Source organism: Bufo bufo, chromosome 9 (assembly GCF_905171765.1).
Source record: "Bufo bufo chromosome 9, aBufBuf1.1, whole genome shotgun sequence".
NCBI lineage: Eukaryota > Metazoa > Chordata > Amphibia > Anura > Bufonidae > Bufo > Bufo bufo.
The window spans coordinates 106,122,398-107,265,637 of NC_053397.1; the positions used below are offsets into that span (position 1 = coordinate 106,122,398).

Here is a 1,143,240-nt window from a genome sequence, read left to right on the forward strand (position 1 = left end):
ATATTTTAGGGCCAGTGTGAAAGTAGTGTAACATGTATGGGGGCCTTTACGCTGCAAGGGGACAATTTCTCAGGACCAGGATTTATACGGAACATATTTTCCAAGAAATATCTCAAGACTGATTTTTCTAAGGTTTTATGGACTGATGAAATGAGAGTGAGTCTTGATGGGCCAGATGGATGGGCCCGTGGCTGGATTGGTAAAGGGCAGAGAGCTCCAGTCCGACTTAGACGCCAGCAAGGTGGAGGTGGAGTACTGGTTTGGGCTGGTATCATCAAAGATGAGCTTGTGGGGCCTTTTCGGGTTGAGGATGGAGTCAAGCTCAACTCCCAGTCCTACTGCCAGTTTCTGGAAGACACCTTCTTCAAGCAGTGGTAGAGGAAGAAGTCTGCATCCTTCAAGAAAAACATGATTTTCATGCAGGACAATGCTCCATCACACGCGTCCAAGTACTCCACAGCGTGGCTGGCAAGAAAGGGTATAAAAGAAGAAAATCTAATGACATGGCCTCCTTGTTCACCTGATCTGAACCCCATTGAGAACCTGTGGTCCATCATCAAATGTGAGATTTACAAGGAGGGAAAACAGTACACCTCTCTGAACAGTGTCTGGGAGGCTGTGGTTGCTGCTGCATGCAATGTTGATGGTGAACAGATCAAAACACTGACAGAATCCATGGATGGCAGGCTTTTGAGTGTCCTTGCAAAGAAAGGTGGCTATATTGGTCACTGATTTGCTTTTGTTTTTGAATGTCAGAAATGTATATTTGTGAATGTTGAGATGTTATATTGGTTTCACTGGTAAAAATAAATAATTGAAATGGGTATATATTTGTTTTTTGTTAAGTTGCCTAATAATTATGCACAGTAATAGTCACCTGGACACACAGATATCCCCCTAAAATAGCTAAAACTAAAAACAAACTAAAAACTACTTCCAAAAATATTCAGCTTTGATATTAATGAGTTTTTTGGGTTCATTGAGAACATGGTTGTTGTTCAATAATAAAATTAATCCTCAAAAATACAACTTGCCTAATAATTCTGCACTCCCTGTATTTACAAAAATGATCACTGTCACATCATTACCAGATTAAACATTGATCATTGTAATGGGAATACCCCTTTAAATCAAGCGCTGGAGGTCCATGCCCGCAACTACTGGAGGTAGCTCAGGGCTCGGGGCAGTGATCAAAGACTGTGCAAAGAGGTCTCTGATTACGTGATCACCATGATACACTGTATCATGGCGATCACCAAAAATGCCGGCATGTAAGAGAGGAGGGAGAAAGTCTCCGGTGCTAGGATCGGGTCCCCCAGCTTCCCCATAAGGGAAAGCTGGGTCCCGATCCTCACCCCACTCCTCCCTGCCCTCAAGAAAGATGGAGGCGGCGGCTAGGCGCATGCGCATACTATAAGCCTGCCGCAGTTGCCCCTGCAAAGTTTCTCTATCCTCTGGAGAGGAGAGAGAGTTTTCAGTTATGCCCCACTCGGGTCCCCCAGCACCCCGATCGGGGCAATATGGCCCCCAAACAACTTAATAAGCTCCACCCCCTCCCATATAATAATAAATAAAAAAATGGCGCAGACAGATCTGCCTTTAGCACAGTAACCATCAGGGACCAATTGTCCCCACCTCATCTCATTCTCCACCCAGCGGTCCCATCCCTTCTATTACGTGGGTTCCTGCTACTTCATTTTCCCCCCAAGTACCCAAATTTTTATCTACTCCCCAAATTAATGTGGACGTCACCAATTTTACCCCTTATGATTTTTTTCATTTATTTGTGGACGATAAAGTCCTGGAATTAATTGTGCAGCAAGCTAATCTGTACGCCACACAGTTTGCTGTACAAAAGCACACATCTATTTATATAAGACGGTGGACGCCCACAAGTGTCCCTGAAGTAAAAAAAAATTTGGGGCTTACCCTGGACATAGGCATTGTAAAAAAGCCATCTGTCCGATCGTATTGGGCTACAAGTACTGTCCACTCCACCCCTGTGTTTGCAGCAGTTATGTCCCGAAACCACTATGAAGCCCTAAGGCGGTTTATGCATTTTTCGGACAATTCCCAAGTCCCCCATAGAACTGCCCCAGCCAACGACCACCTAAATAAATTGAGACCCCTTATTTCCCTCCTTAGGGATTTATTCTTAAAATTATATACTCCTGATAAAAATCTATCCGTCGATGAATCCCTTTTTAGTTTTGAAGGCCGCCTTTCCTTCCGTCAGTTTATTCCCTCCAATCTTCCCAGATATGGGGTAAAATTATATAAGGTGTGCGAGAGCACAACCGGCTACACCTGCGATCTGTCTGTATATGAGACTCCCAATTTTACCCCCCAGGCTGCCCTGAAAATATTGGGACATCAGGAAAAATTGTGTGGGATCTATTTTTATACCAGCATACTCCTTTTTAAATCCCTCCATGCCGCAAACACAAGGGGCTTGTGGGACAGTCCGTAAAAATAGAGTGGGTTACCCACAACTGTGGCAGGCTCAGTACTATGAAGTGACTTTTGCGCTGTGGCATTAGAAGAATTTTGATATCTCTGTCCTTTTAGTCTAACTAGACTGTCTATTACTCTGTAATTCCTCTAGCACCGTTCTATGGAAGCAGTAGGTTTAAAGAGCACACCAAATGCTTCAAATAACTTCTTTATTAACTTCAACTTTTCTTCATATATAACACTGCCGCCTCCGCAGCAGATAGCTTTTCAACATGTGTTTTGTACATGGACTATCACAAGATGGCGGTATGCATAAGATGGTGGTTCAGCTGTTCATTCTTGTCATTCAACATAAAATGGTGGATATATTTCTCTCTTCAGTATCTGTACTCTCACTTTAAGTTATTTAAGCACTTTATGATCTCTCTGAGAGGTATATATTTCACTTGCTGAATTTGGTCGCAATTTGCAGTATGCAGTTAGCAGTAACTATTTGCAGATTGGTTGAGTATGGTCTGGTATGGTTGTATGCAATTTGAATTGCAATAGGGAATTAGAATTTGAATTGTGAACTTTGTGGTTTGCAATTGGCGGAACTGTAAGTAAACGCACATATAACTGGTTCAGTATACAGTTCTAATCACTATATTAACAGTAGAAACATTATATAACTGTTTTAAATACCTATTTTGGCCTCTCTGCTTCCATAAAACAAAGCTCTTAGTGGAGTGAATGTCTGTTCAGCTTCTCTCTCAGGTGAATAATAATTTTTAGCAGCTCCTGCTAGGGAATTGCCCACACAGGCTGTGTGTGAGGCTGGCTGAGATTGGCCAAGACTCCTGCTGTGTGTGACGCTGGCTTTGATTGGTCTAGACTCCTGGCTAGCAACAACAGTTTAAGACTACATGCACACGACCATGTGCCTCCCCGTGGCCGTATTGCGGCCTGCGTACAGCGGGTCCACAATACACGGGCACTGGCCGTGTGCATTCTGCATCACAGATCACAGACCTTAAATGGGTCTGCAATCACGGAGATACGGAACGGAGGCACGGATCGGAACCCCACGGAAGCACTACGGAGTGAGGAATTACAGAATAATAGTCAGTCTGGTTAGACTAAAAGGACAGAGATAGAGGAATTACAGAGTAATATACAGTCTGGTTAGACTAAAAGGAGAGCGATATCAAAATTCTTCTAATGCCACAGTGCAAAAGGCACTTCATAGTGCTGCGCCTGCCACAGTTGTGGGTATCCCACTCTATTCAAGTAAATGGGTCAGCGATCCTCCTGCGGCTGCCCCACTGTCTGTGCCCGTGCATTGCGGACTGCAATTTGCGGTCCGCAGCACGGGCACGGAGCCCTAACGTTCGTGTGCATGTAGCCTAACTCTATGCTTTCTGTTGTTTCTGCTGTGTCATTGAGCTTACCTCACTTTATATAATGAAGACCTGAACATGAATTTGAGGAATTTTCTATCAGGTTCTCAACTTCCAAGTGTCTTTTATCACTCTCAAGTAGAACAACTAACTTATGTATAGGACGTTCCAACCTGAGTGGAGTAGTGAGACGTTTTCCTTTTTTGTCAAGTTTTGAGTCTCCTATTTGTAACAAAACTCTTCTTACTAGTTTGTCTTCATCCTTTTGAACTTCTAGAACTTTGGCCAATTTCCATTGACTTCTAGATAAATCTTCTTCTTTCACTAACACTGTGTCACCAACTTGGACATTTCTTCTGGGTGTTTGCCATTTACTTCTTAGCATAAGATTGGCTAAGTACTCTTTTCTCATTCTATTTCAAAACTGATCTGATAGATATTGAACTCTTCGCCATCTCCTTTTAGCATATAAATCCTCTTTGATGAACTTGCCAGGTGGTGGCTGTATGTAATCAGATTTAAGATGAAGTAGATGGTTGGGAGTTAAAGGTCCAAACTTGTTGGATCGTTGATATTATAAACTGTAAGTGACTGTTAACAATAGACATTACTTCATAGAATAGGGTCCTAAGTGAAGGATCATCTATTCTTCCGGCGTTCTTTTTCAAGCCGGAACTTAACATATTTCTTACAGTTCTGATTTGTCTTTCCCAAACTCCTCCTGTATGGCTTGCATGTGGAGCATTCATATGAAAATCACACTGTTTCTCTAACAAATACTCAGTTACTTTTTCTTTATCGATCTCTTTTAGAGCTTTCTTCAATTCATTCTTTGCTCTGACAAAATTAGATCCTTGGTCAGATCTAAGCTCTCTGACAGTACCTCTAATAGCTATAAAACATCTCAAGGTGTTGATGAACGTGTCAGTTGACATATTGCTCTGGAGCTCAGACATGTAAATATTAGTCCATATCTCTTGTACTCCTTGTGGTTCTGTTTGGTGATGAATGAGCTAAAACAATCCGTTCCACTATAAAGAAATGGTGGTGATGGGTTTACACGATCTACTGGTAAATCTGCCATTCTTTGTTCTTCGGTAGGTCTACGTGCCTTTCTGCAGACTACACATTTACTTATATCATTTGCTATAACTTTGCGTCCTTTCACTTTCCAGTAACCACCTTCTCTTAAACAGCTTTGGGTAAAGCTCCTTCCTTGATGCAAGGATTTGTTGTGGTAGTGATCAATAATCAAACTTGTGAAGGTAGAGTTTTTGAGTAAAATTGCTGGATGATTCACTCTGCTAGGTAATTATGCATTTTCCAGTCTCCCTCCCACCTTCAGTATACCATCCTGCAGAACAAGATTAAGATTGTACAATGGGTGGTTGTTTGGAAGCCTTTTAGGTTCTTAGTCTCTTGAACTCTTCACTGTAGAATCTTTGATGAATGAGTCTTATGACTGCATCTTCTGCTTTCATTCTTTCTTCTACATTCAACAATTCCTTCTTTCTGATTCTCTTTGCCAAACGTTGAATTAGAGCTACTACATTTATGACCGTATTCCATTTTGAACATCTGGCTAGTCTTTCAAGTATGTCATCTTGACACTTGGCAGCAGTGCTCAATGTTTGTACCACTTTTACTTCTGGATCACCCATAGACAATTCTGTGTAACCTTTACTGGGTGTAATTTCCTTTTCCCAAAGGAACTCTGGACCTGTGAACCAGTTAGAATTTTTCAATTCTATTACATTCAGGCCTCTTGAAGCATGATCTGCTGGGTTATGCTTTGTGTCAATGTGATGCCAATGTTCCGGATTTGTTACTTCCCAAATTTTCTCAACTCTGTTGGCGACAAAGATATGGAATCTTCGAGCTTTGTTGTTTATGTATCCTAGGACAACTTGTGAGTCTGTCCAAAAATATTATTCATCTACTTTCAATTCCAATTCTTCTCTCAAACATGCTTACTGATGCTGAAACTACAGCTGCTGTTAGTTCAAGTCTTGGTATTGTCTGAATACTGGTAGGTGCAACTCTGGCCTTCCCCATAACCAGGGCACAGTGTATCTTTTCTTCTCCTATTACTCTAATGTAGGAGCACTGACCATAACCATAACTACTGGCATCTGAAAAATGATGAAGTTCTATTTTCTTGTACTTTCCGAAATCATGAGGTACATCTGGGTATCCGAACCTCTATCAAGTTTTGCAGGTCTCTTATACCAGTGTTTCCCAACCAGTGTGCCTCCAGCTGTTGCAAAACTACAACTCCCAGCATGCCCGCACAGCCAAAGGCTGTCCGGGCATGCTGGGAGTTGTAGTTTTGCAACAGCTGGAGGCACACTGGTTGGGAAACACTGTCTTATACAACTTTCCCAGCTTGGCCTTAAATTTTCAGGTATGGGCTCATCCCATCCCAACTTCTGTCTGCATAATTCTGGTAGCATTTATTTTGCTCTGAGGAATACTGGAACCAAGAATCCCAATGGATCAAATATAGAAGCCACTGCGGAAAGAATGGTACGTCTAGTTGCAATTTTCTCTTCAATAGATACTTCAAAATACAAACTACAAATTGGCGTAGGACATGTTGGCTAATCTCTCAATTTTAACACCAGTTTGAGGGCTTAGTAAGACCGCAGAGTGCACCTGTCTTTGTTTTTGTTATATTATCAATAGATACTTCAAAAAAGAACTTGTCATTCTCTACAATTCCATCCCAATCCAAGTACATTCTGAACTGGAAGATGATCATAATTGAGATCTACATTCTTCATTGTTGATGCATGTTCAGAGTCACTGATGGATTCCAGTACCTCTCTGTTGTTTGAAATGAATTTGTGAAGGCGCAGGTTTCCCCTTGCGCATAACTCTTGGCTTTCTTTCACTAGTTTGATTGCAGATTCTGTGGACTCTAGACTTATGAGACCATCATCTACATTACAGTTTTTCTTCAGAAATTTTGCTGCTGATGGGCAATCCTTTTCATTCTGATTGGCCAGGTACTTCATACCGTTATTGGCACAACCTGAAGATGCTGCTGCTCCAAACAAGTGTACTTTCATTCTGTATTCTCCTGGCTCTGAATCTGTAACTCAGGAAGTCTCAATCTTCATTCTTGGAACTGGTGGAACATCTTTTCAACGTCTTACATGACCGCTATGGGATACTTTCTGAATCTACAGAGTACTCCAGGCAGAGTGTTTGTAAGATCTGGTCCTTTTAGTAGATGAGCATTTAATGCAACACTATTGTACTTTGCTGAGCAATCAAATACCACACTAATATTATCTGGTTTCTTTGAGTGGTAAACACCTTGATGTGGGATAAACCATACTTCTCCTTCTTTAGGTTGGTTATTAACTTTCTCTGCATGTCCTTCTTTGAGGATGCCTTCCATGAATTTCAAATAATCATTCTTCAGTTTGGGATCTCTTCCCATCCTTTTTTTCAAACATTTCAATCTTGCTAGGGAAAGATTTCTGTTATTTGGCACAAGGTTGTTCTCTGAAAGGTAAGGGCATTTCAAGATGACTTTGTTGATTCTGCTGAATAATACTTTCTTCTAGAGTGTGTACCAACTTTATGTCTTCTTGGGATACACTCTTTTCTTTAAAACTTATGTCTGCAAAGTCGGATTCAAGGATCTTGATCACTTTTGCTGGACTTACAGTTGTAACTCTTGGACAGATATTCAATGACACAATCCTGTCACCTGTCTTGAGTTAGCAATCATCTGTTTTCCTCCAACAACACCCCATCCTAGATCAGTTTGAACAGCGTAGGGTTCACCCTTTCCTAGGGTTCCTACCTTTCGTGGTACCAAGGCTTCTGGACAATCGTAACCTATCAACAGTCCAACACCAAACTTCTTCAGCGGGGACATTTCATGAGATATGACAGATAGGTGCTCCCATTTATTGGCTGTTTCACAGGTAGGTATGCAATCTCGATCTAGAGGTATATCGTCTTTTGTATAAGCTGGAGGTAGATCTAATGTGAAGTTTGAAGGAAGTCCTCTAAATCTCAGTCCTTTGACCCTTTGACTGTTCACTAATGTGTCTCTCGCCATCATTGTGGTGCGTTTGAGATTCACTGATTCTGTAGCCACTTGTAATTTCTTGCAGATTTCTTGATCAATGAAGTTGACGTCACTCTGGGCATCCAGTAGCACATAGGCGTATACCTTCTTGTTCCTCCTTTTAGGATTTGAAATGCACACTGGAACAACCATTGATGTACCATTGCTTTCTCCTTCCTTCATTCTGCAAGAGAATACCGATACTTTCTTTCCTTTCTCAGTATCTTTAGGTATTGAGGATTTATCTTTCTTTGGACGTTCTTCATGTAGTGATGTAGGATGGCATCTTTTGCAAACGCTGCATGTGGCCTTTTTCTTACACTCCTTAGTAACATGGCCTTTTTTTAGACAACCGAAACACAGTTGGTTCTCAAGTACAAACCTTTTCTTTTCATCTGGGGGTTTCTCCTTCAATTGTTGACACTTGTGTATGGAGTGGTTCTCTCCACAGAACATACACTTGAAGGTAGTCTGAAGATTTGTCGGTTCTGTCTCTCTACTGGTCCCTCTACTGATCCCAGTAGTGACTTTGAACTTTCTATTGTAGGTATCTGGACCTTTAGCTGCTGCGTTGGTTGCAAAGCTAGTTGCTCTTGCACGTCTTATCTCTCTTGCAGGCCTTTCGTCTAAGGATTTTAAGACGTAAGATGATGTTACTAGATTACATGCTATCTATGCTTCCTTATTGATGAACTCAGAGAACTCTTTAAAACTTGGGAAGTACTTGCCTAGATCTAACTGTTCAGTCACATAGCGATTCCATCTAGAAGCCACTTCTTCAGGTAGCTTGGCTAGAATCCTGTGGTTTTCTAGATAATCGTTCAGTACTTCTAGATCTTGAACATGTGGGATGGCATTGCTGCATGCTTGCAGGAAGTCACCATACTCTTGGAGTCTGAAGTGTTCTTCAGTACCTATTTTAGGCCAGTTATTTAATTTCTCTCTAAAAGCTCTTTGTACTAAGAAAGGAATACCATATCTTGCCTTTAATTTTTCCCAAGCTTGCTTGTAGGCTTCTTCGTCTTTTCTATAGAAGTTACCTTCAAGAACTTTCTTTGGTTCCCCACCAACATATCTCTGAAGGTAGACTGGACGGAAGCAAAGATGCTCAATGATTATTTCAAAACTTGCCTTCCAATCTATGAACTTCAGTACGTCTCCTGAAAATATAGTAGGTTCTGGAACGGGAAGTCTAGCTAGGACTGTTCTCTGTGGTCTTGCTGGGACAATGGTTGTAACACTATCCTGAGCATTTCCGTGGCATCTAGGAATTGAATCATCCGGTTCTATTTTCTCACTTAGTTATGAATTAGGTGAGTCCCTTTCTTCTTCTTTTCGGGTAGAGATAGAGGGTAAATTCCCACACCTTTTCCCTAACACTGGACAAGGCCTCTCTTTGTCTTTCTGAGCAGGGATGGAAGGATAATGACTTATTTCTTCACTACATGCTGAAGATTTCCTTTCATTCTCTTGAGTGTATGAAGGAAAAATAGGAGTCTTTTTCTTCACTTAGTACAGATTTGAACTTATGACTACTCTGACTCATATCCTCCTCATGTACTCTGAGTCTGGCTTCCATGATCTTCTTTCTGCCTTTCCAGACTTTTCATCTGTTGGCGTTGTGCATCCAGTTCAGCTTCCATTTGATGGCGCTGTGCTTCCATTTGACAGCGCTGTGCCTCGATGGCAGCTTCCATTTCAATTTCAGCTCTCTTGACAGAAAGTTGTTCAGCTAATTCCTTTCTTTTGGCTGAAGTATTTGAGGACACTGATATATGGGTGGCACTTCTGCTAGCAAAGGAAGTTACACTTCTTTTCTCTTTTAATGCTGCTTCTTGCTCCAAACATATTTGAGGTTGGTTTTCTATCACGTGATGAACGTCTTAGTTCATCTGCTTGGGCTATATTTGTTTGAGGCAAGACTAGTGCTGCATTAGACTCTTCTAACTCAGACACGTTCTCTTGCTCTTCACCTTCTACCCGATCTATCTTTGTATCCTCTAACAGTGGCATGGTTATACTAAGCTCAGACATTTTTACTTTAAATGCTATAACAATCAATACAAATATTAAAGGACCTTTCACTTTAAATGCAATACTGACAAATGCAGAATTAAATGACTTTCACTTTAAATTTAACAGCGATAAATGCAGGCAATAAATGACTTTCACTTTAAATACTTTAGAGTCTGTGTACTAAAAACTGTCCTTTGTTTTACTTTAAAGTCTTTTATTCCTGAAAACAACAAAATGTCTCTTTAGGCCAAAACCTATGTGCAATGATAAATAATAAAAGGAAAGCTCTGACCTTATTCTGAAGAGCAGAAACAAATGTCAGTCTTAAAGGAGACGTGTGTTTTCTTGAAGATGTGATGCTCTGTGCTGACTTGTGATACTATGTGATGACTTGTGATGCTCTGCGATGACTTGCGTTGCTTTGTGATGACTTGTGATGCTCTGTGATGACTTGCGATGCTCTGTGCAGACTTGCGATGCACTGGCTTGGATACGCTGCTGCAGGCTTTGGGCCTAGTGGTGGGAAACTAGCTGGCTGCAGTACATGGTCTCTCCGTGGATAGTGGTACGGGCACTGGACTTTGGCCTCCCACCATGCGTCTCTTTCTCTCTCTAGGGATCGCAGGAGGGTTGGCGCTCTTTCTCTAACTATTTTGCCTTTGCTGTTCTGCCACTTTAATAGTCGGCTGCAGTTTGACTAATGCACACATTCTATGGTCTCTATGGTAGCTCCGCTGAGGTGTCTTTGCTTGTTCACTCAGGGAACAGTTGCTGCGCTGCGGTATATGCTGGCGCTCTGCTGCTCTAATGCGCTCTTTACTGTGCAAGTTGAGGAGCACTATCACTTCGCTCTCTGAGGGTAATAGTTCCACTGTGGCAGGCGCAGCACTATGAAGTGCCTTTTGGGCTGTGGCATTATAAGAATTTTGATATCTCTGTCCTTTTAGTCTAACCAGACTGTCCTTGAATGCCAGATTGTCATTATAGCCCTATCGGTCTTCTTGTATCTTGTGAACAAACTGGAATTTGCAACATACCCATATTTTTTGCTTTATAAGACGCACCTGATAATAAGACGCACCTAGGTTTTTGAGGAGGAAAATAAGAATAATGACATTATTAATTTGTCTCCTCATGTCCCTGTGTGAATAGTGACCCCATTACACCGGGCCCGGCTCACAGCAGTGTTTTTATGTAAAGTCTATTTATTTAATGCTCAAGCAGTGGCTCCCTCTTTGTTAAACTACCGTAATCATCTGTAGTGGTCTTATAAAGCAAATGGTGCCATTTTTACATGGCTGACACTGATACATCGCGGCCTGCGATGTATCACTTACATTAAGCGGTGTAGGAAGAGGGGCTGGAGGCCGGCAACTGCTGTTGCACTGCCGGCGGGGCCAGGTGCAGTCACTGTACTCCATTACACCGGGCCCCGCTCACAGCAGTCTTTATATGTAAAGTCTATTTAATGCTCAAGCAGTGGCTCCCTCTTTGTTAAACTACCGTAATCGTCTGTAGTTGTACTCACTAGCTCACTCAAAGCAGTGGTCAGGCTGGCAGCGTAACGTCACTCACTCAGTCAGTCACGCTCCTGCCAGCTTCATTAATGAAGAGTGAGTGACTTTACGCTGCCAGCCTGACCGTTGCTTTGAGTGAGATAGTGAGTACAACTACAGACAATTACGGTAGTTTAACAAAGAGGGAGCCACTGCTTGAGCATTAAATAGACTTTACATATAAAGACTACTATGAGCGGGGCACGGTGTAATGGAGTACAGTGACTGCACCTGGCCCCGACGGGAGTGCAACAGCAGTTGCCGGCCTCCAGCCCCTCTTCCTGCACCGCTTAATGTAAGTGATACATCGCAGGCCGCGATGTATCAGTGTCAGCCATGTAAAAATGGCACCATTTGCTTTATAAGACCACTTTTGGGGGGGGGGGGGGGGGGGAGTGCATCTTATAAAGCAAAAAATACAGTAGTTGGAGACATGTTGCTCCATTTTATTGGACTTGTTGCCTTTCACTACAGTTCAGTTTTTTTTTCCTTTTTTTTCAGTTTGGTGAGACATAGTCATATGTACAGGAAAATGCCTTTTTAGAAATCTGCCTCCCTTACTTCACTTCACTTCTCATCTGTACGCGCCACAAAGATAAGAATGTGGCATATCTCTAAGACAGTAACAGGGTTACCCATCTAAATAATTTTTTTCTACAATTTCCTGTGAAAATTTTATTAACAATTTGAATAAAACGATATTTACTCATTATTTCATCCTATAATATTTTGCACTCAGCATGTTCACTACACCACTAGATGCATGCTTTAAGGGATCTATTTCTTAAAATGGGGTCATTTATAAGGGTTTTCTATCATTTTGCAGCTCAACTCCAATACATGTGTGCAATGGGGCCTGAACCATTTTCAGTTTATTATCTGAAAGGCCCCAGGTGCTCCTTTATGTTTGGGCCCTGCCGTGTATCAAGACATAAGATTAGGGCCACAATGGGGATATTTCTGAAGAAAGGAGAAATGGGGTGATACATTTTCGGTAGTACAACTTCATTTTCATATGCTCTGTAGAAAAAAATCAGTTATTTAAATTGACACTTTTGTGTAAAACATGAAAAATATATATTTTTTGCCTGCTTAGCATCAATTTCCACAAAAAACTAGGGGGTCTAAAAGATCACTAAACCACTAGATGAATACCTTAGGGGGTCTAGTTTTCAAAATGGGGTCATTTATGGGGGTTTCTATAAGTTTGGCTGCTCAACGCCATTACAAGTGTGCAATAGGGACTGAACCATTTTCAATTTATTATCTGAAAGCCACTGGGTGTTCCTTTATGTTTGGGCCCTGCCGTGTGTCAAGACATAAGATTAGGGCCACAATGGGGATATTTCTGAAGACAGGAGAAATGGGGTGATACTTCTTCATTTTCATGTGCTTTGTAGAAAAACAAGTCTTTAAATTGACACTTTTGTGTAAATATTATTTTTTTTTTCACCTTCTTAGCATTAATTTCTTTAAACAAGGAGGGGGGGTCAAAAAACTCAATACACCCATAGATGGATACATTAAGGGGTCTAGTTTTCAAAATGGGGTCACTTTTAGGGGGGGTTCTATTATTCTGACACTTATAAGCCTCTGCAAACTTGGCTTATGTACTTAAAAAAAAAATTCAATTAATGTTAAAATGGTAAGTCTCCTAAAATAAAATAAAAGTAAATGTTTTTTGTTAGTGCAGCCAAAATAAAGTAATGATGTTGAAATATATTTTTGATAAAAATATTGAATAGTATTTATGTAGGTATGTGAAATATTGCAGTTGAAAATAAGAAAATATGCCAATTTGTACAAATTTTCATAGATTTTTACGTTTTTTAAAATAAAGATACGCATATTTTACCGGTAAAATTTTACCACCTAAGTAAAGTACAATATGTGATGAGAAAACAATGTCAGAATTATTTTGATGTGCAAAACCTTTACGAAGTTATTCTCTGCTAAAGTAACACTTGTGGCAGGGGCTGAGGTGTACATTGGCGTAGAGTCGGGAGGGATGCCTATCACCCTCCATGATCCATCTGGCTGAACTGTGCCCAAAGCCAGTGCGGGGTAGGCCTGAATAAGTGGGCCACCCAAGAGAGTGGGATGAAAGAAAGAAGGGTCGGGAGGGTGGGGCCTGAAGCGACCGTCCACAGGGTGAGGTTGCGTGAGAATAAATAGTCAGCAGCCCCGCCCACAAATACAGGCTGTAACCAGCCTTAATACTTGTGGCAGGGGCTGAGGTGTACATTGGCGTAGAGTCGGGAGGGATGCCTATCACCCTCCATGATCCATCTGGCTGAACTGTGCCCAAAGCCAGTGCGGGGTAGGCCTGAATAAGTGGGCAAAAAGACTACCCACGCTGTAGGAGGGGAATAGTTAATTGAACCGAACGACACGGGAGGTATCAAGGGCCTGAGTGATTCAGGCAGGAGCTGGGCTGTTAAATGACCTGAGTGCTTCGGGAAGGCACTGGGTATTTAGTAAAGTGACGGTCCAGGATGACAGTGGAAGAGCAGGCTTGGGTGATCCAGGATGAGAGAGGCCACGTAGGCCTGGGCGATCTAGGATGAGAGAGGCAACGCGTGCCTGGACGAACCAGGATGACTGAGGTAGAGCGAGCCTGGGCAATCCAGGATGACAGGAACAGAGCGGGCCTGGGCGATCCAGGAACAGTAACAGTGCAAGCTTGGGCGATCCAGGATGACGGGAGCAGAGCGAGCCTGGGCGATCCAGGATGACGGGAGCAGAGCGAGCCTGGGCGATCCAGGATGACGGGAGCAGAGCGAGCCTGGGCGATCCAGGATGACGGGAGCAGAGCGAGCCTGGGCGATCCAGGATGACGGGAGCAGAGCGAGCCTGGGCGATCCAGGATGACGGGAGCAGAGCGAGCCTGGGCGATCCAGGATGACGGGAGCAGAGCGAGCCTGGGCGATCCAGGATGACGGGAGCAGAGCGAGCCTGGGCGATCCAGGATGACGGGAGCAGAGCGAGCCTGGGCGATCCAGGATGACGGGAGCAGAGCGAGCCTGGGCGATCGAGGATGACGGGAGCAGAGCGAGCCTGGGCGATCCAGGATGACGGGAGCAGAGCGAGCCTTGGCGATCGAGGATGACGGGAGCAGGGCGAGCCTGGGCGATCAGGATGGCAGAGACAGAGCGAGCCTGGGCAGTCCAGGACGACAGAACGAGCCAGGGCGATCCTGGATGACAGGGGTAGAGCGAGCCTGGGCGAACCAGGATGATAGAGACAGAGAGAGCCTGGGCCAGCCAGGATAACCGAGACAGAGAGAACCTGGGCGATCCAGGACGACCGAGGCAGTGTGAGCCTGGATGCTCCTGGATGGCAGAGGCAGAGCGAGCCTGGGCGAACCAGGATGGCAGAGACCGGGCGAGCAAGGGGACCTCAGATGACGCGAGAGTATGTCAGGAAGCAGGGAAGACAGACAGAAGACGTATGCACGATACCTGAAGACTTCGGGAAGCTGATGAGCAGCTACTTGGCTGATCGGGAGGACTGACTATCAGACAGTGCCGCAGCCCTGTCTGTATTAAGAAAAGATGCCCAAAATGGTACATTAGGAACCGGAAAATAGCATAGCAACTAAACCACACAACTAAGACAACATTCATGGAGTTAGCTACACTAAAGGGGATAACTTGTGTTGCATCTAGTAGCAGCAGTGGAGGGTGCAGTTTCTGGCCCCAGTCGAGGAGGCATAGAGCGATTGTGCAGCACTTGATTGGCACTGTGAGTATAGGGGTCCACTGGAGGTTCCCACTTAAACTTAACCTGGGCTAGTGGTAGTATAGGTGACGGGAATCAGAGCAGCAGTCCCTGACCCCGCAGCAGAGTCCGCAAGGCAGCACCCTACAGATCACACCGGTGTCTAGTCTCCCCGCTGCATTCATGAAGCCAATTTTTATTTTATTTTTTATCTCGTTTTCTGTTCCCAGGAATAGAAGCTCTGGCATACGCTCCCACCCCACTGTCTCCACACTTGAACCCCCCCTCTAGCAGAAGCAGGACCAGCCCACTCCCACCGGAATGGAAAAACATACCGGCCAGCCCCGTGCCCGCCAACTGATGCCAACCATGGCTTCCCGGCAGAATGTACTGAAAAATAAATAAAAATAGAAAACAATACATGCAATTATACCTAATTACAGTTGGAGATACCCCAGGTCCGCGTACTGAAGAACTACTTGTACCAATTAGATTTTATTATTTTAATAAACACCGCTTTAGGAGAGTGGACGGGGAGCAAGGAAAGATGACAGAGGCAGAACGGGCCTGGGCGATCCAGGGTGACAGAGGCAAAACGGGCCTGGGCGATCCAGGGTGACAGAGGCAAAACGGGCCTGGGCGATCCAGGGTGACAGAGGCAAAACGGGCCTGGGCGATCCAGGGTGACAGAGGCAAAACGGGCCTGGGCGATCCAGGGTGACAGAGGCAAAACGGGCCTGGGTGATCCAGGATGACAGAGGCTGAACGGGCCTGGGCGATCCAGGATGACAGAGGCTGAACGGGCCTGGGCGATCCAGGGTGACAGAGGCTGAACGGGCCTGGGCGATCCAGGGTGACAGAGGCTGAACGGGCCTGGGCGATCCAGGGTGACAGAGGCTGAACGGGCCTGGGCGATCCAGGGTGACAGAGGCTGAACGGGCCCTGGGCGATCCAGGGTGACAGAGGCTGAACGGGCCTGGGCGATCCAGGGTGACAGAGGCTGAACGGGCCTGGGCGATCCAGGGTGACAGAGGCTGAACGGGCCTGGGCGATCCAGGATGACAGAGGCTGAACGGGCCTGGGCGATCCAGGATGACAGAGGCTGAACGGGCCTGGGGGATCCAGGATGACAGAGGCTGAACGGGCCTGGGCGATCCAGGATGACAGGGGCTAAACGGGCCTGGGCGATCCAGGATGACAGAGGCTGAACGGGCCTGGGCGATCCAGGATGACAGAGGCTGAACGGGCCTGGGCGATCCAGGATGACAGAGGCTGAACGGGCCTGGGCGATCCAGGATGACAGAGGCTGAACGGGCCTGGGCGATCCAGGATGACAGAGGCTGAACGGGCCTGGGCGATCCAGGATGACAGAGGCTGAACGGGCCTGGGCGATCCAGGATGACAGAGGCTGAACGGGCCTGGGCGATCCAGGATGACAGAGGCTGAACGGGCCTGGGCGATCCAGGATGACAGAGGCTGAACGGGCCTGGGCGATCCAGGATGACAAAGGCAAAACGGGCCTGGGCGATCCAGGATGACAGAGGCAAAACGGGCCTGGGCGATCCAGGATGACAGAGGCAACACGGGCCTGGGCGATCCAGGATGACAGAGGCAGAACGGGCCTGGGCGATCCAGGATGACAGAGGCTGAACGGGCCTGGGCGATCCAGGATGACAGAGGCTGAACGGGCCTGGGCGATCCAGGATGACAGAGGCTGAACGGGCCTGGGCGATCCAGGATGACAGAGGCTGAACGGGCCTGGGCGATCCAGGATGACAGAGGCTGAACGGGCCTGGGCGATCCAGGATGACAGAGGCTGAACGGGCCTGGGCGATCCAGGATGACAGAGGCTGAACGGGCCTGGGCGATCCAGGATGATAGAGACAGAGTGTACCTGGGGGATCCAGGATGACCGAGACGGAACGAGCCTGGGCGATCCATGGAGACTGGCTGAACGGGAAGACTGGATATCAGGTGGTACTGCAGCCCTGTTCATTTTGGAAAAAATTAACAGCACCTAGGTAAAGACAAAAAGCTCATAAAGACAGCCCAGAGCTCGTAATGGCACATAAAACAACAACTCCACCTGAGAAAGGAAGGGGCCCGGTTAGGGGTTATCCCGCCCACCCCCATACATGCGTCAGGGCGGTATAACACGCGGTGCTACACGCATGAGCACTGGAGGGCGGCGCGGGACAGCTGTGCCAGGTACCTGGGCATGGAGGGTGGCACAAGACTGCGAAGCCGCGTAATGTGCCCAGAAGGGTGGCACAAAATAACGGCACTGAACACGTGTGCACAGGGCGGCATCACACCACTGCGCTATCAACAAGTGCACAGGAGGGCGGGATGACATGCGGTGTGATGAACCTGTGCACGGGAGAGCGGCATACCAGGTGTCACAGACATGGCATAAGAGGGCAGCACCACACGGCCGTGCCGTATAAAATGCGGTGCGATGCACATGCCTGCTTAGTAGAACACTAATTCAAATTTTTTTTTTTTATATTAACACTGGACAGGCAGGTGCACTTACATGACACCCCATTCTCTTGCAAAATTGCAATGTCACCCAAACAGCAGTAACCTCCCCATCATCATCGCAGAGAAATGCAGAGTCAGCCAGTGCCGCAATCCGGGCAGGGACGCGAATCACAGCAGCCCAGCGGAACGGTCCGCCCCATCTGAAGTGCTGTGGATGCTGGTCCCGCCGAACCCCAGCCGCGGACAGAGAAACATACCGGTTGAGAGGAGGCTCCCCCGCAGCTATACAACACCTATTATATAAGCAGAGTAGACTTTGGAGTGAGGCCCAGGCCATAAAGCTCTTCTACAGGGAAGTCGCCTGGCCGCCCCGGCTGCCTCTACGGTAGGAGAAGTGACAGGGATCTGCACATGGGGGAGAAGGGAGTTAGCTGACAACCCACCTCAAAGGCATCTTCCCACGTTGCACTATCCCTACAACACATTCTCCAGTGTTGGTATAATGCACAAAACATCATGTATAGACTGATGTAATTATTTTAATGCTGTGATATTCACAGGGACTTGGAAAGGCCTGGCTTGCATTTGCCCATCGTATGTCCTTTCATCCACAGAAGACATTTGTTTCTGCAGTGAGCAGAATATGATGGCGTCTAAAGAGCCCTGAAATGTATATAGATAGTTGCTACACATATCGATGCAATGTGAAAATATAACATGAGATATAGTGATGAAATAATGCAATGTCGGAAGCCATTACAGATTATATAGTGATGGTGGGGGGCTGCGCCCAGCGGGACGGTCCGCCCCACCTGAAGTGCCGTGGATGCCGGTCCGCCGAACCCCAGTCGTGGACAAGAGAAGTGTACCTGATGTGAGGAGGCTCCCCCCGGAGCTGGAGGGGAGAGGACGCCCGGCCGGGAGCCGGCCGAACGCTGCCCCCAGCTGAGTAAGCCTGGAGAGCCGAGACCTACCCGGAAGTGACGCGGCATCGAACCGGAAGTGACGGAACGGACCGAGGAAAGCCTGCCTGAAGCGACCGTCCACAGGGTGAGGTTGCGTGAGAATAAATAGTCAGCAGCCCCGCCCACAAATACAGGCTGTAACCAGCCTTAATACATGTCAGATTTCCAAAATATGGCTTAGTCATTAAGGTCCAAACAGGCATGGTCACTAAGAGGTTAAAGTTCGATCTGATATCACATATTGTTATTGGATTTTTGTGATAATTATTGTCTATAATACTACTGTTTTCTCTTAGTGCTTATATCTTGGTATCTGAGAGGTAATTCATTAGTGATATTTGCCCTTCAGGCTTTCAAGGGGTTACCATGGTTGTTCGGTACAATTAGATCCTAGAGATCTTTTACCGTGTATATAAATGGACCCTCCCAGGTTCTGTTTTTTAAATGTCTGTTTGCACGTTGTAAGGTTATGCCGTGATGAAGGACGACATGTGTCCATCTGAAACGCATAGTATGTAAATTAGAGATGCAGGGCTGGATTTCTCTTATCAGTTATAAAAGTATTCAGATTGTAGGACAACCTCTTTAATGTAATATTTATGGATCTTTTTAAGAAGTGAGCAATATAGAATCGTTTTATCGAGACGCAGTGCTGGATTTCTCGTATCATTATGGGACTGTTTCCAGAGCGGCTTCTCTGTACACCGTCACGTTTTCTTGGAATTTGGACCTTGCAAAGTGGTTTAGTGGTGAGCAGTATGACCTTTCCTCATCTTCATTCATTCTTTTGTAACTGCATGTCATTAAAATTTTGTATAACCACTGAGTTATTCAATAATATTGTTCCATCCTTCAACTGCCTCTTGAGCTATGATAGGGACATAGCTGCAGCAGAAAGGATACATCTCCCCTGGGTTGCAGTAGAAACAACATGTCTCCTGCTAGATATAAATCTAGCAGAGCAATTGGAACAAGGAATGGGGGGACCTCTGGATCAACGTGAGGTTTCTAGCTATGATGGCTGATTATTGTTTTTTATATTAGCCATGCGATAACCCCTTTTACATTTCTGCCTTTTGTCCTTATTGCTATCGGTACTTGTCATGATGATGTGATTCTTGTTTAACAGTGTGTAGCACTTAAGAAGGATTTTACTATGTTTGAACCAGGCGGGTATGGTTGTCTGCTAAGTGGGGCACTTAAAACTATACAAGACAATTATGTTTCACCGTCATGCATGACATAATTTGATCAGTCAAGGTTTATATGTAGTTTTTTTCTTAAATGGCAATTTACATTATCTCATTCAATGTGTAACTAACAGAAGGAAGCATTCTGGGAGATCCACCTTAAAGTAGGGACTAAAGATATGAAACAGACACAGGGTGGGATCAGATGATATGGCTTCAAGAATTTTCCAAATGTTGTAATGTAATTTCAGTAATTTTACATGTAATTTATGTGATTCTTCATTTTTTATATAATTATTACATTGCTAACTAGTTTACAATGATACATTGCAGACATGGCTAAACTGCAACCACTACTACTAAACACCAGACTACTGTATTTAACTGAAGTGGAGAGTAGAGTCACATCATGTCAGGTGGGCCCTTCTCTAAGAACGCTATATGGGCCCCATGAGTTCCAATTTCTTATTAGGTGATAGCAGATTGCTAGCTATTGTCAGAAATTCCCTCAGAGGTGTGCATTTGAAGAAGTATAGACCCTTACCTGCAGTTGGGAAAACAATTATTTTAAGTAGTAGTGGAGTTCATAGCTTGGAGGGCCCTTATTGAGCTGTACAATAATAAACTACTGACAGCCATAATACACTGCAATGCAGCTCCATCAAAAAAAACATTCAAATGTTATAGTTCTTGGAATGAGGCGACACAATAGCAAATTATGTAAAAGTGTTATTAATATGCAAAAGTAGTAATACATAAAAATCTATATAAATTTGGTATAGCCGTAATCATAACGTCTCGCAGAAAAAAGTTGATGAGTTGAAAATTAAAAACTTCAGTCATGCTTCCCAATTGCCTAAAATAAAAATAATTTGATATACTCACTGTGTTCTCCAGCGCCATTGTCTGTGATGCTGATCTGCTTAGATACCATGGTCTAACTAACCATGGCATCTGAGAAGTTAAAGGGGTTATCCCATGACTAATGTAAGAATTGAAAAGCAGACATCATATAGTACATGGAAATCTTTTTCTAACAAAGCTAGAACCACCCCTGCACCTCACACGGATCCAGAGATCTCCACATTTATTGCTCTGCTAGATTTCTATCAAGCTGACAGGTCATGGGAAGTGTCTTTTCTTCATTTTCCGCAAACTTAAAAGTCAAAGTCCACTCAACAGAGTGACTTAACCTCCATCAATAAGCAAGGTGATATTTAAAATTCTTAGGGAGGGAAGGAAGGAAAATTTGTGAAATATACTTACGTAAATGTGCATTTACCGTTGTTTCTTATCTTTTATAGGTGCTGAACAGCCGTTATCCATTCCTCCAATCAAGTTCCTTCAATCTTCCTCCGGCCAACTATTGCAGTTACCTTGGAGCTGACCATTTCCACCTTTGAAGCAGGTAAGTACAATTAAATTCTCCAGTTACAGGAGAAATAAACCGCCCAGAGAGGCTGTACAGCGCAATACAGCGTTGTACAGCCTCAGTGCTTCCTGCTCTGTATACACAGCGCTCGGTGAGCACTGTGTATACAGTGATCTATAAGGCAGGGACACCTGGGCACTGTCCCTGCCTTCTCTAAGGGTTGCCCTGCTGTCACTGACAGCGGGCAACCCGATGAGCAGCTGCACGATTAGCGTGCAGCTGCGATCTCTGAATGGACGTTTTAAAACGTACATTCAGAGATAGAGAACCATCTCCCGGACGTTTATATTCTATGGGCCGACGGGAGGTGGTTAATTTGGAACTTATTATGATGAATAAACGTTCCTTTGCCCATTTGATCAGTTTTGGACTTTTTTATATGAATTTTTAATGAACTATTGTTACAATTTATATCAGAAATTAATAAAAGTGAGTCTGTTTGTTTCTTGCAGCTAGTTCGCTAATTCTAAGAGCTGCAAAAAAGTCTAGACAATAGGCCGAAGAAAAAAGGTAAGTTTCATAATTGGAATTACAAACTATAGATAATTGAATTAAAAAAAATTGTAATAGTTGTATAGACATAGGCCTTGTTTTTTCCTTTCTCACTGAATTTTTACTAATACCTTCTATAATCTGTTATATTTTGAAATTGTTAAGTAACGAATTGAAGCCTTCTAACTTCAGAAAAAATGAAATGACAGATATTTTTTTCGAAATGGCACCAGCTTGTAAACCTTTTCTGGAGAGATATAAAATAAATATAAATAAATATTTTTTCTTTTATACTTTGTCTTAAGTGGAATCCAAGCAGTGAAACAGGTTTCACTGCTTGGATTCCACTTAACACAAAGTATAAAAGAAAAAAATTGGAAAAAAGAATATATAGACATTTTTACACTTTTACCTTCAGCTAGAGAAAATTTGAGAATCGAATCAGAAAAAGAGAAAAAAATCGGATGAGGATAAAATCAGATAAGCATGTCAATGCTTCTTTAACAGAAGTCTCTTTTATTCCTGTGCCAATTTTCAACGCTGGGATTGTATTGAAGTCATTGTTAATATTGGACTGAACTGTATCAGTTATTATCATCTTGGGGTTGACAATTTCTGAATGGTAATTGGGTTTTAAGCATTGTTTAATGTCATAAGAATCTGATCAAACAAAACCTGTTTGATCTAAAGATTCTTTCTTTGTCAAAAATTGTAAAAATTCTTTAAATAAAAGGTCTTTGTCTAATGAATAGGATTCAATTAACAATTGAGGAATTATCTATAACAGTGCACTGTGAGATACAGTCCCTTTGTTGTAATATATGGGATGGTCTCACCTAGAGCAGGGGTTACCATTGGTTGAAGTGACAGTTGAAGGCTGTGATGGCATCTTTTTTGCTGGTGGAAGTTTGCTGGACTGTTGATCAACAATGCAGTCCCTCGCAGCAGCAGCTGTAGAAATCCCTCAGCCCTTCTTACCCTGTTGAGCTGATGTAAATTGAGAAGAAGAATAAGCTCTCCTATCTTTTCTTCTGCGCTTCATAGGTGGCGATGTATCTTCTGTGTCACCATGTAAGCCTGCACCGATGACTGAACGCAGATTGATGATTGCTGGGCTCGCGCTGGGTACTGCGCAGTGGACTTGATTAGTTGCTTGAAGATTCGTCTCTTCGGAATCCAGACCGATTTGGAGGCAGCTGCGGAGCCATGCTTCACCTCCTTGAGATTCTGCTTTGAAGATCAGCTGTTTAAGAAGTTCTTCCATCCTGAAGGTTAGTGCAGGTCTGTCTTTGTAAAATATAGTTGCAAGAAAAAGTATGTGAACCCTTTGGAAGGATATGGATTTCTGCACAAGTTGGTCATAAAATGTGATCTGATCTTCATCTAAGTCACAACAATAGACAATTACAGTCTGCTTAAACTAATAACACACAAAGAGTTAAATGTTACCATGTTTTTATTGAACACACCATGTAAACATTCACAGTGCAGGTGGAAAAAGTATGTGAACCCCTAGACTAATGACATCTCAAAGAGCTAATTGGAGTGAGGTGTCAGCCAACTGGAGTCTAATCAATGAGATGAGATTGGAGGTGTTGGTTACAGCTGCCCTGCCCTATAAAAACACACACCAGTTCTGGGTTTTCTTTTCACAAGAAGCATTGCCTGATGTGAATGATGCCTCGCACAAAAGAGCTCTCAGAAGACCTACAATTAAGAATTGTTGACTTGCATAAAGCTGGAAAGGATTATAAAAGTATCTCCAAAAGCCTTGCTGTTCATCAGTCCACGGTAAGACAAATTGTCTATAAATGGAGAAAGTTCAGCACTGCTGCTACTCTCCCTAGGAGTGGCCGTCCTGTAAAGAGGACTGCAAGAGACTGCTCAATGAGATGAAGAAGAATCCTAGAGTGTCAGCTAAAGACTTACAAAAGTCTCTGGCATATGCTAACATCCCTGTTAGTGAATCTACGATACGTAAAACACTAAACAAGAATGGATTTCATAGGAGGATACCACAGAGGAAGCCACTGCTGTCCAAAAAAAACATTGCTGCGCGTTTACAGTTTGCACAAGAGCACCTGGATGTTCCACAGCAGTACTGGCAAAATATTCTGTGGACAGATGAAACCAAAGTTAAGTTGTTTGGAAGACACACTGTTAGGGAGTAGTGTCAATCGAGGCTCATCTGAGTCTGAGGACACCCGAGCTGGAAGTATGGAGTCCAGTGGCAGAGGCCCACAGAAGCAGGAGGCAGGTAGCGTGGTCGATCAGTCCGGGTCGGCAGCAGAGATGGCAGCGAGGTAACAGCAGGAGTAGACGGAGGCGTGGTCGGTGGTAAGCAGTAAGTCAATGCAGGCGGCAATTCAGCGAGGTCAAAACGGTCCGGGTTGGCAACGATGGTAAATCAGCAATAGCGGTGGAGGAGCAGAGAGGAAGCTTGCTACAGGCTTGGAGGCACAATAACCAGCAAAGGGCTGGGTTCAATGGCTGGGTTTTATAGGGAAGTAGCAGGTGCAAGAGATTGGAATAATCAGCAGGTCAAGACAAGGACAAGAGAGGTAGTTAGAAGTTAGCAGTTAGCTAGAGAACAGTCCAGGGAGAGACGGTAGCCTAGTGGGTAGAGCTACCGCCTGGGACATGACTGGCCACAGGTTCGAGACTGGCCACATTTGGCGAGAGAAGAAGGCGCAAGGGTGTAAAAGCATCTTTTCTCCCGTACGTTGTGATAGGACAGCGCCTACTGCGGTGTCGGAAGCGTCCACTTCGATTGTGAATGGCAGTTCGGGATTAGGATGGATCAGAATTGGAGCAGACGTGAAGAGGGATTTAAGCTTGGTGAAGGCTTCCTGTGCTTCGGGTGTCCAGGAAAAGGGCACAGTCTTTTTGGTTAAGTGGGTAATTGGAGTAATGATTTTTGAGAAGTTCCGAATGAATTTTCGGTAAAAGTTGGCGAAGCCGACAAACCTCTGTATTTCTTTTTCGTTCTTAGGGGGAGGCCAATCTATTACAGCCTGAATTTTCCTAGGATCCATACTAAGCCCTTCCGGGGAGATGATGTAACCGAGAAACTGGGTGGTGGTCTGTTCGAACTCGCATTTCTCGAGCTTGATGTAAAGGGACTGCTCGCGAAGTCTTTGTAACACCCTGCGGACATGTTCGCGATGTTGATCGAGATTTTCAGAGAAAATTAAAATATCGTCCAGGTATACCACTACGAACAGATCCAGCATGTCCCTAAGGACGTCATTAATGAAATGTTGGAAAGTGGCTAGGGCATTGCAAAGTCCGAAGGGCATAACTAAGTATTCAAAATGTCCATATCGTGTGCGAAAGGCGGTCTTCCATTCATCCCCGGGGCGAATGCGAACCAGATTATAGGCCCCTCGAAGATCGAGTTTCGTAAAGACTTTCGCCGCCCGGAGTCTCTCGAGAAGTTCCGAAATCAAGGGGAGAGGGTAACGGTTTTTTACCGTAACATCATTCAGCTTGCGATAGTCAATGCAAGGGCGTAGAGAGGAGTCTTTTTTCTCCACGAAGTAGAAGGGTGCTCCCGCGGGGGAGGTGGAGGGTCGAATGAAGCCCTTCTTTAGGTCCTCGTCCAAGTAGTCCTTCAGGGCCTTGAGTTCAGGCTCCGAGAGGGAGTAGATGCTGCCGAAGGGTATTTCAGCCCCAGGTAATAATTCAATTGGGCAGTCGTATGGTCGATGCGGGGGCAGCTTGTCTGCGTTTTTTTTTTTTCGCAGACATCCTGAAACTCACTATATTGTGGAGGCAACAGCTCCTTGACAGTTGGTTCCGAGATGATAGATACTTTGGGTGTTGGGGAAGCAGGTTCATGCAGACAGTTCGAAGAGCAGAACTCGGATGTGAACCGTAGACAGCGGGTTTCCCAGTCCACCGAAGGGTTGTGAGTGACTAACCACGGGATGCCCAAGATCACCGGAAACTTGGGGGAGGAAATCAAAGAAAAGTGGATCGTCTCGTGGTGGTCGGTTTTAATGTGGAGCTGTAAATCTGTGGTCTGATGTGTAACGGGTCCCGAGGAGAGTGGGGACCCATCCACTGTTTCCAGATCGATGGGGGCTGTCTTGGTTACAAGCGGAATGTTGTTCTCGTGAGCAAAAGTTTGATCCATAAAATTGTCGCCAGCCCCGGAGTCGAGCATTGCAGAACAGAGAAGTTGTCGATCCCCGATGGTAATGAAAATTGGAATGGTGAAGTGGGACCCGGTGGCTGCTAACTCAGTTGTCTCTGCCGTCACCGGTGGGATTGCGGCCTGCCGCTGCTCTCGCAGTTTAGTGACGGCAATGGTTCTGCAGGATTTGTTGGGGCATTTGATGGCAATGTGCCCTGGCTCCCCACAGTAGAGGCAGAGGCCTTCAGCCAGTCGTCGTTCTTTTTCTGCTACGGACAGAGTCTTGCGCACTGCGTCAACCATCATCGGCTCGATTTGAGGTTGGGCGACCTGCTGAGTAGTAGAGTAAGTGGGTCTGTCGCCTTGGAACCAGAGCCTTTCTTTCCATCTCTCGGTGAGCCTCTGATGAATACGGACACACACCTGAATGAAGTCGTCCAAATCATCCGGGGCTTCAAGTCCGGCAAGTTCATCTTTGATCGCCTCCGATAGACCTCGCCGAAATTGGCTCCTTTGAGCAGCTGGGTTCCAGTTGGTGTCTGAGACCCAGCGGCGGAACTTGGCGGCGTACTCGGCGACAGAGCGTCTTCCCTGTCGAAGACTGTGTAGTCTTGCCTCAGCTGTCGCACAGCGATTGGGGTCATCAAAGACCTGGCTCATAGCTGTGATGAAAACATCCAGATCGCGCAGCAGACGGCTATTGGTTTCCACGTATGGAGACGCCCATGCCAGGGCCTCATCCGTCAGGAGGTTAACAATGAACAATACTTTCTTCTCGTCAGTGGAAAAGGCGGCCGGATGCATCCGGAAGTAGATACGGCACTGATTGAGAAAGCGTACTGGCGACGATCTCCATTGAATTTTGAGGGTAGTGGCATGCGGGTGTCTGCAGCCGCGCCGCGTATGTCCAGGAGTTGCCGCTGGAGCTCAATGATCTCCCCCTGTTGACTCTGTACCAGGCCTTGGATTTGCGAAAATTTCTCCTGGTAGGTGGTGCCGAACTCTTGCAGCTCAGACACCTGCTTGCGCAGGGTGGCGACTGCGGACTCCATTTTTTTTTGGGCTGGTTATTCTGTTAGGGAGTAGTGTCAATCGAGGCTCACCTGAGTCTGAGGACACCCGAGCTGGAAGTATGGAGTCCAGTGGCAGAGGCCCACAGAAGCAGGAGGCAGGTAGCGTGGTCGATCAGTCCGGGTCGGCAGCAGAGATGGCAGCGAGGTAACAGCAGGAATAGACGGAGGCGTGGTCGGTGGTAAGCAGTAAGTCAATGCAGGCGGCAATTCAGCGAGGTCAAAACGGTCCGGGTTAGCAACGATGGTAAATCAGCAATAGCGGTGGAGGAGCAGAGAGGAAGCTTGCTACAGGCTTGGAGGCACAATAACCAGCAAAGGGCTGGGTTCAAGGGCTGGGTTTTATAGGGAAGTAGCAGGTGCAAGAGATTGGAATAATCAGCAGGTCAAGACAAGGACAAGAGAGGTAGTTAGAAGTTAGCTAGAGAACAGTCCAGGGAGAGACGGTAGCCTAGTGGGTAGAGCTACCGCCTGGGACATGACTGGCCACAGGTTCGAGTCCTGACACACACACAACACTATGTGTGGAGTAAAAGAGGCACAGCACACCAACATCAAAACCTCATCCCAACTGTAAAGTATGGTGGTGGGGGCTGCTTTGCTGCATCAGGGCCTGGACGGATTGCTATCATGGAAGGAAAAATGAATTCCCAAGTTTATCAAGACATTTTGCAGGAGAACTTAAGGCCATCTGTCCACCAGCTGAAGCTCAACAGAAGATGGGTGTTGCAACAGGACAATGACCCAAAGCATAGAAGTAAATCAACAACAGAATGGCTTAAAAAGAAGAAAATACGCTTCTGGAGTGGCCCAGTCAGAGTCCTGACCTCAACCCGATTGAGATGCTGTGGCATGACCTCAAGAAAGCGATTCACACCAGACATCTCAAAAATATTGCTGAACTGAAACAGTTCTGTAAAGAGGAATGGTCAAGAATTACTCCTGACCGTTGTGCACGTCTGATCTGCAACTACAAGAAACGTTTGATGGAAGTTATTGCTGCCAAAGGAGGTTCAACCAGTTATTAAATCCAAGGGTTCACATACTTTTTCCACCTGCACTGTGAATGTTTACATGGTGTGTTCAATAAAAAGATGGTAACATTTAATTCTTTGTGTGTTATTAGTTTAAGCAGATGAAGATCAGATCACATTTTATGACCAATTTGTGCAGAAATCCATATCATTCCAAAGGGTTCACATACTTTTTCTTGCAACTGTATACTTACGTGAATGTGCATTTACCGTTGTTTCTCCTCTTTTATAGGTGCTGAACAGCCGTTATCTATTCCTCCAATCAAGTTCCTTCAATCTTCCTCCTGCCAACTATTGCAGTTACCTTGGAGCTGACCATTTCCACCTTTGAAGTAGGTAAGTACAATTAAATTGAATGATTTCTAATACAATGAGAGGTGTGTTGATATCATGGCTCCCCTCATTGTATACACAATATGTATCGCTCCACACTCTCCTTATCACAACTAAGGAGGCAGATGAAGGATGAAACTGAGCATGTGCGGCCATCTCAGTGGGCTGGACAAAGAAATAAGAAAAAGAGCAGTTGGAGCTATAGAGATACATTTTATTGACAGTGGCTATGCTAAATTTTTAATTCCATGCAATTACAGAAGTATTCATATCCAGGTGCTGGTTTAAAAACAGTAGAATATTTTTCATGGGAAAACCCATTTAAATGTCGCCAATCATGAACAATAGCTCCAGGTGTCTGCTGGGTAAAACAACAGGCATCCAACGGCTATTGCACCCACTCAGCTCCTGAACAGCTGTAAAGATCCAACTTGCAACGTAAGGCTACTTTCACACTTGCGTTTTGTGCGGATCCGTCTTGTATCTGCACAAACGGATCCGCATGAATAATGCAAACTCTTGTATCCGTTAATAACAGATCCGTTTGCATTATTCATTCAAAAAAGAGTCTAAATCAAAACGGATCCGTCCTGACTTACATTGAAAGTCAATGGGGGACGGATCCGTTTTCAATTGCACCATATTGTGTTAGTGAAAAACGGATCCGTCCCCATTGACTTACATTGTAAGTCTAGACGGATCCGTTTGGCTCCACATAGTCAGACGGTCACAAAAACGCTGCAAGCTGCGTTTTAGTGACCGTCTAAAAAACGCAACGGAGACCAAATGCAGCCAAACTGATGCATTCTGAACGGATCCTTATCCATTCAGAATGCATTGGGGCTGAACTGATCCGTTTTGGGCCGCTTGTGAGATCCCTGAAACGTATCTCACAAGCGGACCCAGAAACGCCAGTGTGAAAGTAGCCTATCATGTAAGGTGCAGATTGTTAATGGTTAAAGACCTGACTTCTGCCACCCATGTACAGTAGATCAGTGTTTCTCAACTCCAGTCCTCAGGGCCCACCTGCTGGTCAAGTTTTCAGAATTTCCTCAGTTTTGAACAGGTGAGAGAATTAGGCTACGTCTACACGACGACATTTGTCGAGCGACATTTTGTTGCACTAATGTTGTGCGACAATTTTTTAATGGCAGTCTATGGTGTCGCACTGCAACATGCAACATGCTGCGACTGCGACGCAACAGTCACAGAAAATCCATTCGAAATGGATTTTTCTGCGACTGTTGCGTCGCAGTCGCAGCATTTTGCATGTTGCAGTGCAACACCATAGACTGCCATTATAAAAATTGTCGCGTGACATTAGTGCAACAAAATGTTGCGCTACAAATGTTGCAGTGTAGTTGTGCCCTATCTGTTGCGCGACTTACTGTCGCGCAACAAATATCGTCGTGTAGATGTAGCCTTAGCGTCAAAGCCTCAGGACTTACCACAGGTATTCATTCTGTGGGATATTCTCAAATCATGTCCGGTAGGTGGGCCCTGAGGACTGGAGTTGAGGAACACTGCAGTAGATGACAGGAAGAGTTTAAGCTGCATGGTGGAAAAGAGTTAAATGCACTGTAAAAACTAAACACTAAAATAATAGTGGTATTGGTGATTTTCTTTCTTACTCCCTTTCATAAAAATGAGTGGTATAACTTAGTCAATACATTACCTGCAACTCAGAATGGTGCCATTACAAAAAACATGACATCCTCAGAAAGTAAACCCTCATACAGCTATATCAAAGAAAAAAAAAAAAAATAATGGCTTTTGGAACATAGTGATGAAAAAGCAAAAATATAATTGTTTCCTTAAAGGGGTTGTTTGGTGTCTACATATTATGTTTGTATGTTTTTTGTATATTTCTCACATCAGAAAATGCAGTCTATGCAGGAGGCAACCAGAGCAGTTATACTTCCCAAAACCTCATCCATTTGTTCGGAAATTGCTGTCTAGGCTGTGCTTTTGAAGTAGTTTGGTGTCTCGTATGCAGCTTTTAATCAGAGTGGTCTGTTTACAATATATGGAGCCTACATAGAATTTGTATAGAGGAACACACACGACACAACCGTGGTAATTACTTGGAGCTACATATGATTTATTTTCTGTTCATTAGTGAAGAATAAACAGTTTTAAATGGCTGCCTTATGTATATGCCATGTGCAAGAAAACACTGGCTGTTCTGTCCGTTACTTTCAGGCAGAAGCTTGTAGATGATAGTAGAAACTTTAGAGACTTCTTTATTAATCTACTGATCTTCAAGTCTTAAACCCAATACAACGCTAAACAACTATGCGCCAGTGAAGCTGCTGCCAGCACACAGAAAATATGTAGCCACACTTTAATGCTTCTAAGTTTCTGTCTGTAGAATGCAGGGTTTTTTTTGGGGAGTAGATCCAAAAGAGCTGAGAAGTACCGGTATTTATATATTTCTGTTGGAAACATAAATTATAAAGTGTTCAGTATATTAATAATAAGAAATCACACAAAAATGTTAAGATTGAAAAGTATTATTTGTGCTGTCTCTTCTGATCTGCTACATTGGTAGCAGATCGCTTGGCTATGCCACCAATGTCAGATAGGCGCATCTATCTCCAGAAAGGGCCACTGAAACTGAAAGAGAGTGCACCGTGCAAACGCAGTTACCCACTGTTCACTTCTATGGGAGTTCCAAAAATAGCCAAGCGAGCACACTCAGCTATTTTCGGAAGTCCCATACAAATGAATGGAGGGCAGCTGTGCATGCATGATTGCTCTCCACTCACTTTGGGGGTTCTGTTCTGGAGATAGGTCCCAGAGATGGAACAGACCCTTTAAATGAAATGTATAAAACTTCTCCCTTTATTGTCACAGAGAATGTCTGCAATAGTCTCTCATAAATGGTCATCTTCCGACTGAGGTTATTTCTGTTCAGGTGCGTGCTATAAAGCGTCTCTCTGGAAGAGATGCTGCAGCAGCCTGGCTGCCTCCATAATGATAAAACTAAGCTAAAGATACAATAAAATAGATTAGTAAAATGAATTTGTTACAGTAAATATTGTAATAAGGTGATAGATTACTAATTTGCTGTTGTAGACTAATATATGTACATTTAATAAAGATAAAGGGGCCATCTTCTGTTTATTCTCTACATTGAAGCTTACAGGAGCATGAAGTCAAATAAATATCGGTGTATGTGTTGCAGGCAAACATTTATGGTGGAAGACCACATCCTGGATCCTACACATCGTTTTGCAGCTGTAGATGGAAACTATTTTTCAGGAATTCTCTGGATATAATGGTACATTAGTAAAGCCGTATTACTGGCTCTATCCAAACCACAATTGTGTAAAATGTCCGTATCATATTAGAACAGGAGAAGACTCCCGAGTTACTTATGGAGAGTTCTACGAGGCATTTGGCTTTCCATATGGACCAACAATGCCTGAAAATAAGCACCTGATATTTTATGAAATAAAAGCTTTCAATGGAGCCGTCATTCAGAGAGGCCAGGCTACAAACTGCACTCATTCTAACCTTCATGCAGAGTCCATGTTGTTTGAGAGTCAAGGATATCTAGACTCCTTCCTCCACCAGCATAGCCAAGTCGGCTATTTAACTCTTTACGCAAATTTTACTCCCTGCAATGAGTATGGACATTATTGCATCAGTAAAATCTACGATTTACTGATCAGGTATCCTGATCTGCGCCTAGATATCTATTTCTCGCAGTTCTACCATGTTGCAGAAGAGTTTCCCACTTCTTTTTGGAACAAAGAAGCATTAAAGAGTCTTGCTGGTCACTGGCCAAGAGTAACGCTGAATCCATTAAGCAATGGAGTTTGGAAGACTGTTCTTTATGCCTTTGTGAAAGAAGTTCCAGAGAACACCCTGTACCAACCCATCTTGCCTGCCAGGGCTTCTGCTGACAGGTGTAATGCCCACACCATTCATTTTATCACTGGGATTAAACCTTATTTTGTTGATGCTCCTCCAGTTCCTCAACATCAAGAAACAAAAAGTCTTCCAGAGAGTCGAAGAGATAAAAAAAATCCTCCTTTTTTCCCGCTGCCCCAAAACAGCTTTTCCCCCCACTATCCTATGCTCGCATCCCGCTTGCCCTTCATGCCCGCATCACATGGTCCAAAAGAAGTTTCCTTAAAACCCAAACATATCGTCCGACATCTAAACATGCCGACGGGTAAAAGTGAAGAAATGAATCTGAGTAACGTGGTACCACATGAAAGAAAGGTTAATGAGGTTGTAATCACTGAGCAAGTGGTAAAAGAGAAGAATAAAGAAGCAAAGACACTCAGAAGGAAAGAAAAAACAGATTCTGCGAAAAAATCCAAGCGCTGAGAGTTATTTTTTTTTTTAATCAAGTAATTTTTATTTTGGTTTTACAAGAAAGTGCATTAAACAAATACACAACTATAACCCCTCCCCCCTCCTCCCCCCCACCCTCCATCCCATCCCCCTTTCCCAAAGCACAGTCACTTGAAAGAAGAGTTCAAGGTATGGTCCATAAATGCAAGTTCATGGTATTCTTTTTTAAGGCATCACCTTTTCATCTTCTGGGGCGGACCATATAACTTCATAGATTCTTATTATCCACACATAACTCTATGACGTAAGCATTTGAATATCAATCATCATCCAACAGTCTACCATTCACCCATATCAATTATCCTTTAAACCTTTCATTCCATTCAAAGTATACAGTCATCTCTAAGACAGCTCATAATATGAGATCCATGGAGACCAAACTGCTTCAAATTTTTTTTTTGAATCCCTTTTCAAGTAGACATATTCCTCCAATTTAATCAATGCATGTACCCTATTCACTACTTCTTGGCTGGTGGGCGCCATCTCATCTATCCAGTGAAATGCTATACACTTTCTTGCCTGGTATAGTACTCTCTTAATAGCCATTCTCCTTTTTCCCATAGCCCTAGGCACTTCCACAAGGCCCATTAAACAAATTAACGGGTTAACCTCCAAATCCACCTGAAAGACTCTATTGATGAATTCCATTACCTCCACCCAATACCTCCTTAACCGTGGGCAGTTCCACATTAAATGGATCAAGTTTGCACCCGATACATTACAACGTGGACACTTATCATCATTCCTATAGCCCATTTTTAACAGTAATGTAGGTGTTCTATAAACCCTATGTAGAAGATACAATTGAGAAATCCTAGAAGATTCGCTCAGTGACAATGTTGGTAAATCCTTGAGTGTCTTCTCCCAATTCTCCTCCGTCAAGCCCTCAATATCCTTTTTCCATTTGTCATACAGCTGTAATGGATTGGATTTATCAATCTCCTCCCTGAGCGCGCTATAATAAAGGGAAATCACCCCACCAGTGGTCCCTGCTCGTGCAGTATATTCATTGATAACACATCTAGCTGCCTGCCGTATCTTTCCCCTCTTTTCTTGGGTCTGAATAGCATGTCTCAACTGTAGATATACATAGAAACATCTATGGGGGATGCTGAACTCCTGCCTTAACACTTCAAAACCTTTCAGTGCCCCACCCACAAACAGTTGAGCCATCTTACTCAGCCCATATTGACTCCACTGCTGTACTCCACTAACCTTATCCAATTCAGGATATAAATGGTTTGGCCATATAGGCGTGTGTGTAATATACCCCGAAATATTCAATTTCTCTTTAGCTTTCCACCATATTTTATGTATCATGGATAACACAGGGTATTGAGCACCATGGGAACTAAAAGATCCATCCTCCAAAGCAGACAATAAGCAAGTGCGTAATGTTAAATGCTGAGTAATACGGCCTGAACTATTCAGTCTAGACTCGTCTCCCCATCCCCTAAGATGTTGCAACTGGGCTGCAATATAGTAGGACCATGGATCTGGCACCGCCAAACCTCCCTGTGTTTTAAGTCTCTGCAGGGTTGAAAGTTTAATCCTCGGCACACCTCCCCTCCAAATCAAGTCTCTGAAAATTGCATTTATAGTATGAAAGAACCTTAACGGAATCCAAACCGGCGCGTTATGAAGGAGATATAGGAGTTTTGGCATTAGTATCATTTTCAAGAGGTTGGCACGACCAATGACTGACAAAGGTAATTTGCTCCAGGCCTTTATCTTCATCCTGAATTCACCTAGCATTGGTACTAAGTTCAGACGCTCATAATCATTCAGATTCGTAGTAACCCACACTCCTAAGTATTTTAGGGATGACACTACTTGCAACCCTCCTGTATCAGATAAGGGCCTAGTACTCTCACTATCTAGGGGTAGTAGGGCGGATTTTGACCAATTGATGACTAATCCTGACATGGTCCCAAATCGATTAATGATTTCCATCGCAGCAGGAAGAGAAGTCCTCCAGTCATCTATGAATAGGAGCAAATCATCAGCGTATAACGCCACTTTTTCTGTTCTATGTCCGTATTGGAGACCTTTGACCGTAGCTGACATTCTCAGTGCCTCTGCCAGGGGCTCCACTGCCACCGCAAAAAGTAACGGCGACAGTGGACACCCCTGTCTCGTACCTCTAAAAAGCATAAATGGGTCAGACAAATCGCCATTAACCCTCACAGTCGCTCTAGGACATGCATATAACAGTTGAACCCAGGAAATAAATTCGGCTCCAAAACCCATTTTCTTGAGCACTAGCCATAAATAGCGCCATTCCACACTGTCAAACGCTTTGGCCGCATCAAGAGATGCGACCGCCGCGGTCGAGGTGTGGACATGTGCTGCTTGAATATTCAGGAACAGACGCCTGATATTAACCGCTGTTGACATATTTGGCATAAAACCTGCTTGATCTTGACATATTAGAGTAGTTATCACTGAGTTCAGACGATTTGCTAACACCTTTGCTAAAAGTTTAACATCAACTGGGAGTAAAGAAATGGGTCTGTAGGATTCGGCTTCAAGTATATCTTTACCTGGTTTAGGCAAGAGAACAATGACTGCTTCATTCATGGATCCAGGGAGCCGTCCCTGCAGCTTAGCCTCATTACAGACCTCCAGCAACTGGGGAAGTAAAATGTCAGAATATCGCTTGTATACTTCAGCCGGCAGGCCGTCCCTACCTGGGGCTTTATTATTGGACATTGTTTTTAATGCGGTTTCCAACTCCTGCATGGTAATTGGGCCATCCAACTGCGCCCTATGTTCATTTGATAACGTGCCTAATTTCAGGGGTTGCAGAAAAAGATCGATCTCTGTGTCTAAAACACTCAGCCGTGATTTATACAGTGTAGAATAAAATGAGTGCATGACCTGGAGCAAATTAGGCGGTTCTTTCTGAACAACACCATGTACGTCTTTTAGGGCCGCAATGTACGTAGACTGCAACTGAGCCTTAGATACCAATGCCAAAAGTCTACCTGCCCTCTCCCCCTCCTCATAGAAGGACTGCTTCTGGAAAAAACGTTTATTTTTTGCTTGTTCTAATAACCGGTCATTTAATTTCTGCTGGGCTTCCTTCAATTTATCCCTAGTCTCCTCCTGTGGTCCCAAAATATATTCTACTTCTGCTCCTTCCAATTCCGCAATTAACTTCTGCGTGCGCGCTCTAGACTCAGATTTCTTTTTATTGACTTCTGCAATGAGCAGACCCCTCAAAAATGCCTTCATAGTCTCCCATACTATCAATCTAGACGCGGACGGAAGATTAATTTGGAAAAATTCTACCAGTTTTACACCAATTCCCCCAGCATCCGGCAGGAGAGGCAGCCAGTAAGGATTAAACTTCCAACCCCCACCACCACGTTTACGTGATGCACTAAAGTCCAGCGCCGCTACCACCGGTGAGTGGTCTGAAACCCTGCGCGGCAGATATTGTATGGCTCCCATATACTGCCCCATAAGTGCATTTCCAACAATGAGGTCGATCCTAGATAGTGAATTATAAGTACTTGAACAACAAGAGAATTGTTTCACAGATGGATTCTTTAGCCTCCAAAAATCTAACATCATAGCCTCCTGCATCAAAACTCCAAAAGGAGATATTCCATTTGTATGGGAAGCTTGACCCACCCCCATCCTATCCAAGTTATAATTAATAACATTATTAAAGTCCCCCATTAATAATACAGGAGCGTCAGGCATATCCGCTATAAATTGCAATATTTCTCTAAGCACCCCAGGTGAATACGGCGGCGGGATATACACACCCACCAGAATACAAGTAGTTGCATATATCACACAATGTAAACACACGTACCTCCCCTCTTTGTCTACTTTTTTAGTGATGCAAGAGAATGCAATTGATCTGTGTATCAGGAGACTCACCCCCCTTGCATAGGACGAGAAAGTGGAATGATAGCAATGTCCTGCCCACTTAGGAGTAAGCAGATGAATCTGGTCAGAGGTGAGATGAGTCTCCTGCATGCAGCAGACCAACGGCTGATGTTGATTTAAACAATCCATAACCGCTCGTCTTTTTATGACATCCTTAACCCCGCGCACATTCCAACTGAGCACATTAACCCTCCCCGCCATACTTAGATATCAGGAAGTACACAAATATATCTATTAGGTTTCTAGCACCCGGTGAGCCTATACAGCAGTAGCCCATCTTACATACAGTCAGCAGACCAATACCTTTACGTTCATATACAGTGTGTGCTTTCAAATAAAACATAACCTCCTCCCTCCCCCCCTCCCTGAAAAAAACCCCCTCAACATTGTAAACGTTAGTACTTAACACTACGGCCACCTCTATAACGGGCCCCACTATATCACCTATAAAAGGCCTGTGGGAAGAAAACACAAAACCCGCTATTAAAGGCAGACGAGTGTCTAAACTCTCTTCTTTTGTCTCAGATAGACAGGAGTAGTTCCTACCCGATATAACAGAACGTGGGTATACAATTACCATACAATGAGCACATTAAACGTGTGCACAGAACCTCCCCTCTCTTTGCTCCTCGGACAGACATAAGTGTGACCAGAATAAGTGAAGATTATACCCCTAACATTATGTTTTCCAATGACATTACAACAGAATCTCCATTTACATATCCACATCCCGTTTAACAGCATTTCTAAGCATTCACACCCAGACACAACCAGGCCACATCAATCATATAACCTGATTCAGTAAACACCACAGCTCTCCTCAACATTTGTGTCACTCATGATCCGCCGCCAACTGCCTCTCGTGTCGGTCTATCCATCTTGCCGCCTCCTTGGGATCCTCGAAAAAATGCGTGTTCCCCATTGCAGCTACACGCAACTTGGCCGGGTACATCATTGAGTATGACACCCCATGCGCCCTTAAACGTCTCTTCACATCCGCAAATTTAGCTCTCCGCTTCTGGACTTCTTGGGAATAATCCGGGAAGAGTGCTACTTTATGTCCATCCACTGACAGATCTGGCTTTTCTCGTGCTTTTCTCAGAATAATGTCCCGGTCTCTAAAATGCAGGATTTTGATCAGAACTGTCCTCGGCGGGGCACCTGGTGGTAACGGACGCATAGGGACCCTGTGAGCCCTTTCCACAGCAAATAAAGGGGTTAGGACGTCTGCGCCAAAGTTGTCCCTCAGCCAGGATTCAAAAAATTCAGTTGGGTTTCCCCCTTCCACTTTCTCCGGTGCCCCCACCACACGCACATTGTTTCGCCGGGATCTGTTTTCGAGATCATCCTGCTTAGCAGCAATGGCATCCAGTCTCATGGAATAGTTCCTCATGCTTGCATTCAGAGGTGTTATGGTATCCTCCATTTCACCCATCCGACCTTCCAGGGCAGCCGTGCGGTCTGCTAACTTCCGCATATCGTGTCTTACTATGGAGATATCCTCCTTAATTGCCCCCACCTGCATGTTAAGGGTGTTAAGCGACCTGCCACACCTGGATATAGCCTTCATGACATCCCTCAAGGTAGGTTCCTCTGTATCAGAATCATGTGCTGCTGGGGCTAGGGAGTCACTCACAGTAGCCAGGATGTCAAAACGGCTAGATCTTGCCGCCACAATGTCTCCAGGATCATGTCCCTCAATATCAGAGTCCTCCTCAGATATCCCACCTTTAGTTGCAGGCCTTCTCTGGGTGTTTTTCACAGGGGTCTCAGATGACAGCCGGGCATATTTCTCTAGCTTAGCTGCCGCACCTTTCTGGAGATCCATGACGCGGCCTGGGCGTCCCGGAGTGGCGCCAGCGCCATCTTGGCTCTCCTTCTCCAAACTTTTCTGCTCTTTTTTGCGGGTCATGGTGCTCGGATTTCGCCTTCACACCAGCGCAGATGAATCCTCCGCGGTTCTACTGATAGGGTATACCTAAAAAATCAACTGGATTCAGGAGTTTATCCGGATAAATGGCCGAGGTAGCAGAGGAGCTCCGTGCCGCACGTCCACTCACATACTCCGCTAGGCCACGCCAGCGCTGAGAGTTATACTGAGGCAGATATTATTTATGTAGTGATATTATTCATGATATAGTAACATGCAGAAAAATGTAATGAATTTGGTTCTGTGAGATGAAGTTGTTTGTCATAGACCTAAAAATACTGAAGTTCTAATATGTAGGCCACACAGGAGGCAATTTTTGACATTTTTTCTGTCTTTTACGCAGTGGCCAGATGCAATGTAGCAATGTTAAAGGGGTTGTGCCAAGTTTGCAGGTTATTCCCTATTCACAGGATAGGGGATAACTGATTGCTAGGGGCATGACCCCTGGGACCACCACGATCCTGAGAACTGGGTTCCTGTTACCCGATCTGATGGAGCGGCAAGTCAAGCATGTACCTTGCTGCCAAGCACTGACTGGCCCACTGGGGAGCCAGAGAATTCCCCAGGGGACCCACCCCTTCAAATGTAATTACATCTGCTATATCAGGCTCCAGCCATGCTTTAATTGCAGAGGAATTGTCCAGAGTGAGGCCACGCCCACCAGCCCCGGTCCTTCTTCACAGTAGCCTGGCTTAGTCTTCTTCCCTTGTCTACAGCCCCTGACTGTTCCCAGCATCACGCACAGCCTGCCTATCCCTCCCTCGCTCTCCAAATGCTAAGTTTATTGCCAGTTTTCACTTCATACAGGAACTAGCAGTCAGGCCAGAAAGGGAGACAGAGGGGCACTGTAGACGGCAGGAGAAAAAAACATGGAGGCTGCACCCTGTTCTCTGCTAACTGCCCTAAATGTCCTCCTGGCTCCCCACTGATGTCCTAGGCTGTCTGCACGATATACAGACCTCATGTGTATAAGTGTGTGTGTGTACATATATATTACGTGCATAATGTATATACCATATTTTCTGGGCTATAAGACGCATCCGACTATAAGACACAACTTTTTTAGACAACAAAATTTTTATTTATTTTTTATTCTCTGCTACATGCACACACACACACACACACACAGCCCTGCTAAATGTGCACAGATGCACACACAGATCGTTCTAAATGCGCACATACACAGCTCTGCTAAATGCACACACATACACATAGATCTCAGACAGATTGGTGTAAGGCAGGGAAAGAAAGAAGTGTGCTCTCTCATTCATCCAGCAGAACTCTGTATGAGCGCTCTGCCACATCAATAAGAAGGCAGTCATGGAGTCTGGCACTGCTGCATCACCCTCACTGTGGACTATAAGATGCAGGCATATTTTAGCAAGATTTTTTCTTGCTTGTTGCATATACAGTATGTACATATAACATATACAGTACAGACCAAAAGTTTGGACACACCTTCTCAAAGAGTTTTCTTTATTTTCATGACTATGAAGGCATCAAAACTATGAATTAACACATGTGGAATTATATACATAACAAACAAGTGTGAAACAACTGAAAATATGTCATATTCTAGGTTCTTCAAAGTAGCCACCTTTTGCTTTGATTACTGCTTTGCACACTCTTGGCATTCTCTTGATGAGCTTCGAAAGGTAGTCCCCTGAAATGGTCTTCCAACAGTCTTGAAGGAGTTCCCAGAGATGCTTAGCACTTGTTGGCCCTTTTGCCTTCACTCTGCAGTCCAGCTCACCCCAAACCATCTCGATTGGGTTCAGGTCCGGTGACTGTGGAGGCCAGGTCATCTGGTGCAGCACCCCATCACTCTCCTTCATAGTCAAATAGCCCTTACTTTCAAAGTTTTCCCAATTTTTCGGCTGACTGACTGACCTTCATTTCTTAAAGTAATGATGGCCACTGGTTTTTCTTTACTTAGCTGCTTTTTTCTTGCCATAATACAAATTCTAACAGTCTATTCAGTAGGACTATCAGCTGTGTATCCACCTGACTTCTCCTCAACACAACTGATGGTCCCAACCCCATTTATAAGGCAAGAAATCCCACTTATTAAACCTGACAGGGCACACCTGTGAAGTGAAAACCATTTCAGGGGACTACCTCTTGAAACTCATCAAGAGAATGCCAAGAGTGTGCAAATTCACAGAACTACCACCATTCTAAAATATAACCTTTATTGTTACTATAATATAAAAGTAGTTACACCCTTTTATAGATACAAAAATAAATAATAAATGAAAAAAGAAAATAGAAAGATACGAATATAGGTCTGGTAGTGAATTCCCACTATGGTTGTATGGTAAGGGTTGGAGTGGGTTAGTAAGGACCTATTGGGATCAATGTCCCTAGTTCTGGCCCTGATGTAAAATTCCCTACCTGAATACGGAATAGCCGCCCTGATAAGGGCGATCCCATTTCTCTGGCAACATCAATGGTTGTTTACAGTTTCATGTCCTCCGTTTCCTACTTATTTTCTTGTCTCCAATTGATAGTCATGTGATCGACACCTATAGTCATGTGAGAGCGACGGTACCCATACGTCATCCAGTTTCCACGATCCGGACCTGTAGCTCCACCTAGTCATGTGTCCGATAGTGTGACATCACCAAGTCACGTGACCGGCACTCTAGTCACATGTTAGTGATTCTCTTACTACCCTACTGCGGTCCTTCATTTCCGTCCACTAACGCCCTTGATATTGTGACCTCATCCGGTCACATGAGCGGCTATTCCTCTGACCCGGTCACGTGGTGGACGTCTGACGTAAGACGTCACACGTGACATACATCACATGAATCGTAGAACCTATTAGAGATCTGGGAGCACTATTTAAAGGTAACAACGCTGGCATTGCATCGCTATCCTATCGACCGGACGCCAGCACACCCCAATGCTATCAGGATGCATCAACTGATACTGGCCTCCCAATCCATGATTATCCTCAACGGCCTACTAATTTCTCCTTGGGGAACGCAAGTACCGCACATTGTGACAGCATTATCTAACTGCTACCAGTGCCGCATTACATGTTGATAGTCTTGCATTTTGACAGCATTGTCTAACTGTCACCAATGTCGCATCATATGTTGACAGTTTTGCATTTTCTAACTGTTTCCATTGTGTTGCATTATAAGTTGAGAGTTAATGTCTGATCATTTATATAGGCCTAGACTCATTATCTGAACTGGTTAAATACCGTTGATTTTCATACCATGGGTGATAGTTATATCGCTATACCACTCTTCAGGTCCCACGATTGTTTTGGTCCTTGATTACCAACCTATTATAATACTCAATACGGGATATACACATGTATATATAAATTGGTATATCATTAGTCAGCCACATCGTGGATTGTGAGATATAGGAGTCATCCCTGATGGGATTATATATATTTTGACCCTATCTCCCAAATCCAATTTTTGTCGGACTAACTAACCAGCTATTAGGCTGATATTGCATCTATATCTATTTGAGCCAGTGGTTCTCTATTATGATTTTATTAAATATTAAAAATTAATAATCAAAAATAAATGAACTAAGTGTACATAATAATAATATATTAGGTACTCGGGTGTTGGGTTTTCCATGATCAATTTTGTCCCCTGATGAGCCTGACGACAACCAGGTGAAACGCGTAGGGACGGCTTTGAACATCTCTATTTCTCTATATTGTTTCTTTTTGATATTTCACCTGGATATTCACCTTCACTAATGTTGGGTATTTTGTTCTAATTGTTATTTTTTTCTGTACTTTAGTATAGGTCGTCGATTAGGGTAGTTTCTCCTCCCCCATCAGGGTCCTTTCAGGGCCATTAGGAGGTACGAGAAACGGGATCGCCCTTATCAGGGCGGCTATTCCGTATTCAGGTAGGGAATTTTACATCAGGGCCAGAACTAGGGACATTGATCCCAATAGGTCCTTACTAACCCACTCCAACCCTTACCATACAACCATAGTGGGAATTCACTACCAGACCTATATTCGTATCTTTCTATTTTCTTTTTTCATTTATTATTTATTTTTGTTTCTATAAAAGGGTGTAACTACTTTTATATTATAGTAACAATAAAGGTTATATTTTAGAATGGTGGTAGTTCTGTGAAATTGTTTATATATACCTCCTCATTCTATAAACAGATTCCCCTGAACAGGATTGTGTTCAAACTGTGAATAAAAAAAAAAACAAGAGTGTGCAAAGCAGTAATCAAAGCAAAAGGTGGCTACTTTGAAGAACCTAGAATATGACATATTTTCAGTTGTTTCACACTTGTTTGTTATGTATATAATTCCACATGTGTTAATTCATAGTTTTGATGCCTTCAGTGTGAATCTACAATTTTCATAGTCATGAAAATAAAGAAAACTCTTTGAATGGGAAGGTATGTCCAAACTTTTGGTCTGTACTGTTTATGCAAATTTTCATTTGTAAATGTGTGTGTTACATGTTCAAATAAGTGTACTGTGATTTTCTATAATATGCACTGCAGTGAGCGCTGCACTGGCAGGAGCACACTCCGCTACACCTGCCTGTGGCCTCCACTCCGCTCACAGGTCTGCATAGCACAGGGATCAGCAACCTTTGGCACTCCAGCTGCCTTGAAACTACAGCTCCCAGCATGCACACTACACATGTCATACTTTTATTCCGGCCACCTCTCGGCATGTTTGCCATGCTGCCGCCAGAACTCCACTATAGTCAATGGGGCCGGAGTGGTAGTCTGGGGGCACGCATGCACTAGGGGCAGCACGGATCCGACAGGCTGTTCACCCACTGGAACAGCCTGCTGGAGTTCCTTGCCGCTAGTGTGAAACTAGCCTTATTCTGCTGTTCTCTTAACTCCCATAGAAGTGAAAGGAGGATTCTGGGAGTTGTAGTTTCAGAACAGCTGGAGTGCCAAAGGTTGCTGATCCCTGGCATAGCACATTATTGCAGGAGAGGCAGGAGCAGCAATGTGCTGTGCAGACCTGTGAGTCGAGGGGAGTGTGCTCCTGCCAGTACAGCGCTCACTGCAGCGCATACTGTAGAAAACAAAATCCCTATACCACATAAATGTCCAGCGTGTACGGATTCTGTATGTGCGCCACAGAGAGGATTTGGGGGCCTAATAAAATATATAACAAAAAAAATTTTATGCCATTTTTTTTACAAAAAAGAATTGATAGGTTTAGGTGCACTTTAATCATATATTACTGTGGTACCTGGTGACTTAACAGATTGTACGTCTGCATTATACCAATGCTCGTGGTGCCTCTTACAAGTGTTAATTTATAGCATCTTTCAAGAAGCCATAGGGATGACCTCCTCCCTTTTTATAATCTGCCTTGTACATCATTTAGTCATTTATTTATGAATGCATACACTTAGTACTTTGCATTTATGTGCATTGTGTATTGATATTCGATCAGTAATAAATTGATTTATTGTGTGCCTTGTGTTTTTATTCACCCTTCATTGGTACTGGTCATTACAGCAGGCTGGCAATTTGAGTTGGTTGTATAGTTGAGCTCAATAACAGATGCACTGTACGTACTTTTATATTTTGGACTAGTTCCTGCTTTTTAACATGAAATGCTAATAAAGTAATATATTTTATATCGATTACATTATGCTGCCAGTCTCAGTGCTTGACTTTTGCCCAATATGTACTTTTTATATATGTGAATAGTTAGCAGGAATATTTATGTGTATGGTTTGTGACATTATTCAGTTGTATAGTATATCACAATATTATATGAACTTTTATATATCATGGCACTATTTATATTTGGTAGTTTTGTTGTACTATATGTTACCATTATTTCTGTAGCAAATAACTTTGCATGTAGCATTAGAATATACTGTACACATTTAAAAAATGCTGCCATATACTGAAGATATAACTAATCCAGGTATATAATTTATATACTGTACAAATAATGCAGATATATACAGTAAACATACATAATATTGTTCTACTGTATACAAAAATAATACCATAATATAATGTACACACAAAATTGGGGGTAAAAGCAGGATATTGTCAAGGTGGGGGTTTCATGGATGTGTGCAGATAAAAACACAGATGTACTTGGATCATGAGTTTAGGGTGTGGTTTTTTTGTCCTCCATCGTTTATGGACTGTTTTTCTACTGTTGTGAATTTTCATGGTTCTTTCGCATTGTGAATACATTCAAATAATGATACATGTGGTAAAATATGCTAAACATATACCGTAAGTGGCTAATCAACTGTCTACCCCATGCAGTCAGCAACCACAAGCAGCAGGATATACCCTGTGGGTACAACCGCATGGCACAGTTGTGATGAGGTCAGGAACCGCAATATCTCATTTCCTAATAGAAGTCAATGGGAAAATTGATTTCTGAGACAGACCTGGCACTTTCAAAGTTGGGATGAATGCACCTGATTTACATGTGGTTGACTTGACATAAAACATGTCCTGCTGCTGGCGGCTGCGGAACACATTGGCCATATATCAACTGCTTAAGGTATATGTTTAGCATATTTTACCACCTGTCACTATTTGAAGTTAATCAGAATGCTAAAGAACCACGTAAATTCACAGTTCAAACAACAGTCCATAAACGGTCGCGGACAGAAAACGCACCCTAAAAGCATGATTATACATATGGTAGCTGCATGCATTTCCTAACCGCAGCATGACCTTGACATGAAGAAGGTACACTGTACAGTCGTGGCCAAAAGTTTTGAGAATTACATAAATATTGGAAAAGTTGCTGCTTAAGTTTTTATAATAGCAATTTGCATATATTCCAGAATGTTATGAAGAGTGATCAGATGAATTGCATAGTCCTTCTTTGCCATGAAAATTAACTTAATCCCAAAAAAACCTTTCCACTGCATTTCATTGCTGTCATTAAAGGACCTGCTGAGATCATTTCAGTAATCATCTTGTTAACTCAGGTGAGAATGTTGACGAGCACAAGGCTGGAGATCATTATGTCAGGCTGATTGGGTTAAAATGGCAGACTTGACATGTTAAAAAGAGGGTGATGCTTGAAATCATTGTTCTTCCATTGTTAACCATGGTGACCTGCAAAGAAACGCGTGCAGCCATCATTGCGTTGCATAAAAATGGCTTCACAGGCAAGGATATTGTGGCTACTAAGATTGCACCTCAATCAACAATTTATAGGATCATCAAGAACTTCAAGGAAAGAGGTTCAATTCTTGTTAAGAAGGCTTCAGGGCATCCAAGAAAGTCCAGCAAGTGCCAGGATCGTCTCCTAAAGAGGATTCAGCTGCGGGATCGGAGTGCCACCAGTGCAGAGCTTGTTCAGGAATGGCAGCAGGCAGGTGTGAGTGCATCTGCACGCACTGTGAGGTGAAGACTTTTGGAAGATGGCCTGGTGTCAAGAAGCCACTTCTCTCCAAATAAAACATCAGGGACAGATTGATCTTCTGCAGAAAGTATGGTGAATGGACTGTTGAGGACTGGGGCAAAGTCATATTCTCCGATGAAGCCTCTTTCCGAGTGTTTGGGGCATCTGGAAAAAGGCTTGTCCGCAGAAGAAAAGGTGAGCGCTACCATCAGTCCTGTGTCATGCCAACAGTAAAGCATCCTGAGACCATTCATGTGTGGGGTTGCTTCTCATCCAAGGGAGTGGGCTCACTCACAATTTTGCCCAAAAACACAGCCATGAATAAAGAATGGTACCAAAACACCCTTCAACAGCAACTTCTTCCAACAATCCAACAACAGTTTGGTGAAGAACAATGCATTTTCCAGCACGATGGAGCACTGTGCCATAAGGCAAAAGTGATAACTAAGTGGCTCGGGGACCAAAACGTTGACATTTTGGGTCCATGGCCTGGAAACTCCCCAGATCTTAATCCCATTGAGAACTTGTGGTCAATCCTCAAGAGGCGGGTGGACAAACAAAAACCCACTAATTCTGACAAACTCCAAGAAGTGATTATGAAAGAATGGGTTGCTATCAGTCAGGAATTGGCCCAGAAGTTGATTGAGAGCATGCCCAGTCGAATTGCAGAGGTCCTGAAAAAGAAGGGCCAACACTGCAAATACTGACTCTTTGCATAAATGTCATGTAATTGTCGATAAAAGCCTTTGAAACGTATGAAGTGCGTGTAATTATATTTCACTACATCATAGAAACAACTGAAACAAAGATCTAAAAGCAGTTTAGCAGCAAACTTTGTGAAAACTAATATTTTTGTCATTCTCAAAACTTTTGGCCACGACTGTATATTGCATCTTGCTGTTATTTTGCATTATATGGATTACGGTCTGCCTCCTTTGCTCTGCACATCTCACAGGGCTTCTACATTTGCAATCATGAAATAAATAGCGGAATAACGTGTTTCCATTGTGCACCGATGTCCAGTTCTCTGATTCACCAGATTTACAGTCTTTTATATAAATATACGGAAACATATAGTGAAACCAGTGTTTTACACTCTGGTCCTTATATATATACCCTGCTTGTGTTAGATGCACCACATCTCAATACTTGTGGCACATCTGGGCAGGTCCATGCTTTTTGTAAAAGTGGCAAACAGGACGCGACCCCTAAAACGTTGTGCACCAAACTTTGATGCCAGTTTTCTAGCTACAGGAGTTATTAAAAGTCCCCCCATAGTGTGTACTGTATATGAGTAATAATATATTTTCTGCTGTGTGCTGTACGTAACCCATTTAAGTAATCTGTTATTCAACTAAACCAGATTACTTAAAGGGATTTTCCAAGCTAATGATATTGATGACCTGTCCAGAGGATAGGTAATCAATATCAGATTGGTGAGAGCCTGATTCCCGGCATCTTCACTTATCAGCTGTTCCGTGCAGCCGTCGAAGCTGCTATGGTAGCCAGCATGAAAACATCCATTATGTACCCTGGTGGCTGTATTCACAGGATTGTATTACAAACATGGGGCAAATTTACTGTCTGTATCTAAGATTAGCAAAAGTGACTGGGATGGCATTATTCATGCTTCAACTGCAGCCCCAATACAAAAGCACCCCCCTTCCCCCGGCCACAATACAGGGCTGTCCAAAGGCCAAATTCCAAGCCAGGTAAATATGATGCTCCTTGTGGGGTAAATGATCCAGATCCAGAGATGTTTGTTGACCACCATAACTCTTCCTGAGCGTAAAGCGTAGCTCAGGCCAAGTAGGGGTGTTTTAGGGCAAAATACCCGGCTTAACGTTGGGAGACCCTCTGTTGAATGATTAAAAGTTAAAGGGAACCTGTCACCGGGATTTTGTGTATAGAGCTGAGGACATGGCTTGCTAGATGGCCGCTAGACATCCGCAATACCGAGTCCCCAAAGCTCTGTGTGCTTTCATTGTGTAAAAAAAACTATTTGATACATATGCAAATTAACCTGAGATGAGTCCTGTACGTGAGATGAGTCATGTATGTGAGATGAGTCAGGGACAGGACTCATCTTAGGTTCATTTGCATATGTATCAAATAGTTTTTTTTACAATAAAAGCACACAGAGCTATGGGGACTGGATATTGCGGATGTAATAGCGGCCATCTAGCAGCCCATGTCCTCAGCTATATACACAAAATCCCGGTGACAGGTTCCCTTTAAGTATTATAGATAGGGCCACCATTCCATTTGTTAATTGCTCTGAAAAATAGGTTGCCCAATTTATGTACCCTACTAACCATAATTGACCTTGGTTGTGTTGTGTTACTGTCTGCATTATTGATTATTTTGGGGTATTGCAGGCTTTCTCTCTACTGGATTAGATAGAAACCAATGGCTTACAGAAGCCAATGAGTTTTTTTTCTGAAAAAACATTTCACCAAAATAAATATATACCCTCTTCTAAAACAGCATTTAAAGAACTGACCAAGACCGACAAGGAACAAATAAACTCCGGGTGAGAGGTTCAATCCCTAGAAAACTATCTTAAGTGTACCTTTGTCCCTGGAGGTCTATGCATTACACTTGTCCTAGCAAGCAGGTGCAGGAGACTGACTCTCATGACCAAATGGGAAGAGGAGGCTACCAAAAGCTCACTTTGGCTCATGCACCTGCTTCTTGAGGAAGAAAAAAAGAACCTATCCAACTTGGAGACTAGACTCAAGGAACAGATAGAGGTTACTCAGAAATGTAATCAGGAAACTGACTTTGCCAATAAGGAGTCACAACTCAAAAAAAGTCTAGATAAGTTTGAATACCATCTTAAGGAGTGGAAACATGGCCAATTTAATTGTGATTTGCAGGACTTTAGGGAAAATAGTGTTTACTCAGTTGTATGCATCATCACTATTAAAAAGAAAATTGACTCTGAAGTCACCTCTAATGACACTGAGGCCTCTGAGGGTGAAAAGAGGGAGGACAGGCACTCAAAGGAAGGGAAGGGGAAGACAAAATGGGAAAGGCACAAAAGGTAGTTTGAACACATCCAACCCACGTTTTTTAGAACAGGGGGTCCCATACCATCTGCGGACCCGCAATCAGTCCTAAAACACCCTTACCCAGTAACCGACCCCATCCAACTGAATACTGAGTAAGGGGCTGTCTTTTGTACCAACCTCCTCTTTCTGTTTATTCAGTTGGATAAAAGAGTTGAATCTTTTTGCCAGAAAATTAGGCTGGCACAAATATTTCCAACTGATTAATAGAAGATAAAGAATTGAGCATCCCACAAGATAGCCTACAGGATATTAGACTCCTGTTCAACTTCAGTGACAGCATTCCACAGGGGGGGTCTGGGTCCCTTCACCTCATTGAGGTAAGGTCCTTTGCACCGCAATTTACGACTTTTCCCCGCTCACACCAAGTTTAAAAAAGTGGGAATGGTGTGCGTGGGGAAGGGCCGCCAGGCCCGTCTCATTTACTATTTTCTACCCCTGGTTTAGGTGTAGAAAATGGTCTAAATGCAAGACAGCAAGGAAGCTGTCTTACATTTAGAAGCAGCGGTGGATCCACCGAAGTTATGTACAGGCCTGCGCCTCTACAGTACATAACATTTGAGTTCCACCATCTGCGCTGGGCCTTATTAAGATCGCATCTAAAACGCTAGTCTTAATAATTGTGCCCCTAAGTCTGTACGTCTGAGGAGCAGTACTAATTATGCCACATAGTGTCCTGGCTTATGGTCTTTAGTGACTCCCAGGGCTGGAATGCTGAGCTACTTAACCCCTTAAGGACCATGTAATTTTTCACCTTAAAGGGGTTCTCTGGGAAATAAGAAAATTAAAATACTTAAATATTACTCTATTATAAATATATTCCCAAATAGCTTTCATTAGTTATAATGGCTTGTTTTGTCTAGGGAGCAATCATTAGGAAAAATAAAATGGCCCCTGTCCTATTAGTACACACAAAACCTATCCTAATGACACAGGAGGACAAGTTACTTCACAGCGCTGAGCTAAAAAGCTGCCTCATCCTCCTCTCCTACCTGTTAGGGATTATGATCCTGAATACAGCTGGTAAGATCTTCAGCTGAATCTACTGAATGTAGAAATGAAGTTCATGAGGAGACATGAAATACAGAGAGGAGGTGGGGATGTGGCTAATGAGCAGCAGCACTTGTATGCAGTCTCCATTACCACAGCCCCACATTACCACAGTCTATCTTGTGCGTCCTCTCTGTACTTCATGTCTCCTCATAAACTCCATTCGTTGAGAGATTCAGTTTAAGATCTTATCAGCTGTATTCAGGATCATAATCCCTGACAAGCAGAGCAGAGAGGAGGACAAGGGAGTTCTTTAGCTCAGTGTTGTGAAGTAACTTGTCCTCCTGTGTGATTAGGACAGGTTTTGTGTGTACTAAAAGGGCAGCGGCCATTTCATTTCGACTGATGATTTCTCTCTAGACCAAGCATGTCAAACTCAAAGGCTAACATGGGCCAAAAAAACAAAATTTAAGTTTATGTGGGCCGCATCAAAAAAAAATATAAAAATCGTACATTTTCATAGAACAACATTGTTGTTTCATGACTGCTGACCCCCAACATCCCGTTGCCCAATAACACAAGTGAGACCTATATATATATACAAATATTAAACTTCACTATAAGACGCACCTAGGTTTTTGAGGAGGAAAATAAGAAAAAAATATTTTTAACCAAAAGTTGTGCTTTTGGTGGGCTTTGAATTAATGGTGGTCTGTGCATGACACTATTATGGGGGATCTGTGGATGACTCACTGTCATGTGGGGGATCTGTGGATGGCACTGTTATGGGGGACCTGTGGATGGCACTGTTATGGGGATCTGTGGATGGCACTGTTATGGGGGATCTGTGGATGGCACTGTTATGGGGGATCTGTGGATGGCGCTGTTATGGGGGATCTGTGGATGGTGCTGTTATGGGGGATCTGTGGATGGCACTGTTATGGGGATCTGTGGATGGCACTGTTATGGGGGATCTGTGGATGGCACTGTTATGGGGGATCTGTGGATGGCACTGTTATGGGGATCTGTGGATGGTACTGCTATGGGGTGGGATATCTGTGGATGGCATTGTTATGGGGTGGGGGGGGGATCTGTGGATCGCATTGTTATGGGGTGGGGGATCTGTGGATGGTGCTGTTATGGGGGATCTGTGGATGGCATTGTTATGAGGTGGGGGATCTGTGGATAGAACTGTTATGGGGTGGGATATCTGTGGATGGTACTGCTATGGGGTGGGATATCTGTGGATGGCATTGTTATGAGGTGGGGGGATCTGTGGATGGAACTGTTATGGGGGGATCTGTGGATGACACTGCTATATGTCATCCACAGATCCCCCTCATAACAGTGTCCCCCAATACACCGGCCCTCTGCTCACCGAAGTATTTATAAACGTGAATCCTTATCCTGTTATTAAGTTGAACTAACGCTGCGCTCTCCCATGTTCCCATGTTCCCCTGTATCCCCACAGCACTTACGAACACGCTTCCATAGCAGGCAGAGCGGACGGCACCAGTAACGTCACTCACTGACGTCGCGCGTCTGCTCCGCCTGCTTCATTCATAAAGTGGGCGGGGCAGGCGCTCGACGTCAGGGAGTGACGTTACTGCTGCCGTCCGCTCTGCCTGCTATTGAAGATTAAGTAAGTGCTATGGGGATACAGGGGAACATGGGAACATGGGAGAGGGCAGCGTTAGTTCAACTTAATAACAGGATAAGGATTCACGTTTATAAATACTTTGGTGAGCGGCGGGGCCCGGTGTAAGAGTACAGTGACTGCACCGGGCCCCGCCCCTAGTTACGGACTCCAGCCCCTCCTCTCTCCCGGCTCATACATAGCAGTCTGCGATGCTGCATCTTTGCCGGGCCGCAAAGATATTGCGGGCCGCATGTTTGACACCCATGCTCTAGACAAAACAAACCATTCTAACTAACGAAAGATATTTGGGAATATATTTATAGTAAACTAACATTTAAGTATTTAAAACATTTTTTTAATTCAGGAGAACCCTTTTAGGACCAGGCTGTTTAGTTTTTTTGTTTTTTGAAATTTGACATGTCACTTTATGTGGAAAAAACTTTGGAGCACTTTTACTTATCCAAGCCATTCTGACTTTTTACTGCATGATAGTGGTAAATTTGAGTCAATATAATTCACCTTAATTTATTAAATAAATCCTACATTTACAAAAAATGTGGAAACGTTCTAAAATTTCAAAAATTTTAATTTCTCTGCTTTTAAGGCAGATAGTGATACCTCAGAAAATAGTTATTACTTTAAATTTCCCATATGTCAACTTTATGGTTGCATCATTTTTAAATCTCATTTTATTTATTTTTAAGGATGTTAGAAGGCTTAGAATTTTTAATTTCCAAAACCCACTTTTTTAAGGACCAATTCGGTTATGAAATCACTTTGTGGGGCTTACATAGTAGAAACCACCCATAAATGACACCATTTTAAAAAAGCCACCCTTCAAGTTATTCAAAACTGATTTTACAAACGTTGTTAACCCTTGAGATGTTCCAAAAGAATTAAAGGAAAATGGAGAGGAAATTTCTAAATTTAAACTTTTTTTGGGCAGATATTCTACAGGGTGGGCCATTTATATGGATACACCTTAATAAAATGGGAATGGTTGGTGATATTAACTTCCTGTTTGTGGCACATTAGTATATGTGAGGGGGAAACTTTTCAAGATGGGTGGTGACCATGGCGGCCATTTTGAAGTCGGCCATTTTGAATCCAACTTTTGTTTTTTCAATAGGAAGAGGGTCATTTGACACATCAAACTTATTGGGAATTTCACAAGAAAAACAATGGTGTGCTTGGTTTTAACGAAACTTTATTCTTTCATGAGTTATTTACAAGTTTCTGACCACTTACAAAATGTGTTCAATGTGCTGCCCATTGTGTTGGATTGTCAATGCAACCCTCTTCTCCCACTCTTCACACACTGATAGCAACACCACAGGAGAAATGCTAGCACAGGCTTCCAGTATCCGTAGTTTCAGGTGCTGCACATCTCGTATTATCTGAAGGCAATCGTCTATGCTGTGAAGATACGAGATGTGCAGCACCTAATACCTAATATGCCTATTTTTCTAAATTTATTTCAGTTTTACGCAATAAAAGCATTTTTTGTGTCTCCATTTTCTAAAAGACATTTATTTTATTTTATTTTTTGGGGTGTCTTATTTTGGGGATCATTTTTTGCTGGATGAGGTGACATTTTTATTGGTACCATTTTGGGGTACATACAATTTTTTCATACACTTTTTGTCAGGCAAAGTTACCAAAAATTTCTGTTTTGGCATACTTTTTATTTAGTTATTTTTTCAACATTCATCTGACGGGGTGGCTCATGTGATATTTTTATAAAGCCGTTCTTTATGGACACGGAAATACCTCTGGTTTATAGTATTTTTATTTTATATGTGTTTATTATGGGAAAGAGTTTTTTTTTTACTTTAAACTTATTTTTTTAACTTTTTATTTTGATCCCACTGTGGGACTTTTGGAGGTCTGATCCCATCTACAATGCATTACAATACATTGTGCATTGTAATGCATTGACTGTAAGTGTATTACGGGGGGCTGGATCTCATAGGCTTCCATAGAAGGCAACCCTGATACCTGTGGATTGTAATGTTATGTATGTTATTGTTTTTGGGTGTCTGTTCCAGAAAGAGGAAGGTATGGTTGGCAAAGATTGGCAGAAACAGTGCTAACCACCCTGTTCTTTCCCTCTTGGTGGGGGTGGGCTGGTTCTGCTTCTTTCCAGGATGGGGAGTTTCAGTCAAGAGAGAGAGAGGATAGGAAGCATATGCAGAGCTCCTCATCCTCGGAACCAGATTATTCTCTTGTGAGACCAACACTCCAGGTAAATCAGCAAATTCTGCTGCCAGAAAGCATCACTGAGACAAGCCAGCAGAGTCATCAGAAAAATGCAGCTTTAAAGACAGTGCTGCAAGATGAGGGACTACGGTTCAGACACCCATCATCTAAACCACCTCTAGGCCAGGCAAAACTCAAGTCTGAATCTTACATTGGACACCTACAGTACAGACCAAATGTTTGGACACACCTTCTCATTCAAAGAGCTTTCTTTATTTTCATGACTATGAAGGCATCAAAACTATGACTTAACACATGTGGAATTATATACTGTTGAGGGGAGTGTTGGATTTAAATATATATGTATATATGCCCTTACATATATGCATATATATATTGGCCCTTTTGCATGGGCCCGTCCAGGTAGTAGGTATATACATAGAGAAGTATGTATGCCCCTTTGTCAGCATACATCTCTATGTATATAATATATGTATGGGTGGGCTTATTGCTGCCCATTGAGACCCCCTGTGTTATATATATGTATATATACATATATATATATACTTATGGATGTGCCCCAAGCATCTATAAGTGTATATATATACAGTTAAACTGTCCCCAGAAGCTCCCATGGATGCCCCTCCCTCTGGAATGTGCCTGCTGGGTGGGGAGAGACTGACAACTGGACAATTATGTCCAGTTTCGGCCTCTTCAAAGGACAGAGGATCAATAAAGATCCTCTGCCCTTTGTCACCATCTCCGGCAGCGCTGGAGATGGTATGCCTAACAGGGACATGGGAACAGAGTTCCCATGCCCCTGTGTGCCGCTCACCTCCGGCGCTGTAATTACAGCGCCAGAGATGTGCGATATCTCCACAGGCGGGAGGATCAAAGGATCCCCCTGCCTGGGAGCGCGGGCTGGGCAGGGCGGTAGAACGGGCGCGAGCGCTGCGGGGTTTAAATACCCCAGCAGCGCTGCACTCGAGGAGTTCGGCACCCCCCCCTGAAGGTGAGCGCATCCAGCGCTCAAAGATCGGGACCCCCCCCCCCTGCCATTGCCTCCCCCCGATATAGAAGACAGCGCAGGCAGCCACCCGGGCTGCGCTGCGCTAGGATACAGGACCCCCGACATCCCTTCCTGAAGGAGAGAGCTTCCGGCATTGCAGAGGAACGCAGGCAGTACTACTAGCTGCTCTGCATTAGCTCCACCAGGCCAGAGGAGGGGAAGACCGAGCAATCGATCTGCTCCAGTAAAGACAGGAAGGAGAGTCCTGCTGGATGGCTAAGTAGCACTGAACCCCTTTAGTGCCCTGTCCCCCTGCCCTTCCCTGATCCCCTGCTTGGCATCCTGTCCCTGCAGAGCATTAACCTCTGCATTCCATGTGTTAACCCCTTCACTGCCTGAGCAACCCTGTCCTGTCCCTGCAGAGCATTAACCTCTGCATTAACCCCTACACTGTCTGATCCCTGATTAACCCTTGCTTACTGGGCACCCTGTTCCCCTAAACCCTTGCTTTATTGGGATCCCTATTACTGTGCCTTGTTTGTACCCCTGATGTCACTGGATAACCCTTGTCCCTGATTCCCTGATCCTGTGTTGTGGTTTACTTACACCCCTGTAAGACCACCGGTAACCCTCGTTGTACCCCGTAGGGACAGTGAGTAGCCAGGCGGGTGGATTACTGATATCTGTGTGTATGAATGTATTATTGTAATGTATAGATAGTAAGTGGGGTGGAATTTTGGATTGTGCTGTGTAGAGTAGTTAGGCTTGTATTGTGTTTATTGTGGTACTGTTTCTATACTGCAGTGCGTATGTCTATATGTATGTATATTCATATCCATTGATCCATGAATATATATAGATATAGCGTATTGCTAGACTTGTATAATTGTATTGGGTATTAAATATTATTGTTCATAATGCAGTGTATGGTGTTTTTAGTAGTCGCCGCCGTAGTATAGTGATAGTAAGGCGCATGCAGCTAGTTTAGTGATTAGTGTAAGACAATCAGTAGTGTTTTATGTTTATTTAGGTATAAATAGGCGGAGTCATCACTAGACGACTCACGCCTATTTATGAATATTAATTATTGAGATTTGCATAAATATCAATAATTAATATCCCCTTTAACATTGGCGAGCCAGGCCCACTGCTAGGAATTTGTTTTCTGTGTTTGTTTTTGGTGAAAAAAATCGCTTACGCTGTGAACTAGTCAGACGGGAGGGACGCGTTCAGTGGATTCTGAGCATCCATTGCCTGATAGTTCATACAGGTAAAGCGTTTTGTTCAATCAGAACTAAACACAGAGCAATCTCTACAGCAGAGAATTTAAATCTTTCTGATTTGTGTATTAACGATTTTCTGATTGCCTTGCACGCCCACTGAACACTGGAGAGAAGTCGTCGCATACGCCACTGAAGAGAGGACCATCGCCGTTGGAGCTGAACAGAGAAGTCCGGCTGAGCGGGAGAAGACGTTCCTGATATTACAGGACCTCCTCCACGCAGCATACAAGGGACAACAAAGGACAACACCAAGGAAGATGGCCTCTCATCAAAACGTGAGTATGGACTTCTCCACACTACACCAGCTAGCTAAACACAGCACATTTAACCCCATCCTCCCCACCACTTACAAGTCAGCAGAAATGCTGTGGTCCGATTTGTTAGCACAGGCTTGTAGTTACGACAAGCTATGTGTTAACCCTTTCATGACCAAAGGTCATTGATGCCCCAGTGTCCAGGTCAAAATTTACAAATCTGACATGCGTCACTTTAAGTGGTAATAGCTTTGGAACACTTTTACTTATCCACGCCATTCTGAGATTGTTTTCTCGTGACACATTGTACTTCATGACAGTCATAAATTTGAGTCAATATATATCTCCTTTTTTTAAAAAAAAATCCCAAATTTACCAAAAAAAAGTAAAAATTAGCAATTTTCTAAATTTCAATTTCTCTGCTTCTAAAACAGAAAGTGATACCTCATAAAATATTTATTACATAACATTCCCCATATGTCTACTTTATGTTGGCATCATTTTGGAAATGTTATTTTATTTTTTTAGGACGTTAGAAGGCTTAGAAGTTTAGAAGCAATTCTTAAAATTTTTAAGAAAATTTCCAAAACCCACTTTTTAAGAACTAGTTCAGGTCTGAAGTCACTTTGTGGGGCCTACATAGTGGATAACCCCATAAATGACCCCATTGTAGAAACTACACCCCTCAAGGTATTCAAAACCAATTTTACAAACATTATTAACCCTTTAGGTGTTCCACAAGAATTAAAGGAAAATGGAGATGAAATTTCTAAATTTCACTTTTTTAGCAGATTTTCTATTTTATTACATTTTTTTCTTTAACACATTAAGGGTTAACAGCCAAACAAAACTCAATATTTATTACTCTGATTCTGCGGTTTACAGAAACACCCCACATGTGGTCGTAAACTGATGTAAGGGCGCACGGCAGGGCGCAGAATGGAAGGAGCGCCGCATGGTTTTTGGAAGGCAGATTTTGCTGGATTGGTTTTCTGAACGCCATATGTTTTTTATTTTTCTACCGATCGTCTTGTGCAGGGGCTCATTTTTTGCAGAAAGAGTTGAGGTTTTTATTGGTACCATTTTTGGGTACATAGGATTTTTTGATCATTCATTATTACACTTTATGGGACAAGGTGGCCAAAAAATTGGCTGTTTTGGAACAGTTTTTTTTTTTTTTTTTTTACAGCGTTCATCTGAGGGGTTAGGTCATGTGACAGTTTTATAGAGCAGATCGTTACGGATGTGGCAATACCTAATATGTATACTTTTTCTTATTTATTTAAGTTTTACACAATAATAGCATTTCTGAAACCAAAAAAATGATGTTTTAGTGTCTCCATAGTCTGAGAGCCATAGCTTATTTATTTTTTGGGCGATTGTCTTAAATATGGGCTCATTTTTTGCGGGATGAGGTAACGGTTTGATTGGTACTATTTTGGTGTTGCACTTTTTGTGATGTAAGGTGACAAAAATGGCTTATTTTTTTACACCGTTTTTTTTTTTTTTTTTTTTTATGGTGTTTATTGGACGGGGTTGATGATGTGATATATTTATAGAGATGGTCGTTACGGACGCGGTGACACCTAATATGTGTGGTTTTCTGTTTGTTTGGGTTTTTTTTTATAGGAAAAGGAAATTTATTTTTTACATTTTTATTTATTTATTTTTACTTTTATTATTTTCACATTTTTTTTTATCAGTTCCCTCTTGGATCTTGAAGATCCAGTGGGGCTGATGGTTGTACTATACTTTGCAATGCTCTTGCATTGCAAAGTATAATACAATCAGATGCCTGTAGGTGGCAGCACTGGACGCCTATACCATGGCAACCGGACGCCTTTGCAAAGCGTCCGGTTGCCATGGCAACCATCGGGCGCTGCAATCGCAGCAGCCCTGATGGTTGAGAGAGAGGGGGCCCCCTCCCTCTATTACCCCCATGGATGCCGCGGCATCTATGGGGTTACAGCAGTGTCAGCATAGAGCTGACACACGCTGCTGATGGCTGCGGCTCAGGAATGGAGCCGCCGCCATCACACACACACAAGGGGGACCGCATCGGGGGCAGGGGGCAGCGCTGGAAACGGGGGAGGGGGGGGCAGCATTTTACTTACAGATCGGGGCAGGAGGGGGCGGACCGCTTCGGGAGGGCAGGATAAGATGATCGACACGAAGGAGGCACAGATGGGTGCAGGAGGGGGCGGACCGCATCGGGGGCAGGACAAGAACAAGGAGGGGGCACAGATCGGGGCAGGACCGCATCGGGGGCAGGACATGAACAAGGAGGGGGCACAGAGGGGGCTTCAGGACACATTACCGATTTCAGGCTGTGATCTGCAGAGCGCAGATCAGAGCCTGAAACCGGCATTTTAACACTGCCGCGATCCGATTGGTTAGTCTGCACAGACTAACCAATCGGATCGATTGCCGGCAAGGGGCCACTCTGATTGGCCCCTTGCCGGCATTACCGCACTGTATGCTGTCCGTGACAGCAGCAGGACAGGGGCAGAAGCTTAAATCCAAGCGCTTTGCAGCGCTTGGATTAAAGAGCTGCCAGAACGTGTATATACGTGGTAGCTGCACGGGGCATGTGCAGCTATCACGTATATATACAGATTGCAGTCGTGAAAGGGTTAATAAACGGACGGTGTTGAATAAGTCCACCAAACGGCTTCGGATGCTAGCCAAACTCGTTCATACGTTTGAGGCTAGCATCTGTAAGCCAAAGGAAGTGGCGCTGGTGTCTCGGTCAACGGAGACAATTCCTCCGGCCATTCACTGCCAATGCTGTACCAGTAATTCGGACCAGGTTTCGGCATTGCGGGCACAGCTGGCGGAGAATGTGCAGTCTACTGTTGACCGAGATGCGCAGGTGGCTAATATAGAGTCACAGTTAGTAGAGCTGCAGAGGCAGAAGGAGGAAATTGAGGCTAAGTTGACTCAGTCTTATACTGAGGTCAAGGCCTTCAAGGAGCGGACTGCCTCTACTGACGTGACGGTAGCCAAATTGAAGGCTCAGGTTGCTGTAAGGTCCCAGCTAATGTCTGGCATGCAACAGGTTATCATCAAGTTGGTGCCGGCTCTTTCTTTTTCCGTAAAGTCAGGGTCGGAATCTCCCAAAACTTTGCCCTGTGCAGGGCAAAACAGGGGGAGAGTAGTCTGTGACCGGTCTAATCATCAGGTCAAGGCGGTCCAGACTAACAGAGATTTTTCCCTGACTTTGGGAAAAAGAACTGTGGTGAAGAGTGCGTCCCTGAGGATGGGACAATTCAGGAGAAGGGAGCACGGCTGCAGTGTAGATGGACCTTGGCCATGCAGAGCAAACATCAGATGTTTTGCTTGTGGTGGCCTAGGTCACATAGCGAGACACTGCAAAACAGATAGGAACATAACACACAGGACAGGAAACCAAGTCACGTGTTTCAGGTGTGGGAACAAAGGACACATTGCAAGGAATTGCCCTTGTGCAAGTAATTGCAATGTGTCCAACAGTATCAGCCAGGTAACAAATTGTGCAGTGGGGTCTAGTCAGCCTGGCCATAACGGGGTTACCTCTCGGCAGCATCACTAGCTGCTGAGGGGTCAGTGGCCAAGCTAGGCTAGGCAACATTTGACACCCCTGTACTATTTGTTACACCATTTGTTCCCTGTGTATGTCCATGTTGTGTGTTTTTGTTATCTGTTTGTAAGTTTTTCTTGATGTTGATGGTGGTGGTCCTTGTCTGCGAGTGTGTTCCACCATGCTGATTTTTGTAGTTTACATTCCTTGCTGTAAGTCCAGTCGATGCTGTTTTTGTTTCATTCTGTGTCCCCTTGGAGTGGAACAGTGTTATACTGTGGATCGAGAACGTATAGGTTCGCGAGCAGATAATTTCACACGGGAAATCCTGCACAAAGGATGATGTGATTTTATTCTGGGCAACCAGGGTCTCAGATCGATACAGATAACACTGTTGTGCTCCAGGTTTTCGGTAGGGCTGTGTTGCGCTGGGGACTGGGGCGGACAGACAACATTGGTGTAATGTTGTGCTGCGCACTTAATTCTAGTCCGAGCAGGTAGCACAGCTCTGATAGGGATTGGACGCAGGGTGTTTGGCAGCAGAGTGTGGACTGTGTTCTTGTGTTGTGGGGTCCTGGGGAGCCGGGGCATGACTATGCCATTGGTTCTGCGGGCCCCCACAAGACGGGATCACAGGGGGAAATCAGCCTGGGTACACATGGGTGGACGGGGATGCGGTGCCATCAATAACAAGATGGTGCTTTGTCCACAGAACTCCAGTTATCCTAACCTAGTAGGGTGGCCATCCTTATCTGTTGGTGCAGAGGGATGTGTAGCAGAGGACGCGATGCTCTGAAGGTAGGGTGTTCAGACACCAGTGTTAGGATAATGAGGGGTCCTGTGAGATAAAGGGCAGCCCAATACCTTTCTCTACTCATGGGTCAAAGGTATTGGTGCTGGGATTTTTGACATTTAATTGCACCGTGAGGGGAGAAATCCCCCAGGAGCGCCTGGTATTTTCTTCTGCCATAGGTGTGGTTATATGGATCAGAGGAAAAACCCAGATGACGCCACAGAGACTAGCTATCCCCCCCTGACACTCTTGTGAGGCTCCAGAGGATCTCACTGGATTTTGGCAACCAAGCGACCTTTGTTCAGAGGTGTTCTAGAGATGGAGGACTGTGCCACAATCCAGCGGGAGCATTATCTCAGGCTCTGGAGAAAGACTTGGAGATGTCCGGGTGGAAGAGCTTATTATCACTTGTTTCACCCAGTGAAACTTCTTCTGGTTCTGGTCATCGTCATATCGGAGGGTCAAGGGACTTATTGACCAAATACACCAGAACCAGACAGAACTTTACCGAACTAACCAGAGGAGGAGGCTCAGGACATAACTCAAACATTGTCCTGTAGCCAAAAATTTCATGGACACACTTTGTTTCCTATGAGGGTTCAGGACTTATAACTTGTGCTATCCTGAAACCCCATAGCCCTATGTACATATTTATTTTGTTTTTTGTTGATTGTGTACCCATGGACATTCTAGGTACAAATGTGTGACAGCCTATACTCAGGGAAACTCGCCCAACGCACTGCGGTGAGTTATAACTTGGCTGTACACATTTGCATCCTATAGTCGTTTCCCATTGACACGGGGGTCTGTGACCTACCTGTGTCTTTGGAGGTGTAGAAAGATAGGCCAGGTTGCATGAGTCTCTATGGGTACACACATTTAATGGAATTTGGTGGTGTTGGGAGGGATGTGACCTGTTTTTGTGTAAATGGGGAAGAGTAGATTCCCTAGGGACAGGCCCCCTCCTTTACCAAGTTCATTTGCCACTTTAACCCCAAGAACGGTGACGTTTGTAAGGGTTGGACTGAATGTCAGTGAGTGCGGTGTTCTTTCCCGCAGTTAGAATTTAGGTACCATGACATCACTTCTTACCAAAAATTCTGACCTGCCTTGTAAAGCCCTACGTATCCGTCCATGGGAGAACCTCCCCAACAACTGATTCTTCAATCAAGATGGAAGAAGCAGTGTCGGAAGAAAAGTCGTGCCGTTACTAACAGGAAGCCATTCCACGGTTGACCGTACTACCTGGAGATCGTGAGGGTGGAGCTATCCCAGAGTCTGACTAAAGAAATACTAAGATGGGGACGGCAGCGGGTACCTAAAGATCGACACTGACAGCGAAAACGAAAGGAGGCCAGTCCACGGTTGCTACGTGGATCGACCCATAGACTGAGAGGGTGAAGCTATCCCAGAGTCTGACTAAAGAAAGACTAAGATGGAGACAGCGGCAGGTACCTAAAGATCGACACTGACAGCGGGAACGAAAGGTTGCTACGTGGATCGGCCTATAGACTGTGAGGGTGAAGCCATTCCAAAATCATTGGGAGAGGCTGATACCTGAAGATTGACACTGACAGACCACAGACCAAGAAAGTTCCAGAGAAGAAGACGGTGTATTCTGTGGATGGAGACGCCTGGTTACGTTGAAGGGCAGGTCGGAGGTGTTAGTGCGCGATGGGTGATGACTAGGTACCTAAGGGTCATATTACTTCAGTCCTTCCTGAACTGTTACCAAGAGGGGGGTTGAGGGGGCAAATATATCCCAACACTTCCCCAAAGTTTATTGTCGTATTTCGACAACAGGGGGATTGTTGAGGGGAGTGTTGGATTTAAATATATATGTACAGTGGGGGAAATAATTATTTGACCCCTCACTGATTTTGTAAGTTTGTCCAATGACAAAGAAATGAAAAGTCTCAGAACAGTATCATTTCAATGGTAGGTTTATTGTAACAGTGGCAGATAGCACATCAAAAGGAAAATCGAAAAAATAACTTTAAATAAAAGATAGCAACTGATTTGCATTTCATTGAGTGAAATAAGTATTTGAACCCCTACCAACCATTAAGAGTTCTGGCTCCCACAGAGTGGTTAGACACTTCTACTCAATTAGTCACCTTCATTAAGGACACCTGTCTTAACTAGTCATCTGTATAAAAGACACCTGTCCACAGAATCAATCAATCAAGCAGACTCCAAACTCTCCAACATGGGAAAGACCAAAGAGCTGTCCAAGGATGTCAGAGACAAAATTGTAGACCTGCACAAGGCTGGAATGGGCTACAAAACCATTAGCAAGAAGCTGGGAGAGAAGGTGACAACTGTTGGTGCGATTGTTCGAAAATGGAAGGAGCACAAAATGACCATCAATCGACCTCGCTCTGGGGCTCCACGCAAGATCTCACCTCGTGGGGTGTCAATGGTTCTGAGAAAGGTGAAAAAGCATCCTAGAACTACACGGGAGGAGTTAGTTAATGACCTCAAATTAGCAGGGACCACAGTCACCAAGAAAACCATTGGAAACACATTACACCGCAATGGATTAAAATCCTGCAGGGCTCGCAAGGTCCCCCTGCTCAGGAAGGCACATGTGCAGGCCCGTCTGAAGTTTGCCAATGAACACCTGAATGATTCAGAGAGTGACTGGGAGAAGGTGCTGTGGTCTGATGAGACCAAAATAGAGCTCTTTGGCATTAACTCAACTCGCTGTGTTTGGAGGAAGAAAAATGCTGCCTATGACCCCCAAAACACCGTCCCCACCGTCAAGCATGGGGGTGGAAACATTTTGCTTTGGGGGTGTTTTTCTGCTAAGGGCACAGGACAACTTATTCGCATAAACGGGAAAATGGACGGAGCCATGTATCGTGAAATCCTGAGCGACAACCTCCTTCCCTCTGCCAGGAAACTGAAAATGGGTCGTGGATGGGTGTTCCAGCACGACAATGACCCAAAACATACAGCAAAGGCAACAAAGGAGTGGCTCAAGAAGAAGCACATTAAGGTCATGGAGTGGCCTAGTCAGTCTCCGGACCTTAATCCAATCGAAAACCTATGGAGGGAGCTCAAGCTCAGAGTTGCACAGAGACAGCCTCGAAACCTTAGGGATTTAGAGATGATCTGCAAAGAGGAGTGGACCAACATTCCTCCTAAAATGTGCGCAAACTTGGTCATCAATTACAAGAAACGTTTGACCTCTGTGCTTGCAAACAAGGGTTTTTCCACAAAGTATTAAGTCTTTTTTTGTTAGAGGGTTCAAATACTTATTTCACTCAATGAAATGCAAATCAGTTGCTATCTTTTATTTAAAGTTATTTTTTCGATTTTCCTTTTGATGTGCTATCTGCCACTGTTACAATAAACCTACCATTGAAATGATACTGTTCTGAGACTTTTCATTTCTTTGTCATTGGACAAACTTACAAAATCAGTGAGGGGTCAAATAATTATTTCCCCCACTGTATATATGCCCTTACATATATGCATATATATATTGGCCCTTTTGCATGGGCCCGTCCAGGTAGTAGGTATATACATAGAGAAGTATGTATGCCCCTTTGTCAGCATACATCTCTATGTATATAATATATGTATGGGTGGGCTTATTGCTGCCCATTGAGACCCCCTGTTTTATATATATATGTATATATATATTTAAATATATATGTATATGTGCCCTTACATATATGCATATATATATTGGCCCTTTTGCATGGGCCCGTCCAGGTAGTAGGTGTATACATAGAGATGTATGTATGCCCCTTTGTCAGCATACATCTCTATGTATATAATATATATATAGGTGGGCTTATTGATGCCCATTGAGACCCCCTGTTTTATATATATATATATATGTGTATATATATATATATATGTATGCCCTTACATATATGCATATATATATATTGGCCCCTTTGCATGGGCCCGTCCAGGTAGTAGGTATATACATAGAGATGTATGTATGCCCCTTTGTCAGCATACATCTCTATGTATATAATATGTGTATAGGTGGGCTTATTGCTGCCCATTGAGACCCCCTGTGTTATATATATGTATTTTTAGATATATATATACTTATGGATGTGCCCCAAGCATCTATAAGTATATATATATATACAGTTAAACTGTCCCCAGAAGCTCCCATGTATGCCCCCCCCTCTCTGGAATGTGCCTGCTGGGTGGGGAGAGACTGACAACTGGACAATTATGTCCAGTTTCGGCCTCTTCAAAGGACAGAGGATCAATAAAGATCCTCTGCCCTTTGTCACCATCTCCGGCAGCGTTCCCATGCCCCTGTGTGCCGCTCACCTCCGGCGCTGTAATTACAGCGCCAGAGATGTGCGATATCTCCACAGGCGGGAGGATCAAAGGATCCCCCTGCCTGGGAGCGCGGGCTGGGCAGGGCGGTAGAACGGGCGCAAGCGCTGCGGGGTTTAAATACCCCAGCAGCGCTGCACTCGAGGAGTTCGGCACCCCCCCCTGAAGGTGAGCGCATCCAGCGCTGAAAGATCGGGACCCCCCCCTGCCATTGCCTCCCCCCGATATAGAAGACAGCGCAGGCAGCCACCCGGGCTGCGCTGTGCTAGGATACAGGACCCCCGACATCCCTTCCTGAAGGAGAGAGCTTCCGGCATTGCAGAGGAACGCAGGCAGTACTACTAGCTGCTCTGCATTAGCTCCACCAGGCCAGAGGAGGGGAAGACCGAGCAATCGATCTGCTCCAGTAAAGACAGGAAGGAGAGTCCTGCTGGATGGCTAAGTAGCACTGAACCCCTTTAGTGCCCTGTCCCCCTGCCCTTCCCTGATCCCCTGCTTGGCATCCTGTCCCTGCAGAGCATTAACCTCTGCATTCCACGTGTTAACCCCTTCACTGCCTGAGCAACCCTGTCCTGTCCCTGCAGAGCATTAACCTCTGCATTAACCCCTACACTGTCTGATCCCTGATTAACCCTTGCTTACTGGGCACCCTGTTCCCCTAAACCCTTGCTTTATTGGGATCCCTATTACTGTGCCTTGTTTGTACCCCTGATGTCACTGGTTAACCCTTGTCCCTGATTCCCTGATCCTGTGTTGTGGTTTACTTACACCCCTGTAAGACCACCGGTAACCCTCGTCGTACCCCGTAGGGACAGTGAGTAGCCAGGCGGGTGGGTTACTGATATTTGTGTGTATGAATGTATTATTGTAATGTATAGATAGTATGTGGGGTGGAATTTGGGATTGTGCTGTGTAGAGTAGTTAGGCTTGTATTGTGTTTATTGTGGTACTGTTTCTATACTGCAGTGCGTACGTCTATATGTATGTATATTCATATCCATTGATCCATGAATATATATAGATATAGCGTATTGCTAGACTTGTATAATTGTATTGTGTAATAAATATTATTGTTCATAATGCAGTGTATGATGTTTTTAGTAGTCGCCGCCGTAGTATAGTGATAGTAAGGCGCATGCAGCTAGTTTAGTGATTAGTGTAAGACAATCAGTAGTGTTTTATGTTTATTTAGGTATAAATAGGCGGAGTCATCACTAGACGACTCACGCCTATTTATGAATATTAATTATTGAGATTTGCATAAATATCAATAATTAATATCCCCTTTAACATATACATAACAAACAAGTGTGAAACAACTGAAAATATGTCATATTCTAGGTTCTTCAAAGTAGCCACCTTTTGCTTTGATTACTGCTTTGCACACTCTTGGCCTTCTCTTGATGAGCTTCAAGAGGTAATCACCTGAAATTGGCTTCCAACAGTCTTGAAGGAGTTCCCAGAGATGCTTAGCACTTGTTGGCCCTTTTGCCTTCACTCTGCGGTCCAGCTCACCCCAAACCATCTCGATTGGGTTCAGGTCCGGTGACTGTGGAGGCAAGGTCATCTGGCGCAGCACCCCATCACTCTCCTTCATGGTCAAATAGCCCTTACTTTCAAAGTTTTCCCAATTTTTCGGCTGACTGACTGACCTTCATTTCTTAAAGTAATGATGGCCACTCGTTTTTCTTTACTTAGCTGCTTTTTTCTTGCCATAATACAAATTCTAACAGTCTATTCAGTAGGACTATCAGCTGTGTATCCACCTGACTTCTCCTCAATGCCACTGATGGTCCCAACCCCATTTATAAGGCAAGAAATCCCACTTATTAAACCTGACAGGGCACACCTGTGAAGTGAAAACCATTTCAGGGGACTACCTCTTGAAGCTCATCAAGAGAATGCCAAGAGTGTGCAAAGCAGTAATCAAAGCAAAAGGTGGCTACTTTGAAGAACCTAGAATATGACATATTTTCAGTTGTTTCACACTTGTTTGTTATGTATATAATTCCACATGTGTTAATTCATAGTTTTGATGCCTTCAGTGTGAATCTACAATTTTCATAGTCATGAAAATAAAGAAAACTCTTTGAATGAGAAGGTGTGTCCAAACGTTTGGTCTGTACTGTATATCTACAAGTGCCTGCTAGTGCAAATCTATAGACATCCAACCTGCCACCACACCAACTTATCTGGTGACATTTTGTACTTAATACTGCTGGAATCTGCTGGATGTACCACACGTTATATTTTGCACTAAATAAAAAGAGACTGTTATACGTTTACTCCTGGCCTGATTCTTCAAACTACATTTCCACTGCACTGTTCCCCAGAGAGCAATGACCCGAGGGAGTACACTGTGAAACAACAACTTATCAGGGCCACTACCACTCCTATCCTCTGCACCAGCTGCTAAGGGCTCACTGCATAACATCTCAATAAGTTGTATTAAAAAACTGATGAATTATCTGTTCACTAGATGGAGATGTGCATTGGTCCTGCACAACATTGTTCTGCACATGTTGGATGAACTTCCCATGGGTTCTGCTCAAACCTACAAACCTTGATTGAGAGACCTCACGCAAATGATACAGAAACATTATAGACTAATATGGGCTCCACCACCATGGGTAAAACAGAATAAAATATCCAAAGAATCAGAAAAACTGGAGATTTATTGTACTACACATTCTGAGGACAGTCCAACCTCTTCTTTGGGTACTTCAAAATGCATAGTACAATAATATATTGTATATGAACTTCCAGGATTTTATTGAGCAGTTGGTAACTCTAGTTAATACCTTATATGTTTGGTGGTTTGGTATGGCGCAAGGATTAATGAAGTTGGTTTACAACAAGAAAATGTACCAAACACATAATTCCATTTAATCTTGAGGTCAAAATTCATTATAGGGGTTCCAGATGTATTTTTTTTTTAAATACAAAGCTTCAAATCTACTGCTTACCTTTACAAAATGTAAAGTTAGATTACAATAATCTGTGTCATCTACAGTGGGGGAAATAATTATTTGACCCCTCACTGATTTTGTAAGTTTGTCCAATGACAAAGAAATGAAAAGTCTCAGAACAGTATCATTTCAATGGTAGGTTTATTGTAACAGTGGCAGATAGCACATCAAAAGGAAAATCGAAAAAATAACTTTAAATAAAAGATAGCAACTGATTTGCATTTCATTAAGTGAAATAAGTATTTGAACCCTCTATCAAAAAAAGACTTAATACTTGGTGGAAAAACCCTTGTTTGCAAGCACAGAGGTCAAACGTTTCTTGTAATTGATGACCAAGTTTGCGCACATTTTAGGAGGAATGTTGGTCCACTCCTCTTTGCAGATCATCTCTAAATCCCTAAGGTTTCGAGGCTGTCTCTGTGCAACTCTGAGCTTGAGCTCCCTCCATAGGTTTTCGATTGGATTAAGGTCCGGAGACTGACTAGGCCACTCCATGACCTTAATGTGCTTCTTCTTGAGCCACTCCTTTGTTGCCTTTGCTGTATGTTTTGGGTCATTGTCGTGCTGGAACACCCATCCACGACCCATTTTCAGTTTCCTGGCAGAGGGAAGGAGGTTGTCGCTCAGGATTTCACGATACATGGCTCCGTCCATTTTCCCGTTTATGCGAATAAGTTGTCCTGTGCCCTTAGCAGAAAAACACCCCCAAAGCAAAATGTTTCCACCCCCATGCTTGACGGTGGGGACGGTGTTTTGGGGGTCATAGGCAGCATTTTTCTTCCTCCAAACACAGCGAGTTGAGTTAATGCCAAAGAGCTCTATTTTGGTCTCATCAGACCACAGCACCTTCTCCCAGTCACTCTCTGAATCATTCAGGTGTTCATTGGCAAACTTCAGACGGGCCTGCACATGTGCCTTCCTGAGCAGGGGGACCTTGCGAGCCCTGCAGGATTTTAATCCATTGCGGTGTAATGTGTTTCCAATGGTTTTCTTGGTGACTGTGGTCCCTGCTAATTTGAGGTCATTAACTAACTCCTCCCGTGTAGTTCTAGGATGCTTTTTCACCTTTCTCAGAACCATTGACACCCCACGAGGTGAGATCTTGCGTGGAGCCCCAGAGCGAGGTCGATTGATGGTCATTTTGTGCTCCTTCCATTTTCGAACAATCGCACCAACAGTTGTCACCTTCTCTCCCAGCTTCTTGCTAATGGTTTTGTAGCCCATTCCAGCCTTGTGCAGGTCTACAATTTTGTCTCTGACATCCTTGGACAGCTCTTTGGTCTTTCCCATGTTGGAGAGTTTGGAGTCTGCTTGATTGATTGATTCTGTGGACAGGTGTCTTTTTTACAGGTGACTAGTTAAGACAGGTGTCCTTAATGAGGGTGACTAATTGAGTAGAAGTGTCTAACCACTCTGTGGGAGCCAGAACTCTTAATGGTTGGTAGGGGTTCAAATACTTATTTCACTCAATGAAATGCAAATCAGTTGCTATCTTTTATTTAAAGTTATTTTTTCGATTTTCCTTTTGATGTGCTATCTGCCACTGTTACAATAAACCTACCATTGAAATGATACTGTTCTGAGACTTTTCATTTCTTTGTCATTGGACAAACTTACAAAATCAGTGAGGGGTCAAATAATTATTTCCCCCACTGTATATACTAGTTCACTGCAGGATTCATACAGTTCCCAGTAAACTCATTAATCACTAATAAATTAATGTGCAATGAGCTGAGTAGCAGGAAACCATTTTACTTGGCTTCTCATGAAAGTCTCCATTGCTATCAATACCCCATTTCCTAAAGTTCTCCCCTCTAAACAGTCCCAGAGTACCAGTCAGCTAATTAACTAACACAAGTATCAATTTTCCATTCCCAATTAAATAAATGGTGTTCTGTTCATGAATGAAAATGGCATTCCAACAGTGTGTAAAATTTTTGGTTCATAGTAATTCTGTGACTCCATCTCTATAAGGGTTTGTTCACATCGGCGTTGGAGGCTCCATTCGGGAGCTTTGTCACAGATTACATAAAAAGACCATAAAAAACAGGATCCTGAACGGAAACTGAATGAACTCAATTGTAGTCAATGAAGTCTGTTCAGCATAGTTCATTTCAGTTATGTGTTGAATCCTGAACTCCCATTATCTTGGATGTTCTGCTCCTCTAACGGAGCACAACAAGGGAAATATAACGTTGTGGTAAGTACTCCGCAGTTTGAGAGTAACACAAAAAGTTTTTTTGCTTCCATGATCCACAGCACTATCCTTGGCTGGACTACAGAGAACCAGACAGGACCAATGCTTGAACTCATATCCCAATGGTCCGTTCAAATTGATAGAGAAAATTACACCACTTATATATTTTATGGGTAGACATTAGAGATGAGCGAAGTTTTAGAAAATTAGATTCGGCTGCTTCGTAGAATTTTACAAACAAATTTGCTTTGTGATGAATTACTTTGTTATTGCCTAGTCACCAAACTTCACTACAACACTGACTTCACACTCAAGAACTAACAGAGCACATTTTTACATCAAGTGGTTTATGTCCCTAGTGTTCAGGTAATATCTGTATTGGTGGGATGTGGTTTCGGGCAGTGCCTCTTTAACTGTGAGGTGTCCCCAGCTGTTGATGTGGCATAGTGGGGATAGCAGAACTGATCATAGGCTGCACAGTCATTTCTTTGGTTTAGCTCCTTTTGTATGATTTTAATGTAGGGAAATACTGTTCGCATCCATATGTCCATTCTGCCATCCTGCAAAAAAGAAAGAGCATATCCAATTCTTGCAAAGAACAAGGATAGGACATTTCTAGAGAAGTTTAAAATGGGGACATGCACATGGACGGGATCTGTGTTTTGCTGATCTTCGATTTGTGGACTGCAGAATGGATAGAGGTCGTGTGCATGAGGCCTAGGGGGGATGTTACACATAGCGGCTGCTGCATGGCCGAGTGGCCGCTGCCTTGTGGCCAGAAGTGGCAGGGCTGTGCAGACTGCTTGTTAACACCTTGCAGTTTGTTAATAGTTGTGTGATTTTGTGAAAAACCACACAGCTATGAAAAAAACTGCAAGCGTTACCACTTCTGCCATTAGTATTCTGTGTGGTCCTGCTGAACAAATGGTGGCAGCTGCTCAGCTGCATGGTTGAAACTATGTCTGACAGCACCTTAAATCCCATGCATGGCAACCTGAGGACATAATGTAACATATGATAAAGTGTTTTGGGGTGGGGGTCCCTTGACCCTCTTACATGACGCAACACGTTGATGTGCCTGTATGGGGCTTGCCGGACATGTCAGGTGGTGAGTGGGCACCTGCTATAAAAATGGAGAAAAATAGAAGAGGGCACTGACCCGCTCCTGTCATCCTCTGATTCACTACAATTCTTAGTTAACCCCTTAAAGACCAGTGATAATCCTTTCTATGGCAGTTGTCAAGGGGCCTTAGACTTGGCTGCTGCCTTATTATGGCAGCCTAGACTAATCGCTTCACAGGTCTCTGTGCAGATAGAAGCAGGAAATCAGCTGTATTGTGATAGCTGGACTGTTACCTAATGGCCCGAATCGGCATAATCGCAGATAACAACTGTTTAACCCCTTAGATGCTGTGGGCAATAGCAACTGCGGCATCTAAGTGGATTCAGAGGAATGGGACCCCTCTGACAGCAATCAGCACCTCTGCGAATGAGATTGTGGGTTGTCGATATGCTAGAGGCACAGCCTAATAGATTGCCTGTCAGTTCCCTACTGACAGCATAATACACTGCGCTTCATACTGTAAGTACAATGTATTATATAAGCGATTAGAAAATTGCATGGTAAAATTACAAAACAAGTGGTAAGAATCTGAATTAAATATAAAGGTAATTTTATTTTTTTTACAGATGCCTAAGTTAAAAAAAAACATGCCTTTTACAATGAAAAAAATGCTTTTCAATGAAAAAACAAAAAATAAAATAAAATCCCCTCTACACATTTGGTATTGGTGCATCCGTAATGAACTGATCCAAACGATACAATTATCATGTATTTTTTCCTGCATGGTGAATACTGTAAAAAATAATGCCAGAATTGCGATCAAAACATTGTATGTACATACGTTCCTCCATATGAAAGGCTCCTCACACTGTGCAACATCAGGTCACAGCACAGCGCAGCAGGAAGACCAGGACTGGAGCAGGTACTGTGAGTGTGGGGGTCTAAACCGAGGTCTAAAGTGGGTTCATTCCCATTGGGGCTGTGATCTGAGGTCTCAATGTGGGTTATTCCCATTGAGGGTCTGATCTGAGGTCTGATTGGGGGTCATTCACATTGATGGCCTGGTCTGAGGTTTGAATGGGAGGTCTTATTCACATTGGGGTTCTTATCTGAGATTTCATTGGGGGTCATTCAGATTGGGGCTCTGAGCTAAGGTGTGATTAACATTGGGGGTCTGACTGGTGGTCTGGTCTCAGGTGTAATGAAAAATATATTTTTTATTTTCATTTTCCTCTGGTGAGTCTTATAGGGCGAAAATATAGTATACTGTATATATTTGGTATTGCAGCAATCATACTGAGCCAGATAATAAAGTTATCTTGTTATTTATGCCACAAAGTGAATGCTGCACAATTTACAACATTAAGACAATGAGAGTATAAACTCTCCAGAAAGAGTTAATAAAAGTGAATCAATGAGTTATGTGTACCCCAAAATGGTGCCATTAAAAAACTGCAACTTGTCCTGCAAAAACAGCCCTTATATGGCTACATCAATGGAGAAATGAAAAAGTTATAGCTGTTGCTACAATGAGAAGTGAAAAAATTGCTTTGCCACTAAGGCCCATAATTCATACTGGGGGAAGGGGTTAATGCAGTATTTTTTTATTAAATACAAGCCAATAAATAGTAAAACACATCTGTAGTCCAGTTTATAACCACTATACAATCATGTACAATTAAAGGGAGTCTGTCACCTACTTTATACTTATCACTAATGTTTTATGCAAATGACTTGCAAGTGCCCAGGGGCGTTCCTCCCATGCCCTCTGGAGACTGCTGTTAATCACACCTGCCATGCTTCACTGCAAGCCAGTCCAGTGCCCTTACATCACAGAATGCTCGCATCACTGCCAGGCCCAGGCTGTACACTGCTCATTGTGGGCAGCTGCATCAGTAAACTGACTGCCTGTGCTCAGGCCCAGCAGTGAAGCGAGCTGGCACTGGATTTCAGGGAGTCCATGGCGTAAGGGCACTGGGCTGGCTTACAGTGAAACATGGGGTGAGAGATCAACGGCGCCCCTGGTCAATTGCAAGAGTGATTTTTAGCTCTGTATGTACAAAAGAAGAGAAAGGAGCTAATGTATGTGGTGCCAGTGCAGTTAATAAATCCAGTAATGTACTCAGTTGGCTGAATGTAGCTGTGGCCCAAGCTAAGTTAGAGGGGTTATCCTGGAAAAGATAATGGTGACTTATCCTCAGGATAGAAGACAGTTGCAGAGCAGCACAAATGGACCTCCTGACCAATCCGGATTGCACCAGCCGCGATAGGAACACCGATCCACAGCAGTCCCATAAGCAATGGTAGAAAGTAAAGAGGTTCACAGCAGCATGTCCGTGTGACTATTTATTGGGAACCAAGAGTGCACACACAAGAGGATACGACGTTTCGGCTACGCAGTAGCCTTTATCAAGTATACAGATACAAAAAAGTGAGCAGTCATATATACACCAGAATGGCCACCCATGTGGCATAGTGTAGCCAATAAGCTAAAAGGTCAATCTCATCAGCACATGTGTAATAATTAAAATGGTCTGGGCTCCAATCAGACTAATGATAAGTAGAAGTTACATATACCTGATCCTCATTGAAACTCATCCACATGCCTCAGTCATGTCGCTTCCCAAAGTCGGCGTCTCAACAAACCCACTGCGCATATCCGTGACGTCATCACGTTTCAATATGGGCGGGCCGCCGTCACAAGCATCAGCGATGCGGCCACACCTCACTCTGTGACTACAGCACCCACAACCAATGAGCGCTCATACAGCAAATCACATGCAGAGCGCATCATCAGCCCACGTGATCGTCACATGACCGGCAAAAGGTCCTAGATCCACCTAATAGTAAATGGGTAAGTCAATTACATTTTAATTGTCACTGAACCTTGGCTTAGGGGGAAAAAAAGAGAAGGCAATGGATGAGACAATGGGTGTCGGCATATAATATGGAGCTAGTGAAGCTAAAAAATTGTACCCCAAGGGGACAGATAAAAGTGCAAAAACACAATGTGAACATATCACTTAAAGTATCATGTAAAAACATTATATATCTGATCGGACAGCAGTAAATGAAAATATTCTACCTATCTATACTGTTTACATTGAATTCAATGTTAAGTCCCTGGGGTTGTAGGGATTGTAATGTGAAAATCCACTTTAACTCTTTCTTCCTCAACATGCGCTCCCTATCCCCTCCTCTCTTAGGGACCCGAACAGAATCGATGACCCGGAATCTCAGTTGGCTGACAGAGTGTCCACAATCAATAAAATGTTTAGCCATCATTTTTTTTCTTATAGCACTTTTGTGTTTGTTGATACGCTCCCTAATCTCCATGGTCGTCTCTCCCACGTAGATCAAACTAGAGGGACAAACAATCATGTAGATGACAAACCTAGACCGGCACATGTAATAATCCGCAATATTAAATTTCTTGCCACTGTATGGGTGAACAAAAGTATTACCTTTCAACATGTTCCCACAATTACAGCAACCCAAACAAGGGAAATTCACAGTCTTTCTGGGCTTCAAATAAGTCTGACCCCCTCTGTTAACATCACACGTGTAAGTCTTAATCAGTTTGTCATGCAAATTAGTACCCTGTTTGTATGCCATCAATGGCGGATTGTCAAATTCACTTACTGTAGGGAGACCCCTATGTAAAATGTGCCACTCCCTTCTCAAAATCTGTGCTATATCAGCACTTTGATTGCCATAGGCGGATACAAACGGGATGCGTCCCATATTCATTCTCCTAGGAGAAACTTGAAAAGTGGACACTCTGTCAGCCGAGGAGATCCTGGTCCTCGTTCTATCTAGCAGCCTGCCTGGATATCTTCTATTAGAGAACTTATTGCACATCTCATCAATGCGATTTATGAATTTGTCATCATCAGATACCACTCGTCTCACACGCAGCATCTGGCTCCAGGGTAAGGAGTCAAGCATGCGGCGTGGATGATTACTGTCATATCTTAAAACCTCTTTCCCAACAATGAGGACTTTTGTAAAAGGTTTGAGTCCGTTAACAACAAATATTCCTTTGAGTTCATGCTATAAAATATTGAATATTTGCAGAAAGAGGCTGAGAGCATTAAGAAATCTCTTGCCACTCTGGACGTGCAGATTCAAGGTCTGCTGTCTACTGATGATTTTGTGGCTCACAAAGAAAAGATCACTCAACATGTCCAACGGCACAGAATTGAGGTTGAAAAAACCAAAAGAGATAAGTGGCACCGTGACCTGGAGGACTATCAGTCTGGATGGATATATAATTGGCAAAACCAACAATCTCGTAACAGACCCCCAGAAGAAGGGGAAGAGGGAGGAGATTTGATCAAGGTCATTTTGGCTTTACAACAGGTGAATCTGAGTCAACAGATGAGTCCACCAAGTCTGCTTTTTTAGGAAGAGCAATGCAAGCAGCGGGAGGAAACTCCGACATGGTGGCAGAAAACACTGTTTAAGCAGACTGTGATTGTCTATTGTTGTGACTTAGATGAAGATCAGATCACATTTTATGACCAATTTGTGCAGAAATCCATATCATTCCAAAGGGTTCACATACTTTTTCTTGCAACTGTATGTCATACAAAGAGAGGGCAGCCCTCAAGGTATTGACACATAACAGGGACATCACTATCAAACCAGCCGACAAGGGGGGAGCTGTGGTTGTCATGGACACGGACAGATACTTAGGGGAGATACTTAGGCAGTTGGGTAATGGAGAAGTGTATGAAAAATTGAAACAGGATCCCAAATGGGAGATTGCCAGGGTGGTGACTGATATTGTTGATACAGCACATGCACGAGGCATTATTGATTCAGATTTATGGCAGTTTCTCAAGGTACATTTTCCCATCACCCCGCTGATCTATGTTCTTCCAAAGACCCCCCGGGCAGACCCATTGTGTCGGGCAGGGGGTCTATCTTCAGCAACATCGCTATATTTTTGGACAGACTGCTCCGTGTCCACGCAACCTCAGCTCCCTCCTATGTCAGGGACACAGGACACTTTTTAACCAAGTTGAGTGAAATCACTCTACCGGTCCACTTCTATTTGGTGAGTTTTGATGTGGTGTCTCTGTACACGTCTATTATGCATGACTATGGATTAAATGTCGTCGATGTGGCCCTGGCCGGCACGGGACTCACTCTTGATGCGCGCCGTTTTGTCCTTGACCTCCTAGAGTTGGTCCTCAAGAGGAATTATTTTCTCTTTGGCAATACCTTTTGCCAACAGTCACGCGGTGTGGCCATGGGGTCCAACGTGGCACCAACTTATGCCAATATTTTTATGGCGGAGGTCGAGGACAAATTGGTATATGCATCACAATTTCAACAGTGGGTCCTGTGCTGGTGGCACTACATCGAGGACATTTTTATGATTTGGAGTGGCTCGATGGACTCCTTGAATGAGTTCCACCAACATCTTAACAATGGTGTACCCGGGCTTCAATTCACTGTGACGGCCTCTTCTGAGGAGTTACAGTTTCTTGACGTCAGGGTATACCGTGAAGGAGGTGTTTTAAAAACGGTCTTGTACAAAAAGCCTACAGATAGGAACAATCTTTTAAGATATGACAGTAATCATCCACGCCACATGCTTGACTCCTTACCCTGGAGCCAGATGCTGCGTGTGAGACGAGTGGTATCTGATGATGACAAATTCATGAATCGCATTGATGAGATGTGCAATAAGTTCTCCAATAGAAGATATCCAGGCAGGCTGTTAGATAGAACGAGGACCAGGATCTCCTCGGCTGACAGAGTGTCCACTTTTCAAGTTTCTCCTAGGAGAATGAATACGGGACGCATCCCGTTTGTATCCACCTATGGCAATCAAAGTGCTGATATAGCACAGATTTTGAGAAGGGAGTGGCACATTTTATATAGGGGTCTCCCTACAGTAAGTGAATTTGACAATCTGCCATTGATGGCATACAAACGGGGTACTAATTTGCATGACAAACTGATTAAGACTGACACGTGTGATGTTAACAGACGGGGTCAGACTTATTTGAAGCCCAGAAAGACTGGGAATTTCCCTTGGTTGGGTTGCTGTAATTGTAGGAACATGTTGAAAGGTAATACTTTTGTTCACCCATACAGTAGCAAGAAATTTAATATTGCGGAATATTACACGTGTCGGTCTAGGTTTGTCATCTACATGATCGTTTGCCCCTCTAGTTTGATCTGGACGACCATGGAGATTAGGGAGCGTATCAACAAACACAAAAGTACTATAAGGAAAAAAATGATGGACAAGCCGGTGGCTAAACATTTTATTGATTGTGGACACTCTGTCAGCCAACTGAGATTCTGGGTCATCGATTCTGTTCGGGTCCCTAAGAGAGGAGGGGATAGGGAGCGCATGTTGAGGAAGAAAGAGTTAAAGTGGATTTTCACATTACAATCCCTACAACCCCATGGACTTAACATTGAATTCAATGTAAACAGTGTAGATAGGTAGAATATTTTAATTTACTGCTGTCCGATTCGATATTTAAAATGTAATTGATTTACCCATTTACTATTAGGTGGATCTAGGACCTTTTGCCGGTCATGTGACGATCACGTGGGCTGATGATGCGCTCTACATGTGATTTGCTGTATGAGCGCTCATTGGTTGTGGGTGCTGTAGTCACAGAGTGAGGTGTGGCCGCATCGCTGATGCTTGTGACGGCGACCCGCCCATATTGAAACGTGATGACGTCACGGACATATGCAGTGGGTTTGTTGAGACGCCGACTTTGGGAAGCGACATGACTGAGGCATGTGGATGAGTTTCAATGAGGATCAGGTATATGTAACTTCTACTTATCATTAGTCTGATTGGAGCCCAGACCATTTTAATTATTACACATGTGCTGATGAGATTGACCTTTTAGCTTATTGGCTACACTATGCCACATGGGTGGCCATTCTGGTGTATATATGACTGCTCACTTTTTTGTATCTGTATACTTGATAAAGGCTACTGCGTAGCCGAAACGTCGTATCCTCTTGTGTGTGCACTCTTGGTTCCTAATAAATAGTCACACGGACATGCTGCTGTGAACCTTTTTACTTTCTACCATTATCCTCAGGATAGGTCATCATTGTCATCATATCAGTGGAGGTCCAAGTTCCAGCGTCCCCGCCAATCAGCTGTTTCAGGCAGCAGCAGTGCTCAATGACACTCTAATCAGTGATGCAGGCTCCCTGCAGCTTTCCAAAGACAGCGCCGTACATTATATAGTGGCAGTGCTTGGTATTGCAGCTCAGTCCCATTGAGTTGAATGGAGATGAGCTGCAACTAGGCCATTTGACCGATGTACAGCGATGTCACTGTCCTAGGAGCAAGCAAGGCCACTTCTAACAGCTGATCGGCCTGGGTCCCGGGTGTCACACCCCGCAGATCTGATACTGATGACCTGTCCTGGGAATAAGTAGGTTTGCAACCTTTCCCAACAAAAAATACCGGCCACTTTAAGCCACACCCCAAAGGGGGTGTGGTTGTGGGGGAGTGGCTTAACACAGGGTGTTAAGTTGCTGTCAGTAATATTAATGTCCCCATTAGTGCCGCCCAGAATTAACAATGCCCCCGTTAGTGACCCCCAGTACAAATAATGCCCCCATTAGTGCCCCCAGTAATAGTTATGCTCCATTAGTGCTCCCCAGAATTAATAATGTCCCCATTAGTGCCCCCAGTACTATTAATACCTCCATTAGTGCCCCCACTAATAGTAATGACCCCATTAGTGCCCCCCAGAATTAATGCCCCCCATTAGTGCCCCCCAGTAAGAGTAATGGTCCCATTAGTGCCCCCAGTAAGAGTAATGGTCCTATTAGTGCACCCCAATAAGAATAATGAGTTCTTAAAGAGCTCAGTTCAGTTATTTCTACATATGTATGTCCATGTTAATGATTTTTAGAGGTTCTCTAGTAACTGGTACAGCACCAAGTGACTGGCACAAATCAAATGTGGTGCCCATATTAAAAAAATATTCCATGTTGTCCCCAAGTAGACCAGTTAGCTTAGCTTTGATTGTAGGAAAAACATTTAAAGGTCTCTTAAGGGACTACTGTATATACAGGAGTATGTGACTGCGCAGTGCGCTCCCATTCAGTACTATGGGGAGAGCGCTTGGTGGTGGCCGGACCCGCGGAAACCCAGGGTCCTCCGGCCACCACCTTCTACTTTCCATTCACAGTGTGTCCTAGCGATATGCTCCCACTGCTTCAGATGGGATTACCCCTTTAACTTATTTCTTAATCATATAGAGGATGGGATAATAGCACCATTTCTATTTTTGCAGATGACACCAAGCTATGTAGCTATGAAGACTCCGCGCTGGTAGGGTGATGTCATATGTCAACCCTGCACAAGTGCCTCATCATATTCCCAACTACATTGCCCCCTGACTATGCCAACTACAGTGTTTTGTCACATTAGCAGCTCTAATGCCCCCTGGTTATGTCAGCCACAGTGTGTTATCACATGGACAGCCACAGTGCCCCTTGACTATGCCAGCCACGGTGCTCCATTTCATTGCCAGCCACAGTGCCTCCTAACTGTGCCCCAGTATCAGTCTTCCCTGCCTATGCCAACTACAATGTAAATTATACTAGTCTATGGTGTAAATACACAGCATTTCCAGCAGATGGCAGTCATGATTCAAGAAGGAACAAGGACCTTTGTTCTTTCTAAAAGGCAGAAAGAAAATACACTTCTGAGCAGGGTCTGGGTTCAGCCCATTGAACTGCTCGTTGTTTCATGCAGATTAAGAGAGACTACTGAACGCTTGAGAGTTTGGAGAGCCATGTCTTAAGGACTTCAACTTTTTTCTTCAGTCCATTAAAAGTGACTTGTTATTAGTGAAGAGGACGTTGTAAGGATGAGTAAATGTAAGAACCTTTCAGCACATTTAACAGTCCTTCTATTTCTGCTTCAGCTTTTTGAACAAAATTCCTGGGCAGAAATAGAGCCGGATCAAGGAGAAACACCGGATGGAGCTTCTACGTTAGCGTTTGTTTTTGATGTCACCGGATCCATGTACGATGATCTGGTACAAGTAATAGAGGGAGCATCAAAGATTTTGGAGACATCTTTAAGCAGACCTAAGAAACCTCTGTATAATTTTGCACTGGTTCCTTTCCATGATCCAGGTAAGAAGTTCTTGTCCATTATTGTTTCTGAGACCTTTGCAGGACGGACGTTATAGATCTGACAGAATAGCACTCAGTAATCTTCTTCCTGTCAGAACTATTCTTTCCATGTTTGTTGTCCATTACTAATACCTACGTCTACTACGTTTGTGTATGATCTTTAAGACTTTAGGAAACAACTTGGGCGCTTTTATAACACATCACTTAAATATGTATTTATGGCATTTCCCTATATGACAAGTTCTTGCATTAACTTAGGCTACTTTCACACTTGCATTTTTTGCTGGATCAGGCAGAGTTCAGCAAAAACGCTTCCGTTACTGATAATACAACCATCTGCATCTGTTATGAACGGATCGGGTTGTATTATCTGTAACATACCCAAAACGGATCCGCCATGAACTCCATTAAAAGTCAATGGGGGACAGATCAGTTTTTGATTGTGTCAGAGAAAACTGATCCGTCCCCATTGACTTACATTGTGGGTCATGACGGATCCGTCTTGCTCCGCATCCCAGGACGAAGAGCAAACCGCAGCATGTTGCGGTTTGCTTTCTGGTATGAGAACGGAACGAAATGCATTTTGGAGCATTCTGTTCTGTTCAGTTACGTTTTGTCTTAATTAACAATGAATGGGGACAAAACGGAAGCTTATTTTTTCCAGTATTGTGACCCTATGACGGATCTCAATGCCGGCATATATTAACGCTCGTGTGAAAGTAGCCTTAGCCTTTAATCCCATTGAATGGTCTACACATCTGGCCATAACCAGTTATCTACCACTTCTCTGTATCCCTCTATCTCGTAATTAACCCTTTCATATTGTTTTATGGGAATTATCTGGTGTAGAGCAGCTCTTTCATGTAATATTGGTTGTGATTGCAGAGTATCAGACGGACAGTAGTGAAGTATAGAAAGTTCAAATTTTTTATGTTGATTTCGCTTCTATTTTGGGCTTTTTAAAACTTAAATATACATAACATAAAGGAAACATCCATTCACCAGCTTGCTGTGAATGCCATGGATATGCCATTAATCTGTCAGCAGATTTGTTCCTATGAAACTGGCCTGTTGCATGTGGACTTGGAAGCTGAAGACGTCTGTGTTGGTCCCATGTTCATATGTGCCCGCATTGCTGAGAGAAATATGATTTAATTTATGCAAATTAACCTCTAGGAGTCATTACACCTAGAGGCTCTGCTCTCTCTGCATCTGCCACGCCCTCTGCACTTTGACAGGGCCAGGCAGTGAAAACATTATGACTTGGTCCTGTAAATCAAGGTGCACAGGGAGCAGAAATTGCAGAGAGAGCTGAGCCTCTAGGTGAAACTGCAACACCCCTGTTGCTCCTAGACGCTCATTTGCATATTTTAAAACAGAATTTTTCTCAGTAATGTGGATACATATGAGCATGAGACCAACACAGATGCCGTCAGCTGCCAAGTGCACATCTAACAAGTCAGCCAGCTTCATAGGCACAAATCTGCTGACAGATGTGCTATGAAATGTCTGATAGATATGGATACCTCCTTTGGGGCTGATAACTACAGTATGTAAACATGAATGGAGAATTGGCCATGCTTGCTGATCTATTCTTGCAACTTCCATAGAACAGAGATAAAACACACACATGCACAGCCACCCTCCATTCTTTCTCTGCTTGGATGTGCCAGTCGGTAAACACTTCATCATGGCTGTGGGTCCCAGAGGTAGGACCATTACAGACATTTATAGCATATCCTCAGGATAGGCCATAAAAGTCCATGTGAATATAGTTTTAATCAAGACCTTTCATTGAAATCTATCATTTTATATTACACACCTTATATACAGGTCTGCAGCAATGGATCCAAGTTTAGCCTTGTTGACTTGTTGAATCATACATGTTTTCTCTCTGAACATGTCATCAAGTAAAGTACATGTGATACTTTAGGACGCTAAGTAGTAAGTGGCTAATGTTAACTGAGCAGCTTTAGAAATACTCATGTAATGCTAATTGGTCAGTTGGATTTTATTCCATATAGCTTAAGAGATAACTATCATCAACATCCTACTAATGTGGCTTCTGCTTCAAATCTACACAATTTCAGTTCTGCTTCGGGAGGCAGTATCGTTGTCGATCATCCAAGGACGATGTCCAGGTCTTTCTATTGCAGTAGATCTGTCAATCAGATTGTCAAAGCCCTGCCCACATTCAGCTGGTCATCTTAAAGATACTGGGCACACCATGACAGCAAACATTTATTCAAACTACAGATGCACAATTGCTTTATATTATATAATGTCTTAATGCATATAATTCATAAGGTTGAAAAAGACACAAGTCCCCCAAATACAACTCATCAAGTCCAACTGATAATTCTAAGATATTGATCTAGACGAAAGCAAGACCCCAATGTTGGTGAATGTCAATTTCCCCATATTTGGATAAAATTCCTTCCCAACTCCAAACATGTCAATTAGAATAAATCCCTGGATCTACATCTCCAGAAATCTAGTAGGCATCTATGGAAACAAAGAAACATAGAAACATAGAATGTGTCAGCAGATAAGAACCATTTGGCCCATCTAGTCTGCCCAATATACTGAATACTATGAATAGCCCCTGGCCCTATCTTATATTGAAGGATGGCCTTATGCCTATCCTATGCATGCTTAAACTCCTTCACTGTATTTGCAGCTACCACTTCTGCAGGAAGGCTATTCCATGCATCCACTACTCTCTCAGTAAAGTAAAGTAATACTTCCTGATATTACTTTTAAACCTTTGCCCCTCTAATTTAAAACGATGTCCTCTTTTACCTTGTTGATTCCCTTTATGTATTTAAAAGTTTCTATCATATCCCCTCTGTCTCGCCTTTCTTCCAAGCTATACATGTTAAGGTCCTTTAATCCTTCCTGGTAAGTTTTATCCTGCAATCCATGTACTAGTTTAGTAGCTCTTCTCTGAACTCTCTCCAAAATATCGATATCCTTCTGGAGATATGGTCTCCAGTACTGCGCACAATACTCCAAATGAGGTCTCACTAGTGCTCTGTAGAGCGGCATGAGCACCTTCCTCTTTCTACTGGTAATGCCTCTCCCTATACACCCAAGCATTCTGCTAGCATTTCCTGCTGCTCTATGACATGGTCTGCCTACCTTTAAGTCTTCTGAAATAATGACCCCTAAATACCTTTCCTCAGATACTGAGGTTAAGACTGTATCACAGATTTTATATTCTGCTCTTGGGTTTTTACGCCCCAGGTGCATTATCTTGAACTTATCAACATAAAATTTTAGTTGCCAGATTTTTGACCATTCCTCTAGTTTTCCTAAATCTTTTCCATTTGGTGTATCCCTTCAGGAACATCAACCCTGTTACAAATCTTTGTGCCATCAGCAAAAAAACACACCTTACCATCGAGGCCTTCTGTAATTTCGCTGATGAAGATATTAAACAATATGGGTCCCAGAACAGATCCCTGAGGTACCCCACTGGTAACAAGACCATGGTCTGAATATACTCCATTGACTACAACCCTCTGTTGTCTGTCCCTAAGCCACTGCCTAATCCATTCAGCTATATGGGAGTCCAAGCACAAAGACTGCAATTTATTGATAAGCCTTCTATGTGGGACAGTATCAAAAGCCTTACTAAAGTCTAGATAAGCGATGTCTACCGCACCTCCGCCATCTATTATCTTAGTCACCCAATCAAAAAAATCAATAAGATTAGTTTGACATGATCTCCCTGAAGTAAACCCATGCTGTTTTTCATCTTTCAATCCATGGGATTTTAGATGTTCCACAATCCTCTCCTTAAGTATGGTTTCCATTAATTTCCCCACTATTGATGTCAGGCTTACTGGCCTATAGTTGCCTGATTCCTCCCTACTACCTTTCTTGTGAATTTGCTAATTTCCAATCTTCTGGGACGACTCCTGTTACCAGTGATTGGTTGAATAAATCTGTTAATGGTTTTGCTAGTTCACCGCTGAGCTCTTTTAATAGCTTTGGGTGTATCCCATCAGGCCCCTGTGACTTATTTGTATTAATTTTAGACAGCTGACTTAGAAACTCTTCGTCTGTAAAGACACATGCATCATTTTCCTTTATTTTCCTTTGTAAAAACTGAACAGAAGTATTCATTGAGGCAGTCAGCTAGTTCTTTATGTTCTTCCATATACCTTCTTTCTTTTGTTTTTACTTTGGTAATTCCTTGTTTTAGTCTCCTTTTTTCAGAGGATCCGTTGTACAACAGAGTCCTCCTGAACTTGTACAATGAATAAACCATCTTAACCTGCCTTGACAGAGTGTTCCAGGGTCTCACAGCCCTTACAGTAAAGAATATTGGTCTATGTTGATGGTGAAACCTTCTTTCCTCTAGATATAGAGGATGTCCTTATATAATGGTTACAGACCAAGTATAAAAAAAATCATTAAAAACATTTCTGTTCCATCCATTTATATATTTACATATGCATATCTTTTCATACAGGCTCTCAATAACCTCCTAGTAAACAAGGCTATCTTTAACACCTTAGTGACCACCCATATGTGTTTTTATGGCGGTCACTAAGGGGCCTTGGGCTGGAGCACCGCTTTTTTACGGTGGCACTTCAGCCCAAGCTAGCGCTATAAAAAAGCGCAGGAGCCCCCTGCCCGAAGCTACCGGAGGTAGCTGTGGGCTCAGGGCAGTTATCAGAAACTGTGACAAGCGGTCTCTGATCATTTTATCACCGTGATACACTGCCGGCTTTAAACTCTTACATGAGAGGAGGGAGAAAGTCTCTGGTGATAGGATCGGGTTTCCCAGCTTCCTCATAAGAGAAAGCTGGGTCCTGATCCTCACCCCACCCCTAGTCCCTCAACAAAGATGGCGGCGGCCCGGCTCATGCGTACGCTATATGCCAGCCGCCACCGCACCTGCAGTAGGTCTCTCTCCTCAGAGGAGAGATAATAAGCAATTATTCCCCGATCGGTTCCCCCTCACCCCGATAGGCGCAATATGGCCACCAATAAGTTTAATAAAGGGCAGGAGCCCCCCCATAAAATAAAAAAATAAAAAATGGCGCAGACATGCACACTAGTTACTGTGCTGAAGATCTGCCTTCAGCACAGTAACCATCAGGGACCATTACTACTGGTCCCTGATCATGTTGTCTCCATGATAACCCTATCATGGAGATCACATCCAGTATATTTACTAAACACAGACAGGACATGGGCTGTGCTTCTCTCTCCCCTCAGTGCAGTTGTTCTGTGAGGAGAGAGAGAGAGATCAAACTTTTGTCCTGGCTGTGCGATTTACTGTTAAAAAAGAAAAATCAATTGATCAACTGTCTGTCCATAGCTGGCGGGTAGTGGGAGTCCGTCACTAAGCGCCTGATACAGTCAGTCAATTGCCGTCCATCATAAGGCGTCCATCTTTAGGTGTCCATCATTAGGCAACCGTCATTAGGCGTCTATTAGGGACAGTCAGTTACCTCCTTTCATTAGGGACCGTGTGTCCCTATGTTACTGGCAGTAAGAGGCCATCTGTTGCTGTCCGTCTGTCGCTGGCAGTCAGTGGGCATCTGTCACTGTCCATCTGCTAGTCGCTCAGTGGGCATCTATTAGGGTCCGTCCATAATTGTCGGTCAGTGGACGCATTGCTACTGACGCTAACAAACATTTACTTTTCATTTTTTAGGGTGGGAAATACATAATTTTTTTTTCTTTCTGAGCTTTATAATAAAAAAAAATGGCTCAAAGATTATACAGTGCAGAGCAGGCATATTAATTTTTATGCTCTGGAAACTCTGAATCCGACACGGCTTCAGAGGCAGAAATATTTTCAGATAGCGGGGACTCTAGCTCCGTTTCCATCCCCAGACCCCATAGCCCTATGGTGGTAGAAGTCGCCACCTTCTACTACGTGGGTTCCTGCTTCATCATTTTCCCCCCAAGTACCCCAATTTTTATCCACGCCCCAAATTAATGTTTGTGAACGATAAAGTCCTGGAATTAATTGTGCAGCAGACTAATCTGTACGCCACACAGTCTGCTATACAAAAGCCCACGTCTATCTGTATAAGACTGTGTACCTCCACAATTGTCCCTGAAATGTTAAAATTTTTGGGGATTACCCTGGATATGGGCATTGTAAAAAAAAAACATCCGTCCGATCCTATTGGACTGCAAGTGCTATCCGTTCAAGCCCTGTGTTTGCAGCAGTTATATCCCAAAACCGCTATGAAGCCCTAATGTCGTTTATGCATTTTTCAGTGTCCCCCAGAACTGCCCCAGCCTACGACTGGCTAGATAAACTGAGACCCCTTATTTCCCTCCTTTAGGGATTCACTCTTAAAATTATATACTGTACCCCCGATAGAAAAATCTATCTGTTGATGAATCCCTTTTTAATTTTAAAGGCCGCCTCTCCTTCCGTCAGTTTATTCCCCCCAAGCGTGCGAGATATGAGGTAAAATGATGGCAGAGACTCCCAACTTAACCCCCCAGGCTGCCCCGAAATTATTGGGACATCGGGAAAAATTGTGTGGGATCTATTGGCGCCATTCCTACACAAAGGGTACCACATGTACACTGATAATTTTTATACCAGCATACCACTTTTTAAATCCCTCCATGCTGCAAACACAGGGGCTTGTGGGACAGTCCATAAAAATAGAGTGGGATACCTACAACTGCTGGTGTCCAAGCGTTTGGAGAGAGGAATATCCTTCGCCCTTGCAAGCGACCAGCTGCTTGCAGTGAAATGGAAGGACAGGAAGGATGTCTATATGCTGACCACCGTGCAAGTAGACACCACAGTAGCAGTTAGGGAGAGGGGTCTACTGCTGACAAACACAAATGGTCTGTGTGACAGATTATAATACATTTATGGGAGGTGTAGACCTCTCGGACCAGGCGCTTCAACCCTACCTAGTGAAGCGAAAAAACAGGGCCTGGTATAAAAACATAGTAATCTACCTTATTCAGATTGCTACCTATAATAGTTTTGTTTTACATTTAAAAAGGCCCAAGGAACCCTCAGCTTCCTCGAGTTCCAGGAGAAGGTGGTTGAGAGTCTCCTGTTTGAGTCCCCCGCACCTGGGCAAGCCTTTTAATCTGAGGACATTCTAAGGCTTTCAGAACGCCACTTCCCTCACCCTGTCCCTGCCACTGCCAGCAAGACATATCCTCGGAAATGATGCCGGGTGTGTAACAAACATGGAAGGAGGGACACCCAATTATACTGCCCCAGTTGCCCATCACAACCAGGCCTCTGCAATTACCCCTGTTTTGAGACATACCATGAAGTTGTTAATTATTAATTTTATTTAATACCAAAAAGGGTGGGTGGGGGTTTTTCAGGAAGTCGATTTATTATCATTTTCTGTTTATTTTGGGGATTTCCAGGGAGGGAGGGATCCTTTTGGGATGGGTTGTGCAGCAAAAAATTTTTTCAGACATTGGAACAAATTTTACCTTTTTTGATTTGTTTTCTTAATTTCATAATTTAATTTTTTATGATTATGTCCTGCTGCACAACTGTTAATTCCATTCACATTACTGTATCATGATATTGGCATTATATTTTTTTATTTGGAGGATCTCTAATGATTGAGTTGTTCCTCACCAGCACGCTAAGGGCTTTATTAAGAAATTCTTGTTTGTGGACCTCTTACTGTCACGGATGGTGTACAGGAAACAAGATGATACAAATAACAAATGATGACTCACTGGATCCACAACTAAGGAACATAAAGGGAGACCCCTGCAATCGACCTGCCGCTCTCCCTTAATGCTCAGCCTATGCGACCACTCTAAAGGTGAATGGGCGCATATCCACGTACCTCGGCTATCTTAACCTGAAGGCCCTACAATAGTGAGGGGACACGACCACCGGCTCCCTACACAGACACGGAGGGAGTCAGGGTCACCTGGATCCAGACAACAGAAAATCATAAATACAAAACAGCACTTATCTGAAGACGACTGTGAACTGAGAACTGGGAGCTGGGAGCTGAAGTCAGCATGCACACTCATTCCAGGAAGTAGTATCAGCCACACCCAACTACCTTATGGGGGAGAATATAAAGGGAGGTAATGAGTCTGACTGCATGACAGCTGAGATAGCCTAACGAGGTGAGGAACAGAAACCAAAACAAAGAAACTCAAGGGGGAGGATCTGAACGGCTCCTGTCAGAGCTTCTCAGCTGTCTGCTTGTGACAGTACCCCTCCCTCTAGGAGTGGACTCCGGACACTCAGGGCCCACCTTCTCAGGATGGGACCTATGGAAAGCCCTGATGAGGCGAGAGGCCTTAATGTCCGTCACTGGGAGCCACATCCTCTCCTCAGGACCATAACCCTCCCAATGAACGAGGTACTGGAGGGAACCGCGGACAAGACGAGAATCCACAATCCTAGAGACCTGAAATTCAAGATTCCCATCAACCATAATCGGAGGAGGAGGCAAAGGAGAAGGTACAATAGGTTGAACATAAGGTTTCAATAAGGACTTATGGAAAACATTATGGATCTTCCAAGTCTGAGGAAGATCAAGACGGTAGGCAACAGGATTGATGACAGACAGGATCTTGTAAGGCCCAATAAACCTAGGACCCAACTTCCAGGAGGGAACCTTCAATTTGATATTCTTGGTAGACAGCCACACCAAATCACCAACATTCAGGTCCGGACCAGGCATACGTCTCTTATCCGCCACACGCTTATATCTCTCACTCATATTCTTTAGATTATCCTGAATATTTTGCCAAATAGATGACAAAGACGAGGAGAATCTGTCCTCATCAGGCAAACCAGAAGAGCCCTCTCCAGAGAAAGTCCCAAACTGCGGATGAAACCCATATGCACCAAAAAATGGTGACTTATCAGAGGACTCCTGACGACGGTTATTTAAAGCAAACTCAGCAAGGGACAAAAACGAACACCAATCCTCCTGATTCTCCGCCACAAAACAGCGCAGATATGTCTCCAGATTCTGATTGACACGCTCTGTCTGGCCATTCGACTGCGGATGGAAAGCAGAAGAGAATGACAAGCGAACCCCCAAGCGAGAACAGAAAGCCTTCCAGAATCTGGAAACAAACTGCGTGCCCCTATCAGAGACTATGTCAGAAGGAATCCCATGCAATTTGACAATGTGGTCAACAAATGCCTGCGCCAGCGTCTTAGCATTGGGCAAACCGGGAAAAGGGATAAAGTGCACCATTTTGCTAAAACGGTCCACCACCACCAGAATCACAGACTTCCCCGAGGAACGAGGCAAGTCCGTTATGAAGTCCATGGACAGATGTGTCCAAGGACGGGAAGGAATGGGCAAAGGAAGGAGAGGACCTGATGGCCGTGAGTGAGGGACCTTGGCACGAGCGCAAGTCTCGCAAGCTGCCACAAAACCCTCAACTGACTTACGAAGCGCAGGCCACCAGAATCTCCGAGCAATGAGATCCAGTGTGGCTCTTGTCCCCGGGTGCCCAGCAAGGACCGTATCATGGTGTTCTTTAAAAATCTTGTGTCTCAAAGCGAGAGGCACAAACAACCTCCCAGGAGGACAAAGATCAGGAGCTTCTGACTGGGCTGCCTGCACCTCTGCCTCCAATTCAGGAAAAAGAGCAGAGACCACCACACCTTCAGCTAAAATGGGACCCGGGTCTTCAAAATTCCCACCTCCCGGGAAACAACGTGACAGGGCATCTGCCTTCACATTCTTAACCCCCAGGGCGGAACGTAACAACAAAATTAAACCTTGAAAAGAACAAAGACCATCTGGCCTGTCTCGGGTTCAGACGCTTGGCTGACTCCAAGTAGGCCAGATTTTTATGGTCAGTAAACACGGTAATAGGGTGTCTGGCTCCCTCTAGCCAATGGCGCCATTCCTCAAAAGCCAACTTGATGGCCAACAATTCCCTATCTCCCACATCATAATTTCTCTCTGCGGAGGAGAGCTTCTTTGAGAAAAAGGCACACGGTTGCCATTGGGCAGGAGAGGAACCCTGAGACAAGACCGCCCCCACCCCCACCTCAGAAGCATCAACCTCAACTATGAAGGGTAAGGAAACATCAGGTTGTACTAGGATGGGAGCGGAAGCAAAACTCTCCTTGATATCAGAAAAGGCCTTACGCGCCTCTACTGACCAGGAAGAAAAATCTACCCCCTTTCTGGTCATATCCGTGAGTGGTTTAACAACAGAGGAATAATTCAAAATAAATTTCCTGTAATAATTAGCAAAGCCCAAAAAACGCATCAGCGCCTTCTGATTCTCAGGAAGCTCCCACTCAAGCACAGCGCGGACCTTCTCGGGGTCCATGCGAAAACCAGAAGCGGAGACAAGAAACCCCAGAAATTGGATCTCTGGAACCGCAAACACACATTTTTCCAGTTTCGCGTATAATTTATTCTCCCGCAGGATGAGTAAGACCTGACATAAGTGTTCCTTATGAGTTTTGAAATCAGGAGAAAAAATCAAAATGTCATCCAAATACACTAATACAAATTTTCCCATTAAATGATAAAAAATGCTGTTGACGAAATGCTGAAAAAACGGCTGGGGCATTCATCAAACCAAAAGGCATAACTAAATTCTCAAAATGGCCCTCAGGGGTATTGAAAGCCGTCTTCCATTCGTCTCCTTCTCTGACCCTAACCAGGTTGTATGCCCCTCTTAGGTCTAATTTGGAAAAGACTTTCGCCCCAACAACCTGGTTAAACAAATCTGGGATTAAAGGAAGCGGATACGGATCACGAATAGTGATACTGTTCAGCTCCCCTGAAATCCAGACAAGTCTTAAAGAACCATCTTTTTTCTTAACAAAGAAAAAACCAGCGGCAACAGGTGACTTTGAGGTCGTATGTGTCCTTTTCTCAGACTCTCAGAGATATAAGCACGCATCGCGACCCTCTCAGGTTGGGAAAGATTGTATAAACGAGATTTAGGCAGCTTGGCACCTGGGATGAGATCAATAGGGCAATCATACTCCCTGTGCGGAGGCAAATCCTGAACTCCACTCTCAGAGAAAACATCCAAAAATTCAGAGAGGAAAGGTGTACAGTTTTAGTAGAAACCTCAGAAATAGATGTTATGAGGCAATTCTCTCTGCAAAAGTCACTCCAACCATTTATTTGCCTCGCTGGCCAATCAATGGTGGGGTTATGTTTAGAGAGCCAGGGTAGCCCCAACACTAGAGGAGTAGGCAAACCGCTAAGGACGAAACATGACACATCCTCAACATGAGTATCATTCACAATTAAACGGATATTGTGAACTATGCCCTTTAATGATTTCTGAGAAAGTGGAGCTGAATCAATAGAAAAAACAGGAATATTTTTTCGCAAAGTGCAAACCTGGAAACCATGAGTTATTGCAAATTGGTTATCAATGAGGTTGACAGCTGCTCCACTATCCACAAAAATCTCACAAAAAATGCTCTTGCTCTCTAGCGCCACCCTAGCAGGCAGGACAAAACGGGAACTACAAGCAAAAGACAATTCTTCAATTTCCGCCTCAACCCTGCCAATAGTAACAGACGGAATATTCTTAAAAGATTTCCTCCTTTTTGTCTCTTTATTACTCCCAGAAAACTGCCTGAATCTCCTAGAGGGACAAACATTTGCCAGATGATTTATACCTCCACAACAAAAGCAAACCCTCCCCTGCGGGCTGAATCCTCTATTGTCAGAGGCAATCAACCCCAGCTGCATGGGCTCCTGCTCAGAAGGGGCTGACAGCGACTGAGACCCCTGTGCACAGAATGACACCGGTGCACTGTCCCGGGACTGAGCATGACAAGAAGGAGAAATCTCTCCTCTTTCTCTAAGACGCCTGTCAATACGAACAGCCTGAGACATAGCAGAATTCAAGGAGGTAGGTCTTTCATGAAAGGAAAATGCATCTTTCAATCCCTCAGAAAGACCATAGCAAAATTGACTTCGGAGTGCAGCATCATTCCAACCCGTATCTGCTGCCCATCTCCGAAATTCTGAGCAGTATATCTCTGCGGATTGTTTACCCTGGCATAACAGACGTAGTCTAGACTCAGCCAGAGCAATACGATCCGGATCATCATATATCTGACCCAGGGCTAAAAAGAATTCATCCACTGAACGGAGGGGTTGTGCCCCCTCCGGCAGGGAAAAGGCCCAGGACTGAGCATTACCCCTGAGCAGCGATATAATGATCCCCACCCTCCGTTCTTCATCACCGGAAGAATGGGGAAGAAGGCGAAAATGGAGTTTGCAAGCCTCTCTAAAACGTACAAAATTCTCACTACCCCCGGAAAACGTATCCGGGAGCGAAATCTTAGGCTCAGCACAAACTCCATGAACGCAAGCTGAACCGGTCACTTGAAACTGAGAAAAAGTCTTACGGAGATCAGCTACCTCCAATGAAAGACCCCTGGAAGCGTTCAGCCAAAAGTGAAACCGGATCCATGCTTGAGACGGTTTTGGTGGCTGATAATGTCACGGATGGTGTACAGGAAACAAGATGATACAAATAACAAATGATGACTCACTGGATCCACAACTAAGGAACATAAAGGGAGACCCCTGCAATCGACCTGCCGCTCTCCCTTAATGCTCAGCCTATGCGACCACTCTAAAGGTGAATGGGCGCATATCCACGTACCTCGGCTATCTAACCTGAAGGCCCTACAATAGTGAGGGGACACGACCACCGGCTCCCTACACAGACACGGAGGGAGTCAGGGTCACCTGGATCCAGACAACAGAAAATCATAAATACAAAACAGCACTTATCTGAAGACGACTGTGAACTGAGAACTGGGAGCTGGGAGCTGAAGTCAGCATGCACACTCATTCCAGAAGTAGTATCAGCCACACCCAACTACCTTATGGGGGAGAATATAAAGGGAGGTAATGAGTCTGACTGCATGACAGCTGAGATAGCCTAACGAGGTGAGGAACAGAAACCAAAACAAAGAAACTCAAGGGGGAGGATCTGAACGGCTCCTGTCAGAGCTTCTCAGCTGTCTGCTTGTGACACTTACACCCCACAACATGTCTAGAATTCCTGACATCGTTTTTGGGAATTAGTAATCCATTACTGTTCCTGCAGACATTTCTGGATACAGTCCTTTTATATATTCTGTAGGTGGGCAGGGGCCCGTTATAGTGCATCACGTCACTTAGCACGTTCGTCTCTCAGATAGGGATTTATTGGGCTAAAGAGTCGTATGAGCAGTCACTGTCCTTGAATGTCAACTCATCATTACAGCCCTATCGATGTTCTTGTATCTTGTGAACAAACTGGAATTTGCAAAATAGTTGGAGAAATATTTTGCTCCGTTTTCTTGGACATATTGCCTTTCACTACAGTTCAGTTTTTTTTCTGCAATAAGAAATTATATGTCAGACCAGAACGCTGCTCACAACAGCATCAGAATGACAGAAATGCGGGACAACTGCTTTGTTAGCGAGACATAGTCATGTGTACAGGCAAATGCCTTTTTAGAAATCTGCCTCCTTATAAGTGCACACCTTCACTTCTCATCTGTATGTGCCACAAGGATAAGAATGTGGCGGATTTCTAAGACAGTAACAGGGTTACCCATCTAAAAATATTTTTTTCTCTAATTTCTCACTATTTCATCCTATAATATTTTGCACTCAGCATGCTCATTACACCACTAGACGCATGCTTTAAGGGATCTAGTTTTTAAAATGGGGTAATTTATAATTGTTTTCTGTCATTTTGCAGCTCAATGCCATTAAAAGTGTGCAATGAGGCCTAAACCATTTTCAATTTATTATCTGAAAGCCACTGGGTGCTCCTTTATGTTTGGGCCCTGCCGTGTGTCAAGACATAAGATTAGGGCCACAATGGGGATATTTCCGAAGTCAAGAGAAATTGGTTTATACATTTTGGGGTGTACGTCTTCATTTTCATTTGCTAAGTACAAAAAAGCTGTCTTTAAATAGATTTTTTTTGGTAAAAATGTTAGCATTTAGTTCTTCAAAAACCGAGGGGTCCAAAAACTCACTATACCCCTAGATGAATACCTTAGGGGGGTCTACTTTTCAAAATGTAAGTTTAGGGGAAAAAATGGCAGTACTATCGGGACACTTAGATTTAACCACACTTTATTTTAGTATAAAACTAGACATATACAAACTGATTGGGTCTTAGTTAAGCTACGCGTTTCACCGACGCTCCGTTGGCTTCTTCAGGCTGACCCACAGGAGTGTCACACTCCAGAATTTACACAAAAAAACAGGAAATTACATCACTAGATTGACAGGTACGGTCCACAGATACAGTACAGACCAAAAGTTTGGACACACCTTCTCATTCAAAGAGTATTCTTTATTTTCATGACTATGAAGGCATCAAAACTATGAATTAACACATGTGGAATTATATACATAACAAACAAGTGTGAAACAACTGAAAATATGTCATATTCTAGGTTCTTCAAAGTAGCCACCTTTTGCTTTTATTACTGCTTTGCACACTCTTAGCATTCTCTTGATGAGCTTCAAGAGGTAGTCCCCTGAAATGGTCTTCCAACAGTCTTGAAGGAGTTCCCAGAGATGCTTAGCACTTGTTGGCCCTTTTGCCTTCACTCTGCGTTCCAGCTCACCCCAAACCATCTCGATTGTGTTCAGGTCCGGTGACTGTGGAGGCCAGGTCATCTGGCGCAGCAACCCATCACTCTCCGTCATGGTCAAATAGCCCTTACTTTTAAAGTTTTCCCAATTTTTCGGCTGACTGACTGACCTTCATTTCTTAAAGTAATGATGGCCACTCGTTTTTCTTTACTTAGCTGAAAATAAAGAAAACTCTTTGAATGAGAAGGTGTGTCCAAACTTTTGGTCTGTTCTGTACATTTAGTAGCAAAAATAATTAAAAGCTAAATTAAACATTGTGCAAATATATTATATACAGGCAAATAAATAATTGATAGTATATAAATATATATTGTAAAATTAGACTTAAAAGTGCAGCAATATACTGTTTTAATAACACATTATAGTTAAATAATAAATAATGAAATTAAATAAATATAAAAAAATCAAGATGGCTGACATAAGTCATTATTTATAATAGAAAGCTCTGTTAAAATAATTATTTATTCTTCTATAGTGAATATTTATTCATCTATAGTAAGTACTTGTGGTAGGAAGCCTGAGTGTAGTACACTTCATTGAGTCCTTTAGGTACCAGGGTCTGCAGGCGAAATATCCAGTAGGATTCTTTATTTACTAATTGTTCGAATCTATTTTTAGTGTTTGGAGGAATCCAGTCGATGATGGTGAGTTTTAGAACAGATATATCGCGATTGTGCCGTGTGTCAAAATGTCTACAGACACTATGGTGTTGCTTTCCATTACTTATATTGCTTCTATGGTTTTTTTATATGGTTCTCCTCCATATTGCAGGTTACAGGAACACTCCAAAAGATAGATGCGGCTCATCTTTTGTTATTTATCTTTTGGAGTGTCCCTGTAACCTGCAATATGTAGGACAAACAACTCAGTGTATGAGAACCATATAAAAAAAATCATAGAAGCAATATAAGTAATGGAAAGCAACACCATAGTGTCTGTAGACATTTTGACACACGGCACAATCGCGATATATCTGTTCTAAAACTCACCATCATCGACTGGATTCCTCCAAACACTAAAAATAGATTCGAACAATTAGTAAATAAATATAGTAGTACTGCCATTTTTTTTTCCTAAACTTACCTCTAATCATCGGGACCTATTTTGGATGCCCGTGGCAGAAGGTAGCTGCATCAATACCGCATAAGTTTTTCCACATACGCTTCCCAGCGTTGTGCCTGGCATGCACAACCTGATCTTGTGAGTTGCTATCCCCAACAATTAGGGGCACTTTCCGAAAAACTGTTCACACACAGGGGGTGCGGTCCTTCGCTATTCTCTTCTAGTTTTCAAAATAGGGTCAATTATGGGGGTTTCTATAATTTTGCAAGCTTAACGCCATTACATGTGTGCAATGGGGCCTGAACCATTTTCAGTTTACTTCATGTGCTCTGTAGAATTTTTTTTTTTTAAATTGACACCTTTGTGTACAAAATGAAAAATAGTTTTTTTCACCTGCTTAGCATTCATTTCTAGGGGGTCTAAAAGCTCACTACACTCCTAGATGAATACCGTAGAGGGTCTAGTTTTTAAAATGAGGTCATTTATGGGGGTTTTCTATTGTTTTGGCAGCTCAACGCCATTACAAGTGTTCAATGGGGCCTAAAACATTTTCAAGCAAATTTTGTGTTCTGAAAGCCGCTGGGTGCTTCTTTATGTTTGGGCCCTAGACTAGAGATGAGCGAATTTCATATTTTGAAATTCGTTCACGCTTCATTTGGTCGTAAAAGCAGAATTGCGTTATGGATTCCGTTACCACGGACCATAACGTAATTCTATGATGGAATGCCTTTAGAGGCATTCCGTTATTCATTCCGTCATAATAGAAGTCTATGGGCTGCAAAACGTATCCGTCCCCTTTCCGTTATGCAGGGGAGTCCTCTCCTGCATAACGTTATAATATATAAATCAGAATAAAAATAAATTACTTTTCTAATTTACTCTCTGTTACAAAAATGCTCAATTTGTGAGTTATTCTCTTTACTTTGTTATAATGGTGCCCCCTGGTGTTTAATCTGTATGTAATGTGCACGTCTACTTACTGAGGTGGATGCACATGTTCAGTTTCATCATTTAACTGTCACCAGCTGTATCTACTGTTAGAAGCTCTGATAGTTACAGGAACAGAGCTGCAGCAGAAAGGACATTCCCCTGAGAAAGGACATACCCCTGAGCATCCAGTCAGAAGAAAATCTAGCATAGCAACCGGAGCAATGAATGGGAAATCCCTATGTGCATGTGAAGTACAGGGCCGGTTCTAGCTTTAATAGAAAGAGGTAGTTATGTACTATATGACATCTTATTTTCACTGTTTACATCAGCCATAGCATAACCCTTTTAACAACCTCCTTGATACATGACAAAAATACCAAACTATTAGCTATCTTTCGTAGGCTGGTCTCTCACAACAAGTTATTTTTTTCCCATAAAAGTGTGTGATAATATAAATATTAATGATTTTGTGCTGTGTGCATGGGCTGTATATGGGATCACACTCCATGGGATGCCATATGGTTCCAAATTCTCCTGTAGAACAATGTTGATGGTACACAGTGGAGCATCTCACACACTGCCACTTTATGGATCCATAACACAGTCAATTGTCTGATTTTATTGATTTGTTGAGATATATATATATATATATATATATATATATATATATATATATATTCACTGCTCAAAAAATAAAGGGAACACTTAAACAACACAATGTAACTCCAAGTCAATCACACTTCTGTGAAATCAAACTGTCCACTTAGGAAGCAACACTGAGTGACAATCAATTTCACATGCTGTTGTGCAAATGGGATAGACAACAGGTGGAAATTATAGGCAATTAGCAAGACACCCCCAATAAAGGAGTGGTTCTGCAGGTGGTGACCACAGACCACTTCTCAGTTCCTATGCTTCCTGGCTGATGTTTTGGTCACTTTTGAATGCTGGCGGTGCTTTCACTCTAGTGGTAGCATGAGACGGAGTTTACAACCCAAGTGGCTCAGGTAGTGCAGCTTATCTAGGATGGCACATCAATACGAGCTGTGGCAAGAAGGTTTGCTGTGTCTGTCAGCGTAGTGTCCAGAGCATGGACACCAGGAGAAAGGCCAGTACATCAGTATACATGGAGGAGGCTGTAGGAGGGCAAAAACCCAGCAGCAGGACCGCTACCTCCGCCTTTGTGCAAGGAGGAACAGGAGGAGCACTGCCAGAGCCCTGCAAAATGACCTCCAGCAGGCCACAAATGTGCATGTGTCTGCTCAAACGGTCAGAAACAGACTCCATGAGGGTGATATGAGGGCCCGACGTCCACAGGTGGGGGTTGTGCTTACAGCCCAACACCGTGCAGGACATTTGGCATTTGCCAGAGAACACCAAGATTGGCAAATTCGCCACTGGCGCCCTGTGCTCTTCACAGATGAAAGCAGGTTCACACTGAGCACATGTGACAGACGTGACAGAGTCTGGAGACGCGATGGAGAACGTTCTGCTGCCTGCAACATCCTCCAGCATGACCGGTTTGGCATTGGGTCAGTAATGATGTGGGGTGGCATTTCTTTGGAGGGCCGCACAGCCCTCCATGTGCTCGCCAGAGGTAGCCTGACTGCCATTAGGTACCGAGATGAGATCCTCAGACCCCTTGTGAGACCATATGCTGGTGCGGTTGGCCCTGGGTTCCTCCTAATGCAAGACAATGCTAGACCTCATGTGGCTGGAGTGTGTCAGCAGTTCCTGCAAGACGAAGGCATTGATGCTATGGACTGGCCCGCCCGTTCCCCAGACCTGAATCCAATTGAGCACATCTGGGACATCATGTCTCGCTCTATCCACCAACATCACGTTGCACCACAGACTGTCCAGGAGTTGGCAGATGCTTTAGTCCAGGTCTGGGAGGAGATCCCTCAGGAGACCATCCGCCACCTCATCAGGAGCATGCACAGGCGGTGTAGGGAGGTCATACAGGCACGTGGAGGCCACACACACTACTGAGCCTCATTTTGACTTGTTTTAAGGACATTACATCAAAGTTGGATCAGCCTGTAGTGTGTTTTTCCACTTTAATTTTGAGTGTGACTCCAAATCCAGACCTCCATGGGTTGAAAAATTTGATTTCCATTTTTTTATTGTTGTGTGATTTTGTTGTCAGCACATACAACTATGTAAAGAACAAAGTATTTCAGAAGAATATTTAATTAATTCAGATCTAGGATGTGTTATTTTTGTGTTCCCTTTATTTTTTTGAGCAGTATATATATATATATATATATATATATATATACACACAAGAGAGAAAAAAACTATATCACAGACATATCTACAGTCTAGTACAAACTTTCTCCAGATTTCATGACACTCAAATATCTCTTTATATAGGACATCATCTACCTGAGAAGTAACAGGCTGTCTGATTGTAAGGTTAGGTGCATTGCCATTGCCTATATAGTAATGTGTCATAGTAACATAGGGGGTCATTTATCAAACTGATGTAAAGTAGAACTGCCCATAGCAACCAATCAGATTTCTCCTTTCATTTTGGACATCTCCTTTGGAAAATGAAAGATGTAGGATTCATTAGGAAAACCATATCTGAGGGGGGAAGTAATCAAGATGGCTACCAACACACAAATTACACATCAAATAAAACAGATATACATAAGGCATGCACAAGAGCCTCTAGCGTGTTATTTAACCACCTCCGGACCGCCTAACGCAGGATTGCGTTCCGGAGGTGGCAGCGCTGCGCAGAGTCACGCATATACGCGTCATCTCGCGAGACGCGAGATTTCGCTCCAAGCCGGCCCGCGCATGCGCATCGCGGGCCGGCAAAATTCAAAGAACAAGTTCGTCACCAGCCTGCCAGCAACGATCATTGGCTGGCAGGCTGGCGATTTTCAAAAAATCCAATCCAAAGTCATATAACAGATCATATTAGTAAATATGATCTGTTATATGGCTTGTCTGCTCCTGTGCTGGTCCTTTTCGTCGGTTGGATCCAGCACAGGAGCAGACTGAACTGTGAGTACACCAACACTACACCTTAGCCCCAGATCACCCACCTGCACCCCAATTAACCCTTTGATCACCCCTTTGATCGCCCCTGTCAATCACTAGTGAAAAAAAAAAAGTGACAGTTTACACTGATCACTTTTTTTTTTTCACTGGTATTGGCTGTTAGGTTTTAGGGATAGTTTAGGCCCCTTGGTTAGGTAGTTAGCGTCAGTTAGCGCCCACCCCACCGCACCGCAGTCACTTTTATTCGCTGTTTAGCGTATCGCTAATCAGCATTTGTACTTTTATAGTATCTGTAAGTGATCAAAACTGATCACGGTCAGATCTATAATAGTATTAGTGTCACCTTAGCTCGCCCTCCACCCAAAACGCAGTGTTTGCCCGATCAGGCCTGATCGGTCGCCCACACGTGCGTTCACCCACGCCCGCCCCACCGCAGTGACAAAAAATTATTATTTTTTGATCACTGCACATTCATTTTACACGCACTGCGGCGATAAAAAATCAGTTTTGATATTTTTTATCAACCGCAGCAGCCTCCGGTACTTCGCTAGCCTCCCCTTTGTAAGACAGGTTTGCTTTTTTTCTTGGGTAGTCTCAGGGAATACCCCTAAATTTAGTAGTCCAAAATGTCAAACAGGGGGTATTCTTCTGAAGAGGCCTACAGGATTCTGACCCAGTCGGATGAGGAGTGGGAACCCTCATCTGACGAATCTAGCGGGTCAGAATATGAACCTGTGGAAAGCAGTGGCTCTCTGACCCAAAGTTCGGACGAGGAGGTGGAGGTCCCTGGCAGCACCAGGCGTACCCGGCCCCATGTCGCTAGACCACAGGTTACGCAGGATCCGCTTCAAGAGCAGCAGAGTGGGGCTGTCGCTGCCGGATCACGTGGTGAGGCATACACCAGCAGCGCAGCCCTTCCGGACCTAGTACCAGCACTGCCGTACAACCTGGTGAAGTAGCGAGCACCAGAAGGGCAGTTGAAGCTGGTACGGTGGCACGTGCAATAGTTACCCCGTCGCAGCCACCGCAAAGACGGGCCCGTAGAGCCCCTAGAGTCCCTGAGGTGCTGGCAAATCCTGATTGGCAGTCACCAACTTCAGCCGCACCAGTAGTTCCCCTTTCACCGCCCAGTCTGGAGTTCGGGTTGAGACGGCCTCAAATCGGTTCGGCCCTGGGATTTTTTGAGCTGTTCTTGACTGCGGAGCTCTTGGACTTAGTCGTGGCAGAGACCAACCAGTATGCCACACAATTTATAACCGCTAACCCGGGAAGCTATTATGCCCAGCCTTTCCGGTGGAAACCAGTCCAAGTTTCCGAGCTTAAAATTTTTTTGGGCCTTCTCCTCAACATGGGCCTGACAAAAAAGCATGAATTGCGGTCATATTGGTCAACGCACCCAATTCATCACATGCCCATGTTCTCTGCTGCTATGTCCAGGACACGATTGAGACCATCCTACGTTTTCTGCATTTTAGCGACAATACCACCTCCCGTCCCAGAGGCCACCCTGCTTTTGACCGGCTCCACAAAATTCGGCCCCTCATAGACCATTTCAACCTGAAATTTGCAGATTTGTATACCCCTGAGCAAAACATCTGCGTAGACGAGTCCCTAATACATTTTACCGGGCGCCTTGGCTTCAAACAATACATCCCAAGCAAGCGTGCCCGGTATGGGGTCAAATTGTATAAGCTCTGTGAAAGGGCCACAGGCTATACCCACAAATTTCGGATCTATGAGGGAAAAGATCAGACCTGGAGCCGGTCGGTTTGCCCTGACTACCTGGGGAGCAGTGGGAAGACAGTCTGGGACTTGGTGTCACCCTTATTCGGCAAGGGGTACCATCTTTATGTGGACAATTTCTACACAAGTGTGGCCCTCTTTAGGCATTTGTTTCTAGAACGGATTTGCGCCTGTGGCACCATGCGAACTAGTCGCGTGGGCTTCCCCCAACGGCTTGTAACCACCCGTCTTGCAAGGGGGCAGAGGGCTGCCTTGTGTAACGAAGAACTGCTCGCGGTGAAATGGAGAGACAAGCGTGACGTTTACATGCTCTCCTCCATTCACGCAGACACGACAATCCAAATTGAGCGAGCAACCCGTGTCATTGAAAAGCCCCTCTGTGTCCACGACTATAATGCGCTCATGGAGGGGTGGACTTCAATGACCAGATGTTGTCTCCGTATTTAGTTTCCCGCAGAACCAGACGCTGGTATAAGAAGGTGTCTGTATATTTAATTCAATTGGCGCTCTACAATAGTTTTGTTCTCTACAGTAAGGCTGGGAGAACAGGATCCTTCCTCAAATTCCAGGAAGAGATCATCGAGAACCTCCTTTACCCAGGAGGTTCCGTGGCCCCATCCACCAGTGTAGTTAGCCGTCTACACGAGCGACATTTCCCCAGTGTCGTTCCTGGTACCTCAACCCAACCGTCACCCCGAAAAAGATGTCGTGTCTGTAGCAGGAGTGGAATAAGGCGTGACACCCGCTATTTCTGTCCTGACTGTGCTGACCACCCTGCCCTATGCTATGGAGAGTGTTTCCGGAAGTACCACACACAGGTACACTTAGCATAGGGATCACATCTCACCAGGACAGGCACACAGGGCTATTAGGGCCCATTCACTTACAGCTGCTGCAAACCTCTCCTTTCACCTGGGATAAAGTGCAATGTACTTCGCCGCATCTTTGGGCGATTTGCGCTTTGCACATTGTCCCATGGGGAAGGAGAGGTTTGTTCTATAAAAGGTAAAAAAAACTAAACAAAAAAAAAAATACCGGTAAGTAAAAAAGTTAAATGTTCAGTTAAAAAGTTTAAAAAAAGTTTCTATGTTCTGTTCAACAGTTAATAAAGTTATTGCTTTGCGGCCTGGTTTTTTCTTTTTTGTTTTGTTTTTTTTACCTTTCAGGTGGACCAACCGATCGACTAGCTGCAGCACTGATGTGCATTCGGACAGAAGCATTGCGCTGCTGTCAGATTACACGCAAGTCGGTGTATGCGGCGCTGCAAGACGAGATTTCTCCTCTGCAGTAAAAGATACGTTTGCCGAGGCATATGAGCTGAGGAGGTGGCGGTGTTCATATACTTTGGCAAACACTTTGTATATATAAAAAAAAAAATCCCGGCAATGATTTATTCATCCACATCGATTGATGTGAATGGAGAAATCTGGTTTGCCAGGGCATACGAGCTGAAGTGGGTATGGATGTTGGGCGGAGCTCCTATGTCCTGGCAGACGCCTTTCCCCTCCTTTTTCTTTTTTTGGCAGAGATTTTTTCATCCACATTGATCGATGCGAATGAAGAAATCTGTGCCGTTCATTTTTTTCTTTCAGCCCAGAGGCTGAACGGAAAAAAAAAATCTCATTACCCGTATGCTCAATATAAGGAGAATAGCAGAACTCCTAATGCTGGGCATACATGTAATGATTGCGGAGACCCTCAAATGCCAGGGCAGTACAAACACCCCACAAATAACACCATTTTGGAAAGAAGACACCCCAAGGTATTCGCTGAGGGGCATATTGAGTCCATGAAAGATTGAAATTTTTGTCCCAAGTTAGCGGAAAGGGAGACTTTGTGAGAACAAAATCAAAAAAATCAATTTCCGCTAACTTGTGCCAAATTTTTTTTTTTTTCAATGAACTCGCCATGCCCCTCATTGAATACCTTGGGGTGTCTTCTTTCCAAAATGGGGTCACATGTGGGGTATTTATACTGCCCTGGCATTTTAGGGGCCCCAAAGCGTGAGAAGAAGTCTGGTATCCAAATGTCTAAAAATGCCCTCCTAAAAGGAATTTGGGCACCTTTGCCCACCTAGGCTGCAAAAAAGTGTCACACATGTGGTATCTCCGTATTCAGCAGAAGTTGGGGAATATGTTTTGGGGTGTCATTTTACATATACCCATGCTGGGTGAGATAAATATCTTGGTCAAATGCCAACTTTGTATAAAAAAAATGGGAAAAGTTGTCTTTTGCCAAGATATTTCTCTCACCCAGCATGGGTATATGTAAAAAGACACCCCAAAACACATTCCCCACCTTCTCCTGAGTACGGAGATACCAGATGTGTGACACTTTTTTGCAGCCTAGGTGGGCAAAGGGGCCCACATTCCAAAGAGCACCTTTCGGATTTCACAGGTCATTTACCTACTTACCAGACATTAGGGCCCCTGGAAAATGCCAGGGCAGTATAACTACCCCACAAGTGACCCCATTTTGGAAAGAAGACACCCCAAGGTATTCCGTGAGGGGCATGGCAAGTTCCTAGAATTTTTTATTTTTTGTCACAAGTTAGTGGAAAATTATGATTTTTTTTTTTTTTTTTTTTTTTATACAAAGTCTCATATTCCACTAACTTGTGACAAAAAATAAAAATTTCCATGAACTCACTATGCCTATCAGCGAATACCTTGGGGTCTCTTCTTTCCAAAATGGGGTCACTTGTGGGGTAGTTATACTGCCCTGGCATTCTAGGGGCCCAAATGTGTGGTAAGGAGTTTGAAATCAAATTCAGTAAAAAATGACCTATGAAATCCAAAAGGTGCTCTTTGGAATGTGGGCCCCTTTGCCCACCTAGGCTGCAAAAAAGTGTCACACATCTGGTATCCCCGTACTCAGGAGAAGTTGAGGAATGTGTTTTGGGGTGTCTTTTTACATATACCCATGCTGGGTGAGATAAATATCTTGGTCAAATGCCAACTTTGTATAAAAAAAATGGGAAAAGTTGTCTTTTGCCAAGATATTTCTCTCACCCAGCATGGGTATATGTAAATGACACCCCAAAACACATTCCCCACCTTCTCCTGAGTACGGAGATACCAGATGTGTGACACTTTTTTGCAGCCTAGGTGGGCAAAGGGGCCCATATTCCAAAGAGCACCTTTCGGATTTGACAGGTCATTTTTTTCAGAATTTGATTTCAAACTCCTTACCACACATTTGGGCCCCTAGAATGCCAGGGCAGTATAACTACCCCACAAGTGACCCCATTTTGGAAAGAAGACACCCCAAGGTATTCCGTGAGGGGCATGGCAAGTTCCTAGAATTTTTTATTTTTTGTCACAAGTTAGTGGAAAATGATGATTTTTTTTTTTTTATTTTTTTTTTATACAAAGTCTCATATTCCACTAACTTGTGACAAAAAATAAAATTTCCATGAACTCACTATGCCCATCAGCGAATACCTTGGGGTGTCTTCTTTCCAAAATGGGGTCACTTGTGGGGTAGTTATACTGCCCTGGCATTCTAGGGGCCCAAATGTGTGGTAAGGAGTTTGAAATCAAATTCTGAAAAAAATGACCTGTCAAATCCGAAAGGTGCTCTTTGGAATATGGGCCCCTTTGCCCACCTAGGCTGCAAAAAAGTGTCACACATCTGGTATCTCCGTACTCAGGAGAAGGTGGGGAATGTGTTTTGGGGTGTCATTTTACATATACCCATGCTGGGTGAGAGAAATATCTTGGCAAAAGACAACTTTTCCCATTTTTTTATACAAAGTTGGCATTTGACCAAGATATTTATCTCACCCAGCATGGGTATATGTAAAAAGACACCCCAAAACACATTCCTCAACTTCTCCTGAGTACGGGGATACCAGATGTGTGACACTTTTTTGCAGCCTAGGTGGGCAAAGGGGCCCACATTCCAAAGAGCACCTTTTGGATTTCATAGGTCATTTTTTACTGAATTTGATTTCAAACTCCTTACCACACATTTGGGCCCCTAGAATGCCAGGGCAGTATAACTACCCCACAAGTGACCCCATTTTGGAAAGAAGAGACCCCAAGGTATTCGCTGATGGGCATAGTGAGTTCATGGAAGTTTTTATTTTTTGTCACAAGTTAGTGGAATATGAGACTTTGTATGAAAAAAAAAAAAAAAAAAAAAATCATAATTTTCCACTAACTTGTGACAAAAAATAAAAAATTCTAGGAACTCGCCATGCCCCTCACGGAATACCTTGGGGTGTCTTCTTTCCAAAATGGGGTCACTTGTGGGGTAGTTATACTGCCCTGTCATTCTAGGGGCCCAAATGTGTGGTAAGGAGTTTGAAATCAAATTCTGAAAAAAATGACCTGTCAAATCCGAAAGGTGCTCTTTGGAATATGGGCCCCTTTGCCCACCTAGGCTGCAAAAAAGTGTCACACATCTGGTATCTCCGTACTCAGGAGAAGGTGGGGAATGTGTTTTGGGGTGTCATTTTATATATACCCATGCTGGGTGAGATAAATATCTTGGTCAAATGCCAACTTTGTATAAAAAAATGGGAAAAGTTGTCTTTTGCCAAGATATTTCTCTCACCCAGCATGGGTATATATAAAATGACACCCCAAAACACATTCCCCACCTTCTCCTGAGTACGGAGATACCAGATGTGTGACACTTTTTGCAGCCTAGGTGGGCAAAGGGGCCCATATTCCAAAGAGCACCTTTCGGATTTGACAGGTCATTTTTTTCAGAATTTGATTTCAAACTCCTTACCACACATTTGGGCCCCTAGAATGCCAGGGCAGTATAACTACCCCACAAGTGACCCCATTTTGGAAAGAAGAGACCCCAAGGTATTTCGTTATGGGCATAGTGAGTTCATAGAAGTTTTTATTTTTTGTCACAAGTTAGTGGAATATGAGACTTTGTAAGAAAAAAAAAAAAAAAAAAAAAAAATCATCATTTTCCGCTAACTTGTGACAAAAAATAAAAAGTTCTATGAACTCACTATGCCCATCAGCGAATACCTTAGGGTGTGTACTTTCCGAAATGGGGTCATTTGTGGGGTGTTTGTACTGTCTGGCCATTGTAGATCCTCAGGAAACATGACAGGTGCTCAGAAAGTCAGAGCTGCTTCAAAAAGCGGAAATTCACATTTTTGTACCATAGTTTGTAAACGCTATAACTTTTACCCAAACCATTTTTTTTTTACCCAAACATTTTTTTTTTATCAAAGACATGTAGAACTATAAATTTAGAGCAAAATTTCTATATGGATCTCGTTTTTTTTGCAAAATTTTACAACTGAAAGTGAAAAATGTCATTTTTTTTGCAAAAAAAATCGTTAAATTTCGATTAATAACAAAAAAAGTAAAAATGTCAGCAGCAATGAAATACCACCAAATGAAAGCTCTATTAGTGAGAAGAAAAGGAGGTAAAATTCATTTGGGTGGTAAGTTGCATGACCGAGCAATAAACGGTGAAAGTAGTGTAGGTCAGAAGTGTAAAAAGTGGCCTGGTCTTTCAGGGTGTTTAAGCACTGGGGGCTGAGGTGGTTAATAATGGGCTATTCTGCACTATAAAGGCAAATAAAGTGCTTCTTTTATTTAAAAGGAGTGGAGGGCTAGGAGAAGGACAGGAGGGTAAGTAGGAAACAGTGGCAGCGTGTAGGGACTACTGGCCTGAAACACCATTTGGGAAAATGCTGCTGAGTTTTGGGGGGCTGTATGCAATCTATTTAAAGATTGCTCAGGTGGGGGTGGGGGGCGGTCCTTTCAAAATTTGTTATGGGGTTCAGCCTTTTCTAGTTACACCCCTGAATATATTGTAATGGAGCTCTGTTTCTGTGATGTGAGGTATGTGTCTACACAGATACAGTATGTTAAATGCGCAAATCTCTGCAGTACAAAACTGAACATGGATACATATTTACTAGTAAACCCCCCATTGCTTGCTCCAACCGTGGTAGCTGCAAAAATTTAGAAAACATACTTCTCAAATCTTTGGCAAATCACAAAAAAAAAAAAGACTTCCAGATGGATGAAGATCACATGTCTGTTCTCTCAAGAGGTACCAACCATCACTGATGCTATCTTCTGACAGGTCACAAAGGTGCCCATACCCTATAAACTATTCCACTTCTACTACACAAGTGCCTGGTTTCCATCATGTCTCGGTTCCACAACTGCTGGGTTTATGGAATTATACTGCATATTGAAAAGCCATGCTGCTTTAATGAACATGTGGCTGAGTAATCATCACAGGAGAAAAGTTTCCAGAACCCAACTATTATGTGGCACTTATTGTAACGCTTGTTCTAATAGTATTCTAAGTGCAAATGTCATAAAAACATTGTGAAATATTTTTGCCTGAACCTTAGTGGATAAAGTTATTATCCTTACAGAAAAATCTCTAAAATGTCTGTTTATTAACTTAAGAGCTTTGACCCCTTTTTTTTTAGCTTTCTTGTAGCCATCATAAAGGAAGTAATAGCTAAGATACCAGAATATTTACATGTTCACTCAGAAGAAATATAAACAGGGAGCTAAAATTATAATAAATCCCAGACTTTTGGCAGAATAGTGACATTATCAAGGCTAGAAAATGTTAAGAATTGTGCCTGTGTTCACATTCCCACAATGAAATAAGTTCCACAATATCTGTCTGAAAACAACATACAGCTGCATCAGATGGGCTCTTTTCTACCCTGAAGGTTACATTTAAAGTTTCCACATTCCTGATTGTTCAACTCAAGAGGGGGTCAACTCATAGCCATGTGTGCTCCAGGCAGCTATGGTATGTCCAGAGCTAGATTGTGGCAGAGAGAAATGTGTATTTCATGGCCTTAACGTAGACAAGCACATTCTCTGATAACTCAAGTAGATAAAGAGATGATCTTCTGTGTGGTCATGTACTTTGAAGACCATAAATATAGCTTCTTATTATAGCTCAGTTTTAGTGTTGAAATTACTGAAAAAACAAAACCGGATATTCTTTCATCCACAGACAGATATATACACTGATAAAAGTAATAATGTGAAATATACATATCTGTGGCCCAGTTGGCACAATATACAGTAGTACAAAAGGACGGTTGTGTTTTTTTGTGAAAAAATTGGTGTAACAAAATGCCATTTTGTGTCTGGAACATACCATTCTGTGTCTCAAATTATCTTTCTGTGCCTCAAAATCGTATATTGTGTCAATGATATTTCGTAGTTCACAGATTGATATTTTGTGTAAGAAAAATGAATTTCTTTGACACAAAATGCAAATATGCGTCACCAATGTTAATCTTCACTAAAGAATGCTGTTTAAAAACGGTATTCTCTGTTGCTAATTGAATATAGAATTTTGAATATAAGGGGTCATTTACAGTTTTCTGACATATATCTGGCACAGACTGTGATGCAAACTCTATTTGCGCTGCAGTCTGTGACTTTTTCCTGCTCACTAAAAAAGGTGGTGTGGCGTGGGCAGGGGATGGGCCTAGGAGATCCATCTAATTCAAAATTTTCTACGTCTGTTTTAGGCGTAGAAAATGGTCTAAATTTAAGCCAGCAAGGAAGCTGTTACATTTAGACCAGTGGTGAATACGCCAAATTTATGCCAAGGCTGGCGCCTCTACATAACTTTGTTGGATCCACCACCAGCACAAGGGGCTATTAAGACTGGTGTCTAAAACGCCGGTCTTAATAAATGATCCCCATAGAGTTTATAGAATTGTATGTGGTGTCACAAAAGAACATTCTCTGCCCCAGATTATGTTAGTCAGGCCTCTTTCACACTACCGTTTTTTTTCCCCGTTTTGCGGGCCGTTTCTTGCGGTTCGTATACGGTCCGTATACGGAACCATTCATTTTAATGGTTCCGCAAAAAAAATGGAATGTACTCCGTATGCATTCCGTTTCCGTATTTCCGTTCCGTTGACAGATAGAACATGTCCTATTATTGCCCACAAATCACATTCCGTGGCTCCATTCAAGTCAATGGGTCCGCAAAAAAGCGGAACACAAACGGAAATGCATCCGTATGTCTTCCGTATCCGTTCTGTTTTTGCATAACCATCTATTGAAAATGTTATGCCCAGCCCAACTTTTTTCTATGTAATTACTGTATACTGTATATGCCATACGGAAAAAACGGAACGGAAACAGAAACACAACGGGAACAAAAAACCGAACAACGGATCCGTGAAAAAACAGTCAGCAAAACACTGAAATAGCCTTACGGTCGTGTGAACAAGCCCTAAAGAGGACCTTTCTTGGGTCCAGACTTTATAAACTAAGTATCAGGGTATGTAGGGCATACAGCGGGGATCTAATAGCGCTTACTTTTTTTTTGTGGGTGCCGCTCCATTTGCCCGCTGTGGCCCCCGTTAACTTCTCCCACCTTGTATGCTAATTTTTTCGCATCGGTACAGGGCGCTGTGATTGGACAGCGCCACAGCCAGGGAGAAGGAGATGCCCATTAATCAACAGGGCAGTCTCCTCCCTGTACCGATGCTATTCATTAGCATACCAGGCGGGAAAACTGCAGGGGGGCACAGCGGGCGAACGGAGCGGCGCCCAGTAAAAATTATTAGCGCTATTAGGTCCCCGCTGTATGCCCTACATACCCTGATACTTAGTTTATAAAGGTCCTTTTTAAATTCAGTCTCCGTGGGGTGAGGAATGTGACATCTACCTCTGTTATTTTGTCTGTTCCTTTAATGAGTGTCTGATTCCTCACTTCTATCTTTGTGTCATCTGGTTCCATTTGTTGTCCTCCAACCTCGGATGCTGTGATCTATGATCTTCTGTGTATTGAGCAGCTGTTCACTTTGTAACAGCAAGACTCCAAAACCTTCTTTTTCTATAAGTACAAAGTGTCTAGTCTCCTACAGTACATCAATGAGAAATGGCAGGGAGCATAGGATCAGAAGTCAGGCTGAGGCTGTAATCTGGTCCCTGCACCCCATGTACTATACTCAGGAGCCATGAGTCAGCACTACTCCTAAGGGAGTTATCTAAGTGCCCCCCTCCCCCGGTCTTTACCCTTTAACCCTTGAGCAAGGATTATGGGGTGAAAGGCCAGGGGGACCACTTAGATAATGCCCTTATAAGTAGTCTCTGTCCCGTAGACCACTGACCCATGGGGTTCAAATAAGCACTGGTTTGAAACACTGAGGGGACAGGCAAAATTGTAGTCAGGGACAAGCTGAGGTCAGGACAGGCACAGTTTGTGCAATTCAAGGTCAGTTCGAGGCAGCTCAGGAGATCAGGTAAGTCAGGCAACAAAGGGTCAAATCCAGACACAGGTAGTAGTTGGTACACAGGAGAATGAAACAAGACTAGATCAGTAGAACCTATTGCTCAGGAAACTTCCCACAGGATGAAGGTGCCCTATCTAACCTCAGGTCACTGGCCTTTGGCTGGAGAAGATAAAGTTGTGCTTGCTGGCCCTTTAAGGCCTTTTTCACATGAGCGAGTTTTCCGCGCAGCTGCGATGCGTGACATGAATGCATAGCACCCACACTGAATCCTGACCCATTCATTACATGAGCAATTTTTCACGCATCAGTTCTGCGTTGCGTGAAAAACGCAGCATGTTCTATATTCTGTATATTCTGCGTTCGTCACTATCTAATTGATGGGGATGCGACCTTCCCCCCCCCCCAGCTGCTTGAAAGCATCGGTGCTTGAAGTAGCACAGCGGATTTTTGCAGCTCACGAAGCACAGCACCGTAAATGGCACAGTGGCTGTGCTTGGTATAGCGGTTCAGCCCCCATCGATCAGATACCAGGGGATAGGTAATTATGGCATCATTGTAGCTATTAGAGTGCCCCAATAATTAGTTTACGCTGAATTTTTATATCATAAAATATCTTATATAGAGGTTGGATCTCCATTATAGATACATAGCTCTAAATTCCCTGCTGTTCTTCATACAGCCATAGAGTAGAATAAGAACATTCTGGCTGCCTGCATTGCACAGTAATGTATGTAGGTCTATAGCTGCTATATACTGTATATACAAATGTGGAGAGCTCATTTTAATAAGAGATGGGAGCAGTACTTGTGGGTGATTGCAGAGAGATTAGGAGAGTTCTGGAAAATCGGAGAGAAAAGTAAGTATCCTTTACGGCAATCATCCTGTGGGATCCTGTGTGTATGCAGCTATAAGTTGCATTTGACTCACTGAAAAAAGTGGACTAAACGGGTGGAAATGCTCCAAACCCATACACTGTAGCGTGTCTATAACCGGGGGAGCAATTCCTCCGCATGCGGTCCGCAGATAACGGCAATCCCCAGCAAAAAATGCGTACAATGGAGGATGACGGGGCGGACTGCATGCACCACAAGGACATCTTACACAAAATGATACATTGTGCAGATGAAAAAATATACTGTACATACAAAAATCACTGCAAAAAATGCACCAAAATGATACGCAACTGACAATACTAGCTAATTCCTCAGACTGATGTTAAAAGCTGAGAACTTTACCAATATCTTCCAGTCAGGAACATATCGGAGCCCCTCATGCACCACGTCACGGTGTCTCAGCACGCATGGGGTCCTACCACTAAAACGCCCGTGGTGTGTGAACAGGGTCTGAACAGTGCAATTAACTCACAGCCAGGCTCTCACATGCCTCCATAGTGGTATCACAAATGCACTGAGAGGTAGGATAAAGCTGTGAGCTGCACCCACAACAGACCATGTGACACAGAAGCCGCACCCACAACAGACCATGTGATACAGAAGCCGCACCCACAACAGACCATGTGACACAGAAGCTGCCAGGTGCAAAAGAACGTTACCAACAAAATGAAGCGGCACATTCCATACACATAAAGACAAAAAACTCACTGAAAAAAGTGGCCTAAACAGGTGGAAATGCTCCAAACCCAGACACTGTAGCGTGTCTATAACCGGGTTGGCAATTCCCCTGCATGCGGTCCGTAGACAACGGCAATCCCCAGCAAAAAATGCGTACAATGGAGGATGCCGGGGTGAACCGCATGCACCACAAGAACATCTTACACAAAATGATACATTGTGCAGATGAAAAAATATACATACACAATTCACTGAAAAAAATGCACCAAAATTATACGCAACTGACAATACTAGCTAATTCCTCAGGCCGATGTCAAAAGCTGAGGACTTTGCCAATAGTACATTTTTAAATAGTTAATTTTATTTTATTGCATGAAATAATTATTTGATCGCCCACCAATCAGCAAGAATTCTGGCTCTCAGACCTGTTAGGTTTTCTTTAAGAAGCCCTCCTACTCTGCACTCATTACCTGTATTAATTGCACCTGTTGTTACCTGTATAAAAAGACACCTGTCCACACAGTCGGTCAATCACGCTCCAACCTCTCCACCATGGCCAAGAACAAGGAGCTGTCTAAGGACACCAGGGATAAAATTGTAGACCTCCTTAAGGCTGGGATGGGCTATAGGAAAATAGGCAAGCAGCTTGGTGAGAAGGCAACAACTGTTGGCACAATTATTAGAAAATAGAAGAAACACAATCTTCCTCAGTCTGGGAAAAAAAATTATAGATTTTTTGTATTATCGCCATATTCTAATTATCATAACTTTTTTATAGTTATGTCTATGGAGTTGTGTAAGTGCTCATTTTTTGCAGGAGGATCTGTAGTTTTTATTGATACCATTCTGGGGTGTTTTTGACTTTTCAACCACTTTTTAGTGCATCGGCTATTTTTTTTTGTTACTCCATTCACAGTATGAGAAAAGTTTATTTTATGTTCTAATAGTACGAGTGTTTTCACATGAAGCGATGCCCATGTTAATTTTTTTATTGTTTATTTTTATGTAATGGAATGTTCTCCATTTTCCCATACAGAAATCGCTACATTACAGTTAAGTGCTGCCACCTGCTGGCCTGAATATTAATATACAATTAATGAGCCTTGAAGCCTAGTACAGGCTCTGGTTTGTTACTTTCATAGAACGCCTTCTCTGATCTCCGCCCAGGAGAGGCGGTGCCACCCGGGAAGAATGCACTTCCACGTTTTAGGCCTCTCAGATGCCGTGGTCACATTCGACCATGGCATCTAAGGGGTTAAATGGCATTAGCCATGGGTGTCTGCTGTGTGAAACAGCAGTCACCCGTTTGCTATGGTGCCCACTTTGGGCGCCATCTTGAAAGACCCGACATCTGCCATACATGCATGACTGATATCAGAAAGGGGTTAAAGCAAGCTTTCAGGCTCCCCCTTATTAAGGCGTCTTTCACACAAGCAATGCAATCTGTATCTCCTAGCAACCATCAGTGAAAAATGCATTGTATATACGGATTTCTTCCATTTTTCACGCGAGCCCCATTCACTTCTATGCAGCACGGGCTGCATCCAAAAATGCACAATATAGAACATGCTGTGATTTTTCCTGGGCACAGAAATGCAATGAAAAATGAGTGAATGAATGGGTCAGGATTGTCAGGATACTATCCATTCACTACACTCACTTGTATGAAAGAGGCCTAAGGCTCATTAATTATGCACCCTCTGTAGAGAATGACCTAAATATCATGTTTGAGCTTATGGCAAGACAGTAGCTTTCTTTACCCAGATGTTTGTGTCAAGGGATGACCTTTTGGCCATGTCTCTGTATTCTGATTTTTTAACAGATTTTTTTTGTATATCTTATAGTTTGACATAACAGATTTTATTGAGAATTTGGGCCATCATATGGTCACATACAAACAAGAGAACAGGAACATTGCAGTAGATCAGCTTTAACTATATTCCAAACTGAACCAACAGGGCATGCTGAAGTTGCACCCAATGTTTTGCTATCCCATGCTTAGATTTAATCCCTTACCTTTTCCTAAAACACCACAAATCAAACATTTTAGGGGGACTTTGTTTGGCAGTATTCTGTGGCTAAAGTGTAAATAGGCTTGCGTGCTGTGAAACATGAGTGGTGGAGTCTGAACCTCTTCAAAATACACTATATGGACAAAATGTAGTGAGACACTACACATTACAGTACATCTACAGGAGCTTTTATGACATTGACATTTCATTCTAAATCCGTAGGCATTAATTTGGAGTTAGCCCCCATTAGCTAAAACAGCTTCCACTGTTCTGGTAAGGCTTACTGCAAGACTTTGGAGTGAGTGGACTTTTGACTCTGTGGATATTTTTGTCTAATAATCCTCCATTTCTGAGGTAAGACACTGATGTTAGATGAGAGGGCTTACTTTTTGTCTTTGTTACAGTTCATTTCAAAAGTGTTGGGCATGAGGTCAGGGCTTTGTGTGACCATTCAAATTCTTCCACAACAAATTCACCAAATCATGCTCTTATGGGCCTTGTTTTGTGCACAGCAGCACAGTTATGCTGGAACAGAAAAGGGACTTCCTCAAACTATTCCCACAGAGTTGGAAGCATACATTGATGACCTCTCTCCAACATCACTGGAGATGGAGAAGAACCTCTGTAAAGATGGGGCCTAGACGACAGAATCATCTTTGCCTCAGTAACAAGGTATTTTTAGTCCCTTTACATCACAAAAAGTGCAACACCAAGCAATCAAAAATGTGTATGCCCCCCAAAATAGTACCAATCAAACCATCATCACATCCCACAAAAAATGAGACCCTACCTAAGACAATCTTACAAAAAATTAAAAAAAACAATGGTTCTCAGAATTTAGAGACTAAAAGATAATTTTTTTTGTTTCAAAAATGTTTTTATTGTGTAAAACTTAAATAAATAAAAATATATACATATTAGGTAATGCCACATCCATAACAACCTGCTCTATAAAATTATCACATGACCTAACCCCTCAGATGAACACTGTAAAAAAGAGCAAAAAAAAAACTGTCACCTTACATCACAAAAAGTGTAATACCAAGTGATTAAAAAGTCAAATGCACCCCAAAATAGTACCAATCAAACCGTCCCCTCATCCCACACAAATGAGCCCCTACATAAGACAATCGCCCAAAAAAAAAAAAAAAACTATGGCTCTCAGAATATGGAGACACTAAAAAAAAAAATAAAAAAAAAAAGGCTTTATTATGTAAAACAGAAACCAACAAACAGTAGACATATTTCATAAAGTCTCGTCCATAACAACCTGTTCTATAAAAATAGCACATGATCTAACATCTTAGATGAACAAAAAATTAAAACTGTGCCAGAACAGCCATTTTTTGGTTACTTTGCCTCACAAAAAGTGTAATATAGAGTGATCAAATGATATGTATCCCAAAATATTAATAAAACTGTCTCTTCTCTACTCTCTGCCTGGGCCTACACACCACAGTACGCAGTGTGAGCATCAGTCTCACTACATGTACTGCGCATGCACAGCAACGCTGGCTAGTTCTCTGTGGGTGTACCGCACTATGAGAAAAAAACTTGAATATCATCAGCAACATAACTAGGAAATATAGAGTGCAGAGAAGGCATAAAACCCTAGATCAGACTGCTTTTTAAAAAAATAATAAAGAAAAAGACTGTATCAGACTGCTTTCTAAAACAAACAAAAAACCTAGATCAGACTGCTTTCTAAAAAAAATTTAATAAATATTAGGTTATGAAAAAATCTTCACTATGTGTCTCAGGAGGAGGTCATCCATAGTCAAGCGATTGCAGCAGGAGTGTCCCTGCTGTGTCCTGTCTACCTTAGGGGAAAATGATCTCTAAGCCCGAGCCTTTGGCCGAGCCCTGTCTCTTCAATCAGTTTCCAGACAAAAATGCTGCTGATCACTCTCTTCTCTGCAGAATTTCTTCAAGACTGGGTCAGAATTGTGCAGAAAGTGGTGCAAACCAGGGGTGTAACTTCCACCATAGCAGCCGTATGTCCTGTGGCAAGACTAAGGCCTCTTTCACACGACTGTATGTTTTTTTTCAGTGTTTTGCGGTCCGTTTTTCACCGATCCGTTGTTCCCTTTTTTTGTTTCCGTTTTGTTTCCATTTCTGTTCCGTTTTTCCGTTCCATTTTTCCATATGGCATATACAGTATACAGTAATTACATAGAAAAAATTGGGCTGGGCATAAAATTTTCAATAGGTTCCGCAAAAATGGAACGGATACGGATGCATTTATGTATGTGATCTGTTTTTTTGCGGACCCATTGACTTGAATGGAGCCACGGAACGTGATTTGCGTGCAATAATAAGTAATGTTCTATCTTTCAATGGAACGGAAAAACGGAAATATGGAAATAAGGAAATGGAATGCATATGGAGTACATTCTGTTTTTTTGGGCGGAACCATTGAAATTAATAGTTACGTATATGGACGGTATACGGAACGCAAAAAATGGCCCGTAAACGAAAAAAAAAAAAAGGTTGTGTGATAGAGGCCTAAGGGGGAAATTTATCATCTACATGCACATGATTTCTGACTTTAAAAAGTTGCAAAGTTCTCAACTTTTTAGACACCATTGTGACAAAATATTGTTGCAAATGTAGTATTGTGCACTGTTAGTTGTGCTGTAAAGGACATCATGAGGCTAACCAGCGCTATGACGTTCTTTACCTATTACAGAGCTCAGCACACAACATGCGGCTGTTTACTGAGCAGTGCAGCGCTGTCAGCGGCCTGTGTCCCCCTGGGCCCTTAGGACTGGAAGCACCAACAATCAAGCAAGCGTGCGACTGACTTGTGTTTTGTAGATGAGACATATTTTAAGTTAAAAGGACATTTGGGAAAGTGCTGCTGAGTTTTGGGGTGCTGTGTGGAACCTATTTAGAAATTTGGATTCTGTTTTGTAGTGGTCGCTTGTGCAGGTAATGGTGAGCGTGGGTGGTCTTGACTAGCCGCAGAGGGGGATATGGGGTGTAGGAGAAGGGGGGTGGCAGGAAAGTTGCTCTGGTGGGGCAAAGGGGCTCATTAAAAAATTTGGTGTGGTGCCCAGCTTTGTCTAGTTACGCACCTGATGCAAACTGTCAAACAGGGAGAGTAACTTTATTTCTTGTTTAGGCCTCCTGCACACGACCGTTTTTTCCCCCCGTTTACTGGCCATTTTTTGCGTTCCGTATACGGTCCGTATACGGAACCATTCATTTCAATGGTTCCGGAAAAAAAACTGAATGTACTCCGTATGCATTCCGTTTCCGTATTTCCGTTTTTCCGTTCCGTTTAAACATAGAACATGTCCTATTATTGCCCGCAAATCACGTTCCGTGGCTCCATTCAAGTCAATGGGTCCGCAAAAAAACGGAACACATACGGAAATGCATCCGTATGTCTTCCGTTCCGTTTTTTGATGAACCATCTATTGAAAATGGTCTGCCCAGCCCAATTTTATCTATGTAATTACTATATACTGTATATGCCATACGGAAAAACGGAACGGAAAAACGGAACAGAAACGGAAACACAACGGAAACAAAAAACGGAACAACGGATCCGTGAAAAACGGACCGCAAAACACTGAAAAAGCCATACGGTCGTGTGCAATAGGCCTTACTTTGTAGTGTAACCCTACGGCAGACATTTCATGTATACATTTGCTATTTGCATTCTTTACCAATGCTTTCCACTCGATCTGGAGCCTGCAGTTCACATTCAGGAATGGAGAACATGTTTTTTTTGTCCTTAGTTGTACAACTATTTTGTGTGACTACAAATCCTGTGTGACTTTACAAACTGGTTTACAATTTGTGGAGCCTAGGAATAAGACATTTCTTAATTAAAGTAACAAAATGCCGGCATATTGGAAGCAATTTGGGAAAGTTCTGTTTGCTTCCTAAGAACTGTAGGGGATTCTATATTCATTTATTTTGGCTTGAATTGGAATATAACAACCGGGCAAATAATGTATACAATATAACTGTGATTGGATTTGGCAAGGTAAAACTAAATGACATCAAGAGGACACAACAACCGTAACATAGGTGTAATCATCACATAGTACATGCTACCACTCATGACACTTTAGAAATACAGTACCATAGATTTTACCCATCTTTACAATAAAACATATTATACACAGCTGTATATTTCATGTCAAGAAATACTCTTCTTGAAGAGAATGATACAACAGCTTGTATTTGCACAATATAAGACTGCAATGTTACACCACTACATTGCACATAATGGTAGTGAATGTGGTCGGTTTGTGACCCACAAGTTGCCACAATTGAGACTTGACAGTCAACGGTAATCCAAAACTGGTGGATTTCTGCACTAACTTCTTTACTACCATTAGATGACTGTATAACAGTTGTCATCCTAAAGGGCTATTCCCATCTGGAACATGTATGGCAATTGCTAGAAATCAATGGGGCTAATCAATATTTGGCTTATTCACCAGCCTCTTACATGTGGAATCAGTCAGAAAAAGTAACATGCTCTCGCAATTGTTATTTGTGATGACATTTTCAGTGAAGTGAGCAGGGTTGTGAAAATCCCATTCACATGTATGGGATATAGATTACTATCAGATTTGATGTGGAATATAGCATGGATTCCATGCCAAAATCTGTAACATATCTGACAGGTGTGAACATGGCCTTTAAAGCCCCATGTCAAATAGATTGTACCAGGAATGAATGTAGATTATAGACTTTTGTCTTTAGGTTGTTTGGGTCACAAAAATTCTGATTCAGGATCAGCATGTCTGATACTTTTATTTTAATAGGAGCAGTGTCATGCTTCAGCTCCAAAGTAGACAACCTCTTTAATTGCATGGTCTTGTTAAAGGTTAGGCCTTTTTTTTTTCCCTTCCGTTTTTTTTGTGTTCTGTTTGCGGAACCATTTACTTCAATGGGTCCACAAAAACAACAGAAGGTACTCTGCATGCATTCCATTTCCTTATTTCCGTTCAAGGATAGAACATGTCCTATTATTGCCCACAAATCACGTTCCGTGGCTCCATTCAAGTCAATGGTTCCGCAAAAAAAAACAAAATGCATACGGAATGCATCCATATGTCTTCCGTATCCGTTCCCTTTTTGCGGAACCATCTATTGAAAATGTTATGCGCAGCCCAATTTTTTTTTGTACTTACTGTTTAAACATTATTGTATGCTTCCATTTCCATTTGCGATCCACAAAAAAAAGATCACAAATGGAAAAACAGAACGGAACACTACTGAAACAAAAACCCGGAAAAATTGATCCGTTAAAAATGGACCGCAAAATACTGAAAAAGCCATACGGTTGTGTGCAAGAGGCCTTAGGCAAAGGAAATTATATCCTTGGTATACCTACAGTAGGTTAATGTGATCTTGTGTCTTTAGTAAAAATGGTACATAAAATGGTCCTTTTAGATGGGCAAATATTACCCTGGAATGAACTCTAATTGGCGTTCACTTAAAGGACCATTTAGATGTGCGATTCAAACTGCATGGGGGACGGACAATTGTTGCTATATTGGCATATTGTCAACAGCAAGTCCACGACATACCCGGGCAGATGTGTCACCAACCAGTGTTCTGTGTTTGGATAAATGATCCGATCAGCCAACAAGCATTCGTCTTATTTGCAGTGGGAAATGATTGGGAATGAATTAATTCAGCAGATCATGTCATATGTAAGGGGGCCCTTAATTTGTCCTGCCGACCACGGTTGATAAAAATATTTTGCTATACGGATGATTCTATAGATGCAGTACTAATGTTGGTATTAGAACATCCGTGAATACTCATTTGTGTGGAAAGCTCAGTTTTGGGCTCTTTAATATTGTATGTTTAGCAGTGTCCTTGTAGAGCGGCGCTTGCAGAATAGAAATTCAATATATTGGAAATGATACTAAGCTCTGGAAGCAGAGTTGTCAACTGTCCAGAAATTTCTGAACAGTTTGTAAAAATAGACACCTTTTTTCATGTGTCCGTGAAAAAAAACTGATGTGCCCGTGATTATTTTTTTTAGCCTGGTAGTACTTGACTAGAATATTTTGGTGGTAATTATTAGTGTTGTGCAAATTGAAGTTAATGAAGTGGACTTCGATACAAATTTCAGGAAAAATTCTAATCGTCATGGAGGCGAATTTCCTTGTACTTCGTGGTAACGAATCAATTTTTCCTGAAAATAGCAGTTAAAAATAAAAAAAACATACTAAAGTCTGGTAATAAGTTCTTATCATAGACATCAATTACTTTCTTTATCATTCATAAATGATAAATTTGGCCATAAAAACTGTTTCAGCAGTTCATGCGCCTAAATTTAGATTTTTTTACAACAGGAAATTGGCGCAAGTTATGTTAAAAGAGCTGTGGTCGATGGCCCTGTATGCACTCCGACTCCACACCCAGTTTTTGTAAGGCCTCATGCACACAAACGTATCCTTCTGTGTCTGTTCCATTTTTTTTATTTGCGAACCATATTCGAAACCACTCATTTTAATGGGTCCACAAAAAAACTGAAGGTACTCCATGTGCATTCTGTTTCCGTATGTCCGTATTTCCATGCCGAAAAAAAATAGAACTTGTCCTATTATTGTCCGCATCACGAACAAGGATAATATTGTTCTATTAGGGGCCAGCTGTTCCATTCTGCAAAATACGGAATGCACACGGACGTCATCCGTATTTTTTGTGGATTCGTTTTTTGTGGACCGAAAAATACTTACGGTCATGTGCATAAGCCCTAAAGTGGAGAGGGTGGGGTAGAAACACCACTTGCACCTAGATGTTTTAAACCCAGGGTTTAAAACTATTTTACGCCAGAAAACTGGTATAGGGGGATGATAAGTTCCCCCAAAGATATTTTACAATTATATATTGAATAGAAAAACATAAGTAAAACTGACACTGATGGAGACTAATGGTTATTAGTGAACATTAAATTTGCTGCCAAGGCTAAGAACATTTAAAGAGGCATAGATGAACATACAGTAGTTGTGCCTCTATACAGACCACACCTGGAGTACTGTGCACAGGATTGGACATGTGTGTACTAGAAAGGCAAAGCTGACCCCAGGTGGGTGCAGAAGAGGACAACCAAAGTAATTAAGGGAAGGGAGGTAATTCATTTTGCTTGAAGATTGCAGACCTGTTACTATGTGTGCTAGTTCTTCTGACATACTGCAAGCATTAACCTGCTTTATAAATGTGAATTAATCCAGATTCAGTAACAATAACATTTCTGTTCCAGAAATTGGTCCAGTCACAATCACAACTGATCCAGAGACATTTAAGAATGAACTTAAAGAATTATACGTGCAGGTTAGTAGAACTTTTACGGGATCCTGACATGCAGAGCATTTGACATACCTTAGGTTTTTATAAATGTATAGCAGCTCACCCGTCTTGGCCTATAAATTTAGATGCACTGTACGCAGACTGCCCACCAGTCTGTAACTGGTAAAGAATAATATATAGAGATAAGCAGGCACTCTTTCATCCAAGAATGTACCAAGGAAAATGTCAAAAAATGAAGGAAAATTTTATTTCATCCACATACCGTATATATACAAATCACATAAAAAATGATTCTTCAATAAAAAAATAAAACATAAAATCTTATCCTTCAATAGAAAACATGGAATATAATTCTATAATGAAACATGAAAATAAAAATTGGGGTTCCCGGATGTGATCCCGCTCCGTCCGGCCCAGAGACCCGGAAGGTGTAATCTGAGGCAGACGAAGGAGCACACCATCACCTGCGTACCACCAATATGTCCCTAAGGATCCTAGCTGAACATATAACATAAAATCCCACCCTAAAATGATGACAAAAACCCCCAACTGTGAAGATGGACCATAAGATTGATATTAGTAAGCTAGAGATTCCTTCCTGAATCAGTATAATTAGCATTAATGATTAGATGGATAATTTGAGCACATGATTGTTGGTATGGATGGTCAAATTCATGTGCACAGTCTCAGCGGTGTCTAATATATCAATTCAGATATAGCTGTAGGATGTTTATAGTTCCTTTCACATATTGGAATAAAGGCAATAGCGTGGAGTGTCAGGAGACGATTCCCGGAGAGTGATATCACGCAAAGAAGAGCGAAATCTGGTGAAACGATTCGGTAACGATTTACTTTGTAACAGAGAACTTTATAAGGATAAGTTTTTGGCTACCCGGTATATTCCAATATGCGAAAGGAACTATAAACATCCTACAGCTATATCTGAATTGATATATTAGACACTGTTGAGACTGTGCACATGAATTTGAATATCCCTAACAAACAATCATGTGCTCAAATTATCCATCTAATCATTAATGTTAATTATACTGATTCAGGAACGAATCTCTAGCTTACTAATATCAATCTTATGGTCCATCTTCACAGTTGGGGGTTTTTGTTATCATTTTAGGGTGGCATTTTATGTTATATGTTCAGCTAGGATCCTTAGGGACATATTGGTGGTACGCAGGTGATGGTGTGCTCCTTCGTCTGCCTCAGATTACACCTTCCGGGTCTCTGGGCAGGACGGAGTTGCGCACCATCACATCTGTGATCCCCAATTTTTATTTTTATGTTTAATTGAAAAATTATATTCCATGTTTTCTATTGAAGTATAAGATTTGATGTTTTTTATTGAAGAATCATTTTTATGTGATTTGTATACCTTAGCTTTGTATCCTCATGCAGGCTTTATTTTACAGTTTTATTATTCATACCATATATTCTTTAAATAATTTAGATGATTAATCTGCTTTCATCTCTATTGATTAATCGATTTCATTTCTTGGCTGCTCATGAATATTCACTATGCTTATGCCCCATCCTCTTAGAATACATTATTCAGCATTTTTCTAAATGTTGACAGACGTCATTGGTTAAAATTCTTACTGAACTTATTAGTTCAAACATAAGAAAATTACATGGAAGTATTCTCATTTTGCTAAAAGTTCCTAAAAAAAATCTAATGTTTATTGGAGGTCCTGAAGGGGACAATTCCATTAGAACGTTTTTAAACTTTTAAATTTCTATGCTGCTTTTCTTTTTCATTTCGGCAATATACACTATTGAAAATGTAAAAAATGTTGTCCTTACAAAACAAATGATAAGACCTCCTATATAGATATGTAATACACTTTCAGTTTACTGCTGCTGTGAAGAAAAGATGGGTAATCCTTATGATAATAGTTGGTATAGAATTGGAATAATAGTATGACAGCTCTAATGTTCTCTTGATAGGCCTTGATAAAGATGCAGAAGAGCACTGATTAGTGTACAGTGTCCTGTTCTGAGTCACTACAGGGGTTTCTCTGGTCACAGTGATGGTGTGACTGAAGGAATTATGTGAGGCTGTTAACGTTGCAAAAAGTCCATACGCAGGAGGAAGTAAAAGAGTCAGGACAGGAAGTGGAGAGACTATAAAAATTATATCCAGAAAACCATTTGTAGATTGTAACCTCTTGCAGGCAGGATTCTCTCCTGCTCCGTACCAGTCTGTTAATAGTTTCTTCTTTATTGGATTTTTATATTTGTGTAACCCCTTTTTGATGTACAGCGCTATGGAATTAATGGTGATTTCAAATGAATAATAATAATAACCATCAACTCGTTTTTAAAAATAAAAAAGAATATTCCCATTTGTTTATATGTGATGAATAAAATCTTCTGGGTGTGTTCTTTTAAGAGTAATCATTCATATTCCACAGAAAACACAGCTACACTGAAGTGACTAGACATGAACATTAAAGTGTTTTTTAGCTGTGATCTTTTGACTAGGTTTTAGTTTTTTTTTTAATGCAGTTTTTGAAGCTAAATCCAGGAATGGATCGTACATGGAGGCTGAGTTTTCTCCTCTTTTTGAATCCACTCCTGGCTTTGGCTTCAAAAACCTGAATGTTGAAACCTAGCCTTAAAGGGGTTCTGCACTTTGTTCAAACTGATGATCTATCCTCTGGATAGATCATCAGCATCTGATCGGCGGGGGTCCGACAACCGGGACCCCCGTCGATTAGCTGTTTGAGAAGGCAGCGGCGCTCCATTACTTTCAGACACATTACTAGTATTTTTTATTTTTTTCAAATCGCAGCATGCTTTGGGTGTGAATTGTTTTTAAGGCGTTCCCTCATACATTTCTCTGTAGGTAAAACGTGCGCCTCAAAAAATGATGCACCATAGCCATATTTCCATGTTAAGCCGGTGAGACAACTATGAATGGGTTGTGTTCTTGTTCCTTATATATGCTTCCAGGTTATTGATAAGAATTGTTGCAGATTTTCCTGTGCGTATTTGCACAAGGAAAAGCAAAATCTATTATAATACATGTGGATGAGATTTTAACAGTTTTTCTATATATTCTGCATGAAATTTTCACATGGAAATTGACTTGTGGTGCAGATTTTTGCATACACCCTGTACACAGCATGTGTGTGTGCCTTTTATGCATGCTACTGTGAATTTGTTGCACATTTGCATTGAAAAGTCTGCCTAGTGTGCAGCTACCCACAAAGTAAAAAGTGGACACAATGGTTAACTCATCATCTGAACTCCAGATTATTTGTTCTTGTGTTTCTGAACCACCATATTCAGAAATATGCACACAAACGTTGTTGGGTCCGCATCTGAGCCGCATATTTTGAGGATCGGATGTGGACCCATTCACTTCAATGGGGCTGCAAAAGATGCAGACAGCATACCATAGGTCCGTTCTGTGGCCCCGCAAAAAAATAGAACATATCCTATTCTTGTCCGTATCATGGCCAAATCTTCCATTCCGCAAATTGTGGAACGCACATGGCCGGTATCTGTTTTTGCGGATCTGCGATTTGATGACCAAGGTACGGCCATGTCCATGAGGCCTTATAAAGACATATTCACAACTCTACTCAGATTATGTATATATTCTGCTTGTGTGAACATACCCTTGCTTTCCAGTCGGTAACCTACAAATAGTGTAATACTGTACATATGTGTGATGTTAAATAATTTTGCGCTAAAACAACATTTTCTGGCAGTGATAACTTTATTGGCTAACCACAAAAATTCTATTTGAAAGCAATTGTGAACCTTGACTTACGGGTCTATTAGGCTAGTTTCACACTAGCGCTTTTAGCGTTGCCGCCTTGTCCCATTAACTGTAATGAGGACTGGCAGAGATACATCCGCAACCTGGCAAATGTGTTGAGAATAGTTTTTTGGCTGATTTACATCTTTCATAAGGATGGAAGATGCCTGACCATCGGGCACCACATCTCCCTGTGTAATCATGGAAGTGCTGCAGATAATGAATAGCAATCATTCTTCCCACATTCACTTTGCCCAGTTCTTAAATTTACTTCTCAGTATAAAATTGCCCCAATGAGGGGATTAAATTGGAGAAACAATTCAAAATGAAGGAGCCAGAACCAGGATGCATTTACACATATACATAATAAAAGAGAAGCCGGATACACCTATGGGTAAACATTTTCTGGATATTAGTTCACTGCCTAATAGAGCGGTTAAAATTGAATAACAAAACTTATTTTGTTATCTATTTCTTAATATACCTTCTGAGGCCCCCACTGGCCCTATATGGGACTATAACAGGTCATCTTCTCATTGTACATACCTAACTATATATTTAATAGTGGATTTGGGGATTACAATATGGCACTTGGTTGTACTATAATAATCACGCTGTGACCCCATTCTGATTGGTGACAGGATATGCTGACAGTTACGGATATCCCATACTGACAGATATCTTTTCCCTAATCTATGACTATTCTCCTTTTATGGCAGTACGATATGTCTAGACTTTATGCTTTCACTGTTTTCAGTGGTAATATAACTCTAGATCTTCCTTTGCTTTAAATGTCCATGTTTTTGCTTTCATTTTCCCATTTCTACTGACCTTAATAGGCTGCCTGAGGATCCCCCATTAATATGTGTAACGAGCAGGAGCGTATCTCCTTATAGATGGGCGGCAGTGCAGGACCTGGGACGTCACACCCCTTTACACGCCTGTGATTGGTCACCCAGACCAGCTCCCTCGCTCGGCTTCCCAGCGTATCCCTATTTATAGAGTAGGAACGGGCGGGCGCGCAAGGCCATATCAGCGCCGATGCTGCTGCACGTTTCATGTGCAGTGTTCTCCGCTTGTTCCCTATTTTAGGCAACCACTTATGGAACTAGTACCCGCTTACCCCTTGCTCCTGAAGAAGTGCCCGCTACAGGGTTAACAGAAACGCGTTGAGCGCCCTGCTCCTTGTTCCTATTAAGTAGCCTCATACAAGCAGCAGCAGGGGCTCCCCTGAATCTGCCCTGGTGTTAGTAACATAGACACTTCCGGGCAGCTTCTGTAATGTGGGATAGCTGGACCAGAACCTTTACTAAAATATAAAGAGACTTGGTCCTTTGCTGTCACGATTTGGGGACCTACCGCAGTTATATGATTTTCTACTGTGTTCATCCATAAATAGTGTCCATCAATTCTGCGACGTGAGTCCGGGATTCAGTTGAACACATACTGTTCCCCTGACTCTTGGTCCTATCTGCCTATCTCTGAAACCTAAGAGAGGGATCAGCTGTATTTTATCTAGTACCTTTAATAAAGTTTTGTTATTCAATTTTAACCGCTCTATTAGGCAGTGAACTAATATTTTGATAAAAGAGACGGAAAACCACCCTATATAGTCATCCGTTAGAATAAACATTTTCTGGAGCAGACCACAGAATGATGGACTTAAAGGGGTTGTCTCACTTCAGCAAGTGGCATTTACCATGTAGAGAAGGTTAATACAAGACACTAATGTATTGTGATTACCCATATCGCTTCCTTTGCTGGCTTGATTAATTTTTCCATCACATTATACACTGCTCGTTTCCATGGCTATGACCACCCTACAACAGTGTGCACACACAGCCACTGCTGATGGATTGCAGGGTGGTCGTAACCGTGGAAACAAACGGTGTATAATGTGATAGAAAAATTAATCCAGCTAGCAAAGGAAGCAATATGGATAATAATACCTTAGTAAAGTGGCTTGTAATAACTTTTTCTACATGATCAATGCTATTTGCTAAAGTGACACAACTTCTTTAAAGGGGACACTACATATTAGACAGAAGTTGATTGATTACTGAACAGCAATTTAACAAATCATGTGGTGAACAACCATTTTGTAGACATTTTAGTGCACATTGGCAATTCTATTTATTCAAACTGGCAATACATGTTCAATAAAACTGGGATATGGACAAACCTTCTTCCTGGGAAAGTCCTTTCCAAGAAATATTTTTCATCCATAAATTATCTTTCTGTAAATGAAAGATCTTTCATCTATCAGACTAAAATCAAAAACTCAAACATCCGGAAATCTGTCATTGGGTGGCTAAAACGATCATTTGTTGTTAAATTTCTTCTGATGATTTATTTGATTGAAATCATCCGTTTTCATTAAAGGGGTTGTCCAAGTTATATAAAAACTTGAGCAACCCATGTAAACTGCTGAAAATGAATGGATACTCACCTGTTTTCTCCTCTGCCTCTTTATGCGCTGCGCTTCAGTCCTCACATTCTGTGCACACAGGTCACTGCTGCAGCCAATCACTGACCTCAGCAGAAATGTCCTGTGCACAGCTGAGGCCAGTGATTGGCTGCAGCGGTTACTAGTGCATGGAACATCACCGCCACAAGCAGGAAGATGACGTCAGCAGCAGGAGGACTGAGCACTTGAAGAAACAGGGAATCAAACAGGTTGCTCGAGTTTTTATATAACTCAGACAACCTCTTTAAATTTTGACAATTTTTTTCCGGGTACCTTAGGTATTTACCTTTGTTGTCAAGTCATCTGTATTTATCAGTTATTTATTGCTCTGGTTTATCTACCATATAGAAATGTCTGTAATATCTTTTATTGTTGTGCTTTTCTCATTCATTTATAAATTGCTTGATGAAGGAGCATTTGTCCTCGGAAAGCTTGCAAACACAATTTTTTCGGGTTAGGTAATAAAAGTACACTGCTATAATACTTTACCTGTAACATCAGACAGATTTTTCTAGCCTGTTTTTGGGCTATACTGAAATAGTGTACTACAAACCCCTAGTGCTTTATCATGCTAGTGCTTTTATTCCTTGTCATTGGAGGCTATTATCCCTTTAAAAGCAGGTATGGCACCACGGCTTGTGACTGGTGTTAGATTAGACTCCTGTAAGCTAAAAGGTTAGAGCTAAGTGTGGAGCTAATACATTATTTCCGACTCTTTGAAAAGCTCTTTGAAAACCTCAAAGGCATGCCACAGGGCTTCAAAAGTAACAGCCTTAGTCATTAACTGCTATTTACTAAGCCCTTTCTAATGACTTTGATGCGGTATTATAAGTAAAGTTATTTGTCTTCACATAACTCACTAATAGCTGTCATTAATCTCAGGTAACATGTGGCTTGGTTTGATATTTTAGAGAAGTGTAATACACTGGGGCAATAAAGAAGATTGTTTACCCTGGTACATGTCACAAATCATCTGCCAAGTTGCCATTTCATCATTCATGCCACAATGACAGTTCAGGAGTCTCTCTGTAATTTAAAGGGGTTGTACAGTGGCTTAATATTGATGAACTGTCCTCAGGATAGGTTATCAATTTCAGATTGGTGGGGATTCAACTCCTGGCACCCCCACCAATTAGCTGTTAGAAGGGGTTGTGGCACTCTTACGGGAGTCGTATCCTTTCCATTAACACGAAAGGGACAAGCAGTTCTAATTATACTGGACCTCCATTGTGAAGTGCTACAACCCCTTTCAAATAGCTGATCAGCAGGAGTGCCAGGAGTTGGACCAACGCAGATCTGATATTGACGACCTATCCTGAGGATATGTCATCAGTAATAATCCACTGCACAACCCCATTAAGATACACCATCAACAAATGGTCATGGTAGTAGACCTCCACAAATCAGCATGCTGAAGGAGCCATGCACAGTTCCAGGTGCACAGGCTTGAATGGACAAGTGACTATGACATTTATACAGATACTGAAGAGGATGCAATGCTTGCAGGAATACCAGGCCCCTTGATTGTGCTATTCCGGGGTGTTGACACTTACTGTACTGATTAGTGAGAACCCCATTATTGTAGCAGGGAATTGAAAAGATCACTCCCTGTCACTAACATCTCTAAATTAAGTCAGAATACAAAAGGTAGCGAGACCAGGCTGCCTAAATTAATATGAACCCCAGACTGTACCTCCTTAAAAATAGACTCCAGATGCCCTAAATTCTCACTCCCAGGCTTTAAGACATGAAGGGGTTCAGAGTGAAGAAGAACAAAGAGAGTGAGCAACAAGGAGAGTTGACTAGTCTTTTCGGAGTTCTCTGCAGGTCAAAGTTCTTAAATACTTTGGCATATGCAACAGATTTGCATAGGTTGGAATGATCATCTTTTCACCTTAGATGCATTGTACTGGTTGAATAAGCAACATTCAAGGCCTTAATATGTCCCAAGTGTTCACACATTGATTTCTACACTGTGCTTTAATATGAACAATCACTCTTTTGTGCTGCTTCTTCCTGCAATTAAAGGGCGGTGGTGATTGTCCGGAGATGAGTGTTGGAGCTATTAAAATTGCCCTGGAAATATCTCTTCCTGGATCTTTTATCTATGTGTTTACTGATGCAAGATCGAAGGATTACCAGCTTGCCAATGATGTCCTACAATTAATACAACAGAAACAGTCACAAGTGAGTATTAAGACAAGCCTACAGGCTCTATTTACATGGGTGAGTACTTAGGGTAATGTTTGGAAATTAACGATTTAAACCCAATCACTGCCCGATTGTTTACACCCCCCAGTCACCCCTCTCTGTTTGGGGGTCAGTGGTCATTACTGCGATCAGGTTCTTTGTTTGTCAGCAGCACAGCCCTCTTTACACAGGGTGATGTGCCGCTGACAAATGATGACTTTAAATGCATCAGGAAAGATGTGATCACTAGTGTTGGGCGAACATGCTCTGTCAAACACTAATTTTACTCCAGAACACCACGTTTGTTGGATGCTATGCAGCCAATAAACATGCGCGGAAGTACTGGCACTCACTGTAATGCTGTAGCCATGTTGGCAGTGATTGGCTGCTATATAGCACCAGATGACACGTGTTCGGCTCAGTCTTAGTCAGGTAGAGCTGTGCTGAAGAAGGGACAGATAGTGTAGGGAGTGAAATAGTAATATTTTAGTGAAAAAACTTGTTAGAGACAAAAAAGTCCTTTTAAGGACTATAGTTGTATCTGGCTGCAATATATATTATTAGCGCAACATGTGCTAAATTGCGTGCAATTGTTAGTGCCGCTTCTGATAGTGACACACCTCTGCTACATCTTTTATTTTACATTTGCGCAGCCTAAATATCTGTGACATTCAGTGCAATTGTTTGGTCGCTAGTGACAGCAACATTACGAGCGCTACATCTCATGTATAACGTTTGCGCATCCTATATATCAGTGACATTAATTCTGTGTAATTTTTTATTAGTCGCTGGTGACAGCGACATTACCTGCGCTATACCTTCTGTATAAGGTTTGCGCATCCTAAAATTATATGCGACATTCAGTTTACTTTTTTCATAGACGCTGTGGACAGCGACATTATCTGTGGTACATCTCCTGTTTAACGTGTGCGCATCCTAAAAATATCTGTGACATTCAGTGTACTTTATTTGCGCATACACTTACAAAACCTGCGCTACTGTACGTGTGACATATTTGCAAGCATATATACCATTTAATATGCGCAAGGCGAGCAGTAAGGGATGGGAAGTGGCCATGCTGCTGATGGTGCACGCAAAGGCCGTGGCCCTGGGCGCGGTGAAACTGTGCCTTCTGCCAGAGCACAAGAAACACACTCATCCACGATACCTAGCTTCATGTCCCAGTTTGCAGGGTGGCGCAGGACACCACTCTCGGAGTCAGACTAGTGCAACCAGGTGGTCGTTGGATTGCAGCAGATAATGCTTCCAGTCGGTTAAGCACCACCCTGTCTTCCACAAAGTCCAGTGTCAGTAGCCTAGAGTCTGGTCAACAGAATCCTCACCCTGATACTCCTTCCTCCCACCATGGTGAGTCTTGGTAAATAAGTTATCCCACACTTGGATATTCTGAGGAGCTCTTTTCAGCGCCATTACTTGATTTGGGCCTCTCGACAAGCCCGCTTGAAGAGGGACATGAGGAGATATTGTGCCCTGATTCCCAAACTCTTGAGCATCCACATTCACAAGAAGATCACGTGGGGAATGGCAATTAGTGTTTCACAAGGTGGATGATGATGATGAGACACAGTTGCCAATAAGTCAACCGCAATTAGTGTCTCAAGAGGTTGATGATGAGGACACAGTTGTCAATAACTGAGGTTGTTGTTAGGCCAAGTCAGGAGGATAACCAGAGTGAGGAAGTGGAAGAGGAGGTGGTGGACGATGAAGTCACTGATGGTGATGATTGAGCATGCTCGGCCGAACACCTGTTCGGCTCGAGCATCTCGATGCTCGGCACATGGCGGTATTTGGCCAAATACTGCATGTGCTCGAGCGCAATTCTCGAGTCTCCGCCCCGCCCCGCAGGTAAGTACTGCCCTCACTGTAATGCAAAACCCATGTTGGCTGATAGCATTACAGTGATTGGCTGGCCGGAACGCGTCATCAGGTGCTATATAGCACCCGATGACGCATGTTCGGCTCTATCTTAGGCTACTTTCACACCTGCGTTTGGTGCGGATCCGTCTGGTATCTGCACAGACGGATCCGCACCTATAATGCAAACGCTTGGATCCGTTCAGAACGGATCCGTTTGCATTACCATGAACAAAAAAAAAAAAAATTTTTTTTTTTTTTTTTTTGTTCATGATAATGCAAACGGATCCGTTTTGACTTTACATTGAAAGTCAATGGGGGACGGATCCGTTTGAAAATTGAGCCATACTGTGTCAACTTCAAACGGATCCGTCCCCATTGACTTGCATTGTAAGTCTGGACGGATCCGTTTGCCTCCGCACGGCCAGGCGGACACCCGAACGCTGCAAGCTGCGTTCAGGTGTCCGCCTGCTGAGCGGAGGACAAACGGAGCCAGACTGATGCATTCTGAGCGGATCCGCATCCACTCAGAATGCATTAGGGCTGGACGGATCCGTTCGGGGCCGCTTGTGAGAGCCTTCAAACGGAACTCACAAGCGGAGCCCCGAACGCTAGTGTGAAAGTAGCCTTAGTGAGGGAGAGCTGTGCTGAGGAAGAGACAGACAGTGTAGGGAGTGATTTAAGAATTATATTACCACCAAAACTTTTCAGAGACCCAAAAGTCCTTTTAAGGACTATTGTGTGTGGCAGCAGCAATACCTATTTTTAGCGCAACCTGCGCTAAATAGCTAAAACTTTACAGACCCAAAAGTCCTTCTAAGTACTATTGTGTGTGGCAGCAATATCTATTTTTAGTGCATCCTGCTCTAAACAGCGTACAATAGGTAGGCCGCTGCAGACAGTGACATTAGCTGCACCACATCTCCAGTGTAAAGTGTGCGCATCCAAAAAATATCTGTGACATACAGTGTACTTTTTCAATAGACAGTGTCCGTTGTGGACAGTGACATTACCAGTGCCACATCTGCAGTGTAAAGTGTGTGCTTCAAAAATTTATCTGTGACATACAGTGCACTTTTTCGGTAGACGGTGTCTGCTGCGGACAGTGACTTTACCAGCGCCACATCTGCAGTGTAACGTGCACGCTTCTAAAATTTATCTGTGACATACAGTGTACTTTTTCCGTAGATGGTGTCCGCTGCGGACAGTGACATTAGTTGCACCACATCTCCTGTGTAAAGTGTGCGCATCCAAAAATATCTGTGACATACAGTGTACTTTTTTCGTAGACGGTATCTGCTGCGGACAGTGACATTACCAGCGCCACATCTGCAGTGTAACGTGTGCGCTTCTAAAATTTATCTGTGACATACAGTGCACTTTTTCGGTAGACGGTGTCTGCTGCGGACAGTGACTTTACCAGCGCCACATCTGCAGTGTAACGTGCACGCTTCTAAAATTTATCTGTGACATACAGTGTACTTTTTCCCTAGATGGTGTCCGCTGCGGACAGTGACATTAGCTGCGCCACATCTCCTGTGTAAAGTGTGCGCATCCAAAAATATCTGTGACATACAGTGTACTTTGTCAATAGACGGTGTCCGCTTCTGACAGTGACATTACCAGGGGCACATCTCCGGTGTAACGTGAGCAATTAAGAAATTTATCTGTGACATACAGTGTACTTTGTCAATAAACAGTGTCCGCTTCTGACAGTGACATTACCAGGGCCACATCTGCAGTGTAACGTGTGCGCCTTAAAAATGTATCTGTGACATACAGTGTACTTTTTTATGTAGACGCTGCGTACAGTGACATTACCAGTGGTACCTCTCCTGTATAACGTTTCCTCATCCCAAATACCTGTGACATTCCCTGTAATTTTTCATTAGCCGCTGGTGACCGCATTGACATTATCTGCGGGACATCTCCTGTGTGATGTTTCCACATCCCAAATACCTTTTTAAATTTGTTTGCGCATACACTTCCAAAACCTACACTACTGTACGTATGACAGACTTTCAATGATATATAACATTTAATATGGAGAAGGCGAGCAGTAAGGGATGGTGCGGTGATGGTGATGGTGCACGCAGAGGTCGTGGCCCTGGGCGCGGTGAAACTGTGCCTGCTGCCAGAGCACAATAAAAACTATCATCCACAATACCTAGCTTCATGTCCCAGTTTGGAGGGTGGTGCAGGACACCACTCTTGAAGTCAGACCAGTGCGACCAGGTGGTCGGTTGGATTGCAGCAGATAATGCTTGCAGTCGGTTAAGCACTACCCTGTCTTCCACCAAGTCCAGTCTCAGTAGCCAAGAGTCTGCTCAACCCAATCCTCACCCTGATCCTCCTTCCTCCCACCATGGAGAGTCTGGGCAAACAAGTGATCCCACACTTGGATATTCCGAGGAGCTCTTTTCAGAGCCATTCCTTGATTTGGCTCTCTCGCTAAGCACGATTAAAGAGGGACAGATCTTGTGCCCTGATTACCAACTCTTGAGCATCCACAATCATGACAGTGGGGAATGGCAATTACTGTTTAATGACATGGATGATGATGAGACACAGTTGCCAATAAATTAACGGCAATTACTGTCTCAAGAGGTTAATAAAGAGGATGAGACACAGTTGTCAATCACTGAGGTAGTGGTTAGGTCAACAAGTCAGGAGGATGAGCAGAGTGAGGAAGTGGAAGAGGAGGTGGTGGACGATGAAGTCACTGACCCAACCTGGGAAGTTGGAAAGCCGAGCGAGGACAGCAGTACAGAGGGGGAGAGATCTGCTGCACTGCAACAGACTGGAAGAGGCAGTGGGATGGCAAAAGGAAGAAGGCGGGCCACACCAAACAGGCCGGGCAACTGTTCCCCGAAGCACCCCCTCCGGAAATCTCCCTTGCCAAGGGGTAGGTGTTCCGCAGTCTGGCGCTTTTTTGAGGAAAGTGCAAACGACAAAAGAATTGTAATTTTCAACCTGTGCCATACAAAAATGATCAGAGGCGTGAACACTAGCAACCTCACCACCACCAGCATGATCCGCCACATGGCATCAAAGCCCCGTAATAGGTGGGCCAAATGCCTGGGTTTACAATATGTGTTTGCGGGTCACACCACTGCCTCCTCTTCCCCTGTGTTACATGCTGGCCAATCCTCTGTCGAAGGCGCAGGCCGGATGCCTCCCACCCTGCACCTGGACCTTTGCAAGCACCATCAGCTAGCACATCCACTTCTGTGTCCCAGTGCAGCATACAAATTTCCTTACCCCATGCATTTGAACTCAAGCGCAAATACCCAGCCACCCACTCACAGGCCCCCTGAAAATGTTGCCATTTAGCCTTGTGGACACTGAGGCCTCATGTCAGCGGCCGTCTCGCGTTGCGCAGTCCCAAGCCACCACTATTTTTCAAGGTGTGCTGTGCCCGCCTTACACCAACATGTGTCCCGTAACAACACATGTGCCCTGACCAACGCAGTTAATGGGAAGGTCCACTTAACCATGAACACATGGACAAGTGCATTCGGCCAGGGACGCTACATTTCCCTGACGGCACACTGGGTGATTGTTGAGGAGGCTGGGAGCGAGTCGTGCCCTGGGATGGCACAGTTGCTATCAACGCCAAGGATTGCGGGTCCTATGTTGATCAGGGTTTCCGCCAGCACCTACGTTAGGGACTCCAACCACCACTTCTCCTCCTCCACTTCCACCTCCGAATTATCCATGTGCAGCACCAGTCAGTCATCAGTCGGTAGCTGGAAGCAGTGTAGCACTGCAGTGGGAAAGCGGCAACAGGACGTGCTGAAGCTGATATGCTTAGGGGCAAACAGCACACCGCCGCAGAGCTGTTGCTGGGGATAAGAGACCAGACTAAGCTGTGGCTCTCGCTACTTAACCTAGGACCAGGCATGGTTGTGTCTGATAATGGCCGTAACTTGGTGGCGGATTTGGAGCTTGGCAAGCTCACACACATCCCATGCCTAGCCTACGTCTTAAACTTAGTGGTTCGGCGGTTTCTTAAAACCTACCCCAATTTACCTGAGCTACTGGTGTGCTGTGTGTGTGCAAGTTATCAACAGCTTCAGCTGGTCTGTCAACGTTGCAGCAGCGATTGAAATTGCCAGATGTTGGCTGTTGTGTGACGTGAGCACGCGCTGGAACTCGACGTTCCGCATGTTGGCCAGGCTTTGTGAGCAGCAGAGGGCAGTAGTGGAATACCAGCTTCAACATGGTCGTCGCCTTTCCAGTCAGCTTCCGCTATTCAGGATGGCTAACCTTTGGGAGATTTTAAGAAACTTTGAGGAATCAACACAGATGGTGAGCGATGATAACGCTATTATCAGCGTAACCATCCCACTGCTGTGTCTACTCAAACGCTTGCTGCTCACAATTAAGACGGACGCTTTGCATTTGGAAGAGGTGGAAATGGGGGAAGACATTACACAGGGTGATAGCCAGATCCCCCTGGGTTCGTCTTCTCAGCGCGAATTGGACGATAAAGAGGAGGAGAGCAGGAGACAGTTGCCTCCGCTACAGAGGGTAGTACCCATGGAAGTTTAATTCCATCTATTCAGTGTGGGTGGGCAGAATTGGAGGAAGAGGATGAGAAGATTGAGAGTGACCCTCCTGATGACGACAGCGAAGTCTTACTTGTTGTACTCTGGCACACATTGCTGACTTCATGTTAGGCTGAATTTCCAGCAACCCGCGCGTTATACGCATTTTAGACAACATGGAATACTGGTTGTTCACCCTTCTCGACCCCTGCTACAAAGAGAACTTCTCATCTCTCATTCCTCTGGTGGAGAGGACAAGCAAAATGGTACAATACCAGAAGATCCTTGTTGAAAAATTGCTCCAAAAATTTCCATCTGACAACGCTGGTGGCAGAATCCGTAGTTCCTTCGTCAACCGAGGAGGGGAGACAAGGGGAACACACAGCAGTTCCAACAGAGGCAGGGCAACACTCTCCAAAGCCTGGGACAGTTTAATGACACTGCGCCAGCACCCTCACCATGATGCGCGGCCTACTGTGACAAGGAGGGAAACATTTTGCAAGATGGTGAAGGAGTACATAGCAGACCGTGTCAGCGTCCTCAAAGATCCCTCTGTGCCTTACAACTACTGGGTGTCCAAGCTGGACACGTGGCATGAACTAACGCTCTACGCCTTGGAGGTGCTGGCCTGCCCTACCGCCAGCGTTTTGTCTGAGTGGGTATTTAGTACTGCTGGTGGCATTATAACAGATAAGCGCATCCGCCTGTCAACTGAAAATGCTGACAGGTTGACTCCTATAAAAATTAACAAGGCCTGGATTGACCATGACTTCTCTACTCCACCAGAGGAAAGCTGATGAACATAAAGGCACTTTAAATGTGTTGTTTATAATGTACTGAATACACTGTATTCCCATGCACCACTTTCACCACAAACAAGGGTATGTGGTTGAATCTTCCTTTTCTCATCCTCCTCCTCTTCCATCATATCAACATGCTTATTCGTCGCATATAATGCCCTAGCATATATGTCCTTTGCATATAATGTTTTACAGGATCAGCTCAGCTGCAGGCCCTCGCATATAATTTTTTAGAGGGTCAGCTCACTAGCAGGCCCTCACCTACAATGTTTTACAGGGTCAGTTCACCAGCAGGCCCTCGCATATAATTTTTTAGAGGGTCAGCCCACCAGCAGGCCCTCACCTACAATGTTTTACAAGGTCAGCTCACAGCAGGCTCTCGCAAATAATTTTTTAGAGGGTCTGCTCACCAGCAGGCCCTCACCTACAATGTTTCACAGGGCCAGCTCCCCAGCAGGCCCTCACATATCATTTTTTAGAAAGTCAGCTCACCAGCAGACCCTCACCTACAATGCTATACAGGGTCAGCTCAGCTGCAGGCCCTTGCATATAATTTTTTAGAGGGTCAGCTCACCAGCAGGCCCTCACCTACAATGTTTCACAGGGTCAGCTTACCAGCAGGCCCTCACATATAATTTTTTAGAAAGTCAGCTCACCAGCAGGCCCTCACCTACAATGTTTCACAGGGTCAGCTCACCAGCAGGCCCTCACCTACAATGTTTTACAGGGTCAGCTCAGCTGCAGGCCCTCGCATATAATTTTTTAGAGGGTCAGCTCACCAGCAGACCCTCACTTACAATGTTTTACAGAGTCAGCTTACCAGTAGGCTCTGGCATATAATGTTTTACAGGGTCAGCTCACAAGCAGGCCCTCGTATATAATTTTTTAGAGGGTCAGCTCACCAGCAGGCCCGCACCTAAAATCTTTTACAGGGTCAACTCACCAGAAGGCCCTCGCATATAATGTTTTACAGGGTCAGCTCACCAGCAGGCCCGCACCTAAATTCTTTTACAGGGTCAGCTCACCAACAGACCCTCACCTACAATTTTTTACAGGGTCCGCTCACCTGCAGGCCCACGCATATAATGTTTTAGAGGGTCAGCTCACCTGCAGGCCCTCTCATATAATTTTTTATAGGGTCAGCTCACCAGCAGACCCTCACCTACAAGTCCAGTCTTACTATCCAAGAGTCTTGTCAACACAATCCTAACCGCCGGGGGTCGCGTAACAAGTTATCACGGAGGAGTCTCGTTCGTTATCGGAATTAACCAGGCAAATCGTGCCACCAACGAAGAACGTCCATGCACCACCACCCACACAATCGAGAAAGAGCTATCAATCTGTCAATCCTTTCTGTGTCCAGGCCAGGTGAGGTTTCCCATGTTGAGTCAAATTAAGCTGCAGGCTCCATTCCTGGTGGTGCCCTTCCGTCAATTCCTTTAAGTTTCAGTTTTGCAACCATACTCCCCCTGGAACCCAAAGACTTCCCGGAAGCTCCTCGGCGGGTCATAGTAATAACACCGCCGGATCGCCGGTCGTCATCGTTTATGGTCGGAACTACGACGGTATCTGATCGTCTTCGAACCTCCGACTTGGCAAATGCTTTCGCTTTGGTTCGTCTTGCGCTGGTCCATGAATTTCATCTCTAGCAGCGCAATACGGATGCCCACGGCCGTCCCCCTTAATCATGGCCCCAGTTCCGAAAACCAACAAAATAGAACCGGAGTCCTATTCCATTATTCCTATCTGAACACTGTACATTTTTTCAATGGTCAGCTAAGTAGCAGGCTCTCTCCCATAATTTTTTAAATGGTCAGCTCAGCAGCAAGCCCTCACCTGCAATCTTTTAGAGGGTCAGCTCACCTGCAGGCCCTCACCTAATTATACCTAATAGGTAATTTGCGCGCATGCTGCCTTGCTTGGAAGTGGTAGCCGTAGCTGTTTCTCAGGCTCCCTCTCCGGAATCAAACCCTGATTCCCCGTTACCCGTGTTCACCGTGGTTGGCGCTGAAAATAACATCGAAAGTTGATAGGGCAGACATCCGAATGGATTGTCGCCATCACTGGGACGTGCGATCAGGCCCTGGTCATCTAGAGTCACCAAAGCGGCAGCAGGCCCTCAACCATAATGTTTTAGATGGTCAGATCAGCAGGCCCTTGCTCCAAATGTTTTTAAGGGTCACCAGCAGGCCATCAATCATAATTTTTCAAGGCTGTGCATGATAGTAACATAGTAACATAGTACATAAGGCCGAAAAAAGACATTTGTCCATCCAGTTCGGCCTGTTATCCTGCAAGTTGATCCAGAGGAGGCAAAAAACCCTGTGAGGTAGAAGCCAATTTTCTCCACTTTAGGGGAATAAAAAATTCCTTCCCGACTCCAATCAGGCAATCAGAATAACTCCCTGGATCAACGACCCCTCTCTAGTAGCTATAGCCTGTAATATTATTAAGCTCCAGAAATACATCCAGGCCCCTCTTGAATTCCTTTATTGTACTCACCATCACCACCTCCTCAGGCAGAGAGTTCCATAGTCTCACTGCTCTTACCGTAAAGAAGGCTAGTGTCGCAAGGAGGGAAACATTTTGAAAGATGGTGAAGGAATATGTAGCAGACCGTGTCAGCGTCCTCAGTGATCCCTCTGTGCCTTACAACTATTGGGTGTCCAAGCTGGACACGTGGCACGAACTGGCGCTCTACGCCTTGGAGGTGCTGGTCTGAGCGGGTATTTAGTGCTGCTGGTGGAATTATAACATATAAGCGCATCCGCTTGTCAGCTGAAAATGCTGATCGGTTGACTCTTATAAAAATGAACAAGGCCTGGATTGCCCCTGACTTCTCTACTCCCCCAGAGGAAAGCGGCTGAACATAAAGGCACTCTAAATGTGGCTTTTATGGTATAATGAATACACTGTATTCCCATGCACCCCTTCCACCACAAAAAAGGGTATATGGTTCAATCTCCCTTTTCTCATCCTCCTCCTCCATCATATCAACATGCTTATTAGGCTGCCCTCGCTCCTAATGTTTTAGAGGGTCAGCTCAGCAGCAGGCCCTCACCCATAATGTTTTAGAGGGTCATCAGCAGGCCCTCGCCCGTAATGTTTTAGATGGTCAGATCAGCAGCAGGCAATTGCCCCTAATGTTTTAGAGGGTCAGCTCAGCAGCAGGCACTCATCCCTAATGTTTTAGAGGGTCATCTCAGCAGCAGGCCTTCGCCCCTAATGTTTTAGATGGTCAGATCAGCAGGCCCTTGCTCCAATAGTTTTTGAGGGTCGCCTGCAGGCCATCAATCATAATTTTTCAAGGGTGTGTAGGATGCCCTCTTTTATGTGTAATAAAGAGTGTATTGTAGTGCCGGTCCTTGTAATTTTTGGCAGACGATTCTTAGTGCGTAGGCGTTAAGAGTGTAGGAGTCCCACTATCTGAACATTTGTACCACAATGTGAATGAGGCCCTCCTTTATGTGATATACAGGTTGTATCGGAGTGCCTCTTCCTTGTAATTTTTGGCAGCACTTGCACTTTATATACAAGTAAATATACAGGAAATAATGTTTCCCAACAATTTTTCCTCTAAATTGATTTTATCTTCGGTTTTGTGCGTATTATTGTCAGTCTGTAGAAGTGGCGTACTACTCGGACAACATCATTCCCAGCAGCGACCTGGGAGTCCAAAATCTATGCAGACATCCTCCCCATGCTGTTCCCGAACCATTTCAGTGGTGTTTCCATCAATTTCTGACCTTTTCCTGTGAACCAAACACCCTCCGCTCTTTAGAGCAGGTGGTGCCTGGTTTAATGCTCTGGTTCTCCAATTGACTTCCATTGTGCTCGAGTGCTCTGTAGAGCACCCGAGCATCCCAAAGCGTTCTACTTGAGCACCCGAGCACTTTGGTGCTCGACCAACACTAGTGACCACCCAATTAATGAGCGTTTCCTCGTTTGTCAGTTGCACTCTGACATCTTTACATGGGATCAAACTGTAATTGTTTACTTTATGTTTATTCATTAATGTCATTGTATCTACTTGAAGCATACAAGAAATTAGTAAAAAGGTTCACACTGAAGTAAGGCCCCCATACACATTAGAGTATTGTCAGCCAAACCCACTGTTTTTGGTGGGGCCAGCCGACAGTTTAGCATGTATGGGGAGCTCCCGACTCCCTCCCAACAGATGATGCAGGGGGAAGATAATGATCAGACAGATTGAATTTCAGTGCTTGAACCTGCTGTTCTCCTAAACGATAACCAGCCTCCTGAGGTCTCTGGAAATGGCTTTCTCCTCTCTCTCTGTTGATCACACATACACAGTCCACAGAGGTAAGTGTGTATATGAATGGGAGAGTGGAAAGAGATTGCTGTCACCAGACAGATACTGAATGTGTGTGGCCACCTTCATGTTCAGCTTCTCTTCATATTCCCTTTACAAAACCCAAACAGGGAGGATCAGAAGTTCTTTTCTATCGGGATGATACTTGTTGCCTGCAGTGGAGGAGACTTCATACCACCAGCCGAGACCTATGGTTTAGACACCAATGCATTTTGTGAATGTTGTTTATGAGCAGCATTTACACAAACTGATCATACAGCTATAACAAAAATTTTGCATTTCCTTCAATTAATAATTAAGAGGCAACAGTGTGGGCCAAAACTGTGCCACCATTTTAATTCAAAGTAAACTATAATAGGTGGAACAAAGTCAGACTGCACAGTCTAAGATTGCACCAAATTTATCATCCAGCTTCAGCCACTTTGATAAATCTGGCACATCTTTAGACTGTCTAAATATTAGAAAGAATTAGTAAACCTGCCCCATTATTTGTGCTCTTTTGCAAAGAGATCCGTAGACTTTACAATGCTGCCGAATGGGCCCTTAAGAACATAATTAATCAACAAGGTATGAAAACACTTTCGTTTTCGTCATACATAGGAAAGAAATCTACTTATATAAACTACTGTATGTGTTAAAGGGCTTCTGTCACCCCACTAAACTTTTTTTTTTTTTTTGGTACTTATAATCCCTATCCTGCGATATAGCTATACATTATTTTATTAATCATTTTCGTTCTGTAGATATGCCAAAAAATTTACTTTTATAATATACTAATTACCTGTCTACCAGCAAGTAGGGCGTCTACTTGCTGGTAGCAGCCGCAAAAAACCGCCCCCTCCTCCTGTTGATTGACAGGGCCAGCCGCGATCTCCTCCTCCGGCCAGCCCTGTCAGCATTTCAAAAATCGCGCGCCTGTGTTCATTCGGCGCAGGCGCTCTGAGATAAGGAGGCTCGCCTCCTCAGCACTCCCTCAGTGCGCCTGCGCCGATGACGTCACCGAAAGGAGGAGGAGGAGTATGCCGGAACAACTGTACAGGATAAAAAAAAGACGAATATTCTAAAAAACGATTATATTCGCTATAGTGCTATATATTCGTTGTTTCGAATATTCGTCATTTTTTTTCCATCTAAAGTCTTCATGATTCACTGTTCAGCTGGGAAAAAATGAGAAATATTTGCTATAATGAATATATAGCCCTATATTCGAAATATTAGTGAATTTTCGAAGTTGCGATATTCGCGAATAATATTTGCTATTCGAATATTCGCGCTCAACACTAGCACAGAGAACTATTGGCAAATATAGTATTTTTTGAGTGAGTCTCTTACTCCATGCTGAATTGATCCAATAATAATAATTTGCAAAGGTTCAAGAATTTCTAATGCCCCCTACTGTTACCCATCACCATAAAATTGGTTTTATGACATGGTGAACTTGTAATACATTCCCAGAATAAAAGCGCTGTTGTAATGAGCAGCCTGTATTCTGATGGCATTTAAAGAATCCCTTTAAGGCTACTTTCACACCTGCGTTAGGTGCGGATCTGTCTGGTATCTGCACAGACCGATCCGCTCCTATAATGCAAACGATTGTATCCGTTCAAAACGGATCCGTTTGCATTATGAAGAACAAAGTCAAAACTGATCCGTCCTGACTTACATTGAAAGTCAATGGGGGACGGATGCGTTTTCAATTGCACCATATTGTGTCAGTGAAAATGGATCCGTCCCCATTGATTTACATTGTAAGTCAGGACGGATCCGTTTGGCTCTGCATCGCCAGGCGGACACCAAAACGCTGCAAGCAGTGTTTTGGTGTCCGCATCTGGAGCGGAATGGAGGCTGAACGAAGCCAAACTGATGCATTCTGAACGAATCCTTATCCATTCAGAATGCATTGGGGCTGAACTGATACGTTTTGAACCGTTTGTGAGATCCCTGAATGGATCTCACAAACGGAATTCTAGGGGCAGAGCTTGACCGCAGACTGGATGGCAGCCTGAGAGAACTCTCTCCTGCCACGTACTTGCATTAACGTTGATCGAGCTGGATAAATCGCCTAAATATGGGCAAAATAGGAAGATACCAGCCGAGGGAAGGTGAAGGACTTAGCAGACCGCAAATGAATCAAGCTGCAGTCACGAAACTCTTCACTAAAAGACATACCAGTTCTCCCGCTACTCTGACCAAGATGGCGCCGGAGCCCGCCGAGCAGAGGGAATCTGAGGAGGAGCGTCACTCGAGTAGCGATGAGGAGCGAACACCGAATGAGACGCTTACAGCAGCGGTGCTCAAGAAAACCTTGACCCAGGCGTTGAGACCAGTGAGAGACGACTTGGCAGTCATAAAAACAGACTTACATGCACTTGGGTTCCGGACGGAAGCCCTTGAGACGACATGCTCGGAACTCACTGCTCACGCCTCCGGATTAGCTGCCAGAACAGAGCAACTTGAGGCCCACGTTAATACAGCGTTCACATTGATCGAAGATCAAGAGAACAGGAGCCGCCGAAAGAATATTAGAATAAAGGGGCTACCTGAATCCTGGGCCGGGGAAGCGCTCCCCAAGGTGGCGCACGAAATTTTCACTGGTCTCTTGGGACAGGACCGGGCAGATGTGATCACAATAGAACGTATACACAGGGCTCTTAGATCGAAGCCTAAGCCTAGTGACCCGCCACGAGATGTAATATGTGGTCTGTTATCCTATGTAGACACAGCTGCAGTCCTCCGCTCGGCCAGGGAGAAATCCCAGATTGAATACGAGGGAACTGAGGTTTCCCTATACCAAGATATAGCTCCGTCTACTCTGCAGAAGCGCAGAATGCTGAGGCCGTTACTAGACAAGCTGAGGGAAAAGAACTTACAGTATGCATGGCTATTCCCTTTCGGGATCTCGATTATGAAGAACGACAGAAGAATCATCATTAAGACCCCAGCTGACCTGGATGCCGCGTGGCCTGCATTGGACATTGATCCTATAGAGATACCGTCATGGGCACCTGCGGCTGATCTGGTTCGCTTACCTCCCCTGCCGCGCATGGAGGAATGGCAGACCTTCTCTCGTCCGAAGCCTCAGCGTCTGAAAAGAACATCTGCTGCCAACAACTCGCCTCATCGCTGAACTCTGATAGTCCCAACGTTGGACTATTCTTCAACCATGTCTGCGAGGGTCAATTGAATTCTGGTTGGCCCTGAAGTTTGACTTGCCGTGAGCGGGACTGTTTTGTTCTTCACCGCTATGGATTACCTGTTGAGGAGCGTCTCCTCTCCTTATTGATAAGGTTCTTCCTTTCCAGTCAGTCTGCACCTTGCAAGAATGTCTACTTTGATCCTTTGATCCTTATTGTTTCCCCCTCTCTCTCTCCCTATCCCCATCAACCTCCCCTACCCCATCTCTTCTGTCTGTCAATATAGATCAGAGTTAGGTGGCTCAATGGTTTCTTCACCACATGAAGCGCGTGGTAAGCTGATTACTGTTTTTAAGTTACTGTCTTTTATTGTGTTTAGGTAAACCACCTCAATTGAATTGAACGCACTGTGGTTGTGGATTATGCTGTTTCATCTTCTTCATCACTACTGAGCGCTAGATGGAGGAGGTGAAACATCGTGCGCACTATAGAACAGTAAGAATGCCAGTTATCCGTCTTGTGTTCTCACTCTCCCCGCCTCCTATGAGCGGCCATGATGAGATATTGAATTGCCTGGGGAATAGCAAATACAGCTCAATCACAGTGAACCTTAATGTCTCATTACCGGTTATGTTGACATGTAATAGGTTGATTTATTAATGTACAGAATTATATTTGAGGTGACTTTGGAATCTGTGGCGAAGCGCTGTTTCACTAGTCTATATCTGCTAGTAGGTTAGTCTCAAATATTCTGGCTCCACTGTTCTCCTCACCCTCTCTCCCCTCTCCCCCTCCCCCCCCCCCCCCCCCTCCATCCTTCCCCTGTCCTTCCCCCTCCCCCCCCTCCTTGGGTCAAAGATGTTAATGTTGATAGGGCTAGGTATGACATATCTGGCGATCGTTTGTATATGTTATGTATAACGTTATATGCTTGTACACCACAGGTCAAGACTTGTTCACATTTTGAACATTTTCTCTCATCCCCACACCTGAGTTATTAGCTCACCTTATATTAGGCTTCAAGGCTTTGAAGTTTACTCTTACTCAGAAACACATTTCTACTTGTTTTTTCTGCTCTTTTTTCTCTTTTTCTCTTACTCTCTTTTTCTTTTTCTTTTCTTTCTTTCTTTCTTTTTTCTTTTTCTCTTATTTTTCACCTTACTTTTTACCTTATTTTCTTTCCTCCTCCCTACCCTTCTCCCACGTGACATTTGTGCCTCTGTAATATGTGCGATATCAGGTGCGCATCCTTTAATGTGCGGGGCCTGAATACCCCGAATAAGCGGCATCACGTGCTGGACATGCTCAAGAAACTACGTGCCTCCATTCTCTTTTTACAAGAGACCCATTTTAAGAAACATAAAATCCCGAATCTGCCTTCCAAACAATTTGCTAACTGGTACCACTCATGCCACACTTCTTCAGCTTCCAAGGGAGTTTCCATAGCTGTACACAAATCTATTCCTATTAAGATACTGCAACAATACACGGACCTAGAAGGGAGAATATTGTATCTAAGGGCCCAGGTATATACTACCAAGTTTACCTTGGCTAATATTTATGCACCTAATCATGCTCAAGTGCCTTGGCTCTTGGATGCCTTAGATAGACTTAAGTTGTTCGCTGACGGTCCGATTATTCTAGGAGGAGATCTGAATGTTACACTAGATCCCTCACTTGATTCCTCGACTTCTAGGTCGAGTGTCTCTAGACGTGCTTTAGCAAAGTTGAGGTCTAAATTGTCTGAACTTTTCCTTACAGATGTCTGGCGGCTGCAGAACCCCTCTGCTCGGGACTACTCATACTTTTCCCAGGTACACAACTCGCATCAGAGGTTGGATTATCTCTTGGTCCAGGCCTCCCTTTTGCCGAGAGTGACAGATACAGGTATATCGATCATTACAATATCAGACCATGCGCCAGTTCACTTGTCACTAACCCTCACGAATGGCTCTCACACGACGTGGAGATGGCGGCTCAATGAGCAGATATTAGAAAATGTGGAAGCACACTCAGATATACAATCTCAACTTTCAGTCTTCTTTGAACAGAACAAACACTCTGGCCCCAAATTTCCGATAGTCTGGGAATCGCACAAAGCGTTTGTTAGGGGTCTCTTCATTTCGTGGGGGTCCAAGATCAAGAAAGATAGGCAAAGGGTTATTGATGAGATGTTGAGCCAGATCACTATTTTAGAAAAAGAACTCAAAAGCTCTAGCTCGCTGGCCACACAGGGGAAACTTCGAGTGTTAAGGGAAAAACTCCTCACTTACTTACAAAACAAATCGGCCAAAGCTTATCTACACTTCAGACATAAGCTGTATGCTCATGGTAACAAGGGAGGGAAGCTCATGTCCACATTGCTCAAAAAAGAAAAAGCTAAACAGCACATTCACGGGATCAGAAATACTGCGGGGACAATCACATCATCTTTACCTGAGATGGCCGAGGCGTTCCAGGCGTTTTATTCGGCTCTATATAATTTAGATAGGACGGACGTTATGTCTAACTCGACACAGAGGCAGGCTTTGATTGACAGTTTTCTAAGGGATATTTCTTTACCGCAATTAGATCAGGCCATGATCAACACACTAACGGCCCCCATCACACAACAGGAAGTATCTGAGGTCCTCGCCTCCTTTCCCCCGGGGAAGAGCCCGGGTCCAGATGGTCTTCCCCTGCTTTACTATAAGAAATTCCAGGAGGTGCTTTTGCCCCATCTCGTTGACCACTGCTCCGCGTTATTTAGAGGTGATCCTCTACCGAAGCAGTCCCAGGAGGCTCACATTACTCTCATAGCCAAGGAGGGGAAAGACCCAACAGAGTGTGGAAGTTATAGACCCATCTCTCTTTTGAATCTGGACTTGAAAATATGGGCCAAGCTCTTGTCCTTAAGGATAAAGAAACTCCTGCCTCATCTGATAGGTGAGGAGCAATCGGGCTTTGTACCGGGGAGGGAGGGGAGGACCAACACGATTAAACTGCTTACAGCAATACATCAGGCACACGTGAAGAGCAAGTCATTGGTCCTTCTCGGGGTAGATGCCGAGAAGGCCTTTGATAGAGTTAACTGGCACTTCATGCGCTCTACTCTTGTGAAGTTTGGCTTCCCCATTGCTGTTATTGATGCAATCTTTTCATTGTATTCCTGCCCGTCGGCCTCTCTTTTGGTCAACGACCATTTGTCTAGCCCCTTTGATATAACAAACGGTACCAGGCAGGGTTGCCCTCTCTCCCCCACTCTTTTTGTTTTAGTGATGGAAACCTTACTTCAGAAAGTGAGACAGGAACCGCATATAAGTGGCGTTGCTACGCCAGAGGGAGAGTTGAAAATGCTAGCTTTTGCGGATGATCTACTGTTTCTGTTATCCAACCCTGAGAGAGGGCTGCCATGCCTAAACAAACTATTTGATTGCTTTGGGGAGGTCTCAAACTTTAAAGTGAATACTACAAAATCCGAGTTATTGAATATCTCCTTAGCAAAACATAGAATCTTGCAGCTTAGAAAGGAATCATCTTTTTCTTGGGCCCAAACCTCTCTTAAGTACCTGGGAGTGAATATCCCTTCATCCATAACCAAAATTTATGATGCGAACTTCCGTCCACTCCTAGATGAGATTCAAAAAATCCTGATAGATTATGATATTCCTCTGATATCGTGGATAGGCAGGAAGAATGTCATCAAGACATATGTACTTCCGAAGGTCCTTTACAAATTACAGATGCTCCCAATCGCACTACCACAATTCTTCTTTACAAAATTGAAATCGCTTTTCTCTCGTTACTTATGGAAACAGAAGCGTCCGAGACTGGCACATGTTCTCCTCACCAGACCTGTAAACAAAGGTGGATTAGGTCTGCCAGATGTTAGCACAATTTATTCAGCAATCCAACTGAGGAGATGGTTCAATCTGACTACCTTCTCTGCCTCGGATTGTATTTCTAGATGGTCGAGGGAGGCATATAGGGGTGATCTACTAAAGGATATGTGGCTCTCCTCTCACAAGAAGCGTATAATGTATAACTCATCAGATAGCAATTTGCTTTACAAAGGTGCCTCAAACGTGTGGTCATTGATGTCAACTGAGCTGGCGCCTGGAATCTCACCATGGTTGCCTTCTAGTCTGATACCTGTAGTCATTGGAAAGGAATCTTTGACTTTCCAGCCTATGTGGGATCAGCTGGCTCATATCTCCGTTACCAATCTATTCCCGAGTGGAGGGGTTCCCAGCCGTTCAGACCTCCAGACATTTATACCGAACTTTAAGCTTACGTTTTTGCACATTTCACATTTTAATAGTTGTTGTGCAGTTTTCTTGAAGGCTAATTACCCCTTTAGGGCTCCCACCGACTTTGAAAGAGAGTTACTGACACCAGCAGTTAGACTGAACAAGTTGTCTAAGTGGATAACCATTGTAAGGAGTGTGGAACACTTGAGTGACCCTGGGTTTGTGGCCTCCTGGGAAAAGGAACTGGGTATTTCTCTCACTGAGTCGGAAATTAAACAGATTCTTCAGCACTCCCATGGTCACTCAAGGTGTATACGTCTCCAAGAGTCTCATTATAAAGTACTGACTCGCTGGTACAAGACTCCGGAGTTTCTGAACTTACACGGATTAGCCCCTACTAATCGATGTTGGCGATGCAATGTGCAAGTTGGTTCACATACTCATATCTGGTGGAGTTGTTCAGTTATCCGTCCATTTTGGTCTGAACTGGAAAATATAATCAAGGTAGTTGTAGGGACGAGCCTTGAGTTGACCCCGGCAGTGGTTCTTCTTGGTTGCTCGTCGAAGGACATACATCAATCCTCTACATCTTTAGTAACCTATCTTCTTGCAGCAGCGAAGTCCTTGATACCCTTGAAATGGCTGAGTGTAGACCCGCCCACCGTCAAAGAATGGTGTGGAAAGGTGCATCAAATTTGCAGATTCGAAGAGATGTCCAGCAGGTCATGTCGTGCTCACCACAAATTTCTTCGAATATGGAGTCCTTGGCTATCTTCACCTTATTGTAAGGATTCACAGGGTAACCTACTTCCTGACTGATTTGCTTGTCTTGTGTTGCCGTTCTTGGAGGCAATATCCCCCCCCTTCCTTTTCCCCGTCCCCCTCCTCTCTTTCTATCTTCTTTCTTTTTGTTTCTTCCTTTCTCTCTGCTCCTTCCTTTTTTTGTACTCTTTATAGTCTTTATTTTCTTATATTCTTTATGGTTTATTTTTTACCTTCTCTGACTTCCACCAATCTCATTTAATGGCAGATTTTTGACAAGGTTAGAGATCACAGCTATACATCAGGAAATTGTAATCCCTAGTATGATGTAATACTAGTTTTGAATTATTTTCTGATTCATGTAATTCATCCATGTCTGTCATACGTCCCTTGTTGGGTCACTGTAATGCCTATTGTGTAAGCCATGGATGTAAACCTGTCTTTATGATTAATAAAAACAAAGTTGACAACAAACGGAATTCTAAATGCCAGTGTGAAAGTAGCCTAAGCTGTGATTGTAAAGGTCTTGTGATTAAATAAAGGCGTTCTGATAACAACTTTAAATCTGGTTCTAGATCACGCTGAGCATTCACAGTATAACATTGAAATATTTGAATCGCACCTTTATCGGTGGCAAACTGTCAATAGGGAAAACCAGGTGGTTTCTATGGGTTTGAGCCCTACCCCATTTCCAACACTGTCCCTGCTCTTCTCTATGGAGTCATGGTTCAGCCCTTTAGACGAAGGGGGGAATTCTTACTCTTGCGATGGTGGGGCTCCATGATTTGTGTGTACATGCCCTTGATCTTTATAACTGTATTCTGCTAGGTTGTGTTTGTACTGACTGGAGACTGTGATGACAGAAGTCATGTGGGTTACAAGATATATGAAGAAATTGCCTCTACAAGCTCTGGCCAAGTATTCCACCTGGATAAGAAGCAAGTTAATGAGGTAAAGTAACACACCAGTCATAAGCTCTTCATTCTTTAGTTGCCACCTCAGTACAGTAGAAGCAGGGGAAATGAGTGTTGTGTTGCCCTCTTCACTGAATAATCAGTTTTTGGAACATTGCGTAACATGTTCTATTTTAGAATGCCACCATCTGTGTTCAGTCATAGAAAATGACCTTTCTTCTAGAATAAATCAATGTATTATCCAGTACTACAAATCACACAACCAAAGATACTGGAAAATATTTCCATATTAGTTAAATATAGAGAAAACTAAATAATTCATAATCCAAGCAAGTTTCAGCCTCATGCACACGACCGTGGTGTGTTTTGAGGTCCGCAAATCGCGGATCTGCAAAACACGGATGGCGTCCGTGTGCGTTCTGCAATTTGCGGAACAGCACGGACAGCCTTCAATATAAATGCCTATTCATGTCCGCAAAGCACGGACAAGAATAGGACATGTTATATTTTTTTAGCGGGGCCACGGAACGGTGCAACGGATGCGGACAGCACACAGAGTGCTGTCCGCATCTTTTGCGGCCCCATTGAAGTGAATGGGTCCGCATCCGAGCCGCAAAAACGGCGGCTCGGATGCGGACCAAAACAACGGCCATGTGCATGAGGCCTTAACATGAGTGTAAATAATTGACAAAAATGCTTGACAATTCAGTCTCATTGCAAATTATATGAAACGTCTGCAGTGCTGTTTACAAAGGATGGGAATGTTTGGTGGAACGTTCCGACTGTTTATGACAAGGACAAACTGGCTCAAATCAGGCAACTTCAAAAATGCTAATCAGTTTCCCAGATACTTGCTACCATAGTCTACAGGTCAAAGGAGTGAAGTGCACCATAAATATTTTTTGAGTTTTGTGAATGCAAACATTACAGTTGTGTGGCATATTTCTATAGGTGCACATATGGCTGCTTCGCCTGAACAACTCTTGGATCTTGATTGACTATCTGAAGCATTAGTGAGCTGGTCTGGGCATCCATGGCCTTCACATTTCAGCTTAGCCTTAAGCGGGCCATACACATAAGAAGCATATTATATTTACTGAACCCACCGATTTTGGTGGGACTACCCAGCCATCTAATGTATATGACGGTCTCCTGACTCTCTTCTGATCCCCAGCATCTTCCTGTCCTCTTCCTACTGAAAATAAATACACATTTGGCCAAGCGGACATGAGCATGAGCGGATTGGAAGTGAGAGCTGTCAGACGAAGAGTGTCGGCTGTGTATAGCTGGCCTTAGATAACCTTGCTTTAAACAAATGTTTGCTTGTGGATTCTTTGACATTTTATTGAAACTCAGTTTGAGCCACAATTCTGCCACATTTTTAGTAGCCTAGTAAGTCTGCCCCTATGTCTTCATTATAATTGTTACGACCAGAGGATGTGGATCCTCTGTGTCAGCTGATAGAGGACTGGGAATTAGCCCAATATTGCTGACTCTGAGTACCAGTTACCCAGAATGCAGCGACCTGCAGTAGTGTGAACAGAGTCCAACAAAGGCGGAGTAAAGGAACAGATGGTCTTTACTGGCAGACAGTATTCAAAAGTCACTTGACAGATACAGGCAACACAAAGTTCAGAGCAATATAGCGTGCAGATATAAGCGGTCTCGTTGTCAGGCAGTGCAGGGTCTGGATCCAGGCAGACTTACAGGAGGTGATGGGCAGATGCATAGTCAGACAGTGCAAAGGTCTATAATCCAGGTGATCCAATAAACAGACGGCAGGCAGATGCGTAGTCAAACAAACCAGAGGTCAGAATCCAGGAAATCCAATAAACAGACACAGTGGGACGCTTCAGCGGGAGTCAAGAGGTACAACAACCACGCTTGGGCACTTCATGATGAGTGAAGCGGCCTTAAATACAAATAGTCCCGCCTCCCGGTGGGGATGGTAATCAGGAACCAGCTGCCTACTCCTATAAGAAAGGGAGAGGTGCACGCGCGAGTACTATAGCACATCAGATGACACCTGGCAGTGAGGACGGATGCGGCGGTATGCTGGCGGGCGCCTGTGTCTCCTACAAGGTAAGCCAGTACTGGGACTCATAGTGCTGCAATGTGCAGACCGCGATCTGCCACCCTGCATTGGGGAAACAGACCCCATACTGACAATAATATTCAAGTCTGGAAGTCTTCAACAATTTTCACAGTGAGAGCAGTTTCAATGTTTATTTGGAAGTGAGATTACAATAAAAAAAGAGTTTAAGAAAGAGTTAAGAAAGAATAAAGATACAATTTAATGGAACATGGCAATGAAGACCACCTACTATTGCAGTAGATCAGTGTGGATCTGACATCAAGGTCAGATATACAAGTTCTTAAATGGATCTGACCTCAGGTTCAGATAAACAAGCTCTTAAGGGCATTTTCAGGCCACCACACATTAAAGAGTCTCATATATTTTGGGCATTCATTTAAAATTTATATAAGTACTGTATAAACAGGTAACACATTATGTTGTCTAGAGACCCATTTTTGTCTTGTGTCTTATCTGTCGCTGGCCTAGCAGTCTAAGCCCATACCAACGAACATCATCTCCCTGAACTCTAACCTAGAACATTCCATTCTACTTATGTGAATATAAGCTTCCAACAGAGAAAGAAACTAGTAAGAAGTATACAGATATATCATCTGCATATAACATTGGTATTTCCTTGTTAACAATCTCTTTATAAGTAACAATGATCTAATAACTCTCAAATATTCTTTTTTAATGTTTGATGATGCAAACTTTGATGATAATGAATGATATGTCTTGATTCAGGTATTAAAGTGGGTAGAGGAAGCTGTTCAAGCCTCAAAGGTTCACCTTGTGTCGACAGACCACTTGAATGGCGCATTACACACCTGGGAAATTCCATTTGATCCAAGTCTTAGGGAGGTTACTGTGTCGCTGAGTGGACCTTCTCCAGATATTGAACTCTATGATCCACTTGGTAAGGTTGAAAACTCTGTGCTGATATAGTATTTGGAGTATTTGGATTAGTATTTGAGTATTTGGATTACTTAATCTACTGTACTTAACAAATGAATTAGCTCTTTCATTCCTTACTGCAGTACTGTATATGTTGTAAGAATATCCTACTGTGGTGAACATTGACACCTTAATAGGATATACATAAAATTCTGTTACTTTCTTAATATGTAGTTATAGCATTTGAAACTCTTTTTTTGGGACAGATCTCCAAATTCTCCACATAAGCATTAAGATACAAGACACAATTCTGCCTGCTGCAGCTGCCACAAGAGGGAGCTTCAGGATACTGTTTATTCACATGGCTGTATTTGAAGTATTTTTTAGTGTGTAAAATGCTTGCATTATCTTCCGAATTGAACTTAAACTAAAGCTTGAAATTTTTTTTCATCTTTGTGCATTTGGTGTAGTGCCATGCCACATCTGAAAACTTTTTTTCAGTAAACTTTTTCAAATTAGTCAATAGGAGGGGGTAAAAACACACAACATTTTCTGGTGTCCTATTAAAAGCAGATTCTGTATATTTTTGCAGTCAAAATATGTGTGCCAAATTGAAAAATACTTGAATGAGAGATTGTGACTTTTTTGTGATAGTGATATTACAGTAGTAATTTTGGAGTGAAATAAATAAACTTATATAACCATACTCACTTTCCCACCTATTTATTAAAACTGAAGTGAGTGTTAAAAAAAAATACAAAATGTTGCAACATTTTTGGCCAAATCAGGCCAAAAATTCTAAAATGTTGTGAATTTTTGATGCCAGAATTCTAGAATGCAGGATATAATAAATTCACCCTGTGATGTTCAAAAGTTACCCATAAATACACTGATCAAAATGTATACTGTCAAGTTGGTCACAAAAACAATAATTACTAAAAATATTTGCATATCCTTTTCTCATTAACCCAGAGGAGTGGTGTTCAGGCTATAAAACTCCTCACACATACTACTACCTCCCAGATCCTGACCAAGGCCTCTCACCTAGCTAAGCCAGTTCTTTCTGCTCTTTACTGGTAAGGGGCAATATAAGTTCTGCTTTAAAGGAAATCTGTCACCCAAAAATGTACCTGCCAGGTAAAATCACGTAGTCACACATTTTTTTCTAATCTTCTAAAAATATGTTAAACATAAAAAAGTGATTTAAACAGCAGGTCATTTTCTGATGACATATTCCCTTTAATACCCTTTTGAAGGGCTGAGCATTGACTTATTGGATTGATAGCTAACATCTAGTGGCATCTATGGCTTATTGTTTCTTTTGGAAGGAAAGCTAATTTGCACCCAAATTGAATTTCTTTGCAGATTTGGATGAACTGTAAGAAATTTTTTGAGAAGTGTTCTGATTATTACTGTAGACCAAAAATTATAATCTGCTGTACTGTAGGTCACAACTCATGGTAACCTAATGGAATGTACCATGATATGTCACATGAGATGGGAACTCACCACCAGATTCATGTCTGTTCATATCGCAAATACATCAGTAGACAATGCAATTGATGGAGAGAAGTCATCAGTGAATCATATGGTTGAGCCCATGGTGGTTATAATAAATAACATGAGAATTTGTGATTTGTCCCTTCTGATACCCTATTAATAATCCTTAGCAGAGCATCCGCCTGAAAACAACCTGCAATGTCAAACCCTCAAAAACACTATGCTCTGCTCTTGTGCAGTATAGGTGACATCTGTATTGGATATCTGGTAGTGCCTTTCCACATTACAGTATTTACTATGTGACACTATATATATATATATATATATATATATATACATGTGGTGTACCACTTTTCACCTGTGTTAATTTAATCTGCTCCTTTGGACACCAGGTGAGAATCAATTACCAAAGCAATTCCAGTTAAAAAGTATATCTTTAAGACTTTATTAAATCCAAATTAAAATAATCCGCACATGAAACCTATCACCGGTCTATACACTGTAAGGTGTACTGACTAATGAAGGTAGCTTCATTTTATTTCTACTGAGTGTATTGTACAAGATCATGAGGAGGCTGCTGTCCTCTAAGTAGACAGTGATTTACAGCTTTCATTAGCTCTTTTTCATTTTTATATGTAAGGAAGCTCTACAGCAGGGGTGCCCAACCTTTTCTGGTTGGGGGCCACATTGTCAGCCTGAACCAATTCCAAGGGCCGAAAATATAACTTAAAGGAGGTATTACCAACTGAAATACTGTATTTATGGCATATTAAACATACAGTATATATCATTAATGTCTGGTTACACTTCTAGTACTCCCATCTAATGGGAAAATACATGAAAGATACATGTGAGCAGACACTAGACATAGGCATACAAATCTGTTACCAGATGGTTGGGGGCTGCAAAGAATGGTATCGAGGGCCGCAGGTTGTGCACCCCTGCTCTACAGCATATGTGCATATTTTTCTTTATTGTTTTCCTCTTTTGGGTGACATGTAAGGGTTTTAAACCCAGTTGCTACTTCTCCATAGAGTCATGGTCTCAAGATTTAGCTTCCAAAGGAGTTTAGGAACTTAGATAAAGAACCTGGAAGAAGAAAATAGCGTAGTTCATACACTTAGTAGCACCACAACAGGGACAGTACATGACTTTATTTTTTCTAATTTCAGGAAAGCAGATGAAACCAGACACAGGCCTAAATGAGTTGCTAAATATATTCAATTCTGCCAAGGTGTTAAATATTAAAGAACCGGTGCCTGGTATTTGGAAAATTAAGGTAACATGATATCTGTTATGATTTTGTGACTTGTATGATACTGCATTTTTTTTTAAAAGCATAAACACAATCCTAGGAGATGGTTACATGTCCTTTATAGATATTATAAAATTGGAATTCACCAGAGTATTCAGAGAGTATTTTACTCTGTCCCATTTGGAGACAAAAACTTCTTTCTGCTTCAGATAACTGTTCTGTTTCCAGGTTAAACCTTGAATATTAAAATATTCACTTTTTGATAGAACAGAAATATTATGTATTGTCTGGGTATTATAAATTAGAACACAATAATATGATTATTTTTCAGACATCAAGTAATGGTCGTCATTCTGTGAGAATCACTGGAGTCAGTACTATAGATTTCAGGGCAGGATTTTCGAACCAGCCTACCTTAGATTTCAGTAAAACATCCAGCAGACCTATACAAGGTGGGTTCTTTTGCATAAGATTTTTAGTTAATGATTAAAGACAACAGATTTTTGTGCGGTATTAAATTGTGTGTAAAAGTAGGTTAATTTAATGTACAGTTAATGTTTAGTTTCACAAAGTACTGCATTTTATGAATAACAGAGTAAAACTTCTGCACACTCCAAATATCAGTTCTACTTCTTTAACTGAAATTAGCTCATTGTGGCAAATCAGACATATTTGTCTGATCTTCCTGTTTGATTTGCCACTATAAGTTCATTTCAAGAAAAGTGCAAAGAGCTCTTATATACAGGTAAGCCAAAGAGAGAACATATTTTTGGAAACATTCTGATAGCATATATAGAGAATCATTTATAGAGCCTCACAGAGGTTTTCTGGAGATTCTGTCATTAACTACAGAAACTGAGAGGATGTAGTTTTCATTGAACAGCCAAATGTATTCTAGGTACCATACATATATACTATGTTATGAGTCTGATGCAGAAGTGTAGAAGGCTTTTGACTAAGTACGAGTACTGAGGCATATTTGGGACATGAGATCAAGATGACTGCAGAGAGAAGTTTACAATTGGGTCCAGGAGGCAGACTACTAGGGATGATACTAGGCTGGCTGTATTATTTTTAAACTTAAACTGAAAGTGTACAGTATATATATAATAAAAAATTAATGGAGCAAAGTACAGAGAAATTCTTAATAAAAACCTGATATGTAGTGTTCTGTACCTCAGACTGGTCTGAAGGTTCCCCTTCCAACAAGAAGGGGTCATGTTTACGGTCATTGTCTTGTTGGAAGGGGAACCTTCAGACCAGTCTGAGGTACAGAACACTACATATCAGGTTTTTATTAAGAATTTCTCTGTACTTTGCTCCATTAATTTTTCCCTCAACCCTGTCTAGTCTCCCTGTCCCAACTACTGAAAAACACCCCCATAGCATGCTGCTGCCACAACCATGCTTTACTGCAGGGATGGGATGGTATTGGGCAAGTGATAAGCAGTATCTGGTTTCCTCCAAACATGATTCTTAAAATTGAGGACAAAAAGTTTAGTCAATCTTTTTTTCTCCTTTAGGTGCTTTTTTTTTTTTGGGCTTCTTTCTGGCCACGCTACCATAAAGCCCAGATTGCTGGAGTGCTGCAGTGACTTTCTTGAATATTTTCCCATCTTTACACAGTATCTTTGGTGCTCAACTACAGTGGCCATTGGGTTCTTGGCCACATCTCTTACCAAGGCCTTTTTCCTCGATTACTGCGTTTTGTGAGGTGGCCAGTTCTAGGAAGAGTCCTGGTTGTTTCAAACATCTTCCATTTAAGAATTATAAAGTGATTTTGGAAACTTTTAGTGCAGCAGAAATGTTTTGTATCATTCTTCAGATTTGTGCCGCCACACAATCCTGTCTTTGAGCTCTACAGGCAGTTCTTTCCTCCATGGCTTGGATTTTGTTCTGGTATGCATTGTCAGCTGTGAAACATTTTTATTTTTTAATAAATTTCCAACCATTTCTAAAAGTTTGTTATTACTTTCTCAATATGGGACATTGAGTGCAGATTGATGGGTGGATTTTTTTTTATTATAGCACAAGCCCTCAACATAAATTGTGAAAAAGTGGAAGAGTCTGAAAACTTTCCGAATGCACTCTATATATGAGCTCAGAATAAAGAAATGTTTGCCATTTTATTGCAAGATAAACAATCTTCAAGTGTTTGTATATTAAATACTTTTTGCTGTTTTCTGATCCATCATGCAATGTATTTTTCTTACAGGGATTCCCACATACGTTCTCTTAAACACAACAGGCTTACAACATCCAGCAAGAATTGATCATCTGGAGTTGTTAACCACTTCAGGACTTCTTCTACAGACAAATCCCATAAAATATTATCCTAATAGAATACCCCATGAGATTTGGAATGTAACTGAATTTATTCCACCAAAGGAACCATTTTTTCTAAGAATAACAGGATATGATAAAGATGGCTACCTGTTTCAGAGAGCGTCCAGTGTTTCATTTTCTAATATTGTGCCAGGTAATTATGAGACACTAAAAGAATGCTGTATCCAATACATATTTGGACACTGACACACATTTTATTTGTATTACCTCTTTACTAAAACATATTCAAGTTATATCATGTAATGGACATAAAGTCCAGACTTTTAGCTTTCATTTGAGGCCATCCACATTAAAATTGGTTGAAGGGTTTAGGAGTTTCAGTTCCTTTACATGTGTCACCATGTTTTTAAAGGGACCAAAAGTAATTGGACAATTTCCTCAAAGGCTGTTTCATGGGCGGGTGTGGGCAATTCCTTCATTATTTCATTTTCAGTTATGCACATAAAAGGCCTAGAGTTGATTTGAAGTGTGGTGCTTGCATTTCAAAGATTTTGCTGAGAAGTAAACATGCGGTCAAAGGAGCTCTCCATGCAGGTGAAACAAGCCATCCTTCATCTGCGAAAACAGAAAAAAAACATCCAAGAAATTGCTACACTATTAGGAGTGGCAAAATCTAGAGTTTGGTACATCCTGAGAAAGAAAGAAAACACTGGTGACCTCAACAATGCAAAAAGAACTGGACGCCCACGGAAGACAACTGTGGTGGATGATCGCAGAATAATTACCGTGGTGAAGAGAAACCCCTTCACAACAGCCAACCAAGTAACTACGGTAAGTGAACAACACTCTCCAAATCTACCATAAAGACAAGACTGCATGAAAGTAAATACAGAGGGCTCACTGCATGGTGCAAGCCACTCATAAGCCTCAAGAATAAGAAGGCTAGATTGGACTTTGCTAAAAAAAAAAATCTTAAAAAAAACAGGAAAATCCACTTCTGGAAGAACATTCTTTGGACAGATGAAACCAAGATCAACCTCTACCAGAATGATTAAAAGAAAAAAGTATGGCGAATGCATGGTACAGCTGATGATCCAAAGCATACCACATCATCTGTAAAACACGGCGCAGACATGTGATGGCTTGGGCATGCATGGCTGCCAGTGGCACTGGGTCCCTAGTGTTTATTGATGATGTGACGCAGGACAGAAGCAGCTGGATGAGTTCTGGGGTTTTCAGAGACATACTGTGTGCTCAAATCCAGCCATATGCAGCCAAACTGATTTGTCGTCCAATACAGATGGACAATGACCCAAAACATAAAGCCAAAGCAACCCAGGAGTTTATTAAAGCAAAGAAGTGGAATTTTCTTGAATGGCCAAGTCAGTCACCTGATCTGAACCCAATAGACCATGCATTTCACTTGTTAAAGACTAAACTACAGACAGGAAGGCCCACAAACAAACAGCAACTAAAAACCGCTACAGTAAAGGCCTGGCAGAGCATTAAAAAGGAGGAAACACAGCGTCCCGTGATGTCTACGAGTTCACGACTTCAGGCAATCATTGCCAACAAAGGGTTTTCAACCATGTATTAGAAATTAACATTTTATTTACAATTATTTAATTTGTCCAATTACTTTTGAGCCATTGAAATGAAGAGCATGAGTTTAAAAAATGCTTTACTTCCTCAAATTTTTATGCATTCATTTTGTTCAACCCACTGAATTAAAGCTAAAAGGCTGAACTTCAACTGCACCTAACCCTATAACTGTATGTATCCACTGTTAAATTAGTATTACTTTTGTGCTTGTATAGATAGATCACATGCAAGGATGAGGAATTCAATATGTGTATTTGTTGTCCGTTATAGGAACTCTTGTAGCCATGGTCCTGAAGATCTTCCATCAAAGATTAAGTCATTTAAAATTAGGCATAATGCATTTCCATGTTGTTTCCTTTGCTTCCTCACAAATTTCAACATACATCGTAGCTATGGCTTGAATTTGAAGGGTATTGGAAAGCTGACAGCCAAAGCTTAAGGCTCAGAGTGGTCACTGCTTCCTCTTCCTATCTGGTGGAGTTTGAATATAGTTTGAGGATAGATAAATTGATAGATAGAGTGAAAGATTAGGAACTAGCTATTATAAAATTTCCTTGTGTATAATGTCACTGTTCACTGTGTGTAATGCTATTTACTGTATCATTTATGCTCACAGGACCTCCAAAAGTGTCAATGCCCAAAGTAACGCCTGGCTACTATCTACAACCTGGTCGTATTCCATGCTATGTGGAAAGTCTTATACCTGTGTCAGTGCATTTTAGAAGGAATGGCATGAGACTTGGGATAGAACAACTATTCCAGTATGTATAATTGTTATTAAAATAAAATGTGATGTACATGTATATATCCAGAATAAATCGGTTCCTGAGCCTGAAATTCAGAAAGATGGGAAGTATTAATTAAAACTGGTTATTCAATGGACACATTCAAGTTCACACTATGCGAATTATGGCAAAACAAAAAGGAACAGTGGCTTAATGGTGCCCAGCCAGTTGTCCTAGTTTTTCTCATATACAGTTGCAAGAAAAAGTATGTGAACCCTTTGGAATGATATGGATTTCTGCAAAAATTTGTCAGAAAATGTGATCTGATCTTCATCTAAGTCACAACAATAGACAATCACAGTCTGCTTAAGCTAATAACACACAAAGAATTAAATGTTACCATGTTTTTATTGAACACACCATGTAAACATTCACAGTGCAGGTGGAAAAAGTATGTGAACCCTTGGATTTAATAACTGGTTGAACCTCCTTTGGCAGCAATAACTTCTGCCAAACGTTTCCTGTAGTTGCAGATCAGACGTGCACAACGGTCAGGAGTAATTCTTGACCATTCATCTTTACAGAACTGTTTCAGTTCAGCAATATTCTTGGGATGTCTGGTGTGAATCGCTTTCTTGAGATCATGCGGTCAGGACTCTGACTGGGCCACTCCAGAAGGCGTATTTTCTTCTGTTTAAGCCATTCTGTTGTTGATTTACTTCTATGCTTTGGGTCATTGTCCTGTTGCAACACCCATCTTCTCTTGAGCTTCAGCTGGTGGACAGATGGCCTTAAGTTCTCCTGCAAAATTTAAACTTAGGAATTCATTTTTCCTTCAATGATAGCAATCCGTCCAGGCCCTGATGCAGCAAAGCAGCCCCCACCACCATACTTCACAGTTGGGATGAGGTTTTGATGTTGGTGTGCTGTGCCTCTATTTCTCCACATAGTGTTGTGTGTTTCTTCCAAACAACTCAACTTTGCTTTCATCTGTCCACAGAATATTTTGCCAGTACTGCTGTGGAACATCCAGGTCCTCTTGTGCAAACTGTAAACGTGCAGCAATGTTTTTTTTGGACAGCAGTGGTTTCCTCTGTGGTATACTCCCATGAAATCCATTCTTGTTTAGTGTTTTACGGGTCATAGATTCGCTAACAGGGATGTTAGCATATGCCAGAGACTTTTGTAAGTCTTTAGCTGACACTCTAGGATTTTTCTTCACCTCATTGAGCAGTCTGCGCTGTGCTCTTGCAGTCATGTTTACAGGACGGCCACTCCTAGGGAGAGTAGCAGCAGTGCTGAACTTTCTCCATTTATAGACAATTTGTCTTACCGTGGACTGATGAACAGCAAGGCTTTTGGAGATACTTTTATCACCCTTTCCAGCTTTATGCAAGTCAACAATTTTTTATTGTAGGTCTTCTGATAGCTCTTTTGTGCGAGGCATCATTCACATCAGGCAATGCTTCTTGTGAGAAGCAAACCCAGAACTGGTGTGTGTTTTTTATAGGGCAGGGCAGCTGTAACCAACACCTCCAATCTCATCTCATTGATTGGACTCTTGGAGATGTCATTAGTCTAGGGGTTCACATACTTTTTCTTCCTTAACTGTGAATGTTTACATGGTGTGTTCAATAAAAACATGGTAACATTTAATTCTTTGTGTGTTATTAGTTTAAGCAGACTGTGATTGTCTATTGTTGTGACTTAGATGAAGATCAGATCACATTTTATGACCAATCTGTGCAGAAATCCATATCATTCCAAAGGGTTCACATACTTTTTCTTGCAACTGTATATATTTTGATATGTTATGTTATATTTAGATTGGTATTTGTATTCTGTTTGTGACTGTGTAGTTTTATAATAATATATAACTAAATTGATTAGCCTTAAGTATGGCTGCATGGCCATGACAAATACTGTGTGACCAAAGACCTCTGTCTAGCACTGCAGCCTTGCAACATAATGGATGTTAATAGGGTCATTTTGTGACCTACAAGTTGTTGAAACTCCAAACCCTAGAATGATAAAAAATACAGCACTGTTCTGCGACTGTTGGGTTGCTGTAGTGCCAAGTGGCAGGTCGCAACATAACGCCATTCACTTCCATCACTTGAAATTCAGGCAGTGCTACACCGCGATCTTTGATCGCAATAACCAGAGTCTCCTTGACTCCCCCAGAATAAAAGAGGTGTCTCAAGACAAGACCACAGTCTTTGTTTTTATGCCGTGTTATGGCATATGGAGGTCATAGTGGGAGATCCCCACTTTGGACGCCCCCTATGAGCCCGAGAAGAGAGCCATAGCAAACCGAGAAACCTGGAATAAATGTTTGCTTGACATTATTAACTCTAATGTGCGTATTAGATAGGATGAAAACTTGCCACTTCACTAAATGTCACCACAGGGTTAAAGTATCATAAATATAAACTGCTGCCGATATAAATGTCATAAAATATGGTGCCCCATTCAAGACCCACTCTAAAGGGCCATAGCAGAGAGTTGCTCTATAAGACCAGCCCCTGATCTGGTGAACATGGCGTGGACATGGCCTGTCCATGCATTACATGCAGTAACACCTTATTGTCATAGACTGGACCGGCATGCCCGCTTCCAATTAAAAGGGGCTGTCTTCATGAGGTAACCTCTACTCAACACTAGCCTTTTATATTACTTTAGAAAGATTTAGTTTCATCTAAGACAAACACATTGCAATTGAAGCAATTGAATCATCTACTCATTGGTAACCACATTAGACTTATTTCCCACAGAATGTCTTGATCCTCAATTACAGCCTAACAAAGACTTGCTTCATTTCTAGAACGTGTTTTAATTAATAAAATTATTTTCTGTGCAGAGAGTCTATAGAAGCAATCTGGGAAATCGCTAATGTGACTTCCTATGATGAGGGATACTATGAATGTTTTGCTGTCAGCACAGCTGGAAGTGCACGAGCTCAGACATTTCTAGATGTAAATGGTAAGTAATATGCTGTAGCTTATATAATAGCATTGTCTGCAAAATAATATAAAGAATCTTTATATATTACTCATTTGGATGCAGAAAATGAAGAGGAAAATATTATTTCTGTGATTTTAGTTCTCTTTTAGCACCATTTTAATATGTACACTGCGTGCAGAATTATTAGGCAAATGAGTATTTTGACCACATCATCCTCTTTATGCATGTTGTCTTACTCCAAACTGTATAGGCTCGAAAGCCTACTACCAATTAAGCATATTAGGTGATGTGCATCTCTGTAATGAGAAGGGGTGTGGTCTAATGACATCAACACCCTATATTAGGTGTGCATAATTATTAGGCAACTTCCTTTCCTTTGGCAAAATGGGTCAAAGGAAGGACTTGACAAGCTCAGAAAAGTCAAAAATAGTGAGATATCTTGCAGAGGGATGCAGCACTCTTAAAATTGCAAAGCTTCTGAAGCGTGATCATCGAACAATCAAGCGTTTCATTCAAAATAGTCAACAGGGTCGCAAGAAGCGTGTGGAAAAACCAAGGCGCAAAATAACTGCCCATGAACTGAAAAAAGTCAAGCGTGCAGCTGCCAAGATGCCACTTGCCACCAGTTTGGCCATATTTCAGAGCTGCAACATCACTGGAGTGCCCAAAAGCACAAGGTGTGCAATACTCAGAGACATGGCCAAGGTAAGAAAGGCTGAAAGACAACCACCACTGAACAAGACACACAAGCTGAAACGTCAAGACTGGGCCAAGAACTATCTCAAGACTGATTTTTCTAAGGTTTTATGGACTGATGAAATGAGAGTGAGTCTTGATGGGCCAGATGGATGGGCCCGTGGCTGGATTGGTAAAGGGCAGAGAGCTCCAGTCCGACTCAGACGCCAGCAAGGTGGAGGTGGAGTACTGGTTTGGGCTGGTATCATCAAAGATGAGCTTGTGGGGCCTTTTCGGGTTGAGGATGGAGTCAAGCTCAACTCCCAGTCCTACTGCCAGTTTCTGGAAGACACCTTCTTCAAGCAGTGGTACAGGAAGAAGTCTGCATCCTTCAAGAAAAACATGATTTTCATGCAGGACAATGCTCCATCACACGCGTCCAAGTACTCCACAGCGTGGCTGGCAAGAAAGGGTATAAAAGAAGAAAATCTAATGACATGGCCTCCTTGTTCACCTGATCTGAACCCCATTGAGAACCTGTGGTCCATCATCAAATGTGAGATTTACAAGGAGGGAAAACAGTACACCTCTCTGAACAGTGTCTGGGAGGCTGTGGTTGCTGCTGCACGCAATGTTGATGGTGAACAGATCAAAACACTGACAGAATCCATGGATGGCAGGCTTTTGAGTGTCCTTGCAAAGAAAGGTGGCTATATTGGTCACTGATTTGTTTTTGTTTTGTTTTTGAATGTCAGAAATGTATATTTGTGAATGTTGAGATGTTATATTGGTTTCACTGGTAAAAATAAATAATTGAAATGGGTATATATTTGTTTTTTGTTAAGTTGCCTAATAATTATGCACAGTAATAGTCACCTGCACACACAGATATCCCCCTAAAATAGCTAAAACTAAAAACAAACTAAAAACTACTTCCAAAAATATTCAGCTTTGATATTAATGAGTTTTTTGGGTTCATTGAGAACATGGTTGTTGTTCAATAATAAAATTAATCCTCAAAAATACAACTTGCCTAATAATTCTACACTCCCTGTACTTGCTTTAGAAGCAAGAAGGACAATGACACCTATTAGTAGATAAGTGAACTAAAGGAGGTTGTTGATCCAGAATCAATCACCTCTCTGAGTGTTTATGAATGAGAATCTTCACAAAAAAAAGTGTGTGTGTGTGTATATATATATATATATATATATATATATATATATGGGTTAGGTCAGAGATAACTATAGTGGTGAGGTTATGGATGAGGTGAGATAGGATTGGGTCAGTGGTGAGGTGTCATTTGGATACGCTAATTGAACAAATAATTTCAACTGGTGTGATATAACATTTAAGGTGTTTGTCTTCAGTGATGGTGGTAAACTGGGTTACGTAGGAATAGCACTGAGTGGTTGTGTAGAGGGATAGTGGGAGTTGTTGCTTGAAGCTTTCTCAGATTTTGTCAATTTTATCTTTCAAATATGATGCAAAGTCTTTGGCTGATATAAGGGGTGTGGGAGGAGGTATCTGGGGTTGAAGTAGAGAATTAAAGGTATTAGGCTACTTTCACACTGGTGTTTTGGTTTCCGTTTATGAGATCCATTCAGGGATCTCACAAGCGGTCCAAAACGGATACGTTTTGCCGTTAAAAGGGTTGTCCAGGTTCAGAGCTGAACCTGGACATACCACCATTTTCACCCAGGCAGCCCCTCGGACTTGAGCATCGGAGCAGTTCATGCTCCGATGCTCTCCTTTGTCCTGCGCTAAATCGCGCAGGGCAAAGGCATTTTTTGGAGATCCGGTGACGTCACCGGGCTCTCCATGGGGCTGCCAGGAAGCCCGGTGACGTCACTGGCACTGATGGACGGGCTTTAGCGCTGACCTAGTCACATCACGGAACACACTGCTGGGCTGAAGCTTCCGTCAGGCAGTGTGTGATTGTAAACAAAAGAGCCCTTGCTCTGCGTGATTTAGTGCAGGGCAAAGGAGAGCATCGGAGCATGAACTGCTCCGATGCTCACGTCAGAGGGGCTGCCGGGGTGAAATTATGGGTATGTCTGGGTTTAGTTCTGAACCCGGACAACCCCTTTAATACATTCTGAATGGATATGGATCCACTCAGAATGCATCAGTTTGGCTCAGTTTGGCTCCGTTCCGCTTTGGAGGCGGACACAAAATGTTGCTTGCAGTCCCCCATTGACTTTCATTGGTGTTCAAAATGGATCCGTTTTGACTATGTTAAAGATAATTCAAACGGATCAGTTCTGAACGAATGGATGCGGTTGTATTATCTGAACGGATGCGTTTGTGCAGATCCATGATGGATCCACACCAAACGTGTGTGAAAGTAGCCTTAAACAGTTTTTTGGTGTTGCAGGAAAGAGATGATATAAGAGTAGTAAACTAGTCCTATATAGAAGAGGTCAGTGCAGACCTGAATTTTAGAACACCTTGTTTGTATGAGTTAAAGTCTTCCTTGGAGTTAGCTTTCTTCTAGAGTTGTTCTGCGATCGTTCCCCATATTGGCCAAACAAAATGGTGTCAAATGAAAAAAATAAATAAACTCACATACCTATCTCTATGCTGCTGTCAGCGATGCGGTGCAGGCCTCTTTGGGCCTGTGTCCTGCTCTACATGCTGGCCGGCTCAGGCTGCTTGATGATGATGACATAATTGTGTCGCCTGTGCCAGCCTCTGATAGGCTACAGCCGCTATGTCTGAAGCCTGTCAAAGGAAACAGAGAGACATTGTTCCCATACCCACCACAGCTTTTAACTGTATCGCTGTCCTCAGGACTGTGATACAGTTGAATATAGAGAGATCACCTCACCTGGCCTAATTGGAGGTGCAGCCCTGTCTATAGGATAGTAATACCTACATATGATCACACTGATCTAACAAAGACCCTTGCTCTAAAATTTTTTGTCTATAGGATAGTGCAGCAGGGGAGTATGTGTCGGTGAGTGTCAGCCATGTTTCTGTGAGGCCAAGGAAAGTAACTTTCTGGGAAATGAATGGAACATGAGGTCCATAATGCTCCCGATAGAGATACTGGAGGAGTATAGGCCAGGGCAGTAGCAGTAGCCAGATGAGAGGACAGAAGGGACAGTGAGACAACTAGAACCTTGTCTTAAAGGATATGGAGGTGACGATGGTGAGTACTAAAGAAAACATGTTTAGTTGGTATAGATGTAGAGGAAAAAAATGACAGAACATGAGAGAGAAAAGAGTTAATTTCTGTCGCTAACAATGTAGTTGTTTTATATGCTTTACAGAACCCCCTCCTGTGCTTAAAGGTTCAAATAACATCACTGTCATCACTGGAAAAGAAGCTGTATTAATATGTGAAGTCATAAGCGCAGTCCGTTACAATTTAACGTGGTGGAGAAAAGCTCTTGATCTAAGACTGGCGAACGCTCCAGGGATTCATGTATTAAGTGACAACTCTCTTAAGATAACAAGTGTGAACATCAGTGATGCTGGTGAATATGTCTGTTCTGCATCCAGTGAAGGTGGAACAACTGAGGTTACATCATATCTTATTGTGCAAGGTATTTGTTTTCACACAAACTCACTTACTGCAGATTCAAACCCGGGAACCGAATTCTGTAAGGTGACAGTGCTAACAAGAGATGAGAGAAGTTTTCAAAAATTCCATTTGGAGGCTTTGCAGAATTTTAGCCAAAAATTTTATTCGGATGCATCACTGAACTTTCCCCAAAAATGTTATTTGATCCGAATTCATTCATGACGAAGCACGTTATAAATCAGCTATTTCCCAGCTGCAGGGAACATGTACAGTATCTCAGACTACGGTCTGTATCAGGAGTCGGATAGCGATATTAATACACAACACATGTACAGTACTGTACATACAGTAGACAATAAGATGCAGTGGGGCACAGGACAGTACAGTCGGGTGCAGTGGGCACAGGACAGTACAGTCGGGTGCAGTGGGGTACAAGACAGTACAGTCGGGTGCAGTGGGGTACAGTACCGTACCTGCGGCTCCCCACCCCGATGTACTGTAGGTCTGTATGGTTCCACTCACCCATTTTTTTAAATTTTATTTAATGATTGACTGTTCAGGTGCCATCCCCTTTAGCACCCGGCTCCTGTACAGTGTCGGGATGACTAGGGTCTGTATCAGGAGCCGGATAGCGATATTAATACACAGCAAAATACCAATATCCACAGTAGTTCCAAGCGCCACCTGGTGTGTACTAACCAAAATTGCACCCTTAGTTTTCTCTAAAGTCTATTACGCGCTTCGGGTTAACAAAGGAAATTAGATATCGTTTTGCGCTGCCGCGAGTCTGCTAGGAGCGCTAACGATGATACTACTGTATCTCAGTGTACATCACTGTGCATTGCAGAAACATGCATAGCTAGTCTGCTGTGGTAGTGAAACAGTTACTGTGTGTCTGTATGACAAGCAGGTGACAGGAGTCACTGTTAGAATCAGTTCACACTTCACTTTTTTTGTCAGTTACAGGGCTAAGTGTGAGCTTATCATTACAGGTCAATGTTAGCGTCAGGTATAATGGACTGAGGCTACTTTCACACTAACGTTTTAGTTTTCCAGTATTGAGATCTGTCATAGGGGCTCAATACCGGAAAAAAAACTGCTTCAGTTTTGTCCCCATTCATTGTCAATGGGAACAAAACTGAACTGAACAGAACGTTCTCATATTAGAAAGCAAACCGCAACATGTTGTAGTTTGCTTTTCGTCCTGGGATGCGGAGCAGAACAGATCCGGCATGAGCCCCAATGCCATGACACAATCTGCCACAATAGAAAACGGATCCACCCCCCATTGACTTCTAGTGGAGTTCATGACGGATCCGTCTTGGCAATGTTACAGATAATACAACCGGATCCATTCATAATGGATGCAGATGGTTGTATTATCAGTAACGGAAGCGTTTTTGCTGAACCCTGCCGGATCCAGCAAAAACGCTAGTGTGAAAGTAGCCTTAACCGTGCAGTGGCCCAAGATTGTACTATAGAGTACAAGAGCGCACTCCTTTTACACTGTCGTCAGCTGATTCCACATAGATTTCTACAGGACCTGTTCTGTTACACGCTGATACAAGTAGTGCCCCCCGAGTGGAGAGGATGTCAGCAGTAAGTTTGTGTTGATGTCACTGTTTATTTTTCCCTTCTGATCCATCACAAGAACAACCCCAAAAAAACGGATCCTGTCTTTTGAGCCTCCACCTTCACATGGTCCATATTTGCTCAGAAATTGATCAGTATTGTAAAAAACAATGTGGACACCCCAAAATCAGTAGTATCAGACCGCTATTTCACCACAGTTATAGAATCAAGGCCAATTGAAATTCCTTATCTATAACACAAGATGTAAAAGCAAATACGTGAAAAAATAGAGCACTATTTCATCCCAATTAGAGAATCAAGACGTTTTAGAATTATGTATGTATAAAACAATGTGTACACCCCATTAGCAGTAGTATTAGACAGCTTTTTCAGCCCAATTAGCGTAGTAAGGTGTAATAGAATTTCTTATCTATTAACCAAGGGGGACACTGTTCTATTGCCCCCTGCACTCTCCCTATAGTGTGGATAAAGTCTCCCTGTGATCTCCCTATTATCTCCCTACACTCCCTACAAATAAAATCTTTCCTAATCACTGTCCCTAGCGCCTGTCACTTCTCTCCCTGCACTAAATCAGATTTGTTACCAGGAAGCGCGAGGAAATTCGGATTTGTGACAAATCAAATTTTTCCTGAAATTTGGATCGAATTCCACTTCATGAACTTCGATTCGCTCATCTCTAGTGCTAATCAATGGGCTGAGCTGCCAAGAACAATCATAGCACTGCTTCTGGAAAAAGCAGACCCTTTATTGTAATCCCAGAAAACCGCTTCAATTTATCACAATGATGTTTACATGAAATCTCACATTGTTTTCTTTATAGAGCCTCCAAAAGTTGTTGTTGATCCCAAAAATGTAACATTTACCAAAGGATCTGGGATTAAATTAAAATGCTTTGCAACAGGATACCCTGCTCCACAGATAGTCTGGACTCACAATGACATCTTTGTCAGATTCTCCACGAGGTATGATTGTGGTTTTTGAAGATTATTCCATTTAAACATGTATTTCAACAGTGATTTCTCCTAGAACTTTAATAAAACATTGATAACTTGGTGTCACCATTGCCTTTCTTTAATGAGTGTGTTCCAGCAAAGTCTCATCCTGTTAAGGGACATCCCCCCCAACTGGTGATAGCCAGATGACAATTAATTTATACATTTATAGGAGAAATAACAAACGAACGACAGCACAGATTTCTAGGAAAATATGCTCCAGAATTGTTATTTCCTGTGAATACAGTTACATATACTAAAGTAAATATGTCACAGTTGTTGAGAAAGAACCGTATGTGGGCCCCTTTCTCTCCAATAGCTCACCATAGGGCAGCCTCATTTATCTGCTAGCTATCTGAGCTGAATAAATTTGTCTCAATATAGTGTCTGATCGATGACGTCTGACCACCGGTCCCCCACACACTTGCACTGGCCCCCATTTTTTAACCTAAGATAATACTAGAAGTCACTCCTATCACTCACTTGGAATGGGCTAGATATGAGTTCCTGACATCACATGGATGGGGGTGGTGTTTTGTAAAAAGGAGGCTGCAGACCCTTTATTCTAGTCATCAGTGGGTGTGCAGGCAGTCAGATATCTGCAGCAGACACCAAGAGCAGATCTAGTTCACTTGTCATCATTGTTTGTCATAAAACGATTTTATATAGAAATTGCCTTTTCATTTACTGCAACCTTTTATCTCATAATGGTAGATATATATTAACACAAGATGGGACCTTTTTTATAAAAAATGCCATGGAGAAAGACTCTGGAGTTTATACGTGTCTAGCAGCAAACGCAGCTGGAATGGATAGGCAGTCGTCAGTTCTTGTCTACATTGGTACGTATGAAGAGAACAGGTAAATGGATTTGTTCATTGATAGGTAATATGAACTGATTGGTGACAGACATCAAGCATTTATTATTATTATTTATTATTATTAACCCCTTCAATCCCGGGCCACTTTTCACCTTCCTGCGCAGGCCATTTTTTACATGTGTCACTTTATGTGGTAATTACTTTGGAGCACTTTTATTTATCCAAAACATTCTGAGACTGTTTCCTCGGGATACATTGTCAATATATTTAACCTTTATTTATGAAAAAATCCAAAATGTAACAAAAATTTTGAAAAATGTGCATAAAATACCTCATAAAATATTTATTACTTAACATTATCCATATGTCTACTTTATGTTGGCATCATTTTGAAAATGTCATTTTATTTGTTAGGACATTAGAAGGCTTAGAATTTTAGAAGAAATTCCTAAAATGTTTAAGAAAATTTCCAAAACCACTTTTTACGGACCAGTTCAGTTATGAAGTCACTTTGTGGGGCTTAGATAGTAGAAACCACCCATAAATGACCCCATTTTAGAAACTACACCCCTCAAGTTATTAAAAACAGATTTTACAAACTTTGTTAACCCTTTAGGTATTCCACAAGAATGAAAGGAAAATGGAGATGAGATTTCAAAATTTCACTTTTTTGGCAGATTTTCCATTTTAATCTATTTCTTTCTGTAACACATCACGGGTTAACATCCAAACAAAACTCAATATCGATTACCCTGATTCTGCAGTTTACAAAAACACCTCACATGTGGTGGTAAACTGCTGTGCACACGGCACATGGCAGGGCGCAGAAGAAAAGGAGCGCCGTATGGTTTTTGGAAGGCAGATTTTGCTGGACTGGTTTTTAGACACTATGTCCCATTTGAAGCCCCTCTGAGGCACCCTACAGTAGAAACTCCAAAAGAAAAGTGACCCCATATTGGAAATTATGGGATCTGGCAACAGTTTTATTGATACTACTTTGGAGTACATAGGATTCTTGATGATATTACTCTTTTTGTAAGGCAAGGTAACCAAAAAATGGCTGTTCTGGGAGTTTTTTTTGTTTGTTTTTTACAGTGTTCATCTGACAGGTTACATCATGTGCTATTTTTATAGAGCAGTTTGTTGCGGATGCGGAGATATTAAATATGTCTCCTTTTTTTGTTTGTTTCAGTTTTACATATTAAAGCATTTCTGAAAATAAATTATGTTTTTGTATCTCCATTTTCTGAACGCCATATTTTTTTGAATTTTCTGCTGATCGTCTTGTGCAGGGGCTAATTTTTAGCAGGAAGAGTTGACATTTTTTATTGGTACCATTTTTGGGTACGTATGATATTTTGATCAATCAATATTACACTTTATGGGGCAAGGCGACAAGAAAATCCGTTGTTTTGTTACAGTTTTTTTTTTTTTCACCTGAGGGGGTAGGTCATGTGATATTTTTATAGAGCAGGTCATTACGGACGTGGCAATACCTAATACAGTATGTACACTACTTTTTTAATTTATTCAAGGATTATGAAACAAAAAGTTATGTTTTAGTGTCTCCATATTTTTTTTATTTTGTGACCGATTGTCTTATGGCTTATTTTTTGCAGGATGAGGTGATGGTTTGATTAGTACTATTTTGGGGTACATACTTTTTTGTACGTCCATATTGTTTTGGCACAGATTTTTTTTTATGTTTATCTAACGGGGTAGATTATGTGATATATTTATAGAGCCGGTCGTTATGTATGGGGTGATACCTAATATGTGTGTTTTTTCTTTTTTTTTCTTCTATTTTTTTAATTATAAAATCGTGGGAAAGAGATTTTTTTTACGTGAAACTTTATTTTTTATTATTAAAAAAAATATATATATTTTTTTCTTTTTTTAACTTTAGTTTTGTCCCACTCTGGGACTTCAATTTCTGGGGGTCTGATCCCCTCTGCAATGCATTACAATACATCTGTATTGCAATGCATTGCCTGTTAGTGTATTACAGTGTTGCCAAAGCTGCCTAAGAGTTCCAGCCCTTGCCTTCAATAGAAGGCAGGTCCTGATGCCTCTGCAAGGCATTGGCCTGCCTTCTCACCCATCAGGTCCCCGTCACCGCAGCGCAGTGAACACAACGGGAACCTTCACTCGCCGCAAACACCTTTTATGCTGCAGTCAGCGCTGAACGCGGCATAGAAAGGGTTAATCCGCCGGCATCGTCTTTTACAGCAATGCCGGAGGATAATGCAGGGACCCGGCTATCAGTGACTGCCTGACAAGTGCAATAAGCATGAACAAGACGGATTACAAACTGGTACGGAAGGAGAGGGGGCCCTGCCCACGAGAGCTTACAATCTACAAGGTATGGAGGAAGGACACAGTAGGCGACATGTTTGTTAGTAATGGTACCAGCAGTTCGGCTGGTTTGAATATTTTAGTAATTCAATGTCCCTTATACACTGTGTGAAGGAGATGGCAGCAGAAACATTATTTATATGACTCACTTACGGTATATAGTGCTGACATATTCCACAGACATTATTATCACTCGTGAGCTCACAATCACAAGTTAAAAAAGTTCCCCATCACCACATTTTGGAGTGAGGGAGGAAACCCATGCAAACACAGGAAGACATACAAACCCAATCCATACAGATGTTGTCCTTCATTGGATTTGAACTGTGCTGCAAGACACCAGTGCTGAACAACGAGCCACTGCGCTGCCCATTACAGATTGATCATATGCAATATTTGGATAATACAGTGGGTATACATTGTAATAGGTTGTACTAAACCTATTAAGTGTGGTGCGCTATCCTACTGTGTCTCCTACCTCTTTAAAAACCATGTATACATAGTGAATATGTGAGCAGTTTCATGTATAAAGGGAACTGTATATGTGGTCTTAACCCCCCCCCCCCCCAATAGATTAAGGGGGAATGAAGCTAAGTGTCCATCACCTCTGTCACCTTGACTGCACTGTATATTGGAATGGATAGTATGTTCAACTTTTATACATAATTTTATTATTTTCTGCCAATTCTAATATATGTTCTATAATTGTGATTGTTTTCTAGAGGCGCCAGTTGTGACAGTTGTTAAAAAAGAAATGTTGGTTGCAGTTAATGGAGAAACTACAGTGGAATGTAAAACTACTGGCATTCCAAAGCCCCAAGTGAACTGGTTTAAAGGTATTGAACAAAGCACTCCCACATCTGGTTTAAGCTTATATCAATATATTGTAATGTTCTTGTAATATTCTTTCATCCAGGTAATTTACAATTAAGTACATCATCATTAATATCTATTGAGAACCATCTTGGAACTTTGACAATTAAAAATACAAAGTATTCTGATGCTGGGGATTATACCTGTGTGGCAGCTAATGAAGCTGGAAGCGCAAGTGGCCAAGTGTCACTGAGTGTTGGCTGTAAGTTAATGCATATTCTTATGTCTCATATACATACTAAAAACACGCATATGTATAGTTAATAATATTTCCTGGAATTATAACTTTCTTCCAGCTGCACCTCTGCTCATAGAGACTCCAGACGATATAGCAATGGATATAGGATCAGATGTCACATTGTCCTGCACTGCCCAAGGCATTCCAGAACCAAAGATAACATGGAGAAAATTAAACACCTCATCAGCCTCTTCAAAGCCACTTATATATAATCAGAAAAGCGGCATACTACAGATTAACAGTGAGTATTTTTGTACAAAGATGTAAAAAATCGCCAAAGCAAATGGAAGTGAAGGATATTAAAAGACTCCTAGAGAAAACAAAGTTCTCCTTTTAACCAATTCTAGTCCTGTAGTACAACTAATGTGTAGCTGTCTTGTAATGAATGGAACATAATAACTTTGTGATATCTTTCAGACCTTTGGGTAGGAGATGATGGCACCTATGTCTGTGAAGCTGAAAACTATTTCGGGAAGGTTCAATCACAAGTTACTGTTACACTGACTGGATTAGGTAAGATATTTTACAAACAGCGGGAAAGTTTCTTCTCTAGACATTACATGGGTTGTCTCATCAAGAAGGCCAGTTTCCATTTCTTATTAGGGACTTTAGACATCAAGAAATGTATGGGCTACCGGAGTTCTCCCCTAAGGTAACAGCTGTCCACTGGAGGTCTCTGAAGCTGGACCCCAGGTTTTCAGCTGAGCCTGGTTGGTTCCAATGTAAAAAGGGGTTATTGAGATGAGGCAGGTTCTTATGTTTGGAATGTAATTTCTTGCTTATTTAGGGTCCATTCACAAGTCCGCATCCGTTCCAATGGAGCAGGAATGGATGCAGACAGTACACAGTGCTCACTGATCTTCCAGTCCGCGGCTCTGGAAAAAAATAGAACATGACAAGAATAGGCAGTTCTATGGGGGTGCCGGCTGGGTGTATTGTGGATCCGCAATTTGCGGATCCGCAATCCACTACGGACGTGTGAATGGACCTTTAAACTGTAAATACGCAGTTAGATGTAGTCAAGTCATGACAGTTTTGTAAAAATAATTCCTTCATATATAAATAGCCCATCTTTGGCATTACTGCACACAAAAACAGAAGACATGTTCAGGCAATTAATAAATGTGGTGCATGGTGTGTGCACTAGTATTCTAGTGCATTTCAATAGTATATCTGCCCCGGGGGCATAGCTAGAAGTGACTGGGTCCCACAGCAAATTTTTGTACGGGCCCCCCCAACCCCCGCCGCACTTTGCAACTCCATCCTCCCATGCAAACCCCACTCCTTTGACTAGTCAAGATCGCAGACATGGGCCAGGCCCAGGGGGGCGCAGGCAAAGGCCAGGGGGTGCAGACAAGGGTCAGGGGCACATACAATGGCCAGGGAGGGCACATACAAGGGCCAGGGAGGTGCAGTCATGGTCCGGGGGGGGCACAGTCCAGGATCGAGGGGGGCACAGGCCAGGACCAGGGGGGTCGCAGATAAGAGCCAGGGGCACAAACAATGGCCAGGGGCGCAAACAAGGGCCAGGGGGGCAGACAAGGGCCAGGGGGGGCAAAGACAAGGGCCAGGGGGGGCAAAGACAAGGGCCAGGGGGGGCAGAGACAAGGGCCAGGGGGGCATAGACAAGGGACCAGGGGGGGCATAGACAAGGGACCTGGGGGGGCACAGACAAGGGACCAGGGGGGCATAGACAAGGGACCAGGGGGGGGCACAGACATGGGCCAGGGAGGTGCAGACAGGGGCCGGGAGGACACAGGCAAGGGCCAGGGGGGCACAGGCCAGGGCCAGGGGGATGCAGATAAGGGCCGGGGGGCACAAACAAAGGCCAGGGAGGTGCAGACAGGGGCCAGGGGGGTGACAGGCCAGGGTCAGGGGGGGACAGACAGGGGCCAGGGGGGCACAGGCCACGGCCAGGGGGGTGCAGATAAGGACCATGGGGGCATAGACAAGGGCCAGGGAGGTGCAGACGGGGGCCAGGGGGGTGACAGGCCAGGGTCAGGGGGGGACAGACAGGGGCCAGGGGGGCGCAGGCCAGGGCCAGGGGGTGAAGATAAGGGCCATAGGGGGCAGAGACAAGGGACCAGGGAGGGCACATACAAGAGCCATAGAGGTGCAGACTGGGGTCGGGGGGGCACAGGCCAGGATCAGGAGGTCGCAGATAAGAGCCAGGGGCACAAACAAGGCCCAGAAGCGCAAACAAGGGCCAGGGGGGCAGACAAGGAAAAGGGGCACAGACAAGGGACCAGGGGGGCATAGACAAGGGACCAGGGGGGCATAGACAAGGGACCAGGGGGGCATAGACAAGGGACCAGGAGGGCATAGACAAGGGACCAGGGGGGGCACAGACAAGGGACCAGGGAGGTGCACACAGGGGCCAAGGGGGGCACAAACAAGAGCCAGGGAGGTGCAGATAGGGGCCAGGGAGGTGACAGGCCAGGGGCTAGAGGGGCACAGGCCAGGACCAGGGGGTGCAGATAAGGGCCAGAGGGGGCACAGACAAGGGCCAGGGAGGTGCATACAGGGGCCAGGGGGGCGCAGATAAGGGCCAGGGTGGTGCAGATAAGGGCCAGGGGGTGCAGATAAGGGCCAGGGGTCAACAGGCCAGGGGGGCTCAGACAGGGGCCAGAGAGGGGACAGGCCAGGGCCAAGGGGGCACAGACAGGGGCCAGGGGGGTGCAGATAAGGGTCAGAGGGGGCACAGGCAAGAACCAGGGAGATGCAGACAGGGGCCGGGGAGGGGGCACAGACAGGGGCTAGGGGGGTGCAGATAAGGACCAATAGGGCACAGACAGGGGCCAGGGGTGGCACAGGCCAGGGCCAGGAAGGTGCAGCCAGGGCCAGGGGGGGCATAGGCCAGGGCCAGGGGGGCACAGACAAGGGCCAGGGGGGCACATACAAGGGCCAGGGGGGTGCAGACAAGGGCCAAGGGGTGCAGATAAGGGCCAGGAGCTGCACTGAAAGGGCCAGGGGGCAGTGTTCCCTCTAAGCCTCTGCTATTGCTGAGCGAAGCATTTAGGTTGCTGGGCGATACATCATGAAAGGTGGGCAATCTCTTACTAACGGCACATTCCTATGTAGCAACCACGGGGTAACCTGCAATTCTCATCTAATGTTTCTGTGGATTTACAATAAAAGTGCGACAGATGCTGACTCCTATGGCAGTGTATGGAGTTAATCGACATGTGTGGCTCCTTCCATTTACTTCTATGGGAGAATGGGACCTGTGGTATCTGAGTCTATGGGACTCCTTCGGATATTCCGTAAAAGTTTTATCTGCAGTCCTATGTAGCACTACAAATAACACAGTGATAAATCTCTGAGTACAGATAATGTGGTAGATGTCACCTGTAGTCCTACGTAACACCACAGATAACAGTGATAGCTTTCTGAATACAGATAATCTAGTACATGGTCATAGCTTTCAATTGTTAAAAAAGCCCAAGGAAGGCCATTATCAGCAGTAGCCATGCCTCTAACCCTGCTTAATGTCTGTCTATACATGTCCCAATTCCACCCAGTCCCCTTTGGGGCCAACAAAACTGAAATTCCCCTTACAGTAGAACGCCTCCTTTAGTGGCCCCTCACAGTAGTGGCGGCCCCTGAATTGTTAATAAAATAAAAAATAAAACTCGTCCTGTTCCCCTGGTGAAAAGAACACACATGACAGCACCATTGCACTCAACTGTCTCTGCATCCTAAAAATGCAGAGGCAGGTAAGAGCAAGACATGCCACAGCCCTCCCAGTAAGGCAGGACAGCCATCGGACTCTGAGACTGTCCTGCCAGATCTGGGGCGGTACATGTACAGATAATGTTGTTGTGGACGTCGCCCGGAAGAAGACCAAGGAGAAGAGAGTGCAACTTGTAGAGCACTAGACTCATTGCTCCCTGCACCTCCTGCATACTGATAACCACTTTAATTTTATAGGGTGCATCTTATAGGGTGAAAATATGATAAATTACGATCACCAACATATTTTCTAAAAAAAACTATGTGTATATATATATATATATATATATATATATATATATACATAAAGAGAGAGAGAGAGACAAATACATGCATAGGCATAGACAATAGGTACCTATACACATAAATACACACATTTTATATCTCTCTCTCTCTATATATATATATATATATATACAGTACAGACCAAAAGTTTGGACACACCTTCTCATTCAAAGAGTTTTCTTTATTTTCATGACTATGAAAATTGTAGATTCACACTGAAGGCATCAAAACTATGAATTGACACATGTGGAATTATATACATAACAAACAAGTGTGAAACAACTGAAAATATGTCATATTCTAGGTTCTTCAAAGTAGCCACCTTTTGCTTTGATTACTGCTTTGCACACTCTTGGCATTCTCTTGATGAGCTTCAAGAGGTAGTCCTCTGAAATGGTTTTCACTTCACAGGTGTGCCCTGTCAGGTTTAATAAGTGGGATTTCTTGCCTTATAAATGGGGTTGGGACCATCAGTTGCGTTGAGGAGAAGTCAGGTGGATACACAGCTGATAGTCCTACTGAATAGACTGTTAGAATTTGTATTATGGCAAGAAAAAAGCAGCTAAGTAAAGAAAAACGAGTGGCCATCATTACTTTAAGAAATGAAGGTCAGTCAGTCAGCCGAAAAATTGGGAAAACTTTGAAAGTAAGGGCTATTTGACCATGAAGGAGAGTGATGGGGTGCTGCGCCAGATGACCTGGCCTCCACAGTCACGGGACCTGAACCCAATCGAGATGGTTTGGGGTGAGCTGGACCGCAGAGTGAAGGCAAAAGGGCCAACAAGTGCTAAGCATCTCTGGGAACTCCTTCAAGACTGTTGGAAGACCATTTCAGGGGACTACCTCTTGAAGCTCATCAAGAGAATGCCAAGAGTGTGCAAAGCAGTAATCAAAGCAAAAGGTGGCTACTTTGAAGAACCTAGAATATGACATATTTTCAGTTGTTTCACACTTGTTTGTTATGTATATAATTCCACATGTGTTAATTCATAGTTTTGATGCCTTCATAGTCATGAAAATAAAGAAAACTCTTTGAATGAGAAGATGTGTCCAAACTTTTGGTCTGTACTGTATATATACATATATATATATATATACATACAGGCATATACACACACACACGTGTATATATATATATATATATTTATATATATAGACATAAATTCATACATAGATATATATAGACACATACATTCATATAGATACATACAGTTGCAAGAAAAAAGTATGTGAACCCTTTAGAATGATATGGATTTCTGCACAAATTGGTCAGAAAATTTGATCTGATCTTCATCTAAGGGACAACAATAGACAATCACAATCTGCCTAAACTAATAACACACAGAATTAAATGTTACCATGTTTTTATTGAACACACCATGTAAACATTCACAGTGCAGGTGGAAAAAGTATGTGAACCCCTAGACTGTTGGAGTGAGGTGTCAGCCAATTGGAGTCCAATCAATGAGATGAGATTGGAGGTGTTGGTTACAGCTGCCCTGCCCTATAAAAAACACACACCAGTTCTGGGTTTGCTTTTCACAAGAAGCATTGCCTGATGTGAATGATGCCTCGCACAAAAGAGCTCTCAGAAGACCTACGATTAAGAATTGTTGACTTGACTAAAAGCTGGAAAGGGTTATAAAAGTATCTCCAAAAGCCTTGCTGTTCATCAGTCCACGGTAAGACAAATTGTCTATAAATGGAGAAAGTTCAGCACTGCTGCTACTCTCCCTAGGAGTGGCCGTCCTGTAAAGATGACTGCAAGAGCACAGCGCAGACTGCTCAATGAGGTGAAGAAGAATCCTAGAGTGTCAGCTAAAAACTTACAAAAGTCTCTGGCATATGCTAACATCCCTGTTAGCGAATCTACGATACGTAAAACACTAAACAAGAATGAATTTCTTGAGAGAATACCACAGAGGAAGCCACTGCTGTCCAAAAAAACCCATTGCTGCACGTTTACAGTTTGAACAAGAGCACCTGGATGTTCCACAGCAGTACTGGAAAAATATTCTGTGGACAGATGAAAGCAAAGTTGAGTTGTTTGGAAGAAACACACAACACTATGTGTGGAGAAAAAGAGGCACAGCACACCAACATCAAAACCTCATCCCAACTGTGAAGTATGATGGTGGGGGCATCATGGTTTGGGCATGCTTTGCTGCATCAGGGCCTGGACGGATTGCTATCATCGAAGGAAAAATGAATTCCCAAGTTTATCAAGACATTTTGCTGGAGAACTTAAGGCCATCTGTCCACCAGCTAAAGCTCAAGAGAAGATTGGTGTTGCAACAGGACAACGACCCAAAGCATAGAAGTAAATTAACAACAGAATGGCTTAAACAGAATTAAATACGCCTTCTGGAGTGGCCCAGTCAGAGTCCTGACCTCAACCCGATTGAGATGCTGTGGCATGACCACAAGAAAGCGATTCACACCAGACATCCCAAGAATATTGCTGAACTGAAACAGTTCTGTAAAGAGAAATGGTCATGAATTACTCCTGACTGTTGTGCAAGTCTGATCTGCAACTACAGGAAACGTTTGGTTGAAGTTATTGCTGCCAAAGGAGGTTCAACCAGTTATTAAATCCAAGGGTTCACATACTTTTTCCACCTGCACTGTGAATGTTTACATGGTGTGTTCAATAAAAACATGATAACATTTAATTATTTGTGTGTTATTAGTTTAAGCAGACTGTGATTGTCGATTGTTGTGACTTAGATGAAGATCAGATCACATTTTTGACCAATTTGTGCAGAAATCCATATCATTCCAAAGGGTTCACATACTTTTTCTTGAAACTGTAGTTACACACATGCATGCACAGATAAATATAGACACATATATACACACATACATGTATACATATAGACACACATGTATATATATACACACACACACACAACCATATATATATATATATATATATATATATATATATATACATATACAGTGGATATAAAAAGTTTACACACCCCTGTTAAAATTTCAGGTTTCTGTGATGTAAAAAAAATGAGACAAAGATAAATCATTTCAGAACTTTTTCCACCTTTAATGTGACCTATAAACTGTACAACTCAATCGAAAAACCAACTGAAATCTTTTCGGTGGAGGGAAGAAAAAAAACAAAAAACTAAAATAATGTGGTTGTATAAGTGAGCATACCCTCTTATAACTGGGGATGTAGCTGTGTTCAGAATTAAGCAATCACATTCAGAATCATGTTAAATAGGAGTCAGCATACACCTGCCATTATTTAAAGTGCCTCTGATTAACCCCAAATAAAGTTCAGCTGCTCTAGTTGGTCTTGCCTGAAATTTTCTTCGCATCCTACAGCAAAAGCCATGGTCCACAGAGAGCTTCCAAAGCATCAGAGGGATCTCATTGTTAAAAGGTATCAGTCAGGAGAAGGGTACAAAATAATTTCCAAGGCATTAGATATACCATGGAACACAGTAAAGACAGTCATCATCAAGTGGAGAAAATATGGCACAACAGTGACATTACCAAGAACTGGACATCCCTCCAAAATTGATGAAAAGATGAGAAGAAAACTGGTCTGGGAGGCTACCAAGAGGCCTACAGCAACATTAAAGGAGCTGCAGGAATATCCTACAAGTACTGGCTGTGTGATACATGTGACAACAATCTCTCGTATTCTTCATATGTCTGGGCTATGGGGTAGAGTGGCAAGACGAAAGCCTTTTCTTACAAAGAAAAACATCCAAGCCAGGCTACATTTTGCAAAAACACATATGAAGTCTCCCAAAAGCATGTGGGAAAAGATGTTATGGTCTGATGAAACCAAGGTTAAACTTTTTGGCCATAATTCCAAAAGATCTGTTTGGCGCAAAAACAAAACCGCACATCACCAAAAGAACAATACCCACAGTGAAGCATGGTGGTAGCAGCATCATGCTTTGGGGCTGTTTTTCTTCAGCTGGAACTGGGGCCTTAGTTAAGCTAGATGGAATTATGAACAGTTCCAAATACCAGTCAATATTGGCACAAAACCTTCAGGCTTCTGCTAGAAAGCTGAACATGAAGAGGAACTTCATCTTTCAGCTTGACAACGACCCAAAGCATACATCCAAATCAACAAAGGAATGGCTTCACCAGAAGAAGATTAAAGTTTTGGAATGGACCAGCCAGAGCCCAGACCTGAATCCGATTGAAAAACTGTTGGGTGATCTGAACAGGGCTGTGCACAGGAGATGCCCTCGCAATCTGACAGATTTGGAGTGTTTTTGCAAAAAAGAGTGGGCAAATCTTGCCAAGTCAAAATGTGCCAAAGTATTAGTTTAAGGGTGTGCACACTTATGCAACCATATTATTTTATTTTTATATTTTTTCTTCCCTCTACCTGAAAAATTTCAGTTTGTTTTTCAATTGAGTTGTACAGTTTATAGGTAGAGTTAAACGGACACCTGGATGTTCGGGTTCAACGGGTTCGGCCGAACTTTGGAAAAAAGTTAGATTTCGGGACCCGAACTTGACCTCGAACCCGAACCCCATTGAAGTCAACCCGAACTTTTGAGCACTAAAATGGCTGTAAAAATGTCTTGGAAAGGGCTAGAGGGCTGCAAATGACATCAGAATGTGGTTAAGAGCATGGCAAGTGCTCTGCAAACAAATGGATAGGGAAATGACTTTAAATAAGATAAAATACGTAAAAATAAAAAATTATAATCTTGATCTAGGAGGACGAGGTCCATATGGAGTAGGAGATTGAGGAGGCGGTGGATGTGGCGGTGTAGGTGGAAGCGGCGGTGGAGGAGGAGGTAGCCTACACTGCTTTTTGGTTTTAAATTTCATTTTTTACATTAGGGTACACCCCAAAACATTGGGAAATATAACCTGTGATAACCCCCTGCAATCGTGCTAAACGCACGTTCAGACAATACACTGGCTGCAGGGCAGGCCAGCACCTCCAAGGGGTAAAGGGGAAGCTCAGGCCATGTGCCCAATTTGGAGACCCAGAAGTTGCAGGGGCTGACCCCTGTCAGTCAGTTCGTGTAGGCGTGTGCAAACTTACTTCCCCACCATGTCGCACGTCCCTGTGATGTTCACGATACAATTTGATATCTGCTCTATCAACTTTCGATGTTCTTTTCTGCGCCTACCATGGTGGCAGGGAATCAGGGTTCCACGCCGGAGAGGGAGCGTGAGAAAGAGAGACCACATCCAAGGGAGGATTAATTTTTAAAAATTTAAAATTATAGAGTTGAAATATGGGACAAATTATTAAAGCATAAAAGTGTGACAACTTTTTAAAGTTTAAGCATTGAATGAAAGGATGTGGCACGCATTAATTACTGAAGAATTTATTACATTTTATTCCCTGTCACCTATGCAGAGCAGGGGTTTATTCACATCTAAAATTGTATAATGTCAACCCAAGAATGTAACAGAAAGATTTGTGAAATTTATTAACCTGTCTACTTGGTAGAGCAGGGGTCTATGACAGAAAAAAATTGTTTATTGTCACCCGAAAATGTTAAAGAAAAATTATTGAAATTTATTAAGCTGTCAACTAGGTAGAAGAGGGGTATATTACACCCAAAAATTGGTGAATTTCACAAAAAAAGTAACAGACCAATTTTTTTTTTTTTACCTGTCTACTCGGTATAGCAGTGTTACATCACACCCAAAAATTTGTGAATTTCACCAGAAAATGTAACTGACAAATAATTTTTTTTTTTTACCGGTCTAATAGGTATAGCAGTGGTACATCACACCCAAACATTGTTGAATTTCACCAAAAAATTTAACTGACAATTTTTTTTTTTAAACCTGTCTACTAGTTATAGCAGTGGTACATCACACCCAAAACTTGGTGAATTTCACCAGAAAATGTAACTGACAAATATATATATTTTTTTTTCGGTCTACTGGGTATAGCAGTGGTACATCACACCCAAAAATTGGTGAATTTCACCCGAAAATGTGAATGACAATTTATTTTAATTTTTTTACCGGTCTACTAGGTATAGCAGTGGTACTATACACCCAAAAATTGGTGAATTTCACCCGAAAATGTAAATTACAAAGTAGTCACAGGGGCCTGATGGGATACACCCAAAGCTATTAAAAGAGCTCAGCGTTGAACTAGCAAAACCATTAACAGATTTATTTAACCAATCGCTGGCAACAGGAGTCGTCCCAGAAGATTGGAAATTAGCAAATGTTGTGCCCATTCACAAGAAAGGTAGTAGGGAGGAATCGGGCAACTATAGGCCAGTAAGCCTGACATCAATAGTGGGGAAATTAATGGAAACCATACTTAAGGAGAGGATTGTGGAACATCTAAAATCCCATGGATTGAAAGATGAAAAACAGCATGGGTTTACTTCAGGGAGATCATGTCAAACTAATCTTATTGATTTTTTCGATTGGGTGACTAAAATAATAGATGGAGGAGGTGCAGTAGACATCGCTTATCTAGACTTTAGTAAGGCTTTTGATACTGTCCCACATAGAAAGCTTATCAATAAAGTGCAGTCTTTGGGCTTGGACTCCCATATTGTTGAATGGATTAGGCAGTGGCTGAGGGACAGGCAACAGAGGGTTGTAGTCAATGGAGTATATTCAGACCAAGGTCTTGTTACCAGTGGGGTACCTCAGGGATCTGTTCTGGGACCCATATTGTTTAATATCTTTATCAGCGAAATTGCAGAAGGCCTCGATGGTAAGGTGTGTCTTTTTGCTGATGACACAAAGATTTGTAACAGGGTTGATGTTCCTGGAGGGATACACCAAATGGAAAAGGACTTAGGAAAACTAGAGGAATGGTCAAAAATATGGCAACTAAAATTTAATGTTGATAAGTGCAAGATAATGCACCTGGGACGTAAAAACCCAAGAGCAGAATATAAAATCAGTGATACAGTCCTAACCTCAGTATCTGAGGAAAGGGATTTAGGGGTCATTATTTCAGAAGACTTAAAGGTAGGCAGACAATGTCATAGAGCAGCAGGAAATGCTAGCAGAATGCTTGGGTGTATAGGGAGAGGAATTACCAGTAGAAAGAGGGAGGTGCTCATGCCGCTCTACAGAGCACTAGTGAGACCTCATTTGGAGTATTGTGCTCAGTACTGGAGACCATATCTCCAGAAGGATATTGATACTTTGGAGAGAGTTCAGAGAAGAGCTACTAAACTGGTACATGGATTGCAGGATAAAACTTACCAGGAAAGATTAAAGGACCTTAACATGTATAGCTTGGAAGAAAGATGAGACAGAGGGGATATGATAGAAACTTTTAAATACATAAAGGGAATCAACAAGGTAAAAGAGGAGAGAATATTTAAAAGAAGAAAAACTGCTACAAGAGGACATAGTTTTAAATTAGAGGGGCAAAGGTTTAAAAGTAATATCAGGAAGTATTACTTTACTGAGAGAGTAGTGGATGCATGGAATAGCCTTCCTGCAGAAGTGGTAGCTGCAAATACAGTGGAGGAGTTTAAGCATGCATGGGATAGGCATAAGGCCATCCTTCATATAAGATAGGGCCAGGGGCTATCCATAGTATTTAGTATATTGGGCAGACTGGATGGGCCAAATGGTTCTTATCTGCCGACACATTCTATGTTTCTATGTTTCTATGTGAAATGACATTAAATAAAATTCGTACAAATAAAATAAAAAATTGATTTATGAGGTGGAGTTCCATATGGAGTAGGAGTTTGAGGAGGCGGTGCACGTAGTGGTGTAGGTGGAAGCGGCGGTGGAGGAGGACAAGGTAGCCAACACAGGTTTTGGGTTTTAATTTTATTTTTTCAAATTAGGGTACACTCTAAAAGAGTGTAAAATATCCAAAATACAAGAGTGAGCAATTGCGCTGCAGTATAACAATGGCTGGACAGTGTCGGTATCCATGTCTATTATGCACAAGGTTTCGGACAAGTCCTGAGGGATCCATGCCTGGTTCATTTTAATGAACGTGAGCTTTTCCACATTGGCTGTGGACAGGCGGCTGCGCTTGTCTGTGATGACGCCCCCTCCCGAGCTAAACACACGTTCAGATAATACACTGGCTGCAGGGCAGGCCAGCACCTCCAAGGCGTAAAGGGCAAGCTCAGGCCATGTGCCCAATTTGGAGACCCAGAAGTTGTAGGCGTGTGCACACATACTGCTCCACCATGTTGGTGAAATGCTGCCTCCTGCTAAGATGTTCCATATCAGCTGGGGTGCTGGTTGTTGTGGCATGCTGACAAAGCTTTTCCACATTTTGGCCATGCTAACCCTGCCTTCTGAGGTGCTGGCGGTGCCCTAGCTGCATTGGTGACCTCTTCCTCTTCTTCTGCCTTTGCCTTGTGCTTCCACTGTGCCCCTGCTGTCAGGTGGGAATGCCACCAGCAGCATGTCTACCAGCGTGCGCTTGTACTCGCACGTCTCTTACGATCACGCTCCAGTGAGGGAATTAATGACGGTACGTTGTCCTTGTAACGGGGATCCAGCAGCGTGGCCACCCAGTAATCAGCACAAGTTAGAATTTGGGCAACTTGGCGCTCGTTGCGGAGACACTGCAGCATGTAATCACTCATGTGTGCCAGCTGCCCAAAGGCAAGGAAAAGCTGTCCTCTGTGGGAGGTGTATCGTCTGTGTCCTCTGTATCCCCCCAGCCACGCACCAGTGATGGCCATGAGCTGGTCTGGGTGCCACCCTGCTGTGAACATGGTTCTTCCTCGTCCATCTCCTCCTCCTCATCCTCCACCTCCTCATCCTCCATAACTGTGCCCTGGCTGGACAATTGTGTACCTTGCGTTTGTGTGTGCAGGAACCCACACTCGGAGCCACTTGTAAATGACTGGCCGGAAACCCACATCCTCTTCCATCATCACCAGGAGCGTTTTTTCAAGGAGGCATAGAAGTAGGATAGTAACGCTGAGAACAGCGTTATCGGCACTGGCCATGTTGGTGGAGTACTCGAAACAGAACAACAAGGAACACATGGAGGCCCAGTCATTGGTGATAAAGTGGTGCTGTTCCGCCGAGCAATTCACCCGTGCGTGCTGCAGCTGAAACTCCACTATCGCCTCTGCTGCTCGCACAGTCTGGCTAGCATGTGCAAGGTGGAGTTCCACCTTGTGGGCACGTCGCATATGAGGCGGTGAGCGGGAAGGCCGAAGTTACGCTGCAGCGCTGACAGACGAGCAGCGGCAGGGTGAGAACGCCAAAAGCGTGCACTTTATGCAGCAGCTCTGACATATCGGGGCAATTTTTAAGGAATCTCTGCACCACCAAATTCACCAAATGCGCCAGGCAAGGGATGTGCATCAAAACGACTAGTCCCACAGCTGCTACGAGATTTCACCCATTATCGCACACCAACAGGCCGGGCTTGAGGCTGACTGGCACAAACCACTCATCGGTCTGTTGTTCCATGCCCGTACACAGCTCCTGCGCGGTGTGGGGTTTGTCCCCCAAACAGATACGTTTTAAAACAGCCTGCTGTCGTTTACCCCTGGCTGTGCTGAAGTTGGTGGTGAAGGTGTTACGCTGACCGGATGAGGAGCCGGTAGAGGATACGGAAGCGGAGTAGGAGGAGGAAGCAACAGGAGGCAAACTGAAGTGTCCTGCAATCCTCGGTGGTGGAAGGACATGCGCAAAACTGCTATCCACCTCAGGCCCAGCCACCACTGCATTTACCCAGTGTGCTGTTATGGAGATATAACGTCTCTGACCGTGCTTACTGGTCCACGTATCCGTAGTCAGGTGCACCTTGCCACAGATGGCGTTGCGCAGTGCACACCTGATTTTGTCCCACACTTGGTTGTGCAGGGAAGGAATGGCTCGCCTGGATAAGTAGTGGCGGCTGGGCACGACGTACTGTGGGACAGCCACCGCCATAAGGCCTTTAAAACTATCTGTCTCCACCATATCGAATGACAGCATTTCAAAGGCCAGTAATTTTGAAATGCTGGCATTCAGGGCTAGTGATCGCGGGTGGGTAGGGGGGTACTCTTCCTCTCCAACGTTTGGGAGATGGAGAGCTGAACGCTTCCGTGGGACATTGTGGAGATGCTTGGTGACCCAGGTGGTGGTGTTGCTGGAAGATCCTCTGTTTGCGGGGTCGCAGGTGGCACTGTCACTCCAGAGGTGAATGAAGAGGCCGAGACTGCAGCAGAAGAGGATCAGGAGGAGCCAGAGACCTTTCTTTGTTTTTGAGGTGTCTACTCCAATGCAGCTCGTGCTTAGCACTTAAATGCCTGGTCATGCAGGTTGTGCTCAGGTGGAGAACGTTTATGCCTCGCTTCAGGCTCTGATTGCACAGCGTGCAAACCACTCGTGTCTTGTTGTCAGCACATTGTCTGAAGAACTGCCACACCAGGAAACTCCTTGGAGCTGGCTTTGGTGTGCTCGGTCCCTTGCTGCGGTGGGCAGTAGCAGGCGTACTATCTAAACGACTGCCGCTCCGCTTTTGCACCCTGCTCCCTCTTCTGCTGTGCTGCTGGCTCTGTGCGACCACCGCCTCTTCCTCCGAACTACATAGGTCACTCGCATGACCTTGATTCCATGTGGGGTCGAGGACCTCATCGTCCTCCACATCATCTTCCACCCAGTCTTCACCCCTGCCTTCCTTGTCGGTCTGCACACTTTCGAAAGCCCCAGCAGTTGGCACCTGTTTCATCATCATCCGAGACGTGCTGCGATGGTCCTTCCATGTACTCATCTTGAAAGATAAGTGGTTGGGCATCGGTGCACTCAATCTCTTCTACTTCTGGGGCAGGGCTAGGTGCTAACAGAGTCATCAAAAAGCAGAAGCGACTGCGGCATGACTTAGTGCTCAGACTGCTTGGCTGATTTGCAAGGGGGTGAGGTGAAAGACTGATGGACATCGGCTGCAGGTGCCAACTCTGGTCTTTCAGCAGAAGACTGGGTGGGAGACAATGTGAAGGAACTGGAGGCACTGTTAGCAACCCAATCTACTATCGCCTGTACTTGTTCAGGCCTCACCATTCATAGAGTCGCATTAGGCCCGACCAAATACCGCTGCAGGTTCTGAGGAAGGGTTTTCACTTGTGCGTGTAGCTGGCACAGATTGACCACGTCCTGTCCCTGCAACAGGAGCTCCACCAGCTGCACCACGACCTGGGCCACGTCCCTTATTTGACGCTCTCCTCATATTTCTCGAATTTAGGATCTTGCCCTAAATGGGTGTTTAATAGTAGAATATAACGACAGTATGTAAAGGGTGTATCTCACACAACCTGAACCAGACTAGGCCTCAATTAAATTTGGTTGCCCAAAATGGCTGTATTTCAAATACCTGAATCAAACCCCTGTATTTAAAGGGTGTATCTCACATTGCTTGAACCAGACTAGGCCTCAATTAATTTTTTTTGATCAAAATGGCTGTATTTCAAATACCTGAATCAAACCCCTGTATTTAAAGAGTGTATCTCACACGGCCTGAATCACACTAGGCCTCAATTAAAGATTTGTTTGCCCAAGATGGCCCTATTTCAAATACCTGACTCAAACCCCTGTATTTAAAAGGTGTATCTCACCCGGCCTGAACTAGACTAGGCTTCAATTAAATTTGTTTGCCCAAAATGGCTGTATTTCAAATACCTGAATCAAACCCCTGTATTTAAAGGGTGTACCTCATACAGCCTGAACCAGACTAGGCCTCAATTAAAGATTTGTTTGCCCAAAATGGCTGTATTTCAAATACCTGAATCAAACCCCTGTATTTAAAGGGTGTATCTCACACGCTCTGAACCAGACTAGGCCTCAATTAAAGATTTGTGCACCAAATGGCGGTATTTCAAATATCTGAATATAACCCAAATATATAAAGGGTGTATCTCACAATGAAATATGCAGCAAAGGCTGCCAAATAAACTTTTTTTGCCCAAACAGGTGTTTGTTTAATAACTGAATATGGCAGCAGTATATAACCCTGGAATTTCAAACGTCAAGATGCTGCAAGGCCTGAAAATTGTTGTATTTTGCCCCAAAAATTGTGTTTTATTAATAGAAGAATATAACCCCTGTATATACAGGGTGTATCTCACACGGCCTGACCCACACTAGGCCTCAATTAAAGATTTGTGCACCAAATGGCGGTATTTCAAATATCTGATTATAACCCAAATATATAAAGGGTGTATCTCACAATGACATATGCAGCAAAGGCTGCTTAATAAACTTTTTTTGCCCAAACGGGTGTTTGTTTAATAACTGAATATGGCAGCAGTATATAACCCTGGAATTTCAAACGTCTTGATGCCGCAAGGCCTGAAAATTTGTGTATTTTGCACCAAATAGGGTGTTATTACTAGAAGAATATAAGCCATGTATATGCAGGGTGTATCTCACATGGCCTGAATCACACTAGGCCTCAATTAAAGATTTGTTTGCCCAAAATGGCCGTATTTCAAATACCTGACTCAAACCCCTGTATTTAAAAGGTGTATCTCACACGGCCTGAACCAGACTAGGCCTCAATTAAACTTGTTTGCCCAAAATGGCTGTATTTCAAATACCTGAATCAAACACCTGTATTTAAAGGTTGTATCTCACACGCCCTGAACCAGACTAGGCCTCAAATAAAGATTTGTGCACCAAATGGCGGTATTTCAAATATCTGAATATAACCCAAATATATAAAGGGTGTATCTCATACGGCCTGAACCAGACTAGGCTTCAATTAAATTTGTTTGCCCAAAATGGCTGTATTTCAAATACGTGAATCAAACCCCTGTATTTAAAGGGTGTATCTCACACACCCTGAACCAGACTAGGCCTCAATTAAAGATTTGTTTGCCCAAAATGGCTGTATTTCAAATACCTGAATCAAACCCATGTATTTAAAGGGTGTATCTCACACGCCCTGAACCAGACTAGGCCTCAATTAAAGATTTGTGCACCAAATGGCTGTATTTTCAAATATCTGAATATAGCCCAAATATATAAAGGGTGTATCTCACAATGACAGCAAAGGCTACCAAATAAACATTTTTTGCCCAAACGGGTGTTTGTTTAATAACTGAATATGGCAGCAGTATATAACCCTGGAATTTCAAATGTCTTGATGCTGCAAGGCCTGAAAATTTGTATATTTTACCCCAAATAGGGTGTTATTAATAGAAGAATATAAGCCATGTATATACAGAGTGTATCTCACACGCCCTGATTCACACTAGGCCGCCATTAAATTTGTTTGCCAAAAATGGCTGTATTTCAAATACCTGAATAAAAGCCCTGTATTTAAAGGATGTATCTCACGCGCCCTGATCCACACTAGGACGCTATCAAAGAATTGTGCCCAAAATGGCTTTATTTCAAATAACTGAATAGAAAGGCAGTATGTAAAGGCAGTATCTCACAATGACATCTGCAGCAAAGGCTGCCAACTAAATTTTTTTTGCCCAAACGGGTGTTTGTTTAATAACTGAATTTGACAGCAGTATATAACCCTGGAATTTCAAACGTCAAGATGCTGCAAGGCCAGAAAAATAGTGGAATCTGGCAAAAAAGTGTGTTTTTAAAAATCAAGAAAATGATGGCTGTATTTCTAGCTTAAATTGCACACTGACTAATCCAGATGTTGTATATTGCCCAATAAGTGTTTTTTTTTTCGTAACAGAATATGAAAGCTGTATATATTAAACTTGAATTTAACACTTGCAGATCAGGAAAATAGTGTTTTTTGGCAAAAAAAGTGTGTTTTTAAAAACCCAGAAAATGATGGCTGTATTTCTAGCTTAAATTGCACACTGACTAATCCAGATGTTGTACAGTAGGTGAACCCGATTTTGTGTCAATCTCGCTCTCTTTCTCGGCGAGATTGAGCACCTACGAGCCCCATCGCGGGAGCCAGCGCCGAGCTGGCTTGCCGCGATGGAGACAGAGCCGTCATAGAAGCGACGGGAGATCCGACTTGGATTCCCGCCAATTCTACACGTGTGCGGCGTTTGTTATGAATCCTGAGGGGGAAGTCCCCGCCGGATTTTAAATAAAAATCCGGCCTGGGTCCCCCCCTCAGGAGCATACCGGGCCCTTAGGTCTGTTATGGGTTGTAAGGAGAGCCCCCCCTACGCCGAAAAAAACAGCGTAGGGGTCCCCCTACAATCCATACCAGACCCGTATCCAAAGCACGCTACCCGGGCAGCCAGGAAGGGAGTGGGGACGAGCGAGCGCCCCCCCCCCCTCCTGAGCCGTACCAGGCTGCATGCCCTCAACATGGGGGGGTTGGGTGCTCTGGGGCAGGGGGCGCACTGCGGCCCCCCCACCTCAGAGCACCCTGTCCCCATGTTGATGAGGACAGGGCCCCTTCCCGACAACCCTGGCCGTTGGTTGTCGGGGTATGCGGGCGAGAGGCTTATCGGAATCTGGGAGCCCCCTTTAATAAGGGGGCCCCCAGATACCGGCCCCCCACCCTAAGTGAATGAGTATGGGGTACATCGTACCCCTACCCATTCACCTGCAAGAAAAGTGGTAAAAACACAAATAAACCACACAGTGTATTAAAATATTTTATTTTTCTGCTCCGGAGGCCGCCCCCTGTCTTCTTTATTAGCTCTTTTACCAGGGGGGGCTCTTCTTCTTCCGCTATCCCGACGGGTCTTCTCCGCTATCCGGGGGGGTCTTCTCAACTCTCCGGGATTCTCCTTCTGTCTTCTCCGCTATCCGGGGGGGTCTTCTCAACTCTCCGGGGTTCTCCTTCTGTCTTCTCCGCTATCCGGGGGGGTCTTCTCAACTCTCCGGGGTTCTCCTTCTGTCTTCTCCGCTATCCGGGGGGGGTCTTCTCAACTCTCCGGGGTTCTCCTTCTGTCTTCTCCTTCTGTCTTGTTGACTCGGCGCACCCCGGTTCTTCGTCTCGCGAGACGTCTCGCGAGACGAAGAACCGGGGTGCGCCGAGTCTCGCGAGACGAAGAACCGGGGTGCGCCGAGTCAACAAGACAGAAGGAGAAGACAGAAGGAGAACCCCGGAGAGTTGAGAAGACCCCCCCGGATAGCGGAGAAGACAGAAGGAGAACCCGGGAGAGTTGAGAAGACCCCCCCGGATAGCGGAGAAGACAGAAGGAGAACCCCGGAGAGTTGAGAAGACCCCCCCGGATAGCGGAGAAGACAGAAGGAGAACCCCGGAGAGTTGAGAAGACCCCCCGGATAGCGGAGAAGACCCGTCGGGATAGCGGAAGAAGAAGAGCCCCCCCTGGTAAAAGAGCTAATAAAGAAGACAGGGGGCGGCCTCCGGAGCAGAAAAATAAAATATTTTAATACACTGTGTGGTTTATTTGTGTTTTTACCACTTTTCTTGCAGGTGAATGGGTAGGGGTACGATGTACCCCATACTCATTCACTTAGGGTGGGGGGCCGGTATCTGGGGGCCGCCTTATTAAAGGGGGCTCCCAGATTCCGATAAGCCTCCCGCCCGCATACCCCGACAACCAACGGCCAGGGTTGTCGGGAAGGGGCCCTGTCCTCATCAACATGGGGACAGGGTGCTCTGAGGTGGGGGGGCCGCAGTGCGCCCCCTGCCCCAGAGCACCCAACCCCCCCATGTTGAGGGCATGCAGCCTGGTACGGCTCAGGAGGGGGGGGGGGGGCGCTCGCTCGTCCCCACTCCCTTCCTGGCTGGCCGGGTAGCGTGCTTTGGATACGGGTCTGGTATGGATTGTAGGGGGACCCCCTACGCCGTTTTTTTCGGCGTAGGGGGGGCTCTCCTTACAACCCATAACAGACCTAAGGGCCCGGTATGCTCCTGAGGGGGGGACCCAGGCCGGATTTTTATTTAAAATCTGGCGGGGACTTCCCCCTCAGGATTCATAACAAACGCCGCACACGTGTAGAATTGGCGGGAATCCAAGTCGGATCTCCCGTCGCTTCTATGACGCGCTTGCTGGGATGTGCTGTCACTATTCCAGTGAGTGCGAGATCTCGGCACCATGTTGCCGAGTATCAGCGCGACGCTGTCGTGCTAAAAGCACAATCTCACAAACACCTACTGTATATTGCCAAAAAAGTGTTTTTTTGGTAACAGAATATGAAAGCTGTATATATTAAACCTGAATTTAACACTTGCAGATCTGGAAAATAGTGTTTTTTTGGCAAAAAAGTGTGTTTTTAAAAACACAGAAAATGATGACTGTATTTCTAGCTTAAATTGCACACTGACTAATCCAGATGTTGTATATTGCCAAAAAAGTGTTTTTTTTGGTAACAGAATATGAAAGCTGTATATATTAAACTTGAATTTAACACTTGCAGATCTGGAAAATAGTGTTTTTTGGCAAAAAAAAGTGTGTTTTTAAAAACCCAGAAAATGATGGCTGTATTTCTAGCTTAAATTTCACACTGACTAAGCCGTCAAATGCACCAAGATTTTTTTAAAAACAGATTATTTGTGCTGTTTTTAAAGCTTGGATTTTAATGTCCCAAAAGCTCAGATGCAGTGCTGGTGCACTGAGCTTGCATAAAATGGCCGCCGCCGCCCACCTAACTGACTTATAAAAGTTTTATTTTTTCGGTCACTGGGCTCAGGGCAGGATAAAAAAATTGTGCCCTGCACCCACACAACACAATGTATGTAGATCGCTGAGTTAGATTCACGTTTTGAGCAAAGATTCTCTCCTATTCTCTCCCTGAAATCACTAGTTAGCATCCTACACTAAGCACAGCAGAGTGACTCCAGCTTATATAGAGGCTGGGTCACATGCTGCACTGGCCAATCACAGCCATTCCATTAGTAGGCATGGCTGTGATGGCTTCTAAGGGCACAGAGTTAAACGCTTGTTGATTGGCTGATCTGCAACCTTTCAAAAAGCGGAGAGAAATCACCGAACACCGAACCCGAACTTTTACTGAAATGTTCGGGTTCAAGTCCGGGTTCCAAAAATCCTAAAGTCACAGAAACCTGACATTTTAACAGGGGTGTGTTATTTTTTTCATATCCACTGTATACATGTGAATATATATATATATATATATATATATATATATATATATATATAGAATTGCAAAAAAGGGCAGCACTCCAGAAAGTAAAAGAAGAAAAAACTTTAATTACCCATATGGGACAGGCGACGTTTCGGCTCAATGTGCCGAAACGTCGCCTGTCCCATATGGGTAATTAAAGTTTTTTCTTCTTTTACTTTCTGGAGTGCTGCCCTTTTTTGCAATTCTATCTACTTGGATTGTCTTTATCCACACTGGGCCAGCTGCACCCGTATTTTCTCCTCTGACGGTGCTGCCACTGAACTTTTTTTGTTTTATATATATATATATATATATATATATAAAAAAAAAAGGAAATAATGGCGGCACTGGAAACAGACAATATGGGTGCTACGTCCAGGGATATAGCTGCTTACCCCAGATGAACAAAGACGAAAAAAGGACAGCACTCCAGGTAAAAAAGTAGTGGTGGCCATCCACATGGGTGATTAAACACCACTACTTTTTTACCTGGAGTGCTGTCCTTTTTTCGTCTTTATATATATATATATATATATATATATATATATATATATATATATATATGCACATATAAGCACACATGCATGCACAGATAAATATGGACACATATACACACATGCATACCTAGAGATATATATAGTCACATATATACAAACATACATAGATATACACTGCTCAAAAAAATAAAGGGAACACTTAAACAACACAATGTAACTCTAAGTCAATCACACTTCTGTGAAATCAAACTGTCCACTTAGGAAGCAACACTGAGTGACAATCAATTTCACATGCTGTTGTGCAAATGGGATAGACAACAGGTGGAAATTATAGGCAATTAGCAAGACACCCCCAATAAAGGAGTGGTTCTGCAGGTGGTGACAACAGACCACTTCTCAGTTCCTATGCTTCCTGGCTGATGTTTTGGTCACTTTTGAATGCTGGCGGTGCTTTCACTCTAGTGGTAGCATGAGACGGAGTCTACAACCCACACAAGTGGCTCAGGTAGTGCAGCTTATCCAGGATGGCACATCAATGCGAGCTGTGGCAAGAAGGTTTGCTGTGTCTGTCAGCGTAGTGTCCAGAGCATGGAGGCGCTACCAGGAGACAGGCCAGTACATCAGGAGACGTGGAGGAGGCCGTAGGAGGGCAACAACCCAGCAGCAGGACCGCTACCTCCGCCTTTGTGCAAGGAGGAACAGGAGGAGCACTGCCAGAGCCCTGCAAAATGACCTCCAGCAGGCCACAAATGTGCATGTGTCTGCTCAAACGGTCAGAAACAGACTCCATGAGGGTAATATGAGGGCCCGACGTCCACAGGTGGGGGTTGTGCTTAAAGCCCAACACCGTGCAGGACATTTGGCATTTGCCAGAGAACACCAAGATTGGCAAATTCGCCACTGGCGCCCTGTGCTCTTCACAGATGAAAGCAGGTTCACACTGAGCACATGTGACAGACGTGACAGAGTTCTGCTGCCTGCAACATCCTCCAGCATGACCGGTTTGGCATTGGGTCAGTAATGGTGTGGGGTGGCATTTCTTTGGAGGGCCACACAGCCCTCCATGTGCTCGCCAGAGGTAGCCTGACTGCCATTAGGTACCGAGATGAGATCCTCAGACCCCTTGTGAGACCATATGCTGGTGCGGTTGGCCCTGGGTTCCTCCTAATGCAAGACAATGCTAGACCTCATGTGGCTGGAGTGTGTCAGCAGTTCCTGCAAGACAAAGGCATTGATGCTATGGACTGGCCCGCCCGTTCCCCAGACCTGAATCCAATTGAGCACATCTGGGACATCATGTCTCGCTCTATCCACCAATGTCACGTTGCACCACAGACTGTCCAGGAGTTGGCAGATGCTTTAGTCCAGGTCTGGGAGGAGATCCCTCAGGAGATCGTCCGCCACCTCATCAGGAGCATGCACAGGCGTTGTAGGGAGGTCATACAGGCACGTGGAGGCCACACACACTACTGAGCCTCATTTTGACTTGTTTTAAGGACATTACATCAAAGTTGGATCAGCCTGTAGTGTGTTTTTCCACTTTAATTTTGAGTGTGACTCCAAATTCAGACCTCCATGGGTTGAAAAATTTGATTTCCATTTTTTTATTTTTGTATGATTTTGTTGTCAGCACATTCAACTATGTAAAGAACAAAGTATTTCAGAATAATATTTAATCAATTCAGATCTAGGATGTGTTATTTTTGTGTTCCCTTTATTTTTTTGAGCAGTGTATATACACACACACACACACACACACATAATAAACACAGATTGGTCACTTATCTTTCTACTTGGAGACTGCAGGAGTGGAGCAGTCAGGAGGCATGGAGGAGGAGGAGGGGGAGCACCGCTGATAGCATGCAGTGTTTTTTCTTCCTGCCTCCTGCATGCGTCCTTCTGAGCGCGGACCGCTGGGCAGCATCAATCAACTTCAGCAGGCACGAGTGTAGAGCCGGCTCCTCATTGACTCAGCGTGCCTGCTGACGTGTAATGCTGCAGCCCTACTGTCCTCCTGAGCCTGCACGCCTGAGTGAGTCTGGACACACACATATAAACAGCTTTCTTTATAGGGCTGACAAAGGGAGGGGGGAGGATTGGCTGTCGGCAGTCAGGGACTGTTGGTGATGTGACCGCACTATAAGTGAAGTGCCTGGACTGAGATAATCCTTGTGTTGTTTGACACTGAGACACTGCTCCCGGGCAGACGGGCCCCTTGTCAGCCCGGGCCCCGGAGCAGCCGCTTCCCCTGCTTCCCCGGTAGTTACACCACTGATCTGCCCCAAAATTCCACATTGCATGTCGCGGGTACAGCTGTCTTTGGCTTACTGACTATGTTACAATGTTGTTTTAACTCTTTCCTTTCCAGAGGTCACAGCTTAGAGGACTAATTAGCTACCATGCAACTAAGAACAGGTCATAGGCTGATTTTTTTGTATTGTGTATTTCTCATCTATATGCTTCTATTTGAGTTTTATTATTGCACTTTTAGTCGTGCCTATAATTGGAGAAAGTCCTCACGTGGTGAATGTTATTGAAGGAAACCAAATCACTCTGCCTTGTGTACTCCTAGCTGGAAATCCACTTCCAATCAGACAGTGGCTTAAAGACAATGTAGTGGTAAGTCACTTGCTGCTATTTATTAGCACTGTACATGTTAGATATTAAATAGCAGTATCTTCTTGTAAAGGAAAATAACCAAAATAGTATAGCTAAAAGTTTCTTCCGGTCCTCTGTTCCCTATTAAAGTGAATCTGTTACCACAAAATGCAATGCAATTTGCAGGCAGCATGTTATAGAGCAGGAGGAGCTGAGCAGATTGATATATAGTTTTGGATAAAGAGTTAGTAAAACTTGTAATTTATACATTGACTAGCTGAAGGACCCAGCTTTGCTCCAGTATATTTAATCTATTTCATTTAATGTTTGTGTGTGTCGTTAAGGGAGATCAATACTATCCACTATAACAGTAACATCTATAGCACCCCGCCCCCTTAACAGTGACCTCCACAGCCCCCCACCCCTTAACACTGACCCCCCTCACAGTGCCTGGTCCCTTAAAATTGGACCTCCACAGCAGCCCACCCCCGTAACTTTGACCTTTACAGCAGCCTTTCCCTTTAACAGTGAGTTTTACAGCACACCACCCCCTTGACAGTGACCTCCACAGGGTCCCGCCCCCTTAACAGTGTCCTTTACTGGATCGGGGGCATGTCCTTTTGAACAGCTCACTGTAAGACAGCAGCACTGTGCTTTCTGAGTGTAAGCTGCAGGGAGAAATTCACCCTCCCTCCCAACCCTGCAGATGACAGAAGTTGTTTTTACCTTCATTTTTTCAATCCTTGTCGGCTCAGGAGTGGGAGGGGGCGTGGCTTAGTGGGATCATGGGGCTGGGTTTTAAGTTTTTTTGAGTGTGGAAACATTGGGGCAGGGAGCGTGTCTGGGCTCCTTCCTGCAAGAGTAAAGGAACAAAGGCACATCTGGAAATAAGGTACTAAGTGCTATTGGGCCATGGCTTTACTTCAATATCAATTATCTTGGTAAAACTGTGTATGTGGAGGCTGGAGGACCTGCGAGCTTCTATTGGCTGATAAGGGTCATGTGACCAAGCTTATATTGGCTAATGCATTTTTTGGGAATACCCCAGGAACGGTACGTCCTAGAGAGCTGAGACCTGGTCTAAAACCTTCCCGGACACCTGATGTACCTGTGTGCCAAATTTCGTGATTGTAAATGCGATGGTGTGGATTCCTTTAGCGGACATACACATACATACACATACACTCAGCTTTATATATTAGATATCTCTTCTCTTTCTGACTTCAGTTGTACACGGGAGGTGTTATCAGTGATTAATACTGTTCCCTGTGTAAGTGTAACTATAAATAAGTCTGCTCAGCTCCTTCTTCTATATAACATGATGACTAGTGATGGACGAACATCGGCCGGGACAATTTTTGAACACTCGTTTGCGATCAAATGTGTCACCGCCAGCTCTCTGAGAAGTTCTGGCAGACGTTCTTCTGTACCTCTTGCATGATGTTCTTTGTTTTGGTTTCACTTTGTCATCTCCTTTCCTTCTCCCAGCTGTCACCTATTCACACTAATTGCCTCCCTTTATATTCCCTCCCATACTGCCTCACTTTGCGGTTTATATTACTTCCTGGATTGAAGTGCTCACTGCTGGAGACTTCTGTTACTGCTTGTTCAGATAAGTCCTTTCTTGTATTGTGTTTACTTGCTGGCTTGATTCTAGGTGACCCTGACTCCCTCCGTATTAAGTGCAGGGAGCCAGTGGTCGTGTCCCCTCACTATTATAGGGTTTTCAGGTGTCACACAGTCTAGGTACGAGGGCATGCAATCGTCTACCTCTGAGACCTTTGTATGAGCCTAGCAGTCAGGGTGAGCTCTTAGGGTTTTCCAGGGGTCACCTTTATGCTCCTTAGTTTGGGATCAAGCCAGTCTGATGTTTATCCATAACTTCCAGCTATCTTCAATATCATCCGTGACAAAATGTTCACAAACCGCGCGTTAGGCGGACTTTAATGGCAGGCGAACCTGAAAAACCTTCAGGGTATATTTGCAGCCAGCAAACCCTTACTAGAAGTACACAAATAGTCCCACAACATGGACAGTGATATACCAGAGGGGGGTCATTGCCAAAAATTCCCACAAAAAATATGTATTTTAATCAGCCATGCATCTTAAAGGGAAACTCCTAAAAATGTGCCCTGCTGCAGCCTAGAAAAATAAAAATTTTCTATCGGTTTGAGGTATACAAATGTGCAGCACTACCAGTCTGAGGCATCTGTTAACGCATGCATTTTTGGTATGCATTAAATGGATGGCAAAAATAGTATGTGAACCCAGCCCTAGTGTCAGAATAAGCACCAGTACACAGCAGAGCAGCGTGGCGGAGAGGGGAGGCCGCCATGTACTGACAGAGCGCTACCTGTGCCCTGTATTTCCCAGTAGAAATGATCCTTGGGAAGCACAGGGATGAGGACTGTGCTTCCCAAGGATCATTTTCTACTGGGAAATACAGGGCACAGTATAATACACTAGAATCTATAAAATATAAAGATATTATCCCTACCCCCAAATAATAATACAATTAGGTGGTCATTTATTATATAGAAATACGTCTATGTTAGGCGTATTTCTGACACAGATTGTGGCGCAAAGGTCCTTAATACCGCAGGCATTCACCTGACAGCAAAGAACTTTGGATTATGTGGCTGGAGGTACATTAGGCGGTCACAGGATAAATATGTAACTGTCGGCCAGTACAGGCCCCAAAAATTAGGCATTCAGCTGACATAAAAGGCCTTTTATGCCGCTGTATATACATAAGGCACGGACCATTCTTTGTTCTGAGTGGTGGCGGATATGTGTGGGCTGGCATGACAAAATTCAATTACACGTGGTTATCACAGGTGTTGAATTCCTCTGAGATCCATGCCTCATTCATTTTTAAAAATGTGAAGTAGTCCACACTGTCGTGAGCTAAGCGAGTGCGCTTATTGGTCAAGATCCCCCTGCTGCACTGAACGTCCTTTCGGACAGGACACTCGACGAGGGGCAAGCCAATAGTTCCATGGCAAATTGCGCCAGCTCTGGCCACAGGTCAAGCCTGCACACCTAGTAGTTAAGGGGTTTCTCGCTTCTCAGAGCGTCAACATCGTCCGTTAACCTGATTTAGTCGGACACCTGTCGGTCTAGGCTTTCCCTGAGGCTGGATCCGGAGGGCGACTGTCAATGGGTTGACTGCAAGAATGATCTCATATCCGAAGTGACCAACACATCTTCAAACCACCCTCATTTTGCAGGTGCGGTGGGATTGGTACCCCGCACCTGTTTCGCTGTGGGTGGAAATTCCTCTGCCAGTGCCCGCAACAGCAGAATGCAGCATCTCTTGCAGCAAGGCCTTGAAATGCTGCATTCTGACAGTCCTCTGTGATGCTGTTAACATGTCTGCCATTTTGTGTTTGTACCGGGGGTCTAAGTTCATTGCCAACCAGTACAGGTCCTTGCCCTTTATGCTTTTTATACGAGGGTCCGTCTTCAAACACTGGAGCATGAAGGCCCCCTTTTTGCACTAAATTGGAAGCGGTGGAGCGCCCTGGCTCCTGCTTACTGCTTATCGCCCAGGAGAATGTCGTCCTCGATCTCCTCCCTCCAGCCACGGACAACACCAGGGATCCCCGAAAAGTTTAAAGCCTGCTCTTCTTGCCCCTCCTCCTCCCTCCAGCCACCATCCTCCTCTGACTCCTCTTCAGACTCCTGCTGACTTGTCTCAGATAAAGTAGCCCCCCCTGGGAATTCATTCAGCATTGCGACTTCCTCATCTTCCAGCTCCTGCTCCTTGACGGCCTGATCAATGACACAACGCAATGCACGCTCCAGAAAGAAGGCGTAAGGTATGATGTCACTGATGGCGCCCTGGCTGCGACTGACCAGTTTGGTGATCTCATCAAATGGCCACAGAAGTCTGCATGCATCGCGCATGAGCAGCCACTGGCACGGTGAAAAAAAAGAAACCAAGCTTCCCAGAACCTGTCCTGCCGCAGAGTTCGTACAGTTAGTCGTTAACTGCACGTTTCTGCTGGAGCAGCCTATCAAGCATATACAAGGTGGAGTTCTAGCGCATTTGGCAGTCACAAATCAGACATCTGACGGGCAAGTGGTGTTGCTGCTGAAAGTCAGCAAGGCGAGCCATGGCCGTGTGTAACGGTCACGTCCACACACACACAGGGGGAAGGGTAGTGACCACTGCGCTCCACCCTCACCCCTGGCCTTGCCTACTTGCCTCACGAGTCCTGATGACAGGGGACAACTGGACGGCAGTCCCTAACTTAGGATATGTGCAGGGAAGACAGACAAAACAAAATACGGAACATGAACGGACCGGGTCAGAACCAAGAGAGCTACGCAGTACAACGGATTAAGCAAAGAATGGTCAGGAGAAGCCGGGGTCAAATACCAGGAGAGTAGCGAAGTACAAGAGGAGTCCTAAGAGAGTAGTCAGGTGGGAGCCGAGGTCACAATACCAGGATGGATGCGCAGTACAGGAGGAGCAGGCAGAGGATCGTCAGGGAACAGGATCAGGTAAGTATTCAGTAGTCCAACAAATAGCCAGGAACCTAGAAATTAACAGGCAACCTGTGGCCAGCAGGCTGCCTGTATTTATAGTGGGGAGTGAGGGTCATGTGACGTGGCCAGCGTCACATGACCGACAGGCCAACCAGTCAAGCACCGAGTGATCAGCTCGGCGCTCAAGGCAGACTAGGAGCAGGGAGCCACCCAGCCAGCAAAGCCGCCCTGGGAATGAGGTCAAGTACAAATCCTCATTCCCAAAGCTAAGCAACAGGTCTGCGGGCAATGGGGGACCGAGTGCACCTTCGGAACCCCGTGACACCGTGTAAGATCTTCTAAAATGGCCAGAGATTTTCCTGGCCTGCTGCAAGACGTCCTGGACCCGGGGTATTTGGCAACGAATCGCTGCACGACGAAGTTCAGGACATGTGCCATGCACGGCACGTGTGTCATTTTGCCCTGTTTCAGCGCGCTCAGCAGATTGCCACCATTGTCGCACACTACTTTACCAACTGTCAAATTGAGCGGGGTTAGCCACTGATCGGCCTGTGACCACAGAGCTGAAAGCAGTGCAGGAACGGTGTGGCTCTTGGCTTCCAGGCACAACAGCCGCAGCACAGCATGGCAACGTCTCAGCTGGCACGTCAAATAGGTTTTGGGGAGCTTGAGGGGTGTAGCGGAAGAGGAGGTAGCAGTGGAAAAGGAGGAGTCAGCCGAGGAGTAGACGGAGGATGGAGTAGGAGGAGAAGGAGAAGAAGAGGCAGGCCTGCATGCAATCCGTGGCGGTAAAACCAAATACACACGGGTGCCACGGTTTACATGCTTGACGCCCGTCAGAAGGTTGACCCAGTGGGCAGTAAAAGTTATGTACCTTTCCTAGTATTCAAAATAAAAACAGGCACTCACCATCTGGTATGAATGTTAAAATAACTGGTTTACTCAATAAAATAGAATTAGAAATGCCAATACAATATAAATAAAAATCGTATGAACCCCTGACTTCTTAATTTCTGATTTGCTTAAATGTTGAGTTTGGAATATTCAAAATAGATGGGCTTAGGTGATAAAACAAATAGTCGCTATATGCTCCTTATAAAAGTTGTATACAACTGTGAAAAACAACCATATGATAAATACGTAATAGTGCTCCAAAAGTGTAGTCCCACACTTTGTGAATAAATAACAAAGTAAAATCGAACAAGTAATAAAATATAAAAATGATGAAAAAGATGTGAAAAAAGTGAAAAAAAGGAAGTAAAAGAATATCCAGGTAGTGGTCAGTACCAATTCAATATTCGCAGTCAGTTAATAATATATCTGGAGTATCCCTGAGGGCTAGGTATTAGCTGTAGGGGTGGCGTCTGGGGCGTCAACCTGATGCACAGCCTCTTACCTTACCCTTCCCACGATAATCTTTAGATTAGATTCTTCTGTTCAGACAGGCTTGGTTCTTCTGTCTTTAAACTTCTAATAGCAGATACAACATGTGGTGTCCACCAAGATCGATGGTAAGTTGCAGTCACTCCGGACTGTGTTGTGCGTAGGTCTTGGCGTCCCACGTGATCTTGCCCTGAGATCTCCAGACCTTGCAGTACGTGAACCTCAGCGTCCCAGCAAATTAGCGATGTCATGTGATGTTCCACATGATACAGTGCAAGTCAGGTGATGACGTTTTCGCTCTACTAGATCTTTTAAGGGCTCAGTCTTTATAATAAAAGATAATAGAATATGGTGATGTTGGATAGTTTGTATAAAGTTTTAGGTGGGTAGTTTTTAATTCCCAAAACAGCCAGACGCGTTTCGAGGTATCAACCTCTTCCTCAGTGGCTTTGGTATATACTGCAACTACCCCCTTCTTTTATAGTGTGTGGCCTTAAAACCCACCTAAAACATGACATGGATTTGTAATAATCATCCGATCCTATCCAACCTTAAGATTTGAATATACCTTCATAATAACTTTCTCATTGTTACATTCGTAAGGTTAAGTTGTTCTATAAAGTAAGGAATAGATAGATTAAACTAAGGAAGGAGCCGCATTTGCATTTATGTTTCTATTCTTTAGTGAGTTCTATATTTGTTTTAATATACAGTATATAGTTTCATTGAGCTAGAAGGAGCAAAAAGGAGCAAGAAGGAGCAAAAAACGCACCTGGGTTTTTGATATATTTGGTTGCGATTCTTATTGCGTTTTTTTTGTTTTTCATTGCATAGTTCATATAAAGAAGCAAAAAGGAGCAAAGAACGCACCTATGTTTTTGGTACATTTGGTTGCGATTCTTATTGTGTTTTTTTGTTTTTAATTTTTAATTTATTTATTGCTTGCAATATTTTTTATATATAGAGGATATATTCCATGGGTTTAGACTTCCCAATTTTTTTTTGTTACAATTAGACTCTAGACACCTCGGAGTTACCTCTTTTATTCTGTCTTGACATCTCTATATCCTTTAGTTGATAGTGTTTCCATTATTTTTGCCGCATCTGTATTCACAAGGTGCAGTATTTCTTATATTCTCATATCTCCTTCACACACTATGAGAATATAAAAAATACTGCACCTTGTGAATACAGATGCGGCAAAAATAATTCAAGCCCTCAATCAGTATTTGGTGGAAGAAGACATATAGCACCCCTCAATCAGTATTTGGCGGAAACAGGTATATAGCACCCCTCAATCAGCATTTGGCGGAAACAGGTATATGGAACCCCTCAATCAGTATTTTGTGGAAGCAGGTGTATTACAGCCCTCAATCAGTATTTGGCAGAAACAGGTATATGTCACCCTTCAATCAGTATTTGGTGGAAACAGGCATATAGCACCCCTCAATCAGTATTTGGCAGAAACAGGTATATGGCACCCCACAATCAGTATGTTGTGGAAACAGGTGTATCGCAGCCCTCAATCTGTATTTTGTGGAAGAAGGTATATAGCAATACCACCCCTCAATCAGCATTTTGTGGAAGAAGGTATATAGCACCCCTCCATAGGTATTTGGCAGAAACTGGTATATAGCACCCCTCAATAGGTATTTGGCGGAAACAGGTATATAGCACCCTTCAATCAGGATTTTGTAGAAAAAGGTATATGGCACCCCTCAATCAGGATTTTGTGGAAGCAGGTGTATTGCAGCCCTCAATCAGTATTTGGTGGAAGAAGGCATATAGCACCCCTCAATTAGTATTTGGCGGAAACAGGTATATAGAACCCCTCAATCAGTATTTGGCAGAAACAGGTATATGGCACCCCTTAATCAGTATTTTGTAGAAGCAGGTGTATCGCAGCCCTCAATCAGTGTTTTGTGGAAGAAGGTATATAGCACCCCTCAATCATTATTTGGCGGAAACAGGTATATGGCACCCCTCAATCAGTATTTTGTGGAAGCAGGTGTATCGCAGCCCTCAATCAGTATTTGGTGAAAGAAGGTATGTAGCACCCCTCAATCAGTATTTGTCGGAAACAGGTATATGGCACCCCTCAATCAGTATTTTGTGGGAGCAGGTGTATCGCAGCCCTCAATCAGTATTTTGTGGAAGAAGGTATCTAGCACCCCTCAATCAGTATTTGGCGGAAACAGGTATATAGAACCCTCAATCAGGATTTTGTGGAAGAAGGTATATCGCAGCCCTCAAGCAGCTTTTTTTGGGGCATCAGGTATATCACACCCTTTGCAATTAGTTACTCCAATAGCGTTTGTCCCTCTATCTAGCTGCGGTATCGCAGCAGAACTGCACACAACTGCTGCACAATACAAATACACTATAATATAATTTCTATGTTAGAAAGTATATTCTAAGTATATTACACCCCTCCTATATCACACCTATCGATAGCACACCTATACCAGTCCTTAAAAGGACTTTTGTGACCCTATTAGCTAGCATTTGGTGTCCCTAACTGTCCCTGCTCCAAAATGCAACCTCTTCCTACACTGGCAAAACACATAATGTAAAATGGCTGCCAGATCAGGTTCTGTTATAGGGTTGGGGGGGTGTCCATGTGCTGAAACATCTCAATTGGCTGTCCTGTCCCACCTGATAGATGTGTCATGGGTCAAAGTTCAGCGCTATGCAAAAAAATATGGCACGTGAGAATATCGCCATATGTTCGCATGTTCGGTGAATTGCAAACTAGCAAAGTTCACCACAAAACAACCGCGGGGCAAATCATGACGCATTTTGCGGTGACAAGTACATTAATACATGAATAGTGCTGCTGCCACTGACCTCAGATCAGTAATTTGTTAATCAATAATCACCCCCATTCTCCACTACGTTGAGAGGACTCATCCTCGAGTCCTATCCATTATCTATTCCAGGGCTGGTTTGTGGATGAGTGTGGACTTGCCAATTAGTAATTTAAGGTCAGTTACAGCAGTACAATTATTGTAGTACTGTATTTAATAGGACTTGGGGGGGGGGGCTGTCAGATTCCCTTTAATACTTCTCTACTAATAGCTTCAGTGTGTATGGTAAGTGCACTCTATAAGGTATCCACAATGAAAAATGAAGACAAAGATAATTAATGCAAATAACATGACAAGACCATGACCATGCCCAAATCCTCCTGGACCTTGTTCACACTGTCACAGATTATATAAGGTGATGTTTAGCAGGAGCGCATACAGCATTGTACAGGGCTGTCAATCCTGTGTGAGGCACAGATAGCATTCACTGATCCACTTGTTCTTTTGTCCTCATTGCAGATACTTAATAGACTAATTACCTAATTGCAATGGAATTTTGTGTATTCTGTGGTTAACCTTCTTGATAATTAGGACCTTGCCCCACCTCATATTGCACCGTATCACCACTCGCTATAATGGGTTTTGTCTTTCTGTGGACTGCATCAGGTAGACTTTCTAAGATGTTTATGTTCTTTAGGTGGTTTCAAACCCCTATGTTAGTGTCCGGACAGATGGAAGTCTTCATCTAGAAAGTGCTCACCTGCAAGATGATGGAGAATATGCATGCACAGCGACAAATGTTGCTGGCACAAGTAAACGATTAACAACCGTCAATGTATACGGTAAGGCAGAATATTACATATTACAGAATATAATATCACAGAATATTACTGGAGAGCTTGAAAAGTAAAGTTGTGTTGCAAATACTTTATGTCAGAATATGAGACATTATACTCATATATTATGTCAGAATAAAATGAATTATGACAATGATACTCCATTTTCCTTGTGATTATCAAAAAGGAATAGTTAAAAAATAATTTTCATTTTGTACTATTAGTGTTAATCCTTCTTATTTATGAATTTTATTGGATTTTTTATTTTAGCAGTTGTAACAGTTACAATACGTAAAAAAGTAAATTGTGTCACCTTTACTATATAAGGGTACTTTCACACTTGCGGCAGAGGAATCCGGCAGGCAGGTCTGTCGCCGGAACTGCCTGCCGGATCCGTCAAAACGTATGCAAACTGATGGCATTTTAAAACTGATCAGGATCCTGATTCGTCTTAAAAATGCATTTAAATACCGGACCCGTCTTTCCAGTGTCATCCGGAAAACGGATCCGGCATTTATTTTTTTCAAACCCAGCATTACGGCACTAATACATTCCTATGGGAAAAAATGCCGGATCCGGCATTCAGGCAAATGTTCCCTTTTTTGGGCTGGAGATAAAACCGTAGCAAAAGACTGAACTGAAGACATCCTGATGCATCCTGAACGGATTACTCTCCATTCAGAATGCATGTGGATAAAACTGATCAGTTCTTTTCCGGTATAGAGCCCCTAGGACAAAACTCTATGCCGGAAAAGAAAAACGCAAGTGTGAAAGTACCCTAACACACTAATAAGATTGATATGATGAGTCAATCATTAAAGATTACAATCCGCACATTTTCAGCATGGTGTTAATGATAAGCAAACAAAAATGCCAAAAACATATTGAAAAATATGAATGTATAATTGAGCCTACATTCAAGTAATGAAGTAAAGCTCAGCGCAAAATAAATAGAGAAAGTAAACAGATTGAAAAGGAAGGAAGAAGAAGAGGAGGGAGGCAATCATTTCTGAAGGTTCCGATATGTCCCAGAGGTGCGAAAGTAGTCCTAATGGCTCCAGGTTTTCAAAAATTGAGAGGAGTTCTGAGGGGTTTGGATTAGGCTTGAACGAATTAACCTTCGGATCATAAATACTTACATTTTAAAGATGTATCCATACAGCATCAAAATGTATTGGCTCCATGGAGCCAAAGTTCTTCTCGACCAAAGTCACGCGAGACTTCAGTTCATTCCTACTGTATTCATATCTGCGTATTGAAAAACTATTTAAAATAGCAATACGAACTGGGCTTTGGTACCAAGGTACTAGCCAGTACCAAAGCCCAGTTTGGGTTGCTATTAAAAATTGTTTTTTAATACTTAGATATGTATATAGTAGGAATTAACTGAAGTCTTGGGTGATTTTTGTCGAAGCAAACTTTAACTCCACAGAGCCAATACATTTTAATACTGCACGGATATGTAAATATTTAACAAATCGACTTCGGATCTATGAATGAAGGTCTATTCGCTCATGCTTAGATTGGATAACAAACTCCTCCATTCTCTGATATAGCATCACTTCATCAAACCTCTCGTCTAGTGTGTGTGGGGGCCTCCAGTCAGGCACTAAACAAACCTCATGAAACAGCAAATGGGGATGATCTGCACAAGGTAAGGTAATTTTGGCAAGAGATTCATTTTTACGATACTGATTCTGCCAAATCATGAAAATTCTGTATGTTGCCAGGACTCAAGGTCCTTTTGAAATCGTTGAAGAAGGGATGTAAAATTATCTCTGAATAACTGGGATAGGTCTGAGGTAATCTTAATCCCTAGGTAATACCTGCCACAGGCCATGTGATGGGAAAGTAGGCTTTAAGCAACGAACCCATGGACCCAGCAAGAAAAGCATTCAAATCTTCAGATTTGGTCATATTGATCTTGAAATTGTTCTATACTCCAAAGAGAGATATTTTTTATTGTTATTTCTTTATGCTAGTGCATGATGGAATGAATTACGAAAGATAAATCAGGTTTTCATTCAAATGTATGATGTGCTGCACAACTTTTAAAACTATGCTGCAGTTTTACAAGCATTGTACAAACGCTATTGATACACAACCTCTTTCCGGCTACTTTACATCTTGGGGGATTGCATGGATTGGTCAGGTTATGGTATACCTATATGCCAAAGAAAGACTTCCTGTAATTGGCAATATTTCAGAAGTACATACAGCACCTTAAAAAAGTATTGATACCCCTTCAACTTCTCCACATTTTTTTAATGTTACACCCACAAACTTAAATGTATTTTATTTTAAGTAGCAATTGTGTGAAGTGAAAAGAAAATTATCCATGGTTTTCCAAACTTTTAATAAATACAAATCTGCAAAGGGTGGCGTGCATTTGTATTCAGCACCCTGTACTCTGATACACCTAAATAAAATCTAGTATGACCAATTGTCTTCAGAAGTCACCCAGTTAGTAAATAGAGTCCATCTGTGTGTAATTTATTCTCAGTATAACTACAGCTGATCTGTGAAGGCCTCAGAGGTTTGTTAGAGAATATTAGTGAACATCATCATGAAAACCAAGGAACAACCCAAACAGGTCAAGGAAATGTTGTGGAGAAGTGTAAAGCAGGGTTAGGTTATAATAAAAAAATATCCTAGGCTCTTAACATCTTCATGGAGCACTGTTCAATCCATCATCCGAAAATGGAAGGAGTATGGCACAACTGCAAACCTATCAAGGCATGGCCGTCCACCTAAACTGACAGCCCAGGCAAGGTGAGCACTAATTAGAGAAACAGCCAAGAGACCCATGGTCACTTTGGAGGAGCTGCAGAGATCCACTACTTAGGTGGGAGACTCTGTCCATCTGAAAACTATTAGTCACGTACTCCACAAATCTGGCCTTTATAGAGAAGTGGCAAGAAGAAAGTCATTTTTGAAAGCAAGCCATAAGAAGTCTTGTAGGCATGTAGGGGACATAGCTTTTCTTCGGCAGGGACAGGGAAGCTGGTCAGAGTTGATTGGATGATGGATGGAGCTAAATACAGGGCAATCCTGGAGGAAAACCTGGTAGAGGCTGTAAAAGACTTGAGACCGGGGCAGAGGTTCACCTTCCAGCAGGACAACGACCCTAAACATACAACCAGAGCTACATTGGAATGGCTAGATCAAAGCATATTCATGTGTTAGAATGGCCTAGTCAAAGTCCAGACCTAAATCCCATTGAGATTCTGTGACAAGACTTGAAAATTGCTGTTCACATACACTCTCCATCTAATCTGACTGAGCTCGAGCTACAGTATTTTGCAAAGAAGAATGGGCAAAGTTTCAGTCTTTAGATGTGCAAAGCTGGTAGAGACATACCCCAAAAGATTTGCACCTCTAATTGCAGCAAAAGGTTGTACTACAAAGTATTGACTACATTGTGTTGGTCTATCACATAAAATCCCAATAATATACATTTAAGTTTGTAGCTGATTTTAAAAATGTGGAAAAGTTCAAGGCGTATGAATACTTTTTCAAAGCACTGTACCTTTGTCTACTGTATAGCTATTTATTCATACTAGCTATACAATTACAGAATCACATCTCAGAATAACGCATACATATATGATCAATGATATTCACTATTTTTATACAAGTATACACTGCAACTTCAGCTGTTACTTGCATCACACCCTACCTAACAACCTAAAAATACCTAACATAGTAAGATTTAATATTTTTACTTCATAAGTGACATATTTCATATGTGTAATAGACAATGTGCATCATACAAGCATACAGTACATGACAGCATCCTATCAACTGTGTTATATATATTATCACCATTATATTGTATTAGGGTCAACATTTTTATGGTTAGAGACCATTGTAGAGTGAAACTGCAGGAGTAATGTTTAACCTTCTTTTATACAGTTAGTCCAATTATTCAGCATGGACCACAAATTTTCAGTACAATAGAAGGAAATGCAATATCACTACCATGCAAAGCCAGTGGAGTCCCTAAGCCATCGATTATTTGGAAAAAGGTAATTATAATGCAGTAAATATATCATCTTGATAAATATTGCCAGGTTTAAAAAGGGAGATCTTACTATCTACAACAGAACTGGTGTACTAAGTTTGGCTTAAGTGGATGTGGTTTAGCCACTGACAGGGGGTTGCGTGGCATGGAGATTTTTAAGAAACTTTTTAGCAACATCATAATTTAGACATAACCCTGATCTAATCTCTAATCTTGACCAACTTTTCACTCCACTTTTAGAAGTGGTGAAGCTCAACAAATATTGCAACATTTCACCAAAAGTCGCAAAAAATGCACAAATGTTGCAACCTTACAACATTTGTGTGCCATAAAAATAGCATAACAGATTTGATAAATGTCCCCCATAGCACATATGACACATTTATACAGCCACAGCAGCAATTTTAAAGGCAGTCACTCCTCTCTTGATTGAAAAGGACCCGCCGAAGGACCTACACTCAGCGTGATAACGTCACAACTGAGCGTGCAAGTAGATGAGGAGAATTTTTTTTTTAAAACCTAAAAGGCAATATTGTTCTAGTTCGCCTGTTTTTAATGGCCATTAGATGGGTCCACTCCTAAGTGGCATTTAAAAATGGTCCATCTGGCCGTGAAAAGGCAACAAATAGGACATGTTCTATTTTTTGATGCCTACTATTCATTGGCCATTAAAAAATGCTGAATAGGCCCATAGACTTTCAGTGGTGCTAAAAATTTTCCTTGCGACATCCGTTACTTAAATGGCTATCACACAGCCATTTTTAACTGTAGTGTGCACATAGCCTTACAGTTAGGTCCACTGGGTTCTGCTCATGGGAAAACATGTATTATATGACTGTTATAGTTGATGGAATCTGCTCAGTCTGCATAACATTGCCTGCATTTCATAAAACTGGAAGACTCTTTTAAATGAAAGAGTAAAAGGATGACCAGGAACAGAATGAATGTATCCATTTACAAAATTCATGTCATTTAGACACCAATGCATTCTGGAGAATGACTATGTATGTTACTGCTGAAGGCCAGGTCAGCCTTCTGACACATAATAATCATAAATGGGCCATCACAACAAGACCTCACTTATACCCTTTTTCTGATTTTCATATCACTACACTACTGCATTGAAGTTTACTTTTTCTATTATTTTCATTATTCCTTTGAAGAGAGGAGAGACAATCATTCCGAACAGTGATACTATAATCATCGAATCAGATGGAAGTTTGTTCCTGTCTTCTCCAGGAGGAGAGGATTCTGCGGAATATTCTTGCACTGCAGTGAATGCTGCAGGTTATGCAGCTCGTAAGGTTCAACTTACAGTCTATGGTAAGCTGTAAATAATCATTACCACATGATTATTCTGATCATTGCATTTTGGTAAAATATAAATGCATGTTTGGGTCAGCTACATAGGAGCATAGTTAAAATGTTTTTACTGACATAAAATACAAAGTTTGGACCCACCTTTTCATTCCATGATTTATTTATTTATTGTGTTATTTTCCACATTCTAGGAACACATATAATATTAGAATATAGAAGTAATTTTCATGAAAAATAAGAAAAAACACGGAATGAAAAGATGTGCCCAAATTTTTTCTGGTACTGTATTATGGACACAAATCCTGATTGCATTGCAGCTATAGGCAGAAATAATAGGATTTAAAAAAAATTTATATATAAAAATATGAAATGCACTGGGTGGAGTTGTCTACAATTCCATTCACACAGATTCCAGGTGCAAAAATAATAAAGTATCCATTTTTTAACCTCTTAACTGCTTTTGGTAATATTTTTGTTTATATATGACTTTTCAGACACTTTTTATTAAATTTTTTTAATGGACAAGGAGTCAAAAAGAGCATTTTTATTTATTTTTTCATTACGGCATTCATTGAATGGGAAAAATAATTTTATATTTTAATAGTTTGAGCATTTTGAGACATGGTTATACCTATTATGTTTATTTTTTATTGTTTATTTTTATATGTAAAATTAGCAAATGGGGTGATTTCAATTCTTTATATTTTTGGGTGTTTTTTTTTAATATTTGTTAAAAAACCTTTTAAAAAAAATTGTTTTACTGTGAAATTTAGTTCCCGGAGGAGACTTGACTATGCAGTCCTCTGATCTCGTATCCCATTGACTAAAATATAATACCATCAAAGTCTACAGGTTTTGGACAGGCTGATGCTTGTCAGGCCGTGCCTCGGGCATGGCTTTGTAGTCAGCTTACTATGACAGGCTTAGGAGTCTTCACAAGGCCCCAGGCTGTCACAGCAATTGGTCTGAGCCTGTGATTTTAATTTGGGGCCTTCATTCGGAGGACAGAGGTAAGCCAGCTCCCTCTGTTTAACCACTTAGAAGCTGCTATCACTATTGACAGTTACATCTGAGGGGTTAAATAACCAGGATCGGTGTTATCTCTGATCCTGATCATTGCGGCCAGGTGTCTGCTATATTATATATGGAGCATGGATCCCGTTAAAATCAATGGCATATGTTGGGGCAATTACCCCTGAGTCTATGATTATGGGTTCCGAATTCATATAGCGTATGTGCACAGAGAAGGCTGATGGTTGTAATCAGTAATCTACTTTATTGTAAATGAACAGACACTTATACCATGATTATTGGTAGATGCCCAACAGCCGTGCGTCACAGAAACCACAAAGACAGAAGAATCGAAATGTCTTATCAGAAAGGATGATTCGAAGTTAGAGCAGCAGAAGCTTAAATTTCTGAAAATAGAGCAGGTGGGAAGGGGGGGGGGGGGTTGTCAGCTTATCCCCCCCCCCACATGCCTGCAAAGAGCTGACACTTCAGCTAACATTTTATTAACCTCTCATTGAACCCTGGTTGAGATAGATATAAGATATACATACATCTCTCACACATACCTGTACATCATTGTTTCTTAAGGGGTTAAAAATCTATAAATCAGTAATACTTGTTACGCTGAACCAATGCCAAAGACCAGATGCTAGTAGTGATCGTCAGTTCTCTAATTCCCAGAAACTGTTTGCAATCCTTGTTGTTGATTATGCCCATCAGCAGGGGCATAGCTAAAAGCTCATGGGCCCTGATGCAAGAGTTCTGCTTGGGCCCCTCCTTCCCTCAGTGCTTTGTGGCAATGAGTAGGGGTGTATCTAGCCTTTCTGCTGCCTGAGGCACAAATTGAAATGGCACCCCCATGCCAAATTCTGGAGATAGTGCCCCCTTCAATATTTATTGGTATGCAGTGCCCTAAAAAGTAACTGCGTCCAGCAAATAGTGTCACTGGCACTAATAGTGCTGTAAACATAATGTTCCCCAAAAATAATTGTGCTAAGCTGATTCTGTGCCAGGGTGCCCACCACAGTATTAGTGGTCCTCAAAGTCCCACCAATAGAAATCATTATTTCCCAGAGGGCATAGTGTTAACAGTGCCCCCAATAGTAATAATTCCCCCATTGTGCCCATTGAAGTAATCATGTTCCCCATAGTCCCCCAGTGGTAATAATGCCCCCAACTATCCCCTTATAATGTGCTTCATTACAAAAATTACCTTTTACCCTTACCTTTCAGATCAGACCTCCATATCAGATCCTTAGGTCAGACCTTCATATCACATTTCAGATCAGACCCCCATAATCAGACTTCAAATCAGACCCTCATATCAAGTCCTCAGATCAGACCCCCATATTAAATCCTCAGATCAGATCCCCATATCAGATCCTCAGATCAGACCCCGATATCAGATCCTCAAATCAGACCCCTATATCAGATCCTAAGACACCGATATCAGATCCTCAGACACCCATATCAGATCCTCAAGCCCCTATTTTAGATCCTCAGACCTCCATATCAGACCTCAGATCAGACCCCCATATCAGATCCTCAGACCCCCATATCAGATCCTTAGACCTCTATATCAGACCTCAGATCAGAACCCCATATCAGATACTAAGACCCCCTTATCAGATCCTCAGACCCCCATATCAGACCTCAGATCAGACCCCCATATCAGATCCCCAGACCCCCTTATCAGATCCTTAGACCTCCATATCAGACCCCATATCAGATACTCAGACTTCCATATCAGACCTCAGATCAGAGTCAGACCCCCTTATCATACCTCAGATGAGACCCAAATTAAATAAATAAACTTACCTCTTCTGCTCCGCTGCTCCTCTCCAGGTCCAGCGGTCTCTCCTTCAGTCCTTGCTCACTGGTCTTCTCCAGGCCCGCTCATCACCTGACTGCGTACAACGTCAGGTCTTAGTGTGCACTGTACGTCTTGAGCCTGGAGAAAACTTGGTAGGAGGGGTGAGTACAGTGTTTGCAGTGCTTCACTCCCCACTCCTTCTGCATACTAATGAGTGCTTCCTTAATGGAAGCACTCACTAGTACTCGCTTTATAAGACACACTGCGTCTTATATAGCAAAATATACCATAATTGGCATTGTGCTTCTGGCAAGGGGGCCCGGTGCACTCCCTTTTGTGACTGCATAACTACGCCACTGCTCATCATCACTTTGCCTTCTTTTCTAGGCCAATATTGAAAGTGACACAGAAAACAGACCTAGTACAATGTCTTCAACAACAGGATCCTTTTAAGAGATTTTATTATGCTCATAAACAAGTGTTTTTAAATTTCATGTGGTATTTATTTTATTTACTTATATAGTGCTCAAATATTCCATAGCGCTTTACAGACATTATGATCACTCGCACACAGTCTAAGTTCCTTATGAGTATGTCTTTGGAGTATGGGAGGAAACCAGAGAGAACCTCGGTCCCCAGCACTGCAAGGCACGAGGGCTTACTACTGAGCCACCATTCTGCCCATACACATTAAAATGCACAAGGCAACCTCTTTAAGGGTAGATATGTTGGTACACTGATCTCATGTTCCCCATGTGAGATTAATAAATATATTATTTTAAAAAATGAAAGAAAACACACTTTTTTTCCCCAATAAAATAGGCTTTCTAAGGTAGACTGAAAATCAATTCCATTCATCTGAATATCTTGTTTTGGTGGCAAGCCCATTTATATAAGCCCCATTCAGAAGAGATAAATGGAACTTATTTTAAGTTGCTGAAGTTTCAGCAACAAAATCTGCATTTGTGACTGTAATGACCCAGACTATAAAGTTACGACATTATTTACCTTGCACTGTTGACAACATAAAACATAAACATGCCAAAACATAAAATGGAATAAAAGCCAATAGAAACATAAAAAAAAAAAAAAAATGCTGCTCTTCTGACAGATCAGAAGAACAGAAAACAAAACAGTGATGTGAATGCACCCTTAGGCAGCAAAAAAAAAAAGAAAAAAAAAAGCTCTCACACAGCTAATATCAACAGAAAAATAAAAATGGTGTGGGTGACAGAATACTGAGACACTTTTTTGTGTTTTTATTGTGTAAAAGTAGAGAAACAAAAAGAAAACTCAATCAGTTGGGTATTGATGTAATTGTATTGACACATACATTTAATTTAACTTGTTGCAAGTGTATTGACCCACAGAATAAAGTTCACATGTCAATTATAGTGCATGGTGAATGCCAAATAAAAGCCAACCCCAGAATTATTGTTTGGCATAAGAAATGACTAAAAACCCATAGCATAGGAGAAATTTAAAAAGTCTTTTTTTTAAACCGTACCTGAGTTTTCAAAAAAAGTTTGTATAATGGCTGTGCTTCTTTGTATAATCATAACTGTGAAGGAATGTGTCTTTTTGGGCTTCCCTAATGTTTTTTTTTCTGTGTAATTATTCTCATCAGCTGCACAGCTAGATGCATTTCTTTCGGAAGCAGGGGGCATTTGCCTTCTGTGGAATCTGCCAGCACTTTACTGCTGTGACATCCTTTCCCTTCCCCCATGTTTGTTTTCAGCTCTGGAGCTCACAGAACAAATAAAGAAGGGGAAAATCACACATACAAAAATGCAGGAGACTCCTGTGATCTTCAGATGCAGTGTAGAAGCAGTTACAATCTCAGCTAGCTCTGACACGCCCACAGTTCCTCTCAACCGTCTTCTGAGTCTCTCTTACCAGAGACAGATCTTGCATTTCAACAGGCAGTGGACTGCAACTTAGGTGGAAGTGAGAGCCCTAGTGACCATGACTTTACAGCCTTTTTGTTTAGGTGGATGCAGGTATATTTTTAAATGGAAGTGACTTAGAAATTTGATAGTTAAACCAATAAAAATTATTATAAAAATGAAATTGTGTGAAAATACACTGACTCTTTAAGTGTTTTTATTGTGTAACAATTTTGTTATACTATAGGGACGTGTACCCATTATATCTTGCTCTCTATCTTGTTTTTATTGTGTAAAAGAATTAAACAATAAAAATGGTATACATTTGGTATTGCTGTAATCAACGTTTCTACAGAATAATGGCAACTCATTATATATACTGCATGGTAAACAGCGCAAAACTTAAAATGTAAAATACGTGGACAGAATTGCATATTTTTTTCTATTCCCCATTCACAGTTTATGCAAATTTAGCTATATGTGTAATGCAAAATGGTAACTCATTATGCAAAAACAAAATGCTAATGTTATTAAGGCAAAATATAAGCTGTGTACTTAAGAGGTTAATTTTGAATCCACAGAAACTATCCAGCTCTGTCAGGAGCTTGCTGGGCTCCAATAGTTTTTTAGGCTTCACTACTTTACAGTAGCTCACATCATACAGAATGTTTTATCACATTTCATATTATGGAAAAAAACTTGATTTCCATTTTGCTAAGAATTGTTTAAAATATGCAGTTTTATTCAAACAATATCCTAGATGACCAGTCTTCTTTTTCTTTTCAGTAAAACCCCGAATTGTAAGTCCAGATATAATGGGAATTTCCAAAAGTCAAACTGAAATATCTGTAAAAGTAGGTGATAGTGTGATACTTCCATGTGAGGTAAAAAGTGTTCCCCCACCGTTCATAACATGGGCAAAGGAGGCGCAGCTCATTTCACCGTTTTCCCAGAGGTACAGTAACATTTAAAAATGTACTGTTGTGTGTTAAATAATATGCAGACATAGAACCTTCCCAGTAGGAACCATGATGGCTGCCGTGTGGCCTAACACGTCATGGAGCCTGTGTGTAAGAACATGAAGACGATCTATAGGTAATGCTGTGTGATGTATGAACAGTCGGGCAGACACAGTAAATTTGCTGTCAATGGCTCTTTAGAAAATCCCTCAGCAGTGGGACAATCCACCAGTTCATAAAAGCCATCGAAGCTCAAATGATGGCAAGCAATGTAGTAGACAGTAGAAAGTTTTTTCATTTTTTAAGGTACCCCTTGCCTACAGGGCCCCTGTTCAGCTGCACATGTTGCGGTATGGTTTTTATGACCATGATTGATCAGTGCTGTGGGGATTTATTACTAACTTTTTCAAAGCAATGAGAACAAGTGAAGCAGTTTGAAAAAAGTTTTGTTCATTAGTTTGTCTACTCTCTTTTTTTATTTTTATTTATATACTTTTATCTATTTATTTTATACACTATACTCCGAAACACTTTTACAGACATTAGCATCCAACGGTCCCCAATGGGGCTCACAATCTAAGGTCCCTATCAGTATGTCTTTGGAGTGTGGGAGGAAACTGGAGAACCTGGAGGAAACCCACGCAAACATATGAATTTGTATATTGCATGTGCTGTGTATAACGGAGTGTTTAGTTGTGTATACTGTATATTGTGCATATTGTGTTTGCATGTGTTTATATGTGTACTGTATATGTGTCTATTTATGAATCTATCCTTGTAGCTATATAGCTTAACTGCCCAAGAAGAGCTATACCCTACAGGTATCTTGTGCTCGGTATTGCTCCTCAATTCTCGTGTAAAATTCGGTTTTGTAGTAAGGTGACTAATAGTTGATATAGAGTTAGACAACAATGTCTATCCTTGTAGCAGATTTATCATCCAGCCTGTGGTGCATGTCTGGACAGCCTAAGTAAATGCCATGTATAGGATTAGTAAATCTGGCCCTATATATTTCATTTTCCACAAGAATTTATTTTAAATTGGAGATTGGAATTTTTAGTATAATTCTTAGCATTTCCATTTTGACTGTTTACTGTTTTGATTCTGATTTGCTGCAGGCACAATATCCATCCATCAGGTTCCATGAAGATATTTGAAACTAGGGTCATGGACACAGGAACGTATACTTGTGTAGCTACTAATATAGCAGGAAATGTAACACAGTCTGTAAAGCTTAATGTTTATGGTGAGTATCATATCATTTACGTGGTAATTTATCATTTGCAGTCCTTTTAATGCCATTTTAACAGTTTTTTTATTCTGGTGTGCTAAACTTATGAATTGGAACACACGGGTTTTAAATTTGGTGCCCAAGCAATGTGGCTGCGTCTTTGTAAACGATAGAACGCAAGGGAGTTACCTGATGTTCTGTGCGACTAGCTGCAACATTTTGTGTGACATTTTTAAATGTCGCACATCATAAATGTGCCATAAAAAGGATCTGTTTGCTGAAATAGACCTATTTTTCATGCTACTTTTCAAATTTTAAAGATGTGTGAGATGGCATCAATCACAAAAAGTGGCATGTAACATCATTTGTGACTTTTTTATGTCAGAAAACTGGCGTAACAGTCATGATAAATGTCCGCTGTAGTCTGTATTAAAGAGATTATTTAAAGGGGTTCTCCGGCCTCTTCTTTAAATTTGGGGAACTTTAATTACCTGTGGAGGGAAATATATTACAGGTATGCTTACCCTACGCAGAGCAGCCCTTCATAGGATCCTCTTCACGGTCACGTGACCGCTCCAAACGCAGTTTGAAGGCTTCCAGTCCAGCGCTGTCTTCTTCTTTTCCTGCCTGAGGCCGGACTCATGTACACTACTGCGCATGCGTCGGGACCGGATGTCTTTTCAGCGTACAGTATTTTATGAGAAGCCTGTACTGACTGATACACAGCGCAATGTAAGCACTGTGTATGAGTCTCAGCATAGCGATCAGCCACAGAGGCTGATTGCTATGCTTTACAGATCATTAGGGGACTGTGGATGGCAAAGGGGGCACATGAGGGGCCCTCTGGATGGCAAAGGGGGCACATGAGGGGCACTGTGGATGGCAAAGGGGGCACATGAGGGTCACTGTGGATGGCAAAGGGGGCACATGAGGGGCACTGTGGATGGCAACGGGGCACTGGAAGGCACATGAGGTGCACTGGATAGCAAAGGTGGCACTGGATGGCACACAAGAGGCTCCGTGGATGGCAATGGGGGTACTGGATGGCACACAAGGGGTACTGTGGATGGCAAAGGGGGACTTGATGGCACATGAGGTGCACTGTGGATGGCAATGGGGACACTGGATGGCACACAAGGGGAACTGGGGATGGCAAAGGGGCACTGGATGGCAAAGGGGGCACTGGATGGCACACAAGGGGCACTATGGTTGGCAAAGGGGGCACATGAGGAGCACTGTGGATAGCAATGGGGGCACTGGCTGGTACAAAAGGGGCACAGGATGGCACATGAGGATGGCAATGGAAGCACTGGATGGCACAATGGGGGTACTGGATGGCAAATAAGGAGCACTGTGGATGTCATTGCTATGGGGCACTGTGGATGTTACTGTTATTGGGGCGCTGTGGATGTCACTGTCATTGGGGCGCTGTGGATGTCACTGTCATTGGGGTGCTGTGGAGGTCACTGTCATTGGGGTGCTGTAGAGGTCCCTGTCATGGGGGCGCTGTGGAGGTCACTGTCACGAGGGCGCTGTGGAGGTCACTGTTATGGGCACTCAGTATAAGTGATAGGGCTCATGCACGGAACCATATCTGTTTTGCGGTCTGCAAGTCGCGGATCCACTAAATAAGGTTACTGTCTGTGTGCGATTAACATTTTTTTGCATTGAGTTCTATGGGTTTTAGATCTGCATTATGAGGAACAGAATAGGACATGTTCTATATTTTGCAGAACATAAAAAATGGGATTAAATATACACTTCAGCAGGCTGTATCATACAAGATGGGATTAGAAACACCGCTCAGCAGGCTGTATGGTACATGATGGGATTAGAAACACCGCTCAGCAGGCTGTATGGTACATGATGGGATTAGATATACACTTCAGCAGGCTGTATGGTACATGATGGGATTAGAAACACCGCTCAGCAGGCTGTATAGTACAAGATGGGGTTAGATATACACTTCAGCAGGCTGTATCATACAAGATGGGGTTAGATATACACTTCAGCAGGCTGTATCATACAAGATGGGGTTAGATATACACTTCAGCAGGCTGTATAGTACAAGATGGGGTTAGATATACACTTCAGCAGGCTGTATCATACAAGATGGGGTTAGATATACACTTCAGCAGGCTGTATCATACAAGATGGGGTTAGATATACACTTCAGCAGGCTGTATAGTACAAGATGGGGTTAGATATACACTTCAGCAGGCTGTATCATACAAGATGGGGTTAGATATACACTTCAGCAGGCTGTATCATACAAGATGGGGTTAGATATACACTTCAGCAGGCTGTATCATACAAGATGGGGTTAGATATACACTTCAGCAGGCTGTATCATACAAGATGGGGTTAGATATACACTTCAGCAGGCTGTATGGTACAAGATGGGGTTAGATATACACTTCAGCAGGCTGTATCATACAAGATGGGGTTAGATATACACTTCAGCAGGCTGTATCATACAAGATGGGGTTAGATATACACTTCAGCAGGCTGTATCATACAAGATGGGGTTAGATATACACTTCAGCAGGCTGTATCATACAAGATGGGGTTAGATATACACTTCAGCAGGCTGTATCATACAAGATGGGGTTAGATATACACTTCAGCAGGCTGTATCATACAAGATGGGGTTAGATATACACTTCAGCAGGCTGTATCATACAAGATGGGGTTAGATATACACTTCAGCAGGCTGTATCATACAAGATGGGGTTAGATATACACTTCAGCAGGCTGTATCATACAAGATGGGGTTAGATATACACTTCAGCAGGCTGTATCATACAAGATGGGGTTAGATATACACTTCAGCAGGCTGTATTATACACGATGGGGTTAGATATACACTTTAGCAGGCTGTATCACACACACACACACACACACACACACACACACACACCAGGCTGTGTATCAGGCACACATACATGCTAGGATTAGATACAGATGTGTTTGGATGTGCTTGCTGCTTATCACACTCTGGAGATGGTGAGGGAAGAGCCTGTGGACGATCAGTGATGGGATTTTGACGCTGTGTGCAGAAAGCTGGACACAGGAGTTGTAATGAGTGTAGCTGCTGCAGACAGAGCAGTGTGGGGGGCGTGGCCAGCCGGTGACTCATCTCTGTGCAGTGCAGCCAGGCTTGTGTATCAATAAAGTTATTTATTCAACAAAACAAGAAGGGGAGAAAGTAAACAGATCTGCCAGGATAGTCTGATGTCTTCCAGGGGGAAAAGACAAGCTCAGACATGAAAAACAGGTATTGGGGGCATATGTATGGATGGTGAGGGGTGTTAGGAGCACATAAAAAGAATTTGGATTTTGGGACCGGACAACCTCTTTAACCACCTCCGGACCGCTGTACGCACAGACGCGTCCTGGAGGTGGTTGATTCATTCCTCCTGGACGCGCCGGCGCGTCCTCTCGCGAGACGCGAGATTTCCTGTGAACGCGCGCACACAGGCGCGCGCGCTCACAGGAACGGAAGGTAAGAGAGTTGATCTCCAGCCTGCCAGCGGCGATCGTTCGCTGGCAGGCTGGAGATGTGTTTTTTTTAACCCCTAACAGGTATATTAGACGCTGTTTTGATAACAGCGTCTAATATACCTGCTACCTGGTCCTCTGGTGGTCCCATTTGTTTGGATCGACCACCAGAGGACACAGGTAGCTCAGTAAAGTCCCACCAAGCACCACTACACTACACTACCCCCCCCCCCGTCACTTATTAACCCCTTATTAGCCCCTGATCACCCCTAATCACCCCTGATCACCCCATATAGACTCCCTGATCACCCCCCTGTCATTGATTACCCCCCTGTCATTGATCAACCCCCTGTAAAGCTCCATTCAGATGTCCGCATGATTTTTACGGATCCACTGATAGATGGATCGGATCCGCAAAACGCATCCGGACGTCTGAATGAAGCCTTACAGGGGCATGATCAATGACTGTGGTTATCACCCCATATAGACTCCCTGATCACCCCCCTGTCATTGATCACCCCCCTGTCATTGATTACCCCCCTGTAAAGCTCCATTCAGACGTCCGCATGATTTTTACGGATCCACTGATAGATGGATCGGATCCGCAAAACGCATCCGGACGTCTGAATGAAGCCTTACAGGGGCATGATCAATGACTGTGGTGATCACCCCATATAGACTCCCTGATCACCCCCCTGTAAAGCTCCATTCAGATGTCCGCATGATTTTTACGGATCCACTGATAGATGGATCGGATCCGCAAAACGCATCCGGACGTCTGAATGAAGCCTTACAGGGGCATGATCAATGACTGTGGTTATCACCCCATATAGACTCCCTGATCACCCCCCTGTCATTGATCACCCCCCTGTCATTGATTACCCCCCTGTAAAGCTCCATTCAGACGTCCGCATGATTTTTACGGATCCACTGATAGATGGATCGGATCCGCAAAACGCATCCGGACGTCTGAATGAAGCCTTACAGGGGCATGATCAATGACTGTGGTGATCACCCCATATAGACTCCCTGATCACCCCCCTGTAAAGCTCCATTCAGATGTCCGCATGATTTTTACGGATCCACTGATAGATGGATCGGATCCGCAAAACGCATCCGGACGTCTGAATGAAGCCTTACAGGGGCATGATCAATGACTGTGGTTATCACCCCATATAGACTCCCTGATCACCCCCCTGTCATTGATTACCCCCCTGTAAAGCTCCATTCAGACGTCCGCATGATTTTTACGGATCCACTGATAGATGGATCGGATCCGCAAAACGCATCCGGACGTCTGAATGAAGCCTTACAGGGGCATGATCAATGACTGTGGTGATCACCCCATATAGACTCCCTGATCACCCCCCTGTCATTGATTACCCCCCTGTCATTGATCACCCCCCTGTAAAGCTCCATTCAGACGTCCGCATGATTTTTACGGATCCACTGATGGATGGATCGGATCCGCAAAACGCATCCGGACGTCTGAATGAAGCCTTACACGGGCGTGATAAATGACTGTGGTTATCACCCCATATAGACTCCCTGATCACCCCCCTGTCATTGATCACCACCCCTGTCATTGATCACCACCCCTGTCATTGATCACCCCCCTGTCATTGATCACCCCCCTGTCATTGATCACCCCCCTGTCATTGATCACCCCCCCTGTCATTGATCACCCCCCTGTCATTGATCACCCCCCTGTCATTGATCACCCCCCTGTCATTGATCACCCCCCTGTCATTGATCAACCCCCTGTCATTGATCAACCCCCCTGTCATTGATCACCCCCCTGTCATTGATCACCCCCCTGTAAGGCTCCATTCAGACATTTTTTTGGCCCAAGATAGCGGAATTATTATTTTTTTTTCTTACAAAGTCTCATATTCCACTAACTTGTGACAAAAAATAAAATCTCACATGAACTCACCATACCCCTCACGGAATCCAAATGCGTAAAATTTTTTAGACATTTATATTCCAGACTTCTTCTCACGCTTTAGGGCCCCTAGAATGCCAGGGCAGTATAAATACCCCACATGTGACCACATTTCGGAAAGAAGACACCCCCAGGTATTCCGTGAGGGGCATATTGAGTCCATGAAAGATTGAAATTTTTGTCCCAAGTTAGCGGAACGGGAGACTTTGTGAGAAAAAAAAAAATATATCAATTTCCGCTAACTTGTGCCAAAAAAAAAAAATTTCTATGAACTCGCCATGCCCCTCATTGAATACCTTGGGGTGTCTTCTTTCCAAAATGGGGTCACTTGTGGGGTATTTATACTGCCCTGGCATTCTAGGGGCCCCAAAGCGTGAGAAGAAGTCTGGTATCCAAATGTCTAAAAATGCCCTCCTAAAAGGAATTTGGGCCCCTTTGCGCATCTAGGCTGCAAAAAAGTGTCACACATCTGGTATCGCCGTACTCAGGAGAAGTTGGGGAATGTGTTTTGGGGTGTCTTTTTACATATACCCATGCTGGGTGAGATAAATATCTTGGTCAAATGCCAACTTTGTATAAAAAAATGGGAAAAGTTGTCTTTTGCCAAGATATTTCTCTCACCCAGCATGGGTATATGTAAAAAGACACCCCAAAACACATTCCCCAACTTCTCCTGAATACGGAGATACCAGATGTGTGACACTTTTTTGCAGCCTAGGTGGGCAAAGGGGCCCATATTCCAAAGAGCACCTTTCGGATTTCACTGGTCATTTACCTACTTACCACACATTAGGGCCCCTGGAAAATGCCAGGGCAGTATAACTACCCCACAAGTGACCCCATTTTGGAAAGAAGACACCCCAAGGTATTCCGTGAGGGGCATGGCGAGTTCCTAGAATTTTTTATTTTTTGTCACAAGTTAGTGGAAAATGATGATTTTTTTTTTTTTTTTTTTTTTTTCATACAAAGTCTCATATTCCACTAACTTGTGACAAAAAATAAAAACTTCCATGAACTTACTATGCCCATAAGCGAATACCTTGGGGTCTATTCTTTCCAAAATGGGGTCACTTGTGGGGTAGGTATAATGCCCTGGTATTTTAGGGGCCCAAATGTGTGGTAAGGAGTTTGAAATCAAATTCTGTAAAAAATGACCAGTGAAATCCGAAAGGTGCTCTTTGGAATATGGGCCCCTTTGCCCACCTAGGCTGCAAAAAAGTGTCACACATCTGGTATCTCCGTACTCAGGAGAAGGTGGGGAATGTGTTTTGGGGTGTCATTTTACATATACCCATGCTGGGTGAGATAAATATCTTGGTCAAATGCCAACTTTGTATAAAAAAATGGGAAAAGTTGTCTTTTGCCAAGATATTTCTCTCACCCAGCATGGGTATATGTAAAAAGACACCCCAAAACACATTCCCCAACTTCTCCTGAGTACGGAGATACCACATGTGTGGCACTTTTTTGCAGCCTAGGTGGGCAAAGGGGCCCATATTCCAAAGAGCACCTTTTGGATTTCACTGGTCATTTACCTACTTACCACACATTAGGGCCCCTGGAAAATGCCAGGGCAGTATAACTACCCCACAAGTGACCCCATTTTGGAAAGAAGACACCCCAAGGTATTCTGTGAGGGGCATGGCGAGTTCCTAGAATTTTTTATTTTTTGTCACAAGTTAGTGGAAAATGATGATTTTTTTTATATATTTTTTTTTTCATACAAAGTCTCATATTCCACTAACTTGTGACAAAAAATAAAAACTTCCATGAACTCACTATGCCCATCAGCGAATACCTTGGGGTCTCTTCTTTCCAAAATGGGGTCACTTGTGGGGTAGTTATACTGCCCTGGCATTCTAGGGGCCCAAATGTGTGGTAAGGAGTTTGAAATCAAATTCTGTAAAAAATGACGAGTGAAATCCGAAAGGTGCTCTTTGGAATATGGGCCCCTTTGCCCACCTAGGCTGCAAAAAAGTGTCACACATCTGGTATCTCCGTATTCAGGAGAAGTTGGGGAATGTGTTTTGGGGTGTCTTTTTACATATACCCATGCTGGGTGAGAGAAATATCTTGGCAAAAGACAACTTTTCCCATTTTTTTATACAAAGTTGGCATTTGACCAAGATATTTATCTCACCCAGCATGGGTATATGTAAAATGACACCCCAAAACACATTCCCCAACTTCTACTGAATACGGAGATACCAGATGTGTGACACTTTTTTGCAGCCTAGGTGGGCAAAGGGGCCCACATTCCAAAGAGCACCTTTCGGATTTCACTGGTCAGTTTTTACAGAATTTGATTTCAAACTCCTTACCACACATTTGGGCCCCTAGAATGCCAGGGCAGTATAACTACCCCACAAGTGACCCCATTTTGGAAAGAAGAGACCCCAAGGTATTTCGTGATGGGCATAGTGAGTTCATGGAAGTTTTTATTTTTTGTCACAAGTTAGTGGAATATGAGACTTTGTAAGAAAAAAAAAAAAAAAAAAAAAATCATCATTTTCCGCTAACTTGTGACAAAAAATAAAAAGTTCTATGAACTCACTATCCCCATCAGCGAATACCTTAGGGTGTGTACTTTCCGAAATGGGGTCATTTGTGGGGTGTTTGTACTGTCTGGGCATTGTAGAACCTCAGGAAACATGACAGGTGCTCAGAAAGTCAGAGCTGCTTCAAAAAGCGGAAATTCACATTTTTGTACCATAGTTTGTAAACGCTATAACTTTTACCCAAACCATTTTTTTTTTACCCAAACATTTTTTTTTTATCAAAGACATGTAGAACAATAAATTTAGAGCAAAATTTATATATGGATGTCATTTTTTTTGCAAAATTTTACAACTGAAAGTGAAAAATGTCATTTTTTTGCAAAAAAATCGTTAAATTTCGATTAATAACAAAAAAAGTAAAAATGTCAGCAGCAATGAAATACCACCAAATGAAAGCTCTATTAGTGAGAAGAAAAGGAGGTAAAATTCATTTGGGTGGTAAGTTGCATGACCGAGCAATAAATGGTGAAAGTAGTGTAGGTCAGAAGTGTAAAAAGTGGCCTGGTCTTTCAGGGTGTTTAAGCACTGGGGGCTGAGGTGGTTAAGAGAGCCCCACCAAAGATTCAGCTTATCACTAATAGGTAATAAAACCATTTGAAAATGGTTGTAAACATATGTAAGGTTCAAACAAAAAAAGTTATTGAAAGGTCATTGTTAAATTCTGATAAATGATTACATTACACGTCCATTATTACAGCACTATGCTGTGTTACTCACACTTCAACACATTCACTGAACAGAGAGCAGAGGAAAGTTTGCATTGTGGGATCTTCTCACTATTATATGTGCTATTTTCTTTTGGCAGTCTAATGTTGGTCCCTAATAACAGTGCTGATCACATCCCTTGCAGTTAACAGTGCATTTCATGTGAATTGGTTGCTCTCAGTGTCCTTAGTAACAGGAATAATGGTGCAGACATGATTCTGTCCTTGTAACATAGTAACAGTTTGTAAGACTGAAAAATAGACATCTGTCCATCCAGTTTACCCTGTTATCCTGCAAGTTGATCCAGAATAAGGCAAAAAAAAAAAAAAAAAGCCCCTGTAAGGTAAAAGCCACTTGTTCACATTTTTGTGAAAACAATTCCTTCCCGACTCCAATCAGGCAACCAGAATAACTCCCTGGATCAACGACCCCTCTTTAGTAGCTATAGCCTGTAATATTATTACACTCCAGAAATACATCCAGGCCCCTCTTGAACTATTTTAGTGAACTCACCATCACCACCTCCTCAGGCAGAGAGTTCCATAGTCTCACTGCTCTTACCATAAAGAATCCTTTTCTATGTTTGTGTACAAACCTTCTTTCCTCCAGATGCAGAGTATTTCCCCTCGTCACAGTCCTGGGGATAAATAGATGATGGGAGAGATCTCTGTACTGTCCTCTGATATATTTATACATAGTAATTAGATCTCCTCTCAGTCGTCTTTTTTCTAAAGTGAATAACCCTAATTTTGATAATTTTTATGTAGTTTATGTAGTTACTGTAGTTCACCCAGTTATTACTTTAGTTGCCCTTCTCTGAACCCTCTCCAGCTCTGCTATGTCTGCCTTGTTCACAGGAGGCCAGAACTGTACACAGTACTCCATGTGTGGTCTGACTAGTAATTTCTAAAGTGGTAGGACTATGTTCTCATCACTGGCATCTATGCCCCTTTTGATGCAACCCATTATCTTATTGGTCTTGGTAGCAACTGCCTGACACTGGTTTCTACAGATTAGTTTGCAGTTCACTAAAAGTCCTAAGTACTTTTCCATGTCAGTGTTACCTAGTGTTTTACCATTTAGTATGTACGGGTAACTTGCATTGTTCCTTCCCATGTGCATAACCTTACATTTGTCAGTGTTAAACCTCATCTGCCACTTATCTGTGTTAATTACTTTACACAGATTAGCATCGTCTGCAAAAATGTATATGTTTACTTTGCAACCCATCTAGAAGATCATTAATAAATATATTGAAGAGAATAGGGCCCAATACTGACCCCTGAGGTACTCCACTAGTGACAGTGACCCAATCTGAGTGTGTACCATTAATAACCACCCTCTGTTTTTTATCACTGAGACAGTTACTTACCCACATACACACATTTTCCCCCAGGCATTCTTATTTTTGTCCTACTGTTTTATGTGACACAGTGTCCAATGCTTTGGAGATATCAATTGATTCATCCTAGTCCAGTCTAGAACTTACCTCCTCATAGAAACTTATTAGATTAGTTTGACCAGACCGATCCCTCATAAACCCATAGTGATAGAGCATTGTACACTTATTTTTATTGAGGTGCTCCAGGATAGCATCTCTTCAAACATTCAAACAGTTTACCCACAACAGATTTTAGACTTAGCAGTCTATAATTTCCAGGCTCGGGTTTCGACCCCTTTTTGAATATATTGGCACCAAACTTGCTAAGTATTAATCCTGTGGAACACTCCCTGTCAGTATAGAGTCCTTAAATATCAGAAATAAGAGTCTGTTTTCTACTTAACTCTTTTAGGATATGGGGTTGTATGCCACCTGAGCCCAGTGATTTGTCTATTTTAATCTTTTTAAGACGCCGCTGTACTTCTTCCTGGGTCAGACAGGACACATTTAATGAGGAGTTTACTTTGACACTCTGCATTTTATCTGACATTTCATTTTCCTCAGTGAATACAGTGGAGAATATTTAAAACATATGCTTTCTTCTCATTGCTCTATATAACTCATCACATTTTAAAGGGCCAACTCTTTTGCAATGGGTGGCCCCCCGGGGCGAACGTCTCTCTGTGTTTAGGAATGCAGAGTGGTGATGTCGCCTTAATAGTTTGTGTCACAATGCTCCTACCTGGATACTCTCTCTCCCCCCAGGGTTAGGGTCCGTAGCCAATAAGCTTGAACACTCACGCGTCCATATATTGACAATGAGCTGCTAGATACTTATTTATATTAAAATGTATTAGTGCTATTTTATATATAAAAAAAAAATGGCATTTAAAAAAACAACAACATGTGACCAGATGGTCCAATCATGACTGGGATTCTCTTTCTCATTCTTATATCACTTTAAATCAACCGATCATATTGGGAAAGCTTCTTTTTCCATCTCTGGGATTTCCCTTTCTTTCTTATTCCATTCTCAGTTGGGAATTGCGGTTAGAGGGTTTTAAGGCATTAAATCCATTACACGTCTTTTTTTATTTTTTTATTTATACATCTGATCCAATCACTGTCCCCAGTGCTGATCCGGTAAAAACTTTTAGTTCATATTTATTGAAGTTATCAAAAATTCGATTCGGCTGCTTCGTTGAAATTCGATTAGTTACGAATTACTTTGTCATGAATTGCATTCCATTGGGAGCAATGACGGGGAACGGTGTAACACTGATAATGGCATCTGACAATCACATTGAAGCCTTTCAGCACCAGGAAATTTGGATTTGTATGGCTGTGTCTTTGAAATGATCTTTCACTAGATTGTTTGTTCAACTGCAGTACAACCATCAACCATCTTTGACCTAACGTGTATGAATGTTATACTAAACAGACATACACTGAGAAAACATTGTAATGTATTCAAGTCAGGCTAGATGCCTTTGGAAAGGTAATGTGTATCACCAGTTTAACTTACTGTAATACATTGATCCTACTAAAATCTGTGATGTCCTTTTAAATTCTACATTTCATGCTTTTAAACTGTTTTTATGTCTCATTTCTAAGTCCCCCCAAAAATCCAAAAAGGGCCTAAAGTGATAAGAGCAAATGTTCATCAAAGCTTTGAAATCACCTGCGTTAGCAATGGCATACCTCTACCGAAAACAACCTGGTTTAAAGATGGAAGAATTCTGGAAATGAATGAAACACTAAAGGATACCACATTCAGAGTGGATAGCGCAGAACTTCCTGATGCAGGACTGTATACATGCATTGCTAGTAACCTTATTGGCCAAGACTATGCAAATGTGACTGTAGAGATTCGAGGTAAGCAAATAATGATGGTTTTGTGTATTAGAAGGTACTATGTTAATCACTATCTGTTGGTATTTTTCTGAATTGCACTTATTATTCCATTATTCCTGTGTAGCACCTCCTACTTTGTCCAACCTAGAACCTCCTTATGATGAAACAAACCAGGAAAGGATTTCAAACCAGTGGGTTGCATTTCCTTGTCCAGCAATAGGTAAATATCTTGAATCTTTTTCTTGTTAAATTATTGTTACACTAGTTTGCATGATTTCTGCCATGCAAATCCCTTAGTGCCAAAAATATGATTCTTTCTGTAAAGTATGACTTCCTTACAAGTTTAAAACTGAGTCAAAATCCCCAAGACTATTTCTAACTTTCTTGCACAAATAATAATAATAAAAAAATAATATATATAAGGTATATATATATATATATATATATATGTATAGTCAGGTCCGTGAATATTGGGACATCGACACAATTCTAACATTTTTGGCTCTATACACCACCACAATGGATTTTAAATGAAACAAACAAGATGTGCTTTAACTGCAGACTGTCAGCTTTAATTTGAGGGTATTTACATCCAAATCAGGTGAATGGTGTAGGAATTACAACAGTTTGCATATGTGCTTCCCACTTTTTAAGCAACCAAAAGTAATGGGACAATTGGCTTCTCAGCTGTTCCATGGCCAGGTGTGTGTTATTCCCTCATTATCCCAATTACAATGAGCAGATAAAAGGTCCAGAGTTCATTTCAAGTGTGCTATTTGCATTTGGAATCTATTGCTGTCAACTCTAAAGATGAGATCCAAAGAGCTGTCACTATCAGTAAAGCAAGCCATCATTAGGTTGAAAAAACAAAACAAACCCATCAGAGAGATAGCAAAAACATTAGGCGTGGCCAAAACAACTGTTTGGAACATTCTTAAAAAGAAGGAACGCACCGGTGAGCTCAGCAACATCAAAAGACCCGGAAGACCACGGAAAACAACTGTGGTGGATGACCAAAGAATTCTTTCCCTGGTGAAGAAAACACCCTTCACAACAGTTGGCCAGATCAAGAACACTCTCCAGGAGGTAGGTGTATGTTTGTCAAAGTCAACAATCAAGAGAAGACTTCACCAGAGTGAATACAGAGGGTTCACCACAAGATGTAAACCATTGGTGAGCCTCAAGAACAGGAAGGCCAGATTAGAGTTTGCCAAACGACATCTAAAAAAGCCTTCACAGTTCTGGAACAACATCCTATGGACAGATGAGACCAAGATCAACTTGTACCAGAGTGATGGGAAGAGAAGATTATGGAGAAGGAAAGGAACTGCTCATGATCCTAAGCATACCACCTCATCAGTGAAGCATGGCTGTGGTAGTGTCATGGCGTGGGCATGCATGGCTGCCAATAGAACTGGTTCTCTTGTATTTATTGATGATGTGACTGCTGACAAAAGCAGCAGGATGAATTCTGAAGTGTTTCGGGCAATATTATCTGCTCATATTCAGCCAAATTCTTCAGAACTCATTGGACAGCGCTTCACAGTGCAGATGGACAATGACCCAAAGCATACTGCAAAAGCAACCAAAGAGTTTTTTAAGGGAAAGAAGTGGAATGTTATGCAATGGCCAAGTCAATCACCGGACCTGAATCCGATTGAGCATGCATTTCACTTGCTGAAGACACAACTAAAGGGAAAATGCCCCAAGAACAAGCAGAAACTAAAGACAGTTGCAGTAGAGGCCTGGCAGAGCATCACCAGGGATGAAACCCAGCTTCTGGCGATGTCTTTGCGTTCCAGACTTCAGGCTGTAATTGACTGCAAAGGATTTGCAACCAAGTATTAAAAAGTGAAAGTTTGATTTATGATTATTATTATGTCCCATTACTTTTGGTCCCTTAACAAGTGGGAGGCACAGATGCAAACTGTTGTAATTCCTACACCGTTCACCTGATTTGGATGTAAATACCCTCAAATTGAAGCTGACAGTCTGCAGTTAAAGCACATCTTGTTTGTTTCATTTAAAATCCATTGTGGTGGTGTATAGAGCCAAAAATGTTAGAATTGTGTCGATGTCCCAATATTTTTGGACCTGACTGTATATAGTGGCCCCCAAGTTACAATAAGAATTGTTTCCGACACGACTGTTGTATGTTGAATCCATAGCTCTATGTAAAAGCCCTACAATGTCCTGCTTAGGAAGATTTAAGAAAAATAAGAAGATAACTATGAGAGATGAAAGTCCTTACATATACCAGCTGCTGGAAGCTGTAAATTACTTTCTATTATGAGGACAGTCTTCAGGGTCCTATATAGCACACAGTATACCAGAAAAATAAAATGGAGCCACCCTCACCTGACGTTTGAATGAGCAGCTCATCCTGGTACAGACAGGGGGTAGTACAGGTTATATAGTACCGTACTGTACTGTAAGGAGGAGCTACTAGACAACCATTACAGGTGTTTTACCAAAGACATGGGCATGTTGACATGTTGAGTCTGAGGCATTGTATGTTGAGCATAGTTTAAACTTATAACAATGGCCTAGGGTACTATCTCTCCTTGGGGAGAGAGCACCTTAATCAGCGTGAGGAGACTTATAGGCAATACATGCTCCTCTGGAATTCTGGGAAGAAAGGGATGCAAATGAACTCTTAACAAGCTCTGCCTCTAATGCCACCAGATGTAAGACAGCTATCCTATAAGTCAATGTTCAGCTCGTTAAATAAGACTTGACATATGACTTGGATATTAAATAAGTCATGTCTCAAGGCTTGTTTAACAAGCTGAACATTGATTTATAGCTGCCTTACATCTGGTGGCATTAGAGGCAGCCTTAACTAGTGATCCCACGGAAGTCCTGCACCCCAAGAAAGATCAGAAGGGGAGAGACTCTATTCGTCTGATAGCTACATACAATGGGGGTACTGATGAGGTGAGGAAGATAATCTCCAGAGGGGTATCCTCAAAGTTGATCCTGATATTAGTGATGTGATAGCGGAGGCACCACAAGTCACTTACAGGAGAGGACATAATTTACATGACCATCTTGTTCACAGCCACTACAGTGGGACACCCAGAAATTATGAGGGATGGCTAAATCCCGTCCGTGGGTGTTACCGCTGTAGTGGCTGTGTAGCCTGCCCACACATTATCCAAGGTCGCATCTTCACTAGTAATGTTACACATAAAAAATATACTGTACCATCAGAAGTTTCATTAATTGTCGATCGAGAAGAGTGATTTACAGAGGAGTTTGCTGCTGTGGAATCGAATATGTGGGTAAAACCACCCGAGAACTTCGAAGAAGAGTGGGCGAACACCTGGGGGATATGCGTCATAAAAGAGATACTCCTCTGGTCAAACATGTTGAATTTGTACATGGAGGTGACTTTTCTAAGGTATTGTTCATGGGGATTGAATCTATCCCCCCTTCAAAGAGGTGGCGATTGGCAGAGGAGGGTACTGCAGAGGGAGACATGGTGGATTTTTTAGCTCAAAACTATGCAACCTATGGGGTTAAATGACCAACTTCTCTTTGGTTGTTTTATTTGACTTCACCAGGTGCTCCCCCTGTGGTGCTGTCCAACATTGGTGTTTCACCTCACTGGAATCCCTTTGATTCACTTTGCTATAAGGACTGTTTAGTCCCATTATATTGAGTATTCCTGCCATACTAAGCCTTTATTCAGACCTGGCAGTAGTTACTGTATACTGCCTTGGTCTATTTGTGTTGGGATCAGCGCTGGAATTTATTTAGCGCCACTTTGGAGAAACTGACAATGATGACTGTGACTTAACTGACATCCTCTCCCTTGTTTATCCACCCCTTGCATCATCACTGAAGGGGAGTACCTGGTATATTACAGACACTTCCTATATTGATCCTGTGATTGCTGCTCTGGCCCCCGTTTGATCACGTGATGGCCCATGTGACTGTGAGGTCACGGCTTCTTAATCACGTGACGGGTCATGTGCCGGATGGGATGCAGCTTATGTGCAATTTGTTTGCCTTTAAAAGGCTCATTTGCACACTAGCATATGCACCGCTGCCACATGCCCGGCTGGATAACTATCAGCTTCAAAGAAACTAGAGGGCTGTGCTATGAGGATGAAACACTCCATTAGTCTGATCAGATGGAGCCACTGCTGCTAAGCTAAGTTTTGGCTGATGTTTGCACTTTATTTCTTCACTATTTTGCTTTTTGCACTTTATATGTTGAATACTTTGTATTGCTGTACTTTATCTATTCATGTCCCCTGATAAATTGGCCCTAGGCCAATGAAACGCATTGGGCAGTGTATTTTGGGGATTTAGCTGTATTTTGCTTGCCATAGTGGAATCATTTAGAGTATATCCCTTAGTGTGCCAACATAGTTCCCTCGCTTGCTCCCTTCTCTGACGAAACTGGGCAGTCACATGGCGCAGCGTAGGGACACTTAGGGACAACTTCGGAGGTCTTAACATATAGGGAGGGATCGATAGGAGAAATAGACCCAGTCTCCCTTCCCCTCCCACTCCTTTTCTCCCGTTTAGGTTTGTTGGCACCACATATAGCAATTTTGTACCTTTTCACCATTGAGTGATTTGTAATAAGTGTCCTGTACTGTGGCGAGCTACCTTTTCGCCCCCCTTTTCAGTATTTTTAATGATGTATTAAAAGTTAAGTCTTATTTGAGGTTACCCACCAGTTCTGTTCATTTTTTGTATTTATAATTGGGTACCCATTTCTTTTTGGTTATCATTAGTGACTATTATACTCCCGTGGTTAATTCAATATGCAGAATGCTTTAGAACAACAGGCATTCTGCAGAGCTGGGCCTATAGCACCTTTACAAATTCAGAATGGTGGCATTTCTGTTAGCATTGATTTTATAAACCATGTATTCTTCAATGTCAGTTCTTTCAGAAAGACTAGAAACTAAAGGACTCTTCTCATCCAGCAATAGTTTTCTAATTAGGTTTTTTAAATGGTTGCATGTGTAAGAATATGATTTGTAATTCAAATAGTTCTGTATTAAGTGCCTTCAAATTAGAGATTAATTCCCAACTTCAAGGAGTAATACAAGTATATTCCATATAAACCAATAGAATATTTTAAAATAATATTATTTTACATATTATGAGCACATTGAGCTATTTATGGTCAGTAACGGTATGTCCAGGTTACAATATTTATGACGAACCTCTGATATATTCTTTTTTACATTCTCTATATTGCCTTAATAAGGGACTCCAAAACCAGTAATAAAATGGTTACACAATAACAAAGAATTAACAGGAGCAGAACCTGGTGTTAATATTACAAAGGATGGGACGCTGCTCATTATCAATTCATTGACGCCATATGACAATGGAGAGTACAAGTGTGTGGCAGCAAATGAAGTAGGCCTGACCGAAAAGAAGTACAACCTGAAAGTAAATGGTAATTTTCTCATTTTCAATGCTTTCCATAAGTGCTGTTTGCATTATATATGGTATTGTAGTTACTTAGATGCAGTTACCTGGATTCTAAAATATGAATGTAGTTTGCACTGGCATCTTCTGCACAGCTTTCTCTATCCAGTTTCTGACCTGCTCATCACTGGTATATTACATTGTAATACTTCTGCACAGAGCCTAATAAGTCTATTAAGATGGCAGAGCTGGGGCTATTGTTGGGTTTCCGACTGCCATAACAACCCATTGGCACTCCTGGCCATTGCAGCAAAGTGTCAGCTGTGGGTTACTGCTGATGGAGCAGACTCAGCTCCTGAGCCCGTGCCATCATCCTGCAGTACATGTACAGCGGATGTCTGGAAGGGGTTAAACAGGACCTCCCAGCTCTTTTGATGTCTATTTTAGTAATTGTGTTCCTCATAATATAGTTATGCTGGATAATCTTTTCTGAAGACTATGCATTGTGCTGTTCTTCTGGCCTTTATGAATAAATGAAGGACTTGCTGTTACCATTTCCTTTATCAGTAGGACATATTCCTATGTATAAATAGAGATTTACCAGCTCACCTCCTCATATTAAATCCTGTGCACGGATTGGGGCCAAGTAAGTCCATTCGTAGAAATCCAAGAAAGTTAATCCAGCACTTCAAATCTTCAAATGCGCTTTATTTCTTTACATATTAGTAACTTGCAGATACAGTCCCTCCACAAAGACAGCAGTTAACAGTTGACGCATTTCGAACAATTTATGTTCTTAATCGTAACTTTGAAGATTTGAAGTGCTGGATTTACTTTCTTATATTCCTACGTAGTCTGACACTATCCAGACAGTGCTGACAGTATCACACTGTGCAGTGACACATCCTAGCGGAAATTGTTTATAGGCTTCTAGGAGGAATAACAGAGGAATGGCACAGTGCAGAGTCCTAAGGAAAGGTGCCCCAGGTGCTGCTATGTTTAGTTATTTCCAGGTATGAGTAAGCAGACATCTTTATCAGTAGTGACCCCCCTCCCCAAGGTGTGCTGCACGTTCAATAGAAATAAGGACTTCCCAAGTTTTATTTAGAAATTCAACTACTTCAAAAAGATTTTTTTTTAATTGTTTTTTTCCCTTTAGTTCTGGGGTTTTATATAACGCATCCCACTAATACTTGAATAGTAATCATTATTTAACATCTGTACAGCAAAAGCATCCACTAAAATCTAATGAACAATTCTTCAATGAGATAATCGCCTTAATGTCCACTCCAAATTACACTCCAAATCTCATCATATATTTTTCAGTGTTAAAGGGGTTGTGTCACTTCAGCAAATGGCATTTATCATGTAGAGAAAGTTAATACAAACACTTACTAATGTATTGTGATCGTCCATATTGCTTCCTTTGCTGGCTGGATTCATTTTTCCATCACATTATACACTGCTTGTTTCCATGGTTATGACCACCTACAATCCATCAGCAATGGCCGTGCTTGCACACTATAGGAAAAAGCGCCGTCCTCTCTCGTGGCCAGGACTGTGGGAGCGCCCATAGGCTAGTGCCACTGCTGCTGGACTGCAGGGTGGTCGTAACCATGGAAACAAGCAGTGTATAATGTGATGGAAAAATGAATCCAGCCAGCAAAGAAGGCAATATGGATAATAGAAACATAGAAGCATAGAATGTGTCGGCAGATAAGAACCATTTGGCCCATCTAGTCTGCCCAATATACTGAGTACTATGGATAGCCCCTGGCCCTATATTATATGAAGGATAGCCTTATGCCTATCCCATGCATGCTTAAACTCCTTCACTGTATTTGCAGCTACCACTTCTGCAGGAAGGCTATTCCATGCATCCACTACTCTCTCAGTAAAGTAATACTTCCTTATATTACTTTTAAACCTTTGCCCCTCTAATTTAAAACTATGTCCTCTTGTGGTAGTTTTTCTTCTTTTAAATATTCTCTCCTCTTTTACCGAGTTGATTCCCTTTATGTATTTAAAAGTTTCTATCATATCCCCTCTGTCTCGTCTTTCTTCCAAGCTATACATGTTAAGGTCCTTTAATCTTTCCTGGTAAGTTTTATCCTGCAATCCATGTACTAGTTTAGTAGCTCTTCTCTGAACTCTCTCTAGAGTATCAATATCCTTCTGGAGATATGGTCTCCAGTACTGCGCACAATACTCCAAGTGAGGTCTCACCAGTGTTCTGTACAGCGGCATAAGCACTTCACTCTTTCTACTGCTTATACCTCTCCCTATACATCCAAGCATTCTGCTGGCATTCCGTGCTGCCCTATTACATTGTCTTCCCACCTTTAAGTCTTCTGAAATAATTACTCCTAAATCCCTTTCCTCAGATACTGAGGTCAGGACTGTGTCAAATATTCTATTCATTAGTAAGTGGTTTGCATTAACTTTCTCTACATGATAAATGCTACTTGCTGAAGTAAGACAACCCCTTTAAGATTCACATATCAGTCCCACCACTGTACAGTGATCTATTCAGTCTGGGCCTGGTCATTGCTTTCTGAAGGTCATAACTTTGGAGATAATCCAAGGTTAAAGTTTCTCTTCCAAGATCCTGTTCCAAAAGCCTTAATTATAGTTTGCGGTGAGCACATAATTCAGTTTAATGAGCTTTATAAATGAGACTTCCTATAACAATAACAACTGAACATGTTGGTAGGAAGTTTACTATAGGGCTCCTGTCAATGATGGATGATGTGCCAGAGCTCACCTTACCACTGGCATTGTGTTCTAACATTAGAGCATTCCATATCACAGTATTCACTTTCATCTGTCCCTTATTTACTTCCCAAGTCCTCATTAAATAACTAATGGCCGCCAAGTTTTTAATTGAATGCAGATGCTGAAGCAGTGAATCATTCACACATGGAAGCAATAGATTACGGAACACAATAATTAGATACCAGGGTAAACATGTGCTTCCTTCTGCTAATTTGCACAAATTTTGTTCTTTATTTGTAGGCATAATCTCCTTTTCTGTCTTTAATTATCTAAACTTTTATTTACAGATCCCCCAGCTATAAAAGAAAAGGAAAAACTGACAAATATCTCTGTTTTGTTGAACCATGATGTAAACTTGTATTGTGATGCCACAGGAAGCCCACCACCTCTCATCACATGGTATAATGGCACCACTCAGGTATATCAGTGATGACAACACATACGATTGAATAGCAGAATCTAAACTAGTATCTTCCTATGAAGCATCATGTGTTCAAAATATGTAACCCCTTCACATCTTATCAACAAGTGCATAATAATGGCATAGGAATCTAATAACTGAGTTTCTTAACTGGCCTGCTAGGGCTTTGTAAACTAATACTGTCTAGGAATTACAAGAACTCATTACCTTAAGTTTCATTACTTCATCATACAATGTTCTGCTGTGTCTCTTCAAGTGTTGTTCAACCCCCAAGGCTCTTTAAAGAAAAAAGAAGGCCACTCACCTACTAACCCTTGCTATGTTCCAGCGCTAATGGTCCCTTCCCTACGGTTCCCAATCCCCTGTGGACCACTGCGGCCATTCACCAGCCTCAGCAGTGATGTGTCCCTAAACAGCACATGACCGCTGAGACTCTGCAGTCTTGTGCTATTCAGGGACAGTTCACAACTGAGCCCAGTAAATGGGACCGGAGCCAGCGGGGAAGGGACCTTTAGTGCTGAGATGGAGCACTGGTGAACAGGGGATTGGCTTTCTATTTTCATTTTAAACACATTCTGGGCCTAAATTGATTTTACCTTGGAGGTTAGACAACCCATTTAATTTCAGTGAAGGAAAAGCTTAAAGGGATTGTCTGTGGTGTCAGATTAGAGTCATGGAAATAATTGGTCACTCCCACCACCCCAGCAAGCAGATGATTTTGTATGGGGTAGTCATAGCCGGCCAGCTGTTTTCCCAATCATGCAAAGAACTGTGGGGAAAGTTATCATGAAGGAAAATTTTGAAGTCAGTTTTTCTTGAGTCCAGGTTGATGTCATTTACACCAAATTTATTAAACTTTGCCCATGATTTGATAAATTTGGCAAGTCTTTAAACATAATATTTTCGACTAGAGGTGTTACTTTTTACACCAACCCTCTACTGAAGTGAAACTGTGACATTTTTCACTACCTTTCAAAAACTTGCAGAAGATAAATCTTGCGTAAACATAAATAACATGGCTATCCATGTACACTTTCCCACCCACTTTTCAAAAGTGGTGAATTCTGACACAACAAATTGATAAATCCCCCTGTGTGTATATATCAGGGCCCTCATGCCCATAGACATTAGGGGACATTTATCAAGCTATTTGCACCACTATTGTGGCGCTAAAAAGTCGCAATTTATGTTACACAACATTTTTGCTGCTTAACTTGCGATTTCTCCTTCTTACCACTTTTCTGCAGTGGTGAGAAAAAGGGCCATGGTGAGGGTGTGAAGGGGCGTGGGCAGCAGGGCCTACGCATTCATCTTTATTTACGCCAGTTTTCTGGTGTAAATGAGGATGGGGGCTGCCATTGATTTTAGTCTGTTGCATGGCTGTAGGGTGTGCTAGGGGAATAAAACCTGTGATGAAAATGTCAGTCTTGATAAATTATTTGCCATGTATAGTAAAGAAGAACCTGAATGGCCTTGACAGGTCCTTGACTACTCAAAATACATATGGGATGAATTGTAGGCTGCTATAAGTGAAGTACAGTTCTCTGACCACCCAGCATTGTTACATGTTGTAAACTCTACCTATCACTATCTGTTTATAAACTAACATCATTGTTCTCTTTCAGGTGGTGGAGAGTAATAACGTTCTTGTACTAGAAAAAGGAAAAATAATGAAGATTTTGAAGGCTACTTACTCAGGATACTTTACATGTACAGCTACTAACATTGCAGGGAGCTCTGAGAAGCAGTTCTTTGTAAATGTTCTTGGTACGTTTATGCTATATAGTTATATTAATAGTGTAATATTCTATCCTTCCACAGGTTGTCAGTTCATACTCAAATCTATAAATATATCAGCAGCAGCACTCATCCAATTTGGGGCTTTTGTAGGGTGCTCATCCTGTTTTGGGCCTAATCCACCAGACAGGACCAGAACAGTAATAAAAAAATGATTAATTGCAATTCGTTTTTTCTACTGTCTCAAATCTAGGTTTTTGGATCCAAAGCAATTTGTAGCTTTAGAACATTCCCTAGGGTTAATAAAAGCCTGTACCAAATTCTAACTATCTTTTGAGTAATTTTAATATGTAATAACTAATGTCATTTTGGTGAGTTTGAAGGCCATGGACACCTATGGGGCATTGTTATGATTGCATTTTACTTATTTGGGGCTAGAAAATATTTTTTCAATTGTTTTTTCTTAAAAACTTTCAGCAGTTTTTGCGGCATATGTCTATTTGCAGGCTATCCCCCCTGACTTTCAGCAGCTGACGGTTTATGTGAAGCCTTATCTCCGATCTTCTGACCTCCTAAATGCTCATTATAGCTCAACTCTTATCAAACTGATAAGAAAAAATGCTGACGATTTAACCACTTCACATCCGCCCATAGGATATAAATGTCCTACGGGTGGATGTTTATCTCTGAATGGACGTTCTGGAACGTCCATTTAGAGATGGCAGCTGCACGCTAATTGTGCAGCTGCAGAGCAGGGGGCCCGCTGTCAGTGACAGCAGGGCACCTCAGAGAGAAGGCAGGGACAGTTCCAAGGTGTCCCTGCCTTCTAGATCACTGTATACACAGCGATCAACGAGCTATGCGCTTCCTGTCCCTGCTCGGTGGTCATGTGACTGCCGGGGTCGGGAGAGTGCAGGAGCTGTCAGGTCTTCAAAAGACCTCAATAAGCCCTGCACTGAGCCTCTCTGGGGGGGGGGGGGGGGTGTATTTTCCCTGTAACTGCGGCTGCCATGTCAGCCCGTTACAGGAGAAATCCATAATGAAAAAAAAAAAAAGGTGAAGTTAAATGTTCCCCAGAGGTCTAGTATGCAAAGTGTAAAATAAAAAAATATAAAAAATAAAGTGTTTAAAAAAAAAAAAAAAAAAAGGTTTCACATGTAAAAAAAAAGCATAAAAAAAATAAAATAGACATATTTGGTATTGCCACGTCCGTAACGACCGGCTCTATAAATACATCAAATGAGACCCTAACTAAGACAATTGGTCAAAAAATTTAAAAAAACTATGACTCTCAGACAATGGAGACACTAATATATGTTTTTTTTGGCTTCAAAACTGCTATTATTGTGTTAAAGTGAAATAAATAAAAACCAGTTCAGTAACATCTGCCTTCCAATAACCATTCAGTGCTCCTTTTCTTCTGCGTTCTGCCGTGTGCCCTTACATCAGTTTACGACCACATGTGGGGTGTTTCTGTAAACCGCAGAATTAGGTTAATAAATATTGAGTTTTGTTTGGCTGTTAACCCTCAATGTGTTAAAGGTGTTCTGCACTTTGTTTTAACTGATGTAACCCCCGCCGATCAGCTGTTTGAGAAGGCAGAGGCGCTCCAGTAGCGCCGCGGCCTTCTCACTGTTTACCGCCGGCCCAGTGACGTCACGACTAGTATCAACTAGCATGGGCGGGGCTAAGCTGTGTTCACTTGAATGGAGCTTAGCCGCGCCCACACTAGTTGATACTAGTCGTGACGTCAGTGGGCCCGCGGTAAACAGTGAGAAGGCCGCGGGCACACTGATCAGCTGATCAGCGGGGGTCCTGGGTGTCGGACCCCCGCCTATCAGAAGCTGATGATCTATCCAGAGGATAGATCATCAGTTTAAACAAAGTACAGAACCCCTATAAAGAAAAAAATTGATTAAAATGGAAAATCTGCCCAAAAAGTGAAATTTAGAAATGTCATCTTCATTTACCTTTAATTCTTGTGGAACACCTAAAGGGTTGACAAAGTTTGTAAAATCAGTTTTGAGAAAATTGATGGGTGTAGTTTCTACAATGGGGTCATTTATAGCGGGTTTCCACTATGTAAGCCCCACAAAGTGACTTCAGACCTGAACTGGTCCTTAAAAAGTGGGTTTTGGAAACTTTCTTAAAACTTTTAAGAATTGCTTCTAAAATTCTAAGCCTTCTAACGTCCTAAAAAACTAAAATGACATGTTTAGTAACAAATATTTTATGAGGTATCACTTTCTGTTTTAAAAGCAGAGAAAAATAAATTTCTAAAACTGCAAGCTTTTCTAAATTTTGGGTACATTTTCGATTATTTTATAAATAAAGTTTAAATATATCGACTCAAATTTACCACTGTCATGAAGTACAATGTGTCACGAAAAAACATTCTCAGAATGGCTTGGATAAGTAAAAGCGTTCCAAAGTTATTACCACATAAAGTGACACATTTGCAAAATTAGGCTCTGTCAAGAAGGGGGTAAATGGCCCAGATGTGAAATGGTTAGAGACCAATTGAAAAATAGATTTTTAGCCCAAACTGAATAAAATGCAATCATAAAATAATTGCCCCAAAGGTGTCCATAGGCTTTAACAGAGCTTGAATACACTTACAGTAAATATTGTCTTTGCATTCTGAGGATTAAGTTACCTATATATACTGTAAGTGGCCAAGTTATCATTTTTGTCACAACCATTCTGTAGCATGTCACTTGATGAGTTCTATTTATACTCTATTTATAATAATGTAAATGACCTTACTGATTTATTGTATTAGCAGGAGTACATTTACATTTTTGGACAATGGTCTACCCTGGTTACTTAGAAAGCTCCATTACATTATACATAGAATAACATAAACATTGATAGAAAATATAGAAGTATTGAGGTAAAGGCTTCACAAAATGCTGCCATCTTCTGCAGATTCTACAGTGAATCAGTTTAATTTATTGATTTGACTGTTAATTGTTCTAATTCCAATTAGAAAATCCAAACTTACAAGAAACTATTCTTCCTGGAAAAAACTGTGGATTCCAACAACATAATCAAATTATGTCAATATGATTCAGTTACAGAAAAGTCGCTCTAAGGGTACTTTCAGACTTGCGTTGTTTGATTCCGGCAGGCAGTTCCGTTGATCAGGCAAACTGTATGCAAACGGATGTCATTTTTCTGACTGATCAGGCATTTTTCAGACTGATCAGGATCCTGATCAGTCTGAAAAATGCCTGATCAGTCTGAAAAATGCCTGATCAGTCAGAAAAATGCATTGCAATACCGGATCAGTTTTTCCGGCGTCATCAGGCAAAACGGATCCGGTATATATTTTTTCCTCATTTTTAAAGGTCTGCGCATGCGCAGACCGGAAGGACGGATCCGGCATTCCAGTATTTTGAATGCCGGATCCGGCACTAATACATTCCTATGGAAAAAAATTCAGGCATTCAGGCAAGTCTTCAGTTTTTTTCGCTGGAGATAAAACCGTAGCATGCTACGGTTTTCTCTTTTGCCTGATCAGTCAAAATGACTAAACTGAAGACATCCTGATGCATCCTGAACGGATTGCTCTACATTCAGAATGTATGGGGATAAAACTGATCAGTTCTTTTCCTGTATAGAGCCCCTGTGATGGAACTCTATGCCGGAAAAGAAAAACGCTAATGTGAAAGTAGCCTTAGGCACATAGCATTATCAATCGTGCTAATGCCATCCGCTTCTGTAGTCCAGACCGTATGATCCCTTTCTCACATGGAGCATGATTCCCGCAATGGACACGCTCGTGTGAAAGAACCCTAACAGTTACCTACACAGCAGCCTGTCCCGTTAACAGTGAGCTCCCTAGCATCCCATCCCCTTAACATTGACCTCCATACTGTCCCACACCCTTAACAGTTACCTCCACCGCACCCCATTCCTTAACCCTGACTTCCACAATGCCCCGCCCTCTTAACAGTAACCTTCACAGCACCCTGCCCCCTTAACTGTGACCTCCACAGGACAACACCCCCTTAACAGTGACCTCTACAGCACCACACACCCTTAACAGTGACCTCTACAGCACCACACCCCCTTAACAGTGACCTCTACAGCACCACTCCCCCTTAACTATGACCTCCACTGCACCACTCCCCCTTAACAGTAAGCTATAACAGTGAAGAAAAATGTCTGGGTTGTTATAAAAACCTGGTGTTTATGTCAAGACCAAAGGACCTGCGAGCTTCTATTGGCCAATAAGGGTCATGTGTAGGGTAGTTAGGATATGAGTGAAGAACCTGCAAGCTCCTATTGGCTAATAATTTTTTGGGGAAATATCTCAAGAATCGTAAGTCCTAGATAGCTGAGACCTGGTCCAAAACCTTTCTAAGATCTTGATGTACCTATGTGCATAATTTGGTGCAGATCAGTCCACTTGTTTGGCCATGCATAAAGAACATTAATTTAAAGTATATATGTATACAGGGGTGCACCACCAATGAGGCCAGGTGAGGTGATTGCCTCAGACAGCACCAGTGAGGAGCAAGAGGGGGGGCAGAGGAAGGGCCATGGGCAATTGGGGGGGGGCACCATTTCAGTTTTCGTCTCAGGCAGCAAAAAGGCTAGGTGCGCCCCTGTATGTATATATATATATATGTATAGCAGGCTGGATTTCCAGCCTGCATTTGTGGGAGGGGCATAGGGTATTTAGCCGGCTCACGCCCTCCCTCTGGTGTCGGCATCGCACAGTGCATCTTGTGTTACGGCGACGTCATTCGAGTGCGACTTCCGGTTCCGGCTAGACTGACGAGGCAGACGCTGCGGCGGTACGTTCCTCCCGGGCGGCGCTCCTTCTGGGTAAGTTACTCCGGGCTTCGCCGCCGCACTCCATCTCCGGCCGCCCACCTCCGCTTCCCCCACCGACGCGTCTCCTCTGCTGCGCTCCTCTGACCGCGCCATCTAAACTCCGTGCGGCCGCGGTCGTCGCGCCCGGTCTGGGGGAGCGCGCATCTCTGGCATGGCCGGCGGGGGAGCGGTGCAGCAGGAGACGGGACACTTGGTGCGGTCCGCTCAGGCAGCGCTGGGGCAAGATTCAGCTGGGGCACACCGGAACTGGCTGCTTCATATTCCCCGCGTCCAGTCTCCTCCACAGCAAGCCGTTGCTCCAAACGTCGCATCGCGGGGGGTCCCGCGCGTCTCCCCCTCCCCCCGGGCTGATTCCTCCTCCTTGTCCAGGCCTTGGGGGGGCGGCAGACGGGGACGCGGGGACGCCACTCCACGACTTCCCCGATGCGTTCCACGGTGGAATGCATCGGCATGCGCAATTCCGCCCATCTCCCGGAGCTCCACCACTTCCCCGGTGCGTTCCACGGTGGAACGCATCGGCGTTCCACACATCGCTTCAGTCATAAGGAAGCCTCCCATATTCCCAACCTCCCTGCGCTCCACCGTGGGGCACCCAGGGGGAACCCCTAATCCTGGGCTCCAATATGGAAGGCATACCACGCCCACTCCTGGTTCCCTGACCACATTTTTCATGCCCCACATGTGTTTTCAATGATGTGTTACATGAAAAGCCCAGAATACGCTTGGGCGGACATGTTGCGGGGATGCCGTGGCCGGGCGGCTCGGTCTTGCGGTGCGGCCGGGCGTTCCGGGAGCAGCCGGTTGCTAGGCACGCCGCGGTTTCGCCCCTGAAAAAGAAAAAAAAAAAAAAATCTGTGCAGATATGTTCCGTTTTCTCTCACCTGTTTTCTATTGTACCTGGTCGCCATGTTTTTTCCTCCAAGGATGTCCAGGTGGTCTTCTCTTCCTGTCTTGTATTAATATGGTTCTCTCCGTATCCTGTAGCCTGATACCTTCAGGTTCCTTTTCGGGGTGTCGCCCGACACGTCCAGGCTCACTGCCTGTCCAATCACCTGATACGTTCAGGTCCGGTTGCCTCATACGTCCGGGGTTTTGCTTTCATCGTGTACTCCCTCCTCATCCGTTCTAGTGTTTTTTCCGATGTGTCCAGGATTGGCTCCACGTCTTCCTGCCTGATACGTTCAGGAGGTTCTTTGTGTCTTCGGCCTGATACGTTCAGGTTTCTTTTTTCGTGTCTGTTTGCCGGATACGTCCAGGTTTCCGTTTTCATGTCCGTCTACCTGATACGTTCAGGTTTCCATCTTCGGCACTGTCTGCCTGATACGTTCAAGTTTCTTTTTTCGTGTCTGTTTGCCGGATACGTCCAGGTTTCCGTTTTTATGTCCGTCTACCTGATACGTTCAGGTTTCCATCTTCGGCACTGTCTGCCTGATACGTTCAAGTTTCTTTTTTCGTGTCTGTTTGCCTGGTACGTCCAGGTTTCCGTTTTCATGTCCGTCTACCTGATACGTTCAGGTTTCCATCTTCGTCACTGTCTGCCTGATACGTTCAGGTTTTCCGTTTTTTCATGTCTGTCTGCCTGATACGTTCAGGTTTTCCGTTTTTTCATGTCTGTCTGCCTGATACGTTCGGGTTTTCTGCTTCTGGTTTTTCTGCCTGATACGTTCAGGCCCTCGTCATGTCCTCTTGCTGGTCAAGCCTTCATCATGTCCTCCCTCCTGTTACGTTTGGTTCATGTCCCGTCCGGTCAGTCCTGTTGGTGTCTTTTTATCTGTTTCAGGGTCATTTCTTGGGCTCGCCTTCTCACTCCACGTCTTTCTTTCCCTCTTACTGTCCTGTTGCATCTTTCTTCTTCCCCAGGTGTACCTATCACGGTCAGTTCAGGTTTCTTTATCTGTCACGCTTGGGGCCCGTTGCTCGCCATTTGCCAGCACGCACGGGTCATGTCTCCTCACTGCCTGCCACACTGGTCAACTCCATGCTGGCAGCCAGTTGGGGCCTCGTTTCCAGACGCGTCTCGGCTCTCGGTTTGTTCAGGGCCCGGCGTATTCGTTCACTTGTTCACGTCAGGTCCTTTTCCTCACTACCTGACACGCTCAGGCCGCTCGGTTTTTCGTGTTTTCTTTCAGGTTGTCCTCCCATCGCCTGATATCGTTCAGGATTTCTTGCGTTTTCGGCCTGCCACCTCCAGGGTTCGTTTTCTTCCTGTTTCATCATCACGTAAGTTTCGTCTTGTCAGCAGATGTTGGGGTACATCTCCCCGCAGGTACCAGTAAAAAAAAATAATTTTTTTTCCTCACTTACCAATCCCAGATTCGCAGGGTGGGAAGTTCACTCTCTCCGCGGGCTTCCGAGTCTTTTGTTCGATTCCAGGTTTCCTAACTTTTTTCCATCCTAAACTTTCTGAGGCTCCAGGGTCCGGTCTTCTTCGGGCAACATGTCGCACGTCTCGGATATTGAGGACTCACTGTCCATCCCTGAGTCAGCGGTCTCGGAAGCAGCCAGCCGCGCATCTTACAGGCATTGGACCATCCCCAGGATGCTCGCGGAACTGAAGAAAAAAGGGATCCGCCATTCGGCATCGGCACGGAAGGCAGAACTGTATCATCTGCTCTTCCCTGAATCTCCCAGGGCTTCTGAACCACCCGGAGCCTCCGAAGATCTGGTCTCCATGTCGACCATTCAGCTCTCCCTGACCCAACTCCATGCGACCATCAACAACATGGCATCTTCGATGTCACACATCGACTCCAGGCTCCAGGCCGTCGAGAGCAAGATGGCTACGCCTCCTCCTCCGCCAGAGGCCGAAGCCGTGCCTTCTACTTCCCAGGCCAACGTCCCAGGTACAGGTCTGGCCTCTCCCGACATCGCCCCAGCGTTCTTCGTTTCAGAGAACATCAGGCGGGATATCCTGGCGGGAAAGGATATCAATTTGGCCGCCATCCTAATCTCCACCCATGATACGGTCGAAAACCGGACAATCGCCTGCGGTGATGTGTCGGTGGTGCTGAGGTCTAGAGACGTCCGCCTCAACAAGAAGCTGTCCATCCCCGAGTTTATGCTGACCTTCAGCCTGTACCGGGACATAGTGTGCTCCATTCATCCCCACCGCAGGGTAGAATTGGACACATACATGTACAAGGTCACCGAGCTGGGTTACAGATATGGCGGTACCGCCTTCTACGAGTACCACCGGTCTTTCTCTGCCAAAGCTGCAGCGGCTTTCCTCCAGCACCAGCATGTCACCAACTGGGCAGTGTTGGACATGGAGATTTTTTGCAGGCACTTCGCCGGGCAAAAATCCCCAGCCTGTGCCGGTTGCCAATCAGTCCTCCATTCTTCTGATTGGTGCCCCCATGTCACCAACCCATCTCCTGCCAGGCCAACGTCCAGCTCAGGGGCGCAGAAACCCAACCCCACCACGGACAAACTCGGCCGTCCCATCACCTTCTTAGGGAAGAATCAGCTATGTAACAACTTCAACCTGGGTTCTTGCAGTTATGATAAATGCAAGGCTTTGCACATCTGCACCATCTGTTTCAGGGCCCATCCTCAGTCCTCCTGTTCCCAACGCACGGCTAAACGCTCATGACTAGGCGGGGTCAACGTTGACCTGTTACTCTCCCTCCTCCAACAACATCATGATCCCAGTTTTGTCCAGTTTCTCTCACAGGGGTTCTCGGAGGGTTTCCATACCGGGCTAGTCACCCTTCCGCAGGTCACTCATGAGTGCCCCAACCTCCTCTCTTCTCTGGCGGATCCCGGGGCGGTGGACGCTCTGCTGGAGGCGGAGTTACAGAAAGGCTTTATGATCGGTCCTTTTGCAGAATCCCCTTTCCCTCTGTACCGGGTCAGCCCCATAGGTCTGGTGTCCAAAAAATCTTCCAATAAAAAAAGATTAATTTATGACTTGTCTGCTCCTCATGCATCCAGCACCCCCAGCCTGAATTCCCTGGTCCCGTCAGATGAGTTCTCTATGCAGTACTCGTCCCTGGACGAGGCCGTGGAGCTCATTTTACAGGTCGGGGCAGGAGCTTGGTTGTCAAAAGCGGACATTGCTGATGCCTTCAAGTTGCTGCCCATCCTGCCTCATCTGTGGAAGTTCTACGGCCTCAAATGGAGGGCAAAATATTACTTTGCCACCCGCTTGACGTTCGGGTCAAAGAGCAGTCCCTGGCTCTTTGACCAGTTCGCCCAAGCACTGCATTGGCTCCTGGTCAATCATGCCCACTGTCCGAGGGTCATCCATTACCTGGATGACTTCTTGCTCATCGAGCAGGCCGAACACGCCCCGGACAGGTTGGACAGCCTCCTCAGCCTGTTCAGCCGCCTCAATGTTCCGGTGGCTTCAGCTAAGGTCGAGGGCCCCTCCAGGGTAATCACCTTTCTGGGCATCACCCTGGACACTATCAGAATGGAGGCCAGCCTCCCCCTGGACAAATTAAACAGGTTAAAGGACTCCGTGGCCAGGCTCGTGGGCACCCGCACGGTGTCAAAGTTGGAACTCCAGTCTTTATTGGGGTCTTTCAACTTTGCCGCCAGGATCATGCCCCAGGGCAGGTCTTTCACCGCCGGCCTACTCAGACTCCTCCCAGCAGCCTCAGATCGGCATGCCCTCATCCACCTCGGGCGTGACGCGCTGGCGGATCTGGCCATGTGGTCCTTGTTTTTGTCCAGCTGGAATGGCATCTCCCTCTTCGTTCCTCAGTGGAACGAGGCCTCTCCCTTGGTATTCTCCGATGCTGCTGCTTCGCTCGGTTTCGGGGCCATCTGCGGGGATCAATGGTTTGCGGGTCCTTGGCCCACGCAGGTCTCCTCAGACCAGGAGGCTGCCAGGTTTTCCCCCCTGCTCGAGGTCTACCCCATCGTCGCAGCCGCTCTTGTCTGGGGTCAGTCATGGAGTAACAGGCCAGTGTGCTTCATGACTGACAACCAGGCGGTTGTTGACATCCTCGCCAGGGGTAGGTCCAGCTCCCCCAAGGTCATGCGTCTGGTTCGCAGGCTCACCTGGCTGTCCCTGCAAAACAACTTCCGCATCATTTGCAGGCACATAGAGGGCAGGAAAAATACCGCAGCTGATGCTCTGTCCCGTTTAAACTTTAATTTGTTTTTCCAGGTCATGCCGGGAGCTCGGAGAGTCGGGATCAACCCTCCGGGGTTCGAAGCCCTGATCATGGACTAGAGGAGTACGTTTCCGCAGCCCACGGTCTCATCCGCGAGTCTCTCTCGGCTAATTCTGCCCGGAACTATTTAACAGGGTGGAACACCTTCAGGCGGTTTGCCCACCTTCACCCCAGGGGGGACAGGGACAGAGTCTCCTTCGTCCTGGCTTTCCTGGCATACTGCCACAAGGAGCTCCATCTGTCCCACAATACCATCAGACTTTATTTAGCGGGCATCCAGCACCACCACATGATCAGTCACCCTAGTCATACCTCCTTCTTTTCCTCCCAGGCGGTCAAAGCGGTTTTGAGGGGCATTCAGAAGCTCTCTTCCCCTGCCCTTCCCTCCAGACAACCAGTCACAGGGGAATTATTCCAAAAAATTTCTGCCGCCCTAGATGGTAATCCCTTTGGCCCTTTCAGAAGTTCGATCCTCAAAGCCGCTCTCTACCTCAGCTTCTATGGGTTTCTCAGGCCGGGGGAATTCTGCTGCACCTCAGCCCGGAATCCAGGGCCGGTTATCAGCCAGCTCCTCCATAGTTTAGACCACTTCACCTTCTCTCTTCCTTCCTCCAAAACCTCCCAAGTCGGTCCACCGGTACAGATCGAATACTTTAAGTCGTTCAATCCTTGGTGCCCAGTGTCCGGGTTCAATCAGCTGCTCTCCACTCTCCATGACAGAACTCCCGATAGCCCCCTACTGCCTTTTCCCGTGCTGTCATTGACGTCCGCGCAGTTCATCAGGCACATTCGTTCCATAGCTTCGGGTCTGGGGTTCCACGCTGCTTCCATTTCCGGTCACTCCTTCAGGATCGGGGCCGCATCGGCAGCCTCCAAACATGGCGTCCCCGCTCACGTCATACGGAAGATGGGACGATGGCAATCTTCCTGTTTTTCCCGTTACATCCCTCATCCACGGGTCGAGATTGCCAAAGCCTTTTCCAGTCTGGTTTTGTAATCTACAAATAATAAACTGCCTAAAATTCATGTTTTGCCCCCTTTTTTGGCTACCCGCGTCACGTGGCTAAAGGCACACCACTAGCCAAGGTTAGGTCCTACCGTGTCCAGTGCACACCCTCTTCCCAACACTTCCCCCGGAGCCTTGACCACAAGTATAGCAGGCTGGATTTCCAGCCTGCATTTGTGGGAGGGGCATAGGGTATTTAGCCGGCTCACGCCCTCCCTCTGGTGTCGGCATCGCACAGTGCCCCACCCGACCCTCCCTCTTTTCCAGCTTCACTCAGCTCAGACTCCCTGGGTTAGCCCCCTTTTTTGGCTACCCGCGTCACGTGGCTAAAGGCACACCACTAGCCAAGGTTAGGTCCTACCGTGTCCAGTGCACACCCTCTTCCCAACACTTCCCCCGGAGCCTTGACCACAAATATATATAGTATATAGAGCAATGTACTGCTATGTGAGGTATGAGGTATTATAGATGCAGTGTGTACAGATAAATAGTATATAAAACAGTGTACTGATATATGAGGTACAAGGTATAATAGATGCAGTGTGTACAGATACATAGTATATACAGCAGTGTACTGATATGAGAATTACAAGGTATAATAGATGCAGTGTGTACATGTATAGATATATAGTATATACAGCAGAGTACTGATGTGAGGTATGAGGTATAATAGATGCAGTGAGTAAAGATATATGTGGTCAGTTATTCATTTTGGTCACTGTATGAGGTTCATGAGGTAGTGGTGGTTGTAACTGTCTGCAGTACTATATATTAGTAAGGTATGATGAGCAAAAACAAGGAATGGGGTTAAATGAAGAGAAAAAAGGGAGGAACACCTCTTACCACTCCATTCTAGTCTCAATGGAGAGCTTATTGAGCAGTTCTTCTCCATTTTGTTGGGGGTTGAAGGATGTCATCACAGGTCCTGGTAGATGTACCTTTCTACCCTGGGAACTACACTATTCTCAGTAGAGTTCCCTTTATTAGATGTACCTTTATATTTCTCTACTGATGATAGGGATTCTAGAATGAAGCTGGATGGGAGCCTGTATTGAATGTAATTAGGGAGCCAGGCCTTTGATTTACTGAGGGCCCCCCTTCTTCATGAGTCTCATAGCAGCAGCATGGTCGGCCTCCATTGGAGGTATGCCACTATGTGACACTTGAAATGTCACAGAAAATTCACAAAAAAGTTGCATCCTATGCTAGGCAGACCCCTTGTGCATTTTTTAGGACTAATTCATACAACACAGTTCAGTTGCACCAAATACATGTAAATTGTGCACCATTTCATAAATTTGGTGCAACCACACAATGTTAACCAGACTTAAAAGTGATATGAAAATGATCTCCAGTGATAAATGACCACCCATAGTGTGTAAAATGAGTGACAAATATTGTAGGATGCATATTTATTTATTCGCTTATTATGTTTAGCTTGTGCATTTAGTTTAACAGCCCTTGTCACTGATCCTTCGTAAGAATATTCCACCTTACCACCTTGTTTTTGTAGTCTAAAATATAGACAAAGTCAAATGAAAAACGTTATCCTAACAAGTCTGTCACATTTATGCATGTAATATACCAATAATGATTTTTTATTTTTTACTAGATCCTCCTGAAATTGCAGGCAGTGAAAGCATTAGGAATGTTTCTGTCATAGCTGGAAATGAAGCTAAACTGGAGTGTAGGGTGAAAGGAAAACCCTTCCCTCATATCCACTGGTTGAAAGATAATAGGTAAGATTATAAAGGAACAGATAGAATCTACTAATTCATATGGGAAGCAGTTTACTGTAGCTCTCTACATACTCTGGAACATACTATACAATGAGGTCAAAAGCGATGGGAATCGCCCATCTTTTCACAGATTTGGTGGACGATTGCAGTATATTATATATGATAATTGTTGGAGAAATTAGCCAATGAAAACACACCCCACACCCCTGCCAATCAACTTTGGCAGTGCAGCAAATGCGCTAGAACTATACAGCTCCATACATTGTGCAGCAAATGGAGCTGGTTATGTCACAAACCTGTCCGGGCTCCAGCAGTGAGATCTCCAGCTTTGGCACGTCTGTGCCAGGAGAGACACACTGTTAATGGTGATGCGAGAGCAGCGTCCTTAGAAACACAATGCAACGCTCTTTCTCCCCACAACAGGCGTGTGCTGGAGGAGACTAGCAGTGGGCTGACCTATCACAGTGGTGGAGAACCTATGGCACGCATGCCAGAGGGGCACTTAGAGCCCCCCTCTCTGTGGGCACACGACTTTGTATGGGCCGTGTTTAGGGTTGCCACCTGTGCACTATTACTAATGAGTGCTTTCATTGTGGAGAGCTTATTGGTACAGCTTTTGCCCCTCCCCCTCTTCTGCTTGTGTTAAAAAAATAAAAAAATAAAACTCACCTGATCCATTTCATTGCACTATGGGGAACACTCGCTACTCACTGGATGCGCAGGACAAGACCTGACCTCCAGTGTGATGACGTTGCTCAGAATTGACTTTAAGCATCAGGATCTGCAAAATGTCATCACACTGGAGCGCAGGTCTTGTCCTGGTCTTGTCCAGGTCTTGTCCTGCCAGTGAGTGTTCACTGGCATGCAATCAAATGGATGAGTTGAAGTTTTTTTTTTTCTTTTTTTTGCACAGCAAGAGTGGGGAAGGGGGCATTAATAATATTGTGGCCTCTAATGGGGGCATTATTAATACTGGGAGCCACTAATGGAAGAAAAATAATACTAGGGGGCACTAATAGGTCATTATTAATACTGAGGGCCACTAGTGGGGGCCTTTCTTAATATTGGGGGCCACTAATGGGACATTTTTAATACTGGGGGAGCCAACAGGGGCGTTCATTTTACTGAGGCCTGTGTTAAGTCACGTCAGCTTAACTTGGCTGAGTTTGGACACTAAGTCTCTAAAAGGTTCGCCATCACTGACCTATCAGGTTCTGATCCTGGGACTTGTTGATCTATTTAAATCCCTTCTTGGCCTTATACCAGTCCACACTGATGGTCTCTATCTCATTAGCTGTGTTCCTGGTTACATATATTGGATTACTATTGTTTTGACCTCTGCTTGTCCTTTTGACCTCTCTCTGTCTAACGTATTGGTACTGAGTTTTCTGTCTGGTTCTGATCTCGGCTTGGCTATTTGACTATTCTCGGTCTCTCGATTTGGTAAGTTGTCCTCCTGGTTCTGACCCATTTCATGACTCTGTCTCTGTGTTTTACTTTTGTCCCTTGGTATTTGTCTTGCACCTTAGTAAAGTAGGGAATGTCAATCTTGCAGACCTGACACTTAGAGTTTGCACTGCGAGTAGGCATGAAAAATGGGCAGGGGTCAAGTTAGGGCACAATGTCTGTGTTTTCCCTACCTACTGACATTACAAGTTAATTTACAAATGCATTTATTAAAGTGGATACTGCAGTACTCAATGGATGGTGCTGTTTAGTTCCAGTGGCTGTTTCAGGTGACAAAGCTACTCTCAAACAACTGATGGGGGGATGCAGGGTGTCGTACCACACCGATCTTATTTTGATGACCTGTCCTGTGGATAGGCCTCCAATATAATTTTTTCTGAAAACCCCTTTCATATAAATACATATCAACATTTTTGGGGTCATAAAATTAACTAAATTAATAATTTTATGTAGGGAAGACTTATTTTCCATACCATAAAGTAAAGGAGCATTATATCAGCTATATGGTGGGATAATGGGCTAAGATTTCCTGTGGGACTGGTCAAATAAAATGTTTAATAGCCATTGAAAAGAAGTTAATTCATCTAGTATGGTGTTTGGTCCAACTCTCTATTTAAGAGTGTTATTAATAATAGTCAGTAATAAATCATACATATATCTGTACTTAATTATTTAGCACTCGATCGAGGAGGTCCTTTTCCTTGGAAATTTCCTGCTCACCTTCTCTACCTAAAAGGAAATGTCTATCTTAACAACCTTTTTTTTATTCCAAAAAACTAAAGTGAAAAGGGAGCAGATGAGCTGTAATTACAAAACAAGGGAAATTCTTAATTAAGACTATTTGCATAATGTAAATAGGTTTTCCTCCTGAGCTACAATATTGATGACCTATCCTTAGGATACGCCATCATTATCAGTGAATTGATGGTCCAACTCTGCATACCCCCAATGACCAACTAACTCAAAGTAAGATGAGCTCTGTCTGGTAAAAATAAAAGGGATGAGGCTTTCTTGGGGACGATGGATCTTTTAGCCAGTAGATCGGTGGGGTTTCTGGAAGTCAACCCCCACTAATCTGATACTGATCAACTGCCCTGAGGACAAGATTGTAGTCCAGGAAACCTCTTTAATTTGTATGAACATTCATTTTTATGTAACATATTAAAGCTGTCACAGCTTCTCTTCTAGTGATCATTCTTTTCTGTTTATTACTATGATATGGCATGGAGTCACACACTCCTCATATGCATATGGCATTGCTCTGCAGGTTCTTTAATACAGATATTCAAGATATAACAATTACAGAATGGATGTGAATTACTGACAGATGGGCACATAGCAAAGAAGCACTGTATGTATTTAGAAAATGATAAAACTTCATTTGGATGCATTGAAACAACATTTGGCCCGGTAGTTCAGTACAATTACAAATACAGTGGGGTGGAAGCACTTACAGCTCATTTGCATTAGGGTTCACATTTTCCTATAGGGAATGTACAATGGCTTACATACAAGTACAGTGCTCCCTCACATAACAAAATTAATTTGTTTGGGAACAACCATTGTAACTTCAAGTTCCTGTAAATTTAGAACAGAAACTCAATGGAAAATTAGTAATTGGCTCCCAAAACTCAAAATGTCTGACAGATATAATAAATACACATATTAATGACAAACAAGCATATAAATAATAAAGATAAAGCAAGTTCTTAGGGTACTTTCACATTAGCGTTTTTCTTTTCTGGCATAGAGTTCCGTCCTAGGGGCTCTATACTGGAAAAGAGCCCCATGCATTCTGAATGGAGAGCAATCCGTTCAGGATGCATCAGGATGTCTTCAGTTCAGTCATTTTGACGGATCCGGATCCGGAATTTTTTTCCATAGGAATGTATTAGTGCCGGATCCGGCATTAAAAATAACAGAATCGGGAACCTCCCTTCTGGTCTGCGCATGCGCAGACCGAAAAAAAGGTGAAAACAATAAATGCCGGATCCGTTTTTTTCCGGATGACACAGGAAAGACAGATCCGGCATTTCAATGCATTTGTAAGACGGATCAGGCATTTTTCAGACTGCCGGTGACGAAACTGCTTTCCGGATCACTCTGCCGCAAGTGTGAAAGTACACTTAGAAAGAAATTCATCTTCCTTTTTCAAAATATACGAAATTCTTATCTTTTTCTGTACATAATTTCCCTATGCAGTATGTACTTTGAAATAATGTTTACAGGTGAACATACCCTTCAAGAGCCCCAAAAAGTGCACTTTAACCCAAAGTTAAAAATGCCATAGTAGATTTATTGAATTCGATGATTGACATTCCTTTGTATAAATTGTAATGGTTCTGTTAATGTGGCTGACTTTCTTTTTAATAACCTTTTGATATCTTTTTATTGCAGATTACTTGTTGTGGGAGATCCTAATCTAATCATTTTGGAAAATGGACAAGTTCTTTACATAAAAAATACACATCCAAGTGACAGTGGATACTATAAATGTGTAGCATCTAATTCTGCTGGATCCCAGACGAAAGAAAGCAAATTAACTGTGTTTGGTAAGATACAAAAATCCAACCGCTTGACAAGCAGTAAAATGTCATAAGAAATCCTGAGCACAAATAAGCAAAGATCCATTCAGCATAGTTTGGTAATTCACTATACGTGCTGCTGTGGAGCTAAAATGGAGCATCTGGACACCATTCTGTGGTGACAGATCCATTCAGTACTGACAAAACAGATGATGCAAGTTAATAATACTACTACGACTGTCTTACAAGGCTTAAACAGGTTTCCAGGATATCAATAAGGCTGGAAGGGAACCTGTCATCACACATGAAGTCCTCAAACCACCACCATAGGATTGAACAGGATAGTAATAGGTTTGCAGTGATGCCACCTAAAATGTCTACCTTCAGTATAAAGGAAAAAATAATCTAATGTGGGGGTCTCAGTGGGAGTCATGTAGTTCTGGCTTGGAAGCAAATGATATGCAGATGTAACCTCAGTGGTTCTTTCCTTTAGGCCTCATGCACACGGCCGTTTCCGTGTGCGTGCCGCAATTTGCGGAACAGCACAGACAGCCTTTAATATAACTGCCTATGGCTACATGCGCACGACCATATGTGTTTTGCGGTCCGCAAATTGCGGATCTCAGAAAAAAAAAAAAGTATGACATTCTGTATGGCATCTGTTTTTTTTTGCGGATCCATTGTAATAATGTCTATCCTTGTCCGCAAACTAGAAGAAAAATAGGATATGCACTATTTTTTTTGCGAGGGCAACGGAACAGACAAACTGATGCGGACAGCACACGGTGTGCTGTCCGTGTTTTTTGAAGACCCATTAAAATAAATGGGTCCGCATCCTAGCTTCCAATCCATCCTGACCGGCAGCCTCGTCCTCTTCAGGTTCGAGCCAGTTCCGGAGAGCCGGCCTCTCACAGCTCGCCGCCGCTCACTCACCGCCAGCTGTCAGGACCATGAGCGAGCAAGTCAGACAGTCTGCACTGCAGTTTGAAATGAATCCTGTGTCCGGGTCTGAGAAAGGCTTGTACCCGGACACAGGATTACAAACCTGGACTGTCCGGGTCAATCCCGTACGGGTGGCAACCCTTAGCAGCACACCATCAAAAAGGGGGAACAGGACCGTTTCTGGGATCAGTGGGGGTCGCAGAATCATACCCCACTAATCATATAGTTATGCCCTATGGTGTGGAGAGGATAACTTGAAAACCTGGACAACCCCTTTAAATCATCCACCATTCCACCACCAGTATCTCTTTACATGGCAGCAGTAATGCCTGTAAATATGGAATATCATCACTACCGCCATGTAAACCATACGTGTCAATACTGGAGAATGTGATGCACTGTGCAGAATTTTTTAGTCATAAGTCCAATGCTCTTTGCAGGTCATAACCTTCAACAAAGCCCAAGCAAAGGTGCAAGAGGAGCAACGTGAGCAAAGGTCATAAAAGGAGGGTCATAACCGAAACAGAGGCATTAGGGTCACCTGAGGCAGGGTAAAAGTGGGGATCCTGGAGCAGTGGTAACTGGAGAAGAGGCAATATTAGTGGTGCATTTAGAGTGGGGGCATCTGGAGCTGGGGCATTTATGGGGGTGCACCTAAAACAAAGGCATTAGGGTCACCTGAGGCAGGGTAATAGTGGTGATCCTGGAGCAGCGGTATTAGGGGGGCAACTGGAGAATAGGCAATATTAGGGGTGCATTTAGAGTGGAGGTATCTGGAGCTGGGGAACTTATGGGGGTGCACCTGAAACAGAGGCATTGGGGGGACCTAGGGCAGAGTCCCCCCAATGCCACTCTGAACTCTGCAGAAACTAGCACACATTCATAGATCTGTGTCTGCTATAAACAAATCCCCTATTTCCCCCCTTACAGTCTTCTACAGCTCACTACTATCACACACCTGAGAAATCAGCCCAGCACCGCAGAGGAGTCCTCCTCTCCAGCAACCAGTTTTCTGACAGCATGGAGGGCAGGAGGATGGCCAGACATGTTCTCTCCTCCTTCACTGCCAGCAGCCCGGGAAGTTTAGAAGATACTGAGGGGCCTCCTGTACAATTTACACCAGTAGGAGGCTGCATCACTGTGCGACACTGCCACCTAGTGGCTACAATAATTACAGTGCTGCCCATAATTATTCATACCCCTGACAAATTTTAAAGTTACTTTTATTCAACCAGTAAGTGATTTTTTGACGGGAAATGACATAGGTGTCTCTCAAAAGATAATAAGACGATGTACAAGAGACATTATTGTGAAAAAAAAAAACATTTCTCAGCTTTTATTTACATTTGAGCAAAAAGTGTCCAGTCCAAAATTATTCATACCCATCTGTCACGGCTGAGGATGGTGAAAACCCTCAGCCGTGCGATGCCACAAGATGTAAGTGGCTGCTCGGCCAGGACCACAGAATTAGGGAGCAGGTCACCTCCTATCGCATCCCTAATCTGACCCTGACTCCTAGCTGCATGAGCCGACCTTGATGGTAGGAGGGCTCATGCTCAGGAACCTCGGATCCCTACTCACCCTCCGCCGATCCCTGAACTAGGAGCTGGGTAGACCACCTGTTCCTCCTGGATGCGGAGAAACAGGAGTCTAAAACTGGCCGAGCTGCAAGGGGATATAAACAGACTATGGATATGGCAGGAGAGTGAAAGACTTCCACCCCTACCTGCCACAGACACACTGACTGGATCCCTGGACACAAGTGCTGAAGTCCACACACAGACATAAAAGGACACAGCACACAAACACACAGGAAGCCAGAACCATAGCTGCAATAATAACAGACACCACATAAACATAAACTTAACATCACATAACAACATTTATGACCACAAGGGTGGCCCTCACTGGCAGATGGTATAAAGTAGGAGGATGACTCCAGCAGACCATGGCTGAAGTACCCCTCTGACTACTGCTCTCAGCAGAGGCTATATAGGCCCAAGTAGCCACACCCACACAGACACACCCAGTGTTCACACACACAGAAGGGAGTTAACCCTTCCTAGACCAGGTAAGGGAAAACAGCCACATACAGGGGAAGTGTACAAACCCTTATCACACTGCAGCTGTTACCGCAGGCAACGACATGCGTGGCAACCGTGTCCTGGGAGTCAGCCAGAAGGCCGAGACACTGCCACCACATGTAAAGAATACAACACGTTGCCTCGGGCAGCCACAAGTGAAGGGAAACTATCACAGTGCACACACCCAAACTTCGTGCACACCAAACATATAAAACGGCACACCTACAAAGACAGGTTGCCAGGTGTAACCGCATGCAGATTGCAGCAAGCTCCCAAGCACAAACATGTTACCAGCGGCAACCACATGTGAGGCAACAATCCAGCCGCCCTCACCATGTGATTGACAATAACCAAACCGCAGGCAACTGCATGCGGATCAGGAGTCACGACCATAACCATGGTCGTGACACCATCTCAATAATCAATAGAAAAGACTTTATTGGCTATTACAGCAATCAAACTCTTCCTATAATTGCAGACCGGCTCTTTGCATGTCTCCACAGGTATTTTTCCCCATTAATCTTTAGCAATGAGCTCCAAATCTTTCAGGTTGGAGGTCTTCTTGCCATCACCCTGATCTTTAGCTCCCTCCACAGATTCTCAATTGGATTCAAGTCTGAACTCTGGCTGGGCCACTCCAAAACATTAATGTTGTTGTCTGCTAACCATTTCTTTACCACTTTTGCTGTGTGTTTTGAGTCATTGTCATGCTGAAATGTCCACTAGTGCCCAAGGCCAAGTTTCTCTGCAGACTGCCTGATGTTGTCTTTGAGAATCCTCATGTATTGCTCTTTTTTCATTGTGCCATTTACTGTGATTTGGTTCCCTGGTCCATTGGCTGAAAAACACCCCCAAAGCATTAGGTTCCCACCACCTTGTTTGACAGTGGGGATGGTGTTCTTTGGATTGAATTTAATTTTTGTTTCATCTGACCATAACACAGAAGACCAGAAGTCTTCTTCTTTGTCCAGATGAGCTTTTGCAAAGGCCAAGCGAGCTTTTGTGTGCCTTATCTGGAGAAGTGGCGTCCTCCGTGGTCTGCCAGGGGTATGAATAATTATGGGCAGCACTGTATCTCTCCTGAGAAACAAGAGAAATAATTACTCCTCCATCTTATCTCGGGCGCAGGAGACTGGGGGCCTACCGAGGAATCCCCCGCCTCCCCAGTGGGCCAGTCCGAGCCTGCATGGGAAGACTGTTGCCGTGTGTGCGCGCAGAATTTACATTATACATCTGCACTGAGAGCACTCATAGCTAGGTGGGGAATGTTTATACCTCATAGGTGCACAGGGTAGGTTTTAAAGCTGCTTTGAGAGTAGATCTATGACAATGTGAGAAAGGAAGTTCAAAGTTACATGCCCCATAATGGTAATAAAAGTTGAGGAAGACGTGACACGCACCAGTAGTAGCACATTTCTTTAACCCCTTCAGAATGCGTTGATTCTCCATTTTTATTTTATTTTATTTTTTTACTTCTTGCCTTCCTAGAACCATAGCTTTATTATTTTTCTATTCACATAGCCATATGAGGGCTTGTTTTTTTGCGGGACAAGTTGTACTTTCTAATGGCAATATTTAATATTGCATACAATGTAGTAGAAAGCTGGAAAAAAAAATTCAAATGGGGTGGAATTGGAAAAAAAAATTGATTCTGCCACAGACTTATGGGTTTTGTTTTTGCGGCGTTTCCTATGCCTACTACCCTGTTACCTTCATTCTCAAGGTCAATACAATTACGGTTATACCACATTTGTAAAGTTTTATTTTTGTTTTAATTCTGAAAAAAATGTAAAACTTCGGAATTTTTTATTTATTTTTAGCACCATATTCAGAGCCGTGTGATGGCTCATTTATTGCAGAGTGATCTGTACTTTTCAGTGTACCATGGCATGTATGCAGTGGCGTACCAAGGGGGGGGCGGGGGGGGGCGGCCCGCCCCGGGTGCCACTCACAAGGGGGGTGCCATGACGGAGTCACCCCTCCATCCACTGCTGCACCGCGACGCGACTCCGCCAGGCGCCGGCTTCTGTGGAAGGATTATTGCGGCGGCGCGCAACATGACGTCACGACGCTGACGCCGTGCCGCCTTCACGGATCTTTTAAAGAAGCGGAAGGATCCATTAACAGCGGTCGGACGGAGCCTGAGGCATCATCAAAATGTGAGTAAATAATTGTGTAATTAAGGGGTGTGTGTGTGTGTAATTAAGTGGGGGTTTGTAATTAAGGGGGGGTGTAATTAAGGGATGTGTGTGTGTAATTAAGGGAGGGGTTTGTAATTAAGGTGGGGAGGGAGGGGGTGTAATTAAGGGGGGGAGTGTGTAATTAAGGGGGGGTGTAATTAAGGGAGGGGGTGTAATTAAGGTGGGGAGGGAGGGGGTGTAATTAAGGGAGGAGGTGACGTGTAATTAAGGGAGGGGGTGTAATTAGGGGAGAACTTTCTTGGGGGGGGTGCCAAACAAAGGGTTCGCCCCGGGTGCCAAATGCTCTAGGTACGCCCCTGCATGTATGTCACTTTTTATTTACTTTTTGGGGAAGTTAAGTGACAAAAAAAATGGCAAATCGGCCATTTTTAATTATTTTCTGTTGTCATATGGGATAAATATTTAAAAATTTTAATAGTACGGGTATTTTTACATGTGGCAATGCCTATGATGTTTTTTAATTGCTTATTTTTAAATTTTTGGGGGGAAAGGGAGGTGATTTGAACGTATATATTTTTTATATTTTTATTTTTTACTTTTTTAACCCCTTAAGGCCCTATTTCACCTTAAGGACTTGGCCATTTTTTGAATATCTGACCAGTGTCACTTTATGTGTGAATAACTTTAAAATGCCTTTACTTACCCAGGCCGTTCTGAGACTGTTTTTTCGTCACATATTGTACTTCATGAGACTGCTAAAATTGGGTCAAAAAAGTTAATTTTTTTGCATAAAAAATACCTAATTTACCCAAAATTTTGAAAAATTAGCAAATTTCAAAGTTTCAGTTTCTCTACTTCTGTAATACATACAGTTGCAAGAAAAATTATGTGAACCCTTTGAAATGATATGGATTTCTGCACAAATTCGTCATAAAATGTGATCTGATCTTCATCTAAGTCACAATAGACAATCACAGTCTGCTTAAACTAATAACACACAAAGAATTAAATGTTACCATGTTTTTATTGAACACACCATGTAAACATTCACAGTGCAGGTGGAAAAAGTATGTGAACCCCTAGACTAATGACATCTCCAAGAGCTAATTGGAGTGAGGTGTCAGCGAACTGGAGTCCAATCAATGAGATGAGATTGGAGGTGTTGGTTACAGCTGCCCTGCCCTATAAAAAACACACACCAGTTCTGGGTTTGCTTTTCACAAGAAGCATTGCCTGATGTGAATGATGCCTCGCACAAAAGAGCTCTCAGAAGACCTACGATTGAGAATTGTTGACTTGCATAAGGCTGGAAAGGGTTATAAAAGTATCTCCAAAAACCTTGCTGTTCATCAGTCCACGGTAAGACAAATTGTCTATAAATGGAGAAAGTTCCGCACTGCTGCTACTCTCCCTAGGAGTGGCCATCCTGTAAAGATGACTGCAAGAGCACAGCACAGACTGCTCAATGAGGTGAAGAAGAATCCTAGGGTGTCAGCTAAAGACTTACAAAAGTCTCTGGCATATGCTAACATCCCTGTTAGCGAATCTACGATATGTAAAACACTAAACAAGAATGGATTTCATGGGAGGATACCACAGAGGAAGCCGCTGCTGTCCAAAAAAAACATTGCTGCACGTTTACATTTTGCACAAGAGCACATGGATGTCCCACAGCAGTACTGGCAAAATATTCTGCGGACAGATGAAACCAAAGTTGAGTTGCTTGGAAGAAACACACAACACTATGTGTGGAGAAAAAGAGGCACAGCACACCAACATAAAAACCTCATCCCAAATGAGAAGTATGGTGGTGGGGGCATCATGGTTTGGGGCTGCTTTGCTGAGTCAGGGCCTGGACGGATTGCTATCATGGAAGGAAAAATTCATTCCCAACAGTGGCGTACCGCCCATAGAGGCAGACCACGCCATTGCTATGGGGCCCGCGGCACTGGGGGTCCCGGAGCGCAGAGAAGGCCCCGCCCACACTATTTGGCCCCGCCCACTCATGGCAGCCTATAGCGATATGCGGCTGCTCTGCTTTTATGAGCCAACTATTCTTCCGCAATCGCCCCCCCCCCCCGCGCCAAAGTTTGACCAGATCCTGACCTCCTCCTGACCTGCTGATCCTGACTGCTGTCTGCCGTGGAATCAGACAGGATCAAATCAGCCTGCAACCAGCCTGGCCAATCAGCACAAGGCAATTCAACAGAGGCAGCTGCTGATTGGCCAGTGGCAGTGTGCGCAAGGGAGGCGGGAGAATTGGTTCGCCGTCGGCAGTGTGCCTGAGAGGAGACGAAGAAGGAAGAAGCACCCTGTCCCTGGCTGGTCTGAAGAACCGTTCATCCGTCCTGACTCCTGCCTGAAGGCTGCCGTGTCACTGCCTGGCTCTGGCTGCCTGAGACGAGGGAGAGCAGACTGACAGTCAGCACTCAGCACAGCAGAGACCAGGTATGATCGAGTCGATGTCTTGATAATGTCAGATGCTCAGATTTTACCTGACAGGCCAGGCAGCAAGAGAGAGGAGGGGTGGGGAGGGAGGGGGACAGCCAGGACAGGGTGGGACATGCTTCAATCCCACTCCAGTGAGTCCTGTTGTCCTCTATGAGCCCCAAAATGCCCATGGGGGAGAAGTAGGAAGAAAGCACACTGTCCTGATATTTTTGGGGGGCTCATAGAGGACAGTGTGCTTTCCTCCTACACCTACCTACTCCTTTCTAACAACTCCCCCCCCCCCCCCCCGGGCATTTTGGAGGGCATTAGGGTTGGATGGATATTAACCCCTCTAACTCCTTGCTGCTAGTGCTGAATGTGCACACTCAGCATCAGCAGCAAAGAGTTAAAGGGGTTTAAAAGAGTTAAGGAGTTTAAAGAGTTACGTTTTAAGGAGTTAAAGGGGTAAAAATACATGTACATTTTATACGTTACTGGTAATAATAAAATACATTTTTTATCCCTAACAGTTTCAGTAGGTCATGTATAAATTTATTTCATGGGGGTGTGGCATGGGAGGAGCCAGGTCAGGTAGTGGGAGGAGCCATGGTGGGTAGTGGGCGGAGTTAAGGGGCCCAATTCAGATTTTTGCTATGGGGCCCAGTGATTTCTATGTACGCCCCTGATTCCCAAGTTTATCAAGACATTTTGCAGGAGAACTTCAGGCCATCTGTCTACCAGCTGAAGCTCAACAGAAGATGGGTGTTGCAACAGGACAACGACCCAAAGCATAGAAGTAAATCAACAACAGAATGGCTTAAAAAGAAGAAAATACGCCTTCTGGAGTGGCCCAGTCAGAGTCCTGACCTCAACCCGATTGAGATACTGTGGCATGAGCTCAAGAAAGCGATTCACACCAGACATCCCAAGAATATTGCTGAACTGAAACAGTTTTATAAAGAGGAATGGAATGGTCAAGAATTACTCCTGACCGTTGTGCACGTCTGATCTGCAACTACAGGAAACGTTTGGTTGAAGTTATTGCTGCCAAAAGGAGGTTCAACCAGTTATTAAATCCAAGGGTTCACATACTTTTTCCACCTGCACTGTGAATGTTTACATGGTGTGTTCAATAAAAACATGGTAACATTTAATTCTTTGTGTGTTATTAGTTTAAGCAGACTGTGATGGTCTATTGTTGTGACTTAGATGAAGACCAGATCATCATTCCAAAGGGTTCACATACTTTTTCTTGCAACTGTAGTAATACCCCCAAAAATTGTGATGACTTTACATTCCCCATATGTCTACTTCATGTTTGTATCATTTTGGGAATGCCATTTTTTTTTTTGGGGATGTTACATAGCTTAGAAGTTTAGAAGCAAATTTTGAAATTTTTCTGAAATTTTCCAAATCCCACTTTTTATGGACCATTCCAGGTCTGAAGTCACTTTGTGAGGCTTACGTAATAGAAATGACCCCATTTTAGAAACTACACCCCTCAAGGTATTCAAAACTGATTTTACAAACTTTGTTAACCCTTTAGGTCTTCCACAAGACTTCATGGCAAATGGACATAAAATTTTTGGAAAATTTTCCAATATAATCAATTTTTTCCAGGAACAAAGCAAGGGTTAACTGCCAAACAAAACTCAATATGGGTTTCCCTGATTCTGTAGTTTGCTGAAACACCCCATATGTGGTCCTAAACTACTGTTTGGCCAAACGGGAGGACATAGAAGGAGGGGAACGCCATATGGTTTTTGCAAGGCAGATTTAGCAGGACTGGTTTTGTTTATACCATGTCCCATTTCAAGCCCCCCGTTGCACCCCTAGAATAGAAATTCCAAAAAAATTACTCCATCTAATAAAGTACACCCCTCAAGGTATTCAAAACTGGGTTTAAAAACTTTGTTAACCCTTTAGGTGTTCCACAAGAGTTAATGACAGATGGAGAAACAATTTTGGAATTTCTATTTTTTGGAAAATTTTCCATTTTAACCCTTACTTTATTACTGGAAAAAATGGGTTAACATCCAAAAAAACTCAATATGGGTTGCCCTGATTCTGTAGTTTGCAGAAACACCCCATATGTGGTCGTAAACTACTATTTGGCTAAACGGCAGGACATAGAAGAAGGGGAACGCCATATGGTTTTTGAAAGGCAGATTTTGCTGTACAGGTTTATTTACACCATGTACCCTTTCAAGCCCCCTGCTGCACCCCTAGAGTAGAAAGTCCATAAAAGTGACCCCATCTAGGAAACTACGGGATAAGGTGGTTGTTGTTTTGGGACTATTTTAGGGTAAATATGATTTTTGGTTGCTCTATATTACACTTTTTTGAGGCAAGGTAACAAAAAATTTTAATTCTAAAATTGTTTCTACATTCGCTATTAAAGAGGACCTTTCACCGATTCTTACCCTATGAACTAACTATACAGCCATGGAGAGCGGCGCCCGGGGATCTCACTGCACTTACTATTATCCCCGGGCGCCGCTCCGTTCTCCCGCTATGCCCTCCGGTATCTCCGCTCACTAAGTTATAGTAGGCGGAGATACCAGTCCCTAAGTTATGGTAGGCGGAGTCTGCCCTAGCGCTGGCCAATCGCAGCGCAGAGCTCACAGCCTGGGAGGTTATTTTCTCCCAGGCTGTGAGCTCTGCAATGCGATTGGCCAGAGCTAGGGCAGACTCCGCCTACCATAACTTAGGGAACGGAGATACCGGAGGACATAGCAGGAGAACGGAGCGGCGCCCGGGGATAATAGTAAGTGCAGTGAGATCCCCGGGCGCCGCTCCACATGTATGTATACTTAGTTCATAGGGTAAGAATCGGTGAAAGGTCCTCTTTAAGTTTTGTGGAACACCTAAAGGGTTAACAAAGTTTGTAAAGTAACTTTTGAAGACCTTGAGGGGTGTAGTTTGTTAGATGGGGTCACTTTTTTGGAGTTTCTAGTCTAGGCTACATCAGGGGGGCTTCTAATGGGACATGGTGTAAATAAACCAGTCCATCAAAATCTCCTTTCCAGAAACCATATGGCGTTCCCTTCGTTCTATGCCCTGCCGTGTGGCTATATAGCCATTTACGACCACATATGGGGTGCTTCTGCAAACTACAGAATCAGGGCAATAAATATTTAGTTTTTTGGGCTGTTAACCCTTGCTTTATTACCGAAAAAAAAGGATTCAAATGGAAATTTTGCCAAAAAAATTGGTGTTTTGGCACCGTTTTTATTTTACATTTTTAACGCTGTTCATCATCCGAGGGGTTTGGTCAAATGTTACTTTTATAGGGCAGATTCTTTCAGAGGCGGCAATACCTAATATGTCTACATTTTAAAATGTATTTAGATTCTACACTATATTATCATTTTAGGAACAAAAAAATATATTTTAGTATCTCCATAGCCTGGGAGCTACAGTTTTTTTTTTTTTTGTTGGGCGACTACCTAATGTAGGGGCTAATTTTTTATAGGATGAGATGGCGGTTTAATTGGCACTAATTGGGGGTGCATATGACATTTTGATCGCTCGCTATTACACTTTTTGTGATGTTAAGTGACAAAAAATAGCTTTTTTTAAAAAAAAAGTTTTTTATTTATTTAACGCTGTTCATCCGGGGGGGTTGGGTTAAATGTTATTTTTATAGAGAATATTTTTATGGATGTGGCGATGCCCAATATGTATGGCTCTCAGACTTTGGAGACACTAAGCAGGCATCCTCAAACTGCTGCCCTCCAGATGTTGTAAAACTACAATTCCCACCATGCCCTGCTGATAGCTGTAGGTTGTCTGGGCATGCTGGGAGTTATAGTTTTACAACATCTGGAGGGCCGCAGTTTGAGGATGCCTGCACTAAAACTAATATTATTTGGAAAAAAAAATTGTTTCCGTGTCTCCAAAGTCTGAGAGCCATAGTTTTTTATGTTCTCTAAGGGACTGTTGGGGATTATAAAAATGTAGTACTCCATGGAAGTGTGATACTCCCTGAAGCAATCGATAACGCAGAGGCCCGGATGATCGGGGCAAGTGTCACATTGAGTGGTGGTGTCCTTCCGTATCCCCCTCCTGTGACACACTCTGCATCTTTTTTGGGTTCGTCCCTTCTTTCCAGTATGGGGGACCACACCTGGAAAATGTTGGCCAGTGACAATCGGGGCGCCTCCAATTCCGGTCTGAAAAAATCAGGTCCTTGAGGACTGCCTCATAGAATTGGAGGAATGTCCCTGTGCTGCCAGCGCTTCAGGATAGTACAAAAGCGTTGTACAAGGCAACCTGTACCAAGTAGACCGCAACTTTTTTGTACCATGCCCGGGTTTTGCGCATTGCATTATATGGCTTGAGGACTTGATCAGAGAGATCAACTCCTCCCATATACCGATTGTAGTCGACAATACAATCGGGCTTGAGGACCGCTGCCGCGGTACCTCGCACAGGGACCGTGTATTGTGGACAGTATAAGGACATCCCTCTTGTCCTTATACCTGACCAGCAACAGGTTTCCACTGGTAAGGGCACGGGTCTCACCCCTGGGGATAGGTACCTGGAGGGGGTGGGCAGGGAGGCCGCGCTGATTTTTCCGCACGGTCCCACAAGCGGACTTGGATCTGGCGGCAAGGGACCTGAACAAGGGAATGCTAGTATAAAAGTTATCCACGTACAAGTGGTAACCCTTATCTAGTAGTGGGTGCATAAGGCCCCACACGAGTTTCCCGCTAACACCCAGAGTGGGGGGACATTCTAGGGGTTTAATACGGGAATCTTGCCCCTCGTACACACAAAATTTGTAATTGTACCCTGAGGTACTCTCACAAATTTTGTACATTTTCACGCCATACCTCGCCCGCTTAGTGGGAATGTATTGGCGGAAACTGAGTCTCCCCTTGAAAGCAATGAGAGACTAATCAACCGCGACCTCCCTTCCAGGTACGTAGGCCTGCGCAAATTTGGCCCCGAAGTGATTGATGACCGGCCGTATCTTATACAGACGGTCATAGGCAGGATCACCTCGGGGGGGGGGGACATGCTGCATTATCTGAATAATGCAGGCATTTCCTGATGGCCTCAAACCGGGGGCGTGTCATGGCCATACTGTACAGTGGTATTCCTGTATTGCCAACATATTTGGTGGGCTGGGAAACCAGTACGAGCCCCTGGGCGGCTCGTACTGGTGTGGGCCACAGGGTCCCTAGCATGTGGGGCCCCTGGCTCCGCTTGGCGGCGTCTCCGCCGCCTTGGGGGCTCATCGTCATCAGATGATGATGAGGATGATGCGGATGGGCGGGCCATCGGTATGTGTGTGTGCGTGTGTATGTGCGTGCAAGTAAAACTTTATGGTATGTGCGTGTGTGTGGGGGCACGGGTGTTCACGTACTAAACAGCTAAAGTAAAAAAAAAAGTGTTCGAAAAAAAAATAAAGTTAAAAATTGCTGATCAGCGGTACAATGCGCTAACAGTGGCCGGACGCTAAGAGTGTCAGCCACAGTCAGCGCACTCCTGGGTGGGTCTAGGGTCTCAAAGCTAACTAACTCTCCCTTCTATCCCTGCCTAATCGTGCCTTTCCCTCACTGACCCTAACCTACCTGGATGGTGATGGGTGCCGACGGGGGGATCACAGGAGCTGGTGCAGGAGCAGCAGCAGGAAGAGGAGTGGAGAGAGGAGCGCCGGGAGTTTGAATCTCCCACCTTTCTCCGCATGAAGGGCAGCACCGCCGCCCCAAAATGCTCGGACTGCGGTTTGCTGCGATCGCGATACGGGGGGGTCACATGACCCCCCCCTTCCCCGGTGTTGTGACAGGATGCCCGCTGAATGATTTCAGCGAACATCCTGTTCCTATTAACCCCCGCCGCAAGCTAGTTTTAACGTTATGACATACCGGTACGTCATGGGTCCTTAAGGACTCGGCAAACATGCCGTACCGATACGTCATAAGTCCTTAAGGGGTTAGGTTACCATACACTAGGTGACTATAAAATGCATTATTAGATTGCAACTTATATTCTGTAACGCATATCTATGCATTACAGAATACAGGATTCTGTATATTCCATTGCTGTGCTGCCACCTGCAAGCCAGCATTGGAATACAGGCTCAGGACTATTACTAGTAATGGCCGCCTTCCATTATTTCAGCCAGGGCTCCCGATTTTAGCGTTACCATATGCCGCTGTTACATTTGACCACGGCATCTGAGGGGTTAAATAGTTGTCATTGGCATTATTGACAATCACAGCCATTAACCCCGGGCCTCTACTGCTGAAAACAACAGAAACCCAGCGGTTATGGCAACCGCTGTACAAGTCAAGAAGATATATATCTTTATTTTATCATGTGTATTTACACTCTTTACAGAGAACTCCTGGACAATCCCTTTAAATGTCATTATTAATGAAATGTTGTACAACTATCTAATGTATGCTATGCTTCAGTTCCTCACTGTGTTCAAGATATTTGTTTGCATTCAGGGAATAAGGATACATACACAGGCTGGAGGGATGGGACACACCTAGTCCTATAACAAAGCGCACATATGATATTACACAGAAATGTATTAGTAGAACAAATCATACAACAAGCAACATATCACAAAATAAAATAATTAGCAGCAATACATGAAGGTACTATGACAGTATTAGTTCACCCTGGTCATTCAAGGCCGCATTGTCACATCTACAGAGGGTATGCTGTGCCAGTAATTATTATACACATATCACTTAAAATCTTTTAAAGTGCACCTATGTACCCATCTAGCTACAAATAATATTGCACAAGTCCTATAAGTAAGTAGCTACTGTAACCTTACAGAGAAAAATCCCAACAGGAATTAACCTGATAGGTTGGAATACTACCCCGTATACCTTGGTAAGGGTACTTTAACACTTGCGGCAGGACGGATCAGACAGGCTGTTCACCCTGTCGTATCCGTCCTTCCGCTATTTCGCTGTGTCGCCAGACCACCGCTCCGTCCCCATTGACTATAATGGGGACGGGGCGGAGCTCCGGCGCAGTACGGCAGTTTGCGGTGAGAGGCCGCTGGACTAAATAGTCGGACATGCAGGACTTCTAGTCCGGCGGCCTTTCGCCGTGCACTGCTGTGCTGCGCCGGAGCTCCGCCCCCGTCCCTATTATAGTCAATGCGGACGGAGCGGCGTTCCGGCGGCACGGCGAAATAGCGGAAGGACGGATCAGACAAAACAAACATCAATGAATGATAAGTGCAGAAAGTAGCATAAGAGAACAATACAGACCAGAGGCCAGGAGTGAACACTAACCCCGACGCGCGTTTCACCTTGCTTCCTCTTTTTACACATAGTCCCATAGTAAGGCTACATTCACATCTGTTTTTGCTGGATCAGCAAAAACACTAACGTCATAATAATACAACCGACTGCATCTGTTATAAATCAGGTTGTATTATCTCTAAAATAGCCATGATGGATCTGTCTTTTGAGTCAGAGAAAATGGATCCGTCACCATTGACTTACATTGGGAGTCATGACGGATCTGTCTTGCCCTGCATCCCATGACGCACTCAAAAACTCTGCTTGTAGCACTTTTGTGTGCGTCATGGGAACACAATTAAATGGAACGGGATGTATGCAGTACTTTTGTTTCCGTCTAGAAAAAACGGGTTTCAGACGGAAATGGCTCACACAGATGACAACTGATGCAACAGGATCCCAATTTTTTTTACTGGATCCTGTATCAGTTTCTTTTTACAGGATTCAGTTTTTTTTTTCTCTCTTCTTCTGACAGATCAGAAGAATGGAAAGCTAAGGGTACTTTCACACTTGTGGCAGAGGATTCTGCCTGCCGGATCCGTCAAAATGTATGCAAACTGATGGCATTTGTCATGCGGATCAGGATCCTGATCAATCTGACAAATGCATTGAAATGACGGATCCGTCTCTCCGGTGTCATCCGGAAAAACGGATCTGCCATTTATTTATTTGCGCAGATTGCAAAAACTGATCCGTTTTGCTGGAACACTCGGGGCCGGACCCGGAATTAATGCATTTCAATTGTAAAAAATGCTGAATCCGGCAAGTGTTTTGGAGTTTTTGACGGAGATAAAACTGCAGCATGCTGCGGTATTATCTCCGTCCTGAAAAGGCAAAAAGACTGAACTGAAGACATCCTGATCAGTTCTTTTCCGGTATTAAGCCCCTAGGACAGCCCTCAATGTCGGAAAATAATAACGCTAGTGTGAAAGTACCCTAAACGGTAAAGTGAATGCACCTGTATTTATATAGTGATTATGCTTTATTCTGATAATAAAGCATAATCACTATATGAATATGGGTGCATTCACTTTACCGTTTAGGGTACTTTCACACTAGTGTTATTCTTTTCCGACATTGAGTTATGTCCTAGGATCTTCATCTGTTTCTAAGTGACGTATTACATAGAGACTGTTCTCTTGAAATAAAAGTCCAAATAAGGCTACTTTCACACTTGCGTTCAGAGCGGATCCGTCTGGGGTCTGCACAGACGGATCCTCTCCTATAATGCAAACGTTTGGATCCGTTCAGAACGGATCCGTCTGCATTATAGTTCAGAAAAAATTCTAAGTGTGAAAGTTGTTCAGACGGATCCGTCCAGACTTTACATTGAAAGTCAATGGGGGACGGATCAGTTTGAAATTGCACCATATTGTGTCAACTTCAAACGGATCCGTCCCCATTGACTTACATTGTATGTCTGGACAGATCCGTTTGCCTCCGCACGGCCAGGCGGACACCCGAATGCTGCAAGCAGCGTTCAGGTGTCCGCTTGCTGAGTGGAACGGAGGCCGAACGGTGCCAGACTGATGCATTCTGAGCGGATCCGCGTCCACTCAGAATGCATTAAGGCAGTAGGGATGCGTTCGGGGCCGCTTGTGAGACCCTTCAAACGGAGCTCACAAGCGGAGCCCCGACGCTAGTGTGAAAGTAGCCTAAACACTTGCGTACTAGATACAAAATATCTAAATGGCATTTCTTAAATATTTCCTTTTTCTAGTTCCACCCAGCATTAAGGATGGAAACTCCACCACAGAGTTATCATTTATAGTGAATAGTGAAATCATCTTGGAATGTGATGCCAGGGGAATTCCACACCCGACAATGACATGGAATAAAGATGGGGAAACAATTCTTCCCAGTACACGTGTCATCTTTATTAAGAATGGCAAATATCTTCAGATTTCTGAAGCTAAGAGAACAGATTCTGGAAAATTCACTTGCCATGTGGTTAATGTTGCAGGGAGAGCAGAGAAGGTGTATGTACTCAATATTTTTGGTAAGTTATTGTATGTGTGGTAAATAAAGCCATTTTTTATGATGTTCTAAGTTGCAACAGACAGACTTCGTGAGAGAAAAAGCATGAGCTCCAAGATATAATCTAAATGAGAAGTTTACAAAATAGAGTCATCTAAACCGTAATTTGGGGATATTACTGCACATGGCGGTAGTAAAGGTTGAGAACCACTTACCAAAGTCCCCTGAGGGACTCTCCTCTATTGACTTTAAGCCATTGTTCGGCAGGATATATATTTTTATATATGGGACAAAAATGGGCTAGAAATTAGCATTACTCACCTCGCCGATCCCCAACAGCTGCATTTCTGATGCTCGATGCTTACAGGGTCATCAGTGGTCCTGGCTCGATGCACAAAAAATGTCTGGAGATGTCTGCACAGCCAATCACTGGTCTTAGCAGGGTCCTGGCTCAGTCAGTGATTGGCTGAGCCAGCATCACCAGGCACTTCCTGCATGTCAAGCCAAGACCAGAGGAGACCCAGTAAGCATCAAAATGGCAGTGGTGCAGGTCAAACTATCATACTCACAGCTCAGTCCAGTACTGTGACAGGGACCTGAAATCAGTTCCCTGTCACAAGAGAACCTTTGAACTCAAAAATTATATTCAGCTATGTGCTCCTGAATGGGTTGTTTTTAGGGAACCTTATGACATCAATAATGAGGCTACAGAGATGCCCCAAGCAAAGAGGGCTTGGAAGCATGCAGAGAAGGCACAATCTGCATCTCCTCTGCATGTCTGTCTATAAGGCCTCTTTCACACGAGCGTGTCCGGATAAGGTCCGGATGCGTCCCGGTGCATTGCGGCAAACCTGCGCGAGTAGGTACGCAATTGCAGTCAGTTTTGACTGCGATTGCGTTCCGTTGTTCAGTTTTTATCGCGCGGGTGCAATGTGTTTTGCACGCACGTGATAATAAACTGACTGTGGTACCCAGACCCGAACTTCTTCACAGAAGTTCAGGTTTGGGTTCAAGGTTGTGTAGATTGTATTATTTTCCCTTATAACATGGTTATAAGGGAAAATAATAGCATTCTGAATACAGAATGCTAAGTAAAATAGGGCTGAAGGGGTTAAAAAAATAAATAAAATTTAACTCACCTTAATCCACTTGTTCGCACAGCCGGCATCTCTTCTGTCTTCATCTGTAAGGAAAGGGACCTTTGATGATGTCACTACGCTCATCACATGGTCATTCACATGATCCATCACCATGGTGATGGATTATGTGATGAGCGTAGTGACGTCATCAAAGGTCCTTTTCCTTAGGGCTCATGCACACGACAGTGTGGCTTTTTCAGTGTTTTGCGGTCCGTTTTTTACGGATACGTAGTTTCCGTTGTGTTTCCGTTTCCTTTCCGTTTTTCCGTATGTCATATACAGGATACAGTAATTACATAGAAAAAATTGGGCTGGGCAGAACAGTTTCAATAGATGGTTCAGCAAAAACGGAATGGATACGGAAGACATACGGATGCATTTCCGTATGTGTTCCGTTTTTTTTGCGGACCCATTGACTTGAATGGAGCCAAGCACCGTGATTTGCGGACAAGAATAGGACATGTTCTATCTTTTCACGGTACGGAAATACTGAAACGGAATGCACACGGAGACACTTCAGTTTTGAACCATTGAAATGAATGGTTCAGTATATGTACCGCATACTGAACTCAAAAAACGGCCAGTATACTGAACGCAAAATACTGTCGTGTGCATGAGCCCTTACAGAAGAAGACAGAAGAGATGCCGGCTGCGCGAGCAAGTGGATTAAGGTGAGTTAAATTTTATTTTATTTTTTTAATTTTTTTTAACCCCTCCAGCCCTATTGTACTATGCATTCTGTATTCAGAATGCTATTATTTTCCCTTATAATCATGTTATAAGGGAAAATAATAATGATCGGGTCTACATCCCGATCGTCTCCTAGCAACCGTGCGTGAAAATCTCACCGCATCCGCACTTGCTTGTGGATGCTTGCAATTTTCACGCAACCCCATTCATTTCTATGGGCCCTGCGTTGCGTGAAAAACGCACAAAATAGAACATGCTGCGATTTTCACGCAACGCACAAGTGATGCGTGAAAATCACCGCTCATGTGCACAGCCCCATAGAAATGAATGGGTCTGGATTCAGTGCGGGTGCAATGCGTTCAACTCACGCATCGCATCCGCGCGGAATACTCGCCCGTGTGAAAGGGGCCTAAAGGTCACTTGTAATAGCTGCTACCATTAGATCAATCCTATTAGTGATTTGTATGAACTCATAAATAACATGCTCCATGTTAACCAGAGCACCCATAGTAAAACATAAATAATAATCATAATATTAATAAAATAATGAAATAGAAAATTGCTTAATATAGGAGAAAAAAAATGAAAAAAGTAAAAAATTAAAAGGCTCCAATACCCCAAAATGTGCACCACTCTCCACATCCACACACAGCAATTTTAGATGTTCTGTTTCTCACTAACACGTTTTGCATGGGCATTAGGTGCTCAGGCATTAATTTATTCATAATTTGAACCCAGATGTACAATAATTATCCTCGGCCATCAATTTTTGCTGTTTGTACTATGGCCCTAATGCACTTTTGTACCTTTACAAAAAAAAAAAAAATCTGTACTTGGATCAATATCATCCATGTAAAGAAGCTGACATTGCTATACAATGGTAAATTATAGGGTAAATATTATTCATTGAATAACCACCTTAAAACACAGCATAAAAAATAAAGAAATGTATATTTTTTCCTTTTTTTCCTGTCCCTTTTTCCCTTATAAATAAGACTATTAAAATTAGTATGCAAACCCTATGGAGGAGATTTATCAAAAGGGAATATAAGAGAAGACTGGCTTAGTTGCCCATAGCAACCAATCAGATTCCCCTTTTGATTTCTCAAAGCTCCTTTGGAAAATGAAAGGTAGAATCTGATTGGTTCCTATGGGCAACTAAGCCAATTATACTTTACACCAGTTTTGATAAATCTCCCTTTCTGTGTCCTTTATAAAAACAAACAAAAAATGTTGAGGTATACTAAGAAAAAAATCATGCGGATTCGTTTTTTTGCGGATTAGATGCTGTCCCATTCACTTCTATGGGGCCCTTTACTTCCATTGCACGGCTCAGCAAAAAAATTAAACATGTCCTATACTTGTCCGTGAAAATCAGGACATGGCCCTATTGAAGTCTATGGATCAGCAAAAAAAAATGGAATGCAATCCGTTTTTTTGCGGACAGGCTGAACTGTCCGCAAAACGGATCCGCGTTTTTGAGGACATCATACGGCCGTCTGAATAAGCCCTTAGGCTCCATTCACACGTCCATGGTGTGTTGCAGACCCGCAAATTGCGGATCCCTAACACACCCACCCGGCACCCCTATAGAAATGCCTATTCTTGTCCGCAGCTGCGGACAAGAATAGGACATGTTCTATCTTTTGCGGAGCTGCGGACCTGAAGATCGGGGCCGCGCTCCGTAAATGCGGATGCTGACAGCACACTGTGTGCTGTCCGCATCCATTCCGTCCCCATAGAAAATGAATGGGTCCGCACCCGTTTGCGGACATGTGAATGGAGCCTTAGACTGCAGCTTTCTAAAATGTGACATTTTGCTCTGAGTGCGAAGTATCAAAATGCCCAAATCCTTTAAAGTTGCATATTATTCAAGTCACATTTTTATTAGAAACATATTATTTTTATGTTTTTCTGTTTTATTTATTTGCGGGGCTGGGCCCCATAGTAAACTTTTGAACAGATACCTCTTGATTCAGCATTAACATTACAACACAAAAATGTACACTATCGTATGCAGAAAGCCTAAATCTGTTAAATGAGTTTTAATCAGGAGCAGCCCACTCCTCCCAAGAGGAGATTAACAGGGTGATTAACCCTGCTCCTGCCAACCTTTGCAAAATAGCCAGGAAACACACTGTGAAAAACAATTTAAGTACAAATTCAATTCATGGTATAATGGCCAGATATAGTGTTTTTCCTCATGTACACACGTGACAGCTTATTTTGAGAATTCATCAAATGATAGGTTAGAAAAGTTCTATATCTCAAAGAGTAAGTGTGCCCTGTAGATGTACTGTAGCTTATATTGTAGTTCATGTCTAATAGAAACAGGCAGAATCTAAAAGACATGGTTTTGTGTAAAGCTGCTGTACATTATATTCTGCACATTTGTTTTCTTTACAAGTTCCAGCTACAATTGATGGAGATTTGCGTAGACCACAAGATAAAAAGGTAATCACGGGTAAACCCCTCATACTGGAGTGTGAAGCCAGGGGCCACCCATTACCACTGATAACCTGGCTAAAAGATGGAGTGCCTGTGGAGACAAATGACAACATCCGCCTTCTATACAATGGCAAGAAGCTGGAGATTAAAAATACAGCGGAGCAGGACCAAGGACGGTATACTTGTGTGGCTACCAATATAGCAGGAGAGACTGAACTCAAATACAATGTCCATGTTTTAGGTTAGTTAAACATTGCAGCTTGGGGCGTTATCACATTCTAGTCATTGTGGTCTCAAAGGAGTTGTCTGGGTTCAAAGCTGAACCCGGACATATCCTCTTCTTCCCCCACTCAGCCCCTCTGACATGAGCATTGGTGCCTTTCATGCTCTGATGCTCTCTCTTGCCCTGCTCTGAATCATTCAGGGCATTTTCTATAGATCTGGTGACATACCAGGTTTTCCATGGGTAAGCTTGGCGGAGGCTTCTGCCTAGCAGTGAGCCCGGTGACATCACCGGCACTAATGGGTGGGCTTTAGTGTTGCCCTAGCCTGTAAAATGGCTAGGGCAGCAGTAAAGCCTGCCCATGTCAACCAAAAAGCCCTTGCCCTGTGCCATACAGCTCCGGGCAAGGGAGAGCATCGGAGCATTGCTCATATCATAGGAGCTGTCTAGGAGAAGAAGGGGGTATGTCCAGGTTTAGCTCTGAACCAGGAAATCCCCTTTAAGTGAAGGCTGTCCTCTGGAATTATCACCTATGAGGAATAACTTTTGAAACATACATAGAAGTGTGTATGTAGAATGATAGCTGAGGGCATACATATGAAGAAGTGATATTTTAAAGGGTAACTGTTTCAGTTTATTTTTAATATAATGTAGGGACAGGGATATTAAACATTTCTATAAAATACTTTAGTAGGGAAAGATTTTCCTTTGTAGAAAACAAGGTGTAAAGACGCCTCTTAGCAAAGCTTTAACTGAGAATTGCAAAGGAGAGTCTGTCTTCAGTTCTTCCAGCCCGTCTCTTTTGACTACCCCAGTCCCTGACTATGTACATGTGTCCTGACTATCACTGTCCATCTCCCTGCCTTTCTGACTTGTTACACACAGACATCTTCAGTGCTCAGTTAAACACTGAAGACCGAAAACACACTCTCCTTAGCTCAGTTGGAGCTTTGCTAATAAGACTCTTTATACCCTGTTTTCTAGTACAAAGAAACATTCTTCCCTAATGATGCACTGTATATGAAAAATGTTTAACATCTATCTCCCTACATTGTATTAAGAATAAACTGAATAAACAGATATACTGGGCCTTGAGAACAAGCAATTTTAGCAGTTCTTTCAATATACACTCACCTAAAGAATTATTAGGAACACCTGTTCTATTTCTCATTAATGCAATTGTAACGAACCGTTTCAGCAGACAAGGGGTTAAAATCCGTTTAGGCGATAAGCCCCTTTCTGAGAGACAGGCACAGCTACTGCAGAACACCAACTCCCGAACTGGATACAAAGTAGCACTCCAAACTGGAACCTCACGAATAGCTGCTAGCAGACGAACAGGAATCAGCTTACACTTCTGGCAATCGGTCTTCTAACAGCATACAGCGAATCCCCCCAATAACGAGACAAGGCTCCGTTTTGATGGTCAAGCAGTGGTCTGACTGTACTTCACGTACAGCCTCTTTTATTCATAAACCACAAACATAATACTGCCCACAGGGGTTTTAAATACAACCAATCAGTAATTTACAACACATACAATGTAACTACAGCAACCAATCATTCACGCCCCCAGAGGACCAGAATGAAGACTGTGACATAGGACAAATACAACATATCCCCACAATGCATCATGGTCTCCTCCTCTCTGTCCCGGAGACAACCTGAGGAGCAATCTAATTATCTCTGAGGACAAAGGGAGATTGCCAATACACATGTGAGGACAACAGAACAGACATCACCATTTAAACACACAATGGGACAATGGCACAATAGAAACACACCCAGCATTTTCCTCCCAAGCTGACAAGTTACACTTATTATAAATTGTTACAACTTTGTGAGTTTACATTGACCATACATATAACTTACATCAATTTAAACAGTATAACTTGGGGACAAACCTATCCAAAATTCACTTGAATCGGTTCAGGGGTTTAAAAGTTAGTATATGGCCCATAATCCTGGGGCAAGAGGCCAGCAGCCAGTCCTCTCCAAAACCCAGTGGCGAGGTCGGTTTCGCCACAGCAATTATCTAGTCAACCAATCACATGGCAGTTGCTTCAATGCATTTAGGGGTGAGGTCCTGGTCAAGACAATCTCTTGAACTCCAAACTGAATGTCAGAATGGGAAAGCAATTTTGAGCGTGGCATGGTTGTTGGTGCCAGACGGGCCGGTCTGAGTATTTCACAATCTTCTCAGTTACTGGGATTTTTTACGCACAACCATTTCTAGGGTTTACAAAGAATGGTGTGAAAAGGGAAAAACATCCAGTATGCGGCAGTCCTGTGGGCAAAAATGCCTTGTGGATGCTAGAGGTCAGAGGAGAATGGGCTGACTGATTCAAGCTGATAGAAGAGCAACGTTGACTGAAATAACCACTCGTTACAACCGAGGTATGCAGCAAAGCATTTGTGAAGCCACAACACGCACAACCTTGAGGCGGATGGGCTACAACAGCAGAAGACCCCACTGGGTACCACTCATCTCCACTACAAATAGGAAAAAGAGGCTACAATTTGCACGAGCTCACCAAAATTGGACTGTTGAAGACTGGAAAAATGTTGCCTGGTCTGATGAGTCTCGATTTCTGTTGAGACATTCAAATGGTAGAGTCCGAATTTGGCGTAAACAGAATGAGAACATGTATCTATCCTCTGATGGCTACTTCAAGCAGGATAATGCACCATGTCACAAAGCTTGAATCACTTCAAATTGGTTTCTTGAACATGACAATGAGTTCACTGTACTAAAATGGCCCCCACAGTCACCGGATCTCAACCCAATAGAGCATCTTTGGGATGTGGTGGAACAGGAGCTTCGTGCCCTGGATGTGCATCCCTCAAATCTCCATCAACTGCAAGATGCTATCCTATCAATATGGGCCAACATTTCTAAAGAATGCTATCAGCACCTTGTTGAATCAATGCCACGTAGAATTAAGGCAGTTCTGAAGGCAAAAGGGGGTCCAACACCGTATTAGTATGGTGTTCCTAATAATTATTTAGGTGAGTGTATATTAATGGGTTTCCAGAGCTACATCTTTTCAAATATTCTGTTGATGCAGCTATATGAGGTATTGACTTTTTGTGTGATGAGTGGTACTTTTTATCATTTGAGTTTCATAAAACACAGTACACTCACCTAAAGAATTATTAGGAACACCTGTTCTATTTCTCATTAATGCAATTATCTAGTCAACCAATCACATGGCAGTTGCTTCAATGTACACTGCTCAAAAAAATAAAGGGAACACAAAAATAACACATCCTAGATCTGAATTAATTAAATATTCTTCTGAAATACTTTGTTCTTTACATAGTTGAATGTGCTGACAACAAAATCACACAAAAATAAAAAAAAATGGAAATCAAATTTTTCAACCCATGGAGGTCTGGATTTGGAGTCACACTCAAAATTAAAGTGGAAAAACACACTACAGGCTGATCACACTTTGATGTAATGTCCTTAAAACAAGTCAAAATGAGGCTCAGTAGTGTGTGTGGCCTCCACGTGCCTGTATGACCTCCCTACAACGCCTGTGCATGCTCCTGATGAGGTGGCGGACGGTCTCCTGAGGGACCTCCTCCCAGACCTGGACTAAAGCATCTGCCAACTCCTGGACAGTCTGTGGTGCAACGTTGGTGGATAGAGCAAGACATGATGTCCCAGATGTGCTCAATTGGATTCAGGTCTGGGGAACGGGCGGGCCAGTCCATAGCATCAATGCCTTCATCTTGCAGGAACTGCTGACACACTCCAGCCACATGAGGTCTAGCATTGTCTTGCATTAGGAGAAACCCAGGGCCAACCGCACCAGCATATGGTCTCAAAAGGGGTCTGAGGATCTCATCTCTGTACCTAATGGCAGTCAGGCTACCTCTGGCGAGCACATGGAGGGCTGTGCGGCCCTCCAAAGAAATGCCACCCCACACCATTACTGACCCAATGCCAAACCGGTCATGCTGGAGGATGTTGCAGGCAGCAGAACGTTCTCCACGGCGTCTCCAGACTCTGTCACGTCTGTCACATGTGCTCAGTGTGAACCTGCTTTCATCTGTGAAGAGCACAGGGCGCCAGTGGCGAATTTGCCAATCTTGGTGTTCTCTGGTAAATGCCAAATGTCCTGCACGGTGTTGGGCTGTAAGCACAACCCCCACCTGTGGACGTGGGGCCCTCATATCACCCTCATGGAGTCTGTTTCTGACCGTTTGAGCAAACACATGCACATTTGTGGCCTGCTGGAGGTCATTTTGAAGGGCTCTGGCAGTGCTCCTCCTGTTCCTCCTTGCACAAAGGCGGAGGTAGCGGTCCTGCTGCTGGGTTGTTGCCCTCCTACGGCCTCCTCCACGTCTCCTGATGTACTGGCCTGTCTCCTGGTAGCGCCTCCATGCTCTGGACACTACGCTGACAGACACAACAAACCTTCTTGCCACAGCTCGCATTGATGTGCCATCCTGGGTAAGCTGCACTACCTGAGCCACTTGTGTGGGTTGTAGACTCCGTCTCATGCTACCACTAGAGTGAAAGCACCACCAGCATTCAAAAGTGACCAAAACATTAGCCAGGAAGCATAGGAACTGAGAAGTGGTATGTGGTCACCACCTGCAGAACCACTTCTTTATTGGGGATGTCTTGCTAATTGCCTATAATTTCCACCTGTTGTCTATCCCATTTGCACAACAGCATGTTAAATTGATTGTCACTCAGTGTTGCTTCCTATGTGGACAGTTTGATTTCACAGAAGTGTGATTGACTTAAAGTTACATTGTGTTGTTTAAGTGTTCCCTTTATTTTTTTGAGCAGTGTATTTAGGGGTGTGGTCCTGGTCAAGACAATCTCATGAACTCCAAACTGAATGTCAGAATGGGAAAGAAAGGTGATTTAAGCAATTTTGAGCGTGGCATGGTTGTTGGTGCCAGACGGGCCGGTCTGAGTATTTCACAATCTGCTCAGTTACTGGGATTTTCACGCACAACCATTTCTAGGGTTTACAAAGAATGGTGTGAAAAGGGAAAAACATCCAGTATGCAGCAGTCCTGTGGGCGAAAATGCCTTGTGGATGCTAGAGGTCAGAGGAGAATGGGCCGACTGATTCAAGCTGATAGAAGTGCAACGTTGACTGAATTAACCACTTGTTACAACCGAGGTATGCAGCAAAGCATTTGTGAAGCCACAACACGCACAACCTTGAGGCGGATGGGCTACAACAGCAGAAGATCCCACCGGGTACCATTCATCTCCACTACAAATAGGAAAAAGAGGCTACAATTTGCACGAGCTCACCAAAATTGGACTGTTGAAGACTGGAAAAATGTTGCCTGGTCTGATGAGTCTCGATTTCTGTTGAGACATTCAAATGGTAGAGTCCGAATTTGGCGTAAACAGAATGAGAACATGTATCCATCATGCCTTGTTACCACTGTGCAGGCTGGTGGTGGTGGTGTAATGGTGTGGGGGATGTTTTCTGGGCACACTTTAGGCCCCTTAGTGCCAATTGGGCATCGTTTAAATGCCACGGGCTACCTGAGCATTGTTTCTGACCATGTCCATCCCTTCATGACCACCATGTACCCATCCTCTGATGGCTACTTCCAGCAGGATAATGCACCATGTCACAAAGCTCGAATCATTTCAAATTGGTTTCTTGAACATGACAATGAGTTCACTGTACTAAAATGGCCCCCACAGTCACCAGATCTCAACCCAATAGAGCATCTTTGGGATGTGGTGGAACGGGAGCTTCGTGCCCTGGATGTGCATCCCTCAAATCTCCATCAACTGCAAGATGCTATCCTATCAATATGGGCTAACATTTCTAAAGAATGCTATCAGCACCTTGTTGAATCAATGCCACGTAGAATTAAGGCAGTTCTGAAGGCAAAAGGGGGTCCAACACCGTATTAGTATGGTGTTCCTAATAATTCTTTAGGTGAGTGTATATGCAACAAAAAAAAATGGTTTTTTTTAGGGGGGGGGGGTGGGGGAGGAAAAAAGACAGCAATTCCATATTTTGTACTGCATTCACTCTGCTGTATAATTAACATGTTAACTTTATTTTGAAGCCCAGAATGATTATGGGAATCCTAAATGTATACACATTATTTATGTTTTACTACATTTATTTATGTATTTCACTTCCCTTTACAAATCATTAAAACATTATTTTATTTTTGTTTTCATAGTCTAAAAGCCTATTCTTAGGATAGATCATTAGTACCTGATCAGTGGGGGTCAGACTCCAGTGTTCTTAGGATAGATCATTAGTACCTGATCAGTGGGGGTCAGACTCCAGCGTTCTTAGGATAGATCATTAGTACCTGATCAGTGGGGGTCAGACTCCAGTGTTCTTAGGATAGATCATTAGTACCTGATTAGTGGGGGTCAGACTCCAGCGTTCTTAGGGTAGATCATTAGTACCTGATCAGTGGGGGTCAGACTCTAGAGTTCTTAGGATAGATCATTAGTACCTGATCAGTGGGGGTCAGACTCCAGCATTCTTAGGATAGATCATTAGTATCTGATCAGTGGGGGTCGGACTCCAGCGTCCCTCAAGAATCAGCTGTAGCTGCATTGCTTCGACAAGAGCTGCGGCCTCTTCATAGTACACCAAGCCCAGCACCGTACATTGTATAGCAGCTGTGTTTGGCATGGCAGCTCAGTCCCAGTCATTTGAATGGGGATAAGCTGCAGAAAGGTCATGTGATCTTACAGGTTGCAGAAGAAGCCACACCCTCACCGATCAGATTTTTATAAACTATCCTGACGATAGCACATCGATATATAAGCACTAGTCAATCCCTTAAAGAGACCGCCAACTTATATATTAACCCTTTTCAGAATGTTCATGTATTTAATAGTGGGTTTGCAGGCACAGGAGCAGTGTCCAGCAGTCCAACCATGGGAGAATAGCTGTGATAAACAGCCACACTGCCACCACAAAAGTGACGTTTGGCGATGACTCCAATATTCGCTGTTTTCCTCTTTAGCATCATGGTCAGTTGAAATTGCAGTGCCCTTCAAAGGGTTGAGGATCTCTTTGAAAGACAATCACCATCTAGGACTACCAAAGGACCCCTGGTTAGTCCAGCTGCTAGTGTCTTCTGGAGAATACCTAGGAATGCTCAGGCTGCCTGTCTGTGGTAAATGGACAGGTAGTAATGTAACTTTATGTACTCGTTTTAGGAAATTATAGGGAAATATTAGTGTATAATACTCAAAGTCCCCTAATTGGGCTGTGAAAAGAAATTGGTCAATAAATAATTTAAAGAAAAATCACAAAAAAATGGCATAAATAAATAATTCCTCACCAATTTCCTGCCACTTCTGTTCCTCCTCCTGTTTCCTGTGTCCCCCACTGGACTCTATTTTTTGCTTCTTCTTGACACAGATATGGGAACCTGCAGCCAATCACTGGCCATAGCGCGTCATTGCTATTTTTTAAAGCATTCTAAGAATTTTTTTTCAAAAATTTATATTGATAGACAGCCACTTTTATAAAGGGGTTAAGATATGTTAAGAAATCAGTAATCAGTGCAGAATTGTTGTCCTAAATGCAAGACTCTTCCCAGCATTTAGTCCTTAAGTCTCAGACTTATTCATTTATTTTTTGTCCAAGTACCACCAAGCATCGAAGATACAGACAACCTGGGAGAATACATTGTCATTGCCAATAACCCCATTGAACTGGAATGCTATGTTACAGGAACTCCTATACCGACAGTAAGGTAAGATAAGAGAAAAACACACTGGAAAAGAAACATTCCAACAATATTCAAAGCATCTAGTATTTGTTTTCAGTTTAACTGAAGGGTGTGTGGGGATTCATGGAGTGGCCATTTGTTTTATGATTTGTTCTCTGAAGCAGAATTTAGCTCACAGGGAAAGTATCCAAGAAGCACTCTCTATAGTTTTCAACTAGGTAATTTCATTAGCTAAACATTTTAATGAATAATTCTACTATAGGCCAGTTTCAGGAGAATTGTCTGTGGTAAAAAAACTTGGTGTATGAGCGTGATTTCCCGCCCTGGACTCTGTTCCTGTAACAAGACCTCACAGCATTATAATAATTTATAATGCTGTGTGTCCCTGCCCAATATCATAGTAATATACGCTATTTTGTAATGCTAATTAAAGACATCCATCCATCTATCCAGTTCAGCCTGTTCCTGCAAAGTCCAGATCCAGTCCACAGTCCTGGGGATAAATAGATGATGGGAGAGATCTCTGTACTGTCCCCGATATATTTATTCATAGTAATTAGATCTCCCCTAAGTTGTCTTCTTTCTAGAGTGAATACCCCTAATGTTGATCATCTTTCAGGGTACTGTAGTCCCCCCATTCCAGGCATTATTTTAGTTGCCCTCCTCTGAACCCTCTCCAGCTCTGCTATGTCTGCCTTGTTCACAGGAGCCCAGAACTGTACACAGTACTCCATGTGTGGTCTGACCAGTGATTTCTAAAGTGGTAGGACTATGTTCTCATCACAGACATCTATGCCCCTTTTGATGCAACTCATTATCTTATTGGCCTTGGCAGCAGCTGCCTGACACTGGTTTTTACTGCTTAGTTTGCTGTTTATTAAAATTCCTAAGTCCTTTTCCATGTCAGTGTTACTCAGTGTTTTACCATTTAGTATGTACGGGTGACTTGCATTATTCCTTACCATGTGCATAACCTTACATTTGTCAGTGTTAAACCTCATCTGCCACTTCTCTGCCCAAGCCTCCAATCTATCCAGATCCCTCTGCAGCAGTATACTGTCCACTTCCATGTTAACAGGCTGTGCAAATTCCTGAACAGGCTCTTCCTGAACAGGCTGTGCTAATTTCTTCAGCTTTCCCTTCACACAGATCTGAGCAGTAGAAATTGAACTGTCTATCTGTGATTAAAGTTAAAGGCACCCTTCCTACTTAAAAAGACAGTATCCCTTTACAGATATGCAGGATCTGAATTTTTTTAGTTCATTTTATATTATATTTTGATGATTTACACACAAATCTGTGCTTAATTTAAAGTTACTGTTTTAATTCACTTTCTATTTAAAAGGTGGTTGAAAAATGGAATCCCACTTGACACTGATGGCGATGTTCAAATTCATTCAAATGGACAAAAACTTGTTATTCTAGAATCAGAGTCATCAGACAGTGGATCATATGAGTGCATTGCTAAAAATGATGCCGGGGCCACCAAAAAACAGTTTAGGGTCAATGTGTATGGTAAGTATTAACAAAAGCTTAAATGTGCATAGCACCAGAATAAGTAACATCTATTGTAGATGCTGAGGCTGCAGGAATATTGGGGAAATCAATGGGGAGGCAAAAATCCTTTTGTAAGTTATGTTACCCCACTAGGGACAAAGAATGATACATTTAGAGAGGTCTATACATGACCTAGAGTATGGTGGGACCACCTTAAATATCTCTAATAGAATAGATTGGACCTTATTAACTGATACTTGTTTAAAAGTTTATATATTCTGTTTGTATTACAGTTCGCCCTTCCATTAAACCTGAACAATCACCAATATCTGTACTAATGCTCAGATCTGTAGCATTGCAATGTATTGCTACTGGAATTCCTAGCCCACACATCACCTGGTTAAAAAATGGGCTACCTTTTAATGTTGTTAAAGGAAATATCAGAGTAAGTACTTAAGATATATTCACATTTCTGTTATGCTCATGTACATTAGTTATGCCCACATGTCATACAGGTATATACCACATCTAAGATGGGTCCCCTGACCTCTAGTTTACAGGAAAAGGGTTGCCTATGCCATGGAAGTTATGTAAAGAGTATACCACGGAGATCTCCGCTGTTTCCGTAATCCCAACACCCGCTCTATTCATTCAGGGGATGGCTAGCAGTCTGGGATGTGGGTTGGGAACCCACCAGAGGTGGGACCCACATCTATTAGAAATTATCATGAATGCATTAGATAAGAACACTCATTTAGGGAAGAAACAAGCAGGCAGACACAAGGTAATACATGCCTAATTATATTATAGGTGGAATCTTTTGGCCGCATTTTACAATTCAAAAGCGCTCTACTAGACGATGATGGAAAATACACGTGTGTGGCCACCAATGGAGCTGGAGAAGTTGACCAAAGCATTGTGTTAAATGTTTATGGTATGTCATGTAATGTAAAGTAGTTTTTTTTTCTAAAATGTCTCTTTATTGAGAACACCAAACGGATCCAAAGAATAAAGTCAGTACGAGGACAGGAGTATGGCCTACATGGGTCTCAGAATCTCCATCATAGGCCATCAATGTCTAAGTAAAGCCTTCAAAGGGAACTTGTTATTAGTAAAATGTTATCTTGTCTACCAGCTTCCTGTTATAGAGATGGAGAAGCTAATTAAATTGAAAAACATATTTTTGTGTAAAGTAAGATTTGATTTAATTTTTATCTTATTGATTGAAATCCCTGTTATTTATATGCTCAGGAGTCATATAGGTGGTCCTATACAGTGACTGCCTTCCCCAAATGACAATCCATACAGAGATGGCTGATAGGAACACCCACTGGACTCATAAGCATAAAAACACCAAATATTTCAAGAAATAATTGACAAGTTAAACAGAATTTTTCTACAAAAATATGCATTATTCTGCCCTGCTTCTTCTGCTGCCTGCAGATCACACACCTTGTTCTGAGTAAAAGGCAGTGGTGTACTTACCATAGAGGCAGACCATTATGGGGCCCAGGGGAGTTGGTGCTGAACTGCTTTTCCAGTTCTATACATAAATGCACTGCATTTTCGAGCAGCCACCACTAGGGGAGCTCAGTGCAAAGAGAATATTTACAGCTTCCATTGCATAAAGTGGCAACTGTGTGGAATACTACATAGTGAACTTCCCCTAGTAGTAACTGCATGTCACGGCCTATGGTGTGTTTTGTGACACTTTCCTTCACTTGCGGTTGCCCGTGGCAACGTGTGGTGTTGTGTGCATGTGGTGGCAGTGTCTCGGCCTTGTGGCTGTTTCCCAGGATATGGTTGACTCGCATGCCGTTGCCGGCGGTAACAGGTGGAGTGTGATGTTTGTGTGTACACTTCCCCTTTAAGTGCCTTTTTCCCTTGCCTGGTGTTGGAAGGGTTAATTCCCTTCCTAGTGAGTGAACACTGGGTGTGTCTGTGTGTGGGTGTGGCTACTTGGGCTATTTAGCTCCTGCTGGATGCCAGTAGCTGAGGGGTACTCCAGCCATGGTGTTTGCTGGAGTCATCCTCCTGGTCTCATATACCATCTGTCCAGTAAGGGCCACCCTTGTGGTCATAAAATATGTTTAGACATTATTGTTCTGTTGTTATTATATGTCTAGTGGTGTCTCTATGTTTATTGCAGCTTATGGTTGTCTGGGTTCCTGTGTGCTTTGTGTGTGTGCTGTGTCCTTTTGTGTTTGGTGTGGACATTAGCACTTGTGCACGGGTTCCAGTCTCTGTTTCTGTGGCAGGTAGGTGTTGTACTAATTTTCACTACTTGCCATTGCCATATGTCTGTATATGTGTCACGACCGCTATCCCAGCAGCAGTCGTGTCGCACCAGACGGAGGGGAAGGGGGACCCTTATCTACGGATGGGAATAGTATGGCCACCCCTGACTAACCCTAAGCTGGCACCTGTCTGCCCTGATACCCTAGACGGGGTGTGAACCCGTGCGGTGAGCAGGATGCCTAAACCCTCAGTCACCCTAACAAGCCTAGAGTGGGGAAAGGCCGATGGGAGCACTAGTCACCATCACTCATGTCTAGGAGAACAGCAGGGGAAGACAACAACAAACAAACTATAGCAGAGATAGACTTATCCAGTCACGAGCAGAGAAGGCGATCCCAATCACGACAGTCCACGCCGGACAAGAGCTCCACAGCAACACCATCAAACGATCTCCTTCAAAGGTCAGAATAGAACTGGAAGTAAGGACTATATCTGGCAATGACTGCAAGTGAAAGTGAAACTAATATAGTAGCTGGGAGTGGCAGACAGGACTCACCTGAGAAGGATGCCTACAAACTCCCAGTCAGGACAAAAAGGTTCACAAGGCAAAACCCGGATGACATACCCTGAACCATGGAACAAACTCACAAGCTTTCGCGAGTAGCAAGTCGCTGCGACCTTCTCCTCCCAGACCTGTCTGGATCAGTCACAGTCGTGACAGTACCCCCCTTTCTACGAGGGGCCCCCGGACCCTCAAGACCAGGCCTCTCCGGATGGGAGCTATGAAAAGCCAGAATGAGTCTGTCCGCTTTTATCTCTGAAGCTGGAACCCACATTCTCTCTTCGGAACCATAACCTCTCCAGTGCACCAGGTACTGAAGAGAGCGGCGAACATATCGTGAGTCAACAATCTTTTCCACCTGAAACTCAAGACTGCCATCAACAACCACCGGTGGAGGCGGTAGTGGCAATGGTTCAGGAGGTTCTACATATCTCTTAAGCAGAGATCTGTGGAAGACATTATGGATCCTTAGAGTCTGAGGTAGCTCCAGACGAAAAGCCACCGGGTTAATGATCTTAATTACCCTATAAGGACCAATAAATCTCGGACCTAATTTCCATGAGGGAACCTTCAACTTGATATTTATGGTAGACAACCACACCAAGTCATTCACCCCAAGGTCCGGACCTTCAGAGTGCCTCCTATCAGCCACACGTTTGTATCTACCACCCATTCTCTTCAAGCCTTCTTGCACACTCTGCCACACTGAAGAAAGTGAAGACGCAAATCGTTCCTCCTCGGGAATCCCAGACGGCCCCCCCTCACTAAACGTACAAAACTGAGGATGGAAACCATACGCACCAAAAAATGGTGACTTATCGGTGGATTCTTGACGACGATTATTAATGGCAAACTCGGCTAACGGTAAATAAGATGACCATTCCTCCTGATTTTCGGAAACAAAGCATCTCAAATATGTCTCTAGGTTTTGATTGGTACGTTCAGTCTGACCGTTGGACTGTGGATGGAAAGATGAAGAAAACGACAGATGAACCCCTAAACGAGAACAAAAAGCTTTCCAAAATTTAGAAACGAATTGGGTACCACGATCCGAAACAATATCGGAAGGGACCCCGTGAAGCTTCACGATGTGGTCAATAAAAACCTGAGCCAGTGTGTTAGCATTAGGCAATGCGGCAAGATCAATAAAGTGCACCATTTTACTGAATCTGTCAACAACTACAAGAATAACAGTTTTCCCCGCTGATACTGGTAGATCCGTAATGAAATCCATTGATAGGTGCGTCCAAGGCCTGTTGGGGATAGCTAGAGGTAAAAGACGCCCTGCCAGACGAGTATGATCTACCTTCGAACGAGCACAGGTAGCACATGCAGACACAAAATTTAACACCTCCTGGCGCCACTTAGGCCACCAGAACCGACGAGACACTAATTCAGAGGTTGCCCTACTACCTGGGTGTCCTGCCAGTGTGGAGTTATGGTGTTCTTTTAGTATCTCCAGGCGTAAATTTTCTGGCACAAACAGTTTACCCGAGGGGCAGGAGGCCGGGGCGTCCCCCTGAGCTTCCAACACCCTACCCTCTAAACCTGAGTGTAATGCAGAGACCACCACCCCCTTTTGCAAAATGGGCTCTATTACCTCAACATCACCCCCTCCAGGAAAACTTCGAGACAATGCATCCGCCTTAGTATTTTTTGCCCCCGGGCGATAGGTTATAACAAAATTAAACCTAGTAAAAAATAACGACCACCTAGCCTGTCTAGGGCTGAGACGTTTAGCAGACTCCAGATATAATAAGTTTTTGTGATCAGTAATCACCGTGACAGGATGAACCGCCCCCTCCAAAAAATGACACCACTCCTCAAAAGCCAACTTAATAGCCAAAAGTTCCCTGTTGCCAATATCATAGTTCCTTTCTGCAGTAGACAATTTTTTCGAAAAGAAAGCACACAGACGCCATTCACCAGGGGACGGGCCCTGAGATAGTACCGCTCCCACCCCCACCTCTGATGCGTCAACCTCTACAATAAAAGGAAGCAAGACATCTGGCTGTACGAGAATAGGGGCCGAGGTGAATCTCTCCTTCAGAGATGCAAAGGCAGTTTTGGCTGCATGTGACCATTTGGAAAAATCGGATCCCTTTCGGGTCATGTCCGTCAGTGGTTTGACCACCAAGGAATAGTTCTTTATAAATTTTCTATAAAAATTGGCAAACCCCAGGAAGCGTTGCAATGCCTTCAGGTTCTCAGGCAGATCCCAGTCTATAATCGCCCGGACTTTCTCTGGATCCATGCGGAAACCTGAATCTGACAACACATACCCCAGAAATGGCAGTTCTTTTACGGCGAACACACATTTTTCTAACTTAGCAAACAATTTTTTGGCCCTTAATATCTGCAGCACTTGTCTCACATGGATCTTATGTGTATCCAGATCCGGGGAATAGACCAGGATGTCATCAAGATATATCACAACAAATCTCCCGATAAGGTGACTAAAAATATTGTTGACAAAATGTTGGAATATGGCGCATTAGTAAGACCAAATGGCATGACCAGATTTTCATAATGCCCTTCCGGAGTATTAAAAGCCGTCTTCCACTCATCCCCCTCTTTGATGCGAACCAGGTTATAGGCTCCTCTGAGATCCATTTGGAGAACCATTTAGCACCAGCAACCTGATTAAAGAGGTCGGGAATGAGAGGAAGAGGATAGGGATCTCGGATAGTTATCCGGTTTAATTCCCTGAAATCCAGGCAAGGACGTAGGCCCCCATCTTTCTTTTTAACGAAAAAGAACCCTGCAGCCACAGGTGAAGAAGAGGGTCTGATGTGTCCCTTAGCCAAACTCTCCGAAATACAATCTTTCATAGCCTTCCTCTCCGGGCCGGAAAGATTGTATAACCGGGTTTTAGGTAGTTTTGCCCCAGGTAATAGATTAATCGGGCAATCATATGGACGATGAGGTGGTAACCCCTGACAACCCTTCTCAGAGAACACATACATAAAATCTGACAGAAAGGCAGGTAAAGATGTTACAGAGAGTGTAGAGCACCTACTACTCAAGCAGTTGTCCTTACAATGTTCACTCCACTCCACAATCTCCCCGGCCTGCCAATCCACCACTGGATTGTGAGTCACCAGCCAGGGAAGCCCCAATACCATAGGAGCCGGAAGACCGTCCAGGACATAACAAGAGATATGCTCTTTATGGAGGTCCCCTACCTGCAGATGGATATTATGGATGATCTGAGTTAACTCTTTCTGAGTAAGAGGGGAGGAGTCGATGGCAAAAACAGGAATAGTTCTGCGTATCGGTTCCGGAGTAAAACCCAGAGCCTGAGCAAACCGTGAATCCACTAAGTTGACCCCCGCCCCACTGTCCAAAAAGACGGAACAGATCTCAGTCTTATTGCCCGCCTCAACGGTAGCGGACAACAAAAACTGAGACATGCATATGGAGGAAACGAATATGCCCAGACTGTTATCCTCCGCACAATCTGGGGACTCTAGTTTTCCGGCGGCTCCTTTGTTTGTGGTCTCTTGGGTTCTGAGGGACAAACCTTTACAAAATGACCCCTCCCCCCACAACGAAAACAAACCTCTGACCTACGGCGGAACTTAGGAGGATTCACCCGTCTAGTGGCGCCCCCTATTTGCATTGGTTCGACTGGATCATAACAAACCGATCCCTACCCTCCGTAAAATTTAATAGTCTCTCCCTGAGTCGTCTGTCGATTCTTATGGACAGAGACATAGCAGCCTCCAGAGACCCAGGGACCTCGTATACCGCCAGCGCGTCTTTTAATTTTTCAGACAACCCCTGGCAGAACTGACTCCTAAGGGCCGAGTCGTTCCATAACGTATCAGTAGCCCACCTACGGAATTCGGAACAATATAGTTCAGCAGACCGGTTCTCTTGCCGAAGTCCGGGTCATCATATACGAGACCCAGGGCTTCAAAAAACTCCTCCACTGATCGTAAGGCCAGAGAGTCTGATGGTAGGGAGAAAGCCCAAGCCTGCGGATCTCCTTGCAGGAGAGAAATTACAATGCCCACCCGTTGTTCCTCACCGCCGGAGGATCTAGGGCGTAACCTGAAGAACAATTTGCAAGCTTCTCTGAAGGTTACAAATTGGTCTCTCCCTCCTGAGAACCTATCAGGTAAAGCCACTTTTGGCTCAGGAGTACCTTGGTTTCCGGTGGAACCCACGGTGGAACCCAAGGATGGCTGCTGCTGCTGCAGCACTGTTGCTTTTAATCCTGCCACTTCAAGGGATAATCCCTGTAATTGTTTTGCCAAAACCGTAACCGGATCCATAGTGGAACAGAAAAATACAAAGCAAAACAGCAAGCAAAAAAAAAAAAGAAATGTCACTTTTTTTTTTTTTTTAATGGCCAGATATACTGTCACGACCGCTATCCCAGCAGCAGTCGTGTCGCACCAGACAGAGGGGAAGGGGGACCCTTATCTACGGATGGGAATAGTATGGCCACCCCTGACTAACCCTAAGCTGGCACCTGTCTGCCCTGATACCCTAGACGGGGTGTGAACCCGTGCGGCGAGCAGGATGCCTAAACCCTCAGTCACCCTAACAAGCCTAGAGTGGGGAAAGGCCGATGGGAGCACCTGTCTGGATCAGTCACAGTCGTGACAATATGTTTCCCTTCTCCTTGCAGCTTGGCCAGTGAGACTCCTGTTCCTCCGTGTCTAGGAGGAACAGGTCGTCTTACCCTGCTCCTAGTCCAGGGTTTTCCTCAGGGCTAGTAGGGACCCCAGGTTACGGAGTATGAGCCCTCCTACCATCAGGGTTGGCTCATACAGCTAGGAGTCAGGGTCAGATTTAGGGACGTTATAGGAGGTGACCTGCTCCCTGTTTCCTGTCCTGGCCCAGCAGCTACCCTTTATTATTGACACCGCACGGTTGAGGGTTTTCCCCACCCTCAGCCGTGACACTGCAGCAGCCAGTGTTATAATATACTGCGTGAAGGAAAGCAGATGATTTATCAATATATTTATATCAATTGTCTAGTGCAAATACATTTATAAATAAGGTGTTCAGAATAGTGATGGACGAACATTGCGCGTTCGCTCAAATGTTCGCGAACCGTGTGTTCGCAGCGGGCCCCATAGACTTTAATGTCAGGCAAACCTGAAAAAACTTCAGCTCATATTTGCAGCCACCAAATATTATTCGAATTTGCGATCTCCATTCATAATTTTTTTCAATGCGAAATATCGGCAAAGTAATTTTCGCATTTGCGCATGCGCAAAATAGGCGCGGCCTACTGCAGCAACTGGTTTCCACCAGACCGAAGTTGGATGCGATCAGAAAAGATGGTTGGCAACAATTTTCGCAGCAGTGAGGAAGAACTTTTGACTGTAAGTAATTTGACATTAAAGCAGTGTATTTGATTACATTTCACATGCATGTTAGAGCAATCGCTGTATATGAAGATTGAGTGTTTAAAAAAAAGCGCCATTGCGAAAATCCCTAATGATGCGATTTTTTCCCCCCCCCCGCAGTATTGTTGTGAGAACTTGCCACCAGTACAGGCCCCAAAAATTTGCCAATAGGCATTCACCTGACAGCACACAACTTTGTAGGATTCTGTGGCTGGAGGGACATTAGGCGGTCACAGGATAAAAATGTGACTGTCGGCCAGTACAGGTCCTAAAAATTAGGAATTCAACGGACATAAAAGGACTTTTAAGCCACTGTATTTACTAAGACAGGGACCATGATTTGTTCTGGTTGGTGGCGGATATTTGTGGGCAGTCATGAGGGAATTCAATCAAACGTGGTTGACTCATCCCATGTGTTGAATTCCTCCGCAATATATGCTTTTTATAAATTTTTTGAAATTTTTGAAATTTTTAGAAATGTGAGGTAGTCCACACTGTCGTAAGCTAGGCGAGTGCGCTTATCGGTCACGATCCCCCCCTGCTGCGCTGAACGTAATTTCGGACCAGTAAAAATTATTGGTTCCAATAGCGTTTGTCACTATGTGTAGATGCGGTAACGCAGCAAAACCGCAAACAAATGCTGCACTACCCAAATGCACAATATAGAAAGTATATTATTGGTATATAACACCCCTGCCTCAATCACTTTTTTGGGGGGCAACTGGTAAATTACACCAGTAGAAATTATTTGTTCCAGTAGCGTTTGGCACTCTGTGTAGCTGCAGTATCGCAGCAGAACTGCACACAACTGCTGCACAATACAATTGCACTATAATATACTTTCTATGTTAGAAAGTATATTATAATTATATTACACCCCTCAGTATGTCCCACCTATCGATAGCACATCTATACCAGTCCTTAAAAGGACTTTTGTGGCTCTATTAGCTAGTGTTTGGTGTCCCTAACAGCCTGTCCCTGCTCCACACAGCAACCTCTCCCTACACTGGCAAAAGACTGAATGTAAAATGGTGGCCAGATCAGGTTTATTTATAATGTAGGGGGTATGTCTATGGGCTGAAACATCTCAATTGGCTGTCCTGCACCACCTGATGGATGTGTCATGGGTCAAAGTTCTTCACAATGTAAAAGAATATGGTGGGTGCGAATATCGCCATATGTTTGCATGTTCGGCGAATCGCGAACGCGCAAAGTTCGCCGCGAAATGACCGCAAGGCGAACCGCAAGGCCATCTCTAGTTCAGAATAAGCGTCATAATTTCACGCTTTGGTGTGGGAGGGAAACACCGCACTGAGCATAGGAGGGAAGGGGGAAACAGGTAATCGGGCCTGAGTACTTGGGAAGGAAGATGGACACCTCCTAGTGAAAACCCTAACCAAAATCCTTACTGACTACCAGTATGAACAGACCCCAAAGGTAGATGAGTTCATACGCAAGAATACCTAGAGTCCTATCTAGCCCTATAGGGCCTCCAAAAGGAAGGATGAACAGGAGTCTACTTCAGGCCTAATACAAACAATAGGGAAATGCAACACACAGAACCCAAACAAAATACAAATGGGAAAGGAAAGACTTAACTTCACAGAGGCTATAGAAGCACCAGGAACTCAGGGGAGATCCAACCACAAACAATCCACAGGCACAGAAGCTATAAACCGCACAGCATAGTGGGAGAAGCAACTATAAATAAGGAAGGTTAAACGACCACATAAGCAACACCTGGAGGCAAGAGGTGTGGCCATTACCAGACACAACACAGAAACCTATTGATCCACAAGGAAAACCTGTTAGATCAAACCACGTGCTGCCAGTCTCACAGATCTCCTGCCACTCACTGTTGCCGGGACGTCTGTATGTCTGGGTATGTCCGTGACAAATATTAATGAAGCCCCCATTCTAATCTTTCTGACATAGAAGTTTGTTAAATTTTGAATTAAAAAAAATAATAAATTCATCAGAAATCTGGGAAGTCACACTTTGCATTCCAGGTTGCCTGGGAGTGTTTGCTGCATACTGGGAAACTTGTTGGGGCAGGCCCATACTATGTTTTGCTATAGGGCCTTGAGATATGTGTATGCCCCTGGTGACAGGTTCCCTTTTGTGTGCTTTTATACAGGATTTTCCTGGTGTTTTCTTTTCTATTGGGGAAAAAGGGATAAAGAAAAAGATAATGGTCAGACACACTGTTTGCATAAAAACGCTGAAAAATGCCAAAAGAATGTGTCAAAAACCACAGGTGGCCAGGACAATGGGAGTGGTCATTCTAACTTTTTTTAGTGGCAAAAAAACACTAGTGCCACAATTACAGTTGTAGAGTCCCTCAATGCATATATTCCTTATCTTTATTGTTCTTCTGTTTCAGAACCACCAAACATAGAGCATTCTGGTGAAGTTGTATATGAGACTGTGATTGCTGATCAGCATGTGACTCTTGAATGTAAGGCTTCTGGGAAACCTAATCCAGGTAAATTGATAGAACTATTAGAGCTGAAAAGACACCCAGCGCTTAAGAAATAAAACATCCTGAGGGAGACTGATATTCACATATAACCTCAAATACAATCTATCGAACAATCTGCTTATTCCTATGGGCACTTGATTGCTGGACCTATGCAAACATGGACCAGGAAAATGATAAGGGGGAGATTTATGAAACTGGTGTAAAGTAGAACTGGCTTAGTTGCCCATCGCAACCAATCTGATTCCACCTTTCATTTCTGACAGCTCCTTTGGAAAATGAAAGGTGGAATCTGATTGGTTGTTATAGGCAGCTACGCCAGTTCTACTTTACACCAGTTTTGATAAATCTCCCCCAATATGTTTAATAACAACCATACAAAATATGTAAATGAAACATTATCAAAATATCAAATCACATTATCAAAAGTAACTAAATGTTTCCCCTATATTCCCCTGAGTAGCAATTATATAAAAACAACCTGCTTAACTCCTTAAGTGGGTTGTCCAAAATACTTTGAAATTTGAGCAATGCCCCAGAATGCCTTAAAATAAAAAATATTCCATTCTCACCTCTGTTTTCTATGCCACTGGTGCAGTCCTTCTCCTGCTGTATGTTTACAGACTGCAGTGGTGACATGCAGGTATATCTCATTAGACTGCTACAGCCAATCACTGTCCTATGCGGTGAAGACAATGATTGGCTGCACCGGTAAAATGCTGTATACCTGCATGTTACTTCTGCAGTCTGTAAACAAACAGTGGGAGAAGGACTGGACCAGTGGTGGACCAGTGGACCAGTGGTGGAGAAAATGGAACTTCCTTGAGGGCCAACTGGCGTTCAGCACTAACTGATGCCCTTACATGTTTGGGGCTGCAGACACACTGCACTGAACGAATCGCTGTGTCTACCTATTGCTAAGAGGTGCAAGTTTCCTGTTCAACGTAGTTTGTCATTGGGATCAGGGATTGTAATACTGGTGCAGACTCATTTATTTGGTAAAAGATTAATTTATTTAATAAAAGACGAATTTATTCGCTAAAAGACTAATTTATTTTGCTACAAGACTAATGTTTTTCAGTAAAAGAATAACTTTTCAGGTAAAAGAATAATTTTTCCAACAAAAAATGTCGATCAACTCGTGGGCAATTCTGCTGTGTAAAGAATCAATTTATTTGACACAGGGTGTTAAATAAGACAGGTCTGTAACACTAAATTACAGTAACTGTTTGGCTAACATAAGTGGTTAAGTGTCAATGTGGACACACCATAAACCAGAGAATGAGCCAGGTGTATCACCCCAATTTGAGAATCAAGGCCTAATGGAATTGCTTATCTATTAAATAAGGTGACAGCCCAAAAACAGTAGAATTAGACAGCATTATCACCCCAATATGAGAATCAAGGTGTAATGAAATTGCTTATCTATTAAACAAGGTGGACACTGCTTCAATCCCTGTGTAGGGCACAGAGCTATCCAGGGCTTTTTTTCTCAGAGAAAAGGTGGTGGAACTCAGCCCCCCTCCCCTGGCCACGCCCCTACCCACCCCTAGGACCGCCCCCTAAAACCGCCCTTTAGAGAACAGGGATGCAAGTAAAATTTGGGGAGACTATAAAAGTCCAGCCCAGCAAAGAAACCCCCCAGATGGGGATGGCACTGTTAATGGGGGATCTGGGGATGGCACTGTTAATGGGGGATCTGGGGATGGCACTGTTAATGGGGGATCTGGGGATGGCATCCGCAGATCCCCCATCCTATAACAGTGCAATCCACAGACCCCTCCACCCCATAACAGTGCCATCCACAGACCCCCCATCCTATAACAGTGCAATCCACAGACCCCCCACCCCATAACAGTGCCATCCACAGACCCCCCCTTAACAGTGCCATCCACAGACCCCCCCTTAACAGTGCTATCCACAGACCCCCCCCACCCCATAACAGTGCCATCCACAGACCCCCCCACCCCATAACAGTGCCATCCACAGACCCCCCACCCCATAACAGTGCCATCCACAGACCCCCCACCCCTTAACAGTGCCATCCACAGACCCCCCCACCCCATAACAGTGCCATCCACAGACCCCCCCCACCCCATAACAGTGCCATCCACAGACCCCCCCCACCCCATAACAGTGCCATCCACAGACCCCCCCACCCCATAACAGTGCCATCCACAGACCCCCCACCCCATAACAGTGCCATCCATAGCCCCCCCACCCCATAACAGTGCCATCCACAGCCCCCCCACTCCATAACAGTGCCATCCACAGCCCCCCCACTCCATAACAGTGCCATCCACAGACCCCCCCTTAACAGTGCCATCCACAGACCCCCCTTAACAGTGCCATCCACAGACCCCCCCTTAACAGTGCCATCCACAGAACCCCCCTTAACAGTGCTATCCACAGAACCCCCTTAACAGTGCCATCCACAGACCCCCCCTTAACAGTGCCATCCACAGACCCCCCCTTAACAGTGCTATCCACAGCCCCCCCCCCCCATTGCCGCTCCAGTACAGTTATAAAATGTGTACAGTAAAATTAATAATGATTCTATTCATGAGGCCCCCTCTGTAGTAGAACATTCAATCTATCCATCCTACTCACAGGGCTGTTATCGTAATCCAGACCGGCCGGGCAGACGAGCGGCAGCGTCACTGACTGACGTCACGTTCCTGCGCCGCCTGCTTCATTCATAAAGTAGGCTGGGCAGGCACGTGACGTCAGTCAGTGACGCTGCCGCTCGTCTGCCCGGCCGGTCTGGATTACGATAACAGCCCTGTGAGTAGGATGGATAGATTGAATGTTTTACTACAGAGGGGGCCTCATGAATAGAATCATTTCAAATTTTACACATTATATAACTGTACTGGAGCTGGGGGCCGGAGCACAGTGAACGCACTGGCCCCCAGCTCCTCCTCCCAGTCCCTCCCCGCTGATATTACATCGCAGCCTGCGATGCTGGAGCATGGCAGGCTGCGATGTCAAAAGGTGGCGGAACGCCGTTCCGGTGCGTTCCGCCAGAAAAAAAGCCCTGGAGCTATCTAATTGAAATAAGTGGGCCGTCTCCTATGGATCCCTTTAGCTTCGGATTACAGAGCCTGCACTGTCCCTGTAGTCTCCCTATGCTCTTCCTTTGTGTAAAAACTCTCCATATGATCCCCCTACACTGTTCCTGCAGTCTCCCTATCCAATATTCCACAATTAAAAGCTTTGTGAACACTGTCTTTAGCACTCATGTCATCTCTGCCTATGATCAGCTCACAGTAAAATGGCACGTGATAAGGCTTTCTAAGGCTGTGACATCACAGGGGCTGGCTAGTTGCTGATTGGTTGCATGGCATTTTGGGTCTTCTCACATTCCCGGGCTTCTTACTTTCATTTTGTAACACGTATAGCTGCCATTTTAGGAAAAAAAACAATTTGTTACCACGAAGCGCAAAGAATTTTGGATTTGTTGGAATATAATTTTACCTAAACTTCAGATAGAATTTTACTTCAAATGCTTTGATTTGCTCAACAAATGTGGTTTAGCATTGTCTCGCTAAAATATATAAAGCCTTCCCTGAAAGAGTAGTTGTCTGGATGGGAGCATATTTGTTTTTTAAATCTCTACAGTTCAGCATTGATAGTGCCATCCAGATGTATAAGCTGCCCATGCCATAGGCACTTATGCAGCCCAATACCATCAGAAATGCAGGCTTATGAACTGTGCGCTGATGGTCCCCCTTCTCTTGGGTCTGCAGAACATGGCGAATATTTAAGGCGCCTTAACCCCTTAGTAACCACCAATACACTTTTTTATATTGAAGGCCCCCAAGCCTGCCTTCTTTACATGGCGAGTAGGCCATGCCAGAGTCACAGCCTAAAACATTGCCTGTCAGTTTATCCTACAGCATAATACACTATACTACATTCCTTTAATAAATGTTTTTAAATGGAAAAAAAATCTAAATCCCTCCACACATTTGGATTTGTCATATCTGTAACAATTAACTATATATTGACAATGTCATTTATTCTTCACAGTAAACACTGCAAAAAAAGTGAAAAAAGTCAGAATTATTTTTTGCTTATCTGTCCCCCAATAGACAGAATAAAAAGTGATTAAAATGCCTTATGTACTTTAAAATGTTATCAATAAAAACTATGTCATCCAACAAAAATCAAGCACACACACAATTCCATCGATAGAAATATTAAAGTTATAGATCTTAGGATGCAGTGATGCAAAAACATTTTCTTTAAAAAAAAAAAGGTTTTTATTGTACAAAGGTAGTAAACTAAAAAACAAAAATAAAAGATATCTACCATATTTTTGGCCATATAAGACGCCCCCTACGTTTTAGAGGAAAATAAGAAAAACAAATGTCATCAGATCTCAAATCAGACCCTCAGTGTTAATCAGATCTCAGTTCAGAGCTCTAATCAGACCCCCAATGTTAATCAGACCTCAGCTCAGACCCCCAATGTTAATAAGACCCCCAATCAGACCTCAGACGAGGCCCCTGGTGTTAAGAAGACCCCGAATCGGACAAAAAAAAAATCTGCTTACCTCTCTTGCTCCAGATGCTGCTGCTGCTCCTGAGATCCAGTGCTCTTACTGCCACGCTGTGCTGTGACCCGACATCGCACAGCGCGAGGTCACAGAGCACGCAGATGTCCTCATGCTGTGCTCAGGTCACAGTACAGCATATGGAGCACTGCAGAAGAAGACCAGGAAGCAGTGAGAACAGAGCCCGTACAGGGAGCGCTGTAGTTACCTCTCCCTGGTCCTGCTGTACTATACAAACACAGTATATGCCCAATAAGATGCACTGACAAAAAAAAAGCGTCTTATAGGGCAAAAAATAGGGTATTTGGTATTATTGTCATTTTATTGACCTATAGAGTAAAGTTATCAAGTTATTTATTCCACAAAGTGAACATTGTAAAATACTTTTATGAATATTCTTGTTTTGTTTTTCAAGTTATATTAGGTGGTATAATGTGAGCTTTGGTCTGATCTCAACTGCTCCAAGAGTTTGCAACAGCACGTAGTGGTGTTCCCTCTCTGTGCAACATTGAAACACTTCTATATGTTTCTGCTAACTACAGAACAATTAATTATTCAGCATCTACATCGTTTTTGGTCTAGAGGCCGGCATGCCAGATACTAAAAAGCACATGTACAAAGCCTGTGCATGTTAAGAGCAGATGAGATTAGAGTCATCAGACCGTAGCTCCCATTATACTGCCTAATCTAACTTGGATAAGTCCTAGACTTAAAGGGGTATTCCCATCACAATGATCACTATTAAATCTCTTAATGATTTGACAGTGATCATTTTTCTAAATACATTTTATCACCCAATTCCCACCCTTTTTGAGAAAATAAGTCCCCTCTTACCTAATTGTTGTCGTTAGTCTCCCCTGGTTACGGTCACCTCTCCTGCCGCCGGGCCGCGCTTGCGCAGAAGACTGAAGATTCTCTCCCGGCCAGGCTGCGCAATGTCCTGAACGCGCACGCCCCCGCCATGCGCCATGATGACTTCTTCCTGGCCAGCTCGCCGGCTCTGTACTATACAGGCCAGGAATAAGTCACCATGGTGCATGTGTGGCGGCGTGTGCGTTCAGGATATTGCGCGGCGCGGCCGGGAGAAAAACTTCAGTCTTCTGCGCAAGCGCGGCCTTGCCGGGAGAAGACATCAGTCAAGCACCGCCGAATCCAGGAAGTGAACGTCGCGCTGGACGAAGGTAAGTATGAAAACTGAAGATGGGGATACCCCTTTAAGCAATTCAAAACAAGTCCACACAAGATATATAATGCTCTATATTATTTGGGTGAGCCATATACTCTCCATTGAATGGAATAAATCACCCATTATACAGAGCAACATTCATACTTAAAGGGTTTCTGTCATCAGAAATATCGTTATGTATCTGGCTGACATTAGTGATGTGCTAATGTCAGCAGAACATAACTGTATGACTTATATCTCCCTGCCTGCCGCCGTTCCCTCAAAATAATGACTTTTATAATATGCTAATGCACCTCTAGGTGCTAGTGGGGCGTTGCTGCAGCACCTAGAGGCTCCCGGAGCGCCTTCTTACCGTTTGGCACGCCCATGCAACTCTGAGCCCATAAAATCCTGCGCCTTCGCCGTCCCGTTTAGTATCCAGCGCAGTGAGTGAAGCCGGCAGCAGGAGAGCGTCCTTCACTCACTGCGCCTGCGCCGAATACTAAACGTCAATCAACTGGACATGGGCGTGCCAAACGCTGAGAGTACGGAGCCTCTAGGTGCTCCAGGAACGCCCCACTAGCACCTAGAGGCTCATTAGCATATTATACAAGTCATTATTTAGCGCGAACGGCGGCAGGCAGGGAGATACAAGTCATACAGTTATGTTCTGCTGACATTAGCACATCGCTAATGCCAGCCAGCTACATAACGATTTTTCTGATGACAGAAACCCTTTAATAGCAGACAATATACTGATGTGCTCTAATGGATAAATACCAATATATGGACACAACAGTGTTAGAAGCACTATAATATATTGGCATTGGCGCAAAAAGTCTTACAACATTAATATCAACACACAGTGTGATGGCATTAACATCAGCGCACCAGTGCGACTACATTGAAGGCGCTATAGCAGCTAAACACCAGTATACAATACACAATACTGGTAGTGCTATAATAGACAAGTGGGAGACACTACAATAATTAAAAGCACTATAACAGACTAATATTTACAGGGAATGTGCAATATCTCAACATTAGAAACGCTACAAAGTATTAGAAGCACTTAAATTTGGCACAAAGTGTGTACTCCACATTAATGGTAGCACCTCGAGAGTCTGTCCTTTTTTATTACAATATTTTGACCCAGGTGCTGTAAGGGTAGATTAGACTCTCGGTCCAGTAAGCAGCCTTGGTGAGCTTCTCATACAGTTCAATTTTATTTTTTAAATAAAAGGTTTTAATTGAGCTTTACTGCAGAATTAATAAAGCCATGGAGATAGTCCCCCCCCCCCCCCCCATAGTAATATGCTCCCAGACTGACCTTAATAGTAATAGTGCCCCCTACAGTGCCCCAATCAGCAACCCCATTAGTTGTAATGCCCTAAATGTCGTGCCCAATAATAATAATGCCTCCACAGTACTTCCAATATCAATAATGCTCCATAGGGCCCCTAGTTGAAATAAGGACCCCCTATAGGGATCCTAGAAGTAACCAGGCTCCTCTATAAGGCATCCGTTTAGAGCCCTCAGTAGTAATAAGGCTGATCTATAAGACATCCTTATAGAGTCCACAGTAGTAATAAAGTCCCCATAGTGTCCTCAGTAGTTATAATGCCCTCTATAGTAATCCCAGTATTTATAAAGTCCTAATGCAGTGCTCTCTGTAGTTATAATGACCTCCTGTAGTGCAACTGGTATTATAATGCCCCCTCTAATGCCAGTATGTATAATATGCCCTTCTGTCGCACCCATATATAATACCTCCTTTAGTTCTCCAGCCTGTATTACAATGCCTACCTGTAGTGCCGCCTATATTATAATAATGTCCAACATGGTGCCTCTTTATAATGCTAGCATGTATATTATTCTTACTCTTCATGGTCCTCTGTAGAGACACTATATATAATGCCCCCCCCCCTCCACCATAGTGCCCCCATGATATAATGCCTCCCTGTAATGGTAACATATATAATGCCTTCTCCCCTGTAGTGGCCCCCATAGTATATATGCACTTCCCTATAGTTCCCCTGTAGTATAATGCTTATATATATGTAGAGGAAGGTCAGCTGCTGCCTGAGGCAAAATCCTCAGCTCTGAACGTAGTAAAAGTTAGGCTACATGCACACGACTGTAAATTGCGGATCCACAAAACATGGACGGCAATTTACGGAACTGCACGGACAGCCTTTAATATAACTGCCTATTCTTGTCCGCAAAGCACGGACAAGAATAGGGCATGTTATATATTTTTTGCGGGGCCACGGAACAGAGCAACGGATGCGGACAGCACACGGAGTGCTATCCGCATCTTTTGTGGCCCCATTGAAGTGAATGGGTCCGCATCCGAGCCGCCAAAACTGCGGCTTGGATGCGGACCAAAACAACGGCCGTGTGCATGAGGCCTTAAAGCGAACCTTTCACCTGGATTTCACTTAATAAACTATCAAAAGTACCTTATAGATCATCCTCATTGTGTTAGCACACGGTCTTGTCCCGCTTTTCTGGCATGTATATGCATGGAAAAATCGCTTTATAAAGTACTCTTCTCCAGCTCCACAAGTCACGGTAGAAGTCAAGGGGGTAGCCCTTCCCTCATTCCAGGCTGTAACTCCCCTGCCCTAACCCCGCCTCTATGCAGTCTAATTGACACCCGGCTCAGTCGCCGGGACCGCACTTGTACAGGCGGCGCATGCGCCGTCGGACTCAAGCGCGATGCTGTAACTGAATCGCGCGTGAGGAAGTGAAGACAGGCAGGCATCGGGGACGGCGCATGCGCGATTCAGTTACAGGATCGCGCTTGAGTCCGACGGCGCATGCGCTGCCTGTACAAGCGCGGTCCCGGCGACTGAGCCGGGTGTCAATTAGACTGCATAGAGGCGGGGTTAGGGCAGGGGAGTTACAGCCTGGAGTGAGGGAAGGGCTACCCCCTTGACTTCTATCACGACTTGTGGAGCTGGAGAAGAGTACTTTATAAAGCGATTTTTCCATGCATATACATGGCAGAAAAGCGGGACAAGACCGTGTGCTAACACAATGAGGATGATCTATAAGGTACTTTTGATAGTTTATTAAGTGAAATCCAGGTGAAAGGTTCGCTTTAAAAAAAAAAGCTATATTTTTGGTATCACTGAAATCATACTTAGGCCTCATGCACACGACAGTATTTTTTCACGGTCCGCAAAACAGGGTTCCGTTGTTCCGTGATCTGTTTCCGTTTTTTTTTCCATGTGTCTTCCTTGATTTTTGGAGGATCACCAGACATGAAAAGTGCAAAAAAAAATCTAAGTCAAGTTTGCCTTGAAAATGATAGGAAAAAAACGGACACGGATCACGGACGCGGATGACAATCTTGTGTGCCTCCGTGTTTTTTCACGGACCCATTGACTTGAATGGGTCTGCGAACCGTTGTCCGTGAAAAAAATAGGACAGGTCATATTTTTTTGACGGACTGGAAACACGGATCACGGACGCGGATAACAAACAGTGCATTTTCCGAGTTTTCAACGGACCCATTGAAAGTCAATGGGTCCGAAGAAAATCACGGAAAACGGAACAACGGACACGGAACCCAACAACGGTCGTGTGCATGAGGCCTGACCCAGAGAATAAATTTACCATGTTCTTTATGCTGCAATGTTAACGCAGCAAAATTTGACATTTAAAGGGATTCTGTCACCAAGTTTTGGGCTATAGAGATGCGGACATGCACGGCTAGATCGCCGCTAGCATGTCCGCAATATACCGGTCCTATAGGGCTGTGTGCTTTTATTTTCTTTAAAAAAGGATTTTAGAGATATGTAAATTAGTCTTGTAGGTGCCCAAGGAGCTATACGAACCTTCCTGTGCCCAGCCACGCCCGCCTGTGAAGGAGCCCAGCACCGCCTATGTCCTCCGAATCTCCTCCTTTCATCACTGATAGATTGCCGTAATCTCGCGATGCGCAAGCTCTCGCAGTTCTTTCCCTGAGGCTGATGCCAGCACAGGGAAGGAACACTATCCCGGCACTGCGCATGCGCATCGCGAGATTACGGCAATCTATCGGTGATGAAAGGAGGAGATTCGGAGGACATAGGCGGTGCTGGACTCCTTCACAGGTGGGCGTGGCTGGGCACAGGAAGGTTCGTATAGCCCCTTGGGCTCCTACAAGACTAATTTACATATCTCTAAAATCCTTTTTTAAAGAAAATAAAAGCACACAGCCCTATAGGACAGGTATATTGCGGACATGCTAGCGGCGATCTAGCCGTGCATGTCCGCAGCTCTATAGCCCAAAACTTGGTGACAGAATCCCTTTAAGAAGGACAATAGCGGAATTGCAGTTATTTCCATTCCCCCTAGATGGAGTTAATAAAAGGTCATTATTGAGTTGGTGCCATTAAAGACTGTAACTTGTCCCTCAGAATAGCCCTCATATGACTACATTAAAGGAAAACTAAAACAGAATAGGATTATGAAAAAAATGCTTAGTCGATAAGGCCCAAGTACTTTTAAGCAGGGCTTTTTTTCTCAGAGAAAAGGTGGTGGAACTCACCCCCCCCCCTCCCCTGGCCACGCCCCTACCCACCCCTAGGACCGCCCGCTAAAACCGCCCCTTTAGAGAACAGGGATGCAAGTAAAATTGCCAGTGACGGTCGTGACAGCCAGGCTGCCAGTGCCCGCGGCCGCCGCCGCCCTGGTCCACACATGGGCAGCGCAGCCTGGCCCCTTCCCTCCCTCCCAGTATAAAATGCCCCTATACAGAGCCCCCATATAAAATACCCCTTCTCTTTAGCCTCTGTAGATGTCCCTATAGTGCCACCCAATAATGTGCCAGTAATAAGTGCCCCAATAGATGCCCCCCAATCATGTACCAGTAAGATGTGCCCCCATATCATGTGCCAGTAAGATGTGCCCCCATAGATGCCCCCCAATCATGTGCCAGTAATAAGAGACCCCACCATCATGTGCCAGTAGCCTGAGTACCCCCCTATCATGTGCCAGTAGCCCCCCTATCATGTGCCAGTAGCCCCCCTATCAAGTGCCAGTAGCCCCCCTATCAAGTGCCAGTAGCCCCCCTATCAAGTGCCAGTAGCCTCCCTATCAAGTGCCAGTAGCCCCCCTTATGTGCCAGTAGCCCCCTTATGTGCCAGTAGCCCCCCTTATGTGCCAGTAGCCCCCCTTATGTGCCAGTAGCCCCCCTTATGTGCCAGCAGCCCCCCTTATGTCTGTTCCAGCCCAGCAGCCCCCCTTATGTCTGTGCCAGCAGCCCCCCTTATGTCTGTGCCAGCAGCCCCCCTTATGTGCCAGTAGCCAGTAGCCCCCCTTATGTGCCAGGATTGTCATTTTTACATATAAAAAAATAATAATAAACTTATACTTACTTACCTCCTCCAGGATGCGATGCAGGCCTCTTCCGGCCTGTGTCCCTCGCTGGCTCAGACGACGCAATGACGTCATCGCACCGCCTGCACCGGCCTCTGATAGGCTGCCGGCCTAGTGCTGGCAGCCTATCAGAGGAACAAGGAGGGGACACACCTCTCCCTGCCCTGCCGCATTACAGACATTTGTATTGCCGTCCTGAGGACGGCGATACAGATGAGATGACTTTGGAGATGAATGAGCGCTTCCACAATGGAAGCGCAATGCTCATCTCCTGCTGTGCCCTACCGGCGCCCCCCTTCTGACAGCGCCCCGGGCGGCTGCCCGGCCCGCCCGCCCCAAGAAACTGCCCTGCAGTAAGGGGGGCGGGGCGAATCGGCAGAAAATAGGTGGCGGAACGTCGTCCCGGGGCGTTCCGCCAGAAAAAAAGGCCTGCTTTTAAGAAACTTTGACCTTGTCCAATGAATTTGCCATGACAACTTCAGAGAGTTTCATAGTCTCACTGTCCTTACAGCTATTTTCTGCTTTGTTTTTCATCAAAGTTTTGACCTGGTCAAAAGATAACCATCCGATCATAGCCACAGACGAACCATCAGTGACCATCTCAGACGGAGGGCAAAAACTACATATCACAAGCGCACAACCATTTGATGCTGGTGTTTACAAATGTGTAGCCAGCAGCATAGCAGGATCTGCAGATCTGACATATGTCCTGCAAGTGCATGGTAAGTACATCTCACATTCTTTGTCACAGCCTGGGGATTAGACTAGAACTACATACCTCCCAACTGTCCTTGATCCAGTGGGACAGTCCCGGATTTCAGTATCTGTCCCACTGTCCCGGTACGGGGAAGGTATGCCCTGCTTTCTGGCAGCTGTGCCCGTTTCCATAGGAAGCAGAGACAGTTGCCTGTATTATGATGAAGCAGAGAGCCGTCATCATCTCCCTTCTCCATCATCCCTCCCCCTGACAACTCTCCACACCTCTGGTCTGTGTGGGGGCGGGGACAACCTGCAGTCAGCCTCAGCTCCGCCTCCTTCATAGACCAGAGTAGCCGATGTGCTGCTGCTAGGAACAAGGTAAGTATGTGGTGTTTATTTTTTAAACTTTCTGTGAGGGGCACATAACAGGGCATATTACTGGGGGCACAGCTGGGCATATTACTGGGGGAACATAGCTGGGCATATTACTGGGGGCACATAGCTGGGCATATTACTGGGGGCACATAGCTGGGCATATTACTGAGGGCACATAACTGTGCATATTACTGGTGGCACATAACTGGGCATATTACTTTGGGCACATAGCTGGGCATATTACTGGGGGCACATAACTGGGGACACAGCTGGGCATATTACTGGGGGCACATAACTGGGCATATTACTGGAGGCACAGCTGGGCATAATTCTGTGAGGGTGCACAATGTGGGCATAAAAACTGTTCGGTGGCATGAAGGAGGAATAATTACTATGTTGGGGCATTAAGAGGACTGTTAGTGATTAGGTGCATAGCTATGTTTTGGGTGGAGTTAGAGGCATGGCCTAGTGTGGAAAAAATTTGCAGCTCCGTGCTTTGCGCGCCGCACGATGTGTACCTGTTTGTTCTTTTAGAAAGTTGGGAGGTATGGTACAGGAGTAAAATGTTTGCGTTTCCAACATAAACTAATGATAAATGGATTCAGTTTTGTGTCATTTTGAGCATCTGGAAAGACGTTAGAAGAAAAAATTTTACTTTTGAGCCATGTGAAGAATATACAGTCAGGTCCATAAATGTTGGGACATCGACACAATTCAAAATTTTTTGGCTCTATACACCACCACAATGGATTTGAAATGAAACTAACAAGATGTACTTTAACTGCAGACTGTCAGCTTTAATTTGAGGGTATTTACATCCAAATCAGGTGAACGGTGTAGGAATTACAACAGTTTGTATATGTGCCTCCTACTTGTTAAGGGACCAAAAGTAATGGGACAATTGGCTTCACAGCTGTTGCATGGCCAGGTGTGTGTTATTCCCTCATTATCCCAATTACAACGAGCAGATAAAAGGTCCAGCGTTCATTTCAAGTGTGCTATTTGCATTTGGAATCTGTTGCTGTCAACTATCAAGATGAGATCCAAAGAGCTGTCACTATCAGGGAAGCAAGCCATCATTAGGCTGAAAAAAAACAAAACAAACCCATCAGAGAGATAGCAAAAACATTAGGCGTGGCCAAAACAACTTTTTATAACATTCTTAAAAAGAAGGAACGCATCGGTGAGCTCAGCAACACCAAAAGACCCGGAAGAACAGGAAAACAACTGTGGTGGATGACCGAAGAATTCTTTCCCTGGTGAAGAAAACCCCCTTCACAACAGTTGGCCAGATCAAGAACACTCTCCAGGAGGTAGGTGTATGTGTGTCAAAGTCAATAATCAAGAGAAGACTTTACCAGAGCGAATACAGAGGGTTCACCACAAGCTGTAAACAACAGGAAGGCCAGATTAGAGTTTGCCAAACAACATCTAAAAAAGCCTTCACAGTTCTGGAACAACATCCTATGGACAGATGAGACCAAGATCAACTTGTACCAGAGTGATGGGAAGAGAAGAGTATGGAGAAGGAAAGGAACTGCTCATGATCCTAAGCATACCACCTCATCAGTGAAGCATGGTGGTGGTAGTGTCATGACGAGGGCATGTATGGCTGCCAATGGAACTAGTTCTTTTGTATTTATTGATGATGTGACTGCTGACAAAAGCAGCGGGATGAATTCTAAAGTGTTTTGGGCAATATTATCTGCTCATATTCAGCCAAATGCTTCAGAACTCATTGGACGGCGCTTCACAGTGCAGATGGACAATGAGCCAAAGCATACTGCAAAAGCAATTAAAGAGTTTTTTAAGGGAAAGAAGAAGTGGAATGTTATGCAATGGCCAAGTCAATCACCTGACCTGAATCCGATTGAGCATGCATTTCACTTGCTGAAGACAAAACTGAAGGGAAAATACCCCAAGAACAAGCAGGAACTGAAAACAGTTGCAGCAGAGGCCTGGCAGAGCATCACTAGGGATGAAACCCAGCGCCTGGTGATGTCTATGCGTTCCAGACTTCAGGCTGGAATTGACTGCAAAAGATTTGCAACCAAGTATTAAAAAGTGAAAGTTTGATTTATGATTATTATTCTGTCCCATTACTTTTGGTTGCTTAACAAGTGGGAGGCACATATGCAAACTGCTGTAATTCCTACACCGTTCACCTGATTTGGATGTAAATACCCTCAAATTAAAGCTGACAGTCTGCAGTTAAAGCACATCTTGTTTGTTTCATTTCAAATCCATTGTGGTGGTGTATATAGCCAATAATGTTAGAATTGTGTCCATGTCCCAATATTTATGGACCTGGCTGTATGAATATTTCAGTTCCAGCATGTATCCACTAGCACATAAACCCAAAGTGATCCATCCAAATGTAGGATCATTTTTTAGTAACATTTTAGGGAATTCCACTTTCCCCCACTTTGAGTGGAGTATGTACCACAGTTAGGAGTAAAACGTTTTGCATCTGCTGAAATGTCTGCGGAGGAATCACAAGAAATGTAAAATCCTCTGTATCCAATGTGTCATTACTGGAATAAAAGACATGCTAAAGACAATAATTGTGTTCTCTTACAGTTTCACCTTCCATTTTTGGTTCTAATGAACCCATCATTGTGATTGTCAACAATCCTGTGAGACTAGAATGTGAAGCCACAGGCTTTCCAGCACCTGGTTTGACATGGCTAAAAGATGGCAGACCTGTCTCCAGTTTCAGTGGTGGAATTCAGGTATTTTTGTCTTCTATTCTATCTGTATTGTAAAAAACAAAAATGCCCATACATAAATCTAAGATAATGCTGTATAGTTTTCTGAGCCTACATTTAAAGGGGTTTTTCCGAGAGTACAATATTGATGACTAGAGTTGAGCGAACACCTGGATGTTCGGGTTCGAGAAGTTCGGCCGAACTTCCCGGAAATGTTCGGGATCCGAACTCGACCCGAACTTCGCCCCGAACCCCATTGAAGTCAATGGGGACCCAAACTTTTCGGCACTAAAAAGGCTGTAAAACAGCCCAGGAAAGGGCTAGAGGGCTGCAAAAGGCAGCAAAATGTAGGTAAATCCCCTGCAAACAAATGTGGATAGGGAAATGAATAAAAATAAAAATAAAATAAATAAAAATTAACCAATATCAATTGGAGAGAGGTCCCATAGCAGAGAATCAGGCTTCATGTCATAGCAGAGAATCAGGCTTCATGTCACCCACCACTGGAACAGGCCATTGTCAGATATTTTTAGGCCCCGGCACCCAGACAGAGGAGAGAGGTCCCATAGCAGAGAATCAGGCTTCATGTCATAGCAGAGACTCATGCTTCATGTCACCCAATGCTGGAACAGGCCACTGTCAGATATGTTTAGGCCCCGGCACCCAGACAGAGGAGAGAGGTCCCATAGCAGAGAATCAGGCTTCATGTCATAGCAGAGAATCAGGCTTCATGTCACCCAACACTGGAACAGGCCACTGTCAGATATTTTTAGGCCCCGGCACCCAGACAGAGGAGAGAGGTCCCATAGCAGAGAATCAGGCTTCATGTCATAGCAGAGAATCAGGCTTCATGTCACCCAACACTGGAACAGGCCACTGTCAGATATTTTTAGGCCCCGGCACCCAGACAGAGGAGAGAGGTCCCATTGCAGAGAATCAGGCTTCATGTCATAGCAGAGAATCAGGCTTCATGTCACCCAACACTGGAACAGGCCACTGTCAGATATTTTTAGGCCCCGGCACCCAGACAGAGGAGAGAGGTCCCATTGCAGAGAATCAGGCTTCATGTCACCCACCACTGTAACAGGCCACTGTCAGATATTTAGGCCCTGGCACCCAGAAAGAGGAGAGAGGTCCCATTGCAGAGAATCAGGCTTCATGTCACCCACCACTGGAACAGGCCAATGTCAGATATTTAGGCCCCGGCACCCAGACAGAGGAGAATGGTCCCATTGCAGAGAATCAGCCTTCATGTCACCCACCACTGGAACAGGCCACTGTCAGATATTTAGGCCCCGGCACCCAGACGGAGGAGAGGTTCATTCAACTTTGGGTTGCCCCGCAATATAATGGTAAAATTAAAAAAAGACAATTGAATGAAGTGCCCTGGAGTACAAGAATATATTGTTATGGGATGTAGTTATAAATGTCTAATCTGCACAAGGGATGGACAGGTCCTGTGGGATCCATGCCTGGTTCATTTTTATGGCTGTGGACAGGCGGCTGCGTTTGTCTGTAATGACGCCCCTTGCCGTGCTGAATACAAGGCATAAAAGGCTAGCTCTGGCCACGTGGACAATTTGGAGACCCAGAAGTTGAATGGGGCTGAACCATCAGTCAGTACGTGGAGGGGTGTGCACACGTACTGTTCCACCATGTTAGTGAAATGCTGCCTCTTGCTAACACGTTCCGTATCAGGTGGTGGTGCAGTTAGCTGTGGCGTGGTGACAAAACTTTTCCACATCTCTGCCATGCTAACCCTGCCCTCAGAGGAGCTGGCCGTGACACAGCTGCGTTGGCGACCTCTTGCTCCTCCTCTGCCTTGGGCTTCCACTTGTTTCCCTGTGACATTTGGGAATGCTCTCAGTAGCGCGTCTACCAACGTGCGCTTGTACTCGCGCATCTTCCTATCACGCTCCAGTGCAGGAAGTAAGGTGGGCACATTGTCTTTGTACCGGGTGGCAACCCAGTAGTCCGCACACGTTAAAATGTGGGCAACTCTGCTGTCGTTGCGCAGGCACTGCAGCATGTAGTCGCTCATGTGTGCCAGGCTGCCCAGAGGTAAGGACAAGCTGTCCTCTGTGGGAGGCGTATGTCATCGTCCTGCGTTTCCCCCCAGCCACGCACCAGTGATGGGCCCGAGCTGCGTTGGGTCCCACCCCGCTGTGAACATGCTTCATCCTCATTCTCCTCCTCATCTTCGTCCTCCAATAGTGGGCCCTGTCTGGCCACATTTGTACCTGGCCTCTGCTGTTGCAAAAAACCTCCCTCTGAGTCACTTCTAAGAGACTGGCCTGAAAGTGCTAAAAATGACCCCTCTTCCTCCTCCTCCTGGGCCACCTCCTCTTCCATCATCGCCCTAAGTGTTTTCTCAAGGAGACATAGAATTGGTATTGTAACGCTGATAACGGCGTCATGACCACTGGCCATGTTGGTGGAGTACTCGAAACAGCGCAACAGGGCACACAGGTCTCGCATGGAGGCCCAGTCATTGGTGGTGAAGTGGTGCTGTTCCGCAGTGCGACTGACCCGTGCGTGCTGCAGCTGAAACTCCACTATGGCCTGCTGCTGCTCGCACAGTCTGTCCAGCATGTGCAAGGTGGAGTTCCACCTGGTGGGCACGTCGCATATGAGGCGGTGAGCGGGAAGGCCGAAGTTACGCTGTAGTGCAGACAGGCGAGCAGCGGCAGGATGTGAACGCCGGAAGCGCGCACAGACGGACCGCACTTTATGCAGCAGCTCTGACATATCGGGGTAGTTGTGAATGAACTTCTGCACCACCAAATTCAGCACATGCGCCAGACAAGGGATGTGCGTCAAACCGGCTAGTCCCAGAGCTGCGACGAGATTTCGCCCATTATCGCACACCACCAGGCCGGGCTTGAGGCTCACCGGCAGCAACCACTCGTTGGTCTGTTGTTCAATACCCCGCCACAACTCCTACGCGGTGTGGGGCCTGTCCCCCAAACATATGAGTTTCAGAATGGCCTGCTGACGTTTTCCCCGGGCTGTGCTGAAGTTGATGGTGAAGGTGTGTGGCTGACTGGATGAGCAGGTGGAAGAAAAGGAGGAGGAAGCCGAGTAGGAGGAGGAGGCTACAGGAGGCAAAGAATGTTGCCCTGCGATCCTTGGCGGCGGAAGGACGTGCGCCAAACAGCTCTCTGCCTGGGGCCCAGCCGCCACTACATTTACCCAGTGTGCAGTTAGGGAGATATAGCATCCCTGGCCATGCTTACTGGTCCACGTATCTGTGGTTAGGTGGACCTTGCCACAGATGGTGTTCCGCAGTGCACACTTGATTTTATTGGATACTTGGTTGTGCAGGGAAGGCACGGCTCTCTTGGAGAAGTAGTGGCAGCTGGGAACAACATACTGTGGGACAGTAAAGCGACATGAGCTGTTTGAAGCTGTCTGTGTCCACCAGGCTGAATGACAGCATTTCATAGGCCAGTAGTTTAGAAATGCTGGCATTCAGGGCCAGGGATCGAGGGTGGCTAGGTGGGAATTTACGCTTTCTCTCAAATGTTTGTGAGATGGAGAGCTGAACGCTGCCGTGTGACTTGGTTGAGATGCTTGGTGACGGAGGTGGTGGTGTTGGTGGTACATCCTCTGTTTGCTGGGCGGCAGGTGCCAACGTTCCTTCAGAGGCGGAGGAAGAGGCCGAGGCAGCAGCAGAAGAGGTAGCAGGGGGAGCCTGAGTGAGTTCCTTGTTTTTAAGGTGTTTACTCCACTGCAGTTCATGCTTTGCATGCAGGTGTCTGGTCATGCAGGTTGTGCTAAGGTTCAGAACGTTAATGCCTCGCTTCAGGCTCTGATGGCACAGCGTGCAAACCACTCGGGTCTTGTCGTCAGCACATTGTTTGAAGAACTGCCACGCCAGGGAACTCCTTGAAGCTGCCTTTGGGGTGCTCGGTCCCAGATGGCGGTGGCCAGTAGCAGGCGGACTCTCTTGGCGGCGGGTGTTCTGCTTTTGCCTACTGCTCCCTCTTTTTCTACGCTGTTTGCTTGGTCTCACCACTGCCTCTTCCTCCGAACTCTGAAAGTCAGTGGCACGACCTTCATTCCATGTGGGGTCTAGGACCTCATCGTCCCCTGCATCGTCTTCCACCCAGTCTTTCTCCCTGACCTCCTGTTCAGTCTGCACACTGCAGATAGACGCAGGAGTTGGCACCTGTGTTTCATCATCAGAGACGTGCTGAGGTGGTATTCCCATGTCCTCATCATCAGGAAACATAGTGGTTGTGCGTCAGTGCATTCTATGTCTTCCACCGCTGGGGAAGGGCTAGGTGGATGCCCTTGGGAAACCCTGCCAGCAGAGTCTTCAAACAGCATAAGAGACTGCTGCATAAGTTGAGGCTCAGACAGTTTCCCTGATATGCATGGGGGTGATGTGACAGACTGATGGGCTTGGTTTTCAGGCGCCATCTGTGCGCTTTCTGCAGAAGACTGGGTTGGAGAAAATGTTAACATGCTGGATCCACTGTCGGCCACCCAATTCACTAATGCCTGTACCTGCTCAGGCCTTACCATCCTTAGAACGGCATTGGGCCCCACCAAATATCGCTGTAAATTCTGGCGTCTACTGGGACCTGAGGTAGTTGGTGCACTAGGACGTGTGGCTGTGTCCGAACGGCCACGTCCTCTCCCAGCACCAGAGGGTCCACTAACACCACCACGACCATGTCCGCGTCCCTTACTAGATGTTTTCCTCATTGTTACCGTTCACCACAATAAGAAAAAAATTATTTGGCCCAATGTATTGAATTCAAATTCAGGCCTTTTTTTACAGGCACCTAACACTATCTGGCTATCTACTTAGGTACCGTATTACACTAATACAGGCACAGCAGTAACCACAGATTTAGCTGAATATAAATTGTAGGCCTAGTATTTAGGCGGTGGATGACAGGTATACGTTTACGGACAGAATTAGACTTGGTGATGCACGGTAGCGTGTGAAGTTATTGAGAATGGCCCTATCCGCACCTTCAATCTAATATACCCTTTTATGGATAGATTTAAACTTGGCCTGATACAGCAGAAACCACTGATTTAGGGAATTGCTAAGTTGGGAATTGTATTTCAACCCAGAACAAAAACTGTGCTTTGGCGGACACTAAATAACTTTACCAGCCACAGCAGTAAACACAGATTTAGCTGAATATAAATTGTAGGCCTATTATTTAGGCACTGGATGACAGGTATACACTCACCTAAAGAATTATTAGGAACACCTGTTCTATTTCTCATTAATGCAATTATCTAGTCAACCAATCACATGGCAGTTGCTTCAATGCATTTAGGGATGTGGTCCTGGTCAAGACAATCTCCTGAACTCCAAACTGAATGTCAGAATGGGAAAGAAAGGTGATTTAAGCAATTTTGAGCGTGGCATGGTTGTTGGTGCCAGACGGGCAGGTCTGAGTATTTCACAATCTGCTCAGTTACTGGGATTTTCACGTACAACCATTTCTAGGGTTTACAAAGAATGGTGTGAAAAGGGAAAAACATCCAGTATGCGGCAGTCCTGTGGGCAAAAATGCCTTGTGGATGCTAGAGGTCAGAGGAGAATGGGCTGACTGATTCAAGCTGATAGAAGAGCAACGTTGACTGAAATAACCACTCGTTACAACCGAGGTATGCAGCAAAGCATTTGTGAAGCCACAACACGCACAACCTTGAGGCGGATGGGCTACAACAGCAGAAGACCCCACCGGGTACCACTCATCTCCACTACAAATAGGAAAAAGAGGCTACAATTTGCACGAGCTGACCAAAATTGGACTGTTGAAGACTGGAAAAATGTTGCCTGGTCTGATGAGTCTCGATTTCTGTTGAGACATTCAAATGGTAGAGTCCGAATTTGGCGTAAACAGAATGAGAACATGTATCCATCCTCTGATGGCTACTTCCAGCAGGATAATGCACCATGTCACAAAGCTCGAATCATTTCAAATTGGTTTCTTGAACATGACAATGAGTTCACTGTACTAAAATGGCCCCCACAGTCACCTGATCTCAACCCAATAAAGCATCTTTGGGATGTGGTGGAACGGGAGCTTCGTGCCCTGGATGTGCATCCCTCAAATCTCCATCAACTGCAAGATGCTATCCTATCAATATGGGCCAACATTTCTAAAGAATGCTATCAGCACCTTGTTGAATCAATGCCAGGTAGAATTAAGGCAGTTCTGAAGGCAAAAGGGGGTCCAACACTGTATTAGTATGGTGTTCCTAATAATTATTTAGGTAAGTGTACGTTTACGGACAGAATTAGACTTGGAGATGCACGGTAGCGTTTGAAGTTATTGAGAATGACCCTATCCGCACCTTTAATCTAATATACCCTTTTATGGATAGATTTAAACTTGGCCTGATACAGCAGAAACCACTGATTTAGGGAATTGCTAAGTTGGGAATTGTATTTCAACTCAGAACAAAAACTGTGCTTTGGCGGACACTAATTAAATTGACCAGCCACAGCAGTAACCACAGATTTAGCTGAATATAAATTGTAGGCCTAGTATTTAGGCGCTGGATGACAGGTATACGTTTACGGACAGAATTAGACTTGGAGATGCACGGTAGCGTTTGAAGTTATTGAGAATGACCCTATCCGCACCTTCAATCTAATATACCCTTTTATGGATAGATTTAAACTTGGCCTGATACAGCAGAAACCACTGATTTAGGGAATTGTATTTCAACCCAGAAAAAAATATATCCTTTGCCAGACAGCAGACAGTATTACAATTGGCTAGCCACAGCTGAAACACCAGATTTAGGGTACTGCTATTTTGGCAATTGTATTTCACCCATCAATAAAATAGCAAGCACAGCCAAGCCCCTGATGTAGGATATAGCAAAAAAAACACTATTGATGGTTAAATGACAAAACACAAAATGGCCGCCGATCACCCCAGAAAAAAGTGACAGAAAAACGCTCTGGGCAGCCTTAAAACAGTGAGCAATTAAATAGCAGAGGTTGAATGATACACAGCTGTAATTCGATCACTTCATTAATTGTTTTTGAAGACTAAATCACTGCCTAATCTGGCCCTAACAGCAGCAGCTGCATCCTATCCCTACACTGATCAGAGCAGAGTGACGTGCGGCGCTATGTGACTCCAGCTTAAATAGAGGCTGGGTCACATGCTGCACTGGCCAATCACAGCCATTCCAATAGTAGGCATGGCTGTGATGGCCTCTTGGGGCAAGTAGTATGACGCTTGTTGATTGGCTGCTTTGCAGCCTTTCAAAAAGCGCCAAGAAAGCGCCAAACACCGAACCCGAACCCAGACTTTTACGAAAATGTTCGGGTTCGGGTCCGTGTCACGAACACCCCAAAATTCGGTATGAACTCGGGTTCGCTCATCCCTATTAATGACCATATAGGTCATCGTTTTCAAATCCGTGGGGGTTCTACACCCGGCTACACCACTGATCAGATATTTGAACAGGCCGTGGCTGAAACCCCTCACAGTATACCAAGTGCTTATACATGATATTTCTTCTCAGGCCCATTCACTTGAATAGGATTAAGTTGCACATGGGCCATGTGAAAGATGAAGATGATGTTACTGGCCCAGGGTAGGTCAGAGCACTCACTAGAGCGCCAAAACCCCTTCAAACAGATGATTGGTGGGGGTAACAGGAGTCAGACTCCAACCGATCAGATATTAATGATCTATCAATATCCCAGAAAACCTCCTTAATACTTTAAGAAGATGGACATGATTTGTACATAGGTGAAGCAGAAATAAAATGGCTTCCATCAGACAGAAATTCTCAGACAAGCTGAATAAATGAATATACTGGTTGGGCTCATAGTAGACAAAAGGGTTCAATCCATAACCAGACAGCTGATATCATGATTTATTTTTCTGTCCGGTTAAAGGGTTTCTATCACTTCATATGACATAATTAGCTGTCAGACACTAGCGATCTGCTAGTGTCTGCTCTGGCCAACCATCCTACTATAATCACTTGTGGGGCAGCGGTTTAGCTAAAAAACGAACTTTTATAAATATGCTAATGAGCCTCTAGGTGCTATGTGGGCGTCATTAGCACCTAGAGGCTCCGTCTACCTTCATACACAGCGGCCGCCCAGCACGTCCCTCCAGCCCGCCCATGTCCTCCTCCGTGTGACGCAGCGGCCGAATTCTCGCGCATGCGCCGTGCGCGGCTGTATTCGGCGCATTAGAGATGTCTGAGCTCGGAGCGGTCAGACATTCAATGCGCATGCGCGGCTGTATTCGGCGCATGCGCATTGAATGTCTGACCGCTCCGAGCTCAGACATCTCTAATGCGCCGAATACAGCCACGGACGGCGCATGCGCGAGAATTCGGCCGCTGCGTCACACGGAGGAGGACATGGGCGGGCTGGAGGGACGTGCTGGGCGGCCGCTGTGTATGAAGGTAGACGGAGCCTCTAGGTGCTAATGACGCCCACATAGCACCTAGAGGCTCATTAGCATATTTATAAAAGTTCGTTTTTTAGCTAAACCGCTGCCCCACAAGTGATTATAGTAGGATGGTTGGCCAGAGCAGACACTAGCAGATCGCTAGTGTCTGACAGCTAATTATGTCATATGAAGTGATAGAAACCCTTTAATCAGAGGCATACAGTCTTACAATAGGGCTTCATGGACTGCTGTAGGTGCTCGATATCAGCTCAGTACAACTCAATCTGTACAGAGTCCTCATACGATATGTATGGACTTCTAAAGAGGATTTGCACCTAAAAATGACTAGAGCAGTATCCAAAGCTCTTTACCTATAGTTTTTATTTATTTTACATAAGATTTCATGTACCTGACCATATATTTTCTAATTTATGTTTCTTCATTGTGCTATCCATTTTTTTCACAGATGGCACACTGTCCCTTATATTTCTAGGGGGCCATTCAAACATGATTTTTTTTCTTTGTAGAGCCATGCACCTGATCTGCAGATCTTGGCCAAATTTCCATTCTTGTTCATATTTGCAGATGAGAATAGCCCTTTTGATTGAAGGGAGTGAAAAATTGTATTTTGTTAGATCCGTATTATGCGGACCAGAATACAGACAAGGCAGTGTGCCTTGAAGGAATATCATCATTCTGACATTCATTTGCTATTTTTTTCCTAATGAACCACAGAAAGTGGAGTTATATTGACTGTCACAATTACTTAACTTTGGCTAGCACTCTTATTCCTTACGTTTAATAATATTATTAATTATGATAATCCACATATTTACTGAATGTGACCTTGTGTAATAATTTGTACCTTGCAAGTGTAGTGATATAGAGATGAGCGAACGTCTTGAAATTCGTTTTCTATCCGATCCAACAAAGTTTTTGAAAAATTTTATTTGTGTCTGAATCGATTTTACCCAAATATAATGTGCTTTAACTGGTCTGAAAATTGGTATATGACACTTTGAGGTCTCCTAGGACTCATGAACTCTATATTTTTTCTATCTTGTTTTTCTCACATTTTTGCTCTCCCCTTCCCTATAAGCTTTTGACAGGTGGGAGCAGTTAACCCTGAACTCACCCATCCCACTATCCCTACCTATTTTCACGACCGACCCTAGACAGCGATCCACAGCTGGTCTGCAGTCCCTTCCTAAATAAGTGTAGGGGACTTTACAGAAGGGAAGAACAGGAGGAAAATAATAAACTAGTGACAGATCGACATCCACCAAAACAGGCATACAGTGTATGATGGAAATATACAGTACAGACCAAAAGTTTGGACACACCTTCTCATTCAAAGAGTTTTCTTTATTTTCATGACTATGAAAATTGTAGATTCACACTGAAGGCATCAAAACTGTGAATTAACACATGTGGAATTATATACATAACAAACAAGTGTGAAACAACTGAAAATATGTCATATTCTAGGTTCTTCAAAGTAGCCACCTTTTGCTTTGATTACTGCTTTGCACACTCTTGGCATTCTCTTGATGAGCTTCAAGAGGTAGTCCCCTGAAATGGTTTTCACTTCACAGGTGTGCCCTGTCAGGTTTAATAAGTGGGATTTCTTGCCTTATAAATGGGGTTGGGACCATCAGTGGTGTTGAGGAGAAGTCAGGTGGATACACAGCTGATAGTCCTACTGAATAGACTGTTAGAATTTGTATTATGGCAAGAAAAAAGCAGCTAAGTAAAGAAAAACGAGTGGCCATCATTACTTTAAGAAATGAAGGTCAGTCAGTCAGCCGAAAAATTGGGAAAACTTTGAAAGTAAGGGCTATTTGACCATGAAGGAGAGTGATGGGGTGCTGCGCCAGATGACCTGGCCTCCACAGTCACGGGACCTGAACCTAATCGAGCTGGTTTGGGGTGAGCTGGACCGCAGTGTGAAGGCAAAAGGGCCAACAAGTGCTAAGCATCTCTGGGAACTCCTTCAAGACTGTTGGAATACCATTTCAGGGGACTACCTCTTGAAGCTCATCAAGAGAATGCCAAGAGTGTGCAAAGCAGTAATCAAAGCAAAAGGTGGCTACTTTGAAGAACCTAGAATATGACATATTTTCAGTTGTTTCACACTTGTTTGTTATGTATATAATTCCACATGTGTTAATTCATAGTTTTGATGCCTTCATAGTCATGAAAATAAAGAAAACTCTTTGAATGAGAAGGTGTGTCCAAACTTTTGGTCTGTACTGTAAGTTGGGTCAAAACCAAGAGAGACAATACTAAACCGAATCAGGACCTGTAAATCAGAGTCAGAACTACGCCAAAGTCAATACCAGGAGAACAGACAGGGAAAAACAGAAATAGACATATCAGATACAATACCAAGCCAGGCTCAAAACCAGGAAGACGTGTCAGGGTCCAAATTGTCAGGCAAGGTCAAGGTCAGGGTCCAAATCAGAGGTCCAGAATATACTAGTAAGTTACACAGAATAAGGCTAGTGAGGCGATCCTGAATAACACCAATCAGAGGCAAGCTGTGGCCAGCAGGTTGCCAGTTTAAAAGCTTCCTGGTCACATGATGCGCCTGGGGTCACATGGCCTGTGATGTCAGCGTGATGGATGTATCAGCTGGCACTCCTGCACAGGGAGTGCCCATCCCGGTTACCATGCCAACCAGATGTTGGCAGTGCTGCCTGCAGAGGATTGTGCTCCAGGGGCATGGAGTTTGTATGTTCTCCCTGTGTTTGTGTGGGTTTCCTCCATGACTCCCACACTCCAAAAACATACTGATAGGGAATCTAGATTGTGAGCCCCATTGGAGACAGTGTGATGATGATGTCTGTAAATTACTGCAGAATATTACTGTACATTCATTGGTGGCCAGTGCAGCCCCGCCTCCCTCCCCCTCCTAATTAACCCCCCCCCCTATCATTAGTGGCAGCGGAGAGTTCCGATCGGAGTCCCAGTTTAATCGCTGGGGCTCTGATCGGTAACCATGGCAACCAGGATGCTACTGCAGTCCTGGATGCCATGGTTACTTAGCAATTTTTAGAAGCATTATACTTACCTGCGATGTCTGTGACCGGCCGGGCGCTCCTCCTACTGGTAAGTGACAGGTCTGTGCTATAAGCAATGCGCCGCACAGACCTTTCACTTACCAGTAGGAGTAGCGCTCGGCCGGTCACAGACAGCGAAGGTAAGTATAATGCTTCTAAAATTGCTAAGTAACCATGGCAACCAGGACTGCAGTAGCGTCCTGGTTGCCATGGTTACCAATCGGAGTCCCAGCGATTAAACTGGGACTCCGATCGGAACTCTCCGCTGCCACCAATGATGGGGGGAAATTTTAATTAGTAGGGGGAGGGAGGGGGGGGGCCCACTGGCCACCAATGAATGTACAGTAATACAGGGGAGGGACGGGGGGCCCACTGGCCACCAATGAATGTACAGTAATACAGGGGAGGGAGGGGGGGCCGCACTGGCCACCAATGAATTTAAAACTGGGGAGGGAGGAGGGTGTGCCCCCTCCTCCCTGGCAGCACCTGATCTCTTACAGGGGGCTATGATACGCACAATTAACCTGAGGGGTTAATTGTGCAGATCACAGCCCCCTGTAAGAGATCAGGTGCTGCCAGGCAGCAGGGGGCAGTCATGTACACAGTTCGTAGTATATTCTAACTTGGAAGCGTCCCCATCACTATGGGAACGCCTCTGTGTTAGAATATACTGTCGGATATGAGTTTTCACGATCCAACTCAAATCCGATGGTATATTCTAACATAGAGGCGTTCCCATTGTGATGGGGACGCTTCAAGTTAAAATATACCATCGGATTGGAGAAAACTCTGATCCGATGGTATAATAGGGACTCCTGACTTTACATTGAAAGTCAATGGGGGACGGATACGTTTGCAATTGCACCATATTGTGTCAACGTCAAACGGATCCGTCCCCATTGACTTGCATTGTAAATCAGGATGGATCCGTTTGGCTCCGCACGGCCAGGCGGACACCAAAATGACTTTTTCCTTCATGTCTGTGGATCCTTTAAAAATCAAGGAAGACCCACGGATCACGGACCTATGGATCCCGTTTTTGCGGACCACAAAAAAAACGGTTGTGTGCATGAGGCCTTATTGGGGATAGATGATATTTAAACACACTGTGTTATTGGAAAAAACAGTGGCTTGTTTGCAATAAGCATTCCAAAAATGATACCTTAGCAGAGGCAGGTCCTGCCCCTATTTATACACACCAATGGTAGTGTTTGAAGAAACAGTGGCTTGTTCTGCACAAGCATCCAAAAATTATGCCATAAGGGGGGCAGATGCCCGCCCATATTTATACATACCAATGGTAGTGTTGGAAGAAACAGTAACTTGTTATGAAGAAGACTTGAAAAATTATCTGTAGCAGCAGTTCAGTGTGGAAGGGGTAAAGTGGAAAGGGTAAAGTCTAAGGTGTGTAGGGGTAACAGTCTAATGTATCATCAATAGTAGCAGCTGCAGTAGCAGAACAGACAAGGCAGTACTGTGTAAGGCAGTGGGAGGAGTAACAGCTGCAGCAGTGGAAGCCACCGTCAGCAATGGTGGATCTATTCATTGAGAGGAAACTCCTCACGGATCCATGCTTTGTTCTTTTGCCAAACGTGATGTTTTGTACACTGAAGGAGGACAACTTGTCCGTTTGGTATGATTGCGCCACCTGCCACGCTGAAAACCTTCACTAAGATGACACTGGAGGCTGGACAAGCCAAAACAGACAGAAAACTGAGCCAGTTCCAATCTGCCCGCCCAAAAGTCCATAGGGTCTGGGAACATGGTATGCGGCAGAGAAAGACCACAGTCCAGGTAGGACTGAACCTGGGTGTTCAGGCGGTACGTCTCAGTTTGCAGACTTATTTTAGTCTGATGGGGGACATGAAAGTAATGTTTCATCATGTCAATGAGACTTAACTAGCTGCTGCTGTGGCTTCTGCTACTTGGGGTAGCAGATAGAGCAGGAGGAGGGTGACTCAGCATGGACGGAGAGAGGCATTCTGGTGAGACACGTGGTTGGCAGGCATGTGTATCCTGGTAATACAGCAATTTTGGCCTCCTTGTCCACAACAGGAAAACATTCCTAATTTTGATAGCAAGGATCTATTAGCATGTCTATCCAGTAATCATCAGATTGCTTTATGCTAAACATATTCCTGTCAGGTCGTAAGCAAACAAGCATACAGCTTTCTACACTTGCCAGCTTACCCAGAGAGCCAGTTATTTCTAGCACCGTCTATCATGTGATGTCGTTATCATCATCAAAATCAGCCTCCTGCTCCTGCACCACCGACTCTTCCAATGGTAACTCCTCATTTTGATCCTCCTACACTTACTTCTCCAAGAAACTTTGGGGGTCAAACAGAAATACGCCTAAATCAGACATATTTCTGGAGCAGATTGTGGTGCAGAGGTTCTTTGAACAGCAATCTGGAACTTTTCCCCACTCACGTCAGGTCTAAAAAAGTGGGCTTGATGTGGAGATGAGGGGTGGGCTGGCAGGCCCTTCTCATTTACACCTTTCTATGCCTGTTTTAGGTGTAGAAAATGGTTGAAATGTAAGACAGCTAGGAAGCTGTTTTACATTTAGAAGTGGCAGAGGATCCACTGAACGCATGTAGAGGCCAGAGTATATATATATATATATAAGGGTAATTAAGACCGGTGCCTAAAACTCCGGTCTTAATAAATGTGCCCCTTTGTCAGTATGGGTCCCCAACAGCTACAAGGCAGCCAGTAGGGTGACCTGTGAACAGATGGGGGTTGTATACTTGCTGGAATGTCCGTGTGGGTTTCAGTATATAGGTAGGACCATGCGTAAATTAAAAACTAGGATACAGGAGCACATTAGAAATATCAAGAAGGGTTTTGAAAATCACAGTGTATCGTTACGCCTTAAAAAATTTCATGGGAAGGATCCAAAAGGTCTAAAATTCATGGGTGTTGAAAAAGTGAAGGAAAACTGGCGTGGTGGGGACCTGGTGGCTGGCATTAATCGTCGTGAAGTTGAGTGGATCTTTAGAATGATCATCTTGCAGCCCCATGGGCTAAATATTGAGTTTGACTTAAAGCATTGTTGAGTTGAGTAGCGGAGAGGAGCCATCAATGTAGCAGTGGATTTACATAGCGTAGTAAGTGAGAATAATCCTATTGGATGCCAGACACCATGTGACCAAACCGGGAGTAAGAAGATATTGAATGAAAGTAGTAGGGGGGTGGAGCATTGTATTATAGGCCAGGAGTGGACATGTGATGAGTTTATGAATGGATATCCAGCGTCTGGGCAAGTTGTAAGATCTTATGCTATGTATTTGTATTATTATAGTACGAATGGAATGTTTTATGAAGAGGAAGATGTTTTTATTCATATTTTATAAGATACAATATGTTTTATAATATTTGTAATGTTTTATAATATTTGGGATGTTCAAATGAGGACAAAATTTGAGAGGAGGGGTTTTGTTGTGTCTAACCCCCTCTGATATAAAGCACGCCCTGATGTGGGTGCAATTATCGCCCCTGACGAAGCTAATTAGGCGAAACCTGGGTCGGGCAGACGCATGAGCGTAGATGTTTTTGCTTAATGCTCGTTTATACATCTCCTTTGTAAGTATAATAAAACCTTTTAAAAGATTTGATTTGTGGCGGAACTTCACAATGTGCACGAAACTCTAACCTCCACAGAAGGATCGGTTGTGATGAAACTATCACTATTGGAACTCGGATGTTTGGCTGCATAGAAGAGCCTGCTATAATCTGACCTAACATAGAAGCCTTTACTTGTACCTGGCAGCGCGATCACCTTTAAGAAATAAGGATGAAGAAGCTTCTTTTGACATTTTTTGATGCATCAAATGTGAGCATTTGATACCACTGTTTTTCCTACTGACAAATCTGGTGGCCTCTTCGAAAGGTTTCAGTACGTGACAGGTGTCTCTGATGAGCTGCCACTGCCTGACTTCGAAAAACAACTTTGAGCGAGTTGGAATGTCGTGGATCAAGCAGTGCAATGCCAGAACACTCTGTTGCTTCAAGTTGAGGCATCAAGATGTTTGCTGCTTGATGCACTTTAGCAAGTGATCAGCTGTGTGATTACTCTCACCCTGGCCGAACAGGTCTAACATAGCATGGCAATGTTTCACTTTCTAAGAGCAATGCTTTGCCCTGCTGTTGTTGGGGATGGGAGGATGTCCATAGTGGAGGAGGCAGATAAGCGGCTGGTGTGGGAACCAGACCTACACAAACGTGGAGGTATCAGTAGGACCTGGCCTTCCTGCTGCTATGCAGCCTCACCAAGAAAAACATTGACCTAGTGGACCGTGAAAGTCATCTACTGTCCCAGGCCATGACAGGTGCTCCAGGTGTCCATGGTGGCGTGCACTTTGCCGCATAGCAAGAATTTCAAGCAGCGGCCCACATTCTCTGCCATGTGACAGTACAAGGAATATATAAAAACAGGTCTCGTCTGCACTGGATACGTGCGGCGAGCCAATGGACTTAAGGCGCAAATCACAACCCGAGCTTGGATACGAGATTTTTTATTTTGAATAGACGACGCGTTTCGGGGTACTCAGGACCCCTTTATCAAGTCTGAAAAAACATATGGTTGTTACAGTAGTCTGTAGCAGTGTAAAAGAATCAAAGGTGTAAGTAATATAAAAGTACAAATAAACAAAAGTTCATAGTAGTAGTTGGACAGTAGCTAAAATAGTGTGTATACAAACGTGCGTACATGCAGACTTGATAAAGGGGTCCTGAGTACCCCGAAACGCGTCGTCTATTCAAAATAAAAAATCTCGTATCCAAGCTCGGGTTGTGATTTGCGCCTTAAGTCCATTGGCTCGCCGCACGTATCCAGTGCAGACGAGACCTGTTTTTATATATTCCAATACCCACCCAAGTGGCGGTTTCGGCCCCCGCCCAGGGTTGTTTCGGACACCATTCGGCAGCACCAACCCAGACAACCTCAACACTTCGAACCTCCCTCCACCAAAGTTGCACCACAATCAGTGCAAACCAAACCAGGTGAGTAATTTCACTCATCTTGGTTAGGGGGAAGGGACATCTATCTGTTTACCCTCACCTATGAGCGCCTTCTCTCCTCTCTTGGCCACCTATCCATGTGACAGTACAAGGCATGGATGTTTTTATTAAAGAAATAATGCCGGCTAGGTTTGCACACCAATGGTTTGCTGGGTTGCTGAGCAAAGGAGACCAGGAGAATGAGGACACTCTTTTTGCGCTAGCTGGAGGCCGCTCCTCTTTTTTCACAGTAACTGGTAATGCTGCTTCATGTTGTCTAGAGATGAGCAAAGTTTTCCAAAATTTGATTTGTATGCTTCGCTGAATTGAAAAAAAAATTAGCTTAGTTCCAAATTAGTTAGTCACGAAGCGTGTTAAATCAGCTATATCCCGGTCAGCAGGGAGAATGTATCTTGTTGTACATAACTGTGCATTGCAGCAACATGCATAGCTAGTCCTTTCTGGTAGTGAAACAGTTACTGTGACAGGCAGGTGGACACCCCAATAACAATATAATTAGACAGCTTATTCAACCCAATTTGAGAATCAAGGCGTAATAGAATTGCTTATCTATGAAACAAGGTGGACACCAAAAATAACAGTAGAATTAGACAGCTTATTAACCCCAATTTGAGAATCAAGGCCTAATAGAACTGCTTATCCATTAAACAAGGAGGACACAGTTTAATTAGATACTGTAGCTCTGTGGCCCACATAGGGATTGATGCAAACTGTGCTTTCTCCTATGGATCCCTTCAGCTTCATATTACAGTCCTTGCACTGTCCCTGCAGTCTCCCTGTGCTCTCCCTACAGTGTATAAAAACTCTCCATACGATCTCCCTACACTGTCCCTGCACTCTCCCTATCCAATATTCCACAATTAAAGGCTTCTTGAACACTGTCCCTAGCGCTTGTCACGTCTCTCGCTATGCTCAGCTCACAGTGAAATGGCTGACACCGCATGGGATGAGGCTTTTATAGGGGTGTGACATCTCAGGAAATGGCTAGCTGCTGATTGGCTGTTTGCACAGCATTATTGGTGTTGGTGTTCCCGGGCTTCTTACTTTCACTCTGTAACACGTGTAGCTGCCATTTTAGAAAAAAACGTTATGTTACCACAAAGCAGGAGGAAACTCAGATTTGTTACGAATCAAATTTTTCCTAAACTTCAGATCAAATTCCACTTCAGATCTTCGATTCGCTCAACACTAATGTTGTCCATTAGAGCCGTGGTGCTTATGTTTGTGTTTGATTGCCCACGGCCTATTATAATCATGCAGATCTCACACACGGCAATACTTTTGTCTTCTGGCACTGTGGAGAAAAATTGACTGACTGGAGGTACTCGCACAGAGCTAGTGACAGCCAGTTTTGGCTTAGGTCTTATAAGTTTTGAGCCTGCGGCCTTAGGATTAGCAACATCACTAGTTCCTGAGTTGACCATAATTAAAGCAAAACTTGCCCTGGCCTTTTTTTTTTAAGTTCTGGCCGTATGTTTCCTCTACTCTTTCTTGCTGCCAATGCCACCAACCTCCTTCTCTGTTACCTCCTCGTCAGCAACCCGATCTAGCTCCAAGGTCCTGTTCAACACACAATCATCATCATAGTCCTCACTCTATACACCACTTTTATAAGACTGTAATATTTCATGGTGGGCTCCTTGGCATTCCTTATTCCCTGCTCTGTATTTGCCCTGAGTGCCACTGTCGCTACCACTGCCGAAACTGCCACCACTGTGGCTACAGGTGCCACTACTACCACCACCACAACAAAGTTGTGCATGAGGTCCCACCCACTTCCCCCTAAACCTCCTCCTCATGGTATCCAAAGACTCTCTTGAGTATCTTTCAAATGTTTCAGCCATTGACATGTCGCTGAGGTTAACACGTGAGGAGCGGATAGAAATTGTGTTGATGTCTGGTGAATGCAGTAACCGGGTCATTGCAGCAGATTTCAATGCAAGACACCCTACGAGACCACCCATCTCCCATGCTACAGTTAGCAAACTGCTTGCTAAGTTTTGTGAAACTGGTTCAGTGTTGGATTTGCCAAAATGTGGACGCATGAAATCTGTCTCTAATGAAGAAACATCAGTGGCTGTCCCACCTTTTTCTTGGATTACTGCTTTGCACACTCTTGGCATTCTCTTGATGAGCTTCAAGAGGTAGTCCCCTGAAATGGTCTTCCAACAGTCTTGAAGGAGTTCCCAGAGATGCTTAGCACTTGTTGGCCCTTTTGCCTTCACTCTGCGGTCCAGCTCACCCCAAACCATCTCGATTGGGTTCAGGTCCGGTGACTGTGGAGGCCAGGTCATCTGGCGCAGCACCCCATCACTCTCCTTCATGGTCAAATAGCCCTTACTTTCAAAGTTTTCCCAATTTTTCGGCTGACTGACTGACCTTCATTTCTTAAAGTAATGATGGCCACTCGTTTTTCTTTACTTAGCTGCTTTTTTCTTGCCATAATACAAATTCTAACAGTCTATTCAGTAGGACTATCAGCTGTGTATCCACCTGACTTCTCCTCAACGCAACTGATGGTCCCAACCCCATTTATAAGGCAAGAAATCCCACTTATTAAACCTGACAGGGCACACCTGTGAAGTGAAAACCATTTCAGGGGACTACCTCTTGAAACTCATCAAGAGAATGCCAAGAGTGTGCAAAGCAGTAATCAAAGCAAAAGGTGTCTACTTTGAAGAAACTAGAATATGACATATTTTCAGTTGTTTCACACTTGTTTGTTATGTATATAATTCCACATGTGTTAATTCATAGTTTTGATGCCTTCAGTGTGAATCTACAATTTTCATAGTCATGAAAATAAAGAAAATTCTTTGAATGAGAAGGTGTGTCCAAACTTTTGGTCTGTACTGTATATATAATCGTTTTTTGGCAGACACTTCCATGCACACCCCTTCCAGGTCAGCAGCTGAACAGACTATTTAGACAGACTTGTTATATACACTCACCCAAGAATTATTAGGAACACCTGTTCTATTTCTCATTAATGCAATTATCTAGACAACCAATCACATGGCAGTTGCTTCAATGCATTTAGGGGGGTGGTCCTGGTCAAGACAATCTCCTGAACTCCAAACTGAATGTCAGAATGGGAAAGAAAGGTGATTTAAGCAATTTTGAGCGTGGCATGGTTGTTGGTGCCAGACGGGCCGGTCTGAGTATTTCACAATCTGCTCAGTTACTGGGATTTTCACGCACAACCATTTCTAGGGTTTACAAAGAATGGTGTGAAAAGGGAAAAACATCCAGTATGCGGCAGTCCTGTGGGCGAAAATGCCTTGTGGATGCTAGAGGTCAGAGGAGAATGGGCCGACTGATTCAAGCCGTTACAACCGAGGTATGCAGCAAAGCATTTGTGAAGCCACAACACGCACAACCTTGAGGCGGATGGGCTACAACAGCCGAAGACCCCACCAGTTACCACTCATCTCCACTACAAATAGGAAAAAGAGGCTACAATTTGCACAAGCTGACCAAAATTGGACTGTTGAAGACTGGAAAAATGTTGCCTGGTCTGATGAGTCTCGATTTCTGTTGAGACATTCAAATGGTAGAGTCTGAATTTGGCGTAAACAGAATGAGAACATGTATCCATCCTCTGATGGCTACTTCCAGCAGGATAATGCACCATGTCACAAAGCTCAAATCATTTCAAATTGGTTTCTTGAACATGACAATGAGTTCACTGTACTAAAATGGCCCCCACAGTCACCAGATCTCAACCCAATAGAGCATCTTTGGGATGTGGTGGAACGGGAGCTTCGTGCCCTGGATGTGCATCCCTCAAATCTCCATCAACTGCAAGATGCTATCCTATCAATATGGGCCAACATTTCTAAAGAATGCTATCAGCACCTTGTGGAATCAATGCCACGTAGAATTAAGGCAGTTCTGAAGGCAAAAGGGTGTCCAACACCGTATTAGTATGGTGTTCCTAATAATTCTTTAGGTGAGTGTACAGGGAGTGCAGAATTATTAGGCAAGTTGTATTTTTGAGGATTAATTTTATTATTGAACAACAACCATGTTCTCAATGAACCCAAAAAACTCATTAATATCAAAGCTGAATATTTTTGGAAGTAGTTTTTAGTTTGTTTTTAGTTTTAGCTATTTTAGGGGGATATCTGTGTGTGCAGGTGACTATTACTGTGCATAATTATTAGGCAACTTAACAAAAACAAATATATACCCATTTCAATTATTTATTTTTACCAGTGAAACCAATATAACATCTCAACATTCACAAATATACATTTCTGACATTCAAAAACAAAACAAAAACAAATCAGTGACCAATATAGCCACCTTTCTTTGCAAGGACACTCAAAAGCCTGCCATTCATGGATTCTGTCAGTGTTTTGATCTGTTCACCATCAACATTGCGTGCAGCAGCAACCACAGCCTCCCAGACACTGTTCAGAGAGGTGTACTGTTTTCCCTCCATGTAAATCTCACATTTGATGATGGACCACAGGTTCTCAATGGGGTTCAGATCAGGTGAACAAGGAGGCCATGTCATTAGATTTTCTTCTTTTATACCCTTTCTTGCCAGCCACGCATTGGAGTACTTGGACGCGTGTGATGGAGCATTGTCCTGCATGAAAATCATGTTCTTCTTGAAGGATGCAGACTTCTTCCTGTACCACTGCTTGAAGAAGGTGTCTTCCAGAAACTGGCAGTAGGACTGGGAGTTGAGCTTGACTCCATCCTCAACCCGAAAAGGCCCCACAAGCTCATCTTTGATGATACCAGCCCAAACCAGTACTCCACCTCCACCTTGCTGGCGTCTGAGTCGGACTGGAGCTCTCTGCCCTTTACCAATCCAGCCACGGGCCCATCCATCTGGCCCATCAAGACTCACTCTCATTTCATCAGTCCATAAAACCTTAGAAAAACAGTCTTGAGATATTTCTTGGCCCAGTCTTGACGTTTCAGCTTGTGTGTCTTGTTCAGTGGTGGTCGTCTTTCAGCCTTTCTTACCTTGGCCATGTCTCCGAGTATTGCACACCTTGTGCTTTTGGGCACTCCAGTGATGTTGCAGCTCTGAAATATGGCCAAACTGGTGGCAAGTGGCATCTTCTCAGCTGCACGCTTGACTTTTCTCAGTTCATGGGCAGTTATTTTGCGCCTTGGTTTTTCCACACGCTTCTTGCGACCCTGTTGACTATTTTGAATGAAACGCTTGATTGTTCGATGATCACGCTTCAGAAGCTTTGCAATTTTAAGAGTGCTGCATCCCTCTGCAAGATATCTCACTATTTTTTACTTTTCTGAGCCTGTCAAGTCCTTCTTTTGACCCATTTTGCCAAAGGAAAGGAAGTTGCCTAATAATTATGCACACCTAATATAGGGTGTTGATGTCATTAGACCACACCCCTTCTCAGTACAGAGATGCACATCACCTAATATGCTTAATTGGTAGTAGGCTTTCGAGCCTATACAGCTTGGAGTAAGACAACATGCATAAAGAGGATGATGTGGTCAAAATACTCATTTGCCTAATAATTCTGCACGCAGTGTAGATGACTATGGTGCACCTGCTGGTTTAGCTTAGGCATCTCGCTGCCTTCTGCTCCTCAAATTGGCTGATCCAGGCTGTCTGTCTGCCTCTGAGCCATTCAGGACAAGCCTTCCCTCCACTTCCTCCCAGTGTCATGTGATCCTCCATCTTCTTCCTCCCTAGTGGTTTTTCCATGCCAATATCAACAGTATAATGGTGCTTGAGACCATTTTTACACGATTCATCCAAATCGAATAACAAAAGCTTTGGATTCATTTGGCGGACACATTTTTTGTGAAGATTGTAACGAATCTGATTAGTTGGAATCAATTTGCTCATATTTGGCCCAGTGCATTCACTAATAATGCATAGTATGTTGGTGTAATACAATGTGTTAACGGTTAAATGGTATATGAATGCTGTCATTGCTGCACAACACATTCACTAATAATGCATGGTATCTTGACGCAATACAATGGATTGACTGAAACTGGTATCTAAATGCTGTTATTGCATCACATGTTCAATAACAATACTCGGGTATCTTGACGCCATGCAATGAATTAATGGTAAACTGTTATATAAATACTGTTGCTATATCGATGCTGTATGTTTTTTTTAGAAAAAGGGGGGGTGGCAATTGCTTAGCTTTTGCAGCCGAATGTATTCCTATTGATGCTGTTTGCAAGTGTTGTTTCAATGTGTTTAACTTTTGTCATTTCACGTGTATTTAATTGCATCGGATGTGCTGACTAAGGCATCTTGCACATGAACGTTGTGTGCCCATGGCCGCATTGTGGCTAGCATATGGCGGGTTCGCAATACACGAGCCCGGGATCGGGTCCGCAATCATGGAGATGCAGAACTGAAGCACAGATCGGAACCCCATGGGAGCACTACGGAGTGCTTCCGTGGTGTTTCTGTCCGTGCCTCCGCACTGCAAAAAAATAGAACTTGTATTTTTTTGCGGTGCGAACGGATCACGGACCCATTCAAGCGGATGGATTGCAAAATGGATCCTGTTGCATCCTGTATGCACATACTTTTTTCCATCTGAAAAAAACTGATCTCAGGCAGAAAATGGCTCAAATGGATGCCAAATCTGCATAACGGATGCAACAGGATCATTTTTTTTCTTAAAGAATCTAGTTTTTTTCCTGTTCTTCTGATGGATCAGAAGAATGGAAAAAGAAATGGTGATGTGAAACCAGCCTAAGGGCTCATGCACACAACTGTGTGCTGCCCGTGATTGTATTGCGGCCCGCATACGGCGGGTCCGCAATACACGGGCACCGGCCGTGTGCATCCCGCATCACGGATTCCGGACCCATTCACTTCAATAGGTCCTCAATCCGGGAGATGTGAAATGGAGGCACAGATCGGAACCCCACGGAAGCACTATGGAGTGCTTCCGTGGTGTTTCTGGCCGTGCCTCCGCACCGCAAAAGGGTAGCGCATGCACAATTTTTTTTTCACGGTGTGGACCGTCGGATGTGGATTGCGGACCCCATTCAAGTGAATGGGTCCGCGATCCACATGCGGCTGCTCCATAGTCTGTGGCACGGTACTCTTACGTAAGTGGGCATGAGCCCTAACCCTGTTTTTATCTTTTCTAGTTGGAAACTGGCTGGAATCTATTGCTTATTCTTTACTGCATTCTGTTACTTTTCATTGTTAATATACTAGATCTATCTGATTAAATCTCTTGTATTCATTTGTCATAGATTACTTCAGGTGGAAGGGTTCTCACATTAACAAATGCACAGGTGGGAGATTCAGGGACATATACATGTGTGGCACTGAATGCTGCTGGAGAACAACAAGTGGATTTTCACTTATCTGTGCTTGGTAAGTTTTGCGAAAATACATTTCATGGGCTAGATTATTTGGTAATAATACCGGCCAATCAGCTGTTTGCAGGAGGTGCTGTAAACCAGGCACCAGAGCGGCACAGCTCAGTACACTATGTAGTGGCTCCGGTGAATAGGAGAACCTTTGCAGCAACCAGGCGTGGCCATTTCAGTGTATACAGTGTATTGGCACTTCTAGTGCCTTGTGCCATCGCCCAGCAGCTCTTGCAAACAGCTAAGGCTGAGTTCACATCATGGTATAGGCCACGTTCAAGTCTCCGTTTAGGAGATCCGATACAAATGTTGGCTATCGGCCAGACAAAAAAACTGTTTCATTTAGGCCTCTTTCACACGACCGTATGGCTTTTTCAGTGTTTTGCGGGCCGTTTTTCACGGATCCGTTGTTCCGTTTTTTGTTTCTGTTTCTGTTCCATTTTTCCGAATGGCATATACAGTATACAGTAATTGTATACAAAAAATTGGTCTGGGCATAACATTTTCAATAGATGGTTCCAGCAAAAAACGGAACAGATACGGAAGATATACAGATGCATTTCCGTATGTGTTCCGTTTTTTTTGCGGACTCATTGACTTGGAGCCACAAAACGTGATTTGCGGGCAATAATCGGACATGTTCTATCTTTCAACGGAACGGAAAAACGGAAATACGGAAATGGAATGCATACGGAGTACATCTTCATTTTTTTTTGCGGAACCATTGAAATGAATGGTTCCGTATACGGAACGCAAAAAACGGCCCGTAATTGAAAAAAAAAAACTGTCATGTGAAAGAGGCCTTAGGGCTCGTTCACACTGTTTTTGGCGTTCCATATACGGGCCGTTTTTTGTGTTCCGTATACGGAACCATTCATTTCAATGGTTCCACAAAAAAAAACTGAATGTACTCCGTATGCATTCCGTTTCCGTATTTCCGTTTTTCCGTTCCATTGAAAGATAGAACACGTCCTATTATTGCCCGCAAATCACGTTACGTGGCTCCATTTAAGTCAATGGGTCCACAAAGAAGACGTAAGACATGCGGAATGTACTCCATATGTCTTCTGTATCCGTTCCGTTTTTTGCGGAACCATCTATTGAAAATGTTATGCCCAGACCAATTTTTTCTATGTAATTACTGTATACTGTATATGCCATACGGAAAAACGGAACGGAACGGGAAAAACACTACTGAAAAAAAAACTGAAAAACGGATCCAGGAAAAACGGCCCACAAAACACTGAAAAAGACATACGGTCGTGTGAACGAGCTCTTATGCTGGAAATCGTCCAGATTACCACCGGACCTCATTGCAGTCAAGGAGGATCTGGCGGTGAAGTAAAGGATCCGGCAACACTGGGTCCATAAGATCTGGCAGGCTGCTCTATGCTGGAAAAGCCTGCCAGATGCACAAATAGAGATGTAAACGGACCCGTTATTTTTAGCATTAATTATGCTAAGTTAGCATGAGTTTGCATTAAAAATAAGTGATTCGTCTTTTTTGAACATCCCTTTTCCTCCCGCCAAAAATAACTGATATCTGATGGAAGTGACACAAACTCATCATAACTGATGCTCAAAAAAATATGGATCACCGTCACTCCCCTTTGCAGTCAATGGGGACCCGGCGGTGAAGCAGAGGATCCGGCAACACCGGGTCTGAGATCTTTCAGGCTTCTCTGTGCTGCAAAAGCCTGCCAGATCCAAAAACTGAGATTTAAACAAGGCCTTACTAGGCATTACTGATGGATCAGAAGAGTGGAAAACTAAACTAAACTTTTGAAGTTAACCTAAGTCCTCATGCACACGAACGTATATTCTTTCCGTGTCCATTCTGGGTTCATTTCAATGGGTCCGCAAAAAAAAAAAGGAAGTTAGTCTGTGCATTCAGTTTCCATATGCTCGTTTTTCCGTTCCGCAAAAAAAAATATGTCCTATCATTGTCCGCATAACGGACAAGGGTAGTAGTGTTCTATCAGGGGACAGCTTTTCCGTTCCGCAAAATATGGAATGCACACGGACGTCATCCGTATTTTTTGCTAATCAGTTTTTTTGCGAAGTGCAAAATACATACGGTTGTGTGCATGAGGCCTAATTGGTGCTGCTGGGAGTTGGACCCCTGCTTATCTGATATTGAAGAAATTCCTAAGGATACAGTAGGGAGGAGAGAAGCTGGGCTCTGTGATATATAGTAGTGTTGGTAGATTCAAATTCATCCTGCTTTGAACGAATTTGATTCTTTCACTAAACACTATGAGTTCCTGATTGCTGTACGTATTATACAGTATGTGCTGCCGCCAAATGAAGATGGCCTCCAGTAACACAAGACTATGTGAGTCTCATGCATGCTCCATTATTGTAAGTAACGGCACATGCAGAATTGTATTACACAACAAACCAAAACCTTAATTTGTTATGGATTGTTATGGAATCTACGAACACTAATATATACAGTAGGTTTAAAAAGCAGAGTGAATTCTGACAAGACTTCTAGGAGAAACAGTAAGGCCTCTTTCACAAGGGTGAGTTTTCTGGCGCGGGTCCAATGCGTGAGGTGAACGCATTGCACCCGCACTGAATCCAGACACATTCATTTCTATGGGGCTGTGTACGTAAGCGTTGATTTTCACGCATCACTTGTGCGTTGCGTGAAAATCACAGCATGCTCTATATTGTGCGTTTTTCACGCAGACCCCTTAGAAGTGAATAGGGCTGCGTGAAAATCGCAAGCATCCGCAAGCAAGTGCTGATGCGGTGCGATTTTTCACGCATGGTTGCTAAGGAGACAATCGGGATGGGGACCCAATCTTTATTATTTTCCCTTATAACATGGTTATAAGGGAAAATAATAGCATTCTTAATACAGAATGCTATGTAAATTAGGGATGGAGGGGTTAAAAAATAATAAACAAATTTAACTCACCCCATCCACTTGGTCGCGTAGCAGATCTCCTCTTTCTTTCTTCAGGACCTGGGTAAAGGACCTATGATGATGTCACTGCACTCATCACATGGTCCATCACATGATCCATCACATGGTCCATCACCAAATCAATCCTTTACCCAGGTCCTGAAGAAAGAAGAGGAGATCCGCTACGCGACCAAGTGGATGGGGTTAAATTTGTTTATTATTTTTAACCCCTTAGGCTGAGTTCACACGAGCGTGTCCGGATTAGGCAGTTTTGACTGCGATTGCTTTCCATTGTTCAGTTTTTATCGCGCGGGTGCAATGTGTTTTGCACGCACGTGATAAAAAACTGACTGTGGTACCCAGACCCGAACTTCTTCACAGAAGTTCAGGTTTGGGTTCGGTGTTGTGTAGATGTTATTATTTTCCCTTATAACATGGTTATAAGGGAAAATAATAGCATTCTTTAATACAGAATGCTTAGTAGGTGGTCAATTGAGGGTTAAAAAATAAAAATAATAATTAACTCACCTTCTCCTCTTGATCGCGTAGCTGCCAGTCTCTTCTTACTTCTTTAATCATGAGCTGCCGGCTAAAGGACCTGTGGTGACGTCATATCACATGGTCCAATCACATGGTCCATCACTTCGGTGATGGACCATAATACAGTGAATAGACTGTCATCTTAGCAACCATGCGTGAAAATCGCACCGCATCCGCACTTGATTGCAGATACTTGCGATTTTCACTCAGCCCCATTCACTTCTATGGGGCCTGCGTTGCGTGATAAACGCACATTATAGAGCATGCTGCGATTTTCACACAATGCATAAGTGGTGCGTGAAAATCACAGCTCATGTGCACAGCCCCATAGAAATGAATGGATCCAGATTCAGTGCGCGTGCAATGCGTTCACCTCCCGCATTGCACCCGCGCGGAAATCTCGCCCGTGTGAACTCAGCCTTACTGGACATTTTAGTAAGCATTCTGTATTACGAATGCTATTATTTTCCCTTATAACCATGTTATAAGGGAAAATAATAAAATCTACAGAACACCTAACCCAAACCCGAACTTCTGTGAAGAAGTCCGGGTTAGGGTCTGGGTACCAAACATGCCGATTTTTCTCACCGCGTGCAAAACGCATTAAAACTCTTTGCACTTGCGCAGAAAAATTGTGCATTTTCCCGCGACGCACCGGCATCCTATCCGGCCCTCACACGCGGCGCCCTTGTGAAAGAGGCCTAAGAGGCCTGATTACCCCTCCAGTAATTGAGATTATTTTGTGTTCAAACACTGTTGGGGCTTGTTCACACGACTGTTGCCCCTTCTTGCCCGTGCTGTGGACCGCAAATTGCGACCCGCAATGCACGGGCTCCGGCCATGGGGCTGCCGTAGGCGGATCGCTACCCCATTCGCTTGAATGAGGTCCGCGATCCGTCTGTTCCGCAAAAATATAGAACTCCGTAGTGCTTCCGTAGGGTTCCGTTCCGCGCCGCATCTCCGGATTTGCAGACCCATTCAAGTGAATGGGTCTGCATCCATGATACGGAATGCACACGGCCGGTGCCCCGTATATTGTGGACCCGCCATATGCGTTCCACAATACGGCAACGGTCATGTGAATGAACCTTTACAGGGAGAGCTGTGATCGCAGTATGTACAACTGAAACAGAAAAAAGACACAGCACCTTATTGTGCAGACATCCCTGAACAGAAGGGGAATTAGTAGGTAGTGCAGAACACTGCTCACCTGCTAAGGTTGTGCTTAACAGAGACACAACTCTGTTGGAAACATAGAAGATATGTAAAGAAAGGTCATCTGCAACTTCTCTCAACCGGTTGATTCAATGGTTCACAGCCACATGTTCTCACAAGAACTTGAGCTCCTTCTCCCTGGCTAAGTGCGGTGCGCTCTGATTGGATGCGCTCGCAGCCAGGGAGAAGATAACTGTGCCCAGGAGAACTTTAAGTCCATGCCTAGTATAACCAAGTCGCCTCATTAGCATATGAGGTGCCAAAAGATACGGGGACCACAGCGGACGAACGGGGGGTTCTTTAGAAAAAAAACATTGCCAAGACATCACTGGGGGACGCACTATAAGGTAGTATAATAATTCGATTATAGATATCCAGGTGAAAGGTCCTATTTAATACCATACCTGTGAAGAAAACAGCTCCTTAAGCAAAGAAAATCCTATCTTTCAAACATGTCAGGTCTATAGTGTAATGGTAAATCTTCTGTCTGCCATACAGAGGGTCTGCAGTTCAAATGTGTTTCTTTAGTAAAAGTATTTGTGCTAGGGGCCCCCTACCCAAACGTATATGGAGCAAGAGACATAGCATCATTAATATTCACTGCACTGAAGTGAATATTAATGAAGCTACCAATGTGAGGGACTAAAATGACTGGGCCCAGATTGCCGGCAACTTCGGTCACTTGACTGCAGTACCGCCAGTACTGCCCTAATGGCAACCCCAAGTTGTAAAATTCCTTTCTAAGTATTTATCAGACCAGGCCCATGACTGCAGTACTGCCCTGATGGCTGCCTTGTATCGTACCCTCAGATACTGTAGAGTTGTAGATATCACCTGAGGGTTTATTTACCATAATTTTCCATTGTGTGATTGTTTTCTGCCTAGGACGACATAGCATACAGTTACACAACATGATATGTATGAATTCGAATGCTTAACTCTTTAATGACATACTGTATTTCCTCTGCTGCAGTGCCACCCAACATCATGGGTGAAGAGCAAAATGTATCAGTCTTATTGAGTGAAACTCTTGTACTGAAATGTGAAAGCAATACAGTCCCCCCTCCTGTGCTGACCTGGTACAAAGACTGGAGTCAGCTGGTGACCAGACCTGGTGTCAAAATTTATGAAGATGGGAGTGTTCTACAAGTAAGCTAATGCTTTATTGCATATTATGCAATCATAGAGGTTTACAAAATAAATTTCATTAGCTGGATGATTGAACAGTATTAATATTGTACATGTTGAACCCTGAAGCAGGACTTAACTCAAATCTCCCAACTGTCCTGGGTCCAGCAGGACGGTCCCAGATGGACTATGGCATGTCCCGCTCTCAGCCGTCTCTGCATCCTTTACATAGTTAAGTGCAATGGTTAAGCAGGCATGTCTGCTTTCTGCTTCGCCATTTTTCTGCTGACACTGTTATCACACCTGCAGGCAGGGGCGTTGTTAGGGTCTCAAAAGATCCGGGGCCCAAGCCCCAATAAATATGGCCCAGTTCTCTAAGTCGTCCCCCCTCCCCCCACACACCGCATTTTGCTGTACTTGCTATACAGCAGCACGTACCTCTCACATCCAGGGCCTCCCAGGTGACGTCTCCTCGGATATAGATCTTCTCTGTCATCATCTTCTCCATTTGGTCCATACAACTTCTCTCAGCCGCCTCGTCTCTGCAGAGTGTGACACACAGACATCTTAGCTTCCTCACATTTCTATCATCATCCCCCAACCTGGAGTCCTAACAGTGTTATCCTGTTGCTCGCTGTGCCCCCCAATACCCCCAGATACTATCCTGAAGAAAAATTAGTGCCCCCATAGTAATACTGCCCCCTACAGTGCCCCCAACCGTGATAATGCTCCCCAAGAGTGCCTCCATTAGTAGAAGAGCCCTCCAGTATTAATAATACCCTCACAGAGCCCCCAGTAGAAATAAGGCCCCCTATTGTTCCCCCAGTGGTAATAAAGCTCTCTACAGACCCCTCAGTAGTAATAAGGCCCCCATAGTGCTCTTAGTAGAAATAAGACAGATCTATAAGTCCCTCCTATAGAGCCCCCAGTAGTAATAAGAACGTCTATAATGTCCCCTGGATTTGCAGTGCCCCCTGTTGTTATAATCCCGCCTCCACCATACAGTCCCATTTAAATAACATCATACCATCTCTCCTGCCCCTCCAAAATTCAGTCCTAAGTAAATAACATCACTCCCCTCCCTTCACCCCCTCCAACATACAGTCCCATGTAAATAACACTATTTCCCTCCCTCCGCCATATGGTCCCATGTAAATAACATCACACCATCTCTCCAGCCCCCTCCAATATACAGTCCCATGTAAATAAAATCCCTCTCTATCTACAGCCACCTCCAAAATACAGTCCCATGTAAATAACATAACTCCCTCCCACAGCCGCCTCCAACATACAGTCCCATGTAAATAACATCTCCCTGTCCCAGCCCCCTCCAACATACAGTCCTATATAAATAGCATCACTCCCTCCTACAGCCACTATCAACATACAGTCCCATGTAAATAATATGACCCCCTCCCCAGCCACCTCCAACACACAGTTCCATGTAAATAACATTCCTCCCTTCAGCCTTGACATACAGTCCCAGTTAAATGACCACAACTCCCATCATTGCTCTGCCTCCCCCTTCACTTATCTCTCCTGATGTAGCAGACATCACCTCAGCTTCTTCCACTCTTCATTGCCGCCCTCTCCTGCACTGGTCACATGATGGTGACATCATCGCAGGTCCTTCTCAACCACGGCACCGGACGGGGTTAAAAGCAGAGTGTGCTTGGCATGTATGCTGTACCTGCACTCTCTGGACTTTGTGTGGCTATCATGGCCCATAACAGGTAGGAACTAGTGTTAGGGACCACTCATAGAGGCGACCTTGACGTGGTGAGTGGCTTATTACGCTTTGGTCAAAATGTACACCAATGCCTCATTCAACATCCAGCATGGAGGCAGGGCAGAGTGCTGCTTGCAGAGTGCTATTGAATTTGTTTTTCCGTCCTTCTCAACCACTGACTGTTTTACTGGTCACATGACCTGTGAGGTCACCACAGGTCCTTCAGCTCTTCCGCCACATTAGATTCAATTTTATTTCCGTCCTGTGGATGGCAATACAGTTGTATCTAGCAGGCAGGCAGGCAGGACATTCGGGGCCTGGAACAAAACATCAGGGGCCCGAATGTTTTAACATAGCAACGCCCCTTCCTGCAGGGCTGAATAACAGGGCGCTGAGGTCGGGGAATGATAATGATTTCCCAGTCCCTGTGCTCTTGTGCTCAGCGCAGAGGGCGTGAAGACATCACCTCATTGCCCCTGCTGCTGGGGAGAGCAGATACAGTATGCTTTATTTGCAGGGGATATGTGGTTATTTTATTAACAATACAGGGGCAAGCATTACTGTGTGTGGGTACTAAAGTGGGCATTCTACTGTGTGGGGGCACTAAAAGGGACATTTTACTATAAGGAGACAAACTTTCAGGCAACATATGAAGTTGCAAATTTTTCAGAAAAAAACACACAAATATGTGCCAAAAAACAAGTCGAAAACCACAAAACCGGCAAAAATACTACAAAATGAGGTGTGACCCAGACCAACGGAAGAGATAGATGTATCCAGATTTTACTAGACAAGATGCCAATTTAAACTCCTTTATCTACTGTGTGGAAAAGTCAAGGAATCATTTTATATTTTAGTACTGTATGATAAATTGTAATCTCCTTATGTTTTACAGATTGAGGATGCTCAGGTAAAAGACACTGGGCGATATTCTTGTGAGGCTGTTAATATTGCAGGGAAGACTGAAAAAAACTTCAATGTGAATATATTGGGTATGAAGTTTTTGCTTTCTGTTTAATTTTATAGGGAGTCTGTTACCAGGATATTCACTGCTAAACCAGGCACAGAGTCTTGTAGGACGTAATGATGGAGTTCACTTAGGCCCCTTTCACACGGGCGAGTATTCCGCGCGGATGCGATGCGGGAGGTGAACGCATTGCACCCGCACTGAATCCAGACCCATTCATTTCTATGGGGCTGTGCACACGAGCGGTGATTTTCACGCATCACTTCTGCGTTGCGTGAAAATCGCAGCATGCTCCTCTTTGTGCGTTTTTCACGTAACGCAGGCCCCATAGAAGTGAATGGGGTTGCGTGAAAATCGCAAGCATCCGCAAGCAAGTGCAGATGCGGTGCGATTTTCACGCACGGTTGCTAGGTGACGATTGGGATGGGGACCCGGTCATTATTATTTTCCCTTATAACATGGTTATAAGGGAAAATAATAGCGCATAGTAAAATAGGGCTGGAGGGGTTAAAAATATATATTTTTTAAAATTAACTCACCTTAATCCACTTGTTCGCGCAGCCAGCATCTCTTCTGTCTTTATCTGTGAGCAATAGGACCTTTGATGACGTCACTACGCTCATCACATGATCCATCACCATGGTGATGGATCATGTGATGGACCATGTGATGAACGTAGTGTATTACTGCAGCGACGGCATGAAGCGCACAGCATCATAGCTACCAATGATGCCGTGAGCTGTCAGCAGGATGCCAGGCCGGGATACCACGGACCGCTCACGTCCATGTTCCACGGCCGTGTGCATTCGGCCTTAGGCCTCATGCACACGACCGTTGTGTGCAACCGTGGCCGTTGTGCTGTTTTCCGTTTTTTTTCGCGGACCCATTGACTTTCAATGGGTCCGTGGAAAAATCGGAAAATGCACCGTTTTGCAGCCGAGACCGTGATCCGTGTATCCTGTCCGTCAAAAAAATAGGACCTGTCCTATTTTTTTGACGGACAACGGTTCACGGACCCATTCAAGTCAATGGGTCCGTGAAAGAACACGGATGCACACAAGATTGGCATCCGTGTCCGTGATCCGTGGCCGTAGGTTACTTTAATACAGACGGATCCGAAGATCCGTCTGCATAAAAGCTTTTTCAGAGCTGAGTTTTCACTTCGTGAAAACTCAGATCCGACAGTATATTCTAACACAGAGGCGTTCCCATGGTGATGGGGACGCTTCAGGTTAGAATATACTAAAAGAACTGTGTACATGACTGCCCCCTGCTGCCTGGCAGGTGCTGCCAGGCATCAGGGGGCAGCCCCCCCCTGTAGTTAACCCATTGGTGGCCCGTGCGGCCGCCCCCCCCCCCCCTCCCTCCCCTGTAGTTAACTCATTGGTGGCCAGTGGGCCCCCCTCCCTCCCCTGTAGTTAACTCGTTGGTGGCCAGTGCGGCCGGCCCCCCTCCCTCCCCTGTAGTTAACTCGTTGGTGGCCAGTGGGCCCCCCTCCCTCCCCTGTAGTTAACTCGTTGGTGGCCAGTGGGCCCCCCTCCCTCCCCTGTAGTTAACTCGTTGGTGGCCAGTGCCCTCCCCTCCCTCCCCTGTAGTTAACTCGTTGGTGGCCAGTGGGCCTTCTCCCCTCCCTCCCCCTCCTAATTAAAATCTCCCCCCTATCATTGGTGGCAGCGGAGAGTACCGATCGGAGTCCCAGTTTAATCGCTGGGGCTCCGATCAGTAACCATGGCAACCAGGACGCTACTGCTGTCCCGGTTGCCATGGTTACTTAGCAATTTGTAGAAGCATTATACTTACCTGCGAGCTGCGATGTCTGCGTCCGGCCGGGAGCTCCTCCTACTGGTAAGTGACAGGTCATTAAGCAATGCGCCGCACAGACCGGTCGTGTGCATGAGGCCTTATCCTCATACAAATGAGCAGTTAAGTGCACCGAAGCCTCCTCTGCCAGCCCTCCCTCTCCCTGATTGACAGACCAGATGACTATGCAGGAACCTAGACCTCTTAAAGGGAGTATGTCACGTCACTTTTACCAATGTGATGGTCCTATGTTCATATGTGCCTACACTGCAGAGAAAAATGATATTTTAATGTATGCAAATGAGCCTCTAGGAGTAACAGGGGCGTTGCTGTCACACTTAGAGGCTCTGCTCTCTCTACTGCAGCACCCTCTACACTTTGACTGATAGGGCCATGCAGTGAAAGCGTCATCACTCCTAGCCCTGTCAATCAAAGTGTATGAAGAGACTGTGGAGCCTCTAGGTGTAATGGCAACACCGCCGTTGCTCCTAGAGGCTCATTTGCATATATTTAAACAGATGCCCTTTAATCAAGAAGGAGCATGAGGGGCTGGCAGCAGAGGAAAGGATTACTAAGGGAAAGGTGTCATTACACTACAGGGCACTGTGCCTGGGATATCCGTGAATTTCTTGGCGACAGATTCCCTTTAATCATGATAGGAACAACATTCCTGTAATACTGCATATATTCTTTTATCTACTAAATCTCAGTGCCCCCAAAGATCAAAGGTTCAGCTGAAGAAAGTGTTGTTACTGTGATTGAAGGATCTCTGATAAGCCTCGTGTGTGATTCCAGCGGCATTCCAGCACCTACACTGACATGGACAAAAAATGGTTAGTATATTACTTAGGCTACTTTCACACTAGCGTTCGGAGCGGATCCGTCTGATGTTTCATCAGACGGATCCGCTCCGATAATGCAGACGTTTGCATCCGTTCAGAACGGATCCGTCTGCATTATAACTTAGAAAATTTTCTAAGTCAGAAAGTAGCCTGAGCGGATCCGTCCAGACTTTACATTGAAGGTCAATGGGGAACGGATCCGCTTGAAGATTGAGCCATATGGTGTCATCTTCAAGCGGATCCGTCCCCATTGACTTACATTGTAAGTCTGGACGGATCCGCTCACCTCCGCACGGCCAGGCGGACACCCAAACGCTGCAAGCAGCGGTCAGGTGTCCGCTCACTGAGCGGAGCGGAGGCTGAGCGCTGGCAGACGGATGCATTCTCAGTGGATCCGCCTCCACTGAGAATGCATTGGGGCCAGACGGATGCGTTCGGGGCCGCTCGTGAGCCCCTTCAAACGGAGCGCACGAGCGGACACCCGAACGCTAGTGTGAAAGTAGCCTTACTGTGTGCCAAGCACCTTAGATTTACCTGACCGGGCGATCTCTCTGTATGTTCCAGTATACAAAAATATCCAAGCATATTTCATGTTTATCTTTCTTCATATTTAACTTGGACCTTAAAGGGAACCTGTCACAAGGATTTTGTGTATAGAGCTGAGGACATGGGCTGCTAGATGGCCGCTAGCACATCTGCAATACCCAGTCCCCATAGCTCTGTGTGCTTTTATTGTGTCAAAAAACAGATTTGATCCATATGCAAATTAACCTGAGATGAGTCCTGTACGTAAGATGAGTCAGGGACAGGACTCATCTCAGGTTAATTTGCATATGTATAAAATCATTTTTTTGACACAATAAAAGCACACAGAGCTATGGGGACTGGGTATTGCGGATGTGCTAGTGGCCATCTAGCAGCCCATGTCCTCAGCCTTAGGCCGAGTTCACACGAACGTGTGTGACCCGTGCCTGTGCTGCGGCCCGCAAATAGCGGGCCGCAATGCACGATCGCCGGCCGTAGGTCAGCCGCATCGGATCGCGGACCCATTCACTTTAATGGGTCCGCGATCCGGCCGTTCCGCTAAAAGATAGGACTTGTTCTATCTTTTAGCGGAACGGAAGTACGGGACGTAACCCCACGGAGGCACTCCGTAGTGCTTCCGAGGGGTCCCGTCCCGTGCGGCCGTTCCGCGATTCCGGATTTGCGGACCCATTGAAGTGAATGGGTCCGCATCCGTGATGCGGAATTCACACGGAACTGTGGCCGTGTATTGCGGCCCGCGATTTGCGGGCCGCAATACGGCCACAGATCACACACGTGTGAACTTAGCCTTATACACAAAATCCTGGTGACAGGTTCCCTTTAAACTTTCTCAGTGAAAAGATGTTCTTGTAGCCTACAACAACAGTAGTAGCCCATGCTTTATTTCTCCAGTATAATAACCCTTTCAGCCCTGGGCCATTTTCCATTTTTGCTGTTTCTTTTTTCACTCCCTGCCTTCCTGGAGCCATAACTTTTTAATATTTTTCCGCTCACATAGCAGTTGTGGGAGGCTGGAAAATTTTTTCCAAATGGGGTTGAATTGACGCAATAAAACTGACCTGTGTCCTTCATTATATGGGTCAGTATGATTATGACAATACCACATTTGTATAGTTTTTCTTGTGTTTTAATACAAAAAAAAAATAATATTTTTTTTTTCTTTTTATTGCCATATTTTGACCCCCATAACTTTTTGTAGTTACATCTAAAGAGCTGTGTGAGGGCTAATTTTTTGCACGGCGATTTGTACTTTTTATTGATTTTGGAGTGTATATAAGGCCTCTTTCACACGGGCGTCGCGTGTGAGGGCCAGATAGGATGCGGGTGCGTCGCGGGAAAATAGTTTGATTTTGCCTGCGAGTGGGGTGAGTTTTGTATGCGATTGCGTTGCGTTTTTCAGTTTTTTCCGCGCGAGTGCAATGCATTTTGCACGCGCGTGAGAAAAAAACTGAATGTGGTACCCAGATCCAAACCCGGACTTCACTGAAGTTCGGGTTTGGGTTAGGTATTTTGTAGATTTGAATATTTTCCTTTTAACATGGTTATAAGAGAAAATAATAGCATTATTAATATAAAATGCTAAGTAAATTAGGGATAGAGGGGTTAAAAAAAATATATATATTAAACTCACCTCATCCACTTGTTCGCACAAGCCGGCTTCTCTTCTTTCTTCTTCTTTGAGGACCCAGGAGAAAAGGACCTTTGGTGACGTCACTGCACTCATCACATGGTCCATCACCATGGTGATGGACCATGTGATGAGCGCGGAGCCATGACATGGCCATGACATGGCCCATCACCATGGCGATGGATCATGTGATGGACCATGTGATGAGCGCAGTGACGTCACCAAAGGTCCTTTTCTCCCAGGTCCTCGAAGAAGAAGGAAGAGAAGCCGGGCTGCGCGAACAAGTGGATGAGGTGAGTTTAATTTTTAATTTTTTTTTAACCCCTCCATCCCTAATTTACTTTGCATTCTGTATTTAACAATGCTATTTTCCCTTATAACCATGTTATAAGGGAAAATAATAAAATTTACACAACACCGATCTGTGAAGAAGTCCAGGTTCAGGTCTGGGTACCAAACATGCCGCTTTTTCTCACACGCGTGCAAAACGCCATTGAAACACTTTGCACTCGCGTGAAAAAATCGTGCATTTTCCCGCGACGCACCCGCATCCTATCCGGCCCTCACATGCGACACCCGTGTGAAAGAGGCCTTAGATCGCTTCTTCTTTACACTGAAATGAATTAGCATTAGCATTGCAGTGTATGGGAGATTTAAAACAACAGAAACCCGATGGCTATGCCATTCTCGAGAAGGCGTCATCTTTAATTATCAGACAAGCACTGATCATAATAGGAGTCGCTCTGTATTGGTGCAGTTAGCTAATGCTAGAGGAAAGTCTCCATACTGGTGGTCTCCATCCACAATGACATTCAATCACCAAAAAATAAATAAATGTGGGCATAAAAAGGAGACACAGAAACTGGTACAAAAAATAAAACATATTCATTATTCAATTTCCCGTCATAAAAATAATATCAATATACTGTATAAACATATGTTCATTCATTACTTCATAACAATAAAGGACCTCACATACTCACTAGGCAATATTTTAATTGCAACCTGTCTGAAATAATAAATCAAATGCATTCATAATTAATAACTTATTGACATACTAGTGTCAATTTATGAAATACCAAATAGCACCAAAATTATAGCAGTCAAGAGAATAAATATAGTAATGCCAGGTAATAAATAAGTCAGTTCATGAAAGAAGAGACAAGAAAATGTCTGAATTTGTTTCCACTATACAGCCGGAGTATTGACAACGCAGGTGCACAAAGAGAGTTCCATCCACTTGCTAATTAGGGTATGACGACGTGGTCAGGTTTTTGCATGTAGTTTTGTAAGCCAAAAGTAGGAGTGCATCCTAAAAGAAGAGAAAGCGTAAAGGTCATTTACGACGCTACTTTCACACTAGAGTTTCTTGCGGATCCGTCATGGATCAACAAAATCGCTTCCGTACTGATAATACAACCGTCTGCATCCGTCATGAACGGATCCGGTTGTATTATGTCTTCTATAGCCATGATGGATCCGTCATAAACACCATTGAAAGTCAATAGGGACAGATCCGTTTTCTATTGTGTCAGGGAAAACGGATCCATCCCCATTGACTTACAATGTGTGCCAGGATCCCTCTTGCTCCATATCACAACGCGGACAGAAAAACGCTGCTTGCAGCGTTATTCTGTCTGCGATGGGAGCGCAACCAAACGGAACAGAATGCATTTTGGTGCACTCCGTTTTGTTCAGTTCAGTTTTGTTTTGTCCCTATTGACAATGAATGGGGACAAAACGGAAGCGTTTTTATCCGCTATTGAGATCCTATGACTGATCTCAATAGCGGAATTGAAAATGCAGATGTGAAAGTAGCCTAAGGCCAAGTTCAAACTTCAATTATTTGGTCAGTCATTTCCATCAGTTAGGCCTCATGCACACGGCCGTGTTCCGCTGCCGAGAGCGGTCCGTGGTAACCCGGCCGGGATTCCTTCTGACAGCAGGAGCGCACGGCGTCATTGGTTGCTATGACGCCGTGCGCTTCATGCCGCCGCTGCTGAACAGTGATACACTGGTATAGATCATATCACTGTACGGCAGCGGCGGCATGAAGCGCACGGCGTCGTAGCAACCAATGATGCAGTCCGCTCCTGCTGTCAGAAGGAATCCCGGCCGAGTTACCACGAACCGCTCTCGGCCGCGGAACAAGGCCGTGTGCATGAGGCCTTATTGTGAGCCAAAACCAGGTGTGAGTCAGTAGCACAGAACAGGAGCAGATCTTTCTATTAGGAGTTATCTGTGTAGGCTTCACTACTGGTTTTGGCTCACAATAAGGACTCATTCCCAAGAGCATAGGTCGTCTGGACCCGTACTGCGGACCACAGACCTGAATGGGTCCGCAACTGGAGCGGTGCAGAGCAGAGGCACGGATCGGAAGCCCGCAGAAGCACTATAAATCAATTCCGCACTGTAAAAAAACATGTCCTATTTTTTCTTGCAGATCGTGGACCCATTCAAGTCAATGGGTTGGCATCCGCAAACAGTATGCACACAGATGGTGCCCCTGCATTGCGGACTGCTGTTTGTGGTCTGCAGCATAACTGACCAAATAACTGAAGTGTGAACTCAGCCTAATCCTCTTTTTTTCAATTCACTTCTGGTTTTGGCTTCCAAAACTGTATGCAGAGACCTGACTGTGTGGTCATAAATTTAGGGCTCATTCACAAGATTGTATGAATGAGTCCACATCCTTTCCCCAATTTTGTGGAACAGGTGCAGACCCATTCATTTCAATGGGGCCACAAAAGATGCGGACAACACACTGTGTGTTGTCCGTTCCGCGGCCCCGCAAAAAAGATAAAAGATAGAGCATGCGGACAAGAATAGGCATTTCCTATCACAGTGGTGGCCATGTGCGGTCTGCAAATTGCGAAACGCTCACAAGCCGCTATCCATGTTTTGCGGATCTGCAATTTGCGGACTGCAAAACAGGCAACTGTCATCTACATGAGCCCTAAGATCTATACATATCACAGCTCCATTAATAACTGAAGCCTGGGTGGTTGTGTGAACAGGGCCTTACTCATCTCTTGTGTATTGCAGGTTCTCCACTTAATCCAGATGGGTCAGGCCGCATTCGCTATCTTTCTGGAGGTCGCCACCTTCAGATCTCAGTCGCTATGAAGATGGATGAGGCAGTATATACTTGCAGTGCTATTAACTCAGCAGGGATTGCGACACAGAAGTATAATGTTACCGTTTACGGTAAATGATACAATAGTAATGTCATCCTCAGCGACATTTCCAATGCTAGTTATTATATATAGTATAAAGTAGTGGAAGATATTGGGGGAGATTTATCAAAACTGGTGTAATGGAAAACTGAGTTAGTTGCCAGTAGCAACCAATCAGATTCCACCTTTCATTTTCCAAAGGAAATCAAATCAAATAAAGGGTGGAATCTGATTGGTTGCTATGGGAAACTAAGCCAGTTTTCCTTTCCACAGATGTGAAATGACAATAAAGCCATTTTCTGCATTACATGTCACATTACTGTGTAAGGCCTTATGCACACGACCGTTGTTGTGTTCCGTTCCGCAAAATGAGGTTCTGTTGTTCCGTGATCCGTTTCCGTTTTTGTTTCCGTGTGTCTTCCTTTATTTTTGGAGGACCACCAGACATAGAGGAAGGTAAAAAAAAGTCTAAGACAGGTTTGCCATGCAAAGGATAAGAAAAAAAACAGACGCGGAGGACAATCTTGTGTGCCTCCGCGTTTTTTAGCGTTCCCATTGACTTGAATGGGTCCGCGAACCGTTTTCCGCGGACAAGAATAGGACAGGTTATATTTTTTTGACTGACTGGAACCACGGATCACGGACGCGGATGGCAAACGGTGCACTATCCGCCATTTCAACGGCTCCATAGAAATGAATGGGTCCGCACCTAAAACGCTAAAATTGGCGGAACGCACGCTGAAGCAAACAACGGTCGTGCGCATGAGGCCTAATACTGCGAACAAGACAGGTGGCCCCAGTGGCCTTCAGTGATCACTACCAGTAACCACATCAATTCCTAAACCCATGTCCTCTTACATGAATGATATAACCAGCAGAAGGACATGGTCAGTCAGACCAGTCATTAGTGGTAATGAATACACGGGACATCCCATTCCAGGTGAAAAGATGGATAGCTACATAGCAGAGCTGTATTAGAAAATAGCTGTGGAATATGTCATCTAATAGAACATGATGTCACTATTTTTTCTTTGTCAGACTTAGGCCTCATGCACACGACTGTGCTGTTTTTTGCATACCGCAAAGCGCAGATCCGCAAAAAAACGGAAGCGGCCCATGTGCCTTCCGCAATTTGCGGAACTGAATGGGCGGCCCATTGTAGACATACCTATTCTTGTCGGCAAAACGGACAAGAATAGGACATGCTTATTTTTTTGTGGGGCCTCAGAACAGAGCAACGGATGCGGACAGTAAACGTAGTGCTGTCCGCATCTTTTGCGGCCCCATTGAAGTGAATGGATCCGCACCCGAGCCGCAAAAACTGTGGCTCGGATGCGGACCCGAAAAACGGTCGTGTGCATGAGGCCTTATACAGAATCTGACAGAAATTGGAGGAATGTGAAGGTACAGCATGGCTCATAGACTTCTATGGGATGCCGTATTACAGCTGCTAAGAGCCCATGGAGCTGTAATATATAGTCATGTGTGACATCACAGATCGATGAAGTTTAATGCTTTGGTTTTTCTACAGGCTACACTTTATACAGTTATCTGTAGTGCTTCTTTACTGCATTTGGCATATAATCTAAGGCCACCAGCATAAAACCGAATGAATGCCAGTTTAAATCAAGACAGACTGGGGTGTAAAGATGCCCTGGATTTATCATAGTGGTTCCGGCTGGATGATAAATTTGGACCGTGGATAGACACTTTTATTTTACTTTACACCACCTATTGGTTGGCTTACTTTGGTGCAAAATGTTACATCTTAATCCATAGCCCCTTTCCTGCACAACTGCACCCCTTGCCTGCCACAAAACCACGACCACTTGGGGTACTTGATTCACAATTATGTCTAAAATGAGAGGCATTGTGATTGAAAGCACACTCAATTTTGACACATTTTACACCAGAATTCAGTTGCAGTCATGATAGTATATGTGGACTATTGATTGTAGTGTCTAGTAGCGTAGATACTAAGGGGTCATTTATTATACTGAAGTACGCCTATATTACGGTGCAATGGTTAGCAATCTGCGACTTTTCTCTGCTCACGCCAGATCTAAAAAAGTGGGCGTGGTGTGGGCAGGGAAGGGGACTGGTCGGTAGGGCCGTCTCAATTACCATTTAGGTCTAAATGAAAGTCAGCTTGGAAGCCGGTCTTAATAAATGACCCCTAAATTATTTCAGTAGAAGAATAATGGTTATGTTAATTGTATCTTACAATCTTGTATTTTATGCATTGCAGTGATAACTTTTAGCATGGATATGTAACACATGTATATTTCACTTGTTACAGTGCGTCCTACTATATCTGAAAGTGGAAAGGTTCCCATTGAAATAGCAAAAATCCAAGGAAATAATTTAACTCTTCAATGTGAATCCAGTGGAGATCCAGTACCCATGTTGACCTGGCTGAGAGATGGTACTCCTCTGCTTAGTGGAGATGGGTTCAAACTCCTCAACAATGGAAGAGAGCTTCATCTAGAAAACATTCAGCTCCTGCACTCTGGCCATTATGTGTGTGTAGCCCTGAATGTGGCAGGACAAGCTGATAAAAAGTATGACCTGAGGGTACTTGGTAAGTAGTCTTTATTCCTGCTAGGAGAATTTTGGTGATATTTAGAATGATATACTGATGTAACGGGATAACATAGTACACACCTCAGGCAGGACTTAAAGGATTAGTGCATGAAAAATATTTTTGTAGTACATACTTTCCTTCCTCTTACACTAGCCATACTTAAATTCCTACTTCAACTAACCCTCACATCTCAGCAAACTCCAGTCTTTTGGTTCTGAGAACTTGACTCAGGTAGAGGGGATATATATATGAAAAGGTGACTAAAACTGTCCAAAAAAGAACAAAATGCATATAATTCTCTCATAGTGGTTGTTAAAGGGAATCTGTCTCCTACTTTTCACAATTTATACTACAAGCAATGCCCAGCAGAATATCTAACCACCATTGCTAACATACTTGTATGTCACCAAGTCATTACCCAGAAAAATAACTTTTATTGATAAGCAAATCCGTCTCAAAGTGTCCAGCTGGGCGGGGTTTCCTTTCAAAAGTGCTGAAGCTGGCCCCTTTGACCCGAATTTAGCTCTTCCCCATCCTTTCAAACCTTCATCCCTGTTGTCAACGAAAGATAGGGAGAGGTAGCCTGCATGAGATGTGCTGATGTTAAAGGGTGAGCTGAAATCGGGTAGAAGAGGTGAGCTTGGGCATTTTGGAACAGAAAGCTTGCCCAGCTTGGCAGGTTGAGTCAGATTTGCATATCAATAGAAGTTATTTTCCTGGGCAGTGACTTCATACCCTAGTGATATACAGGTATGATGGCGATGGTAGTTACATGTCCTGTTGGGCATTGCTGGTACTATAAGGCTGAGTTCACACGGGCGAGTATTCCGCGCGGGTGCAATGCGGGAGGTGAACGCATTGGACCAGCACTGAATCTGGACCCATTCATTTCTATAGGGCTGTGCACATGAGCTGTGATTTTCACGCATCACTTATGAGTTTCGTGAAAATCGCAGCATGCTCTATATTGTGCGTTTTCCACGCAACGCAGGCCCCATAGAAGTGAATGGAGCTGCGTGAAAATCGCAAGCATCTGCAATCAAGTGCGGATGCGGTGCGATTTTCACGCACGGTTGCTCGGAGACGATTGGGATGGAGACCCGATCATTATTATTTTCCCTTATAACATGGTTATAAGGGAAAATAATAGCATTCTGAATACAGAATGCATAGTACAATAGCGCTGGAGGGGTTAAATAAAAAATAAAATAAATTTAACTCACCTTAATCCACTTGATCGCGCAGCCCAGCATCTCTTCTGTCTTCATCTTAGCTGTGTGCAGGAAAAGGACCTGTGGTGACGTCACTCCGGTCATCACATGATCCATCACCATGGTAAAAGATCATGTGACGGACCATGTGATGACCGGAGTGACGTCACCACAGGTCCTTTTCCTGCAATCAGCAAAGATGAAGACAGAAGAGATGCCGGGCTGCGCGATCAAGTGGATTAAGGTGAGTTAAATTATTTTTTCTTTTTTTTTTAACCCCTTCAGCGCTATTGTACTATGCATTCTGTATTCAGAATGCTATTATTTTCCCTTATAACCATGTTATAAGGGAAAATAATACAATCTACAGAACACCGATCCCAAGCCGGAACGTCTGTGAAGAAGTTCAGGTTTGGGTACCAAGCCGCGCATGTTCCCGCAACGCACCCGCACCTTTTCCCGCAACACCCGTGTGAACTCAGCCTAAATTGTTAAATTGGGTGACAAACTCCCTTTAGTATATGTTAAAAATTATGGTAATATACCTTTAAAGAGGCAAATTATTGTTATAGCAATATATTAACACAGCAGGTAAGTCCCAGATTTTACTTTAATATTAATATTTTATATCAGAAAAGTTTCTGCCGGGATTCAAACTCACAACCTTCTGTATTAGAGGCAAGACACTTAAACACTCAGCTATAATAGGTGCATAGCCAGTTACTTTAAAAAATAAATAAATATAATAATAATAATAATCATATATGAGACTTCTACTGTACTGTACTTCTACTGAGACCTATACAGTAGAAATCTCATATTTAATTAAAAAAATTTTAGTGACTGGCTATGCAGCTATATAGTGTAGTGGTTAAAGTTTTTAGCCATAATATATTTACACATATTATTATATATTTAGAATATATAATATATTATAATATATGTAAATATATTATGGCAAAAACATAGTAGTAGTTTCCCACATATTATGTATTCATATATATCAGAAGTATGATTATATATATACAGTACAGACCAAAAGTTTGGACACACCTTCTCATTCAAAGAGTTTCTTTATTTTCATGACTATGAAAATTGTAAATTCACACTGAAGGCATCAAAACTATGAATTAACACATGTGGAATTATATACATAACAAACAAGTGTGAAACAACTGAAAATATGTCATATTCTAGGTTCTTCAAAGTAGCCACCTTTTGCTTTGATTACTGCTTTGCACACTCTTGGCATTCTCTTGATGAGCTTCAAGGGGTAGTCCCCTGAAATGGTTTTCACTTCACAGGTGTGCCCTGTCAGGTTTAATAAGTGGGATTTCTTGCCTTATAAATGGGGTTGGGACCATCAGTTGCGTTGAGGAGAAGTCAGGTGGATACACAGCTGATGGTCCTACTGAATAGACTGTTAGAATTGGTATTATGGCAAGAAAAAAGCAGCTAAGTAAAGAAAAACGAGTGGCCATCATTACTTTAAGAAATGAAGGTCAGTCAGTCAGCCGAAAAATTGGGAAAACTTTGAAAGTAAGGGCTATTTGACCATGAAGAAGAGTGATGGGGTGCTGCGCCAGATGACCGCCTTTCTACTAATTTGTTATTCCGCCGAGATCCTGCGCCGTCAGTCCGTCAGCCGGCGCATGCGCACTGCGATGCCCATTCCTTGTACGGCATCACAGTAACTATTGCGCATGCGCTGGCTAACGGTGCGAAGCCGGCGCATGCGCATTAACTACTGTGATGCCATACAAGGAATGGGCATCGCAGTATGCATGCGCCGCCGACGGACTGACTGCGCAGGCGCGGGATCTCGGCGGAATAACAAGTTAGTAGAAAGGCGGTCAGAGGGAAAGGATGGGCGGGCGGAGGGTAGGAAGGGGCGGGGGGACTCAATGAAAAGGCTGAGAAAGCAGGGCACCTACGAGTGTAACGCCGCCCCTGGGCTTTTGCGAGCCCTCATTTGCATAAGTTATAAAGATCGTTTTTGATGGTTCTATAAGTCCAGGATTGATGCCAGAGGTAACGTTTTTATTAACTGTAAGCATGCTAGGGAGCTATGGGAAGGGTTAAAACAGTGAAATGCTGATGACAGACTCCCTTTAAGTGCCTTGCCTCTAATGCAGAAGGTTGTGAGTTTGAATCCCGGCCGAAACTTTTATGAAATACAGGCTAAATTAGATTTAAATACACTGGGGTGTCTCCAAGCACTGAGTCCATATATGGACATAGCTATATATGGAGTCAGAGCAGCGACTCCTAAACTGCGGACTCACACTGAGGGATTCCCTCACTGTACAGTGATCTTCTGAATAGAAATAGAGGCTAAATTAAATTTAAATACACTGACTCGAGCACACGTGGTGTTCGGCCGAGTTGTGCTCGGCTGCGATGTGCCGAGCAAAGCGATGCTCGAGCCGAACTGGTGTTTGGCTGAGCATGCTCGCTCTACACTATTGTCTAGCATTTGTCTCTCTGTATATCTGTTTCTCATCATCATATCATTTCATTTATTAACAGGATTGTTCACTACAGATAGTGTTTGTAGGGTCTTTTCCATCTCTGCATGTTAGCCATACTGCATATATTTACTGCCCATACGTCTTAAAATACATGACTATGGTTATATTTGAGTAAGGCACTGCACTTCTAGAATGTTTTGCTTATAACAGTGTATTTGTATTTTAAGTTCCACCAGCTTTCTCTGGAAAGTTTCAGGAATACGAAAATGTAAGTGTTGTGGAGAAAAATCCAGTGACTCTTACATGTGAAGTTTCAGGCCTCCCTCCACCCAAAATAACATGGTACAAAGATGACTATCCTATTACTTCTGATCAACCTGCCCAAGTAATGTCAGGTAACTGAAGCTGCTCATTTATTTCAAAGCCCCAGATACGGAGTATACTTTGTATTATTGTGAACAATGAATGAGTCATGGATTTCTTTACTTTTTAAAATTCTTATTTTTGCCGAAATTAGTAATATCAAGCTTTTTTTAAATGTTAATAATGTTTTATCTCCACAGCACTCAACTATATCACAAGCATAACATAAAACTGATATGCAATTTAACGCCTTAACGCAAAAAGCCGTGCATGTACGGCAGGGGATGCATTGCTAGAATGCATTCGGCCGTACATGCACGGTGGGATGATCGGGCGGGCTCCTGAGCGGTGCGCACTCATTCCCTGCAGGGGTCCGGCAGTCCCTGGTAGCTGGGCCCCTGCTGTATCCGCCGGCATAGCTGTAAAAGCCGATGCCGGCGGATTAACCCCTTCTATGCCGCTGTCCGTTCTGACCGGGACATAGAAGTTGTTTGTGGCGGGTGATGGAGCACATCGAGTCCCCGCGCTGCTGTGGCAGGGACTCGATGTGTCAGAAGGCAGCCCGATGCCGTGCAGAGGCTGCCTAATGCCTTGCATGGCATCAGGACCTGCCTTCTACGGGTGCCGAGGAGATCCAGCCTCAGGCTGGGTCTCCTAGGCAACCTGTTAGTGTATGACTCAGTGTCATACACTAACAGTCAATGCATTAAAATACAGATGTATTGTAATGCATTGCAGAGGGGATCAGACCCCCAAAAGAGTGGGACAGAAATAAAGTTAAAAATAAAAAGGAAAAATAGTGTTTTCAATAAAAAAAAAAAGTTTCAAGTTAAAAAAAGAAAAAACGCCCCTTTGCCCTGATTTTATAATAAAAAATAGAAAATACAAATAAAAAACCGCACATATTACGTATCGTCGCATCCGTAACGACCAGCTCTTTAAATATATCATATGATCAACCCCGTCCGATAGACACCATAAAAAATAAAAACTGTGTAAAAAAAAGAAGCCATTTTGGTCACCTTACATCACTAAAAGTGCGACACCAAGTGATCAAAAAGGCAAAAAATGAGCCCCTACATGAGACAATCACCCAAAAAATAAAAAATAAATGGCTCTCAGACTATGGAGACTCTAAAATGTTTTTTTTGTTTCAAAAATGCTTTTATTGTGTTAAATGTGAAACCAAAAAAAGTATACATATTAGGTATCGCCGCGTCCATAAAAACCTGCTCTATAAAAATACCACATGACCTAACCCCTCAGGTGAACACTGTAAAAAAATGAAAAAGTGTCAAAAAAGCAATTTTTTGTCCCCTTACCTCACAAAAAGTGTAATAGCAAGCGATCAAAAATTCATACGCAGCCCAAAATTGTACCATTTAAACCGTCATCTCATCCTGCAAAAATGATACCCTACCTAAGAGAATTGCCCAAAAAATTAAAAAACTATGGCTCTCAGACTATGGTGACACTAAAACATGATTTATTTTTTGCTTCAAAAATGATATTAGTGTATAAAACTTACATAAATAAAAAAAGTATACATATTCGGTATCGCCGCGTCCGTAACAACCTTCTCTATAAAAATATCACATGATTTAACCCCTCAGGTGAACACCGTAAAAATATAAAAAAATAAAAACAGTGTAAAAAAAGCCATTATGTCATCTTACATCACAATAAGTGTAATAGCGAGCGATCAAAAAGTCATGTGCACCCCAAAATTGTACCAATCAAACCGTCATCTCATACTGAAAAAAATTAGCCCCTACATAAGACATTCGCCCAAAAAAATATAAAAAAATACGTTTTTCAGAATATTGAGACACTAAAAAATAAATGCTTTATTATGTAAAACTTAAACAAACAAACAAAAAAAGTAGTCATATTTGGTATTGTCTCGTCTGTAACAACCTGCTCTATAAAAATACCACATGATCTAACCTGTCAGATGAACCTTGTAAATAACAAAAGTGTAATATAGAGCAAACAAAAATCATCTGTACCCTAAAATAGTACCAACAAAACTGCCACCTTATCCCGTAGTTTACAAAATGGGGTCACTTTTTTGTAGTTTCTACTCTATGGGTGCATCAGGGGGTCTTCAAATGTGACATGGCAAGTTATTATCCCAGTGAAATCTGCCCTCCAAAAAAAACATATGGCGTTCATTTCCTTCTGCGTCCTGCCTTGTGGCCATACAGCAGTTTTTGACCACATATGTGGTGTTTATGTAAACTACAGAATCAGGACAATAATCCTTGCTTTGTTAGTGGAAAAAAATTATTAAAATGGAAAATGTGCCCAAAAAAGTGAAATTCTGAAATTTCATGTCCATTTTCAATTAATTCATGTGGAACACCTAAAGGGTTAACAAAGTATGTAAAAATCAGTTTTGAATACCTTGAGGGGTGTAATTTCTAAAATGGGGTCACTTTTATGGAGTTTCTACTCTAGGGGTGAATCAGGGGGGCTTCTAATGGGACATGATGTCAAAAAACCAGTCCATCAAAATCTGCCTTCTAAAAACCATATGGCCTTTCTTTCCTTCTGGGCCCCACCGTGTGGCCATACAGCACTTTAAGACCACATATGGGGTGTTTCTGTAAACTACAGAATCAGGGCAATAAATATTGAGTTTTGTTTGGCTGTTAACCTTTGCTTTGTTAGCGGGAAAAAACATGATTAAAATAGAAAATCTGCCAAAAAAGTGAAATTCTGAAATTTCATCTCCATTTTCCATTAATTCTTGTGGAGCACCTAAAGGGTTAACAACGTTTGTAAAATCAGTTTTTAATACCTTGAGGGGTGTAGTTTCCAAAATGGAGCAAATTGTGGGTGGTTTCTATTATGTAAGCCTCACAAAGTGACTTCAGACCTGAACTGCTCCTTAAAAAGTGGGTTTTGGAAATTTCAAGATTTGCTTCTAAACTTCTGAGCCTTCTAACGTCCCCAAAAAATAAAATTGCATTCACAAAATGATCCACACATGAAGTAGACATATGGGGAATGTAAAGTAATAACAATTTTAGGAGGTATTACTATCTGTTTTAAAAGCAGAGAAATAGAAATTTGGAAAGTTGCAAATTTTTCCATATTTTTGGTTAATTTGGTATTGTTTTATAAATAAAAATGAAATATTTTGATTCAAATTTACCACTGTCATGAAGTACAATATGTGACGAGAAAACAGTCTCTGAATGGCCTAGATAAGTAAAAGCATTTTAAAGTTATCACCAAATAAAGTGACACGTCAGATTTGCAAAAATCTGTCTGGTCCTTAAGGTGAAAAATGGCCTGGTACTTAAGGGGTTAAACTGTTATGTATTTCTAATGTGTAGGGACAGTGACAGGGAATGTGTTTGTCATTTATTTCATTTAGTGAATTTGTACGTTTCTATGAGACAGATTGCTCTGAAGTTGTCCCTTAGCAGCACTCTCTAAGTGAGAGCCCATCTTCACCATTCAGCGCAGCGCAGTACTAGACCATGAAAGAAGCTGCAACTCAATGCTGCTGCCCTCACTACCTCCCTCCTATATAAGCCTAAAACTGATATACCCTGTATATTATATATGTGTATATAGGGCGGGCTTGACATTATGTCTGGGGTCCCTAATCAAGACAGCCAGGAAACGGTTCCTTCTTCGTCCACAACTGCATCTGTGTGTCCTTAGAATGCAGATACAGTTCAAAGTTGTAGCCATGGCTGATTCTAGCTTTCTGCTGCCTGATGTAAAAATTCCAAAGGTGCCCCCTCCCAGCCAAATTCTCAATCCCCCACCAGTCCTACTGGTAAATGTACATTTAAATTGGACACTACTGTACATACAGCACAACATACGTCTTACATCCAGTGATGTCTCCTTTAATGTAGACATTTTCTTTCTTCATCTCCATTTGGACCAGACCGCCATGACAAATTGTTTCAGCCATGTCTCATCTCTGCAGAGTTTTGCACACAGACATCTTAGATTCCTAATTTTTCCATCATCCTCCCCCTCCAGCTACCACAACATTGTCATCCTGCTACTACCATCAATACTGTTCCCACTGTTCTCCCAAATACTACACTTGTGAAATAGCAATATAAGTTACGTGTCGTCTTGTTTATAGTGATATGGAGTATGCTGGTATAACCTGGGTTTCTCCTGTATATAATTATATATGTACAGCTGGTGTAAGGTATACATCATCTTGTATATAGTGATATGGACCATGCTGGTATAACCTGGGTATCTCCTGTATATAATTATATATGTACAGCTGGTGTAAGGTATACATCATCTTGTATATAGTGATATGGACCATGCTGGTATAACCTGGGTATCTCCTGTATATAATTATATATGTACAGCTGGTATAAGTTATATACCACCTTGTATATAGTGATATGGACCATGCTGGTATAACCTGGGTATCTCCTTATATAATTATATATGTACAGCTGGTATAAGTTATATACCACCTTGTATATAATGATATGGACCATGCTGGTATAACCTGGGTATCTCCTTATATAATTATATTTGTGGTCGGGGCTATATGTGAAAGAACCTACCCCCTAATGTATGCCCCAACAGAACTAGCGGCTTGAGTTGTGCCATAACCGCTTCCGTCGAGAGTACACCTGAAAGAGGGCATACCCTGTAGGAGAGTGAAAGGAAAAGGGCGGGCTGGGAGGGGAACACTGCTGCCGTCCGTCCCCTCTGGAGAAAGGTGCGTCCTAGATATAGGGCAGGGCGCCCCTCCCACAAATACAGGCCAATTAATCGGCCTTAATACTTGTGGTCGGGGCTATATGTGAAAGAACCTACCCCCTAATGTATGCCCCAACAGAACTAGCGGCTTGAGTTGTGCCATAACCGCTTCCGTCGAGAGTACACCTGAAAGAGGCCAAAAACCCAGCATGAAAATACAAAGCGTGTTCATTGACGTATTACAACGCCAAATTCTGAAAGGCACAAGAAATCTCGCTAACGGGGTTCGGAACATAACGGCTGTAACAAGACGAGCGCCACCGGCCCAACTTACGGATAATGTGGGCTGGCACCTGATTCCTGAAGCGGCCGAGGCTGCCCCAACCCTGAACGAATGCCCTGACACCGTGAGGGGGTCAAAACCTAGATTGACCGCCAGTATACGCGCATGCGCTATGAATTGGGAGGTAGACAACGCTGCTGTCCCGAAGGGTAACAGTGGGGTGTTAGTGCCGCGACCGGCCAGTGCCCCTGACAATCCCTGCAGGACGTGGACCGGACCCCATTTGTGAGACGTGGGGAAGAATTTGACCTGGGTAGGGGGACCTGACTGGGAGGTCTTGGTCATTTAGACCACAGTACGGCCTGTCCAATGGTTACCCTAAACATGCGCTGCTGCCACCACGGGATACAGGTCCCTAGCCTCCGTTGCCTGGAAATTCCCGTGGCCTCGCAAAACTCCTCCGGCCACGCCCCATTCAGCCAATGGGGGCCAAAAATAGCAGCGAAACCAGTGCTGACCCCGCTGTTGGAGAATATGACGGGGGAGTTGTGGGAGACCGCCGGGACAAACATGGACACGCCATTCCAATGACTCAAGAAGTGGTCCCACATGCTCAAATCCGCTTGCGCTTGACTGTCCAGGAACACTGGACTATCCTGACAGGAAATAACTGAGACACGGCTGGATGATAGCTATGACAGTGGGAATAACTGAGACACGGCTGGATGATAGCTATGACAGTGGGAATAACTGAGACACGGCTGGATGATAGCTATGGCAGTGGGAATAACAGACATGGCTGGATGATAGCTATGACAGTGGGAATAACTGAGACCTGGCTGGATGATGGCTATGACAGTGGGAATAACTGAGACACGGCTGGATGATAGCTATGACAGTGGGAATAACTGAGACATGGCTGGATGATAGCTATGACAGTGGGAATAACTGAGACATGGCTGGATGATAGCTATGACAGTGGGAATAACTGAGACACGGCTGGATGATAGCTATGGCAGTGGGAATAACTGAGACATGGCTGGATGATAGCTATGACAGTGGGAATAACTGAGACACGGCTGGATGATAGCTATGACAGGGGGAATAACTGAGACATGGCTGGATGATGGCTATGACATAGTGGGAATAACTGAGACATGGCGGGAGGATAGCTATGACAGTGGGAATAACTGAGACACGGCTGGATGATAGCTATGACATAGTGGGAATAACTGAGACACGGCTGGATGATAGCTATGACAGTGGGAATATCTGAGACATGGCTGGATGATAGCTATGACATAGTGGTAATAACTGAGACACGGCTGGATGATAGCTATGGCAGTGGGAATAACTGAGACATGGCTGGATGACAGCTATGACAGTGGGAATAACTGAGACATGGCTGGATGATAGCTATGACAGTGGGAATAACTGAGACATGGCTGGATGATAGCTATGACAGTGGGAATAACTGAGACACGGCTGGATGATAGCTATGACAGTGGGAATAACTGAGACACGGCTGGATGATAGCTATGGCAGTGGGAATAACAGACATGGCTGGATGATAGCTATGACAGTGGGAATAACTGAGACCTGGCTGGATGATGGCTATGACAGTGGGAATAACTGAGACACGGCTGGATGATAGCTATGACAGTGGGAATAACTGAGACACGGCTGGATGATAGCTATGACAGTGGGAATAACTGAGACACGGCTGGATAATAGCTATGACAGTGGGAATAACTGAGACACGGCTGGATGATAGCTATGACAGTGGGAATAACTGAGACACGGCTGGATGATAGCTATGACAGTGGGAATAACTGAGACCTGGCTGGATGATGGCTATGACAGTGGGAATAACTGAGACACGGCTGGATGATAGCTATGACAGTGGGAATAACTGAGACACGGCTGGATGATAGCTATGACAGTGGGAATAACTGAGACACGGCTGGATAATAGCTATGACAGTGGGAATAACTGAGACACGGCTGGATGATAGCTATGACAGTGGGAATAACTGAGACATGGCTGGATGATAGCTATGACAGTGGGAATAACTGAGACATGGCTGGATGATAGCTATGACAGTGGGAGTGGTAACAATCTGGCTACGAAAACCTACCCTGAGGAATGACGCGCATCGCACACTTTACATGCCTAACAACGACTGCAGTTCCACCTTGGTGGTGACCCTACCAGTGACGAAACTGTGAATGGCTGCGCGGACCCTAACCAACTTGTCTTCCGGCAACCTAGCTGACATGCTCTCTGTGACTGTAAAGCAAGCAAAAAACGGACCGTCACTACTACTGTTTAGCAACAATTTGACTACCACCCGTGCCTAGACACCACCACCGCCACTGCAGAAACCATCATGCAAAGGTAACTGACCCTGGTGACCACCTGACAGGTACGGAGAAAGAGGAGACGTGTGACAGTGGAAAATAAATTAGAGACAAAGAAGGAGGACCTTACCGGAAACCGGACATGATGCTGATACGAGAAGAACACAAGGAACCAACCGTGGAAATAGACCTGTTCGCACGAATTAAGCAGAATACGTTTTTTTTTTTTTAACAACGCTTGCGCCTGCGTTCAGGTGGCCCGAAGCTGGGTGACGAGACACGATTGTCAGATTGCCGGGGTTCTCACGGAGTTGGCTGAACGGCTGACGTGCATATGCCAAAATAAAACACAGCTATCTACGTAGCAAGCAAATTGCGACAAGTGTATGAAGACAGGCAAGTGAGAAACCTGCCCATCTGAAACAGAACAATGGAATAAAATGCCATACAATGTGAAGGGTCTGGCGGGCCCCTGCTGGCCTACGTCTAGGGGCGCCTGTTACTGGGGGTACTACCCCCAACAACTCATCACCATCACACTGCATGGCATTAACCCCCTACCTAACTGACAGCACGGCGGCCCGTGCCAGACTTTGCCCCCCATATAACAGTCATGGTGAATATACCAAATTCGTCTTGACAGAAAAGTTAAAAACAGCTAGGCTGTGATTAATCAGGCAGATTGAAACTCCGCCCTCAAAGACTAGCCTTCTCATTGACATTCCCCCCCCTCCCCCAGTCCTTACTCCCTTACAAGCCTCCCCCAATGCAGAAAGATAGAGCCTAATGCGAGTAGCCCCAGCAAATATACGAACGGAGTCCCGCTGACTCCTGCTACCTGCGTGCAAGTCACGTGGGAGCGGGGCGTGCTGCCAGACTGCCGTTCCGGTGTGGGGATGTCCCTCTCATACCTTAGAGGGACCGACCCCACCGACCGGACTAAGGAGCCGACACTGCGCTGAGGCAGCCGCACGAGGAGGAACAGGACGCCGGAGGAAGCGCCGACCGGAAGTGACGCTCTGTCGCCTAGGAGATGCTGACGCCGCCGGCTGTAACAGGAACACTGCTGCCGTCCGTCCCCTCTGGAGAAAGGTGCGTCCTAGATATAGGGCAGGGCGCCCCTCCCACAAATACAGGCCAATTAATCGGCCTTAATACATGTACAGCTGGTATAACTTATACATCTTTTTATATGGTGATACGGAACATGCTGGTATAACTTGGGCATTTTCTGGTATACATTTATATGTGTACAGCTGGCATATACATTTTCTTATGTAAAGTGATAAATTTATCTTCTTTTTATATATGGTGACATGGTTTATGCTGTTATATCATGAGCCATTTCATATATATATATATATATATATATATATATATATATATATATATATATATACAGTGGGGGAAATAATTATTTGACCCCTCACTGATTTTGTAAGTTTGTCCAATGACAAAGAAATGAAAAGTCTCAGAACAGTATCATTTCAATGGTAGGTTTATTGTAACAGTGGCAGATAGCACATCAAAAGGAAAATCGAAAAAATAACTTTAAATAAAAGATAGCAACTGATTTGCATTTCATTGAGTGAAATAAGTATTTGAACCCTCTAACAAAAAAAGACTTAATACTTGGTGGAAAAACCCTTGTTTGCAAGCACAGAGGTCAAACGTTTCTTGTAATTGATGACCAAGTTTGCGCACATTTTAGGAGGAATGTTGGTCCACTCCTCTTTGCAGATCATCTCTAAATCCCTAAGGTTTCGAGGCTGTCTCTGTGCAACTCTGAGCTTGAGCTCCCTCCATAGGTTTTCGATTGGATTAAGGTCCGGAGACTGACTAGGCCACTCCATGACCTTAATGTGCTTCTTCTTGAGCCACTCCTTTGTTGCCTTTGCTGTATGTTTTGGGTCATTGTCGTGCTGGAACACCCATCCACGACCCATTTTCAGTTTCCTGGCAGAGGGAAGGAGGTTGTCGCTCAGGATTTCACGATACATGGCTCCGTCCATTTTCCCGTTTATGCGAATAAGTTGTCCTGTGCCCTTAGCAGAAAAACACCCCCAAAGCAAAATGTTTCCACCCCCATGCTTGACGGTGGGGACGGTGTTTTGGGGGTCATAGGCAGCATTTTTCTTCCTCCAAACACAGCGAGTTGAGTTAATGCCAAAGAGCTCTATTTTGGTCTCATCAGACCACAGCACCTTCTCCCAGTCACTCTCTGAATCATTCAGGTGTTCATTGGCAAACTTCAGACGGGCCTGCACATGTGCCTTCCTGAGCAGGGGGACCTTGCGAGCCCTGCAGGATTTTAATCCATTGCGGTGTAATGTGTTTCCAATGGTTTTCTTGGTGACTGTGGTCCCTGCTAATTTGAGGTCATTAACTAACTCCTCCCGTGTAGTTCTAGGATGCTTTTTCACCTTTCTCAGAACCATTGACACCCCACGAGGTGAGATCTTGCGTGGAGCCCCAGAGCGAGGTCGATTGATGGTCATTTTGTGCTCCTTCCATTTTCGAACAATCGCACCAACAGTTGTCACCTTCTCTCCCAGCTTCTTGCTAATGGTTTTGTAGCCCATTCCAGCCTTGTGCAGGTCTACAATTTTGTCTCTGACATCCTTGGACAGCTCTTTGGTCTTTCCCATGTTGGAGAGTTTGGAGTCTGCTTGATTGATTGATTCTGTGGACAGGTGTCTTTTATACAGGTGACTAGTTAAGACAGGTGTCCTTAATGAGGGTGACTAATTGAGTAGAAGTGTCTAACCACTCTGTGGGAGCCAGAACTCTTAATGGTTGGTAGGGGTTCAAATACTTATTTCACTCAATGAAATGCAAATCAGTTGCTATCTTTTATTTAAAGTTATTTTTTCGATTTTCCTTTTGATGTGCTATCTGCCACTGTTACAATAAACCTACCATTGAAATGATACTGTTCTGAGACTTTTCATTTCTTTGTCATTGGACAAACTTACAAAATCAGTGAGGGGTCAAATAATTATTTCCCCCACTGTATATATATATAAATAAAAAGATCAATTTATCACTTTTCATAAGAAAATCTGAATACCAGCTGTACACATATAAATATATATCATAAGTTGTATTATATAGTTATATATTGTGAGACAGTGACAGGTCTCGCTCAGGTTAGAGGCAAGGAAGGGGTGTATAGTGCGGTCCCCACCCCTGTTCTACCACAGGTGAGACAAGCTGGAGGTAATCAGCCTGGCATAAGGCACCTCCCAGAGTGTCAGAAAGGGGGTAGTGTGTTACCTGTGGACAGAGGCCTGGAGGCTCTGTCTGTGTGGTCTCAGCTGGGCAAGGCTGAGGGACCACAAGGCTGGGAGATAGCCTGGAGTTGGGGGACACAGCGACGCCTGGGAGGGTCGCAGGGCCATAGTCAGGCAGACTACTGAGCCCCAATCCCCCACAAGAAATACTGAACTGGAGACAGTGGGCGTACTGTGCTCTGTACAGCCAGGAGGCTGTGGGACATTGGCTGACAAAAGCCGCATGAGTTCACAGGGTGTGAACTGGGACTTTAGGTGAGTCAGGTTATTATATGTTTAGTTAGAGCCCAGCCGGGCAGGTGTTTATTTTGTACCATTTATGTTTGGTTTGCTGAGGTGCCAAATAAAGCGATGTTTGGACCTAAAACCTGGTGTCTGGCGACGATACTTGTGTGAATGACCCCCCGGAGAAGAGCTAACCACCCACAATATGTACAGTTGGTATGTATATACAGTACATTAGAGGAAATCTGTCAACTACGTTATTGCTACTTAAGTAAAAGAATTGCATAGTAGCACATGTACCTTAGGCCTCATGCACACGACAGTATTTTTTCACGGTCCGCAAAACGGGGTTTCGTTGTTCTGTGATCCGTGTCCGTTTTTTTCCCCCGTGTGTCTTCCTTGATTTTTGGAGGATCACCAGACATGAAAAGTGAAAAAAAATCTAAGTCAAGTTTGCCTTGAAAATGATAGGAAAAAAACGGACACGGATCACGGACGCGGATGACAATCTTGTGTGCCTCTGTGTTTTTTCATGGACCCATTGACTTGAATGGGTCCGCGAACCGTTGTCTGTGAAAAAAATAGGACAGGTCATATTTTTTTCACGGACTGGAAACACGGATCACGGACGCGGATGACAAACGGTGCATTTTCCGAGTTTTCAACTGACCCATTGAAAGTCAATGGGTCCGCAGAAAATCACGGAAAACGGAACAACGGACACGGAACCCAACAACGGTCGTGTGCATGAGGCCTTATTCACATACGTAGCTTTCTTTTAGCAATCTTCAGAAAACGAACTTTGTTTGAAATGCTAATGAGCATATGTACGCCATTCACATTCCAGCCCTTACTCCAACTGCCTGATCTACACTGTACATGCTTGAGATTTAGACGGGACACAGTAACAAACAGGCAGTTGGAGTTAGGGCTGGAATATGAATGGCGGCGGAGGGGCATGCATATTGAAGCAGGGGGAATTATCTTAAAGCCGAGAGAAGCCGGGCTTGGGCTGTGCATAAAGGGTCTGGGCACTGGTAAGAGGCGTGCCTGGGCTCCTTCAGCCGAGTGTAATGCTTCGCTGGGCACTTTGCAGGCTCATTAGCATTTCAAACTAAGTTAGTTTTCTGAAGATTGGAACCACCAATGGCTAAATAAAAGTACATGTGTGAAGAAGGCTGAGTTCACATCAGCCTTTCCGTTCTCCTGCTCCATTATAGCGCAGGACTTTTGTCTTCGCTTCAAAAATCTTCCTCTGAGCGGTAACCTAACGGACCCCATTATAGTCTATGGGGTCCGTAGGCTCCGTTCAGCTCAGTTATGTACCGAATCCGTCCTTTCCATTCTCCTGCTCCTATAATGGAGCAGAACGGAAAGGCTGAACGGTGATGTGAACTCAGCCTAAGGCCTCATGCACACGACCTTTCCATTTTTTGCGGTCTGCAAATTGCGGATCCGCAAAACACAGAATCTGCCCGTGTGCCTTCCGCAATTTGCAGAACGGAACAGGTGGCCCATTGTAGAAATGCCTATTCTTGTCCGCAAAATGGACAATAATAGGACATGTTATATTTTTTTGGCGGGGCTACGTAATGGAGCAACGGATGCGGACAGCACACGGAGTGCTGTCCGCATCTTTTGCGGCCCCATTGAAGTGAATGGGTCCGCATCCGAGCCGCAAAAACTGTGGCTCGGATGCGGACCCAAACAGCGGTCGTGTGCATGAGGCATAAGGGACATGTGCTACTATGCAATTCCTTTACTTAAATAGCAATGACATAGTTGACAGATTTCCTTTAAATGAATAAACTACAGGTTAAACTGAATCTTTTCCCACAAAACTATATCTCAATCTGCTCAGCGACATGCTGCCTGCAGATTGCACTGCATTTTTATGGTGAAGGGATCTCCGTAATGCCTCTGAGGCACCGGTGACACAAATAGGCTGACAGTTGATACAAGTCATCGCTATGCCCAAGGCTCATTTGTGCTTATTCATTGGGTGACCTCCATCTTTCTTTCCTGCTGCAGTGATACAAATCAAAATGACACCCTATCCCTAACTTTCAAAACATTGCTCCTAGGAATATTGGGCCTCATTTATGAAAACTATCAAGCAGTAAAACTATCTTAGTCACCCGTAATAATCAATCAGAGGGTGACTTTAATTTTTTCAGAGCAGTGTATAAAATGAAAGCTGAGCTCTGATTGGTTGCTATGGCAACTAAGACAGTTTTGCTGTTAGAGAGTATTGATAAATGAGCTCCACTGACTAGTCAAACCTTTAGGCCCCTTTCACACGAGCGAGTTTTCCGTGCGGGTGCTATGCATGAAGTGAACACATAGCACCCGCACTGAATCCTGACCCATTCATTTCAATGGGTCTGTGTACATAAGCGTTTTTTTTTCACGCATCAGTTCAGCTTTGCGTGAGAATCGCAGAATGTTCTATATTCTGCATTTCTCACGCAGCCCTGGCCCCATAGAAGTGAATGGAGCTTCAGTGAAAAACGCATCGCATTCTGATGTAATTCGGATGCAGTCCAGATGCAATGCATTTTTCACTGACTGTTTCTAGGAGATCTTGTTTGTAAACCTTAATTTTTTTTTTCATGCGCGTGAAAAACACATCAAAACTGATCGCCCGCCCGATCCGCGGCAGGGGTCCGGCAGTCACTAATAGCCAGACCCCTGCTGCATGCGCCGTCATCGATGAAATCACTGATGCTGGCGCATTAACCCTTGATATGCCGTGGTTAGCACTGACCGCGGCACATGCGGTGTCCTTGTGGGTATCGGAGCTGCCATCGGGTCCCCGTGCTGCTGTGACGGGGACCCGATGGCATGGAAGGCAGCCCAATGCCTTCCTTAGGCATGGTGGCTGCCTTCCGGGAGAGCCTGTGAAATTCAGCCCCCTGGATCTCACAGGCAGGAAGGCTGTAAGTATATTGCAGTGTGTAATACTCTTACAGCCAATACATTACAATACAGAATTATTGTCATACATTGTAAAGGGGATCAGACCCCCAAAAGTTGAAGTCCCAGTATTCTGACTCCGATTGTTGTAATAGCGATTTATCCCTAGTGAGACCTCTATGCCTGGCCTGTATAAGCAGATATAATCACTGCGGATAATCCTTATTAGATAGCTTGAACTCCCCAACACCGAGTTTATCCGTGTAAGTTGCTTTATTCTGTAAGCCAGATAAGAGTACAGCAGAACAGATGGATTCCGGTATTGTGCCGTCAAAAGATGATGCTTTCATAAGCGTACATGAGAATACATGTGTACCTGTACATATGGCTGGAGCAGTAAGAAGATACAGGAAGTGAGGTACACAGAAGAAGGGGTGGAGCAATGAAAGGAAATGAATCACAAATAACACGAACAAGAAAACAAGTGCATTACTAAAAACGGGCACTAGATGGGAGCATATAACCAAATATAGAATATCATATGAATTAAACTATATAGATTTAACTGCGTAGCAGCACACTCCCAGTCTGGCATTGAAAATGTCACTATTTAAACCATAACGGTAGTTATATAATTGCAAATAAACAACAGTGCAATTTGCTTGATGTCCAAGGACCTGAAAAACATAAAGAAAACATGCATATAATTCAACAACTAAAATGTAAGGCTTCAAGTGTATCAATTAAAGTACAAACACTTCTTTCTTGAAGTTTCAGGTAGGATTCAGCAGCATAGGCAATAAGTTCATTCTCCAAAGGGCAATAGCAGAATAAGTTCCGTGATGGGCCTGATGAAAGTCTTTACAGTCCCTTGTCTTGCAACTTTCACCTCCACCTTGCGTACCCTACCATCATCACTAGGAACGCTCTTCACAATAAGTCCCATAGGCCACTTGATTCTTTCAGCTTGCTGGTCCTTGAGCAGAACGAGTCTCCAACTTGTATGTTAGGACACTGTCGTTGCCATTTCCTGCGTCATTGCAGAGTGGAAAGATACTCCATCTTCCAACGATTCCAGAAGCGGTTGGCAAGGTTTTGTACTCACTTCCATTGATCATAGCACAGATTTCCATCTGTAAAGTTTTCAGGTGGAACAGGAACGGACCCAAGCTTCTGGGTAAGCAGGGTAGCTTGGGTAAGGATAGTTGGGTTCTCTGGATCTGTACACACTGGAACAAGTGGTCTTGAGTTGATTATGGCAGATGCTTCTGCCAAGAAGGTGGTTAGAATCTTGTGGGTAAGTCTTGTGGAGTTTAATTCCCTAAACATAGAGTCCAGTATTTTTCGTGTGATGCCTATCATTCTCTCTCATGAGCCGCCCATGTGGGAAGAATGAGGAGGATTGAAAATCCATGTACTAAAAGTTCTTGGATTGGCTTCAAGTTGAGTTGTAACTCTCTACAGGCTCCAACGAAATTAGTTCCACAGTCAGACCTCAGTGTCTTGACTGGTCCTCTGATGCGCACACTTATGCAAGTGAACAGCACTGCCCATCGTTTACTATTTGCTTGGCCACCTCGAGTTCTGCGGGCTGTTACCATCCATGGCCTAAAGACATCTAATCCAACATGAGAGCAAGGTGGGTCAGTACGTAATCTGTCAGCTGGCAAATCTGACATTAGCTGTTGCTGATGTTTACCTCTTAATTTACGGCACTGAACACAACTGTGCAGCATAGCTGTAATTTGTCTTTTTGCTCCTATGATGCAAAAGCCGGCAGCTCTTTTGGCACCTTCAGTGAAGTGTCTACCTTGGTGCTTAACCCTTTCATGGTAGTGCTATATGAGCAGAGTGGTGATATGGTGGCGAGCAGGTATTATGAGAGGATTCTGTTCTTGTTCTCCCAATTCAGTCTTGTTTAAACGTCCACCAACTCTTAACCCAAGACGAGTCTTTGTTCAGTTCTGGTGATGAGGGTTGTAACTTCAGGACGAATCTCTGGATCCTTGTCAGGTTCTAGAACACTGAATACGTCAGCCGTGGTCTCTTCTGTGTGATCCAGCAGGAATTCAGGACCTGTTAACCAGGAAGAATTTGCAAATACACTTGCAAACACCAGCCTAGTAGCATGATCTGCAGGATTAGATTCAGATGGGACATAATGCTATTGTTCAGGTTTAGATGATTTCCTGATTCTTTTTACACGGTTGCTGACGTACACATAGAAATGTTTAGTCTGGTTGTATATGTAGCCCAGAACAACCTTACTGTCTGTGTAGAATTTGGTGTCCTCTATCTGAATGTCTCTCACGTAATATGAAATCTGCGATTTCTACAGCTAGCACAGTCCCACAAAGTTCAAGCCTTAGGTGCTAACTTAGCTTTCCCAAACAGAAACCCTATGTGGGTTTGATTAGAAGAGTCTCTCATCTTGAGGTAGGCAACAGCCGCTATGGCCTCTGTAGATGCTTCTGAGAAGATCTGAAGCTCTTTTCTCCGGCTCGTAGCAAGGGAAGCTGAGGTGTAGCAGCGTGGTATATGGATTCTGTGGCGAAACCAACCTCGCCACTGGGTTTTGGAGAGGACTGGCCGCTGGCCTCTTGCCCCTGGATTATGGGCCATATACTAACTTTTAAACCCCTGAACCTATTCAAGTGAATTTTGGATAGGTTTGTCCCCAAGTTATACTGTTTAAATTGATGTAAGTTATATGTATGGCCAATGTAAACTCACAAAGTTGTAACAATTTATAATAAGTGTAACTTGTCAGCTTGGGAGGAAAATGCTGGGTGTGTTTCTATTGTGCCATTGTCCCATTGTGTGTTTAAGTGGTGATGTCTGTTCTGTTGTCCTCACATGTCTATTGGCAATCTCCCTTTGTCCTCAGAGATAATTGGATTGCTCCTCAGGTTGTCTCCGGGACAGAGAGGAGGAGACCATGATGCATTGTGGGGATATGTTGTATCTGTCCTATGTCACAGTCTTCATTCTGGTCCTCTGGGGACGTGAACGATTGGTTGCTGTAGTTACATTGTATGTGTTGTAAATTACTGATTGGTTGTATTTCAAACCCCTGTGGGCAGTACTATGTTTGTGGTTTATGAATAAAAGAGGCTGTACTTGAAGTACAGTCAGACCACTGCTTGACCCTCAACACGGAGCCTTGTCTCGTTATTGGGGGGATCCGCTGTATGCTGTTAGAAGACCGATTTCCAGAAGTGTAAGATCCCTGTTCGTCTGCTAGCAGCTATTCGTGAGGTTCCAGTTTGGAGTGCTATTTTGTATCCAGTTTGGGAATTTGGTGTCCTGCAGTAGCTGTGCCTGTCTCTCAGAAAGGGGCTTATTGCCTAAACGGATTTTAACCCCTTGTCTGCTGAAACGGTCCGTTACAGATTCCATCTAAGACATGTAGAGATTTCTTCCAGGACTCCCACTTTGAAAGCTTGTCAGATGGCAGTGAGCATCCCAATCTTTAATAGACTCTGAGAGCTGGCTGAGTAAGGCTTTACCTCGTATGGTGATGGAAGCCACAAATCCCATTGGATCGTATAGGCTGTTTACCACTGACAGAACACCATGCTTGGTAAATGGCTTGTCTGTAGAGCTAACTTGAAAGCTGAAAGTGTCCTTTAATAAGTCCCACTGTAGGCCCAGACTTTTCTGTATAGGTGGTGTGTCCATTCCCAGATTTAAGTCTTTAAACCCTGTGGCATGATTGCCAAGTTGAAAGGCTTTCATAACAGCAACACTATTTGAAGCAATTTTGTGTAGTCTGAGGTTAGCCTCAGAAAGCATACCTTGTGTCATTTGGAGCAGGTCTATGGCTTCTTTGTCTGTAGGTAAAGACTTAAGTCCATCGTCAACATAAGTCTCTTTCAACGAAGTGTCGAGCATCCGCGCCATACTCCTTTTCTCCATCAATGGCAGTCCTTCGTAAACCGTATGTTGCAACAGTGGGTGAGGGACTATTTCCGAAAACATGTACTTTCATGCGGTATTCAATAATCTAATTGTCCATGTTGTTGTCACAGTGCCACAGAAACCTTAGGAAGTTCCTATGGTCTTCGCGTACAATGAAGCAATAAAACATCTGTTCAATATCAGCAGTTATGGCAACTAGTTCTCTTCTAAATCTCATAAGTACGCCTACAAGGTTGTTGGTTAGATTTGGGCCAGTGAGAAGAACATCGTTTAGGGATACACCTTAATGCTTGGCACTGGAGTAAAATACTATCCTGATTTGTTTTGGCTTACGTGGATGATACACTCCGAAGAAAGGCAGATACCAGCACTCATCGTGTCTTTGAAGTGGTTGTGCTGGTTCTGCGTGATCATTGTCAAAGATCCTTTTCATAAAGGCGATGAAATGATCCTTCATTTCAGGCCTGTTCCTTAGTGTTCGTTGAAGTGAGTTGAATCTGGATAAAGCCTGTTCACGATTGGTTGTGAGTTTGGCCATTGTAGCACGAAGAGGTAATGGTGCAACCCAGCTGTTAGACTCATCCAGAAAGAATTCCTTATCCATTATTTTGATGAATTCTCTGTCTTCAACTGACAAGGCTATTTTGTTGAAATGAAGGATAGGAGCAGCACACAATAGGCTTTCCAGAGCTTTAGTTGAAGGAATGCAGCAGCTGAGCTAAAGACCCCAGATCCAGGGCGGTCAAAGTGAGGGCAATAGAAGACGTAGGCTTCAGCAGCATCTCCAAACAAATTACCTCTTTATTCAGAATTCCATGGCACGGTGTACAGAAACATGCAACGTTTCGGCTACATCTAGCCTTTGTCAAGCATACAATAAAAGTGATAATGCCCACATATAAATAGTTAAAAACATGCACTCCCACAAAGTTATTCACCCAATCAAAGAACAGGATTAATGAAGCACTGCAGTGCCTATTTAACTTAATATATATACACCCCTCTAGCTCACCTGTATGAGCTTCCTATGATGGCGGCTGTGCAGACCTCGGCGTGCCTGTCGATTAACTGCGCATGCCCATACACGTAATTGTCCACGACGGTGCGAGGGCAGATCACGCCGAGGTCTGCACAGCCGCCATCATAGGAAGCTCATACAGGTGAGCTAGAGGGGTGTATATATATTAAGTTAAATAGGCACTGCAGTGCGATCCTTTCACTATTGGCTCTGATTAGATTTGCTTTATTAATCCTGTTCTTTGATTGGGTGAATAACTTTGTGGGAGTGCATGTTTTTAACTATTTATATGTGGGCATTATCACTTGTATTGTATGCTTGACAAAGGCTAGATGTAGCCGAAACATTGCATGTTTTTGTACACCGTGCCATGGAATTCTGAATAAAGAGGTAATTTGTTTGGAGATGCTGCTGAAGCCTACATCTTCTATTGCCCTCACTTTGACCGCCCTGGATCTGGGGTCTTTAGCTCAGCTGCTGCATTCCTTCAACTAAAGCTCTGGAAAGCCTATTGTGTGCTGCTCCTATCCTTCGTTTTCTGCTACTTTGATCCGAGGAGCGAGCACCGGGGACCACGTACGCCATAACACATGTAAGTGTGTAACATGGGTACCCTCTCAGGCTCCGGCAAGAGCAAGGAAACTCCTGGCGACACGGTGTATATGTACACGGATGATGATATCCAAAGGTTAATCAGAGCAGACTCTGGGGATGTCTCTTTCCTCAGCACCCCATCTATCGATTTATTAAAGTGCAAGTGTGAACAAGAATCCAAAAAGTTGATCACCATGGAACTCCATCTTAGCACCTTAAGGGAGTATTATAAAAATCGACGGATCCCGATGGGTCTCAGATCAAATCTGCCCCCTAATCTATTTCCGAATGACATGGATTTCTGCACAAAGTTTGAAGCGGTGAGTAACAAGTACTCCTTTGATCTTATGTTATTGAACATTGACTTTCTCTGTAAAGAGGTTGACAACATTAAGAAAATAATTGCGGATTTGAATATACAAATCCAAGGTCTTATTAATGTGGATGACTTTGCTATACATGATGATAAAATTGCACAGCACATGCAACGTCATAAGTGTGAAACCGAGAGAATAAAATGTGATAAATGGCACAGGGACATCGAGGATTACCAGTTGGGCAAGGTTTACATTTGGCGGAATCCACAACCTCAGAACAGACTGAGAAGGAGACGCAATCAGCGTTTTGATCATGGACACTTCGGTTTCTCCACTTTTGACTCAGAATCCACTGATGAGTCCTCTACATCTGTTTTTTTAGGAAAACAAGGTGGCGGAGATGCCGCAGGGGCGGAAGGAAACACCATCGACCCCACAAAAGGATCGTTACCTCCCAACCCAGGAAAGAACAGGGGAGTACCAATGAGAATGACGAGACGCAACCCCAGGAAATGATACAACTGGTAGTAAACATTTCATCAGTTGAGCTCACCTTGGAACAAACTCAAGTGTTGGGTCGAGGTTTAACCTTCTCCCCTACAACTGAAAGGGACTGGTTCACTCTTGAATTGGACTTACAACGTTTTTTCAGGAATTTACGATGAAAAAGTTTTTTTGCATTGAAGAAAAGTGACAACATGGGATTAGATTCACGTAGCAATAAAAATGTTGCGGAATTAACGTGCAATAAGTTTGATTTAAAGAAACCTAGTAATTTTTTGCCCCCTCATACTAACCATGTGGTTGAGTCATATATCCAGATTGTACACGAGCAAATTGAAACCTTGAGGCCTTCCTTTATGGGTAGAAACAATCTAACCAAATTGGAACGTCAGGCCATTTTGTCATTGGAGAGGGATGACCGTATTATCATAAAACCTGCTGACAAGGGTGGGGCGGTGGTTGTCATGGATACTGCAATGTATGTCAAGGAAATCAATAGACAATTACAGGACATGGAAGTCTATGAACAACTATCTGGGGATCCCAAATGGGAGATTATGTGTGACATAGGAGTGATATTGGAGGAGGCGGTACAAAACTCCATCATTGATGATGGGTTATGCAAGTATCTTAAAGTGAGCCACCCTGTCACTCCTATGTTATACATACTACCCAAGATACATAAAAGGCTAGATAATCCACCAGGCCGACCCATTGTATCAGGCAGGACACTGGACATTTTTTGTTAAAATTACGTGAGTTGCAGCTTCCAGCTCAGTTCTTATTGGTAAGCTTTGATGTTGTCTCTTTGTACACGTCCATTGATCATACATACGGTCTGAACGTCGTAGATGTGGCCCTGGCCAACATGGGACTCTCCCTGGGGGTGTGCCGTTTTGTCCTCCGCCTCCTGGAGGTGGTCCTGAGGAGGAACTACTTTCTCTTCGGGGACACCTTCTACCAGCAGAGGCGAGGTGTGGCCATGGGGTCCAATGTGGCCCCCACCTACGCCAACATCTTCATGGCCGAGGTGGAGGGTTACAGTTCACAGTCACGTCTTCTGAAAGTGAACTTCACTTCTTGGATGTGCGAGTCTATGTAGTGGGTGGTGAAATTAAAACAGACCTCCATCAGAAGCCCACTGATAGGAAAACCCTTCTCACACATGACAGTTACCACCCGCATCGGATGTTAGACTCCTTACCTTGGAGCCAATTATTAAGAGTTAGAAGGATTGTATCCGATGACCTCAATTTTACACAGAGGGTGGATGCCATGTGTGACAGATTTACTGAAAGGGGTTATCCCAGGAAACTCCTAGACAGGACAAAAAAGAGGGTTACATTGATTGACAGAGAGTCTGCACTCCACAAGTCATCGAGAGCCAAGGTCACGAGTAGAGTTCCTTTTGTGTTTGTGTATGGTCGGGATAGTGGAGACATTGCTCATATCCTTAGAAAGGAGTGGCATATACTACAAAGAGGTTTGCCGGACAATGAAGAATTTAGTGCACCTCCATTGATGGCGTACAAGAGGAACTCTAATTTGCGTGACAGGCTGGTAAAGACAGACGTTGGAGGTTCAGGTTTGAGCACACAAAGGCTCTTGGCCCCACGTAGAAATGGAACTTTTCCTTGTTTATCCTGTTGCAATTGTGGTAACATTCTAAAAGGTGATCATTTTTTTCATCCTTACAGTGGCAAGAAGTATAAGATTAATGGCTACTACACATGTAGATCCCGATATGTTGTTTACGTCATACAATGTCCTTGTAGTCTCATCTATGTTGGTGAGACTACGATGGAGATTCGTGAATGGTTCAACAAACATAAAAGCACAATTCGCAAGGCTAACTTGGATAAACCAGTAGCCAAACATTTCGTGGAGGCAGGACACTCTCTCAATCAATTGCGCTTCAGGGTGATAGACAGTGTGGGTGTTTTACGCAGGTTTGGAGACAGAAATGCTGCTCTAAGGAAAAAAGAACTTAAATGGATATATACCCTAAGGTCCCTGCAACCTTATGGACTCAATCTGGAGTTCAATGTTGCAGGGATCAGTTAGGCTTTCTTCCGTTACAAGTATTGATATGTTTTTACATGGGAGGTCTATATGCACCCCTTGGTTAATCACTGTAACAATTGAGACATTTCTATGTAATGATTCCCATGCCCTAACATTGTGGGGCACTTTGAATATAGGATCAGTGTGCCAAACATCATTATTTTTCATAACATTTGGATGATCCCTCCTCATGATGGTGGGCGAGCATCTAATATACTTTGTGGTCCCTCTCGTGAAGATCCGCATGTCCTGGGCGGCGATAGTTTGCGACAGCATCACAGCATGGCTATTAACAACGCATATACTAACAGCGGTCATGTGATCGAGATCATCGGTCACGTGACCTACACATCGGCTATGACGTCGTCGGTGCGGGCGCCTTTCATTGGTTGTTGACGCCGCTGGTTTATTCTAATTGTGACCTCCATGATAGGTGGGATCACAGCTAAGCCCGCGGGATTTGATCTGCCCTCGCATGGTCGCGGACAATTACGTGTATGTGCATGCACAGTTACTCGACAGGCACACTGAGGTCTGCACAGCCGCCATCATAGGAAGCTCATACAGGTGAGCTAGAGGGGTGTATAGAGTTGCAAAAAAAAGTATGTGAACCCTTTGGAATGATATGGATTTCTGCACAAATTGGTCATAAAATGTGATCTGATCTTCATCTAAGTCACAACAATAGACAATCACAGTCTGCTTAAACTAATAACACACAAAGAATTAAATGTTACCATGTTTTTATTGAACACACCATGTAAACCTTCACAGTGCAGGTGGAAGAAGTATGTGAACCCTTGGGTTTAATAACTGGTTGAATCTCCTTTGGCAGCAATAACTTCAACCAAACGTTTCCTGTAGTTGCAGATCAGATGTGCACAACGGTCATCACAGTAACTATTGCGCATGCGCCAGCTAACGACGCGAAAATCGGCATCGTTAGCCGGCGCATGTGCAATAGTTACTGTGATGCCGTACAAGGAATGGGCATCGCAGTGAGCATGCGCCGGCCAAAGGAATGAGTGCGCCGGCGCGGGATATCGGCAGCATAACAAGTTAGTACAAAGGCGGTCAGAGGGAAAGGATGGGCAGGCAGAGGGTAGGAAGGGGCGGGGGGACGCAATGAGAAGGCTGAGCAAGCAGGGCACCTAAGAGAGTAACGCCGCCCTGGGCACTTGCGAGCCCTCATTTGCATATCTTATAAAGATCGTTTTTGAGGGTTCTATAAGTCCAGGATTGATGCCAGAGGTAAAGTTTTTATTAACTGTAAGCATGCTAGGGAGCTGTGGGAAGGGTTAAAAAAGTGAAATGCTGGTGACAGACTCCCTTTAAGTCATTCAGTTGTTGATTTACTTCTATGCTTTGGGTCGTTGTCCTGTTGCAACACCCATCTTCTGTTGAGCTTTAGCTGGTGGACAGATGGCCTTAAGTTCTCCTGCAAAATGTCTTGATAAACTTGGGAATCAACAATTCTTAATCGTAGGTCTTCTGAGAGCTCATTTGTGCGAGGCATCATTCACATCAGGCTATGCTTCTTGTGAAAAGCAAACCCAGAACCGGTGTGTGTTTTTTATAGGGCAGGGCAGCTATAACCAACACCTCCAATCTCATCTCATTGATTAGCTCTTGGAGATGTCAATTATTATAGGTGTTCACATACTTTTTCCACCTGCACTGTGAATGTTTACATGGTGTGTTCAATAAAAACATGGTAACATTTAATTCTTTGTGTGTTATTAGTTTAAGCAGACTGTGATTGTCTATTGTTGTGACTTAGATAAAGATCAGAACACATTTTATGACCGATTTGTGCAGAAATCCATATCACTCCAAATGGTTCACATACTTTTTCTTGCAACTGTATATATTAAGTTAAATAGGCACTGCAGTGTGATCCTTTCACTATTGGCTCTGATTAGATTTGCTTCATTAATCCTGTTCTTTGATTGGGTGAATAACTTTGTGGGAGTGCATGTTTTTAACTATTTATATGTGGACATTATCACTTGTATTGTATGCTTGACAAAGGCTAGATGTCGCCGAAACGTTGCATGTTTTTGTACACCGTGCCATGGAATTCTGAATAAAGAGGTAATTTGTTTGGAGATGCTGCTGAAGCCTACGTCTTCTAAGGCTATTTTGTTGTCCTCACTTGTAGTACAAAACACTGTGGTACCTAGGTTGTCATCACAAAGGACAGGAGTAACATCAGGTACTTGGATGATGTCAAGAAGATTCTCCTTTACTTCATAATGGTGAGGGCAATTTTTGAAGTGGGATGCATGTCCGTTTCCCAACAGTAAGTCTTGAAGGAGTGGATCTCAGATGGCGTACACATCCTGTCCAAGCATACATCACCCACTATTACCCAGCCTAGGTCAAGTCTTTGTGCATAAGGGGCATCATCAGGCCCATCGCACTGATTGCGTACTTTATGTACTCTGAGAATGTCCCTTCCTAACAGGACTAAGATTTCAGCACTCTTGTCCATTGCAGGAATCTCATCAACAAGGTGCCTTAAATGAGGATGTTGATAGACAGCTTCTGGATTGGGAATCTCTTCCCTTTCGTCTGGTATCTGGTCGCACTCGACTAATGTTGGTAGGGGTATGCCGTCTCCCTCATTGATATGGGAGACCATGAACCTGTCAACCCTTCTGCCAAAGGTCTTTACACGACCAGAACAGGTTCTGAGAGTATATGGCGTTGCGTGAACCTCTATGCTAAAGATCTCAAAGAATTTAGGCTTAACCAGGTATCTGTTGCTCTGTTCATCTATTATGGCATACATCCTAGCAGCTTTCTCAGGATGACTCTTTGGGTATATCTTGACTAGGCATATCTTGGCACAGCATTTGTGGTGCTTGCCTTCTCCACAGACTTCTGTACATGAAGAAGAGACCTTATCTTTGGTTGGAGCATGACCTTGTTGCTCCCCGCCATGATTTGAGACAGGAGTGGAGGTAGGAAGCTGCTGTGGGTTGTCTGGAAGTAGAGTAGGATGCATGACTGTAACATGTCTGTCGCTACCGCATTCTGTGCACTTGATGACAACTTTACAGTCTTTAGCAAAATGGCTATAAGAAGCACAGCACTTGTAGCATATGCCAAGTTTCCGGAGAATCTCCCTGCACTCTTGTAAAGTCTTTGCCCTAAGGCCACGACATTTCTTAAGAGGGTGAGGCTTCTTCTAAATAGGACACTGACAATTAGGGTCTTTATCTCTGTCATCCACAGCTCCCTGATCAGTAGCTGAGGTTGCGAAGGGTGAGATGTCTGTCCTTTTAACAGATATTGCTCAATTTAAGTCTGTACGTTTAACTGTTGTGTTATCATACCTTGATGATGGTGAGGATGAAGCAGGCAGGTTGGGTTCACTGAAGCTGAAGCTGGGATCGTTTCTCATCCAGGCTTGATGACTAATGAACCTGCAGAAGTATGAGAATGGAGGAAAGGATACATTATAATCTCTTTTGTATCTTGAACCCTGTTGTGCCCATTTCTCTTGTAGGCCGTATGGTAGTTTAGACACCACTGGGTTGACACCATGAGTGGTGTCCAGGAAGCTTAGGCCAGGTAGACGTGGGTCAGTCTTTGCCAACTCTAGCTCCATGAGGAAGTCACTTAGATCTTGGAGCTTGCGATAGCCTTTGTTCCCTATTTTTGGGAAATTTTGCAGTCTCTTGAATAGAGCGCTTTCTATGGCTTCAGCGTTACCGTAGGCTTGCTCAAGTCTTGCCCATGCAGCAACAAGACCTGCATCTGGGTGGTCAACATGTACTGTTCTGAGTATTTTAACACAACCTGCAGATTCTTGTCCCAGCCACTTTATGAGCAAATCAAGTTCTTCCTTAGCAGTAAGGTTGAGATCGGTAATAGTAGCCTTGAAGGTTGATCTCCAGGCCCTGTAGCTCTCTGGACAGTCGTCAAACCTTGAGAGGCTGGTGTTAATGAGCTCGCGGTGTACAATGTATCTGGAAAAGTCATTCATATCTGGTTTCTCACTCCTTGGTGTCAAAGTAACTTGTGGAACCCCTTGGGTGTGAAAGTTCTCTGATGTAGGGTGAGGTTTACCAGGGTAAAATGATGTTGAATGAGCGTTTAACTGTGGTGTAGTCTCTAAGGCTTGTGCTGGCTTTGGTTTGAGCTGCAGCTTATTAGTGTTCGAATTTCGAATTTTTATCGCGAATATAGGTAATTTGAAAATTCGCAAATATTTAGAATATAGTGATATATATTCGTAATTTCGAATATTCGAGATTTTTTTTATTGCGAATTTTCGTAATGCAAATTTTCGTAATGCTAATTTTTATCGCAAATGTTTCAATTGCCGAGCAAAAACATGATTCCTCCCTGCTTCTTGCTTGTGGGCCAATGAGTCATTGGCCCACAAGCAAGAAGCAGGGAGGAATCATGACTTTAAATGGGAAAAATGATGAATATTCAAAAAAACTAATATATAGCACTATATCGAATATATTTGTTTTTCGAATATTCGTAATATTCTAAAACAAGAATATATAGCAATATAGCGAATATTCGAAAAAAACTAATGTAGAGCAATTTAGCTAATATAGTGCTATAATCTTTTGTCTAATAGTTGTAATTTTTTTTAAAAAAATATTATAGCACTATATTAGCTAAATTGCTCTATTAGTTTTTATTTTTTTCGAATATTCGCTATATTGCTATATATTCTTGTTTTAGAATATTACCAATATTCGAAAAAACTAATATATTTGTTTTTTCGAATATTCGTTAGCAATTTAGCGCTATAATCTTCTTTGTCTAATAGTTTTTTCAAATTTTGGCTGTATTGCTATATATTCTTGTTTTAGAATATTACAAATATTCGAAAAAACAAATATATTCGATATTGTGCTATGACTCATTGGCCCACAAGCAAGAAGCAGGGAGGAATCATGTTTTTGCTCGGCAATTGAAAAATTTGCATTACGAAAATTTGCATATTACGCGCTCATTACCTTGTCGATTTTTCGAGTAAAAAAATCTTAGAATATAACGAATATTCGAATTTGCAAATATTCGCCGAATATTCTACTAAATATTCGCGAAATATCGCAAATTCGAATATGACTACTGCCGCTCATCACTACGGCTTATCACCGGAAGTCGCCTTGTTGTTGACATGAGTTGATCCGGTTTGCTGCATAGATGTACTTGTGTTGTAGACTTGAATAGGCTTAGACATATAGAGCTGAGAGGTCTCTGTGTTGGGAGTCAGAACAGTGTTGTTAGTAGGAGGTACAGGAGATGGACTCTGTATCTTTGCAGATGTTATGCTTTAGAACGTATTCTCTGGTGCGTTCAGCTGGATCTTCCAGTTCTGCTGGGATAAGGCAGTCTAAATTAGTACTTTCTCCCATTGCTTGTTCAAGGACTTTCAGCCTTCAGCTGCTTCCTCCCCTTCCATTTGCAGAATCTTTATCTGTGAATCTGCCTCTGCTTGGAGAGCTTTGCTTTGAGCTTCCATCTTGGCTTGATGTGCTTCCATCTCTGCTTGTTGAGCTTCCATCTCTGCTTGTTGAGCTTCCATCTCTGCTTGATGAGCTTCAATCTCTGCTTGTTGAGCTTCCATCTCTGCTTGTTGAGCTTCCATCTCTGCTTGTTGAGCTTCCATCTCTGCTAGATGAGCTTCCATCTCTGCTTGTTGAGCTGCCCTTTGAGCTTCAATCTCTGCTTATTGAGCTGCCTTTTGAGCTTCCAGCTCTGCTTGCTTTCTGGTAAAGGAGCTTTGCGCCTTTTTTGATTCGGCGTCAGCGCGGGCCTCTATTAACTTGTTGCTTAATGTTAATCTTCTGGAACGAGAGGATCTGGAAGAAAGTGCAGTGCGCTTGGTTGTGGTGGATCTGTGAGATCTGGTCTCCTGCAGTTGAGTAATGCGGAGTTCTGCCTTAAACTTAGCATTTTGCACTGCGAGATCCCTTTGTTGGTTCAGTGCATCAGTCCTGGTCAGTTCTGCTGAAGAATCCTCTATATTAGAATCCTACAAGAAAGCTGAGTATTTTGCAGACAGCTGTTGGTAGCGTACATACACAGCAAATAGGTGATTTATAGAGTCCCTTATTTCAGCTGGTTGATCATTAGAGTGTGACAAAACTGACATGTGTTGTGAGCTTCTGTCCCAGAGGTCTGACAGATTGATGGAGAAGTCATCTCTAGTGGCTTGATAGTTTTCGCTGAGTTTCTGTGTTGGTTTTATTGTACGTTTGGGTCTTACACTCTGTTTGGTACGTCTTCCGGTTCAGAGGCATGATGTATCTGCGTTGGTTCAGCCATAAAAGAGTGTTCAGAGCCTTGTCTAGACATTTTTTGCGGTTTTGCGAAAAATGGTACTGTCTCTTTAAAAAGACAAACAGCAGCTTAGACAGGTGAGGTATCAGTGCGCTCCCTAGAGGTTTAGGCATTATCTCCCTATTCTACACTATCAGGTATTGATCTGGTATTTGTTATTTGGCTGTATATGGGTTATAATATATGCAATTGGTTTTCCATGCTATTATCTCTTTTACCCTTTTGGCTTATGTAACTCTTGCAGTTTTTACCTGTATCATTTGGAATAGACTTCCTCCTTCGTTATTGGAGGAGTCCCTTATGTCTTTTTATGCAATTTGCTGTTAAACCATATTGATTACTCATGAGGGGGGATTTTTTTACCTTTGTGTACCTACTGGGGAGCTGCTTATTCGCAGAGCTAACTGCATTGCTGTTATATAATCATTCATACTTTCAATTATTTATATATGTTGTCTTTTATGATGTAATTTAATAAAATATGTCATAATACATGTGTGCTCTTGATTTTTTGGTAATATTGAGTATTTTTCCACACATTGTCTCATCTTTTTGATGATTATTTTGCTTGTACTGTCAGATAAATGTTGTAAATAACAAAAATAAAAACGGTGCCAAAACAGCTATTTCTTGTTACCTTGCCTCACAAAAAGTGTAATATAGAGCAACCAAAAATCATATGTACCCTAAAATAGTACAAAAAAACTGCCACCTTATCCCGCAGTTTCCAAAATGGGGTCACTTTTTTGGAGTTTCTACTCTAGTGGTGCATCAGGGGGGCTTCAAATGGGACATGGTGTCAAAAAACCAGTCCAGCAAAATCTGGCTTCCAAAAACCGTATGGTGTTCCCTTCCTTCTGCGCAATGCTGTGTGCCCGTACAGCTGTTTTACGACCTCATATGGGGTGTTTCTGTAAACTACAGAATCAGGACCATAAATATTGAGTTTTGTTTGGCTGTTAAGCCTTGCTTTGTAACTGGAGAAAATTGATTAAAATGGAAAATCTGCCAAAAAGTGAAATTCTGAAATTTCATCTCTATTTTCCATTAATTCTTGTGGAACACTTAAAGGGTTAACAAAGTTTGTAAAATCAGTTTTGTATACCTTAAGGGGTGTAATTTCTAAAATAGGGTCACTTTTTTGGAGTTTCTACTCTAGGGGTGCATCAGGGGGTCTTCAAATGTGACATGGCAGCTTAAAATTATACCAGTGAAATCTGCTTTACAAAAACCACATGGCATTCCTTTCCTTTTATGCAATGCTGTGTGCCCATACAGCAGTTTACAACCACATATGGGGTAAACTACAGAATCAGGGCAATAAATATTGTGTTTTGTTTGGCTGTTAACCCTTGCTTTGTTAGTGTAAATAAATTGATTAAAATTGAAAATCTGCCAAAAAAGTGAAATTCTAAAAATGTAATCTCCATTTTCCATAAATTCTTGGGGAACACCTAAACGTTTAACAAAGTTTGTAAAAATCAGTTTTGAATACCTTGAGGGGTGTAGTTTCTAAAATAGGGTCATTTTTGGGTGGTTTCTATTATGTAAGCCTCACAAAGTGACTTCAGACCTGAACTGGTCCTTAAAAGGTGGGTTTTGAAAATTTTCAGAAAAATTTCAAGATATGCTTCTAAACTTCTAAGCCTTCTAACGTCCCCAAAAAATAAAATGGCATTCACAAAATGATCTAAGCATGTAGTAGACATATGGGAAATCGATTATAAATTATCTATTATAAAAGTAGAGAAATTGAAATTTGGAAATTTGATAATATTTCCAAATTTCTTGTAGATTTGGCATTTTTTTAATAAATAAAAAAATTTTTTTGGACTCAATTTTACCACTGTCATGAAGTACAATATGTGACGAGAAAACTGTTTGAGAATGGCCTGGATAAGTAAAAGCGTTTTAAAGTTATCACCACATAAAGTGACATATGTTAGATTTGCAAAAAATGGCCTGGTCCTTAAGGTGAAAAATGGCAGGGTCCTGAAGAGTTTAAATATAAAATTAGGTATATACAAAGAAATGAAATGATCTGCCATGCTTAGGCAACTCCGGAAAAAAAAGTCTGCTAATGCATTGCATTTTTTATCTCAGGTGGTGCGATCCTGCGCTTTTTGCACACTTCTCTTTCGGATGCTGGAAGATACCGCTGTGTGGTTTCAAATGCTGCTGGAGAGAAAAGTAAAAACTTCCAATTAAATGTACTAGGTAAATGTTTAGTTTTGTCACAAAACCTCTCTTTATCTCACATAACAGTCAGATGATTTACATTGATAACTTTATGTATTTATTTAATAATTATGTTCAATACAATAAATGATAAGTCAAGAATTTCTGCCATTTATGTTTGTATTTTTTAACTCTACACATCCAGCACTTTTCACATAAAGAAACAAAACCATTTTCATTATGTTATGCTCAATGAACCTGCAGTTTTCTATAATGCATATATTTATATTTAGTTCTGCCGAGATTTACTGAGAATACGTTGGAAGATGTAAAGTTAAAAGAGAAAAGTGATGTGACCCTTTCATGTGAAGTAACAGGTAAAATACCACATCCCACTGTTATACTTTTTGCATTACAACATTACCTACAGTAGTAATATGCACCTATTGTGATGCAATTTTTTTTAATATAATCTCTTTTTATTGAATATTGGGTATACAGAAAATAATGCAATTTAGCAAATCACACATTATACAGGTTACAATCCTCGTGCAGTTAGACATTTCTGTCTAAAAAATATGTTTTCAGTTATGTAGCCAAGAATAAACACATATGAAAACGTACAATTCTCAACTATCTGATATTGACTTAGAGTGTAAGCTATCTGCATATGCTTAGTATATGTGTGGCAGATCAGGCAAAACAAATTATAGTATAACTAAAATCAGAAAAAACTAAAAGAAAAAGGGGAAAAAGGAAACACTCTGTATCTCCGACCTGTGGCAGGACCTCCCCACTTCCCAGGCAATTCCAATGGTTTGAAATCAACAAAATTCTATATTAAGGTTGAATCAATATTAGTAATTCCCAGGTGGGCTAAGCTTTATGGAATGTTTTGTAAGGTGAGACACGTCCTCCTATTCATAAGAATAAAATGAAATAGTAAGGCTATGCAATACAGTGTATCTCAATCTAACTTTGGTAGTTCATTCATCCACGGCTGCCAAATTTTCAGGTAAAGTTGCCTGTTATTACTTTCCCAGCCTGCAAGCTCCTCCAATCTGTTAATTTGTTGAATCTTATTCTTCCAAACCTCCATGGTTGGAGGTAAGGGGTCCCTTTATTTTGTAGCAATAAGGAGTTTAGCTGTGGCTAACGTGTCGAGAGACTAACTTTGGAAGATTTAAGTGTTGATTGAGACAACCATAGAAGAACCAACTCCGGTGTCAGCGTTACATTCAAGGATTATTTATAGTTTTTTCTACTTCCCTCCAGAATGGTACAATTAGGGGGCATGTGTCTTGTACCATCTCGTAACCACTTTGAAAGAGTTTTCTTGGAGATTGACACATCTGGAGAAGCCACAGGCATGTGCTAGTATATATTCAGTGTCTTCTTTTGAAAAAGTCCTACCTAACTCTTTCTCCCTTCGTAAAATATAATAAGGTTTAGACGGTGATTTGTTTTCTAGTAAGTGCTTGTATGATAAAGAAATCAGTTTATTTGGTGGTGTGGGGAGCAGCGTTAGGTTTTCGAGCCATGTGGGATCTGAAAGGGGGGTGGAGGCGACAGCCCTCACCTTGTGGCAAGTATGCACAAAATCTAAATTGTGTAGGGAGAGGGTGTGCCCAGATTATGTGTGTTGTAAAAATCAGATAAGGATAGGGGATGTTATTTATCTACAGTAGCAGGAATGCTATCCTTATTTTAATTCAAATTCCACCACCAGCTACCCCCTGGATTCCATGACTTGTCCAAAGTGAGGCAGGACTGTCAAGGGAGCCAGTTTGGAAATCCCTTTATTAAATTGAGGAAGAAGAGGGATAGTACCACAAACCTGAATCATTCCTCTGGACATGTCTCCCAATACCCCATCGGCTTGTGCAGGTAATACACTTAACCCCAAACAGCTGTATAAGTAAGGTCCCATAAGGTGTCGCTCGATATCTAGATAAGGTGTAATCAAGTTATTATTTGCTAACAAGGCCCATCTAGCTAGCTGTATGGATCTGTAGTACAGTGTGAGATCCGGCAAAGAAATTCCACCTTTTCCCTTATTTTGTGTTAAATAAGAGTAGGCAAGTCTCGTCTCTTATTTTTCCACAGGAAGGTAGTGAATAATTTCCTCTGTATTTTTTATGGAAGGGATTGTAACATATATAGAATCTTAGGAAGAACATAGGAGGAGAGAAGGTTTTTCCTGCCAATCCAATACATATAAGGAATCTGTAAAGTGCTCAGGTATGTATTAATTTTTAGTAGGAGAGGCTTATAATTTAGGCTAAAAAGGCGTTTGGGATCTGATGACAATGTTATCCCTAAGTACTGAATAGTGGAAGAAGGCCATTTAAATGGGGATGAAGTTTTCATGTTGGCGAGGGATTTAGGGTTGACTGAAATGTTAAGGGCTTCAGATTTGGAGTAATTTATTTTGAAATTAGACCCTTTCCCATACAAGTCGAAGATCTTAATTATTTCTGGAAGGGATTCTGCTGGGTTGGTTACCATTAGCAATAAATCATCCGCAAATGCTGCGGTTTTATGTGTGAACTGACCTAGAGTAAGACCCTCAATCTGTTCTGTTTGCCTTATTTTAAGCAAAAGGGTTTCCATGCATAAAATGAAGAGTGACGGGGATAATGGGCATCCTTGACGTGTTCCATTTGTAATCGGGAAAAGGTCAGACAATGTACCATTTATCACATGGCTTCTATAAACTGTATAGGAAAGTTAAACTTCTTCAATGTCTTCCTCATGAATTCCCATTTCACCCTATCAAATGCCTTTTCGGTATCTGTACCTAATAGGAGAAGAGGCAAATTCTTATGTTTAGCTGCATAAATTGCTTAAGTTACTCTCCATACATTATGTTTTCCCTCTCTCCCTGTCACAAACCCCTCCTGCTCAGGATCTATTAAGGTTGGCAAGAATGGGGCTATCCGGTGTGCCAGAAGCTTTGACCACCATTTCAGATACAATTCAGGAGGATATGGGCCTAAAATTGCCACAGTCCTCTCGGTCTTTACCCTCTTTGTGTAAAATAGTAATATGTAGGGTTGAGCGAACTCGAACTGTAAAGTTCGGGTTCGTACAGAACTTTTAGGATTTTTGGACCCCGGACCCGAACATTTCAGTAAACGTTCGGTGTTCGCCGATTTCTTGGCGCTTTTTGAAAGGCTGGAGAGCAGCCAATCAACAAGCGTTTAACTGTGTGACCTTAGAAGCCATCACAGCCATGCCTACTAATGGCATGGCTGTGATTGGCCAGTGTAGCATGTGACCCAGCCTCTATATAAGCTGGAGTAACGTAGCACTGCACGTCACTCTGCTGTGCCTAGTGTAGGGAGAGGATGCTGCTGGTGCAATCTACATAGATTTAGTTGTGTGGGTGCAGTGCACAATCTTTTTACCCTGCCCTGAGCCCAGTGACAGAAAAAAACAACTTTTATCCATCTGTTAGTTAGGTGGGCGGCGGCTGCTACCATTTTATGCAAACTCAGTGCACCAGCACTGCATCTGTGCTTTAGTGACATTCAAATCCAAGCTTGAAATACTGCAATAATAATAATCTGGTTTTAAAAAAAACGCCCTTTTTTGGCAATATATAACATCTGGTGCATTTGCAGGATTAGTCAGTGTGCAATTTAAGCTAGAAATACAGCCATCATTTTCTGGGTTTTTATAAACACTCTTTTTGTGCAAAATACACTATTTTAAAGCCCTTGATGCATCTGCACGTGTGAAATTCAAGCGTTATATACAGATTTCATATTCTGTTATTTAAAAAAACAACCTTTCTTTTGCAAAATACTTAATATTGCAGCCCTTGCTGCATCTGTAATTGTTAAAAACAAGTTTTAAAAAATGTAATTTTCAGGCTTTGAAAAAACACACATTTTTGGCAATATCCAACATCTGGTGCCTTTGCAGGATTATTCAGTGTGCAATTTAAGCTAGAAATACAGCCATATTTTCTGGGTTTTTAAAAACACACTTTATTGGCAAAAATGCACAATTTTACAGCCCTTGCAGCATCAGCACGTGTCAAATTTAATGGTTATATACTGCTGTGATATTCAGTTATTAAGCAAACACCCGTTTTGGGCAAAAAACTTTAATTGCGGCCTAGTCTGGATCAGTACGTGTGAGATACACCCTTTAGATACTTTGGGATTGCAGGGCGCTTCAGTTTGCCTCCTGTAGCTTCCTCCTCTTACTCCGCTTCCTTATCCTCTACCGGCTCCTCATCCGGTCAGCGTAACACCTTCACCACCAACTTCAGCACAGCCAGGGGTAAACGACAGCTGGCAGTTTTAAAACTTATCTGTTTGGGGGACAAACTCCACACTGCGCAGGAGCTGTGGACAGGCCTTGAACAACAGACCGATGAGTGGTTGGTGCCAGTGACCCTCAAGCCCGGCCTGGTAGTGTGCGATAATGGGCGAAATCTCGTAGCAGCTCTGGGACTAGCCGGTTTGACGCACATCCCTTGCCTGGCGCATGTGCTGAATTTGGTGGTGCAGAGATTCCTTAAAAATTACCCCGATATGTCAGGGCAGCTGCATAAAGTGCGGGCCACCTGTGCGCGCTCACCTCCTTATATGCGACTGCGACGTGCCCCCAAGGTGGAACTCTATCTTGCACATGCTGGCCAGAATGTGCGAGCAGCAGCAGGTGATAGTGGAGTTTCAGCTGCAGCACGCATGGGTGAGTCTCTCTGCGTAACAGTACCACTTCACCACCAATGACTGGGCCTCCATGAGAGACCTGTGTTCCTTGTTGCGCTGTTTCGAGTACTCCACCAACATGGCCAACACCGTTCTCCGTGTTACTATCCCACTTCTATGCCTCCTTGAAAAAACGCTTCTGGCGATGATAGAAGAGGATGTGGCACAGGAGGAGGAGGAGGAGGAGGAAAAGGGATAATTTCATAGGGATTCCGGCCAGTCATTCACAAGTGGCTCCGAGGGTGGGTTCCTGCACCCACAAACGCCAGGTACACAATTGTCCAGCCAGGGCACAGTTCTGGAGGATGAGGAGGAGGAGATGGAGAAGGAGGAACCATGTTCTCAGCAGGGTGGCACCCAGACCAGCTCATGGCCATCACTGGTGCGTGGCTGAGGGGATACAGAGGACACAGACGATACACCTCCCACAGAGGACAGCTTTTCGTTGCCTATGGGCAGCCTGGCACACATGAGCGATTACATGCTGCAGTGTCTCCGCAACGTAGTTGCCCACATTCTAACTTGTGCTGATTACTGGGTGGCCACGCTGCTGGATCCCCGTTACAAGGACAATGTACCGTCCTTAATTCCCTCACTGGAGCGTGATCGTAAGATGCGCGAGTACAAGCGCACACTGGTAGACGCGCTGCCGGTGGGCTGGTGGCATTCCCACCTGACAGCAGGGGCCCAGTGGAAGCACAAGGCGAAGGCAGAGGAGGAAGAAGAGGTCGCCAGTGCAGCTGGGGCACCGCCAGCACCTCAGAAGGCAGGGTTAGCATGGCCAAAATGTGGAAAAGCTTTGTCAGCACGCCACAACAACCAGCACCACCAGCTGATATGGAACATCTTAGCAGGAGGCAGCATTTCACCAACATGGTGGAGCAGTATGTGTGCACACACCTACACGTACTGAATGACGGGTCTTCCCCCTTCAACTTCTGGGTCTCCAAATTGGGCACATGGCCTGAGCTTGCCCTTTACGCCTTGGAGGTGCTGGCCTGCCCTGCAGCCAGTGTATTATCTGAACGTGTGTTTAGCGCGGCAGGGGGCGTTATCACAGACAAGTGCAGCCGTCTGTCCACAGCCAATGTGGACAAGCTCACGTTCATTAAAATGAACCAGGAATGGATCCCACAGGACTTGTCCGTACCTTGTGCAGAATAGACATGTATACCGGCTTAACCAGCCATTGTTATACTGCAGCGCAATTGCTCATTCTTGTATTTTAGATATTTCACACTCTTTTGGAGTGTACCCTAATTATTTTTTTTTTATAAAAATAAAAACCAAAAAACAGTGTTGTCTACCTCATCCTCCTCCAACGCTGCTTCCACCTTCACCGCTATGTCCACCGCCTCCTCAAACTCCTACTCCATATGGACCTTCAAATATTTTTTTATTGTACGTATTTTATTTTATGTCATTTCACTACGTTGTCTGTTACATTTTTGGGTGAGATTCACCAATTTTTGGGTGTGATGTACCACTGCTATACCTAGTAGACAGGTTAAAAACATTCACAAATTTGTCTGTTACATTTTTGGTTGAAATTCACTAATTTTTGGGTGTGATGTACCACTGCTATACCTAGTTGACAGGTAAAAGAAAAATCACTAAATTGTCTGTTACATTTTTAGGTGAAATTCACCAATATTTGAGTGTAATATACCCCTCCTCTACCTAGTTGACAGTTTAATAAATTTCACTAATTTTTCTTTTACATTTTCGGGTGACATGAAAAAATAAATTCTGTCATAGACCTCTGCTCTACCAAGTAGATAGGTTAATTAATTTCACAAATTTTTCTGTTACATTCTTGGGTTGACATTTTACAATCTTGGACGTGAATAAACCCGTGCTCTGCATAGGTGACAGGGAATAAAATTTCAGAAATTCTTCTTTAATTGATGCGCGCCACCTCCTTTCATTCAATGCTTAAACTTTAACAAGTTGTCCCACATTTGCGCTTCAATAATTTGTCACACATTTGCGCTTTAATAATTTGTCCCGTCGAAACCGAACATCCAGGTGTCCGCTCAACTCTAGTAATATGGGCTCTCAGTGCTTGTGGAGGTAAGGGTGTGCGAAGGAGGGAATTACATACTTCAAGGAAACTAGGCAATAGGTGGTTCCTAAACTTTTTATAGTATATGATCGACAATCCATCTGGATCTGGACTTTTACCTGAAGGAATGGAGTTTAGTACTTTCTCAAGTTCTGCTACAGTAAATTTCTGCAGTGGTCAACCTAGGGAAATTGATAGATTCCGGAAAGGTAGATATTAATGTTGAGGTTGACTCAGGTGTTTCTTTTGAAGTTGTTGGGCTATTAGCAATATTATATAGCTTAGTGTAGTATTCTTGAAAGGCTTTGGCAATCAAAGGGGTATTGGTGACTCTGTGATTTCCTGTAGTACGTATAGCGGAAATTAATGTTTTCTCCCGTCTTTTTTTGAGTAATGGTGACATCATCTTGTTTCCCTTGTCACCATGAGCGTAATATTTATATTTTAGTGATTGGAGGGATTTTGCTCCTCTAATATTAAGAAGATTCTTCACTTTTTGTCTAAGTGTGGTCAAATCTTTCAGTTGTATGTCAGTTTTATGTTTGTGGACTTTTTCTAGTGTCTGGATCTGGGTCATTAGAGAATTCAATGCTTTTGTTCATTGCTTTTTGACATATGTGCCAAGAGCTATAAGTTCCTCTCTTATGACCATTTTATGGGCCTCCCAGACCATAGGGGTAGATACATGTGTGCCAAGATTCATGCTAAAGAACTCTTCTAACTTTTCCCCCAATTTTTCCACATGTGCAGCCGATTCTAGCAGTGTATCATTTAATCTCCAAGACCAAGATCTTTGTGGGAGACTTTTTAAAGCTATAGTCATCTTAATTGGAGCATGGTCAGATATAACTATGGCTCCTATATCTACTTTGCGCACCGACTGCACATGTGGTTCTGACAGGAAAATGAATGTAATGAAGAAAAATACATAAAATCTCTATCAGTGGGATGTGTAGTCTCTACATGTCCATTACGTGAGCTTCCGTCAAAGCTATTTTCAGCTTTCTCCATTGTTTAAGGGAGAACTGAGAGGGTGAAGGGGAGATATCAATAGAAGGCTCAAGAGCTACATTCAAGTCACCCCTAAAAGGACCACGGATCACAAAACAAGTAGAGGAAACTATAAAGAACATAAAAAAAATATAAACAATGCTGTGAACCAATGACTAGAAAGGATTAATCCTTCCACGTTGGTAGTGTACCCTTCCTGAGCTCCCCTCCTCACCGGTATCCAGCACAGTAACATGCCAAGGCAGCAAAGAAAGTGGGAGGCCCACGAATACAGGCACCAACCTGAGGGGGGGGGGGGGGGGAGAACATCCTTTATCAGCAAATAATGCTGGATCTGCTTCCAAAATATAGAACTGGGGTATGCGTGCATGTGCCCCCATCTCCAGATACTCAGTATATATAGTATATTTTGGAACAAGCCAACTTTTAACTCTTAATGTGATTAAAATAAAGAAAAAGAAAAAGGGGGACCTACTGAGGGGCTCAAATAGCACACAAATAAGAGGTAAGAGGGAGGAGGAGGACAACAACTATAATCCCCTCTCCCACCTTCCCCCTCCTCAGCAAGTAGCTAAATGGAATATATAGAAAAGTTGGAATAATAGAAGGAAAGGAAACGATGGTGAGCATGAAAATAGAAAGAAAGATGTAGTTATCTCAGTGTGGGATCCATAATATTGTAGTACTTTCTGGTCCCCCAATGTCCCCGGATAGAAATTAACTTCACTGCCTGTCGCAAAGTTGTCCTTCAGGTATCCTCTTTATCCTGTAAAGCTTTCTTCGCCCTGGGTGATTTATGTTTACATATCACTTGCCAGTCCACTTTCTTGGGCAGGCTGGGTAGAGGACCTTCTCGGGCCACCAGGAGCTGGGGTGTTATTTTGATCGGTTCGATGCCGAGTTTCTGCCAAGCCTCCTGAAGATACACTGGTGTTCTGATTGTGACCTGGCGGCCATCTTTGACTGCGGTGAGGCCAAAAGGAAAGCACCAACGCACCGGGAGCTTGTGTGCTCTGAGCACCTCAGTAAGTGGCTTTAACATCCTGTATTTAGCTAAAGTACTAGGGGCTAAATCCTGAAACACTTGAATTTTGGCTTCATTGTAAAGCAATTCTTTAGCTGTTCTGCCTGCTTGCAAAAGTGCTGCAGTATCTAAGTACCTCAAGAGGCCACAGATTACATCCCTTGGTGGGTTCCCTGGTGGTGGAGCCGGTCTTAACGCCCTATGCGCCCTCTCGACAACAATGGAGGACACTCTTTCTGGGCCCACCAATGTGGAGAAGATAGATGTTACCGCTTGAGGCAGCAAGTCCATTGTAATCTCCTCTGGAATGCATCTGAGGCGTAAATTTTTTCTCCTACTTCTGTTCTCTTGATCTTCTATCTGTAAGAGGGCCATATTTAGATGTGTTTGGTGTGAGGGCAAAACCTCTTGCATGTACTCACTGTGTTGAACAATTTACTGTTGCGTGTCTTCCAGAGCTGCGACTCTATGTCCAACTTGTTTTATCTCTGTCTTAATATCAGCAATATCTCGCTGCAAAGGTGACAGTGCTTTATAGAGGACTTTCTTGAAAAAGGAGCGAGAGAGTGGTAGTTCATCCGTTTCCCCTGGCCCTTCTGACATGGCGCAGGAGCTCTCTGCATCTGAACCCTCCTTCGCAGTCGACACTTTCGAGGCGCCCTGCGCCATCTTCAGTGGCGTACACACATTCCATGGGGCCCCGGTGCAAAACTGATCTATGGGGCCCCCCCCACCGCCGCCCCCCCCCACCGCCGCCCCCCCCCCCCCCCCACACAACCTGCCTCACCCCCCCCCCACTACCTCCCCTACCATTCACCCAACATGCCTCCCAACAGTACAGCTTTGTGCGGGACAGGCCGATTTTGGATGGCAATCTTTCTGTACTGCGATCTGTGGATGACTCACTGTTATGGGGGGATCTGTGGATGACTCACTGTTATGGGGGATCTGTGGATGACGCACTTTTATGGGGGATCTGTGGATGACGCACTTTTATGGGGGATCTGTGGATGACGCACTTTTATGGGGGATCTGTGGATGACGCACTGTTATGGGGGATATCTGTGGATGACGCACTGTTATGGGGATATCTATGGATGACACACTGTTATGGGGGATATCTGTGGAGGGCACTTATGGGAGATATCTGTGGAGGGCACTTATGGGGGATATCTGTGGAGGGCACTTATGGGGGATATCTGTGGAGGGCACTTATGGGGGATATCTGTGGATGACACATATATAGCATCTTATGCTACATATGTGTCATCCACAGATATCTCAATAACAGTGCCATCCACAGATATCCCCCATAAGTGCCCTCCACAGATATCCCCATAAGTGCCTTCTAGTAAAGTAATGTATTAGCGGGGGGAAGGGAGGAAGCAGGGACACTTGCGGAGGGGCCGGTGCAGTGCCCGGTGCTGTGCACACATCGGGGGCAGCTCCTACCTTCTGGGAGTTAATTCTGCTGCAGGACATTTTGCTCCACAAGTCTCCTGAGCGGTGGCCGCTTCACCACTCCACCACTCCTTACATGGCCGGCAGTGGGCAGCCGAACTAGAGCACTGCTGCCCGCCCTTCTGCTGCTGTGCTGCCTGTGCGCAGCGTGACATCTCTCCCTCCGTCATGCGCCACCTGCCCGCCTGCCTGCTTCATTCATAAAGTGGAAGGAGCAGACAGACGGGGCAGGAGGCGCATGACTGACATTTTGCAAGCAGCTTGAGCGGCGCGATATGACTGCGCGGCTGCCCACCCACGCCACTTAGACGTAAGGGAACACTGACTGCAGGGGCCAGGGGGGTCCACAGGCGGCCGGGCCCCTGGAGTGCCAGGGCCGGTCGCAATTGCGACCCCTGTGACCCCTGTATGTACGCCATTGGCCATCTTGCTTCCGCCCGCTGGTCATGTCTGACTGACCTTTCTCACTCCTTGGAGTGCCCAACCGTATCTCTGATCTATCCCAGGCTGTTTTCACCATTTTATGTGCAATAGATGCTTGTTAGTGTGATGGAAGCAGCAGTGTTGGTGAGGAGCTCCAAACTCAAGCAGCCATCACAGCACACTGCTAGTTCCGCCCCCTTTTGTCATGCAATGTTGATCCAAAGGAAGGTATAAATCTCTTCTAGCAGGAGGGAATTTTACCTATTTTAGGGAACAATTCCTTCTTGACTCCAAAATAGGACAATAGGAATAGAAACCTGGATCAATTAACCTTATCCAGTAACTATAATTTGTAATATTAATACATTTAAGAACCTTACAAACGCTTTCAATGGTTTAAACATCATGTAAGTGTGGAACTACTGTTCTGACTTTGGGCTAGACCTAAGAGCTTTATCCTGGCAGTCCCCTGGACTTTGCTGCAGGGGTGTCACCTGGCCGCTGCCTCTAGGAACAGTACTGGTGTGATTGGCAGTTGACCCACTGGGGTCAGAGACACCAGTGCGAAGTACTGAAAGGTGAGGCAATACTCATGGTCAGGAAACAGGCTGAGGTCAGGGTAGGCAGAATTTGTGTGAATCCATGAAAATAGTCCGATGTCAGGGCAGGCAGAAAATGGTCAGTACACTAAACAGGGTAAAGTCAGATCAGGCAGTGGAGGGTCACAATTGGTAAACAGGCAAAGATTGGTATGCAGGCAGACAAAAAGAGCTACACATCTTGCCTAGGAACAAGCTAGCTAGCTAAACTAAAGTGCATGCACCCTCCCATAAGGGAAAGTGCCTTAAATACCCTAAGGCTGATAGTGATAGTGAACCTTTTAGAGACCGAGTGCCCAAACTGCAAACCAAAACCCACTTATTTATTGCAAAGTGCTAACATGGCAATTTAACCTGAATACTAGAGTCCAATAAAGTATATCTTCCATGTACTTTGTCATTTAGCTATAATAGCCTGCCTACATTCAATTCACTGCCTGTGCCGTTCATAGTGCGCCCTGCGCTGATGAATGGTAGGAAGAGTCTAATCTAATCAGAGACCTCCATAGTTCTGTAAATGGACAGCCTATGAAGATTTCACCTATCACCTAGACTGACGTCTGGATTTCTTACTTGCGCCTCTACTTCAAAGACTCTTTCTTACCATCTCAGGACTGATTGCATTTTAATTTTATTCTTATTTTTTATTTTTTATATAATCATTTTTTTGCATATCATCTTCTGTACATTAACTTACGGTACTCATTTTTTTTTAATACATTATATCTTTTATACAATTTTTTCATCTATTTTTTTTCATCTATTTTTTTATCTACATTTTATGCGTTATACCAAATAAAGGTGCTTATTGTACATCTAACCATATCCGGGTCTGTCCACATCCCAGTGGTTTTAATATCCAGTTGTTTGAGTGCCTGTCCATCAAGCTCTTTTTGTTCTTCAAAGACTCTGCCTTCCGCAGAGAGGAACTCCTGCAGATTATAAGTCACTGTCACGGCATGGTGTGGGTAGTAAACTCCACACCGAACACAGGAGGGAAGGGAAAAGGTACTAGGCCTGGAAACTAGGGAAAGGGAAAGGTCAGCACCTAGTGAATCCCTAGACCAAGCCCTGACTACTATCAGTATGAACAGACCTCGATGGTAGAAATGTTCTTACGCCGGAACTTAGAGCCCTATCTGACCCTAAAGGGCCCTGGAGATATTGTCAGGACAAAAGATGACCTGTTCGTTCCCAGCTGAAGGAGCAGAAGACTTCCTCAGGCCTAATACCAAAAGATAGGGGAAACCAGAAAGGAGCTATCAACCACATAGCATGATAGGTGAGACCACACTAAATAGAGGACTTGGAATGACCACTTAAGCTACACTTGAAGCAAGAGGTGTGGTCATAACCAGCAACAACACAGAGACAAGTGAAACCAAAGAGATCTTCTGACTCCTGTCACGGGAGAGACCGTAACAGTACCCCCCTTCTACGGGTCGCCTCCGGACACCCAGGACCGACTTTATCCGGATGAGCTCTGTGAAAGGCTTTCACTAGACGACTAGCATTAACGTCGGCCACTGGAACTCACATCCTCTCCTCTGGTCCGTAACCCTTCCAGTGAACGAGATACTGGAGGGATATACTGAGAATTTGGGAGTCCACTATCCTGGTGATCTTAAATTCCAGATTACCGTCCACAATGACAGGAGCGGGAGGCAAGGTGGACGGTTCAACAGGTTCGACATATCTCTTCAACAACGATTTATGGAACACATTATGAATCTTCAAAGATGAAAGGCTACTAGGTTAATAATGGCAGTGATCTTATATGGACCAATAAACCTTGGAACTAACTTCCAAGAAGGTACTTTCAACTTATTGTTTCTTGTGGACAGTCACACAAAATCGACCACTCTCAGGTCCGGACCATTTATATGTCTCTTGTCAGCCATACATTTATACTTGCCCATTTTCTTCAGATTATTTTGAATTTTCCGTCAAATAGATGACAAAGAAGAGGAAAATCGTTCCTCTTCAGGTATACCAGAAGTCTCTGTACCAGAAAATGTGGCAAATTGCGGATGGAACCCATATGCCCCAAAAAACTGCGACTTATCAGTGGACTCCTGTCTATGGTTATTTATGGCAAACTCGGCTAAAGACTAAAATGAAGACCACTCCTCCTGCTTCTACGAGACAAAACATCTCAAATAAGTCGCGGATTCTGATTAGTGCGTTCAGTCTGTCCTTTCATCCTCAGTCGAACGGCCAAAAAGAAGGACAGTTGTGCCCCCAGACGAGTACAGAACGCCTTCTAAAATTTTGAAACAAACTGAGTCCCCCTATCAGACACCACATCAGAAGGAATACCATGTAATTTCACGATGTTATCAACAAACACTTGTGCAAGTTTTAGCATTAGATAGACTTGGCAATGCTATAAATTGTGCCATGTTGCTAAAGCGATCAACAACCACCAAAATCATAGTTTTACCTGAAGAATTAGGCAAATCTGTGATAAAATCCATGGATAAATGAGTCCAGGGTTAGGACGGGATGGGCAATGGAAGTAAAGATCCGGAAGGCCGAGTATGTGTCACCTTAGCACGTGCACAAGTACTACAAGCAGACACATAGTCCTGAACACACTTATGCAACCCCGGCCACCAGAATCTGCGAGAGATGAGATTGACAGTGGATCTACTCCCAGGGTGTCCTGTGAGAACCGTACAGTGATGTTCCTCGAACACCTTGTGATGTAATTCAGAAGTAACAAACCACTTCGCTGGAGGACAAGAATCCGGTGCATCTCCCTGGGCATCCAACACCTCTGCCTCAAGGTCGTGATATAGGGCGGATATAACTACCTCTTCAGACAATATCGGACCAGGATCTCCCGAATCACCCCCCCACCCACCCAGGAAAGCTACATGATGAAGCATCAGCCTTGACGATAGGTGACGATGAAATTAAATCTGGTGAAAAACAACGACCATCTGGCCTGCCTTGGGTTCAGTTGTTTAGCCGACTCCAGGTAAGCCAGATTTTTGTGATCAGTAAGCACAGTAATAGCATGAATTGCTCCTTCCAACCAATGATGCCACTCCTCAAAAGCCAACTTAATGGCCAGCAACTCTATTACCCACGTCATAATTCCTTTCTGCAGCCGAGAGTTTCTTAGAGAAGAATGCACATGGACACCATTTACTAGGTGAAGGACCTTGCGACAAGACTGCTCCTCCCCCTACCTCGGATGCATCAACTTCCACAATGAAAGGCTGTGACACATCCAGTTGCACCAGTATATGAGTAGAAGCAAAACATTCCTTCACCGCAGAAAAAGCTTGTACTGCAGCATCAGACCAGACTGAGATATCCAAACCTTTCCTAGTCATGTCTGTTAAAGGTTTAACCACAGTCGAGTAGTTCAAAATGAATTTACGGTAGTAGTTAGTGAACCCCAAAAACTGCATAAGCGCTTTCAGATTTTCGGGTCGATCCCAGTCCAACACAGCATGGACCTTCTCTGGATCCATACGAAAACCTGAAGATGAGAGTAGGTAACCCAGGAATTGCACTTTCTGAACTGCAAATACACACTTCTTCATCTTAGCATACAGTTTATTCTCTCTTACGATCTGTAACACCTGTCTCACTTGATCATGATGAGTCTCCATATCTGGAGAATAAAGTAGTATGTCATCCAGATATACAACAACAAACCTCCCCATCAGATGATGAAAGATATCAATAACAAAATGCTGGAAAACCGCAGGAGCATTAGTAAACCCAAACGGCATGACCAGACTCTCAAAATGACCCCCTGGGGTATTAAATGACGTCTTCCCTTCATCTCCTTCCTTGATCCTGACCAGATTATATACCCCCCTTAGGTCCAACTTTGGAGAACACCTTGGCACCAACAATCTGGTTAAAAGGATTCTGTCACCAGATATTACCATATTAAGCTAGCTGACATGTGCTAATGTCAGCTAAACCTAATTATCCTAGTCTTACTTTTATCTATGCCCCCGTTACGCCAGAAATCTAACTATTGCAAACACTAAAATATTTTTCTCTAATGCACGTGTTGTCAACCCATGCAAACGGACGAACTGACCATCAACTAGGTTAACCCCTGCCCCACTGTCAATAAACACCTCATTCCCACAGTTTTGGACTCTAGCGCCACCTCGGCAAACAGGAGAAATGGGGTATTACCAGTAAATGACAAAAGAACGTTTTCTGACTCCCCACCCACACCATCTAGAGTTTTCACCTTGACGCTGAACAAACATTAACAAAGTGTCCTCATTTTCCACAGAAAAAACATACTCCCTTCTTATGACTAAAACCCTTGAAAGCAGGCCCAGGGGTAGCTCCCCCTGCATAGGTTCGTCACCAGGAATAAACTCAGGAGTCTCTCCACCCAAGGTGTCAGAGGAAGCCGCCACATTATATGATAGTTCGTCCTGAGAGTGAGGGTCCTTAGATCTATCCATACGTACAGCAAGGGACATAGCCGCTTCCAATGATTCAGGATTTTCATGAAAGGCCAACGCGTCCTTTAGCCTCTCGGATAATCCCTGACAGAATTGGCTATGGAGAGCTGGATCATTCCACTCCGTATCCGTAGCCCTTCTCCTAAATTCAGAGTAATAGATCTCCGCAAAACGCTCTCCCTGCTGTAAACCACATAACTTGGTCTCGGCCAGGGAGATCCAATCCGGGTCATCGTAGATGAGACCTAAAGCTGTGAAAAATTCATCTACCGACCGGAGGGACTGTGATCCGGTCGGTAGAGAAAAAGCCCAAGACTGAGCGTCCCCTTTAAGCAACGACATGATAATACCCACTCTTTGACTCTCATCTCGAGATGAGATCAGACGTAACTTAAAGTACAATTTACACAACTCTCTGAACCGAATGAAATTGTCACTTCCCCCCCGAAAATCTGTCCGGAAGTGCAACCTTAGGTTCATGACAGGCCTGGTAACTACTACTGGCACCAGCATCCTGTGATCCCTGGATCTGCATGCGGAGTTCAGCTACCTCAATAGACAGACCCTGCTATTGTTTAGTCAGTGCAACGATTGGATCCATAGCCTCACTGACCCAAACAAAAAATGACTGTTTGCGGCAGTTGATAATGTGGGCAGTGGGGTGATAATAACTGCTTGTGGGCAGTGGAAGACAAGCGGGTCCAGACCACTTGGGCAGAAAAAGAATAGGTCAGTCACATGGCGCCTGTGCCTGCCCGGAGGAGTTGGACGGCAGTGGGCATAGGCAGCAGGGGCAAAACATGTAAACTTCTGGCATGGTTCCTTATGGTTATCTTCCGCAGACTGATGCTGAGCAGTAAATGATTGCCTATTACGTGGCCTGATGCATATTGAGTGTAGCACATCAACTGGGGCAATTTGCTGCCAACAAACAAAAATTTTGGGTGTCACATCAAATATGCAATTTTCTTATTTGTCAAGTGATTGTCGTCCCCTTTATATGGGCCAATTATGAGAAAAGTGTAAAAAATGTTTGTTCCTGATAATCCTTGGCTGGTGTAAAGAGGGGCACTAATTCTCACTGTTCACAGTAAAAAATTAATTTCTGTGTTGGTGTAATAATCTTCTTTCTTGAAGATGTAAAAGATGCTCCCTTGTTAGAATGGAAGTCTTGGGTATAAACTGATCACTAAGCATATCTCTGTATTGACCTTAGACAGATTTTTATATACACTGCTCAAAAAAATAAAGGGAACACTTAAACAACACAATGTAACTCCAAGTCAATCACACTTCTGTGAAATCAAACTGTCCACTTAGGAAGCAACACTGAGTGACAATCATTTTCACATGCTGTTGTGCAAATGGGATAGACAACAGGTGGAAATTATAGGCAATTAGCAAGACACCCCCAATAAAGGAGTGGTTCTGCAGGTGGTGACCACAGACCATTTCTCAGTTCCTATGCTTCCTGGCTGATGTTTTGGTCACTTTTGAATGCTGGCGGTGCTTTCTCTAGTGGTAGCATGAGACGGAGTCTACAACCCACACAAGTGGCTTAGGTAGTGCAGCTTATCCAGGATGGCACATCAATGCGAGCTGTGGCAAGAAGGTTTGCTGTGTCTGTCAGCGTAGTGTTCAGAGCATGGAGGCGCTACCAGGAGACAGGCCAGTACATCAGGAGACGTGGAGGAGGCCGTAGGAGGGCAACAACCCAGCAGCAGGACTGCTACCTCCGCCTTTCTGCAAGGAGGAACAGGAGGAGCACTGCCAGAGCCCTGCAAAATGACCTCCAGCAGGGCACAAATGTGCATGTGTCTGCTCAAATGGTCAGAAACAGACTCTATGAGGGTGATATGAGGGCCCGACGTCCACAGGTGGGGGTTGTGCTTACAGCCCAACACCGTGCAGGACGTTTGGCATTTGCCAGAGAACACCAAGATTGGCAAATTTGCCACTGGCGCCCTGTGCTCTTCACAGATGAAAGCAGGTTCCCACTGAGCACATGTGACAGTCTGGAGACACTGTGGAGAACGTTCTGCTGCCTGCAACATCCTCCAGCATGACCGGTTTGGCATTGGGTCAGTAATGGTGTGGGGTGGCATTTCTTTGGAGGGCCGCACAGCCCTCCATGTGCTCGCCAGAGGTAGCCTGACTGCCATTAGGTACCGAGATGAGATCCTCAGACCCCTTGTGAGACCATATGCTGGTGCGGTTGGCCCTGGGTTCCTCCTAATGCAAGACAATGCTAGACCTCATGTGGCTGGAGTGTGTCAGCAGTTCCTGCAAGACGAAGGCATTGATGCTATGGACTGGCCCGCCCGTTCCCCAGACCTGAATCCAATTGAGCACATCTGGGACATCATGTCTCGCTCTATCCACCAATGTCATGTTGCACCACAGACTGTCCAGGAGTTGGCAGATGCTTTAGTCCAGGTCTGGGAGGAGATCCCTCAGGAGACCGTCCGCCACCTCATCAGGAGCATGCACAGGTGTTGTAGGGAGGTCATACAGGCACGTGGAGGCCACACACACTACTGAGCCTCATTTTGACTTGTTTAAGGACATTACATCTTAGTTGGATCAGCCTGTAGTGTATTTTTCCACTTTAATTTTGAGTGTGACTCCAAATCCAGACCTCCATGGGTTGAAAATTTTGATTTCCATTTTTTTTTTTTTTTTTTTGTGTGATTTTGTTGTCAGCACATTCAACTATGTAAAGAACAAAGTATTTCAGAAGCATATTTAATTAATTCAGATCTAGGATGTGTTATTTTTGTGTTCCCTTTATTTTTTTTGAGCAGTGTACTTAGTAAAGTTTATACATAGTTATTAGTAGTACCCCCAAATCCTTTCCATGACAGTTTACTCCTTCCAATTTAGTAGTGTTCTGAAAATGCATTTCTTTATGTGACCAAAAAAAATAATAAGCAATAACAAAAACATAATATTACAATAACAGAACTGTTCTTTCAGCCACGTAAATGAAAACACAATTTCACCACAGTTTTATGGGTTTTGTTTCTATGGTGTTTCCTAAGGGGTAAAACTGACCTGTGCTCTTCACTCTCTGGGTCAACATGATTACAATAATACCACATATATACAGGAAACTGATGTAAAGTCGAACTGGCTTAGTTGCCCATAGCATCCAATCAGATTCCACCTTTTATTTTGGACAGCTCTTTTGGAAAATGAAATCTGATTGTTGCTATGGGCAACTAAGCCAGCTCTACTTTACACCAGTTTGATACATGACCCACATAGTTTTTCTTGTGTTATAATACTTAAAAAAATAAAAACTTTTCATCGCCATATTTTGACCCTAATTTTAATGGAAATAAATCCATTTAACATTCAGTATGTTCCAATGTAGTGCTATCACCTGCAGACTTACATTGAAATAATTCTTTGAAAAGCATCAGTGCCTTAGGCAACAAACAGCTCCCCCAATCACAGAGTGGGCGAGCTGTTCCCAGCAGGAAGGACAGCACTTCTGGGTTTTACGCTCTCAGATGTGACCACGGCATCTGAGGGATTAAATGTCTGTCATCAACATTACTGCTTATTGCAGACATTAGCCTTGGGTGCCTGCTGTATGAAACAGCAGAAACCTGGTGGCTATGGCACCCTCTGTACTTCCGCTGTACTATTACGACGGAGGTCAGGAAGGGGTTAAAATGTAAAAGTATTCATCCTGTATGGTGAACACTCTAAATATAAATACATAGATATACATATTTGTTCAATATTATGTAAGCACGCAAGACAATTGATATGGTGCTTCCTTATATCGTTTTTATGACACATTTAGTGTTATAAGCACCGCTAGGGTGCCATTGGTCTTCCTCCATTGTTTTTTAGGAATACCCATTCTATGTATTTATATTTTATTTATTCATGTATCAATAAAATGTATTATATATTTTTTACTCAGGACCGGTGCTTTCTGTTTTTTTGGTTGTTTGCGATATACAAGTAATGAGCCGAGAAGCCTAGTGCAGACTCATTACTATTAATGAATGCCTTCCACAATCTCTGCCCAGGGTTGGCGTATGCTTCTGGCTTTTAGCTCTCTCAGACCCAGTAGTCATCTGAGGGGTTAAATGTATGCGGTTGGCATTACCGTTCATTGTGGACATTAGCCGTGGGTGTCTGATTTATGGAATTGCAGGCAACCGGTGGCTATGGTGCTCACTCCACTCCAGAGTGGGCGTCATCTTTAAAGATTCGACCTCCGCCATACATGTACAGCGGATGTTGGGAAGGGGTTAAAATCATTGTAACATATTAAAAACTATATAAATTCATAATCATCATAATCATACTATCATCATAACGTTGTACAACAAATTTCAAAATACCTTGACAGAATTATGTTTCAGTTTCATCCCGCAAAGAATTACTTTTTAATTTAATGTTTTAATAAAATATATGATAAATTGAGTGGAAATATTAAGCTTTTTCTTCAAAAAACAAGCCCTCATACAGCTATCTGAGCTTAAAAGTAAAAAAATAAAGTTATAGCTCTTGGAAGGCAGGGAAGAAACAACGAAAAAACAGAAAATTGACCTGGTCTTGAAGAGCTTAAGGGGAATCTGTCATCAATTTTATGATGATCTCACTGAGGACAGCATAAAATAGTGACAGACTCGCTGATTTCACTCATGAGCAAAGTGGTTGCCAAAAACCAGCATCATAATTATTGCAGCACAGGTCTTGAAAAGAGTCAAATCTACCTGAGAAGAGTCATTCATAATCTCCTGCTCTCTCCACCCATCTGTTGATGATTGGCAGTTATCTTTTAGGGAGAAAATTAAGGAGAAGACTGTTAATCAGCAGATGGGCGGGGAGGGCAGAAGCTCCTGAATAACTCTGACTCTTCTCAGGTAGATTTGTGTCAAGCACATAGACAAACTCATTTTAGGGTCTACATCTTTATCTCTGTGGTCACAGCTCAGAAGCTGCTGCATCGTCTTAGATTTACTAATGAATTCTGCATTTATGGTCTGTAGTCCTGTCTTTAAAATATACAGAAATGTGTATTGAAATTAATGTTAACCCTACAATTCATTTCAGGAAATCCTACACCGCAGCTAACATGGGTAAAGGATGGGCAACCTTTGCATCTGGAGAGTCATTATAGACTCAGAATTGAAGGACAAACATTGCAAATTAATGGTGCCATGGTATCAGATGCAGGAATATATGTTTGTATTGCTTCTAATTCAGCAGGAGATAAAAGCAGAAGGTTTAGTCTTAATGTAATGGGTGAGTGTATTTTTATTCTCAGTCAGTGTGAAAAATAATACATTACAAAATCATACTGTTACTGTACATTCATAGAGGCAGAAACACACCTGAATAGCACAGACCCATTTGCTATAAAGGCCTGTAAAAGGGTTACCGTACTCCTAGCATTTCAGCATATTACTGGATCGCAACTATATTGCTAATATGAAGTAAATCTGATTATAGTTAATCCTTTTTTAAATATATCATTAAATTCTGTTACCAAATCCTGTGGAAAAATGTTCTAGAACTTTATTTTTCAATCAGTAAAGTTGTCACAATTTTACTTTAGGGAGACTACTTTTTTTTAACTTTAGGGAGTCGCCTCCCCTGATGTTTGTTTTACAAAGAATTATGAGGTGCTCAGACACATATCAAACACAGTTTGGTGAATGTAACTGGTTGTAGCACCACATGCAAGATGGGCTGGAGCACGACCTCACACTTCCACTGGCTCCCCTATGGCAAACACTGGTCAACCTGTACCAACCTTCATGGTTGCCCAATCCATTGGAAACCGAGGAACTGCCACAATGTCAAATCCCCCTACAAATGAGAAATAGTACCACGATTGACATAGCAGCCAAAATCATGTGTGTGAAGTGCCACAATCCTGCCTTACATAACCATCGCATTACCAAAAATAAAGAATTATGAACAATGTGGATAGGTGGGACGATTTTTGCTTGTTCCTATAAGTATAAAAACACAAGTTAATCTACTGGGTCAACCTGCACTGCCTTAAATCCCCCCTGGACTACACCACCTCTAATCCCCCTCACCAATTATCTTTTCCCACTTCTCTAGCCTCCCATGGATCCCTACCCTCCCAATTAGACTCTCATCTAGCCACTTCTAAAAGCATCATACACATTAATATTGTCAGCTGAACCCATCGAGTTCCTCACTGTTGGAGAGAGAAAGATCAGGTCAACTGAATTTGTTTGCCCGGTCCGTTTGTTCTCCCAGGAGATAAGCTATTGCCAGAAGTGTCTCCTCCTATTGAGAACACATACACGTGCTTAGCCAAACCTAGCATATATGTGTATGAGGGAGTTGAGAGAAATATAGATTGGATAACCGATCATTTGGCTGACAGATGTTGAATGTGTATGGCCAGCTTAAAACCTATCTTTTCAACTAATCAGCTCTCAATTTTTCCCAACTATCCCCACGAGACTATCCCAAGCCACTAGCCAAGTTGGTTAGGGCCATCTCTACTAAGTGAAAGCTCACTATCTATGTTTTCACGTATCCTAATTATTCCCTTTCTATCTCCTCTCCTTCTTATTGGAGACCACATGGCCCTCCTTATGACTCCTTATGGCCATTCTACCCATTCACCCTTCTGACATATCTGTTTTAATAAATCTTATAAAATAACACCTTGGAGCATCTTTTCATAGAACTCTGCTTATAACACCTGAAAATACATTAATTTACAACTGATCATTAACATTTTCTTGGCAATAGTGTGTGTCCCTATAGATCAGAGAACGTTGTATAGGGATATGCCTTATTGACAAGGGAATATTGTACATTTTCATATTTTTAAAGAAATTCTAAAAATAGGAATAGGGTATAGCTCAAAGAAAAGATACATCATAATTGTTATTTTATGGGGAGTTAAAATTGACATGCTAGGACAGCTGACAGATCCTTCTTCCTTTATCCACCAAAGACTGTGAAGTCTGTAAGTAGGATAAATTATCCAAATTGTTTTGAAAAGGTCTATTTACATAGCTAGATATAAAGATATCGGTATACATTTATTAAGACCGGCATTTTAGACGCCAGTCTTAATAATGCCCTGCACTGGCGGTGGATCTGCCAAAGTTATGAAGAGTCACCGGCCATTACATAACTTCAGCGGATCCACTGCCGGTTCTAAATGTAAGACAGCTTCCTATCTGTCTTACATTTAGACCATTTTCTACACCTAAACAAGATATAGAAAATTTAAATGAGGCGAGCTTGCCGTTCTGTCCCCTTTTCCGCCCACATCATGGCCACTTTTTTGGACCTGCTGTGAGTGGGGAAAAGTCGCAGGACCTTTGCACCGCAATCTGTTCCAGAGATACACCTAATATAGGCGTATTTCTGTTTAATAAATGACCACCATCATATCTTCCAAAGCCTTTTATAAAGTGGTAAAATAATGTAATGTCTTCTCCTGACCTTATGACCTTTGTAGAGGCGATCCACTCATTGTATAAATGTATGTTTTGTTCAAAAATTCATAAGCAAATGTTTAATAGATTTGCAATTCACTTGACATTTTGCTCTCCGTTTAGCCAGTTTATCCAAATTCCCCAATAGGGATAAGTCATTCTCTGCAGTACTCTAATTCTTCAGAGTTTGATCATCTGCAAGTACAGAAGAATTGGAACTACATCTAACATCAGTACCATTTACAAGAGGTTCCCAGGACGGATCCCTGGTAATCTCTACTTATAGCAATAGACAGGTGCCAGCTACAGATTGCCACCACAATATGCCTGGTTCTATAATGCTGTGTGCCTGGATCACAGCCCAGTGTGTCCTTATGAATCTTTGGATGTCAGTGTTAAGGAAAAATTAATCATTTTAAACTGGTTGTTTTACAGTTTCTCCAACCATCCTTGGTGCAAAAAGTAAAGACTCCCCTGAGGAGCTGTATGTCATTCTCCACACCTCAGTATCTCTATCTTGTCATGTTAATTCCCACCCCCCTGCCTCCATAACATGGTTCAAGGATGGATTTCAAGTCAATTCAAAGGATAATATCAGAATTCTTCCAGGTGAGGTCTCTATCTATACAAAAAATTATATTATAAAATATATAAAAAGTATGGACTGTAAGTTTGTAACCTGTGATCTTGACTACAGATAGGTGTAGATAAGAAGTGGATTCACTGTTAGGGATTTTTAGTGAAGACTACTTGGTATTCAAATACCACTTGTATTGTAGATTTTGTAGACCTCTGGGTTGAGTATGAATCTGTTATTGTGGAATTTTAAAAAAATGTATAACTTTTCAGTCAGTACTGGGTACACAGGAGACAGGTTTGTTTCTTAATGTATTGTTTATATCAAACGGGTATTCTAGTTAGAGCAAGTTGTACCCTATCCACTGAAAACTTTCCTAAAAATAAAGCCGCAGATGCAAAACAATACAAATTGCCCAGTCTTGAACTGGTTAAAATGGAAATCTGCAGCCATCTTTATGGAGATCTTTTAGATTATGTAAAATGTAAACAAATGTAAAATGGATTCTGTAAAATGATTTGCCCATATGAAACCCAGGTTGGTTCTTTCCAAAACATAGGCCTGCCCAAAAAATTATTAATCCTTCTGGTAATAAATGAGGATATTTTCAATGCCCTTATGATTGACTATAACAAGCTGATTAGACTGTGTGTGTGATTAGATATAAAATGCACAAATCAATGATGGAGCTAATTGTATTTTCTTTCGAATCTTTGTGCTGTTGTATCTAGGCGGCCATACTCTACAGATTTTGAAGGCTCAAGAAGACCATTCTGGAAGCTACACCTGCATTGCAGCTAATGAGGCAGGAAAGGATGAACATCATTATAACTTAAAAGTCTATGGTATAGTTTACTAAACAGTTATGCATAGCAGCAGGGGCACTTTATGGGTGGTATGGGTGGTTCATCAGCTTAAAAGACAGACATCAGTCACATTTAGTGGCATTTCTTCAATGGAGGCAGGCCATGTGACTGCTATAGGGCCTGGGGGGATGGAGGCTCACTGAACCCCTTCTTCTCTTTCCGATGTGAAAACATTGCACTACGGAGAGCTCAGTGCAAATAGATTGTTACAGCCTCTAATGCAGTCAATGGTAACTGTATACATTCCTATGTACTGAGCTCCCCCTAGTGGTAAATGCAGGCAGCCAACTTTGTAATAGAAGTAAAGCAGGAGATTTATCAGCGTATTTATGCTAGTTATCTGGTGTGAATAGTTACATTGAGAAATATGGTGGTCAGATTGACCTATTCCTCTCTTTCTGTCAGATAAAATGGGTGATCTTTATATATATATATATATATATATTGTGGCAGTCCGTTATTTAGCTCACCTTTCCAGAGGTGAAAAGGTAGGGGGATTAGTCAGATTATTTCGCAGAAGGCGACCTCAGGAGACAGAAGTGCATTTCAGAAGGAGACCTCAGCCAGCTTTATTTCACAGGTTGCATTAAAACACAAAAACATAAACGGAACACCTAGCCTTGTCCAGGCTCTAACTAAACAATAGGTCCCTCTCTAGGACGTGGATGAGCTATCCTCAGTCCACCCAAAATAAGCACGCTGTCTGAACAGCAACCTGTGATACTTGCAGTTTGCAGGCTCTGGACCTTCAGGGTCCCTCAGTGAGATGTGGCTTCTCTCACTCCCAGGAAGTTCTGAGCAAGTGTGTTGACAGCCCAGTTTTCTAGCAACTCCCCAGGTGCAGCTCATCAGGACCCAGGCTTAGGTTTTTTAACCCTTTCCTAAATAACTTTCTTCAGCATATGCTAAGAACCTGGGAGACACATATATACCCTCAATTACTTCACCCTGTGAGACACCACATTTCCCCCCCTTTTGCACTAACCTATGGATTGGGGCATCCTGGCTTGACAAACAGTAAGTACGAGACAAACCATCTACATTTCCCTGGAGGCTGCCTGCTCGGTGCTGTACTGTGAACCTAAAAGGCTGGAGGGACAGAAACCACCTGGTAACCCTACTATTCTTTTCCTTGTTATTCTGCATCCACTTTAGGGGTGCATGGTCTGTGATGAGGGTGAATTCTCTGCCCAGTAGGTAGTATTTGAGAGCGTCCAGGGCCTCTTTCTCTACAGTCGCATACCTCTTTTCATGGTCATTCAGCTTCCGACTTATGTATAAGACAGGGTGTTCTTTCCCATCAATTATTTGTGATAACACTGCTCCTAACCCAGCCTCCGAAGCATCGGTTTGCAGTGAGAAGGGTTTATGAAAATCCGGACATACCAGTACCGGCTGGGAGCACAGGGCTTGTTTCAAGGATTGGAACGCCCTCTCGGCCTCTGGGGTCCATTTTATCATCACCAAATTTTTTCCTTTTGTAAGATCGGTTAAGGGAACCGCCATAGATGCAAAATTAGGGATAAACCTTCTGTAATACCCTGCAATTCCCAAAAACGACCTCACTTGCTTCTTGTTTAGGGGTCTAGGCCAGTTTTGTATTGAGTCTATTTTGTTTAGCTGGGGTTTGATCAGACCTCGCCCAATGGAGTATCCCAAATACTTGGCTTCTTCCAAGCCGATGGCACACTTTTTAGGGTTTGCGGTGAGACCCGCCTGTCTTAGTGAATCCACGACCGCCTGCACTTTTTGTAGGTGAGACTCCCAGTCGCTACTGTAAATTATTACATCATCCAGATATGCTGATGTATAACCAATATGTGGCCTTAGGATCCTATCCATCATACGCTGAAAAGTCGCCGGGGCCCCATGGAGGCCAAATGGCAACCTAGTGTATTGGAAATGACCACTGGGTGCAGAAAAAGCAGTCTTTTCCTTGGCCCTTTCAGTTAGCGGAATTTGCCAGTACCCTTTAGTTAAGTCCAATGTTGTTAAGTACCGAGCACTACCCAGCTTGTCTATTAGTTAGTCTACTCTCGCCATTGGGTAGGCGTCAAACTTTGAGACCAAGTTTAACTGGCGATAGTCATTACAGAACCTTATGGACCCATCAGGTTTGGGAATTAAAACGATGGGACTAGACCACTCACTTACGGACTCTTCTATTACCCCTAGGTCTAACATCTTGTTAATCTCTTGGGTAATGACCTCGCGCCTCACTTCGGGGACCCGGTAGGGCTTAATCTTCACCTTTAACACTGGGTTCTGTGACAATATCGTGTTTTATCACATGAGTGAGGCCTGGGAGTTCTGAGAAGAAATCGTTATTTCTCATAACGAATTCCTGTGATTCCTGTTTCTGATGGGGAAACAGGGACTCAGCAATTCTAACCTCAGGTACGGTGTAGCTTCGTGGTGCTGAGTTTACCACCAGAGTTTCCCTATCTTTCCAGGGCTTTATCAAGTTAATATGATAGTTCTGTTCGGGTTTTCTCTTCCCGGGCTGATAAAAAGATAAGCGAGGTGAACTATATAGTTCAACAATTGTGAAGGGCCCTTGCCATTTTGCTAAGAATTTGCTCTCTACTGTGGGTATTAATACAAGCACCCGGTCCCCTGGACTAAAATGACGCAGTTTCGCACCCCGGTTATATATTCTACTTTGGGCCTGTTGGGCTTGCTGCATATGTTCTCGAACCAAGGGCATGACTGCCTTGATCCGATCCTGCATCTGTGACACATGCTCAATTATACTGCGGTACGGGGTAGATTCGTGCTCCCACGTCTCTTTAGCTATGTCGAGTAGCCCTCGGGGCTGCCTGCCATACAGAAGTTCAAAGGGTGAAAACCCCGTAGACGATTGCGGTACTTCTCGTATGGCAAACAGTAAATAGGGAAGTAGGCAATCCCAATCCCTACCATCCTTGGCAATCACCTTTCTTAACATGTTTTTCAGGGTTTTATTGAATCTTTCCACCAATCCATCCGTTTGCGGATGGTAGACTGAGGTTCGGATATGCTTCACCCTGAATAGCCGACATAATTCTTTGGTCACCCTGGACATAAATGGGGTGCCCTGATCCGTTAAGATCTCTTTAGGGATCCCAACCCTACTGAACACCAGGACCAACTCCTTGGCTATGGTCTTTGCCGTCATATTTCTTAATGGAATAGCTTCTGGATATCTGGTGGCGTAGTCTAGGATCACCAGTATGTACTGATGTCCGCGAGCTGATTTCACTATAGGGCCTACCAGATCCATAGCTATTCGTTCGAATGGCACTTCCACAATGGGTAAGGGTACCAATGGGCTTCTAAAGTTAGGGGACGGAGATGTATATTGGCACTCGGGACAAGATGCACAGTAATCTCGTACCTCTGCTACTAGCCCTGGCCAAAAGAAACGCATTAAAATTCGTTCTTTTGTCTTTTCCATCCCTAGATGTCCCCCCAACAAATGACCATGTGCTAGATCCAAGACCATCTTCCTAAATGGCTTGGGAACTATCAGTTGTTCTATGATGTCTTCACCTTGCTTGTCTACCTGATACAGTAAGTTATTTTGCATCGCGATATGGGGATAAGCAAGCGTGACATCTGGGTAAACCAGAACACCATTTATTATTTTTACATTTTCCCGGGCCCGAACCAAAGTAGGGTCATTCAGCTGCGCTGTGGCAAAATTGTCACGTGAAACCTTTATATCCGCTAAGACATTTTCAACCCTCTCCTCTGGCTCCCCACTTACATCAGTGGTTTCGGTGTCCCCTGACATTACATCAAAAGGAAACACGGCCTTATCAGGAGATGACAGAACCTCATGAAGAAGCTCAGGTTCTGTGACTCCTGTTGCCCTTTCTCCAGAATTCGTAACCACTGTTGGCTCTTTAACCCTTTTTTCCCACAATTCCCAGAAAAAAGGAAAATCCCTCCCCAGTATTACGTCATACATGAGAGTGGGTATTATCGCTACCTGACAGGTTACCTGTTTGAGCACAGTTCCTATGGTAACACGTGCCGTATTATACTCGCGAGTTTCCCCATGAATACAGGTGACCCCTACTGACTGGGTCTGTAAGCTATCGGAGTTTACCAAACTGGCTTTGACTAATGTGATAATACTGCCAGTATCCAGGAGAGCCTGCACCTCTCTCCCCTCTACTGAAACAGGACACAGATGTTTATCGACCCTTTCAGGGGTCCCAATAGAACAAACCCCTTGGGCAAACATCGATTTCGTATTTGGCATAGCACTCATATCACACTGCATGGGCTCTGAGTTTAACGGACAGTTAGCAGCAATATGTCCTGGTCCCCTACAACGGAAGCATTTGATAGGTTCTGGTCTCAGAAAGTCAGACTTGGACCTTTCGGAGCGTTCCGGCCAGAGTTCAGCTTTGGCCCTTGTGTCCCTGTTAGGGGCCCCACCCCTCGCAGGAGTACCCCCCTTGCCGGGTACTTTCCTGGGTTAGGCGGGGCTTTTGTAACAGGTCTTTTGCCGCCACATATCTTTCCACCAGAGAGACCAACTCATCTGCGCTGTTAGGGTCACCGTGGGTAACCCACTTGCATATTTCAGGTGGAAGGGCTCTAAGATATCTGTCCATTACCACACGTTGGACAACCTCTGGAGCCGATAGAACATCTGGTTGTAACCACTTCTTGGTTAAGTGTACCAGGTCGTACATTTCGGAGTGAGCTGGTTTGTCTGCCTGAAAAACCCAATGGTGCACTCTTTGGGCCCGAACCGACAAAGTAACTCCCAGACGGGCCAAAATCTCCGCTTTCAGCTTACATTAATCCTGAGCGTCGGCAGGATCCAAATCATAATAAGACTTCTGAGCCTCTCCACTCAGAAAGGGGGCTATCAACCCCGCCCACTGATCTAGTGGCCATCTTTCACGCTCAGCGGTGCGCTCAAAGGTAATCAAATAAGCCTCCACATCATCCGTGGCAGCCATCTTTTGTAGGTAGTTCCCAGCACATATGTCCTTCTTCCCCATGGGACCAATTTCAGTCGACCCAGGGGTCAGGTCTGCAAAGCGCTGCACCACCTCAGTCAAAGCAACACGATCTTTGTTTTGCATCTCGGTTAGAGTGGTAAGTTGCATTGCCATAGACCGCGCCAGATCCTCTGTCTGCCGATTAGCTTCTTGCTGCACTTTGTTTGCATGTTGCTGGGCAGCGGTGGCTTGCAGCAAAGCCTTTAACATATCCTCCATGTCAGGAGTCTTTCTCTGCAGCAATGTAGCAGGTTTTACCCAGGACATATACCTGTTCCCAAGTCCAGAAACAATTTGTATTCAGGCGTTACCCTTAGCAACCAGCTGTTCAAGGACCAGAAAAATTCCAGAGGCAAGCCCCCTTTAACTCCACACAGTTTTTTTTTTTTTTTTTTTTTTAAAGTATTCAGCAGCACCTGTTCCACTGAGCAAACGGGCTTCTGGCCCTTTAAATTCCCACACAGCACTGCAGCATTCAGCTTTTCTGAGGTGTCGTTGCCCGCATCCGACACCAATTGTGGCAGTCCGTTATTTAGCTCACCTTTCCAGAGGTGAAAAGGTAGGGGGATTAGTCAGATTATTTCACAGAAGGAGACCTCAGGAGACAGAAGTGCATTTCAACTGGCGTCCTGCCAGCTTTATTTCACAGGTTGCATTAAAACACAAAAACATAAACGGAACACCTAGCCTTGTCCAGGCTCTAACTAAACAATAGGTCCCTCTCTAGGATGTGGATGAGCTATCCTCAGTCCACCCAAAATAAGCACGCTGTCTGAACAGCAACCTGTGATACTTGCAGTTTGCAGGCTCTGGACCTTCAGGGTCCCTCAGTGAGATGTGGCTTCTCTCACTCCCAGGAAGTTCTGAGCAAGTGTGTTGACAGCCCAGTTATCTAGCAACTCCCCAGGTGCAGCTCATCAGGACCCAGGCTTAGGTTTTTTAACCCTTTCCTAAATAACTTTCTTCAGCATATGCTAAGAACCTGGGAGACACATATATACCCTCAATTACTTCACCCTGTGAGACACCACAATATATATATATATATATATATATATATATATATATATATATATATATATAAATATATAATTTATTTAATTAATTTCATCTGCTTACAAAAAAAAAAAAAAAAGACAGTTTAATTTCTGCTTATTGTGATTGAAGCATGTGTACTGGGAAATTAGATGGGGCGGGGTGGAGGGCATAGTCAGTTCTGTGTACACCACTGGTCACATTCATTGTTATTAGCTGTGGTCCGCAGCTGTCACTGGTGTCCAGTGCTAACTATGAGCTACTTCCTTGACTGATTGACAGTGACTTCCGTTTCACCTAGCTATGCTACCATATTATACGCTGAGTTGTTTATTACATGGCTTGGCTGAGATTCCAATGTCTGTCCGTCAGTGATAAGCAGCTGTGATCATGGGTGGGATACCTGTCCACTGATGACTGACAGCAACTCTACATTGTTATGGCCCCCTCCACTCTATTCACCAGTCTTTTCATTACCCTACTTGTACTTAAGCATTTTACACAGGGCAGCACTTGCACATGACTTCCCATTAATGGCTGCCACTCCCATCCTGATGACTGCAGTAATGGCAGTACAGTGGAGGGAGTGAATAGGGTCTCACAGGGACATTTCCAGACTCAGACCTCCAGACACGAAGCCTCTATAGAGGTACCACAATGGGGTCTACAAAGAACTCTGGAAGTTGTACTTTTGAATACTGTATTGAAATTCTTCAGCTCTCAAAATATTTCAGGAGTTGCAGTTTCCCAAAAACTTGGCAGACAACCCATTGCTAACTGTCAGTATGTGGGTGGTGCTGCTGTGGAGCCTGTACCACTGTGACAGCTCAGGTCGTAGTCTGCCATTGACTACTTAAAGGGATTATGGTAACATTAAATCTGATTTTTAATATAATTCAGCATGAAAATCTAGTTACATTTGTAACTTTATTTCTGTCACATAAATGCTCCAGTTGTGACCTATTCCCTTTACGTCATTAAAATGTCACCCCCTTGTGTTTAATATGTATAGTAATGTGCAGGTCCACATACTGAGTTGGGTGAGCATGCTCAGTTTTGTTTTTTAACTGACATCAGCTGTATCTACTGTTAGAGGCTGTGGCAGTTACCTGCAGAGAGCTGCAGCAGAAAAGGCACACCCCTGGGCTTCGATAGGACGAGAAAGGACATGCCCCTGAGCTGCCAGTCTGAAAAACATCTAGCAGAGTAATTGGGGCAATTAATGGGGAGATCTCCGGTCCAGGTACAGGGCTGGTTTTAGCTATGTTAGAAACAAATTGTTGTGCAACATATATTGTCTGATTTTTATTCTTACATTAATCATAGGATAATCCCTTTAACTGTTCCTCTTCTTTCTAGTTCCACCACAAATTAAAAAAGATGACCTTGCTATAAATGGAATGTTTTCAAAGCTGGTGAAAGTCAAAATTAATACAAACTTTACTCTTGAATGTGAAGTGAAGGCATTCCCAACGGCTACTGTCACATGGTACAAAAATGGGCAGGTCAGTCACAAACATATTCTTTCTGCCTTTTCTTGAAGTCTTCACATAATTCTGATGAATGCAAATATCATATTAAAGTTGAAAATATGCTTGTAGTGCACATAATATACACATTTCTCTAGAGCTATGGCACTTATTAGGGAAATTATTAGAGCAGGCATCATTCATCGAAACTGCTATTCTCATTAGAGATGAGCAATCTTCCCAAAGAAATGTTTAGGTTGTTTCTATCGAATCGGCCATCAGATTTGAATCAACCCCAATCATGAATGCCGCAATTGGCCTGAAAAGTCATGAATGACACCCTGAGGTCTCTGTGTCTAACCCGTTTTAAGCTCTTTAATGCTAAGACACATTAGTAATGTCAAAGTGACAGTGACATATATTTCTATGGGTAAATGGTTGATAGCAGGCGGTAACAAACACCCTGTTTAAAAACACACCGCTACTGTTGGATTTCTTAAAATTAAGAAATAGTCCAATAATTATCCCTTTTTGGTGGCAGATGCCTTCCTTCTTCACTGTCTTCTGACCTGTAAAATGGTGGTTGCCATTTTGAGGGATTTGTGCTTGAAGAATCACAAAAGTTTTGCATTTACTGAAATTCCACTGTAGAATCGATTCTCTCATTTATTTATTAAGCTTTTCATATATCATACTGCTTGGATGAATGATTGGTCACAAAGGTTGCAGTTCCTTGCCATCTGAAACTGCCCTTTGCAAACTGAAAACATGTACATAAAGCAAGTCATTCAAAAGGGCTGTCTCGAATGAGCCTATAGGCCAGTGATAGCGAATCTTTTACAGACCGAGTGCCCAAGCTGCAACCCTGTAACCCACTTATTTATCGCAAAAGTGCCAAAACGAGTATCAGATCCAAGACAGTCCGCACATCAGTGGTGGAGATTGATAGAATCTGCACAGTGGGCATCTGTGTAGGTATCTATGTCCTGAGGGGTGTTGGTTGTCTGCCCATTCTGTAAAATGAGCTTTTGCCTCTTCTGTCTAGGTTTAGAGCAGGTTGTCTTTTAAAATTATTTTCTATTGCAAGTGAAAGTCAAAATGTTTGTAATGCATTTTGGTGCATATCTTGCCAGATGTTTTTCTTGAGTGGGTAACCTTAGCTGACTATATTTTTAAAGAGTACCTGTCACCTCTCTTAACGTGTCTGTTTCAGTAACTACTTCCATTTGTATGAAATCAGAATTCTGATGCATCTATTAGCATTCTATGTTGTGACATTCCTCTATAATTCCTGCTAAATGTTTTTGAATACGTTGCCAACAATCTGCAAAAACAAGTCCAACTGGGTGTTATCAGTTGGGGTTTTGTCCCTACACATTCTGACCATGGCAGCACTGGATGGATAGTGTCAGACTGTGCAGGGACACCCCCCTCCCCCACCCCAACTGGTAACACTCAGTTGGACCTTTATTGCAGACTGCTAGTAATTCAATAATAAACTTTTAGCAGGAGTAATAGAGGATGAGCACACCAAATAGTTATATGAAGATGATCCAAGAGATGTGGCAGGTCCTCTTCTAGTAAGAAATATAGCTTCTCCAGTTTCCATACATATCAGAGAAACATATGGGGGAATTAAATTATGAAATATGTCTGAATATGTTGTTAAATTACCACAAGTGAAGCATATACAGCATAACAGCATGGTCCCTTGCTGAACAAGTATTTATGAGAAATAGTATTTATATTTACCCTATTCCTCAAATTTCTGAATAACCAATTAATCAATTTTGTAATAAATCTAACATAAACCTTCAAATGTTTTATATTATGACAGCCTCTTGATCCCAAAAGTCTCTTGCAAATTAGTGGCTATACACTTCATGTAGATGAAGCACGGCTATCAGATACTGGACGTTACACTTGTGTGGCATCTAACATTGCTGGTGAAGATGAAAAGGACTTTGATGTCATTGTACAAGGTTAGAACTGCATGTAAATAGGTGCACTGAAACTAAACTTATGTCTAACATTGGAAAGACAGCCATATTATTCTTAAAAAGGAATTACAATATTTTCAAGTGTTTGTGGAAGAAAGACTTACTTTACCTTGTTTTTCCCTTCATCCCTCCCCATTGCCTCTGCTTCTTCCTTTTGAGGTTGTGACTTTCTAACCGCACATAGGGTTGCCACCTGGCCGGTAAACCACTTACTAGCAGGAGGCACCTCCCAGTATTTTAATTGTACCAGGTACATTATGTGCCAATAATTTGCAGTAGTCAAGGATATATGAGATACCTACTTGCTACTAAAAGCTACAAACCGGATTCCAAAAAAGTTGGGACACTATACAAATCGTGAATAAAAACTGAATGCAATGATGTGGAGGTGCCAACTTCTTATATTTTATTCAGAATAGAACATAAATCACGGAACAAAAGTTTAAACTGAGAAAATGTACCATTTTAAGGGAAAAATATGTTGAATCAGAATTTCATGGTGTCAACAAATCCCCAAAAAGCTGGGACAAGGCCATTTTCACCACTGTGTGGCATCTCCCCTTCTTCTTACAACACTCAACAGACGTCTGGGGACCGAGGAGACCAGTTTCTCAAGTTTAGAAATAGGAATGCTCTCCCATTCTTGTCTAATACAGGCCTCTAACTGTTCAATCGTCTTGGGCCTTCTTTGTTGCACCTTTCTCTTTATGATGCGCCAAATGTTCTCTATAGGTGAAAGATCTGGACTGCAGACTGGCCATTTCAGTACCCGGATCCTTCTCCTACGCAGCCATGATGTTGTGATTGATGCAGAATGTGGTCTGGCATTATCTTGTTGAAAAATGCAGGGTCTTCCCTGAAAGAGATGACGTCTGGATGGGAGCATATGTTGTTCTAGAACCTGAATATATTTTTCTGCATTGATGGTGCCTTTCCAGACATGCAAGCTGCCCATGCCACACACACTCATGCAACCCCATACCATCAGAGATGCAGGCTTCTGAACTGAGCGTTGATAACAACTTGGGTTGTCCTTGTCCTCGTTGGTCCGGATGACATGGCGTCCCAGATTTCCAAAAAGAACTTCGAATCGTGACTCGTCTGACCACAGAACAGTCTTCCATTTTGCCACACTCCATTTTAAATGATCCCTGGCCCAGTGAAAACGCCTGAGCTTGTGGATCTTGCTTAGAAATGGCTTCTTCTTTGCACTGTAGAGTTTCAGCTGGCAACGGCGGATGGCACGGTGGATTGTGTTCACTGACAATGGTTTCTGGAAGTATTCCTGAGCCCATTCTGTGATTTCCTTTACAGTAGCATTCCTGTTTGGTGTGCAGTGTCGTTTAAGGGCCCGGAGATCACGGGCATCCAGTATGGTTTTTACGGCCTTGACCCTTACGCACAGAGATTGTTCCATATTCTCTGAATCTTCGGATGATGCTATGCATAGTTGATGATGATAGATGCAAAGTCTTTGCAATTTTTCGCTGGGTAACACCTTTCTGATATTGCTCCACTATCTTTCTGCGCAACATTGTGGGAATTGGTGATCCTCTACCCATCTTGGCTTCTGAGAGACACTGCCACTCTGAGAAGCTCTTTTTATACCCAATCATGTTGCCAATTGACCTAATTAGTGTTAATTGGTCTTCCAGCTCTTCGTTATGCTCAAATTTACTTTTTCCAGCCTCTTATTGCTACTTGTCCCAACTTTTTGGGGATTTGTTGACACCGTGAAATTTTGAATCAACGTATTTTTCCTTTAACCTGATACATTTACTCGGATTAAACGTTTGATCTGTCATCTACGTTCTATTACAAATAAAATATTGACATTTGCCATCTCCACATCATTGCATTCAGTTTTTATTCACAATTTGTTTAGTGTCCCAACTTTTTTGGAATCCGGTTTGTATATAACAGTATGTACAGCAGCTAGAGATATGAGCCTCTACTTCAGGTATCAGTATCATGGTGCAGAATGCCACACATCCCAAGATATAACTGTTAAAAAATCATGTGAGGAGATAGATCTGAAGGTACTGTATTACCTGCAGATCTCACTTCAGACCTGATTTCAAAGAGTTTTTTTTCCTCAAACTGTATGGTCAGCATTTGTATCTTCGACTTGGGTTCCTTTTTTTAAAAGGAGACCTGGCTCAACTCTCTGGCTGCTAGGCAGCATGAGATATTTCAGTTTGAAGTAGCCCCATGCCTGAGTGAACTTTTTGAAATTAGTTTTGTGTCTGATTCATAAAAATTTTAAAAAAATTAGACTCATGGATGAATTGATTCTACCTAAATCATATGTGCTCTAATTAGCCTGAAAATTGGTATACAGGGAGTGCAGAATTATTAGGCAAGTTGTATTTTTGAGGATTAATTTTATTATTGAACAACCATGTTCTCAATGAACCCAAAAAACTCATTAATATCAAAGCTGAATATTTTTGGAAGTAGTTTTTAGTTTGTTTTTAGTTTTAGCTATTTTAGGGGGATATCTGTGTGTGCAGGTGACTATTACTGTGCATAATTATTAGGCAACTTAATAAAAAACAAATATATACCCATTTCAATTATTTATTTTTACCAGTGAAACCTATATAACATCTCAACATTCACAAATATACATTTCTGACATTCAAAAACAAAACAAAAACAAATCAGTGACCAATATAGCCACCTTTCTTTGCAAGGACACTCAAAAGCCTGCCATCCATGGATTCTGTCAGTGTTTTGATCTGTTCACCATCAACATTGCGTGCAGCAGCAACCACAGCCTCCCAGACACTGTTCAGAGAGGTGTACTGTTTTCCCTCCTTGTAAATCTCACATTTGATGATGGACCACAGGTTCTCAATGGGGTTCAGATCAGGTGAACAAGGAGGCCATGTCATTAGATTTTCTTCTTTTATACCCTTTCTTGCCAGCCACGCTGTGGAGTACTTGGACGCGTGTGATGGAGCATTGTCCTGCATGAAAATCATGTTTTTCTTGAAGGATGCAGACTTCTTCCTGTACCACTGCTTGAAGAAGGTGTCTTCCAGAAACTGGCAGTAGGACTGGGAGTTGAGCTTGACTCCATCCTCAACCCGAAAAGGCCCCACAAGCTCATCTTTGATGATACCAGCCCAAACCAGTACTCCACCTCCACCTTGCTGGCGTCTGAGTCGGACTGGAGCTCTCTGCCCTTTACCAATCCAGCCACGGGCCCATCCATCTGGCCCATCAAGACTCACTCTCATTTCATCAGTCCATAAAACCTTAGAAAAATCAGTCTCGAGATATTTCTTGGCCCAGTTTTGACGTTTCAGCTTGTGTGTCTTGTTCAGTGGTGGTCGTCTTTCAGCCTTTCTTACCTTGGCCATGTCTCTGAGTATTGCACACCTTGTGCTTTTGGGCACTCCAGTGATGTTGCAGCTCTAAAATATGGCCAAACTGGTGGCAAGTGGCATCTTGGCAGCTGCACGCTTGACTTTTCTCAGTTCATGGGCAGTTATTTTGCGCCTTGGTTTTTCCACGCTTCTTGCGACCCTGTTGACTATTTTGAATGAAACGCTTGATTGTTCGATGATCACGCTTCAGAAGCTTTGCAATTTTAAGAGTGCTGCATCCCTCTGCAAGATATCTCACTATTTTTGACTTTTCTGAGCCTGTCAAGTCCTTCTTTTGACCCATTTTGCCAAAGGAAAGAAAGTTACCTAATAATTATGCACACCTAATATAGGGTGTTGATGTCATTAGACCACACCCCTTCTCATTACAGAGATGCACATCACCTAATATGCTTAATTGGTAGTAGGCTTTCGAGCCTATACAGCTTGGAGTAAGACAACATACATAAAGAGGATGATGTGGTCAAAATACTCATTTGCCTAATAATTCTGCACTCCCTGTATGTCAAAACACAGCTTGTTTAAAAACATACTGTGCATCACATTTGTAAGGTTTTTTAATAGAAGCATTCCAAAAATTGTCCCTTATTGGGAGCACATGTTATTTGAAAAAACAGTGGCTTATTGGGAAAAAGCATCCAAAAATCCCTGCTCCATTTATACACACAGAAACACATGTTAATTTCATGAGAAACAGTGGCTTGTTCTGCATAGGCATACATAATGTATGTGTTAACGAGGCAGAATGCCTGCACTTATTTATACACGCACAAAAGTGTTAATTGTATAGAACAGACAAGGCAGTAGATGCGTGTGTGGGTGTGTTGGGGTAGTAGTAGTAGAAGTGGCTGTGAAGGGGTAATGGTAGTGACAGTAGGGCTGAGGCCTGTGATAAATAGCCACTGCCAGCAATGGCAGATCTATTCATCGGTCTCAGATGCAGGTGTCTGAAATTCCTTACAGATCCATGCCTCATTCATTTTGACAAAACTATGCTTTGCACACTGGTGGGGGGCAACTTTGTCCTTTTGTGTGTCACGATGCCACCTGCTGCACTGAAAACAATCTGAGATGACACTAGAGGCTGAACAATACAATACAGAGACGGTATACTTGGTCAAGGAACATAGTGTGCACCGGAGAAAGGCCACAAGTCTAGTTAGGACTAAACCTGATTGTTCAAGCGGTATGTCTCAGTTCGCTGACTTGTCAGCCTGGCGCGGCATATGAAAACATTGCACTATTATGTTGATGATACTGGACTGGCTGCTGCTGCCTTCGTAACAGAAACTGTGGGTGAATCAGAAGGGAGCGGAGAGGGGGCTCGTTCTCAGACACGTGGGTGGCAGGCGTCTGCTCGCTGAAAGCTATGGCAAGCTGCGCACACAGTCTGTCCTGGTAAAAAAGTAATTTGGCCTTCCTTTCAGCAACAGGAAAACATTCCACCATTTTGCTTCTGTAGCAAGGGCCTAAAATCATGGCTATCCAGTAATCATCAGATTGCCAGATGGTAAGGATATGCTTGTTAGTATGTAAGCAAGCAGGCATTCAGCTCAACAGCATTTCTGAGAACCCAGTTCTTTATAGCTCCACCTCCCACTGTGATGATTGGTCATCATGGCCAGTGTCATCATCAGCTTTGTCCTCTTGCGCAAGCGACTCCTCCTCTTCCTGCTCCACCTTCTCCTCCACTGGTAGCTCCTCATCCCCCTCTATTTACTCCTACATGGCACTTTCTCCATGTGAGTCCTCAACAGTTACAGGGCAGTCAGCAAGATGTGGAAGCTGCTCCTCTTCCACCATCCTTTGTTATATCTGCATAAGCATCTGCTTCAAGATAAATATAAGGGGATGGCATTGTTGATGCCCATAGTTGTCATTACTGACTGATGGCCTCTTTGAATGACCTGAGTATTAAACACCTGTCTCTGAGCTGCCACTGCCTGACCTCAAAACAACAGATGCCTCCTGCTGAGGTGGTCTAGTGCATGATGAAATTATTCCCCACTGTACACTGCTGATACAGACCCTCTGGAATATGCAAGGTGGAATTTGAGCGAGATGGAATGACACAGATCAAGAAATGGCAGACCATTCTGTTGCTGCAAGTCCAGAAGGGCAGCCACATAACAATGGCTGAAATGTGAGAATAGAGATGGCCTTGCGGTTCGCCCGGCGGTCGTTTCACGGCGAACTTTGCTAGTTCGCCGAACGGGCAAACATATGGCGATGTCGGAGCCGGAGCCATATTCTTTTACATTGTCAAGAACTTTGACCCGTGACACATCCATCAGGTGGTACAGGACAGCCAATTGAGATGTTTCAGCACATGGACATACCCCCTACCTTTATAAATAAACCCGATCTGGCCGCCATTTTATATTCAGTCTTTTGCCAGTGTAGGGAGAGGTTGCTGTGTGGAGCAGGGACAGACAGTTAGGGACACTAAACGCTAGCTAATAGGGCCACAAAAGTCCTTTTAAGGACTGGTATAGGTGTACTATCGATAGGTGTGACTTACTGAGGGGTGTAATATACTTATAATAAACTTTCTAACATATTATATTATATTATAGTGAATTTGCATTGTGCAGCAGTTGTGTGCGGTTCTGCTGCGATACTGCAGCTACACAGAGTGCCAAACGCTATTGGAACAAATAATTTCTACTGGTGTGATATACCAGTTGCCTCCCAAAAAAACTGATTTAAGCAGGGGTGTTATATACCAATAAATACTTTCTATATAGTGCATTTGGGTAGTGCAGCATTTGTTTGCGGTTTTGCTGCGTTACAGCAGCTACATAGAGTGACAAACGCTATTGGAACAAATAATTTCTACTGCTGTGATATACCAGTTGCCCCCCCCAAAAACTGATTGAAGCAGGGGTGTGATATACCAATAATATACTTTCTATATAGTGCACTTGCTGATGAGCCAGCGTTGCTCGGGTATTTATTTATTGCAATTTTATATTAAATAACAGTGACCTTTAACAGTGACTTTCACAGTGTCCGCCCCTTTAACAATGACCGCCCCTTTAACAGAGACTTTCACAGTGGCTGCCCATTTAACAATGACTTTCACAGTGGCTGCCCTTTTAACAGTGGCTTTCACACTGGCAGCCCCTTTAACGGTGGCTGCCCTTTCAACAGTGACTTTCACAGTGGCCGCCCCTTTACCGGTGACCGCCTAACAGTGACTTTCACGGTGACCGTCCCTTTAACAGAGACCTCCCCTTTAACAGTGACTTTTACATTGGCCGCCCCTTTAACAGTGAACTCCACGGTGCACGCCCCTTTAACAGTGACCTCCACAGCACCCTCCGTTTAATAGTAGCCCCTGCCCCCCATGCATGTAGCAGTGTAGTTGTGCCGTCATATGTCATATGACTGAATATTTAACAACCTACGAACTGCTAAAACCTGTGATCAGTTGTTATGGCAACCTGGAGTAGGACCTGCGAGCTGCTATTGGCTGATAAGGGACATGTGACCGTGTGTATGGCGGTTAGGATATAAGTGAAAGGCTGGCAGGCTTGTATTGGCTAATGCAGGTCATTTTTTGGGAATATCTTGGGAATGGTACGTCCTAGAGAGCTGAGGCCCCCGCAAGATTTCTTTCCAGGTAGCAAGGGATGTGTCTACTAAGTTTCTTAGAAATCGATCGTTGTGTTTCTGAGCTTTCGCGGAACAAACATACATACATATATACGTCCTTTTTTTATATATATACTGTAGATTTAGGTAGTGCAGCATTTGTTTGCGGTTTTGCTGCGTTACTGCAGCTACACAGAGTGACAAATGCTATTGGAACAAATAATTTCTACTGGTGTGATATACCAGTTGCCCCACTTAAAACTGACTGAGGCAGGGGTGTAATACCTTCTGTCACAAATACTGCTCTTCTATAGGGACTTTTGTCACAGTGTCATTTTGAAAATGACAGGCAGAGGAAGAGGCAGGCCATTCCACAGGTGTGGTAGAGGCCGGACAGGTGCACCAGCCTGGAGCCTAAGTGGGAAGTTGCAGAAGGTGCGTGCGATTTACGTCACCAGACTTGGTTGAGTGGCTCACTTAGCCTTCCGCTTCTGCACCCTCCTCATCCTCTCTATCGGCACCTTCTTCACTCTCTGCTGTGTGCACACACAAAGACACCACCAGCACCACCATATCCCCTCCGCTCGAATCAGAGAAATTATTTTCCCATCCATTCTAAGACCTTACTGGGATGCGCAGCCATTCTTGGCATCAGATCAGGAAGAGGAGGTAGCAACGGCCGCCACCCAGCAGTCTGACGACAGTACCCAGATCAGTCCAAGGAGGGTGGTCCGCACTGTGGCTGCCTACTCCGAGATCTCTAATGTCAGTGGTGGTGAATGTGACGATGAGGACGTGTTGATGGACGTCAAGTGGGTGCCCACCAGAAAGGAATAGGAGGGGAGTTCAGAGGGAGAGATGGAGCAGCAGATAGGGAGGAGAAGGAGGAGAAGCAGGCAGAACTTACAGTGCACAGGAGGCAAAAGGCAGACTGCAAATGTATCTGGAGTGAGCCATCCACCATTCACGGTCACATCTGGTGCTCCCAGGACGCTGGCACAGTGCTGCGCAGTGTGGGCTTTTTTTAACGTGTCCGCTGCTGACAATAATGTTGCCATCTGCAGACTGTGCTGTCAACGCATAAGTTGCGGTAAGCCCAACACTCACATTAAGAAGGCACCTGCCCTCCCATCACCGATCCCAGTGGGAGCGACATCGTCAGAACCCACAAAGCCACACTCCCTGCGCTCCACGTCCTGCCTCTTCTCCTTCTCCTCCCATTTGTCCTCCACTCCTCCACTCCACCTTCCACCGTGCTGTTGTTGCGTTCATCTGGCAAAAGGCAGGCTTCCGTGGCCCAAATGTTCGAGCGTAAAAGATGATGACACCGGATAACCCTCTTGCCAAACGGCTGACCGCTGGCTTGTCGAAACTGCTAGCCCACAAACTACTGCCATATAAATTGGTGGACTCGGGGGCCTTTAGAAAATTTGTGGCACACTGCAATGGAAGGAAGGAAGGAAATATTTCTCCCAGAAGAGCATCCCGAAGCTATATGGCCACGTTCAGCGGCAAGTGAATGTATCTCTGGCACACAGTGTCGGTGCCAATATACATCTGACCACAGACACATGGTCTAGCAATCACAGGCAGTGAAGATGCATAACTTTTTCTGCCGACTGTGTGAACCTTTTGACGGCCATCAAGCATGCAACCCGTGGCACCCGTGTGGATTTGGTGTTACTGCCACAGTTTGCATACAGGCCTGCCTCTTCTCCTCCTTCGACTCCATCCTCTGTCTCCTCCTCAGCTGACTCTTCCTTTTCCACTGCTACCGCCTCTTCCACTGTGCCCCCCAAGCTCCCCAGAACCAATTTGACGTGCCAGGTGAGACGTTTCCATGCTGTGCTGCGGTTGTTGTTCCTGGAAGCCAAGAGACACACTGGTCCTGCATGTAGCTGGCCAGCTAAGACTTGTCCTAGTTTGCTAATATAGCTTATATGTGTATACAGCTAGACCTGCCAATAGCCTTAATACAGTTCCTGTGTTTATGTGTTAGAGACAAAAGCAGAGTTATTTACTGTGACTTCATGTTTCGGATGTCATATAACTGTTATATATTGTGTTCACAGAAGGAGAAAAAGATAATATGCCTTTATAATTCATTTTGTAATGTAAAGTAAGCTCAGTGACACAGCAGAAACAACAGAAAGCATAGTGTTAATCTGTTGTTGCTGGGCAGAAGTCTAGACCAATCACAGCCCGCTTCTTACACAGCGATAGTTTTCACCAATCATAGCCATCCTCACACACAGCCTGTCTGGGAATTCCCCCTGCTCCTGCTGCTAGAATCATTATTCACCAGAGACAGGAGCTGAAGAGACATTCACTCCACTGAGAGCTGAGTTTTATGGGAACAAGAGGCCAGAATTAGGTATTTAGAACAGTTATATAATGTTCATATTGTTAATATTGTGTTTAGAACTGTATACTGAACTAGATATCGATGTAGTAGAGTTAACACTCATGATTTCTGAGATGTGTTATCTAAACTAAGCAAACACCTTGAATTGCTTTTTTTAATGGCTTTTTTTTCAAGATAACATGATGATATAGGAAATTTGAGTTAAGAGTTTGAGTGCTAACCCTGCTACATCTGTATATACTGTATGTGTTTACTGACAGTTCCACCAATTGCAAATACAAATTCAATTGCATACAACCATACCAGATCATACTCAACCAATCTGCAAATAGCCACTGCTAACTGCATACTGCAAGCAGAACTATTATTTAGACCTCAGATATACCTCTCAGAGATCATAAAGAAGTGTTTTAAGGAAACCTGTCACCGGGAGTTTGAGTATAGAGCTGGGACAGCACTCATCTCAGGTTAATTTGCATATGTATCAAATCATTTTTTTTTACACAATAAAAGCACACAGAGCTATGGGGACTGGGTATTACGGATGTGCTAGCAGCCATCTAACAACCCATGTCCTCAGCTCTATACACAAAATCCCGGTGACAGTTTTTTTTAAAATAACTTAAAGTGAGAGTACAGATACTCATTTTATGTTGAATGACAAGATTGAACAGTTTAACCACCATCTTATGCATACCGCCATTTTGTGATATCTTTTCAACTTGTGTTTTGTACATGGACTATCCTCTGTGGAGGCGGCAGTGTTATATATGAAGAAAAGTTTAAGTTAATAAGGAAGCTATTTCAAGCATTTGGTGTGCTCTTTAAACCTACTGCTTCCATAGAATGGCGCTAGAGGAATTACAGAGTAATAAACAGTCCGGTTAGACTAAAAAGTCAGAGATACCAAAATTCTTACTGCACTCCTTTCAGCTTTGCAGTCACAGGCCGATCAGTGGCTAACCCCGCTCAATTTGACAGTTGATAAAGTGGTGTGCGACAACGATGCAAATCTGCTGAGCGCACTGAAACAGGGCAAAATGACACACGTGACTTGGCTGGCACACGTCTTGAACTTAGTCGTGCAGTGATTCGTTGCCAAATACCCCGGGGTCCAGGACGTCTTGCGGCAGGCCAGGAAAATCTCTGGTCATTTTAGAAGATCTTACATGACATGGCTCGCCTTGCTGACGTTCAGCGGCGACACCACCTGCCCGTCAGACGTCTGATATGTGACCGCCCGATGCGCTGGAACTCCACCTTGTATATGCTTGATAGGCTGCTCCAGCAGAAACATGTAGTTAACGACTAACTGTACGAACTATGCAGCAGGACAGGTTCTGGGAGCTTGTTTTTTTTTCACCGTGCCAATGGCTGCTCATGCGCGACGCCGTCGAGGAGCAGGAAGATGAGGAAGTCGCAATGCTGGATGAATTCCCAGGGAGGGCTACTCCATCTGAGACAAGTCAACAGGAGTCTGAAGATGAGTCAGAGGAGGAGCAAGAAGAGCATGCTTTAAACTTTTCTGGGATCCCTGGTGTTGTCCGTGGCTGGGGGAGGAGACCGAGGATGACATTATCCTGGACGATGAGCAGGAGCCAGGCCACTCCACCGCTTCCAGTTTAGTACAAATGGGGGCCTTCATGCTCCATTGTTTGAAGAGGGACCCCCGTATAAAATGCATAAAGGGCAAGGACCAGTACTGGCAACTTACTTAGACCCCCGGTACAAAACACAAAATGGCGGACATGTTTCCAGCATCACAGAGGGCTGTCAGAATGCAGCACTTCCAGGCCTTGCTTAGAGAAATGTTGCATTCTGCTTTTGCGGGCGCTTGCATAGGAATTTCCACTCACAGAGAAACAGTTGCAGGTACCAATCCAACAGCCCATGCAAGAAGAGGGCGGTTTGAAGATGTATTGGTCACTTCGGATATGAGATCATTCTTGCAGCCAACCCATCGACAGTCGCCCTCCGGATCCAGCCTCAGGGAACGCCTAGAATGACAGGTGTCCGACTACATCGGGTTAATGGCCAATGTGGACACTCTGAGAAGCGAGGAACCCCTGGATTATTGGGTGTGCAGGCTTGACCTGTAGCCAGAGCTGGCACAATTTGCCATTGAACTCTTGGCTTGCCCCTCGAACAAATTCGTCATAAAATGTGATCTGATCTTCATCTAAGTCACAACAATAGACAATCACAGTCTGCTTAAACTAAATAATTTAATGTTACCATGTTTTTATTGAACACACCATGTAAACATTCACAGTGCAAATGGAAAAAGTATGTGAACCCTTGGATTTAATAACTGGTTGAACCTCCTTTTGGCAGCAATAACTTCAACCAAACGTTTCCTGTAGTTGCAGATCAGACGTGCACAATGGTCAGGAGTAATTCTTGACCATTCCTCTTTACAGAACTGTTTCAGTTCAGCAATATTCTTGGGATGTCGGTGTGAATCACTTTCTTGAGGTCAGGACTCTGACTGGGCCACTCCAGAAGGCGCATTTTCTTCTGTTTAAGCCATTCTGTTGTTGATTGACTTCTATGCTTTGGGTTGTTGTCCTGTTGCAACACCCATCTTCTGTTGAGCTTCAGCTGGTGGACAGATGGCCTTAAGTTCTCCTGCAAAATGTCTTGATAAACTTGGGAATTAATTTTTCCTTCAATGATAGCAATCCGTCCAGGCCCTTCACAGTTGGGATGAGGTTTTGATCTTGGTGTGCTGTGCCTCTTTTTCTCCACACATAGGGCCAGATTTATCATTACTCTGACAGCTCACTCCACTTTCACATATGGCTAAAGTCAGTTTTAGCCAAGTCAGATTTATGATCGGCCCTTTAAGACTGTAATAAATGTGGTTTGACGGTAGTAGTTTATCCGTCAGTAAGCAGCTTTACAAAAGTCGCACATCTTTACGAAAAAGTCGCATGTTCTATTAAAAAGTCTCATAAGATAAGCATGGTCCTCACTGGAGTGAAATTGCGCATTTTTTGCGACTTTTTCGTGACTTTTTAAATAGTCCCAATAGTAAATCTGTCTAGAGATTCATTTACATAAGAAAACACGCCCACTTTCAGAAAACTGGCGAGCATAAAGCAGAGCAGAAAAAAGTCGCAAATTTGTGCGCAGTTTTAGCGTTTGCGCACTTTTTTGCGACTTTTTCACTCCATTATTCTGACTTGAGCTAATGATAAATCTGGCCCATAGTGTTGTGTGTTTCTTTCAAACAACTCAACTTTGGTTTCATCTGTCCACAGAATATTTTGCCAGTACTGCTGTGGAACATCCAGGTGCTCTTGTGCAAACTGTAAACGTGCAGCATTGTTTTTTTTGGACAGCAGTGGCTTCCTCTGTGGTATCCTCCCATGAAATCCATTCTTGTTTAGTGTTTTACGTATCATAGATTCGCTAACAGGAATGTTAGCATATGCCAGAGACTTTTGTAAGTCTTTAGCTGACACTCTAGGATTCTTCTTAATCTCTTTGAGCAGTTTGCGCTGTGCTCTTGCAGTCATCTTTACAGGACGGCCACTCCTAGGGAGAGTAGCAGCAGTGCTGAACTTTCTCCATTTATAGACAATTTGTCTTACCATGGACTGATGAACAGCAAGGCTTTTGGAGATACTTTTATAACCCTTTCCAGCTTTATGCAAGTCAACAATTCCTAATCGTAGGTCTTCTGAGAGCTCTTCTGTGCGAGGCATCATTCACATCAGACAATGCTTCTTGTGAAAAGCAAACCCAGAACTGGTGTGTGTTTTTTATAAGGCAGGGCAGCTGTAACCAATACCTCCAATCTCATCTCATTGATTGGACTCCAGTTGGCTGACACCTCACTCCAATTAGCTCTTGGAGATGTCATTAGTCTAGGGGTTCACATACTTTTTCCTCCTGCACTGTGAATGTTTACATGGTGTATTCAATAAAAACATGGTAACATTTAATTCTTTGTGCATTATTAGTTTAATAAGACTGTGATTGTCTATTGTTGTGACTTAGATGAAGATCAGATCACATTTTGTGACCAATTTTTTGCAGAAATCCATATAATTCCAAAGGGTTCACATACTTTTTCTTGCAACTGTACCTCTGGCCACATAATCACTTGATCTTTTCTGTCTGGTGAATGCCTAATGTTTGGGGCTTGTAGTCCAGTGGCCTACAGTAAAATTTGTATCCATTGACCGCATAATGTACCTCGAGCCACATAATCAGAATTTCTTTTATGTCAGGTGAATGCCTAATTTTTAAGGCCCGTAGTGCTATATATTCATTAGAATTTTCGTAATTTTTATCCATCTAGAGTCATGACTCCTCCTTGCTTAAATTGCTTTTGGGCCAATAATGTGTTCAGAATGAAAAAATGATGAATATTCTAAAAATGAATATATAGCACTATATTCTATAGTGCTATATATTAGTTTTTGACCCACGCCTGTATTTATCGTGTAATATTCACATATTACGCAATCATTACCTTGCCGATTTTCAAGTAAAAAAAAAAAGAATGTAGAATATAACAAATATTCGAATTCACGAATATTCGATGAATATTCTACAAAATATTCGTGAAATATCGCGAATTCAAATATTGCCACTGCCGCTCATCACTATTGGAATATAGCCTTTGCTGATTTTTGCAATTGCGAATATTCAGCAAAAAATTTGCAAATTCTAATATTGCGTATGCTGCTACTGCAAAGGAGACCAGGATAAGGAGGACACTCCTATATTCCTACAAGATCTGGTGATGCTGCTACGTGTTGTGCGTACTTTTGTGTTTGAACATCCATGGTTTATTGCAATCTTCCAGATCTTGCACTTGGCAATCCGTTTATCTTGCAGCACTGTGGAGAAAAAGCAGCTGAGCTTAGCTTAGGTCTGGCACATTTCGAGCCTGCGCCCACAGTATCAGAAGCTTCACCAGTTTCAGAGCTGACCATAATGGAAGCATATGTGTCCCTGACTTTTTTTGGAGGTTCTTTCTGTACTTTGCCTCTGCTCTTTATTGCTGCTGCCGCGGCCACCATCCTACACCACTGATGTCACCTCTTTCTCAGCATCCCAATCTGGCTTCCAGGCACATCCAACACACAATTATCATTATAGACCTCACCTTTCGTGCCACTTTTATCAAATTGTGATATTTTCCTTGAATGCTTCTGTCGCTACAGTTGCTTCTACCATCAAGTACCAGGGGCCTGGCTACAAGTACAAAGGACCTAGCTATAGTGGAAGCAGGGAAGGCAGCTGCTACAGGGATGAACTTAGAAGGGGCCTGTCCGGGAGGAGGACTGACAGACTTTGTCAGGGCCCACTCAACAGTATTAAACAATTATGTTGTATACAGTGACAGTATATACTGTGATATGACATACAGTATATACGTGTAGGAAATGAATGGAGTGGCTGTCTGGACTGGTCTGAGAGAGTTATCTTGACTAGCTGCGGAAGTGTAGGTTGCACAGGAGAAATGTTTTGCTAGGGACGGTGTGGCCATTAAAAAATTTACGGTCCAGTCAGTTCTAGTTACACCACTGAAAAGTACCACTACAAGCAAACACAGCTATGCATGAGGGCCCCCATCTCCCCCTGAACCACCTCCTCATGGCAGTCCAAATGCTGATCAAATGTGCAAAGTATATTATACAAATAAGGAAAGGAGCAAACGGAAATGATGCTGCAAACAGGAGCTTTAAAAGTACTTGCACCAGATACAAATTGTGACACGCCCCTGAGGAAGCGGTGCGAAACCTGGGTTGGGCCATGAGATTTTATGAAGTTTTATATGAATGAAGCAAGTTTTATATCTTGTAAGTACAATAAATACTTTTACCATAAATACGGTGAGCGCTATGCGTATATCCTTTTCCAGGAACTTATTGCTGAAGTGAGGAAAGATACTTGATATCTAGAGGAACACTCGGCATTGAGGAAAGGTTCCTAACATTTGGATCTGGAGGGCTAAGAAACCGCGTAATCTCACAGATTTACAGGAAGAGAGATCTTGTGGGATTACACATCACATGTAATTATCATCCAACCATAGCCAAGACTGCACGGAATTATTCCTCTTTTTTTTCACGGACAGGGAGACTCTGTTAAATATGATGGGTTTTTGTTGCCTTTTCTTAAAAAAGAAGGTGCCCCACTAGGAGGGGGTGGTGAGGACAGAGATGATGCAGCCGCAAGGAGTAGGAGCAGGAGGAATGCTGTTATTGCTGTTTGCACTACTACCCACATCCTGCACTTTTTCACTAACCAGACATTTTATTATGAGGCCTATGTAAATGTCAATTCATGGGTTTGGCACACATATTATTAAATGGTTGCAAAATCACAAGTGTTTTTTGCTGTAATTTATAAATAGAGGCAACATTAAATGTCCATTCCCTTCTACAAACACACTGCATACTGGCATTACCAATGTATAATAGTAATAATGCAGTGTTTGCAGTAAAATGTGTTTGCTGTGACTACATGGTGTCTTACATGTTCACTAAAATGAGTATAGTAAGTGCAGTTTTTGTAGTAAAATGCGTTCACTAACACAGGTGTAGGTAATGTAGCATCTGCAGTAAAATGTTTTGCCGTGACTACACAGTGTCTTAAAGTAATACAATACGTTGACTAAAAAGGGTACAGTAAATGCCGTTTTTGCAGTTAAACACGCATTCTCTTACACGAGTATGGTAATGCGATGTTTGCAGTAAAATATGTTTGCTGTGTCTCGAAGTAATACAACACCTTCACTAACATGGGTGTAGTAATACAGTGTTTGCAGTAAGATGCATTTGCTGTGATCGCCGATCAATCAGAGAGCATATCTACTCTTTGATTTTCACATATGTGGTGTCTTTTTTTTCCAGAAAGGGACTGAGAAGATAAACTCTTGCCCATCTAATCAACCCTCAGTGCCTAATTTATTTATGCCATGACCCACAAATTTACCAAGGTCCAGATCCCAGTGTCAAATTTGTCACAAATAAAGAGCCGACCGCTGTGGAGGTTACTGTTAAGGGGGTGGGGGACTGTGGAGGTCACTATTAAAGGGGCAGAATGCTGTGGAGGTCACTGTTAAAGTGGCGGGCACTGTGGAGGTCTCTGTTAAAGGGGCAGGGAACGGTGGAGATCACAGTTAAGGGGACGGTCCGCTACAGAAGTCACTGTTAAGTGGGCGGGATGTTGTGGAGGTCATAATTTAAGGAAATCGAGCTCTGTGGAGGTCACTGTTAAGGGGGCGGATTATTGTGGAAATCACTGTTAACGAGACTGGGTAATGTGGATGTCACAAATAATGGTCCGGCTGCTGTGGAGGTCACTGTATGGGGGCGGGGGACTGTGGAGGTCTCTGCTGAGGGGGCAGTGAATGGTGGAGGTCACAGTTAAGGGGATGGTCCGCTAATGGGCAGCTGCTATGGAGGGGGCGGGTTATTGTGGAAATCACTGTTATGGAGATGGGGTACTGTGGAGGTCACTAATAAATGGGCGGCGCTGTGTATGTCACTGTTAAAGGGGAGGGCACTGTGGATGTTACTGTTAAGGGGGCAGGTCACTGTGGAGGTCACTGTTTAAAAAGGCGGGCACTGTGGAGGTCACTGTTAAGGGAGGAGGGGACTGTGGAGGCCACTATTAAAGTGGCAGTGGGGTACTGTGAGGTCACTGATAAGGCAGCGAGATACTGTGAGGTCACTGTTAAGGGAGCAGGGTACAGTGGAGGTCACTGTTTAGGGAGCGGGATACTGTGGCAGTCACTGTTAAAGGGGCATTAGCTGTTGAGGTCTCTGTTAAGGGGGCCGGGAATGGTGGAGGTCACAGTTAAGAAGACTGTAACCTATGGTCAGTGTTAAGGGGGTGGGTGCTGTAGATGTCACTGTTAAGGGGGCAGGCCCCTTTGGAGGTCACTGTCAAGTGGGTGGGGTGCTGTGGAACTCACTGTTAAAGGGGCAGACTGCTGTGAAGGTCAAAGTTAAAGGGGGGGGCTGCTGTGGAGGTACCACGTTAAGGAGGCAGGGTACTGTGGGGGGTGTCAGTGTTAAGGGGTGGAGGGCTGTGGAGGTCACTGTTAAGGGGGCGAGTACTGTAGATGTCACTGTTATAGGGGATACTGTCGATATCTTTTAATGACACACAAACATTAAATTAAATAGATTAAATATACCTGTGCGAAGATGGGTCCTTCTGCTAGTTTTATATTAAAAATGACCGGAGAACAAATTAATTTTATGCTTTTCAATTGTGAAACACTGAAAATATGATCGAATCATTGATGTCAAATAACACCCTGTGCTATGCCATGTACCCCAAATCACATCCCTTGTTACCCATGTAAATTTGTTTGGAAAGCTGTCAAACTGGAAATCCTATCTGCATGTGCATTACCACTCCCCAAGTGTCCCTATGACAGTACTAGTTCTGGAGGTATGGTACTATTTATCCTGTGTAAACAATTGCAAATGGGACCTGGAGCTCACACTCAAAGGTAGCTCAAAATTCGTCCACCATTCATATAGCCATTTTACTGAAAAGATGGGGCAGATTTACAAAGCTATAAGAAAACTGCCCATAGCAACCAATAACAGCACAGCTTACATTTTTAGGAGCAGAATACAGAAACATGTTTTGTGATTGGTTGCTATGGGCAACAAATAAATTTTTTACAGAGTTTCAGAAATCTTCCCCATTACACCACCACTCCAATCTGCTTGAATATGTCGGGGAGTAGAGTTGCAGCAAGAGACTGCGTCTAGCCTGGAGTAAAAATGGATTTCCTTTTTTTCTTATGTTATATTTAGTGTTGGGCGAGCATGCTCGGCTGAACACCATTTTCAGTCGAGCATCGCAAAGCTCAGCACATCGCGGTATTCGGCTGGACACCGCGTGTGCTCGAGCACGATGCTCGAGTCTCCTCCCCGCATATTTGTTGGCTGCTATGCAGCCAATAAACGTGCGGAAAAGTCCTGGCCCTCACTGTAATGCCGTAGCCATGTTGGTTACTGGCATAACAGTGATTGGCTGGCCAGAACGCGTCATTGGGTGCTATATAGCACCTAATGACACATTGTTCGGCTCAGTCTTAGTCAGGGAGAGCTGCAGCAGAAGGGACAGATAGTGTAGGGACAGGAATTGTTTAGTGATGAGAGGTGTTAGAGACCCAAAAGTCCTTTTAAGGACTATTGTTTTATCTGGCTGCAATATATATTAGCGTAACATGCCCCTGCTACATCTGTTGTTTTACATTAGTGCATCCTAAATATCTGTGACATTCAGCGCAATTTGTTGGCAGCTGGTGACAGCGACATTACCTGCTCTACATGTCATGTATAGCGTTTGCGCATCCTAAATATCTGTGACATTCAGTCTAATTTATTTGCGCATATACTTACAAAACCTGCGCTACTTTACTTGTGGCATACTTGCAAGCATATACACCATTTAATATGCTCAAGGCGAGCAGTAAGGGATGGGAAAGTGGCCGTGCTGCTGATGGTGCACGCAGAGGCCATGGCCCTGGGCGCGGTTAAACTGTGCCTGCTGCTAGAGCACAAGAAACACAGTCATCCACGATACATGTCCCAGTTAGCAGGGCGGCGCAGGACACCACTCTCAAAGTCACACCAGTGCGACCAGGTGGTTAAGCACCACCCTGTCTTCCACAAAGTCCAGTCTCAGTAGCCAAGAGTCTGGTCAACAGAAACCTCACCCTGATCCTCCTACCACCATGGAGAGTCTTGGCAAACAAGTGATACCAAACTTGGATCTTCCGAGGAGCTCTTTTCATCGCCATTCCTTGATTTGGGCCTCTCGCCAAGCCCGCTTGAAGAGGGACATGAGGAGATCTTGTGCACTGATTCCCAAACTTTTCATCATCCACAGCTAGAAGAAGATGACCGTGGGGAGCAGCAATTCGTGTTTCATAAGGTGGATAATGATGATGAGACACAGTTGCCAATAAGTCAATGGCAATTAGTGTCTCAAGAGGTTGATGATGAGGCTGAGACACAGTTGTCAATGAGTGAGGTTCTTGTTAGGTCAACAAGTCAGGAGGATGACCTGAGTGAGGAAGTGGAAGAGGAGATGGTGGACGATGAAATCACTGATCCAACCTGGGAAGGTTCCGAGCCGAGCGAGGACAGCAGTACAGAGGGGGAGGGATCCACAGCACTGCAACAAACTGGAAGAGGCAGTGGGGTGGCAAAAGGGAGAAGGTGGGCCACACCAAAAAGGCCGCAACTGTTCCCTGGAGCACCCCCTTGCAGCAATCTCCCTTGCCAAGGGATAGGTGTTCCGCAGTATGGCGCTTTTTTGAGAAAAGTGCGGACGATAAAAGAATCGTCATTTGCAACCTGTGCCGTACCAAAATGAGCAGGGAATTGAACACTAGCAACCTCAGCACCACCAGCATGATCTGCCACATTGCTTCAAAGCACCCTAACAGGTGGGCCGAATGCCTGGGTCCACAATCAGTGTCTGCAGGACACACCACTGCCTCCTCTTCCCCTGTTACATACTGGCCAATCCCCTGTCCAAGACGCAGGCCTGGATGCCTCCCAAACTGCACCTGAACCTTCGCAAGCACCATCAGCTAGCACATCCACTTCTGATGTCTATACCCCAGGCCTTTGAACGAAAGCACAAATACCCAGCCACCCACCCACAGGTCATAGCACTAAATGCACACCTTTCCAAATTGCTGGCCCTGGAAATGTTGCCATTTAGGCTTGTGGATACTGAGGCTTTCCGCAGCCTGATGGCGACAGCCATCCCTCGTTACTCAGTCCCCAGCCTACCCTATTTTTCCCGGTGTGCCGTCCCCGCCTTACACCAGCATGTGTCCCGTAACATCACCCATCCCCTGACCAACGCAATTATTGGAAAGGTCCACTTAACGACTGACACATGGACAAGTGCTTTTGGCCAGGGATGCTACATCTCCCTGATGGCACACTGGTTGAACGTTGTGGAGGTCCGGAGCGAGTCGTACCCTGGGATGGCACAGGTGCTACCGACGCCAAGGATGGCGGGTCCCTACTTCCATAAGGATTTCCGCCACCACCTACATTAGTGGCTGCAACCCCCCCTTCTCTTCTTCCACATGCTCCTTCACTTCAACCTCTGAATTCTCATCTTGCAGCACCAGTCAACCATCAATCAGTAGCGGGAAAGCAACAACAGGCCGTGATGAAACTAATTTGCTTAGGTGACAAACAGCACACCACCACAGAGCTGTGGCAGGGTATAAGGGACTAGACTCGCCACTCAACCTACAAACAGGCATGGTTGTGTCTGATAATGGCCGTAACTTGGTTGTGGCTTTGGAGCTCGGCTGGCTCACACACATACCATGTCTAGCCGACATTCAGCGGTTTCTCAAAACCTACCCCAATTTGCCTGAGCTACTGGTGAAGGTGCGCCACGTGTGTGCCCATTTCCAAAAGTTATCTACAGCTGCCGCCGGTCTGGCAACGCTGCAGCAGCGCTTGCAATTGCCAGCTCTCCGACTGTTGTGCTATGTGAGCACGCGCTGGAACTCCACGTTCCACATGTTGGGCAGGCTTTGTGAGCAGCAGAGAGCAGTAGTGGAATACCAGCTGCAACATGGCTGTCGCCTTTCCAGTCAGCTTCCGCTCTTCACAAGCGATGAGTGGGCATGGATGTCTGACCTCTGTGAGGTTTTACGCAACTTCGAGGAATCAATACAGATGGTGAGCTGCGATGCCGCTATTATCAGCGTGACCATCCCACTTCTGTGTCTACTGAAACGCTCGCTGCTCACAATGAAGGTGGACACTTTGCATGGAAATGGGGGAAGACAGTGCAAAGGGTGATAGCCAGACCACCCTCTGTTCATCTTCTCAACGCGAATTGGATGATGAGGAGGAGCAGGAGACGGTTGCCTCCGCTACAGAGGGTAGTACCCATAGCAGGTTTATTCCATCTGTTCAACGTGGATGGGCCGAAGAGGAGGAAGAGGATGAGGAGACTGAGAGTCATCCTCCTGATGAGGACAGCAAAGCCTTGTCTGTTGGGACAACGCTGGCGGCAGAGTACGTAGTTCCTTAAACAACCGAGGAGGGAAGACGAGGGGAACACACAGCAGTTCCAACAGAGGCAGGGCAACACTCTCCAAGGCCTGGAACAGTTTCATGACACTCCTCCAGCACCCTCACCCTGATGCGTGGCCCAGTGTCACATGGAGGGAAAAGTTTGGGAAGATTGTGAAAGAGTACGTAGCAGACCGTGTCACCGTCCTCAGTGATCCCTCTGTGTCTTACAACTATTGGGTTTCCAAGCTGGACACATGGCATGAATTGGCGCTCTATGCCTTGGAGGTGCTGGCCTGCCCTCAGAGAGGGTACTTAGTAGTGCTGGGGGCATAATAACCAGTGGTGAGCGGCAGGGGCAATATTCAAATTCGCTATATTTCGCAAATATTTGGGCGAATATGTGTCATATATTGGCAAATTCGAGAATTCATGATCTCCAGTCATTATCTTCTTGATTGCGAAAATCGGCAATCGAAAAATTTGCGATACGAAAATTTGCGATACGAAAATTTGCGTTCAACAGCGTTCACATTGGTCCAGAAGCAAGAAGCAGTGAGAGATCATGGTGAAAAAAAATCTAGAATATTCGCGATTACGAAGCTATAGCACTACACTCACCTAAAGAATTATTAGGAACACCATACTAATACGGTGTTGGACCCCTTTTTGCCTTCAGAACTGCCTTAATTCTACGTGGCATTGATTCAACAAGGTGCTGATAGCATTCTTTAGAAATATTGGCCCATATTGATAGGATAGCATCTTGCAGTTGATGGAGATTTGAGGGATGCACATCCAGGGCATGAAGCTCCCGTTCCACCACATCCCAAAGATGCTCTATTGGTTTGAGATCTGGTAACTGTGGGGGCCATTTTAGTACAGTGAACTCATTGTCATGTTCAAGAAACCAATTTGAAATGATTCGAGCTTTGTGACATGGTGCATTAGCTTGCTGGAAGTAGCCATCAGAGGATGGATACATGTTCTCATTCTGTTTACGCCAAATTCGGACTCTACCATTTGAATGTCTCAACAGAAATCGAGACTCATCAGACCAGGCAACATTTTTCCAGTCTTCAACAGTCCAATTTTGGTGAGCTCGTGCAAATTGTAGCCTCTTTTTCCTATTTGTAGTGGAGATGAGTGGTAACTGGTGGGGTCTTCTGCTGTTGTAGCCCATCCGCCTCAAGGTTGTGCGTGTTGTGGCTTCACAAATGCTTTGCTGCATACCTCGGTTGTAACGAGTGGTTATTTCAGTCAACGTTGCTCTTCTATCAGCTTGAATCAGTCAGCCCATTCTCCTCTGACCTCTAGCATCCACAAGACATATTTGCCCACAGGACTGCCGCATACTGGATGTTTTTCCCTTTTCAAACCATTCTTTGTAAACCCTAGAAATGGTCTTGCGTGAAAATCCCAGTAACTGAGCAGATTGTGAAATACTCAGACAGGCCCGTCTGGCACCAACAACCATGCCACGCTCAAAATTGCTTAAATCACCTTTCTTTCCCATTCTGACATTCAGTTTGGAGTTCAGGTGATTGTCTTGACCAGGACCACCCCCTTAAATGCATTGAAGCAACTGCCATGTGATTGGTTGACTAGATAATTGCATTCATGAGAAATAGAACAGGTCCTAATAATTCTTTAGGTGAGTGTATATTCTAGATATCGAGAATTCTCAAAGGGCCAATATTCGCGATAAAAATGAGTGATTTTGAATATTTGCGACACTAATAATAACTGATCAGCGCATCCGCCTGTCAACTGAAAATGCTGACAGGTTGGCTCTTATTAAAATGAACAAGGCCTGGATTGCCCCTGACTTCTCTACTCCACAAGAGGAAAGCGGCTGAACATAAAGGCACTTTAATTTTGGCTTTTATGGTGTATTGAATACACTGTATTCCCATGCACCCCTTCCACCACAAAAAAGAGTATATGGTTCAATCTTCCTTTTCTCATCCTCCATCATATCAACATGCTTATTAGGCTGCCCTCGCTTCTAATGTTTTAGGTGAGATCGGCATCAGACCCTCACCCCTAATGTTTTAGAGGGTCACCAGCAGGCTCTCGCCCAGAATGTTTTAGATGGTCAGATCTGCAGCAGGCCCTCGCCACTAATGTTTTAGATGGTCAGATCTGCAGCAGGCCCTCGCCACTAATGTTTTAGATGGTCAGATCTTCAGCAGGCCCTCGCCACTAATGTTTTAGAGGGTTAGCTCAGCAGCAGACTCTCACCCCTAATGTTTTAGAGGGTCAGCTCAGCAGCAGACTCTCACCCCTAATGTTTTAGAGGGTCAGATTAGCAGTAGGCCCTCGCCCCTAATGTTTTAGATGTTCAGATCAGCAGGCCCTTGCTCCAATAGTTTTTGAGGGTCACCAGCAGGCCATCAATCATAATTTTTCAAGGCTGTGTATGGTGCCCTCCTTTATGTGTAGTAAAGGGTGTATCGGAGTGCCTCTTCCTTGTAATTTTTGGCAGCACTTGCACTTTATATACAAATAAATATACAGGAAAGAATGTTTCGGACAACATCGTTCCTAGCAGCGACCTGGGAGTCCAAGATGCATCCACACATCCTCCCCATTCTGTTCCTGAACCATTTCAGTGGTGTTACCATCAATTTCTGACCTTTTCCTATGAACCATACACCCTCCCCTCTTCAGAGCAGGGGGTGCCTGGTTTAATGCTTGGGTTCTCCCATTGACTTCCATTGTGCTCTGGTGCTCTGTAGAGCACCCAAGCATCCCAAAGTGTTCTACTCGAGCACCCAAGCACTTTGGTGCTCGATCAACACTAGTTATATTCACAGAATTAAAACTTGGCACCATGACCTTGCTGTGCTGTTTTATGATGTGCTTTAAACTGAGTTTAACTTTGTGAGAGTAACATTAAAAGAGCAAACCCATTTTACCTCAGGTTCCATGTAGTTTTTATTTATGTATCACCCCAGTGTATAAAACATGCCAATAAACTTTTATTCCAAATATTCAATACTGTACAGATGTTTTAGGTAGATGTGTAAAAATACTACAAAGTAAGAATGTTTTTAAAATGGAAGTGTTAATAATTTATTTTTATCAATTAACAAAATGCAAAGTGAATGAACAGAAGAGAAATCTAAATCAATATTTGGTGTGACAAAACGTTGTCTTTAAAACACCATGAATATTTCTAGGATTTGCACACAGTTTTTTGAAAGAACTTGGCAGGGAGGTTATTCCAATCCAAACATCTTCAATAACCAAACATAGATCTTCTGTGGATGTAGGCTTGCTCAAATATTTCTGTATCTTTATGTAATCCCAGACAGACTTGCTAATGTTGAGATCAGGGCTCTTTTGGGGCTATATCATCACTTCTAGGACTCCTTGTTCTTTTACACTGATGATTGATCATAAAGGGTTTATACTATGATTAATGTAAAAATCATTATATCATATACTACAAATAAAAAATGTGGGGGATTGGGTCAGCACAACCTGTATGTAGGTGCACATCACTATGGCGAAATACATATACAAACGGAAAATACAAATGTGATAGCACTCTACATCCAGCATTCCTCCATGCTGGATGAGGCATTGGTGTACATTTTGGCCAAAGTGTAAAAAGCCACTCGCCACGTCAAGGTCGCCTCTAATGAGTGGTCCCTGGCACCAGACGGGGTTAAAAGCAGAGTGTGCTTGGCATGCATGCTGACCTGCATTCCCTGGACTTTGTGTGGCTGTCATGGCCCATGAACAGGTAGGAACTAGTGTTAGGGACCACTCATTAGAGGCGACCTTGACGTGGTGAGTGGCTTATTACACTTTGGCCAAAATGTACACCAATGCCTCATCCAGCATGGAGGAATGCTGGATGTAGAGTGCTATCACATTTGTATTTTCCATTATATCATATAGTACATTACATTTTCTTTCTAACAAATGTACAACCAGCCCTGGACCTCACATGGATCCAGAGATCTGCCTACTCATTGTGCCAATTGCTCTGCTAGATGTATTTAGAGCTGACAGCTCAGAGATCGTGGACTTTCTCAGGCATGCAATTTCTGAGGGGAAAAATATTCTACATTGTGCACACTAGCACCTGGATCTGAATACCTTTGTAATTGCATGTAATTGAATGAGGTGTCTTTATTCTGTAGCAGGACAATGACCCCAAACATACAGCCAATGTCCTTAAGAACTATCTTCAGCGTAGAGATCAAGGAGTTAAGCAAATGATTATAGGGTCCCCACAGAACCTTGATGTCAACATCATCAAGTCTGTCTGGCATTACATGAAGACACAGAGGGATTTGAGCAAGCCTACATCCACAGAATATCTGTGGTTAGTTCAACCTCCCTGCCAAGTTCCTTCAAAAGCTGTGTGTGAGTCTAGGTCAGGGATGGAAAAATTCGGCCCTCCAGCTGTTGTAAAACTACAAATCCCATCATTCCCACTCTGCCTACAGCTATCAGCCTACAGCAGGGCATGATGGGATTTGTAGTTTTAAAACAGCTGGAGGTCTGAGTTTGCCCATCCCTGGTCTAGATAGAAGAACTGATGCTGTTTTGAAGGTAAAGGCGTGCTTACACTAAATATTGATTTGATTTAGATTTGTTTTGTTCATTCACATTGCAATTTGTTTTATTTGATAAAAATAAATTATAAATACTTTTTTTGTACACATTCTTATTTGTGGCTTTTTTTTCCACATCGAAAACTTTTGCACAGTTCTTTACATTTACAGTAGCTGAAACAACATTTCAAATTCTTTAAAGGGGTTGTCTGGGTTCAGAGCTGAACCCGGACATATCCCCATTTTCACCCAGGCAGCCCCCCTGACTTGAGCATCGGAGCAGTTCATGCTCCAATGCTCTCCTTTGCCCTGCACTAAATCGCACAGGACAAAAGCATTTTCTGGAGTTCCGGTGATGAATCGGGCTCTCCATAGGGCTGCCAGGCGGAGGCCTCCGCCCAGCAGTGAGCCCGGTGATGTAACCGGCACTGATGGGCGGGCTTTAGCGCTTCTCTAGCCTGTAAAAGGGCTAGGGCAGTGCTAAAGCTCGCCCCGCCCTTGTCCTGCGATCCAGCTAACATCAGGGGGGCTGCCTGGGTGAAATATGGGTATGTCCGGGTTCAGCTCTGAACGTGGACAACCCCTTTAAATGGAAGTAAATTTATAGTCATTGATCAATTATGCAATTAAATTGTTAAATGCTTTTGTTATAATAAAATTTTATGAATGCTCTTTCCAGCTGCATTGTATTATTTAAAGACCTTTGTTTGAAATGTATGAGTTTAGACATATTACAGGGAAAAAATAAGCAATTTTACTGGGTATTTTTATTTCTTAGTACCACCAACGTTTTCAAAGTTATCTGGAATTCTTCTAAATGCTGACATCGGTATGATATCAAACAATGGAGACAACAAAGATGTTATTATCAACAACCCCTTGTCTTTGTATTGTGAAACGAATGCGGTGCCTCCACCCACAATCAGATGGTATAAGGATGGCAACGTTCTTACCTCAAATGACAAGGTGTTCATATTACCAGGTACAGTATGTTGCATTAGCATAATCTTATGTGTATGGTGTCTATAAAAAGATACATTGCCAACTGTTTGTACCACATGTTGAGCAAAGTGGGTAAACTAAAGACTTGTAAGTGTGTATTGTAGGTACTGTACATGCACAAGGATTCTACTAAGGATGATACATTCTTCTCATTGTTCAGCTTAGCCCCATCTTTACTGTTATTTTAGAGGTTGCAGCTAAACTGTAACAATGAACCAGATTAAAATTAAACATGTTTTTATAACCTGGACACAGGCCTCTCGCCCAGTTAAGCCAGTACTCTCTGCTCTGCACTGATGAGGGGCAATCACCCCGAAACAGCTGTCTGCAGATGAGGTGCTGGCTTATTTAATATCCAAGTCATGTCTCAAGGCTTATTTTAAGAGCTGAAGATTGACTTATAGGATAGCTGCCTTACATCTGGTGGCATTAGAAGCAGAACTTGTTAAGAGCTCATTTGCATTCCTTGCCTCCTTTTATAATTTTGTAAACCCTCATCTTGTCAGGGGGACACAGTTTACAGATTGCAAGGACAAATCTGGAGGATGCTGGATTATATACTTGTGTTGCTGTAAATGAGGCAGGAGAAGACTCCCTACATTATAATATACGGGTACTTTGTAAGTATTACAATATCATGCAAGTATTACAATATTATGGTACTTTGTAAGTAATCTACACACCAGTAATACAATTCCAGTGTTTAACTGTCTACATTTCCCAAATACATACTATGCATTCAGAAAGTCTTCAGACCCTTTTTCTTTTCATGTTGCAGCCTTGCACTAAAATAAATGTTTTCCCCCATCTTTCTGCACTCAATACCCCATAATGAGAAAGTAAAGATAGAATGTTAGAAATATTTTCATATTTTATTAATAAGGAAAAAACGATCATATTTCATTGACATAAGTATTTAGACCCTTTACTCAGTACTTAATTAAAGTACAGCCTCCAATCTTCTTGGGGATGATGCCACAAGGTTTGCACACCTGCATTTGGGGATTGTTTTTTGCCATTCTTCTCTGCAGATCCTCTTAAGCTGTCAGGTCGGATGGGGACCATCGGTGGAGAACCATTTAAAGAGCTCTCCAGAGATTTTCAATTAGGTTAAAGTCAGGTCTGTGGCCCAGTCTGAGGTCCAGAGCAAACTGGATTAGGTTTTCATTAAGAATAGCTCTGTTCTTTGCACAATTCAGCTTTCCTTTACTCTCTGACCAGTCTCACTGTCCCAGTCTTAAAAACGTCCCACAGCATGATGCTGCCACCACCATGCTGCAGTGTAGGGATGGTATTAGGCAGTGACTGGTTTCCTTCAAAAAGGTCAATACTAGTTTGATCAGACCCGAGAATCTTTTTTCTCACAGTTTCAGAGACCTTTAGGTCTTTTTGTTTTTTTCATGTATCTTTTCCTGAGGAAAAACTTCTTTCCGGCTTTTTTCTTCCTTCTGCCATAAAGCCCAAATTCGTGGAGTGATGCAGTGATGGTCAACCTTCTGGAAGTTTTTTCATACCCACCCAGGATCTTTGGAGATCACCCAGAGGGATGATTGGGTTGTTGTTCATCTCTCACCAAGGCCCTTTTACCCTGATTACTTAGTTTGGTGGGATGGCCAAATCTTGGAAGAGCCCTGGTTGTCCCAAACTTCTTCCATTTAAGAATTTTGGAGGCCACTGAGATCTTGGATGCTTTTAGTACAGCAGACATTTTTGTATCTTTCTCTAGTCTGTGCCTTATCACATTCCTGTCTCTGGGCTCTACAGTCATTTCTTTCCTCCTCATAGCTTGATTTTTGCTCTGATACTCATTGCCACGTGTTTAACCTTATATAAAAAGGGGTGTTATTTTTCCAGATCATGTCCAACTGAATTTACCACAGGTGGATTCCAATCAAGGTGTAGAAACATCTCAAAGATGACCAAGAGTAATGAGAGTATTCCAGAGCTAAATTTCAATAGCAAAGGGTCTGAATACTTATGTCCATGCAAAGTGTTAGTTTTTCCTTTTTAATAAATTTGCAAACATTTCTAAAATTCTGTTTTCCTGTTTTATTAAGGGGGATTGAGTGCAGAATGATTTAGGAAAACTTGTTTTTTTTAGGCTGCAACAATAGTGGATCCGGAAAACACAGAAGCCGCCTGTGTGCGTTCTGCAATTTGCGGAACGGAACTGGCGGCCCATTATAGAAATGACTATTCCTGGCTGAAAAACAGACAAGAATAGGACATGTTCTTTCTTTTTTGCAGGGCCAGGGAATGGAGCTATGGATGAGGACAGCACAAGGGGTGCTGTCCGCAAACTTTTGCGGCCCCATTGAAATGAATGGGTCCGCACCCGTTCCACAAAATTGCTGAATGGATGCGGACCTATTCATTGGTCGTGTGAATGAGCCCTTAGTGTTATTAAGAAGATGAAACATTGACATACTTTCAGGGTATTTGCAGGATATTATGTAAAATATCTATTCTGCGCTATTATTATTATTCTCTTTTTATAATTCATACTTAATACTAAACAAAGCCCATGAATATTCATTCTGCTGATTTTACCACAAATCCATGCCAAATGCACAATACAGTCATATGTATTACATGCTCTTCCTTACCTTTCCTCTTGTCTCATAGCACAAGATAACAGCTTTTAAAAAAAAAAAATAGTTTCACGATACTCTGCTTTGAGAAGATCTGTGTCTGTGTAACCTCCCTGTGTCTGTCAGGGGTTTTGCTAGCATGTTACAATATTGTATTGAATTTGTTTCATGAGAAACTGGAGTTCTTAACTTGACAAAGAGACTGAAGTTGTCTCGAAAGCTTTCAATGTAACATCATTGCTTCTATTTTTGTTGGCAATTAAAAGGTATCAGACCTCCACCTCTTATTTTGATTTTCTTAATGAGAGCACTAAACTAGTAACCATATGCGAGCAACGGTAAGAGTGGACCCATCTGTTTTTGTGACCAAATTGCAATATTTGCATTGCATCGGGTGAAATGTGCAACACATTCTCAGCATATGGGCTATAATGTGGATTTGCAATTCTGCTGCATCTCTTAAAATGCGTTTGTAAAAGCATTATTCATTCACATGGTACTGAGATTTGTTCAAGATTTCAGAAAATCAGAATCAAATCTGCAGTAGTTGAACTTATCCATTTTGATTTTGAGTTTTTTAAGGACTAGGGCTTGCTTTCTCTCGTTCAGTAACACCAGGAACATTTGATTTAATGAAAACTAAATTTTTTTGCATTGTGACTTTAAATTAGATACATATATAGAGTCTATAATATCATCATTCCTGTTTAGTACCTCCGACTTTTGAAGATATCACTGAAAATTTGTCAGAGGAAATTACATCTTTAGAAAATCAGACAGTATTACTGAATTGTACTGTGAAAGGTCATCCTGCTCCAACAATCACCTGGCAGAAAGATGGGCAAGTAATTGAGGAAGGAGGCCACTATGAGATTTTATCTGCTGGAAGATACCTGCAGGTTTGTAAGATTTTATATATAGTATGTCTGACAAATACATGTATATACAAACCCTTGGCAGGGCCCTTGAATTGATACCGTATGTTCATGTGCAAACAGTAATCACTTGTTTAATTAACTCCTATACCACATGTTCAGTCATTTAATTAGCTTATGCCACATTTCACAATATCAATGGCGGTTACTGTTCTTACTGAATAAATTGTATACTAAATTGAAAAATGTCACACTAAAGGGTTAAATGTAGATAATGTGTAACAAATGTAGATAATGTGAAAGGTATTCACAGGTAAGCATTTTTAGCAGTGGGTACAGTAGGCTTTTTTGTTCTATTGTTAAATGTGTAGAAAAATACTTAGTCAGCTCGCCCCTTGCTTGTGGAACACTCTACTCATGCTCAGACTTCCTGGAGCAGGGCAAACTGAATCAGGTTCTTCTTTATTGCAAATATAAAACTACTATGTAGAGTGGTCGACATTTCCTTCCTTTGCATTTCTAACACATATGTTCTTAATCTTGGCCTACTATGCTTTACATCACAAACCATTTTAAACAAACCATTAGTCACATGATCAATTCACTGGCATCTCTAGCACAGTTCCAACTCCTTAGACAAAAGGAGCATCATCTTAGTTAATAGCAGCAAATCGAATGCAACCTTTGATTCAGAACTTCAGGGGACCTTATATTCAACATAACGGGCCGCACGGTGGCTCAGTGGTTAGCATTGGTGCCTTGCAGTGCTGGGGTCATATAGGTTTGAGTCCCACCAAGGACAACGTCTGTATGGAGTTTGTATGTTCTCCCTGGGTTTTCATGGGTTTGCTCCAGGTCCTCCGGTTTCCTCCCACACTCCCAAGACAGACTGATAGGGAACATAGATTGTGAGCCCCACTGGAGACAGAGAGTGATGGTAATGTCTGTAAAGTGCTGCAGAATATGTCAGCGCTATATTAGTGCGTGAATAAATAAATACCCAGCATGTCTCCCTGTTGATTAATTTTTTTAGTGCAGTATCCTCCCCTAATCCATCTATATACCTGTTCTATACCTTGAAAAATGAAAATGTATAAAACATTGGCTTGTGTCCTTCCCTAAAATATCTAGATAGTGTAGAAACATTTACTTTTTCATTAAGGGAATCTGACATTTGTTGGCGTATATGCACTTTTAGAGTGGTAGTGTGGCCCACATACTGCACTTTAGTCGCACAGCTCACTAGATAAATCACATTAGTAGTATTGCAATTAATATGATTTCATTTTAAAAACTTGACATGTAACATGATTCAAAGTTATTAGTAAAGTTGACAAAGGGACAGACCTTACATTTTCTAGGCCCCATTTTTAAGACCCTGTGTTAGATATGTTTTTTAAATGTTTTTTATTTTTTTATTTATTATGTCTTTTTGGCTAAAATATAACATTATTATCATGTTGAAAATCCATATAGAATATCAAAGTTACATTCCACATGTTAACTGATACTTTCTCCTTCTGTTATTTTAGATAAAACATACACAATTAACGGACTCTGGTCGATATGTGTGCATTGTTGAGAATGTGGCAGGAAATGCTGAGAAAATGTTTAACCTGAATATTAATGGTAAAAAATGTATTACATTTTAAAATAAGCAAAATTCAATATTAGTCAATTTTCTGTACAAAGCAGTTACAGGGATATGAGATTAGAAAAGTTTTTTATTTTTTTTTAACCATAACAGCAGCTACCATTGGTTGTGCCAGAAATGAATTAGATAAAGCTATAGTATCAGACATAACCCATGAACTATTATGGTGTGTAAGAAGTTAAGAAATAAGTTGTAGTGTTAGAATTTGATTCTGTTGTGTTCCCATTGCAGTTCCTCCAAGAATTATAGGTAGCATTTATGAAAACATCACTGTTGTAGAAGATAATTTCATTTCTCTGACATGTGAGGTAACTGGATATCCCTTACCTTTAATAAGTTGGGTGAAGGAAGGAATTGTCCTTAGACCAGGCAAGCACCTTTTTATTGTGCCAGGTAAGACTGATTTATATTACATAAATGTTTTATTGAAGTGACCAGTGGCTAACATTTAAAATGTTTTTTTCAATCCTTAGAGAATCTTTAAGTAGTTAGTGAAATAATGCTTGAGGTCTGGTCTTAAGTGCCCTGTCATCACCATCAGAGTTGGGCACTTTCCCTTGTAAAAGCAAGAGATCCAAAACCTGTACCCACATCTTATCAACAGACACTGATGCCAAAATTATGGCATCTATATTGGGGAAACCATGCAGAATCTACGATCAAGGATGAAATGACACAATAAAGGAGAATTTGGATACACCTGTGGGGAAACACTTTTTTGGACCATACTAGAGTACCATGGACTTATTTCTTAATACTGCAAATAAATATTAAGAGCAGCTGGGAGATAACAATCTGGGAATTCAAACATATAACATTCTAGTCATTGAAAAGAGGAGTCACTTTCTCCCCCTCTCCATTAGATTGACTCCAGATCTCCTTAATTCCTAATACAGCATTTACATGCAGTGATCGAGCACAGAATTGTCATGAAGGTGCCTTCCACATGGATAAGAGAGCCCAGGGAATACCATGAAAACATTCCCCAAACCATATTACTGCGCCCACCAGCTTGTGTTCTTCCAGTAATGGTTGCAGGGTGTTTGCAGGCAACCCTTTTCCAATCAACTGAGGTCCAAACCTGATATTGCCATGAAGATTAAAGCCTTTTCTGCCAATGCACCTTTGTTAGCAGAGATGCAGTGTACATCCATCTACACAGTAGGGATCATTGAACTTTTGTTTTAGACACATGTCTGGCAGCCCTCTGGCTCATTTTGGCAGTGAGCTGTTCCACTGTAACTTGTCTGTCTGCTTTCACCTTCTTCATAGTTGACGTTCACCTCTCACATCAATGGCACATGGTGGTCTGAAGTTTTTACACATTGCGTATTCACAATTGTACAGCTTGTCCACACATGATTCACTTTCACCACAGCATGCGAACAGTTGACAAACTGCTCAGTTTCAGAAATACTGTAACTTTGGACCCAAAGCCAATAATCATCCATTTTTGTAAATCTGATAAATTGCCACTTTAACTCATGGCAGCAATGAGGGATATGTGCCTACTGCACACGTTATATACCCACCAAGCCAGCTCGCAACACGTGTCTTTCTTCCATCATGAGTTACACACTCAAGACATCAAAAGTAGGAAGTGGTCATAATAATGTCACTCGGCTGTGTATTATATACAGGATAAACTCGAAAAATTTGAATATCGTGCAAAAGTTCATTTATTTCAGTAATGCAACTTAAAAGGAGTTGCTTTAATGCAACTTAAAATTAGAATATTGTGAAAAGGTTCAATATTCTAGGCTCAAAGTGTCACATTCTAGTCAGCTAATTAATCTATACCCCCTGAGCAAAGGGTACCTGAGATTGTGAATTTGGGGTTTACAAATAAAGGCTTGAAATATCTCGCTTTCCATGTAATGAGTCTATCTCATATGTTAGTTTTACCTTTTAAGTTGCATTTCTGAAATAAATGAACTTTGCATTATATTCTAATTTTCCGAGTTGTCACAATGCAGTATTATGCATCAAGTAAGATAGTTTTTCTTCTAGAAATTGTCCCATGTTGGCATTAAACACTTAAAGATGCTGAACTCCTTGTAAAATTTATAATGTGCCCCACCTGCCATGTGAAATACATAATGCTGCTCTTTCATATGAAAAGTTGCCTTTGGGCTCCAAAAAGTAGCATGGACTGGGTGCCTCTACCTCTACACCCACTGGGGCTACACCCTGGTTACAGACCTAATTTTAAATATAGTTTATTACATGACTTACTACAATATAGCAGAGACCCACACCAACATATTTGGAAATTATTGACTTTTCTGTAATCAAATCATTATTTTCTCTGTAGGGGGTAGGATTTTACAGATTCATCAAACCAAGTTGGCAGATGCTGGAGAATATATATGTGTTGCTACTAATCAAGCTGGAAAAACCAAGAAAACATTCTCTCTTAATGTGTATGGTCAGTCTTTACAATTTACTACACGCTTTTGGAAAATACAGTACAGTGTAGTACATATTCATTCTTCTATAAAACTGTCTTATATGTACATTATTATTGCAGTGCCTCCTACCATTGTCAGTGGCAACAGAGATTCCAGTCCTCAGATTAATATAGGCATTTCTACCTCTACATTATTGAAATGTATACCAGATGGAATCCCAACACCTGTTATAAACTGGTATAAGAATGGCCAACTGATAACTGATTCCACTGATGTTAGGATTCTGCAGAAGGGGCAAGTACTGAACATTGACAATGCTCAGGTGAGTCAATTCCCAGGTTCCCAGGTTTGTCATCAGAATTCCATTAGGTAGCACATTTTAGGTTGAGACAATTTGAGCTTAGCTTGAAAACCAAATATTTTCAATCATCTTCTTCAATGCTTGTTCCAGGTGTCTGATACAGGAGAATATCAATGTATTGCAACAAATGTTGTAGGTCAAGACAGCAAGACATTTTTCCTGACTGTTCATGGTAAGATCTTTGGTAATATATTCTTTGATGGTAATCCCTGAATATGACATTTTCATAAATCAAGGAATGGAATATAATATATTTGCGAACTTTTTTCGCAGTGCCTCCCGGGATACAAGGACCACCAGTGGAGTATCAAATGGGGACAATTAAAAACCCTGTTACATTTTCATGTGATGCTTATGGGATTCCAACACCAACATTAATTTGGCTTAAGGATGGAAGTCAAATAGGTTAGTATATGCCAAAGATATCATGATGTTCATGCAGTTGATGGCAAACCGTCATATGTTAGCAGAAGGTTTTATTAAACTTTGATTGATTGTCATTATTACCAATCCAGAATACAACATCTCCTTGTTTATTGACTGTAGTATTCTTTTTTTCTCATACTTTTTCAATTTTTCCACACAAAAAGACGGACCGTATATTGTGCAGAAATTTTATGGAATTCAGAACTACCCCACTCCTGTGCAAGCACAAAACAAAACACCACAGAAGTTTGTCAGAAATATTTAGCTCACATGCATAACATTTTAGTCTGGAGCCATGGATCTCTGGTTTCTGTAAAGAGCTGATATTTACCTTTGATGTAAAACTCTAGTTTCTTATGAAATAAATGAGTTTTCTCCTCCTTTGTTTTAATGATCCCAGACAGCCAGTAAGGAGCATAAATAAATTTAGCCAGCAAATAAAACATTTTTATATTTGGAACTGAAATGCCTCCATCAGTTTTGTAGTGTAATTTTTCATATGTGGTGTTTGTCCTTTCAAAATAAAATGTGAAAAGTATTTTAATGGAGGTAAATTATAATATTAAAAGATTTAGGTAGCAATATCATTCTAAAGATGATTTTTTTTTATTGCTTACTCTTCCTAAGTATATTCTTTGTGTTACAGATTTGGCTATACTGACCTTTAAACTAATCACGGAGGATTAAATTTAGTGTTCGCCGTACTCTTATAGAAAGTCTCACTGCCTGAAGAACAGTTTAAAAAAATAAAAAAATAAACTTTATTAATAATCTTAATTAAAATGGGCGACTCACTCTTTTTTCTCTTTCATGCAGAGACAGGCATTAGGCGGGAGTATATATGCAGCAGATTAAAACATATATTATCTGCTAATTAACGCTCAGATCCCCACGCACCTTGAATAGAGGATACACAGATGTGCAGGTATATGCACCCTCTTTATTACAGAAATGTCTGGTGCACGGTGGAAATCTCAGTGCTCTACCCACTAGTTAACAGATAAGGTGTCGGCAACCTTGTATATTAATCACTCATTGACGCACTTTACTGTTATTGCGCATGTGATCAGACTCTTGGAGTATTGGGGTCATATGGTGGCTGATCATACACGTTTAGATCAACCCATCTGTACTGATACTCCAACCATTAGTGTCACACTGAGTATCCAGTTTACTGCATGTGGACACCAGCTCATGTAGAGGACCTCTATTTGGTAGGATTCCCTATTCAAACGATCCTGGAATACAGTAACAAAATTTACCACCACCTATGGCTACCTATATTTTATTCTCTCAGGCCGCTCAATGCGTTTCTGTGCCCCCTTATTTGTTGGGACACTTCCTCAGGAGCTAGGCTGGGGTCTGAGAGGTGTAAGCTATCTGATCTTGGAATCGGCGGTAGACGCTGCACGTGTGGCACTTGGATGGCCATACGCGGCCACCGGAACTGCTCCTTAAATAAGGATTCGCACTGTCACGGAGATGCCCGGGGGCGCTGTCCTCCCGGACCAATCAGAGGGCGTGGGCGTGATCATATTCATAATCACGCCCCGCTCTATTCGCCGGGTCTTGTGGAAGGTGTTCCCTGTCCGCTGATATACAGCACAGATGGAGAAGGGGGACCATTCGGCGGCTTAATTCGGTGATCAGCAAGGGATACTATGTTTGCTAAAATGGAGGTGAAGATAAGCTGGGTATATATATATTAAAGATACACCGCGTCCTCATAAAGATATTAGATACACATCGGCAGGCATTATGTCCTCATGTATTTCCCGTGTGTCATGACATCAAAGTTGTCTTAAATTCCCTGATTGTAAGATTAGAGAGACTGTGCTAATGACAGCGTTATTGAGGAGGAATTAATGGGGTTATAGTGAGATTGTCATTGATCCCTGGGACATGGGGACAAATAGGGAGAGATGGCGGCTGGAATAAAGCCACATCGCCTGCCATCTCCATGATCCAGATTGAACCTGTCATGATAATACCCCATCATCTGTCCCCATCTTCACTAACAGGTGTTAGATTATTGTCCTCATATCTTGACCATGTGTAATGACATCATAGTTGTTTTTAATGCACTGATTATGAGGTTACAGAGACTGTGTTGCTAAAGGCATTACTGAGGAGGACATTGTGGGGTCATGGTGACATTATCATCAGTCTCCGGGACGTGGGGACAAATAAGGAGATATAGTGGTTAGCATGTAGCCACACCGCCTCTCTCACCTACGTGATACTTATTGTAACCTTAATGATAATACCCCTTCATCTGTCCCCAGCTTCACAGGCAGGTATTAGACTATTCAATGAAGAACTTTATTCAGTCCCTTCGGTCTTTAAGTATCGAGACGGAAGATCCACTCCAATTCTTTTTGGAGTACTCTCTTGTCCAAATTCCCTCCTCTTGGGGATTGGCGTACATGCTCAATGCCCTGGAAATGCATAACTTCAGTGTTACCAGTATGCAATTGAGGTATCTCGGTTGTTCGAGACATCATTTAGATGTACCCCTATCCTGCTTCTTAACTCACGTATTGTTCTGCCGACATATTGTATGCCGCACACACATGTCATTAAATAAATGACCGCTATGGTTCTGCATGTGATAAATGATAGAATCTCATATGTTGTAGAAGTGACTGTGCTAGTAAAAGTCCTGCCTGTCTTGATGGAGTTGCATGCAATACAGCCGCTGCACTTATAGGTACCTCTCAGGTTAGAAGTCAACCAGGTTTGTGTAGGTGTGGGTGTGAGGTAGCTGGGAACCAATCTATCTTTGATGCTTCTCCCTCTACGATAGGTTATTGATAGACGGTTCTGTACATAAAATACCCCAATGACGGTTAAGTATGTTTTTAACTACTTCATGCCCCGCATCAAATGTTCCGATGATCCTCATGACCTCGTCCTCTTTTGTTGTCTCTTTCGGACTAAGGAGGGTTTCTCGGTCACAACACCAGGTATGATGGTAGGCCTTTTTAAGTGTCTCATCGGGGTAGCCATGGGATCTAAACCTCTTTCTCAGGTCATCTGCAGTTTTTTTTAACTCATGCGCCTCTGAGCAGTTTCTTCTAGCCCTTAGCTATTGCCCTTTGGCTATACCTCTACACAGCGCTTGCGGATGCCAGCTATGCCATTCCAGTAAGTTGTTAGTCGCAGTTGGTTTGAGAAACATCCTGGTTGTTATATGGCCATCTCTCCTGAAGGGTGATCTACCACTTTTCCACTGTTGACGTAAAGAAAATCCCGAGATCATTCACATTCAGCTGTTTGCCAAATCCATCAAAGTCCTGCTCACTCCCTTTCCATAAAATCAGGATGTCATCTATGAATTGTAACCAAAGTTGTATACATGATGACCACCCTTTGCAGTCTTCACCAAAGGCAATCTCCTTATCAAGATTGATACCATTTAGTCTCTTGAGGACGTCCATCGTGTCACGAACATATGATGAAAGAGACAGTACAAATGGACGTAGAATCGTATCTACATATTTGCTGATGTTCTGTGTTAAGCTTTCTATCCCTGATACGATGGGTCTACACTTTAATGGATTTTGTCCTTTATGCATCTTAGGTAGCCCATAGAAGCATGCCATTACTTGATAGTAAGGCAGCAAGAAGTCAATTTCTTGCTGATCAATCAAGAATTCCCTTCTGGCTGCCTTCATAATCTCTGCTAGTTCCTTTCTAAAAAGGGCCGTGGGATTCTCCCTCATTACTTCGTAAAGCTCAGCCTCACCTAGGATCTTCTCACACATGTTGATGTATTGAGACCCTTTTTCCGAGGGTTTAATTTCTATTGACTCGTCCCTTTCCAGAGATAAGAGTCCCGTCAATTCCAACTTGGATATAGTGTTATAGCAGGGGATATTATCCTCCAGTTGTCTCAACTCTTCTGTGACTACAGCCAAAAAGGTGTCTAGTGGAGAGGTGTCATTCACACGGAGAGGGGGTCTTTGTGGAGGGCAGATGGAGGTCAATGTAAGGGCCTTCACCTAAGCCTCTCTGTCCTTCTACCCACAGCTCAGCTAGCAACTGTACGTCTGACATTTCGTCTGGTGTAACCCCTAGTTCTTGACATTGTCGTGCATCGTGTGTATGGAAGAATTTCTTCATTTTGAGCCTGCGGATAAAGAGGTTTAAATCATTCACCCAGTCAAAGGCTTTAAAGCTGCTCGTGGGCACGATTGATAAACCCCTTTTTAAAAGGAAGAGTTCCCCCTCTGTGAGGACCCTTTTAGAGATATTAATGATCTGTAGACAGTCTCTTTTGTTGTATTTGGAGTGACACATGTTTATTGATTTTTACTGCCCCGCAACAGGTACTCTGATACCGGGGGAGCATTCCCTAAAAAACCAACCCTTGTTCGGTCGGGTATTTCCTCTGCCTCTCCTGGTATTACCCCGACCCCTGTTCCCTCTATAATTGGGTGATGGTTTATTTTTATTAGGGTCCTGATCTGTCTCCCCCTCTGAAGACGATTGTTCCGCATCTGTTTCTATGATTTTAGCTTTACTGCCTCCAAAATCTAGAATATTGCCCTCTTTAAAGTCATGGTTATCCCTGATATACTGTGAGTGCTTCTTATCTTTCATATACGCAGTGAACTTTTCAGTAGCCTGTTGCAGGGTATTCTCTTTCTTACTAAAATCAGGATTGTTGCTCAACTTTTTGGCTTTCTTTATACTCTTTTAGTTCTTTATCTGCTTTAATCAATCGTTGCTTTTCTTCATCCAGTAACAGTGTCATTAGTCGTAGGGATGAATCAACTCAATCTTTTTCCCATTTTTTGAGGAATTCTGATGACCTCAGACGTGACACTGGTAATAAGGGGATACGCAGCCCTCTTGGTACAATTTTGTCCCGTAGGTATGTCTCTAGGGCTTGTACTTCCCACCAAATCCTCACATAGTCTTTGTATACTCTAGTCAGATTCTTAAAAGCCCCTTTGGACCATTCCAATATGAGACAGCACAAGTTGCAATTTGAATTAATAAATTTATTGGTCCAGCTGAACAGTACATCAAAGGCAATAAATGCATTGTATGCTACATTTCTGGCTTTTTGAATTAGGAACAGAGTTGGACTACAGTCACACATGCACTCAGTCTCAAAAAGGGCTTCCTAATTCAAAAAGCCTGAAATGTTGCATACACTGCATTTATTGTCTTTGATACACTGTTCATACTAACCTTACTAACTCCAGCACAGCCACTATGGTGCCCACAATTTCCAGTTCCTTGAGGCAGGAAAGTGGTGATGTACCGTTCCTCTTCACATGATCACTGCGGCCAATCACTGGCCTCAGTGGTTTTGTATGCGTGAATGGAACATGTCAACTGAGTCCAATGATTGGCTTCAGTGGTTAAGCGAAGATGAACGGTACATCATCACTTCTAGATAGCAGTCAACAGTAGACACTGGACCGACTGCACTGGAGCGGTGACACATATAAAAGTTCAGCTTAATGTATGATTTTATATTATTTCCTGCTCATAGACTAATTTTAAAATGTTAGAAAACTTTGAGGTAGTAGCATGGGTAAATTCATACCCCCATAGTTCCTTTAACCATATATAAATTGATATTTCAGTCACAATTCTTCATTTATTTCTTCTTACCTAGATCCTTCAGACTATTTGGATGTCTACTTTCTTGCTGCTGGGAGTAAATTCAAGATAGATAGAGCTCAGCTCTCCAGCAGGGGAAATTACACATGTATAGCAAGTAACACTGAAGGCACAGCCCAGAAAGACTACATTCTAACTATTCAAGGCAAGTGCTTCATAGTGGTTTCTGTGATTGTAAGTACTCATAATTTCATTTCACCTAGACATAATTGTAGTCGTAATGTATATAATAACTATGTAAATATTTAAAGTTCCCCCTAGCATCACTGGCTCTGGAATGGCGAATGAGATCAATGCATTACCAGCAGAAGACATCCAGCTGCTATGTGAAGCCAGTGGAATTCCTCGACCTGTCATTTATTGGTTAAAGGATGGGGAACGCATAAACAGCGACCTTCGCCCTGAAATTGTGTAAGAATCTATTTACCTCTTGTATGTCTCCTATGATGGCCACTGGCAATGAACATATGTTAAACCTCTCATTGAAGGAATGTGTCTGATTCCAAAGTAAAAGAACATATGGAAAGGAAATGTTGCCAAACCTTTTTACTTCACTAACAGCATGCCAAAAAACATGTGACTTATACAGAAACCTACACAAAGTGGACCACAAAATAATCTCAAACATCTGACCTAAATAGGGATCACATATAGAGCACCTCCCTTGTGGCTGTGATAGGCATTTTAGTAAGTAAGGGGGGGGGGGGGGGGATGTTCTAAAGAAACTGATCTTTGTAGCCTTATCTGATTAGATTTTTTTAACACTATAAAAAAAACTGCAGTTTGATGCCCTTATTGACCCTCCTCCTATGTGTATGCAGTTCTACTGTATGGAGAGTCATTCTTGGGCTGAACCACAGACTTTAATGTTTAAAGTCGGCAGTCATGCACACAGCAACATTTTATCAGATAAATTACACTATTGTGGCCACTTATGGATAATATTAAATGGTAATGAAGCCCACACCTAGTACAGAAATGTGTGTTTCTCAACTATATATATATATATATATATATATATATATATATATATATATATATATATGCATTGACTAAGGGGTACTCTTTTTCATTATGGAGAGCCCATGGTACGCTGAGTACCTGTGCACAGTAGGCCAGGCAATGTCCCTCTGGGTTTCTGGGAAAGATAATCATTGTCTAGGCTACAATAGTCATCACCTATATAAACTGGTCTCTATAATAGAAATAGTACCCACCCAGAGGTTCCCCCTAAGGCCGTGCAATGCAAAAAGCTGATCTCATCTACTTTTTTTTCTGTTTAAGGGCTTTTGTGCTGTAAGAACCATTTGCAGATGTGAGGCTGGTTTAGCTTTTTTTTTTTTGCTTTGCTAAGTGAGCATGTTTAAAAGGCAGAAAGGTATCTATGCTAATTTGCTGTGTAAAAGTAATATAGCATTCATATTGCTCTAGTGTCCTTCTTACTGTTTACCTACTTGCTGTGCAGCAGCAAGTAGGTAGAATTATAGCTTTCTGCTGTTCACCTGAACATGTATCATCTGTATAGCAAAAACAGACAACACCATTAGCAATTTTATTTCATCATCAACATCATATTAATTAGAGAGACTGCCAAAATAACACGCAACTGAAAGTGAGACAAAAGAATTACAGCATCCCACAAAACTGTATATGTTAATTCTTCTTGCATTAGATAGGATATCTCCTTTTCTTTTTTGTCAGGCAAGCTAATTTGGCTTTCTGGCAAAGATATTCAAATTAGCTTTTCTTCCAAAACAGAAAAGAATGCTAATATTTTCTTCTGCCAGCCACATTAAGATAAGTGATTTGCATGCACTCTTCCTAGAAACCAACAGTAGTGTCATCTGGCGTACAATACTCACTTATTTTTTTTCATCTCCCTAATGATAAAGAGCACCCCAAAATGTACCCCACAAGGCAAGTCAACCAAGTAAGACAAGTTTCTCTTGAGACATTTGGGTTCTCTTGTTTTTCTAGAAAAAGCACTAGCTTCTTGGTCTTTAGGTTGAGATTATGTATAGTATCTGTTCTTATCCATCCAGAAGATTTAGTTCAAGTCTGTAGGATGTTGAGTAGGGCAGAGAATCACATGGTTATTCCTATGGTGTATGCCATTAGCACCGTGTGTTTAGTGACCAAGGGCTAAGATGTGCTGGAAAGCCTGAGGTGCAGAAGTGCCTTGGGGGTGGTGACCCTGGGATGTTTGAACTCCCTGGGGGTGGGAGCACACTGACCGATAGCACATTTGTACACACTTCACTTTCATGCATTTAAAGCACACTCATCTTTCTTAAGCTCAGCTTGGCTGGTGTAAGACAAGGAATTTTTATAATTCTGGTTGAATGTTTGGGCCACATCTGGCACACATAAAAAAAAAAAATTGTGTTCATGTTTGTTTTTCACTAGGACATTCCAGGGTTGTGGTGACCTTACGGGCTACCCCCTGAGGTCTAGAGGGTGTTTGTGTGTGTGTCTATCAGGTTCCTCACCCAACTGCAAACCTCAACAGAAGGTCCATACCAACACCTGGGGTGGCAGCCAGGAGGAAACTGGAGCATCGTCTGGCGTATCCTCGGCTTTGGCTGCAGGTTAGCCACTTGTCCTGGTCCCTTGCAGTGGGGCCCAGTCATTTCTAGTTATGCCACTGCAAAGAGCTGTGACTATACTTACTTGCTGCTGCACAGATAAAAAGTAAGGAAAACACAGCAGCAATGAGCACTATATTATTTTCACACAGTGGATTGGCAGAGATGCATTCTTGCTTTTTAAACAAGCTTACATAGCTAAGCCAGGCTCACTAGTTCTTTCAGGACAAAAATACTTAATTAGAGAAAAGCAGATGACAACATCATTTTTAGTTGCAAGGCCTTAGGGGGAACCTCTGGGTGGGTACTTTTTTATTTATTATGAAGACCAGTTGATATGTGTCGCCTATTGTAGGCTAGACAATGCTCCTCTGGATTTCTGGGTAAAATATATGCAAATCATCATGTCTAACTTCTGCTGGCGTCAGATAGGTTTAGGAAAGCTAATTTAAATATCTTTCCCAGAAACCCAGAGGGGCATCGACTGGTCTAAAATACCGTGCTCACGTACTCAGGTAACCAGGTGTATATTTCCTGGCCTACAATACAGTGCACATGTAATTGGCATAGTAGGGGGCCGGGGCATCGTCTGGCCTAAAATACTGCATATGCAGCATACCATGGGCTCTCCATAATGAGAAAGAGTATCACTTGGACAATGCATATATGAGAAACACACATTTGTGTACTAGGTGGTCTTTCTCTCTTTGACCAAATCTGAACATTTTGAGAAGTCTGGACTGAATGCTGAACCAGTAGAACCTAATTTGCTTTTCCTTTATACAGAATATCCTTCAAACAAGAATGACAGTTCTTCATTATGGTGACCTTGCAGATCCTATACTGGGGATAGAATACTGTGGGGGAGATTGATCAACCCCCATATTTCAGAAAACTAGTGTAAAATAGTCACAAACCACGGGTTTGAGATTTTCTAAATATAATTTGAGCAAAAATGTGAATTTTTGTGTAAATTATGTTTTTTGAAAAGGGGGCATAGGCCCTGGCACGTTTATTATTCTTTACACTAGTTTTCTCATGTAAACGATGACTGAAGTCTACGCCGGATCCAAGGTGGCACAAATTTCATTCTAGGTGCAAGGACTACATGAAGGTGGCTTAATTCATGATGCTGCATGTGCCTCGTTATAAATTAAGGGTACTTTCACACTAGCGTTACATTTTTCTGGTATTGAATTCCATCACAGGTGCTTAATACCAGAAAAAACGCTTCAGTTCTTTCCTAATTCATTCTGAATGGAAAGCATTCTGTTCAGTATGCATTAGGATGTCTTCAGTTCAGGCCCTGGTATGGTATTTGGTTGGAGAAAATACCGCGGCATTGAAATGTATTAATGCCGGATCCGGTACTAAGTGTTCTGGAAAACCGGATCTGGTTTCCCGGTCTGCGTATGCGCAGACCTTTTAAAAATGAGAGAAAAAAAAATACCGGATACGTTTTTCCGGATGACACCGAAGAGACACATTCGGGATCTCAATGTATTTGTCAGCCAGATCCGCATCCGGATTTCCGGATCCGGAAGGCAGTTCCGGCAACGGAACTGCCTGCCGGAATCCTCTAATGCAAGGGATATCAAGGCATGCGTACAAAATATCAGCCTTGATAACTCCCACTGTGTAATTTTATCTGTGCTCCTGAAGATATTAGACACAGCAAGGAAACATTTCTTTGGCTACCAGAATAAATTCACTATGATTTATTTTCTGTTTTCCCCAAAGTAAAACGCCTAATGGAGAAGTATTATCCATTGTAAACACTCAGACATCCGATATGGGAAAATATACATGTGTAGCTACCAACTCTGTAGGAGAAGATGACAGAATATTTACTGTAAATGTACATGGTATGTATCCCTCTAATACCCTAGTAAACATTGTATTTACAAAAGCACATGTATTATACAGTATAAGGCCTCATGCACACGACCGTTGTGTGCATCCGTGGCCGTTGTGCCGTTTTCCGTTTTTTTCGCGGACCCATTGACTTTCAATGGGTCCGTGGAAAAATCGGAAAATGCACCGTTTTGCAGCCGCATCCGTGATCCGTGTTTCCTGTCCGTCAAAAAAATATGACCTGTCCTATTTTTTTGACGGACAACGGTTCACGGACCCATTCAAGTCAATGGGTCAGTGAAAGAACACTGATGCACACAAGATTGGCATCCGCGTCCGTGATCCGTGGCCGTAGGTTACTTTCATACAGACGGATCCGAAGATCCGTCTGCATAAAAACTTTTTCAGAGATGAGTTTTCACTTTGTGAAAACTCATATCCGACAGTATATTCTAACACAGAGGCGTTCCCATAGTGATGGGGACGCTTCTAGTTAGAATATACTACAAACTGTGTACATGACTGCTGCCTGGCAGCACCTGATCTCTTACAGGGGGCTGTGATCCGCACAATTAACCCCTCAGGTGCTAAGAGATCAGGGGCTGCCAGGCAGCAGGGGGCAGTCATGTACACAGTTCGTAGTATATTCTAACTAGAAGCGTCCCCATCACTATGGGAACGCCTCTGTGTTAGAATATACTGTCGGATATGAGTTTCACGATCTAACTCATATTCGACAGTATATTCTAACATAGAGGCGTTCCCATGGTGATGGGGACGCTTCAAGTTAAAATATACCATCGGATTGGAGAAAACTCCGATCTGATGGTATAATAGGGACTCCTGACTTTACATTGAAAGTCAATGCGGGACGGATCCATTTGAAATTGCACCATATTGTGTCAACGTCACACGGATCCGTCCCAATTGACTTGCATTGTAATTCAGGACGGATCCGTTTGGCTCCGCACGGCCAGGCGGACACCAAAACGACTTTTTTTTCATGTCCGTGGATCCTCCAAAAATCAAGGAAGACCCACGGACGAAAAAACGGTCACGGATCACGGACCAGCGGAACCCCGTTTTGCGGACCGTGAAAAAATACGGTCGTGTGCATGAGGCCTAAGAGAGAGAGAAAGAGAGATGTATTTTCAAATAGAAGTTGTTCTGCTTATCTCTGATTCCATCCTCTGATGCCGAGACTAGATCTGAAGGTTACTCAGCATTGTAGTAAAAGGTAACTGTTGTTTGGGTTTATTTTTAATTCAGCACAGGGACAGAGATATTAAACATTTTGTAATATACTTTATTAGGGAATGGTGTTTCTTTTTACTAGAAAACCGAGTGTGAAGAGTCTGTTTAGCAGTACTCTGAGCATTATTAAGGAGAGCCCGTTGAAGATGGTGTGTACCATACAGGGGCCTCAGGTGTGCCTTTTAGCTAGCCCAGTCCCTGCCTCCTTACATGTTCCCTATCACTAAAAGACTTGCTGCCGGTCCTAACCCCAGGCATTTCTCTCGTCCCCTGGCTTAGAGCTGACAGTCTACAGTAACACAGCACACTTAGTCAGTGCAGAATGCTGCAGCCCTGTTCCTGTCCCTATCTTTTCTGTGTGTCTGTGCTGGGACTATAGGAATTTAACATCCTGTACTGACTGTGTCATATGGTACTGTGTACTTACAGTCTGCTCTAAGTATTGGCAGTACCATTCTGAGAGAAGATGCATGCCTCTGTATTTTCCACATACCTGTAGTGGTCTTCAGCACTCAGTAGACATTGTGAACAGACTCTACTTAACAACCCTCAGATCATTGCTAAGGAAACTTTACACCATGTTTTCTATTAAAAAGCACTTCTATTGAAAAACACTTTTCCCTAATAAAGTTTATTACAAAAATGCTGAAAATCTATGTCCCTATACTATATTAAATATAAACTGAAATAACAGTTTACATTTAAACTATTATTTCACGGGGGAATTTTTCACGCCCTGCACTTCAAAATAGAGGCTTTGTAACTTTTTTAAGTCACTTGTGTAAAAAAAGTGCAACTTTGCATTTTTATGTCACTTACTCCAGTTTGAAAAGTGGAAGCAAAAGTGGGGGGTGGTTTGTTATGTTAATGAGTTTCCAGATTTATCACTGCGACAAACTCGCCACAGTAGCGGATGTGGCATAAAAAAAACTGGAGCAGCATTTGTAGACAAAAGTGTTACGTTTAAAGGTGCCGGATTTAACAAATAATGAGGGGCATTTACCAATGTCACTATTGTGGCGTAAATAAATCCCACTTTATGATGCATGCCATATGTACACGTCATAATTTGTGACTTTATAACCTTCTCGCCAGTTTCTAGCATAAGGTATAGCTGAAGTCTGCACCAGCCCCTAGCTGGCATAGACTTCAGTTTCTGGAGCCAGAGATGCGTCTAATTTATTAAGAGAAACGCCAGTCTTTATAAATGTCCCACAATGTGCAACATTTAATGAATTTGGATCAAAGTACGCCAATGCAGACTAAAGCAAAACTAGCTTCAAATATTATTATTTTTTTTATTGTACTTCATTTAGGCTACTTTCACACTAGCGGCAGCCTTCTCTGGCAGGCTCTTGCGGCGGGGGAACAGCCTGCCAGATCTGTGCTGCGGCTAGTGTACCGTGCCGCTGGAAGTCCACTCTGGCCCCATTGACTATAATTCCCCCGCCGGAAGAGCCTGCCAGAGAAGGCTGCCGCTAGTGTGAAAGTAGCCTTAATCACATCATTTTTTTGTTTCATTTAGTTCCTCCCAAAATTATTGATAATCAGGAGACACCAGTAAAACTGACTGCAATTTTGGGCACTTCAATAAACATTGAATGCCTTGTAACGGGTGTCCCAACACCTCAGATCAACTGGCTGAAGAATGGTCTCCCACTTTTAGTAACTTCACAAGTCCGGCTTCTTTCTTCTGGACAAATGTTGAGGTAAGTCCAAATATTCCTGGTATCTTTAGGTTCAGCTTTTAATATGAACACTGGCTTATTTCATGAAATATACAGTACAAGACAGTCTGTGCTTTTCATCTTTCAGGGTGTGGATGGCCTTGTACATCACTGTTCTGTTTTTCAAATACTGTATATTCACTGGGCAATGAGTAGTCATTGATGGGACTGGTATAGAGGGTGGCATTAGAGGAACATTTGGTGATGTGAATTGGGCTACTTTCACACTAGCATTTCTCTTTTCCAGTATTGAGAGCCATCATAGGGTTGAAATACCGGAGAAAAAAACTTCTCAGTTTTGTTCCCATTCATTGTCAATGGGGACAAACCGTAACTGAACAGAACGGAGTGCTCCAATATGTATTCCGTTCCATTTGGTTGTGTTCCCATACTGGAGAGCAAACTGAAGCAAGCAGCGGTTTTATTTCCGTCATGGGATGCAGAACAAAACTGATCCGGCATGACCCACAATGCAAGTCAATGGGCATGGATCTGTTTTCTCAGATCCCCCATTGACTTTCAGTGGTGCTCATGATTGATTTGTCTTGGCTATGTTAAAGATAATAAAACGGATCCGTTCATAACGGATGCAGATGGTTGTATTATCAGTAACGGAAGCCTTTCTGACGATCCCTGCCGGATCCGGCAAACACACAAGTGTGAAAGTAGCCTTAGCAGAGAAGTTGTGAATTGTATGGGGCTAGAGTGTAAAAAAAAGACAAACAAACACAAATAGAGTATAATAATTCCATCATTATAGAAAACATTCTGGTGCTAATGCCACTCTTATTTTGCAAATCTGAGATTCTTGGCAAATATATTATATACAAAATTATTTGGGCTCACAAACTATGAAACAGCCAGTTAATGACTACCGGACAGCAACTGAAATGAACCGAGAGTTGTTTCACCAAAACTGGTAGGTACTCTATGAAGCATTATAGTCTCTGATGACCTCTAGTGGCTGAAATTGGTAATAGCTCTTCTAGCAATATAGAGGAATTTGTAGATGCTAGAGATGAGCGAATTTGCTGAAATCTGTTTTGCTTCTGATTCTGTAGATATGATCTTCACATTTGTGTAGGTCTGAATAAATTCGACTGATACTGAGCAGGGTAGAATTCCCACAGCAGCAGTACAATATAGTGCATGATGGACAAGGTAGGAGATGTGTAGCTGTGTGGGGGTATTAGGACGGACAGCAGCAGCACAGTATGGTAGGCAAGTGATGTGCTGTTTAGTAGGGGTACGTGGCTGGGGGGGAAGAACATGCCTTCAGTGAGATCACTGAGGACGAGGAACGGGACATGAGTAGCTCGGCATCCAACCTTGTGCAAATGGGGTCTTTCATGCTGTCGTGCCTGTTGAGGGAACCTCGTATAAAAAGGCTGAAGGAGAACGACCTGTACTGGGTGTCCACGCTACTAGACCCCCGGTATAAGCAGAAAGTGGCTGAAATGTTACCGAATTACCGCAAGTCGGAAAGGATGCAGCAGTTCCAAAATAAATTAAAAAGTATGCTTTACACAGCGTATAAGGGTGATGTCACAGCACAACGGGAATCTAACAGGGGAAGAGGTGAAAGTAATCCTCCTCCTCCCACGACCACGCCGGCAAGGACAAGACGCTTTACAGACGTGTTGTTGATGGAGGACATGCAGAGCTTTTTAACCACCTCCGGACCGCCTAACGCAGGATCGCGTTCCGGAGGTGGCAGCGCTGTGCACAGTCACGCATATACGCGTCATCTCGCGATGGCCGAGATTTCCTGTGAACGCGCGCACACAGGCGCGCGCGCTCACAGGAACGGAAGGTAAGAGAGTTGATCTCCAGCCTGCCAGCGGCGATCGTTCGCTGGCAGGCTGGAGATGTGTTTTTTTTAACCCCTAACAGGTATATTAGATGCTGTTTTGATAACAGCGTCTAATATACCTGCTACCTGGTCCTCTGGTGGTCCCCTTTGTTTGGATCGACCACCAGAGGACACAGGTAGCTCAGTAAAGTAGCACCAAGCACCACTACACTACACTACACCCCCCCCCCCCCGTCACTTATTAACCCCTTATTAGCCCCTGATCACCCCTGATCACCCCATATAGACTCCCTGATCACCCCCTGTCATTGATTACCCCCCTGTCATTGATTACCCCCCTGTAAAGCTCCATTCAGATGTCCGCATGATTTTTACGGATGCACTGATAGATGGATCGGATCCGCAAAACGCATCAGGACGTCTGAATGAAGCCTTACAGGGGCATGATCAATGACTGTGGTGATCACCCCATATAGACTCCCTGATCACCCCCCTGTAAAGCGCCATTCAGATGTCCGCATGATTTTTACGGATGCACTGATAGATGGATCCGATCCGCAAAACGCATCCGGACGTCTGAATGAAGCCTTACAGGGGCGTGATCAATGACTGTGGTGATCACCCCCCTGTCATTGATCAACCCCCTGTAAAGCTCCATTCAGATGTCCGCATGATTTTTACGGATGCACTGATAGATGGATCGGATCCGCAAAACGCATCCGGACGTCTGAATGAAGCCTTACAGGGGCGTGATCAATGACTGTGGTGATCACCCCATATAGACTCCCTGATCACCCCCCTGTTATTGATTACCCCCCTGTCATTGATTACCCCCCTGTAAAGCTCCATTCAGACGTCCGCATGATTTTTACGGATGCACTGATAGATGGATCGGATCCGCAAAACGCATCCGGACGTCTGAATGAAGCCTTACAGGGGCGTGATCAATGACTGTGGTGATCACCCCATATAGACTCCCTGATCACCCCCCTGTCATTGATTACCCCCCTGTCATTGATTACCCCCCCTGTAAAGCTCCATTCAGACGTCCGCATGATTTTTACGGATCCACTGATAGATGGATCGGATCCGCAAAACGCATCCGGACGTCTGAATGAAGCCTTACAGGGGCGTGATCAATGACATAGAAACATAGAAACATAGAAACATAGAATGTGTCGGCAGATAAGAACCATTTGGCCCATCTAGTCTGCCCAATATACTGAATACTATGGATAGCCCCCGGCCCTATCTTATATGAAGGATGGCCTTATGCCTATCCCATGCATGCTTAAACCCCTTCACTGTATTTGCAGCTACCACTTCTGCAGGAAGGCTATTCCATGCATCCACTACTCTCTCAGTAAAGTAATACTTCCTTATATTACTTTTAAACCTTTGCCCCTCTAATTTAAAACTGTGTCCTCTTGTGGTAGTTTTTCTTCTTTTAAATATGCTCTCTTCCTTTACCGAGTTGATTCCCTTTATGTATTTAAAAGTTTCTATCATATCCCCTCTGTCTCTTCTTTCTTCCAAGCTATACATATTAAGGTCCTTTAACCTTTCCTGGTAAGTTTTATCCTGCAATCCATGTACTAGTTTAGTAGCTCTTCTCTGAACTCTCTCTAGAGTATCTATATCCTTCTGCAGATATGGCCTCCAGTACTGCGCACAATACTCCAAGTGAGGTCTCACCAGTGTTCTGTACAGCGGCATAAGCACTTCACTCTTTCTACTGCTTATACCTCTCCCTATACATCCAAGCATTCTGCTGGCATTTCGTGCTGCTCTATTACATTGTCTTCCCACCTTTAAGTCTTCTGAAATAATTACTCCTAAATCCCTTTCCTCAGATACTGAGGTCAGGACTATGTCAAATATTCTATATTCTGCCCTTGGGTTTTTACGCCCCAGGTGCATTATCTTGCACTTATCCACATTAAATTTCAGTTTCCAGAGTTCTGACCATTCCTCTAGTTTTCCTAAATCCTTTTCCATTTGGCGTTTCCCTCCAGGAACATCAACCCTGTTACATATCTTTGTGTCATCAGCAAAAAGACAAACCTTACCAGCGAGGCCTTTTGCAATATCACTTATGAAGATATTAAACAAAATCGGTCCCAGTACAGATCCCTGTGGAACCCCACTGGTAACATTACCTTGTTTTGAATGTTCTCCATTGACTACAACCCTCTGTTGTCTGTCACTCAGCCACTGCCTAATCCACTCAACAATATGGGAGTCCATGCTCAATGACTGCAGTTTATTGATAAGTCTTCTATGTGGGACAGTGTCAAAAGCCTTACTAAAATCTAGATATGCGATGTCTACTGCACCTCCACCGTCTATTATTTTATTCACCCAGTCAAAAAAATCTGTAAGATTTGTTTGACATGATCTCCCTGAAGTAAACCCATGTTGTTTTTCATCTTGCAATCCATGGGATTTTAGATGTTCCACAATCCTATCCTTTAATAGGGTTTCCATTAATTTGCCTACTATTGATGTCAGACTCACTGGTCTATAGTTGCTCGATTCCTCCCTACTACCTTTCTTGTGAATGGGCACGACATTTGCCAATTTCCAATCTTCCGGGACGACTCCTGTTACTAATGATTGGTTAAATAAATCTGTTAACGGTTTTGCCAGCTCACCACTAAGCTCTTTTAATAATTTTGGGTGTATCTCATCAGGCCCCTGTGACTTATCTGTCTTCACCTTAGACAGCAAACTTAGAACATCTTCCTCTGTAAAGATACATGCATCAAACGATTTAATAGTCATTCTTTCTAGTGGAGGTCCTTCTCCTTTTTCTTTTGTAAAAACTGAACAGAAGTATTCATTAAGGCAGTCGGCTAGCCCTTTATTCTCTTCTACATACCTTCCGTCCTTTGTTTTTAATTTAGTTATTCCTTGTTTTAATTTCCTTTTTTCATTTATATATCTGAAGAATGTCTTATCCCCTTTTTTCATAGACTGAGCTAGTTTTTCTTCTGCCTGCGCTTTAGAAGTTCTTATAACTTGCTTGGCCTCTCTCTGCCTAATCTTGTAGATTTCCTTATCTTCATTGCTCTGGGTTTTTTTATAATTACAAAATGCTAGCTTTTTATTTTTAATGATTTGGGCCACTTCTGCTGAGTACCACATTGGTCTCCTCCTTTTTTTGCTTTTACTGACAAGTCTAATGCAATTTTCTGTTGCCTTCAATAATGCACCTTTTAAGTAGTCCCATTTCTCCTGGACTCCATGTAATCCGTTCCAGTCTGATAAGGACTCATTTATGACTAATTTCATTTTTGAAAAGTCTGTTTTTCTAAAATCTAAAACTTTTGTTTTTGTGTGGTGGGACTCTTTCACAGTTCTTATATTAAACCACACTGACTGGTGATCACTAGATCCCAAGGTTTCGCCTACAATGACATCATATACCGAATCCCCGTTTGTGAATACCAAATCCAAAATGGCCTCCCTCCGGGTTGGCTCCTCAACCACTTGTTGTAGAGATAACCCCAGTAGGGAATTTAGAATATCTGTACTCCTGGTAGAACTTGCTATTTTGGTTTTCCAGTTTATATCTGGAAGATTGAAATCTCCCATAATGATAACTTCTCCTTTCATTGTCATTTTAGCTATTTCTTCAACTAGTAGATCATCTAGTTCTTTAACTTGACCAGGTGGTCTATATATCACACCTACACGAGTTACTGCATGGTTAGCAAACTGCAACGTAACCCAAACTGACTCTATGTTGGCCTCACCAACTTGTATTAGGTTAGATTTAATGCTATCTTTCACATACAGGACCACTCCTCCTCCTTTCTTGCCTTCTCTGTCTCTTCTGTATAAAGAGTACCCTGGTATGGTTATGTCCCAGTCATTTCTTTCATTAAACCATGTCTCCGTAACAGCCACTAAATCTACATTCTCAGATGCCATTATTGACCCAAGTTCATTGATTTTTTTACCTAAACTGCGAGCATTTGTAGACAGGACTCTGAGCTTATCATTTCTTAACCTCAGTGCTTCTGACCTGTTCTGGCATTGTTTCGGGGGGCAAATGGACTCTTTTATTTTCACTCTTTTGCCCCCCCTTCCTAGTTTAAATACTCTTTCGCAAATTCTTGGAGTTGTTCACTAAGTACATTTGTTCCTTTGAGAGAAAGATGCAAACCATCTTTTTTGTACAGTTCCTTTCTATTCCAAGTAGAGCTATCATGAGAAACAAAGCCAAATCCTTGCTCTTGACACCATTTACCAAGCCATATGTTGAACTCCTTTATGCGCCTCTGCCTATCATTCTGAACATTATGCACAGGCAGAATTTCAGAAAATGAAATGGTGGATGCAAAATCCTGTACGTCATTACCAAGTGTGATAAAAGATTTTTTCACCTCTGACACTTCATTGCAAGCCAGGTCATTTGTCCCTAGATGGACAAGAACATCCACGTCCCCTTCCTGCTTTGCTTGCTTAACAATATTAATAATACGTCTTCTATCTCTTCTAGCAGTAGCCCCAGGGAGACATCTCACAAAACCATTTTCTTTAAGCTCCACACTTCTTATGATTGAATCACCCAGCAACAGCTGCATCCTTTGAGACTTCACTTTATCTTTTTTGTTGCATACATTAGACATAGTAGTCGATGGTTTCTCACCCTCTGTGCTTGAGTCCATATCCATGTTGTCCTTACATTCTGAGAGTGCTGCAAATGAATTATGGAGAACCACCGACTGTGGGACATGTCTTCTATCCACCACTCTAAGACTTCCAGAACCTACATTAACCCATCTGCCATTTCTGGGGGTCCTCTGTGGCAGTGGCATTGCAGCAGTCCTAGCTGGAGTTTGTTTAACCGATAATTTAAATATTTCAACTTTCAAAAATGCAATTTCCTGCTGCAGTAAGGAGAACTGTCTACAGATCTGACAGCATCCGAATCTCCAAAGAGTGGAACATGAAATAAATGCACAACAATTCCTGCACTGAACCAAGTCTGCCATTTTAAAGAGGAGAAAAAAATAAAAAAATAAAAAAATAAATTTGTAACTTTAAATCAAACAAATCTTACCTTTTTTTTTTTGTATTGTTTCCACCTTCCAGCCTACCTCCTGACTATCTCCTGCAATATCTCTTTACTAGTACTTAATGTAGTACTTGAAGCTAGTACTTTCAGCTAATGAATGACTGTGGTGATCACCCCATATAGACTCCCTGATCACCCCCCTGTCATTGATTACCCCCCTGTAAAGCTCCATTCAGACGTCCGCATGATTTTTACGGATGCACTGATAGATGGATCGGATCCGCAAAACGCATACGGACGTCTGAATGAAGCCTTACAGGGGCGTGATCAATGACTGTGGTGATCACCCCATATAGACTCCCTGATCACCCCCCTGTCATTGATTACCCCCCTGTCATTGATTACCCCCCTGTAAAGCTCCATTCAGACGTCCGCATGATTTTTACGGATCCACTGATAGATGGATCGGATCCGCAAAACGCATCCGGACGTCTGAATAAAGCCTTACAGGGGCGTGATCAATGACTGTGGTTATCACCCCATATAGACTCCCTGATCACCCCCCTGTCATTGATCACCCCCCTGTCATTGATCACCCCCCTGTCATTGATCACCCTTCTGTAAGGCTCCATTCAGACATTTTTTTGGCCCAAGTTAGCGGAATTTATTTATTTTTTTTCTTACAATTCTCATATTCCACTAACTTGTGTTAAAAAAATAAAATCTCACATGAACTCACCATACCCCTCACGGAAACCAAATGCGTAATTTTTTAGACATTTATATTCCAGACTTCTTCTCACGCTTTAGGGCCCCTAGAATGCCAGGGCAGTATAAATACCCCACATGTGACCCCATTTCGGAAAGAAGACACCCCCAGGTATTCCGTGAGGGGCATATTGAGTCCATGAAAGATTGAAATTTTTGTCCCAAGTTAGCGGAACGGGAGACTTTGTGAGAAAAAAATAAAAAATATCAATTTCCGCTAACTTGTGCCAAAAAAAAAAAAATTCTATGAACTTGCCATGCCCCTCATTGAATACCTCGGGGTGTCTTCTTTCCAAAATGGGGTCACATGTGGGGTATTTATACTGCCCTGGCATTCTAGGGGCCCCAAAGCGTGAGAAGAAGTCTGGTATCCAAATGTCTAAAAATGCCCTCCTAAAAGGAATTTGGGCCCCTTTGCGCATCTAGGCTGCAAAAAAGTGTCACACATCTGGTATCGCCGTACTCAGGAGAAGGTGGGGAATGTGTTTTGGGGTGTCATTTTACATATACTCATGCTGGGTGAGAGAAATCTCTTGGTCAAATGCCAACTTTGTATAAAAAAATGGGAAAAGTTGTCTTTTGCCAAGATATTTCTCTCACCCAGCAAGGGTATATGTAAAATGACACCCCAAAACACATTCCCCAACTTCTCCTGAATACGGCGATACCAGATGTGTGACACTTTTTTGCAGCCTAGGTGGGCAAAGGGGCCCATATTCCAAAGAGCACCTTTAGGATTTCACAGGTCATTTACCTACTTACCACACATTAGGGCCCCTGGAAAATGCCAGGGCAGTATAACTACCCCACAAGTGACCCCATTTTGAAAAGAAGACACCCCAAGGTATTCCGTGAGGGGCATGGCGAGTTCCTAGAATTTTTTATTTTTTGTCACAAGTTAGTGGAAAATGCTGATTTTTTTTTTTTTTCATACAAAGTCTCATATTCCACTAACTTGTGACAAAAAATAAAAACTTCCATGAACTCACTATGCCCATCAGCGAATACCTTGGGGTCTCTTCTTTCCAAAATGGGGTCACTTGTGGGGTAGTTATACTGCCCTGGCATTCTAGGGGCCCAAATGTGTGGTAAGGAGTTTGAAATCAAATTCTGTAAAAAATGACCTGTGAAATCCGAAAGGTGCTCTTTGAAATATGGGCCCCTTTGCCCACCTAGGCTGCTAAAGTGTCACACATCTGGTATTGCCGTACTGTTTTGGGGCGTCATTTTACATATACCCATGCTGGGTGAGAGAAATATCTTGGCAAAAGACAACTTTTCCCATTTTTTTATACAAAGTTGGCATTTGACCAAGATATTTATCTCACCCAGCATGGGTATATGTAAAAAGACACCCCAAAACACATTCCCCACCTTCTCCTGAGTACGGAGATACCAGATGTGTGACACTTTTTTGCAGCCTAGGTGGGCAAAGGGGCCCATATTCCAAAGAGCACCTTTCGGATTTCACAGGGCATTTTTTACAGAATTTGATTTCAAACTCCTTACCACACATTTGGGCCCCTAAAATGCCAGGGCAGTATAACTACCCCACAAGTGACCCCATTTTGGAAAGAAGAGACCCCAAGGTATTTCGTGATGGGCATAGTGAGTCCATAGAAGTTTTTATTTTTTGTCACAAGTTAGTGGAATATGAGACTTTGTAAGAAAAAAAAAAAAAAAAAAAAAAATCATCATTTTCCGCTAACTTGTGACAAAAAATAAAAAGTTCTATGAACTCACTATGCCCATCAGCGAATACCTTAGGGTGTGTACTTTCCGAAATGGGGTCATTTGTGGGGTGTTTGTACTGTCTGGCCATTGTAGAACCTCAGGAAACATGACAGGTGCTCAGAAAGTCAGAGCTGCTTCAAAAAGCGGAAATTCACATTTTTGTACCATAGTTTGTAAACGCTATAACTTTTACCCAAACCATTTTTTTTTTACCCAAACATTTTTTTTATCAAAGACATGTAGAACTATAAATTTAGAGCAAAATTTCTATATGGATCTCGTTTTTTTTGCAAAATTTTACAACTGAAAGTGAAAAATGTCATTTTTTTGCAAAAAAATCGTAAAATTTCGATTAATAACAAAAAAAGTAAAAATGTCAGCAGCAATGAAATACCACCAAATGAAAGCTCTATTAGTGAGAAGAAAAGGAGGTAAAATTCATTTGGGTGGTAAGTTGCATGACCGAGCAATAAACGGTGAAAGTAGTGTAGGTCAGAAGTGTAAAAAGTGGCCTGGTCTTTCAGGGTGTTTAAGCACTGGGGGCTGAGGTGGTTAAGTCCTACGCATCGCCACAGCCCTTCGGGGTCCACCCTCAGAGAACGACTCGACCGACAGGTAGCAGACTACCTCGCCTTAACTGCAGATATCGACACTCTGAAGAGCGATGAACCCCTTGACTACTGGGTGTGCAGGCTTGACCTGTGGCCTGAGCTATCCCAATTTGCGATAGAACTTCTGGCCTGCCCCGCTTCAAGTGTCCTGTCAGAAAGGACCTTCAGTGCAGCAGGAGGTATTGTCACTGAGAAGAGAAGTCGCCTAGGTCAAAAAAGTCTAGATTACCTCACTAGGGATGAGCGAACCCGAACTGTATAGTTCGTAAAAGTCCGGGTTCGGGTTCGGTGTTCGGCGCTTTCTTGGCGCTTTTTGAAAGGCTGCAAAGCAGCCAATCAACAAGCGTCATACTACTTGCCCCAAGAGGCCATCACAGCCTTGCCTACTATTGGCATGGCTGTGATTGGCCAGTGGAGCATGTGACCCAGCCTCTATATAAGCTTGGGTCACGTAGCGCTGCACGTCACTCTGCTGATTCAAGCATAGGGAGAGGTTGCTGCTGCGACGTTAGGGCGAGATTAGGCAGATTAACTCCTCCAAAAGACTTCATTCTGTGATCGATCTGCAGCTGTGGATCATTGAAGTGCTAATATCGACTTGCTCACTTTTTTGAGGCTGCCCAGAGCGTTTTTAGATCACTTTTTTCTGTGGTGATCGGCGGCCATTTTGTGGCTTGTGGTGCGCCAGCACAAGCTATCACCAAGTGTATTTAACCATCAATAGTGTGGTTATTTTTTGCTATATCCTACATCAGCTGCAGGCTGAGCCTGTGTCACCGAAGTGCATTTAACCATCAACAGTCTGGTTATTTTTTGGCCATATACTACATCAGCTGCAGGCTGAGCCTGTGTCACCGAAGTGCATTTAACCATCAACAGTCTGGTTATTTTTTGGCCATATACTACATCAGCTGCAGGCAGAGCCTGTGTCACCCAAGTGCATTTAACCATCAATAGTGTGGTTATTTTTTGGCCATATACTACATCAGGGGCAAGTTGAGCCTGTCACCCAGCGCCTAAAAAATAGACCTGACATTTCTATTCAACCAAATCTGTACTGTTTTAGCTGGTCAAGTTATTTGTAGTTACCGTAAAAGCACATTTTTTGTTCTGGGTTGAAAAACTATTCCCAAATTTGCCATTCTCAAAATAACTAGTTTCTGCTATATGAGGCCTACTTGAAATCTATCCCAAAAAGGATATCTTACATTGAAGGTGCTGATAGTGTCATTCAGAAAAATTTAACACACACGCTACCGTGCAGATACAAGTCTAATTCTGTGATTAAACCTATACCTGTCACACAGCGCAAAAAAAACCTGGCCTCACATTTCTATTCAACCAAATCTGTACTGTTTTAGCTGGTCAAGTTATTTGTAGTGACCGTAAAAGCACACTTTTTGTTCTGGGTTGAAAAACTATTCCCAAATTTGCCATTCTCAAAATTGTGGTGAACGGGAACAATGAGGAAAACATCTAATAAGGGACGCGGACGTGGACAAGGTCGTGGTGGTGTTAGTGGACCCTCTGGTGCTGGGAGAGGATGTGGCCGTTCTGCCACAGCCACACGTCCTAGTGAACCAACTACCTCAGGTCCCAGTAGCCAGCAGAATTTACAGCGATATTTGGTGGGGCCCAATGCCGTTCTAAGGATGGTAAGGCCTGAGCAGGTACAGGCATTAGTCAATTGGGTGGCCGACAGTGCATCCAGCACGTTCACATTATCTCCCACCCAGTCTTCTGCAGAAAGCACACAGATGGCGCATGAAAACCAAGCCCATCGGTCTGTCACATCACCCCCATGCATATCAGGGAAACTGTCTGAGCCTCAAGTTATGCAGCAGTCTCTTATGCTGTTTGAAGACTCTGCTGCCAGGGTTTCCCAAGGGCATCCACCTAGCCCTTCCCCAGGGGTGGAAGAGATAGAATGCACTAATGCACAACCACTTATTTTTCCTGATGATGAGGACATGGGAATACCACCTCAGCACGTCTCTGATGATGACGAAACACAGGTGCCAACTGCTGCGTCTTTCTGCAGTGTGCAGACTGAACAGGAGGTCAGGGATCAAGACTGGGTGGAAGACGATGCAGGGGACGATGAGGTCCTAGACCCCACATGGAATGAAGGTCGTGCCACTGACTTTCATAGTTCGGAGGAAGAGGCAGTGGTGAGACCGAGCCAACAGCGTAGCAAAAGAGGGAGCAGTGGGCAAAATCAGAACACCCGCCGCCAAGAGACTCCGCCTGCTACTGACCGCCGCCATCTGGGACCGAGCACCCCAAAGGCAGCTTCAAGGAGTTCCCTGGCATGGCACTTCTTCAAACAATGTGCTGACGACAAGACCCGAGTGGTTTGCACGCTGTGCCATCAGAGCCTGAAGCGAGGCATTAACGTTCTGAACCTTAGCACAACCTGCATGACCAGGCACCTGCATGCAAAGCATGAACTGCAGTGGAGTAAACACCTTAAAAACAAGGAACTCACTCAGTCTCCCCCTGCTACCTCTTCTGCTGCTGCCGCCGCCTCGGCCTCTTCTGCTGCTGCCGCCGCCTCTGCCTCTTCCTCCGCCTCTGGAGGAACGTTGGCACCTGCCGCCCAGCAAACATGGGATGTACCACCAACACCACCACCTGCGTCACCAAGCATCTCAACCATGTCACACGGCAGCGTTCAGCTCTCCATCTCACAAACATTTGAGAGAAAGCGTAAATTCCCACCTAGCCACCCTCGATCCCTGGCCATGAATGCCAGCATTTCTAAACTACTGGCCTATGAAATGCTGTCATTTAGGCTGGTGGACACAGACAGCTTCAAACAGCTCATGTCGCTTGCTGTCCCACAGTATGTTGTTTCCAGCCGGCACTACTTCTCCAAGAGAGCCGTGCCTTCCCTGCACAACCAAGTGTCCGATAAAATCAAGTGTGCACTGCGCAACGCCATCTGTGGCAAGGTCCACCTAACCACAGATACGTGGACCAGTAAGCACGGCCAGGGACGCTATATCTCCCTAACTGCACACTGGGTAAATGTAGTGGCGGCTGGGCCCCAGGCGGAGAGCAGTTTGGCGCACGTCCTTCCGCCGCCAAGGATCGCAGGGCAACATTCTTTGCCTCCTGTCTCCTCCTCCTCCTACTCAGCCTACTCCTCCTCTTCTTCCACCTGCTCATCCAGTCAGCCACACACCTTCACCACTAACTTCAGCACACCCCGGGGTAAACTTCAGCAGGCCGTTCTGAAACTCATATGTTTGGGGGACAGGCCCCACACCGCACAGGAGTTGTGGCGGGGTATAGAACAACAGACCGACGAGTGGTTGCTGCCGGTGAGCCTCAAGCCCGGCCTGGTGGTGTGCGATAATGGGCGAAATCTCGTTGCAGCTCTGGGACTAGCCGGTTTGACGCACATCCCTTGCCTGGCGCATGTGCTGAATTTGGTGGTGCAGAAGTTCATTCGCAACTACCCCGACATGTCAGAGCTGCTGCATAAAGTGCGGGCCGTCTGTTCGCGCTTCCGGCGTTCACACCCTGCCGCTGCTCGCCTGTCTGCGCTACAGCGTAACTTCGGCCTTCCCGCTCACCGCCTCATATGCAACGTGCCCACCAGGTGGAACTCCACCTTGCATATGCTGGACAGACTGTGCGAGCAGCAGCAGGCCATAGTGGAGTTTCAGCTGCAGCACGCACGGGTCAGTCGCACTGCGGATCAGACCCACTTCACCACCAATGACTGGGCCTCCATGCGAGACCTGTGTGCCCTGTTGCGCTGTTTCGAGTACTCCACCAACATGGCCAGTGGCGATGACGCCGTTATCAGCGTTACAATACCACTTCTATGTCTCCTTGAGAAAACACTTAGGGCGATGATGGAAGAGGAGGTGGCCCAGGAGGAAGAGGAGGAAGAGGGGTCATTTTTAGCACTTTCAGGCCAGTCTCTTCGAAGTGACTCAGAGGGAGGTTTTTTGCAACACCAGAGGCCAGGTACAATTGTGGCCAGACAGGGCCCACTACTGGAGGACGAGGATGAGGAGGAGGTGGAGGAGGATGAGGATGAAGCATGTTCACAGCGGGGTGGCACCCAAAGCAGCTCGGGCCCATCACTGGTGCGTGGCTGGGGGGAAACACAGGACGATGACGATACGCCTCCCACAGAGGACAGCTTGTCCTTACCTCTGGGCAGCCTGGCACACATGAGCGACTACATGCTGCAGTGCCTGCGCAACGACAGCAGAGTTGCCCACATTTTAACGTGTGCGGACTACTGGGTTGCCACCCTGCTGGATCCCCGGTACAAAGACAATGTGCCCACCTTACTTCCTACACTGGAGCGTGATAGGAAGATGCGCGAGTACAAGCGCACGTTGGTAGACGCGCTACTGAGAGCATTCCCAAATGTCACAGGGGAACCAGTGGAAGCCCAAGGCGAAGGCAGAGGAGGAGCAAGAGGTCGCCAACGCAGCTGTGTCACGGCCAGCTCCTCTGAGGGCAGGGTTAGCATGGCAGAGATGTGGAAAAGTTTTGTCACCACGCCACAGCTAACTGCACCACCACCTGATACGGAACGTGTTAGCAGGAGGCAACATTTCACTAACATGGTGGAACAGTACCTGTGCACACCCCTCCACGTACTGACTGATGGTTCGGCCCCATTCAACTTCTGGGTCTCCAAATTGTCCACGTGGCCAGAGCTAGCCTTTTATGCCTTGGAGGTGCTGGCCTGCCCGGCGGCCAGCGTTTTGTCTGAACGTGTATTCAGCACGGCAGGGGGCGTCATTACAGACAAACGCAGCCGCCTGTCTACAGCCAATGTGGACAAGCTGACGTTCATAAAAATGAACCAGGCATGGATCCCACAGGACCTGTCCATCCCTTGTGCAGATTAGATATTAACTACCTCCCCTTAACAATATATTATTCTACTCCAGGGCACTTCCTCATTCAATACTATTTTTAATTTCATTTTACCATTATATTGCGGGGCAACCCAAAGTTGAATGAACCTCTCCTCTGCCTGGGTGTCGGGGCCTAAATGTGTGACAGTGGCCTGTTCCAGTGGTGGGTGACGTGAAGCCTGATTCTCTGCTATGACATGAAGACAGATTCTGTGCTGACATAAGGCCAGATTCTCTGTTACAGGACCTCTCTCCTCTGCCTGGGCCTAAATATGTGACAGTGGCCTGTTCCAGTGGTGGGTGACGTGAAGCCTGATTCTCTGCTATGACATGAAGACTGATTCTACGCTGACATAAGGCCAGATTCTCTGTTACGGGACCTCTCTCCTCTGTCTGGGTGCCGGGGCCTAAATATGTGACAGTGGCCTGTTCCAGTGGTGGGTGACGTGAAGCCTGATTCTCTGCTATGACATGAAGACTGATTCTGCGCTGACATGAAGCCAGATTCTCTGCTATGGCATGAAGAGACTGATTCTCTGCTGACATGAAGCCAGATTCTTTGCTATGGCATGAAGAGACTGATTCTCTGCTGATGTGAAGCCAGATTCTCTGCTATGGGACCTCTGTCCAATTGATATTGGTAAATTTTTATTTTTTTAATTTTAATTTTAATTCATTTCCCTATCCACATTTGTTTGCAGGGGATTTACCTACATGTTGCTGCCTTTTGCAGCCCTCTAGCTCTTTCCTGGGCTGTTTTACAGCCTTTTTAGTGCCGAAAAGTTCGGGTCCCCATTGACTTCAATGGAAATGTTCGGGTTCGGGATCCGAACCCGACCCGAACTTCGTCCCGAACCCGAACATTTCCGGTAAGTTCAGCCGAACTTCTCGAACCCGAACATCCAGGTGTTTGCTCAACTCTATACCTCACCTTTATTAAGATGAATGAGGGATGGATCCCGAAGGGACTGACAGTGGGCTATACATTCGACTAAAAAAGGCCTGATGAAATGAGCTGCATGGGGCTAAAAATGGTCCACACGCTGCGGTATTTTATCTCTGAATGCCGGATGACTTGTGTGACTTAGCCGTCACCAACTAGGGTTCAAGCCGCAGTGTTTCAGGGCACTTTCTGCCTGGGAAACAAACATCAATTTTTCTGGCCGCTGCTACAGCAGGGGCTGCAACAATACCTAATTTTTCAGTCATGTGTACAAGCCTAATTTTTCTGTCCTCTGGTGCTGCACTGTGGCTTCAAAAACCAAACAAAAAAAAAGGCACATACATGTGTCAATTCCCCTTCATGATCGTTACCTTGTTGTGGTGAAGGGGCTTGCGTATCACAATGAAGCGACCACCTCTTTGAGTGTGTTGGCAATGGCAATGTTTGCACACCCCAGATGATAAGGTCGTTGCTTCATTGTGAACAGACCAAAAGCGATCGGCTGGATAATTTTGCATAGATAAAACATAAATTTTCTTTGTGATCATCTAAGGTGATCATTAAAGCCTACTAGGCCAACAATGGGCCCACACTGCAGAATCATTGTTTTCTGGGTCACTTAACTGTCACTGAACCATAGGCTTTGAAAAACCCCCATCGCCTGCAATCTCCCAAACGTGCGCACGAGCACAGTCATAACTACACCAAGATTGACGCATAGAGGTATAAAATTTATGTCATGAGTGTGTCAACTATTGACAACTCTTTGCGGTTGTCTAAAATCTATTCCATACACGTCCCCTGATAGGGGACGTAACAGGGATTAAACTGATAGGAATAGTACTACTTAACACACCACTCCTATCTGGTGGCACATTAGATTGCACGCGCAGTGCCCCAAATTGGAAGTAGGAGGACCAACCAAGCATCTTTTTCCATCTCCCAGTTCCTAAAATCGATGCCATATACACGTCCCCTGATAGGGGACGTAACAGGGATTAAACTGATAATAATAGAACTACTTAATACACCACTCCTATCTGGTGGCACATTAGATTGCACGCACAGTGCCCCAAATTTGAAGTAGGAGGACCGACCAAGCATCTTTTTCCATCTCCCGGTTCCTAAAATCGATGCCATATACACGTCCCCTAATAAAGGACGTAACAGGGATTAAACTGATAAGAATAGTACTACTTAACACACCACTCCTATCTGGTGGCACATTAGATTGCACGTGCAGTGCCCCAAATTTGAAGTAGGAGGACCGACCAAGCATCTTTTTCCATCTCCCGGTTCCTAAAATCGATGCCATATACACGTCCCCTGATAAGGGACGTAACAGGGATTAAACTGATAAGAATAGAACTACTTAACACACCACTCATATCTGGTGGCACATTAGATTGCACGCGCAGTGCCCCAAATTTGAAGTAGGAGGACCGACCAAGCATCTTTTTCCATCTCCCGGTTCCTAAAATCGATTCTATATACACGTCCCCTGATAGGGGACGTAACAGGGATTAAACTGATAGGAATAGTACTACTTAACACACCTTATAATAACGCAGAGAGAAGCAACGCAGAGAGAGGAGTCTGAAGAAGAGGAGTCAGAGGAGGAAGGCGGCTTTGAGGTGGTGGAAGACCAAACACAGCAGGCATCCCAGGGGGCTTGGTGTCACCTTTCGGGGACCCTTGGTGTTGTACGTGGCTGGGTGGAGGAAGAGACCTTCAATGACATCAGTGAGGACAAGGAACGGGACATGGCTAGCTTGGTATCCAACCTTGTGCAAATGGGGAGTTTGCGGTTGTGCAAATGGACTGTTTGCGGTTGTTTGCGGTGCGTTAAACGGGGAGTTTGGTCTGTCACTGTGAAGCGGGCGTAACCCTTACACTACCTGATCGATACAACATCATACCTGATGTTTTAAAGCACGTTATTCCAAACAATTTAGGAATGTTAGGTGATTTATGCCCTTTATGGATTAAAACCAGACTCTGCGTCAACTATGTAATTTTCCATGGGAGTTTTGCCATGGATCCCCCTCCGGCATGCCACATTCCAGGTGTTAGTCCCCTTGAAACAACTTTTCCATCACTATTGTGGCCAGAAAGAGTCCCTGTGGTTTTTAAAATTCGCCTGCCTATTGAAGTATATGGCTGTTCGCCCGGTTCGCCCGTTCGCGAACATTTGAGGAAATTCGCGATCGCCGTTCGCGAACGGAAAATTTTATGTCATCCACAGATCCCCCCTCAGTGTCATCCACAGATCCCCCCTCAGTGTCATCCACAGATCCCCCCTCAGTGTCATCCACAGATCCCCCCTCAGTGTCATCCACAGATTCCCCCCCCTCAGTGTCATCCACAGATATCCCCCCTCAGTGTCATCCACAGATATCCCCCCCTCAGTGTCATCCACAGATATCCCCCCCTCAGTGTCATCCACAGATATCCCCCCCTCAGTGTCATCCACAGATATCCCCCCCTTAGTGTCATCCACAGATATCCCCCCCTCAGTGTCATCCACAGATATCCCCCCCTCAGTGTCATCCACAGATATCCCCCCCTCAGTGTCATCCACAGATATCCCCCCCTCAGTGTCATCCACAGATATCCCCCCCTCAGTGTCATCCACAGATATCCCCCCCTCAGTGTCATCCACAGATATCCCCCCCTCAGTGTCATCCACAGATACATCCCCCCTCAGTGTCATCCACAGATACATCCCCCCTCAGTGTCATCCACAGATACATCCCCCCTCAGTGTCATCCACAGATACACCCCCCCTCAGTGTCATCCACAGATACACCCCCCCCCTCAGTGTCATCCACAGATATCCCCCCTCAGTGTCATCCACAGATATCCCCCCCTCAGTGCCATCCACAGATATCCCCCCCACTCAGTGTCGTCTACAGATATCCCCCCTCAGTGTCATCCACAGATATCCCCCCCTCAGTGTCATCCACAGATATCCCCCCCACCCAGAGCCGCTTCCTAGCTAATTTATTCACTGCACTTGCCTCTGTGAAATTGAAGAGAAGCGCCGTAATCTCGCACAGGCGCACAGGCAGAGGCCAGGAAGACGGTGCATGCACACTTCAATGCCTCTGCCAGTGCGCCTGTGTGAGATTACGGCACTTCTCTTCAATTTCACAAAGGCAAGTGCAGTGAATAAATTAGCTAGGAGGCGGGGCTGGGCGGGGAGATTGCAGGCACAGGCAGCATCGCTTTGCTGCCTGTGCCGTTCGCAGCGCTCCCTGCGCTGATAAAATCCAGGTCACTGCGCGGGCCGCTTGACATGGCTTCGCGGGCCACATTTGGCCCGCGGGCCGTAGGTTGAGCATCACTGGGCTAGACAATGCCCCTAAGAATACTCGCACTGTTTTATTTCATGTCTTAACTGCCACTGGATATCCACTCAGATTCCTCAACTTTCTGATATTATTCGTAGAGTTAGTTATAACTGTGAGATTGAAGGTACTATGGCTTCTTGTAAAGGCTTATATTCATCATACCTAGATGCCTGGAAGATCTGGAGGGATAAATACCCTATGCTCACTGGCTCTTAGGCCTCCCCTGCATGAGCAGGAACTTGAATAAAACTGTGAATTGGTGATTGTACTAACTCTCTCATCGACCTCTTAAACTGCAATGTATTGTACCTTTGCTAGATGTTAGTAGTACTATGTAAAGTAGATTCCATAGACTCCCCTACAGTGTGGAGCTGGTGGCTACTTATCTGACTCTTTGGCATTAGTTATGTTTGCTTGGTTGTTTCTGTTTTCTTTTCCCTTCCCCTTTTCTTTTAACTCCTTCCTTCCAGAACACAGGAGGTTAACTCCTACATTGATAGACACTTTTCAGCCCAGATCAAGAATTGTATGCTTTCACACTGGAGTTGTTATGCTTTTATCAAGATATATCATGATGTAATGTTATGTCTACCTATACTGTTTTGTAAATAATAATTATGTGAAATAAAAACATGGTGGAAATTGCGTTTTTTTTTTGCTTTTCAATTTCACCCAACTAAAAAACTATTTCAGATTTTTCTCTTGTAAGAATAAGGCCTCATATGACTATTAGAACAGAAAACTCAAAAAGTTACCAAAAAGTTTGTCTGGTCCTTAAAGGGGTATTCTCATCTGAGACAATGGAGGCATATCGCAAGGATATACCCCCTTTATCTGATATGTGCAGGCAAAGAGGTAGCTGGAGGACTCCAGTCCAGCCACCACCAAGTGCTCTTCCCATAGAAGTGAATGGGAGAGCACCGAGCATGCACTGCCACCTCTCCCATTCACTTCTATGGGCCTGACGGAAATAGCCCACCCAGTGCTCGGCTTTTTTCAGTGGCCCCGTAGAAATGAATGGAGGGTGGTTGCGCATGCACAGTGCGCCCTCCACCACTTTCAGGGCTCCGTTTAGGAGATAGGTGCAGTTAGGTGTGGGTCCCACATCTGTCAGACAATGGGGACATATCCTAGCGATATGCCCCCATTGTCTCAGATGAGAAAACCCCTTTAAGGGGATAAGAGCTCCTTCCTCTATCTAACAAACATGCTATCTCTCTAATGTACAAGTCCAGAAAAGCATGGCAGATCCTTGCAGTGATCTTTTATGGTGCCTATGACAAGTCCACTGACATCACAGCTATAGGCCCCTCATGATTGGCTGGAGATGACTGGACAAGGCATTATGGGCAAGCCCTCCTGTTGCATCTTCTCTGTATTCTGATATATGAGGTCAACACCATTTTGATCAATTCAATCAACAACAAACCCCCAAAACTTCAGATTCACGGGGGCATAATGTTTTTAGTAAATTCGATTCATTTAGAATTGATTCACTCATCTCTAGTAGTTTGTAGCTTGTAGCTTTGTTGAGTTGAAAACCACAGTACAGTATTCAGGGTTCTTACTATTAGTGCATGCCATTTTCTAAGATTTCCATAAGCTACAATGGTATCTGCTATCCACTTTACAGCACTGTAACAGTATATGTCTTATGATATTTGGAGTATGACAGATGTATCTACTTTGTAGGATTTCAAGAGTTCAGAAATCTGATGAAGGAGCCTATACCTGTTTAACTTCAAACAGGGCCGGAGTGGACAAAAAACATTACAGTTTACAAGTTTATGGTAAGTTATTGCAACAGTGGCAGACATACCGCCTGCTATGAATCCAAGTAGCCTAAACAGTGAACTTTTGCTTAAACATGGCCAATACCTGAAGGAGGGTGGAGGAGGTAAAAAATTGACAGAAGATGCCACTAATATAATTGTGATCATCCTTCTCCAAAACTCATCACCAGGCTCTTAAGTTGTCAAGCTATATAAAGGTAATGAGATTGAAACCATATTTACCTGGTACATCTCATCTAGGCACTCAGGTGGATATCAACTCCTTGTGTCAGGCAGCTAGCACTCTTTTTCCTCACCCTATGGTTCCATTCACACATCCGTATGTGTTTTGCGGATTCACGGATCTGCAAGACACGGACACCAGCAATGTGCGTTCCGCATTATGCAGACCGCACATAGCCGGCACTATAATAGAAAATGTCTAATCTTGTCTGCAATTGCGGACAACAATAGGACATGTTCTATTTTTTTAGGGAACGGAATTGCGGACCTGGAAGGGCGGATCTGCATTTCCGGTCCAGGCAGCACATGATGCGGCCCCATAGAAATGAATGGGTCCGCAATTCCGTTCTGCAAAATGCGTAACAGAATTGCGCATGTGTGAATGGAGCCTATGTGTTAAAAAACAGTATTTCTCTGTCAAGGGTATAACCACGAAGAAAAATCTGAAAATCCTGAAAAATTTTGTACTAAACCACCAAAATAAGACCTTTGCTCAATTAAAACATAACTTTTACTAAGTTGCGCTTAAAAGTATGGGGAAACCCAGTTAAGTGCTCAAAAATAACAGTGATAACATAAATGTGTATCTCAGTGAATACCTGTAACCGGACAGTCCCTATAATAATAAGGAATGGTCTTACCAGATCAGTATCAGTCTGTCCGTATTACAACCGTCTATATTCCAAACTGATTATTTGTATGCAGTTAGGCTCACATTGATGTATGGATTCTTCCATGGGACAGAGTACTACATAGCCCTAAATATGATCCCTAAACCAAGTGTGGGGGTAGGGGCTATTATACCCTGCCTATCACAATACAGAGCACCCGCCCCGATAGGGGCAACCCCATCAGGAACCTGTCCCTATAGGGGGCCTAAATCCCTAATACTATCCCTCTCTATTGTCCCAACATGTTTCATCCCACTACACAGGGACTCATCAGGGGAGGTATATGATCTTAGAGAGTCAACTAAAGTGAAAACAAAAGGTAAAAATACAAAACAAAACCAACAGTCACAATTTGTTCTGAATATAAGGTAAAAGGATCACTAGCAAAATGATCCAACATCCACTAACCGCTATAACATGTAGTTCAGTTGAATGCTGGAGATGTCGAGTGGATAGACAAGTCCATTTATTCCAGGGACAATTTCAGACAGTGGTCCGTGTCACGATGTGGTGCGGGGAAGTGTCGCCCAGCATCCACGTCTCACCGCCTGTGTAGAAACCACACGGGGCCCCCACGCTGCAGATTTATCATGGAGACATAATTGAGATTTTACCGCATATAACTGCAGTCAGCAACTTATTGAAATACTTCAATAAAAATTTTACAGCATATAACCGCAGCGCTGACCGCTGAATACATTTCGTTTTTCGACCAAAATACTTTAATAAAGATTTTACCGCATATAACCGCAGCGCTGAATGCTGAATAAAATGTATTTTTCGACCGATATATGTCCGAAAAAGTTTTATCACATATAACTTCAACTGAAATACGTCAATAAAGATTTGACCACATATAACAGAGCACAGAGATGGAGAGGGTCTTCAGACGTCTCAGAAATGAACCGCTGCTCCCGACAGCAGCTCCTGGGAAAGTCATGGAGCGTCCCAGTCATCCGACATCTATTCCGGATTATTTTGAAAGTGTATAGGAACCACACGGGGCCCCCACGCTGCAGATTTATCATAGAGAGATCATGAAGATTTTACCGCATATAACTGCAGTGCTGATCTTATTGAAATACGTTAATAAAGATTTTACCGCATATAACTGCAGCGCTGAACACTGAATAAAATTAGTTCTTCGACCGAAATACGTCCCAAAAGGTTTTACCACATAAAACTTTGACTGAAATACGTCAATAAAGATTTTACCACATATAACGAGCACGGAGATGGAGAGGGTCTTCTGATTCCCCCCGCACTATACGGACATCTCAGAAATGAACCGCTGCTCCCGAGAGCAGCTCCTGGGAAGGTCATGGAGCGTCCCGGTCATCCGGCATCTATTCGCTCCGCTGAAGGATTATTTTGCCCCCACGCTGCAGATTTATCATGGAGATATTACCGCATAAAACTGCAGCGCTGACTGCTGAATAAATTTTGTTTTTCAACCGAAATACTTCAATAAATATTTTACCACATATAACCGCCGCCGACGTGAACTGAGAATATATTTTTCTTTTTGTACTGAAATACAAAATAACACATATGACTGCTGCACTGACTGACTGCTACCGCCGCTACTTGCGTGAACCCCTGCACCACTAGTTCCCGGGTAGGTAGGCTCCCGACCTCCCACTGCTGCCACTCTGCTGACTCCCAGCCATGCTTACATATAACCGCCGACTGGAACTGAAAATATATTTTTCTTTTTGTACTGAAAAGGCCAGTAAACGCTTTCAGCAGAAATAAATGCACCAGTGAAGTGCGTATATATTTTTATTTCTTCTGTACTGAAATAGGCCACTAAACGCTTTTGTCACAAATAAGTACACCAGTGAAGTGCATATTTTTTTTTTCTATAATGAAATAGGCCACTAAACGCTTTTGTGACAATTAAGTGCACCAGTGAAGTGCGTATATTTTTTCCTTTCTAAAATGAAATAGGCCACTAAACCCTTTTGTCACAAATAACTGCACCAGTGAAGTGCATATATTATTTTCTTTAAATAATGAAATGGGCCACTGAATGCTTTTGCCACAAATACTGTAAGTGCACCAGTGAAGTGCGTTTATATAGTTTTCTTTCTGTACTGAAATAGGCCACTAAACCCTTTTGCCACAAAAAAAACTGCACCAGTGAATAGCGTATATATTTTTCTTTCTATAATGAAATAGGCCACTAAATGCTTTTGCACAAATAAGTGCACCAGTGAAGTGCATATATTTTTCTTTCTATAATGAAATAGGCCACTAAACACTTTTGCCACAAATAAGTGCACCAGTGAAGTGTGTATATTTTTTTCTTTCTATACTGAAAAAGGCCACTAAACCCATTTGCCACAAATAACTGCACCAGTGAAGTGCATATATTTTTTTCTTTCTATAATGAAATAGGCCACTGAACCCTTTTGCTACAAATAAGTGCACCAGTGAAGTGTGTACTGTATATATTTTTATTTCTGTACTGAAATAGGCCACTAAACCCTTTTGCCACAAATAACTGCACCAGTGAAGTGCGTATATTTTTTTCTTTCTATAATGAAATATGCCACTGAACGTTTTTCCCACAAATAAGTGCACCAGTGAAGTGCGTATATATATATTTTTTTCTATACTGAAATAGGCCACTAAACCCTTTTGCCACAAATAACTGCACCAGTAAAGTGTATATTTTTTCTTTCCATAAAGAAATAAGCCTCTAAATGCTTTTGCCACAAATAAGCGCACCAGTGAAGTGCGTATATTTTTTCTTTCTATAATGAAATAGGCCACTGAACTCTTTTGCCACAAATAAGTGCACCAGTGTAGTGCGTATATTTTTTTCTTTCTGTACGCTTTCAACACATATACGGTAACTGCAGAAGTGAACTGCATATATATTTTTCTTGTTTGAAAAGATATAAGCCACTAAAGGGTTTTCAGCATACTACTTGCACCCCAAGAACAAATTGCTGGAATGACAGAGCTGTATAATGACTATTTTGATCCCCACATAATCTTTTCCTGCACTTGTAAATTGCTCTTATGACACTGTCCCTAGCGCCTTCTGACATCTCTCCCTGCACTAAGATGCTGTGAAATGATTCCTCCCTATCCTTTCCCTGCACTTATAAATCATTTTTTCATTTTTTTTTTCACAATCAGGTTTTTCCAATTGCTGTCCTTAGCGCCTTCTCACGTCTGTCCCTGCATTCAGAACGATTGAAATTGTCTGACTCTAAGATGGCCGCCGTATTTATAGGGCTGTGACATCACAGGGCTGGCTGGCTGCTGTTTGGCTGCATGCATGGCATTGTGGGTCAGCCCGCCTTCCTAGAGTTCCTTGCCCCATGTCCTCACACGTGTAGCCGCCATTGTAGCAGCCATTTTAGGAAAAATAGCGATTTGCTACCACGAAGCGCGAGGAAATTCGCATTCATTGCGAATCAAATTTTTCCTGAAATTCGGATCGAATTCCACTTCTTCAGCTTCGATTCGCTCATCTCTACTTATAAGGATGTGGAAAATGCTACCTACTGGCGTCAGTGAACACATACAGTTCAGATAAAACTTCGAGCTAAAAGGGGAATTGCAATCTTAAAATGCTATGGCGTGTCACTGGGATATGCCACCATATTCTAATCAGTGGGGTCCAACCCCTGGGATCCCCACTAATTACAAAAACAAAGAGACAGATGTCCCTCCTGGCCACTGGTTATGGAGGAAACTGCAGCACAACATCATGTAAAGTTAATGAGGTGGTTTTGTACTTCTCTCCATAGTAGGGGTTGGGAGGGTCATTGTGCCATCCTATGATGTGTCAGATAAGACTGCCCACTTGGCTATTGAACTCAGAAAGAACAGAGATGTAAATGTATAAACTACAAGCTTTGTTGAATAATTTTCCATAGTACTAGTATGTCAATCGGCTCAGCTCCTTCTGCTCTATAACATGGCGCCTGCAGGTTACTCTGTATTTCCATGGTTCCTTGCTATAATTCAGCACTGCAGCCTCTTCATTCTGAGGATCATTAGGGACCTCACTAGGAAGTAACGGCAATTCTTAGCAATAAAGAGACATATTTGATTTCTGTATATCTCCCACAATAATTATGCTTGATCTTGTAGTATCCCCACACATCGATGATGCAGATAAGACTGAACAGCTGACTACTGTGAAAGGTAATCCCACTATAATGTCATGCCTTGCCAGCGGGCAACCTGTGCCACATATTTCATGGCTAAAGGATGGAAAAGCTATAGATCATGGTGAAAGAAGAGGAATGATCCTGCAAATTCTTAATACTGAAATGAGTGATATCGGAAGATACTCATGCGTGGCATCCAATGACGCAGGAAGTGTCAGCAAACATTTTATCCTCAATGTTCTGGGTGAGTTAAACTTTTCTTTTTAAAAGTCAGTATGAAACATATCTGGGATTTTGATCTGGGATTTGGATAATCACATATATGTGAATACAATTATATAAAGCTGTGTTCACACTGGCATCATGTTTTCCATTTTTCAGGCTGCTTGACAGGACTCATTGTAAGGCTACATTCACACGACCGTATGTGTTTTGCGGTCCGCAAATTGCAGATCCACAAAAAAAGGATGACATCCGTATGGCATTGTTTTTTTTTTTTGCAGATCCATTGCAACAATGCCTATCCTTGTCCGCAAAATGGACAGGAATAGGACATGTTCTATTTTCTTTGCTGGGCTACGGAATGGACATATACGGATGCGGAAAGCACACGATGTGCTGTATGCATTTTTTGCGGACCTATTGAAATGAATAGGTCTGCATCCTATCTGCAAAAAAAAACTGAATGGACACGGAAACAAATACGTTTGTGTGAATGTAGCTTAAGGCCCCTTTCACACGGGCTAGTTTTCCGCGCGTGTACAATGCGTGAGGTGAACGCATTGCACCCGCACTGAATCCGGACCCATTCATTTCTATGGGGCTGTGCACATGAGCGGTGATTTTCACGCATCACTTATGCGTTGCGTGAAAATCACAGCATGCTCTATATTGTGCATTTATCACGCAACGCAGGCCCCATAGAAGTGAATGGGGCTGCGTGAAAATCGCAAGCATCCGCAAGCAAGGGCGGATGCTGTGCGATTTTCACGCACGGTTGCTAGGAGACGATCGGGGTGGAGACCCGATCATTATTATTTTCCCTTATAACATGGTTATAAGGGAAAATAATAGCATTCTTAATACAGAATGCATAGTACAATAGCGCTGGAGGGGTTAAAAAAATAATAATAATAATTTAACTCACCTTAATCCCCTTGCTCTCGCAGCCCGGCTTCTCTTCTGTCTTCTTCTTTGCTGTGTACAGGAAAAGGACCTGTGGTGACGTCACTCCGGTCATCACATGGTCCATCACATGATCCATCATCATGGTAAAAATATCATGTGATGGACCATGTGATGAGCGCAGTGACGTCACCACAGGTCCTTTTCCTGTACACAGCAAAGAAGAAGACAGAAGAGAAGCCGGGCTGCGCGAGCAAGTGGATTAAGGTGAGTTAAATTATTATTTATTTTTTTAACCCCTCCAGCGCTATTGTACTATGCATTCTGTATTAAGAATGCTATTATTTTCCCTTATAAGCATGTTATAAGGGAAAATAATACAATCTACACAACCCCGATCCCAAACCTGAACTTCTGTGAAGAAGTTCGGGTTTGGGTACCAAACATGCCGATTTTTCTCACGCGCGTGCAAAACGCATTACAATGTTTGCACTCGCGTGGAAAAATCACGCATGTTCCCACAACGCACCCGCACCTTTTCCCGCAACGCCCATGTGAAACCAGCCTAAGTCATCATAGTCTGCTATGACCCTCTCCACCCATGTTACTGAATTATGGAGATTAATAAATTGAATTAGTTTAGAATTTCCAAAACATCTGGCTTCCAAATGAGGTCAAAGTTTTTGAGATTCGAATCAGAAAAACCACGCAAAATGTCATCCTTTTCACATATAAAATTCAGTACACTAGTGAGATGAGCAGGGCAGGGAATATGACCCCCATCAGTCAGCTTCACAGCCAATCAAGAGAGATGATATAGATGTATCATGAGCACTATGCGTTTGGCTATTTTCGGAAGTCCTATTGAAATGAATGGGAGCTGCACCACGCAAATGTGGTCACTGCTCGATTCATTTTTATGGGGCCAACAGAAATAGCCGAGCCAGCGCTCAGCTATTTTTAGAGCTCTCTTAGGAATGAATGGAGGGTGGCCGTGTACGGTATGTACGGTGTGCCCTCCGGGACATTGCGGACTCTGTTCTCAGTATACCTGTAGGTGTGGGTCACAGAGTTCAGACCTGCACCTATCAGACATAGGGGACATATCCTAGTGATATGCCCCAAATATCGGAGATGGTAATAGCCCTTTAAGCGTATTTTCCAATGTCACTCTCAGCATATATTTTTGCCACAGACTGTGTCTAATTGAGCATTTTTTGCAAAAACCTATTGCAGAGTTTATTTTATTAATATTAAATAGTAACTGTACAATCAGTGTATTTTCCAGCGTTACCATCAATGTATATTTTTGCAGACAACGCACTTTTTTTTCATTAAACCTGTTGCAAGGTTTGTTCATTTAATAATAAGTGTACCAAATCTGTAAACTTTAAATAGGTTTCACAATAAAATGACAAAGTGGTAATTGATGAGTTAATGGGAAAAAAAAAGACCCGTGCCACATCATCTGTAAGTGAGAATGTCCATAGTTGTAGTAGTGCAAGCAGCAACAACAGCAGCTTAGTCAGAATCCGTTGTCCAGCCAGAAGTAGTTGCAAGCCGCGGTTCTCCTTCTGGACTGGATGGGCCACTCATCATCTCAATTACAGAAGGTGATGTTACCTCAGATTTTTTAACTGGGACTTTGACCCTGGGTTTGGCACATTTCTCCTGCTGCTCCTACTTGCTGCCCCAGAGAAGCCTTTCATTTACACCATCTTTGTCCTCACTGCCCCCTTCTAATGGGGTATCTTCTTTTTTCATAAAAAGAGACACCAACACCTCATATGCTATGGAAGAAACTCAGTTGAGGAGTTGTATGATAAGAGTCAGCATTTGGACTGACTTCCATGAGGTTTTGGTTTATGCAGATGCATTGCTGTGTTGGTGGTGGTGGTATGGTCACGCATAACTGTGGTGACAGTGGAATTGCAATGGGCAGCCGTGCCCCAGGGCCCTCTATATCGCGTCCCAGGTAGAGGAAATGATGAGTGGTATGTTGCAGTCTAAAATGTCTCTTTATGTGTGTCACGGTGCTCCTACCTGGGTATGGCTGGACCACAGGCTTTGGCCCCGAAGCAATAAATAAGGGAATAATTGAGGGATTTGAAGAAATAACTTCTTCAGACCTTGAGATGAAGTTCAATGGCAGCTTTACTTGAATAAATGTTTCTCCAAACAGTTTCAGGCTTTGTCTTGGTTCCAGCAGGCTTTAGCATTAAACTGGCAGGCAAACTCAACCCTGCTATGTCTGTTTCTCTCTGACTCTGCTGTATGATGCACTTCTCTCTGTAGTCTGACTCTAGGTTATGCCAGGGAACTAATCTTCTGGCTCTTGAGGCTTTAGGCTTTTGCCTCCATGGCCAGCAGAGTTTAGGGTTCTCTAGCTGGCATGGGCATGTCCAGCAGAGACGTGCCCCTGCACACCCTTCCCCTGTCTGGGGGTGAACTAGACTGACTCAAACTGGTCCCCAAGCTTCCTGCAGGAAGAAGGACAAGCCCAATTCTCTCCAGAGGGGGTTAGAATGGAATGGTAAGTTCCATTCTATCGAAGTACAGCTCTGCCATATTTGCTGCCACCTGCTGGTGAACCAGGCATTTTACATGAACATAACAGTTGCAAACAGATTAGGAATGCACAGTGTGGAGGACCTGGACAAAATATATAGATGGATTTAGTGTTAGTCCAATAAAGACAGTACCAGGGTGCAGGAGTGGTAACAAATACAAAGGAGGGAGTCATAAGGAGGGGCAAGGAGTCCATGACATCATGACATATCACAGTCTGAGAAAAGTGGCGAGGAAGATGATGACTATGATGATGACTGTGTGTTGGACAGGGCCTGAGAGCTGGATCAGAATGATGGGGAGTAGTGTTGATCCAGAATATTCTAATAGCAAATTTTTATCGCGAATATTGGCACTTTGAGAATTCATGAAGATGTAGAATATAGTGGTATATATTCGTAATCGCGAATATTCCCGGTTTTTTTTTCCCATCAGTAACCTCCCTTCTTGCTTGTGGGCCAATGAGAAGTCTGCAATATCTTTGTCTGAGCTTAGCAACATCCCTAGCAACCAACAGGAAAGTTGACTACCCCTTACTATATAAGAAACTCCCCAGCAGCCATCTTCTGCTGTTTTTTGCATTTCAGAGAGAGAGAGATAGAGCAAGCAGTGTCATTGCTTTTCTCTGTGCTTGCATCTGGATCCTATTCCTTATCCAATTACATAAAAAGGAAAAAAAAGGGAAAAAAAAGGAGGCAGCGCCTCGTGTGTAGAACCTTACAGTAATGGGTAATAGCAAATACACTGATTATGCTTACCAAATGGGGTTGTGATGGGTCACAACGCCTCCGAATCACTTTGCTGGATATTACCCGTCCAGCTTGCGGGAAAGTCTGCGTCTGCTGCCCTGGTCTGTGCCCTTTGCCGTAAATAACGGTTAACGGGATAAAGATACATGCAGTGAAAGAAGAATTCAGACCATTCCGGGTGGCGCTGGTGCAGAAGGAACTCCGTACTCCAATGTTACCAATAGAGGTAATCTTTTATTCAAAAGTCGACGCGTTTCAGGGGCAAACAGCCCCCTTCATCAGAACAATAAACTTATTACATGCAAACATACTTTTTCACATTGTTTCTTTTATGTGCTCTGTTTGCGCGCAATGTGTGTGAGCCACAGGGGGCGGGGAAGGGGAGGAATTGGGGGCGTGAAAGCTTGAGGGGTCATTAGGATACAGTGACTCCCTTCAAGTTAATAAACAGCCAATTGCTCAATATTATAGGCGTTATTAGTATCGTATGCCACGCCTCCCAGTGACATATTGTGAGGGGTGCTTTCCCTCATTCGTCGTGCCTCCGGATGACGTCTATGGGGCGTACCTAAGATCTCTCTCCAGGTCGGTCACGTGCTCACTCTGTGACGTGTAATGGGGCGTGTATAGAATGATTGTAATTTACGATATCAAATAAGACTGGATATGTTGGCTGTTGGGTAGATCTAACATGTAACCCATGCAACTTGAAGAAAGACAGAGAATACTGAAAAAAAAAAAATAATAATAATAAAGAAACTATACAAAACACTATTATAGCACATAAAAGAAACAATGTGAAAAAGTATGTTTGCATGTAATAAGTTTATTGTCCTGATGATGGGGGCTGTTTGCCCCTGAAACGCGTCGGTTATCCAATTACATTAGATAGTTAGTTAGCTCATATATATATATAATACAGATAGTTAGTGGGAGATAGTCAGTGTTGATTAGATAGTGATATAGTGTAGCTGTCCCAGTGCAGGGTGTTAGGTAGTGTGATAGGTTCTGCTGTCCATACATACCTGCTACAGACATAGTGCTATGATGTCACAACAATACTTAGTGCACCATCAGTAATATCTACTCAGACATGATAAAATGTGAAGTTGCATGTATTGCGCAAAAAATTGCGCATCATTAGTGATAATACTATGCACGCCCCCCGCGCGTCTATGCGCATTCATGAGAATGGTTTTTGGGCTGAGCGCCGAGCTGATCACTCGGCGCTCGGCTGTGTAGTCTGTGTGGAGTTATGTGACGCTGGCCACATCACATGACCCCTCTGGCTCCCTATTTAAACAGGCAGCCTGCTGGCCACTGATTGCCTGTTATTTAGGTTCCACCTGCGACTTTGTCTTTCCTGGCGTACTTACCTCCTGCTGAATTCCTGACGATCCTCTGCCTGCTCCTTGTGTACTTTGCTGCTCTCCTGGTATTCTGACCCCGGCTTCCTCCTGACGATCCTCTGCTGACTCCTTTGGTACTTCACGACTCTCCTGGTATTTATGACCCTGGCTTCTCCTGACAATTCTCTGCTTGCTCCATTTGTACTTCGTAGCTTTCCTGGTATAGACTCGGTCCGTTCACATTCTGTTGTTTGTCTGATCTGTCCTCCTTGCACTTATTCCAAGCTAGGGATTGCTGTCCAGTTGTCCCCTGTCATTAGAACTCGCGAGGCAGGGCCAGGGGTGAGGGTGGAGCGCAGTGGTCACTTCCCTCCCCCTGTGTGTGTGTACGCAACCGTTACAGCAGATGTAGCAGTCGCTACCGGGCCCAGGAGCCACCCTTGTGCTACATAAGAAGACATCAGTATTATGGAAAATGCATGCTGGTCAAGTTACACCTCTCGCTCGAGGGAAGGGGTCCCCATGGTATTCCGCAATAGTAGGAATACTTTGGCTATGCTGCATTTTGGAGAAATAAAACATGCTCCCTGCATGGAAGACATCATAAATTTTGTGGTGCAGCGCTTTTTAAGTATTGTGGCTTTTAGAAGGGGTTGACCATTTGCAGGAGAGTGCTTTTCAGCTTTTTTTTGTGGCTAATGCCCTCCTGACCTGCAGTGACAGAATGGTCTGCCTTTGCACTGCTCGATTTGTGATGTTAAAACTTGCTGAAATTCAACCTTAATTATGCTGGATCATCCTCATGAGCAGAGTACAGTGGCCAATTTTACATCATGCACCAGAACAGGCGCATGTATTATTTTGAGCTTAGGTAGTGTCAGCTCATCAGGGATGTGTGTCACATACTCAAGCCCTTTGAAGAGGCCACCAGATTTGTGAGCGTGGGCAACAGCAGCATTAATGATGTGTTCCCCCTGATATTTAGATCAGAGCAAATGCTCACACTAATTTAACCAGGGACGGTGGAAGAAGGGCAGCTTCCACATCTTGCTTACCACCCTGTAGCTTTTGGGAACCTCCAGGGATGAACATGCAAGGAGGAGGAGGAGGACCTATGACTGGAGGTCGGTGGTGGAGGGTGACATGAAGTTTTCCCAGGCACAGCTAGGGGACAAGGCTGACACTCATAATGGCAGATATGATGATGTAATGATGAAGACAAAGCAAGCTGCATGCTTAGTTACTTATAAGCTCACAAGAATATTATTAGCATCAAATAAAGGATAGCCATGCATTTAGACCCTCGCTATCAAAGCAAAATGGGGAAATATTTTCCTGATACTGGAAGGTAACATTGTTGTATTACTGGGATATACTTTTTACCCAGCTTACCAGTGTGTCTGACCAGGAGGCCTCTCTCCACCATCCATGATGTTATCACAGGTCTGGACCATCTGGTAAAGGAACTGTACACAGAATGGTGTCGTTTCCAGGTTAGGAAATACATAATCATAATCACAGGTCCTGCACCATCTAGTAAAAGAACTTCACAGAGAATGGTGTAGTTCCCAACTTTTCCCATGTTTGGAAGGTGCATCTGCCAGGACCTTTAAATACATCATCATAGGTCCTTCATTTTCCTGACAGCACAATGAAGAATTGCAAGAGAAGCTCTCCATTGAGACTAAAATGCACTGAGGTAAAAGGATGTGCTCCCCTTTTCTCTCTGTGTGCCTCATTGATTCTCATACCTCAGAAGTTCCACATTACACATAATAACTGAGAAGTGCATCATACCTCACTCAATTATAGTACTACAGACAACTACAACCCTGAGACATTTAAATGGGGACAATGCAGCCGCCAGTGGGGGAGGGATTGTCAGGGGATAATAATGCCGTGTCATTTGTTCTTCATGGTGGTATTTATTTGTTGCTGCTGGGAAGATATTCTCTGCTGCAATGTTGTATTTATATGATGAAGTTGGGAAGGTAGTTGGGAATGCACTCTGGTGTCAGATGCTGCTCAGAGGTATTTTGGGCTGCATGGTAGTATCAGATGCTGCTTTGGAGGTATTTTGAGCTTTATCATAGTATATGCTGCTGTTGGGGAGGGTTACGTATGTTCCTAACTATGTGAACCGGCATTTTTGTGTTCCTTTTTATTTCTTTTCTTGTATCAATGGTTTACATATGGGCATGACCAAATAAAGGAAAATTCACCTTTGCAGTGTGTATTGCGCACCATTACTTTTATACAATTACATGTAGGCTGGTGTTTTTTTTGTTTTTTGTGTGTCGGGGCTGTTTTGTTATCCCAGTCTAGCCCTAATGGCACAATACATGACACAAAGCAGCAAGCACAGTTCATGACCTAAGGGGAGGGGCCAGGTATGGGTAGTTGGGGGGACTGTGGATGCCACATGGCAGCTTGCTTTCGGGTCCAATGATTTCTATGTACACCTCTGCTGACAGGAACTTGTTCTTCTCTTCCCCGCATGTAAACAGTGCATTTTCATGCAGCTGCCACTAGGGGAAGTTCAATACAAAGAGATTATTACAGCTCCCAGATGTATAAATTAAAAAATTCCTATGCACTGAGAATCCCCTCGTGGTGGCTGCAGGTGGCTAGCCAGCTTTCTAATGAAGGAAAGCAGGAGTATTTATGGTAGTTCCTGTAAGGAAATTGGACCCTTGCTAGATACTCCTGGTATCTGACTTCGGTGGTCAGCTTGGTTTAAGTCCTATCTGGCGCCAGGAGAATAAACTTGTCCGATACAACACAAAACACAGGTCTGTTCAAATTCACTCTGATTTTATTGTCCTTCAGTTCTGCCTTTTATTAGGCAGAGAGTATAATTTACATAGTAACAGCATTAACCAATCATATGTAGACACATACAGGCCGGTAAACATTAAGCCGGAATGACCTTGTAAAGCGTGACTGTCTTCACTAGAATTTAGGAATTTCAAGAAACTGTCCAAGGACAGGGAAAGAAACCCAAATTCCAGTGGGTGAACTTGAAACAGTGCATGAACAAGATGCTATCACAATACATATTGTTAGAACAGACAAAATGGAGTCACATATATCCCTTCAATCCCCTCTTAGAACCTTATATATTTTATATTATATGGTTCTTTCTTCTTTCTTTCTTCTGTCTATATGTCTTCAGATATTTCATGTATCCACTGGGTGTGTTATCCTTATTATTGGAGGTTGGTGGGGGGATGGCCTGGTAGAAAGAGGCTGTGGCGTTAGTTACTCCTTTTGCTAATAATCTCCTGATACATGGTATGATACATAGTGAAAGTGCAGCAATGATAATAATAATTACAAGGATAATAATGCCTAGTTGTGCTAACGCCTGCTTCCAATTAGTAAACCAACCAAAATACTGATCCCAGGGATTTGTAATACCTGAATTCTTTTTCAATCCTCCAGTTTTTGTATAGCTATGGTTACCTTACCGTTGGGACCTGTATTGTTAGGTATGAAGGTGCAGCATGATGTGGGATCCGTGAGCACCTTGCACACCCCACCCTTTTCTGCCAATATCATATCTAAAACGTTTCTGTTCTGGAATGTCATTATGGAGTCAGCTTGGAGCTGCTCTGCAATCCCTTGCATTGCATCCCTTGTGTAATTTACAAACCTTTGTTGGTTGTAGTAGATGTAATTAATGCAGTCTACATTTTTCACGGTGATTATAGGAATGATAGATTCAAAACCTGCAGCTACTTGATCCCTGGCCTTGAACTCATCAGGGACCCCTCTTGGGACCCCTATTGAAAATACCTGGTTTTGAGTGAGTGACATATTTACAGAACTATAATTGGCACAATACCCCTCTGTAAAAAAAAAATCGATTCACACCTTCATTTCCTCCCTTATAACAGGTGTAGTTGCCTGGGTAAATATGTATACCTGCCCCCGGGTGTGGGGTTTTCGTCAACAAAGGGTATTTTGTTTTCCAGGTTTTACAGACAGTGTCATTGGTAGAGATGTTTGAAAACAGACTTAGAAAACATTCCTCTACTGTTGGGGGTAATGTAAGTGGAACTGTTCCTAGATGTGGTTTTGTGGCTCCACAAATATAACAGTTACTTTTATTGACAGATGCTGCAGTGTACTTCATCCACTCTACCCAGAGATTGGCATCAGAAAACCCTGTCTCCATTGCCAGAGTGTCCTCATATGTGGGGTTAGATATGGCCTTTAAATCTTTAAGGGTGACAATGTGGGGCATCAAAGTTTTTTTTTGTTTATACTCTTGCGAGTTATCCATATCCTCTAGCTTGAAGGATTTTGTTTCACTTTCCCACCCTCCCCCACGCCGGAAATAGAGACCAAGGACATACAGTCCACTGTCTACAGGGGAGCGATTTTCTATATTCAGTATCAGTTTTGCGTGGAGTACTGAGGTGGATAATACTATAATCCCATTACCAATTCTGCGACAGTCCCATTTTTATCCTTCTTATCTAGTGCACTCTGTGGTTTCTCCCCCCAGGCTTTCCCTGTATTCCACCCTACTGATCCCCAATATGTACACTGGTTACCCCAATACGTATCAGTAACACATATATATGCTTGTAATGCTTTATGGGAGTAATCCCCCCTAGATAGACCATAGATCCGACATGGCATAAAATCGCACAGACAGAAGGTGTATGTGGCAACATGGGTGTTCGACGAGTTATACCATAGCATAGTCCCAACATCATTGTTGGTAATGTTCACTTCTGCCTGGCTACTTGTGGTGTCAGAGGTGTCATTTTTATCACTCAACTGCCAGAACTCGGGGAGAGCTTCGCCCAGTTGGGGGTCGGGGCTGTCTGCCCCCGTTTGTACCCCTTCTGTGTCCTCTTCGAGGTCAAGGCTTTCTGCCTCCGTTAGTACCTCTCTTTTCTTCACCAGCTTGATCCTTGTGGCATAGATCCACGTGGGTGACTGTTCAGTGAGGACTGCTGTTCTGGTGATCGCGACTACCTCAGTGGATGGTCCGTAGGTGAAGCTTCCTGGTTCCTTTCCCTTCTTTAAGATCTTGACTATCACCAGGTCGCCTACCCGGAATGGATGAGTTGGTTCCTGTGAAAGAGAAGGAGACTTACAAGCAACTTTTTCTTCAGTTTTACTGAGGACCTTGATCAGATTGGTAACATACTCATCTCTGATCAGGTCCAGGTCTCCTTCCTGCACTACCAGGGGGTGTTTTGCCCATGGTGTGGGGAAAGGCCTACCCATTAGTATCTCAATGCTGTTATGTCCTACTCTGTGGAAATGTGCTATAAAGATGGAAGCACTGTGTTGGGGAATGCATGGCTTCCCCTCTTTGCAGACTAATCCTGTCTTAGGATTTTTCTGCAATACTGGATAACACCAGTCTTGCCGGTCCTGTTAAATGGCATACCTTTGAAGATCAGTAAGCATTTGCGACATCTCAGGGGTTGGAGGTGCCAGACATGGCATCTCCCAATGGTTATACGGACCTGTAAACAGTCATGTGTGTCTGCGAGGCAATCTTCTTGTCCTTTAAGGCCTAAGAGAGCATTCAGTATTGGTGCTGGACCTGAGGTGTGGGAATCATACTTGATTTTGAGTGAGGGGTCACTGAGCAGTATTACCTCATATCCTGAAAGTGTGTTGAGTGTGGATGCCCTTGAGTAGTCCTACAACATCATGGATGGTGTGCAAAATGGTGTAATGTCCCATTGTGAAAGGAGTTGCTAATTCTACCATAATTGCACAGGCTGCAAGGGAACGCAGACATGCCGGCATCCCCTGAACAGAGGTGGGCATAACCTTTGAGAAAAATGCACAAGGACGCAACTTGCCTCCGTGTTCTTGTGTCAGTACCCCCGCCATGGTTTTACAATTTGGGCGTGCAAACATGTGGAAGGGCATATTATAGTCAGGGAGGCCCAACCCTGGACTCGACATGAGTGAACATTTCAGATAATCAAATGCATTGTACATCTCAGAAGACCATTTTATCAGATCTGGATTTTCTTCCAGAGTGGCTTGCCTCAAAACATTGTCATAGTAGGAGCAATCAGGAATCCATTGTTTGCAGTAGTATATCATACCAGGGAAAGATAACATTTCTTTCTTGGTGTGCGGGGTGACCAGGCCCGCAATAGACTGGACTCTTTCTGTGCTAATTCTCCTTTCACCTTTTGTGAGGACAAAGCCCAAGTACTCAACCTGCATTTTACACCATTGAATTTTCTTGAGTGCCACTTTGTGACCACATCCTGACAACCATTGTAACAGTGATAAACCATCCTGAATGCTGGCCTCCGCTGACATGCTACACAGTAACAAATCATCGACATATTGCAGCAGCACAGAACCTTGGGGGGGGCGGGTACCATGGTTTTAACGTGGCTTGGAGGACTATGCTTTACACTACAGGTGAATCAGCATATCCCTGGGGCATTCTGCACCAGGTCAGTTGACGTCCCTCAAAGGAAAAAGGAAAAAGTAGTCTGGTTGCCTTATCAACTGGGATAGAGAAGAAAGCATTCTTCAGATCTATCACACTGAAATAGACAGCGTCTGCAGGAATTGCAGAAAGAAGTGTGTTGACATCTGGGGCAATTGGAGAAATAGGCACAATGATATTGTTTATTGCCCTTAAATCCTGTACAAAGCGGGTAGTACCATCTACCTTTGTCACTGGATTTATGGGTGTGCTGTAGGGTGAAATCAACTTTTCTAGGATTCGCTTTTGTAGGAATTCTTTTATCATTGGCCTAAGTCCGTCGAGTTTCTCTTTTGACAGCGGGTATTGTTTCTGATATACAGGTGTACTGCCTTCTTTGATGTTCGCTGTGTATGGTGTGCAGTCTATGAGCCCCGTGTCATATTCCCCTTCTGCCCATAGTGATGGGTCTATATCCCCCAATTCTGAGTGATCTTGTAAGCTTGTAAAGATTAGAGGCACAGGGGTTACTATGGGCAGAGCATCAGAGTGTACACTGATGCCATTGTTTTCAACAGTAATTTGCAACTCTAACTTGATGAACAAGTCTCTTCCCAGAAGGCTCACAGGACATTCAGGTATGATGCTAAAAGCATGATCTGTAATGTATTCCCTATCAATGGTTTCTACTGGTAAGGAATCCGTTCTGTATGTTCTTGTCAATACCCCATTTATTCCCATAGAGGGCTCAGACTTTCTTAAAGGTCCTTTGTGCATTGAACTGTTTAACACACTAGAAGTAGTGTCTACCACGAATCCCGCTCTCCTTCCTCCTACTCTAATTCATCTAAGTCCACCCCTTTTAGTAGGACGCTGTGGTCCTCCTACTGTCCGTCAGTAGTGTCCCAGTTGTCCGTGAGAACAGAGCTCTGATGTTGAGCACAACACTTAACATGTAACACGTAACTTCAAACATTGAAACAAACAGATCTGACAATACAGACATGAACACACAAAGGGCCCATAAGAAACTTTTCATTGACTTCAATTAAAAAAAAAAAAGTACAGCTCAATCAACACTGTTGGCACCAATAAAAAACAAAAATCTTCCAAGAAAAATAAAATAAAATTCTCAATGTGCATATTATATGAAAACAAATATCGTACTCCATACACATTCACATTTTCATGTACTCCTTTTCACAAACAGCTCATAACTACGCCCTTATACATAAAATATGAATTGCATACACAGCTCTGCTAAAAACATCCATCAGTCTTCACACATTTTCAATACAACTACAACTCAAAGCCACACCCATTCACATTCCACTGAATCATTTATGTCTTCCAACCCAGCAACACAGTTTTCTTTGTTTCATCCCAAAACTTGCAGCACAGACAAACACAGCTTTCCTGGAAACAGATAGCCACACCACACCCAGAATTGCTGATGGTCTACAGTATATCGCTGTTGTGCTGTGTTTTCCAATGTCTTCTGGTCTTCACTCTGTGATTAATCAACTCTTATAAGAAGACAATATACATGTTATAATCATACAGTAATTTTGTTAAACTCAAATCATCTTATATGCCATGTGGTCTTAGTTAGTGTTGCACATATATAATAATTTTTGTTAAAAGCTGGATTACCACATTACACTGCTTGGGAAAGAAATAAAATAATTAAACAATTCTTTGTCTTCTATAATGATATTACACATATAACATCACTTACTCTGCATGATTCTCCCCCCCCCCCCTTTTCTTTGCCTGCTTCTCTTATCTTAGGAATCTTTCTCTGTTAATGCAGGGAAATTGAATCTCTGTGGCTCACACTAGGTACAATACTTATCCATTAACTGACCATCTTTTACTGCTCTAATCTCTAATGCTAGGATCTTCCCTATTTAAACACACACATATCATTAGGGTAACAAAACTTAACCAGTTCATTTCTGAACATTTAACACAAGCGCCTTTCTGATTGCAGACACTGGGGCACTTTCTTTCTTGCTAGTGCCATCAATTAACATCCTGACACTGCTCTGTTTTCTCACTCATTAGAACCCCCCCCCTCAACATCACAGGAGTTCTGATGTCCACAGTCTGTAAGCTCTAACTTCACAGATTCTTACAGATTTTCATCCCTGTTGCCAGCCAGGCGACCTGCTGTCCGGGGCCACACTTTCTCTATAACATTCTTTTTCACATTTTAACTTTCAATTCTCCATTAATATCACATCCTGCCAAATTGTCTACCCATGGGTTAACTAGGAAGTAATTTGTGGGACTACACCGTGCAACATAAACTTTACATGTTTCTCCCGTCTCAGGTTTGGGGTAATTTGTTTTTGACCCTTGTGCCCCCATTCCGTCTGATATTTTAATGATGCCACTTCTCTAGGACTGGCTGTACTGAACCGTGAAGGCTCCGACAAATCCTGTCAGCTTAGACGAAGGACTCAGGTCTGATCACAAAATATCAGAGTTTCATCAAACATATAATTTGTTGTTTTGGTCCGCCACTTGCGTTCACCTATCCCCGGGTCAACGGATTGCTCCTAGCCGGGGGGGGTGGGGCATCTTGCAGACCTCCGCAACACAGTAAAACAGCAATACAATGTCCTTATTACTCTATGCAAATAGTGAACTTCAGTCCGTACACTTACCACCCGGACAATATCTCAGACAGACAGACAGACAGATAATCTTATCGCTTCTAAGACACTTATACTATATATACATATATAAGAGTTAATCCAAGCTTGTAACCTTCTGTTCCCTGAACAGTATTTTTTTTAGTTTTAAGTGCACTTTTATCTATCTGTGGTGATGTGGACTCCCGGAGTCCCCTTTTAATCACCTTTGGCTCCCTGAGCCTTATCTCCTGTGTCCCTGACACAGTGACCTCCCGAAGTCTTTAAAGTAGATGGTTCAACTTACTTGGGTTGTGACATGGCCAGTGCCCTCGGATCAGACGGAGGACAAAATCAATGTCTTTCTCACCGGACCCGAGGATGACCCTCTCGATCCCGGACATGAGCCCCCAAAACTGTAAGGAAATTGGACCCTTGCTAGATACCCCTGGTATCTGACTTCGGTGGTCAGCTTGGTTTAAGTCCTATCTGGCACCAGGAGAATGAACTTGTCCGATACAACACAAAACACGGGTCTGTTCAAATTCACTCTGATTTTATTGTCCTTCAGTACAGCCTTTTATTAGGCAGAGAGTATAATTTACATAGTAACAGCATTAACCAATCATATGTAGACACATATAGGCCGGTAAACATTAAGCCAGAATGACCTTGTAAAGCGTGACTGTCTTCACTAGAATTTAGGAATTTCAAGAAACTGTCCAAGGACAGGGAAAGAAACCCAAATTCCAGTGGGGGAACTTGGCATGAACAAGATGCTATCACAATACATATTGTTAGAACAGACAAAATGGAGTCACATATATCCCTTCAGTTCCCTGATGTGAATATTTTGAGAAATATGGTGTTCAGAATGAGCGCCATATTTTTGAAGCACCTGTTCGGATCGGATAAAGTGGGTGGCCAAAAGCAACTTTTTAAATTACAATTTGCATTTAATTAACATTTCTTTCACTTGATAAAAAAAAAATTAACGTAAATTTGTCCAAAATCTGTAGCGTTGCACATGTTCTGCATTGCCTGGGAGTGATTAATGCACGGATACTGGGAAACTAGAGACAGAGAGACCATACTTGTTTTGCTTTGGGGCCCTATAGAGATCTGTGTATGCTCCCAGCAGGTGGTATTGTCACACTGAAGCTGCAAAAATAACCCTCTGCAAGCGTAGAAAACATAGCATTTCTTAAAATGAATCAGGCATGGATACATGAGGATTTCTACACACCTCTGGCTGATGCCAATGTATACATCTTCTATTGCTGACAGTGACTATTTATCACTGGCCAAATCATCCCACTGCCGATGTCTGCCTGTCCATCATGTTCCATTCTGCATTGTTGCTGCCGCTACTCCCCCATAAGATGTGTAACTGTATTACTCCTATATTACTCCTATACAGCCACACATCTTCTGTCCGTAGGGTTCTATAGTGTACTGCTGAGTGATGGCAGCTACTGACAATACTAGTACCCTACAGTGCCTTGTACAACAGGTTCCACAGTTGGAAGAAAAAGTATGTGAACCCTTTGGAATGATATGGATTTCTGCACAAATTGGTGATAAAATGTGATCTGATCTTCATCTAATTCACAACAATAGACAATCACAGTCTGCTTAAACTAATAACACACAAAGAATTTAATGTTACCATGTTTTTATTGAACACACCATGTAAACATTCACAGTGCAGGTGAAAAAAAAGTATGTGTACCCTTGGATTTAATAACTGGTTGAACCTCCTTTTGGCAGCAATAACTTCAACCAAACGTTTCCTGTAGTTGCAGATCAGACGTGCACAACGGTCAGGAGTAATTCTTGACCATTCCTCTCTACAGAACTGTTTCAGTTCAGCAATATTCTTGGGATGTCTGGTGTGAATCGCTTTCTTGAGGTCATGCCACAGCATCTCAATCGGGTTGAGGTCAGGACCCTGACTGGGCCACTCCAGAAGGCATATTTTCTTCTGCTTAAGCCATTCTGTTGTTGATTTACTTCGATGCTTTGGGTCGTTGTCCTGTTGCAACACCCATCTTCTGTTGAGCTTCAGCTGTGTCACAGTCGTTACCTCTGGCTATGACCTTCCGTCCTTGCTCGTTCGGCGCTCCTCGCTGAAGTTTCGTTTCTGTGTATGCTTTGATTCTTTATGGGTTAACTCCCCTGTGTTTCTATCAGGAGTTAATCCTCTCTGTCTGCTGCATGGGTGTGGCCTCTCTTCTGCACCCATGGAACCTGTATATAAGGCTGAGGTTTCCTCAGTTCTGGGTCAGCTCTCCTGGTGTGTGTTGTCTTGTCCTGCTCCTTGTTTGTACTCACTCTCCCATGCTGCTGACCCATGGGATCAGTGTCTGTCTGTGGGTTTCCTACTTGTTTACTCCCGTCCTCTTTCCTGTGTTTCTGTTATCTGTTCTGCCAGTTATGTTTTAGTCACCTTGTGTGTTTTCATATGTCTCTGTTCAGCAAGCCCTTGCTGCACCTTTCTTTGCAGCAGAGTGCCATGGGCAAGGCCATGCAGTTTACTACTGGTGGAGCAAGTCCTTCTCTGCTCATTGTCACTCCTGTTTCCTTGCTATGTACTCATGCTTGTGTTATTAGTTGCCCTGTTTGTATTTGCCTGTCTATGTTATGTTTGCCTATGTGCCTTCTGGTACCTGTTGTCCATTCGTTCTTGCTGTCACTGTCTAGTTCACGCTCTGGAGTGGACCCTGGCAACTTCCTGCTGCAAAGTATAACCCTACCATCTGGGGCCCTAGTGAATACCAGGAGTTGCTTAGTCACACCCCTCTGGAGTATTACTAGACAGTGGCGCAGTGGGGGTTTGCTCCCACTGTGCTGACAGTACATAGCGCTCCTGTTTTGTCTGTGCTACCTTCCCTGGTTTTTGTTTGTGCAATAAACTCTTGTGTGTCTGTACCTGATTTCCATTTGTTTATTGCTTGACGATGCAGAGGTCTCTCCTGGGACCTCCTACTCGTGACAAGCTAGTGGACAGATGGCCTTAAGTTCTCCTGCAAAATGTCTTCATAAACTTGGGAATTCATTTTTCCTTCGATGATAGTAATCCGTCCAGGCCCTGATGCAGAAAAGCAGCCCCAAACCATAATGCCCCCACCACCATACTTCACAGTTGGGATGAGGTTTTGATGTTGGTGTGCTGTGCCTCTCTTTCTCCACACATAGTGTTGTGTGTTTCTTCCAAACAACTCAATTTTGGTTTAATCTGTCCACAGAATATTTTGCCACTACTGCTGTGGAACATCCAGGTGCTCTTGTGCAAACTGTAAACGTGCAGCAATGTTTTTTTTGGACAGCAGTGGCTTCCTCTGTGGTATCCTCTCATAAATCCATTCTTGTTTAGTGTTTTACGTATCATAGATTTGATAACAGGGATGTTAGCATATGTCAGAGACTTTTGTAAGTCTTTAGCTGACACTCTAGGATTCTTCTTCACCTCATTGAGCAGTCTGCGCTGTGCTCTTGCAGTCATCTTTACAGGACGGCCGCTCCTAGGGAGAGTAGCAGCAGTGCTGAACTTTCTCCATTTATAGAAAATTTGTCTTACCGTGGACTGGTCAACAGCAAGGCTTTTGGAGATACTTTTATAACCCTTTCCAGCTTTATGCAAATCAACAATTCTTAATCGTAGGTCTTCTGAGAGCTCTATTGTGCAAGGCATCATTCACATCAGTGTTAAAATGATTATCGTGGATCACTCACCGCCCTCCTCTGTGTGGCAGGGGTACTCCAGTCAAAAACTGATCACCCAATCAGTCAAGAGAAATAGAAAAGAGAAATATATTTTTTATATATTTTTTATACATTTTGTATATTTACTAATGGAAAGCAACCTGGTAGCAACTTGTCCTTTATTACCAGCATTGATTATAGCACCATGATGAAAATATAGAAAAAACGCATGTGTTGCGCAAAAACCGCATGAAAAACGCACCAAAACCGCAACATATGAAAAAGACACTCCAGTCCAGATTTTGTAGAGTACCTGTGGTGATATAAAAGGAGGTGACGTACTAGCAGGGATATAGCCACTGAGGAAGGGGAAAGAAGTCCCCGAAACGTGTCTGGCGTTATATCCCTGCTTTAAGCAAGAATCCGGATATGATTAAGACCATGTGCTGTATATCAGAGGGTTTTTTAACCCCAGTAAGCAAATAGCAGTATTTGTGGCATAAATTTCACAGTAATTTATGCACGTTTAATCCCAGATGTGCAGTATATCAGAGGGTTTTTTAACCCAGTAAGCAAAAGCCGTATTTCTGGTCTAAATTTCACAGTAACTTATGCACCTCTTATCCCAGATGTGCAGTATATCAGAAGGTTTTTTAACCCCAGTAAGCAAAAGCCGTATTTGTGGCCTAAAATGAACAGTCCCTTATGCACCAATAATCCTAGATGTGCACTATATGAAACAGATGTTTTTTTTTCACCCCAGTATGCCCCAGTATGAGAAAGCCGTATTTGTGGCCTAAATTTCACAGTCACTTATGCACGTCTAATCGCAGATGTGCAGTATATCAGAGGGTTTTTTAACCACAGTAAGCAAAAAGCTGTATTTGTGGCCTAAATTTCACAGTAATTTATGCACGTCTAATCCCAGATGTGCAGTATATCAGAGGGTTTTTTAACCCCAGTAAGCAAAAGCCGTATTTCTGGCCTAAATTTCACAGTAACTTATGCACTTCTAATCCCAGATGTGCAGTATATCAGAGGGTTTTTTAACCCCCAGTAAGCAAAAGCCATATTTGTGGCCTAAAATGAACAGTCCCTTATGCACCTATAATCCTAGATGTGCACTATATGAAACAGAGGGGTTTGTTTCACCCAGTATGCCCCAGTATGCCAAAGCTGTATTTCTGGCCTAAATGTGACACTCACTTATGTACCTATAATCCTAGATGTGCACTATATGAAACAGATGTTTTTTTTTCACCCCAGTATGCCCCAGTATGAGAAAGCTGTATTTATGGCCTAAATTTCACAGTCACTTATGCAGCGATAATCCTAGATGTGCACTATATGAAAAATATATGAAGTGTCTCAAAGCAGTATTTCTGGACTTGCAGACATGCAGATATCCTGTGCTGGTGCACTATCGTTGCATAAAATGGCTGCCGATTATGTATTGGTATTGACTAACTGAAGGAAAAAAAGTTTGTTTTCAGTAGTAGTTGGCTCAGGGCAGGCTTAAAACAATTGTGCACTGCACCCACAAAACACATTTGCTGTAGATCGCTGAGTAAAGAAGCAGTTCTTCATAAGATTCCTCCCTGATCTCTCCCTCACAGCAGCTGCAGCCTCTCCCTACACTAATCCAAGCAGAGTGACTGGCGGCGCTACGTGACTCCAGCTTAAATAGAGGCTGGGTCACATGCTGCAGTTGGCCAATCATAGCCATGCCAATAGTAGGCATGGCTGTGATGGCCTTTTGGGGCAAGTAGTATGACGCTTGTTGATTGGCTGCTTTGCAGCCTTTCAAAAAGCACCATAAAAATCGCCGAACACCGAACCCGAAGTTTTACGTAAATGTTCGGGTCCGGGTGCCAAAAAACCTAATGTTCGGTACGAACCCAAATAGTGTTGAGCGAACTTCTGTTTTAAGTTCGGTTTTTATTACTACAGCTTCCATTTAACTAGTACACCATATTACTCTAAGGCACTGTATAGCTGGCAAATTCAGCAATATGTACACTGCTCAAAAAAATAAAGGGAACACAAAAATAACACATCCTAGATCTGAATTAATTAAATATTCTTCTGAAATACTTTGTTCTTTACATAGTTGAATGTGCTGACAACAAAATCACACAAAAATTAAAAATGGAAATCAAATTTTTCAACCCATGGAGGTCTGGATTTGGAGTCACACTCAAAATTAAAGTGGAATAACACACTACAGGCTGATCCAACTTTGATGTAATGGCCTTAAAACAAGTCAAAATGAGGCTCAGTAGTGTGTGTGTGGCCTCCAAATGCCTGTATGACCTCCCTACAACGCCTGTGCATGCTCCTGATGAGGTGGCGGACGGTCTCCTGAGGGATCTCCTCCCAGACCTGGACTAAAGCATCTGCCAACTCCTGGACAGTCTGTGGTGCAACGTGACGTTGGTGGATAGAGCGAGACATGATGTCCCAGATGTGCTCAATTGGATTCAGGTCTGGGGAACGGGTGGGCCAGTCCATAGCATCAATGCCTTCGTCTTGCAGGAACTGCTGACACACTTCAGCCACATGAGGTCTAGCATTGTCTTGCATTAGGAGGAACCCAGGGCCAACCGCACCAGCATATGGTCTCACAAGGGGTCTGAGGATCTCATCTCGGTACCTAATGGCAGTCAGGCTACCTCTGGCGAGCACATGGAGGGCTGTGCGACCCTCAAAAAAAAAAACAACCCACACCATTACTGACCCAATGCCAAACCGGTCATGCTGGAGGATGTTGCAGGCAGCAGAACGTTCTCCGCTGCGTCTCCAGACTCTGTCACGTCTGTCACATGTGCTCAGTGTGAACCTACTTTCATCTGTGAAGAGCACAGGGAGCCAGTGACGAATTTGCCAATCTTGGTGTTCTCTGGCAAATGCCAAACGTCCTGCACGGTGTTGGGCTGTAAGCACAACCCCCACCTGTGGACGTCGGGCCCTCATATCACCCTCATGGAGTCTGTTTCTGACCGTTTGAGCAGACACATGCACATTTGTGGCCTGCTGGAGGTCATTTTGCAGGGCTCTGGCAGTGCTCCTCCTGTTCCTCCTTGCACAAAGGCGGAGGTAGCGGTCCAACTGCTGGGTTGTTGCCCTCCTACGGCCTCCTCCACGTCTCCTGATGTACTGGCCTGTCTCCTGGTAGCGCCTCCATGCTCTGGACACTACGCTGACAGACACAGCAAACCTTCTTGCCACAGCTCGCATTGATGTGCCATCCTGGATAAGCTGCACTACCTGAGCCACTTGTGTGGGTTGTAGACTCAGTCTCATGCTACCACTAGAGTGAAAGCACCGCCAGCATTCAAAAGTGACCAAAACATCAGCCAGGAAGCATAGGAACTGAGAAGTGGTCTGTGATCACCACCTGCAGAACCACTTCTTTATTGGGGGTGTCTTGCTAATTGCCTATAATTTCCACCTGTTGTCTATCCCATTTGCACAACAGCATGTGAAATTGATTGTCACTCAGTGTTGCTTCCTAAGTGGACAGTTTGATTTCACAGAAGTGTGATTGACTTGGAGTTACATTGTGTTGTTTAAGTGTTCCCTTTATTTTTTTGAGCAGTGTATTATGTGACTAATCCATCTATGGTATCTACAATCTACAGGTTGTATGCTCTGGATAACTAGCTCCACTTTCCTTGTACCCTATAATTTGAAGATTTCTTTGAATAATAATAATAATAATAATATGTTGGAATTTGTAGATGATTCTTCTTTTTTATCATTAGAACCTCCACATATTAATGGGTCCGAAAATACAGAAGAACTGTCCGTGGTCGTTAACCATCAGTTGGATCTGCATTGCCATACAATGGGCTTCCCTCCCCCAGTGATAACTTGGCTTAAAGATGGACAAATTCTTTCACAGACTGAGACTGTGCACTTTATGAATGCAGGACAGATTCTTCGAATAACCAGTGCCCAGGTATTAAGCATTACAAATATGGGAGCCAGCTGACTTTTATTTTACATTTGCAGATGCAGCTTAGCTGAGTTTTTTACTCAATCCTTTGTGGCTGAATCATGTATGTGTAATATAACTCCTTGGAAAACCACACGCACACTTGCTTTAGTGGCTGTGAGTAAGGGTTCATGCACACGACCGTTGTTGTTTTGTGATTTGTTTTTTACGGATCCGTTGTTCCGTATCAGATTTTTTTTTCCCTCTGATTTAAGTCCTCTTCCGTTGAGTTATTGCACAAAACATATCCATATGGTTTCCGTATTTGATCCGTTTTTTGCGGATCGAAAACGGAAACAGTAACTTATTAATCACCAAACACATGAGCAATATGCGCTGGACACAGCATTTCTACAGTAAGGATCAACAAAATACGTATGAAATACAGATGACATACGGATGTGTTCCGTGTGCGTTCCGTATTTTTTGCGGACCCATTGAATTGAATGAGGCCTCGGACCGTGATTTGCAGACAATAAAAGGACATGCACTACTTTTTTGCGGAAAAGGAAAACAGAAATTTAATGCACATGGAGTAACTTCCGTTCTTTTTGCGGACCCATTGAAGTGAATGGTTACGCATACGGTCCGCAAAAAAACGGAACGGAAGCAGAAAGAAAATACGTTCGTGTGCATGAGCCCTAAGGCTTGCACTTTACCTGTAAGCGTGTCTGCACATGGTGCAGATTTGTGGGCAGAAAATCTACATGAAATCCTCACCAAAACCGCACAAAAACCCCTCACAATAATCCGAACAATTTATCATGTTTTGGTGCGTTTTTAATGTGGATTTTGATGTGGATTTTCCTCAGATCTCACACTTCCATTGAAAAGGAGGAAGTCCGCACAAGAAAACCCCAACAATTGATTTCATAATCCGCACAGCAGATCAATTCCTGCACCTAAGAAAAGTGTACATGAGATTTGTTTAATCTCACTTTGCTGATACTGTATTACGCTGCAGTGTTTTTCTCACGGAAATCCGCACAGAAAAACTGCTCATAATCTGTATCATGTGTAAGTACCCTAAGTGTACGTCCACACAGTCAGGTTTGGACTCTAAATCCAGGAGTGAATTAAACAAAGAGAAGTCATGTCCTTTATATTTTCTTTCCTTTTATGATCCATTCCTGGTGTTGACGTCCAAAACCACATGTACAGTCGTGGCCAAAGGTTTTGACAATGACACAAATATTAGTTTTCACAAAGTTTGCTGCTAAACTGCTTTTAGATCTTTGTTTCAGTTGTTTCTGTGATGTAGTGAAATATAATTACACGCACTTCATACGTCTCAAAGGCTTTTATCGACAATTACATGACATTTATGCAAAGAGTCAGTATTTGCAGTGTTGGTCCTTCTTTTTCCGGACCTCTGCAATTCGACTGGGCATGCTCTCAATCAACTTCTGGGCCAATTCCTGACTGATAGCAACCCGTTCTTTCATAATCACTTCTTGGAGTTTGTCAGAATTAGTGGGTTTTTGTTTGTCCACCCGCCTCTTGAGGATTGACCACAAGTTCTCAATGGGATTAAGATCTGGAGAGTTTCCAGGCCATGGACCCAAAATGTCAACGCTTTGGTCCCCGAGCCACTTAGTTATCACTTTTGACTTATGGCACGGTGCTCCATCATGCTGGAAAATGCATTGTTCTTCACCAAACTGTTGTTGGATTGTTGGAAGAAGTTGCTGTTGGAGGGTGTTTTGGTACCATTCTTTATTCATGGCTGTGTTTTTGGGCAAAATTGTGAGTGAGCCCACTCCCTTGGATGAGAAGCAACCCCACACATGAATGGTCTCAGGATGCTTTACTGTTTGCATGACACAGGACTGATGGTAGCACTCACCTTTTCTTCTCTGGACAAGCCTTTTTCCAGATGCCCCAAACAATCGGAAAGAGACTTCATCAGAGAATATGACTTTGCCCCAGTCCTCAGCAGTCCATTCACCATACTTTCTGCAGAAGATCAATCTGTCCCTGATGTTTTTTTTGGAGAGAAGTGGCTTCTTTGCTGGCCTTCTTGACACCAGGCCATCCTCCAAAAGTCTTCGCCTCACTGTGCGTGCAGATGCGCTCACACCTGCCTGCTGCCATTCCTGAGCAAGCTCTGCACTGGTGGCACTCCGATCCCGCAGCTGAATCCTCTTTAGGAGACTATCCTGGCGCTTTGCTGGACTTTCTTGGATGCCCTGAAGCCTTCTTAACAAGAATTGAACCTCTTTCCTTGAAGTTCTTGATGATCCTATAAATTGTTGATTGAGGTGCATTCTTAGTAGCCACAATATCCTTGCCTGTGAAGCCATTTTTATGCAATGCAATGATGGCTGCATGCGTTTCTTTGCAGGTCACCATGGTTAACAATGGAAGAACAATGATTTCAAGCATCACCCTCCTTTTAACATGTCAAGTCTGCCATTTTAACCCAATCAGCCTGACATAATGATCTCCAGCCTTGTGCTCGTCAACAGTCTCACCTGAGTTAACAAGACGATTACTGAAATGATCTCAGCAGGTCCTTTAATGACAGCAATGAAATGCAGTGGAAAGTTTTTTTTGGGATTAAGTTAATTTTCATGGCAAAGAAGGACTATGCAATTCATCTGATCACTCTTCATAACATTCTGGAGTATATGCAAATTGCTATTATAAAAACTTAAGCAGCAACTTTTCCAATTTCCAATATTTATGTAATTCTCAAAACTTTTGGCCACGACTGTAGAAACTTGACCGTGTCACTTTACCCTAATTGTCACACTGCACCTGGACTTGCAGCTTGAAATAATAGGCAGTCTATGGACAGCACAGGATTTTGTGATAAAGTGTATGTTACCCACAGCCCCTAACACCAGTATGATCACCCCCATAAGCAGCAAGCCATGCTCTAATGAATTGTATTAAATGACAAACTCAACCTTGCTACATTGCTTGTATTGTTATGTTTCAATCCAATTATTCCTTGATTACAAATTATATATTTATCATTATAAATACACTAAAGAGTTGTCCCATTTGGGACTTTCATGGCATATAGACATGATATGTCATAAATCTCCCATAGGTGCAGGTGACCTGTCATTATCTCAAGAAATGGGCCCTGCATGAATGGAGAGATCACTATGCATGTATAGCTCCCTCTATGCATTGCTATGACACTTATGAAAATAGCCAAGTGCACTTCGTAAGTCCTATTTCATAAGTCCCAAACTAGTGGATGAATCAGGCATTGCACATGCATGGCGTGCGCTGTATTCACAGCAGTGCCCCATTGTTGATATAGGAGTTATTTAGGGTTGCCACCTTTCCCAACAAAAAATACCAGGCAAATTAAGCCACACCCCAAAGGGTGTGTAGTTGTGGGGGTGTGGTTTAACACAGGGTGTGCAGTCGCTGTCATACTGTGGCTCCCCAGGAATATTAAAGCCCCCATTAGCGCCCCCCCGTAATATGAATGCACCCAGTAATAGTAATGCCCCCATTAGTGTGCCCCAGTAAGAGTAATGGCCCTATTAGTGCGCCCCAGAATAAATAATGCCCCTTATTAGTGCCCCCCAGTAAGAATAATGCCCCCAGTAAGAGTAATGCCCCCATTAGTGCCACCCATTGAGAATAATGCCCCCATTAGTGACCCCCAGTTAGAGTAATGTGGCCCTCATCCCCCGGGAACAGTCACTCTGGGCCGGCACACTGACTGTAGAGTGTTGTGTGAGAGTCCGGCAGCTTTCCTGGGTCTGGTAACGGAGACCGGGGGAGAGGGGAGATGTCGTGATAGGAAAGGAGCGCAGCAGAAGAGCTGGGGACAGAGGAGCGCAGGCCCGCGGCTCGTCTCATTGTTATCCGGCCTGATCTGGGAGTTAGCAGCTTAGTCCCGGCGCGGCCGTCATGGTGTGGGGTGAGGGTTTGCTGCTCTCCTTTAGTAGCGTCTTCGTGCTCCTGCTCCTGACCACCCGCAGCCCCTAGCTCTCTGGCTTTCAATCCATCCTGACCGGCGGCCTCGTCCTCTTCAGGTTCGAACCGGTCCCGGAGTGCCAGCCGCTCACAGCTCGCCGCCACTTACTCACCGCCAGCTGTCAGGACCATGAGCGAGCAAGTCGGACAGTCTGCACTGCAGTTTGAAATGAATCCTGTGCCCGGGTCTGAGTAAGGCTTGTACCCGGGCACAGGATTACAATCCCGGACTGTCCGGGTCATTCCCGTACGGGTGGCAACCCTAGAGTTATTCCCTGGGATCGGACCTGTTCCTATTGGAAATTTATGGCGTATCCTATCTATATGCTAAGAATGTCTAGATGGGACAACCTCTTTGATCCTATGCAACAATAATCTGTCCATCAAAGGGTACGCAATAGAAAGTTTGAACAGTGAATGGCAAGTCATTGTGAAAATGGACGTATGAAATTCCCAATATTTGGGCAGCTTAATTTTCCATTGGTGTTTTATTTATTTTTTAAATAAGATGTTACACATGCTTTAGCTGCTGATGTATCATATTACATGCATTTAGATATTTTTTATCATTTCTTCTAAATTTCTTTCATGTTTCCAGGAAGAACACAATGGGCTTTATAGCTGTCTGGTCTCAAATCAAGCTGGAGAAGCTAAAAAAGAATTTGCTGTAACTGTCCACAGTAAGTGCTGGTACATTTGAGTCATAGACCATGCCAACCTTACTTGGAGCTAGATTAATGCACAGTTTTATTGATACTGTTTGCAGAAATTTAAAAATGATTGTTAGTATTATATAAAAACCTCACCAAAAATAAAAATTTATTGTTATTCTGTAGGACTTACGGTATGTGATATGCAGCAAGGTTTCCTTGTGTCCACATGCCAGTCATGCTGGGCATTGCTTGATTACCCTTCCCAAAACAGCCTCACTCCTCGGTTCCTTGTAGTTGATTCCTGTGTCTAGCTTTTTTCCATTACTGTAGAAACTGGATGAGTGTTTTAAAAATCTGGATATCGTATAGCAAACTCTACCATATGTACCCTGAATTAAGTATTATTACTGATGTGGCAGAAGTTTGCCAGTGAACTTTCCAAGCTTGTGGCACAATAGGATATTAATCTGGCTGTAGACTGGGGCCTGGAGAAAGTAAATGCCAACCACACAGCTGACCAGTTACAGACGACTTACTGTACATGTGACCACAATGTACCGTGGAGTAAATCCTTCTGATTTCTTTATAGTGCCCCCAAGTATCGCAGGCATCGGTAGAATCCATAATATTACTGTTCTGCAAAACAAGCAAATCGTTCTGGAATGTAAATCAGATGCTCTGCCAGCTCCAGAAATCACGTGGATGAAGGACGACAAACCATTAGTGGTAAATAAATACCATGGGGCGGAGGGTGTTTGTGCCTTTGTTTAGGCTGTTGGTGTAACGGTATGGCTACACAGCGACACTGGTTGTGCAACAGCTGTAGTGGCCAGGATTGCAGGGGCAGCTTGGTGTAGTGATCATTTCATAGAAATGAATGGGGCTGCAACAGGAGTTGCATGTGTGTCGCAACTCAGGGGTGCATCTAGCCTTTCTGCTGCCTGAGGCGAAAACTGAAATGGCGCCCCCTCCCTCCCCAATGCCAATTTGTTAACCAAACTCCTTCCCTTCAGCCTATGGCTCTTCAGCTGCCCCTCTCTTGCCCCTACCTTGTGCTGCCTGAGGCGATCGCCTCACTTGGCCTCATTGATGGTTCACCCCTGCCGCAATTGCAACCTCTGATTCAAGGGTTGCAGTCGCGGCACAGATGTGCAACTCACACTGCAATCCCATTCATTTCTATGGGTTGACCACTACACTGCGATGCCCCTGCAAACCTGACCGCTACAGTTGTGGCACAAACAGTGTCACTGTATAGCCGTACCCTAAGGTGTGAAGAGATCTACAGTCACTATGATTTAATAAGCTTAGTTAATCATTATATGGAATAAGCTGTTTTGTCTTCCTCAGGCTAACTTCCGAGTGCACTTTTCACCTGATGGACAATACATGCACATTGACAGTGCACAGGTGGCAGACACTGGACAATATGCCTGTATTGCTAGCAATGTTGCTGGAAGAAACACCAGAGAATTTCAGCTGAATGTCCATGGTAATGCTTATTTTTCATATTTCAAAAGAAGTTCTACGTCTTCTGCTCAGAGCCAAATCTGTCATGTGGAGCATATATGGGACATAATGCACTATATATCATACAGGAATACCTAATCATCTAATTTCTATGAGGTGTAGCTGGTTTACATAGTAACATAGTTTATAAGGCTGAAAAAAGACATTTGTCCATCCAGTTCGGCCTGTTATCCTGCAAGTTGATTCAGAGGAAGGCAAAACAAAAACTGTGAGGTAGAAGCCAATTTACCTCACTTTAGGAAGAACAAAATCCTTCCCCGACTCCAATCAGAATAACTCCCTGGATCAATGACCCCTCTCTAGTAGCTATAGCCTGTAATATTATTAAGCTCCAGAAATACATCCAGACCCCTCTTGAATTCCTTTATTGTACTCACCATCACCACCTCCTCAGGCAGAGAGTTCCATAGTCTCACTGCTCTTACCGTAAAGAATCCTTTTCTATGTTTGTGTACAAACCTTCTTTCCTCCAGACGCAGAGGATGTCCCCATGTCACTGTCACAGTGCTGGGGATAAATAGATGATGGGAGAGATCTCTGTACTGTCCCCTGATATATTTATACATAGTTATTAGATCTCCCTTAGTCGACTTTTTTCTAAAGTGAATAAACCTAATTTTGATAATCTTTCAGGGTACTATAGTCCCCCCATTCCAGTTATTACTTTAGTTTCCCTCCTCTGAACCCTCTCCAGCTCTGCTATGTCTGCCTTGTTCACAGGAGCCCAGAACTGTACACAGTACTCCATGTGTGGTCTGACTAGTTTGCATCATATTTACCCCATTGTCACTCCACGTGTTGTTGCGTGGTGCCTCCATATGGTTACAAATTTCCTGTTACCATTGAAAAACCTCTAAAAAGTACAGTACATTATGACACCATCGAGTACCGTATAATGACTGAGTTAAATTCAGAGTGTGTATGAAGTCATGGATTAGTGGATATCTGCCCCCATCACTTATAATGGGTAACGACAACTTCTCTGAGCACCACGGTAAACTCTCGGTCAGTATGGACCAACTAAATCTTTAAAGGGTTTTTTCCCTCAAGAGACATTTATCACCCCTCCACAGGATAGGTGGTAATTGTCTGATTTCTAGGGGCTGCACCACTTAGACCTCCACCGATTACTAGAAAGGGGAACCAAGCCTTATGACTGCATAACCATAGTGAAGAGGAGTTTTAATGGAGCAGTGGTCGAGGCATGCTCCCTTCCTCTCTATTCAATGCCTATGAGGCTGACAGGAATAGCCGAGCACTGTATTTGGCTGTCTCCATAAGTCATAAAGACTTTGAATGAAGTGGCAGCATACATATGTGCCTCTGCTCCAAACTTCTCCACAATGTGGTCAGGCAGTCAGGAAGAATGGGGAGTCTGGAATCCCCATTCTAATGATCATGATCAGACATTTAAAAATAAATGGCCATTGTGGGAATACCCCTTTATTTGTGGATGTTTACATGGATTTGTTTTCTTTTAATACTTTTTATTATCAGTTCCTCCATCAATAAAAGATGGCCCCGCACTAATAACTACTTTCAGAAATGAACCTGCTACTTTGGATTGCGTGGCTACTGGCATCCCTTCGCCTAGGATATCGTGGAGGAAAGATGGCACTATTCTGCATGAAAACAGTGAAAGGTTGGATTCTGAAAAATCTATAATGTGTTATCTTTTTACAAAAAAAATAAAATACGTTTCTAAAACTTCACCATTCAACTTAGGCCTCCTGCACACAAACGTATTTTTTTCTGTTCCGTTTTTGCGGATTCCGTTTACGGTCCATATGCGGAACCATTCATTTTAATGGTTATGCAAAAAAAAATAATGAATGTACTCTGTATGCATTCCATTTCCGTATTTCCGTTCCGCTGTAAGATAGAACTTGTCCTATTATTGCCTGCAAATAACGATCCGTGGCTCCAAAAGTCAATAGTTCCACAAAAAAAAACAGAATGAATACAGAAGGCATCCGTATGCCCTCCGTATCTGTTCAGTTTTTGCGGAACCATCTATTGAAAATTTTATGCCCAGACCAATTTTTGTATGTACTTACTGTTTAAACATTATTGTATGCTTCCGTTTCCGTTTGTGATCCGTAAAAAACTGATCACAAACGGAAACCAAATGGAAAAACGGAACGGAAGTGGAGCGGAAACACCACTGAAACAAAAAAAATTATAAAAGATCCGTTTAAAACGGACCGCAAAACCATACGGTCGTATGCAGGAGGCTTTATTAAACAATTCTGTAGATATTTTCAGACATGAGATTCACATGCTGGAAACAAAATCCAATTATAATAATAGAGTAGAATTATTATTTTTGTGTGGTTAGATTTTGCTTTAATATACACCTTTTATTTGGTGCATTTTATTTCCATGGCATTTGTTTTGCTCAAAAATAATATGTTCTATGTGAAACACTCAACACTTGGGGGGAGATTTAAATGAAATCATAAATTACGGTAAGTACATCCCCTGGTAGTGCATGTACCTAAAATTAAAACTACATCAGCTAGTAGTTGGGGTAAATCCCAGTTATTATTTATTCCAGAAAACTGATATAAATGACGATAGATCTAACAAGTCCAATGATCCTGCCCACTCCCCATGCATGCCATTACCCCTTTCCACAAAGTGTCAAGGGCGGCGCACAAATGCCACTTGCACAATAGTTTTTGTGAAAGTGTTGATTTTAAGTGACAAAACTGAGGTCTGCAACTTTTTTACACCCAAAACTGGCAATAAATCTTCCCTTTGGTGTTTAAAGTTTGAAAACAAGTGTGGTCTAAGGCCACATGGGGCAGATATTCAGCAGCAAAATTGCATGTGGAAATCTGCATTGTAGCACACTTGCAGCAAAGTGGATGTGATTTAAAAAAAATATCCCATTAAGATGTAGTGTTGATCGCAAATTTTTATTGCAAATATCGGCACTTCGAGAATTCGCGAAGATTTAGAATAGAGTGCTGTATCTTCATAATCGGGAATATTCTAGATTTTTTTTTTTCATCAGTAACCTCACTGCTTCTTGCTTGTGGGCCAATGAGAAGGCTGCAATATCTTTGTCTGAGCTTAGCAACATCCCTAGCAACCAATTGCCTACCACTTACTATATAAGAACCTCCCCAGAAGCCATTTTCTGCAGTTTTTTTTGCAGTTCTGAGAGAGAGCAGCGTCATTGCTGTGCTCTGTGCTTTGCTGAGTCATCTGGAAACTTACAGTGATCAGGAGTAGGGTTGAGCGAACCAGAACTGTAAAGTTCGAGTTCGTACCAAACTTTACGATTTTTTTCAGTAAAAGTTTGGATTCAAGTTTGGTGTTCGGCGATTTAATGGCGCTTTTTGAAAGGCTGCCGGGCAGCCAATCAACAAGCGTTTAACTCCAGTTGCCTTAGAAGCCATCACAGCCATGCCTACTAATGGCATGGCTGTGATTGGCCAGTGCAGCATGTGACCCAGCCTCTATATAAGCTGAAGTCACGTAGCGCTGCACGTCACTCTGCTCTTACTAGTGTAGGGATAGAATGCTGCTGCTGTGAGGCAGAGAATAGGAAAGAATCTGATATCAGAACTTGTTGTTAACTCTGCGATCTAAAGCGATTTTTTTTTTTTGTGGGTGCAATGCAACATTTTTGTACCCTGCCCTGAGCCCAGTGACACAGAAAAATACGTTTTATCCGTCTGTTAGTTAGGTGGGCATCGGCGGCCATTTTGTGCAAGTGCAGTGCACCAGCACTGCATATGTGCCAGGGACAATAATTTTATCCTGTTCTTTTAGTTCAGTGGGCAACCTATACACATTTTTTAAGTGTACCTGCACTGCATATGTGCCAGAGGAAGGGAAATAATATAGTTAATCCGTCTGTGAGTTCAGGGACCCAAGGGGTGACATATTCACATTTTTTTCTGTAAAGTACCCCTGTGCTGCATATATAAGTGTAATCAATTCAGTAAATTCATCTGTTAGATTATAGGGGGACAAATACATATTTTTTTCCATAAAGTACATTTGCGGCCTGCACTGCAAATCTGATAGTGAAATATAATCAGTAAATCCATCTGTTTCACTGTGGGTGAAAAAATCATATAGTTTTTTCCATAAAGTACCTTTGCGGCCTGTGCTGCAAATCTAATAGTGAAATATAATCAGTAAAAACAACTGGGACATTGTGGGTGAAAAAAAACACATTTTTTTGGCCATAAAGTACATTTGCGGCCTGCACTGCAAATCTGATAGTGAAATATAATCAGTAAATCCATCTTTTTCACTGTGGGTGAAAAAAATCATATATTTTTTTCCATAAAGTACATTTGCGGCCTGCACTGCAAATCTGATAGTGAAATATAATCAGTAAATCCATCTGTTTCACTGTGGGTGAAAAAAATCATATTGTTTTTTTCATAAAGTACCTTTGCGGCCTGTGCTGCAAATCTGATAGTGAAATATAATCAGTGAATACAACTGGGACATTGTGGGTCAAAAAAACACATTTCTTTTGGGCCAGAAAGTACCTTTGCGGCCTGCACTGCATTTGTGATAGTGAAAGAAAGTCAGTTAAATCCATCTGTTTCACTGTGGATGAAAAAATCATCTTTTTTTTCTATAGTACCTTTGCGGTCTACACTGCAAATCTGATCGTGAAATATAATCAGTAAATCCATCTTTTTCACTGTGGGTGAAAAAAAAATCACTTTTTTTTCCATAAAGTACCTTTGCGGCCTGCACTGCAAATCTGATAGTGAAATATAATCAGTGAATACAACTGGGACATTGTGGGTCAAAAAAACATATATTTTTTTCCATAAAGTACCTTTGCAGCCTGTGTTGCAAATCTGATAGTGAAATATAATCAGTAAATCCATCTGTTTCACTGAGGGTGAAAAAATCACTGCATTTGTTATAGTGAAAGAAAGTCAGTTAAATCCATTTGTTTCACTGTGGGTGAAAAAAATCATCTTTTTTTTCTATAAAGTACCTTTGCGGTCTGCACTGCAAATCTGATAGTGAAATATAATCAGTAAATACAACTTGGACATTGTGGGTGAAAAAAACTATTTTTTGGGGCCATAAAGTACCTTTGCGGCCTGTGCTGCATATCTGACAGCCAGCCAAATAAATACAGTAAATCCATCTGTAGGATTGTGGGGTGACATTTCCATGGTTATCAGGGTGGGTTCCTGCACCAACATAGGCCAGGTACACAATTGTACAGCCAGGGCACATGTGCAATACACCGTTTTTACACCCCGGACACAGAAAGATAATTTATCTGTCTGTTCATTCTGTGAATTGCCTACAGCAATTTTTTGGTGGGCGCAATGCAACATCTAAAATAAATATTAATAATTTAATACTTGATCTGTCTGTTAGTTAGGTGGGCGACAAACCAATTTTTGAGTGAAGTACACCTGCACCTGCATATGTGCCAGAGACAAAAATATAATTAATCCGTCGGTGAGTTCAGGGGTTGACATATTTGCATTGCTGGCTATATTATACTCCTGCTCTACATAGCAGTCAGGAAAATAATAAAATAATAAAAAAAAAATATTCTGTTACATTGTTGGGTGACATTAACCCATTTTTGCCTGTTTTATATCCCTGCTCTACATAGCAGATAGGGAAATAATTTAAAAAAATTAGTCGGTTACATTATTGGGTGACATTAACCCTTTCCCGACTGCAATCTGTATATATACGTGATAGCTGCACATGCCCCGTGCAGCTATCACGTCTATAAACGTCAAGACAGTTCTTTAATCCAAGCGCTGCAAAGCGCTTGGATTAAAGCTTCTGCCCCCGCACTGCTGCTGTCACGGACAGCATACAGTTCAGTAATGCCGGCAAGGGACCAATCAGAGTGGCCCCTTGCCGACAATCGATCCGATTTGTTAGTCTGTGCAGACTAACCAATCGGATCGCGGCAGTGGAAAAAATGCCGGTTTCAGGCTCTGATCTGCGCTCTGCAGATCACAGCCTGAAATCAGGTAGTGTCTCTGTGGCCCCCAATCTGTGCCCCCTTCCTGTGCCCCCCGATCTGTGCTCCTCCAACACCCCCCTGTGCGCGCCTGCCCCTGATGAAGTAGTTTCCCCGCCCGATCCATATTTATGTAGTCCCTCCCTGATGCGGTCCGCCCCATGCTGTCTCCCCGCCCCTCCTGCCCCAGCCTCCCTCACCCTCAAGGTTAGCTGCCGTACCCCAATACAACCCCCCCCCATTCCAGCGCTGCCCCCGATCCTGTGCCCCTGCTGTGTGTGATGGCGGCGGCTCCATTCCTGAGCCGCCGCCATCAGCAGCGAGTGTCAGCTCTATGCTGACACTCTGCTGTAACCCCATAGATGCTGCGGTTGCAGCATCCATGGGGTTAATAGAGGGAGGGAGCTCCCTCTCTGAACCATCGGGGCTGCAGCGCTGATAGCAGCACCCGATGGTTGCCATGGCAACCGGACGCTTTGCAAAGGCGTCCGGTTGCCATGGCAAAGGCATCCGGTGCTGCCACCTACAGGGCATATAATAGTATTATACTTTGCAATGCAAGAGCATTGCAAAGTATAGTACAGCCATCAGCCCCATTGGATCTTCATGATCCAAGAGGGACTTGATAAAAAAGAAAGTGAAAATAATAAAAATGAAAAATAAATAAATAAAAATGTAAATTAAAAAAAGAAATTGCCTTTTCCTATAAAAAAAATAAAAAAATAAAATACACATATTAGGTGTCACCACGTCCGTAACGACCGTCTCTATTAATATATCACATGATAGACCCAGTCCGATAAACACTATTAAAAAAAAAAAAAAAAAAAATGTGCCAAAAAAAGCTATTTTTGTCACCTTACATCACAAATAGTGCAACAGCAAGCGATAAAAAAGGCTTATGACCCCCAAAATAGTACCAATTAAACCGTGACCTCATCCCGCAAAACTTGATACCCTATTTAAGACAATCGCCCAAAAAATATAAAAGCTATGGCTCTCAGACTATGGAGACACTAAAACATAATTTTTTTGGTTTCAGAAATGCTATTATTGTGTAAAACTTAAATAAATAAGAAAAAGTATACATATTAGGTATTGCCACGTCCGTAACGATCTTCTCTATAAAACTATCACATGACCTAACTCCTCAGATGAACGCTGTAAAAATAAATAAATGAAAGCTGTTCCAAAACAGCCAATTTTTTGGTCACCTTGCCATATAAAGTGTAATAATGAATGATCAAAAAATCCTATGTACCCAAAAATGGTACCAATTAAAACCTCAACACTTTCTGCAAAAAACGAGCCCTTGCACAAGACGATCGGCAGAAAAATAAAAAACATATGGCGTTCAGAAAACCAATCCAGCAAAATCTGCCTTCCAAAAACCGTATGGCATTCCTTTCCTTCTGCGCCCTGCCGTGTGCCCGTACAGCAGTTTACGACCACATGTGGGGTGTTTCTGTAAACCGCGGAATCAGGGTAATAAATATTGAGTTTTGTTTGGCTGTTAACCCTCAATGTGTTAAATAAAAAAATGCAATAAAATGGAAAATCTGCCAAAAATGTGAAATTTAATCTCCATTTTACTTTAATTCTTGTGGAACACCTAAAGGGTTAAAAAAGTTTGTAAAATCAGTTTTGAGTAACTTGAGGGGTGTAGTTTCTGCAATGGGGTCATTTATGGGGGTATCCACTATGTAGGCCCCACAAAGTGACTTCAGACCTGAACTGGTCCTTATAAAGTGGGTTTTGGAAATTTTCTTAAAAATTTTAAGAATTGCTTCTAAACTTCTAAGCCTTCTAACGTCCTAAAAAAATAAAATGACATTTCCAAAATGATGCCAACATAAAGTAGACATATGGGAAATGTTAAGTAATAAATATTTTATTAGGTATGACTTTCTGTTTTAGAAGCAGAGAAATTGAAATTTGTAAAATTGGGAGTAGGCGACAGAACCTTCAGCGTTATTTGGTAGGCCCGAATGCCGCTCTACGAATGGTGAGGCCGATAGTAGATTGGGTGGCTGACAGTGCCTCCAGTTCCTTCACATTGTCTGCCACCCAGTCCCCTGCTGAAAGATCAGAGTTGGAACCTCCAGCCCATGGCCATCTTTCACTTCACCCACTTGCAAATCAGCCAAGCAGTCTGAGCCCCAAGTCATGCAGCAGTCTTTTCTGCATTTTGATGACTCTGTTAGCAGGGTTTACCAGGGCCATCCACATAGCCCTGCACCAGAAGAGGAAGAGATTGAGTGCACCGATGCCCGACCACTTATGTTTCAGGATGAGTACATGGGAGGACCACCGCAACACGTCTCGGATGATGACGAAACACAGGTGCCAACTGCTGTGGCTTTCTGCAGTGTGCAGATCGACAAGGAGGGCAGGGGTGAAGACTGGAATCAAGGTCATGCGAGTGACCCCACATGGAATCAAGGTCATGCGAGTGACCTGTGTAGTTCGGAGGAAGAGGCGGTGGTCGCACACAGCCACCAGCACAGCAAAAGAGGGAGCAGGGTGCAAAAGCGGAGCGGTTGTCTCCTAGACAGTACGCCTGCTACTGCCCACTGCACCAAGGGACCGAGCACACCAAAGCCAGCTCCAAGCAGTTCCCTGGCGTGGCAGTTCTTCAGACAATGTGCTGACGACAAGACACGAGTGATTTGCACACTGTGCAATCAGAGCCTGAAGCGAGGCATAAATGTTCTAAACCTGAGCACAACCTGCATGACCAGGCATTTAAGTGCAAAGCACGAGCTGCAGTGGAGTAGACACCTCAAAAACCAAGAAAGGTCTCTGGTTCCTCCTGCTTCCTCTTCTGCTGCAGCCTCTTCATCCCCTCTGGAGTGACAGTGGCACCTGCCACTCCGCAAACAGAGGATGTTCCAGCAACGCCACCACCTGGGTCACCAAGCATCTCCACAATGTCCCATGGAAGCGTTTAGCTGTCTATCTCCCAAACACTGGAGCGAAAGAGAAAGTACAACCCCTACCCACCCCCGATCCCTGGCCCTGAATGCCAGCAATTCCAATTCCAAATTTCTGGCCTTTGAAATGCTGTCATTCCGTCTGGTGGACACGGACAGTTTTAAGAATCCGATGGTGGTGGCTGTCCCACAGTATGTTGTGCCCAGCCGCGACTACTTTTTCAGGTGAGCCATCCCTTCCCTGCACAACCAAGTGGGGGACAAAATCAGGTGTGCACTGGGCAACACCATCTGTGGCAAGGTCCACCTAACTACGGATATGTGGACCAGTAAGCACGGTCAGGGACGTTATATCTCCCTAACAGCACACTGGGTAAATGCAGTGGCGGCTGGACCTGAGGCGGATGGCAGTTTGGCGCATGTCCTTCCACCACCGAGGATTGCAGGGTGCTTCAGTCTGCCTTCTGTTGCTTCCTCCGCCTATTCGGCTTCCTCATCCTCTACCGCCTCCTCATCCGGTCAGCGTAACACCTTCACCACCAACTTCAGCACAGCAAGGGGGAAACAACAGCACGCAGTTTTGAAACTTTTCTGTTTGGGGGACAAACCCCACCCCGTGCAGGAGCTGTGGACGAGCATGGAACAACAGACCAATGAGTGGTTGGTGCCAGTGAGCCTCAAGCCCAGCCTGGTGGTGTGCGTAATGGGTGAAATCTCATAGCAGCTCTGGGCCTAGCCAGTTAGACGCACATCTCTTGCGTGGCGCATGTGCTGAATTTAATTTAATAACTTGTCCCACATTTACACCTTGTCAGATTTCCCTCCCTTGGATGCGGGATTCCTTTTCTCAGGCCCCCTCTCCGGCATGGAACCCTGATTCCCCGTTACCCGTGATCACCATGGTAGGCGCATAAAAGAACATCGAAAGTTGATAGGGAAGATATCCAATTGGATCGTGGACATTACGGGAACGTGCGATCAGGCAGAAGTTATCTAGAGTCAACAAAGCGGCAGCAGGGCCTCTTCTCCTGTATAACGTTTCCTCATCCAAAATACCACAGTGACATTCCCTGTAATTTTTTATTACTCATTCCAATAACAGGGCATCTTAAGAGTCCTGTATTGTTATTTATCATCACTACCTCCCCGAGTTGGGAGTGGGTAATTGCCGCACGCCCCCTCCTTTCCTTCGATTCTTCCGCTTTAATAACTTGTCCCACATTTCCACCTGATCTGATTTCAGCCATTGACCTCCTTTGGATGTGGTATCCCTTTCTCTGGCTCCCTCTCTGCCATGGAACCCTGATTCCCCATTACCCGTGATCACCATTGTAGGCGCATAAAAGAACATAGAAAGTTGATAGGGAAGATATCCAATTGGATCGTGGACGTCATGGGGACGTGCGACATGGTTGAGCAGTCAACTTCTGGGTCTCCAAATTGAGCTTGCCCTTTACACCTTGGAGGTGAATGTGAATGTGTGAATGTTTGTTTAGCATGGCAGACAAACGCAGCCGCCTGTCCACAGCCAATGTGGACAAGCTCATGTTCATTAAAATGAACCAGGCAGGGATCCCACAGGACTTGTCCGTACCATGTGCAGAATAGACATGTATACCGGCCTCACACAGCCATTGTTGTACTCCAGCGCACTTTTTCTTTGTTTTATTTTTTATATTTCCCAATGTTTTGGGGTGTACCCAATTTATTTATTTTTTAAATAAAAAATAAAAAACAAAAACCATTGTTGGCTGCCTCCTCCTCCTCCAACGCTGCTTCCACCTGCACCGCCACATCCACCGCCTCCTCAACCTCCTACTCCATATGGACCTCCTCCTCCTAGATCAAAATTATTATTTTTTATTTTTACGTGTTTTATGTTATTTTAAGTCATTTCCCTATTCACATTTGTTTGCAGAGCAATTTCCATGCTCTTAACCACATTTTGCTGCCTTTTGCAGCCCTCTAGCCCTTTCCACGACTTTTTTAGAGCCATTTTAGTGCTCCAAAGTTCGGGTCCCCATTGACTTCAATGGGGTTCGGGTTCAGGATCAAGTTCGGGTCCCGAACTCGAACTTTTTTGAACCCGGCGAACCCGAACATCCAGGTGTCCGCTCAACTCTAATCAGGAGTTCTTTCTCACAGTCATGAAAGTTGCTGCTAACCATTTTCTGCAGTTTCAGGAAACTCCTAGCAGCTTGAAAAATGTAGCAAAAGTGAGCCACGCCTGTATTTCGCGCGCAATACGTGCATATTACATTGACGATTTTCGCAATCAAGAAAATAATGTCTGGAGATTGCGAATTCTAGCATTTGCAAATTTATGAAGAATATTAGGCCAAAAATTTGTGAAATATCGTGAAAACGAATATTGCCTATGCTGCTCATCACTATTAAAGGGGTTCTGCACTTTGTTTAAACTGATAATCTATCCTCTGGATAGATCATCAGCTTCTGATCGGCGGGGGTCCAACACCCGGGACCCCCGCTGATCAGCTGTTTGAATGGAGCTTAGCCCCGCCCAGGCCAGTTGATACAAGTTGTGACGTCACTTGGCCAGCGGTAAACAGTGAGAAGGCCGCGGCGCTGCTGGAGCGCCGCTGCCTTCTCAAACAGCTGATCGGCGGGGGTCCCGGGTGTCGGACCCCTGCCGATCAGAAGTTGATGATCTATCCAGAGGATAGATTATCAGTTTAAACAAAGTGCAGAACCCCTTTAATATGCTGTGGATTTCACATTTTGCAATGCATAGGAGGAAATCTGCAGCACAATCCACATCAGAATCAGCATGTATCCTGTGTATATTGTGCTTCAGATCCAGGGCAAAATGCGCAGCATGTTCTCCACACCAAAATGCTTCTTGAATGAACATAGTCTGTGGGTTTCTCAGGGAAAATTCAGGGTCGCCATTGACAGACATAATGACAACCAGCTGGAAATTAAATGGAAATATGTGCTTAAATGGGTTCTGCCATTAGAGTCAAACCTCTTCAGAATGTGACTTCAGGTCAAAAACTGTTGATTTGATTGGGGTAAGCTGCCCCAGCCATGGTCTCTGCAAGGGCAACAAAGTATTAAGTAGGATACAATTCCACAGTGCGGATACAATTCCACAGTGCGGTTGTGTTACAGTTGTAAGTACCGTATGAGCTTCAGATGGCTGTTGTAAGCTAATGAAGACTGCACGGTTTAGTTGGTCTGTATTTCTAATGGCTGCGCAGCATGTTCAATACCACGTGGCCATTAACAATGCCGACCGACTAAATAGTGCGGTAATCATTAGTCAACAAGAGCCAGGTGCGTCCGATTCCGGCTTCTGGTACTCGACTGTGACACAACCGTGAAATCATCACCCTGGGTGGTCATGCCCTTACATTGCAGCTCCTATTCTGGAAGACTGTTCGAGCCTGCCAGAATGGGAGCTTCACGTGCAGAGAGCCTCTCCATTCTGGCTGATAGAAGGTAGAGGGTGTCTAATAAGCACATGGACAGGGGTTGTTTTCATCAGATAATCCCTTTAGGCTACGTCTACACGACGACATTTGTCGCACAATTTTTATAATAGCAGTCTATGGTGTCGCACATTCGAGATGGATTTTTCTGCGACTGTTGCGTCGCAGTCGCAGCATGTTGCAGTGCGACACCATAGACTGCCATTATAAAAATTGTCACGCGACATTAGTGCAACAAAATGTTGCTCTACAAATGTTGCAGTGTAGTTGTGCCCTATCTGTCGCGCGACAAATGTCGTTGTGTAGACGTAGCCTTAACCAGTGCTGGACTGCCAGTCTGTGCTTATATCTGCAAGAGAGTTACTGAACGTCCTTGTTGCAGAGAAGGCAGTTGCACGTTAATCACACAGTTGGGAGCTCACTGTCAGTGGCAGCAGGGCTCCCCATAGAGGGCAGGGACATATTTTTACCATCCCTGCCTTTTCCATCGCTGTATACACAGCACTCAAGGGGAGCCATTTATTAAGGGACCTGCAAACATTTTAGTTGAAAGAATTGTGTAAGTCCTGTTTTTAACCGGCCATGGGTGAATGTTTAGTCCCACGTTCAGTTTTACAACATGTACAGCAGTTGGGAGGGATGGGGTGAGTCCGGGGCAGTGTTGGGGTCGGGACTCTAGCCCTGGAAAATTTACAAATATTTACCCCTCAGGGACTCTAGTAGTGTTTCTCTCCAGGCACACAGACTGCCATGGATACACCTAATTGATGACGAGGCGCATGAGTTGCAGAGAGAGCAGAGCCTCTAGATATATGACGGCAATGCCCCCGTTGCTCCTGGAGGCTCATTTACATGTATATAAACCTTTTTCTTAGCAATGTGTGCGCACTAGTGTTGAGTGAATCAAAGTCGACAAAGTGGACTTCAATCTGAATTTCAGGGAAAATTCGATTTGCCGTGAAGCCGAATCTCTTCATGCTTCTTGGTAGCGAGTCGATTTTCCCTGAAATCGTGTAAAAAACAAAACAAGTCATACCTACGTACCTCATTCATTTGGTGGGCTGGCCACCGCCATCTTGATTGAAGATCTCGCACGAAATCCCATGCGCGGTAACGTCAGATCCTCGACAAGATGGCGGCAGCCAGTCATTGTGAGTAAATAGATGAGGTGGGTATGATGTAATTAATTTTTTTATTTTTTATTTTACACTGTATTATTACTGTCAGATGCCGCGATCAGCTACTGTATGAATGTGGCATCTGAGGGGTGCAATGACAGGGAGCGGTGCAATCACCGCTCCCTGTCATTGCACGCACTACTTACAAAGAAATGCGCTTTGTGACAAAGTAATTTGTCACAAAGCTAATTTTTTTGCAAAATTTGATGAAGGAGCCGAATCGAATTTTTGAATACTTCGCTCATCTCTAGCGGGCACATTTGAACAACACAGATGCCTTCGGCTGCCAAGTGCACATGTAACAAGCCGGTACAGCGTGGTGAGTGGAGACTTGAGAGATATAATCTCTAACTACTGTTCCCGATCCCATACGGGTAAGACACTTATTTACACCTTACTCACGACCTGTATATACTACTAATATCAGCCGGAACAACAGGTCCTGTCTCTCGGGATGAAATCCCTTGATATATATATATATCCCTATATGACTGAGGGATACCATCTGTGCACCTTTGATACAGCACCACCAGTGTGCATTTATCCTGCGGCTTCTTTTCATTTACTTTTAATTAGTGTGTGAGATTGTATTTTATTGTTTATTCTTTTATGTCTTTTTATCAATTGCTGATTTTCAATTAATTGTTATAATAAATTGGCACGTTCTATATGACCCACATAATTGAGTGCCAGTCTTATATCTTTTGTTTCCAATTTTCCCCTTACTGATTGGGTGATCAGTTTTAGACTAGAGCACCAGTTCCAGCCTGTAAAGGTGGTGAGCTATCCACTTTAGTGTTATTGTATTCCCTTGAGTAAAATGTGTCTATTGTTTTGTGTCTACAGCTTCTAAGCCGTTCTATTTGTCTCTATGGTAACAGAAGTAGTGTGATCTTACAGTCATACATGCTCTTGCTGACCTACCAAAAGTAGTAGGGAACAGGTGGAAGAGAATGGGACTTCAGGGTTCAAACTGTAGAGTTTTTTTTTATAGTCTGTTTTGTTTCCATGTCTGCAAATGAGCTGTAGACACAAACAAGGAATTTCTATGTAAAGGATGTATTAAATAACCTGATGTGTTGTTCATTTTAGGTATAACATTTCAGGATCTGGTTCACTGTACTTTCCACTAACAGACATCACTGACTCTGGTCATTATGTCTGCTTGGCAACTAATGTGGCAGGGTCTAGCCAGAGGAAAACTGAGCTTCTAGTATATGGTATGTATGTAAGTGAAGAGATCTGTTCATTGTAACTAAGCTGTGAAGCAGAACAAAAGACATACAGAGGAGCAGATTTACTAATCCTGTAGTTGGCGTAAGCTTAGACCGGCTGTCCAGACCTGCCCCACATTTCTACAGTGGCCCAGTCTGGATGAGAAATGTGGTGCAGGGACGGACACTTTTCTCTGACTCTCTAACAACTATTGGTTGTCTATGTTTTAGATATCATTTTAGCAAGAATTGTACCACAAGGACGCATATTAGGCCCCACCCTCCCACAAAGCCACACCCTCTTTCCTACTACGCCACCACCTTTCTTGGACTAGGCACATATCATTTCTCTAAAACTGGATTGACGCAATTATGCAAAAAGAAAAAGGTGCACTCAAATCAAGGCCATTTGGGTCACTGAATGTGAAACAACCTGGGCTAGCTATAAAAAGCACATGTAGCATCTACTGAGTTCATACTGAATATATGCTGTCTGTAGTGGCTCTGCATGTATATTTTAAAGTTTTTTTTTCAGATTTTAATATGCAAAGCTCTATGCCGTGTCACAAGGAGAAGAACTGTTCTCTGCTACCTGCCAAACGGTTGCACACACAAATGCTTTTTGGGTTATCACCTGTGAAAACTCTTTTCATTGAGCTTTTTCTTGCTGACTGATTGCAGAAGGTCATGCAGTTGGGGGGTGGGTGATCAGCAGCTATTAGCCAAGGTGTCACTTGCATTGGTGTCCACCAAGTTATACAGAGTGGTGTATGTTCTGTAGACTCCTAATCAGAAGACCTCTTTCTATAACCTCAGAATGCCCAAAAACACATTGTTGGGATTTGTTGACATGTGGCAGATTTGGTGAAGAAAGTTTTGTGAATATAAATCTTACATACATATGAATGGGTTTCTGTAGCGTTTACATAGAATTTTCCAAACTCGTTCCTGATGTATGGGGTGCAGACATTTCTTCAATGAATCTGCCACATGTGAATATATCATTACATGAAGCAAAATATTCAGGTGAATATCAGAATGCTCAGAAAAGTAGTATATTTTCGTAAGCTGATAAATGTGCTTTTGTGTCCCTGCAATTGTTCTTCAGAGCCTCCATCTATATCACCTGGTACCAAAAACATCACGGTGGTGGTTAATAAGCAAACAACACTGAGCTGTGATGTTACAGGCACTCCTAAACCATTGGTGGAATGGAAAAAAAACGGGAACCTCCTTAGTACAGACATCAACCAGAATATTTACAGGTACATTGACCAAGAGCCTCAGTGAAGGAATGAGATTGATATGTTCTATAAAGTGAGACATTTATCATGAAACCACAATTGATTAAATTGTACAGTGAAATATAAAAATGATATCGTTGAATCGAGGTTTCTTATAAAGGACTATGAGGAAGAGTTTTCAAACTGGTGTAAAGTAGAACTGGCTTAGTTGCCCAAAGCAACCAATCAAGTACCACCTCTCATTTGGAAAATGAAAGGTGGAATCTGATTGTTTGCTATGGGCAACTAAGCCAGTTCTACTTTACACCAGTTTGATAAATGACCCCAATATCTTTTTAGTGATGCTGTTAATTAGATGCAGGATGTTTCATGCACTATATATATATATGTATTGTGCATTAATATGGATTTTTTTGCAGACTTCTTTCTTCAGGATCACTCATCGTAATTTCTCCAACTGTAGACGACACTGGAACATATTTGTGTTCTGCTTCAAATGATGCTGGCCATGATGAACTTGAGGTCTCTTTAACAGTACTTGGTAAGAAAATGTTTACAATATGTCCCTATTGAAAGACTATATAATAACACCGCCCACCAAGGGTGGATTGGCCATAGACTTTACAGGGAAATTTCCCTTGCCCTGCCTTCTGTCAATTTGGACACACCTACAACATGGTGCCACTTTTCGGGGGTTTTTTCAGGACCACTTTCAGGTCCCAGTCCGTCCCTACCGCCCACTGTTCTCACACCAATTTGTATGATCTGGAGAGTAGATAAAAACATCTTTCTTTATTCTACAAATTCAAATGAAAAACTGTTTGTCAGCCAAATTATTTCTGTACTGTGATATCATGAATTGTAAGAATCTGGTCTTTTTATAAATTCTCTTTCTTATTTATTTTGCCATAATTGTTAGGCCTCTTTCACACGGGCGAGATTTCCGCACGGGTGCAATGCGTGCGGTGAACGCATTGCACCCGCACTGAATCCGGACCCATTTAATTCTATGGGGCTGTGCACGAGTGGTGATTTTCACACATCACTTGTGCGTTGCGTGAAAATTGCAGCATGCTCTATTTTGTGCCTTTTTCACGCAACGCAGGCCCCATAGAAGTGAATGGGGCTGCTGAAAATCGCAAGCATCCGCAAGCAAGTGTGGATGCGGTGCAATTTTCACGCATGGTTGCTAAGATGAAAGTTTATTCACTGTATTATTTTCCCTTATAACATGGTTATAAGGGAAAATGATAGCATTCTTTAATACAGAATGCTTAGTAGAAGGTCAATTGAGGGTTAGAAAAAACAAAATAATATTAACTCACCTCCTCCAATTGATCGCGTAGCTGCCGGTCTCCTGTTCTTTCTTCAGGACCTGTCAAAGGACCTGTGGTGACATCACTGTGCTCATCACATGATCCATCACCATGGTGATGGACCATGTGATGAGCTCAGTGACATCACTACAGGTCCTGAAGAAAGAACATGAGACCGGCAGCTACGTGATCAATTGGAGGAGGTGAATTTTTTATTTTATTTTTTAACCCTCAATTGACCTTCTACTAAGCATTCTGTATTAAAGAATGCTATTATTTTCCCTTATAACCATGTTAGAAAGGAAAAAATTTACATCTACACAACCTTGAACCCAAACCTGAACTTCAGTGAAGAAGATCGGATCTGGGTACCACTTTCAGTTTTTATCACGCGCGTGCAAAACGCATTGCACCCGCACAATAAAAACTGAACAACGGAACGCAATCGCAGTCAAAATTGACTTAAATTGTGTACCTACTTGCGCGGGTTTGCCACAATGCACCGGGACGCATCCTGAACCAAAACGTGACGCCTGTGTAAACCCAGCCTTATAAAACCCTGTAGTGGAGGGGATCACTTAGTGGGAAAGCAGTGCACTTTTCCATGTGTTAATTGTACTCTTTGTCCACACGTAACACAACTACAAAGAATACCAGCACAAAGCAAGATGGGATGTAAAAGAAGAAGATTTAATGATCTTGAACTAGCATACTAGCTGTGTTACATAGATAGCATTTAGTCTGAATGTCTGCCTGTAAGGGCTCATTCACACGACCGTATGAATGGGTCCGCATCCATTGTCTATTCCATGGTCCCACAAAAGAGATAGAACAAGTCCTATTCTTGTTAGTTTTGTGGACAAGAATAGGCATTTCTATAATGGGCCCCCCGTTCCGTTCCACACACGGGCGGCATCTGTGTTTTTCCAGTTGTCTGAATGAGCCCTAATACTACATTAGTACACCCTGTTAAACCTTTCTCCAGCAAATTCAGCTGTTTATCAGGGCTCTCAGTGGCCCTTACAACAAAAGAGTTGTCTGTAAAACCCCTTTTCGCCACTCTTGGGGTATATTCATACATGGCAGATTTGTAGCAGATTTGTCTACAAATGGACATCGGCTTCATTCATCAGAATGGAGTTGTTTCATCAGAAGGTACTGTATGTGGATTTCTGCAATTGTTTGCACTCTTCTTAATGAAAATGGAATACGCTATTTCCCTGAAATGCTGATACATAGAACAGTTGTGAGACAGTGTTGGTGGCCATGTTATGGATCTAAGACATCTTGTCTTGATTTTAGTGAATGAATAACTGAGACATTTTATTCCTCATTTAGTGCCTCCTTCTATTGCTGATGAAGTTACAAATATCTTTGTGAGTAAATCATCCACTGCTTTACTCCCCTGTACTGTGTATGGTGTTCCACACCCAGCGGTCTATTGGTCAAAGGATGGAATATTTCTCCCTGCTGAAGAAGAAAGCTTCAGGATATTGGCTTCTGGTAGGACTGGTTAAGTTAAACACAGTAAAATGGCAGTTGACAAGTTTTGAATTATCAAATTTGACTTAAAGTATTTAAATGGGAATTCTCTGAATTTCAAAAGTATAATGTAGAAATATTTATTTTTGCATAGAAAACATCAATGTATGTCTGGTCAGAAACTAGTTCCTTACAGAATTTTAGATGTCAGAGGAAGTTTACCACATTAAAGGGAATCTGTCACACTAGTTTTATTCTGACCTATGTGAGGACAGCAGAAATTGGTGACAGATTATTAGGAATGATCCAGCTGTGTTGTGTCTGTTCAATATACATTAGGGAATCCTCATATTCATGAGCTCACGGCTCCCCACTCCCCCACCACTGATTGGAATGTAAAAAAGATATCAATTAGCAACAGGCTCGGACTGGCCCACAGGGGTACAGGGGAATCCCCCGGTGGGCCCCTGAGCAAGGTCGGCCCCTAGTCTCCCACCCTCTGCACAAGTGGCACATAAGACATTAGATTTAGTGTACTACATACATATATTCAATGTACAGCACCTCAACCAGCCTATGTTCATAAAAAAATATAAACTTGTTAGATTGTATCCGTATGGTGGGCCTCTAAAATAAAATTTACTGGTGGGCCCTAGGTACCCCAGTCCGACACTGATTAGCAATATGGGAGGCTGGGTCAGGGAGATCAGGGAGCTCATGAATATATGGACTCCCCAGCGCAGCGGTATTTGTCAATTTGAAACCCTGCATTTATGTCGGAAACTGGCCGGATCACCATCCAATCCCATTATAGTCAATAGGGTCCGCCAGTACATGAGCTACAGTGAGCTACGGTAGTCTGATCCTTTGGCAGATCAGGCTACCGGATTACCAACGCAACTGTGAATGAAGCCTAACTTGAATTTTGCAACGGGGAAGAGGAAAGATGCAGGTGCAAATCCCAGAAGCTGGACTATTAACTCTCTCTGTACCACAATTAATGCTACTGAGATTTTATCCACTTCCTCTTCTGCTATATAGCTATATAGTTGCTTCTCTGCTGTGACCTGCTGTTGCCATGAATAAATTCTATAGTAGTAGAAAAACTCAAACAAGTGTACCACACAGTACCAGCCAAGTAATTAAAATGTAGCAGTGAAGCCATTACACCCCTAAATAAATTCAGACCAGAACCCTTAAAATAACACAGACCCCAGACAATACCCCAAAATTAATTTAGACCACAGACCAGACACTAGAATGAATTTAGATTGCAGATGACCTGATATTAATATAGAGCCCTAAATCGAAGATAAGACCGCAAAATTACTACATACCTCACACCAGACCCTATAAACTAATACAGATCTCAGACTAGACCGTACAATTAATTCAGAACCCAGAATCCCATAATTAAAACAGAAACCTGTCTAGACTGCAAAATTAATTTACATCTTAGACCAAATATATACAGACCCAGGACAGACACCAAGATTAATACAGATCTCAAATCACACCCCTTAAACAAATACAGACTGCAGACCAGACCCATAAATTAATACAGACCCCATAATTTAGACCCCAGAACAAACTCTCTTATTGAATACATACTTTAGTGTAGAGCAAAAAAAGTTACATCCCAACCCGCTCCTCTTTCCCATGCCAGAAGGTGATCGTGGAGAGAGGATCATAAGTGATGCCAGTAATGCAAATCCAATCCAATAGATGATGGACGCATTTACCACTACTTACACCAGTTTTCTGGTACAAGAATGCCTGAAACCTATGCTAGATCCTAGCTGGTGGAACTTCTAGATTCTGTCACCCAGACTAGCCAAGTTGCACCAGAATTATAAAATAAGTTTTGCCACCATTAAATGTTGTTTTAATATAATTCAGCATGAACACTAGTTGCTCTTCTAAATTACTTTATTTTTCAAATATGCTCTGTTTGTGAGATATTTCATTATAGTGATGACTCCTGGTCTGAATAGAAAGGTGCATGTCTACGTACTGAAGTGGTCACACATGCTCAGATCTTTCAACTGTTACCAGGGATATCTACTTTTAGAAGCTTGGACAGTTACAGGGAGAAAACTAACAGAAAGGACATGCCCCCTGAGCTATGATAGTGAGAGAGCAGCTGAAAGGACATGCCCCCTGAGCTGCCAGCCTGAAAAAATCTAGCAGAGCAATTGGAGCAATGAATAAGAGAGCTCTTGATCCATGTCAGGTACAGGGCTGGTTCTAGCTTTCTTAGAAAGATTTTGTCATGTGCTATATCTGGTTTTTGGCATAACCCATTTAAAGAAAATGACCTATTGTTTAAATCACATTTTTAAGTTAAATACATTTTTTTTTAATTTTGGTGATTATTTTTAATTTTATATATAAAACATATCGTAAAATCCTGCAGTTTTTGCTTTTTCCATTAAGCAGAAATATAGGTGCTACTACTTGTTCTGTAGATATCACTTTTCCGCAGTCATCTCATTATCATCGTGGGCAGGATTAAAATGACACATATCATGTCTATATAGGGAACACATAATCCAACATTCTTAATAGGTTATTGTCAATCTGCTCCATATTTGTACAGTGATTCCTGCATAGGTCACAGAGCATGTCTTAAAAACTCTCCCCAAGTCAATGAGTCCCCTCCACTGTAATGTGTGTATGGCCCATAGTGGCTGCTGTAAAGCATATCTCTAAATGCTATTAGTAACATCTCAGACAAGATGGCTGCCCCCAAAATCATGTTCAGGAAATAAAAAACAATCTCCAAAAAAGGATATCTGTTACTATCTGGCTTTTAAGTAGCAAAAAAATGAGTGACACATTCCCTTCAAGAGGCATTGCGTCTCTTAATAATTTGTCACATCTCGCAACACCTAACTCAAGACTGGAGTTAGAAACGCCAATCAGGATGAATCTCCCCTAGGAGTTTTTAATATGACATTCCAAGAATAACTGTACTTAAATTCTCTAAATTTATTTCCTCTAATTGGATTCTAGGAAGCATCGAGATAGCACGTGCAGAACTTAGTCATGCTGGAACATACACTTGCAAAGCAGTTAATGAAGTTGGCACTGCACAAATTAATATAAATCTCCATGTACAAGGTCAGTAGTTAAATTACTGCCATTAACAAATTATTATGACAACATTTTAACATGCCTTGTTAAAAATAGAAATTTTAGAAAGTATGCTTTATATAACATACATACATAGTTTTAATTTTTTTTAAATAAAAATCTGGAAAGTGTGGCATGCATTTGTATTTAGCCTCCTGGGGGTCAATACTTTGTACCAGCTTTCACTGCAATTACATCTGCAAGTCTTTTGGGGTATGTCTCTACCAGCTTGGCACATCTGGAGGTTGAAATTTTTGCCCATTATTCTTTGCAGAATAGCTCAAGCTCAGTCAGATTGAATGGAGAGCATCTGTGAACAGCAATTTTCAAGTCTTGCCAGATATTCTCAATGGGCTTTAGGTCTGGACTTTGACTAGGCCATTCTAACACATGAATATGCTTTGATCTAAGGGCTCTTTCACACTTGCGTTGTTGTGTTCCTGGCATAGAGTTCCATCGTCGGGGCTCTATGCCGGAAGAATCCTGATCAGGATTATCCCAATGCATTCTGAATGGAGAGAAATCCGTTCAGGATGCATCAGGATGCCTTCAGTTCCGGAACGGAACGTTTTTTGGCCGGAGTAAATACCGCAGCATGCTGCGCTTTTTGCTCCGGCCAAAAATCCTGAACACTTGCCGCAAGGCCGGATCCGGAATTAATACCCATTGAAAGGCATTAATCCAGATCCGGCCTTAAGCGTTGTTTCGGCGCATTACCGGATCCGACGTTTAGCTTTTTCTGAATGGTTACCATGGCTGCCGGGACGCTAAAGTCCTGTTTGCCATGGTAAAGTGTAGTGGGGAGCGGGGGAGCAGTATACTTACCATCCGTGCGGCTCCCGGGGCGCTTCAGAGTGACGTCAGGGCGCCCCACGTGCATGGATGACGTGTCGCATGGATCACGTCATCCATGCGCATGGGGCGCTCTGACGTCATTCTGGAGCGCCCCGGGAGCCGCACGGACTCTAAGTATACTGCTCCCCTGCTCCCCACTACTACTATGGCAGCCAGGACTTTAATAGCATCCTGGGTGCCATAGTAACACTGAACGCATTTTGAAGATCCGGCGGGCACCTCCGGCAAATGGAGTGCACAACGGATCCGGACAACGCAAGTGTGAAAGAGGCCTAAGCCATTCCATTGTAGCTCTGGCTATATCTTTAGGGTTGTTGTCCTGCTGGAAGGTGAACCTCTGCCCCGGTCTCAAGTCTTTTACAGCCTCTACCAGGTTTTGCTCCAGGATTTCCCTGTATTTAGCTCCATTCATCTTCCCATCAACTCTGACCAGCTTCCCTGTCCCTGCTGATGAAAAAGCATCCCCACAGCATGATGTTACCACCTTCATGTTTCATGGTGGGGATGGTGCATTCAGGGTGATGTGCAGTGTTAGTTTCAGTGTTAGTGTTTTCCATTTAGGCCAAAAAGTTCAACTTTAATCTCATCTGACCAGGGCTCTTTCTTCCACATGTTTGCTGTTTCGCCCACATGGCTTGGGGCAAACTGCAAATGGGACTTCTTGTGGCTTGCTTTCAAAAATGACTTTCTTCTTGCCATTCTTCCATAAAGGCCAGATTTGTGGAGTACACAACTAATAGTTGTTCTGTGGACAGATTCCCTGACTTGAACTGTGGATCTCTGCAGCTCCGCGAGAGTGACCATGCGTCTCTTGGCTGCTTCTCTAATTAGTGCTTTCCTTGCATGGGCTATCAGATTAGGTGGATGGTCATGTCTTGGTATGTTTACAGTTCTGCTGTACTCCTTCCATTTTGGGATGATGGATTGAACAGTGCTCCATGAGATGTTCAGAGCTTGGGATATTTTTTTTTAAAACCTAACCCTGCTTTACACTTTTCTACAACTTTATGTGCTCCTTGGTTTTCATGATGCTGTTTTATCACTCATGTTCTCTAACAAACCTCTGAGGCCTTCACAGAACAGCTGTAGTTATACTGAGAATAAATTACACACAGATGGGCTCTATCTACTAATGGGATGGCTTCTGAAGGAAATTGGTCACATTTTATTTCTGGGTATCAGAGTACAGGGGGCTGAATACAAATGTGTGCCACTCTTTTCAGATTGTTATTTATTGAACATTTTGAAAACCATGTATCATTTTCTTTTCAATTCAAACAAACATGCTACTTTGTGTTGGTCTATCACATAAAATCCCATTAAAATACATTTATGTTTCTGGGTGTAACATGAAAAAAATGTGGAGAAGTTCAAGGGGTATGAATACTTTTTCAAGGCACTATATATATATATATATATATATATATATATATATATATATCAAAAAAATAAAGGGAACACTTAAACAACACAATGTAACTCCAAGTCAATCACACTTCTGTGAAATCAAACTGTCCACTTAGGAAGCAACACTGAGTGACAATCAATTTCACATGCTGTTGTGCAAATGGGATAGACAACAGGTGGAAATTATAGGCAATTAGCAAGTCACCCCGAATAAAGGAGTGGTTCTGCAGGTGGTGTCCACAGACCACTTCTCAGTTCCTATGCTTCCTGGCTGATGTTTTGGTCACTTTTGAATGCTGGCGGTGCTTTCACTCTAGTGGTAGCATGAGACGGAGTCTACAACCCACACAAGTGGCTCAGGTAGTGCAGCTTATCCAGGATGGCACATCAATGCGAGCTGTGGCAAGAAGGTTTGCTGTGTCTGTCAGCGTAGTGTCCAGAGCATGGAGGCGCTACCAGGAGACAGGCCAGTACATCAGGAGACGTGGAGGAGGCCATAGGAGGGCAACAACCCAGCAGCAGGACCGCTACCTCCGCCTTTGTGCAAGGAGGAACAGGAGGAGCTTTGGCAGAGCCCTGCAAAATGACCTCCAGCAGGCCACAAATGTGCATGTGTCTGCTCAAACGGTCAGAAACAGACTCCATGAGGGTGATATGAGGGCCCGACGTCCACAGGTGGGGATTGTGCTTACAGAGAACACCAAGTTTTCACAAATTCGCCACTGGCGCCCTGTGCTCTTCACAGATGAAAGCAGGTTCACACTGAGCACATGTGACAGACGTGACAGAGTCTGGAGACGCCGTGGAGAACGTTCTGCTGCCTGCAACATCCTCCAGCATGACCGGTTTGGCATTGGGTCAGTAATGGTGTGGGGTGGCATTTCTTTGGAGGGCCACACAGCCCTCCATGTGCTCGCCAGAGGTAGCCTGACTGCCATTAGGTACCGAGATGAGATCCTCAGACCCCTTTTGAGACCATATGCTGGTGTGGTTGGCCCTGGGTTCCTCCTAATGCAAGACAATGCTAGACCTCATGTGGCTGGCGTGTGTCAGCAGTTCCTGCAAGACGAAGGCATTGATGCTATGGACTGGCCCGCCCATTCCCCAGACCTGAATCCAATTGAGCACATCTGGGACATCATGTCTCGCTCTATCCACCAACGTCACCGTTGCACCACAAACTGTCCAGGAGTTGGCAGATGCTTTAGTCCAGGTCTGGGAGGAGATCCCTCAGGAGACCATCCGCCACCTCATCAGGAGCATGCACAGGCATTGTAGGGAGGTCATACAGGCACGTGGAGGCCACACACACTACTGAGCCTCATTTTGACTTGTTTTAAGGACATTACATCAAAGTTGGATCAGCCTGTAGTGTGTTTTTCCACTTAAATTTTGAGTGTGACTCTAAATCCAGACCTCCATGGGTTGAAAAATTTGATTTCCATTTTTTTATTTTTTTGTGATTTTGTTGTCAGCACATTCAACTATGTAAAGAACAAAGTATTTCAGAAGAATATTTAATTAACTCAGATCTAGGATGTGTTATTTTTGTGTTCCCTTTATTTTTTTGAGCAGTGTGTGTGTGTGTGTATATATATATATATATATATATATATATACGCACACACCATGTATATATGGTATTATTATCTGCATTACTTAAAGGGCATCTGCCTGGTAGGGCTGACCCTGCTGATTAAAAACATATCTTTCTTGATTCTTCCCTTGATCCATTGCTGTGTTTAGGAGAAATAAGGTTTTTTAAATATACAAATTATGGCTTAAGTACACCCAGGGGCAGGTCTTAGTTCATCCACTCTGCTTCACTAGACAATCCCTTCTCCACCTGTTCACCATCAATCATGTGAAGGGAAAGTGTCCATGGAAGTAGGGTGGAGAAGCTAGCTAAGGCCCACCTCTCGGTGCACTAAAGCCATATTTCTCCTAAACACAACTGTCATGCTCTGCTCAGGCTATGTGCAGAGGTCTGCCAGGTTAGCAGCACGTATGTAGCCTTTTGTTTTGGAGTTGAGCTATATCCGCCTCCCTTCAGGTGCACTGGGTGGGGTCATTGGTTTGAGTTTAAATTACACCCACTCCCAGTGTCCTGTGCGGGTTATAGCTTCTGTCTGACTCTGTGAAAGGAAGGAAGGAAGGATTTGCTGTTCCTGCTCAGAAAAGATAAGTTGGTTTTTGTTTTCTTGTGGTTGGCTGTCTAGGCTGTTAGAGAGACGCCTGCCCCCTCCAGGTTCTGAGGGAGCAGGCTGCCTCTATCCCCCTTTCACCATCTTAGGGATTTTAGGGAATTTTCAGCCCAGGCACGAGGACACGTTATTCCACCTTCACGGTCTGAACGTGGGCATAGAAGTATAGGGAGAGCTGGTAGGGATTTTTCAGGAGGTGACCTTGATCCCCAGCTTCTCGCCTAGACACTTATTTGTTTATTTTTCTGTGTATCTGGTATCCTGTCCGCCGTGACAACAACATTGGATCAAAGGTATGTTTTTAATCTGCAGGGTCAAACTTACCGGGCATTATGGCTGGTTAATAAGTTTAACCTTGCTGGCAGATGCCCTTTAATATTTGACATTATTTATAAAGCCATAAAACTAATGGCATGATCTACTGTACATTGCTTTTCTCTATTTATTCTGAATTAGAGGTTCCTGTCATTCAAAATCAAGCCGATTATATGGAAGCAAGTATAAACCATTTGGTTACTCTTTCATGTGAAGCCATTGGAACGCCTTCACCAACATTGACATGGCAGAAAGAAGGTGTCACTATCAAAGCAGGTACTATGTGTAAACTTTAGTTGATAGAATAATTTTATAGTACTTCACTTTCAATATTATTCCTAAATGGTTTGCAACCTTTATATATGTTTCACTGCTTTTTTTTTATTTTGTAGGAAGTCATAACACTATTATTTCTAAAGGAAAACTTCAAATTCTTAAAGTGAGGCAAGAGGATGCTGGTACTTACACTTGTATTGCTCAAAACCCAGCTGGTACAGCACTTGGAAAGATCAAACTTAAAGTTTATGGTAAATCATTTTCAGAGCTGTAACTTGAAGAGGTTTCTTGCACTTTGATATTGATGGCTATAGTTAAAGAGGTGAACACTATCGAACTACGGTCCTTGATACATGCCACTAGCACTTGGTTGCCTCCCTGCATGAGGTCTTTTTAAAGATGCTAATTTATATTAGGTTTTTGTGCATAGATTTATTAGCAATCTAATATCTATGGGGGGCTGTGTAAATAATTATTATTATATATAAAATATATTCTATATATAATATACCCTCCTACTGGGTCTGATTCTTTAAGTTGGGTGTAATAAGTGAGACACAAGTTTGATTATTAAAAAAAATAGGTATATTGTACAGTATTGGAATATTGATATTGTAATTATTATGGAGTATATATATGGAGATATAGTTGAACAATTAAAGTATACAGCCACCGCAGCTCTCACCCACACTGTGGAGACACAGGAAATACAGACCTGAACACGGCCTCAGAAAAATCCAAAGAACAGAGAATATTCCAGCTCCACGTGCAATTTATTTTATTAAGCTTCCATAAAATCAGACATCAACGGCAGACAAAGTACTGTGACGCGTTTTGGGCTACTTCATCAATTAGTCATCACAAGAAGATCCTACATTTTATTGGATTTAACCAAGAAAATAGACAAAATAAAAGATACGGTAGATAAATTACCTAAAAATAGCAAATTTGAATCTTGACAAGAGAAATTGTGTAAAAGTTTGGACAGAGTCGAAGTTGACATTATTGAGAGGAAAACGAAAAAACATTTATATATACAGAGGAGTGATTCTCGAATGCCAACATGTGAAGAAAACACATTAAAAGGGGAATCCTCTACACAACACACTGAAAAGGTAGATGGATTGGATAGGTATCCTATACCTGTAAGTAACAGATATAAGTCACTTTCAGAACACCATTTTTTAGATCGAACTCCGCCCCATCACAGATCACGACTGAGACACAGAACACCAGAAAATAATTATCACAGAGAGCCACAGTACACACATACAATCTAAGACAGAAAAACACTTATCACCAATTCACCCCAGAGAAAGCACAATACAGGACAACACAAGAATGGAATCAATACCAGGAACCCACTCCCAATCACTTTCCTATGGAGACACACAACTATCACAACCCGGAATTAAGAAAACGAGAAGAGGAAAAAGGAAGAAAAACACAGCACAAACGACACCATTAGAAATAGATCAGGGCTCAACCGAAAAAATTAATAAGTTCGATACATATGTTGGAATTCAGAAATTTATTCGAAAACTCTGTTTAAAAAAATACCATTTAAAAAATCCGATATCCGTCCAAACAGATAGTAGTGAACAAGATTCCATAAAACATACAAATTTACGGAATAAATCCATAAAATTCCCAAGGAATGAGATCAGCTATGAAATAGCTACATTTAAAAAAAGTGTTGAAAGCGACCTACAAAAAATAAAAGAAGGTTATGTGAGGAAGCATAATCTAAATAATAGGAAAATACAGGCTATTAAACATTTTCAGAAACAAGCCGACATCACGATACGCCGGCGGATAAGGGAGGGGCAGTGGTGATCCTTGACACAGTATACTACAACAAGGAATGTTGTAGCCAATTGTCTGATATTAATACATATCAGAAACTTAGAAAAGATCCTGTGGAGGATTTCCACGGAACCTTGAAGGAATATTGTGAGAGAGGCTTGGATGCAGGTATATTGTCTAAACAAGAACATGACTTTATCTTGGGCACACAGCGAAGACTGCCTGTCTTTTACTGCCTGCCCAAGATCCACAAAAATCCTAAAGAACCCCCTGGCCGTCCCATAATATCAGGGATAGGATCGTTAACATCTAATCTTTCTAAATACATTAACACTCTGCTAAAACCTGTGGTTAAGAAGATGAGTTCTTATATCAAGGATTCCACACATATTATACAGACCCTTGAAAAATTGGAAATCCAAAATGACTGGATTATGGGGACATTAGATGTCCAGTCCCTATATACAGTCATAGACCATCAACAAGGGATGGAGGCGATCAAATCCCAGTTAATTTTAGATGGCTCACTAGATCCCTTCCAATTAGATTTTATAGTGGAAGGTATAGGGTACATTTTAAACCATAATTATTTTTCTTTGAGGGGGATTATTTCCTCCAGAAACGCGGCACCGCCATGGGGACCAGGTTCACCCCTAATTATGCTAACTTATTTTTGGCCGACTGGGAACGCGTTACTATCGGGCCAAGGCTGGGGGCGGACCTGACCCTATGGGGGCGCTACATAGATGATGTAATATTCATCTGGAAAGGCACAGAAGACACTTTGAGGGATTTTTTAAAAGAAATAAATAATAATACAGCGAATTTGATCTTCACATCAAACGTGAATAATATAAATATAGAATTCTTAGATTTACAAATTACTAGACGAGAGAATAAGTTTACAGCACCTTTCAGAAACCAATGTCCAAGAATAGTTTTATACTTTTTTCTAGCTGCCATCTGCCAAATTGGTTAATAAACATTCCGTTGGGGAAGTTCCGTCGGATTAAAAGAAACTGCACAGATGAGAGCAAATTTGAAGAAGAGGCAATAAGAATGAAAGACCAATTTATTAATAAAAAATACCCCGAAGAAATAGTTAATAGTGCATTGGATCGGTGTAAAGGGGGAATATTAATCACCAATATTTATGCAAATATCAATAATTAATATTTATAAATAGGAGGAGCCGTCTATTGATGACTCCGCCCATTTATACCTTTATATAACAATAATAATACAATACTTTGCCTTTACCTTACGCTAATCACTATGCTAGCTGCATGCGCCATACTAGACTAACTATCGCTAATAACTACACGTCACACGGATAGTTGTACATAAAACACAGTATTTATTAATACCAACAATACACTACGCACGCAATACACTAACAATACAGTACTATAAATACAGCACTAAACTACACTACATGTTCCCAAATTCCACCCATAAACTAACTATACAGTTCACACATACAAGTATTAGCAGCCCACTCACCTGGTTCTACTTACTGTCCCTATTGGGTACGACAAGGGAATAGGGGTGAGGTACAGTGGGGGGGTGATCAGGGCTTCAGGGATCGTTGGTGGGACAGGGTAGGTAAGGGTTGACAATGGGGGATACAGCAATGCAAGGGTTAATACCTTGCAAGTGATAACAGGGAACAGGGATGCTCCTGTTAGGTGGTTAGGGATTCAGCAATGCCAGGGTTAATACCTTGCAAGTGATTGCTGAGGTACAGGGAGTGGATGGCAGGGAGAGGGATCATAGGGTGGTGAGTTATGGGCAGGGGGTTGTAGGGGGTATGGGTATAGTTATATATAGGGGGTTTGTGAGGGGTAGGTAGGGGCTAGACAGGTAGATACTAAATCCTTCCAGAGTTAGTAGGCCGCCCTTCTCCAGGTGCCCGTCATGGAGCTGCTCTCTCCCATGTGTCTCTGATTCTAGTCCAGTTGCAAGAGACCCTTGTTCCTGGCTTCGGGCTCCTATATCAGCCTCAGAAACACCCCCTCCTCAGGAATGTGACATCATTGTCTCGCTGTGACGTATGCCTGCCCTCAGAACAGCCAGTTGGCCCCCTGAGGCTAGCAGCACCACACGCCCAGCCATGTCCCAAACACAAGGTGGGGGAGAGCATAGTAACTAGGCTGATAAACTCAACAAAAGGCCGCAGATCTATTGCCTTTGAAGTCACCAGCCACCTGGAGACATATCCACCCCACTGCAGGAACTGGCTAAACGCTGTCCCTATGGGGGGCATTTAAGTATATATATGTATATAGATACTTGGGGCGCATCTATATACACATACACTCATTATAAACCTGGGGCATACATGGGCAGTTATAGGCCCATATATATATATATATATATATATATATATATACCTGGGGGAGAGCCATGGCAGATACACATATATAGATGTATGCACTGCTTACACATATCCCATATATATATCTACATGGGAGGGACAGGAAATATATACTAACTATAAGGGGACACAGATCATATAAGGGGGCACAGATCAACCAGGGACCACATATTTCCCACAGGGCCCAACATGAGCCCCTGTGGGCCACTAAGGAGAGATGTGCGCAGATGCTGGGCACATCAGCGCACATCATCCTATGAAGTGACTATTAATGCATATATATATATATCATACATGCATGCACATGTTTGCATGCATATATGTATATATATATGCATGCGTCTCAACCCTTCCTCAACAATCAGGTTAAGAAGCTAGAGAGAAAAACTTTCTTCTCGGATAAAAATGAGAATATAAATACAACATCGAAAGAAAACGGAATTGAGAGTTATTCTACCATTCAATGCACACTATAAGAAAGTCCAATATATTTTAAAACAACATTGGCACTATATATTAGACGACAAAATAATAGGCCATTTGATACCAAAGGTCCCTCTGATATCTTTTACGAAGGTGCCTAATCTTGGCCTGAAAATAGCGCCCTCCGTCAAGCAACAAAAAGTGAAGAAAATCTCTATGTTCCAAAATTGGACAAATATAAATGGTTTCTTTAGATGTGGGAGATGCATTGCATGTAAACACACAGCATTCCCTAAAAAAACACTAGAAGTGACATCCACACATAATCAGTTTTCTTGGAAAATTAGGGATAGTCTATCCTGTAACTCCTCTAGTGTTATCTACATTATCCAGTGCCCATGTCAGAAACAATATATCGGACAAACAAAACGATTACTAAAAACAAGGATATCTGAACATATAACTAAGATTAAAAATGGGTTCGACAAACACTCTCTGTCGAGACATTTCAGGGAATTTCATAACAAAGACCCCACCAAACTGACATTTGCGGCGCTGGAGAAGGTAGATCAACACTGGAGGGGGGGGTGATCATATCCAATGGATGTCTAGGATTGAATCTAGACGAATCTATGAGTTCGGGACTTTATTTCCAGCAGGTCTTAATGCTGAGCTAGAGATCTTCGGTTTCCTGTGAAGTGGGCGGTGGGCGCCTGCTTCTGACGTTAGACCGCAGTGTGGATATTAAATGGCACTGTGGTCCCTTCAGAGGCAGGCCTCCATACCATTACACCAGCAGGGTCCGGATGTCGATCGCTCATCAATTAAGTCCACATCCCAAATTGTGTTTTTATACATTTTTATATATATTGTAAGAATAAAAGTATTTTTAATTATTTTGGTGCATTAGAATGAATCAGATGAGCAAACCAGCAGTATAGGTAACAAAAACGCATCTGGAGGAAAAAAACGCATCGGAAAAATCGCAAGAAAAATCGAATACATTTTTTTTTTAAATATTTTTTTTTTTTAATCCAAAATCGAACATCTGATACATGAGAATGAACATTAGCTGGATTCAGAAGTGTTGGCGAAAAATGCCCCTGTTGAAAAAATCGCATGTGTTTAAAAAATCGCATTAAAATCGATTTTGCCTTTTTTTTAAAATCCATTAATCCGGAATTTATCTAAGACCAAATGGCTTTCCTGGGAATCTGTTTTCCAGAATTTACTTACCACCTAGTAGAGTATAAAGAGTGGGATCTAAGCATACCGAGTATAACCACTGAGGAAGAGGTCAGTTAGACTTCGAAACGCGTCTGGGGCTGGATATCGATGCTATGAAAGATTGAAGCATGACCATGCAATTCTAACTCTACGATTATCCAAGAATATGATCTTTCAATAATCTGAACAGTAAAGACAAGGAGAGACCTGAATCTGTGAACCTGCACTTCAACTCTCGTAAGAAATGCATGCAGAGTGGGACAGAGAGGCAGTGAAGGAAACTTGGAAGAAAGTTTTCACCGGAACACAGGTACAAACCCACCCTGAGAATCTACATCCGAGCGCACACCAGCCAGTGTGAGGACTATATATCAGCAGGTTGGGTGAGTGCTCGCTCAGTGAGCAATCGATTATCCGCATGATACCAGTATAGTGCGGCAACATAACCATTTGTGCCCTTTTTCGGATGCGATTTTGGTGGATGCAACGTTATATTCAAACGCAAAGGTTGCTGCCAACATAAGTAATAATCCACCCAAAAATACATTTGAATGCACACTAGTTAGTGTGAAGATTCCTTACCAACAGGTGTGTAGTGGCAACCACTGACTTGCTATGTCAACTGAATATAGGACTATTGCTACTTGCGAATCTTTTCTCGATTTTTATTGTACCTATATCTCATATCTTATATTAAATATTGTGCCTGCTCCATGGTGGTTGAGTGCTTACCTATCCATTCAAATTTGTTTTAGAGTTTTTGTATTGAATAGGGTGATTCAATTTTAGGTTTAAGCACCTATCCATAGCTATAGGGGGGTGAGCCACTTTATCGACTCCCTTTTAAAATACTTCATCTTTCGCCCTTCATCAAGGTCTTGATGAAGGGCGAAAGATGAAGTAGCCCGAAACGCGTCACAGTACGTTGTCTGCCGTTGATTTCTGATTTTATGGAAGCTTAATAAAAGAAATTGCACGTGGAGCTGGAATCTTCTCTGTTCTTTGAATAGTTACAATAAAACAATAAAACAACAATATAAAAATTACTGCTAAGACCCTTGAGTAACTAAACAACAAATTACTCTAGCTCTACAGTATATGGTAGTTTACCATACATAGGTCTGTTTAGGTCTCTCAAGCTAAACATCTTCATCTGGCCCTTCCAGTTTCCAACTATGTCACTTATCTGCCTGTGCTCTTTTCTGTTCTTTCTTCTCTCTTCTTCCATTTGTGTCTTTTCCTCCTTTCTTCCTCTTCTCTTTCTCCAGTCTCAAATCCTGGTGTTTTATATACTTAACAGCCAGTTCTAGCATCTTCTAGAATGTGGCTTGGACTCATCGGATTGGTTGCTCTTTATGGTTTTCTAGCAATTTCCAGTTAAATCTTGAAGATTGATCGAAGTAGCCATACTGTCCAGCATTTTCCTGCCCCACTAGCCATTGTACAACCTACTGGACAACTGTCACACAATCTTTAGATAGTTGACAACTGTTTGCGGCCTTCGATATGTTAATGTACATTTGTCCAGATAGACAGTACCTATTTATACTGGCTTTGAGAAGACAAGTATAAACACTAATTAACAGAAAGTTGCTGAAAACCTTGCATACATACAGGATACCAATACAATCTTTGGCTTACATTATTTTCCTATAAATTTCTAAAAATCTGTATTTCTTACAGAATCTGTCAGCACCAATAAACAGCAATATAATAATAGCAAAGACAGGTGCACTCTGCAGACTTACTAAGCCCTCAAACTCATGATAAAATTGAGAGATTAGCCAACATGTCCTACTAGGAGGACATGTCTGAGCCCGAGCACCGCGCCAAGGTTTCTCAAGTATCTCGGGTCCGAACACTCACCTACCTGAGCCGTATGGGCAATACCAGGAGCCAGTGGGCAAATTACAGGAGCGTAAAGGTCTGACTCACAGACAACTCACCAGTTACCTCCAGCATGAAACCATGCTAGCAATGGGAGGAGGGAGGAGTCTGCAAGTCCCACTCAAGACTGGCTGATATGGCCCAGGTCTTGCAGGTGCACCTAAATGTAGCCTGTGGATGGAAAACAGGCTCATTTAAATTGGATTTCAACCACACTGAAAGAGTAACTACACGTCCCTTAAATTTATTTATTTTTTATATCCTTTATTCAAAATAATCACAGTTTAGACATGATAAGACACATATAACATATTGTATATTAAGATAATAGATAAGTATATAGTGAATGTATCGAATACACAACACCACCTATACTCAATATGAATATAACTCTTACTAGGAGTAAAACGTCAGTGGTAAGCATCCTAACAAGGGAGGGAAGGTATTGAGTGACCTGTAGTGTGCTGAGTCTAATGAGAGCCGAACGCTCTATGAATAGCTCAGCATGGAGTCAATATCTCCCCTATTCCCTAGTTGGCATACAAAATAACAAAGTGAGGTACATAAAAATATCCCAAAGGAGTAGCCAGGGATAAGTTCAAGTCATACCAGTAAGAGTCAGGATAGGTGTGTGTGAGCTCCTCGACGTACGTTTCGCCGTTCTGCGTCCTCAGGAGGAGTAATTAGATGGGGCCAAATGATCAGTATTTAACAGCAGTTCTATCCTATAAGCGGTGTCCTTGTTGGTCACATGTGCTGGTATTACGAGTGGAGGCTCATTGCGGCGCATGACCAATCAGGTAAGCTGCGTCATATCCGCTTCCGCCCGTCTCCAGAGTCCGGCGCCAGTGAGGGCAGCCACGTGTCGCGAACGGCACTGACCTACATCACTAGCGTCTGGTCTCCTTGGAGACAGAAGGAAGCCTGCTAGCCGCCGGACCGTCATGCGCACTCGGCCATTCCCGTCTTGTTGAGTACTTTAAACTACAATATAGTGAGTGAAAAATGTGCTGGGAAAGGGGCCAATAATGCAATAAAAGTTTATGGCAATATTAAAACAGAGGGGAAAGTGTCTAAAAATAGCACCACTAAAGGGCCGGTGAATTTTGCATTTTTATATTTTTATAAATTTAAATTGGAGTTTATACACCTCCAGGTATCTCTATATGCAAACAAATGAAAAAAATGGTGTGGTGTTAACCAGGAAGGAAGTGCTCAAACCCACATGCAGTTGTGCATATATAAACAGGGGAGCAAATCCTGCACTTTTATTGCGCTATTATTATATTGTTACAGTCAGGTCCATAAATAGTGGGACGTCGACACAATTCTAACATTTTTGGCTCTATACACCACCACAATGGATTTGAAATGACACGAACAAGATGTGCTTTAACTGCAGACTGTCAGCTTTAATTTGAGGTATTTACATCCAAATCAGGTGAACGGTGTAGGAATTACAACAGTTTGCATATGTGCCTCGCACTTGTTAAGGGACCAAAAGTAATGGGACAGAATAATAATCATACATCAAACTTTCACTTTTTAATACTTGCTTGCAAATCCTTTGCAGTCAATTACAGCCTGAAGTCTGGAACGCATAGACATCACCAGACGCTGGGTTTCATCCCTGGTGATGCTCTGCCAGGCCTCTACTGCAACTGTCCTCAGTTCCTGCTTGTTCTTGGGGCATTTCCCCTTCAGGTTTGTCTTCAGCAAGTGAAATGCATGCTCAATCAGATTCAGGTCAGGTGATTGACTTGGCCATTGCATAACATTCCACTTCTTTCTCTTAACCCCTTAAGGACATAGGACGTACCGGTACGCCCTATTTCCCGAGTCCTTAAGGACACAGGACGTACCGGTATGTCCTAACTTTAAATAGGCATTCCAGTGCCCCAGGGGTTAATCTGAACAGGATGCCGGCTAAAATCATTCAGCCGGCATCCTGTCACAACGCCAGGGGGGTCATGTGACCCCCCGTGTCGGCGATCGCAGCAAACCGCAAGTCAATTCAGACCTGCGGTTTGCTGCGCTTTTTGCAGTTTCTGATCCCCCCGGTCCCTGACCGCGGGGATCAGAAACTTTAGAGTGCCTAAAATCAATATTTTTGACCCCCCTTCCTGCACCCCTGCACGATTTCATGCCGGCGGGTGGTGTGGGGGGGGGGGTGTCACAGGCGGTGGGGGCGTTGCGGGAGGCGGGCGGTGCGGCAGGCGATCCCACACCCGCCTCCCCTTGAAAATTCGTTGGCTTCTAGTGGGTATACAAGGGTGCCAGCACATTGCTGGCACCCTGGTATAAATGGCTGACATCGGTGATGTGATGTCAGCCGTTTAACCCTTTCCATACAGCGGTCCGTACGGACCGATGTATGGAAAAAGTTAACAGTAAGAGGGAGCTCCCTCCCTCTCCCATCGGGGGGCTGCTGTGCCTTTGCAGCCCCCCGATGGAGAGGGAGAGAGCCCCCAGACAGCCCCCCTCATCCCTGTGCTTACCCTTCCCCGTCTGCGAAGTTGTGGCAGACGGGGAAGGTTCCCATGGCAACAGGACGCCTGCTCATGGTGCTGCATAGCATAGATCTGTTCAGTGTAAGTAAAATACAGTACAGAGCCCTATATAGGGTTCTGTACTGTATTATACAGACATCAGACCCACTGGATCTTCAAGAACCAAGTGGGTCTGGGTCAAAAAAATGTAAAAAAATTTGAAAAAAGTTAAGATTAAAAAAAAAACATTTATCACTGAATAAAAATTTTAAAAATAAAATACACTATACATATTAGGTATCGCCGCGTCCGTAACGACCTGATCTATAAAACAGTCATGTTACTTTCCCCGCATGGTGAACGCCAAAAAAAAAAAAAAAAAAAAAACTATGAGAAAATTGAAATTTTGCCCACCTTACTTCCCAAAAAAGGTAATAAAAGTGATCAAAAAAAGTCGCATGTACGCCAAAATAGTACCAATCAAACCGTCATCTCATCCCGCAAAAAATGAGACCCTACTCAAGATAATCGCCCAAAAACTGAAAAAACTATGGCTCTTAGACTATGGAAACACTAAAACATGATTTTTTTTTTGTTTCAAAAATGAAATTATTGTGTAAAACTTACATAAATAAAAATAAAGTATACATATTAGGTATCGCCGCGTCCATATCGACCGGCTCTATAAAAATATCACATGATCTAACCCCTCAGATGACCACCGTAAAAATAAAAAAATAAAAGCGGTGTAGAAAAAGCCATTTTTTGCCATCTTACGTCACAAAAAGTGTAATAGCAAGCGATCAAAAAGTCATATGCACCACAAAATAGTGCCAATCAAACCATCATCTCATCCCGCAAAAGATGAGACCCTACTCAAGATAATCACCCAAAAACTGAAAAAACTATGGCTCTTAGACTATGGAGACACTAAAACATTTTTTTGGTTTTAAAAATGAAGTTATTGTATAAAACTTACATAAATAAAAAAAATTGTATACATCTTAGGTATCGCCGCGTCCGTGACAACCTGCTCTATAAAATTACCACATGATCTAACCTGTCAGATGAATGTTGTAAATAACAAAAAAAAAAACGTGCCAAAAAAGCTATTTCTTGTTACCTTGCCGCACAAAAAGTATAATATAGAGCAACCAAAAATCATATGTACCCTAAACTAGTACCAACAATACTGCCACCCTATCCCGTAGTTTCTAAAATGGGGTCACTTTTTTGGAGTTTCTACTCTAGGGGTGCATCAGGGGGGCTTCAAATGGGACATGGTGTAAAAAAAAAACAGTCCAGCAAAACCTGCCTTCCAAAAACCGTATGGCATTCCTTTCCTTCTGCGCCCTGCCGTGTGCCCGTACAGCGGTTTACGACCACATATGGGGTGTTTCTGTAAACTACAGAATCAGGGCCATAAATAATGAGTTTTGTTTGGCTGTTAACCCTTGCTTTGTAACTGGAAAAAAAAATTAAAATGGAAAATCTGCCAAAAATGTGAAATTTTGAAATTGTGTCTCTATTTTCCATTAAATCTTGTGCAACACCTAAAGGGTTAACAAAGTTTGTAAAATCAGTTTTGAATACCTTGAGTGGTGTAGTTTCTTAGATGGGGTCTCTTTTTTTTGGAGTTTCTACTCCAGGGGTGCATCAGGGGGGCTTCAAACGGGACATGGTGTCAAAAAAACTGTCCAGCAAAATTAGCCCTCCAAAAACTAAACGGCGCACCTTTCACTCTACGCCCCGCCGTGAGGCCGTACAATAGTTTACGGCCACATATGGGGTGTTTCTGTAAACAGAAGAGTCAGGGCAATAAAGATAGTCTTGTTTGGCTGTTAACCCTTGCTTTGTTAGTGGAAAAAATGGGTTAAAATTGAAAATTAGGCAAAAAAATTTAATTCTCAAATTTCATCCCCATTTGCCAATAACTCTTGTGCAACACCTAAAGGGTTAACGACGTATGTAAAATCAGTTTTGAATACCTTGAGGGGTGTAGTTTCTTAGATGGGGTCACTTTTAGGGAGTTTCTACTCTAGGGGTGCATCAGGGGGCTTCAAATGGGACATGGTGTAAATAAACCAGTCCATAAAAATCAGCCTTCCAAAAACCAAACGGCGCACCTTTCACTCTACGCCCCGCTGTGTGGCCGTACAGTAGTTTACGGCCACATATTGGGTGTTTCTGTAAACGGCAGAGTCAGGGCAATAAAGATACAGTCTTGTTTGGCTGTTAACCCTTGCTTTGTTAGTGGAAAAAAATGGGTTAAAATGAAAAATTAGACAAAAAAATGAAATTCTCAAATTTCCTCCCCATTTGCCAATAACTCTTGTGCAACACCTAAAGGGTTAACAATGTATGCAAAATCAGTTTTGAATACCTTGAGGGGTGTAGTTTCTTAGATGGGGTCATTTTTGGGTGGTTTCTATTATGTAAGCCTTGCAAAGTGACTTCAGACCTGAACTGGTCCCTAAAAATTGAGTTTTTGTAAATTTCAGAAAAATATTAAGATTTGCTTCTAAACTTCTAAGCCTTATAACATCCCCAAAAAATAAAATATCATTCCCAAAGTAATTCAAACATGAAGTAGACATATGGGGAATGTAAAGTCATCACAATTTTTTGGGGTATTGCTATTTATTACAGAAGTAGAGAAACTGAAACTTTTAAATTTACACATTTTTCAAAATTTTTGGTAAATTAGGTATTTTTTTGTGCAAAAAAAAAAAAAATTTTAACTTCATTTTACCAGTGTCATGAAGTACAGTATGTGACGAAAAAACAATCTCAGAATGGCCTGGATAAGTCAAAGCGTTTTAAAGTTATTAGCACTTAAAGTGACACTGGTCAGATTTCCAAAAAATGGCCTGGTCCTTAAGGTGAAAATGAGCCCGGTCCCTAAGGGGTTAAAAAACTCTTTGGTTGCTTTTGCAGTATGCTTTGGGTCAATGTCCATCTGCACTGTGAAGCTCCGTCCAATGAGTTCTGAAGCATTTGGCTGAATATAAGCAGATAATATTGCCCGAAACACTTCAGAATTCATCCTGCTGCATTTGTCAGCAGTCACATCATCAATAAATACAAGAGAACCAGTTCCATTGGCAGCCATACATGCCCACGCCATGACACTACCACCACCATGCTTCACTGATGAGGTGGTATGCTTAGGATCATTAGCAGTTCCTTTCCTTCTCCATATTCCTCTCTTCCCATCACTCTGGTACAAGTTGATCTTGATCTCATCTGTCCATAGGATGTTATTCCAGAACTGTGAAAGCTTTTTTAGATGTCGTTTGGCAAACTCTAATCTGGCCTTCCTGTTTTTGAGGCTCACCAATGGCGAATATCGGCACTTCGAGAATTTGCGAATATTTTGATATGTGATATATATATATATATATATATATATATATATATATATATATATATATATATTCGTATATATTCGTAATTTCGAATATTCTCGATTTATTTTTTTTTTCCATCAGTTACCTCCCTTCTTGCTTGTGGGCCAATGAGAAGGCTGCAATGTCTTTGTCTGAGCTTAGCAACATCCTTAGCAACCAATAGGAAAAGTTGCCTACCTCTTTACTATATAAGAACCTCCCCAGCAGCCTTTGTAACCAGTATTTTGCAGGTCTGAGAGAGACAGCAGTGTTATTGCTGTGCTCTGTGCTTTTCTGTGTCATTACATTAGATAGTTAGTTAGTTAGTTAGTTAGCTTATATATATAATACAGATAGTTAGTGGGAGATAGTCAGTGTAGGTTAGATAGTTATATAGTGTAGCTGAGTTCTGCTATCCATACATACATGCTACATACATAGTGCTGTATGTATGCATGCTACATACATACATAGTGCTGTGATGTCACAAGTTCACAACAATACTTAGTGCACCAATCACTAATAAGTAGTCAGACCTGTTAAAATGTGAAGTTGCATGTATTGCGCCAAAATATTCACATCAATAGTGCCGATTTTGCAATTGTGAATATATTGGAACTCTCTATCTGCATATAAAGCTATTGTCTGTGAAGGTTCTCATTTATCCAGGTCATGGTATATCTGTAAAGAATAAATCAAGGCAACTGGACTTACTGTAGATTTCTTGAAAACGTTTCACTCGTTCTTCCAACGAAGAACTCAGAAAGCTCGTTGGAAGAACGAGTGAAACGTTTTCAAGAAATCTACAGTAAGTCCAGTTGCCTTGATTTATTCTTTACAGATATATAAAGCTATCGTAATGTTCTGCCGTGCCAACCATTTTCTCCAGTCTCAGGAAACTTCTAGCAGCTTGAAAAATTTAGCTATAGTGACCCACGCCTGTATTTCATGCGCATTACGCTAATATTACATTGTCGCTTTTTCGCAATAAAGAAAAGAATCTCGAATTTGCAAATATATGATGAATATTCTACCAAATATTCGCGAAATATTGCGAATTCGAATATTGTCTCTGCCGCTCATCACTACTCATGGATCCTCTGTCACTCCTGTTCTGATGCTTCCTGGCTCCTGGTGGTCTCTGCTTCCTGGTGCCGCTTGACACAGTAACTCACTAGCTGCAGCGGTCTGCCGCCTCCACTTGTGATTGGCTGAGCAGTAACTTCCTGTGTGTCGAGAAGGACCAGCAAATAGAAACCAGCTTTAACCCAGCAAGTGCCGTAACAGGAGCTGTGGGGCTCAGTGAGATGAGTATCACTTATTTTTTTTATACCATTATGGCTTTTTTTTTTTTTTTTTTTTTAACAAAGGTCTTAACAAAATCTATAAAAAAGAGATAAAACTTGCAAAAATACAAAACAAACAACAGGTGGCAAAAGAGAGCAAAACAAATCTCAAAAAATTATTTAAGTATATAAACGCCCAAAAAAACAGGGTCTGAGCAGGTAGGATTCTATAAATAATGGTAAAGGGGGGTTAGTCACTGAAGATAAGGAAAAGACAGAGTTACTAAATGTTTTTTTTAGCTCCAAATATACAAAAGAAGAAAAAGGAGCTGATACCTGTGGTGCTGGGGCTGTTAGTACATCCAGTAATATACTCAATTGTCTAACTGTAGATACGGTTCAAGCTAAGTTAAATAAGGTAAATGTGAGCAAGGCTCCTGGTGCAGATGGATTACACCCAAGTGTGCTTAACTCCTTAAGGACACAGCCTTATTTCACCTTAAGGACCAGGCCATTTTTTGCAAATCTGACCAGTGTCACTTTAAGTGGTGATAACTTCAAAACGCTTTGACTTATCCAGGTCATTCTGAGATTGTTTTTTCGTCACATATTGTACTTCATGACACTGGTAAAATGGAGTAAAAAAAACAAAACATTTTTATTTATAAAAAAATACCAAATTTGCCCAAAATTTTGAAAAATTAGCTAATTTCCAAGTTTCAATTTCTCTACTTCTATAATACATAAACAAAACAACCAAAAGGGATCCTCATGCCCAAGCTAGCATTAGCATATACAATCCATATTGCGGCAATAGTACGAGGATCAACCTGAAAACAATCACGAGTACCAGCTCCCATGAAAATACAAAACCTATAAAAGAAACGAAGCTGACTCCGTACTATTGTCAATTATCATAAATACTTTATTAATTACAAAAAATGATATATATCACGGACATAATCATTAAAAACCAAATGGGCAGAAAAAACACCATCCTGAAGGGACACAGGCTATAGGCAACATTATCATAAATTGATGTATGAGTGAGTAATAAATAAATTTGTATATAAATAAATCATGAGTATCACAAAGGTAGGTCATGAATCATACCACACTGTATGTTATGGGGAACCGCAGGTGAAGAGAATAATAACTACCGGTCCAGAGAGAGGATCCAAAAAATATAATCACCCACCTCTACCCATGCAACCTGAGCAGCATAGAAAAAAAGTAAAGGAGAACCTACCAGGACAAGTGCGTGTGTCAACCAACAAGGATGGCGTTACCCCAACGCGTTTTGGCATTTTTGGGGGACGTTACAAGGCTTAGAAGAAATTTCTCAGAAATTTTCAAAAAACTACTTTTTAAGGACCAGTTCAGGTCTGAAGTCACTTTGTGAGGCTTACATAATAGAAACCACCCAAAAATGATCCCATTCTAGAAACTACACCCCTCAAGGTATTCAAAACTGATTTTACAAACGTTGTTAACCCTTTAGGCGTTCCACAAGAATTAATGGAAATAGAGATACAATTTCAAAATTTCACTTTTTTGGCAGATTTTCCATTTTAATATTTTTTTCCAGTTACAAAGCAAGGGTTAACAGCCAAACAAAACTCAATATTTATGGCCCTGATTCTGTAGTTTACAGAAACACCCCATATGTGTTCGTAAACTGCTGTACGGGCACACTGCAGGGCACAGAAGGTTTTTGGAAGGCAGATTTTGCAGGACTGGTTTTTTTACACCATGTCCCATTTGAAGCGCCCCTGATGCACCCCTAGAGTAGAAACTCCCAAAAAGTGACCCCATTTTATAAACTACGGGATAGGTTGGAAGTTTTGTTGGTACTAGTTTAATGTACATATAATTTTTGGTTGCTCTATATTATACTTTTTGTGAGGCAAGGTAACAAGAAATAGCTGTTTTGGCACCATTTTTTTTTTTTGTTATTTACAAAATTCATCTGAAAGGTTAGATAATATGGTATTTTTATAGAGCAGGTTGTCACGGACGCGGCGATACCTAATATGTATACAAATTTTTTATTTATGTAAGTTTTACACAATGATTTCATTTTAGAAACAAAAAAAATCATGTTTTAGTGTCTCCATAGTCTGAGAGCCATAGTTTTTTCAGTTTTTGGGCGATTATCTTAGGTAGAGTCTCATTTTTTGAAGGATGAGATGACTGTTTGATTGGCACGATTTTGGGGTGCATATAACTTTTTGATCGCTTGCTATAACACTTTTTTTTTATGTAAGATGACAAAAAATAGCTTTTTTTACACAGTTTCTCTTTATTTTTTTTACGGTGTTCACCTGAGGGGTTAGGTCACGTGATATTTTTATAGATTAACTTATTACGGACGCGTCGATAGCTAATATGTATACTTTTTTATTTATTTATGTAAGTTTTACGCAATGATTTCATTTTTGAAACAAAAAAAAAATCATGTTTTAGTGTTTCCATAGTCTGAGAGCCATAGTTTTTTCAGTTTTTGGGCGATTATCTTGGGTAGGGTATGATTTTTGCGGGATGAGATGATGGTTTGATTGGCACTATTTTGGGGTGCATATGACTTTTTGATCGCTTTCTATTAGGCCCCTTTCACACGGGCGAGTATTCCGCGCGGATGCCATGCGTGAGTTGAACGCATTGCACCCGCACTGAATACCGACCCATTAATTTCTATGGGGCTGTTCACATGAGCGGTGATTTTCACGCATCACTTGTGCGTTGCGTGAAAATCGCAGCATGCTCTATATTTTGTGTTTTTCACGTAACGCAGGCACCATAGAAGTAAATGGGGTTGCGTGAAAATCGCAAGCATCCGCAAGCAAGTGCAGATGTGGTGCGATTTTCACGCACGGTTGCTAGGAGACGATCGGGATGGAGACCCGATCATTATTATTTTCCCTTATAACATAGTTATAAGGGAAAATAATAGCATTCTGAATACAGAATGCATAGTAAAATAGCGCTGGAGGGGTTAAAAAAATAAATAAATAATTTAACTCACCTTAATCCACTTGATCGCGGAGGCCGGCATCTCCTTCTGTCTCCTTTGCTGAACAGGACCTGTGGTGAGCATTCATTACAGGAAAATGACCTGTGGTGACGTCACTCCGGTCATCACATGATCCATCACATGATCTTTTACCATTCTGTTATAAGGGAAAATAATACAATCTACAGAACACCGATCCCAAGCCCGAACTTCTGTGAAGAAGTTCGGGTTTGGGTACCAAACATGCGTGATTTTTCTCACGCGAGTGCAAAACGCATTACAATGTTTTGCACTCGCATGGAAAAATCGCGGGTTTTCCAGTAACGCACCCGCACATTTTCCCGCAACGCCCATCTGAAAGAGGCCTTATACTTTTTGTGATGTAAGGTGAAAAAAAATGGTTTACTTAGCACAGTTTTTATTTTAAATTGTTTACGGTGTTCATCTGAGGGGTTAGGTCATGTGATATTTTTATAGAGCCGGTCGATATGGACGCGGCGATACCTAATATGTATACTTTTTTTTATTTATGTAAGTTTTACACAATAACAGCTTTTTTAAAACAAAAAAAAATGATGTTTTAGTGTCTCCATATTCTGAGCCATAGTTTTTTTATTTTTGTCTTGGGTAGGGGCTCATTTTTTGCGGGATGAGGTGATGGTTAGATTGGTACTATTTTGGTGGGCGTACGCCTTTTTGATAGCTTGCTGTTGTACTTTTTGTGATGTAAGGTGACAAAAAAATGGTTTATTTTGCACAGATTTTATTTTTTACGGTGTTCATCTGAGGGGTTAGGTCATGTGATATGTTTATAGAGCCGGTCGATACACACGCGGCGGTACCTAATATGTCTATTTTATTTATTTTTTCCTATTTTTACTAATTTTTTGTAACTTTATTTGGGGAAAATGACATTTTGGTTTATTTTTACTTGAAACTTTTAATTTTTTTTTCACTTTATTTTTTGTCCCACTTTGGGACTTTTTGGGGTCTTATCCTTTACAATGCATTACAATACTTCTATATTGGAATGCATTGGCTGTATGAGTAATACTGTGTGTATTACTCATACAGCTTCCGGCCTGTGAGATCCAGGGGGCTGGATCTCACAGGCACATCACAGGAAGGCAGCGGTGATGCCTCAGGAAGGCATTGCGCTGCCTTTCATGCCATCGGGTCCCCCCTACAGCCCCATGGGGACCCAATGGCAACGCCGCCCGCCACCACCGCAATAGGTAAAAGCCGCAAACCGAAGGTCTGAATTGACCTGCGGTTTGCGGCGATCGCCGACATGGGGGGGTCACGGGACCCCCCCGCCCATTTATCCGAGGTGCCTGCTCAATGATTTGAGCAGGCACCGGCTTACGATCACCGCCCGCCGCGCTGCGGTGATCAGAAATACACAGGGCGTACAGGTACGCCCTGTGTCCTTAAGTACCAGGACATCAGGACGTACCTGTACGCCCTGTGTCCTGAAGAGGTTAAAGAGCTCAGTTCAATCATTGATGTGCCCCTGTTTAAAATTTTTAAAGACTCTCTATGTACTGGTACAGTGCCAAGAGATTGGCACAAGGCAAATGTGGTACCATATTCAAAAAAGGATCTAGGTCCTCCACAGGTAATTATAGACCAGTTAGTTTAACTTCTGTCGTGGGAAAAGTGTTTGAAGGACTCTTACGGGACTAAATACAGGAGTATGTGACTGTAAATAATATTATACTGTAATTGATAAATAACATTGATTTACCAAGGACAGAAGTTGTCAGACTAACCTTATTTGTTTTTATGAGGAGGTGAGTAGAACCCTTGACAGAGGGGCGGCTGTGGATGTAGTGTTTCTGGATTTTACAAAAGCTTTTGATACTGTTCCTCATAGACGTTTAATTGGTAAAGTAAGGTCTATAGGCTTGGAAAGTAATTGGATTGAAAACTGGTTGAAGGACTGTGTCCAGAGAGTTGTGGTCAATGATTCCTATTCAGAATGGTTCCAGGTTATAAGTGGCGTACCCCAAGGTTCAGTGCTGGGTCCTCTATTATTTAATTTATTTATTAATGATATTGAGGATGGGATTAATAGCACCATTGTTTTTAGTGTCATTTTTGCAGATGACACTAAGCTGTGTAGAACTGTGCAGTCTATGGAAGATGTCCATAAAATACAAGTTGAATTGAACACTCTGAGTGATTGGGCATCAACTCGGAAAATGAGGTTCAATGTGGATAAATGTAAAGTTATGCATCTTGGTAGTAATAATCTCCGTGCTTCATATGTCCTAGGTGATGTAACACTGGGAGAGTCACTTATAGAGAAGGATTTGGGTGTCCTTGTAGATGGTAGATTAAAAACCAGCATACAATATCAATCAGCTGCTTCTAAGGCTACCAGGATCTTGTCATGCATTAAATGAGGCATGGACTTGCGGGGCACGGATGTAATATTACCACTTAACAAAGCGTTGGTGCGGCCTCATCTGGAATATGCAATTCAGTTCTGGACACCAGTCCATAGAAAGGACCCTCTGCAGCTGGAAAAAGTACAGAGGAGAGCGACTAAACTGATGAGGGGAATGGAGGGTCTTAGTTATGAAGAAAGATTAAAAGAATTACCGTATTTTTCGCTTTATAAGATGCACTTTTCCCCCCAAAAGTGGGGGGGAAATGTCAGTGCCTCTTATAAAACGAATACTAGTGAGCGCTTCCATTATAGAAGCGCTCACTAGTATGTATTAGGAGCAGGGAGCGAAGCACCGCAAGCGCAGGTAATACTTACCCTCCCTGGTCTGCGCCGTGGCTCCTCTTCAGCTGTCGCACTCCCATCTTCCCAGCCTGCGCTGCACTGTCCTGACCCCATACAGCGTAAGGACGTAGTGCGCGCACTATGACCTGACGCTGCACGCAGTCATGTGACAGTGCAGCTTAGGCCATGAAGTTGGGAACGCGACAGCTGAAGCGGAGCCGCGGCGCAGGACAGGTAAGATGATTTTTTATTTTAGTCTGATCTGAGAACTGATGGGCTATTCTGAGGTCTAAGGGTACTGATGGTCTGATCTGAGGTCTGGGGGTACTGATGGGCTGATCTGAGGTCTGGGGGTACTGATGGGCTAATCTGAGGTCTGGGGGTACTGATGGGCTAATCTGAGGTATGGGGGTACTGATGGGCTAATCTGAGGTCTGGGGGTACTGATGGGCTAATCTGGGGTCTGATGGGGGTCTGATGGGCTAATCTGAGGCCTGATGGGGGTCTGATGGGCTAATCTGAGGTCTGATAAGGCTCTGAGTTGGCTGATATGAGGTCTGATGAAAAATAGTGCCTCTTATCATCGGGTGTGTCTTATAAAACGAAAAATACAGTACATTTATTTAGTCTTGAGAAGAGACGTCAAAGGGGGGACATGATTAATCTTAACAAATATATAAATGGACCATACAAAAAAAATATGGTGAAAAACTGTTCCATGTAAAATGTCCTCAAAAGACAAGGGGTACTGCATCCGACTGGAGAAGAAAAAGTTCAGTCTCCAGAAGCGTCAAAGCTCCGTTACTGTAAGAACTGTGAAGCTGTGGAATAGACTTCCTCAGGACGTGGTCACAGCAGGAACAGGGGACAGTTTTCAAAAGGGTTTAGATTATTTCTAAAAAGTAAATGACATTAATGCTTATGAAAATATGTAGAAATCTAAGTCTCACTTCATTCTGGGATTCACATCCCCACCTATCCCTTGGTTGAACTTCATTGACTTATGTATTTTTTCAACCGTGATAACTATGTAACTATGTAAGGGTACTTTCACACTTGCGTTGCTGGATTCCGGCAGGCAGTTCCGTCGCGTATGCAAACGGACACCATTTGTAGACGGATCCGGATGCGGTTCCTTCTCACAAATGCATTTCAATACCGAATCCGTCTCTCTGGCTGTCATCCGGAAAAGCGGATCCAATATTTATCTTTTTCACATTTTTAAAGGTCTGCGCATCCACAGACCGCAAAACCGGATCCGTTTTTCCGGAACATTAATGCATTTCAGCAAGTGTTCCAGAATTTTGGACAGAGAAAATACCGCAGCATGCTTCAGTATTTTCTCCATCCAAAAAACGTACAGTGACTGAACTGAAGACATCCTGATGCATCCTGAACAGATTTCTCTCAGAATGCATTAGGATAAAACTGATCAGTTTTTTTTACGGTATTGAGCCCCTAGGACGGAACTCAATACCGGAAAAGTTTAGCGCAAGTGTGAAAGTACCCTACGATTGCTTCATATAATAGTTTATTTTATGCTGCGTTTTTAAAGTCTCTATTGCAGGTATTAGTAATGATGATTGTATGTAAATTTCTAGAGCCACCAGCAATAAAACCACATTACAAAGAGTACTCTGTCTCTGTGGATGAATCTTTAACAATGCTCTGTGAGGCCTATGGAAACCCTGAACCTGAGATCAGTTGGTTTAAAGATGGAAGCCCCCTTTCTGGACAGAGAATAATCAGCAACGGCGCTTTACAAATAGCCTTTGTTCAGCCTGATGATGCAGGCCAATACACATGTGAAGCAGAAAACATAGCCGGCTATGACCGTTCTAACATGACCTTAACTGTGCTGAGTAAGTATGAAAACCATATGATGATGATTAATTAGTGTGAACCAATATGTTCACATTGTTCAATATGTATATTCAGCAGATCCTTGTTCAATATTTGTATATGTTTATAGGATTGCCGTGGATCAGCCATATTGTGTTAATATGTGTTCCTTATCAATACATTGAAAAGTATTTTTGTTATTTGTGGACACTGCACATTTTCTGCATTGCAGCAAATTTAAGGTCTTAAAGAGGTTGTCCGGGTTCAGAGATAAACCCGGACATACCCACATTTTCATCCAGGCAGCCTTTCTGATATATGCAAGCATTGGAACATTTCATGCTCCGATGCTCTCCTTTGCACTGTGCTGTATCGCGCAGGGCAAGGGCTTTTTTATTCACCATAAGAAACTGCTAGGCGGAGGCTTCAGCCCAGCAGTGTTCCCGGTGACGTCACTGGCTCTGATGCGCAAGCTTTAGCGCTGCCCTAGATATTTTATAGGCTAGGGAAACACTAAAGCGCCCCCATTTGAGCAGGTGACGTCACCGGGCTCACTGCTGGGCTGAAGCCTAGGCCCAGCAATCCTTATGGAGAGCCTGGTACGTCACCAGATCTCCAAAAAAAAGCCTTTGTCCTGCGCGATTCAGCACAGGGCAAAGGAGAGCATCAGAGCATGATATCCTCCGATGTTTATGTCAGAGGAGCTGCCTGGGTGAAAAACGGGATGTGTCCGGGTTCAGCTCTGAACCCTGACAACCCTTTTAAATGAGTCAGCGGTATGTTACCTCAGAACACATAAGGGCATAGGAACAGGCATAGAAAATGTTGAATGAGATGGACCTTCCCCGCCCACAATTTTAGACCTGGCATAAGCGGGGCGAAGTCACAGATAGCGCCATCTGCGTATTTCAGTATAGTAAATGACACCCATAAAGTCATAAAGACATGTCATAGGCCTAATAAAAAGGGATTTATGCATCTTAACATATTCAAACCAGTACTCTGTACTGGCACCATTAATGTAAAGGAAAAGCCAAAAGCTGATGAGCAAACGTTGAGCTTCGAAGCACCACAACAAATTGTAGAACTTCACTTGGGAAGCTTTTTCAGTGCATTTACATTCCCATTAAAAATGAGCTTTATTTATTGATTTCCTTTTCACCTGGCCATCTTTTTCATTTTCAGTTCCACCCCAGATTATCAAAAATGTTAAAGACTATGCTGTGACACATAGTGTCCAAGTTACCATTCCCTGTACAGCACATGGAATTCCAACACCAACAATATCCTGGAAAAAGAACAATGTACCAATGGTAGATACAACTGGCAAATATGAGGTGCTGGCATCTGGGCAATTGGTTTTGCTCAATGTTGAGGTAATTGTATTTTTTGCAAGTTCATAAATAAAAATACATTGCAGCTATAAGGTTGTAATATATTGTGATACGGAGTGATGCCAGGCTGACACTGTAAGGTGAGACTGCCCCCTTTTCCCAAACATGACTAAGATAACGGTAATGATAAAAACCTTGCTACCAAACTCGGGTTCGATTCCAAAGTACCACCTGGAACCGAACCCGAGTTCGGTAGCAGGGCTTTTTACAGTAGAAATTAATTTACAAATTTACAAAGTTATTTCCCTAAGACTCGCAAGACTTTGCGAAGTAATAACTTTGGCTCATCTGAGCCAATACATTCTAATACTGATTGATCTCCCTTGGATGTGGTAGCATCCGAAGTCGATTCGCTCATCCCTAGTAGTTATAGTAGCAACAATAGCAGAATAGTAGTTAGTAACAGTTTATAAGGCTGATCCAGAGGAAGGCAAAAAAAAAACTGTGAGGGAAAAAAATTCCTTCCCGACTCCAATCAGGCAATCAGAATAACTCCCTGGATCAACGACCCCTCTCTAGTAGCTATAGCCTGTAATATTATTACACTCCAGAAATACATCCAGGCCCCTCTTGAATTCCTTTATTGTACTCACCATCACCAACTCCTCAGGCAGAGAGTTCCATAGTCTCACTGCTCTTACCGTAAAGAATCCTTTTCTATGTTTGTGTAAAAACCTTCTTTCCTCCAGACGCAGAGGATGTCCCCTCGTCACAGTCACAGTCCTGGGGATAAATAGCTGATGGGATAGATCTCTGTACTGTACCCTGATATATTTATACATATTAATTAGATCCCCCCTCAGCCGTCTTTTTTTCTAAAGTGAATAACCCTAATTTTGGCAATCTTTCTGGGTACTGTAGTCCACCCATTCCAGTTATTACTTTAGTTGCCCTTCTCTGAACCCTCTCCAGCTCTGCTATGTCTGCCTTGTTATGGTAGTAATAGTAGCAGAGGTGGTAGTTTTAGTAGTAATAGTACTAGAGGTAGTAGTTGTAGTAGTTACAATAGCAAAGGTGGTAGTTCTCATTAATATTAATGTTTGCAGAGATGGTAGTTATAGTAGTAATAGTAGCAGAGGTGGTAGTTTTAGAAGTGATGGTAATAGAGGTGGTACTGTAATTTCTAGGCTAGGGTTACACGGCAGCATGTTGTGCAACAATTTAATGATTGTCAATGGTGTTTAAGCGCTAGACGAGACATACTGTGATATGACAGTTGCAGAAACTGATGGTTTTTGTGTCACGGTTGCAAGTCACATGCGGCTTTTATCCCATTGATTTTAATTTAAGTTGCAGGTGAAACGCAATTTACCAGGGATTTACCAAATCATACGTCGAGAATAGTCCTGCGACAGCAAGTTGTGGGCAAATCCCACATGTTTTTTGTCATGAGACTTTTTTCTGACTTGCTGTCATGTGACACATGTTGCCTTAGTATTAATAGTAGCAGAGATGGTAGTTTTAGTAATAAATGATAGTTGTAGAGGTAGCAGTTTTAGTGGGTAGGTAGTTTCATGAGGTGGATTATTTGCATTTTTGGCTTTATAAAAGCTGCTGAATCGATGTCGGCTGTATCTATTAGATTGCAGATGGCAGATGTATTAAACAGAAGTATGCCTGGTTTATAGATGGAGGCTTATTGTGTGCTTCTCTCTGTTTCATATAGAACAAAGATGCTGGTAATTATACATGTACTGCTATTAATGATGTTGGAAAAGATTTGCATACAGTAAGCCTAGTCATCCACTATGCTCCATTTTTCACTGAACTGCCCTCAAATGTGTCATTAAATAAAGGAGAAAAGTTAAGGCTATCATGTAAAGCAAAAGGAAACCCTTTCCCTAAGATAACATGGGCTCACAAAGATAAAATCATAGCAGGTAAGTGAACTGTTGACTTAAGCTGTAAATTAACATGCAGCTTTATTATTTAATACATGAGATGCCTCTAGGACCCATACGATTCAAGTATTCCATGTAGATAATTTTTTTCCCTATAACCAGTATTGATATACTTGCCTTGTTTACGTATGTCTTAGGAGTCTATCATCAGAAAATGATCTATTGTTTAAGTTTCAACATTTTAGTTTTTTATGTGTTCATGTTCCTTTCACTAGTTTTCACAATGTCCTCTGAGCCTTCACAATTGGCACTCTTCACGTTTCAGCTTTTGCTGTGCACGATGGGGCAGAGTCTCCAGCCATCTCATTATAGGGGTTGTCCAAGATAATTAAAAATCTCAGACAAGCCATCCAATAGCCTAACATAAAAAATCATGTTACACTTACCCCTTTCACCAGACCCTTTAGTACTCTGGGGGGCCAGGCTGACTCTATTTCAAAGGTAACAAACAAAGGAGACAATGGTCATTTTAGTTTACAGAGTGTTTATTTGCCTTCTAATTAAAGAGAATATGTCACTACACAATGCAGTGCAATCTTCCCACAGCATGTTATAGTTCAAGAGGAGCTGAGCAGATTGATGTATAGGTTTGTTGGGAAAGATTTGGTAAAATGCTTTCATATCTCTTCTCTTTCTCAAATATACAACTATCAGTGACTGACAGCTATCTCTGTATACACACTTAGAGAATGTTATCAATCACTGATAACACCTTCCCGTGTATAGCTATCAGTGACGGACAGATATCTCTGAGCTCAGAAGAAGCAGAGATTTAAAGGGGTTTTCCGACAGTTTTTACTCATGACCTATCTTCTAGATAGGTCACTTCTAATTGGTGGGGATCCAACATCTGGGACCCACTCCGATCAGCTGTTTGAGAAGGCATCGGTAGAACCACAGCCTTCTCTCAGCTCAACAGTGCCATAAATGGTATAGTAGCTGTGCTTGGTATCACAGCTCAGCCCATTTTCACTTCAATGGGACTGAGCTGCACCTTGATCATGTGACTAGTGATGATCGGGATATAATGAAAGTCAATAGGAGAACCCAGAGCATTAAACCAGGCACCCCCTGCTCTGAAGAGGGGAGGGTGCCGGGTTCATAGGAAAAGGTCAGAAATTTATGGAAACACCACCAAAATGGTTTGGGAACATCATGGGGAGAATGTCTCAATGTATCTTGGACTCCAAGGTTGCTGCTGGGAACCATGTTGTCCGAGTAGTACGCCACTTTTACAGACTGACTCCACTCATAAAGCCTATGCACTAAGTGAAAGGGCTGCCAAAAATTACAAGGAAACCATACGGATGTCTGCCCTATCAACTTTTGATGTACTTTTCTGCGCCTATCATAGTAATCACGGGTAACTGGCAATCAGGGTTCGATGCCAGAGAGGGAGCCTGAGAAAGGGCTACCACATCCAAGGGAGGTCAATGGCTGAAATCTGGCTGAAAACCAAGGGAGGTCAATCAGCTGTTGTTGCCTTGCCCCTTTTTTTTCCTAATTGTGAACCACCCAGAGAGGGTGGGTCAAGTTATTAAAGCACAAGCATCCAAGGAAGGCAGCAGGCATGTGGCAAATATCCATTCCCGACTCGGGAAGGTAGTGACGATAAATAACAATACAGCCCTTATAAGCGGCCCTGTTATTGGAATGAGTACACTTTCCATTAACGAGGATCTATTGGAGGGCAAGTCTGGTGCCAGCAGCCAACTTGCTCCCGGCCTCCACAACATTCACCCAGTGTGCCATCGTGGTGGGGATTGTCTTGACCAGAGTCTTGGCTACTGAAACTGGACTTGTAGGTGAGGGCCTGCTGCCGCTTTGTCGACTCTAGATAACTTCTCGGCGATCGCATGTCCCCGTGACGGAGGCGATCCATTCAGATGTCTGCCCTATCAACTTTTGATGTTCTTTTCTGCGCCTACCATGGTGATCACGGGTAACGGGCAATCAGGGTTCGATGCCAAAGAGGGAGCCTGAGAAAGGGCTACCGCATCCAAAGGAGGTCAGTGGCTGAAATCTGATTGGCTGTTGTTGCCTTGCCCCTTTTTTTTCCTAATTGTGAACCACCCAGAGAGGGTGGGTCAAGTTATTAAAGCACAAGTTTCCAAGGAAGGCAGCAGGCACGCAGCAATTACACACTCCTGACTCGGGGAGGTAGTGACGATAAATAACAATACAGCACTCCTAAGCGGGCCTGTTATTGGAATGAGTACACTTTACATTAACGAGGATCTATTGGAGGGCAAGTCTGGTGCCAGCAGCCAACTTGCTCCCGGCCTCCACAACGTTCACCCAGTGTGCCATCATGGTGAGGATTGTGTTGACCAGACTCTTGGCTACTGAGAATGGACTTGTAGGTGAGGGCCTGCTGCCGCTTTGTTGACTCTAGATAGCTTCTAGGCGATCGTATGTCCCCGTGACGGCGACGATCCATTCTGATGTCTGCCCTATCAACTTTGGAGCAATTTTTCAACAAGGACCTTCTGGTATAGCACCGTTTTGCTTGTCCTCTCCACCAGAGGAATGAGAGATGAGAAGTTCTCTTTGTAGCGGGGGTCGAGAAGGGTGAACAACCAGTAATCCGTGTTGTCTAAAATGCATATAACGCGCGGGTGATGGGAAAGGCAGCCTAACATGAAGTCAGCCATGTGTGCCAGAGTACCAACAGGCAAGACTTTGCTGTCGTAATCAGAAGGTGAGCTGACCCTGTAAAACAATATATGCGAGGGCCTGCAGTTGAGCTGACCCTGTAAAACATTATATGCGAGGGCCTGCAGTTGAGCTGACCCTGTAAAACATTATATGCGAGGGCCTGCAGTTGAGCTGACCCTGTAAGGCCTCTTTCACACGGGCGTTGCGGGAAAATGTGCGGGTGTTCGGGAACACCCGCGATTTTTCAGTGCGAGTGCAAAACATTGTAATGCGTTTTGCACTCGCGTGAGAAAAATTGCGCATGTTTGGTACCCATATAACATGGTTATAAGGGAAAATAATAGCATTCTGAATACATAATGCATAGTAAAATAGCGCTGGAGGGGTTAAAAAAATAAATAAATAATAATTTAACTCACCTTAGTCCACTTGATTGCGATGCCCGGCATCTCCTTCTGTCTCCTTTACTGAACAGGACCTGTGGTGAGCATTCATTACAGGTCAAGGACCTGTGGTGACGTCACTCCGGTCATCACATGATCCATCACCATGGTAAAAGATCATGTGATGGATCATGTGATGACCGGAGTGACGCCACCACAGGTCCTTGACCTGTAATGAATGCTCACCACAGGTCCTGTTCAGTAAAGGAGACAGAAGGAGATGCCGGGCTACGCGATCAAGTGGACTAAGGTGAGTTAAATTATTATTATTTTTTTTAACCCCTCCAGCGCTATTGTACTATGCATTCTGTATTCAGAATGCTATTATTTTCCCTTATAACCATGTTTTAACCCCTTAAGGACCGGGCTCATTTTCACCTTAAGGACCAGGCCATTTTTTGCAAATCTGACCAGTGTCACTTTAAGTGCTCATAACTTTAAAACGCTTTGACTTATCCAGGCCATTCTGAGATTGTTTTTTCGTCACATATTGTACTTCATGACACTGGTAAAATGAAGTCAAAAAAATTATTTTTTTTGCACAAAAAAATACCTAATTTACCAAAAATTTGAAAAAAATTAGCAAATTTCAAAGTTTCAGTTTCTCTACTTCTGTAATACATAGTAATACCCCAAAAAATTGTGATGACTTTACATTCCCCATATGTCTACTTCATGTTTGAATTGTTTTGGGAATGATATTTTATTTTTTGGGGATGTTATAAGGCTTAGAAGTTTAGAAGCAAATCTTGAAATTTTTCAGAAATTTACAAAAACTCAATTTTTAGCGACCAGTTCAGGTCTGAAGTCACTTTGCGAGGCTTACATAATAGAAACCACCCAAAAATGACCCCATCTAAGAAACTACACCCCTCAAGGTATTCAAAACTGATTTTGCATACATTGTTAACCCTTTAGGTGTTGCACAAGAGTTATTGGCAAATGGGGAGGAAATTTGAGAATTTCATATTTTTGTCAAATTTTTCATTTTAACCCATTTTTTCCACTAACAAACCAAGGGTTAACAGCCAAACAAGACTGTATCTTTATTGCCCTGACTCTGCCGTTTACAGAAACACCCAATATGTGGCCGTAAACTACTGTACGGCCACACAGCGGGGCGTAGAGTGAAAGGTGCACCATATGGTTTTTGGAAGGCTGATTTTTATGGACTGGTTTTTTGACACCATGTCCCATTTGAAGCCCCCTGATGCACCCCAAGAGGAGAAACTCCCTAAAAGTGACCCCATCTAAGAAACTACACCCCTCAAGGTATTCAAAACTGATTTTACATACGTCGTTAACCCTTTAGGTGTTGCACAAGAGTTATTGGCAAATGGGGATGAAATTTGAGAATTTCATTTTTTTGCCTAATTTTCAATTTTAACCCATTTTTTCCACTAACAAAGCAAGGGTTAACAGCCAAACAAGATTGTATCTTTATTGCCCTGACTCTGCCGTTTACAGAAACACCCCATATGTGGCCGTAAACTACTGTACGGGCACACAGTAGGGCGTAGAGTGAAAGGTGCGCGGTTTGGTTTTTGGAAGCCAGATTTTGCTGGACTGGTTTTTTGACACCATGTCCCATTTGAAGCCCCCCTGATGCACCCCTAGAGTAGAAACTCCATAAAAGTGACCCCATCTAAGAAACTACACCCCTCAAGCTATTCAAAACTGATTTTACAAACTTTGTTAACCCTTTAGGTGTTGCACAAGATTTAATGGAAAATAGAGACACAATTTCAAAATTTCACATTTTTGGCAGATTTTCCATTTTAATATTTTTTTTCCAGTTACAAAGCAAGGGTTAACAGCCAAACAAAACTCAATATTTATGGCCCTAATTCTGTAGTTTACAGAAACACCCCATATGTGGTCGTAAACCGCTGTACGGGCACACGGCAGGGCGCAGAAGGAAAGGAATTCCATACGGTTTTTGGAAGGCAGGTTTTGCTGGACTGTTTTTTTTGACACCATGTCCCATTTGAAGCCCCCCTGATGCACCCCTAGAGTAGAAACTCCAAAAAAGTGACCCCATTTTAGAAACTACGGGATAGGGTGGCAGTTTTGTTGGTACTAGTTTAGGGTACATATGATTTTTGGTTGCTCTATATTACACTTTTTGTGCAGCAAGGTAACAAGAAATAGCTTTTTTGGCACGTTTTTTTTTTTTGTTATTTACAACATTCATCTGACAGGTTAGATTATGTGGTATTTTTATAGAGCAGGTTGTCGCGGACGCGGCGATACCTAATATGTATACATTTTTTTTTATTTATGTAAGTTTTATACAATAACTTCATTTTTAAAACCAAAAAAATGTTTTAGTGTCTCCATATTCTAAGAGCCATAGTTTTTTCAGTTTTTGGGCGATTATCTTGAGTAGGGTCTCATTTTTTGCGGGATAAGATGACGGTTTGATTGGCACTATTTTGGGGTGCATATGATTTTTTGATCGCTTGCTATTACACTTTTTGTGACGTAAGATGGCAAAAAATGGCTTTTTTTACACTGTTTTTATTTTTATTTTTTTACGGTGGTCATCTGAGGGGTTAGGTCATGTGATATTTTTATAGAGCCGGTCGATACGGACGCGGCGATACCTAATATGTATACTTTTTTTTTATTTATGTAAGTTTTACAGAATGAGTTCATTTTTGAAAAAAAAAAAATCATGTTTTAGTGTCTCCATAGTCTAAGAGCCATAGTTTTTTCAGCTTTTGGGCGATTATCTTGAGTAGGGTCTCATTTTTTGCGGGATGAGATGACGGTTTGATTGGTACTATTTTGGCGTACATGCGACTTTTTTGATCACTTTTATTACTTTTTTTGGGAAGTAAGGTGGGCAAAATTTCAATTTTCTCATAGTTTTTATTTTTTTATTTTTATGGCGTTCACCGTGCGGGGAAAGTAACATGACCATTTTATAGATCAGGTCGTTACGGACGCGGCGATACCTAATATGTGTAGTTTATTTTATTTTTTTAATTTTTATTCAGTGATAAATGTTTTTTTTTTTATCTTAACTTTTTTCACTTTTTTTTACATTTTTGTGACCCAGACCCACTTGGTTCTTGAAGATCCAGTGGGTCTGGTGTCTGTATAATACAGTACAGAACAATATATATTGTTCTGTACTGTATTTTACTTACACTGAACAGATCTGTGCTTTTAGCATAGATCTGTTCAGCACCATGGACAGCAGGACGCCTGAGCAGGCGTCCTGTTGCCATGGGAACCCTCCCCGTCTGCTCAGAACTTCGCAGACGGGGAAGGGTAAGGACGGGGCTGAGGGGGGCTCTCTGGGGGCTCTCTCCCTCTCCATCGGGGGGCTGCAAAGCCACAGCAGCCCCCCGATGGAGAGGGAGGGAGCTCCCTGACCGATGACAGTTAACTTTTTCCATACAGCGGTCCGTACGGACCGCGGTATGGAAAGGGTTAAACGGCTGACATCTTCACAGATGTCAGCCGTTTATACCAGGGTGCCAGCAATGTGCTGGCACCCTGGTATACCCACTAGAAGCCAACGATCGTTCATGGGGAGGCGGGCGGGGGATCGCGATCCCGCCTGCCGCACCGCCCGCCTCCCGCAACGCCCCCACCGCCTGCGACACCCCCCCCGCACCACCCTCCGGCATAAAATCGTGCAGGGGTGCAGGGGGGGGTGAAAAATAATGATTTTAGCCACTCTAAAGTTTCTGATCCCCGCGGTCAGGGACCGCGGCGATCAGAAACTGCAAAAAGCGCAGCAAACCGCAGGTCTGAATTGACCTGCGGTTTGCTGCGATCGCCGATACGGGGGGGTCAAATGACCCCCCCCTGCATTGTTACGGGATGCCGGCTGAATGATTTCAGCCGAAATCCCGTTCCAATTAACCCCTGGGGCGCCGGAATACAGATTTTAAGTCAGGACGTACCGGTACGTCCTGGGTCCTTAAGGACTCGGGAAATAGGGCGTACCGGTACGTCCTAGGTCCTTAAGGGGTTAAGGGGAAATAATAATGATCGGGTCTCCATCCTGATTGTCTCCTAGCAACCGTGCGTGAAAATCGCACCGCATCCGCACTTGCTTGCGGATGCTTGCGATTTTCACACAACCCCATTCACTTCTATGGGGCCTGCGTTACGTGAAAAATGCAGAATATAGAGCATGCTGCGATTTTCACGCAACGCACAAGTGATGCGTGAAAATCACCGCTCATGTGAACAGCCCCATAGAAATGAATGGGTCGGTATTCAGTGCGGGTGCAATGCGTTCAACTCACGCATCGCATCCGCGCGGAATACTCGCCCATGTGAAAGGGGCCTAAAACATTTGCGAGGGTCTGCAGTTGAGCTGACCCTGTAAAAAATTTAATGCGATGAATAAGCTTGTTGATATGATGTAAGAGGAGGAGAAGGATGAGAAAAGGAAGATTTAACCATATACCCTTTTTTGTGGTGGAATGGGAATACAGTGTATTCAGTACATTAAACAACACATTTAAAGTGCATTTGTTCATCAGCTTTCCCCTGGTGGAGTCGAGAAGTCTGGGGCAATCCAGGCCTTGTTCATTTTTATAAGAGTCAACCTGTCAGCATTTTCAGTTGATAGGCGGATACGCTTATCTGTTATGATGCCAGCAGCAGCACTAAATACTCGCTCAGACAAAACGCTGGCGGCAGGGCAGGCCAGCACCTCCAAGGCGTAGAGCGCCAGTTCGTGCCACGTGTCCAGCTTGGACACCCAGTAGTTGTAAGGCACTGAGGGATCACTGAGGATGCCGACACGGTCTGCTACGTACTCCTTCACCATCTTCCAAAACTTTTCCCTCCTTGTGACACTAGGCCGTGCATCAGGGTGAGAGTGTTGGCGGGGTGTCATGAAACTGTCTCAGGCCTTGGAGAGTGTTGCCCTGCCTCTGTTGGAACTTCTGTGTGTTCCCCTTGTCTCCCCTCCTCGGTTGGCAAAGGAACTACAGACTCTGCCGCCAGCGTTGTCAAATGGAAATTTTTGGAGCAATTTTTCAACAAGGACCTTCTGGTATTGCACCGTTTTGCTCGTCCTCTCCTCCTGAGGAATGAGAGATGAGAAGTTCTCTTTGTAGCGGGGGTCGAGAAGGGTGAACACTAGAGTTGAGCGAACACCTGGATGTTCAGGTTCGAGAAGTTCGGCCGAACTTCCGGGAAATGTTCGGGTTCGTCCCGAACCCGAACCCCATTGAAGTCAATGGGGACCCGAACTTTTGGGCACTAAAAAGGCTGTAAAACAGCCCAGGAAAGAGCTAGAGGGCTGCAAAAGCAGCAACATGTAGGTAAATCCCCTGCAAACAAATGTGGATAGGGAAATGAATTAAAATAAAAATAAAAAAAATAAAAATTAACCAATATCAATTGGACAGAGGTCCCATAGCAGAGAATCTGGCTTCACATCAGCAGAGAATCAGTCTCTTCATGCCATAGCAAAGAATCTGGCTTCATGTCAGCAGAGAATCAGTCTCTTCATGCCATAGCAGAGAATCTGGCTTCATGTCAGCGCAGAATCAGTCTTCATGTCATAGCAGAGAATCAGGCTTCACGTCACCCACCACTGGAACAGGCCACTGTCACATATTTAGGCCCCGGCACCCAGACAGAGGAGAGAGGTCCCGTAACAGAGAATCTGGCCTTATGTCAGCACAGAATCTGTCTTCATGTCATAGCAGAGAATCAGGCTTCACGTCACCCACCACTGGAACAGGCCACTGTCACATATTTAGGCCCAGGAACCCAGGCAGAGGAGAGAGGTCCCGTAACAGAGAATCTGGCCTTATGTCAGCGCAGAATCAGTCTTCATGTCATAGCAGAGAATCAGGCTTCACATCACCCACCACTGGAACAGGCCACTGTCACACATTTAGGCCCAGGCACCCAGACAGAGGAGAGAGGTCCCGTAACAGAGAATCTGGCCTTATGTCAGCACAGAATCTGTCTTCATGTCATAGCAGAGAATCAGGCTTCACGTCACCCACCACTGGAACAGGCCACTGTCACATATTTAGGCCCAGGCACCCAGGCAGAGGAGAGAGGTCCCGTAACAGAGAATCTGGCCTTATGTCAGCGGAGAATCTGTCTTCATGTCATAGCAGAGAATCAGGCTTCACGTCACCCACCACTGGAACAGGCCACTGTCACACATTTAGGCCCCGGCACCCAGACAGAGGAGAGGTTCATTCAACTTTGGGTTGCCCCGCAATATAATGGTAAAATGAAAATAGTATTGAATGAGGAAGTGCCCTGGAGAAGAATAATATATTGTGAAGGGGAGGTAGTTAATATCTAATCTGCACAAGGGATGGACAGGTCCTGTGGGATCCATGCCTGGTTCATTTTTATGAACGTCAGCTTGTCCACATTGGCTGTAGACAGGCGGCTGCGTTTGTCTGTAATGACGCCCCCTGCCGTGCTGAATACACGTTCAGACAAAACGCTGGCCGCCGGGCAGGCCAGCACCTCCAAAGCATAAAAGGCTAGCTCTGGCCACGTGGACAATTTGGAGACCCAGAAGTTGAATGGGGCCGAACCATCAGTCAGTACGTGGAGGGGTGTGCACAGGTACTGTTCCACCATGTTAGTGAAATGTTGCCTCCTGCTAACACGTTCCGTATCAGGTGGTGGTGCAGTTAGCTGTGGCGTGGTGACAAAACTTTTCCACATCTCTGCCATGCTAACCCTGCCCTCAGAGGAGCTGACCGTGACACAGCTGCGTTGGCAACCTCTTGCTCCTCCTCTGCCTTCGCCTTGGGCTTCCACTGGTTCCCCTGTGACATTTGGGAATGCTCTCAGTAGCGCGTCTACCAACGTGCGCTTGTACTCGCGCATCTTCCTATCACGCTCCAGTGTAGGAAGTAAGGTGGGCACATTGTCTTTGTACCGGGGATCCAGCAGGGTGGCAACCCAGTAGTCCGCACACGTTAAAATGTGGGCAACTCTGCTATCGTTGCGCAGGCACTGCAGCATGTAGTCGCTCATGTGTGCCAGGCTGCCCAGAGGTAAGGACAAGCTGTCCTCTGTGGGAGGCGTATCGTCATCGTCCTGTGTTTCCCCCCAGCCACGCACCAGTGATGGGCCCGATCTGCTTTGGGTGCCACCCCACTGTGAACATGCTTCATCCTCATCCTCCTCCACCTCCTCCTCGTCCTCCTCGTCCTCCAGTAGTGGGCCCTGTCTGGCCACATTTGTACCTGGCCTCTGCTGTTGCAAAAAACCTCCCTCTGAGTCACTTCGAAGAGACTGGCCTGAAAGTGCTAAAAATTACCCCTCTTCCTCCTCTTCCTCCTGGGCCACCTCCTCTTCCATCATCGCCCTAAGTGTTTTCTCAAGGAGACATAGAAGTGGTATTGTAACGCTAATAACGGCGTCATCGCCACTGGCCATGTTGGTGGAGTACTCGAAACAGCGCAACAGGGCGCACAGGTCTCGCATGGAGGCCCAGTCATTGGTGGTGAAGTGGGGCTGATCCGCAGTGCGACTGACCCGTGCGTGCTGCAGCTGAAACTCCACTATGGCCTGCTGCTGCTCGCACAGTCTGTCCAGCATATGCAAGGTGGAGTTCCACCTGGTGGGCACGTCGCATATGAGGCGGTGAGCGGGAAGGCCGAAGTTACGCTGTAGCGCAGACAGGCGAGCAGCGGCAGGGTGTGAACGCCGGAAGCGCGAACAGACGGCCCGCACTTTATGCAGCAGCTCTGACATGTCGGGGTAGTTGCGAATGATCTTCTGCACCACCAAATTCAGCACATGCGCCAGGCAAGGGATGTGCGTCAAACCGGCTAGTCCCAGAGCTGCAACGAGATTTCGCCCATTATCGCACACCACCAGGCCGGGCTTGAGGCTCACCGGCAGCAACCACTCGTCGGTCTGTTGTTCTATACCCCGCCACAACTCCTGTGCGGTGTGGGGCCTGTCCCCCAAACATATGAGTTTCAGAACGGCCTGCTGACGTTTTCCCCGGGCTGTGCTGAAGTTGGTGGTGAAGGTGTGTGGCTGACTGGATGAGCAGGTGGAAGAAGAGGAGGAGGAAGCTGAGTAGGAGGAGGAGGAGACAGGAGGCAAAGAATGTTGCCCTGCGATTCTTGGCGGCGGAAGGACGTGCGCCAAACAGCTCTCCGCCTGGGGCCCAGCCGCCACTACATTTACCCAGTGTGCAGTTAGGGAGATATAGCGTCCCTGGCCGTGCTTACTGGTCCACGTATCTGTGGTTAGGTGGACCTTGCCACAGATGGCGTTGCGCAGTACACACTTGATTTTATCGGACACTTGGTTGTGCAGGGAAGGCACGGCTCTCTTGGAGAAGTAGTGGCGGCTGGGAACAACATACTGTGGGACAGCAAGCGACATGAGCTGTTTGAAGCTGTCTGTGTCCACCAACCTAAATGACAGCATTTCATAGGCCAGTAGTTTAGAAATGCTGGCATTCAGGGCCAGGGATCGAGATTGGCTAGGTGGGAATTTACGCTTTCTCTCAAATGTTTGTGAGATGGAGAGCTGAACGCTGCCGTGTGACATGGTTGGGATGCTTGGTGACGCAGGTGGTGGTGTTGGTGGTACATCCCATGTTTGCTGGGCGGCAGGTGCCAACGTTCCTCCAGAGGCGGAGGAAGAGGCCGAGGCGGCGGCAGCAGCAGAAGAGGCCGAGGCGGCAGCAGCAGAAGTAGCAGGGGGAGCCTGAGTGACTTCCTTGTTTTTAAGGTGTTTACTCCACTGCAGTTCATGCTTTGCATGCAGGTGCCTGGTCATGCAGGTTGTGCTAAGGTTCAGAACGTTAATGCCTCGCTTCAGGCTCTGATGGCACAGCGTGCAAACCACTCGGGTCTTGTCGTCAGCACATTGTTTGAAGAAGTGCCATGCCAGGGAACTCCTTGAAGCTGCCTTTGGGGTGCTCGGTCCCAGATGGCAGCGGTCAGTAGCAGGCGGAGTCTCTTGGCGGCGGGTGTTCTGATTTTGCCCACTGCTCCCTCTTTTGCTACGCTGTTGGCTCGGTCTCACCACTGCCTCTTCCTCCGAACTCTGAAAGTAAGTGGCACGACCTTCATTCCATGTGGGGTCTAGGACCTCATCGTCCCCTGCATCGTCTTCCACCCAGTCTTGATCCCTGACCTCCTGTTCAGTCTGCACACTGCAGAAAGACGCAGCAGTTGGCACCTGTGTTTCGTCATCATCAGAGACGTGCTGAGGTGGTATTCCCATGTCCTCATCATCATGAAAAATAAGTGGTTGTGCGTTAGTGCATTCTATCTCTTCCACCCCTGGGGAAGGGCTAGGTGGATGCCCTTGGGAAACCCTGGCAGCAGAGTCTTCAAACAGCATAAGAGACTGCTGCATAACTTGAGGCTCAGACAGTTTCCCTGATATGCATGGGGGTGATGTGACAGACCGATGGGCTTGGTTTTCATGCGCCATCTGTGCGCTTTCTGCAGAAGACTGGGTGGGAGATAATGTGAACGTGCTGGATACACTGTCGGCCACCCAATTGACTAATGCCTGTACCTGCTCAGGCCTTACCATCCTTAGAACGGCATTGGGCCCCACCAAATATCGCTGTAAATTCTGCTGGCTACTGGGACCTGAGGTAGTTGGTTCACTAGGACTTGTGGCTGTGGCAGAACGGCCACGTCCTCTCCCAGCACCAGAGGGTCCACTAACATCACCACGACCATGTCCACGTCCGCGTACGCGTCCTTTATTAGATGTTTTCCTCATTGTTCCTGTTCACCACAATTTTGAGAATGGCAAATTTGGGAATAGTTTTTCAACCCAGAACAAAAACTGTGCTTTTACGGTCACTACAAATAACTTGACCAGCTCAAACAGTACAGATTTGGTTGAATAGAAATGTCAGGTCTATTTTTTAGGCGCTGGGTGACAGGCTCAACTTGCCCCTGATGTAGTATATGGCCAAAAAATAACCACACTATTAATGGTTAAATGCACTTGGGTGACACAGGCTCAGCCTGCACCTGATGTAGTATATAGCCAAAAATTAACCACACTGTTGATGGTTAAATGCACTTGGGTGACACAGGCTCAGCCTGCACCTGATGTAGTATATGGCCAAAAATTAACCACACTGTTGATGGTTAAATGCACTTGGGTGACACAGGCTCAGCCTTCACCTGATGTAGTATATGGCCAAAAAATAACCACACTGTTGATGGTTAAATGCACTTGGGTGACACAGGCTCAGCCTGCACCTGATGTAGTATATGGCCAAAAAATAACCAGACTGTTGATGGTTAAATGCACTTCGGTGACACAGGCTCAGCCTGCAGCTGATGTAGGATATAGCAAAAAATAACCACACTATTGATGGTTAAAAGCACTTGGTGGTAGCTTGTGCTGGCGCACCACAAGCCACAAAATGGCCGCCGATCACCCCAGAAAAAAAGTGATCTAAAAACGCTCTGGGCAGCCTCAAAAAAGTGAGCAAGTCGATATTAGCACTTCAATGATCCACAGCTGGAGATCGATCACAGAATGAAGTCTTTTGGAGGAGTTAATCTGCCTAATCTCGCCCTAACGTCGCAGCTGCAACCTCTCCCTATGCTTGAATCAGCAGAGTGACGTGCAGCGCTACGTGACCCAAGCTTATATAGAGGTTGGGTCACATGCTGCACTGGCCAATCACAGCCATGCCAATAGTAGGCAAGGCTGTGATGGCCTCTTGGGGCAAGTAGTATGACGCTTGTTGATTGGCTGCTTTGCAGCCTTTCAAAAAGCGCCAAGAAAGCGCCGAACACCGAACCCGAACCCGGACTTTTACGAAAATGGTCGGGTTCGGGTCCGTGTCACGGACACCCCAAAATTCGGTACGAACCCGAACTATACAGTTCAGGTTCGCTCATCCCTAGTGAACACCCATTAATCTGTGTTGTTTAAAATGCGTATAACGCGCGGGTCGCAGGAAAGGCAGCCTACTATGAAGTCAGCCATGTGTGTCAGAGTACCAATAGGCAAGACTTCGCTGTCGTCATCAGGAGGATCACTCTCAATCTCCTCTTCCTCTTCCTCCTCTTCTGCCCACCCATGCTGAACAGATGGAATTAAACTTCCATTAGTACTACCCTCTGTAGCGGAGGCTCCTGCTCATGCTCCTCCTCCTCTACATCGTCCAATTCGCGCTGAGAAGACGGACGGAGGGTGGTCTGGCTATCACCCTGTGTAATGTCTTCTTCCCCCATTTCCACCTCTTCCACATGCAAAGCGTCGTCCTTAATTGTGAGCAGCGAGCGTTTGAGTAAACACAGAAGTGGGATGGTGACACTGATAATAGCGTTATCGCCGCTCACCATCTGTGTTGATTCCTCAAAGTTTCTTAAAACCTCAAAGATGTCAGAAATCCATGCCCACACCTCGCTTCTGATTAGCGGAAGCAGACTGGGAAGCCGATGACCATGTTGCAGCTGGTATTCCACTACTGCCCTCTGCTGCTCACAAAGCCTGCCCAACATGTGGAACGTGGAGTTCCAGCACGTGCTCACGTCGCACAACAGCCGGTAAGATGGCAATTTCAAGCGCTACTGCAGCGTTGAAAAACCGCCTGAAGCTGTCGATGACTTGCGGAAATGGGCACACACGCGGCGCACCTTCACCAGTAGCTCTGACAAATTGGGGTACGTTTTGAGAAACCGCTGAACCACTAATGTGCAAACTGGCACATGAAGCTAGGTATCGTGGATGATTGTTTTTCTTGTGCTCTGGCAGCAGGCACAGTTTCAACGCGCCCAGGGCCTCTGCGTGAACCATCAGCATCACGGCCACTTCCCCGTCCCTTACTGCTCGCCTTGCGCATATTAAATGTTATATGCACGCTTGACACACAAGATGTGGCACGGATGTCACAGTTCACAGCAAGCACAGTATATGGAAAAAGTATGTAAAAGTATGGAAAAAGCAGATTTCAATTATATTTCTCCAATCTCTGGCCCTGACATACAGAAGTTATTGGACTGATGTCACTAGTCACTGCAGACACCCTCTATATAAAATTTATTAAAATTATGCAAAAATATAGTATTTTTCAGTTATATTTCTCCAATCTCTGGCCCTGACACACAGAAGGTATTGGACAGATGTCACTAGTCACTGCAGACACCCTCTATATGAAAATTACTGAAAATGATGGAAAAAAAATATTAATTTTAACTTATATTTCTCCAATCTCTGGCCCTGACACACAGAAGGTATTGGACAGATGTCACTAGTCACTGCAGACACCCTCTATATGAAAATTACTGAAAATGATAGAAAAAATATATTAATTTTAACTTATAAAATTTCTCCAATCTCTGGCCCTTACACACAGAAGGTATTTGACAGAGGTCACTAGTGACTGCAGACACCCTCTATATAAAAAGTATTGAAAATGCTGGGGAAAAAAATTGTACTATATCTATGAAATACTGCCAGCCCACCACACACAATAGTCCTTAAAATGGCATTACTGGCATTACAGTGAGGGAGGTACTTACCTGCACGTTTATTGGCTGCATAGCAGCCTACGAAATGTGCGGGAGGAGACTCAAGCATGGCGCTCAAGCTCTACCGCCATGTGCCGAGCATAGCGATGCTCGAGCTGAACAGCAGTTCTGCAGAGCATGCTCGCTCAACACTACATGTGACTGATGAACGTGACATCACATGGCCTAGGGAAATCTTTGAGAAGGTTGTGGCATTACTGGGAGCGCTGGTGCCTTCTCAAACAGCTAATCAGCAGGGGTCGGACCCCCATCAATCAGATACTGATGACCTATCCAGAGAATAGGTCATTAGTAAAAAAAACTGTTAGAAAAACCCTTTAAATGTATAAAGCACAAGTTTTACTAAATCTTTTCACAATACAATACAATACATGTGTAAATCAATCTGCTCAGCTCCTTCTGCTCCATTACATGCTGCCTGCAAATTTCATTGCATTTCTTGTAGTTTAAAGATGTTATTCAGAATTTGAAAAATGCTTCTGCCCTTTTTTCTGAATTATTGTCAATATTGTCCACGGGCTATGTATAATTTTGCAGTTCCATGACTTACACTTGAATTAGGATAAGGTTGAAGAACAGACACATTCCGGGGACAGACATGGGGTCTGTTTTAAAAAACAAAACAAAAAAACATATCAGGGGACATTTATTAAGGCCAGTCTTAAGTCCCTCTGCACTAATGGAGGAAGCTCCAAAGTTATGTATGTAAGTTTGGCACATCCTCCAGTAGGACATGCAACAGACTTAAATCTACACCAGCACCCTTTAGGCCTCTTTCACACGAGCGTCGCGTGTGAGGGCCCGATAAGATGCGGGTGCGTTGTGGTAAAATGCGCGATTTTTCTGCGCGAGTGCAAAGCGTTTTAATGCGTTTTGCACGCGCGTGAGAAAAATCGCCATGTTTGGGACCCAGACCCAAACCCGGACTTAATCACTTAAGTTCAGGTTTGGGTTAGGTGTTGTGTAGATTTTATTATTTTCCATTATAACATTATAACAAGTGATGCGTGAAAATCACAGCTCATGTGCACAGCCCCATAGAAATGAATGGGTTCAGATTCAGTGTGGATTCAGTGCGGGTGCAATGCGTTCACATCACGCATTGCACCCGCGCGGAATACTCGCCCGTGTGAAAGGGGCCTTAGTCATGCAATGTCACCATGTGAGACAACATAGCTACTTGTGTGATGGGAATGCAAGAAGTATCAAAACAAAATGTAAAAACATGCATTTTATGATATACCATTTTTTTCCTATAGCACAACCTGGAAATAACCTTATGAATGATTTGGTAATTGAAAGGATTCTAAAAGAGCAAGATGGTACATATACCTGCATAGCAGAAAACACGGTGTCATCAGTCAACACTACAGTATTTGTGTTTGTGAGAGGTAATCTCATTTTAATTAAATGTATGCTATTCTTACAGGGCTCAGCAACAATAGAAATTATCACAATCTTAAAGCAATAAGCTAACTAAGGCTACTTTCACACTCGCGTTTGGTGCGGATCCATCATGGATCTGCACAGACGGATCCGTTCAGATAATACAACCGCATGCATCCGTTCAGAACGGATCCGTTTGTATTATTTTTAACATAGCCAAAACGGATCCGTCTTGAACACCATTGAAAATCAATGGAGGACAGATCAGTTTTCTATTGTGCCAGATTGTGTCAGTGAAAATGGATCCATTTGGCTCAGTTTCGTCAGATGGACACCAAAATGCTGCTTGCAGCGTTTTGCTGACCGCCACCAAAGCGGAATAGAGGCGGAACGGAGCCTGAACGGATCTCACAAACGGAAACCAAAACGCCAGTGTGAAAGTAGCCTAACCATAGTACTAACCCTGGTTCTGCTGAAAATCAGGGACTAGTAGCAATTTCACTGGGACATATGGGATGAGACATTGCACCACTGGGTAGAAACGTCCTCTGGAATTTTAGAGAGTTGGCACAAAATATATACAGTATTTGATCAATTTTAACTGATGTGCATAAAAGAGATTATATTTATCAGTTATATTTGTATTTGGGTGGATGTGGCAAGAAGTAGAAAGTATTGCAACAACATGATCATCGGTAGGGTAAAACTAACCTGTCTCACGACGGTCTAACCCCAGTAGCAGTAAGTAGTCACATAGCTGTGAAGGGGTGCATCCAGAGAGATTAGACTTATCAAAAACAAGTTTGGCTTAACCTCTTGCCGCAACTGTAACGCCGAAAGGAGTCATCGCGGCGGCTCCCTCAGGCTACGCTAACGCCGATTGGCGTCATCTCGCGTGAGCCGAGATTTCCTGTGAACGCGCGCACACAGGCGCGCGCGCTCACAGGAACGGAAGGTAAGAGAGTGGATCTCCAGCCTGCCAGCGGCGATCGTTCGCTGGCAGGCTGGAGATGTGTTTTTTTTAACCCCTAACAGGTATATTAGACGCTGTTTTGATAACAGCGTCTAATATACCTGCTACCTGGTCCTCTGGTGGTCCCCTTTGTTTGGATCAACCACCAGAGGACACAGGTAGCTCAGTAAAGTAGCACCAAACACCACTACACTACACTACACCCCCCCCCGTCACTTATTAACCCCTTATTAGCCCCTGATCACCCCATATAGACTCCCTGATCACCCCCCGTCATTGATTACCCCCCTGTCATTGATTACCCCCCTGTAAAGCTCCATTCAGACGTACGCATGATTTTTACGGATCCACTGATAGATGGATCGCATCCGCAAAACGCATACGGACGTCTGAATGGAGCCTTACAGGGGAGTGATCAATGACTGTGCTGATCACCCCATATAGACTACCTGATCACCCCCCTGTCATTGATTACCCCCCTGTCATTGATCACCCCCCTGTAAAGCTCCATTCAGACGTCCGCATGATTTTTACGGATCCACTGATAGATGGATCGGATCCGCAAAACGCATACGGACGTCTGAATGGAGCCTTACAGGGGCGTGATCAATGACTGTGGTGATCACCCCATATAGACTCCCTGATCACCCCCCTGTCATTGATTACCCCCCTGTCATTGATCACCCCCCTGTAAAGCTCCATTCAGACGTCCGCATGATTTTTACGGATCCACTGATAGATGGATCGGATCCGCAAAACACATACAGGCGTCTCCCTGGAGCCTTCCGGGGGGGGTGATCACCCCATATAGACTCCCTGATCACCCCCCTGTCATTGATTACCCCCCCTGTCATTGATCACTCCCCCTGTCAGGCTGCATTCAGATGTCCGTATGATTTTTACGGATCCACGGATACATGGATCGGATCCGCAAAACACATACGGACATCTGAATGGAGCCTTATAGGGGGGTGATCAATGACAGGGGGATGATCACCCCATATAGACTCCCTGATCACCCCCCTGTCATTGATCACACCCCTGTAAGGCTCCATTCAGACATTTTTTTTGGCCCAAGTTAGCGGAATTTTTATTTTTTTTCTTACAAAGTCTCATATTCCACTAACTTGTGTCAAAAAATTAAATCTCACATGAACTCACCATACCCCTCATGGAATCCAAATGCGTAAAATTTTTTAGACATTTATACTCCAGACTTCTTCTCACGCTTTAGGGCCCCTAGAATGCCAGGGCAGTATAAATACCCCACATGTGACCCTATTTCGGAAAGAAGACACCCCCAGGTATTCCGTGAGGGGCATATTGAGTCCATGAAAGATTGAAATTTTTGTCCCAAGTTAGCGGAAAGGGAGACTTTGTGAGAAAAAAATAAATAAAATCAATTTCCGCTAACTTGTGCCAAAATTTTTTTTTTTCGATGAACTCGCCATGCCCCTCATTGAATACCTTGGGGTGTCTTCTTTCCAAAATGGGGTCACATGTGGGGTATTTATACTGCCCTGGCATTTTAGGGGCCCTAAAGCGTGAGAAGAAGTCTGGGATCCAAATGTCTAAAAATGCCCTCATAAAAGGAATGTGGGCCCCTTTGCGCATCTAGGCTGCAAAAAAGTGTCACACATCTGGTATCGCCGTACTCAGGAGAAGTTGGACAATGTGTTTTGGGGTGTCATTTTACATATACCCATGCTGGGTGAGATAAATATCTTGGTCAAATGCCAACTTTGTCTTTTGCCGAGATATTTCTCTCACCCAGCATGAGTATATGTAAAATGACACCCCAAAACACATTGCCCAACTTCTCCTGAATACGGCGATACCACATGTGTGACACTTTTTTGCAGCCTAGGTGGGCAAAGGGGCCCACATTCCAAAGAGCACCTTTAGGATTTCACAGGTCATTTACCTACTTACCACACATTAGGGCCCCTGGAAAATGCCAGGGCAGTATAACTACCCCACAAGTGACCCCATTTTGGAAAGAAGACACCCCAAGGTATTCCGTGAGGGGCATGGCGAGTTCCTAGAATTTTATATTTTTTGTCACAAGTTAGCGGAAAATGATGATTTTTTTTTTTTTTTCTTACAAAGTCTCATATTCCACTAACTTGTGACAAAAAATAAAAACTTCCATGAACTCACTATGCCCATCACTAAATACCTGGGGGTGTCTTCTTTCCAAAATGGGGTCACTTGTGGGGTAGTTATACTGCCCTGGCATTCTAGGGGCCCAAATGTGTGGTAAGGAGTTTGAAATCAAATTCTGTAAAAAATGGCTGGTGAAATCCGAAAGGTGCTCTTTGGAATATGGGCCCCTTTGCCCACCTAGGCTGCAAAAAAGTGTCACACATGTGGTATCTCCGTACTCAGGAGAAGTTGGGGAATGTGTTTTGGGGTGTCATTTTACATATACCCATGCTGGGTGAGAGAAATATCTTGGCAAAAGACAACTTTTCCCATTTTTTTTATACAAAGTTGGCATTTGACCAAGATATTTCTCTCATCCAGCATGGGTATATGTAAAATGACACCCCAAAACACATTCCCCAACTTCTCCTGAGTACGGCGATACCACATGTGTGACACTTTTTTGCAGCCTAGGTGGGCAAAGGGGCCCATATTCCAAAGAGCTCCCTTTCGGATTTCACCGGTTATTTTTTACACATTTTGATTTCAAACTACTTACCACACATTTGGGCCCTTAGAATGCCAGGGCAGTATAACTACCCCACAAGTGACCCCATTTTGGAAATAAGACATCCCAAGGTATTCGCTGATGGGCATAGTGAGTTCATAGAAGTTTTTATTTTTTGTCACAAGTTAGTGGAATATGAGACTTTGTAAGAAAAAAAAAATCATAATTTTCCACTAACTTGTGACAAAAAATAAAAAGTTCTATGAGCTCACTATGCCCATCAGCGAATACCTTAGGGTGTCTACTTTCCGAAATGGGGTCATTTGTGGGGTGTTTGTACTGTCTGGCCATTGTAGAACCTCAGGAAACATGACAGGTGCTCAGAAAGTCAGAGCTGCTTCAAAAAGCGGAAATTCACATTTTTGTACCATAGTTTGTAAACGCTATAACTTTTACCCAAACTATTTTTTTTTTACCCAAACATTTTTTTTTTATCAAAGACATGTAGAACAATAAATTTAGAGCAAAATTTATATATGGATCTCGTTTTTTTTGCAAAATTTTACAACTGAAAGTGAAAAATGTCATTTTTTTGCAAAAAAATCGTTAAATTTCGATTAATAACAAAAAAAGTTAAAATGTCAGCAGCAATGAAATACCACCAAATGAAAGCTCTATTAGTGAGAAGAAAAGGAGGTAAAATTCATTTGGGTGGTAAGTTGCATGACCGAGCAATAAACCGCTAAAGTTGCGAAGTGCTGATTTGTAAAAAAGGGCCTGGTCACTAGGGGGGTATAAACCTGTGGTCCTTAAGTGGTTAAGGCTCATGCACACAAACATGTTTTTTGTCAGTGTCTGTTTTTTTTTTGCACCATTCAATGGGGCTGCAAAAAAAATGAAAATGACTCAGTGTACATTCCTTATCCGTATGAACGCAAGTCCATTCCACAAAAAAATAAAACATATCCTTTTCTTTTCCATTTTGCGGACAAGAACAGGCATTGCTACAATTAATCCGCAAAAAAAAAGGATGTAACACGGACGTCATCTGTTTTTTATTTAAATTTTTTGCAGATCCGTGTTTTGCGGACTGCAAAATACATATGGTCGCGTGCATAAGCCCATATGCTGATTCTTGGGCCAATTTTGTGTGTTTTTAGGATGTACTTTTTTTTTTTTACAAGTGCACGATCTGGCTATGGTATTTTTTCTAGCATTTTTCCCATACACTGCTCTATAGGGAGAAAAAAAATTTGAACAAAAGAAAATGGCACAAAAAACGGTAACATGAAGGTGTAAAAAAATCGCACATAACTCTTTTTACAGATATATCTGATTATTACTTTGTATATTTTTTATTTACTTAGAGTCTCCTGTTCTTATTGGGCCCCACCATGTTAATCTGACTGTGCCTTTGGGTGGCAATATTATTTTAAACTGCATAGTAAAAGGAAATCCAATTCCTAAAATTCAGTGGAACAAGAAAGGGCATGATATTCTGTATAATAAACGGTTTAAGCAGTTCAACAACGGCTCATTAGCAATTTATAACTCTAAGGTAAGCAAGCTGTAATCTAAGGAACAAATACGTTTATAATGTATAGGTGAGGACTATAGCTTCTCCTACATTTTGTATATGATACATAAATGTCACTGTATGTCTAAAGATCTTACTCACGCTACTCTTCTACTCCCCACACTGATTAACCCAAGCTCTGTTTGTTAAAGCATAAAATGACAATACTGGTGTGCACCAGTCCAGCTTGGAGGAAAAGGGCTGCTTCGGAGGTTTCTTCCTCAGCCTGGAACGCAGCTAGAGTTGTGTTCTTTGTCTTGTTTTAAAGCTAAGAATATTGGTTGTGATGTGGCCTGAACTGCAGCAGCTTGAAATGGGAGTTTCATATGCTGTACTTGCAGCTTTCACTTTATCCCCCTCCAGGCTGAATAATCAGCATGGAAGGGGAGGAGGAAGCTCACAGACCTTCCTCCTGCGGCTGCCCCTGTAAGGCTGGTTTCACACGGGCGTTGCGGAAAAAGGTGGGGGTGCGTTGCGGGAACATGCGCGATTTTTCCGCGCGAGTGCAAAACATTGTAATGCGTTTTGCACTCGCGTGAGAAAAATCGCGCATGTTTGGTACCCAAACCCGAACTTCTTCACAGAAGTTCGGGCTTGGGATCGATGTTCTGTAGATTGTATTATTTTCCTTTATAACATGGTTATAAGGGGAAATAATAGCATTCTGAATACAGAATGCATAGTAAAATAGCGCTGGAGGGGTTAATAAAAATATATATATATTAAACTCACATTAATCCACTTGCTCGCGCAGCCCGGCATCTCTTCTGTCTTCATCTGTGCTGTGAGCAATAGGACCTTTGATGACGTCACTACGCTCATCACATGATCCATCACCATGGTGATGGACCATGTGATGAACGCAGTGACGTCATCAAAGGTCCTATTGCTCACAGATGAAGACAGAAGAGATGCCGGCTGCGTGAGCAAGTGGATTAAGATGAGTTTAATTATTATTATTTTTTTTAACCCCTCCAGCCCTATTTTACTATGCATTATGTATTCAGAATGCTATTATTTTCCCTTATAACCATGTTATAAGGGAAAATAATAATGATCGGGTCTCCATCCCGATCGTCTCCTAGCAACCGTGCATGAAAATCGCACCGCAGCCGCACTTGCTTGCGGATGCTTGCGATTTTCATGCAGCCCCATTCACTTCTATGGGGCCTGCGTTGCGTGAAAAATGCAGAATATAGAACATGCTGCGATTTTCACGCAACGCACAAGTGATGCGTGAAAATCACTGCTCATGTGCACAGCCCCATAGAAATGAATGGGTCAGGATTCAGTGCGGGTGCAATGCGTTCAACTCGCGCATCGCATTCGCGCGGAATACTCGCCCGTGTGAAAGGGGCCTAAAGGTTTAGACATGTTAGGAATAAGGCTACGTCTACGCGATGACATTTGTCGTGCAACATTTTGTTGCACTAATGTCGTGCAACAATTTTTATAATAGCAGTCTATGGTGTCGCACTGCAACATGCTGCGACTGCGACACAACAGTTGCAGAAAATCCATTCGAGATGGATTTTTCTGCAACTGTTGCGTCGCAGTCGCAGCTTGTTGCAGGGCGACACCATAGACTGCCATTATAAAAATTGTCACGCGACATTAGTGCAACAAAATTTTGCGCTACAAATGTTGCAGTGTAGTTGTGCCCTATCTGTCGCGCGACTTATTGTCGCGCAAACGTAGCCTTAATCCTCAAAAATAATGTTGAAACCAATTTTCATCCCCCCAAAACACAATAGAAGGTATTTAATACATTATATGTACCCCAAAATGGTTCTTATAAAAACCTATGAGTGCAAAATACATGGTCTCATAAAACTACACTGAACAAAAAATAAAAGTTATGACTGCTTGAACACAGAGGGCAAAAATGGTACTGGTCCTGTCACCATAAAATACAGTGCAATCTGCAGGCAGCATGTTATAGAGCAGAACAAGCTTAGCACACTGATAGTTTGTGGGAAATGATTTAATAAAATGTATAAAGCTACTTTCACACTGGCGGCAACGGAAACAAAAAAATGGAACAACAGATCCGTGAAAAATGGAACGCAAAACACTGAAATAGCCATACGGTAGTGTGAAAGAGGCCTAAGACTGTATTAGTTAGGCACATTATCTGCCCAATGATCACTAACGAGCGCTTGTAGTAACGCTTAGCAATGATATGGCATTGTAATACTGCTGCAAACTATCCGATGAATGAGCAACCGCTTGTTCATCGAACTATTCAAATCTTTGGATTAAAAAATTATTGTTTGTCGCAGCAGATCATGATTAGACAGCACAATTTGCTACTAGCAAACAATGATTCAGTATAGGGAAGAGCAATGGCATAATGACCGCTCCTTCCTATACTGAGGAGGAGATCGGAGCATGTAATAGCAGCGGTCTCCTCTACTGATGAGCAGGCGACTGCCGGGAAGGAACACTTCCCTCCCGACAATCGCCTGGCTGATCTGGCTGTTTAATACAGTCTTTAATCAGTGACTGAAACATTCTTTCTTTAACCAATGTTAAATGTCACATTATGTGGTGATAACTTTAAAACGCTTTTACTTATCCAGGCCATTCTGAGATTGTTTTCTCGTCACGTATTGTACTTCATGACAGTGGTAAAATTTAGTAAAAAATAATACATTTTATTAGAAAAAAATAACAAATTTACCAGAAATTTAGAAAAATTAGCAAATTTCCAAATTAAAATTAGCTACTTTTAAAATAGATAGTAATACCTCCAAAAATAGTTATTACTTTACATTCCCCATATGTCTACTTCATGTTTGAATAATTTTGTAAATGCCATTACATTTTTTGGGGATGTTAGAAGGCTTAGAAGTTTAGAAGCAAATCTTGAAATTTTTCAGAAAATTTCTAAAACCCACTTTTTCAGGACCAGTTCAGGTCTGAAGTCACTTTGTGAGGCTTACATAATAGAAACCACCCAAAAATGACCCAAAACTGATTTTACAAACTTTGTTAACCCTTTAGGTGTTCCAGAAGAATTAATGGGAAATAGAGATAAAATTAAAAAATTTCACTTTTTTGGCAGATTTTCCATTTGAATCCATTTTATCCAGTTGCAAAGCAAGGGTTAACAGACAAACAAAACTCAATATTTATGACCCTGATTCTGTAGTTTACAGAAACACTGCATATGTGGTCGTAAACTGCTGTACGGGCACACGGCAGGGCGCAGAAGGAAAGGAATGCCATACGGTTTTTGGAAGGCAGATTTTGCTGGACTGGTTTGTTTGACACCATGTCCCATTTGAAGCCCCCCTGATGCACCCCTAGAGTAGAAACAAAAAAAAAGTGACCCCATTTTAGAAACTACACCCGAAAGGTATACAAAACTGATTTTACTAACTTTTTTTAACCCTTTAGGTGTTCCACAAGAATTTATGGAAAATAGAGATGAAATTTCAGAATTTCACTTTTTTGGCAGATTTTCCATTTTAATAAAAAAAAATCCAGTTACAAAGCAAGGGTTAACAGCCAAAGAAAACACAATATTTATGGCCCTGATTCTGTAGTTTACAGAAACACCCCATATGTGGTCGTAAACTGCTGTACGGGCACACGGCATTGCGCAGAAGGAAAGGAACGCCAAATTGTTTTTTGGAAAGCAGATTTCACTGGGATCATTTTAAGCTGCCATGATGCACCCCTAGAGTAGACACTACAAAAAAGTGACCCCATTTTAGAAACTAAACCCCTCAAGGTATACAACACTGATTTTACAAACTTTGTTAACCCTTTAGGTGTTCCACAAGAATTAATGGAAAATAGAGATGAAATTTCAGAATTTCATTCTTTTGGGCAAATTTTCCATTTTAATCAATTTTTTCCAGTTACAAAGCAAGGGTTAAAAGCCAAACAAATCTTAATATTTATGGCCCTGATTCTGTAGTTTACAGAAACACCTCATATGTGGTCGTAAACTGCTGTATGGGCACATGGCATTGCGCAGAAGGAAAGGAACGCCATACGGTTTTTGGAAGGCAGATTTTGCTAGACTGTTTTTTTGACACCATGTCCCATTTGAAGCCCCCCTGATGCACCCCTAGAGTAGAAACTCCAAAAAAGTGACCCCATTTTGGAAATGACAGGATAAGGTGGCAGTTTTGTTGGTACTATTTTAGGGTACATCTGATTTTTGGTTGCCCTATATTACACTTTTTGTGAGGCAAGGTAACAAAAAATAGCTGTTTTGGCACTGTTTTTATTTTCTGTTATTTACAACATTCATCTGACAGGTTAGATCATGTGGTATTTTATAGAGCAGGTTGTCACGTACATTTACATAACAAAGAATTTTTGAAAAAAATATATTTTTTAGTATCTCCACATTCTGAAAGCCATCGTTTTATTTATTTTTTGGGCGACTAAGACAGTGTAGGGGCTCATTTTTTTCAGGATGAGATGACAGTTTGATTGGTACTATTATAGCGTGCATATGACTTTTTGATCGCTTGCTGTTACACTTTTTTGTGATGTAAGGTGACAAAAAATTGCATTATTTTTTTTTACGGTATTCACCTGAGGAATTAGGTAATGTGATATTTTTATATAGCAGGTTCTTACGGACGCGGCGATACCCAATATGTCAACTTTTTTTGTTTATGTAAGTTTTACACTAATTTCATTTTTGAAACAAAAAAAAATCATGTTTTAGTGTCTCCATAGTCTTAGAGCCATAGTTTTTTTAGTTTTTGGGCGATTATCTTAGGTAGGGTATGATTTATGCAGGATGAGATGACAGCTTGATTGGCACTATTTTGGGTGCGTATGACTTTTTGATCGCTTGCTATTATACTTTTTGTGATGTAAGGTGACAAAATGGCTTTTTTTACACAATTTTTATTTGAATTTTTTTACGGTGTTCACCTGAGGGGTTAGGTCATATGGTATTTTTATAGAGCTGGTCGTTACAGACGTGGCAATACCTAATATGTATACTTTTCTTTATTTAAGTTTCACAAAATAATATCATTTTTTAAACAAAAAAAAATCATGTTTTAGTGTCTCCATATTCTGAGAGCCATAGTTTTTTCAGTTTTTGGGCGATTATCTTAGGTAGGGTATCATTTTTGCAGGATGAGATGAAGGTTTGATTGGCACTATTTTGGGGTGCATATGACTTTTTGATCGCTTGCTATTACACATTTTGTGATGTAAGGTGACAAAAAATAGCTTTTTTACACCGTTTTTCTTTTACGGTGTTCACCTGAGGGGTTAGGTCATGTGATATTTTTATAGAGCAGGTTCTTACGGACGAGGTGATACCTAATATGTATACTTTTTTTATTTACTTAAGTTTTACACAATAACAGCATTTTTAAAACAAAAACAACTATGTTTTAGTGTCTCCATATTCTGAGCCATATTATTTTTTTTTTTTTGGGCGATTGTCTTAGGTACGGGCTCATTTTTTGTGGGATGAGGTGACGGTTATATTGGTACTATTTTGGCAGGCATACGCATTTTTGATTGCTTGGTGTTGTGCTTTTAGTGTTGTAAGGTGACAATTTTTTTTTTATTTAGCACAGTTTTTATGTTTTTATTTTTACAGTGTTCATCTGATGGTTTAGGTCATGTGATTTGTTTATAAAGCCAGTCTATACGGACGCGGCGATACCTAATATGTTTACTTTGTTTTTTCCCTATTTTTAAAAAAATACGTTTTTTTTTACTTGAAACTTAATATTTTTGTGGAAAACTTTCTTTTTTCAACTTTTTTTCACTTTATTTTTGTCCCACTTTGGGATTTCAACTTTTGGGGGTCTGATCCCCTTTACAATGCATTCCAATACTTCTGTATTGGAATGCATTGGCTGTATGAGTAATACAGTGTGTATTACCGTATTGTTCACCTTATAAGACGCAAGGTGGGGGAAAAATAGCACTGCGTCTTATGGGGCGAATGCTGCAATTTTACACTGATACATCGCTGCTGTGCTGTTGCACAGCGCAGCCGGCGTGTGTATCAGTGGGAGGGAGAAGGGACTTGGGGCCGGCATCTTATTTTGTAATGTCAGCGGGGCCCGGTGCAGTCACTGTATTCAATTACATCGGGCCCCGCTCACTGTAGTAATCATATAGGCAATGTTAAACTGTAAATTCATTCATCCAGGCTGTAGTACGTTACTTACTACTAACTTCCATAGCAGGCAGGAGGCTGGGCGAGCGGGCGGGAAGCGGCAACGTAACTCACTACGTCACGTGCCTGCTCCGCCCACTTTATGAATGAAGCAGGCGGCGCAGGCGCGTGACGTAGTGCATTACGCTGTCGGCTCCCGCCCGCTCGCCCGGCCTCCTGCCTGCTATGGAATTTAGTAGTAAGTACCGTGCTACAGCCTGGATGAATGAATTTACAGTTTAACATTGACTATATGATTACTACAGTGAGCGGGGCCCGGTGTAGTAGAATACAGTGACTACACCGGGCCTCGCTGCCATTACAAAACAAGATGCAGACCCCCACCCCATGTATTGGGGGTCATTCACTACACAGGGACACTGTTATGGGGGGATCTGTGTATGACACCTAGCATAAGATGCTATGTGTCATCCACAGATTCCCCCAATAGCAGTGTCATGCCATCCCCAGATGCCCCCATAATAGTGCCATCCCCAGATGCCACCATAAAAGTGCCATCCCCAGATGCCACCATAACCGTGCCATCCCCAGATGCCCCCATAACAGTGCCATCTCCAGATGCCCCCATAACAGTGCCATCTCCAGATGCCCCCATAACAGTGCCATCCCCAGATGCCCCCATAACAGTGCCATCTCCAGATGCCCCCATAACAGTGCCATCCCCAGATGCCCCCATAAGTGTCATCCACAGATGCCCCCATAACAGTGCCATCCACAGATCCCCATAACAGTGTGTCATTCACAGACCCCCATAACAGTGCGTCATCCACAGATCCCCCATAATAGTGTCATCCACAGACCACCATTAGTTCAAAACCCACCAAAAGCACACCTTTTGGTAAAAAAAAATAATCTTATTTTCCTACTCAAAAACCTAGGTGCGTCTTATGGGCCGCTGTGTCATATAGGGCGAAAAATACGGTACTCATACAGCTTCCTGCCTGTGAGATCCACGGGGCTGGATCTCACAGGCTCTCCACTGGAAGTCAGCCCTGATGACGAAGGAAGGCATCGGGCTGCATTCCAGGTCATCGGGAACCCGTCAAACAGGGGACCCGATGGCAGCGCCGATCCCCGCCTGACATCGCACGTGCCGCGGTCAGCGTTGACCACGGCACATGAAGGGTTAATGCACCGGCATTGGTGATTTCACCGATGCTGGCGCATGCAGCAGGGGTCCGGCTATCAGTGACTGCTGGACCCCTGCTGCGGATCGGGCGGGTGCAGCTACTGCACCCGCCCGATCCCCATGAAGTACATGTACATCACGGGTCTTTAAGTCCGGCAAAGAAATGACGTACATGTATGTCATGGGTCCTTAAGGGGTTAAACATATATACAGCTATAGCTTGTGATCCCTGATAAAATGGTCTCCATGCTGAATCTTTTCCCACAAAACAATATATTTTATTGTATTGTAACTATATACCGTAGTTCAGTGCAGTTTTGAGAGCTGACAGTGTCGGAACAGGGAGTAGTAGCAGAATAACACAAATAGATATCTGGACTCACTATGTGCGGTACTACTCATTTTGTAATGCAAATATCAGCCCAGGATCATTGTGGAATTCTCCCTTTGAGTGTATTTTGTATTCTTTGATCAATTCTCTTTTCCTTAACCCCCTTAATTAACAGGTGATTTTCCATATTTTAATTTTTGTTTTTTACTCCCAGCCTTCCCAAAGCCAGAACAAGTTGTTCTTTCTATTAGCACCATTTACACCTGCATACAATGCAGTGGGAAGCAGGAAAAAGATCCAAATGAGGCGGAATTATAAAAAACCCACAATTTTATGGGTTTTGTTTTTACATTTCCTATGCAATAAAACTGACCTATTACATGTATTCTCAGGGTCAGTACAATTACAATACCACATATGTATTGTTTTTGGGTGTTTTAATATAAAAAATAAATGTAAAACTTTTTTTTCTTTGCATCGTCATATTCCGACCCCCATAACTTTTTCATTTTTATATTGCAGGATAAACAGGCTGAACTGGATGGACGTATGTCTTTTTTCAGCCTTTTAAACTATGGGGCACATTTATTAAGACCAGTGTTTTAGACGTCAGTCTTAATAAAGCCCTGCACTGGAGGATCCACCACCGCTTCTAAATGTAAGCCAGCTTCCTAGCTGTCTTACATTTAGAACATTTTAATACGACTAAAACAGGTGTAGAATATGATGAATGAGATGGGCCTGTCCCCTTCCCCACCATGCCCACTTTTTCAGACCTGGCACGAGCGGGGGAAAAGTCGCAGATAGCGGTGCAGCGGTGAAGGCCTTTTAACATAGCCGATAAATGTGCAACCCAACCCAACGTCTGGTGTAATAAACATACCTGCCCAGCATATTATGTCTATCTATCTATCTATCTATCTATCTATCTATCTATCTATCTATCTATCTGTCTATCGATCTCATATCTATCTACCTATCTATCTAGCAATAAAATCAATGCATTTCAATGGTATAATGGTACATTTCAGTTATTTTAACGGATCCATGTATCCGTTCCGATATTTTTGGAACATGTCCTATTCATGTCTGTTTTCACTTATTGGAGCCACCCATTAAAGTCTATCGGATCAATTAGGGTGCATTCACATCACCGTTTTGTTTTCCGTTTTTCTGATCCGTCAGAAAGGAAAAACAACTGATGCAATCTGATCATAAAATGATGCTCAAAAAAGACGGGACTGTTACTTTTAGTGCAAACTGATGCTCAATGAGTACGCCTACATGTTTTTTTCCGCATCCATTCCGCATATTTAGCGGTTCTGATGCGGACCCATTCATTTCTATGCAGCCGTTGAAAACTGTTTGTTTTCCGCGTCTGTCATCTGTGGTTCCAATCTGCAAAAAAAAAAAAACGTTTTTCAAGGCCTGTGAACTTCTACCGGAAGTTGAAACTCAGTTTTGCCAGAGTTTGGACATTAGAGGAGAGTGCTTGTGAGGCCTGAGGAAAAAATGCCCCGTTGGGATGTAGACAAGCTGATAACACTTGTCCAGGAACGGCCAGAGCTCTGGGACACCAGGACCAATGTTTACCATGACCGCATAAAAAAAGATGGGTCCTGGGAGGAAGTGGCTCGCCGTATGAAGCCTTCGGAATGGGACAAAGCAGACAGCAGAGGTCGTGCTGATTTAGGTTAGTGCAAGCAATGTTGTTTTGTGTGCTGTCCCTTGTGTCCTGGCCCTGTGTTTGCCCGAATAATTTAGCAAGTAGTCCCATGAGGTCATATTTGTATTACATTTGTGGACAGGGTATAATTCTGGTCTGGCCTGCGCATGTTTGTCATGTTGTCATTTAAAAATGTGTGAAGACCAACATGTTTAATGCATGTCCAGACCTTTGCACCAGTACACAGTAGTAATGTGTACACAGCGTGCGCACTTTACAGTTTCCGACACATGTGGCCCTGTTCTAATTTACATGTTGACATTTTTCCCCTTCCCATAAATATTATTGTTTAAAGGCCTAGGCCAAATATTCACCTCCTTCATCTAAATTCTATCACATTAGTATCCAGTGCTTAACATCAGTTCCACAATGTACTGTCCGACATTGTCCTGATGTGTATTTTCTGGAGCATTTGAAGCTCATGTACTTTTTAAAACGCTGCTGATAACCAGACGTGCCCCGCCATGTTGGACAGGACATCGTTTTGATGCTGTAGATTTCGGCCTGGTGATGTGACAGTGTAAGTGGCGACCATAGTAATCCCTGCTACAAGATGTTGAAAAACATTAGCTGTGTATACAGAGCTAACTCAGACTGGGACATGATTCTGCCATGTAGTTTATGTGAGCGGACCATGGACATCTGTGACTGATATGTATGTTGTCGGCTGTTAGTGAGCTATGCCCTACTGTAACATGTGGTGTTAATTCTCCCCTTTTAGCATATTTGTCAAAAAATGTTTTGCGTTGGGGTCATAATTTGATGTTACTTGTAATGGTTTGATGTTGATTTCTATACATGTTATATCATTTATTTAAAAATGTTTGATGTTTCCAAAGTAAAACAAAAAACTAAAACCTGATGGAATAGTTGTTGGGATCAGTTCCGTCAGGAATTAAATTACATGGGGCGTATACCTATACACCCAGCAGTTACGGTTCTTTTGACCAGTGATGGATTTGAGGCCGTACGTTTTTGCATCAAAAAAGAAAGTATTTAACTGTATGTCAGTGGGCACTAGGAGAATATTTGCAGACCCTTCTTCGGGGTTTTGTCGGCAATATCTGATGGCAGTGGCCTATCCATCAGATTCTCTAGTTTTTTTAAAGAGGAATCACGAGGATGACACGCAAATTTATAAGATTAGGCAGAGAGAAGCCAAACAAGTTATAAGAGCTCAGTCAGTGAAAAAAGGCGTTAAGACATTCTGCAGATACATGAATGAAAAAAGGAAACTAAAACAAGGAATTACCAAATTAAAAACAAAAGAAGGAAGGTATATGGAAGAAGATAAAGAACTAGCTGACTGCCTCGATGAATACTTCTGTTCAGTTTTTACAAAGGAAAATGAAGGGAAAGGACTTCAGTTAGGAAAGAAGACTAATGAATCTTTTGATGCATGTGTCTTTACAGAGGAAGAGGTTCTGAGTCAGCTGTCTAAAATTAATACAAATAAGTCACAGGGGACTGATGGGATACACCCAAAGCTATTAAAAGAGCTCAGTGGTGAACTAGCAAAACCATCAACAGATTTATTAAACCAATCACTGGCAACAGGAGTCGTCCCAGAAGATTGGAAATTAGCTAATGTGCCCATTCACAAGAAAGGTAGTAGGGAGGAATCGGGCAACTATAGGCCAGTAAGCCTGAAATCAATAGTGAGGAAATTAATGGAAACCATACTTAACGAGAGGATTGTGGAACATCTAAAATCCCATGGATTGAAAGATGAAAAACGGCATGGGTTTACTTCAGGGAGCTCATGTCAAACTAATCTTATAGATTTTTTGGATTGGGTGACTAAAATAATAAATGGCGGAGGTGCAGTAGACATCGATTATCTAGAATTTAGTAAGGCTTTTGATACTGTCCCATATAGAAGGCTTATCAATAAATTGCAGTCTTTGTGCTTGGACTCCCATATTGTTGAATGGATTAGGCAGTGGCTGAGGGACAGACAACAGAAGGTTGTAGTCAATGGAGTATATTCAGACCATGGTCTTGTTACCAGTGGGGTACCTCAGGGATCTGTTCTGGGAACCATATTGTTTAATATCTTTATCAGCGAAATTGCAGAAGGCCTCGATGGTAAGGTGTGTCTTTTTGCTGATGACACAAAGATTTGTAACAGGGTTGATGTTCCTGGAGGGATGCACCAAATGGAAAAGGATTTAGGAAAACTAGAGGGATGGTCAAAAATCTGGCAACTAAAATTTAATGTTGATAAGTGCAAGATAATGCACCTGGAGCGTAAAAACCCAAGAGCAGAATATAAAATCAGTGATACAGTCCTAACCTCAGTATCTGAGGAAAGGGATTTAGGGGTCATTATTTCCAAAGACTTAAAGGTAGGCAGACAAAGTCATAGAGCAGCAGAAAATGCTAGCAGAATGCTTGGGTGTATAGGAAGAGGCATTACCAGTAGAAAGAGGGAGGTGCTCATGCCGCTCTACAGAGCACTAGTGAGACCTCATTTGGAGTATTGTGCTCAGTACTGGAGACCATATCTCCAGAAGGATATTGATACTTTGGAGAGAGTTCAGAGAAGAGCTACTAAACTAGTACATGGATTGCAGGATAAAACTTACCATGAAAGGTTAAAGGACCTTAACATGTATAGCTTGGAAGAAAGATGGGACAGAGGGGATATGATAGAAACTTTTAAATAAATAAAGGGAATCAACAAGGTAAAACAAGAATCAACAAGGTAAAAGAGGAGAGAATACAGTTGCAAGAAAAAGTATGTGAACCCTTTGGAATGATATGGATTTCTGCACAAATTGGTCATAAAATGTGATCTGATCTTCATCTAAGTCACAACAATAGACAATCACAGTCGGCTTAAACTAATAACACACAAAGAGTTAAATGTTACCATGTTTTTATTGAACACCCCATGTAAACATTCACAGTGCAGGTGGAAAAAGTATGTGAACCCTTGGATTTAATAACTGGTTGAACCTCCTTTGGCAGCAATAACTTCAACCAAACGTTTCCTGTAGTTGCAGATCAGACGTGCACAACGGTCAGGAGTAATTCTTCACCATTCCTCTTTACAGAACTGTTTCAGTTCAGCAATATTCTTGGGATGTCTGGTGTGAATCGCTTTCTTGAGGTCATGCCACAGCATCTCAATCGGGTTGAGGTCAGGACTCTGACTGGGCCACTCCAGAAGGCGGATTATCTTCTGTTTAAGCCATTCTGTTGTTGATTTACTTCTATGCTTTGGGTCGTTGTCCTGTTGCAACACCCATCTTCTGTTGAGCTTCAGCTGGTGGACAGATGGCCTTAAGTTCTCCTGCAAAATGTCTTGATAAACTTGGGAATTCATTTTTCCTTCGATGATAGCAATCCGTCCAGGCCCTGATGCAGCAAAGCAGCCCCAAACCATGATGCCCCCACCACCATACTTCACAGTTGGGATGAGGTTTTGATGTTGGTGTGCTGTGCCACTTTTTCTCCACACATAGTGTTGTGTGTTTGAACTTTGGTTTCATCTGTCCACAGAATATTTTGCCAGTACTGCTGTGGAACATCCAGGTGCTCTTGTGCAAACTGTAAACGTGCAGCAATGTTTTTTTTGGACAGCAGTGGCTTCCTCTGTGGTATTATCACGGTCGGCGTGGCTATCACATACGTGACACAGAGGGAGGGAACGAGGAAGGCCCTGCCCAAGTGAGAGGGAAGATTGTGACCCCTGACTCACCTGGCGGCTGGCACCTGGCTGCCCTGATGTCCCTAGACGGGTTCCTCACCCGTACGCCGATCACGTGCCTAAAGCCCTGGCTTTCCCTGAGCTGAGCCCTAGGTAGTGAACAGGGCAATGGGAACACTAGTCCGCACCACTAACTCTAAGGGAAAACACCAAGGGGAGGACAGACAACACAGACTCAACATATATTCCCAGGTGGGAGACAACAGGAGACAACAATAAGCCCAACAGGGATCCGGAGGGTAGCACTCAGGAACGACAACCAGGATTAACCACTCCAGTGGGTCAGTATAGATGTCCAGGCAGGAAGCTCTATAACTGGCAACTAGAGAAGTGTGAGGGGAGAATATAAGGAGGTAGGGAGTGGCAGACAAGAAACAGCTGAGGAGGAGAAGCTACGGATCCCTGAGAGAGACAAAAAGGATAGCAAGGCAAACACAGAAAACAATCACAAAGAAACAACGTGATCTTTAGATATAGAGCGCGCAGCCACCCGCTGCGACTTCCTGACCCCGGGTATAACTGAGTCAGACGTGGCTCTTGATACCCTCGTGACAATACCCCCCCTTTCACGAGGGGCCTCCGGACACTCAGGACCAGGTCTCTCCGGATGAGAGGCATGGAAAGTCTGAATTAACCTGTTGGCGTTTACCTCTGACGCTGGAACCCACATTCTTTCCTCGGGACCGTAACCCCTCCAATGCACCAGATACTGAAGAGAGCGGCGGACCCGACGAGAATCAACAATTCTGGCTATTTGAAACTCCAGATTACCAGCCACAATGACAGGAGGAGGTGGCAGCGGCGATGGTTCTAGAGGTGGAACATACTTCTTGAGTAACGATTTATGGAAGACGTTATGGATCTTAAAAGTCTGAGGTAGCTCCAGGCGAAAAGCCACAGGGTTAATGACGGCTACTATTTTATAGGGACCAATGAACCTAGGACCCAGTTTCCAAGAAGGAACCTTCAACTTAATATTCCTAGTAGACAACCACACATAGTCATTCACTCCTAGGTCCGGACCTGGCGACCGTTTCTTATCGGCCATGCATTTATATTTACCACTCATCTTTTTCAAGTTAACTTGCACCTTCTGCCATACCGATGAAAGAGAAGAAGAAAACCTTTCCTCTTCGGGAACCCCAGAAGACCCCCCCTCTTTGAAAGTACAAAATTGGGGATGAAAGCCGTATGCACCAAGGAATGGTGACTTGCCAGTGGACTCCTGATAATGATTATTTATGGCAAACTCAGCTAACGGTAAATATGATGACCACAACTCTTGGTTTTCAGACACAAAACACCTTAAATATGTTTCTAGGTTTTGGTTGGTACGCTCAGTCTGTCCATTCGACTGAGGATGGAAAGCTGAGGAAAAGGACAAGTGAACCCCCAAACGGGAACAAAAATCTTTCCAAAACTTAGAAATAAACTGGGTTCCCCGATCCGAAACCACATCGGAAGGGACCCCGTGAAGCTTCACGATTTCACTGATAAACACCTGAGCGAGAGTTTTAGCATTAGGAAGTGCGGGTAGCGCAATAAAGTGTACCATTTTGCTAAACCTGTCTACTACTACCAAGATAACTTTTTTACCCGCCGACAACGGTAAGTCAGTGATGAAATCCATTGACAGATGTGTCCATGGCCTATTGGGGATGAAAAGTGGCAATAAAGACCCTGCTGGACGTGTATGAGAGACTTTCGCGCGTGCACAAGTAGAACAAGTAGACACGAAATCCATTACATCCTGACGCAACCTTGGCCACCAAAAACGACGAGATAAAAGCTCCAAGGTTGCTTTACTACCCGGGTGTCCAGCAAGTGCCGAATTATGATGTTCTTTTAATAATTCAAGACGCAGGTTTAACGGTACAAACAATTTCTCTGAGGGGCAAGAGGCCGTGGCGTCCCCCTGAGCCTCTAACACCTTTCCCTCTAGAACAGAGTGTACAGCAGAGACAACCACTCCTCTTTGTAAAATAGGTACCGGATCACAAACATTACCCCCTCCAGGGAAACTACGAGATAATGCGTCTGCCTTGGTATTTTTTGCCCCAGGACGATAGGTGATTACAAAGTTAAATCTGGTAAAGAATAGCGACCACCTAGCTTGTCTAGGGGTGAGACGCTTAGCCGATTCTAGGTACAGAAGGTTCTTGTGATCCGTAATCACCGTGACGGGGTGGGTTGCTCCCTCTAAGAAGTGACGCCACTCTTCAAGCGCCAGTTTAATCGCCAACAGTTTCCTATTTCCAATATCATAATTCTTCTCCGCAGAAGATAATTTTTTGGAAAAGAAAGCGCAAGGACGCCATTTGCCAGGAGACGGACCCTGAGACAATACAGCTCCCACTCCCACCTCTGACGCATCTACCTCGACAATAAAAGGCTGGGAGACATCAGGGAAATTAGAACAGGTGCCGAGGTAAACCTCTCCTTTAGAGAGGAAAATGCATCTTTAGCGGCGCCAGACCATTTGGAAAAATCCGTCCCCTTCCTAGTCATGTCGGTAAGGGGTTTAACGATCACTGAATAATTTTTAATGAACTTTCTATAGAAATTAGCGAAACCCAAAAACCGTTGTAGGGCTTTAAGGTTCTCAGGAAGATCCCAATCTAAAATTGCCTGGACCTTCCCAGGATCCATGCGGAAACCTGAAGCAGATAATAAATATCCCAGGAACTGTAATTCCTGAACAGCGAAGACACATTTTTCAATTTTCGCATATAATTTATTCGTCCGTAGGACCTGCAGTACTTGCCTGACATGCACCTCATGTGTTTTCAGATCAGCCGAATAAATTAAGATATCATCTAGGTAAATGACTACAAACCTGCCGATGAGATGACTAAAAATATCATTAACGAAATGTTGGAAGACAGCAGGGGCATTGGTCAGACCGAAAGGCATAACTAGATTTTCATAATGCCCCTCAGGGGTGTTAAAAGCTGTCTTCCACTCATCCCCTTCCCTGATACGAATCAGATTGTAGGCCCCCCTAAGATCAAGTTTGGAGAACCACTTAGCACCCGCAATCTGATTAAAAAGGTCAGGAATGAGAGGAAGAGGGTATGGGTCACGGATGGTTATCTGGTTTAACTCACGGAAATCTAAGCAAGGACGCAGGCCCCCATCTTTCTTTTTAACAAAGAAAAACCCTGCAGCCACGGGTGAAGAAGAGGGTCTGATGTGTCCCTTAGCCAGACTCTCGGAGATATAATCTTTCATGGCTTGTCTCTCGGGACCCGAAAGATTATACAACCTGGACTTGGGTAATTTTGCCCCGGGAATCAGGTTAACCGGGCAATCATAAGGGCGATGAGGTGGTAGTTTCTGACAACCCTTTTCAGAAAAAACGTCCTTAAAGTCCGAAATAAATGTAGGTAGGGAAGCTATGGAGGCAATTAAGCAATTGTTATTTAAGCAATTCTCTCTGCAATGCTCACTCCATTCCAATATCTCCCTGGCCTGCCAATCCACCACTGGATTGTGCGCTACCAACCAGGGAAGACCTAATACCACCGGAGAGGGAAGGCCCTCCAGAACGTAACATGAAAGACACTCATTATGGTGGTCCCCTACCCGAAGGTGTAAATTACGAACAATGTGGGTGAGGTTTCTCTGAGACAGAGGAGCAGAATCTATAGCGAATACGGGAATAGGTCTCTGCAGCGTACAGAGAGACAAACCCATAGTGCGGGCAAAATGGGCATCAATCAAGTTTACCCCTGCTCCACTGTCTAGAAAAACAGAAATAGACTCCGTCTTAACACCAAAAACAATGACCGCTGGTAACACAAATTGAGATGTTCGTATGGAGGAAACGTATACCCCCGGCTGACATCCTCCGCACAGCCCGGGGTTAGTAGTTTCCCGACGGTCTTTTGTTTTTGAGAAAGGAGGGACAGACATTAATGAAATGACCCCTCCCCCCACAGAAAAAACAAGCCCCCCCCCTACGGCGAACCTCGGGAGGACGGACCTGACGAGAAGTTCAGCCTAGCTGCATAGGCTCATTTAAGTCAGTACAGGCTGACTGTTGCTTGGGAGAGGTAACCAATTGCTCCGGAATTTTCGATCTCTCCCTAAGACGTCTATCTATTCTGATAGAGAGGGACATAACAGCATCAAGGGAAAGGGGGGTCTCATACAGCGCCAGTGCATCCTTAACCCTTTCAGATAACCCAGAGCAGAACTGACTCCTGAGAGCCGGGTCGTTCCACTGAGTATCCGTAGCCCACCTACGGAACTCTGAGCAATATTCCTCTGCTGACCGATCTCCCTGTAGGAGTCTCTGTAACTTCGACTCAGCCAGGGCGACTCGGTCAGGGTCATCATATATGAGACCCAAAGCCCCAAAAAATCCCTCCACTGACCGAAGAGCCTGAGAACCAGGGGGTAACGAGAACGCCCAGGATTGCGGATCCCCCTGAAGCAGGGAAATGACAATCCCTACCCGCTGTTCTTCATGACTTGAGGAGTAAGGGCGCAACTTAAAATATAATTTGCAGGCCTCACGGAACGTCGCAAATTTGTCCCTTCCCCCAGAAAATCTGTCGGGAAGAGCAACCTTGGGCTCAGTGACAACCTGGTTACCCATAGCAACCGCTGGGGGTGCGGTCTGCTGCATTTGCTGCTGTTGTTGGAGAACAGACGCCTTCAATCCTGCCACCTCCAAAGACAGGCTTTGAAGCTGTTCTGCCAAGGCATCAATAGGATCCATATTGGATTCTAAGTAGAGAGAGAAAAAAAAAAAAAACAACAAACAAAAAATTATAAAAAAAAATTATTTATTTTTTTCTCAAAAAGTAAGGGCCAGTTATAATATCACGGTCGGCGTGGCTATCACATACGTGACACAGAGGGAGGGAACGAGGAAGGCCCTGCCCAAGTGAGAGGGAAGATGGTGACCCCTGACTCACCTGGCGGCTGGCACCTGGCTGCCCTGACGTCCCTAGACGGGTTCCTCACCCGTACGCCGATCACGTGCCTAAAGCCCTGGCTTTCCCTGAGCTGAGCCCTAGGTAGTGAACAGGGCGATGGGAACACTAGTCCGCACCACTAACTCTAAGGGAAAACACCAAGGGGAGGACAGACAACACAGACTCAACATATATTCCCAGGTGGGAGACAACAGGAGACAACAATAAGCCCAACAGGGATCCGGAGGGTAGCACTCAGGAACGACAACCAGGATTAACCACTCCAGTGGGTCAGTATAGATGTCCAGGCAGGAAGCTCTATAACTGGCAACTAGAGAAGTGTGAGGGGAGAATATAAGGAGGTAGGGAGTGGCAGACAAGAAACAGCTGAGGAGGAGAAGCTACGGATCCCTGAGAGAGACAAAAAGGATAGCAAGGCAAACACAGAAAACAATCACAAAGAAACAACGTGATCTTTAGATATAGAGCGCGCAGCCACCCGCTGCGACTTCCTGACCCCGGGTATAACGGAGTCAGACGTGGCTCTTGATACCCTCGTGACAGGTATCCTCCCATGAAATCGATTCTTGTTTAGTGTTTTACGTATCATTGATTCGCTAACAGGTATGTTAGCATATGCCAGAGACTTTTGTAAGTCTTTAGCTGACACTCTAGGATTCTTCTTCACCTCATTGAGCAGTTTGCGCTGTGCTCTTGCAGTCATCTTTACAGGACGGCCACTCCTAGGGACAGTAGCGGCAGTGCTGAACTTTCTCCATTTATAGACAATTTGTCTTACTGTGGACTGATGAACAGCAAGGCTTTTGGAGATACTTTTATAACCCTTTCCAGCTTTATGCAAGTCAGCAATTCTTAATCGTAGGTTTTCTGAGAGCTCTTTTGTGCGAGGCATCATTCACATCAGGCAATGCTTCTTGTGAAAAGCAAACCCAGAACTGGTGTGTGTTTTTTTATAGGGCAGGGCAGCTGTAACCAACACCTCCAATCTCATCTCATTGATTGGACTCCAGTTGGCTGACACCTCACTCCAATTAGCTCTTGGAGATGTCATTAGTCTAGGGGTTCACATACTTTTTCCACCTGCACTGTGAATGTTTACATGGTCTGTTCAATAAAAACATGGTAACATTTAACTCTTTGTGTGTTATTAGTTTAAGCAGACTGTGATTGTCTATTGTTGTGACTTAGATGAAGATCAGATCACATTTTATGACCAATTTGTGCAGAAATCCATATCATTCCAAAGGGTTCACATACTTTTTCTTGCAACTGTATTTAAAAGAAGAAAAACTGCTAGAAAAGGACATCGTTTTAAATTAGAGGGGCAAAGGTTTAAAAGTAATATCAGGAAGTATTACTTTACTGGGAGAGTAGTGGATGCATGGAATAGCCTTCCTGCAGAAGGGGTAGCTACAAATACAGTGAAGGAGTTTAAGCATGCATGGGATAGGCATAAGGCCATCCTTCATATAAGATAGGGCCAAGGGCTATTCATAGTGTTCAGTATATTGGGCAGACTAGATGGGCCAAATGGTTCTTATCTGCTGACACATTCTATGTTTCTATGTTTTTTGGTCTGTGCTGACTTCTACTTGATGCTTGCTAGTTAATTCTTAACGGTTGGCTTCAAAGCCGTCTGTGCCAAAATTCCACAAATTGCAGTTTGCAAACTATGGCAAGCAATGCCATTCTCCCTCTCCCTTTTACAGACTGACAGAATTTCAGAAGTTGGTTAGCTCCTGAATGTGTCTATATAACATGTTTTAGAGTCGGACACCTCTAAACACCCAGCAATCTTGTGTTTCTATGTGAACAATGTTCAAAGCAACAGTCACGCTTTTCTTAGATTCTATAATGTGGCAACAAATGTTTAGGGCGAACATTTGTAAACCTTGTTTGATGTGTGCAGGCTCACCTTATATTGTGGACATGCACTACTATGTTTGCCATAATTTCATTGTATTTAGAATGTAATTTTTAAATAATGTAGTTAATTTTTTTTTATCCGATTTGCCCTACAGTACTGTGGACAGTCTGGATGATTCAGAGCAGGAGGAATCCCAGCTTTCTGATGTGGGAGGTGCAGAAACTCCAGCTGTGTTCTCCCCAGTGTCCACTCCCACACAGAACCCGGCTGAAGATCCCGAACAACAGCCAAGGGAAACTTCTAGGCCACAGGAACGGAGCCCTGAACCGGCATGCCATCCAGAGATGCGGCGACACCCTGCCTTCTTTTGGGCTAGCTAATTGTGAAATTATTGATTCACAATTCATTGATTACCTAGCCCGGAAGAGGGATGATGTGCAGGAGGAAATTATGATGAGGGGGATGGTGCCATTGTTGCGTCGGGTACCTCCAGAGGCTGAGTACTTGCATGTCCTCAATTGCCCAGATGTATGCCTCCCCGTTCCAAGGTGACATACATTCTCTAATAGATAGAGTCCGGCGCCAGGTGATATTAGGCCAAAATCCAATCCCCATCAGCTATCCACCTCGACAGCCCCCAGTCCAAGAGCCATCTTTCCAGCCCCAACGGTTTCCCATGTGCCCATACCCAAACCCCCCCCTTTGGCCATAAACATTATCCGGCCCCTTATACATCAGGGGCCCTGTATCAGGAAAATGTTCAGCTTGGACCCTCTTATGGACCAACCTCCTTTACAAGGAATCTATTAGATTTGTAATTATGTATTTTTAATTTATTTTATTTATGTATATTGTAAAATTTGAGACATGGTTTGTCTTAAATTTTTTGTTTGGGGGGGGTTAGGGTCAGTAAAAAACATAGTTCAAAATTGCTTGGCTCATGTTCTTGCTTGGAACCAAACTTATGTCATCATTTCTACACATTTCAACATAAAAGTATTGTGCATCCTGGTGAAGTTGTGTAGAACACAAGCTTGAATCACCAGGGTAGCATTCTCCGGATCCCTCTGTATGGATGACATAAACACCCTCCACTTGCTGCAGAGTATTCCGAAAGCGCACTCAACATTCTAGCGGGAACGAGTCAACTGGTAGTTGAAAATACGCCTCCTGACATCCAAACCGCGTCTGGGGAAGGGCTGCATAACATGGGGAGTCAATGCAAACCCTTCATCAGCAACGATGACAAATGGAGCCGGCGGACCTGCATATCCGGGCAGTCTTCTGGACTCAGACAGGGCAAGCTGGTTGACACGAATCCGCTCACCCAATCTGGAAGCACAAAAGATGCAAGCATCTGATGTGCTTCCATAGGCCCCAATATCAACCATTATAAACCGATAGTTACTGTCTGCCAAAGCCAAAAGCACTACCGAAAAATATTGTTTATAATTGAAGAATCGGATGCCAGAGTGAGGAGGCTTCTTAACAAGAATGTGCTTGCCATCCAGTGCCCCGATGCAGTTTGGAGACTGCGCAGAATCATTGAAGCCCTCAGCGATTCAAACCCAATTCTCCGCCTTAGGCTGTGGCATTACCGCCTCTTGGAGTCTATGCCAGATGACATGACAAGTGTGATGCACAATCCGAGAAATCGTTGAGGTTCCCAAAACAAACTCAAAATGCAGTGATGCAAATGAGTTCCCAGTTGCCAGAAATCTGTAGAAACAAAGAAAACATAAAATAAATTATATTGGTAAGGGTTAATGGCATCAGGAACATGGTGAGTAAAATGGCTGTTAGTAGACATAATTTATACATTCTATGTTCCTTTTTTTAATAAACATATTTAAAATACAGAAAATTCGTTATACAGGGTTAAACACTCACAACAATGGGAGTGTGGGCCAGACTCCTACAGGCTCTTTTTACGCCTACTGTGGTCACGCCATTTTCATGCAGAATGTATGGGCTATGCAGGATGATGTGAACATTATATCAGCATGATGATGGCGTGCCCAGAGAAAAAACAACAGAGCTTCTCAGACAACAATACCTATTATCTTTGCATGTCATGTGGCAGATATAAATAAAATAATGGAAATAGACAATGGCACAAAGAAATAACACACAAAGACTTGTAACTTTAGCTGACATGACCACATGTCTAACATCAGGCACTTTAAGAACCATGTTACTAATGACAGAAGCCCTAGACATTACTGTTAGCAATAAAAGAACATATTTTTTACCTCAGTGTGACGATGAGCCTTTCCTCAGGAGTAATGCAGCGCCTCATGTTGGTGTCCTGGAAGCTGAGGACAGTACGGAGAGACGACAGCAGGCAATCAAATTAGACACTGACATCCGACAGAACGACCAGAACTTTTCAGGATGCTGACGAATATCAGTGTAGAGGTTATGGAAGTGGCCTTTCGTGTACCGTAGGGAAATAATGGGATGGACCCAAAGTCTCCTCTTTCTCCTCAGTTCCTCGTCCAGCAGAAGTGACTGCTGTCCGCATCGCCTAGAAAAAAGCCAGTGCACTATGGCCTCATCCTGAGAGTCATCTGCCATGGTAAAAGCAAGACCCAAAACGCAAAAATTCTATGTGACCAAAGCCTAAGAATCAAACAACACTCTGTACCCTGGAAACACTGCAGAAAATGGCCACCAAACAGTCAGATGACCAGCATATATACCTGTATCCTGGGTGGGGATACTTAAAATTCACACAATTTCCTCTTACATTATTTGCGGTTCGCAAAAAAACAGGAGACACAATGAAAATCAACGGCCATATTTTGTGGACAGACGGAACGGATGCGGAAGCACAACGAAAAAAAAAAAAACGGAAACACGGATCCACGGTTTGCAGACCGCAAAACACAAACGTTCGTGTGCATGTAGGCTACAACTGATGCTCAAAATAAGGGATGTTTTTAAAAATTTTATGATTTTCTGACGAAACAGAAGAACAGAAAACAAAACGATGATATCAGAGCACCCTATAAAAAACGTATGCACTTCTTCACTTGACTGTACATAAAAATTATTGGTATTCCACAATACTCAAAAATCCAAAATATCTGCTTAAAGTGCAGATACATGTTAACTGCCTAACAGGGCTATTATCAGATCCAAACAGAGGTTACTGAATCTACTAAAAATCTAATAATAGAAAGTTTATAGTTGAGGGTTCACAAGTGGACATTGCAGATGAAATTAAGAAAAAAAATCCTGAATGCGTATTTTAGAGCAATTTATTAAAGATTAATTGTCACATCATTTTTATCATAAATGAACCGTATATGACAAACTTTGGATTGTGTCTTATCAGAGAAAGATGCCTCTTTTTCCTCTTACCAGACAGTTTTCCTGCTCCCACTTCCTTTTCACTAGTCGCCCTTTTACACAGATCAGTGTAACAGGCAGTTATTGGGAATGAACCCGATATTGATTGTATGAGGAGTAAACATTTTTTATCATTGTGTTATTGTATGTTTCTACAAATGCTCATCCCTGAAAATTGACCCAATGATAGGTCTATGTAAAAGGAGCCTAAGCCTCATTCACACGTCAGTGTTTTCCATCAGTGATTGTGAGCCAAAACCAGGATCGGAGTCTCCACAGACATAAGGTATAATCAGGGGTCGAGTCGAGGGGGAACGCGTGGGAACGCGTGGGAACGGCGTTCCTGCCCTTTTTCTTTCATGGCAGGAACGCCGTTCCCTTTCAGGGCAAAAGGACCAGGAGGGGAAGCGGTGAAATCAGATTCACAGGGGGCGGAGCGGAGGCGAGGCCCTGCGTGACTCGCACTGTGCAGGGCAGGCTAAGTGAGGAGGGAAGGGGAGCGGCTTCAGTTGAGGACGGAAGACTCACTGACTGACTCCCCCCCCCTCCTCCTATCCTGAGCCTGCGACTGCCTGTCGTACCTACCATATAGGCAGACCACGCAGCTGCTATGGGGCCCGTGAGGAAGGGGGGGCCCTGCAGTGGAGGAGAGTCCCCGCCCCTGTCTATCTTCCTAACTGTCTCCCGTCTGCTAGCCCCGCCTCCTAGCTCCGCCTCCTGTCTGTTAGCCCCGCCCCCGCCTGATTCCTCTGGATTGCCACAACCAGTAATGAAGTAAGTGAGGACTTGTAGGTGAGGACAGTGCAGAGGTGTATGTGTGTGGAAGGGGGCAAGGTCACTCAGCTTTCCCAGGCTATGCCTCTGCACATATGCCATTCAGAACAGGAGGGAAGCTGGGTGTCACTACATTATGTAATGTGACTCAGCTTTCCTGATGTCCTGCATGGCACAAGTGCAGAGGCATGAGAAGATATGAGGGTAGGTGGGAGTTGTGTTACTCAGCTTTCTCATGTCTCTCCACATGTGCCATGCAGGGGAGCAGAAAAGCTGGGTGCTATTACATCATGTAATGTCACTCAGATTTCCTGCTATCCTGCAAGGCATAAAAGCTATGGGGCCCAATGATTTCTGTGTACGCCCCTGCCTGACTGTCTGCTGGGGTGAGCGTGGCTGGACCATCCGACCGGACCGGGGTCCTGGTGGTCCGGTCCAGGCCAGTCTAAGTGTCTGTGACTGTCCCTGAGTGTGTCCGGGGGCCCTAATCCGCCTGGTGGGAGCACCGGTGGCCAGCAGCCCCAGACCAGACCAGTCAATACCCCCTCTTTTATCTCAGTCAGTACTCTCACCAGATGTGACTGCAGGCAGCACAGCAGCAGGCCAGAAGAGATTGATCAGCCAGGATTAATGTGCACAGCCTGGGTGGGAGGCCCCCCTTACCCTGGCCTTAGGCAAGTGACAAACTGCCCCCCCCCTCCTCAATCTTAGGCAAGTGACAAACCCAGCTCTGCTACATCTACAATGAGCAACTACAACAAATGTAATGCCAAACTGCAGTTCCTCTATGCGATTGTGATGCCTCAGATAGCTTCCACTGGACCCACAGCCTGTGGGTCCAGTGGAAGCTATCCAAGGCATCACATAGAGGAACTGCAGTTTGGCATTACATTTGTTGTAGTTGCTCATTGTAGATGTAGCAGAGCTGAGTTTGTCACTTGCCTAAGAATGAGGGGGGCAGTTTGTCACTTGCCTAAGCGAGGCCTCCCACTGTGCACATTAATCCTGGCTGATCGATCGCTGCTGCTCTCACATCTGATGAGAGATTTCCTAAGGGGGTATTGACTGGCATTAGGGACGGGCTGGTGGATGAGGGCAGCCACCCGGTCCTGCCTATGGATCACCCAGTTTGCACTTAGCTATGCCCAGGCCCCATGCCAGGGGGTCCCTGATGTATTAACTGACCAATAACATGGAGATCCCAGTGCCAGCTGCCTTGCTGGTGGACGATTGGCATATACTTATGCTGTGGGCCACAGCAGAAGTATATGCTAATCGTCCACCAGCAAGGCAGCTGGCACTGGGATCTCCATGTTTATTTCATGTTAATTTTGCAGTTGTTTGTGTAAACTGGAACTTTACAATAAATTTTGCACTGAATTTTCAGCGAAATATATATATATTTTTTTTTGGGGGGGGGGGGGGGGTTGCAGTGGATCTTGGGTAAGTTCCCACACTTTTTTCCCCAGGACTTGACCCCTGGGTATAATGGAGAGATCTGTACCTGTTCTGTGTTTATGGCTCACAATCACTGATGGAAATCCCTGACCAAAACACTGACTCACAGTTCACTGCTCAGATCTGTCTTCAGTGATGATGCGCTACCTGGTGACTAAAGGATCAGATTACAGAGAAGTCTATGGAGAGGGGAAAGGGTGGATGAGGGGGTCTAAAAAAAACATAATTAGATTAATTTGTGCCAGATTTATTAAAAGATGCACACCTGTTAATAAATTTGTCATAAAGTCAGGAAAAAAACATTTACGCCAACTTGGAAATAACATAGATTCGTATGAGAATTTGCACCATTTGACTTTGAGAACGCCTACTGTTTCATTTTTTAGCTAGTACCAAGAAAAAAGTGAAATTTTGTGCAGATTATGACTTTGTGGTTCAGTTTAAGACAAAAACTGTAATAAATGTGGGCACCTCAATTTTATAGAAAAAAATGAAAAATAATTTAAAACATGGATTATACCTCAAACACTGTTTAAATCCCATTTGCAGCAGACATCTTGAAAGTTTGTGTCAAATAGTGATCTTATTCAAACTTGTCAGCCAACCAGAGGCCTACCCACAAAACACTAACAGGCACATGTAAACAAAATGGCCAAACCCCACAGAAAAACAAAATCTGGAAAATCGCTGAAAATAAAACTCTTAGGCCGAATGCACACGGCCGTGTTCCGCGGCCGAGAGCGGTCCGTGGTATGCTGGGCTGGATTCCTGTTCAGAGCAGGAGTGTACGGCGTCATTGGTTGCTATGACGCCGTGCGCTTCATGCCGCCGCTGCTGTACAGTAATACACTTGTATAGATCATACGAGTGTATTACTGTAGTGCAGCGGCGGCATGAAGCGCAAGGCGTCATAGCAGCCAATGACGCCGTACACTCCTGCTCTGAACAGGAATCCAGGCCGGCATACCACGGACCGCTCTCGGCCGCGGAACACGGCCGTGTGCATTCGGCCTTAGACTGAGTTCACCTCTGTGGTGCAGGCTCGATTAGGGCCCCTATTGCAGATTACATCCAAAAAGGAGGACAAAATAGCACAGCTTACAGTTTTACAGCGCTGTTTTGTCTGGTAAATGATGGATTCTTGATGGAAACCAAATGGACCCAATTATAGTCAGTGGGGTCCATCGTGCACCATTGGTGGCCAATGTGTGATGGATCCATATTTTTTTCGTTCATTCTGTTCTGTTTCTGTGATGGAACAAAATAATGAAATGCCTGTTAGTGATGTGAAAAGGAGCTTTGGTGATAACAACTTTTGTTTGAGGTTTAGGGGTAATCTGTGCATTTTTTTCATCATAGTAATATTTTGTGTACCGCATTTCTAATATCAGATGGTGTCATTATTCTATTGCTGTTAAAGGTTTTTGGTTTTCAGAGCAGATTTTACTCTTTTTCCTGCAAACATTCATTGATCACTTTGTTTGCACAGAATGAAGACATTGGTGAATATACCTGCTTAGCTACAAATGTTGCTGGCGTATTGGAGCATACCATTACATTGTCTCTGCAAAGTAAGGCCTTTTTGTATGTTTTATATGATACAAAGTGATGGTAAAAAGTGTGTGAATTTCTTAAACCACTATATTCCTGGGGAATTTTGACACTTTATTGGAAATATTCAACATGGAGCATACATAGTGAAAATGACTTTAAAGGGGTTCTCCAGGATTATCATACTGATGACCTGTTCTCAGAATAGGTCATAAGCATGAGATTGGTGGGGGTCTGACTTCCAGCACTTAGGCTTCTTTTTGACATCACGTTCATCTGTCACATGCCCTAGGTACAGATCAGTCACTTACTAGTGAATAGGCTCAGCTGCTCCCCTATCAAATAGCTGATAGCGGCGTCTGGGGGGTTGGACCCCCGATGATCTAAATGACCTATCCTGAGGATAGGTCATAAATATGTTAATCCCAAAAAACTATTTACCAAGTATTCAAAAAGAAAGTATTTCATCAAGACATCCTTTGTCCATATGAGTAGAGTATATGTATGTCGGGGGGGGCACCACAGAGATGAAGAGCTCCCACCAATTCACAAAAAAAGATGTACTTACTTGCTGCAGCTTGGTTGAGGGAAGGAGGCTGGTAGAATTGATTTAAGAGTTAATGGAAAATTAGTTTATTTAACAAAAGATACTGTACAATGTTGCAAATGCAGCATAATCTGCATGGAACTAGCTAGACAACAGACATCTTAGACAATGTGCCTTTTGCTTGTTAATTATCCCTAATTATTTGTACATTGTTTAAGTTATATATCTGTAGGTGTAGTGTATATCATCAAATGGTCACAAACTTTCAAATAAACGAAATCAAGCGAATCATGAAAGGCCTTTTATAGGAAATAATGCAACTTTGACAATTTTTTTTGTGTGTGTAATTTTGGAAAATTTTAGGCTACTTTCACACTCTCATTTTGGCTTTTCATTTGGGAGATCCGTCATGGGCTCTCACAAGCGGTACAAAACGGATCAGTTTTGCCCTTATGCATTCTGAATGGAAAAGGATCTGCTCAGAAATTCAGAATGCATCAGTTTGCCTCCGATCAGTCTCCATTCCGCTCTGGAGGCGGACACCAAAACGCTACCTGCAGCATTTTGCTGTTCGCTTGACGAAACTGAGCCAAACAGATCCGTCCTGGCACACAATGTAAGTCAGTGGGGATGGATTTGTTTTCTCTGGCACAATAGAAAACAGATCCGTCTCCCATTGATTTTCATCACGTATCTGTCTTGCCTATGTTACAGATAATACAAACGGATCCGTTCATGACGGATGCATGCGGTTGTATTATTGTAACGGATCCGTTTTTGCAGATCCATGATGGATCCACCTAAAACGTGAGTGTAAAAGTAGCCTAAGTTATGAAGCCAAATGTAAATATGTGTATTAAAACTACTCATGCTTCATAATATTTAGATTACAACGTAGAAAGAATTGATGTCTTATATCGACTTTCATTCTTTAATATCATTTGCTCTGTCCTTTCATTGTATCTACAGAACCTCCTATGATCACAATTCATCCAATAGATACTACAGTGAATGCAGGTGCAACAGTGGTTCTAAACTGTCAAGCAGATGGTGAACCTGAACCTGACGTTATCTGGTCCCGTGTAACTCATCCCATCTCTGGAGATAATCGATTCACAATACTATCAAATAGTTCTCTAAAAATTGTTGCAGCTCGCAAGGAAGATACTTCTATATATGAATGCAGAGCTACAAATATTATGGGATCAATAGCTGTCAAAGCTTCTTTTACTGTACAAGGTAATTTAAAAAATCTTGCAACAGTTTAGACAGCAACTTAAAGTCCGAAAACAATATTAAAGGGGTTGTCCTAAAATGACAACCTATAACCAAAAGCCATATCAGAGTATGGTGGTATCATAGACAGGAGCCAGCAATAAGAAGTTTGTGCTCTGGGGACTGGTCACGACTATTCTCTTTCCCTCGATCACAGACTTGTTTTGCTGATGGACTAGTGATGATCAGCTGATTGCAAAATAGGTCTTATTTAGAGCAGTGTTTCCCAACCAGTGTGCCTCCAGCTGTTGCAAAACTACACCTTCCAGCATGCCCGCACAGCCAAAGGCTGTCCGGCAATGCTGGGAGGTGTAGTTTTGCAACAGCTGGAGGCACACTGGTTGGGAAACACTGATTTAGAGAACAGGTTCTCCAGAGGGGACAACCCCTTTTAAGTTTCTAAAACTGTACCACAGCAAACATTTGGAGGAACCCTGTCCCTCTATATAATGTGGTTCCAGGGCCGGTTTTAGACAAAATGTGGCCCTGGGCGAAATTTAAAGCAGGGCCCGAAATTCTGAAGTACTGTATCAACAGTCACATTTATTCACTTCATGCAAGGGGAGAAGTCACCACCATGGCTCACGATTAGTTGCAAGCAGCGTCAAAATGGATGATGACATCCAAGGACCTGAGCAGAGGTCGGAGAGCACTGGAGCTGAGAGGAGGAAGAGGAAGCAGGTAAGCTACTTTCACACCTGCGTTCAGGTGTCCGCTCGTGAGCTCCGTTTGAAGGGGCTCACGAGCGGTCCTGAACGCAGCCGTCCAGCCCTGATGCATTCTCAATGGAGGCGGATCCACTGAGAATGCATCCGCCTGCCAGCGTTCAGCCTCCGCTCCGCTCAGTGAGCGGACACCTGAACGCTGCTTGCAGCGTTCGGGTATCCGCCCGGCCGTGCGGAGGCAAACGGATCCGTCCAGACTTACAATGTAAGTCAATGGGGACGGATCCGTTTGAAGTTGACACAGTATGGCTCAGTTTTCAAACGGATCCGTCCCCCATTGACTTTCAATGTAAAGTCAAAACGGATCCGTTTGCATTATCATGAACAAAAAAAAATAAAAAAAAAATATATATATTTTTTTTTTTTTTTGTTCATGGTTATGCAAACGGATCCGTTCTGAACGGATGCAAGCGTTTGCATTATAGGAGCGGATCCGTCTGTGCAGATACCAGACGGATCCGCTCCTAACGCAAGTGTGAAAGTAGCCTTAAGGCCCAGTTCATTTGGTCAGTTATTTCCAGCAGTTATTACAAGCCCAAACCAGTAGTGAAGGTTACTCAGAGATAAGGTATAAGGCCTCATGCACACGACCGTTGTTGTGTTCCGTTCCGCAAAATGGGGTTCCGTTGTTCCGTGATCCGTTTCAGTTTTTGTTTCCGTGTGTCTTCCTTTATTTTTGGAGGACCATCAGACATGAAGGAAAGTAAAAAAAAGTCAAGTTTGCCATGCAAATGATAAGAAAAAAACGGACGCGGACGCAGATGACAATCTTGTGTGCCTCTGCATTTTTTCACGGTCCCATTGACTTGAATGGGTCCGCGAACCGTTTTCCGTGCAAAAAATAGGACAGGTTATATTTTTTTGACGGACTGGAACCACGGATCACGGACGCGGATGACAAACAGTGCATTAGCTGAGTTTTCAACGGACCCATTGAAAGTCAATGGGTCCGAAGAAAATCACGAAAAACGGAACAACGGACACGGAATAAAACAACGGTTGTGTGCATGAGGCCTTAGGGAAAGATTTCCTCCTGTTCTGTGTTTTTGACCTGCATCTGGTTTTGGCTCACAATAATTGATGGAAATAACTGAAGTGTGAACTCAGCCTAAGGGCTCATGGAGACGGCCGTTGCTCGTCTTCAATATATGGGCACCGACTGTGTGCTCACCATATCACGGATGCGGACCCATTCACCGGAATGGGTCCTCAATCCAGAAGCAGCAGTGTGGAAAGGAGGCACGGAACCCCATGGAAGCACTACGGAGTACTTCCGTGGGGTTCCTCTCTGTGTCTCTGCACCACAAAAAAATAGAACATGTTCGGATCACGGACCCACTCAAGTTGAATAGGTCTGTATCCGTCTGTGGGAACCGCATGGATGGTGCCCGTGCATTGGGGACTTAATATTGTGGCCCCCAACGCACGGAACGGCCAGCATGTGCATGAGCCCTAAGTGTGCTTCCCTTAGCAAGTTTGCCCAGGAGACTTGCTGAACTCTCTTAAATAATCAGAAAACACCTGAAAATAGTCACTGTTACCAGTGCTCTGTATATAGAGACAGCGGGGACAAGGAGATAATTTGTTTTCTGCATTCTAAGTAAAAAGTAAATAACGAATAGAAAGAAATATGAAAATAAAATAAAAAATGCAAGTAAAAATGAAAAAAAGTGGATTTCTTTATTCACCCAAACACTTAATGAGAGTTGGGTGAATAAAGGAATCCACTTTCTTCCATAATTTTAAATAGACGGAAAGATAGATTCATAGATAGATAGATAGATAGATAGATAGATAGATACATAGATAGATAGATAGATAGATAGATAGAAGAAATAAAGATAAAGATATATGGGTAGATAAAGGATGCAGAAATAAATGATACTTGTGAGATAGACAAGCATTAGATACATTATAAATATTACATTATATTACATTATATTTAGACAACTGTGTTCCAGGCTGCAAATAGTTAAAAAAAAACAAAAAACAGCTACAGTGGGGAGGGGGGGGGGGGGGGGGGGGGATGGTGCAGAGGACAGGTCCTGTATATTCTCTGCAGGTTGTCTTCCCTCATGTTAGTCCAGGGTCTGGACTGTCCAGCTTTACCTATCAGGTTATGTCTGCCAACAAGCAGCCCTTGTCATTTATTGCACCACAGAGATGAGAGAGGGGCCAGCAGCACAAATGTCAGGTCATAGGAGGGGTGACATTCTGAACTCACCAGCACCCAGCTCCTCACTACAGTATAAGGACCCTGCGGGCTACAGTGGGCGGGAGACCAGGGACCAGCGCTCCTTGCTCTGCTGTCTGTGCTCTTCTCAGGTGCGCCAACCAGCTCTTTTCCACATGTGTCTGGGCAGCTCAGCAGGGGTCCCCATTTAGGGATGGGGGCCCTGGGCAACTGCCCTGTTTGCCCCCCATAACACCGGCCCTGTGTGGTTCCATGCATAAATAATAGGACAAACACTGCTTTGGTATTCAGTCAGATTAAAGCTATATTCTTTGCACTTACTGTCATGTAAAATAGGAATTCTCAATATGGCAAAAACAGTTTGTTGTACAATTATACTACATGTACTATCCTAACAGCTATAAATTACCAAAAATAACTCGCTTTTCCCAAGACTGGATTTTATACATGTGTTGTGTTGAGGAGATATATGAATATTTTGTACTATCTTGGTATAATTCATAGCAGTTTACTATTAAAATCTGATTTAAATGTCCATAATATTTAAAATATACAGAAATTTGCATTCACTGACATTATGTACATTGCGTTTGTGCATAAAAATACTTCTTTTCCAGTGCATGGTGGATTTTCAGATTGGCTGCCATGGCAAGCGTGTAGTGTAACTTGTGGCCAGGGAGTGGAGAAACGCATACGACTATGCAGCAACCCTGCCCCAGCTAATGGTGGCCTGTATTGCCAAGGAGAAGAGTCGGAAACCAGAATCTGTCAAAATAAAATTTGTCCAGGTATTTTGGTTTCAACAGTTAATGTTGTATGGCTTGTGATAACAACACGTACTGTAATCATCAACCACATACATACTGTAGTAAATAACCTCCTATCATATCAAACTAAACATAAGTGTGTATAAGTAAAGGTGCCCTAGAAGATCCGAACAAGGAAATGACTCTTAACTATCACATATTGTACTAAAATAAACATTCAATAACATGTTTAATAAGTATCCACTAGTGTTGATCAAGCACCAAAGTGCTCGGGTGCTCGAGTAGAACACTTTGGGATGTTCAGGTGCTCTACAGAGCGCCAGAGCACAATGGAAGTCAATGTGAGAACCTGAGCATTAAACCAGGCGCCCCCTGCTCTGAAGAGGGGAGGGTGTCTGGTTCACAGGAAAAGGTCAGAAATTGATAAAAAACACTACCGAAATGGTTCGGGAACAGCATGGGGAGGATGTCTGGATGCATTTTGGACTCCTAGGCTACTTTCACACTAGCGGCAGAACGGATCCGACAGGCTGTTCACCCTGTCGGATCCATCCTGCCGCTATTTCGCCATGCCGCAGGACCGCCGCTCTGTCCCCATTGACTATAAAGGGAACGGGGGCGGAGCTCCGGCGCAGCATGTCAGTGCACGTCAAAAGGCTGCTGGACTAAAAGTCAGACTTTTTAGTCTGGCGGCCTCTCGCTGTGCACTGCCGTGCTGCGCCGAAGCTCCGCCCCCGTCCGGCGGCGGTCCGGCAGCACGGAGAAATAGCGGCAGGACAGATCCGACAGGGTGAACAGCCTGTCGGATCCGTCCTACCGCTAGTGTGAAAGTAGCCTTAGGTCGCTGCTGGGAATGATAGTGTCCGAGTAGTACGCCACTTTTACAGACTGACAATAATACGCACAAACCCGAAGATAAAATCGACTTTAGAGGAAAAATTTTTAGGAAATATTCCTTCCTGTATATTTACTTGTATATAAAGTGCAAGTCCTGCCAAAAATTACAAGGAAGAGGCACTCCGATACAACCTGTATATCACATAAAAGAGGGCCTCATTCACATTGTGGTACAATTGTTCAGGTAGTGGGACTCCTACACTCATAAAGCCTATGCACTAAATGAAAGGGCTGCCAAAAATTACAAGGAACTCCAATACACCCTTTATTACACATAAAGGAGGGCATCATACATACCCTTGAAAAATTATGATTTATGGCCTGCTGGTGAACCTCAAAAACAGTAGGAGCAAGGTCCTGCTGGTGACCCTCTAAAACATTAGGGGCGAGGGCCTGTTGCTGATCTGACCATCTAAAACATTAGGCGTGAGGGTCTGCTGCTGAGCTGACCCTCTAAAACATAAGGGGCGAGTACCTGCTGCTGATCTGACCATCCAAAACATTAGGGGTGAGGGTCTGCTGCTGAGCTGACCCTCTAAAACATTAGGGGCGAGGGCCTGCTGCTGATCTGTCTATCTTAAACATTAGGGATGAGAGCCTGCTGCTGAGCTGACCCTCTAAAACATTAGGGGGGAGGGCCTGCTGCTGAGCTGACTCTCTAAAACATTAGGAGCGAGGGCAGCCTAAGGCCTCATGCACACGACCGTTGTGTGCATCAGTGGCCGTTGTGCCGTTTTCCATTTTTTTCGCTGACCCATTGACTTTCAATGGGTCCGTGGAAAAATCGGAAAATGCACCGTTTTGCAGCCGCATCCGTGATCCGTGTTTCCTGTCCGTCAAAAAAATATGACCTGTCCTTTTTTGACGGACAATGGTTCACGGACCCATTCAAGTCAATGGGTCCGTGAAAGAACACGAATGCACACAAGATTGGCATCCGCGTCCGTGATCCGTGGCCATAGGTTACTTTCATACAGACGGATCCGAAGATCCGTCTGCATAAAAGCTTTTTCAGAGACAGTATATTCGAACACAGAGGCGTTCCAATAGTGATGGGGACGCTTCTAGTTAGAATATACTACGAACTGTGTACATGACTGCCCCCTGCTGCCTGGCAGCACCCGATCTCTTACAGGGGGCTGTGATCCGCACAATTAACCCCTCAGGTGCTGCACCTGAGGGGTTAATTGTGCATATCATAGCCCCCTGTAAGAGATCAGGGGCTGCCAGGCAGCAGGGGGCAGACCCCCCTCCCTCCCCAGTTTTAATTTCATTGGTGGCCAGTGCGGCCCCCCCTGGCCCCCCCTCCCTCTATTGTAATATCATTGGTGGCCAGTGTGCGGCCTCCCCCGGCACCCCCTCCCTCCCTTTATTGTATTATCAATGGTGGCCAGTGTGCGGCCCCCCCGGCCCCCCCTCTATTGTATTCATATCATTGGTGGCCAGTGTGCGGCCTACCCTCTCCCCCCTCCCCGATCATTGGTGGCAGCGTAGAGTTCCGATCGGAGTCCCAGTTTAATCGCTCTGGGGCTCCGATTGGTAACCATGGCAACCAGGACGCTACTGCAGGCCTGGTTGCCATGGTTACTTAGCAATATTACAATATTAAAAGCATCATACTTACCTGCTGCGCTGTCTGTGACCGGCTGGGAGCTCCTCCTACTGGTAAGTGACAGATCATTAAGCAATGCGCCGCACAGACCTGTCACTTACCAGTAGGAGGAGCTCCCGGCCGGTCACAGACAGCGCAGCAGGTAAGTATGATGCTTCTAATATTGTAATATTGCTAAGTAACCATGGCAACCAAGCCTGTAGTAGCGTCCTGGCTGCCATGGTTACCGATCGGAGCCCCAGCGATTAAACTGGGACTCCGATTGGAACTCTCCGCTGCCACCAATGATCGGAAGGGGGGGGGAGGGGAGGCCGCACACTGGCCACTAATGATATTACAATAGAGGGAGGGAGGGGGGGGCGGGGGAGGCCGCACACTGGCCACCAATGATATTACAATAGAGGGAGGGAGGGGGGGCCGGGGGAGGCCGCACACTGGCCACCAATGATAATACAATAGAGGGGGGGCGGGGGGGCCGCACACTGGCCACCAATGATAATACAATAGAGGGAGGAAGGGGGGCCGGGGGTGGGGGCCGCACACTGGCCACCAATGATATTCAAACTGGGGAGGGAGGGGCGTCTGCCCCCTGCTGCCTGGCAGCCCCTGATCTCTTACAGGGGGCTATGATATGCACAATTAACCCCTCAGGTGCAGCATCTGAGGGTTTAATTGTGCAGATCACAGCCCCCTGTAAGAGATCGGGTGCTGCCAGGCAGCAGGGGGCAGTCATGTACACAGTTCGTAGTATATTCTAACTAGAAGCTTCCCCATGACTATGGGAACGCCTCTGTGTTAGAATATACTGTCAGATATGAGTTTCACGATCTAACTCATATCCGACAGTATATTCTAACATAGAGGCGTTCCCATGGTGATGGGGATGCTTCAAGTTAAAATATACCATCGGATTGGAGAAAACTCAGATCCGATGGTATAATAGGGACTCCTGACTTTACATTGAAAGTCAATGGGGGACGGATCCGTTTGAAATTGCACCATATTGTGTCAACGTCAAACGGATCCGTCCCCATTGACTTGCATTGTAATTCAGGACGGATCCGTTTGGCTCCGCACGGCCAGGCGGACACCAAAACGACTTTTTTTTCATGTCCGTGGATCCTCCAAAAATCAAGGAAGACCCACGGACGAAAAAACGGTCACGGATCATGGACCAACGGAACCCCGTTTTGCGGGGCGTGAAAAAATACGGTCGTGTGCATGAGGCCTAATAAGCATGTTGATATGATGGAGGAGGAGGACGAGAAAAGGAAGATTGAACCATAAACCCTTTTTTGTGGTGGAAGGGGTGCATGGTAATACAGTGTATTCAATACACCATAAAAGCCACATTTAAAGTGCTTTTATGTTCAGCCACTTTCCTCTGGTGAAGTAGAGAAGTTAGGCGCACTCCAGGCCATGTTCATTTTGGTAAGAGTCAACCTGTCAGCATTTTCAGTTGACAGGCGGATGCGCTTATCAGTTATTATGCCCCCAGCAGCACTAAATACCCACACAAAACACTGGCGGCAGGGCAGGCCAGCACCTCCAAGGCGTAGAGCGCCAGTTCATGCCACGTGTCCAGTTTGGACACCCAATAGTTGTAAGGAACAGAGGGATCACTGAGGACGCTGACACGGTCTGCTACGTACTCCTTCACCATCTTCCAAAACTTTTCCCTCCTTGTAACACTAGGCCGCGCATCAGGGTGAGGGTGCTGGCGGGGTGTCATGAAACTGTCCCAGGCCTTGGAGAGTGTTGCCCTGCCTCTGTTGGAACTGCTGTGTGTTCCCCTCGTCTCCCCTACTCGGTTGCCCAAAGAACTATGTACTCTGCCGCCAGTGTTGTCAGCTGGAGATTTTTGTAGCAATTTTTCCACAAGGACCTTCTTATATTGCACCATTTTGCTAGTCCTCTCCACCACAGGAAAGAGAGATGAGAAGTTCTCTTTGTAGCGGGGGTCGAGAAGGGAGAACAACCAGTAATCGGTGTTGGCCAAAATGCGTATAATGTGAGGGTCACGGCAAAGGCAGCATAACATAAAGTCAGCCATGTGTGCCAGAGTCCCAACAGACAAGACTTTGCTGTCCTCATCAGGAGGATGACTCTCAATCTCCTCATCAGCTTCCTCCTCTTTGGCCCATCCACGCTGAACAGATAAAATAAACCTGCTATGGGTACTACCCTCTGTAGTGTTGGCAACCATCTCCTGCTCCTCCTCATCATCATCCAATTTGCGCTGAGAAGACGAACTGAGGGTGGTCTGGCTATCACCCTGTGTACTGTCTTCCCCCATTTCCACCTCTTCCACATGCAAAGCGTCCGCCTTCATTGTGAGCATCGAGTGTTTCAGTAGACACAGAAGTGGGATGGCTACACTTATAATAGAGGCATCACTGCTGACCATCTGTGTCGATTCCTCAAAGTTGCGTAAAACCTCACAAAGGTCAGACATCCATGCTCACTTGTTGCTTATGAAGAGCGGAAGCTGACTGGACGACGACCATGTTGCAGCTGGTATTCCACTACTGCCCTCTGCTGCTCACAAAGCCTGCCCAAAATGTGGAAAATGGAGTTCCAGTGCGTACTTACGTCTCACAACCGCTGAACCACTAAGTTGAACACGTGGGCTAGGCATGGTATGTGTGTGAGCTTGCCGAGCTCCAAAGCCGCCACCAAGTTATGGCTATTATCAGCCACAACCATGCCTATTTGTAGATTGAGTGGCGAGAGCCACCGCTCAGTCTGGTCCCTTATACCCTGCCACAGCTCTGCGGTGGTGTGCTGTTTGTCACCTAAGCAAATTAGTTTCAACTAGGCCTGTTGCTTCTTCTCCTCTGCAGTGCTACACTGTTTCCAGCTACTGACTGATGGCTTACTGGTGCTGCAAGATGAGAATTCAGAGGTGGAAGTGGAGGTGGAGTAGGAGAAGGGGGGGTTGCAGCCACTAATGTAGGTGGTGTCAGAAATCCTGATGGAAGTAGGGCCCACAATCATTGGCGTCAGTAGCACCTGACTCGATCCCGGCCTCCACAACGTTCACCCAGTGTGCCGTCAGGGAAATTTAGCGTCCCTGGCCAAAAGCACTTGTCCATGTGTCAGTCGTTAAGTGGACCTTCCCAATAACTGCATTGGTCCGGGCACGGGTGATGTTACGGGACACATGCTGGTGTAAGGCGGGAACGGCACACTGGGAAAAATAGTGGCGGCTGGGGACTGAATAACGAGGGACGGTCTCAGCCATCAGGCTGTGGAAACCCTGTGTCCACAAGCTTAAATGGAAACATTTCCAGGGCCAGCAATTTGGAAAGGTGAACATTTAGTGCTATGGACTGTGGGTGGGTGGTTGGGTATTTGCACTTTTGTTCAAAAGCCTGGGGTATGGACATCTGTACGCTGCGCTGGGACACAGAAGTGGATGTGCTAGCTGATGGTGCTTGCGAAGGTCCAGGTGCAGGGTTGGAGGCATCCGGGCCTGCGTCTTGGACAGGGGATTGGCCAGCACGTAACACAGGGGAAGAGATGTCAGTGGTGTGACCCGCAGACACTGATTGTGGACACAGGCATTCAGCCCACCTATTCGGGTGCTTTGATGCTATGTGGCGGATCATGCTGGTGGTGGTAAGGTTGCTAGTGTTCACACCCCTGCTTTGGTACGGCACAGGTTGCAAATGACAATTCTTTTATCGTCCGCACTTTTCTCAAAAAGCGGCAGACTGCGGAACACCTACCCCTTAGCAAGGGAGATTTCCGCAATGGGGTGCTCCGGGGAACAGTTGTGGGACTGTTTGGTGTCGCCTGCTCCCTCCCTTTTGCTACCCCACTGCCTCTTCCAGCCTGTTGCGGTGCTGCGGATCCCTTCCCCTCTGTACTGCTGTCCTTGCTCGGCTTGCCACCTTCCCAGGTTGGATTAGTGATTTCATCGTTTACCACCTCCTCTTCCACTTCCTCACTCTGGTCATCCTCCTGACTTGTTGACCTAACAAGAACCTCACTTATTGACAACTGTGTCTCATCCTCATCATCAACCTCTTGAGATTCTAAGTGCCACTGACTTATTGGCAACTGTGTCTCATCATCATCATCCACCTCGTGAAACACTAATTGCCGCTCCCCATCGTCATCTTCTGATTGTGGATGCTCAAGAATTTGGGAATCAGTGCACAATATCTCCTCATGTCGCTCTTCAAGCGGGCCCAAATCAAGGAATGGCGATGAAAAGAGCTCCTCCGTAGATCCGAGTGTGGGCTCACTTGTTTGCCAAGACTCTCCATGGTGGGAGGAAGGAGGATCAGCGTGAGGATTCTGTTGACCAGAATTTTGGCTACTGAGACTGGACTTTGTGGAAGACAGGGTGGTGCTTAACCGACTGGAAGCATTATCAGCTGGAATCCAACTGACCACCTGGTCACACTGGTGTGACCTCGAGAGTGGTGTCCTGCGCCACCCTGCAAACTGGGACATGAAGCTAGGTATCGCGGATGAGTGTGTTTCTTGTGCTCTGGCAGCAGGCACAGTTTCACCACGCCCAGGGTCACGGCCTCTGCGTGCACCATCAGCAGCACGGTCACTTCCCCGCCCCTTACTGCTCGCCTTGAGCATATTAAATGGTATATATGCTTGCAAGTATGTCACACGTACAGTAGCGCAGGTTCTGTAAGTGTATGTGCAAATAAATTACACTGAATGTCACAGATATTTAGGATGCGCAAATGTTATACAGGAGATTAGCGCATGTAATGTTGCTGTCACCAGTGGCTAAGAAAAAATTTCACTGAATGTCACAGATAATTAAGATGTGCAAACATTATACAGTAGATGTAGCTCAGGTAATGTCTCTGTAACCAGCGGCGAAAAAATTACATTGAATGTCACAGATATTTAAGATGCGCAAACGTTATACAGGAGATGTAGCGCAGGTAATGTCGCTGTCACCAGAGGCTAAGAAAAAATTACACTGAATGTCACAGATATTTACAATGTGCAAACGTTATACAGGAAATGTAGCGCAGGTAATGTCGCTGTCACCAGCAGCGAAAAAATTACATTGAATGTCACAGATATTTAGGATGCGCAAACGTTATACAGGAGATGTAGCACATGTAATGTCGCTGTCACCAGTGGCCAAACAATTGCGCTATCACGGTCGGCGTGACTATCACATACGTGACACAGAGGGAGGGAACAAGGAAGGCCCTGCCCAAGTGAGAGGGAAGGTGGTGACCCCTGACTCACCTAGCGGCTGGCACCTGGCTGCCCTGACGTCCCTAGACGGGTTCCTCACCCGTACGCCGATCACGTGCCTAAAGCCCTGGCTTTCCCTAAGCTGAGCCCTAGATAGTGAACAGGGCGGTGGGAACACTAGCCCGCACCACTAGCTCTAAAGGAAAACACCAAGGGAAGGACAGACAATACAAACTCAACATATAATCCCAGGTGGGCGACAACAGGAGACAACAAGAAGCCCAACAGGGATCCGGAGGGTAGCACTCTGGAACGACAACCAGGATTCACAACTCCAGTGGGTCAGTATAGATGTCCAGGCAGGAAGCTCTATAACTGGCAACTAGAGAAGTGTGAGGGGAGAATATAAGGAGGTTGGGAGTGGCAGACAAGAAACAGCTGAGGAGGAGAAGCTACGGATCCCTGATTGAGACAAAAAGGATAGCAAGGCAAACACAGAAAACAATCACTAAGAAACAACGTGATCTTTAGATATAGAGCGCGCAGCCACCCGCTGCGACCTCCTGACCCCGGGTATAACGGAGTCAGACGTGGCTCTTGATACCCTCGTGACATGCGCTCAATGTCATAGATATTTAGGATGCGCAAATGTAACACAACAGATGTAGCAGAGGTTTTGTCACTGTCAGCAGCGACCAAACAATTGCACGCAATTTAGCTCGCCCTGACTAAGACTGAGCCAAACCAAGTGTCATCGGGTGCGATGACGCGTTCCGGCCAACCAATCACTGTAATGCCAGTAACCAACATAGCTACGGCATTAAAGTGAGCGCTAGCACTTCGCCGCACGTTTATTGGCTGCGTAGCAGCCAACAAACGTGCAGGGAGGAGACTCGAGCATCGCGCTCGAGCACACACAGTGTTTTCGAGTCAAAATGGTGTTCGGCCGAGCATGCTCGCCCAACGCTAGAATCCACCCAAAAAATATGCACAGTGGACATGAGCATCATTTGTAACACTGGAAACAGTTTTTCACACATATATTTACTCCAATTGTAAAATATATATTGCAGTATATGTCCCTTTACCGTCTCAACCATATAAAAAATAAGCACATGGGTCAGAGCAAGTTCATGCATAATTCAATGAAATTGTACAGGTACGGTACGTTAGTTCACAGTGAAAATGATTTACCCATCTCCCTTTTTATTATTTGGATTTTCAACATTTAAAACTAGTTGGCAGTATAGAGTTTCCAACAATATAATCCACTGACATCTTCAAGGGGTTGTGTCACTTCAGCAAATAGCATTTATTATGTAGAGAAAGTTAATACATGTCACTTACTAATGTATTGTTATTATCCATATTGCTTCCTTTGGTCGCTGAATTCATTTCTCCATCACATTATACGCAGCTCATTTCCATGGTTCCAACCACCCTGCAATCCAGCAGCGGTGGCTGTGCTTGTACACTATAGGAAAAAGCACCAGCCCATGTATGCTCCTGCGGTCTCAGCAACCAGAGAATCTAGAACTTTTTAAGCAGTTTATCATCAGAGAGGGATTTCCTCTACTGAGGCTCATGCCATTGTTTCATTGGCTAAAGTACAAAAAGAAGAATTGAAATAACACTTGGCATCTGCACATTGGGCTTTATTTTACAAACTTTGGTATGTAAACTATGTAAACATCTAGGTGCCAACGCCATATTGGAATGGCTTCTCATTAATATCATGACATCCTCAAAATGGCTTCACATTAATACCATGACATCCTCAATAGTCCTCCTTTTGAAGCCATTTCAATTGGACGGACGCTGTCCCTATTCTAAGTAGGTTCTACAAACTGTCCCATTGTACCTGTTGGTTGTTTCTCCACTTTGGAGACAACCTATCTCTTTTGGATAGGTTCCCTTGTAATGGACTTATACATGGGAATGGGAAGTCAGATTCTCATCTATTCCTACAGAATATATGGGGGCGATGTTCAGTGGTAGATGCTTTGTTGGGTTTCAGTGTTCGACTTCTCGATTATTGTGAACATAAAAACTATTAATACTGAGAATCTTTGGGCAATACTATCAATGGATCACTGGGCTGGAAGTATTGGACTGTAACAGCTTTGTTCTTCCTTTTACACAACTTTTTCACGGCCCAGAAACCTATTGTTACAATCTCATTTAGAATCCATATTCTTTGAGTCCGGATCAGCAGTCACACAAGGGGGAACAAGAAACACCATCCTTTCCAGTCTACAGACTCAACACTTCTTTGCAATGACTGTTGTAGATCCAGTTAGGTTTTTCTTTGAGCTTCACTGATGTGTTTGTGGTCAACAATACTTGTAATGGACCATCAAACCGGGGTTTGAGAACATTTCTGATGTGTCTTTTTACCACCACCCAATCTCCAGGCACAAGTGAGTGGGTTCCTGGTACTTTATCAGGATCTAGAAGTGAAGCAAAAACTCAAGAATGTATTTTAGTCAAATGCTTGTGCAAACTGATCACATAATCTGTCAGACAACCATGTTGCATCTGGAGCTGCTGTGGGAAATACAATCCTGTCCTAGGAGCTTATCCAAAAAAAGGACCTTATAGGGACTAAGGGCTGCCTTATGGTTAAGTGTATACCTTACTGAAATGAGGGCTACCAGCAGGCACTCTGTCCATGGCTTACCAGTCTCTGACATGGCTTTTTGAATCTTTAACTTTTGTGTTCCGTTCAGGGTTTTTTTTCTACTCTACCGCTGCTTTGTGGATGGTACGAAGCATGTAAGGCCTGTTTTATACCCAAAGCCTTCATCTCCTGCATCACTTCTCCTGTGAAGTGAACACCTCTGTCACTTTCAATGGTCTCAGGTACCCCATACCTGTATACAACTTCGGACATAATCTTCTTTGCTGTGTGCTAGGCTGCGACCTTAGCTACCGGGTATGCTTCTAGCCATCCTGAAAACAAGTCATCACACACCAATACATACTCATACATGCCCACCTTGGCAAGTTGAATGTAGTGTGCCAACATTGAAACGGATGCAAGGGGTGAGGCATGTGTTTCTGGGGTATCTTAACCACCTTGCCCACGTAGCTCTGGGCACAAATCATACATCCTTGAGTATATCTGGCTGCTACAGTGATGAACCCTGGGGCGTACCATGCACTATGTACTAAATCACACAACGGTTTTTAACTGGTGCATCACTCCATGGGTTGCCTGTGCCATCATGGGGTAGAGAGACCTGGGAAGGCAGAGTTTCCCTTGGAACTGTATTAGGCCTTTCTCATTTGCAGTCCCTGCTTTTGACATCCACTGGTCCCTTTCCTCCTTCTCCGCCTGGTTCTGTAAGGTCTTAAGAACTTCCAGGGAGACAGGAAGAGTTATTTCAGGGACCTGAGCTGTGGCCAGTAAGCCATTTTTGCCGCCTGATCTGCCCTGGCTTTTCCCTTTGCCTCCTCTGAGTCTGTTTTCCAGTGGCCTTTCGTTTTTATCACCGCCACTTGAGTTGGCAACATGAGGGCTTCCATCAGAGACCTCACCGCTTCCCCATGTTTGATGGGTTTACCTGGAGCAGTCAAGAAGTCTCTGGCTTTCCAAATGGGCCCATAGTCATGGGCTATCCCAAAGGCATACCTGAAATCAGTGTAAATGTTGGCTGTTTTTCCCTCTGTATATCTGCAAGCCATCTTCAGAGTCTTTAGCTCCACTTTTTGGGCAGACATGTGTGGTGGTAAGGACTCTGCTTTTAGAGTCTCATACGGAGTCACCACTGCCCAATCTGTGTAGTACTTGCCATCCTGGCCATACCTCTATCCATCCACAAAGAGCACATGATCTGGATTATCTCATGGCTGATCTACCACATGGTTAAATCCTGCTGTCTCTTGTGACATCATCTGCAAACAGTCATGAGCATATTCCTCTGAATCTGGAAGAAAAGTTTTTAAGTGCCATTGCCCCAACTCTTCCCTCCCTCCTTGCTCCAGAGGCAACAGGATGGCTAGGTTCAAAGTGCTACACCTTTGGACAGTAACATTGTCAGGCAACAAGAAATAAAGGTCAGTCAGTCAGCCGAAAAATTGGGAAAACTTTGAAAGTAAGGGCTATTTGACCATGAAGGAGAGTGATGGGGTGCTGCGCCAGATGACCTGGCCTCCACAGTCACCGGACCTGAACCCAATCGAGATGGTTTGGGGTGAGCTGGACCGCAGAGTGAAGGCAAAAGGGCCAACAAGTGCTAAGCATCTCTGGGAACTCTTTCAAGACTGTTGGAAGACCATTTCAGGGGACTACCTCTTGAAGCTCATCAAGAGAATGCCAAGAGTGTGCAAAGCAGTAATCAAAGCAAAAGGTGGCTACTTTGAAGAACCTAGAATATGACATATTTTCAGTTGTTTCACACTTGTTTGTTATGAATATAATTCCACATGTGTGTCATGAAAATAAAGAAAACTCTTTGAATGAGGTGTGTCCAAACTTTTGGTCTGTACTGTACATACTGGGCGAGTTCTGGGCCCCCTGCGGCAGTATCACCCAGGTAAACTGTTTACCCTCATGTGTAAAGGCAAACAATTACCAACTGTCTGGATGTAGTGGTACTGAAAAGAAAGCATTTGCCAAATCAATCACAGTGAAGTGGGTAGAGGTAGCTGGAACCTCAGCCAACAAGGTGTGTGGATTGGGCACAATGGGGGTCTTAAAAACTGTGGCTTCATTGACAGCACGTAGGTCATGTACCATCTGGTACAGAGTGGTTTGCCCTTCTCACTTTTCTTTTTCACTGGGTACAAAAGAGTGTTAGAAGAGAATACAATCTTCTTGATAACCCCCTTTTTCAAAAAGTCTCAGACTGTTTGAGATATGGCATCTGACTGTGCCATACTCAAGAGATACTGCATCTTCCTGGGAAGTGGGGCGCCATGGTTTCAGCTCCACTTTCACAGGAGGGACTGGGAGATTGCTAACCTCCCATCCGTGGGTCCAGTAGCCCACATATGGTCCGACAGTTCCGCAAGCAGGGCTTCCTTCTCATCTTCTGGGAGTACAGACACAAACATGGACCAGGGTGTTTTATCACTAACAGCCAACAAACAAAGTTCCTGGTCATTGATGGGACCTGTTTCACAGTACCATCCTCCTAGTATGAGATGCTGGCACATAATTTTGCAAGCAAGTCTGTATCCAGAAGGCAATAGGGGGCGGTGTCACTGAAACAGGCAAGCACTTCTTGGTTAGGGGTAAATCTAACACGGATGGGTTTAGTTAAAAGGGAGTGTACTATTTTGCATCTCCTACACAAGGACGGGTGTCCGTGGAGATTAAGTCAGGGGGGAAATGTTTGCTGTGCACAACTGTCTTGGTTGCTCCAGTATCAATCAAAAACCGGACTACTTCTTTATCACCCAGTTCGAGGGATATCATTAGGGCCGAACTTAAATCTGCTAAAATGTTCAAGGGCACAGCCGATACTGGATTGCCTGTTTCCTAATCTTGGTCTAATTTTTCCTCCTCACCTGTCTTTTTATCGTTCTCACTGCTTACCCAGCCATTCCTAAAAACATGGGTGTTTGTGGGGACAGTGATCCGGGCACGTTCAACACAGAATACAATCCTCTTGTGTCGTGTAGATGGGGAGTACCACACACAGCACAGTTCTCTCTCCAATCTGGGTACTGGGTCCTGCAGACTCTGCAGGTCCATCCCCTTAGGGCCATTATAGGGTGGCAGACTTAATTTTTCCTTTCTCTGTTGGGGAGGTGGTTTAACATTATCATGATAACATTCATAATAATACCTCCCACTTTGTCTGTCTTTGTGATGATTTCTATCCTGAGCTGCTCGATTTAACCCTTAATTTGGCCTCATCATCACATTGGTAGAGCTGATTTCGCTCATAGTAAACTTGGCTGTGTGACCTTCCTCTACTAGTCAGTTTTCTATTTGGCAACACACCCAGTCAGATCTCTGGTGCACAGACATACCAAGTAACAGGCATCACATTTAATGTACAACATAAAGAAACGTTTCCAATACATTAAGGCTACTTTCACACTAGCGTTAATATTTTCCAGTATGGAGATCCGTCATAGGGTCTCAATACCGGAAAAAAATGCTTCTGTTTTGTCCCCATTCACTGTCAATGGCGACAAAACGTAACAGAATGGAATGCTCCAAGTTGCATTCCGTTCTCACAGCGGAGAGCATGCTGCGGTTTGCTTTCCGTCCTGGGATATGGAACAAGATTGATCCGTCATGACCCACATGCAAGTCAATGTCGACACAATAGAAATCAGATCCGTCCTCAATTGACTTTCAATGGTGTTCATGACGGATCCGTCTTGGGTATGTTAAAGATAATACAACTGGATCCGTTCATAATGGATGCAGATGGTTATATTATCAGTAACGGAAGCATTTTTGTTGAACCCTGCCGAATCCGCTAGAGTGAAAGTAGCCTAACACACACAAGTTTTTGAACTCAATAGCAAATAACATTTTCTGGAGCTCCATACACACACTCAGTACCTCAATGTTATACATTGCCTTGTTATCTCTTAATATTGACGACATTGTTCTCACTATCACACATTCCAATGTCTGACGTCACTCCACTCACAGCTGCAGCCCCTGAGTTCCTACGGGTTCTGCGACAGTAATTTTTGCATGTACATTCAATCTGAACACTTTAAACTCCCTAAAGTTCAGGGACAGTGACTGATAACCTGTTCTCTCTTTCTAGAAAGGAGGGTATTAGGTAAGGAGAGTATTAGGTAAGATAAATAATTTTCTTACCTGTTTTGGAGCTGCACTCTTCTCCCCTATGTATGTCCAACCCCGTGTGGATGATTTCTGCGGCTGCCCAATGTTGGGTGCCATCTGTTTTGGATGCACACAAGCTGTGCTGTCTTATTGACTGTCTGCCCCAAATTAGAAGCTGTTAGTTTATCGTGCATGAAATAACCACACTGATACCAAGTATCAAAGCAGAACTCATTCATTAAAGGGAACCTGTCATGTGGATATTTGATTATAATCTAACTAATTATATACAATCATTAACTACTAAAGAGTGCCTTAGATGTATTCACTTACTGGTGTGACAGATGGTTACCTCATAATATACACACAAAGATGCCGCATGCTAATGAGCTGATTGGAGTCCGGCGTGATGTCATTGAGTCCAGCGTATATTTAATTCAGAGCTATAGCCACTCCCCTGCCCACCTGCTGCTGATTCATATGGAAAATAACTGTCATTCAGCAGCAGGTGGGCGGGGAGAGTCAGGAGCTCATGAATATTTATGACTAATCATTATCAGCTGGAGCTTTTCAATACAAGATGTTGGCAGATTGACTGGGTCAATTAAAGAAAGTGACCCAGCATTGTGCTAAGAGAATCAGTCACTTATTTATGTTGTCCTTAGTTAGGACACCATAAAACTGGTGACAGGTTCCCTTTAAGCAGTTTATATACCATCAGAGAGGGCGTTCCTCTACTGAGGCTCATGCCATTGTTTCATTGGCTAAAGTACAAAAAGAAGAAAAGAGATAACACTTGGCATCTGCACATTGTGGATTATTTTACAAACTTTGGCATGTAAACTATGTAAACATCTAGGTGCCAGTGCCATATTGTAATGGTTTTTCATTAATATCATGACATCCTCAAAATGGCTTTACATTAATATCATGACATCCTCAACAGCAGGATCAGTGGCGTAGCTATAGGGGTCGCAGCGGTCGCAATAACGACCGGGCCCCTAAGTCAGGGGGGCCCACGGGCCCCCCAAGAGAGACGGAGTGAAGCCCTGGCCCCTGATTTACAGACTACAGTACTTTCCGGCGGCTAACTTCACGGGGGGGGGGGGGGGGGCGGAGGCAGAGCCGTGCGTGCAGCCGCAGGCTCAGCCAGGAGAGGGAGTGGTCCCGTCTGGCAGTACTGGCCGGAAGTGGAGCGGCGGAGGAGAAGATGCGTGCCGCCCGAGTGAGTGAGGTGAGGGCGGCCATGGCGACGTGGCTAGCACAGACTCGGAGACAGTCTCTGCTCTGGCAGTTGGGTGCTTTCTAGTAGCTAGAGTACACTAGCATCACATAGGATAGCAGTAGTGGGTCCTCTTACTAGTACCGTTCTAGCCACATGTGCAGCTGCAAATGAGCTCTGCAAGTAAGAGGACCCACTACTGCTATCCTACAAGTACTGGTAGATGTCATAGCAGAGTCCTATAAATCATGTGATGGTCTATAGCCCATAGAATATCACATTCATAGCACAAGCGGCAGCTATATCATCATCATCAATGCTTCATCATATGCCAGCAGGGTTATTAACATCGCCGCCAAGCCCGCCATTATTGCTCACCCAGGGCTGGTCAGCACTGGAAATATGGGGTTGCAAGTGCAATACCTATGGGAGCAGTGACTGTCGTGAGTGACTGATTCCAGCACAAGCGGCAGCTATAATCATCAGTCACTCACAGCAATATGGTGACAGTCACTGCATCCATAGGGGTTGCAGTTGCAATCCCATATTTCCAGTGCTAACCAGCCCTGTGTGAGCAATAATGGTGGGCTTGCCGGCGATGTTAATAGCCCTGCTGGCATATGATGAAGCAAACTGGAAGGATAAGTGAAGGAAAATTATGAACTATGTACCCCCCATGCTGCAGAATGACACATATAGGCCGAATGCACACGGCCGTGTTCCACGGCCGTGAACGGTCCGTGGTATCCTGGCCTGGATTCCTGCTGACAGCAGGAGCGCACGGCGTCATTGGTTGCTATGACGCCGTGCGCTTCATGCCGCCGCTGTACTACAGTAATACACTCGTATGATCTATAAGAGTGTATTGCTGTAGTACAGTGGCGGCATGAAGCGCACGGCGTCAGTGCGCTCCTGCTGCCAGCAGGAATCCAGGCCGGGATACCACGGACCGTTCACGGCCGTGTGCATTCGGCCATAGACTGATTCCAGCACAAGCGGCAGCTATATCATCATCAATATGGGCATGGGCATGGTGGGCGTGCAGGGGTCTGGTGGTGTTAGGAAATGGTATTGAGGGTAGGGGGGGCCCAAACTGAATTCTTGCACCAGGGCCAATGAGCCTATAGCTACGCCCCTGAGCAGGATGGTTGTAACCATGGAAACGAGCAGTGTATAATGTGATGGAAAAATTAATCCAGCCAGCAAATGAAGCAATATGGTTAATAACAATACATTAGTAAATGGCTTGTATTAATTTTCTCTACATGATAAATGCCACTTGCTGAAGTGACAAAACCTCTTTAAGGCCTTTTAACAATGGTCCTGGTGACATTTAAGGCAGTATGGAGGCAATATACTGAACTAGAATATGTCACAATATGACATATGTCTTTTCAATGATCCTAGGCTGAAATTGACCAGCTACTTTGATTCGATTGCTTCCAAGTCCATACACATACAGATTTAGCACCATTAGAACTGTATCATTATATGCCATGGTAATACAGTTCCCTCAAAAGTGAGACTGTTGGAGAAAACTAGAATTAGAAATGTGAATGTTTAGTTGAGTGTCCTAGTTTGACTTGTCAACGTAGTGAAATTCTGCTTTGTTGTAGTGGATGGAAGTTGGTCAGACTGGAGTCCTTGGGAAGAGTGTACAAAAACATGTGGAAGTGGTAAAAAAACAAGAACAAGAACATGTCATGTTCCTCCAGGCCAAGAGGGAGGCAAGGCATGTTTGGGAAAAGCTGTTGATACTATAGTTTGCAACACTGAGCCTTGTCCAGGTATGCATTATTAGAAATAGAATGTAAGTAGAAATTCTTTTTAACTGTTGTTAGGCATTCTGGCAATGAAAAAAATTTTTTTGTAAATCTGATGGTTGTTTCTTTATAAAAAAAAAAAAGATGAAGACAAATACTGGTGACATAAATCTGACAGTTTTTTTTAGGTTACCAGGAGCCTTAGTCTGATAAGACATGCTATACAGTCTCAAGTCAATTGTTTTACTCTTTTTTGCAGTTGATGGTATATGGAGTTCTTGGCAAGCCTGGGGAGCATGCAGCAAGACATGTGGTAAAGGAACCCAGACACGTATGAGAGTGTGTAATAATCCACCTCCATCATTTGATGGATCGCCTTGTGAAGGTCAAGATACACAGACTCAGATATGCTCTGACAGACAGTGCCCGGGTACAGTCATTCATTTTATTCGAGTTGACAAGTGCACAACATTTCTAATAAATGTTTTTGTCTAATAATTTATTTGGACTATTTTCTATGCAGAGATAAGGGCTTTTGGAAGAGGGATATAAAACACTGCTTGATTAAAGGGGTAGCCCCAATATTAAATGTTACATTTCTCTATTGGATCATGCAAATTGTAATCATTTTAGAAAAATCTTCCTGTATGTAGATACATATACTGCTAAGCTATCGAACATGTGTGATCACCATCACTGGACATATTAGGTAGGCTTTGTGAGAGGGAATCAAAAGAACATCAGGAGCCACTGTAACATGTATATAACAACATACATGTTATGGTGGCTCCTGATGTTCTTATGATTCCCTCTCACAAAGCCGACCTAATATGTCCAGTGATAGTGATCACACATGTACGATAGCTTAGCAACACTGCTTTACTTCTTGAAGATAGGTAATGGAGTCAATCTTGCTATTGTACAGGTCATACAATATTTTATAGTGGAGCGTCCTCAACTCGCCCATCCGGTACTGCTGCCATTCTGACACTGCTAGTGACCCCGCAGTGCTCCACTTCATGTTCCTTTCTTGGCAGGGCAGTGATTGGCTGAGTGTAAACTCCAGCCATTTCCCACCATGTCAAGATAGGAGCTGGAAATGGAGAGCTATGAGGACCCAGTCAACATAAGAACAGAAGTGGCAGGTAATGGGCGAGCTGAGTATAAAATGTGTGCATATGGAAGACCAAGTAAGAAATTGACAATAGACAAGAAAATAAATGCAGTTGGTCATGTTCTAGGATGTAAATGAAAGTTTTCTTACAATAATGATGCTTGCTCATACTGTGTGTTCTACTAATTTATTCAGTGGATGGAAAATGGTCAGCCTGGGGTAGCTGGACATCCTGTAGTTTATCATGTGGTGGTGGACTTCGACAAAGGTTTAGAGACTGTTCAAATCCAGTCCCACAGTATGGAGGTCACAAATGTGAAGGGAAGGAGCATGAAAGTGAATTTTGTAATGGAGATTTATGTCCAGGTAAGCTTCCTTTTTTAATGTTGTGCCTTTAATTCAAGTTGTTTAACAACACTTTGAGTAAAAGGGTTGTCCAGTGTATAAATAAGGTGTAATCTCTGAATAATGGACATGGATATCTGAAAGCAAGCGTATATCTTGAAAATGGCTTGGAATTGGAACATAAAGGGCATATTTTATTAATTTTATTCTCATTAGACTACCGTAGTTAATCGCTGAAAACATTTTAGGATACCTTGAGCTAAATTAAAGGGAATCTATCTTTAGAAAAGTACCCATTATTTACATTAAAAAAAAACATTTTACACTGATATTTTATAAAACTTTTTATACTGCTATTTTACATTGATCTTTTTGGTGATTGTTTTAAGTTTCTATGTCACAATATATATTAAAAAATTATCCTATAATCATACAGTTTTCATACTGTGTACTGAGCCTGAGTATAGGCTGATACTTTCTGATTTGTAGAGGTCAATTTTCAGCCATCATCTCAGTATCAGCAAAGGTAAGATTGCAGTGGAAATAACAGTGGAAATAACATCGCTGTATATTAATTCTGCAATGTAGCAATAATTATCTGTCTATTTTATACACTAAATTCTAGCTTTAATTGTAGTTCATGGAAACTGGGGACCATGGAGCGCTTGGGGAGCATGTAGTCGTACCTGCAGTGGTGGACAGATGAGGAGATATCGAGCTTGTGATAACCCAGCTCCCTCAAACAGTGGCAGAGGCTGCACAGGTGCTGACACAGATATACACAAATGTAACTCAAACAAGTGTCCCGGTGAGTACATTGCTCTATAGCCTGTATGAAGTTATCCTATAAGATGCGACTGAGACACAGTATTGGATAAGAAAGCAAACAGACAAAATTAAACTGCAGCAAATGCAAATATCTTAATTATCATATAAAAGATTCTTATTATTAGGGTTGAGCAAATCGAAGTATCTGAAGTGGACCTCAGAAAAAATTTGATTAGCCGCAAAGCCAACTTTCCTCATATTAACCTCATCCATTTGTGTGCAAAGAGGCAGCCACGGCCATCTTGATTGAAGATCCCGCACAAAATCTCATGCGCGATGATGTCACCACGTCAACCAGTGTGATAAAGTCATAGCACACTGCGCAAGATTTTGTGTGGGATCTTCAATCTAGATGGCCATGGCAGCTTCATGCTCAAAAGGATAAGATGAATATTATTATTATTTTTCTGACTGATTAACCTCTGAAAGCTCTCGTTTTTAATCTCAGATGCCGCGTCAGCGGTGAATGCGGCACCGAAGGGGTTCATTGACGGGGGGCAGTGTAATTGCTGTTCCCCATCATTGCGCCCAAAAATTCCTCACAAAGCAAATTTCTTTGTAAAATCCGGCAAAGCAGCTGAATTGAATTTATGTAAACTTCACTCAACACTACTTATTATCACTGATTATGTATATTAATGTATATTAGGATATTTGAAGAAGTCAACTTATAGTCACATATTGTCATGGATGAGATTTGCAGATAGCTGGAACTTATAAATAAACGAGCGATTGGCTTGATCCCAAACTAAGGAGCTATTAGGTGAGCCCTATAAAACCCTAAGAGCTCTCCCTGACTGCTATGCACATACAAGGGTCTCAATGGTAGACGATTGCATGCCCACATACCTAAGCCTGTGTGACACCTGAAAACCCTATAATAGTGAGGGGACATGACCACCGGCTCCCTGCACTTAATACGGAGTGAGTCAGGGTTACCTAGAATCAAGCCAGCAAGCAAACACAATAAAGTAAACGACTTATCTGAGCAAACAGCAGACGCAGCCTCCAGCAGTGAACATTTCATCCAGGAAGTAGTATAAACCACAAAGTGAGGCAGTATGGGAGGGAATATAAAGGAAGACGATTATGTCTAAATAAGTGACACCTGGCAGAAGGAAAGGAGATGAGAAACCAAAACAAAGAACATCATACAAGAGGTAGAGAAGAACGTCTGCCAGACCTTCTCACAGAAGTGGCAGTGACAGTACCCCTCCCTCTACGGGTGGACTCCGGACACTCAGAGCCCACCTTCTCAGGATGAGACCTATGGAAAGTGCTGATGAGATGAGTGGCCTTAATGTCCACCACTGGGACCCACATCCTCTCCTCAGGACCATAACCCTCCCAATGAACGAGGTACTGGAGAGAACCGCGGATAATGCGAGAATCCACAATCCTAGAGATCTGAAATTCAAGATTACCGTCAACAATAATCAGAGGAGGAGGCAAAGAGGAGGGTACAATGGGTTGGACATAAGGTTTTAATAGGGACTTGTGAAAAACATTATGGATCTTCCAAGTCTGAGGAAGATCAAGACGGAAGGCAACGGGATTGATGACGGACAAGATCTTGTAAGGCCCAATAAACTTAGGACCCAACTTCCAGGAGGGAACCTTCAGTTTGATATTCTTTGTGGACAACCACACCAGATCACCCACATTCAGATCCGGACCAGGCACACGTCTCTTATCCGCCACACGCTTATATCGCTTCACTCATCCTCTTCAGATTACCCTGAATCTTTTGCCAAATAAATGACAAAGACTAGGAAAATCTCTCCTCATCAGGTAAACCAGAAGACCCCTCTCCAGAGAATGTCCCAAACTGCGGATGAAACCCATATGCACCAAAAAATGGTGACTTATCAGAGGACTCCTGGCGACAGTTATTTAAAGCAAACTCAGCAAGGGACAAAAAAGAATACCAATCCTCCTGATTCTCCACCACAAAACAGCGCAGATATGTCTCAAGATTCTGATTGACACGTTCGGTCTGACCATTTGACTGCGGGTGAAAAGCAGAAGAGAACGACAACCGAACCCCCAAGCGAGAACAGAAGGCCTTCCAGAATCTGGAAACAAATTGCGTGCCCCTATCAGAAACGATGTGTGAAGGGATGCCATGCAATTTAACAATATGATCAACAAACGCTTGCGCCAGCGTCTTAGCATTGGGTAACCCAGGAAAGGGAATGAAATGTGCCATTTTGCTGAAACGGTCCACTACCACCAGAATCACAGTCTTCCCCGAGGAACGAGGCAGGTCCGTAATGAAGTTCATGGACAGATGCGTCCAAGGACGGGAAGGAATGAGTAACGGGAGGAGAGAACCCGATGGCCGTGAATGAGGGACCTTGGCATGAGCGCAGGTCTCGCAGGCTGCCACAAAACCCTCAACCGTCTTACGAAGAGCCGGCCACCAGAATCTCTGAGCAATGAGATCCACTGTGGCTCTACTCCCCGGGTGCCCAGCAAGGACAGTATCGTGGTGCTCCTTAAAAACCTTGTGTCGTAAAGCGAGAGGCACAAACAACCTCCCAGGAGGACAAAGTTTAGAAGCCTCTGCCTGGGCTGCCTGAACCTTTGCCTCCAAATCAGGATAAAGAGCAGAGACGACTACCCCTTCAGCCAAAATGGGACCCGGGTCTTCAAAGTTCCCCCCTCCCGGAAAACAACGTGACAGGGCATCCGCCTTCACATCTTTAACCCCAGGGCGGAACGTAACCACAAAATTAAACCTAGAAAAGAACAAAGACCATCTGGCCTGTCTCGGGTTCAGATGCTTGGCCTATTCCAAGTGGGCCAGATTCTTATGGTCGGTAAATACGGTAATAGGGTGTCTGGCTCGCTCTAACCAATGGCACCATTCCTCAAAAGCTAATTTGATGGCCAACAACTCCCTATCTCCCACATCGTAATTTCTCTCTGCAGATGATAGTTTCCTTGAGAAAAAGGCACACGGTCGCCATTTGGCAGAAGAAGGACCCTGAGACAAGACCGCACCCACACCCACCTCAGAAGCATCCACCTCAACAATAAAAGGTAGAGAGACATCAGGTTGTACCAAAATGGGAGCAGAAACAAAACTCTCTTTAATAGTAGAAAAGGCTTTAAGCGCATCTACCGACCACGAGGAAAAATCCACCCCCTTTTTAGTCATATAAGTGAGTGGCTTAACAACAGAGCAATAATTCAAAATGAACTTTCTGTAATAATTTGCAAAACCCAAAAAACTCATCAGCGCCTTCTGATTCTCCTGAAGCTCCCAATCAAGCACAGCGCGGACCTTCTCAGGGTCCATCCGAAAACCAGAAGCGGAGAGAAGAAAACCAAGAAATTGAATCTCCGGATCCGCAAACACACATTTTTCCAGTTTAGCGTACAATTTATTCTCCCGCAGAATCAGCAAGACCTGACATAGGTGGCCCCGATGAGTCTTGAAATCAGGAGAAAAAATCAAAATGTCATCTAGATACACCAGTACAAATTTCCCCATTAAATGATAAAAAAATGCTGTTCACAAAATGTTGGAAGACGGCCGGAGCATTCATCAAACCAAAGGGCATAACCAAATTTTCGAAATGACCCTCAGGGGTATTGAAGGCCGTCTTCCATTCGTCCCCTTGCCTGACCCTGACTAGGTTGTATGCCCCTCTTAAATCCAACTTAGAAAAAACTTTAGCCCCAACAATCTGGTTAAACAGGTCCGGGATCAGAGGAAGCAGATATGGGTCACGAATCATGATACGGTTCAGCTCCCTGAAATCCAGACAAGGTCTTAAAGAAGCATCTTTTTTCTTAAAAAAAAAAAAAACTGTGGCAACAGGTGACTTCAAGGGTCGGATGTGTCCCTTTCTCAGGCTCTCAGCGATATAAGTATGCATAGCGACCCTTTCAGGTTGGGAGAGATTGTATAGATGTGATTTTGGCAGCTTGGCGCCTGGGATGAGATTAATAGGGCGGTCGTACTCCCGGTGAGGGGGCAACCACTCTCGTAAAACACATCCGAAAATTCAGAGAGAAAAGATGGCACAGTCTTGGTAGAAACCTCTGAAAGAGATTCTCTCTGCAAAAGTCACTCCAACCATTTATTTGCCTTGCTTGCCAATCAATGGTGGGATTATGTTTAGTGAGCCAGGGTAGCCCCAACACTAGAGGAGTAGGTAATCCGTTTAAGACGAAACATGACATATCCTCAACATGAGCGTCACCCACAGTCAAACGGATATTGTGAACTATGCCCTTTATCGATCTTTGGGAAAGTGGAGCGGAATCGATAGCAAAAACAGGTATATCCTTTTCCAAAGTGCATACCTGCAGGTAGGAGAAAACGGGAACTACAAGCAAACGGCAAACCTTCAATTTCCGCATCAACCTTGCCAATAGTAGCAAATGGAAAGTTTTTGGAGTTTTTTTTGGTTTTGTTTTGTTTTTATTACCCTCTGAAAACTTCATGAATCTCCTAGAGGGGCAAACATTAGCTAAATGATTTATACCCCCACAGCAGAAACAAACCCTCCTCTGAGAGCTGAATCCTCTACTATCAGAGGCAAGCAAACCCAGCTGCATGGCCTCCTCCTCAGAGGGGATTGAGACAGACTGCTCACTGAATGAGACAGCCCCACTGTCCTTGGGCTGAATGTGACAAGAAAGAGTAGTCTCCTCTCTCTCTCTCTAAGACGCCTGTCAATACGAACAGCTAGAGACATGGCTGACTCTAAGGACCCTGGTCTCTAATGAAAAGCGAATGCATCTTTCAATCTTTCGGAGTGCAGCATCATTCCAACCAGTATCAGCTGCCCATCTCCGAAATTCAGAACAATATATCTCTGTGGATTGTTTACCCTGGCATAAAAAACGCAGTTTAGATTCAGCCAGAGCAATACGATCCGGGTCATCATATATCTGCCCCAGGGCTACAAAAAATGAATCCACCGATCGGAGGGGCCGTGCCACCACCAGCAGCGAAAAGGCCCAAGACTGGGCATTATCCCTTAGCAGCGGGATGATGATCCCCACCCTCTGCTCCTCATCACCAGAGGAATGGGGAAGTAGGCAAAAATGGAGTTTGCAAGCCTCTCTAAAGTGAACAAAATTCTCACTACCCCCGGAGAAGCAAGATCTTAGGCTCGGAACAAACTCCATTAACGCCAGCAGAACCGGTCACCTGAAACTGAGACAAAGTTTTACGGAGATCTGCTACCTCCAGCAAAAGACCTTGCATGCGGTCAATCAAGGCTGAAACCGGATCCATGCTTAAGACGGTTATGGCGGTTTATAATGTCATGGATGAGATTTGCAGATAGCTGGAACTTATAAATAAACGAGCGACTGGCTTGATCCCAAACTAAGGAGCTATTAGGTGAGCCCTATAAAACCCTAAGAGATGAGAAAGTGAAACCAAAACAAAGAACATCATACAAGAGGTAGAGAAGAACGTCTGCCAGACCTTCTCACAGAAGTGGCGGTGACACATATACAGATAAGGGAATTTCTTGAGTTGTTTTGTGTCCCATTCTAACCAAGCAGTCAAAAAAAATTATTTACAAGGAGAAGAAGAAGAAAATCCCTTTATTGTCCCTAGATGGGGAAATTTTGGCATAGCAGCAGCAATCACATTCATAAAAGGAGCAAAAATAAGAGTAATTAGAAATTAAAGAGTAAAATACAAGAAAAACATAACACAGAATTTACTTAAAAAATTCACTACTGGGTTTCTGGGAACAGTGGTGGTTATAAATCCTAACCACTGCTGGGAGGAAGGACCTCCGATAACGTTCCTTCAAGCACCTAGGATGCAGCAGTCTGTCACTGAAGGAGCTCTCCAGCTCCACAACAGCTTTGTGCATGGGGTGGGAGACATTGTCTAACAGTAACATAGTAACATAGTAACATAGTACATAAGGCCGAAAAAAGACATTTGTCCATCCAGTTCGGCCTGTTATCCTGCAAGTTGATCCAGAGGAAGGCAAAAAACCCTGTGAGGTAGAAGCCAATTTTCTCCACTTTAGGGGAATAAAAAATTTCTTCCCGACTCCAATCAGAATAACTCCCTGGATCAACGACCCCTCTCTAGTAGCTATAGCCTGTAATATTATTACGCTCTAGAAACACATCCAGGCCCCTCTTGAATTCCTTTATTGTACTCACCATCCCCACCTCCTCAGGCAGAGAGTTCCATAGTCTCACTGCTCTTACCGTAAAGAATCCTCTTCTATGTTTGTGTACAAACCTTCTTTCCTCCAGACGCAGAGGATGTCCCCTCGTCACAGTCACAGTCCTGGGGATAAATAGATGATGGGAGAGATCTCTGTACTGACCCCTGATATATTTATACATATTAATTAGATCTCCCCTCAGTCGTCTTTTTTCTAAAGTGAATAACCCTAATTTTGATAATCTTTCAGGGTACTGTAGTTGCCCCATTCCAGTTATTACTTTAGTTGCCCTCCTCTGAACCCTCTCTAGCTCTGCTATGTCTGCCTTGTTTACTGGAGCCCAGAACTGTACACAGTACTCCATGTGTGGTCTGACTAGCGATTTGTAAAGTGGTAGGACTATGTTCATATCACGGGAATCTATGCCCCTTTTGATGCAACCCATTATCTTGTTGGCCTTGGCAGCAGCTGCCTGACACTGGTTTTTGCTGTTTAGTTTGCTGTTTATTAAAATTCCTAGATCCTTTTCCATGTCAGTGTTACCGAGTGTTTTACCATTTAGTATGTACGGGTGACTTGCATTTTTCCTTCCCATGTGCATAACCTTACATTTATCAGTGTTAAACCTCATCTGCCACTTATCTGCCCAAGCCTCCAATCTATCCAGATCCATCTGTAGTAGTATACTGTCCTCTTCAGTGTAAATTACTTTACACAGTTTAGTGTCATCTGCGAAAATTGATACTTTACTATGCAAGCCTTCTACAAGATCATTAATAAATATATTGAAGAGAATAGGGCCCAATACTGACCCCTGAGGTACCCCACTAGTGACAGTGACCCAATCTGAATGTGTACCGTTAATAACCACCCTCTGTTTTCTATCACTCAGCCAGTTACTTACCCACATACAGATGTTTTCTCCCAGTCCGAGCATTCTCATTTTATATACTAACCTTTTATGCGGTACAGTGTCAAATGCTTTGGAGAAGTCCAGATATACGACATCCATTGATTCGCCGCTGTCAAGTCTAGAACTTACCTCCTCATAGAAACTGATTAAATTAGTTTGACATGACCGATCCCTCACGAAGCCATGCTGATATGGCGTTATTTGCTTATTTCCGTTGAGATGCTCTAATATAGCATCTCTCAGAAAACCTTCAAACAGTTTACCCACAACAGATGTTAAACTTACCGGCCTATAGTTTCCAGGCTCTGTTTTTGGACCCTTTTTGAATATTGGCACCACATATGCCACGCGCCAATCCTGTGGGACATTCCCTGTCAGTATAGAGTCCGCAAATATCAGAAATAAGGGTCTGGCTATGACATTACTTAATTCCTTTAGGATACGGGGGTGTATGCCATCCGGTCCTGGCGATTTGTCTATTTTAATCTTTTTAAGCCGCTGATGTACTTCTTCCTGGGTCAGACAGGACACTTTTAATGGGGAATTTATTTTTGCATTCTGCATGTCATCTGACAATTTATTTTCCTCAGTGAATACATTGGAGAAAAAAATATTTAACAGCTTTGCTTTCTCCTCGTCGCTCTCTGCGACTCCCCCCTCATTACTCTTTAAAGGGCCAACACCTTCAGCTTTATACTTTTTAACATTTATATAATTGAAGAACATTTTAGGGTTGGTTTTACTCTCTTTGGCAATTAATCTCTCGGTCTCTAGTTTGGCCGCTTTTATTTGTTTTTTACATGTTCTATTTTTTTCCTTATAGTTTTTCAGTGCTTCCGTGCAACCCTCCTGTTTTAGTGTTTTATATGCTTTCTTTTTGTCATTTATTGCTTTCTTTACAGTTCTATTTATCCACATTGGTTTCTTTTTGTTCCTTAACCTTTTATTACCATACGGTATGTACCTCTGACAATGAGTTTTTAGGATGCTTTTAAAGATATCCCATTTTGTGGCTGTATTTTTATTTTTGAGGACTTTGTCCCAGTTAGTTTGGCCTATGGCCTCTCTTAGTTGGCTAAATTTAGCTTTTTTGAAGTTTGGTATTTTTGTTCCTCCCTGTAGAAACGCTCTTTTGAATGATAATTGGAAGGTTATTACTTTATGGTCACTATTTCCCAGGTGTCCCCCGACCTGCACGTCTGTTGTTCTGTCAGGTCTATTGGTTAATACTAAGTCCAGTATGGCCGTCCCTCTAGTCGGGTCCTGAACCAGTTGGGAGAGGTAATTGTCTTTGGTTATAGCCACGAACCTGTTTCCCTTATGAGATATACAAGTTTCAGTTTCCCAGTCTATATCTGGGTAGTTGAAGTCCCCCATAATAACCACCTCATTATGATTTGCCGCCTCGTCTATCTCGTTTAGTAGTAGATTTTCTGTGGACTCTGGTATATTAGGTGGTTTATAGTAAACTCCTATTAGTAATTTATTGTTGTTTTTAGCTCCATGTATCTCTACCCATAGTGACTCCACATGTTCATGTCCCTCACTTATATCTTCTCGGACTGTGGGCTTTAGACAGGACTTTAACAGTGATGTTAATTTTGCTAGAGTTCTTCTGTCATCCACCTCCTGCACTGGATCAAGGGGACAACCTAGGACAGAGCTGGCCTTCTTAATGAGCTTATCTAATCTCTGTCTCTCAGCCACAGAAAAGCTGCTCCCCCAACAAATCAAACCTGATCCAATTGGCCTGAAAATTGGTGTATGACACTCTCAGGTCTCCTAGTACTTTTCTTTTCAGAATTTTCTCTTTCTTCCTTCCCCTTTCATGCCCTCAAATGCAAAGACAGAGTGACTCTGACATATATAGCTAAGAGTAAGCACATGGTTGACGGTGTTAACAATGGTTCTGAACAAGCATTCCAAAATGTATGCCTTAATGCAGGCAGGTTTCTAGCCATGTTTATACAAATACATTGCAGTATCGGAAGAATCAGTAGCTTTTTCAAAACAACCATCCAAAAATGTTGTGTTAACAAGGGCTGATACCTGCCTGTGTTTATACACACACAATAGTATTGAAAGAAGCAGTAGCTTGTAGGTCCTCATGGACAAGGCAGGAATTGTGAGGCTGTATGGAAGTATTTGCAGCAGCAGCAGTAGCAGCACAGTGTAAAACCTAACAGACAAGGCAATAGATATGTGGCTGTTTAGGGGTAATATTAATAATAGTGGCAAGGCAGTGTTGTAGAAATATTAATAGTTGTAATCTGCTCGTCGGGACCAGTGGTAAAACCGTCAGTATGAAAACCTTCTCATGGGCTTGGAGACGTGTTCTCAGTGTGTAGGGGGGCGTTTGCCGGTTTGTGAGCACTAAGTGCAATGCACTGGCCTTCTTCCCTTCAAATGTCTATACACATTAGAGAAGTGAAGTCTGCATAACGAGAGATACATATTATACCTCTGCTGCGGCTTCGCTATCCCTTTCTGGATACATATCTGCTTTTAAGACATGCATATCTGCCTTGTCGGTATACTCGTACCGTATACTGACAATAGCCGTAGCAATGTCTCGCAGATAATCTCAAACCTATAAGAACCAGTAGAATGATCTTCATTAGATACTAGTCACTTTTGAGCAGTATTGAATGAGGTCCATGCTGACAGTGATGAGGGGTGGGCGGCCACCTGGCTGGTCAGACAATGGACATGACTCATCCTTCCTTATACAGGGATGGGGTGTGTGCATTGTCTGTCCAGCCACATTGATTGCCCCTCCCTGTCCTTTGACAGGTCATCACTTCCTGTTTGTCATCACTTCCTGTATCCTTGTCTTGGGCCAGCCCCTTTTACACCTTTTGTGAGTAAATAAAAGGAACAGACTGGGCAAGGAGGAGGAGGAGTTGCTCAGAATTCAATCAAGATGGTAACACCTGGGTCTGTCTCTGACTGTGGTTGAGGGAAGAGAGATTTACCTATTTCTTTACACAAAGTTTGATGCGAGCAGATTACAACTATTAATATTTCTACAACAGTTTGGCGAGCCAGCCAGGAGAAGGTTTTCATACTGACGGTTTTACCACTGGTCCCGATTCAGCCCAAGTACCCTCTGCTAGAGCATTCTTTGGCTACATCCGACACAGGGAGACAGATGACAATCTATAAAAACACACACACATCCTAAGATAAAATGTCCATAATAAAATTTCCACAACAGCAGTAGATGTGCAGCTGTGTTTGAGTAGTGGCTGTGGCAGTAGGGCAAGTTGCAGATGTGGTGGCAGCAGCAATAAAGTATGAAACATGATGGCAGGAACACAGCAGCATTATTGGGTTGGCAATAGTCACTGTCAGCAATAGCAGAACTATTCATTGGAGACAGCCAATGGGATATTTGCTGCATTATGCAATTATGCACTTAAACAACTGATCCAATGAGTGGCTTCTCTCACCCAGGCTCATAAATTATAAGACAGCACAGCAATACTTCAGTTTACACCTATTATAGGAGGGAAATTGAAAGCAATACTCTGCTCTGTTTCTGTTGGGAACAGGAGGATATCCAATGAGGATGTGGGAAAGATGAATATGTACCTGGTGTAGGAAGCACACAGACAAAAATCTGGAATGTGTCAAATAGGACCTGGCTTAATAACTGTGGTGCTGCGTTTCTGCTGCAATTCAAAAATACACTGCGTGCAGAATTATTAGGCAAATGAGTATTTTGACCACATCATCCTCTTTATGCATGTTGTCTTACTCCAAGCTGTATAGGCTCGAAAGCCTACTACCAATTAAGCATATTAGGTGATGTGCATCTCTGTAATGAGAAGGGGTGTGGTCTAATGACATCAACACCCTATATTAGGTGTGCATAATTATTAGGCAACTTCCTTTCCTTTGGCAAAATGGGTCAAAAGAAGGACTTGACAGGCTCAGAAAAGTCAAAAATAGTGAGATATCTTGCAGAGGGATGCAGCACTCTTAAAATTGCAAAGCTTCTGAAGCGTGATCATCGAACAATCAAGCGTTATATTCAAAATAGTCAACAGGGTCGCAAGAAGCGTGTGGAAAAACCAAGGCGCAGAATAACTGCCCATGAACTGAGAAAAGTCAAGCGTGCAGCTGCCAAGATGCCACTTGCCACCAGTTTGGCCATATTTCAGAGCTGCAACATCACTGGAGTGCCCAAAAGCACAAGGTGTGCAATACTCAGAGACATGGCCAAGGTAAGAAAGGCTGAAAGATGACCACCACTGAACAAGACACACAAGCTGAAACGTCAAGACTGGGCCAAGAAATATCTCAAGACTGATTTTCCTAAGGTTTTATGGACTGATGAAATGAGAGTGAGTCTTGATGGGCCAGATGGATGGGCCCGTGGCTGGATTGGTAAAGGGCAGAGAGCTCCAGTCCGACTCAGACGCCAGCAAGGTGGAGGTGGAGTACTGGTTTGGGCTGGTATCATCAAAGATGAGCTTGTGGGGCCTTTTCGGGTTGAGGATGGAGTCAAGCTCAACTCCCAGTCCTACTGCCAGTTTCTGGAAGACACCTTCTTCAAGCAGTGGTACAGGAAGAAGTCTGCATCCTTCAAGAAAAACATGATTTTCATGCAGGACAATGCTCCATCACACGCGTCCAAGTACTCCACAGCGTGGCTGGCAAGAAAGGGTATAAAAGAAGAAAATCTAATGACACGGCCTCCTTGTTCACCTGATCTGAACCCCATTGAGAACCTGTGGTCCATCATCAAATGTGAGATTTACAAGGAGGGAAAACAGTACACCTCTCTGAACAGTGTCTGGGAGGCTGTGGTTGCTGCTGCACGCAATGTTGATGGTGAACAGATCAAAACACTGACAGAATCCATGGATGGCAGGCTTTTGAGTGTCCTTGCAAAGAAAGGTGGCTATATTGGTCACTGATTTGTTTTTGTTTTGTTTTTGAATGTCAGAAATGTATATTTGTGAATGTTGAGATGTTATATTGGTTTCACTGGTAAAAATAAATAATTGAAATGGGTATATATTTGTTTTTTGTTAAGTTGCCTAATAATTATGCACAGTAATAGTCACCTGCACACACAGCTATCCCCCTAAAATAGCTAAAACTAAAAACAAACTAAAAATTACTTCCAAAAATATTCAGCTTTGATATTAATGAGTTTTTTGGGTTCATTGAGAACATGGTTGTTGTTCAATAATAAAATTAATCCTCAAAAATACAACTTGCCTAATAATTCTGCACTCCCTGTATGTCCCATTGGGCTGCAAATGTTCGCGAACTGCAAGTTCGCGGCGGGCCCCATTCACTTAAATGGCAGACGAACCTGAAAAACCTTCTGCTCATATTTGCAGCCACCAAATACTTAGTAGAAGTGCACAAATAGTCCCATAATATGGACAGTGACATACTAGAGGGGGATCAATGACAAAAATTCCAACCAAAAATCTGTGTCTTAATCAGGGGACATTTTTATGCGTCTTAGGCCTCATGCACACGACCGTTGTTCGGGTCCGCATCGGAGCCGCAGTTTTTGTGGCTCGGGTGCGGACCCATTCACTTCAATGGGGCCGCAAAATATGCGGACAGCACTCCGTGTTCTGTCCGCATCCGTTGCTCTGTTCCGAGGCCCCGCAAAAAAAATATAGCATGTCCTATTCTTGTCCGTTTTGCGTACAAGAATAGACATGTCTACAATGGGCCGCCGGTTCTGTTCCTCAAATTGCGGAAGGCACACAGGTAGATTACACGGTCATTGGATATCAATTTTACAGCAGGCCAGTGGACTACAGGCCTCAAAAATTATGCATTCAGCGTACAGAAAAGAACAAGTAAGTATGTGGCTGGAGGTAGACTACACGGTCATTGGATATCAATTTTGCAGCAGGCCAGTGGACTACAGGCCGCAAAAATAATGTATTCAGCGTACAGAAAAGAACAAGTATGTATGTGGCTGGAGGTAGATTACATAGTCATTGGATATCAATTTTACTGCACACCAGTGTATTACAGGCCCCAAAAATTATGCATTCACTATACAGAAAAGATCAAGTGATTATGTGGCTGGAGGTCTATTAGACGGTCAATGGATATCAATTTTACTGAAGGCCAGTACAAATACAGGTCAAATACATATGTTTAAAAGAACTAAAAATATAAAATTGGATTAAAAACATGGCTAACGAAATCCCCCCTCTTGAAAAAAAAACTACTGATAATAGTTGAAACACGTGGTCGTCACAGGTGTTATATTCCTCCGAGGCCCAAAACATTAGGCATTTAACGGACAAAAAAGGCCTTTTATGCCGCTGTATTTACCTAAGACAAGGACAATTATTTGTTCTGGGAGGTGGCAGATATTTGTGGGCTGTCATGAGGAAATTAAATTAAAAGTGGTCGACTCGTCACATGTGTTGAATTCCATCGAGATCCATGCCTCATTCATTTTAAAAAATGTGAGGTAGTCCACACTGTTGTGAGCTAGGCGAGTGCGCTTATCGGTCACGATCCCCCCTGCTGCGCTGAATGTCCTTTCGGACAGAACACTGGATGAGGGGCAAGCCAGTTCCATGGCAAATTGCGCCAGCTCTGGCCACAGGTCAAGCCTGCACACCCAGTAGTTCAGGGGTTCCTCTCTTCTCAGAGCGTCCACATCGGCCGTTAACCCAATGTAGTCGGACACCTGTCAGTCGTGGCGTTCCCTGAGGCTGAATCTGGAGGGCGGCTGTCGATGGGTTGGCTGCAAGAATGTTCTCATATCCGAAGTGACCAACAAATCTTCAAACCGCCCTCTTCTTGTATGTGCGGTTGGATTGGTACCCGCAACAGTTTCTCTGTGAGTGGAAATTCCTCTGCCAGTGTCCGCAAAAGCAGAATGCAGCATTTCTCGAAGCAAGGCCTGGAAGTGCTGCATTCTGACAGCTCTCTGTGATGCTGGTAACATGTCTGCCATTTTGTGTTTGTACAAGTACATTGCCACCCAGTACTGGTCCTTGCCCTCTATGCTTTTTATATGGGGGTCCCTCTTCAAACACTGGAGCATGAAGGCCCCCATTTGCACTAAACTGGAAGCGGTGGAGTGGCCTAGCTCCTGCTCATCGTCCCGGATAATGTCGTCCTCTGTCTCCTCCCTCCAGCCACGGACAACACCACGGATCCCAGAAAAGTTTAAAGCATGCTCTTCTTGCTCCTACTCCGCCCCTGCGCCATCCTCCTCTTACTCCTCTTCAGACTCCTGTTGACTTGCCTCAAATGGAGTGGCCCCCCTGGAAACTCATCCAGCATTGGGACTTCCTCATCTTGCTCCTGCTGCTCCTCAACGGCTTGATCAATGACACGATGCAATGTATGCTCCAGAAAGAAGGTATAAGGTACGATGTCACTGATGGCACCCTGGCTGTGACTGACCAGTTTGGTGATCTCTTTAAATGGCCGCAGAAGTCTGCATGCATCGTGCATGAGCAGCCACTGGCGTGGTGAAAAAAAAACAAGCTCCCCAGAACCAGTCCTGCCACAGAGTTTGTACAGGTAGTCGTTAACTGCACATTTCTGCTGGAGCAGCCTATCAAGCATATACAAGGTGGAGTTCCATCGCATCGGGCAGTCACAAATCAGGCGTCTGACGGGCAGGTGGTGTCGCCGCTGAAAGTAAGCAAGGCAAGCCATGGTCATGTAAGATCTTCTAAAATGGCCAGAGATTTACCTGGCCTGCCGCAAGACGTCCTGGACCCCGGGGTATTTGGCAATGAATCGCTGCACAACTAAGTTCAGGATGTGTGCCATGCCCGGCACGTGTGTCATTTTGCCCTGTTTCAGCACGCTCAGCAGATTGGCACCGTTGTCGCACACCACTTTACCAACTGTCAAGTTACCCACTGATCGGCAAGTGACCGCAAAGCTGAAAGGAGTGCAGGACTGGTGTGGCTCTTGGCTTCCAGGCACAACAGCCGCAGCACAGCATGGCAACGTCTCACCTGGCACGTCCAATAGGTGTTGGGGAGCTTGGGGGGCGCAGCGAAAGAGGCAGTAGCAGTGGAAAAGGAGGAGTCAGCCGAGGAGGAGACGGAGGATGGAGTAGGAGAAGGAGAAGAAGAGGCAGGCCTACATGCAATCCGTGGCGTTAACACCAAATCCACACGGGTGCCATGGGTTGCATGCTTGGTGGCCGTCAGAAGGTTCACCCAGTGGGCAGTAAGAGTTATGTACCTTTCCTTTCCTGCCCGTTTTTGCTAGACCACGTGTCTGTGGTCAGATGCATCTTGGCACTGGCACTGTGTGCCAGAGATACATTTACTTGCCGCTGAACGTGGCCATATAGCTCTGGGATGCCCTTCTGGGAGAAATATTTCCTTCTGGGGACCTTCCACTGCGGTGTGCCAATGGCCACAAATTTTCTAAAGGCCTCCGAGTCCAACAGTTTATATGGCAGTCGTTGGCGGGCTATCAGTTCCGACAAGCCAGCGGTCAGCCGTTGGGCAAGAGGGTTATCCGGCATCATCATCTTTTTACTCTTGAATATTTGGGCCACGGAAGCCTGCGTTTTGCCAGATGAACGCGACGATGGCCCAGGGGAAGGTGGAGGACAAATGGGAGGAGAGAGGAAAAGGAGAAGGAGAAGAGGCAGGACGTGGATCGGCGGGAGTGTGGTTTTGTGGGTTCTGATGGTGTTGCTCCCACTGGACTCGATGATGGGAGGCCAGGTGCCTTCTTAAGGCGGTCGTCCCTAGGTAAGTGTTGGGCTTTCAGCGACTTATGCGTTGACAACACAGGCTGCAGATGGCAACACTATTGTCAGCAGTGGACACGTTAAAAAAAAAAACACACTGCGGAGCCATGTGCCGTCATCTTGGGAGCACCAGATACATTTGCAGTCTGCTTTTTGCCTCCGATGCACTGTAAATTCTGCCTGCTTCTCCTCCTTCTCCTCCCTATCTGCTGCTCCGTATCTCCCTCTGAACTCCCCTACTCTTCCTCTCTTGTGGGCACCCACGTGACATCCAATCGACACGTCATCATTGTCACCTTCACACCACTGACATTAGAGATCTCAGAGTAGGCAGCAACAGCGGGGACCACCCTCCTTGGGCTGATCTGGCTACTGTCATAAGACTGCTGGGTGGCGACCGTTGATACCTCCTCTTCCTGATCCGATGCCAAGAATGGCTGCGTGTCGGAAAGGTCTTGGAATGGATGGTAAAATAATTACTCTGACTCGAGCAGAGGGGATATGGTGGTGGTGGTGGTGTTTTTGGGGATGCACACAGCAGAGAGTGAAGAGGGTGCAGAAGCGGAAGGCTGAGTGAGCCACTCAACCAAGTCTGGTGTGTCCTTTGATGTAATCGCACACACCTTCTGCAACTTCCCACTTAGGCTCCGGCCTGGTGCACCTGCCCGACCCCTACCACCCCTGTGGAATGGCCTGCTTCTTCCTCTACTTGTCATTTTTAAAATGACCCTGTGACAAAAGTCACTATAGAAGAGCAGCATTTGTGGAGAAAGGTATATTACACCCCTGCCTCAATTAGTTTTTTGGGGGGGCAACTGGTATATCACACCAGTAGAAATTATTTGTTCCAATAGCGTTTGTCACTCTGTGTAGCTGCGGTAACGCAGCAAAACCGCAAACAAATTCTGCACTACCTAAATGCACTATATAGAAAGTATATTATTTGTATATAACTCCCCTGCTTCAATCAGTTTTTTTGGGGGGCAACTGGTATATCACACCAGTAGAAATTATTTGTTCCAATAGCGTTTGTCACTCTGTGTAGCTGCGGTAACGCAGCAAAACAGCAAACAAATGCTACACTACCTAAATGCCCTATATAGAAAGTATATTATTGGTATATAACACCCCTGCTTCAATCAGTTTTTTGGGGGGCAACTGGTATATCACACCAGTAGAAATTATTTTTCCAATAGCGTTTGTCACTCTGTGTAGCTGCAGTATTGCAGCAGAACCGCACGCAACTGCTGTACAATACAAATGCACTATAATATATGTGTAGCTGCAGTAACGCAGCAAACCGCAAACAAATGCTCTACTACCTAAGTGCACTATATAGAAAGTATATTATTTGTATATAACACCCCTGCTTCAATCAGTTTTTTGGGGGGGCAACTGGTATATCACACCATTAGAAATGATTTGTTCGAATAGTGTTTGTCACTCTGCATAGCTGCGGTAACGCAGCAAAACAGCAAACAAATGCTACACTACCTAAATGCCCTATATAGAAAGTATATTATTGGTATATAACACCCCTGCTTCAATCAGTTTTTTGGGGGGCAACTGGTATATCACACCAGTAGAAATTATTTTTTCCAATAGCGTTTGTCACTCTGTGTAGCTGCAGTATTGCAGCAGAACCGCACGCAACTGCTGTACAATACAAATGCACTATAATATACTTTCTATGTTAGTATATTACATCCCTCAGTAAGTCACACCTATACCAGTCCTTAAAAGGACTTTTGTGGCCCTATTAGCTAGCGTTTGGTCTCCCTAACAGTCTGTCCCTACTCCACACAGCAACCTCTCCCAACACTGGCAAAAGACTGAATGTTAAGGTATGGGGTATGTCCATGTGCTGAAACGTCCCAATTGGCTGTCCTGTACCACCTGATGGATGTGTCATGGGTCAAAGTTCTTCACAATGTAAAAGAATATGGCGTCGGCGGATATCGCCATATGTTTGCCCATTTGTCGAACCGCGAATGAGCAAAGTTTGCCGTGAAACAACTGCCGGGCGAACCGCAAGACCATCTCTACATTTCATGACTTAATCCATTAGGCTCTATTAGGCTCTGTGGAGGTCGCTACATACATATATTCAGTGTCTGTGGCTCTAGACTCTAAGGTAACAAGCAAGTCTGTACTCTTAGACTTATGGCGGCTGATATTTTTGGCCAAAATCCCCAGACAAACGCCTTAAACGCATCCCAAACTGATATTAAGACTAATGACATCTCCAAGAGCTAAATGGAGTGAGATGTCAGCCAACTGGAGTCCAATCAATGAGATGAGATTGGAGGTGTTGGTTACAACTGCCCTGCCCTATAAAAAACACACACCAGTTTTGGGTTTACTTTTCACAAGAAGCATTGCCTGATGTGAAAGATGCCTTGCACAAAAGAGCTCTCAGGAGACCTACGATTAAGAATTGTTGACTTGCATAAAGCTGGAAAGGGTTGCTGTACATCAGTCCACGGTAAGACAAATTGTCTATAAATGGAGAAAGTTCAGCACTGCTGCTACTCTCCCTAGGAGTGGCCGTCCTGTAAAGATGACTGCAAGAGCACAACGCAGACTGCTCAATGAGGTGAAGAAGAATCCTAGAGTGTCAGCTAAAGACTTACAAAAGTCTCTGGCATATGCTAACATCCCTGTTAGCGAATCTACAATACGTAAAACACTAAACAAGCATGGATTTCATGGGAGGATACCACAGAGGAAGCCACTTCTGTAAAAAAAAAAACATTGCTGCACGTTTACAGTTTGCACAAGAGCACCTGGATGTTCCACAGCAGTACTGGCAAAATATTCTGTGGACAGATCAAACCAAAGTTGAGTTGTTTGGAAGAAACACGCAACACTATGTGTGGAGAAAAAGAGGCACAGCACACCAACATCAAAACCTCATCCCAACTGTGAAGTATGGTGGTGGGGGCATCATGGTTTGGGGCTGCTTTGCTGCATCAGGGCCTGGACGATTGCTATCATCAAAGGAAAAATAAATTCCCAAGTTTATCAAGACATTTTGCAGCAGAACTTAAGGCCATCTGTCCACCAGCTGAAGCTAAACAGAAGATGGGTGTTGCAACAGGACAACGACCCAAAGCATAGAAGTAAATCAACAACAGAATAGCTTAAACAGAAGAAAATACGCCTTCTGGAGTGGCCCAGTCAGAGTCCTGACCTCAACCCGATTGAGATGCTCTGGCATGACCTCAAGAAAGAGATTCACACCAGAGATCCCAAGAATATTGCTGAACTGAAAAAGTTCTGTAAAGAGGAATGGTCAAGAATTACTCCTGACCGTTGAGCACATCTGATCTGCAACTACAGTAAACGTTTGGTTGAAGTTATTGCTGCCAAAGGAGGTTCAACCAGTTATTAAATCTAAGGGTTCACATACTTTTTCCACCTGCACTGTGAATGTTTACATGGTGTGTTCAATAAAAACATGGTAACATTTAATTATTTGTGTGTTATTAGTTTAAGCAGACTGTGATTGTCTATTGTAGTGACTTAGATGAAGATCAGATCACATTTTATGACCAATTTGTGCAGAAATCCATATAATTCCAAAGGGTTCACATACTTTTCCTTGCAACTGTGTATATATATATATATATATATATATATATATATATATATATATATATTGTAGAAAGGCACAAGGGACCATCATAGATGGAAGATATGTGTCACCGAGGTTCCTGGCCTCGGTGAAGTAGGAGCCAGTAGTGCATATGTCCGCATCAGTTGCTGATGGACACTTTGATAGTTAGCATAGCTGTGAAAAGCTAATCCGGACCGGCTCTTACTGGGAGCAGCCAAAGTGCAGGGTGGGTGGCTGTTCCCCATGGTCCAGGCCGGGTTTTGACGGGCTTGCAAAAAGTCAGCCAGCAGGGTCAGGGGTGATGATTACCTGGCTGATGGTGGAGCTCTGTGTAGCTGTGTGTTTTTGGAGCCGAGTGAAAACCAGAGGGTCTCTGCCGAGAGACAAAGGACAAAGCAAGGTTCCCATCCACTCCGTGGAGAGTACTGTACTGTGCCCTAAAACTTTCTATGTGATTGTTCAGATTCAAGACTGAATTGTTTTTCTTTAAGTGTCAGCTGAAGTAAGCTGATCACTACCGCCTGTTGAATTGTGGTGTGCCAACAATAAAATACATTTATTACTTTGATTTCCACCACTAAAAGGCTACTGTGTATTTATCTGAAGGCTACCATTTGGGAAATCCCTACAATATATATATATATATATATATATATATATATATATATATATCAGTACAGACCAAAAGTTTGGACACACCTTCTCATTCAAAGAGTTTTCTTTATTTTCATGACTATGAAAATTGTAGATTCACACTGAAGGCATCAAAACTATTATTTAACACATGTGGAATTATATACATAACAAACAAGTGTGAAAAAACTGAAAATATGTCATATCCTAGGTTCTTCAAAGTAACCACCTTTTGCTTTGATTACTGCTTTGCACACTCTTGGCATTCTCTTGATGAGCTTCAAGATGTAGTCCCCTGAAATGGTTTTCACTTCACACGTGTGCCCTGTCAGGTTTAATAAGTGGGATTTCTTGCCTTGTAAATGGGGTTGGGACCATCAGTGGCGTTGAGGAGAAGTCAGGTGGATACACAGCTGATAGTCCTACTGAATAGACTGTTAGAATTTGTATTATGGCAAGAAAAAAGCAGCTAAGTAAAGAAAAACGAGTGGCCATCATTACTTTAAGAAATGAAGGTCAGTCAGTCAGCCGAAAAATTGGGAAAACTTTGAAAGTAAGGGCTATTTGACCATGAAGGAGAGTGATGGGGTGCTGCGCCAGATGACCTGGCCTCCACAGTCACCGGACCTGAACCCAGTCGAGATGGTTTGGGGTGAGCTGGACCGCAGAATGAAGGCAAAAGGGACAACAAGTGCTAAGCATCTCTGGGAACTCCTTCAAGACTGTTGGAAGACCATTTCAGGGGACTACCTCTTGAAGCTCATCAAGAGAATGCCAAGAGTGTGCAAAGCAGTAATCAAAGCAAAAGGTGGCTACTTTGAAGAACCTAGAATATGACATATTTTCAGTTGTTTCACACTTGTTTGTTATGTATATAATTCCACATGTGTTAATTCATAGTTTTGATGCCTTCATAGTCATGAAAATAAAGAAAACTCTTTGAATGAGAAGGTGTCCAAACTTTTGGTCTGTACTGTGTGTGTGTGTGTGTGTGTGTGTATGTATGTGTATATATATATATATATATATACACTGCTCAAAAAAATAAAGGGAACACTTAAACAACACAATGTAACTCCAAGTCAATCACACTTCTGTGAAATCAAACTGTCCACTTAGGAAGCAACACTGAGTGACAATCAATTTCACATGCTGTTGTGCAAATGGGATAGACAACAGGTGGAAATTATAGGCAATTAGCAAGACACCCCCAATAAAGGAGTGGTTCTGCAGGTGGTGATCACAGACCACTTCTCAGTTCCTATGCTTCCTGGCTGATGTTTAGTCACTTTTGAATGCTGGCGGTGCTTTTACTCTAGTGGTAGCATGAGACGGAGTCTACAACCCACACAAGTGGCTCAGGTAGTGCAGCTTATCCAGGATGGCACATCAATGCGAGCTGTGGCAAGAAGGTTTGCTGTGTCTGTCAGCGTAGTGTCCAGAGCATGGAGGCGCTACCAGGAGACAGGCCAGTACATCAGGAGACGTGGAGGAGGCCGTAGGAGGGCAACAACCCAGCAGCAGGACCGCTACCTCCGCCTTTGTGCAAGGAGGAACAGGAGGAGCACTGCCAGAACCCTGCAAAATGACCTCCAGCAGGCCACAAATGTGCATGTGTCTGCTCAAACGGTCAGAAACAGACTCCATGAGGGTGATATGAGGGCCCGACGTCCACAGGTGGGGGTTGTGCTTACAGCCCAACACTGTGCAGGACGTTTGGCATTTGCCAGAGAACACCAAGATTAGCAAATTCGCCACTGGCGCCCTGTGCTCTTCACAGATGAAAGCAGGTTCACACTGAGCACATGTGACAGACGTGACAGAGTCTGGAGACGCCGTGGAGAACGTTCTGCTGCCTGCAACATCCTCCAGCATGACCGGTTTGGCATTGGGTCAGTAATGGTGTGGGGTGGCATTTCTTTGGAGGGCCGCACAGCCCTCCATGTGCTCGCCAGAGGTAGCCTGACTGCCATTAGGTACTGAGATGAGATCCTCAGACCCCTTGTGAGACCATATGCTTGTGCGGTTGGCCCTGGGTTCCTCCTAATGCAAGACAATGCTAGACCTCATGTGGTTGGAGTGTGTCAGCAGTACCTGCAAGACAAAGGCATTGATGCTATGGACTGGCCCGCCCGTTCCCCAGACCTGAATCCAATTGAGCACATCTGGGACATCATGTCTCGCTCTATCCACCAACGTTGGTGACGTTGCACCACAGACTGTCCAGGAGTTGGCAGATGCTTTAGTCCAGGTCTGGGAGCAGATCCCTCAGGAGACCGTCCGCCACCTCATCAGGAGCATGCACAGGCGTTGTAGGGAGGTCATACAGGCACGTGGAGGCCACACACACTACTGAGCCTCATTTTGACTTGTTTTAAGGACATTACATCAAAGTTGGATCAGCCTGTAGTGTATTTTTCCACTTTAATTTTGAGTGTGACTCCAAATCCAGACCTCCATGGGTTGAAAAATTTGATTTCCATTTTTTTATTTTTGTGTGATTTTGTTGTCAGCACATTCAACTATGTAAAGGACAAAGTATTTCAGAAGAATATTTAATTAACTCAGATCTAGGATGTGTTATTTTTCTGTTCCCTTTATTTTTTTGAGCAGTGTATATATATATATATATATATACTTATGGTCCAGAAAAATAATAAGTCCCAAAGCAATCCACAGGGGTATTTGTGAATTGATATGGAATGATGTGAATTTTTTTTTTTTTAGAAATTAAATAAATGATAAAGCGTAACTTGATAGGTAGTGATCCCAAATCGTCCTTAGTAGTTCATATTTTGTAAAAGGACAATTTGGGATCACTACCTATCAAGTCACGCTTTATCTTTTTTTTTTTTACTTTTTTCACTAACAATTTTTTTCACATTATGAAGTTTTATATGAAATTAAGTGATGCTATGTTGATAATCTTATAAGAGTGATATATTCATGAATTTCGATGAATTATTGGGGGTGATAGATATATTGTTGGTACTTTCTCGTTTAATTCCAATTGGATATATATATTTTTTATATTTTTTCTTATATAATTTTCATTATTATTTTTTAATTAATGTAGTTTTTTAGGCCTCATGCACACGACAGTATTTTTTCACGGTCCGCAAAACGGGGTTCCGTTGTTTTCCGTGATCCGTTTCCGTTTTAGTTTCCGTGTGTCTTCCTTGATTTTTGGAGGATCACCAGACATGAACAGTGAAAAAAAAATCTAACTTTCACACTTGCTTTCGGGGCGGATCCATCTGGTATCTGCACAGACGGATCCGCACCTATAATGCAAACAATGGTATCCTTTCAGAGCGGATCCGTCTGCATTATATTTCAGAAAAACATCTAAGTCTAATTGTTAGTCAGACAGATCCATCCTGACTTTGCATTGAAAGTCAATGGGGGACGGATCCGTTTGAAATTGCACCATATTGTGTCAACGTCAAACGGATCCGTCCCTATTGACTTACATTGTAAGTCTGGACGGATCCGTTTGGGTCCGCACGGCCAGGCGGACACCCGAACGTCAAGTTTGCCTTGAAAATGATAGGAAAAAAACAGACACGGATCACGGACGCGGATGACAATCTTGTGTGCCTCCGTGTTTTTTCACGGACCCATTGACTTGAATGGATCCGCGAACCGTTGTCTGTGAAAAAAATAGGATAGGTCATATTTTTTTGACGGACTGGAAACACGGATCACGGACGCGGATGACAAATGGTGCATTTTCCGAGTTTTCAACTGACCCATTGAAAGTCAATGGGTCCGCAGAAAATCACGGAAAACGAAACAACGGACACGGAACACAACAACGGTCGTGTGCATGAGGCCTTAATGCGACTTCAAATGTTAAGAGTGTATGTTAATTAATCAGCCACTAATTGTACATTCATATTTTTTGGGTGAAGCTCCATATAACATAGCACCTTAATTCCAGTTGTTTAAATAGGTGAGCCACCATATATACTATTTCAACCTGTAACAGAGATTGATTACCCACTGCTGAGTCAATATGTGACAATGAGCTATGAGAGCTAGAATAACAAGAGAATTGCCTAGTAGTGGGATTATGGATAGAGTTGAGCGGACACCTGGATGTTCAGGTTTGACGGGTTTGGCCGAACTTCAGAAAAAAGTTCGAGTTCGGGACCCGAACTTGACCCCGAACCCAAATCCCATTGAAGTCAATGGGGACCCGAACTTTTGAGCACTAAAATGGCTGTAAAAATTTCATGGAAAGGGCTAGAGGGCTGCAAATGGCGTAAAAATGTGGTTAATAGCATGGCAAGTGCTCTGCAAACAAATGTGGATAGGGAAATGACTTAAAATAACATAAAATACGTAAAAAAAAATAATTATAATCTTGATCTAGGAGGACCAGGTCCATATGGAGAAGGAGATTGAGGAGGCGGTGGATGTGGCGGTGTAGGTGGAAGTGGCGGTGGAGGAGGAGGAGGTAGCCTACACTGCTTTTTGGTTTTAAATTTATTTTTCTTTTTTTAAATTAGGGTACACCCCAAAACTTTGGGAAATATAACCCTCCAGTCATGCTAAACACACGTTCAGACAATACACCGGCTGCAGGGCAGGCCAGCACCTCCAAGGCGTAAGGGGCAAGCTCAGGCCATGTGCCCATTTGGAGACCCAGAAGTTGCAGGGGCTGACCCCTGTCAGTTAGTTCGTGTAGGCGTGTGCATACTTACTGCCCCACCCACCATGTCGCACGTCCCCGTGATGTTCACGATCCAATTTGATATCTGCTCTATCAACTTTCGATGTTCTTTTATGCGCCTACCATGGTGATTATGGGTGGCGGGAAATCAGGGTTCCAGGTCGGAGAGGGAGCATGAGAAAAAGAGACCAAATTTAAGGGAGATAAATTTATTTAAAAAATTTGGGATCAAGAAGAAATGTGGGAAAAGTTATTGAGGTGCAAATGTGGGACAAATTACAGAAGCCCAAATGTGGGCCAAAAGAGTCAAGCGGAATTGTGGGAAAAGCTATTGAGGCACAAATGTTGGCCAAAAGAGTATAGCGGAAATGTGGAACAAAGTATTGAAGCTTAAATGTGGTACAACTTGCTTAAGTTTAAGCATTGAATCAAAGGAGGTGGAGCGCATCAATTACAGAAACATTTTAGAAATTTTATTCCCTGTCACCTATGCAGAGCAGGGGTTTATTCACGTCTAAAATTGTATAATGTCAACCCAAGAATGTAACAGAAAAATTACAGAAATTAATTAACCTGTCAACTTGGTAGAGCAGGGGTCTATGACAGAAAACAATTGTTTATTGTCACCCAAAAAAGTTAATAATAATTATTGAAATTTATTAAGCTGTCAACTAGGTAGAGGAGGGTTATATTACACCCAAAAATTTGTGAATTTGACCCTAAAATGTAACTGACAAATGTTGTTTTTTTTTTGTTTTGTTTTTTACCGATCTAATAGGTATAGCAGTGGTACATCACACCAAAAAATGCTGAATTTCACTATCAAATGTAACTGCCAATTATTATTTTTTTTCCGGTCTACTAGGTATAGCAGTGGTACTTCACACCAAAATAATGCAGAATTTCAGCAGTAAATTTAACTGACAAATTTTTTTTTTTTTGTTAACCGGCCTAATAGGTATAGCAGTGGTACATCACACCCAAAAATTAGTGAATTTCACCATAAAATGTAAGAGACAAATTTTTTTATTGTTTAACCCGTCTACTAGCTATAGCAATGGTACTTCACACCCCAAAATTGTTGCATTTCAACTGAAAAAATGTAACTGACAAATATATTTTTTTTGTTAAGCGGCCTACTAGGTATAGCAGTGGTACTATACACCCAAAAATTGTTTAATTTCACCAGAAAATGTAAATGACAAAGTAGTGAAATGATATAAAATAAAACACATACAAAATAAAAAAATTGATTTATGAGGTGGAGTTCCATATGGAGTAGGAGTTTGAGGAGGCGGTGGATGTAGCGAAGTAGGTAGAAGCTGCGGTGGAGGAGGACGAGATAGCCAACACAGGTTTTTGGTTTTAATTAAATTTTGTAAAATTAAGGTACACTCCAAAAGAGTGTGAAATATCCAAAATACAAACATGAGCAATTGCGCTGCAGTATAACAATAGCTGCTTAGTGCCTGTATACATGTCCGTACCTTGTGCAGAATAGATAAGTCCTGAGGGATCCATGCCTGGTTCATTTTAATGAACGTGAGCTTGTCCACATTGGCTGTGGACAGGCGGCTGCGCTTGTCTGTGATGACGCCCCCTGCCGTGCTAAACACACGTTCAGATAATACACTGGCTGCAGGACAGGCCAGCACCTCCAAGGCGTAAAGGGCAAGCTCAGGCCATGTGCCCAATTTGGAGACCCAGAAGTTGAAGGGGGCAGACCCATCATTCAGTACGTGTAGGCGTGTGCACACATACTGCTCCACCATGTTGGTGAAATGCTGCCTCCTGCTAAGACGTTTCATATCAGCTGGTGGTGCTGGTTGTTGTGGCGTGCTGACAAAGCTTTTCCACATGTCGGCCATGCTAACCCTGCCTTCTGAGGTGCTGGTGGTGCCCCTGCTGCGTTGGCGAGCTCTTCCTCGTCCTCTGCCTTTGCCTTGTGCTTCCACTGTGCCCCCGCTGTCAGGTGGGAATGCCACCAGCAGCGTGTCTACCAGCGTGCGCTTGTACTCGCGCATCTTACGATCACGCTCCGGTGAGGGAATTAAGGACGGTACCATGTCCTTGTAACGGGGATCCAGCAGCGTGGCCACCCAGTAATTAACACAAGTTAGAATGTGGGCAACTCGACGGTCGTTGAGGAGACACTGCAGCATGTAATCGCTCATGTGTGCCAGGCTGCCCAGAGGCAACGAAAAGCTGTCCTCTGTGGGAGGTGTATCGTCTGTGTCCTCTGTATCCCCCCATCCACGCACCAGTGATGGCCATGAGCTGGTCTGGGTGCCACCCTGCGGTGAACATGGTTCCTCCTCCTCCATCTCCTCCTCCTCATCTTCCACCTCCTCATCCTCCAGAACTGTGTCCTGGCTGGACAATTGTGTACCTTGGGTTTGTGGGTGCAGGAACCCACCCTCGGAGCCACTTGGGAATGACTGGCCGGAAACCCTACGAAATGATCCCTCTTCCTCCTCCTCCTCCTGTGCCACATCCTCTTCCATCATCGCCAGGAGCGTTTTTTCAAGGAGGCATAGAAGTGGGATAGTAACGCTGAGAACGGTGTTATCGGCACTAGCCATGTTGGTGGAGTACTCGAAACAGCGCAACAAGGAACACAGGTCTCGCATGGAGGCCCAGTCATTGGTGGTGAAGTGGTGCTGTTCCGCCGAGCGACTCACCCGTGCGTGCTGCAGCTGAAACTCCACTATCGCCTGCTGCTGCTCGCACAGTCTGGCCAGCATGTGCAAGGTGGAGTTCCACCTTGTGGGCACATCGCATATGAGGCGGTGAGCGGGAAGGCCGAAGTTACGCTGCAGCGCTGACAGGCGATCAGCAGCAGGGTGAGAACGCCTAAAGCTCGCACAGACTGCCCGCACTTTATGCAGCAGCTCTGACATGTCGGGGTAATTTTTAAGGAATCTCTGCACCACCAAATTCAGCACATGCGCCAGGCAAGGGATGTGCGTCAAACCGGCTAGTCCCAGAGCTGCTACGAGATTTCGCCCATTATCGCACACCACCAGGCCGGGCTTGGGGCTGACTGGCACAAACCACTCATCGGTCTGTTGTTCAAGGCCCGTCCACAGCTCCTGCGCGGTGTGTGGTTTGTCCCCCAAACAGATACGTTTTAAAACTGCCTGCTGTCGTTTACCCCTGGCTGTGCTGAAGTTGGTGGTGAAGGTGTTACGCTGACCGGATGAGGAGCTGGTAGAGGATGAGGAAGCGGAGTAGGAGGAGGAAGCAACAGGAGGTAAACTGAAGCGCCTGCCTCAGGCCCAGCCGCCACTGCATTTACTCAGTGTGCTGTTATGGAGATATAACGGCCCTGACCGTGCTTAATGGTCCACGTATCTGTAGTCAGGTGCACCTTGCCACAGATGGCGTTGCACAGTGCACACCTGATTTTGTCCCCTACTTGGTTGTGCAGGGAAGGGATGGCTCGCCTTGAAAAGTAGTGGCGGCTGGGCACGACGTACTGTGGGACAGCCACAGCCATAAGGCCTTTAAAAATATCCGTCTCCACCAGACGGAATGACAGCATTTCAAATGCCAGTAATTTAGAAATGCTGCCATTCAGGGCTAGGGATCGCGGGTGGGTAGGGGGGTACTTCTCTTCCGCTCCAGCGTTTGGGATATGGAGAGCTGAACGCTTGCGTGGGACATTGTGGAGATGTTTGGTGACCCAGGTGTTGGTTTTGCTGGCAGATCCTCTGATTGCGGGGTGCCAGGTGGCACTGTCACTCCAGAGGTGGAAGAAGAGGCCGTGACTGCAGCAGAAGAGGAAGCAGGGGGAGCCAGAGACCTTTCTTGGTTTTTGAGGTGTCTACTCCACTGCAGCTCGTGCTTTGCACTTAAATGCCTGGTCATGCAGGTTGTGCTCAGGTTGAGAACGTTTATGCCTCGCTTCAGGCTCTGATTGCAAACTGAATTTGGCAGCAGTATATAAGCCTGTAATTTCACACATGCTGATGCTGCAAGGCCTGAAAATAGTGTTTTTTGTCAAGAGTGTGTTTTTAAAACCCCAGAAAATGATGGGTGTATTTCTACCTTAAAGGGATTCTGTCACCAGTTTCTTACCCCCCCATTTAAAAATATGGTTATGTTCATGGAGCTCTAGCGATTCCTCATGTGGTCTTATAACCGAAATCCGTAGGCTCATTTTGTCTAAAAAACGTTATAACTAACCTGTCATTCATCTCACAAATGTGCCCAAGGGGATGATCATGTCTTCCAGATGCCGCCCGTACCCGCCGCCGTTTGTGCCCAGCTCCTCCTTTGCTGTCATCAGCGCCGCCTCAGAATCCTTTGCTACGCCTCTGGCTCTCCCTCACTCCCCCCTCCTTCTTCTCTAACATCCCGCGTGTGCGCACAGGCCTGTGCCTGATGCGCCCGTGCGGACTTCTCCGTTCGGCTTCATGGAGCGAAGTGCGCATGCGCCGTCACTTCGCTCAACCACTTGAGAAAGCGGCGAACACCGAACCCGAACTTTTACGGTAATGTTTGCTTTCGGGTCCAAAAATCCTAAAGTTCGGTACTGTAAAGTTCGGGTTTGCTCAACCCTAATTATAGAGTCTACAGATATCGAACAGATTGGTTTCTGCCAAGACTTTTGCCATACCCATCTGTGAGTCAGTACCAGGAATATTACCACTATGAAATGTATTAATATTAGGGTTCAAGAACATATTGAAATCACCAATGATAAGCATGGGGGCTAATAAAATGTTAGAATGTTGTCTCAGAACCTCTCCCGAATATGGTGGAAGAATATAAACAGCAGCCACATGGTATCTGAAAAATAGTACAGTTAAGGCAGACATAACACCCACTGGAGTCTATGCAGACCCTGTCTCATTGTGAGGACACTGACTCCCCTCATTGTGTGTGATACGGTATGTTTGTGAGTGAGGACACTGACTCCCCTCAAGAGTGGAGTATGATGAATTGTATGCATGGCCTATCCAGGAATCGTTCAATACCAAAATAGAATCCTTAATTAGATAAGTCTCAGAGAGGCTGGGTTAAAATTGCCATAAAGAATTACACACAGCATAACGTTTAGATGCATTGCCAAGGCCCCTCACATTCTATGAAATAACATTAACATCCATTGTCAAAATGGTAAAAGAAACCAGCCAGTATAAGTATGACAGACATAAAACCTTCTAGCAGTATGACGGCTGTTAATATGAAAAGACCTTTCCAATACGGAGATAGAAAAGTGCTGTCCCACCCCCAGTCCCAATAAAAAAAATAAAAAATAAAACATTCCTCACGAATAAACAGGAACAAGGCTTGATGGAGAAAAAGAACAGAACAGCCAAGTGCAAAATGAGTCCACATAATGCCAGTAGCTAGTGTTGAGCGAATTGAAGCATCCATAGTGGAATTCAATCTGAAGTTTAGGAAAAATTAAATTTGACACAAATCCAAATTTCCTCACACCTGTTTCTAAAATGACAGCTACATGTGTTACAAAGTGAAAGTAAGATTTCTGGGAACGCAAGATCACCCATAATGCCATGCAGCCAGCCAATCTGCAGATAGCCATCCCCTGTGATGTCACAGCCCCATAAAAGCCTCATCTTGCACTGTCATTTCACTGTGAACTGAGCATAGGGAGAGACGTGACAAGTGCGAATGCGCTAGGGATAGTGTTGATGCAACCAGTTAAAATAAGAATATTGGAGAGGGGGAGTGCAGGGAGATTGTAGGGAGAGTTTTTTTGAGACTGTAGGGGAGCATAAGGGTGAATGCAGTTTGAGTGTAATCTATGTCGCCGTGTATCTAATTCAACTGCCGCAAAATTCACAGTTAATCTGTCATTTTACACATAGACTTACTGTGCGTCACACTCAGCATTAAAGGGCAGTCTAGTATATCATCACATTTATCTTGTTCAACTGCTGCGACATTCATAGTTTATCTGTTACAATACTAATTCAGTTATTATACACTATGGCCAACAAACAGTTGGCTGGGCCCTCCAAAGGAATGGGCAGTGGCAAAAAGTAGCATCAGAAGAAGGGGGATGGTAATATCAGCCGCAGCAACGGGGCAGCCCCGAGCTGTCAGCTGTCACTGTGATCTAGCGATCGTGTTTTTGTAAAGGGCAGGACACGTGAAGAAGAATAGGAGCGGATATTGAAGATAAAACTAATGAGAAACCGGCAATAAACAATGAATAAAACTTAGAATAGAAGAAGATAAGATTCAGTAAACAATCCTAGATTAACCCTGTCTTCAGCTGCATGGGTGTGGGAGGGGAGTCTCCCTCTCTCACACGTTGTCTCTCAGGGTTCACACTGCACCATATACCTTTCAGTAACAGGGTAATAGCCTGGGCTGCTTATGAAGTGTCCATAGCAAACTGAGCAACTGACTAACTTTAGATGGATGCTTAAAGTGGCTATATAAGACTATAAAATGTTCCCCCATATGCCGGGCCCCTCACATTGAATAAACGTACCTGGATCCCTGCGGCGCTCCTGGTCCCCGCCGCTGCTGCTTCTCCTCGTGTGCGGATAAAAACATCCGGTGTCGGGGGGGGGGGGAGCAGCCAATGGCAGGTGGGAATGGGGACAAGCCTCCCTAGCATCGCGGGTGACACTAGGGAGGCTCGTACCCGTCTGCCATTGGCTGCTCCTTCCCAACACCGGAAGTTTTCATCCGCGCACGGGGAGAAGCAGCAGCAGCAGCAGTGCAGGGACCAGGTAAGTATATTCAGTGTGAGGAGCCAGGCATATGGGGGGAGGGGGCATTTTATAGTCTTGGATAACCCATGTAATTACTTACAATATCATCCTAGCACAATGCTGCATTCACAACCGGTACCAGGAAGATGCTCCGCTCACTGTCTGTGTCACTATGGTGACAAATCTCATGTGGTTCTTTATGGATTCCTTATTGATCTGAGGCAAACACTATCCTGTTGCCAGGGGGAAAGACAGAGCATTGCAACTCACTTCTCTTTAGGGAACAGTTCTTCCACCAGGTGCCCTTTATACTTAGGGACTTAGACTCACTCTGTGCTGTAATCCGGTGCTTGTGCTGAAATTATGCTGTCCTGGGTTCTTACCTTAAAAAAAAAAAAATAGCACCAAGGGGCCTCAGAAATCCAGTTTTACCTAACATCAGACTTAGATCAGAAACATTAATGAAGAAATGGGAGGAGTCTGTTGATTCCTCACTCCAACTGATGATATTTTTGCTAGAGGAGGAAAAAGAGTTACTAACTAGTGTTGAGCGCGAATATTCGAATTGCGAATTTTTTTCTCGAATATCGCAATTTCGAGATTTCGCGAATATTTAGAATATCGTTCTATATATTCGCGAAATCGAATATTCGTTTTTTTTCTTTTTTTTTTTATTATATTTTTTTCTTTCCCACTTCCCTAAAGTTGTTCTTACCTGTCCTTTGGATTCCTGGCTTCCTGGCTGCTCCAGTCAGTGGCGTTTTCAACTTACTGCTATATTCCATATTAGCTAAATTACAATCTAATCTATATGTGTATTTTACGAAATTTCGCAATAGTCGAAATTGCGATGCGACTAATATAACACGAAATATTCGCATGAAGATTTCAACTTAGCACTGCTATACTCCATATTCTAGCCTAATATGGAATATAGCAGTGCTAACTTAGCACAGCTATATTCCATATTAGGCTAGAATATGGAGTATAGCAGTGCTAAGTTGAAATCTTCATGCGAATATTTCGTGTTATATTAGTCGCATCGCAATTTCGACTTTTTCAAATGTTCTTAATATTGCTCTAACTTCGTCTTTTAGAAATTTCGTAATATTGCTCTAACTTCGTCTCTTAGAATATTACGAATATTCTAAAAGACGAAGTTAGAGCAATATTACGAAATTTCGTAAAATACACATATAGATTGTAATTTAGCTAATATAGTGCTATAATCCCTTTTTTTTTCCTGTAATTTTTTTTTGCCTCTTCTGAACTTAAGTTTTGTAAAATATGTACACTATTAAAAAATATTACTATAGCAGTATATTAGCTTAAATACAATCTATGTGTATTTTACGAAATTTCGTAATATTGCTCTAACTTCGTCTTTTAGAATATTACGAATATTCTAAAAGACGAAGTTAGAGCAATATTAAGAACATTTGCAAAAGTCGAAATTGCGATGCGAATAATATAACACGAAATAGTCGCATGAAGATTTCAACTTAGCACAGCTATATTCCATATTCTAGCCTAATATGGAATATAGCAGTGCTAACTTAGCACAGCTATATTCCATATTAGGCTAGAATATGGAATATAGCAGTGCTAAGTTTAAATCTTCATGCGACTATTTCGTGTTATATTACTCGCATCGCAATTTCGACTTTTGCAAATGTTCTTAATATTGCTCTAACTTCGTCTTTTAGAATATTCGTAATATTCTAAGAGACGAAGTTAGAGCAATATTACGAAATTTCGTAAAATACACATATTAGCCTAGCCATAGTCATTAGCATAGGAACGTTGCCTTATACTATCAAGATAAATTTTCGCAATATGCGAAAAAATAATTTCGCGATAATTGGAATAATTGCGAATATTCGATTTCGACGAATATAACACGAATATTCATGCGAATATTCGCGAAATATCGCGAAATCGAATATGGCACCTCCCGCTCATCACTATTACTAACCAAAGACACAGTGGAATTACAAGAATGTATTCAGGTGGCCAAGAAATTTTCTCCTCTGGTGGATTTCACTAAAAGAGAAACGCTTTTGCAACAATCGGTTGAGAGGTTTACTGGATATCTAAAGGAGAGGAAACACAATCAGTTTGTTAGAGATAGCAGGGATTTTAGAGAAGGTAAAATCCTTGAATTTGCGGGTAGCGGACTAGCTAAGAATCCCATAGAAAGTGAAACTGAGTTATCTACCTCAGAATACGAAACAGACCCGGAGACAGGCAAAGGGACAAGCTTCAAATATAGAGAAAGAGGCAGAGGAAGGGGTGGTTGGGAGGGGGTGTGGACGTGCTACTAGTGAGAGAGGGTATCGGGGAGGTTTTTTAGGGACCCCCCCCACAGACAATAGAATACCCACTCAGAAACAGGAGAGGAAACTAGCGAGAACTGTACCCTGTGACGTATCGCAGATTCTTAATCTTTCCAAGTGGGTTCTGAGCAGTGTGGAGATGGGGGTCCTAAGCAAAGGACTGTAATTTGTTCCAGACTGTAAGTTCAATCCGTTCACATGTGTCAAAGACATTAATTTGTTCATCAGGAAACTAAAATGGAGAAAATTCTTCCGCACACATGATAGGGAGCAATGCACAAAACTTGGTATTGATGAGGGGGAACTAGCAGATGTCAAGATACTAGCTGATATCCTGGAGGAGGGACAGAGATGGATAGGTGAGGGTCCCTTTACGGATCTGAGAGTACCATCTAAAAAATATCCCCCAGTGGCAGAGTTTTCTCCTCTTGATGTTTTCCTCACTGTTGTAACAAATGAAATTAGATCCTTACACATTCATGACCCATATCCACGTAACTTGACAGAGCAGGAACAAATAGCTCTGGACTCTTTACAGAGAGACTCTAATATTGTCATAAAGCCCTCTGATGAGGGGGGCAATACTGTTATCCTGGATGTTGCAAGTTATGTGGCTATGTGTAAAAGAATTTTGTATGATAGGTCCTGCTATGCCAAATTGGATAGTAATCCCCTTGAGATGTTCAAGAGGGAGTTGAGTGATATTCTTAATGTGGCAAAAAGACGTAATCTCATAAGTGAGAACGAGTGTGCCTATTTAGTACCAGCATACCCGACACTGCCAGCCTTCTACAGCTTACAGAAAATACATAAGGGTACTACTCCCCTCAAAGGGAGGCCGATAGTGTCGGGTATAGGTGGCCTCACTGAGAGGATCAGCATCTATATGGACAAAATTCTGAGGCCCTTTGTCACCTGCCTACCGTCCTATGTGAGGGACTCTATGGATGTCCTGAGAAGATTAAATTACATCCAATGTGACTGACACCCTTCTTGCCAGTTTAGGCGTTGAGGCTGTACAGGCGTTCTTAACTGAAAGAGGTTCTCACTTTAGGGAGCATAATGCACTGGTAATGATGCTCCTGGACTTTGTTCTACATCGGAACCTCTTCATCTTTGACCGTGCTATCTACCACCAGCTCAAGGGGGTGGCGATGGGCAGTCCCTGTGCCCCGACCTTTGCCAACCTGTACCTGGGCTGGTGGGAAAAGGAGACTGTGTTCAGTGAGGAAATGGAAGTATGGACCTCGTCCATCTTGCTATGGATGAGGTTCATAGATGACATACTTATACTGTGGAAGGGAACAAAAAGCTAATTCAAGGAGTTTGTGTCCAGACTAAATGTAAACACCCTGGGACTCTTTTTTTACATCAGAGATTGATGAGACACAACTTACGTTCCTTGATCGGTCCATTGAAATCCATTCCACTGGGATATTGAGAACCAAAATATTCCATAAACCTACTGCTACCAATGCCCTTTTGAGGTGGGCTCTAGCAGCCATCCGCACCCACTCAAAAGGAGGATTCCTAAGGGGCAGTATCTGAGGGCAAGACAGAATTGCTCTCAGTGGTCAGATTTCAAAGAGTCTTCTGATGATCTCCAGGGGAGATTTCTGGAGAGGGGGAACCCAATGGCGCCTTTAAAAGAAGCTTATCAGCATGCGGCTACATGCGAAAGGGAGAGCCTCTTGCATCCCAAAAATAGGGCATCAGATGATGTCCAAGTTCGTGTCATAGGGACCTATGACACAGCACATAGAGAAGTTCAGTCACTACTGGAAGAACATTGGGACATTTTGAGATCTGACCCATATGTGGGTGACCTGGTGGGTGAATACCCTCGGGTGACGTATCGCCGTGGTGGGAATCTAAGGGACAAACTGGTCCATAGTGCATTTAGCTCTCCGATCAGTGAAACTTTGCTGACCTTGAGAAAACCTAATGGCACTTAGAAATGTGGCAGTTGTGTAGCCTGCAACGCCATCAGAAAAGGGGGTCAGTTCACAAGCTTTGTCACTGGACGCAGTTATAACATCAAGTCCTTTAGAAGGCGTGTAGGGGAACACCTATTTAAAGATCAACAATCGTGGTGATACCCCTATTGCACAACATGTTGCGGCCAACCACCCCACAATTATGAACTGCGTTATGTTTCAAGGTGTAGAACATGTAAGAACACCACCCAGAGGGGGAGATATAGACACTTTACTCCTGAGGAAGGAGGCTCAATGGATTTTCACCCTTGACACGATTAAACCAAAAGGCCATAATGATTCAATATCCTATGCATATTTCCTTGAGTAATAGTGGATTATCTTATATACCCCCCCTTTTTTAGTCTTTGGATTTTTCCTTGGTGTGTCATATGTATACCATTTTTTCGTTAATTGCTAGGTCCGGTGGATACCTCACATATCCGTAGCTGATTTGGAGCATCTACATCCCTGGGGCTTCACTGTCCATGGATTGTTACCACCTTAGCTCATTGAGCATGTTTCACACTATGATTATTATTTAGGTGCATAGTGTATGTTTCACACTACTAAGAGCTACGTTTTCTTCTGCAATAAGACTGTGGCGTTTTTCTATGTTACCACTGTCTTCCATATCCTATCACACACTGTTTTTGTGTGCTGGGAGATATGGATATGCAGGATCAGCGCACCGAATGTCACTATGCTTCCATTCAATGTGTCACGAGGGTATCAAGAGCCACGTCTGACTCCGTTATACCCGGGGTCAGGAAGTCGCAGCGGGTGGCTGCGCGCTCTATATCTAAAGATCACGGTGTTTCTTAATGATTGTTTTCTGTGTTTGCCTTGCTATCCTTTTTGTCTCTCTCAGGGATCCGTAGCTTCTCCTCCTCAGCTGTTTCTTGTCTGCCACTCCCTACCTCCTTATATTCTCCCCTCACACTTCTCTAGTTGCCAGTTATAGAGCTTCCTGCCTGGACATCTATACTGACCCACTGGAGTGGTTAATCCTGGTTGTCGTTCCTGTGTGCTACCCTCCGGATCCCTGCTTGGCTTATTGTTGTCTCCTGTTGTCGCCCACCTGGGAATATATGTTGAGTCTGTGTTGTCTGTCCTCCCCTTGGTGTTTTCCCTTAGAGTTAGTGGTGCGGACTAGTGTTCCCATCGCCCTGTTCACTACCTAGGGCTCAGCTCAGGGAAAGCCAGGGCTTTAGGCATGTGATCGGCGTACGGGTGAGGAACCCGTCTAGGGACGTCAGGGCAGCCAGGTGCCAGCCGCCAGGTGAGTCAGGGGTCACCATCTTCCCTCTCACTTGGGCAGGGCCTTCCTCGTTCCCTCCCTCTGTGTCACGTATGTGATAGCCACGCCGACCGTGATACAATGTTGCGATTTTTCTCTCGTACTGGCATTTGTAAAGCGCAGCATATACAGTCAGGTCCATAAATATTGGGACATGGACACAATTCTAACATTTTTGGCTCTATACACCACCACAATGGATTTGAAATGAAACAAACAAGATGAGCTTTACCTGCAGACTGTCAGCTTTAATTTGAGGGGATTTACATCCAAATCAGGTGAACGGTGCAGGAATTACAGCAGTTTGCATATGTGCCTCCCACTTGTTAATGAACCAAAAGTAATGGGACAGAATAATAATCATAAATCAAACTTTCACTTTTTAATACTTGGTTGCAAATCCTTTGCAGTCAATTACAGCCTGAAGTCTGGAACGCATAGACATCACCAGACGCTGGGTTTCATCCCTGGTGATGCTCTTCCAGGCCTCTACTGCAACTGTCTTCAGTTCCTGCTTGTTCTTGGGGCATTTTCCCTTCAGTTTTGTCTTCAGCAAGTGAAATGCATGCTCAATCGGATTCAGGTCCGGGGATTGACTCGGCCATTGCAGAACATTCCACTTAAAAAACTCTTTGGTTGCTTTTGCAGTATGCTTTGGGTTATTGTCCATCTGCTTTGTGAAGCGCCGTCCAATGAGTTCTGAAGCATTTGGCTGAATATGAGCAGATAATATTGCCCGAAACACTTCAGAATTCATCCTGCTGCTTTTGTCAGCAGTCACATCATGAATAAACACAAGAGAAGCAGTTCCATTGGCAGCCATACATGCCCATGCCATGACACAACCACCACCGTGCTTCACTGATGAGGTGGTATGCTTAGGATCATGAGCAGTTCCTTTCCTTCTCCATACTCTTCTCTTCCCATCACTCTGGTACAAGTTGATCTTGGTCTCATCTGTCCATAGGATGTTGTTACAGAACTGTGAAGGCTTTTTTAGATGTCGTTTGGCAAACTCTAATCTGGCCTTCCTGTTTTTGAGGCTCACCAATGGTTTACATCTTGTGGTGAACCCTCTGTACTCACTCTGGTGAAGTCTTCTCTTGATTGTTGACTTTGACACACATACACCTACCTCCTGGAGAGTGTTCTTGATCTGGCCAACTGTTTTGAAGGGTGTTTTCTTCACCAGGGAAAGAATTTATCGGTCATCCACCACAGCTGTTTTCCGTAGTCTTCCGGGTCTTTTGGTGTTGCTGAGCTCACCGGTGCGTTCCTTCTTTTTAAGAATGTTCCAAGCAGTTGTTTTGGCCGCGCCTAATGTTTTTGCTATCTCTCTGATGGGTTTGTTGTGTTTTTTTCAGCCTAATGATAGCTTGCTTCACTGATAGTGACAGCTCTTTGGATCTCATCTTGAGAGTTGACAGCAACAGATTCCAAATGCAAATAGCAGACTGGAAATGACCTCTGGACCTTTTATCTGCTCATTGTAATTGGGATAATGAGGGAATAACACACACCTGGCCCTGGAACTGCTGAGAAGCCAATTGTCCCATTACTTTTGGTCCCTTAACAAGTGGGAGGCACATATGCAAACTGTTGTAATTCCTGCACCTTTCTCCTGATTTGGATGTAAATACCTCAAATTACAGCTGACGGTCTGCAGGTAAAGCACATCTTGTTCGTTTTATTTCAAATCCATTGTGGTGGTGTATAGAGCCAAAAATGTTAGAATTATGTTGATGTCCCAATATTTATGGACCTGACTGTATGCTTTACCAGGGATGCCCAACCTGCGGCCCTCCAGATGTTGCAAAACTACAGTTCCCAGCATGCCTGAACAGCCTACAACTATCAGTCTACAGCGGGACATTGTGGGAGTTGTCGTTTTACAACAGCTGGAGGGCCGCAGGTTGAGCATCCCTGCTTTACACCATGAATAGCCGTGATTCTTTTCTATAAGATAGTTATCAGATAGGGTCTTTACCTGAAGATGATTAATGTCCCCTGAAACTTAAAGTCACTTAAGCAATGATCACAGTAACATAATTGTCTCTGATGCCGATAGCAAGAGATGAATGACAGGAGGAGGTGTGGCAGCCAGTACAGATGCACCTCATTGGCTCCTGTCTTGGAGGCTTGGCAGGTCTGTGGGAGGAGAGTTCTCCATTTATACAACGCTGGAATCTCCCGCACTACGGCCCTCATAGTGCCGGAGGCTCTACCTTGCTGCACGCACACTATCAGAGCCCAAAAGTGCAGTGCTCGTTTAACTGAATACATGTGGTCAGCCCTAAAAATATCGCAGGCTGGCGTCTTGTATGTCTTCATCACTACACACTCACCATCAGAGTGATGTAGTAATACATGAACAATACCCTCTATGATAGGTTGCTATTTGCTCCTGAGGAAATACCGATCAATATCGGCAGGAAAAGGCGTCAAGCAATATAGAGCGCCTTTCCATGTTCAGCTTTAACAGAACAACACCAGTGCAGAGCTGCTAATTTAGTGGGGAGGTGGTCCATTGAAATAACATTACCAGTGGTCATATCCTTTACTCCGATATCTATTGAGGAGATTGATTGATTGTTTGTTTATTTAAAGGATAGGCCATGTTTGTATTGGTTTGGACTGAACCACCCCACTATCCCTGTGGGCTTTATGTAGCTCCCACATTTTTCAAGGGAGACGTTTTTTGGGGGTGTGAGCTGTGGAGATAGTGTATATATATTTGCTTTCTATACACCGACTCGCACCACCAGCCTGATTGTTAGATTTGGTGGAGAACAAATTTTGAATCAATATTTAATAAAATGTTCTTAACGTACTTTATTCAGGCAGTTAATAGTTTGCACATGTAGTACGCGAATTGGTTACCAAGAAGTAGTTAATCTGGGGTCTGATGCTGATATACAGTACAGACCAAAAGTTTGGACACACCTTCTCATTCAAAGAGTTTTCTTTATTTTCATGACTATGAAGGCATCAAAACTATGAATTAACACATGTGGAATTATATACATAACAAACAAGTGTGAAACAACTGAAAATATGTCATATTCTAGGTTCTTCAAAGTAGCCACCTTTTGCTTTGATTACTGCTTTGCACACTCTTGGCATTCTCTTGATGAGCTTCAAGAGGTAGTCCCCTGAAATGGTTTTCACTTCACAGGTGTGCCCTGTCAGGTTTAACAAGTGGGATTTCTTGCCTTATAAATGGGGTTGGGACCATCAGTTGCGTTGAGGAGAAGTCAGGTGGATACACAGCTGATAGTCCTACTGAATAGACTGTTAGAATTTGTATTATGGCAAGAAAAAAGCAACTAAGTAAAGAAAAACGAGTGGCCATCATTACTGTAAGAAATGAAGGTCAGTCAGTCAGCCGAAAAATTGGGAAAACTTTGAAAGTAAGGGCTATTTGACCATGAAGGAGAGTGATGGGGTGCTGCACCAGATGACCTGGCCTCCACAGTCACCGAACCTGAACCCAATCGAGATGGTTTGGGGTGAGCTGGACCGCAGAGTGAAGGCAAAAGGGCCAACAAGTGCTAAGCATCTCTGGGAACTCCTTCAAGACTGTTGGAAGATCATTTCAGGGGACTACCTCTTGAAGCTCATCAAGAGAATGCCAAGAGTGTGCAAAGCAGTAATCAAAGCAAAAGGTGGCTACTTTGAAGAACCTAGAATATGACATATTTTCTGTTGTTTCACACTTGTTTGTTATGTATATAATTCCACATGTGTTAATTCATAGTTTTGATGCCTTCATAGTCATTAAAATAAAGAAAACTCTTTGAATGAGAAGGTGTGTCCAAACTTTTGGTCTGTACTGTATATCTCATGCCTTTGTGATGTGACTTCCAGATTTCTACATAGTCTTTGCTTTCTGACTTCAGCAGCTCATGCATGGTGGCCAGCTTCTCCCCCTGAGCCTGCAGACACCTCTGTGCCTGCCATCTTTCTGCTAAGAGCACGTGCAGATTCTCTTCCTTCCACACAGTAGCAACTGTTCCTGTCCAAGCTCAAAAGCCTTCACCTTTTGTGTCCCTGATTTTGGTTTCACCTCCTTCTTGCTGACATACCGCCTTTACATACTCTGGCAGGCTCTGCTTGCAGGGGAGGGGCAGTTTCTCTGGGTGTTATACCTTGACCAACAATCCAGCTATACTGGAATGGTTGACTCGCTCTTCAACACATCTTAGGGGACAACAGATACACACATACACACAGCCAGGAATCGGTGGGTCCCTCTGACACCACGCTTTGTTGGCATGGCCAGGAACTGCCTCTGTGCCCTCACCCGTCCTGAACTCGCCTCTTGCTTTTGCTGCTACTTCTGCTAGCCAAGTAATGATAGCCACTGGCTTTGCTCCACTTTTCAGTGAGAATGAGCTTTGTGAGGACAGTCAACAGTTACAGACCAGCCCAGACTTGAAGGAGAGATCCGCTGTAGACTCCTCTAGCGTGCAACTATCGATGATGACAGTTGGGTGCAAGAGACATGTGTGGATGACACAAGTGACGACCAAACATATGTAGATGATGATGTAGCCGATTGCATATGGGACCCAGGTGAAGAGAGGGCATCATCATCAGGGAGCGAAGGTGGCAGTATGCCCGTGAGACAACAGGGTGGAAGTGTGCCCGTGAGACAACAGGGTGGAAGTGTGCCCGTGTGACAGCAGGGTGGAAGTGTGCCCGTGAGACAGCAGGGTGGAAGCGTGCCCGTGAGACAGCAAGGTGGAAGCATGCCCGTGAGACAGCAAGGTGGAAGCGTGCCCGTGAGACAGCAAGGTGGAAGCGTGCCCGTGAGACAGCAAGGTGGAAGCGTGCCCATGAGACAGCAGGGTGGAAGCGTGCCCATGAGACAGCAGGGTGAAAGCAGTTGGAGATCTGCAGCCAAAGTTGGGAGTGGTACACCATCTGCTACTCGGGAGACTACCTGTGAGGAACACACTAGCAGTGCACAGGTTCATAAAACCAGCGACAGACAGTCATCACGCAGTGGTGGAGGGAAAATGCCAGTGTGGGAATTTTTCACCAAGTCGCTGGGCGACATTAGAATGGCAGTATGCAGAAGGTGAGGCACAAGCCAAGGTGCTAATGTTGGCATGATGGCCCTACGTCAACACATGAAGCGTCACCATAAAGTGGTGTGGGAAAACTATGACACTCATTTAGTGTTACAGCCTGATGCAGTAACCGCTGTGTCTCCCACCAGCCCGCACCCCCTCTCCAGCAGTCAGGACTCAACAACATCAGCAGAAGGAAGCTGTCATTCCTTCCCATCTACTTCAATGTATTCCATTGATTCTAATACTCCTCCTCCTACTCCTCGTCATTTGTTTAAACAGCAATTGATCACAGAGGCGATTGCAACAATATGCATGCATTCATCCAATATCCCATTTAGTTGATTCTGCACATTTCAGAGAACTGATGGCTTGTGCCCACCCAAGATGGAGAGTCCCAAGCCAACATTACTTTTCCAAAAAAGCTGTACCAGCCCCGCACACGTACATTGAGCAGAAGGTAGACCAGTCCTTGGGCCTCTCTATGGTAGAGTTCACTCCAGCGCTGATGTATGGAGTTGTAACTATTGTCAAGGACAATATATGTTATTCACAGCCCACTGGGTAAATTTGGTTCTGGACCAGGCACACCAGCAACTTGGCCAGATGACTGCAATGTCACCTCCGCATTGTAATGCTGGGATTTCTGCACCTCAGCCACACTTACCATGCAAAACACACCCACCTTGAGCTGCAAAGGCAAAATTGTCTTCCCCAACATCGCCTGATATGCGACATTTCCACCCGTTGGAACTCCACGCTCCATATTTGACCGCCTGTACCAGCATAGGAAGGCAGTCCATTATTTCTTAATGCTGCAGACAGACAGTTCTACTCCACAGTGTAACTTCCACATTAGCCAGTGGTAGCTCATGCATGACACCTGCTGTTTGCTTAGGAGGCCTAAGCAAACGGCCCTTTGAAGATGCGTCACCTCCATATCACGGCCATCTGAGCCCTGAGGAGGATGAACTGGAAGATGAGATGAAGGCATAGAGGCCCCCCGAGTCCCTTTCGTGAATGGCCAGATGCACGCTGTCATGTTTTTGTAGTGACAACCGTGTTGTCGTGATTCGGCAGAGGGATGACTGCTGGCTATCCACATTGTTAGAATCTCACTACCGGTCAAAAATGGGGACTTTTTTTAGACCTTCTGGGGGGGATGCAGAAATGGACTACTATAAAGACATGTATAATGAAAACCGGCACTCTACATCTGGCGGTAACGCTTAAAGAGCAATGTAGACAGATAGGATGGTAAAAATATGCATTTATTGGTTATCTATATCAATAGTATAGGGGAGGGTTAGGTACAGTATGGGAAATGATAGGAGAGGGAATATTAAAAGGGTAATAATAATAAAAGTAGAAATAAAAATTGCAAAATGCAGAGGTGGTACTGCGCTCTGTGTTCTGTGATGGCTGTTCCGGTTCTTCGGCGTCCCACGTGGATGTGACGTCACTTGTATGGCGTCTCATGTGTCTTCCCTGCGTTCAGTTCGTAAATGTTTGTAGAACCGTCTTTTCGATCCAAATAGTCGGGTAGAGTCGATTATATGGAAGCGCTTCCAGGGTAATATATTTAGCGGGTTTGTGGGGGAATCACCAAACGCATTTCGAAGGTCTGAGCTGCCTTCTTCATCAGTGGTAGCCCGCTGACTGCCATTATGTTGCCTTTTATAACCTGTTTGTGGATCTATCGAAAACCTGGACTGGATCCGATTTTTGTAATCTGATCTTTTGGATGCGATGGATTTGTTGAAAATCTGGATTGGGTCCGATTTTTTTTATTTTTTTTTTGGATCCAATTTTTTTGGAACCGATTATTATTATTTTTTTAATCGGGTAGGGTCCGATTTTCTGGATTGCCTCTTATACTGCTAGCCTACTATGTGTAACGGGGTTCCGAAGGTACACTCGGTCCCCCATTAGCCGCAGACCTGCTGCTTAGCTTCGGGAACGAGGATCTGTGTTTTACCTCGTTCCCAGGGCGGCTTTACTAGCTGGGTGGCTCCCTGCTCCTAAGTCTGCCTTGAGCGCCGAGCTGATCACTCGGTGCTCGACTGGTTGGTCTGTCGGTCATGTGACGCTGGCCACGTCACATGACCCTCACTCCCCACTATAAATACAGGCAGCCTGCTGGCCACAGGTTGCCTGTTAATTTAGGTTCCACCTGTGATTTGGTCTTTCCTGGCATACTTACCTCCTGCTGAATTCCTGACGATCCTCTGCCTGCTCCTTGCGTACTTTGCTGCTCTCCTGGTATTCTGACCCCGGCCTCCTCCTGACGATCCTCTGCTGACTCCTTTGGTACTTCACGTCTCTCCTGGTATTTATGACCCCGGCTTCTCCTGACAATTCTCTGCTTGCTCCATTTGTACTTTGTAGCTTTCCTGGTATTGACTCGGTCCGTTCACGTCCTGTTTGTCTGTCTGTCATCCCTGCACTTTAGGGAGTTAGGGATTGCCGTCCAGTTGTCCCCTGTCATTAGGACTCGCGAGGCAAGTAGGCAGGGTCAGGGGTAAGGGTGGAGCGCAGTGGTCACTTCCCTCCCCCCTGTGTGTGTGTGTGTACGCGACCGTTACACTATGTCATTAGATGTTTTTCATGAGTTGGGTTTCACAGTTTTGATATTGGAAATCTCATGGTGTCAGTTATTGTCTATCTTCATTTATTCTTTTTCCTTCTTATTTGGAGGATTTTTGTCAGCTGATGTATTACTGTATCAGTCTTTAGTTGGGGATTTTATTGTTTTTGGTGGGAATTGTGCGGTTCTTATCATTGTTGCGTTACCGCTGCGTTTTTTCTGCCATTGGTGCGTTTTTTGTGGTTGATTTGCGTGTTTTTGGACATATTCCAGGTCTTGGGAATGTTGTGTAAGGTGGATTTCACTATTTTAGTGTAGTGAAGTTCTCGGTGTCATTTCTGTGATTCCTTTTTCTCTTCTACTTTCTTCTTTGGGGTGAGATTGATGTGGTGTGGTTTGGGTAGTGATTATGTGCTTTAATTTGTGTGTTGGCGGGGGGCGAGGTCGTGGGGGACATTGTGATGGTACTTGTTGGACTTACAAATGGTACTAGTTCATTAGTGGTGTACATTGTAGGGTAATGTCTATTGTGAGCATGTTTCGTGTCTTCAATAGTTTATGGAGGGCTCATGAACTTTTTAGGTGGTCCGTTGTTTTTATATATTGTAGTTTTGTTGGGGGAGGTGGTATGGGGGTGGCGGCCTCGTATCGAGTGCTGGTAGACAGCCGGACGACTACCGCCAGTCGAACAGAGGCAGCCACTCCAGGAGTTGTTATAGGAAGCCGAATAATTTGAAGTCGGCATTCAAGCCTTCCGGTATGAGTGTGTTGAACAAAAAAATGAATTTGGATTTGATGCGCGACATCTTAGCTATGTGGTTTCCTCCTCTCCAGTCTGTTTCTACTTTTTCTCGTGCTGCAAATGATAGTCTTGACTGTGGTGTGTTTTAAAGTGTTTGGAGAGTGAATGGGTTTCAAAGCCTTTTTTGATATTGTTTATATGTTCTGATATTCTTTTTTTTTAGGGTTCTTTTTGTCCTACCGATGTATTGTTTTTTGCAGGGTCAGGGGATGATGTAGATTAGGTTTGTGCTGCTGCAGGTGAGGAATTCCTTTATTTCATATTCTAGTGTTGTGGTTGTGGAATATACTTTTTCAGTTTTTTTCTTGAATTATGTAGTTTTACAGTTGGAACATTGGTTGCACCTGTAGAATCCTTTAAGTTTTTGCCATGTGTTTAATGTGAGGTTGTGCTTCTTATGTTCTATTTTGATGGATGGGGCAATTTCCAGGCCTAGGTTTGGGGCCCTTATATATATGATGTGTGGTTTCGCAGAAATGGAAGGGCCTATCGTTTTATCTTTTTGGATGTGGTACCAGTGGGTATTAATGATCTTTTTGATGTTCTTATGTTGTGTGCTGAATGGTAATATAAGCTTTGGGGTTTCATTTGTTTGTGTTTTAGTTTTATTCTCAGGGTTGTCATTGAAAAAGGAGGTTCTGTCTAATTTTCATACTTTTGTAAGGGATATCTCAATTTTGGTTGGGGGATATTCTTTTTCGATGAATTGTGTTTTTAGAATCTCAGCGTTTTTCTCAAATCTGTCATCTTTGGTGCAATTGCGTCTTAGACATCTGAATTGGCTCTCTGGTATGTTGTCAAGCCACCTTGGAAGGTAGCAGCTGGAGTAGAGGATGAAGCTGTTTCTTGCAGTTGGTTTCTGGAAGGTACAGCACGTGAGTTCGTTGGTTTCTACTTTAATATTCAAGTCTAGAAATTCCATTGATCTCTTCCAGGAATTTTCTTAGTTCAGGTTCTCCTCTCTGCCAGATGAAGACAACATCATCGATGTATCGTTTCCATAGCACCAGATCCGTCCCCAGCCGATGCCATATATGTTCATCCTCCCATTGCGAAATGAAGAGATTTGCATAGCTGGGGGAGAATCTGGTGCCCATGGCCGTGCCTCTAATCTGTAGATAGTACAGTCGTGGCCAAAAGTTTTGAGAATTACATAAATATTGGAAATTGGAAAAGCTGCTGCTTAAGTTTTTATAATAGCAATTTGCATATACTCCAGAATGTTATGAAGAGTGATCAGATGAATTGCATAGTCCTTCTTTGCCATGAAAATTAACTTAATCCCAAAAAAAACTTTCCACTGCATTTCATTGTTGTCATTAAAGGACCTGCTGAGATCATTTCAGTAATCGTCTTGTTAACTCAGGTGAGAATGTTGACGAGCACAAGGCTGCAGATCATTATGTCAGGCTGATTGGGTTAAAATGGCAGACTTGACATGTTAAAAGGAGGGTGATGCTTGAAATCATTGTTCTTCCATTGTTAACCATGGTGACCTGCAAAGAAACGCGTGCAGCCATCATTGCGTTGCATAAAAATGGCTTCACAGGCAAGGATATTGTGGCTACTAAGATTGTACCTCAATCAACAATTTATAGGATCATAAAGAACTTCAAGGAAAGAGGTTCAATTCTTGTTAAGAAGGCTTCAGGGCGTCCAAGAAAGTCCAGCAAGCGCCAGGATCGTCTCCTAAAGAGGAATCAGCTGCGGGATCAGAGTGCCACCAGTGCAGAGCTTGCTCAGGAATGGCAGCAGGCAGGTGTGAGTGCATCTGCACGCACAGTGAGGCAAAGACTTTTGGAAGGTGGCCTGTTGTCAAGAAGGGCAGCAAAGAAGCCACTTCTCTCCAAAAAAAAACATCAGGGACAGATTGATCTTCTGCAGAAAGTATGGTGAATGGACTGCTGAGGACTGGGGAAAAGTCATATTCTCCGATGAAGCCTCTTTCCGATTGTTTGGGGCATCTGGAAAAAGGCTTGTCCAGAGAAGAAAAGGTGAACGCTACCATCAGTCCTGTGTCATGCCAACAGTAAAGCATCCTGAGACCATTCATGTGTGGGGTTGCTTCTCATCCAAGGGAGTGGGCTCACTCACAATTTTGCCCAAAAACACAGCCATGAATAAAGAATGGTACCAAAACACCCTCCAACAGCAACTTCTTCCAACAATCCAACAACAGTTTAGTGAAGAACAATGCATTTTCCAGCACGATGGAGCACCGTGCCATAAGGCAAAAGTGATAACTAAGTGGCTCGGGGACCAAAACGTTGACATTTTGGGTCCATGGCCTGGAAACTCCCCAGATCTTAATCTCATTGAGAACTTGTGTTTAATCCTCAAGAGGCGGGTGGACAAACAAAAACCCACTAATTCTGACAAACTCTAAGAAGTGATTATGAAAGAATGGGTTGCTATCAGTCAGGAATTGGCCCAGAAGTTGATTGAGAGCATGCCCAGTCGAATTGCAGAGGTCCTGAAAAAGAAGGGCCAACACTGCAAATACTGACTCTTTGCATAAATGTCATGTAATTGTCGATAAAAGCCTTTGAAATGTATGAAGTGCGTGTAATTATATTTCACTACATCACAGAAACAACTGAAACAAAGATCTAAAAGCAGTTTAGCAGCAAACTTTGTGAAAACTAATATTTGTGTCATTCTCAAAACTTTTGGCCACGACTGTAGACGGAGTTGAAGGAGAAGTAATTGTGTCTCAGGATCAGTTCCACACCTTCAGCCATATAGCTGATTTGTTCTTTTTTGAATTCGTTGCTCTTCTCTAGCTGTATAGTCATAGCTTCAATGCCGTGTTTGTGATCTATTATGGTGTAGAGCAGTGATGGTGAACCTTTTAGAGACTGAGTGCCCAAATTTCAACCCAAAGCCCACTTATTTATCGCAAAGTGCCAACACGGTAATTTAACCTGAATTCTGCAGTCAAACATAGTATATCTTCCATGTACTCTATCATTTAGCTATAATAGCCTGCTACATTCAGTGCGCTGCCTGTGCTGTTCATAGTGAGCCCTGCGCTGATGAAGGGCAGGAAAAATCGAAGTCATATTAGGCTACTTTCACACTAGCGTTCAGAGCGGGTCCGTCTGATGTTTCATCAGACGGATCCGCTCCTATAATGCAAACGTTTGCATCCGTTCAGAACGGATCCGTCTGCATTATAACTTAGAAAAATTTCTAAGTGTGAAAGTAGCCTGAACGGATCCGTCCAGACTTTACATTGAAAGTCAATGGGGGACGGATCCGTTTGAAGATTGAGCCATATTGTGTCATCTTCAAGCGGATCCGTCCCTATTGACTTACATTGTACGTCTGGACGGATCCGCTTGCCTCCGCACGGCCAGGCGGACACCCGAACGCTGCAAGCAGCGTTCGGGTGTCCGCCTGCTGAGCGGAGCGGAGGCTGAACGCCGCCAGACTGATGCATTCTGAGCAGATCCGCGTCCACTCAGAATGCATTAGGGCTGGACGGATGCGTTCGGGGCCGCTTGTGAGCCCCTTCAAACGGAGCTCACAAGCGGAGCCCCGAACGCTAGTGTGAAAGTAGCCTTAGTGTGTCATAGACTTTTTCCAGGGTGCGGGTGCCCACAGAGAGGGCTCCGAGTGCCGCCTCTGGCACCCGTGCCATAGGTTCGCCAACACTGGTGTCGAGGGACTGGACATCCAGGGTACCCAGAATCCAATTCGGGTTGTATTTTATGTTTTCCATCATTTTGATTACCTGTGTGCTGTCTTTTATGTATGTATTTGTATTCTTAACAACTGGTTGGAGTAGTCTGTCAATGTGTTGTGAGAGGTTTGATGTCAACGATCCTATTCCGGAAATTATTGGACGGCCTGGTGGATTCTCTAGACTTTTGTGTACTTTGGGTAGGCAGTAGAAGATCGGGAGTCTCCGTTGTGTGTTTAGAATGAATTTTGCTTCCTGTTCTAATAGGCATTTGTTCTCTATTCCTTTCTGGCAGTAATCTTTCAGTATTTGGTGATATGAGTCCATGGGGTCTTTGCTCAGTTTCTGGTATGTGGTGTTGTCTGACAGTAGTCTTAGACATTCCAATTCAAATTTTTCTTTGTCTAGAACTACGGTTGCTCCTCCCTTATCCGCAGGGCGGATAATGATATCTTTCTGTATTTGTAACTGTTTTATTGTATGGACTTCTTGGTTGGTTAGGTTGTTTCTGGTCTTTTTGTATTTTAATCGTCTGATGTTGAACTCCACACATTTTCTGAATGTGGCTATTTCCTGGCTAATTTCTTGTCTGGGGAATGTAGTTGATTTGGGCTTTAGTTCTGTGTGTTTATGTGTCGCAGCTGTTGTCATATTTTGTACGATTGGGTTTTTCATGAAATACTTTTTTAGGCAGAGTTTTCTAATAAATTTCTCTATTCCGATAAATGTATGGAATTTATCTATTTTCGTGGTCGGGGCAAATTCTAATCCTTTGTTTAGGAGATTCAATTGTGATTGTGTCAGGGTTTTTGTGCTGAGATTTATTACTGTTTTGTTGTCATTTTTGTTGTTTCTAGTGTCTGTTGGGGTATCTTCTTTTTTTGTTGTCCTTTGCGTGTCTTTCTCTTCTTGTGTGTGGTGTCTGTGATGTTGACTCTGTGGGTTCTCTTGTCTGAAATTGTGGTTCGCATGTTGATATCGTGTTTGTGGGGATTTGCAATATTGTCGTGGTGTGTGTTCCTGATTGTGATAGTCCTGCCTGTTCCTCAGGTTGTATTGGTTTGCAGATGGGGAGGGGGGCATAGTGCTCTGAGTGGGGAGCAGTGTGTTGTCTTCCTGGTCCGTGGTCTGTGGTAGGGGGGGTTTTGTCTAAAAAATGCTCATTGGATAGGATTTCAAATCGGTTGGTGGTTGGAATATTGTGAATTGGTTGTGTCGTTTCTTGTTCCTTGTGGTTTATTTGTCTGTTTCTTTCTTGTATAATATTTTGTAATGGCTTTTTTGTTGTGTTGGTATTATCAAATGTATATCTAAGTTTTTTTATTTTTCTGTCCATGATTTCTCGTTCTATTTTGTCTAGGTTTTTACAAAGTCTATCCTGCCATATGTTATATTCCTCATCTTTAGGCAATTGTTCTATTGTTTCCTTTATATTTTTGATCTTTTCGGTGGTCTCGTTTAGTATTTGTGTTCTTCTCTTGATGACCATTTGTACCAGGTTAATGGATTGGGCCATTAAGAAGGTCTCCCATTCTCTGGTGAAATCTTCATTACAGAGGTCTTGTGCTGGGAGTTTTATTAGTTGTAGGCCCTTTGGGATTCTATTGTTTTTAATGCAGTATTCTAGGGATTTAATTTCCCAGTTTTGGTGGAGTTGTTTGTGTAGTAATGTTTCTAATTCCCTAAATGTTTCAGTAATTGATTTGTCGTTATTTGTTTCAATGTCTCCTGTTTCAAAGGCAAATTGTTCTGCTCTTAGTCTCTTGCTCTCGGCATGATTCCAGATGTCCATTGTAAATGATCTGAGAGCAACACCAGTAGGGGTGATTGTAAGTATACAGAAAAAAGTGGGTTGCTGGTGGCTCACCTGACCAATACAATGTCTAGGTGCTCTAGGTTTAGACTGATTCACCCAATCAGAGAAGGAAGGTATGCAATAGAAGTGTATAATGAAAACCGGCACTCTACATCTGGCGGTAACGCTTAAAGAGCAATGTAGACAGATAGGATGGTAAAAATATGCATTTATTGGGTATCTATATCAATAGTATAGGGGAGGGTTAGGTATGGGAATTGATAGGAGAGGGAATATTAAAAGGGTAATAATAATAATAATAAAAGTAGAAATAAAAATTGCAAAATGCAGAGGTGGGAGTGCAAAATGGAGCAATGCGGTGGTCGTATGGTGGTGGTTACCACCTTCAATAGTTCATTGGCACTCTGGTGGGTAAATGTCCCTTGTGAACAATTTGCAGTAGAAAATGTGTATAAAATATATAAAATATTGCTGAGGCAAAAATAAATGCAGTGTTTCCCTGTTTAGGGATTGCTGGCCGGACACTGTTAGTGGTCGCAATAAAAAAGGATGAAAAAGAAAAAAGATGGGGGGTAATATACCAGTCGGGTGCTGCGCCTGGTGTGGCTTCCCACACACTGAGAAGGGCTGCACCCTGACTGTTGTTTACCATCTTTGTAAGGTACGAGTGTCCCGGCTGCTGGAGCATCCTTACTGCGCTCTGTGATGGCTGTTCCGGTTCTTTGGCGTCCCACGTGGATGTGACGTCACTTGTATGGCGTCTCACGTGTCTTCACTGCGTTCAGTTCGTGAATATTTGTAGAACGGTCTTTTCACCCCCCGCCAACACACAAATTAAATCACAGAATCACTACCCAAACCACATCACATCAATTTCATCCGAAAGAAGAAGAAAAAAGAATCTCAAAAAAAGAATCACAGAGAGCTTCACTACACTAAAATAGTGAAACCCACCTTACACAACATTCCCAAGACATGGAATATGTCCAAAAACACAACACGCAAATCAACCACAAAAAACACACCAATGGCAGAAAAAACGCAGCGGTACCGCAGCAATGATAAGAACCGCACAATTCTCACCAAAAACAATAAAATCTCCAACTAAAGACTGATACAGTAATACATCAACTGACAAAAATCCTCCAAATAAGAAGGAAAAAGAATAAATGAAGATAGACAATAACTGACAACATGAGATCTCCAATATCAAAACAGTGAAACCCAACTCATGAAACACATCTAATGACATAGTAGGCTAGCAGTATAAGAGACAATCCAAAAAATCGGACCCAATCCAGATCTTCAACAAATCCATTGCATCCAAAAGATCGGATTACAAAAATCGGATCCAGTCCAGGTCTTCGATAGATCCACAAACGGGGTATAAAAGGCAACATAATGGCAGTCAGCGGGCTACCACTGATGAAGAAGGCAGCTCAGACCTTCGAAACGCGTTTGATGATTCCCCCACAAACCCGCTAAATATATTACCCTGGAAGCGCTTCCATATAATCGACTCTACCCGACTATTTGGATTGAAAAGACCGTTCTACAAACATTCACGAACTGAACGCAGGGAAGACACATGCGACGCCATACAAGTGACGTCACATCCACGTGGGATGCCGAAGAACCGGAACAGCCATCACAGAACACAGAGCGCAGTAAGGACGCTCCAGCAGCCGGGACACTCGTACCTTACAAAGAAGGTAAACCACAGTCAGGGTGCAGCCCTTCTCAGTTTGTGGGACGCCACACCAGGCGCAGCACCCGACTGGTATATTATTCCCATCTTTTTTCTTTTTTATTGCGACCACTAACAGTATCCGGCCAGCAATCCCTAAACAGGGAAACACTGCATTTATTTTTGCCTCAGCAATATTTTATATATTTTATACACATTTTCTACTGCAAATTGTTCACAAGGGACATTTACCCACCAGAGTGCCAATGAACTATTGAAGGTGGTAACCACCACCATACGACCTGGCGCATTGCTCCATTTTGCACTCCCACCTCTGCATTTTGCAATTTTTATTTCTACTTTTATTATTATTATTATTATTATTATTACCCTTTTAATATTCCCTCTCCTATAATTTCCCATACCTAACCCTCCCCTATACTATTGATATAGATAACCAATAAATGCATACTTTTACCATCCTATCTGTCTACATTGCTCTTTAAGCGTTACCGCCAGATGTAGAGTGCCAGTTTTCATTATACACTTCTATTGCATACCTTCCTTCTCTGATTGGGTGAATCAGTCTAAACCTAGAGCACCTAGACATTGTATTGGTCAGGTGAGCCACCAGCAACCCACTTTTTTCTGTATACTTACTATAGAGACATGCTGTCTAGTCAGTTAGTCACTGCCTATGAATGCCATCGCCCGTCCTCAGGAAGGACTCTCTGAGGTTATGCTCCACTGCCCTGACTGATGGTGGTGGGGAAGGGTGGTGGTAGGAGCAGCACCAGCTCTATATGCAGCAACTTCAGTCTAGAGTCTATGATGAGCAGTTTTCTTCAGCTGCCTACTGAAGAAACCACCCAGAAAAAGCAGCAGCAGGACATGCAGTAGAACCTCAACCAGCAGGTGGTGGCATACTTGGACTCCACCCTGTCACCTATGATTCAAGATCCCCTGGAATACTGGGCATGCAAACTTGAAGTGCGGCTACAACTGGCCAGGTTTGCCATGGGCATGCTTTCCTGCCCAGCCAGTAGTGTGGCATCAATGTGGGTGTTCAATGTCATGGGAGGCATAGTTACCCCTAAGAGAATTCACCTTTACTCCCAAAATGTTGCAAGACTAACCTTAAAAATTTAAAATGGGGTAGAATTGAGAAAAAATAAAATTCTGATAGAGGTTTTTTTTTTCATTCTCCAGGTCAGTACGGTTCCAACGATACCACACTTGTATAATTTTTCTTGCGTTTTAATACTGAGAAAAAAAACAAAAACCTTTTGAGGGAAAAAAAATACATTTTATAACCATATTCTGACCCCTATAACTTTTTTGTAGTTATGTGTACGGGGCTGTGTGATGGCAAATTTTATGTGGGACGATCTGTCCTTTTCAGTGATAGCAATTTGAAGTGTGTGCGACTTTCTGATCACTTTTCATTAAAAAATTATTGGGTAGTTGAAGTGACAAAAAATTGCAAATTGGCTGTTTTAAATTTTTTCCTGTTATGCCATTTGCCATAAGCCCTTAATATTATTATATTTTAATAGTATGGGCATTTTTGCACGCGGCTATACCCATGATGTTTATTTTTTTTTATTGGTTAAGTATTTTTATTTTAAGATAAAGGGGGTGATTTGAACTTGCATGCTTTTTTATTTATTTATATTTGTAAAAACTTTTTTTTTTTTTTGTCACCTTGGGTGACAATAACTGGCAATCATTAGATTACCCATTGCATTCATTGATGTCTTTATAGTGTGACACAGTGAGGGGAATGGTGCTGGGCTGATTTGCAGCCAGATGGGGTCAAATACCGGACAGGATTTTAATTGCCGGTCCGGGTTTTTGGCAGCACCTGGCTGTCCTTAAATAGGCAGCTGGGCTCAGCAACAGGATCTCTGTGTTGGGATCTGAGGCTTGGTGCCAGGTTGGAGGGCTGAGACCCAAGGGCCGAGGAAACAGATCCCCTAAAGCCTGATGTGGACTGCTGAAGGCAGAACTGACATCAAGGTGACTTGTCTTATATGAACTTTCCAATTTGTCTGAAGTAACACCAAGATGTACTTTCCATTGTGTGTGAAGTAGACCCCAAAACTGCAAAGTAATGCTTTGTTTTGTGCATTTGCCTCAATTGTGAATAAACACTGAAGTTTTGCTTTAAGAACTTGTCTTTTGCCTCTGTACTGCGACCGCTTATCCTATTTACCAGAGCAAAATCCCACAATAGAAATCATTGAACACTTTATTTGCACTATACCAATACAATACTGCAACCTAGTGACCTGTATTGATATAGTCCTGAAATAAGCTCCGAAGCCTGCTTGAGGCTTCGGGCTATTTCACAGATATAACAGGCTCCCCGATCTCAGTCGGGGGAAACTGTTACCGGAGCGGAAGTGCGCAACTTCCACTTCCGGACTGCGAAAATGCCGTGGTCACATTTTACCACGGCATCTGAATGGGAAAATATATGCGATTAGCCTTATGGCTGATCGCATACATGTGCCCTGTGTCTCTGCTATTTAAAATAGCAGAAACCCAGCAGCTATGGCGCCCGCTGTGCGCGTGAGCAGGCGCCATGTTTAAAGACCGGCCCAATGACGTACATGTATGTCATCGGGCGTGAAGGGGTTAATAAAGATGAATCAGGCATGGATCAAACAGGATTTCCAGACACCGATGCCTGAATAGATCATTCTGCCACTAATTATCATACGGTAATGTGCTGCCACACCATAATATACTGCAAAATGGTCTGTTTCTTCTGGCCACGTCCTGCTGCCACCATTCTGATGCTGTTGCCCACCTGATATCACCCGCCTGCTGCCTCTACTGCCATTCCTACAATAGGGCCTTTTGGCCTACTGATACGTACATGTTAAATAATGTTAAAGGATATGTAAGCCACTGGGCCTCGCTATCACACTGCTGTTTTGGGTTCTGCTATTACTGTGATCTGCCACCATCTTGTGCTGTATGGCACTGCTGCTGCCCCCTCCTCTCCACTCTGTCATGGGGCCACTATTGCCCATGTTACTGCCACTGCTGTTTGCTCCCATCCTCACTCTATTATGGGGCCACTACTGTTGGCCCGCATCGCCACTCTATTATGGAGAAACTATTGCCCATGTTACTGCCACTGCTGTCGACCCCCATCTCCGCTCTGTTATGGAGCCACTATTGTCTCTGTCTGTTAGTGTTGACATCATCATTTATTTTTCCGTTCTTCTTATCCGTCAGAACAGAAAAAAAAGGATCCTGTATTTTTAGCATCCATAAGGCCTCTTTCCTATGGTAAGCATTTGGTCAGTATTTGTAAGCCAAAAGCAGGAGTGGGTTCAAAATACAGAAGAGATGCAAATATTCCATTATATTTTATCTCTGTTTTAAACCCACTCCTGTTTTTGGCTTAAAAATACTGATACAAAATACAGACCAAATACTGACTCTGTGAAAGAGGTCAATAAAGTCCTGCATGCATAATTTTTATTCCTTGTTAAAAAAAAAAATTATTTCATGTAAATGTCCAAAACTGATGCAAATTGAGCGTAGGGCCTCTTTCACATGGTCGGTATCCTCAATCAGTATTTGTAAGCCGAAAGCTGGAGTGGTCCAAAACACAGAAGAGATGCAAATACAGTATTTCCATTAAGTTTTATCTCTGTTTTGGACCCACTCCTGGTTTTGGCTTACAATAAACTGATCAAATACTGAAAGAGGCTTTATGGATGATCAAAATACAGCCTTTGTTTTTTTTTGTTTTTTTCTGTTCTTCTGACTACTCACAAGATGGCAATAAATTACACCTGTAAGGCTACTTTCATACTAGCGTTCGGGGTTCCGCTTGTGAGTTCCGTTTGAAGGCTCTCACAAGCGGCCCTGAACAGATCCGTACGGCCCCAATGCATTCTGAGTGGTTGTGGATCCGCTCAGAATGCCTCAGTCTGGCACCGTTTGACCTCCATTCCGCTCAGCAGGCGGACACCCGAACGCAGCTTGCAGCATTCGGGTGTCCGCCTGACCATGCGGAGCCAAACGGTTCCATCCAGACTTACAATGTAAGTCAATGGGGACGGATCCGTTTGAAGTTGACACAATATGGTGCAATTTCAAACGGATCCGTCCCCCATTGACTTTCAATGCAAAGTCTGGACGGATCCGTCTGACTAACTTTCAGACTTAGAATTATTTCAGAAAGATAATGCAGACGGATCCGTTCTGAACGGATCCCATCGTTTGCATTATAGGAGCGGATCCGTCTGTGCAGACACCAGACGGATCCGCTCCGAACGCAAGTGTGAAAGTAGCCTAATACTGTACAGTACCTACAGAAGGGATCGACTATGAATGTGGGTGCACTAGAACGTAATGCACACAGCAATACCCTCTCCCTGCAATCTCCCTGCCGTTTAAGTTCCAAGCCTTCACACTGTGATAGGGCCACCAAGTGGGACGAATATGATTAGGCAGAGAGGTCTGCGTAAACCTGATTTATTGCGATTCATGACTAATTAATTTGTAACAAATCAAATTACTTGTCCAAGTTTGGCAATTCAGCCGAAACAAATTTTTTAAAACTTTGCTCATCTATACCAGTAGCAATGCTTGGTGCAGTATCATAAGAATAAAAAAATATAAAGTCCAATAACATTTCCCATAAACAAAAATGGAACTGGAGGCATCACGCCTCTGTAGTGTTAGAAAAAGGAGAAACAGAAATAATAAACCCAGCATAACATATTAGTTTCTTTCTCTCATAGTTTTTCTGAGTCTGTTCAGAAAAATATGAGTCCAGTGAGATAAGAGAGGGTTATATACCAATTTTCAGGGTATTATTTGATTGGAACCTGAATGTTTTTTTTTTTTAATTTTTTTAATTTTTTACAAATTTAAAGAAATTCGCTTATCTCTAATGCAGTTGATACCAAGTGGCTTTAAAAAACTTCCAAATATTTTTATTGTAGAAAAATAACTGATAAAGTATATAGAGATTCCTAAATACAGTTTATTCTAATATTTCATGTAGTTGATGGTAATTGGGGTCCATGGGAAGCCTGGAGTAAATGCTCTGCTACATGTGGTGGTGGCCAACAAATTCGGACCCGTTTGTGCAGACATTTTGTGGAATCTAACATTGTTCGCTCTTGCCCAGGGGACTCCACCCAACTTCTGAAATGTAATGTTCAAGCTTGCCAAGGTAAGAACATTTATTTACTAAAAGGTGTACCTGTATATAGATTCATTATTTGTAAAAGTTCACTTTGAAGACAAAAAACTGAAAAAAGGTAACAAATCCCAGCAAATATTTACTTCTTAAACTCCTTCATTTAAAGCTAATCTGCCTAAAATTACAATATTAACTGTGAGAAACATAGAAGAATTATTCTATTCTGCACTGTATGTATTGATGGAGATCAGCCAGTTCCACTGTCCTTCGCCCAATTCTGTGTCTAGCTGTAAAGCTGATATTACAACTGCATATAATACTTAAGATTTTTGCTTCTGCAAACACTCATTAGAGATGATTTGGCAGTGTAATACTGCCGCCAATTACCCAATGAATGAGCAAATGCTCGTTCATCGGGAAATTGGTCTCTTTTAGCAGGTTTAAAAAGTGTCACAATTTGCTGCCAGCACACAGTGATTCAGTATGGGGACGAGCTATGGCATTAGCGATCACTCCATCCCATACTAAGGAGGAGATTACTGCATGTAATAACAGAGGTCTCCTCCACTAAAAAGCAGGCGATTGCCAGGCAGGAAATGCTTCCCTCCTGACAATCACCTGCAGGGAAAGCAATTATTGTTAGCGAGGATCTTCAGTATTTTCTGCAGGTGTAATATAATTTTAAACCAACCTCCTTGAAATAAAGATAATTACTTTAACACTTTATGCTGCTCATGATATCATGATAATCCAGTTGAAAAGCAAAATTCCAGTAATCTGTTTTATACTCATAGTTCAGGATAATAGCCAAATTATCCCTTTAGATTATTTTTTAAGATCCACAAGTTATAGTATATTTATATTTTAGTTTATTCGATCAAGGGAGCTAATAAAAGCAATGAGAATTGTATCCAAATTGAGTGATACTAGGATAAAAAAAAAATCAACCTGCTTATGTTGAGAAAAACACCATAAGCTAATCTGGGATACATACATTAACTTAAAGTTTCAATATTTTACATTATCGTAAAAAAGAAAAAATGACATTCCTATTCTGGTACCTAAACAATGCAAATACAATCTCCGTTCCACAGTATATAAATGTTTGATCCCTGAGGTTATAATGTCCTTGGGTGTAAATCCAGAATGTTACTTTTAGTTTACTTTAGTTACTAAATAATTACCACACCAACTTTTTTTTCGTTCTATTCCCTAGAATGTATGGGTATCTGGGTGAAGAGACATAGTGTGCCTCCAATCCTACTTGAATCTTACAAATATGTTTTAATTTTCATTCAACATATTGGAAGACACTATGACATTTCAACAAGTCTATGACCCCTAGATGTTTCTTTTTTTCCCAATTCTTTACTTTAGTACACAGGCTTGACTTGTGATTGGATATATCCTTATTAGAGATTGTTTTGAGTTACAACTTGGAAGTAGTTTTCTTTTAACCCCTTAATGTGGTATACGTCATGATGTTTTGTTAGCTATCGCATCATGATGTACACAGTATCTAAATGGCATCTAAACGGGTGTCACGGGTGTCCCTGCCTTTAGATTGCTGTGATTGGTCATCCAGATTGCAGTGTACTGCAGTGTATTGTAGAGCCATCAGACCCACTGAATCTTCAAAAACCAAGTGGGTCTAGTTTCAAAAAGTGTAAAAAAAAAAAATATATCTAACCTTTCCCATATCCACACATTTATAATTGGGTAAAAATGAAAATAAATAAATAAATAAATACACTACATATGTCCATAACAATCTTATCTATAAAAGGATCACGTTAGTTTTACTGCACAGCGAGAACCATAAAAAAAAAGCTATGATAGAATTGCAGTTTTGCACACCTCACTTCCCAAAAAATGGTATAAAAATTGATAGTCATATGTACTCCAAATTAGTTCTAATTAAACTGTCACCTCATCCCATAAAAAATGAGCCCCTACATGAGATAATCGCCCAAAAAATAAAAATAAAAATATCTTTCAGAAAATTGAGACACTAACCATGATTTATTTTCAAAAATGCTTTATTATATAAACTGAAACAAAAAATAGACATATTTGGTATTGACGTGTCCATACCAACTTGCTCTATAAAAATAGCACATGATCTAACCTGTCAGGTGAACATAGTAAAAAAAAACACAAAATAAAAACGGTGCCAGAACAGCCATTTGGTTACCTTACCTCACAAAATGTGTACAATCGAGCAATCAAAAATAATGTTTCCAAAAATAGTACCAATAAAACTGTCACCTTATGTGACATGGTGCCTAAAATCCAGTCCAGCAAACTCTGACCTCCAAAAACCATATGGCGCACCTTTCCTTCTGTGCCCTGTTGTGTGCCCATACAGGGGTTTATGACCACATATGGGGTGTTTCTGTAAACTGCAAAATCAGGGTAATATTGAGTTTTTAGTTTGGCTGTTAACCCTTGCTGTGTTACAGGAAAAAAATGGGTTAAAATGGAAAATATGGCAAAAAAGTGTTTTAAATAACTTGAGGTGTGTAATTTCTAAAATGTGGTCATATATGGGTGGTTTCTACTATGTAGGCCCCACAAAATGACCTCATAACTGAACTGGTCATTAACCCCTTCAGGACCCTGCCATTTTTCACCTTAAGGCTCCATTCAGACGCCCGTAGTGCATTGCGGATCCGCAATACACCCGGACGGCACCCCCATAGAAATGCTTATTCTTGTCCGCAATTGCGGTCAAGAATAAAACATGCTCAATTTTATACCGGAGCTGCGGACCGTAAGACACTGTGTGCTGTTCGCATCTCTTCCAGCCCCCTAGAGAATGAATGGGTCCGCACCCGTTCTGCATAATTGCGAAACGGATGCAGGCCCATTCTACAGACGTCTGAATGGAGCCTAAGGACCAGGCCATTTTTAGCAAATCTGCCATGTTGCTTTATGTGGTAATAACTTTTAAACACTTTTACTTATCCGGGCCATTCTGAGGTTGTTTTCTCATCACATATTGTACTTCAAGGCAGTGGTAAAATGGAGTAAAACTATTTAATTTTTATTTATAAAAAAAATACCAAATTTACCAAAAAATGGCAAAATTAGCAAATTTCCAAATTTCGATTTCACTACTTTTATAATAGATAGTAATACCCCCAAAATTAGTTATTACTTTACGTTCCCCATATGTCTACTTCATGTTTGGATAATTTTGAAAGTGACATTTTATTTTTTGGGGATGTTAGAAGGCTTAGAAGTTTAGAAGCAATTCTGAAAATTTTTAAGAACTTTTCCAAACCACAATTTTTTCATGACCAGTTCAGTTATGAAGTCACTTTCTGGGGCTTACATATTAGAAACCACCCAAAAATCACCCCATTTTAGAAACTACACCCGTCAAGCTATTCAAAACGGATTTTACAAACTTTGTTAACCCTTTAGGTGTACCACGAGAATTAAATGAAAATGGGACAATAACAATAACTCTCTCTGATCACCTCTCTGACAGAACTGAGGTGATCAGAGGGGGTGAAGTCACCTACCCAGACTCCTGTCTCCTGATTCCTAGGACCATGTTGATTGGCCCTAGGTTGGCAAACTGTGATTAGTAGCTGTCTGTGACAGCTGCCAATAACCGCTCTGTCACCACCTACATGGTGACAGGTTCACATACACATCAGCGTCTGGGATGGCTGTCAAAGCGCCATGACAGCAGTGATCCCTGATGCCTTCCCTCTCTGATTGGTCCATTGGAGGGACCATCAGAGCCTCTATAGCAGTATGTGGCTGTGCAGTATGTCAGAGTGCCACTGCAGTCTCCGACACAGCCCAACACCCTGCGCTCCATTACAGCTCCACCTTCCTGAGCTGCGCTGCAAATAAAACTAGCGCTCATTGGTCCATGAGATTTCATGGACCAATCACAGCAATCGCCGACCTGGGTATGCTCCCACAGGTCCCAGGCTGGCTAGCTGTGAAAATCAGCTGTCCGTGACAGCTATCATCACAGCTCTGCCACCATGTAGACAGTTTCCAGCCATGTCGTGTATACTTGTCATGGAGCGCCAAGTAGCAGTGCTCCATGCCGAGTATACGCGTCATAGGTCGGGAAGGGGTTAAAAAAGTGGGTCTTCTAACATCCTAAAAAAATAAAATGATGCCAACATAAAGTAGACATATGGGAAATGTAAAGTAATAACTATTTTGGGAGGTATCACTACCTAATAAAATAAAATAGAAAATGTCAGTCCTGTGTCCCAAAACACGGACAATATCACTACCTGCCTTAGGGCTTATGCACACAGCCGCTGCCCGGCCGTGCAAGTATTACGGCACACAAAGAGCAGGTCCGTAATATGCGGGCACCGGCAGTATGCACCCTTCATCACGAATACGGACCCATTGACTTAAATGGGTCCACAATCCGTAAGGTGCAGTGCGGAATGGAGGCACTATGGAGTGCTTCTGTGGGGTTTCTGTCTGTGCCTCCGCACCACAAAAAAGTAGTGCATGCACTACTTTTTTGCGGTGTGGACGGACCACGGACCCATTCAAATTGGGTCTGGATATGTCTGCAGAATCCGCACAGATGTTGCCCGTGTGCATGAGTCCTTAATAATGATGAGCGGGAGGTGCCATATTCGATTTTGCGATATTTCGTGAATATTCGATTGAATATGCATCTTATATTTGTCGAAATCGAATATTCGTCATTATTCTATTTATTGCGACTAATATGCGATTTATTATTCACGTATTGCGATTTTCTTTTAACTGTATAAGGCAACTTTCCGATTGGTTGGCTATGGCTATGGCTAATATGTGTATTTTACGAATATTCGCTATATATTGCTATATATTCTTGTTTTAGAATATTACGAATATTCTAAAAAACAAAGTTATAGCAAGATAGCGAATATTCGTAAAATACACATATAGACTGCAATTTAGCTAATATAGTGCTATAATTTTTTTTATAGTCACATTTTTTTGGTCTCTTCTGAAGTTTAGACTTGGAAAAAATTTACACTATTAAAAAAATATATACTATAGCACTATTTTAACCTAATTTTAGTCTGTATGTGTATTTTACGAATATTCGCTATATTGCTATAACTTTGTGTTTTAGAATATGACAAATATTTTAAAAAACTAAGTTATAGCAATAAAGGGAATATATTCGTTATTTTGAATATTCGTCTTTTTTTTCCAATCTGTACGGTCGTTTGCATACTCCTCCCCAACAAGCATCCCCATCACCATGGGAATGCCTGTGGGTTAGAATATACCATCGGATCTGAGTTTTCACGATCTCAGGGAAAACTCAGATCCGATGGTATTTTCTAACCCACAGGCATTCCCATGGTGACGGGGACGCTTGTCGGGGAAGAGTATGCAAACGACCGTACAGATTGGGAAAAAAATGCGAATATTCTAAATAACTAATATATTCCCTATATTACTATATATTAGTTTTTTTTTAGAATATTCGTAATTTTATTTTCCATATGAAAACATGATTCCTTCCTGCTTAAGTTGCTTGTGGACCAATGACTTATTGACCCACAAGAAAGAAGCAGGGAGGAATCATGTTTTCAGATGTTAAAAAATGACGAATATTCGATATAGGGAATATATAGCACTATATTTGTAATATTCGTGAATTAGCGAAGTTGCGATATTCGCGATTAATAGTCGCTATTCGAATATTCGCACTCAACACTAGTCCTTAAAAGCAGGGAAATTCTAATTTAAAAAATTATACATTTTTACAAATTTGCTGTAAATTTAGGAATCTTTTATAAATAAGGGTGGTTTATATTGACTCAAATTTAGCACTAACATGAGGTACAATGTGTCACGAGAAAACAGTCTCAGAATGTCTTGAATAGGTAAAAGCATTTAAAAGTTATTACCACATAAAGTGACACATGTCAGATTTAAAAAAAATCATGAGAAATTTGCAGTCATTATACTATAAATGTTTATTACTCTTATAAGCGCTATCAACAACCATTTTAGAATGTAAAATTCTCATATCTTTATGAGTATAAAAATGCTATTCTACTGATGTGCAGAATAGTGTTGAGCGCGAATATTCGAATTACGAATATTTATCTCGAATATCGCAACTTCGAGAAATTGCTAATATTTTGAATATAGTGCTATATGTTCGCTATATCGAATATTCGTAATTTTTGAACATTTGAAATCATAATTCCTCCCGGCTTCTTGCTTGTGGGCCAATGAGTCATTGGCCCACAAGCAACTTAAGCAGGGATGAATCATGACTTTAGATGGGAAAAATGCCGAATATTCTAAAAAAACAAATATATAGCACTATATCGAATATATTAGTTTTTTTGAATATTCGTCTTTTTTTTATTTCAATCTGTACAGTTGTTCCACTTCGGCATACTCCTCCTCGACAAGCGTCCCCGTCACCATGGGAACACCTGTGGGTTAGAATATATAATCGGATCTGAGTTTTCACGATCTCAGTCAGATCGTGAAAACTCAGCTCCGATGGTATATTCTAACCCCCAGGCATTCCCATGGTGACGGGGATGCTTGTTGGGGAGGAGTATGCCGAAGTGGAACAACTGTACAGATTGAAATAAAAAAAAAAGACGAATATTCTAAAAATCTAATATATTCGATATAGTGCTATATATTAGTTTTTTATAATATTCGTAATATTCTAAAACAAGAATATATAGCAATATAGCGAATATTCGAAAAATATAAATATTGAGAAATTTAGCTAATATAGTGCTATAATCTTCTTTGTCTAATAGTTGTAATTTTTTTCTCATTTGAAGTTCAGATTGGAAAAAAATGACAACTATTAAAAAAAAAGATTATAGCACTATATTAGCTAAATTGCTCTATATTCATTTATTTTTTTCGAATATTCGCTATATTGCTATATATTCTTGTTTTTGAATATTACGAATATTCAGAAAAATGAATATAGCACTATATTAGCTATATTGGTCTATATATTTGTTTTTTAGAATATTCGTCATTTTTTTCCATCTGAAGTCATGATTCCTCCCTGCACTTCAGATGGAAAAAAATGACGAATATTCTAAAAAACTAATATATAGAACTAAATTCTATAAATATATCGCAAATTCAAATATGACCCCTGCCGCTCATCACTAGTGCAGTCTCACATTCCAACTGATATAACTTTTTTCATGGACATATAAATGAGGCATCCGTTCTGGAACTGCTTTCTTTTACCCATATTGCTTTTGTTTAATTTTTAATTTTTATTTTCCCTTCTTTTAGGTAGAGCTCAGTTCATTAGAGGAACTCTAGTTGGAATCATCAATGACCTTGACATCGGCACTGCATTTCTCAATGGCACAATTAGCAACTCTCCCGATTCACATAATCAAATAATAAAGGCACAATATAGCAATATTCCAAAAAGTCTTGGTAAGACAAGTACAACTTCGATATTTGCATATATTTATTTCACTTCTGGTAGGTTTTCATGGTGTTGGTAAAGATGTGTGCCTACAATATTATTGAAAAGTTCACACAACAGTTTCACTGCCAAGGATGTATAAAGTGCATCATAAAGTGCCACAACTGGAATATTGGGGCTAGAGCTTTGGTTCTGGTAAAATTGTAAAACATCCTAGCTTTGATAGGACACTAGAGGTAAAGCTGTATAATCAAGATGTGTGGTATATATTAATTCTGCATACCATGCACTTATTTTTTGGGGGCTGTTAAAGGGGTTTTCCCATCATATACAATGGGGGCATATCCTAGCGATAGGTGCCTCTGGGACCCGCACCTACAATGACAATGGAGTGGGGAAATGAATGGATGGCGCACTGCGCATGCACAGCCACCCTCCATTCATTTCAATGGGGCCACCGAAAATAGCTGAGCGCTGGCTCAGCTATTTCCGTCTGCCCCAGAAAAATGAATGGGAGCAGGGGCCGTGCGTGTGCGGTCCGCTCCCATTCACTTGTATGGGAGCAGTGGGGAGCAGCACTTGGTGGTGGACAGCCCCGGGGTGGAAACCAGGGGTCCTCCAGCCACAGCTCTCCCTGCTCCTTTCTCCTTGTAGGTGCGGATCCCAGAGGTGGGACCCACACATATCAGGCAATGGGAGAATATCCTAGCGATATGCCTCCATTGTATGTGATGGGAATACCCCTTTAAAAGTGTTACAGTAGGTGTCTGTTCGGGTCGGATTTACAGTAACTCATTTAAATTTGCACACATTTTATAGTTTTGTGAACATGGTTTGGAGTTTAAAATAGTTACTGAATTCTAATTGAGTTTTATTTTTTATAAATGGCATTTTGTGTGTTTTCTGAGAAAATGTAGGCTTACTAGTGAATTTTTTGAGATACATTTGTGTGAGTGTAAACTCTTTTAAATTTTTAATTGTGTTAATAGTAATGTTTAATATAGCAATGAACAGTGTAGTTATACATGTGAAATCTTATGCATTTTCCAACCAAAATTTATGTTTCTCACAAAATAAGAAAGGTAATCAATCATGACTGTAAACTATTAAAACATATAGAGAGTAGGGAAACGGTCATCTTTCTTTTTTTATGTTTAAGGTATATAAGGAGTTACTTTAAAGCGAACCTTTCACCTGGATTTCACTTAATAAACTATTACCAGTACCTTATAGATTATCCTCATTCTGTTTCAATGCATTCTTGTGCCGCTTTCCTGGGATGTATATTCATGAAAAAAACGACTTATAAAGTCCTCGTCTCCAGCTCCTGAAGTCACGCTAGAAGTCAAGGGGGTAGCCCTTCCCTCACTCCAGGCTGTAACTCCCCTGCCCTAAACCCGCCTCTAAGTAGTGTAACTGACACCCGGCTCAGTCGCCGGGACCGCGCTTGTACAGGCGGCGCATGCGCCATCGGCCTCAGTAGCAGCGCGATCCCGTAACTGAATCGCGCATGCGCCGTCCGTCCCCGATGCCTGCCTGTCTTCTGTTCCTCAGGCGCGCGCGTGCCTGAGGAACAGAAGACAGGCAGGCATCAGGGACGGACGGCACATGCGCGATTCAGTTACAGGATCGCGCTTGAGTCTACGCGATAGACGGGATCGCGCTGCTACTGAGGCCGACGGCGCATGCGCCGCCTGTACAAGCGCGGTCCCGGCGACTGAGCCGGGTGTCCGTTACACTGCTTAGAGGCGGGGTTAGGGCAGGGGAGTTACAGCCCGGAGTGAGGGAAGGGCTACCCCCTTGACTTCTAGCGTGACTTCAGGAGCTGGAGACGAGGACTTTATAAGTATTTTTTTCATAAATATACATCCCAGGAAAGTGGCACAAGAATGCATTGAAACAGAATGAGGATAATCTATAAGATACTGGTAATAGTTTATTAAGTGAAATCCAGGTGAAAGGTTTGCTTTAAACACATATGGTATTTGATTTCTTCAGCTTTATGATTTTATGAGGATGTGTTCATGCAGACAATGGAATATAGGCACATTTTAAACTTTTATTTTAACAAAGTTATTTAGTCACAAGTTTGATGCAAAATTGCATAAAGATGTGTTGGATGGCAATTTCACAATAAGGCAGGTGACTAATTTCAGAAAAGGAAAGTCAGTCATCAAAATCAGATACATCAGTTTTGTTGCTTATAAATGTTACAAGTCATGTTGATTGTAACCTTTTCTGTGACATTTGGTGAGACTCGCCACTTTTCTAAGTAGTTTGTGTAAAGAGGCTCTGATAGTGCTCATCATGCTGATTAAAACAATACCTTTATTTTGTCTCTATACTAACAGCTACAGAGATATCTATTTTTATTCCTATGCAAATGAGAAAGTTGACAGGGCTATGCTGTGGGCAGAGCAGTGTTATAGCATGTACATATCACATACTGTACACCACTTACTGTAGTCTTACCACATTGAGATATGCTTAGAAAGTACAATGAAACCAGTAATATGTGTTACCCTTCTAAGCATAATAAAAACATCCTTCGCTATGTGGAAAGGCTATAGCTTAGTGATAAGTACTCAGCCTTGCATGTAGAGATCCCAGGTTTGAATCTTGAGAGAGACTTTCAGTATTGTTTCTTAAGATATTTTTTTTCTTCCACATTTAACCAATAATAAAGGTCTATGAGAATAATGTTTTTTATGCTTAAAAAGCTAATACATATTGCTGGTTTCTTTATAATGATATACTGTGCCTGTGAATAAATCAGTAATAGGTTTTAGGTTTCTAAAAATACTATTCTCAAAATAGTAAGGCCATTTATTTTTATATTATTATTAATTATTTATTATAGTATAGCCCAGGGGTCAGCAACCTTTGGCACTCCAGCTGTTCTGAAATTACAACTCCCACTATGCGCCATTCATTCCTATGAGAGTTCTGAGAAGAGCAGAGCAAGTATGCATGCAGAGAATTGTGGTTTCTCAACACCTGGGTGCCGGAGGTTGCTTACCCCTGGTATAGCCTTTAATTATGAGTTAAATGAGAGAGAGAAAAAAAACTGAAAAAAATATAAAGAAGTCACTCCTAGGACTTGAACTTAGCATGTCTACATGCAAGGAAGAGTACTTATCACTAAGCTATAGCATTTCCACATAGAGAAGGACATTTTTTCTATGCTTAGAAAGGTAACACGTATTACTGGTTTCATTATCATATATTCTGCTTGTAAATAAAGCTGAAATGTGTGTTAGCATACTAAACATATCTCAATGTGGTAAGGCGTATACGAGGCGTAATAAAAGGTGTATGTGATATGCACATCCTAGGACACAACTCTGCTCTCAGCATGCTGTTATGTAACCCTGTAAATCAAGGGGAGGAGGGACTGTGAAGAGCACAAGCTGTGTTAAAATGCAGTGCTCCAAGAATTCAGCCCTGCCCCCTGGTGCTCCAACTTGAAAAAACACATATCTCTGCAGCGGTTTACTATACAGACAAAATATGTTTTAATCAGCATGATGAGTACTACTAGGCAGTATGCCTGGTTTAATAGGGTTGATCATGCTAAAAGAGCCTCTTTAAACTGAACACTTTCTTATTAAACATGTAATTGTTTCAATCCCTCTGTCATATTTAGGTCCTTCTATGAGAAATCTTGGCTCAATTTTGAATCCCATATATTGGACTGTAGCAAGAGAAATGGATGAAGCAGTAAATGGATTTACGCTTACAGGTGGTGAATTTTTAAGAGAATCTCAAGTGGAGTTTGCAACAGGTACACAAGCAAGTTAAATTTAAGTTCTTTAGCAGAGTGGAATGAGTTGGAACAGGGCATGAGCTCTGCATAGCACATTGTTATTCTGCCCATGGCTGCTCTGCTAAAGCCTAGCATAGCCCATCTATGCCAGGCTTTAGGAGAAGAAGAAGAGAAAAGAAGAAGGGGGATTAAACACAGTAAAAAGGGAAGGAGGGAAAGTATTCTCTGGAGCGCCAAGAGGACTATTTAGAAGTGACGGAATGTTAGGGATGGGATGTAGGCGGTTTGGTGGGTATTCACCGAGGCAGCACCCTAAAGCAGTGTACGTCAGTGCACTGCAAGATAATATGAAGATAAAATTTAAAAAAGTGCTGTGGGGCTTGCCCAAGGATAGTGGACCGGGGAGGATAGTGGGCAGTGGCACAGGGGCGCCAAGGTGAAGAAAAATCAGATGAGGGCAGTGTAGTAAGTCAATGGAGGGTTACTACTTTGCTAGTTGGATTTGTGCTTCTGCTTCACAGTATCGATATATTGCAAAGGCATATATATCACTGTGTCTATATAGTTAGCGGTTCTATTTCGCAGTCTCAGTATATGGTAAGCCTATATATCACTGTGTCTCTTTATATTTTGTTATATTGATTCTATTTCACAGTATCGATATATGGCGACACATGTATCACTGTACGGGTATATAAAAGATAATAAATAATATAGATAGTAATAAATAATGTTAAAAGAATTATATGAGAAAGAAACGGAAGGCGACTTACTTCACCAGGGAGGGAGATATAGGATAAGCAAAATACACCTATACCTGCTCCTCCCCCACAGAGATCGCTGTTCAGGTAGTATAAACTTTCCTCCACGTCTCAAATGATGGTAGGCAGGGTTCCAAATGGAGAGTTTTTTATTGCATAAATGGATAAAAGCTCAACGCGTTTCTGGGTATCTTCCCCTTTCTCAAGAGCAGTGTTGGTTAAAAACACATAACATAAAGTGCATGCAGCCAGGAATATATATAAGTATCCTAATTAAACAATCAAAAAACAATTTACCAAGAGTTTTGGCGGGGACCGGAAGTGGGCGGAGCGTCACCTCCGGTCCTCTCATCCCCCCAGTCATCCAAAATACATGGTCCGATTATGTATAGTGCTTTAATGCATTTCAGAGTATGTTAAGAAGGGAATTATAAAGTGCCTAACAGGGTTCTTGCAGCCTGAGAACCCTGTTTAGGTACACTTTAACCCTTAGTGGCCTTACTGACCAAGCATTTTTCTTTTTCATCCAAGAACTTTTTTTTCTTCTATGTAGCTGTATGAGGGCTTGTTTTTTGTGGGACAAGATGTAGTTTTTAATGGCGCCATTTTGGGGTTTATATAACTTTCTGATTAACTTTGATTAACTCTGAGAGGGAGATTGGAAACTCAGCAATACTGCTACTAAGTTTTTAAGTTATACATTTTACGGTGTTCATTTTTAATAACATAATATCTTTATTCTCTGGGTCATTATGATTACAGCGATATCAAATACATATATTTTTTTTCTGTTTTACTACTTTTGTTCAATAAACTTTTTTTTTTTAAAAGAAAGTAAATCACTGCTTCCCAAGACCCATAACTTTTTTATTTTTATTTCTATGGAGTTGTATGACGGCTTGATTTATGCGGTATGACTTGCAGTTTTCATTAGTATAGTATCATTTTGGAGTAAATTATACTTCTTGATCGCTTGTTATTAAGTTTTTTCAGTGGCAACTAAGTATAAATTAGCAATTCTGTCTTTTTTTTTACGCCGTTTACCATAGGGGATACTTTACAAGAAATGTATTTATCATTATGGATGCAGCGATACCAAAAAATTTTTTTCATTGAAAAGCATATTTTCAATGGAAAAAATAAGCTTTTTTTTATTACTGGAATTAGTTTTATTTAATAAATTTGTGTTTTCCCCCTTTTTTTACTACTTAATAGTCCCACAATGGGACAATAACAGACATTTTAATTGATTCTAAAATACAATGCACTATCCCTATAGTGCATTGCATTTTAATGTCAGTGCTCTACTGACATTGACCAGCAGGCTGCGCCAGAGGGCGCACAGACCCCAGCCAGCCTTTACACGCATCGGCACCCTGCAATCGCATATCAGCAATTACATTAGAACACCCTTAAATGTCATTTAATGAAGTCACATCTCCACGCCACACAACTCCTTGGTGTACTTTTACAGATACCACTACATTGCATGGTGCCAAATATATTATTTATGTGTGCCATTTCATACATTTGGCAAAACCTCACAAAGCAAAGACAGACTTAAAACTGATACTAAAACCACCGCAAATTCCCCACTAAATTCTGAAAAAGATATACTGTCCATACCTGTGATGTCAGTTGAGTGATTGACATCACTGACAATTCAATAGCTGTGTGGGGAAATTAAATGTAGGCACATACGGGCCTTAGATTGTGAGCCCCATTGGAGACAGCTTGATGCTAATGTCTGTAAAGTGCTGCGGAATATAGTAGCGCTATATAAATGTGTAAAATAAGTAAATAAGGTAGCATACTACTAATGCACTATGATGACAAAAGCAGAATCACAGCAAATTACCCAAATTCACTTTTTCAGCAAATTCCAGTAACCTGGAATAATATTATATTACATACAGTATATCTATTGACCAAAGTATCCACCAAAGACTATCAAGTGCATCTGCCCAGTGTATTCTTTTTCTGAATGTGATACAATTAAAGCCACTTTAAGACCGCAACATGCAACAACAATGTCAACTAGAAAAGCTACAATTTCTGGGAAATCTGTGTGAAGTGTTTTTGCCTCCACCAGTAGTCTACAACTGGAGTGGTCGGAGTAACTGGGTGGAGTGTCTTGAGTAACTGTTGTGTGGTTGGAGTGGCTGGAGTAACTGTGGAAAGGTTGGAGTGGGCAGAGTAACTTTATGGAGTGGGCAGAGTAACTGTTTGGAGTGAGTAAAGATAGTAAACAGTACACTAACCAATTGATTGATCAAATTTAAAAAGTGCACATGGCAAGCTTGATAGAGTGAGGAAATGCATTTCAACTTTTATTTATTTATATAGCACATTTAAAGGGAACCTGTCACCTGAATTTTGGGTATAGAGCTGAGGACATGGGCTGCTAGATCACCGCTAGCACATCCGCAATATCCAGTACCCATAGCTCTCTGTGCTTTTATTGTGTAAAAAATAATAATTTATAGATATGCAAATGAGGCAAAGATGAGTCCTGTCTCCTCCATGCTTCAGAGATGAGTCCAACGTTCTCTGATTCTGAGTCCAGCCACGCCCACTGTGAAGGAGCCCAGCACCACCCCGCATCCTCCGAATCTCCTCCTTGCTCCCCGACGTCACAAAGCTAGAGCGCCGTAATTTTGTGGTTGCAGTGTCGGCATAGTGTTCCTTCCCTGTGCTGGCATCAGTCTCAGGGAATGAACTGCGCATGCGCTAGCTCGCGCATCGCCGAGATTACGGCGCTCTAGCTTTGTGTCGTCGAGGAGCAAGGAGAAGATTCGGAGGATGCGGGGCGGTGCTGGGCTCCTTTACAGTGGGCGTGGCTGGGCTCTGAGTCAGAGAAGGCTGGACTCATCTCTGACAGGACTCATCTAAGGTTCATTTGCATATCTATAAAATAGTTTTTTTTACACAATAAAAGCAAAGAGAGCTATGGGGACTAGATATTGCTGATGTGCTAGCGGCGATCTAGCAGCCCATGTCCTCATACCCAAAATCCAAGTGACAGATTCCCTTTAATTGCAATGTTGTTGCCCAAAGTGCTTTAACAATTACATTAAAACATACATTTATAAAAACATTAGCAGCCGATTTGTGTAGGTGGGCTTGAAAATGAGGGAATGGTGGCAGTTTAGAAATCATGTCCTGATTTTTCAGCTCCCACTCTAACTTTTGTCAGCTCCCACTCTAGTTTTGAACATTCCGCCATTCATTCCTATGGGACCAATTTCGCCACAAAAACGCTGATATTTCGTGAACCATTTGGCGAATTGTTCCACAAAGTAATAGCACACCAATCGCGAACAATCCACACGTTTCGGTATATTACTGTCTATGTAGTGTAAATACTGGGGGAGGAGTTAGGGTGGTAAATTTGGCTATAATAATAAGAATATATATGTGAGATGGCAGTAAGTGGTCTTGCTATGCAAGAACACAATTATTACCATTACTGTTTTTGTCTGTACTGCTTTGTCATCATTCTGTTTTTGTGTCTGCTGTGTATTACCTGCATCCTGCAGTATTTTGTCTTCTGTTTGCCTGATCCTGATCTTGTTCCTGTTCTGGTTTAGTTTATTATGTTTCTGGTCTTCAGTGAAAGGATGTTAGCATGTTTTCTTTCCACCATTAATCGTTAATTTCTAACGATAATTTGTTTTCCCTTAGTCCTAACAGCAGCACAGATGGGGTTAAACACCCCCCATGGACTGGTTGGACCGGCGGAATTTTAATGAGCCCAAGTAATAATTAAACACTTAAACCTCCCCTATAAAGGAGGGAATGCCTCCAGCCCATTGTGTTATAGCAAGAAAAAACTAGTCTTACTAGGGTGGGAAATTTGTGTGCTGCTGTTAGGACTAAGGGAAAACAAATTATCGTTAGAAATTAACGATTCCCTTACGTCCTACCAGCAGCACAGATGGGGAGATAGCAAGAAGAACCCCTAGGGAGGGCCATCATGCCTGGCAGAACTAAGAATAGTCTGCCCAAAGGCCGAGTACTCAGCTAATCTGGCATCTAGTCTATAATGCGAGATGAATGTTGATTCAGAGCTCCAGGAGGCAGATTTACAAATCATGTCGAGCGGAAGAAGACTCTTCTCGGCAAAAGAAGTAGCTACAGCCCTCGTAGAATGGGCTCTTACAAACCCCGGAGGGTCTAGAGATTGGGAAACAAAAGGATTCCCCATTAGCCTCCTTAATCCATCGACTGATGGATGGTTTAGACGCCTTACGGCCTTTAAATTTACCGGCAAACAGGATTAGAAGATTTTCATCTTTCCTGAACTCCTTGATCTATCCACATAGATCCGGAGGCATCTCAAGACATCCAAAGGATGTATAGCAGGTTCCTCGGAGGAGGTCGAAGGTCTAGAAAGAACCGGGAGGGATATCACCTGGTTGATATTCTGGAAAGAAGGAACCTTAGGCCTAAAGTATGGGAGAAATCTTAAAAGGACCCGGTCTTGCAAAAAAATGGTATAGGGCTCGTGCGCTGATAGAGCTTGAAGCTCAGAGACCCTCTTGGCCAAAGTCACAGCAAGAAGAAAAAAACAAGTTTTCATGTGACAAACTTGAAATCTACCTCCTCCAAAGGCTCAAAGGGGGGAGATGCTAACCCCCTGAGAACTATTGATAAATCCCATTGAGGGATGGGTTTCAGTACTGTAGGCTTTAATCTTTAAGCTCCTTTAAGGAACCGTTTAATGAGCGGGTCCTGCGAAAAAGACTTGTTGAAACAAGCTGAAATGGTTGAAACTTGACCCCTCAAGGTAGATGGAGCAAGGCCTTTGTCACGGCCATCTTGCAGAAACTGAAGGATGATGGGGAGGGGCGGATCTGCAGACGCCACCTCCTTTGAGGAACACAAAGAAGAGAATATCACCAAGTAGAGTCTGCTCTTGAATGAGACTGCGTTCTCAGGACCGACTCTGAAAGACCTTCTATTCTGGGAAGGGACTGATCAACCTCCAGGCTGTCAGGTTGAACCTGTGCAGATCTGGGCAGAGGTGAGTGTCCCATGACACCAGGGTCTGCCATGGGGGGAACCTCCAATAATGTCCCCGACTCATCTGAATGAGCTGGGTAAACCAGGATCTCTTGGGCCAAAATGGTATGATGGCTATTACCGAGGCCTGATCCTGACGAATTTTCATCAATACCCTCGGTATCATGGAAAAGGGAGGGAAGATGTAAGCCAGCCTGAACCTCCAGGATATTGACAGAACATCTATTGCCAGGGGGTTGTCCTCCCTGTAAAGGGAGCAAAAACCCTCCACCTTGGCGTTGAACCTTGTTGCCATAAGATCCACCTCTGGCATTCCACACTTGAGGACTATCTGCTTAAATATCTCCGGATGTAAAGACCACTCCACTGTTGGAAGACCATGGCTCAACCGATCCGCTATCATATTGAGGGAGCCTCGAATGTGGATCGCAGATAAGTGTGAAAGGTTCAATTCTGCCCAATCCAGAATCACCCCGATCTCTGATAAGAGGGTAAGTGATCTTGTGCCTCCCTGCTTGTTGATGTAAAGTACCGCAGTCATATTGTCTGACTGGACTTTCACCGCTTTGCCCCGGATCCGAGGGGCGAAGTGAAGGAGAGCTAGCCGGATAGCTTGAATCTCGCGGAGATTGGATGAGAGGAGCCGCTCCTGAGGAGACCAGGATCTGTGCACTGGAGAATCGTCTAGATGAGCACCCCAGCCTACTTGGGATGCATCTGTTGTCAATATGACCCAGGTTGGCTGGGTCATAGACTTCCCGTCTAAAAGATGGCTCCACCATCTGAGGGAATGCCGAGTTTGCCAAGACAGGGAGTTCAGCCCGGCGGGGCTGCCATTCCAGCGGCCGGAGGTGCCATAAAGCCCAAGGGACTGCTTACGCAGACGCTGACATGAGCCCCAACATCTTCATGAGAGTCCAAATTGGAACTCGCCAAGGCACGGATAGGAATTCTACCATGTTCTGTATTCGGGATCTTCTTTCTGGAGTCAACCGGAGAGATCTCCCAACGGAGTCGATTATGAAGCCTAAATATCTTACTGAAGTCAACGGGCTCACGTTCGACTTCTGCCAGTTGATGATCCACCTTAGGCGGAACAGAAAGGAAATCGCTACATGAAGATGGTGGGTCAGGACCACAAAGGAAGAGGCTTTTAAAAGCCAATTGTCCAGATAAGGAATGATAGTCAGTCCTTGGAGTGCTAGCCGCCACCACAGAAACTACCACCTTGGTGAAAGTGTGAGGGGCAGAAGAAATGCCGAAGGGAAGGGCAACGAACTGAAGGTGTCTAGTGACACCTGACACCTGGACCGCGATCCTGAGATATTTCCTGGAAGCAGGATGAATCGGGATGTGCAAATATGCATCCTTGAGGTCCAGGGTTGCCGTCACATCTCCAGGATTGAGAACGTGAACCACTGACCTGATGGTTTCCTTACAGACCCTTACTTTCCTTACGTATCGATTTGAAGAATCTCAAATCGATAATCATCCGGAGATGCTCTGACGCCTTGGGAACCAGAAACACTGGTGAGTAAATCCCTTCCACTGCCGGAACCTCCTCCAGAGCCCCCTTGTGGATGTAATCCTGAATGTAAGCCTCCAGAACCGACTGCCTTGCGGCCTGTGGAAGTTTGGTTCTGATGAACCTGTCCGGAGACAGAGAAAGAAGATTGATTGAGTACCCCTCTGATATGACATTCAGGACCCAGGGATCCGAAATCTCTCGGATCCAGATGTCCTTGAAGTGGGAGAGTTGACCTCCGATGGGAAGATTAGGCAGGGGAGTGGGGAAGTCTTCTGGCAGGATGGCAGGAGTCACGGGAGTCATCCAAGTGCCTTGAGGAGGCCCGTAGTCAGGAGGTGGATTTTTTATCCTTGGCTCCTTCACGAGAGCGCCTCGAACCTCTTCGCTGTGCTCCTGTCACGACTGTGACTGATCCAGACAGGTCTGGGAGGAGAAGGTCGCAGCGACTTGCTACTCGCGATAGCTTATGAGTTTGCTCCGTGGTTCAGGGTATGTCATCTGGGTTTTGCCTTGTGAACCTTTTTGTCCTGACTGGGAGTTTGTAGGCATCCTTCTCAGGTGAGTCCTGTCTGCCACTCCCAGCTGCTATATTAGTTTCAGTTTCACTTGCAGTCATTGCCAGATATAGTCTTTACTTCCAGTGCTACTCTGACCTTGGAAGGAGATCGTTTGATGGTGTTGCTGTGGAGCTCTTGTCCGGCGTGGACTGTCGTGTTTGGGATCGCCTTCTCTGCTCGTGACTGGATAAGTCTATCTCTGCTGTTGTTTGTTTGTTGCTGTCTTCCCCTGTTGTTTTCCTAGACGTGAGTGATGGTGACTAGCTCTCCCATCGGCCTTTCCCCAGTCCAGTCTTGTTAGGGCGACTGAGGGTTTAGGCATCCTGCTCCCCGCACGGGTTCACACCCCGTCTAGGGTATCAGGGCAGACAGGTGCCAGCTTAGGGTTAGTCAGGGGTGGCCATTCTATTTCCCATCCGTAGATAAGGGTCCCCCTTCCCCTCCGTCTGGTGCGACACGACTGCTGCTGGGATAGCGGTCGTGACAGTATATCTGCCCTTTTAAAAAAAAAAAAAAAGTGACATTTCTTATTTTTTTTTTTTTCTGCTTGCTGTTTTGCTTTGTATTTTGTCTGTTCCACTATGGATCTGGTTTCGGTTTTGGCGAAACAATTACAGGGGTTATCCCTTGAAGTGGCAGGATTAAAAGCAACAGTGCTTCAGCAGCAATCCTTGGGTTCCACCGTTGCTACGGGAAACCAAGGTACTCTTGAGCCAAAAGTGGCTTTACCTGATAGGTTCTCAGGAGGGAGAGACCAATTTGTTACCTTCAGAGAAGCTTGCAAATTGTTCTTCAGGTTACGCCCTAGATCCTCCGGCGGTGAGGAACAACGGGTGGGCATTGTATTTTCTCTCCTGCAAGGAGATCCGCAGGCTTGGGCTTTCTCCCTACCATCAGACTCTCCGGCCTTACGATCAGTGGAGGAGTTTTTTGAAGCCCTGGGTCTCGTATATGATGACCCGGACAGGGTCTCACTGGCTGAGTCTAAGCTACGTAGACTTCGGCAAGAGAATCGGTCTGCTGAACTATATTGTTCCGAATTCCGTAGGTGGGCTACTGATACATTATGGAACGACTCGGCCCTTAGGAGTCAGTTCTGCCAGGGGTTGTCTGAAAAATTAAAAGACGCGCTGGCGGTATACGAGGTCCCTGGGTCTCTTGAGGCTGCTATGTCTCTGTCCATAAGAATCGACAGACGACTCAGGGAGAGACTACTAAATTTTACGGAGGCCTCTATAGGGCAGGGATCGGTCTGCTATGGTCCAGTCGAACCAATGCAAATAGGGGGCGCCACTAGACGGGTGAATCCTCCTAAGTTCCGCCGTAGGTCAGAGGTTTGTTTTCGTTGTGGGGGGAGGGGTCATTTTGTAAAGGTTTGTCCCTCAGAACCCAAGAGACCACAAACAAAGGAGCCGCCGGAAAACTAGAAACCCCAGATTGTGCGGAGGAGAACAGTCTGGGCGTATTCGTTTCCTCCATACGCATGTCTCAGTTTTTGTTGTCCGCTACCGTTGAGGCGGGCAATAAAACTGAGATCTGTTCCGTCTTTTTGGACAGTGGGGCGGGGGTCAACTTGGTGGATTCATGGTTTGCTCAGGCTCTGGGTTTTACTCCGGAACCGGTATGCAGAACTATTCCTGTTTTTGCCATCGACTCCTCCCCTCTTACTCAGAGAGAGTTAACTCAGATCGTCCATAATATCCATCTGCAGGTAGGGGACCTCCATAAAGAGCATATCTCTTGTTATGTCCTGGACGGTCTTCCGGCTCCTATGGTATTGGGGCTTCCCTGGCTGGTGACTCACAATCCAGTGGTGGATTGGCAGGCCGGGGAGATTGTGGAGTGGAGTGAACATTGTAAGGACAACTGCTTGAGTAGTAGGTGCTCTACACTCTCTGTAACATCTTTATCTGCCTTTCTGTCAGATTTTATGGATGTGTTCTCTGAGAAGGGTTGTCAGGGGTTACCACCTCATCGTCCATATGATTGCCCGATTAATCTATTACCTGGGGCAAAACTACCTAAAACCCGGTTATACAATCTTTCCGGCCCGGAGAGGAAGGCTATGAAAGATTATATTTCAGTGAGTTTGGCTAAGGGACACATCAGACCCTCTTCTTCACCTGTGGCTGCAGGGTTCTTTTTCGTTAAAAAGAAAGATGGGGGCCTACGTCCTTGCCTGGATTTCCGGGAATTAAACCGGATAACTATCCGAGATCCCTATCCTCTTCCTCTCATTCCTGACCTCTTTAATCAGGTTGCTGGTGCTAAATGGTTCTCCAAAATGGATCTCAGAGGAGCCTATAACCTGGTTCGCATCAAAGAGGGGGATGAGTGGAAGACGGCTTTTAATACTCCGGAAGGGCATTATGAAAATCTGGTCATGCCATTTGGTCTTACTAATGCGCCTGCGGTATTCCAACATTTTGTCAACGATATTTTTAGTCACCTTATCTGGAGATTTGTTGTGATATATCTTGATGACACCCTGGTCTATTCCCCGGATCTGGATACACATAAGATCCATGTGAGACAAGTGCTGCAGATATTAAGGGCCAACAAATTGTTTGCTAAGTTAGAAAAATGTGTGTTCGCCATAAAAGAACTGCCATTTCTGGGGTATGTGTTGTCAGATTCAGGTTTCCGCATGGATCCAGAGAAAGTCCGGGCGATTATAGACTGGGATCTGCCTGAGAACCTGAAGGCATTGCAACGCTTCCTGGGGTTTGCCAATTTTTATAGAAAGTTTATAAAGAACTATTCCTTGGTGGTCAAACCACTGACGGACATGACCCGAAAGGGATCCGATTTTTCCAAATGGTCACATGCAGCCAAAACTGCCTTTGCATCTCTGAAGGAGAGATTCACCTCGGCCCCTATTCTCGTACAGCCAGATGTCTCGCTTCCTTTTATTGTAGAGGTTGACGCATCAGAGGTGGGGGTGGGAGCAGTACTATCTCAGGGCCCGTCCCCTGGTGAATGGCGTCCGTGTGCTTTCTTTTCGAAGAAATTGTCTACTGCAGAAAGGAACTATGATATTGGCAACAGGGAACTTTTGGCTATTAAGTTGGCTTTTGAGGAGTGGCGTCATTTTTTGGAGGGGGCGGTTCATCCCGTCACGGTGATTACTGATCACAAAAACTTATTATATCTGGAGTCTGCTAAACGTCTCACCCCTAGACAGGCTCGGTGGTCGTTATTTTTTACTAGGTTTAATTTTGTAATAACCTATCGCCCGGGGGCAAAGAATACTAAGGCGGATGCATTGTCTCTAAGTTTTCCTGGAGGGGGTGATGTTGAGGTACCAGAGCCCATTTTGCAAAAGGGGGTAGTGGTCTCTGCATTACACTCAGGTTTGGAGGGGAGGGTGTTGGAAGCTCAGGGGGACGCCCCGGCCTCCTGCCCCTCGGGTAAACTGTTTGTGCCAGAAAATTTACGACTGGAGATACTAAAAGAACACCATAACTCCACACTGGCAGGACACCCAGGTAGTAGGGCAACCTCTGAATTAGTGTCTCGTCGGTTCTGGTGGCCTAAATGGCGCCAGGAGGTGTTGAATTTTGTGTCTGCATGTGCTACCTGTGCTCGTTCTAAGGTAGATCATACTCGTCCGGCAGGGCGTCTTTTACCTCTGGCCATCCCCAACAGGCCTTTGACGCACCTGTCAATGGATTTCATTACGGATCTACCAGTATCAGCGGGGAAGACTGTTATTCTTGTAGTTGTTGACAGATTCAGTAAAATGGTGAACTTTATTGCTCTTGCCGCATTGCCTAATGCTAACACACTAGCTCAGGTTTTTATTGACAACATCGTGAAGCTTCATGGTGTCCCTTCCGATATTGTTTCGGATCGGGGTACCCAATTCGTTTCTAAATTTTAGAAAGCTTTTTGTTCTCGTTTAGGGGTTCATCTGTCGTTTTCTTCATCTTTCCATCCACAGTCCAACGGTCAGACTGAACGTACCAATCAAAACCTAGAGACATATTTGAGATGCTTTGTTTCCGAAAATCAGGAGGAATGGTCATCTTATTTACCGTTAGCCGAGTTTGCCATTAATAATCGTCGTCAAGAATCCACCGATAAGTCACCATTTTTTGGTGCGTATGGTTTCCATCCTCAGTTTTGTACGTTTAGTGAGGGGGGGCCGTCTGGGATTCCCGAGGAGGAACGATTTGCGTCTTCACTTTCTTCAGTGTGGCAGAGTGTGCAAGAAAGTTTAAAGAGAATTGGTGGTAGATACAAACGTGCGGCTGATAGGAAGCGCTCTGAAGGTCCGGACCTTGGGGTGAATGACTTGGTGTGGTTGTCTACCAGAAATATCAAGTTGAAGGTTCCCTCGTGGAAATTGGGTTCCAGCATCAGAGATAAAAGCGGACAGACTCATTCGGGCTTTTCATAGCTCCCATCCGGAGTGGCCTGGTCTTGAGGGTCCAGGGGCCCCTCGTAGAAAGGGGGGTACTGTCACGACTGTGACTGATCCAGACAGGTCTGGGAGGAGAAGGTCGCAGTGACTTGCTACTCGCGATAGCTTGGGATCGCCTTCTCTGCTCGTGACTGGATAAGTCTATCTCTGCTGTTGTTTGTTTGTTGCTGTCTTCCCCTGTTGTTTTCCTAGACGTGAGTGATGGTGAATAGCACTCCCATCGGCCTTTCCCCAGTCCAGTCTTGTTAGGGCGACTGAGGGTTTAGGCATCCTGCTCGCCGCACGGGTTCACACCCCGTCTAGGGTATCAGGGCAGACAGGTGCCAGCTTAGGGTTAGTCAGGGGTGGCCATTCTATTTCCCATCCGTAGATAAGGGTCCCCCTTCCCCTCCGTCTGGTGCGACACGACTGCTGCTGGGATAGCGGTCGTGACAGCTCCCCAGTCCCTCCGGGCTCTTGACTTCAGGTCAGACCTACCACCACAGTTTTGTCTGCCCCGCCCCCGAAAGGACTGTTGGGGAAGACTCTTCCCCTTTTAATCTGACAGGTCTTCCATAATCTTATCTAACTCTGAGTCGAACAAATGGTTGGGCTCAAAGGGAAGGCTACATGGAATTGTCAGCGACCCAAGGCTTAAGCCACAAAGGACTGCGGGCCGCTGACACCAGGGTTATGGTTTTGGCCGCCAACTTCAGCTGTTGTTGTGCTGTATCAGACAGTAAATTCATCGCCAGGTTGACAGTCTTGAAAGCCGCCAGAATGTCGTCCCGAGACACCTTCTGATCCACATCCATCTGGATCTGGTTTAATCGAGACCGGAGGAAGGTAGAAACTTCTGTAGCAGCGATGGCCGTAGACGCGGAAGCTGCAGCTGCCGTATAACCTCTCCTGAGTGTGCACTCTGCTCTCCTGTCAAGGGGATCCTGCAGACTCGACCCATCGTCCGCAGGAACCAGAGTGCGCTTGGACAGTTTGGCAATCGCCATGTCCACCTTGGGAATAAAACCCCATGATTCCACCAAGGGTTTAGCCATCGGAAACATGGTTCTGAATCTTTAGCTAGAATCGGACCCCTTTCGGGTTTCTTCCACTCTGTGCGCATGACAGAGAGGAGGGTCTCATCCGCTTTAAAGACACGAAGTGCCCGACTAGCGGGATCAGAGGGCTCCCCCAGGTCAACATCATGGTCCTCCGACCTGATGGACTTAAGTAACTTTGCGTCTTATCAGGAGGAAAGAAGCATGAAGTAAGCTCCTCCTCATCTGAGGAGGAGGAACTCAAGGAGACTACGGACGGTCTCTCTACTGGAGCCGAAGACTCCATAGGAGTCAGAGTAGGAAGCCTCTCATCCAGCAGGCTTATAACCCCTTTGCTGGATACATCAACATAGGTCTTTACCCACTGATACATATCCTGCATCGTAGGTTCGGTGGAAGGTTGAACCCTCGGACGGCAGCCGTCACACCTGGAGTAGGGACAGCTATCCTCCAAAAGCGCGCTACAATCATAGCACGAAAAATGTTTCCGCTTGGAAACCGCCTTTCTGCCATTCGAATCCCGTGGAGGCTTTTTTTTTTTTTTTTCCTTAAAGTCAACGGAACAAGGGATTCCCAACCAGTCTCCCAAGCTGGTTCCCCAAGCTGCTTATCTTCTGCGATCTGACGAGTGCAGGTAAATTCAGCTTAGAATAACCATTGACCGACCTCACTGTGGGAAAAAAGAAAAAAAGGATAAGTAAAACATTTGTAAACAACCAATAAATGTTTCAGGAGAAAGGCAGACTGGCGGATAGCTGAAAATGAGGACCAGAAATAAGGCACCAACAAGTGGAGGAAAACCAGCTTATGGGACTCTGGGAGCTAGCTTAAAAAGCATGTGCAGCCAGAGAACGACCTGGTTCACAATGTTTCCTTAAATAGGGGAGGAAGTGGGCTCAGAGCCGAGTCCCCGCCCCCAGAGGAGAAAACACATAACAGTAAATAAAAAGGTTTCCCCCCCAGGAAGGAATACAATAAAACCTCCAACCGGAGGGAAAATCACGGATTATACACTCACCTAAAGAATTATTAGGAACACCATACTAATACGGTGTTGGACCCCCTTTTGCCTTCAGAACTGCCTTAATTCTATGTGGCATTGATTCAACAAGGTGCTGATAGCATTCTTTAGAAATGTTGGCCCGTATTGATAGGATAGCATCTTGCAGTTGATGGAGATTTGAGGGATGCACATCCAGGAAGCTCCCGTTCCACCACATCCCAAAGATGCTCTATTGGGTTGAGATCTGGTGACTGTGGGGGCCATTTTAGTACAGTGAACTCATTGTCATGTTCAAGAAACCAATTTGAAACGATTCGAGCTTTGTGACATGGTGCATTATCCTGCTGGAAGTAGCCATCAGAGGATGGATACATGTTCTCATTCTGTTTACGCCAAATTCGGACTCTACCATTTGAATGTTTCAACAGAAATCGAGACTCATCAGACCAGGCAACATTTTTCCAGTCTTCAACAGTCCAATTTTGGTGAGCTCGTGCAAATTGTAGCCTCTTTTTCCTATTTGTAGTGGAGATGAGTGGTACCCGGTGGAGTCTTCTGCTGTTGTAGCCCATCCGCCTCAAGGTTGTGCGTGTTGTGGCTTCACAAATGCTTTGCTGCATACCTCGGTTGTAACGAGTGGTTATTTCAGTCAACGTTGCTCTTCTATCAGCTTGAATCAGTCGGCCTATTCTCCTCTGACCTCTAGCATCCACAAGGACTGCCGCATACTGGATGTTTTTCACTTTTCACACCATTCTTTGTAAACCCTAGAAATGGTTGTGCGTGAAAATCCCAGTAACTGAGCAGATTGTGAAATACTCAGACCGGCCCGTCTGGCACCAACAACCATGCCACGCTCAAAATTGCTTAAATCACCTTTCTTTCACATTTTGACATTCAGTTTGGAATTCAGGAGATTGTCTTGATCAGGACCACACCCCTAAATGCATTGAAGCAACTGCCATGTGATTGGTTGACTAGATAATTGCATTAATGAGAAATAGAACAGGTGATCCTAATAATTCTTTAGGTGAGTGTAGATAATAAAAAATTGCAATAATTACGCAAAATCGCGTCGCAAAGAAAAAATTACGGAAGTGATGTCAGATTCGGAAGATGGCGGCACCCAGCGGCCGCAAGGAAAAGGACGCCGAAAAATGCACCGCTGCGAAGCACCGCTGCGAAGCACCGCTGCGAAGCGCCGGCAGCAGGTAAGCTGCCGGACAAGCAATAGTAGTAAAAGCGGAGGCAAAACCCGCAGATAACATGAAAAAAAGATTCCCCCCTAAGAGAGGGGGAATCACCGCCCAGTCCACCTGTCCGGAGGACAGAAAAAAACACAATGGGCTGGAGGTGATTCCTTCCTTTATAGGGGAGGTTTAAGTGTTTAATTATTACTTGGGCTCATTAAAATTCCGCCGGTCCTTCCAGTCCATGGGGGGTGGTTAACCCCATCTGTGCTGCTGGTAGGACGTAAGGGAATTGGGGATTTGCATGTGTCTGTCCTTTGGAGGGAGTGAGAAGGCAAGTACTTTTACATAGTATTAACAAAATGCCACTGTTCCAAGTATACCAGTGCCAGACGCTTGTGGGAGCAATTTAGGGCCATTTCTCAATATGGCAATTCACTGGTGCCACTGCTTCATGTATCCTGGTGCTGGTTCCTTGTGGGTGCTTCCTGTGTCTGTATGCATGGCAAGGGTTAATTGCCTCTTGCTTTCTGTGTGCCTTGCAGTGGTTAATGCCTATTTCTGTTTGTGTGCACCTGCATGTGTTTTGGGCTAAGTAGCTATATGTTCTGTCTATCATGTCCCTTGGCCGAGCAACAGCAACAGTTTCAGTAACAGCTTCAGATTTCCTGTTCAGTTACCGCCAGTCTGTATGTCTGTCCAGTGTCCATTGTCTTGTTGTATTCAGTATGTGCTTCCTTGTCTGTTTGGTCTCAGTTTAGTTCTGTCTGTGTTTTGATCAATGAATAAAGAACAGAAAAATAAAAAACCCAGCCACAACTAGAGCGCCAATCACCTAGATGTAATATTGTGAAAATAAAGTGAGGTGAAAGAGAAGATAAAATTCCGAAAGATGCTGTCCAAAGCTTTACGATATAAAGCAATCTGTGTGTAAAAGCAATCGGTGTAAAAAAAGCATATATAAAAGCATGAATAAAAGTAAATATATATATGAGTGACTCACTTCACTGGGGAAATAGTCTATGGGATAAGCTCAAGACAACCATAGGCTTAACTCCCTTGCCAGATTCACTTTCAGAATCTCAGGAAGAACCACTGTCACCACGGAAGGTATTTCTGGAAAATTCCCTTTATTTGTATCAAGGCTCAATGCATTTCGGGGGTTCCTTAGCAAGTACCCCCTTCCTCAGGAGCAGTCAATATACATATACAATAAAAGCATAAAAGAGTGTGTCAAATATATGGGTCTTATATACCTCTGTTTAATGTGTGTAATGTGTTTTGATCATCCAGTCTAGTATTTCAGCTCAGGTTCCAGGCTCCCAATGTTAGTTTGCTATTTGGACTCCTGCGACCCCCTTTATGTCTTTGTGCCTGTTCAGAGTGTACCTGTGGTTTTGGTGCATTTCCTGATTCCTGTGCCTCCAGGTGCTTGCAACAGAGTACCTAAGTCTAGCTGCCAAGTATACCGAGACCATCCCTTGAAGTAGCCATCTAGTTGCTAAACTGCAGCGAAGTCCACATTCCTGTACAGGGGTTAAAGGGTGAATACAGGGAAGGCACCAGAATAAGGCTTTAGGGTTTTGCCCGACATCAAACCAGTTACCTGGCACAGTGGTTCCACAACCACTGATCCATAACAATATTATGTGTCACTATAAATATACATGTAGGATGTAGGCAGCTCTTATGTCTTTTAGGTAGTTGTGTTTGGGAATTGAATTATTTTACCTCTTGAAATGTTAGGGATAATATTTTTTTTCTGTGTTTTAAGATACTTCACTCACAATAAATATAAATCATGCTGTAGTTTTTTTGACTAAAACTATGAAGGTACAGTACAGACCAAAAGTTTGGACACACCTTCTCATTCAAAGAGTTTTCTTTATTTTCATGACTATGAAGGCATCAAAACTATGAATTAACACATGTGGAATTATATACATAACAAACAAGTGGGAAACAACTGAAAATATGTCATATTCTAGGTTCTTCAAAGTAGCCACCGTTTGCTTTGATTACTGCTTTGCACACTCTTGGCATTCTCTTGATGAGCTTCAAGAGGTAGTCCCCTGAAATGGTTTTCACTTCACAGGTGTGCCCTGTCAGGTTTAATAAGTGGGATTTCTTGCCTTATAAATGGGGTTGGGACCATCAGTTGCGTTGAGGAGAAGTCAGGTGGATACACAGCTGATAGACCTACTGAATAGACTGTTAGAATTTGTATTATGGCAAGAAAAAAGCAGCTAAGTAAAGAAAAACGAGTGGCCATCATTACTTTAGGAAATGAAGGTCAGTCAGTCAGCCGAAAAATTGGGAAAACTTTGAAAGTAAGGGCTATTTGACCATGAAGGAGAGTGATGGGGTGCTGAGCCAGATGACCTGGCCTCCACAGTCACCGGACCTGAACCCAATCGAGATGGTTTGGGGTGAGCTGGACCACAGAGTGAAGGCAAAAGGGACAACAAGTGCTAAGCATCTCTGGGAACTCCTTCAAGACTGTTGGAAGACCATTTCAGGGGACTACCTCTTGAAGCTCATCAAGAGAATGCCAAGAGTGTGCAAAGCAGTAATCAAAGCAAAAGGTGGCTACTTTGAAGAACCTAGAATATGACATATTTTCAGTTGTTTCACACTTGTTTGTTATGTATATAATTCCACATGTGTTAATTCATAGTTTTGATGCCTTCATAGTCATGAAAATAAAGAAAACTCTTTGAATGAGAAGGTGTGTCCAAACTTTTGGTCTGTACTGTATGTCACACAAATAGACAATTAAATAAAAAGATAAATCATTTCTGCTTTATCTAATCTTAGGAGAAGTCTTGCTGGTCAATCATACTGCCCGCGGCCTTGATTCTGACGGCTTCCTTATTTTGGATACTGTTGTAAAAGGATATATACTCCAACTACAATCATCTACTGATATCAGGTTAAAGGTAAATATATAATATGTAAAATTATCCTTGTTCCCTATAATATTCTGCAAATCATTTAAGCATAGTTTGATTCATGTGTCTAAAAATTTGTATTTATGTATGTAATTTTAGGAGTACACAGAGGATTATATCCAAACAGGTCTTGGACAGCTATACGCATACTCAACAAGAATGTTCTACTTGGATGGAGTCAGCGTACCGTATGCCTGGAATCACACTATCAGTTATGACCCCAGCCATGGCAAGATGCCTTTCACAATGGAGATTTTAAACGTATCTCCTGTAGAAACAGATTACAACTCTTTGTTTGAAACTCTTGTTTTTGAGATGCGTGCTTCCATCTCCAAAGGTATATTTTACATTGAAAGTGGTGAAATCAGAAGTGCACAACCTTTTTGATCTAATTATTTATATACCTGCAAAACCTTAAAACTTTAACTCTAGCTAAAGCTCGTGGTTGTATCAACAAATATAGTCATGATACACGTGGTTTGGGTCACTAAATTCCTAAAAATCTGCAGTCTGTAGTTATTCACTTGATTACAGAAATGAGAAGGTGCAAATAATGCTGCAAATAATATGCAAATTACTAAATATATTATATTAACCATTTCATGTCCATGTCACATAAATAGTATGGCATGGTCCCTTAGCCAGAAGCCTATTAATGTGCTGTGTTTAGTTGAATGTGCCAACTGAAGGATTAGGCTGTCACATTAATAACCCTGTCACAATAAATGAGTGAACACTGATGACAGTATTGACATGGTTAGAAAGAAGGAGAGGCCTCTCTCTTCCACCCTATCTGCCCTCCTGCGGCAAGATAGTGGGGTGTAGATGAGTTGTTATGACAGCCAGAGGCCTAACAATAGCCCCCAGGTTTAAAATCTTTGGGCCATAACACCAGGGCCTAATAGGATCCTTATTAGAATTCATCTGTCATAATACACTGAGTACACAAGTATTGACTTAAAATTTCAGAAGCAGTCAAGAGATTCCATGGTCAAATCGCCTGATTTTTGGGGATACTTGCTCAAACATTTTGCGACCTTTTGATCGCTGCATCCTTCAGCTCTATCTACAGATATGGAGTAAAAATTTGGCCAGAATAGATTTACATTTATGAAGTGTGACCTTTTTAAAAAGTCCAAAAAAGTTGCAACTCAACATCAGGCATCACTTCAGTGAAATAGGTGCAATTACATAGCAGTTGTGCCAAATGTATTACTGTGTGCCATTTTCAAATATTTGGTGCAGGTGCACATTGCAACTGTAATCTAAAAACTTACCTCAAATACACCTATAATTATGAATTATGTTTAAACATTTAAAAAGGAAGAAATAAAAATAATTTTGTTTTCTAAAACAATGCAATATTATGTTAAAAATGCATAAAATACAGTAGGTACACAGTTCTGGTATCATTGTGTCCATAAGCAACCCAAACTATAAAATTATCACGTCATTTATCCGGCACAATCAGTGCTGAAAAAAAGAAAAAGCCAGAATTGCTGTTTTTTTGTTCACCTGCCTTCCAAAACAACAGTATAGAATGTCCTCAAAAAGTCATATATGCCCCAAAATTCTACAAATGAAAGTGTCAGCTCATCTTACGAAAAGCAAGCCCTCACACATCCATTGATGTAAAAATAGATTTATGGCATAAAAGAAAGATCAAGTTTGTAATGTAAACATACATTGCAATGAAATAAAGTACAAAATATGTAAGACCAAAATAGAAGGGATCAGGGTTGCCCAAGGCTCATTGATACACGTGGGCAGCCTGGTCATTACATCTTCCCAAATATCAAAGCAATACAGTAGCACATATTGCTGACAAGGTTAATGTTCTATATGATTGAAAGGGGACATCTCAACTTACTGTGTATGTGGCTGCATAGCTGCTGATCATTCAGAGTACCCATGCTGACCTCGATTCCTCATTGAATGCGCCTGCAGTAGGCACGTTAACAGTAGAATTGCACTATTTAGCAATAGAAGAGCTTGGACTGGTTTGAATCATGTGTTCTCTTGCATCATGTGGATTGCAGCAACAGATCACACCTGCATGCACTTAGGAAGAAGACACATTGGCTGTGGAAGTGGTCTGAGCAAGTCTGCTGGAAAACATTGGTTACATTTGTGTGATCTCATTTTGATATGCACTACCTACTCAAACATTCCTACAAAGTATCCCTTTGTGGCAAAGGTATCTATAAAGGCAGTGAAGGATAATGTACCCTGCCACAATTCAAAAATTGTTCAGGAATGGTTTCAGGAACAAGACAGAGTTCAATCTGATTGAAAATCTGGGGTAAATCTGCTGGAAATATAAGCTGTATCCATTGAAGCCCTACCGCATTTGCAGGACTTAAAGGATTTGCTGCTAATGTCTCGATGCCAGATTCAATAGGATGCACAAGGGGATTCTAAACTATACTAGGCAGGTGGTTATAATGTTATGGTTGATTGTTTATATTGCCAGTTCTAGCTCATCACCTAAGAATATTTCTTAACAGTGTATCCAATCAACCGGCCACCATTTTTTCTCTACCAATGCTATAACGAATGAAATTAGAGGCATTTGGGGGTACAGCATTAACCTTTGAATGTCTGTAGCTTACCAAATTTTTTTATTTATAGGTGAACTTGGCAACCAGTGTCCATCTGGATTTAGCTATGATGTATCTGGGCTCTACTGTGAAGGTAAAAAACAAGCAAAAACATATATTCAGTATCATCATCAACTGCTGAAAAATTGACATGCTGTTTATAAATCAAATATTCAATGAAATATAGAAGGAGGTAAAGAATTGAAGAAAATATGTTAAACCGGTAGAGGGAAGTGTGATATATCTGTTATGGCTGTTCATGGCCACCACCATCCTGTGCACACAGGTCCTGGCTTACTGTGTGTGAATTAGGGCTTGTATCTCTGCTTTCAGCATTGCTAGGCTCAATCTTCTCCTGCTCTGTGAGCTGCTGCATGGTTGTTTTAAATTACTAATCCGCTGCTTGCATATATACCTGACTGTTTCATTCAGTTTTTGGCTGAGCAATTGGTCTTTACAGATCTTGCTAGGTCTTTCTCTAACTAGAGCCTGTAAAAGAGTTATTATCCATTTTTTTGCCTGAATCCTGGTTCCTGACCTGTGTCTGTTCATCATACTGATCCTGTGCAGCCTGTTCTGACCTTTGGATTGTTTCACGGATTTGCACAAACTCTGCTAGCCCTGACCTCTGCTGTTTCCTGACTACATGTATTGCCTGTACCCTCGGTGCCATGCTCCGGTTTCTCGGACCCCCATGGGTCAGCAGCCAACCACACCAGTACTAGTCTAAAAGGTAGCGGCCTGGAGGCTCCCCTGCAGCAAAGTCCAATCCTTGTATAGGGGTTAAAGTGTGATTACCAAGGGAGTACCAGGATAATGCCCTTAGATCTAGACCAAAGTCAAAAGATTGATTGGCATATTGGTTCCACACCTACTGCTGTAACACAGTCCCTGGTGATTAAAGTGATTCAGGGAATCCTAAGACGAGGATAACAAGAGATAAAGGTTTTACAAGCCTAGTCAGCCACAGCAAAGAGTAACAGAGGCATGGAAGTAATAATTGGTGCTATCTGAAAAAGGCCAGAATTCACACATGCAACTGGGAGTTCCACAATAACCGATGGGCAGAGATTAGTGGTCTAGTCCTAATATCTCAGAGGAACAATTACAGCAGTGCAAGGGAACCTCCACAAGGGAAGCTGCTCGTGAGTCTTATAGCATTTTACCAGAGGTAACTCAAGTAGGTATTGTCTTAGAAGGCTAAGAGGACACCAGCTGTAGAAGTGAAGCCTAGCAACGAGCAGCATCTTTTCAGCACTTCAGCAAAGAATTATTTAATGCCCCAATAGTTTTAAATATTGTATGTAACTTAGACACCCCTGTCTGTCTTTCTGGCAGTCTCTCTCTCCATCTTCCTTTTCTTCCATCCATCATCTTTATTCCATCTCTTCAAATAATATGCAAAACTGGATTAAGATACCTTTCATGTATATTCAAGCAGTAAAAAAGCAGAAACACACAGCAGTCTGGGCTTTACAATGGGCAAAACCTGCAAATGATTAAGGAGAAGCACTGAAAAATGTCTTTGTACGTTGCTCTAAAATTATATTATTGACTCATAGTGCAATTATGGAACTGACCTCAACAATTACTACTTTCATACAAAAAAAAAAGTATGAATGCTGTATTCTAGCTATTTGAAACAATTGCTAAAAAAAATTCCAGGAAACTCTGTAGATTCTGCATGAAAAGACTGGAAAAATGTAATTGCAGCCAAAACACATTTTTAGGCCACATTTTACATTTTCTGGTGTGTCCCAATTAATATTGGCCTAAAAGGTTTTTAATGAATGACTGTAGGTTGCATAACTCATATTTATTGAACACTTTCAGATGATGATGAGTGTGCCCACAACCCATGCTCACATGCATGCTATAACATTATCGGAAGTTATTACTGTTCATGTCCAAAAGGCTTGATGAGTTCTGCAGATGGGAGGACATGCCATGGTAAGCTACACTGTCACGGGGATTAATTTCCAATGTTAATGACATGAATGATTTACTATTCAGCAACTATATAATATACAGCACTTAAAGAAAGTAGATTAAAACTGATTACCTTGAGTTCATCTTAATATTTGCAGACATTGATGAGTGCACATTGGAAGATGCTGTCTGTCGTAAAAATGAAGAGTGCAGAAACACTATTGGATCATTTAAATGTATTCTGAAATGTGGAGTTGGATTCAGAACTTCCGCTAATGGTCTAGACTGTAAAGGTAAATTTGGGGTAACAGCAACAACTGAATAATTATGATCTTTTGTTATTATAAAGAATTATCATTTGAAAAAATATTGTAGCAAATGTTCAAATCATTTTTGCAGACTATTTTGTCTTTTCAAACCTGACCTGTCATTTTATACAGTATTAATTTCAGAATACTTTTAATTATGCAAGCAATTCTGACGTTTTTATTCTTGACACATTGTACTTTTTGTTAATGGTAAATTTTGGTCAATGTTATTTGTATTTATTCATCAAAACTCTGAAATTGCAATTAAAAAAAAATATTTTCTCAGATTTTAAGAGAGGTATGATCATACCTCACAAAATACTTAATCGCCATTTAGCAGATTACCGCTTTATGTTGGCATAATTTTTCAAATAAACATCTATTTTATGGAGATGTTAGAAAGCTTATAATTTTAGTATACATTTTTGAAATTTTCAAGGACATTTTTCAAAACATTTTTTAAAGAGCAAAACAGTTCAGAAGTTGCTTTGAGGTGCTTATATATTAGAAATTGCATTTATTCAGCATTTTAGAAGAATTGTAGGGTGTTTCACAAGAGTTAATGCAAAATAAAGGTGAAATTTAAGAACTCGATTTCTTTGCAGATTTTGAATTTTACTCAATATTTATTACTAGTGATGATCGAAATGATTTATATGGATTTTAACTTTCGTTTTTTTTAAAGAATTTTAGCATTTTCTCTCGCCCACCCCTCAAGCTCTTGAACACTGCCACTGACATATATAGCTATGGGTAAAGGCATGGTTGACTTTGTTAAAAACACACTGCTCCGTCGCATGTTTTTTTATAATACAAAGCTTACAAAAATTGGCCCTTATCGGGGGTAGATGGTGTTCAAACATATAGGTGGACATTTATTAACTGATTTACACCACAATAAAGGCGTATTAAAGTGATAGATTTTGTTGCACTTAAATGTGGCAAATTTGTGACTTTTTTTCGCTTGTGCCTCATGTGTCATTTTCCATGCCGGTTTTTGACATGGAAAAAGTCTTATATCTACACCAGCAAGGGGTTTGGTGTTGAGTTAAGACTGTTGCATGGCCTGCCATAGGAAGTGCCAAACGTATGTAGAGGTTTGCTCCTCTACATAACTTTGGCACTTCCTCCAGCAGCACAGAGGGACTTAAGGCCTGCATGGAAAATGCCCCCCATACTGTTATGAAATAAAAAATTGGCTTGTTAGGGGGCCAAGCATCAAAAAATTATGCCTTAACAGCATGCAGAATGCCTGCCCATATGACACAAAAGTATTACTTGTCAGAAGAAACAGTGGCTTGTTGGGACCAAGCCTCCAAAAATTATGCATTAATGGGGGCAGAATACTTGCCCGTATTTATACATGCGCAAGTGATAACTGGCAGAAGAAAAATTGTCTCATTCTGAACAAGCCTAGAAAAATGGTATTGCAGCTGTAGTGTTGGCGGCAGCAGCAGTCATATGATACGGAAAATGTTGGTAGGCAGACAGCGGCAGTTCCATTTTGGAAGTGGCAGCAGTAGCCATATGGTATGGAACATGATGGTAGGAAGGCAGACAGTGGCATAATGGCAGCAGCAGTAACAGCCATACAGTGTATAACATGATGGTAAGCAGGCAGAAAGTGGCAGTGGCATGATAGGGCTCTGTTAGCAAGGGCAGATATATTCATCGGCTTCAGCTGGATGAGTGTGAAAATCCTCACAGATCCATGTGTTATTCATGCCTGTAACAGTTACTCCAGGTGTCCACGGTGGCATGCACCTTGCTGCACAGTGATAATTGCAAGGAGCAGTCATCGTTCTCCGCCACTCAAAGCAGGGAATCAATCATTTTTTGGGAGAAATAATGGAGGCCAGATAGCTTCCGATGAGACTGAACACATGCCATCAGCTCCCTAAAGGCAGCAGAATCCACTAATTGGTACAGCAGAGACTGCACCACCAGCAACTCAGCCAGGTTGGAGTTAAGCTTGTGCACCAGTGGATTGCTGGGTGTGTAGAGTTCTTTCTTGGCCACACATTCCATTATTGATGGCTGACGACTGGGTGGAGCAGAAGGAGTAGTAGTGTGAGCAGGAGAAGTACTAAGTGATGATGAAAGTATGTGGTTGTGGCCTGGCTGTCACAAAGGAGACTGGGAGAAGGAGGTCAAAGGAGGCACATTTTGAGCTTCCACCCACAATATCAACAGGAATCGCCAGTTCCAGAGCTGACCACAAGATAGGCATTTTGTCCTGGCAGTTATTTAAGAGCTTCTGGCCGTACATTGCCTCTGTTCTTTATTCTGCCACAGCCACCACCCTCCTCCTCTGATGTTACCCCCTCCTCAGCATGCCGATCTGGCTCCCAGGTGCTACTATCCACATTCTTACTCTGGGAGAAAGGGGCATGGGTCTTTCATTTTGCACTCCCTCCATTTTCCAGACATTTTATTACGAGGCCAATAAATGAAAAGTTACAGATTTGGTACACACAGATTATTAAACAGTAATAGCAAAATTGCAAGTGTTTTTCTTTGATTTAAAGACAGAAGTGCAATGAATTGTTCTGAATCCCTCCTCTTCCACAAACACACTAGTATGGACAATTTACAATGGTAATTATGCAATTTTTGCACTGAAACATATTTGAACTACACTCTCTGATGTAGTAATACCAGACTTGTTCAATTCCTTAGTGCTTGCAAGTATGTAATCTGTATGGAAAGAAACACTTTTCCCCTATTAAATCCCCTTTTTTGCCGGAATCTGTAATGTAGAACTAGTTGCCAAAAGCTGAGCTGACAGTAGCCCAGTGCTTACTCCCTTACTCTCTTTCCTTGATTGCACCCATTAGTATAACCCAAATTCCAAAACATATCTCCTATTCTCTCCCTATAATCTTCTTATACTGTCCCTACCATAGTTTTTCAGTGGCTTATGTCTGCAGACTCTTTTAGCAGACAGAATCACAGCATATCATCCTTCTAGGTTGAAAGTACAATGCAGATTACTGCCCCCTTCCTTTGGACAAAAGAACACATTCAATTTTTAGGGATTAGCATCACCCCCAACCTAGATCAACTATCTAATGCTAACTACCATCCCCTACTTAAAAGTATCCCAGATATACTAAAATCCTGGTCACCTACTTTTATCTCATGGTGGGGCAGGAGGAACATTTTTAATTCTTTAAGATCAACTATCTCCTTCAGATGTTACCTATCAAACTTCCCCGTGAGTTTTTTTTTATCAATTCCGGAAAATAAGCTCTAGATATACAGTACAGACCAAAAGTTTGGACACACCTTCTCATTCAAAGAGTTTTCTTTGTTTTCATGACTATGAAGGCATCAAAACTATGAATTAACACATGTGGAATTATATACATAACAAACAAGTGTGAAACAACTGAAAATATGTCCTATTCTAGGTTCTTCAAAGTAGTCACCTTTTGCTTTGATTACTGCTTTGCACACTCTTGGCATTCTCTTGATGAGCTTCAAGAGGTAGTCACCTGAAATGGTCTTCCAACAGTCTTGAAGGAGTTCCCAGAGATGCTTAGCACTTGTTGGCCCTTTTGCCTTCACCCTGCGGTCCAGCTCACCCCAAACCATCTCGATTGGGTTCAGGTCCGGTGACTGTGGAGGCCAGGTCATCTGGTGCAGCACCCCATCACTCTCTTTCATGGTCAAATAGCCCTTACTTTCAAAGTTTTCCCAATTTTTCAGCTGACTGACTGACCTTCATTTCTTAAAGTAATGATGGCCACTCGTTTTTTTTTTTACTTAGCTGCTTTTTTCTTGCCATAATACAAATTCTAACAGTCTATTCAGTAGGACTATCAGCTGTGTATCCACCTGACTTCTCCTCAACGCCACTGATGGTCCCAACCCCATTTATAAGGCAAGAAATCCCACTTATTAAACCTGACAGGGCACACCTGTGAAGTGAAAACCATTTCAGGGGACTACCTCTTGAAGCTCATCAAGAGAATGCCAAGAGTGTGCAAAGCAGTAATCAAAGCAAAAGGTGGCTACTTTGAAGAACCTAGAATATGACATATTTTCAGTTGTTTCACACTTGTTTGTTATGTATATAATTCCACATTTGTTATGTGTTAATTCATAGTTTTGATGCCTTCGTGTGAATCTAAAATTTTCATAGTCATGAAGATAAAGAAAACTCTTTGAATGAGAAGGGGTGTCCAAACTTTTGGTCTGTACTGTATATGGGGTAACATTAAACCTAGGCTTGCCTTTAAGATTTTACAGCTGCCATATGATAAAGGTGGAATAAATCTACCCTCTATACAGAGGACATATAATGCTATACAACTAGGTAGAGTTCTGGATTAGGTAAGAAAACCCCTACACAAGCAATGGATACTGCTGGAAGAAGAACAGATTAATAAGCCTCTGAGATCCCTGGTCTTTTCTGATCCAAAATAACTTCATGTTCATAGAGACTGCTCCCTGCTTACAAACACTTTACAAACCTTGCGAAATATGAAGATCAGACAATACTGCTTAGAATTCCCCTCCCCCTTAACAACCGTGCCTATATAGAGACAGAGAAGCTTCACAAACATTACCCCGTCAGTTGTCTGAGTGTAAAGTAAGACTGGATGACTTATTAGATGATACCGGGGTATTTCTAAGCAAATCTGAACTATCTTCCAAGCTATCCATAAATGAACTACATACAATGCAGTATGAATACCTCAAAGCACAAGCTAGGACTTTTCTTGCCCATCCTAGGTCCACTTCTGATCTCTCATGGTATGAGAAACTCCTAACTCAGACAAAATCCCCCACAAAAATAATTGCTAATATAACAAGACACCTCAGTTTGATGGACAAACCTAATTCCCTATATTACATTAGAGAATGGGAAAATTATTTAAACCGGACATTCTCTGACACTGAAGTCAGCATTTTGTTATCTGCTCCAAAACAGATATCTAGATGCATTACAATACAAAAAAATGCTTATAAACTCCTCACAAGATGGTACTTGACGCCACACAAACTGAGCAAAATATATGCCCTCACCTCCAATAAATGCTGGAGATGCCTTACACATGTGGGAGACTTCCTCCATATTTGGTGGTCGTGCTCTAAGATAACAAATTTTTGGAAGGATATCTTTTCCCAGATTAGAAAGACTTTAAATTTATCAGTGGATAAGTTCCCCTGCCTTCCAGAAATAGCTCTACTCTCCCTTTTACCTTCTTCTCTGTCAAACTTGGAAAAGAGCTTGATAAGAATTCTGCTAGCTTCTGGTAGATTACTTATTGCAATAAAATGGAAATCTGATGACATCCCCTCTGGACTTCAATGGTCCGCTAAAGTCAATGACATAGCCAGACTGGAGGAACTCTCACACTGGGAACTTAGGAACCATTCCAAATTTGATAAGATTTGGAAACCGTGGAAAACAAAGACATATTCTGATGACCCTAACTGCATTTCTAATGTACGGATTACTACAAATCCTTTACACTAATCTTTGACAAAATAACATTGTAGAAGGTTGGGCATGTCTGAAATGGAGTCTCTGAGTCATAAACTTATAATACAAGAAACCTTGATTTTGAGCGGTTTTTCAACTGCTTGAACAAACCTAAAATGCTTCTTTCATTATTTGATGTCTAAAGGAACTATTGTTTTCCCCTCCCCCCCAGCACATTTGACTCTCTCCCCCTTTCTTCTCTCCTTCCATCAGTTATCCCTTCCCTTCCTTCCTTCCCCTCGTTTCCATACCTTCCCCTCCCAACCTCCTTTAATTATTCCTAACTGATATTATATTTTATTATGGTCTAGATAATGTGAGGTCCCTCCTTATTTTGAATACCGTAAACTTTATGGATAATTATACAGTATCTGTTATTTTAAAACTCTAAGCATTTGTAATAAGATCTGTAAACAACTGCAAACTGATTTACTTTATATTGTCCAAATGTTATCATACCTTGTTATACAATACGATGATTGCATATCTCTTTACTGTATGTCACTTTAGACCATTTTATATTGTGACTGCTGATTTATTTTCTTAATAATAATAAAAAGAATTTTGAAAAGAAAAGAAAGTACAATGCAGAATGGATTTCAGCTTGTTCTGCACAGGCAACTCCCTACTGCCCTTTGATTGGCTGATCCATGCTGTCTGTCAGCCTCTGAGCCAATCAGGGTAAGCCCTCTCCCTACATCCTTGCAGTGTCATGTGACATCCTTCTTTTTCCTCCCTCATGGATTGCTCGCCATTTTACGCAGAAACAAATAAAAAATCTATGCATTCATTTTGCGACAGAATTTTTGTGAAATTTGTAGCGAATCTGATTTGTTTACAATCCATTTGCTCATCCTTAAGCCACAGAGCTCACCAGAGCACCATGGTCTCTTCAAACATTAACCAGTAACCCTAGTGTTTAGTCTTTAGGCTATGTCTGTAAAGCATGTGCAGCGCTTCAAATGAGTTGCTGAGACCTCTAGTTTGAATTCTGTATATGCTGGATAACATTGGTAGATAGAGCTGTAGGTGTTAGCAACAGTGTGCTCCAGTTGCCAGAAAGCCAAATGGATATTTGTATCTTGCCCAGGAATGGAATAAGCTAGGATATTTATTCTTTAAATAGTATAGCTAGATATCAGTGTTGCCAATGTAGCAAAATACTATCAATTGCAATGGAACACTGAAATGTGTCCTTGCATTTTGTATCAAACCATCTGATTGCAGTATGATAGATCCCAGGTATATCCTCTACTAGCAGCCTTGCCAACTCCCTGTTCAGTTACAAGATGTACACAGGTTTATCCGGAATCAGAAAGACAATGTTATACAGCATTATTTGTTACAGTAATTATAACTGTCAATGCCATTTGCTATTAGATAAGTATCTAGCACTTTTTTATATGCTGACATAGTATCTGTCATTACTACCTCTTGGAGCATGACATTCCATAATTTAACTACTTTAACTGTAAAGAATCCTTTCCTGTATTCCACACATAATCAATGTTCCATGGTTCTTTGTAAAGTCCTTGGAATGAATAAATAATGTGTCATTTCTTTGTGTTGACCACATACAGTATGTATTTATAAATCAAAATAATATCTAAGGCATCTTTTTTTTAAGCTGAACAAGCCCAATTTTAAACCTCTCATTATAATTTTCCATTCCATTCAATAATCTGGTTGCCCATCTCGGAAACCCTTTCTGAGTCTCCTATATTCCTTATACCCATATCCCTTTTAAGTGGCTTTAAAAAGTTGCAAGCTATGTGTTTGTGGAATTTTATATGCAACTTAAAAAAAAAAAGTTGCAAAGCCCTTTTTTACACCGCCCATGCAACTTTTCCAAAAGGGGGCATGAGAAGGAAAGGAAATTGCTTGTGTTAATATCCAGGACAAATTTATCATAATTCACATCAGTTTACTGGTGCAAATGAAGCCAGAAATCTATGGCAGCTCTGAGCTGTCATGGATTTCTGTTTAGGCACATGGGCTGCAGAAGGATACGCCTCTTTTATGATGAGTAGTGATGAGCGGCAGGGGCAATATTCGAATTCGCGATATTTCGCGAATATTTGGGCGAAAATTCACCATATATTCGAGAATTCGCGAATTCATGATCTCCAGGCATTATCTTCTTGATTGCGAAAATTCGCATAAAATATTCACATAAAAATTCGCATGAACTGGTATTTAAAAAAAAATCGAATATTCGCGATTACGAATATATTTAGCGATATTCTAAATATTCGAGAATTCTCGAAATGCTGATATTCGCAATTAAAATTCGCAATTCGAATATTCGTGATCAACACTAATGATGAGGCCTGCACCTGTCTTGATATATCTCCCCCTTTGTTTTCTGTAACATAACCAATTCTTTACCCGTGTGCATAAATTATCCCCTCATCCCTGCATTTGTAACTTCAGCACAAGGCTCTTGAGCGGTACTGTAATAAATGCTTTTGAAGAATCCTGATATATCACATCTACTGCATGACCAACATTCAGATTTACAGTTACCTTTCCATAGAAACCCAGCATGCTTGTTGGGCACAACACGTTCTGCATGAATAATGATTTTATAAATGTGCTAATTCGGTCAGTGAGGAGCCCATGGGGCTGTTACCATAGTTTCAGGAGCCCAGCACCACCTATTGTGAAGGAGCCCAGCACCACCTGGCATCTTCCAACTACCCTCTCTTTTCCCCGAACTTAACCACTTAAGGACCACAGGTTTATACCCCCCTAAAGACCAGGCCCTTTTTTACAAATCGGCACTACACTACTTTCACCGTTTATTGCTCGGTCATGCAACTTACCACCCAAATGAATTTTGCCTCCTTTTCTTCTCACTAATAGAGCTTTCATTTGGTGGTATTTCATTGCTGCTGACATTTTTACTTTTTTTGTTATTAATCGAAATTTAACGATTTTTTTGCAAAAAAATGACATTTTTCACTTTCAGTTGTAAAATTTTGCAAAAAAAACGAGATCCATATAGAAATTTTGCTCTAAATTTATAGTTCTACATGTCTTTGATAAAAAAAAAATGTTTGGGTAAAAAAAAAATGGTTTGGGTAAAAGTTATAGCGTTTACAAACTATGGTACAAAAATGTGAATTTCCGCTTTTTGAAGCAGCTCTGACTTTCTGAGCACCTGTCATGTTTCCTGAGGTTCTACAATGGCCAGACAGTACAAACACCCCACAAATGACCCCATTTCGGAAAGTACACACCCTAAGGTATTCGCTGATGGGCATAGTGAGTTCATAGAACTTTTTATTTTTTGTCACAAGTTAGCGGAAAATGATGATTTTTTTTTTTTTTTTTTTTCTTACAAAGTCTCATATTCCACTAACTTGTGACAAAAAATAAAAACTTCTATGAACTCACTATGCCCATCACGAAATACCTTGGGGTCTCTTCTTTCCAAAATGGGGTCACTTGTGGGGTAGTTATACTGCCCTGGCATTCTAGGGGCCCAAATGTGTGGTAAGGAGTTTGAAATCAAATTCTGTAAAAAATGACCTGTGAAATCCGAAAGGTGCTCTTTGGAATATGGGCCCCTTTGCCCACCTAGGCTGCAAAAAAGTGTCACACATCTGGTATCTCTGTATTCAGGAGAAGTTGAGGAATGTGTTTTGGGGTGTCTTTTTACATATACCCATGCTGGGTGGGATAAATATCTTGGTCAAATGCCAACTTTGTATAAAAAAATGGGAAAAGTTGTCTTTTGCCAAGATATTTCTCTCACCCAGCATGGGTATATGTAAAATGACACCCCAAAACACATTCCCCACCTTCTCCTGAGTACGGCAATACCAGATGTGTGACACTTTTTTGCAGCCTAGGTGGGCAAAGGGGCCCATATTCCAAAGAGCACCTTTCGGATTTCACAGGTCATTTGTTACAGAATTTGATTTCAAACTCCTTACCACACATTTGGGCCCCTAGAATGCCAGGGCAGTATAACTACCCCACAAGTGACCCCATTTTGGAAAGAAGAGACCCCAAGGTATTCGCTGATGGGCATAGTGAGTTCATGGAAGTTTTTATTTTTTGTCACAAGTTAGTGGAATATGAGACTTTGTATGAAAAAAAAAAAAAAAAAAAAATAATAATTTTCCACTAACTTGTGACAAAAAAAAAAAAATTCTAGGAACTCGCCATGCCCCTCACGGAATACCTTGGGGTGTCTTCTTTCCAAAATGGGGTCACTTGTTGGGTAGTTATACTGCCCTGGCATTTTCCAGGGGCCCTAATGTGTGGTAAGTAGGTAAATGACCTGTGAAATCCTAAAGGTGCTCTTTGGAATGTGGGCCCCTTTGCCCACCTAGGCTGCAAAAAAGTGTCACACATGTGGTATCGCCGTATTCAGGAGAAGTTGGGGAATGTGTTTTGGGGTGTCATTTTACATATACCCATGCTGGGTGAGAGAAATATCTTGGCAAAAGACAACTTTTCCCATTTTTTTATACAAAGTTGGCATTTGACCAAGATATTTCTCTCACCCAGCATGGGTATATGAAAAATGACACCCCAAAACACATTCCCCACCTTCTCCTGAGTACGGGGATACCAGATGTGTGACACGTTTTTGCAGCCTAGGTGGGCAAAGGGGCCCATATTCCAAAGAGCACCTTTCGGATTTCACAGGTCATTTTTTACAGAATTTGATTTCAAACTCCTTACCACACATTTGGGCCCCTAGAATGCCAGGGCAGTATAACTACCCCACAAGTGACCCCATTTTGGAAAGAAGAGACCCCAAGGTATTCGCTGATGGGCATAGTGAGTTCATGGAAGTTTTTATTTTTTGTCACAAGTTAGTGGAATATGAGACTTTGTATGAAAAAAAAAAAAAAAAATTTTCCACTAACTTGTGACAAAAAATAAAAAATTCTAGGAACTCGCCATGCCCCTCACGGAATACCTTGGGGTGTCTTCTTTCCAAAATGGGGTCACTTGTTGGGTAGTTATACTGCCCTGGCATTTTCCAGGGGCCCTAATGTGTGGTAAGTAGGTAAATGACCTGTGAAATCCTAAAGGTGCTCTTTGGAATGTGGGCCCCTTTGCCCACCTAGGCTGCAAAAAAGTGTCACACATGTGGTATCGCCGTATTCAGGAGAAGTTGGGGAATGTGTTTTGGGGTGTCATTTTACATATACCCATGCTGGGTGAGAGAAATATCTTGGCAAAAGACAACTTTTCCCATTTTTTTATACAAAGTTGGCATTTGACCAAGATATTTCTCTCACCCAGCATGGGTATATGTAAAATGACACCCCAAAACACATTCCCCAACTTCTCCTGAGTACGGCGATACCAGATGTGTGACACTTTTTTGCAGCCTAGATGCGCAAAGGTGCCCAAATTCCTTTTAGGAGGGCATTTTTAGACATTTGGATACCAGACTTCTTCTCACGCTTTGGGGCCCCTAGAATGCCAGGGCAGTATAAATACCCCACATGTGACCCCATTTTGGAAAGAAGACACCCCAAGGTATTCAATGAGGGGCATGGCGAGTTCATAGAAATTTTTTTTTTTTGGCACAAGTTAGCGGAAATTGATATTTTTATTTTTTTTCTCACAAAGTCTCCCGTTCCGCTAACTTGGGACAAAAATTTCAATCTTTCATGGACTCAATATGCCCCTCACGGAATACCTGGGGGTGTCTTCTTTCCGAAATGGGGTCACATGTGGGGTATTTATACTGCCCTGGCATTCTAGGGGCCCTAAAGCGTGAGAAGAAGTCTGGAATATAAATGTCTAAAAAATTTTACGCATTTGGTTTCCGTGAGGGGTATGGTGAGTTCATGTGAGATTTTATTTTTTGACACAAGTTAGTGGAATATGAGACTTTGTAAGAAAAAAATAATAATAATTCCGCTAACTTGGGCCAAAAAAATGTCTGAATGGAGCCTTACAGGGGGGTGATCAATGACAGGGGGGTGATCAATGACAGGGGGGTGATCAATGACAGGGGGGGTGATCAATGACAGGGGGGTGATCAGGGAGTCTATATGGGGTGATCACCACAGTCATTGATCACGCCCCTGTAAGGCTTCATTCAGACGTCCGGATGCGTTTTGCGGATCCGATCCATCTATCAGTGCATCCGTAAAAATCATGCGGACATCTGAATGGAGCTTTACAGGGGGGTAATCAATGACAGGGGGGTGATCAGGGAGTCTATATGGTGTGATCACCACAGTCATTGATCATGCCCCTGTAAGGCTTCATTCAGACGTCCGGATGCGTTTTGCGGATCCGATCCATCTATCAGTGGATCCGTAAAAATCATGCGGACGTCTGAATGGAGCTTTACAGGGGGGTAATCAATGACAGGGGGGTGATCAGGGAGTCTATATGGTGTGATCACCACAGTCATTGATCATGCCCCTGTAAGGCTTCATTCAGACGTCCGGATGCGTTTTGCGGATCCGATCCATCTATCAGTGGATCCGTAAAAATCATGCGGACATCTGAATGGAGCTTTACAGGGGGGTAATCACCACAGTCATTGATCATGCCCCTGTAAGGCTTCATTCAGACGTCCGGATGCGTTTTGCGGATCCGATCCATCTATCAGTGCATCCGTAAAAATCATGCGGACATCTGAATGGAGCTTTACAGGGGGGTGATCAGGGAGTCTATATGGGGTGATCACCACAGTCATTGATCATGCCCCTGTAAGGCTTCATTCAGACGTCCGGATGCGTTTTGCGGATCGGATCCATCTATCAGTGCATCCGTAAAAATCATGCGGACGTCTGAATGGAGCTTTACAGGGGGGTGATCAATGACAGGGGTGTAATCAATGACAGGGGGGTGATCAGGGAGTCTATATGGGGTGATCACCACAGTCATTGATCACGCCCCTGTAAGGCTTCATTCAGACGTCCGGATGCGTTTTGCGGATCCGATCCATCTATCAGTGGATCCGTAAAAATCATGCGGACGTCTGAATGGAGCTTTACAGGGGGGTAATCAATGACAGGGGGGTAATCAATGACAGGGGGGTAATCAGGGAGTCTATATGGGGTGATCAGGGGCTAATAAGGGGTTAATAAGTGACGGGGGGGGGGGGGTGTAGTGTAGTGTAGTGGTGCTTGGTGCTACTTTACTGAGCTACCTGTGTCCTCTGGTGGTCGATCCAAACAAAGGGGACCACCAGAGGACCAGGTAGCAGGTATATTAGACGCTGTTATCAAAACAGCGTCTAATATACCTGTTAGGGGTTAAAAAAAACACATCTCCAGCCTGCCAGCGAACGATCGCCGCTGGCAGGCTGGAGATCAACTCTCTTACCTTCTGTTCCTGTGAGCGCGCGCGCCTGTGTGCGCGCGTTCACAGGAAGTCTCGGCTCACGCGAGATGACGCCTATTGGCGTTAGTGTGACCTGGGAGCGCCGCAGAAATGACGCCTTTCGGCGTTAGCGTGGCGGGAAGTGGTTAAGTTGAACTTTCATAATCTTGCGCAGGACAGCTAAGCGCGTGTGTAGTTTGTAACCTGAGGTTGATGCCTCTACAAGGCTGATGGAGCTGGTGCTGCTCCTGGCCCCCCATCCCCTCCCCCCTTCATCAGTCATGGAGTGTGAGCTGAGAGGGTTCCCCTGGTTAGACCTTTGTGAGGATGGGTGATCAACCGACTACTAAGGATGTCTCAATGGTAATTGAGTTTGTCATCCCTCTCAGAAGGTGTAAAAAAGGCCCCCATTTTGGACCAGTAGAAAGTGTCTAACATTGTAGAGAGCCAGTAGTCATCCCTCTGCCAAATGGTAATAATGCAGCTGGCACTAAGCAAGCAATTCAGCGTGCATCTGGCCATTTAAGCAAGGACTCGGAGGAACTCCCTGCCTCCATCTCCACTGCATACTGCCACAGTCTGTTGGGGTCATCTGTGTTATCTTTGTCGTCACCCTTTAGCTCCTCCACTCTCACTTGGGCAGATAAACCACCTAGGTCTGTATACAATTCCTGGGTGTTTATGTCCTCCTTCTTCTCCTCCTCCTATGTCAGTTCAGCATCTGCAGGGCTCAGGTGGCCATGGGATGTAGGCGCCACATCTTCTGTTCCATCGCCAGTCAGATTTATCAGCATCGCCTCCAGTACATGAAGGAGTGGAATAACATCAGTAAAATATAAATTTTTGCAGATGACACTAAACTGTGTAAAGTAATTGACACAGAAGAGGACAGTATGCTGCTACAGATGGATCTGGATAGATTGGAGGCTTGGGCAGATAAGTGGCAGATGAGGTTTAACACTGACAAATGTAAGGTTATGCACATGGGAAGGAATAATGCAAGTCAGGCTACTTTCACACTAGCGTTCGGAGCGGATCCGTCTGATGTTTCATCAGACGGATCCGCTCCTATAATGCAAACGCTTGCATCCGTTCAGAACGGATCCGTTTGCATAACAGTTATTTCAGATCTGATTTTTCACTTCGGAAAACTCAGATCCGACAGTATATTCTAAACACAGAAGCGTTCCCATGGTGATGGGGACGCTTCAAGTTAGAATATACTGAGAACTGTGTACATGACTGCCCCCTGCTGCCTGGCAGGTGCTGCCAGGCAGCAGGGGGCAGACCCCCCCCCTCCTGTATTTAACTTATTGGTGGCCAGTGCGGGCCCCCCCTCCCTCCCCAGTATTAATTGTAAGCAGTGCGGCCCCCCTCCCTCTATATTCATCGGTGGCCAGTGCGGATATTAAATATGAGCAGTGTGGTCTCCCCCTCCCTCGCTCCCCAGTATTAAATATGAGCAGTGCGGTCTCCCCCTCCCTCCCTCCCCAGTATTAAATATGAGCAGTGCGGCCTCCCCCTCCCTCTATTCATTGGTGGCCAGTGCGGATTCAAAGTATTGTGATCAGTGCGGCCTCTCCTCCCCCCCCCCCCATCATTGGTGGCAGCGGAGAGTACCGATCGGAGTCCCAGTTTAAATCGCTGGGGCTCCGATCGGTTACCATGGCAGCCAAGACGCTATTGCAGTCTTGGCTGCCATGGTTACTTAGCAACAAATAGCAGCATTATACTTACCTGAAGAGCTGCGATCTATGTGACCGGCCGGGAGCTCCTCCTACTGGTAAAGTGACAGGTCTATGCGGCGCATTGCCTATAGAGACTGCACTGCTCATATTTAATATCCGCACTGGCCACCGATGAATATAGAGGGAGGGGGGCCGCACTGCTTACAATTAATACTGGGGAGGGAGGGGGGGCCTGCACTGGCCACCAATAAGTTAAATACAGGAGGGGGGGGGGTCTGCCCCCTGCTGCCTGGCAGCACCTGCCAGGCAGCAGGGGGCAGTCATGTACACAGTTCTCAGTATATTCTAACTTGAAGCGTCCCCATCACCATGGGAACGCCTCTGTGTTAGAATATACTGTCGGATTTGAGTTTCACGATGTAACTCAAATCCGATGGTATATTCTAACATAGAGGCGTTCCCATGGTGATGGGGACGCTTCAAGTTAAAATATACCATCGGATTGGAGAAAACTCCGATCTGATGGTATAATCCTGACTTTACATTGAAAGTCAATGGGGGACGGATCCGTTTGAAATTGCACCATATTGTGTCAATGTCAAACGGATCCGTCCCCATTGACTTGCATTGTAAGTCTGGACGGATCCGTTTGGCTCCGCACGGCCAGGCGGACACGAAAACGCTGCAAGCTGCGTTCGGGTGTCCGCCTGCTGAGCAGAGCGGAGGCCAAACGGTGCCAAACTGATGCATTCTGAGCGGATCCGCATCCACTCAGAATGCATTGGGGCAGTACGGATCCGTTCGGGGCCGCTTGTGAGAGCCTTCAAACGGAACTCACAAGCGGAGCCCCGAACGCTAGTGTGAAAGTAGCCTCACCCGTACATACTAAATGGTAAAACACTGGGTAACACTGAAATGGAAAAGGACCTAGGAATTTTAGTGAACAGCAAACTAAGCTGTAAAAACCAGTGTCAGGCAGCTGCTGCCAAGGACAATAAGATTATGGGTTGCATCAAAAGAGGCATAGATGCCAGTGATGAGAACATAGTACTACCACTTTACAAATCACTAGTCAGACCACACATGGAGTACTGTGTACAGTTCTGGACTCCATTGAACAAGTCACACATAGCAGAGCTGGAGAGGGTACAGAGGAGGGCAACTAAAGTAATAACTGCAGTACCCTGAAAGATTATCAAAATTAGGGTTATTCACTTTAGAAAAAAGACGACTGAGGGGAGATCTAATTACTATGTATAAATATATCAGGGGTCAGTACAGAGATCTATCCCATCATCTATTTATCCCCAGGACTGTGACTGTGACAAGGGGACATCGTCTGCATCTGGAGGAAAGAAGGTTTGTACACAAACATAGAAGAGGATTCTTTACAGTAAGAGCAGTGAGACTATGGAACTCTCTGCCTGAGGAGGTGGTGATGGTGAGTTCACTAAAAGAGTTCAAGAGGGGCCTGGATGTATTTCTGGAGTTTAATAATATTATAGGCTATAGCTACTAGATATGGGTCGTTGATCCAGGGAGTTATTCTGATTGGAGTTGGGAAGGAATTATTTTTCCCCTTAAGTGGGGAAAATTGGCTTCTACCTCAGTTTTTTTTTTGTCTTCCTCTGGATCAACTTGCAGGATAACAGGCCGAACTGGATGGACAAATGTCTTTTTTCGGCCTTATATACTATGTTACTATATGTTACTATGTATCTCATAGTCCTGGTTAGTGACAAATAAAGTTGATTCATTATAGGGCCTCAGCAAACTGCAAGTGTCACACATGAGCTACCACTGTCTAACGTCAAAGTTAGACCAGGGAGTAGTCCTGTCTGTCTGCATCATCAAGAAATCGGTCACGGGTTTCCTCTGCTCATACAGAGGTCCAACAGGTACAGCATGGAGTTCCAACGTGTGGAAACGTCACATTTGTGATGATGTAGGGGAACCATTCTGCCTTTGCAGCTCAAGGAAGCCGTGTTTTGCATGGTCTGAAGTACGGGTGACAAAATGTATTCCTCAGCTTTTTGTGTACCTTAATAAAAAATTATAAAAAAATAAAAAATAAAACTGATTGGAGAGGTGCTCCATAAAAAGTGCATGGGTCAACCCTTCATTATGCAGTGCAGACAGAATGTTCTTTCTATTATCGGTGACCATGGTTCCTATTTTCAGTTGTCGAGGAGACAACCAGGATTTGATTTCTTGGTTGATGATGTGGAGCAGTTCCTCCTGGGTGTAACTCTGTTTGCCCAGGCTGACCAAGTGCAGAACCATGTGACAACGGTTGTGCTTTGCATAGGTGGTATGCTGGAGGACCACTCTGAATTGAGCCTACAGTGGAGGCTGAGGACAAAGTGGAGGATGAGGAGGCATAGGAAGACATTGATGCAGAAATCCCAAAATTACAATGTGGAGGTGGCATTGCCATCACCTGGCCAAATTTCTGGTGTACCTGGGGTGGAACCACATTTACCTAGTGGGCTGTAAATGACATACAGTTGCAAGAAAAAGTATGTGAACCCTTTGGAATAATATGGATTTCTGCACAAATTGGTCATAAAATGTGATTTGATCTTCATCTAAGTCACAACAATAGACAATCACAGTCTGCTTAAACTAATAACACACAAAGCATTAAATGTTACCATGTTTTTATTGAACACACCATGTAAACATTCACAGTGCAGGTGGAAAAAGTATGTGAACCCTTGGATTTAATAACTGGTTGAACCTCCTTTGGCAGCAAAAACTTCAACCAAACGTTTCCTGTAGTTGCAGATCAGACATGCACAACGGTCAGGAGTAATTCTTGACCATTCCTCTTTACAGAACTGTTTCAGTTCAGCAATATTCTTGGGATGTCTGGTGTGAATCGCTTTCTTGAGGTCATGCCATAGCATCTCAATCGGGTTGAGGTCAGGACTCTGACTGGGCCACTCCAGAAGGCGTATTTTCTTCTGTTTAAGCCAATCTGTTGTTGATTTACTTCTATGCTTTGGGTCGTTGTCCTGTTGCATCATCCATCTGACTTACTAGGATGGAAGATCCCTTCAGTCATACACCGTACCTTCCTACTTACCACGCCCTCTCCCCAAATTAACACACAGAGATAAATTCTTGGATAAAGAGGCCTTTACTGCCCAATTTATTAAAACAGTACATTATTCACCAAGTTTTCTGATAATAATAATGAACACAAAACATATCAAAATTTAATAACATTCTGAACCTAGTAATAGGTTAATAGGATCCTAGAAGGCAACCAGGCAAGCCATATTCTTCACTCTTCTCCTCCACTTGTCATGCCACCTTACCCTTGGCCGCTGTCACTGGCTCAAGGGCACCAAATCCTTAAAATTATAGTTCCATCTACCCCTGTGGGCCCTTTTTGCCCAAACAGGGGCCCCATCCACCAGCTTACCGAACCTCATGCGATGCAGGCTCCAACTTGTCATGCACCTATTAAGCCTTGCATTGCCTTCCAGGACTCTCTATTAACATGCCACAAACGACCAGAGGTGACACCTCACCTATGGGCGTCCTGTCACACCCTAAGGGCCGTCTCCAAGCCCTCTTGAAGCCCCAAACCCACAAGTCAGTACCCACATCGTTGATATGGACCACGTCATCCCTCAGGAACTGAGGCGAGGCAGCCTCCAATTCCCTATGGCGTACCACAATTCCACCATGACGCCGCACAAAACGTCCAACTTCATTATTTAACTTTGCCCGCGCCCTATTAATCCGTTCCACAGACCTCGCAAAACGCTAAGCTCTCTGAGCAACCACCTCAGACCAAACCACCAACAATCCAGGAAAATTACACCATAACACCATAACCGCAACAAGTCCAGTTTAATGTCCCGAATCACCTCTCTTGAACTACGAACCCCTAAATCGTTACCGCCCACATGCAAAACCAAAATATCAGGTGGCCTGTCAAAAGAAACCGAAGCATGAAATTCCTGAAGCACCCTTCCCCATAAGAGGCCCCGCCAACCAATCCACCGCACTTGTAACTCGTCGGGTTGGAAACCAAATTGCCCTCTGAACGTCCGCACTCAAAGCTCCCAAATGTACGTAGGAATGTCCGAGAATCCACGCCAAGCATGGTGATGAACCTACAAACAAACACAATTAGACTTGTTGAACTGAACAACACCAACAACGGGAGCAACGTAAAACCGATCACAACACAGAATTACAGCATGTGAGGACGAATATACGAGCGATAGCACGCCGATTCCCAACGACCAATCCGCTTGATAGTTTCCTCGCCGAAACCCTATCTAGCCGCCTCGGTCACAGCGCCAATCCTAGAAGAATGAGACACAATCTCTTGTGCCGGGTAGCCCGCTGCAGCCAGACATTTTTTAAATACCGCCACAAATTGAAAACGGGACAAAGCCGATCCATCCCGATGTACCAATAGCGAACCCGGAACATAAGGCCAAACTCTCAAAAATTCTTCCACACTCCTAATTGGACATAAGGCCACTCAAAGTGCGCAACACAATACTCGCCCCCTTGCCCTCCTGGTCAGTCTTAGACCTGCGCAACACACACCGCAAACCCACTTCACCAAAGGAAATATCCTCTTGTAACAAACCACCCCCACCAAACCGACTACTAGCCACGAACTCAGAGACCCGAAAGGCACCAAAAAAGGCCAGAGAAAAAGTGCCTCTAAGCAGACTCACCTCATACCCAGACGAAAACACCACACTAGTTTGCTCCCATAATTTCTGCAATACTGCAAACGAGACCGGCCGGCGAGAGTCCCGTCTTATAACACTACGACGATAGCCTTTTAAGGCTTGGCGCACCAAAAAACTCTTAGACACATCGGGCCAACCCCGCAGCCAAAAAGCTACAGCCGCTACCCTTTTGGAGGCTACTGAAAAGGACACGCCCGAACTGAAAAACAACCCCACAAAATACACTAACAATTAATGAAAATCCTCCACTACCACACAGCCCCCACCTGATCAATTAACAGCTCCCACTGGGTCCACACAGATGAATAAGCCGACCACGTACCCCTACTCACAGACCGCCTGATCAGATCTGAGGAGACCCCAAGGCCACGCTCCAGAGCCACTGAGGACATGGCAGACCCTTCGCATCTGCGTTTGGCACCAGCCTGCAAAAACGATCCCACTGAGAACGAGAAAGTGAATCAGCAATAGAATTGTCAACACCAGGAACATGCACACAAAACAAGCGTTCAACCTCAAACCTCTAAGAGCTAAGTGGCGCAGCAGGCGCAACATCGGAGGGGAATTAGCAGACTGACTATTAACTGCTTGCACCACCCCCAGATTAACACACTTGTTTATTCATAAGCAAGTCCCCCCACAATTCCGTTGCCAGAACAATCGGGAACAATTCCAACAAAGCTAAATTGCCCAAAAACCCTGCAATCCTCAACTCCTCAGGCCAGGGACCCGCACTCCACTGCCCCTGACAGAATGCGCCATAACCGCATGACCCCGAGGCATCGGTAAACAGTTCTAAATCTACACTGGAAACGGGCGCCTCCATCCATACTGAATGACCATTAAATTCGCCCAAAAAACGCTCCCAGACCTCTAAGTCTGCCCGTACTTCAGATGACAACCGCAAAAAATTAAAAGGTACCATGACCCCTGCTGTAGCCATGGCCAAGCGCCTGCAAAAAACTCGACCCATCGGCAAAATCCTACAAACGAAATTAAATTTTCTTAAGACAGACTGTACCTGCCGAAGTTGCACTTTTTTAGCCTTACGCAGGAAAACCACCTTGCTATTCAAATCCGCCAACTTATCGTCATGTAATCTACATTCCATTGCCACACTATCGATTACAATACCTAAAAACTTGACAGTTGTAGCAGGCCCTTCAGTTTTATCAGGCCCCAACAGCACGCCGAACCTAGCCGCCACCGTTTCCAGCCCGCCTCTTGCTTCACCACCCACTCCAAAAACGAACTAAATGTTTCAAACAATGAACACGAAATAGCACAACCCATCGGTAAGCAACAATCAACGTAATACTGACCCTCCCACTTAAAACCAAGTAAATGAAAACTATCCGGATGAATGGGCAGTAAACGGAACGCTGCCTCAATATCCGTCTTTGCCAACAAAGCCCCTTGTCCAAAACGACGCGCCCAACGTGTACCGCCTCATCAAAAGACGTGTATGACAGTGAACATAACTCAACGCTGATCCCGTCGTTAACCGAACACTCCGCAGGAAAAGACAGGTGATGGATAAGCCGAAACTTGCCTGGCTCCTTCTTAGGGACCAACCCCAGCGGCGAAACCCACAAACCCTGCAAAGGACATTAAACAAACGGACCTGCTATCCTCCCCGCTGCAACCTCTTTTCCAATCTTCTCCGCAACCACCTCCGGCCGTTGCAAGGCGAAAGCCAGATTGCGAGCAGCGACCTCCACCTGAACTGACACGCACGGAATCTTAAAACCGTCCCTAAAACCCATCAACAACAACTCCGCAGCCTCCCTATTTGGGTATGTCTTTAGCCACATTCCCATCTCTTCACCCTCACGGGAGTCCCCCTTTGTGCGCATCCTCAAATCCTCTGCCTTTTCCCTGCTTAAAACACCGCGACAAGCTGTGGGCCCCCCCACAACCTGAACATTCATGCTTGAACTGGCAATCAGCAAGGTATTTGCAGTAACCCTCGTTATACTGCCAACAGCACTCCTTTATATTCCCGCTATTGAACTCTGACACCGAGGAACCCCCGTCCCCGGCCCGAAAGGGCTGGTTAACACCCTTTGGAGCCGCCATCAGTCGCATCCATAGGCTGATGTCCTTGTTATCCCACTGGATACTCGACCGCACCGCTTTCCTCTGCCTAAACTGCTCATCATACCTGAGCCATGCCACCCCACCGTATGTCCGATACGACTCCCCAATCGCATCCATATAACAAAATAGGGAGGAACAATTCTCCGGCGCCTTCTCGCCCACCACACTCGCAAAAATACCGAATGCCTGAAGCCATTTTAAAAATGTCAGCGGAATCAACCGATACCGCCGCTTCTCCTCCTCCGTCTTGCTTTCGTCCGGTTTACCTCTATCCAGATTGAACTTTTCTAGCGGAATCAATGAGAATATCTCAACATACTCGTCCTTCCAAATTTTTTCCCTGACCTCAGGCTTCAAATGCGCCCCCAGAGGCCCTTCAAAGCAGACATAAACCTCCCCTTTTCGCAGCGTCCGCTGGCCTGACTTCCGCCCCCACCCTGCCTTTGGTACCCCCACACCGTCTCCCCATCCAAAGAACCCGCGGCAGCCAGCGTGTTCTCAACATTGACCGCACTAGCACGTACCCCTGCGCCCACCTCTGGCGCAGAAGCCCACACCGCTGCTGGGGATGCCCCCATACCAGAACCTAAGCGCGACAACAGTGACAACATACCTGACAACAACTCCTGCGCTAACCCTTCAGACCCAAACCGATCCCCCAAGTCGCACCTCAACCCTGACCCAACACACAACTGCCGCTGACTCGAAGTCCGTTCACCTGGCTGTCCCTGGCGTTTCCTCAGACGTGTCAGGAAAGCTAGGCCCACCGCAAGATGGCCGCTGAATTCGTGCTACCCCGTCCTCTTCCATCATCCGTGACAACTCTGGCTCCCTGGCCTGACAACCGAGAGCCGCATCCATCCCTGCCACCGCTGCATCCCCCTCCCCTGCTGCACTGTGGGCGGAGCCAAGCCTGCTTCCACAGTCAGCGCACCATCCGACGATCCCTGGCCTACAGTACCGGATCACACCACCGGCTGTAACGGGCTTTCTGCTCCCACGCCATCCAGAAGAAGACTGCCGCCGGCCAGAGGATACTTGAAGGCCCCCACCGACCACCGATGAGACCGCCTGCTCCACCGCTCTCCCGGATCGACCGCTGCCTGCCATCTGACCTGGTAAGGCCCATCCTCCGGCTCGCTCCTCTCCCCGAAACACCACTCCCAATTGCATCCCCCCTTGCTGTACTGAAGACAAAGGACGGGAGCTCATGCATCCTCCCGTCGGTGCCCGGCGCTGTGCAGGATTCCTCCTGCTGCGTCGGCTGGAATTAACCAGTTCAGCCCCAGCCGACTGCAGTGGAGGGTCCCAGATGGGGCTCCTTAAGCGCCACTGCACCTGGGGGGTCGCCTCCGGGCTCAAACACTCGGGTGGCACAGATCTCCTCGCCCTAGTTCTCAATGCAGGCACGGCTGGAGGCCCAGCCAGACCCTCCAAAGCCGCCCGCAAACTACTCTGCAGCCATTCAGAACCATGTCGTTCTGCTGCTGCCCTAACAGCCACTAATAGCTCGTCTAAGGAGGCCATACTGAGACTAACCTGACCGCTCTGAAACTTGTCTGGCTACTACTGAACACAGGTGGGAGGTTCCCCCCCCCCCAGATTATATACAGCCCGCAAATCCCTTATCACCACCCCTGTCTACCACATAACCAAATTAACCCCTTCCTGCCTTCAACTTCCCCCTAAGTCAGGCTACACTACGCTATAGCTGCACCCCACTCCGTTGCTCTCATTCTGTTGAGCTTCAGCTGCTGGACAAATGGCCTTAAGTTCTCCTGCAAAATGTTTTGATAAACTAGGGAATTCATTTTTCTTCGATGATAGCAATCCGTCCAGGCCCTGACGCGGCAAAGCAGCCCCAAACCATGATGCCCACACCACCATGCTTCACAGTTGGGATGAGGTTTTGATGTTGTTTTGCTGTGGCTCTTTTTCTCCACATATAGTGTTGTGTGTTTCTTCCAAACAACTCAACTTTGGTTTCATCTGTTCACAGAATATTTTGCCAGTACTGCTGTGGAACATCCAGGTGCTCTTGTGCAAACTGTAAATGTGCAGCAATGTTTTTTTGGTCAACAGTGGCTTCCTCTGTGGTATCCTCCTATGAAATCCATTCTTGTTTAGTGTTTTACGTATTGTAGATTCGCTAACAGGGATGTTAGCATATGCCAAAGACTTTTGTAAGTCTTTAGCTGACACTCTAGGATTCTTCTTCACCTCATTGAGCAGTCTGCGCTGTGCTCTTGCAGTCATCTTTACAGAACGGCCTCTCCTAGGGAGAGTAACAGCTGTGCTGAACTTTCTCCATTTATAGACAATTTGTCTTACTGTGGACTGATGAACAGCAAGGCTTTTGGAAATACTTTTATAACCTTTTTTCTTGCAACTTTATATATTCCTTGACCGGAGTTACAGCTCTACATGTTAGCACTGGCATGCTATGTGTGCAGGGCTGGTACAGCTTTTTTTAGAGAAGTAATTGAACATGTCAGAGAACTGATGGCTTGTGCCCACCGAAGATGAAATGTTCCGAGTCCACGTTCAGCTTCTGCGCCGTTGAATGAGTGCACACATACTGTTGTCTCTTTGCAATCACCTCAACCACAAAAGATACGATGGCAGCATCTCCAATCCAATAAGGCTTTATTCACACATGGTGCATGAGACAGTACACACGGTCCGGTTACAGCAATGTTTCGGCTACATAGTAGCCTTTATCAAGCTAACATAGAAGTGTAAAGTAGGGGTAACATAGTACATAAGACCGAAAAAAGAAATTTGTCCATCCAGTTCGGCCTGTCATCCTGCACGTTGATCCAGATGAAGGCAAGAAAAAAAACTGTGAGGTAAAAGCCAATTTTCCCCACTTTAGGGGAATAAAAAATTCCTTCCCGACTCCAATCAGGCAATCAGAATAACTCCCTGGATCAACGACCCCTCTCTAGTAGCTATAGCCTGTAATATTATTACACTCCAGAAATACATCCAGGCCCCTCTTGAATTCCTTTATTGTACTCACCATCACCACCTCCTCAGGCAGAGAGTTTCATAGTCTCACTGCTCTTACCGTAAAGAATCCTTTTCTATGTTTGTGTACAAACCTTCTTTCCTCCAGACGCAGAGGATGTCCCCTCATCACAGTCCTGGGGATAAATAGATGATGGGATAGATCTCTGTACTGACCCCTGATATATTTATACATATTAATTAGATCTCCCCTCAGTCGTCTTTTTTCTAAAGTGAATAACCCTAATTTTCATAATCTTTCAGGGTACTGTGGTTGCCCCATTCCAGTTATTACTTTAGTTGCCCTCCTCTGGACCCTCTCCAGCTCTGCTATGTCTGCCTTGTTCACAGGAGCCCAGAACTGTACACAGTACTCCATGTGTGGTCTGACTAGCGATTTGTAAAGTGGTAGGACTATGTTCTTATCACGGGCATCTATGCCCCTTTTGATGCAACCCATTATCTTATTGGCCTTGGCAGCATCTGCCTGACACTGGTTTTTGCAGCTTAGTTTGCTGTTTATTAAAATTCGTAGATCCTTTTCCATGTCAGTGTTACCGAGTGTTTTACCATTTAGTATGTACGGGTGACTTGCATTATTCCTTCCCATGTGCATATCTTTACATTTGTCAGTGTTAAACCTCATCTGCCACTTATCTGCCCAAGCCTCCAATATATCCAGATCCCTTTGTGGTAGTATACCGTCCTCTTCAGTGTTGATTACTTTACACAGTTTAGTGTCATCTGCGAAAATTTATATTTTACTATGCAAGCCTTCTACAAAATCATTAATAAATATATTGAAGAGAATAGGGCCCAATACGGACCCTGAGGTACCACACTAGTGACAGTGACCCAATCTGAGTGTGTACCGTTAATAACCACCCTCTGTTTTCTATTATTGAGCCAGTTACTACCCACATACAGAAATTTTCTCCCAGTGCGAGCATTCTCATTTTATATACTAACCTTTTATGTGGTACAGTGTCAAATGCTTTGGAGAAGTCCAAATATACATCCATTGTTTCGCCGCTGTCAAGTCTAGAACTTACCTCCTCTTAGAAACTGATTAAATAAGTTTGGCATGATCGATCCCTCATGAAGCCATGCTGATATGGCGTTATTTGCTTATTTCCGTTGCTCTAAGATAGCATCTCTCAGAAAACCTTCAAACAGTTTACCCACAACAGATGTTAAACTTACCAGCCTATAGTTTCCAGGCTCTGTTTTTGGACCCTTTTTGAATATTGGCACCACATTTGCTATGCGCCAAACCTGTGTGACATTCCCTGTCAGCATAGAGTCTGCAAATATCAGAAATAAGGGTCTGGCTATGACATTACTTAATTCCCTTAGGATACGGGGGTGTATGCCATCCGGTCCTGGCGATTTGTCTATTTTAATCTTTTTAAGTCGCTGTTGTACTTCTTCCTGGGTCAGCATTTCATCTGACAGTTTATTTTCCTCAGTGAATACATTGGAGAGAAAAATATTTAACAGCTTTGCTTTCACCTCGTCGCTCTCTGCCTGCGACTCCCCACTCATTAGTCTTTAAAGGGCCGACACCTTCAGATTTATACTTTTTAACATTTATATAATTGAAGAACATTTTAGGTTAGTTTTACTCTCTTTGGCAATTAATCTCTCGGTCTCTAGTTTGCCAGCTTTTATTTGTTTTTTACATGTTCTATTTTTTTCCTTATAGTTTTTCAGGTCTTCCGTGCTACCATCCTGTTTTAGTGATTTCTTTTTGTCATATATTGCTTTCTTTACAGTTCTATTTATCCACATTGGTTTATTTTTGTTCCTTAAACTTTCATTCCCATACGGTATGTTCCTCTCACAATGAGATTTTAGGATGCTTTTAAAGATATCCCATTTTGTGGCTGTACTTTTATTTTTGAGGACTTTGTCCCAGTTAGTTAGGCCTATGGCCTCTCTTATTTGGCTAAATTTAGCTTTTTTGAAGTTTGGTATTTTTGTTCCTCTCTGTAGAAACGCTCTTTTGAATGATAATTGGATGGTTATTACTTTTATAGTAACTATTTCCCAGGTGTCCCCCAACCTGCACGTCTGTTGTTCTGTCAGGCCTATTGGTTAATACTAAGTCCAGTATGGCCGTCCCTCTAGTCGGGTCCTGAACCAGTTGGGAGCGGTAATTATCTTTGGTTATTGCTAAGAACCTGTTTCCTTTATGAGATATACAAGTTTCAGTTTCCCAGTCTATATCTGGGTAGTTGAAGTCCCCCATAATAACCACCTCATTATGATTTGCCGCCTTGTCTATCTCGTTTAGTAGTAGATTTTCTGTGGTATTTTAGGTGGTTTATAGTAAACTCCTATTAGTAATTTATTATTGTTTTTAGCTCCATGTATCTCTACCCACAGTGACTCCACATGTTCATGTTCCTCACTTATATCTTCACAGGATGTGGGCTTTAGACAGGACTTTACATAAAGGCATACGGTTTTGATGATCCTTTTCTAAACAGACTGTAACCTTGTACATTAACTGCCCAGTCATAGCTATCATCCAGCCATTTCTCTGTTATTCCCACTATGTCATAGTCCTCCTCACACATCACTAATTCCAGTTCCCCAGCTTTATTAGTCAGGCTTCTGGCATCAGTATACATACAATTAAGAGGTTTATGTATATTTTTTACCCTACATCTTTCCTTCTGAACTGTTCTAGTCCCTCCTTCCATTCCTCCCCCAGTCCCATTACCTTGCCCCCGGTCTCTATCTGCACTATCTTCCCCTCCTATAATCTAATTTCCCTCCCCCCCAGTTCCTAGTTTAAACACTCCTCCAACCCTCTAGCCATCTTTCTCCCCAACACAGCTGCCCCTTCCCCATTGAGGTGCAGCCCGTCCCTACGATAGAGCCTGTAGCCGATAGAGAAGTCGGCCCAGTTCTCCAGGAACCCAAACCCCTCCTTCCTACACCAGTTCTTGAGCCACTTGTTAATCTCCCTAATTTCCCGCTGCCTTTCTTGTGTGGTCCATGGTACAGGTAGTATTTCGGAAAATCCTACCTTTTGAGGTCCTTGCCCTAAGCTTTTGACCTAAATCCCTGAAATCATTTTTAAGGACTCTCCACCTACCTCTAACTTTGTCATTGGTTCCGATATGGACCATGATCGCTGGATCTTGGGCCATGACCCTCCCAGTAATCTGTCAACCCGATCCGCGATGTGTCGAACTCTAGCGCCAGAAAGACAGCACACTGTTCGACGATCACGGTCTTTGTGACAGATTGCCCTATCTGTTCCCCTAATAATGGAGTCTCCCACTACCAGCACCTGTCTGGCCTGCCCTGCTCTCCTGGTTCCCTGCTTACTAGAGCTGACATTCCCCTGACTGGCAGAGGAGGTGTCCAGCTGCAGCAGTGCCGTCTCTGGACTGACATCCCCCTCATCTGCCAAACGTGCAAACTGTTACCCAGCTAGCTACCTCACTTTCCTCAGCCTCCTCTCTGTTACCCTTCCCCTCATCTACCCCAAAGAGTGCTTGCTCGGTGAGAAGCAAACTCTTTTGCAAATTTTCAATGCCTCTCAGTGTTGCAACTTGCCCGTTTTAGAGACTCGATTTGCGATTCCAAACTGGTAATTTGCTCACACCTTGAACAAAGATATACACTCTCGAATGGCTGTTCCAGGACTGCATACATCATGCAAGATATGTACTGGACTGCGTTGTCAATTGGGCAACACATACTAAATGTGTCACGGCCATGGCTATGACCGTGACTCCTGAACCGCATGCGGTTGTCAGCGGTTTTCATTGGTGTTCAATCACAGGTGAGGGCTGTGGTATTGGCCTCACCTGTGGTTGCCGCTGGCAACAGTATGTATGTGGCAGCGTAGCAGGCTAAGCTGTGCCATGCAGCTCGCTACGCTGCGCATGCGGTTTTGTGTGTGATGTGTGGATGTGTGCACTGTGTTTTATGTTATGACATTAAGGTTTATGACCACAGGGGTGGCTCTTACTGGCAGGTAACAAATACATGAGGCTGCTCTCAGCTAAGCATGGCTGAAGCAACCTCCAGGCCTACAAAAGCAATGAGGCTTTATAGGCCAAGAAGCCACACCCCACAGTCGGACACACCCAGTGATCACACACACTAGGAAGGGGATTAACCCTTCCAACACCAGGGAAGGGAAAACACCACTTAAAGGGGAAAGTGCACACAATGACATAAAACACAGTGCACACATCCACACATCACACACAAAACCGCATGCGCAGCGTAGCGAGCTGCATGGCACAGCTTAGCCTGCTACGCTGCCACATACATACTGTTGCCAGCGGCAACCACAGGTGAGGCCAATACCACAGCCCTCACCTGTGATTGAACACCAATGAAAACCGCTGACAACCGCATGCGGTTCAGGAGTCACGGTCATAGCCATGGCCGTGACAAAATGGGGATTACAATAGAATAAATGGACGGCACTCACAGCAAATGGGGTCTATGGATACTATTTATTAGATAGGTTGTAAAAATAGGGTTATTAAAAATACCAGATGGTAGTTAACATGTGGTTTTATATTTATTCTTTAAAATATGTGATTTTGATAAAAACTAGGATGTGTGCACTCCTTAAAGGGATAGGTGAATAGATAAATGAATAAGTATTAATTTATGTCCATATAAAAAGATAAGTATTAGTTTATGTCCATATAAAAGTTCATATAATCAAAAAAGATCCATATAAAAGTTCATATAATCAAAAAATTTAAAATAAGGTATGAAAATTATATATGAAAAATATATGAAAAACATATAAATATATAAAAGTCACGAAAAAAGGTAGTTCATGTAGGTCGTTGGGCGATCCAGATATTGGTCGCTCTGAATGTAGGGTAGTTGATGATACCTTGTAGCAATAGATAGTTATAAATAGTTGTAAATAGTATAAGTTGTTTAATAGTTTCTGAATGTTTTACTCTCTATAGGAGCTTCGACTTGTATTTAGGCCAGATCACAACCTGAAAGGCAAAGATCCCACATGGGTACGTTACCACTCCTGTGCAGGATCCTCCTGTATCTTTCTGCGGCCGTCGGGGTGGTAGGTGACGTCCTCCTCGCTGCGCGCATGATTTCCACGAGTTCAGCAGCCGTGATCCTCCTTCCGGTGACGTCACTTCCGGGTAGTGGTGTGATTTCTCGCGGTCGGCGTGTCACGTGTTCGGATCACTGCGGTTGGCGTGCCACGTGTTCGAATGATCAGGCCTTTTGAAAAATGGCGGGTTCTTTGTGTGTTCCGTAATCCTTTAGTATATTGGCCAATATAGTAGTGAATATGGGACTTATGGCTGCTCTCTCCCCATACGCGTTTCAGAGCTACCAGCTCCTTATTCAGTGGGTGTGAGTAGCCATATATATTCTCTTATCTTGATTAATTGATTGATTAAGAGGAGGGGATTGTGAACTCCTCTTCAGGTTGTGGTAAATTGTGGACTGGATTCAGATGAATTAGTTGTTAAATCGAAAAAGTATGTAAAATATAAAACATATTTATCTGTTTATTGCTTATGTTGGAAGTGAAGGTAATATTTTGTTCATTTATATTAATATCTGTTAGAAATTCTTTGTCTTCTGTGTCAGCCCATATAAATATGAGGTCATCTATATAACGTCGCCAGAGTACCAGGCTCGCTCCCAATTTAGGTGTTATGATCTCTTGTTCCCATTGTGCCATAAAGATATTGGCATAACTGGGGGCGAACCTGGTACCCATGGCAGTCCCTCTTTTTTGTAAATGGAAATCCTAATCATAAGTGAAATAGTTATGGGTCAAAATAAACCGTACACCCTCTATTATGAAATTTATTTGTTCTTGGGGTAATAGTTGATAATGGTTGAAAACACACACCTATAAAGATCATAATACGCTTAGTAATAGAGTACGCACATTTCCAGTAGCTCAACTGATTGAAGAAACAGATAAATATACATTTTTTAGATATATAATATTAATACTATATTATCTATTACCCCTAAGCCACAATTTTTCTTATCAATCATGTTACCCATTTAATTATTTATCCATTTAATTATTTATTTATTTATTTATATATAATCTATTTCTCACCATTTCTATACACCCCATTTTTTCTTTATATTTTATTTCATATATTTTATATTTTACATACTTTTTTGATTTAACAACTAATTCATCTGAATCCAGTCCACAATTTACCACAACCTGAAGAGGAGTTCACAATCCCCTCCTCTTAATCAATCAATTAATCAATCAAGATAAGAGAATATATATGGGGAAAGGACTATGGCTACTCACACCCACTGAAGAAGGAGCTGGTAGCTCTGAAACGCGTATGGTGAGAGAGCAGCCATAAGTCCTATATTCACTACTATATTGGCCAATATACTAAAGGATTACAGAACACACAAAGAACCCGCCATTTTTCAAAGAGCCTGCTCATTCGAACACGGGGCACGCCAACCGTGGTGATCCGAACACATGACACGCCGACCGCGAGAAATCACACCACTACCCGGAAGTGACGTCACCGGAAGGAGGATCGCGGCGGCTGAACTCGTGGAAATCACGCGCGCAGCGAGGAGGACGCCACCTACCACCCCGACGGTCGCAGAAAGATACAGGAAGATCCTGCACAGGAGTGGTAACGTACCCATGTGGGATCTTTGTCTTTCAGGTTATGATCCGGCCTAAATACAAGTCGAAGCTCCTATAGAGAGCAAAACATTTAGAAACTATTAACAACTTATACTTATATTTACAACTATTTATAACTATCTATTGCTACAAGGGAACATCAACTACCCTACATTCAGAGCGACCAATATCTGGATCACCCAACGACCTACATGAACTACCTTTTTCTCGTGACTTTTATATATTTATATGTTTTTCATCTATTTTTCATATATAATTTTCATACCTTATTTTAAATTTTTTGATTATATGAACTTTTATATGGATCTTTTTTGATTATATGAACTTTTATATGGACATAAACTAATACTTATCTTTTTATATGGACATAAATTAATACTTATTCATTTATCTATTCACCTATCCCTTTGAGGAGTGCGTACATCCTAATTTTTATCAAAATCACATATTTTAAAGAATAAATATAAAACCACATGTTAACTACCATCTGGTATTTTTATTAACCCTATTTTTACAACCTATCTAATAGTATAATAAATAGTATCCATAGACCCCATTTGCTGTGAGTGCCGTCCATTTATTCTATTTTACTCCACTACCTCTGAAGCTTTCGGTTAGCTTTATCGGACTGAGCACCGCCGCCATTCTACTACTAGAAGTGAGCCACCATAACCGTTTATCCTAAATGGGGATTACACCACAAAAGCGAAAAATACAATATAATGTAGTAATAAGAAACTGGCTAATTGCAGTCCCCCACTGAAGTCCCTGAATCTAAAGTCACTTAATCCTAAGTCACACACTTACACAACCACAGCCGTATATAAAATACACACGTTCCCTCCTCCTATCCCCCATCTACCAAAAAAATGTCTAATTGCAAATCGATAAAAGCTGTATACACAGTCGTTCACCAATACCATCTGTGCAACACTCAGCATTTAAGTGTTGCACAGGTGGTATTGGTGAACTTCTGTGTATACAGCTTTTATCGATTTGCGATTAGACATTTTATTGGTAGATGGGGGTTAGGAGGAGAGATCGTGTGTATTTTATATACCCCTATTTTACACTTCTATGTCAGCTTCTACTATGTAGCCAAAACGTTGCTGTAACCGGACCGTGTGTACTGTCTCATGCACCCTGTGTGAAGTAAGGGATCGTCTCTTATCCGGGGGTCATTCTCACAGACTTCGCCACGGACACCAGATTGAAGTCCATACGATGCTTTTATTTTTAAGAACATCAACACAAAAACAGCAACCAAAACATAAATCCTCAGCCGCCTGGCCACTGACTAAACAGGTTTTCTTCCCTCTCTATCGGGATTTGGGTCTACCACCCAGCTCCCCAAAACACATCACAGTGCTTACCCCCACACAGGGTTAGAGAGTCCCGGCTCCCACAGGCCTTGACACAGCCTGCTCCTTTCCAGACTGGGAGAGCCCTGATTGAGGAGCTCAGCCCAGATTTATCCAAGCTCCTCAGCTGGCTGCTAATTAACTTCCTTACCAGCCTAGCTGCTGCAGACAATGGGAAAACCCTATTTTCCCAGGCTTTCTTGTTCTCACCCAGCTTGCTCTGGGTGAGATACACCACGTGAATGGCCTTCCTATGGCTTTCTGGCAGCTCCACTGCCACAGTGAATAAAGCCTGGATTGGATTGGAGATTCTGCCGTCGTATCTTTTGTGGTTGATATCGTCATAACCCCTATGGATCAGTGTAATTGGACTGGTTGATGCATTCCTGACATTCCATAACTGAAGGTATTGTGTGCTGCTCTACATACATTTTATTCTTTGCAAACACCTCAGTGACCGATTGCTGGTAAAACACATGATGAGGAGTAGTAGGAGGAGGATTATCAGGAGGAATAGACGAAGGGAAGGAATGACAGCTTCCCTCTGCTGAGGTTGAGGAGCCCTGACTTCTGGAGAAGGTGTGCGGGCCACTGGGAGATGCAGCGGTTGCTGTGTTAGGCTGTACGGCTACATTAGTGCCATGGTTTCCCCCCACCACTTTATTGTGACGCTCCATGTGTTGACACAGGGCCGTGGTGCGTTTCACCTTCTTCCCACATATCCTGCATACCACCACGCTAACGTCCTCCAGCGAGTTGATAAACAATTCCCACACTGCCAAGTATGGCATTTTACCCCCACCACTCCATGATGACTGCTTTCTGATGCCTTTATGAACCCTTGCACCAACAGTTGTTTACTGAAAAGTAGGCTCCTGAGTAGCAGACAGTCTACCCTGGGCGCATTTGGCTCCAGATTTCCTACTGCTTCCACACTGCTGACTCATCCGCACACTTCCACCCTGATACAGTCTCAAGTGTGATGCACAATAAGTATGTACAACAGAACAGATTAAGTATAAATGGTGCAGCAGATGAACTACATAAACGTACCTATATATTAGCCCCCCTGTTGACAATGAGTCTGATGCACAGTAAGTCTATGTGCAATGAGCAGGACACTGGGTCATTGGGGCTGCTATGCAGTGGGTCAGATTTAGGTGTAACTAAGTTCGTGACGCCAGTTGCAGCTTGCACAGGTACTGTAAAAGGGCCCTTTAAGATGGTATAGCTCATGTACCAGGTTAGGAATGCCAGAGGGGGATATTGTCTCTGTATTGTGTCAACGGTGTCTCCTACCTGTAGTACGGCTGGACTCCTGTATCCTGGCTCACATGCAACAAAATTGAGTGCTGTAAATAGGAGTAACTGAGGAATGATGGAATTCCACACAGAAAAGAGGGTCCAACTTGTCTTTACTTGATGTTATAAGAGGCAGCTTTAGATCCATACAATATTACAGCAATAGTCTTTAGGTCTCAGCAGGTATTGGCAATATGTGGCAGGAATTATATCTATATTCTGCATCTGAACATACACCTTTAAGAATCTGGCAGGTATCGGTCTTCTGCTCTGTCTGAGGTCTGATTTGTTTGGGCCTGACTAGCTATGGAGGTAATTATCTTCTCCTTGTATTTGGAATCTATACTTACAGGACTGCTCGCAGGGAATAGTGGTTTCTTCCTGGAGATCTAGTAGTTCTGAAGATGCTGCTTTCTTTGTCATCCAGCTGAGGTAAGGAACTCAGGCTGGGAAGGTTGCTTTGGGCCTCAGGTTAGGCCTGAATCCTTGGTTGGGATCCCTGTTTCTGGGAGCTCCTATTCACACAGCCTACCCCAACAGGGGGTGGCTGGTACACTGCCTAGAACTTTCTATCCTCCCTCTGAAGTAGGATGTGGGAACATTCCAGTCTATTCCAGTCTAGGTAAACTAACTGGCTTGGTTCTGCTACATACTGCTGCCACCTGCTGGTGTACATGGATATTACAGCATATACATTCAATACAGACATAGAAATGGCATACAAAATCAATGCAATGCTAGATTACACAAGATGACAACACATCTACACTTTAACATCATGAAGCTGGGTGACAGAGTTTTAGTGACATACTCCAGGATGTTACATATGTATAACAGAACAGATTGATTATTAATGGCGCAGCAGATGAAATAGGTAAACACGCCTATATATTAGCCCCCCTGTTGACAATGAGTCTGATGCACATTAAGTCTATGTATAACAGAACAGATTGAGTATTAATGGCGCAGCAGATAAACAAGATGCTCAGGGCGATTATACTGAGCCTGCTCTATCCCTGTAGTCTCCCCATGCTCAGCCTGCAATGTCTAAAAACTCTTCCTACGATCTCCCTGCACTGTCTTTATCCAATATTCCACAATTAAAAGATTGCTAAAACACTAGCACTTGCTACATCTCTACCTATGCTCAGTTCACAGTAAAATGGCAATGCCCGCTTGGGATGAGGCTTTTATAGGGCTATGACATCACCGGGGATGTCATTTTAGGAAAAAAAAAGATTTGTTACAATGAAGCATGAGGAAATTCAGATTTGTGGTAAATTCCGGTCAAATTCATTTTACTTTGATTCTCTCAACACTAGTTTAAACCATTAAAATCTAAACATAATATAATAAATAATATAAAAATTATTTTCGTGTGTGGTGTAAGCCGTAACGAAAAAAAAAATGAAAAGCGCATTTTTTTGTCAACTTGTCCCCCCCCAAAAAAAATGTAATAACAGTGATCAAAAAGTCAAACGTACCACAAAAATTGTGCCAATAAAAACTAAGTTTGGTATCACCATAATCGCATTGACCCATAGAATAAGGATGTCATGTCATTTTTAGCTTACAATGAATGCCAAAATGTTAAAACCCCAAAAACCTGGGCAGAATTTTTATTTTTTTCAATTTCAACCCATAAAGATTTTTTTTTTCCAATTTTCCAATACAAGACATGATAAAATTAAATGGTGACAATACAATACAACTTGTCCTGCAAAAAATAATCGTATGTCTATGTGAATGGAAAATTCAAAAAATTATGGCTCTTGGACCACGGAAAGGAAAAAATGAAAATGCAAAAAACGAAAATGCAAAAAACGAAAATGCAAAAAACGAAAATGCAAAAAACGAAAATGCAAAAAACGAAAATGCAAAAAACGAAAATGGTCTTGGTCTTGAAGGGGTTAAATTGAAGTCAATTATTTCTCCTGTGCATCCATTTAGACTAGCAGGAGGCAGAGTATAACCAACATGTGAAAGTATTGTCCCCTGTTGACAAGTCATCGCATTATCCAAAAGTTGACCCTTTTTAAGCTCAATAGTTGGGTCCTCTTATTCACAACTGTGCAATCAATAAACTGTAGTCAAAAGGAGGAAAGTATAGGCTAGATTACATGATAATTGTGTAGTGCAGGTAATTACAGACGTGGCCATACCAAAAATGTGGTGGGAATTTTATTTTTGCATTTTTTTTCCATAGAATTTTTTTTTCAATGGAACCCCATGATCTAATTCGTGGGGTGCCAATGGTAGACAGAGGGAGCCCTCTCCCTTTAAACCACTTAGATGCCACGGTTGCTAGTAACGCGGCATCTAAGGGATCAAACACCCAGATTGGCGCATCTGAAGATCCAGGTCTTTAAAGAGGAGATATGTGCGGTGCTTACACTAGATCAGGTATGCTCAACCTGCGGCCCTTCTGCTGTTGCAAAACTACAACTCCCAGCATGCCCAAACAGCTTACAGCTATCAGCCTACAGCAGGGCATGGTGGGAGTTGTAGTTTTACAACAGCTGAAGGGCTGCAGGTTGAGCATCCCTGCACTAGATCATAGCCTAATGCCTCATTATGATGCCTGTAAAAAAGCATGTTGTTAGTCACTAACGAGTTAAAAGTTAACCTCCAAGCTGCTCATTAATTTCATGAAGAATTCTTTCAAGGACAGCCCTCCTCAGATTTTACAAATTTTAGCTAATCTATGATGAACATATAATATGAATTAATATATGATACTAGCAGAAGGACCCGGCTTCGCACGGGTATGGTTCATCTATTTCATTTCATATTTCCATGTGTCGTAAAAAGAAATTAACAGTGTCCCCCATAACAGTGACCTCTAGAGTACCCGCCCCCTTAACAATGACATCCACAGTGCCCGCCCCTTTAACATTGACCTCCACAGTGCCCGCCCCTTTAACAGTGACCTACACAGTGGCCGCCGCTTTAACAGTGACCGCATCTTTAACAGTGACCTGCACAGTGCCTGCCCCTTTAACAGTGACTTCCACAGTGCCCGCGCTTTAACAGTGACAACCCCTTTAAAAGTGACCTTTATAGTGGCCGCCCCTTTAACAGTGACCTTCACAATGCCCTCCCCTTTAACAGTGACTTTCACAGTGCTCGCCCCTTTAACAGTAACCTCCACAGTGCCCCTTCTTTAACATTGTCCACCCCTTTAACAGTGACCTCTATAGTGGCCACCCCTTTAACAGTGACCTCCACAGTGCCCGCCCCTATACCAGTGACCCCCACAGTGCCCGCCCCTTTAACATTGACCACCCCTTTAACAGTGACCTCCACAGTGCCCGCCCCTATAACAGTAACCTCCACAGTGCCCCCCTTTAACATTGACCACCCCTTCAACAGTAAATTGTATAGTAGCCGCCCCTTTAACAGTGACCTCCACAGTGCCCACCCCTTTAACAGTGACCTTCATAGTGGCTGCCCCTTTAACAGTGACCTCCAAAGTACCCGCCCCTTTAACAGTGACTTCCACAGTGCACACCCCTTTAACAGTGACCTCCACAGTACCTGCCCCTTTAACAGTAATCGCCCCTTTAACAGTGACCTCCATATTGCCCGTCCCTTTAACAGTGACTGCCCCTTTAACAGTGACTTCCTCAGTGCCTGCCCCTTTAACTGAGACCTCCACAATGCTCGTCCCTTTAATAGTGACTGCCCCTTTAACAGTGACCTCCACAGTGCCCGCCCCTTTAACAGTGAAATTTACAGTGTCAGCCCATTTAACAGTGAACACCACAGTACCTGCCCTTTTAACAGTGACCTCCACAGTGCCGGCCTCTTTAACATTGACCACCCCTTTAACAGTGACCTCCACAGTGCCCGCCCCTTTAACATTGACCACCCCTTTAACAGTGACCATCATAGTGGCCGACCCTTTAACAGTGACCTTCACAGTACCCACCCCTTTAACAGTGACTTCCACAGTGTCCGCCCCTTTAACAGTGACCTCCACCGTGCCTGCCAATTTAACATTGACTACCCTTTTAACATTGAACACAGCTTTAACAGTGACCTTCATAATGGCCACCCCTTTTAACAGTGACCTCTGCAGTTCCCACCCCCTTTTATGACTTTCACAGTACCCGCCCCATTAACAGTGACTTTCACAGTACCTGCCCCATTAACAGTGACTTCCACAGTGCCCGCCCCTTTAACAGTGACCTCTGCAGTGCCTGCCCCTTTAACAGTGACCTCCACAGTGCCCGCCCCTTTAACACTGACCTCCACAGTAACTGCCCCTTTAACAATGACCTCCACAGTGCCCGCCCCTTGAACAAGGACCTCCACAGTGCCTGCCCCTTTAACAGTGACTTTTTTAGTGACCTCCCCTTTAACAGTGACTTTCACAATGACTTTCACAGTGACCGCTTCTTTAATAGTGACTTTCACAGTAGCCGGCCCTTTAACAGTGACCGCTCTTTAACAGTGACTTTCATATTGGTCACCCATTTAACAGTGACTTTCACAGTGACTGCCCCTTTAACAGTGACTTCTATAGGCCTGCCCCTTTAACAGTGACCTCTGCAGTGCTTGCCCCATTAACAGTGACCTCCACAGTGCCCGCCCCTTTAACATTGACCACCCGCTTAACAGAGACCATTATAATGGCCGCCCCTTTAACAGTGATATCCACAGTGCCCGCCCCTTTAACAGTGACTTCCATAGTGCCCGCCTCTTTAGCAGAGACCTACACAGTGACTGCCCCTTTATCAGTGACCTCCACAGTGCCCGCCCCTTTAACAATGACCTCCACAGTGACTGCCACTTTAACAGTGACCGCCCCTTTAACAGTGACTTCCTCAGTGCCCGTCCCTTTAACTGAGACCTCCACAATGCCCGCCCTTTTAATAGTGACCGCCCCTTTAAAAGTGACCTCCACAGTACCCGTCCCTTTAACAGTGACCTCCACAGTGGCCACCCCTTTAACAGCGAACTCCACAGCGCCCGTCCATTTAACCCCTTAAGGACTCAGCCCTATTTCACCTTAAGGATTTGGCCATTTTTTGCAAATCTGACCAGTGTCACTTTAAGTGCTGATAACTTTAAAACGCTTTGACTTATCCATGCCATTCTGAGATTGTTTTTTCGTCACATATTGTACTTCATGACACTGGTAAAATGAAGTAAAAAAAAAAATCATTTTTATTTATAAAAAATACCAAATTTACCAAAAAATTTTAAAAAATTGCAAATTTCCAAGTTTCAATTTCTCTACTTCTATAATACATAGTAATACCTACAAAAATAGTTATATTACTTTACATTCCCCATATGTCTACTTGATGTTTGGATCATTTTGGGAATGATATTTTATTTTTTGGGGATGTTACAAGGCTTAGAACTTTAGAAGCAAATCTTGAAATTTTTCAGAAATTTTCAAAAACCCAATTTTTAGGGACCAGTTCAGGTCTGAAGTCACTTTGCGAGGCTTACATAATAGAAACCACCCAAAATGACCCCATTCTATAAACTACACCCCTCAAGGTATTCAAAACTGATTTTACAAACTTTGTTAACCCTTTAGGTGTTCGACAAGAATTCATGGAAAATAGAGATACAATTTCAAAATTTCACTTTTTTGGCAGATTTTCCATTTTAATAATTTTTTTCCAGTTACAAAGCAAGAGTTAATAGCCAAAACAAACTCAATATTTATGGCCCTGATTCTGTAGTTTACAGAAACACCTCATATGTGGTCGCAAACCGCTGTACGGGCACACGGCAGGGCGCAGAAGAAAAGGAATGCCATACGGTTTTTGGAAGGCAGGTTTTGCTGGACTGTTTTCTTTTGACACCATGTCCCATTTGAAGCCCCCCTGATGCAACCCTAGAGTAGAAACTCCATAAAAGTGACCCCATCTAAGAAACTACACCACTCAAGGTATTCAAAACTGATTTTACAAACGTTGTTAACCCTTTAGGTGTTCCACAAGAGTTATTGGCAAATGGAGATGAAAGTTCAGAATTTCAATTTTTTGGAAATTTTTTCATTTTAATCCATTTTTCCCAGTAACAAAGCAAGGGTTAACAGCCAAACAAAACTCAATATTTATGGCCCTGATTCTGTAGTTTACAGAAACACCCCATATGTGGTCGTAAATAGCTGTACGGGCACACGGCAGGGCGCAGAAGGAAAGGAATGCCATACGGTTTTTGGAAGGCAGATTATGCAGGACTGTTTTTTTTTACACCATGTCCCATTTGAAACCCCGCTGATGCACCCCTAGAGTAGAAACTCCAAAAAAATGGCCCCATTTTAGAAACTATGGGATAGGGTGGCAGTATTGTTGGTACTAGTTTAGGGTACATATGATTTATGGTTGCTCTATATTACACTTTTTGTGAGGCAAGATAACAAGAAATAGCTGTTTTGGCACAGTTTTTATTTTTTGTTATTTACAACATTTATCTGACAGGTTAGATCATGTGATATTTTTATAGACCAGGTTGTCATGGATGCGGCGATACCTAACATGTATACTTTTTTTTCATTTATGTAAGTTTTACACAATGATTTCATTTTAGAAACAAAAAAATCATGTTTTAGTGTCTCCATAGTCTGAGAGCCATAGTTTCTTTCGTTTTTGGGTGATTATCTTAGGTAGGGTCTCATTTTTTGCAGGATGAGATGACAGTTTGATTGGCACTATTTTGGGGTGCATATGTCTTTTTAATCGCTTGCTATTACACTTTTTGTGATGTAAGGTGACAAAAAATGGTTTATTTAGCACAGTTTTTATTTTTATTTTTTTACGGTGTTCATCTGAGAGGTTAGGTCATGTGATATTTTTATAGAGCCAGTCGATGCGAACGCGGCAATACCAAATATGTATACTTAATATTAATTTATGTAAGTTTTAAACTATAACAGCTTTTAAAAAAAAATAAATTATGTTTTAGTGTCTCCATATTCTGAGCCATATTTTTCATTTTTTTTTGGATGATTGTCTCAGGTAGGGGATAATTTTTTGCGGGATGAGATGACGGTTAGATTGGTACTATTTTGGTGGGCAAACGCCTTTTTGATCGCTTACTGTTGTACTTTTTGTGATGTAAGGTGACAAAAAATGGTTTATTTAGCACAGTTTTTATTTTTTATTTTTTACGGTGTTCATCTGAGGGGTTAGGTAATGTGATCTGTTTATAGAGCCGGTCGATACAAACGTGGCGATACCTAATATGTTTACTCCCCCCCCCTATTTTTTACCATTTTTTTTTTACTTTATTTGGGGAAAATGACGTTTTTGTTTATTTTTACTTGAAACTTTAATTTTTTGGGGGGGAAAACTTTATTTTTTCAACTTTTTTTCACTTAATTTTTTGTCCCACTTTGGGACTTGAACTTTGGGAGGTATATTCCTTTACAATGCTTTCCAATACTTCTGTATTGGAATGCATTGGCTGTATGAGTAATACTGTGTGTATTACTCATACAGCTTCCGGGTCCTGTGAGATCCAGCCCCCTGGATCTCACAGGCTCTTCACCGGAAGGCAGCGCGATGCCTTCCTTAGACATCGCACTGCCTTCCATGCCATCGGGTCCCCCCCACAGCCGCATGGGGACCCGATGGCCCCCCCCGACCACCGCCGCAACCGCAGGTAAAAGCCGCAAACCGTAGGTCTGAATTGACCTGCGGTTTGCGGCGATCGCCGATACGGGGGGGTCACATGACCCCCCCCCGGCGTTGTGACAGGATGCCCGCTGAATGATTTCAGCGGGCATCCTGTCACAATTAACCCCCGCCACGCCGCAATCGCGGTTTAAACCCATGACGTACCAGTACGTCATGGGTCCTTAAGGATTCGGGAAACATGCCATACTGGTACGTCATGCGTCCCTAAGGGGTTAATAGTGGTCCCTGCCCCCCATGCATGTAGCAGTGTAGATGTGCCGTCAAATATAGAACCTGCGAACTGCTAAAACCTGTGATCAGTTGTTCTGGCAACCTGGAGTAGGACTTGCGAGCTTCTATTGACTAATGAGGGACATGTAAACGTTTAAATGGCAGTTCGGATTTAAAGGGAACCTGTCACCTAGATTTTAGGTATAGAGCTGAGGACATGAGTTGCTAGATGGCCGCTAGCACATCCGCAATACCCAGTCTCCATAGCTCTGTGTGTTTTTATTGTGTAAAAAAAAACGATTTGATACATATGCAAATTAACCTGAGATGAGACAGAGCTTGAATATATGACTCTTCCCTGGTCACACAAGTAAGATTAACTTACTTTTATGTAAAAAAATATTATGTTAATTTGCATAAAAGGCAGTAAGTACAAAAATGCATAATACTTTTTGAATTCGTCTGCAAATTATATTAAAAGTGTAATTTATATGTTTAGGATAACACAATGAACATTTAGAAACGCTCAGTGAGGGAAGCATAGTAGAGGTTACAGGTTCCCTTTAAGTGAAAGGCTTGCTGACTTCTATTGGCTAATGCAGGTCAGGTACGTCCTAGAGAGCTGAGACCTGGTCTAAAACCTTCCCGGACACCTGATGTACCTGTGTGCCAAATTTGGTGAAGATCGGTCTAGTCGTTTGGTCGCGCATAAAGAACGTCCAGACAGACAGACATCTAGACAGACAGACAGAAACTAATTTTTATATATATAAGAGACTAGCAGAAGGACCCCTGATTCGCACAGGTATATTTCATCTATTTCATTTTATGTTCCGTGTGTCGTAAAAAGATATCGACAGTTTCCCCCATAACAGTGACCTCTACAGTAACCGCCCCTTTAACAATGACCTCCACAGTTTTTGTCCCCTTTAACAATGACCTTCACAGTGCCCACCCCTTTAACAGTGCCTGCCCCTTTATCATTGATCACCCCTTTAACAGTGACCTTCATAGTGGCCGCCCCTTTAACAGTGACCTTCACTGTGCCCGCCCCTTTAAAAGTGACTTACACAGTGCCCGCCCCTTTAACAGAAACCTCCACAGTGCCCGTCCCTTTAAAAGTGACTTTCACAGTGACCGCCCCTTTAACAGGGACTTTCACACAGTTACCGCCCCTTTAACTGACATTCACAGTGACCGCCCCTTTAACAGTGGCCGACCCTTTAACAGTGACTTTCACAGTGAATGCCCCTTTAACAGTTACTTTCACAGTGACCGCCCCTTTAACAGTGACTTTCACAGTGACCGCCCCTTTAGCAGTGACCGGCTCTTTAACATTGACCACCCCTTTAAGAGTGACTTTTATATTGGTCGCCCCTTTAACAGTGACTTTCACAGTGACTGCCCCTTTAACAGTGACTTTCACAGTGACCGCCCCTTTAACAGTGGCTTTCACAGTGACCTTCCCTTTAACAGTGACATTCACAGTGACCTCCCTTTTAACAGTGACTTTCACAGTGACTGTCCCTTTAACAGTGACTTTTACATTGACCGCCCCTTTAACGGTGACTTTCACAATTACTGCCCCGTTAACAGTGACTTTCACAGTGACCGCCCCTTTAACAGTGACTTTCACAGTGACCGCTCCTTTAACAGTGACTTTCACAGTGACTTCCCCATTTAACAATGACCGCCCCTTTAACAGTGACTTTCACAGTGACCGCTCCTTTAACAGTGACTTTCACAGTGACCGCCCCTTTAGTAGTGACTTTCACAGTGACTGCCCCTTTAACAGTAACCGCCCCTTTAAAGGGCTTCTGTCACCCCACTAAAGTATATATATATGTATATATATATTTTTTTTGGGCTACTTAAATTCCTTATACTGCGATATATCAATATTTAATACTCATTTTCGTTCAGTAGTTTAATAAAAAAACTGACTTTTATAATATGTAAATTACCTCTCTACCAGCAAGTAGGGCGGCTACTTGCTGGTAGCAGCCGCATCCTCCTTTCATAAAGACGCCCCCTCCTCATGTTGATTGACATGGCTAGCAAACGCGCTCGTCCTCTGCACCAATAACGTCACCGAAAGAGAAGACGTCATCAGCGCAGGCACACTGAGGGAGTGCTGAGGAGGCGAGCCTCCTTCTCTCAGAGCGCCTGCGCCGAATGAAGACAGGAGCGGGATTTGAATTGCAGACAGGGCCGGCCAGAGGACGAGAGCGATCGCTGGCCCTGTCAATCAACATGAGGAGGGGGCGTCTTTATGAAAGGAGGATGCGGCTGCTACCAGCAAGTAGCCTCCCTACTTGCTGGTAGAGAGGTAATTTACATATTATAAAAGTCCATTTTTTGATTAAACTACTGAACGAAAAAGAGTAAGAGCACTATATATTGATATATCGCAGTATAAGGAATTTAAGTAGCCAAAAAAAAAAAAAAAGACTTTAGTGGGGTGACAGAAGCCCTTTCACAGTGACTGCCCCTTTAACAGTGACTTTCACAGTGTTTTTCATAACAACTTGGGTTGTTATGGAAACCTGGAGTAAAACTGTGTTTATGGCAGTTGGGATTTAAAGAGAAAGACTTGCAGGCTTGTATTGGCTAATGTGGGTCATTTTTTGGGAATATCTCGAACAGTACGTCCTAGAGAGCTGACACTATGAGCCGGTCTATAACCTTCCCGGACACCTGATATACCTGTGTGCCAAATTTGGTGAAGATCGGTCCAGTCGTTTGGCCGCGCATAAAGAACGTCCAGACAGACGTCTAGACAAACAGACAGACAGAAACTCATTTTTATAATATAAGAGATGAATAAATGATGATGAATGAATGATAATATGAATATATATAATGCCAGTAGTTTCTCCGGTCACTCTCCCCATTTGCTATATAGGCATTACAATGTTATCAAACATGGAGAAGCCATTCCAAATGTTCCAGTGACTTACTTTCCTACCAAGTATGCAAAGAATGATGAAGAATTTGCTGGGCTCTCAATAATTTGGTAGTGGGGTTGTTATTACATCATAACTACATAACTTTCGGTGTTGGGGTTGTGACTGGACACAAAAGCCAGTGGGTCCCATATGCCCCTCTCACCATACTAAGGTTGATTGTACAGTACTTCTTTGATCTTCTTTCCAATGCTCTGATATCTGGCAGCCTTCATGGAGTGAAGGAGACGAGGGAAGAATATATATGATGCACAGGCTGCCAGACATCCCCCACTGCCAGAAAGTAGATCATTAACCATTAATGCCAACAGTAGCAGTTGTTCAGTATGTGGTAAAAGAATGGAAGCTGTGGAGAAAAATGCAGATGGGCAGCTGCAAAGGTTACAGTGTTCTCATAGTGCATATTTGTATGAGACTACTGAGCTGTACAGGAGATTAAACTGGTGGTGGCGTGTAGGGGTATCTACTAACTTATGTGAAATCCATATCTGGATTTACAGCACAGGTAAATTAAAGCTGGATGTTTGTAACATGGCTAACACAAGAGAGCAAATACATGCATAGAACTGTATAAAAAGCACAATGCGGTGTGAAACCCACTCCCTCTGTCAAACACCTTAGATCAGGCATGCTCAACCTGCAGCCCTCCAGCTGTTGTACAACTACAACTCCCACAATCCCCTGCTGTAGGTTGACAGCTGTAGGCTGGGAGTTGTAGTTTTGCAACAGCTGGAGGGCCGCAGGTTGAGCATGCCTGCCTTAGATACTATGGTCATTATTGATAAGTGGACAACTTCCGTCAGAGAAGATGTAACTGATCTGAAATCTCTTTTTATTGCGTAGAACGGACCATTATTTTGTCGCTGCATTATTGAGGTATACTGCCATACATAGAGTTGAGCTGCTGTATCTATGCCTGCTGTGTTCGAAAAGTTGTCTTAAATATGCTTCCAATTAGAGATGAGCGAAAAGATTCTACAGAATCCATTCGTCCAATTAGCAGGACTATTAGAATCATTTTGTCCAATCACCAGGGGTTATGAAAATGAAGAAGCCCTGCTGATTGGACAAATCGATTCTAACAGCTCTGCTGATTGGACGAATCAATTCTGTAGAATCTTTTCGCTCATCAAGTTTCAATATATAATTTTTGGGGGAGGAAGGGTCAAAACATAGGTCTTGGGGGCTAGTGCCCCTAATATTTTAAGATCCTGACAATTAACCTGCCTGCTACTATTGCTTTGATGGGTCACATAGCCTGGCATAAATCAATAGTAACTATTACAAATTTAATAATATATTATCAGAGAAAAATGCAATGTTTTCCTATTACCCCCCATGCTTCTTGAACTAAATTTCTCTCTGAAATCTCTGCTGAATCTGTCTCAAGACAGACAAGCTCACAGTAATCATCAGATTACGTATGTCAATAAAAGTCTATGGAGAGTGTAGGGGAAGAGTGAGCAGGTAAAGAGACTGTACCAGCTAAAGAGAGTTTCTGTCCCAGCCCAAGTGCTTAATCCGCATGCATACAGGTCAGTACTTGTCGCTAATTTACTCCATAATCCTGGGGCTGCCTCTGAGTGAGAGAAATTAATTTAGAAAGAGTTATGCTCTACATTCTGTGTGCAGTGTATGGGGGCTAATCTCCACTCAAATGGTACGGACATGCTGGAGTTGACAAGGACAGGCTGGAAGTGACAAGTGTGAGGAGGAGTTGCGCGGGGAGGCCCAAGCAGAACTTTTGCACCAGTTCCTGTGAGCCTTTAGTTACACCCATAGATGACATTAATCAATATTAGTTTTTCTATGGGAATTTTTCCTCAAAATGAAATATAAGACTAATAATATTTTCTGCACATTTGAATTCTATTTTCCTCCATTTAGTTTATTTTTTTATCATTTCAGATATTAACGAGTGCCAAGAATTAAATCCCTGTCATCAGCGTTGCTTTAACAGCATTGGAAGCTATCACTGTGGCTGTGATCCAGGTTTCTATTTGAAAGGCAGAAGATGTTTTGGTAAGTCTGAATGGATCCAAGTGGATAATTCATGTCAATGGATGTCCAACCAGCCACTTACATTTAGGTACAAGCAGAGCACACTGGAGATGCAGTTTGGAGAGCGTATATGTGGCTGTAAATGGGGCAAAAAGCAGCCAGTACTGTAATGACATTTTTATGGCTGGCACTGTAGATGGCACAATTTGTAAGTGCTGTTATGAGGACACTGAGCCTGGCATTGCTATTGGGAGGCTCTAGATATCCCTGCTCGAGAGACCGCGTGGTTTACAGTGCGGCTTACACTGTGGGCCACTGGGGCTGGTGCTGTTATGAGGGGCACAGGGACAATGTTCACTCATGTATTTGTCTCTGCAGACATGAACGAATGTCGTCAAAGTGTCTGCAGACCTGACCAACTGTGCAAAAACACACGTGGAAGTTATAAGTGCATTGACTTATGTCCCAGTGGACTTTCAAAAACAGAAAATGGATCATGTGTTGGTAAGATTTATATTATCAGTGCTTTTATTAATTGTTTCTACACTCATTTACTAAAGAATGGCATCTCACAAGCCAGTCTTGGGTTACTTTCACACTAGCGGCAGCCTTCTCCGACAGGCTATTCCGGCGGGGAAAACCCCTTCCGGATCTGTGCTACCGCTAGAGCGCTATGCCACCGGAATGGGGGCGGGCCGGAGGTCCGACCGCAGCACGGCAAACATGCCGAGAGGCGGCTGGAATAAAACTACAACTTGATCCTGTTGCATCAGTTATGCATAGGATTGCATAGGATCAATTTTTTTTACAGGATCCAGTAAAAAAACTGATCCTGTTGCATCAGTTGTCATCCATTTGAGCCATTTGCGTCTGATATCCCTTTTTAGACGGAAAAAAAGGTACTGCATGCAGGTCTTTTTTTCCCCATCTAACAAAACGGATCTCAGACTGAAATGGCTCAAACGGATGACAACTGATGCAACAGGATTCTTTTTTTTTTTACAGGATCCTGTTGTTGTTGTTTTTTTCTCTCTCTTTTCTTCTGACAGAACAGAAGAACAGAGAGCTAAACGGTGATGTGCAGCCATATTTGATCAGTTATTTCCATCAGTTATTGTGAGCCAAAACCAGTAGCGAAGCCTACACAGAGATAAGGTACCACACCTAGTTTTGGTTCACAATAACTGATGGAAATAACTTGTCAAATAACTGAAGTGTGCATTCGGCCTTAGTAAAAAGCCTGCTGGTGTAAGATGCAACCAATTTGTTAAGAGGTGCAGCAGGGGCGTAGCTATGGGCTCATGGGCCCTGGTGCTAGAGTTCAGCTTGGGCCCCTCCCTTCCCTCAGTGCTTTGTGGTCAGGGGCAGGGAAGCACATAGCCTTCGTGCATGTCTGAGGCAAAAACCTCACCCCCACCCCCGGCATGCCAAATTCTTGGCCTAACCCCTTCCCTCTAGCCAGAGGGGTAACTTGACCAGCATGCACTTTCTATAATGCCAGTGTCTTTTTATGTGGCACAAGGGTCTTTGGGCCCCTTCAGGCTCCTGGGCCCAGTAGCGACTGCTACCTCTGCACCCCCTATAGCTACGCCCCTGAGGTGCAGGACTCTTAATAAATTTGCCCCATTTATGATGTCCCTGCAAATCCACAAGTAAAAAGATTGTGCCAGGTTCCATTTTATACTGAAATACACAATTACTCCCCTAGGACCAGAATATGGCACCCCAAGGAGAGAGCATATGGTAAAACACAGAGTATCAGCAGCTCTGTAATATGTATGGCATTAGCAGACAGAGGTGCACATAGCCCTTCTGCTGACTGAGGCAAAAACTGAAACGGCCCCCCCATGCCAATTTTTTTATCTAACCCCTTTGCCACAATGAAAGTGCTCATTGCCCATGGCTCTTCTGCTGCCCCCTCTTGCTCCTACCTGGTGCTGCCTGAGGTGATCGCCTCACCTGGCCTCATTGGTGGCGCACCCCTGTTAACAGATACACGATATTTAATTATGGTTTTCTTTTTGTTATAGATATAAATGAGTGCAAAGAGGCCACACATTGGTGTAAAAATAATCAAATATGTGAAAACACGCATGGTAGTTATGTCTGTGTTTGTCCACGTGGGTTCAGGTCTGAAGGTCCTGGGAAGCACTGTGTAGGTATGTCACATCCAGGGTAAAGTCTTTTGCCATGTTTGGACTGTTACATTCTTACAATTTAATCACCGTTTTACACAGACATTAATGAATGCGACAATCAAGATGTGTGCCAACATGAATGTAGAAATATTCTTGGAAGTTACCAGTGTGTCTGCCCCCCTGGTTATCAACTCATGGCCAATGGAAAGTCTTGTCAAGGTACGACTAGGCAGTATTAATTAGCATACCAAAGTTTTAAAGAATGACATCATGCGTGGAAGAATGTATCCAGCTAAAAGTAGGCAAACGACAGATATCCCCGATTTGTGTTATTGAGCTCTCCTGTGAGAGGGCACATTCATAGTTGTGGCAATGGAGTAGAATGTTAAATATATCTATTCTCATTCTGCTTTAAAAGGTACAAACAGATCACAAGATAAAAAGCTAAAAGCAGACACATTGGGCCAGATTTATCATTACCCTGACAGCTCACTCTACTTTCACATATGGCTAAAGTCAGATTTATGATCGGCTCTTTAAGACTGTAATAAATGTGGTTTGACGGTAGCAGTTTATCCGTCAGTAAGCAGCTTTACAAAAGTCGCATGGTCCTCACTGGAGTGAAATTGCGACTTTTTTGCGACTTTTTAAATAATCCCAATAGTAAATCTGTCTAGAGATTCATTTACAGAAAAAAACACGCCCACTTTCAGAAAACTGGCGAGCATAGTGCAGAGCAGAAAAAAGTCGCAAATTTGTGCGCAGTTTTAGCGTTTGGGACTTTTTTGGGGACTTTTTCACTCCATTATTCTGACCTGAGCTAATGATAAATCTGGCCCATTGTGTCTAATGAGAATATTTCTTCAGTCTTCATACGGTAGATAATGTGTCATTTCCTTATTTTGAATGATTCACAGTAAAGAGGTCATAAATAGGGTGTGGGAAATATGGGTCTAATTTCTTTGAACACTTCACTTAGTTCTAGCCAAAACAAAGTGATCTCTTCTAACAACTACATCATTTACTCATTGATTTCACAGATATTGATGAATGTCTTCTACAAAATGTTCAGTGTGGGATAAACCAGATGTGCTTTAACATGCGAGGAAGTCACCAATGTATTGATACCCCTTGCCCTCCAAACTACCTGCGAGACTCTTCTTCTGGGTATGCTACACTTATTAGCTGATTTATGTTGTGAAAAATATACAGCTCGTCCTTATTGGAATTATTATATTATTAATAGTGTTGATCGTGAATATTCTAATCGCAAATTTTTATCGAGAATATAAGAACTTCGAGAATTTGCAAATATCTAGAAAATAGTGCTATATTTTTGTAATCACGAATATTCTAGATTTTTTTCCATCAGTACCCATGATCCCTCACTGCTTCTTGCTTGTGGGCCAATGAGAAGGCTGCAATGTCTTTGACTTTAGGAGTAGTGTTGATGGTGAATTTTTGTATTGCTAATTTTTATTGCAAATTTTCCGTTTGCCGATTTTCGCAATCAAGAAAATAATGACAGGAGATCACGAATTCTCAAATTCGTGAATATATGACGAATATTTGCTCAAATATTCACGAAATATTGCGAATTCGAATATTGCCCCTGCCGCTCATGACTGATTATTAAACCTAAACTACTGCCTTCACTGTGTGCTAGAACGAAGCTTTGAGCGGATGAACCTTTCCACTAGTAAAGGAGTGGAGTGGAAGTGCCTCTATCTAAAAGTGAAAATGGGTCCAATTATACTTTATTCCAGCCATCCCTCAAATTTTTTATTTGGGTCTGATGCACAAATTATGGACAAATTATTTGATGAGAATGAATAAACATTACAGGTAGATAGGTCATTTACAGTATGTCTATGAGCAAACACACAAAGATGCAGCAGCCTCCTGTGAACACTAAATAAACCCATGAAGTTAATGTTACTGGAAGAGACGTGTCAGGCTTCATTCACACGTTTCTAGTACATGTTTGTCATATGGCAAGTGTTTACATACATATGTACCGTGTAGAATACGTTTTTGTGGGATTCCTTTGCAAGGATAGGCATAGACAAGTATGCTGTTCAAAATAGTTTTAAGAAGGCTGTACTGAGAAATACTTCTCAAATGTGTGCAAAAGAACACTCTATTGGCAGGCAGTGTCTGTAGAGGCCTATGAAAATATTTGGCAGCAAGGATTGGTTCCTACAAGGTACAGATCAGCCAGCAGGGTTATTTAACCCTTTCCTGATTTGGCGACGTTCCGTTTTTGTGTTTTCGTTTTTTGTTCCCTGCCTTCCCAGAGCCATAACTTTTTATTTTTCCGTTTACATAGCTGTATGAGGGCTTTTTTTTGTGAGAAAAAATAAACTTTGTAATGATACCATTTAATATTACAGGAAGCGGAAAAAAATCCAAATGGGATGGAATAATAAAAAAAAAAACACAATTCCATCAGTTTTACTGTTTTTTTTTTTACGGTGTTCATTAGGCAGTAAAAATGACTTGTGCTTAATTCTCTAGGTCAGTACGAATCCAGCGATACCACATATGGATAGTTTTGCTCACGTTTTAACACTAAAAAAATAAAAACTTTGGAAAATATATATTTTTTCTTTTGATCGCCATATTCTGACCCCCATAACTTTTTTTATAGTTATGTCTATGGAGATGCATGGGGGCTCATTTTTTTGCGGGACAATCTCTAGTTTTTGATGATATCATTTTAGGGGTTGTAAAACATTTTGATCACTTTTTATTCAATTTTCTGCAAGATAAAATGATGAAAAAAAAAGGCGAATTGGGCATTTTTTTCTATTACGCCATTCACTGTATGGGCTAACTTTTCAAATATTTAAATAGTACGGGTGTTTTCGCATGCAGCGATGCCGGTGATGTTATTTTTTTTTATTCTTTTTTTTATTTATTTTTGGGAAATGTTTTATATATTTTTTTTTTGATTTTTCAAAACTTTTTTAAACTTTTTGTTAGGTCCCCAAGTTGTACAGAATGATGGAAAATGGTCCATTATTCTGTACTGAAATTACAGTTCAGTGCTTCCACCTGTTGGCCTGAAGTGGGATATACTAAAAATGAGCCTGAAAGCCTTTCACACAAGTGAGTATTCCGCGCGGGTGCAATGTGTGATGCAAACGCATTGCGCCCGCACTGAATCCAGACCCATTCATTTCAATGGGTCTATGTACATGAACTTTGTTTTCCACGCATCACTTGTGCATTGTGTGAAAATAGCAGCATGCTCTATATTCTGTGTTTTTTCACGCAATGCAGGCCCTATAGAAGTGAACGGGGCTGCGTGAAAATCGCATCGCATCTGAAAGCAAGTGCTTTGATTTTAAATAATTGTATTAATTATAATAATTAATTAATAATTATTTTAAATAAATAGTGTGATAATCTGGGGAATTTTCTGGCTACACAATGATATAAAACACCCCCCTACACACTATAGGGTCTTTTTTCTGTTTTTGTGCCCTTTTAAGACTACGTAGTAATACATGACTGCTACTGCTCCTCCTGAGTCAGAATTGCTCATTTTCTGTTCATACTCCACCCTGCCTGTTTCCCAGCTGTGCACCTTGAAAGTGCTGGTTTAGTAACATAGTAACGCCATTTCTAAGGTTGAAAAAAGACATTTGTCCATCCAGTTCGCCCTGTCATCCTGCAAGTTAATCTAGAAGAAGGCAAAAAAAAAAACTGAGGTAGAAGCCAATTTTCCCCACTTTAAGGGAATAAAAAATTCCTTCCCGACTCCAATCAGGCAATCAGAATAACTCCCTGGATCAACGACCCCTCTCTAGTAGCTATAGCCTGTAATATTATTACGCTCCAGAAATACATCCAAGCCCCTTTTGAATTCCTTTATTGTACTCACCATCACCACCTCCTCAGGCAGAGAGTTCCATAGTCTCACTGCTCTTACCGTAAAGAATCCTCTTCTATGTGTGTGTAGTACATTGAGAGAACTCATGAGCTGAGTGCACATAATGGAGAGGACTTCCTGAGCCTCAGCTCTCTCAATGTCTTACACCGATGCTTTGGGGTCACACAGTGGGGGAATAAAGGAGGAGTATGAACATAAAAGACAGTGAACCCAACTGCGCAGGAGCAGTACTATTTATGTAATACTGTTGCAATAATTTTTTGTCACATGACAAATGACACACATGTTTGTGCACCACCAGGTACTGTTTGAAGAACTGTGCTGTAAATGACGTGGAGTGTGCCCTCAGCCCATATGCCCTGCAGTACAAGATGGTCTCCCTCCCATTTGGCATTGCTGCCAATCAGGACTTAATTCGCTTGGTTGCATACACACAGGATGGAATACTACATCCCAGAACAACATTCCTTATAATTGATGAAGACCCCACACTACCATTCTCTATACGGGAAGAAAATATGAAGGGAGTGATTTTCACCAACAGACCCCTTAAAGAGCCTGAAACCTACAGAATGAAAGTGAGAGCGTTATCATACAGTGCAGAGCGCAGCATCGAGTACCAGACCACCTTCATCGTGTATATCTCTGTGTCTCCCTATCCCTACTAAGCCAGCTCTGGTTTCCAGTCACGTGTTCCGCTTCTCTGTCATTTAATACTTGAAAGACATTACAATCCACAAGATAATTTTATTAAATAAATTGCAACAACCGTTTTTTATAACTTTTTTTCATGTTTGTTTTCTAATTTCTAAAAACTCATTAACATCACACATTACATGATCATTACATATTACACATCACAGGCTAATTATACATCACTCATTACATGCTCATTACACATCGCAGGCTCATTACATATTACACATCACAGACTCATCACAAATTACTCATCACAGGCTCATTAAGCATCACGCGTCACAGGCTGATTAGATTTCACAGGCACATTACATATTACACATCATGGTGCTCATTGCTCATTTTAGGCTCATTACACATCTCAGTCTCATTAAACATCACACATCACAGGGTCATTACACATCACAGGCTCATCACACATCACAGGTTTGTTACACATCACTTATTACAGGCTCATTACACATCACACATCACAGTCTCATTACACATCACACAGTACAAGCTCATTACACATCACAGGCTCATCACACATCACAGGATCATTACACATCACAGGTTTGTTACACATCACTTATTACAGGCTCATTACACATCACACATCGCAGGTTCATTACACATCACACATCGCAGGTTCATTACACATCACAGGTTCATTACACATCACACATCACAGGCTCATTACACATCACACATCACAGGCTCATTACACATCACAGTCTTATTACACATCACAGGCTCATTACACATCACACATCGCAGGCTCATTACACATCACACATCGCAGGCGCATTACACATCACAGGCTCATTACACATCACACATCGCAGGCTCATTACACATCACACATCGCAGGCTCATTACACATCACACATCGCAGGTTTGTTACACATCACAGTCTCATTACACATCACACATCGCAGGCTCATTACACATCACAGGCTCATTACCCATCACATATCAGTCTCATTACACATCACAGTCTCATTACACATCACACATCACAGGTTTGTTACACATCACAGGGTCATTACACATCACACATCACAGGCTCATTACACATCACAGTCTCATTACACATCACACATCACAGGTTTGTTACACATCACAGGCTCATCACAGTCTCATTACACATCACACATCACAGTCTCATCACACATCGCAGGCTCATTACACATCACACATCACAGGTTCATTACACATCACACGTCGCAGGCTCATTACACATCACAGTCTCATTACACATCACACATCACAGGTTTGTTACACATCACAGGCTCATTACACATCACTCATTACAGGCTCATTACACATCACAGTCTCATTACACATCACTCATTACAGGCTCATTACACATCACAGTCTCATTACACATCACACATCACAGTCTCATTACACATCACACATCACAGGCTCATTACACATCACTCATTACAGGCTCATTACACATCACAGGCTCATTACCCATCACATATCAGTCTCATTACACATCACAGGCTCATCACACATCACACATCGCAGGCTCATTACACATCACAGACTCATCACAGGCTCATTACACATCACACATCACAGGCTCATTACACATCACACATCGCAGGCTCATTACACATCACAGACTCATCACAGGCTCATTACACATCACACATCGCAGGCTCATTACACATCACACATCGCAGGCTCATTACACATCACACATCGCAGGCTCATTACACATCACAGGTTTGCTACACATCACAGACTCATCACACATCACATTCTGTATCACCCAGTTTAGAAGGAACAGTGCTCAGGTCCCTAATTGTCCTACTGTCTAGTTACAAAGAATATTGTGTTTTGATAAGCTGATATGGAATCAGCACATCTGAAGCTGTAGATTATTGCAATACTTTGAAATGAATTATTTAGGAAATGAGTTTCACTAATACGTTTCAGTCTACTCCCCCAATTAAATTGTGCTTGGCAGTCACTCTGCCATTAAGAAATAATTTCAGTCTGTTCCCTATATTATGTCATGGCAAACAATTTGACAGTCCAAACAAAATGCTTCCTTAAAATAGATGCACATGTTACAAGACATTTATCAGACGGAAACTAATTACATCCTGACCCATTACTGATGAGAGAATGTCTGACAACTGTAAAATATGACTTGATTTTGAGAGTCTACAAACACTTTACCTAGAATGGCAGAGGTTAAAGACTGAGGGTTAATCACAGCCATGAGTGAGCATTCAGAGCTAGCAATCTGTACAAGATTAAACAGACTCAGGTGTTACCATTTAAATCTAAATGGTCGATGTTAATTTTTACCAAGCAACTATAAAAGCACATTGTATCTTCCAATTACAGGGCTTAGTGAGGTTTTGAAAAATAACATTTAAAAAAAAATATAAGTGGTGAAAGTCTTAAAAAAGAACAGGTTTTGTACCGTGATTTACTGACAGCTAGCTTTTAGTTGCTTAATTGCCAATCAGACAAGAGCCTGAAAAAGGAAACCATCACTAAGTCACTGCACTGCATGAACATTTTACATGAACATGAAGAGTCATTGGGTGTCATGTAAGACATTTAGTCATCTGAAAAATGGGTGGAGTAACTATTTCCTTATTCCTCAACAGTAACACAGTGTACTGTGATATCATACCCCATGTTCAGCCTGCTGTTAATATTCCAAATGTCTAAAAAAATTCACTTTGCTGAACAAAGTATATTTTTTAGTATTCCAGGTCACACTTTATATTTACTATATATTTAATCCTTCTATTACACTGCAATAATAAAAAAAAATTGTGTTATGTTGGGAAAGAATAGGACCAAAAATTCTATCTATCCTAATCTCTTCAGCTGTATCACATTTTCTGTATATACACTAATTGACAAAAAAAACACACCAACAAGGAGTTGTTGGAATGGAATGAAACTTTCTCTGTGTGAATGTAATGATTTACAGTATGTAAGTAAGGATATGTTTATTGTGGAAAACTGTACAATTGAAAGGAGACTCTAGTACCCTGTTGGTCCACCTCTAATCTGGATACAAGATGAGATACGGATAGACATGGAGGCATACAGGTCCTGTATGGTATCCTGCTGCACATTTACCCACAGATGATACAGCTGGGCCTGCAGATCTGTACAATTATAGGCTGCCAAAGCTGGCATCCCAGATAGTCTCATAAATGCTCAATTGGTGATAAATCTTGATGAACGTGTGGTCCAAGAAAGTGTTGTAATCTGGATAACCCTTGCTTAAGTTTTATCTTGCTGACTGAAAAATGGCATTTGGAGGTCCTGTCATAAAAGCCAACACATGTCCTGCAGGATGTCCTACAAATATCGCTGAGCTGTTAGTGTCCCTTCTATCAATACTAATGGTTATCGACTGTCATAGACACTGGCTTCCCAGATCATCATACCAGCAGTTGGGGCAATGTGTTGCTCCACAGCAAAGGTAGGATGGAAGCGCTCAGCCAAGTGAGAGTGTGAGTGTGGAGGTGGGTGGCAATAACAGTACCCGCTGACGATGGTGGGTTTTAGAAGGAGCATTTGGCATTAGATGTGTCGCATCAGGCGGATGGCAGCATCAGAATAGTAGCTGAGGCAGGTAGTCAGAAGAAACTGGTCTCTTTTGTCAAAGTGTTGGTGTGGTACCATGGATGATCTAGTTCTCCCCTGTGTGACTCCGTTCGCCCACGCAAACCAGGTGCAGAACAGCGTGAGAGTGATGAGAGGGGTCGCACATGGCTTGCATACACTACATGCCTCCAACATAATTCTTGGATCTCTACATGAAAATAATGTATTTGCTGTAAATCGCGAGAGGGGCATAGTTGGAGACATTGACTTCACAAGAGATACAGAGCAGCAGAGTTCAGCCACCTCTATTTGCTTCCCGCTGTTTACTGCTCCTAAATTAAAATTGGGGCAACCAGCTTCAGCTTCCTCTGATGTGTATGCCCACGGAGTACTTTTGTTATGGCTTTGAACAGGGAGCAAGAATGTTACGCGCAACTCTGATGGAACTCCTGATCTTAAGAAACTGGACGCCAAAGCAGAGGCTCTCCTGTCATGTCTTGTGTGCTGTGGAGATCAAATGCAGACGGAACAGATATAAACACATGAATATTTTCAACTTACTGAAGCTGCTTGATTTATTGTGAATAGATGGTATAGGCAAAGTCTGCTGGTGTGTTGTCATCAGCGTCTTCATTATGTTACTGCAGGACCCACGACGTAATTCAGCCCATACAGCAAAAGGAGGTGTACAATCACCCATCAATTTTCCCCCCAAAAAACATGTTTAAAAATAAAAATTTCACCACTGCGTAATTTGGACCATACAGCAAAAGGAGGTCTACAATCACCCATTAATTTTCCCCCAAAAAATTTCACCACTATGTAATTTGGTCCATACCGCAAAAAGGGCTTTACCACAGAGAACTGCACTGCTGAATGGCAAATAGGCCCTTAGTTTTTTTCCACTTTTCCACTACACAGGGCTTTTCAACATATAACTGCAACACTGAACGGCGAATATATTTTTCTTTTTCCACTAATACACAGCAGAAAGGGCTTTAGAATATAAAACTGCACCACTGAACGGCAATTAAGCCCTAATATTTTTCCACTACACAAAAGACTTTTCAACATATAAGTGCAACACTGAACAGCGAATATATTTTTCTTTTGCCACTAATACAGGGCAAAAAGGGCTTTAGAACAGATAACTACACCGCTGAGCGGCAAATATATTTTTTCTTTTTCCACTAATGCACGCCACAAAAGTCTTTACTACAGATAACTGCACCGCTGAGCGGCAAATATATTTTTTAGTTTTCCACTAATACATGTCACAAAAGGCTTTACAACAGATAACTGCACCGCTGAGTGGCAAATATATTTTACTTTTGCCACTAATACACGACAATAAAGGCTGTAATTTTAGCACTTCACCACACAAGGGCTAATAAGCCCTTTTTTTCCACTAATACAAGCCAAAAAATGCTTTAGAACAAATAAGTGCACCGCACAAGAGCAAATAAGACGTATAAATATTTCCTTGTAATAAACCCTGGTATCAATAAGAACTTGCACCCTAATAAGAATGGTTTGCTGGAATTACAGAGCTGTATAATAGCAATTTGGATCCCCAGTCAGTGCTGCAAGGTGTAATCAGATTGTTTCTATTACCCAGGCTGTAACCTCCCCTACTGAACCCTGTTCAACATAAAAGTTGTGGAATGATTCCTCCCTATCTTTTCCCTACACCTTGAATAATCTTTCCCTGCACTTGTAAATAATTTTTTTTTAGCACAATGAAGTATTTTCTAACACTGTCCCTAGCGCCTGCAGACGTCTCTCCCTGCACTAAGTACACTGGTAAATGGCAGAATCTAAGATGGCTGACGCTATTCATAGGGCTGTGACATCACAGGGCTGGCTGGCTGCTGATTGGATGCATGCATGGCATTATGGGTGATCCAGCCTTCCCAGAGTTCCTTTCTCCATGTCTTATTAAATTATTTTTACCTTTTGACCTCACAGTACAAGTTAACGTTTTAGTATTTAAATTTACTAACTGGTGGTCACTCAGGACCTATTTATGTTTTTGGATCATGTAATGTTTATTAAATTAAAACTTCACTTTTATTTCATATTTTTAATATATATGTAGTATTTTTACACTTAGAACATAACTACCAAACTATAGACGTTAAAACTCTCAGTGATGCGGTCTTACTCAATTTATTCCTACCTATATGCTCAATGATTCGCTGTTGTAGCTGGCTTGTATCAATGGACTAAACAGCAGAGGGGAAGGTAAGTGGAAACAGGGGGGGATGGGAGGGAGAGGGTGAGGGGTAGGGACATGTGACGGATAGTGAAGATAAGTGAGGTACTTTATGAATAGGTTAGAGGTTGTGTTGCTGTGTAGTAGCTTTATTATACGCTCCTATATACTCTGGAGCGTTAATCTACTGTGTGATAGATCTACTTCCCTTTTGTTTGTAATTGTTACAGCCTCTGCTGCTCTTATTTTTCCTCCTCCTGCTCAGCTGCTACTCATATTTCTCCTCTTCCCTCTCTAATTGTTATATAACTTGTGCTATGTTGATTCTATTGCTGCCGCCTGCTATATGACTCTGTAGATGTGCCCATATATTTAAGCATACTGCCGCTATTTCACTGCCTAAAACCTAAACACTCCTACACTCTGCATCCCGACATGTTTCGCTGTGTAACCAGCGTCTTCAGGGGATAAAGCATGTGTGAGTGTTGGGGGGGGGGGGGTGTAATCGGATTGTTTCTATTACCCAGGCTGTAACATCCCCTACTGAAACCTGTTCAACATAAATGTTGTGGAATGATTCCTCCCTATCTTTTCCCTACACCTTGAATAATCTTTCCCTGCACTTGTAAATCATTTTTTTTTAGCACAATGAAGTATTTTCTAACTCTGTCCCTAGCGCCTGCTGACGTCTCTCCCTGCACTAAGTACACTGGTAAATGGCAGAATCTAAGATGGCTGACGCTATTCATAGGACTGTGACATCACAGGGCTGGCTGGCTGCTGATTGGATGCATGCATGGCATTATGGGTGATCCAGCCTTCCCAGAGTTCCTTTCTCCATGTCCTCACATGTGCAGCTGCCATTTTAGGAAAAAATGTGATTCGTTACCACGAAGCGTGAGGAAATTCAGCTTCGGTGCGAATCTAATTTTTCCGAAAATCCGGATCGAATTCCACTTCGTCAGGTTCGATTCGCTCATCTCTAGACGCCACTATAAATGAATACAATGGTGGCTGGCTATCAATGGCAGGACATTTAATAGGCGCAATTTCCCCCTGCTAAGCATCCAGAAATGGTCTAGCAGAGACAAGGGTGTGGAATGAAGGTGCAATCTGTGTCTGGATGGTGGACAACTAATCTGTAGGAGCTGCTCATGCTTGTTGGTGGATCAAACTTTCTACTGGTGATCTGTCTGGGGCCTGTTCGTTGTATGTGCATGCACTCACATGACTACTGCTCCCAACATCTCCTAACAGATAGGAACGACCTAGATTGCCAGCAATTTGTTGAAATAACCGCCCTGCTTCTCTCACTCTAATGATGCACCCCCTCTCTAAATCTTTCAATTAGGCAAAACGTCCAAGAGGTACACTACCCAAAAGTAGCCTCTGAAAGCATTTTTATATGGCAGTGGAGGAAACACTTTTATACCATCTTGGGGAAAGATCCAGTGTCTAATTAGATCAAACCTGCATTTACAAATTTGCCCGAGACATAACTGCATGCCAAGTTTTTGAGCAGGCCAACATTTTTATCTGGGTGCATTTTTCTTGTTGTCAATGAGTGTACTAATTGAAACAATCAACTTATTTTTTTATTCATTGATATATTACCAGTATTACACAGCACTAATATTGTCATCACTTACATCGGTGCTGCCCAATTTTGCTCACAAAGTAAAGTCCAAATTAACCTATCCGTATTTTTTTAGAGTATAGCAAGAAATCCTGTAAACACAGAGGCCCAAAATTACTAATAAGTCTGCTCCAAAAAGTTGTCTAAAAAGTGGTGCAAATTGGTGCAATTTTAGAGTTTCTAAACTTTTATTCTCGACATACTCGATGAGTAGACATGGCTTAGTAGAAGGGGTGGAGCTTCATGTGAAAAGTGTGAAGGGTCAAAATGGCACCAAAATTGTACCAGTTCTGGTATAAAATCTGTCTCAAAGTAAACCAGCCAGTAGTTGGTATAGAGTTAGAGGACTTGACCCCTACAGAATCTTTAGGAGTATGACTAAGCATGATAGTTAATATTAGGTAATACTGTATATCTAAATTAATTCCATCACCCACCCCCCAAAAAATGTTGCTCTCCTTTTATAACTATGCAATGCATAATTTATTTGGCCAGTATTTGCAGATGTGACTAACAGAGGATCTTCTACTTCATATAATATATAAAGTAGAAGAGGGGCACTCAAAAATCAGGGAGCCCAGGACAGCAAAAGCATATATAGTACAAACCGGATTCCAAAAAAGTTGGGACACTATACAAATCGTGAATAAAAACTGAATGCAATGATGTGGAGGTGCCAACTTCTAATATTTTATTCAGAATAGAACATAAATCACGGAACAAAAGTTTAAACTGAGAAAATGTACCATTTTAAGGGAAAAATATGTTTAATCAGAATTTCATGGTGTCAACAAATCCCCAAAAAGTTGGGACAAGGCCATTTTCACCACTGTGTGGCATCTCCCCTTCTTCTTACAACACTCAACAGACGTCTGGGGACCGAGGAGACCAGTTTCTCAAGTTTAGAAATAGGAATGCTCTCCCATTCTCGTCTAATACAGGCCTCTAACTGTTCAATCGTCTTGGGCCTTCTTTGTTGCACCTTCCTCTCTATGATGCGCCAAATGTTCTCTATAGGTGAAAGATCTGGACTGCAGACTGGCCATTTCAGTACCCGGATCCTTCTCCTACACAGCCATGATGTTGTGATTGATGCAGAATGTGGTCTGGCATTATCTTGTTGAAAAATGCAGGTTCTTCCCTGAAAGAGATGACGTCTGAAAGGGAGCATATGTTGTTCTAGAACCTGAATATATTTTTCTGCATTGATGGTGCCTTTCCAGACATGCAGGCTGCCCATGCCACACACACTCATGCAACTCCAAACCATCAGAGATGCAGGCTTCTGAACTGAGCGTTGATAACAACTTGGGTTGTCCTTGTCCTCCTTGGTCCGGATGACATGGCGTCCCAGATTTCCAAAAAGAACTTCGAATCGCGACTCGTCTGACCACAGAACAGTCTTCCATTTTGTCACACTCAATTTTTAAATGATCCCTGGCCCAGTGAAAACGCCTGAGCTTGTGGATCTTGCTTAGAAATGGCTTCTTATTTGCACTGTAGAGTTTCAGCTGGCAACGGCGGATGGCACGGTGGATTGTGTTCACTGACAATGGTTTCTGGAAGTATTCCTGAGCCCATTCTGTGATTTCCTTTACAGTAGCATTCCTGTTTGTGGTGCAGTGTCGTTTAAGGGCCCGGAGATCACGGGCATCCAGTATGGTTTTACGGCCTTGACCCTTACGCACAGAGATTGTTCCAGATTCTCTGAATCTTCGGATGATGTTATGCACAGTTGATGATGATAGATGCAAAGTCTTTGCAATTTTTCGCTGGGTAACACCTTTCTGATATTGCTCCACTATCTTTCTGCTCAACATTGTGGGAATTGGTGATCCTCTACCCATCTTGGCTTCTGAGAGACACTGCCACTCTGAGAAGCTCTTTTTATACCCAATCATGTTGCCAATTGACCTAGTGTTAATTGGTCTTCCAGCTCTTCGTTATGCTCAAATTTACTTTTTCCAGCCTCTTATTGCTACTTGTTCCAACTTTTTGGGGATTTGTTGACACCGTGAAATTTTGAATCAACGTATTTTTCCTTTAAAATGATACATTTACTCGGATTAAACGTTTGATCTGTCATCTACGTTCTATTACAAATAAAATATTGACATTTGCCATCTCCACATCATTGCATTCAGTTTTTATTCACAATTTTTTTAGTGTCCCAACTTTTTTGGAATCCGGTTTGTATTTATATGTCTCTGTTCAGCAAGCCCTTGCTGCACCTTTCTTTGCAGCAGAGTGCCATGAGCAAGGCCATGCAGTTTACTACTGGTGGAGCAAGTCCTTCTCTGCTCATTGTCACTCCTGTTTCCTTGCTATGTACTCCTGCTTGTGTTATTAGTTGCCCTGTTTGTATTTGCCTGTCTATGTTATGTTTGCCTATGTGCCGTCGGTACCTTCTGGTACCTGCTGTCCATTTGCTCCTGTTGTCACTGTCTAGTTCACGCTCCAGAGTGGACCCTGACAACACCCTGCGGCAAAGCCTAACCCTACCATCTGGGGCCCTAGTGAATACCAGGAGTTGCTTAGTCACGCCCCTCTGGAGTATTACTAGACAGTGGCGCAGTGGGGGTTTTCTCACACTGTGCTGACGGTACATAGAGTTCATGTTTTGTCTGTGCTGCCTTCCCTGTTTTTTGTTTGTTTAATAAACTCTTGTGTGTCTGTACCTGATTTCCATTTGTTTATTGCTTGATGACGCGGAGATCTCTCCTGGGACCTCCAACTCGTGACACTATCTTTAAAGGTCACATTCCTACTGGCCATAACATCGGCCAAAAGGATTGGAGAGTTACAGGCCTTGGCGGCCGCTGAGCCTTATACCCTCTTTCTCCATGACTGTGTCCTGTTGAGATTTTTACCGACCTTTGCTCCCAAAGTTCCATCATTCGGAAACCGAAATCAGACCATCTCCTTGCCGGTCCTATGTCCCACTCCGTCATCTCCTGAAGAGGAAGCCCTTCACTCCTTGGACATTTCCAGGAATCTCGGAATCTACCTTAACAGGACTGCGGACTTTAGAAAATCACAGCACCTGCTGCTCTCCTTCTCGGGTAAAAACAAAGGTATAAAGGCCTCCAAACCCTCTCCGAGTAGATGGGTAAAAGAGGCAATCCGGGAAGCTTTTCTAGCCCAGGGGTTAGCTCCTCCATCATTTGTCACCGCCCAGTCCACAAGGGCAATATTGACTTCCTTCGCGGAAAGAAGTTTAGTCCCGCTAGAACAGATTTGTGCTGCGGCTTCTTGGAGCTCCCACAGCACTTTCATTAAACACTATTGCCTAGACTCTAGGCGCTCTGAGGGGGTGGCATTCGGACGCACCATTCTATCTGCCACCCTCTCATAATGAAAAAAAAAAAAGGGGTATATTTGAGTACCTAGTAGGTGGGACCCTCCCAATTTGTCCGTGTTACTTGCTAGGTCCCCACTTGTGCTGCTGGTTAGGACGTAAGGGAAGCGTTAATTTTAACGTAAATTTGTTTTTCCTTAGTCCTAACAGCAGCACACAAATTTCCCACCCTTATTTTGGTTCCTACTTGATAATAAAGCACTGTGAATTGGGCAGTCTTCCCTTTATAGGGGTGGGTTTTACTAATTATTTAATTAGTGCTTGGTAGGGAATTTAATGTCAATAAAAATTCCACCTGTCCTACCAGTTTCACAGGGGAGAACTCCCCACTTGTGCTGCTGTTAGAACTAAGGGAAAACAAATTTACGTTAAAATTAACGCTTCTGGTGTCTATAGCATGTCTCTGCAAGCTTTTTAACCCCTTCACACTTTTCACCTTAAATCCCAGGCCGATTTTTGCAAATCTTTAGCACTTTATGTGGTAATAACTTTAAAACACTTTTACTTATCCAGGCCATTCTGAGATTGTTCTCTCGCCACATATTGTACTTCATGACAGTGGTAAAATTGAGTCAATAAATGTAATTATTATTTATAAAAAAAATACCAATTTTACCAAAAATTTTGAAAAATTAACAAATTTGCAAATTTAAATTTCTCTACTTTTATAATAGCTAGTAATAACTCCAAAAATAGTTACTACTGTACATTACCCATATCTCTACTTCATGCTTGGATAATTTTTTGAATGCCATTTCATTTTTTGGGCTTAGAAGCAGGGCCGGCGCCACCTGTAAGGCGACCTAGGCAGCCGTGCGTTTTAAAAAAAAGCGTTGGTTAAGTGGCGGCCGGGCCAGTCCTCCCGCAAGTTTTTTTTTTAAAGTACGGCGGCGGGCCCTCCCCCGCATCGGGCGGCTGCCGCACTGCCCGCCCGGGCGCAGCCTAAAGAGAGGGACTGACAGGAGGGAAGCGCCTCTAATCAGGGCCGGCGCCACCTGTAAGGCGACCTAGACAGCCGTGCGGTTTAAAAAAAAGCGTTGGTTAAGTGGCGGCCGGGCCGGTCCGGCCGCAAGTTTCTTTTTTAAATACGGCAGCGGGCTGTCACAGATGGTGTTGCAGGAAAACAATAAGTAACAAATAAAGATCCGACTGACTTGATCCCAAACTAAGGAACAAAAGGGTGAGCCCTATTAATGCCCTAGAGCTCTCCCTCACTGCTCAGCCCATGCAAAAATCTCAATGATAGAAAGTTGCATGTCCACGTACCTTAAACTGAGTGACACCTGAAAACCCTATAATAGTGAGGGGACACGACCACCGGCTCCCTGCACTCAATACGAAGGGAGTCAGGGTCACCTAGAATCAAGCCAACAGGAAAACACAAAAACAGAAATAGACTTATCTTGAGAAACCAGCAGTAGCAACTTCAAGCAGTGAACCCAATCCAGGAAGTAGTATAAACCGCAAAGTGAAGCAGTATGGGAGGAGATATATAGGGAGGCAATCACTGCTAATAGATGACAGCTGGGAGAGGGAGAAGAGATGTCAAAGCGAAAGCAAAACAAAAGAACATCATGCAGGTAGTACTGAAGAACGTCTATCAGAACTTCTCAGAGATCTGGCGGTGACAGTACCCCTCCCTCTACGAGTGGACTCCAGACACTCAGAGCCCACATTCTCAGGATGGGACCTATGGAATGCCCTGAGAAGACGAGTGGCCTTAATGTCCGCCACTGGAACCCACATCCTCTCCTCAGGACCATAACTCTCCCAATGAACGAGGTACTGAAGAGAACTGCGGACAATACGAGAGTCCACAATCCTAGAGACCTGTAATTCAAGATTATCATCAACCACAATCGGAGGAGGAGGCAAATAGGAGGGTACAGTGGGTTGGACATAAGGTTTTAATAGGGACTTGTGAAAAACATTATGGATCTTCCAAGTCTGAGGAAGATCAAGACGGTAGGCAACGGGATTGATGACGGACAAGATTTTGTAAGGCCCGATAAACTTAGGACCCAACTTCCAGGAGGGAACCTTCAATTTGATATTCTTAGGAAAACAACTTGACAGGGCATCCGCCTTCATATTCTTAACCCCAGGGCGGAACGTGACAACAAAATTAAACCTTGAAAAGAACAAAGACCATCTGACCTGTCTCGGGTTCAGACGCTTGGCTGACTCCAAGTAGGCCAGATTCTTATGGTCGGTAAACACGGTAATAGGGTGTCTGGCTCCCTCTAGCCAATGGCGCCATTGCTCAAAAGCTAACTTGATGGCCAACAACTCCCTATCTCCCACATCGTAATTTCTCTCTGCAGAGGAGAGTTTCTTCAAGAAAAAGGCACACGGTCGCCATTTGGCAGGAGAGGGACCCTGAGACAAGACCGCACCCACACCCACCTCAGAAGCGTCCACCTCAACAATGAAGGGCAGAGAGATATCAGGTTGTACCAAGATGGGAGCGGAAGCAAAACTCTCTTTGATACTAGAAAAAGCCTTACACGCCTCTACCGACCAGGAGGAAAAATCTACCCCTTTTTTAGTCATATCAGTCAGTGGCTTAACAACAGAGGAATAATTCAAAATGAACTTCCTGTAATAATTGGCAAAACCTAAAAAGCGCATCAGCGCCTTCTGATTCTCAGGAAGCTCCCAATCAAGCACAGCGCGGACCTTCTCGGGGTCCATGTGAAAACCAGAAGCGGAGAGAAGAAAACCCAGAAATTGAATTTCTGGAACCGCAAACACACATTTCTCCAGTTTAGCGTACAATGTATTCTCCCACAGAATGAGCAAGACCTGACGTAGATGGTCCCTATGAGTTTTGAAATCAGGAGAAAAAATCAAAATGTCATCTAGATACACTAGTACAAATTTCCCCATTAAATGATAAAAAATGCTGTTCACAAAATGTTGGAAGACGGCTGGAGCATTCATCAAACCAAAAGGCATAACCAAATTCTCAAAATGGCCCCCAGGGGTATTGAAGGCCGTCTTCCATTCGTCCCCTTCTCTGACCCTGACCAGGTTGTATGCCCCTCTTAAATCCAACTTGGAAAAAACTTTAGCCCCAACAATCTGGTTAAACAGGTCCGGGATCAGAGGAAGCGGATAAGTGTCACGAATTGTGATACTGTTCAGCTCCCTGAAATCCAGACATGGTCTTAAAGAACCATCTTTTTTCTTAACAAAAAAGAAAGCAGCGGCAACAGGTGACTTCGAGGGTCGTATGTGTCCCTTTCTCAGGCTCTCAGAGATATAAGAACGCATAGCGACCCTTTCAGGTTGGGAGAGATTGTATAAACGAGATTTAGGCAGCTTGGCGCCTGGGATGAGATTAATAGGGCAATCGTACTCCCGGTGAGGGGGCAGCTCCTGAACACCACTCTCAGAAAACACATCTGAAAATTCAGAAAGAAAAGATGGTACAGTCTTAGTAGAAACCTCTGAAAGAGACATCGAGAGGCAATTTCCGCATCAACCTTGCCAATAGTAACAGATGGAACGTTTTTAGAGGACTTTTTTCTTTTTGTTTCTTTATTATTCTCTAAAAACTCCCTGAATCTTCTAGAGGGACAAACATTTGCCAAATGATTTATACCTCCACAACAGAAACAAACCCTCCTCTGACAGCTGAATCCTCTGTTGTTAGAGGCAAGCAAACCCAGCTGCATGGGCTCCTGCTCAAAGGGGATTGAGATAGACTGAGATCCCTGCGCACTGAATGAGACCGCCCCACTGTCCTTGGAGTGAGTATGACAGGAAGGAGTGATCTCTCCTCTCTCTCTAAGACGCCTGTCAATACGAACAGCCTGAGACATGGTAGGTCTCTCATGAAAGGCAAATGCATCCTTCAATCCCTCTGAAAGACCATGGCAAAATTGACTTCGGAGTGCAGCTTCATTCCAACCAGTATCAGCTGCCCATCTCCGAAATTCTGAACAGTATAACTCTGCGGATTGTTTACCCTGGCATAAAAGACGCAGTTTAGATTCAGCCAGAGCAACACGATCCGGATCATCATATATCTGACCCAGGGCTACAAAAAATTCATCCACTGATCGGAGGGGCCGTGCCCCCACCGGCAGCGAAAAGGCCCAAGACTGAGCGTTATCCCTGAGCAGTGAGATGATGATCCCCACCCTCTGCTCCTCATGACCAGAGGAATGGGGAAGTAGGCGAAAATGGAGTTTGCAAGCCTCTCTAAAACGAACAAAATTCTCACTACCCCCGGAGAAGGTATCTGGAACGAGATCTTAGGCTCAGAACAAACTCCATGAACGCAAGCAGAACTGGTCACCTGAAACTGAGATACAGTTTTACGGAGCTCTGCGACCTCCAGTAAAAGACCCTGCATGCGGTCCGTCAAGGCTAAAACCGGATCCATGCTTAAGACGGTTTTTGGCAGTTTATAATGTCACGGATGGTGTTGCAGGAAACAATAAGAAACAAATAAAGATCCGACTGACTTGATCCCAAACTAAGGAACAAAAGGGTGAGCCCTATTAATGCCCTAGAGCTCTCCCTCACTGCTCAGCCCATGCAAAGATCCCCCTCCCATGCAAAGATCTCAATGATAGAAAGTTGCATATCCACGTACCTTAGACTGAGTGACACCTGTAAACCCTATAATAGTGAGGGGACACGACCACCGGCTCCCTGCACTCAATACGGAGGGAGTCAGGGTCACCTAGAATCAAGCCAACAGGAAAACACAAATACAGAAATAGACTTATCTTGAGAAACCAGCAGTAGCAACTTCAAGCAGTGAACCCAATCCAGGAAGTAGTATAAACCGCAAAGTGAAGCAGCATGGGAGGAGATATATAGGGAGGCAATCACTGCTAATAGATGACAGCTGGGAGAGGGAGAAGAGATGTCAAAGCAAAAGCAAAACAAAAGAACATCATGCAGGAGGTACTGAAGAACGTCTATCAGAACTTCTCAGAGATCTGGCGGTGACACGGGCCCTCCCCCGCACCGGGCGGCATGTGGACCGCGCTGGCGTCCTCCTTTGTACGCATTAATTGCTCGGGATGGTCGTTTGCTGCGGTCCACATGCGGTGGGACTGCTCCCCCAATGAGAAACACGCTACAGTGTTTGGGGTTTGAGCAGCTCCTCCATATCTGCCACGATATTTCTGTGGTTCACATGCGATGGGACTGCTCGCCCAATGAGAAACACGCTACAGTGTTTGGGGTCTGAGCAGTTCCGCCATATTGGCCACTGCAATTCTACAGTGATTTTGTTTTATATGTCTTGAATGTGCCTTCATCTGGCAATTGAACATTCCTTTGCACCTGGAATCCTTCATCACATGGTCTGATATTAGTGGGGCTCACAGTCCTGCTTTGTTCACATTGCACTGGCTGTCCTGCTAGGCATTTGTGTGCAGGCTGGGCTGTGAGCTGGATCACATCACCTTCAGACCGTGTTCACACCACAGTTAGCGTAGTGGTAGGACCCTTTGCCATGCTGAGTGACCGTGACGTGGTGCAATGATGGGCTCCGATATCTTCCTGACAGGAACATATTGGCGGAAGTCTCAGCTTTTAATATCTGCTTGTATGACCAGCTAGTTTAGTCAGTGACATATCCTTTTGGTGCATTTTCTTCAGTGATTTATATGATTGTATTTTCATCCGCACGGTGCTCTGCCTGTGCAGGATGCTTTTGTGGTGCATGTGGACCGCGCTGGTGTCCTCCTTTGTACGCATTAATTGCTCGGGATGGTCGTTTGCTGCGGTCCACATGCGGTGGGACTGCTCCCCCAATGAGAAACACGCTACAGTGTTTGGGGTTTGAGCAGCTCCTCCATATCTGCCACGATATTTCTGTGGTTCACATGCGATGGGACTGCTCGCCCAATGAGAAACACGCTACAGTGTTTGGGGTCTGAGCAGTTCCGCCATATTGGCCACTGCAATTCTACAGTGATTTTGTTTTATATGTCTTGAATGTGCCTTCATCTGGCAATTGAACATTCCTTTGCACCTGGAATCCTTCATCACATGGTCTGATATGGGTGGGGCTCACAGTCCTGCTTTGTTCACATTGCACTGGCTGTCCTGCTAGGCATTTGTGTGCAGGCTGGGCTGTGAGCTGGATCACATCACCTTCAGACCGTGTTCACACCACAGTTAGCGTAGTGGTAGGACCCTTTGCCATGCTGAGTGACCGTGACGTGGTGCAATGATGGGCTCCGATATCTTCCTGACAGGAACATATTGGCGGAAGTCTCAGCTTTTAATATCTGCTTGTATGACCAGCTAGTTTAGTCAGTGACATATCCTTTTGGTGCATTTTCTTCAGTGATTTATATGATTGTATTTTCATCCGCACGGTGCTCTGCCTGTGCAGGATGCTTTTGTGGTGCATGTGGACCGCGCTGGCGTCCTCCTTTGTACGCATTAATTGCTCGGGATGGTCGTTTGCTGCGGTCCACATGCGGTGGGACTGCTCCCCCAATGAGAAACACGCTACAGTGTTTGGGGTTTGAGCAGCTCCTCCATATCTGCCACGATATTTCTGTGGTTCACATGCGATGGGACTGCTCGCCCAATGAGAAACACGCTACAGTGTTTGGGGTCTGAGCAGTTCCGCCATATTGGCCACTGCAATTCTACAGTGATTTTGTTTTATATGTCTTGAATGTGCCTTCATCTGGCAATTGAACATTCCTTTGCACCTGGAATCCTTCATCACATGGTCTGATATGGGTGGGGCTCACAGTCCTGCTTTGTTCACATTGCACTGGCTGTCCTGCTAGGCATTTGTGTGCAGGCTGGGCTGTGAGCTGGATCACATCACCTTCAGACCGTGTTCACACCACAGTTAGCGTAGTGGTAGGACCCTTTGCCATGCTGAGTGACCGTGACGTGGTGCAATGATGGGCTCCGATATCTTCCTGACAGGAACATATTGGCGGAAGTCTCAGCTTTTAATATCTGCTTGTATGACCAGCTAGTTTAGTCAGTGACATATCCTTTTGGTGCATTTTCTTCAGTGATTTATACCCGCCCGGGTGCAGCCTGAAGAGAGGGACTGACAGGAGGGAAGCGCCTCTAATGTAGCGTGGCCGAGCTCTGTTCGGTCCGTGGTACAGGAGCTTTTGTTTCCTGTAGCCGGCCGGACTGACAGGAAGTGCTCACTTAGTACAGAGCTCGGCCACGCTACACTAGAGGTGGGGGGAATGAGAGTGACAAGGGAGGGAAGGGAATGAGAGTGACAAAGGAAGGGGGGTGAGAGTGACAAGGGAGGGGGGAGGAAATGAGAGTGACAAGGGAGTGGGGGAGGAATGAGAGTGACAAGGTAGGGGGGAATGAGAGTGACAAGGGAGGGGGGAATGAGCGTAACAAGGGGGGGAATGAGAGTGACAAGGGACGGGGGGAATGAGACTGAGAGTGACAAGGGAGGAGGGAATGAGAGTGGCAAGGGAGGGGGGAATGAGAGTGACAAGGGAGGTGGGGGAAATGAGAGTGACAAGGGAGGGGGGAATGAGAGTGACAAGGGAGGGGGGAATGAGAGTGACAAGGGAGGGGGGAATGAGAGTGACAAGGGAGGGGGGAATGAGAGTGACAAGGGAGGGGGGAAATGAGAGTGACAAGGGGGGGAAATGAGAGTGACAAAGGGGGGGATGAGAGTGACAAGGGGGGGATGAGAGTGACAAGGGGGGGGAATGGGAGTGACAAGGGAGTGGGGGGGGGATGAGAGAGACAAGGGAGGGGGGAATGAGAGGGGCAAGGGAGGGGGGAATGAGAGTGGCAAGGGAGGGGGGAATGAGAGTGACAACGGAGGGGGGATGAGAGTGACAAGGGAGGGGGGGATGAGAGTGACAAGGGAGGGGGGAATGAAAGTGACAAGGGAGGGGGGAGAAAAGAGTGACAAGGGAGGGGGGGAATGAGAGTAATAAGGGAGGGGGGAGAAGAGAGTGACAAGGGAGGGGGGGAGAAGAGAGTGATGAGGGAGGGTGGAAGAAGAGAGTGACAAGGGAGGGAGGTGGAGAAGAGAGTGACAAGGGAGGGAGGGGGAAGAAGAGAGTGACAAGGGAGGGAGGAGGGAGAAGAGAGTGGGGAGGGAGGAGGGAGAAGAGAGTGGGGAGGGAGGAGGGAGAAGAGAGTGGGGAGGGAGGAGGGAGAAGAGAGTGGGGAGGGAGGAGGGAGAAGAGAGTGGGGAGGGAGGAGGGAGAAGAGAGTGACAAGGGAGGGGGGAGAAGAGAGTGACAAGGGAGGGGGGAGAAGAGAGTGACAAGGGAGGGGGGGAGAAGAGAGTGACAAGGGAGGGGGGAGTAGAGAGTGACAAGGGAGGGGGGAGTAGAGAGTGACAAGGGAGGGAGGGGGGAGAGTGACAAGGGAGGGAGGGGGGAGAAGAGAGTGACAAGGGAGGGAGGGGGGAGAAGAGAGTGACAAGGGAGGGAGGGGGGAGAAGAGTGTGACAAGGGAGGGGGGAGAAGAGAGTGACAAGGGAGGGAGGGGGGAGAAGAGAGTGACAAGGGAGGGAGGGGGGAGAAGAGAGTGACAAGGGAGGGGGGAGAAGAGAGTGACAAGGGAGGGGGGGAGAAGAGAGTGACAAGGGAGGGGGAGAAGAGAGTGACAAGGGATTTCCCAGAGCCAGACCAAGAGCCAGACTGCAGCCAGAGCCCAGATCATCTTATTGTCCTGGTGGTAAGTAGACAATGCAATATGTTTATTATTTGTTTAGTCATTAATACTACATTGGAAACTAATTTACCTCACATTAAGGGTCCATTCACACATCCGTGTGTGTTTTGCGGATCCACGGATCCACAAAACACGGACAGCGGCAATGTGCATTTCGCATTTTGCGGACCGCACATTGCCGGCACTAAGAGAATATGCCTATTCTTGTCCGCTATTGCGGACAAGAATAGGACATAATTTAAAAATAGTAGGGCACACCACCATTTGATGTCACACGGATAATTGGTACAAGAATTTTTATTTATAACATATAATATTTATGACATATACAATAAAAGTTGCTAAAACATATAATTTATTACTATAAAATTCATAAAAATATGGACATCAATGCTATGGTCAGCCAAGATATGAACAGATGATATGTTCAACTGGACTGTAAACTTGCAATTATACTGAAGGGTTAATAACTCAGATACAATGTCCCAAAGTAAAAATTGCAACCTATCTTGAGGGTTAGTAACTCCAATATAATGTCCCAAAAGAAAGTTCAATCCAAGGTGGAAAATAATGAGAGTTACTTGTATTTGTATAGACTACCACTTGATCGTGGTATTGCCGCAAATAAAGCGCAGGTTAAACTGTACCGAAGTAGTTTTACTCACTGTTATAGATAGTGCCGATTTCCATATCACTTGTGGCGTCCCACGTGTAGTGAAAGTTTTTTGGAAGTTGCGGTATTCAATTGCGGCAAAAAAACTTTTTCGAAGAAAACTTTTGAAGAAAACTTTTGAAGAAAACTTTTGAAGAAAACTTTGAAGAAAACTTGCGGGTTCCTCGGTGGTTGTAGTTAGCTGTACCGTCTCGGAGGTCACCTGGAGGTAAATACCTTCTGCGTTGTCTGTTCACATATGCAGGGTTACCTTTCACCAGGAAATAACGGACTCAGCATAAATAGACGGATATCCAGCTTTTCTTTACAACAGACTGCAGATTCACCGATCCCTTCCTTAAAGCGCTTGTTCGTCTTCGGTTCTATATTTTTAAATCATGGGATTGATTACCATACGCGTTTCGGAGACTAAGGCTCCTTCTTCAGTGGTTTTTTTAACCACTGAAGAAGGAGCCTTAGTCTCCGAAACGCGTATGGTAATGAATCCCATGATTTAAAAATATAGAACCGAAGACGAACAAGCGCTTTAAGGAAGGGATCGGTGAATCTGCAGTCTGTTGTAAAGAAAAGCTGGATATCCGTCTATTTATTCTGAGTCCGTTATTTCCTGGTGAAAGGTAACCCTGCATATGTGAACAGACAACGCAGAAGGTATTTACCTCCAGGTGACCTCCGAGACGGTACAGCTAACTACAACCACCGAGGATCCCGCAAGTTTCTTCAAAGTTTTCTTCAAAAGTTTTCTTCGAAAAAGTTTTTTTGCCCCAATTGAATACCGCAACTTCCCAAAAACTTTCACTACACGTGGGACGCCACAAGTGATATGGAAATCGGCACTATCTATAACAGTGAGTAAAACTACTTCGGTACAGTTTAACCTGCGCTTTATTTGCGGCAATACCGCGATCAAGTTGTAGTCTATACAAATACAAATACAAGTAACTCTCATTATTTTCCACCTTGGATTGAACTTTCTTTCGGGACATTATATTGGAGTTACTAACCCTCAAGATAGGTTGCAATTTTTACTTTGGGACATTGTATCTGAGTTATTAACCCTTCAGTATAATTGCAAGTTTACAGTCCAGTTGAACATATCATCTGTTCATATCTTGGCTGACCATAGCATTGATGTCCATATTTTTATGAATTTTATAGTAATAAATTATATGTTTTAGCAACTTTTATTGTATATGTCATAAATATTATATGTTATAAATAAAAATTCTTGTACCAATTATCCGTGTGACATCAAATGGTGGTGTGCCCTACTATTTTTAAATTGTTTTCTTAATCTTTCTAAAGGATTGGGTGAATCCTTTTTGTAGGTGCACCCACCCCTTTCTTGAACAGTAGGTGAGCCCTCTCTACACTTTTGCATTAAGAATAGGACATGTTCTATTTTTTTCATGATCGGAATTGCGGACCCGGAAGCGGGGGTCCGCAATTCCGGATCGGGGCCGCACATCGTGCGGCCCCATAGAAATGGATGGGTCCGCAATTCTGTTCCGCAAAATGCGGAATGGAATTGCGGATGTGTGAATGGAGCCTAAAAGGACACTATAGTCCCAGAACCACTACAGTTTAATGTAGTGGTACTGGTGTTTATAGCCTGTTCCTGCAGAGAAAAGACACTGTTCAATACTGGTGTTAAAGGCGCACTATAGTGCCAGGAAAACAAACTCATTTCCTGGCACTATATAGTAGTTAGGAGTGGGGCACCCTCGTGTCCCCCTCCCACTGAGCTGAAGGGGTTAAAACGGCACTGGGAACTTGTTAAGGGAAATATGTCTTTCAGCCAGAACCTCATCCTGATGACCACACAAATATGCCTAATAATTGGACCCAGTGGTATTCACCCATTCAGTATGGCCAGTAGCAGTGTGTCCCTTGTTAGCATATCTAAGGCAGGAAGGGCACATTGTGAAAGAAGTTGAACAACATCCTCTTGACCAAGAGATGGGGGAAGATATTTGGGTGGTCACAGGGTGGAGTCTACGGGGGGCTGGGACACAGCAACATATAGGTGAAAGTTGGGAGTGGGGCTGGTGGCTTCTCTTCCTGGACGACACCCTGGGATGAACAGATTTTCAGGAGCAAGCTAAGTTATATGTGTGCGTATAAGGGTATGTATTTAAGTATAATATCCCAGTAGACTTTATATGTGTACATATAGATATTTGTAGTCGGCGATTGTATTATATGTATTAAGGCATTTGCCTGGATTTGTGGGAGGGGCTGAGGTCCGCCTCCAGCCTATTTAGGGCACCCCCCTTACCTGGCTCCTGCACCGTCTGAGGTCTGAGCTTTGAGAGAGGAAGTCGCTTGTGGAGTTTCTGGAGAGTTACCTGCGAGCCGCTGAATTTCTGAGAGTTTTTCGTCGCCGTCTGTTTCTGGATTTGGAGCATTTCTGTTCTTTTTTCCGGCTTCACTCGGTTCACTGTGGGTCGCGTTTGCCCGTTAAACTGTGAGTCATTCATACGGTACAGCAGGGGCCTCACGGTTGCCCCCGTACCGGTTCATTTCATTTCATCAAACGCGCACCAGTGTCACGGATTTTTCGTACAAGTCACCAGTATTCATTTCTGTCACGCCTTGTTCATGCACAATTTGTTCACAACCGTACCACCATTCCGGTCAACAGCTCTGCAGCAGGCGGCCAATGGTTTCTGGGCTAATCCCCCATTTCTGTTCATTTCATACACGCTGCACCAGTGTCATGGCTTTCTCGCATAAGTCACCAGCATCTCATTTCTCTCATGTCTTATTCTGGCGTCTTCCCACAGTACCAACACTCCGGTCAGCACCCCTGTGGTTCCGGGCTCATTCCCCATTTCTGGGTTAGTCCATATCACCCCACATCATCCACATTCATGCCCCCCCCCCCTCCTCATGGTCATGTGCACGGCTGCAGGTGCCAGCTGCGGTGCACCCGGTACACCCTCCCTTCATGTCCACCTTCACTGGGCATACCGATGACACAGGCATCCCCTCCCCACCGCCTCCGGCCTGTTCCGCCGCTCCTCCTGCCGCGCGGCCGATGGCGCCCGGCCGCGTCCCGGTGCCTGGCCTGCGCACGCGCGGCCGGGGTACTGCGCATGCGCGGCGATTCGTTGGCGCATGCGCGGTGTCCCGGCGGCCGTTCGCGCCGCATCTGATACGGGGGGCCGCCGTCGGGCAGTCCGGCTCGGCTGGTCGGCGGAGCTCCAGGGGCACCGGTCCCACAGCAGGCCCCTCCTGCGCAGGCTGCAGGGGGGGCTTCCAGCACGCCCCAACTAAGCACCCTGCAGTTAAAAATCACCCCAGCAGCCCCACATTAAGGAAAAAAAAAAAAAGGGGGGGGCAGGGAAGGGATATCAATTAGTTGCTAATAAAAAAAAAAAAAAAAAAGTAAACAGAGCATGGAGGCTTTTGGGTTCCGCCTCATGTCAAAAAAAAAAAAACAGAGGAAACAAACCAAAACATACCATTGGATTGCAAACCGCACGTTCCCACTTTGTGCATAGGCATGCGACCACGCGCTGGTCTCTTTTCACACCATGCGCAAGCTGTCATTTCACTGGCAACCGTCATGATCCTCCGGGTCATGCTATATGTACCAAATGCATTTCACATTTCATCATACTATTTTATGTCTACCCTCCCCCCTTTTTCAGGCGGTCAACCTATATTATATTTTGCACTACCGTGTATCCGGAGAATATTTTCTTACTACCAGGTACGTTCACCTGCTCATTCACAAAGGTTTTCCGTACATTTCGGATGGTCCCGCTAGGGTCAGCATGCTGGCTTTAGGGGCATCATCATCCCACTAGGTTACCCCCTTCTTGGCTTCGCCATCAGTTAGTGGTCCCGCGAGGCCAACACCCCGCCTCAAACGTTCAGAGGCAACTGCCCATCGCGCCACTCGTTAGTAAGCCGCCTCGCGTGTTGCATAGAGAGGGCCTCACCTGTCACTCCCTTCCCCTAGTCCTGTCTTACAGTCACCGAGAGGCCAACGCTCCTGCCACTTCGACAAGTGGCCTCCTTAACCCCTCGCGCCAACTCATAGGTAGAGCCTCTCAAGCCGCTTGGCAAATTAGCAGGGCCTCATCTGTCACCACGCAAGTATAATTTTTTTGCCATCCGGCCTAGCTAGCTTGCCAGCACGATCCTGTGTTTCCTCAAGCTAATCAACTGTTTTATTTTAGTATGTCTCTGGATGGGTAAGAAAACTTCTCCCTGCCTGGCACCCCTGCTAGATCCGTCACTGCTACCCTGGGAGACGATCTAGCCAGTCCAGCATCCATCAGATCCTGGACAATTCCGCGCATTACGGCGGAGTTGAGGAAACGGCATGTTCCCTTCCCCGCCACGGCAAGGAAAGCGGAGCTGTTCCGGCTGCTGCGCGCATCAACTGATAATAGGGATGCAGGGGAAGGACCCAGCCAGTCCGGCACCGGGGACATCCATGCCATGCTGGCCTCCCTGATGATATCCATGTCGACAGTCAACGCCAGGTTGGAGAGGCTAGAATCGGTCACCACGACCCTTTCCTTGGCAGGTCCGCCACCAGCGGCGTCACCGGCACCGGCCGGATTACCGGTGATCACGCCGGCCGTTAGCCTGGAGGACCGGGAAGTCAACCCGGCGCACATGATATCAGAGCACTTGAAAAGGGATATCCTGGAAGGTAAGGATGTAAACCTGGCCTCCCTTCTGATTGCCTCGCAGGATGTGGTCGAGAACACGACTTATGCCTATGACGAGGTTTCAGTTGTGGTCAAGTCCAGGGATGCCCATCTCAATAGGAAGCTGACCATTCCCGAATTCGTTTTGGCTTTCGGTATCTATAGAGAGGTCATCTGTGCGGTCTACCCCAACAGAAGGGAGGAATTCGACCTCTACATGCACAAACTGGTGGACTTGGGCAACAAATACGGAGGGTCAGCGTTCTATGACTATCACAGGTCTTTTTCGGCGAAAGTGGCCGGGGCTTTCTCCCAGTACGGAGTCCGCTCCAACTGGGCAAGGATCGACACGGTCATATTCTGTCGCCACTTCGCAGGCCTTAGGACCCCAGCCTGTGCACACTGATCCTCCACGGCCCACACCACCAATTTCTGCCCGAACACGTCGGACAGACAGGCCCTCTCACAGGCAGCCGGTCCCTCCGGGGTCCCGGAAAGGTCAGCCCGGGACAAGCTGGGTCGGCCGATCAAGTTTCTGGGCAAATCCCAGATTTGCAATAATTTCAATGAGGGGTCCTGAAATTATAGCGGGTGCAAGTTGTTACACATATGTACCAAATGTTTCCGGGCGCATGCCAAGTCCATGTGCCCAAATAAAATGTTTGCAAAACCGTATCTAACAACCATCAACATGCCAGTTTTTACCGCGTTCATGTCACAACACCCATCCAGGCATCTCTCAGATTTCCTCGTTTCAGGGTTGACAGAAGGCTTCCACACGGGCATCCTGTATATGCCAACTGGCACCCTGGAATGTCCCAATCTTTTATCCGCTCTACACAACCCCACCGCCATTGACGCCCTCATAGCCCAAGAAGTAACGGAGGGCTTTGTGCTAGGTCCTTTCAAAACCCCCCCATTCGCCACATGGCGCACCAACCCCATTGGCATCGTCACTGGAAAATCTTCCCAGAAACAGAGGCTCATCATCGACCTATCGGCGCCTCACGGGTCAGGCAACCCCAGTCTCAACTCCCTCATTCCCTCGGAGGAATTCTCTCTGCAATACACCACCATAGATCACGCCATCACAGCCATCATACAAGCAGGGGTGGGGGCATGGCTCAGCAAAACCGACATCACCAACGCCTTCAAATAGCTACCGATTCACCCTACACTGTGGCACCTGCACGGCATCAAGTGGCCGGGGATTATTATTTTTTCTCCCGGTTGACTTTCGGGTCCAAAAGTAGCCCGGCCATCTTCGACATATTTGCAGAAGCATTATGCTGGTTGCTTTTGAATATAGCAAGGTGCCCGTTGGTATTACATTACCTTGATGATTTCCTATTGGTGGAGGAAAACACTTCCCCCCCCTCCAGCCTCAGAGCCACCATCGAGCTGTTCAAGGAACTGGGGGTACCCCTCTCCACCAAGAAGACAGAGGGGCCGGACACGATCATCACCTTCCTGGGTATCCAGTTGGATTCAGCCTCAATGCAAGCCAGTTTGCCATCCGGGAAGATCCAGGATATTCTCACCCACATAGACGGCTATCTTCAACTCGGCACCTGCAACCGCAAAGAACTACAGTCCCTGCTGGGCTCCCTGAACTTTGCCATGCGCATCATACCCCAGGGTCGCTCATTCATATCACGGCTTCTGCACCTCTTCCCCTTGTTCCTACACGACTCACACAGATTGTCCCTGGATGCCCACGCTGCGGCGGATCTGGGCATGTGGAGGAGATTTCTGTCCACCTGGAATGGCAGGAGCTTGTTTCTCCCTCAGCTGTCGGACTCTTCCCCCTCTATCTGGTCAGATGCGGCATCTACCACAGGCTTTGCAGCCATATTTGGGAACGATTGGCTGTGGGGCAGCTGGCCTCCTGCGGTCCAGGGTCTGGAAGGATTCTCCACTACCTCAGCGCTTTTTGAGATCTATCCAATCGTAGCGGCTGCCGTGACGTGGGGTCATTTATGGGCGAACATGTCGGTCCGGTGCTACTCAGACAACCAAGCAACCTGCCAGATCATCAACAAAGGTCGTTCTAAATCCCTCACAATCATGAGGTTCATGCGAAGACTTACTTGGCTAGCCGCCTGCAATAATTTCTTCTTGCATTGTTTCCATGTCCCGGGGGTGTGCAATTCGGCAGCTGACAATTTGTCTCGCTTCAAATTTCAGGCATTTCATCAGGCTCTCCCATCAGCATCACCCAAGGCCTCCAGCACCCCGTCATTTCAACAACTCATTCTGGACTAGAGGTCATCATGCGGCATAGCCAGTCTTTGTCCCACTTAGCGCTGTCAGTCAATACACATAGTACGTACAACAGAGCATTCACACTATTCAACAGGTTCCTGTTGGAACACAACATCACGCACCCTTTCGTCATGACGTCTCTTTTGGGGTTTGCTTCTTTCTGCCACCTCAAACTCAAAATGTCATACAACACCATCAAACTATATCTTACTGGCATTCAACATCATATGCTAATCATGCACCCCAACAACATCAGCTTCATGGCCTCACACCAAATCAAAACAATACTCAGAGGCATTCAGAAGACGGAACCCGCACGTCCAGCCCAGAGGCTGCCCATCAACAGTCATGTCTTCAAAGCATTATCCGACTTGCTGGACGCCACGCCTTTTGATACAGATACCAACTCCGTCATCAAAACTGCAATTTACTTAGCCTTCTACGGGTTCCTGAGGCCCGGTGAATTCACTACAACCTCCACGTCCCAAACCTCACCTTGTCTTCTTGTTTCCCACTTGTCGAAACACCTGGATCACTACATCCTGACCATACCTCACTCCAAGAGTAGTCAGCATTTACCCATCAACATCTCATATTACCCCACGCACAACAAATGGTGTCCAGTAAGGGTTCTGGACACCTACAGTCAGCTTCACAAGTTTCTACCCTCTCAACCGCTACTTCAACTTCATGGGTCGGTACTCACCACCACCACCTTCATGATCCATGTCAGGTCATTTCTCACCCAACTGGGCCTCAACGCAGCCAACTACTCAGGGCACTCCTTTCGCATCGGAGCTGCATCCACGGCCTCCAGTGCCAACATCCCTACTCATGTCATCAAGAAATTGGGGCGCTGGAAGTCATCCGCTTACGCACGATACATTCCCAATCCAGCGCAAGAGTTGAGAGTGGCTTTCCAAAGCATGACGGGTTTAGCTATTCATGTATTTATTGGCTACAATAAACTGGTTGTATTTTGAGGATTAATTTTATTATTGAACAACAACCATGTTCTCAATGAACCCAAAAAACTCATTAATATCAAAGCTGAATATTTTTGGAAGTAGTTTTTAGTTTGTTTTTAGTTTTAGCTATTTTAGGGGGATATCTGTGTGTGCAGGTGACTATTTCTGTGCATAATTATTAGGCAACTTAACAAAAAACAAATATATACCCATTTCAATTATTTATTTTTACCAGTGAAACCAATATAACATCTCAACATTCACAAATATACATTTCTGACATTCAAAAACAAAACAAAAACAAATTAGTGACCAATATAGCCACCTTTCTTTGCAAGGACACTCAAAAGCCTGCCATCCATGGATTCTGTCAGTGTTTTGATCTGTTCCCCATCAACATTGCGTGCAGCAGCAACCACATCCTCCCAGACACTGTTCAGAGAGGTGTACTGTTTTCCCTCCTTGTAAATCTCACATTTGGTGATGGACCACAGGTTCTCAATGGGGTTCAGATCAGGTGAACAAGGAGGCCATGTCATTAGATTTTCTTCTTTTATACCCTTTCTTGCCAGCCACGCTGTGGAGTACTTGGACGCGTGTGATGGAGCATTGTCCTGCATGAAAATCATGTTTTTCTTGAAGGATGCAGACTTCTTCCTGTACTACTGCTTGAAGAAGGTGTCTTCCAGAAACTGGCAGTAGGACTGGGAGTTGAGCTTGACTCCATCCTCAACCCAAAAAGGCCCCACAAGCTCATCTTTGATGATACCAGCCCAAACCAGTACTCCACCTCCACCTTGCTGGCGTCTGAGTCGGACTGGTGCTCTCTGCCCTTTACCAATTCAGCCACGGGCCCATCCATCTGGCCCATCAAGACTCACTCTCATTTCATCAGTCCATAAAACCTTAGAAAATCAGTCTTGAGATATTTCTTGGCCCAGTCTTGACGTTTCAGCTTGTGTGTCTTGTTCAGTCGTGGTCGTCTTTCAGCCTTTCTTACCTTGGCCATGTCTCTGAGTATTGCACACCTTGTGCTTTTGGGCACTCCAGTGATGTTGCAGCTCTGAAATATGGCCAAACTGGTGGCAAGTGGCATCTTGGCAGCTGCACGCTTGACTTTTCTCAGTTCATGGGCAGTTATTTTGCGCCTTGGTTTTTCCACACGCTTCTTGCGACCCTGTTGACTATTTTGAATGAAACGCTTGATTGTTCGATGATCACGCTTCAGAAGCTTTGCAATTTTAAGAGTGCTGCATCCCTCTGCAAGATATCTCACTATTTTTGACTTTTCTGAGCCTGTCAAGTCCTTCTTTTGACCCATTTTGCCAAAGGAAAGGAAGTTGCCTAATAATTATGCACACCTAATATAGGGTGTTGATGTCATTAGACCACACCCCTTCTCATTACAGAGTTGCACATCACCTAATATGCTTAATTGGTAGTAGGCTTTCGAGCCTATACAGCTTGGAGTAAGACAACATGCATAAAGAGGATGATGTGGTCAAAATACTCATTTGCCTAATAATTCTGCACGCAGTGTATACTAATGGTCAGGTACTGGATGTGAGTTGGTTAGAAGAGTAGATCCAGTAGAGTGTATATTGGTGGACTCTGGATATACTGTATATACATACACATTATTAGGCCTCATGCACACGACCATTGTTGTGTTCCATTCCGCAAAATGGGGTTCCGTTGTTCCGTGATCCGTTTCCGTTTTTGTTTCCGTGTGTCTTCCTTTATTTTTGGAGGATCACCAGACGTGAAGGAAAGTTAAAAAAAAGTTTAAGTCAAGTTTGCCATGCAATGATGGGAAAAAAACGGACGCGGACACGGATGACAATCTTGTGTGCCTCCGTGTTTTTTCACGGACCCATTGACTTGAATGGGTTCGCGAACCGTTGTCCGTGAAAAAAATAGGACAGGTCATATTTTTTTTACGGACTGGAAACACGGATCACGGACGCGGATGACAAACGGTGCATTAGCCGAGTTTTCAACTGACCCATTGAAAGTCAATGGGTCCGCAGAAAATCACGGAAAACGTAACAACGGACACGGAACACAAAAACGGTCGTGTGCATGAGGCCTTAGCCACATTTGCTTAGCATCCAGGGTGCGCAGGAACGGAGGCGGCTGTATGTGGTGGTGTCCTCTATGTATTGTGTTATCTGTATCTCTATGTATAATGTCCATTGCTTTGTCATCTCTATGTTATCAGTAAACTATTTTTATATATAAGTATCTGCGAGGGTTGTGTGTTGCTCCTGGGGTATATGAAGGACTGGAAGAGGTGTAATTATACACAGAATAATCGGGTTGTATGGGAAACAAGGGCAACATGCTAGGAATAGAATAGAAGAGATGGAAAACGGAGATATACATAAATCTCCAATTTCCAAGAAGCAAAAATCCTCTCTTCAATGGCGAGCTAGGCCCAAATGTTTTAATTGATCTCTGTTAAGATATACTGTTGAAATTGCTGTTATACTGTGAATTTAAATTTTTAGACCTGGGAGATTCGGACAGGTAACACAGTTTTATTGAGTCCTAGTGTCAGTTCAATTAATTACAGAGAACCTATTTAAGTGACGTTCCTAGGTTACTGACTGTTTCCTTTGTTTCCCATTATAACCTGTAAGGTGCTTGTTGTTTTGTATTTTTTGTTTTTTTCTTTCATTTTTTTCCAGTCCTTCAGTAGAATCTTGCTGGTTGGTAAAAGAGGCTTTCAGGAGTAACACACAGATCGCAGGGATAAACATGAGTGACAAAGCAGGACATGGGACTTTTGAAAAGTTAAGTAGATACAGTACGTTTAACCCTGTATTGCCTAGATCAAATGAATCTGTGGAAATGTTATAGGAATCTCTGGTAGATCAAGCTGATTCCTATGACAAATTACACATTGCTAAGCGTGGTGTACTCAAACAAACGTCCAAGCGGCTTCACATGCTTCCTAAGCTGATGTGCATATTTGCTGATGCCATTAGCAAGCTGGAGAAGGTGGAATCATTTGAAGAGACAAAGCCCCCTGTAAATTTGCATTGTTGTTGTTGTGCAGAAGCGGATAAACAGGTTTCTAGTCTAGAAACACAACACAAAGAAAAAGTCAGTCAGGTCAGCCTGCTGCAGTCTCCGTTAGCTGAGAAAGAAAAATACTATACAGATGTTGATAAAGTTTTTGTACAACTGTATATGGAGATAACGGGCTATAAGGAAAAAGCAGCCTCTACAGAGGTGATAATTGCTGACCTGAAGACCGAGTTAACAAAGAGGGATGAGACAATTAGCAACATGCAGAAGACAATAACTAAGCTCTCACATCACAAAGATTTGCACTCAAAGCAAATTTGTGTTTTGAGTGCAAACAGGGGGACAGATGAGAGTGAGACCGCTCCTATGGCTGCCTCCAATCAGACTGATACAACTCCAATAGCTGTACAAAGTGCTGCTGGTGACACCATTCGTGGATTAGGAGGTGGCATGGGACATTTACAGACCACTTCCAACTCACAGACGTGTCACAGCAATGCGGCACAATTGCATTTGTTCCATAAAATGGAGAGGATGCAATTTCTGCTAAAGATATGTAAACTGATTCCTACATATCATCCAGACTCAGATCCTTTCACTTCCTGTGATATTTTTGAGGGACATTGCCAGAAATGTTCTGTCCCTCCAGAATATCGCATGAAACTGTTCAAGCTTTGGTTGCCTACACATCTTTTTCAAAGATATGAGGTCATAGAAAAAATTGCCCCCAAATATGGCCTATTTCATGATGAGGAAGACAGGCTTTCCATCCTCATGAAATTGGTAACAGGGCATACGGACATCAGCCCAGAGGTCCTAAGTAACTTCAGGCCTACCATCCATGATGATCCCTTGTCGCTTTGTAGAAGGTTTGAAGCTATGTATAGGAAGGTGACAAAGGATCATAGTGTAGGAGCCCCACAAGGCATGATACGTATGTTTGTGGAGAAGTTTCCATATCTTGATACCACAATTCGTTTAAATGCAGCTAAGGAGACATCACTGATTGAAGCAGCAATGGTAATAGAGCAGGTCAGGCAGGATTTGCTAAAGAGTCACAAATCTATAAAAATCAGGAAGAAGGTAGCATTTAATAAAAAAATGCAAGATGGCTGCATGTTAAAGGGGATGGCAGCTAACAAAATATCTGTGTATTCTAGTGCTCTTCAAAGAAGAAAGTGGGAGAATATACAGTGTTTTCATTGTCTGCAATCTGGACACATAAAACGACTCTGTCCGCACACAGAAATGTAAGGCGGGGTGGCTTTCAACCACACATACAATTGCAAAGACAGAGACCTGTTTCATTTGTGAGCCAACAGGCTACACATGAAACAGGGCTGCAAAAATACACCATTACAACAGATATCCCTACTGGGAATCTGTTATAATAGATTTGTGGTGGGGATCCCTAAAGATCTGGCCATAATATGTAACTCAGGGGTCCCCCATATACTGGCCAGAGCATGCAATCAATGTAAGCCTATAATAGCCCCAGTGCATTGTCACCAGCACAGGCGGAGGGATTAGGTTTACTGTTGCAGAACGTTTTGTTTGTTTGTCCTCAGTATGTAATGCAAATGTGATAGAGTTCTTGTCTTTAATCTCTACACCGAGGTGTCTATTGTAGGGGTAAGGCCATACAGCTCACAAACAGATGGTATTGTCCCTCAACCATGAGGAGACAATGGATTTTAGATGAGCTCTTTTGCTTGCATCATATGGTGTGTAATTTGGGTGCTAGCCCACAAAGTCCACGGCGCAGCCAGTAGGTTGTGGTGCACAGATCTCCCTATTGGGGATTCTGCGGGGGAGTGGGTTGACCCCACAGTGATCCGCAGAGGCGCTTTGTATAAATTGCGACTGTCCAGTCGGACGTGGAACTTGGGCGCAGCCGTTGCAAGTGGGAGCTCCCACTGGGTTGTGATATATAGCCTCAGTTTGTAATGTACCTACTAAGAGTGCCAAGTGTTATCTACAGATACTGTCAACAGGGGGAGGCCATGATATCTCCTGATGGATTTTCAGAACTGCAGCTGTTGAGGTGTGCTCCCCTGAGGAGCAGACTGTTGTGTTTTAATATGATTTCAGGTGGAGAAATGCCCAGAGACACAATGATTTCCCTTGATCTAAGAAAATGACCAGACATCTGTACCCATCATGAAACCACCAGATGATCCCAGATGAAATCCGAGATGAACATCAGAACCATCCATGCACAAGAAGATGAATCAACCGATTGGCCAAAAATGCAACATAAATGAGCTTATAATGTATTGTGTTTGTTCTTATTGTAAACACTTCCACACACAGACCAGGCTTCCAACATAGTGTGTCGGTATACCGACAACAGGGGGATATGTTAAGGGAAATATGTCTTTCAGCCAGAACCTCATCCTGATGACCACACAAATATGCCTAATAATTGGACCCAGTGGTATTCACCCATTCAGTATGGCCAGTAGCAGTGTGTCCCTTGTTAGCATATCTAAGGCAGGAAGAGCAATTGTGAAAGCAGTTGAACAACATCCTCTTGACCAGGGCTGGGACAAGGTCCACCACCAACAGAGGCTGAGCTGCCCAAGTGCACCCCCCCCCCCCCCCGCCATTTAGATATGCATGTTTGTTATTAATCAGACATCTACCCCAACCCACCCAACCCCCCCCCCCCCTCCCCCCCGGGGCATTCCTTGTAATTTTACCCCATCCAGAACCCCATCAGACCTCAGATCAGACATAAAAGAATATTATCTTTATTTAAGAACTATCTTACTTCACTTCAGGGCAGACTCTCACGCTCTATCCCTGCTGGGGCCTGGGCTGGGTCGTGACACAGTGCTGTGCTGCTGCCTGCTGCTGCCCGCGCTGCTCCTGGTCTCCAGAGGGCGCACATGTGACCTGACTGAGTACAGCGCATCAGGTCAAAGTGTGCGATGTACGCAGCCAGTCAGGCAAGCGACTGAGCAGAGACCAGAGCAGCCGAGCGGCCGAGCCAGGAGGCGGAGCGGGGAGGGAGCACGTAAGTCAGTGCCAAGTGCTCACTACTCCCTCCGTCCTCCAGCGCGGCCGGCAGCCCGACAGGCGCGGCAGCAGCAGCGACGTGGTCAGTGGCCTGCCTGCCGCCCAGAGGCTGGGGGGCTGGCCTACGCCCTGAGGCTGGAGCCTCCCCAGCCTCTGTGTGGGCCCGGCCCTGCTCTTGACCAACAGATGGGGGAAGATATTTGGGTGGTCACAGGGTGGAGTCTACGGGGGGCTGGGACACAGCAACATATAGGTGAAAGTTGGGAGTGGGGCTGGGGGCTTCTCTTCCTGGACGACACCCTGGGATGAACAGATTTTCAGGAGCAAGCTAAGTTATATGTGTGCGTATAAGGGTATGTATATAAGTATAATATCCCAGTAGACTTTATATGTGTACATATAGATATTTGTAGTCGGCGATTGTATTATATATGCTGTTTATGCAGGAGTCTCTATATGTACAAATACTAATGGTCAGGTACTGGATGTGAGTTGGTTAGAAGAGTAGATCCAGTAGACTGTATATTGGTGGACTCTGGATATACTGTATATACATACACATTATTAGCCACATTTGCTTAGCATCCAGGGTGGGCAGGAACGGAGGCGGCTGTGTGTGGTGATGTCCTCTATGTATTGTGTTATCTGTATCTCTATGTATAATGTCCATTGCTTTGTCATCTCTATGTTATCAGTAAACAATTTTTATATATAAGTATCTGCGAGGGTTGTGTGTTGCTCCTGGGGTATATGAAGGACTGGAAGAGGTGTAATTATACACCGAATAATCGGGTTGTATGGGAAACAAGGGCAACATGCCTGGAATAGAATAGAAGAGATGGAAAACGGAGATATACATAAATCTCCAATTTCCAAGAAGCAAAAATCCCCTCTTCAGAACTCTTCTCCCCAATCCTCCTCTCAGCTGCGAATGCGCATGCACACGCATTTAAAACTATGTTCCGCGTCTTCCCACTGTAATTTTCCCAGTGAGAATCGCGGAAGCACCTCTAGCTACAAGAAGCTTGATTAACCCTAAGGGAAACATAGCAGTTCTTTTAATTTCAATTCTGAGAAAGGGGTGGAACATATGTGATGTCATGATTTGGGCAGATCATCTGATAGGGGATGGAAGGGGGCGGCAATTTTTATCTTGCCTAGGGTGGCAAAAATCCTTGCACCGGCCCTGCTTAGAAGTTTAGAAGCAAATCTTGAAATTTTTCAGAAAATTTCCAAAATCCACTTTTTAAGGACCAGTTTAGGTCTAAAGTCATCACACAAAAATGACCCCATTTTAGAAACTACACCCCTCAAGGTATTCTAAACTGATTTTACAAACTTTATTAACCCTTTAGGCGTTCCACAACAATTTATGGAAAATGGAGATGTAATTTCAGAATTTTACTTTTTGGGCAGATTTCCATTTTATACATTTTTTTCCCACTAACAAACCAAGGGTTAACAGCAAAACAAAACTTAAAATTTTTTGCCCTGATTCTGTAGTTTACAGAAACACCCCATATGTGGTTGTAAACTGCTGTACGGGCGGACAGCATTGCGCAGAAAGGAAGGAACGCCATATGTTTTTTGGAAAGCAGATTTCACTGGGATAATTTTAAGCTGCCATGTCACATTTGAAGACCCCCTGATGCACCCCTAGAGTAGAAACTCGGGTAGAAAGACCCCATTTTGGAAACTACGGGATAAGGTGGCAGTTTTGTTGGTACTATTTTAGGGTACATATGATTTTTGGTTGCACTAGATTACACTTTTTGTGAGGCAAGGTAACCAAAAAATTGCTGTTAGATCATGTGCTATTTTGTTAGAGCAGGTTGTTTAGGATGCGACAATACCAAATATTGTTTCAGTTTTACATAATAAAGCATTTATGAAAAAAAAGATTTTTTAGTGTCTCCATAATCTGAAAGCCATTTTTTTTTTTTTTTTTGGGCGAATGTCTTATGTAGGGGCTAATTTTTGGTGGGATGAGATGTCGGCTTGATTGGTACTATTTTAGGGTGCATGTGACTTTTTGATCACTTGCTATTGCACTTTTTGTGATGTAAGGTGACAAAAAATGGCTTTCTTTATTTTTTTATTTATGGTGTTCACCTGAGGGGTTAGTTCATGTGATATTTTTATAGAGCAGGTCATTGCAGACATGTCAATACCTAACAATGTATACTTTTTTTAAATTTATGTAAGTTTTATACAATGATATAATTTTTGAAACAAAAAAAAAAATCATGTTTTAGTGTCTCCATAGTCTGAGAGCCATAGTTTTTAGTTTTTGGGCGATTGTCTTAGGTAGAGTATCATTTTTGAGGATTGAGATGAAGGTTTGATTGGCACTATTTTGGGGTGCATATGATTTTTTGATCGCATGTTATTACACTTTTTGTGATGTAAGGTAGCAAAAAAATAGCTTTTTTGATACCCTTTTTTTTTTTTACTGTGTTCACCTGAGGGGTGATGTCATGTGATATTTTTATAGAGCAGGTCGTTACGGACGTGGAAATACCTAATATGTATACTTTTTTTATTTATGTAAGTTTCTACACAATGATATAATTAAAAAAAAAAATTTTTAGTGTCTCCATAGTCTGAGAGCCATAGTTTTTTCAGTTTTTGGGCACATTTTTTGCGGGATAAGGTGACAGTTTGATTGGTACTTTTTTGGGGGGCATACACCTTTTTGATTGCTTGGTGTTGTACTTTTAGTGATGTAAGGTGACGAAAAAAAAGTTTTTTTTAGCACAGTTTTATTTATTTTTTTTGACTGTGTTTTATAGAACCAGTCGATACGGACGCGGCAATACCTAATATGTTTACTTTTCTTTTTTTCCCTTTTTTTGCTTTATTTTTGGAAAAGGACGCTTTTTTTTTACTTGAAACTTTACTTTTTTTTTATTATTTCATTTATTTTTTACTTTTTTGTCCCACTCTGGGACTTCAACTTTTGGGGGTCTGATCCCCTTTACAATACTTCTGTATTGTAAAGCATTGGCTGTAAGTGTATTACCAGTACCTAAGAAAGGCATTGGGCTGCATTCCCTGCCATGGGGTCCCCGTTACACCAGCACGGGGACCACATGGACACCGGCACTCATGAGGATACCGCACGTGCCGTGGTCAGTGCTGACCGCGGCCGTGCAAGGGTTAATGCGCCGGCATCGGTGTTTTCACTGATGCCGCTGCATACAGCAGGGGTCTGGATATCAGTGACAGCCAGACACCTGCCTCTGAACAGCGTGCCGTACCTGTATTGGGATTTCAGCGTGCCGTACCTGGGATTTCTGTCCCGCATTTCTGCGCCGTACATGTATGGCGCTGGTATCCTAAGGGTTAATGTAAATACTGCCTTTTCAGAAAAAAAGGCAGCATTTACATTACTGCCAAGGAACACCTCTAGCGGCCACTCATCATTATTAAAGTCTACTACTCTACGAGGTGTGTGGATTTTTTTTGTGTGTGTGTTGTGGTGGAGGGTGTGATTGCATGCTTGGGTGTGGGAAGGCAGGATCCAGAGGGCCCAAGTAAATTCTTGCCCAGGGTCCAATCAATATTAAAGACGGCCCTGCATGGATCCCACAGGACTTTGTTATACTCCACTGCTTGCCGGATCACTCTGCCGCAAGTGTGAAAGTACCCTTAGAGGACATCACACAACCACAGCTGCAAGCTCTACAACCACTGAAGACCATGAACTATAGTATTATGGTATTTGTAATATCGTGCCACTGTTCTCAGTCAACAACAGTTTTTTACTTGGGTAACAAAGATCCTAGTATAAAGGAGAAACAGTGTTCCTCATCTGCATAGGTGAAATAAGCAGCACTAGCATTTGGAGGCCAGGAGGTACCAGACACTTAGAAAAGATGAGACACAGACACACAGAGAATTGTCTGGACTAAAAGTAAAATGAGAGAGAATAAGAAGTGATGAACAAAATCCAGACAATGACCAGGCAAGGCAGAATGCCTAGAAGAATAAACTGGAAAGTTCCAAATGACAGCTAAGTAGGATACAAGCATGGAGTAGAGCCAGGGACATGGGCAGGGCAGCCAGTATCAGGCTGTTTAAAATCTAGAGTGCAGCTAAGAAAACAGATACAATATAAGAGCTCATTTGCAAACCTTCTTTCCAGAATTCCCGAGAAGCATGTATTGCCTATAAGCCTTCTCAAGGCAATTAAGGTGATCTTCGTAAGTAGATATAGTACCCCCCAAATCCAAAAGTCTCTTGTCACATAGACAAATTTTAAATGATATTAAAAATGATATTAAAAAGATTGAGTGTAAAATACTGTTTGGATATAGAAAGGGTCAAGGTGGAGCAATGGAAGGAATCCCTAATGAAACCATATATGAAGAAATGGAAGTCCTATCAGAGATAGAGATTAAAACCATCATGGACCCCTTCCGCTTTTCCACATGGTATCTTCAAGCTGATTTGGAAAAGTCCCTAAAAAGATTAAACATTCCACCTTAACCCCTTCACAACTGCCATACGGCGATATACGTGCTAATTACACATGCAGCTAGCACATATATAAACGTTATGGCACCTCTTTAATCCAAGCTATGCAAACTGCTTGGATTAAAGCTTCTGCCCCTGCACTGCTGTTGTCACGGACAGCATACAGTCCAGTAATGCTGTCGGCGATCACTCCAATTGGTTAGTCTATGCAGACTAACCAATCGGAGCGCGGCAGTGTTAAAATGCCGCTTTCAGGCTCTGATCTGCAGATTAGAGCCTGAAATCAGGTACCATATCCTCGGTGCCCCCAATATGTGAGCCCTTCTGTGCACTCTGCCTCCAATATGTGTGCGCCCTGCTTCTTTTCTGGTCATGCACTTTGTATGTGCCTGCAACTGTGCCCGCCTGCCCCCATCCATGTCCCCTGCCATCTGTGTCCCCTCCCCAGCCCTCATCTGTGCCGCCTTGTGCTGTGCTCCTGCTGTATCTGATGGCGGTGGCTCTGAGCCGCCACCATCAGCAGCGAGTGTCAGCTTTATGCTGACATTTTGCTCTAACCCCTTAGATGCCTCTGTCAGTGGCATCCAAGGGGTTAACAGAGGGAGGGGTCTCCCTCTCTTAACCATCGGGCTCCCGCGCTACGATGGCAGCGACCCGATGGTTGCCATGGCAACTGGACACTTTGCAAAGGAGTCCAGTGTTGCCATCTATCAGTGTAAAACGGAACACCATGCCGGCACTGCGCATGCGCCACCTCGCCCAATGCAAGATTACGGCGCTTCAACTATGTGACATCAGGGGAGCAACGAGGAGATTCGGAGGATGAACGCGGTGCTGGGCTCCTTCACATTGGGCGTGGCTGGGCTCCTGAAACGTTAGTAACAGCCCCTTGGGCTCCTTACTCGCCCCATTTACATATATATAAAATAGTTTTTTTAGCAAAATAAAAGCACTGAGAGCTATGGGGAATGTATATTGCGGACGTGCTAGCGGCACATGTCCGCAGCTCTATACCCAAAACCCAGGTGACAATGTCCCTTTAAATAAATAAGAAAAAGTATACATATTAGGTGTTGCCAAGTCCGTAACGATCTGCTCTATAAAATTTTCACATGACCTAACCCCTCAGCTGAATGCTGTAAAAATAAATATATAAAAACTGATCCAAAGCAACCAATTTTTGGGTCACCTTGCCCCATAAAGTGTGATAATGAATTATCAAAAAATCATATATACCCAAAAATCATCAACTCTTTCTGAAAAAAAAAAAAAGAGCACCGGCACAAGACGATCATCAAAAAAAAAAAAAAAAAGGCATTCAGAAAATGGAGACACAAAAACATAAAGTTTTTTTCAAAAATGCTTTATTATGTAAAACTGAAACAAAGAAAGTAGACATATTTGATATAATTGCGTCCGTAACAACCTGCTCTATAATAGCATGATCTACCCTGTCTGATGAATCTTGTAAAAAATAAAAACGGTGCCAAAACAGCAATTTCTTTGTTACCATGCCTCACAAAAAACATAATATAGAGCAATTAAAAATCATATGTACCCCAAAATAGTAACAATAAAACTGGCACCTTATCCCCTAGTTTCCAAAATGGGGTAACTTTTTGGGAGTTTTATACTGTAAGGGGGCATCAGGGGGGGCTTCAAATAGGACATGGCATCTAAAAACCAGTCCAGCAAAATCTGCCTTCCAAAAACCATATGGCGCTCCTTTTCTTCTGCGCCCTGCCGTGTGCCCTTACATCAGTTTACAACCACATGAGGGGTGCTTCTGTGAACCGCAGAATCAGGGTAATAAATATAGATTTTTGTTTAGCTGTTAATCCTTGAAGTGTTAAAGAAAAAAAATGGATTAAAATGGAAAATCTGCCAAAAAAGATTTCATCTCCATTTTCCTTTTATTTTTGTGGAACACCTAAAGGGTTAACAAATTTAGTAAAATCAGTTTTGAGTAACTTGAGGGGCGTAGTTTCTGCAATGGAGTCATTTATGGGGGATTTCCACTATGTAGGCTTCACAAAGTGACTTCCGACCTGAACTGGTCCTTAAAAAGCGGGTTTTGGAAATTTTCTTAAACATTTTAAGAATTTCTTCTAAAATTCTAAGCCTTCTAACACCCTAAAAAAATAAAATGACATTTACAAAATGATGCCAACATCAAGTAGACATATTGGGAATGTCAAGTAGTAAATACTTTATGAGGTATCACTTTCTGTTTTAAAAGCAGAGAAATTGTAATTTTGAAAATTTGTGATTTAAAAAAAAATAAAAGGTGAAATATATTGACTCAAGTACAATGTGTCACGAGAAAATAATCTCAGAATGGTTTGGATAAGTAAAAGCGTTTTTAAAGTTATTACCACATAAAGTGTCACATGTCAGATTTGCTAAATTAGACGTGGTCATGGAGGCATCAATGACCCTTGGTCATAAATGGGTTAACCCGAGGCCTTAAAGAGGACCTTTCACTAGAATAAAAAATCTAAACTAACTATACAGACATGGAGAGTGGTGCCCAGGGATCCCCCTGCACTTACTATTATCCCTGGGTGCCGCTCTGTTCGCCCGGTATAGGCTCCGGTATCTTCATATGTTAGGCTCCACCCAGTGGAACCTGCCGGCGTGTCTTTCTCCCAGGTTGTAGTGCTGGCCAATCGCAGCGCTCAGCTCATAGCCTGAGAGAAAAAAAAAACCTCTCAGGCTATGAGCTGAGCGCTGCGATTGGCCAGCGCTACAGCCTGGGAGAAGGAGACCCCAGCAGGTTCCACTGGGTGGAGCCTAACATATGAAGATACCGGAGGCTATACCGGGCGAACGGAGCGGCGCCCAGGAATAAAAGTAAGTGCAGGGGATCCCTGGGCGCCGCTCTCCATGTCTGTATAGTTAGTTTAGATTTTTTATTCTAGTGAAAGGTCCTCTTTAAATAAGCCCACTAGAGATTACTAACGATATAACAAGTTTGGAGGTTGGGATAGCCCGCCATTTGTGTGAAGGGGAAGGAGGGGAATGATTGGTTGTGATTGTATGTTATTATTTTTTATTGCACCGTTGGTACATGTTGTTTGCACATTCTAGGACAAGAATGCTATGTTGCTATGCTGCATTTTTTCTGTAAACCTACCACTTGGGAATTCCCCCTTAAAATTTGCATGGTAACATCACAAGTTAAATTAATAACTGACTACAAGGATTGTTTTGTCTAAAACACTACTTCTGTCTTCAATTATCCTATCTACCTTATCTGCATAAATCCTCTCTAATGTCAGCATGACCACTTCAGATTTAATTTTAGGACACCTTGTTACAAGTAACCCCTCTTCAAAGCGGTTGTCTAATCTTACCATTACTAAGGTGAGATGAAACACAATCCCAACCACCAGCCGGGAAACAGTAGAGTGAACCGGCGTTTACTGTTTCAGTAGCTCTCATTGCAGTGCATGGCAGCTACAGAAACAGCGTAGTACAGTAAGCCATGATGTTTCCCTAACTGAGAATAGCTTGCTGTGCTATGCTGTTTCTGTAGCTCCCATGCACTGCAATAAGAGCTACTCAAACAGCGAGTGCCAGTGAACTCCACTGTTTCCCAGCTAGCTAGTGGTTAGGACTGTGTCCCATCATGCCTTAGTAATGGCAAGATGAGACAACCCCTTTGAGTAAACTAAAATTACATTTGCATTTTTGCATAGTCTATAAAATATTAGCTGTTGATTATTAAAATCTATATATTAGGTTACTTTCACACTTGCGGCAGATTGATCCGGCAAGCAGTTCCATCGCCGAAACTGCCTGCCGGATCCGGCAAAACGTATGACAACTGATGGCATTTGTAAGACTGATCAGGATCCTGATCAGTCAGAAAAATGCATTGAAATGCCGGATCCGTCTTTCCAGTGTCATCCGGCAAAACGGAACCAGCATTTATTTTTTTTACCTTTTTTTCGGTCTACGCATGGATTGCTGAGGAAAAAAATGCATTACGGCATTCAGGCAAGTCTTCAGATTTTTGGGCCGGAGATAAAACCATAGCATGCTGCAGTTTTATCTTTTGCCTGATCAGTCAAAAATACTGAACTGAAGACATCCTGATGCATCCTGAATGAATTTCTCTCCATTCAGAATGCATAGGGATAAAACTGATCAGTTATTTAGGACGGAACTCTATGCCGGAAAAAAAAAACACAAGTGTGAAAGTACCCTCATTTTTTGTCATACAGATTAGTTCTAGGCAGCAGGGCCGTAGATAATTTTTTTTCCTGGGGGGGGTTCAGCTTTCTCAAATTATAAGACTTTATCTAGCAGACACACCAGGGTTTGAAAAAAATATACCAGCCATATCATTCCTAAACCAATCCTTTACCTTGAGCAATACCGATTTAGTTGTTGCACATATCAATCACTTAGATCTTTGCTTCTGTATTCTTAGGTTCTCTTAAAAATTGACACATGGAATCTCATTGGTTGCCAAGGGCAATTCTTTTTATTTCTTCAGTCTTGTGAATTTGGCCCAATACAATTTCCCTCAATTCATAAGAGTCTGGGGGCTGGACTAAATATATGAATTGACACTGTCTGAATCTTCTTGATTTTCTTTTTTAACTATTACTTTTACTTACACTAGTGCTCCAGAGTCTCTGTCTGTCTCTCTCTCTCTCAAACTACTTCTTTTTCTTTCTTCTCTCTCTCTTCTAATCTTCTGAGATCTCTAGGCTCTGTGCTCTGTCAGTCTCCGCCCAGGAGTAGCAGGCACGCGCAGGCAGGAAGCTGGCCGGGGTCCAGATGTACGACAGGCGGAGGCGGAGCCTGAAGGCAGCGTGCATGCCATGTGATCATCAGCGTCATCCCTGCCTGGCTGCCCTGTGTGTCTGTGAGTTACTTGTGCCGCCGTACCTGCCCCCCTGCGCTGCCCGCCCTGCAGCCTCCATCACCTCTCTGTGTGCCGCACTGCCCGCGCCGCTATTGCAGGCAGCGGCACGCCCGGGCCGTTCTCTGGCAGGTTAGGAGGACAGACACTCTGGGGGGGGGTTGAACCCCCCTATCCCCCACCCTTATCTACGCCTCTGCTAGGCAGGAACAGACAGGACTCTCTCTAGCACAAGAAGCTGAATATGATGTGCACTTTACATTCAGCTTCCCTTTCTAAAAATATGCTTATATGCTCTAACTAGTTTTTAAAATCTCTTCATTTGGGCTCAAAATCAAAAAAATTACTAACAATATATAATATGTGCTGTATTGATGCAACCTTTAACCTTGCCTCCTATTGTTTCTATTTCCCTTCACTCATTTTTTTCTTGCCTTGATGCCCATAGTGACCTCGTCAGACATCAGAATCAGTAAGGTAAGCGTCTTGTACGGTATACTGGCATTGTAAATAACAGCCCTAATGTAACGAGGGGCCGGCGACGCGTGATTCCTTCGCAGCACCACCGTCACCCTGCGCAAGGAGAGGGACGTAGCCTGCGTCCTCGTCTCCATTAAAGAAATAAATATATCACCAGTCCGCAATAATGCTATGCAGCAGGTCCGAAAAGTGATGTGGGTTCAATCACGTTATAAACAAGTACAATATATAAGGTTCGGACCGCGCTTCTGGTCCAGGTGAGTATGCAAGTTCTTTAATCCTTCTCACTTCCTTGATTGCAGAGAGAGCCTGAGGGCTGCAAATATCCCTCAAGTAGATATCCTGCAACCAATGGAATTATAATAGTGTAAATCCGTATGTAACAATAACCTGCATTGCACTGATTGTACTCACACACTGCGTATCACACAAGGCGTAAATGTAATCTCTCCGTGGTAGGTTGCTCTTATTCTGTCGAAACAGCCACGTTTCCATACAATCTGGTTCAGTCCCCACACGGACTCAAATGGTATATACCACAGACAAATCTGTATTTCTTTTCTTCAGATTCCTGGAAGTATTCTGTGGACGAGAATGGCTTCTGCAATAGTGAAGCTCCGTAATACTTCTTTAAAACTTTTTATTTGTCCATACTCACAAGACAACTTTCTTAAAACAGCTTTTAAAACACATAAAATTCCCAGCGTCTGCTGCTTCTGCCCGACCCGGGTTTCACTCCTAGAGCTTCGTCAGGGGCACACTTGTTTTCTCCATCCCCCACCTTCTTATTCCTTCCTTGCAACTAATCAGGAATCAGGTGTGTTCTTCCACAGTATTTTCCTATCCTGCTATTAACCCTATACTGGACTCTCCTCATCCCCAGGGGAAAGAAGACGCATGTAGTTACGTCCCCATTCACATGCTCTTTAGTATAACGTTTTTTCACTAATTCAATACAGCCTGCAGGTCAAAATCTACATTTAGACCTCCCGGCTGTAGTGTACCTAATTCGTATATCCACTTGGTTTCCTGCCTATTGATTTTTTCCAAAAGACTGCCTCCCCTCCAATGGTTTTGTACGGATTCCACTCCCATAAACTTTAGACCCTCTGGGTTTTTTTGGTGGTATTTTTTATAATGGGCCGATACCTTTTTTTATATTTCTTATGTGTTCCTGTATGCGGACTTTTAGAGGTCTAATAGTCCGTCCAACATACTGGAGGCCACAAGGGCACTCCAGTACATATACAACCCCTTTACTATGACAAGTCATCTCACCTACTACTTCTAATTTTTTATCTTTATTGGTGCTTTTGATTAGCGTACTCTTTTGTAATTTTTCTGTTCTTTTTCTGTTCTTGCATGGAATGCAAAAACCACACCAATTAAAGCTATTTTTCGTTTTTTTATTTTTATATTTATTTTCAGAACGATTGGCGCTGTGTACCAATTTATTTTTTAGGTTGGGAGCCTTTTTATAGATGACTGTCGGTTGCTCAGGAATAACACGTCCCAAAATTGGGTCATTTTTTAAAATCGACCAGTTTTTTCTGATTGCGTTTTTCAGTTCACCAGAACACTGTGTGAACTGGGTTATAAATGAAAAGCGAAAATCCATGTCCTCGTCTCCATGACAGCAGGCGAGCTACAGGAGAGTCGAGCGCCGATAATGATGATCGGTGCTCAGCTGAGTTGGACTGCTGTGAGTCACGTGACGTCGGCCACGTCATGTAACTCACCAGCCAGGACTATTTAAACAGGCAGCTTGCTGGCCACAGGTTGCCTGTGAATAAGGTCTTTTCATTTACCAAGTTCTCTGTATTGGTTTGCATTGTACCTTGACCTCGGCTCTGTTTCCTTGACCCCGCTTCTGCTGCTGTTTCCTTTGAATTGACGTGACCTCATGGTACTGACCTCAGCTTGTTTTGACCTTGCTTACTCTTTTATATGTATCTTTCGTCCTGCTTATATTTGCATTGTTTGTGTATTTACCCCTCCGTGCCTGCCTGTCACTTTGTTTATTATTTTCTCCAGTTTCATTGTTCCTTTTAAGGCCCAGCACGTACTACGTTTAGGGAACGTCAGCCAGTTGTACACAGTCACCTAGGGCAGACCGTGCAAGTAGGCTGGACAGAGGTGTGGGTTGAGCTCAGGTCTGTGCACGCTCTCCCCTTCCATGACAGATTCACGGGCCTTACTCTATTATGGACCGGATACGAGTGCTAACTGATCAGGTCCATAACCTCGCACAAATAGTACAGGAATTGGGGGAAAGATTACAGCAACAGGAGTCAGTTCATACCCTACCTGCACCTACTATATCTGCACAGCACGTTGAAACCCATGTTAAGTTGCTGGTTCGGTTTTCTGGTGACCGCAAATGCTTCCTTGCATTTAAGGAGAGCTGTAAGCTGTATTTCCGCTTATGCCCCTATTCTTCTGGTTCTGATCAGCAGAAGGTTGGGATCGTGATAGCTCTATTACAAGGTGAACCACAGGAATGTGAATTTTCCCTGCCTACTGACGCCCCATGTCTTATGTCTGTCTAAGCATTTTTTCAGGGCCTGGGGCTTCTTTATGACGAACCGGATAGGGCGACCGTGGCTGAATCCCAGTTGAAATCCCTCATTCAGGGGGAACTGACAAGTAGAGGAGTATTGTACTCAATTTCGCAAGTGGTGCATTCCCTCAGGCTGGAATGAGCCGGCTCTGAAATGCCAGTTTAGGTCAGGACGCAAACTATGAACAAACTATGACTCTAGCTGTGAGACTGGACAGACGCATTAGGTAACTTCAGCTGGAGCATTTGTTCTTTCCACAGGCTTTGACCAAACCAGACTCCTTTCCTATGGGAGTCAAGGTGGAAACCCATCTGGAGGAGCCCATGTAACTTGGAATGACTAGGAGAGACCAACGTCACCAGCGCGGTACTTGCTTTTACTGTGGCGACTCCGACCATTGGGTACAACAATGCCCCAAGGTTCCTCCTCCCGGAAGGTCACCTAAACCGGATGTCTTAAAGAAGAAGGTACTTCCAGAGGTGGTAAGGAAAAAATTATTGGTACCAGTGACAATCTCTTTGGGCTCAAATAAGGGTTCTGGAGAAGCCTTTATTTATTATAAGTGTATTCTCTCTATGGCAATACCTATGTTGGCTCTCCCTAGTCCTATCCACATTATTGCCATTGACTCTACTCCTTTGGTGGGTGGGACAAGTTTTCTACTGAGTTCACCTTGACTGTGGGGGCTTGTCATGCGGAGATTTGTTATTTTCTTATTTTAGAGAATTTACCGGAAGAGATGGTTTTTGGCAGGCCATGTCTCCAACTTCATAACCCTGTTATTAATTGGGTTACGGGCGAAATTGAGAAATGGGGTCCTAAATGTTTTTCTGATTGTCTACCGATTCAGTCCAAAATTCTCCCTCTGTACATTAATGATTTCCTTGATGTTTTTTCCACATCTGATAATTAAAGTCTGCCTCCCCACAGAGCTTATGTGTCACGGCTGAGGATGGGGAAAACCCTCAGCCGTGCGATGACAGAAGATGGTGGTCGCTACTAGGCCAGGACAGGAATCAGGGAGCAGGTCACCTCCTATTACATCCCTAATTCTGACCCTGACTCCTAGCTGTATGAGCCGACCCTGATGGTAGGAGGGCTCATACTCCGGAACCTGGGGTCCCTATTAGCCCTCAGGGTGGCCCTGAACTAGGAGCAGGGTAAGACGACCTGTTCCTCCTAGATACGGACGAACAGGAGTCTCACTGGCCAAGCTGCAAAGAAAGGGGAACATAAACAGCATATAGCAATGGCAGGGAAATGCAACTAGTACAACACCTGCCACAGACACACAGCCTGGAACCCATGTACAAGTGCTGCTGTCCACAACAACACAAACTGACACAGCACACAACACACATCACACAGGAACCCAGGAACCATAGCTGCAATAAACAAAGAGACCACAGAAACATCTTCATAACATCATACATGAACTTTATGACAACAAGGGTGGCCCTCACTGGCAGATGGTATAAACCAGGAGGATGACATCAGCTAACCATGGCTGAAGTACCCCTCAGAGTCTGGCATCCAGCAGGAGCTAAATAGCCCCAAGTGGCCACACCCACACACGCAACCAGTGTTCACACACTAAGAAGGGAGTTAACCCTTCCTACACCAGGCAAGGGAAAAGCCACATAAAGGGGAGTGTACAATAAACAATTACACTGCAGCTGTTACCGCAGGCAACGACATGCGTGGCAACCATGTCCTGGGAATCAGCCAGAAGGCCGAGAGACTGCCACCACATGTACACAATACCACACGTTGCCAAGGGCAGCCACAAGTGAAGGGAAGTGTCACAGTGCACACATACATAAACCTTGTGCACACCAGACATAGAAAGTGCAGACATACACACACACACACCGAACCAGGTGTAACCGCATGCACTTGACAGCAAGCTGCCTAGCAACAGCTCAGGCTGCTATACTGCCAAGTACAAACATGTTGCCAGCGGCAACCACATGTGAGGCAACATACCAGCAGCCCTCACCATGTGGTTGACAATAAAACCAAACCGCAGGCAACTGCATGCGGATCCAGAAGTCACGACCATAACCATGGTCGTGACACTCCCACCCCTCAAAGCCCCCCACCAAAAAAAAAGGGGAAACAAGTGAGGGACCCAACAAGGGGATAGGAGAAGGGAAAAAATAAGGGAAAACAGCGTCGGTACATGCGAGTCTCCCCAGCGATGGACTGGCCATCGGGAGTACCGGGAGAATCCCGGTGGGCCGATCGAATTATGGGCCGGCCAGGGCCGCCATCAGGGGGGTAAAGCCGATACCCCAGTAAGGGGCCCGGACCCCGGGGGGGCCCGGCCGGTCCCGAGCCATTTTGATTTTTTTGCTGTCAGTGTGTTAACTTTAAAATCAGCGCTCATCTCTTTACTATCTTACACTGACTCAGCTCCAGTAACAGCAGGCAGTGTGGGGGCGGCGCTCACTCACTGACGTCACACGCCTGCTCCTCCCACTAGGCGCGTGACGTCAGTGAGTGAGCGCTGCCGCCCGCACTTGTTACTGGAGGCTGGAGGGAGCTGAATGTAAGGTAGTAAAGAGATGAACGCTGTGTTAAAATTAAAGTTACTGTCTGCAGCCTGCAGGATACCGATTTATTAATGTATACTACTGTGAGTGGCGGGGAGGGGGATCTATGGATGACGGCACTGTTATAGGGAGGGGGATCCGTGGATGGCACTGTTATGGGGGGGGGTCTGTCATGTGGATGACACTTATGGGGGGGGGGTCTGTGGATGACACTTATGGGGGGGATCTGTGGATGGCACCATTATGGAGGGGGATCTGTGGATGACACTGTTATGGAGGGGGATCTGTGGATGACACTTATGGAGGGGGATCTGTGGATGACACTGTTATGGAGGGGGATCTGTGGATGGCACCGTTATGGAAGGGGATCTGTGGATGGCACCGTTATGGAGGGGGATCTGTGGATGGCACCGTTATGGGGAATCTGTGGATGATACATACCGTATATAACATCTTATGCTATATGTGTCATCCACAGATCCACCCCATGACAATGTCATCCACAGATCCCCCTCCATAACAGTGTTCTGTGGATGACACTATTATGGGGGGGATCTGTGGATGACACTATTATGGGGGGGGATCTGTGGATGACACTGTTATGGGGGGGATCTGTGGATGACACTGTTATGGGGGGATCTGTGGATGACACTGTTATGGGGGGATCTGTGGATGACACTGTTATGGAGGGGATCTGTGGATGACACTGTTATGGGGGATCTGTGGATGACACTATTATGGGGGGATCTGTGGATGACTGTTATGGGGGGGATCTGTGGATGGCACTGTTATGGAGGGTATCTGTGAATGGCACTGTTATGGAGGGGTATCTGTGGATGACACATAGCATAAGATGCTATATACGGTATGTGTCATCCACAGATCCCCCTCTATAACAGTGCCATCCACAGATCCCCCCATAACAGTGCCATCCACAGATCCCCTCCATAACAGTGCCATCCACAGATCCTCTCCATAACAGTGCCATCCACAGATCCCCTCCATAACAGTGCCATCCACAGATCCCCTCCATAACAGTGCCATCCACAGATCCCCTCCATAACAGTGCCATCCACAGATCCCCTCCATAAAAGTGCCATTCACAGATCCCCTCCATAACAGTGCCATTCACAGATCCCCTCCATAACAGCGCCATTCACATGTTTTTTTTTGAGTGTGTTTGGGAAAAATAAAGTGGGCCGGTCTGGCTGAAGTCCAGGGCCACTTTATTGTCCCAGTCCATCCCTGAGTCTCCCCAGGACTGCTGCCGGACCCTGGAGCAACACACAGGAACCAAGATCCGATTGCCAGGCTCTGGAGCAACACACAGGAACCAGAGACCAGCAAAGAAACAGCCCGGGGAGACCACACTGACACTGCGTCCACTCTCTACTAACGTTCCCACTCCAGTCGCTGCCAACAGACACTCCAAACCAGCACACAGCCGGAACACCAACGGAATGCTGCCAGCAGACGACCAGAGATAGTAACATAGAGAGGGATGAGGGATATAGAAAGAGGTTACAGCCAGCTCACCTTCCGATCCTATATAGCGGTGCACGGGGAGGACTCAAGCCAGTCCAGTGGTAAATAGATGATCAAAAAATGCTCCGGCACTCGAGGACGTTCTGTGCAAGGAATCCCGATCTTTATTATCTTCACCCAAATACAGGTACAGACAGCAAACAGTGACACGCGAACCCCACTGCTCCCCACGATCTACGCGTTTCGAACGCTATCGTTCTTACTCATGATCTAAAGTGTCTGGCGTGCTCCCCGCTGAAATAAGGCCCAACCGTCAAGAAGTCCGCCCATAAGGAGGAGTCTCAACCCGGGTGAGTCAAAAATCAGCACGGCTAACGCAAGACACCTGTGCACACAGGTTCACCCGTGACATAAAAACATTTCCATACCTGCAGTGCTACAACATGATTATATAATACAATACAACAGATAAAAAGTAGCAAGATGTGATTACTCAACTCCAAAACAGTGAACAACTGTGTTGTACAAAAATACATGTATACATAAAATTCATAATTTGGCATTCCAGCAATTAAAATTTAGACACTGGGAATAAGCGAGTGGTATATATCATAGGGAAAAGCGTGTCAGGGAGACTATGCATACATGCACGGACGCACATAAGCACATACACACACGCATATACGCATATATATACATATACATGTGTGCGTCCCCACAGAGACGCACACATATAGCACTCACAGGGTTAATGTGGAGGGAAGTTGGTAAACTTCCATGGCTCTATGTCTGCAAGTCCCCGGCGCAACAGGTTTCCCACAATGGGTTAAATGGGTAAACCATTGGAATATTAGCTCTCAATTTCGTAATGTGTGAACAAAATCAAATTTATATGCAGAGATCGATCCAATATGTTGTAACATTTATGGTGCACAAGGGCATTTGCCGACAGAGAGCACTCCTCCACATCGGTCTATTAAGAAAAGACGCCCTGTCTGAACTCCGTCATATTTTCCCAAAAGACGGATTGGTCTATAAAGAAAGACTAGACATGCTGTTTCGATATATTGTGATTTTGATGTTTTTTATATATATATAGCCCTAGCATTATTGAGGCACTATAAAATAAAACTAAAGCCCTGTAGTGTACAGCTGAGACAAGTAGTTCATAAAATTATATACCGATGTGTTTTGTTATTATTATCCATGATTTAGTTCTCAGTATAGTTGTATTATCTCACTGACATGCTATGCTTGGGACAAATATTAATATATCACTAATTTTTATATATTTTTTTGTCTATTTATATTTCTGTGTTTTTATGTACACATGTATGTCTCAATATTGTATGCTGCTGCGGCTATCCTCCCGTCCCCGTTGTCTCCATGCTCCCGTACACATTTTTATTTTTATCTATCCTTACAATATTTCAATGTTATCACCTTCTTTCTGGTGATTATTATGTGGGGAGAATGGAGAAAAGGGAGAGAAAATTATAACAAAGTAAACTAAAATAAACGAGCAGCAGCAACATACAATATATCTGTCTGAGTGTTCGCCATTCAGTATGGTAAGTTCCCATATATGCTGGAACACAAGAATCAATGACACTGAGCCTCACAGCTGTGACATCACATCGTCTGTCTCCTAAGAAAGCCATAAGAGACATTCTGATGATATTATACATGTCCGAATGACATAACAGCTGTGAGGCAGTTGGATCATAGTTATTGGAGCGAGTGCATACAATTAATTAAAAATGACTATAAAATAAAATGTCCACATGTATGGTAAATATAAAAACAAGGCGAAACCATGTTTAGCTGCATGAGAATATTAGTATAAGTACATTAATTCTCTTTTTAAATTGAGACCGTATGGGACTCTGGTTTTGAGTCTCCAGATCCAAAATGCTTCTCTGAGAAGAATTTTTTGTTTAATATCACCACCTCTCTGGGGTAAAGTGACACGTTCAAAAGCAAAAGTGTTTAATGTATCTGTACTACGGTTATGTGTATGTATGAAATGATGTGCCGCATTGGATACTCCTGTAGCTGTTGGATTGTGTATATAATTGAGATGTTCACGCAATCTATCCTTAAATTTTCTGGTAGTGCAACCCACATATATTAAATCGCAGGTGGTGCAAGCAATAATATAGATTACTCCCATCGTGTTACAATTTATAAAACTCCTAACAGGGAAAGTCTCAGTGTGCGTGGAATTATAGAATTGTTTGGTGTTTTTAGCGACTTTGCATGTCTTGCATCTTGTGTGTCCACATTTCGAAAAGCCAGTATATTTTAACCATGTAGATGGATTTTTGGGGCATGTCGAGGTGTACATAGAGGGGGAGAGTGTTTTTCCCAAGGTGTCGGGTCTTTTATAAACTATCCGACAACCCTGTTTCAGAGTGTCCCTCAGGATGTCATCCTCATATAAAATGGGTAAACATCTGTGAATAATATTCTTGATTTCGGCAAACTGTCTGCTATATGTAAGTACTATTGTAGGTACAATATTACTTTCATTTTTTTCATTTTTTTCACAGATGACATCGGGTTTGACACTATTTTTTTCACTACATCCCTCACACTCATCATTGATGGTAAGATTTGTCAGTTCTTTTTTGGTATTAAGATTGAGAAGTTTGGCTCTAGATTTATTTTTCGCAATTTTGAGACCCCTGTGTAACATCCATTGGGGGTAATCTCGCATCTGTAAACGTTTCCACACTTCAATACATTCCCTGTCAAAAGCTTTTTCTGTACTGCAATTGCGCCTGGCTCTTGTAAATTCACCAACAGGAATGCTTTTGATAGTATGGAGTGGGTGATGAGAGTTGGCCTTAAGGATGGTGTTGCCAGACACCTCCTTGCGGTAGGTCTCCGTCAACACCACCTCGCCTGCCACTCCGCTCAATGTCAAATCCAAAAAGTGAATGGTTGTAGGATGATATGCCTGTGTGAATTTAAGATTATATGTATTCTGGTCAAGATATCGGGCAAAGTCCAGTATGGCAGACACATCACCCCCCCAAATGAGGAGCAAATCGTCGATGTATCTGCCATACCAGACAATGCACCCAGAATAAGGGTTATCTACCGAGAAGATGTACTTTTCTTCCCAGAATGTCATAGCTATATTAGCCAGGGATGGGGAGAATTTGGCTCCCATAGAAACACCTGAGATTTGGACATAAAAGACGTCATCGAATACAAAATAATTGTGTGTTAGAAGGTACATAGTAACCTCCAACACATAATCAATGAAGACGTCAGAGTAGCCACTATATTTATACAGGCTATATTCTAGGGCCAGGAGAGCATATGAATGGGGAATGGAAGGATACAGTGCTACAACATCCAAAGTCAACCATGTATATTCTGTGGACCAAATAAAATCATACATATATCTGAGTACACTATTTGTATCCCTAATGTATCCAGGTGATCTTTTCGCTAAGGGTTGCAGCACTGAATCCAGCCATTCCCCCAATTTCTCCGTCAGTGAACCAATGCCCGACACTATAGGTCGTAGAGGAGGGGGGTTGAGCCCCTTATGCATCTTAGGAAGGGCATGGATTATGGGAGTGACAGGATGTTCTACATTCAAAAAGTCAAATTGTTTTTTGGTTATGTGTCCTTGATCCAGGCCCTTGTTTAGAATGAAAATTAATTCCTTTTTGTATGCTGTGAGAGGGTTTAGTTTTAAAATATGATATGTGGTGATGTCAGACAATAACTCCAACATCAGTGAGTGATAACATGACTTGTCAAGCACCACCACAGATCCTCCCTTATCTGCCATTTTTATTATCAGATTTTTGTTATCTTCTAGTTGTTTTAAGGCAGTTTTTTGCAGCATATTTAGATTATGTTTTTTGGCCAGAGGGATCGAGTCCTGGATCTTCAACAATTCTTTTTCTATCACCTCCTGGAATATATCCATACTGGCAGTACGGAATTTCAGGGGGTAGTAGTTTTTATTGGTGGTCTTGAAACTATGCTGTTTGTTCTGATCATGTGGCTCTCGCCCCTCCCCATGAAGATCCACAAGACAAAGTAAGGACTGTTGTTCTTTAAAAGACAGATCGGTGTATATATTATCATCTGTCAGTTTGTCCTCATTTGTCCTTGAGTCTTCATGCGGAGGGGGGGCCTCAGAAAAGCACCTTCGTAATGTAAGGTTCCTGATGAATCGATTCACCTGTAAGATCGTAGTAAAGGGATCAAAATTGTTGTTAGGTACAAAGTTTAAGCCCAAGGAGAGTACATTTTTTTGGTCAGGGGTTAATTCCTGACTGGACAGATTTATTACATCTAACGTTGTACTACTCTCTAAAAGTCCAGCATTCATTTTTTCTGCAGGCGGGTTGACATCTGGTGGGGTATTTTTGTGTTTACGGCCCCCCCTCCTGCGCCGTTTTTTGGTTGTTCCAATTTGTCCCTATTATTTCTATTTTTTTGATAGTAGGATAATTTGGGTTGGTGAGATTCGTGGATCCGTGATTCGTTATTTGAATCTTCACCTGTAGATTCACAGGATTCAGAGGTTTCAAGTTCAGAATTGCTGAAACTAACCCTTCGGGGTAAGTCCTGTTTAATGGAGGTTTTTTTGCTTTTAGTATATTTCTTATTGTTGGTGTATTTCTTTTTTAAAATGGATCTGGGAGTACTATGCGGATTTTCCCTTCTTCCCCACTCATATACTTGGTTGTGACCATAATCATAGAGATCCCTCTGAAATTTGCGATGCTTCATCTCCATTATATTATCTTCCATTTCCTTAATAGATATCATAATTTCTTCTTCTTTTTTAACGAAATCTCCACATGTTTTGTATTTTTCAAGAGTTTCTCTACATATATCCATTTCCTTTTGTATGTGAATGAGTCTCTCTGCTTCATGCTCTATAATTAAGGACATCAGCTGCAGTGAGCAATCGCTGAGTGTTTTATTCCAATTTAACACAAATGAATCCGAGAAAATTGTGGTTGGGATCTTTTTTAGTCTCAGACCTCGTGGTATCATTTCTTTTTCCACGTATTTTATCAGGGTCGTGTGATCCCACCAAACTTTAATCTCATGAGTTAAAAGTCTTTCCAGTTCTTGCAATTGGAATTTCATACCACTTTCATCATTCAATGGTAGTTCACAGGTTGAGAAGACTTTGTCCGCTTTGGACTTACGGTCTGTACATGCAGCAAAAGCCATGTTTGGCTCAGGGGATAGTGGGTCGGTGTTCACACTGTGCTGTTTTTGAATACAGGATAAATAATATACGTCCAATTGAAATGTGTATAATAATCACTTAGGATCAGGTGAGCACGAGCACTTGTGGTAGTATATATAGAAAGAGGTTACAGCCAGCTCACCTTCCGATCCTATATAGCGGTGCACGGGGCGGACTCAAGCCAGTCCAGTGGTAAATAGATGATCAAAAAATGCTCCGGCACTCGAGGACGTTCTGTGCAAGGGATGAGGGATCACCAACACGGACACGGCAGGTAAGGTGGCGGGGAAAAAGCCACCAACCGCGCTGTTAACGGTGATCCCCAAAACGCTCTCCCTCCGGAGAACGCGCATGCACCCCACAAACATATGGCGATGCATGCTGCACCCTCTTCCGAAGGTTAGCCACGTAAGGAGCCATTGTGGTCATACTGTCACGGCTGAGGATGGGGGAAACCCTCAGCCGTGCGATGACGGAAGATGTTTGGTCGCTGCACTGCCAGGAACACAGGATCAGGGAGCAGGTCACCTCCTACAGCGTCCCTAACTCTGACCCTGACTCCTAGCTGTATGAGCCGACCCTAATGGTAGGAGGGCTCATACTCCGGAACCTGGGGTCCCTATTAGCCCTCAGGGTGGCCCTGAACTAGGAGCAGGGTAAGACGACCTGTTCCTCCTAGATACGGAGGAACAGGAGTCTCACAGGCAGAGCTGCAAGAAATGAGGAACAGATACAGCATATAGATATGGCAGGTGAATGAAACAACTTCCACACCTACCTGCCACAGACACACTGACTGGATCCCGTGCTCACAAGCTGATGTCCACACCAAACATAAATGGACACAGCACAAACACCTAAACACACAGGAACCCAGATCCATAGCTGCAATAAACCGATAGACCATAAAGACATCTTCAAACATCAGACATAAAGTTTATGACCACAAGGGTGGCCCTCACTGGCAGATGGTATAAACCAGGAGGATGACATCAGCTAACCATGGCTGAAGTACCCCTCAGAGTCTGGCATCCAGCAGGAGCTAAATAGCCCCAAGTGGCCACACCCACACACACAACCAGTGTTCACACACTAAGGCTGGGTTCAGACCTGAGCGTCTTTGATATGCGCGTTTAACGCGCGTTTTTGACGAGCGGTTTTTGCAATAGTAAACACGCGTTTGACGCGCGTTTGTGTGATTGACTGCAATGTCCTATGGCCACAAACGCGCGTCAAAACGCCCCAAAGAAGCTCAAGTACTTGTTTGAGCGTAGGGCGTTTTACAGCGCGTTTTTCAGCGCTGTAAAACGCTCAAGTGAGAACCAGGGCCATAGGGAAGCATTGGTTTTCATGTGTTGAGCGTTTTACAGCGCGTTTGAACGCGCTGTAAAACGCTCAAGTGTGAACCCAGCCTTAGAAGGGAGTTAACCCTTCCTACACCAGGCAAGGGAAAAGCCACATAAAGGGGAGTGTACAATAAACAATTACACTGCAGCTGTTACCGCAGGCAACGACATGCGTGGCAACCATATCCTGGGAGTCAGCCAGAAGGCCGAGAGACTGCCACAACATGTACACAATACCACACGTTGCCAAAGGCAGCCACAAGTGAAGGGAAGTGTCACAGTGCACACATACATAAACCTTGTGCACACCAGACATAGAAAGTGCAGACATACACACACACACCGAACCAGGTGTAACCGCATGCACTTGACAGCAAGCTGCCTAGCAACAGCACAGGCTGCTATACTGCCAAGTACAAACATGTTGCCAGCGGCAACCACATGTGAGGCAACATACCAGCAGCCCTCACCATGTGGTTGACAATAAAACCAAACCGCAGGCAACTGCATGCGGATCCAGAAGTCACGACCATAACCATGGTCGTGACATTATGATTGTGCTATTGATATCGTTGCAGGGTCTAAATTTCCTAAAGGCCATATTTATAATCTCTCCGGTCCGGAGCGGATTTCTATGAAGGAGTATCTCAAGGAAAGTTTGATCAAAGGTCATATCAGACCCTCGGTGTCACCCAAGGGGCAGGGTTTTTTTTTGTGGAGAAAAAGGATGGAGTTTTGAGACCCTGTATCGAATATAGGGAATTAAACAAAATCACTGTTAAGAATCAATATTCCTTACCGTTGATTGCAGACTTGTTCAATCAAGTGCTTGGGGCTTGTTGGTTTTCTAAGCTGGATTTAAGAGGAGCTTACAACTTAATTCATATTAGGGAAGGAGATGAGTGGAAGACATCCTTTAACACTCCTGAGGGTCACTTTGAATATTTAGTCATGCCATTTGGTCTCTAATGCGCCGGCGGCATTTCCAAATTTCGTTAATGACCTTTTCAGGCAGTTTATTGGCAAATTTATGATTGTGTACCTGGGTGATATCCTGATCTTCTCACCTTCTCATCTGGAATCCCATGTCATCCATATCAGACAAGTGCTGGAAGTCCTTAGGGAGAATCAATTATTTGCTAAGAAAGCAAAATGTATTTTTTGGGTACAGGAAGCATTGTTTTTGGGTTATATACTTACCCCTCAATCTTTCAAGATGGATCCGGGGAAAGTACAAGCCATTCATGAGTGGATGAGACCTTCTTTCCTTAAAGAGTTACAACGCTTCCTGGGGTTTGCTAATTATTACAGAAAATTTATAAAAAAATTCTCGGTAATCGCTAAACCTCTTACTGACCTAAGGGGGCAGATCTTGTTGATTGGCCATCTGAGGCTATAGAAGCCTTCGAAACCCTCAAGAGGTGTTTCAGCAACGCCCCGGTCCTGATTCAGCCGGATCAAGAAAAAACTTTTATGGTCGAGGTAGATGCATCGGAGGACAGAGTAGGGGCAGTTCTCTCTCAGGGGTCATCTAAACCTACGAACCTAAGGCCATGTGCGTTTTTCTCTCGGAAGTTCTCCCCTACCAAGAGAAATTACGACATCGGGAATCGAGAGCTGCTCGCTATTAAATGGGCTTTTGAGGAGTGGCAACATTTTTGGGAGGGGGCTCTGCATTGCATCACTGTTCTTACGGATCATAAAAATCTATTGTTTTTAGAATACGCTAAACGTTTAAATCCCAGACAAGCAAGATGGGTGCTGGTCTTTACTCGTTTTTATTTTTCTATTACTTTCAGGCCAGGAAGTAAAAATGTAAAAGCTGACACCTTGTCCCGAAATTTTCATGCCTTTCAACCTCCAGACACTCCTCCAGAATTGATTTCCAGTACAGTCCTCCAATGATAAGTTGTTTTTTCCAGGTCACTTACGCGTCTGGCTTATGGGTGAGTGCCATAATTCAGTATTGTGTGGACATCCCAGTGTTAATGCCACCATGGAACTCATTTCCAGGTATGTGTCTTCATGTGAGGTGTGTGCTAGAGCCAAAACTCCCAGAACTCGCCCGGCTGGTGAGTTCCGACCATTACCCATTCCTAGTAGACCATGGTCGCATATTTCCATGGATTTTATTACTGACTTTCCTCCCTCTGAGGGTAAGTCAGTGGTATGGGTAGTGGTCAATAGATTTAGTAAGATGGTGCATTTCGTCCCATTGGCTAAGCTCCCTAATGCTAAGACTCTGGCTTCCCTGTTTGTGGATCATGTGGTACATCTGCACGGGATTCCAGAAAATGTTGTCTCCGATAGAGGCGTTCAGTTTGTTTCTAGGTTTTGGAGAACCTTTTGTCATAAATGTGATATTGCTTTGTCTTTTTCTTCTGCTTTTTACCCTGAAACTAATGGTCAAACCGAACAGTTGAATCAGTCGTTGGAATAGTTTTTGAGATGTTATATTGCTGACAACCAACAGTTGTTGGTGCCGCATCTACCCTTGGCTGAGTTTGCTATTAATAACCGGGTGACCTCATCCACTGGAGTATGGCCCTTTTTCTGTAATCTTGGCTTCCATCCACGATTTAATTCACTGTCGCCGTCCTCTTCACAAGTTCCGGAAGAAGATAAATTGGTTAGAGAACGGTGCACAGTCTCAGCCCAGGCTCAGTCGAACCTGAAGAAAGCCCAGGAGATCCAGAAAATCAAGGCTGATAAAAGACGCTCTCATGGGGTGGATTTGGTGGTGGGTGACAATGTATGGCTATCTACCAAAAATCTGTCTATTAAAGTACCATCTAATAAGTTTGCTCCACGATTTATTGGTCCTTACGAGATTATTAAGGCTATTAACCCTGTATCTTTTAAACTAAAACTACCTGACTCCTGTTGCATCCACAATGTGTTTCACAAGTCTTTACTAAAAAAGTATGTGTCACCTGTCGTTCCTTCACAGGAACCCCCGCCTCCAGTGGAGGTTGCCGGAGAAAGTGAATTTGAGGTCTTAAGGATTATTGATGTTATAAAGGTCCAGCTTTCCAGTATCTGGTGCATTGGAAGGGTTTTGGGCCAGAAGAGAGGTCTTGGGTGCCGATGAGTAAGTTACATTCTGTCAGACTGGTAAAAAAAGGTTTCATCTGGCTCATCCGGTGAAACCCAACCCTATAACTTTGGGTCCGGTGGCCCCTCGTAGAAGGGGGGAGGACTGTAACCCCCGCTTCTGCTGTTTCCTCTGAATTGTCGTGACCTCATGGCATTCGGACTTTGGCTTGTGTTTGTTATGATTTGGTTATTCCTTTGTACTGATGTGACCTCCTAGTACTGACCTCGGCTTGTTTTGACCTTGGTTACTCTTTTATATGTATCTTTCGTCCTGTATTTTGACCTCTGCTTATATTTGCATTGTTTGTGTACTTACCCCTCCATGCCTGCCTGTCACTTTGTTTATTATTTTCTCCAGTTTTATTGTTCCCTTTAAGGCCCAGCACGTACTCAGTTTACGGAACGTCGTCCAGTTATACACCGTCGCCTAGGGCGGACCATGCAAGTAGGCAGGGACAGAGGTGTGGGTTGAGCTCAAGGCTGTGCACGCTCTCCCCTTCCGTGACACCTAATTAATGCTCTTGCAGATAAATTGCTTTGAAAAGACTGTATATTATAAATATGCCTTTATTTTAATGTGGTATTTGTTTTTCTGATTTTCTCTCATTTGCTTGTGGTCCATGAAACACTGTCAGATAAGGAGCTGATATTAACAAACAGAATTTTTTTTAAGTGATATAATTAAAGACAAAAGTACCAAGATCGGATCTAAAACACAGAAGAGCCACTAACATTTTTATTATACCTTCTGTCCATAGGTTCTACTCCTGTTTTTGCTTATAAATACTGAACAAATTGTAATGCAAAATACTGACAAAATACCAACCGTGTGAAGTGGCCTCAAAGGAAATGGGTCATAAGAACTTGACCTATTGTTTAAATCACATTTTATGTTTAACATATTTAAAAATAATTTTGGGTGGTTATTTAAAATTTTCCATGTCAATATCTATATTTAAACAAAAAACATAAAACCCTGCAGTTTTCCCACTGACCTCTAAGCCTAATACTAGATGCCACTTCTTGGTCTAAACAGATCACATTTAATGATCTGCTTATCTATACACAGAGGTGACATTATTACAGGTAGGATTAGAATGACAGATAAGATGGGATCCACCATTCTATTCTTTCCTTGGACAATGACCTCTGCACAGGTCGCAGAGCATGAACAGAAAACTCTCCCATAGAAGTCAATGAGGTCCCCTCCTGACCATTGTGTCTATGAACCATGTGGCTGCCATAAAGCAATTTCCTTAATGTTTTCTAAATGCTGTTATGAACAGCTCAGGCAAGATAGTCACCCCATAATCGTTTTCAGGAAATAGGATAAAAAAAATCTAAAATCAGAAAAAAAAACTGAGAGAAAAAATAAAATTTTGGTGACACATTCCCCTTAACATGTAGATTAGGAGAAGGCTTAAGACATTCTCTATGTTGAATAGCATGCTCGGTAAAGGTGAACAAATATTTTCAGAATAAATATTCTCCAGACATTTTACTCACTGCTGCATCATCCTAGACTAAAAAATTGCTCAAGCTGTAAATGAGATCATAGGAGTTCAACTATCAAAAGATTCTCAATGATTTATTTACAGCTATGGTGTAGACTTCAGGAATGAAATATGTCTTCATGATATTACTCTAATTTATCTACATTTTTACTGTTTGTAGGTTACCAAGGAGAGAGGGCAGAGGGAATGGAGTGGACAGCATCAAACTTCTTAACCCTTTCCGTTGTCATAGCGACATAAAGGTGTGCACAGAAGTTGTAGACAGAAAGTGGTAGGAGGTTTTTAGGAATATCTGCTTGATTTTTATTCTTTGGAACAATACAAAAAATTTTGGTTGCAAAGGTGGATCTAGCCATACTAGGTTTGTGCATAAATACCGTAGTAGTTTTGCTACATACATTGCATAGCCGGCTCAGCTTCTTAATAATGGCATAGACAGGAATATCCTTTCAGAAAGCTTTAGCTTATAAAGGCCTCATGCACACGGCCGTTGTTTTGGTCCGCATCTCAGCCGTAGTTTTGGAGGCTCGGATGCGGACCCATTCACTTCAATGGGGCCGCAAAAGATGCGGACAGCACTCCGTGTGCTGTCCGCATCCATTGCTCCGTTCCATGGCCCAGCAAAAAAAATATAACATGTCCTATTCTTGTCCGGCAGTTATATTAAAGGCTGTCCGTGCCATTCCGCAAATTGCGGAATGCGCACGGACGCCATTTGTGTTTTGTGGATCTGTGTTTTGCGGACCGCAAAACACACCACAGTCGTGTGCATGAGGCCAAATGCTGATGAAAAATACTGACAGTGTGAAAGTGGCCAAAGCCTTAGGGTACGGCTACACGGGACGGCCATGATGCTATACGTACGCGGTTGCCTTGTGGCCGAGTACTGGTGGTAATTCAAGCTGTAGTGGGATCAGAACAGATTTGAACAGAATTGTTTATTTGGTGTTCATTGTTAATGGCTATGCCTTAAACTGCAAAACCCACACTGTAACCCGCATCAGTACAGACACTCGGCACTAGTGTTCAGCGAATCGAAGCATCCGAAGTGGAATTCGATCTCATCTTTAAGACAAATTTCCTTGTACTTTGTGGTAAAACATAATTTTTTTCTAAAATGGCGGCTGCACATGTTACAAAGTGAAGAAGTCCGGGAATGCAAGATCACACATAATGTTGTGTAGTCAGCTAATCCGCAGATAGCCATTTCCTGTGATGTCACAGCCCTATAAAAGCCTCATCCAGTGCAGTCTCTGCCATTTCACTGTGAGCTGTGCTTAGGGAGAGAAGTGACAAGTATTCCTGCTCTAGGGACAGTGTTGCTGAAAACTGTTTAAAAAAATAATATTGGAGAGGGAGAGTGCAGGGAGATTTTATGGAGAGTTTTTGGTACTGTAGGGAGACTGCAGTTTGAGTGTAATCGCTGCATGCATCTTTTTCAACTGCTGCCACATTTATAGTTAATCTGTTATTATATACATAGACTTAGGCTTCTTTCACACTACTGTTTTTTTTTCCGTTTCGCGAGGCGTTTTTTGTGTTCCGTATACAGTCCGTATACGGAACCATTCATTTCAATGGGTCCGCAACAAAAACGGAATGTACTCTGTATGCATTCCGTTTCCGTGTTTCCGTATCTCCGTTCCGTGCAAAGATAGAACATTTCCTATATTTGGCCGCAAATCACGTTCTGTGGCTCCATTCAAGTCAATGGATCCGCAAAAAAAACGGAATGCATACGGAAATGCATCCGTATGTCTTCTGTATCCGTTCCGTTTTTTGCGGAACCATCTATTGAAAATGTTATGCCGAGTCAAATTTGTTCTATGTAATTACTGTATACTGTATATGCCATACGGAAAAACGGGACTGAAACACAACGGAAACAAAAAAACGGAACAACGGATCTGTGAAAGACGGACCGCAAAACACTGAAATAGCCATAAGGTAGTGTGAAAGAGGCCTTACTGTGCCTCAGTATTTACCACCTCCCGTCCGCCCATAGACTAAAAACCCGGTGTAAAAGTGTAAAAAATAAATAAATTAAGTGTAAAAAAAAAAAAAAAAGTTTCACATGTACAAAAAAAAAATTCCCCGAGTAAGGAATAGAAAAAAATAGAAAAAATAGCAAAAAAATCATAAAATAGACATATTTGGTATTGCCACATCCCTGATGGTCAGCTCTATAAATATATAACACATGATCGACCCAGTCCGATAAACACCGTAAAAAATAAATAAAAACTGTCAGAAAAAGCTACTTTTGTCACCTTACATCACAAAAAGTGCAACACCAAGTGATTAAAAAGGCGTATGTCCCACAAAATGGTACCAATAAAACCGGCACCTCATCCCGCAAAAAATGAGCCTCTACATAAGAAAATCTCAAAAAAAATAAAAAAAATATAGCTCTCAGAACACGGAGACCCTAAAACATCATTAGTTGGGTTCAAAAATCTATTATTGTGTAAAACTTAAATAAATAAGAAAAAGTATACATATTAGGTATCGCCACATCCGTAACGATCTGCTCTATAAAAATGTCACTTGACCGAACCCCTCAGGTAAACTCTGTAAAAATAAATAAATAAAAACTGTGCTAAAACAACCAATTTTTTGGTCACCTTGCCCCATAAAGTGTTATAATGAATGATCAAAAAATCATATGTATCCAAAACTAGTACCATTAAAACTGGCACCTTATTCCCTAGTTTTCAAAATGGGGTCACTTCTAGGGAGTTTCTACTGTAAGGGTGCATCAGGGGGGCTTCAAATGGGACATGGCATCTAAAAACCATGTGGCGCTCCTTTTCTTCTGCACCCTGCCATGTGCCCATACAGCAGTTTATGACCACATTTGGGGTGTTTCTGTAAACCGCAGAATCTGGGTAAAAAATATTGAATTTTGTTTGGCTGTTAACCCTCGATGTGTTAAAGAAAAAATTTGATTAAAATGGAAAATCTGCCAAAAAAGTGAAATTTAAAAATTTGATCTCCATTTTCCTTTAATTCTTGTGGAACACCTAAAGGGTTAACAAAGTTTGTAAAATCAGTTTTAAGTAACTTGAGGGGTGTAGTTTCTACAATGGGGTCAATTATGGAGGCATCCACTATGTAGGCCCCACAAAGTGACTTCAGACCTTAACTGGTCCTTAAAAAGTGAGTTTAGGAATTGCTTCTAAAATTCTAAGCCTTCTAACGTCCTAAAAAAATAAAATGACATTTCCAAAATGATGCCAACATAAAGTGGACATATGGGGAATGTTAAGTAATTGTCAGGGAACAGAGAGGAAGGAAAGAGGGTGCACTCTGACTCCACCCTCAACCCCTGTGCCTGCCTACTTACACTACCCACCCTAGGCGACGGGGCATAACTGGGCGACGGTCCCTTACTTACGTAAGTGTACAGAGGAAAGATACGGAAGGTCAACAAGCCAAGGGTCAGAACCAAGAGAAGTGGGAGAACAAATGAAGCGGGCAAATGTAAAGTCAACAGTCACAGCCGAGGTCAATCCAGGAGAGCAATACGTACAAAGGATGAGACGAAGTCGAGGTCAAAGAACAAGCCGAGGTCACAAGGTCAGGAGGTCAATCAGAACAAGCAGCCACAAACTAGAACCAAGGAACAAGGAAGCACCAATGGACCAGTATCACAGGCAACCTGTAGCTAGCAGGTTGCCTGTATTTATAGTGGGGAGTGAGGTACATGTGACGTGGCCAGCGTCACATGACCGACAGACAGACAAGTCGAGCACCGAGTGATCAGCTAGTCACTCAAGGCAGACCTAGGAGCAGGGAGCCTCCCAGCTAGCAAAGCCGCCCTGGGAACGAGGCCGAACACAAATCCTCGCTCCCGAAGCTAAGCAGCAGGTCTGCGGCTGACGGGAGACCGAGTGCGCCTTCGGCGCCCCGTTACAGTACCCCCCCTTTTACGAGGGGCCACCGGACCCAAGCCCTTGGGTACAAATCTCCCAGGATGCTCATCATGAAACTTCTTGATGAGCCTCGGGTGTGGATCTCAGTAGCTGGGACCCAAGACCTCTCCTCTGGTCCATATCCCTTGCAGTGGACAAGGTACTGCCAGGAGTTTCAGACCTTTCTAACATCCACAATTCTGGAGACTACAAACTCCTCTTTATCATCAATTTGTATGAGAGGAGTAGCTGACTGCGACGGAACAATGCGTGGAATATATTTCTTAAGCAACGATTTATGGAAAACATTATGAACACGAAATGAGTCTGGCAATCTCAATCTGAAAGATACAGGATTAATAACGCCAATAATCTCATACGGCCCAACAAACCGTTGCGCCAGTTTCCTAGAAGACACCTTCAGCGGTAGATTCCGAGTAGACAACCAGACCCTGTCACCAAGCTCAAAATTAACTCCCTTAGAACGCTTCTTATTAGCCATCCGTTTTTGTTGTTCTTGGGCTTTTTGCAGGTTCACTTGGACCCGTGCCCAAACTGTGCACAGTTCAGAAGTTACTCTATCAGCCTCAGGATTAGATGAAGGTATCAACGAGCTAGAGTTAAATCGAGGATGGATTCCAAGGTTACAAAAGAAAGGGGAAACCCCAGTAGAAGAATTCACACGGTTATTTATAGCAAATTCTGCCAGCGAAAGATATTTTACCCACACATGTTGATTTTCAGAGATGTAGGATCTTAAAAATTGCTCAAGAGCCTGATTTAATCGTTCCATCTGACCATTAGTCTCAGGGTGAAAAGCAGACGAAAAGGCTGAAGAAATCCCAATTCTCTAACAGAAAGCTCTCCAGAATTTAGAAACAAATTGAACGCCTCTGTCAGAAACAATATTTTCCGGGATCCCGTGAAGCCGTACAATGTGATCAATAAAAACAGTAGCTAGACTCTTAGCACTAGGAAGTTTACTCACAGGAATGAAATGTGCCTTCTTACTAAATCTGTTAACCACTACCCAAACCACTGACTTACCCTCAGAAGACGGAAGGTCAGTAATAAAATCCATAGAAATATGCTACCAGGGCTTACTGGGAATGGGTAGTGGTTGTAACTCTCCGGCAGGACGTGTCCTAGGAGTTTTGGATCTGGCGCACACTTCACAAGCAGATACGTATGCATTGACGTCTCTTAACAAAGTAGGCCACCAGTATGATCTGGAAACCAACTCACGAGTGCCTTCCATGCCAGGGTGACCACATAAAACTGAATCATGACACTCACCCAATAACTGGAGCCGAAAATGCGTGGGAACGAAGAACTTATCTGAAGGTGTATGTGCAGGCGCTAGATGTTGAGCTGATTCAATATCAGAGGCCAAATTAGAGGATACTGATGCCATGATGATATTGGCTGGAAGGATGGGTTCCAGAGGGGTATCGGAAGACTGAAAGGCAGAAAAACCTCTTGACAAGGCATCGGCCTTTATGTTCTTACTTCCTGGCCTGTAAATAATGGAAAAATTTAATTGATTAAAGAATAATGCCTATCTGGCTTGACTAGGGTTTAGACACTTAGCGGACTCAAGAAATGACAAATTGTTATGATCAGTAAGAACGATAATTCTATGTTTCGCCCCCTCCAAAAAATGTCTCCATTCCTCAAATGCCCACTTAATAGCTAGCAACTCACGGTTCTTAATATCATAATTCCTTTCTGTAGGAGAAAACTTTCTGGAGAAAAATGCACAGGGTCTGAGGTTAGAGAAGTTAGAAGGTCCTTGGGACAATACTGCCCCTACTCCATCCTCAGAGGCATTAAACCTCCACCATAAAAGGTTCCTCCAGATTTGGTTCAATTAAGACTGGGGCACTGCTAAAACTTCTTTTAAGATTCTTGAAGGCTTCAATGGCTTCCTTAGACCAATTGACTAGATCCGCCCCTTTCTTGGTAAGATCTGTTAACGGTTTGGCTATAATGGATTTTTTTTTATAAACTTACGATAATAATTGGAAAAACCCAAAAATCGCTGTAAGGCTTTAAGGGATGATGGCCTCACCCACTCCTGGATTGCCCGTACCTTTCCAGCATCCATTTTGAAAGAATCAGGAGTGAGGACATACCCAAGATACAGAATCTCCTGTACTCCAAAAATGCATTTCTCAAGTTTAACTGATAATTGGTTAACTCTTAAAATGTCTAGTACTAGTTTTATATGTCTCACATGCGAGTCCCAGGTGGGATAAAAAAATCAGAATATCATCAAGATAGACGATTAAAAACTTCCCAATGAATCCCCTGAAAATGTCGTTCAATTTTGGAAGACAGCTGGGGCATTACTAAGCCCGAAAGGCATAACTAGGTATTTAAAATGTCCCTCAGGAGTATTAAATGCCATCTTCCATTCATCCCCCTCCTTAATTTGGATTAAATTGTAGGCTCCCCTCAAGTCGAGTTTGGAAAACCAGGCAGCTCCTAAAACCTGATTGAACAGGTCGGCAACTAAAGGGAGGGAATATTGATATTTAACAGTGATCTTATTTAATTCACGGTAATCAATACAGGGTCTGAGTCCTCCGTCCTTTTTCTTAACAAAAAAGAACCCCGCACACATTGGAGATACCAAGGGCCTATTGTGCCCCTTGTTCAAACTCTCTTTAATATATTCCCTCATTGAATTTCGTTCGGGACCAGATAGATTATACATTCTTCCTTTGGGATATCGGGACCCGGATACTAATTCAATAGCACAATCATACGGTCTATGGGGTGGTAATTCTTTCAGCTCGGATGATGAAAACACATCAGCATAATCTCTAATATATGGCGGAAGGGTTTGGGATACAGTATGAACCCCTGCTAAAACGACCGATAAACAGGACTTACACTTAGAACCGCATCTTTCTATCTCACCAGTAGCCCAATTAATAACCGGATTATGTAATTGGAGCCAGGGCATACCTAATACTACAATTACGGGTAGATTCTCAAGAATTAGGAATGAGCATATCTCAGTGTGGCACACCCCTACCGAAAGAGAGATCTCCGGGGTACAAAATTTGACCGTACCACCCGCCAGGGGAGTGGAATCAATGGCTACAATGTTCACTGGGTGAGGAAGGGCTAAAATCGGAATTCCTATTTGGATAACGAATTTACGGTCAATAAAATTAGATGCTGACCCGGAATCAATAAAGGCGTCACCGAAACCCCTGATTCCCCCCAGAGACACAGTAATAGGAACCATCAGCTTTTTTCTTACCACCCCAGGGAGTACCTTGTCTGTTGAGCCCTCTGGTTTGGGTGGACCTCCGGAAGAAGAGATCTTAGGGCACTGTCGGACCCATTGATCGGCACCGCCACAGTAGAAGCACACTCCACGACGACGACGCTGCTACTTCCTGGTCATGCCCAGCTGCATGGGTTCATCAAAGAAGCCTTCAGATTTTGCTATCACCGGACCCATCTCCATCTTGGGAACCATCTGTGGAACAAGAAGGTGTTCTCGCTGTCGTTCCCTAACCCGTCAGTCTAGCCTAATGGCTAAACGTCATGGTTTGTTCTAAGGTTTCGGGGGGGTGGATAACACACTAGCATATCCTTGAGGGTGTCAGACAAACCGGACTTAAATTTACTCTTGAGGGCCGGTTCGTTCCACCCGGAGGGAACGCACCATCTACGGAATAAGGTACAGTATTCCTCAACCGGACGGTCACCCTGTCTGCGGGATTTCAGCTGGGTCTCTGCTACCATGGCACAGTCAGGTTCATCATATAACACACCTAGCACCTGAAAAAATGCGTCAATGGATCTGAGACATTGCGAATCGGAAGGCAAGAAGAATGCCCAGCCCTGGGGATCCCCCTGTAATAAGGAAATAATGATCCCCACCCTCTGTTGCTCAGATCCAGAGGAATAGGGACGTAAGCAAAAATAAAGCTTACAGCTTTCCTGAAATGCCAAAAAGCTTCACGAGCAATCTCTTGTGCCTATAATCTCTCCCCTAATTCCTGAACTATATGGGTCAGATTCTGCACGTGGTCAGTCAGGCTCTGTAAGGGATCCAAAGTAAAAAACTTTTTAGGCCTGTGATTCTGTCAGGGAACAGAGAGGAAGGAAAGAGGGTGCACTTTGACTCCACCCTCAACCCCTGTCCCTGCCTACTTACACTACCCGCCCTAGGTGACGGGGCGTAACTGGGCGACAGTCCCTTAGTTACGTAAGTGACAGAGGAAAGATACGGAAGGTCAGCAAGCCAAGTGTCAGAACCAGGAGAAGCGGGAGAACAAATGAAGCGGGCAAATGTAAAGTCAACAGTCAGAGCTGAGGTCAATCCAGGAGAGCAATACGTACAAAGGATGAGACAAAGTCGAGGTCAAAGAACGAGCCGAGGTCACAAGGTCAGGAGATCAATCAGAACAAGCAGCCGCAGACTAGAACCAAGTAACAAGGAAGCACCAATGGACCACTATCACAGGCAACCTGTAGCTAGCAGGTTGCCTGTATTTATAGTGGGGAGTGAGGTACATGTGACGTGGCCAGCGTCACATGACCGACAGACAGACAAGTCAAGCACCGATGGCAGACCTAGGAGCAGGGAGCCTCCCAGCTAGCAAAGTCGCCCTGGGAACGAGGCCGAACACAGATCCTTGCTCCCAAAGCTAAGCAACAGGTCTGCAGCTGATGGGAGACCGAATGCGCCTTCGGCGCCCCGTTACAGTACTAAATATTTTATGAGGTAACACTTTCTGTTTTAAAAGCAGAGAAATTTAAATTTAGAAAATTGCAAATGTTTAAAATATTTGGTAAATTTGGGAGTGGTTAAAGGACAATCTAATATATCGGTGTGTGAATATTGTTTAACTGCTGCCACATTCTTAGTTAATCAGTTATTTTACTCATAGACTTACTGTGTATCAGACTAAGTATTAAAGGGCGGTGTAATATATCGCCGCGTTTATCTTGCTGAACTGCTGCTACATCCTTAGTTGATCTGTTATTTTACACATAGATTTACTGTGCGTCAGACTCAGTATTATAGGGTGGTCTAATATATTGCAGTGTACATTTTATTCTACTGCTGCCACACTCTTAGGCTACTTTCACACTAGCGTTCAGAGAGGATCCGTCTGGTGTCAGCACAGACGGATCCTCTCCTATAATGCAGACGTTTGGATCCGTTCAGAATTGAGAGTTGATTGGTTCTATTTTTGGGGGGATACGCCTTTTGTTTTTATTTTTTACGGTGTTCGCCTGAGGAGTTAGGTCATGTGATATTTTTATAGAGCTATTTGTTACGGACACGGAAAAATCTAACATATCTACTTTTTTATTTATTTATTTCACTCCATTGTCTCAGAGTCATAGTTTTTCGTTTTTTTGTCTTAGGTATGGTCTCATTTTTTGCGAGATGAGGTGATGGTTTGATTGGTACTATATTGGGGGGCATACACCTTTTTGATCGCTTGGTGTCAAAAAATGGGTTTTTTTTGCACTATTTTTATTTTTTACTGTGTTCACCTGAGGAGTTAAGTAATGTGATATTTCTATAGAGCTGGTTGTAACAGACGTGGCGATACCTAATATGTATACTTTTTTTTTTTATTTCACTTTCACACAATAATTGCATTTTTCAAACCAAAAGATGTTTTAGTGTCTCCATGTTCTGAGAGCTATAGTTTTTTATATTTTTTGGGCGATTGTCTTATATAGGGGCTCTTTTTTTGTGGGGTGAGGTGATGGTTTTGTTGGTACCATGTTGGGGGGGATACGCCTTTTTGATCGCTTGGTGTTGCACTTTTTGTGATGTAAGGTCACAAAAATGACTTTTTTTGTACAGTTTTTATTTTAATTTTTTTATGGTTTTTATCAGACTGGGATCATGGATTATGTGATATATTTATAGTGCCAGTCGTTACGGACACGGCTATACCTAATATATGTGGTTTTTGTATTGTTTTCTATTTTTTTTTTATATAAAATCAGAGGAAAGGGTCTTTTTTTCTTTTTTTACTTGAAATGCAATTATTTTCTATTAAAAACTCTTTTTATGACTTTGTTTTAAACTTGATTTCTGTCCCACTCTGGGACTTTACTTTTGGGGGTCTGATCCCCTCTGCAATGCATTACAATGCATCTGTATTGTAATGCATTGCCTGTTAGTGTATTACACTGAGTACTCCTCCCATCCTCCTCAGGGTTCAGGTGGCCATGAGATGTAGGCGCTATGTCTTCTGTCCCTTCACTAATCATATTTCTCAGCATCCTCTCCAGGATGTGAAGGAGTAGAATGACATCATTCATCCCGTGGTTTTGCCGACTGACAAAGTGGCCTCCTCAAGGGGCGTGAGCAAACAGCACGTGTCACTCTTGAGCTGCCACTGGGTAACATGGAAGTTACACCAGGAGATGACCAGCATTAAGAAATTGTTGGCCACCTTCCTCTGCTTGTAAAGCCGGTCTAACATATGGAGCGCAGAGTTCCAATGAGTGGAAAAGTCACATATGAGGCAATGTTGGGGAAAAGCATTTTGCCTTTGTAGCTCAAGGACGGGGTGTTTTGCACTGTAAGAGTGGATGAAGTGCATGCACAATTTCCTGGACATTTTAACAGCAGTATAGCAGAAGACTTGGGGAACCGGGTGACAGTGAGATTGAAGACGTACCCCATGCGGGGCGCATGTGTCAGCCCTCCCTGACGCAGCACAGACAAAATGTTTTTCCTGTTATCTGTAATCATGGTTCCTATCTCCAGCTCAGCGTAGCTGAAAAGTGGAGCAGAGCCGGCGGCCATCATAACTTGGCTAGAAGAAGGAGCAGCAAATGCAGGAGGCAGGTTCCGGGCAGATGAGGGCATAGAAACAGTTCCTGGGCCATGACAACTAAACGTGGTGTCAGAGGAACCCACCGATTTCTGTCTGTATCTGTTGTCACTTGAGATGATATTGAAGATCAAGTCAACCATTCCAGTACAACTGGATTGTTGGTCAAAACACGACCACTGGATGACAGTGGCAGCTCTGGCCTGTTGCTGCAGCTGCTACCACCCCCCTTTTTTCTGCTGCTACTTGTGCCAGCAACATTTTTACCACCGCCCATTCCTTTGGAGGGCCCAGGCAATGGTCTGTTGGCCATAATGTATAACAACTGTATCGGTGACGGAACGAATTAGCTATGATAAATTTCGCTCCATTGCACACTTATGTTACCTACCCGTAATACGGACGTAACGTAATGCTACAGCTAACAGAACGTATTAACTATGATAAATTTCGCTCCACTGCACCCTTATGTACAGAGCGATGAATTACACCTGCCTGTAATACGGATGCAACGTAATGTTACAGCTAAGCTACAAATGGCGGTGCACTGCTCAATTATGCACACAGCAATATATGACACCTGCCTTTAATACTGGGGCACAGTAACTGTATCACTAAAATAATGGATTAACACTGAATGTCAGTGCACTAGAACGTGATCCACATGGCGATATATGATACCTGCCTTTAATACTGAGGCACATTAACTGTATCACTAAAATAATGGATTAACTATGAATGTCAGTGGACTGCACAGTAATGCACACAATGGTATATGAAACCTGCCTTTAATACTGAGGCACATTTACGGATTAACTCTGAAAGTGCCAGGGCCAGTTTTAGACTAATGTGCTAAAAACACAGTCTGACACTCCCACCGATCAGCTGTTTGAGGAGATGACGCATGCTGTTCACTGCTGCTGTCCTATAGACATACAGCAGCAGAGCAGGAAGAGAGACAGCATGTGCGCACATCACACGCTGTCTACTCATACAGTACAGCTGATCATCGGGGGTGCCGGGTTTCGGACCCCCACCAATCTGATATTGATGACCAATCCTGAGGATAGGTCATCAATATAAAAAATCCTGGAGAACCTCTTGAGGCTACTCCTAATACTGTGCCTGCTTTGCTCCCCCCATGTCCACAAACACTATACTATACAACCAGACTGCCCTCATTAGTAATATTGCCCCCAATAGTGATAATACTCCCCAAGATAGCCCCCATTAGTAGCAATGCACTCCATATTGCGTCAAATAATAATACTGCCCCTACAGTACCCTAGTAGTAATAATATAACTGTAATGCTCCCAGTGGCTCTAATGCCCTTAAGTTCCAAAATATAATACTCCCCCATAGTGGCAGTATATATATATATATAATGTTACCCCGTCGTGCCAGGATATAATGCTCCTCCATTCCTCCCCAGTAGTGCCAAGTATATAAAATGGAAAAATGCACAACAAGTTGGCTCTCCTGTTGATCGCAAGGGATACTGTGCTCTGTTCTAATAAGACTCACTGTGTCTGTTATAATTTAGATCCAAGTAGACAGACACTCGCTCATTCAAAATCATGTGGATGCAAACATATTTAATATTAAAACACAATAGTACATCAGCTAAAAAATTTATTAAAAATAAGTGAATAAAAAACAATACTAGAAGACCAACAGTATTAGTTATATCCCATTAGATTGAAAAGGTGATATTATTCAAAGTATTGCATGTAGCACAATGAATATCTATTTTTCCACTGTTTTACTGTATCATATGTCCAATCTCCATAAGCAAATTAAGCAGCAAGATAGATTAAGCAGCAAAATAAATGGATAAGTAAATGTTGGAAAACCGCATGGTGATATATCACATCAAATCCTATATGGCAGTGTTTTCCAACCTTTTTTGTGCAAAGGCACACTTTTTTCATGAAAAAAATCACGAGGCACACCACCACTTTTTTGACTTAGCTATAAGTTCAGCAACGTGATAGCTAGCTTTAAGAGCTCTTTCATTTACCTTTGTGGTTTTTCTCATGAAAGTTGCCTGTTTCTCTGTGTTTTCACGCAGGCGAACAAAATAGTCCGCATTCTTGTTTTGAAGCGAAGGGTGTTTCGTTTGGAGATGGCGTTTAAGTTTACTTGGGACCATAGCACTGTTAGATAGCTTTTCACCACACACCAAGCACAGTGGAGTTGGTTTCTTTGCATCTCCGGTGAAAGTAAATCCAAATGAAATATAGCTTTCGCTATATTGCCTTGTGCCAGAGAATTTGCTTGAGCTAACCATCTTTGCTTTCTTTTGATCCCCACTCATACTTGGGCTCTCATCTGGCTCCGAATTTTGTTCAGGGTCCAGTTCTTTCCTTTTCAAAAACTTGTCCATCACTGTATCTGCTCCTGTCTCACTGTCACTCAGTACTTACTGTGCTTGTCTCCTCCAGATAGCCGCTGTCCGTCACACCTAAGGCGCTCTTCTCCATCCAGATCCATCAATCAGCGCTCTTCTGCTCATGTCTCCTCCAGATCCATCACTCAGCGCTCCTCTGCGCTGCGATGCGATAATCAGATCCATCGGCGCTCTTCTGCGCATCAGATCCATCAATCAGCGCTCTTCTGCTCATGTCTCCTCCAGATCCATCACTCAGCGCTCCTCTGCGCTGCGACGCGATAATCAGATCCATCGGCGCTCTTCTGCGCATCGGTGATCTACTGCGATGTCTCCTCCTGTCAGACTGTAACAGGACAGTGACACCGGAGCTATATAGTCCGTAACATGCGGCTTCAGCTCACAAATAGACCAAATTGGAATTTTTCCCCACGGCACACCAGACAATATCTCACGGCACACTAGTGTGCCGCGGCACAGTGGTTGAAAAACACTGCTATATGGAATGAGTCAATATGGGTTAATGTGTTGCTGATAATGTCTCCTGGCCTATATCATCAGCCAATGTAAATATTCATTATCCAACTGTTTTAATCATAATCACCGCAAGGTACTCACAGTTCGATGTTTGGCAATTAAGGAGCGGGGTGATGTGCCTCAGCATGGCATCCCACGTGGTCACCGGCACTAGTATCGATTACCTCCGCTGTGTTTCACTTTGCTGTGAGCTCTATAGGGCGGCGTTCAGTCAGCTATTTCGTATGCCGGTCAGGAGCGTGATATGCCATGTGGTATACCGCTAATGTAGTGGATGCCGGCTTGAGATCACGGGCAGAGTCTCACGTGACACACGGAGCTGATCCCAGATCTCTTTATTGAGTTTTCAAGAAGTTCTCTTGTATTATTCCAATTTCACCAGTTCAAATGATGGCTCATTCAACATAAGGAGGTCCCCAGCTTTACCAAATGCGTTTCGGAACTAAAACTTGTTCCTTCTTCAGTGGCTTGACAACTGATACATTTTTTGCTGATGTACTATTGTGTTTTAATAATAAATATGTTTGCACCCACATGATTTTGAATGAGCGAGTGTCTGTCTACTTGGATCTAAAGTATATACTCCCTCTTGCCCCCCCACCGCTGTCTGCGATGCAGACCACAGTTTTAACTGTGGCTTGTGTTGCTGTGTCCTGATGCATGCGATCCCAATTACATCACTGGCCCTGCTCTGGGTCTCACGTGATCACGTCATCATGCGAGACCCAGCGCAGGAGGTTGCGGTTGATGTAATTGCGCCTTTTTGCGCTGTTCTAATGCCTAGAGGCCTGAGGCTTGTGAAGTTGGGCGGCCATAAGCGCACGCCCCTTTATGGGTAGCGAAGTGGCACCCTAGGAGGCTGACTACCCTCGCCTATCCATCGTCCTTGCCCTAATTCAGAGCACATTACCGCAGCAGGTATAACAGGAGAGGACTATAACTCCCAGCATGTCTAAGCCATTATTATTTAGTATCAGAGCACATTACAGGGGGATGTATAAGAGAATGGGACTACAACTCCCAGCATATTCAAGCCATTATTATGTAATATCAGAGTACGTTATAAGAGGAGGTATAAGAGGAGAGTACTACAACTCGCAGCATATCCAGGGTGTTGAAATGTACCCTAATATTACATAATAATGGCCTGGATATGCTGAGAGTTGTAGTCCTCTCCTCATACCTCCCTCCTCTTGTAATGTACTCTGATATTACCGTATTTTCGCCCTATAAGACGCACCTGCCCATAAGACGCAACTAGGTTTTTGAGGAGGAAAATAAGAAAAAAAATATTTTGAACCAAAAGGTGTGCTTTTGGTGAGTTTTGAACTAATGGTGGTCTGTGGATGACACTATTATGGCGGATCTGTTGAGGACACTGTTATGGGTGATCTGTAGGTGACACTGTTATGAGGAATCTGTGGGTGACACTGTTATGGGGGATCTGTGAGTGACACTGTTATGGGGATCTGTGGGTGACACTGTTATGGGGGATCTGTGGGTGACACTGTTATGGGGGATCTGTGGGTGACACTGTTATGGGGATCTCTGGATGGCTCTTATTGGGGCCTCTGGATGGCACTGTTATGGGATCTGTGTATGACACTGTTATGGGGGGGATCTGTGGATGACACATATATAGCATCTTATGCTCTGTGTCATCCACAGATCCCCTCCATAACAGTGTCCCTGTAGTGTGAATGACCCCCAATACAGGGGATGGGGGTCGCATCTGGTTTTATAATGACAGCGGGGCCCGTGCAGTGACTGTATTCTACTACACTGGCCCGCTCACTGTATATAATCGTATCTTTAATTGTAGGCATTGTTAATGTATAAAAATTCTGGGTATTCAGCGCCTGTATTACGGTACTTACAAGCTCTCGGTAGCGGAGAGGAGGGAGGAGGCAGGCCTGGAGGACGGGCGCTGGTAGCGTGAGTCACTATGTCATGCGCCCACGCCACCTGCTTCATTCATAAAGTGGGTGGCGCAGGCGCATGACATAGTGACTCAAGCTGATTACCCAGATTTTCTATACATTAACAATGCCTACAATTACAGATACGATTATTTACAGTGAGCGGGACCCATGTAGTAGAATACAGTCACTGCACGGGCCCTGCTGTCATTATAAAACCAGAAGCCGGCCCCCAGCCCCTCCTCCTTCTCAGTTGATACACCCGCGGCGCGGCATCGCGGCACGGCGTGTGATTTAAAATTTGGCAAAATGCAGCATTCGCCCATAAGACGCATTGCTATTTTCCCCCCACTTTTGGGAGGGAAAAGTGCGTCTTATAGGGCGAAAATACGGTACATAACAGGAGCTGTAAGAGGAGAGTAGAGTTGAACCTGGATGTTCGGGTTCGGCCGAACTTCACAAAAAAGTTGACCCCTTATTTGACCCCGAACTCCATTGAAGTCAATGGGAACCCGAACTTTTGAGCACTAAAATGGCTGTAAAAATGTCATGGAAAGTAACATACCCATAAAGTAACTTACCCATAAAGATAGAAATCTGTCCAACTCAGGAGAACCACGTACCCCGACGCGCGTTTCGGCAACAATGCCTTCCTCTGGCATCCCCCAGACAAAGGTATTGCTGCCGAAACGAGCGTCGGGGTACGTGGCTCTCCTGAGTTGGACAGATTTCTATCTTTATGGGTAAGTTACTTTATGTGTGAGGCTACTTTTTGTTGCAACTATCATCTTTTTTGTGGCATAATTATATACATGGCTTTATTGAAGGTACTGGCAATAACTTTATTTGCCTTATGATATTTTTGTGCATGCTTACAAATGCATATAGAGTCTGTTTCTTCAATTACAAGACGGCTGACACTATGTGTATGGGTATGGGACCATTGGTATGAGACCATTTTAGTAATTGATTGCCCTTTATATGTGGGGATCATCTAAGCGATCGATTGCTATGTGCATGTATGTCTTCATGTGCTATGGTATATAGGTAGTTTACTCATGTGAAGATATATAGGTACATATCAATATGGTACTTGGTGGTGGCGACATTTTTAGACACATTGGATAGGTTTTGTATATGCATATGTATGTTTGGAGAACTATATTTGCATTTTCTCTGTGTCTTTATGAATTTTCTGGCTGCCTCCCTCATTTTTGTGTGACTACGTTATGTCCTCCCCAGGTGCAGTCCACCTATTTATCTGATGTATTGCATTATGTCTAATTAATTATTTTTATGTTTCACTAAAGTATATTTATATTTTGCTACTATACCCGTTTTAGTCTTAGTTTATCCTTAGTTGTGTAGGTATAGCAGTTGTATATCACACCCAAAAATTTGTGAATTATACCCGAAAATGTAATAGACAAATTAATGTTTTTTTTTACCTGTCTACTAGGTATAGCAGTGGTATATCACCCCAAAAAATTGGTGAATTACACCCAAATATGTAACAGACAAATTAGTGAAATGTTACCTGTCTACTAAGTAGAGCAGGGGTATATCACACCAAAAATTGGTGAATTTTACCCGAATATGTAACAGACAAATTAGTTAATGTTACCTGTGTACTAGGTAGATCAGGGGTATATCACACCCAAAAAGTTGTGAATTTCACCCGAATATGTAACAGACAAATTAGTGAAATGTTACCTGTGTACTAGGTAGAGCAGGGGTATATCACACCCAAAAAGTGGTGAAATTCACCAGAAAATGTAACAGACAAATTAGTGAAATGACTTAAAATAAAATACGTACAAATGAAAAAAAAAAAACCTTGATTTATGAGGTGGAGGTCCATATGGAGTAAGAGTTTGAGGAGGCGGTAGACGTAGCGGTGTAGGTGGAAAACGGCGGTGGAGGAAGACGAGGTATCCAACACTGGTTTTTGGTTTTAATTTTTTATTATTATTTTTTTTAATTAGGGTACACTCCAAAAGAGTGTGAAATATCAAAAATACAACAATGAGCAATTGCGCCGTAGTATAACAATGGCTGGTTAAGGCTGGTATACATGTCTATTCTGCACAAGGTACTGACAAGTCCTGTGGGATCCATGCCTCGTTCATTTTAATGAATATGCGCTTGTCCACATTGGCTGTGGTCAGGCGGCTGCACTTGTCTGTGATAACGCCCCCTGCCATGCTAAACACACGTTCAGACAATCGGTCGATTTCTTGCATTGCTGTATGTTGGTTTTTATCTGCACGGGATTAAATAAAGCCTCAAGTATTTTCAGTGAAGCTGGACCGTCTTTCTTTTCATTTTCCTTGCGTTCCTTGTGTAATTTACAAAACTGTTTAAAGGTTCGAATATGCCGTCACATTTCTGATGTACCCCCATGCTAAAATAAAAAATGTTTCTGCCGCAAGTCTGCATTTTGCTGCGGTTCACAATGGTAATACAGACAGCATGTCAGTATAAGGAGTAGAAAGGGTTAACAGACCAAGCAGAGGCGGTGATCACAAGAAAAAGCTGCTCAATCGTGAGTGCTTCTGGATTTTCAAATTAGGTTCACGGATACCATCAGGATTGAACCGGCGTCATGATACTATTCTACATTACTAATATTTTAACTTTTTTCTATTATTGTAACTTGTCGATTTTATCTTATTTTTCTATGTCTCTTGGCATGTTGTAACTGCTATGTACTTTACTTGTGGAAGATGTCATCAGGGGGTGTGTCCTGTACCTGATTGCGATCACCTGTCTTTGGTGGTCTACTATTTAGTCTTGACTCCACCTCCCACTGATGCACCTCATGACTAAGGATCCGCACCTATAGTGATCCGAAACCAGTCGATTTCTTGCATTGCTGTATGTTGGTTTTTATCTGCACGGGATTAAATAAAGCCTCAAGTATTTTCAGTGAAGCTGGACCGTCTTTCTTTTCATTTTCGGATTTGTTGTGCGCTAAGGTTCAGGGCGAGGTCCGGGCTCCTGGCTTCCTGTGGATGAGCGCGACATTTTCCAGTGTTGTTTCAAAGTTTGTCTGAACCAGGTCAGTGCTCCCAAGGAGATTTACTAGGCGAATACATCCCTCTATGTGCAGTAGGAATTTATAATACCAACTTAGCTAAAATGCAGCATTCTTCACTTAAAGCCATTGACGATTGCCAAGATAGACTGTTAAAAATGAATACTATATTTGATGTGGATAATAAAGATACGCAGGATACTCTGAATTTGAAGATCCAAATGTTATCCTTGGAAAAATTGCTCACCAAGGAGATGAGAACTTGGTGGGATCTAACAACTCTGACAAAGTATTTGGATAAACAGATGATACCGCGTGGCTTGCGCCTACGGAAAAAAAACCACTACTGTCTACTCTGATGACTTGACCAGTAAGTGGCAATTAATTTTATCTAACTGTTCATTTAAACTTATGGAACTTATTATTTCTTATGAGGAACAATCATTATCCACCTTACGTGAGGAAATCAAGGTTACACAGGAATTGATAACTCCTCTGGCTAATACTGAGACATTCATGGAACTGGATCAGAAACTCCAAAAGAGCTTAAAAACAATGGAGGACAGTTTGATTCCTATCAAACAAGAGAAATATAACCGTGACATGCAAGACTATAGGTCTAACAATGTGTATAATTGGACTGACATGCGTATCTATACACCTCGTTCTATTATGAAACGACTAGAGTTGAGCGAACACCTGGATGTTCGGGTTCGACGAGTTCGGCCGAACTTTCGAAAAATGTTCGGGTTCGGGATCCGAACTCGACCCGAACTTCATCCCGAACCCGAACCCCATAGAAGTCAATGGGGACCCGAACTTTTGGGCACTAAAAAGGCTGTAAAACACACCCGGAAAGGGCTAGAGGGCTGCAAAAGGCAGCAAAATGTAGTTAAATCCCCTGCAAACAAATGTAGATAGGGAAATGATGAGTTAACATAAAATAAATAAAAATTAAACAATATTAATTGGAGTGAGGTCCCATAGCACAGAATCAGGCTTCAAGTCACCCACCAATGGAGAAGGTCACTTACTATTATTTTGACCACAGCACCCAGACAAAGGAGAGAGGTCCCACAGCAGAGAACCAGGCATCATATCACCCACCACAGGAGTAGGCCACCATTTAGTTACTTTGACCCCTACACCCAGACGGAGGAGAGAGGTTACACAGCAGAGAATCAGGCATTTAGATCACCCACCACAGGAGTAGGCCACCATTGAATCAGACCCCGGCAACCATGTCAGATGGCACAAGCATAAGCTTTATATCAATCAGCCCAGGAGAAGGCGACTTTGACAGACTTTGACCCCTACACCCGGACGGAGGAGAGAGGTTTCAAAGCAGAGAATCAGGCATTTAGATCACCCACCACAGGAGTAGGCCCCAATTTAATGGGACCCCGGCAACCATGTCAGATGGCACAACCATCAGCTTCATATCAATCAGCACAGGAGAAGGCGACTTTGAAAGACTTTGACCCCTACACCCAGACGGAGGAGAGAGGTTTCACAGCAGAGAATCAGGCATTTAGATCACCCACCACAGGAGTAGGCCCCCATTGAATCAGACCCTGGCAACCATGTCAGATGGCACAACCATCAGCTTTATATCAATCAGCACAGGAGAAGGCGACTTTGAAAGACTTTGACCCCTACACCCAGATGGAGGAGAGAGGTTTCACAGCAGAGAATCAGGCATCATATCAACCACCACAGGAGAAGCCACCATTTAGTTACTTTGACCCCTGCACCCAGGAAGAGGAGAGAGGCACCACAGCACATATTCTGGCATCATATCAGCCACCACAGGAGAAGCCACCATTGAGTTACTTTGACCCCCGCACCCAGGAAGAGGAGAGAGGCACCACAGCACATATTCTGGCATCATATCAGCAACCACAGGAGAAGCCACCATTGAGTTACTTTGACCCCCGCACCCAGGAAGAGGAGAGAGGCACCACAGCACATATTCTGGCATCATATCAGCCACCACAGGAGAAGCCACCATTGAGTTACTTTGACCCCTGCACCCAGGAAGAGGAGAGAGGCCCCACAGCACATATTCTGGCATCATATCAGCCACCACAGGAGAAGCCACCATTTAGTTACTTTGACCCCTTCACCCAAACAGAGGAGAGAGGTTCCACATCAGAGAATCAGGCATCATATCAACCACCACAGGAGTAGGCCACAATTTAATGGGACCCCGGCAACCATGTCAGATGGCACAACCATCAGCTTCATATCAATCAGCACAGGAGAAGGCGACTTTGAAAGACTTTGACCCCTACACCCAGACGGAGGAGAGAGGTTTCACAGCAGAGAATCAGGCATTTAGATCACCCACCACAGGAGTAGGCCCCCATTGAATCAGACCCTGGCAACCATGTCAGATGGCACAACCATCAGCTTTATATCAATCAGCACAGGAGAAGCCACCATTGAGTTACTTTGACCCCTGCACCCAGGAAGAGGAGAGAGGCCCCACAGCACATATTCTGGCATCATATCAGCCACCACAGGAGAAGCCACCATTGAGTTACTTTGACCCCCGCACCCAGGAAGAGGAGAGAGGCACCACAGCACATATTCTGGCATCATATCAGCCACCACAGGAGAAGCCACCATTGAGTTACTTTGACCCCTGCACCCAGGAAGAGGAGAGAGGCCCCACAGCACATATTCTGGCATCATACTAACCACCACAGGAGAAGCCACCATTGAGTTACTTTGACCCCTGCACCCAGGAAGAGGAGAGAGGCCCCACAGCACATATTCTGGCATCATATCAGCCACCACAGGAGAAGCCACCATTGAGTTACTTTGACCCCCGCACCCAGGAAGAGGAGAGAGGCACCACAGCACATATTCTGGCATCATATCAGCCACCACAGGAGAAGCCACCATTGAGTTACTTTGACCCCTGCACCCAGGAAGAGGAGAGAGGCCCCACAGCACATATTCTGGCATCATACTAACCACCACAGGAGAAGCCACCATTGAGTTACTTTGACCCCTGCACCCAGGAAGAGGAGAGAGGCCCCACAGCACATATTCTGGCATCATATCAGCCACCACAGGAGAAGCCACCATTGAGTTACTTTGACCCCCGCACCCAGGAAGAGGAGAGAGGCACCACAGCACATATTCTGGCATCATATCAGCCACCACAGGAGAAGCCACCATTGAGTTACTTTGACCCCCGCACCCAGGAAGAGGAGAGAGGCACCACAGCACATATTCAGGCATCATATCACACACCACAGGAGAAGGCCTCTTTCAGTGATTTAGGCCTTTGGACCCAGACAGAGGAGAGAGGCACCACAGCACATATTCTGGCATCATATCAGCCACCACAGGAGAAGCCACCATTGAGTTACTTTGACCCCTGCACCCAGGAAGAGGAGAGAGGCCCCACAGCACATATTCTGGCATCATATCAGCCACCACAGGAGAAGCCACCATTTAGTTACTTTGACCCCTGCACCCAGGAAGAGGAGAGAGGCACCACAGCACATATTCTGGCATCATATCAGCCACCACAGGAGAAGCCACCATTTAGTTACTTTGACCCCTTCACCCAAACAGAGGAGAGAGGTTCCACATCAGAGAATCAGGCATCATATCAACCACCACAGGAGTAGGCCACAATTTAGTTTATTTGACCCCTGCACCCAGGAAGAGGAGAGAGGCCCCACAGCACATATTCTGGCATCATATCACACACCACAGGAGAAGGCCTCTTTCAGTGATTTAGGCCTTTGGACCCAGACAGAGGAGAGAGGTCAGAGATTAGCTTCATATCCCCCAGCACAGCAGAAGACCGCTTTATTTGACTTAGGCCTCAGCACCCAGACAGAAGACAGAGGTAGCATGGCAGAGGTTATGGCTTCATGTCACCCGTTAGTTTAACCGGCCACTTTCATCTGGTTAGGCCCCGGCGCCCAGACAGAGAAGAGTTTCATTCAACTGTGGGTTTCATAAAATTTGTATCAAATAAAGAAGTGGCCCGTAGCACAACAAGACATGTTTTAGGCAGTTAATAAGGACTACTCTGCACAAGGGAGGGACAGGTCCTGTGGGATCCATGCCTGGTTCATCTTTATGAAGGTCAGCTTGTCCACGTTGGCTGTGGACAGGCGGCTGCGCTTGTCAGTAATGACGCCCCCTGCCGTGCTGAATACGCGTTCAGATAAAACGCTGGCCGCCGGGCAGGAAAGCACCTCCAAGGCATAACATGCTAACTCTGGCCACGTGGACAATTTCGAAACCCAGTAGTTGAATGGGGCCGAACCATCCGTCAGGATGTGGAGGGGTGTGCAGACATACTGTTCAACCATGTTAGTGAAATGCTGCCTCCTGCTAACACGTTCCGTATCAGGTGTCGGTGCAGATAGCTGTGGCGTGGAGACAAAACTTTTCCACATTTCTGCCATGCTAACCCTGCCCTCAGATGAGCTGGCCGTGACACAGCTGCGTTGGCGACCTCTTGCCACTCCTCTGCCTTCACCTTCCACCTGTTCCCCTGTGACATGTGGGAATGCTCTCAAGAGCGCCTCTATCAGCGTGCGCTTGTACTCGCGCATCTTACGGTCGCGCTCCAGTTCAGGAATTAAAGTGGGCACATTGTCTTTATACCGGGGATCCAGCAGGGTGGCCACCCAGTAGTCTGCACACGTTAAAACGTGGGCAACTCTGCTGTCGTTGCGCAGGCATTGGAGCATATATTCGCTCATGTGGGCCAGGCTACCCATGGGTAAGGACAAGCTGTCCTCTGTGGGAGGCGTATCGTCATCGTCCACCGTATCCCCCCAGCCACGCACCAGTGATGGGCCTGGGCTGCCACCCCGCTGTGAACTTGCGTCATCCTCGTCCCCCTCCACCTCCTCCTCCTCATCCTCCTCGTCCTCCAGTACAGTGCCTTGGCTGGCGACTTGTGAACCTGTCCTCTGCTGCTTAAACAAACCTCCCTCTGAGCCACTTCGAACAGACTGGCCCGAAAGTGTTAGAAACGAGCCCTCATCCTCCTCCTCCTCCTCCACCTGGGCCACCTCCTCTAACATCATTGCCCTAAGTGTTTTCTCAAGGAGACATAGAAGTGGTATTGTAACGCTGATAACAGTGTCATCGCCACTGGCCATGTTGGTGGAGTACTCGAAACAGCGCAGCAGGGCACACAGGTCTCGCATGGAGGCCCAATCATTGGTGGTGAAGTGGTGCTGTTCGGCAGTACGACTGACGCGAGCGTGCTGCAGCTGAAACTCCACTATGGCCTGCTGCTGCTCGCACAGTCTCTCCAGCATGTGCAAGGTGGAGTTCCACCGGGTGGGCACGTCGCATATGAGGCGGTGAGCGGGAAGGCCGAAGTTCCGCTGTAGCGCAGACAGGCGAGCAGCGGCAGGATGTGAACGGCGGAAGCGCGCACAGACGGCCCGCACTTTATGCAGCAGCTCTGACATGTTGGGGTAGTGGTGAATGAACCTCTGCACCACCAAGTTCAGCACATGCGCCAGGCAAGGGATGTGCGTCAAACCGGCTAGTCCCAGAGCTGCCACGAGATTTCGCCCATTATCGCATACCACCAGGCCTGGCTTGAGGCCCACCGGCAGAAACCACTCGTCGGTCTGTTGTTCAATACCCCGCCACAACTCCTGTGCGGTGTGGGGCCTGTCCCCCAAACATATGAGTTTCAGAATGGCCTGCTGACGTTTACCCCGGGCTGTGCTGAAGTTGGTGGTGAAGGTGTGTGGCTGACCGGATGAGCTGGTGGAAGCAGTGGAGGAGGAAGCCGAGTAGGAGGAGGAGGCTACAGGAGGCAGAGAATGATGCCCTGCGATCCTAGGGGGCGGAAGGACGTGCGCCAAGGAACTGTCCGCCGGGGGCCCAGCCGCCACTACATTCATCCAGTGTGCAGTTAGTGAGATATAGCGTCCCTGGCCGTGCTTACTGGTCCACGTATCTGTGGTTAGGTGGACCTTGCCACAAATGGCGTTGCGCAGTGCACACTTGATTTTATCGGACACTTGCATGTGCAGGGAAGGCACGGCTGTCTTGGAGAAGTAGTGGCGGCTGGGAACCACATACTGCGGGACAGCCATGGCCATCAGCTTTTTGAAGCTGTCTGTGTCCACCAGCCGGAATGACAGCATTTCAAAGGCCAGCAGTTTAGAAATGCTGGCGTTCAGGCCAAGGGCTCGAGGGTGACTCGGGGGGAATTTGCGCTTCCTCTCTAAGGTTTGAGATATTGAGAGCTGAACGCTGCTGTGTGATATAGTGGAGACGCTAGTTGACGGTGGCGGTGGTGGTGGTGTCGGTGGCACATCCTCTGTTTGCTGCTCGGCAGGTGGCAACATTCCTCTCTAGGCGGAAGCCGAGGCAGCAGCGGTAGAGGGAGCAGGGGGAGCCTCAGCGAGTGCCTGGTTTTTAAGGTGTGTACCCCACTGCAGTTCATGCTTTGCATGTAGATGCCTGGTCATGCAGGTTGTGCTGAGGTTCAGAACGTTAATGCCTCGCCTCAGGCTCTGATGGCAGAGCGTGCAAGTCACTCGGGTCTTGTCGGTAGGACATTGTTTAAAGAAGTGCCATGCCAGGGAACTCTTTGAAGCTGCCTTTGTGGGGCTGGGTCCCTGTTGGCGATGTCCAGTAGCAGGCGAACTCTGGGGGCGGCGGCTCGTCTGCTTTGGCCCCCTGCTCCCTCTTTGGCTTCGCTGTTGTCTCGGTCTCACCACTACCTCTTCCTCTGAACTGTGAAAGTCATCGCCACGACCTTCAGTCCATGTGGGGTCTAAGACCTCATCGTCCTCTGCATCGTCTTCCACCCAGTCTCCCTCCCTGACCTCCTCCTGTTCAGTCTGCACACTGCAAAAAGACGCGGCAGTGGGCACCGGTGTTTCGTCATCATCAGAGAGTCGGTGACTCTGCTGTGGTGGTATTCCCATGTCCTCTTCATCTGGAGACATAAGTGGTTGTGCGTCAGTGCATGGTATGTCTTCCTCCACTGGGGAAGGGCTAGGTGGACGCCCCTGGGAAACCCTGGAAGCAGAGTCTTCAAACAGAAGAAGAGACTGCTGCATAACTTGTGGCTCAGACCGTTTCCCTGATATGCTTGGGGGTGATGTGACAGACTGATGGGCTTGGTTTTCAGGTGCCACCTGTGCGCTTTCCGCAGAAGACTGGGTGGAAGACCATGTGGTGAACGTGCTGGAAGCACTGTCGGCCACCCAATCGATTAATGCCTGTACCTGCTCAGGCCTTACCATCCTAAGAGCGGCATTGGGCCCCACGAGATATTGCGGTACATTCTGCCGGCTAGTTGAGGGAGTTCGTTCCCTACTGTGTGCGCCTGGGGCCGAACGGCCACGTCCTCTACCAGCAACAGAGGCTCCACGGACACCACCACGACCGCGTCCTCGTCCCTTAATAGTATTTTTCTTCATTGTTGCGATTCAACTCGCACTACAATGAAATATATTATTTTTTATAAGCAAAATCCCCTCACTGGAATACTTTCAGTCTTTTGACTGTATGGATTACAGATGGAATGACTGTTATATGTGAGTACCGCTTTCTTTGACAGATTCTAGTATGGGTACATATATGTTTTCCCAACCCCAGCACATTAGTTTGCTAATTCCAGATGTATGAAACGCAGGCCTAACTGTATCTAGTATATTGAACGCCAGATAAACTAACTTGGCCTTTTTTAAATAAAAAAAATCCCCTCACTGGAATACTTTCAGTCTTTTGACTGTATGGATTACAGATGGAATGACTGTTATATGTGAGTACCGCTTTCTTTGACAGATTCTAGTATGGGTACATATATGTTTTCCCAACCCCAGCACATTAGTTTGCTAATTCCAGATGTATGAAACGCAGGCCTAACTGTATCTAGTATATTGAACGCCAGATAAACTAACTTGGCCTTTTTTAAATAAAAAAAATCCCCTCACTGGAATACTTTCAGTCTTTTGACTGTATGGATTACAGATGGAATGACTGTTATATGTGAGTACCGCTTTCTTTGACAGATTCTAGTATGGGTACATATATGTTTTCCCAACCCCAGCACATTAGTTTGCTAATTCCAGATGTATGAAACGCAGGCCTAACTGTATCTAGTATATTGAACGCCAGATAAACTAACTTGGCCTTTTTTAAATAAAAAAAATCCCCTCACTGGAATACTTTCAGTCTTTTGACTGTATGGATTACAGATGGAATGACTGTTATATGTGAGTACCGCTTTCTTTGACAGATTCTAGTATGGGTACATATATGTTTTCCCAACCCCAGCACATTAGTTTGCTAATTCCAGATGTATGAAACGCAGGCCTAACTGTATCTAGTATATTGAACGCCAGATAAACTAACTTGGCCTTTTTTAAATAAAAAAAATCCCCTCACTGGAATACTTTCAGTCTTTTGACTGTATGGATTACAGATGGAATGACTGTTATATGTGAGTACCGCTTTCTTTGACAGATTCTAGTATGGGTACATATATGTTTTCCCAACCCCAGCACATTAGTTTGCTAATTCCAGATGTATGAAACGCAGGCCTAACTGTATCTAGTATATTGAACGCCAGATAAACTAACTTGGCCTTTTTTAAATAAAAAAAATCCCCTCACTGGAATACTTTCAGTCTTTTGACTGTATGGATTACAGATGGAATGACTGTTATATGTGAGTACCGCTTTCTTTGACAGATTCTAGTATGGGTACATATATGTTTTCCCAACCCCAGCACATTAGTTTGCTAATTCCAGATGTATGAAACGCAGGCCTAACTGTATCTAGTATATTGAACGCCAGATAAACTAACTTGGCCTTTTTTAAAAAAAAATTCCCTCACTGGAATACTTTATGGCTTTTCACTGTATGGATTACAGGTGGACTGGTATTAGTAGGGGTGACACAAGCACACCCAAGTCCCTGATGTAGGATTTCTATGGCACAGACCACTATTACAAGTGATTAATGGACGTTGGGAGAGATTGTGCTGCAGCACTAGTCCCAAGATGGCCGCCGCCTATCAGCCCAGTAACATGTGCCACAAAATGGTCTGCACAACCTTTAAAAAAAATAGCCTTGGACTGTGCTGCTAAATCGCTATTGGTCTGAATCCCAGGTGTAGATGTCTGACTTGTTTGGAGCTTTGGAATGCACACTGTGGCAGCTTCTGCTGCAGCACTACAAGTCGCAAAATGGCGGCCGGCGGTCAGCCCAGGTACATGTGGATGGAAAAATCACTCTGGCCACTCTAAAAATAGCCAATCCCTATCAAAAAAGCAGCTCAGCTGCAGTTGTTCAGATGAATCACAGGTGGAGGAGAGAAATTTGCTTCCAGTTATTCAATTATCCCTGCCTATTCTCGCCCTAGCATCAGCTGCGTCTATCCCTGTTCTATTCACATCGGGAGTGAGCACGTCCCGACGTGCGCACAAGCTTATAAAGAGGCTGAGTCACATGCTGCACTTGGCCAATCACAGCCTTGCCAATAGTAGGCATGGCTGCGATGGCATCTTAGGGCAAGTAGTATGATGCATGTTGATTGGCTGCTTTGCAGCCTTTCAAAATGCGCCAAAATACATGCCGAACGACGAACCCGAACCCGAACTTTTACGAAAAAGTTCGGGTTCGGGTCCGTGTCACGAACACCCCAAAATTCGGTACGGACCCGAACTATGCTCGAACTGTTCGCTCAACACTAGAAACGACGCCATTACTACAAAAAGAATAGAGGCAACAAAGTGGCTTTTAGCTCCATTGAAGCTGAATCCTCTGATTCTGCCCCAGAATCATCTGTGTTATCCTCTGTTGAATATCCGGGCATTGCACATGGCACCATTTCTAACACAAATGTCACTACGAGGCCGGCAAAAAACGCTGTGCAGGGCGGAAGCATGCAAGGAGGAGGTCGCTATCCGTCACGTCACAGAAAGACTTAGATAACATCCAAGTCATTAATTTATCAGCTAAGGTCTTCTCACAATTGCAAATCAATGTACTTGCCAAAGGTTTATCTTTTTCTCCTACAGTGCATTTTGACGTATATCGCACTTTACTTGATGTCAACCGTTTTGCACGTAATCTTACTATTAAGAAACATTTTTCTGATATAGATAATGTCTATATAGATTCTGTAGAGGTTGATACAACTCAGTCAAATTCTCCTTTTGCTCAGATTTCTTCTCTTTCCTTCCAGGAATTATCACACATTGCCTCTATGCAGACTATGCCTTTTTTCTCTGGGATTGACTCAGAGCGGCAGGGGCACAGTGACTTTGCGAATAATTTTCGCACTTACAACAGAGACTTCTATCCCATTCAGTCACGCACCCCCGCTCTTGATCAATTCCAAGATAATGTAGAACGTGATTTGGTTGAACTAGATAGGGTGTTTCAGAGCAGGGATGTAAATTACAGTAAAAATAATCTTACGGCTAGTGAACGCAGAGCGTTAAAAGAATTGAAGAGTATGTCCGATATAATTGTGAGACAGGCTGACAAGGGGGGAGCGGTGGTTATCTTGGACAGACCTGTGTATGCCGCACAAAATGAGCTTATGCTCTCTGACCCCGCTACCTATACCAGGTTGAAACAGGATCCCACCGCTCCTTTTCAAACCCTTTTGAGGAGTATTTTGGAGGAGGGACTGGATAGTGGATACTTGGACCAAAAACAATTTGATTATATTTTTGTCTCTTATCCAGTGGTCCCCATCTTCCATTTCCTCCCCAAGATACATAAAGAGGGATTCCCCCCCCCCCCTATGCGCCCCATAGTTTCGGGTATCGGGTCTTTCTCAGAGAATCTGTCATCCAGGGTGGACAGTATGCTGCAGCCACTGGTACAGTGTATTCCTGGTTTTCTGAAGGACACTGCTTCAGTTTTACAGGCCTTTCATTCTTTTCAGTGGTCCTCCGATCTTTCTTGGATTTCAGCTGATGTTGCTTCCTTGTACACGGCCATCTCCCAGAATCTCGCCATCATCTCTTTGGGTTGGTTTTTGAGTCTCTATTCCAATTTTTCATTACCCTATAGAGACTTCCTCTGCAAAGTTGTATTATTTCTTATGCAGCACAATTATTTTATGTTCAATGGGAGGTTTTTCTCCAATGCAGAGGAGTCTCTATGGGGGCCCGTTTCTCACCATAGCTTGCAAACATTTATATGGCATGGTGGGAACATCATTTTTTATTTTCTGATTCCAACCCATGGAGTGGGTCCGTCCAGTGGTACGGTCGCTTCCTTCGATGACCTGCTCCTTGTTTGGTCGGGCGATGTGGCGGCCGTACCATCATTCGGATCCTTCCTTAATGCTAATAATTGCAATTTACGTTTTTCTCTAAATTTTCATAAGACCCTAATATCATTTTTGGATCTGTGTTTGGTGGGGGACGTGGGGGATGGCCGTGTGCAGAGTCGCACGTATAGAAAAGAAACATCAGGAAATACCATCCTGCATGCGGGATCCTGTCATCCTGCACACACTGTCCATAACATCCCTAGGGGTGAATATATTTGCGCCCTACGTAACTGCTCCTCTAGTGAAACTTGTATTGAAGAAATGAAGACTGTCACCACTCGTCTCCTGGCCAGGAATTACCCTAGTAGACTTTTAAACCGATCAAAGAATATGGTTTCCATTATGTCTCGGGATAATCTAATTTTCCCTAACAGAACGCCCAAGCTTGGTCATAAAGAGAAGCAACTTATTTTTTCTACGAGTTATAGCTGTGATTTTTCACAAATATGTAATATTGTCAAAAAACATTTTCATCTTCTCAAATATGACCAAGTCTGGGGTGATGTTGTAAAAAGCGGTGTTAAATGTGTTGCCCGACGTGCTGTCACTTTGGCAAATATGGTGAGCCCCTCTCTATACCTGGATAAACCTGGGTCCCAGCCTACCTGGCTGAGACACATAGGTAATTTTTAATGTGGGCACAAAAAATGCACATGTTGTTCATATATGAGGATGGGCTCGCATATTTTGTCCACAAGTAATGATACTACTCATACTGTCCAGCAATATATCAATTGTAACACTACATATGTGGTATACTGCATAACATGTTCCTTGTGTAATTTACAAAACTGTTTAAAGGTTCGAATATGCCGTCACATTTCTGATGTACCCCCATGCTAAAATAAAAAATGTTTCTGCCGCAAGTCTGCATTTTGCTGCGGTTCACAATGGTAATACAGACAGCATGTCAGTATAAGGAGTAGAAAGGGTTAACAGACCAAGCAGAGGCGGTGATCACAAGAAAAAGCTGCTCAATCGTGAGTGCTTCTGGATTTTCAAATTAGGTTCACGGATACCATCAGGATTGAACCGGCGTCATGATACTATTCTACATTACTAATATTTTAACTTTTTTCTATTATTGTAACTTGTTGATTTTATCTTATTTTTCTATGTCTCTTGGCATGTTGTAACTGCTATGTACTTTACTTGTGGAAGATGTCATCAGGAGGTGTGTCCTGTACCTGATTGCGATCACCTGTCTTTGGTGGTCTACTATTTAGTCTTGACTCCACCTCCCACTGATGCACCTCATGACTAAGGATCCGCACCTATAGTGATCCGAAACCAGTCGATTTCTTGCATTGCTGTATGTTGGTTTTTATCTGCATGGGATTAAATAAAGCCTCAAGTATTTTCAGTGAAGCTGGACCGTCTTTCTTTTCATTTTCGGACACGTTCAGACAATACACTGGCTGCAGGGCAGGCCAGCACATCCAAGGCATAAAGGGCAAGCTCAGGCCATGTGCCCAATTTGGAGACCCAGAAGTTGAAGGGGGCAGACCCGTCATTCAGTACGTGTAGGCGTGTGTACACATACTGCTCCACCATGTTGGTGAAATGCTGCCTCCTGCTAAGACGTTCCATATCAGCTGGTGGTGCTGGTTGTTGTGGCGTGCTGACAAAGCTTTTCCACATTTCGGCCATGCTAACCCTGCCTTCTGAGGTGCTGGCGGTGCCCCAGCTGCGTTGGCGACCTCTTCCTCTGCCTTCGCCTTGTGCTTCCACTGTGCCCCTGCTGTCAGGTGGGAATGCCACCAGGAGCGCGTCTACCAGCGTGCGCTTGTACTTGCGCATCTTACGATCACGCTCCAGTGAGGGAATTAAGGACGGTACATTGTCCTTGTAATGGGGATCCAGCAGCGTGGCCACCCAGTAATCAGCACAAGTTAGAATGTGGGCAACTCGGCGGTCATTGCAGAGGCACTGCAGCATGTAGTCGTTCATGTGTGCCAGGCTGCCCAGAGGCAACGAAAAGCTGTCCTCTGTGGGAGGTGTATCGTCTGTGTCCTCTGTATCCCCCCAGCCATGCACCAGTGATGGCCATTAGTGTTGAGCGCGAATATTCGAAAAGCAAATTTTTATCGCGAATATCGTCACTTCGCGATTTCGCAAATATTTCGAATATAGTGCTATATATTCGTAAAAATGAATATTCGTTTTTTTTTTTTTTTTTCTTTCACAAAATTACAGTACACATATAATTGATTGTTTCCCAAAAGTCCAAAAACTTAGATCTTATTCACATTGCCGAGTAAGTGACTGAGGCGCGAATCTTCGTAATGCGATTATATTAGCGCACATGCGAATATCTGCACTTGTCCCAGAAGGGAGAGGCAAAGGGCTTTGCATTCATATATTAGTATAGCACCATATTCGCGAATATGTAGAACTTCGAAAAATTCGCTTTACGAATATTCGTATTTTTTATTTTAGTTTCCACCTAACAGATTACATTGATCTGTACTCTGTAAACTACTGTCATCACCCCCCACTGTATCTCGATTGTGTCCCAAAAGTCCAAAAGCTCAGATCTTACTCACATTGCCGAGTAAGTGATTGAGGCGCGAATTTTCGTAATGCGATTATATTAGCGCACATGCGAATATCGGCTCTTCGTGAGGACACTAATCCCTCCCTTATTTTAGATTGTGGGCCAATGCGAAGGAGTCAAACAGGTTAGCAACATCCCTAGCAACCAATCAGAAAGTTTTCCACCCCATTACTATATAAGATTTTGTCACGGCAGCCATTTTGTGCAGTTTCATGTGGTGTTGATTGAGAGAGGAGCTGGAAACTGTGCAGTGCTTTGCTTTTTTTAAAGCAAATTCTAAATCGAATTTATTATTGAAGTGAATCTGATAGTGTTAGATAGGGTAGGTTAGTGTAGCTGATAGGTTAAAGTTTAGGGTACAGTGTTAGGTGAAATATAATCATTTAGGTTAGTGAATAGTTAGCAGATAGTTTCTAGTGCAGGGTGTAGTGTAGGGTACAGTTAGGAGAAATATAATCATTTATTTAGGTTAGTGAATAGTGTTGCTGATAGTTTCTAGTGCAGGGTGTAGTGTAGGGTACAGTTAGGAGAAATATAATCATTTATTTAGGTTAGTGAATAGTTAGCAGATAGATTCTAGTGCAGGGTGTAGGTTAGTTATAGTGTAGGCTTTATTTTTTATTTTTTTTATTTTTCTAGTTTAGTGTCTGTAATTTAAAAAAAAGTTTAGTAGTTTTCGTTTATTACTGTTTAGTTTGTGTCGTGTCTGCGTTTTTGTCTACGTCCTTTGTTAGTTAAAAAAAAAAAAAGAAAAAAAAAAGTTTATTAGTTTTAGTGTTTTTTCTTTTACTGGTTATTAGGTGTATTGTCAGCGTAAGTGTCTACGTCCTTTGTTAGTTTAAAAAAAAAAGTTGATTTTAGTGTTATCTTTTTAGTGTTCAGTTGCTGTAGTGTCTCTGTCTTTTGTTAATTCAATCTAAAAAGTAAAAAAAGAAAAAAAATTATTGTTAGTTTTTTTGATTTAAATTTATATATTCTCAGCGTTTTTTGTTAGTTATAAAAAAAGGTTATTTTAGTGTTTTTTTTACTGTCTAGTTGTTGTAGTGTCTGCGTCAGTGTCTGCGTCTTTTGTCTGTTAAATAGTAAAATAAATTAAAAATATTTTCTTTGATTTATTATATATAATTTTGGTTTTATTTATTGTACCACAGTCCCCATCCCAATAAACTTTTTCCCTAATTCACGTTTTATAATTTAAGTTTTGTGTAAAATCGAAAAAAAATTGAAGTCTTCACGATCGAGCAGCAGGGGTAGGAGAGTAGTTGGTCCCAGTGCTGGACAGCTGCCAGCACGGGGCCGCTCCTCTACCCACCGAGGTGCGGACGCAGGTGTCAGGGGTGTCCGCCTTATTCGCAATTTTTTTGCAACTGGCAGCAGGAGAATTACCTCTCAGGATGCCGAGGAAGTTGTGTCTCTCGTGGCACAAGCCAGTGCCACAGAGTCCTCTGCCCCGGCTTCGAGCAGCAGCAGCAGCAGTTCGTCTCCTGTAGGACCAACCCCCAGCCCCCAAGAATCGTCCCTGCTCCTGTTTGACAGCGACAGTGAGATGGACACCTTGGGGGAGGTAATGCAGGAGGCTGACTTGCACTTCAGTCCTGAGGCTCAGGACCTTATGGAAGGGATGGAGGAGGAGATGGAGGGGGTACCACCTGTATGTACCCCAGTGACATCATTTCCAACAGGTGCGGGCGGTTTCAACCAGCAAAACCCGGCACCTAGTCAGACCCAGGCATCAGCGAGGGGACAGAGGAGCCAGGTCAGGGGCCCCACGTCTGCTGTTCCCCTCAGTCGACCACTGGTTGGCCCTGTGTCTGACTGATGCAGCACTGATCGGGGGACATGCAGCACTGATGAGGAGGAAGGTAGGCACCAGAGGCAAATGGTGCGACAGGTTGCCAGTGAGCCCAGAGTCAGGGGCTCGACTGGTAATGGCAGTAGGAGGAGGCAGCAGCAGGCAGCTTAACCTGTGCGCACCAAGCCCGAACAGGCGCAAGTCAGCCCCGCCCCATCTGACAGGAGGGTGGTGCGTAAGTCGCCTGTTTGGGCTTACTTCACCCTGGCACCAGATGATGCCACAATTGGCATTTGTAATCTGTGCCATGCCAGGGTGAGGAGAGGGAGGTCTGCGGCTCGGCTGGGTACCACTGCCCTCACCCAGCACCTGAGAGTCAACCACTGGCGGGAGTGGGAACAGATGCGGGGTGGTCACAGCAGTGGCGCCATCAGCAGTGTGCAGGGGACAGCAGCTCCTGCCACTGTTCTGCAGCCACCCCAACCACTTCCAACAAGGCGTTCCCACTCCCCCGCTCCCTCTCCTAGAGGTACTGGTACCGGCAGCCAGACCTCTGCCTCTACTGCACCCTCCTCTATGTCCTCCACTGCCGTCCGACGCCAGCCCACGGTTGCTGACCTTTTTGAACGCACTGCGCCCTATGCCCCCGGGGACCGACGCGTGCGTTCACTCAATGGGCTCCTGGCAAGGGTTATCGCCCAACATCTGCTGCCCTTTAATCTTGTGGACAGCAATCCATTCCTGCAGATGTTGGAGCAGGCCCAACCCAGATGGCGTGTCCCCAGCCGCCATTTCTTTGCCAGGACTGGCGTCCCTACCCTACACCAGCACATTGTGCAGAATGTATCCCTGTCGCTGGATCATGCTGTCAGCGACAGGGTGCATCTCACAATGGATGCTTGGACCAGCAGGCATGGTCAGGGACGCTATATCAGCTTCACTGCCCATTGGGTATCCCTCCGAGGTGCCGGGGAGGGATCAGCGGCATCTGACATTGTAGTGCCGCCCCGGGGTGTCCAGGGGAGAACTGCTGCTCTCCCCCACAAGCCACTGTCTCCACCGCTGCTGAGCCCCCAGCAAGCGTCCCCGTAGCTACGCAAGTGTGGGGCACGTCCGCTGCCAGGCCGTGCTCCAGCTTGAGAGCTTAGGGGAACGGAGACACACTGGACCTGATGTTCTGGCCGCTCTACAGGCTCAGGTCCAGAAGTAGCTGACGCCCCGAAGGCTCCAGGCAGGTATGGTTGTCTGTGATGACGGCAGCAACCTACTCGCCTCCCTCCATGCTGGCAGTCTAACACACGTGCCCTGCATGGCACATGTCCTCAACCTTGTTGTGCAGAAATTCCTCCGAACATACGAAGGGTTGAGTGACATTGTGCCAAGGGTACGGAGGATTGCCAGCCACTTCAGACGCTCCCCAACTGCTGCCGCGTCCCTGTCCAAACTGCAGCAGGACAACAGCCTGCCGCCTCACAGGCTGATTGTGGACAGTGTGACGCGGTGGAACTCCACCCTCCACATGCTGGAGAGGTTGTGGGAGCAGCGAAGGGCGGTGAGGGAATACCTGCTGGACCAAGGCACTCCCATACATCACACCCACTCCCATACATCACTAATGCGGAGTGGGGGCAGATACAGCAGGTCTGCCACGTGTTGGCCCCATTTGAGCAGGCGACCAAGATGGTCAGCGGGGAGCATGTCGGCCTCAATGACGTGCTCCCCATAGTGTTCCTGCTGGACAGGACACTAGATAGCCTGCTCGAGGCTGGGGAGAGTGCCTTGTTGGAGCAAGAGGAGGCAGCAATGTTCCAACAAGACCAGGCCCAAGACGAGGAGGAGGAGGAGGAGGAAGAAGAATTTGTAGACGTCCAGGAGTCTGGGCCTGGTCAGGAGGGAAAGACGGTGTTGGGGGCACCGTTAGTCCCGGGGTGGGGCAGCTCCGACCGGGAGCAGCAGCAACAGCAGCAGGAGGACCAAGAGGTCATGGTCCTGGGCAGCCATGAACAGTTACAGCGGGCTGTCCTCTTCCCTATGGCTGCCCACATGCTGCGATGCCTCCGGAGATACCCCCGGATCAAGAGAATCAAGGAGAGGGAAGATTATTGGTTGGCCACCCTTTTAGACCCTCACTGCAAGGGGAAACTGGAGCAGTTCATCCCAGCCAGCCGTAGACAGGCCCGGATGGATCAACTGTCTGATCAAGCGGCTGGAGCAGGCCAACCCTCGGCCTTACACTCCAGTTCTCCCCGCCCATCTCACCCAGCAGGTGGCTGGCACCAGCCGAGCAGGTGACCCTATGGGTGAGATGCGGTCGTTCTACCAGTCTGCGCAACCCAGTAGCAGCAGCAGCACCAGCAGCAGAAGCAGTCACCACCAGCGGCTGACCCGCATGGTGCCAGACTACATGGGGTCCGTTGGTGCTTCCGACAGCATGAGCACCGACGACCACATGGAGTACTGGGTTGCCAGGCTGGACACCTGCTGCGAGCTCGCTCAGTATGCGCTGGAGTTACTATCTTGCCCCCCCTCCAGCGTACTGTCTGAGCGGACATTTAGCGCGGCAGGTGGGGTGGTCACGGACAAGCGGACCCGTCTGTCCACAGACTCAGTGGACAGACTTACATTCATTAAAATGAACGAGTCCTGGATCGGCAGTGACTTCTTGGCCCCCGCTGTCGGTTCAGTCCGTTGAAGGGTCCCTTGTCCATCCCTCTCCTTGTCTCTCCCTCCTAAACTACGTTGTTTTTTATGTTTTTTTAAAATATTTATTTATCTATTTACTTATTTATATATTAGACATTTTTAATTATGAAAATTGTCTAATTTTTATTTATTGTTGTGTATGAATTATGAATTTTTAAATGATTGATGAATTATTAAATGTTATATAAATATATAATAATATATAAATATATAATATTTATATATTTAATATTTATAAATATAATATATAATAATGTTATATAAATATATAAATATTATTGATGTATATATTAGTTTTTAATAAAAGCTTTTATTTTAATATTATTTATTTTAATGATTTGATATATTATTAGATTAATTCATTTACTTAATGTAATTAGACTTAAATTGATTGTTACCAATCCAAAAATTATTGATAAATTAAGTAGACACGACGCATGCATCGGTAGTCAACAATTTATTCTTTAAAGCATATTGATTCAGTATCAGAACACTGTGGCTACACAGATAGCCTTACCGTGTGATGATTCCTACACGCCAGAGGGCACTAGTAGTGGTGGTGTTTATCAGCGGCTATCTCATCCTCCTTTTGTCTGTGAGGAGTAATGGGTACGGCCGCTCTCCACACCGATACACGATCTTCACCGCACACGCGCTGTGCTCCAGACCCACGACAGGACCTATCCATCCTGTGCCCGTCTGAGCACAGAAGGCACTGATGAGGCAGCTATCTTCGTCCAGGGTCTTGAAGTGTCCCCTGCTCATGCGCCTGGATTAGTTCAGCTTCTCATCATCGAAGACTCAGCTGCGTTCTCCTGGCTGCTGTGGGTGTCCCAGGCGTTTGGGTCCAATGCTCATCCTGGATGAACTATTGCACGTCATGGTGCAAAATAATACTTAAAATGTGAGGCTTGTCCAGGGTTGGTGCAAGGATTTTTGCCACCCTAGGCAAAAGCTAATTTGACTCCGCCCATTGACCACACACCTTTTCCGCCCCTTTTTCAGCCACCTATTGCATGCAACATTTAACTATGGTCGTGTACCCTGTGCCAGTCTATGGTCATGTACCCTGTGCCAGTCTGACTATGGTCATGTATATATAATATCCAGCCATTGTCTGCCATCTAGTACCATCCCAGTGATGCCAATCACTCTGCGCTGTTCAGCAGGTTGGCACACCAAACACGAGCAGTGCCACCTATTCACTGTCTGAAATCCTGTGCCACCAGGGCAACATAAAACAGTATGCTGCCTTGTGCCCTCTGCCAGTCTGGCACGGTCCTGCACCCTGTACCATTCATAGCCCTTTAGACAGTCTGTGCCACCTATTAGGCTCCATGTGCCACTGCTGGGCACCCTGTGCCAGTCAGAATCTATGGCCCCTAGTCAAGCAGCAGGTGTGCCCTGACCCCTGTACACAAGTGTGTGCCACCCTGCTGCCACTCACTGTCCTGCAGCCTCTGACACCCTAGTCAAACTGCAGACTTCACAGTTAGGCCTGTTTACCACTGTCGTGTGTGCCCCATTTGCCGTATTGCCGAACGCATTTGCGGAACAGCAATACACGGCTGCGGACACATTAAATTCAATGGGTCTTCAAATTTGCAGATGCGGAACGGAACCATACGGAAGCACTATGGTCTTTTTCTGTGTGTTTTCGTCCAGGAATTCCATTCTGCTAAAATACAGATCATATGCTATCTTTTGGCGTAACGGCCGGACCGTGTACCAATTTAAGTGAATCGGTCTGCGATCCAGTGGGGCTGCCCCACGTACTGGGCTCGTGTACTGCGGACTGCATTTTGCGGGCCGCAGCACGACAAGGGGGCGCACACGCCTGTGGGAAAGAGGCATTTAAGGTGATGACAGGGAAAGTGGAGCACCTTCTCTGTCATTCTGCAGAGTGCATTTTTGATTGGAACAATGTTTAATAGAGTAACATAAAACTGCCGTAAAACTTACCGCACATTACGAATGAATTAGTTTATCATTTTTTTAAAATTTTAATATCAATTATTATTCCTTTCAGTTCAAGATAAACATACATGAATCATGTCCTATAAAATTTTGATGTATGGAGGAGTAGAATGATGCCGAGCTTCCCGGTAGAGATGGGGTAGATAGAGATATGACGGAGGTCTGTACTGCTATAATATATTTATCTAACCCATCTCTAAATGGAAGCCATCAAAATTTCTCCCCCTTGAGATATCAGAATTATAGAGGACAAAATTAATGTATGTTTTTCTTGAAATGAAAGGAATAATAATTTACAATAAAAGTAAAAAATAAATTAAGCACAGCTGTATTTGTAATGCGATGAAGTTTCATTGTAGCTCTATTTTACTCCATTAAACAACCCCCCCCCCCCCCCCCCCGGGTTGTATACAAGCCTCGCATTTAAAGTCCTATTCTGCACCATGACGTGCAATAGTTCATCCAGGATGCGCATCGGACCCAAACGCCTGTGACACCCACATCAGCCAGGGGAACACAGAAGAGTCTTCGATGATGGGAAGGTGAACTAATCCCGGCGCATGAGCAGGGGACACTTCAAGACCCTGGACGAAGATAGCTGCCTCATCAGTGCCTTCTGTGCTCAGACGGGCACAGGATGGATAGGTCCTGTCGTGGGCCTGGAGCACAGTGTGTGTGCGGTGAAGATCATATATGGGTGTGGAGAGCGGCCGTACCCATTACTCCTCACAGACAAAAGGAGGATGAGATAGCCGCTGATAAACACCACCACTACTAGTGCCCTCTGGCTTGTAGGAATCATCACACGGTTAGGCTGTCTGTGTAGCCGCAGTGTTCTGATACTGACTCAATATGCTTTAAAGAATAAATTGTTGACTACCGATGCATGCGTCGTGTCTACTTAATTTATCAATAATTTATGATGTGGAAGCAAAATCTTAATATAATCAAAATAATCATTCTAGAATGCAAAATTTATAAATTATTATGCATGTCATCACATTTCCTCAGCACACTGAATACCTGCTGCTGTCAGAGTTGCATTTTTTTAAAGTTATGGCCTTACCATGGCCTGTTGGTTTCCCATTCAGGGGTACTCATTCCTGCTGCTAACTTTGAACGTGCTGCTGTCTGACATGTCTTATTTTATTTATGAGCTTACCATGGCCTGTTGGTTTCCCATTCAGGGGTCCACATTCCTGCTGCCAACTTTGAACGTGCTGCTGTCTGACATGTCATATTTTATTTATGGGCTTACCATGGCCTGTTGGTTTCCCATTCAGGGGTATACATTGCTGCTGCCAACTTTGAACATGCTGCTTTCTGACATGTCATATTTTATTTATGGGCTTTCCATGGCCTGTTGGTTTCCCATTCAGGGGTGCACATTCCTGCTGCCAACTTTTAACGTGCTTCGGTCTGTCCTGATGACTTATTCAGAGCTATGTTTAGGCCTAGAGTTGAGCGAACACCTGGATGTTCGGGTTCGAGAAGTTCGGCCGAACTTCCCGGAAATGTTCGGGTTCGGGATCCGAACCCGACCTGAACTTCGTCCCGAACCCGAACCCCATTGAAATCAATGGGGACCCGAACGTTTCGGCACTAAAAAGGCTGTAAAACAGCCCAGGAAAGGGCTAGAGGGCTGCAAAAGGCACCAAAATGTAGTTAAATCCCCTGCAAACAAATGTGGATAGGGAAATGAATTAAAATTAAAATAAAATAAATAAAAATTAACCAATATCAATTGGAGAGAGGTCCCATAGCAGAGAATCAGGCTTCATGTCAGCAGAGAATCAGTCTTCATGTCATAGCAGAGAATCAGGCTTCACGTCACCCACCACTGGAACAGTCCATTGTCATATATTTAGGCCCAGGCACCCAGACAGAGGAGAGAGGTCCCATAACAGAGATTCAGGCTTCATGTCATCAGAGAATCAGTCTTCATGTCATAGCAGAGAATCAGGCTTCAAGTCAGCGAAAACTGGAACAGTCCATTGTTATATATTTAGGCCCCGGCACCCAGACAGAGGAGAGAGGTCCCATAACAGAGATTCAGGCTTCATGTCATCAGAGAATCAGTCTTCATGTCATAGCAGAGAATCAGGCTTCACGTCAGCCAAAACTGGAACAGTCCATTGTCATATATTTAGGCCCCGGCACCCAGACAGAGGAGAGAGGTCCCATAACAGAGAATCAGGCTTCATGTCAGCAGAGAATCAGTCTTCATGTCATAGCAGAGAATCAGGCTTCATGTCAGCAGAGAATCAGTCTTCATGTCATAGCAGAGAATCAGGCTTCACGTCAGCCAAAACTGGAACAGTCCATTGTCAGATATTTAGGCCCCGGCACCCAGACAGAGGAGAGAGGTCCCATTACAGAGATTCAGGCTTCATGTCAGCAGAGAATCAGTCTTCATGTCATAGCAGAGAATCAGGCTTCATGTCAGCCAAAACTGGAACAGTCCATTGTCAGATATTTAGCCCCGGTACCCAGACAGAGGAGAGAGGTCCCATAGCAGAGATTCAGACTTCATGTCATAGCAGAGAATCAGTCTTCATGTCATAGCAGAGAATCAGGCTTCACGTCACCCACCACTGGAACAGGCCACTGTCACATATTTAGGCCCAGGCACCCAGGCAGAGGAGAGAGGTCCCATAACAGAGATTCAGGCTTCATGTCAGCAGAGAATCAGTCTTCATGTCATAGCAGAGAATCAGGCTTCACGTCACCCACCACTGGAACAGGCCACTGTCACATATTTAGGCCCAGGCACCCAGACAGAGGAAAGAGGTCCCGTAACAGAGAATCTAGCTTCATGTCAGCACAGAATCAGTCTTCATGTCATAGCAGAGAATCAGGCTTCACGTCACCCACCACTGGAACATGCCACTGTCGCATATTTAGGCCCAGGCACCCAGGCAGAGGAGAGAGGTCCCATAACAGAGATTCAGGCTTCATGTCAGCAGAGAATCAGTCTTCATGTCATAGCAGAGAATCAGGCTTCACGTCACCCACCACTGGAACATGCCACTGTCACATATTTAGGCCAAGGCACCCAGGCAGAGGAGAGAGGTCCCATAACAGAGATTCAGGCTTCATGTCAGCAGAGAATCAGTCTTCATGTCATAGCAGAGAATCAGGCTTCACGTCAGCCAAAACTGGAACAGTCCATTGTCATATATTTAGGCCCCGGCACCCAGACAGAGGAGAGAGGTCCCATAGCAGAGAATCAGTCTTCATGTCATAGCAGAGAATCAGGCTTCACGTCAGCCAAAACTGGAACAGTCCATTGTCATATATTTAGGCCCCGGCACCCAGACAGAGGAGAGAGGTCCCATAACAGAGAATCAGGCTTCATGTCAGCACAGAATCAGTCTTCATGTCATAGCAGAGAATCAGGCTTCACGTCACCCACCACTGGAACAGGCCAATGTCACATATTTAGGCCCAGGCACCCAGACAGAGGAAAGAGGTCCCATAACAGAGATTCAGGCTTCATGTCAGCAGAGAATCAGTCTTCATGTCATAGCAGAGAATCAGGCTTCACGTCACCCACCACTGGAACATGCCACTGTCACATATTTAGGCCCAGGCACCCAGGCAGAGGAGAGAGGTCCCATAACAGAGATTCAGGCTTCATGTCAGCAGAGAATCAGTCTTCATGTCATAGCAGAGAATCAGGCTTCACGTCACCCACCACTGGAACATGCCACTGTCACATATTTAGGCCAAGGCACCCAAGCAGAGGAGAGAGGTCCCATAACAGAGAATCAGGCTTCATGTCAGCAGAGAATCAGTCTTTATGTCATAGCAGAGAATCAGGCTTCATGTCAGCAGAGAATCAGTCTTCATGTCATAGCAGAGAATCAGGCTTCACGTCAGCCAAAACTGGAACAGTCCATTGTCAGATATTTAGGCCCCGGCACCCAGACAGAGGAGAAAGGTCCCATAACAGAGATTCAGGCTTCATGTCAGCAGAGAATCGGTCTTCATGTCATAGCAGAGAATCAGGCTTCATGTCAGCCAAAACTGGAACAGTCCATTGTCAGATATTTAGCCCCGGTACCCAGACAGAGGAGAGAGGTCCCATAGCAGAGATTCAGACTTCATGTCATAGCAGAGAATCAGTCTTCATGTCATAGCAGAGAATCAGGCTTCACGTCACCCACCACTGGAACAGGCCACTGTCACATATTTAGGCCCAGGCACCCAGGCAGAGGAGAGAGGTCCCATAACAGAGATTCAGGCTTCATGTCAGCAGAGAATCAGTCTTCATGTCATAGCAGAGAATCAGGCTTCACGTCACCCACCACTGGAACAGGCCACTGTCACATATTTAGGCCCAGGCACCCAGACAGAGGAAAGAGGTCCCGTAACAGAGAATCTAGCTTCATGTCAGCAGAGAATCAGTCTTCATGTCATAGCAGAGAATCAGGCTTCACGTCACCCACCACTGGAACATGCCACTGTCACATATTTAGGCCAAGGCACCCAGGCAGAGGAGAGAGGTCCCATAACAGAGATTCAGGCTTCATGTCAGCAGAGAATCAGTCTTCATGTCATAGCAGAGAATCAGGCTTCACGTCAGCCAAAACTGGAACAGTCCATTGTCATATATTTAGGCCCCGGCACCCAGACAGAGGAGAGAGGTCCCATAGCAGAGAATCAGTCTTCATGTCATAGCAGAGAATCAGGCTTCACGTCAGCCAAAACTGGAACAGTCCATTGTCATATATTTAGGCCCCGGCACCCAGACAGAGGAGAGAGGTCCCATAACAGAGAATCAGGCTTCATGTCAGCACAGAATCAGTCTTCATGTCATAACAGAGAATCAGGCTTCACGTCACCCACCACTGGAACAGGCCACTGTCACATATTTAGGCCCAGGCACCCAGACAGAGGAAAGAGGTCCCATAACAGAGATTCAGGCTTCATGTCAGCAGAGAATCAGTCTTCATGTCATAGCAGAGAATCAGGCTTCACGTCACCCACCACTGGAACATGCCACTGTCACATATTTAGGCCCAGGCACCCAGGCAGAGGAGAGAGGTCCCATAACAGAGATTCAGGCTTCATGTCAGCAGAGAATCAGTCTTCATGTCATAGCAGAGAATCAGGCTTCACGTCACCCACCACTGGAACATGCCACTGTCACATATTTAGGCCAAGGCACCCAGGCAGAGGAGAGAGGTCCCATAACAGAGATTCAGGCTTTATGTCAGCAGAGAATCAGTCTTCATGTCATAGCAGAGAATCAGGCTTCACGTCAGCCAAAACTGGAACAGTCCATTGTCATATATTTAGGCCCCGGCACCCAGACAGAGGAGAGAGGTCCCATAGCAGAGAATCAGTCTTCATGTCATAGCAGAGAATCAGGCTTCACGTCAGCCAAAACTGGAACAGTCCATTGTCATATATTTAGGCCCCGGCACCCAGACAGAGGAGAGAGGTCCTATAACAGAGATTCAGGCTTCATGTCAGCAGAGAATCAGTCTTCATGTCATAGCAGAGAATCAGGCTTCACGTCACCCACCACTGGAACAGGCCACTGTCACATATTTAGGCCCCGTCACCCAGACAGAGGAGAGAGGTCCCGTAACAGAGAATCTGGCTTCATGTCAGCACAGAATCAGTCTTCATGTCATAGCAGAGAATCAGGCTTCACGTCACCCACCACTGGAACAGGCCACTGTCACACATTTAGGCCCAGGCACCCAGGCAAATTAGAGAGGTCGCGTAACAGAGAATCTGGCTTCATGTCAGCACAGAATCAGTCTTCATGTCATAGCAGAGAATCAGGCTTCACGTCACCCACCACTGAAACAGGCCACTGTCACACATTTAGGCCCCGGCACCCAGACAGAGGAGAGGTTCATTCAACTTTGGGTTGCCCCGCAATATAATGGTAAAATGAAAATAAAAATAGGATTGAATGAGGAAGTGCCCTGGAGTACAATAATATATTGTTAAGGGGAGGTAGTTAATGTCTAATCTGCACAAGGGATGGACAGGTCCTGTGGGATCCATGCCTGGTTCATTTTTATGAACGTCAGCTTGTCCACATTGGCTGTAGACAGGCGGCTGCGTTTGTCTGTAATGACGCCCCCTGCCGTGCTAAATACACGTTTAGACAAAGCGCTGGCCGCCGGGCAGGCCAGCACCTCCAAGGCATAAAAGGCTAGCTCTGGCCACGTGGACAATTTGGAGACCCAGAAGTTGAATGGGGCCGAACCATCAGTCAGTACGTGGAGGGGTGTGCACAGGTACTGTTCCACCATGTTAGTGAAATGTTGCCTCCTTCTAACACGTTCCGTATCAGGTGGTGGTGCAGTTAGCTGTGGCGTGGTGACAAAACTTTTCCACATCTCTGCCATGCTAACCCTGCCCTCAGAGGAGCTGGCCGTGACACAGCTGCGTTGGCGACCTCTTGCTCCTCCTCTGCCTTCGCCTTGGGCTTCCACTGGTTCCCCTGTGACATTTGGGAATGCTCTCAGTAGCGCGTCTACCAACGTGCGCTTGTACTCGCGCATCTTCCTATCACACTCCAGTGTAGGAAGTAAGGTGGGCACATTGTCTTTGTACCGGGGATCCAGCAGGGTGGCAACCCAGTAGTCCGCACACGTTAAAATGTGGGCAACTCTGCTGTCGTTGCGCAGGCACTGCAGCATGTAGTCGCTCATGTGTGCCAGGCTGCCCAGAGGTAAGGACAAGCTGTCCTCTGTGGGAGGCGTATCGTCATCGTCCTGTGTTTCCCCCCAGGCACGCACCAGTGATGGGCCCGAGCTGCTTTGGGTGCCACCCCGCTGTGAACATGCTTCATCCTCATCCTCCTCCACCTCCTCCTCATCCTCGTCCTCCTCGTCCTCCAGTAGTGGGCCCTGTCTGGCCACATTTGTACCTGGCCTCTGGTGTTGCAAAAAACCTCCCTCTGAGTCACTTTGAAGAGACTGGCCTGAAAGTGCTAAAAATGACCCCTCTTCCTCCGGGGCCACCTCCTCTTCCATCATCGCCCTAAGTGTTTTCTCAAGGAGACATAGAAGTGGTATTGTAACGCTGATAACGGCGTCATCGCCACTGGCCATATTGGTGGAGTACTCGAAACAGCGCAACAGGGCACACAGGTCCCGCATGGAGGCCCAGTCATTGGTGGTGAAGTGGTGCTGTTCCGCAGTGCGACTGAGCCGTGCGTGCTGCAGCTGAAACTCCACTATGGCCTGCTGCTGCTCGCACAATATGTCCAGCATGTGCAAGGTGGAGTTCCACCTGGTGGGCACATCGCATATGAGGCGGTGAGCGGGAAGGCCGAAGTTATGCTGTAGCGCAGACAGGCGTGCAGCAGCAGGGACATGTCGGGGTAGTTGCGAATGAACTTCTGCACCACCAAATTCAGCACATGCGCCAGGCAAGGGATGTGCGTCAAACCGGCTAGTCCCAGAGCTGCAACGAGATTTCGCCCATTATCGCACACCACCAGGCCGGGCTTGAGGCTCACCGGCAGCAACCACTCGTCGGTCTGTTGTTCTATACCCCGCCACAACTCCTGTGCGGTGTGGGGCCTGTCCCCCAAACATATGAGTTTCAGAACGGCCTGCTGACGTTTACCCCGGGCTGTGCTGAAGTTGGTGGTGAAGGTGTGTGGCTGACTGGATGAGCAGGTGGAAGAAGAGGAGGAGGACGCTGAGTAGGAGGAGGAGGAGACAGGAGGCAAAGAATGTTGCCCTGCGATCCTTGGCGGCGGAAGGACGTGCGCCAAACAGCTCTCCGCCTGGGGCCCAGCCGCCACTACATTTACCCAGTGTGCAGTTAGGGAGATATAGCGTCCCTGGCCGTGCTTACTGGTCCACGTATCTGTGGTTAGATGGACCTTGCCACAGATGGCGTTGCGCAGTGCACACTTGATTTTATCGGACACTTGGTTGTACAGGGAAGGCACGGCTCTCTTGGAGAAGTAGTGCCGGCTGGGAACAACATACTGTGGGACAGCAAGCGACATGAGCTGTTTGAAGCTGTCTGTGTCCACCAGCCTAAATGACAGCATTTCATAGGCCAGTAGTTTAGAAATGCTGGCATTCAGGGCCAGGGATCGAGGGTGGCTAGGTGGGAATTTACGCTTTCTCTCAAATGTTTGTGAGATGGAGAGCTGAACGCTGCCGTGTGACATGGTTGAGATGCTTGGTGACGCAGGTGGTGGTGTTGGTGATACATCCCATGTTTGCTGGGCGGCAGGTGCCAACGTTCCTCCAGAGGTGGAGGAAGAGGCCGAGGCGGCGGCAGCAGCAGAAGAGGCCGAGGCGGCAGCAGCAGAAGAGGTAGCAGGGGCAGCCTGAGTGACTTCTTTGTTTTTAAGGTATTTACTCCACTGCAGTTCATGCTTTGCATGCAGGTGCCTGGTCATGCAGGTTGTGCTAAGGTTCAGAACGTTAATGCCTCGCTTCAGGCTCTGATGGCACAGCGTGCAAACCACTCGGGTCTTGTCGTCAGCACATTGTTTAAAGAAGTGCCATGCCAGGGAACTCCTTGAAGCTGTTTTTGGGGTGCTCGGTCCCAGATGGTGGCAGTCAGTAGCAGGCGGAGTCTCTTGGCGGCGGGTGTTCTGATTTTGCCCACTGCTCCCTCTTTGTCTTTTGCTACGCTGTTGGCTCGGTCTCACCACTGCCTCTTCCTCCGAACTGTGAAAGTCAGTGGCACGACCTTCATTCCATGTGGGGTCTAGGACCTCATCGCCCCCTGCATCGTCTTCCACCCAGTCTTAATCCCTGACCTCCTGTTCAGTCTGCACACTGCAGAAAGACGCAGCAGTTGGCACCTGTGTTTCGTCATCATCAGAGACGTGCTGAGGTGGTATTCCCATGTCCTCATCATCAGGAAACATTAATGGTTGTGCGTTAGTGCATTCTATCTCTTCCAGCCCTGGGGAAGGGCTAGGTGGATGCCCTTGGGAAACCCTGGCAGCAGAGTCTTCAAACAGCATAAGAGACTGCTGCATAACTTAAAGGCTCAGACAGTTTCCCTGATATGCATGGGGGTGATGTGACAGACTGATGGGCTTGGTTTTCATGCCCCATCTGTGCGCTTTCTGCAGAAGACTGGGTGGGAGATAATGTGAACATGCTGGATGCACTGTTGGCCACCCAATTGACTAATGCCTGTACCTGCTCAGGCCTTACCATCCTTAGAACGGCATTGGGCCCCACCAAATATCCCTGTAAATTCTGGCGGCTACTGGGACCTGAGGTAGTTGGTACACTAGGACGTGTGGCTGTGGCAGAACGGCCACGTCCTCTCCCAGCACCAGAGGGTCCACTAACACCACCACGACCATGTCCACGTTCGCGTCCCTTACTAGTTGTTTTCCTCATTGTTACCGTTCACCACAATAAGAAAAATATTATTCAGGCCAATGTATTGAATTCAAATTCAGGCCTTTTTTTACAGACACCTAACACTGTCTGGCTATCTATTTAGGTACCGTATTACACTAATACAGGCACACAAGTAATGACAGATTTGGTTGCATATAAATGTGAGGCCTATTTTTTACGCGCTGTGTGACAGATATACCTTTAATCACAGAATTAGACTTGTATCTGCACTGTAGCGTGTGTGTTAAGTTTTTCAGAATGACACTATCAGCACCTTCAATCTAAGATATCCTTTTTGGGATAGATTTAAAGTAGGCCTGATATAGCAGAAACTACTAATTTTGAGAATGGCAGATTTGGGAATAGTTTTTCAACCAAGAACAAAAACGGTGCTTTTGCGGTCACTAAATATAACTTGACCAGCTAAAACTGTACTGATTTGGAGGAATAGAAATATCAGGCCTATTTTTTACGCGCTGTGTGACAGATATACCTTTAATCACAGAATTAGACTTGTATCTGCACGGTAGCGTGTGTGTTAAGTTTTTCAGAATGACACTATCAGCACCTTCAATCTAAGATATCCTTTTTGGGATAGATTTAAAGTAGGCCTGATATAGCAGAAACTACTAATTTTGAGAATGGCAAATTTGGGAATAGTTTTTCAACCCAGAACAAAACTGTGCTTTTACGGTCACTACAAATAATTTGACCAGCTAAAACAGTACAGATTTGGTTGAATATAAATGTGAGGCCTATTTTTTACGTGCTGTGTGACAGATATACCTTTAATCACAGAATTAGACTTGTATCTGCACTGTAGCGTGTGTGTTAAGTTTTTCAGAATGACACTATCAGCACCTTCAATCTAAGATATCCTTTTTGGGATAGATTTAAAGTAGGCCTGATATAGCAGAAACTACTAATTTTGAGAATGGCAAATTGGGAATAGTTTTTCAACCCAGAACAAAAACTGTGCTTTTACGGTCACTAAATATAACTTGACCAGCTAAAACTGTTCTGATTTGGAGGAATAGAAATGTCAGGCCTATTTTTTACGCGCTGTGTGACAGATATACCTTTAATCACAGAATTAGACTTGTATCTGCACTGTAGCATGTGTGTTAAGTTTTTCAGAATGACACTATCAGCACCTTCAATCTAAGATATCCTTTTTGGGATAGATTTAAAGTAGGCCTGATATAGCAGAAACTACTAATTTTGAGAATGGCAAATTTGGGAATAGTTTTTCAACCCAGAACAAAAACTGTGCTTTTACGGTCACTACAAATAACTTGACCAGCTATAACAGTACTGATTTGGAGGAATATAAATGTCATGTCTATTTTTTAGGCGCTGGGTGACAGGCTCAACTTGCCCCTTGTGTAGTATATGGCCAAAAAATAACCACACTATTGATGGTTAAATGCACTTGGGTGACACAGGCTCAGCCTGCACCTGATGTAGTATATGGCCAAAAAATAACCACACTGTTGATGGTTAAATGCACTTGGGTGACACAGGCTCAGCCTGCACCTGATGTAGTATATGGCCAAAAAATAACCACACTGTTGATGGTTAAATGCACTTGGGTGACACAGGCTCAGCCTGCACCTGATGTAGGCTGAGCAAAAAAGGATGTAGGATATAGCAAAAAATAACCACACTATTGATGCTTAAATACACTTGGTGGTAGCTTGTGCTGGCGCACCACAAGCCACAAAATGGCCGCCGATCACCCCAGAAAAAAGTGATATAAAAACGCTCTGGGCAGCCTAAAAAAAGTGAGCAATTCAATATCAGCACTTCAATGATCCACAGCTGGAGATCAATCACTGAATTAAGTCTTTTGGAGGAGTTAATCTGCCTAATCTCGCCCTAACGTCGCAGCAGCAACCCCTCCCTATGCTTGAATCAGCAGAGTGACGTGCAGCGCTACGTGACCCAAGCTTATATAGAGGCTGGGTCACATGCTGCACTGGCCAATGACAGCCATGCCAATAGTAGGCAAGGCTGTGATGGCCTCTTTGGGCAAGTAGTATGACGCTTGTTGATTGGCTGCTTTGCAGCCTTTCAAAAAGCGCCAAGAAAATGTTCGGGTTCGGGTCCGTGTCACGGACACCCCAAAATTCAGTTCGGGTTCGGGTTCGCTCATCCCTACTCTTTATTCACACATATCAAATATTGTCAATATTTGATATGTGTGAATAAAGAGCACATTTTATTTTTCAAGGAGTGCTGCGGATCTTCATTTTCATATTTATATATAGATATATACATTTATATGTAATCTTACTTCTTGACAATTATATAATGATTATTTTCACATGCTAGTGTAATATAATACCAGATTTTAATCTTTCCGAATTAACTGCTGACAGTATAATAATCTTTCAGCCATGTCACCATTTTGTGAGTGATTCTACTCATTGCATCACATGATGTCTTTATTGAGGAAGCTATGCTCTGACATGTCCATCTCTGACTATGCTCTGACTATATCAGATTCATGCTAGTTATTTTTTTGCTGACTCATCAATTGTTTAATTTTTTTTAATTATTTATATTTTTCAGACACATTTGATGTTTACAATTTTTTTTTAAAATGGAACTAATATAACTTAAGCCAATTTTACTATGCAATAGTGTCTTATTGAGGTTGAGATTTGGATCACAGTATGGATAGTTGGATAAATTTTTTTTTATTATAAGCTACTTTTTTAAAAGTATAATTTTATTTTATGTTAAAATTTGGTTGATACTCTATATATATTTATTATTTATTACACATTTTGACTGTAGATTTGTAATTTGTAATCTAAAGCTTTGTTCAATAATACATTAGAAAGGTAATAGTGTGTTCACACAAAGGTTAATTAATGTCCATAAACAATAATTTTCTAATATAAATTACGGCCTTTTTTTATAGATAAATGATTTATTGTACAATGTTATATTGGCCTTTTCCATAAAATATAATAATAATGAACTGTTATAATTTTTTTTTTTTTTAAATCTAAATAGTTTATTTTAGTTGTACAACAGTGTATATGTAAGCGATGAATACACATGCTGTAGTTGGGGGTTCAAAATTTTTATTTATATTTTTTTAATCAGTCTTCCACAGCCCTATCTGTTACAAAATTTTGTCTGCTGCAATATAATAACTTGACACTCTCAGTTCTGTGTAGTCATTATACTCCACCGTTAGCAATGACTGCTTCTATTGTCCTGATCATTGAGAGTTATGTGTAGGCCGTATAATCCACTGTTAATATCTACCTGCTGTGGATTCAGCTGTTGTCTGTCCTGATCACGGCGAGTGAGCCTTTTGACAATCCACATTACCTGCTGCTGCCTGTCTTGCTGAGTTAGGATGAGATGTGTTTAGGTCTTATACTCGACCGTTAATATCTACCTGCTGCAGATGCTGTCTGTCTTGATCATACATAGTTATGTCAAGCTAGTTGTTTGTCCTCTGTAGCTATGTGAAGTCCTTATACAACACCGTCAGCTGTCCTGATAAAGTTGATTTTTCAATTTAGTAATCAACCTAAAATGTTAACTTTACCTACTGCTGCTGTCCAGATGAAGCTGACTTGTATGCCTCAGAATATAACATTAGCTCTACCTGCTGCTGCTGTCCTGATCAAGTTGATTTGTTATGTATATACCTCATAATACATCACTATAAATACCTGCTGCTGTACTTTTAAAGCTGACTTGTAGGCCTCAGAATACGTTAGCTCTACCTGCTGCTGCTGTCTTGATCAAGTTGATTTGTTATGTATATGCCTCATAAGACAACACTACCTGCTGCTGCTGTCAACAAAAAACTTATTTATGTGTGGCCTTATACTACACTGTTAAGATGTACCTACTGCTGTTGTCTTTCCGAACCTTGCTGACTTTTTGTCTAATTTTGCAGTTAAAATTAGACAAAAACATAACCTTTTAGAAAATTAAGTATGGAATCAATATAACTGAAGAAAACTTTTTTAATAAAAAAAAATTATAATAACTTTATGGCAAGTTTTGCAGTTGTTCCTGCAAGCCTGTGAATTTTTTCAGGTCCTCTCCATATTGGTCATGGAATTCCTGCAGCATCTTCTGTGATTTTCTGATGTGGGCTCGGAATTCCATGATTGTTTTCCGATGCCTCTCTTTCATGTTTGCAATTTTAGTTGCAATTTTTTTAATTACTGTTATGAAAACACAAAAAATAAATATATCAATTAACAATAAGAGTCAATTATTGAATTTTGTGTAGTATGTAGTTAAGTGCAGAGAATTTAAGTGTCTTTTTAAAAGTATACCATAATAAATGTAGTTATATATTAGATTATTTAGTGACAGTTTAGTAGTTTTAAATTAAATTTGTTGTGTTATATAATATTAGTTTATGTAGATTAAAGAGTTCTTGTGCATGGCTGTTGTTTGATATAACTGTGGTTTTTGTTGTCCCATTATTATTGTTACTTTTGTAATCTTCATCACCTGCTATATAATTGTAGGGGGCAGCATTTCCTGACTTTCGAAACTGCTCCGTACTATTTTTGTGGCAAATAAAAAAATTTGCCCTGGGGACAAAATGGCTCATTAACCGTGGTCTAATAGCTGATCTACTAGTCCAGAGCAGCTAGCCAATTATATAAAATAAGGCCTTTTAAAGTTTTTTGCAAAGACCTGCTTACTAGATCTCTCCTATTGGACGTATTACTAAGACATAAGCATTGCTGGTTTGGAGCTGGAGGGGGGGGAAGGAGGTGTCATGTGGAGGTGACGAATGCTAAACAAGACTGTACGACAGCACCTGTCTCCTTAGAGGTGAAGCAGGGGACACCAGTGTTTTGTTCCCCTGCAAGCGCTGATATTGGCTGTTACAACTCTACAGCCAATGAATAAATTCACATATGTGGTGGTGTTCAGGTGAATTATAGGCGAAAAGTGGAACTAAATGTGGGGTGCAATTTGAACAGTTTTTTTAAAAGACAAACGTTGCCTAATTCTGTAAAATTGCAGATTGATCTAGTTGCTTAGTATATTCATTGAGGGGTGTAAGTTTATGTAATTGAGTTACTTTGTTTTGTTTTCAACTCTAGGGTCACATAAGAGTGTCTTCTCTTTACATGCGACATAGCTCCCAATTACGATTAATCTAAATCCTCTAGCCTAAAGAAATATTGTGCTCCTTTCAGTCTGAAGCCTGCTGTGCAACCAAAGATCAGTTTTTGTGCACAACTTTGATCTGTTTGTAAATATACATATTCTGTGTAATACGTTTAAGATTTTTTTATGATTTAAACACTACAATGTTTTCAAATAAAATATATTGAAATTTATAATTTGCTCTAATTATTTTGATTTTTTAACATTTTAATAGATTACCGTTGGACAATTAAATCGTTAACAGACTTTATAGAATCAATTTGGATTAAATAGAGGGTGTGTGGTTTTTGAAATGGGGTTATTTGTCGCTGACACTATGTAATGCACAAAAAGTGACTGCATAACCAAACTGTTATTGATTTTTTTTTTAAGTGTTTAATGATAACATTGTTTTATTCGCAATTTCTAATCCTTCTAAAGTAAAAAAAAAATTGATATTTCAGTTAATAAATGATCTAAACATGATATATGCATATGGCGATTGTAAAATTCTAAATTTATTTAATCTCTATTAATCTATATTGTAGCACAAAGTGAAATTTTAATTTTGATTATATAATTTTATTTCACATTTTTTTTAGATTAGTTAATTTTTGTACAAAGAAGTCATTAAAAATTGGACAAAATTTTACCACTGTCATGAAGTACAATGTGTAACGATAAGATAGAACTATGCCCGTGAAAAGTAAACTCGTTTTAAAATTATTAGCACAAAAATAGATACCTTTTCATATTTAAGAAAAAATGTAAATTAGCGTTAAAGTAAAAATGGGCATGGGGTACAGAGGGTTAATGTTTCTAAATATGTGATGTATACAGAATTAGAATGATGTGTGCACATATTTACCCTCCTGGTGCGGGGTGGTAATTAAGTCCTCCTCATCCTCTTCCTCAGGAGCTGGGGTGGGGATATCCTCCTCAGCAGGAGCTGGGCCAGATGTTTTCAGCCCTTCAGAGGGTCCGGGCTCATCAGCTGCCACCTCCACATCATTCCCCACATCAGGTGGGTTGGTGGCACCTACACGACTGTGGGAGGGGCCCGCCTGATCATCCTCCTCCTCCTCTGCGGGGACCTGCTCCAAATCTAAATCCGCCGTCGTGATACGGCGGCGGACAGTTGGCACTGGAAGCCCTGTAATCACACAACGTTCGGATTTAGGCTCTATTTAAACGTCCGTAATGTGTTTTTCAGATCCACCCACACAACAACAAAAAAAAGGACACCGGCAATGTGCGTGACGCATTTTGAAGACCGCACGTCAACGGCAATAATATAATATGACTATTCTTGGCCTCAATTGAGGACAAGAATACAAGGATTATTAATAAATATCATCCAAAACACAGCAAAAAGTATTTGTTAGAAGGTGGAAATATTATATTTAATGTTCACGTTATAAGATCAAATTGTTTTCCTGTTGTATGTGTGTGGGGTCTGAGCAATCGGATATTGGCCAGCTGAGCAGAGATGTACCTGTCTAGTGAAGTGACGGTACGGTATGGGGTGTACATCTGATTCGCCTCCCCATGGTGCACCCTGGGTAACGCTAAATGAACCAGCAAATAATGGCAGGAACTTTTAAAAAATATTTCTCCAGACCAACAAGACATAAACTCTAATATATAGACTATGTGTTTGTGTTTGCGTGTGCTATACAGTGTGTGGTATACAGTGAGTGGTATACAGTGTGTGGTATACAGTGTGTGGCAGGAAAATGTATATGCAATGTGCATGTGCTTGATATTTCTTTGCTGTCCATACATACATATTTGCTACAGAAAAAGTGCTGTCATGTCAAAACAATACTTATTACAACAATGATGAATATCTAATCAGACATCATAAAATATGAAGTTATATTTAGTGCAAAAATATATTCATTCTATTTTTTTTAAGAACTGAAATGTGGACCCAGAAGTGCGGGTCCGCTCTTCTGGAGACGGGACGCACATCGTGCGGCCCCCTTAGGCTGGGTTCACACGAGCGTGTCCGGATTAGTTCCGGATGCGTCCCGGTATGTTGCGGCAAACCCGCGTGAGTAGGAATGCAATTGCAGTCAGTTTTGACTGCGATTGCGTTCCGATGTTCAGTTTTTATCGCGCGGGTGCAATGTGTTTTGCACGCGCGTGATAAAAAACCGACTGTGGTACCCAGACCCGAACTTCTTCACAGAAGTTCAGGTTTGGGTTCGGTGTTGTGTAGATGTTATTATTTTCCCTTATAACATGGTTATAAGGGGAAATAATAGCATTCTGAAAACAGAATGCTTAGTAGGTGATCAATTGAGGGTTAAAAAAAATTTAAAAAAATAACTCACCTTCTCCTCTTGTTCGCGTAGTTCTCCCGGTCTTTAGTTCTTTAAAAGATGAACTATGGGCTAAAGGACCTTTGGTGACGTCAGATCACATGCTCCAATCACATGGTCCATCACCGCGGTGATGTACCATGTGATTGGAGCATGTGATCTGACGTCACCAAAGGTCCTTTAGCCCATAGTTCATCTTTTGAGAAGTAAAGAAGAGACAGGGAGCTACGCGAACAAGAGGAGAAGGTGAGTTAATTTTTATTTATTTTTTTAACCCTCAATTGATCACCTACTAAGCATTCTGTATTCAGAATGCTATTTTTTTCCCTTATAACCATGTTATAAGGGAAAATAATACAGTTTATAGACTGTCACCTAGCAACCATGCGTGAAAATCGCACCGCATCCGCACTTGCTTGCGGATGCTTGCGATTTTCACGCAACCCCATTCACTTCTATGGGGCCTGCGTTGCGTGAAAAACGCAGAATATAGAGCATGCTGCGATTTTCACGCAACGCATAAGTGATGTGTGAAAATCATCGCTCATCTGAACAGCCCCATTGAAATGAATGGGTCCAGATTCAGTGCGGGTGCAATGCGTTCACCTACCGCATTGCACCCGCACGGAAATCTCGCCCGTGTGAACGCAGCCTTAGAGATTAATGGGTCCTCAATTCAGTTCAGAAAAATAAATTATGAAATTGAGCACGTGTGAATGGGCCCTTCGAGAAACAACTCAGAACTAATAAGAAATGCTAAGTAAGGCTATTTACATAATAGCAGCAGAGAGCTCTGGAACCTCGGATCCGTCCTGCTGCTAGTGTACGTGTGGCTCAGGAATACCATTCGGGACTCATTGACTGTAGTGGAAACGGGGCGTCATACCGGGGCTGCAACGATAAACCATGCCGAGTGGTGCACAGAATAAAACGACAACATGTCGGCATGGTTTGCAGATGTTCATGCCCAGCAATAACGCCACGATCCCTTCATAGTCAATGGTGATCAGTGGCGCACCTACAGGGGGGGTCCAGCGGGTCTGGACCCCCCCCTAGAACAACCAACCAAATTATTTTTTTTTCATCCTTCAGGGCCGCACCGCCGATCACCACAGGCGGCGCGGCCCTGGATGTAATTGCGGCCGCGGCGGTGGTGGGGGGGGGGGGGCCGGGGGGGCAGTGGGAGTACTAGGAGATGAGCGCTTCCATTGTGGAAGCGCTCATCTCCATATCTAATCCATCTGTATCGCCGTCCTTAGGACAGCGATACAGATGCCTGTGCTGTGCTGCGGCAGGGGAGGGAGAGGCGTGTCCCTCCCCTGTTCTTCTGATAGGCCGCAGGCACTAATGCCTGCAGCCTATCAGACGCCGGCTCAGGCGAGATGACGTCATCATCACGCGCCTGATCCGGGCAGCACACAGCAGGGACACAGGCCGGAAGAGCCTGCATCGCATCGCTGCTGATGGAGGTAAGTATCAGTGTATTTTTTATTTTATTTTTGTTGTTTTGTTTTTTTTGGGGGGGGGGGGGGGGAGCTGGCACTATGGGGGCACTAAAGGGGAGAACGGCACTATGGGGCATCTGGTGGTACTCTTTTTTTTTTTTTAGGTGGCACTTCTTACTGGCACATTATGGGGGCTCTAAAGGGGCTTTTTTTTACACATTAATGGGAGAACGGCACAAGGGGGCATCTGGTGGCACTATAGGGGCATTATTTGGGGGGCACCATGGGGGAGAGGAGCACTATGGGGGCTCTAAAGGGGCTTTTTTTTTTTTACACATTATGGGGGGCACTATAGGGGAGAACGGCACTATGGGGCATCTGGTGGCACTATAGGGGCATTATTTGGGGGGCACCATGGGGGAGAGGAGCACTATGGGGGCTCTAAAGGGGCTTTTTTTTTTACACATTATGGGGGGCACTACAGGGGAGAACGGCACTATGGGGCATCTGGTGGCACTATAGGGGCATTATTTGGGGGCACTATGGAGAAGTGGGGGTACTAAAGGGGCCTTTTTTTCTTATTGGCACATGGGGGCATTATGGCATCTGGTGGCACTAAGGGGGCATTTTTCACTGGCACATTATGGGAGGCACTATAGGGGAGGGCGGCACTATGGAGGAGTGGAGCACTATTGGGGCATATGGTGGAACTTTATGGGGCGGCACCATGGGGGAGAGGAGCACTATGGGGGCATCTGGGGGGTCTAAAGGGGCTTTTTTTTTATTGACATATTATGGGGGCACTATAGGGGAGAATGGCACTATGGGGCATCTGGTTGCACTATAGGGGCATTATTTGGGGGCACTAAGGGGAAGTGGGGGCTCTAAAGGGGCCTTTATTCTTATTGGCACATTATGGGGGCATTATGGCATCTGGTGTCACTAAGGGGGCATTTTTTTACTGGCACATTATGGTAGGCACTATAGGGGAGAGCGGCACTATGGGGGAGTGGAGCACTATTGGGGAATATGGTGGCACTTAGAAGGGGCATTTTTTACTGGCATATTATGGGGGACACTATGGGGAAGGGGGAGAGGAGCACTATGAGGGCATTTACTGGGGCACTATATAGGGGTATTTTATACTGGCATACATTATGGGGACATTAGCTCAACAGCGGGCACTAAGCGGGGGTATTTCATGTACTGTCATATTGTAGGGAGAATTATTAGTACTAGGAGGTATTATGCGGAGCTTTGCTAATACTGGGGGGCTATGAGGAACATGATTACTAGTATGGGCACTATAGGGGCATTATTACTACTAAGTGTGCTCTGGCAGAGAATTATTTCTATTTTGGGGAGCCCTGTTACTTTGGGGGGCACCCTGCCACAGTATCAGCTTAGCACAATAATTTTTGGGGGACATTATCTTTATACTATTAGTGTCTGGGCGCAGTTATTTTTTTAGAGCACTGTGTGCCAATAATTGTTGAGGGGGGCACTATCTGTGTGGTAGTAGTATTTCCAGGGGGACTGTTTTTGTAGTATAGTATTGGGGGCACAGCGGGCACAGTATTGGGGGTGGCAGGAAAGGGTGTTCAGAAGATGTGAAGATGATGGAAATGTGGGAAACTAATGTCTGTTTGTTAATCTCTGCAGAGATGGGAGATGGCTGAAAAATCATCATGGCGGTCTGGTCTGAATGGAGAAGATGAGGAAAGAGAACGTCTATAACAAAGGTGACATCACTGGATGTAAGAGGTATGTGGCGCTATGTAGGAGAGGAGATGCTCCGGCTCCTCCCCCTGCCATTTGCAGAAGGAGGATTCAGAGCTGGGTGAGGACGGTCAAGGGGGGCAGCAGGCCACGGGCGGGTGGCAGATGGTGGGGGGAACCACAGGCCTTGAGCAGGATCAGGGGAGGGAGGAGAGCGGAGGAGCTTCCTGGCTGTAGCTTGTTATATAAGCAGGCAGTGCAGCCAGGACAGACCCTCCCCTCTCCGTATGATGTGTAGAGACAGGCCGCAACTATAGAATGTCAGCTGTACAGTGTTTGTTGGGAGTGGCCTATTATATGTAGGAGGGGCTTTTAATAATGGGCGGGGCCAAAAAATTAGCGCGCCGCATTGTTATTTTCCTGCAGGCCTTTTACAATCGCCAAGTAAAAGAATCAGCACAACACACTACACCCTTTCCCTGCATTTTTAAATATAAAGGGGGCTTTGAAAAATTCAATTAGCACAGCGCACTACACATGCCGCATTTTTTTGCCTTTCAGACCCCCCCTAAAGAAAATTCCTGGGTGCTCCCCTGATGGTGATGGAGCTGTAGTATGGGGCCACACGTACACTAGCGGCAGGACGGATCCGACAAGCTGTTTACCTGACGGAACAGCCTGGCGACATCCATGCCGCTATTGTGAAACTAACCTAAGTGGGGGATGTATGCAATGTAATGATGGACGGGGCCTTTTATTGTAAGGCTCCTTTCACACGAGCGAGTTTTCTGCGCGGGTGCAATGCGTGACGTGAACGCATAGCACCCTCACTGAATCCTGACCCATTTATTTCAATGGGTCTGTGTACATGAGCGTTGTTTTTCACGTATCAGTTCTGCGTTGCATGAAAATCGCAGCATGTTCTATATTCTGCGTTTTTCACGCAGCCCTGGCCCCATAGAAGTGAATGGGGCTGCATGAAAAACGCATTGTATCCGCAAGCAAGTGCGAGTGCAATGCGTTTTTCAACAATGGTTGCTAAGAGATGTGGTTTGTAAACCTTCAGTTTTTTATCACGCGAGTGAAAAACGCATCAAAACGCATTGCACCAGCGCGGAAAAAAACTGAACAACTGAACGCAATCGCAGATAAAATTGAGTGAACTTGCTTGAAAAATAGTGCGAGTTTCACTGAACGCACCCTGTACGTATCCGGACCTAATCCGTCCGTGTGAAAGGGGCCTAATACAGATTGATGATTGCTGTTTATCTAGATATACACACACACATATATTTATTATTATGTGTTTGTGGTCAAGGCTACGGCCGAGCTCGTGCCTGAACGTGCCGAACCTGACAGAGGAAAACCACCATGCCTACCTGATATGGCTGGAGAGGTGCCCTTAGCCATGCCGCGGGTAAGCCTAAAAGGGGGCATACCCTGATGAGTATGAAGGAGAAAAGGGGAGGGTGGGTGGGGCACCAGAAACGCACGCAAATGGGGAGAGGGCATGCCTCCTTTTAAGGGCGCCTACGCCCCTCCCACAAATGCAGGCTGACATGTCAGCCTTAACCTACTTGTGGTCAAGGCTACGGCCGAGCTCGTGCCTGAACGTGCCGAACCTGACAGAGGAAAACCACCATGCCTACCTGATATGGCTGGAGAGGTGCCCTTAGCCATGCCGCGGGTAAGCCTAAAAGGGGGCAAAAAGACAAACAGGTAGGGAGGAAAAACCTTTATTGGCAGTGAACCGAGTTACAAAACCAACTTGTGGAAAGCCTGGGATATCTCGACCTGGGGTTTGGGTATGTATCGTGTGAAGCATGAGGAGCGCCAGCGTTGTGTTTTGACGCTGCGGATGCAGCTCCAATGCGGAATGAGTGCCCTGAAATGGCCTTGGGGTCGAAACCCCAACCCATTGCCAGAGTGCGGACGTGTGAAATGAATTGCGAAGCTGTGAGGGCTGCGGCCTGAAACGGGAGCAATGGTTGGTCAGGGGCGGAGTCCCCCAGAGCCGACAGCAGACTCTTGAGTACCTGGACCGGGCACCATGCGTTGGCAGAAGGGAAGAAATCCACCTCCACTGGTGGACCTACCTGCGAGGTTTTGGAAGTAAGGAGGTGCAGGGAGAAATGGTCGTGGTGCCAGACTAGTTGACCCCTGGTGAGACCCTTGGACCTAGCTGAAGTGCGGGTGACTTCGCCGGGTCTTAAGAACCCGTAGAAACTAAGGTACATGGCAGCCTTGATGACTGTGCTGGGAAGGAGCCCAAAAGGAAGACTATCTAGGGAGGTTGAGAGTTTCCTAAATAGTTCCCCAGATACGGGCTGCCTGCTCGGGATGGCTGTGAGACTACTTTTCTGAACCCCTCTAAGGGTTGCCCTGACTGCTTGGGATAGAAAAACCGACCTGCTTTCGGGGTCTTCCAACATGGAAAAGTGTTGGACTCCGGCCAAATACAATTTAATGGTGTTGAAGGACAGCTTGAGATCGAAATAACAGAAGGCTATGAAAGCTGTGATGTACGTGGTTTGGTTGGTGTCTTGACTTGGGTGTAGGCCCCTGAACCTGTTGAAGGTGTTCCAGGCGGTCCTGTAGTTCCTGGCAGTGTTGTGAGACAAAGACTTCTGCATCAATGTTTTTGCTGAATTAATGAAAAGGTTTAATCCAACACTAGCAATTGGTACGTCGGAGGAGGTAGCCCCGCACGGTCTGCCTCTGGCATGACCTGGAAGAAAGTTTCGTAATTAAAACGAGATAGGGCATCTGCGGCCACATTGTGAACCCCCTGAATATGCTTGCATGCTACGTGGAAATTGTACACCAGCGAGAGCCAGACCAGCCTGCGGACAAATGACATGATCTGAGGTGACTGAGACCTGCCCTTGGTGATGATGTCCACCACTGTTTGATTATCAGTGATGAACGCCACAGAAGAATTGGCCCACTGGTTGCCCCACACCTGGGCTGCCGCCACGACTGGGTAGAACTCCAGCAAAGGGGATGACTGCTGAGCGCCTCTGGCTGTTGATACCTCGGGTGGCCAAGGGCCCGCGAACCATTGGTTCCCACAGATCGCCGCGAACCCCCCGGAGGCGGCGGCGTCCGAGAAAATCAAGGTGGACCCCGGCCCTAGCCGAGGAACAAACAACGAGACTCCGTTCCAAGAGGCCAGGAAGTTCTCCCACATGGACAGGTTGGCCATGGCTTGGGCGTCTAAGGTGACGAGGCTGTCCTGCTCTGGGGCTGAGGGGAGCAATTGGAGAAGCCTGGACATGAAGGCCCTGCCCTGGGGCATGACTTTGGTGGCAAAGTTGAGCATGCCTAAAAGGGACTGCAACTCGACCTTGGTGCATGTCCTGCAGCCCGCCGCTGTTGAGATGGCTGCCTTGATCTTTGCCAATTTCTCGGCTGGAAGCCTGGCCTCCATCTTCCCTGTATCTAGCATTATGCCTAGGAAGGTGATTACCGTGGCGGGCCCTTCGGTTTTTGAAGCTGCCACCGGAACGTTGAGTCGGCCGAACAGTTGCAGCAGAGCCTGGAGTTTGCAAGGCTAGCGGTCTGGGGTCTCGATAATGAGAAAATCATCCAAGTAGTGGATGGTCATAGGGCAATCGCAGTGGTTGACCAGGATCCAATGCAATGCCTGAGCGAACTGGTCGAACAGCCAGGGACTGCTCTTGGACCCGAACGTCAGGCGATTGACAAAGAAGTACTGATCTTGCCACTTGATGCCGTAGAACCTCCAGAGCCGTGGATGAATGGGCAGCAGCTTGAAGGCATCAGCGATATCTGCCTTTGCCAACCAAGCCCCCCGACCTACTTGGAGGATCAGCTGTATGGCCTCGTCTATGGTGGCGTAGCTCATGGAGAACTCCTCGGATGGCACTAAGGAGTTAAGACTGGGTACACTGGAGCCATGAGGCGCCGACAAGTCATAAATTAAACGTTTTTTATTTGTGAACTGCTTGGTCACAATACCGATAGGGTTGATCCTCCAGAGGTCGAATGGAATGAAGGGGAAGGGGCCGATGAGAAACCCCTTCTCCAACTCTGACTTGATCAGAGTCCCCACCGGCTCAGGGTCCCTGCTTGCTGACAGTAGATTGGGCCCTTCCCAGGAAGTTTGTGGGAGAGCTACCAGCCCCGTGTGGAACCCGGTGGTGAACCCGGAAACCAAGAACTGCACCCAATGCGGGTTGTGGTGCTCGCGCAACAGGGACTCTAACAAGACCACGTTGACCCCGCTTAGTCAGGATGGCCTTGTTCTTTGAGGACACGCGGTCTGCGGGTGAGCCCTGAAACAGCCTGCGCAGACGTGGAGAGCCCTGCACTTGTTATAATAACAAGCCTCCTGGTTAAAATTATTGCAGACCTGACTGTTACCCAGGAACACTATTGGCCGACCTAACTTATCCGTGGTAGCGCCAGGTCGTTGGAGGGACCCGGAGCTACTACGGAGGGATCTGCCCTGAGATGTGGAGGGACCTGAGTTGGGACACCAATCCGATGAGTGAGTAATGGACTGGCATGACGTACATGCCGGTGCCCTGAGGCACGCGAAATGTCGACAAAAAAGCTCCATGTCCATGACCGCCCAGTTCGTGAGGTGCTGGAATTGGACCAGCGAGGCGGCGGCTTTAGCTGAGAAAGAGCGATGATAATCGTAGAAAGCCTGCCCACCGTACTTGTGGCCCAAATCCGTGACCCTGTATAGGTATGTGTCCAACTCTTCCCGCCTCTCAGGGTGGACGGAGCATATGACGTCCCTGTATAAGCTAAACGCCAGGACAAACTCCGTGGGGGTTAGCTTCCTGTTGAGGCGGGGGTCCCTCGCTTTGAGGACGATGGACATGTCGCCGCAAGCAATGGTCTTGCTCTCTACTGTGTCATGGGTTGCTATCAAAATAGACGCCAGGTTGACATCCTTGCCCTCTAAAATGTCCTTCTTGATGTTGCTGGGGATGAAGTGGACCGGAGCTACCTCGGGTGCGCCAAGGGCCCTACCTGGGGGAACCAACCCTGCCGTGGGGGCAACCGGCAATGGAGAGGCGACACGCTCGGATGTCAGTCCCTGGTGAGACTCAACGGCCAGGAGTCTGGACTGCACGTCTGCACGTATGCAGTTGTGTCAGAGACACTTGCAGAGTGGACATGGAGACTTGCTCCAAGTCCGGGGCTGCTGGCTCCGCCGTGAGTAGCCTGAATAGTTCGGCTTTCCGGGCGGAAGCGGGGTGTTGGATCCCTCTTCTGTTAAGCTCCGCGATTAACTTAGCGATCGTCCAACTCCTCAGTGATGAGGAGCTGGGCCGCTCGGATGCGGGTGTCTCCGGGATGGACCGGGCTTCCTCGATATTAGAAATCTGCGACATATCGTGGCTGTGAGGTGACAAACAAAAAGTTAACAGCTGAGCTGGAGGCCCCACGTGACAGAATGACGACACCCGAGCTGTGAATGGTGATGAAGAGCGAACTGGGGCGGGCGAGTGCCTAGAGTTATGAAGGGGGTACTACTGTGGAAGACCTTACCAACCTAAAAGTGAAAACAAGACGTGAGCGCTACGAGGACGTGGCCATTGACAGGGGAGTAAACACATGGAAAGAACACCAAACCTGGGGTCGTACCGTAGAAAAGAATATTGATCGAACCTGAAAAACAATGATAGCGACAAAGAATAGTGATTAACCGCATGAACCTGACCTGTAACCGGTAATGAAAAACGTAAAAACCGGCAGCGTAACGGGGAATAAAACATGAGAGAAACGTAAGCCTGACGACGTGACAGGCAACAGACGGGGTACAGTAGATACGTAAGCCTGAAGCGTGACAGGCAGCATGACATATTTTAAAACGTAAGCCGGAGAGGAACCGGCAAGAGAAAAGGAAAAAACGTAAGCCCGCAGACGTGTCGGGCAACAGACATGAAATAACGGAAAACGTGAGCCAGGAAAGTGACTGACGCTAGACAGAGAAAAACGTAAGCCTGAAACGTAACAGGCAGCAGACATGTTATATTAGAAACGTGAGCCAGAAACGTAACTGGCAACAGAAAAGAACACAAAAAGTAAGCCTGAAAACGGAAAACAGACAGCAAACATGAAAATAAGCCCCTTTTTTTTTTTTTTTGTTGATTGTCCCTGACACCGGCTCTGACGAAAACTGAAACGTAAGCCTGCAGTGCGACCGGTAACCGGTATGGTATGAGGAAAAACGTAAGCCCGTAGCGGCAAGGGCAATGAGATGACAAGTAATACGTAAACCTAACACAAAATAGGCCCCAAACATGGCGGAGCATGATATGACATAGAAAAAATAAGTATTTACCGAACAACGTCCGTAGATGTGGCAGAGCAGAATGGCGGTGTTCGCAGCGGGTGGAATTTGGTGAGAACCTTGGCAGACGATGGATGGCAAGCACGGCAGAGTAACCAGAGTCTGCAACAATAACCAGTAGCGTGAGGGGGGGGGGGGGGGTGGATCCTGCTACGCCATTGCTCGACCCTTAACCCAGGGAACTGCGAGTCCCTGTGATCTGATGAGACCGTGTTTGCGGGAGCTGACGTGTGAGGTGGCGGAACCGCTGCCGTGGGGTGTGGAGGGTTAACTGGTCTGCTGCTTAACAAGACAGGGGAGAGCACGTGGGAGCTAGCGGTGTGCCATGACCCTGGCAAGCAGCTATGCTGTGTATGTGCTGGCGAGGGCCTGTGATGGGGCTTATTATGACGAACCAGTGTGTGAACCAATGCTTTCAGGTGTTTTTTTTTTGTTTTTTTTTTCAACTTTATTGATAGCAAACAGCAGCCGGCCGCCGGCCAGTAGCTGCGTGGGGAGAAATGGCACCCCTGGGTCTGGACGGACCCGCCCGTGGGGAGAGCGCCAGGACCAGCCAGACAAGGGGGGTGTGAGCTGCTGCGGCGGCCGGCGCCAGGAAGAGAGCCCGACAGCAGAGGCCGGCCGGGACGCAAGCTCCGTCGTCAAGGCAACGGAAGCGCTGCCCGGCGTCCCGCGAGATCTGCTCAGAGCGGCGCCTGAGCGAGGACGTGCCGGCCGTACCACCCGGGATGCGAGGTGGGTGGCGAGCGGACCGGACCGGGGGGGGATGGGTGGACATGCCGGAGAGGGGTGCGGGAGGAGCGTGAACTTACCCAGGCAGCTGAGCGGGAAGCGTTGGAGGGGAACCCTCGGTAAACTTACCTGCACAGCGGCACAGCAGGACGGGGCGTGACGTCAGGCGGGAAAAGGCACCAGAAACGCACGCAAATGGGGAGAGGGCATGCCTCCTTTTAAGGGCGCCTACGCCCCTCCCACAAATGCAGGCTGACATGTCAGCCTTAACCTACGTGTGCAATGTACGAAATCAGCCGGTTACATCATATCTCACTCCCAAGATGTGTGGATAAATATATATATACACTCACAGCAAGGGAGAGATGTATGAGGTAAACGGATGATTTGCTATGTTTCACAACAGGTAAAAATAAGTAATAATTTGTAACGTGTGATAAAAAAAAAAGTACCTGGGCAGACTCTCTCACTGAGCTCTTGAGATCAGACCACTTCTTCACTATTGATAATTCGTTGTGGCTGCGTCGGAATTTTTTTTCGAGAACCGTCTTGACCCCCAAGACGATCTTCCTCTTCTCGGCCTGCTTCCGGGTACTGTCGTAGCCCTTCTTCAACTTGTGCTGCAGGATAAAGATGCAAACATGTAATCCAAAATTTAGCAAATGCAAGGATTATTAATAAATATCATCCAAAACACAGCAAAAAGTATTTATTAGAAGGTGGAAATATTATATTTAATGTTCACGTTATAAGATCAAATTGTTTTCCTGTTGTATGTGTGTGGGGTCTGAGCAATCGGATATTGGCCATCTGAGCAGAGATGTACCTGTCTAGTGAAGTGACGGTACGTTATGGGGTGTACATCTGGTTCGCCTCCCCGTGGTGCACCCTGGGTAACGCTAAATGAACCAGCAAATAATGGCAGGAATTTATTTTTTATTTTTCTCTAGACCAATAAGACATGGGGCCAGATTTATCATTAGCTCAAGTCAGAATAATGGAGTGAAAAAGTCGCAAAAAAAGCGCAAAACGCTAAAAGTTTGCACAAATTTGCGACTTTTTCATGCTCTGCACTATGCTTGCCAGCTTTCTGAAAGTGGGTGTGTTTTCTTATGTAAATGAATCTCTAGATAGATTTACTATTTACTATAATAAGTCGCAAAAAAGTTGAAGAAAAAAGCGCCATTTCACTCCAGTGAGGACCATGCTTATCTTATGAGACTTTTTAATAGAACATGCAACTTTTTCGTAAGGACGTGCGAATTTTGTAAAGCTGCTTACTGACGGATAAACGATTACCGTCAAACCACATTTATTACGTCTTAAATGGCCGATCATAAATCTGACTTGGCTAAAACTGACTTTAGCCATATGTGAAAGTGGAGTGAGCTGTCAGAGTAATGATAAATCTGGCCCTATGTGTTTGTGTTTGCGTGTGGTATACAGTGTGTGGTATACAGTGTGTGGCAGGAAAATGTATATGCAATGTGCATGTGCTTGATATTTCTATGCTGTCCATACATACATACATACATACATACATACTTGCTACAGAAAAAGTGCTGTGATGTCAAAACAATACTTATTACAACAATGATGAATATCTAATCAGACATGATAAAAGATGAAGTTATATTTAGAGCGCAAATATATTCGCATACTTGCGCATTCGCGAATATTTAAATACACTATTGCTTACTAATTACTATACTATACAGATATGGTTCGAACATGCATTCAAAATGTTATCACATAAAGTGTTGTACTTACAGTTAGCAGGAGTTCATCCTCTTCATCGTGGAATTTGCTGCCCACCATTTTCTCTTCTCTTCTCTTGTCAAATTTGCTTTTAAAATGAAACTAACGTGCTCACGATTAACCACGCCTATAATTCGCGTGCACGTGTGCGCACGTACGCATCACACTATTATTAACTTAGGTGGTGTAGCGAATAAAAGAATAAGCGAATAATCGAATTATCTAATATATCGTATAGGCAAATGATAAAACAGCGATTAGGCAAATATTTGAAAAATGCTATTAAACCTGCCGCAGTAGTTAGAATATACTGTCGGATATGAGTTTTTACGAACGCATGGAAACCTCAGATCCGATAGTATATTCTAACCACACAGTGAAGTGACGCTTGTCGGGGAGGAGTATGTTAAAAACTGTAAAGATGGATAACTAATAATTTGAATATTCTAAATAAATAATATATTTGCATTAGGGCGATATTTAGTTTTTTTGGAATATTCATAATATTCTAGAACATAAATATATTATAATCGAAGAAAGTTGTATTATGCGATTAAAAAATTTGATTTATCGCATATGCGAAATAATAGCGAATTTGAATATTCGCGAATATGTTACGAATCTTCATTCGAATATTCGCGAAATATCGCGAATTCGAATATGGGACATGCCGCTCAACACTAATGACCATGAGATGATTTGGGTGCACCCTGCTGTGAACACGGTTCCTCCTCCTCCATCTCCTCATCCTCAACCTAGTCATCCTCCAGAACTGTGCCCTGGCTGGATAATTGTGTACCTGGCGTTTGTGGGTGCAGGAACCCACCCTCGGAGCCACTTGTGAATGACTGACCGGAAACCCTATGAAATGATCCCTCTTCCTCCTCCTCCTCCTGTGCCACATCCTCTTCCATCATCGCCAGCAACGTTTTTTCAAGGAGGCATAGAAGTGGGATAGTAACGCTGAGAACGGCGTTATTGGCACTAGGCATGTTGGTGGAGTACTCAAAACAGCTCAACATCGCATGGAGGACCAGTCATTGGTGATGAAGTGGTGCTGTTCCGCAGAGCGACTCACCCGTGCGTGCTGCAGCTGAAACTCCACTATCGCCTGCTGCTACTCGCACTGTCTGGCCAGCATGTGCAAGGTGGAGTTCCACCTTGTGGGCACGTCGCATATGAGGCGGTGAGCGGGAAGGCCGAAGTTACGCTGCAGCGCTGAAAGGCGAGCCTCAGCAGGGTGAGAACGCCAAAAGCACGCACAGATGGACCGCAATTTATGCAGCAGCTCTAACATATCGGGTTAATTTTTAAGGAACCTCTGCACCACCAAATTCAGCACATGTCCCAGGCAAGGGATGTGCGTCAAACCGGCTAGTCCCAGAGCTGGTACGAAATTTCGCCAATTATCGCACACCACGAGGCTGGACTTGAGGCTCAGTTGCACCAACCACTCATCGGTCTGTTGCATCATGCCCGTCCACAGCTCCTGCGCGGTGTGAGGTTTGTCTCCCTGGCTAGATGAGGAGGCGGTAGAGGATGAGGAAGCGGAGTAGGAGGAGGAAGCAACAGGAGGCAAACTGAATCTCCCTGCAATTCTGGGTGGTGGAAGGACATGCGCCAAACTGCTATCCACCTCAGGCCCAGCAACCACTGCATTTACCCAGTGTGCTGTTGGGGAGATATAACGTCCATGACCGTGATTTCTGGTCCATGTATCCGTAGTTAGGTGGACCTTGCCACAGATGGCGTTGCGCAGTGCATACCTGATTTTGTCCCCCACTTGGTTGCGCAGGGAAGGGATGGCGTGCCTGGAAAAGAAGTGGCGGCAGGGCACGAGGTACTGTGGGACAGCAACCGCCATAAGGCTTTTAAAACTCTCCGTCTACACCAGACGGAATGACAGCATTTCAAAAGACAGTAATTTTTAAATGTTGGCATTCAGGGCCAGGGATCACGGGTGGGTAGGAGGGCACATCCTATTCCACTCCAGTGTTTGGGAGATGGAGAGCTGAACGCTTCCGTGGGACATTGTGGAGATGCTTCGTGACCCAGGTGGTGGTGTTGCTGGCAGATCCTCTGTTTGCGGGGTGGCAGGTGGCACTGTCACTCCAGAGGTGGATGAAGAGGCCGAGACTTCAGCAGAAAAGAAAGCAGGAGGAGCCAAAGACCTTTCTTGGTTTTTGAGGTGCCTACTCCACTGCAGCTCGTGCTTTGCACTTAGATGCCTGGTCATGCAAGTTGTGCTCAGGTTGAGAATGTTTATGCCTCGCTTCAGGCTCTGATTGCACAGCATGCAAACCACTCGTGTCTTGTTGTCAGCACATTGTCTGAAGAACTGCCACGCCAGGTAACTCCTTGGACCTGGCTTTGGTGTGTTCGGTCCCTTGCTGCGATGGGCAGTAGCAGGCATACTGTCTAGGGGACGGCCGCTCCGCTTTTGCACCCTGCAACCTCTTCTGCTGTGCTGGTGGCTCTGTGCGACCACCACATCTTCCTCCGAACTACACAGGTCACTCGCATGACCTTGTTTCCATGTGGGGTCGAGGACCTCATCTTCCTCCACATCATCTTCCACCAGTCTTCACCCCTGCCCTCCTTGTCGGTCTGCATACTTTCGAAAGCCACAGCACTTGGCACCTGTGTTTCATCATCATCCGAGGCGTGCTGCAGGGGTCCTCCCATGTACTCATCTTGAAAGATAAGTGGTTGGGCATCGGTGCACTCAATCTCTTCCACTTCTGGGGCAGGGCTATGTGGATGGCCCTGGGAAACCCTGCTAGCAAAGTCATCAAAAAGCAGAAGAGACTGCTGCATGACTTGGGGCTCACACTGCTTGGCTGATTTGAAAGGGTGTGAGGTGAAAGACCGATGGACATCGGCTGCAGGTGCCAACTCTGATCTTTCAGCAGGAGACTGGGTGGGAGATAATGTGAAGGAACTGGAGGCACTGTCAGCAACCCAATGTACTATCGCCTGTACTTGTTCTGGCCTCACCATTCGTAGAGCCGCATTAGGCCGACCAAATTCCGCTGAAGGTTATGTCGCCTACTCGCACCTGAGGAAGGTGTTTCACTTGTGCGTGTAGCTGGCACAGATCGACCATGTCCTCTCCCTGCAACAGGAGCTCCACCAGCAGCACCACGAAATTTAGGATCTTGCCCAAAATGGGTGCTTTTTTAATAACAGAATAGAACAACAGTATCTAACGCATGTATCTCACAATGACAGATGCAGCAAAGGCTGCCAAATTAATTTTTTTTGCCCTAAATAGGTGTTTTTTTAATAACAGAATAGAACAGCAGCATCTAACTCATGTATCTCACACTGACAAATGCAGCAAAGGCTGCAAATTTAGTTTTTTGCCCAAAATAGGTGTTTTTTTTTATAGCAGAATAGAACAGCAGTATGTAACGCGTGTATCTCACACTGACAGATGCAGACAAGGCCGCAAATTTAGTATTTGGCCCAAAATGGGTGTTTTTTTTAATAACAGAATAGAACAGCAGTATCTAACACATGTATCCCACACTGACAGATGCAGCAAAGGCTACAAATTAAGTTTTGTGCCCAAAGTAGGTGTTTTTTAATAGCAGAATAGAACAGCAGTATCTAACGCGTGTATCTCACAATGACAGATGCTGCAAAGGCTGCAATATTAATTACTTTGCCCAAAATGGGTATTTTTTTATAACAGAATAGAACACCAGTATCTAATGCGTGTATCTCACAATGACAGATGCAGCAAAGGCTGCAATATTAAGTACTTTGCTCAAAATAGCTGTTTTTTTTTAATAACAGAATAGAACAGCAGTATCTAACTCGTGTATCTCACACTGACAGATGCAGACAAGGCCGCAAATGTAGTATTTTGCCCAAAAAGGGTATTTTGTTAATAACAGAATAGAACAGCAGTATCTAACACATGTATCTCACACTGACAGATGCAGCAAAGGCTGCAAATTAAGTTTTTTTGCCCAAAATAGGTGTTTTTTTAACAGCAGAATAGAACAGCAGTATCTAACGCGTGTATCTCACAATGACAGATGCTGCAAAGGCTGCAATATTAAGTACTTTGCCCCAAATGGGTGTTTTTTTTATAACAGAATAGAACACGAGTATCTAATGCGTGTATCTCACAATGACAGATGCAGCAAAGGCTGCAATATTAAGTACTTTGCTCAAAATAGCTGTTTTTTTTATAACAGAATAGAACAGCAGTATCTAACTCGTGTATCTCACACTGACAGATGCAGACAAGGCCGCAAATTTAGTATTTGGCCCAAAAAGGGTGTTTTGTTAATAACAGAATAGAACAGCAGTATCTAACGCATGCATCTCACACTGACAGATGCAGCAAAGGCTGCAATATTAAGTACTTTGCCCAAAATGGGTGTTTTTTTAATAGAATATTATTGCTGTATTTCAAGCTTATATATCACACTGACAGATGCTGACAAGACCGCAAATTTAGATTTTTGCGCAAAATGGGTGTTTTTTTAATAACAGAAGTATCTATCTCGTGTATCTCACAATGACAGATGCAGCAAAGGCTGCAATATTAAGTACTTTGCGCAGTCACATGACCCTGTGACATTACAAGGTCCTTATGGTGAATGAGGTTCATACGCCACCATAATGAGAGGCAGAGGAGTGAGACAGGGGTGTGATTATGTGGCTAGAGATAAAATATGCAACTGTCGGCCAGTACAGGCCCCAAAAATTAGGCAATACGCATTCACCTGACAGCAAAGAACTTTGGATTCTGTGGCTGGAGTTACCTTAGGTGGTCACAGGATAAATATGCATCTGTCGGCCAGTACAGGCCCCAAAAATAAGCCAATAGGCATTCACCTGACAGCAAAGAACTTTAGATTCAGTGGCTGGAGGTACATTAGGCATTCACAGGATAAAAATTTAACTGTCGGCCAGTACAGGCCCCAAAATTTAGCCAATAGGCATTCACCTGACAGTACAGAACTTTGGATTCTGTAGCTGGCGGTGCATTAGGCAGTCGCAGGATAAATATGTAACTGTCAGTCAGTACAGGCCCCAAAAATTAGGCATTCACCTGACATAAAAGGCCTTTTATGCCGCTGTATATACATATGGCAAGGACCATTCTTTGTTCTGGGTGATGGTGGATATGTGTGGGCTGGCATGAGGAAATTCAATTACATGTGGTCATCACAAGTGTTGAATTCCTCTGAGATCCATGCCTCATTCATTTAAAAAAATGTGAGGTAGTCCACACTGTCGTGAGCTAGGCAAGTGCGCTTATTGGTCACGATATCCCCTGCTGCGCTGAGCGTCCTTTTGGACAGGACACTCGATGAGGGGCAAGCCAAGAGTTCCATGACAAATTGTGCCAGCTCTGGCCACAGGTAAAGCCTGCACACCCAGTAGTCAAGGGGTTCCTCGGTTCTCAGAGCGTCCACATCGGCCGTTAACCCGATGTAGTGAGACACCTGTCGGTCTAGGCGTTCCCTGAGGCTGGATCCGTAGGGCAGCTGTCAATGGGTTGGCTGCAAAAATGACCTCATATCCGAAGTGACTAACACATCTTCAAACCGCCCTCCTTTTGCAGGCACGGTAGGATTGGTACCCGCACCTGTTTCACTGTGGGTGGAAAAACCTCTGCCAGTGCACGCAACAGCAGAATGCAGCATCTCTCACAACAAGGCCTGGAAATGCTGCATTCTGACAGCCCTCTCTGATGCTGGTAACATGTCAGCCATTTTGTGTTTGTACCGGGGGTCTAAGTACATTGCCACCCAGTACAGGTCCTTGACCTTTATGCTTTTTATACGGGGGCCTCTCTTCAAACACTGCAGCATGAAGGCCCCCATTTGCACTAAATTGGAAGCAGTGGAGCTCCCTGGCTCCTGCTAATCGCCCAGTAGAATGTCTTCTTCTGCCTCCTCCCCCAAGCCACGGACAACACCAGGGATCCCTGAAAAGTTTAAAGCCTGCTCTTCTTGCTCCTCCTCCTCCTCCCCTCAGCCACCATCCTCCTCTGACTCATAGTAACATAGTAATATAGTAACATAGTATATAAGGCCAAAAAAAGACATCTGTCCATCCAGTTCGGCCTGTTATCCTGCAAGTTGATTCAGAGGAAGGCAAAAAAAAAACTGTGAGGTACAAGCCAATTTTCCCCACTTAAGGGGGGAAAAATTCCTTCCCGACTCCAATAAGGCAATCAGAATAACTCCCTAAATAAACAACCCCTCTCTAGTAGCTATAGCCTGTAATATTATTACACTCCAGATATTCCTCCAAGTCTCTTGAATTCTTTTATTGTACTCGCCATCACCACCTCCTCAGGCAGAGAGTTCCATAGTCTCACTGCTCTTACCTTAAAGAATCCTTTTCTATGTTTGTGTACAAACCTTCTTTCCTCCAGACGCAGAGGGTGTCCTCTCGTAACAGTCACAGTCCTTGGGATAAATAGATGATGGGAGAGATCTCTGCACTGCCCCCTGATATATTTATACATAGTAATTAGATCTCCCCTCAGTAGTCTTTTTTCTAAATGTGAATAACCCTAATGTTGATAATCTTTCAGGGTACTGTAGTTGCCCCATTCCAGTTATTACTTTAGTTGCCCTCCTCTGAACCCTCTCCAGCTCTGCGATGTCTGCCCAGAACTGTACACAGTACTCCATGTGTGGTCTGACTAGTGATTTTCAGACTTCTGCTGACTTGTCTCAGATGAAGTAGCCCCCCCTGGGAATTCATTCAGCATTGTGACTTCCTCATCTTCCTGCTCCTCGATGGCTTCTTCAATGACATAACACAATGCACGCTCCAGAAAGAAGGCGTAAGGTACAGTGTCATTGATGGTGCCCTGGCTGTGACTGACCAGTTTGGTGATCTCATCAAATGGCCGCAGAAGTCTGCATGGATCGAGCATGAGCAGCCACTGGCGCGGTGGAAAAAAAAACAAGCTACCCAGAACCTGTTATGCCGCAGAGTTCGTACAGGTAGCCGTTAACAGCACATTTCTGCTGGAGCAGCCTATCAAGCATACAGTTAGGTCCATAAATATTGGGTCATCGACACAATTCTAACATTTTTGGCTCTATATACCACCACAATGGATTTGAAATGAAATGAACAAGATGTGCTTTAACTACAGATTGTCAACTTTAATTTGAGGGTATTGACATCCAAATCAGGTGAACGCTTTAGGAATTACAACAGTTTGCATACGTGTCTCCCACTTGTTAAGGAACCAAAAGTAATAGGACAATTAGCTTCTCAGCTGTTCCATGGCCAGGTGTGTGTTATTCCCTCATTATCCCAATTACAATGAGCAGATAAAAGGTCCAGAGTTCATTTCAAGTGTGCTATTTGGAATCTGTTGCTGCCAACTCTCAAGATGAGATCCAAAGAGCTGTCACTATCAGTGAAGCAAGCCACCATTAGGCTGAAAAAACAAAACAAACCCATCAGAGAGATAGCAAAAACATTAGGCGTGGCCAAAACTACTGTTTGGAATATTCTTAAAAAGAAGGAACGCACCGGTGAGCTCATCAACACCAAAAGACCCGGAAGACCACGGAAAACAACTGTGGTGGATGACCGAAGAATTCTTTCCCTGGTGAAGAAAACATCCTTCACAACAGTTGGCCAGCTCAAGAACACTCTCCAGGAGGTAGGTGCATGTGTGTCAAAGTCAACAATCAAGAGAAGACTTCACCAGAGAGAATACACAGGGTTCACCACGAGATGTAAACCATTGGTGAGCCTCAAAAACAGGAAGGCCAGATTAGAGTTTGCCAAACGACATCTAAAAAAGCCTTTACAGTTCTGGAACAACCTCCTATGGACAGATGAGACCAGGATCAACTTGTACCAGAGTGATGGGAAGAGAAGAGTATGGAGAAGGAAAGGAACTGCTTACGCATACAACCTCATCAGTGAAGCATGGTGGTGGTAGTGTCATGGCATGGGCATGTATGGCTGCCAATGGAACTGGTTCTCTTGTATTTATTGATGATGTGACTGCTGACAAAAGCAGCAGGATGAATTCTGTAGTGTTTCGGGCAATATTATCTGCTCATATTCAGCCAAATGCTTCAGAACGCATTGGACGGTGCTTCACAGTGCAGATGGACAATGACCCAAAGCATACTGCAAAAGCAACCAAATAGTTTTTTAAGGGAAAGTAGTGGAATGTTATGCAATGGCCAAGTCAATCATCTGACCTGAATCCGATGGAGCATGCATTTTACTTGCTGAAGACAAAACTGAAGGGAAAATGCCCCAAGAACAAGCTGGAACTGAAGACAGTTGCAGTAGAGGCCTGGCAGAGCATCACCAGGGATGAAACCCAGTGTCTGGTGATGTCTATGCGTTTCAGACTTCAGGCTGTAATTGACTGCAAAGGATTTGCAATGAAGTATTAAAAAGTGAAAGTTTGATTTATGATTATTATTATGTCCCATTACTTTTGGTTCCTTAACAAGTGGGAGGCGCATATTCAAACTGTTGTAATTCCTACACCGTTTATCTGATTTGGATGTAAATACCCTCAAATTAAAGCTGACAGTCTGCAGTTAAAGCACATCTTGTTCGTTTCATTTCAAATCCATTGTGGTGGTGTATAGAGCCAAAAATGTTAGAATTGTGTTGATGTCCCAATACTTATGGACCTGACTGTATATAAGGTGGAGTTACAGCACATCGGGCAGTCACAAATCATACGTCTGACAGGCAAGTGGTGTCGCTGCTGAATGTCAGCAAGGCGAGCCATGGCCATGTAAGATCTTCTAAAATGGCCAGAGATTTTCCTGGCCTGCCGCAAGACATCCTAGATTCCGGGGTATTTGACAACGAATTGCTGCATGACTAAGTTCAGGACGTGTGCCATGCACGGTGCGTGTGTCATTTTGCCCTGTTTCAGCGCGCTCACCAGATTGGCACCATTATCGCACACTACTTTACCAACTGTCAAATTGAGCGGGGTTAGCCACTGATCGGCCTGTGACCCCAGAGCTGAAAGGAATGCTGGACCGGTGTGGCTCTTGACTTCCAGGTACAACAACCGCAGAACAGCATGGCAACGTTTCACCTGGCACGTCGAATAGGTTCTGGGGAGCTTGGGGGTGCAGCTGAAGAGGCGGCAGCAGTGGAAAAGGAGGAGGCATCCGAGGAGGAGACAGAGGATGGAGTAGGAGGAGGAGAAGAAGAGGCAGGCCTGCATGCAATCCGTGGTGGTAACACCAAATCCACACGGGTGCCACGGGTTACATGCTTGACGGCCGTCAGAAGGTTCACCCAGTGGGCAGAAAAATTGATGTACCTTCCCTGCCCGTGTTTGCTAGACCACGTGTCTGTGATCAGAAATATCTTGGCACCGACACTGTGTGCCAGAAATATATTAACTTGCTGCTGAACGTGGCCTTATAGTTCAAGGATGCCCTTCTGGGAAAAATATTTCCTCCCGGGGACCTTCCATTGCAGTGTGCCAATGGCCACAAATTTTCTAAAGGCCACCAATTTATATGGCAGTAGTTGGCGAGCTAGCAGTTCCGACAAGCCAGTGGTCAGCCGTTGGGCAAGAGGATTATCCAGCGTCATAATTTTTTTTACGCTCAAATATTTGGGCCACAGAAGCCTGCCTTGTGCCAGATGAATGCGACAACGGCACGGTGGAAGGTGGAGTGGAGGACAAATGGGAGGAGAGAGAAGGAGAAGAGGCAGGACGTGGAGCACTGGGACTGTGGCTTTGTGGTTTCTTACGGCGTTGCTCCCACTGGGCTCGGTGATGGGAGGCCAGGTGCCTTCTTAAGGCGGTCGTCCCTAGGTGAGTGTTGGGCATACCACGACTTATTTGTTGACAGCACAGGTGTCACCGCCAGCTCTCTGAGAAGGTCTGGCAGACGTTCTTCTGTACCTCTTGCATGATGTTCTTTGTTTTGGTTTCACTTTGTCATCTCCTTTCCTTCTCCCAGCTGTCACCTATTTACACTAATTGCCTCCCTTTATATTCCCTCCCATACTGCCTCACTTTGCGGTTTATACTACTTCCTGGATTGAAGTGCTCACTGCTGGAGACTTCTGTTACTGCTTGTTCAGATAAGTCCTTTCATGTATTGTGTTTCCTTGCTGGCTTGATTCTAGGTGACCCTGACTCCCTCCGTATTAAGTGCAGGGAGCCGGTGGTCGTGTCCCCTCACTATTATAGGGTTTTCAGGTGTCACACAGTCTAGGTACGAGGGCATGCAATCGTCTACCTCTGAGACCCTTGTATGTGCTTAGCAGTCAGGGTGAGCTCTTAGGGTTTTATAGGGGTCACCTTTATGCTCCTTAGTTTGGGATCAAGCCAGTGGGATGTTTATCCATAACTTCCAGCTATCTGCAACATCATCCGTGACATTATAAACCGCCCTTACCGTCTTAAGCATGGATCCGGTTTCAGCCTTGATTGACCCCATGCAAGGTCTTTCACTGGAGGTAGCAGATCTCCGTAAAACTGTGTCTCAGTTTCAGGTGACCGGTTCTGCTTGCTTTCATGGAGTTTGTTCCGAGCCTAAGATCTCGCTTCCAGATACGTTCTCCGGGGGTAGTGAGAATTTTGTTTGCTTTAGATAGGCTTGCAAACTCCATTTTCACCTACTTCCCCATTCCTCTGGTGATGAGGAGCAGAGGGTGGGGATCATCATCGGGCTGCTCAGGGATAACGCTCAGTCTTGGGCCTTTTCGCTGCCGGTGGGGGCTTGGCCCCTCCGATCGGTGGATGAATTTTTTGTAGCCCTGGGGCAGATATATGATGACCCGGATCATATTGCTCTGGCTGAATCTAAGCGGCGTCTTTTATGCCAGGGTAAACAGTCCGCAGAGATATATTGTTCTGAATTTCGGAGATGGGCAGCTGATACTGGTTGGAACGATGCTGCACTCCGAAGTCAATTTTGCCATGGTCTTTCGGAGGGATTGAAAGATGCATTTGCTTTTCATGAGAGACCTGCCTCTTTGGAGTTTGCCATGTCTCTAGCTGTTCGTATTGACAGGCGTCTTAGACAGAGAGGAGAGACCACTCCTTCCTGTCATATTCAGTCCAAGGACAGTGGGGCGGTCTCATTCAGTGTGCAGGGGCCTCAGTCTCTCTCAATCCCCTCTGAGCAGGAGGCCATGCAGCTGGGTTTTCTTGCCTCTGATAGTAGAGGATTCAGCTCTCAGAGGAGGGTTTGTTTCTGTTGTGGGGGTATAAATCATTTGGCTAATGTTTGCCCCTCTAGGAGATTCAGGGAGTTTTCTGAGGGTAATAAAGAAACAAAAAGTAAAAAACCCTCTAAAAACTTTCCATTTGCTACTTTTGGCCAGGTTGATGCGGAAATTGAAGGTTTTCCATTTGCTTGCAGTTCCCGTTTTGTCCTACCTACCAGGGTGGCGCTAGATAGCAAGAACATTGTTTGTGAGATTTTTTTAGATAGTGGAGCAGCTGTCAATCTCATTGATAGTCAATTTGCTATAACACATGGTTTCCATGTATGCACTTTGGAAAAGGATATACCTGTTTTTGCTATCGATTCCGCTCCACTTTCTCAAAAATCGTTAAAGGGCATAGTTCACAATATCCGTTTGACTGTGGGTGATGCTCATGTTGAGGATATGTCATGTTTCGTCCTAAGCGGATTACCTACTCCTCTAGTGTTGGGGCTACCCTGGCTCACTAAACATAACCCCACCATTGATTGGCAAGCAAGGCAAATAAATGGTTGGAGTGACTATTGCAGAGAGAATTGCCTCACAGCGTCTCTTTCAGAGGTTTCTACCAAGACTGTACCATCTTTTCTCTCAGAATTTTCGGATGTGTTTTCAGTAGTGGTGTCCGGGAGCTGCCCCTTCACCGGGAGTACGATTGCCCTATTAATCTCATCCCAGGCGCCAAGCTGCCAAAATCAATTATACAATCTCTCCCAACCTGAAAGATTCTTTATGCGTACTTATATCTCTGAGAGCCTGAGAAAGGGACACATCCGACCCTCGAAGTCACCTGTTGCCGCTGGTTTTTTTTTTGTTAAGAAAAAACATGATTCTTTAAGACCTTGTCTCGATTTCAGGGAGCTGAACTGTATCACAATTCGTGACCCATATCCGCTTCCTCTGATCCCGGACCTGTTTAACCAGATTGTTGGGGCTAAAGTTTTTTCTAAGTTGGATTTAAGAAGGGCATACAACCTAGTCAGGGTCAGGGAAGGGGACGAATGGAAGACGGCCTTCAATACCCCTGAGGGTCATTTCAAGAATTTGGTTATGCCCCTTGGTTGGATGAATGCTCCGACCGTCTTCCAACATTTTGTGAACAGCTTTTTTTTTATCATTTAATGGGGAAATTTGTACTGGTGTATTTAGATGACATTTTGATTTTTTCTCCTGATTTCAAAACTCATAGGGACCACCTACGTCAGGTCTTGCTCATTCTGCGGGAGAATAAATTGTACAGTCCTGGCCAAAAGTTTTGAGAATGACACAAATATTAGTTTTCACAAAGTTTGATGCTAAACTGCTTTTAGATCTTTGTTTCAGTTGTTTCTGTGATGTAGTGAAATATAATTACACGCACTTCATGCGTTTCAAAGGCTTTTATCGACAATTACATGACATTTATGCAAAGAGTCAGTATTTGCAGTGTTGGCCCTTCTTTTTTAGGACCTCTGCAATTCGACTGGGCATGCTCTCAATCAACTTCTGGGCCAATTCCTGACTGATAGAAACCCATTCTTTCATAATCACTTTTTGGAGTTTGTCAGAATTAGTGGGTTTTTGTTTGTCTACCCGCCTCTTGAGGATTGACCACAAGTTCTCAATGGGATTAAGATCTGGGCAGTTTCCAGGCCATGGACCCAAAATGTCAACGTTTTGGTCCCCGAGCCACTTAGTTATCACTTTTGCCTTATGGCACGGTGCTCCATCGTGCTGGAAAATGCATTGTTCTTCACCAAACTGTTGTTGGATTGTTGGAAGAAGTTGCTGTTGGAGGGTGTTTTGGTACCATTCTTTATTCATGGCTGTGTTTTTGGGCAAAATTGTGAGTGAGCCCACTCCCTTGGATGAGAAGCAACCCCACACATGAATGGTCTCAGGATGCTTTACTGTTGGCATGACACAGGACTGATGGTAGCACATACCTTTTCTTCTCCGGACAAGCCTTTTTCCAGATGCCCCAAACAATCGGAAAGAGGCTTCATCGGAGAATATGACTTTGCCCCAGTCCTCAACAGTCCATTCACCATACTTTCTGCAGAAGATTAATCTGTCCCTGATGTTTGTTTTGGAGAGAAGTGGCTTCTTTGGTGCCCTTCTTGACACCAGGCCATCTTCCAAAAGTCTTCGCCTCACTGTGCGTGCAGATGCGCTCACACCTGCCTGCTGCCATTCCTGAGCAAGCTCTGCAATGGTGGCACTCCGATCACGCAGCTGAATCCTCTTTAGGAGACTATCCTGGCGCTTGCTGGACTTTCCTGGATGCCCTGAAGCCTTCTTAACAAGAATTAAACCTCTTTCCTTGAAGTTCTTGATGATCCTATAAATTGTTGATTGAGGTGCAATCTTAGCAGCCACAATATCCTTGCCTGTGAAGCCATTTTTATGCAACGCAATGATGGCTGCACGCGTTTCTTTGCAGGTCACCATGGTTAACAATGGAAGAACAATGATTTCAAGCACCACCCTCCTTTTAACATGTCAAGTCTGCCATTTTAACCCAATCAGCCTGACATAATGATCTCCAGCCTTGTGCTCGTCAACATTCTCACCTGAGTTAACAAGACGATTACTGAAATGATCTCAGCAGGTCCTTTAAGTTTTTTTGGGGATTAAAATAAATTTTCATGGCAAAGAAGGACTATGCAATTCATCTGATCACTCTTCATAACATTCTGGAGTATATGCAAATTGCTATTATAAAAACTTAAGCAGCAACTTTTCCAATTTCCAATATTTATGTAATTCTCAAAACTTTTGGCCACGACCGTACGCTAAACTGGAAAAATGTGTGTTTGCGGTTCCGGAGATTAAATTTCTTGGTTTTCTTCTCTCTGCTTCTGGTTTTCGCATGGATGCTGAGAAGGTCCGCGCTGTGCTTGATTGGGAGCTTTCTGAGAATCAGAAGGCCTGATGCGGTTTTTGGTTTTGCCAATAATTTCTGAAAGTTTATTTTGCATTACTCCTCTGTTGTTAAGCCACTCACTGATATGACTAAAAAGGGGGTAGATTTTTCCTCCTGGTCGGTAGATGTGCTTAAGGCCTTTTCTAGTATCAAAGAGAGTTTTGCTTCCGCTCCCATTTTGGTACAACCTGATGTCTCTCTACCTTTTATTGTTGAGGTGGACGCTTCTGAGGTGGGTGTGGGTGCTGTCTTATCTCAGTGCGGTCCCTCTCCTGCCAAATGCCGACCGTGTGCCTTTTTCTCAAGGAAACTCTCCTCCGCAGAGAGAAATTACGATGTGGGAGATAGGGAGTTGTTGGCCATCAAATTAGCTTTTGAGGAATGGCGCCATTGGCTAGAGGGAGCCAGACACCCTATTACCGTGTTTACTGACCATAAGAATCTGGCCTACTTGGAATCAGCCAAGCGTCTGAACCCGAGACAGGCCAGATGGTCTTTATTCTTTTCTAGGTTTAATTTTGTTGTCACATTCCACCCTGGGGTTAAAAATGTGAAGGCTGATGCCCTGTCACGTTGTTTTCCGGGAGGGGGGAACTTTAAAGACCCGGGTCCCATTTTGGCTGAAGGGGTGGTCGTCTCTGCTCTTTATCCTGATTTGGAGGCAGAGGTTCAGGCAGCCCAGGCAGAGGCTCCTGATCTTTGTCCTCCTGGGAGGTTGTTTGTGCCTCTCGCTTTACGACACAAGGTTTTTAAGGAGCACCACAATACTGTCCTTGCTGGGCACCCAGGGAGTAGAGCCACAGTGGATCTCATTGCGCGGAGATTCTGGTGGCCGGCTCTTCGTAAGACGGTTGAGGGTTTCGTGGCAGCCTGCGAGAAATGCGCTCGTGCCAAGGTCCCTCATTCACGGCCATCAGGTTTTCTCCTCCCATTACCCATTCCTTCCCGTCCTTGGACGCATCTGTCCATGGACTTTATTACGGACCTGCCTCGTTCCTCGGTGAAGACTGTGATTCTGGTAGTAGTGGACCGTTTTAGCAAAATGGCGCATTTCATTCCCTTTCCTGGGTTACCCAATGCTAAGACGCTGGCGCAAGCATTTGTTGATCACATTGTCAAACTCCATGGCATTCCTTCAGACATCGTTTCTGATAGGGGCACGCAATTTGTTTCCAGATTTTGGAAGGCTTTCTGTTCTCGCTTGGGGGTTCGGTTGTCGTTCTCTTCTGCTTTTCACCCACAGTCGAATGGTCAGAACGAACGCGTCAATCAGAATCTGGAGACATATCTGCGCTGTTTTGTGGCGGAGAATCAGGAGGATTGGTGTTCTTTTTTGTCCCTTGCTGAGTTTGCTTTAAATAACCGTCGCCAGGAGTCCTCTAATAAGTCACAATTTTTTGGTGCATATGGGTTTCATCCGCAGTTTGGGACATTCTCTGGAGAGGGGTTGTAACGCATCTCCTGGCACCCCGACCGGGTACCTCCGTTGATAGATGCTCCTAGTGCTTTCCAGAGGACTCCAAGCACTCCACTTGACACCGTACGCACTGCAGACCCCACGAACCGCCGAAGCTTGGTCTCTCCTACCCACCCTGGACCTACGACAATGCTCCAGGCTCCAGTGGGTGAACCTCTCCTAAAACCAGAGAGCAGGAACAGCTCTTACAAGAGCTAGTAGTACAGCCAGGGGAGTATAGCAAATCTTCAGTGTATAGCAATCCCCCAGTGTTGATCAGTTACCCAAACACCAGCCTCAACATAATGAAGGATAAAACAGGCACTCTTTATTGAGGGCTACCCCCCCCCCCCCCCCCGTATTTATGCAGGTCCCTATCTGGTGGACACGCCCCTAGGGGACCAGAAGGAAGACTGTGACACAGGACAGATATGCAGCAATTCAGGATACACAGACACAATACATCCCCACAATGCATCATGGTTTCCTCCTCTCTGCCCTGGAGACACCCGAGGAGTAATTCAATTATCTCTCAAGACAAAGGGAAATCGCCAATACACATGTGGGGACAACAGGACAGAAATCACCATTTAAACATACAATGTCACAACCCTTACAGTAAACACAGACATTTAACATATCCCCAGATAGCTCAAGTCTGAGTGCATATTATTAGGTGAATGGCACTCAGACTACACGAATACAATAAAATTTGCTATCTGGGTACCCTCACATAACATAAAATACAATTCCAAAGACAGATTTAAGCTGTGCGGCTGGTCTGTCTTCTCCTTTAAAGTTAGTATGGGCAATAATCCTGAGGCAAGAGGCTGGCCCCTCCGAAACCCAGTGGCGAGGTTGGTTTCGCCACACATCTCCCCCTCCCAGGGAAGACTAACCAGATACCTGACCTCATGCCGGTCGGTATCTGAGTTAGTCTGGAAGTCCACCCACAACCCAATACTGGACCTGTTGAATTTTGGGGCCTGGCTCTGTTCTGTATGTCCCCAGCTGTTGAGGGGGCATCTGCTACTCCTTGCTTCCTTGTTGCTCTCTAGCTTGGAGCTGTAGGTACTTGGTGGGCAGAGGCCGACTGCGCTCTGCCCCGATGCCAGCTCTTCCGCTGGGGTAGCCTGTGGGAAGTCCGGCTCTGGAGAAAAGGATAGGGGAGGGCAGAGGCCGACTGCGCTCTGCCCAGATGCCAGCGCTTCCGCTGGGGTAGCCTGTGGAAAGTCAGCCTCTGGAGAAGAGGATAGAGGAGGGCAGAGGCCAACTGCGCTCTGCCCAGATGCCAGCTCTTCCGCTGGGGTAGCCTGTGGGATGTCCGGCTCTGGAGAAGAGGATAGGGGAGGGCAGAGGCTGACTGCGCTCTGCCCAGATGCCAGCTCTTCCGCTGGGATGTGGTCAGGGAATCCTATCCCCAGGACCTTGTTACAGATCGGCTGTGGAGAGGAGGAATCGCTTACCTCCTCCTCCTGGCATTCCTGCAGGGTTGGTGGGGGATCTGAACCGGCCGTCCAGCATCCCGGTAGGCCTGGTGCAGAGACCGCGGTCCTATCTGCACCATCGGAGTTAGGGGTGCTGTCCCCCTGTGGTTGGGGAGAGAGACCGGTTGTCTCTTCTCTCTTTACAACACACCAACTGTCTCAACTCCCTGAAACTCCGGCTGCCGTTTGGGATCTGGGCCGACTGCCCAGCATCTCTGTAGGGCCGGTGGAGAGACCTCGGTCCCATCTCCACCTGCCATCGGGAGGTCTTCCCAGAACCAGTCGATGAAGTTCCCTACTTTGGGAGTTTGTAGGGAAGCAGGGGGTATCGCCGGCAAGTCTTCCCAGTTGTAGGAGGGCAGATCTGGCTCTGCTTGTCGAGTAGGTTGGGGATGAATGGAGCTGAGCAGGTGTTAGTAGGTCTGCTCCAGCTCCCACTCCCTTGTTACCAGGTGGGTCATGTCTTTGCTCACCTCCCTTCCGTCAGCATAAACATACATGCCCATCCGGTAGTCGTAGATGTCCCAAAACCTAGACTCCTCCGTGCTGCCAAGATCAATGTCCTCCTCCAAGGCATCCCATAGTAACCCAGGACCATCATAATCCTCACCCTCGGGTCTGTCATGCTCAGCCATCCAGGGGGAATGTTGAATGACATGCCACCTTAGGGCCTGGTCATCCAGGGGCTGCTCTCCCAAGAGACCCATCCGCATCGCCACACGCTTCTGTAGCCGCTGCTCATAACTGGGGAGACTCTCACCTCGCCACCGCTGGGCATTTTCCAGGGCATCATACCAGACTTCCTTTCTGTCTGCATCCCTGTAGTCTGCGGCTGCCTCCTCCTCCTCGTCATAGAACGCTGTCCGAAGACTAGCCGATTCCATCGTGCTGTAGCCAGGGGCGCTGTACGGATACTAGCGTTGCCCTCAATTTAGTAAATCCAGGAACGGTGTCTCCGAGCTGCTTCTCCTCTCACTAGAATGCCATCCCACTGCTTGCCACCAAATGTAACAGATCTCCTGGCACTTACAAGAGCTAGTAGTAAATCCAAGGGAGTGAAGCACCAAAAAACAACTATATCATAAATATCTCGCATGGAGTTATTCGTATTATCACCTACACAGCTCAGAGAGCAACCACACAGAGAGTAATTTTAATTAATTATTCTTTATTGGATATCCAACATGATAGATGGTATATCAATTAAAAAACATATACAAAAGACAGTACATACTGGGAACAGATAGGTGTTACAATAAATGTATAAAAACAGAGTAAGCTCCAAACCAATAAGGGACTAGTATCCCCCCGTACACAGTAGCGCAGTATCAGCTAGGTGGGGCACATATAGCAATAGAGGCATCCAGAGCATACATACACCAACACTCCAAACATTTAAGGGAGTGTAAGCCTGGATGCCGCCCACAACAAGCGGAGACTGCAGGAGATAAGGGGGGAAAAAAACACTGTTTAAAGTGCAAGTGCAATAAATACCTACTGACCCTGGTCTGAAACAGCCGCCCGACGATCGTTTCGCAAAGTGCTTCCTCTTGGGGCCTACTGAACTACTCCATACTGATCTCCTATATACTCCAGACATCTACATTCATCCAATCAACACACACCTACTCAGCTTTCCATGATTAATCCTGCAGTCTCCGCTTGTTGTGGGCGGCATCCAGGCTTACACTCCCTTAAATGTTTGGAGTGTTGGTGTATGTATGCTCTGGATGCCTCTATTGCTATATGTGCCCCACCTAGCTGATACTGCGCTACTGTGTACGGGGGGATACTAGTCCCTTATTGGTTTGGAGCTTACTCTGTTTTTATACATTTATTGTAACACCTATCTGTTCCCAGTATGTACTGTCTTTTGTATATGTTTTTTAATTGATATACCATCTATCATGTTGGATATCCAATAAAGAATAATTAATTAAAATTACTCTCTGTGTGGTTGCTCTCTGAGCTGTGTAGGTGATAAATCCAGGGGAGTATAGCAAATCTTCAGCGTATAGCAATCCCCCAGTGTTGTTCAGTTACACCAGCCTCAACATGATGAAGGATAAAACAGGCACTCTTTATTGAGGGCTACCCCCCCCCCCCCCCCCCCGTATTTATGCAGGTCCCCATCTGGTGGACACGCCCCTAGGGGACCAGAAGGAAGACTGTGACACAGGACAGATATGCAGCAATTCAGGATACACAGACACAATACATCCCCACAATGCATCATGGTTTCCCCCTCTCTGCCCTGGAGACACCCGAGGAGTAATTCAATTATCTCTCAAGACAAAGGGAAATCGCCAATACACATGTGGGGACAACAGGACAGAAATCACCACCCAAACACACAATGTCACACCCCCACAGCAAACACAGACATTTAACATATCCCCAGATAGCCTAAGTCTGAGTGCATATTATTAGGTGAATGGCACTCAGACTACACAAATACAATAAAATTAGCTATCTGGGTACCCTCACATAACAAAATACAATTCCAAAGACAGATTTAAGCTGTGCGGCCGGTCTGTCTTCTCCTTTAAAGTTAGTATAGGCCATAATCCTGAGGCAAGAGGCTGGTAAACAGGCCTCTCCAAAACCCAGTGGCGAGGTTGGTTTCGCCACAGGGGTCTTCTGGTTTACCTGATGAGGAGAGATTTTTCTCGTCTTTGTCATTTATTTGGCAAAAGATTCAGGGTAATCTGAAGAGGATGAGTGAGAGATATAAGCGTGTGGCGGATAAGAGACGTGTGCCTGGTCCGGACCTGAATGTGGGTGATCTGGTGTGGTTGTTTACAAAGAATATCAAACTGAAGGTTCCCTCCTGGAAGTTGGGTCCTAAGTTTATTGGGCCTTACAAGATCTTGTCCGTCATCAATCCCATTGCCTTCCGTCTTGATCTTCCTCAGACTTGGAAGATCCATAATGTTTTTCACAGGTCCCTATTAAAACCTTATGTCCAACCCACTTTACTCTCCTCTTTGCCTCCTCCTCCGATTGTTGTTGATGGTAATCTTGAATTTCAGGTCTCTAGGATTGTGGATTCTCGCATTATCCGCGGTTCTCTCAAGTTCCTCGTTCATTGGGAGGGTTATGGTCCTGAGGAGAGGATGTGGGTCCCAGTGGCGGACTCGTCTCATCAGGGCTTTCCATAGTTCCCATCCTGAGAAGGTGGGCTCTGAGTGTCCGGAGTCCACCCGTAGAGGGAGGGGTACTGTCACCACCAGCTCTCTGAGAAGGTCTGGCAGACGTTCTTCTGTACCTCTGCCATGATGTTCTTTGTTTTGGTTTCACTTTGTCATCTCCTTTCCTTCTCCCAGCTGTCACCTATTTACACTAATTGCCTCCCTTTATATTCCCTCCCATACTGCCTCACTTTGCGGTTTATACTACTTCCTGGATTGAAGTGCTCACTGCTGGAAACTTCTGTTACTGCTTGTTCAGATAAGTCCTTTCATGTATTGTGTTTCCTTGCTGGCTTGATTCTAGGTGACCCTGACTCCCTCCGTATTAAGTACAGGGAGACGGTGGTCGTGTCCCCTCACTATTATAGGGTTTTCAGGTGTCACACAGTCTAGGTACGAGGGCATGCAATCGTCTACCTCTGAGACCCTTGTATGTGCTTAGCAGTCAGGGTGAGCTCTTAGGGTTTTATAGGGGTCACCTTTATGCTCTTTAGTTTGGGATCAAGCCAGTTGGAATTTTATACATAACTTCCAGCTATCTGCAACATCATCCGTGACAACAGGCTGCAGATGGCAACACTTTTATCAGCAGTTGACACGTTAAAAAAAGCACACACTGCGGAGCCATGTGCCGATGCCTGGGAGCGCAATATGTGACCGTGCATTGTGGATGGTTCACTTCAGATACATTTGCAGTCTGCTTATTGCCTCCTGTGCACTGCGAGTTCTGCCTGCTTCTCCTCCTTCTCCTCCCTATCGTCTGCTCAGTCTTCTTTCCTCCTCTTCCTCTCTTGAGGGCACCCACGTGACATCCATCGACACGTCTTTGTCCTCACCTTCACCACCACTGACATTAGAGATCTCGGAGTAGGCAGCAACAGCGAGGACCACCCTCCTTGGGCTGATCTGGGTACTTTCGTCAGACCGCTGCGTGGGGCCATTGCTACCTCCTCTTCCTCTTGTAAAAAATGGCTGCACATCAGTAAGGTCTGGGAATGGATGGGAAAATAATTCCTCTGACTCAAGTGGAGGGGCTATGGTGGTGGTGTCTTTGGGGGTGCACACAGCAGAGAGTGGGGAGGGTGCAGATACAGAGGATGAGGAGGGTGCAGAAGCGGAAGGCTGAGTGAGCCACTCAACTAACTCTGGTGTGCCCTTTGAAGTTATTGCATGCGCCTTCTCCAACTTCCCACTTAGACTCCGGCCTGGTGCACTTGCCCGACCCCTACCATCCCTGAGGAACGGTCTGATTCTTATGGCTGATTCTGCCTGTCATTTTCTAAATGACCCTTTGTGGAAGAAGGTATATCGCAGCCCTCAATCAGTATTTGGTGGAAGAAGGTATATAGCAATAGCACCCCTCAATCAGTATTTGGTGGAAGAAGGTATATGGCACCCCTCAATCAGTATTTGGCAGAAACAGTTATATAGCACCCCTCAATCAGTATTTGGCAGAAACAGGTATATGGCACCCCTCAATCAGTATTTTGTGGAAGCAAATATATCGCAGCCCTCAATCAGTATTTGGTGGTAGAAGGTATATAGCAATAGCACCCCTCAATCAGTATGTTGTGGAAGAAGGTATATGGCACCACTCAATCAGTATTTGGTGGAAACAGGTATATGGCACCCCTCAATCAGGATTTTGTGGAAGAAGGTATATAGCACCCCTCAATCAATATTTGGTGGAAGAAGATATATAGCAATAGCACCCCTAAATCAGGATTTTGTAAAAGAAGGTATATACAGTCAGGTCCATAAAAATTGGGACATCGACACAATTCTAACATTTTTGGCTCTATACACCACCACAATGGATTTGAAATGAAACTAGCAAGATGTACTTTAACTGTCAGCTTTAATTTGAGGGTATTTACATCCAAATCACGTGAACGGTGTAGGAATTACAACAGTTTGTATATGTGCCTCCTACTTGTTAAGGGACCAAAAGTAATGGGACCATTGGCTTCGCAGCTGTTCCATGGCCAGGTGTGTGTTATTCCCTCATTATCCCAATTACAACGAGCAGATAAAAGGTCCAGCGTTCATTTCAAGTGTGCTATTTGCATTTGAAATCTGTTGCTCTCAACTATTGGACGGCGCCTTACAGTGCAGATGGACAATGACCCAAAGCATACTGCAAAAGCAATTAAAGAGTTTTTTAAGGGAAAGAAGTGGAATGTTATGCAATGGCCAAGTCAATCACCTGACCTGAATTCGAATGAGCATGCATTTCACTTGCTGAAGACAAAACTGAAGGTAAAATGCCCCAAGAACAAGCAGGAACTGAAAACAGTTGCAGCAGAGGCCTGGCAGAGCATCACTAGGGATGAAACCCAGCGTCTGGTGATGTCTATGCATTCCAGACTTCAGGCTGTAATTGACTGCAAAGGATTTGCAACCAAGTATTAAAAAGTGAAAGTTTGATTTATGATTATTATTCTGTCCCATTACTTTTGGTTGCTTAACAAGTGGGAGGCACATATGCAAACTGTTTCCTACACCATTCACCTGATTTGGATGTAAATACCCCCAAATTAAATCTGACAGTCTGCAGTTAAAGCACATCTTGTTCGTTTCATTTCAAATCCATTGTGGTGGTGTATATAGCCAAAAATGTTAGAATTCTGTCGATGTCCCAATATTTTTGGACCTGACTGTAGCACCCCTCAATCAGTATTTAGTGGAAACTGGTATATAGCACCCCTCAATCAGGATTTTGTGGAAGAAGGTATATCGCAGCCCTCAAGCAGCTTTTTCGGGGGAAACATGTATATCACACCCTTTGCAATTAGTTACTCCAATAGCGTTTGTCCCTCCATCTAGCTGCGGTATCGCAGCAGAACTGCACACAACTACTGAACAATACAAATACACTATAATATCATTTCTATGTTAGTATAAAAAGTATATTATAAGTATATCACACCCCTCTATATCACACCTATCAATAGCACACCTATACCAGTCCTTAAAAGGACTTTTGTAGCCCTATTAGCTAGTGTTTGGTGTCCCTCACTGTCCCTGCTCCAAAATGCAACCTCTCCCTACACTGGCAAAACACAAAATATAAAATGGCCGCCAGATTGGGTTCTGTTATAGGGTTGGGGGTGTGTCCATGTGCTGAAACGTCTCAATTGGCTGTCCTGTCCCACTTGATGGATGTGTCATAGGTCAAAGTTCGGCGCTATGCAAAAAAATTATGGCGCGTGCGAATATCGCAATATGTTCGCATGTTCGGCTAATCGCAAATGAGAAAAGTTCGCAGCGAAACGACCACTGGGCGAACCGCAAGGCCATCTCTAATGACAAGCATTTATTTCATTAAAGTGAACGAAGCGAGTACTTGTAATCACACTACACCACCAGGGGAGACGACAGGCAGTGTCACGAACAGGAAGCGGTGTCGCATGGAGTACCACCCCCTCTGATCAATGGGGGTGGTGGGTATCAGACCCCCGCCTATCTAATATTGATGACCTATCCTGAGGGTAGGTCATCAATATAAAGAGGTTACTCAACCCCTTTAAAGACATATTTGGATGGACATTACATACAGCTCTACAAAACATATGGGGTATTACAGCACCTCATACTTCTTACATCCTGTGACATCTCCGATGTCGATTTTCTCTTCTCGATTTTCACCTTCTTGATTGGACTCAGACCTTCATCACGAGTTCTTTCAGTCACATTTTCTATATGTAGAGTTTGCACAGAGACATCTTAAGTTCCTCACTTTTCAATCATCCTCACCCTGGTGCCCAAACAGAGTTATCCGGCTGCTACCCTAAATAAAGTCCCAACTGTGTGCCCCAATGCCCCCAAATACTATGCTGTAGAAATAATAGTGCCATACAAATAGTGCCTCTATAGTAACAGTGCTCCCCAAAGTCCCACTAACACTAATAATTCTTACCTGAATAGCACTAATTAGTAATAGTGTCCTAATACTGATAATGCTCCCCAAAGTAGTGCCCTCCACATTGTAATGATAACACCCCCGTAGTAGTAATAATACCCCTTTATAGAAATCATTTTCCTCATAGTGCCTCCAATCGTAATAAAGCCCCCGATACTTGGCCAGCTGAGAAAATGCCCTCAAAGTGCCCCTGGTATTGATAAACACCCCCATAGTGCTCCTTGTAGTAATAAAACCACCATAGTGCCCCAGAAGTAAAAAGGCCCCTCTATAGAGTCCCGGTAGTTATAATGCTTCCATATAGTACCTCCAGTAATTATAATGCCATTGTAGTTTAAATAGCCCTCTATAGTGCCCCCAGTAGTTTAAATAGCTCCCTATAGTGCCCCAAGTAGTTTAAATAGCCCCCTATAGGGCCACCCCCCCCCTATAGTGCCGCACACTGTGCCCCCCTTATAATGCCACACACTGTGCCCCCCAGGGCCGTCTTTAATATTGATTGGACCCTGGGCAAGAATTTACTTCAACCCCTGGATCCCCCCTTCCCACACCCTAGCATGCAATCACACCCTTCACCACAACGCACACACACACAAAAAATCCACACACCTCGTAGAGCAGTAAACTTTAATAATGATGAGTGACCACTAGAGGTGTTCCTTGACAGTAATGTAAATACTGCCTTTTTTTCTGAAAAGGCAGTGTTTACATTTTTATAAAGCTTTCAGAGACATGCTATAGACCAGAACTACTACATTTAGCTGTTGTGGTTCTGAGCTGACCCTCTAAAAGATTGTAGGTGAGGGCCTGCTAGTGAGCAGACCATCTAAAACATATGCAAGGGCCTAGAGTTGAGCTGACCCTGTAAAGCATTATATGCGAGGGCCTGCAGTTGAGCTGACCCTGTAAAAATTGATATGCAAGGGCATATATGCGAGGGTATTATATGCGACGAACAAACATGCTGATATGATGGAAGAGGAGGAGGAGGATGAGAAAAGGAAGATTTAACCATATACCCTTTTTTGTAGTGGAAGGAGTGCATGGGAATACAGTGTATTCAGTACATTAAACAACACATTTAAAGTGCCTTTGTTCATCCGCTTTCCTCTGGTGGAGTCGAGAAGTCAGGGTCAATTCAAGTCTTGTTAATTTTTATGAGTCAACCTGTCAGCATTTTCAGTTGACAGGCGAATACGCTTATCTGTTATAATGCCACCAGCAGAACTAAATACCTGCTCAGACAAAAGGCCAGGCAGGGCAGGGCAGGCCAGCACCTCCAAGGCGTAGAGCGCCAGTTCATGCCATGTGTCCAGCTTGGACACCCAGTAGTTGTAAGGTACAGAGGGATCATTGAGGACGCTGACACAGTCTGCTATGTACTCCTTCACCATCTTCCAAAATTTTGCCTCCTTGTGACACTAGGCCGCGCTTCAGGGTGAGGGTGCTGGCGGGGTGTCATGAAACTGTCCCAGGCTTTAGAGAGTGTTGCGCTGCCTCTGTAGGAACTGCTGTGTGTTCCCCTTGTCTGCCCTTCTCGTTTGCCCAAGGAAGTACGGACTCTGCTGCCAGCGTTGTCAGATGGAAATTTTTGGAGAAAATTTTCAACAAGGACCTTCTGGTATTGCACCGTTTTACTCGTCCTCTCCACCTGAGGAATGAGAGATGAGAAGTTCTCTTTGTAGCAGGGGTCGAGAAGGATGAACAACCAGTAATCCGTGTTGTCTAAAATGCGTATAACACGTACAGTACAGACCAAAAGTTTGGACACACCTTCTCATTCAAAGAGTTTTCTTTATTTTCATGACTATGAAAATTGTAGATTCACACTGAAGGCATCAAAACTATGAATTAACACATGTGGAATTATATACATAACAAACAAGTGTGAAACAACTGAAAATATGTCATATTCTAGGTTCTTCAAAGTAGCCACCTTTTGCTTTGATTACTGCTTTGCACACTCTTGGCATTCTCTTGATGAGTTTCAAGAGGTAGTCCCCTGAAATGGTTTTCACTTCACAGGTGTGCCCTGTCAGGTTTAATAAGTGGGATTTCTTGCCTTATAAATGGGGTTGGGACCATCAGTTGCGTTGAGGAGAAGTCAGGTGGATACACAGCTGATAGTCCTACTGAATAGACTGTTAGAATTTGTATTATGGCAAGAAAAAAGCAGCTAAGTAAAGAAAAACGAGTGGCCATCATTACTTTAAGAAATGAAGGTCAGTCAGTCAGCCAAAAAATTGGGAAAACTTTGAAAGTAAGGGCTATTTGACCATGAAGGAGAGTGATGGGGTGCTGCGCCAGATGACCTGGCCTCCACAGTCACCGGACCTGAACCCAATCGAGATGGTTTGGGGTGAGCTGGACCGCAGAGTGAAGGCAAAAGGGCCAACAAGTGCTAAGCATCTCTGGGAACTCCTTCAAGACTGTTGGAAGACCATTTCAGGGGACTACCTCTTGAAGCTCATCAAGAGAATGCCAAGAGTGTGCAAAGCAGTAATTAAAGCAAAAGGTGGCTACTTTGAAGAACCTAGAATATGACATATTTTCAGTTGTTTCACAATTGTTTGTTATGTATATAATTCCACATGTGTTAATTCATAGTTTTGATGCCTTCATAGTCATGAAAATAAAGAAAACTCTTTGAATGAGAAGGTGTGTCCAAACTTTTGGTCTGTACTGTAGGTCGCGGGAAAGGTAGCTATTTTGCAGCCATATTTTAAAGCACTGTACAAAATGTTGTCATCAAATAAAATAAAATCCCCTGAACAAAACTGCAGACCAAAAAGCCAGTAAAAATGTGAAAGCACCAAATCATACCAGTATGAAAGTCATGAATATGGATAAGATGCAAGTAAGGGATAAATGTAAAAGGGAAATAGAAGAGAAAGATTCACCAACATTGGTCCTGACATACAGCCGGCAGTTCAACAAAATACGAAGTATTGTACAGAAGTGTCTGCCTATTTTATTTGATGACAACATTTTGTACAGTGCTTTAAAATATGGCTGCAAAATAGTACCCAGAAAAGCAGTAACCATGGCAAGTTCCCTTTCCCCTTCCCTGTACACGGCCAATAAAGATAAACAATCACAGAGCATGTGGATTAAATATAAAGGCTTTACGAAATGTGGTAGTTATCCGTGCAAAACATGCAATTATGTATCAGTCAAAAAAAGTTTTCAAAATGCTGACCATTCTACAACCTTCCCCATAAAAACAAATATCAATTGCAATAGCACGGGGGTGGTCTATGTTATTCAATGTGTGGAGTGTGATTTGATGTATGTTGGCAGCACCATACGTAAGTTCAAAAATAGAATATTGGAACATCTGAACTATATTTCAAATCTATCTATTCTCAATATATCTGGTGCTGCCAAACACTTCATCCACACACACAACCGCAGTACGGGATCCCTCCGTGCATTTGCAATTGAGAAGGTAACGGTGCCAGCTAGGGGAGGAGACCATCAAAAGAAAATACTTTTGAGAGAGGCCTTTTGGATATTCCTTTTAAATACGAGGGTGCCAACAGGTCTCAACCAAAAGAAAGAACTGATGTATATTTACCAGTAATCATTTATATCTGATGCCTGAATCCGATCCTTCAGCTGTCTTTAGATGAAAAATACTCTATTACATGTATGTCTACTATGGTCCTTTTATATGTAAATGTTGACATGTGCATTTACACCATAATAACTAGGAGATCGTGGCCGTGTAAATTCCGTCTCCCCTATTTCACATGTAGAGTTCTCTACAATTTATATTTATGTTTATTTTACTTGTTATTGACACTTTGTACATGCCTTATTCACATGATGCGTTTTCTCCCACCTTGTACTTGTGCTTGCTTTCTTGATATGCAAAGGCTTTCAGCCATGGTGATATGCATAGTCCAAGCGCAGGGTAGTGCGGGCGCATCGTGTGGGGCTATTTTAACTAATGTGTTCATTGAGAATGATACCACAGGTGTGAGTCTGCGGGCTGATTAAGTTATGACGTCATGTTACCACCACCCACCAGATGGGGGAGGGTACATGGGTCTTAAAATTTTTCATGCCCCCAGACCACATTGTTACGACTAAGGAGAAGGTCTCCGAAACGCGTAAACAACTGATTGTTTGTGATACTGTCCGCATATGCTGTGATTCAATAAAGAGGAAGATTTTATGGGAAGAAAATACAGTGCCAGAATCGTTCCTTCACTTTATTTTGCCTATATATCCAGGAACTTGCTGGTTTGATTTTTTATATATGGTATTCCACTACTGCCCTCTGCTACTCACAAAGCCTGGCCAACATGTGGAGCGTGGAGTTCCAGCGTGTGCTCACGTTGTACAACAGCCGGTGAGCTGGCAATTTCAAGCGCTGCTGCAGTGTTGACAGACTGGCTGAAGCTGTTGATGACTTGTGGAAATGGGCACACACGCGGCGCACCTTCACCAGTAGCTCAGGCAAATTGGGGTAGGTTTTGAGAAACCGCTGAACCACGAAGTTTAAGACGTGGGCTAGGCATGGGATGTGTGTGAGCTTGCCGAGCTCCAAAGCCACAGGAGCCCAGAGTGTGAGGGGGCCCAGCCTGGACTGGCCCACTGGGGAGATCGTGACTAACAAATGAGCTTTCTGAGTTGCCGGTAAGCTCCTCCCACTGTGTGATTGCAGACAGCAGGAAAAGTAGCTGGCTGCAGTGGGGCCCCCTTCCTGAACTTCAGAGGGACTGAGAGATGATCTGCTGGTCAGGGGCTGAATAGCAGCGTTGATTCATAGGAGGGCTGGTAGGTTTTAGTGTAATCAGCACTCCTGGTCAGTAAGGCTGGATCCACAGGGTCTGATTTTTAACAAATTGCAGCAAAAAAACAATGCATTTTGCGGCGATTTTATCAAAAATAGGACCTTGTAGACCCAATCTTACTGACCAGGAGATGCAGAGCTGATTGGTCTATAAACTGTCACTCAAAAGCACTGACAGCCTCTGCTCCAATGACCCAGCTCTGCTAGAAGGAAGGAAGGGCTGCTGCTGTGTGTAGACCGAGCCCTGCTACTGAGAGGGGGAGGAGCCTGGCTGAGGACACAAGAACCAGCAATACAGAGCCAGGAGGTGAGGAAGGGATCTATATGTAATGTAGTGTAATAGAGTGCCTGCCTGCATGTATGACAGTGTGTGTATGTGGGAGTACCTGCATGTATGACAGTCTGTATATGTGAGAGGCCCTGCATGTATGACAGTGTGTGTATGTGAGAGTGCCTGCATGTATGACAGTGTGTGTATGTGAGAGTGCCTGCATGTATGACAGTGTGTGTATGTGAGAGTGCCTGCATGTATGACAGTCTGTATATGTGAGAGTGCCTGCATGTATGACAGTCTGTATATGTGAGAGTGCCTGCATGTATGATAGTCTGTGTATCTGGGAGTGCCTGCATGTTTGATAGTCTGTGTATGTGGGAGTGCCTGCATGTATGACAGTGTGTGTGAGAGTGCCTGCATGTATGACAGTCTGTGTGAGAGTGCCTGCATGTATGACAGTGTGTGTATGTGAGAGTGCCTGCATGTATGACAGTCTGTGTATCTGGGAGTGCCTGAATGTATGACAGTGTGTGTATGTGAGAGTGCCTGCATGTATGACAGTGTGTGTATGTGAGAGTGCCTGAATGTATGACACTGTGTGTATGTGAGAGTGCCTGCATGTATGACAGTGTGCGTATGTAAGAGTGCCTGCATGTATGACAGTGTGTGTATGTAAGAGTGCCTGCATGTATGACAGTCTGTATGTGAGAGTGCCTGTGAGGATGTGTGAAAAAAAAAGATTCATTTCAATGGGGCTACAAATGATGCAGACAGCACACTGCTTGTTGTCCGCATCCGTACTTCTGTTCCTCGGCCCTGCAAAAAAGATAGAACATGTACTATTCTTGTCCGCAATTGCGGACAAGAATCTGCATTTTCTATCATAGGACGCACGCGGGCAGTCTCCGTGTTTTGCAGATCCGCAATTTGCGAACTGCAAAACACATATGGCTGTCTAAATTGTCCCTTAGGCTTACACCACAAGGTGGCTGTGGCTTCAACAAACAATGTGCAGCCAAAGACTGAAGCATTACTATGCTATACCACAACTAGTAAAAGTAAATTGGCCATGACCTGACAGTAACAAAAAATCCAACCTGCTGAAATTCTTGCGACTTTCTGATTGTAAAAAACTTGAAGGTCACAATGTGACCCTGTTCATTTTAACTCAATGCATTGCAGCATTGTGCCGCTGTGACTTGGTTGCGCGACACATTGTTGGCCAAAAGCAGTGTGCAGCCTTATATGCTCCTTGGTCTTCCAGGATTATGCACGTATTGTATATGTTTATGTCTGTATGTGTGGTTTGTGGATGGGGGGGTGGGCCCAGGCACATTCTTTGCACAGGGGCCCTCTGCTGTCTGTGTCCCCCCCTGTCCAAAGCCGCCACCAAGTTACGGCCATTATCACACACAACCATGCCTGGTTGTAGGTTGAGTGGTGAGAGCCACAGCTCAATCTGGTCTCTTATCCCCTGCAACAGCTCTGCGGCGGTGTGCTGTTTGTCCCCTAAGCATATCAGCTTCAGCACGGCCTGTTGACGCTTTTCCACTGCAGTGCTACACTGCTTCCAGCTACCGGCTGATGGCTGACTGGTGCTGCACGCGGATAATTCGGAGGTGGAAGTGGAGGAGGAGGCGGAGGAGGAGAAGTGGGGATTGGAGCCACTAATGTAGGTGCTGGTGGAAACCCTGATGGAATTAGGGCCCGCAATGCTCGGCATTGGTAGCACCTGTGCCATCCCAGGGTACGACTCTCTCCTGGCCTCCACAATGTTCACCCAGTATGCCGTCAGGGAAATGTAGCATCCTTGGCCAAATGCACTTGTCCATGTGTCTGTGGTTAAGTGAACCTTCCCAGTAACTGCATTGGTCAGGGCACGTGTGACGTTTTGGAAAACATGTTGGTGTAAGCCAGGCATGGCACACCTCGAAAAATAGTGGCAGCTGGGGACAGAGTACCGCGGGAAGGCTGCTGACATTAGGCTGCGGAAGGCCTCAGTGTCTACAAGCCTAAATGGCAACATTTCCAGGGCCAGTAATTTTGAAAGGTGCGCATTTAGTGCTATGGTCTGTGGGTGGGTGGCTGGGTATTTGTGCTTGTGTTCAAATGCCTGTGGTAATGACATTTGGGCGCTGCACTGGGACAGGGAAGAGGATGTGGTCGCTGATGGTGCTTGCGAAGGTCCAGGTGCAGGGCAGGAGGCATCCTCGCCTGCGCCTTCGACAGGGAATTGGCCAGCACGTACCATAGGGGAAGAGGAGGCAGTGGTGTTACTCGCATACACAGATTGTGGACCCAGGTGTTCGTCCCACTTATTACAGTGCTTGGATGCCATGTGGCGGATCATGATGGTGGTGGTGAGGTTGCTAGTATTCACGCCCCCAGCTCATTTTGGTGCGGCACAGGTTGCAAACTACTATTCTTTTGCTGTCCGCACTTTCCTCAAAAAAGCGCCATACTGTGGAACACCTACCCCTTGGCAAGGGAGATTTACGCAAGGGGGTGCTCCGTGAAACAGTTGTGGGCCTGTTTGGTGTGGCCCGCCTTCTCCCTTTTGCCACCCCACTGCCTCTTCCAGCCTGTTGCGTGCTTCAGATCCTTCCACCTCTGTACTGCTGTCCTCGCTCAGCTTTCCACCTTCCCAGGTTGGGTCAGTGGCCTCATCGTCCACCACCTCCTCTTCCACTTCCTCACTCTGATCATTCACTTGATTTGCTGACCTAACCACAACCTCAGTGATTGACAACTGTGTCTCATCCTCTTCATCAACCTCTTGAGATAGTAATTGTGGTTGACTTATTGGCAACTGTGTCTCATCATCATCCACCTCATTAAGCACTAATTGTCATTCCCCACCGTCATGTTCTTGTGACTATGGATGCTCAAGAGGTTGGGAATCAGGGCAAAAGATCTCATGTCCCTGTTCAAGCGTGCTTGGCAAGAGGGTCAAATCAAGTAATGGTGATGTAAAGAGCTCCTCGGAATTTCCGAGTGTGGAATCACTTGTTTGGCCAGACTCTCCATGGTGAGAATCAGGGAGAGGATTCTGTTGACCAGACTCTTGGCTACTGAGACTAGACTTGGTGGAAGACAGGGTGGTGCTTAACTGACTGGAGGCATTATCTGCTGCAATCCAACCGACCACCTGGTCGCACTGGTCTGACTTCAAGAGTTTTGTCCTGCGACGCCCCCTGCAAACTGGGACATGAAGCTAGTTATCGTGGATGATTGTTTTTCTTGTGCTCTGGCAGCAGGCACAGTTTCAATGCGCCCAGGGCCACGGCCTCTGCATATACATCAGCATCACGGCCACTTCCCTGTCCCTTACTGCTTGCCTTACGTATATTAAATGTTATATGCACGCTTGACACAGAAGATGTGGCACGGATGTCACAGTTCACAGCAAGCACAGTATATGGAAAACTTATAGAAAAAGGAAAATAGATTTCACTTATATTTTTCCTATCTCTGGCCCTGGCACACAGAAGGTATTGGACAGATGTCTCTAGTCACTGCTGACACCCTCTATAGAAAAAGCATTGAAAATGATGAAAAAAATATATTAATTTTATGTTATAATTCTCCAATCTCTGGCCCTGACACACAGAAGGTATTGGACAAATGTCTCTAGTAATTGCAGACACCCTTTATAGAAAAAGTATTGAAAATGATGCAAAAAATATATTAATTTTCAGTTATATTTCTCCAATCTCTGGTCCTTGACACACAGAAGGTATTGGACAGATGTCACAAGTCACCGCTGACACCCTCTATATAAAAAGTATTGAAAATGATAGAAAAAATATATTATGTTCAGTTATATTTCTCCAATTTCTGGCACTGACACACAGAAGGTATTGGACAGATGTTACAAGTCACTGCTGACACCCTCTATAGAAAAAGTATAGAAAATTATGGAAAAAATATATTAATTTTCAGTTATATTTTCCAATTTCTGGCCCTGACACACAGAAGGTATTGGACAGATGTCTCTTGTCACTGCAGACACCCTCTATATAAAAAGTATTGAAAATGATGGAAAAAATATATTGATTTTCAGTTATATTTCTCCAACTTCTGGCCCTGACACACATAAGGTATTGGACAGATGTTTCTAGTCACTACAGACACCCTCTATATAAAAAGTATTGAATATGCTGGGGGAAAAAAATTGTACTGTAGCTATAAAATACTGCCGCCTGCCACCACACGCAATAGTACTTAAAAAGACTTTTGGGTCTTTGAAACGATTTTTCTAGTGAATTGATTGCGATCAGACTCCCTACACTCTCTGTCCCTTCCGAAGCGCAGCTCTCTCTGACTACAAATGAGCCGAACATGCGCCATCGGGTGCTATACAGCACCAGATGATGTGTTCCGCCCAGCCAATCACCAATATGGCTACTGGCATTGCAGTTAGGGCAGTGCTTACCTGCACGTATATTGGCTGCATAGCAGCCGAGAAACGTGCGGGGAGGAGACTCGAGCATGGTGCTCGAGCACATGGAGTACTCGGCCGAGTACAGCCATTCTGCTGAGCATAGCGATGCTCGAGCCGAACAGCATGCTCGCTCAACACTACCTCCTACCCTTCTCGGTCGTTTGACTCCTACCTCCTCCTACTGTCCTGACCTCCACCTTTGCTGCCTGCCTGGAGTGGCTGGTGAGTGTGCACTGTGCTCGGGCTGCCCGGCCCCGACTCCAGTGACCCAGCCAGCAAATTCTTCTTTCTGAACTTCACAGGTACGCAGGCGCAGTGCAGACATCAGGGTTTCTGGCCATAAATTTCACGAACGTTGTTTTTTTTCTGTTGGACGCTACAGATGGCAGAGAAAAACAACCGCTTTTTGCGGACTGTCTGTAAATTTATAGATGGTTGGCAACCCTGAGTACGCTGCTGCAATAGCTGCATATACTATATACAGTGTCAAGAAAAAGTATGTGAACCCTTTGGAATGATATTGATTTCTGCACAAATTGGTCATAAAATGTGATCTGATCTTCATCTAAGTCACAACAATAGACAATCACAGTCTGCTTAAACTAATAACACACAAATAATTAAATTATTATTATTATTATTATTTATTATTAAAGCGCCATTCATTCCATAGCGCTGTACATATGATGAGCGGTGCACATACATAATACAGACAATTGCACTAATCATAAACAAGACAAGTTACAAACTGGTACAGAAGGAGAGAGGGCCCTGCCCGTGAGGGCTTACAATCTATATGGTATGGGTGAAGGACACAGTAGGTGCGAGTTAAGTTGGTCATGGCGGTATAGAGGCAGCGGGGTCACTGGTTGTAGGCTTGTCTGAAGAGGTGGGTTTTCAGGTTTCTTTTGAAGGATTCCAATGTAGGTGAGAGTCTGATATGTTGGGGTAGCGAGTTCCAGAGTATGGGGGATGCACGGGAGAAATCTTGGAGTCGATTGTGGGAAGAGGCAATAAGAGGAGAGGAGAGAAGGAGGTCTTGTGAGGATCGAAGAGTGCGTGTGGGGATGTATCTGGAAAGTAGCTCAGAGATGTAGGGAGGGGACAGGTTATGGACGGCCTTGTATGTATTTGTTAGTACTTTGAAGTGAATTCGCTGGGCAATGGGGAGCCAGTGAAGGGATTGGCAGAGGGGAGAGGCAGAGGAGTAATAGGGGGAGAGGTGGATTAGTCGGGCAGCAGAGTTGAGGATAGATTGGAGGGGTGCGAGAGTGCTAGATGGAAGGCCACAGAGGAGAGTGTTGCAGTAGTCTAGGCGAGAGATAATGAGGGCATGTACAAGAATTTTCACAGATTCAAAGTTAAGGAAAGCACGGATGCGGGAGATGTTTTTGAGTTGGAGGCGGCAGGTGGTGGAAAGAGCTTGGATTTGCGGTCGGAAGGAAAGTGCAGAATCCAAGGTCACTCCAAGGCAGCGGACTTTGTTGACCGGGGAGAGTGAGCAGCCATTGATCATGATAGATAGGTCTGTTGAGGGCGTTGAACAAGATGGGGGAAAGATTATGAATTCTGTCTTATCCATGTTAAGTTTTAGAAAGCGAGAGGCGAAGAAGGATGATATAGAAGATAGACATTGTGGGATTCTTGATAGTAAGGTGGTGATTTCTGGACCAGAGAGGTAGATTTGTGTGTCGTCAGCGTAGGAGTGATACTGAAAGCCCTGGGACTCTATGAGCTGTCCCAGGCCAAAGGTGTAGATAGAGAAGAGCAGGGGTCCTAGGACAGAGCCTTGCGGGACACCAACAGAGAGGGAATGAGACGAGGAGGTGGTGCGAGAGTGGGAGACGCTAAACGTCCGGTCTGTGAGGTATGATGTGATCCAGAAGAGGGCCAGGTCGGTGATGCCGAGAGATGAGAGAGTTTGCAACAGAAGGGAGTGGTCAACAGTGTCGAAGGCAGAGGACAGGTCAAGGAGAAGGAGGACAGAGTATTGTTTCTTGGTTTTGGCTGTCAGTAGGTCATTGGTGACTTTGGTAAGGGCAGTCTCGGTTAAGTGGTGGGGTCGGAAGCCAGATTGTAGGCGGTCAAAGAGGGAGCAGGAGGAAAGGTGGGAGGACAGTTCTGAATGGACATGTTGTTCAAGTAGCTTTGAGGCATACGGAAGAAGTGATATGGGGCGATAACTGGACAAGGAAGATGGGTCAAGTGAAGGCTTTTTGAGGATGGGTGTAATGGTAGCATGTTTAAAAGCAGAGGGGAAGACACCAGAGTTTAGTGATAGGTTGAAGAGATGAGTTAGGGCTGGGATAAACACTGTGGTGAGGTTAGGGATGAGGTGGGATGGGATTGGGTCAAGTGCACAGGTGGTCAGATGAGATTTGGAGAGTAGAGTGGAGAGTTTTTCTTCTGTAATGGTGGAGAAGCAGGTTTTGGGAGAAGGGGACCGAGCCGTTGTGTAGAGGGTCTGTGGGGACTGTGTGGTGAAGCTTTCTCTGATGTTGACTATCTTTTGTTTGAAATATTTGGCAAAGTCCTCAGCTGGGAAGAGAGGAGAGGGTGGGGGCGCTGGGGGCGGAGAAGGGAGTTAAAAGTGCTAAAAAGTTGTTTAGGGCTGTGTGACAGGGAAGATATGAGAGATGAGAAGTAGGCCTGTTTTGCATCAGCGAGTGAGGATTTAAATATGAGGAGGGATTGCTTGTATGCGGTGAAATGATCATTTGAATGGGATTTCTTCCATTGCCGCTCAGCAGCCCTGGAAGCTTGTCTGAGTTTTTTGGTCAGGTTGGTGTGCCAGGGTTGTCTGTTGATTTTTCGGGTTTTGTTGTGTGTGAGGGGGGCAACAGTGTCCAGAGCTGTACTTATTGTGGTGTTATACAGGGTGGTAGCAGCTTCTGGGTCTAGGAGGGAACAGATGGTAGAGAGTGGGAGAAGAGAGTCGGAAAGCAAGTGAAAGTCGAGATGTTTAAGGTTCCTGCGGGGGTGTGTTAGTGTGTGGACCGGGGGAGCAGCAGAAGAGACCAGTGAAGAGAAGGTGAGTAGGTTGTGGTCGGATAGGGGGAGAGGCGAATTAGAAAGGTTAGATAGGGAGCAGAGGCGGGTAAAGATCAGATCCAGAGTGTGACCATCTCTGTGGGTGGGAACTGAAGACCACTGTGATAGGCCGAAGGAGGAAGAGAGTGACAGGAGTTTAGAGGCGGCCGAGTGGCATGTGTCGATAGGGATGTTGAAGTCACCCATGATGATAGTGGGGATGTCGGCAGAAAGAAAGTGTAGTAGCCAGGTGTTAAAGTGGTCAAGAAAGATGGTGGCTGGGCCTGGAGGGCGGTAAATGACGGCTACTTGAAGGTTGGAGGGAGAGTAGATGCGAACAGAGTGTACTTCAAATGAGGTGAGCGTAATGGAGGGTGGCAGTGGAATTGGGCTGTAGGAGCAGGTGTCTGATAGGAGGAGACCAACTCCTCCACCATGTTTGCAGCCGGGGCGGGGGGTGTGAGTGAATTGAAATCCACTATAAGAGAGTGCAGCAGGGGAGGAGGTGTCTGAGGGTGTCAGCCATGTTTCAGTGAGACCCAGAAAGGAAAGGTTTTGAGAGATGAACAGTTCGTGAATGTATGACAGTTTGTTACAGACAGAGCGCGCGTTCCATAATGCTCCTGCAAGAGGAACCAAAGGAGCAGGGGTCAGAGGAATGGTTATTAGGTTTAAGGGGTTGGAGAAATTTGTAGAAGGAGATTTGTGGTGGGACATGGAGGTGATAGTGGGGATTTGCTGAGGGGGTCCTGGATTTGGAGAGATATCACCAGCAGTAAGGAGAAGCAGAGAAAGTGTTAATAGATGAGAATAAGAGAGGGCATGAGGAGTGTGTGTGTGTTTGGGAAGGAAGTGTTTTATGTTGGCAAACAGGTTTGTACAAGCGATCAGATGAGAAGGTAAAATGTAAGAAGAGATGAACAGTTCCTTGCTGGGTGAATGGATGTGTGGGTATTTCAGGAGGTGTTGGAAAAGTGGGAAGAGTAAGAGGAAAAATTGAAACATTGTTTGCATTAACTATGTCTGTAATTACCTGTGATCCCCTTCTGGTCCAATTCTGGTATAATTCAGTCAGTGCACTTAAGAGTGGCACTTGAGAGATGTGGCATTTGGAAAGACCGTTACCATGCTTTTATTGAACACATCATGTAAACATTGACAGTGCAGGTGGAAAAAGTATGTGAACCCCTAGACTAATGACATCTCCAAGAGCTAATTGGAGTGAGGTGTCAGCCAACTGGAGTCCAATCAATGAGATGAGATTGGAGGTGTTGGGTACAGCTGCCCTGCCCTATAAAAAGCACACACCAGTTCTCGGTTTACTTTTCACAAGAAGCATTTCCTGATGTGAATGATGCCTCGCACATAAGAGCTCTCAGAAGACCTACGATTAAGAATTGTTGACTTGCATAAAGCTAGAAAGGGTTATAAAAGTATCTCCAAAAGCCTTGCTGCTCATCAGTCCACGGTAAGACAAATTGTCTATAAATGGAGAAAGTTCAGCACTGCTGCTACTCTCCCTAGGAGTGGCTGTCCTGTAAAGATGACTGCAAGAGCATAGTGCAGACTGCTCAATGAGGTGAAGAAGAATCCTAGAGTGTCAGCTAAAGACTTACAAAAGTCTCTGGCATATGCTAACATCCCTGTTAGCGAATCTATGATACGTAAAACACTAAACAAGAATGGATTTCATTGGAGAATACCACAGAGGAAGCCACTGCTGTACAAAAAAAACATTGCTGCACGTTTACAGTTTACACAAGAGCACCTGGATGTTCCACAGCAGTACTGGCAACATATTCTGTGAACAGATGAAACCAAAGTTGAGTTGTTTGGAAGAAACACACAACACTATGTGTGGAGAAAAAGAGGCACAGCACACCAACATCAAAACATCATCCCAACTGTGAAGTATGGTGGTGGGGGCATCATGGTTTGGGGCTGCTTTGCTGCGTCAGGGCCTGGACAGATTGCTATCATAGAGGGAAAAATGAATTCCCAAGTTTATCAAGACATTTTGCAGGAGAACTTAAGGCCATCTGTCCACCAGCTGAAGCTCAACAGAAGATGGGTGTTGCAACAGGACAACGACCCAAAGCATAGAAGTAAATCAACAACAGAATGGCTTAAACAGAAGAAAATATGCCTTCTGGAGTGGCCCAGTCAGAGTCCTGACCTCAACCGATTGAGATGCTGTGGCATGACCTCAAGAAAGCGATTCACACCAGACATCCCAAGAATATTGCTGAACTGAAACAATTCTGTAAAGAGGAATGGTCAAGAATTACTCCTGACCATTGTGCACGTCTGATCTGCAACTACAGGAAACGTTTGGTAGAAGTTATTGCTGCCAAAAGAGGTTCAACCAGTTATTAAATCCAAGGGTTCACATACTTTTTCCACCTGCACTGTGAATGTTAACATGGTGTGTTCAATAAAAACATGGTAACATTTAATTCTTTGTAAAAGACACAAACGCAATAGCACTCTGCAACCAGCATTCTTCCCTGCCTCTATGCTGGATGAGGCATTGGTGTACATTTTGGCCAAAGTGTAATAAGCCACTCACCACGTCAAGGTCGCCTCTATGGAGTGGTCCCCAACACTAGTTCCTACCTGTTTGTGGGCCATGACAGCCACACAAAGTTCAGGGAGCGCAGGTGCAGGATGCACGCCAAGCACACTCTGCTTTTAACCCCGTCCGGTGCCATTACAGCTTTCATCAGATCCAGGGATGCAAGTACCAACATGCATGCTGAGCCCACTATATACTTCTCCTGGAGCCAAATGGCTACTGGTAGGTGCTATATAAGCAGACTCAGTTTTATACTGACTTTAAAACCAGCCTCCAGGACAGATTGACTGGTCAGGTGTGCATGACTGCATGGAGATCGCCACGCCTCCAATATATACTACAAAGAAAAAATGTGGGGGATTCAATCAGCACAACCCTATATGCAGGTGCACATCACTATGGCGAAATACATATACAAAGAAAAAGACACAAACGCAATAGCACTCTGCAACCAGCATTCTGCCCTGCCTCTATGCTGGATGAGGCATTGGTGCACATTTTGGCCAAAGTGTAATAAGCCACTCACCACGCCAAGGTCGCCTCTATGGAGTGGTCCCCAACACTAGTTCCTACCTGTTTGTGGGACATGACAGCCACACAAAGTCCAGGGAGCGCAGGTGCAGCATGCACGCCAAGCACGCTCTGCTTTTAACCCCGTCCGGTGCCATTACAGCTTTCATCGGATCCAGGGATGCAAGTACCAACATGCATGCTGAGCTCACTATATACTTCTCCTGGAGCCAAATGGCTACTGGTAGGTGCACTGTCAATGTTTACATGGTAACATTTAATTCTTTGTGTGTTATTAGTTTAAGCAGACTGTGATTGTCTATTGATGTGACTTAGATGAAGATCAGATCACATTTTATGACCAATTTATGTAGAAATCCATATCATTCCAAAGGGTTCACATACTTTTTCTTGCAACTGTATCTGTACACACTGCATCTATTTTACCTTGTATCAAGTGTCTGGGCTCACTGCTGTCTCCTTGCCTGGAGGTACAAGAGGAGGATTTGGTTATCACTTTATCTAACTGTTGACAAAAAACAGACACATCCTTCTGCTGGAGAGGACATAGAGCTGTGAGGTTCTCTGACGACTGCACTCATCACAGGAACACTCTTCATTCTATTCTGTCTGTCTATACATATGCTTCTGTCTCATAACCTAATGGGTTTTCAATAGCCAACAAGTTTAATAATAATTATATTATTCTATTAGGAATTATCTTTTGTATATTTTTGCATAGCTAACCTATATGAAACACATAATAAATGTTGGCTTTATACTGGATACTTTATATCCAGGCATAAAGCACCAGTCTGCTGGCTTGAAATATAGATAATTAACAACTAAATATTTCCTATCAGGTCAAAATCTTTAAAAACACTTCTGGTATATCTCTGAATAGCGAGCTTAATCATCACTTGTGAATGATGGCCTAATGCAATCATCAAGTCTCTAAATCTGAGCCAAAGACTGACTGTAAAGTCACCCACCCATTTCTTTACACTTCTTGGGATTTTCTCTTCATATTTCTTCCTTTCATCTCCCTAGATAAATTATTTTCTGTTGAAATTGAACAGATTTTAAAGGACCACTCCTTTCCATATGTCTTTTATTGATAGGTCTGGAAAAGTGTATAAGAATTAGTTCTGGTTAAGTAATAAAATCTGAAAGCAAAATTTGTCTTGAGGTTAAACCATCCAAAACCAAATTAAAGCTTTATCATTGTTATCTTCTAGATGAAATGTGTAGAAGACTATTTTCATTAAAAATGATGACATTTTCATATAGTAAGCATAGCAGCAATTCAGATTATTACATTTATTAACCCCTTCAGGACACAGCCATTTTTCACCTTAAAGGGAACCAGTCATCAAATTTATGCTGACCTCACTGAGGGCAGCATAAAATAGTGACAGAAATGCTGATTTCAGCAGTATGTCACTCACTAGTGATGGACGAACATCGGCCGGGACCTATTTTGCGGCGGGACCCATTCACTTTAATGGCAGGCGAACCTGAAAAACCTTCAGGTCATTATTGCAGCCACCAAATACTTACAAGAAGTGCACAAATCATCCCACAACATGGACAGTGACATACCAGAGGGGGATCAATGGCAAAAATTCCCACAAAAAATATGTATTTTAATCAGGGGCCATTTTTATGCGTCCTAAAGGGAAACTATCAAAAATGTGGCCTGCTGGAGCCTAGAAAAATTTGATTTTAGGCCACGGGAGTACAGGCCCCAAACATTAGGCATTCACTGGACAGAGAACATCAAGTAATTATGTGACTGGAGGTACATTATGCAGTCAATGGATAAAAATTTTACTGTAGGCCACTGTACTACAGGCCCTAAACATTAGGCATTCACCGGACATAAAATATCAAGAAAGTATGTGGCTGGAGGTAGATTACATGGTCAATGGATATCAATTTTACTGCAGGCCAATACAAATACAGGTCAAATAAATATGTTTAAAAGTACTAAAAATATAAAATTGGATTAAAAACATGGCTAACGAAATCCCCCCTCTTGAAAAAAAACCCCTAATGATAATATTTGAAATTCGATAACAAGTGGTCATCACTGGTGTTGAATTCCTCCAAGGCTGCAACAATTATGCATTCAGCGTACAGAAAATAACAAATCAGTATGTGGCTGGAGGTAGATTACACGGTCATTGGATATAAATTTTACAGCAGGCCAGTGGACTACAGGCCCCAAAAATGATGCATTCAGCGTACAGAAAAGAACAAGTAAGTATGTGGCTTGTGGTAGATTACACGTCACTGGATATCAATTTTACAGCAGGCCAGTGGACTACAGGCCCCAAAAACTATGCATTCAGCGTACAGAAAAGAACAATTAAGTATGTGACTGGAGGTAGATTACACGGTCACTGGATATCAATTTTACAGCAGGCCAGTGGACTACAGGCCCCAAAAATTATGCATTCAGCGTACAGAAAAGAACAAGTATGTAGCTGGAGGTCGTTTTCTCGGTCATTGGATATCAATTTTTTTGCAGGCCAGTGTACTATAGGCCCCAAAAATCAAGCATTCAGCGTACATAAGAGAACATGTGGCTGGAGGTAGATTACACGGTCATTGGATATCAATTTTACAGCAGGCCAGTGGACTACAGGCCCCAAAAATAATTGCATTCAGCATACAGAAAAGAACAAGTAAGTATGTGGCTGGAGATAGATTACACGGTCACTGGATATCAATTTTATAGCAGGCCAGTGTACTACAGGCCCCAAAAATTATGCATTCAGCGTACATAAAAGAACAAGTAAGTATGTGGCTGGAGGTCTATTAGACGGGCAATGGATATCAATTTTACTGAAGTGCAGTACAAATACAGGTCAAATACATGTGCTTAAAAGAAAAAAGAAAATATTAAATTGGATTAAAAACATGGCTAATGAAATCTCCCCTCTTGAAAAAATAACTAATGATAATAGTTGAAACACGTGGTCGTCACAGGTGTTAAATTCCTTAGAGGCCCAAAACATTAGGCATTCAACGGACAGAAAAGGCTTTTTATGCCGCTGTATGTACCTAAGACAGGGACCATTATTTTTTCTGGGTGATGGCGGATATTTGTGGGCTGTCATGAGGAAATTCAATAAACGCGGTCGAATCGTCACATGTGTTGAATTCCTCTGAGATCCATGCCTCATTCATTTTCAGAAATGCGAGGTTGTCCACACTGTCATGAGCTAGGCGAGTGCGCTTATCGGTCACGATCCCCCCTGCTGCGCTGAATATCCTCTCGGACAGGACACTGGACGAGGGGCAAGCCAAGAGTTCCATGGCAAATTGTGCCAGCTCTGGCCACAGGTCAAGCCTGCACACCCAGTAGTCCAGGGGTTACTCGCTTCTCAGAGCGTCTACATCGGCCGTTAACTCAATGTAGTCAGACACATGTCGGTCTAGGCTTTCCCTGAGGTTGGATCCGTAGGGCGGCTGTCGATGGGTTGGCTGCAAGAATGATCTCATATCTGAAGTGACCAACACATCTTCAAACCACCCTCTTCTTGCATGCGCTGTTGGATTGGTACTCGCAACAGTTTCTCTGTGAGTAGAAGTTCCTCTGCCAGCGCCCGCAAAAGCAGAATGCAGCATTTCTCGAAGCAAGGCCTGGAAGTGCTGCATTCTGACAGCCCTCTGTGATGCTAGTAACATGTCTGCCATTTTGTGTTTGTACCGGGGGTCTAAGTACGTTGCCACCCAGTACTGGTCCTTGCCCTTTATGCTTCTTATAAGTGGGTCCCTCTTCAAACACTGGAGCATGAAGGCCCCCATTTGCACTAAACTGGAAGCGGTGGAGTGGCCTGGCTCCTGCTCAACATCCTGGATAATATCATCCTCGGTCTCCTCCCCCCAGCCACGGACATCACCAGGGATCCCAGAAAAGTTTAAAGCCTGCCCTTCTTGTTCCTCCTCCACCCCTGCACTATTCTCCTCTGACTCCTTTTCAGACTCCTGTTCACTTGTCTAAGATGGAGTAGCCCCCCTGGGAATTCATCCAGCATTGCCACTTCCTAATCTTCCTGCTCCTGCTCCTTGACGGATTGATCAATGACAATTGATCAATGACACAATGCAATGTACGCTCCAGAAAGAAGCTGACCAGTTTGGGGATCTCAGCAAATCATCACGCATGAGAAGCCACTGGCGCGGTGAAAAAAATTCAAGCTCCCATAACCTGTCCTGCCGCAGTGTTCATACAGGTAGTCGTTAACTGCACGTTTGTGCTGGAGCAGCCTATCAAGCATATACAAGGTGGAGTTCCATCGTGTCAGGCAGTCACAAATAAGACGTCTGACGGGCAGGTGGTGTCGCCGCTGAACGTCAGCAAGACGAGCCATGGCCATGTAAGATCTTCTAAAATTTCCCTGGCCTGCCACAAGACGTCTTGGATCCCGGGGTATTTGGCATTGAATCACTGCATGACTAAGTTCAGGACATGTTCCATGCACAGTGTCATTTTGCCCTGTTTCAACACGCTCAGCAGATTGGCACCGTTGTTGCACACCACTTTACCAACTGTCAAATTGAGTGGGCTTAGCCACTGATCGGCCTGTGACCGCAAAGCTGAAAGGAGTGCAGGACCGGAGTGACTCTTGGCTTCCAGGCACAACAACAGCAGCACAGCATGGCAACGTCTCACCTGGCGCGTCTAATAGGTTCTGGGGAGCTTGGGAATGCAGCGGAAGAGGCGGTAGCAGTGAAAAAGGAGGAGTCAGCCAAGGAGAAGACGGAGGATGGAGTAGGAGAAGAAGAGGCAGGCCTGCATGCAATCCGTGGCGGTAACACCAAATCCACACGGGTTGCATTCTTGACGGCAGTCAGAAGGTTCACCGAGTGTGAAGTAAAAGTTATGTACCTTCCCTTCCGCGTTTGCTAGACCACGTGTCTGTGGTCAGATGTATCTTAGCACCTACACTGTGCCAGAGATACATTCACTTGCCTCTGAATGTGGGCATATACAGTCAGGTACATAAATATTGGGACATCGACACAATTCTAACATTTTTGGCTCTATACACCACCACAATGGATTTGAAATGAAACGGACAAGATGTGCTTTACTGCAGACTGTCAGCTTTAATTTGAGGGTATTTACATCCAAATCAGGTGAACGGTGTAGGAAATGCAACAGTTTGCATATGTGCCTCCCACTTGTTAAGGGACCAAAAGTAATGGGACAGAATAATAATCATAAATTAAACTTTCACTTTTTAATACTTGGTTGCAAATCCTTTGCAGTCAATTACAGCCTGAAGTCTGGAATGCATAGACATCACCAGACGCTGGGTTTCATCCCTGGTGATGCTCTGCCAGGCCTCTACTGCAACTGTCTTCAGTTCCTGCTTGTTCTTAGGGCATTTTCCCTTCAGTTTTGCCTTCAGCAAGTGAAATGCATGCTCAATCGGATTCAGGTCAGGTGATTTACTTGGCCATTGCATAACATTCCACTTCTTTCCCTTAAAAAACTATTTGGTTGCTTTTGCAGTATGCTTTGGGTCATTGTCCATCTGCACTGTGAAGCACCGTCCAATGCGTTCTGAAGCATTTGGCTGAATATGAGCAGATAATATTGCCCGAAACACTACAGAATTCATCCTGCTGCTTTTGTCAGCAGTCACATCATCAATAAATACAAGAGAACCAGTTCCATTGGCAGCCATACATGCCCATGCCATGACACTACCACCACCATGCTTCACTGATGAGGTTGTATGCGTAAGCAGTTCCTTTCCTTCTCCATACTCTTCTCTTTGGTTGCTTTTGCAGTATGCTTTGGGTCATTGTCCATCTGCACTGTGAAGTGCTGTTCAATGAGTTCTGAAGCATTTGACTGAATATGAGCAGATAATATTGCCCGAAACACTTCAGAATTCATCCTGCTGCTTTTGTGAGCAGTCACATCATCAATAAATACAAGAGAACCAGTTCCATTGGCAGCCATACATGCCCACGTCATGACACTACCACCACCATGTTTCACTGATGAGGTGGTATGCTTAGGATCATGAGCAGTTCCTTTCCTTCTCCATACTCTTCTCTCCCCATCACTCTGGTACAAGTTGATCTTTGTCTCATCTGTCCATAGGATGTTGTTCCAGAAATGTGAAGGCTTTTTTAGATGTCGTTAGGCAAACACTAATCTGGCCTTCCTGTTTTTGAGGCTCACCAATGGTTTACATCTTGTGGTGAACCCTGTGTATTCACTCTGGTGAAGTCTTCTCTTGATTGTTTACTTTGACACACATACACCTACCTCCTGGAGAGTATTCTTGATCTGGCCAACTGTTGTGAAGGGTGTTTTCTTCACCAGGGAAAGAATTCTTCAGTCATCCACCACAGTTGTTTTTCGTGGTCTTCCGGGTCTTTTGGAGTTGCTGAGCTTACCGGTGCTTTCCTTCTTTTTAAGAATGTTCCAAACAGTTGTTTTGGCCACGCCTAATGTTTTCGCTATCTCTTTGATGGGTTTGTTTTGTTTTTTCAGCCTAATGATGGCTTGCTTCACTGATAGTGACAGCTCTTTGGATCTCATCTTGAGAGTTGACAGCAACAGATTCCAAATGCAAATAACACACTTGAAATGAACTCTGGACCTTTTATCTGCTCTTTGTAATTGGGATAATGAGAGAATAACACACACCTGGCCATGGAACAGCTGAGAAGCCAATTGTCCCATTACTTTTGGTCCTTTAGCAAGTAGGAGGCACATATGCAAACTGTTGTAATTCCTACACCGTTCACCTGACTTGGATGTAAATACCCTCAAATTAAAGCTGACAGTCTGCAGTTAAAGCACATCTTGTTCGTTTCATTTCAAATCCATTGTGGTGGTGTATAGAGCCAAAAATGTTAGAATTGTGTCATTGTCCCAATATTTATGGACCTGACTGTAGCACCGGGATGCCCTTCTGGGAGAAATATTTCCTTCCGGGGACCTTCCATTGCAGTGTGCCAATTGCCACAAATTTTCTAAAGGCCTCCAAGTCCACCAGTTTATATGGCAGTAACTGGCAGGCTAGCAGTTCCGACAAGCCAGCGGTCAGCCATTGGGCAAGAGGGTTATCCGGCGTCATCATCTTTTTTCGCTTGAACATTTGGGCCACGGAAGCCTGCCTTTTGCCAGATGAACGCGACGACGGCACGGTGGAAGGTGGAGTGGAGGACAAATGGGAGGAGAGAGGAGAAGCAGAAGAGGCAGGACATGAAGCACCAGAAGTGTGGCTTTGTGGGATCTGATGGTGTTGCTCCCACTGGGCTTGGTGATGGGAGGCCAGGTGCCTTCTTAAGGCGGTCGTACCTAGGTGAGTGTTGGGCTTACCGCGACTTATGCGTTGACAGCAAGGGCTGCAGATGGCAACAATATTGTCAGCAGTGGACACGTTAAAAGAAGCAAACACTGCAGAGCAATCTGCCAGTGTCCTAGGAGCTCCAGATGTGACCGTGCATGGTGGATGGCTCGTTCCAGATACATTAGCAGTCTGCTTTTTGCCTCCTGTGCACTGTAAGTTCTGCCTGCTTCTCATTCTCCTCCCTATCTGCTGCTCCGTCTTTCCCTCTGAACTCCCCTCCTCTTCCTCTCTTGTGGGCACCATTAGAGATCTCGGAGTAGGCAGCAACAGAGGGGACCACCCTTATTGGGCTGATCTGGGTATACCTCCTATTCCTCATCGGATGCCAAGAATGGCTGCGCATCGGTAAGGTATTGGAATGGATGGGAAAATAATTCCTCTGACTCGAGCGGAGGGGATATGGTAGTGGTGGTGGTGTCTTTAAGGGTGCACACAGCAGAGAGTGAAGAGGGTGCAAATAGAAAAGGATGAGGAGGGTGCAAAAGTGCAAGGCTGAGTTAGCCACTCAACCAAGTCTGGTGCGTACTTTGACGTAATTGCACGCACATTCTGCAACTTCCCACTTAGGCTCTGGCCTGGTGCACCTGCCTGACACCTACCACCCCTGCAGAATGGCCTGCCTCTTCCTCTGCCTGTCATTTTCAAATTGATCCTGTGACAAAAGTCCCATTAGAAGAGCAATATTTGTGGAAGAAGGTATATCACGCCACTGCCTCAATCAGTTTTTTTTGGGGGGGCAACTGTTATATCACACAAGTTGAAAATATTTGACCAATAGCATTTGTCACTCTGTGTAGCTGAGGTAACGCAGCAAAACCGCAATCAAATGCTGCACTACCAAAATGCACTATATAAAAAGTATATTATTGGTATATAACACCCGTGCTTTAATCAGTTTTTTTGGGGGGGCACCTGGTATATCAAACCAGTTGAAATTATTTGTTACAATTGCGTTTGTCACTCTGTGTAGCTGAGGTAACGCAGCAAAACTGCAAAAAAATGCTGCACTACATAAATGCACTATATAGAAAGTATATTGTTGGCATATAACACCCCAGCTTCAATCACTTTTTTGGGGGGCAATTGGTATATCAAACCAGTTGAAATTATTTGTTAAAATAGCGTTTGTCACTCTGTGTAGCTTAGGTAACGCAGCAAAACCGCAAACAAATGCTGCACTACCTAAATTAACTATCTAGAAAGTATATTATTGGTATATAACATCCCTGCTTCAATAGATTTTTTTAAGGGGGCAAATGGTATATCACACCAGTAGAAATTATTTGTTCCAATACCGTTTGTCACTCTGTGTAGATGCGGTAACGCAGCAAAACTGAAAACAAATACTTCATTAACTAAATGCACTATATATAAAGTATATTATTAGTATATCATACCCATGCTTTAATCAGTTTTTTAGGGGGGCAACTGGTATATCACACCAGTAGAAATTATTTGTTCCAATAGCGTTTGTCACTCTTTATAGCTGCTGTATCGCCGCAATACCGCAAACAAATGCTGCACTAACAAAATGCACTATATAGAAAGTATATTATTGGTATATTACACCCCTGTTTCAATCAGTTTTTTTGCTGGGGCAACTGGTATATCACACCAGTAGAAATTATTTGTTCCAATAGCGTTTGTCACTCTGTGTAGCTCTGGTAACGCAGCAAAACCGCAAACAAATACTGCTCCACCGAAATGCGCTATATAGAAAGTATATTGTTGTTATATAACACCCCTGCATCAATCACTTTTTTGGGGCAGCAACTGGTATATCAAACTAGTTGAAATAATTAGTTCCAATAGCGTTTGTTACTCTGTGTAACTGCAGTAACGCAGCAAAACCGCAGACAAATGCTGCACTACCCAAATGCACTATATAGAAAGTATATTTTTGGTATATAACACCCTTGCTTCAATCAGTTTTTTGGGGGGGCAACTGGTATATCACACCAGTAGAAATTATTTGTTCCAATTGCATTTGTCACTCTGTGTAGCTGCGGTAACGCAGCAAAACCGCAAACAAATGCTGAACAACCTAAATGCACTATATAGAAAGTAAATTATTGGTATATAACACCCCTGCTTCAATCAGTTTTTTTGGAAGTCAACTGGTATATCGACCCAGTGTAAATTATTTGTTCCAATAGCGTTTGTCACTCTGTGTAGCTGAAGTAACGAAGCAAAACCGCAAACAAATGCTGCACTAACCAAATGCACTATATATAGTATATTATTGGTATATCGAACCCCTGCTTCATTCAGTTTTTTTGGAAGGCAACCGGTATATCACACTAGTAGAAATTATTTGATCCCATAGCGTTTGTCACTCTGTGTAGATGCGGAAAATGCAGCAAAACCGCAAACAAATGCTGCACTACCCAAATGCACTGTATAGAAAGTATATTATTGGAATATAACACCCCTGCTTCAATCAGTGCTTTTGGAAGACAACTGGTATATCACATCAGTAGAAATTATTTGTTCCAATAGTGTTTGTCACTCTGTGTAGCTGCGGTAATGCAGCAAAACCGCATAAAAATGCTGCACTACATAAATTCACTATATAGAAAGTATATTATTGGTATATAACAACCCTGCTTCAATCAGTTTTTTTGGGGGCAACTGATATATAAAACCAGTTGAAATTATTTGTTCAAATAGCGTTTGTCTCTCTGTGTAGCTGAGGTAACAGAGCAAAACCTAAAAAAAATGCTGCGCTACCCAAATGCACTATATAGAAAGTATATTATTGGAATATAACACCCCTGCTTCAATCAGTTTTTTTGGGGGGCAACTGCTATATAAAACCAGTTGAAATTATTTGTTCCAATAGCGTTTGTCATTCTGTGTAGCTGCGGTAACGCAGCAAAACCACAAACAAATTCTGCACTACCCAAATGCACTATATGGAAATTATATTATTGGAATATAACACCCCTGCTTCAATCAGTTTTTTTGGGGGGGCAACTGGTATATCAAACCAGTTGAAAATATTTGTTCCAATAGCGTTTGTTACTTTGTGTAACTGTGGTAACTCAGCAAAACCGCAAACAAATACTGCTCCACCCAAATGCGCTATATAGAAATTATATTATTGGTATATAACACCTCTGCTTCAATTAGTTTATTTTGGGGGGGCAACTGGTATATCAAACCAGTTGAAATGATTTGTTCCAATAGTGTTTGTCATTCTGTGTATCTGCAGTAACGCAGCAAAACCGCAAACAAAATCTGCACTAACCAAATGCTTTATATAGAAAGTATATTATTGGAATATAACACCCCTGCTTCAATCAGTTTATTTTGGGGGCAACTGCTATATAAAACCAGTTGAAATTATTTGTTCAAATAGCGTTTGTCTCTCTGTGTAGCTGAGGTAACAGAGCAAAACCTAAAAAAATGCTGCGCTACCCAAATGCACTATATAGTAAGTACAGTCGTGGCCGAAAGTTTTGAGAATTACATAAATATTGGAAATTGGAAAAGTTGCTGCTTAAGTTTTTATAATAGCAATTTGCATATACTCCAGAATGTTAGGAAGAGTGATCAGATGAATTGCATAGTCCTTCTTTGCCATGAAAATTAACTTAATCCCAAAAAAACTTTACACTGCATTTCATTGCTGTCATTAAAGGACCTGCTGAGATCATTTCAGTAATCGTCTTGTTAACTCAGGTGAGAATGTTGACGAGCACAAGGCTGGTGATCATTATGTCAGGCTGATTGGGTTAAAATGGTAGACTTGACATGTTAAAAGGAGGGTGATGCTTGAAATCATTGTTCTTCCATTGTTAACCATGGTGACCTGCAAAGAAACGCGTGCAGCCATCATTGAGTTGCATAAAAATGGCTTCACAGGCAAGGATATTGTGGCTACTAAGATTGCACCTCAATCAACAATTTATAGGATCATCAAGAACTTCAAGGAAAGAGGTTCAATTCTTGTTAAGAAGGCTTCAGGGCGTCCAAGAAAGTTCAGCAAGCGCCAGGATCGTCTCCTAAAGAGGATTCAGCTGCGGGATCGGAGTGCCACCAGTGCAGAGCTTGCTCAGGAATTGCAGCAGGCAGGTGTGAGCGCATCTGCACGCACAGTAAGGCGAAGACTTTTGGAAGATGGCCTGGTGTCAAGAAGGGCAGCAAAGAAGCCACTTCTCTCCAAAAAAAACATCAGGGACAGATTGATCTTCTGCAGAAAGTATGGTGAATGGACTGCTGAGGACTGGGGCAAAGACATATTCTCCGATTAAGCCTCTTTCCGATTGTTTGGGGCATCTGGAAAAGGGCTTGTCCGGAGAAGAAAAGGTGAGCGCTACCATCAGTCCTGTGTCATGCCAACAGTAAAGCATCCTGAGACCATTCATGTGTGGGGTTGCTTCTCATCCAAGGGAGTGGGCTCACTCACAATTTTGCCCAAAAACACAGCCATGAATAAAGAATAGTACCAAAATACCCTCCAACAGCAACTTCTTCCAACAATCCAACAACAGTTTGGTGAAGAACAATGCATTTTCCAGCACGATGGAGCACCGTGCCATAAGGCAAAAGTGATAACTAAGTGGCTCGGGGACCAAAACGTTGACATTTTGGGTCCATGGCCTGGAAACTCCCCAGATCTTAATCCCATTGAGAACTTGTGGTCAATCCTCAAGAGGTGGGTGGACAAACAAAAACCCACTAATTCTGACAAACTCCAAGAAGTGATTATGAAAGAATGGTTTGCTATCAGTCAGGAATTGGCCCAGAAGTTGATTGAGAGCATGCCCAGTCAAATTGCAGAGGTCCTGAAAAAGAAGGGCCAACACTGCAAATACTGACTCTTTGCATAAATGTCATGTAATTGTCGATAAAAGCCTTTGAAACGTATGAAGTGCGTGTAATTATATTTCACTACATCACAGAAACAACTGAAACAAAGATCTAAAAGCAGTTTAGCAGCAAACTTTGTGAAAACTAATATTTGTGTCATTCTCAAAACTTTTGGCCACGACTGTATATTATTGGAATATCACACCCCTGCTTCAATCAGTTTTTTTGGGGGGCAACTGCTATATAAAGCCAGTTGAAATTATTTATTCCAATAGCGTTTGTCACTCTGTGTAACTGCGGTAATGCAGCAAAACCGCAAACAAATGCTGCACTAACCAAATGCCCTATATATAAAGTATATTATTGGTATATCACACCCCTGCTTCATTCAGTTTTTTTGGAAGGCAACTGGTATATCACACTAGTAGAAATTATTTGTTCCCATAGCGTTTGTCTCTCTGTGTAGATGCGGAAAACGCAGCAAAACCGCAAACAAATGCTGCACTACCCAAATGCACTATATAGAAGGTATATTATTGGAATATAACACCCCTGCTTCAATCAGTTTTTTGGGGGGGCAACTGGTATATAAAACCAGTTGAAATTATTTGTTCCAAAAGCGTTTGTCACTCTGTGTAACTGCAGTAACGCAGCAAAACCTCAAACAAATGCTGCACTACCCAAATGCACTATATAGAAAGTATATTATTGTTATATAACACCCCTGCTTCAATCAGTTTTTTGGGGGGGCAACTGGTATATAAAACCAGTTGAAATTTTTTGTTCCAATAGTGTTTGTCACTCTGTGTAGCTGCGGTAACGCAGCAAAACCGCAAACAAATGCTGCACTACCCAAATGCACTATATAGAAAGTATATTATTAGTATATAACACCCCTGCTTCAATCAGTTTTTTTGGGAGGGCAACTGGCATATCACACCAGTAGAAATTATCTGTACCAATAGCGTTTGTCACTCTGTGTAGCTGTGCTAACGCAGCAAAACCGCTAAAACAAATGCTGCTCTACCTAAATGCACTATATAGAATGTCTATTATTGTATTATAACACCCCTGCCTAAATCCGTTTTTTGGGGAGGGCAACTGGTATATCACACCAGTATAAATTATTTGTTCCAATAGCGTTTGTCACTCTGTGTAGCTGTGGTAACGCAGCAAAACCGCTAAAACAAATGCTGCTCTACCTAAATGCACTATATAGAAATTCTATTATTGTATTATAACACCCCTGCCTAAATCCGTTTTTTGGGGAGGGCAACTGGTATATCACACCAGTAGAAATTATTTGTTCCAATAGCGTTTGTCTCTTTGTGTAGCTACGGAAACGCAGCAAAAACAGAAACAAATGCGGCACAACCCAAATGCACTATATAGAAATAATATTATTGGTATATAACACCCCAGCTTCAATCAGTATTTTTGGGGAGGGCAACTGGTATATCACACCAGTTGAAATTATTTGTTCCAATAGCGTTTGTCACTCTGTGTAGCTGCGGTAACGCAGCAAAACCGCAAACAAATTCTGCACTACCCAAATGCACTATATAGAAATTATATTATTGGAATATAACACCCCTGCTTCAATTAGTTTTTTTGGGGGGGCAACTGGTATATCACACCAGTAGAAATTATTTTTTCCAATATCGTTTGTCACTCTGTGTAGCTGTGGCAACTCAGCAAAACCGCAAACAAATGCTGCACTAGCTAAATACACTATATAGAAAGTATATTATTGGTATATAAAACCCCTGCATTAATCAATTTTTTGGGGGGGGCAACTGGTATATCACACCAGTAGAAATGATTGGTTCCAATAGCATTTGTCACTCTGTGTAGCTGCCGTAATGCAGCAAAACCGCAAACAAATGCTGCACTACCCAAATGCACTATGTAGAAAGTATATTATTGGTATATAACACCCTTGCTTCAATCAGTTTTTTTGGGGGCAACTGTTATATCACACCAGTAGAAATTATTTGTTTCAATAGCGTTTGTCACTCTGTGTAGCTGCGGTAATGCAACAAAACCGCTCACAAATGCTGCACTACCTAAATGCACTATATAGAAAGTATATTATTGTTATATCACACCCCTGCTTCAATCAGTTTTTTTTGGGCGTCAACTAGTATATCACAACAGTAGAAATTATTTGTTCCACTAGCGTTTGTCACTCTGTGTAGCTGCGGTAATGCAGCAAAACCGCAAACAAATGCTGCATTTATGGAAATTATTGTTATATTACACCCCTGCTTCAATCAGTTTTTTGAGGGGGCAACTGGTATATCAAACCACTAGAAATTATTTGTTTCAATAGCGTGTATCACTCTGTGTAGCTTTTGTAACGCAGCAAAACTGCAAACAAATGCTGCACTACCCAAATGCACTATATAGAAAGTATATTATTGGTATATAAGATCCCTGCTTCAATCATTTTTTTGGGGGGGCAACTGGTATATTAAACCTGTTGAAATTATTCGTTCCAATAGCGTTTGCCAATCTTTGTAGCTGAGGTAACGCAGCAAAACCGCTAACAAATGCTGCACTACCCAAATGCACTGTATAGAAAGTATATTATTGGTATATCACACCCCCGCTTCAATCAGTTTTTTTGGGGGGCAACTGGTGTATCTTACCAGTAGAAGTTATTTGTTCAAATAGCGTTTCTCACTCTGTGTAGCTGCAGTAACGCAGCAATACCGCAAACAAATGCTGCACTACCTAAATGCACTATATAGAAAGTATATTATTGGTATATAACACCTCTGCTTCAATCAGTTTTTTTGGGGGGAAACTAGTAAATCACACCATTAGAAATTATTTGTTCCAACTGCGTTTTTCACTGTGTGTAGCTGCGGTAACGCAGCAAAATCGCAAACAAATGCTACACTACCCAAATGCAATATATAGAAAGTGTACTATTGGTATATTACACCCCTGCTTCAATCAGTTTTTTGGGGGGGCAACTGGTATATCACACCAGTAGAAATTATTTGTTCAAATAGTGTTTGTCACTCGGTTTAGCTTCAGTAACGCAGCAAAACCGCAAACAAATGCTGCACTAGTTAAATGCACTATATAGAAAGTATATTATTGGTATATCACACCCCTACTTCAATCACTTTTTTGGGGGGAAACTGGTATATCACAGCAGTAGAAATTATTTGTTAAAATAGTGTTTCTCACTTGGTTTAGTTTTGGTAACGCAGCAAAACAGCAAACAAATGCTGCACTAGCTAAATACACTATATAGAAAGTATATTATTGGTATATCACACCCCTGCTTCAATCAGCTTTTTGGGGGGGCAACTGTTATATCACACCAGTTGAAATTATTTGTTCCAATAGCGTTTGTCACTCTGTGTAGCTGCGGTATCGCAGAAAAATCGCGAACAAATGCTGCACTACCCAAATGCACTATATTGAAAATATATTATTGGTATATAACACCCCTGCTTCAATCTGTTTTTTTGGGAAGCAACTGGTATATCACACTAGTAGAAATTATCTGTACCAATAGCGTTTGTCACTCTGTGTAGCTGCGGTAATGCAGCAAAACCGCAGACAAATACTGCACTACCTAAATGCACTATATAGAAAGTATATTATTGTTATATCACACCCCTGCTTCAATCAGTTTTTTGGGCGTCAACTGGTATATCACAACAATAGAAATTATTTGTTCCAATAGCGTTTGTCACTCTGTGTAGCTGCGGTAATGCAGCTAAACCGCAAACAAATGCTGCATTTATGGAAATTATTGTTATATAACACCCCTGCTTCAATCAGTTTTTTGAGGGGGCAACTGGTATATCAAACCACTAGAAATTATTTGTTTCAATAGCGTGTATCACTCTTTGTAGCTTTTGTAACGCAGCAAACCCGCACAAAAATGCTGCACTACCCAAATGCACTATATAGAAAGTATATTATTTGTATATAAGATCCCTGCTTCAATAATTTTTTTGGGGGGGCAACTGGAATATTAAACTGTCATGCCCCACTCTGACGATGTGCGGAGGTCATCACAGGGAACGACCTGTTTAAAACGTAGCCTTTAATCTAATTTAGACATAAAATAACAAAAACTCCCACAGACATACATAGAAAAGAACAAAAAGAAGATATATCCTTGATGACATGGAAGATAATACTTGTAATCGTCCACAAATACGGGTCAGAGATGGACGGACTGGACAGAAATAGAGTCTAATCTGTCCCTATTCCTGGCCCTGGGCTAGGTAGCCCTGCCTATGAACGGAATAGCCGCCCTGATAAGGACGATCCCGTATTCTGGAACCTCCTTGTGAAACCTGAATAGACCCTGTAATCCTAGTGGATCCCTACTTTGGGGCCTGCTCTAGGTTCACAAAACAAAAAAACAAGTATAGATAAACAGTATAGAAAGCAACAAGCCAGCCACACTCATAGATGCTCAGTGGTGTGGGTGGAAAGTTGCCAACAATAAATATGTCATAAAGGATGCACAGGCAACCACAGGTGTGGTTATCTATGAATGTGCATCATCAAATGGGCGATATCACTGTGTAGACCCCACACACCAGAATCAGTGTGCGACGTCAATACACCCAGAGTCGCCGTTCACATTAGTACATACCAGTGTATAAATTAAGATGTATATACACGTACGGCACCAGAAGCACTACATGTATTAGTATGCAATCAGGTGCCAGTGTCCCAACGCGTTTCACCCTGATTGATTGTTGGGTTCCTCAGGGGACATATATCAAAATACAATGCTGTTATTTGGCATAAATAAGAGGTAACCAAACCGTTGGCATGGTCCTCAATTATGATGACACCGTTAGACCAGATCATTCACTGGTCGCATTACGTTCAATCACCTAATAGCTTTATATAATCAAACACAGGGACCACATCAGGGGGCCTATGGAGTATACTCGAAGAGAGAGTCATTCGCCAGTGTGGGTATATGTCCACATAGATATTCAGGCGTACGTGAGCATAAATGATTCCCACATAAATAATCAGAGTGACAACCTCCTACAAACAGTCACATATGTGTGATGACATGTGTGATAGCATGGCAAACAAGTAACAAGATACTACTTGCGTGTCCAAACGCGGCCAGGGGTGGCCCAGGCTGTCTGTGGAGATAGTCGTATGTCCACTGTCACTCCAGCCATAGCCCGCATATACACTGTTTGAGACATAAATGATAGTCAGGATTAAATGCCAGGTAGGGCCAGAAACCAACCTTTTGTAGGTGGGAGGAATCAGCCCCCAGTTCTCCAAGGAACTCACAGATAGTGGTGCCTCACTGGTCCTGTGTGTGAGGTATCCAAGCAGAGAAACCTGCTCAGTTTAAATAGCCCGCCCTTGAGAGATGGAGCAGGCCGGATTTAGCCCCGCCCCTCCCTTTCCATGCTTAGGTGAGGGATGGACCTGTGGCCAGCTCACACCTCCAATGGGCGTACCCGTGATGCTGGGTAGATATGGCCAGGCCCCCTGCCATCTAGTGCTTAGTAAGCGTAGCGTACCGCCCCCGTCCCGTCACGCCCCCGTCCCGTCACGCCCATCCCGGGTGTGTCCCATTGGTGAGGGCGGACCAGGAGTTGGTCATCTGTACAAGTCGGCCGGCGTCCGAACCTCGCCGATGACGTCACCGGCCGCGCCCGATCACATGGTCCCACTGGTGTAGCGTCCTAGTGCCGGAGCGCTGCCTGATGACGTCGCCCACCACCTCCGATCACGTGACAGATAGGTGTAAAATGACACAGTGGGATACCTGTGATGCAAGGTTCCAAAGTGATCAAAATCGGGTTTTTTAGGAAAAGCACAATTATGCTACAATCAAAAGGACCCAGTATAAATGCATGGACCCTAGTTAAGGAATAAAGGGCAGTATAAGTGCGCGGACCATGAACCAGTTTAGTATAGATGATTAAAGTGGGGACAACATTTAGGACAGGTATTGGTCCCTAGGGACATGGTACACATAGTGTACGCACCAGTAGGAGGGGATAGAGATACTGCAGGCTAAATCAAGCTATTAATGAATATTCTATTGTATCTTGGTGAATAGAGTTGATAGTATATATATATATATATATAAATTGATGTTATACATGGGATGGATCAAAACGGCACTGTAGTGGGGGTGGCCACATATCCTCCCCTTAGAATTATTACAGTGCTCAAGGTATATATGTCGACCCAATGTCAAATAGTATATGGCTGGCTAGAGAAAGCAGGAGTAATCGATCTTTTCGTTTAGTCCTGCAGGTGACATGGTGTTTAGCATATGTATCCATTTCGACTCTTTCTGTCTCAGGATAGTGTCAATGTCACCTCCCCTGATGGAGTGTTTTACTGTTTCCACCATGGAGAAGTTTATCACTTTCGGGTCTCCTCCATGCTTTAAAACCACATGCCTGGACAGAGGCTTATCCCGCTTATGGCGAATATCGCCGATATGCTCCGGGATCCTCTTTTTAAAGGCTCTACAGGTTTTGCCGATGTACCTAAGGTTGCATTTACATTGGGCCATATAGACCACGCCTATTGTATTGCAATTTGCAAAGCCACAGGTCATATACGTATGGGTCTGTTCGGTGTTCGTGAAGGATTGGCCTACTGTTATGAAGGAACAAGCCTTACATTTACCACATCTATAGGTACCATTTCTCCTATCCACTAGCCACGTACACAGAGGGAGGGCCGGTTCAAAATGGCTGTGTACCAGTTGATCCCCTATGCTGCGACCTCGCCTAAAGTTAATTGAGGGATGCTCCGGAAGAAGATCAGTCAGGTCAGGGTCAGACTTAATCAGTGACCAATATCGTCCGATGATCTGACGGACTTGATTAGCTTCAGTGTCGTATGTACCTATGATTCTAATCACTTCATCTGATGTTTTCTTCTTCCCTACAGAGTGGATTAATGCTGATCTGTCAAGGGATCCAGCATGGCTCCAGGCTTCATAGAGACAATCCTCCGAGTACCCCCTCTGTTTAAACCGATGGAATAGAGTACTGGCTTGTTTGTCAAACTCGGTTGAGTCGGAACAGTTCCTGCGAATCCGCAGAAACTGTCCCTTAGGGATACCGTTTTTAAGCGGATTGGGGTAAAAACTCTCCCACCTCAATAAACTGTTTGTTGAGGTGGATTTGCGGAACAAGGTGGTAGTTAGGGTATTGTTCATATTCTTGCTAATCTGTAAATCGAGGAAATTAATTGTTCTGGATTGTAGTTCATGGGTAAAAAATAGACCGATGTGATTAATATTCAGGTCCTTCATGAACCCATCAAAGTCTTCCGCGGTACCTGACCAGAATAACAGGATATCATCGATGAACCTCGACCAAGATATTATATGGCGGGTCCATCTCTGCATCCCTTCCGTAAAGACAACGGTGTCCTCCCACCAGCCCAGGAGCAAATTGGCGTAGGTGGGCGCGCAGGGGCTCCCCATCGCCGTGCCCCTGAGCTGGTGGTAGAACCGACCATTGAACACAAAGTAATTATGTTTCAAAGCAAAATCTAAGAGTCTGATAACAAGGTGGTTATGTTCCTTAAGATCAGTTGATCTGGTATCCAGAAAATATTTGATTGCTGCCAAGCCCTTATTGTGTGGAATTGAGGTGTAAAGAGCTTCCACATCAATGGAGGCTAGCCACACACCTGGCTCCAATGAGATGCCATCTATCCGTTTCAACAAATCATTTGTGTCGCGGAGGTATGATGGTAGAGACATCACGAATGGGCGCAAGATCTTATCTATATAGGTGCCTACGTGTTCTGTAAGGCCCCCTATCCCAGATACAATTGGACGACCCTTGAGGGGGACCGTACCCTTATGAATTTTGGGGAGACAATAGAACGTGGCCACCCGGGGGTTAGATACTTCAAGGTAGTCACATTCACGCCGATCAATGAGTCTCCCCTCAAGGGCCTCCTGTAGGATCTGGGATAGTTCCCTCGCATACAACTGAGTTGGGTCCAGCTTGAGCAACTCATAGCTGGATCCATCAGATAGGAGCGACATGCACATGTCACAGTATTGTTCACTGGACATAACAACAATGTTCCCCCCTTTGTCCGAAGGTTTGAATATGAGTTGTTTATTGGTGCTAAGATCCCGTAATATTTCCATTTCCCTCTGTGTGTAGTTTTTCATACCGCTCGCCTGTGTCGATGTCAGACTCCCCAGGTCCCTGGTTACTGATTTAAGAAATAGATCAATATGGGCCTCACCCAATGTTTTGGGAGGCATCCTAGTACTCTTATTTCTGAGGCTCGTGAATGGACCCTGATGTGCGGAGGTCAGCCAGGATTGCAGCACGAGTTTAGTTTTTGTTTTGATGCCGTGCTGGATCCACCTCGCATCAGGTGCACCGGGTGGAGTCATTAGTTTAAATGGTCTCCAGCTAAGTGCTCTGAGCGGATTATACTGTTCATTTTGGTCTGGGAAGTTTGGAGGGAAGGTTGGCTGTCAGTTCCTGCTCTCAGAGATAAGTGTCATTTCTTGTTTGGTTGTTTATGTCATCTATCCCATCCAGGTTCTGTGCGAGCAGGCTACTCCTTTCTCCCCACTTCACCATCTCAGGGAGTTCAGGGTTTTGTCAGTACAGGCTGGAGGACACAGCAAACCTACCTTTAAGGTCTGTCTGTGGGCTGAGCAGTGCAGCGAAAGAGTTCAGGGATAAACTAGGAGGTGACCCTTCCCCTGTCTCTCGTCCAGAGCCTGGTTGGTGTGTTATCTGTTATACTGTGCACGTCCGCCGTGACATTATAATCCGCCATACTGTGACTGCCATTGCTCAGCGTTTATGTAATGGCGTCAATTGATGCACTGGTTGACCGCATGCAGGGTTTGTCCCTGGAGGTTGCGGATCTGCGTAGTACAGTCACACAGTGTCAAAGGGTGTTGGCTTCAGGTACAGGTCAAATTGTTGGGGAGCCTAAAGTCGCTCTTCCTGAGAAATTTTCAGGGGGTACTGATGATTTTTTCCGTTTCAAAGAGTCATGTAATTTGTACTTTCGATTGTGCCCATTTTCTTTAGGTAATGAGGATCAGAGGGTGGGAATCGTCATGTCTTTGCTGAAAGGGGACGCGCAATCCTGGGCTTTTTCCCTGCCGCCCGGTTCTCTGGCTCTCCGATCGGTGGAGGAATTTTTTAAAGCCCTGGTATTGATTTACGATGACCCAGGTCGAGTTTCGATGGCAGAATCAAAATTACGTAACTTACTACAGGGTAAACATACTGCTGAGGTTTACTGCACAGAGTATAGGAGGCGGGTTACTGAGTCGGGGTGGAACGACCCCGCGTTACGTAGCCAGTTTTGTCAGGGGTTATCTGAAAGGTTGAAAGATGCTCTGGCTTTTCATGAATACCCAGATACTTTGGAAAACGCAATGTCTTTGGCGATACGTTTGGATAGACGTATCAGAGAGAGGTGTAAGGGTCCCTCTGTGCAGGGGATTCCTCCCGCGTGTGGTTTTGTTTCACCAGCTGCCCAGGGTGATATTGCTTGTTACTCTGGGGTAGGGGAGGAACCCATGCAGTTAGGTCAGATATCTTTCCATTCGGATAGTAGAGACTTTTGAAAAGCGCACAATTTATGTTTCTATTGTGGAAAGAGGGGTCATTTTGTTTTTTCTTGTCCGTATTTTGAACCACAGGGGGAAGTGATAAAGAAAAAAGAAAAAGAAAAAAAAACTCCCCTCACACTTGGTAGTATGAATGGTGTGGTGAAGCAGACTGGTATGCAAGTTCCCTGCAATTCCCGTTTTCTCCTTCCAGCTATGGTGGCGCTAGAGTCTAGAAATGTGTTTGTTGATGTTTTTCTTGATTGTGGTGCTGGGGTAAATTTAATTGACTTTCTGTTTCTTGAGGGTTTGGGACTAAGTATTTGCACGTTAGAGAATGACATTCGTGTTTTTGCTATTGATTCTTCCCCTCTTTCTCAAGGGAGCCTTACTCACGTTGTTCATGGTATTCATTTAAGGGTGGGTGATTCACATGCTGAGATTATTTCCTGTTTCGTCATGAAGGATTTGCCAGCTCCAATGGTTTTGGGGTTGCTATGGTTGTCTAGACATAACCCAATTATAGACTGGCAAGCGAGACAAATCATTGGTTGGAGCAAGTTTTGTTCGGATAATTGTCTTGTCACATCTATTTCTGAAGAATCCGTTACGGCCTTGCCTCAGTATCTCTCGGATTTTTCGGACGTTTTTTCGGAGGGTGGGGCTCAGGAATTGCGCCCTCATCGTGACTATGATTGTCCTGTGAATCTCATTCCGGGGGCTAAGTTGCCTAAGTCTCGGCTCCACAACCTCTCTCAACCCGAGAGAGAGGTCATGCGAAAGTATGTCGCCGAGAGTTTGGCAAAGGGTCATATTAGACCATCTAAGTCTCCAGTGGCTGTAGGTTTGTTCTTCGTGAAGAAGAAAGATGGATCACTGAGACCGTGTTTGGATTTCCGGGAGCTGAACCGTATTACAGTCCGGGATCCATATCCCCTGCCTTTGATCTCTGATCTTTTTGATCAGATTGTTGGAGCCAAGGTGTTCTCCAAGTTGGATTTGAGAGGAGCCTACAATCTGATCTGGATCAAGGAGGGGGATGAGTGGAAAACGGCCTTCAATACGCACGAGGGTCATTTTGAGAACCTGGTAATGCCTTTTGGGTTGACGAATGCGCCAGCGGTATTTCAGCGATTCTTCAATGATATTTTTCATCATTTGGTGGGGAGGTTCGTAGTAGTCTACCTAGATGACATTTTAATTTATTCTCCTGATCTGAAGACCCATCAGGATCATGTGAGACAGGTTTCGACGATCCTTCAGGAGAATAAGTTATACGCCAAATTGGAGAAATGTTTGTTTGCGGTGCAAGAGCTTCCATTCTTGGGATACATGCTTTCTGATTCTGGTTTTCGTATGGACCCCGAAAAGGTCCGGGCGGTTCTGGAGTGGGACCGACCGGAGAATCAGAAAGCTTTGATGCGATTTTTGGGGTTTACGAATTATTATAGAAAATTTATTTCGAATTATTCCACGCTAGTCAAACCTCTTACTGATATGACCAAGAAGGGCGCTGATGTCTCTGTCTGGTCGGATGAGGCATTGCAGGCCTTTTCGGCTATTAAGGAGCGTTTTGCGTTTGCTCCCATTCTGGTGCAGCCGGATGTATCTCAGCCATTCGTGGTCGAGGTTGATGCATCAGAGGTGGGGGTTGGGGCGGTGCTTTTGCAGGGTCCTTCTCCTGGCAAGTGGGTCCCGTGTGCCTTCTTCTCCAGGAAGTTCTCGGTCGCCGAGAGGAATTATGATGTTGGAGATAGGGAGTTGTTGGCGATCAAGTTGGCCTTTGAAGAATGGCGTCACTGGTTAGAGGGGGCTTCTCACCCTGTTACTGTGTATACAGACCATAAGAATTTGGCTTACCTGCAATCTGCCAAGCGTCTGAACCCTAGACAGGCCAGATGGTCATTGTTTTTTACCAGGTTCAATTTCGTGGTTACCTTTCGCCCAGGGGTCAAGAACGTCAACGCAGATGCCTTGTCTTGCAGCTTCCCTAGTGGAGGTGATTCAGAAGATCCAGCGCCGATTTTGGCGGATAGAGTGGTGGTCTCCGCTCTGTACCCTGAATTGGAGATGGAGGTGTTTGGAGCTCAGGAGGGGGCTCCTGGTTCGTGTCCCCCAGGGAGGTTGTTTGTTCCTGAGGGCCTACGATACAAGGTGTTCAAGGAACATCACGATACTGTTTTCGTTGGACATCCTGGTGGTAAGTCCACCTGTGATCTGGTGTCCCGGAGGTTCTGGTGGCCAGGGTTGCGTAAGAGTATTGAGAATTACGTGACAGCTTGTGAAACCTGCACTCGGTCTAAGGTTGCTCATACTCGACCGCCTGGTTCACTTCTTCCATTGTCTATTCCATCTCGTCCTTGGACGCATTTATCCATGGACTTTATTACGGACCTACCGAGTTCCTCCAGGAGAACAGTGATTTTGGTGGTAGTCGATCGTTTCAGTAAAATGGCTCACTTTATACCACTAAAAAGTCTGCCTAACGCTAAGACTCTTGCGCAGATTTTTGTGGATAATATTGTGAAATTGCACGGTATTCCTTCGGATGTGGTCTCTGATAGGGGCACACAGTTTGTCTCCAGGTTTTGGAGGGCGTTCTGCTCTCGACTTGGCATTCAACTTTCTTTCTCGTCAGCTTTTCATCCACAGTCGAATGGTCAGACGGAGCGTACCAATCAAAACCTGGAGACTTACTTGAGGTGCTTTGTGGCTGAGAATCAGGAGGACTGGTCCTCATTCTTGTCCTTAGCAGAATTTGCATTGAATAACCGTAGGCAGGAGTCCACGGGTAAGTCGCCATTTTTTGGCGCATACGGTTTCCATCCTCAGTTTGGTACCTTTTCTGGGTCTGGTTCCTCCGGGATGCCAGAGGAGGAGAGATTCTCTTCTGCCTTATCCTCTATCTGGCGGAGGATTCAAGGGAATTTGGAGAGGATGGATGAGAGGTATAAACGAATGGCTGACAGGAGACGTGTGATTGGTCCGGACCTGTGTGTGGGTGATCTGGTGTGGTTGTCCACTAGGAATATCAAGTTGAGAGTGCCATCTTGGAAACTGGGTCCAAGATTTGTTGGTCTGTATAAAATTTCTGCGGTGATCAATCCTGTGGCGTTTCGACTGGATCTGCCGCGGACTTGGAGGATCCATGATGTCTTCCACAAGTCTTTACTAAAAAAATATGTTAAACCGGTGGTACCATCGCCATTGCCTCCTCCTCCTGTTCTAGTCGAGGGAATCTTGGAGTTAGAGATCTCCAGGATTCTCGACTCGAGAGTTCTGCGGGGTTCCCTCCAGTACCTGGTGCACTGGAGGGGATACGGTCCTGAGGAGAGGATGTGGTTTCCGGCGTCAGATGTCAACGCCAGCCATCCGGATAAGGTTGGTCCCGGGTGTCCGGAGGTCACCCGTAGAATGGGGGGTACCGTCACGCCCCACTCTGACGATGTGCGGAGGTCAGCCAGGATTGCAGCACGAGTTTAGTTTTTGTTTTGATGCCGTGCTGGATCCGCCTCGCATCAGGTGCACTGGGTGGAGTCATTAGTTTAAATGGTCTCCAGCTAAGTGCTCTGAGCGGATTATACTGTTCATTTTGGTCTGGGAAGTTTGGAGGGAAGGTTGGCTGTCAGTTCCTGCTCTCAGAGATAAGTGTCATTTCTTGTTTGGTTGTTTATGTCATCTATCCCATCCAGGTTCTGTGCGAGCAGGCTGCTCCTTTCTCCCCACTTCACCATCTCAGGGAGTTCAGGGTTCTGTCAGTACAGGCTGGAGGACACAGCAAACCTACCTTTAAGGTCTGTCTGTGGGCTAAGCAGTGCAGGGAAAGAGGTCAGGGATAAACTAGGAGGTGACCCTTCCCCTGTCTCTCATCCAGAGCCTGGTTGGTGTGTTATCTGTTATACTGTGCACGTCCGCCATGACATAAACCTGTTGAAATTATTTGTTCCAATAGCGTTTGCCAATCTTTGTAGCTGAGGTAACGCAGCAAAACCGCTAACAAATGCTGCACTACCCAAATGCACTGTATAGAAAGTATATTATTGGTATATCTCACCCCCGCTTCAATCATTTTTTTGGGGGGTCAACTGGTGTATCTTACCAGTAGAAGTTATTTGTTCAAATAGTGTTTCTCACTCTGTGTAGCTGCAGTAACGCAGCAAAACCGCAAACAAATGCTGCACTACCTAAATGCACTATATAGAAAGTATATTATTGGTATATAACACCCCTGCTTCAATCAGTTTTTTTGGGGGGGAAACTAGTAAATCACACCAGTAGAAATTATTTGTTCCAACCGCGTTTTTCACTGTGTGTAGCTGCAGTAATGCAGCAAAATCGCAAACAAATGCTGCACTACTCAAATGCAATATATAGAAAGTGTACTATTGGTATATCACACCCCTGCTTCAATCAGTTTTTTGGGGAGGCAACTGGTATATCACACCAGTAGAAATTATTTGTTCAAATAGTGTTTGTCACTCGGTTTAGCTTTGGTAATGCAGCAAAACCGCAAACAAATGCTGCACTAGCTAAATGCACTATATAGAAAGTATATTATTGGTATATCACACCCCTACTTCAATCACTTTTTTGGGGGGGAAACTGGTATATCACACCAGTAGAAATTTTTTGTTCCAATAGCATTTTTCACTCGGTGTAGCTGCTGTAACGCAGCAAAACCGCAAACAAATGCTGCACTACCCAAATGCACTATATAGAAAATGTACTATTTGTATATAACACCCCTGCTTCAATCAGTTGTTTTGGGGGGAAACTGGTATATCACAGCAGTAGAAATTAATTGTTCAAATAGTGTTTCTCACTTGGTTTAGTTTTGGTAACGCAGCAAAACAGCAAACAAATGCTGCACTAGCTAAATGCACTATATAGAAAGTATATTATTGGCATATAACACCCCTGCTTCAATCAGCTTTTTTTGGGGGGCAACTGGAATATCACACTAGTAGAAATTATTTGTTCCAATAGCGTTTGTCACTCTGTGTAGCTGAGGTAACACAGTAAAATGGCAAACAAATGCTGCACTACCCTAATGCACTATATAGAAAGTATATAATTGGTATATAACACCCCTGCTTCAATATGTTTTTTGGGGGGCAACTGGTATATCACACAAGTAGAAATAATTTGTTCCAATAGCGTTTATCATTCTGTGTAGCTGCAATAACGCAGCAAAACCGCAAACAAATGCTGCACTTCCCAAATGCACTATATAGAAAGTATATTATTGGTATATAACAGCCCTGCTTCAATCAGTTTTTTGGGGGGGCAACTGGTATATCAAACCTGTAGAAATGATTTGTTCCAATAGCGTTTGTTATTCTGTGTAACTGCTGTAACGCAGCAAAACCGCAAACAAATGCTGCATTACCTAAATGTTCTATATAGAAGGCATATTATTGGTATATACCACCCCTGCTTCGATTCGTTTTTTGGGGTGGCAACTGGTATATCACACCAGTAGAAATTTCTTCCAATAGCATTTGTCAATCTGTGTAGCTGCGGTAACTCAGCAAAACCGCAAACAAATGCTGCATTACCCAATTGCACTATATAGAATGTATATTATTGGTATATAACACCCCTGCTTCAAACAGTGTTTTTGAGGGGCAACTGGTATCACACTAGTAAAAATTATTTGTTCCAATAGCATTTGGCACTCTGTGTAGCTGCAGTATCGCAGCAGAACCGCACACAACTGCTGCACAATACAAATGCACTATAATATACTTTCTATGTTAGAAAGTTTATTATAAGTATATTACACCCCTCAGTAAGTTACACCTATCGATAGCACACCTATGCCAGTCCTTAAAAGGACTTTGTGGCCCTATTTGCTAGCGTTTGATGTCCCTTTACAGTCTGTCCTTTCTCCACAAAGCAACCTCTCCCTACACTGACTAAAGAGTGAATGTAAAATGGCGGCCAGAACGGGTTTATTTATAAGGTATGGGGTATGTCCATTTGCTGAAACGTCTCAATTGACTGTCCTGTACCACCTGATGGATGTGTAATGGGTAAAATTGAGCGGACACCTGGATGTTCGGGTTCGACGGGTTCGGCCGAACTTTACAAAAAAAATAAGTTAATGGGGACCCGAACTTTTGAGCACTAAAATGGCTGCAAAAATGTCATGGAAGGGGCTAGAGGGCTGCAAATGGCATCAAAATGTGGTTACGAGCATGGCAATTGGTCTGCAAACAAATGTGGAATGGGAAATGACTTTAAATAACATAGAATACGTAAAAATAAAAAATTATAATTTTGATCTAGGAGAACGAGGTCCATATGTAGTAGGAGGTTGAGAAGGCGGTGGATGTGGCGGTGTAGGTGGAAGCGGCGATGGAGGAGGAGGAGGTAGCCTACACTGCTTTTTGCTTTTAAATTTCTTTTTTTTTTTTTTAATTAGGGTACACCCCAAAACATTGGGAAATATAACCTGTGATAACCCCCTCCAGTCGTGCTAAACACACGTTTAGACAATACACTGGCTGCAGGGCAGGCCAGCACCTCCAAGGCGTAAAGGGCAATCTCAGGCCATGTACCCAATTTGGAGACCCAGAAGTTGCAGGGGGCAGAACCATCAGTCAGTTCGTGTAGGCGTGTGCAAACATACTGCCCCACCATGCCGCACGTCCCCGGGATGTTCACGATCCATTTGGATATCTGCTCTATCAACTTTCGATGGTCTTTTCTGCGCCTACCATGCTGATCACGGTTAGCGGCGAATCAGGGTTCTACGCCGGAGAGGGAGCGTGAGATAGAGACCACATCCAAGGGAGATCAATGGATGAAATTTAATTGTGATCGAGCCGAAATGTGGGACAAATTTTAATTTTTTTAATTTTATTTAATATTTATTGTTTTTTAACATACAAACATTTAATTTAATATCATGTAATAAGACTTACATCCCATCATCCCACCCGCCCCCCTTATTCGTTGGCCGCTTTAAAAAACAAAACAAAGCAAAAAACTAAAATAAAACACCCTCTAGTCATCCTCTCTCTGTCGCCTCCACCCCCCAGCCTCAACTCATGATATTTCCCCTCATCTCGGGACCCTATACCTAACATTTCTGCCATATTCTAGAGAATCTATATTTTTTCTTATTGTTTACCAGTAGAGATGCCGCGAACATAAAATTTTCCGTTCGTGAACGGCGAACGCGAGTTTCCTCAAATGTTCGCGAACGGGCAATCCGGGCGAACCGCCATAGACTTCAATAAACAGGCGAATTTTAAAACCCACAAGGACTCTTTCTGGCCACAATAGTGATGGAAAAGTTGTTTCAAGGGGACTAACACCTGGACTGTGGCATGCCGGAGGGGGATCCATGGCAAAACTCCCATGGAAAATTACATAGTTGATGCAGAGTCTGGTTTTAATCCATAAAGGGCATAAATCACCTAACATTCCTAAATTGTTTGGAATAACGTGCTTTAAAACATCAGGTATGATGTTGTATCGATCAGGTAGTGTAAGGGTTACGCCCGCTTCACAGTGACAGACCAAACTATGACAGACCAAACTCCCTGTTTTACGCACCGCAAACATCCGCAAACAGTCCATTTGCACGAACGCAAACTCCCCATTTGCACAAGGTTGGATACCAAGCTAGCCATGTCCCGTTCCTTGTCCTCACTGATGTCATTGAAGGTCTCTTCCTCCACCCAGCCACGTACAACACCAAGGGTCCCCGAAAGGTGACAACAAGCCCCCTGGGACGCCTGCTGTGTTTGGTCTTCCACCTCCTCAAAGCCACCTTCCTCCTCTGACTCCTCTTCTTCAGACTCCTCTCTCTGCGTTGCCTCTCTCTGCGTTATTATAAGGTGTGTTAAGTAGTACTATTCCTATCAGTTTAATCCCTGTTACGTCCCCTATCAGGGGACATGTATATCGAATCGATTTTAGGAACCGGGAGATGGAAAAAGATGCTTGGTCGGTCCTCTTACTTCAAATTTGGGGCACTGCACGTGCAATCTAATGTGCCACCAGATATGAGTGGTGTGTTAAGTAGTACTATTCTTATCAGTTTAATCCCTGTTACGTCCCCTATCATGGGACGTGTATATGGCATCGATTTTAGGAACCGGGAGATGGAAAAAGATGCTTGGTCGGTCCTCCTACTTCAAATTTGGGGCAATGCGTGTGCAATCTAATGTGCCACCAGATAGGAGTGGTGTGTTAAGTAGTACTATTCTTATCAGTTTAATCCCTGTTACGTCCCCTATCAGGGGACGTGTATATGGCATCGATTTTAGGAACCGGGAGATGGAAAAAGATGCTTGGTCGGTCCTCCTACTTTAAATTTGGGGCACTGCGCGTGCAATCTAATGTGCCACCAGATAGGAGTGGTGTGTTAAGTAGTACTATTCTTATCAGTTTAATCTCTGTTACGTCCCCTATCAGGGGACGTGTATATGGCATCGATTTTAGGAACCGGGAGATGGAAAAAGATGCTTGGTCGGTCCTCCTACTTCAAATTTGGGGCACTGCGCGTGCAATCTAATGTGCCACCAGATAGGAGTGGTGTGTTAAGTAGTACTATTCTTATCAGTTTAATCCCTGTTACGTCCCCTATCAGCGGACGTGTATGGAATAGATTTTAGACAACTGCAAAGAGTTGTCAATAGTTGACACACTCATGACATAAATTTTATACCTCTATGCTTCAATCTTGGTGTAGTTATGACTGTGCTCGTGCGCACGTTTGGGAGATTGCAGGCGATGGGGTTTTTTCAAAGCCTATGGTCGTGCTGAGGTAGTTCAGTGACAGTTAAGTGACCCAGAAAACAATGATTCTGCAGTGTGGGCCCATTGTTTGCCTAGTAGGCTTTAATGATCACCTTAGATGATCACAAAGAAAATTAATGTTTTTCCTATGCAAAATTATCCAGCCGATCGCTTTTGGTCTGTTCACAATGAAGCAACGACCTTATCATCTGGGGTGTGCCAACATTGCCATTGCCAACACACTCATAGAGGTGGTCGCTTCATTGTGATACGCAAGCCCCTTCACCACAACAAGGTAACGATCACGAAGGGGAATTGACACATGTATGTGACTTTTTTTGGGGGGGGTTTGAAGCCACAGTGCAGCACCAGAGGCCCAAAAAATTAGGCATGTACACATGCCTGAAAAATTAGGTATTGTTGCAGCCATTGCTGTAGCAGCAGGCAGAAAAATTGATGTTTGTTTCCCAGGCAGAAAGTGCCCTAAAACATTGCGGCTTGAAACCTAGTTGGTGGCGGATAAGTCACGCAAGTCATCCGGCATTCAGAGATAAAATACAGCAGCGTGTGGACCATTTTTAGCCCAAGGTAGCTCATCTCATCAGGCCTTTTTTAGTCTAATGTATCGCCCACTGTCAGTCCCTTCGGGATCCATCCCTCATTCATCTTAATAAAGGTGAGGTAATCTAGACTTTTTTGACCTAGGCAACTTCTCTTCTCAGTGACAATACCTCCTGCTGCGCTGAAGGTCCTTTCTGACAGGACACTTGAAGCGGGGCAGGCCAGAAGTTCTATCGCAAATTGGGATAGCTCAGGCCACAGGTCAAGCCTGCACACCCAGTAGTCAAGGGGTTCATCGCTCCTCAGAGTGTCGATATCTGCAGTTAAGGCGAGGTAGTCTGCTACCTGTCGGTCGAGTCGTTCTCTGAGGGTGGACCCCGAAGGGCTGTGGCAATGCGTAGGACTTAAAAAGCTCCCCATGTCCTCCATCAACAACACGTCTGTAAAGCGTCCTGTCCTTGCTGGCGTGGTCGTGGTAGGAGGAGGATTACTTTCACCTCTTCCCCTGTTAGATTCCCGTTGTGCTGTGACATCACCCTTATACGCTGTGTAAAGCATACTTTTTAATTTATTTTGGAACTGCTGCATCCTTTCCGACTTATACCGGGGGTCTAGTAGCGTGGACACCCAGTACAGGTCGTTCTCCTTCAGCCTTTTTATACGAGGGTCCCTCAACATTCGCTATATTACTTTGATTTAAAAAAAAAATTTAATAGTTATAAATAATTCTTGATTATTAGAATGATTCTATTTATAAAAATATAAAAAAAGCAAAGTAATATAATCGCATAGCTGTCTCTATAGTCAACTTTCCTATTTGATTGCTAGAATTAGCGAAGTTGACGAATAGGTAGCTAAAACGAAGATGGAGAATACCTCGTTATCTTCGTTTTGAGGAATATGACGAATACATTCGTCATATTCGCTAATTCTACCAAGCCAACCATAGTAAACCAGGTCCAAGTTGAAATAGCAATTCGATTAATACAAGTTATAATAATCGAATTGCGATTTCAACTTAGCACTGCTATTTTCCATATTAGGCTAGAATTAACGAAAATGGAATATAGCAGTGCTAAGTTGAAATCGCAATTCGATTATTATAACTTGAATTAATCGCATTGCTATTTCAACTTGGACCTGGTTTACTATGGTTGGCTTGGTAGAATTAGTGAATATGACGAATGTATTCGTCATATGCCTCAAAACGAAGATAGCGAAGTATTCTCCATCTTCGTTTTAGCTCCATATTCGTCAACTTCGCTAATTCTAGCAATCAAATAGGAAGGTTGACTATAGAGACAGCTGTGTTTAATTCGCTATGCGATTATATTACTTTGCTTTTTTTTATTTTTATAAATAGAATCATTATAATAATCAAGAATTATTTATAACTATTCAATTATTTTTTTTAAATCAAAGTAATATAATCGCATAGCGAATTAAACTTAGCTGTCTCTATAGTCAACTTTCTTATTTGATTGCTAGAATTAGCGAAGTTGACGAATATGGAGCTAAAACGAAGATGGAGAATACTTCGTTATCTTCGTTTTGAGGAATATGATGAATACATTCGTCATATTCGCTAATTCTACCAAGCCAACCATAGTAAACCAGGTCCAAGTTGAAATAGCAATGCGATTAATTCAAGTTAGAATAATCGAATTGCGATTTCAACTTAGCACTGCTATATTCCATATTCGTTAATTCTAGCCTAAAATGGAATATAGCAGTGCTAAGTTGAAATCGCAATTCGATTATTATAACTTGAATTAATCGAATTGCGATTTCAACGTAATTCTCAAATCCGACAGTACATTGTAGTATGGAGACGTTCCCATGGTGATGGGGATGCTCCATGAGCACGGAAGTCGTCAGAAGCGGCAACGGGCACTGACTGGAGCAGCCAGGAAGCCAGGAATCCTAAGGACAGGTAAGAACTACTTTTGGGAAGTGGGAAAGAAAAAAATATAACAATAAAAAAAAACAAAAAAACAAATATTTGAAATATCGAATTTATAGCATAATATTAAAAATATTCGCGAATTAGCAAAGTGCCGATATTCGCCCAAAAAATTTGATATTCGAATATTCGCGCTCAACACTAGCCGTTTATGTGGAGCAAGACGCAGCAGCAGAAGAGGACTCAGCCGAGGAGGTTATGGAAGAGGATGGAGTAGGAGGAGTAGAGGAGGTGGCAGCAGGCCTGCCTGCAAGTCGTGGCGGTGTCACCAACTCCTCTGCAGAGCCACGCATTCCATGCTTGGCAGCCGTCAGCAGGTTTACTCAATGAGCAGTGTAGGTGATATACCTGCCCTGACTGTGCTTTGCAGACCAGGTATCAGTGGTCAGATGGACCCTTGCCCCAACACTGTGTGCCAGACATGCCATTACTTTCTTTTGCACAATCGAGTACAGGTTGGGGATTGCCTTGTGTGCAAAGAAATTTCGGCCGGGTACCTTCCACTGCGGTGTCCCAATAGCTAAAAATTCTTGGAACGCCTCAGACTCCACCAGCTTGTATGGTAAAAGCTGGCGGGCTAAGAGTTCAGACAAGCCAGCTGTCAGATCCCGGGCAAGGGGGTGACTTTGTGACGTTGGCTTCTTACGGAGTGGCGGATGGTTGAGAGGGGCCAAGGAGGACAGCAGTGGTTGATGTGGCTGAAGATGCTGGACCAGGAGGAGGATGGCGGCTTTGAGTTTGTGTGCTGCTGGTACTCATGTGTTGATCCCATAGGCATTTGTGATGTGCGATCATGTGCCTTCGCAAAGCAGTTGTACCTAGGTGGGTGTTGGACTTCCCACGACTCAGTTTCTTTTGGCACAGGTTGCAAATGGCATCGCTGTTGTCAGAGGCAGACACACAAAAAAAATGCCACACTGCAGAGCTCTGCAATGACGGCATTCTGGTGGTGGCAACAGCATGCATTGATTGGAGTGCTGTCTGGCTGACCCTGGGTGCCGATGCATGCTGTCTGACTGTGCCACTAGCTCCTTGCGACAACCTCCCCATGCTTCCAACTCGTCTCCTCCTCCTCTCTGTCTCCCCATCAGAACTTTCCCCCTGTTCTTCTTCTCTTCGAGCGGGCACCCACGTGACATCCACGGACACATCGTCATCATCAACCGCTTGACTTGTATCTGACAACTCAGCAAAGGAAGCAGCAGCGTGTACAACATCATCATCATCACACCGTACGTCCATGTGTGTAATGCTGCCTGACTGAGACATATCCCTGTTATCTACATTCTCTGGCAATAATGGTTGCGCATCACTCATTTCTTCCAACTGATGTGTAAATAACTCCTCTGACAGATCAAGTGAAGCGGCTGTGGTGCTAGTGTTGGTGGTGGCGGCAGGCGGGTGAGTGGTAACTTGAGAGGTGCCCGAAGCTAAGCTGGAGGAGGATGGTGCGTCAAGGTTCCGAGCGGAAACTGTAGAAGATTGGGTGTCCTGTGTTAGCCAGTCAACTATGTCCTCAGAACTTTTCGAGTTCAGGGTACGTGGCCTTTGAACACTGGGCATTATTCTAGGGCCGAGGGGAATCACAGCACCACGACCACGATGGCCCCTGCGGGGTGGCCTGCCTCTGCCTGTCATTTTTTTTTCGATTAGTGGTACTATGCGTGCAAGCTACTGTGACACCAGATATGAGTGGCACTGTGCACTGGCAGAAGTTGGCAGAGTAGATGCTGTAGGCCTGACACACACGATTGCAGACAACTAACTGCTATTCAATCTATTACAGTCAAAATTGTACACTGCTCAAAAAAATAAAGAGAACACTTAAACAACACAATGTAACTCCAAGTCAATCACACTTCTGTGAAATCAAACTGTCCACTAAGGAAGCAACACTGAGTGACAATCAATTTCACATGCTGTTGTACAAATGGGATAGACAACAGGTGGAAATTATAGGCAATTAGCAAGACACCCCCAATAAAGGAGTGGTTCTGCAGGTGGTGACCACAGACCTCTTCTCAGTTCCTATGCTTCCTGGCTGATGTTTTGGTCACTTTTGAATGCTGGAAGTGCTTTCACTCTAGTGGTAGCATGAGACAGAGTCTACAACCCACACAAGTGGCTCAGGTAGTGCAGCTTATCCAGGATGGCACATCAATGCGAGCTGTGGCAAGAAGGTTTGCTGTGTCTGTCAGCGTAGTGTCCAGTGCATGGAGGCGCTACCAGGAGACAGGCCAGTACATCAGGAGACGTGGAGGAGGCTGTAGGAGGGCAACAACCCAGCAGCAGGACCGCTACTTCCGCCTTTGTGCAAGGAGGAACAGGAGGAGCACTGCCAGAGCCCTGCAAAATGACCTCCAGCAGGCCACAAATGTGCATGTGTCTGCTCAAACGGTCAGAAACAGACTCCATGAGGGTTATATGAGGCCCCGACGTCCACAGGTGGGGGTTGTGCTTACAGCCCAACACTGTGCAGGACGTTTGACATTTGCCAGAGAACACCAAGATTGGCAAATTCGCCACTGGCGCCCTGTGCTCTTCACAGATGAAAGCAGTTTCACACTGAGCACATGTAACAGACGTGACAGAGTCTGGAGACGCTGTGGAGAACGTTCTGCTGCCTGCAACATCCTCCAGCATGACCGGTTTGGCATTGGGTCAGTAATGGTGTGGGGTGGCATTTCTTTGGAGGGCCGCACCTCCTCCATGTGCTCGCCAGAGGTAGCCTGACTGCCATTAGGTACCAAGATGAGATCCTCAGACCCCTTGTGAGACCATATGCTGGTGCGGTTGGCCCTGGGTTCCTCCTAATGCAAGACAATGCTAGACCTCATGTGGCTGGAGTGTGTCAGCAGTTCCTGCAAGACGAAGGCATTGATGCTATGGACTGGCCCGCCCATTCCCCAGACCTGAATCCAATTGAGCACATCTGGGACATCATGTCTCGCTCTATCCACCAACGTCACGTTGCACCACAGACTGTCCAGGAGTTGGCAGATGCTTTAGTCCAGGTCTGGGAGGAGATCCCTCAGGAGACCGTCCGCCACCTAATCAGGAGCATGCACAGGCGTTGTAGGGAGGTCATACAGGCACGTGAAGGCCACACACACTACTGAGCCTCATTTTGACTTGTTTTAAGGACATTACATCAAAGTTGGATCAGCCTGTAGTGTGTTTTTCCACTTTAATTTTGAGTGTGACTCCAAATCCAGACCTCCATGGGTTAAAAAATTTGATTTCCATTTTTTTATTTTTGTGTGATTTTCTTGTCAGCACATTCAACTATGTAAAGAACAAAGTATTTCAGAAGAATATTTAATTAATTCAGATCTAGGATGTGTTATTTTTGTGTTCCCTTTATTTTTTGGAGCAGTGTATTTTTTTTTTTAATGTACACTACTGTTACACCAGATATGAGTTGCACTGGTGTGACACTGTGCCCTGGCAGGCCCTGAAACGCACTCGCGTGAAGGCAACTGACTGCTATTATTTCACAGTCAAAATTGTAGTTTTTTTTTAATTGTACACTACTGTTACACCAGATATGAGTTGCACTGGTGTGACACTGTGGACTGGCAGGCCCTGAAACGCACACGCGTGAAGGCAACTGACTGCTATTATTTCACAGTCAAAATTGTAGTTTTTTTTAAAATGTACACTACTGTTACACCAGATATGAGTTGCACTGGTGTGACACTGTGCCCTGGCAGGGCCTGAAACGCACACGCGTGCAGGCAACTGACTGCTATTATATTACAGTCAAAAATATTTTTAAAAAGCAAACTATTGTGACACCAGATATGAGTGGTGGCACTGGGCAAGTTGGCACAGTATACACTGTGAGCCTGACACACACGCTAGCAGGCAGGCAACTGCAATTAGATTACACAGCTTTTTGGGGTGCTGTCCTTACAGCAGAGATCAGATGAGTCCTTCAGGACTGTAGTGGACACTGAATACACTAGCCTAGCTATCGATTTCCCTATTAAATCAGCAGCAGCTACACTGTCCCTCCTCTCACTAAGAATGCAGCTTCCGAATGAATCTAAAATGGATGCTGTCCAGGAGGTGGGAGGGTCTGGGAGGGAGGGTCTGCTGCTAATTGGCTGGAATGTGTCTGCTGACTGTGAGGTACAGGGTCAAAGTTTACTCAATGATGACGAATAGGGGGTGGACCGAACATTGCATATGTTCGCCCGCCACGGCGAACGCGAACAAGCTATGTTCGCTGGGAACTATTCGCCGGCGAATAGTTCGGGACATCTCTATTTACCAGATGAGCTTCCTCACAAACCAATGAAATTCTAACCAAATTCTCCCATTCCATTATCGTGGGTACAGCACTACCTCCCCAATATCGGATAATACACCTCCTAGCTTGAAAAAGTAATTTGGAAGCTATTTCTCGATGTTGAGAGATATCCATTTTCCCCATCACTCCCAGTATACATATCTCGAATTGGCTAGGGACTTTTTAAGATCTTCATATTATATTATATCGCCCTGTCTCCATATCTGGCCCAGTTTATAGACTCCATGCCTCCACCAAACCTCTTGTTCAATTTCTGTTAATTCTATTAAATGGGTATTATCCCACAGTATGGTGTCAGCATGTAATCCAGCCTGGGTCTAGAAGGCCCTTGCTTCCTTCCAAACCTTTGCCATCAGCTCAAACAGCGGTATCTTTCTACTTCCCTGTTGTGCCAACACACCTGCTTCTATGTGTTGAAAGATAGTACAGTTCTCCAACCTTGCATTAATCCCTACTATCATGGACTTATACACTGCGTGCAGAATTATTAGGCAAATGAGTATTTTGACCACATCATCCTCTTTATGCATGTTGTCTTACTCCAAGCTGTATAGGCTCGAAAGCCTACTACCAATTAAGCATATTAGGTGATGTGCATCTCTGTAATGAGAAGGCGTGTGGTCTAATGACATCAACACCCTATATTAGGTGTGCATAATTATTAGGCAACTTCCTTTCCTTTGGCAAAATGGTTCAAAAGAAGGACTTGACAGGCTCAGAAAAGTCAAAAATAGTGAGATATCTTGCAGAGGGATGCAGCACTCTTAAAATTGAAAAGCTTCTGAAGCGTGATCATCGAACAATCAAGCGTTTCATTCAAAATAGTCAACAGGGTCGCAAGAAGCGTGTGGAAAAACCAAGGCGCAAAATAACTGCCCATGAACTGAGAAAAGTCAAGCGTGCAGCTGCCAAGATGCCACTTGCCACCAGTTTGGCCATATTTCAGAGCTGCAACATCACTGGAGTGCCCAAAAGCACAAGGTGTGCAATACTCAGAGACATGGCCAAGGTAAGAAAGGCTGAAAGACGACCACCACTGAACAAGACACACAAGCTGAAACGTCAAGACTGGGCCAAGAAATATCTCAAGACTGATTTTTCTAAGGTTTTATGGACTGATGAAATGAGAGTGAGTCTTGATGGGCCAGATGGATGGGCCCGTGGCTGGATTGGTAAAGGGCAGAGAGCTCCAGTCCGACTCAGACGCCAGCAAGGTGGAGGTGGAGTACTGGTTTGGGCTGGTATCATCAAAGATGAGCTTGTGGGGCCTTTTCGGGTTGAGGATGGAGTCAAGCTCAACTCCCAGTCCTACTGCCAGTTTCTGGAAGACACCTTCTTCAAGCAGTGGTACAGGAAGAAGTCTGCATCCTTCAAGAAAAACATGATTTTCATGCAGGACAATGCTCCATCACACGCGTCCAAGTACTCCACAGCGTGGCTGGCAAGAAAGGGTATAAAAGAAGAAAATCTAATGACATGGCCTCCTTGTTCACCTGATCTGAACCCCATTGAGAACCTGTGGTCCATCATCAAATGTGAGATTTACAAGGAGGGAAAACAGTACACCTCTCTGAACAGTGTCTGGGAGGCTGTGGTTGCTGCTGCACGCAATGTTGATGGTGAACAGATCAAAACACTGACAGAATCCATGGATGGCAGGCTTTTGAGTGTCCTTGCAAAGAAAGGTGGCTATATTGGTCACTGATTTGTTTTTGTTTTGTTTTTGAATGTCAGAAATGTATATTTGTGAATGTTGAGATGTTATATTGGTTTCACTGGTAAAAATAAATAATTGAAATGGGTATATATTTGTTTTTTGTTAAGTTGCCTAATAATTATGCACAGTAATAGTCACCTGCACACACAGATATCCCCCTAAAATAGCTAAAACTAAAAACAAACAAAAAACCACTTCCAAAAATATTCAGCTTTGATATTAATGAGTTTTTTGGGTTCATTGAGAACATGGTTGTTGTTCAATAATAAAATTAATCCTCAAAAATACAACTTGCCTAATAATTCTGCACTCCCTGTATCTTTGTGTGTTACTCCACGTTATCATGTTTTTTATATGGCCTGAAATAAAATATAGTTCCAAGTCTGGGACTGATAGTCCCCCCTCCCTCTCATGAATATACAATATTTGTGCTTTTATCCTTGTTTTTTTCCCTCGCCATATCAAATCCATTAAAAGACTGGCAAGTATTTTGAATATTTTTTTGGGGACTATTGACGGTGCATTCCACAGAGTATAATTCAGGGAGGGTAATAAGCACATTTTCACTAAGGAGAGCCGACCGGCCATCGAGACATATAATCTTTTCCATACGTCTATTTACTTCCTAATTTCTTGTATTTTAGGGATCACATTCAGCTGTACATATTCCTTAGGATTTGGAGTTATTTGAATACCCAGATATTTAACGGGTTCATTGCTCTTCTTAATTTCCAATGCTCCTAGTATAAAATTGTTCAGAGGATCAATCGGGACACAAGCCGATTTAGACCAATTTATCTTAAGACCGGCATGTTTACCGTACTGATCAAATACCTGGAAAATCTTTGTAAATGATCTATGTGAACCTACAAACAACATAATATCATCCGCATACAAAGCAATTTTTTCCTCGTGTGCACCAAACCTGAAACCCACGATTTCTTAATCTTGCCTAATCATATCCGCCAACAGCTCCAAAGCTATAGCAAAAAGCAGGGGGGTAAAGGGGGCACCCCTGTCTAACCCCCCTACCAATACCAATATTATCAGAATACTCCCCATTTAGTATAACTTTTGCTGAAATTTCAGTATACAACAGCCTTACCCATGATATAAAGCCATCTCCAAAGCCCATTTTCTTTAATGTTATAAACAGAAAGGGCCATTCTACAGTGTCAAATGCCTTTGAGGCGTCTATGGTAACAATTAGTCGTTCGCCGCAGTTCGTGTGTTCAAGCTGGGTGTTCACAAAATAGAGCATAACATTATAGGTTGTAGTTTTGCCTGACATAAATCCCGTCTGATCCTCATGAACAAGTCCCGAGACCACACTTCTAAGTCTAGCTGCCAAGATCCTGGCCAAAATTTTATTGTCGGTATTAATTAGTGAGATGGGACAGTATGAGTCCAGATGGGTTGGGTCTTTCCCCGGTTTTAAAATCAATGTAATTAGGGCTTCTCTCAATGAGTCTGGCAGCTCAATGAGTCTGTGCGACAAATTATTAAAGCAGAAGAATTGAAGGAAAGGAGGGGGCGCGCAGCAATTACCCACTCCCGACTCGGGGAGGTAGTGACGATAAATAACAATACAGGACTCTTAAGATGCCCTGTTATTGGAATGATTAATAAAAAATTATAGGGAATGTCACTGGGGTATTTATGATTTGGAAACGTTAGACAGGTGAGGCCCTGCTGCCGCTTTGTTGACTCTAGATAACTTCTGCCTGATCGCACGTCCCCTTGACGTCCACCATCCATTTGGATATCTTCTTTATCAACTTTCGATGTTCTTTTCTGAGCCTACCATGTTGATCATGGTTATCAGCGAATCAGGGTTCAACGCCGGAGAGGGAGCGTGAGAAAGGGATACCACATCGAAGGGAGGTCAATGGCTGCAATGTGATCGAGCTGAAATGTGGGACAAGTTATTAAAGCAGAAGGATCGAATTAAAGGGCCAATTAAAGACGAATTTTAGAAATTTAATTCCCTGTCACCTATGCAAAGCAGGGGTTTTTCATTGCCAGAAATGGGTTAATGTCACCCACCAATGTAACAGATGATTTTAAAAAATTTCGGTCCTTGTCACCTATGCAGAGCAGGGGTTTATTCACGGCAAAAATTGTAAAATGTCACCCAAGAATGTAACAGAAAAATTTGTGACATTTCTTAACCTATCTACTAGGTATAGCAGTTGTATATCACAGCCAAAAATTGGTGAATTTCACCCGAAAATGTAACAGACAAATTAGTGAAATGTTTTTACCTGTCTACTAGGTACAGCCGGGGTATATCACACCCAAAAATGTGTGAATTTCACCCGAATATGTAACAGACAAATTAGTGAAATGTTACCTGTCTACTAGGTAGAGCAGGGGTATATCACACGCAACAATTTGTGAATTTCACCCGAATATATGTAACAGACAAATTAATGATTTTTTTTTTTACCAGTCTACTAGGTATAGCAGTGGTATATCACTCCCAAAAATTGGTGAATTTCGCCCGAAAATGTAACAGACAAATTAGGGAAATGTTACCTGTTTACTAGGTAGAGCAGGAGTATATCACACCCAAAAATTGGTGAATTTCACCCGGATATGTAACAGACAAGTTAATGAATTTTTTTACCAGTCTACTAGGTATAGCAGTGAATAACGAAAATGAACTGAGATTAAACGGGTATATCATCAAAAAATAATTCCTTTATCAAATACAAATTACATATATAAAATGAGAACATGATACAACAGATAAAAATGACTACACCTGAGAAGGTACTGTATATCAGCACATGTGTATAAAAGAAAAGAAGGGAGGAGAGAGATGGAGATAAAAAGTAAATCAGCTGGCTTAATGCTGTGTATAAATCCGTGACCCCAATTGATATGTATGTATAGAGACATATAACACCCAAATGGTATAAAGTGCAAGTGCATGTAAAGAATACAATGAAATAAATCTCCACATCAATAAACGGTCACAGACAGCACAACAAGTACCATTCACAGTGGGAGGACAAGTATCAATTGTTGAAAAGGTTCTGGCCAATTTTAAGGACTGACCCAATACTGGCAAAATTTCTTTCCCCCACTCCGTCTCTGGTAGCAAGGAGGTCGAGGAATCTGAGAGATCACTTGGTTAAATCGTACTATGCTCCATGTGGGACAGGTAAAATTTTGGCGTCAAGTGGTCCAAAACATGGTTGCTCCCCGTGTGGCAGATGTGTGGCATGTCCCAATGTGGAGAAGCCCACAGATTTCTGTAACTCAACTCAGACGAAAACGTATAAGATTGCACACAGCATATCCTGTACTACAAAAGCAGTGATCTATTATGCTACCTGCCCATGTCAAAAAATCTATGTAGGTCTCACCACTAGGAAATTAAAAGTGAGTGTTAGGGAACAAGTTCGGAATATAGTGAAAGCCAGGGATGTTGAGGGCCTGGTAATTTAAAACCGATTCCCAAACACTTTAGGAAATATCATGAGGGTAACCCATCCCTTTTGAGGGTACGTGGTATTGATCACGTCGATTTGGGGATGCGGGGAGGTAATGTAGCGAAAATTTTGGCTCAACATGAGACCAGGTGGATCTGGACCCTTGACACCATGCAACCAAGAGGTCTTAATGAAGTCCTGGGTTTCGCTCCATTTCTCTGAGTGCCACATAGTTCAAACTATTTTTAATATATTTTTTTCATGCGTTTTTTTAGTGTTTTTATTTTTCCAGCCTATCTTGCTTTTGCGGTGAGCGGGAAGGCCGAAGTTACGCTGCAGCGCTGACAGACGAGCAGCAGCAGGGTGAGAACGTCGAAAGCGCGCACAGACGGCCCGCACTTTATGCAGCAGCTCTGACTATCGGGATAATTTTTAAGGAACCTCTGCACCACCAAATTCAGCACATGAGCCAGGCAAGGTATGTGCGTCAAACCAGCTAGTCCCAGAGCTGCTACGAGATTTTGCCCATCATCGCACACCACCAGGCTCACTGGCACCAACCACTCATCGGTCTGTTGTTCAAGGCCCGTCCACAGCTCCTGCACGGTGTGGGGTTTGTCCCCCAAACAGATAAGTTTTAAAACTGCCTGCTGTCATTTACCCCCGGCTGTGCTGAAGTTGGTGGTGATGGTGTTACGCTTACCAGATGAGGAGGCGGTAGAGGATGAGGAAGCGGAGTAGGAGGAGGAAGCAACAGGAGGCAAACTGAAGCGCCCTGCAATCCTCGGTGGTTGAAGGACATGCACCAAACTGCTATCCCCATCAGGCCCAGTCGCAACTGCATTTACCCAGTGTGCTGTTATGGAGATATAATGTCCCTGACCGTGCTTACTGGTCCACGTATCCGTAGTTAGGTGGACCTTGCCACAGATGGCGTTGCGCAGTGCACACCTGATTTTGTCCACCACTTGGTTGTGCATGGAAGGGATGGCACGCTTGGAAAAGTAGTGGCGGCTGGGCACGACGTACTGTGGGACAGCCACCGCTATAGGGCCTTTAAAACTCTCCATGTGCACCAGACGGAATGACAGCATTTCAAAGGACAGTCATATTGAAATGCTGGCATTCAGGGCTAGGGATCGCGAGTGCGTAGGGGGGTACTTCCTCTTCCGCTCCAGTGTTTGGGAGATGGAGAGCTAAACGCTTCCGTGGGACATTGTGGAGATGCTTGGTACCCAGGTGGTGGTTTTGCTGGCATATCCTCTGTTTTCAGGGTGGCAGGTGCCACTGTCACTCCAGAGGTGGATGAAGAGGCCGAGGCTGCAGCAGAAGAGGAAGCAGGAGGAGCAAGAGACCTTTCTTGGTTTTTGAGGTATCTACTCCACTGCAGCTCATGCTTTGCACGGCTATGCAGGTTGTGCTCAGGTTGAGAACGTTTATGCCTCTCTTCAGGCTCTGATTGCACAGCGTGCAAACCACTCGTGTATTGTCGTCAGCACATTGTCTGAAGAACTGCCACGCCAGGGAACTCCTTGGAGCTGGCTTTGGTGTGCTCAGTCCCTTGATGCGGTGGGCAGTAGCAGGCATACTGTCTCCCTCTTCTGCTGTGCTGGTGGCTCTGTGCGACCACCACCTCTTCCTCTGAACTACACAGGTCACTCGCATGACCTTGATTCCATGTGGGGTCGAGGACCTGATCGTCCTCCACATCATCTTCCACCCAGTCTTCACCCATGCCCTCCTTGTCGGTCTGCACACTTTCGAAAGCCACAGCAGTTGGAACCTGTGCTTCATTATCATCGAGATGTGCTGCAATGGTCCTCCCATGTACTCATCTTGAAACATAAGTGGTTGGGCATCGATGCACTCAATCTCTTCCACTTCAGGGGCAGGGCTAGGTGGATGGCCCTGGGAAACCCTGCTAGCAGAGTCATAAAAAAGCAGAAGAGACTGCTGCATGACTTGGGGCTCAGACTGCTTGGCTGATTTGCAAGGGGGTGAGGTGAAAGACTGATGGACATCGGCTGCAGGTGCCAACTCTGATCTTTCAGCAGGGGACTGGGTGGGAGACAATGTAGAGGAACTGGAGGCACTGTCAGCAACCCGTCCTCTCCCTGCAACAGGAGCTCCACCAGCAGCACCACGACCGGGGCCCTGTTCCTTATTTGACTCTATTCTCATATTTCTAAAATTTAGGATCTTGCCCAAAATGGGAGTTTTTTAATAACAGAATAGAACAAGAGTATCTAACGCATGTATCTCACAATGACAGATGCAGCAAAGGCTGCAAAATTAAGTTTTTTGCCCTAAATAGGTGTTTTTTTAATAGCAGATTAGAACAACAGTATCTAAAGGGTGTATCTCACAATGACAGATGAAGCAAAGGCCGCAAATTAAGATTTTTGCCCAAAATGGGTGTTTTTTTTATACCAGAATAGCACAGCAGTATCTAAAGCGTGTATTTCACAATGAGAGATGCAGCAAAGGCTGCAAAATTAAGATTTTTGCCCTAAATGGTTTTTTTTTTATAGCAGAATAGAACAACAGTAACTAAAAGGTGTATCTCACATGTACAGATGCAGACAAGGCCGGAAATTAAGATTTTTGTGTTTTTTAATACCAGAATAGCACAGCAGTATCTAAAGCGTGTATCTCACACTTACAGATGCAGACAAGGCCGCAAATTAAGTATTTGGCCCAAAATGGGTGTTTTTCGAATAACAGAATATGACAGCAGTATATAACGCTTGAATTTCACACGTACAGATGCAGCAAGGGCTGTAAAATTTAGTATTTTGCCCAAAAAGGGTGTTTTTTAAAACCCTGAAAATGATAGCTGTATTTCTAGCTTAAATTGCACACTGGCTAATGCGTCAGAGGCCCCAGATGGAGAGTATTGCAAAAAATGGGTGTTTTTTTAAAACCCAGAAAATTATAGAAGTATTTCAAGCTTGTTTTAACAATAACAGATGCAGCAAAGGCTGCAATATTAAGTTCTTTGCCCAAAAAGAGTGTTTTTTTAATAAAAGAATATGACAGCAGTATATAACGCTTGAATTTCACACATGCAGATGCAGACAAGGCCGCAAATTAATTATTTTGCCCAAAATGGGTGTTTTTTTTATACCAGAATAGCACAGCAGTATCTAAAGCATGTATCTCACACTGACAGATGCAGACAAGGCCACAAATTAAGTATTTTGCCCAAAATTGGTGTTTTTTAAAACCCAAAAAATTATAGCTGTATTTCTATCTTAAATTGCACACTGACTAATGCGGCAGAGGCCCCAGATGGAGAGTATTGCCAAAAATAGGTGTTTTTTAAAACCCAGAAAATTATAGAAGTATTTCAAGCTTGTTTTAACAATAACAGATGAAGCAAAGGCTGCAATATTAAGTTCTTTGCCCAAAAAGAGTGTTTTTTTAATAAAAGAATATGACAGCAGCATATAACGCTTGAATTTCACACGTACAGATGCAGCAAGGGCTGTAAAATTGAGTATTTTGCCCAAAAAGGGTGTTTTTTAAAACCCTGAAAATTATAGCTGTATTTCTAGCTTAAATTGCACACTGACAAATGCTGCAAAAGACCAGATGTAGGATATTGCCAAAAATGGGTGTTTTTTTAAACCCAGATTATTATTGCAGTATTTCAAGTTTGGATTTGAATGTCACAAAAGCACATATGCTGTGCTGCTGCACTGAGCTTGCCTAAAATGGCCCCTGCCGCCCACCTAACTAACAGACGGATAAAAGTTCTTTTTCTGTGTCACTGGGCTCAGGGTAGGGTAAAAAGATTGTGCACTGCACCCACAAAACTAAATCTAGGTAGATCGCTGAGTATAACAAGCACTTCTGATTAAAGATTATTTCCTATCTCCCTCACAGAAGCAGCATCCGTTCCCTACACTAGTAACAGCAGAGTGACATGCAGCGCTACGTGACTCCAGCTTATATAGAGCCTGGGTCGCATGCTGCACTGGCCAATCACAGCCATGCCATTAGTAGACATGGCTGTGATGGCTTCTAAGGGCACAGAGTCAAACGCTTGTTGATTGGCTGCTCTGCAGCCTTTCAAAAAGTGCCATAAAATAGCTGAATACCGAACCCGAACTTTTACTGAAATGTTCGGGTTCGGGTCCGGTGTCCAAAAATCCTAAAGTTCGGTACTAACCCGAACTTTACAGTTCAGGTTCGCTCAACCCTAGTCATTAGTCAAAGTTCTTCACAATGTAAAAGAATATGGCGCCGTCGGTCATCGCCATATGTTCGCCCGTTAGGCGAACCGCGAATGAGCAAAGTTCGTCGCGAAACGACCGCCGGGCAAACCGCAATGCCATCTCTATCACTCATGAGCTAAAAGTAAATGGTTGCTAAGAACCAGCATCATAATCACTGCAGCCCAGGCCTTGAAAAAGTGTCAAATCTACTTGAGAATAGTCATGGTTATTCATAATCTCCTGCACTCCTCACCCATCTGCTGATGATTGGAAGTTCTCGCCAAGAGAGAAAGGGAGAAAACTAGGTAGAAATCTGTCTGTCAGTCAGGTGGGCAGGGAGAGCAGGAATTCATGAATAACCATGACTCTTCTCAGGTGGCGGGGACTCTTTTGCAGGCCTAGTCTGCAATGATTGTGACGTTGGTTCTTGGCAACCACTTACTTTTAACTTTTAAAGGGGTTGTCTGGGATCAAACTTTTTTTTTTAAAACTGCTTACTCACTGTTAGTAGCCAAATCTATCTTCCTAAGATGTTTTTAGGTAGCTTTTGCACTGCTGCATGGCTCCTACAGTCCCCAGCAGACTGTTTACATATCTGTTTATGTATGCCATCACTTCCTGCTGCAAAGCATTGTGTGTAGGGTGGCCACTGGCTTCACCCTAGAAAGCCGGACTGACCCAAACCACACCCACAATGCCCCAAACCACACCCACAATGCCCCAAACCACCCCCACAATGATCAAAACCACGCCTCCAAACGGCATGAAGCCACGCCCCCCATATCCGTGAAGCCACGCCCCCACCATTGGCTGGAAAAACACGGGGGAGAGGAGTGGGAAGAACTTTGTGATTGGAAGGTGAGCGGGGCAGCCGGGGGGGCTTCTCTCCCCCTCAGTCAGCCACAGGGAGTCATTTCTGCGGCTCTAGTGACTGACTGGGGGTGAGAGAAGCCTCGGTCAGTTGCTGCAGCTTACGCTCAGACAGCACAATGCTGCTGTCTGAGACGTGAGCCACTGAAAAGGAGGACATCCCTGCGTCCGTCCAGGCACTGCGCCGGACGGAGGACAGGGAGCCTGAAAACCGGACTGTCCGGCCTAAAACCGGACGTCTGGCCACCCTAATTGTGTGTCCCAGTGCAGATCAGCAGCTCCTGGTTTCTACAGTGTAAGATCACCTCCCTGCACCCGCCCCCCTCATACATATTCAGCCTCCTCCATAGATCCGCCCCCCTCATACATATTCAGCCTCCTCCATAGACCCGCCCCCCTCATACATATTCCTCCCCCATAAACTCCTCCCCCCTCTGTCTCTTGCACATGTCATGTGCTCAGTGTTTGCAGACAGTGAACTAACACAGGGAGCAGCTCCATCTTTCCACAATGGTATCTCATTTTTAGTTTTATGTGTGCATTCATCATTACAATAACCAATTATTAGTAATATATCTTAGCATTGCTAATGTTTTACAATTTCCCTAGTTTTGCTCTGCTACACAGATAAGGCTATTTTCACACTCACGTTTGGTGTGGATCCATCATGGATGGATCCGCACTGATAATACAAATTGCTGCATCCGCTCAGAATGGATCAGTTTGTATTATCTTTACCTTAGCCAATATGGATCCATCTTGAACACCATTAAAAGTCAATGGGAGATGGATCCATTTTCTATTGTGCCAGATTGTGTCATAAAAAACAGATCTGTCTCCATTGACTTGAGCACTTGGCTGTAGACATCTCTGTTGGTCCCATGTTCATATGTGCCCGCATTGCTGAGAAAAGTGATGTGAAAGAGGCCTAACATTGTGTGTCAGGACGGATCCGTCCGGCTCAGTTTGGTTATGCGGTCACAGCCAGCAGCGTTTTGTTGTCTGCCTCTAATGTGAAATGGAGGCAGAACGGAGCCAAACTGATGCATTCTGAGCAGATCTATTCAGAATGCATTAGGGCAAAACTGATCTGTTTTGGAGACCTCTTGTGAGATCTAAATCTCCTGTCTGAAAGAAGTCTTTATTGAGGATCGCATTGGTGGATCCGCTATATATGTGCGCCGTTCCATTTGCATTATGATTCACCGATGCAGACCCAATCCGCAAATCATGAGATTTGGAATGGGGCACTACGGAGTGTTTCTTGGGGTTCCATTCGATTCCTCTGCACAGAAAAAGGATAGAACTTGCTCTATCTTTTTGCTGAACGGATGAATCTTGGACCCATTCAAGTGAATGGGTCCATGATCTGTATGTGGCTGGCCCACGGTCAGTGCACGTGCATTGTGGACCTCAATTTGCCTTGTAGCCATTGGCTCCTGAACTGAAAAATTTAGGAGCCAAATCAAATTTTTAGTCGCCAAATCGAAACCGAATCACAATTTTGGTACCGTGACAACGCTACGCCGATCAGATTGGCGTAGGGTTGTTTTGAAACCAAAATTTTGATTCTCTTTCGTCACCATAAAAAAGTATTGCGATACTCAATACCGCGCAAAAAAAAAAAAACACCAAAAAAAGCTGCGTGCATTTGGCATTTTATGAAACATTCGGCCCATAATAGAACAGTCCTATCCTATTTTTTGGGGTGATAAGGTGACAAAAAAATGGCGAATGCTCACCGCATAGGAGAGATTTTTTTATAATTTAATAGTTTGGACAGCGCTATGTAATATGTTTATTTATTTATTGTTTATATATTTTATATGTAAAATTGGGAAAGGGGGGATCTAAACTTAATATTTTAGAGTACTTTCTCACTAGCGTTTATCTTTTCCGGCATAGAGTTCCGTCACAGGGGCTCAATACCAGAAAAGAACTGATCAGGTATATCCCCATGCATTCTGAATGGAGAGCAATCCGTTCAGGATGCATCAGGATGCCTTCAGTTCAGTCATTTTGACTGATCAGGCAAAAGAGAAAACCGTAGCATGCTACGGTTTTATCTCCGGCGAAAAAAACTGAAGATTTGCCTGAATTCCGGATCCAGCATTTTTCCCCATAGGAATGTATTAGTGCCAGATCTGGCATTCAAAATACCGGAATGCACCCACACTAAATCCGGACCCATTCACTTCTATGGGGCTGTGCACATGAGCAGTGCTCTATGTTGTGCGTTTTTCACGCAACGCAGGTCCCATAGAAGTTAATGGAGCTGCGTGAAAATCACAAGCAAGTGCGGATGCGGTGCGATTTTCACGCATGGCTGCTAGGATGAAAGTCTATTCACTGCATTATTTTCCCTTATAACATGGTTAGAAGGGAAAATAATAGCATTCTAAATACAGAAGGCTTAGTAGAAGGTCAATATAATAAACATTGGTGGCGCAGTGCACCCCCCCTCAATATAATAAACATTGGTGGCGCAGTGCGCCCCCCCTCAATATAATAAACATTGGTGGCGCAGTGCGCCCCCCAACAACCCAGTATGATAAACATTGGTGGCGCAGTGCGCCCCCCCCTCAATATAATAAACATTGGTGGCGCAGTGCGCCCCCCCAATATAATAAACATTGGTGGCGCAGTGCGCCCCCCCTCAATATAATAAACATTGGTGGCGCAGTGCGCCCCCCAACAACCCAGTATGATAAACATTGGTGGCGCAGTGCGCCCCCCCTCAATATAATAGACATTGGTGGCGCAGTGCGCCCCCCCAATATAATAAACATTGGTGGCGCAGTGCGCCCCCCCTCAATATAATAAACATTGGTGGCGCAGTGCGCCCCCCCTCAATATAATAAACATTGGTGGCGCAGTGCGCCCCCCCAATATGATAAACATTGGTGGCGCAGTGCGCCCCCCCAACAACCCAGTATGATAAACATTGGTGGCGCAGTGTGCCCCCCCTCAATATAATAAACATTGGTGGCGCAGTGCGCCCCCCCTCAATATAATAAACATTGGTGGCGCAGTGCGCCCCCCCAATATAATAAACATTGGTGGCGCAGTGCGCCCCCCCAACAACCCAGTATGATAAACATTGGTGGCGCAGTGCGCCCCCCTCAATATAATAAACATTGGTGGCGCAGTGCGCCCCACCCCTCAATAGAATAAACATTGGTGGCGCAGTGCACCCCCCCTCAATAGAATAAACATTGGTGGCGCAGTGCGCCCCCTCCCCCTCAATATAATAAACATTGGTGGCGCAGTGCGCCCCCCCTCAGAATAAACATTGGTGGCGCAGTGCACCCCCCCTCAATAGAATAAACATTGGTGGCGCAGTGGGCAGTGCCAATGAGGGTTAAAAAATACATAAATAATTCACTCACCTCCTCCAATTGATCGTCTCCTGGTCTTTCTTTAGAACCTGTCAAAGGACCTGTGGTGACATCACTGTGCTCATCACATGATCCATCACCATGGTAATGGACCATGTGATGAGGTCAATGACGTCACCACAGGTCCTGAAGGAAGAACAGGAGACCGGCAGCTACGCGATCAACTGGAGGAGGTAATTTTTTTTTAACCCTCATTGGCACTGCCCACTGTGCCACCAACGTTTATTATACTGGGGGGGGGGGGGGCGCACTGTGCCACCAACGTTTATTATACTGGGGGGGGCGCACTGTGCCACCAACGTTTATTATACTGGGGGGGGGCGCACTGTGCCACCAACGTTTATTATAGTGGGGGGGGGCGCACTGTGCCACCAACGTTTATTATACTGGGGGGGGTTGCACTGTGCCACCAACGTTTATTATTATGGGGTGTTGGGGGGGCGCACTGTGCCACCAACGTTTCTTATACAAATACAGGAGGCGGGTGCCGGAATCAAATAGCCGGCACCCGACCTCTATGACAGGGAGCTGCGATCAGCAGCAGTTAACCCCTCAGGTACCGCACCTGAAGGGTTAACTCAACTGGAGGTGATCGCAGCTCCCTGTCACAGAGGTCGGGTGCCGGCTATTTGATTCCAGCACCCGCCTCCTGTATTTGTATTACAGGTCATTTTTCTTCATTGGTGGCGCAGTGGCCACAGCCCCCCCCCCCCCTCCCGTCTCTTCTTATTGGCAGCGGCAGGGGGCAGCAGCACAGGGAGGAGGGAGAGACTCCTCCTGCGCTGCTGAGAACGATCATCTCCTGTGCCCGCCGTTGTATTGAGCAGAGCTGCGGCGGCGGGTCTAGTCGCAAATGGCGACAAGACTAAAAAGTCTTGTCGCCATTTGTAAATTCAAAGCCTTAGGTCCATAGCAACCAGGACGCCTTTGTTAGGCGTCCGGTTGCCATGGCAACGATCGCGCCGTTGCAATAGCAGCAGCAGGGGCGCGATGGTAGAGAGAGGGAGCTCCCTCCTTCTCAACCACATAGATCTGGATGCCGCGGGTGTTAGCTGTTACAGTTACAGCTAACGCTCTCTGCTGATGGCAGCGGCTCCGTTCCTGAGCCGCTGCCATCAATATCGGCACCGGACTAGAGGGGCGGAGCTTAGCGCAATCTTGGCCAGGAGAGTTACTGCCCCTCCTAGACTTTTGAATAATTAATTAGGCTGTCAGTGACGTCACCGGGCTCCCGGAGCAGCGGAAGAGGAAGCTTTCCTCCTCTGCAAGGGACCCGGTACGTCACTGGCTGAAAGAAATCTGTTACTTCCTGCCATAAAGGTTTTGGGTAAAAAGGGTACTTAGAAACATGCTGAAAAGGTAGGACATGGGTGTATGTAAAGTGTGTGTATGTGCAATTCTATTAAACAATGGTCCCTAATTCCGGACAACCCCTTTAAATGACAGGCGGCTAAAATCAACTCACCTGTCTCTACTTTATTCTGCCGTTAGTATGGGCAGAATAAAGTTGATGACAGGTTCCCTTTAAGGACCTTGCCAAATTTTGGAAATCTGACATGTCATTTTATGTGGTAATAACTTTGGAATACTTTTACTTATCCAAGCGATTCTGAGACTGTTTTCTCCTGACACATTGTACTTCATAACAGTAGTAAATTTGAGTCAATATATTTCACCTTTATTTATTAAAAATCATTTGGAAAAATTAGCAATTTTCAAAATGTCAATTTCTCCACTTTTATGACAAATAGTGATACCTCATAAAATAGTTATTACTTTACATTTCCTATATGTCTACTTTACTTTATGTTGGCATCATTTTGTAAATGTTATTATTTTTGGATATTAGATGGAGTACAATTTTAGGTGCATTTTTTCTAACTTTTAAGAAAATGTACAAAACCCGGTTTTTAAAGAACTAGTTCAGTTATGAAGTCACTTTGTGGAGCTTACATAATAGAAGATTAATAGAAACCACACATAAATGAGACATTTTAGAAACTACACCCCCTCACGTTATTCAAATGTGATTTTACAAACTTTGTTAACCCTTTAGTTGTTCCAAAAGTTCACTTCTTTTTGCAGATTTTCCATTTTAATCCCTTTTTTCCTGTAAGGCAGAAAGGGTTAACAGCAAAACAAAACTAAATAGTTATTATCCTGATTCTGAAGTTTACAGAAACACCCCATACTTGGTTGTAAACTGCTGTATGGGCACAAACTGCTGAAGGGCAGGGGCAACATATGGATTTTGGACGGCAGATTTCGCTGAAATAATTTTAAGTTACCATTTTGCATTTGAAGAACCCTGATGCACCCCTACAGTAGAAAGCCCCAAAAAGTGCACCCATTTTGGAAAATATGGGTTAAGGTAACAGTTTTATTGGCACTATTTTGGGGTACCGTATTTTCCGGCGTATAAGACGACTGCGCGTATAAGACGACCCCCAACTTTTCCTGTTAAAATATAGGGTTTGGGCTATACTCGCCGTATAAGACTACCCCTCCAACGCTGATTGTTGTGCAATTTTCGTCTTTTGCCTCAGTACCATATTATGCCTTTCCAAGAATCTAGTACACCAGGATACGGTTGCCTTAAATGTGTTGCTGTGATCTGGGTTAGATTTGGCCACTGAAGTGCAAACAAATGTATTTTATTTTGTGTCACTACATAACCGGTTTGGAGATGTTCATTCACCATGTCTGCTACATGTTTTTCGAGTTCTGGCCAATGTGGGGTGCCTCTTCTTAATGCACACTTACCCCTTGGTATACTCTTTAATGCTTTTTCATTTGATTTCCAGTCCCGAAACATCTTTTCTGTTACTCCATATTGTCTTGCAGCAGCGCAGTTATTATGTTCCATGGCAAAGTTTACAACTTTAAGGTTAAAATTGGATACATATTTCTTTCTTCTTGCTGGTAGAGCCATGATGGGGTCTTGACTGTTAGTCATTTGTATACTGTACTGTATGAACCAGTACAGATACTGGTGCTGTACTATATGTACAGATACTGGTGCTGTACTGTATTCACCACCACATGTATCTGCTCCCCAGATAGACTCTATTTTTCACCACAGATAAGATGCACATCAAACTTCATTAGAGATCTGCCGTTCCAACATTAGAATTGGCTGAAGTGCAGATGCTCCTGCTTCACCCGCCTTCCCTCACAATCGCCAATCCAACCCAGTATACAACAACCAGACAATCACGGCAAGCGATGTACCAGTATTTTCTGGGCACACTGCATACAAAGCCTGCTTAGATTGGGTGGGTCAGCTCTCGCTGCCTGCCTAGCCCTCCCTGTCTTCAACACGATCTGAGCGGTAGTACGCAATGTGATACTGCCGGCATGAGAAAACCACTGAGAGCAGGGAGAGGGGGCTGCTTCAGGAGCGGCTGGCCGGGATGCAGCGCACGGTGGCTCAGCTAGAGGGTGCCTGTCCCTGAAGCTGGAGAAGGACAGCTTCTCCAGTCTGGCTAGAAAGTAAGTTTCAGCACACCATATACCAGCATATAAGATAACACCCTGCGTATAAGACAACCCCCGACTTTTGAGAAGATTTTCATGTGTTAAAAAGTAGTCTTATAGGCAGGAAAATACAGTACATATGATTTTTGATCACTAGATATTACACTTTTCGTGAGGCAAGATAACAAAAAAAAGGGCTATTCTAGCACCTTTTTTTTTTTTTTTTTTTTTTTTTACAGCTTTCAACTTACAGGACAGATCATTTGTTATTTTTAAGGAGCAGGTTGTTACGGAAGCAACAATACTAAATTTTACATAATAAAGCATTTTTGAAAATAAAATCATGTTTTTGTGTCTCCATTTTCTGAAAGCCATATTTTTTTATTTTTCTGACAATCATCTTGTGTAGGGGCTAATTTTTTGCAGAAAGAATTGACGTTTTTATTGGGTACATAATATTTTTTGATCGTTCAATATTACACTTTTGTGGGGCAAGGTGACCAAAAATGGCTGTTTTGACACAGTTTTTATTAGATTTTTTTTATGGCGTTTATCTAAGGGGGTAGATCATGTGATATTTTTGTAGAGTTGGTCATTACGGACACACAGATACCTATCATGTCTATTTTTTTATTTTTTATTTAAGTTTAAAAAAAATTTTGTGGGGCTTGTTTTTTTGTGGGAAGAGATGACGTTTTAATTGGTACCATTTTGTTGGTACCTGCGTTTTTTTGAACATTCAATATTACACTTTCTTGGGGCAAGGTGACCCTTTTGGCAGTTTTTTTTCTGGCGTTCTTGGGGTAGGTCATGTGATATTTTTATAGAGCCACTTATTACGGATGAAGTGAAAGTGGCACTTTTTTTTACTGTGAATTTTGATTTTTGATTTTTATAAAACATTTTTTTCATTTTTTCACTTTTTGTGTCCCAGTACAGGGACTTCTATATTTCAGGGTCTGATCCCTGTTTCAATGTAATACAATACATGCTATATTGTACTACATTTTGAAACTGTCAGTTTCACATTTGCCACCATGACGTACTAGTACCGCCATGATGTACTAATACGTTGGGGGTCCTTAACGGGTTAATATCTCCAGTGTTGTAATGTGTCTTAGGGCATAGCAGTGTGCTGCTACTTGTAGTGATTGTTTAATATTTTCTAGAGGTTGTCCAGGATTAGAAAAATGCCGTTGCTGTATTCCAAAAACAGCACCACACGTATCTACTGGCTGTGTGTGGTATTGCAGCTCAGCTTCATGCATGTTTATCGAGATGAGCTGCAATACCAGGCAAAACCCATGGCACTGAGTTTGGAAGACAACAATGACAAGGTGTCTTCTTATTTAGCCAGGTGAACTGTCATGTCACTTTGTGTAGATTTAATTCCCTATCCATATCACTTCACACTTAGGGCTTATGCACACAAACATATTTTTTTCCGTTTCCGTGCCGTTTTTTTTGCTGCCCATATGCAGATCCATTTACTTCAGTTCACATAAAAAAACGCATTTACTCAATCTGCATTCCATTTCCGTATGTCCACATGGCCGTTCTATAAAAAAAAACAAAAAAAAAAACATGTCCCATTATTGTCTGTATTATGGATTGCAAATTTGCGGATCGCAAAACAGCCAAGGGTGCATCAGCACATACATATTTTGAAATATTTGAGTCAGGTAAGATGTAGATATTTCTTCAGTAGTGCAACCTCAAGCTTTTAGACTGTGATTTCAAGTAGTCTTGTAAAGGCATTAAAATAAGATATAGCAATGTAAGAGTATTACATGTTTAATGCACAGTAAAAGTGTTTCAATGTGCAGAGGTCTCCCATAAATGAATAATTTTTTTATTTAATTTATTGTCACTGCACGGTGGGGTAGTATAATCCATCAGCTTGGCAATTAACAAATAAAATAATTTAAAAAATGAACATAACTGGTATTGCTATGTTTGAAAATATATTTATCATGTAAAAACTATATAAATTTGGTATCACTGTAATCGCATTTACCTGCAGAATAAAGTTGTCATGTAATTTCTTTGTACACAGTGCACACCAGAAAATCCAAATCTAATAAAACATGTGTAAATTAGTTTTTTAAAATAAAATTTCACCCCACAAATAAAAAAAAATCTTGCTTTCTGAAACAAGGCATTGCATATTAAATGGTGCCATTAAAGAATGCAACTTGTCCCATAAAAATAAGCCCTTATGTCTATTTGAACGGACAAGTAAAAATAGTTATGGTTCTTGGAAGTTAGGGAGAAAAAACTGTAAAACAACAAATAAAAAGTCTGTGTCCTGAAAAGATACATAATAATGTTGTGGTTTCCTATTCTTTAATTAAATAAAAGCTATAACACCCCTTTAAGTATATTAGTTACTTTTTATCTTTTTATCATATAGTATGATTTAGGAAGGTGAACTTTTCAAATGTGAAGTCCAGACTTTACTCATTCCCATGTTATGCAGGAGTGAAGAAATACCAAGCTTCCTAAGAAATCCTTTGGCTAGACAAAGAGACATTCAGTACACTGGTGGAACATGATCTTCCCTAATATGATATTTATTCAACACATTAGTAAGTGAGTATTACAAATTATTAATGCAGTTACTTCATACGGCCAAAAATGACACTAGAAAAACACGCTTAGTGCTATTGAAATTCAAGATATAATTTTGTATGATAATTTTGAACATTTCATCTTCACCCAATGTATCCCATTTTAATTTTACTTCTGAAACATATATCAATGACTACATATGCGAAAGGGGCTTGGTAATAAATTAAAAGTGCCTCTCTGGGGTTACCATATTTTTTGCCCTATAAGACGCATTGGTGGGAAAATGTCAGTGCATCTTATGGGGCAAATACTTATGGGGCAATTATGAGCACTGTACTCACCGCTTCCTGGTCCTCAGCCGCTTGCTGTGCTGTGACTACACACAGCACGAGGACATTGGCGCTTTGTGTCCTCACGCTGTGTGCGCTGGATCATAGCACCACGCGCGGCACATAGAATAAGAAAACTGGATCCTAGGAGCAGCGGCGGCATCCAGAGCAGGAGAGGTAAGCTTTTTTTAATTTTTTTATTTACTCTGTGCATGGGATTCTGATCTGAGGTCTGAGGATCATTCACATTGAGGGTCTGATTCATATTGGGGCTCTGATCTGAGGTCTGTGGGGTTCATTCACTTTGGCGTCTGATCTGAGGTCTGAATGGGGGGTCTTTTTTACATTTAGGCTCTGATCTGAGCTCTGATTGAGGGTCATTCACATTGGGGTCTGAGCTGACATCTGATTGGGGGTCTGATCTGAGGTCTGATTGGAGGTCTTATTAACATTGGGGTCTGAAACTGAAGTCCGATTAAGGGTCTGATTAACATTGGTGGTCTGATCTGAGGTCTAATGAAATATATTTTTTTATTCTCCTCCTCTAAAACCTGGGTGCATCTTAGGGGCAGGTGCATCTTATGGGGCGAAAAATACGGTACTTACATAAGCATGTCAAACTAATTTAATCAATTTCTATGAGGAGGTAAGTTCTATACTTGACAGTGGTGAATTAATGGATGTTGTATATCTGGACTCCAAAGCATTTGACACGGTACCACTTAAAAGGTTAGTATATAAAATGAGAATCCTTGGACTGGGAGAAAACATCTGTATGTGGGTAAGTAACTGGCTCAGTAATAGAAAACAGAGGGTGGTTATTAATGGTACACACTCACTGTCACTAGGGGAGTACCTCAGGGGTCAGTATTGGGCCCTATTCTCTTCAATATATTTATTAATGATCTTGTAGATCCGTTTTATTTCAATCATTTGCCATGGCAAAACTGTCTGCCAGAACTTGTGCCAATAAAATGAAAAATAAAAAATAAATAATATACAGGAAGTTGAAGGTCACAGGTTATGCTAATTGCTAGGCACCTGTGGTGAAAATCACTAGTGTGGTGTGGCAGTGACTGGCTTGATAGTATATTTGTTTGCTATTAAAATGCCGCGCTGGAATGTCGAAAAATTGATTAGTTTGGTGCAGGAGAGGCCCGAACTATGGGACACCCGGTTTAATAAAATACAGTGCAGATACCAGCTCACTCGAATCTGGGAATAGGATATGCCCGCGTGCACGGTGCCCGGTTTTTCAACCTCCTTTGAAGGGTAAACAAGTAAATAACAAATGTAGGCTCCAGCACTCACTTTTGTTGAAGTATCTTTTTCTCCATTCTTTATTGACAAGTGTTCACAGACATATAGGACACGTATATCTCTCAGGTGTATCGGCTGTTGACGCGTTTCGAAAACTTCTTATTCGGAACAGTGGTGTGTGCCTGATGTTCTCAGGTATATATGGCCATATGGATGTAGATAATTAAGTGTTAGTTCACTCCCACTCCAACAACGTGGAGGAAGGGGTTGGGGGGTGGATCTGTTTAGCCACTTCCCAAAACACTAATTGCTATTAGTCATCACCTGGAACACCAGACTCATTCCAGCTCAGTATCTGACATACAAAAGTTACTATTAAAAACATTAAAGTAAGGTTGCATTGAAATAAATCTTTCGCTGCACACTCGTAATTACTCATGTTGTTACCATAAAAACAATAGATCATACAGATAAAAGAAAAGGAAGAGGAACTCTGCTATGTATCTCCTACCATTTGTGGGTACCTGTTCACATTGGGATTGTCACCTATCCTATTTTTCAGGAAAAACCGCACCTCACCTTCCCTGAATTTCCTAGTAGAAATGCATGATTTCTCTTCTCATGTTCATTCCCTTTGGCTGCCTAGTTTCCAATTTGAATATCCAGAAAGCCTCTCTGAGGTTTACTAGACGCCTAATATCTCCTCCTCTAACCGGAGTTTTTAGATGTTCTATCGCAAATGCTTTAAAATGCTTTGCACTGCGATTGTGTGTATCTATAAAGTGTCTTGCAGCATTTGATATATTGGTGTATGAGGGATTTTCTATATAGTTTAGGTGTTCCAAAATTCTATTTTTGAATTTTCTGATAGTACACCCTATATACATTTTGTCGCATTGTTCACACAAAATCACATAGATAACAGCTTTTGTGTTGCAATTGATGTAAGACTTGATGTTATATGTCTGTGTATGATCTGTGTTGGCAAAGGTTTTTGTATTTTGTACATAATTGCAAGTGCGGCACCGCTGGCTACCGCAACGTGTGAATCCTTTGTATGTTAGCCATGTATTTTTTTGGGGGTGTATTTCCCGTACAAACATTGATGAGACAAGGAATTCCCTATTGTGGGGGGTCTTTTGGATACTATTCTACAACCCTGTTTAAGTACCGTATCCAGGATATTATCCTCATATAATACAGGCAGATATTTTTTTATAATATTCTGGATTATGTTAAATTGTCTACTATACGTTAAAACCAGGGTAGGTTGTTTAACTTTGGTATCTTTGTCCTTCTGGTTTGTGTCCCCATTTGTACGCCTATCTTTATTTTTGTTTTTATATATGTTGGATGATTGTTTGTTGTAGGTGGAGGTATTTTTGTTGGGGTTATTCTCCTTATTGTTGTTAAACAGTAAATATTCTCTCGTCTTATTTCTTGCTATGTGGAGACCCCTATGTATCATCCAGTCTGGATATTTTCTAGCTGATAACCGCGCCTATATCACATGGCTTTCTCTTCTAAATGCACCTACTGGGATGGACTTGATAATATGATGTGAATGATGACTATCTGCTCGTAAAATAGTATTTCCTGTAATCTCTTTAGTACGTTTCTGTTAGGATTGTTTCCCCCGAAATAACTGTGAGTTTTAAGTCCAAAAAGTTGATTATTTTGGGATCCTCATTAAATGTAAATCGCAGGTTATAGGTGTTGTTTTGGAGGTACTGTATGAACTCCTGTACGGCAGGTACATCGCTGCTCCAAATAATGAGCAGGTCATCGATGTACCTGCCGTACCAGTTCAAACAGTTAGTAAAGGGATTGTTAGTGCTGTATATGTATTTTTGTTCCCAGTAGGCCATTGTTAAATTGGCTAGGGCTGGAGAATACTTTGCCCCCATTGAAACTCCTTTTGATTGTAGGTAAAATACCCTATCAAAAACAAAATAATTATGGGACATGAGAAACATGGTTACATCGAGGACATATTCTATGAAGTCATCTCCATATCCACTATAATTATGCAGGTGGAACTACAGGGCTTCCACTGCAACATTATGTGAGATTGAGGGGTAGAGTGCTACCACATCTATTGTGAGCCATCTGTATTCTGGTTTCCATTTTTTGCCATAGAAGGACCTCAGGACTTCTGACGTGTCCCCGATGTAACCCGGTATTCTCTTGACCATAGGTTGGATTACACATTCTAGCCAGTTACCGAGTCTTTCTGTTAAAGACCCTATGTCACTAATTATTGGACGCAAAGGTGGCGGATTTAGATTTTTATGGACCTTAGGGACTGCATGCATAATCGGGGTAACAGGGAAATCAACATTCATATATTCATATTCTTTTTGTGATAAATGTGCATAGTCCAGTCCTTTTTTTAGGATCTGGATACATTCCAATTGATATTTGACTATAGACTATACACCCGGTTTAATCTTTATCAGGGCCGAGTTCGTAAGGAGTCAGCTTGGGAGCAAGTGGCCCGTAACATGAGGAGGGCCGAATGGTCCAAAGCAGATGCAGCTTTAGGTAAGTTATAGCAATGTCGTTGTACCGTCCTTGCCCTGTCTGTCCCTAAATGATGTAGCTATAAATTCCATGTGGTCAGAATACTGTATATGTTGTGGAAGAAAAAAGGGGGGGGAGACCCCGGATATGCCAGAAACAAATGAGGGACAGTGCCTACACAGTGTAAATGTACTGGGGTATCCGAAAGAAGAGATAACTCGGTACAAGCTCCGAGTACAATGGCAGAAAAGGAAAAGAAGGAAGCTCAGAGTACCAAAAATAATAATAAAATTAATATTTTATTGAATCAAGAACATGATAAAAAGACACATATACAGTTGATGCCAAAGACAGGGAGGGGGGAACAGGGAAAGGAGAGGACAAGCGCCACCCTGGATGAACACACAGGTCACAAAATACATAAATAATAATGATAAGATCATGAGAAATAAATATATAAGGTACAGTGACCAGCTCATGACCCAGATACAAAAAAATATATATATATGAATAGTGGTATGAGGTAAAGTAAAGATCAATGAAAAGACCAACCACGGCTGTAGTGCATAGTGTGCTGACCAAAATGGTGATACAGGAGTAGTATGAAACCAGCAAAACAATGAAAAAGCCAAGTGAGGAATCTCAACATCGGCAGCACAAAGCCGTGCGAGGAAGACAATGACCTAGTACTTACCTAAAAATGGACCTAGTGTGGACACAGAGAACCAGGATGGCGCTACCCCAGGAGTGGCAAAGGCAGCTAAAAAAAGAGGCCATATCTTTATACTGCCCAATTGCAGTTTTTTCGCCCGGTCATGGATTTGAGGCCGTAAGTATTTTTGTTGTGTGAAAAACCTTATTTACTGGTTATTATTAGTTCCTAATTGTGGTTTTCCCATAGTGGTAAAGAATGTAAGAGCTTGTGTGGCGTTGTACAATTGTTGTCCTATCCTTTGTGTCGGTGACCAAAATCATTTTTGGGGGGTAGTAACATCGGCCACCACCGATGATGAGCTGTATGATGAGACGACACGTGCAGAGCGCACATGCCGCCTCCTGTATCTCTTGTTTTCCTGTGTGGCACTATTTTCTAGAACAAGTCACATAGATGTCAGCAATCAGAGCAGGAATTTAGAAGGGAGATGGCCCATTCGCACTGCACGCATTGTCTCCTCATACAGTTGATCTTCATGGTGGGCGTCTGTTCTTCCCCTGCCAATATGATCTTGTGTACTTATCCTGTGGATAGGTCCGAAATCTGAAAATGTAGGAAAAAGGCTGTTGCCTTTTTGTGGCCCTAAGGCCTCTTTCACACGGGCGTTGCGGAAAAATGTGCGGGTGCGTTGCGGGAACACCCGCGATTTTTCCGCACGAGTGCAAAACATTGTAATGCATTTTGCACTCGCGTGAGAAAAATCGCGCGTGTTTGGTACCCAAACCCGAACTTCTTCACAGAAGTTCGGGCTTGGGATCGGTGTTCTGTAAATAGTATTATTTTCCCTTATAACATGGTTATAAGGGAAAATAATAGCATTCTGAATACAGAATGCATAGTAAAACAGCGCTGGAGGGGTTAAAAAAATAAATAAATCATTTAACTCACCTTAATCCACTTGCTCGCGATGCCCGGCATCTCCGTCTGACTCTTTTACTGTATAGGACCTGTGGAGAGCATTAACTATAGTTTAAGGACCTGGGATGATGTCACTCTGGTCATCACATGGTACGTCACATGATCTTTTACCATGGTGAATCACAGTGTTGAGGTGGACAGCACGAAATCCTCCGGGGCACGCTTTGTGGTAGGAAGCATCAGCCAAGATGGTGGTTGAGGTGCCCTTGATGTTAGGGGTGCTTAGGGTGCTTGTTGCAGCTGAGTCCCTTGATGGTTTTTGTCGTGACGCCAGTACCGTTAATGGTGGTACAACCATAGGTAGTAATAATGAGGTAGACAGTGGTAAGATGCAACTCACAACTTTTACTTTGGATGTCTCTTGGTTGCAGCAGTACAAATATGCAGTCATTAGATGATACAGAGATAATTCTGCAAATTCACTGTTTTAGGCTTATTAGGTTTTTGTGGTTTTGGAGCAGCGGGTTAACTTCAATATCAGTGGAACCTTTGGTGAGGTTGCCGGAGGCTGTGGTATCCTTCACCTAAAATATCCCAAAGGTCCTTTATGCCTGGTTTATGGCTTTTATCCATTGGATGAAGTTGAATCTTTCCATTTGTCTTGTCCCTTTCCAGACTAAAGCTTTTCTTTACAGCTGAAGTGTGGGATCTGCACTTTTTCACTCAGTGTCAATATACACACTGATCTTCACACTGACCTGTGGTCTCAACTGAACTGATCTCCACTAACCACTGACCTGAACTAATCTGTTCTAATCTGATCTCCTCCCTCTCACTAGGTCTGACCAGGGTATATATAGGACCTGAACTTTATCCCCATCTAGTGGCGGGATGTATAAATTACACCTAATAGGCCTGTTAACAGGGATTTTGCAGATACATAAATGCAAAGTTATACATGACAACCTAGTGCTTTTAATAATATAAAAAGTGCTTTTAAGCAGTGCCCACACACACGTAGTGGGACGCTGCAGATACGCCGGCAGTGTTTTCACCGGCAACTAGTCCTGCCCCAACGCCCGCTGAGGAGCCGGACCAGCCATCACAGGCCGAGCCCACCCGATCTCCACGGAGCCCATCACCATTACCACAGCCGCAGCCCAGGCGTCGCCGCAATGTCCCTCACTCTTCCTCTGGGCAACCAGTTCAGGAGATGATTGATGCCCGAGTCATAGAATTCCTTGCCCAGAGGAGGAGTGATGGCATTGAGGAGTTAATGCTGAGGGGTCTGGTCCATTAATGAAACAAGTGCCTATTGACAGGCATCAAGAATGTGTGGCTTCAATGGCCCTCGTTCTAAAAATGCATGCTTCCCCTTACCAGGGAGACATACACTCCAAAATCAATGATCTCCGTAAGGAAATTTTGAATATCCCCACACAACAGCATGGATGCAGCTACCAACAGCCTCCACACCCACCTGAAGGGCCATTTCCCCCCCCCCCAACCAACGTACCCACACTCACAAGACCCTACAGCACCTAGGTACCCACACACTTTTTCAAGTGGGTCCACTGATCCTGGCCATGTACGGCCACAATCATCCTTTGGTCATGGCTCCTTTACACAAGACCTTTTTGATATATAATGACAGATGATCAGAAATGTTATATGTTGTTTTATGCTCTTTTTTGACTATCATTTATTTCATTACATGTTTATTAATGAAAATTTGGATTGCAAAATTTAAAATGGCTTGTGTTATTTGTTTATTTACACCAAACATTTACAGTTCTTCAACACATGTCCTAAACTTATATACACGCACACCAGTTCTGAATGAAAGCAAATTTTATTTTTGAGAAACATAATCTGTATTTTGGTAATGTGAACATGAGGTATTAGAAGATTTTTTGGACCATTACGCTAAATACTAATGATGTTAATGTCTATAACATTTTGTTGAAAACATCTTTAGTATTGATATTTACTTTTAACTATGTGATGGCCAAAAAACCTCAGCCCGCAAGCCCACGTCAAGGGTCCTCAATCTCTTGCGAGCCCCTACACTCAACTACTACAATAAATTTACATAAACTATCTGCAAAATAATAAACAACTAACGAGCCCAGAAGATTTCAAAATCTGCCACGAATAGCGTCCCTCTGCCATGGCAAGGACCCCTCAGGGCTGTAAAAGTAGTCTGCATAGAGTTCCCGAACTGCAATGCCTGCAGTCCCAGGTCGTCTATGCAGGGTCCTTTCCAAACCCAAACCTGATGACATAGGAACATCTTCCATGTCAACAGAAGAGGAAGCCTTATTAATCCTGGTGAAGTTGTGTAGAACAACACAAGCTTGAATCACCAGGGTAGCATTCTCCGGATCCATCTGTATGGATGACAAAAACACCCTCCACTTGTTAGAGAGTATTCCAAAAGCGCACTCAACATACCGACGGGCATGAGTCAACCGGTAGTTGAAAATACGCCTTCTGACATCCAAGCCACACTTTGCGAAGGGCTGCATAGAATGGGGAGTCAATGCAAACCCTTCATCCGCCACAATGACAAATGGAGCCAGCGGACAAGCAGATCCGGGCAGTCTTCTGGACTCGGACAGGGCAAGCTGGTTGGCACGAAGCCGCTCACCCATTCTAGAAGCACTAAAGATGAGTGCATCTGCTGTGCTTCCATAGGCCCCAATATCAATCATTATAAACCGGTAGTTACTGTCAGCAACAGCCATAAGCACTACCGAAAAATATTGTTTATAATTGAAGAATCGGGACCCTGAGTGAGGAGGCTTCTTCACACAGATGTGTTTGCCATCCATTGCCCCAATGCAGTTGGGCCACTGCGCCGAAAGATTGAATCCCTCTGCGATCCGAACCCAATTGTCCGTCTTGGGCTGTGGCATCACCGTCTCTCGGAGTTGATGCCAGATGACATGACAAGTGTGACGCACAATCCGAGAAATTGTTAAGGTTCCCAAAAGAAACTCAAAATGCAGGGATGCAAAAGAGTTCCGACTTGCAAGGAATGTGTAGGGAAAAAAAACAAACAACATATCAGTAAGCAGAAACTAAAAGGGAACATCCCATACATGAAATATATCAGGGTACAGTACAGAGATCTCTCCCATCACCTATTTATCCCCAGGACTGTGACTGTGACTAGGGGACATCCTCTGCGTCTGGAGGAAAGAAGGTTTTTACACAAACATTGAAAAGGATTATTTACGGTAAGAGCAGTGAGACTATGGAACTCTCTGCCTGAGGAGGTGGTGATGGTGAGTACAATAAAGGAATTCAAGAGGGGACTGGATGTATTTCTGGAGCGTAATAATATTACAGGCTATAGCTACTAGAGAGGGGTCGTTGATCCAGGGAGTTATTCTGATTGCCTGATTGGAGTCGGGAAGGAATTTTTTCCCCCTTAAAGAGGACCTTTCACTACTCTACAAACTAAAAACTAACTATATCAGTGGGCAGAGCGGCGCCCAGGGGTCCCCCTGCACTTACTAGTATGTCTGGGCGCCGCTCCGTTCGCCCGGTATAGGCTCCGGTGTCTGCACTCCCTCTGTTGTACTGGAGTGATTTCTTGTATGAGGCGTGTCCCTTGCTGCAGCGTTGGCCAATCGCAGCACACAGCTCATAGCCAGGCAAGAAAAGGTGAGCGCTACCATCAGTCCTGTGTCATGCCAACAGTAAAGCATCCTGAGACCATTCATGTGTGGGGTTGCTTCTCATCCAAGGGAGTGGGCTCACTCACAATTTTACCCAAAAGCACAGCCATGAATAAAGAATGGTACCAAAACACCCTCCAACAGCAACTTCTTCCAACAATCCAACAACAGTTTGGTGAAGAAAAATGCATTTTCCAGCACGATGGAGCACCGTGCCATAAGGCAAAAGTGATAACTAAGTGGCTCGGGGACCAAAACGTTGACATTTTGGGCCCATGGCCTGGAAACTCCCAAGATCTTAATTCCATTGAGAACTTGTGGTCAATCCTCAAGAGGCGGGTGGAAAAACAAAAACCCACTAATTCTGACAAACTCCAAGAAGTGATTATGAAAGAATGGGTTGCTATCAGTCAGGAATTGGCCCAGAAGTTGATTGAGAGCATGCCCAGTCGAATTGCAGAGGTCCTGAAAAAGAAGGGCCAACACTGCAAATACTGACTCTTTGCATAAATGTCATGTAATTGTCAATAAAAGCCTTTGAAACGCATGAAGTGCGTGTAATTATATTTCACTACATCACAGAAACAACTGAAACAAAGATCTAAAAGCAGTTTAGCAGCAAACTTTGTGAAAACTAATATTTGTGTCATTCTCAAAACTTTTGGCCACGACTGTACATAAGAGAAATACGTGGCCTAATCCATATTTGGCCCACATGCTTCCTCCTAAGAACTTAGGCCATATACAGTGGATATAAAAAGTCTACACACCCCTGTTAAAATGTCAGGTTTCTGTGATGTAAAAAAAATTAGACAAAGATAAATCTCAGAATTTCAGAACTTTTTCCACCTTTAATGTGACCTATAAACTGTACAACTCAACTGAAATCTTTTAGGTAGAGGGAAGAAAAAATATAAATATAAAATATTATGGTTGTATAAGTGTGCACACCCTTAAACTAATACTATGTTGAAGCAACTTTAGATTTTATTACAGTACTCAGTCTTTTGGGGTATGAGTCTATCAGCATAGCACATTTTGACTTGGCAAGATTTGCCCATTTTTCTTTGCAAAAACACTCCAAGTAGAGTTAAGCGAACCAGAACTGTAAAGTTCGAGTTCGTACCGAACTTTAGGATTTTTGGACCCCAGACCCGAGCCCGAAATTTTCTGTAAAAGTTCAGGTTCGGGTTCGGTGTTCGGCGAGTTAATGGCGCTTTTTGAAAGACTGCAGAGCAGCCAATCAACAAGCGTTTGACTCGTGTGCCCTTAGAAGCCATCACAGCCATGCCTACAAATGGCATGGCTATAATTGGCCAGTGCAGCATGTGACCCAGGCTCTATATAAGCTGGAGTCACGTAGAGCCGCACGTCACTCTGCTCTTACTAGTATAGGGATAGGATGCTGCTTCTGTGAGAGAGAGAATAGGAAAGAATCTTTAATCAGAAGAGCTTGTTAACTCAGCGATCTACATAGATTTAGTATTGTGGGTGCAGTGCACAATCTTTTTACCCTGCCCTGAGCCCAGTGACACAGAAAATTACTTTTATCCGGTTAGGTGGGCATCGGCGGCCATTTTATGCAAGTTCAGTGCACCAGCACAGCATATGTGCATTTGTGACAGTTAAATACAAGCTTGAAATACTGCTATTATATTATGGGTTTAAAAAAAATCACCCATTTTTTGCAAGACCCTACATCTGGGGCCTTTGCAGCATTTGTCATTGTGAAATACAAGCTTGAAATACTGCAATAATTTTCGGGGTTTAAAAAAACATCCATTTTTGGCAATACCCTACATCTGGAGCCTTTGCTGCATTTGTTAGTATGAAATACAAGCTTGAAATACTGCAATAATATTCTGGGTTTAAAAAAAAAAAAACATTTTTGTCAATACCCTACATCTGGGGCCCTTTGCAGCATTTGTTAGTGTGAAATACAAGCTTGAAATACTGCAATAATATTCTGGGTTTAAAAAAAACACCCATTTTTGTCAATACCCTACATCTGGGGCCCTTTGCAGCATATGTTAGTGTGAAATACAAGCTTGAAATACTGCAATAATATTCTGGGTTAAAAAAAACACCCATTTTTGGCAATATCCTACATTTGGTGCCTTTGCAGCATTTGTCAGTGTGAAATACAAGCTTTAAAAAATTGCAATAATATTCTTGGTTTAAAATAACACCCATTTTTTGCAATACCCTACATCGGGGCCCTTTGCAGCATTTGTCAGTGTGAAATAGAAGCTTGAAATACTGCAATAATATTTTGGGTTTAGAAAAACACAATTTTTTTGCAATACACTACATGTGGGGCCTTTGCTGCATTTTTCAATGTTAAATACAAGTTTTAAATACTTCAATAATATTCTGTTATTAAAAAAACAAATTTTTTTGGCAAAATACTAAATTTGCGGCCTAGTCTGCATCTGCCAGTGTGAAATACACGCGTTAGATACTACTGTTATATTCTGTTATTAACCACTACAGGACCGCCGTACGCAGGATTGCGTCTTTGCGGCGGCCCTGTTATTCCTCCTGGACGCGCCGGCCGTCCTCTCTCGAGACGCGAGATTTCGGGCAGAGCCGACCCGCGCATGCGCATTGCGGGCCGTCAAAAGTTAAAGGAGCTTTTCGTCACCAGCCTGCCAGCCAATGATCATCGCTGGCAGGCTGGTGATTTTCAAAAAATAAAATCAGAAGCCATCTAACACCTTATATTTATAAATATAAGGTGTTAAATGGCTTCTGTGCTCCTCTGCTGGTCCTTTTCGTCGGTTGGTCCCAGCAGAGGAGCACACATCACAGTGAGTACACCAAACAGTACACTTAGCCCCAAAGATCACCCCCCATCACCCCAATTAACCCCTTGATCACCCCTTGATCGCCCCTGTCAATCACCTAGTGAAAGGGAAAAAAGTGATCAGTGTAAACTGTCACTTTTTTTTTTCACTAGTATTGACGGTTAGGTTTTAGGATAGTTTAGGCCCCTTTGTTAGGTAGTTAGCGTCGGTTAGCGCCCAGCCCACCGCACCGCAGTCACTGATTCGCTGATTAGCGTATCGCTAATCAGCATTGGTACTTTTATAGTATCTGTAAGTGATCAGAACTGATCACAGTCAGATCTATAATAGTATTAGTGTCACCTTAGTTCGCCCTCCACCCAAAATGCAGTGTTTGCCCGATCAGGCCTGCCTCGCTGCAGTGACAAAATAATGTTTTTTTTTTTATCACTGCACAATCACTTCACAAGCGCTGCGGCGATAAAAAAAATCAGTTTTGATATTTTTTTATCAATCGCAGCGGCTTCCGGTACTTCGCTAGCCTCCCATTTGTAAGACAGGCTTGCTTTTTTTCTTGGGTAGTCTCAGGGAATACCCCCTAAATTTAGTTGACCAAATCGCAAATAAGGGGTATTCTTCTGAAGAGGCCTACAGGATTCTGACCCAGTCGGATGAGGAATGGGAACCCTCATCTGACGAATCCAGCGGTTCAGAATATGAACCTGTAGAAAGCAGTGGCAGTCTGTCCCAAAGTTCGGACGAGGAGGTTGAGGTCCCTGATACCACCAGGCGTACCCGGCCCCGTGTTGCTAGACCACAGGTTGCGCAGGATCCGCTTCAAGGGCAGCAGAGTGGGGCTGGCGCTGTCGGATTACGTGGTGAGGCATACACCAGCAGCACAGCCTATCCTGGACCTAGTACCAGCACTGCCGTAGAACATCGTGAAGTGGCGAGCACCAGAAGGGCAGTTGAAGCTGGTACGGTGGCACGTGCATTAGTTCCCCCATCGCAGCCACCGCACAGACAGGCCCGTAGAGCCCCTAGAGTCCCTGAGGTGCTGGCAAACCCTGATTGGCAGCCCCCAACTTCAGCCGCACCAATAGTTCCCCCTTTCACCGCCCAGTCTGGAGTTCGGATTGAGACAGCTCAGATCGGTTCGGCACTGTTTTTTTTTTAGCTGTTCTTGACTGCGGAGCTCTTGGACTTAGTCGTGGCAGAAACAAATCGGTATGCCACTGAATTTATAGCCGCCAACCCGGGAAGCTTTTATGCCCAGTCTTTCCGGTGGAAACCCGTCCAAGTTTCCGAATTTAAAATTTTTCTAGGCCTTCTCCTCAACATGGGCCTAACAAAAAAGCATGAATTGCGGTCATATTGGTCCACAAACCAAATTCATCACATGCCCATGTTCTCTGCTGCCATGTCCAGGACACGATTTGAGACCATCCTGTGCTTCCTGCACTTTAGCGACAACAGCACCTCTCGTCCCAGAGGCCACCCAGCTTTTGACCGGCTCCACAAAATTCGGCCCCTCATAGACCACTTTAACACCAAATTTGCAGATTTGTATACCCCTGAGTAAAACATCTGCGTAGACGAGTCCCTGATACATTTTACTGGGCGCCTTGGCTTCAAACAATACATCCCAAGCAAGCGCGCCCGGTATGGGGTCAAATTGTATAAGCTCTGTGAAAGGGCCACAGGCTATACGCACAAATTTCGTGTCTATGAGGGTAAAGATCAGACCCTGGAGCCGGTCGGTTGCCCTGACTACCTGGGGAGCAGTGGAAAGACAGTCTGGGACTTGATGTCACCCTTATTTGGCAAGGGGTACCATCTTTATGTGGACAATTTTTACACAAGTGTGCCCCTCTTCAGGCATTTGTTTTTAGAACAGATTGGCTGCTGTGGCACCGCACGACCTAGTCGCCGGGGCCTCCCCCAATGGCTCGTTACCACCCGTCTTGCAAGGGGGGAGAGGGCTGCCTTGTGTAACGAAGAACTGCTCGCGGTGAAATGGAGAGACAAGCGTGACGTTTACATGCTCTCCTCCATTCACGTAGATACGACAATACAAATTGAACGAGCAACCAGTGTCATTGAAAAGCCCCTCTGTGTCCACGACTATAATTCGCTCATGGGAGGGGTGGACTTCAATGACCAGATGTTGGCTCCTTATTTACTTTCCCGACGCACCAGACGCTGGTATAAGAAGGTGTCTGTATATTTGATTCAATTGGCTGTATATAATAGTTTTGTTCTCTACAGTAAGGCTGGGAGAACAGGATCCTTCCTCAAATTTCAGGAAGAGATCATCGAGAACCCCATCCACCAGTGTAGTTAGCCGTCTACACAAGCGACATTTCCCCAGTGTCGTTGCTGGTACCTCAAACCGACTGCCACCCCAAAAAAAATGTTGTGTCTGTAGCAGGAGTGGAATAAGGCGTGACACCCGCTATTTCTGTCCTGACTGCCCTGACCACCCTGCCCTATGCTTAGGGGAGTGTTTCCGGAAGTACCACACACAGGTACACTTAGCATAGGGATTGCGTTACACAGGACAGGCACACAGGGCTGTTAGGGCCCTTTCGCTCACAGCTGCCGCAAACCTCTCCTTTCACCTGGGACAAAGTGCATAATGTACTTCCCACATCTCTGGGCGATTTGCGCTTTGCACATTGTCCCATGGGGAAGGAGAAGTTTGTCCTATAAAGGTAAAAAAATAAAATAAAATCACCGGTAAGCAAAAAAGTTAATGTTCTATTCAAAAAGTTAAAGTTTATAAAAGTTAATGTTCCATTCAAATGTTATATAAACTTAATGTTAATAAATTTATTGCGTTGCGGCCTGGTTTTTTCTTTTTTGTTTTGTTTTTTTTACCTTCTAGGTGGACCAACCGATGAACGAGCTGCAGCACTGATGTGCATTCTGACAGAAGCATTGCGCTGCTGTCAGATTACACAAAAGTCGGTGTATGCGGCGCTGCAAGATGAGATTTCTCCTCTGCAGTAAAAACCATACGTTTGCCGAGGCATATGAGCTGAGGGGCGGTGTTCATATGCTTTGGCAAACACTTTGTATATAAAATAAATAAATTTAAAAAAATCCCAGCAATGATTTATTCATCCACATCGATTGATGTGAATGGAGAAATCGGGTTTGCCAGGGCATACGAGCTAAGTGGGTTTGGATGTTGGGCGGAGCTCCTATGTCCTGGCAGACGCCTTTCCCCTCCTTTTTTTTTTTTGGCAGAGATTTTTTTATCCACATTGATCGATGCGAATGAAGAAATCTGTGCATTCATTTTTTCTTTCAGCCCAGAGGCTGAACGGAAAAAAAATATATCATTACCCGTATGCTCAATATAAGGAGAATAGCAGAAACTCCTAATGCTGGCCATACATGTAATGATTGTGGAGACCCTCAAATGCCAGGGCAGTGCAAACACCCCACAAATGACCCCATTTTGGAAAGAAGACACCCCAAGGTATACGCTGAGGGGCATATTGAGTCCATGAAAGATTGAAATTTTTGTGCCAAGTTAGCGGAAAGGGAGACTTTGTGAGAAAGAAAAAAAAAATAATAATAATTTCCGCTAACTTGTGCCAAAAAAAAATATCTTCTATAAACTCACCATGCCCCTCATGGAATACCTTGGGGTGTTTTCTTTCCAAAATGGGGTCACATGTGGGGTATTTATACTGCCCTGGCATTTTAGGGGCCCTAAAGCGTGAGAAGAAGTCTGGAATCCAAATGTCTAAAAATGCCCTCCTAAAAGGAATTTGGGCTCCTTTGCCCACCTAGGCTGCAAAAAAGTGTCACACATTTGGTATCACCGTACTCAGGATAAGTAGGGCAATGTGTTTTGGGGTGTATTTTTACATATACCCATGCTGGGTGAGATAAATATCTCTGTCAAATGACAACTTTGTATAAAAAATGGGAAAAGTTGTCTTTTAGAGAAATATTTCTCTCACCCAGCATGGGTATATGTAAAAATACACCCCAAAACACATTGCCCTACTTCTTCTGAGTACGGAGATACCACATGTGTGACACATTTTTGCAGCCTAGGTGGGCAAAGGGGCCCAAATTCTAAAGAGCACCCTTAGGATTTCACAGGGCATTTTTAACACATTTGGATTTCAAACTACTTCTCACGCATTAGGGCCCCTAAAATGCCAGGGCAGTATAAATACCCCACAAGTGACCCCATTTTGGAAAGAAGACACCCCAAGGTATTCCGTGAGTGGCATGGCGAGTTCCTAGAATTTTATTTTTTTTGTCACAAGTTAGCGGAAAATTATGATTTATTTTTTTATTTTATTTTTTCTTACAAAGTCTCATATTCCACTAACTTGTGACAAAAAATAAAAACTTCCATGAACTCACCATGCCCCTCACGGAATACCTTGGTGTGTCTTCTTTCCAAAATGGGGTCACTTGTAAGGTATTTATACTGCCCTGTGTGACACTTTTTTGCAGCCTAGGTGGGCAAAGGTGCCCAAATTCTAAAGAGCACCTTTAGGATTTCACAGGGCATTTTTTACACATTTGGAATTCAAACTACTTCTCACGCATTAGGGCCCCTAAAATGCCAGGGCAGTATAACTACCCCACAAGTGACCCCATTTTGGAAAGAAAACACCCCAAGGTATTTTATGATGGGCTTAGTGAGTTCATTGAAGTTTTTATTTTTTGTCACAAGTTAGTGGAATATGAGACTTTGTAAGAAAAAAAAAAATCATCATTTTCCGCTAACTTGTGCCAAAAAAAAATAATTCTATGAACTCGCCATGCCCCTCACAGAATACCTTGGGGTGTCTTCTTCCCAAAATGGGGTCACTTGTGGGGTATTTATACTGCCCTGGAATTTTAGGGGCCCTAATGCGTGAGAAGTAGTTTGAAATCCAAATCTGTTAAAAATGCCATGTGAAATCCTAAAGGTGCTCTTTAGAATTTGGGCCCCTTTGCCCACCTAAGCTGCAAAAAAGTGTCACACATGTGGTATTGCCATACTCAGGAGAAGTAGGGCAATGTGTTTTGGGGTGTCTTTTTACATATACCCATGCTGGGTGAGAGAAATATCTCTCTAAAAGACAACTTTTCCCATTTTTTAATACAAAGTTGTTATTTGACAGAGATATTTATCTCCCCCAGCATGGGTATATGTAAAAATACACCCCAAAACACATTGCCCTACTTCTGCTGAGTACTGCAATACCACATGTGTGACACTTTTTTGCAGCCTAGGTGGGCAAAGGGGCCCAAATTCTAAAGAGCACCTTTAGGATTTCACAGGGCATTTTTAACACATTTGGATTTCAAACTACTTCTCACACATTAGGGCCCCTAAAATGCCAGGGCAGCATAACTACCCCACAAGTGACCCCATTTTGGAAAGAAGACACCCCAAGGTATTTCGTGATGGGCATAGTGAGTTCATGAAAGTTTTCATTTCTTGTCACAAGTTAGTGGAATATGAGACTTTGTAAGAAAAAAAAAAATCATCATTTTCCGCTAACTTGTGACAAAAAATCTAAAGTTCTATGAACTCACTATGGCCATCAGCGAATACCTTAGGGTGTCTACTTTCCGAAATGGGGTCATTTGTGGGATGTTTCTACTGTCTGGCCATTGTAGAACCTCAGGAAACATGACAGGTGCTCAGAAAGTCAGAGCTGCTTCAAAATGCGGAAATTCACATTTTTGTATCATAGTTTGTAAACGCTATAACTTTTGCGCAAACCAATAAATATATACTTATTGAATTTTTTTTATCAAAGACATGTAGAACAATAAATTTAGAGAAAAATGTATATATAAATGTAGTTTTATTTGAAAAATTTTACAACTGAAAGTGAAAAATTTCATTTTTTTGCAAAAAATTAGGTACATTTCGATTAATAACAAAAAAGTAAAAATGTCAGCAGCAATGAAATACCACCAAATGAAAGCTCTATTAGTGTGAAGAAAAGGAGGTAAAAATCATTTGGGTGGTAGGTTGCATGACCAAGCAATAAACCGTGAAAGTAGTGTAGTGCAGAATTGTAAAAAGTGGTCTGGTCATTAAGGGTGTTTAAGCTAGGGGAGCTGAGGTGGTTAAAAAAACACCCATTTTGGGCAAGATCCGAAATTTGCAGAGAATGAGGAGAGCATCAAATAAGGGACGTGGCCCCAGTCGTGGTGCTGCTGGTGGAGCTCCTGTTGCAGGGAGAGGACATATGCGTGTAGCTGGAACAGATCGACCATGTGAAACACCTTCCTCAGGTGCAAGTAGGCGACAGAACCTTCAGCGTTATTTGGTCGGGCCTAATGTGGCTCTATGAATGGTGAGGCCAGAACAAGTACAGGCGATAGTAGATTGGGTTGCTGACAGTGCCTTCGCTTCCTTCACATTGTCTCCTACCCAGTCTCCTGCTGAAAGATCAGAGTTGGCACCTGCAGCCCATGTCCATCAGTCTTTCATCTCACCAAGCAGTCTGAGCCCCAAGTCATGCAGCAGTCTCTTCTGCTTTTGATGACTCTGCTAGCAGGGTTTTCCAGGGCCATCCACATAGCCCTGCCCCAAAAGTGGAAGAGATTGAGTGCACCGATGCCCAACCACTTATGTTTCAAGATGAGTACATGGGAGGACGACCGCAGCACGTCTTGGATGATGACGAAACACAGGTGCCAACTGCTGGGGCTTTTGAAAGTGTCCAGACCGATAAGGAGGGCAGGGGTGAAGACTGGGTGGAAGATGATGTGGAGGATGATGAGGTCCTCGACCCCACATGGAAACAAGGTCATGCGAGTGACCTGTGTAGTTTGGAGAAAGAGGCGGTGGTCGAACAGAGCCACGAGCACAGTAGAAGAGGGAGCAGGGTGCAAAAGCGGAGCGGCCGTCCCCTAGACAGTACGCCTGCTACTGTCCAACTCAGCAAGGGACCGAGCACACCAAAGCCAGCTCCAAGGAGTTCCCTGGTGTGGCAGTTCTTCAGACAATGTGCTGACAGCAAGACACGAGTGGTTTGCACGCTGTGCAATCAGATCCTGAAGCAAGACATAAACGTTCTCAACCTGAGCACAATGTCACGGCTGAGGATGGGGGAAATCCTCAGCCGTGCAATGCCAGATGCTGTAGGCCTACTCGGCCAGGAGAACAGGATAGGGAGCAGGTCACCTCCTAACAGCGTCCCTACCCTGACCCTAACTCCTAACTGCATGGGCCGACCTTAAAGGTAGGAGGACCCATGCGCAGGAACCTCGGATCCCTAACTCACCCTCCGTCCGGTCCCTGCGCTAGGAGTCAGGGTAAGACGACCTACTCCTCCTAGACGCGGAGGAGCAGGAGTCTCACTGGCCAAGCTGTTGGGAAAAAGGGGAACACAAACAAACTTACGGATATGGCAGGTGAACTATCCGAGTTCCACCTACCTGCCACAGCCCTGCTGACTGGATCCCTGTGCAAAACAGGAATCCAGATCCATAAGCTGCACTAAACAACATAGGACAGGAAAACATCAAATAGACATCACACATAAACTTAACATAAACTAAAATGTGACATATGGTTTATGAACCACAAGGGTGGCTCTCACTGGCAGTTGGTAAACACAGGAGGCTGCTATCAGCTAAGCATGGCTGAAGCAACCTACTGAGCCCTGCCAAACACCAAGGCTATATAGGCCTAAGAGGCCACACCCAGCGGTCAGACACACACAGTGACATCACACACACTGGGAAGGGAGTTAACCCTTCCAGAACCACAGGAAAGGGAAAACACCAACTAAAAGGGAAAGTGACCGACACAACAAACACACTGTGGTTGTTGCCGCAGGCAACGACATGGGTGGCAACCGTGTCCTGGGAGTCAGCCCCAAGGCCGGGACACTGCCACCACATGTACACAACGACAAACGTTGCCACGGGCAACCACAGTGCAGGAAAGGTGTCCGTGCACACCACACACTACACAGAGTGCACACAGACAAACGACAGTGCATACATACACGCAAACTCCAAGGGAACCACACACAAAGCTGTTGTCCGCGGCAACCGCACCTGAGGCCAACAACATTATGCCTCCAGCTGCGGTTGACACTACAACCCAAACCGCGGGCAACTGTATGCGGCTCCCAAGGAGTCACGGCCAAAACCGTGGCCGTGACACTCCCACCCCTCAAAGCCCCCCCCACCAAAAAAGGAAACTAGTGAGGGACTCACACAAGGGGATGGGAGAAAGGGACGTCCACTCTCAGACACGGTTCCCAAAAAGTCGCTGTCAGCTGCATCCTCTCCCAGCACACAACACAGCCAGTCCGACGAGGCCTGCAGCCCGCACCAGCGACACAGGGGGGAGAACCACAGAGATGAACGAGGGGACTCTCCACACACGTCCCCACTCCAGTCGCTGCTAGCAGACACTCCTAACCAGCACGCAGCCGGACCACTTACGGAGTGCTGCCAGCAAACGACCAGAGATGGGAACATGGAGAGGGACGAGGGATCCCCAACACGGACACGGAAGGTAAGGTGGCGGGGAAAAGCCACCAACCGTGCCGTATAACGGAGATCCCCCCGGAACGCTCTCCCTCCGGAGAACGCGCATGTAGGCCACAAGCGGATGGCACTGCATGCTGCACCCTCTTTCGAAGGTGTGCACCCGCACACCAAACAAATACACCGGTGCCATAAAATCAGGGGGACGCCAAGCGAGGCAACGGTGAAGGGATGGCGGGGAAACGCCACTCACCGCGCCGTCAGAGGCGAAACCCCCAGAACGCTCTCCCTCCGGAGAACGCGCATGTACCCCTTCCGCAGAGGGCGGTACATGCTTCACCCTCTTTCGAGGGAAGAATACTCCCACCCCTCAAAGCCCCTCCCAACAACAAAAGGGGAAGGTTGGTGAGGCACAAAAAACAATGGGAGGGGGGAAGGGGAATGACAAACAAGGAGACACGGACACGGTGATAAAGGAATGGCGGGAAATGCCACTCAACGCGCCGTAACCGGTGATACCCCTATAACGCTCTCCCTCCGGAGAACGCGCAGGCACCCCATCCGTAGATGGCGGTACATGCTGCCCCCTCTTTCGAGGGAAGACCATGTGAGGAGCCTTTGTGGTTCATACTGTCACGGCTGAGGATGGGGGAAATCCTCAGCCGTGCGATGTCAGTTGATGTTTTGGCTGCTCGGCCAGGACAGCAGGACCCTAATCCTGCTGTCCTGGCCGAGCAGCCAAAACATCAACTGACATCGCACGGCTGAGGATTTCCCCCATCCTCAGCCGTGACAGCAGGTCACCTCCTACAGCGTCCCTAACCTGACCCTAACTCCTAGCTGCATGGGTCGACCTTTAAGGTAGGAGGACCCATGCTCCGGAACCTCGGATCCCTAACTCACCCTCCGACCGGTCCCTGGACTAGGAGTCAAGGTAAGACGGCCTGTTCCTACTGTACACGGAGGAACAGGGGTCTCACTGGCCAAGCTGCAGGGAAAAAGGGGAACACAAACAAACTTACGGATATGGCAGGTGAACTATCCGAGTTCCACCTACCTGCCACAGCCCTGCTGACTGGATCCCTGTGCAAAACAGGAATCCAGATCCATAAGCTGCACTAAACAACATAGGACAGGAAAACATCAAATAGACATCACACATAAACTTAACATAAACTAAAATGTGACATATGGTTTATGAACCACAAGGGTGGCTCTCACTGGCAGTTGGTAAACACAGGAGGCTGCTATCAGCTAAGCATGGCTGAAGCAACCTACTGGGCCCTGCCAAACACCAAGGCTATATAGGCCTAAGAGGCCACACCCAGCGGTCAGACACACACAGTGACATCACACACACTGGGAAGGGAGTTAACCCTTCCAGAACCACAGGAAAGGGAAAACACCAACTAAAAGGGAAAGTGACCGACACAACAAACACACTGTGGTTGTTGCCGCAGGCAACGACATGGGTGGCAACCGTGTCCTGGGAGTCAGCCCCAAGGCCACCACACACTACACAGAGTGCACACAGACAAACGACAGTGCATACATACACGCAAACTCCAAGGGAACCACACACAAAGCTGTTGTCCGCGGCAACCGCACCTGAGGCCAACAACATTATGCCTCCAGCTGCGGTTGACACTACAACCCAAACCGCGGGCAACTGTATGCGGCTCCCAAGGAGTCACGGCCAAAACCGTGGCCGTGACACACAACCTGCATGACCAGGCATCTAAGTGCAAAGCACAAGCTGCAGTGGAGTAGACACCTCAAAAACCAAGAAAGGTCTCTGGCTCCTCCTGCTTCCTCTTCTGCTGCAGTCTCTGCCTCTTCATCCAACTCTGGAGTGACAGTGGCACCTGCCACCTCGCAAACAGAGGATCTGCCAGCAACACCACCACCTGGGTCACCAAGCATCTTCACAATGTCCCACGGAAGCGTTTATCTCTCCATCTCCCAAACACTGTAGCGGAAGAGGAAGTACCCCCCTATCCACCCGTCATCCCTGGCCCTGAATGTCAGCATTTCAAAATTACTGGCCTTTGAAATGCTGTCATTCCGTCTGGTGGAGATGGATAGTTTTAAAGGCCTTATGGCGGTGGTTGTCCAACAGTACGTCGTGCCCAGCCGGCACTACTTTTCCAGACGAGCCATCCCTTCGCTGCACAACCAAGTGGGGGAGAAAATCAGGTGTGCACTGCGCAACGCTATCTGTGGCAAGGTCCACCTAACTACGGATATGTGGACCAGTAAGCAAGGTCAGGGACGTTATATCTCCCTAACAGTACACTGGGTAAATGCAGTGGCGGATGGGCCTGAGGCGGATAGCAGTTTGGCGCATGTCCTTCCACCACCGAGGATTGCAGGGTGCTTCAGTGTGCCTCCTGTTGCTTCCTCCTCCTACTCCGCTTCCTCATCCTCTACCGCCTCCTCATCTGGTCAGCGTAACACCTTCACCACCAACTTCAGCACAGCCAGGGGTAAACGACAGCAGACAGGCAGTAAAACTTATCTGTTTGGGGGACAAACCCCACACCGCGCAGGAGCTGTGGACGGGCATGGAACAACAGACCAATGAGTGGTTGGTGCCAGTGAGCCTCAAGCCCGGCCTGGTGGTGTGCAATAGTGGGCGAAATCTCGTAGCAGCTCTGGGACTAGCCGGTTTGACGCACATACCTTGCCTGGTGCATGTGCTGAATTTGGTGGTGCAGAGGTTCTTTAAAAATTACCCCGATATGTCAGAGCTGCTGCATAAAGTGCACACTTTTGGCGTTCTCACCCTGCTGCTGCTCGCCTGTCAGCACTGCAGCGTAACTTCGGCCTTCCTGCTCACCGCCTCATATGCGACGTGCCCACAAGGTGGAACTCTACCTTGCACATGCTGGCCAGACTGTGCGAGCAGCAGCAGGCGATAGTGGAGTTTCAGCTGCAGCACGCACGTTTGAGTCGCTCTGCGGAACAGCACCACTTCACCACCAATGACTAGGCCTCCATGCGAGACCTGTGTGTCTTGTTGCACTGTTTCGAGTACTCCACCAACACGGCCAGTGCCAATGATGCCGTTCTCAGTGCTACTATCCCACTTCTATGCCTCCTTGAAAATACGCTTCGGGCGATGATGGAAGAGGATTTGCAGGTCTCTATCCCTTTCCATTACTTTTTTAGAGCCATTTTAGTGCTTCAAAGTTTGGGTCCCCATTGACTTCAATGGGGTTCGGGGTCAAGTTCGGGTCCCTGATCTCTAACTTTTTTGTGAAGTTCGGCCAAACCCGTCGAACCCGAACATCCTGGTATCCACTCAACTCTAATTGCAAGGGCATCTCCTGTACACAGCCCTCTTCAGATAACCCCACAGATTTTCCATCGGATTCAGGTCCCCCACAGGTTTTATCTTCTTCTGGTGAAGCCATTTCTTTGTTGATTTGCATGTATGCTTTGGGTCATTCTCATGCTGAAAGATGAAGTTCATCTTCATGTTCAGCTTTCTAGCAGAAGCCTGAAATTTTTGTGCCAATATTGACTGGTGTTTATAATTCCCTCTAGCTTAACTAAGGGCCCAGTTCCAGCTGAATTAAAACAGCCCCAAAACATGATACTGCCACCACCATGCTTCACTGTGGGTATGGTGTTCTTTTGGTGATGTGCAGTGCTGTTTTTGCGCCAAACATATCTTTTGGAATTATAGCCAAAAAGTTCAACCTTGGTTTCATTAGACCATTTGCCACACGCTTTTGGGAGACTTCAGATATGTTTTTGCAAAATGTAGCCTGACTTGGGTGTTTTTCTTCGTAAGAAAAGGCTTTCGTCTTGCCACTTTACCCCATAGCCCAGACATATGAAGAATATGGGAGATTGTTGTCACATGTACCACACATCTAGTACTTGCCAGATATTCCTGCAGCTCCTTTAATGTTGCTCTAGGCCTCTTGGTAGCCTCCCAGACCAGTTTTCTTCTCGTCTTTTCATCAATTTTGGAGGGACGTCCAGTTCTTGGTAATGTCACTGTTGTGCCATGTTTTCTCCACTTGATGATGACTGTCTTTACTGTGTTCCATGGTATATCTAATGCCTTGGAAATTCTTTTGTACCCTTCTCCTGACGGATACCTTTTAACAATGAGATCCCTCTGATGCTTTGGAAGCTCTCTGTGGACCATGGCTTTAGCTGTGGGATGCGACTAAGAAAAGTTCAGGAAAAAACAACCAGAGCAGCTGAACATTATTTGCGGTTAATCAGAGACACTTTAAATGATGGCAGGTGTATGCTGACTCCTATTTAACATGATTTTGAATGTGATTGCTTAATTCTGAACACAGCTACATACCCAGTTATAAGAGGGTATGCACACTTATGTAACCAAATTATTTTAGTTTTTATTGTTTTCTTCCCTCCACCGAAAAGATTTCAGTTTGTTTTTCAATTGAGTGGTACAGTTTATAGGTCACATTAAAGGTGGAAAAAGTTCTGAAATTACATCACAGAAACCTGACATTTTAACAGGGGTGTGTAGACTTTTTATATCCACTGTATATGCTTTTACAGTATCAAAGTCAAATCGATCTCCACTCAATAACAGGGAGCAATTAGACAACTGAAGCCATCCTGCCATTACCTCCACCATGTTTGGTACGCAAGTGTGCGGGACAATAAGACGGAGTGGATGGAGATAATATGAAGTTGCTTGAATGGCCAAAAGATATTTTATTAGAGATTAGCGAATTTCTCAAAAATTCCATTGGGTCGGTTCGCCAAATTTTCGGAAAAGAGTCGATTCAATCCGAATCTATTTATGGCAAATCGCGTTAAAAAACAGTTACCATATTTTTCGCCCTATAAGACACACCTGCCCTTAAGACGCACCTAGATCTTTGACGAGGAAAAAAAGAAAAAATATTTTTTAACCAAAAGGTGTGCTTTTGGTGGGTTTTAAACTAATGGTGGTCTGTGGATGACACTATTATGGGGGATCTGTGGATGACACTGTTATGGGGGATCTGTGGATGACACTGTTATGGGGGATCTGTGGATGACACTGTTATGTAGGTGATCTGTGGATGACACTTATGCTGGATCTGTGGATGACACTGTTATGGGAGATCTGTGGATGACACTGTTATGGGGGTTCTGTGGATGACACACTGTTATGGGGTATCTGTGGATGACACTATTATGGGGGATCTGTGGATCATACTGTTATGGAGGGGATCTGTGGATCATACTGTTATGGGGGATCTGTGGATTGCACTGTTATGGGTGATCTGTGCATGGCACTGTTATGGGGAGGGGGAGCTGTGGATGGCACTGTTATGGGGAGGGTAATCTGTGGATGGCACTGTTATGGGGAGGGTAATCTGTGGATGGCACTGTTATGGTGGGATCTGTGGATGACACATATATAACATCTTATGCTATATATGTGTCATCCCCCCATAACAGTGTCCCCCAATACACCAGGCCCCTCCTCTCACAGCAGTATTCATATGTAAACTGTAATCCTTAACCTCTTCTTAACTTTAGTTAAAGTAGCACTATCCCGTGTACTACTACTTACTATTAAGCTCCCGTACCATAGCAGGCAGAGCGGCCGGCAGCGTAACGTCACTCACTCACGTCACGAACCTGCTCCGCCCGCTTCATTAATGAAGCAAGCGGAGCAGGCACGTGACGTAAGTGAGTGACGTTACAGCTGTCGGTCGCTCAGCCTGCTATGGGAGCTTGATAGTAAGTAGTAGTACATGGGATAGTGCTACTGTAACTAAAGTTAACAAGAGGTTAAGGATTATAGTTTACATATGAATACTGCTGTGAGCGGCGGGGTCCGGTGTAAGAGTACAGTGACTGCACCGGGCCCCACCGTGATTCCAGCAGTTGCCGGTCTCCAGCCCCTCCTGCCTCCCCCTGATACATTGCCGCGCTGTGCAGCATCGCAGCCGGCGATGTATCAGTGTTAGCGATGTAAAAATTTCCGCATTCGCCCCATAAGACGCACTGCCAAATTCCCCCCACTTTTTTTGGGGCGAGTGCATCTTATGGGGCGAAAAATACGGTATTTCCTGGCTGCACTGAGCCTGTTTAGTGGTGAAGAATAGAGTTGAGCGGACACCTGGATGTTCGAGATCGACGGGTTCGGCCGAACTTCACAAAAAAAATTGAGTTTGGGACCCGAATTTGACCCCGAACCCGAACCCCATTGAAGTCAATGGGGACCCGAACTTTTGAGCACTAAAATGGCTGTGAAAATGTCATGGAAAGGGCTAGGGGGCTGCAAATGTCATCAAAATGTGGTTAAGAGCATGGCAAGTGCTCTGCAAACAAATGTGGATAGGGAAATTACTTTAAATAACATAAAATACGTAAAAATAAAAAATAATAATCTTGATATAGGAGGACTAGGAGTAGGAGGTTGAGGAGGCGGTGGATGTGGCGGTGTAGGTGGAAGTGGCGGAGGAGGAGGAGGAGGTAGCCTACACTGCTTTTTGGTTTAAAATTTATATATATTTTTTTAAATTAGGGTACACCCCAAAACATTGGGAAATATAACCCTCCAGTCGTGCTAAACACACGTTCAGACAATACACCTCCAAGGCGTAAAGGGCAAGCTCAGGCCATGTGCCCAATTTGGAGACCCAGAAGTTGCAGGGGCTGACCCCTGTCAGTCAGTTTGTGTAGGTGTGTGCATACTTACTGCCCCACCATGTCGCACGTCCCCGTGATGTTCACGATCCAATTTGATATCTGCTCTATCAACTTTCAATGTTCTTTTATGCGCCTACCATGGTGATCACGGGTGGCGGGGAATCAGGTTTCCAGGCCAGAGAGGGAGTGTGAGAAAAAGAGACCAAATTTAAGGGAGATAAATTTATTGACAAAATTTGGGATCGAGCAGAAATGTGGGAAAAGCTATTGAGGCGCAAATGTGGGACAAATTACAGAAGCCCAAATGTGAGCCAAAAGAGTCAAGCAGAAATGTGGGAAAAGCTATTAAGGCGCAAATGTTGTACAAATTACAGAAGCCGAAATGTGGGCCAAAAGAGTCAAGCGGAAATGTGGGAAAAGCTATTGAGGCACAAATGTTGGCCAAAAGAGTATAGCGGAAATGTGGGACAAATTATCGAAGTGCAAATGTGGTACAACTTGTTTAAGTTTAAGCATTAAATCAAAGGAGGTGGCGCGCATCAATTAAAGAAGCATTTCAGAAATTTTATTCCCTGTGACCTATGCAGAGCAGGGGTTAATTCACGTCTAAAATTGTATAATGTCAACCCAAGAATGTAACAGAAAAATCACAGAAATTTATTAACCTTTTTACTTGGTAGAGCAGGGGTCTATGACAGAAAACAATCGTTTATTGTCACCCGAAAATGTAAAATAAAAACTATTGAAATTTATTAAGCTGTCAACTAGGTAGAGGAGGGGTATATTACACTCAAAAATTGGTGAATTTGACCCTAAATTGTAACTGACAAATGTTTTTTTAACGGTCTAATAGGTATAGCAGTGGTACATCACACCCAAAAATTGCTGAATTTCACCAGAAAATGTAACTGCCAATCTTTTAATAATTTTTTTTTACCGGCCTACTAGGTATAGCAGTGGTACATCACACCCAAAAGTTGGTGAATTTCACCTGAAAATGTAAATTACATCTTTTTTTTCTTTTTTTTTACAGGCCTACTAGGTATAGCAGTGGTACTATACACCAAAAAATTGGTGAATTTCACCCGAAAATGTAAATGACAATTATTATTTTTTTTTTAAATCTGTCTACTAGATATAGCAGTGGTACTATACACCCAAATATTGGTGAATTTCACCCGAAAATGTAAATGACAAAGTACGTACAAATAAAAAATATATATTTGATTTATGAGGTGGAGTTCCATATGGAGTAGGAGTTTGAAGAGGCGGTGGACGTGGAAGCGGCGGTGGAGGAGGACGAGGTAGCCAACACAGGTTTTAATTTTTTTATTTTATTTTTTAAAATTAGGGTACACTCTTAAAGAGTGTGAAATATCCAAAATACAAGAATGAGCAATTGCGCTGTAGTATAACAATGGCTGGTTAGTGCCGGTATACATGTCTATTCTGCACAAGGTACGGACAAGTCCTGAGGGATCCATGCCTGGTTCATTTTAATGAACGTAAGCTTGTCCACATTGGCTGTGGACAGGCGGCTGCACTTGTCTGTGATGATGCCCCCTGCCGTGCTAAACACAAGTTCAGATAACACACTGGCTGCAGGGCAGGCCAGCACCTCCAAGGCGTAAAGGGCAAGCTCAGGCCATGTGCCCAATTTAGAGACCCAGAAGTTGAAGGGGGCAGACCCGTCATTCAGTACGTGTAGGCGTGTGTACACATACTGCTCCACCATGTTGGTGAAATTCTGCCTCCTGCTAAGACGTTCCATATCAGCTGGTGGTGCTGGTTGTTGTTGTGGCGTGCTGACAAAGCTTTTCCACATTTTGGCCATGCTAACCCTGCCTCCTGAGGTGCTGGCGGTGCCCCAGCTGCGTTGGCGACCTCTTCCTCATCCTCTGCCTTCGCCTTGTGCTTCCACTGTGCCCCCGCTGTCAGGTGGGAATGCCACCAGCAGCGCGTCTACCAGCATGCGCTTGTACTCCCGCATCTTACGATTACTCTCCAGTGACGGAATTAAGGACGGTACGTTGTCCTTGTAACGGGGATCCAGCAGCGTGGCCACCCAGTAATCAGCACAAGTTAGAATGTGGGCAACTCGGCAGTCGTTGCGGAGACACTACAGCATGTAATCGCTCATGTGTGCCAGGCTGCCCAGAGGCAACAAAAAGCTGTCCTCTGTGTGAGGTGTATCATCTGTGTCCTCTGTATCCCCCCAGCCAAGCAGCAGTGATGGCCATGAGCTGGTCTGGGTGCCACCCTGCTGTGAACATGGTGGTTTCTCCAGCTCCATCTCCTCCTCCACTTCGTCATCCTCCAGAACTGTGCCGTGGCTGGACAATTGTGTACCTTGGGTTTGTGGGTGCAGGAACCCACCCTCGGAGTCACTTGTGAATGACTGCCCCGAAACTCTACAAAATTATCCCTCTTCCTCCTCCTCCGCCTGTGCCACATCCTCTTCCATCATCGCCAGGAGCGTTTTTTCAAGGAGGCATAGAAGTGGGATAGTAAAGCTGAGAATGGAGTTATCGGCACTGGCCATGTTGGTGGAGTACTTGAAACAGCGCAACAAGGAACACAGGTCTCGCATGGAGGCCCAGTCATTGGTGGTGAAGTGGTGCTGTTCCGCCGAGCGACTCACCAGTGCGTGCTGTAGCTGAAACTCCACTATCGCCTGCTGCTGCTCGCACAGTCTGGCCAGCATGTGCAAGGTGGAGTTCCACATTGTGGGCACGTCGCATATGAGGCGGTGAGCGGGAAGGCCGAAGTTACGCTGCAGCGCTGACAGGCGAGCAGCAGCAGGGTGAGAACGCCGAAAGCGCGCACAGACGGCCCGCACTTTATGCAGCAGCTCTGACATATCAGGTTAATTTTTAAGGAATCTCTGCACCACCAAATTCAGCACATGCGCCAGGCAAGGGATGTGTGTCAAATCGGTTAGTCCCAGAGCTGCTACGAGATTTCGCCAATTATCGCACACCACCAGGCCGGGCTTAAGGCTGACTGGCACAAACCACTCATCGGTCTGTTGTTAAAGGCCCGTCCACAGCTCCTGTGCGGTATGGGGCTTGTCCCCTAAACAGATAAGTTTTAAAACTGCCTGCTGTCGTTTACCCCTGGCTGTGCTGAAGTTGGTGGTGAAGGTGTTACGCTGACCGGATGAGGAGCTGGTAGAGAATAAGGAAGCAGAGTAGGAGGAGGAAGCAACAGGAGGCAAACTGAAGCGCCTTGAAATCCTTGGTGGTGGAAGGACATGCGCCAAACTGCTATCCGCCTCAGGCCCAGCCGCCACTGCATTTACCCAGTGTGCTGTTATGGAGATATAACGTCCCTGACCGTGCTTACTGGTCCACGTATCCGTAGTGAGGTGCACCTTGCCACAGATGGCGTTGCGCAGTGCACACCTGATTTTGTCCCACTTGGTTGTGCAGGGAAGGGATGGATCTCCTGGAAAAGTAGTGGCAGCTGGGCACGACGTACTGTGGGACAGCCACCGCCATAAGGCCTTTAAAACTATCCGTCTCCACCAGACGGAATGACAGCATTTCAAAGGCCAGTAATTTAGAAATGCTGGCATTCAGGGCTAGGGATCGCAGGTGGGTAGGGGGGTACTTCCTCTTTCTCTACAGCGTTTGGGAGATGGAGAGCTGAACACTTCCGTGGGACATTGTGGAGATGCTTGGTGACCCAGATGTTGGTGTTGCTGGCAGATCCTCTGTTTGCGGGGTGGCAGGTGGCACTGTCACTTAAAAGGTGGATGAAGAGGCCGAGACTGCAGCACAAGAGAAAGCAGGAGGAGCCAGAGACCTTTCTTAGTTTTTGAGGTGTCTACTCCACTGCAGCTCGTGCTTTGCACTTAATTGCCTGGTCATGCAGGTTGTGCTCAGGTTGAGAACGTTTATGCCTCGCTTCAGGCTCTGATTGCACAGCGTGCAAACCACTCCTGTCTTATCGTCAGCACATTGTCTGAATAACTGCCACGCCAGGGAACTCCTTGGAGCTGGCTTTGGTGTGCTCGGTCCCATGCTGCGGTGGGCAGTAGCAGGCATACTGTCTAGGGGACGGCCGCTCTGCTTTTGCACCCTGCTCCCTCTTCTGCTGTGCTGTTGTCTCTGTGCAACCACCGTCTCTTCCTCCGATCTACATAGGTCACTCGCATGACCTTGTTTCATGTGGGGTCGAGGACCTCATCGTCCTCCACATCATCTTCCACCCAGTCTTCACCCCTGCCTTCCTTGTCGGTCTGCACACTTTCGAAAGCCCCAGCAGTTGGCACCTGTGTTTCGTCATCATCCGAGACGTGCTGCGATGGTCTTCCCATGTACTCATCTTGAAAGATAAGTGGTTGGGCATCGGTGAACTCAATCTCTTCCACTTCTGGGGCAGGGCTAGGTGGATGGCCCTGGGAAACCCTGTAAACAAAGTCAGCAAAAAGCAGAAGAGACTGCTGCATGACTTGGGGCTCAGACTGCTTGGTTGCTTTGCAAGGGGGTGAGGTGAAAGACTGATGGACATCGGCTGCAGGTGCCAACTGTGGTCTTTCAGCAGGAGACTGGGTGGGAGACAATGTGAAGGAACTGGAGCCACTGTCAGCAACCCAATCTACTATCGCCTGTACTTGTACTGGCCTCACCATTCGTAGAGCCGCATTAGGCCCGACCAAATAACGCTGCAGGTTCTGTCGCCTACTCGCACCTGAGGAAGGGTTTTCACTTGTGCGTGTAGCTGGTACAGATCGACCACGTCCTTTCCCTGCAACAGAAGCTCCACCAGCAGCACCACGACCTGGGCCACATCCCTTATTTGACGCTCTCCTCATATTTCTCGAATTTAGGATCTTGCCCTAAATCGGTGTTTAATAATAGTAGAATATAATGTATCTCACACGGCCTGAATCAGACTAGGCCTCAATTAAAGATTTGTTTGCCCAAAATGGCTGTATTTCAAATGCCTGAATCAAACCCCTGTATGTAAAGGGTGTATCTTACACGGCCTGAACCACAGTAGGCCTCAATTAAAGATTTATTTGCCCAAAATGGCTGTATTTTAAATGCCTGAATCAAACCCCTGTATTTAAAGGGTGTATCTCACACGGCCTGACCCACAGTAGGCCTCAATTAAAGATTTCTTTGCCCAAAATGGCTGTATTTCAAATGCCTGAATCAAACCCCTGTATGTAAAGGGTGTATCTCACACGGCCTGACCCACAGTAGGCCTTAATTAAAGATTTGTGCACCAAATGGCGGCATTTCAAATATCTGAATATAACCCAAATGTATCTCACAATGACATATGCAGCAAAGGCTGCCAAATGCAGCAAAGGCTTCCAAATAAACTTTTTTTGCTCAAACGGGTGTTTGTCAAACGTCAAGATGCTGCAAGGCCTGAAATATTGTGTATTTTGCCCCAAAAAGGGTGTTTTATATTTGAAAGAATATAAGCCCTGCATATACAGGGTGTATCTCACACGGCCTGACCCACAGTAGGCCTCAATTAAAATGGCGGTATTTTAAATACCTGAATCTAAACCAAATGTATAAAGGGTATATCTCACAATGACATCTGCATCAAAGGCTGCCAACTAAAAATGTTTTGCCCAAACGGGTGTTTGTTTAATAACTGAATTTGACAGCAGTATATAAGCCTGTAATTTCACACGTGCTGATGATGCAAGGCCTGAAAATAGTGGTTTTTGGCAAAAAAGTGTATTTTTAAAACCCCAGAAAATGATGGGTGTATTTCTAGCTTAAATTGCACACTGACTAATCCAGATGTTGTATATTGCCAAAAAAGTGTTTTTTTGGTAACAGAATATGAAAGCTGTATATATTAAACTTAAATTTAACACTTGCAGATCAGGAAAATAGTGTTTTTTGGCAAAAAAAAGTGTGTTTTTAAAACCCCAGAAATTGATGGCTGTATTTCTAGCTTAAATTGGACACTGACTAATCCAGATGTTGTAAATTGCCCAAAAAATTTGGATTTTCAATGTCCCAAAAGCTCAGATGCAGTGCTGGTGCACTGAGCTTGCATAAAATGGCCGCCGCCGCCCACCTAACTGACTTATTAAAAAAAAAAAAAATTCGGTCACTGGGCTCAGGGCAGGATAAAAAAATTGTGCCCTGCACCCACAAAACACAATGTATGTAGAACGCTGAGTTAGATTCTGATTTTGAGCAAAGACTCTCTCCTATTCTCTCCCTGAAATCACCAGCAGCATCATCTCCCTACACTAAGCACAGCAGAGTGACGTGCAGCGCTACGTGACTCCAGCTTATATAGAGGCTGGGTCACATGCTACACTGGCCAATCACAGCCATGCCATTAGTAGGAATGGCTGTGATGGCTTCTAAGGTTAGAAAGTTAACCGCTTGTTGATTGGCTGCTCTGCAGCTTTTCAAAAAGCGCCAAGAAAGCGCCGAACACTGAACCCGAACTTTTACTGAAATGTTCGGGTCCGGGGTCCAAAAATTCTAAAGTTCGGTACGAGTTCGGGTTCGCTCAACCCTAGTGAAGAACACTGTGCCTTGCAGTAACACGCATAGGGAGTCTGCTGTGGTAGTGAAACAATACTGTGAGTCAGTATGACACGCAGATGGCAGGTGTCGCTCTTAGAATCACTGCACACTTCACTTTTTTGGGCAGTTATGGGTCCAAAACTGACCAAATACCTCAAGTGTGAACTCAGCCTTACAGGTCAATGTTTGCGCCAGGTATAAAGAACCATGCAAAGACCCAAGATCCTACTATAGCATGAAAGAGCGCACTCCTGTAGACATCTATGTGGAAATAGCTGACGACGGTGTAAAACAGAGTGTCCCAATGACAGAGTGGTGAGGTGGCAGCAGCATGAGGAGACCACAGAGTGGCCCAGTGATATACTGGTGAGGTGGCAGCAGCATAAGGAGACCACAGAGGGGCCCAGTGACATAGTGGTGAGGTGGCAGCAGCATGAGGAGAACACAGAGTAGTAAGGTGGCAGCAGAATGAGGAGATCACAGAGTGGTTATGTGGTAGCAGCATGAGTAGACCACAGAGTGGTGAGGTGGCAGCATCATGAGGAGAACACAGAGTGGTGAGGTGGCAGCAGCATGAGTGCAGAGCGCCCCCCCTGGTCAAACCTGCGTGAGAATGGGCGATGGCTCACATAGGCAGTGGACAACTGACTAAATAGGATGTCTCAATAGTAGTTCAGTGGAGAGCCAGTAGTCATCCCTCTGCCAAATGGTGACAATTCGGCTGTCACTACACAAGAAAGTGAGCATGCATCGGGGCAATTTGGCAATCTAGCCACTAGGCTACCAACCCTTCTGGACTTTTCCTTCTACTGAACTCTTTGATCTACCTTGTTCCAGCCTTGCCTTTTTAATCTCTGTGATTCCTTGCACCTGCTACTTCCTCTTTATAAGCCCAGCCTCTTGCACCTGACCCCTGCTGGTTATTGTTCTTCTGAACTTGATCCTGCTGTATCTACCGCGGTTCCTCTGTTGCTACTACTACCAACTCGACTGCTGCCAACCTCGGAATCGTCCCTGACTACTCTCTTGCCTGATCCTCTACTACCGTCTACCTGTCTGCTATCGACCAGGACGCCTCCACCCCGCCTCTCTACTTGCGGTCTCCAGCTACTGGACTCCACCCGGTACACTGCCCGGTGCCCTCCCACGCAGGTGAGCTAGCACCCCTAACACCACTACATACTGCCACGGTGTGTCTGGGTCCTCTGCCTCGTCTTCCTCAGCGCCCTGTAGATCCCCTGGCTGCTCCTGCTCCTCCTCTCTTGTCACCTGTGTAGAAAAACCACAGATTTCTCTACGTATTGCTTGTCCTCGAATGTCCTCCTCCTCCTCTAGTTCAGCCCCCACATGGCTCATGTGGCCGTAACATTTAGTCGCCACGTCTCCTGTCCCCTGGCCAGCCAGATTTAGTAGCATGTGCTCCAGGACATAAATCAGTGGAATGACATTGTTCATCCCTTAGTCCTGGCGACTGACAAATAAAGTGGCCTCCTCAAAGGGCCCAAGCAAAGAGCAGGTGTTTTGCATGAGCTGACACTGGCTAACATTGAAGTTACACAGGGGAGTACCTCTGTCTGCCTATATCATCAAGAAACCGTTTATGGCCTTTCTCTGTTCATATAATCGGTCCAACATATGGAGGGTGGAAACGTTGCATATCAGCCTATTGTAATGACCGGCGTCACGCACAGGGAGGGAAAAGGGAAAGCCCTGCCCAAGGGAGAGGGAAAGGTGGTGACCCCTGACTCACCTTGCGGCTGGCACCTGACTGCCCTGACATCCCTAGACGGGTTCCTCACCCGTGCGGCGATCACGTGCCTAAACCCTGGCTTTCCCTAAAATGAGCCCTAGATAGTGAACGGGCCGGTGGGATCGCTAGTCCACACCACTGACACTAAGAGGGAAACACCAGGGAGAGGACAGACAATACAGACAAACACATACACCCAGGTGGGCGACCACAGCAGACCACAAAGGTCCAACAGGGATCCAGAGGGTAGCGTTCTGGAACAACAACCAGAGAACGCAGCAACACAGCTCCAGAGGGTCAGAATAGATGTCCAGGCAGGAAGCTCTATATCTGGCAACCAGAGAAGTGTGAGAGGGGAATATAAGGAGGTTGGGAGTGCTGGACAAGGAACAGCTGAGGAGAAGGAGCTATGGATCCCTGAGTGAGCCAAAAGGGTTTGCAAAGCAAACCCAGAAAGCTACCATAAGGAAACAGCCCTATCTTACATAGAGCGCGCAGCCAACCGCTGCGACTTCCTGACCCCGGGTATAATGGAGTCAGGCGTGGTTCTTGACACCCTCGTGACAGTACCCCCCTCTCCACGAGGGGCCTCCGGACACTCAGGACCAGGTCTCTCAGGAGGAGAGGCATGAAAAACCCGAACTAGCCTGTCGGCGTTTACCTCAGACGCAAGAACCCACATTCTTTCCTCGGGACTGTAACCTCTCCAATGCACCAGATATTGAAGAGAGCGGCGGACCCGACGAGAATTAACAATTTTGGATATCTGAAATTCTAGATTACCATCCACAACAACAGGAGGGGGTGGCAGCGGTGACGGTTCTAGAGGTGGAACATATTTCTTGAGTAACGACTTATAAAAGACATTATGGATTTTAAAAGTCTGAGGTAACTCCAGGCGAAAAGCCACGGGGTTGACGATGGCTACAATTTTGTAAGGACCAATAAACCTAGGACCCAGTTTCCAAGAGGGAACCTTCAACTTAATATTCCTAGTAGACAACCACACATAGTCATTCACTCCTAGGTCCGGACCTGGTGACCGTCTCTTATCAGCCATGCATTTGTATTTACCGCCCATATTTTTCAAGTTAGCTTGCACCTTCTGCCATACCGATGAAAGAGAACCCCAGAAGACCCCCCTCTTTGAAAGTACAGAATTGGGGATGAAAACAATATGCACCAAGAAATGGTGACTTGCCAGTGGATTACTGACGACGATTATTTATGGCGAACTCAGCTAACGGTAAATATGATGACCACAACTCTTGGTTTTCAGACACAAAACATCATAGATATGTCTCCAGGTTTTGGTTGGTACGCTCAGTCTGTCCATTCGACTGAGGATGGAAAGCTGAGGAAAAGGACAAGTGTACCCTCAAACGGGAACAAAAAGCTTTCCAAAATTTAGAAATAAACTGGGTACCCCGATCCGAAACAACATCGGAGTGGACCCCGTGAAGCTTCACGATTTCACTGACGAATACCTGAGCAAGAGTCTTAGCATTAGGTAGTGCGGGTAACGCAATGAAGTGTACCATTTTGCTAAACCTGTCCACTACTACCAAAATAACTGTTTTACCCGCAGACAAAGGTAAGTCAGTGATAAAATCCATTGACAGATGTGTCCATGGTCTATTGGGAATGACGAGTGGTAATAGAGACTCTGCAGGACGTGTATGTGAAACTTTTGCGCGCGCACAGGTAGAACAAGAAGACACAAAATCCAATACATCCTGACGCAACCTTGGCCACCAAAAAACGACGAGACAATAGCTCCAAGGTTGCTTTACTACCCGGGTGCCCAGCAAGTGCCGAATTATGATGTTCCTTTAATAATTCGAAACGCAGGTTCAACGGTACAAACAATTTCTCTGAGGGGCAAGAGACCGGGGCGTCCCCCTGGGCCTCTAACACCTTCCCCTCCAGAACAGAGTGTACCGCAGAGACAACCACTCCTCTTTGTAGAATGGGTACCGGATCACTCACATTACCCCCTCCAGGGAAACAACGAGATAGTGCATCTGCCTTGGTATTTTTTGCCCCAGGACGATAGGTAATAACAAAGTTAAACCTGGTAAAAAAAAATAGCGACCACCTAGCTTGTCTAGGGGTGAGACGCTTAGCTGATTCGAGGTACAGAAGGTTTTTGTGGTCCGTAATCACAGTGACGGGGTGGATTGCCCCCTCTAAAAAGTGACGCCATTCTTCAAACGCTAGTTTAATAGCTAATAGTTCCCTATTGCCAATATCATAGTTCTTTTCTGCTGCAGATAGTTTTTTAGAAAAGAAAGCACAAGGACGCCATTTGCCAGGAGACGGACCCTGAGACAGCACAGCCCCCACTCCCACCTCTGACGCATCGACTTCAACAATAAAAGGCTGGGAGACATCAGGTTGGATTAGTACAGGTGCCGAGGTAAACCTCTCTTTTAGAGAGGAAAAAGCAATTTTAGCGGCGTCAGACCATTTAGAAAAATCAGTCCCCTTCCTAGTCATGTCAGTAAGGGGTTTTACAATCACCGAATAATTTTTAATGAATTTTCTATAGAAATTAGCGAAGCCCAAGAACCGTTGCAGTGCTTTGAGGTTCTCAGGAAGATCCCAATCTAAAATTGCCTGGACCTTCCTAGGATCCATACGGAACCCTGAAGCAGATAATAAATAACCTAGGAACTGTATTTCCTGAACGGCGAAGACACACTTTTCAATTTTAGCATATAATTTATTCGTCCGTAGGACCTGCAGTACCTGTCTGTCATGCACCTCATGTGTTTTCAGATCAGACTAATAAATTAAAATATCATCTAGGTATATCATCACAAACCTGCCGATAAGATGACTAAAAATGTCATTAACGAAATGTTGGAAGACAGCAGGAGCATTGGTCAGACCGAAAGGCATGACTAGATTTTCATAATGCCCCTCAGGGGTGTTAAAAGCTGTCTTCCACTCATCCCCTTCCTTGATACGAATCAGATTGTAGGCCCCCCTAAGATCAAGTTTGGAGAACCACCTAGCACCCGCAATCTGATTAAACAGGTCAGGAATGAGAGAAAGAGGGTATGGGTCTCGGATGGTTATCCGGTTTAATTCGTGAAAATCTAGGCAAGGACGCAGGCCCCCATCTTTCTTTTTAACGAAGAAAAACCCTGAAGCCACGGGTGAAGAAGAGGGTCTGATGTGTCCCTTAGCCAAGCTCTCGGAGATATAATCTTTCATGGCTTGTTTCTCCGGACCCGAAAGATTATATAACCTGGTCTTGGGTAATTTTGCACAGGGAATCAGGTTAACCGGGCAATCATAAGGACGGTGAGGTGGTAACCCTTTTCAGAAACCCTTCTGGCAACCCTTTTCAGAAAAAACGTCCTCAAAGTCCGAAACAAATGTAGGTAGGGTAGCTATGGAGGCGACTAAGCAATTGCTATTTAAGCAATTTTCTCTGCAATGCTCACTCCACTCCAATATCTCCCTGGCCTGCCAATCCACCACTGGATTGTACGCTACCAACCAGGGAAGACCCAACACCACCGGAGTGGGAAGCCCCTCCAGAACATAACATGAAAGCAACTCGTTATGGTGGTCCCCTACCCGAAGGTGTAAGTTATGGACAATGTGAGTGAGGTTTCTCTGAGACTGAGGAGCAGAATCAATAGCGAATATGGGAATAGGTCTCTGTAGCGTACAGAGAGACAAACCCATAGTGTGGGCAAAATGGGCATCTATCAAATTTACTCCTGCTCCACTGTCTAGAAAAAAATAAATAGTCTCCATCTTAACGCCAAAAACAACAACCGCTGGCAACACAAATTGCGATGTTCGTATGGAGGAAACGTATACCCCCCGACTGACATCCTCCCCACAGCCTGGGGTTAGTAGTTTTCCGACGGTTTTTTTGTTTTTGAGGAAGGAAGGACAGACATTAATAAAATGACCCCTCTCCCCACAGAAAAAACATACCCCACGCCTACGGCGAGCCTCAGGAGGACGGACCTGACGAGTAGTTCCTCCTAGCTGCATAGGCTTGTCTAAGTCCGTACAGACTAACTGCTGCTTGGGAGGGGTTACCAATTGCCCCGGTTTTTTCAATCTGTCCCTAAGACGTCTATCTATTCTGATAGCAAGGGACATAAGCGCATCAAGGGAAAAGGGAGTCTCATACAGCGCAAGCGCATCCTTAATCCTTTCGGATAACCCAGAGCAGAACTGACTCCTGAGAGCCGGGTCGTTCCACTGGGTATCCGTAGCCCACCTACGGAACTCTGAGCAATACTCCTCTACTGGCCGCTCTCCCTGTAGGAGTCTCCGTAATTTTGATTCAGCCAGTGCGACTCGGTCAGGGTCGTCATATATGAGACCCAAGGCCCCAGAAAATTCATCCACTGACCGGAGAGCCTGGGAATCAGCGGGTAAAGAGAACGCCCAGGATTGCGGGTCCCCCTGCAGCAGGGAAATAACAACCCCCACCCGCTGTTCTTCATTACCAGAGGAGTAATGGCACAGCTTAAAATATAATTTACAGGCCTCACGGAACGACACAAATTTGTCCCTTCCCCCAGAAAATCTGTCAGGAAGAACAACCTTGGGTTCCGCAACAACCTGGTTACCTGTAGCAACCGCTGGGCTTGCGGTCTGTTGTAATTGCTGCTGTTGCTGGAGGACAGACGCCTTCAATCCTGCCACCTCCAAAGACAGGCCTTGAAGTTGCTTTGACAAAGCAGCAATTGGATCCATACTGGATTCTAAGTAGGTAGAAAGAAAAAATTTTTTTTTTTACCTACACAAATAAGGGCCAGATATAATGTAATGACCAGCGTCACACAAAGGGAGGGAAATGGGAAGGCCCTGTCCAAGGGAGAGGGAAAGGTGGTGACCCCTGACTCACCTTGCGGGTGGCACCTGACTGCCCTGATGTCCCTAGACGGGTTCCTCACCCGTACGCCGATCACGTGCCTAAACCCTGGCTTTCCCGAAGATGAGCCCTGTGTAGTGAACGGGGCGGTGGGATCGCTAGTCCGCACCACTGACACTAAAGGAAAACACCAAGGAGAGGACAGACAATACAGACAAAACATATAATCCCAGGTGGGCGACAACAGCAGACCACCAAGGCCCACAGGGATCCGGAGGGTAACACTCTGGAACAACAACCAGGGAACACAGTTACACAGCTCCAGTGGGTCAGTATAGAAGTCCAGGCAGGAAGCTCTATATCTGGCAACCAGAGAAGTGTGAGAGGGGAATATAAGGAGGTTGGGAGTGCTGGACAAGAAACAGCTGAGGAGAAGGAGCTACGGATCCCTGAGTGAGCCAAAAAGGGTTGCAAGGCAAACCCAGAAAGCTACCATAAAGAAACAGCACTATGTTTCTACATAGAGCGCGCAGCCACCCGCTGCGACTTCCTGACCCCGTGTATAACGGAGTCAGGCGTGGCTCTTGACACCCTCGTGACAGGAACCCTGATTCGCCGATAACCGTGATCAACATGGTAGGCTCCGAAAAGAACATCGAAAGTTGATAGAGAAGATATCCAAATGGATGGTGGATGTCACTGGGGCACCCGTACATAGGTGACAGGAAAATAAATTTAAAAAAATCATCAATTACATTGTTAGGTGACATTTTTCAACTTTTGCCGGATAGAAACCCCTGCTCTGCATAGTTGACAGGGAATAAAATTTAATAAATTCTACACTAAATAATGTGCGCCACATCCTTTCATTCAATGCTTAAACTTTAAAAAGTTGACCTACTTTTACGCTTTAATAATTTGTCCCATAAGTCCGCTCTATAATTTAAAATTTGAAAAAATGAATCCTCCCTTGGATGTGGTCTCTCTTTCTCACGCTTCCTCTCCAACCGTGATCATCATGGTAGGCCCATAAAAGAAGATCAAAAGTTGATAGAGCAGATATCAAATTGGATCGTGAACATCACGGGGACGTGCGACATGGTGGGGCAGTACGTGTGCACACGCCTACACGATCTGACTGACAGGGGTCAGCCCCTGCAACTTCTGGGTCTCCAAATTGGGCACATGACCTGAGCTTGCCCTTTACCCCTTGTAGGTGCTGGCCTGCCCTGCAGCCAGTGTATTGTCTGAACGTGTGTTTAGCACGACTGGAGGGGTTATCACTAGAGTTGAGCGAATACCTGGATGTTCGGGTTCGAGAAGTTCGGCCGAACTTCCCGAAAATGTTCGGGTTCGGGATCCGAACTCGACCCGAACTTCACCCCGAACCCGAACCCCATTGAAGTCAATGGGGACCCGAACTTTTCGGCACTAAAAGGCTGTAAAATAGCCCAGGAAAGGGTTAGAGGGCTGCAAAAGGCAGCAAAATGTAGGTAAATCCCCTGAAAACAAATGTGGATAGGGAAATGAATTAAAAGAAATGAAAATAAATAAAAATTAACCAATATCAATTGGAGAGAGGTCCCATAGCAGAGAATCAGGCTTCATGTCACCCACCACTGGAACAGGCCACTGTCAGATATTTTTAGGCCCCGGCACCCAGACAGAGGAGAGAGGTCCCATAGCAGAGAATCAGGCTTCATGTCATAGCAGAGAATCAGGCTTCATGTCACCCACCACTGGAACAGGCCACTGTCAGATATTTTTAGGCCACGGTACCCAGACAGAGGAGAGAGGTCCCATAGCAGAGAATCAGGCTTCATGTCATAGCAAAGAATCAGGCTTCATGTCACCCACCACTGGAACAGGCCACTGTCAGATATTTTTAGGCCCCGGCACCCAGACAGAGGAGAGAGGTCCCATAGCAGAGAATCAGGCTTCATGTCATAGCAGAGAATCAGGCTTCATGTCACCCACCACTGGAACAGGCCACTGTCAGATATTTTTAGGCCCCGGCACCCAGACAGAGGAGAGAGGTCCCATAGCAGAGAATCAGGCTTCATTTCATAGCAGAGAATCAGGCTTCATGTCATCCACCACTGGAACAGGCCACTGTCAGATATTTTTAGGCCCCGGCACCCAGACAGAGGAGAGAGGTCCCATAGCAGAGAATCAGGCTTCATGTCATAGCAGAGAATCAGGCTTCATGTCACCCACCACTGGAACAGGCCACTGTCAGATATTTTTAGGCCACGGTACCCAGACAGAGGAGAGAGGTCCCATAGCAGAGAATCAGGCTTCATGTCATAGCAAAGAATCAGGCTTCATGTCACCCACCACTGGAACAGGCCACTGTCAGATATTTTTAGGCCCCGGCACCCAGACAGAGGAGAGGTTCATTTAACTTTGGGTTGCCCCGCAATATAATGGTAAAATAAAAAAAGGATGATTGAATGAAGAAGTGCCCTGGAGTACAAGAATATATGGTTAAGGGGAGGTAGTTATAAATGTCTAATCTGCACAAGAGATGGACAGGTCCTGTGGGATCCATGCCTGGTTCATTTTTATGAACGTCAGCTTGTCCACATTGGCTGTAGACAGACGGCTGTGTTTGTCTGTAATGACGCCCCCTGCCGTGCTGAATACACGTTCAGACAAAACGCTGGCCGCCGGGCAGGCCAGCACCTCCAAGGCATAAAAGGCTAGCTCTGGCCACGTGGACAATTTGGACATCCAGAAGTTGAATGGGGCCGAACCATCAGTCAGTACGTGGAGGGGTGTGCACACGTACTGTTCCACCATGTTAGTGAAATGTTGCCTCCTGCTAACACGTTCCGTATCAGGTGGTGGTGCTGTTAGCTGTGGCGTGGTGTCAAAACTTTTCCACATCTCTGCCATGCTAACCCTGCCCTCAGAGGAGCTGGCAGTGACACAGCTGCATTGGCAACCTCTTGCTCCTCCTCTGCCTTTGCCTTGGGCTTCCACTTGTTCCCCTGTGACATTTGGGAATGCTCTCAGTAGCACGTCTACCAACGTGCGCTTGTACTCGCGCATCTTCCTATCACGCTCCAGTGCAGGAAGTAAGGTGGGCACATTGTCTTTGTACCGGGGATCCAGCAGGGTGGCAACCCAGTAATCCACACACGTTAAAATGTGGGCAACTCTGCTGTCGTTGCGCAGGCACTGCAGCATGTAGTCCCTCATGTGTGCCAGGCTGCCCAAAGGTAAGGACAAGCTGTCCTCTGTGGGAGGCGTATCGTCATCATCCTCCGTTTCCCCCAGCCATGCACCAGTGATGGGCCCGAGCTGTGTTGGATGCCACCCCGCTGTGAACATGCTTCATCCTCATCCTCCTCCACCTCCTCCTCATCCTCGTCCTCCAGTAGTGGGCCCTGTCTGGCCACATTTGTACCTGGCCTCTGCTGTTGCAAAAATCCTCCCTCTGAGTCACTTCTGAGACTGACCTGAAAGTGCTAAAAATGACCCCTCTTCCTCCTCCTCCTCCTCCTGGGCCACCTTCTCTTCCATTATCGCCCTAAGTGTTTTCTCAAGGAGACATAGAAGTGGTATTGTAACGCTTATAACGGCGTCATCGCCACTGGCCATGTTGGTGGAGTACTCGAAACAGTGCAACAGGGCACACAGGTCTCGCATGGAGGCCCAGTCATTGGTGGTGAAGTGGTGCTGTTCCGCAGTGCGACTGACCCGTGTGTGCTGCAGCTGAAACTCCACTATGGCCTGCTGCTGCTCACACAGTCTGTCCAGCATGTGCAAGGTGGAGTTCCATCTGGTGGGCACGTCGCATATGAGGCGGTGAGCGGGAAGGCCGAAGTTACGCTGTAGCGCAGACAGGCGAGCAGCGGCAGGATGTGAACGTCGGAAGCGCGCACAGACGGCCCGCACTTTATGCAGAAGCTCTGACATGTCGGGGTAGTTGTGAATGAACTTCTGCACCACCAAATTCAGCACATGCGCCAGGCAAGGGATATGCGTCAAACCGGCTAGTCCCAGAGCTGCAAAGAGATTTCGCCCATTATCGCACACCACCAGGCCAGGCTTGAGGCTCACCGACATTGGTGACGGAGGTGGTGGTGTTGGTGGTACATCCTCTGTTTGCTGGGCAGCAGGTGCCAACGTTCCTCCAGAGGCGGAGGAAGAGGCCGAGGTAGCAGCAGAAGAGGTAGCAGGGGGAGCCTGAGTAAGTTCCTTGTTTTTAAGGTGTTTACTCCACTGCAGTTCATGCTTTGCGTGCAGATGCCTGGTCATGCAGGTTGTGCTAAGGTTCAGAATGTCAATGCCTCACTTCAGGCTCTGATGGCACAGCGTGCAAACCACTCGGGTCTTGTCGTCAGCACATTGTGTGAAGAAGTGCCATGCCAGGGAACTCCTTGAAACTGCCTTTGGTGTGCTCGGTCCCTGGTGACGGTGGCCAGTAGCAGGCGAACTGTTTTGGCGACGGCTGCTCTGCTTTTGCACCCTGCTCCCTCTTTTTCTAAGCTGTTGGCTCGGTCTCACCACTGCCTCTTCCTCCGAACTCTGAAAGTCAGTGGCATGACCTTCATTCCATGTGGGGCCTAGGACCTCATCGTCCCCTGCATCGTCTTCCACCAGTCTTCCTCCCTGACCTCCTGTTCAGTCTGCACAATGCAGAAAGATGCAGCAGTTGGCACCTGTGTTTCATCATCATCAGAGATGTGCTGAGGTGGTATTCCCATGTCCTCATCAGGAAACATAAGTGGTTGTGCGTCAGTGCATTCTATGTCTTCCACCGCTGGGGAAGGGCTAGGTGGATGCCCTTGGGAAACCCTGCCAGCAGAGTCTTCAAACAGCATAAGAGACTGCTGCATAACTTGAGGCTCAGACAGTTTCCCTGATATGCATGGGGGTGATGTGACAGACTGATGGGCTTGGTTTTCAGGCACCATCTGTGCGCTTTCTGCAGAAGACTGGGTGGGAGATAATGTGAATGTGCTGGATCCACTGTCGGCCACCCAATTGACTAATGCCTGTACCTGCTCAGGCCTTACCATCCTTAGAACGGCATTGGGCCACACCAAATATCGCTGTAAATTCTGTTGGCTACTGGGACCTGAGGTAGTTGGTTCACTAGGACGTGTGGCTGCTCTCCCAGCACCAGAGGGTCCACTAACACAACCACGACCATGTCCGCGTCCCTTACTAGATGTTTTCCTCATTGTTACCGTTCACCACAATAAGAAAAAAATTATTTGGCCCAATGTATTGAATTCAAATTCAGGCCTTTTTTTACAGGCACCTAACACTATCTGGCTATCTATTTATGTACCGTATTACACTAATACAGGCACAGCAGTAACCACAGATTTAGCTGAATATAAATTGTAGGCCTAGTATTTAGGCCCTGGATGAAAGGTTTCCTTTTACGGACAGAATCACACTTGGAGATGCACGGTAGCGTGTGAAGTTATTGAGGATGACCTCCTATCAGCACTTGAATTTGCACCTTGAATGTAATATACCCTTTTACGGACAGAAATACACTATGAGATGCACAATAGTGCGTGCAAATTTAAAGGCTTATGCTATCAGCAATTGTAATTTAACACTTTGTGTAATATACCCTTTTACGTAAAAAAAATACACTTGGAGATGCACGCTGAGTGTAATATCCCCTTTTACGGACAGATTTACACTTGGCCTGCAACAGCATAAACCACTGATTTAGGGTATTGCTATTTTGGGAATTGAATTTCAACCCAGAACAAAAACTATGCTTTGACGGACACTAAAAAACTTGTCCAGCGACAGCAGTAACCACAGATTTAGCTGAATATAAATTGTAGGCCTAGTATTTAGGCCCTGGATGAAAGGTTTCCTTTTACGGACAGAATTACACTTGGCCTGCCACAGCTGGACTATAAAACTTGTTCTGCCACAGCTGGAACACCAGATTTAGGGTATTGCTATTTTGGCAATTGAATTTCACCCCAGAAAAATATATCCTTTGCCAGACAGCAGACAGTATTACACTTGGCTAGCCACAGCTGGAACACCAGATTTAGGGGATTGCTATTTTTGCAAGTGAATTTCACCCCTCAATAAAATATAGAAAATTCTATCCTGAGTTTCTAGGGGTGACAATAAGCACAGCCAACCCCTGATGTAGGATATAGCAACAAAAAAAAAAAACTACCATTGATGGTTAAATGGACTTGGTGGCAGCTTGTGCTGTTGCACCACAAGACACAAAATGGCCGCCGATCACCCCAGAAAAAAGTGACAGAAAAACGCTCTGGGCAGCCTAAAAACAGTGAGCAATTAACTAGCAGAAGTTGAATGATTCACAGCTGTAGATCGATCACTTCATTAAGTGTTTTTGCTGAGTTAATCCCTGCCTAATCTCACCCTAACAGCAGCTGCATCCTCTCCCTACACTGATCAGAGCAGAGTGACGTGCGGCGCTACGTGACTCCAACTTAAATAGAGGCTGGGTTACATGCTGCACTGGCCAATCACAGCCATGCCAATAGTAGGCATGGCTGTGATGGCCTCTTGGGGCAAGTAGTATGACGCTTGTTGATTGGCTGCTTTGCAGCCTTTCAAAAAGCGCCAAGAAAGCGCCGAACACCGAACCCGAACCCAAACTTTTACGTAAATGTCACGAACACCCCAAATTCGGTAAGAACCCAAACTGTACAGTTCGGGTTTGCTCATCCCTAGTTATCACAGGTTATATTTCCCAATGTTTTATTTTTACGTATTTTATGTTATTTAACCCCTTATTTCACCTTAAGGACCAGGCCATTTTTTGCAAATCTGACCAGTGTCACTTTAAGTGGTGATAACTTTAAAATGCTTTGACTTATCCAGGCCATTCTGAGATTGTTTTTTCATCACATATTGTACTTCATGACACTGGTAAAATGAAGTAAAAAATTATAATTTTTATTTATAAAAAAAAATACCAAATTGACCAAAAATTTGTAAAAAAAGAACGCAAATTTTCAAGTTTAAATTTCTCTACTTCTATAATACATAGTAATACCTCCAAAAATAGTTATTACTTTACATTCCCCATATGTCTACTTCATGTTTGGATCATTTTAGGAATGATATTTTATTTTTGGGGATGTTATAAGGCTTAGAAATTTTCAAAAACCCAATTTTTAGGGACCAGTTCAGGTCTGAAGTCACTTTGCAAGGCTTATATAATAGAAATCACCCAATGACCCCATTCTATAAACTACACCCCTCAAGGTATTCAAAACTGATTTTACAAACATCGTTAACCCTTTAGGTGTTCCACAAGAATTAATGGAAAATAGAGATACAATTTCAAAATTTCACTTTTTTGGCAGATTTTCCATTTTAATAATTTTTTTCCAGTTACAAAGCAAGGGTTAACAGCCAAACCAAACTCGGTATTTATGGCCCTGATTCTGTAGTTTACATAAACACCCCATATGTGGTCATAAACTACTGTACGGGCACATGGCAGGGCGCAGAAGGAAAGGAATGCCATACGGTTTTTGGAAGGCAGATTTTGCTGGACTGTTTTTTTTGACACCATGTCCCATTTGAAGCCCCCCTGATGCAACCCTAGAGTAGAAACTCCACAAAAGTGACCCCATCTAATAAACTACACCCCTCAAGGTATTCAAAACAGATTTTACAAACGTCGTTAACCCTTTAGGTGTTCCACAAGTTATTGGCAAATGGAGATGAAATTTCCGAATTAAAAATTTTGGGCAAATTTTCCATTTTAATCCATTTTTCCCAGTAACAAAGCAAGGGTTAACAGCCAAACTGTCACGGAACCATGAACCAGACGTACAACAAGGGATAAGTGAAAATAAGAAGGCTTTATTGAAAATAAAGCTGTAAAGCAAAAGTCCAAACGGATGGCGAAACCGAAGCAGAGTCTTTGCGAAGCCAGAGGTCAGGAACCAGAAGGGTAGTCAGACGAAGCCAGGATCAGGAACCAGCAGGGTAGTCAGACGAAGCCAGGATCAGGAACCAGCAGGGTAGTCGGACGAAACCAGGATCAGGAACCAGCAGGGTAGTCGGACGAAACCAGGATCAGGAACCAGAAGCAGCAGTCAGAAGCATGTGAACACAGGAGGACCAAGCAAGGAACTGAAGCCACAGACCTCCTATATATATGAGCTAGGCATCCAGCTCCTCCCAGTGGGAAGGAGGAGCCGCAGGGTGGGAGGCTGCAAGAAACCCAGAAACCAAGATGGCCGCCAGCACATGTCAAACGAAGGAGAACAGCAAGAAGGTAAGACCATGACAGTACCTCCCCCTCAAGGGCCCCTCCTCCGCGGAGTAAAGAACGGTTTCTGAGGGAAGCGTGCGTGGAAGGCTCGGAGCAAGGCAGGAGCATGGACATCTGCGGAGGGAACCCAGGAACGCTCCTCTGGACCATAACCACGCCAATGGACCAAAAACTGCACCCGACCGCGGACCAGGCGTGAGTCCAGGATATTGCTCACCTCATACTCCTCACGATTACCCACTTGGACCGGACGAGGCCGAGGAACCGAGGAAGTGAAACGATTACACACCAGTGGCTTCAACAGGGAGACATGAAACACGTTGGAGATCCGCATGCCAGGAGGAAGCGCAAGGGCATAGGCTACCGGGTTTACCCTGCGAAGCACTCGGAAGGGACCAACAAAGCGAGGCGCCAGCTTGGGAGTGGGCACTCGAAGGTTGAGGTTGCGGGTGGACAACCATACACGGTCTCCGACCTGGTAGGAAGGAGCAGGCGCTCGTCTGCGATCCGCCTGGAGTCTCTGGCGCTGAGCAGAGACCTCAAGGGACTTCTGGATCAGTACCCAAGAAGCACGTAGGACGGAAAGGTGATCCTCCACAGCCGGAATATCCTGGGGAGAGAATACCTCCGGTAACACGGCAGGTTGGAACCCATAATTGGCCATGAAGGGAGACGTCCCAGAGGAAGAGTTCACCGCCGTGTTCCTGGCAAACTCAGCCCAAGGCAGGAGGTCAACCCAATTGTCTTGGTGATCGGAGACATAGCAACGAAGGAATTGCTCCAAGGCCTGATTGGATCGTTCTGCGGCCCCATTGGACTGAGGGTGGTAGGCCGAGGAGAAGGAGAGATGAATCCCCAACTGGGAGCAAAAGGCGCGCCAGAACCTGGACACAAACTGACTCCCCCGATCAGACACAATCTCCTTGGGCAAACCGTGCAACCGGAAGACCTCCCTGGCAAAAATCGTGGCCAACTCTTGTGCAGAGGGTAACTTCTTGAGAGGAACACAGTGGCACATTTTGGAAAACCGATCCACAATCATGAGAATGACCGTATGGCCTCGGGATGCAGGGAGGTCCACAATGAAATCCATCCCCAGGTGTGACCATGGGCGCTCCCCGGTGGCTATGGGTTGCAGAAGGCCCAATGGAAGGTGCCGAGGGGACTTACTCTGGGCACAAACGGAGCATGCCGCTACATATGCGGCGATGTCGGAACGTAGGGAAGGCCACCAGAACAGACGTGAAACAGCCCAGGACAGCTGATTCTTTCCAGGATGCCCCACGGTCTTGGAGTTATGGTAGGTTCGCAACAACCGAGTGCGCAACTCCTCAGGCACAAAACATCTGCCGTTGGGTCTCCCAGAGGGAGCACCAGATTGAGCCGCCAAAATCTGCTCACCCAGGGGAGAGGTCAGGCTGGTGCGAATGGCGGCCAAGATCTGATTCGGAGGTATGACTGAAGTCGGAATCGACTCCTCCCTGGACAGCTCGGAGTACTGCCGTGATAAGGCATCCGCCATGATGTTCTTGGAACCGGGTAGGTAGGAGACCACGTAATTAAAACGTGACAAGAACAGAGCCCATCTGGCCTGACGTGGTGTCAATCTCTTGGCCTCAGAAAGGTAGGTCAGATTCTTGTGGTCCGTCAGGATGAGGACCGGAACCACCGAACCCTCGAGCAAGTGCCTCCATTCTTTAAGGGCCTGCACGATGGCCAATAACTCCCTGTCACCAATCTGATAGTTGCACTCCGCGGAAGACAGTTTCCGGGAGTAAAACCCACAAGGAAGCAGAGGACCCTCTGGTGTTCTACGCTGAGACAGAAGGGCGCCTACTCCCGTCTCAGATGCGTCCACCTCGAGGACAAAGGGCAACCCAGGGTTGGGATGCGACAGAATCGGAGCCGACACAAAGGCGGACTTTAGAGCCTCAAAAGCTTGGATGGCCTCGAGCGGCCAGACCTGGGAATTACTGCCCTTCCTGGTCAGATCCGTGAGAGGCTTGGCTAGCATGGAAAAGTCCCTGATGAACTTCCGATAATAATTGGCGAAGCCCAAAAAGCGCTGCAGGGAACGAAGACCACTGGGCTGGGGCCACTGTAAGACAGCCGAAACCTTCTCAGGATCCATGGAGAACCCCTCAGCGGAAATGATGTAACCTAAGAAGGTTACCTGGGATCGGTGAAATTCGCATTTCTCAAGCTTACCGAACAGCTTGTTCTCTCGTAACCGTTGCAACACTCGTCTGACATCCAGAATGTGGGCCTCCATGGATTCAGAATATACCAAGATGTCATCCAAATAGACCACCACACACTGCTGCAACAGGTCACGGAAAACATCGTTGATGAATTCCTGAAAGACTGCGGGCGCATTGCACAACCCAAAGGGCATAACCAAGGATTCATAATGACCGGTCCTGGTGTTAAACGCGGTCTTCCACTCATCGCCCGCCTTGATCCTTACCAGGTTATATGCCGCCCTCAGGTCGAGTTTGGTAAAGACCGTGGCCCCTTTAAGGCGATCGAACAGCTCGGAAATCAAGGGTATCGGGTAAGCGTTCTTGATCGTGATGCGATTGAGACCCCTGTAATCGATGCAAGGCCTCAACTCACCGCCCTTCTTTTTCACAAAGAAAAATCCAGCCCCTGCCGGGGACGAGGATTTGCGAATGTGTCCGCGTGAAAGCGCTTCCCTCACGTACTCCTCCATGGCCTCATTCTCCGCTACCGACAGTGGATAGACTTTGCCACGAGGAGGAACGGCACCAGATTGTAACTCTATGGCACAATCGTATGGGCGGTGCGGAGGTAGGGCAACCGCGCGCACCTTATCGAATACATCCCGGTACTCCTCGTATTCAGGAGGCAACAGAGAGTCCGAGGAAGTACACAGCAACTTGACAGACCCATGGATGCAACTAGCTTCACACTGCGGTGACCACGAGAGGATCTCGGCCGATCTCCAATCGAAAGTCGGATTATGCTTCCGGAGCCAGGGGTACCCCAAGACCACCGAGTAGTGTGGAGACGAAATAACCTGGAGGCAGACCGACTCTCTGTGAACGGCACCAATGGCTATCCCCACTGGAAGGGTCTCATGAGTCACGTGTGGCGACAGAAGGGGTCTGCCGTCTATCGCCTCAAGAGCCAGTGGGGAACCTCAAGGCATCCGAGAGACCATGAGAGAAAGCAGCGACCAGAGCCTCATTATTCCAGCCCACCTCTGCTGCCAGGGTACGAAACTCAATGGCGTATTCAGCTACGGATCGTGAACCCTGTCTGATGGACATAAGGAGCTTCGCAGCAGAGGCAGCATGAGCCGGCACATCGAATACCTTCCGAAGAGAAGCAACAAAACCGGAAAACTCGGCAACCACCAGATTGTTGTTCTCCCATAAAGGGCTGGCCCAGGCCAAGGCCTTGTCCGAGAGCAGCGAGATCAAGAAGCCCACCTTTGATCTCTCAGTAGGAAAGGCATGTGGCAGCAACTCGAAATAAATGCCCACCTGGTTAAGGAAACCTCGGCACTGAGTTGGCTCTCCCCCAAAGCGCTGTGGAAGAGGGGCAGAACCGGTCATACCCCGAAACACCGCAGGTGCAACAACAGGTGTCGGGGTAGACTCTGGCGCAACAACCGGAGCGGCAGTAGGAGCGGGCCCAGGAGCGACAACCGACCCATCGGCAACGGGAGCGAAATGAGCCGTGCGTTCAAGCAGGGTTTGCAACGCCACAGCGAACCGACCCAACAGGTGATCCTGCTGATCAAGTCTGGCAACCAGCGTGGGTAGCGAGGATGGCCCTGTACCGTCAGAATTCATGGCTTGGTCCTAATGTCACGGAACCATGAACCAGACGTACAACAAGGGATAAGTGAAAATAAGAAGGCTTTATTGAAAATAAAGCTGTAAAGCAAAAGTCCAAACGGATGGCGAAACCGAAGCAGAGTCTTTGCGAAGCCAGAGGTCAGGAACCAGAAGGGTAGTCAGACGAAGCCAGGATCAGGAACCAGCAGGGTAGTCAGACGAAGCCAGGATCAGGAACCAGCAGGGTAGTCGGACGAAACCAGGATCAGGAACCAGCAGGGTAGTCGGACGAAACCAGGATCAGGAACCAGAAGCAGCAGTCAGAAGCATGTGAACACAGGAGGACCAAGCAAGGAACTGAAGCCACAGACCTCCTATATATATGAGCTAGGCATCCAGCTCCTCCCAGTGGGAAGGAGGAGCCGCAGGGTGGGAGGCTACAAGAAACCCAGAAACCAAGATGGCCGCCAGCACATGTCAAACGAAGGAGAACAGCAAGAAGGTAAGACCATGACACAAACAAAACTCAATATTTATGGCCCTGATTCTGTAGTTTACATAAACACCCCATATGTGGTCGTAAACTGCTGTACGGGCACACGGCAGGGCGCAGAAGGAAAGGAATGCCATACGGTTTTTGGAAGGCAGATTTTGCTGGACTGGTTTGTTTGACACCATGTCCCATTTGAAGCCCCCCTGATGCACCCCTAGAGTAGAAACTCCAAAGAAGTGACCCCATTTTAGAAACTATGGGATAGGGTGGAAGTTTTCTTGGTACTAGTTTAGGGTACATATGATTTTTGGTTGCTCTATATTACACTTTTTGTGAGGCAAGGTAACAAGAAATAGCTGTTTTGGCACCATTTTTATTTTTTGCTATTTACAACATTCATCTGACAGGTTAGATCATGTGGTATTTTTATAGACCAGGTTGTCACGGACGCGGCGATACCTAATATGTATACTTTTTTTAATGTAAGTTTTACACAATGATTTCCTTTTTTAAACAAAAAAAATCATGTTTTAGTGTTTCCATAGTCTGGGCGATTACCTTGGGTAGGGTATGGTTTTTGTGGGATGAGATGACGGTTTTATTGGCACTATTTTGGGGTGTGTGTGACTTTTTGATCGCTTGCTATTACACTTTTTGTGATGTAAGGTGACAAAAAATTGCTTTTTTTACACCATTTTTAGTTTTAGTTATTTACGGTATTCACCTGACGGTTTTGTGATATTTTTATAGAGCAAGTTATTACGGACGCTGCGATACCTAATGTGTATACTTTTTTTTTTATTTATGTAAGTTTTACACAATGATTTAATTTTTGAAGCAAAAAGAAATCATGTTTTAGTGTTTCCATAGTCTGAGAGCCATCATTTTTTCAGTTTTTGGGCGATTACCTTAGGTAGGGTATGATTTTTGCGGGATGAGATGACGGTTTTATTGGCACTATTTTGGGGTGTGTGTGACTTTTTGATCGCTTGCTATTACACTTTTTGTGATGTAAGGTGACAAAAAATGGTTTATTTAGCACAGTTTTTAATTAAAAAATTTTACGGTGTTCATCTGAGGGGTTAGGTCATGTGATATTTTTATAGAGCCGGTCGATATGGACGCGGAAATACCTAATATGTATATTTTTTTTATTTATGTAAGTTTTAAACTATAATATCATTTTTGAAACAAAAAAAAAAATCATGTTTTAGTGTCTCCATATTCTGAGAGCCATAGTTTTTTTCAGTTTTTGGGCGATTATCTTAGGTAGGGTCTTATTTTTTGCGGGATGAGATGACGGTTTGATTGGCACTATTTTGGGGTGCATATGACTTTTTGATCGTTTGCTATTACACTTTTTGTGATGTGAGGTGCCAAAAAATTGTTTATTTAGCACAGTTTTTATTTTTCTATTTTTTACGGTGTTCATCTGAGGGGTTAGGTCATGGGATATTTTTATAGAGCCGGTCTATACGGACGCAGCGATACCTAATATGTATACTTTTTCTTATTTATGTAAGTTTTACACAATAACAGTTTTTTTAAAACAAAAAAAAGATGTTTTAGTGTCTCCATATTCTGAGCCAAAATACTTTTTATTTTTTGGGCGATTGTCTCAGGTAGGGGCTCATTTTTTGCGGGATGGGGTGACGGTTAGATTGGTTCTATTTTGGTGGGCAAACGCCTTTTTGATCGCTTGCTGTTGTACTTTGTGTGATGTAAGGTGACAAAAAAATGGTTTATTTAGCACAGTTTTAATTTTTTTTTTTTTACGGTGTTCATCTGAGGGGTTAGGTCATGTGATATGTTTATATAGCCGGTCGATTCGGACGCGGCGATACCCAATATGTATACTCCCCCCCCCCCTATTTTTTACCAATTTTTTTTAACTTTATTTGGGGAAAATGACGTTTTTGGTTATTTTTACTTGAAACTTTGAATTTTTGGGGGGAAAAATTTATTTTTTCAACTTTTTTTTCACTTTATTTTTTTGTCCCACTGTGGGACTTGAACTTTTGTGGGTCTAATCCCTTTACAATGCATTCCAATACTTCTGTATTGGAATGCATTGGCTGAATGAGTAATACTGTGTGTATTACTCATACAGCTTCCGGCCTGTGAGATCCAGGGGGCTGGATCTCACAGGCTCGTCACCGGAAGGCAGCGCAATGCCTTCCTTAGGCATCGTGCTGCCTTCCATGCCATCGGGTCCCCCCTACAGCCGCACGGGGACCCGATGGCACCACCCGCCGCCGCCGCAACCGCAAGTAAAAGCCGCAAACCGCAGGTCTGAATTGCCATGCTCTTAACCACATTTTGATTCAAATTGCACCCCTCTAGCCCTTTCCATGACATTTTTACAGACATTTTACTGCTCAAAAGTTCGGGTCCGCATTGACTTCAATGGGGTTCGGGTTCGGGGTCAAGTTCGGGTCCCGAACTCGAACTTTTTTCTGAAGTTCGGCCGAACCCGTCGAACCAGAACATCCAGGTGTCCACTCAATTCTAGTGTCATGTTGAACTCCGAGCACCCTTGAGGTATCAGTACATAGAAAACCCCAAGAAATAACCCAATTTTTTAAACTACACCCCAAGGAATACAGCTAGGTGGTGTAGTGATGGTTTTGACACCACATGTGTTTTATAGAATTTATTAATATTGGACATTGAAAATGAAAAATTTTATGTTGCTGTAGCCCCAAATGTTTCATTTCTGCATGGGTTAAAAGAAGAAAAATTAGCACATAATTTGAAATTTCTTCTGAGTATAGGAAATGTGGTCATAAAATGCTGTTTGAGGAAATCAGAATTTTGTAGCATGGATTTTGCTGAAATTGTTTTTAAGAGCAATAACTTTTTTTTTTTACTTTTTGTTGAGCTGTTTTTCTTGCAAGAAAAGCTGTAGTTTTTATTTTTACCCTTTTTGGGTACATTTGGCATTTTGATCACCTTTTATTTCACTTTTTGGGAGGTGAGGTAGCCAAAACTTGTAATATTGTCAGTGTTTTTTTATTTTTTATTTTTATGGGGTTCCCAGTGCAATAAATATGATATATTTATTCTGTAGGTGAATATGATTATAGTGATACCAAATTTATATAGTTTTTTTTCATGTTTTGCTACTTTTGCATCAATCACTTTTTATAAAAAATCTGTTGTATTTTGCATCACCATATATTAACAGTTATAACATTTATTTTTTCCGTCAACTTAGTTGTGTGAGGGTCTGTTTTTTTAGGGCAGGCTGTAGGGTTTATTGGTACCATTTGGGGGTACATGACTTTTTGATTGCTTTTTATACAATTTTTTATAGCTGTTTATACAATTTTTAGCTTACAAAAACAGCAAATCAGTCATTGTTTCTTAGGTTTTTTCTTTTCAACGGCATTCACCACACAGGATAAGTAATCTGATCCTTTTATAGATTAGGTCACTACGGACAAGGCAATACCAATTGAGGATCGAGACAAAATAACAGTGCAAGATTAAATTATATATTTTACCAAACAGAGAGATAAACAGGTGGCACTCACCTATCGGTGCAATCTTCTTTTATTTCCTCCAGAGCTGAATACATCAAGGCTGAATACACCAAAACTGGATGCATAAAAACTGAATACAAAAGTGGTTGGGGACGGACAAACATACAATGCAGTAATAGGACATACAGCAACGGCCATTTCACGCCTCAGCGCTTCATCAGGCCAATAAGATGTTCTACAAGATTCGCTTCTAAAAGCTCCTTTGGAAAATGAAAGGTGGAATCTGATTGGTTACTCTGGGCAACTAATCCAGTTCTTCTTTACACCAGTTTGATAAATGACCCCAATAGTTTTGCCTCTATGAAAATCAATAGTCAGACCACATATGGAAAATGGACTACAATTTTGGGCACCTGTGTATAGAGTGGGTGCAGAGGAAGGTGACCAAGATAATAAATAAGGGAATCGGTGGATTTCATCATCAATGAGGATTCTTTACTGTAACAGCAGTGAGACTATGAAAAGCTCTACCACATGATGGTAACTTGTTACTGGTTCATTGACAAAGAGACCCCCAGATGCGTTTCTTGGAAGCTATAATTCTACAAGTTATAGGTACTAGTATACAATGTAAACTCAGAGCATCCAAAGTACACAGCAAGATGGAGGAACTTAAACCAGGAAGAAAATAATTCAGCATAGCAAGATGACCCCAACAGAAATCCTTCTAAAGTTCAGCACAGAATACAGTAAAATAGAACCAGCTTACGGAGTTCGAATTGTAGCCATCCTTAACCATAGCCATGGTCCAGTACAGAAAATTTGTATTTAAAATCCCTCATGGGTAATCACCTGATCAAAGCACCTCTTCTTTAGGGGTCATTATGTAATCACGTGAAATGCCATAATACATACTGTGACACAGTGAGGGGTTATGTCTGGCAAGGCAGGTATTTTCCTCCCAGCCTGTGCGGCTGAGCTGGTTTCCAGCCAGGTATGGTCAAATACCGGACCAGAGTTTAATTGCTGGTTCAGGTTTTGGCAGCACCTGGCTGTCCTTAAATAGACAGCTGGGCTCAGCAGAAATGTCTCTGTTTTTGGGATCTGAGGCTTTGTGCCGTGCTGGAGGGCTGAGAGCCACACACTGGGGAAACAGGCCCCCGAAAGCCTGATGTGGACTACTGGAGGCAGAACTGCCAGCAAGGTGACTTGTGTTATATGAACTTTCCATTGTGTGTGAATTAACACCAAGACTGCAAAGTTACATGCTGTTTTGTGCAATTGCCTCAAGTGTGAATAAACACTGATGTTTTGAGTTAAGACCTTGTATTTTGCCTCTGTACTGTGCCCGCTTACCCTATGTACCAGAGCGAAACCCCACAATTGGTGGAGGATGCGCGCAAGAGCAGTGGGGCTGGCATGAACGCCGATATTTTTGGTTTCTGCATTTCTCAGGCACGGTTGTATGTCGTACATTAAACCAGCTGTATTACAACCAGTGCCCCACGACAAAATGGAGGCTGTTGTAAAGGCCCTCATGGAGGCTAATCTGCAGCAGCAAGAGACAAACCTGCAGCAACGCGAGGCTAATAAGCAGCAGCAGGAGTCTAACCAGTTGCTGCTACAACACGTGATGGCTTTGCAGACAGCAGGAGCAACCCCAAGCGTCCACGATGCACGGAAAGCAGTCTGTGCCGCAATTCTTAAGATGACCCCCGCAGACAACATTGAAACCTACCTGGCGATGTACGAGAAAGTGGCCATCAGGGAAAAGCTACTCCGTAACCAGTGGGCTAAGGTTGTCACTCCATTCCTGGCATCCGATTACCAGTGGCCGACTACCAAAAAGTAAAGTGTGAGATTTTGGCAAGACTGGGGGTGAATATGTTGGTCTGGGCCCAGTGGGTACATCAGTGGGGATTTAAGCTGGCTGAGCCTGCAAGGACCCAGTATTATGATTTACTCCACCCTGTTGCAAAAGTGGCTACAGCCTGATGTGCTGAGTCCCCCGGCTATGCTGGATAGACTAGGCTGATATGTTCTGGAGGGCTCTGCCACCTCCTCTCCAGCATGGATCGGCCAGGTGTCTCCTGGAAATGCTCTAGAAATGGTGGACCTGGTGGAGCGCTACGAGGCTACTAAAACTGTTACACAGGGTTCTTTTGGGAGGGGGGCAGTCAAACCCCGTAAATCTCCATCCCAGACCCGGCGACTTGTACTAACCAAACCCACCCGGGGTGTACCCTCTACGGACCTGGCTCCGATAGTCTGCTGGCGGTGTCAGGAGCCGGGCCATGTAAGAGCTGACTGTCCCCATCAGGTGGAACCCATGGATACTAACTATGGCTACTGTCAGTTGCTATATGCCAGGAAGCTGTGCGCAGCAGGTACCCCAAAAATTCTAAACCACCTTTGCCAGGTGGAGGTAGGAGACACTCCAGTGGAGGCTCTGCTAGACTCAGGGAGTCTGGTGTCCCTAGTAAGGGCTCCCCTGGTACGGTCAGCGTAGTATACTGGCCGGAAAGTCGGGTCATGTGCATCCATGGAGACTTAAAAGACTATCCCACTGCCCTGGTGTCATGGTAGGCGCATAAAAGAAGATCAAAAGTTGATAGAGCAGATATCAAATTAGATCGTGAACATCACGGGGACGTGCAACATGGTGGGGCAGTACGTGTGCACACGCTTACACTGACTGACTGACAGGGGTCAGCCCCTGCAACTTCTGGGTCTCCAAATTGGGCACATGGCCTGAGCTTGCCCTTTACTCCTTGTAGGTGCTGGCCTGCCCTGCAGCCAGTGTATTGTCTGAACGTGTGTTTAGCACGACTGAAGGGGTTATCACAGGTTATATTTCCCAATGTTTTGGGGTGTACCCTGATTTAAAAAAATAAATTTAAAAGCAAAAAGCAGTGTAGGCTACCTCCTCCTCCACCACCCCATCAGGTGGAGCCCATGTATACTAACTATTGCTACTGTCAGTCGCTATATGCCAGGAAGCTGTCCGCAGCAGGTACCCCAAAAACTCTAAACCACCTGTGCCAGGTGGAGGTAGGAGACACTCCAGTGGAGGCTCTGCTGGACTCAGGGAGTCTGGTGTCCCTAGTAAGGGCTCCCCTGGTACGGTCAGCGGAGTATACTGGCCGGAAAGTCGGGGTCATGTGCATCCATGGAGACTTAAAAGACTATCCCACCGCCCTGGTGTCTCTAACCACAGGGGCTGGCAGATGGACTCACGAAGTGGCAGTTGCCCCAAATTTACACTAGAAACTTATAATAGGGAGAGACTTCCCTGGCTTCCCGGCACTGTGGCCTGCTATGAGAGTGACTGATACCCATGAGACATAGGTAACCCTAGCAGAGTGGCCCAGCTCGAGACCAGAACCCTGGGAACCTGAGACCGAAGGGCCAGCGGTAGGGGTGACCGCCACTTTGGTGGAAGAGGGGGATACAAACCCACTAAGTGTGATGATGAGAGATGTGGAGGAATTTCCGCCAGGTCCTGAATTGGCAGACCTCAATGTCTCCGGGGATAATTTTGATACCACCCAACGTCAGGACCCAACCCTATCCCGTGCCTGGGAAAATGTGTTAATAGTAGATGGTGAACCACAACAACCTGGGGCATAGTCAGTGTTTCCCCGTTTTTTTGGTTCATCAGGATATGTTGTATCGGATAAACCAACAGTTGGTGGTCCGCAAGGCTTATCGCAAGCTTGTGTAAGATCTAGCCCACAACGTGTTCTCGGGGGTCACCTGGGGCTGCAGAAAACTCAGGATCATATTTTACAGCGGATTTACTGGCCCAGCAAATTCAAAGAAGTGGAAGAGTTTTGTAAGTCTTGCCCGACCTGCCAAATAATTAGACCCCAGCCACATTTCCAAAGACCCCTAGTACCTCTCCCGATTATTGAAGTACCGTTTGACCGAATAGCTATGGACCTCATAGGCCCAGTACCGAAGTCCGCCAGAGGGCACCAACACATCTTAGTCATTCTAGACTACGCCACTCGGTACCCGGAGTCGGTGCCACTGCGACATACCTCGGCAAAACTCATAGCTAAGGAGTTAATGGAGATGTTTTCCCGAGTAGGACTACCTAAAGAGGTTCTGACCAAGGGACCCCTTTTATGTCCAAGGTGATGAGGGAACTCTGTAAGTTGCTGCACATAAAACAACTACAGACGTCCATTTACCATCCCAAAATGGACGGTCTGGTAGGTTTAACCAGGGCTTTTTTCTCAGAGAAAAGGTGGTGGAACTCACCCCCCCTCCCCTGGCCACGCCCCTACCCACCCCTAGGACCGCCCCCTAAAACCGCCCCTTTAGAGAACAGGGATGCAAGTAAAATTGCCAGTGACGGTCGTGACAGCCAGGCTGCCAGTGCCCGCGGCCGCCGCCGCCCTAGTCCACACATGGGCAGCGCAGCCTGGCCCCTTCCTTCCCTCCCAGTATAAAATGCCCCTATACAGAGCCCCCATATAAAATACCCCTTCTTTTTAGCCTCTGTAGATGTCCCTATAGTGCCACCCAATAATGTGCTAGTAATAAGTGCCCCAATAGATGCCCCCCAATCATGTACCAGTAAGATGTGCCCCATATCATGTGCCAGTAAGATGTGCCCCCATAGATGCCCCCCAATCATGTGCCAGTAATAAGAGCCCCCCACCATCATGTGCCAGTAGCCTGAGTGCCCCCCTATCATGTGCCAGTAGCCCCCCTATCATGTGCCAGAAGCCCCCCTATCAAGTGCCAGTAGCCCCCCTATCAAGTGCCAGTAGTCTCCTATCATGTGCCAGTAGCCCGCCTTATGTGCCAGTAGCCCCCCTTATGTGCCAGTAGCCCCCCTTATCCCTTATGTGCCAGTAGCCCCCCTTATCCCTTATGTGCCAGTAGCCCCCCTTATGTGCCAGTAGCCAGTAGCCCCCCTTATGTGCCAGCAGCCCCGCTTATGTCTGTTCCAGCCCAGCAGCCCCCCTTATGTCTGTGCCAGCAGCCCCCCTTATGTCTGTGCCAGCAGCCCCCCTTATGTGCCAGTAGCCAGTAGCCCCCCTTATGTTATGTGCCAGCAGCCCCCCTTATGTCTGTGCCAGCAGCCCCCCTTATGTCTGTGCCAGAAGCCCCCCTTATATGCCAGCAGCCCCCCTTATGTGCCAGTAGCCCCCCTTATGTGCCAGCAGCCCCCCTTATGTGCCAGTAGCCAGTATCCCCCCTTATGTGCCAGCAGCCCCCCTTATGTCTGTGCCAGCCCAGCAGCCCCCCTTATGTCTGTGCCAGCCCAGAAGCCCCCCTTATGTGCCAGGATTGTCATTTTCACATATAAAAAAAAAAAATTAACTTATTCTTACCTCCTCCAGGATGCGATGCAGGCCTCTTCCGGCCTGTGTCCCTCGCTGGCTCAGGCGGCGCGATGACATCATGCACCGGCCTCTGATAGGCTGCCGGCCTAGTGCTGGCAGCCTATCAGAGGAACAGGGAGGGGAAACACCTCTCCCTGCCCTGCCGCATTACAGACACTTGTATTGCCGTCCTGAGGACGGCGATACAGATGAGATGACTTTGGAGATGAGTGAGCGCTTCCACAATGGAAGCTCAGCACTCATCTCCTGCTGTGCCCTGCCGGTGCCCCCCTTCTGACAGCGCCCCTGGCGGCTGCCCTGCCCGCCCGCCCCAAGAAACGGCCCTGCAGTAACTAAAGGGGGGTGGGGCGAGTCGGCAGAAAATAGGTGGCGGAAGGCCGTTCCGGGGCGTTCAGCCAGAAAAAAAGGCCTGGGTTTAACTAAAGATTAAATAATATGTTGAAGGTATAAAAAGGTAGTGTCTAAAGATGGGAAGGACTGGGACCTCCTTCTGCCCTATCTCATGTTCGCAGTGCGAGAGGTACCCCAGGCCTCTAATGGGTTCTTGACCTTCAAACTGCTATATGGCAGACGTGGCCAAAGAGGCGTGGGAACAACAACCCACTCCACATAAAAGTGTCATTGAGTATCTTACCCAGATGCAAGATTGGATAGAGACAGTGTTGCCTCTTGTTAGAGAGCATATGGAGGCAGCTCAGCGAGCCCAGAGTCGGGTCCGGTTTTTAAACCCGGGTGATCGGGTTTTGGTTCTGGTGCCGACCGTGGACAGCAAGTTCCTGGCTAGGTGGCAGGGGCCCTACGAGGTACTCGAAAAAAATTGGAGACGTAAACTACAAGGTACACCAGTCAGGGCGGCGAAAGCCGGAGCAGGTTTACCATGTGAATTTACTCAAACCGTGGAAAGATAGGGAAACCTGTACAGAAGACAGTCCGTGGACGGGTTTTCTAGGAGAAGAGGTACCGGCCCCTCTGTCTGATGCAAGAGAGGCGGCTGCCACAGTAAAAATAGCTGACAGTCTCTCCTCTAAACAGACTCAGGAGGCCAGGGAGTTCGTTAGTCGGAACTTGGATGTGTTCTCGGACCTCCCTGGACACACTTCCATAATCCAGCATGACATTGTCACTGATCCTCAGGCAAAAGTCTGATTAAAACTATATCGGGTACCCGGGGCTCGGCGACAAGCCATATCGGAGGAGGTGCAGCTAATGTTGTAGATAGACATCATTGAGGAGTCAAAAAGTGAGTGGGCCAGTTCTATAGTATTGATACCCAAGCTGGACAGGACGTTGCGGTTTTGTAACGACTTTCGAAAACTTAACGAGGTTTCCAAATTCGATGCATATCCCATGCCCCAGGTGGATCAACTTATCGAGAGGTTAGAACAAGCCCAGTATTTTTCTGTTTTTGACCTCACGAAAGTGTACTGGCAGGTGCCCTTAACGGAGGCTGCCAAAGAGAAAACTGCCTTCATCATGCCTGAGGGGCTGTATCAATATAAGGCCTTACCATTTCGTCTGCATGGCGCCCCCACCACTTTTCAGCGACTAATGCACATTCTGCTTTGTCCACATCGTCGGTATGCTTCGGCTTACCTGGATAATATTGTCATCCACAGTACCGACTGGGAAAGTCACCTACCCAAAGTCCAGGCTGTAGTGGACTCCCTTCAGAAAGCTGGCCTAACCGCTAACCCAAAAAAATGTGCGATATGGTTAGAAGAGACTAAGTACCTGGGTAAGTCATTGGGCGCGGAGTCATCAAACCCCAAATGAACAAAATAGAGGTGAAATGGAATTGGCCCTGACCTGTCACAACTAGGCAAATAAAGTCATTCCTTGGAATGGTGGGCTATTACATGAGGTTTGTTCCCCACTTTGCTACTCTAGCTGCGCCCTTGACAGGACTCTTGAAGGGACGAAAATCAGTGATGGTTCGCTGGGATGATAGGGCGGAAGAGGCTTTTGCGGCTTTGAAGTCGGCCCTGTGTGGGTCACCGTTTTTGATGACGCCCGACTTCAAGAGGGAGTTTGTGGTACAAACGGATGCCTCTGAAGTTGGCCTCGGTGCTGTACTGTCTCAGGGAGTCAATGGGGAGGAGCATCCCGTTGTCTTCCTAAGCCGCAAGCTCACCCCAGCTGAAACCAGGTACAGTATAGTGGGGAGAAAGTGCCTGGCTATCAAGTGGGTACTCAAGTCTCTCCGCTATTTGTTGGGGAGAAAGTTCTGCCTGGTGACTGACCACTCCCCTCTCAAGTGGATGAGCCAGGCCAAAGACAGAAGTGCCCGGGTCACCAGATGGTTTTTGTCTCTGCAGAACCTTAAGTTCTCGGTAGAACACAGAGCAGGCCGGTTGCAGGTTAACGCGGGTGCATTGTCTGGCGTGTGTCCACCTCCTCAGGGGGGTGACACACCGAGGGGTTGTGCCTGGCAAGGCAGGTATTTTCCTCCGCAGGTGAAGTCAAATACCGGACTGGAGTTTAAGTGCCGGTCTGGGTATTGGCAGCACCTGGCTGTCCTTAAATAGGTAGCTGGGCTCAGCAGCGATGTCTCTGTTTTTGGGATCTGAGGCTTTGTGCCGTGCTGGAGGGCTGAGAGCCGCATGCTGGGGAAACCGGCCCCCTAAAGCCTGCTGTTGGCTACTGGAGACAGAACTGCCAGTAAGGTGACTTGTGTTATATGAATTTTCCATTGTTTGTGAATTAATACCAAAACTGCAAAGTTACATGCTGTTTTGTGCAATTGCCTCAAGTGTGAATAAACACCTACGTTTTGAGTTAAAGGGGTATTCCCATCATTGACAATGGGGGCATATCGCTAGCAACGGAACGGGGAGCGCTGTGGCTGGAGGACCCCAGATTTCCTGGGGTCCCTCCACCACCAAGCGCTAATCCCCGCTTCTCCCATAGAAGTGAATAGGAGCATACCGCGCATGTGCTGCCCATGCTCCCATTCATTTCTATGAGGCCGACGGAAATAGCCGAGCCAGGGCTCGGCTATTTTCGGACGGCCCCATAGAAGTGAATGGAGGGCGGCTGCACACGCGCAGTGCGCCCTCCTTCACTTTCGGGGCTCCATTTGAGATATAGGTGCGGGTCCTAGCGATATGCCCCCATTGTCTGAGATGGGAAAACCCCTTTAAGAACTTGTATTTTGCCTCTGTACTGCGCCCGCTTAACCTATCTACCAGAGCGAAACCGCACAATACTTAAAAAGGTATAATTATCGGCTTGGAAAACATTATTTATTCAATAAAGGTGTCTTGAACCTAATAGAGAGATCCAATGGTGTCCACCTCGCACCGGTCTGAAAAAAGTTATATTCTCATAATAGAAAATGAGGAAGCTTTTCCCCCCATAAACTTCCCTAAAGTGCTTGGTAAGTGCAGAAACAGTAACATTGCCATTAGCATCATAAGTTGCAACATAAGTACACATTTTCATAAGCATTAATATCATTTACTTTTAAGAATTCATCTAAACCCTTTTTAAAACTGTCCACTGTTCCAGCTGTGACCACGTCCTGAGGAAGTCTATTCCACAGATTCGCAGTTCTTGCAGTAAAGAAACTTTGACGCTTATGGAGACTGAACTTTTTCTTCTCCAGTCAGAGGCAGTTCCCCCTTGTCTTTTGAGGGCATTTGACATGGAACAGTTTTTCACCGTATTTTTAGTATGGCCCATTTATATATTTGTATAGGTTAGGCTACTTTCACACTGGTGTTTCTGGGTCCGCTTGTGAGATCCGTTTCAGGGCTCTCACAAGCAGTTCAGCCCCAATGCACTCTGAATGTATAAGGATCCATTCAGAATGCATAAGTTTGGCTGCGTTTAGTCTCCGTTCCGCTTTTGAGGCGGACACCAAAACGCTGCTTGCAGCGTTTTGGTGTCCGCATGACGATGCGGAGCCAAACGGATCCATCCTGACTAACAATTTAAGTTAATGCGGACGGATCCTTTTTCTCTGACACAATATGGTGCAATTGAAAACGGATCTGTCCCCCATAGACTTTCAATGTAAGTCAGGGCGGATCAGTTTTGACTTAGACTTTTTTTTAAAAGAATAATGCAAACAGATCCGTTCTGAATGGATACAAGCGTTTGCATTATCGGTGAGGATCCGTCTGTGCAGATACACGACGGATCCGCACCAAATGCGAGTGTGAAAGTAGCCTTAATCATGTCCCCCCTTAGACATCTCTTCTCAAGACTAAATAAATTTAATCTTCATAACTAAGACCCTCCATGCCCCTTATCAGTTTAGTCACTCTCCTCTGTACTTTTTCTAGCTGCAGAGCATCCTTTCTATGAACTGGTGCCCAGAACTGAACTACATATTTCAGATGAGGCCACACCAACGCTTTGTAAAGTGGTAGTATTACATCCCTGGCCCACAAGTCCATGCCTTGCTTAATGCTGACAATATCCTGGTAGCCTTAGAAGCAGCTGATTGACATTGTATGCTGTTATTTAATCTACTATCTACAAGGACACCCAAATCCTTCTCTATAAGTGACTCTCCCAGTGTTACATCACCTAGGACATAGGATGCACAGAGATTATTACTAGAGATGAGCTAATCGAAGCTGATGAAGCGGAATTCAATCTGAATTTCAGGAAAAATTTGATTCACAATGAATGCGAATTTCCTCGCACTTCGTGGCAATGAATCGCAATTTTTCCTAAAATGATGGCTATAATGGTGGCTACACGTGTGAGGACATGGTGCAAGGAACTGTGGGAAGGCGGGATGACCCATAATGCCATGCTCGCAGCCAATCAGCAGACAGCCAGCTCTGTGATGTCACAGCCCTATAAATAACGCGGTCATATTAGATTCAGCCATTTTCCAGTGTTCTGAGTGCAGGGATAGACATGAGAAGGCACTAGGGACAGCAATCGGAAAAACCTCATTGTGAAAAAAAAAACAATTTATAAGTGCAGGGAAAGGATAGGGAGGAATCATTTCACAGCATCTTAGTGCAGGGAGAGACGTCAGAAGGCGCTAGGCACAGTGCCAGAAAAGCGATTTACAAGTGCAGGGAAAGGATAGGGAGCAATCATTTCACAACACCTTAGTGCAGGGAGAGACGTCAGAAGGCGCTAGGGACAGTGCTAGAAAAGCGATTTACAAGTGCAGGGAAAGATTATTTGGGGATCCAAATAGCCATTATACAGGTCTGTCATTCCAGCAATTTGTTCTTGTTATTGGGGTGCAAGTGCTATGTTGAAAAGCCTTTAGTGGCCTATTTTAGTACAAAAAGAAAAATATATGCACACTTCACTGTTGCAGTTATTTGTGGTGAAGGCGTTTAGTGTCCTATGTCAGTAGAGAAAGAAAAATATATACGCATTTCACTTCTGCAGTTATAGGTGGTGAAAGCGTTTAGTGGCCTATTTCAGTACGAAAAGAAAAATATATACGCATTTCACTGTTGCAGTTATTTGTGGTGAAAGCGTTTAGTGGCCTATTTCAGTACAAAAAGAAAAATATATACACACTTCATATATACAAAAAGAACAATATACAGTATGTAGAACAGAAGGTGGGCCAGTCCTTGAACCTGTTGGTGTCTGCAGCACCGACGTGTGCCTGACTCCTCACCATATGAGCAGACCCCGATGGTGGGACGGCTCATACACTGGATACCTAATATCCTCATGTTACCACAGGCAACAGCATGCGTGGCAACCATGTCCCGGCAATCACCCAGAAGGCCGAGACAGTTTGCGCTGTGACACTGTTGCCACACTTGCGGTTGCCCGCGGCAACGTGTTGCTGAGAGAGCATGTGGTGGCAGTGTCTCGGCCTTCTGGGTGATTGCCGGGACATGGTTGCCACGCATGCTGTTGTCGGTGGTAACATGAGGATATTAGGTATCCAGTGTATGAGCCGTCCCACCATCGGGGTCTGCTCATATGGTGAGGAGTCAGGGAGAGGAATAGGGACACGGTAGGAGGTGACCTGCTCCCTTATCACTCCTTTTGGCCAGGCTGATCACCTTTACCCTTTACCACCGGCAACATCATGCGTGGCAACCATGTCCCGGCAATCACCCAGAAGGCCGAGACACTGCCACTGCATGCTCTCACAGCAACATGTTGCCGCGGGCAACAGTGTTACGGTCTTTGGTTTGCGCTGTGACACTGTTGCCACACTTGCGGTTGCCCGTGGCAACGTGTTGCTGTGAGAGCATGCAGTGGCAGTGTCTCGGCCTTCTGAGTGATTGCAGGGACATGGTTGCCACGCATGCTGTTGCCGGTGGTAACATGAGGATATTAGGTATCCAGTGTATGAGCCGTCCCACCATCGGGGTCCGCTCATATGGTGAGGAGTCAGGGAGAGAATTAGGGACGCGGTAGGAGGTGACCTGCTCCCTTATCACTCTTTCTGGCCAGGCTGATCCCCTTTACCCTTTGACACCGCACGGTGGGGGGTTTCCCCCACTCCCCACCGTCACAGTATGACCACAAGGGTGGCCCTCACTGGACAGATGGAACAAGCCAGGAACCGTGAACCACCAGCATACACCAAGGCTGGAGGAACCCCGAGCTTCAGGAATCTAGTATCGGCTAAATAGCCCAAGCAGCCACTCCCACACACACATATACCCAGTGTTCACAAAACACTAGGAAGGGAATTAACCCTTCCAACACCAGACAAGGGAAGGAAGCCACTAAAAAGGGAAGTGCACACACAAGCATACCAATCCACCTGTTACTACCGGCAACAGCATGCGTGGCAACCATGTCCCGGCAATCACCATAGAAGGCCGAGACACTGCCACCGCATGCTCTCACAGCAACACGTTGCCGCGGGCAACCCAAGTGTGGCAACAGTGTCACAGTGCAAACCAAAGGCCGTGACAGTGACACCTGCCGTTTGCTCAGGCCCTTTGAGGACGCCACGTTATTTCTCAGTCGCCAGGACTACGGGATGAACGTCGTCATACCACTGCTTTATGTCCTGGAACAGATGGTGGTAACAATGGCTGGTCAAGGGACTGGAGACATGGTGCCTAGATCTCATGGCCACATGAGCCCTGTGGGGGCTGAACTGGAGGAGGAAGGGGAGGAGGACATTGGAGCACAGGCAATGTGTAGAGAAATGGGTGGTTTTTCTACTCAGCTGATAGGAGAGGAGGAGCAGAAGCAGCCAGAGGAGCTACAGGGCGATGAGGAAGACGAGACAGAGGACCCAAACACACCGTGGCAGTATGCAGTGGAGATAGAGGCAGGGAGTCCCTCCGAGTCACTTACACAAATGGCCCAATGCATGCTCACTTGCTTGCGTAGTAACAGCGAAATTGTCACCATTCAGCAGAGGGATGACTTCTGTCTCTCCAATCTGTTGGACCCTCGCTACCGGTCCAGAATGGGGGCATTACACCCACTGGGAGGGAGAACAAACTGAACTACTATAGAGGCATCATATGTAGTCAGTTGGCCGCTGCCTCTGCGCTCACGTTCCACTGCCATGGCGGCTGGGGAGGGGTGGGGAGGCAGGAGCAGTACCAGTTCCATCAGCAGCTACAGTCACTGATGAGTAGCTTTCTTCACCCGCATAGTGGGTTGAGTAGGGTTGAGCGAACCCAAACTGTAAGTTCGGGTTCGTACCGAACTTTAGTTTTTTTTGTACCTCGACCCGAACATTTTCGTAAAAGTTTGGGTTAGAGTTCGGTGTTCGGCGATTTAATGGCACTTGTTGAAAGGCTGCAGGGCAGCCTATCAACAAGTGTTTAACTCGTGTGCCCTTAGAAGCCATCACAGCCATGCCTACTAATGGCATGGCTGTGATTGGCCAAGTGCAGCATGTGACCCAGCCTCTATATAAGCTGGAGTCACGTAGCACCGCACGTCACTCTGCTCTTACTAGTTGTAGGGATATAATGGTGCTGCTGTGAGGGAGAGATTAGGAAAGACTCTGATATCTGCACTTGGTGTGAAGTCTGCGATCTATAGCATTTTTGGTTTTATGGGTGCAATGTTTTATTTGTACCCTGCCCTGAGCCCAGTGAGACTGAAAAAAAAAGTTTTAATCCATCTGTTAGGTGGGCGTCGGCAGCCATTTTGTGCAACAGCAGTGCACCAGCACTGCATATGTGTCAGGGACAATCATTTAATCCTGTTCTTGTAGTTCAGTGGCCGACATATACCCATTTGTAAAATGCAACTGCACTGCATATGTGCTAGGGGAAGGGAAAATAATACCGGGACCCAGGGGGTGACATATCCCCATTTTTTTCTGTAAAGTAACCCTGTGCTGTGAGTGAAATGTAATCAGTTAAATCCATCTGTTCCATTGGGGGGTGATATATTTAAATTTTTTGTTGTAAAGTACCTCTGAGGCCTGCACTCCATATGTGACAGGCAGGCACATAAATTCAGCAAATCCATCTATTCCATTGTAGGGGTGACATATAAAAAAAAAACTGTACTTAATTTGTGAGATTGAAATATAATAACAGTTGAATCCATCTGTTTCATTTATGGTTAAAGAAACCCTGTTTTTTGGTGAATAAAGTACCTTTTTGCCCTGTACTGCATTTCTGACAAATACTGCAGTTACATTTTATTGTGAAAAATTCTAATTTTTGTTGCTAGAAAGTACATTTGCTGCCTGCGCTGCATTCCTGTCAGTCAAATAAAACCAGTAAATACCGCTGTTACGTTTTTGAGCTTCAAATTCCCATTTTTTAGTGTAAAGTACCTCTGAGGCCTGCACATATGACAGGAAGGCACATAAATTCAGCAAATCCATCTGTTCCATTGTAGGGGTGACATATCCACCATTTTCTATGTAAAAAAAAACCCTGTGCTTCATTTGTGAGAGTAAAATATAATCTTAGTTAAATCCATCTGTTTCATTTAGGGTTAAAAAAAAAAACTTTTTTTGGGCAATAAAGTACCTTTTTGCCCTGTGCTGCATTTCTGATAGTCCAATAAAACCGCCAAATAATGCAGTTATATTTTTTGCTGAAAAATTCCAATTTCTGTTGCTATAAAGTACATTTGCGGCCTACTCTGCGTACCTGTCAGTCAAATAAAACCATTAAATACCGCTGTTACATTTTTGGGCTTCAAATTCCCATTTTTGGGTGTAAAGTACCTCTGAGGTCTGCACATGTGACATAAATTCTGCAAATCCATCTGTTCCATTGTAGGGGTGACATATTCACAATTTTTTATGTAAAAAAAAACTGTGCTTCATTTACGAGAGTGAAATATAATATCAGTTAAATCCATCTGTTTCATTTAGGGTAAAAAAAAACAACAACTTTTTTTTGGGAGCAATAAAGCTGCATTTCTGGTAGTTAAAGAAATACAGTTAAATCCATCTATTTCATTGTGTGCGAGAAAAAAACTTTTCTTTGGCAATAAATTACCTCTGCTGCCTAAAAAACTCTTCTGTTCCATTGTTGGGTGACATTAACCCATTTTGGCAGTCCAAAAACCCCTGCTCTGCCTAGGTGACAGGGACCTAAATTTCAATAATTCATCTGTTCCATTGTTGGGTGACATAAACCCATTTTGGCTGTCAAAAAAACCCTGCTCTGCATTGTTCACAAGGAACTTAATTTAGTAAAAACATTTGTCACTTCGGTGGGTGACCGCAAAAAATGAGGAGAGCGTCAAACAAGGGACGTGGCCCTGGTCGTGGTGCTGCTGGTGTTGGTGGAGCTTCTGTTGCAGGGAGAGGACGTGATCTGTGCCAGCAACCCGCCCAAGTGAAGCACCTTCCTCAGGTGCGAGTAGGCGACAGAACCTTCAGTGTTATTTGGTAGAGCCGAATGCGGCTCTACGAATGGTAAGGCCAGAACAAGTACAGGCGATAGTAGATTGGGTGTCTGACAGTGCCTCCGGTTCCTTCACATTGTCTCCCACCCAGTCCCCTGCTGAAAGATCAGAGTTGGCACCTGCAGCTCACCTTACCACCTTGCAAAGCAGCCAAGCAATCTGAGCCCCAAGTCATGCAGCAGTTTCTTATTCTTTTTGATGACTCTGCTGGCAGGGTTTCCGTGGGCCATCCACATAGCCCTTCAACAGAAATAGAAGAGATGCCCAACCACTTATGTTTCAGGATGAGTACATGGAAAGACCACCGCAGCACGTCTCAGATGATGACGAAACACAGGTGCCAACTTCTGGGGATTTCTGCAGTCTGTAGACAGAGAAGGAGGGCAGGGGTGAAGACTGGGTGGAAGATGATGTGGAGGACAATGACGTACTCGACCCCACAGGAATCAAGGTCATGCAAGTGACCTGTGTAGTTCGGAGGAAGAGGCAGTGGTCGCACAGAGCCACCAGCACAGCAAAAGAGGGAGCAGGGTGCAAAAGGGGAGCGGCCGTCCCCTAGACACTACGCCTGCTACTGCCCACTGCACCATGGGACCGAGCACACCAAAGCCAGCTCCAAGGAGATCCCTGGCGTGGCAGTTCTTCAGACAATGTGCTGACGACAAGACACAAGTGATTTGCACGCTGTGAAATTAGAGCCTGAAGCGAGGCATAAACGTTCTAAACCTGAGCACAACCTGCATGACCAGAAGCATGAGCTGCAGTGGAGTAGACACCTCAAAAACCAAGAAAGGTCTCTGGCTCCTCCTGCTTCCTTTTCTGCTGCAGTCTCGGCCTCTTCATCTGTCACACCGGTGACAGGTTTGAGAAGATTTGAAAGATTATCTGCTCATTAGTGATCTGACAGCATCTTTTGGTTTCACTTTGTCTGTGTGTTGCTTGTATGTCCACACCTCCTGTTCAGGTGTGGATCATGTGACCTTTACCTTCCCCTATTTAGTTTGACTCCACCCATCACTCCTTGTTCTGGATAGCTTCATTTGGTGTTGGAAGAGCTGGAGTGTGGTTCTAGTTGAAGTCGTGATCATCCATCATCCATCATCCATCATCCTTAGAAGTTAAGTGTTCCGCTTGTTGTGTTTTGTATTCCTCCCCCCCCCCCCCTCTGTTGTTTACTAGACCTTAGTGAGACGCTGGTTCCTTCACCAGGGAAGGAGCTGGTTGTCTCTGCCCTGTCATAAGTCTAGGGCATCTGAGGGCCACCAGGGTTTTCTAGGTTCCTGTGTATGGGCATCTCTACCATCGAGAGGTGCCCATACGGATAGGAGTTAGGGCCAGAAGCAGGGTTTAATAGGTGGTGACCCTTTTCCTTCCCTAGCGGTGAGGCCTAGTGTCTTTTCCCTTCCGTCTTGTTGTCTTTTGGTGTTCTCCCCTACAACATCCGTGACATTATCCAGAGCCAATACCGCGATTTTTTTGTTCTGATCTGTGCAGCTATGGATGCTATGACTGCACTGGTCGAACAGATGCAGAATCTGACTTTGGAGGTAGCAGACCTCCGTGCGATGGTTTTGCAAATTCAGAGCCCACAGGCTGCTGGTTCCGGTGGTGGGTTCCAGGCCTGCCCTGAACCGAAGGTGGCTCTCCCGGACAGGTTTTCCGGGGGTGGTGACAATTTCATCCGGTTCAGGGAGTCATGTAAATTTTGCTTTAGGCTTCATCAATACTCTTCTGGTGATGAGTGTCAACGTGTGGGTATGATTATTTCATTACTTAAAGAGGACGCACAATCTTGGGCTTTTTCTCTGCCGACCGGATCACCGTCCCTCTGGTCGGTGAATGAATTCTTTAGAGCCTTGGGTCTAATCTATGATGACCCGGATCGAATCTCTCAGGCCGAGACCAAGTTACGGGGTTTGCGGCAGGGAGAACGTTCTGCGGAGACCTTTTGCTCTGAATTTAGGAGATGGGCTACAGATACAGAGTGGAACGATTCTGCTCTCCATAGCCAATTCTGCCAGGGTCTCTCTGAGAGACTGCAGGACGAATTGGCTTTCATGAAAATCCTGAGTCATTGGAAGCAGCTATGTCCCTTGCTGTACGTCTTGATAGACACCTGATGGAGAGATCCAGGGGTCCTCACCTTCAGAACGTACTGTCCAATAAGGGTACTGCTTCCTTTGACACTTATGGTGGAGAGACTCGGGTGGTTGTGCCTTGTGATGAGCCTATGAACCTATTTTCTAGGTTCCTGTGTATGGGCATCTCTACCATTGAGAGGTGCCCATACGGATAGGAGTTAGGGCCAGGAGCAGGGTTTCATAGGTGGTGACCCTTTTCCTTCCCTAGCGGTGAGGCCTAGTGTCTTTTCCCTTCCGTCTTGTTGTCTTTTGGTGTTCTCCCTGTCATGCCCCCCTCTGACGATGTGCGGAGGTCAGCCAGGATAGCAGCACGAGTTTAGTATTTGTTTTGGTGCCGTGCTGGATCCGCCTCTCATCAGGTGCACTGGGTGGAGTCATTAGTTTTAATGGTCTCCAGCTAAGTGCTCTGAGTGGATTATACTGATCATTTTGGTCTGGGAAGTTTGGAGGGAAGGTTGGCTGTCAGTTCCTGCTCTCAGAAGATAAGTGTCATTTCTAGTTTGGTTGTTTGTGTCATCTATCCCATCCAGGTTCTGTGCGAGCAGGCTGCTCCTATCTCCCCCACTTCCCCATCTCAGGGAGTTCAGGGTTTTGTCAGTCCAGGCTGGAGGACACAGCACACCTACCTTCAAGGTCTGCCTGTGGGCTGAGCAGTGCAGGGAAAGAGGTCAGGGATAAACTAGGAGGTGACCCTTCCCCTGTCTCTCGTCCAGAGCCTGGTTGGTGTGTTATCTTTTATACTGAGTGCACGTCTGCCGTGACACTCCCCTACAACATCCGTGACATCATCCCCCTCTGGAGTGACAGTGGCACCTGGCACCCCGCAAACAGAGGATGTGGCAGCAACGCCACCACCTCGGTCACCAAGCTTCTCCACAATGTTCCATGGAAGCATTCAGCTGTCTATCTCCCAAACACTGGAGTGAAAGAGGAAGTACTCCCCTACCCACCCGCAATCCCTGATCCTGAATGCAGCATTTACACACTCCTGGCCTTTGAAATGCTGTCATTCCGTCTAGTGGACTACGGACAGTTTTAAGAATCTGATGGCGGTGGCTGTCCCACAGTACATTGTGCCCAACCACCATTACTTTTCCAGTCGAGCCATCCCTTGCATTGGAATGCAGTTTACGTGTGAAATCCATCGCAAGGAAATTTGCTTCCTGGATTTAAAAATCAGTAAAGATGTGAATGGACACATACAGACAGAGATCTTTAGGAAAAAACTCCACTAACAGCTTTCTGCACTGGTCCAACTGGCATCCGAAAGCATTGAAAAATGGGATTTCAGTTGGTCAGTACTTAAGAGCTAAAAGAAACTGTAGTACGGAGGACCCTTTTGAAAAAAAAAGCAGGCGAACTCTACAGACGCTTCAGGGCAAGGGGTTACCCACGTAAATCCCTGAAGAAGGCGTATAATAGAGCGAACAATCAAAAAAGAGAGGACTTGACAGTATCAAAAAACATTGATGACACTTTACAGAAAACTCAGATATTTAGATGTATCGGTACTTTTGACAGTCATCATCAACAAGTAATGAGGATTTTTAAAAAACATTGGAAAATGCTTACCAGTGACGCAGATCTCAAGAAGGTCTTGCCCTCATATCCAAGTGTCAAATATAGAAGGGGACAAAACGTGAGGGACCATCTGGTTCATAGTTTTCTGCCTAAAATACATACGGAAAATGTATTATGGCTGAGGTCGAAAGTACAGGGCTCATTTCCATGTGGGAACTGTACTTTTTGCAAATACCTACCCAGGATAAAAAAAAATCAGGAACCCAGTGAATGGTCGGGAATACACTATCAGATAATTTTTTAATTGCCGCAGCAGCGGCATTGTGTATGTGGCAACCTGTACTTGTCCAAAGCTATACGTGGGCAAAACGGTACAGGAATTAAGAAGAAGAATCTCTGGACATGTCAGTGCCATCAATACTAAAAAGGACACTCCCCTTTATGGACATATTGCCTACTCACACAATGACAACCCTGAAGTGTTAATATTCTGGGGTCTTGCAAGAATCAAATTGGGACCAAGAAGTGGAAACCTGGATCTGAAACTCTTGCAGGAGTAAGCAAGATGGATCTTTAGACTACAATCCCTGAGTCCGAGAGGTCTGAATGAGGGCTTCTCGTATACAGCTTTTATTTAGCATGTCAGGGTCTAATCCAGTAGCTCGCATTCACACATTTCCATTAGACCCTTTATAAAGTATTACACACTACTATTTTGGAGAAGTTCTTTAATATTGGGTACATTAGCCTGCTGCAGTGGAATGCGAAAGTTTGGGCAACCTTGTTAATCGTAATGATTTTCCTGTATAAATCATTGGTTGTTACAATAAAAAATGTCAGTTAAATATATCATATAGGAGACACGCACAGTGATATTTGAGAAGTGAAATGAAGTTTATTGGATTTACAGAAAGTGTGCTATAATTGTTTAAACAAAATTAGGCAGGTGCCTAAATTTGGGCACCACAAAAAAGAAATTAAATCAATATTTAGTAGATCCTCCTTTTGCAGAAATTACAGCCTCTAAACGCTTCCTGTAGGATCCAATGAGAGTCTGGATTCTAGTTGAAGGTATTTTGGACCATTCCTCTTTACAAAACATCTTTAGTTCATTCAGGTTTGATGGCTTCCGGGCATGGACAGCTCTCTTTAAGTCACACCACAGATTTTCAATATATTCAGGTCTGGGGACTGAGACGGCCATTCCAGAACATTGTACTTGTTCCTCTGCATAAATGCCTTAGTGGATTTTGAGCAGTGTTTAGGGTCGTTGTCTTGTTGAAAGATCCAGCCCCGGCGCAGCTTCAGCTTTGTCACTGATTCCTGGACATTGGTCTCCAGAATCTGCTGATACTGAGTGGAATCCATGCGTCCCTCAACTTTGACAAGATTCCCAGTCCCTGTACTGGCCACAAAGCCCCACAGCATGATGGAACCACCACTATATTTTACTGTAGGTAGCAGGTGTTTTTCTTGGAATGCTGTGTTCTTTTTCCTCCATGCATAACGCCCCTTGTTATGGCCAAATAACTAAATTTTTGTGTCATCAGTCCACAGCACCTTATTCCAAAATGAAGCTGGCTTGTCCAAATGTGCTTTAGCTCACCTCAAGCGGCACTTTTTGTGCTGTGGGCAGAGAAAAGCCTTCCTCTGCATCACTCTCGCATACAGCATTTCCCTGTAAAGTGCGCCGAATGGTTGAACGATGCACAGTGACTCCATCTGTAGCAAGATGATGTTGTAGGTCTTTGGTGCTGGTCTGTGGGTTGACTCTGACTGTTCTCACCATTCGTCGCTTCTGTCTATCCGAGATTTTTCTTGGTCTGCCACTTCAAGCCTTAACTTGAACTGAGCCTGTGGTTTTCCATTTCCTCAATATGTTCCTAACAGACAGCTGAAATCTCTGAGACAGCTTTCTGTATCCTTCCCCTAAACCATGATGGTGAACAATCTTTGTCTTCAGGTCATTTGAGAGTTGTTTTGAGACCCCCATGTTGCTACTCTTCAGAGAAAATTAAAAGAGGAGGGAAACTTACAATTGACCCCCTTAAATACTCTTTCTCATAATTGGATTCACCTGTGTATGTAGGTCAGGGGTCACTGAGCTTACCAAGCCAATTTGAGTTCCAATAATTAGTTCTAAAGGTTTTGGAATCAATAAAATGACAACCAACGATTTATACCGGAAAATCATGACGATTAACAAGGTTGCCCAAACTTTCGTATTCCACTGTATATGCATCCATATTCCTCTTATCTCTTGATATAAATCCAATACATCACAGGGATCAGGCAAATGACATTATCTGTGACCAGTATACCAACAGTATTCCAAGGGTTACTTACTGACTACCACACTACTAGCAAGGAAAGGGTTACTTAATCAAGAAAGACACGAGTCCAACCCTCCACCCCTGCTAAGAAACACATGTAATGCGATGCGGTGTATGGGGGCGTGCCTCGATTGCAGTATCTCTCATTGGTAGAAAAGAAGCAGCACCCTGATGACGTTGCGCTTCTTGCCCACCTGCCAATTCCAAAGCGACACGCATGATAGGTGGAAGGTAAGAATAATTTGCAATGCGATGCGGTGTATGGGGGCGTGCCTTTAGTGCGGTGTGTCTCGTTGGTGGAGAGGAAGCGGCACTTTGATGACATTGCACCTCTCGTCCACCTGTCAATCTCAATGCGGCTTGCACGGTAGGTGGTAGGTTACGAGTAGTTCATTGAAGTAACCCCCGCTGGTAGAATGATACACTTGTAAATCTTAGTGGCATACTTTCACTGGTGGAGATAACGAACTGGGAGGAGAGTTTATTCAGCTAGGCGATTCATAGCGTGTCACGCTATTACCCCAACTCCCCTGATGAAGCCGCCTCACGGTGAAAATGTCGGGTGGGGTGTTGATAGTTCATGCATTTTAGGCAGGTTACAGTATTGGGATGAAACTATAGTTACAAGGGTCGCGATCTCTGTCCAGCTTATTAGATACTGAGTACATGTCCGGAGGCTATCCAGCTCTGGTCTCCCTGTGTGTTAGATGGTGTGAATGAATGATGGATGTATGTCATATAGGGATATAAGAACAAACCTTACCCACTTACAATAGGAACCCTTATATAAAGGGCCCAAAGGGACACCATCAATTCACCATTAGGGATCACACCACAGTGCATTACACCTAGGAAGCTGTGGCGCTATTACATATCCTTTAGAGGAGTCGTACCATCATTCTCTCAGTGGATCCACAGTATCGTGCACTTGATACCTAACAGATTGCTAGTAATAGCTACAAAATATTTGTGAGGTAATTGACCTCTCAAATAGAGTGCATAGCCAGTCAGTGACCATATCAAGACATATAGTATTTCATTCAAGCCCGTAACTGTCGCCTGATATTTTTTAATCACCTTTTAGTTTTGTTCTCTCTGAGTTATAATTTTAAAAAGTAAATAATAAAGTTTGAAGTTTTAATATATATATATAGGACCCCTAAAAGGATTGGCTGTCCCTATAGGGACAAAACCAGTTTTTTCGTACACACAGGGGTTATCCCCCTAATATATTTGTCCACAAAGTTAAATAAATATTTTTTCTTTCAGGAAAGAGGCAATTTAAATGGCAGGTTTCCTAGCACAAGGATTAAATCAAGATCATTTTTCACTAGAAGCGTCACAAGTATTTTCCAATCAGCCAATCCCATTAAACAACACAGATATCGTAACAGGGTTTAAAAATTTTAGCAAAATCTATAAACAATATTAAAGATCCTGGTGGGAAATAGCTAACCTTGAAACATACATAGGCCAGGGTCTAGTGTATAGGGGCCTGAGGATTCCATTAATACCCAATAATCATACAGACGACCCAGAATTCATCAAGGGATGGGATAGGGGACTGACAATTCCCTAAAACTCATGCAATATATGGTTGATTATGAAAAACTTTACCTCACAGGGACCATTGAACAACCAAATAAAGAAATAAAAGAGATAATTACCTTCAGTCAACATCCTGACTTCAAAAATCAGGAACAGAGATTACAGAACAATCTAGATAGCCTAAAAGAGGAAATAAAAGAGAGAAAACACTGTAAATACGTATGTGATAGACTGGATTTTGATACGGATCGTATCTTTACTTGGAAGAATAGTAACAATTTCTCAGCCAGACATTGGGTGGGTTAACCTCCTCCAATGTATCTGGCAGTATGACAAAGTTGACTCGGGAGGCTGGGTTTCATACCCAAAATACTGCCAATATGACAGCAGATTCACAAGTTGCCCAAGTGACAATAGGAACTTCAGTGGTGAATCCAGTACCAAATACGAACAGTACACCTGGACAATTAAATATGGGTCTCATGATAAGCAGACAACCACATTTAAATCTACCACCGATACCACCAATTGCACCCCTATTTTAAGGTCAAAATGGGGTCCAGTTGAGAGACCGAGAAAAATGGGGATACAATATGAAGTTGATAAAACTGCGAAAGTCATAGATACCCGGGAATCCAGGGGGCTCCCCACGCTAGTGACAAGAGACAATCGAGAAACAATGGTACAATTACCCGACAATGTGACGATAGAATCTAATGGCACCCGGGTGATTAATATGTCATCACTGTCACTAACTGAAAGACAGATGACATTATTACGAAAAGGCCTCACATTTACACCTGTGCCACATTTTGATTATTTTAGTTGGGTAAAAGATGTAAATCTATTCACACGCAAATTGGCACTGCACAAACAACACATTAGCACTAGTGTTGAGCGCGAATATTCGAATATCGAATTTTTTTCGCGAATATCGGCACTTCGCTAATTCGCGAATATTTCGAATATAGTGATAGAAATTCGATATTTCGAATATTCGTTTTTTTTTGTTGTTGTTTTTTTTAATTGTTATATTTTTTTCTTTCCCACTTCCCTAAAGTTGTTCTTACCTGTCCTTTGGATTCCTGGCTTCCTGGCTGCTCCAGTCAGTGCCCGTTGCCGCTTCTGCCGACTTCCGTGCTCATGGAGCGTCCCCATCACCATGGGAACGTCTCCATATACTAGAATATACTGTCGGATTTGAGAATTACGTTGAAATCGCAATTCGATTATTTCAAGTTATAATAATCGAATTTCGATTTTAACTTAGCACTGCTATATTTAATTCTAGCCTAATATGGAATATAGCAGTACTAAGTTAAAATCGAAATTCGATTATTATAACTTGAATTAATCGAATTGCGATTTCAACTTGGACCTGGTTTACTATGGTTGGGTTAGTAGAATTAGCGAATATGACGAATGTATTCGTCATATTCCACAAAACGAAGATAACGAATGTATTCGTCATATTCCACAAAACGAAGATAACGAAGTATTCTGCATCTTCGTTTTAGCTACCTATTCATCAACTTCGCTAATTCTAGCAATCAAATAGGAAAGTTTACTATAGAGACAGCTAAGTTTAATTCGCTATGCGATTATATGACTGCTCTTTTTTTTAAAATAAATAGAATAATTATAATACCTGATAATTATTATAATTATTCTATTTATAAAAAAAAAGCAAAGTTAGGGCTCTTTCACACCTGCGTTATTGTCTTCCGGCATAGAGTTCCGTCGTCGGGGCTCTATGCCGGAAGAATCCTGATCAGGATTATCCTAATGCATTCTGAATGGAGAGAAATCCGTTCAGGATGCATCAGGATGTCTTCAGTTCCGGAACGGAACGTTTTTTGGCCGGAGAAAATACCGCAGCATGCTGCGCTTTTTGCTCCGGCCAAAAATCCGGAACACTTGCCGCAAGGCCGGATCCGGAATTAATGCCCATTGAAAGGCATTGATCCGGATCCGGCCTTAAGCTAAACGTCGTTTCGGCGCATTGCCGCATCCGACATTTAGCTTTTTCAGAGTGGTTACCATGGCTGCCGGGACGCTAAAGTCCTGGCAGCCATGGTAAAGTGTAGTGGGGAGCAGGGGAGCAGTGTACTTACCGTCCGTGCGGCTCCCCGGGCGCTCCAGAGTGACGTCAGGGCGCCCCAAGCTCATGGATCATGTGATCACATGGATCACGTCATCCATGCGCATGGGGCGCTCTGACGTCATTCTGGAGCGCCCGGGGAGCCGCACGGACTGTAAGTATACCGCTCCCCCGCTCCCCACTACTACTATGGCAACCAGGACTTTAATAGCGTCCTGGGTGCCATAGTAACGCTGAACGCATTTGGAAGACGGTTCCGTCTTCAAATGCTTTCAGTACACTTGCGTTTTTCCGGATCCGGAGTGTAATTCCGGCAAGTGGAGTACACGCCGGATCCGGACAACGCAAGTGTGAAAGAGGCCTAATATAATCGCATAGCGAATTAAACTCAGCTGTCTCTATAGTAAACTTTCCTATATGATTGCTAGAATTAGCGAAGTTGATGAATAGGTAGCTAAAACGAAGATGCAGAATACTTTGTTATCTTCGTTTTGTGGAATATGACGAATACATTCGTTATCTTCGTTTTGTGGAATATGACGAATACATTCGTCATATTCGCTAATTCTACCAAGCCAACCATAGTAAACCAGGTCCAAGTTGAAATCGCAATTCCATTAATTCAAGTTATAATAATCGAATTTCGATTTTAACTTAGCACTGCTATATTCCATATTAGGCTAGAATTAACGAATATGGAATATAGCAGTGCTAAGTTAAAATCGAAATTCGATTATTATAACTTGAATTAATCGCATTGCTATTTCAATAGGAGAGTAGCTATTTCAATAGGAGAGTAGTTAAAATTGCAATACGCGATTATTTAAATCGCATATTATTCGCGATAACAAGAATAATGACGAATATTCGGTTTCGGCGAATATAAAATGAATATTCTGTCGAATATTCGCGGATTTCGTCGAAATCGAATATGGCACCTGCCGCTCATCCCTAATTATCACTATGCATGATACTCACAAACAAATCCAGAAGGAACTGCAAACATTAAGAACACTTGAGAGCCTGTACGTGGAGAGTGAGGGTAGGCTGTCTGAGATTGAACCTCCATTGACAGACCTCAAACCGAGATCACAATGGACTCCGGCCTTCTCACAATACAAAAATATAGAAACCTTTGTAGAAATGGTAACTGCAGATATCAATAAACTCAGAGTAATAAAGGATAAAATTACTACTATTTTAACACCAGAGGAGTAGTGTTGAGCGCGAATATTCAAATAGCGAATATTAATCGCGAATATCGCAACCTCGCTAATTCGCGAATATTACGAATATAGTGCTATATATTCGCTATATGGAATTTTCGTAATTTTTTAACATCTGAAAACATGATTCCTCCATGCTTCTTTCTTGTGGGTCAATGAGTTATTGGCCCACAAGCAACTTAAGCAGAAAGGAATCATGACTTCAGATGGAAATTAAAATGACGAATATAAAAAAAAAATAATAAATAGCAATATAGGGAATATATTCGTTATTTAGAATATTCGCTTTTTTTTTTTTCAATCAGTACGGTCGTTCACATACTCCTCCCCGACAAGCGTCCCCGTCACCATGGGAACGCCTGTGGGTTAGAAAATACCATCGGATCTGAGTTTTCCCTGAGATCGTGCACCTCTCGTCCACCTGTCAATTTCAATGCGGCTTGCATAATAGGTGGAAGGTTACGGGTAGAGTTGAGCGGACACCTAGATGTTCGGGTTAGATGGGTTCGACCGAACTTCCCAAAAAAGTTCGAGTTTGGGACCCGAACTTTACCTGAACTTGACCCCGAACCAAAACCCTATTGAAGTCAATGGGGACCCGAACTTTTGAGCACTAAAATGGCTCTAAAAATGTCATGGAAAGGGCAAGAGGGCTGCAAATGCCAGCAAAATGTGGTTAAGAGCATGGCAAGTGCTTTGCAAACAAATGTGGATAGGGAAATGACTTTAAATAACATAAAATACATAAAAATAAAAGATAATAATCTTGATCTAGAAGGACGAGGTCCATATGTAGGAGGTTGAGGAGGCAGTGGATGTGGAGGTGTAGGTGGAAGCGGCGGTGGAGGAGGAGGACGTAACCTACACTGCTTTTTGGTTTTAAATTAATTTAAATTTTTTTAAATTAGGATACACCACAAAACATTGGAAAATATAACCTGTGATAACCCCCTCCAGTCGTGCTAAACACACGTTCAGACAATACACTGGCTGCAGGGCAGGCCAGCACCTCAAAGGAGTAAAGGGCAAGCTCAGGCCATGTGCCCAATTTGGATTGTGATCGAGCGGAAATGTGGGAGACGTTATTAAAACTGAAGAATCGAAGGAAAGGAGGGGGCGCGCGGCAATTACCCACTCCCGACTTGGGGAGGTAGTGACGATAAATAACAATACAGGACTCTTAAAATGCCCTGTTATTAGAATAATTAATAAAAAATTATAGGGAATGTCACTGGGGTATTTAGGATTTGGAAACGTTAGACAGGACCTGCTGCCGCTTTGTTGACTCTAGATAACTTCTGCCTGATCGCACGCATGATCCATTTGGATATCTTCTCTATCAACTTTCGATGTTCTTTTCTGAGCCTACCATGTTGATCACGGTTATCGGCAAATCAGGGTTCCACACCAGAGAGGGAGCGTTAGAAAGAGAGACAACATCCAAGGGAGGTAAATTTTTTTAAATTAAATATGATCGAGCGAAAAAGTGGGACAAATTATTGAAAGTGCTAATGTGGGACAAGATGTTAAAATTTAAGCATTGAATGAAAGGAGGGGGCGCACATCAATTTAACCACCTCCGGACCGCCTAACGCAGGATCGCGTTCCGGAGGTGGCAGCGCTGCGCACAGTCACGCATATACGCGTCATCTCGCGAGACGCGAGATTTCCTGTGAACGCGCGCACACAGGCGCGCGCGCTCACAGGAACGGAAGGTAAGAGAGTTGATCTCCAGCCTGCCAGCGGCGATCGTTCGCTGGCAGGCTGGAGATGTGTTTTTTTTAACCCCTAACAGGTATATTAGACGCTGTTTTGATAACAGCGTCTAATATACCTGCTACCTGGTCCTCTGGTGGTCCCCTTTGTTTGGATCGACCACCAGAGGACACAGGTAGCTCAGTAAAGTAGCACCAAGCACCACTACACTACACTACACCCCCCCCCCATCACTTATTAACCCCTTATTAGCCCCTGATCACCCCTAATCACCCCTGATCACCCCATATAGACTCCCTGATCACCCCCCTGTCATTGATTACCCCCCTGTCATTGATCAACCCCCTGTAAAGCTCCATTCAGACGTCCGCATGATTTTTACGGATCCACTGATAGATGGATCGGATCCGCAAAACGCATCCGGACGTCTGAATGAAGCCTTACAGGGGCATGATCAATGACTGTGGTGATCACCCCATATAGACTCCCTGATCACCCCCCTGTCATTGATTACCCCCCTGTCATTGATTACCCCCCTGTAAAGCTCCATTCAGATGTCCGCATGATTTTTACGGATGCACTGATAGATGGATCGGATCCGCAAAACGCATCCGGACGTCTGAATGAAGCCTTACAGGGGCATGATCAATGACTGTGGTGATCACCCCATATAGACTCCCTGATCACCCCCCTGTAAAGCTCCATTCAGATGTCCGCATGATTTTTACGGATGCACTGATACATGGATCGGATCCGCAAAACGCATCCGGTCGTCTGAATGAAGCCTTACAGGGGCATGATCAATGACTGTGGTGATCACCCCATATAGACTCCCTGATCACCCCCCTGTAAAGCTCCATTCAGATGTCCGCATGATTTTTACGGATGCACTGATACATGGATCGGATCCGCAAAACGCATCCGGTCGTCTGAATGAAGCCTTACAGGGGCATGATCAATGACTGTGGTGATCACCCCCCTGTCATTGATCACCCCCCTGTAAAGCTCCATTCAGATGTCCGCATGATTTTTACGGATGCACTGATAGATGGATCGGATCCGCAAAACGCATCCGGACGTCTGAATGAAGCCTTACAGGGGCATGATCAATGACTGTGGTGATCACCCCATATAGACTCCCTGATCACCCCCCTGTCATTGATTACCCCCCTGTCATTGATTACCCCCCTGTAAAGCTCCATTCAGATGTCCGCATGATTTTTACGGATGCACTGATAGATGGATCGGATCCGCAAAACGCATCCGGACGTCTGAATGAAGCCTTACAGGGGCGTGATCAATGACTGTGGTGATCACCCCATATAGACTCCCTGATTACCCCCCTGTCATTGATTACCCCCCTGTAAAGCTCCATTCAGATGTCCGCATGATTTTTACGGATGCACTGATAGATGGATCGGATCCGCAAAACGCATCCGGACGTCTGAATGAAGCCTTACACGGGCGTGATCAATGACTGTGGTTATCACCCCATATAGACTCCCTGATCACCCCCCTGTCATTGATCACCCCCCTGTCATTGATCACCCCCCCTGTCATTGATCACCCCCCCTGTCATTGATCACCCCCCCTGTCATTGATCACCCCTCTGTAAGGCTCCATTCAGATATTTTTTTGGCCCAAGTTAGCGGAATTTTTTTTTTTTTTTCTTACAAAGTCTCATATTCCACTAACTTGTGTCAAAAAATAAAATCTCACATGAACTCACCATACCCCTCACGGAATCCAAATGCGTAAAATTTTTTAGACATTTATATTCCAGACTTCTTCTCACGCTTTAGGGCCCCTAGAATGCCAGGGCAGTATAAATACCCCACATGTGACCCCATTTCGGAAAGAAGACACCCCCAGGTATTCCGTGAGGGGCATATTGAGTCCATGAAAGATTGAAATTTTTGTCCCAAGTTAGCGGAACGGGAGACTTTGTGAGAAAAAAATTAAAAATATCAATTTCCGCTAACTTGTGCCAAAAAAAAAAAATTTCTATGAACTCGCCATGCCCCTCATTGAATACCTTGGGGTGTCTTCTTTCCAAAATGGGGTCACATGTGGGGTATTTATACTGCCCTGGCATTCTAGGGGCCCCAAAGCGTGAGAAGAAGTCTGGTATCCAAATGTCTAAAAATGCCCTCCTAAAAGGAATTTGGGCACCTTTGCGCATCTAGGCTGCAAAAAAGTGTCACACATCTGGTATCGCCGTACTCAGGAGAGGTTGGGGAATGTGTTTTGGGGTGTCATTTTACATATACCCATGCTGGGTGAGAGAAATATCTTGGTCAAATGCCAACTTTGTATAAAAAAATGGGAAAAGTTGTCTTTTGCCAAGATATTTCTCTCACCCAGCATGGGTATATGTAAAATGACACCCCAAAACACATTCCCCAACTTCTCCTGAATACGGCGATACCACATGTGTGACACTTTTTTGCAGCCTAGGTGGGCAAAGGGGCCCATATTCCAAAGAGCACCTTTAGGATTTCACAGGTCATTTACCTACTTACCACACATTAGGGCCCCTGGAAAATGCCAGGGCAGTATAACTACCCCACAAGTGACCCCATTTTGGAAAGAAGACACCCCAAGGTATTCCGTGAGGGGCATGGCGAGTTCCTAGAATTTTTTATTTTTTGTCACAAGTTAGTGGAAAATGCTTATTTTTTTTTTTTTTTTTTTTTTTCATACAAAGTCTCATATTCCACTAACTTGTGACAAAAAATAAAAACTTCCATGAACTCACTATGCCCATCAGCGAATACCTTGGGGTCTCTTCTTTCCAAAATGGGGTCACTTGTGGGGTAGTTATACTGCCCTGGCATTCTAGGGGCCCAAATGTGTGGTAAGGAGTTTGAAATCAAATTCTGTAAAAAATGACCTGTGAAATCCGAAAGGTGCTCTTTGGAATATGGGCCCCTTTGCCCACCTCGGCTGCAAAAAAGTGTCACACATCTGGTATCTCCGTAATCGGGAGAAGTTGGGGAATGTGTTTTGGGGTGTCATTTTACATATACCCATGCTGGGTGAGAGAAATATCTTGGCAAAAGACAACTTTTCCCATTTTTTTATACAAAGTTGGCATTTGACCAAGATATTTATCTCACCCAGCATGGGTATATGTAAAAAGACACCCCAAAACACATTCCTCAACTTCTCCTGAATACAGAGATACCAGATGTGTGACACTTTTTTGCAGCCTAGGTGGGCAAAGGGGCCCACATTCCAAAGAGCACCTTTCGGATTTCACAGGTCATTTACCTACTTACCACACATTTGGGCCCCTAGAATGCCAGGGCAGTATAACTACCCCACAAGTGACCCCATTTTGGAAAGAAGAGACCCCAAGGTATTCGCTGATGGGCATAGTGAGTTCATGGAAGTTTTTCTTTTTTGTCACAAGTTTGTGGAATATGAGACTTTGTTTGAAAAAAAAAAAAAAAAAAAAAAATCATCATTTTCCACTAACTTGTGACAAAAAATAAAAAATTCTAGGAACTCGCCATGCCCCTCACGGAATACCTTGGGGTGTCTTCTTTCCAAAATGGGGTCACTTGTGGGGTAGTTATACTGCCCTGGTATTCTAGGGGCCCAAATGTGTGGTAAGGAGTTTGAAATCAAATTCAGGAAAAAATGAGGAGTGAAATCCGAAAGGTGCTCTTTGGAATATGGGCCCCTTTGCCCACCTAGGCTGCAAAAAAGTGTCACACATCTGGTATCCCCGTACTCAGGAGAAGTTGAGGAATGTGTTTTGGGGTGTCTTTTTACATATACCCATGCTGGGTGAGATAAATATCTTGGTCAAATGACAACTTTGTATAAAAAAAATGGGAAAAGTTGTCTTTTGCCAAGATATTTCTCTCACCCAGCATGGGTATATATAAAATGACACCCCAAAACACATTCCCCACCTTCTCCTGAGTACGGAGATACCAGATGTGTGACACTTTTTTGCAGCCTAGGTGGGCAAAGGGGCCCATATTCCAAAGAGCACCTTTCGGATTTCACAGGTCATTTTTTACAGAATTTGATTTCAAACTCCTTACCACACATTTGGGCCCCTAGAATGCCAGGGCAGTATAACTACCCCACAAATGACCCCATTTTGGAAAGAAGAGACCCCAAGGTATTCGCTGATGGGCATAGTGAGTTCATAGAACTTTTTATTTTTTGTCACAAGTTAGTGGAATATGAGACTTTGTAAGAAAAAAAAAAAAAAGAAAAAAAATCATCATTTTCCGCTAACTTGTGACAAAAAATAAAAAGTTCTATGAACTCACTATGCCCATCAGCGAATACCTTAGGGTGTGTACTTTCAGAAATGGGGTCATTTGTGGGGTGTTTGTACTGTCTGGGCATTGTAGAACCTCAGGAAACATGACAGGTGCTCAGAAAGTCAGAGCTGCTTCAAAAAGCGGAAATTCACATTTTTGTACCATAGTTTGTAAACGCTATAACTTTTACCCAAACCATTTTTTTTTTACCCAAACATTTTTTTTTTATCAAAGACATGTAGAACTATAAATTTAGAGCAAAATTTCTATATGGATGTCGTTTTTTGGGCAAAATTTTACAACTGAAAGTGAAAAATGTCATTTTTTTGCAAAAAAATCGTTAAATTTCGATTAATAACAAAAAAAGTAAAAATGTCAGCAGCAATGAAATACCACCAAATGAAAGCTCTATTAGTGAGAAGAAAAGGAGGTAAAATTCATTTGGGTGGTAAGTTGCATGACCGAGCAATAAACGGTGAAAGTAGTGTAGGTCAGAAGTGTAAAAAGTGGCCTGGTCTTTCAGGGTGTTTAAGCACTGGGGGCTGAGGTGGTTAAAGAAGAATTTTAGAAATTTATGTCCCTATCACCTATGCAGAACAGGGGTTTAATCACGGCAAAAACTGTCAAATGTCACCGAAGAATGTAACAGACAAATTAGTGAAATATTTTTACCTGTCTACTAGGTATAGCAGGGGTATATCACAGCCAAAAATGGGTGAATTTCACCCGAATATGTAACAGACAAATTATTGAATTTTTTTAAACCTGTATACTAGGTATAGCAGTGATATATCACACCGAAAAATTGGTGAATTTCACCCGAAAATTTAACATACAAATTAGTGAAATGTTTTTACCTGTCTACTAGGTACAACCTGGGTATATCACACCCAAAAATTGGTGAATTTCACCCGAATATGTAACAGACAAATTAGTGAAATGTTACCTGTCTACTAGGTAGAGCAGGGGTATATCACACCCAAAAATTGGTGAATTTCACTCGAATATGTAAAAGCCAAATTAGTGAATTTTTTTTACCTGACTACTAGGTATAGCAGTGGTATATCACACCCAAAAATTGGTGAATTTTACCTGAAAATGTAACAGATAAATTTGTGAAATGTTTTTACCTGTCTACTAGGTAGAGCAGGGGTATATCACACCCAAAAATTGGTGAATTTCACCCGAATATGTAACAGACAAATTAGTGATATTTTTTTACCTGTCTACTAGCTATAGCAGTGGTATATCACACCCAAAAATTGGTGAATTTCACCCGAAAATGTAACAGACAAATTAGTGAAATGTTTTTAACTGTCTACTAGGTACAGCCGGGGTATATCACACGCAAAAATTTGTGAATTTCACCCGAATATGTAACAGACAAATTAGTCAAATGTTACCTGTCTACTACGTAGAGCAGGGGTATATCACACCCAAAAAAATTGTGGTTTTCACCAGAAAATTTAACAGACAAATTAGTGAATTTCTTTTACCTGTCTACTAGGTATAGCAGTGGCATATCACACTCGAAAATTGGTGAATTTCACCCGAAAATGAAACATACAAATTAGTGAAATGTTTTTACCTGTCTACTAGGTACAGCCGGGGTATATCACACCCAAAAATTGGTGATTTTCACCCGAAAATGTAATAGACTAATTAGTGAAATGACATCAAATAAAATAAAATACGTATAAATGAAAAAAAATAAACTTGATTTATGAGGTGGAGGTCCATATGGAGTAGGAGTTTGAGTAGGCGGTGGACGTAGCGGTGTAGGTGGAAGTGGCGGTAGAGGAGGACGATGTAACCAACACTGGTTTTTGGTTTTAATTTTATTTTTTATTAGGGTACACTCCAAAGGAATGTGAAATATCCAAAATAAAATGATGAACAATTGCGCTGTAGTAAAACAATGGCTGGTTAAGGCCGGTATACATGTCTATTCTGCACAAGGTACGGACAAGTCCTGTGGGATCCATGCCTGGTTAATTTTAATTAATGCAGTAAAAAAAGTAGTAGATGAGGCGCACAGGAACACACAAAGACCAAGCAGAGGTGCACTCAGTAAAGTGGACTCACCCAGTCCACTAAAAATAACGTGCAACTTGTGATAAATGAACTGGGCACTCTCAGGATACAGGGATCACACAGATATTTATTAATATATAAGGCAAAAAACGACAATAAAAGAGAGAATATGGCCCTCCTGTAGGAAAGCTATGTATAAAACAACACTTGCTCACTATAACCGGCACTCTGACTCTAGATGGATATTATAAACTACACATGGCATATTCTAACATTAAAACGACAATAAAAAGGTACATCATAGATTATTCACACAATAAAAGAATCGCACAATTAAAACGCATATATATCGCAAATGCTGAATTTTTACTGGGAAAACTACAATTGCGAGTTGTTCCCCAACTCACTGGCGAAGTTCTGAAGCTCCAAGGTAACAGTTAGAGGCACCGTGACGTGATAGTCCCACAACAAAACAGGTATAGCGGCGTCCCGCTCTATATTCAACCAGTAGCGTCCCACTGGGCTAATAGCATTTGAGTCTTGTTAAATCTCTTGTCAGAAATCTCTTCATCAAATATTTGCTGACAAGAGATTTAACAAGACTCAAATGCTATTAGCCCAGTGGGACGCTACTGGTTGAATATAGAGCGGGACGCCGCTATACCTGTTTTGTTGTGGGACTATCACGTCACGGTGCCTCTAACTGTTACCTTGGAGCTTCAGAACTTCGCCAGTGAGTTGGGGAACAACTCGCAATTGTAGTTTTCCCAGTAAAAATTCAACATTTGCGATATATATGCGTTTTAATTGTGCGATTCTTTTATTGTGTGAATAATCTATGATGTACCTTTTTATTGTCGTTTTAATGTTAGAATATGCCATGTGTAGTTTATAATATCCATCTAGAGTCAGAGTGCCGGTTATAGTGAGCAAGTGTTGTTTTATACATAGCTTTCCTACAGGAGGGCCATATTCTCTCTTTTATTGTCGTTTTTTGCCTTATATATTAATAAATATCTGTGTGATCCCTGTATCCTGAGAGTGCCCAGTTCATTTATCACAAGTTGCACGTAATTTTAATTAATGTAAGCTTGTCCACATTGGCTGTGGTCAGGCGGCTACGCTTGTCTGTGATGACGCCCCCTGCCGTGCTAAACACACGTTCAGACAATACACTGGCTGCAGGACAGGCCAGCATTTCCAAGGCGTAAAGAGCAAGCTCAGGCCATGTGCCAAATTTGGAGACCCAGAACTTGAAGGGGGCAGACCTGTCATTCAGTACGTGTATGATTGAATGGTATTGGGATCTGCACACCTTTAAATGGGGTGGGTGCTCATAGAGGATCAAGACAATTTCAGGTAGAGATCTAAGTATGACACACCACAGGTTGTGATATTAAAGGTTGCAGTTTTAATTCATTAATTCATGTATTTTATCTTTTCAACACTTTGTGTTATTCCACATCCAGTGTTACATATTAGGCATAACATAGGGTCAAATACAGGAGTCCCGACAGGTCACTCGCATGACCTTAATTCCATGTGGGGTCGAGGACCTCATCGTCCTCCACATCATCTTCCACCCAGTCTTCACCCCTGCCATCCTTGTCGGTCTGCACACTTTCGAAAGCCACAGAAGTTGGCACCTGTGTTTCGTCATCATCCGAGACATGCTTCGGTGGTCCTCCCATGTACTCATCTTGAAACATAAGTGGTTGGGTATCGGTGCACTCAATCTTTTCCACTTCTGGTGCAGGGCTATGTGGATGGCCCTGGGAAAGCCTGCTAGCAGAGTCATCAAAAAGCAGAAGAGACTGCTGCATGACTTTGGGCTCACACTGCTTGGCTGATTTGCAAGGGGGTGAGGTGAAAGACAGATGGACATCGGCTGTACGTGCCAACTGTGATCTTTCAGCAGGAGACTGGGGGGGAGACAATGTAAAGGAACTGGAGGCACTGTCAGCAACCCAATCTACTATCGCCTGTACTTGTTCTGGCCTCACCATTCGTAGAGCCTCATTAGGCCCGACCAAATAACGCTGAAGGTTCTGTCGCCTACTCGCACCTGAGGAAGGTGTTTCACTTGTGGTTGATCGAACTCGTCCTTTCCCTGCAACAGGAGCTCCAACAGCAGCACCACGACCGGGGCCACGTCCCTTATTTGACGCTCTCCTCATATTTCTCAAATTTAGGATCTTGCCCAAAATGGTTGTTTTTTTAATAACAGAATAGAACAAAAGTATCTAAAGGGTGTGTCTCACAATGACAGATACAGCAAAGGCTGCAAAATAAAGTTTTTTGCCCAAAATAGGTGTTTTTTTTATAGCAGAATAGAACAACAGTATCTAAAGGATGTATCTCACAATGACAGATGCAGCAAAGGCTGCAAAATAAAGTGTTTTTCCCAAAATAGGTGTTTTTTTTAAATAAAAGAATAGAACAGCAGTATCTAACGCATGTATCTCACACTGACAAATGCAGCAAATGCTGCAAATTTAGTTTTTTGCCCAAAATAGGTGTTTTTTTAATAGCAGAATAGAACAGCAGTATCTAACACGTGTATCTCACAATGACAGATGCAGCAAAGGCTGCAATATTAAGTACTCTGCCCAAAATGGGCGTATTTTTAAACCCAGAATATTATTGCTGTATTTCAAGCTTGTATCTCACACTGACAGATGCAGACAAGGCAGCAAATTTAGTTTTTTGCCCAAAATGGGTGTTTTTTTAATAGCAGAATAGAACAGAAGTATCTAACGCGTGTATCTCACAATGACAAATGCAGCTTAGGCTACAATATTAAGTATTTTGCCAAAAATTTGTGTTTTTTTAAACCCACAATATTATTGCTGTATTTCAAGCTTGTATCTCACAATGACAGATGCAGACAAGGTAGCAAATTTAGTTTTTGCCCAAAAAGGGTGTTTTTTTAATAACAGAATATAACAGCAGTATATCACGCTTGAATTTCACACTGACAGATGCAGCAAGGGCTGTTAAATTGAGTATTTTACCCAAAATAGGTGTTTTTTTAAACCCAGAATATTATTGCTATATTTCAAGCTTGTATCTCACATGGACTGATGCAGACAAGGCCGCAAATTTAGTATTTTGCCCAAAAAGGGTGTTTTTTTAATAACAGAATAGATCAGCAGTATCTAACGCGTGTATCTCACAATGACAAATGCAGCAAAGACTGCAGTATTAAGTACTTGGCCCAAAATGGGTGTTTTTTTTAAACCCAGAAAATTATTGCTGTAGTTCAAGCTTGTATCTCACACTGACAGATGCAGACAAGGCCGCAAATTTAGTTTTTTGCCCAAAATGGGTGTTTTTTTAATAACAGAATATGACAGCAGTATATAACACTTGAATTTCACACTGACAGATGCAGCAAGGGCTGTAAAATTTAGTATTTTGCCCAAAATAGGTGTTTTTTTAAACCCAGAATATTATTGCTGTATTTCAAGCTTGTATCTCACAATGACAGATGCAGACAAGGCCACAAATTTATTTTTTTGACCAAAATGAGTCTTTTTTAATAACAGAATATGACAGCATTATATAACGCTTGAATTTCACACTGACGGATGCAACAACGGCTGTAAAATTGAGTATTTTGCCCAAAATGGGTGTTTTTTTAAACCTAGAATATTATTGCTGTATTTCAATCTTGTATCTCACACTGACAGATGCAGACAAGGCCGCAAATTTAGTATTTTGCCCAAAAAGAGTGTTTTTTTTAATAACAGAATATGACAGCAGGATATAACGCTTGAATTTAACACTGACAGATGCAGCAAGGCCTGTAAAATTGAGTATTTTGCCCAAAATGGGTGTTTTTTAAATCCAGAATATTCTGTATTTCAAGCTTGTATCTCACAATGACAGATGCAGACAAGGCCGCAAATTTAGTATTTTGCCCAAAAAGGGTGTTTTTTTAATAACAGAATATAACAGCAGTATATCACGCTTGAATTTCACACTGACAGATGCAGCAAGGGCTGTTAAATTGAGCATTTTACCCAAAATAGGTGTTTTTTTAAACCCAGAATATTATTGCTATCTTTCAAGCTTGTATCTCACATGGACTGATGCAGACAAGGCCGCAAATTTAGTATTTTGCCCAAAAAGGGTGTTTTTTTAATAACAGAATAGATCAGCAGTATCTAACGCGTGTATCTCACAATGACAAATGCAGCAAAGACTGCAGTATTAAGTACTTGGCCCAAAATGGGTGTTTTTTTTAAACCCAGAAAATTATTGCTGTAGTTCAAGCTTGTATCTCACACTGACAGATGCAGACAAGGCCGCAAATTTAGTTTTTTGCCCAAAATGGGTGTTTTTTTAATAACAGAATATGACAGCAGTATATAACACTTGAATTTCACACTGACAGATGCAGCAAGGCCTGTAAAATTGAGTATTTTGCCCAAAATGGGTGTTTTTTAAATCCAGAATATTCTGTATTTCAAGCTTGTATCTCACAATGACAGATGCAGACAAGGCCGCAAATTTAGTATTTTGCCCAAAAAGGGTGTTTTTTTTAATAACAGAATATAACAGCAGTATCTAACGCGTGTATCTCACATTGACAAATGCAGCAAAGACTGCAGTATTAAGTACTTGGCCCAAAATGGGTGTTTTTTTTAAACCCAGAAAATTATTGCTGTAGTTCAAGCTTGTATCTCACACTGACAGATGCAGACAAGGCCGCAAATTTAGTTTTTTGCCCAAAATGGGTGTTTTTTTAATAACAGAATATGACAGCAGTATATAACACTTGAATTTCACACTGACAGATGCAGCAAGGGCTGTAAAATTTAGTATTTTGCCCAAAATAGGTGTTTTTTTTAAACCCAGAATATTATTGCTGTATTTCAAGCTTGTATCTCACAATGACAGATGCAGACAAGGCCACAAATTTATTTTTTTTACCAAAATGGGTGTTTTTTAATAACAGAATATGACAGCAGGATATAACGCTTGAATTTAACACTGACAGATGCAGCAAGGCCTCTAAAATTGAGTATTTTGCCCAAAATGGGTGTTTTTTAAATCCAGAATATTCTGTATTTCAAGCTTGTATCTCACAATGACAGATGCAGACAAGGCCGCAAATTTTGTATTTTGCCCAAAAAGGGTGTTATTTTAATAACAGAATAGAACAGCAGTATCTAACGCGTGTATCTCACAATGACAAATGCAGCAAAGGCTGCAGTATTTAGTACTTGGCCAAAAATGGGTGTTTTTTTTTAAACGAAATACACACTTGGGAGAATTGAATCGGTAGACGTTCCTATAATATTTGGAAGATAACAGCCTGATGAACGTTTAAAAAGAAAAAAACAAAACTTTATTAAAGTCTGTTTAAAATAGGGTAGGGAGAACCCATATGTCACAATCAGTGACCATCAGGCAACTAGTCTTTAATGAACATACAGAGGGGGAGACTAAATAACACCTCTGTATATCTAGAAAGACCAGGCTAAGATCTGACTTGCTAGCTAGAATTGCTGGAGTATGCAAGTCAGGAAAATGGACACAATAAAAAATAGACAGTGTGAACGGATGCAGAGTGTGTGTATGCCAATGAACCTGTGGACAATATATAAGGACAATTACGGGTGAATACTCACTGGTATAAAAATCTCAGCACACTAAGTCTCGCTACCTTGATAAAGTAGCAGTGTCAAGGATTTGAGACCACTGGATATAACGTATACTATATGGCCTATGGTCAGGACCAAAAGTCGCAACTATATGCCCGCAGCCAGTTTTGGCTAAATACAGTCACTCAGAGCTAGTATGTTTTAGCTCCATACACACAGCAAAAGCCAGTATGTTTTGGCTCATCCATTCATCACATGCATACTCTAAGGCTGACTAAAAGTGATTTGCATCTTGTGCAGTCCTGCCTAAAGAGCTGTGTCCTAGTACATTTACAGCAGCTCTACGCGTTTCTACGTGATCTATACATTATCACGCTTCTTCAGGAGCTTGTTTTCAGTACATATGTCAAAGACAGTTGGAGCCGCACTGTAGTGTGCTATGGCTCATGGCGCTGTAATGGCCGCATGCGGCCGATAGAACGCCGAATTCATATGGCCGAGACCCCGCCCATCAAGAGAGGTGTGCTGGTAGCACCTCCAATCAGAAGTATGGGCGGGCTCAATGGCTCCGCCCTCCGACCGGCCGATGCCGAAACTAACACTGACACCTTCTGGCGCATAGAGCGCATTTACAGTAACAGGGGGAATGAGAATCGCGGCCCGTGCAATGCCATTAGATCCGGAGCAGATTTACTGGACGGGGTCCCATAAGGATTCATAAACCGAACCAGCAGGTACCGCTCGCCATACATGTCATGTGACATTAACAGGGAGGAGTTCTATCAATCACTCCAGTGCCAGACTTGACGATCTATATTATTTTACTACACATCACAGCACAAATGCAATATGCACAGTATGTCCTCAACATGCATAGATCTAGATCTAAAAATATGCTGGGTGCAGTAAATGGAGAAATGGAAAAAGAATCAAACCAATTGCAATTACATATTTGTAATGTTAATAACTTGAGGCAGCATAAGGACCATAGATATGTGCACTGATGTATCACCAGACATACAGTGCTGATACAGGAAAACACATATCATTCCATATGTATAGGAGGCTGTATTTAAATGAAGCTGGCAAAGGATATGGACTCATTAAGCCCAGATGGTTGAACTGTCTGCAGCTTATATGTCCACATCGCTTCTTTTCGTAGTAGGGGTATATCAATATCCCCTCCACGGATTGACATTTTCACTTGGTCAATCCCTTGTACTTTTAACACATCAGGGTTACCGTCATGCATGTCGCATACATGACGTGCCACTGATGTGTCACGCTTATTGCGGATGTCAGACAAATGTTCCCCAAATCTACGTCTCAGTTCACGTCTTGTTTTGCCGACGTATTGTGACCCACATCGGCAGCTGATTAGATATACAATACCCACAGATGTACATCTGATGAATGACCGTATCATATACCTCTTGCCTGTTGTATGGCTAGTAAAAAATTCCCCTCTCAGGATATTTCTGCAGATGATGTATGAGCCACAGGGAAAGGTACCTTTAAGGGTATTTCTCAACCAGGTCTCAGATTTAGGTTGTGTATATAAGCTATGCACCAGGTGGTCACGTAGGTTCAGGCTACGACGGTACGTGATTGGGGGGACATCCGGAATAAGCTTTCCAATATCTGGGTCAGATTGCAAGATGGACCAGTGATTTAATAAAATGTCACAGACATTTTTGTGAGCCTTATCAAAAGTTGCGACAATTCTGGGCGTAGAGTCCACATTGCTTCTGGATTTCGGAATCAAGAGCTGCGTGCGATCTGTACTCATAGAGTGATGGAATGCTTGTTTCACGGTATATTCCGGGTATCCCCGATTAAGAAATCGGTCCCTAAGGTCAGACGCTGCAGCTCTGAAATCACCTAGGCCTGAGCAATTCCTCCTGGCCCTGAGGTACTGTCCCTTAGGGATACCTCTTTTCAGGGCCAGGGGATGACCACTTTTTTTTAAACCCAGAATATTATTGCTGTATTTCAAGCTTGTATCTCACATTGACATATGCAGCCAAGGCCGCAAATTTAGTTTTTTTGCCCAAAATGGGTGTTTTTTTTAAATAACAGTATATGACAGCAGTATATCACGCTTGAATTTCACACTGACAGATGCAGCAAGGGCTGTAAAATTGAGTATTTTGCCAGCGCCCATTCTGCAAATTGCGTAAGGCAACACGGGCGGCTTCCGTTTTTTGCAGATCCGCGGTTTGCGGACCGCAAAAAACGGCAACGCCGTGTGCATGAGGCCTAATGCTGCAAAGGCCACAGATGTAGGGTCTTGCCAAAAATGGGTGATTTTTTTTTAAACCCAGAATATAATTGCAGTATTTCAAGCTTCTATTTGACTGTCACAAATGCACATATGCTGTGCTGGTCCACCTAACTAACAGACGGATAAAAGTTATTTTTCTGGGTCACTGGGCTCAGGGCAGGGTAAAAATATTGTGCACTGCACCCACAAAAAATATCTATGTAGATTGCTGAGTTAACAAGCACTTCTTATTAAAGATACTGTCCTATTCTCTCCCTCACAGCAGCAGCATCCTCTCCCTACACTAATCAGAGCAGAGTGACGTGCAGCGCTACATGACTCCAGCTTATATAGATGCTGGGTCACATGCTGCACTGGCCAATCACAGCCATGCCATTAGTAGGCATGGCTATGATGGCTTCTAAGGGCACAGAGTTAAACGCTTGTTGATTGGCTGCTCTGCAGCCTTTCAAAAAGTGCCATTAACTCGCCGAACACCGAACCCGAACCCAAACTTTTAGTGAAATGTTCGGGTTCGGGTCCGGGGTCAAAAAATCCTAAAGTTCGGTACGAACCCGAACTTTACAGTTCGGGTTCGCTCAACCCTAGTTATGGGTAGTTCATTGACGTAACCCCCGCTGGTACACTTGTCAATCTTAGTGGCATACTTTCACTGGTGGAGATAACGAACTGGGAGGGGAGAGATAGTTTATTTAGCTAGGCGATATATAGCGTGTCACGCTATTACCCCAACTCCCCTGACGAAGCCGCCTCGCGGTGAAAATGTCGGGTGGGGTAGTGATAGTTCATGCATTTTAGGCAGGTTACAGTATTGGGCTGAAACTATAGTTACAAGGGTCGCATCTCTGTCTAGCTTATTAGATACTGAGTACATGTCCGGAGGCTATCCAGCTCTGGTCTCCCTGTGTGTTAGATGGTGTGAATGAATGATGGATGTCTGTCATATAGGGATATGAGAACAAACCTTACCCACTTACAATAGGAACCCTTATATAAAGGGCCCAAAGGGACACCATCAATTCACCATTAGGGATCACACCACAGTGCATTACACCTAGGGAGCTGTGGTGCTATTACACATCCTTTAGAGGAGTAGTACCATCATTCTTTCAATGGATTCACAGTATCGTGCAATTGATACCTAACAGATTTCTAGTAATAGCTGCAGAGTATTTGTGAGGTAATTGACCTCTCAAATAGAGTGCATAGTGAGCGACAGTGACCATATCAAGACATATAGTATTTATTTTAAGCCCGTAACTGTCGCCTGATATTTTTAAATCACCTTTCAGTAATGTTCTCTCTGAGTTATAATTTTAAAAAGTAAATAATAAAGTTTGAAGTTTTAATATATATATAGGACCCCTAAAAGGATTGGCTGGTCAGCTGACCGTGTTTTGATCCCTTCCCTGCACAACGAAGTGGGGGACAAAATCAGGTGTGCACTGCGCAATGCCATCTGTGGAAGGTCCACATAACTACTAGTGATGAGCGGCAGGGGTCATATTCGAATTTGTGATACTTCGCAAATATTTTGTAGAATATTAGTCGAATATTCGCAAATTCGAATATTCGTTAGGAGTAGTGTTGATTGCAAATTTTCGTAATGCGAATTTTTTTAATGAGAATTTTCCTAATGCCAATTTTCGTAATGAGAATCAATGAGATTGTGAAAACTCTGATCTGATTGTATATTCTAACCCCCAAGCATTCCCATGGTGACGGGGACGCTTGTCGGGGAGGAATATGCCAAAGTGGAACAACTGTACAGATTTTTTTCCATCTGAAGTCATGATTCCTCCCTGCTTAAGTTACCTAAGCAGGGAGGGATCATGACTTCAGATGGAAAAAAAGACAAATATTCTAAAAAAACAATAATATATTCGATATAGTGCTATGCATTTTTTTTTTTTTATATTCGTAATATTCTAAAACAAAAAAAATATAGCAATATAGTGAATATTCGAAAAAAAAAACGAATGTAGAACAATTCAGCTAATACACCATGTTCCAAATAATTATTCAAATTTAAGTGTCACAAAGATTAAATATTTTGTTATTCAGTTTAACTCATGGATGGCATTGTGTCTCAGGGCTCATTTGATCACTAAAAACAATCTCGGACACTTGTGATAATTAGATTGGCAGGTGAGCCCAATTTAAGGCCCCTTGCAGACGAGCGTGTCCGGATTAGGTCTGGATGCGTCCCGGTGCATTGCGGCAAACCTGCGCGAGTAGGTACGCAATTGCAGTCAGTTTTGACTGCGATTGCGTTCCGTTGTTCAGTTTTTATCGCGCGGGTGCAATGTGTTTTGCACGCGCGTGATAAAAAACTGACTATGGTACCCAGACCCGAACCTCTTCGCAGACGTTCAGGTTTGGGTTCAAGGTTGTGTAGATTGTATTATTTCCCCTTATAACATGGTTATAAGGGAAAATAATAGCATTCTGAATACAGAATGCATAGTAAAATAGGGCTGGAGGGGTTAAAAAAAAAATAATAAAAATTTAACTCACCTTAATCCACTTGTTCTGTGAGGAATAGGACCTTTGATGACGTCACTACGCTCATCACATGGTCCGTCACATGATCTTTTACCATGGTGATGGATCATGTGACAGACCATGTGATGAACGTAGCGACGTCATCAAATGTCCAATTCCTCACAGAACAAGACAGAAGAGATGCCGGCTGCACGAATAAGTGGATTAAGGTGAGTTAAATTATTATTATTTTTTTTTAACCCCTCCAGCCCTATTGTACTATGCATTCTGTATTCAGAATGCTATTATTTTCATTTATAACCATGTTATAAGGGGAAATAATAATGATCGGGTCCCCATCCCGATCATCGCCTAGCAACCGTGCGTGAAAATCGCACCGCATCCGCACTTGCTTGCGGATGCTTGTGATTTTCACGCAACCCCATTCACTTCTATGGGGCCTGCGTTACGTGAAAAATGCACAAAGAGGAGCATGCTGCGATTTTCACACAACGCGTGAAAATCACCGCTCATGTGCACAGCCCCATAGAAATGAATAGGTCCGGATTCAGTGCGGGTGCAATGCGTTCAACTCACGCATTGCACCCGCGCGGAATACTCGCCCGTGTGAAAGGGGTCTAAGGAAAAGCTACTAGAGGAGGGTGTTCCACATTATTAAGCAGAGCACCATTTTCAAGCAATATGGGGAACAAAAAGGATCTTTCTGCTGCCGAAAAGAGTAAAATAGTTCAGTGCCTTGAAAGAGGTATGAAAATATTAGATATTTCACGAAAACTTAAGTGTGATCGTGACACTTTTAAGAGATTTGTGGCTGATTCAGAGCACAGACGGGTTTGTGCAGATAAAGGCACATTGAGGAAGATTTCTGCCAGATCCATGCATCGGATCAAGAGAGCAGTTGCTAAAATACCATTACATAGCATCAAACAGATATTTGAAGCTGCTGGTGCCTCTGGAGTCCCACGGACATCAAGGTGTAGAGTCCTCCAGAGTCTTGCAACTGTGCATAAACCTTCTATTCAGCCACCACTAACCAATGTTCACAAGCAGAAACGGCTGCATTGGGCGGAAAAATACATGAAGCCTAATTTTCAAACAGTCCTGTTCACTGATGAGTGCCGTGCAACCTGTGATGGTCCAGATGGATGGAGTAGTGGATGGTTGGTGAAGGGCCACCCTGTTCCAACAAGGCTGCGATGTCAGCAAGGTGGTGGTGGAGTCATGTTTTGGGCTGGAATCATGGGAAGAGAGCTGGTCGGCCCCTTTAGGGTCCCCGAAGGTATAAAGATGACTTCTGCAAAGTATGATGTGGAGTTTCTGACTGACCACTTTTTTCCCTGGTACAGAAGGAAGAACTATGCTTTCCGTAATAAAATCATCTTTATGCATGACAATGCACCATCTCATGCTGCAAAGAATACCTCTGCATCAATGGCTGCTATCCTCCCCTGACCTCAATCCTATTGAGAACCTTTGGCGCATCCTCAAGCAAAAGATCTATGAGGGTAGGATGCAGTTTACATCCAAACAGCAGCTCTGGAAGGCTATTCGGACATCTTGCAAACAGGGTGTATAGTGCTATTATCTTTTTTTTTTATAGTTGTAATTTCTTTCCAATCTGAACTTCAGATGAGAAAAAAATTACAACTATTAGACAAAGAAGATTATAGCACTATACAGTGGGATGCGAAAGTTTGGGCAACCTTGTTAATCGTCGTGATTTTCCTGTATAAATCGTTGGTTGTTACGTTAAAAAATGTCAGTTAAATATATCATATAGGAGACACACACAGTGATATTTGAGAAGTGAAATGAAGTTTATTGGATTTACAGAAAGTGTGCTATCATTGTTTAACCAACTCAGCTCCCCTAGCTTAAACACCCTTAATGACCAGACCACTTTTTACACTTCTGACCTACCCTACTTTCACCGTTTATTGCTCAGTCATGCAACTTACCACCCAAATAAATTTTACCTCCTTTTCTTCTCACTAATAGAGCTTTCATTTGGTGGTATTTTATTGCTGCTGACATTTTTACTTTTTTTGTTATTAATTGAAATTTAACGAAATTTTTGCAAAAAAATGTCATTTTTCACTTTCAGTTGTAAAATTTTTTTTAAAAAACGACATCTATATATAAATTTTTCTCTAAATTTATTGTTTTACATGTCTTTGATAAAAAAAAAATGTTTGGGTAAAAAAAAAATGGTTTGGGTAAAAGTTATAGCGTTTACAAACTATGGTACAAAAATGTGAATTTCCGCTTTTTGAACCAGCTCTGATTTTCTGAGCACCTGTCATGTTTCCTGAGGTTCTACAATGCCCAGACAGTAGAAACACCCCACAAATGACCCCATTTACAGAAAATGTGCTATAATTGTTTAAACCAAATTAGGCAGGTGCATAAATTTGGGCACCACAAAAAATAAATGAAATCAATATTTAGTAGATCCTCCTTTTGCAGAAATTACAGCCTCTAAACGCTTCCTGTAGGTTCCAATGAGAGTTTGGATTCTGGTTGAAGGTATTTTGGACCATTCCTCTTTACAAAACATCTTTAGTTCATTCAGGTTTGATGGCTTCCGAGCATGGACAGCTCTCTTTAAGTCACACCACAGATTTTCAATTATATTCAGGTCTGGGGACTGAGATGGCCATTCCAGAACGTTGTACTTGTTCCTCTGCATAAATGCCTTAGTGGATTTTGAGCAGTGTTTAGGGTCGTTGTCTTGTTGAAAGATCCAGCCCCGGCGCAGCTTCAGCTTTGTCACTGATTCCTGGACATTGGTCTCCAGAATCTGCTGATACTGAGTGGAATCCATGCGTCCCTCAACTTTGACAAGATTCCCATTCCCTGCACTGGCCACACAGCCCCACAGCATGATGGAACCACCACCATATTTTACTGTAGGTAGCAGGTGTTTTTCTTGGAATGCTGTGTTCTTTTTCCTCCATGCATAACGCCCCTTGTTATGGCCAAATAACTCAATTTTAGTGTCATCAGTCCACAGCACCTTATTCCAAAATGAAGCTGGCTTGTCCAAATATGCTTTAGCTCACCTCAAGCGGCACTTTTTGTGCTGTGGGTGGAGAAAAGGCTTTCTCTGCATCACTCTCGCATACAGCATCTCCTTGTGTAAAGTGCGCCGAATGGTTGAACGATGCACAGTGACTCCATCTGCAGCAAGATGATGTTGTAGGTCTTTGGTGCTGGTCTGTGGGTTGACTCTGACTGTTCTCACCAATCGTCGCTTCTGTCTATCCAAGATTTTTCTTGGTCTGCCACTTCAAGCCTTAACTTGAACTGAGCCTGTGGTCTTCCATTTCCTCAATATGTTCCTAACTGTGGAAACAGACAGCTGAAATCTCTGAGACAGCTTTCTGTATCCTTCCCCTAAACCATGATGGTGAACAATCTTTGTCTTCAGGTCATTTAAGAGTTGTTTTGAGACCCCCATGTTGCTACTCTTCAGAGGAGGGAAACAATTAAATACTCTTTCTCATATTTGGATTCACCTTTTGTATGTAGGTCAGGGGTCACTGAGCTTACCAAGCCAATTTGAGTTCCAATAATTAGTTCTAAAGGTTTTGGAAACAATAAAATGACAACAGTGCACAAATTTATGCACCTGCCTAATTTTGTTTAACCGCCTCCGGACCGCCTAACGCAGGATCGCGTTCCGGAGGCGGCAGTCTCAGGCATAGTCACGCATCGGCGTGTCATCTCGCAAGACGCGAGATTACGCTCAGAGCCGGCCCGCGCATGCGCATCGCGGGCCGGCAAAAGTTAGAGGGGTATTACATCACCAGCCTGCCAGCCAATGATCGTCGCTGGCAGGCTGCTGATTTTCAAAAAAACGAATCACAAGCCATATAACACCTTATATTTATAAATATAAGGTGTTAAATGGCTTCTCTGCTCCTCTGCTGGTCCTTTTGGTCGGTTGGTTCCAGCAGAGGAGCACACATCACAGTGAGTACACCAAACAGCACACTTAGCCCCCAGATCACCCCCCATCACCCCAATTAACCCCTTGATCACCCCTTGATCGCCCCTGTCAGTCACCTAGTGAAAGGGAAAAAAGTGATCAGTGTAAACTGTCACTTATTTTTTTCACTGGTATTGACTGTTAGGTTTTAGGATAGTTTAGGCCCCTTGGTTAGGTAGTTAGCGATCGTTTAGCGCCCACCCCACCGCACCGCAGTCACTGATTCGCTGATTAGCGTATCGCTAATCAGCATTTGTACTTTTATAGTATCTGTAAGTGATCAAAACTGATCACAGTCAGATCTACAGGGTGGGCCATTTATATGGATACACCTTAATAAAATGGGAATGGTTGGTGATATTAACTTCCTGTTTGTGGCACATTAGTATATGTGAGGGGGGAAACTTTTCAAGATGGGTGGTGACCATGGCGGCCATTTTGAAGTTGGCCATTTTGAATCCAACTTTTGTTTTTTCAATAGGAAGAGGGTCATGTGACACATCAAACGTATTGGGAATTTCACAAGAAAAACAATGGTGTGCTTGGTTTTAACGTAACTTTATTATTTCATGAGTTATTTACAAGTTTCTGACCACTTATAAAATGTGTTCAATGTGCTGCCCATTGTGTTGGATTGTCAATGCAACCCTCTTCTCCCACTCTTCACACACTGATAGCAACACCGCAGGAGAAATGCTAGCACAGGCTTCCAATATCCGTAGTTTCAGGTGCTACACATCTCGTATCTTCACAGCATAGACAATTGCCTTCAGATGACCCCAAAGATAAAAGTCTAAGGGGGTCAGATCGGGAGACCTTGGGGGCCATTCAACTGGCCCACGACGACCAATCCACTTTCCAGGAAACTGTTCATCTAGGAATGCTCGGACCTGACTCCCATAATGTGGTGGTGGGTGCACCATCTTGCTGGAAAAACTCAGGGAACGTGCCAGCTTCAGTGCATAAAGAGGGAAACACATCATCATGTAGCAATTTCGCATATCCAGTGACCCCTTAGACTTTTATCTTTGGGGTCATCTGACAAAGCACATGATCGGGCGGGGATGACGTATGGACGCATAGGCACGGAGCGCCGGAGGAGGCGCCGGATGACGCGCGCACGCATCGCACCGGGGGAGGAGCAACAGACCCCGTATATCGGAGTCATGGGTCAGGACACCAAAAATAGTTACCGGAAACAGAGGAAGGGAAAGAAAGGAACAAGAAAAAGAATAGATGTACAATTGAAGTATTCATGTAACCACATATATCTATATGCATCCGAACCGGTGACTTCCACATATATTATCAAATATATATAGACAAGAGAAGGAAAAGGGGAAATAATAATGGAAATTGAGGAATGTATATAATACCAGGAAATAAATATAATAAATATAATGAAATATAATAAACATATCCATGTGTCCAATAGTGTGCACACATATACAGCTGTACGGAAATATACAATTTAATGAATATTAAATATACAAATACATATATATATACACCATAATGCGCAGAAATATATATAAACATGATAACAGAATCCCATATACAAGATAATCATGTAAGTCGTTAAATACATGATTAATTACAGGCATCGAATAAAAACAAACAATGGAAGACATGATAGACATAAGTCAATTGATGTGTACCAGTGTGTGAAATAATGTATGAAAAAATGATGAGAGAAAAATGAATAATATATTACACGTGGTGTAAAAATAAATAAGAACCCACAAAGGGGTCAAATATAATAATTGCAGGAAAATCCTGCATATCCATAAAGTGCAAGGTGCTAAACATGGTAAGTGAGTAAATGCGGATGGTGTTACCAACCAAAAGAATATATGTGAATATATATAATAGTGTAAGCACCCTCCAGAAACAAAAATGTTAAAAGGAGGGGAGACAATGCTCGAGTGCAAAAAAAGAAGAGAAAAGAAAAAAGGGGAAAAGAAAACAAAAAAAGAAGAAAAAAGGGGGTGGAAGGGGAAAGGGGGAGGGAGGGAAGAAGAGGGAAAAAAAACATGAATATGCCTGAAACAGCATAAAAGTATATAGACACAAATGCAAATGTACATAACATAAATCCAGGTATGTTGCAGACATCCCAACGCAGTTGGAAGGGACCAGCCTGAGAGGATCAAAAGATAGATCGAGTGGGAAAACAGTAGATGCGGTGTCCTGTAAAAACTAATGAGGTGCTGGGGAGAGAGATGAATAATAAAGAAAAAATAAGTTAGTAAAATATATATATAAAAAATACATACAAACTGTTAATATATGGTGTATATACAGTATATATGTATTTGTATATTTAAGATTCATTAAATTGTATATTTCCGTACGGCTGTATATGTGTGCACACTATTGGACACATGGATATGTTTATTATATTTCATTATATTTATTATATTTATTTCATGGTATTATATACATTCCTCATTGTCCATTATTATTTCCCCTTTTCCTTCTCTTGTCTATATATATTTGATAATATATGTGGAAGTCACCGGTTCGGATGCATATAGATATATGTGGTTACATCAATACTTCAATTGTACATCTATTCTTTTCCTTGTTCCTTTCTTTCCCTTCCTCTGTTTCCGGTAACTATTTTTGGTGTTCTGACCTATGACTCCAATATACGGGGTCTGTTGCTGCTCCCCCGGTGTGATGCGTGTGCGCGTCATCCGGCGCCGCCTCCGGCGCCCCGTGCCTGTGCGTCCATATGTCATCCCCGCCCGATCATGTGCTTTGTCACGTGAGGGGCATGGTTCTGACTGGACGCCGGTCACGGGGTGTCCGGATGTGGCTGCTCCGGAGTGATTGTGCGCCGACAGACATACGCACCTGGGGACGAGTAAGTGCTGGTGTGTGATTGGCTTGTATAGATTTTAAAATGTTCAATCTGCAATGATGGCGTTACCCCCTGACGAAGGCACGCCGAAACGCGCGTTGGGGTAGCGCCATCCTGGTTGGTCCACTCCTGGTCTGAATTTTGGTGAGTCACATCTGCTATTCCATCTCCCGGTTTCCTTCCATTTGGATGTACATTTATTGTCAGGGTTTTCCTGCTGGCCGGGTGTATATGTCCATGTTAGCGTGGGCCCTGCAGTTACTTTTGACTCGCCTTTTTCATCCATACTCATTGTTTATCTGCGGGTAATTTATTTTCTTACTATACATTCATCCCGCCGATTTTACACATTAACAACTCATGACCGGAGTGCCCCTCCCAGGGTGGCGCCGTTCTTCCCTCCCCCTGCTCCTTTTTTGTTCCCTGCCTTACTGCATCTTTTGTATGTAACTTTGATGTTTTGTTATGTCACAATAAAATATTTATTATATTGATCATTTGGCATTTTGAGCTCCATTTTCTTTGTTTTTCTGATGTTGTGCTCGGGAGCTTGAGCCGAGTCATTTTTCAGGGGTGTCGGTGTGGGTGCATTGGGTGGGCACTGGTCCCCCCCTTCTTTTCCCCTCCTTGGCGCCCCTGGGGTTGCCCCCCTTTTTTCTAATAAACGGTGAAAGTAGAGTAGTGCAGAAGTATAAAAAGTGGTCTGGTCATTAAGGGTGTTTAAGCTAGGGGAGCTGAGGTGGTTAAACAATGATAGCACACTTTCTGTAAATCCAATAAACTTCATTTCACTTCTCAAATATTACTGTGTGTGTCTCCTATATGATATATTTAACTGACTGATTTATACAGGGAAATCATGACGATTAATAAGGTTGCCCAAACTTTCGCATCCCACTTTATTAGCTAAAATGCTCTATATTCCTTTTTTTTTTTTTTTTATTTTTATATTTGTTATATTGCTATATATTCTTGTTTTTTAATATTACGAATATTCTAAGAAACAAATATATTAGTTTTTTTGAATATTTTTATATATTTTTTTTAAATCTGTACAGTTGTTCCACTTTCCTTATCCTCTACCGCCTCCTCATCCGGTCAGTTTAACACCTTCACCACCAGCTTCAGCACATCCAGGGGTAAACGACAGCAGGCAGTTTTGAAACTTATCTGTTTGGGCGACAAACCCCACACCGTGCAGGAGCTGTGGACGGGCATGGAACAACAGAGCGATGAGTGGTTGGTGCCAGTGAGCCTCAAGCCCGGCCTGGTGGTGTGCGATAATGGGCGAAATCTCATAGCAGCTCTGGGACTAGCCGGTTTGACGCACATCCCTTGCCTGGCGCATGTGCTGAATTTAATTTAATAACTTGACCCACCCTCTCCACCCAATCAGATTTCAGCCATTGAGCTCCCTCGGATGTGGTATCCCTTTCTCAGGCTCCCTCTCCGGCATAGAACCCTGATTCCCCATTACCCGTGATCACCATGTTAGGCGCATAAAAGAACATCGAAAGTTGATAGAGAAGATATCCAATTGGATCGTGGACGTCACGGGGACGTGCGATCAGGCAGAAGTTATCTAGAGTCAACAAAACAGCAGCAGGGCATCTCCTGTATAACATTTCCTCATCCAAAATACCGCAGTTACATTCCCTGTAATTTTTTATCACTCATTCCAATAACAGGGCATCTTAAGAGTCCTGTATTGTTTTTTATCGTCACTATCTCCCCGAGTCGGGAGTGGGTAAATGCTGCGCGCCTCCTGCCTCCCTTCGATTCTTCTGCTTTAATAACTTGACCCACCCTCTCCACCCAATCATATTTCAGCCATTGTTCTCCCTTGGATGAGGTCTCCCTTTCTCAGCCTCCCTCTCCGGCATGGAACCCTGATTCCCCGTTACCTGTGATCACCATGGTAGGCGCATAAAAGAAAATCGAAATTTGATAGAGAAATCATCCAATTGGATCGTTGACGTCACGGAGACATGCGACATGGTGGAGCAGTATGTGTGCACACTCCTACACGTACTGACTGATGGGTCTGCCACCTTCAACTTCTGGGTCTCAAAATTGGGCACAAGGCCTGAGCTTGCCCTTTACGCCTTGAACGTGCTGGCCTGCCCTGCAGTTAGTGTATTGTCTAAACGTTTGTTTAGCTCGACAGGAGGGGGTTATCACAGACAAGCGCAGCTGCCTGTCCAATGCCAATGTGGACAAGCTCACGTTCATTAAAATGAACCAGGCAGGGATCCCACAGGACTTGTCCATACCTTGTGCAGAATAGACATGTATACCGGCCTCACCCAGTCATTGTTGTACTCAAGCGCACTTTCTCTTTGTTTTATTTTTTATATTTCCGATTGTTTTGGGGTGTACCCAAATTTAAACAAAAAAATAAAAAATAAAATAAAAAACAAAAACAATAACCAGTGTTGACTACCTCCTCCTCCTCCTACACCGCCCCTTCCACCTACACCGCCACATCCACCGCCTTCTCAACCTCCTAGTCCATATGGACCTCGTCCTCCTAGATCAAGATTATTATTTTTTATTTTTACGTATTTTATGTTATTTAACCACCTCAGCTCCCCTAGCTTAAACCCCCTTAATGACCAGACCACTTTTTACAATTCTGCACTACACTACTTTCACGGTTTATTGCTCGGTCATACAACTTACCACCCAAATGAATTTTACCTCCTTTTTTTCTCACAAATACAGCTTTATTTTGGTGGTATTTGATTGCTGCTAAGATTTTTCATTTTTCCGATATTAATCAAAATAGGCCGCAATTTTCTCAAAAAAAGTGCATTTTTAACTTTCTCTGGTTAAATTGTTCAAATATAATTACATTTCTATACAAGTTTGTGTCAGAATTTATTGTGCTACATGTCTTTGATTTAAAAAAATCCAATAAGTGCATATTTATTGGTTTGCACAAAAGTTATAGCATTTACAAACTATGGTACAAAAATGTGAATTTCCGCATTTTTAAGCAGCTCTGACTTTCTGAGCAACTGTCATGATTCTTGAGGTGCTAGAATGCCAGGATAGTATAAATAGTATAAATCCTGGCGAATGATCGCTGCTGGCAGGCTGTAGATCAACTTGTTTACCTTGCGATCCTGTGAACGCGCGCTCCTGTGTGCGCGCATTCACAGGAAATCTCGCGTCTCTCGAGATGACCCGCTGATGCGTCAAGGAGGAATAACCCGGCCGCCCGCAGGACGCATCCCTGCGTTAGGCGGTCGGGAGGAGGTTAAAGTCATTTCCCTATCCACATTTGTTTGCAGAGCACTTGCCATGCTCTTAACCACATTTTCTGCCTTTTGCAGCCCTCTAGTCCTTTCCATTACATTTTTAGAGCCATTTTAGTGCTCCAAAGTTCGGGTTTCCATTGACTTCAATAGGGTTCGGGTTCGGGGTCAAGTTCGAGTCCCGAACTCAAACTTTTTTTGCGAAGTTCGGCCGAACCCGTCGAACCCAAACTTCCAGGTGTCCGCTCAACTCTTTTTATGGGGCCTGTACTCCCGTGGCCTAAGATAAAATTCCCGTGGCGTCTGTTCACCATACAGTTCAATGGTAGGAAAAAAAATTACGTTAACGTATGCATTTTTTTAATGGACTCTGCAGGATACAAAAACATGGAATGCTGCACATTTCTATACATCAAACCGATAGGAAAGAAAAATTTTCTAGGCTCCAGCAGGGCACATTTTTCTGAGTTTCCCTTTAAGACGCATGAAAATGGCCCCTGATTAAGATACATATTTTTTGTGGGAATTTTTTCCAAGGTTCCCCCTCTGGTATATCACTGCCCATGTTGTGGGACTATTTGTGTACTTCTAGTAAGTATTTGGTGGCTGCAAATATGACCTGAAGGTTTTTCAGGTTCGCCTGCCATTAAAGTGAATGGGGCCCACCACGAACGCGCGGTTTACAAACATTTGATCGCGAACTCGCATTCGCAAAACGTCCTGGCCGTTGTTCGTCCATCACTATGCGTCTATATGTATATATATATTTATTTAACCTTTAATATAAATATATATAGATATAGTAGAAATAACTGACTATACAGTAGACTTGTTAATTGTTTAATAAATACTTTATTATTCAAACACAGCATATAGTCCTTTGTCGCCGTCACAATCCAGCACATGCCGTTCAGGAAAAGTGAGAGTAACAGGTAGAATAAAGGAAATAGGTGGAGTCAGCAATAGTTGGTTAAACCTATTCATCAATATTAATTATTAATATTAATCCAAAATTATTAATAATTAATATTCCCTTTAACAATATCCCTTTGAACTTCCACCGATAGAGTTTCAACATCCTCACCATCCGCACCTACAATTGCCTCTTTCTCAATTGTCTTCAGATCACTTCTCACATACAGGCACACACCACCACCTTTTCTATTGACCCGGTCTTTCCTAAATAGTGTAAAACCCTCAATATTAACAGCTCAGTCATGCAAAGAATCCAACCATGTCTTAGCCTCACCAACTACATCTATGTGTTCTTCTAGTACCATAGCCTCCAGCGACCCCATTTTTGTAGCTAGACTTCTGGCATTTGAGAAAATACATTTAAAATTACTATTACCTGTAAAGTGAATATCTGGGATTTTTTTCTTACCTTTGTTGATGTTTGTATATAACAGGTTCTTGTTACCAGCAGCTCTATTTTTCATCAGTTTATAGCTTTTCCCAGTCTTCTCCCTACTTTCCTCACTAACCCCAGCCCCACTAAATCCCCACTGTCCCCTCCTATATCCCACTCTCTATCTACACTATCTACTATATCCCCCAGAGCAGTTACACCCTCCCCATTAAGGTGCAGCCCGTCCCTACTGTAGAGCCTGGAACCGAAAGAGAAGTCATCCCAGTTCTCCATGAACCCAACAATGCAGTGGGAATATAAATTAGGCTTTTTGGACCTGTTTTTCTTTTCAACTTTATCAACTATGTAACAGGTTTGACAGGGATTTAACCCCTTCACAACCACAATAATCAGTTCCCTGTCACACAAAAAAACTGAATACAGTGCTTATATTAAAAACTGTGTTTCTGATAGGAAACTACTGCTCCAGCATTTGGGCAGTTGTCTGGGAACCCTGTGGAATTAGTTATGATATCACCGGGACTCCCTATGCAGAGGGAATTTGAAGGCATACAGAGAAGACATGATCTGCATCATCTCTGCATACTTGTCTTTACAGATCACTAGTAACATTGATCTATTCACTGTTATCAAGAATCAGTATA

The 1,143,240-nt window shown here is 43.9% G+C and overlaps 2 protein-coding genes and 1 long non-coding RNA gene across 5 annotated transcripts; all 3 read left to right on the forward strand.

The window, feature by feature from the left end:
• The first annotated feature begins 31,596 nt into the window (after positions 1 to 31,596).
• Positions 31,597 to 32,691, forward strand: APOBEC4 (apolipoprotein B mRNA editing enzyme catalytic polypeptide like 4). Its single transcript, XM_040408763.1, has one exon. The coding sequence runs from the start codon at positions 31,597 to 31,599 to the stop codon at positions 32,689 to 32,691; it is 1,095 nt and encodes a 364-aa protein (XP_040264697.1).
• Positions 32,692 to 80,035: 47,344 nt separating this feature from the next.
• HMCN1 (hemicentin 1) lies at positions 80,036 to 803,869 on the forward strand. Of its 3 annotated transcripts, XM_040408842.1 has the most exons (106): positions 80,036 to 80,407; positions 121,819 to 121,889; positions 130,142 to 130,300; positions 150,815 to 150,937; positions 153,722 to 153,893; positions 156,544 to 156,650; positions 156,958 to 157,078; positions 158,842 to 159,105; positions 161,131 to 161,275; positions 164,100 to 164,221; positions 168,154 to 168,429; positions 170,821 to 170,962; positions 171,707 to 171,834; positions 174,891 to 175,004; positions 175,085 to 175,243; positions 175,338 to 175,520; positions 175,697 to 175,792; positions 199,220 to 199,347; positions 208,708 to 208,852; positions 212,762 to 212,874; positions 214,034 to 214,193; positions 219,687 to 219,855; positions 220,978 to 221,105; positions 232,795 to 233,055; positions 233,159 to 233,254; positions 238,268 to 238,462; positions 241,497 to 241,627; positions 243,256 to 243,397; positions 255,954 to 256,080; positions 259,945 to 260,099; positions 276,670 to 276,948; positions 281,163 to 281,444; positions 289,046 to 289,154; positions 290,476 to 290,645; positions 290,921 to 291,072; positions 291,438 to 291,561; positions 301,177 to 301,278; positions 312,905 to 313,087; positions 316,020 to 316,171; positions 339,867 to 339,990; positions 345,629 to 345,804; positions 348,408 to 348,504; positions 350,990 to 351,112; positions 356,340 to 356,501; positions 358,770 to 359,051; positions 362,964 to 363,131; positions 393,717 to 393,830; positions 394,085 to 394,168; positions 414,632 to 414,823; positions 417,451 to 417,624; positions 418,324 to 418,437; positions 425,856 to 426,001; positions 427,803 to 427,947; positions 454,725 to 454,928; positions 455,455 to 455,568; positions 458,251 to 458,438; positions 459,947 to 460,043; positions 460,300 to 460,461; positions 462,383 to 462,496; positions 462,599 to 462,801; positions 462,931 to 463,012; positions 463,114 to 463,245; positions 468,902 to 469,051; positions 469,158 to 469,317; positions 473,232 to 473,356; positions 476,125 to 476,308; positions 497,159 to 497,256; positions 502,266 to 502,529; positions 524,612 to 524,808; positions 529,388 to 529,469; positions 530,032 to 530,168; positions 530,793 to 530,934; positions 532,470 to 532,614; positions 545,611 to 545,738; positions 546,841 to 546,997; positions 547,396 to 547,517; positions 549,631 to 549,795; positions 552,790 to 552,897; positions 557,832 to 557,966; positions 558,083 to 558,217; positions 580,202 to 580,462; positions 581,628 to 581,818; positions 583,503 to 583,716; positions 600,598 to 600,729; positions 605,718 to 605,908; positions 632,894 to 632,975; positions 634,472 to 634,741; positions 638,314 to 638,484; positions 655,755 to 655,925; positions 656,161 to 656,331; positions 657,211 to 657,381; positions 657,998 to 658,168; positions 715,918 to 716,088; positions 723,343 to 723,492; positions 727,131 to 727,268; positions 745,595 to 745,716; positions 745,828 to 746,065; positions 748,360 to 748,422; positions 750,162 to 750,278; positions 750,416 to 750,550; positions 796,976 to 797,089; positions 797,447 to 797,572; positions 799,099 to 799,227; positions 799,306 to 799,425; positions 800,247 to 800,373; positions 803,406 to 803,869. In XM_040408842.1, exons 1-106 carry the CDS (start codon positions 80,137 to 80,139, stop codon positions 803,770 to 803,772), a joined length of 16,500 nt encoding a protein of 5,499 aa, XP_040264776.1. In that variant the 5' UTR covers positions 80,036 to 80,136; the 3' UTR covers positions 803,773 to 803,869. The 3 variants fall into 3 exon arrangements, 2 of the variants coding, with proteins under 2 accessions (XP_040264776.1, XP_040264777.1); XM_040408843.1 differs by lacking the exons at positions 80,036 to 80,407; positions 121,819 to 121,889; positions 130,142 to 130,300; ... (7 more) ...; positions 168,154 to 168,429; positions 170,821 to 170,962 and having other exon boundaries at positions 171,741 to 171,853; XR_005774384.1 differs by lacking the exons at positions 632,894 to 632,975; positions 634,472 to 634,741; positions 656,161 to 656,331; ... (14 more) ...; positions 800,247 to 800,373; positions 803,406 to 803,869 and having other exon boundaries at positions 655,755 to 655,889.
• LOC120979883 lies at positions 338,899 to 339,079 on the forward strand. Its single transcript, XR_005774385.1, has 2 exons — positions 338,899 to 338,938; positions 338,973 to 339,079. It is a non-coding gene; the product is annotated as an uncharacterized LOC120979883 (long non-coding RNA).
• Positions 803,870 to 1,143,240: the final 339,371 nt, after the last annotated feature.

Excerpts from the sequence above, each read along its gene's own strand:
- APOBEC4 (XM_040408763.1), top strand. The coding sequence starts at position 31,597 with ATGGAAACTATTTTTCAGGAATTCTCTGGATATAATGGTACATTAGTA.
- HMCN1 (XM_040408842.1), top strand. The coding sequence starts at position 80,137 with ATGAGTAAATGTAAGAACCTTTCAGCACATTTAACAGTCCTTCTATTT. Across the intron at positions 460,044-460,299 it reads GTTTAACCTGAATATTAATG|TTCCTCCAAGAATTATAGGT; the intron begins GTAAAAAATGTA and ends TTCCCATTGCAG. Across the intron at positions 799,228-799,305 it reads TCCTGGGAAGCACTGTGTAG|ACATTAATGAATGCGACAAT; the intron begins GTATGTCACATC and ends CGTTTTACACAG.